Here is a 1,153,433-nt window from a genome sequence, read left to right on the forward strand (position 1 = left end):
GGGTGTTTTGTGCAACCTGCTGACCTTCAGAACTCCTAACCAAGCAGCAATGTTGAATTTGATAGATGAGGTAATGCTTAGTGAATTGAAGCTTATTTTTATTCAGTACATGTACCCTCAGCATTGTTCAACTGAATAATCTCTGCTACTCCAATATATAGAGTATTGATTGCTGTTATAGAGCTTTGATATATCATTCATTTTTTTAAAGGCAATTATAGGATGTCTCAACTTCGGCTATAGATAGGCAAGTTATTGGGAGGCCGAAAGGAGTTCCATGATACTGCAATGCAATTGAACAAACCCATATTCTCATTACCAGCACAAAAGGCCAAGGGAAAAAGCAATATGGCAGTCTTTTGAAAGAGAGATAAATGATATAAATTGCCATACACAAATCACCAAAGAATCATACTTCAATATTCATGTGTCTTTTTTTTTTAAAAAAAAAAAGGAAAATAAGGAAAAGTGATATAGACTTTCTAGCAATGGCTGCTCTCTAAAAAGCCAAGTTCCCACAAATTAAATTCACATTTTTTAGTTCTCATTTTCACATAACATTGGCATAATTCAACCATGGCATTTGGCCAATTACCTCCAGAGTAAAAAATAGGGTATTAACAGCCTCTTTTTCAAGGAACAAAGTTCTTAAGAAGCAATTGATCACTGCTTGCCAAGGTAAACAGTAATTCTCCAGGGGATCTATTATTTATAGGACAAACCTTGAAGGGAAAAAAATTCAATCTGAACACATTGCTTTAATCGTCCTTGAATGAACATAATCTTAGATTCTTCTCTTTTCTTCTCAATGTTATGAGTTTATTTTCCTCCAGCAATCTATAGAAGCCAGGGTTTCTAAGCTACTGAAGTGTTCAGAGCCTTACAAAGATTTCTCATAGATTGATAATATGCCATTTCAGCCTTGATTCTTCTTCCAAAAGGCATAAAATATCTAAGTGGTGAATATATATAAGCACATGGATGTAGACATGAGTCTGTATAGGTACACACACAAAGACCATTTCTTACTCTCTTCATAAAAGTAAAACATTTATTTTTTTCAGGAAGATTTGATATGAAATTTCAAACCTACATCAGAAAAAAAATCACGTGGAAATTAATACCCTCTTGGAGGGTATTGTTATTTATCATAGTAAATAATAGCTGATAAAAATAAACCTTATGCCCTGGCCGGTTGGCTCAGCGGTAGAGCATCAGCCTAGCATGCGGAGGACCCGGGTTCGATTCCTGGCCAGGGCACACAGGAGAAGCGCCCATTTGCTTCTCCATCCTTCCGCCGCGCCTTCCTCTCTGTCTCTTCCCCTCCCGCAGCCAAGGCTCCATTGGAGCAGAGATGGCCCGGGTGCTGGGGATGGCTCTGTGGCCTCTGCCTCAGGTGCTAGAGTGACTCTGGTTGCAACATGGCGACGCCCAGGATGGGCAGAGCATCACCCCCTGGTGGGCAGAGCGTGGCCCCATGGTGGGCGTGCTGGGTGGATCCCGGTCGGGCGCATGCAGGAGTCTGTCTGACTGTCTCTCCCTGTTTCCAGCTTCAGAAAAATGCAAAAAAAAAAAAAAATAAACCTTATGCTCTGCTAAAATTTTAAATATAAAAAGGCTACAGAAAAAAAATCATTTATTAAAAATCTACATATTATAGATACTTGAATTCATACATTCAGCAAATATTGTACATGCCAAAATATTGACATTTATAAATTATCCTTCAGCATAGCTCACGTTAGGTTGTTCCCATAGTAATGGTGAAGGGATGGTTAAAAGCCACTTTACCATTTCTATAGCTTGTGTTGGTCATGTCCTAGCCTATCTGTTTTCTTTATAGAAGAAAAAGTTTCTATGCAACTAAAATTTAATTTGATAACATTTTTATTTCCTTTTACCCTAGAGCAAAACATATGAATAGGGCAATATTGGATTCACCACTTCTGAGATTCTAGTGCATCAAAAATTTAAAATGTAATATCATAATTCCTCCTAACATGGGATTCTTTAACATTTTATATTGAAACATGAAGGATCAATTCTTGAAGACACTCCCAACCCTCTCATACTCCCTTTCTCTGTGCATCATTTAGAGTCCTGGCAGCAAACAGATGGCACAATCAAGCTGATTAATTAAAGAAAGTTTAATAAAGGGACCGTTCACAACGATGTGACAGAAAATAAGAAAACCAACAAGAAGTACAGCAGGTACTTCCTGAGGACACAACAGCCAGGGTTGGCCCTGTCTCTAATCTAGAAGAAGCAAATTGAAGAAGTTATCAACCTGGAGAGGGTTGCTGAACAGAGAGGGCCACCTGTCAAAGGAGATGTAGCCTTCGATAAGATGACACAGCTAATCCCGATAGTGACCTGGCAGGAAAACAGCCTGCAGAATAAACCCAAACTTGACTTCCTTCCCATATATCCTGCCAGTGGTCTCCACTGCTCAAACCAAACCAGAATCCAGAGGACAAAAGAACCCATTAATATGGTCTATATAGATCAGCCCCTAGGATACAGAGCAGGGTAGAAAAGGTGATTGGAGAGGTAGAATAAAGGTATTCATTACACCCCCCACTTACGAATATAATTTAGTGAAAATCACCTTTCAGTCTGAAAATAGCATGGTGGGAGTTTCATCAGCAGAACTAGAAAGCAATTTGTATGTTAATGTGTCTGTGGCAAAGAGGAACGCATTAAACAAGACACCTGGACATGTTATAAGGTAAGAGAAATATTTATTTACTTTTGCACAAGAACGAGCTTATACTGAACAAATTCAACCAAATAATATTAAGTGCAGTAAAACAAGGAAATAGGATGACTTTCCTGTTAGAAAATATTAAATAACCATGCCTGTGCATTATTTTTATCATTACAATAACTTGTGTTAGGTTTCTTTTCCGAGTGTATACTGTACATAACATGGTATAGCTTCTTCGCTTTGCTTCTGAAAATATAATTCATTCACTGCCTTACATTTTTATTTTTTTGCAGTGAGGAACCTAACTGATTCATGAAGATTCTGATCTAGAGGAAAATTTTCTGCACCAGTGAAGCTAGAGACTTTCAAAGCTCTGATGGGTTCAGGCTTTATATCCAGGGGTCGTGATGTCATGGTATGCATCCCACACACATTCTTCCACATGGTCATGCCAGACACAGCAGAGGCAGAACTCTGGTCTAGTTTTGCCTGAAGAATTTCCTTTTGTGATTTTTCTCAAGCTCCACAAATTTCATAATTGAAAGTTCACTCAGCTATTAACAAAGCTGCACTTAGCTGCCCACAAATCATCCACTTTAAGTTGTAACTTTTTTTTTTTGGTCTTTTTAATTAAAGAACATTCTTGAAACAGAAATCTCCCGTGAGACAGTTAACTTCACAGCTCCTGAAGGCACTGTGGATCCACTGAGCAACAGATGTGGCCATTCTAAAAAGAGGGGGTGGGGAAGAAAAGCAAGGTATGAATTTTAAGTCATTAGTAAATACTCACACTTTTTGATTGGTACACACAAACATAATGGAATGGTTTATTTATTATTTCTGCACCATTGGAAGCTCATTGGCCCAATCACTTTTCATGTCTGCACTATTGCAGAACTAATTATGTCCAGGTATTTGTGGCAAATAATAAGCTAGCTTTATTGACATCCTCTTATATCACATTTGTCCTTTTATTTACTTATTGACAAAATTGGCATTGTGTATATTAAGCCCTAGTTATACTGAAGAATAAAGCAGACATGGTCACTACCTTCAGAGGGCAGGGCTTACAGTTTTTTAAAGGAGAGAAAATTCGTAAGTAGCAAGCAAATATGTAATAACAAAGTATGAAAAGAAAAGAAACAAAGTAAAATGGTGTCATGAGAGTGATAAAAGATTGGCTACTTAGACTGGGTGGTGAGGGGAGACTTCTCTGTAGAGATGATATTTAAACCAAGACCTCAAGACAGCTACGTGCAAAGACAGGCTGAAAGCACAGGGAATAGGATGAGTAAAACTTTGAAATGAAAAGAGGCCTATGTAGTTAAGAAACTGAAAAAGCTCTGGATGAGGATTTTAAATTGGTCAAGAAAACAGACTAGAAATAAAGAAGGAAAAATAGGTAAAGAAGGGCCAGATATGCATTATTAGTTTTTATAATGAAATACCAAAATAATATAGTGCATTACAAAAAAAATTCATATCTTGTTCTTTTTATTCAACAAATTTTTTCAATTATAGTTGACATACAATATTGTGTTAGTTTCAGGTTACAACCTAGCGATTAGACACTGCATACCTTACTAAGTGATGACTCCGATAAATCTCATACTCATATGACACCATAACAGTTATTACAATATTATTGACTATGTTGCCTATGCTGTATTTTACATCCCTGTGACTATTTTGCATCTACCAATTGTACTTCTCAATTCCTTTACCTTTTCACCCAGCCTCACATCACTCCCCTTCCATCTAGCAATCAACAGTCTGTTCTCTGTATCTATGAGTCTGTTTCTATTTTGCTTTGTTTATTTTGTTCTTTTGATTCCACATAGAAGTGAAATCACATGGTAACTGTCTTTCTCTGTCTGACTTATTTCACTTAGCATAATAACCTCTAGGTCCATCCATGTGGTTACAAATGGCAAGATTTTATTCTTTTTTAAGGTCTTCAACAGACAAGTGGATAAAAAGGTTGTGGCACATATACACAATGGAATCATAGCTTACTCTTTTAATTCCTGTACACATACTTTTTCAACTAGCTAACAAACAGTAATGATGATCAATACTGTTACTACAGTTGTGAGGTGATAATATCCCTCCACGGCATGAGTGTGGACTCTGTCAGACTCGTCAGACACTTTCAATACATTATCCACCTCACAGCAGTCCTGGTAGATTCATTATTAATAGTTACACCTTTTAGATTCAGAAACTGAAGTTTAGAAAGCTTAAATATCATATGCAAAATCACACAATTAATAAATGGTACAGCTAAAATAAAAATTCAGGTTGGTCTGACTTTAAAACTCATCTTCTATTTGATATTTTCCCTCAGATAATTTACTTTAGATCATTGAAAATGTATTATACTTTAATATGATAAAATCAAAAGTGTCTGTTCCTGTAAGATAAAATTTCAAAAAGAAAAAATTTTGGTACTTTAGGCTTTGTTGAAGCACACCAAATGAAGAAAATCTAGTCCACACCCAAGAAGATTATCCATTTAACCTAATCCTTTACAAATTGTTATTAAGCAGAGCTCTTACGCTGACAGCAAGAGTGAGTCCCACGCATCTCTTGGATCTCTAGCGACATTATAAAGCTTTGTCATTATGCTCAGAGGCAGAGGCTTTTTGACCTGGTTACGTGCGCTTTTCCAATCCACTGACCCAGTGAAGTGAGAGGTATACCAGCACCTGACAGCATCAGTTCCTCAAACTGTATGGCTTTTGATCATAAAGAGAGGAAATTTAGCCCTGGCCGGTTGGCTCAGCGATAGAGCGTCGGCCTGGCGTGCGGAAGTCCCAGGTTCGATTCCCGGCCAGGGTACACAGGAGAGGCGCCCATCTGCTTCTCCACCCCTCCCCCTCTTCTTCCTCTCTGTCTCTCTCTTCCCCTCCCGCAGCCGAGGCTCCATTGGAGCAAAAGATGGCCCGGGCGCTGGGGATGGCTCCTTCGCCTCTGCCCCAGGCGCTAGAGTGGCTCTGGTCGAGACAGAGCGATGCCCGGGATGGGCAGAGCATCGCCCCCTGGTGGGCGTGCCGGGTGGATCCCGGTCGGGCACATGCGGGAGTCTGTCTGACTGCCTCCCCGTTTCCAGCTTCAGAAAAATACAAAAAAAAAAAAAAAAAAAAAAAAGGAAATTTCTGGTGTCTTCTGCCATACAGTATGTAAAAGTAGCACTAGAACTCTATGTGAAAGAAATCATTAGTATGGTTGTCATGAGCATGTTTTAGAAAGAGGCTGTATATTTTCCAGTCTTCCAGCAATCTTTTTCTTATTCCATATCAAAAGATTGTGTTATAACAAGACAAATACTTTACAAACGGTATCATTGAAAATGCAATGAGAGACACATGTTCATACGTGAATGATATTAAAGATATAGCAAAATTTCCCCCTTAATTTCATTAAAAGATATTTGACTGTTTAAAGCAAAATTAATAATATGGAACTTTAGAGTTTACAGAGTATATAATTATAAGCCGGGGGAACAGAATTATAATATTCTAAAGTTCTTACATTAATATTATACATTACTCTAATACTGTCTTATTATATTGTAACAAATTAATAATATACTGTAATCTCTAGACCAACAGCTAAAATAATAATATAGATACACTTAAAAATCCAATAGAGCAATTAAAGTTGAATAATGTAAAATATGTAAATAAACATAAGAAGGAATGAATGGAGTATAAAAATAGAAGGGACAGCTTTGCGCAGTGGCAGTATCGTAGCCAATGAGGTTTATCCGAGGCGCAATTATTGCTAATTGAAAAATAGAAGGGACAAATAACAAACAAATGGCAAAATGGTAGCCCTGAATCCACCAATGTCAACAATAACATTTAAGTATAAATAGGTTAAATACTTAAATCAAAAGAGTGAGATTGTCACACTGGCTAAAAAAGTAAAAATTAATTATACATCAAATGCACTTACATATAAAATCATACTTAGGTTGAAAATGGAAGGATCAAAAGAATATATTATATGGCTAAATGAATACTAGACAAAATTGAATTCAAGCTACAGACATCCCATAATGATAAAATAGTTAATTCACCAGTAGACATAAAAAAGAACATACTGTGTAATTCAATTTATATGAAATTTAATAATAGGCAAATAAATCTATTATAATGAAATAAAAATTGAGGTTTTATATGGGAAGTAGGCATTGCCTGGAAGGGAACACAAAGGTACTCGATAGAGTATTGGAAATACTTCTATATTTTGACTTATCAAACTCACATGGATTTCATTGTAATAAATAGTACCTTCATAAAAAACAAAATAAAAAGTGATCTACTAAGACTTAGTCTGCCTAATAAGAATAGTAATCACCTAGTGTCATAACTAATTATAAAGACTACTTATATTTACATAGCAATGCAATAAGTTTCCTTATCATACTGTTATTTCTGATTTTATTATTAAAGAGGTAATTGTCACCCATGCCATGCTAAACTCTAAGAATCAACATTAGAAGAAAGTTCCCTTTAAATTTTCAATAATATATTTAAATATAATTTATATTTAATAAATGCACTTTAAAAAACTTTTCCATTGATTTGAGAGAGAAAAGGAGAGAAAGAGAGAGGAGAGATGGGATAGAGAAAGAGAGAGAGAGAAGCATCAATTTCCGCTTAGTTGTTCCACTTAGTCGTTCCATTTAGTTGTACACTTACTGCTTGCTTCTCATAGTGCTCTGACTGGGAATCAAACATGTGACTTCAGTGCACTGGGACAATGCTCTAGCCACTGAGCCATTTGGCAAAGGCCAATATATTTCATTTCTTTCTTTATTAATTTGAAAGTTATATTATTAACATATTAACCAATCTGTTTAAAATTATATAGATTATACATAAGATATACATATATAATATATATTATATACTTATATATAATATGCATATGTAAATATCCTCCATCTAAATAATTTATATATATTTTACAGTCCTATAACTATCAATATTTTAGTATGTCTTCTTAGAATTCATTTTCATATTTTTATTTTCAATTTTCTTGCAATAAAAGTACATATATAATCACATATTTTACCTTGATTTTTATTATAAGCATTGTTACTTATACTTCAATGGCTACAGAATATAATTATATAATGCTATGAAATATATAATTACAATATAATATGAATTATATAATGCTATGAAATATATAATTACAATATAATATGATAATTACAATATAATATGATATATTTAACCATTTTTCTATTGGACATATTTGTTTCTTGATTCTACATGACAAATCATGTTGAGGTACATATTGTCGTGCATATAGCTTGTTACATATTTTAGATTATTTCAGTAGTTGGGATTCTCAAAACTAGATTAATAGGACCGAATGTATCTGTATGGGAAAATGGAGCTGCCAAAGAGGTGTATGTGTGGGGTTGCTGACAGGGTTTTTCAAAGTCCCTAGGAGTACATGAGAATTACAGTTCCAGTTCATCTCTGTCAGCACTGGGTATAACTGTGAAATGTTTTTTTCACTGTAGTATGGGAAAATAATGACTCACTATTTTAGTTTACGTTTGTTTCAACTATTTAAAGGTTAAAAGATTTCCTCTTTTTTAACAGCTGTATTTTTAAATGAATTGTTTATTCATCCATTGTTGACTTATTTTGGGGGAAATAAGTGTTTTCCTTATTAATTTCATGGCTTTAAACTAATAAAAAATCATAATAAATCCTAATAAAGAAGTCTCCAGTTTTGACTAACCATTTTGCTAATTTTATCTATAGAATCCCTAACTTTTCTTTGAAGTACATTTTATAACTTGTATGTTAGAAAAGGAATTCCCTCTCTAGAATTTTGATTTAATCACAGTTTCTTTGTTTTATTTTTAAAATTTAACAATTTTTTCACATGGAATTTGTTTTGATATATAATAACATACAAAATTACTTTCATCAAAATTGTTTGTTGTCCAGTCATTCAACGGTTTGTAAAATACTCCTTTCTTTCTCTATGGATTTGCAATGCTCTCGTGATCATCAATAAAAGTCTTTATTATAATGTAGCCAATTTATGGTATATTTGTTTTCACAGACAGATGTAGTGTTATCTATTCTAATATTAGTACAGAGGTCACTTTCAAAACTTTAAGTTTGCTGTTTCTTGTAGATGAAGGCAACATTTAGGAAGTCAGGGACTTCATCCTTATAAAACTCTTATTTTTTTTATACCTCAATTATTTCAGTATTAAATCTAAGATTTTCCCCAGGAGTTAAACGTGGGCCCCTGGCTAACAATTTCCAAAGTTTCCTGTTCAATGTTTACTTATTAAAGGAAATGACCCTCTATTCCCTCTTCTCTCCTTATTTCTTAACCAGATACAACCCTCTTTTGTTTGGAGCTGAAAGCATAGTAGCCTGAAAGCACTCTGACCATCACAGAATGGGTGTCTATTAGAGTTAAGAAAGGCAACCTAGGTCATTCTTTTTTTTTTCTTTTTTTTTTCTTTTTTTTTTTTTTTTTTTGTGTGTGTGTGTGTGTGTGTGTGTGTGTGTGTGTGTGTGTCAGAGACAGGGAGAGAAACAGAGAGAGGGACAGATAGGGAGAGACAGACAGGAAGGGAGAGAGATGAGAAGCATCAATTCTTTGGTGTAGCTCCTTAGTTGTTCATTGATTGCTCTCTCATATGTGCCTTGACCCGGGTGCTACAGCAGAGTGAGTGACCCCTTGCGCAAGCTAGCGACCTTGAGCTCAAGCCAGTGACCCTGGGGTCATGTCTATGATCCTACGCTCAAGGCAGCGACCCTGCACTCAAGCCAGTGACCTTGGGGTTTTGAACCTGGGTACTCTGTGTCCCAGTCCATTGCTCCATCCACTGCACCATAGCCTGGTCAGGCAGTAATTCATTTTCGACTGAAACATTTAACTTCTGAGTGCAGAAAACATTTTTTTTTGACCTAAGCAAATTAAATTTGGAGACATATTTAAAAGGGCAAGGAACATTTTACCCTATTCCTGCTAGCTCACTCCTAATTCCCCAGACCTCCCCTCTAATGCCACTTTCTGGAGAAGTAACTGGTTTACATATGCAACCCCTTAGCACAGTGCCCCTTCAGAGAGTTCATCACAGTTTGTAATGTCTTCATCTGTTTCAAGACTTAATTAATGTCTATTTACACCATTGCCAACAATAACAGCCAATACTTATTGAGTGTTCACTGATTCCAGGCACTACGTTCTTCACCTCTAGACCCGCCCTGTCCAATAGAACACTACATGATGATAGAAACATTCTCTGTATGTACTGTTTAATATAGTCACTAGCTGTCAAGCAGTTGAACTGTGGATGACTGAGAAATTGGATTTTCATTTTATTTAATTTTAGTTAAGTTAAATAGCCACATGTGGCTACTGATTGCCATATCAGAAAGCACAGCTCCAGACAATAAGATGTTAGGCAATAATTTCCAAGAATAATCGTGTTTGTTTTTGCTTAACATTATACCTGATACTAGCACAATACCCCACACAATTTATATTTACTGACTAAAATAAATAACTCAGAACGGGACAGGACAGAAAGACAAGGAAAAATGGTGCTCTGAAAGCACCAAATTATGAAGAATGCTTACCTCCAATGCAATATCTAACGTTTGTTTTGCATAAATTTTATTTTTAAAATAACACAAACATAACAAAAATAAAATATTTGAGATAAATTTGGTTAAGTTGAGCAAATTCTTCCAATTCATATTTAATAAGAAGAGAAAAGAAAAACTCCATCAAATTGTAACTTCTGGGAATCAGCACTTATCTGGTAAAATAAATTAATGCCAAAATAGACATTTTCTGGAATACATTCCTACCATGAGTCAAAGGCAGTGAATGACAAGCTCATTCATGCTTTTTGCCCCATAAAACACTGGTGTTTTTTTATTATTGAATGAATTTTTCTTATCGGAAGTATCTGAGCCATATTTGGAGTCTTTTTCATTCCATTACCTGGCATATATTTTTGTTGTCACTGTTCAGTACAATAATCTAACAGATTAAGAGTATAAAGGGATTCAAGTCAATTTATAATTAAATATCAGAAAGTATTTCCTTATTGGTCATTAATGCTGAAATTTCTAGATAAACTGTTAAATGTACTCATATTAAGGATATATTAAAACTACATTGCGTGCGGAGGACCCGGGTTCGATTCCCGGCCAGGGCACACAGGAGAAGCGCCCATTTGCTTCTCCACCCCTCCGCCGCGCTTTCCTCTCTGTCTCTCTCTTCCCCTTCTGCAGCCAAGGCTCCATTGGAGCAAAGATGGCCCGGGCGCTGGGGATGGCTCTGTGGCCTCTGCCTCAGGCGCTAGAGTGGCTCTGGTCGCAACAAGGCGACGCCCAGGATGGGCAGAGCATCGCCCCCTGGTGGGCAGAGCGTCACCCCTGGTGGGCGTGCCGGGTGAATCCCGGTCGGGCGCATGCGGGAGTCTGTCTTGACTGTCTCTCCCTGTTTCCAGCTTCAGAAAAATGAAAAAAAAAAAAAAAAAAAAAAAAAAAAGAAAAAACAAACAAACAAACAAAAAAACTACATTGCGTATTTATTACTAGTAACTTTTTTAGTAGTAACTTTCAAATTTGTTAATGTACTTTCAGAAAACAGCATGCAATATTCATTCAAAACACCTGGTTTGATAGGCAAATTGCATAATTTAAAGAGCTAGAAATGTTGGTTTGAAAGAGATAATAGTATCTCAAGGCTTAAAGCATTTTATAGTTCTTTGTCCTGTTACATCAAGCCATTCTAGTAAGAATTTGTACTAAGTGAGTCTGAATTAAATTGCTCTATCACAAATTATTTTTAAATGGAAATGTTTACTTAAAAAACCAGAGCAGTTGTAGATATGTGGCTGTGCTATGCTATGCTGGGAAAAATCTGACATCTTTGTTTCTCTGTTGTTAAGCCTTCCAAATTTTTTGCTTAGTTTTAGTGTTCATTCCAAAATTATGACTGTGAAGAACAACAACCTCTAAATCAATTGTTTGTACAAACAATAATCAAAGAAGAATGCTTTCAACTTTGTCACTATCTATGAACTTTATATATCATACTATGTCTACGTTATCTATTCTTATTGAAGAGGCACAATGCTCTCTTATGATAAGAAGAAAAATCTTTATAATGATTTTTGTCTAACTGTAGGAATAAAATATGGTAAATAAAATCTTAAAATTTTTTAGCTTAATGTAACTGATCACAACAAACCGAGAAATATGCCCATTTTTGCCTTATTGATTTCCACTTTGGAAAATGTAATATATCTACTTCGTCGGTATATATTACAACCTCGTAAAAAGACCAGATAAAAATCAATAAGATAATATTGTGTTCTGTTATAAAAGAAGAAACATAAAGTTTGGTGTTGTAGCTTTTTAAAAATATGTTAGATACTTCAGGGCAATTTAAGTAGGTTATTTCTGTGCTGATGATAGTCATGACTGATCATTCGGTTTCTGACCACGCACCTCCTTCTCCCTGCATGTGCACTGAAGGATGCACCTGACATTCAGCCTTGGCACTAACAAAGCTGATGGCCACTTCTCCCACCTCTCTTTGAACAATAAAGAGGAACTAAAATGCTTCCCATTAGCCAGGTTAAGCATATTAATACCTATGAGCTCTGGGCACAGCTGGCCAAGTGCTTTCTACCTGACTTGAATGGGCTTTACCTTGCACTGGCAGAGAGTACACTCGGTGCCATGTTTGATCCAAGAGGAGCCAGTGAAGCGAACCACATTCATCTCGTCCAGGCAAGTTTTGGTGATGTCATTGCGAATGGTGTCAGCCTGGCAAGGATCAGTGACACAGCGCGGGCAGCACTCACTCTCCGGGAGCACACTGAATTCACATTCCACCTCTGGGCAAGGCAGGGGCCAGCAGTCGACTTCCCCTTGCTGTAAGGAGAGCAGATGTGCAAGGGTGGGGGAAGAAGCAGTGAGGGCATGGGAGGGGGCAAGAGGGAGGAGTTTACTGCGCACACCTTGATCTGACGAAACAGAGTGATGAGATCTATACCACAGCTACGTTTTAAGCCAGCCTTCAACCATTAAACAAGAATGATACAACAAAAGCAAAAACCATTCTCTTAATACTATCAAATTTGCATGCCCCATCTTTCTCACGGAAAAGGGGAATTATTTACTATGAAAGAGCTTTTTATTTTACTCGTTGCCTGTGCGATCCTTTTTTTATTCTTTTGATGTATTCCACCTAACTTCTCATTTATTCCCTTCTGCATAAAAAAAAGTTTGGTCCATTTATGAGAAAATAAACTGAAATATGAAGGCAATTTGACAGTTTTTCTTTGTTCATTTCTATGTTTTTCAGTATAGGGACTTGGGGAAAAAAACTAGGAACTGATTTCAGTCTTTTTATTCCACATGGAAAAATTGTGTGAATTGGAACTCTCTAAAATGTAGTTTCTACTTGTTTCCTATTTTCTTCATAATTCTGGATCTCATGGTTTTGGAGATGAAAGCAGCCTTCAGGCATAGAAAGTGACCTTGCTCTTTCCATTGATTTTGGGGTGGAAAGTATAAAAAGGAAGCAGCAAGAAAGCATTGCCTTGAAAATACCCGCACACAAATAGGAAGAAAAGCAGCCAAACTTTAAAAGTAGCATCTGTGAAACTTTCTACTATAAAGACACATAGACCAAATTTTCCTTTTCATTTGCACCACTAAGAAAGAAAGAAATTTGGTCAAATAAAAAAGACGTGTTTTCTTTATCAAATCTGTATTTTCTTTTTTATCTATTTTTTCCAGGAAAAGTTTCATAAATATATACAGACATTCAACTCTAACATTACAATAAGTATTTATTACATATCCACATTATGTATAAAACAGGGTGCCCACCAGAACAGCAATAATCATTAGAAGGAAAAACGTGGGCTTTCTGTTTTCATTTTTGTAAGTCTGAATTTGACTCCTAGAAATGGATTAATAAAAGTTCTACTTGGAAAAAAAAATGATTTTTTTTCACAAATGCCGTTGTTGTATTCATAACAAACATGTAGTGAGTGCTTCCTATATGGCATTAGTTATCTGTTCTAGATGTTGGAGTCTAAGTAAGTTTATACTGAAAGAGACTGAGGCAGCTGGGAGCGTCTTTTCTTCTTTTGAGCTCTAGAGATACTCCTGGAAAGATAAACAACATGGTGTATCATGTCTACCCCGGAATATCCTTCTCAGGGCCTGACTGCCTAGCCACCCTCTTCTCATCCTGACCAGGCTCACTTTTTGTATCCGCTGACACTATGGCTAGGTACTATGTACTGGTGGATGGGGAAAGGCAAGGTTGCTTTGCTCTTTAGACTGGGGCTTAACCTCTTCTTGTACTTCATGCAGCTAAACTTACCAAGCAGCGGCACTGTTGGCAATTCTGGACCCAGGTGTCCCCACTGTTGTACAAGGTTTCTCCATTTTGATGGAGGCACTGACTGCTAAGCCTTGGGTCACATTCAGGGCAGCAAAAAAGATCAACTGTGGGATTCTCACAGTCACAGACCATCCGTCGACACATTACAAACCCATTCTGTAGGAGACAGAAGAAAAGAAGTCACCAAAAGCTTCCATTTCTTAATATATTAACATATGTAAGTGTGTACATGTATATACACAGGTATGTAATATATATTTATGTATATCTTTACAAAACTTAGATATTGATTTGAAAGTTAAGATAATTTGCACTGTTTATCCAATATAACTGATTTTCTTTACAGTTCCTTTCATAGCTAACACACAGAAATTACCCAAGCTGGAGACTTCCAATTTCTTTTCCACATACTATTCTACCAAAAAAGCAATTTTTTCAGAAGTGGCCTCTATAAAATGGTAACCCCTATATGGTCCTTATGTGTATATAAATGTATGTAGAAATATATATGTACTAAACTAAGATAGTAATATGAATGTTAATTTTGTTTTGTATGAGGCCATGTGTATTTGGTAGCTAGTCAATATGTCTTACATAGTATTGTTTATGGACTATTTTAGACCTTATGTTTTTGTGCAATCATCAATTTCTTTCATAATAGTTGATCCCTTGGTACATACTATTATTCACTTAGCTAAACTTTAAGCCTCTGTTATCAACTGGATACATAGAATATCTCTTGAAAATTGAAATGTAGCAAAATAGGTATTTCCATTCCTGGGCCATAGCATGTCCGTTCTGGCTTCATTCGTGCATTCACTCAACTGTGGTATTGTGACTATGAAAATAATAGCATAGTTAGCAACAAAATTTCTTCAACATGCGACAGATAAACTCAGTGTGGTATTTCCATACAATGGAATACCATTCAACAGTAAAAGGAATGGGTCACTGATATGTGTCATGATTACAAATGAATGTTGAAAACATAATGCTGAAAGAAAGAAGTCAGACGCAAAGGAGTGTGTCTGCACGATTCCATTTCTGTGAGGCTCTATAAGACAAATCTAAGATGTAGTGACTGGAAATGGTGCATGCTTGGAGCCAGGGGTAGGTGACTAACTGAGAAAGGACAGAGGCACAGTGTGGGTAGATAGAAATGTTTTGTTAATCCTGATGGTGGTTAAATGGACATATGGATTTTTCTACGTTCATTAAGCTATTCACTTGCAATATATGCAAATTACATCTCAATAAAAATGATTAAAAATTTTTATTTATACCAACCTGACATGAGCACACAGAGCACCGATCATTTTCCAACACCCAAATCTGACCATTGTGCTTAATTTTTCCATCATGGAGGCAGTCCCCCGTACAGTTCTTGCCATGAGGACACCGACAGTCATATCCACCATCCAAGTTAAAGCATATAGTGTCATTGGTACAGCTGTGCCTGCCGGTCCCACACTCATCGATATCTACAGCCAAAAACAGGCAGCATGCAATGTGCTTACAATATGCTCAGTTTCAAACAACTGCAGTCAGGCAAGTTGTCTCCTGACATAAAAGCATAAATTAATCTTCATCTTACTGGCATGCATTTCTTAACTGCTGACTAAAGCAATGTTAATCATCTAAGGATTTCACAGGAAAATGAGATTATGCTTGATTTCAAATACCCAATAACCTTGCTTATATTTTTGACTTTTATGTTTCTGTAAACACCGTTAGGCTTTATGAAACATTTTTATATTTTTTGAAAGTTAAAAATAGAACTCAATTTATCAAACAAAAATGGTTTGTCAGTGGAAATTCTAAAAGTGCCTACAATTTTATTTTTTTTTATTGAGGAAATCGTTCTCTATGCTAAAACGGTACGTACAAAAGTCCTTTCTTAGTGGGAGATAAAATACCACGGGAACCCTGAGGGATTTCATTCAATTTCAAGCCCTATTCTCACAGCCATGTCGCCCACATGTAAGCACTTTTCAGTATTCTTCTTAGGTGTTCTTCTTTTATAGTCTAGGAATTTCTGCACTGTCCTATACCCAGCTCTTTACCCACAGAAGGGCAAGGGACCATCAACAATTACCATGCCTCTCACAAAGAATCCACCATTTTTAGCTTTCCATTTCAGATGCTCATTTTGTCTCCTGCCTGACTCAATTTACAACTGCCCGCTCTTCACTCGACCTCACCGAGTTCGAGGCAATCACAGCCTAAAGCATTTTTATATGGCTGAAAAGCAAACATCACGACTGACAGATCAGGTCCATAGGAGGAGACATGATTAATTTCATTTATCCCCATAATTTAAAGGTCACAAGCCCAGATACATTTCTGGGATATTGTATGAGTGACAGTAAGCAGTTATTTCCATTTCCTCTGTTTCCTCAGAGTAAAGGTCAAGATAGAAGAATTAAATAATAACAGAAAAAGTAGGTTGGAGGTAGATGAAATGTATAGCTTTTAAGTAGGAGAAATAGACACTGATTTTACTTCAAAGTTTTAAAAACAGAATTTACAACTATCTTTCATAAGTGGTTTGATTTCAACAATATTGTTGACAAAGACTAGTCAAGATAAAATTTAACTGTATTTACAATCTTAAATACTTAGGTTCTGTCATATATGCATTCATAAAAATAAGCCACATGATATATCTCCATTTACCTTGATTTTTGTTAGCTCTCATGTCAAAAATTCAATGGATTGAGACAATGGCTAAAAGAATTTTATTATAACTATAATGACAATCCTTGGCAAATCAAGCTATTAATATAGCTTGATTTGACAAGGATAATACCGCTTATAATTATAGACTATGATTAAAAGGAGAACTGTTAGCCAGTATAAGGATTCTTTAAAAATATTTTTAAAGTACATTTTTTTTCAGAACAGATAAAATGTTTTCTTGGTAATGGAAATGAAAATTTTTAAGTAGGTCTATATTTGGTCTATTTAGAATAATAAGATATGTTTGATGAGTTGATCTTCAGCTCCCATTAAATACTGTTACAATTAAGAATTACAGTAGGCAAGAAAAACATTAACCATAGTTATCTGGTCCATTTGACCACAGCTCTGCATAAACCTCTTACTACACAGTCCTTTAAATATACACAATTAACAACATTATTCTATCAATGGCAATGACTGGATTTCTACAACCTTGTCATTTTGTTTGACATTTAAAATAAAAGCTCTGAGATAAGGTAATTATCTTTTTTCTCCTTAAAGGCAGAGATAGTCCTTGGATTTGCTGCAAAAGACAAAGAAGAGATGTCCAGGGACATCCCTGCTCTTAAAGAACACTTATGATAAAAAAAAAAAAATAGCGTAAAAAGTTGACATGCACTTGTCCTACATGGAGAAAGGTGTAGGCAGAAACATCATTCTGGACTTTTGTTATCCAATGAATGGGATTTGAATGAATTTGAACTTATCTTGCCTTTTCTGCTTCTCCACACTAGGTTTCCCATTGCAGAGACTATTCTCAATTGAATGGCAGTATGGAATTAAGGAATTCAGTTTTACATATAGTTTTATTATAATGTATAGTTCCTAAATTAAATATACATAACAAGTATATATTCTGCTTTGAAAAACCTACCATGTTATATAAAAATTCCAATTTAAAAAATATTGAAGAATTCTTTAATGAGTGAACAATAATGTTGCTAAATCCCATGTCCAGTCTCAGTTGTCATCTAACAGCACTCAACACAGTTTATACCATGTCCCTGATAAATTTTCTTTACTTGCTTCCTTGATAACTCTAAGATCTTTCCTCTGCCCACATACACATTCTTCAGGTGTGGCAACTGAACTATGAATAAGCTTTGGTCAAGCAAAGATGTGGTAAAGAGTGGTCTAGTCAGAGGCAAGTGTGTGTTTGAAGACAGAACATTCAGGCCCTGGCCGGTTGGCTCAGCAGTAGAGCATCAGCCTGGTGTGCAGGAGTCCTGGGTTCGATTCCCAGCCAGGGCACACAGGAGAGGCACCCATCTGCTTCTCCACCCCTCCCCCTCTCCTTCCTCTCTGTTTCTCTCTTCCTCTCCTGCAGCCAAGGCTCCATTGGAGCAAAGTTGGCCCGGGCACTGAGGATGGCTCCATGGCCTCTGCCTCAGGTGCTAGAATGGCTCTGGTTGCAACAGAGCGATGCCCCAGATGGGCAGAGCATCGCCCCCTGGTGGGCATGCTGGGTGGATCCCGGTCAGGCGCATGTGGGAGTCTGTCTGATTGCCTCCCCGTTTCCAACTTCAGAAGAAAACAAACAAACAAACAGAAAAGACAGAACATTCAGAGCCATTGAGATGTGTTGAAGGAACAGAAATTTTGGTTTGACTTGAACATCCAGAGACAGCAGAGTACGTATACATGCAGCTAAAGAGGTACGCAGGGCCCTGGTAAAGGTTGTTAAGGAATGTAAACTTTATCATAAAGACAATCCAATGTCATTTTAGAGAATTCCAAAAAACCCATAATCAGATACCCATTTTAGAAAGATTCCTTTGGCTTCATATTGGGAAAAGGGTTTGAGTTGATTAGAATTTGAAGTCAGGAGATCAATCAATAGGATCTTTCAGTAGTCCAGGCAAGAGATGGTCATATCATAAAAGCAAATACTGATGTAATGGTTGGTATTACCATATTCTAAGTACTTTCACTAATGACTCATTTAATCCTCACTACAACAGTAGATGGTACAATTATCCCCTTTGTATAGAGCAGGTAACTGAGGTATAGAAATGTTGCTTAACTTGCTCAAGGTCACACAGTTAGAAAGGAATATAGAGCCCAGATGGGGATCCAAGCAGTCAGGCTCTTAAGCATAATGCCTCACAGAATGTTAGCAGTGGGGATGAATAGAAAGAAACAATAAAGACTCTTCTAAGAAAGAAATGATGAAAATAAAGCAACTTAATGATTCATTGGCATCAAAGATTAGGGAGAGGGAGGGATCTTGAATGATGTTCAGATTTCTGACATGGAAAATGTGGTTGATGATATTTATAGAGAGAAGAGCAAGATTTTGCTGAGGAGTAGAAATAGGTAGCAGGGATGAAGGAAGACATGAGTTAGCTGGGAACAATGAATTCCACTGTCCTCTGGGCTTCCAAGTAAAGCTGTCTAGTAAGTAATTAGATAGATGGGTCTGAAGTTAAGAAAAAAAAAACTGAGGTGAAACATGAATTTAGTAAAGATATAATTTCATCATGTTCTTTCTCAAAACTTGTCCTTCAGACTCCAGTTCACACTTCTTTGTAAGGTATGTGCAAGGCTACTTCCTTTATTTGCACCCTTTCCCTGTCTTCACTTGTTAGTAACTGCATCATACTTAAAGTCTAAAAACAAATGCTAGCCCTTTTTGATCCCAAACAGGAAATACTTTCTCTTTGTTTCCTTACAGCCCTGAATTTCTATTTTTCTCAAGTATTTATCATTTTCAACCTTGTAGATTGCTCTTCTATTTAAAAAAACTCACCACATTCTATTCTGTATCTTATCGCTTCTACAAGCCGAGTGCAGGGACCATCCTTCCTTATATTTGTGTGCAGCAGAGGCCCGGCAAAGCACTCCAGGAACCCATGCCTACAGTCAGTAACTCCTTGTTGAGTTGACTTGGATTCATTTCATTTTGTCTTTTTTTTTTTACACTAAGGATTTACAGTATTTAGCTTGAACATAATACTGAACATATTTGAAGATGCTACCCTATAAACATTTATCTTGTCTAACCAGTTTAAAAAATCTCAATAAGCTTAAAGATAACTCAGAAAATAAAGCAAGAAAATAAAATGTGGGTATGGAAAAATTTTTTATTATGTGAAAAACAATACTGGGTTTTATTCTCAGAGAGAGACAAATTTTGGGACACAGTAGAGATGATGATTTGGACAAGGAAAATATTACTCTGGCATACTCTCTGGGGATTAAATGACTACACCTCTGAGATAAACAGATGAGCTAAACAGCATACTCTTTGTTCAAATGTAGCTTATAAACATGCATGTTGTAGATTACACAAAACGGAAGCTTAAAAAGCAGTGAGATAGTGTACACTTATTTATTGATGTCTTCAAGTATGAATCTTACTCCTCATAGCAATTGTAAATCCACTGCCGTGGCTTTGTCCATTTTGAAATGCTTTCTCTGTGGTTGTTCAGAGCAGAAGCATGGCACCTGCTCAGAAATAATTATACTCTTAAAACAGCATCCTTCTACATGCTAATGCTGTAATTCTACAAATCACAGAAACTGCTGTGAAAGGACAGGTGTTCAGAAGAAGCATTTTAGTCTTTTTAAAAATATGTATACAGTATTTATATATATACATAGATGGGTTCTTTGAAAAGAATCCTTCAGAGTACATTGTCTTTTAAAAAAATAGTATATTTTTGTGATAATCATTATAAATTTTATTGGAAGATAACAGAAGAGTTATCATTCCAGAACTGTGTTTCCTAAAAATAAAAATTTCCACCATTTCTGTGTTTACGGCATTTCCTTGAAAAACATAAGAATCTCATAGAATATTTTACTTCCTTATCTTCATTTTTATTATGTTATTTAACTACTAGTTTTCTTTATTATTTTCTGAATATTTGTGAATGTACTTAATTATGTTTTGACCCAGTCAAAAAATATATATATATACTTCTAACATAGCCACTATAAATCATACTAAATATCTATTTATAACATAGATTATGTTCCTAACACACTTCTGATTGAAATATCATCAATCCTATATCTCAACCTTTTTCTTGAAAAAATAAAAATAACATCTTCTATGTGCTGAGAACAGTTATAGACACTGAAGACTGACAAGCAAACACATTCTATGACTCTTGAGGCTTATGCACTATAGCAGATAATATAGGAGACAAATTAATACATACAAACATTTCAGGAGAAGTTATAATTTCTATGAAGAAAAGTGAAATCATTAAGTGAATAGAGTCAGGGGTAAGTCATGCTATTTTAAACTGAGAGCCCAGGAGAAGCCATTTTAGAAAAAAATGAAATTAAATTTAAAAAGAAAGCACTCAAAGATCTGTGAGAAGAACATTCCAGACAACAAGAACAACACATGAGAAGGGAATCGGTTTGGTATATTGGAGAAGTGTAAAGAAAGTCAAGTGCCCGTATCCTGTAGGCCTTTGTAAACTATCATTAAGGTTTGGATCTGACCTGCCCCTGGTGAGTGAAAGGAGACCCTGGGATGGTTTATGAGAAAGCCAGGAAAGAGTTGTGTCCTCAAAGCTGAGTGAACAAAGTTGTTTCAAGAGGAAGAAATGATCAACTGGGCCAAATGGTGGAGTCATCCCACAGGAAGGGTAACAGACCAGTGGGTTTGGCCAAGATAATTGTTAGAAATCTTAAAAGGGGAGCTGTCATTGGAGCAGTGGAACTCCCACGTCACTGGAAACCAGAAAGCAGGGATGACAAGGCCAGAAAATTGTTTCAGAGTTTTGCTCTAAAAGGGAGCAGGAAAATGGGGGACATGTGTGATGAAACAGGTAATGTCAAAGACAGTTACTTTCTGTTTGTTTTTGTTTTAGTTTTTCAGATGGGCGCTAGTCCAGGCTGCTTGTATGCTAATGAGAATGAGGCAGTAGGAAATGAGTATTTACGATGTGGAAGACCAAGTGGATAGCACAAGGGCAAAGGTCCCACATAGGTGGGAGGGAATGAGATTCAAAGTACAATGGAGGGTTTAGTTTTTGACAGGAGAAATGAAACTTCATTCAGTGAAACTGGAGGGAGGAAAAGCAGCAGACAGACATAAATGAGGGTTAGCCAGTATTGCTCCTGGTGCAGACGTAAGGTATTTCTGTCTTCTCAGTTAAATGAGAAGATGGCCATCAACAGAAAATGAAGAGAAAGGAAGTGGTATCTAAGATTTGAGGAGCATGGAGAAGGTATGAAATGGCTGGATCAGATGGTTGCAAGGGAAAGTTCCTATAGAAATAACATATGAATGCTGGACAATGCTGATGGCCCTTGTAGTAGGTAGCCTGTAAGATGGCTCCCAATGATCCTCAGCATTCAACATTTGGACTCTTAGGAAGTCTTCTCCTCTAGAATGTGGGCTTATTGACTCATTCTAAAAAACAGAATATGAGAAAAGTTAAAAAATGTCACATCTGAGATTAAGTTATAAAAAGGCTGTGGCTTCCATCTTGGGCACTTGTTCTCTTGAATTGCTGACTGTAGGGGAAGCCAGCTCCTATGCCTTGAGGTGGCCCTAAGGGGTATGTGGTAAGGAAACAAGGCATTCCAATAGCCAAAGGAGTAACTTTGGAAATAGATTCCCATTCCCTCCAAGCCCACCCCATACAGGTCTTCAAGGTAAGACCACAGGCTGGCCAACAACTTAACTGCAACATCATGAGAAACCATGAACTAGATGTTTACACCTAAGGTGTTGTGAGATAATTTTTGTTGTTTTCAACTACTAAGTTTGAGGGGTATTTTGTTATGTATCAATAGATAAACTTAAACAGCCTTCTTGAGACCTGTGGTCATAAACTTAAAAGACCATAAGCACATTTACAAATGTAAATTAAGATAGCAAAAGTTATGTGCTTTTTCTATTCATGTTCTGAAGCACAGAAAAGGGTGTGCAGCTATACCAAGCAAAATGAAACATGGGTCACCCCTAGAGGAGAAGTAAGGATGGGAAAGGGGAGGATGAAATAAAGATGTATTTTCAGCTTTAATATATATATATTTCTGTATGATTTGAGTTATTTATAATCAGTTTATATTCATCCTTTGTGTATAACTTAAAAGACAGAAAGAAGTCTTTATCATAATCTGGTTCTTGGCATTCTCTACAATGCTGGAAGGATTCACTCTGGAACATTAACAAGTACTGTGTGCAGCCCTAGACCGCAGTTAAGTGTTTATTTGCAAATGTCAGGTTTTAGCCGTGGTAAAGCAATAGTATTCCCATTCCTAGGTAACAATCCAGATGGCCCCTCGACTCAAGGTCCAGAGCTCTGCAGCTGCTGGCAAAGCACTCTGGGAGCCATGGCATCTGTCACCCAAGTCTGTTTCACTTTTCCCTGGGAGAAACCTATTTGAGACACAAGGATAAAAGATATCATTTACATAACAAGTACTGCTATGTTTGATTCTCCAAGGCTTTCGTTGGCTTTGTCGTTTTAGCCACATTATTCTCTCAGGCTGTTATTCTGTGAAGATGTAAATACAAATGGAGAAGATAATAAAATTTTAAGGTTTATTTTGTTCTCCATTCCTGGGCCTAACATTTGATGGAAAGCCTTTCAGTGTGGGTGGTTTCCCTGGCGATTATTCACTGGGTTCTGCTCACCCTGCCTGCTGTCTGAAAACTGTGCCCCTTAACACAGGAGATAGAGAAGCAGACTTATCAATTCACTGAAAATAATTAAAATGTAATGGTGAATGAATGAATATAATCTGGTTGAATTTTCCACTCCTTTTAGATTATAATCTTCTTTCAAGCAGGGACCATATCTTCTGTATTCAACACATGACATTCACTAAACACCTCCTACTTTACCAGGCAAGTGACATGTTACAGGGTAGAGTACCATGTATTTTGTATATTACACTTGGACACATCATTATTGTATTTCCTCTACCCCCTCCTTCTCTCTAGCCTGCTTTCCTCATCTATTTCTTCTAGCACTCAAATTTTGGGTCACATCTTTGCAAGCTGCCATTCAAAAATTTATCTGACTTTATAGGTTTATTCATTCTACAACATTCTTCAGTGGTTGCAAGTATCCACAGAGAATTGGTTTAGTGTTACAAATTTTAATTATCTAAAAATAAATTATAATTAGCAAGCAAAAGTTAGATTTTAACATGTTTCCAATCTCTGCTGTATAAACACACAACAAATATCACCAACTTAAACATTATTAGGTTGATGGCTACTATTTATATCTTACTATATATTACTCAGGTTCAAGAGGAGTTCTTAAACTCTACGTCTTCTCTGGTACTGACCTTCACATGATTCTCCACTGGGTGAAAACATCCCATTGTCATGGTAGCCATCTCTGCACTCACAGTGGTACCATCCGGGCAGGTTGATGCAGTTAGCACGGCTGTCACACTGAACAAAGCCGTCAGAGCACTCATCAATGTCTGTTTGGCAAAAAATAAATAAAAAGAGGATGTTATACAATTACTACTTTTATCTCAAAGAAACAAAAATATTCTATGAACATTTTACTTGCCAGCAAATCCTAAAACCTGAGAAAACATAAGGTCAAGAAAGTCTACTTGGTTATTGGAAAGTCAGAAAGAATGCAGTGGCATTAGTAACAAGAGAAACATCTAGACAGTTTCTCTGTTGCAAAATTCATCCAACTGTAGGACATGGCAAGAAATCATCTGTGGTAGTCATTAATGCTGCTCACCAAATATCTCCAGCTCTTCTTCTGGACACAAGCTAGGATTGCCATGGGATTTCCTAAAGCTAATTAGGGAGTGGCATGTGTCACTGCTAAGCAACACCTTGAAGGTACAGTGCGTGGTACACATGTATTCTTTCCCTATTACAATGACCAGCAATTTTCAGGGGCTCTCACGATTGCCGGAGCTCCTGAGTGAGGATAATAGAGGTACATTCTTTCTCTACTTGGAACGGACATACAGTATGAGCAAAAAATCGACCTTTTTGCTTTAAGCCACTGGCATTTTAGGTTTTTTTTATAACTATTAGCATACCCTGTTATAACCTAATACATCATTCATCATCAATATATGGCAATAGCATTCATGCATCAATGTGCTTCATATTTCTGAAAGATATATCATTTGTCACTTTTAATGAGTTTCACATATATTACCTCATTCAACCCTCAAAAAATATCTTCCATGTAGATAGCATATCAGACAAATGAAAAAATGAGGTAAAACGATTACATGGGATTTAACAAAGGTCACCTATAAGTTCACAGCTGTCTGCAAGTAACCACAGGCTGAAATTGGCAAAATACTCTAAACAAAGACAGCCATGTATCTTGAGTCTCATATATACTGCTCACAAAACTTAGGGGATATTTCATTGCTTCATATTCAGTTTGGAAATATCCCCTAAGTTTTGTGAGCAGTATATTTTCTCCGGTGACTTATTACTATTCCTAAGTATTATGAGCTCTTTGTTCTTGTCTATTTGCTGCATGACGGGAACATCCAACCCTATCCAAACCTCTTCCTTTGCTCATAGAGGGAAAAAGTAATTCCCAGAGTCGTCTTCCAAGTGGCCCCTTCTTCTCCAATACCTCTGGGTTTCTGAGTGCTTTGGGGCTGACTCAGGCCCTGCTAAGCCATCTGACGGCACCACACCATTGTTGCTGCGCAGAATATTCACATGCACCCCCCTCCCATCTTGTCACAACCCTAGGCTGTGACTGAAGACTCTACTTGCCAAGGTAGGAGAGCTATTTCTGACATGCTGCCCACACCTGCATCACATTTCCCGCTGCAGTGACCAGGGATGAAGATGTCCCTCATGTCAAAGGGAAAGCCAGCTGCTTTTTAGAGTCCTTTCCCCCAGACAGTCCTCATCAGCTCAGCAGAATCTACTTCCTTCTTATTCCAGTCTCATCTAATTCCAAATTCTTGAAAGTACATATTTCTTTCTTTCTTTCTAAATGTCCTTTATTCTTACGTTCAATTTTGAAAGAGACAATTTTTTGAATAAACGGAGATTACTTTTTACAAGAAATTAACTTACTACTGATAAGCCCAGAGTTCCTTAACCAAAATAAGGCACAAACCATTCTCTTAAATTAGGTAATTAGGTAATGGGCCAAAAAGTAGATATTTTATATTATTGTAACATTTTCACATTATGTCTGAACTATGAATGCTTTTGCTTTTGTGGCTCCTTTTCTGAAGAGTCAGTTCCTACTGTCAGCAGTTCCCACTGGCAAAATAATTGTGAGTGGCCAAACAGCTGACCGTTGATTCCTGACATAGGCAGATTGCTTCCCTTTTCTAAGGGCTCACAGGTTTTATGAAATAGCCTATCTGTATTTCAAAGGCCTCCCTGACCGATGAACACTCGATTATAAATAGGACTAAAATGCTATGCTCATTCAGCTATATACAATCTTTTTTTCTAATCCAAATGATGCAGAAAATTGATTGTCATTTCTTAAGTGCATGGACAAAAGGAAATAGGCTGGGATTTAAGCGTCAGAAGCGAGTTTTTGGAAGAAGGCAGTGAGGAGTATGTTTAGCATACCTAACATTGGTGATCTGGAAGTAACTATTGAGGGGACAGAGCCTTCTCCATGGAAGCAACTCTTGCATCTATATGTAGCTTTTAATTTAGTCCTTTTTTCATGCCTGAGTATAGTTGCAGGATAACCTCAGATCCCATGACATTAAGATATACCTATTTCAACTTTTATTTCTTACTTATTTTTTCTCATCACCTTTTTCAATCACAATGCCTAGTCCTATACTGTCTCATCACCATTTTTTATTTACAATACGGTAACCTTCCTTGATCTATAAACGTACTCATTGAAGATTGATTATATTACTGTTTTCTGAAGACTTGAGAGTACAACATGGCCATAATGTATTTTCATGTACAGTTGGAGTATTATTTTGTTATGTAATCATTACTAAATAGAATTTTAGGAGATGACTACACAAATATATACATCTCTTGTTCATTTAGCCTTCACACTTCCTGCATAGCTGTTACGGGCCAAGTACTAAGTGCTGGGGAAACAAGGGCACACAAACCAGAAGTAAGTTCTGCCCTCACTGGGTCTACTTTCCATCTGAACTGTGTTTAAGAAAATTAAATTTATGAAAATCTGAATTTACAATCATATAGGACAGTGTTTCCCAGCATGTCTGTATCTATCACCACTGGTATGGTATTAGGTTAAAACAAGCAAATCCTTTATTTTAATGGCTGCAGATTTATAACTGAATTATTTCCATTTATAGCAAGTGACACTAATATTCCCTTTAAAAAGAGAACAAGATTATAGAAACAGTATTAAGTAAATACTGGCATATAAATATAACAAAAATTATGAAGGGGCATACAAATGACAGAATTCTGAAAAACACCAAGATATGGACCATTTCTTCACATTTCAGAAGGAATTTCTGAGTAAAATTTGTTAGGTAGTGAAATGCCTTTATTTAAAATATGACTCGCCCTGGCCAGTTGGCTCAGCGGTAGAGCATCGGCCTAGCGTGCGGAGGACCTGGGTTCGATTCCCGACCAGGGCACACAGGAGAAGCACCCATTTGCTTCTCCACCCCTCCACCGCACTTTCCCTCTCTGTCTCTCTCTTCCCCTCCTGCAGCCGAGGCTCCATTGGAGCAAAGATGGCCCGGGTGCTGGGGATGGCTCTGTGGCCTCTGCCTCAGGCGCTAGAGTGGCTCTGGTCACAACATGGTGACGCCCAGGATGGGCAGAGCATCGCCCCCTGGTGGGCAGAGCCTCGCCCCTGGTGGGCGTGCCGGGTGGATCCCGGTCGGGCGCATGCGGGAGTCTGTCTGACTGTCTCTCCCTATTTCCAGCTTCAGAAAAATGAAAAAGAGAAAAAAATAAAAAATAAAATATGACTCAATTTACAAAATACATAAGTATACATGTGTTATAGTTCAGATTATATACTTGTTTCCATATAGGATAGAGAATAAAAATTTAGCCAGATAATATATTTTGCTTCAATTTATACTCTCATGTTCCTGATGATTTTGTTTATTCAAATTTTTCTACTTTGGTGAAAGTCAATAAAAAATGAAAGTGCAATCAAATTGCCCAAGTGTATACTTCTAACCAGAAGGGAAGCTTGTTTGGCTCCCTCTTTTTAAAATGAAAGACAAAACACACAGCCTCATCTGTAGTGATTTGATATACTTAGTTGATCCGTGAATGTTTATTAAGTGAAGAACTGAAACCTGGGATTGCAGGAGGGAAGGGGGGGTGGGTGGAGGTGGATGGGTGGAGGTGGATGGCAATTGAGGGGAGACAGACAGTGATGGAGGGAGATCTAATTTGAGGTGGTGGACACAAAATGCAAGACACAGGTGATGTATTGTAGAATTGTGCACTTGAATCTTGTATGATTTTATTAACCAATGTCACCCCAATAAATTCAAGAAAAAATTTAAAAAAATAATTGAAATCTGATCCAGAATTGAAGAATTAATTATCTAAGCATGTTATAGCTCATTGTCTGTATGCATTGTTCTATTATTGGATTTCCTAAACTGGTTAAACTGACAATGCTCCTGCATATGGAGCAAAAGCATTTACTGTATTTGGTCAAACCTTTCGAATTATGTGTATTTCTTACAATCTTTAAAGTCAAGGTATTATTAAAGTGTACCCAGCAAATATTTTAAGGTCAATTTAAAAAAATTTAAAAGGGGGGAGTCATATCCTGGAACTTGTACGGGTCTACCATACCATGCTTTTAACTTAAAAAAATTTTAAATTTCTTTTGAATGCTGATGAACAGGAGACACCAAATCTTTTTCTCCTGCAAACTACTACCTTATTTATTTGATCCAGCTAATAACACTGTTCTGTCTTTTTCCAAATAGCCCCAGATATATGGAAAAGATTTATATAGGCGGATGGGGATCCTCAAACCCCTCAGCAAGATCTTCTGAGCATGGCTTTTAAGATACCAAGAGGCAGAAAAAGCCCAATAGAGATCAGGGGAACTACCAGCTTTTAGGATATGCCCTTAAAGGCTCCAACGCCCCAAAGGGGTCTCATAGGATGCCATCTGGGTCCTGCTTCAATAGTGGAAAGGAAGGTCATTGAGCTAAAGCCTGCCAGATTTACATGCCTCTGCTGTGAGGAAACAGGGACACTGGAAGGTAGGCTTCCCCCTTGCTCCTCTAAGGGATGGTTCAGTCTCTTCCAGCCCTGCTCCAGCCACCTATGACCTAACCTTGCCAAGAATGCTGGGGTATGCCACTGAAGGCTGAAGGTGCCCAGGGCCATCGGCCCCATCTACAACACTGTGGACGAGCCTAGGGTATTTCTTCCAAGAGGCAGGTAAACTGATCTCATTTGTACAAGGGCCACTTAACTATGTCTTGTCTGAATAGTCAGGTTTGTTATTATTCCCTCAAAGATCTCTGTTGTGATGTTGATAGTCCTATTTTCTGCTGCTTTGTTTAATATATAGTGTTTCCTTTATTCCTCCTACCTCAATGCCCCACTCATATTTCAGGCCGGGACCTACTCCTAATTTAGAGCTCTCTTTCCCCCTTTTGCCAACTTCTATTATGAATCTACCTTTGTCACCCAGCTTAGTGTATCCCAAGGTTCTCTTTACCAAGCCACAGTCGCAGAGCTCCAGGGAAAAGCAACCTGGTCTCACCTCTCCAGGCAGAGGAGAACAGAAGCTCCATCTCCACACATGCTGCAGATGGCTTTTCCAGTCTACCTGAATCATTACCAGCTAGAAGCAGCGGTCATTGGGACTTGGACGTGAGCTGCAAAGTATAGAATGGTGACAACAATTCCAGTGCCATGCGGACTTTTCCTGGATGTGGACTTTTTCTGGACTCCTGCTCCTTGGGACAGCTCCTAACAGGCTGAACTGGGGTTGGGTTGCATTTATCAGGGACTTGGCATGGTGTTGGGGCCAACTTGGACTTGGTGAACTTGTTAAGGACACTACTCTTTTATGGATTCTTGCTGTATTGGCCGAGAGTTTGCTTAAAGGCTTTAATCACCATAAAAAAAAAAAAAAGAAGACTGGATAAAGAATATGTAGCACATATACACCATGGTATACTATTCAGCCATAAGAAATGATGACATCGGATCACTTACAACAAAATGGTGGGACTTTGATAACATTATACAGAGTGAAATAAGTAAATCAGAAAAAAACAAGAACTGCAGGATTCCACACATTGGTGGGACATAAAAATGAGACTAAGAGACATGGACAAGAGTGTGGTGGTTACGGGGGCAGGGGGAAGGAAGGGAGGAGAAGGGGAGGGGCACAAAGAAAACTAGATAGAAAGTGACGGAGGACAATCTGACTTTGGGTGATGGGTATGCAACAGAATTGAATGACAAAATAACCTGGACATGTTTTCTTTGAATATAAGTACCCTGATTTTTTTATGCCACCCCATTAAAATTAATAAAAATTTATTAAAAATAAATAAATAAAACATCATCCAGACTTAAATATATAAAAAAGAATTAATTATATTTTATCCATACACAAATGTGTATATTACTGAGTTATAACATATGGAAACACACACATTATGCCTTACATATTGTGTAACAGAAAACAGTAAAAATTTTTTAAAGAATTTATGTCTTGAGTACTTTTTTTTTTTTTCATTTTTCTGAAGCTGGAAACAGGGAGAGACAGTCAGACAGACTCCCGCATGCGCCCGACCGGGATCCACCCGGCACGCCCACCAGGGGGCGACGCTCTGCCCACCAGGGGGCGATGCTCTGCCCATCCTGGGCGTCGCCATGTTGCGACCCTCCTGGGTGTCACCATATTGCAACCAGAGCCACTCTAGCGCCTGGGGCAGAGGCCACAGAGCCATCCCCAGCGCCCGGGCCATCTTTTGCTCCAATGGAGCCTTGGCTGCGGGAGGGGAAGAGAGAGACAGAGAGGAAGGCGCGGCGGAGGGGTGGAGAAGCAAATGGGCGCTTCTCCTATGTGCCCTGGCCGGGAATCAAACCCGGGTCCTCCGCATGCTAGGCCGACGCTCTACCGCTGAGCCAACCGGCCAGGGCCTTGAGTACTTTTTTAAGGTAAGTTAAAACCAAATTTTTATTTGAGTTAGATATACAGAGAATAGCAGAACTAGGGGAGAAAAATATTACTTTACTCCATATATGAACTACCAAGTTTGAACGTATTACTTTCCGAACTGAATAAAAATATTCAGAAAGATAGCACAGGAGTGTATAAGCCCATATGATTTAGTCTTGATTATGAGAACCTAAATTTTATACTCTGTGGGCACATTATATAAAAAAACTAAAAATAAATTTTATGAAAAACTATACTTCCATTGTATATTATATTTAAGAAAAGAACTAGTTCCTAGTTCCTTAGGGACAATTAGACCGTTTTTAGTAGCTACATTTAGAACAGCCAGCTAGTAATGATATTAAGTTGCTGTCCCAAAGCACAGAGAATCTAAAATCTGAAAGATATTTAGCCATCCAGCAATAGCCATCAATAGCAGTCATACTCCAGGGATCAAAATAAACTTAGATAATAAGGCTGGGAGACACTGTTAAGGACAGATTTTCTAGAAAGCACATATGTTTTGAGGCGATCATTAAAAACAAACCAACAAGCAGAAAAACAAGAAAGGAAAATGTATGAACACAAAAGGTTCACAGGTGTCAGATCTTGTTTTGTCTCTCTCTGGTATGGAGACTAAGACTAGGGGCATTCTACAACAGTACACAGACCATTGGATTCAGAGTGAGCTACTGAAAATGCTATTTGCCATAAGTCTTTAAAGGGTCACTTAGAAAATGACAGGTTATTTCCTTGTAAAATTCAATGTAGTTATAAAATAAGAAGTGTGAGTGATAATCACGTCCACATGCATACAGTTATTTCTATCAAACTACATAACTAAGGACAATAAAAAATGTGCAAGTGTCTAGAACTATGCATACCTAAAATAGACCCTCATCATTAGTTTAACCCATTCCCCTATAAAGCTAAGAGAAAGCTTAGTTGCTATTATATACAAAAGAAAACAAAACCCAATTTTTTTCAAAGTGAGGACATTATTTTTAATGGCAAAGTCAGATCATAAGTATACAGTTCATCATTAATAAAAAGCTGACATCATTTCTCATAAAAATATACTTGGACTATTTATATCACTATCCTATATCCTGGTAGTTAAATCATATTGATAAACAGCAGGCAATTGAACATCTTCAAAACAATCAACTCAATTAACCACATGTGGATTATTTGCTTTCTAGATTATCTGTAACATGTTTTTTTAATCACAAGGTCATGTCCCTCTCTCTTTTGTTGAGGTTGTGGGGCATCTGCTTTCAACATTTAAATAAATGTGAGTGCTCAAGGAATGCAAACTCGTTTGAGCATTATATTATTTTTAATAACTATAACAGATTTAGATATGAAATATTGTCCAAAATTTCATGACTGATTTTCTCAAATAAATTTTTTGAAAATAAAGCAACATGTAAATAACTTTTTAGTTTTGCTTTTTTTGTTTTAAATGAGCATGTTTTGTTTTAAAATTATTTTTTAAATTGAATTTATTGGGGTGGCATTGGTTAACATAATTATACAGGTTTCAGTTTCTCATGCCCAATCCTATAGTACATCTCTGTATTTCCTATTGTGTGTTCACCCCCCAACCCCCATCAAGTCTTCAACCATTACCATTTATGGTACTTATGCCCTCCTCACCTCCCCCAACCCCTGGCAATCACCACACTGTTGTCCATGAGTTTTTGTGGGGTTTTTTTTTGTCCTTTTTCGCTCAACCCCTCCACCCCCTTGAACCAGTGCCCTCTCACCCAATGGCTGTTGATTTTTAATAACCCCAAATTTATGGGATACAGTGAAAGCAGTTTTCAGAAGGAAGTTTATAGTATTAAAAGTAGAATCTTTTTTTTCTTCTTTTTTCCGCCGCTGCCCCTTGACACCCCCCCCCCCCACGCGTGCTCTCAGGGGATTGTGGGGTAAACAGGTAGTGTTTTTTAGGTTTGCTCATTTGTATTGAGGGGCCCCTGTCCCTCACCCCGCCCCTCACCCCCACCCCTCATCCCTGTCCCTCACCCCTACGTGCTTCCCCAGCCGCTGCCGCCCCTGAGAAATAGAATCTTAAGACTAGATTAGGCATAAATTGAGATAGAATTATTTTTCCCTTTAAACCGGTATAGCACTTACTAGTATATCATGTCTTCTAACATAACAGACTTGCTTTGTAACTACTTTGGTGTGTGTGTTAGCACCAACAACCTGCTATTTCAGCTCATATTCCTAGAATGAAAAGCATTTCTTACAAGTCTTTGATCCTTTCTAGTACTGACAATGAAAATTGAGTGAGGGAGTAAGATTAATGTTAGTGGGCTTTCCTAAAGCTCATTAGCCCTGTTTCCCAGCTGACACTACCTTCTACTTCAAAGATTCAGCTGCAAACAGAGCAGCAGCCTTGTTCGCTGAAGTCGAGTAAACACCAGAATCCAAGAATTGAATCACAACAGCTTTCCAACCCATGGAAAATCTCAGGCTCTCTTTATTAAAAGTTGGAGAGGCCAGTGTGACAGGAGGCCACAACATTTGAACTCTACCCCCCATTCAGAGCTCCTTAGGCTTGCCTGCTGCGTGATTCAACTGGACTGTTTCTGAGCGGCCCGTTCAAGCTGCAGACAAATCCAACAGCAAATCTGCATTGGGTGGATAACAATATCTCTCTTTCATTGCCCCCTTTCCTTATTTTAGCAGCAGATTGGAGAGGGGACATCTAGGTACCAGGCACTGGAAACCTGGTGAGGTTAAGCCGTTAGGGCGCACAGGCTTTAGTTACACACATAGTCATTTAGTGCATGCTGCCTGAGGCCCACTCTGTCCAGCACAGCTGGAACAAAGCACCAACCTGCACTGCTGGTATGCTGCCAAAATAAACTCGTGAGCTTTTGTCTCCTAATCCACAGAGGGGAGAGGACATAGTCTCTCTAACTTGATGATTCTAATCCTGGGTAGCTAGCATGATACAAGAAGGAATAAAGGTCTTTGCAGTTTCCTCCAGGGCTTCTCTGTGTAGTTCAATCCAACAAATATTATTAGAGTCTAATAAGTTCCAGACACCATGTGGGCTCTACAAATTCAGTAACAAATCACCAAGTTCCCATTCTAGGAAAGCAGGTGCTTCCTCAGAGGGGCTGGTCAGAAAGCCCATCTGGGACTGAGGGGTGGCAGAGTGTGCCCTTCGGGGTGGCCGGTGTGCAGGGGACCAAGGCCATGAGCAGCATGTAGGGATGAAACAAACACTAAGCCTGAAGGCAGTCTTACCAGGTCACCAGTCCAAAAGGGCTGGAAGTAGGAAGAGAAGACAGATACAAGATAATTAAAACTGAGGAAAAAGAAGTGGGAATCACAGCATTCTTTTATGTAAAGGAATAGACACTGGTACTTTATAGGGCCTTTTCCAAGGATGTGAGAGTTGTTAAGAGTACTAACCCAGGAGAAATCCAACTTTTAACAGAAACTAGTTTAGGAGGTACAAACATGGTAACAAATCACTAGGAATGAATTTGCAAGAGTTATAATTAGAGGTATACACTCTGCCAGAAAGGCAAGGCAATGCAAGGAACTTCTAAAATAATTACCAAGACAAATTGCTGGAGGAATTCCAAACAGAGGAATCAACCATAGTATAGACAGGGGAGAACGACAAGGATCCTAGAAGAGCGAGTGACTCAGTGTGGCAGGTAGGCATCTATGCCTGGGAAAGTGACAAGAGACAAGGCAGAAGATACAGGCTGGTGCCACATGGTGAAGGGAGTCATTTGCTGGGGCTGCAGTTCTGTATATTATTCTGAAAGCAAGGTAGAGACAACCAGACTTTGGAGTACAGAGTGTTCAATCACAAGTTGTCCTTGACACTCTCAGCATGCTCAGGACTGCAAGAAGCCGACAGCAAGCTCCCTCAGACCCTTGCTCATTTTCCCACAAATGTCCTAGTTCCAGCTTTGAACCTGGGCTCCCACTCTCCACTTTGGGGAGTTTATCTCTTCCTTGTCATCCCTCTTTGTTTTTTTGTTGTATTTTTTTTTTTTTTGTATTTTTCTGAAGCTGGAAATGGGGAGAGACAGTCAGACAGACTCCCATATGCGCCGACCGGGATCCACCCTGGGTAGCCAGCATGATACAAGAAGGAATAAAGGTCTTTGCAGTTTCCTCCAGGGCTTCTCTGTGCAGTTCAATGGTGGCAGGGGGCGATGCTCTGCCCCTCCGGGGCGTCACTCTGTTGCGACCAGAGCCACTCTAGCGCCTGGGGCAGAGGCCAGGGAGCCATCCCCAGCGCCCGGGCCATCTTTGCTCCAATGGAGCCTCGGCTGCAGGAGGGGAAGAGAGAGACAGAGAGGAAGGAGAGGGGGAGGGGTGGAGAAGCAGATGGGCGCTTCTCCTGTGTGCCCTGGCCGGGAATCGAACTCGGGACTTCTGCATGCCTGGCTGATGCTCTACCACTGAGCCAACCGGACAGGGCCTGTTGTTGCTGTTTTTTGTTGTTGTTGTTTTTTTCTGAAGCTGGAAACGGGGAAGTAGTCAGACAGACTCTCGCATGCCGCATGCGCCTGACCGGGATCCACCCGGCACGCCCACCAGGGGACGATGCTCTGCCCATCTGGGGCGTCGCTCTGTTGCAACCAGAGCCAGTCTAGCACCTGAGGCAGAGGCCATAGAGCCATCCCCAGCACCCAGGCCATCTTTGCTCCAATGGAGCCTTGGCTGCGGGAGGGGAAGAGAGAGACAGAGAAAGGAGAGGGAGAGGGGTGGAGAAGCTGATGAACCCAGAATCAAATGAGAATAATACTCTCAGCAGTAAGAGGAGGAAAAACTTTCAAGAGGAAGAAGTGTCAACAGCATCAGATTGATTAAATCAAATGAAAATGGAAGAGAGGCCACCAAATATAGCAATTCAGATGACAGCAAAGGGGATTCAAAATAAAATAAGTTAAAACAGGAGTGAAGGTCAATAAAATACAGTGAGGACAGATTTCACTTCTCAAAATGATGACCAGGAAGGGAAGGAAAGGAAAGGGTTGTGTTGTTATTTTAAAAGGCAGGGAAATGCAAGGATGCAGGAAATCTTTTTAAGATAATGAAATGAACATATTTATAGGCCAAGGAAAGGGCACTAATAAAAACGAAAAGACTGACGATGCAGAATACAGAATAGATAACTGAACTTCAATCTCATTTCACGATTTCTGGGTACATGAAAAATAGTTTATAAACAAATTGTTTTATTCTTCTCTGATATTCAAGATACAACAAGATAGAAGGAAAAAAAAATAGATCATTGGAAAGGAGAGGGAAGTTACAGATGGATTTTTTTCTTCTACTCCTATCTCTGTCACCAGTGAATCCTGAGTTCTAAATTTAAAGCAGAGAATGCTGCTTTAAACATGGTGTATTATTTAAATATGCATAAATGTACTAATTCTAATCCTTGTATGTCATCATTCCATCATATTTTCAGGAAAAATGGTGGCTCTGCTTTACTGAAGAGTGAGTCTAATTAAGTCGATCATCATTTATGGCATTTCAAGGACATATTTCCAAATAATTACAAGATAAGAAAGCCCATTAGCTATTAAAACTATGCTGAACATAACTCAACCTTTCTTTATTCGTTTAGAAAGAACTTACAGTGTCCCAGGGCCATCATTGTAAATATTAATTTCCATTAAAAATATAAAACTATTGGTTCTGTTGTTGTCTTCTAGAAAAAATGGCCTTTTTTTATTTTTAGACTTGCCAAATAAATGGACAGATAGGCTGAAAGAAATAAAAGGTTAATGCTGTAGATACTACAAAATGTAGAGAACTACTAGTTTGCTTCTGGTCCTAAAATGCTGTGATTATTTCCTGTTGAAAACTTTCCACCATGGTTATCAGCAATCTTATTTTCATAAATTTATTTCAGGTCAAGAATATAGCATGTACTGATGTTTGTCCCTAGGGCAACTCTTTGGAGAAAACTCCATAAATGAGATGACAACATAATTCCATGAGGTAATGAACTTCTTTGTGATAGCAATGAAAAATTTCTGTTCTCATATTGATTCATCTGTACCATTTCAGTAATGAAAGGATATAATAGCTGATTTATTAATTCAAACTAAAAATTGTCTCTTAAGTTTTTAGTGTTCAATGCAGAAGTGAATTTTATTAATACATTTGAGTAAGGTACACCCACAGAAGAAAGTACTAGAAAGTAAAAGAGCCTGACCAGGTGCAGTGGTACAAGGGATAGGGTGTTGGACTGGGATGCAGAGGACCCAGGTTCAAAACCCTGAGGTCGATGGCTTGAGCAGAAGCTTACCAGCTTGAGTGCGGGTCGCTGACTTGAGTGTGGGATCATAGATGCGACCCCATGGTCACTGGCTTAAGCCCAAAGGTTGCTGGCTTGAGCAAGGGGTCACTTGCTCTGCTGTATCCCCCCCCCCCCCCCCGGTCAGGGCACATATGTTAAAGCAATCAAAGAACTACTAAGGAGCTGCAATGAAGAATTGATGTTTCTCATCTCTCTCCCTTCCTGCTGTCTTTCCCTATCTGTCCTTCTCTCAGTCTCTCTCTCCCTGGCATGCACGCACGTGCGCAAACACACACACACACAAAGTAAAATCTATTTTTTGTAAGGGGACAGTAAAACAAGCTCTATATTAAGGAAATTCTTTATTGGAGAAAAGATAGCAGACATACTGAATACAGCTTATAATTGCCGTCATCAAAGGAAAAGCTAAATGATAATAAATATTTTAACAGTCTTCAGGGTTGTTTCAGCCCCCACTGTTTACACAGTGGTCTCAAAAAAGTGCAGCATTTTATTATGAAATCATGTCATCATGTCTGTGAAAACACATTGTTGGGCTGGGTGTCCACAGGACACCAGACAATGGGTACACCCTGAGGGCATAAAGACAAAGGCTGTGCCCCACTGGGCTCACAGTCTAATGCACTAAACACAGACACACAAACATATACAAAATATATATCTACATATATAAAATAGGAAAAACATACATGTATTTCACACATATGCATATATAAGTAGTACATACTTAAAATTATCTGTGAGACTGCCAGACACACAGCTTGTTAGTAATCAAGCCATCATTTTAGAGACAAGTGGTACATTTCAGCTGCATTAGTTTTGTTTTCCCCCAAATCACTGAGATATTTTTGGCGTACGCTCTCATTTTTTCTTTTGTCAGATGCTCCACAAGACAGTCTCAGAATATCGCACCTGTGCACCGGCCACAGAATGAGGGCATCACTAGCGTTATCCTTTCTACCAATCCACAACCATTCTGAAGCTCTCTTTGAGAGCCAAAGTCAAAGACATCTTTGCATCCCTCAAAGCAGTGGTCCTTAAAGTGTGGACCACCTGAATCAGAATCTTTGAGGATGCCTGATAAAAATACAGGTTTCTTATCTCTGCCTTAGGTCTATGAAGTCAGAATCCCAGTTAATGGAGTCTGATAATCTGCATTTTTCAAGATGTCCCCAGGTGATTTGTGTCTGTCTCGAAGTTAGAAAGTCACTGGGCGAGGAGTCAAGAATGTTCCCCCTCCAGCATTCAGATCTGTGAAAAGGACTCTCCTTTTTTGTTTCAGCCTTCAAGAAATTTAGCACAAAAATTGATTTGAACTGTATCACATTTTCTGAAATCCAGCTACTTCATTAATTGTAAGCTGCATATTTTATGTGTCACAAAGAAAAATGCTGCCAGTTAAACAGAGATATGTCCTCAATTGTAAGATGCATTCTGATACTGGAAATGTTAAAAATGTGAAATATGTGGATCTTAAAACTGATGAAAGTATGTTATCTCTAAATTTTAACTTTTGTCTATGACAGTTGTTCAAATTAAAAGTTTTGAAAGATGAACAGAATTTCCTAGGAAGCTCTGTGTTGGGGGAGAGTGCTTTCAGACAAGGATTAAAGCAAGTGCAAAGACACAGGGACATGAAATACACACCCGGTCTAGAGAGGGTTCTCAATCAGACTGCTTGAGTTCCAGTATCCGCCTTGATACCTACCCACTGAATGACATTGGGCAACATAATTTTAAACCTTCTGGATTTCAGTTTTCTTATTTGTAAAACAGAATTTTACAACTGATTTTTAGGGCTGTAAGGTGTAAATATGGAATGCAAATGGAGTGTTGACTACCTTGTCCAATACACATGACATAGTCTCAATTAGAGGTTTCATCATCATTGCTATGTTATTGCTAGAGTGAACAGTCCGAGGGGGAGGGGTGGGAAGTGGGAGAAGACGAGCTGGAATGGTGTGCAGGGATAAGATTTCGGTGGCTGCATATTCCTAACAAGTTCAGCATCTATCTCCTAGGTGATAGGAAAACCCAGGAAGCAGGATAGTGACTGATTTGCATTTAGAGGAATTACTCTGGTGTCAGCCTGGAGAATGAATTCAAACTGAGGGAATACAGGGCACACAGGAGGCTCTGTCCGTAGCATAGGTGAGAGATGAGAAGAATGACAGCAGTGAGACAGACGGGAGGGACATCTTCCTAAAGGGATTCAAAAGCAATGTACGGGGTAAAGTTACACGACTTGGTGACTAATTTGATGCAGTGAGTGAATGATTTGTACAAATCAAAGATATTTCCCAGATTTCTTAGTATTCAAAATTATTTTTAGACAGGAAATACATATTTTAGAATTTGCAACAATCTTTACCATTAAGAAAATTAAAAATTCAAACAGAAAACCTTAGAAGTCAATATATAATTGGTTTTCATAGATACCACTAAATAAAGAGAAGATAATGTCAGGGAAAAGAAACGACATGGACAGCAGCTTAATATCGATATTATTGAAAACAGGTAAAGTTAATTAGGGAAGAAAACAAGACACTGATCACAGAGTTCACACGTACTATTTTTATTTCCTTTTTGCATCTAGCCTTGTAGAAATTTTACACATACATGAACTTTTATGAATAACAATATAGTAGTAGAACGTATATCTACAGCCAGGGAGGTTGTCCTATAGCTAGAATTAAAAAAATGAGCTCTAATCTTAACATTGGTCATTTAATATCTGTAATCTAAGACAAATTAGCTAACATAGCCAATTCAGTTTCATCATCTCTAAAATCAGAGACAAGTGTACCTGTTTTGTAGAACTGTTGTTAAAATATTTTAAAAATTATTAGTGCTATATTTATTGTACTACACGTATCAGGGAGACATAAACATTTTATATGGATCATAAAGTCAGAATCAGAAAGATATTTAAATTATTTAAAAGTACTAAATTTTTAGGTTAACTCAACACTTCTTTATGCACCGGGTTCCTTTTTTATCAGGCATTAATTCATTCTTAAAATTTTTACCAGGCATCCTCAAAGATTCTGATTCAGGTGGTCCACACTTCAAGAGCCGCTGCTTTAAGGGATGCAAAGATGTTTTTAGACTTTGGCTCTCAAAGGGAGCTTCAGAATGGGTGTGGATTGGTATACTGCTGATAATGTCCTCATTCTATGGCCAGTGCACATTAAAAAAAATTTTTTTAAAAATATTTTCCACTTGAGTTTTAGGATTCATCAGCCAATGAGCTGTAATACTAATGCCAAGCTGCTATGAAAAAAAAAAAATGAGCAAATATAAAGGAGATGCAAATACCCAATTTTAGGGCCAGACTCTGATTTTTAAATCAGGATCTAAAAACATTATTTTTAAAATAGGGATCAGAGTTGAATGACCTCTGCAATTCAGAATTTTTCTAAATAACGCTAGGGGAATGATAGAGTGAAGAAGAGAAGAAACAGTATCGAAAAAAAGGCCAACACAAGGGAACAAGAGAAAAATGACTACAGCATGTACTTGAGCATAGTCTAGAAATCTGAAAAAAATTTTAAAAAGCATGTAAGCATTCTCATTATTGTATGACACAATTCAAATTGCATTTATCCTGAAGTTTTCTTTTTCCTTAATCTGTCCTGGGTCTAAATGAACTTACCTAAGCTACAAAGAGTTGCCCATTTGCCCTCATTCAGATCCATCTTGATAGTATTTGCCTATTCCAGCTTTTTTTTTTAAGGAAAACATGTGCCTTTTAAGAAAAAAAAACGTTATCCAGTGCCTGCTCTTTGCTCAACCATATACAACCATTAGAGATAGATAGCAAGTGATATAGGAAAGGTCCTCATGGAGTTTGCTGGTTTAATGCAGAGAACAATGATCAAATAAGGTACTTACAATGTTGAGTAACACATACTATGGTATAGAAACTTAGGAAATGCAGAAACACTTAAAAACAATACCCAGCTTGAATACTGGTAACCCAGAGAACTTCCCAGAGGAAGACGTATCTTAATTGAAACCAAAAGGTACAGAGAAATGAGATAGGAGAAGACAGATGGTAACGACAGAAACATACAAAGGCCAGGAGTCTGTAGGAAACGCGGCTTCCGTGAGAAACATATGGCCAGCATGTGTGTTTGTGCTCACAAGCGCACATGTGCATGTTTTAGGGGTGGAATGAGGGAACCAATAAGACACAAAGCTGAAGAAGTCAGCAGAGGTCAGATTGTGAAGATGCTTAAAGGCCACATCAAAGAGCTTAGTCTTTACTCTAACATTACTCAGAAATCATTGAGGAGTTTTAGGCCAGGATCTAATAGCACCAATAATGCTATAGGTTTAGGAGAAGGATGCTGGCTGTGGTATGGAAAAAGACTGGAGGGGCAGCAGAGGGCAGGAAGGCACAGACAGCAGTTAGCCCTTGTCACAATATTCCAGGAGAGGGTCTGACTTGAAGAAGTAGTTACAGAAATGGGTGGAGGGGGAGAGAGTCAAGCAATTTGTCATCTTGAAGTGAAATCATATTAGAGTCCCCTCACTTGGCTAAAAGTGGATAAGATTTGAATAACTGAGCACGTGGATTGTGAGGGAAATGGACAAAGGCCATATACAGGAAGGGGCTAAAATATGCCCACAATTTGCCCAACATTATGCTCCATAGTTATGTCAGTTATCTTATTAGATTTTCATAATGATCTTATAAAGTACATATCAACTCCCTTTACAGATGAGGACATCCACACAGTCTACCGCCATTTGATAAGGAAAGTTGGTAAATGCTATTGGCAAAATATATTTATGTTTGGGAATTTTTCAGTTTGAAAGAAATGTTCAGGGAAACACAAATAAATACACTCAAATAAATCTATACTATCACACTAATAACAAATAATTAAAGATTTGAATACTGAATAATACAAGAGGGAAAAAGGAAAAGCAGACTGTGTGTGGTTGCCCTGCATGGTGACACTGGAGTCATTAAAAGCTTTATGGATGAAAGAAAGGTTACAAAGGCATCTGATTTGATATATGATTGTAAGAGAAGTGGTTTGGTGGCAGGAAATGGAGCTCAGTATGTGTAAGGAATGACACATATGCTTGATGAAAATGAAAAGCTCAAAACTAGCCCACTATTACAATTTCAAAGAGAGCACAGAATCACATAATGAAAAACGAACCTTAAATAATTTGCTTCCAAACTATGACTTACATTGCAACAAACATTATGTATTGTTTTTAATGTAATTGTGTTATTCCCACATTCATGATGCTTTAGTTCTAGTCAGGCTGAATTTTGATTTGAGACTTGATATCCTGGAAATGAAACTCAACGGCGAAAGCATGGAAGCATATAAGCCTTTGGATTTGAGTCATCTAGGATAAGTCATTCTATTCTTTACTTTTACAGTTCATCATATCAGGGTAGTATTTAAATGAGAATCTTCTAGACAGGAAAGTAATATGAACTGATTCTTAAGACTACAATTTGAGAAATGTGTACATAATATTTCCCAGAAATTGATGAAATTATTTCTGACAGAATCCTGGCAGAATTCACTTCTACAATGTTAGAATGGCACATGCTCATTTGTGATTCTGAACTGTGACGTGTGTATGTGTGTATACAGAAAGCACACACAGAGAGAGCTAGCCTGTTCATTAGAAAGTAGTATCTTCAATAAACCCACCATGATGAACTATTTTTTAGCTAAATTAATCACTACTGCCTATAATTAAAATTATCTTAACTTGAATTTATAAATAGCTCTGTTTTAGACCCCTACAAATGTTTAGTTATGTTTAGATTTCATTTTTATAAAGTATGAATACTGTGTCCAAAGGCTTTTATGTTTTGGGACCCAGAAATAATATGAAGCAACTGAAATCTACATTAAGATATTAAAAGCATTCTGAAAATTAACTAAATTTTGATTTATGTAAAATTTTATGAGAAGTTATCCATCCTATTCAAAGAAGACTATCATTCTATTAAGTAGCACTCCTTAACTGAAAAACATTTTTCTCTTTAAAAAGAACAAGAACTAAGAAATTAGTCACCATTTTCAGTCAGGGAATTAAACATTGATTTAAAGCACTTCAACAGGTTGACTTACAAAGCAGATAAGGTCTCTGTAAATTTCCCACTAACATGTTTCATGATAGAACAAGATTCGTCCAAAGAGAAGGTGACATTTTTTTTGTAATATGAGGAAAACATGAATGCATTTTTTAAAAGTACCTTGTCTATGGAAAAGCAACTTAGTTCCATTAATGAAAAGGAAGCACAATGTGATTGAGAATGTAATACAGAATTATAGTTCATTAATTCGTCAAGTATGTAATTTTCCAGGCTCCTGATCCCCCATTGATTTCAGCACACCCCCATAGGTTCGTTCCACTAAATGTGAGCAAAAGGAAATATAATTGTGTTGCTATATCATGTGTGGAATGGGGGTGCTCCACAATTAGTTAGAAATGTAGTGAAAGGGATTTTCCAGTGATTGCTTCACCATGGAACCCTGTTAACATTTCTTTGTTGTCAAAAATTGATCAATCACAGATCCACAGACAACTGGGATGGTGACAGTCTCCTATTTATGTGGTCAGTGCTGTCAAAGGAGATGATACTTGTAACAATTGAAGCTGATAATTCAGAACACTTAATTAGGCATGATGAATTGGATGTATGCTTCAATTTTTTTCCCCCCTTACCTTGTATGCAGTGTGCTTTCTTATTGGTACCACTGTCAGGGAGTAAGTCAATGTTCATAAAATTTAAACAAAAAAATTGTATATTAAATGATAGAACACAATTATAATTTTCATTTCTGGCTCAAAAAGTTACGTTCTGATTTTCTATCTTTTATAAAGATTATCTCTTTAAAATTATAATGCTCCACTCATCTCACCGCCAACTTGTCCTTGGAACTAAACTGCTTTATTTTCACACATCTCAGACTTAGGCACAATTGTTACCTGCAGCCCATGAATAGGGTGTCAATTAGTGAATGCCAGGATATGTGGTCTGAAGAACTGGACAGAAATGCATTTTGTCCAAAGCAAATTTAGTAAATGTTGTGTGGTGCGGCGTTCTTGCCTTGCAAAGACAGCTACTATTCCAAGCTAGCTGTGGAAGCTGCACTGACAATCCCTGTTGGGGTTCTTCTATAAGGAATCAAGGTCAGAACAACTCTATTGTGCTTTATTAATAGGCTTGAAGCACAGCACATACTTTATTAAGAGAAAAAAGCTAGGTAGAATCTTATAAAGAAGTGTTCTGAAAACAGCTGTGTGAACAAAAGCCATTTTGGCTGCAAGAGGAAATGGAAGTCAGCCTTAAAATAGTCCTTACAACCATTTCCTCTTTCGATGGTGGAATGAAAGAGGGAATGGAAATGGTGCAATCTTTCAGGAGTTTCAGCTATTCATTTCTCCCTCTTTATGTATTCCAGTGCATAGTGGTGTCTCCTTGGCTCAGACTAACCTAAATGGGTTTGCCATCCAGAACCCATTATTCAGGCACAAGCCAGCAATTAACCTGCGCTGATTTACTGATCGAGTCTCAGGTCTCAGATAAGCAATGATTGAGTTGAAGCAGTAAATGGTTAGAGTCGAGAATACTTTAGAATCCAATTAAGTAATTATTATTTTTTCACAGGTTGATTGCCCATCACTTTCATTATAAAGTAAAGTTATACTGTATATGGAAAGGAATCAGAGAAATGATAAATATGTTCATCAGAGAAATGAAGGAATAAATTTTATGTACAATGTTGATATTTCCGTATTTGGTAAATATCATTATTGAAATGCCAAAATGAGTTTTGAAACATTTCAACATAATACATGCAATATGAGTTCTTACTCATAGACTTATAGAGATTTCTCAGGCTCCATGATTATATGAAAAATAAACTGCACAAAAAGTTGATTATAGAATGGCTTTTATCTTTTTTCTTAATTTTTAAAATTAAATTTATTGGGGTGAAATTGGTTTGCAAAACCATACAGATTTCAAGTGTATGAGTCAATAAAACATCATCTACACACTGTATTGTGTGCCCATTGCCCCAAAGTCTTATTACATCCCCCTAATATATATGTGTGTACACACACACACACACGTTTTTTGCTTATCCCTTCACCTTTTTTTATAAAGCTTCCAATGCCCCTCCCCTCCGACAGCTGTCAGTCTGTTCTGTGTATCCGTGTCTCTGTTTCTATTTTGTTTTCCAGTTTACTTTGTTCACTAGATTCCACATATAAGAGAGATCATGTGGCATTTGTCTTCCCTGAGTGGCTTATTTCCCTTAGCACATTATCCCCTAGGAGCACTCATACTGTCAAAAAGGTAGGAGGTCCTTCTTTTTTACAGCTAAGTAGCAGTCTCTTGTGTAAATGTACCACAGATTTTTTATCCACTCATCTACTGATGGGCACTTGGGCTGTTTCCAGATCTTTGCTATTGTAAATAATGTTGCACTGAACACAGGGGTGCATATATATTTTTTAATTGTATTTTAAAATTTAAATTTAAATGGGTGACATTAATCAGTAAGAGTACCTAGGTTTCAGATAAACATTCCTATAACATCTGAACTGTTGATTGTGTTGTGTACCCATCACCCAAAGACAAATCATTTTCTGTCACCTTATATTTGTCCCCCTTTACGCCTTTCCCCTCACACCTTCCCATATCCCCCTCCCTCCAATAACCACTTCACTTTTATCTATGTCTGTATGTCTCAGTTTTATATCCAGTGGTGGGATTCAAATAATTTAACAATGGCTTATCTGCCCTAATGACCATTTTATGTATAAAAAGTCAATATACCAAGAGGTAGTTTATCATTTCATGTATTTAATACTTAAATAAGAATGATAAATGAGGTACACAAAACTCGATTATGTTATAAGAGTTTTAAAACATTAATGAGGTGACGTCAGAGAAATGGCACCGTGAGGATTGTGACCAACAAATCTCCCCAAAATTTCAACAAGTTCATCAACCAGAGACAGAAAAATCTATCCTTGGAGTGTCTGGGAGTCCACACACTGAAAATGAAGGTAGGGTCGAGCGAAAAATTGACTAAATATATAATCAACCCTGAAGGAAATAAGACAGAGAAAGAAACACTCCGCTTTCCTCACTGACCTGAGCAAAGGCTGCTTTCACTTGGAACTGAGATAGAGTGGGGGGAGGGGCTAAGGGTGTGGAGAAAGCTAGGCTGCAGCACGGATGTTCAAACCGAGGGATGAGTATGCCTGCGGTGACTCAGTGCACACGAGCTAACGCCTGCGCTGGTCCCTGGCAAAGATGGGTAAGCAGCAGCTGCCAGTGGCACATGGAGAATGCATCAAAGTGACCTTCCCTACGCCCAAGCTTCTCTGGGCAGGCGGAGCGCCTCACCCAGCCATTCAAGCTAACAATCAAGTGTTGGGGGAGGGGCTCGCGGGCAGCTTGCATTCCTTCCTGGAGCAGATCGGTGGATCCAATTGCTGAAATTAGCTTAACCCACAGTCTGCTCACCTCCCAACTGACCTACGCGGCTCTGACTGACAAGATCTCTCTCAGTTCAGCGATCTAAGACAAGAGGCGTTCATGTCCTCTTCCTATTTTTTTATTGGATTGTTTGTTTGTTTGTTGTTGAGTTTTAAGATTTCTTTGTATATTTTGGATATTAGGCCCTTATCTGAGCTGTTGTTTAAAATATCATTTCCCATTTAGTTGGCTGTCTGATTATTTTGTTATCAGTTTCTCTTGCTGAGCAAAAACTTCTTAGTCTGATGTAGTCCCATTCATTAATTTTTGCCTTCACTTCTCTTGCCTTTGGAGTCAAATTCATAAAATGCTCTTTAAAACTCAGGTCTATGAGTTTAGTACCTATGTCTTCTTCTATGTACTTAATTGTTTTAGGTCTTATGTTTAGATCTTTGATCCATTTTGAGTTAATTTTAGTACAGGGGGACAAACTGTAGTCCAGTTTCATTCTTTTGCATGTGGCTTTCCAGTTTTCCCAGCACCATTTATTGAAGAGACTTTCTTTTCTCCATTGTATGTTGTTGGCCCCTTTATCAAAAATTATTTGACTATATATGATGACATCAGATCATTTACAGCAAAATGGTGGGATCTTGATAACATTATACGAAGTGAAAGAAGTAAATCAGAAAAAACCAGGAACTGCATTATTCCATATGTAGGTGGGACATAAAAGTGAGACTAAGAGATATTGATAAGAGTGTGGTGGTTACAGGGGGAGTGGGGAGAGGGAAAGGGAAAGGGGGAGGGGGGGCACAAAGAAAACTAGATAGAAGGTGACAGAGGACAATCTGACTTTGGGGGATGGGTACGCAACATAATTGAATGACAAGATAACCTGGACATGTTATCTTTGAATATATGTATGCTGATTTATTGATGTCGCCCCATTAAAAAATTATTAAAAAAAAAAAGAGGCGTGATATTTTTTAGTGCCTCTTGCTAAAGGGGTGGGAGCAACTTCTGATTGGCAGAGCTTTCATACTCAAGGATATACGCTAAAAAGAGGGACTTGGCAGCTCTTAACACCTCCTGTAATGCAGGTAGCAACTAGGGCATCTTCTTCCCAGCCAAAACAGGTTACAAAGTGCAAAAAGCCTGGGGAGAGTGCTCCCACAGAGTGCTAGGCATGCTGAACAGGCCTGGAGGCTCATAGAAAGTCACCTTGAGAGCAATTGGCTCCCAGCCCCACCTGATTACGCTGGTGGATCTGACAGAGCCTTACCCAGAGCCCTGCGTTGAGTGGGGACAGAGTGGGGATTTGCCAGCTCTTTGAGCCTCTTACTCCCCAGGCAGAGGCAGCAGCAGCCTCATAGCTGAATCATCAGGCTGCTAATTCAAGAAGGAGAGACTAGGAGAGAGGCTCCGGGAAAACGGACTCTCTCATTGTCAGAGCCTGCAAACCCTAACAAGCCTTGACTACCAATGAGACTGAAGCCTAATATATGACATCACCATAGAGTCTCATCAACTGCAAATCTCTACCTAAGCGTACCACAGGGGCAGAGCCTGGGGTACAGTGTCACCGACCAGGAAGAGGGAGAGGAAAGAAAAAGGAAGAAGTTAACCTCTCAAAATCAAGAAAAATCCACAGACTTTATAACTTGTTCCACTATTTTTTTTGTTTGTTTCATCTTGCTTTTATTATTATTATTATTTCTTTTTCCTCCTCCTTGGTCCTTTTATTCTCTGCCCATCTTATTCTTTCCTCTTCTTGAACTACACTACCCATAAGTGTTATATTTCCCATTTTTTCCCTGTTCTTCTTCCTTTCTCTCCATGAGGGTTACACTCCAAAACCCTTAACTCTCTCTCTTTTTGTTTTTATTCTTTTTTCTTTCTTTCCTTTTCCCCTTTTTCTTTATTCTCCCTATTAGTTTCTTCTTTTCTCCTTTTACTTTTCCTCTCATTCAATCCTCAATCACAAACAAATTATTTTATTTGGGACTCAATTTTTTTTTGTGTGTGGCACTTCGGGTGCTTTTTACTTCACCTTTTAACTCATTAGCATTCCTCCCAACCCCGGCTCTCCATTCTATCTAGTTTTTGCTCCACTTAATACAATAGTAATTTTTTTTCCTTTTTCGCATTTCCTTCTTATCCCTCTCATTGTATCTTTTAGTCGACAATCACTTACAAGCAAATCATTTTATACTTGACCCAAAGTTTTACCTTTTTTGCATTTTGTGGGCCCCTACCTCCTTTTTTGCCCCTTGAACACTCCCCGCCAACTCAGGCCCTCCATTATAGGCAGTTTTTTTTCCATTTAGCATAATATAAATCACAGTTCATCATGACATTTTCCCAAGAAGGAGGAGAGAGGAGGGGAAGAGAAGAAAAAAGAGGGGATAAAATAAATTATTATTTTTTCCAAAATTTTTTTCTTTTTTAAAATTTTTTACTTTTTATTCTCTATTAATTCTCATTAGTGCTATCAACAAGACCACTGTCAGATGCCATTAAGAAAAAGAAAATTGAATATCATGGATACAAAAGACAGAGAAGTAGCACAGGTAGATGTGGGAAAATCTATGAAGAAAAAATTTAATATATTGGAAACCTTGGAGCTAAATGACAGAGAATTTAAGATAGAAATCCTAAAAATACTCAGAGATATACAAAAAAACACAGAAAGGCAATTTAGGGAGCTCAGAAAACAACTCAACGAACACAAAAAATATATTACCAAGGAAATTGAAACTATAAAAACAAATCAAACAGATGAAAAACTCAATTCACGAACTGAAAAACGAGGTAACAAGCTTAGCTAATAGAACAGGCCAGATAGAAGGTGGGATTAGTGACACAGAAGACAAGCAACTTGAGGCACAACAGAGAGAAGAAGAAAGACACTCAAAAATTAAAAGAAAATGAGAAAGCCCTACAGGAATGGTCTGACTCCATTAAAAAGAATAATATAAGAATAATAGGTAAATCAGAGGGAGAAGAGAGAAAAAATGGAATGGAGAATATATTCAAACAAATAATAGATGAGAACTTCCCAAGCCTGTGGAAAGAACTAAAGCCTCAAATACAAGAAGCAAACAGAACACCGAGTTTTTTTTTTTTCTGTACAATTTCTTTTTTTTTTTTTAATAATTTTATTTTTTTAATGGGGTGACATCAATAAATCAGGATACATATATTCAAAGATAACAAGTCCAGGGTATCTTGTCGTTCAATCATGTTGCATACCCATCACCCAAAGTCAGATTGTCCTCCATCACCCTCTATCTTGTTCTCTCTGTGCCACTCCTCCTCCCCCTTTCCCTCTCCCATTCCCCCCTCCCCCCCGTAACTACCACACCCTTATCAATGTTTCTCAGTTTCACTTTTATGTCCCACCTACGTATGGAATAATGCAGTTCCTGGTTTTTTCTGATTTACTTATTTCGCTTACACCGAGTTTTCTTAACCATTACAAACCTACTCCAAGGCACATCATAATGAAATTGGCACAAACCAACGACAAAGAAAAAATTCTCAAAGCAGCCAGGGAAAAGAAGAATACAACATATAAAGGAAGGCTTATTAGATTATCATCAGATTTCTCAGCAGAAATTCTACAAGCTAGAAGAGAGTGGATCTCAATATTTAAAGTCTTGAAAGAGAGGAACTTTCAGCCAAGAATACTGTACCCATCAAAGCTATCCTTCAAATATGAAGGAGAAATAAAAAAATTCACAAATACAGAAAAGATGAGTGAACTTATCATCAGAAAATCCCTACTTCAGGAAATACTAAAGAGGGTTTTCCAACCAGATACAAAGAACAAAACAAAACCACAAGTAAAATCTCTACCAAGAATACAATAACACCAAATTTAAACTGTGACAACAAAAACAAAAAAAAAGGGAGAGGATGGAGATTAACAAAGGAGGATGAAGTGCAGAACTACTCATAAGATAGTGTACTACAGGCCTGACCTTTGGTGGCGCAGTGGATAAAACGTCGACCTGGAAATGCTGAGATCGCTGGATCAAAACCCTGGACTTGCCTGGTCAAGGCACATATGGGAGTTGATGCTTCCAGCTCCTCCCCCTGTCTCTCATTCCTTTCTCTCTCTCTCTCTCTCTCTCTCTCTCTCTCTCTCGCCCTCTCTCTCCTCTCTAAAATGAATAAATAAAATAAAATTTAAAAAAATCTTAAAAAAAACATAGTGTACTACAATGAACATGGTAGGTACCCTTTTCATTACTTAATGGTAATCACCCTTGAAAAAAAACACCACAGAAGCACATGACTTAAAAAAGGTAGCAACAGAGGAAAGAAGTATGGAATACAACCAAACAAAAACAAAGGATAGAAAAACAAAAGAGAAGAATTGAACAAGATATAAAACTAACAGAAAGCAATTTATAAAATGGCAATAGGGAACCCACAAGTGTCAATAATTACACTAAATGTAATTGGATTAAACTCACCAATAAAAAGATACAGAGTAGCAGAATGGATTAAAAAAGAAAATCCAACTGTATGCTGCGTAGAAGAAACACATCTAAGCAACAAGGATAAAAAAAAATTCAAAGTGAAAGGCTGGAAAACAATGCTCCAAGCAAATAACATTCAAAAAAAGCAGGCATAGCAATACTCATATCTGATAATGCTGACTACAAGACAGCAAGAGTACTCAGAGACAAAAATGGTCATTTCATAATGATTAAGGGGACACTGAATTAAGAAGACATAATAATTCTTAATATATATGCACCAAACCAAGGAGCACCAAAATATATAAGACAGCTACTTACTGACCTAAAAACAAAAACAGACAAAAATACAATCATACTTGGAGACCTCAATACACCGCTGATGGCTCTAGATCATTCATCCAAACAGAAAATCAATAAAGATATATTGGCCTTAAACAAAACACTAGAGCACCTGGATATGATAGACATCTACAGGAAACTTCATCCCAAAGCGACAGAGTATACATTTTTCTCTAGTGTACATGGAACATTCTCAAGAATTGACCATATGTTGGGCCACAAAAATAACATCAGCAAATTCAGAAAAATTGAAATTGTACCAAGCATATTTTCTGATCATAAAGCCTTGAAACTAGAATTCAACTGCAAAAAAGAGGAAAAAAACCCCACAAAAATATGGAAACTAAACAACATACTTTTAAAAAATGAGTGGGTCAAAGAAGAAATAAGCACATAGATCAAAAGATATATATAGACAAATGAAAATGATAATACGACATATCAGAATCAGTGGGATGCAGCAAAAGCAGTGATAAGAGGGAAGTTCATATCACTTCAGGCCTATATGAACAAAGAAGAGAGAGCCCAAGTGAACCACTTAACTTCACACCTTAAGGAACTAGAAAAAGAAGAACAAAGACAACCCAAAAACCAGCTGAAGAAAGGAAATAATAAATATCAGCAGAAATAAATGAAATAGAGAACAGAAAAACTATAGAAAAAATTAATAAAACAAGGAGCTGGTTCTTTGAAAATATCAATAAAATTGACAAACCCTTGAAAAGACTCACCAAGAAAAAAAGAGAAAGATCTCATATAAACACAATCCAAAATGAAAGAGGAGAAATCACTACAGATATCATAGATATACAAAGAATTATTGTAGAATACTATGAAAAAGTGTATGCTACCAAATTCAGCAATCTAGAAGAAATGGATAAATTCCTAGAACAACACAACCTTCCTAGACTGAGTCATGAAGAAGCAGAAAGCCTAAACAGACCAATTAGCAGAGAGAAAATAGAAAAACTATTAAAAACCTCCCCAAAAATAAAAGTCCAGGCCCTGACGGTTATAATAGTGAATTCTATCAAACATTCAAAGAAGACTTGGTTCCTATTCTACTGAAAGTCTTCCAAAAAATTGAAGAAGAAGCAATACTTCCAAACACATTTTATAAGGCCAACATAACCCTCATACCAAAACCTGGCAAGGATGGCACAAAAAAAGAAAACTACAGACCATTATCTCTAATGAATACAGATGCTAAAATACTAAACAAAATACTAGCACATCGAATACAACAACATATTAAAAAAATAATACATTATGATCAAGTGGGATTCATCCCAGAATGTCAAGGATGGTTCAACATACGAAAAACGGTTAACATAATACACATCAACAAAAGAAAGAACAAAAACCAAATGATCTTTTCAATAGATGCAGAAAAGGCATTCGATAAAATACAATACAACTTTATGTTGAATACACTCAACAAAAAGGGTATAGAAGGAAAATATCTCAACACGATAAAGGCCATATATGATAAACCATCAGCCAACATCATATTAAATGGCATAAAACTGAAGACTTTGCCCCTTAAATCAGGAAAAAGACAGGGTTGTCCACTCTCTCCATTCTTATTTAACGTGGTGCTAGAAGTCTAGCCAGAGCAATCAGACAAGAGAAAGAAATAAAAGGCATCCATATCAGAAAAGAAGAAGTAAAGGTATCACTTTTTGCAGATGATATGATCCTATATATCAAAAAACCCCAAAGACTCCACAAAAAGATTACTACAACAAGCCAATACAGTAAGGTCGCAGGATATAAAATTAATATACCAAAGTCCATAGCCTTTCTATATGCCAACAATGAAATATTAGAAAACTCAAAAAAATAATCCCCTTCACGATTGCAATGAAGAAAATAACTAGGAATAAACATAACAAAGAAAGTAAAGGACCTATATAATGAAAACTACAAAGCATTGTTTAGGGAAATCGAAAAAGATACAATGAGATGGAAAAAGTTCTTGTATAGGAAGAATAAATATAATCAAAATGGCCATATTACCCAAAGCAATTTATAAATTTAATGCAATTCCCATCAAAATTCCGATGACATTTTTTAAAGAAATGGAACAAAAAATCGTCAGATTTATATGGAACTATAAAAAACCCCAAATAGTCAAAGCAATCCTAAAGAAAAAGAATGCAGCTGAGGGCATTACAATACCTGACTTCAAACTATATTATAGGGCCATGACAATCAAAACAGCATGGTATTGGCAGAAAAATAGACACTCAGACCAATGGAACAGAATAGAAAGTCCAGAAATAAAACCACATATATATGGTCAAATAATTTTCGATAAAGGGTCCAGCAATACACAATGGAGAAAAGAAAGCCTCTTCAACAAATGGTGCTGGGAAAACTGGAAAACCACATGCAAAAGAATGAAACTTGACTACAGCTTGTCCCCTTGTACTAAAATTAATTCAAAATGGATCAAAGACCTAAATATAAGACCTGAAACAGTAAAGTACATAGAAGAAGACATAGGTACTAATCTCATGGACCTGGGTTTTAAAGAGCATTTTATGAATTTGACTCCAAAGGCAAGGGAAGTGAAGGCAAAGATAAATGAATGGGACTACATCAGACTAAGAAGTTTTTGCTCAGCAAGAGAAACAGACAACAAAATAATCAGACAGTCAACTAAATGGGAAATGATGTTTTCAAACAACAGCTCAGATAAGGGTCTAATATCCAAAATATACAAAGAACTCATAAAACTCAACAACAAACAAACAAACAATCCAATAAAAAAATGGGAAGAGGACATGAACAGACACTTCTCCCAGGAAGAAATACAAATGGCCAACAGATATATGAAAAGATGCTCATCTTCATTAGTTATTAGAGAAATGCAAATCAAAACTGCAATGAGATACCACCTCACACCTGTTAAGTTAGCTATTATCAACAAGACAGGTAATAGCAAATGTTGGAGAGGCTGTGGAGAAAAAGGAACCCTCATTCACTGTTGGTGGGAATGTAAAGTAGTACAACCTTATGGAAAAAAGTATGGTGGTTCCTCAAAAAACTGAATATAGAACTACCTTATGACCCAGCAATCCCTCTACTGGGTTTATACCCCCAAAACTCAGAAACATTGATACGTAAAGACACATGCAGCCCCATGTTCATTGCAGCATTGTTCACAGTGGCCAAGACATGGAAACAACCAAAAAGCCCTTCAGTAGATGACTGGATAAAGTAGATGTGGCACATATACACTATGGAATACTACTCAGCCATAAGAAATGATGACATCAGATCATTTACAACAAAATGGTGGGATCTTGATAACATTATACGGAGTGAAATAACTAAATCAGAAAAAAACAAGAACTGCATGATTCCATACATTGGTGGGACATAAAAATTAGACTAAGAGACATGGACAAGAGTGTAGTGGTTACCTGGGGGTGGGGTTGGGGGGAAGGGAAGGAAGGAGAGGGAAAAGGGGAGGGGGAGGGGCACAATGAAAACTAGATAGAAGGTGAGGGAGGACAATCTCACTTTGGGTGATGGGTATGCAACATAATTGAATGACAAGATAACCTGGACATGTTTTCTTTGAATATATGTACCCTGATTTTTTGATGTCACCCCACTAAAATTAATAAAAATTTATTAAAAAACATTAATGAAAAAGTATTAAATAATACCTAGTAAAAAAGACAATACAGCTGTTATTTAAGCTATTCCCATATTGCTTCTTGATTGGAATTTTGGGTGTAAAACAAAGCTGAAACAAATGACAGCTTGTCACCCCCTGGTTGTTTGCCACTTTTTCTCTTTGTTATATGTTTGTTTACCAATGTAACAAATATGAGGCAATTAAAATATAGTATTTCATCAAAGGTATAGTAAGTTTTATAAAATGAATAAATAAATATTACAAGCATAGGTCTGTCAAATTTTTTTCATCGATGGACAGAAAAAACTACTACAGGTGCTTAGAATACTCTGTTGCAGAAGTGAACGTTAAAAAAGAGTAAGGTATGTAAATTTGTGATTTCCACAAAATAAAGACAGCCACCCACTTTAGAGAGAACCCTGACTAGAAGTGCCATTTTAACAACTGGTTTGCTGAACTCAATAAAAAATTAGGTATCGGTTCTATTGAACCAGTGCTAACTGGCTGAATTACACCACTGTTTATATTCCTTCTATGTGTGAAATTCTGTAGTTCTTAGATTTTTCTGATTTACTTATGTCACTCAGTATAATGTTCTCAAGGTCCACCTATGTTGTTTTAAATGGCAATGTTTAGTGTTTCAGATTTCTTTGGCTCTATTTCCACAAGTGGATTTGAGTTGTCAAAAAAATTTCCATTTTAATTTTGAGGAAACGCCATACTGTTTTCTATAGTGGCTATACAGTCTGCATTCTTACCAGGAATGCAGAAGGGTTCCCTTTTCTTCACATCCTCACCAGCACTTGTTTGTTGATTTACTGATGATAGCCACTCTGACATGTGTGAGGTGATATCTCACTGTGGTTTTGATTTGCATTTCTCTGATGGTTAGCAACATTGTGAATCTTTTCAAGTGTCTATTGTGCATCTGTATATCCTCTTTGGAGAAGTGTCTATTCAAATTCTTTGCCTAATTTTTAATTGAATTGTTTGTTTTCTTGGTGTTGAGTTGTGTAAGTTCTGTATATTGTTTGGGTATTAACCCCTTTTCAGATGTTTCATTGGCAAATATGTTCTCCCATTCAGTGGACTGTCTTTTCATTTTGTTGATGTTTCTTTTGCTATGCAAAAACTTTCTAGTCATCCACCATTATTGGGAGATATGAGAAATCGGTCTCTCAGGTCATTTTCTGGTTTTGGAGTTCAGAGGAGGAACTCCTTTTATTAAGGACCCTAGGAAGTGAGCAGAAGGTGATGTGTCACTATTGCTTTTCATTCCAAGTTCTAGGTTGTTTGATATTTTTCAACCATATGACTTTTTTCTTTCATACATATGAAGGTATTTTTAGAGAACATTTAGAAGCTTCATTTAAAAAGTGCTGAGTATAATAGGATAGCAATTATGCTAATAGTGTTGTCCAGATGAAAAGAAAATAAGACAGAAGCTCTGGAAAAAGATATCAAGACTGGAGACATGAGGGTAACATACTCAGAATTGATCCTACAAGATGCTACTAAAATTGGAACCAAGGACAGTCCTTGAGGAAATAACTGAGGTATAGAAAAGGAAGAAGAAGTATAAAGAAATTGTCAGAAGCAAGGTAGGAAGACCACAAATCTAATTTTAAAAACCAAGAGACAAAAGAGTAAAGAGTGTGAAGGCAGAAGAAAGGGCTGTCAACAATTCTAAGAAGCATTTCCAACTCTCTCTTTCTGTTTTTGGTGAGAGAGAGAGGGTAGGGGAGAGGGACAGATAGGGACAGACATACAGGAAGGGAGAGAGATGAGAAGCATTAAATCTTCATTTCAGCAACTTAGTTGTTCATTGATTGCACTCATATGTGCCTTGATGGGGGGGGGCTACAGCAGAGTGAGTGACCTCTTGCTCAAGCCAGTGACCTTGGGTTTCAAGCCAGTGACCTTTAGGCTTAAGCCAGCGACCGTGGGGTCATGTCTATGATCCCACACTCAAGCTGGCAACCCTGTGCTCAAGCAGCTGAGCCCACACTCAAGCAGGATGAGCCCACGCTCAAGCCGGTGAACTCTGGGTTTCGAACTTGGGTCTTCAGTTGTCCCAAGCAGACACTCTATGCCCTGTGCCACTGCCTGGTCAGGCTCCAATTGCCTCTTGATGTATATCTAAGAATAAATACTTCTGGATTAACATAGATTTAAAACTTCCTCTGATGCACAAGTAACAAGTTGAACCAAGCATTTAATTAAATGGAATTCTGGAAACTTCTTAAAAACCTTTGCCATGTCTTCCCTTTTACAAGGGCTAATGTGTCAGATATGAGACTTAGAATACTTTTACCCAGTCATTTAACAAGTACCTATTGAATGTGCATCATAAAAAATATGGTAGACATTTTTGAGATATATATATATATATATATATATATATATGCTCACAGTCTAATAAAAAAGGCAAAGTGTTAGCACAAATAATTCAGAAACAAGATAAATAGCACAAAGCCCATAGGAATAGTACAGATGAAGAAATATGTGAATTCAGAATAAAGTCATTATCTTACTCTGAAATTCTGGTCAGTGAAACGTAGGCCATGGAGTAAAATATGGCTGAGTAGAAACTTTCAGACTTACTCTTTCAAATACTAGCCAATTACTTAAAACATTCATCCATTTATTACATTGTAATCAAGTACCTTCTTTAAAAATAGGCAAACTTTTTTCATATATTCGATAATATTATAATTAGGCTCCCAAGGTAACATGAATATGAAGCACCCGCTAGCTCTACACTAATAAATAGACTGCTCTTAATCAGGGTAAAGACAGGAAAATCTTCATTCCTGTGCGTGCTTCCCTGAGACACTTTCTAACAGCAAGGATTCGAGTGTCTACTTGATCTACCTCAAGATTATTGCCAGAAGGAGAAGAAAGACGCCTATTTTCTCAAACTATCCAATAAGAATAAGAGGGGCTAAAGTGTCATTGTGTAATAATTTACTGCAAGCTTTTGAATTATTAATATAGCACTACAAAAGGCTTTATGCATTTTGATGAGCTCACTTACTGGTTATTCAGGGAAATGATCTTTGAATGGCATTCTAGGATTGGTAAGAAGACAGTCAAAATAGCTATTCTGTATTTATTTGCAAGCTAACTGTCAAACTTACGTCACAAGAAATACTGCTTTGAGGGAAATGAGCTCACTGATGCCAATAAACAAATACATGGAATATCACAATTTCCATATATCTGAATGAGTTGTCTGATACAGCTTTGAGTAGGTCCTAACCATGAAATATGCTGATGGATGGCACCTACTGGTTTTGAGCAAGTGTCAGAGCTCTGATAGACTATCTACTTTCAAACCATTTTATTATAACAACTGCTTTCATCTCTGCTGAAACACCTATTAGCTTGATAACAGTTTTCTCAGCCAGAAACAAAATATCACATCTCTCCCACATAGATAACACTGGGGAACAAAATTTTTGTTGCATCCACAAAAACACTTGTTCTTACCTAATTCAAGTGTGCTGATCTCAAATCTGAGATTAGTTTTTCTCTGTAAGCTATAGTTTTTTTTTGCAATTCAGATTTTAGGTTTTCATCTTATTGTAAAATTTTCAACATTTAGTTTAACATAATGAAGTAGAATGTCTTCTTGGGCATCAATCATCTTTGTGAAAATATAACATATAATGCAGTAAATACACTGATACACTAAACCAGCGGTTCTCAACCTGTGGGTCACAACCCCGGTGGGGGTCGAACGACCAAAACACAGGGGTTGCCTAAAGCCATCGGACATACATATTTTATTTTAAAATGTATTGTATAATAAATATGTATTTTCCGATGGCTTTAGGCGACCCCTGTGTTTTGGTCGTTCGACCCCTGTCGGGGTTGCGACCCACAGGTTGAGAACCGCTGCACTAAACAATATGACTGCATCAGAATTTATCCACAATTTCAAAATAGAACATATTAAAACACTTATTTTAATCATAAAATTTGTGCAAAACTTATTTAAATTCTATTCAGGCAAAAAGTTGTGTTTGTAGCTCTTGCGTTTGTGTACTTGTTGAGGACAATCTAATTTGATGCTCCAGTAGTAGTCTGCTCATCACTAACAGCTCTAAGATTTTCAAGAAATTTATCAAGGTGACTGTTCAGGAAGTGAATCTTAACGCTCATGTTACATCCAATGTTGTGGAAAGCCAACAGCATCCTTTAAACCAGAAGTTCATAGTTTTCTGCTTTTTTTGTTGCCAAGGAAGTTCTTTATAATTGCCACAAAAGACTGCCATGCTGCCTTCTCCTCCTTATTCATCTTCCTGGTAAATTCTTCGTCACGTATGGGGGCTTGAATTTGAGGTCCATCCAATACACCTGCTTTTATCTTCTTGAAAGAAAAGGCAGGAAAAGCAAAAATATGTTAAAAGCATTCACTTTCTCTATTCAAAGCCTGAACAAACTGCTTCATTAAGCCACGTTTGATGTAAAGTGGGCGGGAAAATGATCCTGTCTCAGTTAACTACAGGTTCGTTCACAATATTTTGCATCCCTACTTCCAGAGCTTCATGTTTCGGCCACTCCTTCTGTGTCCAGTGTTTCTCCCAAGCTCGGCTGTCGACAAACACAGAAAACAAGGAGGATACTTCATGAAACCCCTCTGTTGTCCTAGCAGGAAACTTACCATTTTAAGATCCACACAAATGATCCAGTTATGCTTCTCATACTTCAGAAAGTTGAGGACAATTTTTATGTCATTATAATCTTCTCGCAGATGAGTTGAATAACTAATTAGAACCACTGCATAAACATTACTGTTGTGCAGGAGAACACATTTCAGACTCTGTTTAGAGCTGTCAAAAAATAGCCGCCATTCTGTTGGACTGTAAGTGGTAACACCTAGCTGGCTGAGAAGACTACTGATACCATGACAGTAAACAAAGTGTTTGTCTTCAAAAAAAAAGTCCACAAAAATTTGTTCACACTATCTGAAATGGGATACTTTAGCTGACTGGTAAAGTACATTCTTTTCTTGAAGTCTGAAGGCTAATAATTCAGCTGCTTTCTTTGATAGGCCCAGATCTCTTACTAAGTCATTCAATTTGTGTTGGCTAAAGTGCTGAGGGATTAATGACTTCTTGGCAGCAGAAGAAGACCCTTCAGATTCTACAACCATCTCCTCATGCATCTTATCAAAATATACTTGATCACCACATTCACTTTCTTTGTTCTTAGAAGAAATAAAACCATTGAAAACTGGAACCAGGAGTGTCTCAGAGTGTGGGATAGGTCGTATTGCTGAAGGAATATTAGGATATGTGATCATATGCTGTTTTTTATTGCCGATGCCCTTTGTATGGATCAAACAGAAATAACAGTCACTGCTGTGGTCCTTAGGTTCACGCCAAACCATGGGAATACCGAAAGGCATTTCTTTGCGTTTTTCTTTAGTCCAGTCATGAAGCATTTCCTCACAATTATGACACACAATATGAGGAGCCCAATTCTTGTCTTGATCGCCAAGGGGAACTTGAAAATAGGCAATATATGCACGTATCACAAATGATGAAATATTGTGCCTTTGACGTTGAAGTGTGTAACAGCCACATATATAACAGAAGGTGTCAGGACTATTCTTACATTTACGCTTACTCGAAGAAGCCATATTTCAATCTTAAAGGAAAATAAGAGGGTGTTTTTATCAGATAGTAATTTTTTACATTTAAAAACAACTACAATTATGTAAAAGTGATGTTTGTAAAACATTAATTGCCTTGTGGTTATGTTCAATCCAAGAGTCGTTGCCCTTTAACTCCAATGTAAAAACCAATGCATGTCATTAACTGTAACAAAAAGAAATTAGGTTCTGGCCGGTTGGCTCAGTGGTAGAGCGTCGGCCTGGCGTGCAGAAGTTCCAGGTTCAATTCCTGGCCAGGGCACACAGGAGAAGCGCCCATCTGCTTCTCCACCCTTCCCCCTCTCCTTCCTCTCTGTCTCTCTCTTCCCCTCCCGCAGCCGAGGCTCCACTGGAGCAAAGATGGCCCGGTTGCTGGGGATGGTTCCTTGGCCTCTGCCCCAGGCATTAGAGTGGCTCTGGTGGCAACAGAGTGACGCCCCGGGGGGGCAGAGCATCGCCCCCTGGTGGGCAGAGCGTCGCCCCCTGGTGGGCGTGCCGGGTGGATCCCGGTCGGGCGCATGCAGGAGTCTGTCTGACTGTCTCTCCCCGTTTCCGGCTTCAGAAAAATACAGAAAAAAAAAAAAAGAAATTAAAATTGCATAAAAAGTCGAGCATGCACCAAAAAAAAGATTTCAGATTTGGAATCAGCGATACAGAAATATATAAAAACAGTTCTAAAACTTCATGCAACAGAAAATGAAAAAAAAATTGTTCCCCAGTGTAATTGAAGGGAAAAAAAGTACCAAAAAGAAAAAAAAAATGAGCAAACTGTATCTCCTTTCAATTAAAATTAAGTGGAGCAGCCCATGGGGTTCTTAAAGACAGGTTTGCTCTTTTATGGAGCTCTAAAAACCACTTAGCCACACAGACTGATGGCAATTGTCTGGTCCTGTCAATATGAAATCACTTAATCAAAAACTTCTTCCAGACTAATTATATATTTTTGAAAAAATTTTAATTAAAAAATTTAAAATTATTATTAAATTTAATGCAGTGACATTGATAAATCAGGGTACATATGCTGAAAGAAAACATCTCCAAATTATTTTGACATTTGATTATGCTGCATACCCCTCACCCAAAGTCAAATTGTCTTCCGTCACCTTCTATATGGTTTTCTTTGTGCCCCTTCCCTCCCCCCACCCCCTCTCTTTCCTCGCCCCATCCCCCCTCACATCCCCCCGTTACCATCACATTCTTGTCCATGTCTCTGAGTCTCATTTTTATGTCCCATCTACGTATGGATTCATATAGTTCTTAGTTTTTTCTGATTTAGTTATTTCACTCCGTATAATGTTATCAAGGTCCATCATGTTATTGTAAACGATCCGATGTCATCATTTCTTATGGCTGAGTAGTATTCCATAGTATATATGTACCAAAGCTTTTTAATCCACTCGTCCTCTGACGGACACTTGGGTTGTTTCCAGATCTTCGCTATTGTGAACAATGCTGCCACAAACATGGGGATGCATTTCTTCTTTTGGAACAGTTCTATGGTTTTCTTGGGGTATATTCCTAAAAGTGGGATAGCTGAGAGGTGGGGAGGCAGAAACAGACTCCTTCATGAGCCCGGACTGGGATCCACGTGGCAAGTTCCTACCAGGCAATTCTCTGCCCTGTTGGGCCACTGCTCCATTGCTCGGCAACTGAGTTATTTTAGTGCCTGGGGTGGAGGCCCTGGAGCCATCCTCAGTACCCAGGGCTAACTTTGTTGGAACCATTCAAACCATGGATGTGGAGGAGAAGAGTGAGAAAGAGAGAGATATGGGGTAGGGGTGAAGAAGCAGATGGTCATTTCTCCAGTGTGCCATGACTGGGAATTGAAGCCAGGACTTCCACATGCTGGCCGATGCTCTATCACTGAGCCAACTGGCCAGGGCCCAATTATATTTTTTATTTCTTTTAACAACCTATTTCTTTATGATCAATCAAATTGGTCTCACGATCCAATTTTATCATGAAGGCAACATCAAATGCTACATCAAAAGGTTTCCAATCCTGAATGCCTGGTCTTATGAACTCAGTCTAATTCTGTACTTGGGCAATGTATTTTTTAAAAGAAAAATATCTACCTGCCGGATGGCTCAGTATATAAAGCATCATCTTGGTGTCCAGAGGTCACTGGTTTAATCTCCGGAAAGGGCATGTAGGAGAAACAGTAAGTACACAACTAAATGGAACTAAGTGAAATAATAAGTTGATGCTTCTCTCATTTCCCCTCCCTTCCTCCTTTTCTCCCTTAATCTCTCTTTCTCCCTGCTCTCTCTCTCTCTCTCAAATCAATGGGGAAAAAAATTAAAAATAATAAAAAAAATTTAGTCCACATTTTTATGATTGTCTGATATAATGAAGGGAGTAAGGAGGGGGAAAGAAACTGACAGTTACTTGGCTACTAAGTGCCAGGTATATTGTTTGTCTTTTGTATCTAGTTTCCAAAACATCATTATTTATTCTCTCTCTCTCTCTCCTCTTTATATTGTGATTGAAGTAATTATATGAAGGGACCTAAATGAAAAATAATCTCCATGAACTTCACCTCGAGCTACTTGTGGTTTTCTGTGGTAGCGTGTGTTCCCCAGGAGCTCGTCCTGCTGCTGCTCAGGGGCAGGATCCAACGTTGTAAGTGGGTTTGGTAAGAAGTTTGCCTTTCTAGTTAATTTCAGTGCTTTAGTCAATGAGAAGCATCTGAAGTCTGATTTTATCTATAATACCTCACTTTTAAGCTGCTCAAGCAAAGAAAATGATCTAGATGCACAGTGATGAGAAAGTGATATTATGACATACGTATAAAAATGGAATGCTATACAGCTTACTAAAATGATGTTTCTGAAAATTAATGATATGGAAAAGCATGATAAATGTCATATGAAAAGCAGAATTACAATTATAAATAAAATATTATTCTAGTATGTAAACATGTATTTCATGTTAAGATAACAGTTTTGCTCCCATTTGTAATACTATTCTTTTTATTTTGAAGAGCTCTTCATTTTATAAATCTTGTTAAGTTAAATAGACTTTACTTTTAGAATTTAAAAAGATTTACACATAGGGTATGGAGTTTATCAATAGAACCAGGATGGGCTAGAAGCATAGTTAGTTCACATGCACCCTTCACATAAGTAAATGTCTCAAGAAGCTGGACTAGGCCATCCAGCCTCATCTCCCACGGTTTCCCCTCCACAGATCTCGTGCTGCAGGACTCGTACGGATCCTTCCATTCCCTCCATGCCAACGGGCTCTCCAGCCTCCCTGCTTTTGCTTGTAAGGCCCCTTTGTTCTTGAGCATACATTCCCTCCCCCTGGCTCATCAAAATCGTATGTGCAAGGTTCTTCCCAGGTCTTCTTCCTGCAGGAAGCCATTCCAGTTCTCTGAGTTCTAGCACTTTTGCTGCATTTGATGTTGAACTTATCACAGTCAGCTGAGTTTCTGTTAGTGTCCCCCACCCTCATCTTTATTAAGATATAATTGACATGTAATATATATTGTGTACCGTTAGGGTATTCACTGTGGTTATTTGATATACTTTTGCAATATGACTACCACCACATCTTTACACACATATATACATACACATGCATATATGTACACATACACACATATACATATATACGGGCATACTTTAAATACATTATGGGTCTGATTCCAGACCACTGCAATAAAGTGAGTCACAAACATTTCTTGGTCTCCCAGTGCATATGAAAGTTGCTTACACTACACTGTAGTCTATTAAATGTGCAATACCATTTAGTCTAAAAACCAATATACATACTTTAATTAAAAATACTTTGTTAGCCCTGGCCAGATAGCTCAGTTGGTTTGAGCATCACCTGGAAACACAGAGGTTGCCAGTTCAATCCCCAGTCAGGGCACATACAGGAACAGCTCTATGTTTCTGTCTCTCTTTCTCTCCCTTCCTCTCTCTCTAAAATCAATCAATAAATAAAAATTTTAAAAAATAATTTATTGCTAAAAAATGCTAACCATCATCTGAGGCTTTAGTGAGTCACAATCTTTTTGGTGGTGAACTTGACATTTTGGGGGACTGACTCAGTGTTGGTAACTGCTCAGGGTGGGGTTGCTGGGGGCTGGGGCGGCTGTAAGAATCTCCTAAAATAAGAAAAGAATAAAGTTTGCTGCATCAGTTGACTCTTCCTTTAATGAACAATTTCACTGCAACATGTGATGCTATGTGATGCAATTGGACCCACAGTAGAACTTCTTTCAAAACTAGAATCAGTCTTCTGAAACCCTGCCACTGTTCTATCAACTAAGTTTATGTGGTAGACTAAATTTTTGTTGCCATTTTAACCATCTACACAGCATCTTCACCAGGAGTGGTTTCCATCTCAAGAACCCACTCTCTTTCTTCATACACGAGAAGCAACTCCTTATCTTTTAAATTTCTATCATGAGACCACAGCAGTTTAGTCACCTTTTCAGGCTCCACGTCTAATTCTCTTACTATCTCCATCACATCTGAAGTTATTTTGTCCACTGAAATCTTGAACTCCTCAAAGTCACTTATGAGAATTGAAATCTACTTCTTCCAAACTCCTGTTCATGTTTACATTTTGACCTCTTCTCATGAATTGACAATGTTCTAAATGGCATCTAGAATGGTGAACACTCTTCAGAAGGTTTCCGGCTTACGTTGCCCAGCTGGATCCACCAGGGGAATCATATCTATGGCAGCTATGGCTTTATAAAATATATTTCTTAAGTAATTAGAAGCGAAAGTCAAATACTGTGTGATCTGTGGGCTTCAGAATGGATGCTGTGTTAGCAGGTGTGAAAAAATGAATTTCATTGTGCATCTCCGTTTGAGTTCTCGAGTGACCACGTGTATTGTCAATGAACAGTAATATTTTGAAAGAAATCTTTTCTGAGCAGTAGTTCTCAATAGTGGGCTTAAAAGATTCAATAAACCATGTTTTAACAAATATGCTACCATACTGGCTTTGTTTTTCCATTTATGGAAGACAGGTAGAATAGGTTAGCGTAATTCTTAAGGGCTCTAAGGTCTTCACAATGGTAAATGAGCATTGGCTTTCACTATAAGTTACAAGTCGCATTAGCTGCTAACAAGAGAATCAGCTTTTCAAGTTTTGAAGCCAGGCATTGACTTCAATTCTCAAGCTACCAGTATTAAAGTCTTTGATGGCATCTCCGCCCAACAAAAGGTTGTTTCATCTACACTGAAAATCTGTTGTTTCATGTAGCCACTTCCATGAATTATCTTAGCTAGGTCTTCCGGATAACTGACTGCAGCTTCTCCATCACGCTCGCTGCCTCCCCTTGCACCTCTGTGTTATGGAGACTGCTTCTTACTGTAAGCCTTACACATCCACCTCTGAGAGCTCCACACTTTCCTTCTGCAGATTCTTCATGTCTCTCAGAGAACTGAGACAGTAAGGGCCTCGCTCTGGCTTAAGGGAATGTGGCTGCTTTGATCTTCTATCCAGACCATAAAAACTTTCTCCATCTCAGCAATATGGCTGTTTTGTCTTCTTCATGTGTCCACTGGTGTAGCAGTTTTGATTTCCCTCAAGAACTTTTCTTCTTCACTCACAACTTGGCTAAATGTTTGGTGCTAATGGCTTAGTTCTCAGACTGTCTCAGCTTTTGACATGCTTTCCTCACTAAGCTTAGTCATTTCTAGCCTTAGATTTACAGTGAGAGACTTTTCATTTCACTTGAACACTTAGAAGTAATTTCAAGGTCATTAAATGACCTAATTTCAATATTGTTGTGTCTCAGGAAATAGGAGGCCAGAAGAGAGGTAGAGAGATGTAATGGCCAATCAGTGGAGGAGTCAGAACTCACACACCATTTTTCAATTAAGTTTGACCCTATCTTATATGGGCATGACTCCTGGCATCCCCAAACCATCACAATAGTAACACTGAAGATCACTGATCATGAACCACCATAAAAAATATAATAATTATGAAAAAGTTTGAAATATTGTGACAATTACCAAGATGTGACACAGAGACATGAAGTGAGGAAACGCTGTTGGGAAAGGGTGCTGATACACTTCCTCAATGCAGGGTTGCCACAAAACTTCAATTTGCAAAAAAACACAGTATCTGCAAAGTGCAATAAAATGAGGTATGCCTGTACACCACATTGTCTTTATCCATCTACTGATGGATGGACACTTAGAGAGTTTCCAAATAGAGTCCTCAGAGAGCCTGAAGTTGCATTATTCACCTTTGAGTCCCTCTATTCCTAGGATACAGTCTGGTGTACATAAGTCCTCAGTAAATATCTGTTGAACTCTGGTGAAATCATCCTTAACAAATGGGACTGAATCTTGAGTAGGAAGCATTTGGATTCACATATGAGCATTTCAAAGGAGTTGAAAGAACATTAATAAAATGAACTGATTTAAGCAATTGTAATTCTCCAAAAGAAATGGTTCTCTAGTGAATTTCAGAACATAAGTGTTGGTGTTTTAAACTCTGGCCCACAGTGACTAGCACAAAACAAGGAGGACCTTCAAACTTTAAAATCAAACATTAGGAAAACAGACTTAAAATATAAGTTTTACTTGTGGTTTAAATAAAAAAATATATACTGATAGCTGCCATTTTATTTTCAATTAACCAATACTTTCTTTCAGAATTACTCTAACAATAACTACTTACAAATTATAATTGGAACTTCAAAGCTAAATCATAAATATTAAATTTTTCCTACATTTTAACTAGAACTATTTCTAATATAATACATTAAAGCAGCTGTAATGCACAACTATGTATAAAATTAAACACTCTATACTTCTAATTTCCTAGAGCAGATGTCTAAAAACTAGGAAAATCTTTGTTGAATAACCTTTATTTATGCCTTACTGGCATGTTCTCCCTAAACCATGGAGATTCTTCTCTAGTTCTTTTCACTTTAATATCTCCTGTGGCTAGATAAAAAAAGAGATTCACTTAAAATAGAAATGTGACATCGATTAGACAGGTAGGGAAAATTAATTGATGAATTCTCATTGCCGATAAGTTTTTCTACCCACATATGTAATCTCATTATTTTGAAGAAAAGGGAGTCATAGTGCTCACAAATACTGTACAATAAATTACTGGAAAGGATAAAACTTGTTATAATGTGCTCATTGTGGCAGAGAATGCTAACAGTTCACAGAAATCTATTTCCTCTTCTTTCTTGGCACACAGCTAGACTACCTGAGTTTCAGCCAATGGAATATGAGTAGCCAAGACTTTTAGGGAGCAGGTGTGCTGCCCCTCGTTCTTTCTTCCTCCTCTGACGACTGGATAGTGTTAACACGGTCTCAGGGAATGCCAAACAAAAACACTCACTTTGGATAGTTACATGAGAAACACACTTCTATTGTGATTAAATCATTATGCATTTTGGCTCTGGTTCTTATAGGCTCTTGCTGCTAATATTCCCTTTACTAATTCAATACTATATCCCACATAAAATATTGGCAGTCTCTACCTTTCAAGAACACATACACAGGGCATCTAAGTGCCATTTACTTTGCTCTCTGATTTCTTTTTTTTAATTAATTTTAATGGGGTGACATTGATAAATCAGGGTACATAGGTTCAGAGAAAACATCTCCAGGTTATTCTGACATTTGATTATGCTGCATTCCCATCACTCAAAGTCAAATTGTCTTCTGTCACCTTCTATCTTGTTTTCTTTGTGTCCCTCCTCTCCCCCAACTCCCTCCCTTTCCCCCACATCCCCGGTAACCACCACACTCTTGTCTATGTCCCTGAGTCTCATTTTTATGTTCCACCTATGTATGGAAACATATAGTTCTTAGTTTTTTCTGATTTACTTATTTTGCTCAGTATAATGTTATCAAGGTCTATCCATGTTGTTGTAAATGATCCTATGTCATCATTTCTTATGGCTGAGTAGTATTCCATAGTATATATGTACCACATCTGATTTATTCACCCTTGAACATGAATGTTATTTTTCCTAGAAGTATATGTAATATACATAAGCCACATATGTCCACATTTCTATTAATTTATTCATTGATACAACAAGTTTGACTGAGAACCTACTATTCAGTAGACCTTGGGAGTACATGGGTGAAGAGAATATTTAGCCTGACTCTGAGAAGTACATAACATAGCAAGAAAGACAGCTCTGTACAGCAGGATTATAAACTGATGTATTTACACATGTGCTTCCCGTCTACCTACCTTTCCCTCTTCTCTATAGAGGCATTCTCCTCTTTGAAGGCCTTCTCTCCCTCTTCCAGTATCCACTCTCAGTCACACAGTGAAAGCTGAGCCACCCAGTTTATAAACAGCAGCAAAAATTGGAAGACTCAAAGACATAATCCTAGATGGATAGGTTAGTTAAGGGTGTTTGGAAAGACAGGTGTTTTATGAGATGATGCTACCCTACAACCATCTCTTAGAAGGGTTTCTGAAAAGGTCTTTACATATTTTCTTCAAATAATTTTTTCTTCAAACTGATTAACCCAAAGTTTCTTTTCACGCAGATTGACTGCCTGGAACATCACAGACAACTGCAATTACAGAATTTCTTACACTGGAGCTGTTTATTCTAAAGTTTTATAAATGATTATTGCATTTCCTTGTTGTTCTTTTTAAGACTTCTACCAATAGTTATTATTACTAACAGCTCTCTTTATATTATACAAAATTCTCTAAAAAAAGGCATATACAAAATAATTTTTGGTACATGATGATAAGATTATATGAAAACCTGAAAAAAGAACAAAATTGAACTATTGTGCTGATATTTTTGAGAAAACCATCCCCAAATCCCTGTATTAATAACAGTGTTATTTTTCTCAATGTCTTAAAGTTATTGTTATGACTTTCAAATTTTATTTTGAAATAGCCCAAGGATCTCAAATGTACCATAAAATATGAACTATGTTTTGGGATTCTTATTGCCATGGTTTTACTTGGTCAGCTTCTATTATCTACTATATTTATTTTTATATTCAATTAGGCCATGGAGGGTTGGTTAAAGGTAAACATTGCCTATAAATGAGTCTCTTCACCTTTATCTCCCTGGTTGATTTGTGACCTAACATAACCTTTGACCCTAAGTAAGCATATTTCTAAGAAAATAACTCTACTAGTTTTAGACCATAGTTTGGCTTCATTTCCACAGATAGGTAAACCAATTAAATACAGTCTAGAATTTCTACCTCAGCAAATACATAAAATATTCTTCTCAAAAATATTTTTTTCTTAAAAAATAAGGAAACAACACCTGAACAGGTGGTGGTACAGTAGGTAGAGCATCAGCCTGGGGAGTAGAAGACCCAGGCTCAAAACCCCAAGGTTGCTGGATTGAGCATGGGCTCACCAACTCAAGCGTGGGGTCACTAGATTAAGTGAGTAATTATAGACATGACCCCATGGTTGTTGGCTTGAGTCCACAAAGGTCGTTGCCTTGAAGCTGAGGTTGCTGGCTTGAGTCCAAGGTTGCTGCTTAAGCAAGGGGTTACTGGTTCTGCTAGAGTTCCCTGGTCAAGGCACATATGAGAAAACAATCACTGAAATAAGGAGCTGCAATGAGGAATTGATGCTTCTCATCTCTCTCCCTTCCTGTCTGTCCCTGTCTCCCTCCCCCTCTCTCTCACTTGCTCATTAAAAATGAATAAAGTAACATCACTATAACTAAGTGTAATGTACTTAAAAAATCCAAATATGGTGGGGTCTCAACCCCATAATGGATCCCCACCCAGAGCACCAGGGCCAGGAAGTGGAGCATGAGTAGCATCCGACAGTGAAAATCAGTGAGGATTCTGTCCACCAGGAAGAGGAGGGGACTTGTTAGAAACCCAGGTACCTTCTTAAAGGGCCAATGCACAAGATCTTGCTCTCAGACACCCATCCAAGGCTCTAGTAGAGAGAAAGTGACTCAGGTAATATGGGAGTGATAAACAGAAGACCTGGGCGGCAAGGCCCTGAAGAGAAATCTGAAGGGTCAGCTACTGAGGTTCTTGTTCTCATTTTTCCACATTGCCCTCAGAGGCCATGTTCCCAGGGTCCAGCACTGCTGTCCTTACAGCACTAGCCTGGAGAGTGCACTACCCAGACCTCAAGATACTGGCAACACCACTCTGCCAAGCTTGAGTCCAGCAGAAAGGATTGTTGGCTATACCCAAACAATCCTTTGTTGTGCTTTCTCTGAAGAAACTGTAGGTAGACACTCAGACATACATTGAACTGTGAGGCTTTGAAATGGGGGCCTGTCTTCCTCCCAACAACAGGCTTGGCCAGCACCACCCACAATGGGAGACTGTTCTTTTCTATCTTGCCAAGTCTCAGTGTCCCTGTCTAGCTGAGCTCATATCTATTAGGGTAAAGGAATGCCACTCAGAGCTTCAGGGACTCTAGTCTGGGGATCTGGGGTTGCACTACACAGCCCAGAGGGGAAGTAGAGCTTGCTCCCTTCCCGCTGGCTTAGCCAGTGCCACCCACAATGGAAGACTGTCTTGATTTGTCTTCCCAAGGGCTGGTGGCCCCACTCTGCTGAGCTTGCTCCTGTAGTGGCGAGAGCTGACTGCACCCAACCAGTACCAGAGCTGCGCTCCTCCTGGGGTAGCTACAGTTAGAGTCTCTAGCAAAGACTGAGTAAGTAGTATGGCTCTGGAGTAGGGGCCACATTCTCCTCATTGAGTACCTGACAATGCTGTCTCCAAGCAGGGGAACTACTAGCTCTGTCCTTCCAAACCCATTGTCTCACTTTACTGAGCTTATCCTGAATGGCCAAGAGGCATGGGGAGCTTGGGTCTACTCGGTGGCCTTCTACATAAGACTCTAGAAGAAGTCCAGACAACCTCAGCAGTGGTAGAGAACTGACAAGTGGATGCCAGCCTTAGAGCCTTGTACCTTTTAATGATGTGTCCCAGCTAAGAGCTACAGGAAGTTGACCCTGTATATAGCTTTCCCCCTCCTGCATTCCCAGGCCCAGTAGACATAGCCACAATCCATGAATAGCATGGTAGTTCCAGGCAGGTAGCCCAAGGTTAGTTTTACATAATTTCTGGCACTGACTTGCACCAAAATCTCATCTAAGTGAACCTAGCATCAACAGAATCAGTGGTGGGTTTCAGACCACACTAGAGCTTGACTCAACTAGCCACATAAATGGCACAGAAAAAGGGGGACTCCAGACGGCCTCAGAATTTACTGGGAACAACTTTGCCTTAGGTGGCAACCCCTAAACAGTGACTCATACACTGTGAATGAGGTATATCTTTATTGTTAGAGAGCCTGAGGGTAATCTCCACCCATGAACGGGCAAACAGTATTCACAACTAAACAACAGGAGGGAGCACATAACCCATGCAAAAAACATTTCTGGAGCACCTAGCTCAGTGATCTGGAAGACTGCCAGTGAGAAGCATAAGGCACCTGTACCAGAAAGCCCTCACAACAATCTTGGAGTTATAGCAGATTTACCAATATACAGAGTCAAATACAAAAAGACAAACAAAATGGTAAGACAAATAAATATGTCCCAAATGAAAGAACAAGAGAAATACCCACAAAAAAATTAACTAATATGGAAGCAAGCAAGATACCAGATGCAAAGTTTAAAACAATGGTTATAAGGATACTCCAGAACAATAGGGGAAGAACGAATAATCTCAGTAAAACCATAAACAAAGAGGAGAGGTAGTAAACATTAAAAAGGACATAGAAATAATAAAATAAAATAAAAAAGACAGAAATGACAAATACAATATCTGAAATGAAGAATACACTGGAAGCAATCAACAGCTAGTTAGTTGAAACAGAATCAAATCAGTGATTCAGAAGATAATAGTAAGCACCTAAGTAGAGCAATAAAAAGAAGAGAATTTCTAAAAATAAGGGAAGTCTATAGGACTTCTGAAACATCAAGCTTAAAAACATCCACATCATATAGATACCAGATGGAAAAGTGAGTTATCAAGGGATCACGAACTTTCTTGAAAAAATAATGGGCTGAAAAGTTCCCTAACTGAATGAAAGAGAAATTCACACAAGTTCAGGAAGCACATAGTTCCAATTAATACAAACTCAAAGAGGCCATACCAAGAACATCATAATTAAAATGCATAAGGTTGAAAACAAAGAATCTTAAAAGCAGTAAGAAAGGCCCTGGCTGGTTGGGTCAGTGGTAGAGCGTCGGCTTGGCGTGCAGAAGTCCCGGGTTCGATTCCCGGCCAGGGCACACAGGAGAAGCGCCCATCTGCTTCTCCACCCCTCCCCCTCTCCTTCCTCTCTGTCTCTCTCTTCCCCTCTCGCAGCGAGGCTCCATTGGAGCAAAGATGGCCGGGCGCTGGGGATGGCTCCTTGGCCTCTGCCCCAGGCGCTAGAGTGGCTCTGGTCGCAACAGAGTGATGCCCCGGAGGGGCAGAGAATCACCCCCTGGTGGGCAGAGCGTCGCCCCCTGGTGGGCATGCTGGGTGGATCCCGGTCGGGCGCATGTGGGAGTCTGTTTGACTGTCTCTCCCTGTTTCCAGCTTCAGAAAAATACAAAAAAAAAAAAAAAAAAAAAGGCAGCAAGAAAAAGTTATCCACAAGAGAGTTCCATAAGGCTGTCAGCTGATTTCTCAATAGCATAAGTTTATACCAGAATGGGCTGGCATAGAATATTCAAAATGAAAACCAAGCCTGGCCTGTGGTGGCACAGTGGATAAAGTATCGACCTGAAATGCTGAGGTCACCGGTTTGAAACCCTAGGTTTGCCTGGTCAAGGCACATATGAGAAGCAACTACTATGAACAATCAATTGAGATAACTTACTATCTTCATTCCAGCCAGAAGCAACTACTATGAGTTGATGCTTCCTACTTCTCCTCTCTCTCCTTCTGTCTCTCCCTCTCTTTCCTCTCTCTAAAAATCAATAAATTTAAAAAAATGATGAAAACCAAGACTACTCTATCCAGCAAGGCTATCAATTAAAATTGAGGGTGAAATAAAAAGCTTCCTGGATGAAACAAACAAATTCTAAAGGAGTTCATTATCACCAAACCAGTATTATAAAAAAAACAACTGGCCCTGGCCGGTGGGCTCAGCGGTAGAGCATCGGCCTGGCGTGCGGGGGACCCGGGTTCGATTCCCGGCCAGGGCACACAGGAGAAGCGCCCATTTGCTTCTCCACCCCCCCCTCCTTCCTCTCTGTCTCTCTCTTCCCCTCCCGCAGCCAAGGCTCCATTGGAGCAAAGATGGCCTGGGCGCTGGGGATGGCTTCTTGGCCTCTGCCCCAGGCGCTAGAGTGGCTCTGGTCGCTGCAGAGCGACGCCCCGGAGGGGCAGAGCATCGCCCTCTGGTGGGCAGAGTGTCGCCCCTGGTGGGCGTGCCGGGTGGATCCCGGTGGGGCGCATGCGGGAGTCTGTCTGACTGTCTCTCCCCGTTTCCAGCTTCAGAAAAATACAAAAAAAACCCCAACAACAACAACTGTTAAACGGCTATATTTAAAAAGGATAAAGAAAGAAGAAAACAGAGAGAGTGGAACATGGGTATAAAAAATGACAATAAATAAGTACATATCAGTAATAACCTTAAAAAATGAAAGATTTTATATGATCTGAAGAGAAATCAGAGTATAGTAATAACCTTCAATGTAAATGGATTAAATGCTCCAATCAAAACACATAAAGTAGCTGAATGGATAAGAAAACATGACCCATATATACGCCCTCTACAAGAGACCCAATTCAGAACTAAAGATACACACAGGGTGAAACAAACAAAACAAAGCTGGAGTAGCAATACTTATATCAGACAAAATAAACTTAAAACAGAAGCCATAACAAGAGACAAAGAAGGTCACTATAATAACAAAGGGATCAACCCAAAAAGAGGATATAACCCTTGTAAACATGTATGTACCCCACACTGGAGCACCTAAATATTTAAAGAAAGTTTTGGTGAGTATTAAGGGAAAGATCAACACTAATACAGTCATAGTTGTGGATGTTAACACCCCACAAACAACAATGAATACACTTTATGGAAAAAAAATCAAGAAGGCAACAGCAACCTTAAATGACACATTGGATTATATGAATTTAAATGATATTTACAGAACATTTCATCCTAAAGCAGTGCGCATGGAACATTTCAAGGATATACCACTTGGTAGGACACAAGATAAGCCTCAATAAATTTAAGAAGTTTGAAATCATGTCAAGCATCTTCTCGAAATACAATAGTATGAAACTTAAAATCAATTATAATTAAAAAACCTAAAAAAACAGTGAATGAAACACATGGAGGCTACATAACATGTTATTAAACAATGAATGGGTTAATAATGAGATCAAGGAAGAAATCAAAATTCACTGGAAACAAATGAAAATGAATACACAATAACCCCAAATCTATGGGACACAGTGAAAGCAGTCTTCAGAGGGAAGTTCATAGTATTACAAGTTTACCTCAAGAAACAAAACAAAACAAAACAAATCTCAAATGAACAATCTAATTAAACACCTAAAATAACCAGAAAAAGAACAGCAAAGCCCAGAGTAAGTAGAAAGAAGGAAATAATAAAAATCAGAGTGGCCTGACCAGGCGGTGGTGAAGTGGATAGAGCTTCAAACTGGGACGCAAACAACCCAGGTTTGAAACCTGAGGTCATTGGCTTGAGTGAGGGCTCATTCAGCTTGAGCACAAGCTCACCAGCTTGAGCACGGGGTCACTAGCCTGAGCATGCGATCATAGACATCAGCCCATGGTCGCTGGCTTGAGCCCAAATGTTGCTAGTTTGAAGCCCAAGGTTGCTAGCTTGAACAAGGGTTCACTTGCTTTGCTGCAGCCCCCCAATCAAGGCATATATGAGAAAGCAATCAATGAACAACTAAAGAGACTAAGGAGCTGCAAGGAAGAATTTATGTTTTTCATCTCTCTCCTTTCTTATTTCTCTGTCCTTATTTGTCCCTCTCTTTGTCTCTCTCTCTCTCTCTCTTGCTGTCTCTCTCTCTCTCTCACACACACACACAAATCAGAGTGGAAGTAAACAACATAGAGACGAAAAAGAATAATAAAAAAAATGATACAAAAGACCAGTGAAAACAAGACCTAGTTCTTTGAGAAGCTAAATAAAATGGAAAAACCTTTAACCAGACATCATTTGGGTCTTCTCTAAGACCCAAATAAATAAAATCAGAAGTGAAGGTGGAGGAGTAACAACTGACCCCATAGAAACACTCTACAAAGGATTGTAAGAAAATATTATGAACAACTACATGCCAACCAACTGGACAACATGGGCAAAATGGACAAATTTCTAGAAATATACAATGTTTCAGAACTGGATCAGGAAGAATCAGAAAATCTGAATAGAACAATTACAACTAATGAAAGTGAAACAATAATTTAAAAAACTTCCAGCAAGCCAAAGTCCTAGACTGGATGGCTTCACAGGAGAATTTTACCGAACATTCAAAGAACTAATGCTTATTCTCCTACTAAAACTATTCAAGATGAGGGAAGATTTCCCAGCTCATTTTACATGACTAGAATTATCCTAATTTCAAAACCAGATAAAGACACTAAAATGAAAGAAAATTATAAACCAATATCCCTGGAGAATCTAAAATCTTCAACAAAATACTAACAAACTGGATCCAGTAGTACATTTAAAAGATCACACACCATGATCAAGTAAGGCTTATTTTATCAATAGAAATGCAAGGCTGGTATAATATTTGCAAATCAATAAATGTGATACACCACACAAACAAAATGAAGGATAAAAATCACATGATCGTATCAATAGACGCAGAAAAAGCATTTGCTAAAAGCCAGCACTCATTTATGATAAAAGTTCTCATCAAAGTGGGACTAGAGGGATCATAACTCAACATAATAAAGCATATGACATATGACAAATCAACAGCAAGTGTCGTACTTTTAGGCAAAAATGAAAAGCAATCCCCTTAAGATCAATAATAAAATGGGTATCTCCTTTCACTGCTCTTATTCAACATAGTACTGGAAGTCATTTTGGGCAAAGGATCTGAATAGACACTTCTCTCAGGAGGATATACAGATGGTCAATAGACATATGAAAAGATGCTTAACATCACTAATTATAAGAGAGATATAAATTAAAACCACAATGAGATATTACCTCACACCCATCAGAATGGCTATCATTAATAAATAAAAAAATAACAAGTGCTGGCAAGAATATGGAGAAAAGGGAACCTTTGTGCACTGTTGGTAGGAATGCAGATTGGTGCAACCACTTTGGAAAAGAGTATGGAGTGTCCTCAAAAAATTAAAAATGAAACTTTTTTGACCCAGTGAATCCACTTCTGGGAATATATCCGAAGAAACCCAAAACACTAAATTGAAAGAATATATGCCCCCTATGTTCATGCAGCATTATTTACAATAGCCAAGATCTGGCAGCAGCCCTAGTGCCCAACAGATGAGTGGATAAAAAAGCTGTGGGACATTTACAGAATGGAATACTACTCAGCTGTTAAAAAGAAGACGCTTGTATTTTTGTGACAACATGGGTGGTCATGAAGAATATTATGCTAAGTGAAATAAACCAGTCAGAGAAAGACATACCACATGATCTCACTTATATGTGCAACCTACCTAACAAAATAGAAACAGGAGCACAGATAAAGAGAGTTGACTGACAGCTGCAAGAGGGAAGTGGGGTTGGGGAGCTGGGTGAATAAAGGTAAACGAATTGAGCAAAAAAAAAAAAAAACCCAAACAAACAAAAACTACCTTGTGCTGGCAGCGAAAGGCATGTTACTATATCATTGTACACAGGTAATTTTCAGGATGGACTTCAAACTTAAGCTATAAAACAATGTAACATTCTGATCACGGAAATTTTAAAAGAGTTGCACACTTGAAAATTCAGAATGAATGTCATCTTGTTCACAGTTGGCAGACCCACAAACTGAGCCATAGTATGTTGTCTATCAGCACCTGCCTCTCTAGCCATTAGAATAGAGAGTTACTTAACAGGAACATGATGTTTCAGCCTCACATAAAAAAGTTTTGCAGATACACAAGGTTCAGAAACACAGGCTGGAGAGTCTTCGTTTTCAAACAATGGGAAAACAATTTGACAGGGAAGCAGCCCTACCTCTCTCAACACTCCGTGAACTCAGCAGGTCAGTCCACCTGGCAGTTCTTCCCAGACAGTGTTAAAAGCAAAGGCTTGCATGGCAGTCTGGGGCGGCCAAGCCAAGTTGGTTGGGGTCCAGAAGAAGGGTTGGTGGGCAGCAGGCTACTCAACCTATTTAGAAATCAATGAACCTAGTTGTGAGAAGTAGAATCTTTTTTTTTCTTTTTCCTTTTTCCTCTGCTGAACCTCGCCTCCGCCCCTCACCTCCCCTGCGTGCTTCCCGAGCTGCTCCCCCTCAACCCCCCTCTCCTGCTTCCCCTCCCAGGCGATTGTTGGGTCAACAGATGCTCATTTGTATTGAGGGGTTTCCACCCCTCACTCCCACCCACGTGTGTTTACCGAGCCACCGCCCCCCCCCCCCCCGTGCTTCCCCCGCCCCTGGCTGCGCCCCCACCCCCCACTCCAACGGCTCTGACTGGCCGCTTGCTGGGGGGGGGGTGCTCTGCTAGCTTCCGCCCACTGCTGTCCAGAGTTATGACCTCGGAGGAGGCGCCGCACCTGCTCTTTCAGTCTCACGTGGCAACAGAATTCTGTCTGTCCTCCCAAGTACCTGACGATGAACAGAGTAAAAGAGAAAATGTTCGTTCTTTAAGGACATCTGGCCACATTGGATTTGACAGTTTGCCTGATCAGCTGGTCAACAGATCCATCCAGCAAGGCTTCTGCTTTAACATCCTCTGTGTTGGGGAAACTGGAATTGGAAAATCAACGCTGATTGATACATTGTTTAATACTAATTTTGAAGACTGCCAATCTCCACATTTTTACCCAAATGTTAGACTTGCAGCTCAGACTTATGAACTCCAAGAAAGTAATGTTCAATTGAAGTTGACTATTGTGAATACAGTGGGATTTGGTGACCAAATAAACAATGAAGAGAGCTACCAGCCGATTGTTGACTACATAGACGCTCAGTTTGAGGCTTTTCTCCAAGAAGAACTGAAAATTAAGCGCTGCCTCTTCAACTACCAGGACTCCCGCATCCACGCATGCCTCTACTTCATCTCCCCGACAGGCCACTCGCTGAAGACGCTTGACCTCCTGACCATGAAGAGCCTGGACAGCAAGGTGAATATTATACCAGTGATCGCCAAAGCAGATACAATTTCTAAAACTGAACTGCAGAAGTTTAAGATCAAGATCATGAGTGAGCTGGTCAACAGTGGCGTCCAGATATACCAGTTCCCAACAGAGGATGACACTGTGGCTAAGATCAATGCTTCAATGAATGAACACCTGCCCTTCGCTGTTGTAGGAAGTAGGGAAGAGGTGAAGATTGGAAAGAAGATGGTCAAAGGGCGCCAGTACGCGTGGGGTGTTGTAGAAGTGGAAAATGAAAGCCACTGCGACGTCGTCAAGCTGAGGGAGATGCTCATCTGCACCAACATGGAGGACCTGCGGGAGCAGACGCACTGCAGGCACTACGAGCTGTACCGGCGCTGCAGGCTGCAGGAGATGGGCTTCACTGACCTGGGCCCTGAGAACCAGCCACTCAGCCTTCAAGAGACCTATGAAGCCAAAAGACACGAGTTCTATGAGGAATGCCAGAGGAAAGAAGAGAAGATGAAGCAGATGTTTGTGCAGCGCGTGAAGGAGAAAGAAGCCATGTTCCAGGAAGCAGAGAGGGAGATACAGGCCAAGTTTGAGCACCTCCAGAGGGTTCACAATGAAGAGAGAATGAAGCTTGAAGACAAGAGAAGGCTTTTGGAAGAAGAAATTATGTCTTTCTCTAAAGATAAAGCAACCTCCGAGATCTACCAGAACCAGACCTTTATGGCAGTGGGCAGCAACCTGAAGAAGGACAAGGACCGTAAGCTCCCCAATTGTATCTAAAAGAAAGGTTCCAGATCACAGGTCATCAAAAGCAAAAGTTATTAAAATGCTAGAAGTCTGCTGTGATTTTCTTGCTGTTTTTATTTGCTCTAGCCCTTATTCTGTATGTGGCCAGTGACTACAGTTACTGCTCTCTCTGGAAACCACCTTTAAGTGTAAGGTCAATGCCTAAGCCAGAGGTAAGCATCCGCCCCACTGCTGCTCCTGTGCAGGGTTGTCACGGGTCTAGCCCATTGCCCCTGCTGCTCACTTCCCATCCCTGCAGAGTGTCACACACACCACAGGGCAGCGTTTGCACCACAGGAAACACACTGCATACCCACATTCCCCTCGCTGATTGCATTTATACTCTAAGATGAGCCCTTTTTGTACAAACAAAGGGTGAAATTTGGGGAACGTGTTTTAAGATGTATTATGTACCTGAAACTCTGACCTCTGAATAATCTTCTAGAAATTTTAATTTTTGATTTCCAGTTGGTAATGTGATCCTAGGTGTCCATATCAAATTTTGTATGACACGGCGGCCTTCCATGCTTCCGCATGCCTTCTTGTGGTTGATATGTAGTATTCTGATGGAACAAAGTATGCTTAAAAGTAAAAGCATCCAGGTATACAGACTCTATTCTAGTGACAAATAGTTTTAAACACAGGTGTTATCACAGTATTTGTATTAGGATGTGTTCCATACCTGTTGCTTAGAACCCTGTCTTACAGGGACAGAAATAATAAGACTGGCTTATCTTACTAAAAATATTTCTTAAAAATAGCTATGAACATCTGAATATTAAAGATATAAAAATTTAAATAATTCATCTCAAAAGAAAGGGATCATTGAATTCAGTGCCTTAGTATTCTCAGAACAATTAATTTCTTAATGGTTGTAGGTATATAATCTTTTTTACTTTTTGTACTTAGCTTAAATAAAACTGACATTATACTCTTGACAAATAAAATATATCTGCATTCTTACTAATATGTGTTTACATTAACTTTTTATAAACTCATCTTAAGAAACATTTTATCAAAGTTCATTCAATTTTATGTTTGAATTATTTTAAAACAGGTATATTACAAGTATTTTTCAGACAACAAAATGTTTAACAGCCTATGTTAGTGTTTTTTGTTTTTTACAAAGTTGTGTAAGTTGCAAATAAAACCTTTCTTTTTCTAGCACACAAAAAAACTTTCTAGTTTGATATAGTCCATTTGTTTATACCAGTGGTAGTCAACCTGGTCCCTACCTCCCATTAGTGGGCATTCTAGCTTTCATGGTGGGCGGTAGCGGAGCAACCAAAGTATAAATAAAAAGATAGATTTAACTATAGTAAGTTGTTTTATAAAGATTTATTTTGCCAAAGTTAGAGAAAATCTGATCTAAAGTACTTGGTAAGTAATTATCATGATATGCTTTAACTTGCTGTAACTCTGCCTTATAAATTTTATAAAGTGAAGTTACTTCCCTACTTTATAAATAACCATTACTGTGGAACTGGTGGGCGGTTAGAAAATTTTACTACTAACAGAGATACAAAAGTGGGCGGTAGGTATAAAAAGGTTGACTACCGGTGGTTTATACTTTCCTTTGTTTCCCTTGTTGAGGAGATATATCTGTAAAAATATTGCTAGAAGAAATACTGAGATTTTACTGCCTATCTTTCTTCTAGGATTTTTATGGTTATGCACTTACATTTAAGTCTATAATCCATTTTGAGTTTATTCTTGTGTATGGTTTAAGTTGGTGGTCTAGTTTATTTGTTTGTATGTATCTGTCCAACTTTCCCAGCACCATTTATTGAAGAAACTATCTTTATCCTCTTGTATGTTCTTGCCTCTTTTGTCAAATTTTAATTGACCATAAAAGTGTGGGTTTATTTCTGGGCTTTCTATTTTGTTCCATTGATTTGGATGCCTGGTCTTAATGCAATACCATGCTATCTATTTTGATTACTATGGCCTTGTCATATAGTTTGATATTAAGTAGTGTGATACCGCCAATTTTATTCTTTCTCAAGATTGCTGAGGCTATTCAGGGTCATTTGTGGTTCTATATAAACTTTTGGAGTAATTGTTCTAGATCTGTGAACTATGCCATTGGTAAATTGAGTTGAATCTATACATTGCTTTGGATAGTATGGATACTTAAATGATGTTAATTCTTCCTACCCATACATGTAGTATATGTTTTTACTTATTTGTACCTTCTTCAATTTGTGCCAGTTTTTTTTCTTCAGTACCCTATAATTTTCCAAGTATAGATTTTTTACCTCCTTGGTTAAATTTATTCCTAGGTACCTTATTTTTGTTGTTGTTGAGATAGTAAGTGGGATTGTTTTCTTAACTTCTCTCTCTGATAGTTTATTATTGATGTGTAAAAATGCTACAGATTTCTACATATTAATTTTGCGTCCTGTTACTTTGCCAAATTTTAATTCATTTGCTAATTCTGTTAGATTTTTCATGGTGTCTTTAGGGTTTTCTATATATCATGTCATCTGTAAATAATAGTTTTACTTATTATTTTCAGTTTGGATGTCTTTTATTTCTTCTTTTGGTCTGATTTGTGGCTAGAACTTCCACTAATATGTTGAATAAGAGTGGTGAAAGTGTTGATCCCTGTCTTGTTCCTGATCTTAAGGGAAATACTTTTAGTGTTTTGCCTACTGAGCATGACGTTTGTTGTGGGTTTTTCTTATATGTGCTTTAATATGTTGAGTTATAATCCCTCTATCTCCATTTTTTTTTCATTTTTCCAAAGCTGGAAACGGGGAGACAGTCAGACAGACTCCCACATGCACCCGACCGAGATCCACCTGGCATGCCCACCAGGGGGCGATGCTCTGCCCCTCTGGGGCATCGCTCTGTTGCATCCAGAGCCATCCTAGCACCTGAGGCAGAGGCCACAGAGCCATCCTCAGCGCCCGGGCCATCTTTGCTCCAATTGAGCCTCGGCTGCGGGAGGGGAAGAGAGAGACAGAGAGGAAGGAGAGGGGGAGGGGTGGAAAAGCAGATGGGCACTTCTCCTATGTGCCCTGGCCGGGAATCGAACCCGGGACTGCTGCACGTCAGGCCGATGCTGTACCAGTGAGCCAACTGGCCAGGGCCTATCTCCATTTTGATGAGAGCTTTTATCATAAATGGGTGCTGGATTTTTATCAAATGCTTTTTCTGCATCTATTGATATGACTGTGTGATTTTTATCCTTCATTTTGTTTATGTGATGTATCATTTTTATGATTTGCAAATATTGTACAAACCTTGCATTCCTAAAATATATTGCATTTGATCATGGTTTATAATTTTTTAAAATGTATTGCTGGATCTGGTTTGCTAATATTTTGTTGAGGATTTTAGCATCTATGTTCATCAAGAATATTGGCCTACAATTTTCTTTCTTTGTAGTGTCCTTATCTGGTTTTGGAATTAGGTTAATGCTGGCCTTGTAAAATGAGCTTTGAAGTCTTCCTTCCTCCTGAAATTTTTAGAACAGTTTGAGGATAGGTATTATTTCTTCTTCAAATATTTGGTAAAATTCACTTGTGAAACCATTTAGGACCAGGTCTTTTGTTTGCTGGGAGATTTTTCTTTTTTTATTGTTTCACTTTCATTAGTTGTAATTGGTTTATTCAGATTTTCTGATTCTTCCTCATTTAGTTTTAGAAGATTGTATGTTTCTAGAAATTTATCCATTTCACCCATGTTCCTCTGCAGAACTGAGACTTACAAAACAGACCAAGGCCGTGGGAGGGGCATTAGCCTGCAGAGGGGAGGAAGCCTCACGCCTCTCCCTAGCCCTGCAGCCACACTGCCAGAACCCCTCCTGGGAGGCTCCAGTGGGGTTATGCCAAAGGTCTCTGCTCAAAGTTGCATCCCCATTCCCCATTCCTTCCCTGAACTGAGTTGAGCAGGATAGGGCCAACGGGATTTTAGAATGTGGATCAAGGTAGCCCTCCACTGGGTGGTATAGGCCTGTGGAGGGGAGTAAGATGCGTACCTCACCTTGGCTCTGAAGCCATGCCATAGAATGGCATTTATCTCGACTCATGTCTAAAATGGCTTCTAGGCCCTGGCCAGGTTGCTCAGTTGGTTAGTGCATCATCCTGATTCACCAAGGTTGCGGGTTCAATCCCTAGTCAGGGTACATACAACCACATACAAGAATCAATCAATGAATGCATAAATAAGTGGAACAATAAATTGTTCCACTTACAAATAGTTTCTCCCTCCCCCCATTCATCTCTCTCTAAAAATCAGTAATTTTTCTCAAAAGAGAGAAAAATAGAAAAAAATTGTATGCATAAAGAAAATAAAAGTAAAGAATACAACATCTCTGCTAAAGCAAAGAATGAAATACATATGGCTTAAGGTTTCCAACTTAAAGGAAAGCTAGTCATAATCACAGAATACATAGTTAGAAAGAAAAAGATCTAAGTAATTAGGATGAAGCTAATAGATACAGAGGACTGGCAAACACAATTCATCAGTTTTCATTATACTTCCACCATCTGAAATTTCTGTGCAAATTATGATTATAAAAATTTTTTTAATTTCATAAATTTAAAATATATAAAACAAAGATGAACAGAAATCTTGAGGCAGGGGTGATTATGTTCATCTTTGACATCAAATACTTTATCAATATTAGATACTATAAGATATAAACTATATTATTTATACCATAGTATAAATATAGTATAAACTATAACACATATACTATTTGCAATATTTGTCTCATGTAATTTACTATATATATATATATATATATATATATTTTTTTTTTTTGTATTTTTCCGAAGCCAGAAATAGGGAGGCAGTCAGACAGACTCCCGCATGCGCCCGACCGAGATCCACCAGGCATGCCCACCAGGGGGTGATGCTCTGCCCATCCTGGGCATCGCTCTGTTGTGACCAGAGCCACTCTAGTGCCTGAGGCAGAGGCCACTGAGCCATCCTCAGTGCCCGGGCCAACTTTGCTCCAATGGAGTCTAGGCTGCAGGAGGGGAAGAGAGAGACAGAGAGGAAGGAGAGGGGGAAGGGTGGAGAAGCAGATGGGCACTTCTCCTGTGTGCCCTGGCCGGGAATCAAACCCAGGACTCCTGCATGCCAGGCCGACGCTCTACCACTGAGCCAACCGGCCAGGGCCTATATTTTTTTAACTATGTATCTTTTTCATAGTCTGCCTCTCCTCCCCATTAAGTGAGTTTCATGTGGGCAGGAATTTTCATCTGTTTTCTTCACTACTGTATCTTTAATGTCGAGTGAAGTGTCTGGCACACAGTTGTCACTTTAGTAAATATTTATTAAATACACAAATGATGATAAAATAAAAAGTGAATACAACTTAATATCATCTGATTAGTTACTATTCTTACCTTTTAAAGTTATTTAAAACCTTGGGGTTTCAAGTACATGATAATTGAAATTTGAGGATTCACTTGTAGTTAGGTATCTGTAGGGAGATAATTCTACAAATTCCTGGCATCTTTGCTTCTTTGAAGCTTGGGAGCATCTGGACTTCCTGATTTGCCGTATCTGTGCTACAAAGCACTGACATCTGCCCATAGCTGGCATCAGAGAGATGGGAAGTATAAGAGTCATTTGTAAGGAAATGTCATAAGATCAAGTCTCAGTCTATGGTTTTGCCTTTTAGGTGTCTAGTGGCTTCTAATATCTTGGCTAACATCTTAGAACGTCATTGCACTTGCTTAATGCAGTGGGACTGGAGGCAAAGTGGAAATGTGAACTTACTTTGATAGAGCACCACAATTTTCCAGGCAAGTTATCGATAATGCATATAAAACACTCTGCATAGTGTCTGCTACACAGTTAGAGTGCAATACATTTTAGTTTTCTGTGTTATCACCATAGTTCCCATCATCTCTCTCCTTGAGTAGTCACCTAACAATTTTTTCTCACTCCCATTTTTATTCCCTTCCAATCTCTTCTTCACATCCATACCAACATGATTTCTGGTAACACAAAATCTGACCATAGTTTAAAAATCAGATAGATTCTCTTTGATGGCAGAATAAAGACCAACATGTTAATTACCTACAAGCCCTCCTAGTTTGGCCCCTACCTGCCTCTAAAGCCTCATCTCACTCTAAGCTCTCACTGGCCTCTGAGCTCTAAGCAAATTGCCCTTCTTTTCATTCCTTTAATGTGCCCTATGGCCCCCATCACAGGCTCTGGGCACATAGAGTTTCCTCTGCACAGAACACCCTCCTATCCCCCACTTCACTTACTGAACTCTTAACCTTTCTTTAGATCTCAGTTCAACCAATAGCTTCAATGAAGCATTTCTGACATCCCCAAGTAGGTCAAGTTCTTTCCCCTTGACTAGCATACAGTGTGGATGGAGGTTTTTGTAGTTGTGCAGTGCAGCAGCCCTGTATCATCTGCAGGACTGAGCAGGGTCTTACCTGTAAATCATCAGGAGGACTGTTCAGTTAGGTCTATGTCCTCCCTAAATTATCAGCTCCTTGAGGACAGATGGTAAGTCTTTTTGATCATTAAATCATAGTGCTGATCTCAACAGCAAGTATGTGCTGGATGATGGAATGCGTTATCATTGTCACTATCCTTCTCACTGTCACCACCATTACCATCAAATACCCAGGTAGACACCTTTCTTATGGTCACCCCTGCAGCCCGCCTTCTCTTAAAACTAGCTCCAGCTAAACTAGTGCACCTGTGATCATAGCACTTCTATATAGAGGTGGGAAAAAGTAGGTCTACAGTTGCAATACAAATAAATAATACAATAATTAATAAATAATAATCCAACAATAATCCAAGTATTGTGTTTCACATACTCACAACTGTGTACCTACTTTTGCCCACCCCATAATATTATTCCACTTCCCTTGAACCTTAACACATAACCTGAACAGGTCTCACACACATTGTAGAATTTGGCCTGGATCTCACCAACTGGAGGTCATTTCTGCTCTCTGAATGTCTTGAATACCCCATACATTATATTAACTTGTCTATTTTCAGTTTTCTCTACTTGATTTCAAATTGCTTAGAGAGAAGAGCTGGACAGCACTTATTTTGAATATGTTACAGTACCAAATACTATGTCTTAAATATAGATGGTTGAAATATTGTTTTAACTTGTAATTTCTTTCTGATTTTACTACTTTATACAGTTCTTAAGCCCTCTCCTCTAAACCTCTACTTTACCAGTATTATTTTCTTTGCTAACTTCCTTCAAGGAATCACACTTTCCTTTTATTAACACTGTAAACATAAGAGTTTCTAAATAGAGCATGTATAATTTTAAGAATTTTAAAACAAAATATATATTTAAATATGTAGAAATGAAACATCCTACTCCTATCACAGGTATTTCAGGTGTCGGCCGGGAGAGAAAGACAGGAACATCAAGCTGTCCTGTATGTGCCCTGACCGGGAATTGAACTGGCAACCTCCACGCCCCAGGATGATGCTCCAACTAACCGAGCTATCTGGCCAGGGCTTTGGAAATATTTTTAATGTAGAAAAATCGATCAAGATATAAAAAGTCTTGCCTTGGCTGGATAGCTTGGTTGGTTAGAGCATCATCCCTAAACAGAGATGTAGCTGGTTTGTTCCCCGGTCAGGGCACATACAGGAAAAGATTGATGTTCTTGTCTCTTTCTCCCTTCCTTTCTCACTAAAATAGATAAAAATTTTTTTTTAAAAGATATAGTCTTAAAGATAAAAAAAAGAAAAATAATGCCTTACATGCAATATGAGTACCACAGTGAAGTCATAAGAGGGTTATTCCACTCTTTTACTTCTAGACCTTGATTTGATTTTATTCAAAATTTAGAGATGTGTGTCTGTTTTAACTAAGGTGTACCATTACACACTTCTGAAAGGAATTATAACATTTAAATTGGAGCCAGCAAAAACCTCTCACGAGGCCCTGGCCGGTTTGCTCAGTGGTAGAGCGTCGGCCTGGTGTGCAGAAGTCCCGGGTTCGATTCCTGGCCAGGGCACACAGGAGAAGTGCCCATCTGCTTCTCCATCCCTCCCCCTCTCCTTCCTCTCTGTCTCTCTCTTCCCCTCCTGCAGCCGAGGCTCCATTGAAGCAAAGATGGCCCGGTTGCTGGGGATGGCTCCTTGGCCTCTGCCCCAGGTGCTAGAGTGGCTCTGGTCGCAACAGAGTGACGCCTCGGAGGGGCAGAGCATCGCCCCCTGGTGGGCAGAGCGTCGCCCCTGGTGGGCGTGCCGGGTGGATCCCGGTCTGGCGCATGCGGGAGTCTGTCTGACTGTCTCTCCCCATTTCCAGCTTCAGAAAAATACAGAAAACAAAAAAGGAAAAAAGAAAAAAATAAACCTCTCAGGAGACAGTAGGCAAAAGAGCCACCTGCAACAAAATTGCAAAGGGAAACAGATTTTCAGCCTTGGCTGTTTAGCTCAGTCAGTTAGGGCATCATCCTGAAACACCAAGGTTGTGGGTTTGACCCCTGGTCAGAGCACATATGGGAAGTGACAAAAGAATGCATAACTAAGTGGAACAACTCTTGAATGTGTCTCTCTCTTTCTCTCTCTCTCAAATCAACTGATTTAAACAAACAAACAAATAAACAAATAAAAACAACAACAAAACCTTTCCCCTGGCTTGAATTCAAGATAAATGACTTAAGGATGGTCAGTTTTTATATCTCCTGAATTCATTCATAACTTGGTAAGGCCTTTCTCAGAGGCATGGTTTTAATTGTTTGTTTTTATTACCTTACTCAATACAGGGATGATGCTCAGAAAACCCAGAGAATTGGATTTTGATATTTCATTTTATTTATCACGCTAAAAATGCCACAGCCTTTAAGCCAGCTTTTGGCAAGGGCTAGATCAAAATCATTCCCAATTTTAATTTTATGATTAGTTCTTGAAATGCTATTATTTTGCTTTGTGATTAAGGAGAGAACATATTGCTTTAGATTTCAAGCATATGGGCAGCTAAATTGATAAATTTTAGTAAAAAGCCAGAAGTTTGAATTAGCTCACAGAGTTCACTTCCTCTTGCAGGTGTACCATGTGATCACTACAGTTAAGATCAGCTACCTCTAATCAGAATAAAATAAGACTAAAATAATTAGCATGATTATTTACTAATGAACAATAGCAGTTTACAAATTAGTTTAGTAATCATTTAAATCTATTTAATATGTGTTAATTGCAAAATTATCACATGCAATATAATACATACAGGGGTTAGCAAGAGTAGGTTTGAAGTTGTAAATACATAAAAGTTTATTCTTGTATTATTATTTACTAATGATTATATAATTTATTTATATTACAATCATAAACCTACTTTCACCCACTTGGTAAGGAATGATTTAATGATTTCTCTTTTTTCCGTGCCTAGTGATGTTAGAGACAGAATCAGAATCAGAATCAAAAAGAACTTCCGAGATCATATAATTTAACCATATGTTTCAAGTGGAATAAGATTTTATTTTTAAATAATTTCAACGTAGCAAAAGATCTATGTTTATTTAATAACTCTAGATTAAAAAAAAAATTCACCCAGTAGTTGGAAGAAATTTCAGGGGAAGTCCTTTGTGATTCTAGCCTTCCTTCATTTTACATACCACAGAACAAGTCCTCTTGATGGCCACCAGTCTACTGCTAAACTACTACAACCCTTTGGATCTAAAATGATCATTTTTATGATGCTGTAAAAGTTAGTGTAAATTTTGAATCTGTGTGTTTGACTGCAGGACCTAGATGGAGTGGACAGTAACTCATGCACAGCGCACCCTATAGGGACTGATAAGTACCATAGCCACATCAGTCTCATAAAGCCTCCTATGTGGGGCATCCTGAGGCATCAGGAAGAAGTGCCTGAGTCATAAAGGCTTTGGGAACCTGCTGATGCAAGTGTCTTCTTTCTCCCGACCTGCTCTCCAGCGGCCCCTCAGTATACCAAGAGACGCTCCTAGCTCCAAGGGGACATCTTGGAGGGCACTCTGCCTCAGAGATCTTCCTTTTTGCACCACAAGACAATGAAGGTGACATTAAAGTAGTGAGTGTGTTAGCTATGTAATTATGTATGTGTGTTTCCTACCATTAAGCAAAACCAAAGAAAAATAATCCGAGCCTAAGTAACAATCATTTATAAGCTTTCTTTCTTTTGCTTTATTGTGTGTGTGTGTGAATAACATAAAATTTTCTGTTTTAACTATTTTAAGTATACAATTCAGTGACATTAATTATATCCACAATGTTGTGCGCCAACATCACAATCAGTTTCCAGAATGTTTCATTACCCAGACAGAAACTCTGTGCTCATAATGCAATGACTCCATTTCTCTTGCCCCTCACTCTTTGGTAGGATGCATCTAAGCAACTTTCTTTCTCTGTGCTTTTGTCCAGTTAATTTTAATAGTACTAGTCTACATTTACTTAGCACAAAGTTTGTGCCAGGAACTGTGCTAAGTGTTTTGCATGAATTAGCTCAAGCAATATTCATGACCATTATAACGCTACCACCACTAAGTCCTTCTCACAGAGGGAGGAAACAGATTACGGAAGAGGCAGTCACTCAGTGTCAGAGTCTGAGTTGGGCAGGGAGAGTGAACTCCCGTGTCTTGACTCTGAAGTTCACACCACGATGGTGGTCTGCCTACGTTCCGAAAACTCCTTCTGAGTTCTGACCTTATGTTTCAGTTTATATTCATTCCTCTCGGTCAGTTCAGTGAAAAAACTGCTGGAAACCAAAATACTCCTTTATGGCATTTAAATTCATAGAGAAGGATGGAAAAGTTTGCTTCAAAAGACTTTTCAAGTCCAAAGAAGCACTGTTTTTAGGTAATGCTTACTGAAAGTACATCCTTTAAAGTTTCTCTTAAGTATTAGTCTTGATTTTGCTTGTAACAACAAAAAACCCAAATTTCTCCACCAGAATGCCCGAGTTGTCCTCCCAGAAACTGTACACAGACCCATTCTTATGCCTGAAGTTGCCAGCTTGCTCCAACCTATTATATACATATTTTTCCTAGTGAGTGGTTATCTCTGTTAGCAAATGATCGGCATTAAGCTTCAGTCTCATTTTATTCATATGCCAGGCCCATCTAAGAAAATATCCTGCCTCTCCACCATCACGCTCCCTTCACTGAGTCACATTAATGCCCATCCAAGTCATCTTAGTTTAAAATATACACACCCTAATCCTATCTAAAGTAAGTATTGTTTATTCATTTTTGCACATGTCAGTAGCCAAATATCTTGGAACCAGGTTGAGAGCTATTCTTAGTAAGTCATTAATTAGATGTATAGTTGCTTCCCCAATCAACAAAGTACATCTGCTCTCTTCCCCACACACGTCTCATTACAGCCAATATCATCACTTATTAGGAAAGATGACATATTGCATTTTCATGTCCCTGGGAATGACACACGTACACATTTTCCATAGTACAGCCTAGGCTCTTCACTTCAGAGATATAGGCCACATAGGTACTATCTTGCTTACAACACTAAATAATTTCCTTTCTCAGCAGAATTTTTTAAGTTGCCTATTTATGACTGTCATAAGAGTTATCTCCTTTATCTAGATTTAACCTACATTATTTTTTAGTCATAAAGGCAATTCCATGATTCAATTTCCAGAAAGCACTGAACAAAGCTCCATACAATTTTAAGATAATGCCCTTGTGCTTTAAGATTGATACCAATATAAGGTAATTTAAGGGAAGTGGAATAAAATTAGCACAAATATGGTTATTGAGAGGAAAGCAAGAATACTTCTGGTTGGACAAATCAAGGAGAGTTCCACAGAAGGGTGACATGTGGCTGGTAAATGGAGACAGGGTTCTGACTACTCATATGGGTCTAGGTATAACTATTTAAATTGAGAGCCTACCCTATGCCTTTTATGTGGCCTTGGACACATCATTTAACCTCCTTAGAATCAGTTTTTTATAATGATCATGTTACTTTTATGATTAAAATGAGTTAATAAATGTAAAGCAATTACCACAATGTTTGGCATATGGTAAATTTTCAATAATGAGCAGTTGATGTGTCAGAAAAATTTAAAAGGCTATTGAAAATAATAATTAAAGGTGTTATTATGTTACTAGGAGAATGGCATGTGTCATAACAGAGGGAAAAGTCTTGGTTTAAGAAAATAATGTCAATGACCTCCTTGGGCATGAAGGGTGATATTCCCTAGCCTCCCCCTTCCTCCCAGAACATGGGGAAGGAGGGAGAGAGGAGAGAGGGAAAAAGGAGGAAGAGAAAGAGAGAGAGAGAGAGAGAGGGAAAGAGAGAGAGAGATAAAGAGAAATATAAAGGTTGGAAATTGAGAGCTGTAAGGGTCTCAGGAAAAAGAATAGTCTAGAGAGAACAGAAGTATGCCAGGGCCATAAAGAGGAGATGAGAAGCCGGTAAGAATGAACTCTATACAGGGGTGGAATCTGTGAGACCACAGCCTATGTAATTTTGAAGTCCCCTGAAGGAAAAAGTATTACCAGAATATATAACTAGTGCAGATTTTACAACAGATGATCAGGTGAGCACACATCAGGGCTCCTGCTAAGACCATGAAAGAGGCATGGTCAGATGGGTTAGCGCAAAATCTTCAACTTCATTAGAAAAACCTTCCTCTGACTCTGTGGCAAAAAATAAACAACACATTTATTTTTAATATTGGAATCTTTATTTAACTTTAGTTGTTGTTGTTGTTTTTGTCTTTGCCTTATTCCTCCTTAGTCCCCTCCACTGTCCTCAAGTATCTGGCTAAGAGTCTGCTAGACAGCACCTGTACTGTACAGCCTTGAGGGCAATGAGGGAAATAAAAGGAGACAGGCGGTTGGTCGGGCCCAGCGGGTCCAATGTGAGCAAGTTCAGCGCGCGGAAGCAGGGGCAGCCGAGTGGAGCAGGTCCAAGTGGAAATAAGGGCGGCTCTTGGGGGTGCGGGAGTTAAGCTGCAGGAGGGGTCTGGGCAGGATGACCCCCTTCTGAAGATGAGGGTGGTCAAGTTTCACATAGAAGGTAGTGTTAAAAAAGAAAAGAGATGATCAAGTATGTAATTTGTCTTCACACTCAGGAGATGAGAAAAAGAACATGCAAACGAAGGCAGTTGGATAGGCCGAGGAAGTGGCAGCAGTGGAGCGCACGTGGTGGTAGCCCAGGTTGGGAGTACAGTGTGGTGCTCTACAGACGGGCTGTGGGTTAAAGCTGTCCTGTGCTGAACTCCAGGCTCTTCAATTTGATAGCCATGCCGCCCTGGGCAATGCACCTACTTCTCAATTTTTCCCTCCAAAAACATGTTAAAACACACACTACACACGGTTCTTGCAATACAATGTAACCTGGAGAAAATATCATGCCAAGGAAACCAAAGAGGGGTGCTGGAATGAATTTGAACACTCCGAAGAAAGGTCAGACACATTGAACACTTTGGAAATAGTCGTCAGGAAGCTCTATTTGATTGTTCAGAGAGACATTCCAGTAGAGGGGTGAAGTCCAACGTAAATGAGTACAAGTCTAGGACAAATGTTTCCCTTTCACCTGCCTTTCAAGAATGTCAACTTGAAGATAAAAATATGATCTCAGATAGTATATTGTGGATATTTATGAATAATTCCAACAAAATTAACAATTCTCTCCATTCTGTTCCTGTGCAAACTAAAATTAGTTGATTGATACTTGATTTTGGACACTTACTAAATCTTGCCTCTCAGTTTAGGATACAAAATTATCTGTGGAACAGTCAGTATCCTTTGGTTTGTAATTAAGCTTTTGTAATTAAGTTTTATGATTTATGGAAAGAATCCCCTTCCCATCTTTCACTAAGTATAGGTTTGACATCTTGTAATAGGGAACTTACTCTTGCCTATGCAGGACTATTTATAGACCTCTCTGTTTTAATTAATTTCTTTTAGTTATAGTCAAAACCCAGAAGATCATAATAAGTAGTAAACTGTCGTGTGTAGAGTGCATTAGACTAAATTGACTGATTTTCAAGCAAGAAGAAATAGAGTTGCAGTCAACATATTTTATTATACTTGAATAAAAAATGTTTAAAAAATGATAAAAAGTAGTAAAAATACATTCCACTTTATATTAAAAAGACAAAGCCACGGTTACTTTTAAGACTAGAATTGAGTCTTTTATAATCCAAAGAAACAAACACGCCTCAATGAATGGTTTATATTTAAACAGCCGCTCAAGGCAAATAAAAGCACACCTCAAGTGTGCTTTTAGAAAAAAACTAAAAATATCAGAGAGTTCCTTTAACTTGTTTTGTACTTTGATTATACAAGAAGTCCAAGTTCACTCTTATTCAGCCTTATAATTATCTTTAGACATGAGTACAGAAAAAATTGGCAATAAAAACCCTAACACTTGAGTACATGCTTTTCACACATCAGTTGTTTGGTTGCTGCCTAGGTCCCACCAGTAGGAGTTTATCGTGAAGCCTCTTCCTGAAAATTATTACAACTGCTGGGATTCCAGCTCCCGAATTTATTCTTCTTGAGAGCAATTTCTTCTGGGGTTACCGAACCAGAAAAGATTAGTAGTTAGCAATCACTTAAAAGTATTACTATTATTTTTGTACCCACCTGTTTCTTTCCTTGTCATTTAGATAAAGCTCCCCTTTGCATTAGACAGAGATATAAACTCCCAAGAGGAAAAAAAAACTGCATTTCTTTCTGCATCTTCAGTAATATGTCATGTTGTGCTGTGCATGCACAAGACCTTAATAAATGTTTAGTTTAGATAGTTTGGCATCTGTATTTCACAAAGTTTGCTGTCATTTCAAAAGCATTTAGTCACCTTTATGGTGAAGTGGAGACCAAGTATCAGAGTTGAGAGAACACAGATTATTTTAATTCATCAGTTCTAGACAAAAGTCTTTATTTCCCCACATTACTGTTTGTACAGCCCAGAGCACATCACTTAATGCTTTTGAACCTCAGTTTCCCTTCAGGTAATAATAACTATTCTGGAGGGTTATTATAGGTATTTGGGATAAGAGCATAATAATAGCTAACATTTACTGAATCATTGCTGTAGATGCTTGTATGTGTTAACTAATGTAATCTTTTCAACAATGCAACAAAATAGGTATTATTATCATTCCATTCTTTTTTGTGACAAAAACAGAGATGGGTGTGGGGGGGTACAGATAGAGACAGACAGACATGAAGGGAGAGAGATGAGAAACATCAATTCTTTGTTGCGGCTCCTTAGTTATTCATTGATTGCTTTCTCATATGTGCCTTGACTGGGGGGCTACAGCAGACTGAGTGACCCCTTGTTCAAGCCAATGACCTTGGACTTCAAGCCAGTGACCTTTGGACTCAAGCCAGCGACCATGGGGTTATGTCCATGATCCCATGTTCAAGCCAGCAACTCCACGCTCAAGCTGGTAAGACCACGCTGAAGCCAGATGAGCCGATGCTCAAGCCAGCAACCTCAGGGTTTTGAACCTGGGTCCTCTGCACCCCCAGTCTGATACTTATCATTCTATTTTAAAACAAGAAAATGAAGACATAAAAATTCAGTAAGTTGTCCCAGTCTACACAGGTATACAGTAATTGGCAGAGCCTGGATTTGTATCCAGAGAGCCATCTCCCAAGCTTACTCTTAACCATCACACCATTCTGCTTCTTCATTGTTATAGGAAGCATTCTTAGACACAAAGTTTGAAGTAGCTACATTATGAAAAATTATAATAAGAAGAGTCCTTGATTATCTCAATAAACCAAGGCAATCTAGATGTAGTACAAAATCCTATGGTCCTTAAGTGCTTCTAACATTTGGTCATCTAGACTCTGATTGAACATGAAGGCTGGTCCCATTTTCATATGGTTCATGTGACCAGAATATTTCTTATTTGGAGCTCAAACTTGCCTTTCAGTAAATTTACTAGTTTTGCAAACTAGAGCTATACACAATAATCTAATCCAAAATCTAAATACTAATATTCAAAATCTAAATACTAATATTCATATATTTCAGAATAATTTAATATTACCTTTAATTAAAAAAAATTTTTTTAAATCTCTTGGTTAAACATAGTTTATTAAACTTACATATTCTTTTATATCCACCAGGGCTTTCATTTTCCAGATAACTTTTCCCTGATAATACTCCAATTTGCCAATAACCTCTTAAAATCTGTTGGCCAAAGCGAATACAATAGTCCACTTTGGAATAAGAAATACAGAATTCTGTGAACCTCTTATTTATATAGTTTTGTATACTCTGTTTCTATTAACACAGGTTGTATTTGCATTTTCTTTTAGAACTACCACATTATGCTTTTGGCTCATACTAAACTTAGAATCAACAGTCAAATAAAGCATGAAACTGTTTAAGTTGGTTTTCTCTATCTTGTGCAATTGTGTTTTTCTAACCCAAATGCAAGAATGTATTTATATTTTTATTAAAATTCACTGACTGCCTACTTTATGCACATCACGGCGCCAAGCTCTATGAGAAACAACATAATTGTAGGCTTTATCTTTACTTTCAAGAAACCCATACTCCAAGAAGGGTATAGGGAAAGAGGGCGGGGGAAAAGAATGACAACTAAAGAAGAAAGTAAAAAGGTAAGACAAAGGACACAGTGAATGTAGTCTTGAGATGTAAGAGATCAGAATTAAGAATCTAAAAATAAAATACTGGTAGAAGCAGTGTGGCCTTATTTGAGAGCGGAAAGCAAGACAACTACAAGAGGTGCTTTTAAATGTTTATTAATGTCATAATGCTATTTTGGTCTCACTGTTCCTGCCTCTGAGCAACTGTGAATCTTGGTTCTGACTTTTGTCGTATTAGCTCCCTTCCTCAATTTATGTCAGCTGCAAATTTGATTCATCTCTGACTTGACTGTATACCCACATTTGATATTTAACTTTTGTGCCACATTTTAGTTTAAATCTAAAAAAAAAAAAATACCCAGCATATATTTTATTCTCTCATAAAATAGTTCTTAGGGAAGAACCACCTCTCAGTTGAAAAAAGGCTGACTGCTATGGGTCTGTTGTACCTCAGTCCCAGTGGCTTCTTCTCAAAATCTTACATGAAGAAAGAAATAAAAACTATCTATAGATGAGAGCCCTTTAGGAAGAAATACAAATTCTCTGAAATTTAGTGAAGAGAAAGCAGCAGTCACATGCCTAGCTCCATTGCTAGTAAACTCCATGAAGTTGTGCATGTTACTATTATTTCTTCCTACATTCCACCTGCTTCCATTTTTATTCTGCCACCATGAACTTCATCTCCCAGAGGGAGATTTATGAATGACTAGTGTGCATCACCCGCAGGAGTCACTGAGGATCAACAAAATCAAATTCATGTTTAGAAACACAAGGCTGACTTCCTTTCCAACTGCAGTATAACCTGAAAATCTTTCTACAAACACATGGCTTAAAAATAGGTATTGTTAAACTTATAACTGAGCTAATTTTTAAAAAAATAAAAATTTCTATGTGGCACAAGAAGAAGCTGAACATCTGATTTGGATTTTATGGCCCACATAGTGACGGCAGAGAGGGATTGGTCCTATATAAGGTCTAAGACTCCAGCAAAAAAGCAGGATTCCTGAAGGGGTGTCTTCCAGTTTAAGTGTAGGATAGAAACATATAGACACACACTCATACAGATAAAACATCCACTAGCACAGGAGGTTAGGAGCAGATATACTATTTTGCCTGCACTTGGGAGGGGAGAAAGAAATATTTGCTCTTAAAGAGTTCTGAGGTTCAAATTTATATCACCTGTGTGGTATATACCACTTGGCAAAGAAATTAACACAAATATAAGTTTAATACTCCTGGAATACTTACAGAAGGAAATGCAAAATTTCTCTAGAAGAAAAAGACTCAGGTTTCACGGGTTGATGAAGATAAGGTCAGACATCAAAAGTACAAAATGCATAAGGAAACACTGCGTTATGAGCAACAGTTACCAAACATAAGAAAAGGCGGATTTATTTTATTATTATTAATTTTAACTGGGCAGGTCATGGCAGGTAGTCATGGCCCAGACATATAACTTCTTTGTTTTTTTTAAAAAAAATTTTAATTAATTGATTTTAGGGAGAGATGAAGGAAGAGAGAAAGATATATATATATATATACACATATATATATAAAGATATATATATATACATATATATATTTTTTACATAGAGACAGGAAGGGAAGAAAGGGAAGGGAAAGATGAAACACATCAACTCATAGATGCTTCATATTAGTTTTACATTGATTGCTTCTTGTAGGTTCTATGACTAGAGGGTTCAGGCTGAGCCAGTGACCCTTTGCTCAAGACACTGACCTTAGACTCACACCAGCAACCTTGGTATTATATTGATGATTCCGAACTCAAACTGGAGATCTTGTGCTTAAGCTGGCAACCTTGGGGTTTTGAATTGGGGGGCTCAGTCTCCTGGGTCGATGTTCTATCCACTGTGCCACCATCAGTCAAACAGAAAAGGCCGATTTAGACCCCTGTGACCTTTGACAATGACTTGTTTAAAATTGTTCAAGACATAAAAGAAAGAAAAACTACAAGAAAAATAATATCTAAAGGGAAATGTACCAAAAGACTTGGAAAAAAAAAGAACTCTTAGAAGATAGTTACTGAAGCGTGCGGAGGACCCGGGTTCGATTCCCGGCCAGGGCACACAGGAGAAGCGCCCATTTGCTTCTCCACCCCTCCGCCGCACTTTCCTCTCTGTCTCTCTCTTCCCCTCCCGCAGCCAAGGCTCCACTGGAGCAAAGATGGCCCGGGCGCTGGGGATGGCTCTGTGGCCTCTGCCTCAGGCGCTAGAGTGGCTCTGGTCGCAACATGGCGATGCCCAGGATGGGCAGAGCATCGCCCCCTGGTGGGCAGAGCGTCGCCCCTGGTGGGCGTGCCGGGTGGATCCCAGTCGGGCGCATGCGGGAGTCTGTCTGACTGTCTCTCCCTGTTTCCAGCTTCAGAAAAATGAAAAAAAAAAAATAAAAACAAAACAAAACAAACAAAAATAAAAGAAGATAGTTACTGAACTAAAAACAAATTCAATAGATGACTTAACAAAGCTGAAATAAATAATAGACTGGGCGATAAAGGTGAAGAAATCATGAAGGGTACAACACTGAGATAAAGAGATGGAAAGTACTAAAGAAAGTTGAAGGAATAGAAAGAAAATAGAAAGATAAAGGTCAACATATATCCAATAGGAAGTTCAGAGGAAAGAATAAAGAAAATGAGAGAAAAGGAATATTTAAGATGATAAAGATTGATTGTTTTTCAAACCTGATAAAAGAGATGACTCCTCAGGATCCATAATCCAAATAAGCCTCGAGCAAAATAAACAAAAAGAAATCTATACCCAGACACACAATGCATTAAAACCACAAACCACAAGGAAAAGAAGACCTTAAAAGTAAATAGAGTGAAAAAGTATTTCCAAAAGAATTACAATGGAATTGACAGCAGAGCTCTGAACAGAAACCTCAGAGGCCCCAAGAGCAAGAGAATGGTTCCTTCACAGTGCTCAGAGAACACCCGGAGTTCCACACAACACCAGCTGAAGAGCAAAGAGGCACAAAGTCCATTTCAGACCAAGACTGAGAGTTTGCCACTACGGACCCACGCTAAGAGAACACTAAAGTATGCCCTTCAGGAAGAAAGAAAAAACACAGGAGAAAAAAAATGGAATGCAAGAAGAAAAAAAATTGGTGTATAAATAAAATATATCCTACATGTATTTTGAGTTAGGGAAGACTAAGTCTCTGACAGCTGTTCATGTCTATCACTTTCTAATGTGTCTCCAGAATATCAAGTTTGTACCTCCCACACCATTGGTTCTAATAAATAAGATGTTCATCAGCTTATCTATGTACAAAAATATTTAGAATTTATGAATAAAGAGAACTGCAGAACATTCCCAGCCAATGTATGGAGATGCTCAAAGGAAGAAAAAGATCTTGTCCCCAAGATGTGCATTCTACTGGCAACCATAGAGCTACGAATTAAAATTCTATTACTGAGTGGTAGCACGTCTCTCTAAGTTTTGATTTCCAATTTAATCATTCTGTCTAATGAGGATATATTGATAGCATTATTTTCAAGATATATTATTTAGGGGGGAAAAAGCAGTGATTGGAAAAGGTATACAAAGAAAGAGAAAATTTACTTTTCATTATATGCTTTCTGTCCTTTTATTTTTACTATGTGCATATACTGCTTATTCAAAATATGAATGCAGTATTCAGTTCATTAATTTAAAAATAATATAAAAAATCTAAAAACTGATTTTGGTTTGCTTTGAATAAGAAAAAAGGAAATACAAATTCTAAGAATTCAATGGTATAATATAAGTTATATTCAAAGGTGGTCATGAAAAATATTATCAATGTATTTAAAACAAAAGTGAGAATCTTTTACAAATTTCCAAATAATTCCACTTGACTTTTTTTTCTTGGAGACCTTCTCTCTAACAGCTTGAAAGCATTTTTTTTCTATTACATTAACTCCATGATGTGTCCTCATTTCCAACGTTAATTAGGTAGGCATTACAATAAGAGTCTGAAAAATTTCCCCATCACTGTTGTTATCTATTATACATGACGGATGCAAAGAATGAGTGAGCAAGACTTTTTTCCCAATTAACCTGAAGGACTCTGAAATGATATTGAGATTTAAAACTGAGAACTTTTAACTACTTTTTAAATAGTACAAACACAGATTTCTAAAAAAAGTTAATTTTTTTAAAGATTTGCATTAGAACTAAGATAAAGCAATTTTATGAAATGCAAAGAATGCATTTAGATCAATTAAACATTTTAAATGACTTCACTGTGGTAAAATTATACTTACAGCTGGTTTATAATGAATCAAAATAACTAGAATTGTGTCTTATTCTTAACCCTTACTTCACAACATCGCAGGGTATCTCCAGTTAATTCAAGGATGTCGAAAAGCTTCACACTTATGTACATAAAATACTACTTAATATGTATAAAACAATCACATCAGGTATCATGATGCTGCATGTCTTGCTTATATTATTTTATTTAATCCCCAAACTAACCCATGAGGCAGATATTATTATCACCTTCATTTTATACATGTGAAAATAAAGGCATAGAAAAATAAAGTAACATAGAAAAGACCACATAGCTGGTCAATAGTAGAGCCAGGACTCATGCCAATGTCTCTCTGATTTTAATTTTTGTATTTTTGACAACTATGCTAAATGCTCAAGTGAGGATCAGGGTTTGTCATAACTTTAAGCAAACAAGGGGTTAAGAGGTTAAGGATTACCAACTTACAAGAGATGTGTCATAAGTACCCCAATTTAACTCATATGTACAGCATGAGTAAAAGCCTTTGGACTTTTTGTTCTATTAAAATAAATTAATACCAGGAAAAAGTAATGTGATTTAAACCCCTAATTCGCCTAAATTTCACTCATCACATGTGATTCATGCATCAAATTTAATCCAATCAGTTTTATCATCAGAGACCATGTTTGAAGATCAGATAGGTCTAGTCATAAGAGGACTGAAAATCCCATGTTGAGGATCAACAGATCCCTCCATGGGAACATGTGTTCCCAGGTTACAGAAGTCACCAAAAGATCTGCTTCCAGGTCTTGTCTCTTCTCTGGAAAAATTCAGATCTGGAACAGTGTCTTGACTAGACACTGCAAAAGATAGAAGCTGATATTCATCCCAAATTTTATTTATTTCAATAAAGTTTATAATGATTTTTGTATATGAAGTTTAGCTAGAGCAAAATAAATTTAAAACTATTTTTAAAAATCACCTTTATTGGTAAAGCAAAGGTATCTAGAGGTTTCTTTTTCCTTTTAAACTACATTATCTCAAAATTTTTATTGTCTCCCCTTTTTCCCACAAAAAGATATACATTTTAGCAATGGAATTTTACTGTAAGTCAATTTGGTGATTAAAAAAAATATGCTATGTAGAAATGTTTTGAGAATTTTCTCTTGCTTATAAATTTTTTTAGCCTTTCATGTAAAACAATATAAAATAATGTAAGCTTCTGAAAATATGCCTTTTTAAAAAAGTTATGTAATTATGAAGTCATTTCAATATATTTCTTTAATGATGAAAAATGTGCTAATTTAACCATATCAAAAATGTTATATAATTTCACATTAATAATAAATGCTAACTATACATACTACTAGTAAAATAACTTTGTTACTATCAATGAAATAAATGGTTTTTATCACCCATACTATAACAGTAATAATATAAACTTTTAAAAATCAATCAACCTCAATCAAGTTGCAGTTACCTTTGAAGTAAAGCAATGTTTTGTTTTTTTTTTTAATAATTTTATTTTTTTAATGGGGTGACATCAATAAATCAGGATACATATATTCAAAGATAACAAGTCCAGGTTATCTTGTCGTTCAATTATGTTGCATACCCATCACCCAAAGTCAGATTGTCCTCTGTCACCTTCTATCTTGTTTTCTTTGTGCCCCTCCCCCTCCCCCTTTCCCTTTCCCATTCCCCCCTCCCCCCCCCCTAACCACCACACTCTTATCAATGTCTCTTAGTTTCACTTTTATGTCCCACCTACGTATGGAATAATGCAGTTCCTGGTTTTTTCTGATTTACTTATTTCGGAAGTAAAGCAATGTTTTCATGTGCCACATGCTTCATTTGGTCATTTTGAAACTACAGACACTAAAAAGCTACAAAAACTTAGGAAATGTACCTTAAATTTATATGCATCTGACTACTTCTAAAATAATTAAAAATCTCATCTCCTGTTTTAAGAAACATTATTTTACACACAGAGGGTGGGGCATTTATCACCAAAGTGTCTGATCTCCCTTTCTTTAATATTGCAGGATATTTTTCTTTTCAGCTTGCCATTTGATACCAACTTTTTCCCAGTTATAAACATTTGATTTGTTTCAAGTCAGCATTAATTTACAGGGAACTGTCAAATCTTTAGAGTTATGCTTTTAACTCATGATTAAAATATTTACTTTCGGTATAATACAGCTTTGCATATTAATTAGATCATTGGACACATTGGCTGAAGCTTAGCAACTGTGCAATAAATACAATATAGCAGTGATAGAACTGTTAAACCTGCGCACATAGATTTCTGATTCATTTTATTGTTACCCAAGAATAATCACCCTGCTAAAACCAAGCCAAACACCTGATGGAGTATTAGGATGTTTAATTAAAAATGAAGTTGTGCTGTACATGTGGGTGATTTTACACAGTGGCTAAAAAAGGCGCCATGAAAAATTAATTTTAATCAGTAAAAAGCAAACACAAAGCCCCTTTGTGAAGTTGGTGAATGAATTCAACCATTCCACTAATATATACATGCTGCAGAAGGAGAATAAATAAATTAGGAGGAACTGGTTCAGGGAAGACTTTCTCAACTGAAGTCACCAGGGTTGGTAAATGTCATGCACATTAAGACTGTCTTTCAAAAACCCATAAATCCTGTTACTTCATCCTGAGTGATTCCATTGTGAAGGCCTGACAGATGGCCACTGGGCCAGGAATTAATCTCCCTTCTAAGCTATCAGGCAGCACCCAACCTCAGCAGGCCAAATTTAGGCCATTTCTATTCTTAGCAAATCTTGAAAATCCTGGTATTTTCCCCACATTGGGAGAGAAAAACTGCCCCAGTCTTTACTGTTAAAGAAAACAGGATTACTTGGCAGTTGAAAGGGTGAGCATAACAAAAAGCACAGATCTCATGAGGGATGAGAGGAGAGTGAATTCCTGAGCATACACCATGGCATAGGAAAAAAAGAAAGAAGGAAGGAAGTAGTGAAGAAATGGAGATAAAAGAAAAGAGAAAACAGTGGACTACGAATCAGAACACCTGAGTTTGAAATTGCAGATCTACCAGGAAACACCTTATATAAGTGACTTCACTTCTTAGTGTCTTAATTACCACATCTGACATGCAAGAGTACAGAAGTGACCTTGAGGGCCTCTCTAAATGAATACTCAAAAATGTCCAGCAAATACGGAAGCAACCACATCATCTTTGCTTTTTCTTCTCACTGATTACTTATGCCATTAAAAAAATATATTAACCAAATATTTGTGGAGCACCTAACAATGTACAGGCCTTATAATAGGTCTCAAAGATTTAAAAATGAACCAGATACACTTTTTATCCTATGCAACTCAACGTCTGAGGGGGTGGAAATGGGCTGCGGAAACAGAGACCCAAGAGGCCAAAAACCGGGCAGATAAGCAAGGGCTAAATCTGGAAGGGCCTATATGTCATGGTCATGTCATGTTCATAAATGTGACCTTTATCTTCAGGGCAACAAGGTATGCTGAAGTTTTTTAGTATGGGATGATAGGATACGGTTTGTGCTCTGATACTCGGTAGAGACTGGACTGCAGAGAGATTCACCTGAGAGCCCGAACTGCTACGGTGTCCTCTAGAACGGAAAGAAATGGACCTTCGTGAAGAAGAGCAAAAGGACTTGACTAGATGTGAATGGCAATAAGTAGGAGATTAGTCCTTGATTACTGGCCAAGAAAACTTGGTGGATAAAGGCTGACGCAATGAATAATAGACGTGAAGAACCAGGTTTTGGTAACAGAGAGGAAGAGGAGCTGAGTCATGCGTCATGGAGGAGATGATGCATTCAGTTTGGGGTCTCTGGATTTCCCAAAGAAACACACTTGGAGGCATTGAATATTTGAGTTTGAATTGCCCTCCGCAGAATAAAACAGCACTTAGTTCTCTCTATGAATCATGAAAGATTCTCTCCTTAGCAGTTCTTAACTATTTGGGAATTATGAAGCCATATGAAATCTTTAAATGCTAAAGAAAAGGAATGAAGCTGGGGGCATTAAAATACCTGACTTCAAACTATATTATAGGGCCACAACAATCAAAACAGCATGGTATTGGCAGAAAAATAGACACTCAGACCAATGGAACAGAATAGAAAGCCCAGAAATAAAACCACATACATATAGTCAAATAATTTTTGATAAAGGGGCCAACAACACACAATGGAGAAAAGAAAGCCTCTTCAACAAATGGTGCTGGGAAAACTGGAAAGCCACATGCAAAAGAATGAAGCTGGACTATAGTTTGTCCCCTTGTACTAAAATTAACTCAAAATGGATCAAAGATCTAAACATAAGACCTGAAACAATAAAGTACATAGAAGAAGACATAGGTACTCAACTCATGGACCTGGGCTTTAAAGAGCATTTTATGAATTTGACTCCACAGGCAAGAGAAGTGAAAGCAAAAATTAATGAATGGGACTACATCAGACTAAGAAGTTTTTGCTCAGCAAGAGGAACTGATAACAAGATAAACAGACAGCCAACTAATTGGGAAATGATATTTTTAAACACCTGCTCAGATAAGGGCCTAATATCCAAAATATACAAAGAACTCCTAAAACTCAACAACAAACAAACAAACAATCCAATAAAAAAATGGGAAGAGGATATGAACAGACACTTCTCCCAGGAAGAAATACAAATGGCCAACAGATATATGAAAAGATGCTCATCTTCATTAGTTATTAGAGAAATGCAAATCAAAACTGCAATGAGATACCACCTCACACCTGTTAGATTAGCTATTATTAACAATAGCAAATGTTGGAGAGGTTGTGGAGAAAAAGGAACCCTCATCCACTGTTGGTGGGAATGTAAAGTAGTACAACCATTATGGAAGAAAGTATGGTGGTTCCTCAAAAACCTGAAAATAGAACTACCTTATGACCCAGCAATCCCTCTACTGGGTATATACCCCCAAAACTCAGAAACATTGATACGTAAAGACACATGCAGCCCCATGTTCACTGCAGCATTGTTCACAGTGGCCAGGACATGGAAACAACCAAAAAGCCCATCAATAGATGACTGGATAAAGAAGATGTGGCACATATACACTATGGAATACTACTCAGCCATAAGAAATGATGACATCGGATCATTTATAGCAAAATGGTGGGATCTTGACAACATTATATGGAGTGAAATAAGTAAATCAGAAAAAAACCAGGAACTGCATTATTCCATTCGTAGATGGGACATGAAAGTGAGACCAAGAGACATTGATAAGAGTGTGGTGGTTATGGGGGGAGGGGGGAGAGAGAGAGGGAAGGGGGAGGGGGAGGGGCACAAAGAGAACTAGATAGAAGGTGACAGAGGACAATCTGACTTTAGGTGATGGGTATGCAACATAATTGAACGACAAGATAACCTGGACATGTTATCTTTGAATATATGTATCCTGATTTACTGATGTCGCCCCATTAAAAATAAATAAATAAATAAAAAATGCTGTGGTTTCTCTCTGAAGAAAAATGTACACATACACAGATATTCATGAAGACATGGGCCCCAAAGTCTATATACACAGACCTGCAGGGGTCCAGGAATTCCAAGTTAAGGATCTCTTGCAGGAGGTGGAAAGAAAGCAATGATCAAAAAAGGAAGTAACTCCAAGTACTTTGCTCCAAGTAGATGAGAGAAACATGGAGAATGGTTTGATTGTTTAGAGTTAGTAGGACGAGCATCGCCAGATAGCAGATATGGCAAAAGTCTGGCTTGATGCTCACCAAACCAGTTTCATCTTTCTGAACACTCAGCTCAACAACATTTTTCTAAACCCCTTGAATTCATGTGATTAGTTCTTACCAATAGTATGAGAGAAGGATACTTCTCATGTGAGGTAGGAACAGTGGGTGTGTACTCTTTATGGCTTCTTCATACAATGATGACAGCAATGGAGAAATCCCAATCCCAGTCCCCTTCAACTCTCACCATCTCCACATCCAACAAACTGAACTAAAGTGCATGAATAATAATTAGCTTTTTGTATTAACCAATGAAATCTTGGAACTTGATACAGAAACTGATGATAGTTACTTTTAATAGTAAAGTATCAATAATAATAGTTATCATATATAAGGTCCACAGGTAAACAAAATAATTTTATACTATCTTCTTTAATTTTCTTTATTGCACCTACTATTTTATTTATAGACCCGTACACCCCTAGACAATTTTCATGCAGACAGGGCCTCTATTTTGTTCACTGCTAGATCTTGTTTCTACATCAGTGCTCAGCATATAACGGATCCTAAATAAATATTTGTTGCAGAAATAAGTAAAAAAATTATTTTACATGAGTCTCTTCTCATCTAAAGTTATTTTTATAAAGGGCACAACTTCTAATTATAACTGCATCAACCAAAGTGATGGCGTTGGAAGGTGCAGGGTTAGGGGCTAACCTGGAGCATAACTGGGACAGATGCTTTGAGGCAAGTGGCCCTACTACACTTTCTCAGATAGGAGGCAGGGATCCTTGCTTCTCAAATAGTGTAATACGGAGCCTGGGTCAAGAGACTCTGGAAGGCAGGGATCAACTATGACCCGTTGTTTCAGAGCACCAAGTTTACTCAATGGTATGTAAGTTAAATATTTTCATATATTATAGAACAGAAATGAATAAATTTTTAGAATAGAAGATGGTGTTTTGAAGAAATTTTATTTAGTCTTGTGGTGGGCCATTCTAGGACCTCCCTGGAAGAAGGTTTTCTCTCTCCTTTGTCATTAAAGTGATTTCAGGGGAAACTTTAAAAAACGCAGATATAAAGAGAATGCATGAGTTTAGGAGTAGAAATACCTTTGTATTATGCAGCTAACTCTGTGATTTAGAAAAAATTTAATCACTCTGGACCCCAATACAGTCATCCCTTGCCATAGCATGGTTCACTTTTCGCTTGTCTTAATGTATTGCAGATTTGTAAATTGTGTATATCTATTTTTGTATCATGTATTTTTTCCTATATCGTGGGATTTTGAGGTATATAGGCATTTTTATATATTTATTATTTTAATTATTTTTGTGGTAAAATAAGCATTTTCTTGACTAAAAATAGAAAACAATATTAAAAAATATTAATTAAAACAGTATTCACTGGTGAGTACCCATATAGAATTTTATATGTTGTTAAAATTACGTAGGTGTAAGAGTGTAGAAAGTGTTTAAGAGCATAGGAAGTATTTATAAGAGTATGAAAAAGGTTAATAACAGTGTGGGAAAGGTTTATAAGAGTGTGGGGAGGGTTTATAAAGCCTTTAAATATATATTTATATAAATAATAAATATAAGGTCACTACTTAGCAGATTTTTGCCTATCGTGGGGGTTTCTGGAATCTAACCCCCGTGACAGATGAGGGACCGCTGTATTCTCATTTGTAAATGAAGATACTATCTATCTTGAATGAGATTTATAATGAATAAGTTCATGTATAGAGAGTACAAGACACTGAGAAGTTATATAACTTGCTCAAGGCTATAACAAGTAAGTGGTAGAACTAGATTTTGAACCCACATCTGTTCTTCTCAAAGCTCTAGGTTTTATATTTTATAGATAGCTATGGAGAGTAAGTCTGGGATCATCTTTTTTTTTAGATTGGAAGTTCATGAGTAGTTAAATAAAGAAAGCTAAATATTCTGTTGGGTTATTTTTAACTCTGGTATTAAATTTTACATTGCTTAAATTAATCTTATGTCATTTTAGATTTTCACAGTCTCATCACATATTTTTCCAGCAGTAGCATGATATGCAGATTGGGCATGGCCATTATTCATCCCAGATTTTCTGGGACAGCATTTATTTCAAAATCCCAAATCAGTTAAAAGCTCTAAAAAAGCCAGTATGTCAGTACTGACCCTGCACCAAAAGCAGTGTGAAATACCATATTCAGGAAATATGGTCGCCAGAGAATTGTTGCTACACAGGACTGCAGTATACTTTGACATGCGTAGATACACTACTGGAGATCACAGCATAGAAATTTCATAAAAACATTAGACTCAAAAGACCTGATTTTGATCTAGCAAGTCCTATGATAGGTAATTACCAGAAATTTGTGTTGTTAACAAGCTCTATTCACATGCACAATGCGCTTGGAAACTCCTGATTTAGGAAATGATCCCTTTAAGAAAGAGTCCCGCCAATCAAAGAGAGCCACTATGTGTTTTCTACTAGGAACCTTTGTAACCAGTTAGTCATTGAAGTTTGAAAAACACCTCGTAGAGGTTAGAGAAATGATCTAGGGATACAAGCCCTTCTGTGAGCACTCTTCTGCTAACAGTGGTAGTAGCTAGTCAGGAAACGTTTCACTTCCCAAATGAAGCGAGACATTTTCTCTTTCACATAATGACAATTTTATTAAACCACATAATTTTGCAAGTAGGATCCAGGCAGGACACAGACTGCTTCTATTGTACTAAGACTCACGGCTGCCCTGTGGATGGCAGCCACCAATCACGGTGGCTGCCTCTTTCACTTAGAAATTATCTCTGAACCCATGTATCCTGACTGATCTATGTCACCCCATTAAAATTAATAATAAAAAATAAAGAAACTATAGCCAGGCTTTCTGAGTCATCTGCTATTAGAACCTGCTTGACCTAATACAACCAAAACTGCTACTGACATGATTTTAATTAGCATCTAATATTCAAAAGACTTGTTTTATTTTTTATTCTCAAGGTGTACTTTCAATTGAAGAAACATCTTACTTTGCATCATCAGCTATATATGAACTATATGTATTTTTAAAATATTCCTTTTTAAAGTTTCTTCTACTACTATCCATCAGAAAGAGCAAGTAGAAGGAACCTAAGTGAGGAATGACTGAGGAGAAGAATTTAAATACTTTGTAAATAAACAATAAATAAATATTGAGTGGGCCAGGTAAAAATTTATTAAAAATTTCTCAACTGTGAATGCAGATGGTAAGGTGTCCTAGGAAGTGAGTTGGTCATAAGCCTAAAGAGTATGCTTTAATATAGTCAAATCAATTCCAGGAAAAATGGGCTCTAGGCGAGTAAAATAAATTATGAAGCACAAAATCCTAGGCAATCTCACACAACTCTCTGAAAACATTTAATATGTTTCTGGTGATAAGAGCTGTGAAGACCTGCTTAGAGTGACTTTGGAGAAACCCCCAGTGAACACACATCACTGCAACCTCTTCTCCCTCTGAGCACTTCCATGTTCACAGCTCCATGCTCGAAGAGCTCAACTGATACATCATTTTCCTCATGGATTACTTTATACATTAATGTAAAAATTCATTTTCTAGAAGATGGAATGAGAGTCTTACCTGTTTCACAGCTGGGCCCAGTGAAACCTTGTGGGCAGGCGCACACGTTAGCTGCAATGCAGGCTCCCCCGTTCCTACAGCCATCTCTGCAAAATGCTAAAATAATTAAGACACACGAATTTAGCACTTTAGAAGTAGTTCAAGAATCTCTAAATCCCTTTTCTTTATTCCCTTAGACATGTGGACATCAAATTATACATGCTATTTTAATTTTATATTCATACAATATTTTCCATACAGGTAAGAAACTTCAACACCACTTGTAAAACAACGGTCTTTCTGATGTTAAATTTTTTTTATCTGTAATATAAAATACTGAACTTTCTGTTTCAAAAAACAGTAATCTTACACAACAGGAAGTGTAACAGATTTAGGATTTTACATCATTATAACAACGTAGCTTGAAATCAAACCTAAAAAATGGCTGCTATCATTAATAGTTTTTTTAAAGAGCAAACCACTACCTAGAGAATGTAATAAGGAAATAGAAAATGACTAAATCCTATGAGGCCATGATCACTGTCCAGAGTGCCAAAATGTTAGAGAAATACCCCATCTTTCAAAAAAGTTTTAACTCAGTCCTGGTGAATTAGCTAATAGTAAGAACAATTTGTTACAGTGGTCTTCAGAAAGAGTCTTGCATTCCCATGCTAAGGATAGATCAGGATCTAGGATCAAGGGTAAAAAAAACACTTCATAGTCTAGTGTCTTAGAGTGGGTTTGTAAACAAGTAGGACAAAGAGTCAAGGTCTGAGCCATCGCAAAGGCGATCTATTGAGATATGCTGCCTTCCAAAAGGTGAGAAAGACAAGATGTCTGAGCCTGAGCACCCTTAGAAGCTTGTTCCTACTGTTTGGCTCAGGAAGGCTCAGGGGCTGTTCCCTCAGTCTGGTAAGCTCTGTCACAAATGAACTAGGCCAGCCTGTCATGTTCATTGGGGCAAGGCCTTCTCCACAATGCTCTAAATTAAAGATTTCCATAGACTTTTCCAAACCAGGGTAATCCTCTGGTCCATCCATATCTGTGTCCAGTGTTTTACTGGAGACCAGGTCTTGAGACCTGTGCTCCTGGGCCACTACATTAACAGTCACCCTTGTTATTTCCCCTCCTGCCCACACAGTGTTATAACACATTGATTCTAGTAAACTCCAGGATGATAGACATAAGTCTATTTGAGCAGTGGGAAGTTTTGAAGTTTAAAATGCCTAAATTAGACAAATCAAAGATAAATCTATATGACATAATAATGAATATAGACTTTATCCTATGGGAGTTGGTGGAGTTTCCAAAATAGACCCTCTATTTCCCTAGCGAATTAATAGGTAAGCCCATCTGAAGAAGGGAAAGAGGGCGTTCATGAAAGAGTGAGTTAACAGGGGGCAGTGAACTATGGCTGGAATACACACCGAGGGAAATGAAGATGAGCTCAATGGGACATTTAGAGGAATTATTGATTGGTATTGACAAAGAAGCTAAAACTGGAAACTATAAAATATAGAGATCCAATATTCCTAGTTAATTAGTACCAACAGCTCAAGAAAGAAGGCAGAGAGAAAACTAATGGTGAGACTCACCATTAGTGAACTCAAAATGAAGATATTTCCAACTGGAATGTGGTGCTGCAAAATAAAAAGCTTTCATGCTTGGACACAAAAGGAAAGATCTGAACCTGGGAGAAGACTGGCAAATGGAACAAAAAGGAAGGGTCAGGAAGCTCAAGAGTTGTAGAAGGGACAGAGGAGGCAGACTAGAAGCAGAGGGCCTGGGTTCAGACAATATGCTGAAGTTTAAAATTTCAAAGGCGGTTCTGTAAAAGAATGCCTAGGATGTAATCTCCCAGAGAGGAACAGAGTTGAAAACCACTGTGGTTCAAGTCAAGGAACACTAAATCAAAGTCATTGAATAATTTGGTCATTTAACACTGAATGTAAGCAGGAGGAAGACTATGAGCCCCCCCCCCCACCCCCGGGCCAAGCTTTCACTGACTGTGGACAGTGCACAGAAGGTAGATGACAGTGATGAGAAGGGGTGGAGGCAGGCAGAGATGAATTGCATTTGTCCCAATGGAAAAGGTGTTGGCATTGAAGGCTCTTACCTTTGCACGTGGTTCCATTTCCTGTATAGCCTGGCTTGCAAACACAGTTGTGTCCTCCAACAGTATTGAAACATAAAGCATTTTCATCACAGTTGTGCTGATTTGTGATGCACTCATCGTGTTCTGAAAGGAGGAATATAATTTTCTTATTCAGAGATAAATTCTCAAACTGTACCTGCATCTTGGTTACTGCATCTTTTTTCAAGCACAGACATACACAGATATATAAGAACTCATATTTTAAAGTATTGTATATTCCTCTTGAAGTACATATATAGTTTACATACCCATAAACCTTGAATACGAAAGGATTCAGACAAAAGGCCCACAAATAGTAGGAAGGAACAGAAAGAGAGACTGAGCAAGGATGGGGATCAATTCTCAGAAGTAGAATCCAGGCCCAGTTGTATATGGTCTCTGTGGTTAATATTTAAGGAGTTATTCTCATTAAATATGTCTGCTACCTAAGTTATTCCTGCAGCATGAGAAGGCTGACAGGGAAGAATGAGATCGCACTGCTCCTTGAATTCTGCCCTCCAGGGAAACGGAGGTGAAGCTTTGGGAGTTTGGTGTGGTAACACCCACATCCACACTTGCAGGCATGAAGAAACGTATACAAACTCCTAGGGAAATAATTGACCTCATGAGTAAGTTCTCTCCTTCTGCTAACATAGCATTGTACTTTGATTAACTAAGACAAGCTTATCTTTATAATATAAACAAATATAAACTTTAAAATATTCAATCAATATGATACTCCCTTTAACTGTGTATAACTTGGCATTTTTGTAAGCACAGAAGTAGCCTGCCCAACTTCACAGGAATATTATAATTTCAGAATTCTAGCTTGGTGTTCAGCAAAATGTAAATGTAAGGAATAATTACAGTGACTATGAGAAAGGAAATAGCTCTAACATCAAAATCAAGAGGAGTAGAAATAAAATATAAGTGAGAAAGTACATACAATTTAGTTCAGTCATCCAAAATACCTATTTACTAATCATCTCTTACATAAATGTTATTTTAAAAATAGTAATTTAAAATTAAATATATTTTAATATATTTACATTGATCAAGCCATTAATTCACTATGATGTAATTCAGCAATTTTTAACCTTTTTTTTTTAATCTCACGGCACACATAAACTAATTACTAAAATTCTGTGGCACACCAAAAACATTTTATTTCTTGCTAATCTGACAAAAAAAGTATAATTTTGATTCATTCACACCAAATGGATATTGTTGTGTTGGCTGTTGTCATTTTCTTAATTTGACAGTCTAAGGGAAAATAGGTCAGTGCTCCTGATTGAATAATCAGGTATTACTTGTTTTAAAAACTTTTACAGGCCCTGGCATTGGCTCAGTGGTCCCGGGTTTGATTCCCAGTCAGGGCACACAGGAGAAGTGACCATCTGCTTCTCTAACCCCTCTCCCTTCTCTCTCTCTCTCTTTTCCCCTCATGCATCAGCCTGGGCACCTACTCCTCAGGTGCTAAAAATAGCTCAGTTGCAAGCACAGCTCTAGATGGGCAGAGCATTGGCATCAGATGGGGCTGCCAGGTGGATCCCAGTTGGGGCATATGTAGGAGTCTGTCTCTTTGTCTCCCTTCCTCTTGCTTGGAAAAAAATTTTTTAATTAATTAAAAAAACAAAACAAAAGCTCTTGTACTCAAAGATTAAAAATCGTTGATGTAAACCATCAAAATAAAAATAATTACCGTTCATTTTAGAACTCTTTATATTCCAGACAATATATATATATTATACATATATATACATACATACACACACACACACACACACACACACACACACACAATTCCAGAGAGCATATTATAATAGTAATATACCTAGAACTTTGAAAAATGGTCTTTTGGCAAATATAGTTAAGATTAGACTTATTTTTTTAAAATAAGATTAACATTTCAAATTTATACAACCTGTGTTATATAAGCAGAAAATTATAACAGTTGTAACTATAGTCCTGTAATGATCTTAGAGATTATTCCCAATATTTTTTTCAGAGGAAAGAGAGATTTCAATTACTAAGGTTTTACAATCGCATGAACAGATATTTTATTCTCCAAATTTCTGGCTCAGTTTTCCCAAATTGTATAAAATTTCAGCCTGATTATCTGGCATGAGAACATTTCATAGTTTTTATAAACTCATACATATTGATGATAGCTTAGAAAACAGCAGGATTACACATGGGTCTCCTAATTGGGGCTACCTTGGTCCACTATAACATTTCAGAGGGACCACACTGGGCAGCCCACCAACCATTGGTTAAGCTGCCTGAAGTAAAATAAACCCACATCTGCTGCCAAATATGTTCCCACTGCAATTCAAAGTGCTGCAGCCCACCTATAAATCTCTATATGGAAACCCATAGGCCCTTTTAGGACAGCTGTTGATTGATTAGATGCTCTTTTTATCCCTAGCTTGGTTGTCTTCTTAATTAGACGGTACTCACTGGGTAGAGGTAGGGCCTAACAAGATTCAGTTTAATAATAAGATAATGTTTTATAAATATTAAATAATTACACAACCTAGGATTTGGGTTTCTTTGTTTTTGTTGTCACTCTCACGGTGACTGAAATGACTGAGAGTGCTCCTAAGCTATTCAAGGGTCAAGACAGCAGTTCTCAAGTTGTTAAATACATCTATACCTTTCCCCATGCCGGTCCCTGTGCCTGAAGTGCCTGCCCCATGATACTCCTGGGAAACTCTTATCACTTTGAAAGATGTCACTAGAATGTCATGTTTCATGTGACTTACCCTCTCTTCCTGCAGTTAGGGGCTGCCCTTTGTTTTCCTAGCACCATACACAAGGTTCTGTTATTATATCTTATCTGACTAGTGTTCTACTCCTTGATTCTCCATCCTCAAGCCCTACATGGGATTGTGAGTTTGGGGTAAGAACTCTGTAGTTTTCTTTGTGCTAATTTTAACTTAACTAAATGACATAAAGAATGAATGACCAATGCACAAAGCTAAAATCTATTTCCCCTACCATTAGCAGTCAAATAAATCTCAATGTGTTCAATAGTAGACAAGATGCCAAGTAGAAACCTATTAAAAACCTATACTGTTTTCTACAATGGTGAGGTTTTTTGTTTGTTTGTTTAAGTTTGGAATATTTCAGGTATTAGTTAAGGTAGCAGGACATACTTTGAAAATAGAATACAGGAATTCCTTTAGACTATCACTTTAAAATTTTTGCATACTATTTAAAGTTGATTGTATTTACACTCATAATTATCAAATAAAGTAAACTGTAACCTTAGGAAAAACCTTTAAAAATGCTATAATCTCACAGAAAACTCAATTTTAATTTCACAGCCCTTCACAAAACAGAATGTGTGAATGAATCAAGGAGCAAATATTTGGTAAGGTCATTGCAACAAATAGTTAATTATTGTGGCTCCATATCCAGTTTTGGTTAAATGTCAACTTCCTCCCCTTTCTGTGCCTCGCATGTCCCTGAGGACTCTCCCGCAAGCCTGTCAGTCAGCCTCTCTATTTTTAATACTTCCTCCAATATTTTCTACACATAATGAGTAAAATTAAATAAAATAAAGCAAAGAGGGAAATACAATGTTCCAATATTTGAGAAGAGACACAACAACTGATGGAATCCACATTTTGTCTCACATATATTTAAAAGCAGACATTTCAGATCTGCAGTTTCAAAACCAGCCCTTATGAGTTCATGCAATTTTCACATCCTCATGAAATTGTATTATTCATGTGATACAACAGTCCAAGTAAGAACTGGGATGGAACCATATGTAATTCTTTCTAACTCATCATCATTAATAATATTTAGCATTATTATTTTAATCAAAATCTAATCATATGGGCGCTGGAGTAGGCGGACATACCAACATCCACCTCCCAGAACCAAAGTGGATTACAAACTAACTTTAAGAACTAACATCTGGAAAAACCAACTGTGGACTAAACTAAGAGGACTCTTCAACCAAGGAACACTGAAGAAGCCATACCAAGACTGGTAGGAAAAGCAGAAACACGGAGAGGGCTGCCCAGCTCCCCGGAGCGAACAGCAGCCGGGAGAGACATGGGTGGCGGGAAGAGGGTTTAGCAGAGAGGGAAGGGCTCTGAGTCCCAGGAACAAAGCCCCAGCCTGCAGCCCCAGAGCCCAGAAGAGGCGTAAGGACAGTATTTAGCTAGAAACAAGACAGGAGCCCTGGCCAGTTGGCTCAGCGGTAGAGCGTCGGCCTAGCGTGCGGAGGACCCGGGTTCGATTCCCGGCCAGGGCACACAGGAGAAGCGCCCATTTGCTTCTCCACCCCTCCGCCGCGCTTTCCTCTCTGTCTCTCTCGTCCCCTCCCGCAGCCAAGGCTCCATAGGAGCAAAGATGGCCCGGGCGCTGGGGATGGCTCTGTGGCCTCTGCCCCAGGCGCTAGAGTGGCTCTGGTCGCAACATGGCGACGCCCAGGATGGGCAGAGCATCGCCCCCTGGTGGGCAGAGCTTCGCCCCTGGTGGGTGTGCCGGGTGGATCCCGGTCGGGCGCATGCGGGAGTCTGTCTGACTGTCTCTCCCTATTTCCAGCTTCAGAAAAATGAAAAGAAAAAAAAAAAAAAAAAAGACAGGATACTGTTTGTAAGAAAGAGTCTGATTTCTCAGACACAGGATTCTTCTTAAAGGGACCACGCAGAACACCTCTCTCACAACCACTCACCCGGGGCTCCAGGGGACAGGGAGAGAGGAGAATACCAGAGTAGCAGGAAGAGAGTGTAATCTAGGAGGCACAGGGAGAAACATTTCGGGAGACAGCCACCCTAACCCTTGGGACAAGTCACTCCCCAAATCTGAAGTGAATATTTTCCCCAGAAACAGCAATACCAGCAAAGGGAAGCAGGACACCAGCCAAACAAGCTCCCCTGTGGCAATCAGAGCAGAGCCGCTTAGAAGGAGGGAGCTTTCAGGGCTACAGTAGTGAGTGTTATGGTCTGAGCTGCAGTACCTGCACCCACACGGCTGAGGGCTCACTGGAGGGTGGGCGGAGGAGGGACGCAGAGGCGCAGTTCTGTTGGCAAGGGCGGAAGCCTGCTAGCCACCACTGGGCTCACATGTGAGCTCAGTCTTGCCCAGCTGGGGAGGAGTAGGCGTACAAAAGCGGTCAAGTCCAGCTGCTGGCAGCCTGTAATCCAGCCTGTGGGAGAAGGGCGAGAACCCTGGAAGGGGTGGAGACCAGCCCTTGAGCAAGAGAGCAGGAGCACAGCCCTACCCCGCCAGTGGAACCGAGGCTTGTGGCCTGACTTGGGAGCCAGCTCCTCCTGCGGGGGTGGAGCCAAAAGCCCAGAACAGGTGGAGTTCTGCTACTGAGCTGAGTGAGGGCACACAGTCCTACCCAGCCAGTAGAGCCAAGGCTAGAAGCCGTTCCACTAGTGGGCTCCTCCTGCAAGGGCGGGGTGAAAGCTCGGAAATAGGCAGAGACCGCAGCTGAGCAAAGGTGCTCACCAGTGCCCTCAGGACCGAGCATAACGCCACCCACGGGGGCGGGGCAAAGGCCAAGGCCACCAAGGCTTGTGCACCCAAGCACGTGAGCACAGCCACTCCTGTGAAGAAGAGGTGAAAACCACAGCAACAGCCCCAGTGGGCAGGCACTGGCAATGCCCAAACCCAAAAGCCCTAGGCAGAAACAGAAGAGGGGGTGGTGGACCTGCAGACAGACCATAACTAGGGAACAGAGGCCATACCCAGTGGACTCCAGGGGCCAAAACATTCCTTTACACAAAGAAAATGCGGAGGCAGAGAAATGCAACACAAATGACCCAAGAGAAATCCCCAGAAAAGGACCTAAATGAATCAGATATAACCAAACTACCAGATGCAGAGTTTAAAATAATAATTGTTAGGATGCTCAAAGATATTAGAACAACAATAGATGGTCATTACAAAAAGCTAAATAAAGAGATAACAAATATAAAAAAGGACATTGAAATAATAAAAAGAATCAGTCTGAAATAAAGAATACAATGGAAGGATTTAAAAGCAGGATGGATGAAGCAGAAAATCGAATCAGCGAGTGAGATGACACGATAAATAAAGGCACAGAAGCAGAGCAGAAAAAAAAGAGACTCAAAAAGTCTGAGGAAACTCTTAGCTCTGTGACAACATGAAGAGAAATAACATCCACATCATAGGGGTTCCTGAAGAAGAGAAAGAACAAGGGATAGAGACTTTGTTCAAGCATATCATAGCTGAAAACTTCCCTTAATTAAGGCAGAAAAATATCTCACATATTCAGGAAGCACAGAGAACTCCATTAAGGAGAAAGCCAAAGAAATCAACACCAAGACAAATCATAATTAAAATACTGAAGCTAAGTGATAAAGAGAAAATATTAAAAGCTGCTAGAGAAAAAAATCTATCACCTACAAAGGAGCCCCCATAAGGATGACTTCTGACTTCTCAACAGAAACACTTGAGGCCAGAAGGGAATGGCAAGAAATATTCAAAGTAATGCAGAACAAGAGCATACAACCAAGACTACTTTATCCAGCAAGGCTATCGTTTAAAATTGAAGGAGAAATAAAAAGCTTTACAGACAAAAAAAAAAACAAAACCTCAAGGAATTCACTACAACCAAATCATGGCTGCAAGAAATGCTAAGGGACCTTTGTAAACAGATCAAAGGAGAAAAAGAATATAGCAAAAGAGGAATACAGCTTTAAAGAATAAGATGGCAATAAAAAACTACATATCAATAATAACCTTAAATGTAAATGGATTAAATGATCCAATCAAAAGACACAGGGTAGCTGCATGGATAAGAAAACAGGACCCAAACATATGCTGTCTACAAGAGACACACCTTTAATCAAAAGAGGCACATAGAGTGAAGATAAAAGGAAGGAAAAAAATATTTCACACAAATGGAAATGAAAAACAAGCTAGGGTGGCAATACTTATATCAGACAAAATGGACTTTAAAACAAAAACTATAGTTAGAGATAAAGAAGGTCACTACATAATAATAAAGGGAGCAATCCAAAAGGAAGTTATAACCGTTATAATATCTATGCACCAAATATAGGAGTACCTAAATATATAAAACAGACTTTGATGGATTTAAAGGGTGAGATCAACAGCAATACTATAATAGTAGGGGATTTCAATACCTCATTAACATCAATAGATAGATCCTCAAGAAAAAAAATTAACAAAGAAACAGCAGACTTAAAGGACATATTAGATCAACTTGATTTAATAGATATCTTCAGAACCTTTCACCCTAAAACAGCAGAATATACATTCTTTTCAAGCGCTCATGGTACATTCTCTAGAATAGACCATATGTTAGGGCACAAAAGTGGTCTCAACAAATTTAAGAAGACTGAAATCATATCGAGCACTTTCTCTGATCACAATGGCATGAAACTAGAGATCAACCACAACAGAAAAACTGAAAAATACTCAAACACTTGGAAACTAAATAGTATGTTATTAAATAACGAATGGGTAAACAATGAGATCAAAGAAGAAATTAAAAATTCCTAGAAACAAACGATTAGGAGCATACATCAACTCAAAATTTATGGGACACAGCAAAAGCAGTACTGAGAGGGAAGTTCATAGCACTAAAAGCACACTTTAAGAGGCTAGAAGAAGCTCAAATAAACAACTTGACCCTACATCTAAAAGAACTAGAAAAAGAACAGCAAGTAAAGCCGAGAACTAGTAGAAGGAAGGAAATAATAAAGATCAGAGCAGAAATAAATGACATAGAGGCTAAAGAAACAATACAGAGGATCAATGAAACTAGGAGCAGGTTCCTTTAAAAGGTAAACAAGATCGATGAACCTTTAACCAGACTCACCAAGAAAAAAAGAGAGAGGACTCAAATAAATAAAATTAGAAATGAGAGTGGAGAAATAACAACTGACACAACAGAAATAGAAAATATTGTAAGAAAATACTATGAAGAACTGTACGTCAAAAAACTAAACAACCTAGATGAAATGAAAAATTCCTTGAAACATATAATCTTCCAAAAATTAATCTGTAAGAATCAGAAAACCTAAGCAGATCAATTATAACAAATGAGATTGAAACAGTTATCAAAAAACTCCCAAAAAAGAAAAGTCCTGGGCCTGATGGCTTCACAAGTGAATTCTACCAAATATTCAAAGAAGAACTAACTCCTATCCTTCTCAAGCTATTTCAAAAAATTCAAGAGGAATGAAGACTTCCAACCTCCTTTTATGAGGTGAGCATAATTCTGATTCCAAAATGAGGCAAAGATAACACACACACAAAAAATTATAGGTCAATATCCCTGATGAATTTAGATGCAAAAATCCTCAACAAAATATTAGCAAACCGAATCCAGCAATATATGAAAAAAATCATACACCATGATCAAGTGGGATTTATTCTTGGGAGGCAAGACTGGTACAATGTTCGCAAATCAATCAATGTGATTCATCACATAAACAAAAGGAAGGAGAAAAACCACATGATAATTTTAATAGATGCAGAAAAAGCATTTGATAAAATCAAGCACCTATTCATGATCAAAACTCTCAGCAACGTGGGAATACAGGGAACATACCTCAACATGATAAAGGCCATCTATCAGAAACCCACAGCCAATATCATACTCAATGGGCAAAAATTAAAAGCAATCCCCTTAAGATCAGGAACAAGGCAGGGGTGCCCCCATTCACTACTCTTATTCAACATAGTTCTGGAAGTCCTAGCCACAGCAATCAGACAAGAAAAGAAATAAAAGGCATCCAAATTGGAAAAGAAGAAGTAAAACTATCATTATTTGCTGATGATATGATATTGTATATAGAAAACCGTAAAGTCTCAGTCAAAAAACTACTAGACCTGATAAATGAATTCAGCAAGGTGGCAGGATATAAAATCAGTACTCAGAAATCAGAGGCATTTTTATACACTAACAATGAACTGTCAGAAATAGAAATTAAGGAATCAATACCTTTACCATTGCAACCAAAAAAATAAAGTACCTAGGAATAAATTTAACCAGGGAGATTAAAGACTTGTACTTGGAAAATTATAATACATTGATAAAAGAAATCAAGGAAGATACAAACAAGTGGAGGCATATTCCATGCTCATGGTTAGGAAGAACAAACATCATTAAAATGTCTATATTACCCAAAGCAATTTATAAATTCAATGCAATACCAATTAAAATACCAATGACTTACTTCAAAGATATAGAACACATATTTCAAAAATTTATATGGAACCAAAAGAGAACACGAATAGCCTCAGCAATCTTGAAAAGAAAGAATAAAGTGGGAGGTACCACACTTCCTGATATCAAGTTATAAGGCCATTGTACTCAAAACAGCCTGGTACTGGCATAAGAACAGGCATATAGATCAATGGAACAGAACTGAGAACCCAGAAATAAACCCACACTTTTATGGACAACTGATATTTGACAACGGAGGTAAGAGCATACATTGGAGTAAAGACAGCCTCTTCAACAAATGGTGTTGCGAAAATTGCACAGCTACCTGCAAAAAAATGAAACTAGACCACCAACTTACACCATTCACAAAAATAAACTCAAAATGGATAAAAGACTTCAATGTAAGCCGTAAAACCATAAGTATCTTAGAAGAAAACATAGGCAGTAAGCTCTCTGACATCTCTCGTGGCAATATATTTGCTGATTTGTCTCCACAGGCAAGTGAAATAAAAGACAGGATAAACGAATGGGACTTGATCAAACTAAAAAGGTTCTGCACAGCTAAAGACAATAAGAACAGAATAAAAAGACAAACTACACAATGGGAGAATATATTTGACAATGCATCTGATAAGAGGTTAATAACCAAAATTTATAAAGAACTTGTAAAACTTAATACCAGGAAGACAAACAATCCAATCCAAAAATGGGTAAAAGAAATGAATAGACACTTCTCCAAAGAAGACACACAGATGGCCAATAAGCATATGAAAAAATGCTCAACATCACTAATTATTAGAGAGATGCAAATTAAAACCACAATGAGATATCACCTCACACCAGTCAGAATGGTGCTCATCAATAAAGCAACACACAATAAGTGCTGGAGAGGATGTGGAGAAAAGGGAACCCTCCTGCACTGCTGGTGGGAATGCAGACTGGTGCAGCCATTGTGGAAAACAGTATGGAGATTCCTCAAGAAATTAAAAATCAAACTGCCTTTTGACCCAGCTATACCACTGTTAGGAATATACCCCAAGAACACCATAGCACTGTTTGAAAAGAAGAAATGCACCCCCATGTTTCTGGCAGCATTGTTCACAATAGCAAAGATCTGGAAACAGCCCAAGTGTCCATCAGAGGACGAGTGGATTAAACAGCTTTGGTATATATATACTATGGAATACTACTCAGTCATAAGAAATGATGACATCAGATGTTTTACAGCAACATGGATGGGCCTTGATAACATTATACTGAGCGAAAGAAGTAAATCAGAAAGAACTAAGAACTTAATGATTCCATACATAGGTGGGACATAAAAATGGGACTCAGAGAAATGGACAACAGTGTTGGGGTTACGGGGGGGGGGAGGAGAGGGAGGGGGTTGGGGGAGGGGAGGGGCACAAAGAAAACCAGTTAGAAGGTGACGGAAGACAATTTTATCAATGTCACCCCATCAAAATTAATAAAAAATAAAAAAAACCCAGAATGTGTCTCACGGCTAATTCTGGCAGTTAGAAGAATAGTATAAGGATGCTAATTCTGCTTCTCAGGCCACATCCTGCATAAGGGGCCCCAAGCAAATTGGTGATTTGGATCCTCTTATTTTGCCAATTGGATTAAAAAAAAAAAAGGCCAGGAACGCCCTGAAATGGAACTAATAATACATGAGCATAAATTTAAAGGGCTTTTAGATACTGGAGCTGATGTATCTGTTATTGCTAAGCTACAGTGGCCTCCTTCCTGGCCCACTCATGCAGCAGCCATAGAATTACAAGGTATAGGGAAGAGTAAATCCCCTTAACAAAGTTCTAGTTTTCTACATTGGTAAGATTAAGAAGGTCATTCTGGATTTTTTAAGCCTCATGTGCTCCCTGGATGGCCAGTTAATTTGTGGGGTAGAGATGTTTTGAAAAATATGGGAGCATTGCTTTCAGTCCTAATGGTTTAGTCAGTACTCAGATGCTTGATCAGGGATTTTTGCCTACCAAGGGACTAGGAAAAGAACAGCGAGGTATTCTCACTCCCATAGAAATGGCACCCAATACCAGAAGGTGTGGATTAGGATATCAAAATTTAGCACAGGGGCCTTGGTAGCTCCTTCTACCTCAATAATGCATTGTGCAGACCCAATTACTTGGAAATCAGATAATCCTGTATGGGTGGACCAATGGCCTCTTTCTCAGGAGAAACTTAGGGCAGCTGCTCAATTGGTACAAGAGCAGCTACAGCTTCGGCACATTGAACCATCTAATAGCCCATGGAATACACTTTTATATTTTGATCTTGTTGCCTCCTGAATTTTCAAGGGGCATAGGCGACCCTACAGCTTATAGATTTTGAGCCTCAAAATTATTGTTGTTCCTTTTTTCAAAGGATCAACAACAATGGCTCTGGGAAACTTCCACTAAATGGCAAATCACTCTTGCAAAGCAATGGAGAACTTTATACTGATACTGTCAACTTAAAATCAGCTCAAAGTCTAGAATTATATGCCATGATCATGGCTTTTCAGCATTTGCCATATTCCCCCCTTAATCTATATACAGACAGCAAATATTTACTTATGGTGTTTCCACTATAAAGACTGCTGTCTTAGGGACAAATGCTGATGAACTATTTCAGCAATTCCTCCTTCTTCAAAGACTTGTATGTCAACATAGAGCTCCATGGTTTATAGGACATACTCGAGCTCACTCCATGCTCCCTGGAGCTTTAGCACAAGGGAATGCCCCTCCCCCTTTTTTTGTATTTTTCTGAAGCTGGAAACAGGGAGGCAGTCAGGCAGACTCCGCATGCGCCCAACCGGGTTCCACCCGGCACGCCTACCGGGGGCGGGGGGGATGCTCTGCCCATCTAGGGTGTTGCTCTGTTGCAGCCAGGGCCATTCTAGCACTTGAAGCAGAAGCCGCAGAGCCATCCTCAGCACCCAGGCCAACTTTGCTCCAAGGGAGTCTTGGCTGCGGGAGGAGAGGAGACAGACAGAGGGGAAGGAGAGGGGGAGGGGTGGAGATGCAGATGGGCGCTTCTCCTGTGTGCCCTGCGTAGGAATCGAACCTGGGACTCCTGCACCCCAGGCTGACACTACCGCTGAGCCAACCGGCCAGGGTGTAGGAATGCCCTTGTTGATCAAGCTACTTGAAAGAAAATTATTTGGAGCAACCATGACAGATCGAGCAATTCAGTCTTATACTATTCATCACCAGAACGCTGCAGCCCTGTATAAACAGTTTCAACTTTCTCGGGAAGCAGCATGGCAGATTGGGAAATCCTGTCCAAGGGGTCCTATACTACAATCTGCCCCTTCATTTGGAGTTAACCCTCAAGGATCCATACCAGGACAACTTTGGCAAATGAATGTTACTCATATACCTTCATTTAGCAAACAATCCTATGTCCACGTTACAGTGGATACATATTCTGGATTTAGAGTAACCTCTTTCAGAACAGGAGAGGCTGCTAAGCATGCTATAGCTCATTGTCTGTATGCACTGTTCTATTATTGGATTTCCTAAACTGGTTAAACTGACAATGCTCCTGCATATGGAGCAAAAGCATTTACTGTATTTTGTCATTCTTACAATCTTTAAAGTCAAGGTATTATTAAAGTGTACCCAGCAAATATTTTAAGGTCAATTTAAAAAAATTTAAAAGGGGAGAGTAATATCCTTGAACTCCTATGGGTCTACTATATCATGCTTTTTACTTAAAATTTTTTTTAAATTTCTTTTGAATGCTGATGAACAGGAGACGCCAAATCCTTTTCTCCTGCAAACTACTACCTTCTTTATTTGATCCAGCTAATAACACTGTTTTGTCTTTTTCCAAATAGCTCCAGATATATGGAAAAGATTTATGTAAGTGGATGGGGATCCTCAAACCCCTCAACAAGATCTTCTGGGCATGGCCTTGTTACCATGAGGCAGAAAAAGCCCAACAGAGACCAGGGGATCTACCAGCTTTTAGGATATGCCCTTAAAGGTTCCAACGCCCCAAAGGGGTCTCATAGGATGCCATCTGGGCCCTGGTTCAATAGTGGAAAGGAAGGTCATTGAGCTAAAGCCTGCCAGACTTACATGCCTCTGCTGTGAGGAAACAGGGACACTGGAAGGTAGGCTCCCTCGCTCCTCTAAGGGAGGGTTCAGTCTCTTCCAGCCCTGCTCCAGCCACCTATGACCTAACCTTGCCATTGCTGGGGTTTGCCACTGAAGGCGGAAGGTGCCCAGGGCCATCGGCCCCATCTACGACACCATGGATGAGCCTAGGGTATTTCTTCCAAGAGGCAGGTAAACTGATCTCATTTGCACAAGGGCCACTTAACTATGTCTTGCCTGAATAGTCAGGTTTTTTATTCTTCCCTCAAAGATCTCTGTTGTGGGGGTTGATAGTCCTATTTTCTGCTGCTTTGTTTAATATATAGTGTTTCCTTTATTCCTCCTACCTCAATGCCCCACTCATATTTCAGGCTGGGACCTACTCCTAATTTAGAGCTCTCTTTCCTTCATCTGCCAACTTCTATTATGAATCTACCTTTGCCACCCAGGTTAGTGTATCCCAAGGTTCTCTTTACCACGCCAGAGTCGCAGAGCTCCAGGGAAAAGCAACCTGGTCTCATCTCTCCAGGCAGAGAACAGAAGCTCCATCTCCACACATGCTGCAGATGGCTTTTCCAGTCTACCTGAATCATTACCAGCTAGAAGCAGCGGTCATTGGGGACTTGGATGTGAGCTGCAAAGTATAGAATTGTGACTACAATTCCAGTGCCATGTGGAGTTTCCTGGAGGTGGACTTTTCCTGGACTACTGCTCCTTAGGACAGCTCATAACAGACTGAACTGGGGTTGGGTTGCATTTTTCAGGGATTTGGCATGGTGTTGGGGCCAACTTGGACTTGCTGAACATGTTAAGGACACTATTCTTTTATAGATTCATGCTGTATTGGTCAAGAGTTTGCTTAAAGGCTTTAATCAGTGTAAAAAAAAAATAGAAGACTGGATAATGAAGATGTGGCACATATATACCATGGAATACTATTCAGCTATAAGAAATGATGGCCTCGGATCACTTACAACAAAATGGTGGGATCTTGAGACCATTATACGAGTAAAATAAGTAAATCATAAAAAAACAAGAGCTGCAGAATTCCATACATTGGTGGGACATAAAAACAAGACTAAGAGACATGGACAAGAGTGTGGTGGTTACAGGGGGCGGGGCGAGGGAAGGAGGGAGAGGAGGAGGGGGTGGGGGAGGGGCACAAAGAAAATTAGATAGAAGGTGACGGAGGACAATCTGACTTTGGGTGATGGGTATGCAATAGAATTGAATGACAAGATAACCTGGACATGTTTTCTTTAAATATATGTACCCTGATTTATTGATGTTACCCCATTAAAATAAAAATTTATTTATAAAGAAAATAAAAAAAATCTAATCATATTTGTATTTACAAAATTAAAAATTAAATAACATGGAAAAGATAAACAAACGTAAAGAAGTATAAGTGTCAATCATTAGAGTGCACTATATAGAGAATCAATAATCTTACAGTGATAACTGAAAAATGTTCCTCCTGTGTGCCGTAATTTGTTGGCTCTGTAGCAATACATACTATGTAAAACTGATTTTATACCAGTGACAGGATTCAATATATTTAGTAAAACTCCTCTACAGAAAAAAGAAGTAATATACATACTTGGATTCAACCTATGTAGGTTAATGCATCTAAAACCATTTTAAGACTCCAAATCCAACACATCACTAGTCATAATAACATATGATAGGACCTAACCTGAGCTTTAAATCTGGTATTCATATTGAGCTGTTTCCAGAGTGTATGTCCTAACTAGAGAAAAAAACTCTAAAATTCACATAGTTTTTCTCACTATGACTTCAACATAGACATACAATACATATAGCAAATGTTCTAATCAAGAATTTCACTATGACACAAAATGCAAATATTACAAAAAATAGGAGTGAAAAGTAATTATTTAAATATATCTAAATTTCAATTAAATTAAATACAATTTTCTTTACTATCTATTGTATAATAGAATCTTTTTGGGATAGAAAATATGGTTATATAAAGCAACTGCTTTCGGCCCTGGCCGGTTGGCTCAGTGGTAGAGCATTGGCCTGGCGTGCAGAAGTTCTGGGTTCGATTTCCGGCCAGGGCACACAGGAAAAGTAACCATCTGCTTCTCCACCCCTTCCCCTCTCCTTCCTCTCTGTCTCTCTCTTCCCCTCCCGCAGCCAATGCTCCATTGGAGCAAAGATGGCCCGGGCGCTGGGGATGGCTCCTTGGCCTCTGCCCCAGGCACTAGAGTGGCTCTGGTCGCAACAGAGCGACGCCCCCGAGGGGCAGAGCATTGCTCCCTGGTGGGCAGAGCATCGCCCCCTGGTGGGCATGCTGGTGGATCCCGGTCGGGCGCATGTGGGAGTCTGACTGTCTCTCCCAGTTTCCAGCTTCAGAAAATTACAAAAAAAACAAAAACAAAAAAAAACAAACAACTGCTTTAAAAAGTTTATAGTTTTTTTGGAAAGATAAGACAAAAACACAAATGCCTTTAGTAATGGCTTCATTATGAAAAATACTAAAGTATTTTGTTTAGAGAGGGTTGCAAAGACCAAAGGACGAAGTCATTTCTGGTTGAGTCATATGAGAATCAAGAATGAGTTCATGGAGAATGGAATATTTGACACATTGTACGTGTCTGGGGGGCCAAGTGTGGATTCCAAATTGAAGTAGCATTCATGTACTTTGCCTCTTTTGTTTTTGGATCTTGAGGCTCTTACAAATTTGAATGACCTTGAATGATTTGTAACAATTGCAACTACAATTCAGTGCTTGCTACATACCACATACTTTGTAACACATACTATTCTCATTTAAACCTCATACTAATTTGGAAACATTGTCATTACTTTCCAGAAAATTAAATTTGACTTGGAGAAGTTGTATCTTGTCTGAGATCACGTAACTAATAAGTGGTAGAGCTATGAATTGGAACATCTGATTCTAAAAATGAGATTCTGATAGCTATGTTGTAGAAATTCTTGACATATTTAATGCAATCTATTTCTTTCGTCCCACTGTTCTTTGTAATTACCCAGAGGTTTTTATTGTTTACACAGTTTAATATATTTTTGTTGTATGTGGAGTCTTTTATTGCTTCACAAATAAGAATTTGTCTTCCTTATTATATTTTCTAGTATTTTAACCCTATAGAAGCCTTATTAAAATTATAGAACTGCTTAGGGTAAAGAACTGAGGTACTTTTGTTCATACTAAAATCTACACTTTCACAGGGGTGATAGAAATTTTTTAAAGTAAAGGAAGGTAACAATATGATCAAATACAATATGATCAGAAGACCCTAGCACCAATTCTCTCAACTTAAAAAATCTCTGGAAGATCAACATTAATGCAGATTGGCCATCAGACAACTCTAAGGTCTGAGAGCCCTCTCCTCTGATCCCAGTGGTCTGGCCCTAGTGATAACATCCGCTATTTGTGGATTCTGCTTCTCATCCCCCACAACAGCCTAACTTCTTTGGCTGACACCCTTGTACAGTAAATTCCAATCTTTTGGTAATGATATAATATAACACACCATCACAGTTAGCCCACTACCCTATAGGAATCTTCCATTTCCTAATGGATTTCTTCAACCACAAGAATTATATTGTCTATGCTGTATCTTCTACTCTCCTGTCCAAATCCAGAAATGTTGGGCAAACATCAGCTATGACAACACACAGGTCTAAGTTCTACAAAGAAAGCTGCTTCACTTTTCCTGACCAAGAGCCTCCTGGAGTATCAATTTACATGGAATAAGTTCTCTCTTCAAATGTGACAGGCTATGGCTCTAAACATAGTAACAAACTCCCTTTGGTCTTAATATTACCTGATTATTAGAAACCTGAGGACAAGCTGCCTCAGACTAAAGATTTAAGTCTAGAAGCAAGGAAGCTCATAGAAATGTAAATTTAATTTGAGGAGCTGATAACACCATCAAACTATATGTTTAGAATGGTTGTCTATCTCAAAAATATATGGCTGCTTAGTCATTTTCCTCTTATATTTTGATAGACCAGAAATTCTTCCTTAAGATACCAATGGGTTTATGTAGAGGCTCGTCCATGAATCTCATTCACATGTGTCTCCATCGAAGTAAATATGCAGTTATGTGCACTGGCCTACAGAGAGCCTCAGAACAGGACAGCCCACGGGGCTCCAATACTGAGACCGCTGGTCTTACTCCATAGCGAATGGCAACGACTGTGAGTCCTAAGATGAACAATGCCATCTCTATCCTATCAAAGTAAACAACTCTTAAGACTTGTCCTGAGCTCCTTAGTATAGTCACAAGATAATTATTCTACAGCTTTTCAAAATGAATAGAAACTGAGTTTAAGGAATGTTCTATATTATAACTCAACAATTTCTAGATGGTTTGGGAATCTATAAGAGAGAACTGGAACTCTTCCCTTTCCTCTCCCTCTTTCTTTCCTTTCCTTCCTCAGATATTTAGCGGTCTGGAATGTGAAGATATGGTGTTTGTTGCCCCCAGCAATTCAAATTCCTGCCATCGAAACATTTATGTCCTAATGCTCACTGATTTCTAGGGAATATGGTTACAATTCATTAACTAATTTAAAACACCCTCCATCAACTGTTCTGCATTGGGAACGCAAGTTAATATAAAGGATAAAGTAGAAAAAACTGAGAAAATAATACAGTATTTTAACAAGAAATGCAGGGAGCAATGTGACACAATATTATATATAAATATATGTAATTTCAAGACAGGCTTGATTTTAGCTGTCATTTTATCCTAGTTCTTTTTTTTTTTTTTAATTTAATTTTATTTATTCATTTTAGAGAGGAGAGAGAAAGGAAGAGAGAGAGAGACAGAGAGGGAGAGAGAGACAGAGAGAGAAGGTGGGGAGAGCTGGAAGTATCAACTCCCATATGTGCCTTGACCAGGCAAGCCCAGGGTTTCGAACCGGCGACCTCAGCATTTCCAGGTCGACGCTTTATCCACTGCGCCACCACAGGTCAGGCTATCCTAGTTCTTTTTGAAAATTGATTTTTTAGAGAAAGGAAGGGACAGAAACAAACAGAGAGAGAGAGAGATATATCGACCGGCCACTCTACCTAGTCATGTTGTCACCATCCCCTGAAAGTAAGCCAATCTTTCCAAATTTAAAATGAGGAAATTAAGATCTATATTAGAAGAAGAAGAACCTTCTTATATGTGAAGAAGAAACTTTAATGATGAATGCAAAGGCCCAGGCCAATAACAGACACTCGATATATATTAGTTACCCTCTCTTCTTCTCATCTATTTTATCTACATCACTGGGAAAACTTCTTTCACCTTAACTAGTTAGACAATATCCTCTTTTCTAATTTAGTTCTGTGGAGAAAATCTAAATGTCTCACAGAGTTTTCCTTCTTTCTAATCTTCTCTGAAATAAAATACATTTTGAACATTTTCCTGGTTTCCAAAATGCCATTATTTTCAATGGTTACATCAAGAAAAAAAATGCCTGCTATCATGCTTACTCAAATCTATTCATTTTGTTTCTTATGATTACCTTATTGTCTCACTTTCTATTACAGAGAAAAATCTATTTACTACAATGTCATTTTAACAGAAATCTATTTTTAAAACTATTAAAACAACTGCAGAAATTTCCTTTAAACCTGCTCAATGCCCACATTAACAGCAACAGATTGAAACTCATTTTTTTTAATGTATTGATTTTAGAGAGAGAAAGGCAGAGAGGGAGGGAGAGAGAGAAACATGGATTTTTCTTTTTTTTATAACTTTTTTTATTTTTATTTTTTATTTATTCATTTTAGAGAGGAGAGGGAAAGACAGAGAGAGAGAGAGAGAGAGAGAGGAGAGACAGAGAGAGAGAAGGGGGGAGGAGAAGGGGGGAGGAGCTGGAAGCATCAACTCCCATATGTGCCTTGACCAGGCAAGCCCAGGGTTTTGAACCGGCGACCTCAGCTTTTCCAGGTCGACGCTTTATCCACTGCACCACCACAGGTCAGGCAAAACATGGATTTTTCATTCCACTTATTTATGTATTCATTGGTTTATTCTTATAAGTGCCCTGAACAGGGATTAAAACCACAATGTTGGTGTACTGGGTCAATGCCCTAACCAACTAAGCTACCCAGCCAGAGCAGTCCATTAAATAATACTTAGTTTAACACTCAAGCATTTTTTGTTCACTACTCAAGTTTCCTGTTTACTGACCACATCGATTCAATACTGACTCTTAGTTATTCTCCAGTTTTTTTGGCAACTAGAAATTTGTTCAGAGTACTGTCTTCTGACAAGCATGGTTTATTTTCTTTTAGTCTTTTCACTGGTATGCCCAGCCTCCTTTTCTAATCTTTATTTGATCAAAAATTTTAACTACCAAAACACATTCTAAATTCCCATACAGTAATTTTTTAAGATAATCTAAATTATGATTTTATGGCAAAAAAAATTTGTTTTATTTACATTTCATGAAATAACTTTTGCATAAATACATTGCAGAGCAACAAAATTCTTGTTACTATCAACCAGATGATTTACATGTATTCTTTCAAAACAAGTTTACGGAGCTTCTACTCTGTGATTCTAATGCTCTGGAGGACACAGGAGGCATGAACTGGGACTTGTGACCTCAAGGAACTATTGTACTAACAGAGGACTGGCAATATGAATAGGTAGCTATGGTATATTGTAGAAGATTATTAGTGCTATAAAGAGAAAATAATAATAGTGACAATAATGGTAATGTCTAATTCCTAAGTGCTTACTACGTGCTATAAAGCACTGTACTAAGCGCTTTATATACTTTATCTCCTTCAGTTGTCACAAAAGTCTTTTCAGGCAGGGACCATCACTATTCCTATTATAGAAATGTGAATACAGAGCTTTCTTAGAACAAATACATATGTTGCCCAACATCATATAACTAGGAAATGACAAGGCCAAGATTTGCCTTTAGTGTTTTAAAGAACTATGACCTATAAACCAGGTTCACATGAGGCTTAAAGAGGAAGCGATAAGGACTGACAGGGGCCTGGGAAAGTATGTAGGAAACAGGCCAAGCAAGTGGGTCTTGAAAGATAGTAAGGGTTTGAACAGGAAAAAAGAGAAAAGATAAGAAAGAGCAATCTACACAGAGGGAACACAGGTGTGAAGAGAAAAGCACAGGGCATGCAGGGCCGCAAATCGCCCGAGCTGGCCCCAGGAGATGACCGGAAGGGAACGGGAAGGAATATGAGTGGGTAGGGTCAGGAACACAACATGACTTTGACGGGGGAGAAACAGCCACTCTTGGCTGCACAGTAAAAGGTGACATGATAGCGTTGATTGTTGGGGAAACTAACAGCAATGGGTAGATGAGGAAAGACTAACTCTCCTCAGTGAAGCGGGTGTCCCGTGTTAACAATGGAGCATTCCTCTCTCTCTTTTTAATCTTTCTTTCTTCCTTTTATTTTTCTCTCTTAGAGTCAGAGTTAGATTGTTACCGAGAATTGAGTCAGGGGTCTGCGCAACACTGAGAGAGAGGTGAAGCTAAGGGTTGAGAGGAAGAGAGGGGAGAAGGGGAAGAGGAGAAAGGGCACGGACACCAGCAGACAGAAACTGAATGCTCATTGACGGCCAGCACTGTGGTGAGCAGGCGCGCGTGAAACATCAGGAAGTGCTAGACAGAGGACACAGGAGAGTGCTGGGAGCTGGCACCCAAACCCTGAACTGAAACCCCTTCAAGGAAGGGACTGTGTCTTACTCAGTTTATACAAACAGCCCCACTACTTCTGTGGAATGAAACCAGGTTGAAGAGAAGCCCTCCAGCAGAGTGAACAGAGTGGTGGAGAGAGAGGGGCAGATGAGGACGTAGGACTGAGGGTCCTATGGTGAAGCCATATTTGAGCCCAGGGGAAGAAAGCACTTGAAACAACTCAGGTCTCAAATCTGGGTGGCTGGGGAAATGGACATGAGTTGGATAGAAGTTAGAGGGCTTCTCGCTTTTAGAGATTTTTTTTATTCTTGTTTAGGTTTGGTTCGGTTCGGTTCGGTTTTCGTGGCATAACCAAAATACTAAACAATAGAATTAAAGAGTCAAAATATAAACATAAAAATCATATAAGAATTTGAATTTACTCTATTGATGGTGACAATAACTGTGTAAACACTTCCCCACTCACAGTCTGTCTGTTAGATACCCACCTAGATGGTAAACCCTTGGGTCTACTTCAATTGACCTCAACATTCAGTACAACAACTGGTACAAAACTGGTCTCCACTGAGTAGCTGTTAACGAGACAATCCATCACTAAAAAATGTGTCTCAATCTAACATGCAAAACATTCAGAGGGAGAGAGCTGCTAATGTGAAATATTCGAGTTGTTCTAGTGACCATCCTGCACTTTTGCTTCCTCTTCCGTTCTCCTCAGCGGCTGTGCGCCTCTTCATACATGTGCCTGCCCCATCTCCATCCCTTTGCTCTCCACACAGAACCCTATCAACTTCATGGAAAACCCTCAGGTCATCAGGAAAGAACTCCGATTTCACACCCACAGATTAATCTACAACTCAATGACTTTTCTTCTCAAACCAGTAATCTGAAGTCACCCAAGACTTCCCTTCCTCCCACACGCCACACTCAGGGGCCGACCTCCTTGGCAGTTCTCATTGCAGTCAGTCGCCTCCATCCCTGCCGCTGCACAGCTGCCCAAACTTGGGCACCGAAAGATCCCCTCTGGATTATTACATAGCCTCACGAGGACAACATGGCTCCAGTTTTGTCCATCTCCAAACAATTATCAGAATAACTTTTCAAATATCTTATCTCTCCACCCCCCAATTTTCTTTCTCTCTATTTTGTGACTGCTGTTTTGTTTTTTTTGTTTTTTTGGGTTTTTTTTTTCCATTTTTCCAAAGCTGGAAACGGGGAGGCATTCAAACAGACTCCCGCATGCGCCCGACCGGGATCCACCCGGCATGCCCACCAGGGGGCGATGCTCTGCCCCTCTGGGGCGTCGCTCTGTTGCATCCAGAGCCATTCTAGCACCTGAGGCAGAGGCCACAGAGCCATCGTCAGCGCCCAGGCCATCTTTGCTCCAATGGAGCCTCGCCACAGGAGGGAAAGAGAGAGAAAGGAAGGAGAGGGGGAGGGGTGGAGAAGCAGATGGGCACTTCTTCTGTGTGCCCTGGCCGGGAATCGAACATGGGACTCCTGCACGCCAGGCCAACACTCTACCACTGAGCCAACCGGCCAGGGCCACACACTTGCTGTTTTTATGAGACAGCAAGGTACCACTTACTCATCAAGATTTTCATTATGACCCTTTGCTCTTACCAAACTGCACCATTCACAACTCCCCTGTTACATCATTGTATTACTATCACTTACTGAGACTATTAAAGGCCAAGGACCACACCAGCCAATCCCTGCATATTTCACATTACGTGTTCCTGCTTTTTGTCCAGAAAGCCCTACACTACTTTCTTTGCCTAACTCTCCTACTCATCTCTGCTCAGATCAAACAATGCTTCCTTCTTCAGAAAACCTTCCTTTTAAAGCTCTCTAATTTAGACAAGTCCCATAGAGAGAGCCCTTTGAGGCTTGTGTTTAATTGCATCATAACATTTGTAAGCCAGAATGAGTAGTAGTTAAGATTAAGGACTTTGGAGCCAGGTGGCCTCAGTTCAAATCCTCACTCCGCCTTTTACTAGCTGTCAGATTTTGGACAAAATTCCTTAACCCCTCTAAATCAGTTTTCTCTTCTGTTAAATGGACCTAATAATGGTACAAGAATAAAAACTCCAGCAGGATCTGGGGATGTACTCAATAATCAAATATTTCTGTAGTAAAAGTTATGAGTATTCATACCAAATTGGATAAAGATGAGAAATAGCATCACATCAGATCAAATATTGCTATCAAATGAATTTTAAAAATAAACATTCAATGTTCATAGCTGTCTGGACATTTTGGAGTTTGGAACTGTAGATGAGGGATTGTGGATATGTATGTTTTTTATGGAGTTGCAAGAACTAAATGAGGTAATGTCTGCAAAACACTTAGAACAATCCTGGTACAGGTGAATGCTTCATGAGTTAGTATTAGAGCGGCCTAATCACACTGGCAGGGATTGTTAATTCTCTTACCCACCCCCCATTAATCACTACACTCCTTGAAACAGGGGTTTTCTATTATAGATATCTGAATCCTCAGTTCTTGCCTTAATACCTGACACATTTTGGGTGCTTGGTAAATGTGAACGACTGAATAGTGGTCAGGCTTAAATCTGTACAAAATCAACATTTTCTTCTTTCTCCTTTTCCAAGTGAGGGAGGGGAGAGAGACAGACTCCCACATGCGCCCCCACTGGGACCCTTCCAGCAACCCCCTACCAGGGGCTGATGCTCTCTGCCTATGTGGGGCCATGCTCACAACTGAGCTATTTTTAGTAGCAGAGGCGGAGCCTCCATGGAGCCATCCTCAGTGCCTGGGGTCAGTGAGCTCAAACGAAGTGAGCCATGGCTGTGAGAGAGGAAGAGAGAGAGACGGGGGGGGGGGGGGGAGGCAAGGGGTAGAGAAGCAGATCATCACTTCTCCTGTGTGTCCCGACCAGGAATTGAACCCGGTACATACACACTTCGGGTCGATGTTCTACCACTGAGCCTACTAGCCAGGGCCCAAAATCAACATTTTCAATTTCTCAGAGTATCCTACATTGGGGATTCATTGTATTCATCAAAAATCCGTGCAACATACTTTAGATTTAACATTTAGAGCTGTGCTGCATTGTTAAATGATGGTGATCTTTAATTTCACCAACGCTAAAGTTCAAGGTTGCTGCTCCTATGTTTTCATGTTAGTGCTGCCCCTCAGTTTGGTTGAGAGGTATGTTTTTTCATTTATTGACATTTATTTGAAAGAAGGGGAAGGGTTTCACTAAGCTAGTAAAAATTTCTGCTGGTGAAAAAAAACAGCCCCCCCAGCTAACCCCATGTGACCTATTCTCTCATTGACAGCTCTAAGGTCTGCCTGCTTTAATACCTACAAAAAATAAGATTAAAGAGAATATTCAACAAACTACAACAGTAAGAGGTATTATAAGATAAAATGCAATATAAAAGGAAACTTCTGAAATGTACAATTATCTAAGAAAAACAACCACAGTATTCCAATCTAGGCCATCTTTTTTTTTTTTTTTTTTTTTTTTGTATTTTTCTGAAGCTGGAAACAGGGAGGCAGTCAGACAGACTTGCGCATAAGCCCAACCGGGATCCACCTGGCATGCCCACCAGGGGCTACGCTCTGCCCACCAGGGGGCGATGCTCTGCCCCTCTGGGGGGTCACTCTGTTGTAACCAGAGCCACTCTAGTGCCTGGGGCAGAGGCCAAGGAGCCATCCCCAGCGCCCGGGCCATCTTTGCTCCAATGGAACCTCGGCTGCAGGAGGGGAAGAGAGAGACAGAGAGGAAGGAGAGAGGGAGGGGTGGAGAAGCAAATGAGCGCTTCTCCTGTGTGCCCTGGCCGGGAATCGAACCCGGGACTTCTGCACGCCAGGCCGACGTTCTACCACTGAGCCAACTGGCCAGGGCCTCTAGGCCATCTTTTAAAGGCATTTTAAGACAATTGTAGATTTCCACACTTGGAGCAGACACTGTAGTCTAACCTTTTCTCTTCCCACTTACAGAAAATAAAATGATTTCTCAGATTTTAAAGGGTTAGGACTATGGGGCAAGAAATGCCATCAACCTTTTTACTTGGGGACTTAATTTTAAAAATGAGCTTCATTGCAAAATTCATCTCGTTTAGAGCATGTTATTTGAGTCTCTAGCACACAAAATACAAGATACAAGACTCTTTTTTTCAAATAATTATACAGTATATAGTTCAATATCTTTGATTAAACATAAAACATGTATAAAAATTATCTTTTGTACACTTTTATTTCGTGCTTCTGTGTGTAGTACGTGCTTTAGAGCATCTGAATTATCTCTGACTTTCTAGAGCCAATATCCTTTAATGTCTATTTGCAATGTTCTCATTGATTTTAAAATATGCATTAAGTTTTACTCTGCTTATGTCAGAGTTGTGATCGTTGTAAGATAAGGCAGAATCCTAGCCCTCAAATATTTATGGATGTTGTTTCAGATAAAATACACAGAAATTATTTATGTGTGTGCATATATGTGTGTGAATGTAGGATATGTGTGTATGTATGTATGTGTCTGCATATGCATAATTTATACATGCTAGGTCTATATAGATATTAGGTAGCAAGTTAGTGAGGAATTCACACCTGTGTTTTGTTTCGGTCATGAGTGGCAAGAATCAATTTAATAGTATAGTAAACCCTTTTTCTCCGTCATTTAGAAAGCCATCTTTTTAAAACCCAAAAAGGATTTTCTTTTCTGATGATATGGTTAGAGTGCCTCTTCTTTTTATATATCATTTTGAAGAATTGTAATGGCTTTTAGTATAAACCTCATTCTGAATCACTCACTTACTTGATGAGTTTCCTTCAAAGGCAGTAATTCTTTTCTCACTATTTCTGACAGAGGGGAGTGCTTGCCCCCAGGAATCACTGAGGTGTTCACAGGTGTCTGAAAATGACCTTACTCTACCAACTCATCACTCCTGTTCCCCGAGAGTCCCAAGCACCCACCTCAGCAAGCTGACAGCACTCCCTTCTCCCCATTACTTGTCCTTACGCTGTTGGCCTCTAGGATTCCACTCACAGGGCTGCTTGAATGTGAATAGAAATTTGAAGTCAAGACAAGCTGTGTAGCTCCAGGGACAGCGGAATAACAACAAATGGGGGGTGGAGTCTGGTCCTAACTTTCCTTGCTTTCCCTTCTCATTTCACTACTTGCCTTCCTACATCTCAGCTTCTTGCCCTTGTCTCCCAATTGTAAGCTTTACTTACATTCCTTTTCAATTACTCATTCCACTTTTATTATTCCACAGTATCAATTAATTTCTTTTTAAATTGTAACTCCTAATCTTCTCCCTGCTTATAAGTGTATCTAGTATTTTAATTACAGTAAGCAATGTCCTGCTCTGGGAAAACACTTGCTCTTTGTATTCAGAGCTCTTATTCTACCTCCTCTAATTACACCCACAGCGCCCCCATCACTCTCCTTCTGCCCTCCTCCCTCGGGCCCAGATCTAGTGCGGCTGGCAAGTACATGTATTTACGGCTGCCCTGTTTGGTGTTATTTAAGCACGTTCCATGCATCTACCCACAAATGATAAAATCCCTTCACTCATTCAAAAGGTCCTTTGAAGATAAAGGGAGACAAGAGGAGGAAGGCAGGAGTGTGGAAGGGGAAGGATCTGCAGTCACCAAAGAACTGCTGCACCACCAGCCTCGGCCTCCTGGCAGACTGACCACCTGTCATCGCCTAGTCCTGCTTCTCTGCCTTCTACTCTGGCCTCTGCACTCTCTGTCCTTTATCCCAGCCCACTGTACCTCAAAACATAATGATAAACTAAATTTAGGAACTGAATGTTCATGGCTGAGGCGAGGCAGGTCCACAGTGGATTCCAGCAGATGGTAGAGAAACTGAGGAGCTGGAAAACGCTGGGCCATTCCATTTAATAGAGCCTCGCAAACAGCAGACAAGCACACAGGCAGGGGAAACCAGTTCTCAGGCAAAGAAACAGCAATAATGGCCCCTCACTGTGAAGGGGAGGCAATCCGCCATCTGCAATCCTCCTGAGCGCAAGTACTCATAGCCTTACACAGGCCATACACAGGTGGTGCTGCCACGTGCTGACGCACAAATCAGACAAACGGCTTGCAGCTGGTAAACCAGTGAGCAAGCCTAACACAGCTGCTTCCCCACATCGTGTCTCCCCAAAATTCATGTTTTGAGGCCTAATCCTCAATGTGATGGTTTTTAATGGTGGACCCTTATAAGGGTGGAGCCCTCATGAGTGGGATCAGTGCCCTTACAAAAGGGAACCCAGAGAGCGCCCTGGTCCCTTCCACCATGTGAGGACACAGCACGAGGTTCTCTCTGAACCAGGAGTCAGTGCCTCATCAGACACCACATCTGCCACAGCCTTGACACTGGCCTTCCATCCTCCAGCACTGCGGGAAATAAATGCTTATTGTTTAAGCCACTCAGTGTCTGGCATTTTTGTTATAGCAGCCCAAGCAGCATCTTAGTAGACACTAAATCAAAATGATTATTTTCAGAGTGGACTATGACCATTCTTCCAAATCCCAAAGCTGGGTGAAACAAAATAATGGAATCCTGATTAGAAATTTTTGAGAAACAGAATTTTCTAGAAGAGAATATGTAAATCATTTAGCTATATATATTTCTGAATGACGGAATGTTAGGAAAAGTACAATACTGATGTTAACTATAGATGTATTTAGGAAATAGAAACACAGAGATGGATGTGTCCTCTTTCTTTAAATTCCCATTCTCTCTGCCACTACCTCACCAGTTTCATGGCTCAAGATTCAGGCATAAAGTGTCCCTTTAGCTTCCGGTGCCCCTTCCATCACAGCACTGAGCACCCTGGGTTGCGGCTGTCTATTACTTATTGAACTTTGCTTCTGGATTATTTCTGGATAATAAGGAAGATGTGCTTTGTTTTTATACCCCAATTGACATAACAAAAGAATGGTTAAAGAGAATTAGCCCTGCCCTAATGGGCACCAACCAACTTCCTACCCATCCCAAGACATCTAAGTAAAGATAAGACGAAGGTGTGATGTGTAAATGCAGCTTCAGGAGGAGACCCCAGCACCCTCGTCAAGCATATGATGACCACCACACTTTCGCAGGCACCCCTGCCGTATCCCAAGTGTCTGGCACAATGCCTGACTGGAACTTAATGCTCCATTTACATTTATTGATTGACTGTCTTCATGCATTAAAAAAATGAGTCGGACCCTGACCAGTGGCTCAGTGGACAGAGCGTCAGGCATATGGACAATCTGGGTTTGATTCCTGGTCAGGGTACGTACACAGGAGAAGCGACCATCTGCTTCTCCTGCTCCCTCTCCCGCTTCTCTGCTTCTTCTCCTCCAGCAGCCAGTGGCTCAACTGGTTCAAGTGTGGCTCCGGGCACTGAGGATAGCTCGGTTGGTCCAAGCACATCAGACTCAGGTGCTAAAAAATAACTCAATTTCTTGAGCATTGGCCCCAGACGAGGATTGTGGATCTGGGTTGGGGCACATGTGGCAGTCTGGCTCACTATCTCCCCTCCTCTCACCTAAAAAAAAAGTGACTCAATTTGGCATGATATGTCAAGAGAAAAAAAAATTTCTATCTGAAATATCCTAAGAGATGCTTCTGGCTTGAATGCTGACTGAGCACAACAAAAGGCTTTTCTTCAAGTCTAATTGGATTTACACTCCTAAACTGTCCTCTATCTATCCCCAGTCAACTATTTTAGAGAAAAAAATAACTAGAAAAGTATTTCTTTATCTGTGTTTAATCAAATCTAGCAACACATTATATTTCAAAATCTTCCCTGAATTGGGTTGAAGAACTCAAGCATGCCAGCACAGAAAATGTTCGCATTTTTTCTCCTTTGTGATTATTCCTTCCAATTCTACAAGATCTAAGGTAAAATGAAACTCAACATAATTCAAAACATCAAAAAATACCGAAAGATTCTCAACCGTCATCATTATCCTTCTCCAACATCTCTTCAAAAAATGTTCCCGATAAGACTAAAATTACATGATGTTTTAGAAATGGCCATACATATACCAATATACTTGAGTCCATACTGCTAATGTGAAAATATTCCCACCTGCAGCCTTCTTGTTTCACAGCAGGAAGAAGGATCACAACACACCTCTGCTTTCAACCATTCCTTGGATTTTCTACACATTTTGAATAAAATCCAAAGCCCTTGCCATGGCCACAGGGTGCCCCACTGAAGTCATCTTCTACCTCTCTCCCCTCCCAGCCCCACCGGCCCCTCTGCTTCCCTGAACAGACGGAACATCTTGCTGTCCCCTCCTCTCGAGATGCTGTTAACCCCCCTTTCCTGGTTCACTTGCTCACTCTTCAGGCCTCTGCTCCGAGGGCGCCTCCCCGGAGAAGCCCTGCCTCACACCCCGTCCTCACCCGAGTTCCCTTTGCACAGCCTTTGCCCCTGGCTAACACTAAACTTGTAAAATTGTTTGCTTGGTTATTTATGGTCTATCTCTTCATCAGAAGAGACGTTTCAGGAGAGTGGAAACCCTACTCCGTTCCCTGGCATACCTACAGCACCAAGAGTTTATTTCCAATAGAAACACAGAGAATTTCACAAGGGAAACAGGACCTTAGAGATGCTTTCCTTCACCAAACTTCTCACTAAGCACACGGAGAAACTGAGGCTCAAGGAGACTGAACGGCTTATGCATCATCACAGTTAGTAAACAGCAGAATTGGATCTTAGTTAGATTTACTTCCAGCCCAAACAGCCTTTGCCTGTGAGAAACAAACGTGAAGGAGAGGAATGCCCATGTTGACTTTCAACTTTATAGAAATTTACACTTTGTGTTTCTGGAAAAGTCTCTCTGTAAAAGCTGCAATAGTTTTTCATCTCAGTTTATTTTTGTTTTCTTTTCATTCACCAAGACTGAATCCTAGCATGATTTTGTAAATCCCAGAGCATAAAAGCTAACAGGGTGTGACAGCTGGTATGTCCCATGCTCGTCACATTCAGTAGTCTGTTGCAGGGTAAATGGCACAATTACCTGCTGTAATTACTGCTGCTGACAACATCATCTCCCTGGTGGCTGCTTTATGAAATTCAGAACTGCTTTTCTTGTCAATCCAATAAAAATTTCTGCCTACATATTTTGGGCAGTACTTTGTTAAATAAACATTTAAAAACTCGAGCCCAAATCTAAATGGACATTTATTACTGAATTCAAGTATTTTGTATTTATTCTGTTTTGCCCTATTTTTTTGTATTGAAATGTAAATGTTTTTAATATAGTCTTGCTTGAAATCAAGTTTGCATTTTCAGTCGTTAAAAGATGCACGGAATACTCCTAGGAAAGCCGATGATGTGTGGGAACAGTCAGAAGGAATAAAGCACACGCCGAAATCCTGGTCTAGCGCGCCTGCTATGCACCACACTTGTTACTTATTTCATTTCAGCCATGAAGACACTTGAGAATACAGCCAGACACAAACAATTGTAATAGTTGACTGCTCTGAGTTTGGCTGCCAGCCAAAACCCTTCACAAATTACAGGTAGGCTGTAGGAATAAAAAATAAAAATACACAGGACACACTTGCCTATAGATATAACTTATTTCCCTTTTCTTTTTTTTTTTAAAAAAGATACTTATCAAATCCCCATTTTAAGATGTGGATTAGCACATTGTGTAGCTTAAAGATAGTATTTATTAAAAAGTAACCCACTTAGGAAAAAGAAGTACCAACTCTTTCTGCAAGCACATTCAAGGAACACGCTTTTGTTTTCTCCCTATAAATAACACCAGTATGTTAACAGAAGTTTATTAGTAACCAGATGATTTTGATTTTGCAAATAGGTGATTCCTGCTTTAATGGTGCCCTCTCTGGCTAGAAACCACAGCAGAAGGCTGATTGTCATTAACCGGAACTAATCATGTCCTTACTGTGTTCACATGTTCTAACACAGTTTGGCATCATCAGCAGAAAGTGATGAATAAATGGGTGAGGAGGTCAAAAGTAAAGGACATGCACCTGATAATCAGTGTTGAACGTGCTCAGCAGTGAAACACGAAAATGAGAAAATAGGGCTGATGTGTAATTCAAGCACACAGTGACTTGAAACAGAGCTCCTCGTTACATAGGCCCACGACAGAACCAGTTCCTTCTTAACGTTTTAATTTAATATTCTTTTTATTTATAACAAAATTAGAGCACATAAGTGCTATCCAAATATCAAGATGGAAGTGCCACACGGATATCAAGAAGGCTGAGTAAAGATAAGGGCATAAATCCCTATTTAAACTTGATGTCTTAATGTACAAAGAGAAAATTCTACATTTCAATATCTAACAACATGCAATGTTAAATAATGTAATGAGTATTGTAGTATCACTTTCAAAAGTGAAAGTAATGATAAATCAATAAATGGTCTCTGAATTTTTTAGCCTTGCAGTCATCCAGTGGTCTAAAGAACTGCAGCACACCCACTCATAGGACAGAGCCGTAAACCACTTAGCTGCCTGCAACAGGACACAATCCAAGCCAAAATGTGGTCTCGTGCAAGCATTAGGATGAGGTGATTCAAGAAATGAACAAACACAAGCAGAAACAGACTCACAGATACAGAAATCAGACTGATGGTTGCCAGGGGGAGGGGGCTGGGAGACTGGGTGCGAAGGTGAAGGCATTGAGATGGAGAGATTGGTAGTTACAAAACAGTCACGGATATAAAGTACTGCATAGGGAATACAGACGGTAATTGTAATAATTATGTATGGTGTCAGTTGGGTACTGGAAATATCAAGGAGGACAATTTGTAAAGTATATAACTGTACTATGCTGTACACCTGCTTAGATTAATACAAAATAATATTGAACGTAAACTGCAATTGAAAAATAAATTTTTTTTAAATCTGTTATTCTAATCTCGAATCTCATTGGGTTCCATATCTCTCTCCCAGACTTGAGACCTTCCTCTATTACTGATCAGTACATTGTTTTGGGGTGTCTGAACCTGCTGACTTCTCCCCTGTAATGTTCCTCTCGGGGCTCTTCCTCCCGTGACTCCACTGAGGCCCTACCTGATAATATCATTTAAGTAGGTCCCCAACGCTGGTTTCTGTAGCGTTCCTTCATGGCAAGTATTTAGCCTTTAATAATATTCATCCACTGGCTTCTTCACTAGTCTTCTACCCCTCCCGTCACTCCAAGATGGTCAAGTCAGTGAGAGCTAGAATTGTGTGATTAGCATTGTGACCAGCTTAGAGCAGGCTTTCAATAAATATGAATTGAATCAATGTAGCATTCAGATTAAAGAGTTTTTATTCCCTATATGCCTCTTATCACATTTCATAACTCTAAATTTGAAATTCTCTAGTTCTGGAGGCTGGTAAATATGAAGATGAGGAATAAGACTAATAGTTTCACTTGTCAATGTAGAATAATTGTATAATAACAGGCTTCTATTTGAATGCAATTACATTCCAAGAGATTGATATTATATAAAGCATATCTAAATTTGGGTAAAAAAGAGTCCAGTAATATAATTGCATTCTACTTTATTAATTTAACTTATGAGTGAGAACTATTTCTACACAAATGGCCTAAATTGTCACTTTCAAATTGAAGCATAAAAGGATATAATTTCAGTTACAGCATATTAACAGAGTCCACTATAAAAGCAAAATATCCATTTGGCAGAATTTAATGTATCTTTTTTAAAAAAATCACTTGGAAATCATCTCAGGGGAATTTTTTTAAAGTTTATTGAAAACATCTGTCCTACTGATAGGACTTTCTAGTCAATAGAAATATCTAAAAAAGCAAATCGATTTTTAGAGGATGGAAGATGAAGACCCAGTGAAAGAAATACTGTATTTAGGAGCAGGATAAAAGGTTGCATTGCTCCTGCAGTAATGAATCAGAGGCGAGAGCGCCACAAAATGTCAGAGGCAGGTGGATTTGGAAATGTACAGGATGTCACATTCTTAGCCACCTATGTTAATACAAGGCATTCACATTTCAAAGATAAACTGGGCACAAACAATAAAATCATACCTTGGTAACTCGCTCTCTCTGGAACTTTGGGGTTAAATGGCAATTTCCTCATTCATTTTCATGAATACCATGATAATTGAATCAAAATGTAGACTGAAAATATTTAATTAGCGAATCACTTTCTCTAGACATTACCACCAACCAGAGAAGCTGGCTTGCATTATATTTGCCAACACTGTCATAAAGTTTCAACTGCACTGCAATTATTTTCTAACCTAGAATTATAAATACATGAAGGGTTTTAGAATATCAGGGGTGTTTTTCTAGAAATTTCTTTTCTAATCTGCCTTTGTGCTTCTGAAAAGACTTCCATAAATGGTATCAACTTGACTAAAAAGAGTACCTTTTAAAGGAACAGACCTTTTGGTTACACATTATAGTAAGTAGTGAAACACTATTACTTGGTCCTGTGTTACTAATAGCTCCATTAATTATGTTGAGGCTCATTCATTATCCACACAAAAGTAATACGTATATGCATATTTTTCATATTTAACATTACATCACTTTGGGCACATACAATTTATATGGTAAAATCAAGTAGAGTCTATATGTGTGGCATTTATATCCAAGCTTAAATATAGCTAAGCTTGTTGAACATTTACAACATGCCAAGTACTACAATGTGTAGTTTACTTTGTTCTTTATTTAATTTTCAAAGCCTCTGAAATAGATATTATTATTCCCATCTTATAGATGAGGCAAATAAAGCATATGGGGTTAAATAAATTTCTCCATAGTCATAATTTTTTAAGTGGGGTTGATAGGATTCAAAGTTAGATCAGTTGAATTCCAAATCTGAACTCTTAAACACTAAAATAAGTTAAAACTTAATTGATTTAGCTGATCTTCTTTATTTGAAATTTTATACCTTATGAAAAGTAAATATGTTATCTCTTAACTGTCCCAGCCACATGGCTCCATGGTGCCTTTGGTTACCACAGGCACTATTCCATATTCAAGATCTCACACATGGTGCTTCTTGTGGGCTTCACTCTAGGTGCTATCCTTTAAGAAGTCAGGGGTCATGCCTATTCTAAGGGTCCCACTTTAAGAGGTTTAACTAACACTCATCAACAGAGCATAATAACAAAGAGACCTATTAGAAATAATAACTGAAGGAAGAGTTAATTTAAAAAGGATATTCCCAGAGATTTAGTAGTTTTGTGAACATTATTTTGAGTGCTTTTATATGAAATCAAGATTAGATTATTTCCTGTATTTTAAAGGGCAATGTAAGGATGGCTTAGTCACTGACCAACAACACAAAATTTATTCTACGATAACTTCACTTGTGTTTGTCTCCTGGCCTAAATGCTCCTTCCTTCACCTAGTTTACCCAAATTCTATCCTCCCTTTCTAGAGGACCTAATGCACATTCAATCACTTTCCTGAAAATGTTTCTTTCTTTTTTTTATTTTTTTATTTTTTTTATTTTTCTGAAGCTGGAAATGGGGAGAGACAGTCAGACAGACTCCCGCATGCACCCGACCGGGATCTACCCGGCACACCCACCAGGGGGCGACGCTCTGCCCACCAGGGGGCGATGCTCTGCCCCTCCGGGGCGTCGCTCTGTTGCGACCAGAGCCACTCTAGCGCCTGGGGCAGAGGCCAAGGAGCCATCCCCAGTGCCCGGGCCATCCTTGCTCCAATGGAGCCTCGCTGCAGGAGGGGAAGAGAGAGACAGAGAGGAAGGAGAGGGGGAAGGGTGGAGAAGCAGATGGGCGCTTCTCCTGTGTGCCCTGGCCGGGAATCGAACCCGGGACCCCTGCACGCCAGGCCGACGCTCTACCACTGAGCCAACCGGCCAGGGCTAAAATGTTTCTGACTGAAACAATCCCCACTGAATTTCTTATCCTCAGGGCACTGAGAAATTATTATATTGTCATCTTCTTCTTTTTCTGAAAATTAAATTTTATTAATAAGGGTGCATAGGTTTCAGGTAAATATTTCTATAGCATTTGAACTGTTGATTGTGTTCAACACCCAAAGTCAAATCGTTTTCTGTCACCGTATATTTGTCCCTCTTTACTCCCCTGCCCCAGCCTCTCCCATATCCCCCTCCCCCTGGTAATCATTTCACTTTCACCTATGTCTATGAGTCTCATTTTTATACTGACTTCTTTAGGTTGCTCTTATTTGTTTAAAAAAAACACAACTACTCAACAGACTCAACTCTTTGAGAACAGGTTCCATATCTTCTAGTTCTTTTATAACATGTGAAGGTGATATATGGGCACAGTGCTATACTGCCCCTCTCATTTTTTAAGAATTAAACCAATAAAATTCAAAACAATAAAGATTAAAATGTATGTTATTTTAAGTAAATAAATTAATAAAGCAGTAAGAGCGAAATTTCCACGTTATGAGGAGAACACATCTAAATATCCCATGGGTTAAGGAGAAATCACAATGGAAATTATGGAATATTTAGAACTAAATGATATAGAGAATAGTACATATTGAAATTTGTGAAATGTAGCTTAAGTAAAGATAGAATTTATAGATTTAAATCCACTTAGTGAAAAAACACCACATAGCTTTCAAAATGAGCAGACCATCACACCAGTATTTATTAGTACTATGATTTTAGGCAAGCTATTCAAATTTCCAACACATCTGCCTGGCCTGTGGTGGCGCAGTGGATAAAGCATCTACCTGGTATGCTGAGGTTGCTGTTTCAAAACCCTGGGCTTGCCTGGTCAAGGCACATATGGAAAGCAACTACTCTGAGTTGATGCTTTCTGTGCCCCACCTCCCATTTCTCTCTCTGAGTTTCTGTCTCTCCCCTTCCTCTAAAAAAAAAAAAATTTCCAACACCTCATGCTCCTCACTTATGCCAAGTGGCTGAAAACTGCAAATGTATGATATTGTTTCAAAAATTAAATAGGTAAAGCATCTAGAACTATGCCTGACACATTGAAGGAATTTTAGAATATCACTTCCATTTAAAAATCCCAAAGAACAAAGTAATAAATAGATGTTGACCAACAGTTAACCAATGGTATTAAAATATTGAAAGGAAGGAGAAAACGACTGTAGGAAGCCTGGAAAAAGAGAAGCCAAAGGAAGCAGAATGTGAGCCTCCTTCCTTATCTGGGAAAGGGGTACACTGATCAGATGCACCAGGATCCCAATCTCTGAGAATCACCTCTGTAATTCCTTTTCTCTGGTCTTAGTTAATTATCCCTACAGTTTTTGTGCCAAAGAAGAATGCTTTAACTAGGCCAGAGAGTAACAGTCTTCTTAACTACACTGATGGATGGGACTGCCAGCGAAAACTGTGTGTATGAGGAAATCAAAATAGAAAAAATAGGAAATGGGACAGAAAAACAGAAATATAAGTGAGCCCATAAAGGAGTAGGAGGGGGAAGAAAGGAATTCAGGTAGGCAAAAGAAAAGTCAGAATAATCTGGTTAATATAAGCCAAGAAGGCAGAGAAGTTTGATTAGGAAGCAAGGGCAGCAGTATAAAACTTTAGAGAGACATGAGCAAAGGGATTTAAAGTAGGCATTTAAGAGATAACTGGTGATTTCTATGGGAGCAAGTTCAGAAGAAGAGAGAAAGATGCCAATTTATACGAGGTGAGTAAGTAGTACAAATGTGCTGGTGAAGCAGAGAGTATTAGACCGTGCTCCTCACATATTCTGAGATAACTGAGGATGGTAGCTGCAGGAGGGTCTGCCCCATTCCATGCAATGTCACATCCATAGAAACTCTTTGACCCAGAGTGATTAGGAGTGTTGTGAGAGAGGAAGAGAGAACTCACAAAAGGTAATACACACATATCTTAAACATTTTATCTTAAAATATACAAATGAACATTTGCTTGTCAGTCTCTAATAAAGGCCAAGTCTTTCGCATTGAGTTCTTCAAAGGTGTCCTTTCATAAGTCATACCAATTATGCATTCTGTAGGAGTTCCAGATTTAATATATTTAAAGTGGAGTGAGAGATTAAAGACATTTGCAGAACAATCTAAATGAAGAATAATAGGTTTCTAAGACTTTTGCTAACATTTTACTATAGAGTCTTACCCATACCTAATTTGATAACATTTTAAGTGACTTGACTGAATTAAGTTTTTCCTATATATTCCACTTGCTTTTTGTGAAAAATATCAGTTTAACTGGTGGGTGGGTTAGGTCATAGATCATTAAACAGCTTCTACTGCATAGGGAAAATTGCTAACTTTCTTCCTACACTCACACTGTAACTGTAAAATTCTCTACCCCAAGGAAAAATACATTCAAGCATAATGAAAAGGTAGACAGCTGAAAAGCTGTCTTAAAATAGATCTTTTAATTGACCACATATCCTATATATAACTGACACTGATCCTAGTTTTTTTCTATTATACAACTTACAAAGCGACTTTAAAAAAGAAAATGTAAGTGAAATACTCTGCAAACTGTAAAGCACTTTACAAAAGCAAGTTCTGAATATTACTAGAAGGAAGAAATTTTATACTTTCATTTTTCTACCCTTCTGTGTATCCAGCAAAGGTTGGTTGACCACCCACTGCAAAGACTCCGGTTCAACACTGGTGAGAACACAGACATACTTTCTGTATCTTCTGATATAATGAGGAAAACAAGAATTAAACAACTGGATATACAAGCCAGAGTAAGTGTTATGAAGGCAGAAGTTTTGGATGTTCTGTGAGAAAATAACAATATTAAATTGGGCAATCCCAGATAACTCCTGTGAGATGAAAAGAATGAGTTATAATCAGCCCAGCAAAAACAGAAAAAAGCACTGTTGCAGGTACAGGGAGTTGGGTGTGCAAAAATCCAAAAGCAAGCACGAGCTTCGTATGTCTGAGACCGAAAGAAAACCTGTGTGTCTAGAGTGAAGTGTGGCAGAGGGCTGGTGTGAAATAAGGCTAGAAAGAAGCTACATCATGCAGGGCCATTTAGGACATGTTAATAAGTGATCTATTTTATTTTTTTACCCTAGATCAATGAAAAGCCACCAAGAAGTATTAAAAACATTTTAAATATCACTTTGCACTTTGAAAAATGGGTTGAACAGGGCAAATATGGAAGCCAAGAGGATATTAAAGAGACCACTGTAAACATCCTATGAGAAATAGGGTCCTTGACTCTGGTGGGGCATGGGAAATGGAGAGACATGGAAGAAGCAAAATCTATTTGGGAGACAGAATTGATCAACTAGCTAATGTTTTAAATCAGGTTATTTAGATTGGATGGGGGAAGAGACACACACACACAGAGAAAGAGAGAGAGAAAGGTCAAGGATGAAGTCTGGACTTCTGGCTTGAGCAATTGCATATGTTAAATTTGACATGCTTGGAGGACATTCATGTAAAGATATCAAGAGAGCAGTTGTTTAAATAATTGTTTCATTGGTTCAAAGCAAAATTTTCAAAGGCTCAAAGATTTCCAATGACCAAATGCATAAACCTTAGTTTAAGCAAGACCTGATACCAACCAAGCTTTACAAGTTCAGAAAGACGTGAGTATAAAACTAAAATACATCTTCATGAGGAAAAAAAGTATTTATAGTAATAAAATCTATCCTCATAAGGATTCACCTCCTTGCCTAGATGATTTTCAAAATTACTCCATCGGTATTTCTCTATACACACTCCTTGAAGCCTTTAGGTCAGAGGTCCCCAAACTGCGGCCCCCTGAGGCCATTTATCCGGCCCCCGCCGCACTTCTGGAAGAAGCACCTCTTTCATTGGTGGTCACTGAGAGGAGCACATTGACCATCTCATTAGCGAAAAGCAAACCCATAGTTCCCATTGAAATACTGGTCAGTTTGTTGATTTAAATTTATTTGTTCTTTATTTTAAATATTGTATTTGTTCCCGTTTTGTTTTTTTTACTTTAAAATAAGATATGTGCAGTGTGCATAGGGATTTGTTCATAGTTTTTTTTATAGTCTGGCCTTCCAACGGTCTGAGGGACAGTGAACTGGCCCCCTGTGTAAAAAGTTTGGGGACCCCTGCTTTAGGTTATACTATGAACAAAGAATTTCAGAGGCTGATCTACCTCAAGTCCTTTGTCAGACTCCCCTGCTCCCTCTACTGCCTTTAGTCATTAGCTTCTAGACCTAGTGACTTTCACTCTCAGCCCACAGAATATTTTGCTCTCCAAATTTATGAGACATCTTTTCCCATGGATATCCTTCATTTGCCAGCCATGTACATTTAACAACTCTTGAAACAGCCTCTTCTTCATATAGTCTATCTTAACCAATGAAACAGAAGTGGTTTTTAGGGTTGTTCTGTCCTGACCAGGTATACAACTCCTTTCTTTACTTATATGCTCAATAATCACTCACCCGTCTCCTACAATGCCTTTGCAGATAATGATAATAAGCATCATCCAATCATAGATACGCTTGTGGCCTAAACGACCGTGTGAAGATTTTAAGATGTATACAGGTTATACAAAAGTTCTCAATATATTACCATTTTCTGTGATGATTAGCATCTGGGACTCCACCTGGATGATAGCAGAAAAAAGCACATGTAATTTTGAGTAGGAATAACTGATTAGAAAAAATGCACAGGAAATCTCCACATAGAAATCTTGTGGATAAAGAGCTAAACTTGTCGGGAGAGGAAGAAACAAACAAGCAGAGCTATTGGATAGTTTGAAGATATCCCATATTTTGAGTTGTAGAGGATCAACAACTCTCCTGAGGGTGAAGCTGACTCTAGTTCACCCAAGGACCCTGGTTAATCATCTCAAATGATTCATCCACACTAAAGCACTTGCTCTATTCATCAGGGCACTGCTGCTAAGAAACAATAGACTGGCAAAATGGAAGCTCATTCTTCAGGTGGCCCAGGTAAGTGGGCATGGATTAGGAGCATTTAGATCATGACCATCCAACAGAAATTCATGTGAGCACATGCATAATTTAGTTTTTCTAATAGCTTTACTAAGACTTTTAATAAAATTTATTTTAGGCCCTGGCTCGTTGGCTCAGCGGTAGAGCGTCGGCCTGGCGTGCGGGGGACCCGGGTTCAATTCCCGGCCAGGGCAGATAGGAGAAGCGCCCATCTGCTTCTCCACCCCCCCTCCTTCCTCTCTGTCTCTCTCTTCCCCTCCCGCAGCCAAGGCTCCATTGGAGCAAAGATGGCCCGGGTGCTGGGGATGGCTCCTTGGCCTCTGTGCCAGGCGCTAGAGTGGCTCTGGTCGCGGCAGAGCGACGCCCCGGAGGGGCAGAGCATCGGCCCCTGGTGGGCAGAGTGTCGCCCCCCTGGTGGGTGTGCCGGGTGGATCCCGGTCGGGCGCATGCGGGAGTCTGTCTCTCCCCGTTTCCAGCTTCAGAAAAATACAAAAAAAAAAAAAATTTTAATAATATAGTTTATTCAGCCCAATCTATCCAAAATATTATTTCAACATATAATCAATATAAAAATTGAGATATTTAAAACACTTTTTCTTTATACAAAGTCTTCCACATCTAGTGTGCATTTTAAACTTGACCACATCTTAATTAACTCAAACTATATTTCAAGTGCTGAAGATAAAATCTACAGATAGAAGATATGGTTGTAAATAATGATATAAATGGATAAACCATACACGGCCACATACATGTATTTATTTGACATTCATGAACCCATGCAATCTACCTCTTTCCAGCTTTATCTCACCCACCTCATCTCATCCTATCCCTGGCACACACACATGCACATACACACACATAACTATCCTTAGCTGAACTGGGCTACTTGCTATTTACTCATAAGACCTTGAGTTCCTTCACTGCAATTCTCTTTCTTAAAAAGCATTCTCTCTTCTTGCTAATCATGACATTTTACTCATTCTTCACTATTACCATATGCCCAGATGCTCAATCTAGAAATATGAGGCATGCTTGACTCTTTCCTTTCCCGCATTCTGTACAACCCATCATCACAAGTCCAATGATTCTCCCTCAAAGTGTTTTCAATCTGTCCACTTTTCTCCACTTCTGTGGCTATCACCCTAGTCTGGGTCACTGTCATCTATCACCTCAAAGATCCTCCTATCAGGTCCTTCCAATTCCACTCTTACCTCCCAGTAACCTATTCTCCAAAAAGCCCTTACAAGAATGGCTTTAAAACACAAATTAGGTCACATCTTTTCTTTGCTTAAAACACTCCAATGGTTTACTATGATACCTAGACTAAAATCCAAACTCCTTCCCCAGTTACGACCCTGTGTGATTTGCCCCTATCCTGTCCTTTCAGTCTTACATCATGCTACCTTCCTTCTTGCTCACTGTGTTATAAACACAAGACCTCTTTCAGTCCCTTAGACACACTAACCTTTACCCCAGCTCAGGGCACACGGATATGCTTGGCCCTCCTTATCTTTTCTTTAGTGTGTATCTTCCTCTCAAATAGAATTATAAATTCTTTGAAGGCAAGAGCTTATTTGTAGGGTTTATTATAGAAAGCTACTGCTCTATAAATATGTGTTAATTGCTTCACAATATGATAGGATTAAAAACTGACTTTCATGGCCTTTCAAACCATCATCATCATCATGATCATCATAATTTTAATTTATTGGACACTTTTTTCACTGGTAGATGTTTTGATCCCAACTGTAATAATGATGAGGAAAGTAAGGGTAATGGGGTATTTCACCCATTGTCACTCGGCAATTAAATAACAGAGATGGGATTTGAACCCCAATCTGTTTGTTTCCATAAATAGTTATTATACCTCCATAAGTTTCCAAAAGCTTTAAATTATAAATTAAAGCACTTAAAATTTTTCTCTAGCTTTTAAAAACCATATTAACAACTCAGATTTTGTAATATCAGTGAAAGTCTGACTAGTTTCTACATTCTATATTGTTTAAGTATCTGATGCTGACATTACATGCTTCAGATACTATTTTGGGATGTGGTTGCCTAGCAACAAGCATTATTAGACTGAATGAAATTCCAGATATTTTATTAGCTATAACATAGTTAACATATTATCCATTTAGGAATATCTGAGGAACAAAGTGGGTTAAATTTAATGTAATATATTGTCAACTCTGCAATAAAGCATAAACAATATGGTGAATGCTTTTCTGTGCAGAAAAGCTTCCATTCCAAATACTTCTTTCTGTCATTAAATGTACTCGGAATACAACATGGTTGGGGGTGACAATAAGGAACTGAGGACTTTAAACCTTTAAAGCTGAACCTGTCAAGAGCAGTAGTAGGATTAGAGAGAAATCTGTTTACTATATAAAGAGGAAAAAACTGTTCCTCAGATACCAGATCCTGTCCAGAATTCTCACAGCCACATTCCCTTGGAACGAGATGCAACTGAGAAGGAGCATATGGCTAGATCCATATAAAGCCATTACCACTAGTAAAAAAATCAAAACAAAGCACGTATCTGAAAAATGGTGACTTTAATACTAACGTCTTCATGTACAACAAATATTTAGTGGGGGAAATGTGTAGGTACATAATACATATCTCACCCGCAAACCAGAAACAATGCAAAGGGGATCTCCATTCTCTGTCACTTAAAGCGTATGCCGGTTTCCTTAGCTTACTTATAAAACATTTTACTTCCAAGAGTAAACAGTGAAATTCAAGCCAATTCCCTTAACAATAAAAAGGGATTTGGACAAAATTAAGAATAATGAAATGATTCACTGCTTGCGAGGCATAGAGTAGTAATCGATGTCTGACACAAAGTCAATCTCCCCTGATGACTTGCGGGGCAACCTAAAGCCATGTGGATTAAAATGCCTATTAGTGCTGATGTGTTGTTTAAAAAGGTAGTGAGGGAAAGGAAATGATGATGAGGAGGGAAAGGATAAAAAGGAAATCACAAACACAAATATGAGAGTATAACAGAAAGATCTCAAGATCTGGCATCTGGAAAGCTAATCAGGGCCCTGGAGATTTGTAACTTGTACCAGTTAATTATTGGAGTCAAAATTTTTTCCTCTGTGCAATGGGGATAATACTGCCTTCCTTGCTTAATTAACAGGTTTTTGTGAAGCTAGAATAGCCTGATCAATGAGGTCACTATTGCACTTTCCTGCAGCTCAGATTATGAGTCCTCAGGGGCGGGTGTGAGCAGGTAGAATAGGCTGGTGGTTTATTCTCTAGACAAAGGTTTTGAAATAATTTTTTTTTCTTTTTTTCATTTTTCTGAAGCTGGAAACAGGGAGAGACAGTCAGACAGACTCCCACATGCGCCCGACCGGGATCCACCCGGCACGCCCACCAGGGGCGACGCTCTGCCCACCAGGGGGCGATGCTCTGCCCATCCTGGGCGTCGCCATATTGCGACCAGAGCCACTCTAGCGCCTGAGGCAGAGGCCACAGAGCCATCCCCAGCGCCCGGGCCATCTTTGCTCCAATGGAGCCTTGGCTGCGGGAGGGGAAGAGAGAGACAGAGAGGAAAGCGCGGCGGAGGGGTGGAGAAGCAAATGGGCGCTTCTCCTATGTGCCCTGGCCAGGAATCGAACCCGGGTCCTCCGCACGCTAGGCCGACGCTCTACCGCTTGAAATAATTCTTAACCTGATAATTATGTTACCTAAATTATAAGAGACTTTGAAAACTCATATAATTCATTAGAAGCCAATAAGCAAAACATGAACAGCCAAAATGATAGGAATACAAAATTCACAAAAAGGGGGGGAAAAAGCCAATACACATGTGATTTAAAATGTTCACATCCACTGGTAACAGTAGGCATTGAAAATACCAAGCTCTAGCCTGACCAGGTGGTGGCACAGTGGATAGAGTGTCGGACTGGGATGTGGAGAACCCAGGTTCGAGACCCCGAGGTTGCCAACTTGAGCACGGGCTCATCTGGTTTGAGCAAGGCTCACCAGCTTGAGCCCAAGGTCACTGGCTTGAGCAAGGGGTTACTCGGTCTGCTATAGCCCCCCGGTCAAGGCACATATGAGAAAGCAATCAATGAACAACTTAGGAGCTGCAAAGAAGAATTGATGTTTCTCATCTCTCTCCCTTCCTGTCTGTTTGTCCCTATCTGTCCCTCTCTCTGACTCTGTCTCTGCCATAAAAAAAAGAAAATACCAAGATCTATTATTTTATAAACCTATAGAATTGACAGGTAAAAATACTAGCACCAATGAGAGTCCAAATGACCAGCCTTCTTGTATACTGCTTGCTGGTGGGAATATGAATTGATGCAAACTCTCAGAGGACAGTTTGATAATATATATCTGAAGTATTAAAATGGACAGAACGAGGGCCTAATAATTATCTTTATAGAAATGTAGCCTAAGGAAATGATCAGAGTTTACAGAAATTCTTGCCCCACATTAATATCTGTCAATGTGAAATTCTGGTAAGAACTTAAGATTTTAACTTTTTATGGCTAAATAAACAGAGTTAAACCTATTTTTTAGAATGTTATATATCACTATTATAAATTATGCTGTAGAAATACTACTGATATGAGAAAATATTTGTACTAAATCATTCTAAAAGATTAAAAAACTGATAGTATAATTTCAATTTGATTTTAAGAAATACATATGCATTGCATGCGTAGATAAAAGAATAAAAAAATTTCTGAAGCAGTAACAGCAGCATCTCTAGGAGAAGGGATACAGGAAGATTTTAATTTCTTTCCTTCTTTTTGGGGCTTTTCTATATTTATTTTACTGGGTTCATCTATTACATCTGTATCAGAAAATAATAATATATGCAGCAGTATAAAAAACAGCAAATTTAGAGTTTAATATAATATGGTATATTTAAATTCACTGATTTCAAGCTTTTTAAAAAAATGCTTGTTTTCCCTGAATTTCAGCAGGGTTTCTATTGATAAGTATCTAAATTTCTTTTGGTGGGTTGGTTTAATTACATGTATAAAGACACACAAATTTTGCAAAATTAAAAAGAAAAGCTTATTTATACCTTTAAAAATACTTAGATTTCTTATTTTTATTATTAATTGAGTTTATTGGGGTGACACTGGTTAATAAAATTGCATAGGTTTCAGGTGTACAATTCTATAATAAATCCTCTGTGCTGTATGTTCACCACCCTAAGTCAAATCTTCTTCCATGATCGTTTATCACCTCTATCCCCTCTTCGACCACTCCTTACCCCCTTTTCCCGCTGGTAACTGCTGTGTCCCTCTGCTAATGCTATTGTCTGTGTCTATGGGTTTATAACTTTAATGAACTTATTAGGTTGACACTGGTTAATAAAATTATACAGGTTTCAGGTATATAAGTCTAAAATACATCATATATTGCATTGTGTAAAATAAGCCAGTCAAAGAAAGATAAGTACCATAGGTACCATACGATTTCAGTCATATATGGAATCTAATAAACAAAATAAACTAACAAAATAGAAACAGACTCATAGATATGGTTTTTGATTTTGTGTTTTTTGCTTAACCATTTTTACTTGGAACAAAATTAATTAATTCACCTGGCTGGGAAAATCTAACGTCTTCAGGGAGATGTCTAATAGGATAAGACAAGCTAGAAAAGAATAATACCAAAAGAAGATTAAGGTTGAAATGCCTCAAGCTTACATTTACTACTGTTGCAAAAGAAGATTCAGTTATTGATAGACTGGACACAGAGGCTAGTTCAGGGAGCTTAACAACCTCTTTTTATTCCTTTTCTGGGATAATCTGGGAATAACACATTCAGGTCATTGTGTTGTAGTAAAAGAAAAAAGACAAAACAGGGACAGTTTAGAAAGAGTAATAAACATGAGTTAAGGGCTGGCTGGACTGACAGAGATGAGCTCATTATGCAGCATGTAACTAAGTTTAATTCTGTTAACATATTTGAGATAAATTCTAGGCAATGTAAATAAGAAATAAAAAGGAGTCATGGAAGCCACCTTCCAGAGTTTCTAATATATATATACCCTAAACTTCTCTTCATAGAGAATCAGGAGAGTATGGCAACTGTATGTGACAAGGAGGAAAAGTCTTAATTTAATTCAGGCTCACCTTTCTGGTAACGATTAGTCAATTTTCCAAAGGCACTAATAAACTCACAGACACCCTATACCAGATAAGATAAAGTTATACACACACATGTTATCCCATACTCCCTAATGTGATCTTTTTTAATTCTTTAAACTTCCAATGTGATGTGCTTTGATGTTTTTGGCAGCTAATCAACATGTATTTGTTGACTGAATTATAGACCCAAATATTTACTGATATTCATTAACCTCCCAGGAACTGTTTTGGGAATCCAGTGAGGAACAAAGCTGAACCAGCAGACATACTCCCTGCCTCTGTGGAGCTTACAGGGGTGAGGGAAAGACAGACAAATAGAAAAATCACGTGGAAGTATTTGTGTGTATTCGTTTTTGAAGGAAACTTAGTAGGTGAAATGATTGAGAACCACAGGGGAAAGGGAAGAGTCTGTTTAGATGGAGTGCATATGGAAGGAATATTTAAGGTACAACCGAAAGGATGGGAAAAAGCCCACCGGGCAAAAGGAACGGGAGGAAAACTCTTCCATGTAAAGGTGACAGAATATAGGAAATCCCAGCAGACGTTTAGCATTTCTTTCAGAATGAGAAGAGGTCAATGAAAATAACCATAGATACCTTAACCAATCACTTGCTTGCTCTGATTCTACAATAATGGAGATAGAATACCAACTTTAAATAATTAATTTAAGAAATATTTATAAAATTCACCAAATTTTACTCTCTGGGAGTAAAAATGAAAAAGACATAAAGCCTGTCTTCAAATAACATATAATTTAATGGGGAAGACAAATATGTAAATAAGTAACTATAAAACCAAACAGACTTAATTAAGGACTACAGAAACACAGATGATGAAATCTTGAAATTGTCATGCAGTAACTGGGAAGGTGAATATCAAATCTACTTGAGCTACATGCCATTAGCTGCTAAATTAAGTCATACCTTCTTAAGAGAAGACGTAAAGAAACTATACTGGTGACACCATGTTTATTGGGCCATTGTTGGGCAAACCAGTGTGTTATAAATGTTAGTGCTCACTTTCACTTTGCCTAATTGGAGCATGAGAACAGGATGGCATGTATGTATAATCTACGGAAGGCTGCAGGTGCTTGCCCTCAGGGTGGCAGATTGCAAATTGCAGATTGCCTGCCTAGGTCAAATAAGTATGGAAAATATGATTTTTATGTTTGTTTGCTTATAGTTTGCTTTGGGGGCTGGGCAGCACCAGGTATATGTTGGTCTGTGAAATTGCAAATTACCTTCCTGCTTGGGAAGGGCCATTGCTTTGCTAATGGTGCTGGAGGAAAGGTTTTTGAGCCAGAAAGTTTTGGAAAGAGAGAGCGCAAGAAGAAGGGGAAAGAAGCCATGTTTGTAGAGTGAGAGCAGAGAGAATATAGAGTGCTGAAGAAGAAGCCATGCCATGTTGGCAGGGAAAGAGAAGGTGTGCAGATGGGAAACCAGAGGTGAGGGGTTTGCAAGCTCCGCTGAGACTAGTGGGGTCTTTGATTCTAGGAGAAACTGGAGAAGATTCTCCTGGTTGTGGAACCGGAGAATGTGTTGGCCCTGGGAGCTCTGCATGAGTGAAAGGGAAGTGTTTTCTCTGCCCATTTGCTCATCGGCTGGTGCAAGACTTTAATAAAAGAATGGCCCACCATTTTCCAGCTCGATAGTTTCTTTACTATCTGCCTGAATCCAGTGGGAACCTGCATGATCATGGCCACTGGCCTTACAGCCATAGAAGGTGAGTAGCATTTTAATAAGTAAAGAAAAGGGGAAAGAAAGTTGTTTGGGCCAATGAAAAACACAATAGCAAAGATAGTCTCAGAGAATGGTACAGTAAAACCTGCCATAATGGGAAAAGTGGGGCCTAAAATTCTAATCAAGTAAAATAAAGGTAGCGATGTTATGAGGTTAATGAGAAACACTATTTTTAGTTGGTTGTCCAGTTCTTGTGCAGTGCATTGTACGGTTTGAAGGGGAAGGGGCAGGAGCTGCTGGTCCTTGTTTTAGGCCTTCAAGATATTCAGTATTCTTGATGAACTACATCAACATAAGAAATTTCCAAACCTGTAAGAATTTTCTATGAGTTTATTTGAGCCAAACTGTCGAGAATTGCCAGGAAGCAAAGTTTCAATGGATTCAGAAAGTGCTCCGGAAAAATGGCGGTTTCACCACTTACTGTATTTCCCCAAGTATAAGATGCTCCCATGTATAAGATACACTTTACTTTTGGGGTCCAAAATTTGAAAAAAAATGTATTACATAAAGTTATTGAACTCAAGTTTTATTCATCATAAAATTTATACAACTCCTCATCACTGTCAAAACTCCCACCCATGAGCTTGTCCTCATCTGCATCTGATGACGAATGACTGTCTTCAACAATGAGCACAAGAACAAGCGCAAAAAAGCAGCAAATGCAAGTAAAAAAAATCTACAACCACTGTATAAGACGCACCCAGTTTTTAGATCCCAAAATTTTTGGGAAAAAGTGTGTCTTATACATGGGGAAATATGGTATTTATACCTTAGAATCAAAGGGGACGGATAGGGAGTTACATGAAATTGGTGCTAGATTAGGGGGGCGGGAGAAAGCAAAGTGGTGATATCTCTGAGATTGAGTAAAAAGTAAAAGTGTATATACTGAGACTTCTATAACATAGGGAGAAAGACAGTTAACAGTTAGCAATTAACAAGATAACAAAGGGGTTTGTTGGCTCCTGCTCTGGTGGGATGCCTGCGCTGAGGGGGGCAGGAAAAGAAGAATACAAGGCATGTTATCAGGAATGTTATTGTAGATGCAAAAGACAACAGACTGGCTTCATTAAGGTAAACATTGGCCTTTGTTGGAGAAAAATACCTCCCTAGGACATGACTACCCACCATAAACTGCTTTTAGATAGAAAGTTTTAATGTCAGACCATCCTTTCGGTCTCAGAGTTTGAAAGACCACCATGCAGGCTTTCCCTGACTTGTCAGGTTCAGCAGGTGGTCCCTTTTCATCCACAACTAGAAGGAAGCAGGAGAGTTGGTTGGGCAGTCACTATATTTGGATGTAAGTCCACTGTGTTGCAGACCGGAAGGTTAGACCTTGTAGTAGACACACGTTGGGAACACTGAAGTCTTTTTCTAGAAGGCTTCAGGGCTTGCTCACGGTTGAATCTTTGCAAAGTTAACTTAGTTTTGATTTGAACTGCTGAAGTCTCAGATGATCAAGTTTCAGTTACCTCCTACTTCCCTTATTCTCCCCAATCCCCCCAAAGCAAAGGCCTTTAGTTACCCCAGTTTGAAAATGGGGCTAGAGCCCAATTACTGTATATTTGTATTAGAGTGTGATACTTCATAAGTTCTGTATTATAGTTTACCTTATCAAATTCTCTTATAATACTTTTGCAAATAGAAGAAGTCTGTGATTTGTAGAAGGATGAAGTTGGATATGAAGTCAGGAAGACAGACTACTAAGCTATGTGATTGTTATTCTGTGGGCAATGAGAAGTCTGTAGTTACTCGAGAAATGACTACACTATATAACAGAAAGATAAAGCTATTGATGAAGTTGGAGTCATAAATAATGTGGCGAGAAGTGACGCAGGAGAGAGAGAATTAGTTATGAGATAAGAAAACGAGTCTGGACAAAGCAGTGCAGAAGCCTTGCTTTTAGAGTAGGAAAGATGGAGGAGGAAAAGCCAGAGGTCAGCTGGAGGAGGAGGATCTGGGAGAGGACGGACAAGGAGCTCTCAATGAGGCAACAACATATTTTAAGATATGACTAAAGAGATATACCCAAGATGATGACAACTCCGCTGTTTTCAAGGACATTCTAATAAATTCTACCCCTAGGGGAACCTGTTATCAAACTCTAACATACACAGTCAAGATGACAATAAAGGCAAGTTGACCACAGCCCTGAAGTACACAAAAGGTAAAAGGATGAATGAACCAGTATTTACTATTAAAATAGACTCTTGTTTTTTTTTAAAGGGCAACCCAGAGAAAATTTCATATGGACAGTGTATGGACAGTAGTCACGGCCACACGGTCATTCACATGCAGGTTCTCATTGGTAAAGAAACAGGGGAGCCAAAAAAGACCTTTATTAAAGTCTCTCACTAGCTGAGGGGCAAACAGGCAGTTTCACTTCCGTTTCACTCATGCAGAGCTCCCAAAGCCAACACATTCTCCGGTTCCACAACCAGGAGAATCTTCTCTGGTTTCTCCTAGAATCAAAGGCCCCACCAGTCTCCGTGGAGCTCACAAATCCCCTCAGCTCTGGTTCCCCATCTGCACACCTTCTCTTTCACTGCAAACATGGCTTCTCTCTGTCTCTCCTTCTTCTCTCTCTTTTCAAAACTTTCTGGCTGAGAACCTCTCCTCCAGCAACATTAGCAAAAACAATGGCCCTTCCCAAGCAGGAAGGTAATTTGCAATTTCTCAGACCACATACCTGACATTGCCCAGCGCCCAATACAAACTATAAGCAAGCAAACATAAAAATCATATTTTACAAACTTCACTGACCAACAGACAGGCTGCATTGTAGCTATTGGAAATTGTGTAGGTCACTGGCTCTCAGACACACCAGCTGCCTTCGCTGTTGGAGAGGCATGGAGTTTTTGATCAGGAGCCCTCTCCACTCACAGGAACAGAACGTTTTGCTGACACACTGGCTTCCATGAGGGGAGCCAGATGGATATTTAGGATCAGGTCACTGATAACGCCCTCCTAAGGCACCATTTTATCTCTTTCCTGTCTCCTGCTGGAAATCATTTAGAATCACATTGAGTGCATAAGCTCTCTTCTGTTTGGGATTGACCCTGCTAATCAATAATCAACCTGATTTATAATCATCTGTTTTTAAGAAATACTTGCCCACATCAGGGCCTTTCTCTGGGTGAAGGCAGGTTGCTTTGCCACCCCACCGTATGTCTTCTCCTTGAGGATGGTCCTGGAGAACCTTCCCTCAGCTGTCCCAGAGTGACTGTCACTCTGTTGCATGATCCTGTGGACCCATCTGCCCTCCACAGCCAGTGACAGGCCGGCGAGCTCAGATGACAGGAGATCCTCTGGTTATCATCTCAGTGCAGGGTAAGCTGATTGTTCTCCTTGCAGAGACAGGTGGTGCCTCTGGATGCAGGGGTTTGCTTTTAATGATTTTTGAAAAACTTTATTCTCTATATCCTATACTAGAATTAATTATGTTGGGGGGCCTGATAGGGGCCCATCTGGAGCTACTGAGCCATAGAAGGAGTACATCCCCACAGGATATGTATTGAAAGATGACTGTATTGATTTAAATGGGAAAATTCTCAGATCATTCATGAACAGAACTTGGTGGGATTGAGCAGTAGTTTCTAAAATTATGAAGATGGGACATTTCAGTGAATAATTCCTATTGATTTGATTATAGACGTTCATATTTAGGTTTCCTCAAGCTTCTGTCTAGCATGCTAGAAATTCATAATCAAAGTGAAATGCCATGATGACTGAAAGTTATTAGCGCAGCATTCTTTGTATCAAAAAATAGCTCATGTATTTCACACCGTTTTGTGGAAGGTAGAGCTTCATGGTAGGGAATACAAAGGAAGCATTTCTCACTTGCTGTTAAAAAATTGAAGTTGTCTTTTGTATGTGAAGCTGTCACTACTGACGAGAAGACACACTGTTCCAGGACATAGTTGAATGCCTTACCGTCTGGGGTGAATGGTTCAGCAAATGAGATGACCTGGGTAGGTGCTTCCTGAGAAAATACGATAAGTCCCTATGGAGGTGCTTCCGGGGGAGAACCAGCTCAGTCCACGGTCTCCTTCTTCTGTGACTGGTCACACTGGACAGTAGTCTAAAATAACTTGTGTTTAGAGCTGGTACGTCAGTATTTTTAAAGCTGGTATTAGCTCAAGTGTCACCAAAGACTGAAGGTCTTGGGAGCTCAAGAACATTATATGTTGTTCAAGGATTCAGTTCTATTTGTAATGAATAAGTGCACAGAAACAATATGGTACCATCTCAGGATGGATTCAGAAGTAAAAATAATAACAATAATAATAATTAATGATAATAATAAACTATTACCAAATTATCAATTGAAAAAAATGAGACAAAAATTACAGTGAGATAGTAAACTATCTGAAATGTCCAGGTAAAAATCAGTGAACATTTGAACTAAGATAGAAATAGTGAGAATAGTAATAATGCCACATTATATTTTTATAATGCTTTCAAAGTTATTCAGCCTTCTTTTATGCATAGATTACCAGAGAACCCCATACCAACCAAGCAGATTAAGAAGGACAATGTAGGTTCTCTTTCTCGATTTCTTCCTCCTTCTCTCCCTCCAGCCTTCCCTCTCTCCTTCTCTCTCTCTTTGCCTAAGCAGCATCTCAATCATCTCTTTATTTTGGAAATGTCATCCATTCTGTAGGTCTAGGTAAGAGGCAAGGAACCCCTTCTGCTAAACTCTTGTAATGGGAAAAGACAAGGTCTGGACATGTGATATGAACTAAGACAACTACATGTTTCTGCGCAGGAATTCTGCATGTAGAGTGAGTTACTGAAACACAAAGAGATGGTCAGAATTCGTTTTCAGTGCTGTACCTCCCCCAAACACAGCATCCTGCAGTGGCTCCTGGGAGCAGGGGTGACAAAGTCCTATCATTGCCCCATCTTGAAAAAAACTGTTACACCTTCAAAGGCTTCAGAGATGACTTCATCTCTGCATGTTTTCCAAACTTCTCTTTAAGCTTTATGTGTATTCACCTTTGCAGAACATCTCTTTAAGCTTAAGACAGTTTTTCCTATTACTTCAATTAAGCACCTTTATTACATACAAATCATATTTCCCCCCATTTCCTGCCTAAAAACTGACATTTGGAATGGGAGAGAGTTGCCTGTGATTGCGAGGACACTTAGTAGGCACTCTACACTAAGGCTCTTGCCGCTATGCTTCATCAGTTGTTCAATGCTGGACTCACCAGATTCTACACAGAAACCTGGAATGTGAGTGATGTCAGACAAATGGTGGTGTGAGAAATACTCCCAATCTCTCCCCTTGAAATTTCAACAAATTCTACAACTATACACAGAGAAAAAAACCTAGATGAACCTGAAATATACACACACCAAATAGACAAAGATGATATGATCCTGTATACAGAAAACCCCAAAGACTCCACAGAAAGGCTATCAGAAACAATAAACCAAGACAGTAAGGTTGCAGGATACAAAATTAATATATAGAAGTCTACTGCTTTCTTATATGCCAACAATGAAACTTCAGAAAAAGAACTCAAAAAAATAATCCCTTATATAGTTGCAACAACAACAAAATACCTAAGAATAAATATAACAAAGAATCTAAAGGATCTATATACTGAAAACTACAAAGCATTATTAAAGGAAATTGAGAAAGACACAATGAAATGGGAAAATATTCCTTGTTCGTGGATAGGAACAATAAATATAGTTAAAATTGTCATATTACCCAAAGCAATATACAAATTTAATGCAATTGGCATCAAAATTTCAATGTCATTTTTTAACAAAAATCATCAGGTTTATATGGAAACACAAAAAACCTCAAATAAATAACTGAAAACTGGGGGCAGACAACACCAAGCCTAGACTCAACCAACTCTACAAATAAAAAACCTCAACAGACAATGAGAAGACAAAGAAGTACAATCCAAATGAAACCACAAGAGACACCTTCAGGAGATGAACTGACTGATATGGAAATAATCAAACTTCCAGATGTGGAGTTCAAAATAATGATTGTAAGGATGCTTAGGGATCTTAGAACAAAAATGGATGGTCATTATGAACACCTAAATAAAGAAATAGCAAGTATAAAAAAGAATCAGTCAGAGATGACAAATACAATATCAGAAATAAAGACCACAATGGAAGGAATTAAAAACAGGATAGAGAGATGACGTCAGAGTAATGGCGGGGTAGGAAGCGATACCGATAAATCTCCCCCAAAACTCAACAAGATCTTCAACCAGAAACAGAAAAACCTATACTTGGAGCCTCCAGATGCTTCGCAATACACCCGAAGGTATGGTCGACTGAAAAATTGGCTAAATACATAACCAAACCCCGAAGGAAATAGGGAGTAAGAAATGCTCCGCCTTCCTCACTAACCTAAACAGGGTGGCTTTCTCTGGTAACTGTGAGGGCAAAGGGGGTGAATATATCCAGGCCGCGGCACAAACGGCCGAACCAGGCTGTGGCATGGAGATCCAAGCAGAGGAAAAACTGATCCTGTGGCAACCCGGGCAATACAAGCTAACACTCGCGCCAAACCCAAACAAAGAAAGACAAGCACGGCAGCCATTTTACCCGATCTGGTCGGTGCGCAGTTAGTGGGCGAGAGATTTCTTCCTAAGGCTCAGGAGTGGGTGCCCGTGTTACCCCACAGAGAGGCAGAGTCAGAGGCCTTTCTGTGGGCCGAAAGCAGAATCTCTGGGCAGCCCAAGTGCCCTGGGAAAGCCGCGCACGGGAAAGAGCGAGAACTAATTCCAACGGTGGAAATTTTCAATGCTGGTGGGGGTTTCACTCAGAGGGAAACACGGCCGGCCTCATATACTGGTCTGCGCGTGCATATAGCGAGAGATTCCTCTGAGTGCCTCGGCAGTGCGCGCCTGAGTTATCGCACAAAGGGGCAGAGTCAGGGGCCTTTGTGTGGGCCAAAGCGGAATCTCGGGCCGCCCCAGCGCCTTGCAAAAGCCCCGCACGGGGACGGAGCGTGAGCCAATTCCAACGCTGCAACTTTTCCATGCGGTTGGGGGTTTCACTCAGAGCGTGAGACTGCTGGCCGGATATCCTGGTCTGTGCACACAGATAGTGAGTGAGAGTTTCCTCCAAGCGCCCCGGAAGTGGGCGCCCGCCTGTGTTACCGGACAGAGTGGCAGAGCCAGAGGTCTTTGAGTGGGTGGAAAGCCCGCCTGATTATGCTAGCAGCTCTGACTGACTGAGCCTTACCCAGAGCCCTGTGCTGAGTGGAAATAGAGTGGACAGTTGCCAGCTCTTTGAGCCTCTTACTATCCAGGCAGAGGCAGCAGCAACCCCATAGCTGGATTATCAGGCTACTAATTGAGGAAGGAAAGACTAGGAGAAAGGCTCCAGGAACACAAACTCTCTCACTGTCGGAGCCTATAAATGCTACTGAGCCTCGACTCCCAACGAGACTAAAGCACAATACATGACATTGCCATAGAGACTTATCAACTGCAATCCTCTACCTGAGCGTGCCGAAAGGGCAGAACCCGGGGTACAGAGTCACCGACCAGGAAGAGGGAGAGAAAAGAAAAAGCAAGAAGATAACCTCTCAAAATCAAGAATAATCTGCAGACTTTATAATCTATCCCATTTTATTATATTTGTTCGTTTGTTTCTCTTATCTTCATTCTTGATACTTTTTTTCCTCCTCCAATTTGGCTGATTAACTCTCTGCCGGTCTTACTCTCTCCTCTCCTTGAACTACACTACCCATAAGTGTTACATCTCCCATTATCTTTTCTCTCCTCTTCCTTTCTCTCTATGAGGGTTGCACTCCAAAACCCTTAACTCTCTCTATCTTTCGCTCTCTCTCTCTCTCCTTTCTTTTTTCTTCTTTTCTTTTTTTCACTCTCTCTCTTTCTTTTCTCCCTCTATATTAGTTTCTTCCTTTCTCCTTTACGTATCCTCTCATTCAAACCTCAATAACAAACAAATTATCTTATCTGGGACTCAAACTTATGTTTGGGGGGTTTTTACTTCACCTTTTTAACTCACTAGCAGTGCTCCCATCCCTGGCTCTCCATTTTATCTAGTTCTTGTTCCACTAAATACAATAGTATTTTTTTAATTTGTCCCCCCATTTTTGTATTTTCTTCTTATTCCTCTCTTCATAACTCTTAGACAACCAACACCTAAAAGCAAATCACGTTATTCTTGACCCAAATTTTTTCCTTATTTGCTTTTTGTGGGTCCATACCCCCTTTTTCTTCTTTTTTTTTCTTTTTTTTGCCGCTTTATTACTTTTCCCCAATTCAGGCCCTCCATCACAGGCATTGTTTGTTATAATTCACAGTTCACCACAAGATTTTGTCAAGAAAGAGGGGAGAGGAGAGGAGAAAAAAAAAGGAGGGGGGGAATAATTTCCTTTTTTAAAATTTTTTATTTTATTTTTCTTTATTTCATTATTAATTTTTAAAAAAATAACAACTCTTCAATTTTTTATTTTTTTAACTTTTTATTCTTCATTAAATCTCATTAATACTATCAACAAAACCACCATCAGATGCCATTAAGGAAGAGAAAATCAAATATCATGGATACAAAAGAAAGAGAGGTAACACAGCTAGATGAGGAAAAATCTATGGAGAAAAAATTTAATATATTGGAAACCTTGGAGCTAAATGACAGAGAATTCAAGATAAAAATCCTAAAAATCCTCCTAGATATACAAGAAAACACAGAAAGGCAATTTAGGGAGCTCAGAAAACAACTCAATGAACACAAAGAATATATGTCCAAGGAAATTGAAACTATAAAAACAAAACAAACAGAGATGAAAAACTCAATTCATGAGCTAAAAATGAAGTAACAAGCTTAGCTAATAGAACAGGTCAGATAGAAGAGAGGATTAGTGAAATAGAAGACAAGCAACTTGAGGCACAACAGAGAGAAGAAAGAGACTCAAAAATTAAAAAAAATGAGATAGCCCTACAAGAATTATCTGACTCCATCAAAAAGAATAACATAAGAATAATAGGTATATCAGAGGGAGAAGAGAGAGAAAATAGAATGGAGAACATACTCAAACAAATAATAGATGAGAACTTCCCAAGCCTGTGGAAAGAACTAAAGCCTCAAGTTCAAGAAGCAAACAGAACTCCGAGTTTTCTTAACCCCAACAAACCTACTCCAAGGCATATCATAATGAAATTGACACAAACCAACAGCAAAGAAAAAATTCTCAAGGCAGCCAGGGAAAAGAAGAATACAACATATAAAAGAAGGTCCATTAGATTATCATCAGATTTCTCAGCAGAAACTCTACAAGCTAGAAGAGAGTGGACCCCAATATTTAAAGTCCTGAAAGAGAGGAACTTCCAGCCATGAATACTATACCCATCAAAGCTATCCTTCAAATATGAAGGAGAAATAAAAACATTCACAGATACAGAAAAGATGAGGGAATTTATCATCAGAAAACCCCCACTCCAGGAATTACTAAAGGGGGTTCTCCAATCAGATACAAAGAACAACAACAAAAAAAAAACAAAGCCACAAGTAAAAGCTCCAAGAAGAACACAATAAAACCAAATTTAAACTGTGACAACAACAAAAAGAAAGAGGGGGAGAAGATGGAGATTAACAGTAGCAAAGGACGATGGAGTGCAAAAGTACTCACAAAATAGTTCGCAACAATGAACAGAGTAGAAACCCTTTTCATTACTCAAAGGTAACCACCATTGAAAAAACCACCACAGAAGCACATGAGATAAAAAAGATAGCAACAGAGGAAAGATGTATGGAATACAACCAAATAAAAACAAAAGATAGAAAAACGAAAGAGAAGGATCAAACAAGACACAAAACTAACAGAAAGCAAAATATAAAATGGCGATAGGGAACTCACAAGTATCAATAATTACACTAAATGTAAACGGATTAAACTCACCAATAAAAAGGCACAGAGTAGCAGAATGGATTAAAAAAGAAAATCCAACTGTATGCTGCCTACAGGAAACTCATCTAAGTAACAAGGATAGAAACAAATTCAAAGTGAAAGGCTGGAAAACAATACTCCAAGCAAATAACATCCAAAAAAAAGCAGGTGCAGCAATACTCATATCTGATAATGCTGACTATAAGACAGGAAAAGTAATCAGAGACAAAAATGGCCATTTCATAATGGCTAAGGGGACACTGAATCAAGAAGACATAACAATCTTAATATATATGCACCAAACCAAGGAGCACCAAAATATATAAGACAGCTACTTATTGATCTTAAAACAAAAACTGACAAAAATACAATCATACTTGGAGACCTCAATACACCGCTGACGGCTCTAGATCACTCATCCAAACAGAGAATCAACAAAGACATAGTGGCCTTAAACAAAGCACTAGAGCACCTGGATATGATAGACATCTACAGGACATTTCATCCCAAAGTGACTGAGTATACATTTTTCTCCAGTGTACATGGATCATTCTCAAGAATTGACCATATGTTGGGCCACAAAAACAACATCAGCAAATTCAGAAAAACTGAAGTTGTACCAAGCATATTTTCTGATCATAAAGCCTTGAAACTAGAATTCAACTGCAAAAAAGAGGAAAAAAATCCCACAAATTGTGGAAACTAAACAACATACTTTTAAAAAATGAATGGATCAAAGAAGAAATAAGTGCAGAGATCAAAAGATATATACAGACTAATGAAAATGACAATACAACATATCAGAATCTATGGGATGCAGCAAAAGCAGTGATAAGAGGGAAGTTCATATCACTTCAGGCATATATTTACAAACAAGAGAGAGCCCAAGTGAACCACTTAACTTCCCACCTTAAAGAACTAGAAAAAGAACAAAGACAACCCAAAACCAGCCGAAGAAAGGAGATAATAAAAATCAGAGCAGAAATAAATGAATTAGAGAACAAAAAAACTATAGAAAAAATTAATAGAACAAGGAGCTGGTTCTTTGAAAAGATCAACAAAATTGACAAACCCTTGGCAAGACTTACCAAGGAAAAAAGAGAAAGAACTCATATGAACAAAATCCAAAATGAAAGAGGAGAAATCACCACGGACACCGTAGATATACAAAGAATTATTGTAGAATACTATGAAAAACTTTATGCCACTAAATTCAACAACCTAGAAGAAATGGATAAATTCCTAGAACAATACAACCTTCCTAGACTGAGTCAAGAAGAAGCAGAAAGCCTAAACAGACCTATCAGTAGAGAAGAAATAGACAAAAACCATTAAAAACCTCCCCAAAAATAAAAGTCCAGGCCCTGACGGCTATACCAGCGAATTTTATCAAACATTCAAAGAAGACTTGGTTCCTATTCTACTCAAAGTCTTCCAAAAAATTGAAGGAGAAGCAATACTTCCAAACACATTTTATGAGGCCAACATAACCCTCATACCAAAACCAGGCAAGGATGGCACAAAAAAAGAAAACTACAGACCAATATCTCTAATGAATACAGATGCTAAAATACTAAACAAAATACTAGCAAATCGAATACAACAACATATTAAAAGAATAATACATCATGATGAAGTGGGATTCATCCCAGAATCTCAAGAATGGTTCAACATACGTAAAACGGTTAACGTAATACACCATATCAACAAAACAAAGAACAAAAACCATATGATCTTATCAATAGACGCAGAAAAGTCTTTCAATAAAATACAACACAATTTTATGTTTAAGATTCTCAACTAAATGGGTATAGAAGGAAAATATCTCAACATGATAAAGGCCATATATGATAAACCATCAGCTAACATCGTATTAAATGGCACTAAACTGAAAGCTTTCCCCCTTAAATCAGGAACAAGACAGGGTTGTCCACTCTCTCCACTTCTATTTAATGTGGTACTAGAGGTTCTAGCCAGAGCAATCAGACAAGACAAAGAAATAAAAGGCATCGATATCAGAAAAGAAGAAGTAAAGGTATCACTTTTTGCAGATGATATGATCCTATACATCGAAAACCCCAAAGAATCCACAAAAAGACTACTAGAAACAATAAGCCAATACAGTAAGGTCGCAGGATACAAAATTAACATTCAGAAGTCAATAGCCTTTCTATATGCCAACAATGAAAAAATTGAGAACGAACTCAAAAGAATAATCCCCTTCACGATTGCAACATAAAAAAATAAAATACTTAGGAATAAACATAACAAAGAATGTAGAGGACTTATATAATGAAAACTATAAACCATTTTTTTTTATTTATAATTTTATTTTTTTAATGGGGTGACATCAATAAATCAGGATACATATATTCAAAGATAACAAGTCCAGGTTATCTTGTCGTTCAATTATGTTGCATACCCACCACCCAAAGTCAGATTGTCCTCTGTCACCTTCTATCTTGTTTTCTTTGTGCCCCTCCCACTCCCTATCCCTCTCCCATTCTCCCCTCCCCCCCGTAACCACCACACTCTTATCAATGTCTCTTAGTTTCACTATTATGTCCCACCTACGTATGGAATAATACAGTTCCTGTTTTTTTCTGATTTACTTATTTCGCTTCGTATCATGTTATCAAGATCCCACCATTTTGCTGTAAATGTTCCGATGTCACCATTTCTTATGTCTGAGTAGTATTCCATAGTGTATATGTGCCACATCTTCTTATCCAGTCATCTATTGATGGGCTTTTTGGTTGTTTCCATGTCCTGGCCACTGTGAACAATGCTGCAATAAACATGGGGCTGCATGTGTCTTTACGTATCAATGTTTCTGAGTTTTGGGGATATATACCCAGTAGAGGGATTGCTGGGTCATAAGGTAGTTCTATTTGCAGTTTTTTGAGGAACCACCATACTTTCTTCCATAATGGTTGTACTACTTTACATTCCCACCAACAGTGTATGAGGGTTCCTTTTTCTCCACAGCCTCTCCAACATTTGCTATTACCTGACTTGCTAATAACAGCTAATCGAACAGGTGTGAGGTGGTATCTCATTGCCGTTTTGATTTGCATTTCTCTAATAGCTAAAGAAGATGAGCATCTTTTCATATATCTGTTGGCCATTTGTATTTCTTCCTGGGAGAAGTGTCTATTCATATCCTCTTCCCATTTTTTTATTGGATTGTTTGTTTGTTTGTTGTTGAGTTTTATGAGTTCTTTGTATATTTTGGATATTAGGCCCTTATCTGAGCTGTTGTTTGAAAATATCATTTCCCATTTAGTTGGCTTTCTGTTTATTTTGTTATCAGTTTCCCTTGCTGAGCAAAAACTTCTTAGTCTGATGTAGTCCCATTCATTAATTTTTGCCTTCACTTCTCTTGCCATTGGAGTCAGATTCATAAAATGCTCTTTAAAACCCAGGTCCATGAGTTGAGTACCTATGTCTTCTTCTATGTACTTAATTGTTTCAGGTCTTATGTTTAGATCTTTGATCCATTTTGAGTTAATTTTTGTACAGGGGGAGAGACTGTAGTCCAGTTTCATTCTTTTGCATGTGGCTTTCCAGTTTTCCCAGCACCATTTCTTGAAGAGGCTTTCTTTTCTCCATTGTGTGTTGTTGGCCCCTTTATCAAAAATTATTTGACTATATATATGTGGTTTTATTTCTGGACTTTCTATTCTGTTCCATTGGTCTGAGTGTCTATTTTTCTGCCAATACCATGCAGTTTTGATTGTCGTGGCCCTATAATAGAGTTTGAAGTCAGGTATTGTTATGCCCCCAGCTTCATTCTTTTTCTTTAGGATTGCTTTGGCTATTCGGGGTTTTTTATAGTTCCATATAAATCTGATGATTTTTTGCTCTATTTCTTTAAAAAACGTCATTGGAAGTTTGATGGGAATTGCATTAAATTTGTATATTGCTTTGGGTAATATAGCCATCTTGATTATATTTATTCTTCCTAGCCAAGAACAAGGTATATTCTTCCATCTCATTATATCTTTTTCGATTTCCCTTAACAATGGTTTATAGTTTTCATTATATAAGTCCTTTACATTCTTTGTTATGTTTATTCCTAAGTATTTTATTTTTTTTGTTGCAATCGTGAAGGGGATTATTCTTTTGAGTTCCTTCTCAGTTGTTTCATTGTTGGCATATAGAAAGGCTATTGACTTCTGTATGTTAATTTTGTATCCTGCGACCTTACTGTATTGGCTTATTGTTTCTAGTAGTCTTTTTGTGGATTCTTTGGGGTTTTCGATGTATAGGATCATATCATCTGCAAAAAGTGATACCTTTACTTCTTCTTTTCCGATATGGATGCCTTTTATTTCTTTGTCTTGTCTGATTGCTCTGGCGAGAACCTCTAGTACCACATTAAATAAGAGTGGAGAGAGTGGACAACCCTGTCTTGTTCCTGATTTAAGGGGGAAAGCCTTCTGTTTAGTGCCATTTAATATGATGTTAGCTGATGGTTTATCATATATGGCCTTTATCATGTTGAGATATTTTCCTTCTATACCCATTTTGTTGAGAGTCTTAAACATAAAATTGTGTTGTATTTTATCGAAAGCCTTTTCTGCGTCTATTGATAAGATCATGTGGTTTTTGTTCTTTGTTTTGTTGATATGGTGTATTACATTAACCGTTTTACGTATGTTGAACCATCCTTGAGATTCTGGGATGAATCCCACTTGATCATGATGTATTATTTTTTTAATATGTTGTTGTATTCGATTTGCTAGTATTTTGTTTAGTATTTTAGCATCTGTATTCATTAGAGATATTGGTCTGTAGTTTTCTTTTTTTGTGCCATCCTTGCCTGGTTTTGGTATGAGGGTTATGTTGGCCTCATAAAATGTGTTTGGAAGTATTGCTTCTTCTTCAATTTTTTGGAAGACTTTGAGTAGAATAGGAACCAAGTCTTCTTTGAATGTTTGATAAAATTCGCTGGTATAGCCGTCAGGGCCTGGACTTTTATTTTTGGGGAGGTTTTTAATGGTTTTTTCTATTTCTTCTCTACTGATAGGTCTGTTTAGGCTTTCTGCTTCTTCTTGACTCAGTCTAGGAAGGTTGTATTGTTCTAGGAATTTATCCATTTCTTCTAGGTTGTTGAATTTAGTGGCATAAAGTTTTTCATAGTATTCTACAATAATTCTTTGTATATCTACGGTGTCCGTGGTGATTTCTCCTCTTTCATTTTGGATTTTGTTTATATGAGTTCTTTCTCTTTTTTCCTTGGTAAGTCTTGCCAAGGGTTTGTCAATTTTGTTGATCTTTTCAAAGAACCAGCTCCTTGTTCTATTAATTTTTTCTATAGTTTTTCTGTTCTCTAATTCATTTATTTCTGCTCTGATTTTTATTATCTCCTTTCTTCGGCTGGTTTTGGGTTGTCTTTGTTCTTCTTTTTCTAGTTCCTTAAGGTGGGAAGTTAAGTGGTTCACTTGGGCTCTCTCTTGTTTGTTCATATATGCCTGAAGCGATATGAACTTCCCTCTTATCACTGCTTTTGCTGCATCCCATAGATTCTGATATGTCGTATTGTCATTTTCATTAGTCTGTATATATCTTTTGATCTCTGCACTTATTTCTTCTTTGACCCATTCATTTTTTAAAAGTATGTTGTTTAGTTTCCACATTTTTGTGGGATTTTTTTCCTCTTTTTTGCAGTTGAATTCTAGTTTCAAGGCTTTATGATCAGAAAATATGCTTGGTACAACTTCAATTTTTCTGAATTTGCTGATATTGTTTTTGTGGCCCAACATATGGTCAATTCTTGAGAATGATCCATGTACACTGGAGAAAAATGTATACTCAGTCACTTTGGGATGAAATGTCCTGTAGATGTCTATCATATCCAGGTGCTCTAGTGTTTTGTTTAAGGCCACTATGTCTTTGTTGATTCTCTGTTTGGATGACCGATCTAGAGCCGTCAGCGGTGTATTGAGGTCTCCAAGTATGATTGTATTTTTGTCAGTTTTTGTTTTAAGGTCAATAAGTAGCTGTCTTATATATTTTGGTGCTCCTTGGTTTGGTGCATATATATTAAGAATTGTTATGTCTTCTTGATTCAGTGTCCCCTTAGCCATTATGAAATGGCCATTTTTGTCTCTAAGTACTTTTCCTGTCTTGTAGTCAGCATTATCCGATATGAGTATTGCTACACGTGCTTTTTTTTGGATGTTATTTGCTTGGAGTATTGTTTTCCAGCCTTTCACTTTGAATTTGTTTTTATCCTTGTTACTTAGATGAGTTTCCTGTAGGCAGCATACAGTTGGATTTTCTTTTTTAATCCATTCTGCTACTCTGTGCCTTTTTATTGGTGAGTTTAATCCATTTACATTTAGTGTAATTATTGATACTTGTGAGTTCCCTATTGCCATTTTATATCTTGCTTTCTGTTAGTTTTGTGTCTTGTTTGATCCTTCTCTTTCATTTTTCTATCTTTTGTTTTTATTTGGTTGTATTCCATACATCTTTCCTCTGTTGCTATCTTTTTTATCTCATGTGCTTCTGTGGTGGTTTTTTCAATGGTGGTTACCTTTGAGTAATGAAAAGGGTCCCTACCCTGTTCATTGTAGGGAACTATTTTGTGAGTACTTTTGCACTCCATCGTCCTTTGCTACTGTTAATCTCCGTCTTCTCCCCCTCTTTCTTTTTGTTGTTGTCACAGTTTAAATTTGGTTTTATTGTGTTCTTCTTGGAGCTTTTACTTGTGGCTCTGTTTTTTTCTGTTCTTTGTATCTGATTGGAGAACCCCCTTTAGTAATTCCTGGAGTGGGGTTTTTCTGATGATAAATTCCCTCATCTTTTCTGTATCTGTGAATGTTTTTATTTCTCCTTCGTATTTGAAGGATAGCTTTGATGGGTATAGTATTCGTGGCTGAAAGTTCCTCTCTTTCAGGACTTTAAATATTGGGATCCACTCTCTTCTAGCTTGTAGAGTTTCTGCTGAGAAATCTGATGATAATCTAATGGGCCTTCCTTTATATGTTGTAATCTTCTTTTCCCTGGCTGCCTTGAGAATTTTTTCTTTGCTGTTGGTTTGTGTCAATTTCATTATGATATGCCTTGGAGTAGGTTTGTTGGGGTTAAGAAAACTTGGAGTTCTGTTTGCATCTTGAACTTGAGGCTTCAGTTCTTTCCACAGGCTTGGGAAGTTCTCATCAATTATTTGTTTAAGTATGTTCTCCATTCCATTTTCTCTCTCTTCTCCCTCTGATATACCTATTATTCTTATGTTATTCTTTTTGATGGAGTCAGATAATTCTTGTAGGGCTATCTCATTTTTTTTAATTTTTGAGTCTCTTTCTTCTTCTCTCTGTTGTGCCTCAAGTTGCTTGTCTTCTATTTCACTAATCCTCTCTTCTATCTGACCTGTTCTATTAGCTAAGCTTGTTACTTCGTTTTTCAGCTCGTGAATTGAGTTTTTCATCTCTGTTTGATTTGATTTTATAGTTTCAATTTCCTTGGACATATATTCTTTGTGTTCATGGAGTTGTTTTCTGAGCTCCCTATATTGCCTTTCTGTGTTTTCTTGTATATCTCGGAGGATTTTTAGAATTTCTATCTTGAATTCTCTGTCATTTAACTCCAAGGTTTCCAATATATTAAATTTTTTCTCCATAGATTTTTCCTCATCTAGCTGTGTTACCTCTCTTTCTTTTGTATCCATGATATTCGATTTTCTCTTCCTTAATGGCATCTGAGGGTGGTTTTGTTGATAGTATTAATGAGATTTAATAAAGAATAAAAAGTTTAAAAAAATAACAAATTGAAAAGAGTTGTTTTTTTTAAAAAAATTAATAATGAAATAAAGAAAAATAAAATAAAATAAAAATTTTTTAAAAAAGGAAATTATTCCCCCCCTCCTTTTTTCCTCTTCTCTCCTCTCCCCTCTTTCTTGAGAAAATCTTGTGGTGGACTGTGAGTTATAACAAACAATGCCTGTGATGGAGGGCCTGAATTGGGGAAAAGTAATAAAGGGGCAAAAAAGAGAGAAAGAAAAAAAAAAAGAAAAAAGAAAAAAAAAAGAGCGTATGGACCCACAAAAAGCAAATAAGGAAAAAATTTGGGTCAAGAATAAAATGATTTGCTTTTAGGTGTTGGTTTTCTAAGAGTTATGATGAGAGGAATAAGAGGAAAATGGAAAAATGGGGGGACAAATTAAAAACTTACTATTGTATTTAGTGGAACAAGAACTAGATAATATGGAGAGCCAGGGATGGCAGCACTGCTAGTGAGTTAAAAAGCTGAAGTAAAAACCCCCCAAAATGCCACAAACATAGGTTTGAGTCCCAGATAAGATAATTTGTTTGTTATTGAGGTTTGAATGAGAGGAGATGTAAAGGAGAAAGGAAGAAACTAATATAGAAGGAGAAAAGAAAGAGAGAGAGAGAAAAAAAGAGGGAACCACTAAAAGAAGAAAAAAGAAAGGAGAGAGAGAGAGAGAGAGTTAAGGGTTTTGGAGTGCAACCCTCATAGAGAGAAAGGAAGAGAAGAGAAAAGATAATGGGAGATGTAACACTTATGGGTAGTGTAGTTCCAGGAGAGGAGAGAGTAAGACCGGTAGAGAGTTAATCGGCCAAATTGGAGGAGGAAAAAAAAGTCTCAAGAATGAAGATAAGAGAAACAAACGAACAAATATAATAAAATGGGATAGGTTATAAAGTCTGCAGATTATTCTTGATTTTGAGAGGTTATCTTCTTGCTTTTTCTTTTCTCTCCCTCTTCCTGGTCGGTGACTCTGTACCCCGGGTTCTGCCCCTTCGGCACGCTCAGGTAGAGGTTTGCAGTTGATAAGTCTCTATGGCAATGTCATGTATTGTGCTTTATTCTCGTTGGGAGTCGAGGCTCATTAGCATTTATAGGCTCCGACAGTGAGAGAGTCCGTGTTCCTGGAGCCTTTCTCCTAGTCTTTCCTTCCTCAATTAGTAGCCTGATAGTCCAGGTATGGGGTTGCTGCTGCCTCTGCCTGGATAGTAAGAGGCTCAAATTGCTGGCAACTCCCCACTCTATTTCCACTCAGCACAGGGCTCTGGGTAAGGCTCAGTCAGTCAGAGCTGCTAGCATAATCAGGCGGGCTTTCCGCCCACTCGAAGACCTCTGGCTCTGCCACTCTGTCCGGTAACACAAGCGGGCGCCCACTTCCGGGGCGCTTGGAGGAAACTCTCACTCACTGTCTGCGACCAGGATATCCGGCCAGCAGTCTCACGCTCTGAGTGAAACCCCCAACCGCAGGGAAAAGTTGCAGCGTTGGAATTGAGTCTCGCTCCGTCCCCGTGTGCGGCTTTTGCAAGGCGCTGGGGCGGCCTGAGATTCCGCTTTGGCCCACACAAAGGCCCCTGACTCTGCCCCTCTGTGCGATAACACGGGCGCGCACTGCCGAGGCACTCGGTGGAATCGCTCACTCCTTATCTGGGCGCGCAAACCAGGATATGAGGCCGGCCGCGGTTCCCTCTGAGTGAAACCCTCACCAGCACGGAAAATCTCCACCGTTGGGATTAGTTCTCACTCCCTCCCGTGCGTGGCTTTCCCAGGGCGCTGGGGCTGCCCAGAGACTCTGCCCTCAGCCCACAGAAAGGCCTCTGACCCTGCCTCTCCGTGGGGCAACACGGGCACCCACTTCCGCGGCTTAGGAAGAAATCTCTCTTCCACTAACTGCGCACCGACCAGGAGACCGGGTAAAATGGCCGCTCCGCTTGTCTTTCTTTGTTTGGGTTTGGCGCGAGTGTTAGCTTGTATTGCCCGGGTTGCCACAGGATCAGATTTTCCTCGGCTTGGATCTCTGAGCCACAGCCTGGTTCGGCCGTTTTTGCTACGGCGGCCTGGATCTATTCACCCCCTTTGCCCGCCTCAGTTTCTAAATTCACAGTTACCAGAAAAAGCCGCCCTGTTTAGGTTAGTGAGGAAGGCGGAGCATTTCTTACTCCCTATTTCTTTTGGGGTTTGGTTATATATTTAGCCAATTTTTCACTCAATCATACCTTTGGGTGTATTGCGAAGAATCTGGAAGCTCCAAGTATAGGTTTTTCTGTTTCTGGTTGAAGATCTTGTTGAGTTTTGGGGGAGATTTATCGGTATCGCTTCCTACTCTGCCATTACTCTCTATATGGATCTATAAACCATTTTTAAGGGAAATCTAAAAAGATATAATGAGATGGAAGAATATACCTTTTTCTTGGCTAGGAAGAATAAATATAATCAAGATGGCTATATTACCCAAAGCAATATACAAATTTAATGCAATTCCCATCAAAATTCCAATGACATTTTTTAAAGAAATAGAGCAAAAAATCATCAGATTTATATGGAACTATAAAAAACCCCGAATAGCCAAAGCAATCCTAAAGAAAAAGAATGAAGCTGGGGGCATAACAATACCTGACTTCAAACTCTATTATAGGGCCACGACAATCAAAACAGCATGGTATTGGCAGAAAAATAGACACTCAGACCAATGGAACAGAATAGAAAGTCCAGAAATAAAACCACATATATATAGTCAAATAATTTTTGATAAAGGGGCCAACAACACACAATGGAGAAAAGAAAGCCTCTTCAAGAAATGGTGCTGGGAAAACTGAAAAGCCACATGCAAAAGAATGAAACTGGACTACAGTCTCTCCCCCTGTACAAAAATTAACTCAAATTGGATCAAAGATCTAAACATAAGACCTGATACAATTAAGTACATAGAAGAAGACATAGGTACTCAACTCATGGACCTGGGTTTTAAAGAGCATTTTATGAATTTGACTCCAATGGCAAGAGAAGTGAAGGCAAAAATTAATGAATGGGACTACATCAGACTAAGAAGTCTTTGCTCAGCAGGAGAAACTGATAACAAAATAAACAGAAAGCCAACTAAATGGGAAATGATATTTTCAAACAACAGCTCAGATAAGGGCCTAATATCCAAAATATACAAAGAACTCATAAAACTCAACAACAAACAAACAAACAATCCCATAAAAAAATGGGAAGAGGATATGAACAGACACTTCTCCCAGGAAGAAATACAAATGGCCAACAGATATATGAAAAGATGCTCATCTTCTTTAGCTACTAGAGAAATGCAAATCAAAACGACAATGAGATACCACCTCACACCTGTTCGATCAGCTATTATTAGCAAGACAAGTAATAGCAAATGTTGGAGAGGCTGTGGAGAAAAAGGAAGCCTCATACACTGTTGGTGGGAATGTAAAGTAGTACAACCATTATGTAACAAAGTATAGTGGTTCCTCAAAAAACTGAAAATAGAACTACGTTATGACCCAGCAATCCCTCTACTGGGTATATACCCCCAAAACTCAGAAACACTGATAAGTAAAGACACATGCAGCCCCATGTTTATTGCAGCATTGTTCACAGTGGCCAGGACATGGAAACAACCAAAAATCCCATCAATAGATGACTGGATAAGAAGATGTGGCACATATACACTATAGAATACTACTCAGCCATAAGAAATGATGACATCGGAACACTTACAGCAAAATGGTGGGATCCTGATAATATGATACGAAGGAAAATAAGTAAATCAGAAAAAACCAGGAACTGCATTATTCCGTACATAGGTGGGACATAAAAGTGAAACTAAGAGACATTGATAAGGGTGTGGTGGTTACGGGGGGGAGGGGGGAATGGGAGAGGGAAAGGGGGAGGGGGAAGGGCACAAAGAAAACAAGATAGAATGTGACAGAGGACAATCTGACTTTGGGTGATGGGTATGCAACATAATTGAATGACAAGGTAACCTGGACTTGTTATCTTTGAATATATGTATCCTGATTTATTGATGTCACCCCATTAAAAAAAATAAAATTATTATAAAATAATAAAAAATAAAAAACAGGATAGATAGAGCTGAAGATCGAATCAGCGAGTTGGAGGACAACTGGAATGAAGGAATGAAAGCAGAGAAGAAAAGAGAAAAGATACTCAAAAATCAGAGGAAACCCTTAGAGAGCTCTGTGACAACATGAAGAGAAATAACATCTGCATCATAGGGGTTCCTGAAGAAGAAGAAAAAGAACAAGGCATAGAGACTTTGTTCAATTATATCATAGCTGAAAACTTCCCCAAATTAATGCAAGAGAAACTCTCACAAGTCCAAGAAGAACAGAGGATTCCATTAAAGAGAAACCCAAAGAAACCTACACCAAGACACATCATAATTAAAATACCAAAGCTAAGCGATAAAGAGAAAATATTAAAAGCTGCAAGAGAAAAAAAAGTTATCACCTACAAAGGAGCCCCCATAAGGATGACATCTGAGTTCTCAACAGAAACACTTGAGGCCAGAAGGGGATGGCAAGAAATATTCAAAGTAATGCAGAACAAGAACCTACAACCAAGACTTCTTTATCCAGCAAGGCTATCATTTAAAATCGAAGGAGAAATAAAAAGCTTCTCACACAAAATACAACTCAAGGAATTCATTACAACCAAAACAATGCTGCAGGAAATGTTAAGGGGCCTGCTGTAAACAGATCAAAGTGGGAAAAGAATATAGCAAAAAAGGACTACACCTTTAAAGAAGAAAATGGCAATAAACAACTACATATCAATAATAACCTTAAACGTAAATGGATTAAATGATCCAATCAAAAGACATAGGGTAGCTGCGTGGATAAGAAAACAGAACCCATACATATGCTGTCTACAAGAGACACACCTTAGAACAAAAGATACACATAGATTAAAGGTAAAAGGATGGAAAAAAACATTTCATGTAAATGGAAATGAAAAAAAAGCTGGGGTAGCAATACTTATATCAGACAAATTGGACTTTAAAACAAAGGATATATAGTAAGAGATAAAGAAGGCCACTACATAATGATAAAGGGAGTAATCCAGCAGGAAGATATAACTATTATAAATATCTATGCACCTAATATAGGAGCACCCAAATATATAAAGCAGACTTTGATGGATTTAAAGGGTGAAATCAATAGCAATACTATAATAGTAGGGATTTCAATACCCCACTAACATCACTAGATAGATCCTTAAGAAAGAAAATTAACAAAGAAACAGCAGACTTACTGGAAACACTAGATCAACTCGATTTAATAGATATCTTCAGAACCTTTCACCCTAAAGCAGCAGAATATACATTTTTTTCAAGTGCTTATGGTACATTCTCTAGGATAGACCACATGTTAGGGCACAAAAGTGGTCTCAACAAATTTAAGAAGACTGAAATCATATCAAGCACTTTCTCCGATCACAACGGCATGAAACTAGAAATGAACCACAACAGAAAAGCTCAAAAATTCTCAAACACATGGAAACTAAATAGCAGGTTGTTAAATAATGAATGATTAAGAATGAGATCAAAGAAGAAATAAAAAAATTCCTAGAAATGAATGACAATGAGCATACAACAACTCAAAATTTATGGGACACTGCAAAAGCAGTACTGAGAGGGAAGTTCATAGCACTACAGGCATACTTTCAGAAGCTAGAAAAAGCTCAAATAAACAACTTAACCCTGCATCTAAAAGAATTAGAAAAAGAACAGCAAGTAAAGCCCAAATGTAGTAGAAGGAAGGAAATAATAAAGGTCAGAGCAGAAATAAATGACATAGAGGCTAAAGAAACAATACAGAGGATCAATGAAACTAGGAGCTGGTTCTTTGTAAAGGTAAACAAGATTGATAAACCTTTAACTAGACTCACCAAGAAAAAGAGAGAGAGGACTCAAATAAATAAAATTAGAAATGAGAGAGGAGAAATAACAACTGACACAACAGAAATACAAAATATTGTAAGAAAATAGTAAGAAGAACTGTATTCCAAAAAACTAGACAACCTAGATGAAATGGACAAATTCCTTGAAACATACAATCTTCCAAAAATCAATCTGGAAGAATCAGAAAACCTAAACAGACCGATTACAACTAATTAGACGAAAGAGTTATCAAAAAACTCCCAACAAAGAAAAGTCCGGGGCCTGATGGCTTCACAACTGAATTCTACCAAATATTCAAAGAAGAACTAACTCCTATCCTTCTCAAACTATTTCAAAAAATTCAAGAGGAAGGAAGACTTCCAAGATCCTTTTATGAGGCGAGCATAATTCTGATTCCAAAACCAGGCAAAGACAACACAAAGAAAGAAAATTATAGGCCAATATCTCTGATGAATATAGATGCTGAAATACTCAACAAAATATTAGCAAACTGGATCCAACAATATATGGAAAAAAATCATACACCATGATCAAGTGGGATTTATTCTGGGGAGGTAAGGATGGTACAATATTCGTAAATCAATCAATGTGATTCATCACATAAACAAAAAGAAGGAGAAAAACCATATGATAATTTCAATAGATGCAGAAAAAGCATTTGGTAAAATCCAGCACCCATTCATGATCAAAACTCTCAGCAAAGTGGGAATACAGGGAACATACCTCAACATGATTAAAGCCATCTATGAGAAACCCACAGCCAACATCATACTCAATGGGCAAAAATTAAAAGCAATACCCTTAAAATCAGGAACAAGGCAGGGGTGCCCCCTTTCACCACTCTTATTTAACATAGTACTGGAAGTCCTAACCACAGCAATCAGACAAGAAGAAGAAATAAAAGGCATTCAAGTTGGAAAAGAAGAAGTAAAATTATCATTATTTGCAGATGATATGATATTGTATATAGAAAACCCTAAAGTCTCAGTCAAAAAGCTACTGGACCTGATAAATGAATTCAGCAAAGTGGCAGGATATAAAATCAATACTCAGAAATCAGAGGCATTTTTATACACCAACAATGAACAGTCAGAAAGAGAAATTTAGGAAACAATCCCCTTCACTACTACAACCAAAAAAATAAAGTACCTAGGAGTAAACTTAACCAAGGAGACTAAAGACTTGTACTTGGAAAATTACAAAGCATTGATAAAAGAAATCAAGGAAGATACAAACAGGTGGAAGCATATACCGTGCTCATAGTTTGGAAGAATAAACATCATTAAAATGTCTATTTTACCCAAAGCAATCTATAAATTTAATGCAATACCAATTAAAATACCAATGACATACTTCAAAGATATATACCACATATTCCAAAAATTTATATGGAACCAAAAGAGAACATGAATAGCCTCAGCAATCTTAAAAAAGAAGAATAAAGTGGGAGGAATCACACTTCCTGATATCAAGTTATTCTACAAGGCCACTGTACTCAAAACAGCTTGGTACTGGCATAAGAACAGACATATAGATCAATGGAACAGAACAGAGAACCCAGAAATAAACCCACAGTTCTATGGACAACTGATATTTGACAAAGGAGGTAAGAGCATACAATGGAGTAAAGATAGCCTCTTCAACAAATGGTGTTGGGAGAATTGGACAGCTACCTGCAAAAAAAATGAAACTAGATCACTAGCTTACACCACTCACAAAAATAAACTCAAAATGGATAAAAGACTTAAATGTAGGTGGTGAAACCATAAGCATCTTAGAAGAAAACATAGGCAGTAAGCTCTCGGACATCTCTCGGAGCAATACATTTGCTGATTTATCTCCACAGGGAAGTGAAATAAAAGACAGGATAAACAAATGGGACTATATCAAACTAAAAAGCTTTTGCACAGCTAAAGACAACAAGAACAGAATAAAAAGACAAACTACACAATGGGAGAACATATTTGACAATACGTCTGATAAGGGGTTAATAACCAAAATTTATAAAGAATTTGTAAATCTCAACACCAGGAAGACTAACAATCCAATCCAAAAATGGGCAAAAGAGATGAATAGACCCTTCTCCAAAGAGGACATACAAATGGCCAATAGGCAAATGAAAAAATGCTCAACATCACTAATCATTAGAGAAATGCAAATTAAAACCACAATGAGATATCACCTCACACCAGTCAGAATGGCGCTCATCAACAAAACAACACAGAATAAGTGCTGGCGAGGATGTGGAGAAAAGGGAACCCTCCTGCACTGCTGGTGGGAATGCAGACTGGTGCAGCCACTTTGGAAAACAGTATGGAGATTCCTCAAAAAACTGAAAATCGAACTGCCTTTTGACCCAGCTATACCACTGTTAGGAATATACCCCAAGGACACCATAGAACGGCTCCAAAAGGAGAAATGCACCCCATGTTTGTGGCAGCATTGTTCACAATAGCAAAGATCTGGAAACAGCCCAAGTGTCCGTCAGAGGATGAGTGGATTAAAAAGCTTTGGTACATATATACTATGGAATACTACTCAGCCATAAGAAATGATGACATCGGATCATTTACAATAACATGGATGGATCTTGATAACATTATACGTAGTGAAATAAGTAAATCAGAAAAAACCTAAGAACTATATGAATCCATGCATAGAAGGGACATAAAAATGAGACTCAGAGACATGAACAAGAATGTGATGGCAACAGGGGAGGGGGATGGGTGGAGGGGGGTGGGGGGAGGGGGAAGGGGCAAAGAAGGAGAGAGGGGTTGGGGGAGGGAAGGGACACAAGAAAACCAGATAGAAGGTGACAGAGACAATTTAACTTTGGAGGAGGGGTACACAGCACAATCAAATCTCAAAATAATGTAGAGATGTTTTCTTTCAACGTATGTACCGTGATTTATCAATGTCACTGCATTAAATTTAATAAATAAATTTAAAAAAACAAACAAACAAAAAACCCCTCAAATAACCAAAGTAATCCTAAGGAAAAAAAAACGAAGCTAGAGGCATTACAATACCTGACTTCAAATTATACTACAGGGTGACAATAGTCAAAACAGCATGGTACTGACAGAAAAATAGACACACAGACCAAGGAACAGTACATAGAGAGTCCAGAAATAAAACCACATATATATGGTCAAATCATCTTTGATAAAGGAGCCAAAAACACACAATAAAGAAAAATAAGCCTCTTCAATAAGTGGTGCTGAGAAAACTGGAAAGCCACATACAAAAGAATGTAACCTGACTACAGTTTGTGTCCTTGCACAAAAAATTAATTCAAGATGGCTCAAAGACCTAAATATAAGATGGGAAACAATAAATTACATAGAAGAAAACATAGGTTCTAAACTCATGGACCTTGGCAGTAGAGAACATTTTATGAATTTGACCCCAAAGGCTAGGGAAGTGAAGGCAAAGATAAATGAATGGGACTACATCAGACTAAGAAGCTTCTACACAGCAAAAGAAACTGTCAACAAAACAAATAGCCAACTAAAAGGGAGATGATACTTTCAAACAACAGCTCAGATAAGAGGCTAATATCCAAAATATATAAAGAACTCACAAAACTCAATGACAAACAAGTAAACAATCCAATAAAAAAATGGGAAGAGGACATGAACAGACACTTCTCCCAAGAAGAAATACAAATGGCCAACAGATACATAAAAAAGAGTTCTTTTCACTAGCTATTAGAGAAATGTAAATCAAAACTACAATGAGACACCAGTTTACACCTGTTAGATTAGCTACTATCAACAAGACAGGTAATAACAAGTGCTGGAGAGGCTGTGGGAATAAAGAAATCCTCACTCACTGTTGGTGGGAATGTAAATTAGTCTAACCATTATGGAAGAAAGTATGGTGGTTCCTCAAAAAATTAAGAATAGAACTACCATATGACCCAGCAATCCCTCTGCTGGGTATATACACCTAAAACTTGAAAACATGGGTACGTAAAGACACATGCAGCCCCATGTTCACTGCAGCATTGTTCACGGTGGCCAAGACATGGAAACAGTCAAAATGCCCTTCAATAGAGGATTGGATAAAGAAGATGTGGTACATATATACTATGGAATACTACTCAGCCATAAGAAATGATGACATAGTATCATTTTACAACAACACGAATGGTCCTTGAGAACATTATACCGAGTGAAATAAGTAAATCAGAAAAAGCTAAGAACCATATGATTCCATACATAGGTGGGATAAAAGTGCAGTGGTTACCAGGGTGAGGGGAAGGGAGGAGGGAGGGTTGGAGGAAGGGGAGGGACTTAAAGAAAAACATATTATAGAGTGACAGAGAATGATTTGTCTTTGAGTGACAGCATAATCGACTGTCTAAATGATGTGGAAATGTTTTCTCAAAATCTATGTACTCTGGTTGACCTATGTCACCCTGTTAAATTTGTCTAAAATAAATAAATAAATATAAAAAAAAACGCCTGAAATGTTTTACTGCTAAACAAGAAGTGATACCACTAATTGCAATGTGTGCAGAGAGATGCCAAAAATAAAAAAATCAAAAGCATCAATATCACCTAAGCTAAAGCCCACAGCCCTAGGACCAACTCCTCTTACGAAGGACTTGTAAACAGTAACATGTCCTCTTTCAGTGATTAGCTCACTGTGAAATTCTGTAAACTGTACTTAGGCATTATCTTCCTACAGATGATTACCTTCTATGTATTATCTTGTTATTTTCCTACAAGCCACCTACTGCTACCCCCATTGAAAAATATTACATCCATCAAAAAACAGACTGGTCATTAGAGAGCAAAACATATAGTATTCAATTTCTCTTTCATGGACCCTTTCCAGTTTATCAACAAATGTTATGTATTCTTTGGTCTACATGATTTCTTCTGCTATAAACAATTCAATGAGCTAAATTTTTAGGAGTTTTTAAAACTGGCCAACTATCTGACGCTACAGTTTAATATCCTATATATACTGCTCGTGACTTTATTGTTTAAGGTTATTATAATTTAATTTCACAAGGAAAACCAATACAGATGAATTCAAAATTTATTGAAGTGTCTGATGGTTCTTCTAGGGCTTGTGTCAATGTGAATTATGAATGTAGTAGAGTCATGACTCATAAAGGAGCCAAACCTTTGACATTATTTCTATATTAAAATCTCTATGGTTTAAGATGACCATATTTATGATCAATTTAATACTATAAATCATAGGTTGAAAACTAAAAATACTCCAGCTCATGGGTTGGACAGAAACAATAAGTGGGTAGCTGTAAGGATGCTGGCATTCAGTGTTTACTTCAGGAACTGCAGCCTCAGGAACTGGGAGTTGAGGACAGGTGACCAGAAGGGCCTTCTTTTAAGAGAGCTGCAACTAAGATCTGCATTTGATAGTTGTAGTGCAGCAATGCAGATCCAGAGGTAATGGAGAAATTCAGGTTTTCATAATGAAATCTTTTGACCATTTAAATGTTGGATCATTAAAATGCCCCAAGAGCCAAAAATATGGCCACTGTGAGACAATTATGGTCCACAGGTCACTAATTTGTGACTTGGATATAGCGTGGCTAGCATGGAGCCTTCCTCAATTAAAAGGCCATTATCAACAACTCTGCCTTCCATTCCAAAGCTCTATGGCAACAGCGATTCCCAACAACCCACCTAGGTTTACAAAAGAACTTTTAAATAGTGCTTTCAAAATTATCACCTGCCAACTTCAATCATGTTATTAATTTCAAAATTTTAATAAGGATGCAGATGAGAAATATACTACATAGACATTAAATTTACCATGTTTTGGGTAAATGAATCATCTATATTTCTGTTAACTGTGTTTTTTGGGTTAACGAGAAACAGTCTAGGAAAATGTTAACATAATGAGCACCCCAAAATTTACACCAAAACCAAATATGAAAAAAGCAACTCAATCACTAAAGTAAGAAACTTGGGCATAAATATGAACCTCCCTCTCCTGAACAAACTATATCTGTAACTCTCACCACAAACAGTAGACGTGCTCCAGAATTATTAGAATTGAATTGTTGCTTCTCACAACTAAAAAATAGATGGGAACTGAGAATCATTTTAAAATACAGTTTCAGACAATTCAACAGTGTTAGCTAATATTAATAGCATATTAGTTTTCTATTGTTGTCATAACAAACAACTCTAAACTCAATGGCTTGAAACCACATAAATTCATTATCTTATAGTTCTATAGGCCCAAAGCCAGACATGGGTCTGCCAGGCTGAAGGCATGATGTGCACAGACTGCATTCCTCTCAAGAGGCTGTTTTCTTGCCTTTTCCAGCTTCTTGAGGCTGTTCCTCTCGAGGTTATTTTTGCTTGTGGCCCCCTCTCCACCTTCAAAGTCATTAATGTTGCATCTCTCTGACCATTCTTCCATGGTCACATCTGCCTCAGACAAAAGTGGGGGGAAGTACTTCTCTTTTAAGGATCCATGCGATTAGATTGAGCCCACTTGGATAATCAAAGGCAGTATCCCCAAGTCAAAGTCTTTAACCTTCGTCAGCTTTGCCATGCCAGATAACACTTTCACAGGTTCTAGGGAGTAGGATGTGGATGCCATTGGAGGGTCATTATTTTGTTTACCAAGAATGGGGACAATAATAACTATTTCAGTTGTTCATGTTCCAATTGTCAGGCTGATTACTTCACTTGCTTCCTCTCACTGAATTCTAAAAACAGCATATAAGGTATATAATATCATTCCACTTTAAAGATAAAGAAACTGAGGTTTAGAAGTTAGGAAGATTGCTCACAATGACAGCTCGTAGATAGAAGAACAAGGACTCAAATCCAAAAAGATAAATAAGCTACTACCCATAAGCTAAAATGCCACAAAATGTTCATGGAGAAGAAGACCAGGGAAAAGATTGTCATTTTATTTGGACCAACTAAAGAGAGAGGCTCTTAGCTATGTCCTGTCTTCTTGTAGTTGTATGTTGTTGTTGTTGCATTTCACAACATTTAATGAGCATACATATGCAAATCTATTGTATAAAAATGCTTCACGTAGTAACTTCGTGGATATGATTTCATTCCAAAAGAATTCTAAAATCAGTTCTCATTAGGCCACACCAAAAATTTGTTTTCATGGAGTTCCAGGAATACCAACAGTGCATCCTGTTTTCTTTGAAATGAAATAACATATTATCTTGATTCAAGGTCATCATTGATTGTTAGACATTTCATCTACTTAATAATAAACTTTCTAGCACAAAAGAAAAATAATATAAAACAATAACAAAATAAAGTGTTACCACTTCAACATGCACATCTTAATTAGAATATGTACAGACTGAGAAAAATGTTTCAGAAACCATAAAAATCTCTTTAAATTTTCTACAGGATTTTCTGGCTTTATCTCTTATAATTCCAGTCACACTAAACTTGCTATTATAAAACCACCTATGCTTTTGTACCTAGTCTTCCTTCTACATGAAATGTCTCCTCTCACTTCTTTTCTTTTCTGAAATGTCTGTTCATCCTTAAACACCTCAATTTAAATGTCACTCGGTGATGCCTGCCTATATCCAGGCTTAAGACAGATTACTCACTGCCTTTTCTGGGATCCCCACAGCTCTCTGCACACTTCTTTGTTAGAGAACGTGTCACAGTGTTCATTTCCACCATCTCCACCTATTAAATTGGACAATAGCACTACCATGTACCCATATCAAAGCTCTGGTAGAAAGAAAAGTTAAATAAATGTATGACATCTCATGAACTTTTCACAATTGCTCATGTCCAGTTCTTATACAACATATTTCTACTACTTTCTTTACTCTTTCTTATTCTTCAGTCTGGCATTCTTTATAAGCTCTTAGCTGAAGTGGGTTAGTTCTGATAACTATGTATAATAGTCAATGCCTATAGTAGGTAGCCTTTAAGATGGTCCCCAATGATCTCTGCCTCCTGATATCCATGCCTCTGTGTAATTCCCTCCGTTGGTATAGGACAGACCTGGTGATCTGTTTATCACCAGTATATTAGAACAACGGCAATAGGATATCACTTCTGTGGTTAGGTTACAATAGATGGTGATTTCCATCCTGCTAGTAGGCTCTCTCTCACTGGCTTTGATGAAATAAACTGCCATCTTAGAAAGGTCCTACAGTCACAGCCAATGAGAAATGCAGTCTGCCAACCATCATAAAGGTGAGCTTGGAAAATATCCTTCCCCAGTTTTGCAGGACAATCTGATTGTAGCCTTATGGGTGACCTTGAAGCAGAAGGGACCCAGTGGTCCCATGCCCAGATTCCTGACCCACAGACACTATGAGACAAGAAATGTGTGTTGTCTTAAGCTGCTAAATGTTGGGTTTATTTCTTATGCAGCAGTAGATAACTAACACAATGTGTTCCCTTTGATGAAAGAACTTTTTTTCAGCAAAAGGGAGCCTCTTACATGGTATCACAAATTATACAAAGAAAGTACCAATCACTAAAAGAGGTGTCAATGACAGAGAGCAAAGCACTATCCCAGCAATGAGTATGGCTCTACATGCCCCAGCAGAGCACATGGCAGAGACAGGCTCAGATCTGAGAGAAGACACTCACCCTCAGAGCCCAATTCCATGACCTGAATGTGACCCTGTGGAGGCACCTGGACTGGGCAGAAAGGAGAGCAGCGAGACAAGGCAATGCCACCAGGAGGTGACACACACATTGCCAGGTCAGTGTGGCAGTGGAACCAGAGGTGAACTCTGTTCCATGGAACACTCCAACAGTGAGGAGGCACAGGAAGATCAAACTTTCATTCCAGCTAACGTGTCAAAGCCAGCAAGCAAGGAAGGAAATGAAAGACATCTGCTGAAACACGACGTCAATAATCCTGTCCTCCATTGCTGTCTGTTGCTAAGACACCGCTATTATTACACTCCCGGCATGTGTAATCTTTTTATTCCCCTATGTGAGTTTTCAGCGCTCTGCTTTTCATATAAAAATCTCAAAATAAAACTCAAATACTACAAGCATTTGAGACAAAGGTGAATTAGGGTTTACTGACTAACCAAGTCCAAGCAGGTGAGGCTGACTAACGAGGCAGCTCCCACCATCTCAGTGCTCAGCTGGGCTCACACAAAGGCGGGCTGGCGTGGACACACACCACTGGGTGCTCGGATGATCAAACCGCGGCCGGCTAGAGGTCACACACAGATACCACGGCTGCACCACGATCCTGCGGAAAGGCTCTGACAAGCCTGGAGACTGCTATACAGGAGCTGACAGATTCAGATAGCACAGCCTTCTTTCCAAGCTTTTCATCTTTAAAAAAGGCAATTCAGCTCCCTGATCCTTTGAGCCCGTTTCGTTTGGAGCTGGCTGCTAATTGTATGCGTGCACATATGTGTTCAGAAAAGAGATAAGCACATTGCCTTGGCCTCCTCACTAACCACGCAGACGTCTCACTTCTGTTCTGTGCAAGTTTTCCAAATGTGGCCTGAAGTTTCCTAAACATTAACCCTTCCTGGTAACTACAGCACACAGTCTTCTACAGACACTTTCTAGATTACGTTTGTTTAAAAATAGCTTATTATTATGAATTCTTTCAGTCCTGGGGCCTGATTCTTTAATTTGCACTTTGTAATCATGCTTACATTTTCAAATTATTCAGTAATGACTACACAGTGTAATAATATACAGCAAACGGCAGGAGATGAATGACGCATCTTTTAGCATTAGGGACCACATTTTAGATTTTACAACATAAAGTTGTCTGATTTTCATGTTTTATGAAATATACCACAATGTTATCATATTTTGCAATGCAGACCCCAAACATGAAGTGGTTGTTCATAAATATGCAAAAGTCTTTCCCAATAGTCATGGCAACTCATGTCCAGATGGCAGGATTGTCTGATTACTGACTGTGGGTCTTTAGAAAAGAAATCCAATAGAAGCAGCCGGGCTCATAAAATCGGCCCTGCTTGAGAACCGTTCAGACTCACTCATTCTTTAGAGGTCATATTCCCTCCCCGGGTCAGATTAGTGTCCAGGGCAAGGCAGGGCCCTGGCTGCAGCCCTCCTGCCCCACGGTATCCCAGTCTAACATTCACTCACAAGAACAATAGGATCCTCCCAGATCTGAGGGAAAATCCTCCTATGGAAAGACTTTTTCTAACTCACCAAGAAAGTGCTACTCAATTACACCAAGGATTCCCTTTCTTTTCAAAGCCCCTATTCACAGTGCATAATTAGTATAGTTGAAGAAACAATAGCGTGTCAAATCCATTGCTCCACCAAAGCTATCTACTTTTCAAAAAATAATAACTCAGTTGGAAAATAACCAGAGGAAAGTGCTCAGTTGAAAGAGTCCCAGGGAAAAGAAGACATTTCCTCAAGAGGAGAGCTTGTCTAATCATAATAGTAACAACCACAGTTATAGTAGCTAACATCTATTAAAGATTTCTCCTTCGGCTAGGCATTTTACTAAAGATTAACTGCCCAGGTACTTTATAACTAAAATAATCTTCTTTATTTAGGATTTTTTGGTGAATTCTGCTATGCTTTTCAGTTCCTGTTCCTTATCACTGTTCTCTCTGATCTGTGCTCCTGGTGGCACTGGCCGCTCTGCCATTGTCCACAGCATTCTTACTTCCTTTATTATTAATATACCAGTAATTACCATGGTATGCTTACACTGAATTATCTGTCTTGTTTCTGTACTTGCAATTTGGATAAGCCCATCCAGAGCTATTTTTAAATACCTGATAATAAAGTCATTGTCCATCCATACAATAAATTACCAGCTTCAACTTAAATTCTTTTTGGAAGAATGTAGAATAAAAAAGAAAGAATAATGTTATATGTCTTTAAACACTTTAAGCAAATTACCTTTTCTAGTATTGTGTGGTGGGAAACTTTAAAGAAACACACAAGAGGCAGCTATTTGAGGAAGGGGCACGCATGTGTTACAACTGACTTGAAATCTTTGATTCAGTTGCCCAGTAGTAAACCCTTCTCTGCAACCTGTTGTGCATGACAATAGTATCCAAGACTCTTTAAAATGCTAGGAAACCAACAGTAAAAAAGAGAACAGTAGCATCATAAAATTCATGACTGCTTCTCCATAATCACCAACTAAATAAGCCTAATAAATAGAATGGCTGTAATGACTTAAAAAAAAAAAGCCAGTATTGACCATGCTAGAGAAGAAGTAACTACAACAATAAGGTCATAAAATGTAAGCACTCGGGAGTATTCAATGCTATAAAAAAGTGAAGTACTTTTAGAAGTAAAACTTGCCTGACCAGGCGGTGGTGCAGTGGACAGAGCGTCGGACTGGGATGTGGAAGGACCCAAGTTCAAGACCCTGAGATCACCAGCTTGAGCCCGGACTCATCTGGTTTGAGCAAAAGATCATCAGCTTGGACCCAAGGTCGCTGGCTTGAGCAAGGGGTTACTCAGTCTGCCGAAGGCCCGTGGTAAAGGTACATATGAGAAAGCAATCAATGAACAACTAAGGTGTTGCAACAAAAAACTGATGATTGATGCTTCTCATCTCTCTCTGTTCTTGTCTGTCTGTCCCTATCTATCCCTCTCTCTGACACTCTGTCTCTGAAAAGAAAAAAGAAGTTAAACTCCTCAGGGAATACCATAAGAGGCTCTTTTAACAACAAAAATAAGGTACCTGATAGATAGAATGCCTCATGCGTATTTCAGACACTTTATGGACCTTTTCCTATAAGAGACAGGGACCAGAGCCAGCATCAGGAGGCTCTAGATAGCAGCAGTCAGGGTCTGTGGAAAATATACTGAGTGGGTATCAGGAGAGGCCTTTGAAGGAGTCCTTAGAAATCCCCCCTCTGCCACCTCTGCTGAGGCCTGCAGTTTTACCACTGAGAATCATTCGCATGGGTTAAGCTAAGAACAGGTTTTTAATAAGGGAAAGGAGAGGGAAGAACTTGAGGGAGCGTGGACCTTATTGAGAAGGGGTCCATTTTGGCCTTTTGAAGAAGGCCAGAATACAGGATGCTGGACACCATAAGAAGTGAGCAAAGGCACCATGATATGGAGCCTAAAGGAAACCTGAAGACAAACAAGGAAAAGTTAAAAAGAAAGTATACAGCTTACAAATTTGATTGGGTGAACCTACAATTGAATTTCTCAACCTTGGCACTACTGACATTTTGGATCATATAATTCTTTGTTATAAAGGGCTACCTGGTACTGGATATCCTGTGCAGGATGAAGATTAATGACTTAGTTGGAAAATAACAAGAGAAAAGTCTCCAAAGTTGAAACGGTCCTATAAAAATAAGACATTTTCTCAAGAGGATAGCTATTCTACTAATAATATTATGAGATGTTTAGCAGCACCCCTGGCCTCTACCCACCACATATACCAGTAGCAATCCCCTTTCTCCATAGTTGTGATAACCAAAAATGTTTCCAGACATTGTCAGATAACCTCTGGCAGGTGTGAAGGTAAAATCATCCTTGTTGGAAAACCACTGTCCTAAAGTATCTATTTTCCCCCCAAGCTGGGCAAGACTTTTTCTGTCCCTTCTCCTGGTCCACCTTTCCCCTTCTTGGTCCTCGTCTAAAAAACTGTACAGTAGTGGGAAGATTACAAGCTCATAAGCACATACAAAAAAGAATCAGAGCTCTGTTTTTTTTTTTTTTTAACATAATCATATTAGAGAGACATATCAGAAAGATCTGAAATGATTGTTTTATCCTTTGATAAAACAAAATTCTTGACTTTTATCTTTTTTTTTTTTTTGTATTTTTCTGAAGCTGGAAACGGGGAGAGACAGACAGATTCCCGCATGCACCCGACCGGGATCCACCCGGCACGCCCACCAGGGAGTGAAGCTCTGCCCACCAGGAGGCGATGCTCTGCCCCTCCAGGGTGTCGCTCTGTCGCAACCAGAGCCACTCTAGCGCCTGGGGCAGAGGCCAAGGAGCCATCCCCAGCGCCCGGGCCATCTTTGCTCCAATGGAGCCTTGGCTGCGGGAGGGGAAGAGAGAGACAGAGAGGAAGGAGAGGGGGAGGGGAGGAGAGGCAGATGGGCGCCTCTCCTGTGTGCCCTGGCCGGGAATCGAACTCGGGACCTCTGCACGCCAAGCCAACACTCTACCACTGAGCCAACCGGCCAGGGCTGACTTTTATCTTTGTTTCTAGAGATATTTTATTCTTTGTTAATTATATAAGACCAATTCCAATAAGAGATGTCCAGTAAGATTAAAACGTATTTGCCAAATTTAATGAATTGCTCACATGATGACCCAAGAAAGCCATTTATCCAGGTAAGTTAACAGAAAACTCTGTCATGCATAAAAATTATTTTTACAATCAGAAATGGTGAAGAATGGGCTTCTAATATCGTGGCTCTTGCAAACCAAATCCTTTCCTTCTCTTCTATCCTCTTCCTGTTGTCTTTTCTCACCTTATTTCCTTTCTTTTCTATTTTCTTTCCTTCCTTCTTTCTCTCTCTTCCTCTCTCCTCTTTTCTCCCTCCCCCCACTATCTTTCTTTCTTTCCTTACAGGTATATCCAGGTTTCCTTCTATAAGAACAGAAAATAAATGTTAGGAGAGAGATTATGAAGCCTTAATTAGGAAACAATGCACCCTCACAAGAAAGAAAATTATATTAATGAGTTTAGAACAGTACAAACTGCTGCATCATTTGTGCAAATGGTACAACTGAGTTATTAGAGCAATTGAATAATAAAGTCAGAAGCCCAGAAAATGATGATTTATATTTCTTCTACTGATTCTGATTTAGGATTATTATTATAAAATCTGTAGAGGAAAAATTTTTTCTTGGAGTTGAAGCTAATGAACTGGAACAAGCTCTAAGAAAGTCAGTTTAATTAATGGATATTATAAATTGAATAATGTATTTTTAGATAAAATATGAATATTTTACCCTTATTTACTTTTGTTGGTTTGCAAACTAAGTAAATGGTGATAAATAAAAGACATAAATACAGAAGCTTATCTTCTGGACCCCACTGCTTCTTATTCACTGTATGATCACGAGTAAGGCAATTAATCTCTCTGAGCTTGCTCCCCGCCCCCATTTGTGAAAGTTCGGAGACTGGATGAGATTATTCTTAAGAATTCTTCCATCTCCAAAGTTTTATGATCATGAAGAAAATATGAATCAAATCGTCTGAAACTGAAAGAGAAAACTCTGCAATTCCACCAACTGATAGAAGGTAATTACTCTGTAGCATACATAATTTCTACTCTAGGGCTACAGGGTTATAAAAGTAAAAAAAAGTTTCTTTTATTGATCAAAGCCCTTGACTATAAAGTAAAGTGTATTGCTCTTGGGATCTTCTTTAATTTAGAATATCTATGATTAATTTCAGATGGGGTAAGCAAGTGTGAGAGTCCACTGGGTACTGGGTCAAGTGTATCAGTTGTTATGTCAAGGGGTTCTTCAATAGGAAAAAAGAAGCAGGAATACAGAAGCAAAACAAAATCAGACTCAAGAGCTCAGCCACAAACATCAAAGAATGGCTCTGCAGTGGTGTCTTGACATTTATACTGGAAGGCCTTCTACTGTAAGTATGTGAGTGTCTGTTACTAAAACTCAGAGAAAGAGAAACTAAATCCCAATCCTTATCAGAGAAATGAAGTTCTGCTCTGGTCTTACAAGAACTCTTAAAAAGGTACAGCCCCAATGCCTTCAGCCACAAGGCAAATACCCACAAGAGAAGTCGTTTCTTCAAGGTGTTTGTACTGATGTTAATATTCAAGTGTGGAGAAAAAAGATGCAAAGTGGTAGAATTTAAACATCTATTTCCTTTACAGCAGTGGTTCTCAACCTTTCTAATGCCGTGACCCCGCAATACAGTTCCTCATGTTGTAGTGACCCCAAACCAAAAAATAATTTTGGTGGCTACTTCATAACTGTAATTTTGCTACAGTTATGATTCGGAATGTAAATACCTGATGTGCATTATGTATTTTCCGATGGCTTTAGGCGACCCCGCTGGGGTTGTGACCCACAGGTTGAGAACCGCTGCTTTACAGGAACCCTGAATATGTGCTGATCCTGCATAACCTAACATATAAATTTCTGTCAAAGATCACCTGACATTGGAACTACAAAATAAAATCCATTTATATTTCCTAGAAACTCCAGCTTTTATGTAAGAATGGAAAATTTCAAATTCGTAGACCTACTTGCCATAGATAGGACATTTAAAGGCAAAGAAGTCTCTGGTTCTTTAAGTAGAAGCATAGAAATAGTGGTGCGAGTTGGAAATGCTGGTGCATCATGACGGAAATACAGCCATTACATGTCAGGTCTTCAAGTTCTTGGCTCTGGTTCCTTAGGTACAAAAATCATGGCCTGAACAGTTTTTCTTAAAATAACTTTGTAATTCCTACACATTCCTACAAAGGGAATTTATATCATTATAAATTCATTTATTTATGTCATTAAGTACGTTGGAATCTTAAGGAAAAATTCCCCCAAAGTAGTCAGACACAAACAGTAACTTGTGGGATTTTATTTGGAAGGAAAATGCACCAGGAGAGGTGAAGACAAAGCAGGGACTTCTCTGTAAGGAACTGACAGCTAAACTGCTCCTTGAATTTACAGCCAACAGACAGGCTCAGAATGAAAATGAACGTCTTGAAAATACCCTGCTCCAGGAAACACTCTTCATTCAAGACGAGGCCAAATTATGTGTCATGTTCTCTTACTTATAATCTTGAAAATGTTTTAAGAATATAAGAAAAACAAAGAAAATCACTAAGATGTACAAAGGCGTACAAAGCTTTTTAAAGTCTCTACTCCTTGAAAACTTCTGGTACTCTTATTTTTCATGAGCACATCTTGAAATACCACTCTCTGGGAGGTAGCAGTTTTCTCTTAGTCTTTTTTTGTTGTTGTTAACCATGACCTTGGAACTCAGACTTACTAGTATTACCAATATTACAACAAATGGCATGTTTATGAAAACTTGTTCTTTCTTACTCTTCTTTTATGTTAAAAAATACCTCTAAGGCTGTGGAGAAAAAGAAACCCTCAGCCACTGCTGGTGGGAATGAAAAATGTTACAGCCATTATGGAAGAAAGCATGGTGGTTCCTCAAAAATTAAGAATAGAATTACCATATAACCCAGAGATGCCTCTACTGGGTATCTACCAAAAAAAACAAACCTTGAAAACATTCGTATGCAAAGACACACATAACTCCACGTCCATCATAGCATTATTCACAGTGGCCAAGACATGAAAACAACCAAAGTGCCCCTGAATAGAGGACTGGATAAAGAAGAGGTGGTACATACATACAGTGGAATACTACTCAGCCATAAGAAACAATGACACAGCGCCATTTACGACAACATGGATGGGCCTTGAGAACATTATATGGAGTGAAATAAGTAAATCAGAATAAGCTAAGAACTGTATGATTTCACACATAGGTGGGATATAAACTTAAACACATGGACATAAATAAATGAAGTAGGTTCAAGGGGGAAGGGTTGTAGGGTAGGAAGATGGGGGAGGGGAGTCAAGAGGGACAAATATATGGTGACAGAAAATGATTTAACTTTGGGTGATGGGTGCACAACACAATCAACAGTTCAAGAACTATAGAGATGTTCACCTGAAACCTATGTACTCTAATTTATCAATGTCATGCCATTAAATTAAATTTTCTAAATAATATATTTTTAAAAATATCTCTACAGTCTTCCTTCAAGACACTGCCACAAAGTGAGATTAAATTTTGTCTAAAGAAAAAGTGCACAATTGTTCCCACAATGTGCAAATGTTTCAGATGAACTGTCAAAAAAAGTAAGAATTTATAAATCCATTACAACTTTATATATTTCTTCCAACAGAATATCTTTGTTTATTCTCCATTGATTGAGAAGTCATTTCTCATTACTTTTTTATTTCCATCATTTTGTTTTTACATAAATATTACATTTGAATTGAGAGGCAGGATCTTTCCTTTGCTCTAACTTATAAACAAGCTATCAAGTGGTACACAGTATGGTCACTAAAACACTTAGAAGAGGACACACCAATACAAAGGCATAAAGTAACACTTTTATTATATATTCATATTTTTACTGAGAAGTGTCACCAAGCCCATTTCCCTGGAAACCTCTTAGTGTTATTTTACACATCCCTCTGATAAAAATTATAAAGTTGGAGGTAGAGTAAAAGGTGACAAAATCTAACATTTTTAAGTTCCTTCCAGTTTTATAATTCTATGTGTTCTTCTAAAACATGGAACTTATGTTTCTCATACTTTAAAAAAATAAAAATAAATCCAGAGGGATGACTTATTTCATACCCACATTGCCTCAAACCCCACAGTCTTCACACTACCCTTCCAGCATCATTTTCTCTCATATTCTATAGGTAGGAACCTATGAATATGAACCTAATAGGTTGTCTTATCCCAGGACCACTTTAAAATATTACTAACACTCAGGATATCCTGAACTCTGGATGGTACTGAAGGGTTCTGATATGATATTTCATAACACAAACGTAAGTAAAACTTCTATGATGTAGTTACTCGACAGCACTGCCCAGAAGTATGAAGCTCAATTCTCTTTATAATTCCCATTCCCTAGCACTCCAAGAATCTATTTCTGAAATACATCACATTCTTTATGATATTATTCCTCTATTCAAAAATCTCCTGTCATATAAAGCGGTGTTTTTCAATTGCCAGTCTATGGACTGATGCTGGTCCACGAAAGAGTTAATCACCCTGATGTTATATAAACATTATAGAGACTGTATAATAAATAAACGAAATACTACTTAGGGGTTACTTTTTAGATTTGCCATAGCATTCACACAAGAATAAAGACTGTTTAAATTTAAAGTTGGCATAATCTTGATTTGGTTCTCTTCACCTTCTTAACAGGGTATAGAATAAAACTCATCCAGAGTAAGCAGAAATTGCTTTCCTCAGATCAGATTCACAGCTAACTACCAAATCAAAACCATATGCTTGTGCTTATGGCTTGTCTTGTCGTCAGGGAGTATTTATGGCATACTCCCCCCCAATAGAGTTTCTTTTAAACACTTTTACAAGTAAATTTAAAACATAGACAGTTTTATTTCATAAGGAGCCACTACTTACCTGTACACGAATAGTCATCGATTCGGATGTATCCGGTGTTACAGATGCACATGAAGGAGCCCGGGGTATTGACACACATGGTGTTCTCGCGGCAGTAATGGCGCCCTTCAGCACATTCGTCAATGTCTGTGAAGAAAAGGCAAGCGAAGAAGTCAATAGTGACCGATATTCTAGAGTTTCTCTGTCATTTTCTTTGGTGAGGAGAGCACAATAGTAACTAATTAAAAAGCATTTTAAAAAAAACTATTCAAAACATCTTCTTTAATAGAAATGTTTGATGTTCAAATGAAAGAAACTATAAAAGTTTTTTTTTCTAAGAGCTTTATTGGGGTTTCAAAGGCTTCTGTGTATTTCAACTTGTATCATTCTAAATATATCTGGGAATTTTCAATGCATTCATCTATCTGTATTGATTAACTGAATCAGAAAGGACAGATCAGGCTGTCTTAGAGTCTGGGAAACTTCAATACTGAGCCTATCATACATTATTTTTTTGATTCACTGGTTATTCTGTACACTTGGTGAGACCCTGCAAGAGGTGAATAAAATATTCAATATATACCAGAACTTAATAACTTCACTTAAAGATATGAAACCAATAACATGTAGCTTATTAGAGATACAAGTAGAGATATAGCTGTCCCAGTGAGTGTCTGAACAGATGAAATTACAATGTAGAGACCTGATGGAAATGAGAGGCTGTAAAATAGTAAAATAAGATGTCATGTTGAGGAACTTCTTTAGCAATTCACACACCAGATTTAGAATATAAAGACTTACAAATGTGAAGCCATAATAGGCACTAGTACTAATTGGGAAGAATGTGAATTTAGACAATAAAACTGTCCCCATTTTATAGCTCCTCTCTGCATGGAACATAAAGTATTTCACAGACTTTTATCATTGTGTAATACTCTTTATTAAGGGCTTCAAAGCACTGGCCAGGCAAGGTATTTCTCTTCTAGAAGTCGGCTTTCTCAAATCCTTGTGGCAAATCCACAAAGTAGCATTGCCCTCCTTGGTACTATTAAAAGAAATGGATCAATTATCGGAGATAGGCAGGCGAGCCACTATTACAGAAGTTGTGTTATTCATATAACCTTACCTGTGTTCCCAGACCTGACAGTATAAAAAAAAAGTAACTGACACAATCTCAGGAAGCTGTTCTTTATGGGCAGAGGCCTCTTGGCAATGATCTGAGCTGACTGCATTTTTTACAGATGGAAAGCCTAGAAAGACTCAATTTTCCATTCAACTTCTAAATAAAAGTCAAAACAATAAATTCCAAACCTCTTATCATTCAAAGCTCTTCCCAGCTTGGCCCTTACTAGTCTGCCTTTATCTCTTATGACTTTTTTTTTTTTCGCTCTCAGTGCTCTGGCCACACCGAGGTTATGATTATTTCTTGAATGGGTTGTGCTCCTTCACGCTATGTGTCTTTGCTTGTGCTATTCTCTCCACTCCTCTCCTTACCACAGCCCTGTGGAGCTTGTCCACCAATGGGCGCATCTGTCAAGAATCTAAGTATCTCTCTGTGAAAACTTCCCTAATGAATAAAATGTTCCCTTGGAAGTTTGTAAAAGTTTATATTTTAGATCCACCCATTGTACCTTTTTAATTTTTGTGAGCCCCCTCCCCTCAGTGAAACATATCTATTCCTCTAGGGTAAGGATCATCTATTCATGTTTTTTCTCTCTGGCTGCACATTATTTCTGGGATACTTTCAAAAACATTAGTTCTTGGGACAATTCCCAACTCCCACTGCAAATTCTAATTTAACTTTCTTGGTGAAGCACATGTAATAATTTTTATTTTTTATTTTATCCATGATAAATCTAATGTAGGAGCCAGCAAAATTTTTCAGTATAAAAACAGCTACTAAATAGTTTAGGCTTTAGGAGTCATAGAATCTTTTGTTGCAATGTCTTAACTCTGATGTAGCATGAAAGCAACCCTAAACAATACACCAGGGGTCCCCAAACTACGGCCCCGCGGGCCGCATGCGGCCCCCTGAGGCCATTTATCCGGCCCCCGCCGCACTTCCAGAAGGGGCACCTCTTTCATTGGTGGTCAGTGAGAGAAGCATAGTTCCCATTGAAATACTGGTCAGTTTGTTGATTTAAATTTACTTGTTCTTTATTTTAAATATTGTATTTGTTCCCGTTTTGTTTTTTTACTTTAAAATAAGATATGTGCAGTGTGCATAGGGATTTGTGCATAGTATTTTTTATAGTCTGGCCCTCCAACGGTCTGAGGGACAGTGAACTGGCCCCCTGTGAAAAAAGTTTGGGGACCCTTGCAATACACACACATACACACACATACAAACACACACACAAACACACACACACACATATAAATTAGCCTGACAATGTTCCAATAAAACTTAATTTACCAAAATATATGGCAAGTAAGATTTGGCCTACAGATCATAATATGATAATCTCTGGTCTAATGCATAACCAGGATTAAGAATAACTGAGTATTTAATTTGTTCTTTGTGTTCACAATACCTTGTACAGTGTCTAAGACATTATGGGGTCAATAAATGCTTTGAAGTGTATGCACAAATGCTTCAAAGACTAGTTTAAGGAAAACCTAAGAATGACTCTCAGATTTTCTGACTTCTAGGATAATACTCTTTTCATGGTAACATGCTACTCCTAAATGTTTGCACTGGTCTGCAAAGAAAATAGCAATTCAATTACAGTTCAGAAAACAAACTACAAGCAATGTGGGGAAATATGATGAAAACTCATTCACTTCCAGGGTCTTAAGATCATAATAGGAATGACGTGTGATCCCTGATGTGCTCAGCTCCACCCTCCAAGAGGTTGCTGTGGAGACGTGAAAGTTACTGAGAGCCATGGCAGGGCTTCAGTCTGGGAGCTAGAAGGATGGCTATGGAACAGTTCATGTAAACAAAGGCATAAAGAATTTACCTTTGGGGATAAACAAGCCCAATATAACGAACATAACTCCGTGAAGACACCTTGGTTCTCAGGGGGAAGAATTACTGAATACACTGTGGCGTCCCCTCAACAGAAGAGTAGTTCCCAGTGAGAGGCCATAGATCCTGGTAGAGCCAAGGAAGTAACTTCAGTGCCTAGAGCAGGACTGAGTCCCAGCTGGAGCAAGCACTAGCTATGTAAGGCACTGTCCCCTTTCTCCAAACAATATCCTAGAGAAGGATACCTAGCCCAGCAGTGGGTACCATACCTGGAAAATCAAACTTAAAAGTACAGGTGAATCATCCCAGATCTCTTCCAAGAATACTGAAGGAAAGGATTATTTGGAGAGTAATAAAATACTATAGGAGGAGATGGGGAAAGGAGACAGTGAATTAAGGTCATTTTTATTTCTTTGACCCTATTTACAGCTACAAGTTATTGGCTAAGTTGGTTTATGAGATACACAGAGATAATTTATGAAAGGGTATTACTCTAATGGTTGTTTGTTGTTGGGTTCACATGCCAGACTGTTGGGAGACACTGCCCTATCCAGCTTCCTTTGATAGAAATTGCCCTGTTAAGCAATCATGTGGTCAGATAAAATGCAAAGTTGGGTTGTAAAGCAAAAACAAGGAACTTATTTAATGAAAAGCCTTTTAGGAACTTAAAGGATCTGGATCATATAGACATATCGGGTTCATAACCAAGAGATAACAAAATATCACACCTATTTCCTGAAGCATTATTGTGTAGTGGAAAGAAGTAAACTATCAAACCATATCACCTCAACACTGCATACCTAATTGCCAGCTGCCTTTTTAAATATCACATACCCCAAGCTCCCCAAAGAGCCACATTTACACACTAAAACTGCAAAGCTACATAGTTATCATTTCCGTTTACATATGCAGGTACTCACAGCCACAAAAATGGCAAGACTAAAAAGTAACCTGAAGAAAAATCATGTTCAAATTTAGTTCAGGGTATACTTTAGTTCCCAATCCTAATTCAAACAGTCTCACAATTCAATTCCATTCTCTGAATGTTTTCTCAGTCCAAGTCACTTTCCTGGATTTTGAGTCACACTGATGACCCCAAAGTTAGAATTACATCATGAGTGGGTAACACTGGGGATTGCGTGCGCGTGTGCGTGTACGTGCATGTGCACGTGTGTGTAACCTTTCTCCTATGCAGAGAGAATTGCACCAGGTTGGGAAGAGCTGCCACCGAAGACAGCTTCCTGCCAAATATTCAAACACGAGCTGAACATGCGATGGGATTCCAGCAAAGGGTGCCTTGCTGGATGGCATGGCTTTTAACATCCTTTCCAAAATTTAGTACAAAGAGAGTTCATCTTGTCTTAATAGGGCTTTCAATCCAGGAAACAGTAATATCATCATCATCATTATCATGCAGTTAGGCGCCTTCATGTTTCAGGTTGCATTTTGGAGAGCACTACCTCTAAAGAGATTCATGGTTCCTTGAAAACAGAGTACTACATAGTCAAATAAGTTTCTGGACCATTATATTACTAGGTTTCCCCCATCCTTCTCCTTAAATTTACAATGAACAGGAACAAATATCTAATTGTTTTTCAAAAACGTCCTTCCTTTATTCACCAACTATACAATGGGCATGTTCTATGCCAAAGTTCTACATTAGGCAACAAACACAAATTCTAGCTAGAGAAATAACACTCAAATGATAATGTTATAAAGTGAGGCATACTATAAAACAGAAACATATACCCTGTGCATTAAGTCAGCAACAACCAACTTTTTTTTTAACACAGTGTTTGATTATGCTGAGTGCCTATTAATGTAGAACAAATCTGGAAATGCGTATTTGGTGATATAAATCATTTTAAAAGTCTCTCATCCCCCAACCTGAGGAACTGATAATAAAACTAAGAAGCCAAAACATAATTATATGAATAAAAACATGAGATATAATGTGGTAAGAGGAAAATAAAAATAAAGAAAAGAAAAGAAAGCATACAGTACAAGGAATGGTGTTCAGAGGAAGGTTGATGATTAAGGGCAGAAAAAAACAAGAAAAATCTGATGGTGTAGCAGGGCTCAGGATGGGTTTTGAAGAAGTAGGCATAAAGTGACAGACTTGCACAGAGTTGGAGGGGGCTGCAACAGAAGAGAGTTTCCTGTCACGTAGAGAATCTCCAAGACGAATGGAGCAGGGTAGAGATGCAAGTCTAGTGTGGATAGCATAGGCAGGAAACCAGAAAATGCTAAGAAACTGAGCATTCCCCTTGATTAAAGTTTGCACAGAAAGAAGAAATAAATATACAGTTATGGGATAGGAGACACAATGTGACTACACTTCATTGTCTAACAAATATGAGAAAGATAACTTATTTGCTCTGACATGAAGACATGAAAACAATTAGGGGGAAGGGACTGGGGAAATGACAACAGAAAAATAAACCTCACAAGAGTGCATAAGATGGTGCAATTGCGGAGTTCATAAGAGAGATATGATTAAGAAGAGAAAAATGTTCATGAACCAATAAAAATCTAAGTCTTAGGTGGTTACTAAACTTAAAGTAACTAATTTCTTCCATATTACTTATCAGTCTCTGAAAGTATCCAAAGTATCTTATTAAATTATTTGTTAATATGTCTGTTGTCTATTTATATTGGAATATAAGATTCAGGAGGATAGAGGCCTTGTTCTAGAACTGGGGTAGTCAACCTTTTTATACCTACCGCCCATTTTTGTATTTCTGTTAGTAGTAAAGTTTTCTAACTGCCCACCGGTTCCACAGACATGGGTTTTTTCTATGAACATGGAACAGGAGCCATCATGATAAACAGGCCTGTACAGTGGAAGGACACTGCAGTGGGAATAAGGACACCCACTGGATTCTAGCCTTTGGCTCTATTATAAACCCAAAAGGCATTTCATCTTTCTGGACATTAATTCTTTTATCCATAAAAGCAAAGATTAGAGTTTCGAAATCATTACTGGCCTTCATACTTTACAGTTTTAACAAAGAGAGCATGATGTGTGTGGTTGCAGTAGAGAATCTGATTCTCCAGAATTCTGCAGGATACACAGTCATGGTCCATCAAACTTAAACAGCAGAAGTAAACTGCATTTTTTATACTTGAACAACTTCTTTTGCTTTAGGATAATTCAAGTTGATCTGTCTTAGAAACAGGTATTTATGAATTTATCAGTTCTTTTTTATCCTATCTGAAAGCTGAGGGCAACTTTGTAATTACTGAGAATCATTGATTTTTAGACCTGAAAGGTATTTTAGAAATCATCTCACCTAACATCAGTCATTTCCGATGGAAGAAATGGAGGCCCAGAGATGCCAGAGACAAGTTAAAGAGGTAGCAGGAATCGGATCATGAAGCTTTCATGAGTCACATGAAAATTTGGGACTTCATCCCTATGTGAAATGGGAACGCTTTTAGGAAAGGAATAATTGAATCGGATTTGTGTTTTCTGAAAATCCCTCTTAGAGCAAAAGTTTAAAGTTAATGAGCGGCAATAATAACACTGTTTCCAGACCCCAGGTCCCAAGTTAATGTTCCTTCTGGCCGATAGACTGGTCTCCAGACTAAGCGTGGAGGCAGTGGGTACTCGGGCACAATGCGCCGTCTCCTGTGTGCTCTGCCATGCAACCCAGCTTCCCCATCTAATGTTTTTCTATGGATGCCATTAAAAAAAAAAGCATGCAGTATTTCTAAGGCTATAGCATTTATCTCATTTTGCCCCATACAAGGAATATATTAGCATGTTAATGAATACTAATGCCTTCTTGCACAGCCAATAAAATCTTGAAGGCATGCAGCTCAAATGCAAGAATTCCACATACTGAAGACTAATACCAATCAGCTTGGGTTATTGCTGAGTCTTCGCCTATCAGCTGTGGAAAACTGGCTTGGCAAAGTTGGCAAAGAGAACAACAGTCTAATGCATAAACCAAGAAAAAGACTAAGTTCTGAGAAGTGTAATTCTGGAAAGTGATTTGAGAGTAACATTTGGGAAGATAAGAGTATTTTTTTAAAATAAAAAATTTGCAAGTATAAGTAGGCTGCTCAGGGAAAAATTAGCAAAGAATAAATTAAAATGTCATTTACAAATAAACCAACATTTAAAGGAATTGTCAGTAACTGTGTTTTTTAAGTCAGTGACATTAATGAGTTTGTTACTAAATATTAATTTTTATGTATTAAAAACTATATCATGTTACTAAACCATGATTTTTTTGACATCTCAAAATAATAACCATATAGTTCTTTCATTTAAAAATATTTTATTGTAAATGTATGGTACATTCTTCAAAAAGGGTAAAAGCTGAATCAGTTTTCTTACTACCATTAATAGAATATATTATTCCTAGCTTTGGAATTCCTATATTTAAATAAATAAATAAATGCATATTTCTGTGTGTGCACGTGTGCATAAACCAAGAAACATGCAAAAGAAAAATTTGAGGCAAAGTGTGGTTCATAAAATAATATCTTTGGGAACAGATGAGATAATTTGAAAAACTGTAAGAGCAGAGCACACAAAAGCATTAGTTTATTCATGTAAGTGGTGATATTTATTGAATTCCTACGATATCCGATATATTAATTTTTGACATCAACGACATTGCCTTGAATAAAATAGCTGTAGTATCTATCCTTGCAGAGTTTATGATCTTTCTGAAAAGAGAGACAAGGAAAATTGTTTAAATGTTATGAGAGTTTGAGAAGAATAGTGACAACTGGTGGGAGTGGGGAGTGAGAGTTTGAAATCTAGTCTTTCAACAAGGCAAAGCTTCCTGGAGGACGTGACTTCTAAGCACAGGACTAAGGGAAAAGTAGAATTATCCAGGTGGGACAGGACAAAAAACAAAGCATTTCAAACAAGGACTATGTGCAAATGCTGGAGAGAATTCGATACATTCCAAGACTAGCAAAACAGTCGATGTGGCTAATGAAGTAAGCAGGGACTGTTTTGTGTGGAGGTCTTATAAACTATGTAAAAGAATATGACATTTTGCTGTGATCAACAGGATTCCATTAAAGTTTTTTAAATTGATTTTTAATACAGCATATGTACACAGGTATAAAAATTTAAAGACCCAATAGAATGCCCAATAACAATAAGTCTGACTCTTCGCCACTCAGTTCTCCCAACTCCTAATCTCCACGTAAACCAACCACTGTTCTCAATTTCTTGTGCCACCTTCCAGAGATACTCTACATCCGTATAAGCACACGTATGGGGCAGGGCTGCTTTGCCTCTGAAGAGCGTTAAGCGGGGGAATGAGGTGACATGAGTTTCTAAGCAAGACCTTTCTACCTTCCAGGCAGAGGATGGACTAGAGAAGAGCAAAACTGGAAGCTAGGAGGAGCTCACGTGACAATTTGGATTCCTGTGTCTGTGACAGTAATATTCTAGGTGAGCATGGAGAAAGTGTGGCAGATTCAAAAGTAAAAACGTGGGAACGACAATTGACTGCACTCTGGGACAGACTGGATCTCCACAGGTGAGGGAGGGAAGCTCTCAATGAGAACATCCTCCTCTCTGAATGCCGAGTCGGTCTGTCGTGTGGGAAACTGGAGGAATACACGTGCACGCGGGGGACAGAGGTGTATGGTTTAGGCAGGTTGAATTTGAGGTTCTTGTGACATATCCAAGTAGAAATGTTCAAGGTAATTAAAGTCACGGTTTAGACAATGTCACCCACGAAGAGGGTACAGAATGAGAAGAAAAAAATCGAAATGGATCCCTGGGGAACTTCAGTATTGAAGGGACAATTAAAGAAAGGAGACTGAGAAAGATTGCTCAGACAGGAAGCAGCAAAATTAAAAGAGTACTGGAAAAAGACAAATGTCAAAATAGCGTTCAGCTAATCAGCTATCACCTTTTCAACACCCCATCTCCGCAAGAAAGAAGTCACAATTCAAATTTTCATTGTGCTTGGCAGCTAGGGCATCCGTAGGACTGTGACCTGGGACTGCAACTGGGCGCTCAGGCAGAATGTCAGCTCAGAGGAGAACTTATGACTAAGCCAGGTTGTGAAATCCTCCAGCAGGTGTACAGGAGAAAGCATCTAGCACTTAGGATGGAAGCACTGGCCTAGCGTCTGGAGTCCAGTCCTGGGTGTCAGCAGTGAAAAGTATAAAATATTTGTGTGAGTTGAGAATTTGACAATTACAGACAGAGGTAGTGTGCTTGTACCCAGGTGTGATAGGTGTTGTCTTCGCTGAACATCATCTAACCCTGCTCTCCCACATACCTGTGAGCTACCTAACCTTCCTCAATATATTCCTCTTCTGTTTAAACTGCAGAGTGAATTCTGTTGTTTACAGCTCTGATTCCTGATCAATACAAGGTAGTATCATGAAGACAGGTAAATAAGTGTTTGAAGAAAAGAGTGATCAATAGAATTAATTGCTGCCCAAAGGTCAAGCAAGACACAAACTGAAAGATGTCTGATTTAACAATATGAAAGTTATCAGTGACCTTGGTCAGAGCAGTTTGGAGGGGATATGGGATGAAAAATCTAGACTTAAGTGGGTTAAGGAGAGCATCTAACTTGAAGAAATAGACATTGAAAAGAGATCACACCTTTAAGAAATTTGACCATAAAGGGGAAAAGGGGCAATAACACAAAAGCTAGAAGAGGGTGTGGGGTTTAGGGAGAAACTTGATCATATTTAAATACTGGTGGGAGAGAGTGAATAGAAAGAAGTTGAGGGGATCATAGAAGCAAGTTTCCTCTAATGAAGAAGAGGTGAGGCTCAGTACTCAGATGGACCCATTACTCATAGGAGGAGTTCTATCTATTCCACTGAGACCGGGGAGAGGGAAGAATGGACGAATGTGAAGCATGTGGGTTTTTGTAGGGTGGGAGGAGAAAGATGAGGAAGTCTTTGTTTATGTTTTCTGTTTTTCTGGTAAAGAAAGTATATGCTGAATACAAGAGAATGAGTAGAGCCAAAAAGTTTACAGGGAATGATGGAGGTCTGTGATAATCAATGTTGGGAATGAGAAAAAACTGAGCTGGGATGCACAGTAAAATTACCAGGTAGAGCACAGCACCCAGGTAAGGTTGGTAACCATGTAGATCTACCACTTGACATTTTTATAACACTTTGATTCTTCACAGTGCATGTTCATATGTACAAGTTAATTTGTGCAATAACCCTGCAACCTACAGGGAACAGATAGACCTACCCCCCTTTCACAGCCAAGGAACCTGTTCAAAGTTGAGTTTTCCAAATGTTTGCTGTAAGCTTGTGATTGACAAACCTAGAGTAGGATCTCTCCATACAACCCAGTTCCTCCACAATCTGGTCCTTATCTTTGCAGTTCAATCTACAAGCATTACTGGATAAAAGCCTCCTGCGGCAGAAAAACTCCAAAACAACTTGCTCTTTCTCTTTGCTCTCTCTTCTCTGCCAATCCAAATTGAATTCACTCTTCATGGCCCAGATGAAGTCCCAATTCCTCCTCAGTATCTTTCTAACCTCTTGGGCCAAGGAATTCCACCTGTCTCTACTTCTGTACTTTTTGTTGTACTTACAACTAATCAGAAAGCTGTTTCGGCTGAATCCAACTTGCTTGAAACTAGGGGACAGGCTCATTTGAAAAATCGCCCTGTCGTGTTGAATTTGAAAGTTCATCAAGTTGAATGGCATTCTTTCAAAGGCGGCAGATTGGTATTGTTAATATTAAAATTTAATTTTATAAATATATATTTGTCAAAAACAAGTTTCAAATTGTATCCAAATTGCAGCCTACTCAGAGTTATTTGATTAAACATTACATCAGTGTTTGCATGAAAAACATGGAGCCACTTCAATTTCCAATGGCTTATTCACACATAAATTAGTGACTAAATTGCATTGCTAACTTTGCCAATATTAATCAATGTTTAATGTTAATTAGGAGGTATGACCTCACAACAACTCAGTATAAATAAAGATAGGTTTTACAGTTTCAGTTCCATTTCTCCACCATCACATTCTTATTTAAGAATATGAACAATCTGCCTGACCAGGCGGTGGCACAGTGGATAAAGCATCAGACTGGGACGTGGAAGACCCAGGTTCGAGACCTTGAGGTTGCCAGCTTGAGTGCAGGCTCATCTGGTTTGAGCAAGGCTCGTCAGCTTGAGCCCAAAGTCGCTGGCTTGAGCAAAGGGTCACTCAGTCTGCTGTAGCCCCCCAATTAAGGCACATATGAGAAAGCAATTAATGAACAACTAAGGTGCTGCAACAAAGAATTGATGCTTCTCATCTCTCTTTGATCTCTCAGTCTCTGATCTCTCTGATCCCTCTCTCTGATCTCTCAGTCTCTGTCACAAAAATAAAAATTAAAAAAAGAATATGAACAATCTGGCCCTGGCTGGTTGGCTCAGCGTAGTGTGTTGGCCTGGCGTGTGGAAGTCCCGAGTTCGATTCCCAGCCAGGGCACACAGGAGAAGCGCCCATATGCTTCTCCACCCTTCCCCTTCTCCTTTCTCTCTATCTCGCTCTTCCCCTCCCACAGCCAAGGCTCCATCGGAGCAAAATTCACCTGGGCACTGAGGATGGCTTCATGGCCTCCACCTCAGGCGCTAGAATGGCTCCAGTTGTAGCAGAGCAACACCCCAGAGGGGCCGAACATTGCCCCCTGGAGGGCATGCTGGGTGGTTCCCAGTGGGGTGCATGCCAGAGTCTGTCTGCCTCTCCCCACTTCTCTCTTCAAACACACACACACACACACACACACACATACACACACACACGCACACACACAAACTGCTCTAAATAAAGTGCCTTTAAAAAAACAGTATGAACAATCTGTAAAAATAATCTTGGAACACAATCTTCATATTAAAGAAAAATTACTTGGCAGAAATTTAAAATGGAATAAAAATTAAAAATAAAAATATTTGTATGTATTATTAAAGTCTTAGGGAATCTATTTTTATATCATACCAATGAATAGGAGGTGAAATTAGAACCATAATGTGGTTGCCTCATACCCAGTGATTCATGTTCATTAACAGTAGCACCAATTTCCCACTGTCCAAATACATGGGGCTCTTTTCTGCTCAAAAATAGTTGTTTGTCTATACAAACCAAGATCTCTCACTCCTCTCTGTCACATTCACTTAATTTGTGCCTAACTGTTCCCTGCAATCCACAACTATTGTTGTTCCCTAAAAACATCCTTATTTCTATTCATAATATTAATAATAAAACTAACAGTTATTCCAATGTTTGATGCTATGACCATTTTTATTTACAGCATCACATGTTTAACAACAGATCCCAAACATCCTATCAGGACCATTGAATCAAATTTGGATGTGTTTTATTTAGGCAATCCTGATATATTTCTAGCTATCTTGTTTTTCTACCACTAATCGTGCTCAAACTTCCATTACATAATCTCCAAGCCTTTATTTCAGATGTTAGTAATGCACATGATTACCTTATTTTATATCAAAATTGATTCTTCTTTTTGAAAGCTAATAAACACATAGGGGGATGAAGAGAATTGTAAAAGGAATGCTAATAGTTGTGTTTCATCTCAAGCAAGTATTTGTTCACTGACTTAAACACTTTTAACAAATATAACTAGAATATATGACTTGAAATTCTTGGAAGGCAAGATAGAGCTGATATTTATAATTTAATCTCTAAACTATACTTGACCTTAAACATAATGAAGTTGCAAAAAGACTTTCTATATCAATTGAATTATTAAAAATTTTAGTCATATGATGCCTTTTATCACTTCAAATGAATTCTTTTCTATGGAAGCGGCTTAAAAATTAATTTTCATTTTTTAAATGAAAAAATGATAATGAACTGCTGCTTTACCCAAGACACCTATAATTAATTTAAAGTGAATTGTTTAATTCTAAGCAGACACTTTCTCCCTGATAATAATAAACAAGTACATGCATATTAATAATCAAGTATTTTAAAGTGCTTTGCATTTATAGAAAAATAACATGAATGCCCAAAGTTAGTTAAAATCTTATCACATAATGTGCAAATGAGGATGAATAATATATACTCTATATTGAAGAACTGGCTAGAATATTATTCATATGAGAAAGGAATTAGGCATAAAGTGGTTTGAGTCTGGAAATAAACCATGGTAACTTAGTTACTGGAGTAGCCACAGATCTTATTGTAATTGGCTTAAAATAGAACATAATGTCATTGTATAGACTCTAAGGATACTGTTACCTCAAGCTTTCAATATAATAATGGTGTAATATCTTAGTTTAAAAAATTATTCATGTGATATGAAATGACTGACATACTGGTAGTAATAAATATGTGTGAGAAGAACAAGTTTAACAGCTAATTTTTATGAAAGATGTATTTTTCTGGGAAGCATTTTTACATACTTAATCTTATTTATCCTCTACTCTCCACCAACTTCATGAGACAAAGTCTCCCCATTTTATAAATGAAGAGACTGAGACTCAACGATATTAAGTAATTTACACATATTCCCACAGTTAGTAAAATAGCAAAGGTAAGAATAAAATTCAGCTCTTTTGTGTAATCTTCTTTCCATTGTGTAATCTTCTTTCATAACATCAGAACTTTTCCCATTTGTCAAAAATGGAAAGATTTTTATTTGACAATTTAAACAATTTACATTAATGTGTCTATTAAATCACCAAAGTTCTTCTGACATGTATTTTAAAAAGTAATTACAGGTGGTTGCACATATAAATCCACAAAATATCCACTCAGGTACCGGAATGACTTTTTTATGCACAGGGAATATATACAAAATAAGTCTTTGTTCTGATTGGCTTTTCAGCATTGAAACAATTGACTAGCAAGAGTAACAATCATAAATATTTATACTTATCTAACCTTGGCAGAAAGTAAATATTTCCGTCATATCATATGACAAAGAAATGCAAAGGTAAGCAATAGAGGGGCCAAAGAAAACGCAAAATCATACCAGAAATTCAATAATGCTATAGGCTATGGATACAAATTCCCTTAGCTGCTGGTGAATCTGAGGTCTCCCTTCAACACCTCCCCAATTACTTCTTAGTGTCCCCCTGAGCATTTCTATGTGCTCAGGAATAAATGAACACATACTCATCATCACTGCCTATTGCCCTGCCCCTGGGCATCCTCTAGGTCTCTTCCATGTCCCGAGTCTCTGCCAAAGCTAGTACATATCCTGTGTCCCTACATTTGTCTCTTTAAAAGAAGTTCCCATTCCCAAAGCTACAAACCTCCTGAAACACCACCACACAGCACTGCCTTGTCTTCACAGCACGTTCAGAGCTACTCAAAACAGGGAAAAAAAGTGTCCTCCCTAATTTTGTTTTGTTCGTTGGGACCTAAGCCCTACAGTAGCCTTGTTTATATTATGAGTTGATTCTTTTCCCTATCATCCCATTATGTCTCTCCCACCATTCAGTGTGAAAACTAGCCCAAGGATCCAGGCAACTCTTACATGCATGCTTGTACATGAACCCCTCTTCATTCTTGGCATAAAGCCAAAAGCCTAGAGAGCATCAAACAAAACAGACACTGGGGGTATGCATCACACTCACACGTAGCCATGTTCCTTTTCCTTAGCTTAAACCAATGTTTCTCAACAGGGAAGAATTCTTCCCTACAGGGGAAATTCGGCAATGTCCAAAGGCATTTTTGTTATCACAGCTGGGAGTGGTGGGGACACAGGCAGGCGTGCAGCTGGCATCTACAGGGAAGAGGCCAAGGATGCTGCTAAACCTCCTGAAATGCACAGGACAGCTCCCATAACAAAGAGTCCTCCATAACAAAATGTCAGTAGTGCTATGGCTGAGAATTATGGTTTAAAATAACACCACTGTGATGCACAGGAATACGTGACCCAACAGGCTCAACAATTCATCTTTCTAGGCAGAAGCGTATTAACTAAAGACTAAAAAATAATGAAGTTTTGAAAATTCATCCTTGGAAGATGTCAATATAAAGTTAGTCTAAAATAGACTTTTCAAACATCAATGTACATAACCACCTATGAAACGTGTAAAAATGGAGATTTTTGAGACCTGACTCTGACTTATCTAAGGAAAATTAAGGTTGCATCCAGGAACATGCATTTTTAACAGGCTACTCAGGTGATTCTGATGCAGCTTGAATCACACTCTAAAAAACCAGGTTGAGGAAACCACACTGTATACTGATGAAAATAAACTGAGATGCTTTCTGGATTGTCTAGAGAAATTTTTTTTTCTTTTCAAAAACATTCCATTTTTAAAACCAGTTAACTGTTTTTTTAAAAAAAAGACTTTCTAATGAAAAATCTCTATGCCACTCTTATTTATAAAAATAAGAATTAGATTAGGTATCTAATAAGTTAAAAATAAGTAGTAAAAATTTAGAACTATATTATCTCACTCATATGTGGGATATAAAACTGAAACTTATAGACACAAACAACAGTATGGTGGTTACCAGAGGGGATGGAGTAGGGGTGTGGAGGCAGGGGGAAAGAGAGCCAAGGATATAGTGATGGAAGATGGTTTGACATCGGGTGGCAGGCACACAATGCAACATACAGATCATGTATCGTAGAAATGTACACTGGAAACTTCTATGATTCTATATATTAACAAATATCACCCCAATAAATTTAATAAGAAATAATTATTATATGAGTGTATGTGAATATACACACAGACACGTGCATACAAAGGAAATCCTGCTATTCTAATTTTATGAGCTATTTTCTGCTTTCAAGAATTGTTTGTGATATTATACATTTAAAAGTTTTATGTTTATATTGTGCAATATAACAAATAATTATAAAACATACATTTATGGAATACATTCACACTTCAGAAGCCTATCCATACATTCAATTTTAGTCATAATCTTCTCCCTACTCCAAGACAGTGGTGGGATCCAGCCGTTTCGCACTGGTTCAGCAGAACCGATACGTAATTTTTTGTTGAGTTTGGTGAACTGGTTGTTAAAATGGCACTTGTAATCAGGGTTCTCTCTAAGGAGGGTGCCTGGGCAGTCTCTCAATGTGGAAATCACAAATTTACATTCTCTACTCGTTTTTAAAGTTCATCTGTGCAACAGTGTATTCTAAGTGCCCATAATAATGTTCATTCCATCCATAGATGAAAAATACTGCAAGTGAGGATGCCAATTGAGAAGCAATACAAAAATAACATAAATAATAGTTTTATTGTTTTTGTTGGTATTATTTAATACTTTTTCATCAATTTTTAAAACTCTTATAATCTAGTTTTATGTACCTCTTTTATTGTTCTTATTTAAATATTAAATGCATGAAATAATAAACTACCTTTCAGTAGATCTTTTTTTATCCTTAAAACGGTCATTAGGGCAAAGAACCGATTGTTAAATTATTTGAATCCCACCACTGCTCCAAGAATTATTCACTAACATGCCTTTACAAAAATTATTCTCTTATTGTTATGTATGTACTTTATCATCTATATATATTTCTTTAAACAATGTAACAGTTTTGCTTTTCTTATTCTTTATATAATAAATTATGTTGTATGTGTTTTAAAAAAGTAGTAAAAATTTTAAAACACCAAATTTGAAGATATGTGAAAAAAATTTGATTCCTGGGTTTCCTGTTTGCTGTCCGGACAAATGATTTAGGACAAATCATTTCGTTTCTAAGCTATTCAGTTTTCTGTACCATAAAACAGGAGATTACAACAGTGCCTGCATCATAGAACTGCTGGGTGAAATAAGATGTTGTATGTGTAAGGCATTTTAAATGCCTCTAAAGAATCATTTGGTTATTACTAATTGGTGTTGTTTTTTTATTATAGCCTTATTTACAAGAAAGGAGAATAAAAAATAGAAATATAGAGAAGTTATATGTTTCATTAAATTATGTTTACAATACTTTGTATATGGGCTAGAATCTTCTGAAATGTGGGATAAGAAAAAAGGTGGAAGAGATTGCATTAGTTAAAGGATTTCATTAAAAAGAGAGAACTAAGGTGGGAGGAAACAGTGTTTCTTTTGATGCTATGGGTGAAAAAAAGAATAAGTTTTTGTGGTACTTATAATATGCATGCCATTTATCAGTATGCAAAAATTTTAACAAGTAATAACTGTTATAAATAAATAAAGTCATTTTTTTTGCACTACTCAAAATAATTTTTAAGGCCTATACATACCGATTTAAAACAACCAAATCCCCTTTTAGCTATGAAAGTCAGTATGACAATTAGATATTTTTACACAATATAAACACGTTCAACAAGTTCAATGCTTGTCCTGAATAGCGCTCTGGTGTTGAGGTAGCCTAGAGGACCCCATCTGTTCAACATATCTAAGCATTTCAAACCATCAGTAAACAAATACATCTTAATCTCTACTTGTCTGTTTCTGTTTTATAAGTTTGAGACAATTCAAGAAAAATAAACATTCTTTGAAAACAAAACACAGATACATATAAGTGGGAGAAATTTATACAGACACACATATATGGATCCCTTTAACAAATAATATATAATTATGTATATAACAACTAGACAAGGTACTAATTCTTCAATCATATTTTTAAAATGATATGAAAAATTAAATTTATGTGCATTTAATCCATCAAGAATTTCTTCAAATAATAAAAATTAAGCAGTTCAGAAAAATAATTAAATCATGGTTAAATGAAAAAGCAAAAAGTGTTTCTTTCAGATTGTCTTTGTTTGCTAGGGCCATGTGAAGTACTACAAACTGGAGGCGCAAGTACAGAAATTTGTCTCAGCATTCTGTAGGCTCATAGTCCAAAGTCAAGATGTAGGAGGGCTGGTTCTGCCCGAGGGCTGTGAAGGACAAGTTATTCCACACCTCTTGCCTTACTGTGGTGCTTTGCTGGAAATCTTTGGTGTTCCTTAGCTTACGGGCGTATCAACAAAATCTCTGCCTTCACAAATAGGGTCAGGGCACTCCTGGACTTCAAACCTTTCATTGGTTTCCCCTTGTTCTTATCATGAAACTCTTCATTTTCATTGTGCCCTTCAGGGACCTGCTTCTCACCATCGATTTCATCAGGCACCTCTGCCTTCCTTCAGTTCTTACAAAGTACCGCTTTCCACCTAAGAGCCTTGAGCCACGCTGATTTTTTCACCTAGGAAATTCCCTTCTTTCCCACCCGTACGTACATCCCTGGCTGCTTTTTACTTCATTTTCAGATAGCAGAAAAAATCTCTTTTCTTCAAGCACGACCACCCATCCAGATCAGATCCTGTGAACCTATTTCTCTTTCAGGGCATTTGCCACATGTGCAACTGAATGTTCTTTGGTGTAATGATCTGTTTATTATCTTCTTGCCTGGAGAATATCAATCATTACATCGTATTTTCTATTTCACCACTAGCCTAGCCTTGAACAAAGTAAGATTCAATGAATACTTGTCAAATGAATAAATAAACTTCAACATCTACCAGTGCTGTTTTAACTCTGATCAAGTAAACTGTAGTAAAAATCGATTGTCTGAATTATGGTCATATCAGTTAAACACCCCACAGACTTAGTAAATAAAATTTATATTACTTATAAATTACCACTTGCTTATTTTGGTATGTAATGAAAATTCTAATTTCTTAGAGGACCAGAACTCTGTAAGACCCGCTGATAAACAACTGTACAATTGCATAAAGAATGTTAAATGTTGCTTCTAAGAAGTCAAAACATCCTTAAAGTTAGTAACAGTACCAAAATGAAAAGTATACCAAATTTGATCAGAATACTGCAAAGCCCACTGACATGAATAACAATATAAATATATATTATATGTCCTCATGTATAAAAACTTCAAGATCTCTATAGTAAACCAAGTTTTTCCATCATTTTCTTAACTGTTAAAGATTGCATCTTTTTATTTATTTATTTGTTTCACCTAGGAAATTCCCTTCTTTCCCAATAATAAACAAAATTTATTTATTTTGTTTGTTTATTTTTAGAGAGAGACAGGAATGTGGGGGAGGAGAGAGATGAGAAGCATCACGTTAGTTTAGTGTTACTGTTTTTTTAATAGATTGCTTCTCATACATGCCTTGGCTGGAGGTTCAAGTTGAGCCAGTGACCCCTACTCAAGCTAGTGACCTTTGGCTTCAAGCCAGCAACGTTGGGCTTCAAGCCAATGACTTGGGCTTCTAGCCAGCAACCTCTGGGCTCTAGCTAGCAATCTTGGGATCATGTTGATGATCTCACGCTCGAGCTGGAAAACCAGTGCTCGAGCTACCAAGCCCGTGTTCTAGCCGGTGACCTCCGGGTTTCAAATCAGAGCCCTCAGAGTCCCAGGCAGACTCTCAACCCACTGCACAACCACCAGTCAGGCAAAGAAGATTACATCTTTAAATGACAAATATTGTGAAGCAATTTACAAACTATTTTTCAGTATGATCCATTCATAGTGGCTCTACTTTCAAACATTCCATGAACATACTTTCCCCTCTTTACCTCTCTCAGTACTTTCTTAATCCAGGCCACCAAGAAAACCCTTTGCCTAGACTACTATAACAGCCATCTAACCAGTCTTCCTGTTTACACTTCTGTTATCCCACCACATCCAGCCCAATCTTTCATTTTTTTTTTAAATAAATTTTTATTAATGTTAATGGGATGACATTAATATTTCAGGGTACATATATTCAAAGAAAACATGTCCAGGTTATCTTGTCATTAAATTATGTTGCATACCCCTCACCCAGAGTCAGATTGTCCTCCGTCACCCTCTGTCTAGTTTTCTCTGTGCCCCTCCCCCTCCCCCTAACTCTCTCCCTCCCTCCCTCCTGCGTCCTCCCTCCCCCCACCCCTGGTAACAACCACTCTCTTGTCCATGTCTCTTAGTCTCGTTTTTATGTTCCACCAATGTATGGAATCATGTAGTTCTTGTTTTTTTCTGCCAATCTTTCATTTAAAACATTGCAGGCAGAACTATCCTTTACAAATCTGAGCACATCACTACCCTACTTGAGAGGAATCTAAAACCCTTATAAGCCACTTTACATTATCTGATACCTAATACTTAATTGCTTCATCACATTATCCTTGTTACTGTTTTTAGAACAATGAAAGTAGTTCCCATTTAAGGTCTTTCTACTTGCTACTCCTTCTTTTTGGAATGCTCTGTTCCAGCTATTTCTATGCAGTTTCCTTATCATCAAATCTCTTGTGAACTGCCAACCTCCCTCCTCCAGCCCCAGAGGCTTCCCCTGACCATCCCATCTAAATTAATCCCTCTCTATCACATCATCCTGTTTCACGTTCTTCCCATTATTTATTACTACCTGAAATTACCTTCTCTGTATCAGGAGTTACTCACATATTCTTGGTCTCCCCCTAGACTGTAAGCTCCTGAGCACAGGAACCTTATCAGTCTTACTTACTATTTACTACCCAGTCCTAAAAAATGGCTGGTATACAGTAAGTAGGTGTTCACTAAATATTTATTACATGAGTGAATATACTTAACAACAACAAAAGTGGCAGCTCACAATAAAAAATAATCATAAATTACAATTAAAAAAGAGGTATCATATAAATTTATATTATGTGGCTTCATATTATACACATTAACAGTATCAGTGGGGATTATTACATATTAGAAATCTTAAATATTGTAATAAAAAATACATTCTTTTACTAAGTAGCCTAAAATTCATTTTTTTTAGAGAGAGTAGAGAGAGACAGACAGGAAGGGAGAAAGATGAGAAGCATCAACTCATACTTGTGGCACCTTAGTTGTTCACTGATTGCTTCTCATACATGCCTTGATGTGGGGGGGGGGAGGCTCCAGCTGAGTCAATGACCCCTTGCTCAAGCCAGCGACCTTGGTCTTTAAGCCAGTGAGTGACCTTTGGATCAAAGCAGCAACTATTGGGTCATGTCTATGAGCCCACACTCAAGCCAGCAACCTCAGAGTTTTAAACCTGGGTCCTCAGCATCCCAGGCTAATGCTCTACCTACTGTATCACTGCCCAGGCAGGCTGAAATCCATTTCTTAAATAAAACCTTTCAAAGCGAGGAATTTTAAATAAATATCCATTAGAAATGGGTAAGGGAAGCCACATGTTCTTCCTTAGGCAAAAATGGAATAGTCTCTTCTAAACTGAATCAGAAGCATTTAAAGAAGTACTTTGGGAAAATATGCCAATCTAAAAAAAAATAAATACTGACATTTAAGGCAGAAAAAAAAAATCTATTGAAAACTAAGGGAAACAATAGAATTTGGTTTCCTAATGACCAATAAATCACTATGTAACCAAACCTGCTTATACTTCGGTGGTTTTCTATCACCAAGGACCGATAACACATTCTTGACATTTGGAAAGGGTAAGTCTAGAACCCTTCAAATGCCCAAACACCACCTTATCAGTGTTCTTACTTGCAAGGCCCACTAACTAGTCACACACTTAATGAGAATGATGCAAATCTATGCCTCAGGCAAATTATAAATGACTATACTTCATGGACTTCTGGAGTCTTCATGAATAGTTAAAGCTATAGTATGTATGAATGCCAAGAACCTCCTTGCTGTATTTGGATGGTTTCCACGAGAGAATAAACTACCTTGGATATTAGTTCAGATTTTAAAAAATAACTTGGACACTATTTACTCCACTGGAGCTATTTACTAAATACCGCAGAGCATGAATACAACCACTGAGATTACTTAAAGTGGCAAACAAAAATAGCAGTGAGCACTTTATCTTCCTGTTCATTGATTACCTTTGCTGCACAACGTTGTCTGGAAAAACCTGACTACAGTTCTAACGGCAAGCCCACAGTAATCATGTCAATATGTGAACTATATGAATATCTAATTATGAAAAAAAGAAGGCAATTTTGCAGAGGGAGTATTGTGCTAATTCAAGAAACCAGCCATATAAATTTATTAGTCTGACACATATTAGATAGCTGAAATACTTTCATTTGAAAGATAATTATTTTTATTTGATTAATATGCTTCCAATTAAATTCACCATTTTGAATGGGCCCATCAACTTGACAACCTGGGAAATTAATAAATTATGCATGCATTAATAGTAGGAAATTTATATAGCTGAGCCACACATCATTACAAGGATTACCTTCACAGTAGGCATTGTCCTCTCGAAGAGCCCTAAAACCATCTCGACAGCTACAAACGGCCCTGTCATTCAGATTTCTGCAGACAGAATTCTCCATGCACTTATGCCTTTCAGAACAAAAGTCGAAACCTACAAGAAAAAGGAACTTATTAAGGTAAATGAACCACGACAAAGCAAATAAACTTTATCTACTTAATATCTTCCTTAGATTTAGAAGCTATTTTTTCCCAAATGATTTTTAAATTTGATATCTTTATCCAGTGTTTACAGAACCATAAACTATGTGTTCTAAAACAGTTTTCTTCCTGTGTAAATTCAATTAATTTCTACCTCAATTGAGTCTATGTCTCGTTTCTGACTTTATAAATGCTATCTAGTCTCTACTATTCTAACAATAGTCCTCTCATTATCTGAAACAAAGATTCTTGGGGTCCAAAATGTAGATTTGCATGAGAAAGTGAGCTGTGAACTAGTGGTGGAACATTATTAATTAATTATGGGTAACAGAAAGCAAGCCAGACGCAATGTGCATATTATGTATTTAAAAAATAAAAGAGACAGCTTGGATTCCTTAAAAAAATATCCCAAATACATTTAAAAATGAAAATTACATCATTTCATTCTAATTTTTTTCTGGACATCTGTAAGGCAAAGTAGAAAGGAGAAAATTTTTATGAACTACAAAGATTTCACAGATTCCATAGTCTTTATGAAAGGAAAGAAAAACAGAGTGTTTTATAAACGGTGACAAAAATCGTGTCATTTCTGAGGATCTCTTTTTCTTGGGAGGACTTGTTCAAAGATATCTAAGATGCTGAAATAAAAAGCATGAACATTGGAATCCATGAAAATTACATGATTATACATCTTTCAAACTATTTTCAAACTGCCTGATGCATAAGTTATCTCCCTAGTTTTACATTGTTCAGTAAATTAGCATTTCAGTCCATGTATAAAAGAGAAGACTAGAAGAATGTATTTCATGTAGATAAAATAAACTCACCTGCCTATAACCAAGAAAAGACTTTTGCCTGAGCAAATCATGAAGATGGAAGTTCTAAGCTGGCTCACCTGATTCAGTAAAAGGGTGTAGGTTAAGCTATACGACAGCCAGCAGGTATATCTGTTACAGCAAAATGACTGGTGTCTATTCTGAAGGATTAGTGTCCATAATGACTACTTTGAATATCATCCAGAATTAAAACATCTCCCTAAATAAGACCTGAAAAGGACAATAATTCCCCTTATCTCAGGGGGGTGAGAGATGTTTCAAGACACCCCCGCCTTCCCTGTAGATGACTGAAACCACAGATAGTAACCAAACCCTATACATCATATTTTTTTTCTTATATATACATACAACGATGATATAGTTTAATTTAAAAATTAGGCACAGTAAGAGATGAACAACAGTAATACTAAAATACAACAACTATAACATATACTGTAATAAAAATTATGTGAATGGCTTGGGGGCCACTATTAAGTAAATAAGGGTTACTTGAACACAAGCACTGTGATACCAAGTCAGTTAATCTGATAACAGATGGCTACTAAGTAACTAGCAGGCAGGTAGAGACACAGTGTGAATGTGCTGTAAAAGGGACCATTCACGTCCCAGGCAGGACAGAGCAGGGGAGACTGAGATTTCATTGTGCCACATAGAATGATGTGCAATTTAAAACTTATAAACTGTTAGCCCTGGCTGGTTGGCTCAGTGGTAGAGCATCGGCCTGCCATGTGGGAGTCCTGGGTTTGATTCCCAGTCGGGGCACATAGGAGAAGCGCTCATCTGCTTCTCCACCCCTCCTCCTCTCCTTCCCCTCTGTCTCTCTCTTCCCCTCCCACAGCCGAGGCTCCATTGGAGCAGGGTTTGCCTGGGCGCTGAGGATGGCTCTGTGGTCTCTGCCTCAGGCGCTAGGATGGCTCTGGATGCAACAGAGTGACGCCCCAGAGGGGCAGAACATCGCCCCCTGGTGGGTATGCCGGGTGGATCCCGTTCAGGTGCATGCGGGAGTCTGACTGCCTCTCCAGCTTCGGAAAAATTAAAAAAAAAAAAAAAAAAGTAAACAATTAGAAGTAAAAAGTTCACTTTAAAGATGAAAACATTGTGATAGGGTTTTTTTATGTCTTTCTCATTAAATAGTTAAATTAAAACCATATTTTTTAAAAAAAGTGTTTCATTGACTTTTTATAATGCTTGAGGGGGAATAATTTCAGCTAAAAAGTCATCTTAATTCCCCATCTCAATATCTCAACACATCATCAACCTAAAATGAAAAGGCTCCAAAAGCCACTCCTTTATTTATTCTAAATTAAAGCAAATGTAGAAAAAAAATTGGCCCACTTCTTAAGATACACAGAGAATCAAGAGACCATGTTCCACCACAGTACTAAACTGTGTAATTTTACCTAAAATGTTTCAAACACTTTAGAAAGCTGTTACTAAGAACAGCCCGATGCACTTTTTGTTTTTTTCTAAGTTTACATAGTTTTCTAACCTATCTTTCATCTTCTCACTTTGTTGCATTGTCTCTTCCTTCCTGTGCCAGTCTGTGCCATCTCAGTCTATGCCATTCACCACCCCTATTACAATCCCCTTCCTGTTCTGCCAAAGACATGGGGTGGGGAGCCCCTTCATCTCGGCCTCAAACACTGCGCACGCACTCACCATGCACTGTCTAATTCCCACAAGAATATTCCAACTCTGAGGTAACAGTGTGATCCTACTTTCACTGTTAGGTTTAGTTAGGGAGTGCTTTAGTTTTTATCAGACAGGTTTTCTTTTTATTATTATCAATATTAACCTAGAGACTTGAGAACTGAGAATTTCATCAATAAAATTCAAATCCATTCTAAACACTGTCAGATAGCTATTTTGACTTATTCACTAAAAAAATAAGTTCACTGAATCTATTGGTTATTTTACTGCTGAGACAAAATGCTAGGGCCAAACAGCTAACTACTGACAAGTAGAAAATTCAGACTCAATTTAACTGTTTCTAATCTCTAGGGAATAACTTGAAAAAAATTAGACAGGGTTGGAAACAAACTGTTTCCTTCCTAGCTGCACTTCCACTTGTACACGCTTGCCTTAGGGATTAGAAAGACCTGCATCAAAGCTGATCTCTACCACGTCACTGGCTGTGTCAATAAGCTGTGTACGTTAATTCACCTTCCTAACACCCTCAGGGTTTCTCACCTGTACACTTAGGATCACAGCTAACCTCACAAAAATGGAAGGTTCAAATGAGAGCATCTATGTAAAAATATAATTGTATAGTATTTGTCAATAATTAAAGCAACTAGACTATTAATAAGACACAAACCAAATATGCTGAGATATCTCTCACAGAAGAAAATTCAAATATTAGTTATAAATGGATGGATCAATAATCTAATACAATATAGCCTTCTTTTTTATTTCTTCCTTTGGATACCAGGTTTGTTTTTTTCCTTTTGTGAACTTTTCAAATGAAGTTCTGTGGGGATTTTTGTTTTTAATTAATTAATTTATTTATTTATTTATTTATTTATTAAATACATCATCAATGTTTATTTTTCAGCTCTTCCCAATAGGCCAGTGCTATGGCTGAGGGGCCGGGCCTCCATGAGAAGTAGGTCCGGGAGCCCAGGGTGACCATCTGAACGAGCCCCAAGGCCAGGAGGTCCTCCCACTAGGCTTTCCAGCCCCAGTATCCTGTGGAGCCCCAGCCTACGTCAGACCCAGGACAGCTGGCTTCGTGGAGGAAAAGAACATGTAGGGAGAGGACATGTGACGTCTCAGAGCCTGCCAATGCCAACATCAGCATAGGACAGAAGGGAAACTGAGGCAATAGGGCAGAACCCAGAGGAAAAAATGACAGGGGTCTGAAGGTGAAGTCGGGATGACCAGCATCTTTCAGAATCTGCGTCAGCAGGGGGAGAGAGGAAAACTTCCAGATACTTCCTCCTGGCTCTGGAAGAGTGAGCAGGGGAGAGTAGGGGTTCTGGTCAATCAGGGATGATTCCTGAACAGCTCCATCCCCCGGGGTGTCTGCAAGGCAGGCATGCTTAAGGGGGCTACAGTGCCTGGACAGGTCCTGTGGGCCCCTGCCCTTGGGCCTTGGTATGCCCTGGAGTGAGGGACAGAAGGGGTGGGCAGCCTCATCCCTGCTGGGCTCTCACTGAGCCTTCCTGGTCACCATCTGATTCTCCAGCATCACACAGGGGATGAGCACCCCCACACAGGAGCAGCAGGAGGCCAGCAGCTAGTGGGATGTCAAGAGGAAATAGCTGTGGATGACATGCTGGCTGTTGACGAATGGCAAGTAATAGGTGAAGATGATCAGAATAATGGTGACAAGTTCTGTCCCCGTGGCCATTTCCCCCACACCGTGTCTTTTATTAAATACAGGTTTATAAAATATTAGTGTGCATTTTTGTGTAACTAGATATGTAAGGAAGGGTGAATATAAAAGATTATGAGTAAAAAAGCAATACATGTAAAAGTTTTGCTTAATAATCAGGAGAAAGAGAATATGCTGATTTTGAGGTATTTGTTGGTATTGCCTATGGGCACATATTCCTCCCTTTTGGAAAATAAAATCACCTAGTCATACTTCGGATGAACATTCACCCCTAATATCACCTTGTGTGCTTATAAGGAAACAGACCCTGCTGCTCTGGGGATAGGCATTCCATGGGCCCGGAGACAGTCATTTCTTCAGGTCTGGGTGTGCAATCCAATTCAGGCTAATCAAGACAGATGAAACCTCAAGTCCAGGTCTTTTGTTCAGCTCATGAGAATATTAAACTTTTCTTCCACCTACCTAAGCATCATAATGATGTGAAGCTAAGAATGTCAAGAGTCTGCCTGAGAACATAGAACACCTAAAGACAAAGCCAGCTCAGAAGAGACAAACTGAGACATCCATCCAGGCTAAGGGGCAGGACTTGAGAGCTGATTCAGGCTGCTTACTGGGGCCATAGTTCCATTTTTTGCTTCGGTCAGTTAGTTTGGGCATTCTATCTCTTGTACCTTCAAAGAACACTAACTCATTTAGGTATTGTTTGCAAGACTGTGCATAATCCTGATTTGTCCTAAAGTGTGATTCACAGGCATGAATGAACACTTTTTTTCACTTAAATTTCATTTTTCAATTCCAGTTTACATTCAATATTTTTGTGTTAGTTTTAGGTGTATAGCATAGTGGTTAGAAAATCCTATATTTTACAAAGTGTTCTCCCGATATTTCTAGTACCTACCTGGCACATATGCAATTACTGCAGTACTATTTACTATATTCCCTATGCTGTACTTACACCCCCACGGCTATATTGTAACTACCAATTTGTACTTTTTCACCTCTTCACTTTTTTAACTCAGTCTCCCAAGCCCTCTCCCCTTGGGCAACCATCAGTCTGTTGTTCTCTGTTGAATTAACATTTAAAAAAAATGCTAATAGCAATGGATTTTTTTAATGTGTATAAAAAATACATGTATCTAACAACAAAAATTCTATGATGTCATGGATACCATTATTTAGGAATAAAACTAAAATTTTTAAAAATGAGTTGACTAACAGCAGATATAAAAAATTAACTAAATGATATTATTAGTAATATACAAATAATAAGAATCTTAAGAGGGACATCTGGATAATGGGGGAAACTATGAGTTATATAAAAGTTGGGAGAGAGCAGTTTACATTCCTTCAGCCTTCTGCATATTGCTGCCCCAACTACTTATTATATAAGGCATGATAAAGTACATGTTAAATTAAAGAGGGTCATCCAGTAAATAGAACTCGGAGTTATTGCAAATGGAGAAAGCAGCTGCTAAAGTGAAGGAAAATGAGAAGGCTGCAGATACGAAAACTGTTTCACATTATTTGGGTATCTTTCTAAGTCAATCCATCCTCAGTGTATCACTGAGTCTTTCTGATGTCATTTTCTATAAGCTTCCCTGAAAATGAAAAGACCATTCCTGCTAGACTACTTCTGAGATGCTACTATGGAAGATAGCCAACTGCAGGGTACCATAAAAACAGTCTTGGTTGGATTTGATTTGGTGCCGAGAGATTTGGAGCCTTATTTCAATGTACATCCTGGCTTCCAATAACTGACGAAACTTCTAGTGGAAAGGTCAACACTTGAACCTCCGCTCTGCCCTCGGGCAATACTGGCCAATTGTTGTTGAACAACTTATTTTCTCAGGTGTGAGCATAGCACTAGACAGACAGGACTGGAAACTGAGCCCACTTTTGTTAAAAATGAATTTGTCATAACATAAGGAACTGACTCAAAATTTAAGCCTGGAGAACTTGTCTTTTTTTTAGTTTAAAAGTCAGAGAAAGCCAGGAGAACTCATTTGTTTATATATTTGAAGTCAGAAATTAAAGCAGCATTAATTATAAATGCTGCTAAATGTTTCAAGAAGGGCAAACTTGTCCAATTTGAGTTCCGGTATTATCAAAGCCAGCAGTTCTTGATTCTGGCTGTGTAAAAGAATTTATCAGAGTAGTTTTTGTTTTTGTTTTTAATGGTGATACCATTCCATATCTATTACATAAGAATCTCAGGTGGCAGGGGTGTAGTTCACAGTATATTTTCTTATTGTATTTTGAGTGTGCTGTGTAAACATATTAATTTATAAAACTATAACCAATTTAACTATAACACAATTTCTGAAGTTATCTCTTCCATTTTCTAACTTGCTTTTTATAATATTATATCAAGTCTCTTTTTACAAAGAAACAGATACGATTGGGGCTTCTCTCAACATCTGAATGGCCCTATCTCAGCTTCTTACCTAAATCTTGTCCTAGCCAATTTTGACTAATTTCTACACTATTTACCTCTCCAATTTCTGAGTGGCTACTGGACACTACTGGTTAACTATAGATGGCCACAAAATTTTAACACTCCTATCATGGTGAGATCTATTTTCTCTTCCTTGAACCGGGGCTATCCTTTGGCTGCTTTGACCAATGAAATAAGGTAGATGTGATGCTGTGTCAGTTACAGACCTAGTCTTTAAGAGGCAGGAGCTACCATTGAAGAATTCTGACTACTGTCCTACTGGAGGGACCACACGGAGAAGTCCTGAGATTATATGGAGAGGGAAGAGTTCTGGCTGTGCTCAGCCTTCCCGTCATCCTTACTGAGATGCCCGGCATAGTGAGACCATCTTGCAGCTTCCTCTGCAACCCAGCTTCCAGCTGAGTGACCCCAGTTAACACCATGTGGAGCAGAAGAATGACCTGGCCAATCCCTGTCTGAATTCCTGACCCACTCTATTGTGACATATAATGATATGATTGCTTGTTTAAAGCTACTGTACTTTGGGACTACTTTGTTATGTAGCAACAGATAACTACTCAAATGTGGTTCCACTGACCAGCAGTATCAACATCACCTGGGAGCTCATTACAAATGCAGATTCTTGGGCTTGACCCCAGACCTACTGTATCATGGTCTGTATTTTAATAACATCCCTAAGTTATTTGGACATTTAAGTTTGAAAAGCACTGATGTTGCCTACATTTAGTGTCCAGTTTCTAAATCAATTGACTGAAATGAGTGTTCTTGGTTCATATCAAATTTCACACATGCTCTGTGCAAGGCACTGGTCAGGAACTATTCGGGAACATATCTTAATGGCTCTTCATGCTTGTCTTTTTTATTTTAGTCTGTTTTAGTAGTATTTGTTCATTCCTGAGACCTACCTGAAAAGCTCTTTGAAGGGCAAACCAAGTCTTAAACCATTTTGAAATTCCCAAAGAGCCATTCACAGAACTGAGGTTATTAAACTCATAATTGAATGAATGGAAGAAGGAGATGAAAAGAAAAAACTGGCCACCCTGCTAACAGGACAGGGGTGTCTGATGGCTACTTTAATAGGTTAGGTTAAAAGGAAACAAAACAGCATATGTTTTATAAGGTTACTTTTTTGTGTTTTTACTTTTATTTACACTTTCCTTTGTATCAAACAAAAGTTCTTGGAGTTCATTTAGAGCAGTTTGTTTCATAGTATTAACTGCATGAGTTATGAGCACCAACTACATCCCAGGTGTCATACTAGAAATTAAAGATATAGAGGTGAATATAAAGACCCAGCCCTGGCCCTGGCCGGTTGGCTCAGTGGCAGAGCATCGGCCTGGCGTGCAGGAGTCCTGGGTTCGATTCCCAGCCAGGGCACACAGGAGAAGCGCCCATTTGCTTCTCTACCCCTCCCCCTCTCCTTCCTCTCTGTCTCTTCCCCTCCTGCAGCCAAGGCTCCATTGGAACAAAGTTGGCCCGGGCGCTGGGGGTGTCTCTATGGCCTCTGCCTCAGACGTTAGAATGGCTCTGGTTGCAACAGAGCGATGCCCCAGATGGGCAGAGCATCGCCCCCTGGTGGGTCTGCCGGGTGGATCCCGGTTGGGCGCATGCGGGAATCTGTCTGACTGCCTCCCTGTTTCCACCTTCAGAAAAAAAAATACAAAAAAAAAAAAAAAAGACCCAGCCCTACCCTCAAGGTATATAATCCAATGAAGGCGACAAACATACAATTTCAAGATAATACAGGAAAGTGCATATAATTTCATGATTGGTAGAAGTTATAAAAAGTTTTGTATAATCCATCCTTTAGTTTAATACCTGAATCTATAATAAAACACCAAGTGTAAGAATCATTAGTGATGAGGAACTCTCTTCCTCTTAAGGTGTCTCGCCGCATTTCTGAATAGCTGAAATTTTACTGTTCTCTTATATTGAACTAAAAATCCAAGTCCCTTCTACTCATCAGTCCTGGGCCATTTGTCACAGAGGCAACACAAAACAAGCAGAGTGTGTGTCTGATGGCCTCTCTCTCCTTGGTAGTACAGAAGCCTATGCGGGAAGAGAGTGGAAATGAGAAGGGAAGTGTCTGAAGTAATTACAATGGGAATTATGTTAAGTCAATTATAAGAACTAACTGAAGAGAAATGAAAACAAACTAATAAAATAAGCCAACACTGTTGTGTAATTTCTTCGGCAGTGTCATGCTGACTCAGACCCGGGCAGAGAGAGTTTATACATCAGGGCTTGTGACAGGTTTCATGAAACACGTAGCAGAAGGACACGAGAGCATCGTGATTTTAATTCAACAACGACATTAACCGCTCCATGAGTATTTACTGTGTGCTAAATCAGGAGTGCATTTAGGGAAATACTACTAATCTATGGAGATAACTTGCTTATAAAAATTTCTCTTTCATCTCTGTTGAAAAAACCTCCTAAAATGACTCATACACTTAAATCTGCTTTACAAAAAATGTGTTACCTTTACAGACTTTGCAACAGCTTTGAGACAAGGTAATCTGCTGAGACTCTGGACAGTCCAAAGCTGGGCAGCCCGAACTCTCAACCAGCTTCATCGTCTGGTCCTGTTAGACAACAGAAAATAAATGACTTACCAAGAAGTTTTCAGATCTGGTAACTGAAAAGACTCTTCTAACATAAAACTAAAAACTTCATCCTGAGAACCTTTGCATAGGCAACATACTCGTTAATGGCCTTAAACTGGAACTGGGAAGCCTTTAAAATGGACAAGCACCACTTGGAAAGCACTTTAAATGGATACCGCAGCTATGTCTACAATTTGTCAAACATGGCAATTTTTCAAGGTAATCCTGAAAAAGTCTGTTAGTTGTACAACATATTTGCACATCCAGATGACAACTGCAGCAAAGATACAGCTTGATTTAAATAAACACCTCAGTGAAAAAAATAAAAATAAATAAAAAACTGACTGAGCTTTTTAAACATTGTCACTTCAAAATGTTCTAAATTGTTATAGATTCTCACAGGTGAACCTGGTAAAGAATATCTGGGATCTCTCCCAAAAAAAACTACAAAGGAAAGGAAATGAGGCCAAGATTCCTGTCTTTTGCAAATGAATGTTTATATATTTTATGACACATAATTGGCACTCAAAAAAACTTTCTTAAATAATTGAATAAATCAATGTAAAATTATTATAGTTCTAGCAATCAAAGTAGAAAAAATCCTTCTCAAGGGGAAACCAAAATACAAAATATTTTTTTGATAAACGTAGGAACCCTACCCTTAAAGCAATAATTAGTTTCTATACGGTCAATCTCTAATCATTAACTATGTTATATTATGCTGATCTGTACATAAATAATAAAATAACTATTGGAATTTGCAGGCGTCCAGTTAATACTGCTCCATACCCTAGATTTTTAGTTACCATTTCTATAAGAAATGCTTTTATGAAGGAAGTACTCATTTCAACATCTCTCTTTTCCTGGCTTATGTATAAAGAAATCTTCAAATTATCATAATCTCTTATCAAGAAGATGGCAGGACATGTGTGTACAGTGGAGTCAAATGACAGTCTTTGTTTGACTTGATGGCAATATCCATTCTCACAATCTGATTTCCAGAACCAGTGTTTTTCTGTTACAATTAAAGTCATATTCCCAGGACACATTTTCAAGGCCACAAAACGGAAAATAAAAAAAGAAGAACTAGAATTGACAGCCAAGAAAGTGGAAGTATAAGAGAGCTGTCAATTACACAAAGGTATAAATACAGAAGCAAAGGGGTCTGAGGAGAAAAAGCAATGGGAGTCCTTACTGTCAAGAATTTAGTCAAGAACTACAAAAGCTTATGTGAATCTGGTGGAGCTATGCTGTATAATTAGTAAGCCACTAGATGCACGTAGTTCTTGAACACTGTAAATGTAAAATAAATACAAGATTTTTAAAACAGTATGACAAAATAATGTAAAATATTTCATTAAGAATATTATATTGATCCCATGTTAAAATAATACTTTGGATTTATGGGGTTAATACAGAAAATTTAGCCCAGTAAAAATTATATTTGTTGTGTGTGTCATATTTCAATCAGACAACATAGCATTAGAAAGTAGGAAATGGTGCCTTTTGAGTAAATAAAAGGTTAAATTGTTCAGTCACCTAATATTTACTAAGCACCCACAAAGTTGTCTATAGAGATTTCTCACTTAAACAATTTAAACTTAAAGAATTGTATAGCTATTTTGAAATCAAATCAGCAACTATCCCAGTAGATTTCTAAATCATGATGAACCAGTTTTATGGGACACACTGGTCAGATGAAGAATACACACACACACCACACACACACACACACACACACACACGGTAGTGAAACTTCAAATGCCCTCAAGATTTTAAAGTTAGAGCTGATATTTTAAAGTTAGAGCTTACCATTAGAAACCAGCTGACAAAAGTTTTCTGCTTTCCTAGAAGTAACTTTTCTCTGATTCCATTTTCTCAATTTAGAGTCAATAGATCTCCCTCTAAGTCTTCCAATCTTTAAATATATAGGGGACCTACTCAAACCAGCACTGGTGTAGGAATGATGATAGGGAAATAGCCACTTTGAAATATAGTTCAGCAATTCATGTTAATAGTTTTGCCCTGGCTAGTTGGCTCAGCAGTAGAGCATCAACCCAGGGTATAGAAGTCCTGGGTTCAATTCTTGGTCCAGGCACACAGGAGAAGCAACCATCTGCTTCTCACCCTTCCTCTCCCTTCTCTCTTTTTCTGTCTTTTTTCCTCCCAAAGGCATAGCTCAACTGATTTGAGCACATCGGCACCAGATGCTGTGGAGCCTCCAACTCAGGTGCTAAAAATAGTGTAGTTGGGAGCATGGCCCAAGATGGGCAGAGCCTCCTCCCCAGATGGGGGTCGCCAGGCAGGTGGATCCTAGTGAGGGTGCATGTGGGAGTCTATCTCTGTTATCTCCCTACACTTACTTAAAAAATAGTGTTCCTATGTCTCAGTTCCCTTGTTTTTGATATTTTAGGAGACTCGATATAAAGCCAAAGAGCAGCTAGAATACTTTATAATAAGCATGAAGAAATCAGAGCCTTCATGTTTTAGAAATCAAATCTGTCACAGGCTTACCTTGTTACATCTCCTCTTTGCTCATCCCAAATGTCTTCCAACTTAAGATCCATGAAGTATGTAGCTGGCTTTTCTCATATTTAATTGTCTTGGCAAAATTTTTAGGCTTTTCTTTCCCAACACTTAATACTCACATAAATGCTCACAGTTTATCAGTGGTACCAGCACGGCAAATCATTATCTTAATTTTCCACATAATCCACACATACTAAATAAAATCCCCAACACCCATGTATGAAAAGCATTTAAAGAGGAAAATTAAGAATAAAATGGTAATGGAATGCTAAAACAGAAACTTTTATGTAGACAGTTTCACTCAGGTAGAATGTGGCTTGAAACATAAAATTATGGTCAAGAAATATAACATTATAATGTATAAAAGGCAAATATGAAAAGTGTTATAGGATATGTTTGTTTTTCAATTAGCAGATCAAGAAGCAGAGTTAAAATAATCACATTTACCTCAGACGCATACTGCAAGAGACCAAGGCAGTAGATTTAAGATGTTCCTCCCAAAGGGATTAAGATTAATATCAGTCTCTTCTCCATCCCACAGCTAATTTTATTAGATAATTTTTATGTTTTGTTTATAGTTAGACTGAGTTATATTTTTCACATGGATCAAAACAAAAAGTGACCACAGGCTATCTTCATCTACATTTTTTTTCAAAACAAAAAAGGAGGAACTGACTTGAATTTGGAAAATATAAGATAACTTCATAAAACTTATTTTTAACTTTTTTTGTTTTTGTTTTTTTCTTTTTATTTATTCATTTTAGAGAGGGGGGAGAGAGAGAGAGAGAGAGAGAGAGAGAGAAAGAGAGAGAGAAAGGGGGGAGGAGCAGGAAGCATCAACTCCCATATGTGCCTTGACCAGGGAAGTGCAGGGTTTCAAACTGGCGACCTCAGCATTCCAGGTCGACGCTTTATCCACTGTGCCACTGCAGGTCAGGCCTACTTCATAAAACTTTAATTTGATAAAAAGAGTACTTTTCTTTATTGGTAAAATTATTTTACAACCATTAACTTACATGTTTGCAAAATAATGGGAGTTTCTGTATATTTGAACTATAATTAGTATCTTAAGTTTTCTCTTAGATGTTTTATTTATTTATTTTTTCTCTTTATTTTTCTGAAGCTGGAAACGGGGAGAGACAGTCAGACTCCCGCATGCGCCTGACCGGGATCCACCCCGCACATGGGCGAAGCTCTGCCCACCAGGGGGCGATGCTCTGACCCTGGGGGGGGGGTAGCAGAGCATCTGACCAGAGCCACTCTAGGGCCTGGGGCAGAGGCCAAGGAGCCATCCCCAGCGCCCGGGCCATCTTTGCTCCAATGGAGCCTTGGCTGCAGGAGGGGAAGAGAGAGACAGAGAGGAAGGAGGGGGTGGGGGGTGGAGAAGCAAATGGGCGCTTCTCCTATGTGCCCTGGCCGGGAATCGAACCCGGGTCCCCCACACGCCAGGCCGACGCTCTACCGCTGAGCCAACCGGCCAGGGCCTCTCTTAGATGTTTTAAAGGTATTACAGGGCTGAGATTTTAAAGAAACAGTTACTGTGTTTGTGTAACTGAAATAATTTTCAAAAACTCATAAAAAGCCTCCTTACCTTGCACTCATAGAGAACACACACTCCAGAAGAGGAATAGACTGTTTTTCTTTCTCCTTCAAAGTAGGTTCGACCTTGAAATTGACATATCGCTTTGGAATAAAAAGATACATATTTATTTTTTATTTTCATTAGGAAAAATAGTTTAGAAGTATTCAGCTTATTCTGCAACCAGTATTTCATTGTTCTCCTGACTTTTCAGGGAGTATGAATAGTAGTCCCTCGTCTATCATGGGGGTTAGGTTCCAGAACCCCTCTTGATAGGCAGAAATCTACCTCATATTTATTTTATTATTTATATATATATATTAAGGCTTTATAAACCCTCCCCACACTCTTATAAACCTTTCCCACACTTATTTTGCTTGTTTTACTGCAAAAATAATTAAAGTAATAAGTATATAAAAATACTGATATACCGCAAAATCCTGTGATATAGCGAAAAATCCATGATACAAAATTAGATATATACAGTTTTAAAATTCATGATACAGTGAGACCGTGAAAAGTGAGCTGCGATATGGCAAGGGACAAATATAACTATAAACCTAAATTGAACCTAACAGGGCACATGCAAGTTCAAGTTATCATGCCCTTTGAGTGCAAAGAGTAAAATAAGGTACAGAATGGGTAAGGGGCAAGTCAGAATTAGAAAAAGGAGTGCCAAGAAGCAGGCTCTCAGCCAATTATTTGCCTGCTAGATAATGCTGCACACAGGGAATATTAAGCCAGTGCTTAGGGTGTCTACAAATGAGGGTCAAAACAATTATGAGAACAGTTCATATTTTATATACCATATACCACTACAGAACTTTAAAACAGAAAATTAAAAAGATGCTATATTAATTTAGCACATATATGTAAATTTTGTTTTATAGGTGAGTTATTTTATTTATTTATAAGTATCTATGGGTTTGGGCACCCTATTTAGGATGTTCAAGCATCTAATTCTGGGCCTGCCTTGCTTCCATCACAATTGAATATAATTTTAAAACAGAACTTCAAATTCAATGAGAAAAACATTTTGAATTTATAAAAATGTATAGAAAGTATCAAATAATTTTTTGAGACTTTCAAAAGATTTACTTACAATTCACACAAATATTTAGCCAATGGAAATTGTTTGCTTGTTTTAAAATGAATGCTTCACATTACCCATGTTGACCTATCACCTAAACCAAGACAATTTACCCTGAAGCTAACGAACCTTGACCATCAGCGCAGGTCTCTGGTTTAGATCCCTTCTAAGACTTAACATTTTGGTCTTTTAATTTTGTATTCTTTTCCTTTGTAAGAACACTCCTTTGAAGCCCCAGAACACCTACATCACCTCAAGCTAATTGCTTCAAAAGACCAGCTGAAGTGATCATCTGACAGAAAAAGACTCAAGCAGTTTGTTAGCCCTGTTTACATAATCCAATTTTCAGTTTTAACTACACAAATTTTACAAAGTTGATGTATTTCTTTTTAATTTCATTGGAAGAACAGAAGACTTTTCATCCTCTATATATTCCCATTATCTTTAAAGAATTAAGTTGCATATAATAATTTGCAATAAAGAAATCAGATCTATTTTTGTTAATAATATTAAATATATATGGTACAAATGCTCATATTTAAAGTGTAACCCAACTTTCACCTTTGCTGAAAAACTAATATTTAAAAGCTGTGCATTTACATAATGAAAAGCATGCATATTTTTAAAATGTCATCCTTCAACTTATTCCTTTTCTCAGCTTTTATTAATAATTCTACTGCATAATATATATTGCTGGCAAATTGATGTTAAAGTTTTAGAGGGTGCTGGAAAAGAATACAACTCCCTTGCATAAATTATACTACTTAAAAACTGGCTGAAGCTTGCTTACACTCATGAATATTCAAAATAAATCTACAGATTTGTCAGCTGCATACTATCTGTCATATTATGAATAAATAGGATGTGCATTTACCTAATGAATCTGACTGATTATAAACTGTATCTCCAACACATCATTTTTAAGTGTGCTTTTTTTTCTTGTAAGATTCAATAACCTCAAAGTTTCAAGATTTGGCATATTGTATGTTCAATTATATTTAATAAGTACCACATTTAGTAAGATAATGAGAACAAATAGAACTTTCTTACTCCTATTCAGCACCTGCCATTCAAAGATTTCCAAGCCTATTATTATATATCTATAGCTCGATAACCGCAGCCTATTTAAATACAGGTGTATGTTGAAGAAAAAAAACGATGCTCCCTGTCTTTCTTAAAATAGAGGGGAAAGGAAATACTGTAAAAAATACAAGGGTAAGTTGTCCTTATAAAAAGTCTTATGATAATTCAATATTCATGCAGAGCAGATGGACCGTCTGTTCTCAACTCTTAATTCAACAGATTCAAATAGGCAACTTGTGGGACAATAGGACACCAAATGGAGCTTGGCCGAGGGAGAAAGCACAAAACAAATGAGACCACAACTGCTTCATTTCCTTCCAAGCAATGAGCACAAACAGGGTGAAGTTGGTTTAGTGAGTGATTTTTGTCTTGAACTCAGAAAACCTATAGTCATTCCTAAGAATAGTACAAGGAATCCTGAAAATGCCATGAAGAGGGCTCTGGGCTCTGGGAGTAGATTGAAGGGGTAAAAGTCATATTTAGTTATTAATCCATTTAATAAACATGTACTGAACTCCTACTATATGTTGGTATTCTACTGGGTTCTAGGATTCAAATATGAATTATCAATTATTAAGACAAGTGTATTTTATGTACTTTACTGTGTATATGTTATGCTTTGATTTAAAAAATGAACAGAAATGCAGATTCTTATGTTCAAGTGAAGTAATGACAATAATAATTTATTGAAAACAAAAGATGAATGAGACATGATTCACGCCTTCACTATGGAGGACAGACAGGCTCATACACAACTAACTATAGTAAAAGGCAAAAGGAAGTGTTACAATTGAGAGGTTTGTAACTGCACACTAGCACAGGACACTGGGTAGTGAACTTGTAAGAGAGGACAACTGGGTCAAGGCTGAGGAAACAAACAGGGCTGGGGAGGGCCCAGACTCTGGCGAGCGGGAGGCCATCATCACCCTGGGCTAAGGGACAAGGAAAGGAAATGGTTTTGCTGTAGCCCAATGTGAGCCAGTTACAAGGGGAGGCTGCCTAGTGAGAGCATAATCATGAGACACACAGCTTCTGCCAGAAACACAGGCTGGTGCCACGAGGAGCAGGGGAGGAACAGGGCCAACGCTCGCTCCTCCTGCCTTCCAATTTCCTGCCAGTGCTTCGCATTGGCAAACCCTACCCAATGCCAGCTGGTGGGGAGACCGGGCTGATGCAGGCTGCAGAAGTCTGGCTCCTGGGGCCCAGAGCAGGGAAGGGAGGGAAGGTGAATGGCCCCGGGAGCGTGGGGTACCCAGGAAGATAAGCAGCACCCAGCAAAGGTAGCTGTCATATTAATTCACTTTAACCATGAAGAGATCTAGTTTACAGGAATAGATTGTTCTGAAGAATATGAGAGAGTAAAACACAAAACAAATTCTAAGAGAAAAAAATCAAGACCTTTTAAAAACTCAGATCTACTTTAGGGAAAAATCCAGGTAGTTTATAAAAATGAGGTCCACAGGCAGACAGAAGGCAAGAGAAAGGAACTGATCCTTGGAGAGATCGAAGTGTCCACACAGGAAGGCAAGCAGAGCAGGCCTACTACCCCATTTTAACCAAGGCCGCCTCTGCAGGAGCAAAGCCTCAGAGACCAGGATAATCCCGTGGCTGCCACAAGGCCTACAAGAAAGTCTCCGCAATTCCCTAACCAAAACGGACCTGCCTGCTGACCTTTTCCTGGTAGAGTACAAAGTAAAAGAAATCACTTCCTCAACCAAATAACAAAGAAATAATCCTTTTTGTTGTATTGATTTCTCCCTTAACTGCATTCACATTTTCATAATGAGAAACTTCACTGCTCTCATACTTTGGGTGCTCATGAGCTTGCAAGCGTGCATATACACAGCACTAAGTGTTTGGAGCTATAACACTAGATTCCTTGGCCCCAAATAATTTACCAGCTTAATACACAATTCTATCAACTAGGCTACATTTTTAAACATCTATGTTTCAATGATTTATTGAGTATATTGAATGTATATTTCATGTATGTATTTTAAGATATGACATTTACAAGAAAAAAAATATTAATTCATGCATACAGGTCTATCACTTTGCAAACAAAGAAGCTAGGCCCTGTGAAATCACACTAACCCACAGTATTATATCTACTTTTAAGTTATTAATATTAATCAATGTTAAATGCATATTCATTGTCACTGGTAAATGTTGCTATTTGTATAACTTCAGAGGTACCATTCACATCATGGTCTGTAGGAATTATATTACCTAGTGCTGTCAGTGCACAGGTTCTTTGGCCATAATTGGGGACAGGATAAGAACTTGAGAAAATTCAATAGGATGGCATAACAATTGATATGTATATTTTACTAGGGCTATAATAAACATCACTAATCACATAGTTACTAGCACTATAATTAAGAGAGACTCTGAAAAAGCAATTAATGTAAACTACTTTCACTTCATTTTCCCATCCCTATTTTAACAATTAAGACTAAGAAGGATGGAAAATGCTATAGAAGCAAACTTGGAAGTCATCAGTTGTAAAAAAGTGAAAAGTAATTTATAGCACAAATTGCGAAACAGGTAAATGAAAGAAACCAGTAAAACTCTACAAGTCCTAAAGTACAAATTAAAATCCTGATTTATTGGTCATTAATGCAGAAACAGAGAATGAGAACCCTCTAAAGGGATTTCAATCAACTTCTATGAACCATTATTGGAAAAAAGTATCCAAATCTATAAAAAAATATCTTAGAGTATAAAAGCAAAAGGACATCATATTATATTTCACTTCAAAACACTTCCTCACTACATAGTTTGCTTTTCCTTTTTATCACTGGATTAAAACACCATGAGTCTACTTTAAACTCCTCAATTATACCAACACCTTTAAAAATGATCCAACACAAAACTAAAAGTTACCGATACTAAGAAGAAAGCCAGGATAATTCATATAGGTGAGAAATGGGATTATGACTTCTTTCAAATTCTCTTTGGAAATATCAGGCATCAGTAATCTTTAGATTGTTTAAGCCATCTGTCAAGGACAGAGTTGAATTTAGTAGTAGCTTTTATATGGTTTACTTTGAAATCTTGATTTCCTCTGGGTAATTCTGTGTACAATGGCAGGTATTTCATTCTGAGCCAACATGGTATTTGTTAGTGATATACAAATGAAAGCTGTTGGATGAGAAAATATCTCATTAACTGTAATTACGTATATTTATGTTTTTATTTCAGCTTTAAAAAAAAAGCACAATAAATGCGTTCGTGAGGCAGGCTAAAATTCTGTGGAGTCAAACCAAAAAGACTGCAATCTACTGTGCTGCATTTTTCCAGCCACAATCTTTTTTTTTTTTTAAATAATTTTATTTTTTGAATGGGGTGACATCAATAAATCAGGATACAAATATTCAAAGATAACAAGTCCAGGGTATCTTGTCGTTCAATCATGTTGCATACCCATCACCCAAAGTCAGATTGTCCTCCGTCACCCTCTATCTTGTTCTCTCTGTGCCCCTCCCCCTCCCCCTTTCCCTCTCCCATTCCCCCCTCCCCCCCATAACCACCACACCCTTATCAATGTCTCTCAGTTTCACTTTTATGTCCCACCTACGTATGGAATAATGCAGTTCCTGGTTTTTTCTGATTTACTTATTTCACTTCGTATCATGTTATCAAGATCCCACCATTTTGCTGTAAATGTTCCAATGTCATCATTTCTTATGGCTGAGTAGTATTCCATAGTGTATATGTGCCACATCTTCTTTATCCAGTCATCTATTGACGGGCTTTTTGGTTGTTTCCATGTCCTAGCCACTGTGAACAATGCTGCAATAAAAATAGGGCTGCATGTGTCTTTACGTATCAATGTTTCTGAGTTTTGGGGGTATATACCCAGTAGAGGGATTGCTGGGTCATAAGGTAGTTCTATTTTCAGGTTTTTGAGGAACCACCATACTTTCTTCCATAATGGTTGTACTACTTTACATTCCCACCAACAGTGGATGAGGGTTCCTTTTTCTCCACAGCCTCTCCAACATTTGCTATTACCTGTCTTGCTAATAATAGCTAATCGAACAGGTGTGAGGTGGTATCTCATTGCCATTTTGATTTGCATTTCTCTAATAGCTAAAGAAGATGAGTATCTTTTCATGTATCTGTTGGCCATTTGTATTTCTTCCTGGGAGAAGTGTCTGTTCATATCCTCTTCCCATTATTTTATGGGATTGTTTGTTTGTTTGTTGTTGAGTTTTATGAGTTCTTTGTATATTTTGGATATTAGGCCCTTATCTGAGCTGTTGTTTGAAAATATCATTTCCCATTTAGTTGGCTTTCTGTTTATTTTGTTATCAGTTTCTCTTGCTGAGCAAAAACTTCTTAGTCTGATGTAGTCCCATTCATTAATTTTTCCCTTCACTTCTCTTGCCATTGGAGTCAAATTCATAAAATGCTCTTTAAAACCCAGGTCCATAAGTTGAGTACCTATGTCTTCTTCTATGTACTTAATTGTTTCAGGTCTTATGTTTAGATCTTTGATCCATTTTGAGTTAATTTTTGTACAGGGGGAGAGACTGTAGTCCAGTTTCATTCTTTTGCATGTGGCTTTCCAGTTTTCCCAGCACCATTTCTTGAAGAGGCTTTCTTTTCTCCATTGTGTGTTGTTGGCCCCTTTATCAAAAATTATTTGACTATATATATGTGGTTTTATTTCTGGACTTTCTATTCTGTTCCATTGGTCTGAGTGTCTATTTTTCTGCCAATACCGTGCTGTTTTGATTGTCGTGGCCCTATAATATAGTTTGAAGTCAGGTATTGTAATGCCCCCAGCTTCATTCTTTTTCTTTAGGATTGCTTTAGCTATTCGGGGTTTTTTATAGTTCCATATAAATCTGATGATTTTTTGCTCTATTTCTTTAAAAAACGTCATTGGAAGTTTGATGGGAATTGCATTAAATTTGTATATTGCTTTGGGTAATATAGCCATCTTGATTATATTTATTCTTCCTAGCCAAGAACAAGGTATATTCTTCCATCTCATTATATCTTTTTAGATTTCCCTTAACAATGGTTTATAGTTTTCATTATATAAGTCCTTTACATTCTTTGTTATGTTTATTCCTAAGTATTTTAGTTTTTTTGTTGCAATCGTGAAGGGGATTATTCTTTTGAGTTCGTTCTGAATTGTTTCATTGTTGGTATATAGAAAGGCTATTGACTTCTGTATGTTAATTTTGTATCCTGCGACCTTACTGTATTGGCTTATTGTTTCTAGTAGTCTTTTTGTGGATTCTTTGGGGTTTTCGATGTATAGGATCATATCATCTGCAAAAAGTGATACCTTTACTTCTTCTTTTCCGATATGGATGCCTTTTATTTCTTTGTCTTGTCTGATTGCTCTGGCTAGAACCTCTAGTACCACATTAAATAAGAGTGGAGAGAGTGGAAAACCCTGTCTTGTTCCTGATTTAAGGGGGAAAGACTTCAGTTTAGTGCCATTTAATATGATGTTAGCTGATGGTTTATCATATATGGCCTTTATCATGTTGAGATATTTTCCTTCTATACCCATTTTGTTGAGAGTCTTAAACATAAAATTGTGTTGTATTTTATCGAAAGCCTTTTCTGCGTCTATTGATAAGATCATGTGGTTTTTGTTCTTTGTTTTGTCGATATGGTGTATTACGTTAACTGTTTTACGTATATTGAACCATCCTTGAGATTCTGGGATGAATCCCACTTGATCATGATGTATTATTTTTTTAATATGTTGTTGTATTCGATGTGCTAGTATTTTGTTTAGTATTTTAGCATCTGTATTCATTAGAGATATTGGTCTGTAGTTTTCTTTTTTTGTGCCATCCTTGCCTGGTTTTGGTATGAGGGTTATGTTGGCCTCATAAAATGTGTTTGGAAGTATTGCTTCTTCTTCAAGTTTTTGGAAGACTTTGAGTAGAATAGGAACCAAGTCTTCTTTGAATGTTTGATAAAATTCGCTGGTATAGCCGTTAGGGCCTGGACTTTTATTTTTGGGGAGGTTTTTAATGGTTTTTTCTATTTCTTCTCTACTGATAGGTCTGTTTAGGCTTTCTGCTTCTTCTTGACTCAGTCTAGGAAGGTTGTATTGTTCTAGGAATTTATCCATTTCTTCTAGGTTGTTGAATTTAGTGGCATAAAGTTTTTCATAGTATTCTACAATAATTCTTTGTATACCTACGGTGTCCGTGGTGATTTCCCCTCTTTCATTTTGGATTTTGTTTATATGAGTTCTTTCTCTTTTTTCCTTGGTAAGTCTTGCCAAGGGTCTGTCAATTTTGTTGATCTTTTCAAAGAACCAGCTCCTTGTTCTATTAATTTTTTCTATAGTTTTTCTGTTCTCTAATTCATTTATTTCTGCTCTGATTTTTATTATCTCCTTTCTTCGGCTAGTTTTGGGTTGTCTTTGTTCTTCTTTTTCTAGTTCCTTAAGGTGGGAAGTTAAGTGGTTCACTTGGGCTCTCTCTTGTTTGTTCAATATGCCTGAAGTGATATGAACTTGCCTCTTACCACTGCTTTTGCTGCATCCCATAGATTCTGATATGTCGTATTGTCATTTTCATTAGTCTGTATATATCTTTTGATCTCTGCACTTATTTCTTCTTTGACCCATTCATTTTTTAAAAGTATGTTGTTTAGTTTCCACATTTTTGTGGGATTTTTTTCCTCTTTTTTGCAGTTGAATTCTAGTATCAAGGCTTTATGACCAGAAAATATGCTTGGTACAACTTCAATTTTTCTGAATTTGCTGATGTTGTTTTTGTGGCCCAACATATGGTCAATTCTTGAGAATGATCCATGTACACTGGAGAAAAATGTATACTCAGTCACTTTGGGATGAAATGTCCTGTAGATGTCTATCATATCCAGGTGCTCTAGTGCTTTGTTTAAGGCCACTATGTCTTTGTTGATTCTCTGTTTGGATGACCGATCTAGAGCCGTCAGCGGTGTATTGAGGTCTCCAAGTATGATTGTATTTTTGTCAGTTTTGGTTTTAAGATCAATAAGTAGCTGTCTTATATATTTTGGTGCTCCTTGGTTTGGTGCATATATATTAAGAATTGTTATGTCTTCTTGATTCAGTGTCCCCTTAGCCATTATGAAATGGCCATTTTTATCTCTGAGTACTTTTGCTGTCTTGTAGTCAGCATTATCCGATATGAGTATTGCTACACCTGCTTTTTTTTGGATGTTATTTGCTTGGAGTATTGTTTTCCAGCCTTTCACTTTGAATTTGTTTTTATCCTTGTTACTTAGATGAGTTTCCTGTAGGCAGCATACAGTTGGATTTTCTTTTTTAATCCATTCTGCTACTCTGTGCCTTTTTATTGGTGAGTTTAATCCGTTTACATTTAGTGTAATTATTGATACTTGTGAGTTCCCTATTGCCATTTTATATCTTGCTATCTGTTAGTTTTGTGCCTTGTTTGATCCTTCTCTTTCATTTTTCTATCTTTTGTTTTTATTTGGTTGTATTCCATACATCTTTCCTCTGTTGCTATCTTTTTTATCTCATGTGCTTCTGTGGTGGTTTTTTCAATGGTGGTTACCTTTGAGTAATGAAAAGGGTCCCTACCCTGTTCATTGTAGTGAACTATTTTGTGAGTACTTTTGCACTCCATCGTCCTTTGCTACTGTTAATCTCCATCTTCTCCCCCTCTTTCTTTTTGTTGTTGTCACAGTTTAAATTTGGTTTTATTGTGTTCTTCTTGGAGCTTTTACTTGTGGCTCTGTTTTTTTTTGTTCTTTGTATCTGATTGGGGAACCCCCTTTTGTAATTCCTGGAGTGAGGGTTTTCTGGTGATAAATTCTCTCATCTTTTCTGTATCTGTGAATGTTTTTACTTCTCCTTCATATTTGAAGGATAGCTTTGATGGGTATAGTATTCGTGGCTGAAAGTTCCTCTCTTTCAGGACTTTAAATATTGGGGTCCACTCTCTTCTAGCTTGTAGAGTTTCTGCTGAGAAATCTGATGATAATCTAATGGGCCTTCCTTTATATGTTGTATTCTTCTTTTCCCTGGCTGCCTTGAGAATTTTTTCTTTGCTGTTGGTTTGTGTCAATTTCATTATGATATGCCTTGGAGTAGGTTTGTTGGGGTTAAGAAAACTCGGTGTTCTGTTTGCTTCTTGAATTTGGGGCTTTAGTCCTTTCCACAGGCTTGGGAAGTTCTCATCTATTATTTGTTTGAGTATGTTCTCCATTCCATTTTCTCTCTCTTCTCCCTCTGATATACCTATTTTCTTATGATATTCTTTTTGATGGAGTCAGATAATTCTTGTAGGGCTATCTCATTTTTTTTAATTTTTGAGTCTCTTTCTTCTTCTCTCTGTTGTGCCTCAAGTTGCTTGTCTTCTATTTCACTAATCCTCTCTTCTATCTGACCTGTTCTATTAGCTAAGCTTGTTACTTCGTTTTTCAGCTCGTGAATTGAGTTTTTCATCTCTGTTTGATGTGTTTTTATAGTTTCAATTTCTTTGGACATATATTCTTTGTGTTCTTTGAGTTGTTTTCTGAGCTCCCTAAATTGCCTTTCTGCGTTTTCTTGTATCTCTCGGAGGATTTTTAGGATTTCTATCTTGAATTCTCTGTCATTTAGCTCCAAGGTTTCCAATATATTAAATTTTTTCTCCATAGATTTTTCCTCATCTAGCTGTGTTACCTCTCTTTCTTTTGTATCCATGATATTTGATTTTCTCTTCCTTAATGGCATCTGAGGGTGGTTTTGTTGATAGTATCAATGAGATTTAATAAAGAATAAAAAGTTAAAAAAAATCAAAAATCAAAAAGTTTTTTTTAAAAAAATTAATAATAAAATAAAAATAAAATAAAATAATTTTTTAAAAAAGGAAATTATTCCCCCCCTCCTTTTTTCCTCTCCTCTCCCCTTTTTCTTGAGAAAATCTTGTGGTGAACTGTGAATTATAACAAACAATGCCTGTGATGGAGGGCCTGAATTGGGGAAAAGTAATAAAGGGGCAAAAAAAAAGAAAGGGGGGGTATGGACCCACAAAAAGCAAATAAGGAAAAAATTTGGGTCAAGAATAAAATGATTTACTTTTAGGTGTTGGCTGTCTAAGAGTTATGATGAGAGGAATAAGAGGAAAACAGAAAAATGGGGGGACAAATTTTAAAAATACTATTGTATTTAGTGGAACAAGAACTAGATAAAATGGAGAGCCAGGGATGGGAGCACTGCTAGTGAGTTAAAAAGGTGAAGTAAAAACACGCCAAAATGCCACAAACATAAGTTTGAGTCCCAGATAAGATAATTTGTTTGTTATTGAGGTTTGAATGAGAGGAGATGTAAAGGAGAAAGGAAGGAACTAATATAGAGGGAGAAAAGAAAGAGAGAGAGAAAAAAAAAGAAGGAACCACTAAAAGAAGAAAAAAGAAAGGAGAGAGAGAGAGTTAAGGGTTTTGGAGTGCAACCCTCATAGAGAGAAAGGAAGAGGAGAAAAAAGATACTGGGAGATGTAACACTTATGGGTAGTGTAGTTCAAGGAGAGGAGAGAGTAAGACCAGCAGAGAGTTAATCGGCCAAATTGGAGGAGGAAAAAAAGTATCAAGAATGAAGATAAGAGAAACAAACGAACAAATATAATAAAATGGGATAGGTTATAAAGTCAGCAGATTATTCTTGATTTTGAGAGGTTATCTTCTTGCTTTTTCTTTTCTCTCCCTCTTCCTGGTAGGTGACTCTGTACCCCAGGTTCTGCCCCTTTGGCACGCTCAGGTAGAGGTTTGCAGTTGATAAGTCTCTATGGCAATGTCATATATTGTGCTTTAGTCTCGTTGGGAGTCGAGGCTCATTAGCATTTGTAGGCTCTGACATTGAGAGAGTCCGTGTTCCTGGAGCCTTTCTCCTAGTCTTTCCTTCCTCAATTAGTAGCCTGATAATCCAGCTATGGGGTTGTTGCTGCCTCTGCCTGGATAGTAAGAGGTTCAAAGAGCTGGCAACTCCCCACTCTATTCCCACTCAGCACAGGGCTCTGGGTAAGGCTCAGTCAGTCAGAGCTGCTAGCATAATCAGGCGGGCTTTCCGCCCACTCAAAGACCTCTGGCTCTGCCACTCTGTCCGATAACACAGGCGGGCGCCCACTTCCGGGGTGCTTGGAGGAAACTCTCATTCACTATCTGCACGCGCAGACCAGGATATCCAGCCAGCAGTCTCACACTCTGAGTGAAACCCCCAACCGCATGGAAAAGTTGCAGCGTTGGAATTCGCTCTCGCTCCGTCCCCGTGCGCGGTTTTTGCAAGGCGCTGGGGCGGCCTGAAATTCTGCTTTTGCCCACACAAAGGCCCCTGACTCTGCCCCTCTGTGCGATAACACGGGCGCGCACTGCCGAGGCACTCGGAGGAATCGCTCACTTCCTATCTGCGCGCGCACACCAGGATATGAGGCCGGCCGCGTTTCCCTGAGTGAAACCCTCACCAGCATGGAAAATCTCCACCGTTGGAATTAGTTCTTGCTCCCTCCCGTGCGTGGCTTTCCCAGGGCGCTGGGGCTGCCCAGAGATTCTGCTTTCAGCCCACAGAAAGGCCTCTGACCCTGCCTCTCTGTGGGGTAACACGGACACCCACTTCCGGGGCTTAGGAAGAAATCTCTCGCCCACTAACTGCGCACCAACCAGGAGAAAGGGTAAAATGGCTGCCCTGCTTGTCTTTCTTTGTTTGGGTTTGGCAGGAGTGTTAGCTTGTATTGCCCGGCTTGCCACAGGATCAGTTTTTCCTCGGCTAGGATCTCCGTGCCATAGCCTGGTTCGGCCCTTTGTGCCTCAGCCTGGATGTATTCACCCCCTTTGCCCGCCTCAGTTTCTATATTCACAGTTACCAGAGAAAGCCGCCCTGTTTAGGTTAGTGAGGAAGGCGGAGCATTTCTTACTCCCTATTTCCTTCGGGGTTTGGTTATATATTTAGCCAATTTTTCAGTCGACCATAACTTCGGGTGTATTGCGAAGCATCTGGAGGCTCCAAGTATAGGTTTTTCTGTTTCTGGCTGAAGATCTTGTTGAGTTTTGGGGGAGATTTATCGGTATCGCTTCCTACTCCGCCATTAGTCTCCACAATCTTTTTTGTAATCTGGACTCACTGGACTCAATCCTTAACAATATGGTTGTAATAAAAGTCTTGAGCACTAGCGGTTATAAATTAATTTTCCCTTTTTCTACAATGCACTGAACACATTTTCCTTTTCTGTAGATAGTTGTACACTTTTAAAATCTTTCCTGCATAAGGTCAGGGAATGTCTTACTTGTCTTTGGATCTTACTCATCACCCCGGCACTGACCCTACATAATAAAACTCCAAAGGTTTGTTGAACTTTTTCTTTTTTATTAAGTTCTCTTCCAGCTTCCTGTTTGATGAAAAGCCTGAAAACAATTCAGCTGGACCTCCTTGATACTCACATTTTCCTTTAAATTGGGCCTTATTCTTTGATTTTTGCCTCCTATAATAAAGGGTCTCTAAACTGGCTCTCCCAGAAATGTTCTGTCCTTTCGGTTCTATAGCAGATTGCTTTCCACTGCAGTCGAGCCGAAGCCCTGGAAATGGGAGCAGGTTGGTCTATCAGGTAATGGAAAGGTAGCTGGCTGCTGTTACAGCAGTAACGTGCTAACAGGGATCACAGGGGAGCATGTGTGAGGGAAGCCCGCTCGCACAGTTTGATGACCAAACCTCCTTCCTCAGCATAAAACCAATTTTTTGAAATCAGTGCTATTTAAAGTGATCAGAATTTCAGAGTATTTTAATAATTCACAAATTCATCAATTATATATATTTTCTTTCTTTACATCCCATTAATTATTTGAAAATTTAGTTGTTTGCAAAACTAATATTGGAGTTAAAGAAATGCGACCATCAAAGTAGATGCACAGCTAGCTCACCTTTCTCATTTTAAGTATTTTTATGTCCTTGGGCTTCTAAAGAACCTAAGAGTGCTTCCCCTAGGGGGCCTTATTCAGGTCAGTAGCCTATTCTTCCAAAAAGAGAGCAAGTCCTGAAACACCACGAATCTAGCAAGAGTGAGGGTTTAGGGGGAAAATGATAAAAATAACTTTCAGAATAGAAAAACAGCAAAAATTCTAATACCCTGTCCGATCAGCGTTTTGTTTAGAGGGGCTATATATACTGGGAAAATAGGAATTGGGTACACAAAGGATAAGAGCAAAAAGGCTAAGTTTATAACTGGAAAGAGGTATTCAGTGTTTTTGTTGCTAATTTAATCTTACCCATTTAAATTGCAACTAAGTATGTATATTCTGAAATTCTTTTCATTTAGCTACCTTTTCATTTCTGGCCTCATTGTTGATCCTGGCTTATACAGCATAGAATAAAGTCTCTAAAAAAGACAATGTAATCAATTCATTTAATTTCCCAAAGATAAAAGAATAAATTAGTAAGTGGAGGTAAAGATTTGGAGAAAAATATAGTATTCATGTTAATAAGGAATACTATTAAAAGTGACAGAACATAAACACAACTTAAGGTGACAGGTTTACCACGTTAAAAGAAAACATAATGTAAAAAAATATATAATAAGAAAAAGTTCACACATTGTCAGTTTCAGAACCAAGACTAGAATTCATCCGACAGTCTTTCTGTGTATCTTTCTTACCACTAAAAATCCAATAAACTCAGTCAAAACTTGAGACCCAATCTTTTGTTTAACTTTGTGGAATATTTTTCCAAAACAACTGGCACCTTTTAGACACATGTTGTTTCCTTTTCCTAAAATTATTTTTATTTTTCAGTTACAGTTGACATACAATATACTAGTTTCAGATGTACACCCCAATGATTAGACATTATATAACTTAAGTGATCTCAATAAATCTCATACACATCTGACATTGTCCATAGTTATTAGAATATTATTGACTATATTCCCTATGCTGTACTTTACATTCCCATAACTATTCTGTTAATACCAATTTGTATTTCCTAATCCTTTCACCTTTTTCACATGACCCCCCGAACCCCCCTCTCATCTGGCAATCATCAAAATGTTCTCTATGAGTCTGTCTCTCTTCTGCTTGTTTATTTATTTTGTTTCACAGGTTCAGTAGTTAGTAGATTTGTATTTATTGTCATTTTCTTGTTCATATTTTTAATATTTTTTTTGTTTCTCCGTCCCCTCCTCCTCCTCATTCTTCCTCTTCTATTCTCCTTCTTCTCCTTCCTCCTTCTTTTAGAAGATCCTACACTTCATGTAGTACTGATTTGGTGGTGATGAACTCCTTTAGCTTTTTCTTATCTGGGAAGCTCTTTATCCTTTGATTCTAAGTGATAGTTTTGCTGGGTAGAGAAATCTTGGTTGTAGGTCCTTGCTTTTCATTATTTTGAATATTTCTTGCCAATCTGTTCTGCCTGCAAAATTTCTGTTGAGAAATCAGCTGACAGTCTTTTGGGAGTTTCCTTGTAGGTAACTAACTGCTTTTCTCTTGCTGCTTTTAAGATTCTCTTTTTGTCTTTAACCTCTGTCATTTTAATCATGATGTTTGTTGGTGTGTGGGCCTCTTTGGGTTCATTTTGTTTGGGACTCTCTGTATTCCTGAATTTGTTTCTTTCACCAGTTCAGGAAGTTTTTCATCATTATTTTTCACATAGATTTTCACTTCCTTGCTCACTCTCTTCTACTTCTGGCACTCATATCATGCAAATATTGCTACACTTGAAGTTGTCCCAGAGGTTACTTATACTGTCTTCATTTTTTTTTTCTTTCTGCTGTCTTGATTGGGTGATTTTTGCTTCTTTATATAAAAAAATCACTGTTTTGCTTCTGGTCTTCATCTACTCTACTGCTGATTCCCTGTAAATTATTCTTCATTTCTGACTGGGTCTTTTCTATCATCCCTATATACATTTTTATGCTGTTGAAGTTCTCTCTAAGGTTATCTATTCTTCCCATAAGTTCATTGAGCATTCTTATAACCAGTGTTTTGATCTCTGCATTTAGTAGATTGCTTGTTTCCATTTTGTTTAGTTTTTTCCTGGAGTTTTGTTCTATTCTCTCATTTGGGACATATTTCTTTTTTCCTCATTTGGCAGCCTCTCTGTTATTTGTGTCTATGTATTAGGTAGAGCTGCTACATCTCCTGGCCTTGGTAGAGTGACCTAATGTAATAGGTGTCCTGTAGGGTCCAGTGGCAAGACTCCCCAGTCACTTGAGTTGGGCATTCCATATGGGCTGTGTATAACTTCTTGTTGTAGTTGAGCCTTGACTGCTATTGACACATCAGTGGAAGGGATTTACTCCCATACCCATCTACTGCAAGGACTGGCTCAACCACCATAGAGGATCCTCAGTGCAAGAGCCCACCTCACAGAGCAGGACTTACTTTAGTGTGGCTCTGGTGTCTGCTGAGTCTACCTCTTGAGAGGTTGGGTGGTGCTTCAACATGGTCCAAAGCTGTCCACTGGGTATGCTGGCTCTGGAGCCTCACAGGAGGTGCAAGCCAAGGTCAGCCACTGCCTGTGTTCTGCCCAGGGCCTCTCAGCATGAGCTACAATGCGATCTTCGGATAGTTGTTACTTGTGCTGACCTTGGAGGTGCCCAAGAGGTGCCAAGTGGGAACCAAGGCCGGCTACTGTTAATGTCAGGCTTGGGGCCACTTATTGAGAGGTATAGGTCATGCTGAGGCCAGATGCTACTTGAGAGATTTTAAGAAAGTCTGAAACATGAACCATGAAATGCCATTTGTATGGAAATGCCATTGGGAACAGCTTGGGTGGGCCTGAAATTTGGTAGGGTAGAATCTCAAAGAATCAGCAGGGCAGGGCAAACAGGAATAACCAGGTTAATGGAGACACAGAACTGGTGCTCACCTACCAACTCTGTGAGGGGTGACTCCAAAGAGGAACAGTTGCCCCTGCCAGCACTTCTGTCTGGGAGAAAGCTGCTCCTGCAGCTCTCACACTGATACCAGATACTCCTGTTCCTCCTCATATGTCCCTGGTGCCTTTTAAACTGCTTCCCCAGTACTTGAACTCAGCGGGAGTGAGTCTAAGTTTGTGCACAGGCTCATTCAGGGGAACTTCCTCGGACTCTAGCAGTCCTTCCTCTCCCTTAATCCCAATCCCTGCTGGTTTTTAAGGCCAGAGTTATGGGGACTTCTCTTCCTGGCACTGGAACCCTGAGCTTGGGGTCCTGGTGTGGGGCTGGGACCTCTCACTCCTCAGAGGGAACCCCTGCAGCTGAGATATCCCTCTCGATCTTGAACAGCTACACAAGTGTGTGGGTCCAGGAAGTTCGGTGTCTCCATCCCTCCTACCAGTCTCAATGTGGCTTCTTTATATCCTTAATTGTAAGGCTTCTGTTCAGCTACATTTCAGGTGGTTCTGAGTAATGGTTTTTCTGTAGTTTAACTGGATTTTTGATGTGGTTGTGAGAGGACCCAAGTAGTGCATTTACCTACACTGCCATCTTGACTGGAAGCCCACATGTTGTTTCAGTGTCATAGTGAAAGAGTTGTTGAACACAGAAATGTTTTGTAAATTGTAAAGCATGATATTTTTCATTGTCAACCATACATTAGTGCTCAGTTAAGAAATAACAAGTGAAGACCCTGAAATAGTGACTGTGCTGGTTTAAAATTGCCTCTTCTGTATGAGCAAAACACAGAGGAAAAGAATTGGGAAGTAGCTCTCTCAGGAGGACTTATTTTGAATGCCGTTTCCTAAAGATGTGTTAATAACTCCTTCCGCTATGCCAAGGATATTGGTTCAGAGAAGAGAAGAAGTACAGGTTAAAGGAAGCCAGATCCATGGAGAGCAAGGCATGTAGAAGGCACAGCACAGTGACGACAGAGGACAGCTCAGAGGGAGCAGCAGGGGACAGAACAGTTTTAAAGTATATTTGAGAAGGAGCAGGAGAAGGGAAAGCAGAAAGCAAAATAATTTCATAAAGACCCGCATCAGGAGTGACAAATCTGGCATAAATGAGAAGGATTTATTATAACCTACTGTCTGCCAGTCACTGTCCTACAAAGGCACCTTCCTGCCTCCAGAAAGAATTCAGCCTAGCTTGGGACACAGATGAACACATGCACAACTAACTGCATCCAACTCAGGAGCAGTGTTGAAATGAAAAGAAAAACAATGTCTTGCAAGGGTGGAATTGGAAATGCTTCACAGGTGAGGGGCATTTGAAAAGGAGCACTGAAGGAGAAATGCTCTATGATATGAGTGAAGGAAAAATTGCTCATGGTATATTCAGAGAATAAAATAGAATAATAATCATAATACCTAGTATCTGATCCTAATGAACATCTGGTCAGGATACATATATAACCTGTAACTGATTTATTACATACTGATGTTATAACTAATTTATATGCTACCAACCTATTGGACCAACAGTCTCAACTGTGGATGCATATCAAAATAACCTGAAGAACAGTAAAAATTCTATCCCCTGGATGCATGCCAGATAATAAGAATTCCTGAGGCTGGGACCTGAGCCTCTTTATTTTTTAACATTGCCCAGGTACAGCTAAGATAGTTCTTCATGCTCAGCATAGTAAAGTATGCAGAGAATAAAGAACTAGGAAAAGAGAAAAATACAACTAATTTTTAAATCACATAGATACAGTAAAAGCCTTTTATCCTGTTATCTAGAGAGGTTTTTGGCCCATTGTTTTTTTTAAAAAAAATCAGTTAAAGTGAGAAATTATAGACAACAATAAACCTTAAACATTTTAATTGAAAACATAATCTTGACACATTCAACAATGTTGTGCATAGAACACTCTTCCTTAGTACAGATTCTTTGTGCTTCACTGTAATCTTGATTATATAAATAAAACTTGCAATGTGTTGCCTCAAATTTCTAGTGTTTTGTTTTTCAAAAAGTGGAGTAAGATAGTATAATCCTGGTGGCTGAGGCCGGGCAGGTTCACATTGGATTCAGGCAGACTGTAGAGAAACTGAGGAGCGGGAAAGAGCTGGACCATTTCATTTAATAAAGTCTCATAACAGCAGCGGACAAGCACGCAGGCAGGGGAAATCGCCTCTCAGGTGAAGAAACAGCAAGAATGGCCCCCCACAGTGGCGGGCAGGCAATCTGCTATCCGCCATCCCCCGAGCGCAAGCGCCTATAGTCTTACATAGGCCACACACACCAGACGCAGCCACGCACTCTAGCGCCAATCAGGCAAAGTGCCTGCAGCCCGTAGACCAGAGAGCTAGCCTAACACAGCTGCCCCACAGAGATACTCGCCAAGCAATCTGAAGAGGGACTGTTGTAATGCTGTTTTCTTCTGCAACATTTTACCATTGTCTCACTGACATCTAATTCGAGAACATATTTTTTAGCAGCTTGAATTTAATCAGCTTTTCCCAGAACACTTAACTTTTACTTCATTAAAAAAAAATAATTTCATATTTGTATATCATTGGTTTACATGTTACATATGTATATTATATATGGCAATTAAATAAGATAATACAAATCCAGCTGACATAAACAGGGTTGAGACCTAACACCTAGCTTTTGGTTAGCATGCAGACTACAGTATGTCATAGAAGCATATGTGTACAGGCTTTACCTCAAGTTTAGTTGATACCATGTTTTTACAGAGCCAGTGGAAATTGCAGAGGAGTGCTTCTCAAATCACCTGAAGATCTTATTTAAATGAATATCTTGATTAAGCAGATCAGAAGTGCGAGGGACTGCAGATTCTGGCTGGTATAGTGATCACACTTTGAATATCACAGTTGTAGATCACTGATTATTAATTAAATCTGTCTACAAATAAGAGTCTCCTATGGAGACTTGAAAATACCAAGGTGTGAAACCCAAACCAATTAAATTAGAATCTCTATGGGAGGGGCCAGGGTTCCAGTATTTTTTGAGAGCATACAGGTAATTCCAAGATAAGGCCCACATTGAGAATCAGTGGTAGAGATCAATCCAACTAGTTAATTCAGTAAGCTTTAAATATAAGTCTCCTTCCTGGCCTTGGCCGGTTGGCTCAGTGGTAGAGCGTCGGCCTGGCGTGCGGGAGACCCGAGTTCGATTTCCGGCCAGGGCACATAGGAGAAGCGCCCATTTGCTTCTCTACCCCCCCCTTCCTCTCTGTCTCTCTCTTCCCCTCCCGCAGCCAAGGCTCCATTGGAGCAAAGATGGCCCGGGCGCTGGGGATGGCTCCTTGGCCTCTGCCCCAGGTGCTAGAGTGGCTCTGGTCGCGGCAGAACGATGCCCCGGAGGGGCAGAGCATCGCCCCCTGGTAGGCGTGCTGGGTGGATCCCGGTCAGGCGCATGCGGGAGTCTGTCTGACTGTCTTTCCCCGTTTCCAGCTTCAGAAAAATACAAAATAAAAAATTAATTAATTAATTTAAAAAAAGTCTCCTTCCTGCATAATATCAGAAAGGGACACATAGGATATATCTATAATAATCTGGCCCAAATAATTTTATTCTTATGATGTTAAGGATAACAGCAAAACATAAAGTCCTGTTTCCAGTGATTTTTTAACTTCTGAATCATTGTTACTTCAAAAAGAAGAAAGAGAAGTAAGAGACATAAAGGACAAGGAAGATGGTGCGAACAACAGGGTGAAGGAGAGACGGAGACAGAGAGAAAAGTCACTTACACTGCAAGACTGAATGTTGAATCTCATTAAATACAACTATGCTGTATTCTGGGACAAAATATTTGTTTAAATACATCACTTTTTCCTATTTCCAGACAACTTTTCCCCTAGGGGGCTAATTAAGTAAAATTTTCTTGAGGTATGCTAAATAAAACATTGAGGTTAAAATGTTAAACACATTGAAGTCTGGAAATTAAGAATTAAATTAACCCAAATTTAACATTTCTCATAGTAATCTGTCACAATTTGATTACATTCCCTCCAAAAACCTCTGGAATTAAGAAGTGACAGTATTTCCCATAATCTTCCATGCTTTCAAAGATACTACCATATATATTGCTATATTTCTCCTCACCTCTATTTATTAAGAAGAAAGTTTTGGAAATGTTCATTCTCATCTTTTCACTCAGTAAATACTAGGTGGCTACTGTATGCCAGACACCGTGCCCAGCACTATGAACAGACAGACATAGACCTTGCCCTCACAGATCTGCTACATAAAGGAAAGTTCAAGGACAAACTACCAGGCAAATAAACAATAACTGCAGATAACATGAAATAAAGATCAACAAGCAAGAATCTGAAGTACTACAACAAGGCTATTTTGGACTTGACCGGGGAATACTCGGGGTTGATCAGGGACTACCTTTCTGAAGAGATGAAATTTTAACTGAGACCAAAACTGAAAGGAGCTAATATGGGGAAGAACTAGGGAAAAAACTCCAAGTAGAGGTAAAAATTAGCTTGGCTTAAGTTTTATATTTAGGTTTACTATCCATATTGAATCTGCAATTAAACATGATGTCTTTTATGAGCTCCAGAAAATTCTCAGCCGTTTTCCTCTCCTCTCTACGACTCAGGTGAAATGTACTTTAAACTGCTCCCACACCTTCCCTTTTTCCACCTCTTCGGTATGTTCCACCTTTTTTAAGGTTTTGGTCTGACCCCTGAATAATTTCTCATGACCTATTTTTCCGGTTCACTAATTCTCTATCTCTGCCTCATCTTCTGTTTAATCCATCTGTTGATGATATATTTTATTCCCCATTATTTTATTTTTATTTTCATTTCTAGAGTGTTTGTTTCTTTTCTTTTTCAAATTAGCAATTTTGTTTTCTAGTTGCCTGTTATTTTATTTTTATTTTCATTTCTAGAGTGTGTTTCTTTTTTTTTTTCAAATTAGCAATTTTGTTTTCTAGTTGCCTGTTATTTTATTTTTATTTTCATTTCTAGAGTGTCTGTTTCTTTTTTTTTCAAATTAGCAATTTTGTTTTCTAGTTGCCTGAAGATAAACCAAGACTAATCTTATTATTTCTTTTTTTTTTTTCTTTTTTTTTTTTTGTATTTTTCTGAAGCTGGAAAAGGGAGAGACAGTCAGACAGACTCCCACATGTGCCCGACCGGGATCCACCCGGCATGCCCACCAGGGGCGATGCTCTGCCCACCAGGGGGCAAGCTCTGCCCCTCCGGGGCCTCGCTCTGCCACGACCAGAGCCACTCTAGCGCCTAGGGCAGAGGCCAAGGAGCCATCCCCAGCGCCCGGGCCATCTTTGCTCCAATGGAGCCTTGGCTGCGGGAGGGGAAGAGAGAGACAGAGAGGAAGGAGGGGGGGTGTGGAGAAGCAAATGGGTGCTTCTCCTATGTGCCCTGGCCAGGAATTGAACCTGGGTCCCCCGCACGCCAGGCCGATGCTCTACCGCTGAGCCAACTGGCCAGGGCCTTATTATTTCTTTAAACATAATAAGCAGACATGTACCATATTAAGTGTTGGTTAATTCTAATCCAACATTTTTGCAATGTCTCTTTTTCTTGTTGCTTCTGCCAGTCTCATTCTTAGTTTTTTTGTTTCTTTAGGTGTCTAGTAGTACTTGAAGTAAATATTCTAAGAATAACTTGAAGTGTAAGATGAAGGTTGATTACTCCAGAAGAAAGGTTCATTTTTTTTCACCATGTGCATAACACATGCCCTTAAAGTACAAGCAAGGCTGAGACCTCCTGAACAACCCAGAGGACTGTGACTCAGGCTCCGTGTTGGGAAGGTACAGCCTTTTAAAGGTCCAGTTTGTTGTAATGAGGGTCTCCAGTATACTTCCCTCTTGTATAGTTGTTGAGCTTTTATTTCCCCTTTATACTAGAAGGCCAAACAAAAGAAAGCTCAAATTCTCCAAGAATATACAAAATCTCTCAAACTGATTGATTGTTTCACTGTGCTCTCTCTGGTTTTTTCTTCATTTTTGGTCCAGTATAATCTCTTGCTATTTTAGTCAACTTTTTGATGTTTTTACATTTTTTAAAAAATATATTTTTATCCTCCTTTCTTGGTTATTTTCACTAAAGTTTGATTTAAATACTTAGTCTTACTTTACCTAAAACAGAGAATTCCATTCTCAGAGTATATATGTTCTAGTAAACCAAATCAAAAACAAGGGCTCAATTCAAGTAAATGAATAGATGATAGATATAGTTAAATATATAAATGAATGAATTAATGAAGCAAGCAACTCTATAAAGCAGTGGTCCCCAACCTTTTTTGGGCCATGGACCGGTTTAATGTCAGAAAATATTTTCACGGACCAGCCTTTGGGGTGGGACGGATAAATGTATCACGTGACCGAGACAAGTGTCAAGAATGAGTCTTAGACAAATGTAACAGAGGGAATCTAGTCATTTTTTAAAAATAAAACATCGTTCAGACTTAAATATAAATAAAACAAAAATAATGTAAGTTATTTATTCTTTCTCTGCGGAATGGTACCAAATGGCCCACGGACTGATACTGGTCCGCAGCCTGGGGGTGGGGACCATTGCTATAAAGGACTGCTAAAAAAAATCTTTTTTTAAAATTAAATTTGTTGGGGTGACATTTGTTAATAAAACTATATAGGTTTCAGGTGTACAATTCTACAATATATCATCTGCATACTGAATTGTGTGTTTACCACCCCAAGTCAAGTCATCTTCTATCACTATTAATCACCCCTTCACCCTCTTCTCCCATTCCCCATCCTCTTTCCCTCTGGCAATCACCACACATTGTCTGTGTCTATGAGGTTTTCTTTTTCATTTAATCCTTTCACCTTTATAACACAGCTGTCCAAAACCCCTCCCCTCTGACAGCGTCAGTCTGTTCTCTGTATCTCTGAATCTGTTTCTATTTTATTACCTTATTCTGTTCATTAGATTCCACATTTAACTGAAATCATATGGTACTTGTCTTTCTCTGACTAATTTATTTCACTTAGCATAATACTCTCCAGGTTTATCCATGCTGTTAGAAAAAGTAAAATTTTCTTCTTTTTTATGGCCGAGTAGTATTTCACTGTGTAAATGTACCACAGCTTTTTTATCCACTCATCTACTGATGGGAACTTGGACTGCTTCCATTCTTGACTATTGTAAATAATGCTACAATAATCATAAGGTGTATATATTCTTTCAAATTAGCGTTTTGTGTTTCTTTGGATATATTCCCAGAAGTGGTATCACTGGGTCATAAAGCAACTCCATTTTTAATTTTTTGAGGTAACTCCATATTACTTTCTACCGTGGCTGCACCAGTCTACATTTCCACAAACAGTGCATGAGGGTTCCCTTTTTTCCACATCCACATTTTTGCCAACACTTGTTATTTTTTATGATAGTCATTCTGACAGGTATGATTTGAGATGATTAGTAACATTGAACATCTTTTCACATATCTACTTATCATCTGTATGTCCTCTTTGAAAAAAGTGTCTATTCAGGTCCTTTGCCCATTTTCTAACTGGATGTTTTTCTTTTTTTTGGTGTTCAGGTGTATAAATTTTGGATATCAAACCCTTATCAAATGTATCATTAGAGAACGTTCTCTCACTCAGTGGGCTATCTTTTCATTTGTTGAAGGTTTCCCTTGTTGTGCAAAAACTTTTAGTATGATGTAGTCTCATTTGTTTATAGAGAATCCAAAAGATTTCACCAAAATAACTACTAAAACTGATAAATGAATTCAGTCAAGTTGCAGGATACAAAATAAATACCCAGAAATCAGTTGCATTTTATATACCATTGATGAACTATCAGAAAGGGAAACTAAGAAGACAACTCCATTCACAATTGCTTCAAAAAAATAAAACACTTAGGAATAAATTTAACCAAGGATGTAAAAGACCTGTACTCAGGAAATTATAAAACACTGAAGAAAGAAACTGAAGATGACACAAATAAGTGGAAGCATATATTGTTTTTACAAATAAGAAGAATTAACATCATTAAACTGTCCATGCTACCCAAAGCTATATACATATTCAATGCAATTCCTATCAAATACCAATGGTGTATTTCACCGAACTACAACAAATATTGCAAATATTTATATGGAACCACAAAAGATCCTGACTAACTGAAGAAATCTTGAAAAATAAGAACGAAGCCGAAAGAATCACTCCATCTGATACCAAACTATACTACAAGGCCATAGCATTCAAAACAGCCTGGTAAATCAATGGAACAGAAGAGAGAGCCCAGAAATAAACCCATGTCTTTATGCTCAATTAATATTTGACAAAGGACATATTAATATAATAATGGGGTAAAAACAGTGTGTCTATTCATTAAATGGTGTTGGGAAAATTGGACAGTACATGCAAAATAATAAAACTAGGCCATGGCCCTGGCCAGTTGGCTCAGTGGTAGAGCATCGGCCTGGTGTGCAGGAGTCCCGGATTCAATTCCCAGCCAGGGCACACAGGAGAAGCGCCCATCTGCTTCTCCACCCCTCCCCCTCTCCTTCCTCTCTGTCTCGTCCCCTCCAGCAGCCAAGGCCATTGGAGCAAAGTTGGCCTGAGCACTGAGGATGGCTCCATGGCCTCTGCCTCAGGCGCTAGAATGGCTCTGGTTGCAACAGAGCAATGCCCCAGATGGGCAGAGCATCGCCTCTTGGTGGGCATGCCGGGTGGATCCCGGTCACGCACATGCGGGAGTCTGTCTGACCGCCTCCCCGTTTCCAACTTCAGGAAAATATAAATAAATAAACAAACAAATAAATAAATAAATAAATAAATAAGACTAGGCCACATGAGAATAAAGTCAAAACGGGTTGAAGATTTAAATGTTACACTCAAAACCACAAAAATACAAAAGAAAACATAGGCAATAAATTCTTGGACATTCTTTGTAGCAATATTTTTTTCTGATATATCACTTCAGACAAGGAAAACAAAAGAAAAAATAAAATAACAATCTTGACTCTCAGGGAGACCATGGTTCATAGAAATTGCAAGGCAAAATTAAGACTCCAGAGTTCTAAAGTAAAAATTAGGTCCTTGATTAAATAGTGTTTAATATTAGACATATGCTAAGATCAACTTTGTTTTTAGAAAATTGACAGCAATCAGGAATAAACATCAGCTTGTTACATAGGTGTTTTCTTAAGTAAGCAAGACTTTGCTAGCATGTGGCTCAACAAATTCAACAGTAGCCAAAAGAAAGACCAGAAAAAGAAGTCACTTCTAAATATCTCAAAGTTCATCCAGAGTAATTGTCCTAGCATTACTATTTTGCAAAGGGTATCTGATAAGCAAAATTTTACTTAAAAATTACAGTTACAGAATCAGCAAATGTCTGATTTATACTTAGTCTCCCACTTCTAATAAAGTTAAAAGAGAAATGATATATAATGTAATACTGCCTTCTAACTTACCTATGCAAGCATAAAGTTAATTTTATTGAATAGAAAATTGTCCTATTTTGTTATAAACTCATGCATTTAAACAATTACAAAGTAAATATTCTCATACTTATGTACCCATTGACCAGTTTACTGTCATGTTTCATGTCTAATGCTATAATTAATTACCTAAAACTAAAGGATTACTTTTTTAGCTATTCAAACTATTCAAGTATTTATAGGTAACAATGTTTTTCTTTATTCAATAAAAATAATATGTGAAATATTCTAAATAAATACTCCATATTCTCCTAACATTAGTTATTTTTTAGTATTTCAGAGTAGAGTTGCTTTGCTTAATATAAAGCATACCTATTTTCTGAGTATTTTATTTTACTCTAAGTCTCCCATATGTAGTTGTTAAATATCTGTTTTCCTGATTATGCATAATTGTTCAGAATATAGCAATATTGGCCATTGTAATAACTAGTTAAATAGTGTCAGCCAGGACATATTAGTTTACAATTAATAATTACTTATAATAACAAAACAACTGTTTGTTCTTTCATTGATTAAAATTATACCTCTTTAATAGGCACACTCAGTATTTGACCATTCCTTCCATATTCCTTTCTAATTTTTCATAAAAGACATCTCTAAATGGTAGTTATTTCAACTTCAAATCATCTCTTTTCCAATAATTGTTTTTTCTTTTTTTGGCACACACTTTCTACCCTGCAATAACCCTCCATGATAAATACATGAATCTAGCACTCAAAGCATTGTTACCTGGCTGCTTGACAATTTGGTCAACCTCAATCATTAAACACTCAGTGGCCCACAGAGTGTCATTCTCTCACTCTTTGACTGGTTCTTAAATCTTTGCTCTTCATTAATTCCATACAGTCATTTAATTATTAAACTAAGTCTTCCTCAATATCTCTGCATGTGTGGCCTCTGTATCCAATCAGGATAGAATTGCTCTCGCTCTCTAGGACCTCCAAACCTAATTAAAATCCAGATGCAAATGAGGACAAAAAGGATGACTACAAAAAAAATATGTGACCAACTACAAACTAACAAGATAAAAATATAGACCAGCTGCAGGGGAACTCAATAATGAAGTTACAGGAACCAGCTGCTACTGTTCAAGGAAGACATTGTAGTAAATTAAATTCTGATTTATTCAAATATGACCTCCTTTGGGAAGCTTTCCATGAATCCCCCAAATGAGAGAGTTTTCCTCTACACTATTGATCCACAGCACTTTGTACATATCTTTAACATGACACCCAGCACATCATATTATAATCCATTGCTTCTCACTGAACCATTAAGTTACTGAGAAAGGCTGTACTACTGTGTTGTCATAGCCAGCATCCAAATGCCTGGAACTTAAGAATCTGTTCAATGAGTAAAAAGTACCATATCCCATCTCTCTCCCACTCACTTACTTTAATGATTCAGATACACTGGCATTTAAAGTCCAAGCTATTTCAGGCTTGGAGGCCTTAATAGCTGCTATTCTCTCTTTCTAAAATTGTAACTCCACCCACCCACTCACACGCACACACACATTTTGCACACTCATCCTTCTGGTTTTAAATGGTACCTTGTTAGAGAATACCTTCTCAAATTTCAATATACATTAGGTCCCAAGATTTTCCTCTTGCAGCACTTTATACTTTTCTTGTTTTGCACATACACAATTTGTAATGATATGTGTTGTGTGTGTGCACATGTGTATTATCTGAACCATAAAATCAAAGCATGAGATGAATACAAAAGCCCATGAATTTTTTTCCCTCAAAGGTGTTTTTGAAAAAAAAAAAAAGCATATCTTTTCCATCTGAATAGTATGAAATACGAAGTACAAATATCAAAACTAGAATTATTTTTGGTAAAAATGACTTATAGTTAGTTACCTTGGGGATTGACTCAGTGTTGACCAACTTGTGGCCCACAGGACAAATCCACTTGTCACTCATTTTTCTGCAGCTTGGGAACTAAGAATGGTAGTTTTCACATGTTTAAATGGCTTGTAAAAAAATGAAGAAAAAAAAAATTTATGATGTGTGAAAATTGTATGAAATTAAAATTTCAATGTCAATAAACATTGTTTTATTGTAATACGGCTGTGCTAGTTGTGTACATGTTGTTTATGGCTCTTTTCATTAATACAGATTAAACACAGTAATCCAATTACCTTTGTTAATAATAAATTCAGTTATGAGCATGTGCCAATTCAGGCAATGAGAAATGAGGAGAATCTTCGAAGAGACTTCTGGAAAAGATTTTCTTGCCTATAAGAATGATATACAAAGAACTGGCACTTCCTTCATTCTCCCGGATGTAATTTTTAGAATTGGTATAATCATCTTGTTATATATGATCTATAAGATCAAGCCAACACACAAAGGAGGGTAGAACAAAAGAAGCAAAGAGAAACAGAGATGAGACCCTGGCACATCTTTCTCTGAATTACCTTGTCTGTGAACTGCTTCTCACATAATATTGTCAAATGACAAAAATAATACCACTCAGTAACAAGTTTGATGTCTGTTTTTCAAGGGTAAACAATGCATGAATTGAAAGATTACAGTGCCTCACAAGCAGTGGGCAGAGTGATTTAGGGAAGGAGTGAGTTTTATAGAAAGTCAGAAGAGGAAACAGGAAACAGGGAATGACTGCTTAGGAAGTTGGGGATTTCTTCATAAAGCTCGCAGGCCCTGTTCTCTATGCTAAGGTAAGCTAGCTAAGCTGAGTTGGAGGATTATGATTGGTGTAAATTGGTTTCCTTGACAGGTGCTTCCCATAGGTAGAGACTAAATTTGGTTAGATTGATGACATGGGCAGGACATTGGGAAACCCCCAATTTGTTAGTCGTCATATAATACAAATTAACTTTATCAATAACATAACTTTTCTCTTCTTTTCTAGTCAATTTGCATCAGAGTGTTCTGTAGCTACCAGTCAAAGGCTTATACAGCAAAACCCAAAACTTGATATTAGGCCACAAATGGGTGAAAAAAGAAATTTGCTAAAGCACTTATGGGAGGAGACAACTACACAGTTAAAAATACAATATTTAAAAGCTAGGGGAAAAGCCGAGAATAGAGGATTATGTGAGTTTTAGTAAAGGGGCAAATTAGAAATGAATATATATATACACACACACACGTATTATGTATGTGCTCGCACGTTTGTATATGTATATATTTACACACACATTTAAATGAATATGAGCTAAATATTCTTTAATATTGGACTTACATTCTTCTATACCTGTGAGCAGTTGGCATGCAGGTATCCCTCTGCTGTATAAGAGAAATTCTAAAATTCACCTGTGCCCCATTTTTTTGCATGTGCCTTTGAATTTCAAAGAGAGGCAGGATATACCACAACATATCATACTAGGAAGGCAGCATGCATCACAGCCACAGTGTATAAACAAGAGATAAATACTCTAATCTTAGACTGATATGAATAATGTATATGGTCATATAAAGACAAAAACTACAGCAAAAATAATAGCTAACACCTATATGGAGCTTACTATGGGCCAGGCAAAGTTTCTAATGCAAGCAATGAATCCACTTCACTAACCAAAATCATTCCGATGCTGAGTAGCAATGCCAAGATTTAAAGCAGGTGGTCTTTTTCCAGAGTCCAACCTTTTAATCAATATGTTATACTGTTCCTTCCCTGACTCCCAATTTTCTCATCTGTAAAATGAGAATTCTTCATCAGAGGAGCAATAAATTAAAAAAATTGGATAAAAGATCAGAACTTAGTACTAACCAAAGATTAGAAGACACAATAGCCTTTTCCAGAAACTTCAAATTGATGAGCATATTTATCAATATTGTCATCCTAGTTAATATTAACATTCCTACAGGCCAATAAGATAATACAGAAATAAAATCGTCTCTCTATTCTCCTATGTGACCACTTGGCTCAGCGGTAGAGTGTTAACCTAGCGTGTGGAAGTCCCGGATTCGATTCCTGGCCTAGGCACACAGGAGAAGCGCCCATCTGCTTCTCGACCCTTCTACCTCTCCTTCCTCTCTATCTCTCTCCTTCCCTCCTGCATCCAAGGCCCCAATTGAAAAAAGTTGGCCTGGGCGCTGAGTATGGCTCCATGGCCTCCATCTCAGGTGATAGAATGGCTCCAGCTGCAACGAAGCAATGCCCCAGATGTGCAGAGCATCACACCCTGGTGGGCAGACCAGGTAGATCCAGGTCGGGTGCATGCAGAAGTCTGTCTGACTATTTCCCCACTTCTAGCTTTGAAAAATACAAAAATAAGTAAATAAATAAATAAATACTCCTATGTGTCTGAAATATAGTAAAAAAATAACAAAATATTCAGCTGCTTCACTATAGATATCCTTTCAGAAATCATTGGTAAGAGTATTATTTTTCTGTACAGTTAATCTTTATAGACAAAGAGTCATTCCTTCTTTTGCATTTCTTAATGATCTTATGCTTTATAGAATTAATAAAATTAATGACCCTAAAATATTCAACACTTTATGGTCTCTTTAATACTTAAAAACAGTAAATATTATTCATGCAAAGAAACAAAATCTAAATAAATCACTATTGATATTATTATGTTATTATATCTATCATATGGCATGAAGGAGAACATATAAAAGACTGTTGTCCATGGCTGGTTAGCTCAGTGGTAGAGCATCAGCCTGGCATGTGGATGTCCAGGGTTTGATTCCCAGTCAGGACACACTGGAGAAGTGACCATCTGTTTCTCCACCCCTCCTCACTTCTTTTTCTCTCCTCCCCTCCTGCAGCCATGGATCGACTGGTCTGAGTGCATCAGCCCCAAGTGCTGAGGATAGCTCCATGAAGCCTCCACCTTAGGTGCTAAAAATAGCTCAGTTGTAAGCATAGACCCAGATTGGAAGAGCTTCAGCCCCAAACAAGAGTTGCCAGGTGGATCCCAGTCAGGGCACATGCGGATGTCTGTCTCTCTATCTCACCTCTTCTCACTTGGAAAAAAAATAATAATAAAAAAGACAGTGTTGATTCCAGGATTGCTGTGGAGTAGGTAGAAGCTACACTCAATTCCTCCCAGCATCAATCCAGATTTACAGCTAAATTATAGAGCAATCAACCTGAAAAACCAACTGAATGACAGCTAAACAGAAGTATTGTGACCAATGATTTACAGAGAATCCACCAAGAGACTGGTAAGAAGGGTGGAGACACAGAGAGGGCTGGCCCCTGCACCCATGTACAGCAGTTGAGAAATCAGAGGGATATCTCAGCTGTAAAAGTATACACTGAAGAAAACACAAGGGCTGAGAAAAAGAGCCAGCATAGCATTAGGCAATGAAAATCAGTAGGGACTCTGTCCACCTGGAAGAGGAGAGTCTGCTAGAAACCCAGGTGCTCTCCTGAAGGGCCAATGCATAGGATCTTACTCTTGGACACTTACACAAGGCTCCATTAGAGGAAAGGTAACTCAGATCATATGGAAGTTATAAGAAGAAGATATGGGTGATGTGGCCCTGAGGCGAGATCTGGAAGGTCAGTCACTAAGGTCCCTGTCCTGAGTCTCTATCCCACACCATCCTCAGATGCCAAGTTCCCAGGGTTAAGCACTTCCTACAGCACCAGCCTGGGGAGTACACTAAGCCAGACCTCCAACTCTGGTGACCACCCTGTCAAGCTCAAGTCTTGCAGAAAGGTCTTTTGGCTTCACCCAACAAGATGTTTGGTATGCTCTTTATCTGGAGAACAAAGATACATGGACTGAAAGAGAAGGTTTGGAAAAGATGTTTCATACAAATAAGAACAAAAAAGGTGGGGTGGCAATACTATGTCAGACATAATAGACTTCAAAGTAGAGGCCATAACAAAAGACAAAGTAGTACATTACATAATACTAAAGAAATCAATACAGCAAGAAGATATAACCTTGTGAATATACATACCCCTAAAATAGAAAGAAAATTTTAGTGGACATAAAAGGAGAGATGACAGTAAAACAGTCATAGAAAAGGAGTTTAAGACTCCACTGACATCAATGGATAGCTCTTCCAGACCAAAAATTAGAATTTTTAAAAATCAACAAAACAACAGGACCTTGAATGACATACTGGAACAGATGGATTTAATTTATATTCACAGAACTAAATTATATCTGACAATGCAGAATATACATTTGTTTCAAGTGCACATGAAACATTTTCTGGGATAGACCACATGTTAGGACACAAAACAAATCTTCATAAATTCAAGAAGATTGAAATCATACAAAGCATCTTCTCTGAATATAATAGTATGAAACTTAAAATCAATTACAATAAAAAATGAAAAACACTCAAGCACATGGAGGCTCAATAACATTTTACTAATCAATTAATGAGTTAACAATGAGGTCAAGAAAGAAATCAAAAGTTCCTTTGAGACAAACAATAATGAACACACAAGAAGTAAAAGCAGTCCTGAGAGGAAAGTTCATAGCATTACATGCCTACCTCAAAAAGCAAGAAAAACCCCGAACAAACAATCTAACCCTACACTTAAGACTAGAAATATAATCATAAAGCCCAGCCTGACCAGGCGATGGCGCAGTGGATAGAGCATCGAACTGGGATGCGGAGGGCCCGGGTTTGAGACCCCGAGGTCGCCAGCTTGAGCGTGGGCTCATCTGGTTTGAGCAAAAGCTCACCAGCTTGGACCTAAGGTCGCTGGCTCGAGCAAGGTGTTACTCGGTCTGCTGAAGGCCCGCAGTCAAGGCACATATGAGAAAGCAATCAATGGCCAACTAAGGTATCGCAACAAAAAACTGATGATTGATGCTTGTCATCTCTCTCTGTTCCTGTCTATCTGTCCCAATCTATCCCTCTCTCTGACTCTTTGCTGCCTCTGTAAAAATAAATAAATAAATAAATAAAGCCCAGAGTAAGTAGAAAGAAGGAAATAAACCAGAGCAGCGATAAGTCACAGAGACTTAAAAATAAAAAACAAACAAATGAAAAAAGCATTCCATGGCCAATGAATGAAACCAAGAACTGGTTCTTTGAAAAGATAAAAAAACTTTTAACCAGTCTCAAAAAGAAAAAAGAGAAGACTCAAAATCATAAATGAAAGAAGAGAAGTAACTGCTGACACCACAGAAATACAAAGGATGGTAAGAAAATATTATGAACTATTATATGCCAAGAAATTGGACAACCTGGGCCAAATGGGTAAATTCCTAGAAACATACAATCTTCCAAAACTGAATCAGAAAGAATCAGAGAATCTCAATAGACCAATTGCAACTAATTAAATCAAAGCAGGAATCAAAAACTTCCCAGCACACCCAAGTTCTGGACAGGATGGCTTCACTAGTGAATTTTACCAAACATTCAAGAAAAAACTAACAGCTATCCTTCTCAAACTATTCCAAAAAATTCAAGAGGAGGGAAGATTCCCAAGCTCATTTATGATGCCAATATTATCCAAATTCCTAAACAGATAAAGACACAACACAGAAAAAATATATATATAGGCCAATATCCCTGATGAATGTAGACACTAAACTCCTACAAAATATTAGAAAACTGAATCAAAAAATATATTAAAAATATCATACACCATTAGCAAGTGGGATGTATTTTCTGGGATGCAAGGTAGGTAAAATATCCACATATCAATTAACATGACACAACATATAAACAAAATAAAGGAAAACAACCACATTATCTTATCAAAAAATGCCAGTAAAATCTTTTGATAAAACTTGGCACTCATTTATGTTAAAAACTCTCAGCAAAGTGGGAATAAAGGATTATATCTCAACATAATAAAGGCCATATATGACAAACCCACAGCCAACATCACATTCAGTAAACAAACTACAAGCTTTTCCTGTAAGATCAGGAATAAGACACAGATGTCCACTTTCACTACTCTTATTCAACATCATACCAGAAGTTCTAGCCACAGCAATCAGAAAATAAATAAATAAATAAATAAATAAATAAATAAACAGCATTCAAATTGAAAAGGAAGAAGTGCAACTGTTCTTATTTGCAGGTGACATGATATGGTATATAGAAAACCCTAAAAATTCCACCCCCCAAAAAAATGACTAGATCTAATAAATCAATTCATAAATTAGCAGAACACAAAATTAATATTCAGAAATTAGTGGCATTTTAATACACCATTAATGAACTATCAGAAAGAGAAACTAAGAGCCCTGGCCGGTTGGCTCAGCGGTAGAGCGTCGGCCTAGCGTGCGGAGGACCCGGGTTCGATTCCCGGCCAGGGCACACAGGAGAAGCGCCCATTTGCTTCTCCACCCCTCCACCGCGCTTTCCTCTCTGTCTCTCTCTTCCCCTCCCGCAGCCAAGGCTCCATTGGAGCAAAGATGGCCCGGGCGCTGGGGATGGCTCTGTGGCCTCTGCCTCAGGTGCTAGAGTGGCTCTGGTCGCAACATGGCGACCCCCAGGATGGGCAGAGCATCGCCCCCTGGTGGGCAGAGCGTCGCCCCATGGTGGGCGTGCCGGGTGGATCCCGGTCGGGCGCATGCGGGAGTCTGTCTGACTGTCTCTCCCTGTTTCCAGCTTCAGAAAAATGAAAAAAAAAAAAAAAGAAAGAGAAACTAAGAAAACAATCCCATTTACAATTGCAACAAGAAAATTAAGTGCCTAGGAATAAATTTAATTGAGGAAAAAGCTACTGTACTCAAAATAATAGGATACTGAAGAAAGGAAGCGAGGAGGAGGCAAATAAATGGCAATATATACCATGTTCTTGGATAGGAAGTATTAACATTATTAAAACATCCATATTGCCCAAAGCCATCTATAGATTCAATGCAATTCTTTGCATCAATTTTTTTAAGTGAGAGGAGAGGAGATAGATAGACTCCCACATGTGCTCCGACCAGGATCCACCGGCAACCCCTGTCTGGGTCCAATGCTCGACTCAACTGAGCTATCCTCAGGTCATGAGGTCTACGTTTGAACCAATCGAGCCACTGGCTGTGAGGGGGAAGGGGAAGAGGAAAAAACGGGGGAGAGGGAGGAGAAGAGAGGCAGATGGTCATGTTTCATGTGTGCTCCGACTGGGAAATTGAACCCAGGATGTCTGCTTGCCAGGCCAATGCTCCACCACTGAGAAAACCAGCCAAGGCCAATGCAATTCTCATTAAAATACCAATGGCATATCTCACAGAAGTAGAAAAAATATTCCAAATATTTATATGAAACTACAAAAGACTCTAAATGGCCTCAGCTATCTTTAGAAAGAACAACAATGTTGGAGATATCATGCTACCTAATATCAAACTATACTACAAGGCCATAGTAATTATAACAGCATGGTACTAATATAAGAACAGGCATAGAAATCAATGGAACAGAATAGTGAGCCAAGAAAAAAGCCCGTGTCTTTATGGTCAATTGATATTTGATAAAGAAGGCAAGAACATACAGCATAATTGAGACAGTCTCTTCAATAAATTGTGTTGAAAAATTGGACAGATGCATGCATAAAAAAATGAACTGGATCAGCTTCTTACACCATACACAAGAATAAACACAAAACAGATTAAAGACTTAAATGTTAGACTTGAAATAATAAAGATTAGAGCAGCCTGACCAGATGGTGGCACAGTGGATAGAGCATCGAACTGGGATGCGAGGACCCAGGTTTGAAACCCCAAGGTCACTGACTTGAGCACCGGCTCATCCAGGTTGAACGTAGGGTCACTGGCTTGAGCCAGAAGGTCAATGGCTTGAGCCTTAGGTTGCTGGCTTGAGCAAGGGGTCACTCATTCTGCTGTAGCCCCTAGGTCAAGACTCATATGAAAAAGTAATCAATGAACAACTAAGGTGCCACAGTGAAGAATTGATGCTTCTCATCTCTCTCTCTTCCTGTCTGTCTGTCCTTATCTGTACCTCTCTCTGACTCTCTCTGTCTCTATAAAAAAATAAAATAAAAAAATAAAAAGATTAGAGCAGAAATAAATATTGGAAGAAAATATAGGCAATAAAATCTTGAACATTTCTTATAGGAATATTTTCTTCTGATAGGTTTCCTAGGTCAAGGGAAACAAAAGAAAAAACTAACTAATGGGGACTACATCAAACTACAAAGTTTTTGCATAGCAACGGAAACCGTTAACAAAAAGACAACCCACTGAATGGGAAACATATTTGGCAATGATATATCTGATAAGGGGGTAATACCTAAAATTGATAAAAGAACTTACCTAACTTAACACCAAACAAACCCAATTTAAAAATATTTAAAGGACCTGAATAGACACTTCCCCAAAGAGGCTATGCAGATGGCCAATAGACATGAAAAGATGCTCTATATCACTAATCATCAGAGAAAGGCAAATTAAAACCACGAATTATCACTTCACATCTGTCAGAATGGCTATCATCTGCTGGAGAGGATGTGGAGAAAAGCGAATCCTCATGCACCATTGGTAGGAATGTAGACTGGTGCAGCCACTATGAAGTCAGTATTAAATTACTTCAAAAATTAGAAATGGAACTGCCTTATGATCCAAAGATTCCACTTCTGGGAATATATCTGAAAAAACCCAAGACACTAATTTGAGAGAATATATGCATTCCCGTCTTCATTGCAGCATTATTTATAATAGCCAAGATTTGGAAGCAGCCCAAGTGTCCATCTGTAATTGAGTGGATAAAACAGCCATGGTACATTTACACAATAGAATACTACTCAGCCGTAAAAAAATAAGAAAAAACAGAAGTCCTGCCTTTTGTAACAGCATGAATGAAGCTAGAGATTATTATTCTAAGTGAAATAAGCCAAGCCCTGGCCGGTTGGCTCAGCGGTAGAGCGTCGGCCTAGCGTGCGGAGGACCCGGGTTCGATTCCCGGCCAGGGCACATAGGAGAAGCGCCCATTTGCTTCTCCACCCCTCCGCCGCGCTTTCCTCTCTGTCTCTCTCTTCCCCTCCCGCAGCCAAGGCTCCATTGGAGCAAAGATGGCCCGGGCGCTGGGCATGGCTCTGTGGCCTCTGCCTCAGGTGCTAGAGTGGCTCTGGTCGCAATATGGCGACGCCCAGGATGGGCAGAGCATCGCCCCCTGGGGGGCAGAGCACCGCCCCTGGTGGGCGTGCCGGGTGGATCCCGGTCGGGCGCATGTGGGAGTCTGTCTGACTGTCTCTCCCTGTTTCCAGCTTCAGAAAAATGAAGGAAAAAAAAAAAAAAAAAAGAAATAAGCCAGAGAAAGAAAAGTACCATATGATTTCACTTAAATGTATAATCTAATGAACAAAATAAACTAACAAATAAAATAAAAACTGACTCATAGATACAAAGAACAAACTTTGGAAGAGTGAAAAAGGTAAAGGGATTAAGCAAAAGAAAACAGACAGACAACAGCGTGGTGCTTGCTAGAGGGGCGGGGGGGGGGTAGGTGGAAGAGAGGAAGGGGGAACCAATGTGATGGAAGAAGACTTGAATTTGTGTGATGAACACACAGTATGATACACAAAACAATATGTTATACAATTATACACCTGAAACCATATGTATGCTTTTATTGACCGATGTCACCCTAATGATGTCAATAAGAAATGTTTAAAAATAGAATAATGACAAGAATAGTATTTCAGAAGATGCTATCCAATGGGAAAATAAATACATAAACAGAGTAAACCCATTAAAAAATAAAAATACTGAATGTTGAGAAGTGCTTAGTTTCCATGGCATTATAATTAAATAGAGCTTAGTTTGTTCTTTGAATAGTGTTAGAAACATCCAGGTAGCTTTGGCTTATCCAAACCAAATTCTGAAACTTGAACAGTATAAAAGCAATGAAAAGATCTTTCCACTAACCAAATTAAAATGGTTAGAATTTAAGATCAGCTTTCCAAATTAAGTATTTAAGCCATAGAGTTAAACGCAAAAGAGAAAATATCAAGGCTAGCAGAGAAAAATTGAAAAAAAAATTAATATCGCTCCACTTTATGGGCCTTGCATTATGGTAAATTTGCACACATTCATAAATAATTTACAGACTATGAAAGGCAAAACAGTTCTGATAGAAACAGATCTCAGCATTAAATTAATATCATTCATGTCACATTAACCTTGCATGAAGAAATCAGTCCTCTCAACAAAAAGATGACTTCAAAAGGACTACTTCTGATATTTTGTTAGCATTGACAGTTGACAGGGGTTTGAATCAAAGACTGATAGGTAATAAACCTCTTAACACTGCCTGTTACTTTATTTAGTTCAGTTTCTCCCAACAGGTTTAGCTAAAGGCAAATGGCAAAAGAAATTTCCCTGGAGGATTCGGTACAGCCAGAGCTACTGTAAAGGTGAGAAGATGAATAATGCATTATCAGCTCCTTTAAAAATTTTTTATCACATACATTGTATTCAATATTTTTTTTCAATGCTATCTCCATTTCCCTCTGCATTTCTTAAGTATATTGATATTTGGGGGAAACATGTAAATTTGTCATTGTCCTATTATTTTTGATGATTCTATTTTAATATACTTTGGGCCATGTTTCTTTCTTTCTAGCTTTTCCCAGACAGGACATGTGTAGCACACTTCAAAAATTACTGAGGTATATCAGGTGGCCCTTCTTGCTCACATGTTATTTCTTTTAGTATGTCCATTCCCCATAGAGGAAACTATTTAGTCACCTCCTCAGAAAGAGAACAAAAGAGTTAATGGCATTTGGGCACATTACATGTGTTTCCAGGATGAGATTATGTTTCGCTACCAAGAGCACGCAACGTGCCCGTGGGAGCAGGAGAAAAGAAGAAACTAGTGACGGCATTCATAGAACCCCTGCAGACGGTGGTGGGAGAAGGGGACAGGTGACACCGTCATCAGAATGTAGTTCTACAGAAAGGCAAACTGATGCCGAGAAAGAGAAATGACCACAACACAGGAAGCATGACCTTGCACAGTATGGAAAACCTATCGCTTGCACAAACATGGCACAGGAATGATGGCAAATATTCTCAAGCAACAAGATTATTAGCACAAAAGGGGGAAAGAAATAAGGTAAGCCATGAAAACCAGCAGGAAACTAAAAGGAAGAGAAAAATGAGAACTTATAAAGTGGATTCCGAATGCATATAACAAATTTTGTGTAAATTAAAGAAAAGTCCCCCTCTCTACAAGAGGTTGGAAGAGGTTGGAACTGGAAAGGTAACATCTTTCAAAGGGAAAGAAAATCAAAGGAAATTAGTTTTTTCTTTCACGTTTTTCAAAACTAAAATAGAGTTCACAAACATGTGTTGTGAAGAGTTAAGAGTGTGTTGTTAAGAGTCAATTGAAAAGGGAGGTATGTTTCTTCACAGTCTCTGGAGCAGATGGTGCTCAGAAGAGCCCAACATCACCTAGCACGGCATATAGATAGTAAGAGGTAGTTTTATTAAAATTTCATGTTAGGTGTAATGCCAGGAGCTGCCATTGTGGCAATTCACATGCAGGTTCACATTAGATTTGGACAGTCGGTAATGCAACAACGGAGCCAAGAACTGGTGGGTCATCATCTTTAATCCTAGCTTGTACCCGGCGGGCAAGTAAAAACACACACTGGGCTCCAAAACCCACTCATTCAGTGCTCACAAAGCTACTGACTTATCCGAGTTTTCTAGAATCAAAGGTTTCTAGCTCATCAGACTTAGTCACCTCTGTTCCCCATTTCCTTCCTTCTCTCTGCACAAACTCTGCACAAACTGGCCTCTCCTTTAGCACTCTGCCATCTTGGCTCCTTCTCCTCTCCTCCACGTGGCCTTTATTAGCTCTCCTTTCTCTGCTCTCTCCTCTAACGCTAATCTCAGGAACCAAGAGAGAGCAAGTTCCCAGTATGCCCTATTTTTTTAAAAATTTTTTTCTTTATTATTTATTCATTTTAGAGAGGAGAGAGAGAGAGAGAGAGAGAGAGAAAAGGGGGAGGAGCAGGAAGCATCAACTCCCATATGTGCCTTGACCAGACAAGTGCAGGTTGCCCCCATTTTATAGTGTAGAAATCAAAACCTTTAATCCAATATACAAATAAGGAAGTCTCTGATACAAGGTCACTTATCTGAGGCATAATTGGATTGCACCACCCCACATCAAAAAGGGTGGGGAAGGCTTAGTTCTAAAACCAAGCCCCAGTTACAAGGATCCTACCTGCCCACAGCCTGCCCCCAACACACATTAATACAATCATGCCCATCCTAAAGCAATCACCTGAGCGACGAGCTTCCATGTGGGCAGTGCCATCTTTAACAAAGTGAGCATAATATATTTTATCTGCCCAACATTAGAACACATTATTTTGAAACATTTTTTAATTTTTTTTTGTATTTTTTCTGAAGCTGGAAACGGGGAGGCAGTTAGACAGACTCCCGCATGCGCCCGACCGGGATCCACCCGGCACGCCTACCAGGGGGCGATGCTCTGCCCATCCGGTGCGTCGCTTTGTCGCGACCAGAGCCACTCTAGCGCCTGGGGCAGAGGCCAAGGAGCCATCCCCAGCGCCCGGGCCATCTTCTGCTCCAATGGAGCCTTGGCTGCGGGAGGGGAAGAGAGAGACAGAGAGGAAGGAGAGGGGGAGGGGTGCAGAAGCAAATGGGTGCTTCTCCTCTGTGCCCTGGCCGGGAGTCGAACCCGGGACTTCCACACACCAGGCTGACGCTCTACCACTGAGCCAACCGGCCAGGGTCTGAAATATTTTTAAGAAGGTAGATATTTCTTAATATGTTCACGATGGAGAGATAATGCACTGACAGGAAACAAGGAGTTTTAGGGGTTCATATGACTATGTTGCATAAGACAAGCAAAATCAAGCAACACTGGAATTCATCCATTCTATCAACAGGTGTGCAATACCAAGGCTAAACTGCACTGGGAGAAGTTAGAGTTGTCAGAAACCTGCGCTACTAGAAAATTCACTACGTTCAGGTGAGTATCACTCATGGAAAAGGCCCCCTCTTTTTTTTTTCCTTAAGGAACACTGTTCCAGGCACCAATAATAAACGGCCAAAAGTAACAGGGATGACCAAAGCTTTCAGGCAAGATTATTTCTTTTTTTTTATAAACTTTTATTAATTTTAATGGGGTGACATCAATAAATCAGGGTACATATGTTCAAAGAAAACATGTCCAGGTTATCTTGTCAATCAATTATGTTGCATACCCATCACCCAAAGTCAGATTGTCCTCCGTCACCTTCTATCTAGTTTTCTTTGTGCCCCTCCCCCTCCGCCTTCCCTTCTCCCTCCCCCCACCCCCCATAACCACCACACTCTTGTCAATGTCTCATAGTCTCGTTTTTATGTCCCATCTACGTGTGGAATAATGCAGTTCTTGTCTTTTTCTGATTTACTTATTTCACTCCATATAATGTTATCAAGATCCCACCATTTTGTTGTAAATGATCCGATGTCATCATTTCTTATGGCTGAGTAGTATTTCATAGTGTATATGTGCCACATCTTTTTTATCCAGTCTTCTATTGAAGGGCTTTTTGGTTGTTTCCATGTCTTGGCCACTGTGAACAATGCTACAACGAACATGGGGCTGCATATGTCTTTATGTATCAATGTTTCTGAGTTTTTGGGGTATATACCCAGTAGAGGGATTGCTGGGTCATAGGTAGTTTCTATTTTCAGTTTTTTGAGGAACTACCATACTTTCTTCCATAATGGTTGTACTACTTTAAATTCCCACCAACAGTGAATGAGGGTTCCTTTTTCTCCATTACTTCTTTATATTATGATTCTATATACCCATGCATTGGTATAGCTATATCTAGAGAGAAAAGGCTTGAAACAAGCTTTAAAATATTTTCCTCCAAACATAGGTACTGAACTCATGGACCTTGATTTTAAAGAGCATTTTATGAATTTGACTCCAAAGGCAAGAGAAGTGAAGGCAAAGATAAATGAATGGGACTACATCAGACTAAGAAGTTTTTGCTCAGTAAGAGAAACCGACAACAAAATAAACAGACAGCCAACTAAATGGGAAATAATATTTTCAAACAACATCTCAGATAAGGGCCTAGTATCCAAAATATACAAAAAACTCGTAAAACTCAACAACAAACAAACAAACAATCCAATAAAAAAATGGGAAGAGGACATGAACAGACACTTCTCCCAGGAAGAAATACAAATGGCCAACAGATATATGAAAAGATGCTCATCTTCATTAGTTATTAGAGAAATGCAAATCAAAACTACAATGAGATACCATCTCACACCTGTTAGATTAGCTATTATCAACAAGACAGGTAATAGCAAATTTTGGAGAGGCTGTGGAGAAAAAGGAACCCTCATTCACTGTAGGTGGGAATGTAAAGTAGTACAACCATTATGGAAGAAAGTATGGTGGTTCCTCAAAAAACTGAAAATAGAAACTACCTTATGACCCAGCAATCCCTCTACTGGGTATATACCCCAAAAACTCAGAAACATTGATACGTAAAGACACATGTAGCCCCATGTTTATTGCAGCATTGTTCACAGTGGCCAAGACATGGAAACATGAATAGAAGACTGAATAAAGAAGATGTGGTACATATACACTATGGAATACTACTCAGCCATAAGAAATGATGACATCGGATCATTTACAACAAAATGGTGAGATCTTGATAACATTATACGGAGTGAAATAAGCAAATCAGAAAAAAAACAAGAACTGCATGATTACATACCTAGGTGGGACATAAAAACAAGACTAAGAGACATGGACAAGAGTGTGGTCATTAGGGGGAGGGGGAGGGGCACAAAGAAAACTAGATAGAAGGTGACGGAGGACAATCTGACTTTGGGTGATGGGTATGAAACATAATTGATCTACAAGATAACCTGGACATGTTTTCTTTGAACATATGTATCCTGATTTATTGATGTCACCCCTTTATAATAAAAACTTATTAAAAAATATTTTCATCCAAAAAATAAAAATAACAGATTATCCATCGCTAGGATTAGAGCCCAGCATCTTTAAGTCTACTACAGTTCTAGAACTGGGCTGCTTTGGGTTTTATACAAACAACTAGAGTAATCTTCAGGCAATGTAAGTAGGATTATGTCACCTTCTGCTTTCACTTTCCATTGGTTTTCCTTGTTTTTAAAATCCAAACTGTGGAAGACAGGCTATAAACCAGGGGTCTCCAGACATTTTACACAGGGGGCCAGTTCACTGTCCCTCAGACCGTTGGAGGGCTGCCACATACAGTACTCCTCTCACTGACCACCAATGAAAGAGGTGCCCCTTCCGGAAGTGCGGCGAAGGCCAGATAAATGGCCTCAGGGAGCCGCATGCCGCCCGCGGGCCGTAGTTTGGGGACGCCTGTAAATTTAAAGTAAAAAAACAAAACAGGAACAAATACAATATTTAAAATAAAGAACAAGTAAATTTAATTCAACAAACTGACCAGCATTTCAATGGGAACTATGGGCCTGCTTTTGGCTAATGAGATGGTCAATGTGCTCCTCTCACTGACCACCAATGAAAGAGGTGCCCCTTCTGGAAGTGCGGTGGGGCTGGATAAATGGCCTCAGGGGGCCCCATGTGGCCATCGGGAGTAGTTTGGGGACCCCTACTGTAAACTGACAGAAGTCCTTATAGCCTAGGGCTTAGTTTAAGACTAAGTACTTCCCCACACTCTTGCATGGTAGGGGGTGGTGCACTCTTCAGAGGATTCCCCTTTAAACCTTAGATATGACTTTGTATTAGAAACTTCCTTGTTTTACAAATAGCTTTTGTTCGCTGCAGTATATAATAAAGCTGGCCAGGATACTTGCAGGAGTTGAGTATGTGGTTCCCTTCCTCCCCTTCACTTCCCCCCCCTCCCCTCCCCTCCTCCCCTTCCCTTCCCCCTTCTCTCCCCCTGTTGCCTTCCTGCTCCCTTTTCCCCTCTCCTTTCTGTGGTAATCACAGCCTCAACCTTCACATTCTTCATTTTTCAGGTGGGGAAAACAAAGTCCAGAGAGGTTGGGAACCACAGAAGACCTGCTTTTTTCCAGTGGTCAGCACACTGTGACTGGCAAGCCTTATGCAGCTCTTTGGCCCCTTGAGTGTGGCTCTATCAGAAAACACCACGTGCTTCTGGGCTCGCATTGGTCGGTCAGGTGACTGGGAGAGGCCCCACAGAGACAGGCAGCAGGATAGGCAGTGCTGGGGAGCGAGTTGAGTGAGCATGTGGCTCACGAGGCCCGGTTTGTGGACCACTGCAGGGAAAGAAGCAGAAGGTACTTTGTGGTTCCCAACCTCTCTGGGCATTGTTTTCTGCACCTGAAAAATGAAGAATGTGAAAGCTGAGGCTGTGATTACCTTGGAAAGGAGAGGGGAAAGGGGAGGGGAAAGAGGGGAAGAAGAAAGGGGGGAAGGGGGAGTGGGGAGAAGGGAAGGGGGTGGGGGGAGGGGGTAAAAGGGGGAAAGTGGGAAAGGGGGAAGGGGGAAGGGGGAAGGGGGAAGGGGGAAGGGGGAAGGGGAGCCACATGCTCACTCAACTCCTGCATGAATGGGGTGCACCTCTCCCTGGACTGGGTATCCTGTGTTTTGTGGAAAAACCACACTCAAGGAGCCAGAGAGCCTTCAGTAAATATCAGTTGGTGTTACAATGGCTTGCTGGCTGCTAGTTTTCAATTGCTGGTTTAGATCTTTAAATGTCATGCATGATAAGGGGTTTATGTCATATTTTTAATAAACAGTTTTTGTTAAATTTCTTCCTAATAAGTTAATATTTCTAATAAGTAAATTTTGGTTTAATGCTATTCTCTTTAAATGGAATCCCTAGGCCACATTCCTCTCTTTCAAAATCCTTCTAGCATTGGATAGCATTTTCCTCAGGGAGGAAAGGTTGAATCCATACCCTACACCATATGTAAAGATAAACTCCAAATGTATTTTAATATTAAAATGACACCAAGAGAAAAAATTAACAGAATATTTGTCAGACCTCACTTAGGAAAGGACATTTTAAGAATTTATAAAGGAACAATGAGATACCATTTTATTTCTATGGACCTAATAACAAAATTTTAAATGATAATATGCATGCTATTGAAGGAATGTGATAACAAAGCTGGTATGACTAGACACAATTTGGTAGTTTGTCCTTTTGGCCCTCCCAAATATTTACCATAAAGAAATACTCCCATACTTAAAGGTGAAACACCTTTAAGAGGCAGTCTCCTTGTTTCTGTTATCTAAATGGAAATGCTGAAATCATCTAAAGTCTCTTCTTCCAGACTCTGTAGTCAGTTGGAAGCCAAGTATTGCGTTATAAAAGTTATTTTTTCTTTTATTTTTACTGTCACCCCAACTTTGGTTTAAATTCCATTAATTTTACCTAGACTACTGAATAAATTTTCTAAAAATAAAATCCAGTCTTTACCATGGGCTAATAATATATTACAAGATTTCCAAAATTACCACTGTTATTAGAGTTAATACAATTAGAGTTATACTGAAAAGGAGACAAAATAATCGCTATTTATGGAAGATATAAATGACTACCTGGAGAAAAAAGACTCCCCAAGAAACTATTTGAACCAATAATTGACTTATAAAATAAGAAGATGAAAATCAATTCTTTCCTTTACACAAATAAAAACCTATTGAAAAGTTAAAGTAAAAAGAATCCATTCACTTAGCAACAGAAACTAGTGTAAAATGTTGTCAAGAGCACTGCAAACCCACTATTTTTCCATCAGGATTTACTACTGACAGCACTATGAGGCAGCTAATTAAAAAAAAAGTCAAATCCTTCCTTCCTCTGCCCCTTGTGAACCAACCAGGTGAAACTTACTCATTCACTCTTCCTGAATACCAGCCATTATAATGTATTATGATCCTTCTTCTACATACTTACCTGCACCCAACAAAACTTCTCACTGCCAAACTAACTCTGTAATTCTAATTCTATTCCATCTGTAGCTTCATCTGGTTAGCTATTTGGCCTTAACTGAATTTTGGTTTCCACACAAGAACACTACTTGCCGTATGGCCTGGATAGCTTATGTTCTGTTAACACCATGGATACTTCACGTTCTGAACTGAATTGTATCCCCTCTAAAATTCACATATTCTAACTCCCAGTACCCTCACAATGTATCCACATTTGACCTTTAAATAGGTGTAAAAGTTAAAACACAGTCATAAATATAGGCTCTAATCACACTTTTCCTTAATAAGAAGAGGAAATTTAGGCACATAAAGAGACAACAGGAATACGCAAGCATAAAGGAAAGCCACGTTGAGGACACAGAGAGAAGCGATCATCTGCAAGCTAAGGAGAAAGGCCTCCAGAGAAACCGAACCTGCCAAACCAAACCTGATCTTAAACTTGAGCTTCCAAACTGTGAGAAACTTGTATTGTTTAAGCCAGCCAGTCTGTGCTTTCTGTTATGGAAGCCCTAGCAAAATAATATATACATATATTCCATGAAGTAGACATCCTGTACTTCAAGGTCAGGGGTACAGTTGATGTCACTTCTGCACTCTTACACACACACACACACAATCTCCTTGAGTTTCATGTCACCAACTTTCTTACCATTTATCACACGTGCGCGCGCGCACACACACACACACACACTGGAACCTCTCCTTCATTCCTTGTTGATTTTTAAATGTGGGTCATATTTTTTTTCTCCATCCAGATGTCTGCGACTTTCAAGAAGATTTTGACATTCATGTAGTTGACCCATCCAGCACTCTGCTTCTTGGCTCTTTTGACCTCATGCTACATGCACTTCACCTGCCCAGACATATTCTGCACTTGTCTCATTCAAAACCGCTCCAGCTCCAAAAGCTCGAAATCAGGTATTCTACTCTTCCACACAAACTCCTTATACTTCCAAGTTGCCTCTGCAACTACTCTCTGCATTTTTCCTTCAATCTTTTTAATGTTTCCAATTCAATGCAAATTAACTTTTCCTTGTTGATTAGCCCTCAACTGCCCTTACCTTCTTTCCAACCAATTTTAATCTCTTAAGTCTTTAAATTTGAACCAGTTTTGGCCAACATCATAAACTTATGCATCGAGAAAGCAAAATCCCAACCATGGATGAATCCATATATTTTTCTCATGCCTATATCTGAGTTGTTGAAAAGTTAAGAGGAAAATTATATAACCACATGGATGAGTAGTACAGACTCTAGTAAGCAACTTTGTCAACATGTCTTAAACAGGTATCTTTCAACCCATATCTGCCTCTGACTCTACTTTTTCCCAATAATTTACACTGGGTCCTACACTTCACAGAGTAAATAAAAGCTATCAGACACAGACTCCACTCCTTCAACTTCCTTTCCACAAAATGTGTACATTTAGTTACATCTGTGTCCACCCACTCTCCCTTCCTCCTCTTTCTGTATAGGAGGTATGTCTGTGCCTCCAATTATGCTCTGAATCCTATCCTTCTCGTTCAATTTATTGTAAATCAATTAATTCATCTCTTCTATTTTCTTTTTTATTCATTTTAGAGAGGGGAGGAGGTAGGGGGGGAGAGAGAGAGTGAGAGAAGAGGGGAGGAGTAGGAAGCATCAACAACTCCCATGTGTGCCCTGACCAAGCAAGCCTGGGGTTTCAAACTGGCGACCTCAGAGTTCCAGGTTGACACTTTATCCACTACGCCACCACAGGTCAGGCCATCTCTTCTATTTTCAATATTTACACACCTCTCTCTTCCTCCCTCTCTCCCTCTCTGACATATGCCATCAACATTTCAATATTATCTATTCCTATTCCCGCTCATATTAAAAACTCAAGTCCTAGATGTGTTTTCAGTACCTGCTCCATCGCTCTCCCAACTCACAGCCAAAGTTACTGCAAAAAGAATCACCACTTTTCCTCCCATACACTCCTCATAGCCCACTTTAATAAGTCCTCCGTTTTGGTCCACCATAACTGCTCTCACTGTGACAATCACCTCCATATTTTGAATCTGATGCAAAATGTTGGGTATCATCATCCCTGTCCTCTTAGCACATTTTGCTATCATGTATCACTCCCCTCTTCCCAAAACATGTTTTTCCTTTAGGTTCCATTATACAAAATAATTCTGACTTTCCATGTAAATCTCTGGCAGCTCTTTCTCAGAGTATTTTACAGAATTAGTCCTAGCCCTCATTCCCTCTCATTACATTCTCTCCCTCAGTGACTCTAGCCATTCCCACAACCGCAATTACTATCTATATATAGATGAGTCCCATATATCATACATATCTTCCATTCAAACCTATTTCTTCCAAAGTTCAAACTTATACAGCAAACTTCAACACTTCCTCTCAGATATCCACTATCATCTTAATTTCACTGTGACAAAACTGAATTCATAATTTTCTCCTAAACCTGCTTGCACCCCTCTCTACTTTAGAAGAACCATCCATCCACTTGCACATTTGAAATTTGAAACTCATCTATAACACACCTCTCCCTCCCATTCTCAAATCCAATCACCATAAGCAATGTATTCTACTTTCACATATTAAATCTATTCACTTCTTTCTAATTCCATAGCCATTATCCTGCCCCAGAACTCAACCTCTCCAAATTAGACTAGTGTTAACGCTTCTAACTAGTGCTGCTACACATCCTCCTATTCCTTTCAATCCCCACTGCTGCAGAATACTCTCCCTACAATGTAATATGTCATCACATTTTACTGCTGTTGAAAACCTTTCAAATGCTTCCTAACACTTTGGAGATAACTATCAAGGTCTTTCAAATCACCTGAAAGGCCGTGTGTCAGCTGGCCACTACTACTCTCTCCACCTTTATCCCACAATACTGTACTTACGTTCTCACACCCATTCACTATGCTCAAGTCACACTCGACAGGATACAACATGTCATACATCAAACTAGAAAATATTCTCTTTTTAATGATAATATCTTGTGCTGGATACAGAAACAGGCAGTCTTGTTTATTATAGATATGTAAATTGGTAAAACCTTTGAGCACAATTCAGCAACGTGTCAAAATTCTACAAATTTTGTATAGTTTGACCTATAAATTTCTGTTCTTTAGATTCATCTTCATATAATAATTATGGAGGTACTTTTACAATAGTGAAACCTGGAAACAAACATTATGCTTTCTTTATCTGATAGAACATATTTGCTTTCATGTGTGGAAAAGGTCTTTTTAAAATATAGGATATACATAGACAAATAGACAGACACACACACACAGAGACAGACAGATAGAAAAGAGAGAGAGCCAACATTAATACTGCGTATATGAAAACGTATCTGTTTTTAGCACAATCAAAACAGACAATCCCAGTTAAATGTTTATATGATAGTTTCTTGATATGTTATCTGTAATAACTGGATTACTTAGGAAATTTTTTATCCTCAAAGTATTTAGAATCAGGAAATGATTTTAACTTACCCTGAGTGAAAGCATGCACCATTTGTGACAAAAATCTAGAAAAAATGATTGTTTCTGCTCTTTTCAAGAGGAATGCTTTTTCATCCATCAGTGCTATTAGCTTTGGCAATCACCGCCACGCATAACCTTTAGTGAAACTGTTTTATCAAAGCCCCATATTAGGATACAGAAAGAATAAACTTGTCACAGTGAAGAAAAGTACAATCAGTTGTACTCTTTGCAGAAGTTGCACAAGTATAATAATCTAAAATTAACTGTTAATACATACAGAAAACATAAAGTACCACAAAAATTTGGGGAAAGGGCCAAAATATAGAATACCTAATTCAATAAATAATGCAACAAACATTTACTGAGCAGTTACAGTGTATTGCATAGTGTGTTGAGTAATGGAGATACAGAGATAAATGACAAATGGACCCTGCTTTGTGTGAAATAGAATAACCCAATTCATTCTATATAACTGAGTTAGCATTCCTTCAAAAGCCTCACTCCTTACTTGCCACTCACCTAACACCACTGTTATTTCCACCTTGAGTTTCGAGTCCTAGGACTTACCCACTACTGACCCCTGCCTGTCTGGGCTAGTGTTCTTTAAAGGCACCATACTACCTTTCTATTTTTCTATTTGAAACACTGATCAAAAAGTAAAACTTCATGCCTCTAACATACCATTTGTTACCTCAACTAGGGATTCTGGCCTCAGACATGGCAGTTGACCACAAGTTTCACCAAGCTCTTGATATTACATGAGAATGCAGCTTCCCCAATGCTGAAAGTTAGTACCAGAGTGAGAACATGAGAACCAGGCCCTTGAAGTCAGTGAAGCATGTCACAACTCATATCCTGTCATCCTTGACCACAACTCCCCAATTGAAAGCAACAACCATATACATCTCTCCTGCTTTCATCCTCATATCTCCCTGGATTTTTTTATTTTACTTATTCATTTTTAGAGAGGAGAGAGAGAGAGAGAGAGAGAGAGAGAGAGAGAGAGAGAGAGAGAGAGAGAGAGAAGGGGTAGAAGCTGGAAGCATCAACTCCCATATGTGCCTTGACCAGGCAAGCCCAGGGTTTCAAACCGGTGACCTTAGCATTTACAGGTCGACGCTTTATCCACTGCGCCACCACAGGTCAGGCCTCTCCCTGGATTTTTATTTGTTATTTTCCTTCCCCCAAATCAGGCATCCCCAAACTACAGCCCGTGGGCCGCATGTGGCCCCCTGAGGCCATTTATCCAGTCCCTGCAGCACTTCCAGAAGGGGCACCTCTTTCATTGGTGGTCAGTGAGAGGAGCACTGTATGTGGCAGCCCTCCAACCATCTGAGAAACAGTGAACTGGCCCCCTGTGTAAAAAGTTTGGGGACCCTTGTCCAAAATCATCCTCCCAGGGTGCTGAATATTTTTTAAATGGTTCCAAGTTTTCTGTTGCCTGTTTCTATGCCCCTTTCAATGTGACTTTACAGGTTCTCCAACATCTGTACTGGCCTTGTGACTTGACTTGGTCAAGAAAACATGGTAGAAGCAATCAACTCCAGCTAAATTCTTAGCCTAGGTCTCAAGAAGCTCTGAAAACTTGGACTTTCTTAGAAATCTGCCACCATGGTGCAGTGGATAAAGTGTTGACCTGGAATGCAGAGGTCACCAGTTCGAACCCTTGTGCTTGCCTGGTCAAGTCACATACGGGAGTTGATGATTCTTCCTTCTTCCCCTGCCCTTCTCTCCCCCACCCCCCACCACTTCTCTAAAATAAATAAATACATTTTTTTAAGAGACATGAATTATTTATAAAAAATATCTGCCACCATCACATAAATAATGCTGGGATAACTTTCTAGGTTGAAAGAAAACATGGAAAGAAGCTCCAATTATTCCAGCCACAAAAAGTGAGGCCATCGTAAACTAACATGCTGAGCTAACTCACCGGCTAACTATAGACAGATAAGCAAGCCCAGCCAAGATCAGACTAACCAGATCAAGACTAAAAAGTATAATTCCCAGGTGAACCCAGTCCAAATTTCCAACCTGCCAAATTATTGTTTTAGGTTACAAACTTTGGGAATGTTTTACTACAAGCAAAAGCCAACTGATCCACAGAGCTTCCAATCCTCCATCTCAACCACTATCCATATATATCCTTCATACCATATATATACTTCATAATCTAATGTTTCTCAAAAAGTACCCTTTGCTTCCTTACTCTGGTTGAAACTAGAATTTTCAGTGAGGATAATGCTTCCTTCTCTTAAACCATCCATTTAGGTTTTTTATTTTCCAATACCACATGTGTACTTGCAATTGGAAGGAATGCCACTTTCAAAGTACCACTTTTTCATCCTCATGTAAAACTCTAATCTGCTTTGATACTTATGACACCCACTCCTTCCTCTTCTCATTAATATCATCTCTCTGTATGTAACAGAGTCACTGGGGACTTTGAAACCTGAAAAACAATCTTCCTCTCCAATTTGTCTTAGGAAACTTTGAATGGCCTTTAGAAAATGTATTCAACACCTGAAATCTAAATTTGCTTGTCCCCTTATATACAGTGAATTTCATTTCCTCACTACCACCACATAAGCATTCCATTTCCACAGCTATACCCTTGAACTTGTCAACACCCAAAGCTATTCCACTCTGAAATATTTCAAATCTTAAACCATGAGACTGCTTTTACTAATACATACAAAATAACAAATAAGAATAACCACATATACTTTTTCTGTGATATTATGTCAAAAAAAAGTACCAGAATCAGACACACATATGACTGAACTTTAATAACCATTTAAGGACCAATAATTCTTATGATATGTAAATGTCATCTGAAAGCATAAATGAGAGAAAATAACCCAAGAAAACAATTTTTATAATGGTAGATTTGTTTTTCCAGATAATATCTCATACTAGAAAGCTACAATAATTAAAACACTATAGAATCAGTACCATGAGAAATAGATGAATAGAAACTAATAGAAATTTTAGAAATAAACTCAAATACATGTAAATATATAAATGTTTAATAGAAGAGAAATTGTCATATTACTCAGTGAACAAAAGAATTATTCAACAAATAGTACTGAAATGATTGGTTAACCTGTTTGACAAGACAGTTAACTAGAATGATCTCGTGTCTACAAAAACAAATCCCAGATTGTTTATGCTTGAAATGAAAAATGAGGGGCCATTCAGTGTAGGTGAATATTTTGTGAATGAAAAGAGTAAAAGGTCTTTTTAAGCATGACTAAGGTACTCAGTAAATAAAAAACTTTAATCTTTATGTTGAAAAACACAAAAGAAAAAACATTATGAAATATATTTGCTACATATATCAGATGAATCTCACTGTAAAGTAACCTTACAAATGAAGAAGCAAAAGTACAAAGAATTGAATTTTAAAGTAGACAATGTAAATGAAAAATCACTTCAAAAAATAAACACAAATTGCCAACCAACATATGAAAGAATTCAACATTCCAGATTTTTACCTCTTTGTCTCAGGCTCCAGACTGTTATGACAACTGCTTGCTCTACATGCTTATTTAAATGGCTGATGCACCCCTTCAACAGAGCATATCTGAACTGAACACTTGATCTTAGCCACACTCCCAAATCTGGCTCAGTTAGCAGCCATCCCCATCTTAGTTAATAGCAGCTCCATCCTTCTACTTCCTCAATCCGAAAACCTCGAAGTCATCTCAAGTCCTCTTTACCCATACCTGTAATCAAGCCATCAGAAAATCCTGTTGGCTCTACTTTCAAAATGTATTCAGAATTTAACTTCCCATAACTTTCATTTAATAAAGCTACCATAATCTCTTCTCCGCATAAGTGCAAAAGCAGACCTGGTTGCTTAAAATATGTAGCTTGAATTCTGTTGCCCTTAAAATAAAAATAAAACTTTTTAATTTGGCCCCTTCTAACCTCTAGAGCTGCATTTCACATTATGTCCTTGACTCAGAAAGTCAACCACACCAGCCTCCCTTCACAACCTCCTACCTCCCTGCACAGAACCTTTGCATATCAAATTTTCTCAGCCTGAATGTTTCTTCTGTCTTCTCTTCACAAGTGCAATGCTATTTAGCATTAGGTCTCAACTCAAACACCATTTTCTGAAGGATGCCTTTCTTGATCTCCCATCAAGGTGAATTTCACTTATTTACAGGTGCTTTATCAACGTCTTACTGCTGTAACACTGCATTGCATACTTGATCATTATATGATGAATAGCTCTCCAATTTGATTGTTAGGACATTGAGGGCAGAGAGCAATCTTATTTTGTTCACTACTGTATCCCAGTGTTTATAGCAAAGACTAATTAATCGGAGGTGCTTAATAACTGTTTCAAAAGAATGAAAATCATAGAACAGAGACTCAGTGGAAGACACACAAGTTCACCTTTATTTCACTTAACTTCTCTATGCACAGAACAATCATCTCCACACTACTATTTCTAGGATTATTCCAAGGTCTCCAGCTCCTAAATTTGCTCCTGTGCACGTGGGAAACTCAGTCAGGACAGTTAATCCAATTCTTACATTCCACTTCACATTTTACTGATTGTCTCCCCAGCATTCAGCATTTAGGAATCATGGTCTGAAGGGACAGTCACAAATGAAATAAATCAGTGAACAAGTACAATGTCCCTCATGTTCCACACTGGCCCACTCCTCTCTTTTCTTCCCAACCAACAAATAAAAATGACCTTCTGGGATTCAGGGCCTGAGAAATGCTGGAGGTTGACTACAGGCAAAACAGAAATAGGGAATTCTTCATACTGCCTGCTGTGAGAGGACCTCACTTGAGATCAGAAAAGCTCAATTTTTTATTGGCTTCAAAAGGTGATGCTTACCCACAAAAGAGTTGGAAAAGAATGTGTTACCAGTTGTATTTTATTCTCTTAATCCAAGTATAATAAAGAATTAGCTTCCCTTATCTAACAATAATGACACGGGAGAGAAAAAAAAAAGTTCATGCTCCGCATCTTCTTAAAAATAATACAACAATAAAGTTTGAGGACCTGAAAATGGTTGGACAGTCTTGAATTGGCTGAATAAAAACTGAAAGGCTACCCAGGGCTCTCTGCACACACTGGGTTTTAGCATCATGAGGTACATTTGTGCAGGTTCACTAACTCCTCCCAGACCACCATCTTTCAAATAACCCCAGGAATCAAGTGGCCTGGAGCACAAGTCTAAGGGTGAGGATTCATGGTAGAATTTTTACAAAGGAGGAAAGAGAATTCAAGCTTGTGGGAAATGCATTGTCCTAAAGTTTCTAGTACTGAGTTGCTTTTATTAATAGTCTTATTCTTACCAGACCTACAATAAAAAAAATAAAAAACAGACTTCAAAGTCTCCATGGTCCACGAACAGTTTCAAGTTGGTTGAGAACAGTTCAATTTAACATTGAAACAGCACAATTCATCTCAGTAGAACCACTCAGCATAAACTAAAACTATACATCATATGAAACTGTAGCAAGCTGCTAAAGGTCTGGGAAATCAGACTGATGGGAAAGATTCCACCAAGAGTACTTAGAAATGTGGTCCTGCTAATGGAGTCAAGCTTGTCCCAGCAGTTTGGATATAGCTGGTTAAATGCAAGTTCTCAGGTTCCAACCAAGAATCATTGAATCCTAATTTTCATTTTAACAAGTTCCCCAGGTGATTCATATTCCCGTTAGAACTTGAGAATCACTGAGCTAAGTGATGTGCTGCTGTATAGATGACCCATAGCTTATTGGACAAAAATTCAGGTCTCAGCAAAATTACCAAAGTATATGTCATAGATCATTGGGGTCACTTCCAAACTGTTAAAATCATAAATAGCATACCTGTATGTTATTATTCATATACATACAATATAAATGTTCATGAGACATCTCTTTTTTTAGACAGACTTTTTCTAAAAATTGATTTAAGCCAAACGGAGAGAATGCCTGGAAGCAAGATCTCAACAGATTGAAAAAAATGCTTCTAAAAATGGCAGTTTGCAGCTTCTTTTATGCATTCAGAATCAAGTGAGGAAGATTACATGAAAGTGGGAGATAGCGAGGGGAGGACTGCATTACAGAACAGTTAACAAGATTATGTGCTCCCTTGAGGGTAGCTTATTTCAAAGGTGTGTTCACCTAGATGCACATCACATGAAACAACTGACAGTGCTTGCTTAAGGCAAAGATGAGCCTTTTACTAAAGAAGTTTTATGCCTAGGGCATGACTACACACCATGACCTGCCCAGTTAGGAATTTATGATCTGATCACCCAGTGAGGTTAATTTCTGTGGAACCCCTTTTTCATGCACAGCATATAGAGTGGTGGTACCATAAAATTATACTGGAGCTGAAAAATTCCTATTGCCCAGAGATGTCATAGCAGTCATAACAGATGTATTACACACTTACCATTTTATTACAATTGTCTACCATATCCAGTATAGTACAGTAACATGCTGTACAGCTTTGTAACCTAGGAGCTATACAGGAACAGAATTTGTCACTCCAAATAAATGTGAGACATCTCTTTATCAGTTTAATGTTCCTGAGTTGAATAGAGCTCCATTCTTACCACCATAACTCCAGGAACAATTTTTAAAAGCAATTTCATGTCATTTTTATAGTTAAATAGTTCTGAATTTGGGGCCAGCTTTCTTACAAAGAATGTGCTTGAATTATATTCTATAACAACCATCTCTGAACAAAAAAAAGAGAGAGAGAATTCTTCTCTGACCCTTCCTCAGGCTGAACTCCTGTCATTGCATTTTCTTCATTAAATTTTCAGTTTATGTTAATTTTATATAATCTGTAAATATATACCAGAGAACCCATGACACATACAGTATTCAAGGCATCCAGTGGGCAGTCCAGTGTAACTGAGTTGCTGTTTTGTACTCTTTGTTGGGGATGGTAGGTGGTTTGGCTCTATTCTCTATTTAATGGGCACTATGATGTCCATTTACTTTTATTATGCAATTGGTCTTCCTGAGTTACTACTTTCCCATAATTGCCAAAATCAACTTGTAAGATGCTTTAAATTGCATGTATCTTATTTTTCCCTATTCTAATTTCAAATGCAATTTTGTATGATGTCTATTGAGAAAGAAATAAGCTCATTTTTAAAACAATTACCTACCAACACTGAAGATAAGATATTACATTTTCTGCCTAAGATGAATATTTTTCATCTCCCTTAAATTGAGTCTCATATGAATGATATCAAGATTATCACTCTTTTGCTTTGGTATAAATCTAAAATTCTCTCACTTGTTTCAGCTTTACACTACTAAGGAGGACTAGCCTTCTGCTCACCTAAACACTCCCACTTTTAGTCTCCTAGAACAATGCCAGACAAGTTGATTTAATTATTATTACAGACAAATTTGCATAAAGCTCTCCTCTGAAAAGTTTTAGGCCACTTAAGCAATGTCATTTAAATGGACAGAGAAATTCTTTTGAGAAAATGTAATGGGTCATAAAAATAGTAAAATCCACAAACTACATTAATTCAATGATCTTTCTTAATAATAAAGAAGAATTACTATTCAGAGTGAAGAACTAGAGGCTGAGTACTCTATTATTCTAGAATAAAACATGATTAACTAGGCACAGCCTCGCAATCAGAGGACAGTACCCCGTGTTATGTCTTCTGGAATACTGCTTTCATTTCAGAAACACATACGTTCAATATATTCTTATCCATTTATGGAATTTATTGAAGATGCGGAACAGCAATTAACTGTAACAATAATTTCGCATGAGCTCACTAGACAACATGTTTTGCAGTAAAACGAGGAAGTTCAGGATTCCACAAATGACTTTCCTTAGAGGATCTCCCAGGAATTAATATTTCTATGCCCTTTTTGAAGACCTAGTGACACAAAAAGAAAAGTGGTGTTTCCAGTTTCCCTCAGCACTGTTCGCTGTAGGGAAATGACTCCCAAGACTGGCTTTTAGTAGAGTAATTTGGAAAATGCTACCTCAGTAATTCCACCATTAGCAATTTACTCTATAGATAAAGCCATATAAAAGTATGCCAAGATTATGTACTAATGACATCCTAAAATATTGTTTTTCATAAGAAAAATAACAAATTGGAAACAACCAAAATGCCCTTTCAGAGGGGAGAAATAGCATTATAATAAACTATAAATCAGAATAATATGCGGCAATTTTTAACAGTTAGTTGATATAGAAACATCTCCAAGGTAAAAGTCCAAAAAATTTATGATATTATGCAACCTATATAAAAAGCCTACACTTTCACATTTGAGCAGATGCATTAAAAATAATCTGAAGTAAGCCCTGGCCAGTTGGCTCAATGGTAGAGCATGGGCCCAGTGTTTGGATTCCGGGTCAGGGCGCACAGAGGAGAAGCAACCATCTGCTTCTCCACCCCTTCCCCTTCCCCTTCTCCTTCTCTCTCTCTCTCTCTCTCTCTTCCCCTCCCACAGCCATGGCTCAACTGGTTCAAACGTATCGCCCTGGGTGCTGAGGATGGCTCCATGGAGCCTCCAAGACAGGTGCTAAAAATAGATTCACTGCGAGCATCACCCTGGATTGGCAGAGCATCAGCCCCACAAGGGGTTGCCAGGTGGATCCCAGTCGGGGCACAAGCAGGAGTCTGTCTATCTCCTCTCCTCCTCACTTGGAAAAAAGAAGAAAAAAATAATCTGAAGTACAAGGAATAGAAGTTTGGGGGAGAAAGAGTAAGGGAGATTCTAAAATTTTCTTTCATGTCTTTTTGGATAGCTTGAATATTTGCCGTATGCATGTATTGTGTTTAGTTAAAAGGTTTCAAATACGATACTAAGATTAGTAAGAAAAATGACAATCTCAAGCAACTTACACTGCTCAGGACTGTGGGGTACAGGACACAGAAGCTTCATCACTGTGACATTGTCATTATTCTGTGATCCTGCCCTGGCTTTTCCTGGCAGCCTAGCTCTGCTACTAGCTGGCTAATTAACAGATTTATATATTTTAAAAGATCATTAAAATGTATCATGTGGTGTCTCATACAGTCATTAATCTGAAGGCCATACTGTTAATTATTCTTGCTTATTAATATATCACCTGCTCAGTATCTTTTCCTCTGTTTTAACATTTATGAGTTTTTTGTTTTGTTTTTTTTTTAATTTTTTTTTACTTATTCATTTTAGAGAGGAGAGGGAGAGACAGAGAGAAAGAGAGAGAGGAGAGAGAGAGAGAGAAGTGGGGGAGGAGCTGGAAGCATCAACTCCCATATGTGCCTTGACCAGGCAAACCCAGGGTTTCAAACTGGCGACCTCAGCATTTCCAGGTCGACGCTTTATCCACTGCGCCACCACAGGTCAGGCAACATTTATCAGTTTTTATAGTGTATAAAAGATAGCAGTATACAAAATGTCTTTTTGAAGAACTTATTTAAAAAAAAACATCAGCACCAAGTTAATGACAGTATTTAGGAAGCCTACAGGATTATCCTGATGAAATCTTTAATAAAACTTATAGCTATCTGTCTTTAGTGAAAATATTTCCTACCTTAAGTTCAATTATCTTAGCGCACAAGTAGATTATTTTCTTGCCCACTTTTTTCACACTGACCTATAAAAATAAAATATATCCTAATTCTATCATTTCACTCAATATTACTTTAAATACTAAATCAGGGTTATTTTGTTGAGAAAAGACTGAATCTAGACCAAGATCATATACATGATTTACAGCAACACCATGAGCTCTCAGTTCACTCAATTGTTTGCTATGACAATGATTTTTTTTTTAAATGCAGACTTTGAGGAAACTTTCTAAAAATATTACATTTGATATGTAAACACATCTTTCTTTTAACTGCTATTTATCTTTTTCAGTCTGCAGTGGCATTCTGGTCATGGAGCCAGACCCCTAAGTCTATAGAATGCCAACTAATCTATAATTGTGTTCCGGAACACACTGTGTACTGCTCATGTTTCCAATATCACCACAGAAGCAGTTAAGTTTATTGGTTATGTTGCACCAAAATTATTTTCCTTTTAAATCTAGCTTATATAAATGACTTAAATTATTTTTTCTTATTTTAAAAGCAGATTCTTGGTGAATTATATCCCACTGATTTTTGTGTCTCATCCTTACATGCACATGTTCAAAAGTCTCTGTATCAATTTCATTACATTGCCATACCTTTTTTTTTTTTAATCCCCAAATTATTTCGGTGGTAGTCATTTAATCCCTTGTCCCTGCTGTACTTGCACTTTAAGTGACAGGACTTGAACTATCCACATTATTTTCATAATATAAAAATAAAAGAGAGTAACTGGTATAACCATTTAGAAAACTGTCTGACAAAACATTTTTGCCAAAAGGAAGAACAGACTTGCCATGGAATAAAACAGTTCTGCCCACCCACCAAACAATTCCAAGGTACGTACCCACCAGGCATGCTTACACCTTTGAGTAGCGAGTTTTTTTTCATGCTCACTGATGCTCGGGAGTGAGTTTTTTCTTCCTTTACAAAAATAAAATTAGTTCCAGTTCCAGCTTTATTAACTTAAAATCATGTTTGTTTGGTAACCAATTTATAGAAACAAGAAGAACATACATTTGCCTTTTTAAAATAAATTGATCGTACTCTGGATGGTCAGGAGGCATGAGGACGTACATGAATGTTTGTACTACTCAAAGGGTTAATACCAAAAACTATGTAAAGAATATTTACAGAAGTATTCATATAGCTCCAAACTGGAAAGCACCCAGGTGCCCTTCAACAATAAATTAGCTTATGGCACAGATAGAATATATACTCCAATAAGTATGAATGATCGACATTAACATGCAAGAATCAATCTCACAAACATGATTTTGAATGAAGGAAGCCACACAAAAAAATAGATAATGCATGATGAATTGGTTCTTACTGTTAACATTGGTCATACCTATCCAAATGTTAAGATAGAAAATGACTCTTTAAGGAGAACATATATATCAAAACACAACGTGGCCTGACCAGGCGATGGCGCAGTGGATGGAGCGTTGGACTGGGATGTGGAAGGACCCAGGTTCGAGACCCTGAGGTCGCCAGTTTGAGTGCGGGCTCATCTGGTTTGAGCAAAGCTCACCAGCATGGACCCAAGATTGCTGGCTCGAGCAAGGGGTTACTTGGTCTGCTAAAGGCCCGCGGTCAAGGCACATATGAGAGAGCAATCAATGAACAACTAAGGTGTCACAACGAAAAACTAATGATTGATGCTTCTCATCTCTCTTCGTTCCTGTCTGTCTGTCCCTGTCTATCCCTCTCTCTGTCTCTGTAAAAAACAAGACAAACAAAAAAACACACACACACAACACAGAGAAAAAATATTACCTTGTATTGCATCCTGTTTGATCTTAGAAAAGTCATTTAACCCTCCTGGCCACATTTATACTCTGTAATAGGAATAATTAAACATTTCTCCCCCAAAGCAAATGGCTGTTCTCAAGATCTCTGGGGTCCTGAATAGCTTTAAGATCTATGACCTAACAAGATAGCTTCACTATTTTGTACTTTTATCAATAAAAACATGAATGGTTCTTTTAATAAAAACAACAATAATAGGTAACATTGTTCTAAGCACTTTACATATATTATTCATGCAGTCCTCACACCAAACCTATAAAATAGATATAAATGCTCTCTCCATTGTCTAGACAAGAAAACTAAGACTCTGAGAGGTTAAGTAACCTGACAAAAATTACACAGCTAATAAGTAGTAAAGCCAGAAGTCAAACCCAGAAAAATCTAACTCTGTAAGCCACATACTCAACTACTCCAAATGCAAAGATATTATAGTAACTATATTTTATATAAATTGAGTTTTTAAAATTAAATATAATGCAATCTGATGTCTAATCAGAACACATAATATTAAAATGTAATCTATATTATGTTTTAAGCTCTTATTTTTTCAATAGAAAGGATGACTTTAATTTATTCACATAAATCTGGCCTCTGAGAAAAAAACAAAATAACCATTGCTAGTAGGCAAGCACCAATGGATATGGATAGTCACTCTCACATTTCCTGTATTTGATGCCTATCTAGAAATAGAGGTGAAATCTGCCTTCCTTGTTGTTTAAAAAAGAACAAAAAATAAACAAAAAGCATTGCCTCTCTTTTAAAAGATATTAGAGCAAGATTGACACAAGTTCAAGATAGCTCTAGAAAATATAAAGTGTAAACATCTTGGCTGAGTTTAACTCTGCTACAGGACAAGGCCAAACCAGTTAAAGTACTTAAAATCTCAGCCTAGTTATAAACAAACAAACAACAACAAAAACCTAAAGAATTAACAAAATATAATTTACCAAAGTTTGAGGAAATAGAAAGTTCTGGATATTAAGTTTAAAAGATATTCAGATTTGCTTCAGATTACATATTTTTATAAATCACCTTTTCTGTGAAACAGTCTGTGCTCAAACTTAAATGTACAATCCATTGAATGAATGAATGAATGAATGAATGAATGAATGAATGAATGCACTGAATACCTTTTTCCTAATTTTAGTGACTTTCCAGAACTTTCTATTTCCTCAAACTTTGGTAAATTATATTTTGTTAATTCTTTAGGTTTTTGTTGTTGTTTGTTTGTTTATAACTAGGCTGAGATTTTAAGTACTTTAACTGGTTTGGCCTTGTCCTGTAGCAGAGTTAAACTCAGCCAAGATGTTTACACTTTATATTTTCTAGAGCTATCTTGAACTTGTGTCAATCTTGCTGTTGGTTAGCTGAGAACTTATGACTACAATAAAGGATATGGTGATGTTGGCTGAAGGGAGAGAGGATTGAGAGACAAAAGTAAACTCTGATTACTTTGCAATTCAACCTAGACTTGGCCAGGAGTCCAAATGGCTTTATGGGAAACTTAGTTACCACGTGATAAAAGTGGATCACCTAAATTAATTGTAGCAGATGATTTTTACAGATGATTTTCAAAGCACAGCACATTCAAATGGAACTCCTCTAGGACATCTAACTACTTGTGTATTCTTTCTTGGACAAGTCATATAATGCCTCTTATTAGGAGATGGAGGCAATGCCTACCTTATGGAGTGGTAAAGATCACATAAGGAACATAACATGTGCCTTCTTACCTATGAAAGTGATATGACTTCATTATAGTTGTGATTATTATTACCATAGTGACTTGGCACTGGCCTTCCAGCTTCTGGGTTTTATCCTGTCCCTGTTTAACTATACCACAGTATCTCAATGGTAGGGGCAGGAAAGGTTAAGCCTCTTCACTCAACACTTTGCTTATGCAAATTCAAATAAAGAAAAGTGACAGGCTTGGTTCTCTCTGACCACTTTCCCAGAAGAACAACCATCTTACTATTCATCAGTATTTATATTCAGATAAAGGGCGGGAGCTAAAGTTACAGACGGAAAAGACAAAGCAGACTGCAAAGCAGGGCTGCTCAGAGTTGCACATACAGCTCTGCCGAGGCCGGTCTGAAAGCACTAAATAAAAGCACCCAACACGACTGGCCGCACGCACTGGCTCTGTTCGCTTCAATCTTGACGGCGGAGTGTTCAGCAGTTAGGTTGTGTGTTTTACCTTCCAAGCGCTTTAGAAACAGTAAGTCATTAATCTTTTTAAACAGTTCTCCCTAAAGAATATATTTTGTTAGTTTTATGTCACTAAAAGGGCGGTCGAGCAAAGGAGTTTCAGTGACAGGATGAATGCAGGGTATAAAAGGAAGGCTTATGTTTTTGTTTTAAGAAGTATAAGTCATAGAACTTAACTTACATTCAATTGAATTCAGTTCTCATAAATCACAACAATGATAATACTGGAAAAATTAACATAGGAAAATGAGACTATTCCTTTCTTATATGTAACAATGGGATACATACATGTATAACTATTGGCTTCTTTCACTTTCAGAAAATACGAAAATCTTATCGCTTCTCGGCCTTTTGGCTAAGATCAAGTGCAGAAAATACGAAAATCTGAACAATCTAACCAAGTCAGTTAATGCTAACTAAATTTATTTTAAATTTTATTTATCGATTTTAAAATAAGTTGTTGCAAAACTTTTAAGAAGTACATTTTTCAAAGTATTTTTAGTGACTAATTTTAAAATTGTGCATGTGGAGACACATTGCCCCCAAATCTCTAAGAATATTTACCATATAAACTAAGTGCTCATTTACCCTTAGGAAAAAAAATTTATGAATATATCTTGCTAGCTCTTGTGACATGCTGAGTTCATTAGAACAGGAAGTTTAAAACTTGAAATACAAACAAACATAGGCACAAATATTCTATATTCCACAACACTAATGTCACTGAAAGACCAAGTCACACTGTCCTTACTGTTAACCATATAAAATGAAAGACCCAGATGAATTATTCTGGCATTCCTTCAGTGATGCTATGGCCTCCTCACTGATTACTTACATGCAGCTTTCACTGTTTTATAAATGAGGCAAACACAGTTCAATTTTCAATCATTAATGCCAAAGTCTGCCAGAAGCAGTTTGCATTAATGAATCTCAAAATATTTTACCATTTCAGTTAGTATGACTGCATGTTTTGGGGAAGATTTCAAGTATAGTCTGATTTAGTAGGCAGCTTACTGTTGGTAACAGAGACGAATGGTAAAATCAGAATCGAAATTCAGTACTTTTCACTCATCTAACATGATGATCCATTATTTCAACCAGCCTGTCTCTAATAACATCGATATCACTTAATGCAAATCTATCATATTCACAGGTAACAAAAGTATTGGTGAAAAAAGAATAAAAAAAAAGTTAAAGCAAAAAAATATGGTCCTTGCTATTGTCGTGTTATGAATACAAAGCCCTGTGGAGGACGCTTCTTCCTCCCACATCCATCTCTCTACAATGAAAGCTAGAGAACATCAATACAAGTGTTCAGTTATCACGCAAGTTCAAGGGAAAGCTCAGATTATTCCTCACCAAGGAATTAGCTAGTGACAGGTGTAAGAACAATTACAATGAATCCTTCCTGGTTCAGCCAATCTACCTGATGAGGCTAATACCCTTTCATAAAATGGATTGGCTTCCATGTAAAGTCTAATGAATTCAATATAAATGAGCTCCTGAAAAAAACAAATCAATAAACTACAAAACAACTTCCTGACTTTTCTCTGAGAGTTGTCACTCTCACTAGCAGTAGCACACAGTGTAGGCAAGAGTGAGGTATGGCAATGGCAACGGGAATGGAGCAAGGTAAACCTAGTAACTTTAGCAAATCAGGCATTCATTCCCTCTCCCTGTTCTTCCCTCTCCCCTCTCCTCCCTCCCTTCTCCTTTCTCTGTCTTTGTGTGTGTGTGTATGATTATGCTGCCCTTACATATCCTTACACAGTCTACAAACACACTTTATAACTTACTTTTCATTTTTGTTACTATTCCTTTGAACAATTGCTAAATTTTAAATGCTCCTTTAAAAATGGATTTAAGGGCAGTCTTTTAAGGTTTAAGTAACACAGATGCAATGCTTTCTTTTATTGAATGAATGGTATAGAACCCATTTCAGGATAGCTAAGAATTCAAACAGCATTTCCTAACATCAGAAGTGCACTGCATGGCTGCTAAACAGTGGGGCAGTTTCCTCATTCAGTGGTGTGAGCCTCTTTCTATGAATAAAAGGCCATGGTCTTGTCCATGCTGGATGGTCCTACAATAACGTGGGCTTCTGTGGTTTGGGCTAATGAAGCTGCATATCATCTATTGTTGACTGTCACTTGTATCATCGATTTTCTTGATTATCATGGTTGAAAGTAGACCATTCTTGACCTAATTTGAAGTATTTATATTAAGTAGTGTAATGGGAGAAATATCTTCCGTTTCTTATATATCTTTCTATTATTGTCATTATACACAATAGATTCCTCCAAGAAAGCATTTTTCTGCTAAGATAAAATTGAGCAATTTTAAATGGAGAACTGATCAACCAAAATAGAGAAGGTATTCTGCTTATTTTCCATAATATTTAGATGTTATTTAGCTTGCCCAGATTAAACAAATGAATGGATGAGTATTTATTAATACAAAGCTTTGTTCTTGCCAAGTAAAGTATTCATCTTAAAAGTTATGCTCACATTTGCACTCTTTACAGCACTTGCCATCCACGTACGCAGGAGCAGACTTCAGTGGGCAGTCAGGGTTTGGGCAGACCAGAGTTTCACACTGGATGGTCCCATTCTGAGAAGAAGACAGTATTTAGTGAATTTCCAAGTTGCAGTTTGGTGGTCCTCAAGTATTTTTAAATGTTTCTCAAATTTCAAACCCTTCCCACAAAATTCCATAAATACCACTGTTCTATTTGGTTATTTTCAGTAAAACCTATAACACAGAGACCCACAGTAGTATAAACTGGGTTAGAACACAGTTAATGATTGGATCCCATCTTCAGTCTAGCAACTGATTGATACTGAGCCACCATTCTCACCTTGTATAGTGAGGTGGATGAGGACATACATGGAGGGAAAGGCATACACTGACCAAGAATAGCAGGCTAAGGGTTAAGTCTGGGACACTCATGTCTCCCCAGACTACTAACAAAATGAGCATCAACAAACCAGGAGAATAAACGCTGCCATCCTGAAGACCCAGTGTCAGGACCCAGAATCTTCCCAGGGTTATTTAAGATGAGACAGACTACCACCATGAAGTGGTGCTGACAGTCACCATGAGGCACCAAACTGCAGTCAGAACAGCAAGGAATTTGATTCTTGGAGCTCATCCAGAACTCCCAGGTTGCTAGCTGCTTTTCTAGTCATTTTACTGTCCTCACTATACCACATTTCATAGTTTACTGTTTGATTTTTGACCCCCAATTAACAAATTGGGAAGCTTTTACCATATTTTTCAAGTGCTATAACTTTAATAGGAGCATAATATGTCCCTGAATGGAAGTCACATAACACACTCACACACATGTGAACATATATGGTTATTTCCGAGCTACCTTTGACCTTCTTTACATGTGATATTCTGCTTTTGAATAAACTCAGTGAACTTGGGGAAATGGTTTTTTGAAAGACTAATTCATGTAGACCTGATTTCTTTCCAGTTAACCAGTTTTGACAGATAAATTCATGAGCAATTTCAAAATTCAAAACCAAACTAGTTGCATACTTTTCTTTGAAACTAAACATAACTTGAAATAATACACTAAATTATTGTGAGCAATTAGAGAAACCATGTTAATTTAAACTCTATAATTTGTGTTCCATTATATTAGCAAATTTTTAAAGATTATCTTATTTGAACCTCATAATTTGTTTATATGGACCAATTTGATCACAATAGTTCATGCTCCATTTAATTTAGTTTTATTAAAATACATTAATAAACACATGAGAGGGAAATACCTGGAAATGTTAAAGACAACAAAATAGAATCCTTTGAGAATCCTCTTACTAAACCAATTTAATTTTCTAACTTCATGTGTGTACCAATAAATTTAAATTTTATAGCATTCTTAAACCATAATAATCTTTAAAGGCTAGAAAGTGTCTTTAATAATTCAACACACAGTTTCATAGATTTGACCGGGTTTGCTGGTTCTTTAGTGTTGTGTCTTGAGGAAATAGGTCTTGAAATTTTCATGATTACTTTATTTCAATAAATTTTTAAAAAGTGGGAGAGTATCTGAGTTCCCTTAGTCTGAAATCCAGTGCAAGTCATACCAAGCATGTGCAGTTCTTACAGCCATCTGTCCAGGACTCAAACTCTCTGTAGGTGGTTCCCTTCATGGTGCAAGTCCTTTCACAATAGCATTGATCCAATCTATTCATTCGTTGTTCGGCTCGAGACAACTGTGGCACAAAGGAAGGGTTCATATTGCTCACCATCTGGCAATGCATAAGTGCAAGCTACTCTGGTAGTCATCTGATTTCTTCAGCGTGCGACAGTAATGATGGCTGTGCCCATCAACTACTTGTTATAAATATATTTAATGTTTTAATCTAAAAGAAAGGATTTCCCCCTTCTGATTTTTGTAAATTTCCTCTTGACTTTGGAAAAAAACATAATTTATAAGATATAAATGGAAGCTAAGTCAAAATAGCATTACCCACAATACAGCAAAGCATTTTCCGTTTTTAAAAGTGTTTAATTTCATAAGTATGTCTACTCAAGCAAAATCATAAATTTTATAGTGTCAGAAACAAATCATCTATATACAATGCAGCTTTCAAGTTATTAGTATGTACTATGCAAAATGACAATAGTCTGATGAAATTGTAGGTAAAATTGTGACTTGTTTAAACAGTGAATTATCCTATAATTGCAACATAGTGGTAGGAAGCATATATAGCACCATTTCCTTGACATAATCTTAGTGTCCACATTCTTTAAAATATCCATTCATTTCTTTCATTATACAGAGAAATTCAATAAAAAATATTAAATTAGCCTTGGCCAGTTGGCTCAGTGGTAAAGCACTGGCCCGGCGTGTGGAAGTCCAGGGATTGATTCCCAGTCAGGGCACACAGGAGAAGAGCCCATCTGCTTCTCTAACCTTCCCCCTCTCCTTCCTCTCTATCTCTCTCTTCCCCTCCAGCAGCCAAGGCTCCATGAGAGAAAAGTTGGCCCAGTTTCTGAGGATGGCTCCATGGCCTACACCTCAGGCACTACAATGGCTCTAGCCACAAAGGAGCAATACCCCAGATGGGTAGAGCATCGCCTCCTGGTGGGCATGCCGGATGGATCCTGGTCAGGCACATGTGAGAGTCTGTCTGACTGCCTCCCCGCTTCTAACTTTGGAAAAATACAAAAAAAAAAATTTAAATTAAATTAAACAATAAAACCAGTTGTAATAAAACAAGTAATCTGACTCATTCCTAACTTACTGAATCATTTGTTATACAGATGGCCAGGGTTTAAATATTTATAAACCCTTCCCTTAGGCAAGAATTTAGATTTAGATTTAATCCTAGCTAAGAGTATACAGTACAAGAAAAGCCTTAAAGGTGAGCACCTGTCGTTATTTAAAAAAAACTAAATTATAAGGAACCTCAAAGATTTCTGAGCTCCCCCACACTGTATTTCTTTTTATTCATTTTTTATTTTTGTGACAGAGACAGAGGGAGAGACAGAGAGAGGAACTGATAGAGACAGACAGACAGACAGAAAGGGAGAGATGAGAAGCATCATTTTTTTGTTGCAGCAATTAGTTGTTCATTGATTGCTTTCTCATATGTGCCTTGATGGGGGGGGAGGTTCTAAAGCAGAGCGAGTGACCCCTTGCTCAAGCCAGCAACCCTGAGCTTCAAGATAGTGACCTTTGGACTCAGCCAGCCACCACAGGGTCATGTCTGTGATCATACATTCAAGCCAGCAACCCCATACTCAAGCTGGTGAGCCCACGCTCAAGCCACATGAGCCCGCGCTCAAGCTGCTGACCTCAGGGTTTCAAACCTGAGTCCTCTGCATCACAGTCCAACATTCTATCTATTATACCACCGCCCAGTTGGGCCCCCACACTGTATTTCTAAGTAGCTTTTACCTTGGCTGATGTTTTGGCTAAAATGTCCTGCAGCTCCATAATTTTCTGCACAAGTCCATGGAAGTCATTGCAAGTTGGACAGGCTAGAATTACAAACACTGTGTTGGTTAAATTATATTTATAAAGGGTTCAACCTGGTTAAGTCTATGCTGACAATTCATATATGGGAACTCCAATTTCAAATCGACATTGTAGATAAAATTAAACAAGAAGAACACTTTTCATCACATAGTGCAAAAACTAATGGACTTACTGCGATTAAGATCTGGGCACTGAGCAATAAATCCTTGGGGCATGACAAGTAATTGCACATCTTGCATTATGCCCTGTGTATGAAAAATTAAATAAAAAACATTTTACTTTCATCTACCCGAATTACATTCAACAGTCAAATTCATGAAGAAAAACATAAGACAGAATCACCAAAACCCCTGAGAACCATTATTTTTTACATTGTTTTGCATTCAAGCCAAAATGAAAGAAATATATAAGAAAAAATAGATGATTGCCCATAGACTCTCTTTTTGATAATATTTTTAAAGCCTTAAGATCAAATGTCAAGATATAATTAAGAGGCAATAGTCATGTTATTTTAAGAAGTTACTTTTAGTTAGCCACTGAAGTAAGGCTTGAAAATGACCTTTAAAAATCAACCTGTAAATCACTTTTGTTTCAGCAACAGTGAAATACATACAAATTTTAAATTAACTGCAATCATCAAAAGACAAGAATAGAAAAACTGAGTTATAGAAGCAATGCTCGTCTGAGCATTTCTCATTTTCCAGCTGAAGCTTTTAAAATTAGTTTCTCAACTCAGAAAAGACGATATAAACAGCTGTGAAAGACTAGTGACAAGTCCTTAAGAATACAGAAAGTTTAGCATGAAATTTTTTTAAATGCCAGCTGAGCCTGACCAGGCGGTGGCGCAGTGGATAGAGCATCGGACTGGGATGCGGAGGACCCAGATTCGAGACCCCGAGGTCACCAGATTGAGCGCGGGCTCATCTGGTTTGAGCAAAGCTCACCAACTTGGACCTAAGGTCACTGGTTCAAGCAAGGGGTTTCTTGGTCTGCTGTAGCCCCACGGTCAAGGCACATATGAGAAAGCAATCAATGAACAGCTAAGGTGTTGCAATGAAAAACTAATGATTGATGCTTCTCATCTCTCTCCGTCCTGTCTGTCTGCCCCTATCTATCCCTCTCTCTGACTCTCGCTGTCTCTGTAAAAATGAATAAATACATACATACATACATACATACATACATACATACTAGCTGAAAATAACCCATTTTACACGGAAGGTCACATTACATGTTTATATGCAGAGTTTACATGCATCTTCAGTCATTAAGGTACAATTAGCTTTCAGCTTTGGGGACTCTTAAAACTAAGGCCAAATGTTGGCTCAGAAATGACCTCAGCAGATACACTCTAGCTGTCCCGTTTATCCACCACACTCTTCTCTCTTCCTTCATCAACTTTATATATTTTCTTTAATTAATATTTCACTTGATCTCTGTGAAAAATGCAAACAAAATGTCTAATGACAGGGGTGACAGTACCCATACATCTTGAACAAAGATTTACCAAATGTTGACACCTATATAGCTTCTACATATGTAATCTGATTAATAATGTGGCACAAAAAAAAAACGTCAATGTGAATAATAAATATTTTAGTATGCTGTGGCAATTTCTGAATCTGTTATTTGTTTGGGTTTAGATTTCAGAGGCAATGTGTATACAAACTCCCATCACTTAGAAGCAGCAACATAAAAATGAGGTTACCATGTACATGTGCATTGCATGACTCTAGTAGGCCCCACTCACAGTCTACAATAAAAAGTATGATCCCTAGAGTAGCACACATAATTGATCTGTGTGAAGGATTCTGAGGCCACATCTGGGCTCCGTGGGAAAGACTGTTATAATTAAATAGAGAAGAGACTTGGTACTCACATCACAAATACGCCATCCCTTACATGGGAAAAAAGCATTGGATTTTCAGGATTTGTTAACATGCGATAAATTTCCCATGACTATCTTTGGAGAAGCTAGTTAACCTCTTTTAGCAGGTTTATGCATACATAAAAGAGGGGGGGAAAGACCATGCATCAAAGCCAGCAAGCTTAGGGTCAGATGAAATGACATATTCAAAGCACCTGGTTTCCAGGTAACAGGCAATGTTTAAGTTTTAAAAAACACTTTCTAGGACTATAAACCTTGCTATATAATTTTAAAGTTATTGGTACCTACTCTACCTAAAAACCCATGAGTTTTTCGGACACATCACCTATCGTTCTTTTATTTTACAAGCATTTACCATGCCACTTCTGTTTTATAGCTGCTGGGAGGAAATGGTTACATTTATGGGATTACAGTTAAGATATTTTCTGGATTTTATTGCTTTATCCTTTAAATACAGAAAATTAAGTGGTAGGTGTTTTAGATCCTCTACAATAATGAGATTCTACAGTGTGTCTCTAAGTAGAAACTAAAGAAAAGTCTATAAATTATGACTGATTTCTAGTTTTGGTAGATTTGTGCATATATATGTATATATATTTCTTTCTCACTTTATGGAGTAGAAGGAGAACATGAATAATGAATATTAAAAAGCTTTCAATTTTCTATTAATAACAGCCCCATGAAAGTATCATCAAGGGTTATATTTCAGTAGTGGAGAGTTTATTTGTATACTAACATTTTAGACTTTTATTACTTTGAATGCCTAATTTCAAAAATGACATGTTAACTGCCCTGATTTCAGCCTTGTGATCTTCTCTGTATGTCTAAAGATCAATCTCATTAGGCAAAAAAGAGAAAGTAGTTCTGGTTGGCTAAATAACACACCAGCATTAAAAAAGCAAAAAACAGAAATAAACATAAAGAGAAAAACTACACAAATCAAGTTAATTTGTTTCACACCACAAAAAAGAAAATGCACTTTTCCAAACTCATTAGAAAGCATTTATATATATTTACCCTTTATGCTCAGATTTTAGTCAAAATACCTTAAAATATCCATGTGCATTATTTCTCTGTCCCAGCCAAAATGTGGTGCCCACTGGCAAGTCTGTGGTGGGCTTTTCCACCACTCTTTCATATATTCTGCAAACAAAGAAAAATCAGATAAGTAATGTAAGTTAGCAGTCATTTCTTAGAATCTTCCATTTCCTGAACTGAGAACGTTTCACTTACTTATTGCAGTCAATGTGTAAAGTCAAATGAGAGGCACTGATGGCTAAAGAAAGCTTGTGCCACTTGTCATCAGCCAAAATGTAAGGAAACACTTCCGTGTGAGGGCGGTGACTCCCTGAGCGGTAGTGCAGCCTGACTTCGTTCCGATGGCCACTGCTTTCCAGTTCCAGGTACCTGTACAGAGAGGAAGAGCCATATGGAGTCCACTGAAAGTCAAATCAAAAAATGACTGACATGATCTCTGCCTCCAGAAGGATCGAGTAGATATGCTTCCCTAATCTTCCCACTAAAGTACAACTAGACATTACAAAACAAACATAAGAAGGTCTGAAAGATGAAGGGGTGGGGGGGACACCAGTGAGGAGGGATGTCAGCGGCTTGAGAAACAAAACAATGGTGAGTTTCCCGGGTTTTCATTTTGCTTCATATATTTAGAATTGGAACTGAAGAATCTGGCAAACTGAAAATACCAACAGATGCAGTAAAAAAAAACCAAAACAAAACAAAAAAAACCCCTGATTTTTCTAGCCAAAGTATCAGGAAAGGGGAAAAGTAGCAAGACAAAAACTTTTAGAAAATAATCACGCTATTCAGGTCAAACACCACAGAAAATAACTGGTCTCATCCTCAACCATGCCAGCAAAGGCTAAGTAGGGATGCTAGATTTCCATCCTCTTGAGGCAAAAAAGATATATCCAATACTTCCACTAGGATGGTGAGAGAGAAGAACAAGTTGAGAGCCAAGACCTTTAGCCCAACTGGCCAATCATAGAGCTTCCCTTGGCATCAACGGAGTCCACATGAGAAGGAACTTGATCTCCCTCCCATTCATGGCAGTAACAAAACACACTGCCTCCTCCCAACTAGAAAGGTGACAGAGGAAGCTTAGCAGAGAGTCAGGACTTTCGGCACCACACAACAGTATTAAGACCGTCCCTACCACAGTGTCAGTAGAGACAATTGTCTGTACTGACACTGTGGGGAGCTGGAGATTTCACTCCTACCCAGAAATAATAGAAGCTTTCCCTCAATTCTAACAGAAGGCTAAATGGGGATCTCCCCATACCTGTAAAAAACAGGGCATTCCCCCATCTTCTGACACAGCATTGTCAGAGATACCTAGCTAAAATAGGGAGTTAAAATAAGACCCCAGTCTCAGAACATGATACAAAAATGAGCAGATTTATGTTAAAAGCCAAATGCCATACCAAGAACAAAAAGACCTCAAATTTAATGATAAAAAGACAATCAAGAGATATTAACAGCAATTACCTGGCAAAAATTTTAAAGAACTTGAAACAACAATATCAACAAAGAAAAAACAAAGCCTCAGCAGAGAACTAGAAGAACCAAATAAATAAAGAACCAAATGGAAGTTGTTTTTTTTTTCCCAAATGGAAGTTTTAGTACTAAAAAAATAACTAAAATAAGAAACCCAAACTGTAAGATAAACAGTAAAATGGAAGGCACCAAGAAAAGAATCAGTTAACTGAAAGATGAAACAAAAATTACCCAATCTGAACAAGAGAATGAAAACAGACTGGGAAAAAAAAAAAAAAGGAACAGAGTCTCAGAGACCTATGAGACAAAAGATCTAAGATATGTATAATTAGAGTGCATTTAAGAGGAGAAAGAAGGTAGACTGAAAAAGTATTTGACTAAATAGTGGCTGAAAACTTTCCAAATTTGGTAAAAGATCTAAATTCACAGATTCAAGAATCTAAGCCAACCCAAAACAAGATCGACTTACAGAAATACTCACCGTAATTATACTTCTAAAAACTAAAAACAAAGAAAACATATTGAAAGCCGACAGAAAAGAAAAGCATTATGCTCAAGTAAAAATAAATTAGAATGGTAGTAGGATTTCTCAGCAGAAACAACAAAGACAGAAGAAAGTGACACAATATTTTTCATGTGATAAAACAAAAAGCTGTCAGCCTAGAGTTCTATACCCAGCAAAACTTTTTTCAGAAATAAAGAAGAAATCAAGACATTCTCAAAGGAAGAAAAACTAATTTCAGTCAAGTTTTAAACTCATAAATGTTACGTTATGAACCTCATGAACACTCACAAAGACATGTAGAACCATGAGTTTGTACCACTTAATTCCCTTCACTTTTTTACCCATTGCCTCATTGCCCAATTTTCTAGCAACTATGAATTTGTTTTCTATATCTAGGAGTCTGTTTTGTTTATTCATTTGTTTAGTTTTTTAGATTACACAGATCAGTGAAATTATACAGTATTTGTCTTTCTCTGACTTATTTCACTTAGCATAATACCCTCTAGGTCTATCCGTGGTGTTGGGCGTTTAAGAGTTACAATTTATAACATAAATAAGCCATGGAGTTGTAAAGTACAGCATAGGGAATATGGTCGATGAGATGGCGGTAATTCTGTACAGATGGTTACTAGACTTCTCATGGAGATGGTCACTTTGTAAGGTATACTAATGTCAAATCACTATGTTGCACACCTGAAACAAATACAATATTGTATATCAACTATACTTTAATTAAAAAGAGCTTTACATCCAGAATGGGGGGACAAAAGGACAAGTCTGAGGAGGATACAGGTTCATAATAGAGATGGAAATTTGGGAGTCATAGGCATATAGATTGTATTGAAAGCTGTGATGACATAAGGATTACCTCAGTAATTATTATAGCTGAAAAAAGGACACTAACATTTTAAGGGGAAAGCAGAAAAAGAAAAGCAATATAAGTGGCTAGTGAGATTAGAGGAGAAAAAAGTGAGACTGATATCCCAAAGGCCTAGTGATGAAGGCAATACCTCAAAGGAAGTAGAAGTAGTGACCTGTATCAAGTGCTGCTAATAGGTCAAACAAGATAAAAGACTTAACCACTGGATTTAGCAAAACAGAGGTTTCTGGTACCCTAAAGCTATTTCAGAAAATTTCACAGAAAATAAAGTCTGGAAGGAGGCTCAAGAGAGACTGGTCAAAGAAATAAGAACTAATAAGCACAGATACTTCGGGAGAAACAGAAGGGTAGCTGCTGAAAGATCTCAAGGGAGGGTTTTATTTTAATTGGTAAAAAAAAATACTAATTTTTGTGTGCTGCTGGGAATAACCTGTAGAAGATAGAAATTAGCCATAATTGCAAGAGGCAAAAAATTAGAATAAAACAGAAACCATAAATTAAAACAATATCAATTATAGGTTAACTACATAAAATTCAAAAATATCTTAACAGAAAAAAATACATAAATAAAATTAAACAACACATGACATTTTCTAACACAAGATTAAACACATGATAAATCAGAGGTTAATGAAAAGCACTTACAAATCAATAAGAAGAGGCAACTTATTGGCTTTATCAATCATATTGTCAATAATAAAAATCTAATATCTCGTAACAATAAAAATGTGGGAAAATAAACTGATACATATTTGTGGTGAAGTGGGACTCCTTGTAAGGCAGTTTGGGAAAACTATCAGAACATTAAATGTGCATACTCTTTAAAAACTCAGCAATTTCAAATCTAAAATCCATCCTGAAAAATAACAACACAAATTAACAATGATATATGCAGAAGGTTCTAACTGCAGATTTGTTTAAAATAATGAAAATCTGATGAAGTACCAACTATTCACTCAGAGGATACATCCATATTCTGGAATACTATGCCACTCTACAAAAAGTATGACATTCAAAAATGAAAGAGTGCCGTAGTTTACTATTGGGTAAATTAAAAAAAAAACTATAGAATCTCATTTTGTTTGCAGAAACTGTGTGTGTGTACGTGTGTGTGTGTGTGTGTGTGTGTGTGTGTGTGTGTGTGAGAATGTTTGCAGGGAAAAAAATAAAAGAAGGATACCTGTCAAGTCAAATGTTAGCAGTAGTTACCTCAGGGTGGTATAGTTAAGGGGAAAGAATGTGAGCAATTTTCCATATATTTGTATATCCTTGAATTGTCTTAATTAGGTATTAATTTTTAATATTAATATATATAGTAAAATTCTATTTTAAGATTAAAAAATAAGACTTAAGTGGTTACCAGGGGGAGGGGAGAAAAAAGGGACAAATATATAACCCACACAGGTGGGATATAAAACTGAGACTCATGGACACAGATAAAGGTGAAGTGGTTACCAGGAGGTGGGAGGTGCAGGGGAGAGGAGTAAAGAGGGACAAATACACAGTGACAGAAAATGGTTTCACTTTGAGTGGTGGGCACACAACATAATTAACATTTCAAATGCTACCGAGCGGTTCACTCAAAACTCACGTACTCTTATTGGTCAATGTCAGCCCATTAAATTTAATTTATAAATAAAAAATTCCAAAGTGTAAAATAAAAAACTTTAAGTGTTAAAAATAAAAGATTAAAAAATAAACCAATCAGTCAAGAACATAAGTCATAGTTAGAAGTTAAGAATAAAACATTTTTATCTAAAAAACACTAACCAGAGAAGGTTTTCTATATTATTTGATCACAAGTGTTCATTCTTTATTTAGATCAGCTAGTGAATTTTACAATGATAATGTTTGCTTTTTAAGAAAAATAACATCAGCAAACACACTGCCCCACTGCCATATACAGTAGTTGTCAGTTCTTAACCCACTGAGGCATAACCCTATTATTGCTGCTCTTCTCTAGCTATTATTAGAAATAGTACCGATATTGAATTCCTGAACTTGAGGTACTAAAGTAGCCTTTAATAACAATGAGGCTGACACTGTGCCCGATAAATAACAACCAATCATAAGTTAAATACTTGACCAACAGTTACATTCTCATTAGGATATTTCACTATATTTTAAAAAGTAAATATATAATACACAAAAATATTTAATAAAGAGAAAAATGATGGCATAACACACCTTAAAGTATGTCTAGCACATGGTTAGTATTAAATAAAAGTTAGCTCTCATTAAAATAAGAGAAAACATGTCTTTCCTCCATTTCTAATTGGATCGTTTGTTGCTGAGCTTTGTGAGTTCTGTGTATATTTTGGATATTAACCTCTTCTAGGAGCTGTAGTTTGCAGATATCATCTCCCATTTTGTTGGCTTTCTATTTGTTTTGTTGTCAGTTTCTTTTGCCAAGAAGACATACAAACGGCCAACAGATATATGAAAAAATGCTCATCTTCACTAGCTATTCGAGAAATGCAAATCAAAACTACAATGAGATACTACCTCACACCTGTTAGATTGGCTATTATCAACAAGACAGGTAATAGCAAGTGCTGGAGATGCTGTGGAGAAAAAGGAACCCTCATTCACTGTTGGTGGGAATGTAAATTAGTACAACCATTATGCAAGAAAGTATGATGGTTAGGTTACTCAAAAATTAAGAATTGAAGTACCTTATGATGCAGCAATCCCTCCACTGAGTATCTACCATCAAAACTCAAAAACAGCCTGACCTGTGGTGGTGCAGTGGATAAAGCATCGACCTGGAAATGCTGAGGTCGCCGGTTCGAAACCCTGGGCTTGCCTGGTCAAGGCACATATGGGAGTTGATGCTTCCAGCTCCTCCCCCCGTCTCTCTCTCTCTCTCTCTCTCTCTCCTTCTCTCTCTCTCTCTCTGACTCCCTCTTTCTCCTCTCTAAAATGAATAAATAATAAAAAAAATTTAAAAAAACCTCAAAAACATTGGTACATAATGACACATGCACCTCCATATTAACCACAGCATTATTCACAGTGGCCAAGACATGGAAATAACCAAAGTGCTCCTCAATAGAGGATTAAAGAAGCTGTGGTACATATATACAATGGAATACTACTCAGCCATAAGAAATGATGATATAGGGTCATCTACGACAACATGGATAGACCTTGAGAACATTATACTGAGTGAAATAAGTAAATCAGAAAAAGCTAAAACCAGTATGATTTCACACATAAGTGGGATATAAAGCTGAGACTCTTGGACATAGATAAGAGTGCAGTGGTTACCAAGGGGAGGGAGATGTAGAGGAGGGGGAAGGGGTGTTAAAGGAAGGGTGTGAAGAGGGACAAATATAAGGTGACAGAAAATGACTTGGCATTAGGTGATGGATATAAACATAACTGGCTAATCAAATGATGGAATGATGTTTGTCTGAATCTATGTACACTTATTGATCAATGTCACCCTGTTAAAATTAAGTTTCTAAATAAATAAAAAAGAAAAAGAGAAAACAGGTTGAAAAGGAGTTCATCTATATCTTCAAAACCAGTCACTATTAAGATGTATAAACATGTATGGAGACAGAAAATTACAGGAAAATATGATTATTGAGTAATTACAAATTAAAAAGTATCTATAATGAACACTGTGAGCCTATTTTAATAATTATTTTTTCTAGTAACAGTCATATTCATTTCTGGAACTGCACTGTCGCTCACTGGGTGACATCTCAGTGGGGGCAGGCCTTCTTCCCCTCCCCAACTGCCCCAAGGCCCAGCAGAACAAAGTGGTTAAACAGCCAAGCCCGAAAGCCTGGGGGTTCACATTCCCACAACCCTCACAGCATGGTAAGCTAATTTACCTCTCTGCACTTCATTTGGTTACTCAGATTAAAAAATGGGGATGTAATTGCACTTGCCTCATAGGATTTCTGTGTGATTTGAAAAGTTCATTTAAGAAAGCACTTGGGACCTGGCTGGTTGGCTCAGTGGTAGAGCATTGGCCTGGCCTGTGGATGTCCTGGGTTTGATTCTCGGTCAGGGAACACAAGAGAAGTGCCCATCTGCCTCTCCACCCCTCTCCCTCCCTTTTCTCTCTGTCTCTCTTTCTCTTTCTCTCTTTCTCATTTCCCCTCCTGCAGCCATGGCTTGATTGGCCTGATCTCAGAGGATGACTCCATGGCCTCCACCTCAGGAGCTAAAAAATGACTCTGGTTACAACCAGAGCAGCAGCCCCAGATGGGCAGAGCATCGCCCCCTAGTGGGCTTGCCATGTGGATCTCAGAAGGGCACATGCGGAAGTCTGTCTCTGCCTCCCCTCCTCTCACTAAAAATGAAAAAAAAAAGCACTTGATGGCCCTGGCCAGTTAGCTCAGTCGGTTGAGTGTCATCTGGAGACACTAAGGTTGCAGTTCAATCCCTGGTCAGGGCACATACGGGAAGCGACCAGTGAATACATAATTAAGTGCACCTCTCTTTCTTTCTCTCTTTCTCTCTCTCTCTCTCCCTCCCTCCCTCCCAACCTATCTCTCTCTGTGTCTCTGAAATCAATCAATAAAATGAGAGAGAGAGAAAGAAAGAAAGCACTTGGAATAGGATTCCACACAAACAAAACACTGAATAAATAACAACAGTACTTGATCTATCATTCTCATCTCAAAAAGCAAGGAGGTCAAATCCTCCCTCTCCCTCCCCATGGCACAGCCAGAGGCAGGCCCACGACACACCTAGCAATCAGACACTCTTTCTCAAGATTCAGAATATTAATGAAACCCAGCAAGGAAGGGAGGAAAAGAGAATCTGCACTGTGCTAGGGGCAGCAGCATCCAGTCCCTTCTGTTAGAGTCACTCTGCACTGCCTCCTGTTTGCAGGCCTACCAGGGAGCCTTCGCTTACTGCTCTTCCACATTCTGGTGCCTCAGGCCTCCATCAGTTCTGTAAGCTCCTTCCCACCCACCACCTCCAAAGTTACTTTACAACCAAGAATCATAACTGATACACTGTCATAGGGATCATGGGGAAAATATGAAATTTGAATAAAACGTATGAATATAAAAAAATGATTGTTTCAGTGACAGACCTCTGAGTGATTTTTTAAACCTTTTTATTGTCCTTTATTTTCCCTTTCATCTTTAATGAGCATTTACTACCTTAAATTAAAAATCCCATTTTAAATCTCAAGAAGATAATCTATCACACTTGAGCATAACACATCTCCCTGATTTGTTATTCATAATTTTGAGAGGCAACTAAAATCTGAAATAAAGTTCACCCTTCATAATAATGTATGGCCTTGTTACTCAAATATCTTTTGCATTGACAGAAATATAAACTAATTTAAGATCAGGCTTCAGAGAAGTAGGCAACGGTGGCAGGACATCATTCATTTTAACAACCTTCTTCATCACTCAAGATCAAAGGATAAAAATAAGGTCACATCACATCTGACACATTGAGTTGAGAGTTTTTCTGCTGCCTTAAATTAAACCTAAATAGAAAAAAGATCAGATTATATCAGCACATTAAGCTATAAGCCAGTTGTAAATTAGTCACCTGCAAAAAAGTCACATACACTTCTAGTGCCATGGATGGCACAATTAGTATTGCTCATAAATGGCACAATTACAAAGGAGTTACATATATGGGCTTTGGGAGTGCAAACGCAGAACAGCCTCTCACTACCTATGCCCTGACCTCTAACTGCCTCAGTTTTTTTATCTGTAAAATGGGAACTCAATGAGGTAATCCATACAAAGCAGGGTATCCGAAATATAGAATAAGAACTCAATAAATGGAAACTGTTTTTATTACTTGTCAGTAATCCCAATTAGGCATCATTTATAAAGTCCAGCCTCTGCTAGCCAATTCTGTGAATAACAAGTAATTTGAAGACATTTTTAAATGAAGTAATTAGTTGACAGCACTGGTATTATGTAGGTCCTAACATAACCAATGAAATATGAAAAGTGAAGTCCAGTGACAGGGCCAACTTTATTGTTAGTTTTGTTCATTTGTTACAGAAAATTGACTGTTCCACTTTGTCACTTCCAATGATTTCCTATAATGTTGGGGGAGTTGAGAGAAAAAAGTGTATTTTTTGGCATCCCTCAGTAGAATCATTTTGATTATCTTTTTGTTAATACTTTTGTTGTCATTTTTAACAGTATGCAATGTTTTCAAGAACTCAATGAAACAAGTGATGTAAGTTATTACTTTGCACAGTTTCTGAAAGGAGTAAGCACAACATACACGTCATGATTGTGATTTATACTTCTTATGATGTATTTATGCATGCTATTTAATCATCAGCAAATTTTCAAGGTGGAATTTAACTGAAACAAATATGCATCAAAAATAAAATGTAGTTTACTGAGAATCTACCCAAATAATAATAGTTGAATCTCATTTATGATATTGCCATCAAATGGATGCAGTTTGTCTGAATATATCCAGTGACCCAGCAACTCATGACTTCCTGATGCCACTTCATTTTTACAAAACAAAGACCTTCCTTATATTAAAGCATAAAAAGAAGACAGGTTTTTTGAAAAAAAGAAAAGAACTATGATTTATTAGTTTATTTATTCCAGTAAATGCTTACTGTGAGCACTGAGAATGTGACAATGAAGGCCAAATAATACTAAAGCTTAGAGATGTCCAATAATAAACATATTATTGTAAAAATTAAGTTGAGCTATTTCAAAACTAATTATAATATTATCATAAAAGTCTTGCTGCAAGAAGAGGAATACAGCTAGATCAGTGAGGATGACAAAGCTTCTCCATAAATAATATAGCTAGGAGCCAAAATTATATCACCAAGGGGAAAGATCAGCAGCAAATGAAATTAATTCATGATGGAAGCCCTGGCATCTAACATTATAGCGTGAAAAAACAACCTCTCCATCCTTATATCCTACATAGCTGAGTTTATAATAAAAGAAAAGAAAAAATTACTGTTATTGTTAATGATGAGGCCAGTATGACACAAACAGATTCTAAGAAACAATACTCTGAGCTATGATTCTACAGGGGAGGAGAATTTAATAGCATTGTGTGTATTTCAGAAATAACGGTTTGAGAAAGCTCTTACACAAGGATTGAGAAAGAAGACATATTATCATACACTGATAATAGATGGATACTCCTCAGTACAAGGGTATCCATGAAAGTTGAGGAGGTACAATAAGTCGTTGGATAAAGGATAATACCTATTTAATGCTAGACCTTCTCATTACCTGGACTCACTTAGTTTTGATTGAGACCAAGCAGGTGGACACTAGAGAAAGACTAGAGAGAAAAGGTTAAAGACATGTGATTAAAAGATGAGCCTTCTCTATTTTACCAAGAATGAATGCAATCCTTTTCTTTCATATATTTTCTTATTTTCATTTTTGGCTTTTTCTTCAAGAATGAATGCAATCCTTTTCTTTAATATATTTTCTGATTTTCATTTTTGGTTTTTCTTCTCCACTTAGAGAATTCCTTTTAACACTTCTTGTAATGCCAGTTTAGTAAAGGCAAACATAGTAAAGATAGTAGACCAACCCCTTATAAATGTAGTATGAGAACAATTAAAATGGCAATAAATACATACCTATCAACATTTATTTAAATTTAAATTAATTAAATGCTCCACAATAAAAACAAAACCTTTACATATGCTGCCTACATGAGGCTCCATATTAAAAGACACATATAGACGGAAAGTAAAGGGATGGAAAAAATATTTCATGAAAATAGAAACGAAAAAAAGAAGCTGAGATAACACTACTTATATCAGACAAAATAGACTTTAAAACAAAGGCTATAACAACAGACAAAGAAGGACCCAGCAATTCCACTTCAGGGCATTTAAAGAAAACAAAATATTAATTTGAAAAGATATATGAACCCTTATATTCAGTGCCACATTACTTACAATGGCCAAGATATAGAAGCAACCTAGGTGTTCATCAATAGATGAATGAATAAAGAAGTGGATACATATACATGCACAAAAAACAGAACATTACTCAACCATTAAAAAGAATTAAATCTTGCCATTTGTGACAATATGGGTAGATGTAGAAAGTACTGCGCTAAGTGAAATAAGTCATAGAAAGACAAATTATCATTTCACTTATTTGTGAAATTTAAAAAAACAAATGAACAGACAGACTCATAGATACAGAAAAATTGATAGTTTCTAGAGCAGGAGTCCCCAAACTATGGCCCACAGGCCACATGTGGCCCCCCTGAGGCCATTTATGCGGCCCCCACCGCACTTCTGGAAGGGGCACCTCTTTCATTGGTGGTCAGTGAGAGGAGCATAGTTCCCATTGAAATACTGGTGGTCGAGTGAAAAATTGGCTAAATATATAATCAAACCCCGAAGGAAATAGGCAGTAAGAAATGCTCCGCCTTCCTCACTAACTTAAACAGGGCAGCTTTCACTGGGAACTGAGAGTATAGAAACTGAGGCAGGCAAAGGGGGTGAATACATCCAGGCTGCAGCACAAACAGCCGAACCAGGCTGTGGCACGGAGATCCAAGCCGAGGAAAAACTGTGCCTGTGGCAACCCAGTCAATACAAGCTAACACTCACACCAAACCCAGACAAAGAAAGACAAGCAGGGCAGCCATTTTCCCCGATCTCCTGGTCGGCGCGCGCAGATAGTGGACAAGAGATTCCTCCGAGTGCCTCAGCAGTGGGCGCTCGTGTTACCCCCCAGAGAGGCAGAGTCAGGGGCCTTTGTGTGTGGAATCTCCGGGCCTCCACAGTGCCCTGAAAAAGCCATGCACGGGGAGGGAGTGAGAGCCAATTGCAATGCTGGAACTTTTCCATGCAGGCGGGGGTTTCACTCAAGAGGGTGAAGCGGCTGGCCTGATATCCTGGTCGGCGTGCACAGACAGTGGGCAAAAGATTCCTCTGAGCACTTCAGGAGTGGGAGCCCGTGGTATCCCACAGAGGGGCAGAGTCAGGGGCCTTTGTGTGGGCCAAAAGCGGAATCTCCAGGCCGCCCCAGCACCCTGAAAAAGCCGCACACGGGGAGGGAGCGAGAGCCAATTCCAAAGCTGGAACTTTTCCGTGTGGGTGGTGGTTTCACACAGAGTGTGAGACTGCCGGCCTGATATCCTGGTCTGCGTGCTCAGATAGTGAGCGAGAGTTTCCTCCAAGCACCCCGGGAGTGGGCGCCCTCCCATGAGGGCCTCAGAGGTCTTTGAGTGGGCAGAAGCCCCACCTGATTATGCTAGCAGCTCTGACTGACTGAGGCTTACCCAGAGCCCTGTGCTGAGTGGGAATAGAGTGGGGAGTTGCCAGGTCTTTGAGCCTCTTACTATCCAGGCAGAGGCAGCAGCAACCCCATAGCTGGATTATCAGGCTATTAATTGAGAAAGGAAAAACTAGGAGAGAGGCTCCAGGAACACGGACTTTCTCACTGTCGGAGCCTATAAATGCTAATGAACCTCGACTGCCAATGAGACTGAAGCACAATACATGACATCGCCATAGAGACTTATCAACTGCAAACCTTTACCTGAGCGTGCCAAAGGGGCAGAACCTGGGGTATAGAGTCACCGACCAGGAAGAGGGAGAAAAAAGAAAAAGCAAGAAGATAACCTCACAAAATCAAGAATAATCCGCAGACTTTATAACCTATCCCATTTTAATAATAAAAAAATATAAATTTGTTCATTTGTTTCTCATATCTTTATTCTTGATTTCTTTTTCCCTCCTCCAATTTGGTCATTTAACTCTCTGCCGGTCTTACACTCTCCTCTCCTTGAACTACACTACCCATAAGTGTTACATCTCCCATTATCTTTTCTTTCCTCTTCCTTTCTCTCTATGAGGGTTGCACTCCAAAACCCTTAACTCTCTCTCTCTCTCTCTCCTTTTTTATTTTTTCTTCTTTTAGTGGTTCCCTCTTTTTTTCTCTCTCTTTCTTTCTTTTCTCCTTCTATATTAGTTTATTCCTTTCTCCTTTACGTCTCCTCTCATTCAAACCTCAATAACAAACAAATTATCTTATCTGGGACTCAAACTATGTTTGTGGCATTTTGGGGTTTTTTTACTTCACCTTTTAACTCATTAGCAGTGCTCCCATCCCTGGCTCTCCATTTTATCTGGTTCTTGTTCCACTAAATACAATAGTAATTTTTTAATTTGTCCCCCCATTTTCCCGTTTCCCTCTTATTTCTCTCATCATAACTCTTAGTCAACCAACACCTAAAAGCAAATCATCTTATTCTTGACCCAAATTTTTTCCTTATTTGCTTTTTGTGGGTCCATACCCCCTTTTCTTTTATTTTCTTTTTCTTCCCCCTTTATTACTTCTCCCCAATTCAGGCCCTCCATTACAGGCATTGTTTGTTCAATTTAGTACAATATAATTCACAGTTCACCACAAGATTTTCTCAAGAAAGAGGAAGGGGGATAATTTCATTTTTTTTAATTTTTATTTTGTTTCATTTTTCTTTATTTAATTATTAATTTTTTTAAAAAAACAACTCTTTGATTTTTTATTTTTCTATTTTTAACTTTTTATTCTTTGTTAAATCTCATTAATACTATCAACCATACCACCCTCAGATGCCATTAAGGAAGAGAAAATCGAATATCATGGATACAAAAGAAAGAGAGGTAACACAGATAGATGAGGAAAAATCTATGGAGAAAAAATTTGGAATTAAACGACAGAGACTTTAAAATAGAAATCCTAAAAATACTCAGAGATATACAAGAAAACACAGAAAGGCAATTTAGGGAGGTCAGAAAACAACTCAATGAACACAAAGAATATATTTCCAAGGAAATTGAAACTATAAAAACAAATCAAACAGAGATGAAAAACTCAATACACAAGCTGAAAAATGAGTTAACAAGCTTAGCTAATAGAACAGGCAAGATAGAAGGTAGGATTAGTGAAATAGAAGACAAGCAACTAGAGGCACAACAGAGAGAAGAAGAAAGAGACTCAAAAATTTTAAAAAATGAGAAAGCCAGGCGCTAGAGTGGCTCCGATCGTGGTAGAGCGACCCCCCGGAGGGGCTGAGCATCGCCCCCTGGAGGGCAGAGTATCGCCCCTGGTGGGCGTGCCAGGTGGATCCCGGTCTGGCGCATGCGGGAGTCTGTCTGACTGTCTCTCCCCATTTCCAGCTTCAGAAAAATACAAAAAATAAATAAATAAAAATAAAAAAATAAAAAAAATGAGAAAGCCCTACAGGAATTATCTGATTCCATCAAAAAGAATAACATAAGAATAATAGGTATATCAGAGGGAGAAGAGAGAGAAAATGGAATGGAGAACATACTCAAACAAATAATAGATGAGAACTTCCCAAGCCTGAGGAAAGAACTAAAGCCTCAAATTCAAGGAATAAACAGAACTCCGAGTTTTCTTAAGTCCCAACAAACCTACTCCAAGGCATATCATAATGAAATTGGCAGAAACCAATGGCAAAGAAAAAATTCTCAAGGCAGCCAGGGAAAAGAAGAATACAACATATAAAGGAAGGCCCATTAGATTATCATCAGATTTCTCAGCAGAAACTCTACAAGCTAGAAGAGAGTGGACCCCAATATTTAAAGTCCTGAAAGAGAGGAACTTTCAGCCACGAATACTATACCCATCAAAGCTATCCTTCAAATATGAAGGAGAAATAAAAACATTCACAGATACAGAAAAGATGAGGGAATTTATCATCAGAAAACCCCCACTCCAGGAATTACTAAAGGGGGTTCTCCAATCAGATACAAAGAACAAAAAAAAACAAAGCCACAAGTAAAAGCTCCAAGAAGAACACAATAAAACTAAATTTAAACTGTGACAACAACAAAAAGAAAGGGGGGGAGAGGATGGAGATTAACAGTAGCAAAGGATGATGGAGTGTAAAAGTACTCACAAAATAGTGCATTACAATGAACAGGGTAGGAACCCTTTTCATTACTTAAAGGTAACCACCATTGAAAAAACCACCACAGAAGCACATGATTTAAAAAAGATAGCAACAGAGGAAAGATGTATGGAATATAACCAAATAAAAACAAAAGATAGAAAGATGAAAGAGAAGGATCAAACAAGACACAAAACAAACAGAAAGCAATCTATAAAATGGCAATAGGGAACTCACAAGTGTCAATAATTACACTAAATGTAAATGAATTAAACTCACCAATAAAAAGGCACAGAGTAGCAGAATGGATTAAAAAAGAAAATCCAACTGTATGCTGCCTACAAGAAACTCATCTAAGTAACAAGGATAAAAACAAATTCAAAGTGAAAGGCTGGAAAACAAAACTCCAAGCAAATAACATCCAAAAAAAAACAGGCGTAGCAATACTCATATCTGATAATGCTGATTACAAGACAGCAAAAGTACTCAAGAGACAAAAATGGCCATTTCATAATAGCTAAGGGGACACTGAATCAAGAAGACATAACAATTCTTAATATATATGCACCAAACCAAGGAGCACCAAAATATATAAGACAGCTACTTATTGACCTTAAAACAAAAACTGACAAAAATACAATCATACTTGGAGACCTCGATACACTGCTGACGGCTCTAGATCGGTCATCCAAACAGAGAATCAACAAAGATATAGTGGCCTTAAACAAAACACTAGAGCACCTGGATATGATAGACATCTACAGGACATTTCATCCCAAAATGACTGAGTATACATTTTTCTCCAGTGTACATGGATCATTCTCAAGAATTGACCATATGTTGGGCCACAAAAACAACATCAGCAAATTCAGAAAAATCGAAGTTGTACCATGCATATTTTCTGATCATAAAGCCTTGAAACTAGAATTCAACTGCAAAAAAGAGGAAAAAAATCCCACAAAAATGTGGAAACTAACCAACATACTTCTAAAAAATGAATGGGTCAAAGAAGAAATAAGTGCAGAGATCAAAAGATATATATAGACAAATGAAAATGATAATACGACATATCAGAATCTCTGGGATGCAACAAAAGCAGTGATAAGAGGGAAGTTCATATCACTTCAGGCATATATGAACAAACAAGAGAGAGCCCAAGTGAACCACTTAACTTCACACCTTAAAAAACTAGAAAAAGAAGAACAAAGACAACCCAAACCAGCCAAAGAAAGGAGATCATAAAAATCAGAGCAGAAATAAATGAAATAAAGAACAGAAAAACTATAGAAAAAATTAATAAAACAAGGAGCTGGTTCTTTGAAAAGATCAACAAAATTGACAAACCCTTGGCAAGACTTACCAAGGAAAAAAAGAGAAAGAACTCATATAAACAAAATCCAAAATGAAAGAGGAGAAATCACCATGGACACCATAGATATACAAAGAATTATTGTAGAATACTATGAAAAACTTTATGCCACTAAATTCAACAACCTAGAAGAAATGGATAAATTCCTAGAACAATACAACCTTCCTAGACTGAGTCAAGAAGAAGCAGAAAGGCTAAACTGACCTATTAGTAGAGAAGAAATAGAAAAAACCATTAAGAACCTCCCCAAAAATAAAAGTCCAGGCCCAGATGGCTATACCAGCGAATTTTATCAAACATTCAAAGAAGACTTGGTTCTTATTCTACTGAAAGTCTTCCAAAAAATTGAAGAAGAAGCAATACTTCCTAACACATTTTATGAGGCCAACATAACCCTCATAACAAAACCAGGCAAGGATGGCACACACACACAAAAAAAACACTACAGACCAATATCTCTAATGAATACAGATGCTAAAATACTAAACAAAATACTAGCAAATCGAATACAACAACATATTACAAAAATAATACATCGTAATCAAGTGGGATTCATCCCAGAATCTCAAGGATGGTTCAACATACCTAAAATGGTTAACGTAATATACCATATCAATAAAACAAAGAACAAAAACCACATGATCTTATCAATAGACGCAGAAAAGGCTTTCGATAAAATACAACAAAATTTTATGTTTAAGACTCTCAACAAAATAGGTATAGAAGGAAAATATCTCAACATGATAAAGACCATATATGATAAATCATCAGCTAATATCATATTCAATGGCACTAAACTGAAGGCTTTCCCCCTTAAATCAGGAACAAGACAGGGTTGTCCACTCTCTCCACTCTTATTTAATATGGTACTAGAGGTTCTAGCCAGAGCAATCAGACAAGACAAAGAAATAAAAGGCATCCATATCAGAAAAGAAGAAGTAAAGGTATCACTTTTTGCAGATGATATGATCCTATACATCGAAAACCCCAAAGAATCCACAAAAAGACTACTAGAAACAATAAGCCAATACAGTAAAGTCGCAGAATACAAAATTAACATACAGAAGTCAATAGCCTGCCAACAATGAAACAATTGAGAACGAACTCAAAAGAATAATCCCCTTCACGATTGCAACAAAAAAAAAATAAAATATTTAGGAATAAACATAACAAAGAATGTAAAGGACTTATATAATGAAAACTATAAACCATTGTTAAGGGAAATCAAAAAAGATATAATGAGTTGAAAGAATATTCCTTGTTCTTGGTTAGAAAGAATAAATATAATCAAGATGGCCATATTATCCAAAGCAATATACAAATTTAATGCAATTCCCATCAAACTTCCAATGACATTTTTTAAAGAAATGGAGCAAAAAATCATCAGATTTATATGGAACTATAAAAAACCCTGAATAGCCAAAGCAATCCTAAAGAAAAAGAATGAAGCTGGGGGCATTATAATACCTGACTTCAAACTATATTATAGGGCCACAACAATCAAAACAGCATGGTATTGGCAAAAAATTAGACAGACCAATGGAACAGAATAGAAAACCCAGAAATAAAACCACATATATGTAGTCAAATAATTTTTGATAAAGGGGCCAACAACATACAATGGAGAAAAGAAAGCCTCTTCAATAAATGGTGCTGGGAAAACTGGAAAGCCACATGCAAAAGAATGAAACTGGACTACAGTTTGTCCCCCTGTACTAAAATTAACTCAAAATGGATCAAAGATCTAAACATAAGACCTGAAACAATTAAGTACATAGAAGAAGACATAGGTACTAAACTCATGGCCCTGGGTTTTAAAGAGCATTTTATAAATTTGACTCCAAAGGCAAGAGAAGTGAAGCCAAAAATTAACGAATGGGACTACATCAGATTGAGAAATTTTTGCTCAGCAAGAGAAACTGAAAACAAAATAAACAGACAGCCAACTAAATGGGAAATGATATTTTCAAACAACAGCTCAGATAAGGGCCTAATATCCAAAATATACAAAGAACTCATAAAACTCAACAACAAAGAATCCAATAAAAAAATGGGAAGAGCACATGAACAGACACTTCTCCCAGGAAGAAATACAATATGGCCAACAGATATATGAAAAAATGCTCATCTTCTTTAGTTATTAGAGAAATGTAAATCAAAACTGCAATGAGATACCACCTCACACCTGTTAGATTAGCTATTATTAACAAGACAGGTATTGAATAATAGCAAATGTTGGAGAGGCTGTGGAGAAAAAGGAACCCTCATTCACTGTTGGTGGGAATGTAAAGTAGTACAACCATTATGGTAGAAAGTATGGTGGTTCCTCAAAAAACTGAAAATAGAACTACCTTTTGACCCAGCAATCCCTCTACTGGGTATATACCCCAAAAACTCAGAAACATTGATACGTAAAGACACATGCAGCCCCATCTTCATTGCAGCATTGTTAACAGTGGCCAGGACATGGAAAGAACCAAAAAGCCCATCTATAGATGACTGGATAAAGAAGATGTGGTATAGGGCCCTGGCCGGTTGGCTCAGCGGTAGAGCGTCAACCTGGCGTGCGGGGGACCCGGGTTCGATTCCTGGCCAGGGCACATAGGAGAAGCGCCCATTTGCTTCTCCACCCCCCCTCTTTTCTCTCTGTCTCTCTCTTCCCCTCCCGCAGCAAGGCTCCATTGGAGCAAAGATGGCCTGGGCGCTGGGGATGGCTCCTTGGCCTTTACCCCAGGTGCTAGAGTGGCTCTGGTCGCGGCAGAGCGACGCCCCCTGGTGGGCAGAGCATCGCCCCTGGTGGGCGTGCCGGGTGGATCCCGGTCGGGCGCATGCGGGAGTCTGTCTGACTGTCTCTCCTCATTTCCAGCTTCAGAAAAATAAAAAAAAAAAAAAAAAAAAGAAGAAGAAGATGTGGTACATATACACTATGGAATACTACTCAGCCATAAGAAATGATGACATCGGCTCATTTACAGCAAAATGGTGGGATCTTGATAACATTATAGGAAGTGAAAAAGTAAATCAGAAAAAACCAGGAACTGCAGCCTGACCTGTGGTGGCGCCATGGATAAAGCGTCGACCTGGGACTGCTGAGGTCGCCGGTTCGAAACCCTGGGCTTGCCTGGTCAAGGCACATATGAGAGTTGATGCTTCCTGCTCCTCCCCCCTTCTCTCTGTCTCTCTCTCCTCTCTCTCCCTCTCTGTCTCTCTCTCCTCTCTAAAAATGAATAAATAAAATAAAATTTAAAAAAAAAACCAGGTATGACATTAAAAAAAAAAAAACAAAAACAAAAACAAAAAAAAACAGGAACTGCATTATTCCATACGTAGGTGGGACATAAAAGTGAGACTAAGAGACATTGATAAGAGTGTGGTGGTTACAGGGGGGGGGGGAAAGGAGGGAGAGAGAGAGGGAAAGGGAGAGGGGGAGGGGTACAAAGAAAACTAGATAGAAGGTGACAGAGGACAATCTGACTTTGGGTGATGGGTATGCAACATAATTGAACGACAAGATAACCTGGACATGTTATCTTTGAATATATGTATCCTGATTTATTGATGTTGCCCCATTAAAAAAATAAAATTATTAAAAAAAAAAGAAATACTGGTCAGTTTGTTGATTTAAATTTACGTTTTCTTTATTTTGAATATATTTGTTCCCATTTTGGTTTTTTTACTTTAAAATAAGATATGTGCAGTGTGCATAGGAATTTGTTTTTAGTTCTTTTTATAGTCCGGCCATCCAACGGTCTGAGGGACAGTGAACTGGCCCCCTGTGTAAAAAGTTTGGGACTCCTGTTCTAGAGGGTTGAGCAGTTGGGGTATAGGCAAAAAGGCATAGGGAATTAAGAGATACAAACTTATAGTTGTAACAAAAGTCATGAGGATGTAAAAAGTGCATAGGGAACAAAGTCAATAATATCACAATAACTGCATGGTGACAAATGAATAGTGGACTTTTTTGTGTTGAGCACTTTGTAAGGTATGCAAGTGTGAAATTTCATTATGTTGTACACTTGAAATTAATATAATGTATGTCAACTATACTTTAATTTAAAAAGTGCTTCACATTCCAGAATAAAAATTAGGCATAAGGCTAACAACAACAACAAAATGAATGCAAGAGCAGTCTCATGTAGGTTGAAGAAGACTCATGAGGTTGAATAGACTACTTTGATGACCTGAAAATGTGCACATGCACCTTTAGTGGCAGAGTGGCAGAGAGTCAACCTGAGGTCACCATTTATCAATATAAACCTTAGGCTTGCCTGGTCAGGGCACATATGAGAAGCAACTATGAATTGATGCTTCCCGCTCCTCTCCCTTGTCTCCTTCTCTCTCTCACCTCTCTCTAAAATTAATAAATAAAATCTAAAACTGTACATATGCAAGTGTGCAGAAAATTGGCTTACAGATTTTACAATGGGTTCACATATTCCATGAAGTCATTCACAGACTCCAAGCTAAGTATTCCTCCTATCTTATAGGAAGAATAGACAGAAAAAGTGGTTTATGGTTACTTGTTAAAAATTTAACAACTTGTTTTATTGATATATAAGTATATATATATGCACACATACACACACCAAATTCTTTTCTGATATAAAATGATAGGTTATAATTTTTAAAAATTAGAAAATGGACAAAAACACACAAAGAAAATATTACTGGTGGTCTTGCTGTCAAGAGATGACCAATATTAACATTTTGCAGTTTGTAACTTAACCATTCCATGCAAATATCTTTCCATGTCAATGAAAGTAAAGCCGCATCCTTTTAATGGCTGCATGCTATTCTAAGGATACCTTTAGCACAATGTATTTAATATCCAATTTTGCATGAATTTTTCCAGTTTTTTATTTATTTTTATTAATGTTTAAGTGAGAGGAGGCGAAATAGACAGACTCCTGCATGTGCCCCAACCAGAATCTACCTTGGCAACCCCTGTCTTGGGCTGATGCTCTGCCTATCTGTGGCCAATGCTCACAACTGAGCTATTTTTAGCACCTGAGGTAGAGGCTCCATGGAACCATCTTCAGCACTCAGAATCAATGTGCTCAAATCAATGGAACCATGGCTGTGGGAGGAGAAGAGAGAGAGAGAGAGAAAGAGAGAAGAGAAGAGAAGAGAAGAGAAGAGAAAGAGGAAGGGTGGAGAAAGCAGATGGTTGCTTCTCCTGTGTGCCCAAATTATGAATAGAACCTAAGATTTCCACATGCCAGGTCAATCTTCTACCACTGAGCCAACCAGCCAGGGCCCAGTTTTTTATTCTTAATATAAATGCTTCAATACATGTTTCTTTGTGTGCCTGAACAATTATCCTCTTGAAATAAATTATTAGAAATAAAATTGCTGGTTTAAATGATATATACATTTCAAAGGCACTTGTTATATTAATTTATCCACTCACTCATTTATTCACGTGACAATTTTTTTTAAATGCCTACTTTGGTCTAGGCTCTGTTTTTCAGGTGCTGGGAATACAGAAGTGAGCCAAAGATATAAAAATACCAGCCCTCATTGAATTTATATTAAAATATAAAGTAATTAAATAAAATATATAAAATAAATAGGTTACATAGTGATAAAAGTTGTAAAGAAAATTAAAGTAAAGAGGATAAGGAGTATGGAAGGTGGTATTTTAAAAACGAATGAAGAAAAGTCTCATTGAAAAAGTGACATCTTGACATAGTGCCATTTACAACAACATGGATGAATCTTGAGAACATTATACTGAGTGAAATAAGTAAATCAGAAAAAGCTAAGAACTGTATGATTTCATACATGGGTAGGATATAAAACTGAGACTTACGGACATAGATAAAAGTGAAGTGGTTACTCAGGGAGGGGGTGGGGGAAAGGTGTAAAGAAGGACAAATATATGGTGATGGAAATGATTTGGCTTTGGGTGGTGGCACACAACATAATCAACAGTTCAAATGCTATAGAATGGCCTGAGCTGTGGTGGCACAGTGGATAAAGCGTTGACCTGGAACACTGAGACTGCCAGTTCAAAACCCTTGGCTTGTTCAATCAAGGAATATGTGGGAGTTGATGCTCCCTGCTCCTCCCCCCTTCCCTTCCCTTCTCTCTCTCTCTCTTTCTCTCATTCTCTCTCTCTACTCTAAAAAAATGAATAAAAAATCTTTTAAAAATGCTATAGAAATGTTTACCTGAAACCTATGTACTCTTATGGATCAATGTCACCTTTTTTAATTTAATTTTCTAAATAAAATTTTTAAAAAAAGAAAAAGTGGCATCTAGTTAAATCTTGAAGGAGAGCAATGACCCTGAGGCAGGGGTCTACTGGCAAGTTCAAGGAATATCACTGAGCCTGTAAGGCTAGAGAATGAGTAAAGGGCAGAATAGTAAGAAATTAGGTTCAAAGGGTATCAGAAAAACCGAGGGAGGCAGATCATTTATGGCCTATAGCCTAACACGATGACTTTGGCTGCTATAGGTAGAAAGCCATGAGAGGGTTTTTTAAGTTGAATTTCTTTCTTTTTATAATAAAATAGACAATTTGTTATAAAAAATAAGAGTTGACAAACATAGCACATAAAGGCACACATACAGATAGATGTTCATATGTAAATACCATTCTTATTTTTCTCTTTTTGCCATGGGTTGTTAGGATTTAACTTTTTTCTCATTTTTATTTAGAAAATTAAATTTAATAGGGTGATGTTAGTCAATAAGGGTACACAGGTTTCAGGTAAACATTCTATAGCATTTGACCTGTTGATTATATTGTATACCCATCACCCAAAGTCAAATCATCTTCCATCACCTTATATTTTCCCATCTTTACACCCTTCCCCACTCCCCTTCCCCACATCTCCCTCCTCCACATCCTCCTCCCCCTGGCAACCACTGCCCTTTTATCTTTGCCCATGAATCAACTGAGTTTCAATATGACCAACTTGACTGTAGTGTCAGAAATAGACTTTATGGAGGTGGGATTTGCAAGGGCTAAAGCAAGGAGATGAGTTTAAAGGTCCTTACTAGGGGTGGTTTAGACAAGGGAAGATGGTGAAAAGGGTCCAACTCTGGAGATGTTCTGAAGGAAACAATAAAGATTTTCATTGGATCAAATGTGTAGTGTGAAAGAAACAGAATCAAAAAATACTTCAGGTTTTTAGTCTGAGCAACTAGAAAAAAGATGTTGCTATTTACTGAAATGAGAAGACCAAAGGAAGCGCAAGTCTGAAGAAGAGGATGACTTTGATTTCTGAATTCCAGTTAAACATCCCAGTGAAAAATCAGGTATGCTGTAGGATGTAAAAGCCTGGAGTCCAAGGACAGCGATCAAGATAAAAGAAACATTTAGAAAGTCATTGTTTCATATAATAGCATTTAAAGCCTTTAGACAGGGTGAAATCACCTACAAAGGGAATGGATGTGGAGAAGTCTGAGTATCAAGCCCTAAAAGAGTCTTTCATTCAGATGCGGGGGGTGTAAGGGTAGGGAGCCAGGAGACGGAGGATGTGTGCAAGCCATGAAAGCCACACAAAGATCCTGTTTTGAAGGAAGTAATAATCAAAGGCCAATAGCATGAGGACTCAGAATTGAAGAATGGATTTGGCAACATGGACATACAGTGGTGACCTTGACAAGCGCACTTTTGTAAAGCAGAGAGAACCAAGGCCTCACTGGAGAGGGTTCCAGAGCGAGAGGAGACCTGACAACAGTGAAAGGAAACAGGAGCAGTTGCTAAACAAGTGAACTCAACAGTGGTTTTTAGGTTTTGGTTTCGGTTTTTGTTTTTGAGACTATAAATATTATAGTATATATGCTGCAGACAATATCCAATAGAGAGGGAGCAATCTAGGAATTCAAGAGAAGGAGTGATTTCTGGAGCAACGTCCCTGAGAGGAGATGCAATTTAATATGCAGCTGCAGGGGCCAATCTTTGTTGGGGCCATAGATACTAAATGTAAGTAAAAGAAGAGAAAGTAGAGAAAATATATGAGCAAAGGCTCAGGTAGGTTTGTATGAGTAGTGGGAAGAGCTTGTGGAAACAATGTCGGCCCTGCCTGGTTGGCTCAGTGGTAGAGCGTCGGCCTGGTGTGCAGGAGTCCCAGGTTTGCTTCCCGGACAGGGCACACAGGAGAAGCGCCCATCTGCTTCTCCACCCCTCCCCCTCTCCTTCCTCTCTGTCTCTCTCTTCCCCTCCTGCAGCCAAGGCTCCATTGGAGCAAAGTTGACCCAGGCGCTGGGGATGGCTCTGTGGCCTCTGCCTCAGGCGCTAGAATGGCTCTGGTTGCAACAGAGCGATGCCCCAGATGGGCAGAGCATCGCCCCTGGTGGGTGTGCTGGGTGGATCCCGGTCAGGCGCATGCAGGAGTCTGTCTGACTGCCTCCTCATTTCCAACTTCAGAAAAATACAAACAAAAAAAAAAACCAAAAGAACAATGTCATCAGCTAATGGAGGATGAGGGAGGACATGTACCAAGTGTAAGGAAAGAGAAGAGGTATAAAAGAGTCACCTAGCAGAATAAGAAAGTGAATGCACTAGGAAAATATGGCAGCGTTAGGGCACATTGAAGAAAAGTAATCATGCAGAGAAAGTAAGGTCAGTCATCACAGTTCTGTATCCTATAACCAAAGTTCAGCTGCATGAGTGTAATTGAGGTAGACAGATGAAGTCAACAGGATTTTTGTTTTGCCAACCAAGTACTAAAATAAAACAGGACAAGGGAGATGACCATCTCTACAGTAGGGATACTCTAATTATAAACTGTTATTTAAGCTGAAAATGACAAAATTGAGTTCATGCAGATGGGTGAGGGAACAGTAAAAAAAGTGGTAGAATCGCCAAATTATAGGTCATATGGAAATAAAGAAATCAGATGCCAAATTGATGACTACAATCATTGTAAAACAGTGTAACAGATGAGTCGTTTACTGACACATTTCATCAATAATGGGTATCATTGCTTTTCCATAAAATATACGTGTATACAAATACACACACACATTTCTCTACCCACCCTTCTCATTAAAGCCCCATATTAACTATAACATAGCTTTTCTGTTATTCTTACAGATTTATTAGACATTTTTAACAATTGCAATTATTTGGTTTAGAATATATTTATATAAATTAATAATAAAAGCCCCACTTGATCCTGGTAATCTGGAGTTCATTTCCTACTATTTTAATAATATTAGCATCTCTGTTCATACATGATGTTTTATAGTGTGTGTGTGTGTGTGTGTGTGTGTGTGTGTGTGTGTTTTCTATCCTCAAATTCTGGAATTAGGACAAAGATAGCCTGGAGAAGTGAATGGAGATGCTTTCCTTTCTTTTCCATACTCTGAAACAAAGTACATACACAGCCTAAATATTATCTCTTTCTTGAAGATCTGAAAATCTCACATTAAAAAATTAATAATGAAGTCGGAATCTGGTGACTTCAGGGTGAAGGGCTGAAAGAATCTAACCCTTTGACAAAATTTTCTAATCCTTCTATTAGTATAGTAATTAGATTTTTCTATAGTATTCTTAGGTTGTTGTTCTAATTTGTGTTTTCATGGAAAATCATTCTTTACATCCAAATTTTCTAATCTATCAGCATGAGGTTGTACATTAGTATTACATATTATAGTATTAGTATTATACATTATAGTATCAGTATATTTTAATTTCCTCTATATTTCTATATATAGGTATTAAATCATATTGATCCATTGTTTTATCATTTTTCTATAATCATATTCTTTTTGTTTATTAGATCTATCAAATTATAATTTAGTAAATCTCCTACTACAATTCCAGTTTTCCATGTTTCTCTTTATATCTTAATCCTTTTTTATTTATATTTTGGTTCCAAATTGCTTTTTGTTAAGTATTAAAACTGTTGTCAATATAATATAACCCTAATTACCACTTAATATATTTTACCTTGAATCATTGATACTAATATTAACATTCTTACTTTTTTTTAAGTTGCTTCACCTTTTTTGCTCTTGTTCTTTTATTTAAATCCTCTTTTGTTATGTGACCCTGTAAGTTATTTAGACTTGGATCATATCTTTATTTTCCTTTATGATATAGAGAATCTAAAAATACAAATATACAAAAATAACAGCACCTATGGCAAACATCATACTTAATGGTGACGTATCAAAAGTTTTCTTCTGAGACTGGGAAGATAAGATGTCAACTAGCAGATTTCTACTCCAGAGTGAATAAAGGTCCTAGTCAGTACAAAAAGATAAGAAAAACATTATAGGTATTAGAATTAGAATGAAAGATATATCATTATTATTGGTAGTATATTATAATTAATAGTAAATAAATTAATGAATAAGAATGAATTATAATTTAATTTAACAATGTCACTGGATAAAAGATCAATGTGCAAAACTTAATTGTATTGCTAACAAATAGAATATGAAATTTTCAATGATGCCATTTAAAATAACATTAAAACATCACATACCCAAAAATAAATTTATGAAAAAATGTGCAATAACTTTACAAAAAAAAAAACTATGAAATGTTACTGAGAGAAATTAAAGAATCTCTCATGAAAATACATGTCATCCCTAAATGTATAAATCTGGAAGAACAACAAAATTTGAAGGACTTACACTACCATATCGAAAATCATAAAACTACAGTAATTAACACTGTACAATATTGGCATATGAAATGAAAATATAGACTAATGTAACTATATAGATAGTTTAGAAAAGCTTCATCTAAATAGAGTCAACTGATTGTAGCAAAGGTGACTCGGCAATGCTAAGAGATAATAATGGTCTTTTTTAAAAAACTGCCAACTATCAACTGCTGGATATCCATATAGAAACAAAATCTCTGTTTTGATTCCCAACTCATATTTATTTATCTATTTATTTATCTATTTATTTGTGACAGAGACAGAGAGAGGGACAGACAGACAGGAAGGGAGAGAGATGAGAAGCATCAATTCTTTGTTGCGGTTCCTTAGTTATTCATTGACTGCTTTGTCATATGTGCCTTGACCAGGGGCTACAGAAGAGCGAGTGACCCCTTGCTCAAGCCAGTGACTTTGGGCTCAAGCCAGCGACCATGGGGTCATGTCTATGATCCCACGCTCAAGCTGGTGAGCCTGTGCTCATGCAAGATGAGCCTGCACTCAAGCCGGCAACCTTGGGGTTTCGAACCTGAGTCCTCTGTGTCCCAGTCCAACGCACTATTCACTACAGCACCGCCTGGTCAGGTCTTCATCATATTTATCACCTATGAGTATCAGCTATGTACTATACTGTAATATCTCCACTTCCTGAAAACTCAAGGCATAGATATGGATACTGGATTCATTCCACCCTACTCCAAATGGCACCTTCAAAACTAGTCTGCATTAATCTCTGCTCCAATTCAAGGATGTTGATATTTGGAATGAAGAAAAAATTTGACCCCTTTAACTCTTCAAGTGGGCGCACACTGAAGTGTGTTAGGCTGTGAAAGGTCACTTTTTCTTCTTTCCAAAACTTTGCCAGCTTGCTATCCCTTAACAACTTAAAACATCCTTCTAACCTCAAAAATGGTACTTGTTTTCACATTTCTATAGTTTTCACATTTTAATATAAAATTAAAGTCTTCCAATAAACATTTTCTATACAACCCATATTAACATATTAGAGAGGAAAATTTGAACACTTTTAACATTTAAATATAGGCATGAGCAGTTCTGTTTTTAAATACTTTAAGGAAGTGTGTGTGTGTGTGTGTGTGTGTGTGTGTGTGTGTGTGTGTGTGTTATAACATCTAGTCTCAAGGGCTTTTTTTAAAAAGGGAGATATCCCTTTTTTAAATTGAAAGATAGAACTGTTTCCAAGTTATTTTGAAAGACCTATATAAAATATGAATTTCTTTCATTACTGAATGTATATGTTATTCCATTTTTCTGCAGAGAAGTAGAGTGAATTATCCTTGGATCTGTTTAACCATCTGTGATAGGTGTTTACAGTAAAGTTAAAAATATTTAGAAACTGTATTTTATACATAAAATTCTCAGAACATCCATTTTGATATGAAAATATCTAAAAATATATAGACATAGATAGGTAGATCAAGGCCCATAAGGCAATAACACGTTCATTGAGGAACCATTAAATTAGATACTTATTTAGTGTATAAGATATTATGTACTTAATTTTACTTTAAAATACGTTAAATGTCACTTTTTAATTTCTAAATTTTGTTAGTCAAGTCAAGCTTTTCTGTGAAAGATTTATACTAAAACCCATCTTTTCTAGATCTAGTTTTACCTTTTAAAACAGTTTAAGACAACTCTGCCTGAAGAAAAGTATTTGGTGACCTGTTAAAATTCACTCTCTACAGAAACTGAATATTATTATGGTTTTGAAAAATTTGAGAGGTGTGTGTGTATGCCCAAGAAAATTTATCTATGTTCTCTTCCATTTCCACATACTTAGCTGGTTTTCCAAGTATATTAAAGTGTGAATGCAATTTTAGTACTCCAAAGAACAAACAATATTTTGGGAAGAAAATATTCTCAAAAGGGTAACTTTTCCTGTAAATTTTCACCTAAAAATGGTCCGCGATACTTTTAGGAATACATTCATCGGAGTGACTGGCACTGAGACCCTGAATGCCCTTATTATTCCATGTGTATTTTATCTGGCTCCAAATACTCCTCTTGAGGTAACAATTTGCTCCCTCCTATGGTTCTCAAATTGATAGGGATTCTTTAGGCTGATAAAAATGGGCCTGTGTAGGAAGTTTCAGCAGCTTCATATGTACCACATTCTGAAGCTATAGACAGACAATAAGGAAGACCATTGATGCATGTAAGACAGCTAGAAGTCCCAAGCAGGCTGTATTTGAGAGGAAGGAATTAGTCACAGGGGAGAGTAAGCTGTCAACACAGCAGCATCTCTTCTCTGATATGCTTCATGGGTCATCATGTCCTCTCTATTGTTCAGAATAAATAAGAACCAAAGAAGAAGGCAATAGGATCCATGGGTCACCCACTGAGGCAACATTTTGCTCTTAGTGAGCCTATTATCTAGAGTTCAAACTTGAAAATGGTACCAAACACTCCTAATTAGAAGAAATGAAAACAACCTGACCCTGAATTCTAGGTATTATTATGTAATAGCATAAACTTTTTATGAAGAGGCAATTAGAAAATTAAAGACAAAATATTTTCTTCTCACACAGACCATATCAGCTTTATTTACACTGCCATCAACTTTTCAATATGCCATGATGATGCTATTGAAATAAAGTAAATTACAAGGAAGGAAACTTCTGGATAAAGATCTTTAGTATAACAGAAAAGTGGAATAGAAGAAAAATACATGATTGTTATTTTCAAAAGAAGTAGAAAACAATAGTGCTGTCAATAAAGTTCTTGGGTTTTGAAGGAAGTAGAAGGCAATGGTGCTGCTCCAACACAAGCAGACAGCACTGTTGGTGGGAATGTCAACTGGTGAAGCCACTATGAAAAACAGGATGGCAGTTCCTCAAAAAATTAAAAACAGAATCACTATACGATCCAGCAATTCCACTTCTGGGTATTTTTTTTTAAAGCACACTAATTCAAAAAGACATATGACCCCCATGTTCACTGCATCATTATTTACAATAATCAAGATATGAAGCCCTGGCCGGTTGGCTCAGCGGTAGAGCATCGGCCTAGCGTGCAGAGGACCCGGGTTCGATTCCCAGCCAGGGCACATAGGAGAAGCGCCCATTTGCTTCTCCACCCCTCCACCGCGCCTTCCTCTCTGTCTCTCTCTTCCCCTCCCGCAGCCAAGGCTCCATTGGAGCAAAGATGGCCCGGGCGCTGGGGATGGCTCTGTGGCCTCTGCCCCAGGCGCTAGAGTGGCTCTGGTCGCAACATGGCGACACCCAGGAGGGTCGCAACATGGCGACGCCCAGGATGGGCAGAGCATCGCCCCCTGGTGGGCAGAGCGTCGCCCCCTGGTGGGCGTGCCGGGTGGATCCCGGTCAGGCGCATGCGGGAGTCTGTCTGACTGTCTCTCCGTTTCCAGCTTCAGAAAAATGCAAAAAAAAAAAAAAAAAAAAAAAAGATATGAAAACAACATTCATGTCCATCGATGGATAAATGGATAATGAAGATTGATATGTATACAGACACAAAATGGAATACTGTGCAGTCATAAAAAAGAATGAAATCTTGCCATTAGTGACAAACATGGATGGATCTTGATGGCATTGTGCTAAGTGAAATAAGTCAAACAGAGAAAGCCAAATACAATGTGATCTAACTTATATGTGCAATCTAAAAAACAAAACATCAATAACACACACAAAAAACCCCACCAACTTCATAGAAGACTAGTGGTTGCTAGAAGACTAGTAAAGGGTTTAGAGAGAGAGGCAAATGGGTGAAGGGATCAAAAGGTAAAAATATAAAGATATTAAATTAATGTCACAATATATAATATACACAATGAAGACGACAGTTAATAATACTATATTTGCATATTTGAAAGTTGCTGAGGGAGTAGATCATAAAAGTCATCACAGAAAAAAATGGAAAAATCATTTTTGTAACTAGGTATAGTAACAAATGTTAACTAGACTTATTGTGATAATATTGCAATGTCTACAGATATCGAAGCATTATATTGTACACCTGAAACTAATATAATGTTAAATGGAATTATACTTCAATAAAATTACATACATACATACATAAAAACATGCAAACTAAAACAAGTAAATAGAAGTTGTCAAGACAGTGGTTAGGAGAATGAGTTCTGGTGCCTGCAGCCTAATTCAAATGTTGATTCTGTCTTTTATTGTAACCTTGGACACGAGGCTTAACATTTCAGGGCTCCCTTTCCTTTTGTGTAAACTAGGGATAATAATGATACCAACCTTCAAGACTGTGATGAGTATTTAATGAGATTAACCCACGTAAGATGTTTAGAGGATTGTATGACACAGGGTAGGGATCTAATAAAGTGTGTTCATGCTCATAGTGCGGAGAAAACATTTCAGTGCACCTACAAAATTATCCAGCTAACACAAGACCTGATATCAGCAAATGTTCTGCACTTCTAGGTCAGCAAATATCTACTGGCCATCTATACGGCAAGGACTGTACTAGGCACAGGGGACACTAGGAAAAGTGAGGAAGTCCAGATTCTCAAAGAGCTTCCTATTTCCTCATTCTTATCATTTTCTTGAATAATCCTCCCCACTATAATCATCTGCAATAAATGTAGGCCTTTCTTTTTCATGTAGAATTTCCATATTTCTGCCAAATCTGTATTTTATATCACAAAATATTTTATATTATTTTCAAATTTACTTATTCATATTACTCTACATTAGTAAATCTACTTATAAATGGAGGCCTTAAAATAAGCACTTTTTTCCTTAATGTGAGTTACCAAAACTCTTGCAGTAGGTCTTGAATATTGACAAGTTGGAAAATGGAAAGATTTTGTAATGTATTTATTTCAGTTACTGGCTGATGGAAAACAAATTTTTAAAGTGAAGAACACTTGCATTTATAACCTATTAATATACAAAAAATATAAAAATCCAATAACTAAATGAAAGGAAATTTTTGAAAAATCATAAATAGGATAGTCATAGCAGGCTTAATATAAAAGCCCCTCAGCAAATGTGCCTCTAATATATCTTAAATATTATCTAACCTTGTTTTTCATAAAGGTATTTTAGTTCACTGAATGTAATACTGTACATAAAGCCATCAAGAGAAAGTAAGAAAAACTAAGCAAATCAACTTTATAGAAATAAGATGTTATTTTCTCTGAATTCCGTTCAGTATAATGAATAATTTCATTAAAGAAAAATATAACCTTTAATTTAATGATCCTTACATAGTGAATGCCAACATTCACTTCTAAAAGTTTGAGTCACTATTTTTTAAGAATATATTTTTACATTATATATAATACTAGTTTTTATAATAGAAAGTAAATTTAAGAATAATAATGAGTATCGATTTTCAATTTTATCATTTTATTTATGTCCCTAAGAAACAATAGTATCTATATAGGTGGTCACAGTCAATGAAGTTTATGTTAGCTTCAGGTGTACAACCCAGTGATTAGATATTATATAACTTACTAAGTGATCACCCTGATAAAACTAGCACCCATCTAAAACCACACGTAGTTATCACAATATTATTGACTATATTCCTTATGCTGTACTTTATATCCTTGTAACTATTCTTACCATATGATAGCTGGGGGAGGGGGCTGGGTTGGGGGGATGGAAGGATTGAGCAAAAAAGAAAAAAAAAATCATGAACATGGACAACAGTGTGGTGATTGCTGAGGGGAGGGGTACTGGGGGAAGGTGGAGGAAGGTACAGGGCAGATAAACGATTATGTAGGACACTTGACTTGGGGTGATAAACACGCAATACAGTGTACAGATGATATGCTGTGGACTCATGCACCTGAAGTGTATAGTTTAAATTTAAGTCATTTGCAAAATTAAATTGTTTACTCAAAATACAAATTTTAATTCCATTTGGTGCTATTCAGGACATTTTTACTGGCTAAATTAAATGAATTTAAGCTGAAATATTCAGTAATTCATGTATTCAATGGAGCATTCAGCATCCTCAAGAATAATCAAACATAATTTTACTACACTTAGACTTTTAAAAAACCAGAGGTGAAAATACAAAGCAAATATGACAGCACATCAATCATCTCCTTTCAGAATACTGAATAGATAAAATCATTGAAAACAAGAGGCAAAATATGAATGACAGAAAGACTCGTGGACCTCAACAACAGTGGTGACTGCCGGGGGTGGGAGAGGTGGGGAAGGATATCGGGTAAAAGGTGATGGATGAAGACTTGACTTGGGGGGGCGGGGTAAACACACAATATGGCATACAGAGATGTACTGTAGAATTGGGCACCTGAAACTTTATAATTATGTTAACCAGTGCCACCCCAATAAATTCAATTAAAATTTTAAAAAAATAAAAAGGAAGAGTGCAGCCCCTTCAATACCCTGAATTTGGACTTCTGGTCTCTGGAAATGTGAGAAAATAAATTTCTGTTATCTTAAGAAAATAAAATGAATGACTTTCATCCAGCTGTTATAAAATATATCAATATAGGGTTTCAACCACAAAAATATATGCTTCCTCTCCAAGACAAATGGAATTCAATTGTTTATAACAGCAAGGGAAATGAGATTTCTTAAGTAATTTAGATAATATAAACTCCATTGTCATAAGGACACCAAAATATTATTTTGTGTGGCCTTTTTAAAATAGTACATGCTTCACCATAACTAAAGGAAATAACAAGACAAGTTACAAATAAGCTAAATTGTACTTCCTGACACTTGATAATGAACTGTAGGTAGTAGATCATTATAATTTTTAAATGAGCCCTTTGTAAAATGATTTTAAGTGACTGACCAAGTTTTATATTGACATCAGAAGACTAAAATAAGAGTTTTAATACCAAAGAATTAACTATATTACAATAATCGCTCAATATTCATCTCAGAAAAGGTCATTGAAATGTCAGCACATATCAACATACAGCAGATTAAAAGAAATAAATAAATGAACTTTGATGGCACTTATAATTTTCCTTATGACAACTTTCTCTGAAAGACAAAAGGAAAAGCAATTGAAATACTATGGAAGATGTCACCTTTGATTCAAAACAAAATCCACTTTTCTGGTAATATAACTTCAAAGTCCTTTACAAATTAGGAAATATAAAAGAAAAATAAGAATCTCACTTGGCTAACAACACAACAAATAATGCTCCTAAAAATAAATCTAACAAAATATATGTATGGCCTTTATGGTGATAATTATACAGAAGACAAAAAAAAAGTCATGAAAGAAACTGGAGAGAAAAATCAGATTATAAAAAAACTGAATACCATAAAAATGTTAATTCAACATATATCAACCTGTAAATGTGATGTAATTTCAATACAAATCCCAATGAAATTTCTTCCATAGAACTTACCAAATTGACTCTAGAGTATATGCCAAAGAATGAAATTTCAAACATAGCAAAAATGGTGAACAGTAATAACTGAGACTTCAACCATAGATAGCAAGTCATGAAACTACAGCAATCGCAGTAGTGAGGTATTGCTACAGAAGTCACAAACAGATCAGTGGACCAGAACACAGGGCCCAGAAATAAATCTCAGCATTGATGGAAACTGGTATTATATTGGGTATTTGATATTTGGCACTGATACATTTGGTATTACATTTGGCATTACAAATCTGTGAGGAAAGAATGAGTTGTCAGATAAATGGCTTTGAGACCAACAGTTTCATGTGTTGGATATTACACTAAATAAGTGTTCCTACATCTAAGTTTAAAGTGTCAATTGCTTTTTCTGATTAGGCAGGGGGAAAAAAGCGCTAAAATAAATCATTCATTGAATATAGTGGGGCAAATTAAAATGGAAGATTAAAATACAGATGTACTATTGCCCTATTCTAGACTCTTGATAAAAAGATCAATAACAAACTAATCAACAGTATTTGCATGTGTATGTAGTATTCATTACAGAGCCAAATATTTTACTGAGTTAACCTCATCTTTACTGCATGCATTGACACAAACTTCAACATCCAAAGAAGAATTTTCAGTAGCATCAAAGACAGATGATTTTTTTTGTTACTTCCCCCAAATAGCCCAAAATCATACTAAATTTTGTTTTGCTTTGTATATTAGATCATATATTTCGCATACAGGATATTATAATTTCTTCTTTTTCTTTAATTTTCTAGATCAGAAAAATTTAATGTAAATGAAAATGTAGATGACATGAAGTTAATATCATTAATAAACTGAGCACACTTAATAAGAAAATGCAGAAAAATAGACAATAAGCTATTTACAAAAAGAGACATATGAATGACCAATAAGCATATAACGGAGTAATCAACCTCATCATCAAAGTGTCAGTTTTCACCTATTAAAATAGCAAATATTTTAAATTAGTATTGGAAAAAGTGAGTAAGGAGGTATGTCCTTTGAAAAGCTATACTTATAATATAAAAAAGCTGTTTCTGTAAGTAATTACTGGTATCAAAATAAACAGACTGATAAATGAAACAGTAAAGAGAGAGCCCAGAAATAACTTTTAACATAAATATAAGTTTCCATTTATGCTAAAGGGAGAATTTTCAGATAAGGACAGGGGGAAGAGTTAAATAAATGATGTTGAAATAGTAGTAATTAACTATTTGATGAAAATGTTTAGAGCCTCATTTCTTACACTAAAATAACTTTTTAAAAAAAATTAAGTGAGAAGCTGAGAGGCAGAGACAGATTCCCGCATGCACCCCAGACCAGGATCCACCTGGCAAGCCCCCAACCAGGGGATGCGCTGCCTATCTGAGCTGCTGCTATGCTGCTTGGCAATCGAGTTATTTTAGCTCCTTAGGACAGGCCATGGAGCCATCTTAAGAGCCCAGGTCCAACTCTGCTTGAACCATTCAAGCCATGGCTGTGGGAGGGGAAGAGAAGAGAGAGAGATTAGCAGGGAGGAGTGGAAAAAATATCTTTTCCTGTGTGCCCTGACTGGGAATCAAACCCGAGACTTACATTTGCTGGGCTGACACTGCACCTCTGAGCCAATGGGCCAGGGTCCAAAATTAAATTTGGATGACTTCAATAGTTAGATTTAAAAAAACCATAAAGATATTTTTAAAAGGAAGACTACCTAATATCAGGCTAGAAAGAACCATTTTTAATCAAACAATCTTTAAGATAGAAATTAATTGAAATAATTAAATAATAGACACAAATGATTAAGGATAGAACTCTAGAGCTAACGTTTAGATGAAAAACCTGTCACTTATTAAGTATGAGAACTTAAGTCATTTAACTTCTGTGCCTTACTTATTTCACCTCTGAAACGGGAATAATATCAGTATAATAACAACCTCATAGGATTGTTGTGAGGACTGAATGAGGTAATGGGATAATACGGTGAGAGCTAAATGACGATAAATAAAGTTTTTTTAGCCCAAGGATGGGCTAAATAATATAAAACATAAAATTAATGGACAGCAAACAAAACAGAAAAAATAAGCAAAGGTTAAAAATCATGACATATAAAAGATTATTAGCCATAAATATAAAGAACTATAAGCTATTAAGAAAATACTTATAGAAAAGTAATTTCTATAAAAAGAATGTATATGGATAGCAAAGTTATTTTTAAAAGCTTAGTCTCACTAGCAATCAAAGAAATGCAACACACTATTTCCCAACTCAAAATGGAAAAAAATGTATTTAATAAGATAATGCTCAGTTTTAACAAGGATACAGCAAAACTCACATCTGCAGACTTAGTTTGTAAAAATTTACACTGGTACAAGCTTTCTTGACTCTAATTGAACAATATGTATTTTTTAAAATACTGAAAAAAATTATTATAACCAGTTATCCAACAAATTGTATTTCCTGAAATTTGTCCTAAGGAAACAATCAGAGATTAAACACATACAACATGCTGGGTATAGTGTTTGCTGCATAAATTATAATGCTGAAAAGTGGGAAATAATCTAAATGTCCAAAAATAGGTTAATAAAATAAATTTCAGAACATCAATTTAGTAAACATCAAGAAACCAATGAACATTTTAGAAATATATTTTAATGATTTTGGAAGATAAACATAATATATTTTATCAATTTAGAATGCTGTCATAATCTCCAATTTTATGCAATCTAAATAGGTGGGACATAAAAATGAGACTCAGGGACATGGACAAGAGTGTGATGGCTTTTTTGGGGGGGGAGGATGAGAGGGAGGGGGTGTGGAGGGGAGGGGTACAAAAAAAAACCCAGATAGATGGTGACGGAAGACTGTTTGACTTTGGGTGAGGGGTATGCAATATAATCAAATGTCAAAATGATCTGGAGATGTTTTCTCTGAACCTATGTACCCTGATTTATCAATGTCACCCCATTAAAATTAAATAAATAAATAAATAAATAAATAAATAAAATAGAAATAAACAAAAGGATTAGAAAAAATAACATGTTAACAGTATTTGTTCAGGTAAAGTGATTATGATTTTGGGGTTTTTTCCCCATATTTTTCAAATAGTGAATATGGATTGCCTATAAGATTAGAAATACTATGTACTCTGCTTTAAAAAACACAGAGAAATAGGAGAGGAAACAGAAAATATGGCATCAATCTCAAAACAAGCCCCCAAATTGGGTATTAATAGTCTTCTTTGAGAAATTAGGATTCAGAAAAGAACAGGGCTTTCCCAGAGTTATCATATGAGAAACTAGTAAAGTTTGAATTAAACTCAAGTCAATGCATTTTGGCTACAAGCCTGCCTGTGCTCTGTCCAGTGCACCAGGCAAAGCTACCCACACCCAAGAATGGGTATAAAGTATGTACCCAACCAACATTCACAGGTTGATGGATTTATCTGTGCTGTAACTATACAGTCTCAGTGGAAGGCCATAAGCACACCATATTCTACATGACATAGTGCAATTGTTTTCTTCCATCAGTGACTGTGTGTTTCAATTCTGAATGCTCAGCACAATGTTTGAAGGACCTTTCAAGTTTTCTGAATGAAAAAAAGTGCACATAAAGAATCTTCTTTTTTGAAAAGGATTTTGACAATAATAAAAACATTTGTTTCCTCTTTAAAACATTACTTCCTCTTCAAGTTTTTTATAAAGATTAAAACCTCAGAGTTTTGAAAACATCAAAAAAGTTTAGGCTCTGATTCTAGCAAGCACATCATACTAGTTGCTCAGGAGAACCTGGAATTATGCTTTAGAAATTGCCTTTTCCCCTTCCCCTAACATGAAGAATGTAAAAATTCTCTTTAAAAAATATTCTCAGGAAAGAACCTCTAACAGTGTCACATTTAATTACAATTTTTTTTTTTTTGGTCAGGAGAAAAAAACAACAAAATATCTCTCCAGAAGTATTTGTAGTGCATAAGAATTGATACATTTGATAGGTTTAGGCTTTCTTTAAAAGAATTCTGGTTTTAATAACCAAAAAAAAAGTCTTCATCATATACAGCTTCTGTATGAAATATGGGATTAGATACTAAGTCATTTAGTGATGATAAGCTTATGACTTAAAGGCAATCAGAGAAAGCTATTATGCTTTAAATCATAGAAATATCAACATCTTCAGCATTGGTAAAGTGGAAATAATAAAATCACAAGAACTTATCAAAGAAAAACAAAACATCCTGAAACTCCATTTTCAAGTGAAGAAATAGTATTTAGAAAACTTTTTTAGTCATTAAAAATATTATTTAATCTCAGAAATAAAACTTTAAAAAATTGCTGACTGATCATTAGTAGCTACGGGGACCAATTATTTCTAACAAATAACTAACCTCTATTATCACATAAAAGGAAATAACACAGCAACTCAGAAATGGGAAGCATGAAAATATCCGAGCAGGAATATATCAGGTTGATTTCCTATAATTATGGTAACTTGAGCCTCGGTAACAATTGCCTACATAGCAGCCAAGGGACTGGCATTCTGTCATCTGGAGTGAAGAAAGTACGAGCTAAAGGAGGGATGAGGCAGAGGGTCTTGGAATGGTCTGATAACTGGACACGGTCAAAATAGGCTGGAGGCCTAAAAATATTTTTGGTCCTCTGCATCATTACCTCAAGAAGTAAATACCCAAAATGTGGGATGGGAGTAATATAAACTAGTTAGCCCATGATTGCTGTTGCAACAGCCCATGGATTCATCTGCAGGAACAGTGGAGCGCTGGTAAGAAGACTACCTTGCTTCTTCAGCGTAAAAGGGAGATTTGTATTCCATGAAATAACTTCTACGTATATTAAAATGTGTACTTCTTTCCATCATTTCATCTCTATACAAATTTGGTGTATATAAGAAATATGACAAATCATGCTTGCTGAGTCTTAACTTTAACTCAGTTTCTTTGATGAGCAACTTACCATGTCTTCTTGGTAATGATATAATTATGCTTACCCACATTAGAATAGATATTGCAACTTTCCTAATAATAAGGAAGGTATTGAAATATACATCAAAGCTGTAATTTCTTAGAGATAAATAATGATGTAAAAATATACTTTAGAAGAATAATATATAACTAAAGTTTTTTTTAATTAAGTGGAACTTGGGGTTTGAAATTTTAACCCATAAATTCAATTATCTTTAATGTTATTTATTTAGTGCAACCAAAAAGTAGAAAGTGTAGCAGTTGTTATGTCAGTCTGTTCATTTTACCCATAATAAACAGTCATCTTTTTAGTTCAGAACCATTAAGCTAAGCAAATACTGTCAGCAAGTTTAATTTTTATTTAGTAATATCAAGAAATAGAAATCACTTACTATATGGCAAGCACCCACAAACATGAAGACACAGTTTATTAACCTTATATATAAACACACTCTTACTCATCCAGAATGCATAATAATTAATACTAAAAAAGTAGAAAAAGAAATCTCATTTATCTCACCTCAAGTTCACTAATATAGAAGATGATGGCAAACTACAAGATAATGTTATATTTACTTGCAAAGTCATTGCCACAAGTTATTTCTATGTACGCTATTTGCAAAAAATTCAAAGTTAAAAGCATATATAATATTTGGCTATAAGGAAAATTCTTAGTAACAACCCCATAAGAACCAATTATATATCTAAAGCCCAAGCCAACTTTAAATTAAAGGAAGAATTATAAACTACAGATCATAATCCAGGTGACTGTCCCTAATCTCTACCACAGGACAACAAATGGATTTTATTTATCCTGAAGAAACTATAGTTTTGAAAATCATGGAAGAGAACAGAGTCCTTTTGGAATTTAGGGAAATTTTCTCATTCATTTTTATTTGCTTTTCAATGAACCTTTACTGTTTTCATATTTATCTTCTGTACTTCCTATATAAATGAGTAAGTGAACCAATGCCTTAGAATTATTTCTTTACTCTTTATTTTTCCCTTTCAAAACACAGTGGCCAGAAAAACCATAATAATGCTCTCTTTGATCTGCCTAAATGTCTTGATTCTTTCAGACACAAAGTGCCATATATTATTGTCTGTTGTTTTTAGGTAATACTGATGTTGGCTAAATATACACAGAAATGAGTGAAGAGCCTACAAGCTTTTTGCACTGTGCTCACATGAAGGTTGTGATCTAATTTTTAATATTACTCCATTCTTGAAAAATGCCACCTGAAACCAGCAACTCAGGTTGGGAAGCCAAACGAGGACTTTTCTCATAGAACACCAGGACACTACTAATGAAGTTGCCAGTAGTTTCATAGTTACATCTCATTGTTTGAAGCTGTGTTTCAGTGCCAAGGTTTGATTTGAGTAAGCCTTACTCCAATTCTGAGATGCCATGATGTCTGCCTTTCTTACTTTTTTTTCCTGAAATTAGCTCACTTCAGATGCCCTAGAATCCAGAGCGTGTCCGTTAGTCTCACATGTCCAAAGCAACAAAGCTGTGTGATTAGGTTTCCAGCTTTAACACAGTGGCTGAGATGTTGCGATATAGCTCATTATAGTTGTCGTTCTTCTTTGAGAACTTGATCGTAGCTGTTTTGAGGCAGTAGCTGCCAGTTAGTGAAATCCTCACACTAGAGCTAATGACCTTTTAGGATAGATTAAGCACCCTCCATCAACAGAGCAACTTAAACATTCTCCAGACCCTTTGCCCTAGCCTGGTGAAAACTTTGTGAGGTCATTCATGAATCCTGGTACACTCGTGGTGCTCTATCTCTGATCTTTCACTCACACCTTCATCCGCCAGATATTTATTTAACATCTGTGTATGATAGCATGGTAAATAAAATACAGCTTAAAAATTTAATGCACAATCATGGGCAGCAAAAACAAAACAAAATGAAATACAAAACTTAAAACCCAATCAAAAGTTGTTTGCAACGATGTAAAATTGTACACAAACACCCAACCACACTGGAAAAAGGATTAGAAAGCTGCATCCCAGAGACCAAAGGTGGTTTTATCTCCAGCTACCAGGGCTATACAGAGAGTGCTGCTGGTAAATTTTGGCTCTGTTCTCTGGAGAAATAATTCTAAGATACTGGTTCATTTACCCATTTGTATAAGAAAGAGAAGAAAAATATTTTTAAAGTACTCAGTAAATAAACATTTTTCAGTAAAAAATATTTTTTCTTTAAAAAAAAAAGTCCTGCTTTGTAGCATTTGTTGATTTCCAAGGTGTAAATAATCACACCATGGTCTCCTTCAGGCTATCACGGGAATGTCCACTGGCTCACCAAGTTGCAACTCTTATATGCCAATCAGAGCCCCTTCCAGAATGCCACTGATTTGCTGATTTATTCTGCATGCTTTTCTTACTGTGGAAATATCTTTAATGATGACAGTGGTATACCCCAGGAATAAAAAATAGGTGTCCAGAAATAGAGATGGGAATAGACTCTATACTTTGCCATGCCTTTTAAATTTTGAACCCTGAAATGTATTGCCAATTTTTTAAATTACCATTTATTTATTTATTTTTAGGTAAGAGGAGGGAAGATAGTAAGGCAGACTACCACATGCACCCCAACCAGAAGCTACTGGGATTGCCTTGGGCTGATGCTCAAATCAACCAAGCTATTTTTTAGCACCTGAGGCTGATGTGCTGAGACTAACTGACCTATCCTCAGCATCCAGGGTCCCACCCAAACAAATAGAGTACAATGGCTATGGGAGAGGAAGAGGGAGAGAAAGGGAAGAGGGAGGGGAGAAGCAGATGGTCACTTCTCCTGTGTCCCCTGACCGGGAATTGAACCCAGGATATCCATACACTGGGCCAATGCTCTATCCACCAAGCCACCGGCCAGGGCCTTAAATTACAATTTAAATATTTAAATCCTCAATAGATATTTGTTAGCATTGTGAGCAAAGCAGTAAGTGATATTTCTAATGTCTCATATATAATTAACACATATGTATGCACATGAAACATTAAATAACAATATAAAGTGTTACATGTTAGAATGCCAAAAGGAATTGCCCCTCATGGGAGGGGAAATTCACATAAGCTGGAAAGGTCAGTAAAAGCTTCATGGAGATATGAGTGGAGTCCTAAAGTATGAGCAGAGAGAAAGGAAGGGATGACACACAGATAATGAGCAGACTGGTCACTGTGCCTGGCATTTATTCTTCTACTAATGATACCACTTTCCCACCCTGCCAGCGCAGGAGCAGGCATCCCCCTCAGGCTCCATTTCTTACTGCCTCCCTCTACCTACTTAAGTTGGCTCCAAAGCAGGTTGCAATCAGCCCGAATGGAGATAAGGCTGGAGTCAGGGGCAGACATAAAGCACAGAGAAGCCGATGCACATCAACTCTGCTAAGAATATTCATGTTCTTAGTGATCTGCAGCGGGCATGCCGGTCTAACTCCGTGAGCCTGATTCACAGAGAAACAACTCAAGTTCTTGTTCTTGGGCTTTCCCCCAAGCGGGCCAAACATGGGCTCCTATGAAGCACCACAACGTCACTCCACCCACCTCCCAATAACAATGAGGCAGGAGAACGTCCTTGGGCATGCAGAGCCCTTCCATGAGCTAGGAGAAACCTGGGGGAGAGTAGAACCTACACCTCACCACTGTCAGTTTCAGGATGACAGATCAGTATTCATTTTGACAAGTATATCTCAACATTAACTCTCATTTTGCATCTTAACTCTCACTTAAGTTACAACAAAAACTGGCTAAAATATGGGTATTTATCAAAAAAGTCTAACTTGAATTCAGTATTATTCTCAAAAAACAAATTGAGAAAAGCAATTGACATGGACTAGTTCTTGAAGGGCATGGTCTTTTAGCAGGCTTTTGTGCAGCAGACACTACTGGCACGTCGAGCAGGAAAGTTTGGTTGCACAGGACTTGCATACACCCATCCAAGAGCCTCCAAGGCAGTCCTGTTTCCACAACCTTCACCCCGAGATGCACATCCCTGGCATCACTGTTGATTTGCTTTTTCCTAAGTGCATTGTAGCATGTCACCATCCCTCTGAACTTGTTCTTCTAAAGATACTACATTTTCCCACTAAAGGCCATAGGGGTAAATTTGTATCTTGTTGCCCCATAGACATCTCTATAAACCACCTTAAAGTTTTTTTGTGTGTGAAAGAAAACAGAGGAATAAATAAATGTGTTCAGGAAATGATAAGACAGACATGGGAGAGATTGAGTCCAAAGGAAGAAAGGTATCTTCAGCAAAAATAACAGTAAAAAAAGAACAACATGGCATCATAACACAAGGTCTGTCAGGATGACAGAGGTTAGGAGATAGCACAGCGGACTAGTAAAAACACCGGACTAAAGACTCAAAAGTGCATTTGGGTCCTAACTCTGTCACTAACAGCTAAGTGATGACTTCAAGCACTGAGAGAAAGCCACACAGAGTGTGATTAGAAACTCTGCTCTCTAGGTCACCCTGCCATGTTTTTTCTCCACATACATTTGTTTCTGTTTGCTCTTTAGCATTTAGAAACGATTTGCAAAGTCCAAGGTGGCCTATCTCTGATGAGAGAAACCAAGAGGCTTCTGTATGTATAAAGCACTTTACACAGATAAACTCTTTAATATTCATAACAGCCTAGAAAGTAGCTATTTGCCCTCATTGTATAGGTGAGAAAAATGAGGTGCAGAGACGTTATGTGAGTTGCCCAAAGTCCACAGACAGTAAGCAGTAGTGCAGGTATCCAAAATAATGAATGTAAAGCAACTTTCATTGGTAGAACTGTGGTTGTTCTTTCAGAAGGAATCATTTTAGTTGTTTGGTATCACTTAATAACGATTTCCGTGATGTTAAGTGTCATGAATGAATTTTGTTTTCTTCCTCCCCATTACTTCCATCTGCTCTCCTAACCGTGCTTCTACACATGCAAGAAGCTGGAAAATTCTAGATGGCATTTTTATTCCCACACGCATCCAAGAATATAGCTTTAACCACTGCAATCTAAGAACTGCATTGAAAAAGGAGTTATCTGCCAGGGATTAAAATTCTAAGACTATTAAACTCTAAACCTAAGCAATTTTCTAAAGTAATAGAATATAGCGTTTCTGACTCTAGTCACAAATTAGGAAATGCGTTTGACTTTTACATAGAGGAAGATATCTTATGAGGAATACAGTGACTGATAAATTTGTTTCTGGAATGGTGACATCTGTGTGTTCTTAGCAACATCAAAAGCACAGCTCCTTCTGCTGTTAGGCCGATGTCAATTACTTTCGTTTGTGATTCTACATAATATTGCAAAATTGTTTTCAGCTGTTTTAAGCCAGTATGAGATAAAGCATAGCTTGCTTTTATTTACAACTTTTTAATGTGCTCATTTAATCAGATAAAATAAAAATGCAGGAAACTCCAGCAGCCACACTTACCTGTGAACCAGGTGGTGAATGGAGAGAATGACTCCAGAATTCAAGTGGCTCTGTTTTAGTGTCACCAAAATAGTAAATTCATGTTTATTTCTCAGCTTTTGAAAAAACTGTTCTGCTGTAGCAGTGGATGCTTTTATACTTCTGGGAGTATCTAAAAAAGAAAAACATACACTGAATAGACTAGAACTTGGTTTTATAAAGTACCTTTTACATGCAACATCTTTCAAGAAGCATCTTCAAATAATACCATGTTCCAGACCTTCCTGGTAAATTCTTTCAACACGTTCTTATGCTACTTATAACAGGACAGTAAACCACATGAATTACTGAACTTGTGTTTCAGGGGTCTTTTTTTCCCCAAAATATCACCTTTGAAGGCAAAGAAACAACACTGTTTGAAGAAGAAATTCACCCCTGAGTTTTCTCTGACACACCTCCTATGTCCTGGATACAGCAGCCACATCAATGTCAACAATGAACAGAAAGATGTGCTTTCTAGAATAGGACCTAAAAGCCCACAATAAGGGCATTTAACTTTTCTGACACCTCATGGCAGAAAACTGGATTTAATTCTGCCATGTTCCACACTGATGTCTTTAGCCAGAAGGCTAGCTCTAAATAGATTTTTTAAAAGATCATTGCAATTAGTCACTCTCAGCCTTCTGTGCAGTAGAAGAAACATTAAAATCAAATTATCTTACCATTTTGTTGAAAGAATTACATAGAACTTAATTCCCATGAGTCTCTCCCCTGGCTTAGAGAAAGCCCAGCCAAGGGAGGTGGTCTGAGAGAGCAGAAACTTTCCCCTGCACTTCCACCTGCTAGAACCTTGCACTTTAGCCTTAGCACCCAAAGGGTATGAGGAAAATAGAGAGGAATAGAAATGGATTTAGTGGACAGGGAAAATCCATCACTCAAGCCATCTGCTAAATAAGCATAAACTCTCCTATTCATACTGTGTGCAAAGGGTTTATGGGAGTCAGAAGTAGTGTGTGTGTGTGTGTGTGTGTGTGCGCGCGCGCGCGCGCGCGTGCACGCGCACGAGCGCGCACGTGATCAAATCATTCTCCTATATTCTATGCTTTTGACTAGGTAAACTGGGCAGACTAGAAAAGCCGTTCTCATGTAGAAACTACTGGCATTTACAGAGAACAATCCCTCCCTGTGCAAAACCATCCCATGAACTGCGGAACATTTAGCATGCCTAGGTCCCAGCACAGTGAATGCCAGTGGCACCCAATCCCCAGTCACTGGGACAACTCAGGTTTCTCTCACACACTTCCAAGCATTCTTTGGGAGCAGTGCAGCGAAGCCTCATTGAGAACCACAACCTTGATGAAACAGAGATTATAGGATTTATCCAAAACTCCCCTCATCCCAGTCCTATAAATTTATAGAATAAAAATGTATCATCTGATTTTTCTCCATCACTGGGACTACATAGATGTGGAGAAGCCTGCAAGATAGCCATAAACTAGAGGAAGAGACAAATAATCCCAATACAATGAAGGAAATGCTGTCATATCCATGGGTACAAAGTATTGTTGGATCAGAGAGGGAAAAGCAACCAACATCACCTGAAGGAAAGGATCTCCTAAAATAGATGGCATTCGATCAGGAACTCACCAGTTACAGAAAAGAGGGGAAAGTATCCCAGTCATAGGCCTATCTTATGACAAAGCAGAGTGGTGTGACAAGGCATGGCACGTCTACAACAGTGACAGCAGCCACTGTGAAATGGGGCTGGATAGGAAAGCTGGACTGGACAGGCAGGACCTCCTGTGGCAACGTAACGGATACCTGCTGTTGCTTCAGTCACTTTCATCAATTTACCCTCTTGCCAAAAATGAACAGACAAACAAGCAAACAAAAAAACCCCTCTTATTTACCACTGAAAAATGATTCCCACCCCACTCTTGACCCATGACTTGCTCTGTGCTAGAAGTGCTCTAACCAATCAGACCATCACCTATCCTTGCCCACAGTGTGTGAATCAGGAACGGGCACCTCTCCAGGGCAATGAAGTCAGGCCCAGGGTACTTGCTCAAGGTTTTAGGAAAAAGAAACTTCGCTTCTCCCCAAAAATAAATTTCCTCAATTCCACTCAATATTCACACTCAAATATTTAACAATAATCTGCAACTTCCATCATGATCAATGTAATAGTCTTGAACCCACGTTCCCTTTTGTTCTCACAAAGCCCTGGAACTTGACAGGAACAATTCTTTTTTCCATAAGTAAAATGACACTCCTGCAATTCACCCAAAGACACCTAGCATGCTGGCGGTATAATGGGGATGACAATTTCTGGTCCGGTATTCCTTCCACCAAAGTGCACTGCCTCCCAAACACAGCATCCTTTACCCAGGCTTCACCGCCATGCGCAAGCAGAAATGCAAATACGAGAGCACCACCACAGAAAATAATCCAGAAAAAAGTAATTATGTAACATAACATTTTTAGTTCCTTAAATCACTAGCTTTGAAGTGATTTTAAGAAAGGTTACTCTCCCCATTTGCATTTGTTTCTAATTTGTAAAATTAGCATTCCTGCCTTCTATTTTCATCTCAGGGATTACACAATGTTCAGAGAGAACTCTGAGTTCTCGTGATTGTTACTCTAAGACCCAATTCTGTTCCTCACCAGAAAATCAAGTCAGAGAAACCACCATGTGAGAATTAATTGTACTTTATTTTTGTTATTTCAGTTTTCAAAATTGATTAATTAATTTAGGTACATATTAAGCAATTTCTCAACAAGGCCTCCTGTTAGGCATAAACATAGGAAAATAAAGTGTGGATGTTATCATACCAAACTCTGAACCTGGAGGAATGAGGTTCCAATGCCAGCGCGGAGATTATTAGCTGCAGATGACCTAGTAAATACCATGTGCTGGCTATTAGGATTATGATAATTATTATTACTCTTACAAGCAGAGGGCCCATGGAACCCACTAAAACTACCAAAAGCCATAGTAACTTTGTGGCGATTTTCTTAGCTTACTTTCAGTCTAAGTATTCCAAACTCAACCACAAAATATCAGTTTCCACATTTGATAACTGACATGAAGTATTTTGGCAATCAAATTATTCTTAAGATAAAATCCTGCTCACTGCTCTAATTCTAGAGAACTATAAATGATCATTCTTTTATGGGCAAAATCAGTGTAAACTGAATTTCTTTCCAAAGAAGGACTGACAAATCTTGACAAAATTGCCTCTTCAGAGAAAAGCAGGCTGAGAAAAAAAGCCTTTAAGTGCTACTAAGACTTACAAATAAACTTAGCAGCCCATGCTGCACTGGATCTGTTTAATTAGAGAACTGCTTGAGTTTAAAACAAAAGTTTGTCTCAATATTCTATATTTTTATTGTATGCAGAGACTAAAAATCCCTCTAAGAAAACAACTGGCCTGATACCTTGGTTGGTTACAGTGTCATCCTGATACATAAAGTTGCCAGTTCAATCCCTGGTCAGGGCACACACAGAAACAGATCGATGTCTCTCTCTCTCTCTCTCTCTCTCTCTCAAGTCAATTAAAAAAAAAAGAAACCTAGTGGCATTTTAAAGCAGTTATTAATAAATAATGAGGAGGCGGCTCAGAAGCAATTACATCAAAATATTCATTTTTAGTCATGGGACCACCAGGACAGAGTGGTAAGATCTTATGGGGATATAGTAACGATTTCTAAGGATTTAGAAAGTGAGCTCAGTAGTCCCCATATACATAGTTAAGAAGAGAAAGGGGAGAGGGGGAGAAAGAGAGAAAAAAAAGAGAGGTTGATATTGCTAAAATAGGCTGAGAGGCCGTGGCTCTATGCAATTATGTATATGTTAGCAAATATGAGTGTTCACTGTAAAAAGTCACATTGGAGTTCTTAAAAATAGTTTCAGTGCCTTAGTAGTAAAAGTGAAGAGAAAGGATATGTCCACCTTTCAGTAACAAAAAAATCAGTAAGACTTGTTTTCCTATACACTTAAACTACAGCACTTCAGTTGTCATCATGAATTAAATGAGTCTTACCACTATCCCATCCGCAGTGTGTACAAACCTAAGTTTATTCTTCCCCACAAGCCAGACTAATAAAAATACAATGTGCAAATTCAATTGTAAAAACAGGCATAGTATGTATGAGAATATTTCAACTCACTAATTATTTTCAGTCCTTGAGAAAGGTTGTTGTCTTCTAAATTCAGGTTATAAAAACACTAAATCAGGACTATAATAGTTATTGTCCACTGCTCTTACCCTCCCCTAAATATATCCACGTCTTCAGAGTGCAAACTTTCAAGGCTAGATAATAACAATTTTAAAAGACATTAAAATTTTACTAACGCTATATATGTAATTTGTAAAGTCTTTAAACGTAAAAAAAAAACAAACCTCATTTAAGCCTCTCACAGCCCTTGGAATAAATGGGGTTATTAGGTCTATAATAACAGAAATTACAGTTGAGGAAAGAAAGGCACAGGGAAGCCGGACACTTGGGGTTGTTACTATAAGCGATCACGGGCCATTTCTATGAACTTACTATATTAGGAACATGGTTGGAAACCTCAGGAGACTCCCAGGTGAAATCTGAAATTGGCCCCAGTACATGGAGGGCAAGAGGACACTGAATAAATAGGCAGGCCGCTCCAAAATTAATATGCAAGGGAATTAACATAAGAGGCTTGTCTTGGCTGCTGAAAGACAAATAGATGTCTGCCCACATCCACCAGAATCTTAAAAGTCTCTAGAGAGCCCTTCACTGGGTTCACTCACATATTCAGTCAAGATGGTCTCAGTAACACATTGCCTTCTCAAAGTTGAATCCTTGAATCCAGCTCCTGCTGTGGAAATGGTGGGGAAAGCATGCATTACAAGGACAGGGAAGGAGGTAAGAAGCCTTCAATTGCCTAGGTCCAGCTCAAGGGTCACCTAGTAATCATGTCCTCTCAGTTACCTCCTCCAACAGTACGATCAAAAGCAATTATGGTAGGATATAATAATGAACCCACCAAATTCAAATGGTAGAGCCAGAATCCCAACTCAGGCCAATGTGTCTTATTATTACACATTAGTGCCCTCCACCATGATGGTGCACACTCTGAAGAACAGCTAAACTCTCACTTTAAGTTAATTTATATAAAAATATATTCCAAAGATAAATACAGTTCTCTTGATCTTTTTTTTTCTTTCTCTCTTTTTTTTATAGTTCTCTTGATCTTTAGATCAAATTAGGCTTTTCAAACCTACAAAACTATTTATATCATGTGGTCTCTCAGTTACTCTAACGAAATGTAAACTGAACTAAATTTTAAAACCAAAGCTTTTTAAAAAGAAAACAATTTTTAATTAATTCACCTTAAAAAGTTATTGGGCAAAATATATGAGTAATCCACAACTTTTCCAAGGGGCAAACCCACATCTAATGATGCCACACACTCACCCTTTCCATTACTAGGTTAAGAGGCTGCAAAGACATAGTCTTAGAAATTCAACCTGGAAACTCTCCTAATAAATTTTATTCTCATCAAACCCCAAATAATCCCTAAAATTTCTTTCAAATCTAGTCAATTACAACTTGATTAAATGCACAGTAAACATATATTTTTATCTATTTACAAAAATGGTTGTTGGTTTAAAGTGGTGAGTATCAACCCATATAAAAACCTACATATGTGAATATAATCAGAAACATAAGCATCAACCAACCATTCGAAACACAAAAACAAAAGCAGGTTCTACTCCTGGATTCAGCAACTGAACAGTTGAGTTTAAGCAAACCATTTATGACTCACTTGTTTGACTTTTTATTAATAATGCAGAATAAAATCTAGTTAGTATGAGGGGGGCTACAAATAATACAATGTCTCTTTAATTTGGGGCTTTAAATTAAAGTATTAAAATTATATATATATAACAGATATAATAAAACATATTAAGATCATTTAAGACATTTTAAGAGAGAGAGACAGGAAAGGAGTGAGAAAGGGAGAAAAGAGTGAGAAGCATCAACTCATAGTTGGTTCATTTTAGTTGTTTATTGATTGCTTCTCAAACATGTCTTGACCAGAGTGCTCAAGTCAAGCCAGTGACCCATTGCTCAAACCAGCAACCTTGTGCTCAAGCCAACAACCTTGCACTTCAATCCAGCAACCTTTGCGCTCAAGCCAGTGACCTTGGGGTTTTGAACCTGGGACCTCAGTGTTCCAGGTCGATGCTCTATCCACTGAACCACCACTGGTCAGGCCATTTTGTTTGTTTTGATTCTATGCTAATAAATAACTTTCTGACAATAATTGGGCTTCCCAAGTACATTTTCCTTCAGAGAGAGAGGTAGTGATCAACCATGATGAGTATTCTGGTTTAGTTCACTGTGGTAATCCTCACTGTAAATTAAAATTAAAATTGGTACTTGAGTTTATAATCAGATTAATGCTTTGGGCTAGTGTGAAGCAGTCCCTCATAATCTCACTAGTGAAATTACCAACTGTTTTATTACCAGAAAAATTAAAAGGATAAATAAACCAAAACAGTAATCCTCTTTATCATCTCTCCTTCCTACTGCACTCCAGCCCAAGACTAAGATCAAATCTGCAGAAATATTAAGCAAATAAAAGAGATGATGATGAATTGATGATGGTGACAATGATGATGATGATGATGATGCCATCCACAACTTTAAAAGATTGGTTGTATTCCTCTGTTGATAATATTTCATTATCTGTAGATAGCAGTCTCAACATAAGTTACAAGGCATCTACGACCATACCACCCTGAACATGCGCATCTTGTCTGGTGTCGGAAGCTAAGCAGGGTCGGGCCTGGTTAATACTTGGATAGGAGGACATAAGTTACAGATTTAAGAATCAGTAATATTATTATATACCTGAAACTAATATAGTACTGCCTGCCAACTGTAATTGAAAAAAAAATTTAATTGAAACCTGTATAATCTTATTAACCAATGTCACACTAATAAATTTAAGTTAAAATTTAAATAATAAATATATTATAAAAAAGAATCAGTAATTTTCTGGACCCTTTTTAAAACAATGCAGAATAGTATATCAAACTGAACCCAAACGAATACACACAATTTGTCAGCTAATATCATGAGCCAATGTTTTTAAATACATAATAAAAATTAAATTCATGGACTATCATATTTTATCAAACATGCTTCTGCCTTGACTAAAGCTATTTAAACCTTAAGTACATGAAATGCTTGAATTTCTTTTTTTTAAAAATTAAAAATACTTTTTCACTTGTCTTGGCTGGAACAATAGACCTACAGGCTCAGCTGCACCTTCATACACTGACGCCAGTTACTGGTGTACGAGCTATTGCTTAAATTAACAGATGACTCACCTTAACACAAATGCGTATAAATTCATGAATTAGATCATTTTTCTCTGTTGTAAATTATCCCATATCTAGCTATATCTTAAATATACATATAATTATTCCTTGCAAAGTGTTAAGAGAGTAACTTTAAGTGCCAAACAGGAATGTATACATGATATTCTAAGTGAAAACTGAGTCACAAGTTTCTCTATTTTCTTTTGAGGTCTGATCAAATATTCACACAGTCTCTGAGATGTATAAGAACAAAAAGATGTCTATTCAAAAATCTGATTAGCTTTTTATCCACATACGTGCTAGTGTTTGGGCTCAGCTTTAGCAGAATTATTTGTGTAAAAAGAAGAAACAACAGGATCAAGGTGAAACTTCTATTTTAAGTCTTTAATGTCTGACTATACTTATTAATAGACAAAAAAAGGGATAGAGATCTATAAAATAGTTTTACGTCTATAAATTGTGATGGTTATAAGTTTTGCAACCTCAGACTGCACGGATTCTAGCAGAATCTTTGCTGAACAGCCAAAGAGAGAGTATGTAGGGTCCCACCAATTATGCAGGTCTGAAGTGCTGAAATGCACAATTTCAACTTCCACCTAATAGTCCAGTTTGACCTGACACATTGATTTTTGGAGTTTATTCTGCTTTTATCCTTCTTTAATTGTAATAATAAAAATTATTTTAGACGAATAACACACTTATTGTGATCAAACCCTATCAAAATTTTGCTATTTTTTTAAGTATTATTATTTTCACTGCAAGAAATAAAACAGCATTATAAAGTATCAAAGGACACAGGGCACATAAAACCAGTTTCTCAATCCAGAATTTCAGACACCAGGCTTTATATCAAGCCCTGCTTGATATAAAGCCCCTGTTTCTCCTGGTTTCATATCTGCCTCCCCTCGGTTTCTGGGCTAGGTATGATAACGATGCTAGAAAATCAGAAGTGAGGCTCAGAATGAATTCTTGTTGCTCACAGATTCAACAAAAAAGAGCTCTGATAATTTGTGCAGTCTCTAAAATAAGTTCTTTCTCGGCCTCTCTATGTTGGCCCAATCTACCAAGTTGAGCTGCTGTTTTCACCTACACAGCCTAGAATGCTAAACTCTGGCCTGTATACCCATCTGCTCTGTTGAGCTTCTGACGCTCTGTCAGCATCTTGCCAATTCTCTCTGCTTACCTCGGGAATGGAAAAATCCAGCTAAAGAGTGCCAGAATGCTAGGTCCATCAAATGATGCCTGCCTGACTTTGAACTGGGGTGGGGTGGCAAAAGGATCAGCCCCATTCACTAGCTATCACCCTCAACTCCCACTCATCTTTAATCCTGTCCCCACTCCATTTACTACCCTTTTGGAGTTTTTCCCTCCCTTACGAGTTTTTCTAAATTAATTTCACTATTTAAAAGCTGATACTACCCCTGGATAAAGCACAGAAGATTCACTTAGTGTCTCATTGCTTTAGGTGACAGTCTTATATCTTCAGAAAGACTGACTTCAATCTCCTTGAGGGCAAGAAATATACTAATATTCTCCTATCCCAGTAACTACCAGCAATGATAGCCCAAGATGAGAGGAGTTCAATAATGATTGTTGAATTATAATAATTTTCCTTTACGACATTTAGAAGATAAAACAACATACCTTCCTTGGCAGAGTAACAATAAGTCACTCCCCACCCCTCCTAATTCTCCCCTGAAGCAAGGTTGGACCCGCTGCATGGCTGTGGGCAATACCTGATGCTCTCACACACAAACACAATTCATCCTGTACAAAGGTTTATGAAGGGGTCCAGGAAGGAATGGCCCATACTCATTACTGGGTCCACCTATCTCATTAGTCCCAGTTAAGAAAGTTGTTAGGGTTTAAAACTCTACTGAAGCCATAGCATCTAAGTGTAGTTTAAAATAAGCTGCTTTCTTTCACCCCAGCATTTCCTGTTTGAATGCTATTTCAATTCACACATTTCCTCCTCTTTGGTTTACATTCCACTTCCAAAAAAGTGTTTTCTTTCCAACATCCATAAGATAAAACATTTATACCTTCATGTCACATTTAGATACGGCTCTGAATAACATGCAGATACATGAAAGACACACTTCCATTTCAAATTCAGGAAATTAGGCCCAAAACTCAGTAATGTGTTTCCTACTTAAAAGCAACATCCAATGTTCACCTATTTCCTCATTTGCATCTCCTCTCTCCCTTATCCATACAATCTCATATTCACGCAGTAGAAATATACTCTAAGTTCTTAATTTTTTTTTTTTTAGCATTCTTGCTCATTGTTCCCTCTTATTTCAAAAAGTACACGCATAAATGCAAAAGAAATACATACAGTATATCAGTATATGTACATACACACATATATTTTATTATGGTCAATCTATAATTTATAAATTCAACTGTTTCAAAACACTATTGGTTGAACAGTTTTCAAGACCTTGGCCTGAATTTTTACACAGAAGCAATATTAAACATGATGGTAAAGTCCTCAGAAGATTCCATCTATGCTATAGCTGATTTAAATCCCATAGATTCTGGTTAATGAATCCAGTAGAAATATCTGCTACCTCAATAAAGAAAGAAGAAATCTGGAGGCCAAGGCGAGACAAAGGATGGGATACTCAGATAAGCTGTAGACTAGATGCTGAAAGGAGCCAGCAGTTCCATATCTCAGAGTCAATGAGGTAAAGGTGAACTTAGACTCGCTTCAGGTTGGGAGTGCAAGCAGAGGAAGCCGTGTGCACCAAGCATGGAGCTGTGCAGAAGCATGTGCGCTCATGGACCTACCAGTAGTTTACACAGCTACAGCATAAAGTGTAGGGGAGGGGGGAGATGACAATGGAAAAAGTCTAGACAGATAATCATTCTATAATCAGACTGATCAGAGACATTGTGTCACTGAGAGAATTGTAGGGCTGAGATAAAACCAAACAGAAGCCCAGTTATTTGAACTGGACCAACCAAGTGGGGCCTAAGGAAAAGCTGTGGCTCAGGAGGCCCGTAGCAGCACAGGGCTTTTCTTAGAAACAACAGGCCCCAGTCCGTAGCACAGTGAACTCCAATCAACTGTATTTTCACATTACTAGGTCCCGATATATTCCCTGTCCTGGTCAAAACAGGCTCAAGAGATGAAAGTGGCTGGCACCCCAGGCCTCTGTACGCAAGCCTAAAAGTACTGACACAGACAACTCCTTCAGCGTGGCCTTCAGGTGAAAAAGCAAACTACCAACTTAGGACCCCAAGAATGTCTGCTCCCTAATCACCACCAGCAAAGGGCATGGGGGATCTTCTTCCCTGAGCCGCAGTAGGCTACAGGAGCAAGAGCAGGAGCCTGAGATGCTCCTGACAACTCTTGAAAGAACAAGGGAAGGAGGGTATAGATAAAACTCAGAAATCCCGCCTGACCAAGTGGTGGCGCAGTGGGTAGATGGTCGGACGGGGATGCAGATGACCCAGGTTCAAAACCCCGAGGTCGCCAGCTTGAGCACAGGCTCATCTGGTTTGAGCAAAGCTCACCAGCTTGAGCCCAAGGTCTCTGCTTTGAGCAAGGGGTCACTTGGTCTGCTGTAGCCCCCGGTCAAGTACATATGAGAAAGCAATCAGTGAACAACTAAGGTGCCGGAACGAAGAATTGATGCTTCTCATCTCTCTCCCTTCCTGTCTGTCTGTCCCTATCTGTCCCTCTCTCTGTCTCTCTCACAGAAAAAAAAAAACAACTACTCAGGGATCCCAGCTCTGACGACAAGACTAGGGTACTCACTGCTAGCGGGGGAGGAGAGAGAAAGTCCTGGGGCAAAGAGAACTCTAACTGGAGAGCCACCGATGAAAGAGATTTCCCCAGTCTCAAAATATTCTTGGAGATACTACTAGTGTCTGCACATAAATCAGTGTGAGAAGTTTGGGATGCTGAAATCTGGGCATGATAAGGCTAAAATTTTTATTCTTTTGTTGGATTCTTCTAAGTCTAAAAGAAAGATTTTAAAAAAGAGAGAGAAGAGCATCTTGACCTTTGAGAAGGGAGGCATATAGAGCACGTGGTGGCCCCAACAATGACAGATGCTATTGCCCTTAAGGGGCAGTGGTCCCCTCTTTAATGACCCTTGCAGTCAGAAAGAGTAGGCTTCTAAAGGGTGGGACCAAGCCAATTTTGCTTCTACTGTATATCTAGCATCTAGGACTGGGCCTGACACCTAGTGAGCCTTCTGCAAATGTTTGTTGAGTGAATAACAAGAGCCAACATTTACAGAGTGCTTGTACGAAGCACTTTTCTAGGGGCTTTTTTTTCCTATTAGCTAAGTAGGCACTATTAGTTAATTGTTCTGTGTCAGTGTTCCTCAGCCTTAGTACTAGTCATATTTAGGACAAGATACTTCTTTATTGTAGAATGCTATTCTGAATATTGTGTAATGCTTGGTGGCACCCTTGGCCTCCAGTAGGACCCCAACCTCAGTTGTGACAACCAAAAATGTCTCTAGACATTACCAAGTATCCTCTGAGGGACAACTGCCTCTGAATGAGAACCAATGCTTGGGTTCTCGAGCTGATAATGTGGGGGTGCCAGGATTTGGGCCCAGGTAGTCCATTGTGGAGACTGCTCTTAACCTCTACATTACAGCTGTTGGACAAGCAAACAACTGCCCGCATTTAGTAACTGCTTGCTACGAGCCAGATGTGATGCTGAGCACTTTCCTACATCATCTCATCTCATTGTCACCAAAGCTATGTATCTGGAGAGCTACCTTTGGAGCCAAACAGTGCTGAAGAATAACTTAAAGTACTTTTCTTAACAAGTTGATTCACATCTTCCAGGTACTTTATCAAATATTTTCAGAGCACTCAGCACTCCATTTCAGTCTTCTGATTGCTATGGCCCTGATTTTTCTCTCCCATTTTTGGTAACAGCATTTTTCCTTACAGAACTAAAAAATGGAATACATTGTTCACACTAAATCAATTCAGATTTCTATACGGCACTGAGGACTTATATTGTGCCAGTCTTATTATAATATCCTAAAATCACCTTAAAGCAGAAGCACAAATCACTAGAGAATGGTTTCCTAAGGATGTGGGCTCCAAGAGCAAAATGGCCTTTGTGCAACCTGCACAGGGCGCACGAGATTGCAGTGATGCTGTCGCACTTGACAGACGCCGGGACGGTCCAGAGCAACAGGAGCAAATCACAATCCATAGAGCTTACCCCTCTCATTTTTAAAATTTATCTGCTGACTGAAGTCTGAGGTGTTTATTTTCAAACCCTTCTGTCTTTAATATTGAGAAGATTAGGTCCTGGCCGGTTGGCTCAATAATAGAGTGTCGGCCTGGCGTGCAGAAGTCCCGGGTTTGATTCCCGGCCAGGGCACACAGGAGGGGCGCCCATCTGCTTCTCCGCCCCTCCCCCTCTCCTTCCTCTCTGTCTCTCTCTACCCCTACCTCAGCTGAGGCTCCAGTGGAGCAAAAGATGGCCCGGGCGCTGGGGATGGCTCCTTGGCCTCTGCCCCAGGCGCTAGAGTGGCTCTGGTTGCGACAGAGCGACACCCCGATGGGCAGAGCATCGTCCCCTGGTGAGCGTGTCGGGTGGATCCCGGTCGGGCGCATGCAGGAGTCTGTCTGCCTCCCCGTTTCCAGCTTCAGAAAAATACAAAAAAAAAAATTATTTATATATATATATATATATATATAGAGAGAGAGAGAGAGAGAGAGAGAGAGAGGGAGGGAGGGAGAGAGAGAGAGAGAGAGAAAGAGAAAGATGCAGCATGAACATGTCCGTTATTAAAGGTAATAAAAACCCAGTGAGAAATATGGTTCCAGAATTTGGTGTCACTGTGTGTGCACCCCAAAGTAAAGAAAGGATGTTTGAAATTGTCAACAGAGAATAGATGCCTTGAAAGGTCAGTAAAAGCACTTACATCATTGACTATTTGAAAAAGCAGCAACAACGACTCATGAGGAACTATGAAAATGCTTTTTTGTGAGTATGTCAGTATGAATCACATAGGTAAGATAAAAATTGTGAATACTGATTCTTCACTGCACAAATATATCTACATTTGGAATAAGCATTTTTGAATAAGTATATACATTCTGGAGTCAGTGTATAATGGGTTTCCATGTCATTTCTATCACTTTCTAGCTTAAGCAGCTTATTTAACCTCTGTAGGCCTCGGTTACTTTGGCTGCCACCTGTAAAATGGGAATAATAATAGTACACAAGGTCATTATCAGGATTCATATATATCACTTAGAACAGTGCTTGGCACACAAGAAGACAATAAGCATCCAATGAATATCCAGCTCTCTTCCTCTCTTTATCTCTCTCTCTCTCTCTCTCTCTCTCTCTCTCTCTCACACACACACACACACACACACACACATATCACACACTTTGATATTCAAAAAACTCAAATTGACATGCATGAATAAATTAATGTGTGTGAATGAATAAATTTTTAAAAAGATAAACAGATAAACAGGCAAGCCTCAGTGCCAGATAATCTGACATGTCTACAACTCTTTTGGTAGAACTAAAATACTTAGATTTTTATTACATTGTGAGTGACAGAAAAGTTACAGAAAGCATAGAGCCCTTCTGTAATAGATATGGACAGGAACAGTCACACCAGCATGCACATCATCAGCTTTGAATAGCCACAATTGTAAATGAGTTCATCAACTAAGTATGTTCAATTGTGAAATTCCCTCATGCCGGTCTGGGAGCACAGCTTCCAGCCCCGAGAAGGAGGGGGACCTGATGGCCATAAGACAGGGATTTCCAGGTGTGGAGAGGGGTTGTTCTACACAGCTTCTGCATCTCCCCACGCGCACTCCAGTCTGTGCCACACACGTGAGAATATTACACCACTTCCGTTCTCATGATCTTTGTAAAATTTTTCTCTTACTACTTTATACCATCTGTGAAGGATTATTCTCTATCATTGTACTAACTAGGTTTCTGCAGAATATTTGTGCTTCTTTGGTAACCTTGGTGATCACAAACTAAAATTTTAAAGAAAATTAAAGCACTATCATCATTATTAGAAAAAATAGTCTATCTTTGTTTTCATGTTCCTTACAATGATGATAGGAACAAAAAAGAAAACTGTACTAGAAGAAAACCGAGATGACCTATTATATACAAATGATATACAACATAAGTCATAGAAAGCAAATTATTTGTAACAATGACCCAGAACAATGCTTTAGGCATCCATAAGATTTCTCTCCATAACTACCAATTAAGAACATAAGCATTAGTATATAAAACTAGGAAAATCCTGCAGTGTCCTAAAAATAATACCAATATTTGAATAATATTAAAACAAAATGCCATTCATAAAGACTCTTCAGTTCTATACAGAAATATTAATATGAAATGTGTACTTGTACTAATCTAATTCAGAGCTCTTTCAAACTTCTAATACTATTTACTCAGTGTAATCCACTTGAGGACAATCACTCCCTCAGTTGTTGTCAAGGCTACGATCATGGTGAAAAGTTTTCACAGTGACTGTACTGGAAAAGGCCATAGCAATTCTGCTCTCCTCACCCAGGATAGCACTATTTGCCTGTCATCTGCGAACACAGTTTGGATTGCTCTGCTGGCAGCTGGGCTGGATTGCATTACTGCACCCAGGTTTCCTCAGCCCCTCCCATGACTAATGGCACACACTTGCAAGACAGACGCCACAGGCTGAGTTTCTATTCTAATTCTCAGAATGCACTGTTACCTTATTGTCACTACCTCTTTTAATTTTATACTGGACCACTCTCCCACATGTGCTCTGTATTTCGCCCCCACCAAACCATTGCACATCTCCAAGCAGCAAGCTCTTGAACTTCTCATATCTTAGTAAACGCTGTGCCGCTACCTGGAACATCCTTCCTCACCTCTCTGGACTGTCAGTCTAGCATCTAAATGCTTTCCAAGTTCCAGCTCAGTCAGGCACCCTGCTCCATCCAGGGGACAGTCCAGAAGACCCCACCAGAGTAGGCAGAGGTGGTGATTTATTCCCCAGAGGGCCAGTGTCCCGAGTGCTCTGAGCTTACCCCTGCTGAGCTTACCGTGCTGCAGGGTTTATTTACGTGATTTCACATCAGGGTCCCTACTACACAGTGAACAATACTCAGGTCTTATCTATCCCAATTTAGTCCACTTTCTGACATAATTTATAACTCAGTAAATGTGAATGGATTAATTAACAGCCACCATTAATTGAGAATCTTTTATACTATACCAAAATTTCAGGTTTTTGTCTCACTCAACAAACTCATGAGAAAATGGCAGATGACAAAAGTCAGATTCGTTAGTCACCCTAGAAAACAGCCTTCCCAGAGATGAATGGACAAATGAGGACATGAATGACTGAATGAATAAGTCTTTAAACTGGAGCATTGGGGCTGGTGATAAGTCCCCCACCCACTGACTTTCTTTTTCATTACCACTCTGGTTCAAACTTTGGATATCCTACTCTAGTCTCCTGGTCTCCCTGCATCAAGTCTTTGCCTCTTTAAATCATTCTACAAGATTATGTATGAAACGGCATGGAAATGGATGTATTTCTAACAGTCCACATAACAACTGTAAGAACTATGCCATTTTGAGACTTGTGATGATAGTAACTTTTAAGATTAATATTAATGTATTCTTGAATATCTGGAAGACCATCTTCCAGAGGACGGCCATGAAATTTCAATGCCTGCCTTAGTGTTTTTGTTTATAACTGCACTGATTTTAGTAATACTATCACAATCACCACAGATGAAAAAAGACATATGTAAATAACACATAAATGATGGAGTCAAGGCAAGAGGTTCTCAAGTCATATCACTAAATTCTATAAGAAGAAAGGTATGGCAGTATTCACAGCCAGGTGGTGAAGGAATCGAGTCATCCCACTGTACATGAACTGGGCATTCTAGCAGCCACTACCATATTTATGTTGTAAACAATAACTTAGTTTTTCAGGAAAACATTATCCATCATGTTAAACTGATGTTGTTAATTTGTATTTACAGCTTTGTTTGTAAATTGTAAACTTGCTTTGATTTAAAAGTAGTGTGTTATTAGCACAAGAAATTTAAATTGTTTTTGTTTAGATAAATTTAAGGAACAATATAATACAAATAGTTTAGACATTAATAATTTTTTTCTTTTGGAAAACATTTGTACAATATACATGGTTGAGAATTACAGACAAAACCATCCCACTTTGAATAGTGGGCATTCTTTTAAGGAGTTAATGTCTCTCCACATCCAACAAAGTCAAAAGCAGAACTGGCCCAGAGTAGCTTCAAAATGAAATCTACTGCTTTAACATTGAAATGTACTTTCCTAAGCAAAGCTCTTTATTTTTCTTTTTAAATGGCAGAATATATACTGTGTCTGCTCTTAACAAACTCGAAGTAAGCAATGAAACACAGAGGTTCCCTGACCAACAAGTTTCAACCACTTTTTTTTTAGATCTCTAGCTTAAACAAATTGTACTATGAGTAAGTCAAAGGTGCCACAGGAAAAGTACTAATTCATTTTCTCTTCTTGTTTCCCAGGCAAGAGTAAGTCAAACACACAGAAAAGAGATATCTAATAAAATGCTAGAAATGTCTTGCTAAGGCAGCTGTTTACATATCTGAATTTGAGAAGATAAGTAGTTTTGCAAAACATTAGGAGTAGTCAGACCCCTAAGCTTGATATTTTTTATATCCTGAAATAGTGGTTTTCAGTTGGCATAATGACCAACTGGGGGAAAACCATAATAATTTTATTAAAATTTAACAGTTTAAAACACAGACCAGTGAACACATGTACCAGGCAAAGCCTCAGACAGCTATTAACTGCAAGTACAGTGGAGAGAAGAAAACAAAGTGTCAAGCTTTATACTATGACATTTCAAAATTACTGCAATCTCCCTGATTTCCAGAAGGAATTGAACTTCTCTAACTGTACCCCATGGTCCTTTGCACATTCCTTCTATATCATGTGTCCGTCTCAACCATCTACAAATCAAATTCTTAAATATTTGGTATCTTCAAGATTCTAATTGACTAGTAATACTGTTTACATCTTTCTTTCCAAGAAGACAGCACATACTTCCTGTCCCAGCAATAATGCAGAAACAGCGGTCAGACTACCCTCTACTATATAAAACATATTAAGACAAAGGCAGATTGGAAAATTATAGGTACTAGCCATGGAATACCAAGGATTGCCATGAGCTACCAGAAGCCAGAAGAGAAAAGACAGAAATCTTCAGAGGAAGCCTTGCATGTATCAGGATTTGAGACTTCTGGCCTTCAGAGCTGTGACAGAAGAAATGTCTCCGAGAATAGAATGCTTTAAGCCCCAAAGTATGTGGTAATTTGTTACAGCAAACCTAAGAAACTAAAACTTTCATTCACCAAGACTTCGTTAATAAAGTAGACAAGCTACAAATGAAATAAACTATTTATATATGTGTATAAATGTGTGTATATTGTGTGTGTGTATATATATATATATATGATCAAAAATTTGTAATAAGAATATGTGAAGAACTCCTAAAAGTCCATTTTTAAAAAATAATAAAATGTAAGAAAATAAACTGAACAGAAAATTCACAAAGATATATGAATGGCAAATGAGCATATGAAAATGTACTTAGTGCCTGACCAGGAGGTAGTGCAGTGAATAGAGCATCAGACTGGGACACAGAGGACCCAGGTTCAAGACCCCGAGGTTGCCAACTTGAGTGTGAGCTAATCTGGTTTGAGCAAGGCTCACCAGCTTCAGCCCAAGATCGCTGGCTCAAGGAAGGGGTCACTCAGTCTGCTGTAGCCCCCTGGTCAAGGCCCATATGAGAAAGCAATCAATGAACAATGAAGCTGCTGCAACGAAGAATTGATGCTTCTCATCTCTCTCCCTCCCTGTCTTTCTATCCCTATCTGTTCCTCTCTCTGTCTCTGTCACACACACAAAAAAAGTACTTAGCATTATTCATCATCATGGAAATGCAAATTAAAGCCAGAGGAGATAGCACTATATACTCATTAGAATAGCTGAAAATTATTAAACCCCTTACCCCAAATATAAAAGAAAATGTAGAGCAACTGAAACACTCAGACATTGCTAGTAGAAATACAAAATGATACAAATGGTTAGGAAACAGTTAAGTAGTGTTTTATTAAGTTAAATGTACACCTATCCTATGAGCCAGCAATCCTCCTCTTAATTAATGGAAGCCTACGAACAAAAAGACTCATACAGAAATTTTCATAGCTTTTATCATAATAGCAAAAAATGGGAACAACCCATATATCCATCAACAAAAGAATGAAAAAAATACAGCATGATATATTTATATAATGCAGTATTATTCAGAAATAAAAACAGACCAATTTAAGATGTACAACATGGATGAATTTTAAAAACATTTTGCTGGTCACAGGAACACAGACACAAAAAACTACATACTATTCCATTTGTACAAAGCACTTAAAACAGGCCATAATCAAGCTATAGTTACAGAAATCAGAGTTTCCTCAAAAGTGGGTATGACAAGGTAGAGTGGCAGAGATCACCTGGAAAGAGGTAGAAAAGTGTTTTTAGACGAATAATGGCGTGCCTGAGTGATGAGATATAGGCTACATAGGCATACGTATTTGCCAATCTCATTGTGTTCCACTTAGTATCTGTGCATTGCACTGTACATAAATTAGAACATAAAAATATTTTTAAAGATGAGCACAAATATATCTACTCAATTTTAAAACCCAATTCAAAACCTTAAATGCATCATTAATTTAGTAGTAAGTATTCATTTCATTTCATGGGAAGTATTTAAAAATCAATTTGCCTCTATTTCCAGGGAAAGTTTTTGAACCAAGTACTTTTTCTTTGACTGCCGTGGTTAGTCTCTAATTCAAGGGTTTAATCCTGGAGGCTTTTAAAATTCAAGACTTTAAGTTTAAAAGTGACTTAAGCCCCATGCTAAGGCAGGGCTTATACTTGATATATAAAAATGCTAATATAATATAAATGGACTTGGAACATTTACACCAACAGCACTAATAGCCATATGGACTAGTAATTGGAGTGGATCCCTCGAAATTACTGAGATGGCCATATACACAGTTTAAGGCTATTTATGAGGCAACTTATGGGCCAAATATCTGTAAAAGTGTTTTCATAACATCTGCGGTTCATTATGCAAGTATATATTTACAGATTACTGACCCCCAAAGGCCACAAAGGTTCCTTTCGAGCCGTCATAGTTAACGACGCATCTATCTTAAGGAAAACTTCCAACAGTGCCAGGCAGCCTGTGGCGTTGGCATCAAAATGGACATTCAGTTATGAAGATTCTCAATACCGCAGGTGGGAATGGCTTCTTTAGCACCACTGTGGCCTAATCACATCATCCCCACTAAGACAGTCCTCAGTTTATGGCTCACTGAGCAATACTGATCAGCACAGCTCCTCGGAAACCGTCTGTCATGTCAATATCGTTCCTACGGCAAATTCTTGCATTTTAAGTTGCTGCTACAGTTTAGTAGTCCAGGTTCTGATAAAAACAACAAATCTAATTTTTCTTTCATACTCTCCCCTTTCAGACAATATGCCAAAGCACTATGACACCTTATTGTAAGCAATGGAGCCCATCTAAGATGACTGATGCAAAATAAATTCTGTAACATTTTTTCTAGTTTTTCTCAGGCCAATAATTTTTAAGTTGTCCAAATGATTTTTCATTTTCCACTTGACCTCTGCATGTATGATACATACAAATGTCACTTGGGGTTTTTCAGTTACACTACTTTCCAGAATTAAAAACAATCCATCAGTCCACCATGGTATTCCGACACTTCGCAATTAATAATAATGTCCCGAAGCCAGGCTCAGCCACAGGTCTTATGAAGGTACTTTTTAATCTCAGATTAACTTGTGGCAAAAGACAGAAAGGAAGTGGTTATCACGAGGCAAAGTGTCTCCCATATACACAATGCCTGGTGCTGTAACTCAAACTATTATATAATGTCCTCTGCTTCTAATAGCTCCAGGGCTGACATGCCAGGAGAGAAAGTCCACAGGAATGGGATAGGGACTGTTGTTATACAGTCACCAGTGTCACCATCATTACCACAGGCAGGGCAGTAACTCATCCTATGCCAAGTTCACTGGTATAGTAAGAATGCAAACAGGGTGAAGAATGGAATATATGATTCTTCATTCTTATGAAGTAAGTGGATTAGCCTATTATCTTATTTATATGTGTATTTTACTTCTATTGATCCTATCTTCCACACTAAGGTGTATGTTCCTTAAGTACCATGATCATATGTTCTGTTACTATTTACTGTTTAACTCCACTGAGACTAATACAGTAGACTTAACAGTGGATTTATTTCTATTTTCTTATGTGTAACAGGGATAATATTTTATAAATTAATAATGTGCCTTTCTAAATGCATTCCTCTTAGCTGGCCTAAGTATCCATCTCTGGGAGGAAGATTTTGGCTCAGTACAGAAGAAATGCAAAGAAAAAAGCCTAAGTAATATTCAACATATTTAATTCAAAAATAAGATTTTGCAGAAAGACTATAACCTAGCAAGCCTGCTACTATCTCCAGGGAGGATTTTATAAATTTCTCAAGTTCTTAAGTGTATATACCAATAGCCAAGCTCGCTGAATGTGACTCACAGAGTTACCTAATAGTGTATTAAAAATACCCTTTTCACCAATGACAGAAAAGGAGCAAAAGGGAGAAGATTTCTGTTAGTTTAAAAAAGATAGGTTCTGGCCAGTTGGCACAGTGGTAGAGCATCGGCCAGCTTGTGGATGTTACAGATTCAATATCTAGTCATGGCACACAGGAGAAGTGACCATCTGCTTCTCCACCCCTCCCTCTCCATCTTCTCTCTCTGTTCCCTTCCCAAAGCCATGGCTCGATTGGTTCAAGAGCATCAGCCCAGGCATTGAGGTATAGTAAGAGCCTCTGCCTCAGCCATGAAAAAATAGCTCAGTTGCGAGTATGGCCACCAATGGGCAGATGGCCCCAGGTGGGCGAGTATGGCCCCAGACGAGGGTTGCCGGGTGGATCCCAGCCACAGCGTATGCGGGAGTCTGGCTCTCTATCTCTCCTCTTCCCACTCAGATAAAGAAGAATAAATAAATAAATGATAAAAGTAATGAACACCCCTATAAAAGTAATGAACACCCCTTACAAGACTGAAAAGGCTTGTGAAGAAAATAAAGGAGGAGCAAAGAGGAAACACCTTCCTCTTGGGACTTTGGCCTGGAGAGAAGTTGCATTAAGTAAGGGAGGGCATCGGAAACAGCAGAGGGTTCTTGCTCACTTCCCTTTGAACTTGGGAAGAAATGGCTTTTGGGGCTGCACTGAGTCATCTAAGGGGCATAGCTACATCAAAGTAAACTTGGAAGTGCAGTGGGTAGAGAGGAGGGATGTCCTGACTTATTTTCCCCATGGTCTGGTTAGGGACCTTGCCAGAGAGTACGCTAGAGAAGCAGGGAGGTGGCTTTACAGAGCGCAATACAGAGCTCCGGCCAGCCAGGCTAGAATCAAACAGAAGTAAGAGCAGACCTCAGGAGGCTCAGTAGCACCAGCAGGACTAAGGTAAGGCTGTCGCCCATACCAGTGGGCTCTGACCAAGCTAACAAAAATGCCAGGGTACAAATGACAGAAGCCACAGACTTGAGCCACACTTGCCAGTAGAACAAGTAGCAAAAGGTGGGCACAGAACAGCACCTCAGGGAGTAGCAGAGAAATGGACATAGGACATGTACACACACATACATGCGTGCGCGTGCACGTGCACGTGCACACGCGCTCGCGCACACACGCACACCACAGAGGCAGCACACAAAGGATACTCTTCCTTTAGGTAAGAAGTCGCCAAAACTATACCCTTCTCCTCATGAACCATCATCATTTTAGAAAAAAGCTAAAAGAACAGATATCTGAGGAACTGGGCTTTTCTATCAATAGAATGATTACTTCTAACCAGAAGAGAAGAGTACATGCTTCAAACAGTTCACTACACAAAAATCACCTAATAAGAATCTATTTCAACAACTCTTTCAGGAAGAGGGCACAACTGCCCACTGGCCCATCCATCTCCAGACATGTACAATTGAATTTGAACAGTTTTAAGTGAAGCCAGCACTTTGCATTTAGCCATTGACCTCACTACTCTTTATAATCTCCTACCTGCTTCAGTGACTTTATTTATGTTACTCGCCTGACCCATATAAGCAATGATTTTGTGACAGCTTGCTTTAAAAATTTAAAGATGGTTTAGGTCTGTTTCTTTCAGCTGAATTTACATGTTGGAAGAAGGTTTTTAAAATTAGATGAATATAAGATTTCTTGGACAAGACACAAAATGCACAAGCCATGAGAGAAATAATTACAAATTGAACTTTATCAAAATTAAATATCTCTGTTCATCAAAGGGTTCCATTAAATAAATGAATAAATACTTTGAAATGATCAAAACTTGCAACAAAGCCTTGGCAGTATCATTAAATAGAGCTTATCCTACAGGGACTATAAAAACCCTTGGCAACAGTAACAATAATGTGGACATCAGTGAAAGAGAACAGCCAGAGAGATCAGCAGGGATAAAGTGCAATTTAGGAGAGAAGTGGCGACTCCAGATGAAGGGATTAAGGATGAAAGACAACTAGGATTTGGCTCTTGGGGTTATTAGGAGATGGAGTCTAATTATCTCACATACTGTATACTTGAAATATACTGTTACATATTTATAAAACCATAGACTAAATTAGGCTAGAATGCAGTCCGTGTTGTGTTCAAGTACTTTCTCAACACTTCTTTTTTTATTCAAAGAGTCAACAAGAGATCCCTAAATACTTATTGTTTATAACAGAAATACCTGACTCCATCTGGCTAGCACACTGTTATCCAGGAAAAAGTACACAATATCTGACTAGGTTAGTCTTCCCAACTTACCCACCCTCCACCGACTACCACAGTAAATCAAGAGGAGTAAAGAATTCACATTCATTAATAAATATTAATGGTGAACTTCAAGAAAAATTCAGTAAGAGATCTGGTAAAGTCTCCTATGCATTTTCTTTCAGAATAAAAGTGAAGCATGAAATGAACTAAAACTTCAGACAAGTCCAAATTTGGACTCTTTGCTTATGACTGCATGGCAATAGGAAGATATGTACACATAAAAAATAGATAACCAACCACTATTATTACCTGGTAATACCATACAGAATAATATAGATGAAGTCAAGTATTATCTTTTTTCAATCTTTTTTGGCACATTGCTTATGACTTTGCTGTCATTTTCACTTTCTACCAGTAATTTGTTTATTTACAGCTCTAGCTATAGATAGATTTAAACTATAGCTTCAAAAATGAGTGCGCCTTCAAAATCAAAATGCAAAAAAAAAAAAAAAAAAAAGAAGCTTAATGTGTCTATCTGGAGGAGGAAATAGTGGCTGACTAACATTTATAATAAACTCCATTCCTCCTACAGAGGGATGATACACCATGTACAAAATGGACTATTTCAGTTTCAAATGCCTGCAGCAATCCACACCAGTGAGCCCAGTTCCAGAGCCAGCTGTACCCTGGTTTTTTCGTGCATCACATACTGACAACTGAATCTGTTTCATGGCATCTTACGCCATATCTTGTTCTTCCTCGATACTTACAATGTCACCAGGACATACTGTGCCCTTGAAAAACATTTATCTTTCATTTCTAGGTATATTTAATTTTACTCTCAAATTAAAAACAAGTCTCTCTGCAGCAAAAACTTAGAACATTTATTTCATATTTCCAATTATTTCTGTTTATATTTTTATATATTTTTTACAATGAGTCTTCTCCATTTAACTCATTAAAATATGTTTATTCATGAATAATCAGTATGAACAGAGCACTTGATTTACCTTATTTTCTTTGAATGGAGAGCATTTTCCCTAAAATTCTATGTACCATTTTAATGATTTGAAAATTCTGTTCTGCTGAGTCATGTATCTCAACATATACTGTAGAAAAAAATTTAACAAGTCATATTTTCCTTGCCTACTTCTCCTATTAAGATAGTGTGGAAAGAAAATGAATCCTCCAATATCTCCCAGTAGTACATATTTGTTACATGCTTATTATGTAAGAACTACAGAAAATCTAAAATGAGGTAGTTCTGCATTTGCACCTCTGTTCTGTGTTTTACTGTGAGAGAAAAGCTTTGCTACACAGAGATGACTACAGCTGAAACTTTCATTGTTTCTTCAAGAGGCATCTAGGATGGTGTTTACTTAAAACCCTGCTTTTTCTTGTCCAATACCTGTGTAATGAACATCAATCCCATAATGTTTTGGAAACAATACAGAGCCTCCAAGTTTCCTTGGCCTAGCTGGTCTTCTCAAACTTCACCCTCTGACTTTGTTAATTTGCTGTCCAAAAGAACAAAAAGTAATCATTCATTAAACAGGTAGGTTCTGGCCCTGGCCGGTTGGCTCAGTGGTAGAGTGTCGGCCTGGCATGCGGGAGTCCTGGGTTTGATCCCCAGCCAGGACACACAGGAGAAGCGCCCATCTGCTTCTCCACCCCTCCCCCCCTCCTTCCTCTCTGTCTCTCCCTTCTCCTCCAGCAGCCAAGGCTCCATTGGAGCAAAGTTGGCCCTGGCACTGGGGGTGGCTCTATGGCCTCTGCCTCAGGCGCTAGAATGGCTCTGGTTGCAACAGAGTGACGCCCCCAGATGGGCGGAGCATCGCCCCCTGGTGGGCATGCCAGGTGGATCCCAGTCGGGCTCATGCAGGAGTCTGTCTGACTGCCTCCTGGTTTCCAACTTTGGAAAAATACAAAAAAACAAAAACAAAAACAAAAAAAAACCAAGTAGATTCTCCCAATCTGACAGTTTCCTGCCTGGTGAATGAAGTACACAGTGAACACTCATTTTTTTCCCCATTAGTCTCTGAAACATATTCTAATTTGGAAGTGTGTTTTCTAAAACCAATTTCAATTATACTATTTTCACTGGAAATGCAACCCCACTGTTAAAACTTGGGCCCACAGCAGCAATGGGATGAAAACATACGATGAGATGCTTTGTTGTAGAGGCATCTGTGATAAGAATAATGAAATTTTTGTAGAGAATTTTTAATAATTCACCTTTGCATCAGCATCTTATTCTCTTTAAGATGAGTGGCAATAGATACACATCAATTCTGTGTTCTTTTCTTCCCCCTTACAGGTCTCATTTCTTACAAATTCTCATACTGTAACTTCATACTCCAACCCAAGGTCTTATATCCAATTCATTTCAACTTCAAAGAATTCTTAATTTTAAACCATAACATCATATAGTCTTTTAAAAATTGAACTTAAAACAACTTCGTATCTCTTCAAGATTAGGTATTTTTTATCCTGGAAATTAGTGATAAACTTCAGGAAGAATTAGGTAAGATATATGGTAAAGGCACCCAGATTTGAGTTATAAATATTAAAAGTCCAATGAAAATGAACCCTAATTTCTAATCCTTAAATTTTAAGTTAAAAGAATTTGGTAAAGTCATTGCTGTGAGTTTTCTTTCAGAATAATCAGACACTAAGTAAACTAAAACCCTAAACAAGCCCAAATTGGGATTATTTGGATTCAACAATCCTTCCTTTGAGACATTTTAAACCACTTCTACCCTTTATTTGGGGTATGATGTTTCTTCTTGCTTAGTGAAAAAAAAAATCCTTCCGTTTTCATTTAAGAGACTAAAACCTAAAACTCATTGAGTCACAGTGATTTTCTAATATGCTTGAATTAAGTTATTTATTAAGTATCTATATAAATTCACTCTGAACAATAGGGCATAGAAAGTATTAACAAAAGCAATAATCCTCATAATTATATTTCAACAAAACTTTTGAAAATCAGTCTCAGAAGAAAAAAATAACAAGTGAGTAGTAATATAAAATAAGCTCTCTCTCTGGAGTACTCATACACTTTACATTAATATATGTTTATAGCACACAGTGTATCCTTAAACAACATAGATTTGAGCTATGGAGGTCCACTTACACACATATTTTTTTCAATAAATTTATAGTCATGGTGGTTTCATGCCTGAGGTTGGAACTGCAGATGTGGAGGGCCGTCTCTGTGCATTGCTGTATGCCATTTTTTAAAAGGGACTTAAGCACCCATAAATTTGATATCCACAGGGGTCTTGGAACCAAACCCTGCAGTTACCAAGGGTCAACAAAGCACTGGGGGGGCTGTCAAAAATTATATGCAGATTTTTGACTGTGTGGGATGGGTACTTCAAACATTGATCAAGGGTCAACTGTAATTATTAATTTGTTAAAATCTAGTAAGAATACACTAACGTATATCAGTAAACAACATGTTCTCCTCCAAACAAAGTGGAAAGGCTGTTAGGAAACATCCAGGTTCAACATTCAGTTACTAGGAGCACTGTATCTCATTGGTAGTATAGAGCAACAATTTTTATAAGCCTTTTTTCTTTTCCTTTTAACAACCTGTTAGTCTCCAGGAAGAACTCTGCTCTGTTACAAGTATGTGTTAACACACACAAATCATAGTGAGAATGTTCAGTTACCAATTACTCCTGTAAGTTTAAATAAAATTATAAAAATATAGATTATGTTCCAGTCTGAAATACTTAATCTGTTTGGTACTTTTTCTGGAACATTCAATGGTCCATCAGTACAATGTAAGTCTGAAAGAACATTGAATTAGACATAGTGCTTGCCTAGGGGATACACCACTGAAATGGACAAGCAAAATAAATTAAACATTAAAACAGCAGTGTATGGAAGAAATAAAGTGAATTACTACCATTAAGAATGAGTATTTAGACTGACAAGGCAGTGGTACGGTGAATAGAGGACCCAGGTTCGAAACCCCGAGGTCACTAGCTTGAGCGCAGGCTCACCAACTTGAGCGTGGGGTTGCTGGCTTGAGCAAGGGGCCACTCACTCTATTGTAGCCATCCGGTCAAGGCACATGTGAGAAAGCAATCAATGAACAACTAAGGTGCCGCAAGGAAGAATTAATGCTTCTCATCTCTCTCCCTTCCTGTCTGTCCCTATCTGTCCCTCTCTCTGTCTCGCTTAAAAAAAAAAAAGTATTTATAAAAGAGATACACAGTGCACAGTACAGTAGTAAATGACAGGTTATCTCTCAGTAGCAAACTTCAGAGTACTAGAACATTCCAAGATGCTTTTTTTATTAGTTTTAATGGGGTGACATTAATAAATCAGGGTACATATGTTCAAAGAAAATATCTCCAGGTTATCTTGTCATTCAATTATGTTGCATACCCATCACCCAACTTTCAAAGAGAGTATTAAGGATTGTCACACAGATGAAGATGATGCTCTGGACATCAGAGCTTACAATAAAAAGAAAAATTAATTAAAAAAACATAGTATAGATATTCTTTAAAGTAAGCCACTTAATATTGAAAAACTGTATTTGTTGAAAGTATTTTCTTACACTGACTCAAACTTTCTTTACAGATCCTGGTTTTTCCCTTTATAACAATGCTGTCCAGTAAAAATACGAGCCACAAATGTGAGTCACATAGTAATTTTAAGTTTCTACCAGCTACATTAAAAAAGTAAAAGAACAAGTTATTTTAATAATATAGTTAATGGCCTAAATATATCCAAAATATTATTTCAACACATAGTCAAAATAAAAATATTGCTATTTTATATTTTTGTACTATCTTCATAACTCCATATGTATTTTTTATACTTATATCGCATCTCATTTTGTACTAGGCACATTTCAAATACGCAATGGCCAACACCGTTGGCATCTATTGGACAGCTGAGTTTTAGATAATGGTTTACCAACTTGGCTGAACATCAGATTACATGAAATTTTTTCAAAATATAGTTTCCTAGGATTCACGCCCAGAAATTCTGCAATAGTTAGTTTAGGAGAGCAAGGGACTGTTTTTTAACAAGGCAGTCAATAAACCCCTGATCATCAGGCTGACATTTGGGAATCACTACTGTAGAACAACAGAGAATAAATCTAAGTCCTCCTATACATGACTGTCCTCCAATTTTTTTAAAAAAGAGTCACATCTCTGCTGTCTTTTATTCTTCAAGCTAAAAATTCTAAGCTCTATCAACCATCCCTCATCTGTCATGGTTTCCAAACCTCTCAGCCCCTGGCAGCTGTCCCCTGGCTCCATTCCAGTTTGTTTCCTGTATCTGCATTGTGGACAAGTACCACAGTGTGAATAATCCAAATCAATTCTTATATATTTGCCCTTGATGCGTTTCTCAGTACTTTCATATGAACCTAAGTATCTCTGCTAAATGCTAAATTCTCAATACTTCAAACAAAAATTCTAAACTCTCCTTGTGGAAAAGTGTTCAGGAGGCCCAGTTCTCCCACAGCTTCTGTCTCCCCTGTGGCACCCTTCCTCCGGGGCCAGAGAAGAGCCCTCTCGGAGTAACTCAGAGCACCAAGTGAAACAGAACTACCTTTACCCCAGGCCTCTCAATCCTCCTACTTTTTCTTAAGACGAGAGAAGAAAGTAGATGTTTTGATTGAGAAGAAGAGCTCTTCTGCCTTTGTTAAAGTTACATAAATATAAACCATAATAATGTCACCAAAATAAAATCAGACTTGCCGTGAATAAATGGACTCAATTCAGTGCCACAAATATTCACTCACTGATGGTTTACTAAGCATATTGTGTGTGCCACCTTGATAGTCCAGGAGGCTACAAGAAAGACCAAGGCAGAGACCCAAGCTTCCAGGAGATCACAATCTAGTCAGCAAAAAAAAAAAAAAAATTCATGTGGCAAATATTCATGGAGTTACTACCTGCTAGTCACCTGGGCTACATATCAGTGAATAAAACATTCCAAAAGTCCCTGCCTTTATGGAGCATCCTTTCCAGCAGGGCTGAGAGATAATAAAAAAGTCAAATAATAAATAAGCGAATTTATATAATATAAATTTATCAATAAACATGTTAGATGATCAATATTACAGAAACAAACATATAAGTTCAAAGGTATCAAGAATATTCGTGGGTGAAAAACAAGTTGAAATTTTACTCAGTGGTCAGAGTAGGCTTTATTAAAAAAATTGGTATTTCAGTAAACACTCTAAGTAAGGAGGAAAACATACAGATATGGGGGAAGGAGCATTCCAGGAAGAGCAAACAGTCAGTGCAAAAGTCCTGAGGCAGGAAAGTATCCTGTCTATCTGAGGAATAGCAAAGACGCCAGTGGAGTTAAGGCAAAGTGAGCAAGGGAGAGTGAACAGATTAGGCCAGAAAAATAATGGGGCAAGGATGGCAGAGTTCATATATGTCTTTGTAAGGCATACCAAGAACTTTTGAGTGAAACAGGGGAACAATGAATGTTTGGGGAAAAGCAGTCACTCGACATGTATTATATTTTAATAGGATTCTGGCAACTATGTCAAAAACAGACTGCAGGGACACAAGAGTGTAAGCAGAAGACCACTTAAGAGGCTACTGCAGTAATCCAGATGGCAGTTTGGACCAGTGAGTTAGCAGCAAAAAAAATAAAAGTGGTCAGAGTTTTTACATAAAAAGCTAGCTATAATACAGTGAGGTGGTTACTTTAAAAGAGAACTCTAGGAAAGCACAGAAAAAGCAATGGTAATTCCACCAAAGGAAAGATTTGGAGTCAAAGTGACATCGTAGCTGAGTCTGGAATGACATGTAAACGTTGAAGAAGAAAAAGAACCAAGAAGACAAACCCAGAGAAGGTAACTGGCAGGTAGTTGCTGGTTGCCAGGAGAAATGCAGAGTATGATCCTTTCTTTACAGAACCAACAGCCTCAGTAGAGGGACAAGACAGTAAGTCACTTAAAAACCTGGCTGGGTACTCAATTGGTTAGAGCATTCATCCAATACACCAAGGTTGCGGGTTTGATTCCCAGTCAGGGCACATACAAGAATCAACCAATGAATATATAAATAAGTGGTCAACAAATTGATTTCTCTCTCTCTAAAAAACAAATAAACTAAAAACAACAACAAAAATAGAGTGACAGAGTGTAGGTGCCACTGGATAAAAATTGGCAGAGGGACATGGGATTACAGAAATAAACAATAATGCCAGCAAGATATTCAAGAGAAGGAGCCCAAGAAGTCACAGAAAATATAGGGAAAGTAAGTCCAATTCACAAAGGGTTCATGGGACCACCCCAACAATTCAGTCAACATTACACTGGCCCTTATACCAGCTCTTAAACCACCACCATTCAAGGTTCCCTGAAATCTTATCCTCTACTACCAGCTCCCAGCAATAGGCCAAATCAGTACCTGGCCAAGGAACTCCAAGATTACCCAGACGGGTAAAACAATTGTGTTGTTTGTTTCTCAAAATTTCTCCCCATAACATATACTCAAAACCTAAGCTGAATATACTGTGCTTGAAAGGTAACATGTTGGAGAGCCTACAGAGGAGCTGCACTCCTCCTTTTCTTCTGTTGGGTTTTCTCTAGGCCTCTCCCCTCTTCTGAAGCAGGGATACAAGGGAAGACACAACCCCTTACTCTCCTAATTTGCTATTTGTTCTCACTCTTCTCTAGCCAAATCCACATCTCTTCTTCCTCCAACAAAGCCAAAACAGCCAACACAGAACAGAAGACGCTTCAGGGCTGGCTTCCACCCACTCCAGTTCACCCTCACCTTTCCTCCTCTCGTCAGACGGAAGTTACTTTACCTTCGCTCCTCCACAGAACTCAGCGTTTCAACTTGGGAGCCCCTAAAAAAACCCAAGCAAGCATGACCTGGTACTAAGCTATTAATAATTCCAAAATAAAAACAATATTTAAAATATATTAAATGTTTAGTAAATGTCAGGCATAATTTTATGCATCTACAAATCAACCCTAAGAAGTAGGACATACTGTTAATGATCTCAACTGAAGCGAAGATCAGTAACAAGATGAACTGACGTTCACACAACTAGTGAACAAAAGGAGATGAGATATGAACCCAAGATGCTTCATTCTGAAGTCCATGCTCCTAACTACTGCTGCACATCAATAGGAACTTAGAATTGTCTACACTTGTAGAGAGTGACCTTCAAAGCAATGGTTTGCTGTCTGCATTCTAAATCTTCCCTTTATAAAGACAGGCGCAAGGCTGCCAGGGGTCCACCATACATCCCCCAGAATGAAGACTGCTAGCAGAGTGCCATCAAAAACAATTCAGTGTATTTGTCCAAGTGCCCATTCCTGGCAGCGGGCCAAATAAGAAAAGGAAGAGTCGTGCTCCAACATTTTTTCCCATCAGTCTCCCCCTAATTCTTTTGGATTACAGTGGTCTACATTTGAATGCCAATAAATATGACTTTATAGAGTAAAACAAAAGTCACCATTAAAAAGTATCCACTAACAAACTGCTTATATTGAATACAATGAGTTTCTAACGGAGCACGTGGGCGGGGCGAGGCACGACCAGGTGGCCTTGCTGCACTGGGCCCTGAGCTGCAGGGGCGGGCGAGGTCCCCAGGGCCATGCCAGCCGGGCCCTGCTGAGTGGGGCACTGGGGAAGCAGCTGGGCGAAGAGAATCCAAGCCAGGGAACTTTGGGACTCGGCCAAGGGCAAAGCGCCCCGGGGGCACTGGCCATGTCCCGCTGGGGAAGCTAGAGTGTCGAGGCTACCCTGGAGTGAACCTGAAGTGCATGACGGTGCAGGAAGCGCGAGACCGAGTCCGTCACCCCGAGGAGCGTGCACCAGAACCCGGCCACAAAGCCAGTGACAGGCCTCTGGCCAAGAAGGAGAAGGCCAGGCCGAGGGCATGGTGTTCACGGAGGAAAACTTCAAAAGTTCCAGCAGGAATACTTCCACAGCGAGGCTCCCAGGAGGGCACAGGGGGAGAGGCACTGGGCCCAGCTTTCCCCTCTGACCCCACAGCTGCTGCTGGCCCTACGGCCCTTCCATGCACAGCACGGGGTAGAGGGCCACTCGGCAGCCCTGGATCTGAAGCCCGGCGCAAGTCAGATGGAGCTGGTGGCCGGAAGCCTGGGGGAGGATTTCAATTCAGACAGGAGCGGAAATCTGCTGGTTTAGAAGGAGTTACAGTATCTACTTGTTTAAAAGGAACAGTCCTGACTGTTGTGTTTGCTTTGGCCCAAGTAGGACCTCCTGGCTGTTGGCTGTTGGCTGTGAAGAGAACAGTTACTGGATCCTGAGGGCCACACCTCTAGGAATAGGAGGAGGGCTGCTGGGAATGCTTCCGGGTTCTAATAAAGGTGCCCCCCTCCAAAATAAATAAAAAATAAAATGAATGTCTACATACACTGGCATCTATCTCTTCCATGTAAATTTGAAACCGAAACCCAGCAAAAGATGAAAATTTTCATGAATAAAATCATTGTAAGAGAAGTGCACAAAGGAAACACAAAGACATTAACTTATGATCTGACACGGGGAGATAAATTCTGACTACGAAAAATTAGAAATTTGACAAGAATTATAAATATCTCAAAACAATGATTTCACGTCAGAGAGTCTCATATATTTTTGCAGAAGCAAACAAAAGTACCCAGTAACTGATTTTACCCTATTTTTTCTTACAATTAGCTCATAGTCAAATGATTATCTAAATTTTTTCATATATAGACTAGGCCCTAAAATCTTCATAGTGTCTAGTTTCACTCTTGAAGATAAAAATCCCCAATTCTGGCACATCTTGGACCTCTTGTAATAATTTATGTAGACATTTTCCCTCCTCCATTATACTATGTGTCCAATCTTTACACACAGAAACAATGCAATAAATATTTGATAAATAGAAGTAAAATCAACAGGAAATATCATACTATCATGCCCTAATGTCTAATATTCAAGTTATCAGTTAGCAGGTATTGAATTATGGACAAATAATAAGATTGGGAAAAAGAATAGGTATCCACAAGAATGGGCTTTGGGACCAGTGTGAGGAGAATGAGCAGGAGGTCAGGGTGGGGCCAGTGGAGTATAAAGACAAAGAAAGACAAGAGGACCTCCATTTCAGCTGTTATCTAGGGTGCACCTCAGCCATGACGTTCAGTTATCTACTTGCCAGAGCCTGTCAAGATTGCTCTGGTTTCTCCCAAATCAAACCTAGTTGGCATCCCACAGAGATCCCTGACACTTTTGATAGAAGACTTATAGTTATGCTTGCCCCGTCCATAATTATGACGACCGCACTGTGTGCTGAACACTATGCTAAGTGCTATCTATTCTACTTCCAAAATATTCATGCTTTCTAACCCCCCTTCTCCACCCCCACTGCCACCTCTGGATTAATCTTTTAGGGAAGAAAGGTTGTATTTTTGAAAAAGGGATACAATCAAAAAGTCGAGTACTTGATTATATTCTATTTGTTCTCAGCCTGAGCTCATAGCTAAATTATGACACGAATCCCTAAAAAACTCAGAATTTAGTATGAAGACTCTGACTTTACATGCAAGAAGAAGTTCTATAGAAAAATCCATTTCCTTGCTTTTTATGCCTTGTAGAGACTGCCTACATTCCTTGGCTCATGACCACCTTCCAATTTCAAAGTCAGTATTGACCAATCGAGCCTTTCTCACATTGTATAACAATGACACTGACTCTTCTACATCTTTCCTCCATATTTAAAGAACCCTATGATTACATGGGTCCCTCCCAAATAATCCAGGAAAATTTCTATATTTTAAAAGCTCATTAACAACCTTAATATCTTCTGCAACCTTCATCCCACCTTGCTATATAACATAACATATTTACAGGCACTGATGATTTAGTATGTGGACAGTGGAGAACCATGATTCAGCCTACCACAGTCTGTACTTTTGCCCCCAAAACTTCACGTCCATTCAAAATGCAAAATACATTCACTCTATCCAAGTCCGAGAAGCATGACATAGCAACTCAAAGTTTAAATCTGATCTAAATTTTTATCAATTCCAAAGTCCCAAATTTCATCATCCAAGTTAGGTATAAATGAGACTTTGCTATAATTCATCCCGAGGCACAATTCCTCTCAATCTAGAAATCTGTGAAACTCATAAAACTAGTTATCTGCTCCCAAAATACAATGGTGGGACAGAATAGGCCATAAGATAAGTTATAGACATTGACATTCAAAACAATAAAAAAAATGAAAGTTTTAAAAAATTACACACCAGGCTCTGACTGGTTGGCTCACTAGTAGAGTGTTGGCCTGGTGTATCAATGTCCTGGGTCAGGGCACACAGGAGAAATGACCATCTGCTTCTCTTTCCCTCTCACTCTCCTTCTCTCTTCTTTTCTTCTCCTGCAGCCAGTGGCTTTGTTCAAGCATCGGCCCTGGGCTTTGAGGATAGCCCAGTTAGTCTGAGGACATCAGCCTCAGGTGCTAAAAATAGCTCAATTGACTTGAACATTGGCCCAAGACAGGGGCTGCCAGGTGGATCCTAGTCGGGGAGCATGCGGGAGTCTGTCTCACTGTCTCCCCTCCTCTCACTTAAAAAATAAAATTAGCCTGGCCTGACCAGGCTGTGGCACAGTGGATAGAACAACAGACTGGGACGTGGAGGACCCAGGTTCAAAACCCCGAAGTCACCAGCTTGAGCGCAGGCTCATCTGGTTTGAGCATGGCTCAGCAGCTTGAGCCCAACCTCGCTGGCTTAAGCAAGGAGTCGCTCAGTTTGCTGTAGCCACCCAGTCAAGGTACATATGAGAAAGTAATCAATGAACAACTAAGGTGTCGCAAGAAAAGAATTGATGCTTGTCATCTCTCCCTTTCTGTCTGTCCCTAAATGTCTCTCTCTCTGTCACAAAAATAATAATAATTACACACAAGCAATTTTAAAATCCAGCCAAAAAAAGTGCATTTTGTCTCAAGGTGTGGGCATAATCCTCTGTGATTCTTGGCTTCACCCTCTTAGACTTACATGTGCCTTCTGGACTCTCAGTTCTGCCCTCCAAGTCCATATTACTTTTTTCAGTACAGTGACACATGTTTGCAGTTGAGTAGTTAAACCAGCCTGTTTCTTGCTTGTAGAATTTATGGGATATAACAAACTTCTTTTACATTCTCTCATTCCCACTTTCAAGACAGGCAGGCAGTGTTCCTGCTGATATAATATTTTCAAGAACCTTGTTAGTCTCCCATGTGTATCATGGAGATTTACTTCATTAGAAAAGAGGCTCCTCTACAGACAATTCCTAGATAATTCCATCTCTATTACTGGATTCTGCTGAGATGTTTGAGGTAATCCATGAGCCACATGTTAGATTTCTTAAAAGAACCCTCTATGTGACTAAATATTTGGACCATATTTCTGATGTACTAGGCAAAAGAATTCCAGCTATACCATTGGCTTTCTCTCCAGAGAAGGCTTTTCTGACAGTGACTTCCTAATTTTAGCATCTTTTTCAATCTGCATAGGCTGAGAATTCTCACATATCAATTCTGGTTTCTTTTTCCTTACCATTTCTTCCCCCAACCTATCTCTCTCCCTTCACATTTTACTATGCACAGCTAGAAAAAGCCAGGCTGTACCTTCAAAACTTTGCATATAAATTACCTCAGCTAAATATCTAAAATCATCTTTAGAAGTCTGCTTTCCACACAACTGCAAGACACAATTCACCTAAGTCTTCTGCCACTATATAACAAGGATTCTTTTTCTTCCAGTTTTGAATAACATGTTCCTGATGTATCTGAGCTCTCACTGGCAGCGCCTTTAATGTTCATATTTCTATCAACAATCTGTTCATGACAATTTACATATTCTATAAAGGGGACTTCTATTTTTCTCCACCACGCTCTTCATTTTCTTCTGAGTCCTCACTAGTAGAACCCTCAATATCCATACTTCCATTAAGAGTCCATTCCAGGCAATCTAGGCTTTTGTTATCATGCTCCTCAAAATTCTTCTAGCCTAAGCCCACTGCCCAAACCCAAAGCCACTTCCACACTTTTAGGTATTTCTACTGCAGCCTCCCACATTCATGTGTCAAAATCTGTACTGGTTTCCTATTAGTACTATAACAAATTACCACAGTCTTAGTGGCTGAATCAATACAAATTTATCTCACAATTCTGGAGAGAAGTGCAAAGTGAATCTCACTGGGCTAAAATCAAGATGTCAGTAGTTCTGTGTTCCTTCTGGATAGTCTAAGGGAAAATCCATCTTCTTGCCTTTTCCAGCTTCTCAAGACTGCCCATGTTCCTTGGCTTACAGCCCACCATTATCTACAAAGCCAGCAAAGGTAGGTCTCGTCATCTTTTCACTGTCTCATTTGACATTGACTCTCCTACCTCCTTCTTCGAGCCTTAAAGGATCTTTATGATTACATGGGGCCCACCCAAATAATCCTGGATAGTTTCCTTATCTTAAAATCAGCTGCTTATGTGCAACCTTAATTCCCCCTTGACAAGTAACATGACATGTTCTCTGGTTCCCAGGATCAGGACATGAACATCTTTAGGGACCATTATTTTGCCCACCACAATAGATCTTTGTATAATGATAAAATTTTAATTCTTCTGGATTAATATGACCTACCATGTAACCTGGTTCCTAAGTTCTTCATTTGCTTCATTTCATATCACAACTCTTATGTTTCCACAACTGCAGATTTCTTCCTTCTTCTCAATCCACCATGCTCATTCCAGGATCTCTGTCCATGCTATTCCCTTTGCCTGTTACACTTCCTCTCTGAATCTGCACGGACCCTCTTCTCCAGACTACTCTTATTTATACTTCAGCTATCAGATTAATGACAGTTCTTCAAAGACAGCTTCCTGGATCCTGTGGCTCCCTAAATGGGAATATAGAACTCCATTACACCCTTAGTTTTTCTCCATATTATTTGTGTCAGTTGTGATGAAATTATTTGTGATTGTTTATGACTATTGTAAGGCACTATGAAAGCAAAGTTCTCATTCCTTTGTATGTTATATGCCTAACACCTAGCAGAATAGTAATTATACAACAGAATTTATTTGAATGAACATGTCTCTTTTAATCCTCATAACAACATTAATGTTATAATTGAGGATGAAAGCACAAATAAATTAAGTCACTTCTGCACAATAAAACAGCTAATGAGATTCCATTTGGGTCAATCTGGTTTCTACACCCATCTCTTAGTTTGTGTCATTCTATTCTATTGGGGACAATGACCATTGTCTCTAAGACCACATAGGCTCACTGATCATCACATTGAAGACAAATATTCATTGCTACCTCACTTTCCTTAATGCAGTTACCTTTGCCTACTAAAGTCAATGGCCCACTACCAAATGTCAATTTCACTCTCATTTTCAAATACTGGCATAAAAGGTGACTTATGAACATATTTTCCTTTGAATGAATACATAATAAAATATACTTATTAAATAATAAGATTCATATTGCACAATAATTTACAAAAGTTAATTATAGTTTCAAAAAGTACTGAATTGTAAGTATCTTAAAAATTGCTAAAGAGAGCCCTAGCTGGTTGGCTCCATGGTAGAGCATCAGCCCAGTGTATGGATGTTCCAGGCTCAATTCCCAGTCAGGGTACACAGGAGAAGTAACCATCTGCTTCTCCAACCCCCCTTTCTTCTCTCTCTCTTCCTCTCCTGCAGCCATGGCTCAGTTGGAGCAAGTTGGCCCAGGGCACTGAGGATGGCTCCATGGCCTTACCTCAGGTGCCAAAATAGCTCAGTTGCCACCAGGCAACAGCCCCAGATGGGCAGAGCATCACCTGGTAGGGAACTTTCTGGGTGGACCCCAGTCAGGGTGCATGCAAGAATCTATCTCTCTGCCTCCCCACTTCTCATATAACAAAAAATTTTTTAAAATCACTAAAGAGCCTGACCAGGTAATGGTGCAGTGAATAGTGTTGGACTGGGATGCAGAGGACCCAGGTTCAAAACCCTGAAGTCGCTGGCTTGAGTGTGGGCTCACCCAGCTTGAGCGCAGCCTCACCAGCTTGAGCAAGGGGTTGCTAGCTTGAGCATGGGGTCATAAACATGACCCTGTGGTTACATGCTTGAACCCAAAGGTCACTGGCTTGAAGTCCAAGGTCACTGGCTTGAGCCTAAGGTTGCTTGCTTAAGCAAGGGCTCACTTGATCTACAATAGCCTCCCGCCCCAGTCAAGGCACATATGAGAATGCAGTCAATGGACAACTAAGGTACCATAATGATGAATTGATGCTTCTCATATCTCTCCCTTCCTATTTGTCTGTCCTTCTCCGTATCTCTCTGCCACTGTCCAAAAACAAAAAAAAGAAATCTCTTTTAGAGAACACTAAAGTAGGCAAAAGAAGAAACAATATTAAATGAGCAGAAATCATTAGGAAACTATGTACTGAGATTATTTTAAAGGTAAGAAACAAAAAAAAAAACCAGTTATACTACTAAAAGAGAAATTTCATGGTTCAAAATCTGTTCCGGCCCTGGCCGGTTGGCTCAGCGGTAGAGCGTCGGCCTGGCGTGCGTGGGACCTGGGCTCGATTCCCAGCCAGGGCACATAGGAGAAGCGCCCATTTGCTTCTCCACCCCCCCTCTTCCTCTCTGTCTCTCTCTTCCCCTCCCGTAGCCAAGGCTCCATTGGAGCAAAGATGGCCCGGGCGCTGGGTATGGCTCCTTGGCCTCTGCCCCAGGCGCTAGAGTGGCTCTGGTCACAGCAGAGTGACGCCCCAGAGGGGCAGAGCATCGCCCCCTGGTGGGCAGAGCGTCGCCCCTGGTGGGCGTGCCGGGTGGATCCCAGTCCGGCGCATGCGGGAGTCTGTCTGACTGTCTCTCCCGGTTTCCAGCTTCAGAAAAATACAAAAAAAAAAAATCTGTTCCACCTCTGATAAGTCAATGTAATTTATCTGCTAGGTTTATTTGAAATCTGAGAACATCTTACAGATTCTGTAATTTGTTACTATACTTGCTATGACATTTTACACAGTATACAAATACGTGCAACACCCACAATTCACTATAAATCGAACCTATAAGATCTTCAGAGTCTAGACTTGAAGATGGCATCAGAATAGGCAGATGCACAGACTCCCAGCTCACACCAACAAACTGGATTACAAATTAATTTAGGAATAATCAGTGTAAAAAAACAACTCTGGACCACAAGAACAGCTCTCAAAAACCAAGGGACAAAGAAGAAGCCACAACAAATCTGGTAGAGAGCGCCTGAATCTCTCTTGCTTACAGGAATGGGGAGGGGAATGAGGCTGAGAGCCCAGAAGGGCTCTCACTCCAAAAAAAAGAGCAGAAAATATTGCTTACAGCCACTTGCCTCATGACCACGGAACGAGGTATGTTGAGAGGGCTGGTTTGTTTCCAAAAAGAAAGGGGAGAGAGAGAGAGAGAGAGAGAGAGAGAGACAGACGGTGAGGAGCAGAGGAATGCATGGGACAACTTGAGAAGCTGACTCATCAAGTGCTGGAGGTGGCCATAGCTGGGGGAGGGGCTGATCCTTCCACAAAACAAAAGACTGAAATGCTTCCAGGTCACAGATCTTCAGACATCTCTCCAGCTCCAATCAGCACAACAAGACACAGCTGAAAACAAGAAGTGGGGAGGAGGGGTAGTAACTCAGATCTGAGATACACCTCCCCCTACTGAAGCTGAGAAAACACCCAACCCCAGAGAGAATAACTGTCAGATGAGGCCTTCAGAGTCTCAGGTTACACCCACATTTCTGGATATGGTTTCAAATAAGTCCCCTGCTGAGATCACTAAATAAGACTATCACATATTAAGAAAACAAACATCAAGACTTGAAAGCAGCCCAAATCCAAAAGTGGATTACAAATAATAGCTGAAGCCAACCCAAGAAGACCTAGAAATAACACAACTGAAAACTGGAGGCAGGCAACACCAAGCCTAGACTCAACCAGCTCTACAAACAATACACCCAAATACACAGACATAATGAGAAGACAGAGAAGTGCACTCCAAATGAAACCACAAGAGAAACTTCTAGGAAATGAACTGAGTGATATGAAAATAACCAAACTTCAGGATGCAGAGTTCAAAATAATGATTGTAAGGATACTTAGGGATCTCAGAACAACAATGAATGGTCATTACAAACACCTAAATAAATAGCGGCCCTGGCCGGTTGGCTCAGTGGTAGAGCGTCACCTGGTGTGCAGAAGACCCAGGTTCGATTCCCAGCCAGGGCACACAGGAGAAGCGCCCATCTGCTTTCCACCCTCCCCCTCTCCTTCCTCTCTGTCTCTCTCTTCCCCTCCCGCAGCGAGGCTCCATTGGAGCAAAGATGGCCCGGGAGCTGGGGATGGTTCCTTGGCCTCTGCCCCAGGCGCTAGAGTGGCTCTAGTCGCAACAGAGCAATGCCCCGGAGGGGCAGAGCATCGCCCCCTGGTGGGCATAGCGTCGCCCCCTGGTGGGCGTGCCAGGTGGATCCCGGTTGGGCGCATGCGGGAGTCTGTCTGACTGTCTCTCCCCGTTTCCAGCTTCAGAAAAATACAAAAAAAAAAAAAGAAAGAAATAGCAAGTATAAAAAAAGGACATTGAAATAATAAAAAAGAATCAGTCAGAAATGCCAAATACAATATCAGAAATGACCACAATGGAAGGAGTTAAAAACAGGATGGATGGAGCTGAGGATCAAATCGGAGAGTTGGAGGACAAGTTGAATGAAGGCATGGAAGCAGAGAAGAAAAAAGAAGAGAGACTCAAAAAGTCTGAGGAAACTCTTAAGAGAGCTCTGTGACAACATGAAGAGAAATAACATCTGCATCATCAGAGTTCCTGAAGAGAAAGAACAAGGGATAGAGACATTATTCAATCATATCATAGCTGAAAACTTTCCTAAATTAATGCAGGAGAAATTCTCACAAGTTCAAAAAGCACAGAGAACTCCATTAAAGAGAAAACCAAAGAAATTTACACCAAGACAAGTCATAATTAAAATACTAAAGCTAACTGATAAACAGAAAAGTTTAAAAGCTGCTAGAGAAAAAAAGGCTATCACCTACAAAGGAGCCCCCATAAAGATGACATCAGACTTCTTAACAGAAACACTTGATGCCAGAAGGGAATGGCAAGAAATATTCAAAGTAATGCAGAACAAGAGCCTATAACCAAGACTACTTTATCCAGCAAGGCTATCATTTAAAATTGAAGGAGAAATAAAAAGCTTCACAGACAAAATAATTCAAGGAATTAATTACAACCAAACCAATGCTGCAGGAAATGTTAAGCGGCCTGTGGTAAACAGACCAAAGTGGGAAAAGAATATAGCAAAAGAGGAATTCAGCTTTAAAGAATAAAATGGCAATAAACCACTACATATCAATAATAACCTTAAATGTAAATGGATTAAATGATCCAATCAAAAGACATAGGATAGCTGCTTGGATAAGACAGCAGGACCAGTCCGTATGTTGTCAACAAGAGGCACATCTTAAAACAAAAGATGCACATAGACTGAAGGTAAAAGGATAGAAGAAAATATCTCATGCAAATGAAAATGAAAAACAAGGTGGGGTAGCAATACTTATATCAGAAAAAACGGGCTTTAAAACAAAGGCTATTGTAAGAGATAAAGAAGGCCATATCATTATGCTCCCATAATGATAAAGGGAGCAATCCAACAGGAAGATATAACCGTTATAAATATCTACGCACCTAATAAAGGAGCACCTAAATATATAAAACAGACATTGATAGATTTAAAGGGCAAAATCAATAGCAATACTATAATAGTAGGGGATTTCAATACCCCAATAACATCACTATATAGATCCTCAAGAAAGAAAATTAACAAAGAAACAGCAGACTTAAAGGACACACTAGATCAACTCAATTTAATAGATATCTTTAGAACTTTTTACCCTAAAGCAGCAGAATATACATTCTTTTCAAGTACTCATGGTACATTCTCTAGGATAGACCACATGTTAGGGCACAAAAGAGATTTCAACAAATTTAAGAAGATTGGAATCATATCAAGCATTTTCTCTGATGACAATGGCATGAAACTAGAAATCAACCACAACAGAAAAACTCAAAAACTCTCAAACACATTGAAATTAAATAGCAGGTTGTTAAATAACAAATGGATTAAGAATGAGATCAAAGGCCCTGGCCGGTTGGCTCAGTGGTAGAGCGTTGGCCTGGCGTGCGGGGGACCCGGATTAGATTCCTGGCCAGGGTACATAGGAAAAGTGCCCATTTGCTTCTCCACCCCCCCCTTCCTCTCTGTCTCTCTCTTCCCCTCCCGCAGCCAAGGCTCCATTGGAGCAAAGATGGCCCGGGCGCTGGGGATGGCTACTTGGCCTCTGCCCCAGGCACTAGAGTGGCTCCGGTCGCGGCAGAGCGACGCCCCGGAGGGGCAGAGCATCGCCGCTTGGTGGGCAGAGCATCGCCCCTGGTGGGCGTGCCGGGTGGATCCCGGTCGGGCGCATGCGGGAGTCTGTCTGACTGTCTCTCTCGTTTCCAGCTTCAGAAAAATACAAAAAAAAAAAAAAAAGAATGAGGTCAAAGAAGAAATAAAAAAATTCCTAGAAACGAAAGATAATGAGCATACAACAACTCAAAATTTATGGGACACAGCAAAAGTAGTACTGAAAGGGAAGTTCATAGCACTACAGGCACATTTTAAGAAGCTAAAAAAAGCTCAAATAAACAACTTAACCCTACATATAAAAGAACTAGAAAAAGAACAGCAAGTAAAGCCCAAATGTAGTAGAAGGAAGGAAATAATAAGGAACAGAGCAGAAATAAATGACATAGAGTCTAAAGAAACAATACAGAGGATCAATGAAACTAGGAGCTGGTTCTTTGAAAAGGTAAACAAGATTGATGAACCTTTAACCAGACTCACCAAGAAAAAAAGGAGAGGACTCAAATAAATAAAATTAGAAATGAGAGTGGAGAAATAACAACTGACACAACAAAATACAAAATATTATTAGAAAATACTATGAAGAACTGTATGCCAAAAAACTAGACAACCTAGATGAAATAGACATATTCCTTGAAACATACAATCTTCCAAAAATCAATCTGGAAGAATCAGAAAACCTAAACAGACTGATTACAACAAATGAAATCAAAACAGTTATCAAAAAACCCCCAACAGGCCCTGGCCGGTTGGCTCAGCGGTGGAGCGTCAGCCTGGCATGCGGGGGATCTGGGTTCGATTCCTGGCCAGGGCACATAGGAGAAGCACCCATTTGCTTCCCCACCGCCTCCCTCCTTCCTCTCTGTCTCTCTCTTCCCCTCCCTCAGCCAAGGCTCCATTGGAGCAAAGATGGTCCGGGCGCTGGGGATGGCTCTTTGGCCTCTGCCCTAGGCGCTAGAGTGGCTCTGGTTGTGGCAGAGCGATGCCCCGGAGGGGCAGAGCATCGCCCCCTGGTGGGCAGAGCGTCACCCGCCCCTGGTGGGCATGCCGGGTGGATCCCGGTCGGGCACAAACAGACAGTCTGTCTGACTGTCTGTCCCCGTTTCCAGCTTCAGAAAAATACAAAAAAAAACAAACAAAAAAAAAAAAAAACAACTCCCAACAAAGAAAAGTCCTGGGCCTGATGGCTTCACAAGTGAATTCTACCAAATATTCAAAGAACTAACTCCTATCCTTCTTAACCTATTTCAAAAAATTCAAGAGGAAGGTAGACTTCCAAGCTCCTTTTATGAGGCAAGTATAATTCTGATTCCAAAACCAGACAAAGACAACACAAAGAAAGAAAATTATAGGCCAATATCCCTGATGATTATAGATGGTAAAATCCTCAACAAAATATTAACAAACCGGATCCAGCAATATATGGAAAAAATCATACACTATGATCATGTGAGATTTATTCTGGGGAGGCAAGGTTGGTACAATATTTGCAAATCAATCAATGTGATTCATCACATAAACAAAAGAAAGGAGAAAAACCACATGATAATTTCAATAGACACAGAAAAAGCATTTGATAAAATTCAGCACCCATTCATGCTCAAAACTCTCAGCAAAGTGGGAATACAGGGAACATACCTCAACATGATAAAGGCCATTTATGACAAACCCACAGCCAACATCATACTCAATGGGCAAAAATTAAAAGCAATCCCCTTAAGATCAGGAACAAGGCAGGGGTGCCCCCCTTTCACCACTCTTATTCAACATAGTTCTGGAAGTCCTCGCCACAGCAATCAGACAAGAAAAAGAAATAAAAGGCATTCAAGTTGGAAAAGAAGAAGTAAAGCTATCATTATTTGCAGATGATATGATATTGTATATAGAAAATCCTAAAGTCTCAGTCAAAAAACTACTGGACCTGATAAATGAATTCAGCAAGGTGGCAGGATATAAAATTAATACTCAGAAGTCAGAGGCATTTTTATACACCAACAATGAACAATCAGAAAGAGAAATTAAGGAAACAATCCCCTTCACTATTTCAACCAAAATAATAAAGTACCTAGGAGTAAATTTCACTAAGGATACTAAAGACTTGTACTCGGAAAATTATAAAACATTGATAAAAGAAATCAAGGAAGATACAAACAAGTGGAAGCATATACCGTGCTCATGGTTAGGAAGAATAAACATAATTAAAATGTCTATATTACCCAAAGCAATCTATAAATTCAATGCAATACCAATTAAAATACCAATGACATTCTTCAAAGATATAGATCACATATTCCAAAAATTTATATGGAACCAAAAAAGAACACGAATAGCCTCAGCAATCTTAAAAAAGAAGAATAAAGTGGGAGACATCACACTTCCTGATATCAAGTTATACTACAAGGCCATTTGTACTCAAGACAGCCTGGTACTGGCATAAGAACAGGCCTATAGATCAATGGAAAAGAACAGAGAACCCAGAAATAAACCCACAGCTCTATGGACAACTGATATTTGACAAAGGAGGTAAGAGCAAACAATGAAGTAAAGACAGCCTCTTTAATAAATGGTGTTGGGAAAATTGGACTGCTACCTGCAAAAAAATGAAACTAGACCACCAACTTACACCATTCACAAAAATAAACTCAAAATGGATAAAAGCCTAAATGTAAGCCATAAAACCATAAGCATCTTAGAAGACAACATAGGCAGTAAGCTCTCCGACATCTCTCGCAGCAATATATTTGCTGATTTATCTCCACTGGCAAGTGAAATAAAAGACAGGATAAACAAATGGGACTATATCAAACTAGAAAGCTTTCACACAGCTAAAAACAATAAGAACAGGCCCTGGCCGGTTGGCTCAGTGGTAGAGCATCAACCTTGCGTGCAAGAGTCCCGGGTTCGAATCCCGGCCAGAGCACACAGGAGAAGCATCTGTTTCTCCACCCCTCCCCCTCTCCTTCCTCTCTGTCTCTCTCTTCCCCTCCCACAGCCGGGGCTCCATTGGAGCAAAGTTGTCCTGGGCGCTGAGGATGGCTCCATGGCCTCTGCCTCCGGCACTAGAATGGCTCTGGTTGCAACAGAGCGACACCCCAGATGGGCAGAGCATCGCCCCCTTGTGGGCATGCCGGGTGGATCCCTGTCGGGCGCATGCGGGAGTCTGTCTGACTGCCTCCCCGTTTCCAGCTTCAGAAAAATACCAAAAAAATAAATAAAATAAAAATAAAGACAATAAGAACAGAATAAAAAGACAAACTACACAATGGGAGAACATATTTGACAGTATGTCTGATAAGGACTTAATAACCAAAATTTATAAAGAACTTGTAAATCTCAACACCAGGAAGACAAACAATCCAATCAAAAAATGGGCTAAAGAAATGAACAGACACTTCTCCAGAGAGGACATACAGACAGCCAATAGGCAGATGAAAAAATGCTCAACATCACTAATCATTAGAGAAATGCAAATTAAAGCTGAGATAACACCTCACACCAGATAGAATGGCATTCTACAACAAAACATAGAATAAGTGCTGGCAAGGATGTGGAGAAAAGGGAACCCTCCTGCACTGCTGGCGGAAATGCAGACTGGTGCAGCCACTGTGGAAAACAGTATGGAGATTCCTCAAAAAATTAAAAATCAAACTGCCTTTTGACCCAGTTATCCCACTTTTAGGAATATACCCTAAGAACACCATAGAACTGTTCCAAAAGGAGAAATGCACCTCCATGTTTACGGCAACATTGTTCACAATAGCAAAAATCTGGAAACAGCCCAAGTGTCCGTCAGTGGACGAGTGGATTAAAAAGCTTTGGTATGGAATACTACTCAGCCATAAGAAATGATGACATAGGATCATTTACAATAACATGGATGGACCTTGATAACATTATACGGAGTGAAATAAGTAAATGAGAAAAAACTAAGAACTATATGAATCCATATATAGATGGAACATAAAAATGAGACTCAGCGACATGGACAAGAATGTGATGGTAATGGGGGGTTGGGGAGGGGGCGAGGAAGGAGAGAGAGGCAGTAGGGGGAGGAGAGGGGCACAAAGAATACCAAATAGAAGGTGATGAAAGACAATTTGACTTTGGATGAGGGGTATGCAAAATAATCAAATGTCAAAATAATCTGGAGATGTTTTCTCTGAACATACGTACCCTGATTTACCAATCTCACTGTATTAAAATTAATTTTAAAAAAATCTTCAGAGTCTGAAAGCTTTTGTCTCTCTGCAATCCACAGAATCCCAGTGAAATAGTAGAAGTCAAAACCAACTTCTTCTCCATCAAAAAGAATAACATAAGAATAATAGGTATATCAGAGGGAGAAGAGAGAGAAAATGGAATGGAGAACATACTTAAACAAATAATTGATGAGAACTTCCCAAGCCTGTGGAAAGAACTAAAGCCTCAAGTTCAAGAAGCAAACAGAACTCCAAGTTTTCTTAACCCCAACAAACCTACTCCAAGGCATATCATAATGAAATTGACACAAACCAACAGCAAAGAAAAAATTCTCAAGGCAGCCAGGGAAAAGAAGAATACAACATATAAAGGAAGGCCCATTAGATTATCATCAGATTTCTCAGCAGAAACTCTACAAGCTAGAAGAGAGTGGACCCCAATATTTAAAGTCCTGAAAGAGAGGAACTTTCAGCCACGAATACTATACCCATCAAAGCTATCCTTCAAATACGAAGGAGAAATAAAAACATTCACAGATACAGAAAAGATGAGGGAATTTATCATCAGAAAACCCCCACTCCAGGATTTACTAAAGGGGGTTCTCCAATCAGATACAAAGAACAAAAAAAAACAGAGCCACAAGTAAAAGCTCCAAGAAGAACACAATAAAACCAAATTTAAACTGTGACAACAACAAAAAGAAAGAGGGGGAGAAGACGGAGATTAACAGTAGCAAAGGACGATGGAGTGCAAAAGTACTCACAAAATAGTTCGCTACAATGAACAGGGTAGGGACCCTTTTCATTACTCAAAGGTAACCACCATTGAAAAAACCACCACAGAAGCACATGAGATAAAAAAGATAGCAACAGAGGAAAGATGTATGGAATACAACCAAATAAAAACAAAAGATAGAAAAACGAAAGAGAAGGATCAAACAAGACACAAAACTAACAGAAAGCAAGATATAAAATGGCAATAGGGAACTCACAAGTATCAATAATTACACTAAATGTAAATGGATTAAACTCACCAATAAAAAGGCACAGAGTAGCAGAATGGATTAAAAAAGAAAATCCAACTGTATGCTGCCTACAGGAAACTCATCTAAGTAACAAGGATAAAAACAAATTCAAAGTGAAAGGCTGGAAAACAATACTCCAAGCAAATAACATCCAAAAAAAAAGCAGGTGTAGCAATACTCATATCGGATAATGCTGACTACAAGACAGGAAAAGTACTCAGAGACAAAAATGGCCATTTCATAATGGCTAAGGGGACACTGAATCAAGAAGACATAACAATTCTTAATATATATGCACCAAACCAAGGAGCACCAAAATATATAAGACAGCTACTTATTGATCTTAAAACAAAAACTGACAAAAATACAATCATACTTGGAGACCTCAATACACCGCTGACGGCTCTAGATCGGTCATCCAAACAGAGAATCAACAAAGACATAGTGGCCTTAAACACAACACTAGAGCACCTGGATATGATAGACATCTACAGGACATTTCATCCCAAAGTGACTGAGTATACATTTTTCTCCAGTGTACATGGATCATTCTCAAGAATTGACCATATGTTGGGCCACAAAAACAACATCAGCAAATTCAGAAAAATTGAAGTTGTACCAAGCATATTTTCTGATCATAAAGCCTTGAAACTGGAATTCAACTGCAAAAAAGAGGAAAAAAATCCCACAAAAATGTGGAAACTAAACAACATACTTTTAAAAAATGAATGGGTCAAAGAAGAAATAAGTGCAGAGATCAAAAGATATATACAGACTAATGAAAATGACAATACGACATATCAGAATCTATGGGATGCAGCAAAAGCAGTGATAAGAGGGAAGTTCATATCGCTTCAGGCATATATGAACAAACAAGAGAGAGCCCAAGTGAACCATTTAACTTCCCACCTTAAGGAACTAGAAAAAGAAGAACAAAGACAACCCAAAACCAGCCGAAGAAAGGAAATAATAAAAATTAGAGCAGAAATAAATGAATTAGAGAACAGAAAAACTATAGAAAAAATTAATAGAACAAGGAGCTGGTTCTTTGAAAAGATCAACAAAATTGACAAAGCCTTGGCAAGACTTACCAAGGAAAAAAGAGAAAGAACTCATATAAACAAAATCCAAAATGAAAGAGGAGAAATCACCACGGACACTGTAGATATACAAAGAATTATTGTAGAATACTATGAAAAACTTTATGCCACTAAATTCAACAACCTAGAAGAAATGGATAAATTCCTAGAAAAATACAACCTTCCTAGACTGAGTCAAGAAGAAGCAGAAAGCCTAAACAGACCTATCAGTAGAGAAGAAATAGAAAAATCCATTAAAAACCTCCCCAAAAATAAAAGTCCAGGCCCTGACGGCTATACCAGCGAATTTTATCAAACATTCAAAGAAGACTTGGTTCCTATTCTACTCAAAGTCTTCCAAAAAATTGAAGAAGAAGCAATACTTCCAAACACATTTTATGAGGCCAACATAACCCTCATACCAAAACCAGGCAAGGATGGCACAAAAAAAGAAAACTACAGACCAATATCTCTAATGAATACAGATGCTAAAATACTAAACAAAATACTAGCAAATCGAATACAACAACATATTAAAAAAATAATACATCATGATCAAGTGGGATTCATCCCAGAATCTCAAGGATGGTTCAACATACGTAAAACGGTTAATGTAATACACCATATCAACAAAACAAAGAACAAAAACCACATGATCTTATCAATAGACGCAGAAAAGGCTTTCGATAAAATACAACACAATTTTATGTTTAAGACTCTCAACAAAATGGGTATAGAAGGAAAATATCTCAACATGATAAAGGCCATATATGATAAACCATCAGCTAACATCATATTAAATGGCACTAAACTGAAGGCTTTCCCCCTTAAATCAGGAACAAGACAGGGTTGTCCACTCTCTCCACTCTTATTTAATGTGGTACTAGAGGTTCTAGCCAGAGCAATCAGACAAGACAAAGAAATAAAAGGCATCCATATCGGAAAAGAAGAAGTAAAGGTATCACTTTTTGCAGATGATATGATCCTATACATCAAAAACCCCAAAGAATCCACAAAAAGACTACTAGAAACAATAAGCCAATACAGTAAGGTCGCAGGATACAAAATTAACATACAGAAGTCAATAGCCTTTCTATATGCCAACAATGAAACAACTGAGAAGGAACTCAAAAGAATAATCCCCTTCACGATTGCAACAAAAAAAATAAAATACTTAGGAATAAACATAACAAAGAATGTAAAGGACTTATATAATGAAAACTATAAACCATTGTTAAGGGAAATCGAAAAAGATATAATGAGATGGAAGAATATACCTTGTTCTTGGCTAGGAAGAATAAATATAATCAAGATGGCTATATTACCCAAAGCAATATACAAATTTAATGCAATTCCCATCAAAATTCCAATGACATTTTTTAAAGAAATAGAGCAAAAAATCATCAGATTTATATGGAACTATAAAAAACCCCGAATAGCCAAAGCAATCCTAAAGAAAAAGAATGAAGCTGGGGGCATAACAATACCTGACTTCAAACTCTATTATAGGGCCACGACAATCAAAACAGCATGGTATTGGCAGAAAAATAGACACTCAGACCAATGGAACAGAATAGAAAGTCCAGAAATAAAACCACATATATATAGTCAAATAATTTTTGATAAAGGGGCCAACAACACACAATGGAGAAAAGAAAGCCTCTTCAATAAATGGTGCTGGGAAAACTGGAAAGCCACATGCAAAAGAATGAAACTGGACTACAGTCTCTCCCCCTGTACAAAAATTAACTCAAAATGGATCAAAGATCTAAACATAAGACCTGAAACAATTAAGTACATAGAAGAAGACATAGGTACTCAACTCATGGACCTGGGTTTTAAAGAGCATTTTATGAATTTGACTCCAATGGCAAGAGAAGTGAAGGCAAAAATTAATGAATGGGACTACATCAGACTAAGAAGTTTTTGCTCAGCAAGGGAAACTGATAACAAAATAAACAGAAAGCCAACTAAATGGGAAATGATATTTTCAAACAACAGCTCAGATAAGGGCCTAATATCCAAAATATACAAAGAACTCATAAAACTCAACAACAAACAAACAAACAATCCAATAAAAAAATGGGAAGAGGATATGAATAGACACTTCTCCCAGGAAGAAATACAAATGGCCAACAGATATATGAAAAGATGCTCATCTTCTTTAGCTATTAGAGAAATGCAAATCAAAACGGCAATGAGATACCACCTCACACCTGTTCGATTAGCTGTTATTAGCAAGTCAGGTAATAGCAAATGTTGGAGAGGCTATGCAGAAAAAGGAACCCTCATACACTGTTGGTGGGAATGTAAAGTAGTACAACCATTATGGAAGAAAGTATGGTGGTTCCTCAAAAAACTGAAAATAGAACTACCTTATGACCCAGCAATCCCTCTACTGGGTATATATCCCCAAAACTCAGAAACATTGATACGTAAAGACACATGCAGCCCCATGTTTATTGCAGCATTGTTCACAGTGGCCAGGACATGGAAACAACCAAAAAGCCCATCAATAGATGACTGGATAAAGAAGATGTGGCACATATACACTATGGAATACTACTCAGCCATAAGAAATGATGACATCGGAACATTTACAGCAAAATGGTGGGATCTTGATAACATGATACGAAGCGAAATAAGTAAATCAGAAAAAAACAGGAACTGTATTATTCCATACGTAGGTGGGACATAATAGTGAAACTAAGAGACATTGATAAGAGTGTGGTGGTTACGGGGGGTGGGGGGAATGGGAGAGGGATAGGGGGTGGGAGGGGCACAAAGAAAACAAGATAGAAGGTGACAGAGGACAATCTGACTTTGGGTGGTGGGTATGCAACATAATTGAACGACAAGATAACCTGGACTTGTTATATTTGAATATATGTATCCTGATTTATTGATGTCACCCCATTAAAAAAATAAAATTATAAAAAAATAAAATAAAAAAAAAGACTTAAATGTAAGCCGTGAAACCATAAGCATCTTAGAAGAAAACATAGGCAAAAAGCTCTACGACATTTCTTGCAGCAATGTATTTGCCAATATATCTCCACAGGCAAGTGAAATAAAAGACAGGATAAACAAATGGGGCTATATCGAACTAAAAAGCTTTTGCACAGCCAAAGACAATAAGAACAGAATAAAAAGATAAACTATACAATGGGAGAACATATTTGACAATACATCTGATAAGGACTTAATAACCAAAATTTATAAAGAACTTGTAAAACTCAACACCAAGAAGACAAACAATCCAATCAAAAAATAGGCAAAAGAACAGAATAGACACTTTTTTAAAGAGGACATACAGATGGCCAATAGACATATGAAAAAATGCTCAACATCACTAATCATTAGAGAAATGCAAATTAAAACCACAATGAGATATCACCTCACACCAGTCAGAATGGCGTTCATCAACAAAACAACACAGAATAAGTGCTGGCGAGGATGTGGAGAAAAGGGAACCCTCCTGCACTGCTGGTTGGAATGCAGACTGGTGCAGCCTCTGTGGAAAACAGTATGGAGATTCCTCAAAAAATTAATAATCGAAGTGCCTTTAGACCCAGCTATCCCACTTTTAGGAATATACCCCAAGAACACCATAGCACTATTTCAAAAGAAGAAATGCACCCCCATGTTTATGGCAGCAATGTTCACAATTGCGAAGATCTGGAAACAGCCCAAGTGTCTGTCAGTGGACGAGTGGATTAAAAAGCTTTGGTACATATATACTATGGAATACTACTCAGCCATAAGAAATGATGACATTGGATCATTTACAACAATGTGGATGGACCTTGATAACATTATACTGAGTGAAATAAGTAAATCAGAAAAAAATAAGAACTATATGATTCCATACATAGGTGGGACATAAAAAATGAGACTCAGAGACATGGACAAGAGGGTGGTGTTTATGCGGGGGGAGGGAGAGGGAGGAGGAGAGAGGGGCACAAGGAAAACCAAGTAGAAAGTGACAAAGGCAATTTGACTTTGGGTGATGGGTGTGCAACATAATCAAATGTCAAAATAATCTGGAGATGTTTTCTCTGAACATATGTACCCTGATTTATCAATGTCACCCCATTAAAATTAATAATAATTAAGAAACAAATGCTATAGAAATGTTCACCTGAAACCTATGTACTGTTATTTATCAATATCAACCCATTAAAAGGTTATTTTTTATTGAAAAAGAAAATAAAAGAAATTTTTAGATCAAAAAAAAAAAAAAGAACCAACTTCTTAAAAACAGTTTCCACATTCTTATAATAGGGGGGAAAAGACCTTTCCAAAGTAACTACAATGCAAGGCCAAAGGTTTACCTGTTGTCCATTTCAAAATCTAAATCTTAGAATATAAGAAATCATTAGAACATAATCAGTACATCAGAGATACATGACTTCTGGGAACATAGCAAACAGCAAATACTTGCTGATTGATCAACTACATGAAATAAGTTCACTGGCAGAAAATGGAATTTTACGTCTTCAAATCGCATATACTGTATTTGTTAGGCATTTACTCTAAATCAGAGATTTGCAAACGGTGTGCCACAAAAAAATTTAAAAGGTGCAAAACCTGTCTATCCCATCAGGGGTACTGACCTCTTTTCCCTTAAATTGTCAAATGAAAAAATGACAACAGCCAACATAACAATAGCTGTCCAGTGTGAGTGAATCAAAATTATACCTATTTTTTGTCACATTGACAAAAAGTCTAACATATTTTTGATGTGCCACAGAATTTTAATAATTAGTTTATGTGTGCCATAAAATGAAAAAGGTTGAAAATCGTAAATATTGGGCTTGGTACCAACAAGGAAACAAAAATAACCAATTCATTAGTGTGCACTGATATGTAGTTAATATGGACAATTCAAAGAATAAATATTTAATGAGATTTATATATTTCCAATACAATGCCTAACTTGAAGAACTGGCAATCTAAATAAAAATGAATGCTAAACGTTCCTTTTAGAAAATTAACCATGAAAAAGATATTGGTCACTTGATACTATTTCCTAGAAATTGTCTAATTGTCTAGCATCAGAACATAGAATGCAGAGTCCTGAAGGTTTCTCTTTGTGACAGCTCAAACATTCTTCAGATATGAAGAACACTAATATAATTTAAAGGAACTTGGAAAAATTTAAGGGCATTTAAATTAAACACCATTTGTTTAATAGAAGCTTTAGCTTTTGAGCTCTCCAGTTACACAAATAGGCAGTCCTGAAATAACTTTCTATCCAGTTCACAGGGATTGAAAATCAAAGGTACAAAAAAAGAAAAAAAAGAAAAAGAAACAGAAATTCAACCTTACTGACCCTTCTATTTACTCCTAATTTTTTTGACAGTCTGGTTTTATTTCATTAGATTTGGTCATTATTTTTAAAAGATTCAATTTCTCCCCAAAAAGACTTTTAAGTAATAAAAATAAAATAAGTAAAATTAAATTTTGTCACAAAAAATATTAAGTTGGCTCACCTTAATAAAAACATTTTAATTTCTTATAAGAGTAAACTTGTTTTAAATAAATGCAACACATGTCAACGTCCTAACTTCCTCCTTCTGCAACTGTAAGCTTTGGTGTTACTGTCCATGGTGACACTTACTGGCTATATCAGGCAATAGCACCACTAAAGAATCCCTTAAGTTTTATGCCTATTTCTTAGTGGCAGATTTGCTGAAGTGGTTTTATTTGTATGTCCAACTTTTTAGAAACTGTGAGTTCCACTCATTTTGAAGCCAAGACACCAAAATCACAACAGGAAAAAGCCTGGCTGGGGTGGGGCGATGCTTTAGTCAGTCCACTAGATTACACTGAACTCCATTTCTCTACTTTGCCTTCATCTATACTTCACCACATGTGAAACTAATCTTGCTGTATGTGGTTAGCTACCTTTTAGAAACTCTTATTACAGCCCCTTTTCACAAACCAAGCCATCCTTTAGTGCAGTGGTCCCCAACCCCTGGGCTGCAGACCGGTACCAGTCCGTGGGCCATCTGGTACCGGTCCGCAGAGAAAGAATAAATAACTTACGTTATTTCCATTTTATTTATATTTAAGTCTGAAATATGTTTTATTTTTTAAAAATGACCAGATTCCCTGTTACATCCGTCTAAGACTCACTCTTGACGCTTGTCTCGGTCACGTGATACATTTATCCGTCCCACCCAAAAGGCCGGTCTGTGAAAATATTTTCTGACATTAAACCAGTCCGTGGCCCCGAAAAAGATTGGGGACCACTGCTTTAGTGAATCAAAGCTGAAGGCTGGATGCATTGGAATTTGTTCATCACTATATAATACATTTAAATATAATTTAAAATGTAGACATTGGTGTCAATGCCCCCTGACTTCAAAAAAAGTTTTAAAATCCTAAGTATACAATTAATGGTGATACTTTTTGAATTAACACTTATTTGAAATATTTTCAAAATAATTGTTAAAAAATATTATTTCCTGTCTCTCTCTTGTCATTGAGGGAGAAGGAAGAATCATGATCTTCCAACCAGGAATCTGGTCTGAAATATATTGTTTGTGATGCACAGTAGATAAACCTATTGAGAGGTATTAAATGTTCCAGAAAGCTGCCCTCATAAAGAAATTCCTCCCAACCAGGCACCACTGTACCTGAAACTTCAAAAGAGCAGTGTCTGAACTAAGATTAAGCTATCCTATTTCCTACCTAAATCAATTTTACCCAAATGAGGCATTTGTGTTATAATTCATTGTTCCCCAGACTCTAAAATCTACCATCTGCCATTGGAGTTTCTGCACAGTAATTAAGGCACTATCCATTAGAACTGGCAAGAGTACAAAGTAAGAAGGAAGAGGGGGTGGGAGGGGAGAAAAACCAAGCCATTTAAAAAGAGATGGAAGGTGTGTGTATTTCACACTGACCCCTCCACAACTCAGCTCCGATTCTGTCATTCAGGAGGCAATACAGAGGAGTGGTGACGCCAACTCCTCCCGGGGTTAGCCGAACTGAACCTTAGAGGGGATTCTGCAAGCTCTTCATACCTTGAAAGAGAAAGGCTTTCGTCCCATTATGCAGCCCGGGGACCTGGCGCACTCCGGCCGTCGACTCCCCAAGTTCTAACTCTGTTAAGACGTCAATCTGTAGGGAGGGGTCCACACCAAGCCCCAAAACTGGTGGGAGTGGGGGAAAGAAAAGAAAGAAAAGCTCCATCAAAATTCAAGCCTCTTCCACCAGGGCAGCAAGGAACTATTTCTGAGAAACAACATTAGAACTGAAGGCGAGAGGCGACTCTGTTTCTGAGAGGAGAGCCTTACCTGAGATCAACAGCCGAGCTTTAAATAGCGAAGCACCCGTACCCATTTCTGTGACCTACTTTAAACCCCTCTGGGTACAAAGTTCCCTTAAGGCTCTCAGACCTTGAACTAGGAGTGTGACCTGCCCTACCGTCTCCAAGATGAGCACAGAAAAAAATATCCAAATTCAAACCCGCCCCCTATGCCAAGCTTCCCACTTCAGACCTACTTCGGGTGGAGAAAAAGCAAGGTGTCCTCAGCCAGCTGGGGTTACCCTGAGTCCGGAGCCATCCCTTCCCCCTCCCGCCCCAGCTCTGCGGCCACTCACCTGCTCCGAGACCGAAGATCAAACAGAATGTTCTCAGTAAGACCCGAGACTCCATGGTGTGGATCTGCTCAGTCCATCGTCTCCCTCTTTAAAAATAAAAATTGAAGGTGTTCTTGGAATCAAGCGGGAAAATAGCGTTTGTTCCTCCTGCCGCTGACTCAGATTTACTGATTAGTAGAATTAGTACGATTTGGTTGCCTAAGATAAAAAAGGGAGGACCCCTCAGGCACGTGAAGAACTTGGACCCTCCAAGGCGCACACCGTTCCCACCAGCAGAGCCCAGGCAGCCGGGCGAGGGGGCCCAGAAAGAGGGGTTAGACTCGCCTGGAGGCTGCTCTGCGGGGGAATTCGGTCCGGAGCCCGAATAAAAGCAGAAGGCACGCACACCCGGAAGGGAGGTGGCCTCAAGAAAGCCTGGGCTGGGGCGGCCCCGCACCCGAAGGTCTTCCCTGCGCCCAAACCTGTTGTAAAGACAGAGACAATGGAGAGAGCGCCCGAAGAGGCTCGGAAGAGAGACGGCTCCTCTGGGGAGGGAGGGGCGGGCCGGGGAGGCGGGGAGAGGAAGGGAAGGGAGGGACCGCCGAGGGCGAGGCCGGGCGCTGCGCGTCCCTCTCCCGCACGGGCTCCTAGGTTCCCCAACCCCGTCTAGCCGGCCCGGAGTAGCTGTAGCCTCCACCTTCTCCGGTCCCTCTCTCGCTGACCTGGGCAAAGCCAACCTCCCTTTGAGATCGAAAGATCTAAATTCAAGGTGCTAACTTGATGAGCCGTCTTCGCTCTCACCCCTTAATTTCAGGCGCGAGTCTTGAAAGACAGAAGGAGAGAAGAGACCCACCCAGCCGCAGAATGCAAAGCTAGAAGGAGACAGGCTCGCCCGCCCTTTAGGCAAAGAAGGGAAGCCCGCGAACGTGAGATTGTGCGCAGAGCTCTGGAGCAGCCCCGGGAACTGGAGAGGGGACTTCCTCTCAGGGATGAGCAGGGGAGGGTTGCCAAAGCATGCTCGATTCCCAAGGTGGAGCTGGGCAATACAGAGACTGGCGGAGACCCGTGGCAAGCCTAGGAAGCCCCCGGAGCCTTACAGGGGAGGTTCCTTGCCCGGGGCGGGGCGCTGGAGAGCTTCGCCGGCGCAGAGCTAGCAGGGGAGAACTCAGCCAGGAGCTGATGGACAGCTCTGGGACCTCGTTGCGCCCCCTGCTAAACAGCGCAGAGACCAGGGCTCTACTTTTCCAGGTCAAGCACCCTGCAAAAGGCTAGGGCATCAGAACCAGTAGAAAGAAAGAAAGAAAGAAAAAGATGAATGGACGAGAGAGAGACCGAGCCTGGGAAAGAAAGAAAAGTCACCACCCCATTGTTGATCACATTCATGAATGCTCTTTACCCATCCTTTCAACATACATGCCCTGGCCTAAAGGTAGTAATGAGGTCATTTAAGGTCTAATTCTCAGCAAGCAAAAGGGTATTCATGGTTGGTGACATATAATATTTTCACTATAACCCTAAAATTTTGAGGTGAATTTTGAATAACGATATTCAACACCCATATTAAAAATATGAGTTTCAAAGCGATTAAAATGCTAATTTATACAAAGATCAATTGAGTTTCTTAACTTCTCATCCGTACAAGTAGATTCTGAGTTCTTCAACCGGCTACATGGCTAGTTACCAAAATACCTACTGGGTAGTCTTAGGCTCCTGCTGAGCAATATATATCATACTATAGTACACTACAGTGGGGTGAGAAGGACATTTTTAGCTTTGTCCTTGAAATTTTTAAAGGGAAAATAGAATCTGGAAGTTTTTCCAAATTAATGTTTAATTCTCTCTCCATAGCAAATGTTCCATTTAATTCTATTTCTAATTTGCAAACTTTGAGAAATATTCCAGTACTTACATGTGTAAAAGTATTGTTGTATAAATCTTCCTACATTTGCAAAACTACACAAAATAATTTAATTGAATTGAAAAACTCAAACATTATTCATCAGGAATCAAAAATATTTCTATAGCATTACATCTAAAATACTGAGTTGTAATAAGTATTTATAAGTTCCATAAAATACATTTTAAATAATTTCATTACTTAAACTTCTACTAGAAGATAAAATGAAAGAGAGAAGTTACTATATGGATACATATATATATATATGTATATATATACATCTAAAGGTTCTCCGAACCCACTTGTATTCTACCAAATCATACAACTAGGGGACCCTCCAGGCTCTCTGACGTTCACCTATGACTTGCTGGAAGCTGGTGGTTAGTAAGCTTGTCTCTAGTACCCCCCCCCACACACACACATAAACACACATACACTTTTGCTCCCTCCAGAAGAGTAATATTTTGTACCCAAAATTCTTATAGTTGAACCTACTACTGAAATTACATGATACAATTAAATTTATGGAAACCATTAAAAGATGAGTACAGAGAGAGCTGTTTCTATGAAACAAAAGTACAAAGTTTTGGAGAAACGTATTAAAGCTAAGTCATTGTATTATTTAGGACAGGGGTTCTCAGCCTGGATAGGGGTTTTCAACCTTCGAGCTATTGACATTTTAAGGTTGGATAGTTTGTGATAGGACTGTCCTTTGCCATGTATGATGATTAATGGCACCCTTGTTCCCTACTCACTAAACATCAGTATTTTTAGCGTTTCATTTTATCTATGTCTTTTAACAATATCTTATTCTGTAACATTTAAAATTGGTGTTCTAGGGAAGACAACATACTATTTAACTTTTCATCATCTGCTTAAAATCCATGTTATCACTTTAGTTGAAATACAGAAACTTTACAACCGCATTGGTCCCTTTATTAACATCCCTTTTTGTTGTGTTAAATCAATATACACGGAAACTTCTTTTAGACAATGTGAAAAACTTTTACTTGGTAGGAATAATAATGCCTCTCTTCTCTCTCCCCACCTCCCAAAAAGCATGCCCATGTTCTAATCTCTACAATTTGTGAAGGTTATTTTATGTGGCAAAAGGGACTTGAGGTTGCAAGTGGAATTAAAATTGCTAATGGGTTAACCTTAAAATGGGGTGATTATCCTGGATTATCTGGGTGTGGCCAATCTAATTACAAAGTTCCTTAAATATGGAAGAGGGAGACAGAAGACCAGAGCAGTGCAATAAGAGAAAAATATGCCCTTCCTATGAAGATAGAAGAATATAGTGAGACTAAGACCAAGGTACTTAGGCAGTTCCTATCAGCTAGAAATGAAAAGGAAAAGGATTCTTCCCTGTTGTGGACCGTAAATGGCAAAAAGCCTTTGTAAATTCGAGGCTTAGCAAAAGGCTAAATTCTCCCTCCTCCACCTCCATGTTGGCTATGATGCTGAGTATTTGCACCCACTTCACTTGCTTCCTTAAATTGCTGGACCAATTTATATGCCCTTCCTCTTACTCTTTGTTTGCTCAGTTTTGGTTGATTTCATTTATGCGTGGTGGTGGGGGGATTCCTGTTTATGCCTTGGGAAAGTTCCTGTTTTTGCCTCAGATGTGTAACTTTGTATCAAGGACTTCCTTGATTTGCATATGGCTATGTAATAAAGCAAACTGGGGCTAAGGGGCACTCCGATCTTGCCATCAGCATTGAAGAGGCCTCCTGATCTCATCTGTTTTTCTTAATGAATCTATTTTCTTAATTCTGCACTGTTCTCACTCAAAACCCAGAATTAGGAGCTGCGCTGGTCCGTGGCACTTCCCTATTTCCTCCAGAAAGAAACACAACCTTGACAATACCTTGATTTTAGCCCAGTGAGATCTATTTTAGACTCCTAAACTACAAAACTATACGATAATAAATCCGTGTTGTTTTAATCAACTGAATTTGTGCTGATGTGTTTCAGCATCCACAGAAAAATAATATAATTACTAACCACATAATAAAAATCTCAGTCAAAATGGTAGACTCTACTGACCCTGAGAGGCTCCCCTTCTACCATAAATGCATATCAAGGCTAAATAAAGTGTTCAAGAAGTTTTTTATTCCTGTATGAGCTCTAAATTTAACTAGAGATTGGTGAAGAAAAGAGTAGCTGATGCACTGATTGGGAGAGGATGGGACACAGGGTTTCAGACTCAACGGGGAAACTAAGACAAAAGGTAGGTAGGATTTTTTTTCTTAATTATTATTATTATTATTATTTTTTTTTTTTTTTTTTTTAGTGAAGGGTGGCAGAGAGAGACTCCTGCATGTGTCCGGACCAGGATTAACCCAACAAGCCCAATAGGGGGTGATGCTTTGCCTATCTGAGCATTGCTCCATTGCAGCCAGAGCCTTATTTTAGTGCCTGGGGTGGAAGCCATGGAACCATCCTTGCCCAGAGCCAACTCACTCCAGTCGAGCCATGGCTGCAGAAGAGAGAAAGAGAGGGAAGTGAGAGGGGGAAGGGTGGAGATGCAGATGGGTGCCTCTCCTGTGTGCCCTGACTGGGAATTGAACCTAGGACATCATATGCTGGGCTGACTCTCTACCACTGACCCAATCAGCCAGGGCCTAGCTTAGGCCCTAAGGGGTAGGATTTTTAACATCCACACAAAAACTAGAAAAAAAATGAATTATGTCCAAAGTCAAAGATGTGAAAATGTTACTGATTCCTCTGATAAAAATAAGGAACTTTGAAGGATAATACTATTTTAAAAAAGAAGCAAAATTTTCTGCACATTGGCCTAAGAAGTAACAAAAATGCTTGTCAGCTGCATTGTGACTATAGGTGGGAAACACCTATAATAAATATCAAATCCCAAACCCTGCTACCTGCCACTTACAGGTACAAGGTCCAAAATTATACTCCCCACTGGTATAGAAATTTTAAAATCAGAAATTAACATAAAATGCTCAAACTCTCTTGAAGAAGCAAATCAAAAGATCTATTCAGGGACCTCCCACAATTTCTGGCATAAAAGAGGAAATTTTCTGATGATAAGAATACAAAATATTAATACTAAATTGCATTACAATAAAATAACATGAAAGACAGGAAACACAGAGGAAAAGAGAATTAGTATGAATGCTTATGAACTCAGAATGTCAGAAAAATCTGATTTAAAGTATAAATATGTTTAAATAATCAGATTTTTTTAGAGAAATAGAATAAATAATAAAAGAATAGAGTTGTATGAGAAAAGATTAATCAGATTTCAAAGGAAAGCAAATAAAACTTCTAAAAATAAAAATATTCTGAAAAAATCTATTGGCTATAATAAGCAACAGATAAAACAGAGCTAAAATTAGTGAACAAAAATATCTGAGAACAAAAAAATGAGATCTGAGAATATTATGGAAAATGTGGCAGGAATGATAAAATGATAGAAAGGATGAACAAAATATGAATGTTAGAATTAGAAGACCCAACACACACTACACATAGATATGGAATAAAAGACTAGAGAGGCCTGACCAGGTAGTGGCTCAGTGGATAGAACATCAGTCTGGGATTCTGAGGGCCCAGGTTTGAAACCCCAAGGTCGCTAGCTTGATAGTAAGCTCATTGAGTTTGAGCATGGGCTCACCAACTTGAGTACAAGCTCACCAACTTGGACATGGAGTTGCCAGCTTGAATGTGGGATCATAGACATGACTTCATGGTTGCTGACTTGACCCTAAAGGTCGCTGGCTTGAAACTTAAGGTCGCTGGCTTGAGCCCAGGGTTACTGGCTTGAGCTAGGGGTCACTGGGTTGGCCAGAGCCCCCTGGTCAAGGCACATATGAGAAAACAATCAATGAACAACTAAGGTGACAAAAGTATGAGTTGATGCTTCTCATCTCTCTCCTTGTCTGTCCCTCCTTCCTGCTCTCTATCTCTTTCTCTCTCAAAAAAAAAAAAAAATACTAGAGAGAATGGAAGCAGATAGTGTTATAGGAAATATTCAAACAAACAAGAGCTAAAAGCTTCAAAAAATTAAAGAATGTCATGAGATTCTTAGTAAGATAGAATAAACATACTCCACCCTCTTTTTCCTACTAAATATTATCAAACCTGACAGATGAATGGACTCTTTGAGGACTCTGATAATAGAAGGCAGAGAAAGAAAAACAAAGTTTGAAGTATCACTATATTGGCAGTGAGTACTTCTAAGAAATAGACCAAGACCCAAGTCACATACTGGACTCTAGGTGGTACTCACATGGGATAAATTTGAACACACTACAAATTCTTTGAAATAACAGCAGAAGAAGGTTAGTCAAAACTTGCCACCGAAATTCAACTGGGTCCATTGCCAGCTTAAAAAAAGATTTACAGGCCCTGTCCAGTTGGCTCAGTGGTGGAGCATCGGCCTGGCGTGCAGGAGTCCCGGGTTCAATTCCCGGCCAGGGCACATAGGAGAGGTGCCCATCTGCTTCTCCACCCCTCCCCCTCTCCTTCCTCTCTGTCTCTCTCTTCTCCTCCCGCAGCCAAGGCTCCATTGGAGCAAAGATGGCCCGGGCGCTGGGGATGGCTCTGTGGCCTCTGCCTCAGGTGCTAGAATGGCTCTGGATGCAACAGAGCGATGCCCCAGATGGGCAGAGCGTTGTCCCCTGATGGGCATGCCGGGTGGATCCCAGTCGGGCGCATGCGGAAGTCTGTCTGACTGCCTCCCTGTTTCCAGCTTTGGAAAAATGCAAGGAAGAAAAAAAAAAAAAGATTTACATTCTTCATTGTACTTAGCAAAATTCAGAGTTTCATAACATAATATTAAACTGTTCAGAATATAATTTCAAATTATTTGGTATACAAAAAAGACAGGAAAACATTTATGTATTTATGTATTTATTTATTTTGGACAGAGGCAGAGAGAGACAGAAAGAGGGATAGACAAGAAGAGAGAGATGAGAAGCATTAATTCTTCCTTGCGGCACCTTAGCTGTTTATTGATTGCTTTCTCATATGTGCCTTGACCAGGGGGTCTACTGCAGACCGAGTGACCCCTTGCTCAAGCCACCACCTTGTGTTCAAGCTGGTGAGCTCTGCTAAAAACAGATGAGCCCATGCTCAAGCCAGCAACCTTGAGGTTTCAAACCTGGGTCTTCTGCATCCCAGTCCGACACTCTATCCACTGCACCACTGCCTGGTCAGGCAAGACAGGGAAACTTTTATATGAGAAAAATACATATCAACAGAAATCAATACCAAGATAACATAGATGTTGAAATTATCTGAAAAAGACATTAAAGAGCTATTATAAAAAGTGCTCCAAAAGATAAGGGCAAGCACTCTTGAAATAAATGAAAATGAGAAAGTGGCATCAAAGAAATAGAAGATATAAGAAAGGACCAAATGGAAATTTTAGAACTGAAAAGCATAATAACTGAAATTTAAAAACCCATTAGAACGGGCTGAGTAGCAGAATGCAATGACAGAGAAAAGTGTCAGTGAGCTTTAAAATAGCTCAATTGAAAGTATTCAATCTGCAAAATAGAGGAAAGGGGTTTGTTTTCTTTCTTTATTTATTTATTTACTTTCTCTCTCTCTCTCTCTCTCTCTCTCTCTTTCTTCCTTTTTTAATAAATATAGCAGCAGAAACCAAAGGGACAAAACCAAAAGAATCTTAAATTCCACAGAGTCCTAGAAGAGAAGAATTTAGTACAGAAAACGTGTTTCAAGAAATAATGCCCCAGGACTTTTCAAATTGGGCAAATAACCAAACTCACAAATTCAAGGAGCTCAACCAATCCTAAATTGGATAAACTCAAAGCAATCTAAGACCAGCCATTTCATAATCAAATTAATAAAACAATAGAAAGAACTACAACAAAAAAATCTTGAAAGCAACTAGAGAAAATCAATACATTTCTCATTTTAAAAAAAAGCTACTATTTGAATGCAGACTTTGTATCAAACACCATGAAGCCCAGAAGAAAAGAAACAACATTTTTTAAAGTGCTCAAGGAATTATGTCATCTCAGAATTCTACATCTGGTGAAAATACTTTTCAGGAATGAAGATAAAGGAAAACATTCTCAGATGAAGAAAATCTTAAAGAACTGCTTACCAGCAGACCTGCTCTTAAAGAATTGTTAAAGGAAATTTTTCAGACAGAAGAGAAATGATAACAGAAAGACAACGAGCATATTAGGAATGAAGGAATAACAACAGAAATGGTAAATATCTAGAAAAACATAATAGACTATTCTCCTCTTGAGTCCTGTAAAACATGTTTGATGTTTGTTTTAGCTTCCTATTGCTACTATGACAAATTACCACAAACTTAGTGGCTTAAAATGACACAAATGCATAATGTTATAGTTCTGAGATTATAAATCTCACACTAGTCTCATCAGGCTAAGCTCAAAGTGTTAACAAGGCTCTATTTCTTTTGAAAGACTCTAGGGAAGAATCCATTTCCATGCCTTTTTCACTTTCTACAGTGTCTGCATTCTTTGGCTCACTGTCTATTTTTTCTATCTTCAGAACCAGCAACATCAGGCTAAGACTTTCTCAACTGCTTCTCTCTGATTCTCTGCCTAAAGTTTGTAAAAGTCTTATATGATGTTTGAAAGATTTATATGATGACATTGGGGCCTCCTGGATAATCTAGGATAATTTCTTCATCTGAAGGCCCTTAAACTTAATCACATATGCACAATTCCTTTGCCATACTCACAAATTCTGGGGACAAGGGTAGGGACATCAGGGAGCCATTTCTCTAGCTACTATAAGGATTGAAAATAACATATTTTAAAACTCTCCAAAGGAGTTTCAGTGGGTGTAGATTTGATACATAAAATAACCACAACACAAATAGATAAGAATAAAGAGAGGTATAGGATAGCAAAGTTTCTATATTCTAACTGAAGTGGTAACATATAGACTCCAAGTAGACAGTGAAAAATTAAAAATGTAAACTCTATTCTCTAGAACACCAATTTAAAAAGCTATTCAAAAAGATACAATAAATAAAATAAAATACTTAAAAAATATTCAAATAACTTGAAAAGGAGCAGGAAAGGGTTAAGAGAAATAAAATAGAAGGGACAAATAGAAGAGAAATAATAAAATGGTAGACCAAAATCTAAACCTCTTAATAATTGGATTAAATGTAAAGGACCTACACACAACAATTAAGAGAAAAGATTGTCAGAATGGAATATGCCTCCTTTTTTTTTTAAAAGATTTTATTTATTCATTATAGAGAGGGGAGAGAGAGAGAGAGAGAGAGAGAGAAGGGGAGAGGAGCAGAAAGCATCAACTCCCATATGTGCCTTGACCAGGCAAGCCCAGGGTTTTGAACCGGCAACCTCAGCATTTCCAGGTTGACACTTTATCCACTGTGCCACGACAGGTCAGGCGACTTAACTATATTTTAGATATAATGTGGTAAGTTTAAGGTAAAGAATTAAGAAAATATATACTATACAAACATGAATCAAAAGAAAGTTGGAGTGACTATATTAATGACAGAAAAAGTAAATTTCAGAGCAAAGAAAACTACCGCAGTATAAGAAAAGGGTCAGTTCACAAAACAGACATAACAATCCTACATGTATATCCTAATAGCAAATCTTGAAAACTCATGAAACAGCCTGACCAGGCAGTGGCGCAGTGGATAGAGCATCAGACTGGGACTCAAAGAACCCAGGTTCAAAACCCCGAGGTTGCCGGCCTGAGCACAGGCTCATCTGGCTTGGGCAAGGCTCACCGGCTTGAGTCCAAGGTTGCTGGTTTCAGCAAGGTCACCCAGTCTGCTGTAGCCCCCACCCCCACCCCCACCATCCCGGTCAAGGCACATATGAGAAAGCAATCAATGAACAACTAAGATGTTGCAACAAAGAATTGATGCTTCTCATCTCTCTCCCTTCCCATCTGTCTGTCTCTATCTGTCCCTCTCTCTGTCTCTTTCCATCTTTCTCTCTCTGTCTTTATCACAAAAAAAAAAAAAAAAAAAAAAAAAAAAAAAAAAAACAACTCATAGAAATGGTGGCAGAACTGAAGAAAAGATAGACAAGTTCACAAGAAATTTATAACATTCCTCTCTCATAATCAATAAAAATCTCCAGTCTCCGGCCTAGCGTGCGGAGGACCCGGGTTTGATTCCCGGCCAGGGCACACAGGAGAAGCGCCCATTTGCTTCTCCACCCCTCCGCCGCGCTTTCCTCTCTGTCTCTCTCTTCCCCTCCCGCAGCCAAGGCTCCACTGGAGCAAAGATGGCCCGGGCGCTGGGGATGGCTCTGTGGCCTCTGCCTCAGGCGCTAGAGTGGCTCTGGTCGCAACATGACGACGCCCAGGATGGGCAGAGCATCGCCCCCTGGTGGGCAGAGCGTCGCCCCTGGTGGGCGTGCTGGGTGGATCCCGGTTGGGCGCATGCGGGAGTCTGTCTGACTGTCTCTCCCTGTTTCCAGCTTCAGAAAAATGAAAAAAAAAAAAAAAATCTCCAGTCTCATTGTTTCAGTGTCAAATTCCATTAAACATTTAAAGAAGAAAAAAATCAACTATCCACAAATATTTCAGAAAATAGAAGAAGGAATAGTTCTCAACTCATAATAAGAATAGCATTACTCATACCAAAACCAGACACAAATAACACAAAACAAAAAAAAAATCAAGGACAAAGATACAAAATATACTTTTTGAACATGAACATAGAATATATCTTTTGAACATACATGCAAAATCTTCAAGAAAATATTAGGCCTGACCAGGCAGTGGCGCAATGGATAGATCATTGGACTGGGATGCAGAGGGCCCAGATTCAAAACCCCAAGGTCGCCAGTTTGAGCACAGGTTCATCGGGCTTCAGCCTGAGCTTATTAGCTTGAGCGTGGGGTCACTGGCTTGAGCGTAGGATCATAGATATGACCCTATGGTCACTGGGCTTGAAGCCCAAGGTCACTGGTATGAGCAAGGGGTCACTTGCTCTGCTGTAGCCCCTCCATTAAAGCACGTTATGAGAAAGCAATCAATGAACAGCTAAGGTGCTACAACAAAGAATTGATGCTTCTCATCTCCCTCCTTCCTGTCTGTCCCTATCTGTCCTTATCTCTGTCTCTGTCTCTGTCACAGAAAAATATATATACATTAATAAATCAAATCTGATAATAAATTAAAAAATAATAAACTGCAACAAAGGGCAATTCATCCCAGAAATGAAAAGTTAATTCAATATTTAAAAATAAATCAATGTAATCCATTATATATCCATAATCTAAAGAAGATAAATCACATGATCATATTAATTGATGCAATAAAAGCATTTGACTAAATTCAACAAGAATTGGTGATAAAATAAATAACTCAGTGTAAAATAAAAATTGAAGAAAATTTTCTCAATCTAATAAAGAATATTTTTAAAGATTCTACATTAACAAAGTAACATATGATATTAGAGATTTCAATCAATGAAACGAGCCAAGAAAAAATGAATAAAAGTCATTCACATTGGAAAAGAAGAAATAAGAATTTTCCCTAGATAATTTGGTCATCTACATTTTAAAATTCCAAAGCATCTATGAAAAAGCTATTAGAACGAGTAAGTGGCTTTAGCAATGTTTCAGAATACAAGGTCATCATATAGAAATCAATTGCATTTCTATATACTAGCAAATAATAATTTAAAATATAAATAAAAATAGCATATATAAAGCATTATGAAACATTAAATACTTATGGAGTACTCTAACGAAATATGTATATATTCCCTGTAATGTATTCTTCATTTCTAACTAATTTTTTATGTTTTCTTGTTGCATCTTTATATTTCCTATCTCTTTTTTTTAATTTATTTTTATTTTTTATTTTTCTGAAGCTGGAAATGGGGATAGACAGTCAGACAGACTCCCGCATGCGCCCGACCAGGATCCACCCAGCACACCCACCAGGGGGCGACGCTCTGCCCACGGGGGGGGGGGGGGCGATGCTCTGCCCCTCCGGGGCGTCGCTCTGTCGCGACCAGAGCCACTCTGGCGCCTGGGGCAGAGGCCAAGGAGCCATCCCCAGGGCCCGGGCCATCTTTGCTCCAATGGAGCCTTGGCTGCGGGAGGGGAAGAGAGAGACAGAGAGGAAGGAGAGGGGGAGGGGTGGAGAAGCAGATGGGCACCTCTCCTGTGTGCCCTGGCCGGGAATCGAACCCGGGACTTCTGCACGCCAGGCCGACGCTCTACCACTGAGCCAACCGGCAGGGCCTATTTCCTATCTCTTCATTGACATTCTCATTGTTCATCTACTCTTCCCCTAAGTTTATTGAGCATCCTTATAACCAGTGTTTTGAACTTTGCATCTAGTAGATTGCTTGTCTCCATTTTGTTTAGTTCTTTTTTCTGGAGTTTTGTTCTGTTCTTTCATCTGGGCCATGTTTCCTTGTTCCCTCACTTTGGCTGCCTCCTTGCATTTGTTTCTATATATTAGGTAGAGCTGCTACATCTACCAGTCTTGGTAGAGTACCTTATCTGGTAGGTGTCTGGTAAGATCCTGTGTCACAACCTCCCCAATCACCTGAGCTGAGCTCTTCAGGTGCATCCCTTGTGTGAGCTGTGTACACCCTCCTTTTAAGCCTTGATTGCTGGTACCTCAATGGAATTGATTTAGCCCCAGGCTGATTGGTTGCAAGGACCCACTACATCCACCATGGAGGATGAGCTGAACAAGGACTGACCCCACAGAGCAGGACTTACTTCAGCAGGGCTCTAATGCTGCAGAGTCCGATCCTTGACCGTATCCCTTGTGGAAGAGGTTGGGTGGAGCTTCAACATGGTCTGAACCTGTCCATCTGGCATACTGGCTCTGGGACCTCCAGGGAGGTTCAGGCCAATGTCAGCTAATACAGATGCCCTGCATGGGGCTACCTGCATGAGCTACAAAGTGATCCACAGATGGCTGCTACTTCTGCTGGGCTTGGATGTGCCCAGGAGAAGCCAAGCTATGAACCAGAGCCTGCTGTTGCTATTGCCCAGCACAGGGCCACTTATCAAGAGGTATAGCAGGGTCGGGAACCTATGGCTCGCGAGCTAGATGTGGCTCTTTTGATGGCTGCATCTGGCTCGCAGACAAATCTTTAATAAAAAAAATAATAACATTAAAACTATAAAACATTCTCATGTATTACAATCCATTCATCTCCTACTGCTCATGTTCATGGTTGCGGGTGGCTGGAGCCAATCACAGCTGTCCTACGGGACAACACTAAATTTTTATTGGATAATGCGTAACATACATGGGTCATTGTATGGCTCTCACAGAATTATATTTTAAAATATGTGGTGTTCATGGCTCTCTCAGCCAAAAAGTTTCCTGACCCCTGAGGTATAAGGTATCAAGAGGTATAGGGCATGCCAAAGCCTGATGTTGCTTGCTTGAGAGAATTTAGAAAAGTCCAAAGCATGCACCAAAACAAGCTGTTTATATGGAAAAGCCACTGGAAACAGCTTGGGTTGGGCCTACAAGTTGGGAAAGGCAGGGTCTTAGGGAATCACCTGGACAGGGAGAAAAGTGTGAGCTAGCTTGATGGAGACTCAGATATGGTACATGCCTGCCAGCTTTAAGGGGCAAAGCCCAGAAATGGAACAATGGCCCCTATCAGCACTTCTGAGAGAAAGCTGCCCTCCTAGCTCTTGATCTGATGCCAAACTATTCAGTTCCTTCTCATATGTCCTTGGTGTCCCAGCACTGGAACTCAGAGTGAGTCCAAGTCCATGCATGGGCCAAAAAAGGAAAACCTGGAATTCCAGCAGCCTTCCATCTCACTCAGCCACAAGCCAAGTTGGTGGGACTTCCCTTCTTGGCAGTGGAACAATGGGCTGGGGGGGGGGCTGGAGGGACTAGAACCCCTCACTCCTCCACCTTTGTATATGAGATTACCCTCATGATGTTTATCTGCCACACATGGCTGTGGGAACAGCCTGTTCCACATCTCTGTCCCTCCTACCAGTCCCCAGGTGGCTTCTTTATGTCCTTAATTGTAGAAATTCTTCTCAGCAAGACTTCAGGTGGTTCTGAATGATGGTTGTTTTATACTTTAGTAGTAATTGTGATGTGGCTGTGGGAAAACTCAATTATTGCATTTATCTATGCCATCTTACTCAGAACCCAAATGCTCCCATATTTGCTTAATTGATTTTTTTTTTCCTGAAGCTGGAAACGGGGAGGCAGTCAGACAGACTCCCGCATGCGCTCGACCAGGATCCACCCAGCACGCCCACCAGGGGGTGATACTCTGCCCATCCAGGGCGTCGCTCTGTCGCGACCAGAGCCATTCTAGCACTGGGGCAGAGGCCAAGGAGCCATCCCCAGTGCCCGGGCCATCTTTTGCTCCAATGGAGCCTCGGCTGTGGGAAGGGAAGAGAGAGACAGAGAGGAAGGAGAAGGGGAGGGGTGGAGAAGCAGATGGGCACCTCTCCTGTGTGCCCTGGCCGGGAATCAAACCCGGGACTTCTGCACACCAGGCCAATGCTCTACCACTGAGCCAACCGGCCAGGGCTGCTTAATTGATTTTTCACAAAGGCACCAAGTTATCTCAATGGATAAAAAATAATTTTTTAACAATGACACTTGGACACTTGTATATCCATGTGGAAAGAAAGGAAGAAAGGGACAGGAGGGAAGAGAGAAAGGATGAATGGAAGGAATCCTTATGTATAACCCTATCTTACACCTTATAAAATAATTAATTTGAAGAGGATCAGAAGCTTAAGTATAAAAGCTAAAACTATAAAACTTTTGGAAGAAAACAAGTGAAGAACTTTGTGATTTGGTCTAGGCAAATATTTTTTAAGCTGGACAAAAACTGCACATAAATTAAAAGAAAAAAATTGATATATCATATTTCATCAAAATTTAAAAGCTTTTAGGAAGACACCATTAAAAATTAAAAGATAAGATACAGAATAAGAGAAAATATTTGCAAAATGTGTTTAATAAAGGACTTGTACTCAGATTATATAAAGAATTCTTATACTTCAGTAAGTCAAAAATGTTCAAATAAAAACCAAAACAGGCGTAATATTTAAACACTTTACCAAACAGAAAAAACAGATGGCAAAAACTACTTGAAAAGTGCTTCAGTATCAATAATTTTTAAGGAAATCCAAATTAAAACGAGATACACACTTATTAGAATGACTAAAAATTGAAAAAGCCCTGGCCGGTTGGCTCAGCGGTAGAGCGTCGGCCTAGCGTGCGGAGGACCCGGGTTCGATTCCTGGCCAGGGCACACAGGAGAAGCGCCCATTTGCTTCTCCACCCCTCCGCCATGCTTTCCTCTCTGTCTCTCTCTTCCCCTCCCGCAGCCAAGGCTCCATTGGAGCAAAGATGGCCCGGGCGCTGGGGATGGCTCTGTGGCCTCTGCCTCAGGCGCTAGAGTGGCTCTGGTCGCAACATGGCGACGCCCAGGATGGGCAGAGCATCGCCCCCTGGTGGGCAGAGCGTCGCCCCTGGTGGGTGTGCTGGGTGGATCCCGGTCGGGCGCATGCAGGAGTCTGTCTGACTGTCTCTCCCCGTTTCCAGCTTCAGAAAAATGAAAAATGAAAAAAAAAAAAAAAATTGAAAAGACTATTCCAAATGCCAGTGAGATGAAAAGTGCCATGATCTCATATCCTTTGCTGGAGGGAATGAATGGTACAAGTTCTTCGACAAACTATTTGGAAGCTTCTTAAAAAGTAAAATATTCACTCTTAGGTGTTTACTCTAGAGAATAAAAATAGCTTTCCTCAAAAGGCTCATTTCTGAATGTTTACAATCGTTTCATTCATTTTATATTTTTCTGAAGTTGGAAATGGGGAGGCAGTCAGACAGACTCCTGCATGCACCCGACAGGGATCCAACTGGCATGCCCACCAGGGGGCGATGCTCTGCCCATCAGGGGCATTGCTCTGTTGCAACCAGAGCCATTCTAGTGCCTGAGGCAGAGGCCATAGAACCATCCTCAGCGCCCGGGCCAACTTTGCTCCAGTGAAGCCTTGGCTGCAGGAGGGGAAGAAAGAGACAGAAAGGAAGGAGAGGGGGGAGAGGGGGAGAAGCAGATGGGTGCTTCTCCTGTGTGCCCTGGCTGGGAATTGAACCCGGGATTCCTTCACGCCAGGCCGACACTCTACCACTGAGCCAACTGGCCAGGGCCATTTCATTCATTTTAACCAAACATAGTGACAGTCCACATGCCCATCAATTGATAAGTGGATAAACAAAAAAGGGTAATTCATGCAAAGGAATATTGTATTTCCCCATGTATAAGGCACTCCCATGTATAAGACACCCCTTAATTTTGGGGCCCAAAATTTGAAAAGAAATGTATTACATAAAGCTATTGAACTCAAGTTTTTTTTATTTTGTGTTTTTGTGTATGTGACAAAGACAGAGGGAGGGACAGACAGGAAGGGAGAGAGATGAGAAGCATCAATTCTTTATTGCAGCATCTTAGTTGTTCATTGATTGCTTTCTCATATGTGCCTTGACTGGGGGGCTACAGCAGACCAAGTGACCCCTTGCCCAAGCCAGCGACATTGGGCTGAAGCTGGTGAGCCTTGCTCAAACCAGGTGAGCCTGCGCTCAAGCCGGCAACCTCAGGGTTTCGAAACTGGGTCCTGTGTGTCCTGGTTCATCACTATCCACTGCGCCACAGTCTGATCAGGCGAACTCAAGTTTTATTCATCACAAAATTCATACAACTCCTCATCACTGTCAAAACTCCCATCCATTAGCTTGTCCTCATCTATATCTGATGACGAATCACTGTCTTCAATGACGAGTGCAAAAACAAACACGAAAAAGCGGGAAATGCAAGTAAAAAAAAATCTACAACGACTGTAAAAAACGCACTCAGTTTTTTTTTTCTTTTTTTTTTCTTTTTTTCTTTTTTGTATTTCTCTGAAGTTGGAAATGGGGAGGCAGTCAGACAGACTCCCACATGCGCCCAACCGGATTCACCTGGCACGCCCACCAGGGGGCGATGCTCTGCCCATCTGGGGCATTGTTCTGTTGCAACCAGAGCCATTCTAGCGCCTGAGGCAGACAGAGGCCACAGAGCCATCCTCAGCGCCCGGGCAAACGCTGCTCCAATGGAGCCTTGGCTGTGGGAGGGGAAGAGAGAGACAGAGAGGAAGGAGAGGGGGAGGGGTGGAGAAGCAGATGGGCACTTCTCCTATGTGCCCTGACCAGGAATTGAACCCGGGACTCCTGCACGCCAGGCCGACGCTCTACCACTGAGCCAACTGGCCAGGGCCACGCACTCAGTTTTTAGAGCCCAAATTTTTCAAAAAAGGTGTGTCTTATACATGGGGAAACGCAGTACTACTCAACAATGAAAGTAACAAACATTATGTGCAACAGTGTGCTTCCTTTACATGCTGTTGCCTTTTATAAAACCTGGGATAATAATAGGGTGAATCTTGACTTATTTTTTTGTTCCTTTCACTTTACATTAACAATCATCAGAATACACCAATTTCTACCCCAGGGCTCAAGACAGGATGACTCAGATATATTTAATGAACCATATGCTCCAACACCTTCCTTAACCCCATGTAATTTGAAAGGGTCTAACACTTCAAGACTTGATTTGTAAGGTTTTGTTGAAACAGAAAATAATAGAATAATTCCAAAAGTATCATTCTGTATCACTAGAAGGGTACAAAAAGATAAAAAGGAGACTGAGAATATTAAAAGAGCAAATATAAACAGCATAAAAGAAAAAAAAAAGATTAGAATAAAGAAGCAGTACCTCAAAACAAGAATTACTTCTGATATGGGAAAAAGAATGTAAGTGGAAGAAGAGAATTTATATAACAAAGGTAACTTTTTTTCCAAGGCACATTATTACTCACTTGTTGACAGGAGAAGGTAAGAGATGCGCGGCCTGACCTGTGGTGGCTCAGTGGATAAAGCGTTGACCTGGAAATGCTGAGGTCGCCAGTTCGAAACCCTGGGCTTGCCTGGTCAAGGAACATATGGGAGTTGATGCTTCCAGCTCCTCCCCCCCCCCTTCTCTCTCTCTGTCTCTCCTCTCTCTCTCTCTCTCTCTCTCTCTCTCTCTCTCTCTCTGTCTCTCCCTCTCCTCTCTAAAATGAATAAATAAATAAAAATTTAAAAAAAATAAATAAAAAAAAAAAAAGAGATGCCCATTTGGTACATGGGAGTAGTCAGGTTTCAATCAACATTCTTTATATTCTCCAGACTTTGAGCTATTCAACAAAACTCAACCGAAACTCTCTAAGAAAATATGAGAAGTGTTGCTTCAAACACAGTTGTAAAGGCAGCATGGCGTAAAGAAACAAGCTTGGAACTTGGTCAGGAGCTCTGGGTCCCAGCCCTATCCCAAACAGGGCCAGACACAAACTCCCTGTACCTGTTAGCAGGCTAACATAATGACTAAACCCCATCTATCACAGGGTGGCCAAGGGTCAAGTCCACTTCAAAAATTGCCGGGCAATATATAAATGCTAGTTCTTCCTGTTGTTGTCATATTAAACTATTTCACATCAGGGTTGGCCTGTTTCCATCATTCCCCTTTGTGATTTGGTTAGCATAATACAAAATAATACTAATCGAAATCAGTCCCTAAGAAAAGAGAACTGGAAATGTGAATATAGGTAACCAATTAGCACTGATACACCTCAAACTAATATAAGGTTTATTGTTATTTATACCTCAATAATAAAAAAAAAAGCATTGTTAGCTAGTGAGCCTTGTTGGTTATATATAATATATACATAGTGTTCTGAGCACAGGACTGACTGAGTTACTGGCTTATCAAATGTTATCAGACTCCAGGAGCCATGAGTCATTGGTTTAAAAATGTATCCACCATGCAGCCCTTATTTTTAACTGCCAATAGATAAGCAGAGTGAGCACTGGCTGCTTCTGCCAGGAGCTGCAGTCATTAGTGTATATTGAAACAAAAGGAAGCATACATGTGGCCAACTTCGAGCTTCACTTAAGGTCCTCTATTAAAGGACAGGGCTTTGTCTAATATTAAGAGTCACCATAACCCTCCCCAGAAAGGCTAAAGGTCAGAACATTCTTAGTGGTATCCAGAAATCAGCCTTACATACAAGGTGGGGCAAAAGTAAGTTTACAATTGTGAGTATGCAAAACACAGAGTTTATTCTTTTGTTATTGTTTATTAATATTGTTTTATTTTTCAACACAAACACCTGTAAACATACTTTTGCCTCACCCTCTATATCAGCTTTCTCCCTTCATTCTGTAAACTGAATTCCAGAAATGGTAAATATAGAACTCATTAAAAATTCCATTTCAAAAGAAGATTTTTATTTGATTCTGCCTCTGCTATCATCAAAAATAGTTCTTTCTCTAAGGCTATACGTAGTTCACATCTTAAAGGAAATTTATTACATTCAGACCTCGAGACACAATAATTCAAAATCTTTCCTGACTCATCACATCATTCTTGCTAGTGCTTGGCTACTGAAATTAGAATATTCTTTTTGATGACCATGTATTTTCTAGACAAAAAGTTCAGACCAGGTTTCCCAAATTCACAGTTTGACATCAAAGATAAGTTTCTGTTAGTATCTTAACAGGCAGTCAGGATGTCACATGCTGCCCAAGCTTGACCGGAGTGTCTATTCATGCATATTGTCAAATCCACTGGTGGGAAGAAATAACTCAGGAGTCATTCACCCTGCTAGGGCCAACCTGTATCTCCAGTTGTGTGAGGATGCAACCAGAAAGACAGAGCTGCTAAGAGAGCTGGTGAATGAAGGTGTGCATGCTGCAGCGGGTGTCCCAGTCATTCTTAGTCTTTCCCTGTGAGGGCTGACTCTCAACACTCAGAGCGCTAAGTAACAGATGTGGGAGTCTGGCCGCGGTGAATAATCACATACTAGGAAAACTTAAAAAGTTCTTATTTCGCAAGCCAATGCACAGATAAGTCAGTTTGTTCAAAATCACACAATTCATTCATTTCAGACCAAACACTTAAGCCTGATTCCCCTAATTTATTCATTTACTCAAAAGATATTTATGAATGTCTACCTATGTGATCAGCACCACATTCCATGCCTCAGCTCAGCAAATCTCAACGAAGGCTCAGGCACTTCATGAAGAGTCACAGACTGATCTAAAAATATAACTGCTGCCTATAGATCTTCCAAGGAAACAATGCAGCGCATCCCATGGACTTTACATGAAGTGTGAGTAGGCCCCCACCTACACCTCTCTCCCATTCACACTGCTCCAGTTCTTATGTGCTCCTTGGACCAGCCACACATGCTCCTTCCTCAGGAACTTTGCAGAATCTATTTTCTCTCACTAGAGTTCTCTTCTCCCGCACAGTGGCTCCACTTCTTTCAAACGTCACCTTCTCAGTGGGATTCCCAAATGACCCTATTTAAAACCGCAACTCCCCCACTCCACACACATACATACGTGACGTTTCCTAACTGCTTTTTTTTTTGCTTAATTTTCTTTCTTTATATATTTATTAGATATCTGCTTATTTCTTTACTATGCCCCCCAACTCAGAAAGGTAAGCTCCATTTTTCACAGGTTTTATTCATTTCTTATTCTTCAAGAATAACGTATATAAAAATGCATCTAGTATGCATCTGGCATACTGTAAGCAATCAATAAATGGTGGCTATTATATCTTAGAATTTACTGCAGTGAAAGTATGCAAGCCATTAATCAACAGGGGATAATCCTCCAGGGCATGCAAAATCTGCTCACTAACTTCTACAGAACACTCTACCTACTTGCTATGCTATAGCAAAAGCTTGCCTCTTCTACTGCTACGTCACTACTATATATTCAAAATGGGTTCAACAAATACTTTTTTTTTTTTTTTTTGGTTAGAACAACTCGGCAGAATAAAATTCCGGTTTTTTGTTAGACAACATTGTTTCACACATACATCAAACAGGTCAAAAATAAATAAATAAACAGCAACTTCATAGACAAAAAAAAGGGGAAAAAAGAATCCTTTCATCTCCAGCCTTTTTAACTATCTCATACAAACCAACTGCGTATAGTACAATAAGTACAGACATAAGAACTTACTGAATAAGATTGTTTTTTGCTTTTTTTTAAACAAGTTTTTTGATGTAGATCTGAGTTTCTGAGTAAAACCTCCTGTGTGCAATTTTCAGCAGTTTTATAACAATATTTTTAGCAAAGGAATAGAAATTGACAACTTATTTTCACTTGTTATTTATCTCAGTACTTCAGGTTGTTATTGATTATACACAAAAATGTGCCTCAAAATGCCTCCAACTTAGGGTAAAGCACATTCTTTATTTCATTTCCTTCAGTTTTCTCCCTCTCTCCCAGCAAAATGTATCAATGTGACTGACAACTATTTTGCCAGTATTACAGGTATATTTTCCAACTTTTTGCTTTTCTACTCCCTTTATCCACATATCAAACTACTTTTTTCCCTAGCTTGACTATTGTAGCCCACCATTTCTTTCTGTAGCTGTGTTATTTTAATTGACAAAACTCAGGTGTGCAAAAATGCAGTTTTATTTTTTAAACATCACTTCATCTTTTTTTTTAATTTTTATTTATTCATTTTTAGAGTGGAGAGAGAGAGGGAGAGAGAGAGAAGAGGGGGGAGGAGCTGGAAGCATCAACTCCCGTATGTGCCTTGACCAGGCAAGCCCAGGGTTTTGAACCGGCGACCTCAGCATTTCCAGGTCGATGCTTTATCCACTGTGCCACCACAGGTCAGGCGACTTCATCTTAAGACCTCGTTTTTTTCCCAGGTGAAAGAATAACTACTTCTATTAAGTGCACTGGTTAAGGGTGCTGAATACTGAGTACTTAGCTATATGTCAGATACTGTTCTCAGAGAACGAACTCCTAACTCCTAACAGTTCTATGAGGTACCCATCCTGCAGATGAAGAGTGAGGTTAAATATCTTTACTAGAGTCACACAACCGACAGCAGTAGATGCCCGATTCAAACATTGGTGGTATGACTTCACAGTTGATCCTCTTAACCGCTCCACTATAGCTGTCTCTCTTAAAAGTTTCTAGAAGGCATATCTACAGAATTCCAGGCCATTTTAATTACTTCCCCCCCCCCCTTTTTTTTTTTTTGTATTTTTCTGAAGCTGGAAACGGGGAGAGACAGTCAGACAGACTCCCGCATGCACTCGACCGGGATCCACCCGGCACACCCACCAGGGGGCCACGCTCTGCCCACCAGGGGGCAATGCTCTGCCCCTCCGGGGCGTCGCTCTGCGGCGACCAGAGCTACTCTAGCGCCTGGGGCAGAGGCCAAGGAGCCATCCCCAGCGCCCGGGCCATCTTTGCTCCAATGGAGCCTTGGCTGCGGGAGGGGAAGAGAGAGACAGAGAGGAAGGGGGGGGGGGTGGAGAAGCAAATGGGCGCTTCTCCTGTGTGCCCTGGCCGGGAATCGAACCCAGGTCCCCGGGCCAGGCCGATGCTCTACCGCTGAGCCAACCTGCCAGGGCCTACTTCTCTTTTTTGTCAGGTAATTTCCAGTTTAACTTCAGTTCAAAATTCTCCCCCTCAATATCACTGCCTCCAAAGGTACATACATTTCATCAGAACAGTGGTGGAAAGGCATCTTTTTCATCATCCCGCTCCAGACCAGAGTGTGCTACTTACTGGTGTCCAGTCCCCTTACCCTTTGCCCATTTTACCCTCCTGAGGTGTTCCCTACTCAGAGGACACCATTCTTTTTCTGCCTGCCCTGCCACTCTGGCCACAGCTTTCTGAGTTTGGTGACTCTACCAGAAGATATCTGAGTAACAAAGTGAAATAGACTGAGCCTGACCAGGTGGTGGCACAGCAGATAGAGGTCGCCAGCTTGAGCATGGGGTCGCTGGCTTGATTGTGGGATCATAGACATGACCCCATAATCACTGGCTTGAGCCCCAAAGTCACTGGCTTGAAGTCCAAGTTTGCTGGCTTGAACCCAAACCAGCAAGGGTCCCTCACTCTGCTGGAGCCCCCTGGTTCCAGGCACATATGAGAAAATAATTAATGAACAACTAAAGTGACACAAGAAAGAATTGATACTTCTCATCTCTCTCCCTCTCCCTTCCTATCTGTCTCTGTTTGTCCCTCTTTCCCTCCCTCTCTCTCACTTAAAAAAAAAAAAAGGCAAATAGACTGAAACCCGATATTGAAGCCAAGAAAACAGACCATCATCCTAACAGTAAGTCTGGGTTAGTTCAAATAAGTAACTGAAGTCATGGAAGGAGATCTTGCTAAAATTCTGCATGTTCCAATACCTGGCAGGCCCACATGCAATACGACGTAATCTCCCTCTCTGGGAGGGAGATCACGCTCTCGATGTTCTCCTGCAGGACAGGCTGATAAAGTGCCCTCTGCCTTCAGCTCTGCTGCTGCAGGAGCTCAGGTACATCAGGATCATGTCCCTTAAAAACCAAAGTCTTTTATGTAATAATCATTGTTTTGTTGTCATCATCATTTATTTTATTATTGAATTTTTGTTCATTCTTTACCTATAAAGTGGTTATGTGTCATTGCTCTCTGAAATATTTCTTTTTGTTTCTGTGACATTTTTTTTCCTACTGTGGTTCAGGATTCTCTACAGGAAAAGATTTTCCACCTTTTGCACTAGACGGAAAGTTCTGCAAGAGTAAAGCTTGCATCTTAGTCATGGCTGCACATCCAGGGCCAGGCATATTCCCAGGCAGTATTTAGGGCTCAATGCGTATTTGTTTAAACAAGTTAAAAATAGAATTTCCTCTCCCTCTTATTCAATTGCTTAGAATGTAGTTCCATGCCCTGCCTTCAGGTGACCAATCATCTTCCTTTAGGGAGGACAGTCCTTCTTTTTAAGTTCTGCCCTCCCTCAAAAAGTGTCCTCCTTTTTGATATTAAAAGACTAATCTGTAAATGTCCATATAAGATCCATTGCATGTGAGGTGACGCATTTGTATTTGACATGATGACTCATCAAGAATCAGTACAGTTCGGTGAGATGCGATTATGAGACACATGTGCTCCGCATGGGAGACCTTGAGAAAGCGTGCAATATACTGAGTGTGCAAATGGCTTTGTGTACTTCTTACTGAATCACAACATGGCATATAAGACATTGTAGACTCACGATTATTTCTTTCTCAATGAATATTCAATCATAGACAGGTAAGCACAATTCACGTTTTATTAATTCATTATTTATTTAATAATTTCCAAATATATATAATTTTATTTACAAGTATTTTTCCAAAATTCAAGTTTTAAAGTGGAAATCTAACCTCAAACCATATATATTAATAACACATTTTGATTAAATAGTTACATAAAACAGACTTTTTTAAATTACAAAATGATAAATACACTGGAATATCACTCCAAATTAGTGGTTTTGCTTGATACTTAGTTTTGTTAATTTAGCTTCTGGGAAATTCACCTACCATGATGTAATGTTTTCAGTTCCTAATGTGCTTGCATCATTCATGTAGCTCTATATTTTATTTTTAATTTTTAATTTCATTTAAGGGATGGAAAATCAAAAAAGAGAAAATGCCATTTCAATGATAAATTGAAAAAGGAATTTCCATTCTCATATTAAAGAAAGATACCATTGTAATCTGAAATATTTGCAGTGGAGATTTTTGTATTGCAGTTAGGGGCAGAGCGGTGATACAAAATACTTGAACACCAACAAACATAAGCAATCATTAGATGCATCAGCTTCCAGTTGTAAAGTAACAAGTTTTTTTAAAACTTCAAATTATTCTGAAGATGTAAAACAATTGGCTGCAATGGAGGGAACATTTGCATTTCATACCATAATTCACAAAGTTTTCGTAGTATGAATTGTACAACTAAATTATTGAAAAAGTTTCACAATGCAAAATTTTCGTATGCCAGGACAATATGCAAGGCTACTTTGAAATCAGTATTTAAAAATGACTGTGACAAAATATTTACAGAAAACTTGGACATTGTAGCATTTGTAACGATTTTATCTGATGCATCAAATCATAATGAAATTAAATTGTATCCAAAAATAGTAAGATATTTTAATGTTACCAAGGGCATTCAAGTAAAAAATTTTAAATTTAGAATCCATTAAGGGCAAAACTTCTGAAATTTTGTCAAACTATCTATACACAGTAATAAATGAAAACAATCTGAAATCAAAAGTTGTTGCACTAATGGCTAATACAAATACAAATTTTGGTGGGTGAAGATGCAAAGGGGTAAATAATGGGTATGTAAAATTATAAGAGTTACTCCAAAAGAAAATACTAGGAATAGGCTATAATGCACATATTTTGTCAAATGCAATCAACACAGCGTCATGTGCCATGCCAATTGATGTAGAAGTAATAATAACTGTAATTTATTTGCATTTTAGTCGTTTTACCATTCATGTTGCTACTTTAAAACAATTTTCTGAAGAAGCAAATGTGGAATACAAAAGATTTTTACGATACTTAAAAGTTAAATGGCACGCTCTAACACCTGCTATATATAGAGCACGTTCTACAATTATTTGACTCTCTGTTCATATTTTTTAAGTTTAGACAAATGTCCTAAAATCCTGGAATTGTTTTTTAATAATAAAATATCTGAGATATTAATGTATTTTGTACATAATCAAGCATCTATTTTTCACAAAACAGTTTAAAATATTGAAGGTAAACATGTTTCAGCTACGGAAGTTAGTCTTATTTTGAATGAGTTTATCCTTCAATGTAAATCTCATTTTGAAGAAAAATTTCTTCCTTTAATTATAAAAAGAAAATTGTCAGACTTAGAGGAATCAAACCCAGACATAACAGAAAAGTTTATCAAAGAAGTGCAGAATTTTTACCAGACATGTTTTCAATATATAAAAGAATGGGCTGAAACAAACATCACAGAAATAACAGTTTTCAATGGTGTTTTTTTACATCATTGCAAGTCTATTGGACAGATATTAAATTTTGTCTTGAGTTTTTATCTAAAGAAATGCCAGACATCAAAATAGACAATTGTCTCTTTGAAGAAATTAGAAGACTGCATGTATATTTAAATTCTGAAAAATTACAATGGGAAAATGAACAGGTCGAAATTGATAAAAGATGGATGGAAATATTCAGCCATTTCAAAAATGAACATATTACATGTGGAAATTTATTTATTCTTGTTCTGTTTACATTGTGCTGCCCTGAAATTAATGCAGCAGTTGAAAGAGTTATTTCAATTGCTAATGATTTTTGGACAAGTGAGAAATCAAGATTGAATGCTGATACCTAGCTGCAGCACTTGCCATAATATTCAATATAAAAGATACTTCTTGTTCAGATATTTCCAATATATTGTTACAAGATGACACATTGACCAAAAATAGTCATTCAATGGAAGAATACTCATTTAGATAATGCTATCTAAATGAGTACTTTTTTCTTACAATTATTATTAAAAATTAATAGGCATGTAAGCATAATTACAATATAAAATATTATAAATGTTTTTATTATGTATTTATCATATTATAGTTTATTATTATTGCAATGAATAAAATGTTTCTTTTACTTACGATATTGTTTTCTTCAATTGATTTTTGTCCTCCTTTTCATTGTAAAAAAGTTGGTCACCTTACTTGAGAGGACCCCAAAACAATATACTTTACTAATTATATAGATATATTTGTTGAATATATTGGCAAAGTACACTAAAATTTGAAGACTGAAGACTTGTTTTCAAATGTCTCAGTAATGGAATGGGCCTTTTCAACAGCATGTTCACGTGTTGGTTCCTCTCTAACTCCTGCTAATTGCTCCATACTAGATGAGCTATATGGCAAACTTATTTGGCTACCACCAAGTTGAGAAACTATGGGTGTGGCTGGGAGTAAGAGTTCATCTTTTTAAAAGATGTGAGCATTTGAAAAAAAGAATCAGTATGTGGAGGTCAATCTTTAAAGGAACATGAGTGGAAGAACAGTTTAAGTGAATGACTAGAGTAGAGTTAAAATATCAACAGATCAACAGAGTATTCCAGATTTCTACTGCCCATTGGACAGGTCAGAGGATCTTCTCTGTCACCATTTCCAGGCTATGGTCCTCATCATGGTCATGCAAATATCTAACAGAAAAAAAGTGCCTACCAGCTTTTAAGCCCATGTTTCAGCTTAAGTGGATTATTTCATTTAATCATCACAATAGTTCTATAAAATAAACACTATTATTATTATCATCAAACTATTACAGACAAAAAGAACCCCCCAAGTATAGAAAATTAAGTAACCTGCCTAAGGTCAACATTAAGTAAGGCAGCACAATTTACTTTAATAATTTAATTCCAAGACCCATACTCTTATTTTTAACTTCATAATCTAAGAGAGGACATTAGTTTATAACTTATTTGGAAATTCACATACCAAAGAAACTTATTCATGACACTGTATCAGTACATGTATTAGTTTGCTAGAACTGCCTAATAAATTACCATAGACTGGTTTTAAACAACAGAAATATATTCTCTCACAGTTCTGGAAGCTAGTAATCTGAAGTCAAGGTGATGGTCTGAAGCCTCTAGGGAAGGACCCTTGCTTTTTTCAGCTTCTGGTAGCCTCAAGTGTTCTTAGAGTGCTGCTGCTTAACTCCAATCTCTGCCTTTCTTTTCTTTTTTTTTTTTTTTTTTTTTTCTTTTCATTTTTCTGAAGCTGGAAATAGGGAGAGACAGTCAGACAGACTCCCGCATGCGCCCGACCGGGATCCACCCGGCACGCCCACCAGGGGCGAAGCTCTGCCCATCAGGGGGCGATGCTCTGCCCATCCTGGGCGTCGCCATGTTGCGACCAGAGCCACTCTAGCGCCTGGGGCAGAGGCCACAGAGCCATCCCCAGCGCCCGGGCCATCTTTGCTCCTATGGAGCCTTGGCTGCGGGAGGGGATGAGAGAGACAGAGAGGAAAGCACGGCGGAGGGGTGGAGAAGCAAATGGGCGCTTCTCCTGTGTGCCCTGGCCGGGAATCGAACCCGGGTCCTCCGCACGCTAGGCCGACGCTCTACCGCTGAGCCAACCGGCCAGGGCCCAATCTCTGCCTTTAAAACTCAAACTCTTAATTCTTTCTATCAAACCTTTCTGAGCCTCAATTTTTCTCTATCAGAGCTAAAGTTAAACACATCAAATCTTTTTCAGCTCCAAAATTCTATTATTATATATAAAATAAGGTCAAATTGATTCTTCACATACTTAGTGATAATATATATAATCATATAATCATGATTTTGTTAATAATAATTTAGCATACAAGGACATCCCTCATGTAAATGCCAATTACTAACATTATTTTACACAGTATTTCTGGCATCTGATTGGTACCTCTTTACTGCTCAGAGTGGGTGAAAGGTGTACATTCGGAATGCTTGCAGAGGAGGCACTGGTACTATTTTTTTTTAGTGGGGTGACATTGGTTAATAAAATTATATAGGTTTCAGGTGTACAATTCTATAATACATCTTCTGTATATTGTATTGAGTGTTCACCACCTCAAGTCTCCTTCTACCACCATTTATCCCCCCTCTACCCTCTTCTGCCTCCCCCACCCATCTTTCCCTCTTATAATCACCATACTGTTGTCTGTGTTTACAATATTTTTTGCTTAACTCCTTTAGCTTTGTCACCCTGTCCCCCAACCCCAATCTCCTCTGACAGCTGTCAGTCTGTTCTCTGTATCTATCAGTCTGTTTCTACTTTGTTAGTTTATTTTGTTCACTATATTCCACATGTAAGTGAAATCATATGGTATTTTTCTTTCTCTGACTGGTATAGTTCATTTACTCATAATAATCTCCAGGTTCAATTATATCACTGATTCAAAAGAAGAAATGCACCCCCACATTTATGGCAGCATTGTTTATAATAGCCAAGATCTGGAAACAGCCCATGTGTCCGTCAGTGGACAAGTGGATTAAAAAGTTGTGGTACATATACACAATGGAATACTATGGGGCCATGAAAAAGAAGGAAATCTTACCTTTTGCGATAACATGGATGGACCTGGAAACTATTATGTTAAGTGAAATAAGCCAGGCAGAGAAAGAAAAATACCACATGACCTCATTCATTTGAGGAATCCAATGAACAAAGTGAACTGAGAAATGGAATAGAGGCAGAGGCGGGATCAAAGGGGCCAGAAGGAAAGCGGACAGAGGGAAAGGAGATGAGAGGATGGGATCAGAGAAGAGAAAGAGATTGGTGAAATTATATATACATAACACAGCGTTATAGAGAACAGGAAAGCAAATCCTGGAGTAAAGGGGGGAGGGCATTGGGGGGAGGGGACAAAGGGAATGTTGAAGGAACACAGGGTGGGGAATGTATTTGGTGGGACACTTGAATCTAATAAATATGTAAACACAATAAATTTAAATCAATCAAAAAAATTTCCAGGTTCATCTACGCTGTCACAAAGGATAAGATTTCCTTCATTTTTACGACAGAGTAGTATTACACTGTAAAAATGTACCACATTTTTTTTATTCATCTCATCCAGTGATGGGCACTTGGGCTGCTTCTAGCTTTTGGCTATTGTACATATCGTTGCAATGAACATAGGGGTGCATATATTCTTTCAAATCAGTGTTTTGGGGGGGGTTGGTTATATTCCTGGAAGTGAAATCACTGGGTTATAAGGAAGTTCCATTTTTAATTTTTTGAGTTAACCCCATACTGCTTTCTACAGTAGCTACGCCAGTCTGCATTCACATCAACAGTACATGAGGGTTCTCTTTTCTCCATATCCTCATCAACACTTGATATTTGTTGATTTATTGATGAAACTCATTCTGACAGGCATGAGGTGGTATCTCACTGTGGTTTTAATTTGCATTCCTCTGATGAGTTGTGACATTGAACATCTTTTCCTGTGTCTATTGCCATCTGTATATACTCTTTGACAAAGTGTCTATATCAAACTCAAAAGTTTTGCACAGCAAAGGAAACTATCAACAAAATAAAAAGACAACCTATTGAATGGGGAACATATTTGCCAATACATTCGATAAGAACTTAATATCCAAATTTACAAGAAAATTATAAAACTCACAAAAAAATCCAATTTAAAATGCACAAAGCAGTTGTACTATCTTAAACCAAACTGGCTATAGGATTTGAGATTAGCTGTGCTCCTGTTCCAGGCACCTAAGAGGCCTGACAGCTGGGGTCTCCTAGGCCTCCTAATTGTGAATGTCCAAGTAGCATCCTAAATAATGAGACTACCAGCTATCACTAGAACTTCAAAAGCTCCTCCTTTCCCTTAGAACAATGTTCAAAATTCCACACTTGCCTACAATAGTGTTTTTCAAACTATCTGTGGTCACAGACCAATTTTCCTGTCTAGTTTTATTGAGGAGATAGACTAATTTTTAATCTTTAACCCTTATGAATCAACAGATTAGAGACTTAAAATTTTATTTTTAAAGTATAATAAAATAAACTTCTAGAAAAGTAAATTTTAGCAGACACAGAAACTCAGCAGGCCCTGGCCAGTTGATTCAGTAGTAGAGTGTCAGCCTGGCATGTGGAAATCCCAGGTTTAATTCTTGGTCAGGGCACATAGGAAAGGTACCCATCTGCTTTTCTACCCTTACCCCTCTCGTTTCTGTCTGTCTGTCTGTCTGTCTGTCTCTCTCTCTCTCTTCACCTCCTGCAGCCATGGCTCGATTGGAGCGAGTTGGCCCTGGGCACTGAGGATGGATCCATGACCTCCACCTCAGGTGCTAAGAAGAGCTCAGTTGCTGAGCAACAGAGCAATGCCCTAGATGGGCAGAGCATCACCCCCTAGAGGGCTTGCTGTGTGGATCCGGGTAGGGGCACATGCAGGAGTCTGTCTCTGCCTTCTCTCCTCTCACTGTATGAAAGAAAGAAAGAAAGAGAGAGAGAGAGAGAGAGAGAGAGAGAGAGAAAAGAAAGAAAGAAAGAAAGAAAGAAAGAAAGAAAGAAAGAAAGAAAGGAAGGAAGGAAGGAAGAAAGAGGAAGGAAGAAAGGAAGGGAAGGAGAGAGGGAGGGAGGGAGGAAGAAAGAAAAGAAGAAAGGAAGAAAAAAACTCAGCAGATTTAGCATTACATTTCCATAAATCTAATCAGAACAAACCTAACAGGAAAAATTACAGAAACTATACACACTGTTTACTGAAAGTATGCATATAAAAGATCAAAATGAAGAATTGTTGATTATGTTCATAATTTTTTCTATTCACAATCATAAATAACAAAAAGTTATAAAGAAAGTAAAAATTCCTTGTATCAAACTGCTTTATATACATTTTGAATGAACACATGTATACTAACAGTTGAGCTTGTTTTATGCTTATTAATTTATCTATGTTGGATTGATGATAATGTTACTTTCAGGGGATCACATACTCCTATGTTTTGTTTTATTAATATGCATAACAAAAAAATAAGTCTCATAAAGTATATTGACAGGAATGAAAGAAAATGAATTACAGGAATCTCAGGATATTTGTCTTTAATTTTTACCAAATGTGAAACTGTATGTTGAAAATCCATCTTTAATCCTTTATCATTAAACAATTATGACAATTTATCTTGTAAAATCATGGTTGCATTTATTTCATCTTTCAAAAATATTTTTAAATGTTGGATCTCTTTGTTTTTCATGTGTGCATCTTCTTTTGATACAAAGTAGAATTCCAGTCTATCAAATTTGTAAGGCACTTGCTGATTTGCAATGTCAAGATCATCAATAATCTCACTGATACTCTGTTAGATTACAGAATGTGTCATAACAATCAATAGAAACTGTCTTCCAAGCTTCTAACTCTCAATTTTCCCTTCAGTTTTATCTATTATTGAGATATATTTTGCATTCCTTTCTAGCATAGATGTACTTAGATCATTGAAAATATTAGATTTTAGATATATACTATAAACATATTTATACTATCTAATTCATAATTTTAAAATGTTAGGATAAAATTACTTATCTTGTAGAATAACTGTTTCTTTTATGAATCAAACATTCTCAAGAGAACATTTTCCTTCTGTAATCATTAGAACTCTACATGCAAAACAGTAGCTTATGATCAGCTTTCATATCCTTCACATCATCATAGAACAAAGAGAATAATGTAGAATTTAACATATTAACATTAACATAACTCACAATTTTTACTATGTCACTAAGCACACTGTCTAGTTCAGCTGACATTTTTCTAATAATAAGACTTAATGAAGAAAGTAGTGTGATAAATTACAAACTTCTTAATCTGGATACTTATTCCAGAATGCTTTTCTCTTACCACAGTTACACCACTAGGGGATACCTCTGCATAAAAGTTAAGCTACACTTAGCAGGATAATCTCCAGGTCCATCCATGCTGTTGTAAAAGGTAAGATTTCCTTCTTTTTTATGGCTGAGTAATAATTCCATTGTGTAACTATTCCACAGCTTTTATTTCCACTTATTGACTAATGGGCACTGGGGCTGCTGTTAGCCAGTCAGAGAAAGACAGGTACCATACAATTTCACTTATATGTTGGATCTAATGAACAAAATAAACTAACAAACAAAATAGAAACAGACTCATAGAACAGTGAACAGACTGACAGCTGTCAGACAGGAAAGGGTTGGGGGATGCTAAAAAAGGTGAAGGGATTAAGCAAAGTAAAAAAAAAAAAGGCTCATAGACACAGACAATGATGTGGGGATTACAAGAGGGAAAGGTGGGGAGGTAGAAAAGGGTAAAGAAGGATAAATGGTGATAAAATGAGACTTCATTTGGGTTGGTAAACACACAATGCAATGTACAGATGATATATTATAGAACTGTACACCTGAAACCTATATAATTTTATTAACTAATGTCATCCCAATAAATTCAATTTAAAAAACAAAATAATAATAATATTAAACATTTCTAAAAAGTTAAGCTGCAAACCACACTGATCACATACATGTTTAGATATTATAGTAATGTCAAAATGCAATAAGAGTTTCTAAGCATTTGTTCTTTATCTCATGTGGACCATTATAAATAGTTTTAAACTAGCATCACACTTTGAGTAACTTTCATCTGCAATACTCTACAGAATCCATCCTTCATTCAGATCTCCAGTCTTATGCCACTTTCCTTCTCCCTCTCTATACTCTGGTCATATAGAAATACTCCATGGTTTTGGAATATTTTCTAGGATAGACCACATGTTAGGATACAAAACAAGTCTCAGTAAATTTAAGAAGATTGAAATCATATCAAGCATCTTCTCTTACCATAATGATATGAAACTAAAAATCAAACACAAGACAGACAGACAGACGCACACACACACACAAATACCATGGAGGCTGAATAACTTGTTACTAAACAATAAATGGGTTAACAATGAGATCAAGGACCAAATCAAAAGATACCTTGAAACAAATTAAAATGAGAACACAACAACCCAAAATTCATGGGAGACAGTGAAAGCAATTCTAAGAGGGAAGTTCATAGCATTACAGGCTTACCTCAAGAAACAAGAAAAGTCTCAAATAAACAACCTAACTTTACACTTAAAAGAGCTTGAAAAAGAAAAATAAAGCCACAAGTGAGTAGAAAGAAGTTAATAATAAAGATCAGAGCAGAAATGAACAAGATATAGCCTAAAAAGCAATACAAAAAATCAATAAAACCAAGAGCTGGTTCTTTGAAAAGATAAACAATATTGACAAGCATTTAAGCAGACTGCTCAAGAAAAAAAACAGGAACAACCCAAGTAAATAAAGTCAGAAATGCAACAGGAGAAGTAAATGACTTCTCATAACTCACAATACAAAAGATTGTAAGAAAACATTAAGAACAACTATATGCCAACAAATTGGACAATTTGGATAAAATGTATAAACTCCTAGAAACTTACAATCTTCCAAAACTGAATCGAGAAGAATCAGAGGATCTGAATAGACATATTACAACTAGTGAAATTAAAGCAGTATTAAGAAAAACACTCAACAAACAAAAATCCTGGACCAGATGGTTTCACAGGCAAATTTTACCAAACATTCAAAGAAGCACTAACACCAATCCTTCTCAAACTTTTCCAAAAAATTCAAGAGAAGGGAAGACTCCCAAACTCATTTTATGAAGACACAGCATTATCCTAATTCCAAAACTAGAAAAAGATTCTACAAAGAAAGAAAATTCCAATATTCCAAATGAAGATAAATGCTAAAATCCTCAACAAAATATGAGCAGACTGGATCAGCAATACATTAAAAAGATTATACACCAGGATCAAGTTCATTTATTCCAGTTATGCAAGGTTGGTATAGTATCTGCAAATAAATTAATGTGATATACCACATAAACAAAATGAAGGATAAAAATTACCTGATCATATCAATAGATGCAGAAAAAGCATTTTATAAAATCCAGCACCCATTTATGATGAAAATTCTTAGCAAAGAGAGAATAGAGTGAACATACTTCATTGCAATAAAGGCCATATAGGACAAACCCACAGCCAACATCATACTCAATGGGCAAAAGCTTAAAGCATTTTCCTTAAGACCAGGAACAAGACAGGGTTCTACACTTTCACTATTCTTCTTCAACATAGTATTAGAAGTTCTACCTACAGCAAATAGACAAGAAGAAGAAATAAAAGGCATAACCTGGCCTGTGGGGGCATAGTGGAAAAAGCAATGACCTGGAATGCTGAGGTCACCAGTTCAAAGCCCTGGGCTTGTCCAGTCAAGGCACATATGACAAGCAATCAATGAAAAACTACAGTGAAGCAGCTATGAGTTCATACTTCTTGCTCCCCTACCCCCTCCCCTCTCTCAGTAAAATCAGTAAATAAAACCTTTAAAAAAAAAAGGCATCCAAATTGGAAAGGAAGAAGTAGTCCTTATTTGCAGATGACATAATACTGTATATAGAGAATCCTATAGACCCCACAAAAAAATTACTAGAACTGATATTACTTTGACAAATAATAAAACATAAAATAGATATATACATCTATAAATAAAAAATATCTTGTATTATTTTGTTTTATAAAGTGTTATAGAATGATCAAGCTGGAGAAAATAAAGCACTTAGTGTGTTATGAAGAAAGATAAAAGCAAGAGTGAGATTTCTATTAAGGTCAAAGTAGTAGTTAAAAGAGTAGTTACTGAGAGTGACCTCACGGAAATGGCGCCATGAGCAGCGCGTCCGACAGATCTCCCCTAAATCACAACAAATTTATCAACTAGAAACAGAAAAATTTATCCTTGGAGCATTCCGGAGTTCCACACAAACTGAAAGCGAAAGGACTGTTATCACTTGAATCTGAGAGACGAGGGTGTGGAGGAAGCTACCGCAGCGACGTTCATTCAAGCCGCGAGGGAGTGCGCCGGTGGTGAGTCAGCCCACACTCGGGAGCCGCGAGCAGCCGCGGGCGCGCGCCCAGTACGGTTGCAGAGCGAGCACCGCCCACACTCCGGAGCCGCGAGCAGCCGCGGGCGACCACCCGGTACGGTTGCAGAGCGAACACCGCCCACACTCGGGAGCAGCGAGCAGCCGCTGGCGCACGCGCCCGGTCCGGTTGCAGAGCGAGCACCGCTAACATTCCCAACGGCCGGCGCACTGAGAGTGAGAGTCGCCAGCCACCGGTGCCCGGAGCACCCCATTCGCGCGCGTGCCCTGGGCATTCCACATGCCCAGGGCACCTTACTGGCCCGCACACCCAGGGTGCCCCATTATCCTGCGCCTGGTGCGATTCAGCCGCCAGCGGCAGGGCGAGCGGGAGAGGCACCAGGGTGGTCTTCTACTTGGGAGATTCTCTCCGTGGGCGGGGCACCTCACCCAGCCATTCAAGCTAACAATCAAGCATTGGGGGAGGGGCGCGCGCAGGCAGCCTAAAATACCTTCGGGAGCACAGCTGCGACCCAATCACTGAAATTAGCTTAACCCATGAAATCTGCGCACCCTCGGTTCTAATTGATAAGATCTCTCTCAGTTCAGTGACCCAAGACAAGAGGCATGATATTTTTTAGTGCCTCTCGCTAAAGGGGCGGGGACAACTTCTGACTGATAGAGCCTCCATATTCAGGGATAAACGCTAACAAGAGGGACTTGGCAGATAATAACATCTATACTACACTAGTCGCAAGCAGAGACTAGTGCCTCTTCTTCCCAGCCAAAACAGGCTACAAAGTGTGGAAAGCCTGGGTTGAGAGGTCCAACTGAATGCTAGGCGCTGAACAGTCACCTTGACAACAATTGACTCCCACCCCCGCCTGATTACACTGGAGGCCCTGACTGCCAGAGCCTTTCCCAAAGCCTTGCACTTAGTGGGGATAGAGTGGGGATTTCCCAGCTCGTTGAGCCTCTTACTCCCCAGGCAGAAGCAGTTGCAGCCTTATAGCTAGATCACCAGGCTGCTAATTCAGGAAGGGGGGACTAGGAGAGAGAATCCAAGAAAGCAAACTCTCTCATCGTTGGACCCTGCAAACGCCAACAAGCCTTGACTACCAGCAAGACTAAAGCCAATTATATGACATTGCCATAGAATCCCATCAACTGCAAATCCCTACCTAAGTGTGACACAGGGGCAGAGCCTGGGGTACAGAGTCACCGACTAGGAAGAGGGAGAGAAAAGAAAAAGGAAGAAGTTAACCTCTCAAAATCAAGAAAAATCCACAGACTTTACAACTTGTTCCACTAATTTTAGTTGTTGTTGTTGTTTGTTTCTTCTATCTTATTGCCTTTATTTCCTCCACCTCGGTCCTTCTATTCTCTGCCCATCTTATGCTTCCCTTTTCTTGAACTACACTACCCATAACTGTTACATTTTATTTCTTTTCTTCATCCTCACCCTCCTTTAAGGTTATACTCCAAAACACTTAACTCTCACTCTCTCCTCTTTTGTTTTTTTTTTGATTTGCTTTATTTTGTTTTTTTCTCTTCCTTTTTTATTACTTCCTTTGTTTTTCTCTTTTTCTTATTTTTTCCTTTCTATTCGTTTTTTCTTTTCTCGTTTTACTTTCCTCCCATTTAATCCTCAATCAAGAACAAATTAGTTAATTTCAAGGCTTTTTTTGGCTTTATTTTTCTTTTTTGCCTTTGTTTTTGTTTTTTTCTTGTTTGCTTATTTTTGTGGCATTTTGGGTCCTCCCAACCCAAGGTCTCCATTGTATTTAGTCTTCGCTCCACTTAATACAACAGATTTTTACTTATTATTTTTATTTTTTTCTTCTTTATTATTCTTTTTTTGGTCATTTTTTCTGGTTCCCTCTTATCCCTCTCATTATATCTCTTAGTTGACCATCACTTACAAGCAAATCATCTTATGCTTGTCTAAAATTTTCTTTCTTTTTTTTTTTTTTTTGCATTTAGTAGGTCCCTACTCCCTTTTTTTGCCCCTTGAACTCTTCACCCCAAATCAGGCCCTCCATTATAGGCACGATATTTTCCTGAGGAGGGGAGAGGAGGGAAAGAAAAGAAAGAAAAAAAGGGGGAAATAATAAATTATTACTGTTTTTTTTTGTGGGGTGTTTTACCTTTTTTTTTTTTTTTATACTTTTTACTCTTTATTAATTCTAATTAGTGCTATCAACAAGAACACCCTCAGATGCCAATAAGAAAGAGAAAATCGAATATTATGGATAACAAAAGAAAGAGAGGTAACACAAATAGATGTGAAAAAACCTATGGAGAAAAGACTTAACATATTGGAAGCCTTGGAGCTAAATGACAGAGAATTTAAAATAGAAATCTTAAAAATACTCAGAGATATACAAGAAAACACAGAAAGGCAATATAGGGAGATCAGAAAACAACTCAATGAACACAAAGAATATATTACCAAGGAAATTGAAACTATTAAAACAAATCAAACAGAAATGAAAAACTCAATTCACGAGCTGAAAAACGAGGTAATAAGCTTAGCTAACAGAACAGCCCAGATTGAGGATAGGATTAGTGAAATAGAAGACAAACAACTTGAAGCACAACAGAGAGAAGAAGAAAGAGACTCCAAAATAATAAAAAACGAGAAAGCCCTACAGGAATTGTCTGACTCCATCATAAAGAATAACATAAGAATAATAGGTATATCAGAGGGAGAAGAGAAAGAAAATGGAATGGAGAATATACTCAAACAAATAATAGATGAGAACTTCCCAAGCCTGTGGAAAGAACTAAAGCCTCAAATTCAAGAAGCAAACAGAACACCGAGTTTTCTTAACCCCAACAAACCCACTCCAAGGCACATCATAATAAAGATGACACAAACCAATGACAAAGAAAAAATTCTCAAGGCAGCCAGGGAAAAGAAGAGTACAACATATAAAGGAAGGCCTATTAGATTATCATCAGATTTCTCAGCAGAAACTCTACAAGCTAGAAGAGAGTGGACCCCAATATTTAAAGCCCTGAAAGAGAGGAACTTTCAGCCAAGAATACTATACCCATCAAAGCTATCCTTCAAGTATGAAGGAGATATAAAAACATTCACAAATACAGAAAAGATGAGAGAATTTATCAACAGAAAGCCCCCACTCCAGGAAATACTAAGGGGGGTTTTCCAACCAGATTCAAAGAACAAAAGAAAACAACACCACAAGTAACAGCTCCACCAAGAATACAATAAAACCAAACTTAAAATGTGACAACAAAGGAAAAAAAGGGGGGAGAGGATGGAGATTAACAGTAGCAAAGGACGATGAAGTGCAGAAATACTTATAAGATAGGGTACTACAATGAATATGGTAGGTACCCTTTTCATTACTTAATGGTAACCACCCTTGAAAAAACCACCACAAAAACACTTGACTTAAAAAAGGTAGCAACAGAGGAAAGAAGTATGGAACACAAACAAACAAAAACAAATGATAGAAAAACAAAAGAGAAGAATCAAACTAGATACAAAACTAACAGAAAGCAATTTATAAAATGGCAGTAGGGAACCCACAAGTGTCAATAATTACACTAAATGTAAATGGATTAAACTTACCAATAAAAAGACACAGAGTAGCAGAATGGATTAAAAAAGAAAATCCAACTATATGCTGCCTACAAGAAACACATCTAAGCAACAAGGATAAAAACAAATTCAAAGTGAAAGGCTGGAAAACAATACTCCAAGCAAACAACACCTAAAAAAAAGCAGGCGTAGCAATACTCATATCTAATAATGCTGACTACAAGACAGAAAAAGTACTCAGAGACAAAAATGGTCATTTCATAATGATTAAGGGGAAGTTGAATCAAGAAGACATAACAATCCTTAATATATATGCACCAAACCAAGGAGCACCAAAATATATAAGACAGCTACTTATTGACCTTAAAACAAAAACTAACAAAAATACAATCATACTTGGAGACCTCAATACACCGCTGACGGCTCTAGATCGGTCATCCAAACAGAGAATCAATAAAGATATAGTGGCCTTAAACGAAATACTAGAACACCTGGATATGATAGACATCTACAGGACACTTCATCCCAAAGCGACAGAGTATACATTTTTCTCTAGTGTACATGGAACATTCTCAAGAATTGACCATATGTTGGGCCACAAAGACAATATCAGCAAATTTAGAAAAATTGAAATTGTACCAAGCATATTTTCTGATCATAAAGCTTTGAAACTAGAATTCAACTGCAAAAAAGAGGGGGAAAAACCCACAAAAATGTGGAAACTAAACAACATACTTCTAAAAAATGAATGGGTCAAAGAAGAAATAAGCACAGAGATCAAAAGATATATACAGACAAATGAAAATGAAAATACGACATATCAGAATCTCTGGGATGCAGCAAAAGCAGTAATAAGAGGAAAGTTCATATCACTTCAGGCCTATATGAACAAACAAGAGAGAGCCGAAGTAAACCACTTAACTTCACACCTTAAGGAACTAGAAAAAGAAGAACAAAGACAACCCAAAACCAGCCGAAGAAAGGAGATAATAAAAATCAGAGCAGAAATAAATGAAATAGAGAACAGAAAAACTATAGAAAAAATCAATAAAACAAGGAGCTGGTTCTTTGAAAAGATCAACAAAATTGACAAACCCTTGGCAAGACTCACCAAGGAAAAAAGGCACAGGACTCAAATAAATAAAATCCAAAATGAAAGAGGAGAGATCACCACAGACATCATAGATATACAAAGAATTATTGTAGAATACTATGAAAAATTATATGCCACCAAATACAACAATCTAGAAGAAATGGATAAATTCCTAGAACAATACAACCTTCCTAGACTGAGTCATGAAGAAGCAGAAAGCCTAAACAGACCAATCAGCAGGGAGGAAATAGAAAAAACTATTAAAAACCTCCCCAAAAATAAAAGTCCAGGCCCAGACGCTTATACTAGTGAATTCTATCAAACATTCAAAGAAGACTTGGTTCCTATTCTACTCAAAGTCTTCCGAAAAATTGAAGAAGAAGCAATACTTCCAAACACATTTTATGAGGCCAACATAACCCTCATACCAAAACCTGGCAAGGATGGCACAAAGAAAGAAAACTACAGACCAATATCTCTAATGAATACAGATGCTAAAATACTAAACAAAATACTGGCAAACCGAATACAACAACATATTAAAAAAATAATACATCATGATCAAGTGGGATTCATCCCAGAATCTCAAGGATGGTTCAACATATGCAAAACGGTTAACGTAATACACCATATCAACAAAACAAAGAACAAAAACCACATGATCTTATCAGTAGATGCAGAAAAGGCTTTTGATAAAATACAACACAATTTTATGTTTAAGACTCTCAACAAACTGGTTATAGAAGGAAAATATCTCAACATGATAAAGGCCATATATGATAAACCATCAGCCAACATCCTATTAAACGGCATAAAACTGAGGACTTTCTACCTTAAATCAGGAACAAGACAGGGTTGTCCACTCTCTCCACTCTTATTTAACGTGGTGCTAGGAGTTCTGGCCAGAGCAATCAGACAAGACAAAGAAATAAAAGGCATCCATATCGGAAAAGAAGAAGTAAAGCTATCACTTTTTGCTGATGATATGATCCTATACATCGAAAACCCGAAGGACTCCACAAAAAGATTATTAGAAACAATAAACCAATACAGTAAGGTCGCAGGATACAAAATTAACATACAAAAGTCCATAGCCTTTCTATATGCCAACAATGAAATATTAGAAAACGAACTCAAAAAAATAATCCCCTTCACGATTGCAACAACAACAAAAAAATACCTAGGAATAAACATAACAAAGAATGTAAAGGACCTATATAATGAAAATTACAAAGCATTGTTAAGGGAAATCGAAAAAGATACAATGAGATGGAAAAATATTCCTTGTTCTTGGATAGGAAGAATAAATATAATCAAAATGGCCATATTACCCAAAGCAATATACAAATTTAATGCAATTCCCATCAAAATCCCTATGAGATTTTTTAAAGAAATGGAACAAAAAATCATCAGATTTATATGGAACTATAAAAAACCCAGAATAGCCAAAACAATCCTAAGGAAAAAGAATGAAGCTGGGGGCATTACAATACCTGACTTTAAACTATATTATAGGGCCACGGTAATCAAAACAGCATGGTATTGGCAGAAAAATAGAGACTCAGACCAATGGAACAGAATAGAAAGCCCAGAAATAAAACCACATATATATGGTCAAATAATCTTTGATAAAGGGGCCAACAACATACAATGGAGAAAAGAAAGCCTCTTCAACAAATGGTGTTGGGAAAACTGGAAAGCCACATGCAAAAGAATGAAACTCGACTATAGCCTGTCCCTGTGTACTAAAATTAATTCAAAATGGATCAAAGACCTAAATATAAGACCTGAAACAATAAAGTACATAGAAGAAGACATAGGTACTAAAATCATGGACCTGGGTTTTAAAGAACATTTTATGAACTTGACTCCAATGGCAAGAGAAGTGAAGGCAAAGATAAATGAATGGGACTACATCATAATAAAAAGTTTTTGCTCAGCAAGAGAAACTGATATAAAAATAAAGACAGCCAACTAAATGGGAAATGATATTTACAAACAACAGCTCAGATAAGGGCCTAATTTCCAAAATTTACAAAGAACTCATAAAACTCAACAACAAACAAACAATCCCATAAAAAAATGGGAAGAGGACATGAACAGACACTTCTCCCAGGAAGAGATACAAATGGCCAACAGATATATGAAAAGATGCTCAGCTTCATTAGTTATTAGAGAAATGCAAATCAAAACTACAATGAGATACCACCTCACTCCTGTTAGATTAGCTATTATCAACAAGACGGGTAATAGCAAATGTTGGAGAGGCTGTGGAGAAAAAGGAACCCTCATTCACTGTTGGTGGGACTGTAAAGTAGTACAACCATTATGGAGGAAAGTATGGTGGTTCCTCAAAAAACTGAAAATAGAACTACCTTATGACCCAGCAATCCCTCTACTGGGTATATACCCCAAAACCTCAGAAACATTGATACGTGAAGACACATGTAGCCCCATGTTCATTGCAGCACTGTTCACAGTGGCCAAGACATGGAAACAACCAAAAAGCCCTTCAATAGAAGACTGGATAAAGAAGATGTGGCACATATACACTATGGAATACTACTCAGCCATAAGAAATGATGACATCAGATCATTTACAGCAAAATGGTGGGATCTTGATAACATTATAAGGAGTGAAATAAGTAAATCAGAAAAAAAACAAGAACTACATGATTCCATACATTGGTGGAACATAAAAATGAGACTAAGAGACATGGACAAGAGTGTGGTGGTTACCAGGGGTGGGGGGAGGGAGGACATGGGAGGGAGGGAGGGAGAGAGTTAGGGGGAGGGGGAGGGGCACAGAGAACTAGATAGAGGGTGGCGGAGGACAATCTGACTTTGGGCGAGGGGTACGCAACATAATTTAATGACAAAATAACCTAGACATGTTTTCTTTGAATATATGTACCCTGATTTATTAATGTCATCCCATTACCATTAATAAAAATTTATAAAAAAAAAAAAAATAGTTACTGTTCAGTGAGACAGGGAGAGGGGCCACCATGGCAGGCCTTAGTTTGGCTAAATCAGAAAACAAGGAGATGTAATTTTTTAAAGGGTAAAAGTTGTGCCACTTTACAAAAATCACTTAACTAAGCAATGCTTGATGGCTGCTAAATATTTATGCTAGTGTAAGCTAATATGGAATACATGGCACAGTTTTAAAAATGAAGGAAGATGTATATTTTAGTTCAAGATATCCATGAGGTTAGCTCAGTAGGCTTCTTTAAATAAGCTAACAGAGAGATTTCTAACATTTCCATCTCTTAATTAAGTACCCTTCATTAACAAATGATAGAAATTAACAGAATTATGAAAATTGAATCAAAATCAATTAACATCACTTAAAGTCTATTACTTAGAGAAAGGTTTGCACATGACTCGTAAAAGCTACAATGAAATATTTTTCTAAGGGTATGTACCTTTAGGAAGGTATAGTCTAGTCACAGAGATATGTATGTATACTCATGAAAACTCTTGGGCAAAGCAAAACATAATTGGCTCTATGGGTGAGATATTATTCAAAATACTAAAGGAACATATTGGACAAAGGCAGTAATTAACTGAGAGACTGGAGAGATTTTCATTGAGGGTGAAGGTTTTGACCCGGACTTTAAAGTTGGAATAAAACAAAAACAAAAGGTTTTTAAAGGGCAGAAAGGGGAATGAGGGATATTCCAGATGGATGATACCTCAGGAGCAAAATGCTTCCTCTTCTCTGAATGAAAATCTACTTTATATGTATAAGGTGGGCAAATAAGAAATAAGGATGGACAGGTAAATGAAGCCCATAGCCTTTAAAGCCATAATGATTCTGGACTTTATTTTGAAAACAAGTGGAAACTGCTAACAGTTTTTAGGCACAAGAATGACTCAATCAGAGAAAAACTTTAAAATATCTTTTGTGCAAGTATTATTAACATGCTTTCATAAAAAGGCCCTCAATACAGTGCTGGGGACACCAGACTTAAAAAGAAGCTGTGAATCCTCTCAAATTTGACAAGATGCCTGTGAGTACTAATCACCTTGGGAAGTTGGCTAATACCTGTCAGGGTTGCCAGGTCACAGAACATAATGCAGAAACTGATCATACTGGTCTCAGAAACAATAAGAAAGCCAATGAAGGTTCACACTTACAAAATAAGATGTGGGAAAAAAAAGAGGTGTTGTTAAAATTTCGCATCTTCAAAATCTAGGCAAATGAATATATACAGTAAGGAACACTCAGAACAAATATATCAAATGTCTAGTACTCTTTCAGATTACATGCTTATAAACATAGTAAATTAAAAGACTAAATGTCATTTTAGAAAAAATACCAATTTCATTGCATTGCATTAAACATCTCAAATATGGGGATAGTGGGAAAAGCTAAATTAGGCACTGTGATAAAGACAATGCTGTATATTCAACAAACTCTATTTTATTTTATTCTAAGACACAAGAATACATTTCCTAAGCCCCCTTGTTTAGGAAGAGCCCTTGACAGAATTGCAGCCAACAGAATATGGCTAGAAGTGATGCTCAATACTCCTAGATCTGTCTCCTGAAATCTCCATGCTCTCTCTCTCTTTACATGATGACCAGATGCAAATATATCCAGTGGAACGGGGCTTCTGAAGATTCAAAAACCAAACATAACAAAAACTACATGAAGGAAAGAGAATAGATCTCCGAATGACTGTGTGGAGGAGGGGCCCTTCTCCTACCTGGCAATGGCCCTCATTGGATTATGGCGTAAACTGGAAATCAAAGTTGCTGAGATTTGGGGTTGTGTGTTATAGTAATTAGCAATCCTGACTAATATATGCTACTTTTTTTAAAAAAAAGTTATTTTAATTAAAAATCATAAGTTATACACATTCTAATCCTTCTCAAAGCATTTCACAGTGTTTTCAAAGCTAATAATACACCAAAATATTATAAGTATAATCAAATTTCCAGGATACTAAAAAGTAGAGTTGGAGAGAAATGATTTAAGGGAAAAGGACAGAATCACTCATCAGTACATTTTAAAGCAAGGTAGCCTGGTATTTCATTAAGGATTTGGCTATTCCATGGTGATTCTCCAGTGGGCATTGTCCAATAAGGGTCAGACACATTTTGGGAGGAGACAAAAGGACCCTCAATGGTAAATGACTGGAACAAATTTTGTCCAACTCTGTAAGGTTTTAAAATCATCTTATTTGGGCCCTGGCCGGTTGGCTCAGCGGTAGAGCGTCGGCCTAGCGTGCAGAGGACCCGGGTTCGGTTCCCAGCCAGGGCACACAGGAGAAGCGCCCATTTGCTTCTCCACCCCTCCGCCGCGCTTTCCTCTCTGTCTCTCTCTTCCCCTCCCGCAGCCAAGGCTCCATTGGAGCAAAGATGGCCCGGGCGCTGGGGATGGCTCTGTGGCCTCTGCCTCAGGCGCTAGAGTGGCTCTGGTTGCAACATGGTGACGCCCAGGATGGGCAGAGCATCGCCCCATGGTGGGCGTGCCGGGTGGATCCTGGTCCCGCGCATGCGGGAGTCTGTCTGTCTCTCCCTGTTTCCAGCTTCAGAAAAATGCAAAAAATAAATAAATAAATAAATAAATAAATAAATAAATAAATAAAATCATCTTATTTGTAAGAGTTCTTCTGACTTTTTCATGTTTTAATAAATTTCTTTTTATATTTTTTCCTAAGACATTTTTTATTTCTCCATTTAATGTAGTTGCATTTGTAAATTGAAATTTTTTCATTATCTACTTTTAATTTTTTTTTCAGTTTTTGATAATTTTTATTTTATGTGACATTTTTTGTACTTAAAAAATTTTCTTTTTGGTACTTTTGATTGTTTCAAGCATGAGCTCTCATAACTGCTTATATGTCTTATCTAAGATGACTCTAATGTTCAAATATGGTTCTTCTGTGAGCGATACTTTGTTTTTTATAGGATAGGTTTTTAAAATGAGTACTCTGTGAAACCAAACTGACCAAACAAAACATAGGGATCAATGGGTAAGAACAATGAACTCCTTCTTTAATAAATGCTCATCAGAGCTCTGAAAGATCCTGACTGTCTCTCCCACATAATTTTGTAAAGATAATAAATCATTTCACACCGTCTTCTAGCCCATACCATCATCAGAATACCCTGTGACCTACAGACAGCAGACGTGCTCTGAGGAGCTCTCTCACAGCCCAAGGGGCCCTTTGTTCTGAATCCTTACAGCAGACATCCCTGTGGTGGGATCATCATACATACAGTCATTTAACAAATGTTTAATGAAGGTCTACGATGTGCCGACACTGGTGATATATCAGTGAACAAACACAGACAAAAACTGCTATCCTCTTAGAAGCTTATTTCAGTGGGGGAATGAGGGAGACAAATAAGTTAACTACAATTAATTAATTACACAGAAATGTTAGATGGTAAAAGCACTTTGGAGATAATAAAATAGGACAGGAAAATAAGATGATGGAGAGGTTAAAAGTTGAAATAGGATGTCCGTAAAGGCCTCACAAGGATGGACATTAGAGTCAGGCTCAAAGTAGGTGAGGAGGCGATGGGGATGACATCTAGGGCAAAGGCACTCTAGACAGAGGAAAGAGTGGACATTGAGGCAGGATCGCTCCACACTTGTCTTAGGAGCAGAAGGAAGCGAGAGTGCTGCAGGCGTGGGACCCGGCGGAGGAGTGCACGAGGTGATGGGGGCAGAGGCGGAACACGGCCCAATCACGTGAGCCAGACGAATCACTGTAAGAACTTCAGTTTTTTCTTGAAGTAAAATGGAACATCACTGAAGGATTTTGAAAAGAAGAATGATATTCAAATACCTATTTAAAAGGTTGATCTAAACAAAACAAAACTGAACTAGGATTCTTACTGTAAAAGATCCAAGTTCATCATGGTGTATATATAGTAATAAGGCGTGGAGACGCGGGAGCCAGACTGCTTAAATTTAATTCCTAGCTTACCAGCTGAGTGAGTGACCTTGAGCAAACTGCTTAAGCAAACTGGGCTGCAGATTCTGCCTCTGTAAAATGGGAATTATTAATAGTGCCTAACTCAGCGGTTGTTCTGATGATTAGTAAATTGAATAAAGCTAATATTTATCAAGTGTTTAGAGTAGTGCTTGGCGAATAGAACAGTGAGTGTTTTGTTAAATAAATAAAACAAATATACTAGGGTAAGCAGTGTTTTTCTTTCCTTTCCCAAAGCATTTTACTGCACGTTTACTCCAGGAAAATTACTCCGTAATAAATCTGTAGTCTGTTTATAATTGGGGGAAAGGAGATAATGCAAGGACACTTGGGCTCTTCCTGCAAGTGAGAAGTTATTGACACGTCAGTCCTTACCCAGCAGGGAGCCATGATCCTAGCTCTCATTATTTTCTCCACACCTGACTGAAGAAGTCCAGGTACAAAAATGCAGGATGAAGATATAAAGTTGATTGTTAGTTTCTCCTTTATACGTTTTCCTATTTTTCAAATTGTCCACAATTGGTATGTATTATTTTTATATTCAGGAAAAAAAATGTTGTTTTAAAAAGTCAGCTTTCAAACTAGAGGTAGAAACAAAGATGAACACACTATGGTAACTGTTCTCCTTCCCAACCTAAAAATAGTAACCAGGGACAATTGGGAGATCAAGGTAGATTGAAGCATTATCTTTAAAATTAGAAATAGCTGTGAATTCATTAAAGAAATTCCAAAATTCCTAATATACTAAAAACTTCATGAACATTAATATATTTTAAAGAAAACAATATGATTCACAATGAAATCATAGTTGCTTTAAAATTCAGGTCAGTGTATCTTTACAGAATAAAACGGCATCCAGGCCCTGGTCAGTTAGCGCAGTTGGTTAAGAGCATCATCCAAAAAACACAAAGTGGCAGGTTTGATCCTGTCAGGGCACACATGGGAAGCAACCAGTGAATTCACCACTGAGTGGAACAATAAATGAGTGCTTTCCCCTTCCCCTTTCTCTCCCTTCCTCTGTCTCAAAAAAAAAGAAAGAAAGAAAGAAAGAAAGAAAGAAAGAAAGAAAGAAAGAAAGAAAGAAAGAAAGAAAGAAAGAAAGAAAGAAAGAAAGAAGAAATTTAAACCCTGGCTGGATGCTCAGTTGGTTGGAGTATGTTCCAAAGTGCAGAGGTAGCAGTTCGATTCCTCAGTCAGGGCACACACAGGAGCAACTGGATGTTCCTGTCTCTCTTTCCTGCCTTCTCTAAAAAAAAATAAGTAAAAGGGCATTTATAGCTACCTTAAAATTAAAATGGTAAGAAAGAATTTAAGAACTCAAATCCTTAGGATTAAAACAGAATTATTACAGATATTTAATAATAATAAAATCTAAAAGGTTTCCCCCTCCATGTTGAATAGAAGCATAATTCTCACTTCAGTAGCTACTTGGTAAATCATTCTGATTGCTCAGGTCAAAAACTTTGGAGTCATTTTTCTCACATCCCACATGCCATCACCCAGTATATCCTCTCTGCTTCTCTTCACTATATATCCAGCATCTAACCACTCACCACCTCTACCCACACCCACCTTGAGCCAAACCACCATCTTTCCTGGTTTCCTACTAGTGTCCTTTCCTTCTGTGTATGCTCAAAACACCATCCAAAGAGTGATCCCATTACAACAAAGTCAGATGGTGTCACTCACCTGCTGAAAACCTTCAGTGGTTTCTCATCTTGTTTGAAGTAAAAACTCAAGTCCTTGACAAGCCTTACATGATCTGGTCCATGTTACCACTCTGATCTTATTCTTCATTCCTTGTTCACTTCCATCTTCCCGACCTCCTTACTGCTTCTAGAAGAACTGAGTCAGGCCCTTGCCCATGCTGTTCTTTCTGCCTGGAAAGCTCTTCCAATAGATGTCCACATGGCTTGCTCCCTCACCTCCTTCAGTACTTGATTCAAATGTCACCTTATCAATATGGTTTTCCTTGACCACTTCTTTTAAAATTGCAAAACACCCTGCACAAATATTTCCTGTTGTCCTTCCCAGGGCTTTCTCCACATAGCACTTAACTGCATCTAACATCCCATATATTTTCCTTATTTATCTCATTTTCTCTCCTCAATAGAATGAAACCTTCATGAAGACAGGACTTTTCTGTTCTGTTCCCTGATGTATCCCTAGAGGCTAAATCAGTGCTTGGCACACTGTAGCTGCTCAATAAGTATTTGGTAGCTATTAAGTGAAAGAGGAGGTGTTGGATAGGCTATTGGATATACATTCCGAGAATTTAGAGAGAAGTGTGAGCTGTAGAAACAATTTTAGGAATTATCAGTGAAGATGGCATTAAAAATAGAAAGACTAGATAGATTCAGTAAAGAAAAAGAAACTCAGAGCTCGTCTTTATTATATTTGTTGAAAAAGCATAATGATAAAAATAACATTTTTTTTCAAATTAGAAAAAATTATAAAACTGAAGGCAATTAACAAGACAAAATATTTGCAACCATTTTCAGGACTCTGAATCAATCATTTTAAATTGCTTTTTAATTACATTTGCTTTCTTTCATATTCAAGGTTATCTTCTCTTCTCAGTAAATGAAGGCAATGGATGCCTTCCCATTCTTCTGTTTACCATCTGATCTCAAACAACAACCCCAGAACACTAATAAAGAAATGACACACGTGCCCTGGGTTTCTAGAGAATTCCCAATCCAGTCTCCATCTTCTGTGACCAGTTAATTGTAGTGGTGACTGGTAGAACTGGCAGGACACGTGGGAACTGAAAGCAATACACTTGAAGTAAATGAAGATTACAATTCTCTTTCCAATAATTTGAAACTTATTCTGAAGTCTCTTCAAAATATAAATGCAGAGCCCAGGGTCAGACAACACGTTACAGAGAATCAGAGATTAGAATGCAGACCAGTCACCTCAAAGACTCTGCTGTCTGCATTTTATAGAAACAAATACAAAAAGTGGGGGAAATATTATAACCACCACCCCTGCTCGGTAACTTGTGCTAATTATGTGTATGAAGTTGTCAGCCCACTGTACTCCTGAAATGACATCCCTCTCCAATCCCTGCAGTCTGCTTCAGCATGACACAAATACAGGCGCTGGAGGATGCCCTGCGGCAGGGCCACCTGGAAGCTCTTCCCAACACCTTCAATTCACATTCACAATCACCACTTTCCAAAACGCAACATTTCATCACCTACTATATTTACATTTGTAAAATCTGCATTATATATTTCAAGTATGTTTAAATCCAAGTTAAAGCATTGGAAAAGCCCATATAATTTAACAAGAAACATGAAACTGCTGCCTTAGCAGATAATAGGCAATCAACAAGCCAACCTAATTCTATAGAAACTACAAATAGCTGCACATTTCAAGTTAGGAAGATGAGGAAATTGTGAAAGAACTTAAAATTTTATAATAGACAAGGAAAATCAAATGAGGGGGAAAAAAAGTATAAAGGAAAGCTGAAAACAACCTGAATAATAAATGAAATAGAAAATCAAGTAAATGAAATGAGTTCAGGATCTAACTAAGCTAAAAACTAATGAACCATCTATACTAGACTCTCATTTTTAAAAATGGAAATTATTATAGCAGAGGTGGAGGTAAATAAAGCAAGAGAATCCTGTGGAATATTGTGGAAACTGATTTGGATAGACCATCATTGTGAATTTTCTGTCTTTTTTCCAGTAAAATCTCTAGAGTCCTCTTTCCTCCATCACATCGAAGCACTCCTATTGCATCCAGCATTTTAACTACCAATCTGCCTTCCTCACCACAACAGGCCAACTGTCATAAGATGTGTTTGGAGTACAGAAAGCAAGAAAATGACAACACTGGAAACCCCTCAGGTCGACCCATTATAAATCATATTTAATACACTGAATACCAGCATCATAGACTCTCAAGATCAAAGAGATTTTAAAGGTCTTCCGGCCCAACCAATCATGTGTTCTCAAGTTCCTTCTGGAACATTCTTGCCAAACAGCAACATTATTTTTACTGAAATATGTTGATTGACAGAAAATTCACCCTTTTCCCAAAAGGCCCATTTCACCATTCAATATCACCTTAGTCTGTGATTTATTCCATTCTTATGTCCCTCAAACCAAACATTTTACTGGGGGATTTTTTAATAAGGAAACATAAAAACACCAAAAGATTGGGGCCTACCTCACAGAGACACTCACTGTATTGACATGATTGGTGGTCCCTGAGAACCAGTATACTTTCAAACACCCCTAGTGATTCTATTATGCAGCCAGGATTATAAACATTGCACTAAACTAAGTTTACCACATACCACAGTAGTTACTATTAGGAATTGGCAAATGATCCATCTCCCTAAAGCTTCTATCTATTAGTCTCAGTTTGATTCCTTGATGATTATACAGTAGAATAAGGTAGCATTATAGGGACAGAGTACAAGATTTGAATTCAGACAGACTGGCCCAGAGTAAGTGACCTTCCTGAGTGACCTCAGCTAAATTATCCTGAGTTTCATTTTCCACATCTGTAAAAAGAGGGTAATAATAACCAATTAGGAATGGAAGGATATAATACACTCTGCGTGGCTAACACCCTGCTATCATGACCACCAGAGCCTTCTCTAGGTGAATGTGGTGGACAGACCCTAGGGTGCACCCTTGACTCCCACTCCTGTGTAATGCTCTCCCCTTGAGTGTATGTGGGACCTGTGACTTGCTTCTAACCAACAGAATATGGCAAAGATAAAGGGACTTGGTACATATAATTAAGATCCCAAAGGAGCTGATTTTGAGTTAATCAAAGGGAAGAGTGTCCTGCATGGACCTGACTTAATTAGGAACAGGGGGAAACACTTAGAAGAGTGACAAGCTTACCTGACGTCAGAGATCCCAAGCAGGAGAGACCCTCAAGCGGTTGATGAAATAAGCATCATGAGCTCACATGGCAAGAAACTGTGAATGACCCCTAGGAACTACAGGTGGCCTTTGGGGCCTTCAGCCAACAGGCAGTGAAAAATCAGAACCCTTAGCCAAAAGCCTCATGGAAATGAATTCTGTCAGCGACTTCAGTGTACTCAAAAGCAGATCCTCTCTCAGTCAATCCTGTAGGTGAAAATAAAGCTTGCAAGACCCAGAGCAGAGAGGACCCAGTGAAGCTATGCCCAGACTCCTGAGACACAGAACTTTTAAAATAAATAATAGTGTTTGGTTTTGAGACAGTAAGTTTGTGGTAATTTGGTTTGCAGAAATAGAAAATAAATAACATTTTTGTTTCAATGTTTCAGGTACTTTCATAGTGCTGGTCTCTCTACCCAAAGCCTCTAATTTAGACAAATTTCCTTTAAAGCATGGCTTGCAAAAGTAGATGAAACCATCATAGCAAAAATGTATTCAGACAGAAAGCATCAGTGGGGTGTTGGTAATGGTAGAAATTTAATATCAATAAAAAACATGAAATTTACAATTCAATTTGATGCCATTTTTTAATCCTAAAGTTCAGGTCTTTTCTATTTTATTAGTCTCACATTTAGATTAAAGAAAAAAGGATGTTTATTATTAAATTGTATTTGCTAATGAGTTTCTCTTTCTCTACCTAGAATTAACCCATTAAATTTGAAGCTTATATCAACTCCAAAGTTTGCAAAGTATGTTTTTGGAGCATTTCATAAAGTTATAAACATTTCTATTGTACTTGATATTAACCTATTAGTTTGTATCACTCACTTGGGCTGCTCATGTTAATTTGACATGCATACATGCACATGCATATGCACATGTATTTGCGTGGGTTTTTCTGCCACTCAGAAAAACCTCACCACCCTAGTTTTCTTTTTTCATATTTGCACAGGCAAAATACATGTAAAAGTAATTAAACAATTCATATCCAAAAACACATCATGAAGCCTCATTCTTCCATCCTTGCTCACTAATGATTTTACGTCAGATTATATGAATTATCTATCTTTAACTTCCAAAAGCAGCCTTTCTACTAATCGCCTTTGTAAAGTGGCATGCAGAGGAGATCAGCAGCATCCATCCTATAAGGGCCTCCACAGAAGTCATTCATGCTTCCCTTTCTCCTCTGCAGACACCCTAATTCCCAGTGCAAAAGCTGTACGACCACATTTGTAGTTTCCATCTTCTTTATTGAGGACTTGAACATATAACCCTAAAGAAACCTGACAAAGACAAGCAACATGCTGAGAATGATAGAGTGAAAAGACTGAAAGAGCTTGAGTTCTTGATGACACTGCTCAGCCAATGAAATAACCAGATCTTCAACTGCCCTGCTGCCAGATCTCTCCTAACACAAGAAAATAAAAGCTTTGTGTAAGCAACTTTTGGGGAATTCAGTTACTTTTAGCCACAAGTATCCTAAATGATATACTTACCCATCTCTAACAATTTTTTAACTTTCCTAAGTGTTGGTCAAATAAGTTTTTAAATATGATATATGTTTGCTCGCTTATAGTTTGCATTGTGTGTGGGAGACAGGCTGTAAGCAGGCAGGATCGCTATAACCTAAGGCTTAGTTTTAAAACTAAGCTTTTCCCCACACCCTTGACTGATTGCATGATGTAGGGTGCTACATTCTAATGAGGAATCCCATTATGCCTCAGTTAAGTGACTTTGTATCAGAGACTTCCTTGTTTGTATATTGGATTAAAGGTTTTGATTTCTATACTATAAAGTGGGGCAGACCGGGAACTTGCTTTCTCTCGGTTCCTGAGATCAGCATTAGAGGAGAGAGCAGAGAAAGGTCACGTGGAGGAGAGGAGAGGCAGCCAAGATGGCGGAGTGCTGAAGGAGAAGCCAGTTTGTGCAGAGTTTGTGTAGAGAGAAGGAGATGGGGAACAGAGGTGAAGAAGACTGGTGAGGAAGACACCTTTGATTCTAGGAAACTCGGATAAGTCAGTAGCTTTGTGAGCACTGAATGAGTGGGTTTTGGAGTCCAGTGTGTGTTTTACTTGCCCACCAGGTGCAAGCTAGGATTAAAGCTAATGGCCCACAAGTTCTTGGCTCCGTTGTTTCATTACCGTCTGTCCAAATCCAACGCAAACCTGCATGGGCCAGGTGGCTGTGGCTACTGGCTTTACACTAAGCCTATTACTCAGCATAAGAAAAAGGAAATATGAAAATACAGTCTTATCAGATGATCGAGTTAAGATGATAGTGTTCTAGTACCAATTCCAATGTGTGTATGTGTGTGCATGTGTGTGTGTCTTGGTGTATGGGGTAGGAGAAGGCCCACACCAATAAGCAATTCTCAGAACACCAGTTGAGTTTCCTGCAATTCATCTCAATTCTGACACTCACTACCCTGAGATAGCTTCAGGTCCCACAGGTTAAGAGTTTAGTACTATAGGACTGGCCCCCCAAACCACTTCAGATGCCAGTTTCAAGTCCAGCTGTTACCAGTATTTCTGATCAACTGGCTAGAAATCTAAGGTTTCCAAGACCCACTCCTCTGGTTCAAATAATTTGCTAGAGTGACTCACACAACACAGAAAAATATATTACTTACTAGATTGCCTGTTTATTTTAAAAGGATACACTCAGGACAACCAGATGGAAGAGACGCAGAGGGCAAGGCATGGGGGAAAGGGTGGGAATGTCCGTGCTGTCTCCAGGAGCTTTTCCACAAGATATGCATTCACCAACCCAGAAGCTCTCCTAACCCTGTACCTTTTGGGTTTCTATAGAGACTTATTGCATAGGCATGACTGATTAACCCACAGGCTATTAGTGAGTGATTCAACCTCCAGCCCCTCTCCAATCCCGAGCGCCTGGGGGTGGGACTGAAATTCCAACCCTGTAATTGCAGGGTTGGCTCCACTAGCAATCAGCCTCCACCACTAGGTGCCTTCCAAAGGACACCTATTTAACATAACAAAAGATTGCCATCAATCTCAATATTTAGAAAATTCTAAGGGTTTTGAGAGCTCTGACCTAACAAGAAGGACCAAGAACAAACATATATCTCTTACTATAAATCACAACATCACAGCAGGTCATTGGAGTTGAGAGAGGAGAAACCAGAAGAATGCAGGAGAGGGAGGCCTGCAATGTCTATGATCAAGCCAGTGACCTCAGCCTTTCCGACTGAGGGGGAAGGGCTGACTGAGAAAGTTTGAAAAGTAACAAACTATAGCTATAGAGTGGACCGTCCAATACGACTGTATCCTTATAAAAAGGGGAGGTTTGAACCCAGAGACATACACACAGAAAAAAAGAGCAGCTGAACATAAAGGTAGAGATCAGGGTGGTGCTTTTACAAGCAAAAGAACATAAAATAATGGCCAACAAACCATCAAAAGCTAGGCTAGAAATCTTAGAAAAATAGCTATCAGAAGAAAGTTCTGCCAGTGCCTTGATTTTGGACTTCAAACGTCCAGCACTGTGGGACCATATGTTTCTGTTTTTTGACATCAGTTTGTGGTACTTTGTTACAGCAACCGTAGCAAACCAATACATTATTGAATGTTAAAAGTAAACGAAAATACCAAAGGAAACCGACAACCAAACAGACTCAGAAAATGAATTACAGATTTCTTTCATAGTCATACATTTATAAGCTGATGTCTATTTCAATGGATGATTGTAGTACAAAAAGAAAAAAAAGATTCTCAAGATAGTCTTTATACATTAAAACCTTAGGCCAGAAACTGAAGAACTTCTTTTAAAAAAGAAGACTAGCCTGCCCAGGCAGTAGCACAGCGGATAGAGCATCGAACTGGGATGCAGAGGACCCAGGTTTGAGACCCTGAGGTCACCAGCTTGGGTGCGAGCTCATCTGGTTTGAGCAAAGCTCACCAGCTTGGACCCAAGGTCACTGGCTTGAGCAAGGGGTTACTCGTTCTGCTGTAGCCTCTTGGTCAAGGCACATATGAGAAAGCAATCAATGAACAACTAAAATGCCACAATGAAAAACTGATTATTGATGCTTCTCATCACTCTCCATTCCTGTCTGACTGTCCCTAACTATCCCTCTCTCTGACTCTCTCTGTCTCTGTAAAAAATAAAAAAGAACAATTTGGAGGGTGTGATTTTAATAGGATCTAAGGAAGAATTTTCAAATGTACAAATGGAATAGAACAATAAAGAGGGGTAAGAGACAAGTGTGCTTTCTGTTTTCAATTCAGGGCTCCTTTATATCCAAAGCGCTTTTAAACTCAATTTCCCCTCACTCAACCTCCCACTAGGACAACTTCTTTGTTAAACTCAAAATCACCCTCACCCAACTCTCCTTCCCCTTAAGCAACTTCCCCACCCTGGGAAGGTTCTGGGAAGTGTCCTTGGGACAAGGCCATCAGGAGGGACTTGAGAATTGGGAAAGGGAGACAGTCTGTGACCAAGTCCACAAACCAGGATATGCTAATCTGGTCATGTCCAGGTGCAGGCAACTCCACGCCAGCAAATGCCTGTACCAACCCCTATATCAGACACCCCTTCCCGCAGCTCTCTCCTGATGCCACTAGGGTTTCAGCCCATCTGCTCTGCAGATGCATAAATAAAATTCTTAAAAAATTCATCAGATTTTTACAAAGGTGAAGTAGGGAGGACAAGATGGTGATGGAGTAGGCGAACAGACCAACTTCCTTCCATCTCCCAGAACCAAAGTGGATTACAAACAAATTTTAAGAACCATCAACTGGAAAAACCAACTTTGAACTAAACTAAGAGAACTCTTCAACCAAGGAACACTGAAAAAGCCACACTGAGACTGGTAGGAAAAGCAGAAATGCAGAGAGGGCTGCCCAGCTCCCCAGAGTGAACGGCAGCCCGGAGAGACTTGCGTGATAGGGAAGTGAGTTTAGTAGAGAGGGGAGGGTCCTGATCCCCAGGAACAAAGCCCCAGCCTGCAGCCCCAGAGCCTAGAAGAGGCATATGGACAGTATTTAGCTGGAAACAAGTCAGGATACTGTTTGTGAGAAAGAGATTGATTTCTCAGACCCAGGATTCTTCTTAAAGGAACTGCGCAGAAAACCTCTCTCACAACCACTCACCCAGGGCTCCAGGGGATGGAGAGGAGAGAACCAGAGTAGCAGGAAGAGAGTGTAATCTAGGAGGCACAGGGAGAAACACTTTGAGGGACAGCCACCCTAACCCCTGGGCTGAGTCACTCCCCAAATCTGAAGTGAATATTTCCCCTGGAAACAGCAACACCAGAAAAGGGAAGCAAGATACCAGCCAAACAAGCTCTCCTACAGTACTTAGAGCAGAGTCATTTAGAAAGAGGGAGTTTTCAGGACTACAGTATTGAGTGTTAGGGTCTGAACAGCAGTGCCCCCACCCACAAAGCTGAGGGCTCGCCCGAGGATGGGAGGTGGTGAGAAGTGGAAGCACAGTTCCGTCAGCAAGGGTGGAAGCCAGCTGGCCACAACTGAGGCCCAGGTGTGAGCTTAGTCTTGCCAGGCTTGCACAAAAGTGGTCAAGCCCAGCTGCGGGCCGCCTGCAATCTAGCCTGCAGGGGAAGGGCAGGAGCCCTGGAAGGGGCAAACCTGTGATCACAGCCCCTCCCATGAAGGAGAGGAGGAAACCACAGCAACAGCCCTAGTGGGTTGGCACTGGCAACCCCCATACCCAAACGCACTAGGCAGCATAAGAAGAGAGGGAGACGGGCCTGAAGACAGATCACATCTAGGGAACACAGGCCATACCCAGTGGACTCCAATGGCCAAAATCTTCTTTTACACAGACAAAATGGGAAGGCAGAGAAACGCAACACAAATGAACTAAGAGAAATTCCCAGAAAAGGACCTGAATGAGTCAGATATAACCAAATTACTGGATGCAGAGTTTAAAATAACAAATGTTAGGATGTTCAAAGATCTTAGAACAATAGATGGTCATTACAAACACCTAAATAAAGAGATAGCAAATATAAAAAAGGACATTGAAATAATAAAAAAGAATCAGTCAGAAATGCCAAATACAAAATCAGAAATAAGGAACACAATGGAAGGAATTAAAAGCAGGATAGATGAAACTCAGAATTGAATCAGTGAGTTAGAGGACAAGATAAATGAAGGCACGAAAGCAGAGTAGAAAAAAGAAAAGAGACTCAAAAAGTCTGCAGAAACTCTAAGAGAACTCTGTGACAACATGAAGAGAAATAACATCCACATCATAGGGGTTCCTGAAGAAGGAGAGAAAGAACAAGGGATAGAGACTTCGTTCAAACATATCATAGCTGAAAACTTCCATAAATTAAGGAAGAAAACGTCTCACAAGTTCAAGAAGCACAGAGAACTCCATTAAAGAGAAAACTAAGGAAATCACACCAAGACATATCATAATTAAAATACCAAAGCTAAGTGATAAAGAGAAAATATTAAAAGCTGCCAGAGAAAAAAAGGCTATCACATACAAAGGAGCCACCATAAGGATGACTTCCGACTTCTCAACAGAAACACTAGAAACCAGAAGGGAATGGCAAGAAGTATTCAAAGTAATGCAGAAAAAGAGCCTACAACCAAGACTATTTTATCCAGCAAGGCTCTCATTTAAAACTGAAAGAGAAATAAAAAGATTTACAGACAAAAAAAAAAAAAAACCTCAAGGAATTCGCAACCAAACAAATGCTGCAACAAGGCTAAGGGGCCTGTTGTAAACAGATCAAAGGAGAAAAAGAATAAAGCAAAAGAGGAATACAGTTTTAAAGAATAAAATGGCAATAAACAACTACATATCAATAATAACCTTAAATGTAAATGGATTAAATGATCCAATCAAAAGATATAGTCTAGTTGCGTGGATAAGAAAACAGGAACAATACATATGCTGTCTACAAGAGACACACCTTAAAACAAAAGATGTACACAGACCGAAGATAAAAGGATGAAAAAAAATATTTCATGCAAATGGAAATGAATAAAAAGCTGGGATAGCAATACTTATATCAGACAAAATGGACTTTAAAACAAAGACTATAGTAAGAGATAAAGAAGGTCACTACATAATGATAAAGGGAGCAATCCAACAGGAAAAAATAATCGTTATAAATATCTACACACCTAATATAGGAGCACCTAAATTTATAAAGCAGATTTTGATGGATTTAAAGGGCGAGATCAACAGCAATACTATAATAGTCGGGGACTTCAATACCACACTAACATCACTAAATAGATCCTCAAGAAAGAAAATTAACAAAGAAACAGCAGGCTTAAAGGACACACTAGATCAACTTGATTTATAGATATCTTTAGAACCTTTCACCCCAAAGCAGCAGAATATACATTTTCTCCAAGTGCTCATGGTACATTGTCTAGAATAGACCACGTTAGGGCACAAAAGCGGTCTCAACAAATATAAGAAGATTGAAATCATATAGAGCACTTTCTCTGATCACAATGGCATGAAACTAGAAATCAACCACACAGAAAAATTGAAAAATACTCAAACACTTGGAAACTAAATAGCATGTTGTTAAATAACGAATAGGTTAACAATGAGATGAAAGAAGAAAAAGAATACCTAGAAACGAACGATAATGAGCATACATCAACTAAAAATTTATGGGCCACAGCAAAAGCAGTCCTGATAGGGAAGTTCATAGCACTACAGGCATACATTAAGAAGCTAGAAAAAGCTCAAATAAACAACTTGACCCTGCATTTAAAAGAATTAGAAAGAGAACACAAGAAAGGCCCAGAGGTAGTAGATGGAAGGAAATAATAAAGATCAGAGCAGAAATAAATAACATAGAGGCTAAAGAAACAATCCAGAGGATCAATGAAACTAGGAGCTGGTTCTTTGAAAATATACACAAGATCGATGAACCTTTAACCAGAATTACCAAGAAAAAAAGAGAGAAAACTCAAATAAATAAAATTAGAAATGAGAGTAGAGAAATAACAACTGACACAACAGAAATACAAAATGTTGTAAGAAAATACTATGAAGAACTGTATGCCAAAAAACTAGACTACCTAGATGAAATGGACAAATTCCTTGAAACATATAATCTTCCAAAAATTAATCTGGAAGAATCAGAAAACCTAAACAGACCAATTACAATTACAACAAATGAAATCAAAACAGTTATTTAAAAAATACCAAAAAAGAAAAGTCCTGGGCCTGATGGCTTCACAAGTGAATTCTACCAAATATTCAAAGAAGAACTAACTCCTATCTTTCTCAAGTTATTTCAAAAAATTCAAGAGGAAGGAAGACTTCCAAGCTCCTTTTATGAGGCGAGTATAATTCTGATTCCAAAAACAGGCAAAGACAACACAAAGAAAGAAAATTATAAGCCAATATCTCTGATGAATTTAGATGCTAAGAACCTCAACAAAATATTAGCAAACCGGACCCAGCAATATATGAAAAAAATCATACACCATGATCAAGTGGGATTTATTCTTGGGAGGCAAGGCTGGTACAATATTTGCAAATTAATCAGCATGGTTCATCACATAAACAAAAGGAAGGAGGAAAACCACATGATAATTTCAATAGATACAGAAAAAGCATTTGATAAAATCCAGCACCCATTTATGATCAAAACATTCAGCAAAGTGAGAATACAGGAAACATACCTCAATATGATAAAGGCATCTGTGACAAACCCACGCCAACATCATACTCAATGGGCAAAAATTAAAAGCAATCCCCTTAAGATCAGGAACAAGGCAACGGTGCCCCCTTTCACCACTTTTATTCAAAATTGTTCTGGAAGTCCTAGCCACAGCAATCAGACAAGAAAAAGAAATAAAAGGCATCCAAATTGTAAAAGAAGAAGTAAAACGATTATCATTTGTAGATGATATAATATTGTATATAGAAAACCCTAAAGTCTCAGTCAAAAAACTACTGGACCTGATAAGTGAATTCAGCAAGGTGGCATGATATAAAATTAATACACAGAAATTAGAGGCATTTTTATACACAAACAATGAACTATCAGAAAGAGAAATTAAGAAAGCAATACCCTTCACCATTGCAACCAAAAAAATAATGTACCTGGCAATAAATTTAACCAGGAAGATTAAGGATTTGTACTCGGAAAATTATAAAACATTGATAAAAGAAATCAAGGAAGATACAAACAAGTGGAAGCATATACCGTGCTCATGGTTAGGAAGAACAAACATCACTAAAATGTCTATATTACCCAAAGCAATTCATAAACTCAATGCAATAGCAATTAAAATACCAATGACATACTTCAAAGATATAGAACACATATTCCAAAAATTTATATGGAACCAAAAGAGAACACGAATAGCCTCAGCAATCTTTAAAAGGAAGAATAAAGTAGAAGGTATCACACTTCCAGATATTAAATTATATATTACAAGGCCATTGTACTCAAAACAGCCTGCTACTGGCATAAGAACAGACATATAGATCAATGGAACAGAACAGAGAACCCAGAAATAAACCCACACCTTTATGGACAACTGATATTTGACAAAGGAGGTAAGAGCATACAATGAAGTAAAGATAGCCTCTTCAACAAATGGTGTTGGGAAAATTGGACAGCTACCTGAAAAAAAATGGAACTAGACCACCAACTTACACCATGCACAAAAATAAACTCAAAATGGATAAAAGACTTAAATGTAAGCCATAAAACCATAAGCAGCTTAGAAGAAAACATAGGCAGTAAGCATCTGACATCTCTCACAGCAATATATTTGCCGATTTATCTCTATGAGCAAGTGAAATAAAAGACAGGATAAACAAATGGGACTATATCACTAAAAAGCTTTTGCGCAGCTAAAGGCAATAAGAACAGAATAAAAAGACAAACTACACAATGGGAGAACATATTTGACAATTCGTCTGATAAGGGGTTAATAACCAAAATTTATAAATAACTTGTAAAACTCAACACCAGGAAGACAAACAATCCAATTAAAAAATGGGCTAAAGAAATGAATAGATACTTCTCCAAAGAGGACATACAGATGGCCAATAGGCAGATGAAAAAATGCTCAACATCACTAATCATTAAAGAAATGCAAATTAAAACCAAAATGAGATATCACCTCACACGTCAGAATGGCGCTCATCAACAAAACAACACAGAATAAGTGCTGGCGAGGATGTGGAGAAAAGGGAATCCTCTTGCACTGCTGGTGGGAATGCAGACTGGTGCAGCCTCTGTGGAAAACAGTATGGAGATTCCTCAAAAAATTAAAAATCACACTGTCTTTTGACCCAGCTATCCCTCTTTTAGGAATATACCCTAAGAACACCGATAGCACTGTTTCAAAAGGAGGAATGCACCCCCATGTTTATGGCAGCATTGTTCACAATAGCGAAGATCTGGAAACAGCCCAAGTGTCTGTCAGTGGACGAGTGGATTAAAAAGCAGTGGTACCTATATACTATGGAATACTACTCAGCCATAAGAAATGATGACATTGGATCAATACAACAACATGGATGGACCTTGATAACATTATACTGAGCAAAATAAGTAAATCAGAAAAAACTAAGAACTATATGATTCCATACATAGGTGGACATAAAAATAGGGACAGAAAAATGAGACTCAGAGACATGGACGAGAGTGTGGTGGTTACGGGAAGGAGGGCAGGAGAGCAAGGTCGTTGGGGGAGGGGAGGGACACAAAGAAAACCAGTTAGAAGGTGAGGGAAGACAATTAGACTTTGGGTGATGGGAATGCAGCATAATCAAATGTCAAAATAACCTGGAGTTGTTTTCTCTGAACATATTTACCTTGATTTATCAATGTCACCCCATTAAAATTAACAAAATTCTCACTGGAAAAAAAAAGAAGGTGAAGTAAGGGACACTAAATAAAACAAGCCATTCTACTCACAATTTTACCTTTAACAGTGGCCTTAAGAAATCTCAGAAATCAAACCTCTCTAATGTCAGCTTCAAAGGTGTGCCCGTCAGAACTTGAAGCTCAAAACGTACTGAGTAATCATTCAGCAACTATTCATCACCTACTCTATCAGTGTAAGGCTCTGTGGAACGTAAGCATGAACAACCAGGATATCTCTTCCCAGATTCTATTTTTATGGAGGAATATTAGAAAGATTATCTACATGTTACTTGTATGTTTCTTAAGATGAAAATATAGAAAAAAAATCTCAAAAAAAGGAAACACATTGAATCATTTAGAGTGTATAAGAAAGTGAAAATAATTCACATAAAATGTACTTGTTTCAATGAAAAAAAAAAACAAAAAACCTCATCAAGCCTGTGTGCCCCTCCTTCAGCTAACCTAATATATACTTTCCTAATAAAAGGATGAACTTATAATAGATTAAAAAGATGAGATGTGAGAAAATAATCCATTTGGACATATCTTTTAAATTTTAATTCTTTACAAAGAACTAAAAATTGTTATATTTGCATATTTAATCAGTGCTTTTTATGTCTTTCAGTTCCTTGAAATTTCTTACTAAAGAATTGTCAGTAAAAAGATGTTTTATATTGAATTTGAATATATTATTCAGTTAATTACAACCTTCATGTAACAAAGGTTTCCTAATGTGTCTCATCTAAAATTAATAGATATATTCAGTGAATCCAAATGTTTAATGAGCTACAAGGTTTATTAACATTCTCATTTTATTTATTTTTAGCTTTATTGGAGCTCATCTATTGCCCACAGGGTTGTGATGCACACGTCACATAATAAAAAGGCAAAATTAAATTTAAATTCTTCTGTAGCAAATTTCCTACAAGCAAATGAATACCAACATGGCTGTATTATTTCAGAACTTCCAGATTTATAATTGAAGATTAAATTTTTTATTTGCTTTTAATTAATCTTGTATTTATTCATAGAGAAAGTGCAAATAAGTGCAAAAGTCACCATTGGAGCTATAAAATAATATTTTACATAGAAATGAGTATAATTTCTGCAGCTCAGGGTTAGCTCTGCTGCTCAAATAAATACCTTCCCTATCTACTGACTGATGGTATTTATTACTAAAATTATTAGTTCCCGTAAAAATGTGAATATTCTTAAAGGAAGTAATACGTAAGCTATTTTCAGTGGAAATATTTGAGATCCCAACCTAAGTGCAAATCTTCATAGCTACAGGGAGAAACATGAAAAAGGTTAAAGGAAAAACGCAGAACCTAAGATGGAGCTTGAATCACCAACACCATCATTTGTCAGTTTCCTAATTTTATTTTTATGTATTTGGGATTCTATTTTTCCAAATAAACATCTTCGTTTGTAAACCATGGTACAGAAGTCAACGACCCAGACATTGGGGAAAGTATATATTTTGCACAAGATACTCAGCTAGCCTGACCAGGAGGTGGCACAGTGTATAGAGCATCGGTCTGGGAAATTAAGGACTCAGGTTCAAAATCCTGAGGTTCCTGGCTTGAGTGCAGGCTCACCAGCTTGAGCCTGGGGTTGCTGGCTTGAGTGTGGGATCATAGATATGACATGACCCCACATGGTATCATGGTCGCTGGCTTGAAGCCCAAGGTCACTGGCTTGACCCTATTCAAGGCACATGTAAGAAAGCAATCAATGAACAACTAAGGTGCTGCAATTATGAGTTGATGTTTTTCATCTCTTTCCCTTCCTCTCTGTCTCTCTCTCACTTAAAAAAAAAAAAAAGACTGACCTAGATTTTATAAGAGATACAATATAAGAAAGACAGTGTTGAAGTTCTCAAATGCTTACCATCTGGCAAGGGACAAAGTAAGTTTAAAATTCAGTACTACACAGACATGATGAGTTAAGAAAACAGAACCAAGAGTTAGACTGGTTTGAATTGTGGCTCCAGTTTCAAGTCATGTAACCACTCTGTGCTTTAGTTCCTCAGCTGTGTCATGGGAATGAGTTGTTAGGAAGACTAATTGAGTTAGTGCATGTGCAACACTTAGAACAGTGTACCCACTAAGTATGAAGTAAGAGTCATTTGAAGAAACTAAAAACAACGGATTAATGGAATTCAAAGTAGAGCAAGATTGCATTTGATGAAAAAATCAGGAATGACTTTTTCTAAGATAGATAGATAACATAAATCAGACAATATTAATGACTGTCCTCTCCCCAATCACACTAAAGAACGTTTCTACCTTTTCAGAAAGTACTTCTGCCATTCTGTTGCCTGACAGGTTCACTTCGTGGGTGGGTTGTCCTGTAACATACTCTTTTTCCTTTTGTTTGCTCTTTCTCCTTGGTCACAATGAAAACCTGCACTAAAACTGTCATAGCAAAAATATGTCAACATTCTATATACAGTCTTTGCAAAAAAATGTCAAGAAGAATTTTTATGATGTGAGCATTATGAATATCTTTTCACATTCATTTATTTTTAATATATGAAGAAATAAGCTCTTATCTACTGAGGGGATAGAGAGCATGAGATGAATTTGGTTCATATCATGGAATTGATTTTTTTTAGAATGGCATGAAAATTGGGGTGGTTAGGACTGAACTAAACAGCCTAGAATAAATCAAAAATACATTGTCATGCTTACACAAAGTAAAGTAGGAATGCCTTTTCATATAGTTACACATAATATACAACTTAATTTAAAATAACTCTAAATCTATGCTGTATAAACTTTTTCATATTAACTCTTTCAATTTTCCTTTAACTTAGAGAAGCAGGTATTGTGGATTGAATTGTGTCTCTCAAAAAAAGCATATTGTAGCTTAACCCCCACCCCCATACCTGTATATGTGATCTTATTTGGCAATAGCGTCTTTAGAGAAGTAATCAAGTTGTGATATCATACTGGATTATGGTGTGCCCTAATCAAATGACTGGCATCCTTATAACAAGAGGGAAACTTTTTTTACACAGAGTAGACAGCTACACAGGAAGAAGGTCACGTAATGACAGAGGCAGAGACTGGAGCGGTGCAGTCGCAAGCCAAGGAATGCCGAGAATGGTAGCAAACACCAGCAACTAAGAAGAGGCAAGAGGATTCTTCTCTCAAGTCCTGAGAGGAAGGCCCTGCTCACCTACTGATTTCCGACTTTTAGCCTCCAAAACTGTGACAGAAAGAAAAAAATGTCTGTTGTTTTAAGCCACCCAGTTTGTTTTGGCATCTCTGGGAAATTAATACAAGAGGTCAATTCAATCCTCCAGCATTGCTTAATGAGTCTGCCATGTCCCAGGCACAGCAGAAAGCTCTGGGGACACTGTGTGAGCAAATGCAGCCAAGCCCCAGTTCTCAGGCATTTGTGTACTTGTAGAGAAGACAAACAATAAACAAACAAAACATACTCTCGCTCATTAAATTCAACTGCAAATATCCTACCAAAGTACCTCTCTCAAGTTGTTCTTTAACGTAGTAGTCTAATTTTCTTTATAGTCCTCATCACCAGATGAGATTATCTTATTTGTTTTGTCCTTGACAGTGGTCAGTCTCCTGTGACTCCATGCCCAGCTTTTAGAAGAGTACATGGCATTGTACTCAGTCACAAAGTAACGGCTGAATGAAAGAAGCTACTGAATAAAGAGCATTTAGGAAGGAGGTGTGACCTTTTTCAAAAGCTCAAAACAAGATTCCCTGTGAAAATTATATTTAGACAGAGTAATAAATAGTATAGGAGTTATAGGAGTTAACTGCTTCTTGGGAACTAATGAGAGCTAATTTAAAGAATAGACATGGAAGAGTAATTTAAGCAAAGAAAATAGCACTTACAAAGACCCTCAGGCAGGAAAGAATATAGCACATTTTTGAAATTCATAGGTCAAGGTAACTAGGGCCTAAAAGAGTGGAGGCTCTAGCAAGATGAGTCTGGTGAGGCAAACTCATCAGTGAGTGGGTCAGTGAGGCCAGGGTAAGCGTTTTGATCTTTCCATAGCAGACAATGAGAAGAAACCTGTGCAGGGTTTTCAGGAGAATGAAAGGCTATAATTGCCTTTTAAATTTCTCTCTCCGGAAAATAAATTGTTCTCCTGACTATGTATTATAAACAGACCAGAGTGGACTGATAGGATGAGTTAAGTAAGGGCCATCACAACAGTCTAGATGAGAGATAAGGATAGCTCAGAGAATGAAACTTCCTGTAAAGAAGTAGATTCAAAAGCTGTATAAGTGGTTTAAAAATATTGTGATGGATTAGATGTGAAGGAGTGCAGGGTGAGGACAAGCTTTCTGGTGCATGCTGTTGAGTGAATGGGGTACCTCTCTCTCTCTCTCTCTTTTTGATGAGGGACTGAAAGAGAATTAGGTAGTAAAGGATGGGTAGAAGAGTTTAGTTTTGATCATGTTGAGCTGAGGTTCCAATGACACATCCACGTGCAGATGCTGAGTAGGCAGCATCACAAATGAGTCCGAATGTTGGCAGAGAGGCCTGGGCCAGAGACATCAATGTTAGGAATCATATACCTAGAGACTGTAATTGATGAAAATACTTAGAAAAAAAATGTCTTGGATTATGTCTTAAAAAACTAAAGCACTTGGACATATCCTCAATTTCTTTGTAATCTGTAGGGTTTTTATCTTCCTGAACATGAACTCTTCATTGCCTAATTAAAAAAAAATTAAACAATATTGAAAGTATCACTTAATGGAAATTGTATAACTTAATATGATTCAGATGTTTATCAATGATAAGTGTATAGCAATTAAACCCTTTGGTACTTATTCTACATATTTGTCAACTCCAAGTAAGTTTTGGATAAATATTCCCATATTAGAAATCAACTTGCCTTTCAATATTCATATTTCCTATATGAATATTTGCATACAAATACAAACCTAAGAAAAGTTACAATCTGTCATCAGATTGAGTCCTTTTTTTTTTTTTTTTTTACAGAGACAGAAAGAGAGTCAGAGAGAGGGATAGATAGGGATAGGCAGACAGGTACGGAGAGAGATGAGAAGCATCAATCATCAGTTTTTTTGTTGTGACACCTTAGTTGTTCATTGATTGTCTTCTCATATGTGCTTTGACCGCGGGGCTACAGCAGACCAAGTAACCCCTTGCTCAAGCCAGCGACCTTGGGTCGAAGCTGGTAAGCTTTGCTCAAACCAGATGAGCCCACGCTCAAGCTGGCAACCTCGGGGTCTTGAACCTGGGTCCTCCACATTCCAGTTCGACGCTCCATCCACTGCACCACTGCCTGGTCAGGCCCATCTTGAATTCTTATTTCCTTCTCAACTTTGAACTACTCTTTCATTTTTCTGATATGTCCTTAGATTATTAAGAATTTAAGATTAGAAGAGAGGCAAGAAACAATAGCAATGACTTAATACCATGACTAATTCACAAAATTAATGTTAGTTCATAAGAGTATGAAAACACATGCAGGAGGCGATAACACATACAGAGCTTTCTTTCCAGTTACTGCTTTTGAAACAGGCAGTATTAGGGGTTTGTGGAATGCAATTTCCACTTAAATCACAGAAAAAAAATTATAAATTTTAAGATGCCTTCTTACTATATATTTACAAAAGTTTTTTTCTAACCAAGATCTTGGAAGAGTCTTGCATCTTAAAATGTATTTATTCTGTTCCCTTCCTCAACCTTGATTCCAAAACTGATCATAAATGTTAATAATAAATACTCAGTCCTTTCCTCTCCTTACTATATTACGTATGTAATTTATCAGTGCTAAGCAAATGAAATCACCAGAACTTTGAAACTCTAAGCCTTTTTAGAAGTCATTTGGTTCCATTTTATTTCCATAGGTGAAGAAACAGATGGTCAAACATGTTAACTGACTTCCCTGAAAACATACACTAATATGGCAAAATATATGTTAGCTTACTTTTCTTTGATTCAAACCAGTACATTATCATTTATATGTAACAATTTAGCTTTTCATATTTTGGAGGAAAAAATTGTGTCAAGCCAGACACTATCATCACACACAAATTTTACCCCACTATGTGTAAGTTTTAATTTAATGGTAATTATAAATCAACTTCCCAATTATCTTTCAAAAGTTAGTAGCATCTCATATTATATAATAAAACTCTTATGAAATAATATCAGGCACTTCAGTTTGAGCTTTCCTTCTCTCAGTTGCGTTATGAGGTCATATTTAGAATGTTCCTAGTGCAGTAGTCCCCTCTTATCTGCAGGGGATATACCCCAAGGCTCCCACTGGATACCTGAAAACACAGATAGTACTGAACCTTATGCACTATGTTTACTCCTATACATACACAGCTATAATAAAGTTTATTTTATAAATTAGGCACAATAAGAGATTAACAATAATACCTAATGATAAAATAGAACAATTATAACTATATACTGTAATAAAAGTTACATAAACATGGTCTTTCTCTCTAAAAATATCTACTGTACTCACCTTTTCACTTAAAGAAAGCACTTTATGGCTTCTCTGTGGCATATTTAAATTGTCACCATCACTATTCTTGTGTACTGGGGTCATTAAATAAAATAACAGTTACTTGAACACAAGCATCACAGTACAGCAACAGTCAAACTGATTACCAAGACTGCTACAAAGTAACTAATAGGTGGGAGCCTATAGGCTAAACAAAAGGATGAATCAAGCCCGGGGTGGGACAAAGTAAACTACCAGATTCCATCATGCTACTCATGCTACTCAGGATGCTGGACAATTTAAAATCTATGAATTGTTTATTTCTGGAATTTTCCATTTAATATTTTCAAATTGTAGTTTACCATGGGTAACTGCAACCCAAAGGAAGTAAAACCATGGATAAGAAGGGACTCCTCTATAAAGTAAAATGTATATTTCTATAATAAGTCTATCTGTATTCTAATTCATAATATAAAGGGGGAATATTAAAGGTGTCACAAGTCTATAACTCCTTACCACAAAAATAGGAATTTGACTCCACTGTTCCAGAAATCCCACTGAATAAAAAGAATTTGTAAATGCTAAATTTTCTAAAACTATATTTTTCATCTCCTCTTGCCATTTACCCCATTTGGTTCTCATTTCTCAAAGTGACTTAAAAATATTGCAGTCCTCAATTCGTGTGCAGTGAAAGACATTCATTCCTGCTCTAATGAAGTAATTTTAGAAAGGAGCTTCAGAGTCAGTAAGAGAGTATCATCACTATGGACACAAGGGAGGAAAAGAAAATGTTTGGCTAACTATGACTCAACATCCACAGTTGCAGGATGTACATTTATATAACAGGAAAATTAGGTATAAATTTAAGTACTTCTCATGTTCTCATTGCAATATGGATCAAATCCAAATTTCTTGCTAAGTCCTAGAAGACTTGTCACTAACTAACTAGCCTCATCTCAGACTATTTCCTCACTCACCACATATCCATCACATGTCCCTTGAAAATGACAACCTGCATCCAACTTCAAAACTTTTGCTTTAAGGGGACCCGAAGATGGCAGCAGAGTAGGCAGATGCACAGACTCCCAGCTCACACCACCAAACTGGATTACAAATTAATTTAGGAACAATCAGCATGAAAAACCAACTCTGGACTACAAGACCAGCTCTCAAAAACCAAGGAGCAAAGAAGAAGCCACACTGAGCCTGGTAGGGAGTGCTGAGGAGCAGTGAGTCTCCCTTGCTTACAGGAACAAAGGGGTTGTGAGGCTGAGATCCCAGAAGGGCTCTCATTCCAAGGAAAGGAGTAGTAAATATCACTCACAGCCACTTGCGTGGGGACCTGGGAACGAGGTGTGTTGAAAGGGCTGGCTTATCTTCCAAAAGGAAAGGGGGGAGAGAGAGACAGGCGGTGACTGGCAGAGGAATGCATGGCAAGACCTGAGAAGCTGACTCATCCAGTGCTGGAGGTGGCCATAGCTGGGGGAGGGGTTGATCCTTCCACATAAAACAAGACTAAAGTGCTTACGAATCATATATCTCCAGACATCTCACCAGCTCCAATCAGTGCAACAAGACACAGCTGAAAACAAAAAGTGGGGAGGAAGGGCAGTAACTAAGGTCTCCATGGAGATCTCAGATACACCTCCCCCTAATGAAGCTGAGAAAGCACCCCACCCCCAGAGAGAGTAACTGGCAGATAAGGCCTTCAGAGTCTCAGGTTACATCCACCGTATTCCTGGATAATTTCAAATAAGCCCCCTGCTGAGATCAGTAAACAAGACTACAAGTGAAAAGAAAATAAACAAATCAAGACTTCAAAGCAGCCCAAATCCAAAAGTGGATTACAGCTAATGCCAACCCAAGAAGACCTGGAAATAACACAATTGAAAATTAGAGGCAAACACCAAACCTAGACTCAACCAGCCCAACAGACCACACATTCAAACACACAGACATAACGAGAAGACAGAGAAGTACAATCCAAATGAAACCACAAGAGAAATCTCCAGAAAAGGTACTGAGTGATATGGAAATAACCAAACAGCTGGATGCAGAGTTTAGAATAATGATTGTTAGGATGCTTAGGGATCTTAGAACAACAATGGATGGTCATTATGAACACCTAAATAAAGAGATAGCAAGTATAAAAAAGGACATTGAAATATTAAAAAACAATCAGTCGGAGATGACAAATACAATATCAGAAATGAAGACCACAATGGAAGGAATTAAAAGTAGGATGGATGAAGCTGAGGATTGAATCAGCGCGTCGGAGGAAAAGATGAACACAGGCACAAAAGCAGAGCAGAAAAAAAGAAAAGAGACTCAAAAAGTCTGAGGAAACTCTGACAGAGCTCTGTGACAACATGAAGAGAAATAACATCCACATCATAGGGGTTCCTGAAGAAGAGAAAGAACAAGGGATAGAAACTTTATTCAATCAAATCATAGCTGAAAACTTTCCTAAATTGATTCAAGGAAGGGTCTCACAAGTTCAAGAAGCACAGAGAACTCCCAAAAAGACCTAAATCAAGATACATCATAATTAAAATACCAAAGCTAAGTGATAAAGAGAAAATATTAAAAGCTGTTAGAGAAAAGAAGGCTATCACCTACAAAGGAGCCTTCATAAGGATGACATCCGGCTTCTCAACAGAATCAGCTGAGGCCAGAAGGAAATGGCAAGATATATTCAAAGTAATGCAGAACAAGAGCCTACAACCAAGACTACTTTATCCAGCAAGGTTATCATTTAAACTTGAAGGAGATAAAAAGCTTCCCAGACAAAAAAACCCAAAAAACTCAAGAAATTCCTTACAACCAAATCAATGCTGCAGGAAATGTTAAGGGGCCTGTTGTAAACAGATCAAAGTGAGAAAAGAATATACCAAAAGAAGAATACAGCTTTAAAGAATAAAATGGCAATAAACAATTACATATCAATAATAACCTTAAATGTAAATGGATTAAATGATCCAATCAAAAGACACAGGGTAGCTGCTTGGATAAGAAAACTGGACCCGTACATATGCTGTCTACAAGAGACAGTTTAAAACAAAAGATGCACATAGACTGAAGGTAAAAGGATGAAAAAAAATATTTCTTGCAAATAGAAATGAGAAAAAAGCTGGAGTAGCAATACTTATATCAGACAAAATGGACTTTAAAACAAAGACTATAGTAAGAGATAAAGAAGGTCACTACATAATTATAAAGGGAGCAATCCAACAGGAAGATATGACCATCGTAAATATCTACGCACCTAATATAGGAGCACCTAAATATATAAAGCAGACTTTGATGGATATAAAGGGTGAGATCAACAGCAATACTATAATAGTAGGAGATTTCAATATGCCACTAACATCACTAGATAGATCTTCAAGAAAGAAAATTAACAAAGAAACAGTATACTTAAAGGACACACATGATCAACGTGATTTAATAGATATCTTTAAACCTTTCACCCGAAAGCAGCAGAATATACATTCTTTCTAAGTGCTCATGGTACATTCTCTAAGATAGACCACATGTTAGGACACAAAAGCAGTCTCAACAAATTTAAGAAGATTGAAATCATATCAAGCATTTTCTCTGATCACAATGGCATGAAACTAGAAATTAACCACAACAGAAAAACTGAAAAATACTCAAACACTTGGAATCTAAATAGCATGTTATTAAATAATAAATGGGTTAACAATGAAATCAAAGAAGAAATAAAAAGATTCCTAGAAACAAATGATAATGAGCAAACAACAACTCAAAATTTATGGGACACAGCAAAAGCAGTCCTGAGAGGGAAGTTCATAGTACTACAGGCATTCCTTAAGGAGCTTGAAAAAGCTCAAATAAACAACCTAACCCTTCATCTAAAAGAACTAGAAAGAGAACATCAAGAAAGGCCCAGAGGTAGTAGAAGGAAGGAAATAATAAAGATCAGAGAAGAAATAAATGACATAGAAGCTAAAGAAACTATACAGAGAATCAATGAAACTAAGAGCTGGTTCTTTGAGAGGGTAAACAAGATCGATGAACCTTTAACAAGACTCACCAAGAAAAGAAGAGAGAGGATTCAAATAAATAAAATTAGAAATGAGAATGGAGAAATAACAACCGACACAACAGAAATACAAAATATTGTAAGAAAATACTATGAAGAACTATGTATGCCAAAAAATTAAACAGCCTAGCTGAAATGGACAAATTCCTTGAAACATATCATCTTCCAAAAATCAATATGGAAGAATCAGAAAACCTAAACAGACCGATTACAACAAAAGAGATAGAAACAGTTATCAAAAAGCTTCCAAAAGGCCTTGGCTGGTTGGCTCAGTGGTAGAGCATTGGCTTGGAGTGAGGGAGTCCTGGGGTCAATTCCTGACCAGGGCACACAGGAGAAGCACCCATCTGCTTCTCCACCCCTCCCCTCTCCTTCCTCTCTGTCTCTCTCTTCCCCTCCCGCAGCCAAGGCTTCATTGGAGTAAGGTTGGCCCAGGCGCTGAGGATGGCTCTATGGCTTCTGCCTCAGGTGCTAGAATGGCTCTGGTTGCAACAAAGCAACACCTGAGATGGGCAGAGCATCGCCCCATGGTGGGCATGCCAGGTGGATCCTGGTCGGGCACATGCGGGAGCCTGTCTGATTGCTTCCCTGTTTCCAACTTCAGAAAAATACCAAAAAAAAAAAAAAAAAAAAAAGCTTCCAAAACACAAACCTCCTGGGGCTCGATGGCTTCACTGGTGAATTCTACCAAACATTCAAAGAAGAACTAACTCCTATCCTTCTCAAGCTATTTCAAAAAATTCAGGAGGAAGAAACACTTTGAACTTCCTTTTATGAGGTGAGCATAATTCTGATTCCAAAACCAGGCAAAGACAACACAAAGAAAGAAAATTATAGACCAATATCCCTGATGATTATAGATGCTAAAATCCTCAACAAAATATTAGCAAACCAGATCCAGCAATACATGAAAGAAATCATACACCATGATCAAGTGGGGTTTATTCTGGGGAGGCAAAAATGGTACAACATTCGTAAATCAATTAATGTGATTCACCATGTAAACAAAAAGGAGAAAAACCACATGATAATTTCCATAGATACAGAAAAAGCATTTGATAAAATCCAGCGCCCATTTATGATCAAAACTCTTAACAAAGTGGGAGTATAGGGAACATACCTCAACATGATAAAGGCCATCTATGACAAACCCAAAGCCAACATTATAATTAATGGACAAAAATTAAAATCAATTCCCCTAAAATCAGGAACAAGGCAGGGGTTCCCCATTTCACCACTCTTATTCAACATAGTACTGGAAGTCCTAGCCACAGCAATCAGACAAGAAGAAGAAATAAAAGGCATTCAAGTTGGAAAAGAAGAAGTAAAAATATCATTATTTGCAGATGATATGATATTGTATATAGAAAACCCTAAAGTCTCAGTCAAAAAAATACTGGACCTGATAAATGAATTCAGCAAAGTGGCAGGATATAAAATTAATACTCAGAAATCAGAGGCATTTTTATACACCAACAATAAACAGTCAGAAAAAGAAATTAAGGAAACAATCCTTTTCACTATTGCAACCAAAAAAATAAAGTACCTAGGAGTAAATTTGACCATGGAGGTTAAAGAATTTTACTCGGAAAATGATAAAACATTGATAAAAGAAATCAAGGAAGATACTAACAAGTGGAAGCATATACCATGCTCATGGTTAGGAAGAATAAACATAATTAAAATTTCTATATTACCCAAAGCAATTTATAAATTCAATGCAATGCCAATTAAAATAGCAATGACGTACTACAAAGATATAGAACACATATTCCAAAAATTTATATGAAACCAAAAAAGAACATGAATAGCCTCAGCAATCTTGAAAAAGAAGAATAAAGTGGGAGGTATCATACTTCCGGATATCAAGTTATACTACAAGGCTATTGTACTCAAAACAGCTTGGTACTGGCATAAGAACAGACATATAGATCAATGGAACAGAACAGAGAACCCAGAAATAAACCCACATCTTTATGGACAACTAATATTTGACAAAGGAGTTAAGAGCTTACAGTGGAGTAAAGACAGTTTCTTTAACAAATGTTGTTTGGAAAACTGGACAGCTACCTGCAAAAAAAATGAAACTAGTTACAAACTTACACCATGCACAAAAATAAACTCAAAATGGATAAAGGACTTAAATGTAAATTGTGAAACAATAAGTATCCTAGAAGAAAACTTAGGCAGTAAGTAACTGACATCTATTGCAGCAATATCTTTCCTGAATTATGTCCACAGGCAAATGAAATAAAAGATAGAATAAACAAATGGGACTATATCAAACTAAAAAGCTTTTTCACAGCTAAAGACAATATGAACAGAATAAAAAGACAAACCACACAAATGGAGAACATATTCAACAATACATCTGATAAGGGATTAATAACCAAAATTTATAAAGAACTTGTAAAACTCAACACCAGGAAGACAAACAATCCAATCAAAAAATGGGAACAAGAAATGAATAGACACTTCTTCAAAGAGGACATACAGATGGCCAATAGACAAATGAAAAAATGCTCAACATCACTAATCATTAGAGAAATGCAAATTAAAACCACAATGAGATACCACCTCACACCAGTCAGAATGGCGCTCATTGACAAAACAACACAGGATAGGTGCTGGCGGGGATGTGGAGAAAGGGGAACCCTTCTGCACTGCTGGTGGGAATGCAGACTGGTGCAGCTACTTGGAAAACAGTAAGGAGATTTCTCAAAAAGTTAGAAATGAAACTGCCCTTTGACCCAGCCATCCCACTTATAGGAATATATCCCAAGGACACATCACCAACTGAAAAAAAGAAATGCACCCCCATGTTTATGGCAGCATTGTTCAAAATAGCGAAGATCTGGAAACAGCCCACGGGTCCGTCAGTGGACGAGTGGATTAAAAAACTGTGGTACAGGAGATGACGTCAGAGTAATGGCGGAGTAGGAAGCGATACCGATAAATCTCCCCCAAAACTCAACAAGATCTTCAACCAGAAACAGAAAAACCTATACTTGGAGCCTCCAGATGCTTCGCAATACACCCGAAGGTATGGTCGATTGAAAAATTGGCTAAATATATAACCAAAACCCGAAGGAAATAGGGAGTAAGAAATGCTCTGCCTTCCTCACTAACCTAAACAGGGCGGCTTTCTCTGGTAACTGTGAATATAGAAACTGAGGCGGGCAAAGGGGGTGAATACATCCAGGTTGTGGCACAAAGGGCCGAACCAGGCTGTGGCATGGAGATCCTAGCCGAGGAAAAACTGATCCTGTGGGAAGCCGGGCAATACAAGCTAACACTCGCGCCAAACCCAAACAAAGAAAGACAAGCGGGACAGCCATTTTACCCGTTCTCCTGGTTGGTACGCAGTTAGTGGGCGAGAGATTTCTTCCTAAGCCACAGAAGTGGGTGTCCGTGTTACCCCACAGAGAGGCAGGGTCAGAGGCCTTTCTGTGGGCCAAAAGCAGAATCTCTGGGCAGCCCCAGCTCCCTGGGAAAGCTGCACACGGGAGGGAGCAGGAACTAATTCCAACGGTGGAAATTTTCCGTGCTGGTGAGGGTTTCACTCAGAGGAAAACGCGGCCAGCCTCATATCCTGGTGTGCGCGCGCAGATAGGAAGTGAGCGATTCCTCCGAGTGCCTCGGCAGTGCACACCCGTGTTATCGCACAGAGGGGCAGAGTCAGGGGCCTTTGTGTGGGCAAAAGTGGAATCTCGGGCCACCCCAGCGCCTTGCAAAAGCCACGCATGGGGACGGAGCGTGAGCCAATCCCAATGCTGCAACTTTTCCATGAGGTTAGGGGGTTTCACTCAGAGCGTGAGACTGCTGGCCGGATATCCTGGTCTGCGCGCGCAGATAGTGAATGAGAGTTTCCTCCAAGCGCCCAGGAAGTGGGTGCCCGCCTGTGTTATCGGACAGAGTGGCAGAGCCAGAGGTCTTTCAGTGGGCGGAAAGCCCGCCTGATTATGCTAGCAGCTCTGACTGACTGAGCCTTACCCAGAGCCCTGTGCTGAGTGGGAATAGAGTGGGGAGTTGCCAGCTCTTTGAACCTCTTACTATCCAGGCAGAGGCAGCAGCAACCCCATAGCTGGATTATCAGGCTACTAATTGAGGAAGGAAAGACTAGGAGAAAGGCTCCAGGAACACGGACTCTCTCACTGTCGGAGCCTATAAATGCTAATGAGCCTCGACTTCCAACGAGACTAAAGCACAATACATGACATTGCCATAGAGACTTATCAACTGCAAACCTCTACCTGAGCGTGCCAAAGGGGCAGAACCTGGGGTACAGAGTCACCGACCAGGAAGAGGGAGAGAAAAGAAAAAGCAAGAAGGTAACCTCTCAAAATCAAAAATAATCTGCTGACTTTATAACCTATCCCATTTTATTATATTTGTTCGTTTGTTTCTCTTATCTTCATTCTTGATACTTTTTTTCCTCCTCCAATTTGGCCGATTAACTCTCTGCTGGTCTTACTTTCTCCTCTCCTTGAACTACACTACCCATAAGTGTTACATCTCCCATTATCTTTTCTCTTCTCTTCCTTTCTCTCTATGAGGTTGCACTCCAAAACCCTTAACTCTCTCTCTCTCCTTTCTTTTTTCTTCTTTTAGTGGTTCCTTCTTTTTTTCTCTCTCTCTCTTTCTTTTCTCCCTCTATATTAGTTTCTTCCTTTCTCCTTTACATCTCCTCTCATTCAAACCTCAATAACAAACAAATTCTCTTATCTGGGACTCAAACTTATGTTTGTGGCATTTTGGGGGGTTTTTACTTCACCTTTTTAACTCACTAGCAGTGCTCCCATCCCTGGCTCTCCATTTTATCTAGTTCTTGTTCCACTAAATACAATAGTATTTTTTTAATTTGTCCCCCCATTTTTCTGTTTTCCTCTTATTCCTCTCATCATAACTCTTAGACAGCCAACACCTAAAAGTAAATCATTTTATTCTTGACCCAAATTTTTTCCTTATTTGCTTTTTGTGGGTCCATAACACCCCCCCCCCCAATTTTTTTTTGCCCCTTTATTACTTTTCCCCAATTCAGGCCCTCCATTACAGGCATTGTTTGTTATAATTCACAGTTCACCACAAGATTTTCTCAAGAAAAAGGGGAGAGGAGAGGAAAAAAGGAGGGGGGGAATAATTTCTTTTTTTTTTAAATTATTATTTTATTTTATTTTTATTTCATTATTAATTTAAAAAAAACAACTCTTTTTGATTTTTTATTTTTTTTAAACTTTTTATTCTTTATTAAATCTCATTAATACTATCAACAAAACCACCCTCAGATGCCATTAAGGAAGAGAAATTGAAATATTATGGATACAAAAGAAAGAGAGGTAACACAGCTAGATGAGGAAAAATCTATGGAGAAAAAATTTAATATATTGGAAACCTTGGAGCTAAATGACAGAGAATTCAAGATAGAAATCCTAAAAATCCTCCGAGATATACAAGAAAACACAGAAAGGCAATTTAGGGAGCTCAGAAAACAACTCAAAGAACACAAAGAATATATGTCCAAAGAAATTGAAACTATAAAAACAAATCAAACAGATGAAAAACTCAATTCACGAGCTGAAAAACAAAGTAACAAGCTTAGCTAATAGAACAGGTCAGATAGAAGAGAGGATTAGTGAAATAGAAGACAAGCAACTTGAGGCACAACAGAGAGAAGAAGAAAGAGACTCAAAAATTAAAAAAAATAAGATAGCCTTACAAGAATTATCTGACTCCATCAAAAAGAATAACATAAGAATAATAGGTATATCAGAGGGAGAAGAGAGAGAAAAAAGAATGGAGAACATACTCAAACAAATAATAGATGAGAACTTCCCAAGCCTGTGGAAAGAACTAAAGCCCCAAATTCAAGAAGCAAACAGAACACTGAGTTTTCTTAACCCCAACAAACCTACTCCAAGGCATATCATAATGAAATTGATACAAACCAACAGCAAAGAAAAAATTCTCAAGGCAGCCAGGGAAAAGAAGAATACAACATATAAAGGAAGGCCCATTAGATTATCATCAGATTTCTCAGCAGAAACTCTACAAGCTAGAAGAGAGTGGACCCCAATATTTAAAGTCCTGAAAGAGAGGAACTTTCAGCCACGAATACTATACCCATCAAAGCTATCCTTCAAATACGAAGGAGAAATAAAAACATTCACAGATACAGAAAAGATGAGGGAATTTATCATCAGAAAACCCCCACTCCAGGAATTACTAAAGGGGGTTCTCCAATCAGATACAAAGAACAAAAAAAAAAACAGAGCCACAAGTAAAAGATCCAAGAAGAACACAATAAAACCAAATTTAAACTGTGACAACAACAAAAAGAAAGAGGGGGAGAAGATGGAGATTAACAGTAGCAAAGGACGATGGAGTGCAAAAGTACTCACAAAATAGTTCGCTACAATGAACAGGGTAGGGACCCTTTTCATTACTCAAAGGTAACCACCATTGAAAAAACCACCACAGAAGCACATGAGATAAAAAAGATAGCAACAGAGGAAAGATGTATGGAATACAACCAAATAAAAACAAAAGATAGAAAAATGAAAGAGAAGGATCAAACAAGACACAAAACTAACAGAAAGCAAGATATAAAATGGCAATAGGGAACTCACAAGTATCAATAATTACACTAAATGTAAACGGATTAAACTCACCAATAAAAAGGCACAGAGTAGCAGAATGGATTAAAAAAGAAAATCCAACTGTATGCTGCCTACAGGAAACTCATCTAAGTAACAAGGATAAAAACAAATTCAAAGTGAAAGGCTGGAAAACAATACTCCAAGCAAATAACATCCAAAAAAAAGCAGGTGTAGCAATACTCATATCGGATAATGCTGACTACAAGACAGGAAAAGTACTCAGAGATAAAAATGGCCATTTCATAATGGCTAAGGGGACACTGAATCAAGAAGACATAACAATTCTTAATATATATGCACCAAACCAAGGAGCACCAAAATATATAAGACAGCTACTTATTGATCTTAAAACAAAAACTGACGAAAATACAATCATACTTGGAGACCTCAATACACCGCTGACGGCTCTAGATCGGTCATCCAAACAGAGAATCAACAAAGACATAGTGGCCTTAAACACAACACTAGAGCACCTGGATATGATAGACATCTACAGGACATTTCATCCCAAAGTGACTGAGTATACATTTTTCTCCAGTGTACATGGATCACTCTCAAGAATTGAACATATGTTGGCCACAAAAACAACATCAGCAAATTCAGAAAAATTGAAGTTGTACCAAGCATATTTTCTGATCATAACGCCTTGAAACTAGAATTCAACTGCAAAAAAGAGGAAAAAAATCCCACAAAAATGTGGAAACTAAACAACATACTTTTAAAAAATGAACGGGTCAAAGAAGAAATAAGTGCAGAGATCAAAAGATATATACAGACTAATGAAAATGACAATACGACATATCAGAATCTATGGGATGCAGCAAAAGCAGTGATAAGAGGGAAGTTCATATCGCTTCAGGCATATATGAACAAACAAGAGAGAGCCCAAGTGAACCATTTAACTTCCCACCTTAAGGAACTAGAAAAAGAAGAACAAAGACAACCCAAAACCAGCCGAAGAAAGGAAATAATAAAAATTAGAGCAGAAATAAATGAATTAGAGAACAGAAAAACTATAGAAAAAATTAATAGAACAAGGAGCTGGTTCTTTGAAAAGATCAACAAAATTGACAAAGCCTTGGCAAGACTTACCAAGGAAAAAAGAGAAAGAACTCATATAAACAAAATCCAAAATGAAAGAGGAGAAATCACCACGGACACTGTAGATATACAAAGAATTATTGTAGAATACTATGAAAAACTTTATGCCACTAAATTCAACAACCTAGAAGAAATGGATAAATTCCTAGAAAAATACAACCTTCCTAGACTGAGTCAAGAAGAAGCAGAAAGCCTAAACAGACCTATCAGTAGAGAAGAAATAGAAAAATCCATTAAAAACCTCCCCAAAAATAAAAGTCCAGGCCCTGACGGCTATACCAGCGAATTTTATCAAACATTCAAAGAAGACTTGGTTCCTATTCTACTCAAAGTCTTCCAAAAAATTGAAGAAGAAGCAATACTTCCAAACACATTTTATGAGTCCAACATAACCCTCATACCAAAACCAGGCAAGGATGGCACAAAAAAAGAAAACTACAGACCAATATCTCTAATGAATACAGATGCTAAAATACTAAACAAAATACTAGCAAATCGAATACAACAACATATTAAAAAAATAATACATCATGATCAAGTGGGATTCATCCCAGAATCTCAAGGATGGTTCAACATACGTAAAACGGTTAATGTAATACACCATATCAACAAAACAAAGAACAAAAACCACATGATCTTATCAATAGACGCAGAAAAGGCTTTTGATAAAATACAACACAATTTTATGTTTAAGACTCTCAACAAAATGGGTATAGAAGGAAAATATCTCAACATGATAAAGGCCATATATGATAAACCATCAGCTAACATCATATTAAATGGCACTAAACTGAAGGCTTTCCCCCTTAAATCAGGAACAAGACAGGGTTGTCCACTCTCTCCACTCTTATTTAATGTGGTACTAGAGGTTCTCGCCACAGCAATCAGACAAGACAAAGAAATAAAAGGCATCCATATCGGAAAAGAAGAAGTAAAGGTATCACTTTTTGCAGATGATATGATCCTATACATCGAAAACCCCAAAGAATCCACAAAAAGACTACTAGAAACAATAAGCCAATACAGTAAGGTCGCAGGATACAAAATTAACATACAGAAGTCAATAGCCTTTCTATATGCCAACAATGAAACAATTCAGAATGAACTCAAAAGAATAATCCCCTTCACGATTGCAACAAAAAAAATAAAATACTTAGGAATAAACAGAACAAAGAATGTAAAGGACTTATATAATGAAAACTATAAACCATTTTTAAGGGAAATTGAAAAAGATATAATGAGATGGAAGAATATACCTTGTTCTTGGCTAGGAAGAATAAATATAATCAAGATGGCTATATTACCCAAAGCAATATACAAATTTAATGCAATTCCCATCAAACTTCCAATGACGTTTTTTAAAGAAATAGAGCAAAAAATCCTCAGATTTATATGGAACTATAAAAAACCCAGAATAGCCAAAGCAATCCTAAAGAAAAAGAATGAAGCTGGGGGCATTACAATACCTGACTTCAAACTCTATTATAGGGCCACGACAATCAAAACAGCATGGTATTGGCAGAAAAATAGACACTCAGACCAATGGAACAGAATAGAAAGTCCAGAAATAAAACCACATATATATAGTCAAATAATTTTTGATAAAGGGGCCAACAACACACAATGGAGAAAAGAAAGCCTCTTCAATAAATGGTGCTGGAAAAACTGGAAAGCCACATGCAAAAGAATGAAACTGGACTACAGTCTCTCCCCCTGTACAAAAATTAACTCAAAATGGATCAAAGATCTAAACATAAGACCTGAAACAATTAAGTACATAGAAGAAGACATAGGTACTCAACTCATGGACCTGGGTTTTAAAGAGCATTTTATGAATTTGACTCCAATGGCAAGAGAAGTGAAGGCAAAAATTAATGAATGGGACTACATCAGACTAAAAAGTTTTTGCTCAGCAAGAGAAACTGATAACAAAATAAACAGAAAGTCAACTAAATGGGAAACGATATTTTCAAACAGCAGCTCAGATAAAGGCCTAATATCCAAAATATACAAAGAACTCATAAAACTCAACAACAAACAAACAAACAATCCCATAAAATAATGGGAAGAGGATATGAACAGACACTTTTCCCAGGAAGAAATACAAATGGCCAACAGATATATGAAAAGATGCTCATCTTCTTTAGCTATTAGAGAAATGCAAATCAAAACGGCAATGAGATACCACCTCACACGTGTTCGATTAGCTATTATTAGCAAGACAGGTAATAGCAAATGTTGGAGAGGCTGCGGAGAAAAAGGAACCCTCATCCACTGTTAGTGGGAATGTAAAGTAGTACAACTATTATGGAAGAAAGTATGGTGGTTCCTCAAAAAACTGAAAATAGGAGAGATGACGTCAGAGTAATGGCGGAGTAGGAAGCGATACCGATAAATCTCCCCCAAAACTCAACAAGATCTTCAACCAGAAACAGAAAAACCTATACTTGGAGCTTCCAGATGCTTCGCAATACACCCGAAGGTATGATTGAGTGAAAAATTGGCTAAATATATAACCAAATCCCGAAGGAAAAAGGGAGTAAGAAATGCTCCGCCTTCCTCACTAACCTAAACAGGGCGGCTTTCTCTGGTAACTGTGAATATAGAAACTGAGGTGGGCAAAGGGGGTGAATAGATCCAGGCCGCCGCGGCACAAACGGCCGAACCAGGCTGTGGCACACAGATCCAAGCCGAGGAAAATCTGATCCTGTGGCAACCCGGGCAATACAAGCTAACACTCGCGCCAAACCCAAACAAAGAAAGACAAGCGGAGCGGCCATTTTACCCGGTCTCCTGGTCGGTGCGCAGTTAGTGGGCGAGAATTTCTTCCTAGGCCCCTGAGAGTGGGCGCCCGTGTTGCCCCATGGAGAGGCAGGGTCAGAGGCCTTTCTGTGGGCCGAGGACAGAGTCTCTGGGCAGCCCCAGCGCCCTGGGAAAGCCACGCACGGGAGAGAGTGAGAACTACTTCCAACGGTGGAGATTTTCCGTGCTGGTGAGGGTTTCACTCAGAGGGAACCGCGGCCTGCCTCATATCCTGGTGTGCGCGCGCAGATAAGGAGTGAGCGATTCCTCCGAGTGCCTCCGCAGTGCGCGCCCGTGTTATCGCAGAGAGGGGCAGAGTCAGGGGCCTTTGTGTGGGCCAAAGCGGAATCTCAAGCCGCCCCAGCGCTTTGCAAAAGCCGCGCACGGGGACGGAGCGAGACTCAATTCCAACGCTGCAACTTTTCCCTGCGGTTGGGGGTTTCACTCAGAGCGAGAGACTGCTGGCTGGATATCCTGGTCGCAGACAGTGAGTGAGAGTTTCCTCCAAGCGCCCCCCAGAAGTGGGCGCCCGCTTGTGTTACCGGACAGAGTGGCAGAGCCAGTGGTCTTTGAGTGGGTGGAAAGCCCGCCTGATTATGCTAGCAGCTCTGACTGACTGAGCCTTACCCAGAGCCCTGTGCTGAGTGGAAATAGAGTGGGGAGTTGCCAGCTCTTTGAGCCTCTTACTATCCAGGCAGAGGCAGCAGCAACCCCATAGCTGGATTATCAGGCTACTAATTGAGGAAGGAAAGACTAGGAGAAAGGCTCCAGGAACACGGACTCTCTCAATGTCAGAGCCTATAAATGCTAATGAGCCTCGACTCCCAACGAGACTAAAGCACAATACATGACATTGCCATAGAGACTTATCAACTGCAAGCCTCTACCTGAGCGTGCCAAAGGGGCAGAACCCGGGGTACAGAGTCACCGACCAGGAAGAGGGAGAGAAAAGAAAAAGCAAGAAGATAACCTCTCAAAATCAAGAATAATCTGCAGACTTTATAACCTATCACATTTTATTATATTTGTTCGTTTGTTTCTCTTATCTTCATTCTTGATACTTTTTTTTCTTCCTCCAATTTGGCCGATTAACTCTCTACTGGTCTTACTCTCTCCTCTCCTTGAACTACACTACCCATAAGTGTTACATCTCCCATTATCTTTTCTCTTCTCTTCCTTTCTCTCTATGAGGGTTGCACTCCAAAACCCTTAACTCTCTCTCTCTCTCCTTTCTTTTTTCTTCTTTTAGTGGTTCCCTCTTTTTTTTCTCTCTCTCTCTTTCTTTTCTCCCTCTATCTTAGTTTCTTCCTTTCTCCTTTACATCTCCTCTCATTCAAACCTCAATAACAAACAAATTATCTTATCTGGGACTCAAACCTATGTTTGTGGCATTTTGGGGGGTTTTTACTTCACCTTTTTAACTCACTAGCAGTGCTCCCATCCCTCGCTCTCCATATTATCTAGTTCTTGTTCCACGAAATACAATAGTAAGTTTTTAATTTGTCCCCCCATTTTTCCATTTTCCTCTTATTCCTCTCATCATAACTCTTAGACAACCAACACCTAAAAGCAAATCATTTTATTCTTGACCCAAATTTTTTCCTTATTTGCTTTTTGTGGGTCCATACGCTCTTTTTTTTTCTTTTTTTTTTTTTTCCTTTTTTTTTTTTTTTTCTTTTTTTCTTTTTTGCCCCTTTATTACTTTTCCCCAATTCAGGCCCTCCATCACAGGCATTGTTTGTTATAACTCACAGTCCACCACAAGATTTACTCAAGAAAGAGGGGAGAGGAGAGGAGAGGAAAATAGGAGGGGGGGAATAATTTCCTTTTTTAAAAAATTTTTATTTTATTTTATTTTTCTTTATTTCATTATTAATTTTTTTAAAAAAAAAACAACTCTTTTCGATTTTTTATTTATTTTTTATTTTTTTTAACTTTTTATTCTTTATTAAATCTCAGTAATACTATCAACAAAATCACCCTCAGATGCCATTAAGGAAGAGAAAATCGAATATCATGGATACAAAAGAAAGAGAGGTAACACAGCTAGATGAGGAAAAATCTATGGAGAAAAAATTTAATATATTGGAAACCTTGGAGCTAAATGACAGAGAATTCAAGATAGAAATCCTAAAAATCCTCCGAGATATACAAGAAAACACAGAAAGGCAATATAGGGAGCTCAGAAAACAACTCAAAGAACACAAAGAATATATGTCCAAAGAAATTGAAACTATAAAAACAAATCAAACAGATGAAAAACTCAATTCACGAGCTGAAAAACAAAGTAACAAGCTTAGCTAATAGAACAGGTCAGATAGAAGAGAGGATTAGTGAAATAGAAGACAAGCAACTTGAGGCACAACAGAGAGAAGAAAGAGACTCAAAAATTAAAAAAAATGAGATAGCCCTACAAGAATTATCTGACTCCATCAAAAAGAATAACATAAGAATAATAGGTATATCAGAGGGAGAAGAGAGAGAAAATGGAATGGAGAACATACTCAAACAAATAATAGATGAGAACTTCCCAAGCCTGTGGAAAGAACTAAAGCCTCAAGTTCAAGAAGCAAACAGAACTCAAAGTTTTCTTAACCCCAACAAACCTACTCCAAGGCATATCATAATGAAATTGACACAAACCAACAGCAAAAAAAAAAAAAAAAAAATTCTCAAGGCAGCCAGGGAAAAGAAGAATACAACATATAAAGGAAGGCCCATTAGATTATCATCAGATTTCTCAGCAGAAACTCTACAAGCTAGAAGAGAGTGGACCCCAATATTTAAAGTCCTGAAAGAGAGGAACTTTCAGCCACGAATACTATACCCATCAAAGCTATCCTTCAAATACGAAGGAGAAATAAAAACATTCACAGATACAGAAAAGATGAGGGAATTTATCATCAGAAAACCCCCACTCCAGGAATTACTAAAGGGGGTTCTCCAATCAGATACAAAGAACAAAAAAAAAACAGAGCCACAAGTAAAAGATCCAAGAAGAACACAATAAAACCAAATTTAAACTGTGACAACAACAAAAAGAAAGAGGGGGAGAAGATGGAGATTAACAGTAGCAAAGGACGATGGAGTGCAAAAGTACTCACAAAATAGTTCGCTACAATGAACAGGGTAGGGACCCTTTTCATTACTCAAAGGTAACCACCATTGAAAAAACCACCACAGAAGCACATGAGATAAAAAGGATAGCAACAGAGGAAAGATGTATGGAATACAACCAAATAAAAACAAAAGATAGAAAAATGAAAGAGAAGGATCAAACAAGACACAAAACTAACAGAAAGCAAGATATAAAATGGCAATAGGGAACTCACAAGTATCAATAATTACACTAAATGTAAACGGATTAAACTCACCAATAAAAAGGCACAGAGTAGCAGAATGGATTAAAAAAGAAAATCCAACTGTATGCTGCCTACAGGAAACTCATCTAAGTAACAAGGATAAAAACAAATTCAAAGTGAAAGGCTGGAAAACAATACTCCAAGCAAATAACATCCAAAAAAAAGCAGGTGTAGCAATACTCATATCGGATAATGCTGACTACAAGACAGGAAAAGTACTCAGAGACAAAAATGGCCATTTCATAATGGCTAAGGGGACACTGAATCAAGAAGACATAACAATTCTTAATATATATGCACCAAACCAAGGAGCACCAAAATATATAAGACAGCTACTTATTGATCTTAAAACAAAAACTGACAAAAATACAATCATACTTGGAGACCTCAATACACCGCTGACGGCTCTAGATCGGTCATCCAAACAGAGAATCAACAAAGACATAGTGGCCTTAAACACAACACTAGAGCACCTGGATATGATAGACATCTACAGGACATTTCATCCCAAAGTGACTGAGTATACATTTTTCTCCAGTGTACATGGATCATTCTCAAGAATTGACCATATGTTGGGCCACAAAAACAACATCAGCAAATTCAGAAAAATTGAAGTTGTACCAAGCATATTTTCTGATCATAAAGCCTTGAAACTGGAATTCAACTGCAAAAAAGAGGAAAAAAATCCCACAAAAATGTGGAAACTAAACAACATACTTTTAAAAAATGAATGGGTCAAAGAAGAAATAAGTGCAGAGATCAAAAGATATATACAGACTAATGAAAATGACAATACGACATATCAGAATCTATGGGATGCAGCAAAAGCAGTGATAAGAGGGAAGTTCATATCGCTTCAGGCATATATGAACAAACAAGAGAGAGCCCAAGTGAACCATTTAACTTCCCACCTTAAGGAACTAGAAAAAGAAGAACAAAGACAACCCAAAACCAGCCGAAGAAAGGAAATAATAAAAATTAGAGCAGAAATAAATGAATTAGAGAACAGAAAAACTATAGAAAAAATTAATAGAACAAGGAGCTGGTTCTTTGAAAAGATCAACAAAATTGACAAAGCCTTGGCAAGACTTACCAAGGAAAAAAGAGAAAGAACTCATATAAACAAAATCCAAAATGAAAGAGGAGAAATCACCACGGACACTGTAGATATACAAAGAATTATTGTAGAATACTATGAAAAACTTTATGCCACTAAATTCAACAACCTAGAAGAAATGGATAAATTCCTAGAAAAATACAACCTTCCTAGACTGAGTCAAGAAGAAGCAGAAAGCCTAAACAGACCTATCAGTAGAGAAGAAATAGAAAAATCCATTAAAAACCTCCCCAAAAATAAAAGTCCAGGCCCTGACGGCTATACCAGCGAATTTTATCAAACATTCAAAGAAGACTTGGTTCCTATTCTACTCAAAGTCTTCCAAAAAATTGAAGAAGAAGCAATACTTCCAAACACATTTTATGAGTCCAACATAACCCTCATACCAAAACCAGGCAAGGATGGCACAAAAAAAGAAAACTACAGACCAATATCTCTAATGAATACAGATGCTAAAATACTAAACAAAATACTAGCAAATCGAATACAACAACATATTAAAAAAATAATACATCATGATCAAGTGGGATTCATCCCAGAATCTCAAGGATGGTTCAACATACGTAAAACGGTTAATGTAATACACCATATCAACAAAACAAAGAACAAAAACCACATGATCTTATCAATAGACGCAGAAAAGGCTTTTGATAAAATACAACACAATTTTATGTTTAAGACTCTCAACAAAATGGGTATAGAAGGAAAATATCTCAACATGATAAAGGCCATATATGATAAACCATCAGCTAACATCATATTAAATGGCACTAAACTGAAGGCTTTCCCCCTTAAATCAGGAACAAGACAGGGTTGTCCACTCTCTCCACTCTTATTTAATGTGGTACTAGAGGTTCTCGCCACAGCAATCAGACAAGACAAAGAAATAAAAGGCATCCATATCGGAAAAGAAGAAGTAAAGGTATCACTTTTTGCAGATGATATGATCCTATACATCGAAAACCCCAAAGAATCCACAAAAAGACTACTAGAAACAATAAGCCAATACAGTAAGGTCGCAGGATACAAAATTAACATACAGAAGTCAATAGCCTTTCTATATGCCAACAATGAAACAACTGAGAAGGAACTCAAAAGAATAATCCCCTTCACGATTGCAACAAAAAAAATAAAATACTTAGGAATAAACAGAACAAAGAATGTAAAGGACTTATATAATGAAAACTATAAACCATTTTTAAGGGAAATTGAAAAAGATATAATGAGATGGAAGAATATACCTTGTTCTTGGCTAGGAAGAATAAATATAATCAAGATGGCTATATTACCCAAAGCAATATACAAATTTAATGCAATTCCCATTAAACTTCCAATGACGTTTTTTAAAGAAATAGAGCAAAAAATCCTCAGATTTATATGGAACTATAAAAAACCCAGAATAGCCAAAGCAATCCTAAAGAAAAAGAATGAAGCTGGGGGCATAACAATACCTGACTTCAAACTCTATTATAGGGCCACGACAATCAAAACAGCATGGTATTGGCAGAAAAATAGACACTCAGACCAATGGAACAGAATTGAAAGTCCAGAAATAAAACCACATATATATAGTCAAATAATTTTTGATAAAGGGGCCAACAACACACAATGGAGAAAAGAAAGCCTCTTCAATAAATGGTGCTGGGAAAACTGGAAAGCCACATGCAAAAGAATTAAACTGGACTACAGTCTCTCTCCCTGTACAAAAATTAACTCAAAATGGATCAAAGATCTAAACATAAGACCTGAAACAATTAAGTACATAGAAGAAGACATAGGTACTCAACTCATGGACCTGGGTTTTAAAGAGCATTTTATGAATTTGACTCCAATGGCAAGAGAAGTGAAGGCAAAAATTAATGAATGGGACTACATCAGACTAAGAAGTTTTTGCTCAGCAAGAGAAACTGATAACAAAATAAACAGAAAGCCAACTAAATGGGAAATGATATTTTCAAACAACAGCTCAGATAAGGGCCTAATATCCAAAATATACAAAGAACTCATAAAACTCAACAACAAACAAAGAAACAATCCAATAAAAAAATGGGAAGAGGATATGAATAGACACTTCTCCCAGGAAGAAATACAAATGGCCAACAGATATATGAAAAGATGCTCATCTTCTTTAGCTATTAGAGAAATGCAAATCAAAACGGCAATGAGATACCATCTCACACCAGTTCGATTAGCTGTTATTAGCAAGTCAGGTAATAGCAAATGTTGGAGAGGCTGTGGAGAAAAAGGAACCCTCATCCACTGTTGGTGGGAATGTAAAGTAGTACAACCATTACGGAAGAAAGTATGGTGGTTCCTCAAAAAACTGAAAATAGAACTACCTTATGACCCAGCAATCCCTCTACTGGGTATATATCCCCAAAACTCAGAAACATTGATACGTAAAGACACATGCAGCCCCATGTTTATTGCAGCATTGTTCACAGTGGCCAGGACATGGAAACAACCAAAAAGCCCATCAATAGATGACTGGATAAAGAAGATGTGGCACATATACACTATGGAATACTACTCAGCCATAAGAAATGATGACATCGGATCATTTACAGCAAAATGGTGGGATCTTGATAACATGATACGAAGCAAAATAAGTAAATCAGAAAAAACCAGGAACTGCATTATTCCATACGTAGGTGGGACATAAAAGTGAAACTGAGAGACATTGATAAGGGTGTGGTGGTTACGGGGGTAGGGTGGAATGGGAGGTAGAGAGGGGTAGGGGGAGGGGCACAGAGAGAACAAGGTGGAGGGTGACGGAGGACAATCTGACTTTGGGTGATGGGTATGCAACATGATTGAACGACAAGATAACCTGGACTTGTTATCTTTGAATATATGTATCCTGATTTATTGATGTCACCCCATTAAAAAAAAAAATTATTAAAAAACAAACAAACTGTGGTACATATGTACAATGGACTACTATGGGGCTATGAAAGAGTAGGAAATATTACCTTTACAACAATAAGGAGGACCTGGAAACTATTATGTTGAGTGAAATAAGTCAGGCAGAGAAAGAAAAGTATCATATGACCTCACTCATTTGAGGAATCCAAGGAATAATGAGAACTGAAGAACAGAATTGAGCCAGAGGATGGATCAAGGGGACCAGAGGAAAAGAGGACAGAGGGAAAGGGGATGATAGGAGGGGATAAACCTGAAGGGAATGGGGGAGGGCGCTGTAGGGAGAGGGGCCAGGGGAATAGGGGGAGGGGGGAGGCATTCGGGGTGACCCTAGAATCTATGTAAACACAATTAATTAAATTTTAAAAAATGTTAAAAACAAAACAAAACAAAACAAAACAAAAAACCTTTGCTTCAGCTTTCCCAATGCCTGGATTATCCTTACCCTTGATCCTCACGTAGCAGAATGGCCTTCCCTGGCTCTCCTGTCGACACACACACTTGCTCACCTCAGGTTTCTCCCATTACTCTGAAGGACATTTGCTGTAAATCATTGTTATTTTACAGATGTTTTATCCATCTTTTCCCCACTTGATTGTAAACCACATGAGGAAAGGTTCTTTTTTTTTTTTGTATTTTTCTGAAGCTGGAAACGGGGAGAGACAGTCAGACAGACTCCCGCATGCGCCCGACCGGGATCCACCCGGCACGCCCACCAGGGGCGAAGCTCTGCCCACCAGGGGGCGATGCTCTGCCCCTCCGGGGGGTCGCTGTGTTGCGACCAGAGCCACCCTAGCGCCTGGGGCAGAGGCCAAGGAGCCATCCCCAGCACCCGGGCCATCTTTGCTCCAATGGAGCCTTGGCTGTGGGAAGGGAAGAGAGAGACAGAGAGGAAAGAGGGGGGGGGGGAGGAGAAGCAAATGGGCGCTTCTCCTATGTGCCCTGGCCGAGAAACAAACCCGGGTCCCCCACACGCCAGGCCGACGCTCTACCGCTGAGCCAACCGGCCAGGGCCGGAAAGGTTCTTTAATCCTAATTTACTGCTTGGTCCCCAGCAGTTCAGTGTCCAGCACATAGCTGATGCTCAATTAATAGACATCAAAATAATGTAAAGTTGATACTGGTCTAAAGCTACACATACATTTTTATTCACTCAACTAAATTTGCTGTCTGCTCTGTGTAAGATAACTTGCTAGGTATTCCTAGTAATAAAATTTAAAAATTAAATTCTTAAAATTCTTAAGACCAGGAGAAAAATCAAATCCTAAAATTAAAAAATTTTAATATTAAACTTAAAGTTAGAGACCATCTTGTGTGGCTTTTTCATCTTACATAGGAGGGAACTAAGGGACAGATAACCATGTTTCTAGAACAGAAGGTGCTGAGTCAGCTCACCAATGAAATATTTATAGCAGTAACATGTAAAGTTTGCTTCCCACCAATGCAGTAAAATGTATGCTTATAATTATAAACATTATTACTGTGATGGCTATTATCACTTCTACTAGACTCCCATGTATATATGACAGCACTTTGTTACCTAACTATGTGAGTGACTATGTCTAAAACCACACCAAACATTTAGGTCAATTTCATTACCTAAATACATAAATTCCATCCACTCTACTGACTATCACTGGCAATAAATACCAAGGACTATGGCCCAGAATGGCTGACTCAGCAGTACAGGAAAAGACATAATCATTTACTGAGGCCAACATATTGAATTTGTTACTTAATTTTTAAGTGAAGACTTGTCATTTCCCACACAATGCCTACAACAGAAGAATCAGAAATATTTGGATTAAGTATACAGGCAGTTCTCGGGTTATGACAGTCTCAACATAAGATGTTTTGAGTTTATGACACAATGCCCCTTCCAGTGTGCAAGCCAACCAACCATAGGAATAAAGGAATTTTTTTTACAGTCATTTTTTGGTCATTTTTTCTGTTACTATAGTATAGCATACAGTACAGTATATTTATGTCCTTTTACTTTTTCCGTGGCTTAGTTGTGTTTTTTATGTTCTAGATTATGATTTTGCAACTGTGTTAGGATAGGTAAGTGACTTAGGCTAGGGTATGTTTCAACTTACACCAAAATTCAGGTTACATCACTGTTGTAGGAACGAAACCATGTCATAACCCAAGGCCCCCCTGTGTTACAATTACTAAGTACCTGTCAAATGATGCTGGGCTGATGAATGAAGGAACAAATGGTTCAAGTCATGGAACCTTCTACCACCAGGTGTATGTGGCTTTGCTTTGCACCTTTCATTGTGTTTGTCCTATGTATGGCCCAGTTGCCGTTTCTGGCATTAATTAGAGAAGCAAAGAATCTTTGGGATTGGGGTTAATTTAGGGTTTGTATAAGCCTTAAGAATTGTATTTTTCTCAGAAGACTTCCCTTTACCTAAATCCATCTCATCCAAACATCTAGCTGTTGAAGATACTCACAGTAATAATTTACATCTCTGTGACTATTCTGTAGCTACCAACTTGTACTTGTTAGTCTTCTCACCTTTTCACTATAGAAAATATGCTCAGTAATATTGTAATAACTATGTATGGGGCAGGTGGGTACTGAAAATATAGGAGGGAACACTCTGTAAAGTATATGATTGTCTAACCACTATGCTACACCTCTGACACTTAATATATTCAATTAAAAAATAAACAACTTAGACTCTCAAAAAGAAAAATTTAAAGCTACATTGGCCATGAATTGATGATTGTTGAAGCTAGTGTATAGGAAACCATTATACCCTTTTTCTACTTTTGTACATGTTTGAAATTTTTCATAGTAAAATTTATTATGGTCCCAAAAAATGTTTTTTGAATAAAAAAAAGATATTCACAGCAGTGCTTTCTTTAATAACTTTTAGGTACTTAGCAACAGAATCTGTGGTAAATCTTCCCTAATAAATAATACAAAAAGTCCTTTAATTGCCATTTTAGCTTATCAAGTATCATTAAAAACTGATTTCTTTTAAGAATCAAAGAGTATTTTGGAATAGAAACACTTTATCTTTTGACTAAGTCAAAAGATGGAAGGTAATGAACTTGGTAGGTTTTAAATATTTTAAAAATTCATACAATTATAATAGATCTGCTCAGTAGAGCCCAGGCTAGCTTATACTTGTACACTGAGAAAGTGAGATACAGGAGTTTGAGGGGAGGGGGGGAGGAAGCAAGGGCTTTCTTTTCACCCCTGTAGCCTTCCTCTTATCACTATCCTGTGACAAGTCCGGAACTCCCTTGAGATTCTTTGCTTGCTGCTTATATCATAACTCGACAAATCCCCTTTGCAAAAAGCCCTTATTGTCCCCCCAATAGACAACACAATTAGAAAGCCTAAGCTATTCCTTACACATTAAGAACATAGCATTTCATATTAAATTGGTAGCCTTCACTAAGACGTACATGATATGGCAGTTGCATACATAATACAGGTTAGTGGTTAAAAGGTACACAGCACAGATAGGTGATTAAAGTGGTTAACAGGCTCTGGAATCACAGGAATTTGCATTCAGAACCCAGTCCCCACTCACCAGGCTGCCTAAGCCTTGGAATATTATCTAGTTTCTCTAAGTCTCAGTGTTTTCATCTGCAGAAAGCAGAATAATGGTACCTGTCCCATACCACTGTTGTATTAATTAAATAAATGCTTGATGTGCTTAACATATCATGGATCTTCAAAAAGAACAGTTAGTAGTAGTACAGTAGTCTCTCGTCTATGGCAGGAGTTAGGTTCCAGAACCCTCTGCCCCCACGACAGGCAAAAACCCGCGAAGTAGCAACTTTATATAAGTATTTATTTTATTATTTATATATATTGTAAGGCTTTATAAACCCTCCTAACACTCTTATAAACCTTTCCCACACTCTTATAAACACTTCCTATGCTCTAAATACTTTCTATACTCTTAAACCTAATTTTAACAACATATAAAATTCTATATGGGTACTCACCAGTGAATATACTACAACTTGAATGATAATGTTTTAATTAATATTTTTATATTGTTTTCAAATTTTTAGGCTAGAAAATGCTTATTTTACCACAAAAACAATTAAAAAAATAAATATATAAAAATACCTATATACTGCAAAATCCTGTGATATAGTGAAAAATCCGCAACACAAACTTAGATATATACAATTTTAAAATCCGCAATACAGTGAGACCACGAAAAGTGATCCACAATATGGTGAGGGATGGCTGTACTAATAAAGGTATACATGGCTTAAATATTTCAAGTACCAACACACCTGTTACTGTGCATTCAGGGATTTTGAAATTCACCATGGTGTTTCCACCCACTCATCACTAAGATCCAAATAAGAGTAAATGAATAAAAGTGACCCACAACCTGTTTTCTCTTTTGCAAGAGTTTTCTAATTAGCACATTAACGAATTCATTCCTTACAAATGTGCAATTTGTAAACACAAACTGTTATCTCAGAGGTTGATAACTTAAGTAATTTTATAAATGTAAATTCATTGTAATTAGGCATAATTGAGAATTGCACAATGATATGTTTGTTTTCTCTTCACTCTGGACTTTTAAAATTCAATAGGTTTATTATGTTAATAAGAAGACAATGTTAGGGTTTTAATGAAAAATCTCTAGTATTTTGGATGAATACGCAATTTTAATTAAATGGACCAATATGGTCAAAGTGAATCTCAGATATAATCCACTCCCCAAATATTTGAAATCTAAGTCTTCTAAATATAGTTTTAGCAATATATATATATGTATATATATACACACACATATATATATATTTCTTTTTAGATTTACTTGATCTGAAGAAAACAATAGTGAAATGTTGTTTTCTTGGGTAGAGCTGGTTGAAACTGTGCTTTGCACATAGAAGGGCTCAATCTTTATTATAAACTGATTCAACAGCAAATTTATCTGTAAATTTTGGAAAGTTTTAACTTCAAAACAATAGAACTAAAAAACATTTAAAACAAACCTAATGATATGGTTAAATACCAATATATTTAGTCTAAAAAAATCAAATCTATATCTAAGATGTTTTTCTAGATGAGGATAAACAAATAAATTCCTAGTTAATTACCCAACTCACTCACTTCAAACACCCAAACTACAAGTGGTAGTAAAGAACATTAAAATTTTATCCATAATGCTTTTTAAAAATTCCTAATTCCTATTCAGCTTTATATTATATTCACATTCATATTTATAAATTCACATTTATATTAATATGTCATTTCTGATAATTATTCATTGTGTACTAATTCTTGTTATTCTCTATTCTATAGCTATTCTAATGGAGCACACTAAAATCAAAGAGTAAATATGGTCTTGACTGGAACTGACAGTCTTACGTTTTTTCTTATGAGTCACTTCTATATATAAAGAAACGGGGGGAGGGAAATGTTTTTAAAAATAAAATAACGCTGTGCTGCTATACGTCAAATAATTGGAAGAACTTCAGCGCCATCTTGTGGAAGAAAGTATCTAATTAGTGAAAGGCTTTGATTCTTAAATGTGAATTTCTTGGCCACCTGCTCCAGTTTCTTTTAATGAAAAATTATTTTAAACCGCTTTAATCTGGAATGTCTGTCAAACAGCAAAGACAGTAATTAGCCTATAGGACTAACATATGTAATACAGAAGCCATATGATCTATGTCTGTGTTATAAAGAAAAACACAAAGTATCTTTTTTAGAGGTTGCCCAGAACCAAAGAAAGAATCAGAAGAGGGTGAGGGGTGGGAGAAGAATTAAGCTGGAGTCCTTGGCTTTTCAGTCCTTCTCTTCAAATTGAAAGGAAATCCTTAATATGTCTGCAGCAGTTTCTGAAGAACTTATTAAGGAAGCATTTCCTTTACTATCCATAATTAGAAAGAAAGAAAGGAATGGGTCAGGAAGACAGGAGGAGAAATAAACTTGGTCAGGTGAGATCAGAGCAACACATCTCTCTTTATTTCTCCCTCTTAGTGCAATTTACCACAACATATTGAGAGGCTACAACGTGCCAAGTGCTTGGTAAGCACTGGGAGTAAGAAGAGGAATGATACATAGTCCCTTCTTCAAGACACTTAAGAGACTAGTACACAGATCATTCCAACCCGGAGGAAACACCCAGGAAGGCCAGTCTGGGAGTTTGGGCTCTCTGCAGGACACTAAATGTAACCTCGAGGGGTAAGAGAAAGGGAAATGTTTCTCTCATTCTCCCAAATCAGTGAATAGATAGAACCAAATGGTGAAATATTGGGTGACCCTTATGATCCACCATACTTTTCAAACTACTTTCCAGACTCCTGTGTATCCCATAAAAACTCCAAAAGCAGAGTACAGAATGCTCTTTTTGTAGAATTAAGCACCCTCTCCTTCCTCTGTGTATCCATGACAATTTATTCATAACTTAACATGGAACATAACCTCCTGTGAATAATTTTTAATAATTACTTACCTGCCTGCTTCTCCTAAGACTGCAAGCCCTTTGAAAATCACTTATGTTTTATGATAGTATTTGTGTTTGGCCAGCATGATAAGCTCCTGAATGAGAATCATACAAATATTCCTTAAGACACCCAGACCAGCACTAAAAAAAAGCGGTGCTGATTTACTTCCTACGGTTGTCACTTACCAAACTCTTGTTTTGGATCTTTAGCCCCTGAATCTTTTTTTCTATTGCTTTGAAAGAGAGAATAACTCATGAACCCATGACCTTCGGCTCCACTGAGTCACCCAGCCAGGCCCCCCCTGAATCTATTTTTAAAATTCCATCTCCTGAATGAACAAGAATAGTAGGTTAAAGAAATTGTCTCTATATCTGTATCTATGTTTTTAATTTGAAGGTAGAGAACATGGGACGATTTTTTAAAATTCTCATTCTTTAAACAAATACAAAAATAAAGAGGTGGCTTATCTGCTAGAGAACTAAAAATAAAAAGCGAGAAAAATCAATATTATCCAAAATGATGACTTAAATCTCTGGGTATGGTACCTTACCTTTGCTCTCACTTCCCTCCTCCTTACCCCCTCAACTCTTAGTTCTCACCCATCACTCCATCTGGATTTTATTCTTTACCTAAAATATTAGCACCTGATTACAAAAGAGTTAGCAGCAATTGCAGACAAAGAATTCATTATGAATCATTAACAAAGAGCAATTTGGAATCCAATTTCTGTTTTACTGACTTGCTTTATTTAATTTATTTTTTTAGAGACAGGAGAGACAGAAAGACAGGAAGGGAGAGAGATGAGAAGCATCATCTTGTAGTTGCAGCGCTTCAGTTGTTTATTGATTGTTTCTCGTATGTGCCTTGGCAGGGGTGGGGACCTCCAGCTGAGCCAGTGACCCCTTGCTCAAGCCAGTGACCTTAGGCTGCAAGCCAGCAACCTTTGGGCTTAAGCCAGCGACCATGGGGTCGTGTTTATGATCCCACGTTCAAGCCAGTGACCCCACACTCAAGCTGGTGAGCCCGCGCTCAGGGTTTTGAACCTGGATCTTCAGCATCCCAGCTCTATCTACTGCACCACCATGTGGTCAGGCTTGACTCACTTTTGTTTCTGTTTTATTTGGTCACTTTTAGGCACTCACCTCAAAATAGTCACATCAGTGCACTTGACTGCAAAAAGAAACAAAACCCACTCACCAACTTTTAATCAGCAAATGGAAGGAAGTTCTCTAGCAAAACAACTGTTAAGCAAATTAATATGTCCTACCCTTGCATGAGCCTATGATAAAATGAGGATGGCTAACACCATGATTGCAACATATATACACAGATCAAGAAACTAATTCCCAGTAACTTTAATTTTAAGTGAAGATCTACAGTTTCACAAGCTGTTTTACAAAACAGAAATGCTTCAGCAGTCATAAAATAAAAGTAAAAAATTTTTGATGTAAAATAACAGTTCCTTTAGCTCTTTATAGGGTCAAGAACGTAAGCATTGCCTATAAAATACAATGCCAAAATGAGGAAAAGTCATTATAACACAATTCAAATCTTTCTAGCTTAAAACACCACTCAGACTTGTACTCTTGTAATAATACAAAGTGCTAAGCATCAAGTTTATATTGCAATCTATATCGTTAACTCCTACTTTTGATTAAACAAGATAGATCAGGAAAGGTCCAGGCGTGGTGTCTGGTTTTTGTTTCTTTCTCCTTTCCTTTTGGGTATAAGAGGACAGTGAGCATGTTTCTCATTTCCTTGGAAATGTTATTAAACCTCTCTGAATCTCAGTTTCTTTCTGCGAAGAATAGCACCAACTCATCCAGTCATCATAAGGGATAAAAGACATAACATGTAGAGCTAATTTTAAGTAGTTGCTCAATAGAAAGTAGTATCATTATTATTTTTAGAGTGGTTTGGTACATACTGCATATCTAAACCTCCTAAATTCATCAAAACCCAAATCTAAATAGACCAACTGTGCTCAAATTGAGTTGATATTATACTCAAAACCTCAAAAGGAGATAGGAACATTTATCACTACATATTCTCAAAACACATTCGTTCAAAGTGTCAACTTTTGGATTTTAATTAAAAAATAGAATTATCTATCTATATTCTAGTTTGTTCTTTATCAAAAGTCAATTTCCAGAAAAAATTCCAATTGTACCAATACAAAAATCCTAGTAGTAGCTGGTTGAAAAATCTGAGATCTTGTTGGAAAAAGACAAGAATGGATTATTTCCTTTAGCAGTTCTAAGGTAAAGTTGAAAATGCCAAGGAAAGTTGTCTTTTTGTGTGTGTGGTTGCTATTTTATTATTCTTTCCAGCAATTTTCCACTTGAATACCTTTTAAACTTGTAACTTAGCCACATTTTACTCTTTATTGTATTTCAATCTGGGAGGCAAATAAGTTAATCAACTTAATCGAAGACCTGGAAACACCAAGAATTCTGGTTCTAGTTCTGGTATTGATTTAGCTGTTAAGTTTCTGCTCACTGGATCAGGATGATAACCTGACTTCCCACCGAATGTGTGGGAAAAACTGTTCATCCCCTCCCCAGAGCCGGTGCTCACAAAACATTTGTGGAACTGAGTTCATCACAATAAAAATTGCTTCTATTCAATGATCTGATATTAAGTAAAATCCAGCATAAAATCATCATAAGTAACTTTCCTACAAACTATGTTTATTCCCTTCTACTCAACACAGTTCTCATTGCCTCACGTGAAACCTAAAAAAATAACTTCTGGTTTCAGTCACTGCAATTACTTCAGCAAGCCCAAGAGAGCCTGGGACTGAGCTCTAGAACACTCCATTATTTGAAACACATTTAAAGGTTCCAAGGAGAATCTAGTCAAGGAGACTGGAAAAAAAAAAGAATAATAATCAAAATAGTATGGAGTTCTAAAACCAAGTGGAAAAATAATTTTCAAGAAAGGGGAAGTAACCAATTGCACTGTGACACTGCAACAGTCACTGGTGATGAGCAGAGTAGGATGAGAACTGAGAATAGCTCATAAGACAAGACAAGACACTGGCCCACACAGGCCTGGTTGTAGGGGAACAGCAGAATAAGAGCCTAATTAGAACTGTCATGAGTTGGGAGGCGTTAAAGTTGGCTATAAAGAATAGTTAAGAAAGTTGGTAGCCAAAGAGGGCACAGAAGAAAGAGAGGGTTCTTTTCTTTTTTCTTTTCTTTCCTTTTTTTCTTTTCTTTTGTTTAAGATTGTTGATATTACAAGGCATTTTAGCAGAGAAGAAATCAGACAGGTAATGATGCAAGACAGAAAAAAGATTATTGTGGCAGTAAAGTTCTTGAGAAAGTGACAAGAGATAGAACGCAGTGCATAAGTAAAAGATTGTCCTAAAAATAAGGAAAGAGATACTCTCATTGTAAAAGAAGGCTACAGATGTGGGTAGGTGGTAAAAATAATGTTACATTTCGATTGCTTGGTGTTTTCTCAGTGAGATAAGAAGCAGTCACCCGCTAAGTGAGGAACAAGAAGGAGGAGTTGGAAATTTGAGGAGAAAGAAGAAGGTGTAAAATAGTAATCCCAGAGAGAGGAAATCAATCAGTAAGGAAAGGGAACTGTTGTTGACTGAACTGCAGAGACTAAGATGTACAGTCATGAAACCCGAAAGAGATCAGTTAGCATAGTTACGTGTTTTTCTCCAACCATCAACTGCAAGCTTGGAAAATATTTACTGGGTATTTATTATGCACCAAGCACTGCTGTAAGCATTTTACTTTTATTAACACCTTTGCACCCACAACAATCCCATGGGATAGGTACACATAAAGAAACTGAGGCCCAGAGTTGTTAATAAACTTATCCAAGGCCACTAGCTACTAAATGTTGGACCCAGGATTAAAGGAGTGTAGGTCTAGAGCCCACACCCTTAACCACTAACATATACTGGCTTTCCTCACATACTTGGGATTTACCAGTGTTAGTCTTTTACCAGCTGAATAAAGCCAAGAGGGAGGCAAGGAACCTGAGGGTGTTTGCAAGTAATTGGACAATGGAATTTAGTCTAGACAAGGAGGAAATAAAGATAACTGGGGGTGAACATTAAAAATGATGGTAGTGAATGGATTGGAAGGTCCAGTGTGATGGAAAAATTAGCACAGAAGCAGTGAGCTGAAAAGAGAGAAGTGGTTGTTGGTGAGTGGGGTGTTAGAAACCGAGATTTTGAGGGTAGCAGAGTTATTCAAAGGGAAAAATCTAAGATGAGACCATGTGAATTGTAGCTAAGGTTGAAAAGAAAGGTAAGAAAAAGATCGTAAAGTAAAAGATCAAGAAATTTCAAAAATCAAGGAATAGATGAATTTTCTACGTGAAGCAGGTGTAGTAGGGAAAAAAGGATGTAAGTCGGGTGTTAAAATCATCACCAAATGAGAAAGATTGATCAGGAGACTGGAGATTGCTGCACGGTGCAAGATGCACAAGTCATGCAGCTGCTCCAAGTCAGAGTTCCCAGCTCCTCCCAGTTTTCCCAGAACTTTCCCAGTTCAGCACTAAAAGTCCTATTCCTAGAAAGGACAAGACATTTTCTGGAAGAGGCAATGAAAGATGATACCCGTGTACTGAGGAATTCACGAATTATGTTTAAACACTCACGTGACAGGTGCTGCTACTGTATTTAACTCCTCATCGCAGAATAGAAGCTTTGCTCACATTAGCTGATTTAGGCAAAGATTGCCAACACATTTTCTTCCCATTTTTTCTGACTTACTCCCTTGAGGATAATGATCATGTCTCATTAAAACTAATGTGCTCTATAAGCTATAGCTAATTTTCCATATTCAATAAATGTCATAAGTGCCCAAATGGGCCCCGTGAAAAATATTGCCTACTTGAGAAAGTAACATCCCAGTAAAGAGGGTGAGCATTCAGGATAGGGTGGTATTGTAGTATCACCCTGCTCTAACGTGCCTGAAATGAAACATATCTCTGCCAGGGAGGCATCCACATCCTACCCCCCTCTATGTCAAAGGCTCCTAGGCCTAGGGCATAGAGAGTAAGATAATTTCACAGAGAAATACTTTAAGGAGAAACCTTAAAGATACTTAAAAAGCTTTTAAAGGCCTGCAGCCTCCCCGCCCCTCCCGCAACGGTAGACCTCGGGATCCCCCTGGCTTCCCTGCCAGCCATGGCCGACAAGGAAGCAGCCTTTGATGACGCAGTAGAAGAACGTGTGATCAACGAAGAGTACAAAATATGGAAAAAGAACACCCCTTTTCTTTACGATTTGGTGATGACCCATGCTCTGGAGTGGCCCAGCTTAACTGCACAGTGGCTTCCAGATGTGACCAGTTCAAGCCTGACCTGTGGTGGCGCAGTGGATAAAGCATCGACCTGGAAATGCTGAAGTCGCCGGTTCAAAACCCTGGGTTTGCCTGGTCAAGGCACATATGGGAGTTGATGCTTCCGGCTCCTCCCCCCTTCTCTCTCTCTGTCTCTTTCTCTCCTCTCAAAATGAATAAATAAAATAAATTTTTTAAAAATTGTAGTTCTATAATAGTCTAACCTCCCTGGTTCTTTAACTTTTTAAACACAAGCCTTCCTAATTTTACCTTAACAGCCCTCTTTCCTTTTATTGGTTCTCTTAGACCCAGTTTCTGGGCTCTTCCTTAATTTTCAGCTGCCTACTGTCATCTCTGGATTATCTTTTTTTTTTTTTTAATAAATAAATTTTTATTTAAATGAAAAAATAAAAAATAAAAAAAAATAAAAAGCTTTTAAAGCATCATGACAACCATCTTCTCTGATTGAACGCTTGTATGAACTGTCCACTCAGATTGTGCACTCGCTGTACTTTCTGTGTATTTCTAGTTTCATGTGGCAGCAAAGGCTGTCTACTTTCAACCTTGTTTCAGTACTGTACATGGACAAACAGGAATTATTAAGTGCTTTAAAAATAGTATGTGCACAGAAAAAAGCGGAAAGAATACACAACTGATTAACTGAAAAATAGTCCCCACACTGCAGAGACCATCAGGCTAGTCTGAGCTGTCTTCCGGGTCTTTCCTGCCTTTGAACTGTACCCTTCTTTCTCTCCTTGCCCTTATGAATAAATTTATCAATAGAAAAAGCTATAATTTTTCCAACTCCAATATATTCCTTGACTTGCATTCTGACTTGATCCACACTCTCATAGTCAAGGAGGTCCACACTCCTTGACTCTCAATGTCACTTGGCCAACCTTCTCTTAAAAGATCACCAATGGCCCTGGCCGGTTGGCTCAGCGGTAGAGCGTCGGCCTAGCGTGCGGAGGACCCGGGTTTGATTCCCGGCCAGGGCACATAGGAGAAGCGCCCATTTGCTTCTCCACCCCTCCGCCGCGCTTTCCTCTCTGTCTCTCTCTTCCCCTCCCGCAGCTGAGGCTCCATTGGAGCAAAGATGGCCCGGGCGCTGGGGATGGCTCTGTGGCCTCTGCCTCAGGCGCTAGAGTGGCTCTGGTCGCAATATGGCGACACCCAGGATGGGCAGAGCGTCGCCCCTGGTGGGCGTGCCGGGTGGATCCCGGTCGGGCGCATGCGGGAGTCTGTCTGACTGTCTCTCCCTGTTTCCAGCTTCAGAAAAGTGAAAAAATAAAAAAATAAAAAAAATAAAAAAAATAAAAAGATCACCAATGATTATGTTGGTAGTCATTTCTGAGAAAATCCCAGTTTTCTAATTTTGTTATTTTGAGCATATACATAATGAACTGTGTAACTAAATACAAGCTGATTTTTTAAATTGATAGTCTAACACAAATTTATAAATCAGAAACAAAATGCTTGGATAGACTATATATCCTAATTTTAGAACTGAACTTCCACCTCTCCAATTCAGTACCTATCCCTCTTTAAACTTTAGCAGCACTTAAAATCATCTGCCACCTCTTCCTGAAATTAACTCACCCTGTCTTATTTTTTAGTACTTCTTCTCTTATTTGCTTGTTATTTTTTCTTTCTTCTCTTTTCACATTAGTTCACTTTTCCTCATTATTTTCTACATAACCCTTAAAAGTTTTAGCAGCAACACTGAAAGTCACCTCTCCCTTTTAAATTCTCTTTCCCTGGATATTTTTTCTGAATGTTCCCTCTTCGGCTTCGTTGGTGGCCTCTTGCTTTCTTCGTCCAGTCTCCAAGGGCACATGATGCCCAGGAACCTGCTCTTGGGCTTCTCCTTTCTACAAGGTTGACCTTTATTAGCCATGTTGTCTACTCTTGGGATTTCAACTGCCATTCCTAAACAGAAAGTACTCTCAGCCAAATATTTTAAGAATTCTTTTGTTCACATCTCTATCTGGATTTCCCATAGTCACCTCACATTTTCATTTAAAATAATGCTAATTTTCATAACCAAACAGGTTCTTTACCTGATTTCCCTCATCCCAACTAAAGAAACACCAATAGCATGGGCACCCAAATTTAAAACCTCCATTTTTTAATCCATCCTAGTCAGTTAAAAAAGGTTAACTTACTCTACCTCCACCATAGGTCTGACAATCTTTACTTCTTACTCACCTCTACAATCATATCAGCTTCTCAATGGACTCTCTGCCTCAGTTTCCCCCTCCAAACCTTCTAGAATATTACTGCCAAATTAGTCTCCCAACACCCAGTGTTATGATCACCTTCAAAGGCATCTTACTATAAGGCAAAATAAAATCGAACTATCTAACCTGGCACTCAAGTTGTGTGTATTTCTCTGATGATATTTATCTTACAATAGAGTCATACCTTTGAGATTCTAAAATCAGAAATAAAATCAAGAATAATTACCCTGGAGAAGTCCTTCGACAGGCGCGCCACTGGAGACCGTGAGCTGGTTCAGCGCAGCCAGTTTTTCCTCCAGCATCGGAACAGATTCCTGTTTCTTTGGTTGAGCACCAGATAAAGTAGTTTGCTTGCTTTTAGTGTCCATTTTATATGAAAAAATGAACACATGCATGTCTTTAAAAGTTAGAATCACACTCAGCAACATGCTCACTCTTCAGAGGCCCCTGGAACAGGGAATGCGAGGGGAGCCACAGCTCCGAGTGTTCTTGTCATGTTCGCTCAGCCAACACTGAAAGGACTGATGGACAGTATTTCCAGCACTATGCAAATTGTAAATTTACTTTTTTTTATTTTTAAGATAATTAGTTTGTTTGTTAAGATGATGAAATTCCACTGTTAGGTCTTTTTAAGTAAGAATTATTTAGATATTTGTCTTTATTTCTACCCTTGAACTTTGCAGATAGGAATCCTGTCAGATTCCTATTCACAGCTTTTACAGCACTTTATGCTGTACTGAGCCACCTGTAAATATTTCCTCAACAAATCAAATTTGCTTTGATTTGTTTATTAAAATAAAGGGATAACAGGGTGGTTTTGAACAGAATACGTCTAATGAAAATTTTATTAAGAATCTATATCTTTTTTCCATAAAGACATAGTGACTGAGTCTTCACTATTGCAATTATAGGTATTTTAAAGCAGCAATTAAAAAAATAAATTTTTGCATTTTAAATACAATAAAACATATCAGTAAGCTCCAGTGGAAGCAGTGAAATAAACATATACTTGTCTATATTTGATAAGCAAACTATACATGTTAAAGTATATGTATATTTAAATACAAACATATATTTATATGCCCAAATAATAAGAATAATCTAGAGTTGTTATATTAAATTGATGATAAATTACTAATGGAATATGTCATCATGATTATATTAAAAACCCTGATCACATTCCTACACTAGACTATGTAAAATCTGTCAGTTATTTAAGTATTTTTATAAATATAACCAAAAACATCCCAGAAAATCATAATTATACTACCCCATATAACCTAAGATTGTTACTAGGGCTACTTGAATATTTACCTTGGGGAAGTCTAATATATCCAAAGCTGCTTCTGGAATCAATTTAAATAAATCACACTGTGCATTCTGAGGGACATAAAGAAATAAATTTGGGACTTGCTGCCACATCCTCTAGATATCTGTGTTCGATTCTTCCTGAACTTTAGTGATAGAATCCACCCTGTAGTATCCGAAAGTGCACACTTGGCAGGTTTAAGAAGTCATCTTGAGTTGGGGCAGTGCTAGTGGACATGCCCCAGAACAGCTAAACGGAAGCTATAAGGGTGACTCTAAGTGGTGTCACACAGCTTTGCTTCCCTGTGCAACATCCGCGGGGCTTTCAAAATGTTCCTGGGAACATTGATCCCCCAGGGAAAGTTGGAACCTCATAGGGATCGACCACCAGAGGGCTCAGGGGAGTCGTTGCTGCAGGCTGCCCTCTGGGGCCGTGGAAGGAAATAGTTCCAGGGGCGTGGAGAAATTGACCTGTCGAACACCAATCAGCACTCACTCAACACTGACGCTAAAAGACCCAACGACTACAGGGCATAGACCTCCAGTATTCGGAGCTAGATGAATATGCCTCCTGAGACACTGACGCCTGCCATGCTTAGTAGGGAAAACTTCCCCTACCTAGAAGTTTTCTAATTTTTCGCCCACGTCTAGAGATGTTGCCCTAAAGGAGAAAAGTTATATGTCCGAATTAAAAAATAAAATAGACTATATGAAGCCTTTGAGATCAGACAGACTTATTTTCAAATTCAAGCTTTTCTGTTTAGGAGCATAATACAGTAAGTGAAAATATATTTAATCTCTCTAATCTTCAGTTTCCTTATCTGAAAAATGTCAAAGTGCTTGGTATAGAAGTTGCCTAAAAATGGAATATATTCAATAGAAAGAAGTTTTACTTATTTTGTTAATTTCATTTCACCTAATTCAGTTGGAATCTCTGAGACTCTGGATGTATCATTCAGCGTTGTCTCAGCTACCTTTAATAAAAACCTATCAAGATCTTCCCAGACTCCAGACCAATAAGAGCCAGATCTGGGGAAACATGAGATGTCTCAAAAAAGTCTACTACTACCATACCTGTCATGTTTTCTACTTTGGGCATAGGTTTTTAATTGTTTTCATTTTCATATCTATCCACGCCCCACCTAGTGTAGCCATGAAACTTTTACTGCATGTCTGGGACCTTTGATTCCCTGAGCCTCATCCTGAACTACAGTCACCAGAATCCACAGGGCAGGGAGGAAACAAAGTGGGAATGGCCAACCTACTAACCTCTGCTTGTATCTTTGCCTAATACTTACACTTCACCTTTTAAACAGCCCAGCATCAGTCACTGATGGCACATTATTTAATGATGCTAACCCCCTGATGCTGCCACCCAGAACTTTTCTGTGTCCTGTATGTCTTTGCATTAGACTCTTGGACACTGACTTCAGTCTGGGTTTAAACTGTTTCACTCTTAGCTTAGATTTTTAAAGTTGAGGTCTCTTTAGTGTCAATTATCCCCAGTCCCCACCGCATAATATCCCCATCTCAGTTTCAGATTTTCCTTTCTCCTGGACAGTTCTCAACAGACCGGATAGTTATGGTGGCCGTGTTTTATAAGAAAAGAAGAGAGCAGAAGTTGCTCCCTGGAGACACTGAATGAGCACTGACAGTTTTTTGTGCTTTTTTTGTGTTTTTTTTTTTTTTACAGAGAAAGAGAAAGTCAGAGAGAGGGACAGATAGGGACAGATAGACAGGAAGGGAGAGAGATGAGACGCATCAATTCTTTGTTGTGGCGCCTTAGTTGTTCATTGATTGCTTTCTCATATGTGCCATGACTAGGGGGCTATAACAAAGTGAATGACTCCTTGCTCAAGCCAGCAACCTTGGGCTCAAGCCAGTGACCATGGGGTCATGTCTATGATCCCATGCTCAAGCCAATGACCCTGTTCTCAAGCCGGTGAGCTCATACTTAGGCCAGCGACCTTGGGTTTTCAAATCTGGGTCCTCCACATCTCAGTCTGACACTCTATCCACTGTGCCACCACCTGGTCAGGCATCACTGAGAGTCTTGATAGAGGCTGTGGCCCTAGAAATAGTATCAGTTGATTCCATTAGTTAGTTTCTGTTAATATTCCTATCAAGGAAAAATTCAGAAACATACAGAATCAACTGTTAAAAGACTTCTCCATCCTCTAATCAAGAAGTAGTTTAAACACAATAACTATATTATTCATTAATACAGTGTTTTTTTCTAATCTCTTCATGGCAGGGCATGTGCTTAGAGTTTGTCTCTGTTTTTTATTTTCTTTTTTTTTGTAATAATTATGAATTCTCATTGATCCACCTGTTTTCTTCCCTGGAACCCCTAATGACCAAAAGCATGTATTTCTAGGATAGCAAGATAGGAGGTGAGTGGTACAGGAATTATTTAATGGCCCAAATACTGCGGGAGATAATAAATGGTCCACACAGATACAATTTAGACCCTGTTCGACCTCAATGTGTCCTCATAGATGGACACGGATATTCATGTTAAAGCACTGTAGAGTAACTCTCATTTCTTCTCCTGTCTCATTTTAGCATTCTACATTTTATGTTCTTATTAATTTGTAAATTAATAAATTCATTGAAGAGAAAAAATTAATCTTTCAAAGTGACTGTTTGTTAATACTGCTATGAAAAAATGTTCAAATGCTGTACCGGTACATTATGTCCTACAAAAACAAGCGCTGTCTCATTCCATATGTGAGGTAGAGAATTTGCCACACCAGTCAATTACAAAGACTAATCTTTGACTTACTTTCAATGAAACATCAAAGGATTAGATTCCAGAAAAAGCAACAACAGATTTCCCCCACATATTCACATACAACTGCAACTCTGAAAAATATTTTTCTAGACGATTCATGTTTCCCAAGAGTCACTGTCATTAGGTTTTGACATAAAGTATTTTGGGCACCCACTTTAAAAAAACAAACAGCTATTAAATTTCCAAAATGTCTATTTCCATAGCTGTTTTAATAACAGAATAATGTTAATGTACTTCTCTCTGCCTCTTTCTCAAAAAGTAGGCAGTTTAAGGTGTGTTTATTCATTTTCAAAAGTACATTTCCCCACTCTGTCAAAAAGAGAAGCATAATTCAATTGAAATGTATCAGAACTATGCTTCCTTATACCATATTATGTGACAAGCTGTAAACAAAATTAACTTTTTATGAATACATAATGTATGGGATACATTTTCAGAGTGAGTATATAAAGAGTATTTTAATGACATACATTTTTCTAGGTAACCAAAAGCAAGTTGCTATTTCAACAACCCACGGATTGAATATAAAGTAATAGTAAAGTGTTCCAGCTCAAACCTGCAGTCAGCACCTGAAACAATGGCCAGCCAGCACAGTCAGCTTTCTCTACAAAGTGATTTTTATAAGGAGATTATGTTAGCCACCATCAACTTTTTTTAATACTTAAAGTATTCAATACTATAAAAACAGAATTTTCATTTTAATGTTAAATTTCTTTAAATGGTAGTAAATATCTACCACCATTTAAGATTCTATGATTGGGAAACACATAACAGAACCAAATTTTTTTTGTACAGAACTAAAATTTTTATAATTTAGTAAAAAATGTAACAAATCAAAGATCATGCATAATGTGAAAATGGTCCCCCAAAAATAATATTGAAAAGCTGAGTATAAACTTTATTCAAGGAATAGTTCTGATTTCACAAATATATGTATTCTTAGAAAAGCCTGGAAGAAATCCAATAAAATGCTATCAGTAAATATCTTTTAGAGCAGGGGTAATCAACCATTTTATACCTACCACCCACTTTTGTATCTCTGTTAGTAGTAAAATTTTCTAACCACCCACTGGTTCCACAGTAATGGTGATTTATAAAGTAGGGAAGTAACTTTACTTTATAAAATTTATAAAGCAGAGTTACAGCAAGTTAAAGCATATAATAATAAATACTTACCAAGTACTTTATGTCAGATTTTCGCTGTTTGGCGGAATAAATCTTTATAAAACAACTTACTATAGTTAAATCTGTCTTTTTATTTATACTTTGGTTGCTCTGCTACCACCCACCATGAAAGCTGGAATACCCACTAGTGGGCGGTAGGGACCAGGTTGACTACCACTGTTTTCGAGGATTCATGTTATTTTTTTTTGTATCTTTCTGTATTTTTCCATTCTCTACAATAAATATTAATTTTACTTTCAGGAAGTAAAACTAATGATTGAGCATCTATTACATGTCAGTTACTGTCCTTGGCACTGGGTTTGTAGCAGGGAACAAAACAAAGTAAATCCCTGCCCTCACAGAGCTTATGTTAGTCAGGGTGGTGGGGGGACAGATAATAACCAAATAACTATGTGAGTAAATAGAATGTTAGATGGTGATAAGAGTATGAAGGTAAAAAAAAAAGGAGTTAGGGAAATATAGGGAAGAGGGGAGTGTGGTTTTATGTAGTATGGTCAGGGAAGATGCTACTGATGAGTCAACATGTAGGGAGGGAGAGACGTGCAGGAAGTGAAAAAAAGGAAGCTCACAGGTATCTAAGGGAAGAGGATATAGGCAGAAGAAACAGCAAGCGACAGTCCCTAATGCAGAAGTGAGCTTGCACATTTGAGGAAGGGTAAGAGCTGGAGCTCTGAGTGAGGAGGAGAGTGGTAGATGATGCTGAGCTTAGAGAGAGAGCTCAAGATTCAGCTTAGGGAGACCACTGGAGCTGTTAAGGAAAGGAAGGCCATGCTCGGACTTACAGTTGACAGGGGACACCCTGCCTTCTGTGTGCTGAGTGGACAATGGAGGACACAGGGGAAGCTGAAGACAGGTCACAAGTTGTTACAGGGATCCAGGGAGAGCTGGTGGTACTTTAGACCAGAGCAGCATCAGCAGGGCGGTGAGAAGTGATCAGATATCAAAGCGCAGTCTACACTTTGACAATTGGATATCAAAGAGAGTAAGAGAGGGATTTGGGAATTGTTCACAATAAAGTTAAAGTGCATGTTTGCATATGTGATGGTTAATTTTGTGTGTCAACCTGACAAGGCTAAAGGATGCCTGGATAGCCAATAAAGCATTATTTCTGGGTGTATCTGCGAGAGGGTTGTCTGAAGAGATTGGCATTTGAATGGGTCACTGAGAAAAGTAGATGACCCTCATCAGTGCTAATGGGCATCATTCCTTGAGAACCTGAATAGAACTAAAAGGTGCAGGAAAGGCAAATTCGCTCTGATTGAGCTGGAACATCTGTCTTCTCCTGCCCTGGCTACCAGTGTTCCTGGTTCTCATGTCTCTGTCTCAGCCGAACACATCACTGGCCTTCCTGGCTCTCCAGCTTGCAGACAGCAGACCATGAGATTTCTCACACTGCATAACTGCACAAGCCAGTTCCTATAATCTCTCTCTCTCTCTCTCACCTGGTTATTGAATTGTTGTAATATAGGGTACATTTTTCTAGGCACTTTCATACGTTTACCTCATTTAATTTTAACAGACAACCTACGTGACAAATGCTATTTTTCAGAGGCAGGCAGAATAGTGGCTCCCAAAGATGACCATGCTGTAATTACCAGGCCCTATGATTATGTTATTTTACATGGCAAAGGGGACTTCACAGATATGGTTAAGGTAAAGAACCTCCAGATGGGGCGATTATCCTGAATTATCTCATGGCTGCAATCAAATCACATGGGTCCTTAAAAGAGAAGACCCTTTCCTGGTTGTTGTCAGAAAACCAGAAAGATGGCAGTGTAAGAAAGAACCAACTCGCTGTCCATGGGGGGGGGGGGTAGATTTACCGGTGGGCACACCAGACATGTGCCCTGGGCCCCGACTTCTGAAGGGCCCTGCAAAACCCCAACTTTATACATTTTTCTAATGACATCAACTTTAGTTTCATATGTGCAATTTTAACCTTAATAGTACATAGTATTTTTTATTTATTTAAAAATATGGTTAACGTGTACTTTTATTTTCCATGTTTCTCTCTTTTTTTTTAAGGGGCCCAATATTTTCTTCTATGTCCGGGGCCTCAATCAACCTTAATCTGCCAAGAAATGCAGGTGCCCCCCAGAAGCTAGCTAAGGTGAAAAAATATTTTTCCCCTAGAGCCTCTGGAAAGGAGCACAGTTCTACTGACCCCTTAACGTCGGTCCTGTGAGACTCCTGTCAAGACGCTGACCTCCAGAGCAGTAGGGTAAGTTGATTTTAAGCCACTGAGTATAAGGTTGTTTGTTATGGCAGCTATGGCAAATTAAGGTATGTCCCTTCTCATAATAATTTTAAAACTCTAGAGAACGAAGTTCTTCTGTTTTAACTTTTGCTCAGCTTCCTCTTCTGGGTCACCTACCCTGTCACTTAATCCTCACCCTCTGTTGTCCCAGGGCTTGCCACCCACCACTCCACTAATGTTCTGTCACACACATTTAAAGCAGACTATCGCCTCTTTTATGTTATTGTAAAAATGTTTTTTATTTATCCTTACCCATGGTGTACATATGAGTGTACAGAAAAAATGTTACCATAAACTTTAACCAGGCTTGGCTGGATGGCTCAGTGGATCAAGCGTTGGCCCAGCCATTGCACATCTGGTTTCAATTCCCGGTCAGGGCACACAGGAGAAGTGATCATCTGCTTTTCTATCCCTCCCTCTCCTTCTTCTCTCCATCTTCTCCTCCCTCAACCAGTGGTTTGATTGGTTCCAGCATCGGCCCGAGCACTGAGGCTAGCTTGTTGGTCTGACAGTCAGCCTTAAGTGCTAAAAATAGCTGATTCAAGCATTGGCTTCAGGTGGGGGTTGCCAGGTGGATCCCTGTAGGGGCACATGTGGGAGTCTGTCTCACTCTCTCTCCTCCTCTCACTTTAAAAAACAATCTTTAATCAAAAAGGTAAATATATAGGACTTCAAATATGTACTCTTAATGAATTAAAATCTGGTTGATTTGTAGATGCCTTAATTAAGATTTCAATAAATAGACTAGCTCTACCAGACTGCATGCAATAAGCTCCCCAAGTGGGGTTCTTGGGCACACAACTTGATATGTCTGGTCTTTCTGCCTGGGGCTGGGAGATAAGCAACATTAGCCTTTCACTGCAAGAAATCCAGAATGGGAAGATTTGTTCTGGCCTCAGGCCTAAAATTACATTTTCTCATTCCAGGTTCACCTGAAAGCCCTGTATTTGGGTAATTACTGGCTTGTCATTATAAAAGATGAAACCTTGACTCAGTCAGCTAATGAATAAAAGAACTGAATATCCTGTCTAGTCTGTGAAGGCGTCAAACTCGAATGAATACATAGATAGATAGATAGATAGATGATAGATAGATAGATAGATAGATAGATAGATAGATAGATAGATAGATATACAGTGTGTCCGTAAAGTCATGGTGCACTTTTGACTGGTCACAGGAAAGCAACAAAAGACGATAGAAATGTGAAATCTGCACCAAATAAAAGGAAAACCCTCCCAGTTTCTGTAGGATGATGTGGCAGCATGTTCGCATGCGTAGATGGTGACGTAACACTGTCTATACAGCGGAGCAGCCCATGGCCATGCCAGGCGAGATGTGGACGGTACAGAGGAAAGTTCAGTGTGTTCTGTGGCTCGCTAAATTCGAATCCATGACCAAAGTGCAACGTGAATATCGGCGCATTTATAATGAAGCGCCACCACATAGGAATAACATGACTTGGTGAGATAAGCAGTTGAAGGAAACCAGCAGTTTGGTGGAGAAACCCCGTTCTGGTAGGCCATCAGTCAGTGACAAGTCTGTAGAGGCTATACGGGATAGCTACCTCAGGAGCCCTAAAAATCTGTGTGTGAGCCCATATCGAACTGCACTGAATAGGTATGAAACTGGAGAGTTTTCCTTTTATTTGGTGCAGATTTCACATTTCTATCGTCTTTTGTTGCTTTCCTGTGACTGGTCCAAAGTGCACCATGACTTTACGGACACACTGTATATTCCTTCATATAGATTGAACTGCAGGCTCCCTGAGTACCCTATTCAGTGCTGTGTCTTCAGCACCCAACACAGTTCACATTACTGCAAGTAGACTCTCAATAAATCTTGAATAAATTAATTAATTAAATAAGGGAGTGTTTTTGTACCTTCTCTAACAGTGCCTTTCTTTTAAGTGTGGGTATAGTCTTTTTTTCCTACTTCCCAGCACACCCTCATTCTGGTCCAAGGCCCTTGTTATTCCCTTTATAGACCCCTCCACTTGGGTCAGTCCAGTGATGGGATTCAGCCAGTTTGCACAATTTGGCAGAACCAATATCTAATTTTTTGTTGAGTTCAGAGAACCAGTTGTTAAAATGGCACTTGTAATCAGGGTTCTCTCTAAGATGGGCACCTGGGCAGCCACCCAATATAGAAATCACAAATTTATGTTCCTTACTCTTTTGTAACATTCATCTGCACAAAAGCATATTCTAAGCGCCTGTAGTAATGTTCATTCTGTCCACAGGTCAAAAGAATTACAAGTGAGGACGCTAATCAAGAAGCAATATGGAGCCCTGGCCGGTTGGCTCAGCGGTAGAGCGTCGGCCTAGCGTGCGGAGGACCCGGGTTTGATTCCCGGCCAGGGCACACAGGAGAAGTGCCCATTTGCTTCTCCACCCCTCCGCCGCGCTTTCCTCTCTGTCTCTCTCTACCCCTCCCGCAGCCAAGGCTCCATTGGAGCAAAGATGGCCCGGGCGCTGGGGATGGCTCCTTGGCCTCTGCCCCAGGTGCTAGAGTGGCTCTGGTCGCAACATGGCGACGCCCAGGATGGGCAGAGCATTGCCCCCTGGTGGGCAGAGCATTGCCCCTGATGGGCATGCTGGGTGGATCCCGGTCGGGCGCATGCGGGAGTCTGTCTGACTGTCTCTCCCTGTTTCCAGCTTCAGAAAAATGAAAAAAAAAATAATAATAATAATAAAAAAAAAAGAAGCAATATGGAAATATCTTAAATAACAGTTTTATTGATTTTTATCAGATATTATTTAATACTTTTTCATTAATATATATTTTAAAACTGTTTCTTATAACATAACCTAGTTTTGTGTTTTTTATTGTTCTTACTTAAGTGTTATATGAAATAATAAACTACCTTTCCATATATATATTTTTTATACTTAAAATGGTCATTAGGGCAGAGAGCCAGTTGTTAAGTTATTTGAATCCCATCACTGGGTCAGTCCTATACTTTCCCACCTAGGGAAAATAAGGGATATGTTGTTTCATTTTGATCTGAGTCTGTTGCCAGATTGCTTCAATTCTTTGGACCAGACAAATTATAGATGACTGTCTTACTTCTGGGTGCTTTTAAAGTAACAATTCATCTTAAGTTTCTCTGCTGGCTACTCTAGCCATAAATTCAGGGAAGGGGGATTACCTCCCCTTCCCCCCACCTCTTCTCTCTCAGTCCCTGGTTTTCAGTTTTACCTGTCATGCAGAGTCTCTTCCAGGGAATGCCCTTAGACAGAACTCCCAATAGCTCTAGCAAGAGCGGAAAGAGCCCACAGTAGAAGGGAATGCACTTGCTTCCAAGACACAGAAACTGTGTTCACTCTGCCATGAACAGGCTCACAGCCAGGTCTCTCCTGTACTCAAGATCTCCTGGGGGGGCAGTCAGACCCCTGTAGAAGGTCTTCCCAAATGCTGGAGGTAGATTTCAAGTTCTTGGACTAATCCTACTGGAGCTTCCGCTCTACAGGTTTCAGAGAAAGGTGGAAAATTAATTTCAATGAATCTGATTTTTCAATCACCACCCCTCATTTTCCCTTTCCCAGGGTTCTTCCTGAAGAGAATTACGGCCATGACACTGCCCTTTATTTTTATTGTCTAGGGACTCTGCTAATTCCATGCCGTGTATAAGGAAGCAAGAACTATTTTTGCTATTAGAGTGCCATGCTATGGTACAGGCATGTCTGCCTTATTTATAAATACTCCCTGAGATTCTGCCATGTTAAACTCAAAGCATAGGACCCATTTATTCATAACACACTGGTGTTCTTGATCATAGTATGTCTTCTTTGTTCCCACTCTTCCTGACCCTAATAATCATTTCTAATGGGGAAAAACAGCACCCTCTCTCCATTGTATATTTTTTCCTGCTCTTTCTTCCTGTTGGTGGCATCTAGAATAATCTCCTTACTAAGCATGAAATTAAAGCCTAAGAGGGACTTTTCTACTTTCCTTCATGCCATATTTTTTCTCTGAGTCAAAGAATATAAAACTAGCCACTATCTGCTTCAATTAGATGAAGGTGAGGGAAGAAATATGGTGGTGGTGTGGGAATTGATTGATATAAGAAAAAAATATCATTCTATGAAAAGAATTAAACAAACAGAGACATAATCAGATTGTCATTAAGATTTTTTTCTTTTAATTTCCCTGGCACCTATTAGGACTAGATATTAAGATGCTCATGAATAAGTGAAAAGAGACCAGCTTAGAAAGTATTGCAGTAGTAAGAATGAGTGTGGCCATAGAATGAAAGTAAATGAATTAAAGATATAAAGCCTGTGCTCTTAACCACTATGCTACACTGCCTCCCAATAAATGGCTCTGATAAACTCTTTGGCCTAAGGTTTGTTTAATGCCTAGCTAGATTACAGCATTTTTCAGGCTAAGGATATTAGCATTTTAACAGAGGACTTTTCCTTAATTGAGTGAAGGAATTAATTAGGGAAAGGCTAAGTATATATTTATCTCTCACATCTCCCTCAGATGGTTAAAATTACTTGCCTAAGGTCCCAAGCAAGTAAATGCTTATGAATGGCTAACAAAAATATCACAGTGATAGCCTTTTCATATCAGCCATTGACAGGTGGGAGTAGATATTTTGGATGGAGACTTTAATCTACCACATTTCCCCATGTATAAGATGCATCTTAATTTTGGGGCCCAAAATTTGGGGAAAAAAATCTATTACATAGTTATTGAACTCAAGTTTTATTCATCATAAAAGTCATACAACTCCTCATCACTGTCAAAACTCCCATCCATTAGCTTGTCCTCATTTGTGTCTGATGATGAATCACTGTCTTTATATATATATTGCCTTGTCCTCAGTTCCATCTATGGCATTTGAAATGCCACAACCACTGTAAAAGACACACCCAGTCTTTAGACCTCAATTTTTTTGGAAAAGGGTGCATCTTATACATGGGGGAAATACAGTATATGCTTTATTCTTTGCATTCTTCCATTGATAAACTATACAACAAGGGTAATAAAATATAGACATTATGACACCCATGCCAAAGACATACTCCTGGGTCTGACTGCTGCTTAGAAGGCTCAAGCAGGGAATTATCATGTGCCATCATATAGAGAGATATAATTGAGTGATATATTGTTTATTTATGAATTGGAGATCCAGAGTTAAGGTATCATCTTTTAGCCTCCTACCATATATCAGCCAGATCAATGTAAACATCAAAAAAAGCACTGGAGGCAATTGCCCATAGTGATGGATTTCTTGGCCTTTGGAACCACAGTGTTAGAGGCTGAATCACGAGAGCCTTTGCAGTGCGTAGCAGGCTGTGCCATGAGGAAGCCTAAAGTATCTATTGTGAAAAAGTACAACAGTCTGCAAGGGATTTCTAACAAGATAGGTATGTTTCTCCTAATTTTATAAATAAGTAAAGGAGGCCCTGGAATGGTTCAGTACCTTGTCCAAAATCATGCAGCTGAGGAATGACAGGATGATTTGCATTGAGATTCTTCTAAATTATTAACACATGCAAGGCCCTTGCCTGATCCTCTGTGTTCCTGCTAAGTTGCCCTGTTTATCTCCAAGCCTGTTCAGGCTCACCAGATAAGCTCCCAACCCACCAGTATAAAATTCCAAACAATTCACAAATGGCCATTATACAGACCCATAAGCTGAATTTCACCACACGTTCCACATCAGGAAAAAAAAAATGGAGATGTGATGATAGCTTAGTCATTCTCCTTTCAACAGCAGAGCATGTGGCCCTCATCCCTAAGCAGAGATAATAGAAGGAGACAGACAGGAGAAGAGAAGGAGAGAGATAAGAAGGATATTGAAAGGAAGAAAAAAGAAACACGGGAACCACACTATTGTGGGTCCATATTATTTGTCTATGTTGATCTTTTTACTCTACCTGCCTGCTTCTGATGGGTACTGTGAACTAAATGTTTGTGTCTCACTAAAATTAATATATTGAAGCCTTAATCACCAATGTGATGGTATTTGGAGGTGGGGCCTTTGGAGCTGATTAGGTCTAGTTGAGGTCATGAAGTTCCCGTGAAGGAATTAGTACCTAATACAAAGAGGAAGGCACACAAGATCTCTCTATGTTTGTATACCAAGAAAAGGCCATGTGAGGGTCTGACCAGAAAGGGAGCCCTCACTAAGAACCCAACTATGCTGAACTCTAATCATGAACTTCCAGCCTTCAGAATTGTGAGAAATAAATAATTGTGGTTTATGCTACCTAGTCTGTAAAATTTTGTTATAATAGCAAAAATTAATTTTAATTTTTTATATTAATACAATGTAACTTGAAAAGGGGTTAGAATTAATTTTTTAAATCTAGTACAACAGATCTCTTAATTTTCTTTATTTCTTATGAGAAACTTGATTGGTGTTTAAATTGTTTTTTATTATCTTCCACTTTTCAAGAACCTTATTTTCAGTTAACTCAAGAGACTGGTAGCCTCTTCACAAAATTAGAAATGCATAAGTAACAATTATTTTTATGTCCAGAAATATAAATAATCATTTTGTGTATCTTTAAAACCCAAACTGGATAATCTGAGTATTTTAAATAGGAAGTATTGATAAGAAATGTAAGGAAGATAATATCTCCCCAAACCCCTCTTCATATTATCTTTCATTTAAGACACTTTTCATCATATTATCTTTCATCTGAAAATATCCCCACGCTATTATATTGTATATGTATACATGGGGTCTTTGGCTTATTACAGTGTCAATATAGGCCGTTGTGAGTTTACAATGCTATAAGGCAGGGGTCCCCAAACTTTTTACACAGGGGGCCAGTTCACTGTCCCTCAGAACGTTGGAGGGCCGGACTATAAAAAAAACTATGAACAAATCCCTATGCACACTGCACATATCTTATTTTAAAGTAAAAAAACAAAACAGGAACAAATACAATATTTAAAATAAAGAACAAGTAAATTTAAATCAACAAACTGACCAGTATTTCAATGGGAACTATGGGCCTACTTTTGGCTAATGAGATGGTCAATGTCTGGTTCCATATTTGTCACTGCTAGCTGTAACAAGTGATATGATGCGCTTCCGGAGCTGTGACGTGTGCGTTCCATGTCGCCGGAAGTAGTACTGTTCGTGAGCAATGCAGCACTTTGCTGCACCACCACATACAGTGCTCCTCTCACTGACCACCAATGAAAGAGGTGCCCCTTCCAGAAGTGCGGCAGGGGCTGGATAAATGGCCTCTGGGGGCTGCATGCAGCCCCGAGCCGTAGTTTGGAGACCCCTGCTATAAGGCCAGAGGCTGAAGCCAGGCAGATTCACATTGGATTCAGGCCAACGGCAGAGAAACTCTGGAGCCAGAAAGGGTTGGGCCATTCCCTTTATTGGAGTCTCACAATGGTGGATGAACACACAGGCAGGGGAAACTGCCTCTCAGGCAAACAAACAGCAAAATGGCCCCTCACAGTGGTGGGCAGGCAATCCGTCATCTGTAATCTCCCTGAGCACACGCACCCTTAGCCTTACATAGGCCATACACATGTGGTGCTGCCACGCGCTCACACACAAATCAGGCAAAGGGCTTGCAGCCAGTAAACCAACGAGCAAACTTAACACAGCTGCCCTACAGATGCTCACTCCGATAAAAACTTTAAAAAATTGACAAGTGTTTCAGCTTTCGCCGTTAGTGTTGTACTTAAGGACTACATAAGCAAACTAGTTTGGTTGCCGCAGCAGAAGAATACATAGTACATGATTTAGTACAATATATTTATGTCCTTTTCCTTTTTCTGTGGCTCAGTTGTGTTTTTACTTTCGGGATAATGATTTTACAACTGTGTTAGGATAGGTAAGTGACTTAGGCAGAGGTGTGTTTTGATTCACACTAAAATTCAGGTTATGTCACTGTCGTAGCAATGGAACTATGTCGTAACCTGAGGACCCTCTGTATAATTATACAAATATATATTGTTGGGGAAAAATAATTAAAAACACGATCTTCTCACAACCCCAAAATCCTCTCCACCAAGATGGTAGAGAAAGAAAACACTTTTATTTTTGAATAAGCATTAAACCAGAATCTGATGCATATTATGGGCAATATACTAAGAGATTGCAAAGAGAAAAGAATCTCACCCTCTTATGTGTCCAAGCAGGCAAAATCCAGTACAGACATCATCTCAAGATAAACAATAACTAGTCCTCAAATAGGAGGACTTGACAGCACCATTTTTACACATAGTACATCTTAAATTTACCTGGTAAATGGAGTGACCATCTGTGTTAGATAATTGAATTTATCCAGAGGAGAAACAAACTTTTCACATCTTTATGGCATGCAGTAGTTTTGCAATGTAGAGTGAGACACCTTCCAGAGTTTGGCTCCACCTTCCCGAGACTGGGAGCGAGGGGTGCTACCTCCCTTGATGTCTACATTTAAAAGAGATGGCTCCCAGGTCCCATGAAAAAAAATCATCCTGGCCCTGGCCGGTTGGCTCAGGGGTAGAGCGTCGGCCCGGCGTGCAGGAGTCCCAGGTTCGATTCCCGGCCAGGGCACACAGGAGAGGCGCCCATTTGCTTCTCCACCCCTCCCCCTCCCACAAAGGGCTCCATTGGAGCAAAGATGGCCCGGGCGCTGGGGATGGCTCTGTAGCCTCTGCCTCAGGCGCTAGAATGGCTCTGGATGCAACAGAGCGACGCCCCAGAGGGGCAAAGCATCGCCCCCTGGTGGGCATGCCGGGTGGATCCCGGTCGGGCGCATGTGGGAGTCTGTCTGACTGCCTCCCCATTTCCAGCTTCGGAAAAATGAAAGAAAAAAAATTAAAAAAAAACACAAAAAAAATCCTGGCTTATAAAGTTGACAAAAGGCCTACTGAGTTTTCAAAAGGATTTATATACATTTAAGAGAAGGAAAGTACTTACAAGTTTTCTAAGTAAATGCTCCAAAAAAAAAGGGAGAATTTTCTTCCCTTATTTTCAACAGAAAGACCTCATTCTTTTATTTTTATTTGCATTTATCCTTACAATAACTAGATATAAAAACTATAGATGTAGATATGTGTGTGTAAAACTATATAATTCTATTTTTATATTCTTGGTATACATAAACAATATATTAATTATGTATAATAAAAATTGATGGCAAGGAGACCACCTGGCAAATGATGCCATCAAATAAAAAAAAAACTAGATATTTAGTAAAAATACACAAAAATTTAACATCCATTATGTCTGCATAATAAGATTCTGTGTCATTTTAGCTTTTCCCTTCTATTTTTATGTATGTTAAATGATTTTATCACAAGTATATATCCTGTTCAGTTAAAAAAAGAAAAAAAATCATAGTTTTTTAATATTGAAAAACATTTCTGAAGAATTTTCTGCAAAAACTTTCTCATATGTGAGAAAGATAAAAGGAAACAAAAAACAATTTCAACTTTTTAATTAAAAATAATGTGAGGCATTCAGTACAGTTATTAATGATGCTCTGTATTATTGGTTTCAGATTGGTTTATCATTCAGAAAAGCAAAGACCAATGGTGAGTTTGTCTGGACTTGGTTTCTATGGCTGGCAGTGTTCACATATTGATAGAATAGTTAGAACAGAATTGGTAGAATAGGAGAATAGTTGACTGGTTGTTAGCATGATGATTACAGGAAGGCAGACCCTGGTTCAGTGGCTGAGTCCATGAGTGGCCACAGCAACTACTTTCACACCAATAGTGATTTAGGTAACAGTAACTAAGCTCTTTTCAGAATGATTCTCTTGGAAATATAAGAAACTACTATTGTTTTCCCTGCATAGGAATTCTTCTCTCACAAGAAAAAAGGACTTCTCTCTCTCATGTATCTTAGTTCTCACAGGTGGACACACGCCTCAAGCTATTTCTCATAAAACTTCTCAGTCTCCATGCAAATAAACTGCTGTCTAGATTGTCCAACAAGATCACCAAACAAATGGCAGTGTGCGGGGCAGTGTGTGAAGCCAAAAATAATGACATTCTGGGCTCAGGGTGACAATTCCACAACAAAGTAACAAAGAACAGAAATCATAATGTTCAAGACAAGCCTTCTGTTGAGATCTTGGCAATCAGAGCACTCAAAACATGAGAAGCCTTATGATGGGAAGCCCCAAGGGACAAAAGACCTCTGAAACAGAGTGGCATATGCAGAAATGAATGCAGGTCTGGTAGCCTGGCAGAAGTGACTTCACATCCTTGCTTAGTTACTTACTAGCCATACAACTCTGAGTAAGTTGCTCTTATCTGCCTTCCCCCCCCCCCTCACCTGGAAAATAAGGCTATTAGGAGGTTCATTAAACAGTTACCACAAAGAGTAAAAATATATGTAAAATTCCTGGCAGAATGTAGGTTACTCAATAATTGGTAGCTATGTAATATTCAGCACTGCTGTGAAATTGAACAGGCACTGATGGATTTGATTTTAGACTTAACCTACACTGATCTCTCTTTTGTATATTTATTCAACACTTTTATCCATTATGTCTTAAAGCTATTGAATCCATCTTCTGTTTTTAAATTTATTATTCCCCAAACTAGAGTTGGCTTTTTAAAAACAGTAACTATTGAATTTGTGATGAATTAATGTTCCATACATCAGGTCTGCTTATCTGTCTTATGATAAGAACATATACCAGAGAGGTAAGTTGTATTTTCTAAAAGAGCCCCCTTCAAAACTCCTGTATATTGCCTATATATTTGTGTTTATAACTACCCACTCTATGAAGAATGGAAACAGAAAAATAATGTAATTCAGCAGCTTATGAAATATTGGCTTACATTTTTTCATGTAAAGTGCTTCAAGGAGCTACAAAATAAAAGGGTTGAAAGAATGGTGCAGCCTGACTAGGTGGTGGCACAGTAATGGCATCAGCCTGGGACACTGTGAAACCCCAAGGTCACCAGCTTGAGCACAGGGTTACGGGCTTGAGTATTGAATCATAGACACGACCCCATGGTCACTGGCTTGAAGCCCAAGGTCGCTGGCTTGGGCAAGGGGTCACTGGCTCAGCTGGAACCCCTCGGTCAAGGCACATATGAAAAAGCAGTCAATGAACAACAAGGTGCTGCAACTATGAGTTGATGATTCTCACCTCTCTCTTTCTCCTATGGCTGTCCCTGTCTGTCCCAGCCCCTCTCTCGCTGATAAAAAGAAAAAACAACAACAAAGGAATGGTGCAAACACTATTCACAGATCTGGTCTGAAATAACGAACTAAGATAGTCACTCAGTCAAATTTAAAAGTTAATTCTTCCTCCCTCCCTCCCTCCCTCCTTTCCTTTCTTCCTTATTTCCTCCCTTCCTCAACTTCATTTCTCCTTCCCTCCCTTCTAATCTTTCTAGATAGTTCAGTGCTAGAATGTTTAAGTAGGGTCAAGAAAGATGGACTCCAATCTGCCTTTCCATCTGCAGGCTCCACTGTTCCCTCACAAACTTTTTGCTCCAGTTTATTTAAACCACTTGCTCTCTCCACCTCTGTGGTTTTATTTGTCCTGATTTTTCTGCTTAGAATGTCCATAATTTACTCCCAGCTTCCTTCCCCACCTTCCCAACATTGGAACTAGTCCCACCCACCTTCATGAATAATATCTCAAAAGCTACTGTCACCACAAGATAATATTTTCATCCTCTTAACGTTTTCATAAACTTTTTCTGTATCCCTCTTGTGGCATGTCACTTTCTCTGTTGCAATATTATTATTCAAGAACATATCCTACTTAACTAGGTTGTAAAGTCATTCAGAGTAAAAACGAAAAAAATTTATATATGGTGAATCTTGTCATTCCCTAAAGTACAGAACTGAATTTGAAGGTAATAGAGAAAGACCTACTGAGGATACACCCCAATGATTCCCTACCTTCATCCACTAAACCAGGTTCTCGAAAGTCTCTAGAAAATAGTGTTAATCTATAAAAATCTCTAAGACCAAATTTAGTACTTATGTCTTCTCCTGTATAACTTAGTATTTAAGTCTTTGATCCATTTTGAGTTTATGGGGACCAACAGAAATCTAGTTTCACTCTTTTGCATGTGGCTTTCTAATCTTCCCAGCACCATTTAATCAAGAGGTTTTCTTTTCTCCATTGTATGTTTTTGGCTTCTTTTTCTAAATTATTTTCCCATATATCTGTGGGTTTATTTCTGGGCTTTCAATTCTGTTCAACTGAACTGTGGTTTTCTTTTGCTTTTTGCCAATACCATGCTGTTTTGATTATTGTAGCTCTGTAGTATAATTTGAAGTTAAGTAGTATGTTACCTTCAGCTTTGTTTTTTTTTTTCCTCAGGATTGCTTTGGCTATTTAAAATCTTTTGTGGTTCCATAAAAATCTGATGATTTTTTGTTCTATTTCCTTTTAAAATGTCATTAGGATTTTGATAGAAATTGCATTTAATCTGTATATTGCTATGGAATAACTATGTTGATTCTTCCAATTCATAAACATCTTTCTATTTTGTTGTCTCTTATTTAATTTCTTTCAATGATGCTTTGGAATTTCAATATATAAGTCTTTTATATCCTTTATTAAGTCTAGTCCTACATATTTTATTCTTTTCGTTGCAGTTGCAAAGAGAATTGTTTTTACTTATTTTTCTGAAATTTCACTGTTAGTGTATAAGAATGCAGTAGATTTTGGTACATTGATTATACAGATATTATAGAATTATACACTTGAAACTTAAATAACCTCATTAACCATTGTCACCTAATAAATTTAATATAAACTTTTTTAAATGTTAAAACACTTCTAACTCAAATCTGTTGTAGACAACATGCAACACCAGAAATGCATACGTGGCACTAAAGTCTTAGTATGAAGGCTTGAATTTGCAGGAAAGATTTGTAATTAATCATTTAGAGTGAAAATATTATTATTCTTCTAGATCGAGGGATAGTCTCGAAGACAACTGATCTTCACTCTTTAAAATGTCAGTAGTATGAAAAGCAAAACAAAAGCCTGGGAACTACTTTAGATTAAAAGAGATTAAGTAGGGGTCCTGGCCAGTTTGCTCAGTGGTAGAGCATTGGCCCAGCATATAGAGGTCCCAGGTTCAATTCCTGGCCAGAGCGCACAGCAGAAGTGTCTATCTGCTTCTTCACCTTTCCACCTTTCCCCCTCTCCTTTCTCTTTATCTCTTTCTTCCCCTCCCACAGCCAATGCTCCATTGGAGCAAAGCTGGGCTGGGCACTGAGAATGGTTCCATGGCCTCTCCCTCAGGTGCTAGAATGACCCCCGCTGCAATGGAGCAATAGCCCAGATGGGCAAAGCATTGTCCCCTAGTGGGCTTGCCAGGTGGATTCCAGTCGGGTGCATGCAGGAGTCAGTCTGTCTGCTCCATGCTTCTCACTTCAGAAAAATATAATAATAATAATAATAATAATAATAATAATAATAAAATAGAAATAAAAGAGATTAAGTAGACAAGACAACTAAATGAAATATGTGACCCTTGGCTGAATCTTAGAACTTTTAAAAGAAACATTATCAGCACAATTAAAGAAATTTGAGTATTAACTGTATATTAGGCAATATTATTATATCAACATTAAAACTGTGGGTGTAATAATGGCATAAACAAACAAGTGTTGGCAAGGATGTGAAGAAAAGGCAACCTTTGTGCACTGCTGGTGGGAATAAAGACTGGTGCAGCCACTGTGGAAAACAGTATGGAGATTCCTCAAAAAATTAAAAATTAAACTGCCTTATAACCCAGCAACTCCACCTAAGGGAATATATGCAAATAAACCCAAAACATGAATTCAAGACAGACAAATATGCATCCCTGTGTTCATTGCAGCTTTATTTACAATAGCCAAGATTGTCAACCAGTCCACTCATCACTGGATAAGTGGATAAAAAAGCTGTGGTACATTTATAAAATGGAATACTACTCAGTTATAAAAAAGGAGGAAGTCTTATGACAGCATGGATGGACCTGAGAATATTACACTAAGTAAAATAAGCCAGTCATAGAAAGACAACTATCATATAATTTCACTTCTATGTATGTAGAATTTAATGAACAACAACAACAACAACAAAAAAAACCTAACAAAACAGAAAGAGACTCAAAGATACTGAGAACAGACTGACAGCTGTCAGAGGGATGGAGGTTGTGGGGCTGGGCAAAAGGTGAAGGGATTAAGCAAACAAATAAAAAATCTATAGACACAGACACATTGTGGAGATCGCAAGAGGAAAATAGGGAAGGAGAAACATGGAGGAGGGTGAGAGGGAACAGGTGCTGAAGGAGGAAGATTAGACTGGGGGTGATAAACACACAATGCCATATACAATGATGTACACCTGAAACCTATGTAAATTTATTAACCAATGTCATCCCAATAAGTTCAATAAAAATTATTTATTTATTTAGACAATTAAATTTAACAGGGTGACATCGGTCAACCAGAGAATAACAAATTTTAAAAATAATAATGGTGGTATATGTAGGAAAATGACCTGTGTCTTAGGAGATACCACTGAAATACTTAGGATTGCAGTGGCATGGCTTGCAGCTTATTTTTAAATAATTCTGCAAAATAAAGAAACACATATACAGACATAAAGTGAAAAGAAAAGTGGCAATGCTAACAATTGATCCACCTAGGTGTTGTGCTACAGGTGTTCATTCAACTTTGAAAATTTTCAAAATAAAAGGTTTAAAAAGACCTTGTCATTAGCCTATAAAAGTAGGGCACCACTTACAGATCTATATGAGTAATTTAAAAATATATAACAGACTAACATGAACAGAAATGTCTATATGCTAAATTATCATCAACTTGAAAGTTCTTGTAAACAGTACGGAAATGTCCAACACTATTACTGGCTTTCATAAATCTTGAGGAAAATTGTGTCCTTTAACATTTGTGTGAACTTTCAAAGCAGAAGTAAACCTTGGTTAAATTTTCAAGCTGAAATAATTAGGAAACTAAACAGTGAATGTTCAAAGCACTCTAATAGTTTCCTGTATTAATGGATAAAGCTTTGAAATGCTTAACCATAATATCCCTGTGGCTTTTTACAAGGATTAAAGTTACAGAAAAAAAAGTTTTAGCAATCTCTACAACAATGAGGTGAAAAGGGGTAATTTGTATAAAAATCATTAAGCAGAAAATCTTGAAGAATTCCAGTCTTTAGAAATTCATTTCTCTTATTTCTCTCTACAGTTCTTCTGCACAAGAAAGGACTGAGGTCGTGCCAAGAATGTTTTACTATAAAACATTATGATGGCAGTGTGGCCACATCCAGATGACATCTGGCACACCCGGTAAAGAGGACTGCAATTAGTGAAGGAACTGCGAAATAAATAAGGCACACTATAGTTAAATCACGGTTTCTTTTAATGATAATAAACTCAGTTTGGAGATAGAAAAATGTAATTTCAGACCTTTATTCCTTAAACTCTCTGAACAATCATTATTGAGTTTGTTTTATTGTATGACTTCAAAATATGTCTGAAAGCTAGTTTTGCTCTGTTGCTATATATGATTTTATAACAATTTCCACAATTTTCACATGATAGACATTTCCCCCAAATATTTAAATATATGATACTTCTATGAAGTATCTATTTAAATCTAAAATGACCCCACAATTCTTCATGATGTGATTTATAAAGTACTAAATGAATGCATTGGATTTTTTTTAGGGAGGAAAAAAGGTTATTTAATCAAATCCCCTTGGAAGGTGTGTTTCTTTTTTACTGTATTTCTAAATTGTAACCACTATGCTGAGGTTTCAAAACCTAAAGATCATCAAGCATTAACTTAAAATTTATCATTCTGCTTATGAAACTAGGAAAATAGGCCATTACTATATGGTCACAGTTTTTCTAATTTATTACAGCAAAGGTTCCTTAGTCCCCAAATACGTTATCCAAGAAAGCTTAAACATAAATTTCCTTGCAAAATACTATCTTACAAGTACTCTTTCAAGAAAAATAATATCTCTATGTCACAAAAAAGTCTCCAAACCATAGCACAAATGGTCCAGAGTTTTGAACAAAATTTCAAGATGGTAATATCCCATAACTCCAAAAATCACAATAACCTGGTTTCATTTAGCTGTACCCTTCCTTCTGTAGTCACCATTAGTGCTGTCAACAAAATATTTGGGTATCTGATAGAATATCTTGGCTTGTCTGAAGTTACATTAAACATGTGACTTGTTTTGGCCAATGAAATGTGGGCATAGGTACCAGGCAAATATATTACTTCAAGAGCCAGCGCATAATAAGACAGCATGCCCTGCTATCTTTCCTTTTGCCACAGTGACCAGCAACCTGCAGCTTGAGCTGCATCAGCCTAAGTCAGTGATGGGCAATCTTTTGAGCTTGGTGTGTCAAAATTCGCCAAAAAACCAAGCATAACTCAGATAGTATGTCACTTTGAGAAAAAAAACCATAATTTCATGATATTTATAGTTTAAATAACAAAAATGTATAATTGTAATATATAACTGTATTTAATAAACCAAAAACTAATTATTTAACTTACCTGCTTAGTGACTTCTTTGTTCATCTGTCAGTCAGTTTCTTTTGTTGGTCTTGATATTATTTAACTTGTGTGGGGTGCCGTGAACTAAGATAAGTGAGGGGGAGGGGGAATTCTTTAACTAACCTGCCTATTAGTGACTTTTTTGTTGCTGAATTTCATTGGCTAAATCTTCAATTGAAGGTTGGTATTTTGTATACTTCAAGTCCAAGCAAGCGCTACTAATTTTATCTGTCAATCTGTTTCTTTTGTTGGTTTTGATATTATTTAACGCTGAGAATAAGGTCTCACAAAAGTACGTAGAGGGAAAAATTGTGAGTAAAGCCATTGCTATATTTTTCAGGGTGCTAAAAGTGTCTGGTAATCGGTTCCAGGCACTCCAAATTCCCTGTTCGTAGTGGCACTCCTCTTAATTCTCCAAGCCGCACCTTTCCAGATTCCAGCTTTTTTTTTTTTTTTTTTTTTTGTATTTTTCTGAAGCTGGAAACAGGGAGAGACAGTCAGACAGACTCCCGCATGCGCCCGACCGGGATCCACCCGGCACGCCCACCAGGGGCGACGCTCTGCCCACCAGGGGGCGATGCTCTGCCCCTCCGGGGCGTCGCTCTGCCACGACCAGAGCCACTCTAGTGCCTGGGGCAGAGGCCAAGGAGCCATCCCCAGCGCCCGGGCCATCTTTGCTCCAATGGAGCCTTGGCTGCGGGAGGGGAAGAGAGAGACAGAGAGGAAGGAGCGGGGGGTGGAGAAGCAAATGGGTGCTTCTCCTATGTGCCCTGGCCGGGAATTGAACCCGGGTCCCCTGCACGCCAGGCCGATGCTCTACTGCTGAGCCAACCGGCCAGGGCCTCCAGATTCTAGCTTTGACCTCAAGTCGACAAACACCTGAGCCCAGATGCTGCCTTGAAATTCTGCAAGTTGCATCTTATGTAAATTAAGATGGCTGCAGCTATTTCTACTGGTGGGAAATGGCACCCATAACACAGGCCCTCGCTCCTTCCACCCTCCCCCTCACTTGTCTCAGTAATGATGGTCAATTAGAAATCCAGACACCCCAGAATAGTAGATTGGATGATGGTTGCTGTGGTTATGTGGTTGCTGGTAATGGCGATCACAGGGCTCCCAGAGATGCGTGTCGTGTCCCTGTCGTCATCTCCCCCCGCCCCCGCATTCCGCTGCTCCCTGCTCCACCAGCCAAAAGTGATGCCAAAGGTGCCCTAACGGCCTAACTGGAAGTCCCAGAACTAGACGCTCTGTGCCAGAGTTCTGTTGTTTTGGCCGACAGACCTCCAGCACAGAGTGTCTACACTAGAGCAAATGTTTTGTCCTCGGCTATAGCACCTGGCCGTGCAGGAGCCGAGGATGAAACATCCTTCTCGGCATGTGGCCCCATACTTCTCTGGTATGCGGCCGCATGTCATTGAAAATGGCTACATGTGTCAGTGCTGACACACGTGTCATAGATTCGCCATCACAGGCCTAAGTCCTGAAGAGAGAACACTGCAGATCAGAACTCTCAAATTAGCCATGATGGGCACGGCACAAGAAATAAACCCCATAGTTTTAGTCCACTGAGGTTTGGGAGTTGTACATTAGTTATCACAGCACAACCAACTTCACCTGATTAATATACCTCCTGTATTTTATTAAAGACATATGTGTTAGGCTCTTCACATTCACAAAGAATACAGAGATATGCTCTTGTTACTTGTCTGATCGGTGTTTAATATATTAGTATATTTAGAAAGAAGTAAGGGATTAGGGAAAACAGTCCTAATAGCTGCAGACCAAGACTTCCAAGACTTATGGATACAGGATACGAGGCAGCACAATTTTGATAACAACTTGGTAAGTTTTGAGATATATATCAATACAATCAATAGTAAAAATATCCATCCTTACACAGGTTATAACCCATTCTGTCCACCCCTCCCTGCTTCAATGTCCAAATAATCATGTTGTGCTCCTGCCACTAAACATTATGTTTTATATAAATGAAATCACATAATCACTTTGGGGGAGCTGTTTTTTTTTTTTGTTTGTTTGTTTTTTTGTATTTTTGTATTTTTCTGAAGCTGGAAACGGGGAGAGACAGTCAGACAGACTCCTGCATGCGCCCGACCGGGATCCACCCGGCATGCCCACCAGGGGTGACACTCTGCCCACCAGGGGGCGATGCTCTGCCCCTCCGGGGCATCGCTCTGCCACGACCAGAGCCACTCTAGCGCCTGGGGCAGAGGCCAAGGAGCCATCCCCAGCGCCCAGGCCATCTTTTGCTCCAATGGAGCCTTGGCTGCGGGAGAGGAAGAGAGAGACAGAGAGGAAGGAGGGGGGGCGGGGGTGGAGAAGCAAATGGGCGCTTCTCCTATGTGCCCTGGCCGGGAATTGAACCCGGGTCCCCCGCACGCCAGGCCGACACTCTACGGCTGAGCCAACCGGCCAGGGCTCTTTCTTTTTTTTATAAATAAATTTTTATTTTAATGGGGTGACATCAATAAATCAGGGTACATACACTCAAAGAAAACATTTCCAGGTTATCTTGTCATTTAGTTCTGTTGCATACCCATCACCCGAAGAGAGATCGTCCTCCGCCACCCTCCATCCAGTTCTCTCTGTACCCCTCCCCCTCCCCCTCCCCCTCTCACTCCTTCCCTCTGCCCACGCCCCGTAACCACCACACTCCTGTCCATGCCTCTTAGTCTCGCTTTTATGTCCCACCAATGTATGGAATCCTGCAGTTCCTGTTTTTTTTCTGATTTGCTTATTTCACCCCCGCACCATGCTACCAAGACTCCACCATTCCGCTGTAAGTGATCCGATGTCACCATTTCTCCTAGATGAATAATATACCATGGTGTATATGTGCCCCATCTTCTTCATCCAGTCCTCTATTTTTTTTTTACAGTGATTAAAAGCCTTTAAGCAAACTCTTGGCCAATACAGCAAGAATCCATAAAAGAGTAGTGTCGTTAACATGTTCACCAAGTCCAAGTTGGCCCCATCACCATGTCAAATCCCTGAAAAATGCAACCCAACCACAGTTCAGTCTGTTAGGAGCTGTCACAGGGAGCAGGAGTCCAGGAAAGTTCCCCACAGGAAAAGTCCGCATGGCACTGGAATTGTTGCCACCATTCTATACTTTGCAGCTCATGTCCAAGTCCCAATGACCACTGCTTCTAGCTGGTAATGATTCAGGTAGACTGGAAAAAGCCATTTGCATCATGCGTGGATATGGAGCTTCTGTTCTCCTCTGCCTGGAGAGTTGAGACCAGGGTGCTTTTCCCTGGAGCTCTGTGACTGTGGCATGGTAAAGAGAACCTTGGGATACACTAAGCTGGGTGGCAAAGGTAAATTCATAATACAAGTTGGCAAAAGGAGGAAAGAGAGCTCTAAATTAGGAGTAGGTCCCAGCCTGAAATATGAGTGGGGCATTGAGGTAGGAGGGATAAAGAAAACACTATATATTAAGCAAAGCAGCAGAAAATAGGACTATCAACACCCACAACAGAGATCTTTGAGGGAAGAATAAAAAACCTGACTATTCAGGCAAAACATAGTTAAGTGGCCCTTGTGCAAATGAGATCAGTTTACCTGCTTCTTGGAAGAAATACCCTAGGCTCGTCCACAGTGTCGTAGATGGGGCCGACAGCCCTGGGCATCTTCAGCCTTCAGTGGCACACCCCAGCTTTCTGGGCAAGGTTAGGTCATAGGTGGCTGGAGCAGGGCTGGAAGAGACTGAACCCTCCCTTAGAGGAGAAAGGGGGAAGCCTACCTTCTGGTGTCCCTGTTTCCTCACAGCAGAGGCGTGTAAGCCTGGCAGGCTTTAGCTCAATGACCTTCCTTTCCACTATTGAAGCAGGACCCAGATGGCATCCTATGAGACCCCTTTGGGGCATTGGAGCCTTTAAGGGTGTATCCTAAAAGCTGGTAGTTCCCTTGATCTCTATTGGGCTTTTTCTGCCTCTAGGTATCTTAAAAGCCATTCTCAGAAGATCTCGCTGAGGGGTTTGAGGATCCCCATCCGCCTATATAAATCTTTTCCATATATCTGGAGCTATTTGGAAAAAAGACAGAACAGTGTTATTAACTAGATCTAATAAAGAAGGTAGTAGTTTGCAGGCGAAAAAGATTTGGTGTCTCCTGTTTATCAGCATTCAAAAGAAATGTAAAATTTTTTTTTTAAGTAAAAAGCATGATATGGTAGACCCTTCGGAGTCATTGGCCTGGTGTGCAGGATTCCCGGGTTCGATTCCTGGCCAGAGCACACAGGAGAAGAGCCTATCTACCTCTCCACCCCTCCCCCTCTCCTTCCTCTTTGTCTCTCTCCTCCCGCCCGCAGCCAATTATACTTTGCATAATTATTTTAATATTCATCCATGTGGTAGAAAATCAAAATTCCTCACCATTGTTGAGTGCCGTGGACCAGCACAGTTAGTAATTGTCCAGACCCTGAGTGAGAACAGTGAAGAACTGAAGAAATAAACTCACAGAGAAAAAGGATGAAATCGGGAGGCCTCTGCAACGCCAAGATAGCTTGCAAGAGTGGAGTAAAGCTCCTGCTCTGCTTTATTATATAGTACAGAGCCATATACAAATAGGAAGTCTCTGATACAAAGTCACACATCTGAGGCATAAATGGGAATCCATTTGAGGCATAAACAGGAATCCCCCCACCATGCATAACTGAAATCAACCAACATCAGAACAAAGGGTGAGAGGAAGGGCATGTAAATTGCCTCTAGCAACTTAATCGATCAAGCAAGTCAGGTGAGGGATGGGACAAGTACAAATACTCAGACTCATAGCCAATATGGAAGTGTGGGGAAAGAACTTAACCTTTGGCTAAGCCTTAAACTGCAAGGGCTTTGCCCGCTTGCAGTCTCCCACAGCCGAGTAGTATTTCATTGAATGGATGTAACTCAATTAGTTTATTCATCTATTGGTGAGCATTTTAGTTGTTTCCTGTTTGAGGCTATTATAAATAAGCTGCTACAAATGTGCATTTCCAAGTTTTTGCATAGACACTGACTTTCATTTCTCTGGGTAAATACCTAATGGCTGGGTCATAAGGAAGGTGTATATTTTGTGGTATTTCATTGTGATTTTAATTTCCTTAATGACTAATGATGTTCAGCATTTTTTACACAGTACATGCTTATTTCCCATCCATGTATCTTCCTTGGATAAACATCAGTTCAAATCTTTTCATCTTTAAAATATTGGATTATTTGTGTTTTAAGGCTTAGAGCTTCTTTAGATATTCTAGATACAAGTCTTTTTCATCAGATATGTGACTTTGCAATTATTTTCTCCCAGTCTATGTCTTCTTTCATTCTCTTAATAGTGTCTGTTGAAGAACTAAAATTTTTATTTTGATGGATTCTAATTTCTGAATCTTTAATGAATTGTGCTTTTGATATATTTATGAAAGTTTTACCTAACCCAAAGTCACATATAATTTTTTCCTTTGCTTTCTTCTAGATGTTTCATAGTTTTAGGTATTTTTCCAGCTTTATTGAGATATAATTGACATATAACATTTTGTAAGTTTAATTAATGTATACAACATGATGATTTTTTTTTTACAACATGATGATTTGATATTCGTATACATATACGTATTGCAAAATGATCACCACAATAAGGGTAGTTAACACATTCATCATGTCACATAGTTAACTTGTGTGGGTGATGAAAACTTTTAAGATTTTCTTTCTTAGAAAATTTCAAATATACAATTCAGAATTGTTAATGATAGTTACCATGGTGTCTATTATATCTCCAGAATTCATAACTGGCAGTTTGTACCCTTTGATAGCCTTCACCCATTTCCCCACTCCCTCAACCCCCACCCCTGGCAATTATCAATCTACTATGTTTCTGTAAGGTATTTTTCCCTGCCGAGAAGGAAGGAAGAGGAGGTCTTGGAGCCACAAAGTGTGGAATAGCAAACGGCTTTATTGAGTACAGAGCACGCATCCCGCCTGGCAAGGTTCCCTGGCCCCGAGGAAAGAAAGATGGAGGCCAGAGAAGTTGTAAAGATTAAACCGCGTGGGAGATATTTAAAGGGTCCCTCTAGGGAAGTGGAGCTACTATGATGTGGTGAAATTTCACTGGCTGGCAAACAATCGCTTCTTTCCAAATGGTTCCTGAGAAGCTTCCTTTGGCGGGCTTGATTGTGGGCGGTCCTAGCCAAAGTTCCCGGGCGCTGGGTTCCCCACGTGACCATCCCCCATTATCCACCGACCTTACAGTTTCTATGAGTTCAATTTTATTTTAGATTGCACACGTCAGTGAGACTGTAAAGTATTTGTCTGACTTGTTTTATTTAGCAAAATGATTCAAGGTTCCCTCTTGTTGAAAATGTCAGGATTTCCTTCTTTCTTGTGGTTGAATAATCCTGTGGTTATATTCATTCATCTGCTAATAAACACCTAGTTTGTTTCTGTCTTGGACATTGTAACTAATGCTGCAATGAATATGAGGCTGCAGATATATCATTGAAACAGTGATTTCATTTCCCTCAGATACACTATATACCCAGAAATACAATTGCTGTATCATATGGTAATTCTATTTTTAGCTTTTTGAGGAAACTTCATACTGTTTTTCATAGTGGCTGCACCAATTTTCATTCCCACGAATAGTATTCACAGGTCCTCTTTTCTTCACATCATTTCTAGCATTACCTCTTGTCTTTTTGGTAATATCCATTCAAATAGATGAGGTTATATTTGATTGTAATTTTGATTTGCATTTCCATGAGAATTAGTGATATTGAGCCCCTTCTCATGTACCTATTGGCCATTTGTAGGTCAAAGAGCTTGCCTTCTATTTTCTTCTAAGAGTTTTGTAATTTCATGTATTATGTTTAACCTTTAATCCATTTTGAGTTAATTTTTATGATTTGTGTAAGATATGGTGCAATTTTATTATTTTTTGTATATGAATATCCAGTTTTCCCAATATCATTTATTGAAAAGACTATTTTTACCCCACTGGTTATCCTTGTTGCTTTGTCAAATATTAGATGACATTATATACTTAAGTTTATTTCTGGGTTCTTAATTCTGTTTCATTAGTCTATATATTTGTTTTTATACTGGTACCATACTGTTTTGATGCTATAGCTTTGTAGTATAATTTGAAATCAGAAAGCATGTTGTCATCAGCCTTAATCTTCTTTCTCAGGATTACTTTGGCTATATAGAGTCGTTTGTGATCCATGCAAATTTTAGGATTATTGTATCAATTTTCTGTAAAAAAAAAATGCCATTGGAATTTGTATATGGATGCATTAAATCTATAGATGGCTTTGGGTAGCATGGTCATTTTAAACAACAATAACTCTTCTGACCTATGAATATAAAATATCTTCCCATTTATTTGTCTTTATTTTTTAATCAAATTCTTAAAGTTTTCAGTGTACAGGACTGGGAGTTTGCTCCCATGCCCTAACAGGGCCATAAAATGAACTCCACAGCCAGTATGGCCCATTGGTTGGAGATGCTATTCAGGCAGAATTGCCAGCTAAGCTCCCTGCCTGGTATCTCTGTTTGGGCAAGGAGGAATGCAGTCTGCTACGAGGAGCACTGCTGGCTGTTAGCACTCCCCTTTCTCTACCTCTAACAGATCATTTTCCAGTGGTTGAGCTCCACAGATTTTCCCAGTGAAACCCTTGGGATGAGGCCCAATTTTCCCACATACTGGAGAAACCGGATTTCCGCCTTGAGTTCTCTTTCTTCCACTGGAGAAACTGTAGGTCCAAATGGTCCCTCTCAGTGTGACACTGTGCCTGCCAGGAGGAGTAGTAATGTTGTGAAGATGTAACAGTCCTTCTTATCCTGCTAACGTGTTCCTTCTTATTCTCAGTTGTCCAGAAGTGTATGTCAACCTCACATCAAGTTCTGAAATTTTCACAGTGATACCTTGCTATGCATAGTTGTTAGTTTATCTTGCAAGTGAGACTGAAGTCAGGAATGACCTATGCTGCCATCTTTATATATATATATAATATATATATAAGTCTGAACAATGTTTTATTTATTATTATTATTATTATTTTGTATTTTTCTGAAGTTGGAAATGGGGAGGCAGTCAGACAGACTCCCACATGCGCCTGACTGGGATCCACTTGGCATGTCCACCAGGGGTTGATGCTCTGCCCATCTGGGGCATTGCTCTGTTGCAACCAGGGCCATTCTAGTGCCTGAAGCAGAGGCCATGGAGCCATCCTCAGCGCCCAGGCCAACTTTGCTCCAATGGAGCCTTGGCTGCAGGAGGGGGAGAGAGAGACAGAGAGGAAGGAGAGAGGGAGGGGTGGAGAAGCAGATGGGCTCTTCTTCTGTGTGCCCTGGCCAGAAATCAAACCTGGGACTCCTGCACGCCTGGCTGACACTCTACCACTGAGCCAACCAGCCAGGGCTGATATGCTGCCATCTTGATGACATCATCTCATTTTTAGATTTAATATTGAGGGCTGTGATCCACATATTATTTTATATTATACATGGAATGGATGGCTAAAAGTGAATTCTTTTGCATGTATTTATCCAATCATTCAAGCACAGTTTGTTGGAGAGATGCCTTTGCACATATTTGTAAAATATAAGTTGTACATATATGTGAGTCTATTTCTTGTCTTTATATTATTTTCCATTGGTCTGCTTTTCTATCTTGACACCAATTTCACATTTCTAATTACTCTAGTTTTTTAAGTCTTGAAATTAACTACGTTTTGTCTCCAAACTTTGGCCTTTTATTTCTGAACTATTTTTGCTATTTTAGATCCTTTGTATTCCTCTATAAATTTTAGAACTCACTTTTCAATTTCTGCATAAAAAGTCTTCTGGGATTTTGATAGAGACTGCATTAACTCTAAAAATTAATATAAGTCAAATTTACATCTTCTGACTTTCCACTTGCTAAGGTCTTATTTAATTTCTCTCAGCAATGTTTTATAGTGCAGTATACAAGTCATTTGCATATTATTATCAGATTTATCCTTGTGATGTGACTTATAATAAGAAATATATATTTGGACTTTGTCCTGGTTCCTAGTACAAGGCTCCTAAAATCCTTGGAGTTTCCTATGTGATAAGAGTATTAAGATTCTTGATAGTTATAACAAACCCCTTTTAACTAAGCCTGAGTTTATGTTAATAAGGTGTGTAAGGTCGGTGGATAATGGGGGATGGTCACATGGGGAACCCAGGCCCGGGAACTTTGGCTAGGACTGCCCACAATCAAGCATGCCAAAAGAAACTTCCTAGGAGTCCTTGGGAAAAAAGCGACTGACTGTCAGCCAGTGAGATTTTGCTATGTCATATTAGCCCGACTTCCCTAGAGGACCCCTTTAAACTTGCCCATACGGTCTCTCCATGCGCGACTTCCTTGGCCTCCATCTTTCCTCAGGGCCAGGGAACCTCGCTGGGCGGGATGCGCTCTGTACTCAATAAAGCCTTTTGTTATTCCACACTTTGTGGCTCTGGCCCCCTTCCTTCCTTCTCGGCAGGGAAAAATACCTTACAAAGTGATTTTTGGGGAGCACCTAAGGATGGGGGCTTGTTTCCAGGAAAATCACCATGCAATTAAAAAATTGGAACTTTCTGCCCTACCCCCCAACCTCCAAAGAGGTAGAGTGACTAGAGGTGGAATCAATGGCCACCTCCATAATGATCCCAAAGGATAGTTCAGAGATCTTCCGTGTTGATGAACACCTGGAGATTTGGGGAGAGTGATACTACTGGAAGAGAACATGGAAATTCTACAACCTTTCCTCATGCTTTGCCATATGCATTTCTTCCATCTGGCTGTTCCTGAGTTATAAAAAAGTGATGATCTAGTAAGTAAAATGTTTCTCTGAGTTCTATGAACTGCTCTAGCCATTTACCATATTTCCCCTTGTATAAGTTGCTCCCCTGTATAAGATGCATCTTAATTTGGGGGCTCAAAATTTGAAAAAAAATGTATTACATAAAGTTATTGAACTCAAGTTTTATTCATCATAAAATTCATACAACTCCTCATCACTGTCAAAACTCCCATCCATTAGCTTGTCCTCATCTGTGTCTGATGACAAATCACTGTCTTCATATATTGCTTCATCCTCAGTTCCATCAATGGCATTTTAAATGCTGCGACCACTGTATAAGATGTACCCAGTTTTTAGACCCCAAATATTTTGGAAAAGAGTATGTCTTATACATGGGGAAATACGGTAATAAAACCTGAGAAGGTGGTTGCCGAAACCTCTAAGCTATAACCAGTTAATCAGAAGGCAGGTTGTCGGCTGTACTTACTTGCAGCTGATGTCTAAAGTGGTTGTGGACTTATAGGACTGAGCCCTTAACCTGTGGGATCTGATGAGTAGATAGTGTCAGGATTGAGTTGAATTGTAAGACACCTAGCAGGTGTTCTGAGAATTGCTTGATGGTGTGGGAAACATCCCCCTACCACCACCACCATCACATTGGAATTGGTACTAGATTCATTTTAATCTCTAGAAATATAGTAATCTTCGATACTATTGTAAATGTTATTATTTAAAACTTCAATTTCTGCTTCTTTGATATTAGTATATACAAATGCAGTTATTTTTGTATGTTGATCGTATATTCTGAAACCTTGCTAACCTAATTTATTAATTGTAATAGATTTTTGTATATTCAATTAAGTTTTTTTTCTATAAGTGATGCCTTTCATGGATAAAAACAGCTTTACTTTTTCCTTTCTAGTCTAAATGCCTTTTATTTATTTTTCTTGCCATGTTGAGTAAGCTGAAACCTCCAGAATAGTGTTAAGGAAGGTCTTGTTACCCCACCGTTCTGCCCTAAGCACTTACTCAAGAAAAATTATATATCCATATGAACACTTGTACAAAAATGCTTTAGCATCTTTATTTATCATGGCCCCAAACTAAAAGTCCCAAATGTCTACAGTAAATGAACGAATAAAAAACTGCTGTATGTCCATACAGTTGAATGTTACTTAACAATATAAGGGAATAAACTATTGATCTGCTGCAACATGCATGAATATCAAAATAATTGTTATGAGTGAAAGAAGTCAGACAGAAGAGTCCATACATATTGTATAATTTCAGTTATCTACAGTTCTGGGATATGGAAATTAAAGGAAATGCAACTTAAAGGAAAGCAAAACAGTAGCTGTCTAGTAATGGGGTTGCAAGATAATGGAGAGAGACTGAAAGAAAGGATTGCAGATGTACATGAGGAATCTCTGAGGGGGGTAGATATTTTAATTATTTTGATTGTGTTATGTTTTTGTGAGTATATAAATATGTTAGAACTTACCATTTTAGTAGTTTACCATGTCAATTATACCTCAATAAAACTTAAAAATAATTTAAAAAACCACTACAGACAATTAATAAACTCAGGTCCAGAATTTTCTGGCTAGAAGTAGATACAGACGTCAATTTTATTGTAAAACGCCACTACCAGAAACTCTGTAAATGTAGCTCAAACTCTGAGACATCAGGAGAGTAATTATAAGGCCTAATTAAATTAAGGAATTAAGTGGCAAAAATAGATACTCTATAAATTAAAATACGAAATAAATATGATGGACAAGCAGTTCTCAGAAAAAAGTTCCTAATGGTTCAATTGAATTTAAACTTAGAGAAGGGAATATTTTAAGGTAGTTATAGTATAGGACACCAATAGCTATCATAATTATTTTAAGAATAATGTGTCATTGATGTGCAGCATAATTTGAGGATGGAATTGATGAGAGAAAATTAAATTGCAACTGATGAGAAAATATTTTGAGGATGGAATTGATGAGAGAAAATTAAATTGCAACTGATGAGAGAAAATTAAATTGCAATTGATGAGAAAATATTGCCAACTACTTAACCATAGGTAATAAATGGAGGGAACTTCTGTTCTTTTTCCAGGAAAATAAAGAATGTTTCATTGGTGGCATTCCACTCTCATTTACAAAGTCATGGTCTCTGAGTTCATCAGAACATTCTTAAACTTCTTGGTGGAGATCATTCAGACGTATTAATACCCTAGGATATTGTCTGATTTCTCACACCTATAGCAACAGTTCTCTAATAGGTTTTACCCAATGCTCATACTGCTGTGCTTGTTAAAAGGCAATAATTTTATGCAAAGATGCTCAATTCCCAAAGCTGTCTCCATCTGTTGCTTCATCCCAGAGTATCATCAATGTATTCATACAGTATCACAGCCTCATCCCTCGCAGGCTTCATGATTTCTGTAGTTCAACAGGGTTTCCAGTTCATTATATATTATTATTTGTTTTGCCTTGAATTAAAATGTTGTTCTGTGATTCAAAACCTGAACAACTAAGCCCTGGCCAGGTAGCTCAGTTGGTTAGAGCATCATCCTGATATGCCAAGATTGCGGGTTCGATCCCTGGTCAGGCCAAATGCTGGAATCAACCAATGAATGCATAAATAAGAAGAACAACAAAGCGATGTTTCTTTCTTTCTCTCTCTCTCTCTCTCTCTCTCCCCCTCCTCTCTCTCTAAAATCAATAAATAAAAATTTTTTAAAAAGAGCTAAACATCCTAAGCTGCTTACCATAAACCTAATTTCTACTATTTCTATCAAGCTGGTGATATATATGAATTGATGAATTTCCTTTGAAAAACTTTATTAAATAGCCTCAAAAACCCAAATGCCAACATTTTATTTAAAAGAAAAATTCTACAAGCATGTCCTACATCACTTAGGAATTTTCAGATATAATGTCTTCCCCTGAAACATGAAGTAAGTACTTAACTAAGACAGTTATCCAAGCTATTCAAGTATTTTTCATTTCTTTCCCTATGCATTCTAAATTGTTTGAGTTCAGTAAATTTGAGCCTCACCAAGTCAGTATTTTATAGTCAAGGCACAGTAAATGATAGAAGAGAATGTCATTCTATTAGTCAGGACTCTCAACTGTTAGCAATGAAACCTCATCTCAAATTAAGTTGAACAAAATAGAGATTTCATTAGCTTCCATAAATGAAATATTTATAGTTTTCTATCTTCAGGCACAGCAGAATATAGGAGTTCGTACATGGCTCTCACTCTTCTTATCTTGGACAACTCTTCTAGCCTCGATGAAAGCTGTAGCCCACAAGACCCAAATCATGCTATCTTAGCAATTGCTGGGGCCAGGATCCAACCAGCAACTCCTATCTAGGGACAATGCTTCGCCCATCTGGGGCCATGCTTACAACCAAGCTATTTTTAGCACCTAAAGCTGAGGCTCAATGGAGCCATCCTGAGCACCCAGGGCTGTCGTGCTCAAATCAATTGAGCCATAGCTGTGGGAAGGGGAAAGAAAGAGAAAGAGAGAGAAGGGGGAGGGGAAGGCTGGAGAAGCAGATGGTGGCTTCTTCTGTGTGCTCTGACCAGGAATTGAACCTGGGACATCCACATGCCAGGTCGATGCTCTAACTGGCCAGGGCCATTTTTAAAAATAATTTTCAAGATGGCCATGTTCTTAAAGACCTATCTACAAGATATTATAAAATAAAGTGTAAAGTTAAAATTATATTCATGTGCCAACATGCTGATGGCAAAATTGTATTTGTGCCATAAATATCAGACAACTATCTTGAAAAACATTTGGAGGCAGTAAGGTTACAATATTCTTGCATCTTTCTTTTTGCTATTTATACTATATATACTCCCAGATCAAACTCCCTAAAGCAATGCTGGTAACTCCACAATTCTTACATAATAAGGCACAGTTATCTTAGTCTGAAGATATTCAGATAGAATTCTATTCAATTCAGTGAATAATACATACAGCTTATGACCCTGAATGAACTACCTATTCGTCTCTTTAAGGTTCAGTTTATGCACTTGTAAATTAAAATATAATGCTACTTTAGTGGATGTTGGAGAACTAAACAAGCCTATCACAGTATCTGGCACATAGTAGGTGCTCAACAAGTATTGTTCTTAGTAGTATTGCTCATATTCCTCCATAGGAACTGCTGTCTTCATAGTATTGTCTTGTCTAATATTCCCAATATTTTTCTCACTAAGTGTAAGTTTGATAAAGGCAGAGATTCTGGCTGTTTTATTTGCTGATGACTTCTTAGGGCTTAGAACTGTACCATATAGAAAGTGTTCAATAAGCATTTGTTGAATAAATGAATAAATGAATGGTCTACCTTATTTCTCAACTCAAAAGTTTTGTTCACTGAGGAGATGATCCCTTTTCAATTCATTTTTATTACCCCAAATTCATAGTTTTGAGTCTAGAATAAATGAATATTTGTTTAATAAATGATTGAATGAAAACCCAAACAATTGCCTCAAGTATTCTATTTTCACTTCTCAAACAGAGTCAGTGAAAATTTTAAGTGCAATCATAATTATCATTCCTAGCATTTTAAGTTCCATATTCAGAGGGAAAATGCTACAAATAATATGCCTTCATGTTCAACCAAACACACATACAAATTAAAGGTACAAGCACAAGGAATGACATTTATGGTGCTCGATGGTATTAGAATTTTAAAGATTGTTCAATGATTTGGAGTGCTTTTTCTTAAACTTGTCTGCTTTTTAAATCCCATACAATAAATAGTAAATAGCATGTATTTAATAAAACATTTTTGAAATAAGAGCATACTATTGAATAATCAATAAAATGTGCCTTTTAACTTATATGCAGGGCTGATATAATCAGCTTTTTAATGACTCCCTAGAATGTGGCAGAAAGTTTTATAAATCTCAAATAGTGAGATTTTTATGAAAGTTATTAGCATACTTGTTCACCAAAGAACTTCACACTACTTCCTGGGATTTTAAATGTTTTAATGAGGCAAATATTACAAAGAAACTTAAAGCCTAAACTTTATTGGCAATATATAAAACAAAGATCCATTTGGCTATCACTTAAGTCATCCCCAAAGTCCTTGCATATTGGATAAGCATGATAGAATAAGGAAGAGATGACTGTGTACTTGACTATGGATTGAACCCGTTTGTCAATTTCCTAATGGAAAAATATGACCTCCTACCTTTAAAAATTCAACAACCCTTTGGAGGTTTACTAAAAGGAAGGTTTGCCCAATTTTGCTAACATTAAATGACCCATACAAAATAACATCTTGATGTATTATGATGTATATAAATCAAAAACATCTGTAACATGTTTGGATTAAAATATATATTGATGTGAATATAATAATGGAAAATTTTTGTAAAAAATGTGTGCTTTATTTCAAAGAATGTAAACCATTAAACAAATTTTGATACTGTTCTAAAATTTTATTCAATTATTTGAAATAAAGCTCAGAGAATTCTATTTTTTGTCCTTCTAGGAGATTACAGTTGACCCTTGAACAGCACGAGGATTAGAGATACCAACTCCCATGCAATTGAAAAACTGCATATACCTTTCGACTCCACAAAAACTTAACTATTTATAGACTACTATTGACCAAAAGCTTACTAACAACATAAACAGTCAATTAACACATATTTTGCATGTTATATGTATTATATAGTGTATTCATACAATAAAGTATGCTAGAGGAAAGAAAATCTGATTAAGCAAATCATAAGAAAGAAAATATACATTTGTAGTACTGTACACACTTATTGAAAAGAGTCTGCATATAAGTGAACAAATGTAGTTTCACACCTGTGTTCCTCAAGGGCCAACCATACATAGCACCTTCCAGCAGAGAGTTTTGATCAGAGGTCAACTGACTCAGAGTAGGTCTATTGATGGGCTTCAGAAAGTCCCTGGAACCCCTGAAATTGTGCTCAAAATTGTGTGTGTGTGTGTGTGTGTGCACGTGCACGTGCACTTTCTCAATGCTGACATTATTTACATTTGGGGCCAGATAAGTCTTTGTTGTGGGAGCTGTTTGATGTATTGTAGGACAGTGGTCCCCAACCCCTGGGCCATAGACAGGTACTGGTCCGTGGGCCATTTGGTACCAGTCCACAGAGAAAGAATAAATAACTTACATTATTTCCGTTTCATTTATATTTAAGTCTGAATAATGTTTTATTTTTTAAAAATGACCAGATTCCCTCTGTTACATCCATCTAAGACTCACTCTTGACACTTATCTTGGTCACGTAATACATTTATCCGTCCCACCCTAAAGGCCGGTCCGTGAAAATATTTTCTGACATTAAACCAGTCCGTGGCCCAAAAAAGGTTGGGAACCACTGTTGTAGGATATTTGCCGTTATCTCTGGCCTCTACCCAGGACATACTACTAGCACAGCCCCACAATCATGACTACCAAAAATGTCTCCAAATATTACAAATATCCCAGGAAAACCACTGATGTAGAGAGAGGGTCCACTGCCTTTATCAGATTCCCAAACAAGTTAAGAGCCACTGCTTTTGTGTGTAGAAAAGACTCCAAGTCATCTCCTCGTTGTGCCCCACAGGTAAGCATGCAGCTCTGGCCTTTGAGATTCCCACCCGTATGAAAGCCACTGCTGCTGATCTGTAGCAGGCAGAGCAATAGGTCTCCCCATCACCATCCTTCTCCCTGACAATTGCAATCACCTAAAGTTCTGTTTTATTCCAAAACATTTGACTAAGATGTCTCAATTATTGATGGCTTTAGAAAGTCTAAAGATGAGGAGTTACAAACCTCCTAGGTGTGTTAATGCTTGTTGCTCAGCTTGTTTTGATTCCTCACCATACAAATTAGTGCCTGGCTTGTATAATCAATACACATTTGGTTAATAATTGGATAACTTCACTGTGAAAGCCACAGCATCTGTGAGCTTGTTCTGAATTAAAAGACCCACACTATGAAGTATTTCTGAAATCCATCCAAAAGTTCTGATTTTCTCTGCCTACCTACTCTAAGGCTTTTACCTCAGAGACCCACCCCAAGTTAAAGAGAGCACAATGGGTCCATTCCACACCATTAACCTGGACTCACTGGCAAGGAGTTCTCTCTTTGCTCCATGTAGGTTTAGCCCCATGTGAAGGTCACAGGTATTCCTGATGGCATGTAACATCCTAAGTATCGTTGTCACCTCCACTGGAACCTTTGTGGGCTATGACTAGTTCGCATGCTCTGCTCTCCTTTAGCCAACTAATTCATGGATTTTAACCTGTTTCCCTTTTTCTTTCAAAACCCATGATGCACTGTCCTTGATGTTCTTTTCCACATCTTTTCCTTTCTTCTTTTTTCTTTCAAATCTAATTCTAAAGAGAATGCATCTCTCTAATACTCTACCTTCAAACACACACACACACACACATACACACACACAACTTTCTTACCTACCCCCAAAAACCTGCATTAAAACAAAACTTTAGCTACATACTGTTTCAAGAGACAGCCTGAAAAATAAGGGCATAAAAAGGTTAAAAGTACAAGTGTGAAATCCCACCCAAAAAGAGCTGATGTAGCAAAAGGGACTCCAAGTACAATAGAAACACCAGAGTTAAAGAAATTTGCTATGTGACAAAAGGTTCGATTCACTGGGAATACAAATCTAAATTTATATGTACTAATGAAATAACTTTAAAATATGTGAAGCAAAATTTGACAGAACCATGCAAGCCACTCGACAAATCCTCTGTTACCATGAGATTTTTTTGTCATAACCTTCTCAGTAATTGAATAAAACAAACCCTAAATTAATAAGTATACAAAAATCTGGTATACAGTAACAAGCTCTATCTAACATACCTAGTATATATATCAAACTTTGTTCATCCATTCCACTCTCCAGTAAAATATTTCACTCCAATTCCTGTAAATAAACTTCCGCTATCTCCTTCCTATCTGCTCTCTCAGCTGATTTCCTTTCTACTTCACTAAGAATTTTTAAGCAGTCTAATTTCTCCAGATTCCTTCAACCACATCCACCTACTTCTCAGCTTCTGCACCCATACTCTGCATTCCCATGTTTATTATGGATGAACTCTCTGTGCCTCAATGTAAAGCCAGTCTGTGCCCTTGTGCATTGTACCCCTTCCCCCTCTAGCCTCTTTTCTCTAACAGTCCTCCATTTTTTCCTGTTTTATTCTGCTGGATCATTCCTATTAGCATGATCCTATGTCCCCTGGAAACACTCTTCCATGCTAGTAACCAGAGTCTCCCAACACTTCTTGTTTCATACTCTCAAATCGACTCTATTTCAGCTTTCACACCCATTTTTCCACTGAAACTATTCTTATCAAGATCTCCACTGCTAAATCCAGTGGTCTTTTCTGAGTTCCCATGTTTCCACACTAATGTCAGCACTGATCCAGTTTATCACTCCCTCCTATTCACTCTCTTCACTAGTTTCTGGGACATCTATTAACTTGACTTCCTTTCCACCTCAATGTTTGGTTCTTCTCTGTCTCTTGCTGATTACTTGTCTTCTCTCTGATCTCTTAATGTTGGAGAGCCTCAGGGCTCAGTCGTTGGTCCTTGGTCCTCTTCTCTCTCTTTCCATACTCACTCCCTTGGCAACCTCATTCAGTCTTGGCTCTCAAATAAGTCTATATGGTAATGACTCTACCCCAGGCCTCTTTCCTGAAGTCTAAGTTTGTATATCCAATTACCTACCGAACAGTTCCACTTGAAGAACTCATTAACAGCATAAACTTGCCTTGCCAACACCAACGTGGAGACTTTGAACCAAGTCCCATTCTTAGTTCTCAAATGCCCTAACCTGAAGATGAAGAAGCCACTTTGGGTGTGCATGCCCTCTGCCATGACGGTGTATGCTCTGTAGATGATGTCTTACTTTCTCATCAGTAGAGGAATATTTTATGATGCTATCGTTAAACTTTCAAGTGTTGGCTTTATGACTAGTGAATATGGGCATCAGAGAACATGTAGGATTTTCTTGGTCTATACAGTAAATGGACAAGATATTATGAAAGAACCTGCATTTAGCTTTTTGTTTACAATGGGAGGTTTAGGTTTCACAATCCTAGACCAATCCAATGCACCAAACATTTCAAAACTTGATAGATTTCTTCTTCTATTCATTGGATTAGTCGGTGTCCTATTGAGGCCTAGAATGTTCATGAGAATGAAACTGTTGGGCTATCTGATGGGCTAGAGTTCCTTATGAGAAGAAATCTGTGGATTAGAAGACAAGATTCTATAAACTGAGAACTCTGGACATCTGATCAGCTTTACCTATGAAATCTGTAAACAGAGTGTATGAGTGTACATCATTTAAGGTGTATATGTAAGACTGTTTCTTGAACAATAAGGTGTATAAAAGAAACAAAATTAAATAATTTTTAATTAAAAAAACTCAAACTCAACATGTTTAAGAGAAGCAACCATCTGCTTTTCTACTCCTCCTCTTTCTGTTTCTCTCTCTCCTCCCCCACCCCTCCCACTGCAGCCGTGGCTCAAACAGTTTGAGCAAGTTGGCCCCAGGCTCTGAGGATGGCTCCATGGCCTCTCCTCAGGCACTAAAGTAGCTTGGTTGATGAGCAATGGAGCAGCAGCCTCAGATGGGAAAAGCATCTGGGGCTTGCCAGATGAATCCCCAGTGGGGCACATGTGAGAGTTTGTCTCTGCCCCCCTGCCTCTCACTTAATTAAAAAAAAGAGAAAGAAAAAATACTAATTTATAATCACCCTCCTAAAACCTTAACTCACTTACAAACTTCCCTATCTTAATTTTATTCCTTCATAAACCCAGACAAAAAAATTTGGAGTCATCTTTATCTCCTGTCTCATTCCACCTTTATTCTGTCCAGAAACTCATTTGGGTTAGAAATGCAAATTCTGAGAGAAAGCATGAGAGATACTCCCAATACCTCTCCTTGAAATTTCAACAAATTCTACAACTATACGCAGAGAAAAAGAAACCCCAGATGAACCTGAAATACACACACACACCAGATAGACAAAGGTATGATTCTGCAAGAAGGTGGCCCAAAGCTAGAATCTGCTCACAGAAGAAAAAAAATGCCAGAGGACTGAGTCTTTCTCTTTCCTCATGGACCTGAGGGAGGGAGGCACTATTGGTGCAGGCTTTGTCTCGGAGCCAGAGTCAGGGAAAGGAGAGTCTGAGGGGAAGAAGCTGAGATATGGGCAACGAACAAGAACCCATTCTTGTTCGAGCAAGCCTGCATCTGCCGCACCGGTGATTGCAGGCACTAGGCGCCCACAAAGCCTGTGGTACGCTCCTAAGAACTGCCTGCGAATAGCTTGTGGAGATCAGCCCAGGGGGCACTGGGGCATGATTGATCTGCCTGCCCAACCAGCAAAGTTTAGCCTTATGACTCCAGGCACATTTGATTTGGGATTTGCGCCCCACTCGCTCCAAAGCTCAGCACCGGCTTGTGGCGAGCAGCCCCAGGGATGTGCTTTGAGTGCTTAGAGTGGTATTGGAGGAGGGACTGGACTGTGTCACCCCAGCCTCCCCGTCCCACATTGCTCCTCTTGCTGTGCAAACAAGCAGCAAGATCCCCATCAGACCCCCATCAGCTAGATCTCCAGGCTGCTCTCTCCTGGGAGAAGCAGGAGTGCCCAAGCACTTGATGCCCTGCTGTGTTGGGAGTGGGGAAGGGTCCCAGAGGACTCCTGGTGGGTCATTTCTAAAGCCCTTCCTACCAATGCTCCAGCCCTGCCTGCATCATTACAACAGCAATGCCTGAGCAGAGATCCACCTAAGAATCTTGCAGAGGCAAACCTTGTAGTACAGCACCTCCTACCAGAAAAAGGAATAAGTACCTCTCAAAACTGGAAAAAATACTTTTTTTTCCCTCTTTTTTCTTTTCTTGCTTTATCGCACTTTTTCTTCTTTCCTTTTTCTTCTTTCTCTTTTTCCCTTATGAACTTCATTATCCTTAGTTGTTATATTTTTTATTCTTGATTTTTGCAAGGGTTTCATTTCTGACACTTTCTCTTATTTTTCTCTCCTCCCTTCTCTCTTTCTTCTATCACTTTTCTCTTTCTTTTCTCTGTCTTTTTCCCCCTCTCACCTGAAAGTCATTTTCATCAAATTATTATATTTTAGACTCATACTTCTTTTTGTGGCATTTTGCTTGTTTTTTACTTCATTTTTTCTTTTTCTCAGTTTCTGCCTTTTATTATCTGTAGTTTTATTATTATTATTTATAGAATTTTCATTATTTTCACTGTATTTTTTCTATTTTAATTTTTTTTAATTTTATTTTTTTAATGGGGCGACATCAATAAATCAGGATACATATATTCAAAGATAACAAGTCCAGGTTATCTTGTCATTCACTTATGTTGCATACCCATCACCCGAAGTCAGATTGTCCTCTGCAACCTTCTATCTAGTTTTCTTTGTGCCCCTCCCCCTCCCCCTTTCCCTCTCCCTTTCCCCCTCCCCCCCATAACCACCACACTCTTATCAATGTCTCTTAGTTTCACTTTTATGTCCCACCTACATATGGAATAATGCAGTTCCTGGTTTTTTTCTGATTTACTTATTTCGCTTCGTATCATGTTATCAAGATCCCACCATTTTGCTGTAAATGATCCGATGTCATCATTTCTTATGGCTGAGTAGTATTCCATAGTGTATATGTGCCACATCTTCTTTATCCAGTCATCTATTGATGGGCTTTTTGGTTGTTTCTATGTCCTGGCCACTGTGAACAATGCTGCAATAAACATGGGGCTGCATGTGTCTTTACATATCAATGTTTCTGAGTTTTTTGGGTATATACCCAGAAGAGGGATTGCTGGGTCATAAGGTAGTTCTATTTTCAGTTTTTTGAGGAACCACCATACTTTCTTCCATAATGGTTGTACTACTTTACATTCCCACCAACAGTGTATGAGGGTTCCTTTTTCTCCACAGCCTCTCCAACATTTGCTATTACCTGTCTTGCTAATAATAGCTAATCGAACAGGTGTGAGGTGGTATCTCATTGCAGTTTTGATTTGCATTTCTCTAATAGCTAAAGAAGATGAGCATCTTTTCATATATCTGTTGGCCATTTGTATTTCTTCCTGGGAGAAGTGTCTGATCATGTCCTCTTCCCATTTTTTTATTGGATTGTTTGTTTGTTTGTTGTTGAGTTTTATGAGTTCTTTGTATATTTTGGATATTAGGCCCTTATCTGAGCTGTTGTTTGAAAATATCATTTCCCATTTAGTTGGCTTTCTGTTTATTTTGTTATCAGTTTCCCTTGCTGAGCAAAAACTTCTTAGTCTGATGTAGTCCCATTCATTAATTTTTGCCTTCACTTCTCTTGCCATTGGAGTCAAATTCATAAAATGCTCTTTAAAACCCAGGTCCATGAGTTGAGTACCTATGTCTTCTTCTATGTACTTAATTGTTTCAGGTCTTATGTTTAGATCTTTGATCCATTTTGAGTTAATTTTTGTACAGGGGGAGAGACTGTAGTCCAGTTTCATTCTTTTGCATGTGGCTTTCCAGTTTTCCCAGCACCATTTCTTGAAGAGGCTTTCTTTTCTCCATTGTGTGTTGTTGGCCCCTTTATCAAAAATTATTTGACTATATATATGTGGTTTTATTTCTGGACTTTCTATTCTGTTCCATTGGTCTGAGTGTCTATTTTTCTGCCAATACCATGCTGTTTTGATTGTCGTGGCCCTATAATAGAGTTTGAAGTCAGGTATTGTTATGCCCCCAGCTTCATTCTTCTTCTTTAGGATTGCTTTGGCTATTCTGGGTTTTTTATAGTTCCATATAAATCGATGATTTTTTGCTCTATTTCTTTAAAAAATGTCATTGGAATTTTGATGGGAATTGCATTAAATTTGTATATTGCTTTGGGTAATATAGCCATCTTGATTATATTTATTCTTCCTAGCCAAGAACAAGGTATATTCTTCCATCTCATTATATCTTTTTCGATTTCCCTTAACAATGGTTTATAGTTTTCATTATATAAGTCCTTTACATTCTTTGTTATGTTTATTCCTAAGTATTTTATTTTTTTTGTTGCAATCGTGAAGGGGATTATTCTTTTGAGTTCCTTCTCAGTTGTTTCATTGTTGGCATATAGAAAGGCTATTGACTTCTGTATGTTAATTTTGTATCCTGCGACCTTACTGTATTGGCTTATTGTTTCTAGTAGTCTTTTTGTGGATTCTTTGGGGTTTTCGATGTATAGGATTATATCATCTGCAAAAAGTGATACCTTTACTTCTTTTTTTCCGATATGGATGCCTTTTATTTCTTTGTCTTGTCTGATTGCTCTGGCTAGAACCTCTAGTACCACATTAAATAAGAGTGGAGAGAGTGGACAACCCTGTCTTGTTCCTGATTTAAGGGGGAAAGCCTTCAGTTTAGTGCCATTTAATATGATGTTAGCTGATGGTTTATCATATATGGCCTTTATCATGTTGAGATATTTTCCTTCTATACCCATTTTGTTGAGAGTCTTAAACATAAAATTGTGTTGTATTTTATCAAAAGCTTTTTCTGTGTCTATTGATAAGATCATGTGGTTTTTGTTCTTTGTTTTGTTGATATGGTGTATTATGTTAACCGTTTTACGTATGTTGAACCATCCTTGAGATTCTGGGATGAATCCCACTTGATCATGATGTATTATTTTTTTAATATGTTGTTGTATTCGATTTGCTAGTATTTTGTTTAGTATTTTAGCATCTGTATTCATTAGAGATATTAGTCTGTAGTGTTTTTTTTTTTGTACCATCCTTGCCTGGTTTTGGTATGAGGGTTATGTTGGCCTCATAAAATGTGTTTGGAAGTATTGCTTCTTCTTCAATTTTTTGGAAGACTTTGAGTAGAATAGGAACCAAGTCTTCTTTATCTTAATTTTTTTTATTATTTTTTAATTATCTCTTGTTAGGGTTATTAACAATACCACTCATAAATGCATTAAGGAAAAAGAAATAAAATATGGATGTATAAGACAAGGACATAGCTCAGATAGATGATGAAATATATTCAGAAAAAAATCTCAATTACATGGATTTTTTCCAGGAAAAAAAATCTCAATTACATTGGAGCTTAATGACAGAGAATTCAAAATTGAAGTTCTAATACTACTCAGTAAGGTACAACAAAACAGTGAAAGGCAATTTAGTGAGCTCAAAAAACAACTTAATGAACAAAAAGAGTACTTCACCAAGAAATTGAAACTATAAAAAGAAACCAAACAGAGATGAAAAACTCAATACACAAACTGAAAAATGAGATAACAAGCTTAGCTAATAGAACAGGCCAGATAGGAGAATCAGTGACATTGAAGACAGGCAACAAGATATACTACAGAGAGAAGAAGAGACACACAAATTTTAAAAAAATGAGAAAGCCCTACCAGAATTATCTGACTCCATTATAAAGAGCAATATAAGAATAATGGGTATATTAGAAGAAGAAGACAAGGAAAAGGGAATGGAGAACACATTGAAACAAATAATTGATGAGAACTTCCCAAGCCTGTACAAAGAGTTAGAGCCTCGAATCCAAGAAGCAAACAGAACAGCAAGTGATCTCAGCCCAAACCAACCTACTCCAAGGCACATCATAATAAAATTACTACAAATCAATGACAAAGAAAGAATACTCAAGGCAGGCATCTATAGAGAAGAAAAATATAACATATAAAGGAAGGCCCATTAGGCTATATCAGATTTCTTAGCAGAAACTCTACAAGCCAGAAGAGAGTGGACCCCAACATTTAAAGTTCTGAAAGAGAGAAACTATCAGCCAAGAATACTATATCCAGCAAAGCTATCCTTCAGATATGAAAGGTAAATAATAACATTTACAGACATGAAGAAGCTGAGGGAATTTATCACCAGAAAACCACCACTACAGGAAATACTAAAAGGGGTTATCTGACCAGACACAAAGAACAAAACAAAACAAGACTATGAGTAAAAACTTTAACAAAACCACAATAAAAACAAGGATAATCTGTGACAACAATAACATAAAAGGGGAAAGGATAAAGATCAGCAGTAGCAAAGGAAGATGGAGTGCAGAAGCATTCATGAGATAATGGACTCTAATAAATATAATTTTTCTTTTAATAACCTAATGGTAATCACCCCTGAAAATGCCACTACTGAAACACATAGCTTAAAAAAAGAAAAAACAGAAGATAGAAGTATGAAATACCATCAAACAAACACAAATGACAGAAAAACAAAAAGAAGAACCAAACAAGACACAAAGCTATCAGAAAACAGCATATAAAATGGCAATAGGAAATCCTCAAGTGTCAACAATTACACTAAATGTAAATAGATTGAACTCACCAATAAGGAGGCACAATGTAGCAGATCGGATCAAGAAGCAAAACCCAAAAGTATGCTGCCTTCAAGAAACACAGCTAAGCTACAAGGATAAAAATAGATTTAAAGTGAAAGGCTGGAAAACTATCCTCCAAGTAAATAATATCCAAAGAAAAGCAGCTGTAGCCATACTCATATCTGACAATGCTGACTACAAGATAAAAAATGTAACCAGAGACAAAGATGGACAATTCATAATGATAAAGGGACATTGTATCAAGAAGACATAACACTTCTTCATATATATGCACCAAACCAGGGAGCACCAAAATATATAAGATCAACTAACTGATCTGAAAGTATAAATACAAACTGAAAAAAATATAATCATACTTGGAGACTTCAATACACCATTGATGGCTTTAAATCGTTCATCCAAACAGAAAATCAATAAAGAAATATTGGCTTTAAATGAAACACTAGAACAAATGGACATAACAGACATCTACAGGACATTTCATCCCAATACGTCAGAGTATGCATTTTTCTCCAGTGTACATGGCACATTCTCATGAATATACCATATGTTGGGCAACAAAACTAACATCAACAAATTCAGAAAGTTTGAAATAATACCAAGCATATTCTCTGACCATAAGACTTTGAAACTAAAATTCAACTTCAAAAAAGAAGTAAACAAACCCACAAAAATGTGGAAATTAAACAACAAACTTCTAAAAAATGACTGTGTCAAAGAAGAAATAAAAGAAGAGATCAAAAAATATATACAGACAAACAAAAATGACAACATGACATTTCAGATTCTTTGGGATGCAGCAAAAGCAGTAATAAGAGGGAAGTTCATAGTGTTACAGGTTTATATGAAAAAACAAAAGAAAGCTCAAGTAAACAACCTAACATCACATCTTAAGGAACTAGAAAAGCAAGAACAAAGGCAACCTAAAACTGCAGAAGGAAGGAAATAATAAAAATTAAAGCAGAAACAAATAAAATAAAGAAAAGAAAAACTATAAAAAAATTAATAAAACAAAGAGCTGGTTTTTTGAAAAAAACAATAAAATTGGCAAACCTCTGGCAAGACTCACTAAGGAAAAAAGTGAAAGAACTCATATAAACAAAATCCAAAATGGAAGAGAAGAAATTACTACAGATATCATAGATATACAAAGGATTATTGTAGAATACTATGAAAAACTATATGCCACCAAATTCAACAATCTAGAAGAAATGGATAAACTCCTAGAACAATACAATCTTCCTAGACTAAATCATGAAGAAATAGGAAGTCTAAATAGACTGATAAGCAGGGAGGAAATAGAAACCATCAAAAACCTCCCAAAAAATTAAAGTCTGAGGCCAGATGGCTATACTAGTGAATTCTACCAAACATTCAAAGAAGATTTGGTTTTTATTCTTCTCAAAGTCTTCCAAAAAATTGAAGAAGCAATACTTCCAAACACATTTTATGAAACTAACATAACTCTTATACCAAAACCTGGAAAGGACAACACACACACAAAAAAACTATAGATCAAAATCTCGAGAGATGACGTCAGAGTAATGGCGGGGTAGGAAGCGATACCGATAAATCTCCCCCAAAACTCAACAAGATCTTCAACCAGAAACAGAAAAACCTATACTTGGAGCTTCCAGATTCTTCGCAATACACCCAAAGGTATGATTGAATGAAAAATTGGCTAAATATATAACCAAACCCCGAAGGAAATAGGGAGTAAGAAATGCTCCGCCTTCCTCACTAACCTAAACAGGGCGGCTTTCTCTGGTAACTGTGAATATAGAAACTGAGGCGGGCAAAGGGGGTGAATAGATCCAGGCCGCCGCAGCACAAACGGCCGAACCAGGCTGTGGCTCGGAGATCCAAGCCGAGGAAAATCTGATCCTGTGGCAACCCAGGCAATACAAGCTAACACTCTCGCCAAACCCAAACAAAGAAAGACAAGCGGAGCGGCCATTTTACCCGGTCTCCTGGTTGGTGCTCAGTTAGTGGGAGAGAGATAACTTCCTAAGCCCCGGAAGTGGGTGCCCGTGTTGCCCCACAGAAAGGCAGGGTCAGAGGCCTTTCTGTGGGCTGAGGGCAGAGTCTCTGGGCAGCCCCAGCGCCCTGGGAAAGCCACGCACGGGAGGGAGTGAGAACTAATCCCAAGGGTGGAGATTTTCCGTGCTGGAGGCTGTTTCACTCAGAGGGAACCACGGCCGGCCTCATATCCTGGTTTGCGCGCGCAGATAAGGAGTGAGCGATTCCTCCGAGTGCCTCGGCAGTGCGCGCCCGTGTTATCGCACAGAGGGGCAGAGTCAGGGGCCTTTGTGTGGGCCAAAGCGGAATCTCGGGCCGCCCCAGCGCCTTGCAAAAGCCGCACACGGGGATGGAGCGAGACTCAATTCCAACGCTGCAACTTTTCCCTGCGGTTGGGGGTTTCACTCAGAGCGTGAGACTGCTGGCCGGATATCCTGGTTGCAGACAGTGAGTGAGAGTTTCCTCCAAGCACCCCGGAAGTGGGCGCCCGCTTGTGTTACCGGACAGAGTGGCAGAGCCAGAGGTCTTCGAGTGGGCGGAAAGCCCGCCTGATTATGCTAGCAGCTCTGACTGACTGAGCCTTACCCAGAGCCCTGTGCTGAGTGGAAATAGAGTGGGGAGTTGCCAGCAATTTGAGCCTCTTACTATCCAGGCAGAGGCAGCAGCAACCCCATACCTGGACTATCAGGCTACTAATTGAGGAAGGAAAGACTAGGAGAAAGGTTCCAGGAACACGGACTCTCTCACTGTCGGAGCCTATAAATGCTAATGAGCCTCGACTCCCAACGAGACTAAAGCACAATACATGACATTGCCATAGAGACTTATCAACTGCAAACCTCTACCTGAGCGTGCCAAAGGGGCAGAACCCGGGGTACAGAGTCACCGACCAGGAAGAGGGAGAGAAAAGAAAAAGCAAGAAGATAACCTCTCAAAATCAAGAATAATCTGCAGACTTTATAACCTATCCCATTTTATTATATTTGTTCGTTTGTTTCTCTTATCTTTATTCTTGAGACTTTTTTTTCCTCCTCCAATTTGGCCGATTAACTCTCTACCGGTCTTACTCTCTCCTCTCCTTGAACTACACTACCCATAAGTGTTACATCTCCCATTATCATTTCTCTTCTCTTCCTTTCTCTCTATGAGGGTTGTACTCCAAAACCCTTAACTCTCTCTCTCTCCTTTCTTTTTTCTTCTTTTAGTGGTTCCCTCTTTTTTTCTCTCTCTCTCTTTCTTTTCTCCCTCTATATTAGTTTCTTCCTTTCTCCTTTACATCTCCTCTCATTCAAACCTCAATAACAAACAAATTATCTTATCTGGGACTCAAACCTATGTTTGTGGCATTTTGGGGGGTTTTTACTTCACCTTTTTAACTCACTAGCAGTGCTCCCATCCCTGGCTCTCCATATTATCTAGTTCTTGTTCCACTAAATACAATAGTAAGTTTTTAATTTGTCCCCCCATTTTTCCGGATACCTCTTATTCCTCTCATCATAACTCTTAGAAAACCAACACCTAAAAGCAAATCATTTTATTCTTGACCCAAATTTTTTCCTTATTTGCTTTTTGTGGGTCCATACGCTCTTCTTTTTTTCTTTTTTATTTTTTTTCCTTTTTTTTTTTCTTTCTCTCTTTTTTGCCCCTTTATTACTTTTCCCCAATTCAGGCCCTCCATCACAGGCATTGTTTGTTTTAATTCACAGTCCACCACAAGATTTTCTCAAGAAAGAGGGGAGAGGAGAGGAGAGGAAAAAAGGAGGGGGGGAATAATTTCCTTTTTTTTAAATTTTTTATTTTATTTTATTTCTCTTTATTTCATTATTAATTTTTTTAAAAAAACAACTCTTTTCGATTTGTTATTTTTTTATTTATTTTTAACTTTTTATTCTTTATTAAATCTCATTAATACTATCAACAAAACCACCCTCAGATGCCATTAAGGAAGAGAAAATCGAATATCATGGATACAAAAGAAAGAGAGGTAACACAGCTAGATGAGGAAAAATCTATGGAGAAAAAATTTAATATATTGGAAACCTTGGAGCTAAATGACAGAGAATTCAAGATAGAAATACTAAAAATCCTCCGAGATATACAAGAAAACACAGAAAGACAATATAGGGAGCTCAGAAAACAACTCCATGAACACAAAGAATATATGTCCAAGGAAATTGAAACTATAAAAACAAATCAAACAGAGATGAAAAACTCAATTCACGAGCTGAAAAACGAAGTAACAAGCTTAGCTAATAGAACAGGTCAGATAGAAGAGAGGATTAGTGAAATAGAAGACAAGCAACTTGAGGCACAACAGAGAGAAGAAGAAAGAGACTCAAAAATTAAAAAAAATGAGATAGCCCTACAAGAATTATCTGACTCCATCAAAAAGAATAACATAAGAATAATAGGTATATCAGAGGGAGAAGAGAGAGAAAATGGAATGGAGAACATACTTAAACAAATAATTGATGAGAACTTCCCAAGCCTGTGGAAAGAACTAAAGCCTCAAGTTCAAGAAGCAATCAGAACTCCAAGTTTTCTTAACCCCAACAAACCTACTCCAAGGCATATCATAATGAAATTGACACAAAACAACAGCAAAGAAAAAATTCTCAAGGCAGCCAGGGAAAAGAAGAATACAACATATAAAGGAAGGCCCATTAGATTATCATCAGATTTCTCAGCAGAAACTCTACAAGCTAGAAGAGAGTGGACCCCAATATTTAAAGTCCTGAAAGAGAGGAACTTTCAGCCACGAATACTATACCCATCAAAGCTATCCTTCAAATACGAAGGAGAAATAAAAACATTCACAGATACAGAAAAGATGACGGAATTTATCATCAGAAAACCCCCACTCCAGGAATTACAAAAGGGGGTTCTCCAATCAGATACAAAGAACAAAAAAAAACAGAGCCGCAAGTAAAAGCTCCAAGAAGAACACAATAAAACCAAATTTAAACTGTGACAACAACAAAAAGAAAGAGGGGGAGAAGACGGAGATTAACAGTAGCAAAGGACAATGGAGTGCAAAAGTACTCACAAAATAGTTCGCTACAATGAACAGGGTAGGGACCCTTTTCATTACTCAAAGGTAACCACCATTGAAAAAACCACCACAGAAGCACATGAGATAAAAAAGATAGCAACAGAGGAAAGATGTATGGAATACAACCAAATAAAAACAAAAGATAGAAAAATGAAAGAGAAGGATCAAACAAGACACGAAACTAACAGAAAGCAAGATATAAAATGGCAATAGGGAACTCACAAGTATCAATAATTACACTAAATGTAAACGGATTAAACTCACCAATAAAAAGGCACAGAATAGCAGAATGGATTAAAAAAGAAAATCCAACTGTATGCTGCCTACAGGAAACTCATCTAAGTAACAAGGATAAAAACAAATTCAAAGTGAAAGGCTGGAAAACAATACTCCAAGCAAATAACATCCAAAAAAAAGCAGGTGTAGCAATACTCATATCGGGTAATGCTGACTACAAGACAGGAAAATTACTCAGAGACAAAAATGGCCATTTCATAATGGCTAAGGGGACACTGGATCAAGAAGACATAACAATTCTTAATATATATGCACCAAACCAAGGAGCACCAAAATATATAAGACAGCTACTTATTGATCTTAAAACAAAAACTGACAAAAATACAATCATACTTGGAGACCTCAATACACCGCTGACGGCTCTAGATCGGTCATCCAAACAGAGAATCAACAAAGACATAGTGGCCTTAAACAAAACACTAGAGCACCTGGATATGATAGACATCTACAGGACATTTCATCCCAAAGTGACTGAGTATACATTTTTCTCCAGTGTACATGGATCATTCTCAAGAATTGACCATATGTTGGGCCACAAAAACAACATCAGCAAATTCAGAAAAATTGAAGTTGTACCAAGCATATTTTCTGATCATAAAGCCTTGAAACTAGAATTCAACTGCAAAAAAGAGGAAAAAAATCCCACAATAATGTGGAAACTAAACAACATACTTTTAAAAAATGAATGGGTCAAAGAAAAAATAAGTGCAGAGATCAAAAGATATATACAGACTAATGAAAATGACAATACGACATATCAGAATCTATGGGATGCAGCAAAAGCAGTGATAAGAGGGAAGTTCATATCGCTTCAGGCATATATGAACAAACAAGAGAGAGCCCAAGTGAACCACTTAACTTCCCACCTTAAGGAACCAGAAAAAGAAGAACAAAGATAACCCAAAACCAGCCGAAGAAAGGAGATAATAAAAATCAGAGCAGAAATAAATGAATTAGAGAACAGAAAAACTATAGAAAAAATTAATAGAACAAGGAGCTGGTTCTTTGAAAAGATCAACAAAATTGACAAACCCTTGGCAAGACTTACCAAGAAAAAAAGAGAAAAAACTCATAAACAAAATCCAAAATGAAAGAGGAGAAATCACCACGGACACCGTAGATATACAAAGAATTATTGTAGAATACTATGAAAAACTTTATGCCACTAAATTCAACAACCTAGAAGAAATGGATAAATTCCTAGAAAAATACAACCTTCCTAGACTGAGTCAAGAAGAAGCAGAAAGCCTAAACAGACCTATCAGTAGAGAAGAAATAGAAAAAACCATTAAAAACCTCCCCAAAAATAAAAGTCCAGGCCCTGACGGCTATACCAGCGAATTTTATCAAACATTCAAAGAAGACTTGGTTCCTATTCTACTCAAAGTCTTCCAAAAAATTGAAGAAGAAGCAATACTTCCAAACACATTTTATGAGGCCAACATAACCCTCATACCAAAACCAGGCAAGGATGGCACAAAAAAAGAAAACTACAGACCAATATCTCTAATGAATACAGATGCTAAAATACTAAACAAAATACTAGCAAATCGAATACAACAACATATTAAAAAAATAATACATCATGATCAAGTGGGATTCATCCCAGAATCTCAAGGATGGTTCAACATATGTAAAACGGTTAATGTAATACACCATATCAACAAAACAAAGAACAAAACCCACATGATCTTATCAATAGACGCAGAAAAGGCTTTCGATAAAATACAACACAATTTTATGTTTAAGACTCTCAATAAAATGGGTATAGAAGGAAAATATCTCAACATGATAAAGGCCATATATGATAAACCATCAGCTAACATCATATTAAGTGGCACTAAACTGAAGGCTTTCCCCCTTAAATCAGGAACAAGACAGGGTTGTCCACTCTCTCCACTCTTATTTAATGTGGTACTAGAGGTTCTAGCCAGAGCAATCAGACAAGACAAAGAAATAAAAGGCATCCATATCGGAAAAGAAGAAGTAAAGTTATCACTTTTTGCAGATGATATGATCCTATACATCGAAAACCCCAAAGAATCCACAAAAAGACTACTAGAAACAATAAGCCAATACAGTAAGGTCGCAGGATACAAAATTAACATACAGAAGTCAATAGCCTTTCTATATGCCAACAATGAAACAACTGAGAAGGAATTCAAAAGAATAATCCCCTTCACGATTGCAACAAAAAAAATAAAATACTTAGGAATAAACATAACAAAGAATGTAAAGGACTTATATAATGAAAACTATAAACCATTGTTAAGGGAAATCGAAAAAGATATAATGAGATGGAAGAATATACCTTGTTCTTGGCTAGGAAGAATAAATATAATCAAGATGGCTATATTACCCAAAGCAATATACAAATTTAATGCAATTCCCATCAAAATTCCAATGACATTTTTTAAAGAAATAGAGCAAAAAATCATCAGATTTATATGGAACTATAAAAAACCCAGAATAGCCAAAGCAATCCTAAAGAAGAAGAATGAAGCTGGGGGCATAACAATACCTGACTTCAAACTCTATTATAGGGCCACGACAATCAAAACAGCATGGTATTGGCAGAAAAATAGACACTCAGACCAATGGAACAGAATAGAAAATCCAGAAATAAAACCACATATATATAGTCAAATAATTTTTGATAAAGGGGCCAACAACACACAATGGAGAAAAGAAAGCCTCTTCAAGAAATGGTGCTGGGAAATCTGGAAAGCCACATGCAAAAGAATGAAACTGGACTACAGTCTCTCCCCCTGTACAAAAATTAACTCAAAATGGATCAAAGATCTAAACATAAGACCTGAAACAATTAAGTACATAGAAGAAGACATAGGTACTCAACTCATGGACCTGGGTTTTAAAGAGCATTTTATGAATTTGACTCCAATGGTAAGAGAAGTGAAGGCAAAAATTAATGAATGGGACTACATCAGACTAAGAAGTTTTTGCTCAGCAAGGGAAACTGATAACAAAATAAACAGAAAGCCAACTAAATGGGAAATGATATTTTCAAACAACAGCTCAGATAAGGGCCTAATATCCAAAATATACAAAGAACTCATAAAACTCAACAACAAACAAACAAACAATCCAATAAAAAAATGGGAAGAGGATATGAATAGACACTTCTCCCAGGAAGAAATACAAATGGCCAACAGATATATGAAAAGATGCTCATCTTCTTTAGCTATTAGAGAAATGCAAATCAAAACGGCAATGAGATACCACCTCACACCTATTCGATTAGCTGTTATTAGCAAGTCAGGTAATAGCAAATGTTGGAGAGGCTGTGGAGAAAAAGGAACCCTCATCCACTGTTGGTGGGAATGTAAAGTAGTACAACCATTATGGAAGAAAGTATGGTGGTTCCTCAAAAAACTGAAAATAGAACTACCTTATGACCCAGCAATCTCTCTACTGGGTATATATCCCCAAAACTCAGAAACATTGATACGTAAAGACACATGCAGCCCCATGTTTATTGCAGCATTGTTCACAGTGGCCAGGACATGGAAACAACCAAAAAGCCCATCAATAGATGACTGGATAAAGAAGATGTGGCACATATACACTATGGAATACTACTCAGCCATAAGAAATGATGACATCGGAACATTTACAGCAAAATGGTGGGATCTTGATAACATGATATGAAGCGAAATAAGTAAATCAGAAAAAAACAGGAATTGTATTATTCCATACGTAGGTGGGACATAATAGTGAAACTAAGAGACATTGATAAGAGTGTGGTGGTTACGGGGGGTAGGGGGGAATGCGAGAGGGATAGGGGGTGGGGAGGGGCACAAAGAAAACAAGATATAAGGTGACAGAGGACAATCTGACTTTGGGTGGTGGGTATGCAACATAATTGAACAACAAGATAACCTGGACTTGTTATCTTTGAATATATGTATCCTGATTTATTGATGTCACCCCCTTAAAAAAATAAAATTATAAAATAAAATAAAAAATCTCGAATGAATATAGATGCAAAATTTCTAAACAAAATACTAGCAAATTGAATACAACAACCCATTAAAAAATAATTCATCATGATCAAGTGGAATTCATCCCAGAAACACAAGGATGGTTCAACATACATAAAAGGATTAATGTAATACACCATATCAATAAAACAAAGAACAAAAACCATATGATCCTATCAACAGATGCAGAAAAGGCATTTGATAAAACACAACGTCCTTTTATGTTTAAAATACTCAACAAAATGGGTATAGAAGGAAAATATCTCAACATAATAAAGGCTGTTTAGGACAAACCATCAGCTAACATCATACTAAATAGTAAAAAACTGAAAAATTTTCCTCTACACTCAGAAACAAGACAAGGTTGCCCTCTCTCTCCACTCCAATTCAACATAGTGCTGGAAGTTTTAGCCAGAGCAATCAGACAAGAGAAAAAAAATAAAAGGTATTTATATTGGGAAAGAAGAAATAAAGGTTTCACTTTATGCAGATGATATGATCCTGTATATAGAAAACCCCAAAGACTCCACAGAAGGGCTATTAGAAACAATAAACCAATACAAAAAGGCCACAGGATACAAAATTAATAAAAGAAGTGTATTACTTTCTTATATGCCAACAATGAAACTTTGGAAAAAGAACTCAAAAAATAATCCCTTTACAGTTGCAACAACAACAAAAAACATACTTAGGAATAAACATAACAAAGAATCTAAAGGACCTATATACTAAAAACTACAAAGTATTATTAAGGGAAATTGAAAAAGATACAATGAAATGAAAAAATATTTTTTGTTCATGGATAAGAAGAATAAATATAGATTAAATGGCCATATTACCCAAAGCAATATACAAATTTAATGCAATACCCATCAAAATTCCAATGTCATTTTTTTAAAAAAAAATGGAACAAAAAATTATCAGGTTTATATGGAACCATAAAAAACCCCAAATAACCAAAGAAATCCTAATGGGGAAAAAAAAGCTGAAGGTATTACAATATCTGACTTCAAATTATATTATGTTGATACTACAGTGTCACAATAATCAAAACAGCATGGTACTGGCACAAAAATAGACACACAGACCAATGGAACAGAATAGAGAGCCCAGAGGCCCTGGCCGGTTGGCCCAGTGGTAGAGCGTCGGCCTGGTGTGCAGAAGTCCTGCGTTCGATTCCCGGCCAGGGCACACAGGAGAAGCGCCCATCTGCTTCTCCACCCCTCCCTCTCTCATTCCTCTCTGTCTCTCTCTTCCCCTCCCGCAGTGAGGCTCCATTGGAGCAAAGATGGCCTGGGCGCTGGAGATGGCTCCTTGGCCTCTGCCCCAGGTGCTAGAGTGGCTCTGGTTGCAACAGAGCGATGCCTCGGAAGGGCAAAGCATTGCCCCCTGGTGGGCAGAGCATCTCCCCCTGGTGGGTGTGCCGGGTGGATCCCGGTCAGGCGCATGCGGGAGTCTGTCTGACTGTCTCTCCCCTTTTCCAGTTTCAGAAAAATACAAAAAAAAAAAAAAAAAAAAAGAATAGAGAGCCCAGAAATAAAACCACATATATATTGTCAAATCATCTTTGATAAAGGGTCCAAAAATACAAAATGGAGAAAAGAAAGCCTTTTAAATAAATGGTGCTGGAAAAATTGGAAAGCCACATGCAAAATAATGAAACTTGACTACGGTTTTTCTCCTTGCACAAAAATTAATTCAAAATGGATCAAAGACTTAAATATAAGATCTGAAACAATAAATTACAAGAAGAAAACATAGGTACTAAACTCATGGACCTTGGCTCTAGAGAACATATTATGAATTTGACCCCAAAGGCAAGGGAAGTGAAGGCAAAGATAAATGAATGGGATTACATCAAACTAAGAAGCTTCTGCACAGCAAAAGAAACTGACAACAAAACAAACAGCCAACTAAATGGGAGATGATATTTTCAAACAACAGCTCAGATAAGGGACTAATATCCAAAATATATAAAGAACTCACAAAACTCAGCAACAAACAAGCAAACAACCCAATAAAAAAAATGGGAAGAGGACATAAACAGACACTTCTCCCAGGAAGAAATACAAATGGCAATAGATATATAAAAAAATTCTCATCTTCACTAGCTATTAGAGAAATGCAAATCAAAACTACAATGAGATATCATCTCACACCTGTTAGATTAGCTATTATCAACAAGACAGGTAATAACAAATGTTGGAGAGGCTGTGGAGAGAAAGGAACTCTCATTCACTGTTGGTGGGAATGTAAAGTAGTACAACCATCATGAAAGAAAGTATGGTGGTTCCTCAAAAAATTAAGAATAGAACTACCATATGACCCAGCAAACCCTCTCCTGGGTATATACCCCCAAAACTCAAAAACACGGGTACTTAAAGACACATGCACCCTCATATTCATTACAGCATTGTTCACGGTGGCCAAGACATGGAAACAGTCAAAATGCCCTTCAATAAAGGATTGGATAAAGAAGATGTGGTACATATATACAATGAAATACTACTCAGCCATAAGAAATAATGACATAGTACCATTTATGACAACATGGGTGGACCTTGATAACATTATACTGAGTGAAATAAGTAAATCAGAAAACACTAAGAACTGTATGATTCCATACATAGGTGGGACACAAAATTGAGACTCATGGACATAGATAAAAGTGCAGTGGTTACTAGAAGGAAGGGGAGGGAGGAGTGGGTGGGCAATGGAGGGAGGGGAAGGGGCTTAAAGAGAAACAAATATAGGGTAAGGGAGGATGATTTGACTTTGGGTGATAGGTATACAGTATAATCGACTGTCCAAATGATGTGGAGATTTTTTTCTCTAAATCTGTGTGTGCTCTGATTGTCACCCTGTCAAATTTAATTGTCTAAATAAAAAAAAAAGAAATTTGCCTCTATCTTTAATATATATCCAAAATTAAGCCACATCTCTTTACTATCATATTACTGTCATTGGCCAAGCTACCATTATCTCCTCTGATGAACATCATGCTATCCTTCTGACTTTCCTGCTTCCATCCTTCCTGTCAGTGTATTCTTAGCACAGTAGCCACAGTGACCCTTTGAAAATGTAAATCACATCATGTCACTTCTCTGCTCTCCTTCTCATTTCCTTCAGAGTAAAAGCCAAAGACCTTATAATGAAGTGCACCTCTTATTATCTGACCTCATTTCTTATTATTCTCTTTGTAATTTGCACCCACCCAGTCACACTGCTTCCTCATTGTCCAAGCTCCCACTTATTAGTATCTCCATCTATGTAGTCCTACTTTCTACTCAGATCCTTTACACTTCCTGTCCCCACTGCCTGAAATGTGTTTCCACCAGATACTGGCATGACTAATTTCATCACCTTCTTCAAGTCTTTGCTCAAATGTTATCTTCATAGTGAATCCCTCCACGACCCATTATTTACTATTGAGGAAAACCACCCCCAACCCTTCTGTATCACTCCCCTTCCCAGAACCTTTGTCAAATTCTTACATACTTCTCATTTACTTAAGTGCTAAACTCATTATTAACTGTCTTTGCCAAGAATGTAAGCATTTAGGGCATAAATTTCTGTCTGCTTTGTTCACTGATGTATCTCATGAACCTCAAAGAGTTTCTAGTACATTGTGCACATTTCATAGATATTTGTTAAATGAATGAATAAATCACTGACTGACTGACTGAAATAAATAAATAAACTAACAAACAAATAAAACTTTGCACCTAATATTCTTGTCAAAACACAAATGGAACAATAACATGTGAGCATGTATTAATTAATATATAAGCAAGTCTAACCAAATATTAAAAATCATGATTGTACAGATGAGTGTGGAAACAACTTGTGATTATAAAAGAAGTATAGAATCTGAAAGCAAAAAGAGTAGTTAGTATCTTGCCCAAAATTTTATGTTCAGATACATATTAATGGGTAAAATAATACTGAGAATTTTTTTTAAGTGAGAGGAAGGGAGATAGAGAGGCAGGCTCCTCCTGCACGCACCCTGACCAGGATCCAACCAGCACCCCCATCTGGGGCCAATGCTCAAATCAACAGAGCTATTCTCAGTGCCTGAGACTGACGCTCAGACCAATTGAGCCACTGTCTGCAGGAGAGAAAGAGAGAGAGAAGGGGGAAGAGAGAGGAGAAGAGAAGCAGATGGTAGCTTTTCATGTGTGCCCTGGCCAGGGATCAAACTCAGGATGTCCATATACCAGGATGATGTTCTATCCACTGATCCACCAGCCAGGCCCAATTTTTTTAATTAAAAATAAAATTGGGGGATGGTTTCCAGTAATGCAACTTCAAACACAGAGTGAGAAGGAGGTCAAGGAAGCTAGTGTTCTCTCGCTCCAGTGGGCACTGTGGCTAAGGAGGTGAATATCCTCTGAGTCACCTGGCCAGGGCCATATCTAGAAAGTTTTTAAAATGCATATAGCTAAGGAATGCAAGTAGAATGCTGTGAGGTTTGAGTATTCTAGGCAGAATAAAAAACCATAAGCAAAGAAGAACATGAAGGCAATAGTGAGAATCTGAAGAGCAAGATGCAATGAAAAAAGTCTGGAGCGAAGATATGGTGGTGAAGGATGAGGTTGGATTGAGAAATAAGTAGAAGCCATATCAACCAAGGTCCGTGTACACCCTGTTAAACAATTTAAAATTCATCCTAAAAGCAATGGGAAGTCTTCTAATTCCTTCATCTTTTTATCACCAGTGACCTTTCTCTCCATTGGTCAGCCACCCATCCCCACGATCTGACTTTAGAGTACGAGAAACTACATTACTTTTAAAGTCTTAATTTCAAATATTACACTTTCCAACAAGTTGTTCATGTAGTCCCACAGCTGACAACCTTCACCTTTACCAAGACCTCTACCACACTGATCCCACCACTTTCTCACTAACAATCAGCCCTTGCTTGCCTCATCCCTTTCCTCATCTATCTAAATCCCATGGTTCACCATCAGAATTGCACTCTTTCTAAAGACCCTGAGCTCTCTTACTTGCATTCCTCCATACTACTCTCCTGGCTAAATCATGATTGTTTTTTGTTTTTTGTTTGTTTGTTTGTTTGTTTTCTGTATTTTTCTGAAGCTGAAAACGGGGAGAGACAGTCAGACAGACTCCCGCATGCGCCCGACAGGGATCCACCTGGCACGCCCACCAGGGGCGACGCTCTGCCCACCAGGGGGCGATGCTCTGCCCCTCCAGGGCGTCGCTGTGTTGCGACCAGAGCCACTCTAGCGCCTGGGGCAGAGGCCAAGGAGCCATCCCCAGCGCCCGGGCCATCTTTACTCCAATGGAGCCTTGGCTGCGGGAGGGGAAGAGAGAGACAGAGAGGAAGGAGGAGGGGAGTGGAGAAGCAAATGGGCGCTTCTCCTGTGTGCCCTGGCTGGGAATCGAACCCGGGTCCCCCGCATGCCAGGCCGACGCTCTACCGCTGAGCCAACCGGCCAGGGCTTAAATCATGATTGTTAATCTGTCTTCCTCGTACATGCACTGGCATCTGAAAATTGGTAGAGAACAATTAGATATGGAAACATACTTGTGTTTCATTTTAAATTCATATCACAGATCACAAATGGGTATTCAAAGTGACCTAGAAATCTTACTCTGTTTCCCTGATGATTTACTCACCAACCCCTTTTCATTTGACATTTTCACCCTAACCTCCTCAGCCTTCACCTTTGTTCTCAGCTGATGGATTTGCCTCTCACTTCACTGAGAAGTCATAAATGAGAAGACTCTTCTCACTATACTTACCAAGAAACTTGCCTCTGCACTGCTGTTCGCTAGGAGTCCAGCACAGAAGGGGCTCTTTCTTCCTAAGGCCCCTTTTCCACACGTGGCTCTTCATTCAATCCCTCTTTGTTACAAAGGCTGGCTCCTTCTCCCCTTTCTACATTGTCATCACTCTCTTGCAACTGATCGTTTCACTGCTATCCTAATATTCTCTAGTAGTCCCAACTTAAAAGAAAAGAATTTCACTTCAAAGTATAAATCCCTCCAGGCTCCCTCCTCCTTCTCTACTCCCTTTCACAGAAAAGCTGCTTCAGACTTTTTCTATACTAAATCCAGTCTGCTTTCATACTTATCATTCTCTACTCAACTGGTTCCAGTCTGGTTTTCACTTCCTACAATTCCAGTTAAGGCTATTTTTTTTTTCTTTTTCAAGTGAGAGGAGGGGAGATAGAGAAACAGACTCCCACATGCAACTCAACCAGGATACATCTGGCAACCACTGTCTGGGGCCTATGCTCTGCTCATCTGGGGCCATGCTTGCAAACAAGCTATTTTTAGCACCTGAGATGGTGACTCCATGGAGCCATCTTCAGTTCCTAAGGCCAACTTGCTCAAACTAATTGAGCTATGGCTGCAGGAGGGGAAGAGAAAGATAGAGAGAGAAGGGGAAGGGAAGGAGTGGGGTGGAGAAGCAGATGGTTGCTTCTCCTGTGTGCCCTGACCAGGAATCGAACCTGGGACATCCACAGGCCAGGCCGACACTCTACCACTGAGCCAATTGTCCAGGGCATCAGTTAAGACTATTTTTGTCAATGTCATTATCTTTGTTGTTAAATTCAAAGAAATTTTCTGTGTTTTATAAGACAATCCAGCAAACCTGGAATTTAGATAAACAAGAAGGAAAGAGGAGAGATGTTAAGACTAAAGAGATGAGCAGGTATCAGGTCTCCAAGGACACTATGAACTATTTGAAGGATGTGACTCTTGATCACAGCTTAGGGAAGAACCACAGAAAAATTGTAATAAAAAAAGTGGCATGGTCAGATTTGCATTTTAAAAGGATCATTCTCACTACAGCCTGGAGAAGGGTTAGAGGGAAGCTGGAAGGAATACAAAGAGACTTGTAGGAAACAAGAAGTGCAGAGACAATGGTGATTTGGAATGTTAGTGACTGTGGGAACAAATAGGAGGAGACAGATTGAAGAGATGTTTAGAAGAATGCATAGATGAGACTGAGTAATTACAGTAACTCCTCATATAATGTCATTAATAGGCTCTTGAAAACTGTGACTTTAAGAAGTAACTTTAAGTTGACACTTTGAACAACAAGGGTTTGAACAGTATGGGTCTACTTATAAGCAGATTTTTTTCAATAAATATAGTAAATGTATTTTTTCTTCCCTATAATATTCTTTTCTCTGGCTTACTTTATTGTAATAATATAGTATATAAAATATATAACATACAAAATATGTGTCAATTGACAGTTTATGGTATTGATAAGACTTCCACTCAACAATAGGCTATTAGTATAGTCAGCTGTTTGCATCCATAGATTCCCAACCTTAGACTGAAATTTACTGTTTTCAGTCAACAGTTGGCTTAATCTGCAGATATAAAACCGATGGATACACAGGGCCGTATGCAGCTAAGTTTGGGGGCATGGTTATTTGTGCATTTTTGACTCTGTGAGGGGGTTGGTGCCCCTAAACCTAAGTTATTCAGGGGTCAACTGTATAGTGAAACTAATTTTACCACAGGCTAACTGATAAGAGACAAAAGTTAAATTACTACAGCATATTTCTTTCACAAAGAATATCACCAAGTTCTAAAAACCCCAAACCCTTTTAATATGACACACTGAAACATATGAGCTATGCACACATTTCAGAGAGATAAATAAGGCCTTATTTTTTCCACTATTGGGAGGTTACTGAGAATAGAACATCCGCGATGACAAATATATCTGGAAGGCTGTGGTCCAATGCCATTTTTGTAGGGCTATGAGAGGGGTCTCTGGAACCACAGAAAGAACACAGCTCTTCCTAAAATTGGAAGTGTTTATGCTTGAGATGAAACTGCATTTTATCTAGGCAAGGGTTGTGCTTATGTGTACAAAGCAAAGAACCAGACAGTGATTCCTGGCGGCAAATCGAACAAAACCAGAGTGATCTGATGGAAGGTAAACTCATGGGAACAGTGGATGGTTTGTGCCAAATTCTGAAACAACCTTCCTAAGTCCATTGGACACAGAATTCATGTAATAATGTTACCCTTAGGGATGTATACTTGTTGAAAAGTAAGTAAATAAAATGGATTTTTTTCTCTTAAAAAAGAAGAAGAAAGATGAATAAAAACAAGTAAGAGAATACTTTTCCAACCTGTTTCTTCCTGTTCAGGGATGAGGATAGCCGGAGCCTATCCCGACAGCTTAGAGGACAGGATGACCTTCCATCGCAGGGAACACTCAAACATCCCCTCACACTCACTCAGGGTGGGACCATACCGACATGCCAATTCACCAAACTGCACTCTGGGATATGGGAGGAAACTGGAGTTCCCGCGGGAAACCCACACAGATGTGGGGAGAACGTGCTAACTCCACACAGTGGCCTGGCCTGGACTGGAAGCAATTTTTTTCTTTCTTCAATTCTACAATGTAAGGATGTTGGGTCAAATGACATTATTCAAGGACCTGCTGTAATTACACAACAGGGGAGTGGGAAGGGTAGTGTCCAACTGACTTCCATGGTGCTGAATTAAGCAACTGGTTGTCTTACTTTTCTATTTACTGAAAGAAGAAACTACTAGTGAATATGTGAGGTGAAAGAAGAGCTCATACTTAATTTCTTGTACCCAATTTCTATTGGGATATTTTAAAATTGAATTTACTGAGGTGACATTGGTTAATAAAATTATATGTGTCAGGTGTACAGATTCTATATTACATCATCTATATATGGACTCTTTAGTAGAGGGACAACAGAAAAATAGAAGGATTTGAGGTTTACATTGAAAAGAAAGAACAGGCAAAATAATAAATTTTGAAAGAATTCAAAATACAATATAAATTGTTAACAAGAAAAACAATTCTTAGCCTGATAATGATTAAAACACCGGTCCATTATAAATTTTGGTTATTAATCCCTTATCAGACATATTGGTGAATATGTTCTCCCATTGTGTGAGTTGTCTTTTTATTTTGTTCATGGTGTCTTTTGCTGTGCAAAAGCTTTTTAGTTTGATATAGTCCCATTTGATCATCTTGTCCTTTATTTCCCTTGCCTGTGGAGATAAATCAGTAAACATATTGTTACGAGAGACATTGGAGAGTTTACTGCCCATGTTTTCTTCCAAGATGTTTATGGTTTGATGACTTACATTTAAGTCTTTTATCCATTTTGAGTTTATTTTTGTGAATGGTGTAAGTTGGTGGTCTAGTTTCATGTTTTGCATGTACCTGTTCAATTTTCCCAGCATCATTTATTAAAGAGACTGTCTTTACTCCATTGTATACTCTTACCTTCTTTCTCAAATATCAATTGACCATAAAGGCATGGGTTAACTTCCGGGTTCTCTGTTCTGTTCCATTGATCTGTATGCCTGTTCTTATACCAGTACCATGCTGATTTGAGTACAATGGCCTTGTAGTATAACTTGATATCAGGAAGTGTGATACCTCCTACTTTATTCTTCATTTTCAAGATAGCTGAGGCTATTCATGTTCTTTTTTCAACACCAGGAAGGTAAACAATCCAATTAAAAAATGGGCAAAAGAACTGAATAGATGCTTCTCCAAAGAGGACATACAGATGGCCAATAGGCAGATGAAAAAATGTTCAACATCACTAATCATCAGAGAAATGCAAATTAAACCACAATGAGATACCACATCACACCTGTCAGAATGGCACTCATCAACAAAACTACACACAATAAGTGCTGACAAGGGTGTGGAGAAAAGGGAACTCTCCTGCACTGCTGGTGGGAATGCAGACTGATGCAGCCACAGTGGAAAACATTATGGAGATTCCTCAAAAAGTTTAAAATGGAACTGCCTTTTGACCCTGCTATCCCACTTTTAGGAATATATTCTAAGAATACCAAATCACTGATTCAAAAGAAGAAATGCACCCCCATGTTTATTGCAGCATTGTTTACAATAGCCAAGATCTGGAAACAGCCCAAATGTCCATCAGTGGACGAGTGGATTAAAAAGCAGTGGTACATATACACTATGGAATACTATGCAGCTAAGAAAAGGAAGGAAATCTTACTTTTGTGACAGCATGGATGGATCTGGAGATTATTATGCTAAGTGAAATAAGCCAGGCAGAGAAAAAAAAATCATATAATCTCACATATATGTGGAATCTAATGGACAAAGTGAATTGAGGAATGGAATAGAGGCCGAGACAGGGTCACAGAGACCAGATAGACATCAGTCAGAGGGAAGGGGGATGAGGGAATGGGATCAGAGAAGGTAAAGGGATTAGTGAAATTATATATACATAACACAGAGATATAGATAATAGGACTGCAAATCCTAGAGGGTAGGAAGGAGGGCGTTAGGGGGAGGGGGGAGAGGAGGATATAAAAGGGACAAGGGTGGGGGATGAGGGAGTTATATTCAGTGGGACACTTGAATCCATGCAAACAAATAAATTAAAAATTAATTTAAAAAAAACAAAAAAACCCCACGTGTCTACCTTCCTACAATGTCTTGGAACCACATGGTCCTAGCTTCTAGGAAAATTGGTTTCAAGGACTAAGGCATTCTTTCCTTCCCTCACAATCACTCACTTAAGGAGTTAAGTTCTAAAGGCCATGTCGTCTAGAACTATTAACAGCTGCCTGGTAAGCTCTAGGGGAGTTTACCATTACAATTAAGACAGAATAAAAATTATTCCAAAATGGATCTTAGAAGAAATCTAACAAAAAAACCCCAACAACATATCATATATGAGGAACCAAGTTGCTAAGAGCCTAAATAAAAAGTCTACCAAGTTCAGTTGTTGTATTCTGAGGTGATAGTTACAAGTCTGGGGGAAAAGGAAAAAAAAAGAAAAAGAAAAAACTCATTTGAATTTGAGATGTTTATAAGACAGCCACATCAAAATGGGTGTCTTTTAATTTAAAAAGTAACATGATTTATAGTAGATTATTTGAAAAGTAAAGAACAAGGAAAAGAGAATTAAACCTGAAGGGAAGGGGGATGGAGCTGTTGGGAGGGGGACAAGGGAGATGTTGAGGGGAATACGGGGGAGGAGGGATGCAATCAGGGCAACACTAGAATTGTGTAAACACAATAAATTAAATTTAAAAATATATATTAAAATAAAAGAACAAGGAAAAGGAAGTATACATCATCTTGAACCCCAACTTAGAAACAGGTCCAGTTAATATATGGGTACCTAGTCCTTTTGTAAACCTGTATATACACACATACACACACAAATAGTCTATTAACTATTGTTTTATAATATGTTTTTCCCCTTAATGAATCATGGCCATTTTCATAGATCATCATTCAGCTACAATATTATTTTCAATAGTTTAATAGAACTTTATTATATAATTTTGCTAAAATTTATTTAACCAATATCTTATTGTTATAAAAAAACATATTATGAGAGGACTTTTAGGGCAGTGAAGCTACTGTTTATGATACTATAATGGTGGAACATGTCATTATATATTTTTTAAAATTTATAGAATGTGCAACAGCAAAAGTGAACCTTATGTAAACTATGAACTTCAGGTGACGATGATGTGTCAATGTAGGTTCTTGGACTGTAACAAATATACCATTCTGATGCTAAATGTTGACAGTGGGGGAGGCTGTGTGTATGTGGGCATAGAAGGCATATTGAGAGATCTCTGCACATTCTAACTCAGTTTTTCTTGAACCTAAAACAGCTCTAACAATAAAGTTTAATATAAAGGTATATTATAATAAGCATCTTGTTATATAAAACCATTTATACATTTCTATTTCCTTAAGGTAAATTCCAGTAAGTGGAATTGTCTGGTCAAAAGTTACGTTCATTTATAGCCTTGTTTCTGTTATCAAATTTCCCTCCAGAAAGTTTTTGATAACTTACACTCCCAACTAAGAGAGTTGGCTTTTGATCCCTGACTCAAAATTGTGCATATTTTATTTTACTCCATGCCCCCATTTATCCCATTCCCAAAATAGTGCTGTAAAACATTATTGAATGTTTCTCTCAACAACATCCCTATATGTTTAACCACAATGTAGTACCAAGTTCACTCTCGCTTTTGATTACCAACTAACTGCATCTCTGAAAAAATGTATGCCACGCTAATTTGTCTTTATTTAAAATTTCAAAGAAATTCCCACATGGATCCCAGATGTTGACCATTTAGTGTAAGAAGGTGTTTCCTCATTATACAAATATGGTATGTGTCCAAAATATTGACATTGCTTAGTTTATGAATCATTTAAAATAACGATATCACAAAAACAATGGTTCATGTGTGAGTCATAAACTAAACAATGCCAATTTCTGGATGTGCACCTCATTTGTATAATTAGGAAACACCTTCTTGGATTAAATGATCAACATCTGGAATCCATGTGAAAGCTTTAAAAAATTAGTCCTATATTTTCTTAAATATTCCCAGTGTAAGAAAAAAATCCAAAATGGAGTCAATTAAAAAAAATTTCTCTGCTCCAAATATTCTTGCAAGTAGTTGGTACAAAAGCTTAATCCAAAACAACATAAGTCAAATTCCATTACAGGGAATGCAAACAGAAGTGTTTTGTTTTTGTTTAATCTAGATATTTTGTTGTGGTACTGTAGAATACAATTACAGTGGATGAAACAGTGGTTCCCCAAAAACAGTATGTCTATGTCCTAATTCCTGGAATCTGTGAATGTGACTTTATCTGGAAAAAAAAAAAAAAAAAAGCGCCTTTGCACAGGCAATTAAGGATTTTGAGTGTGATCATCCCGGACTTAGAATCAGCTTTAATTTCAATAATAGGTGTCCTTAGATAAGGACAGAGGGAAAGTTGTGTCACAGACACATAAGAGAAGAACATATGAGGTCAAAGGTCGAGTTTGGAGTCACAGCCCAAGCCATAGAACTCTTAGAGCCACCAGCAGCTGGAAGAGGCAGCTTCCTAAAATCTTCAGAGGGACTACTGCCCTGCTGACATCTTGGGATTTTGACCTCCACAACTGTGAAATAATGTATTTCTGTAGTTTTTTTTTTTTTTTTATAATAACCCAGTTTTTGGTTTTTTTTGTTTTTAATTTATTTTATTTATTCATTTTTAGAGAGGAGAGAGAGAGAGGGAGAGAGACAGAGAGAGAGAGAAAGTGGGAGGAGCTGGAAGCATCAACTCCCATATGTGCCCTGACCAGGCAAGCCCAGGGTTTCGAACCGGCGACCTCAGCATTTCCAGGTCGATGCTTTATCCACTGCGCCACCACAGGTCAGGCCTATTTCTGTAGTTTTAAGCCACACAATTTGTAGTAATCTGTTATGGCAGCCCTAGGAAACTACAAGAAAAAGTCATAGTAATAAGATTATGTACATATCATAAATTAATTATATCACTGTATTTTATTAGAATTTGAAATAACTGAATTTTTGGCTTTCCACTAGAATCAAGCAATTGATGGTTCTGCTCTATGTTTTAATAACATTAGAGGCTCCTTTTTAATCTTGGAATATTCTAATCCCCAAAGATTCTCCCCATAACTTCTGTTGTTCCAGCAACTTTGAGAGAATATTATAAAGTTGTGATACCCATGGATTCTAGACTAAAAAGGCAAATCAGCCTCTTCATTCTTCAAATGGTGACATGCCAGGTACCCATTAGTTGGTTTGACTTCTGCACATGTTGTGGACAAAAATACATACTTGGAAAAGCTAGATAATATAGCAAGATGACTTTAAGCACAATTTTAAAGAGAGGTCTAATATTACACTACATTAGTATGTTTGCTGTTGACATGCACTAAAATCCAAGTGTGGACACTCCCTTGGATTTTAAATTAATAGGGTATGTTTTGAGCCATTTTTTAGCACCTGAGGCGGAAGCCATGGAGCCATCCTCAGCACCTGGGGCCAACCCGCTCCAACCGAGCCATGACTGCAGGAGGGGACGAGAAGAGAGAGATTGAAAGAGAGAGAGAGACGTGAGAGGGGGATGAGTAGAGAAGCAGATGGGCGTTTCTCATACGTGCCCTGGCTGGGAATCAAACCCAAGACATCCACACACCGGGCTGATGCTCTACCACTGAGCCAACTGGCCAGGGCCACACAGTGCTTTACGGAAGAGGCCCTCCATTTGGTATGTTTGGTACTCCTTAATATTTAACACTACTGACAGTATAAGCCCAAATTCCTTCAATTTTCAGTTTATGTTGTATTTTTTCCTGAGATTTCATTGAGTTAAAAGAAATAATAAGCATCAGATTGTTATTCTTCAGTATTTTTATGGTTCAGGAGTCCACAATTATTCTTTACCTTCTACCTCCTGGCCTTGACCCTTGTCCCCTGGTCCGCCTCAGGAAGTGAAGAACTTACAATGGAATATTACACAACCATCACAAATAGTTTCAAAGAATTTTTAATGGAATGGAAAAATGTTCTCTGTATAAAGTTAAGTAAAAACAAAAACAAAAAAAAAACAGGATAACCTGGATATGCACTATGATCCAAATTTGTTTAGACACACATATATTTACATATACATACACTAAAAAGTGAACATTTTTTATAAAAGAGCTGTATTGGCTATCTCCAGATGGCAGACTTGAACATAAACTTCTGTCACGTATTTTCAGGTTGGCTTCTTTATGATGAGCATGTATAACTTTTATAACCAAAAATAATACTACAATGGTAACCAACTTGTGAATAGAAACTAAATAGCATCCTGGTGGGGATAGTGCTATGTCCTTAAGGTACTTAATTATTAAAGAAGTTTGTTTATTTCAGAAATCGTTTATGAAAGATACAAACTCTGCAAACTTTACCCTGTATAACCAAGAATACTCATCATCCTTATCCCTGTCTCCACTCGCGTTATTTGCTTTTACTTCACTTTTCCCACCCACCATGAATACAGGTTGATCTGACGCCAAGATGGTAGAAAGAAGAAAGTAGAGGGTAGTGTACACCATGAGCAAAAGAAAATTACTGAATTTTCCCCTTGGATTCTTTCTGACTCCTCTTCAGACCAGTGCAACTAAATGGGAGAGAGATAGCATAAAACACCAGCAGTGCCAAGCAGCTTGTCTTTTTCTGAAGAGTGGAGCACTTAACCCCATCCCCACCACCACCACTGCAAATAAAGAGATGGGGGTTTTGGAGGATGTTAGATATTTTTTTTTTGCCCAAAATTTACTGGATCCAGTCACTGGCAGTAACATAAACTATTTCAAACATTATTTGGCAAAAAGACTAAATTATAAGTTCCTTAAGGGCAAGAACCACTCTCCTTATTGTTTACATAGAGCCTAGGACAATGCCTCACATGTAGTGCCCAATAAGTGTTGAAATCCAGGAAGAAGTATTTTTGTGGATGTCTGAAAACTGCAGAGGCAGTGCCTAACAAGCTCATGAACACAATGGAATGAGCTTCGTTGTATTAACAGGCCAGCAGACCTGGATGAAATTACTGCTCACCCAGGGATGGGTCATGGGGCACACTGGGAAATATGCAGCTTTTAAAAGGGTGCTTCAATACACAGCTTATGTATTCAGAATTGTACACCTAAGCCTGGTATAATGTTATTAAGCAATGTTACCCTAATTTATTTATTAAAAGAATAAGTTAAATAAAAGAATCCATTAGAATGGGGAGTAAAGAGGGCCAGAAGGAGCACATGTGGTTTGGACAAGCATATTTAATTGATTTTACATTTTAAACATGAAAAAAAATATATGTATAATTATTCTCAGGGGTAAGACATAGGTATAGATGTTACAAAATATGTATGAAATATATGTCCAAATCTGAGCACATACCCAAAACTGATTGGAAGGTATGGCCTGTTCATGTGTAAAGATTTTTAAAGTTTGAACCTGACCTGTGGTGCTGCAGTGGATAAAGTATTGATCTGAAACTTTGATGTCACCGGTTCAAAACCCTAGGCTTGCCCGGTCAAGGCACATAAGGGAAGCAACCACTACTAGTTGATGCTTCCTACTTCTCCCCCATCTTTCTCTCTCTAAATTTAAATTAAAAATCGATTTAAAAAAATATAAAGTTTGAGAATCACTGGCCTAAATAACTGGCTTCCCCACTCAAACCACCTGATTACTAAGAAAATAGGGTTGCCTTTTAAAATCAATAAACATGGCTTTTGGGGATGACGTCAGAGTAATGGCGGAGTAGGAAGCGATACCGATAAATCTCCCCCAAAACTCAACAAGATCTTCAACCAGAAACAGAAAAACCTATACTTGGAGCTTCCAGATTCTTCGCAATACACCCAAAGGTATGATTGAGTGAAAAATTGGCTAAATATATAACCAAACCCCGAAGGAAATAGGGAGTAAGAAATGCTCCGCCTTCCTCACTAACCTAAACAGGGCGGCTTTCTCTGGTAACTGTGAATATAGAAACTGAGGCGGGCAAAGGGGGTGAATAGATCCAGGCCGCCGCAGCAAAAACGGCCGAACCAGGCTGTGGCTCAGAGATCCAAGCCGAGGAAAATCTGATCCTGTGGCAACCCGGGCAATACAAGCTAACACTCGCGCCAAACCCAAACAAAGAAAGACAAGCGGAGCGGCCATTTTACCCGGTCTCCTGGTCGGTGCGCAGTTAGTGGAAGAGACATTTCTTCCTAAGCCGCGGAAGTGGGTGCCCGTGTTGCCCCACGGAGAGGCAGGGTCAGAGGCCTTTCTGTGGGCTGAGGGCAGAGTCTCTGGGCAGCCCCAGCGCCCTGGGAAAGCCACGCACGGGAGGGAGTGAGAACTAATCCCAAGGGTGGAGATTTTCCGTGCTGGAGGCTGTTTCACTCAGAGGGAACCACGGCCGGCCTCATATCCTGGTGTGCGCGCGCAGATAAGGAGTGAGTGATTCCTCCGAGTGCCTCGGCAGTGCGCGCCCGTGTTATCGCACAGAGGGGCAGAGTCAGGGGCCTTTGTGTGGGCCAAAGCGGAATCTCGGGCCGCCCCAGCGCCTTGCAAAAGCCGCACACGGGGACGGAGCGAGACTCAATTCCAACGCTGCAACTTTTCCCTGCGGTTGGGGGTTTCACTCAGAGCGTGAGACTGCTGGCCGGATATCCTGGTTGCAGACAGTGAGTGAGAGTTTCCTCCAAGCACCCCGGAAGTGGGCGCCCGCTTGTGTTACCGGACAGAGTGGCAGAGCCAGAGGTCTTCGAGTGGGCGGAAAGCCCGCCTGATTATGCTAGCAGCTCTGACTGACTGAGCCTTACCCAGAGCCCTGTGCTGAGTGGAAATAGAGTGGGGAGTTGCCAGCAATTTGAGCCTCTTACTATCCAGGCAGAGGCAGCAGCAACCCCATACCTGGACTATCAGGCTACTAATTGAGGAAGGAAAGACTAGGAGAAAGGCTCCAGGAACATGGACTCTCTCACTGTCGGAGCCTACAAATGCTAATGAGCCTCGACTCCCAACGAGAATAAAGCACAATACATGACATTGCCATAGAGACTTATCAACTGCAAACCTCTACCTGAGCGTGCCAAAGGGGCAGAACCCGGGGTACAGAGTCATCGACCAGGAAGAGGGAGAGAAAAGAAAAAGCAAGAAGATAACCTCTCAAAATCAAGAATAATCTGCAGACTTTATAACCTATCCCATTTTATTATATTTGTTCGTTTGTTTCTCTTATCTTCATTCTTGAGACTTTTTTTTCCTCCTCCAATTTGGCCGATTAACTCTCTACCGGTCTTACTCTCTCCTCTCCTTGAACTACACTACCCATAAGTGTTACATCTCCCATTATCATTTCTCTTCTCTTCCTTTCTCTCTATGAGGGTTGCACTCCAAAACCCTTAACTCTCTCTCTCTCTCTCCTTTCTTTTTTCTTCTTTTAGTGGTTCCCTCTTTTTTTTCTCTCTCTCTCTTTCTTTTCTCCCTCTATCTTAGTTTCTTCCTTTCTCCTTTACATCTCCTCTCATTCAAACCTCAATAACAAACAAATTATCTTATTTGGGACTCAAACCTATGTTTGTGGCATTTTGGGGGGGTTTTACTTCACCTTTTTAACTCACTAGCAGTGCTCCCATCCCTGGCTCTCCATATTATCTAGTTCTTGTTCCACTAAATACAATAGTAAGTTTTTAATTTGTCCCCCCATTTTTCCATTTTCCTCTTATTCCTCTCATCATAACTCTTAGAAAACCAACACCTAAAAGCAAATCATTCTATTCTTGACCCAAATTTTTTCCTTATTTGCTTTTTGTGGGTCCATACGCTCTTTTTTTTTTCTTTTTTCTTTTTTTTTTTTCTTTCTCTCTTTTTTGCCCCTTTATTACTTTTCCCCAATTCAGGCCCTCCATCACAGGCATTGTTTGTTATAACTCACAGTCCACCACAAGATTTTCTCAAGAAAGAGGGGAGAGGAGAGGAGAGGAAAAAAAGAGGGGGGGAATAATTTCCTTTTTTAAAAAAATTTTTATTTTATTTTATTTTTCTTTATTTCATTATTAATTTTTTTTAAAAAAAAAACAACTCTTCGATTTGTTATTTTTTTATTTTTTTTTAACTTTTTATTCTTTATTAAATCTCATGAATACTATCAACAAAACCACCCTCAGATGCCATTAAGGAAGAGAAAATCGAATATCATGGATACAAAAGAAAGAGAGGTAACACAGCTAGATGAGGAAAAATCTATGGAGAAAAAATTTAATATATTGGAAACCTTGGAGCTAAATGACAGAGAATTCAAGATAGAAATACTAAAAATCCTCCGAGATATACAAGAAAACACAGAAAGGCAATATAGGGAGCTCAGAAAACAACTCCATGAACACAAAGAATATATGTCCAAGGAAATTGAAACTATAAAAACAAATCAAACAGAGATGAAAAACTCAATTCACGAGCTGAAAAACGAAGTAACAAGCTTAGCTAATAGAACAGGTCAGATAGAAGAGAGGATTAGTGAAATAGAAGACAAGCAACTTGAAGCACAACAGAGAGAAGAAGAAAGAGACTCAAAAATTAAAAAAAATGAGATAGCCCTACAAGAATTATCTGACTTCATCAAAAAGAATAACATAAGAATAATAGGTATATCAGAGGGAGAAGAGAGAGAAAATGGAATGGAGAACATACTTAAACAAATAATTGATGAGAACTTCCCAAGCCTGTGGAAAGAACTAAAGCCTCAAGTTCAAGAAGCAAACAGAACTCCAAGTTTTCTTAACCCCAACAAACCTACTCCAAGGCATATCATAATGAAATTGACACAAACCAACAGCAAAGAAAAAATTCTCAAGGCAGCCAGGGAAAAGAAGAATACAACATATAAAGGAAGGACCATTAGATTATCATCAGATTTCTCAGCAGAAACTCTACAAGCTAGAAGAGAGTGGACCCCAATATTTAAAGTCCTGAAAGAGAGGAACTTTCAGCCATAAATACTATACCCATCAAAGCTATCCTTCAAATATGAAGGAGAAATAAAAACATTCACAGATACAGAAAAGATGAGGGAATTTATCATCAGAAAACCCCCACTCCAGGAATTACTAAAGGGGGTTCTCCAATCAGATACAAAGAACAAAAAAAAACAGAGCCACAAGTAAAAGCTCCAAGAAGAACACAATAAAACCAAATTTAAACTGTGACAACAACAAAAAGAAAGAGGGGGAGAAGACGGAGATTAACAGTAGCAAAGGACGATGGAGTGCAAAAGTACTCACAAAATAGTTCACTACAATGAACAGGGTAGGGACCCTTTTCATTACTCAAAGGTAACCACCATTGAAAAAACCACCACAGAAGCACATGAGATAAAAAAGATAGCAACAGAGGAAAGATGTATGGAATACAACCAAATAAAAACAAAAGATAGAAAAACAAAAGAGAAGGATCAAACAAGACACAAAACTAACAGAAAGCAAGATATAAAATGGCAATAGGGAACTCACAAGTATCAATAATTACACTAAATGTAAATGGATTAAACTCACCAATAAAAAGGCACAGAGTAGCAGAATGGATTAAAAAAGAAAATCCAACTGTATGCTGCCTACAGGAAACTCATCTAAGTAACAAGGATAAAAACAAATTCAAAGTGAAAGGCTGGAAAACAATACTCCAAGCAAATAACATCCAAAAAAAAGCAGGTGTAGCAATACTCATATCGGATAATGCTCACTACAAGACAGGAAAAGTACTTAGAGACAAAAATGGCCATTTCATAATGGCTAAGGGGACACTGAATCAAGAAGACATAACAATTCTTAATATATATGCACCAAACCAAGGAGCACCAAAATATATAAGACAGCTACTTATTGATCTTAAAACAAAAACTGACAAAAATACAATCATACTTGGAGACCTCAATACACCGCTGACGGCTCTAGATCGGTCATCCACACAGAAAATCAACAAAGACATAGTGGCCTTAAACAAAACACTAGAGCACCTGGATATGATAGACATCTACAGGACATTTCATCCCAAAGTGACTGAGTATACATTTTTCTCCAGTGTACATGGATCATTCTCAAGAATTGACCATATGTTGGGCCACAAAAACAATATCAGCAAATTCAGAAAAATTGAAGTTGTACCAAGCATATTTTCTGATCATAAAGCCTTGAAACTAGAATTCAACTGCAAAAAAGAGGAAAAAAATCCCACAAAAATGTGGAAACTAAACAACATACTTTTAAAAAATGAATGGGTCAAAGAAGAAATAAGTGCAGAGATCAAAAGATATATACAGACTAATGAAAATGACAATACGACATATCAGAATCTATGGGATGCAGCAAAAGCAGTGATAAGAGGGAAGTTCATATCGCTTCAGGCATATATGAACAAACAAGAGAGAGCCCAAGTGAACCACTTAACTTCCCACCTTAAGGAACTAGAAAAAGAAGAACAAAGACAACCCAAAACCAGCCGAAGAAAGGAGATAATAAAAATCAGAGCAGAAATAAATGAATTAGAGAACAGAAAAACTATAGAAAAAATTAATAGAACAAGGAGCTGGTTCTTTGAAAAGATCAACAAAATTGACAAACCCTTGGCAAGACTTACCAAGGAAAAAAGAGAAAGAACTCATATAAACAAAATCCAAAATGAAAGAGGAGAAATCACCACGGACACCGTAGATATACAAAGAATTATTGTAGAATACTATGAAAAACTTTATGCCACTAAATTCAACAACCTCGAAGAAATGGATAAATTCCTAGAACAATACAACCTTCCTAGACTGAGTCAAGAAGAAGCAGAAAGCCTAAACAGACCTATCAGTAGAGAAGAAATAGAAAAAACCATTAAAAACCTCCCCAAAAATAAAAGTCCAGGCCCTGACGGCTATACCAGCGAATTTTATCAAACATTCAAAGAAGACTTGGTTCCTATTCTACTCAAAGTCTTCCAAAAAATTGAAGAAGAAGCAATACTTCCAAACACATTTTATGAGGCCAACATAACCCTCATACCAAAACCAGGCAAGGATGGCACAAAAAAAGAAAACTACAGACCAATATCTCTAATGAATACAGATGCTAAAATACTAAACAAAATACTAGCAAATCGAATACAACAACATATTAAAAAAATAATACATCATGATCAAGTGGGATTCATCCCAGAATCTCAAGGATGGTTCAACATATGTAAAACGGTTAATGTAATACACCATATCAACAAAACAAAGAACAAAAACCACATGATCTTATCAATAGATGCAGAAAAGGCTTTCGATAAAATACAACACAATTTTATGTTTAAGACTCTCAACAAAATGGGTATAGAAGGAAAATATCTCAACATGATAAAGGCCATATATGATAAACCATCAGCTAACATCATATTAAATGGCACTAAACTGAAGGCTTTCCCCCTTAAATCAGGAACAAGACAGGGTTGTCCACTCTCTCCACTCTTATTTAATGTGGTACTAGAAGTTCTAGCCAGAGCAATCAGACAAGACAAAGAAATAAAAGGCATCCATATCGGAAAAGAAGAAGTAAAGTTATCACTTTTTGCAGATGATATGATCCTATACATCGAAAACCCCAAAGAATCCACAAAAAGACTACTAGAAACAATAAGCCAATACAGTAAGGTCGCAGGATACAAAATTAACATACAGAAGTCAATAGCCTTTCTATATGCCAACAATGAAACAACTGAGAAGGAACTCAAAAGAATAATCCCCTTCACGATTGCAACAAAAAAAATAAAATACTTAGGAATAAACATAACAAAGAATGTAAAGGACTTATATAATGAAAACTATAAACCATTGTTAAGGGAAATCGAAAAAGATATAATGAGATGGAAGAATATACCTTGTTCTTGGCTAGGAAGAATAAATATAATCAAGATGGCTATATTACCCAAAGCAATATACAAATTTAATGCAATTCCCATCAAAATTCCAATGACATTTTTTAAAGAAATAGAGCAAAAAATCATCAGATTTATATGGAACTATAAAAAACCCCGAATAGCCAAAGCAATCCTAAAGAAAAAGAATGAAGCTGGGGGCATAACAATACCTGACTTCAAACTCTATTATAGGGCCACGACAATCAAAACAGCATGGTATTGGCAGAAAAATAGACACTCAGACCAATGGAACAGAATAGAAAGTCCAGAAATAAAACCACATATATATAGTCAAATAATTTTTGATAAAGGGGCCAACAACACACAATGGAGAAAAGAAAGCCTCTTCAAGAAATGGTGCTGGGAAAACTGGAAAGCCACATGCAAAAGAATGAAACTGGACTACAGTCTCTCCCCCTGTACAAAAATTAACTCAAAATGGATCAAAGATCTAAACATAAGACCTGAAACAATTAAGTACATAGAAGAAGACATAGGTACTCAACTCATGGACCTGGGTTTTAAAGAGCATTTTATGAATTTGACTCCAATGGCAAGAGAAGTGAAGGCAAAAATTAATGAATGGGATTACATCAGACTAAGAAGTTTTTGCTCAGCAAGGGAAACTGATAACAAAATAAACAGAAAGCCAACTAAATGGGAAATGATATTTTCAAACAACAGCTCAGATAAGGGCCTAATATCCAAAATATACAAAGAACTCATAAAACTCAACAACAAACAAACAAACAATCCAATAAAAAAATGGGAAGAGGATATGAATAGACACTTCTCCCAGGAAGAAATACAAATGGCCAACAGATATATGAAAAGATGCTCATCTTCTTTAGCTATTAGAGAAATGCAAATCAAAACGGCAATGAGATACCACCTCACACCTGTTCGATTAGCTGTTATTAGCAAGTCAGGTAATAGCAAATGTTGGAGAGGCTGTGGAGAAAAAGGAACCCTCATCCACTGTTGGTGGGAATGTAAAGTAGTACAACCATTATGGAAGAAAGTATGGTGGTTCCTCAAAAAACTGCAAATAGAACTACCTTATGACCCAGCAATCCCTCTACTGGGTATATATCCCCAAAACTCAGAAACATTGATACGTAAAGACACATGCAGCCCCATGTTTATTGCAGCATTGTTCACAGTGGCCAGGACATGGAAACAACCAAAAAGCCCATCAATAGATGACTGGATAAAGAAGATGTGGCACATATACACTATGGAATACTACTCAGCCATAAGAAATGATGACATCGGAACATTTACAGCAAAATGGTGGGATCTTGATAACATGATACGAAGCGAAATAAATCAGAAAAAAACAGGAACTGTATTATTCCATACGTAGGTGGGACATAATAGTGAAACTAAGAGACATTGATAAGAGTGTGGTGGGTACGGGGGGGAGGGGGGAATGGGAGAGGGATAGGGGGTGGGAGGGGCACAAAGAAAACAAGATAGAAGGTGACAGAGGACAATCTGACTTTGGATGGTGGGTATGCAACATAATTGAACGACAAGATAACCTGGACTTGTTATCTTTGAATATATGTATCCTGATTTATTGATGTCACCCCATTAAAAAAATAAAATTATAAAATAAAAAAAATAAAAAAATAAAAAAATAAATAAAAAATAAACATGGCTTTCTCTGTCTCTGTTCCAGTCATCATTCCTTACCTGCTTACATACTTACAGCCTTTAAATTTAGCTTTATAAAAAAGCATCTTTGTAAATGCTAGAAGATGTGGCTCCTCATTTTCTTTTCTTTTCATCTGTATAAAAGATCCATTTGACAATTTCCTTAAAATTTTAAAGATACTTTGCCTCCAGCTTCTATAGTCCTGGTGATTACTAGACCAGTATTTGTCTGGAAAGCAACAAATACACGAATATGTGATCACATGGAGAAAGGAGTCAGCATCTAGATAACAGAAGAAAATATACATGTGAATATACTGTAGGTGGACAGACGGTGAACAGAGCACAACTGAGAAAGAAGGGGACCACGTCAATCAGAATATGAAGCGCAACTATTCTTTCCAACCATTCAGTTAAGTGAAGGCCAACGAAAGGCACAGCAGGCATATATAAATATGTACATGTACTATGAGCTTGTGGGTGTTTCCTATGTACTGTTGGCCCTAGCTGGTGGCTCAGTGGATAGAAAGTCGGCCCAGCATATGGACGTCCTGGGTTTGATCTCCAGTCAGGGCATACAGAAGTGACCATCTGCTTCTCCCCTCCTCCCTCTTCCCCTTCTCTTCCTCTTCCTCTCCCATAGCCAGTGGCTCAATCAGTTCAAGTGTGGCCCAGGCACTGAGGATAGCTTCATTAAAGTGTATCAACCTCAGGTGCTAAAAATAGCTCTGACTTGAGCATCAGCCCATGATGGGGTTGTGGGGTGGATCCTGATCAGAGTGCGTGTGGGTGTCTGCCTCACTATCTCCCCTCCTCTCACCTTAAAAAAAATGAGAGAAGGGGAACCCTTGTCAATCAGAATATGAAGCTCAGCAGTCTTTCCAACCATTCAGGTGAGTGATGGCCAACTTAAGGCTCAGCGGGCATATATATGTGTATCATGTGCTATGAGCTTGTGTGTGTCTCCTAAGTATTCCTAATATATTCATCCAAAGAGTGCTTTTCCTGAGTCTTAACACATTTCAAAGTGGAAACCAATTAAAAGAGTTATCAGAATATTCAAATACCAAGCCAAACTTACAAAGAGAAGCCTCTGCTGAGGCTCAGAGCTTGAGGTGAAACCTTGGGAGAAGATCATTTAAGTACCAATTAGTCCACTTCTAAAACCTGGGTAATCAATGGCCATGACAATGTGTCTCATTTATTTTCAAGTTATTCTCAAAAGAAATTGACCACGGATAAGTACTTTCTGATTTTTAGCAATGAGTGATTAAAATAAAAACATTTCCATTTCACACACAGATGGAATTAATCTCTACAGAGGTTAAAGGTTTCTGCAATTCTTTATTTTCCTTAAATTTTAAAATGAATAGAGAAGATAATATGGAAGAGAAAAACATTCCCCAAAAAAAGAGCTTATCAAGGACAATGTGGCTCTAAATTTCTCTAATAAATTTCACTGCAATCCTCAAAACATCACATCTTACAATGCATCTCATAGTGGTATGCATCTCCATATGGTTAATAAGATTTCAAGATTTGAAACTTGACTACCAGGGTTCAAATTCCATTTTTTAACCTTGTGACCATGGTTGATCACCCTGCCATACTGCCTCAGGTCCCTTGTCTGTGTAACAGGAATCCTGATAGCAATACTGCCTAGTCATAGGGTTATTGTCATGAGGATTAAATTAATTAACCCATCCTATAGGCTTAATATAGTCTCTAGTCCAGGGGTCCCCAAACTACGGCCTGCAGGCTGCATGCGGCTCCCTGAGGTCATTAATCTGGCCCCCACCGCACTTCCGGAAGGGGCACCTCTTTCATTGGTGGTCAGTGAGAGGAGCATAGTTCCCATTGAAATACTGGTCAGTTTGTTGATTTAAATTTACTTTATTTTAAATATTGTATTTGTTCCCATTTTGTTATTTTACTTTAAAATAAGATATGTGCAGTGTGCATAGGGATTTGTTCATAGTTTTTTTTATAGTATGGCCCTCCAACGGTCTGAGGGACAGTGAACTGGCCCCCTGTGTAAAAAGTTTGGGGACTCCTGCTCTAGTCCATAGACAGGTTCCAATAAATGTAAATGAGATGATCATCATGTAAAGAAAAGAAACCACACTATAAATCATATTTCAGGATGATCATTTTGTAAGTTATATAAATGTCTAATCACTTGTTGTATACTTGAAACTAATAACTTAAAATATTTTTAAATGTTTAATTTTAAAATTTAGTTTGTTGTCATAAGATTCCTGCCTCTACTTCCCACAAAGAAGCACTGAGAAAAGCTTCTTTTAAGATGACTTTGAAATCAAAGACTTTGTGGTAAGGACACCGGCTAGCAAATACCAATTCAAACTCCACGCATAGAAAAGAATTTCCTGATGTTAATGAAAACTTTTATCTTCTGAAATATTACCTTTTCTTTTTATACTTTTTTATTTCTCAATTATAGTTGACATCCAATATTATATTAGTTTCAGGTGTACAGCATCATGGTGAAATATTATCTTTTCTAAACCCTCCAACTCTATAGTTAAGAACATAGCAAATTAGAAGCCAGTCTCTATGTAGCTTTCCCATTAACAGAATTCCACATCACAAACTTCTAATAATGTTTCTTGTCCGTAGATTAATAATAACCTAGTTCAAAACCACATCATTTCCTTTTTTCTGCCTCATTTCCTTCAAAGTAAAACATTTTTTTTTTTTTGGACCTGGAATAAAAATTTTAGATTAAGCAAATTGTTACCAGAAAGGCAATTTTATAATAATGCTATTTCAGGGTACTCAAAAACATAAACAGCTGTATGGTGTTTGTTAACATATAAGAATAACCTAATATATAGTGCATACCACCTAAATGGAAAATTGAGTCTATAACTAGAAGTGCAAAGAGAAATCACTATAGATTCCATCGGTATTGGGTTTTGAAGTTCAGTTGAAAACATTTTAAAATTGTGACATTTCTTTAAGCATTGGCTGGAGGTCACAAACTTCTTGGCACAGATGTTTTATTTGGCCCACACAGTTATTTTAAGAATTATTAACACAAATACCTTTAGGTGGGTCATGCCTCCTCCTTTGTTTTTTACCTGATAGGCCCTTAAAGGCATTTTATTTTACAAACCCTGATTAAGGCCTTCCTTACAGAGAAGAGATCAAAAGGTGATCATTGGTCACATGAGTACCTCCCTCACTGATGGCCTGATAAAGCCAGAAACTTGGAAATTAAGAATACTCATGGTTACATTCAGAAACTCTTCTAGTTCCCTTGTTGGATTAATTTTAAATATATACATTCAACTTATATATCTAACAGTTGCTCATTTGATTACAATTGTTAAAACTCATTTACAGCTAGATACTGAACAAAACCAGAAAACAGAAAAAATTTAAAAACATCTATTTATGATATAAAAATTTGGACTAAAGTTCAACTTCTACATCATTTAAAAAAATTAATTAACATTCGGTCAATGGTTGGTTTTTCTTTATATAAAAAAAAGAATTTGCTCAATGCAGTATTTAAAGAGCAACTAGTTTCTACTAATGTATTTTAATGAATATTCATATATATACACCCATAGAGACACACCGTATATACACATACTCAGACTGAGCCAACTATTATTATTCTTTTTTTTTTTTCAGTTCCATCGTACTTTCTGGGAGATTCTATTCCACTTACAAATGAAGTCTGAGTCTAAGACCCAAGTGACAGAACACTGGAAAGAGTTTCCTAAAGCGTTAGTTCATGCATCACTCCAAAGGTGGTTAGGTTTTAGGCACTGATGAGGCACAAGCTAGCAGGCTTTAGAGTCCAAACATTATTAGTAAAGTGTTCCTTTAAATTAACATGGAGGGATGCTTCCATTCAGACGGCCCCAGTAAGTATTACTTTGTCTCCAGCTTCTTCTTCAGAACACACATATAAGGCACCTTGCAGTGAATTTGCTTCTGGAGGCTGTGCCCCTGAACGCTCCTGGATTAGTCTTTCTGGAGGTTCTGGTGAATTCTCCCTCCACTGAGGACTCGAGTGCTGTTGGGAGATGTCCCAGAGTGAAGGACACGGAGAAGGGAAAGCCAGAGCAGACCGGGAGAGGGACTCCTCGGGAAGGCCTACTTCTTGGATGCACCTGTTGGAAAGCACTTCCTTTTCTTTGGAATTCCGCCATTTCATCCTTCTGTTCTGAAACCAAATTTTCACCTATTGATAAAATAATTAGACAAAATGATCACTTATTCCATGTTAATTCACTTCAGTGTTTTTAACTGTAATTTCTGGTAGGCCTCCTACAGAATACCTTCTTAAGAGAGCCAGCCTAGAAAAGTCCTTGTGGCTTTTGACATGGGCTCCTTCAAAACCATCTGAGAAATTACTTTAGTATAATATCCCCACCTACACTTAATAAACAAAACAACTGTGGTAAATTGGTTACATCCTGGAAGTCTGACATCTTTCAAGGTTGATTTAACTCTCTTCAATATTTTAAATCATTTATTTATTCCAAGAACGTGTTTTCTACTAGTAATAGCATCTGAGAATGTTTATTTTGTACCAGGCATCAGGCCATGTACCCTATGTAGATTCTCATGTTGACTGCAAGAAGTCCACATCAACATGTAAGAACACTGAAGTTCAGAGTGATAAATCAGTTCAAAGTCACACAGCTAGTAAAATGGAAGCACTTAGACTAGACTACACAACTGTCCTACTCCAGGGCCCAGGCTCTTATAAGCATTAGGATCTCATTAGGAACTTCTAGAGACTAAATTAAGAATACATTTTACAATGTTTTGATAAACTTCAGGCTTTACACAATCTCCAACTTTGATTACTCCCAGAATTTATCAAAGTTGAATAATTAGGCTCAATAAATAGCAGTTGATTATAATTAACCCAAAAGTACTTATGATGGCAGTTTCTAATTTGAGCCATTCCTTCCCACCATCCCACTGGAGTCTCTTTTTACTTTTAACCTTCCTCTTTACCTACAGTGTAATCAACTGGCCTGAGCAGAAAAGTTCACAATTGAATTCCTAATCTCTTAAAAGCAAATCATACTGTTTTTCTGTGTACTACATTATATCCTGATACACACAATTTAGGAGATTTCAATTTTTGAAACAAAAACTGGGAAATTTTACCTAAAGAAATAATTAAAGTATATCAACCAAATATTTCTCCTCATGAAGGAAAATATTCTGAGATAGTTTTTCCAGATTAGCACAATTTCTTCATTCTTTCAACTTGATTGGCAATATTAAAAATCATTACACAAGAAAGCTATCCCAGTCAAATGAGTCCAAAAGCCTGCCATCCTGTGACAAAGGCTTTCCATGAGAAAACAGTACTAAGGTATACATACCAGTGCATGTGGTTTCATTCATGAATGCACTTCTTATTTGCAGCAGGCTTTTACTTCTAGAAAGCCTGAGAAGTTAATTCTAATGGGTATTCACTTAGCCTAATTTTGCCTTTCTTATCACATTCATTATTTTCTTTTCCTCTTAGCTTTTCTGTATGTCTAGAAATTTTTTTGAGTGATATCTCAATTAAAAAAATTATGAAAGCATGTCCTGGCCAGTTGGCTCAATGGTAGAGTGTCAGCCTGGCGTGCAGGAGTCTGTTTCGATTCCCAGCCAGGGCACACAGGAGAAGCGCCCATCTGCTTCTCCACCCCTCCCTCTCTCCTTCTTCTCTGTCTCTCTCTTCCCTTCCCGCAGCCGAGGCTCCATTGGAGCAAAGTTGGCCCGGGCACTGAGGATGGCTCCATGGCCTCTGCCTCAGGTGCTAGAATGGCTCTGGTCGCAACAGAGCAATGCCCCAGATAGGCAGAACATTGCCCCCTGGTAAGCATGCTGGGTGGATCCCAGTCGGGCGCATGCGGGAGTCTGTCTGACTGCCTTCCTGTTTCCAACTTCAGAAAAATACAAAAAAAAAAAAAAGTTATGAAAGGAGTTTCATGGCAGTTGATGGTATTGAGACAATTGATATTTGGAGAAAATCCTGCCTTTCAACAAATACAAAAACAATGGATTAAACAGCTAAACATAAAAAAAAACTATAAAAGTTCTAGAAGAAAATATAAGAGATTATCATTATATTCTTGAAACCTGTGTGGCTTTGTGAACCAATGTCATCTCAATAAATTCAATCTAATAAAAATGACATAAAGCTGCAAATAAAAAGTTAGAGCTGACTACATAAAAATAAGAAATTTATATACAAATAAAGATACCATAAACACATGAAAAGGGTCACAAACTATTCAACAAATTAAAAAGAGGGACTCCAAAGCTTTTTAGTTTGATATAGTCCCATTTATTTATCTTTGATTATGTTGCCCTTGCCCAAAGAGACATATCTAAAAAGATAATGCTAAAAAAAAAATCAAAGAATTTCTGTTTTCTTCAAGGAATTTTATGTTTTCAGGTCTTATATTTAAGTCTTTAATTCATTTTAAGTTTATTTTGTATTTGATGTCAGAAAGTCCAGTTTCATTTTTTTCCATGTGTTTGTCTAAGTTTCCCAATACTTACTGAAGAGACTGTCTTTACCCCATTGTGTACTCATGTCTCCTTTGTCATAGGTTAATTAACCATATAAATGAGGGCTTATTTCTAGACTTTCTATTCTGTTTCATTGAGCTATATGTCTGTTTTTGTTCCAATAACATACTGTTTTGATTATTATAGCATTGTAGTACAGTTTGAAATCAGGAAGTTGATACCTATAACTTTGTTCTTCTTTTTCAAGATTGCTTTGGCTATTTGGGATCTTTTGTGTTTCCATTTTAATTTTAGGACTACTTGTTCTCATTCAGAGAAGAATGCCATTGGGAAAAGATATTTTAAAAATGATACATCTAGTAAGAGGTTAATATCTAAAATGTATACAAATTCATACAACTCAAATTAAAAACAATTGGATTAAAAAATGAGCAGAGGACCTGAATAGACACTTCTCCAAAGAGGACATTTAGATGGCCAAACAAACATATGAAAAGATGATCAAGATTACTAATCACCAGAGAATTGCAAATCAAAACCACAATGAGATATCACCTCACACCTGTCAGAATGGCTATTATCAAAGTCAATAAATAACAAGTGTTGATAGGAATTTTAAGAAAAGGGAACCCTTTGTGTACCATTGGTGGGATAATAAATTGGCATAGCTACTATGGAAAACAGTATGGAGTTTCCTCAAAAAATTAAAAATAGAACTACCATATAATCCAGCAATTCCACTTCTTGGTATTCATCCACAGAAAACAGAAATACTAACTGGAAAAGATATATGCACCCCTATGTTCATTATGTCACATAAAATAGACAAGATATAGCCTGACCAGGCAGTGGCACAGTGGATAGAGCATTGAACTGGGACACGGAGGGCCCAGGTTCGAAACCCCAAGGTCGCCAGCTTGAGTGCGGGCTCATCGGCTTAAGCACAAGTTTACTAGCTTGAGAGCAGGGTTGCTGGCTTGAGCGCAGGGTCACTGGCTTGAGCCCAAAGGTCACTGGCTTGGAGCCCAAGGTCTCTGGTTTAAACAAGGGGTCACTTGTTCTGCTGTAACCCCTGGTCAAGGCACACGAGATAACAATCCATGAACAACTAAGGTGCCGCAACAAAGAATTAATGCTTCTCATCTCTCTCCCTTCCTGTCTGACCCTATCTGTCCCTCTTTCTGTCTCTCTCTGTCTCTGTCACACACAAAAAAATAGACAAGATATAAAGGCAACCTAGGTGTCCATTGATAGATGAATGGATAAAGATACATTATATATATATATGTATATATACATTATATATATATAATGGAATATTAAATAACAAAGAATGAGATGGTGCCATCTGCACAACATGCATGGACCTAGAGCAGTGATTTTCAACCTTTTTCATTTCATGGCACACATAAACTAATTACTAAATTTCTGCAGCACACCAAAAAATACATATGTTTTTGCTAGTTGACAAAAAAAATGGGTGTAATTTTAATTTACCAGGCTGTCATCATTTTTTTATTGGATGATCTAAGGGAAAAGAGGTCCATACCCCTGACCAAATAGGTATTGTATATTTTAAAAATTCTTGTAGCACATCAGTGTGCTGCAACACACCAGTTGAAAATTGCTGACCTAGAGGATATTATGCTGAGTGAAATAAGGCAGAGAAAGACAAATACTGTACAGTTTCACTTATATGTGGAATCTAAGAAAGAAAACATAAGGGAGGTGGTTAGGAGAATGAGTGAAACGGAGAATAATAGGTATAAACTTTCAGTTATAAAATAAATAAGCCATGTGCAGTATACAGCACAGGGAATATAGTCAATAATATTGTGATAACTTTGCATGGTGAAAGATGGAGACCTATTGTGTTGATTACATCATAAAGCATAAATATATCAAATCACAATATTGTACACCTGAAACTAATATACTATTGTATGCTGCCTATAATTTTTAAAAAGGATGAACTCAAAGAGATATTTGTATACCCATGTTCTAAGCAACATTATTCACAAAAGCCAAAAAAAATGGAAGTGTCCATTGATGGATGAATGGATAGACAAAAGATAGTCTATAAATATAAAATGAAATATTATTATATGTATAAAAAGTAAGAAAATTCTAGCACATACTACAACACTAATAACCTTGAACACATTATGTTACACAGAATAAGCCAGTCACAAAAGATCAAATACAGTATGATTCCATGCATGTAACCTACCTAGAGACAGAAATTCATAGAGACAGAAAGTACAATGGTGGTTGCCAGGGGCTTGAGGGAACGAAGAATGGGGAGATGTTTAACAGGTAGAGAGTTCCAGTTTTGCAAGATGAAAAAGGTTCTAGACAATGAGATACCACCTCACACCTGTTCGATTAGCTATTATTAGCAAGACAGGTAATAGCAAATGTTGGAGAGGCTGTGGAGAAAAAGGAACCCTCATCCACTGTTGGTGGGAATGTAAAGTAGTACAACCATTATGGAAGAAAGTATGGTGGTTCCTCAAAAAACTGAAAATAGAACTACCTTATGACCCAGCAATCCCTCTACTGGGTATATACCCCCAAAACTCAGAAACATTGATACGTAAAGACACATGCAGCCCCATGTTTATTGCAGCATTGTTCACAGTGGCCAGGACATGGAAACAACCAAAAAGCCCATCAATAGATGACTGGATAAAGAAGATGTGGCACATATACACTATGGAATACTACTCAGCCATAAGAAATGATGACATCAGAACATTTACAGCAAAATGGTGGGATCTTGATAACATGATACGAAGCGAAATAAGTAAATCAGAAAAAACCAGGAACTGCATTATTCCATATGTAGGTGGGACATAAAAGTGAAACTGAGAGACATTGATAAGGGTGTGGTGGTTACGGGGGGGAGAGGGGAATGGGAGAGGGAAAGGGGGAGGGGGAGGGGCACAGAGAGAACAAGATAGAGGGTGACGGAGGACAATCTGACTTTGGGTGATGGGTATGCAACATGATTGAATGACAAGATACCCTGGACCTGTCTTTGAATATATGTATCCTGATTTATTGATGTCACCCCATTAAAAAAAAATAAAATTATTTAAAAAAAAAAAAAAAAGGTTCTAGAAATGGATGGTGGCAATGGTTGAACAACAATGTGAATGAATGTACTTAATGTCACTGAATTGTGCATTTAAAAAAAGGTTAAAATGGTAAATTTTATGTTATGTATATTTTAGCACAATGAAAAGCCACAAACTTAGAATGTTTACAACAGCTATAACAGGAACATGTTACTAACCATAATATGCCAAAATCTTGATTAACAACCAAAATAATTCCTATATGTCAACAAAAAGATAGTAAGATAGAAAAAAAATAGTTCAGCCATGAAAAGGCAAATTCACAGATTAAAAATAATCAGTAAAATGATTAAAAGACCCTCAAGTTTTAGCAATTAGGAGAATTATAATAAAATATAATTATATTATTGCCAATGAAGTTGTCAACATTTTTAAAAATTATAAATAGTGGAGAGTTTGTAAAAAGGGACTGTTATTAAGAGTGCAAATTTGATATAATTCAGTATTTTGATACAATATTATACTTGTGTGTTTTTTTTTTTATTTTAGTTAGAGAAAGGGAGGTAGAGACAGACTCCTGCATGCACCACAAACAATATTATATTTGGACAGGAATTTTTAAATCTATCACAATTTAAAATGTACATACACTTTTTGTTTTGTTTTGTTTGAGAGTGGCAGGGAGAGAGAGACAGGAACATTGAGCTTCTCCTGTATGTGCCCTGACCAGGGAACTGAACTGGTAACCTCCGTACTCTGAGATGATGCTCCAACCAACTGAGCTGTCTGAACAGGGCTCAATCTTTTTTTTATCTATTGATTGAGTTCTAGAGAGATAGAGAGAGCAGGGGGAAAGGAAGCATTTGTTGTTCCACTCAGTAGTGCATTTTCTGGTTGCTTCCCATGTGTGTCCTGACCGAGGATCAAACCCACAACCTTGTTGTTTCAGGACAATGCTCTTAGCCAACTGAGCTAACTGGCTAGGGCTACATACACTTTTAACACATAAACTCCACGCCTAATTTCCTATCTTATAGAAATATTTTTAAGATGCACAAAGACATGCAATAGTGAAACTTGGAAGTAACAAAGCTGAGAATGGCTAAATGAATTATGATACATCCATGCAATTGTCTGTAGGAGATACTAAAAAGAATGAAGAAAATCTGAATACTGATATGGAAGGGTGCATTCCCTGACATTTGCATAAGGGGAGAAAGCGAAGTGCAAAACAATAAGCATTGTCAGCAGCAGTATTTATGATAGCCAGAAACTGGCGACAGTCCAAATGCCCACCATCAGAACATTAGAATGAACAACCTGCTATATCACATGATGATGCACAGCAACAAATATACAAATAAGCCACTGCTACACACTCCAACATGAACGAATCACACAAACAAAATGTTAAGTTAAAGAAGCCACATACTTTAAAACATGTGCTAAATAATTCTATTTATACAAAAAAAAAAGGCAAAATTGATCTACGCTCTTAGAAGTCAGGATGGTAGAAGGAGCCGGTAGTGACTGAGAGGGGACAGGCAGGGGGCGACTGGCCCAGGTAATGTTCTACTGCAGTGGTTGGCAAACTCATTAGTCAATAGAGCCAAATATCAACAGTACAATGATTGAAATTTCTTTTGAGAGCCAAAGTTTTTAAACTTAAACTATATAGGTAGGTATATTCCTTATCAAGGTAGCGCCCGCACGTGGTATTTTGTGGAAGAGCCACACTCAAGGGGCCAAAGAGCTGCATGTGGCTAGCGAGCCGCGGTCTGCCAATCAGGGTTCTACTGTGATCCGTGTCCCAGCTATATAGGTGATTTGCATCGTCCTTCAGAAAAAGGACGATGAGCATATATATAATGCTCTAATTATATGCAGAGCATCATCCCATTTTTATTTAAAAATAGATGTACACAATTCCAGGTCTCAGCTTCTTCATCTGTAAGTACGGATAATAAAAGTAGTTATCTCATAGAGTTATTGTAAGGACAAGTCACATCAAATGTAAGGGCACGTAATAGTCATTATGCAGGTGTTTGTTATTATATATTATTGCATATACAATATGCATACAAATTTATTTTATAAAAATACATGATATGTCACTAAACTCATATAGAGCCATTTAAAAATGACAGCAGTAACCGAGGAGTGGGACTGAAAGGGGAGCAGATGAGTTTTCCTTTTTAACTTCACCCATTTTTGTTTCATTTGAATTTACCATAAAACATATATTAACTGTGTAATTACATATGCAAATAAGAAAATGTTAAATTACTTCTGAGATGTTCACCAAATTCATTAAGATTAAAAGCATTCATTCCTGAGGTACTTGAACTTTAAAAACGATGTCATCAATTATGTAAAAACCATGCGCTTATGGATAAGAACTGAAAGACAACATAGGGCCCGAAAGTAGCTCGTCGACTTGGAGTGGAGAGATCACGCGCATCCCCCTCATAAATATTCTTTAATATGCTTGCTGCGTTCTCTTTTCAATAGCTGGTTTTTAAGAAGATTGTATGTGCTATCAGAGATTTTCACATTTTCTCAGAGCCACTATCGGATCTAACCTAGCCCCTTTTCATCTTTTAATACCTACTTCAAGTTCCTATTCAACCAGAGGTCCCCTGACCTCCCAAACCTACACATTCTCTCCCCTCTGATTCTGGAGTTTCTTCCTTATACCACGGCAATCCAGGCCAGGCCCACCAAGCCCCACTGTGGTCCTCACTCAAGCCCCACAATTCCTCTGAGGATCAGATTGTTCCCTCACTAGATTCCCCACGTGTATGTGGACCAGTCACAGGGCTGTCCTTTCCTGAAATGCTTTGAGGACCACTGGTCTAGCTCCTTTCTTGGCGGTGTATCTAACCTAGCCGGTGATGTCTCCTGTACTGTCGTTTTATGCTGTTATCGAACTGTTCCTGAGCTTCTGCTTTGTTTTCCCAGCTGGTCCTAGAAATACCTGCAAGTGCAAGTGGTGTGTTTTAATCAGTACTCACTGATGGTCCGTCTTACTGCTTTCCTAGCAGTGTCTTGCACACAACAGACCATTAAGATATAGCTACTGATTTATCTGTCATATATCCCAAATTGCTCTGCAAGAGAGAAAGAATTTCTATATTAGCCTCTGTTGTTTAAGTGAGAAACTGAGCTACGAAGCAGTCACTTAAGGTTATGAACTCAGCAGAACCACACAGTGAGCAAAAGCACAGACTGGCTGACGTCGGTAGATGACACTGCATACTGCTTCCTCTGACTAGAAAAAGTTGGGGGTGGCAAGGGGAGACAGATCACTTCCCTAGGAAAGGCAAGCAGGGTTAGGGAGAGGTTCATCTAAAAATAACTGGTTTAAATAAAATCCAAAGTTAGAAACCAGGTCACCTGTAACAAACGAAGATCAGAGCACGGTGGTTAACACAGAGCTTCTGCTAGCCCTTTAATGCCTATGCTAATTTCTAAAGCCCCTGGTGGCTGTGGCCCCTTAGCAGGGAAGCCAGCCTAGAAAGCAGCGTGCCTGCAGCACTTCCGTCACTGCCATCCCCCTCAGCCCAGGGCTGCTATGCAGTGAGGATCCTTCACAGCTGAACGGGTGGCAGTCGGTTAAGGCAGTGGTCCCCAACCTTTTTTGGGCCACGGACTGGTTTAATGTCAGAAAATATTTTCATGGACCGGCCTTTAGGGTGGGACGGGTAAATGTATCACATGACCGAGACAAGCGTCAAGAGTGAGTCTTAGATGGATGAGCCTTAGGGTCAGGCTGCCGGGTGGGGCACTGGGCCTGTGTTTACCTCTGCATTTCCTCACCTATAAAACGTGGGTGATTATAGTGCTTATGTCACATACTGACTCTAAGCATTAAATAGGAAATGCTAGTGCCTTTTACAGTGATTTACAATCAGCAGGCCAACCTTCAAGTGGAGTATTATTCTGAGCTTCCCAAAAGCCCACAAAGTCTCATTCATAATTATATGAAATATCTATGGACAAGAAAGGTTTGTAAATGTTGCAAATGTAAAATTACTTAACTATACTTGACATAAACTCAAAGTGCGAAATAACAGAATCAATTAAGAGGTATTTATGACGTTGGTTTGGGGCTGGAAATGAAGACAATGCCAGGAAAATCATTTCTGTTTTTGTAGGGAATTAAGTAACCTGCTTTTCTAAAAACAGCAAATAATCTAATGTCCATGCCACAGCTTTAACATTTGTGTTTATTTGGGAGGAATTAATAAGGCAAGCAACCTAGACCTCTCAGCAAATGGACTTTTTTCCAAATAGAAACTGCAACATTTATTTCCACCCACTCAAGAAACTATGAAAATCACTTCAATAATTGGGCTTCAGGGTCCGGCCTCAGACAACAAATATTCGCCAAATGGACAGCTTTCCTTCAGAAATCAAGAGCAGTGGGCGTCCTGCTCCTTAGTACCTGTGATTCCTTTAGTCCCAAGTTGATGGCAAGTTTCTTGCGGTCTGTTTTGCTGATATATTTCTGCTTCTGGAACATTTTTTCCAGAGCCTTTCTCTGGTCCTCAGAAAAGACGGCTCTTCTTAAAATCCCCCTCCGAGCTTTGGAATTGGAGTCCTGTGTCAGGAGAGGCAGCACACTCTCCTCTCCTACAGAGGGAAAAAGACAAAAGCCCAGGTAGGTTTAGTGACAAGTCAGTCTGTCTTTCCCAGGACAGACAGTATCCTCCTTGTCTGTACCATGGCCAAAGTACCTCGTCTGAACTCCGCACTCTTTACGGCGGCGCTTCTTTACCAATTTTTGGTCATGATCTGGGGAGAATATGGTAAAAAAGCTCTTTGCTCTCTATTGGGAAAAAATTTGCATGCCATTCCAGAAAGGCCGTGGTCCTAGTAATGAAGTTCCAATGCAGAACAAGCAGTAAGTGGTTTAAAAACTTTGTTTTTCTCTAATTCTTTGCTTATTTATTCATTCATTTATTCTCTTAAGAATTTTTTTCAGCACCAGATGCCACGCACTCTGTTCAATGCTACACACTGAGAAATGAGACAGGCATGTTTTGCCTCATTCATTACCTATAAAAGCAAGTGAAAGGCATTTATTGAACTGGCATCACAAATATAAGGAAGTATTCCTAAGGAGGGTACCTTAGCATAAAACAAGGGGCCTGACTTTAATCTGAAATGTCATGGAAATCTTGTAACCGTCACAGATGCTTACTCTGAGAAGTAAGGTTTGGAAGACCCCAATCTCCACCAGCACCACCATCACATCCACCAATTCAGTTGATCAACTCTTGTGGGTATGAGACATTTACTACTTTTTCTGCCTTTTTGTGGCTAGCACAACACTGGTTCCCACCCTCTAAGAGTTTCATTTATCACTCGTTCATTCATTTCATCCATTTATTCATTCATTCAACTTCCCAGTTGTGGTAGGCAGAATAATGGCCTTCCCAAAGATGCTCATATCCTAATCTCAATAATCAGTAAATATGTTATATTACATCAGGGGTAGTCAACCTTTTTATACCTACCGCCCACTTTTGTATCTCTGTTAGTAGTAAAATTTTCTAACTGCCCACCAGTTCCACAGTAATGGTGATTTATAAAGTAAGGAAGTAACTTTACTTTATAAAATTTATAAAGCAGAATTACAGCAAGTTAAAGCATATAATAATAATTACTTACCAAGTACTTTATGTCAGATTTTCGCTAAGTTTGGCAGAATAAATCTTTATAAAACAACTTACTATAGTTAAATCTATCTTTTTATTTATGCTTTGGTTGCTCTGCTACCACCCACCATGAAAGCTGGAACGGCCACTAGTGGGCGGTAGGGACCAGGTTGACTACCACTGTATTACATGGAAAGGGAGAGTTAAGGTTATAGATGGAATTACAGTTGCTAATCAGCTGACCTTGAGGTTAGAATATACTGGAATATACAGGTGGGCCCAATGTAATTACAAAGGTCCTTATAGGTGGAAGAGGAAGGCAAAAAAAGAAATCAGAAGTCAGTGATTTGAGGATGCTACACTTCTTAATTTGAAGATGGAATAAGATAGGGTCACAAGACAAGAAATATGGGCAGCCACTAGAAACTGGAAAAGACAGTGTTAGAGATTCTCCCTTTGAGCCTTCAGAAGGAATCAGGCCTGCTGACACCTTGATTTTAATCCAATGAGAACATTTCAGGTTCCAAACTTCCACAACTGTAAGATAATAAAGTTGTATTGTTTGAAGGTGCTAGGTGTGTAAAAATCTGTTACAGTAACAACAACACACTAATATACTGGGTATCAGACTCCCTGGGATAATTGCTAAGGAAACCAGACAGCACATGGTCCTTACCCTCACAGAGCTCACCCACTCGTGGGAGGACTGACACATGACCATCCCTCTAGAAACAGGCACCAGAGGAGCAAGGGCTCCAGTTTATTGCTATAGCTGGCACACATTCTCTTCTTTATAATTAGTTCCAAATAAACTAATTATAAATTAGCAAATGAATAGACATTTGATAGAGACCTAAGTACTCCGGGTTACTGCTCATTCCAGTTCATCCTCACACTGCAAAAAGAACCACTGGCCTCTCCCTCTGTCCTTCCAGTTCTGTAACAATCACATCTCCTTAGAAATGCCATCACCCCTGGGATGCGATCCAGCTCAATTCTTCACAAAAGTCTGCTTTTATTGACGTCCTGTCCATTTATCCTTTTGCAGGATTATAGTCAATTCTCCATTTATAGAACCAACTTTTTTGCCTGTCTCATGCTGAGGTCTTTTTTTTTTTTTAAATAATTCTATTTTTCTTTTCTCTCTTTATTTTTGCAAGAGAGAAAGAGAGACAGAGACAGAGGAAGGGAGAGAGATAAGCATCAATTCATAGCTGAGGCACTTTAGTTGTAGTTGTTCACTGACTGCTTCACATATGTACCTTGACCAGGGAGCACCAGCCGAGCCAGTGACCCCTGGATCAAGCCAGAGACCTTGGGCTCAAGCTAGAGACCTTGGGCTTCAAGCCAGCAACTATGAAGTCGTTTCTATGATCTCACGCTTAAGCTGGTGAACCGACATTGAAGTAGGCGACCATGCACTCAAGCTGGTGACCCTGTGCTCATGTTGGTGACCCTGCGCTCAAGCTGGTGAGCCTGTGCTCAAATCAGATGGGCCCATGCTCAAGCCAGTGACCTTGGGGATTCAAACCTGGGTCCTCAATGCCCCAGGTTGATGCTCTATCCACTGTACCACTGCCAGGTCAGGCACTAAGGTCATATCTTGAAGTCAAGTTTTGACAACTGAATTCACTATTTCTTTATTAGAGATTTAAATAGTTTTATAAAATATTAATCAATTAAAAATGCTTTAAATATCTTAATATGTCCATCTTCTTCTAACTGCTTTTCTTCCCTGAACTTTCCTTGGTACAGAGACCTTGGAATTGGCCCTCCTGCATTATTTCAGACCACAAATTTACCTAGGGGATAATGTTGCTCTAGGAAGCCTTGGGACAAAGGACTTTGGAGTATGGAGGAACTGGGTTTGGATCTCAGCACCTGCCAGAGTGACTTGGATCAAGTGAATCTCTATCAAGTTTACCTTAAAGGGTTGCTCTAAGGATTTGATCAACTAGCACAAGAAAATATCAGTGCCAAGTCTACAGTAAAGATCCCACAACTCTATTTTACTTCCCCTTGTTGGATTTTATTTGATTCTTATACGAATCATATGCCACAGATATCCTCTGTACAGATTTAGTGTTCAGAGCAGTTAAGGTCCAAAGCTCCACAAAGGACACAGAGCTCAACGGTAACAAGGCTATCTGGGTCCGTCCTCTGCTGCATAACAAATTCTCAGATCCGTCCTCTGCCGCATACTGCTTCTTTACTCAGTTGTGATGGGTTGAAACATGGAAAGAAGAAACATTTATGAACACAACCAGAGCTCCTGTCCATGACTACCAGCTTCGCACCCTGTCTGGATAGTTCTGTGAGCCTGGACTACATGCACCTCCTGTACACCCTGGTCACTGATTCCTCCAATTCCTGTGTGTCTTTCTCACTTGATATTTTGATTCTGGTATTCTTGCTATTTAAGTATATCGAATCTATCATTTTCCTAGTCATATATGTTAAAACTTAGGGGAAGTAACCTAAATATTCAAAGGTAAAGTACATTATGCTATATCTATTTGGTGAAATTTTAAAGAACCATGGAAAATGAGGACTGTGAATATCTGGCAGCAGCAAAGAAAACACACTATTATACATATGCTATATAAGATAGATGCTATGCATATGGCTAAGCAAACTTCAGAGAAAAAAAGATTGAAAAGGCAAAAATAAACACTAATATAGGCTATTGTTGGAGAGTTATGGACAAATAATTCATCTCCACTCTAAATTTTGTCTGGTTCTATTTTCTAAGGAAAACAGTAATCATTCAAGCAATCTTTGTGGGAATATTCTGGCAGAGTGATTGAGCTGTTGCAGAGTGAGCACTGAAGATGAATCCAGTCCACCCTTCAGGTGCTCACAGTGGGTAGGAGAAGTCCAAGAAGACTACCGACAGCCACGGTCCAGTGAGATAAATACCCACAAGCCACAGCAAGAAAGCACTTAGAGCACCAGGTAAGAAGCCATTTAGTCCTGGAGGCCCACAGAGGAAGTCCTGAGAGAGAAGCAGCTACAAGAATAGCAATCCCCCTCGCTGGCAACCTAGACAAAGCAGGCAGAGCAGAGGGACTAACATTTGCAGATTTGCAGACACACAAGTGTGGAACAGGCTAGATACAGGACTCTCATCCATCTTGGTGTTTCCAGGTTGCAGGGTATGAACGAGGAGGACTCAGGAAGGAGACGAGCTGGTATGTTAGGCCAGGGGTCACTGAAAGCTGTCCAGGTTACAGCTTACCAAAGAGGAAAGCCTTTCAAGGAGGACCTGATCGCCACAGCATTTTAGAAAAGCCAATATATTCTGAGCTTACTGAAGTTTTTATACCCAGTATATAGAAATGCTAAACAAATTTATGAACCTATAAGGCTAGTTTTGTTTTGTTTTGTTTTTTGTATTTTTCCGAAGTTAGAAGTGGGGAGGCAGTCAGACAGACTCCCGCATGCGCCGACAGGGATCCACCCCGCATGCCCACCAGGGGGTGATGCTCTGCCCATCTGGGGCGTTGCTCTGCTGCGGCCACCATTCTAGTGCCTGGGGCGGAGGCCATGGAGCCACCCTCAGTGCTCGGGCCAACTTTGCTCCAACGGAGCCCTGGCTGCAGAAGGGGAAGAGAGAGATCGCAAGGAAAGAGAGGGGGAAGGGTGGAGAAGCAGATGGGTGCTTCTCCTGTGTGCCCTGACCAGGAATTGAACCCAGGACTGCCATGTGCTGGGTGGATGCTCTACTGCTGAGCCAACTGACCAGGGCCCATAAGGCTAGTTTTTTAAAAATCTATATATTTTTTCTAAGTGGAGATTTTATAAGCAGTTACAATTTTACTCATTTTAGTTCCTTCTTCACCAAGTTTAAATAGAACAAGGGAGTAATGCATTAAATGCCCCTAAAACTTTTCTTAAAACCCATAATCTTTTCTAATTAACTACATTTAAGTAAAGACAGAGAAGATCCTCATCAAGGGAATCTGTAAATACTGTAAGTTATTCTCTCCAATATGGTACATACTGACATTTGGGGGGTCATGGACCCAAACCAGACCTCATTCTCTGAGTGACCGGGAGTGGTTGTAAGGATCAAAGAGTTAACTCCTGGGTCTGGCCCTCAGGGTTCTGTGCCCTATAATGAACACAACTACAACCAATAAACAAGCAAAAATATGGTAAAGATAAAGAATATTACACCATTTCACCCTTGCCAGATAACTCAGTTGTTAAGAGTGTTGGCTTGTGCACAAAAGTTGCCAGTTTGATCCCTGGTCAGGGCACATATAGGAACAGATCATTATGCCTGACTCTCTCTCTCTCTCTCTCTCTCAAATCAATAAATCTGGTGTGAATGAATAAAAAAAAAATGTTACATCCTTCCTTTCTTGCTAGTTGCCGGTTTCCCTTAGCGCTGCCCTCAATACACAAATCATACTTGTTTTCATAAAGAGTCTCCTTCCTGGAGTTAGCTTTCCTCAAACATGGAGTGGTCTTGTCTGTGGATTCATCTTTTTCTGCAACAACACTTGAATAGCTGTAACTTCCTGTCACCTATCTTTCAGGGTTTTCTCAATTTCTCTCCTGTGAAGAGCTTCCTTACTTACCCTTCTTATTTTCAAGTGAGGAGTGTGTGTGTGTATTTTATGTAATACCTGTGGATTTGAGGTTTGGAGAAAAAAGATATGGCATTTGCCTACCCCACGCTATTTAAACTAGAAGTAATCTTCCAATCTCTATATAATCTAGTAATTGGTAATGCTATATAATAATATTTCATTATTATAAAGTATAATTTTTCAAAAAAAAAATGCCCCTTATATTAGGCCCAAATTCAATTTCGACTAACCACTACTCAACTGGCCCAAGTCTATCCTTTATATCTATAATGAATACAGTATATATAATTTGAAGATAACGCTCATATTCTCCCTACTTATTATTTCTCTCCTTCAGGCCAAACATAATTGCTTTTAAAAAATTCCTGACTATTCATATAGTTGCTTCACCATTTTAGGGGCTGACTACTTCCTGATTTGACTTTTACATGCAAATTTGTTCACTGTGCCTTTTAAAGTGGGCCTCCAGAACTGAACGAGTGTAGGCAGTCTGACCAATACAGAGTCCAACAGGATTACTATCTCTCTAGTTTTAGCTATTCTATTTCTAAAAGCACAATTCAACACCCCCACATCATTCTGTAGACACATACTGAGCTATTAGTACAACCCTTTCCTATTTTGTTCTATGCATCCAATTCTCTCGCTCCCCTATTCTGCACTTGTACATTAGTTTGGAAGAACCTAAAATCAGGACTTTTATTAACTGCCCTGTTAGATTTCATGCCATGTTCAGGCAAGGGCTGTAGACAAGATCGGGAACAAGCATTCTACACCACTAAGCCGTTCTGTTCCCCCTCCCCCACATTACTCATGAACATTTGGGGAGAAGAGAACTCCATTCCAGGAACATTACTCATATACTTTCACTGCCTCTGTAGAAATGTTGAATAGAGCCATCAACTTGGAAAATCTATTGTCTCAGAATCTCTGGCTCCTTTAAAGATTCTTCTTGCTTGACCCAGTGTCATTTATCTATAGAGCACCCCTCCCTTCACTACTGAGAAGTCAAAACCTATATTGATTTATTGCACAAACTTGATTATGTTTTCAACAAAATAATTAGGCCTCTTTCTCTATTTGAACACAATGCTGCATCCCTCTGCAGATAGTAGAGTGCTAAAGAGAACCCTTTATTAAAGAAACTTTTATGAAGTATTTTATGGACTTCCATAGGTCTTGTGAGTTTCCTCAGCCCACTGACCACTAGGGCTGAGAATAGAGTCAGGTCAGGTGGCAGGAATCCTACCCAGAGCACTGCCCCTCTCTGACACTAACACTGACAGGACCAACCTACCTTTACAATAATAACAACACTATTCCTTCCCTGCTGCCTTCAACAAAATCCTAAATTTAAATTTGGAGAGTATACTACGTTCTTTTAAGTTTTAACAAAGGGAAGAGAGTAAAATGATCTCAAATGTAGACTATAAAGGTCAACTCCCAAGAAAAAGGCAGAGCAGCTTGTCCCAGAATACTTCCCTGTTCTTATTTTTATAATGCTGCTCCAAATTTAAACTTTGTCTTTTAATACATAAAATGCTCAAAAGGTCAAATTCAAGTTGGGTACTCAAAACAAAACAAAATAATTATCTGATGAATTCAATTAGCTATTCTCCATAATTAAGACTCCTGTACTTTTTTGGGTACTTCTTCTTAAGGTCATTCTCTGCATAATTTCCACAACTTTCCATTTCCTTTTGGCTGAGAAATATATTATTTTGAAAAGAACCTTATGGATGTAATATCAAAGATTTTCCTTACACTGCTTTGAGGGAGGGGAGAACTTTTACCACTGCCTTTTAATTTTTCCCCATTGTCAGGGTTGTACTTAAATAGCCTATTAAACTATTTATTATATGTTGGAAGGGTACTAGATGAATGATTTTTTCCACATTGCAACGAGTCAATCATAAATCTAAAAGTTAACAAGCAAAACTAAATCAATTTTAAACAAGTGAATCATATTAAAAGAGTCAGAATGATGTTTCATTTGCTAGTTATGGGCATGTTAATCTGATCCTACATTTTCGGAAACAGTGAAGTGAATATTGTGAAACAATAATGAGGGCTGTTGATTTCATCGCTTATTAAAATTTTTAGTATAAACTTTCATTTTGGCTCTCCAAACCTGAAACATAATATAAGATTACTTGGACAGTTCATTTTCCTTCCTTTGTACAATGGAAAAAAATTTAAATGCTTGGGCATAAAAATCGTTCTTATTATTAAAAAAGAGGGAGAAAAAATCTAGTAAATGCCTTAAATAAAAATGATTACCATACAGACATAGCCTTATTAACTGTCCTTTGGCATCATGATTATTTATGTAAAAGTCTTTGTGGACAACACACATCCACCATTTTGTTATCATTTGCTGCCAATACAATGAACATTATAAAGAAGAAAATAAGAAATACGTTTCAGATTTATAACTGAAACACCAAACATTATTTGAAATACTTGTGGCATCTCTAAACTGTTTTAAAATGTCAACTTCAGAAATAAAAACAAACCCATCGCAGCACCTCCACCCTCAGTCTAAGCTGCGCCTCCGAGTTTCCTCGCTGTGCTTTACTAAATAAGAAAGATGAGCACAAGCCTCCAAGCCTCCAGAGATTGACATGGTGTATACCAGTTATACCAAAAGCATGAAGTGGGAAGAACAAAGAAGCAGATGGAAGAAGATGAGGCTGGCTTAAAGTAACTTTTCAAACAACTGAGAATGTGAAGTTGTCTAGGAAATAACTTTAGAACCATTATTATATGCTCTATTTATTAACCTGGTCTGGGCACTTAAAGTATATACTTTCATGATTTAGAGACTCTTATCAAAATACTACTAGAGAGTGAATACATACACATACTAACACATATATGAATGTCCACCTGTTACATGGAATTTTCTGTCCATTTCCTCTTACCTAAACTCCAATGTCAGAGACTTTAGAATACCAGTATTACATCAAAGTGAAAGAAATGAAACTAGATGTGGGATCTCTTTTAATCTTCACCCCTGGAATGCAACACTAAAGATTTAATTCCAAGGAGATGCCACTCTGCTACAGTATCAGATATTTGAGTTTTTAGTCTCTACTCCCCCAGTTTTGTCCTGATACTTAAATATAAAGTGATAAATGTCTCCTTAATTTGCACAACAGTTATCAATTGCCCTCATGGGAGACCACCTCGAAGGAGCGAGTAAAAAGTTTAGTCATGGTTTCTATTTTTCTATTTGAATCAATACACTCTAGTTAAATGGACAATTAATAGGTCACTTTCAAAATAGTAGTGTATCAGTCCTGGTTAATAAACAATCCCCGCAGTTGATAATGGGCCCTATGTATTCAGCAAGTTCTGTATACACTCAGCTCACCCACTAAATCGCTTTTCAGGTGGACAGGGTTATATGGGAAGATGAGCTAGAATGAGTCTATAAAAGTCAGTTTCATTCACTGCTTTATTTTTCAGTCAAGTGCTTTAAAGGGTGTCCAGAAAGTCACTTGGAATGTGAGACAGGAGAAAAGACTGGCACACAGAGCCTTGCTTTATGGCCATACAAAAGGGCAACTGACCCTTGCCCAAGCCTTTTCCATGTGAAATGGTTCCTAGAGTTCATCTGCACAGTGAAAAATCGTGGTGAGGTCGCGTGTGGATGAGTCAAGTGAAAGTGATGATTGGTCACGGGTCTGTCAGCCATTGTGGCTGGGTCCCCGCCATGTAAAGGGCTCTGTGGGAAAGTATCAGCCCCCTCAAGAGGTGCTCAGACGCTTGCAGCCCATTAAACGGCCAGCATTTGCTGCCTCACTTGTCAGGAATCATTCTGTCCAGCAACTGCTCCCTTGAAACATTCATAAAACACACGCAAAGAGGCAGCGGGGGTCTGAAGTCCACCACGATGGAGCTCTGGCTCTAGCCTGACTCCACTCTTATTGCACTTTCGACCTGAATGAGTGGTTCACGTGCATAAATGTTTTCTCTCGGGCAGCAGAAATAAATGCACTCGTCGACTGGCCTTCCTCTTAAACATCTGCCTAAAGATTCCTAACTTAGAAATCCCAAGGCCAAAGTGAACTTTATTTTTAGTGAGACTTTTTTTCCTTTGTGTGTGTGAATGTGTGTGTGCATACTCTACAAGGTTTTGGAAGCTGTCATTCTCACTCCACCCCCGGGCACTATTAAAATTTTGTAATGTTTGAAGAAAAGTTCTCTTGCAAATATTTCCTGTGATGCTGGCTGCTTTTCTTCAAGAATGCAAAGAGGAGGAATTTATTTCTTTTTACAACCTTAACGATTCTAAATTTATTTTCAGTGGACACCTACTGACTTTCTGTGTCACATTCGGAGCTGAATGGAAATTTTACACAGCACAATTTCTTAGCCTTCCTTTTTTCTTCTTTAAATGGCATTGCTACACATTTCAAAAAGAGCCAAAACTGGTTCCTCTGAGGTCCTTTATATCAAATGGAAAACAAGTCGCTTTCCTTGGTGTGTCAGCCCTGGGTTTCAAAGCCATTAGAAACCACTCACAATTGCTCAGTGTGCTGAGGTTTGATAAATCTCTGGAAACCTCCTGAATAGGATCGCTGTGATTTTTAGTGAGGAATTAGCTCCTTGCCATTGCATTACCAATTAGTTTTCCAGAGCACATTAAATCCTGCTGCTTTGGTTTACAGAATAACTGAGGCATTGCTGATGAAGCATAGAAACTTACTTGGAAAAGCAGTGGGGGATGCAGGGCGCCGACAGGACCCACCGCAGCACGCGGAGTAGAATGGCGGGGCACTCAGGAAAAAGGGTTTGGACGGCGCTGCAGAGAAAGCATTGATCTCATTGATTAGCCATTTCTTTCAGACAATATTCAAATTCCCAGTTTCCAAAAAAAGTCATTGGGTCAAAGCCCTTCATTTTCTGATCCTTTCCTTAGTTGTTACTTTTACTGAAATTAGTCATTTAAAGAAGTCTTTTTTATCTGTCAAAGAGCTTGCCAAATAATTTAATAAAGATTTGGAAGCTGTGATGAAGAGTCAGATTATCAAAACCAAATGTAATCTTCATTTTTTGTGTGATCATAATTATAAGTAGTATACATCATATGTCAAATAGTCTTTTATTTAAAATATCCCTGAGCAATGTTATCCAAGAGAACTGTCGGTGGTGATGGAAATGACCTATGTCTGCCCTGTCCAATATGCACTTGTCACATATGGCTACTGAGCACTTCAAATGTAGCTAGTGTGACTGTGTAACTTAATTCTTAATTTAAATTATTTTAGGTTTCAATAGACTCATGTGGCCAGGGGCTACCATATTGAATAGTACAGCTCTAAGATATATGTATACTAATACTTGCCAAGAAACAATTTGAATTAAGTTTAATTTTTAAGAGAAATTATATTACTGTACTTTTTAAATATCAGAAGGTTCCGTGAAATATATATTTGGATTCCAACAGTTGTAATAGTTAATTTAATGAGCAATTCCCTAACAAAAAATGGTTTTTCTGATCATTTTTACATGTTTAAAAGTATTTGAGAAGAGTAATAACATTTTATCACACTAGTTAACCTGAAAGCATTAATGTTTATAGTATAGGGAGTTGCCATATAATTCTGTTCTGCTCATTTTATTAAACTGTGGTGTTCCCAATATTTTTAATACATCTGCATGGGCTAGTTATCATTACTCTTGTAAATGAAGAAATTTTAAACTCTGTTTCTTCATAGATGAAAAAATACCTATAAAGAATGTCATAGAGCATTAATAGCTTTGTTTTGTTTTGAACACTTACTATATGCCAACCTTTGGTCAAGTACCTTAACTATGACCACATCCTTGGGTATAATGAGGTTTAATACAATATAAATATGAGTGTGATTTCCTGAAGGTGGGTAATTTCCTTTTACTAGGTCATACCCAGCAGAATACCCGGTTTGGCACACTAAATAGTCAATACATTTTCAATAAGTGAATAAATGATCTGCAAATATAAGAAATAAGAAACCTCTAATCTTCTTAGGTAAAGACTGAGGATTAAGAATTAACCATTTTCTGTTTCTCTGGCAGCCCCCCTGAAATACAGTATCTTCCATAACAGATGGTCTTGACATCTAGAACATGACTTACAGTAAATGTTTTTATTACTCTCCCTTCATATGCAATAGCAATTCTTTTCTTATACTAGTCAAAATTATTTTGCTATAAATACATGCCTTCTTTTAAGAATACAGTAATTTCAGATTTGCACTTTAAACAATTGATGAGCATGTGCTTATTTTCACCAATATTTTTGAAGGATATATTAAAATAACTCTATTTCCCAATAAGGACTTTATAGTTGCCCTGGCCAGCTGTCTCAGTGGTAGAGCATCGGCCTGGCATGTGGGTGTCCCAGGTTCAGTTTCTGGCCAGGACACACAGAAGCGACCACCTGCTTCTCTACCCCTCCCCCTCTCATTTCTCTCTCTATATATCTCTTCTCCTCCCCTCCTGCAGCCTAGATTCCACTGGAGCGAGTTGGCCCTGGGCGCAGAGGATAGCTCCAGGGCCTCTGCCTCAGGTGCTAAAAAAATGGCTCCAGTTGCAACAAGGCAAAGGTCCTGGATAGGCAGAGTATCGCCCCTCAGTGGGCATGCCAGATGGATCACGGTCAGGGTGCATGTGGGAGTCCACCTCTGCCTCCCCCCTCTTCTCACTAAAAAAAGAATTTTATATTCTTAGGTTCCTTAATGCCTTCAAATTAAAACTGAATCATAAATGCAAGTTTTTCAATAATATAATGGAAAGCAGTCAATATTGATGTTTTTATTTTTTAATATCTGGATTTTCAAATAATAAAATGTTTGTCTTAATGCTGTTTTGAAAACACAGCAACTAAGTGCAATATTTTAAAAAGACCTCTTTTGGTGTGCAAAAAGTTTAATAAAACTTTTTTAAAATTTTCATATCATAAGTTGTTCTAATATTGACTTCAAATCCACCATAGAAATGATAAATCATTTTATTTCAGTGTAACATCTTAAATGATAAGAATGTGGCATTGTTTATGCAGAGTTACATTTTCCACTATTTCAATGTATATATAAAGTAATTAGAAAAATGGAAATATATTCTATGTATAAAAGTTGCCTTAGACCTGGCTGGTTGGCTCAGTGGTAGAGCCCCGGTCCTGTGTGTGGAAATCCTGGGTTCTATTCCCAGTCAGGGCACACAGGAGAAGTGCCCATCTGCTTCTTCCCCCTTCCCCCTATCGCTTCTCTCTCTCTCTCCTGTCTCTCTCCTCCTCCTCTCTTGTAGCCATGGCTTGATTAGAGCAAATTGGCCCAGGCACTGAGGATGGCTCCATGGCCTTCACCTGAGGCACTAAAAAATGGCTCAGGTTGCAATGGAGCAAGGGCCCCAGATGAGAAAAGCATCATCTGCTCATGGACATGCCGCGTGGATCCCAGCTTGGGTGCCTGAGGGAGTATGTCTCTGCCTCCCCTCCTCTCACTAAAATTAAAAAAAAAAAGAGGCTGACCAGGCGGTGGTGCAGTGGATAGAGCGTCGGACTGGGATGCAGAGGCCCCAGGTTCGAGACCCCGCGGTCACCAGCTTGAGCGCAGGCTCATCTGGCTTGAGCAAAAAGCTCACCAGTTTGGACCCAAGGTTGCTGGCTCGAGCATGGGGTTACTCTGTCTGCTGAAGGCCCACTGTCAAGGCACATAAGAGAAAGCAATCCATGAACAACTAAGGTGTTGCAACGAAAAACTGATGATTGATGCTTCTCATCTCTCTCTGTTCCTGTCTGTTTGTACCTGTCTATCCCTCTCTCTGACTCTCTCTCTGTCCCTGTAAAAATAAATAAATAATATAAAATTAAAAAAAAAAGTTGCCTCATTATGTTTATTTTCAATCATTTCTGTTAACTAGTTTATTTTATGTCAAAAATACTCTATAGGTAATTAAGTTATGGCAATTGTGCTATTTGGCTTTTTAAAAATTGAGATAAAAGAAAAAGACTCAGCAACATTGGACTTACTCATATACAATTAAACATTTATCATTATAGCTAGAAATACACACAAAATAGTTTTGCTCAATAAAAAATGTAGAAAAGGCCCTGGCCGGTTGGCTCAGCGGTAGAGCGTCGGCCTGGCGTGCGGGGGACCCGGGTTCGATTACCGGCCAGGGCACACAGGAGAAGCACCCATTTGCTTCTCCACCCCCCCCCCTCCTTCCTCTCTGTCTCTCTCTTCCCCTCCCGCAGCCAAGGCTCCACTGGAGCAAAGATGGCCCGAGCGCTGGGGATGGCTCCTTGGCCTCTGCCCCAGGCGCTAGAGTGGCTCTGGTTGCAACAGAGCGACACCCAGGAGGGTCAGAGCATCGCCCCCTGGTGGGCAGAGCATAGCCCCTGGTGGGCATGCTGGGTGGATCCCGGTCAGGGGCATGCAAGAGTCTGTCTGACTATCTCTCCCCGTTTCCAGCTTCAGAAAAATACAACAACAACAAAAAAATGTAGAAAATAAGTACCCTACTGATACTATTACAACAACGATGCAGCTTATATACAAATTACAAATTCTACTACTCTAGCCAACATGCTTCTCAGACGAACCCTACAGCTCTAAAAATGGAAAAATAAAGAGTAAAAACCGGATGGTTCATTAGAAACAAGTGATTAATTAAACTCATTGGTGATAAGTTCTGAGATCTCTATCTTACGTATTAAACTTAGCCAGAACAAAGAGAGTTATAATTGAACAATTTGTTATATTGCTGTATATTACCCTCTTAATATAGAGTAAAGCTGTAATCAAAATGACATGCCACTTACAGTCACAACTCTAGTGGCTAAAGAACTACATGTGACACCAGGCTTCAAGTCCTATTGTGTAGAATTTCTTCACCATCTTAAATCACCTCTCTAACACACATATATTTACACAGGAGATCAGTCAATTCCTGATTTCTATACATAAATACACCTTGTTTAAGCTGGTTTATGTGGAAATCACTGTGAAATTCCAATTAAGTGCTCCATTTTTTTTTTACATGCTCCTACTTTGACATAAGTCAATTGCTAATCCTTTTGAGCCTGTCATTGCAGGCACGCTGAGTGGTGTTAGGAAATAACCATTTAAAATAATGCAGTGCATTGGAAAAGTTATATTATAATTTAAAATAGTTGCAAACCACAGTTTTTAAAGCAATGAACAAAAAAAAAAAAAAAAAAAAAAAAAAAGAAAACTTGAGTGTGATAAAAAAACAACAAGTGACAGGTTGACTGATGTGTTAAAACTTTTGTAAACCATTAAGAACTACTTTGAAGATGCTTTGAAAAGGACAGAAAAGAAGGCAATTTCATCCTGGATGATATGCATTTCAAAGCCCATCGAGGCATTCTAGATGCAGTCACTGTATCATTTATCATGTTAAGAACAATTCATTGTAGGCTTACTAAACAATACTTACGATAACAATATTTAAGGAGTGCCTACCAGTGGCACTGGATTGGCTATGAATTTAACACATTCTATCTCATTTATTCATTAACATTCAACCTCAAGTGGGCATGCATCTGGAATGTGATGATGAATGTTTTCAGCATGTTTTAAAAATACAATAGAAACATCAATATTTTAGCATAACATTTAGTTATTAGCCACGAGGGATAGCAATTTCATGCACAGAGACTGCCTATTATTCAATAAAAGCTGAAGCCCAGAAAATAAATGGACACATCTCCCAAGCTTTTCATAAGGGAAAAACAGACGGCTTTTCCTGTGAAAAAGATGCATGCTGTCAGGTTCTAAAGCTTGATGTTAGGTTCTCTTAGTACAACACTTGAGGAGACTCCAAATTTTGTATCCTGCCAACAAATAGAATATCCAGTTTCTGTAGGAAACTGTTGCAAGTAACAAACAAATGTCTTAAAATTTTTGGAACTAAACTGTCTGAATCCAAATGACTAAAATCACTTACAAAGAACTTCTTAAACTTTTCACTTCTTAATCAGACATTCTGACATTTCTGAAGAAAAAGAATCAAAATATCAATTATTTTGAATGTTTAGTCAAGATGGGACCTCAGAGCCAACTGGTTTGATTTTTATCTTAACCAACTAGACGGTTTGTGACCTACTGGTAAGTATCCCACAGCCAAGGATGGTTACAAGCTTAGCTACAGAGAAATTATTTTCAAAAATCTGTTGTCTAGGAAGCAAGCAATAAACTTTTTAATTGTTTTTGTTATTTTCATTCCTCTTTACTGATGGAGAGGAACAACAGGTATCTAAATGGGCTGAAACCCCATTTTTTTTTATTGTCAATGCAAACTGTGGCACTGAGTTGAGATGACATTTCAGAGAAAGACTACTAAAGGTCACTAATAAAACCTTCAAATAAATTTCAGGAGCCCATTACAATGCTATGCTGTTTTGGCAGACATGTTAAGAAGGATGAGGAGAAATGAGCAAAGGTCCCAAGATTCCTTACTGAGACAACCAAAGGTTCAAAAATACCTCTGGGAAAGAATAAGAGGGAATTAAATAATTTTAAAAGGATGGTTTTAAAGACATCCTTCAAGTACATAACCACTGAGGATAAAGAAATATAAACTTCTGATGTAAAAATACTACATAATTGAACAGACTGTGTGGAGTAAAATAGACCCCAAATCGAGACAGACGGATGGCAACTGTAAGACTTACAAAATATCAGTTATCCAATTATGTTATTTATTTTATTACACAACCTGTAAATAATTCATTTATGTGATTTCCTTGCAATATGACTTCAATCACAGGGAAAAAAAGTTCAATCCATCCTTTACCTTTTGCTTATCTAAAAACAACAGAAATCAGCAACTTTTTTTTTTTTTGGCCTCAAGTACTTCAGAGATAGAAAGTCAAAAGTCTTCAAGTTCTGGTATAGCTCATGAGAAGTTAAATCACATGCAGTGTCTATTTGTTTGATTCTGTCTTTTAACTCTGTACAGATAAAATGTATTGCATATCTACCAAATGCCACATAGTTCACTGTGTGTTGGGACTAAAAAGATGAAAAAGGATAGTTTCTTCCCCTGGAGGAACTTCTATTTTTTAATGTTCTTTAATGTAGCAGATTTAAATCTACTGGTCAAAGAAATAAAATTTACATTTCCCCATACTCCAATATTAATGTTGTTCTGTTAAATAGGAAGCATTCCCCAAGAAGGAGATGATATCGAAAAAAAAATCATACTGTGTGTTTTCCTAACCAATGGTTTTCAACCCTAATACACATTAGAACTATCCAGAGTATTTTTCAAAGAGACAGATGTCTGGGCCCCACACAAATTTGATTTAATCAGGCTAGCTACAAGTGAGCTCCCTTGCACAGCATTTTCTCAAAAGCTGCACCAGTGATTATAATGGATAGCCAGGATGAGACCACGGGAAAGAACACAAAACAATGCCTTTATTCTTACCACTATTAGATAATTTAAGATCAACTCTTAAAAAAAATAGATGCAGCAGCATGGTCTAGACTTCCTCTGTAATACAAATGCAAGTTTTAAAAATAATAATATTGTAGGAGGGCTTTGTCAAAGGCTTTAAGCAGAAAAAATAAATCTTAATCTGGACCTTGATTTAGAAGGTATTTGGAATGGCAAAAGAAATGAAAGAAGGCATTCCAGAAAGGAAAGGTGGCATGAACATGAGGAGAGGGCAAGGATGGAAGTGACGCGTGGGGCAGGTGAGGGAGGCACCCTGAGTGCTGAGACACAGCCAAAGGAGTGAACACTGAGCAATGGGGATGGAGGAGCTAAATGTGGCTCCTGGAATTAAGGTCTGAAAAGGAAAACTGAATAGTTTTATTTGATCCGAGAGTCAGATGGGAATAATCAAGGTTTCCATGAGTAGTTTGATGATCTAACAAGAGCTATATTATAGAAAATTTCACCTGGCAGTGGTGAATGAGATGAGATGGAGTAAGGAAGGGCTAAATGGAAGGATCCCACTGCCATAACAATACACTGTAGCAGTAAGTAATGATAACTGTGTATTTGTACATTCCCCCTACCATCTCCTATATCCTTACACTAGCAGGTGAGTCTGGCTTCTCCTCAACCTGTGGAGCCCTAGCTTACTGCAATAACCAAAGATGGTTACTACCTCGGCTGCCTCTCTCTTCAAGGAGTCTCCATTAGACAGCTGTAAGCTAAATTTGAGAAAATCCTCTGCTCTTTTTATTATAAAATCATAGGAGAGAATACCATAACAGAATAGTACCTGTAGCTCTCAGAATTCTAAATGCCTTAATGAAGGCTGAGCTCCCAGTTACACCACTCTGATTAACTCCTGCACTGGTCTACTCCAGCAGGAGGCAGGTCCAGCAGGAATTGCATCTGATGTGGCAGATTTTAAAGGGCTGCAAATAATTTGGCACTCCTCCCATTGAGAGGTGGGATCTATTTTCCATTCTCTTGTATTTGGGGTGGTCTTGCTGCCTTGCTTGACCAAGGAATATAAAATAAGTGACATTCTGGAACTTCCAAGGCTCAGTCAGAAGCCTTGAGTTGAAGCCAGGGTTTTTTGCCATGTTTGCTCTTATAAATCTCCCTTTCAGAGTCCACGCACTGTGCTATAAGAAACTCAAAACAATTGGAAAGTCCAAGTATAGATGTTGAAACACCTCTATATAGATGCTGAGCACACTGTCAAGAGCCAGCATTACTGTCAGCCATGTGGGCAACCATCTTGGACCTGCCGCTCCAGAGGGCATCTAACCCCAGTGAGATTCAAAGGAAGAACCATCCAGTTGAGCCCAACCCACAAAAAAGAGAGAGGATATGATAAATTGCTCCTTTAAGCCTCTAGGTTTGGAGATGGTTTCTTACTTACACAGCAATACTCCTTTCACCAATATTTTAATTATGGTGAATTAATGCAAAATGGTCTTTTACATCTTTCCCTGTATGTTATATGAGCTTGTGAGGTATGTATTTGAAGGTCAAATGTCAAGCCTAATATTAGTTTTCATTTTGAAATGGAGAAACAGAAGTTCAAAGAGATTACATGAATTGTTTAGGATTATACATTCAGTATTGTAAAGACCTTTGACTTGAATCTAGGCTATAAAACTACAAAAGTGTTGCTAAAACCAACATAGAAAATACACAGTATTTTGAAATTTACCCAATTTGCTATTTATGCTTTGGAGAAAGTACTGGCAAACTTATTGATTGATTGATTGATTGAATGATTGATTGATTGTATTTTTCTTAAGTGAGAAGCAGGAGGCAGAGACAGACTTCCGCATGCACCTGGTAGGGATCCACTTAGCATGCCCACCAGGGGGCGATGCTCAGCCCATCTGAGCCCTTGTTCTGTTGCAACCAGTCATTTTAGCACCTGAGGTGAGGCCATGGTGCCATCCTCAGTGCCCAGGTCAGCTTGCTCCAGTGGAGCCTTGGCTGCAGGAGGGGAAAAGAGAGATAGAGAGAAAGGAGCGGGGGAAGGTCAAAGAAACAGATGGGCAGTCTCCCGTGTGCCCTGCCGGCGAATCAAACCCCAGACAGCCACACGTCCGGCTGACACTCTACCACTGAGCCAACTGGCCATGGCCACTGTCAAACTTTTATCATAATGGGTCAGATAGTAAATGCATTAGGCTTTGCAGGCCACACAGTTTTTGTTGCAACAATTCATTGTGTAGTACAAAAGCACCTATAGAAAGTATGTAAGCAAATAGGAGGGACCGTTACTGCTTTGTAGAATCAGACTGTCTTCTGGTTTACACCCAATATAACTATAGTATTGGTTCAACACACCTAAAGGAAATCCATCCCGAGAGGTAAGTCCACTAAAAAGCTTTCCAGCAGCCGTAATTTTTCATCTCTTTTAATATATATAAATCTTTCGCCCTGGCCGGTTGGCTCAGCGGTAGAGCGTCGGCCTAGCGTGCGGAGGACCCGGGTTCGATTCCTGGCCAGGGCACACAGGAGAAGCGCCCATTTGCTTCTCCACCCCTCCGCCACACTTTCCTCTCTGTCTCTCTCTTCCCCTCCCGCAGCCGAGGCTCCATTGGAGCAAAAGATGGCCCGGGCGCTGGGGATGGCTCCTTGGCCTCTGCCCCAGGCGCTAGAGTGGCTCTGGTCACAATATGGCGACGCCCAGGATGGGCAGAGCATCGCCCCCTGGTGGGCAGAGCGTCGCCCCTGGTGGGCGTACCGGGTGGATCCCGGTCGGGCGCATGCGGGAGTCTGTCTGACTGTCTCTCCCTGTTTCCAGCTTCAGAAAAATGAAAAAAAAAAAAAAAAAAAAAAAAAAGAAAAAAATATATATAAATCTTTCAAAGAATAGCTTACTAACTCCTTAAAATATTTGTATTTAAAAAGTGTCAGAGATTTAAAGTTTTAAAGAAGAAGATATTTTGAGCCCTCTCAAGAGGACTGGTAGAAATGTATATCATTCATATATATTCTATATATTTCTGAGGGTCACTTAGAATTAATATAATTCACTTTGCTGTATATGGTACCTGAATGTGTGCAAGAAAAGTGAAAAACCTAGTTCATCTTTGTAATATTTATAAACAAGAAGGTAATTCAATATTAAACAATATATAAAAAATACTTGAACACTTTTTTTCTTTCCTTTCAATGGACGCTTTGGTTCTGAAACGAAAGTCTAAAAACTTATAGAGGCTTTTTGATCTTTGACTTCAGAGAGAATTTTAATACCACAAATTTACTGTTCACATAACTCACAAAAAATGTGCCCCTCAAATATTCCAAACTAATAGCTGATTGACAAAGTGAATAGTACTATTAAATATAAAATCAGTACGGTAATTTAATATAAAGTGATGAATCACTCAGCATTGCCAAATCAAGTATTGACTGGAGGCTAAAAAGAATAAAAGGGAGAGATTTCATTAAAAGTGGAAACATTACTGAAAGTAACATAAAATATTTTGGAATAAAATAGCCAAGGCTCTAGTAAGCATATTATATGTTATGGCAAAAATCCAATTTTTTTTTACTAAAAGAGTATAAAGTAGAAGCATGATCTAATGAAGTTTTAAATAGGGATTCTAAGCATTCCTAGATAAAAAATCATAGTTTATTTTTAAAATTTGTCCTTTTGTAAATGACAAATTCCAGGTGTATCTGAATAAAAACGTGAAATTGCTTAACTGATTTAAAAAGTGTATACCTTCACAACTAAATAAAAATCACTGTCATTAAGAAAAAATTTTAGAGTTTCTGTTAACCCAAGAGTAAGTGGACAAACACTGTATTAAGAGTTACAAATCAAGTCCCCTCAAAATACAGATAATAAGATGAATTCTAAAACTATGGACAGTGTCAACAACAGAAATAGGGTTGTGGAAAGTAGGTTGAGTGAGGAGTTAATAAAGCATTTACATCCTTCCCACCTTAACATAAGAACACATTTGTTTAAATATTTTAAATAATATTTCACTTCCATAAAAATGTTCATAGCGAAGAACCTCAAAGTATTTTATAAACACATCCATTACCTATGCTGCCCCTTTACTTTCCAGTTGCTGCCCTTTCTTCCATTGTTTAGCAGCAAACCTAACCATCAAATGGCACAAGAACAGGAAAGAGGTTGCACACTCAAAGAGGAATACAACAGAGTCTAATACACAGCTCTGCTCCCAACATCTGGGCTACATTTATGGCAAACAAATGTAGATAAAGCCACTGTTGAAATCCTTTTAAATTGCCCACAACATATGGCATCCTTTGGCTTCTTACATGTCACCTTGAACTCTCTGAATCCTAAATTTACTTCTGCATAAATCCGTATGCAATATTCTAGGCATTAAAGCCATGGTCCCTCTTAAAAATAACCCTCACACTCTTAGAGGGAATATTAATTAAGAGGAAAGTTCTAAAATGTTTCTACTTGCCTGCTGGATAAAGTCCCATTTTATTATAACCTCAATAATTTCAATTCACATTAACAAACTGAGATTCCTTGTTGTTAAGGTGAAGTAGAGAAGCATATGTTAGGGGCTCGGAGAGGGCTAGGTGTTAAAGTCAGAGGCAAATCAAGTGCACATAAATTATCCTGTTGTAGTTTCAACTCACACATTATTTTGTAAGGACTGTGACTTAGTACCAGTGGTAAACAAATTATTAGCCCTATCGATTCTTTTCAAGAACATCTCCTTGAACTTGGAGATTTATTAACTGGGAGACCATATAACAATTTGTTCAGAGCTGATTCTTCACAAACCGTGTAAATGTTATTATTAGGTTAATATAACTCCAAATATATGTTAAGCATATTACCAAAAAAAAAAAACCAGATGTAGTAAGAATATGGTTCAATATTATATACAAATTCCAACAAAAGATGGTTGGCGTGATAACCTGAGCAAGAAACCACTTGAATGGATCCCATCATTATCTCAATTCCCGATTCTCTCTGTCCTAGGTCAGCATCAACATTCAAGATGCTGTGATTCTAATTTGCCAAAGCAAATTGATAGCATGGTGTTAGCAAAATTAAGTGACACACTCTGGCTTAATAAATCAGATCATAAAGTCTTCACTTGAACTAGAATCTCCTCTTGGAGCACAGATCCATCTTCTCCCTCCTCCAAGTGCTTAAAATGTAAGAGAAGCTATTTTATTTCACACTTTCACTGTATCTCAGTGAAAGTGGAGAAACTATCAGTTGGAGGACACAACCTAAGTTTAACACAGAATCAAGGTTTAGCAACTGAGACTGGGGGTGGACAAGAAAACTAGACTGCACATTAAGTGTTAATGGTAAGAAACAATCCTAACAGGGCGCCAGAGAAAGTCCAATGGATCACCTTCTACGTCTGTGCTCTACAGTACATTTGACAAAGTTGATTAAAAAAAAAAGAGAGAAGAAAGTTCAATTCATCTATCCAGAATAAACATTTGCTTTTTAATCCTTTTATATACAGCATAAAGTAGATTTTTAAAAAATAAATTACAGGCAGGAAATTATGTCCAACATTGTCTAAAATGCTTAAAATAACAAATATTAAAAGAAAGGCTATTTGTTCTACCTCTTTTGAAGATAATTGATGGCATTAAAATATTTTAATATTTCAGCTTTTTACATTTCAAGACAAGTTTTTACATATAAAAGTATATTTTCTGTATATATTTTAAATCATTTTATATACAAAATTAAAATATTTTAATCTAGCACAAGATTTGCCAAATAATGACATTAATAAACTGCTGGGAAGGGATCTCTGATGATTAGGATTTACTTGCAAATCCTCCTGGTTTCCACTAATAAACTATAATAAATTCAAGACTTTCATTTATTTACTTTTTCAGCTACAGCCCCTGGAGGTAAACATTCTTATGACCTACTATTGTACTAAATATGCCCCTCTCAACCTCTGAGGAATGTTATTTGATTTTTAAAATAAAGTTTTTAAACTACTCTATATGAACAACTGCAACATATAGCTATAGATGTTTCTTTTCTTGTGCTACATAGCCAGACTTGCCAATTTTCAGGGACAAAACACTGACAGCTATAACTTCACTCCTGACCTGTAAATAAATCTGCCTTACTGTTTAACTGTCAGTACCTTTCAGTCATATAATGAGATAAAGGGGAAAGCCAATTTCTTTTATAGGCTCAGACACAAAATCACATCTGATTTATTACTGTGATACATGTAATTGGTTATCCAATTATCCCTTATTAGTTTCTCATCAATGAAAGATTAATCTAAGAAATATGAAGATTTGGGCAATTATTTTTCTTTCACAAGTTCAAAGATGCTTATCCTGATACTTCAAACAAAAATAATACTACGATTGAAATAATTGTTGTAGGAAAAATAATTGGCCTATTGTGAGGATTAAAGCGCCTAGCAACTTAAAAAATGCTTGGTAAACCATAAAGCAGTACAGACCACGGAGTGTAAGCTCCACTTGGGGCAGAGACGGTTACTTGTTTTGTTCCTTTATTATACCAATGACCTAGAACAAAGACTGACACATGGAAGACAGTAAGCATTTGCTGAATGAATAAAATATATGGTATAATGAATAGCAGGTAAAAATAATAATAACGATGAAGCAGAAACATGTCCCTAGTTAAATAGTGTTGTATTGCACCAATGATCTTGAGATCTCTGGGGTTTTCTTATTCAACATTGAGACAGGTGCACTCAACAAATTAAGGTTGAGAAAAAAAAGTGGGTAGTCAAGAGGCTGGAATGATTAAAAATCACATTATGTGATTCACTCCTAAGTTAATGTCTAATGAATCAAAACTGGTTGTTCACTACCTTTTCAGAAAGAAATACTGTTATCTTTCTGAAAACAGAGGCCGTTCCGTCTCCTCTGTACTCAATAGCCCGTACTCACTTCCATCCTCTTCTAATTTTCAGGTGATAGCTAACCTTCAATGTGCTCATTTTAACTTCATAATTCTACACAGTATAAAATAATTTCTATAACATCTGGTAAGGCAAGAATTTATCATTTAAATAAAACTGGGCATGCTCAGTCTACTACACTCTGTCAAATTTTTAAAATAAATGAATGTAAATGCTGGTTTCAAGCAGTATATTTGTGGGCACAAATTTCCAGGTCTGGAGTTTTCTTCTTGAGACATTTTTCTACTTTCAAGAATTAAATGCACTCTTTTAAAAATAATTTTTTGAAATAAAAGGTTATTTGTTTAAATGAAAATTAACCTAAGGGCATAAAATCTTCAGTGAGGACTGGATAAAATATTAGGAAAAATGTACTCTACATTAGAATACTTCAAAGGAAAATATAAATTCTTATACTGTTACTTATTCCAAAAAAATCATTTTTGCATTTTAATAAGCATACAAAAATAAATATGTTCTTGAAAATTAAAAAATGTACTTAGGAAACACTTTTCCTAATAATTGTAATACATATTTTGAAAGAAACAAATAGATATATGAAACTATTTTTTAGAATTATTGACATATCCGTATTTGATCAGCATTTGGTTTAAATTTAATTTGTAAAATCTACAAAGGTTAAAATAAGATAATTTTCTATTGTTGGGTAGCAAATCATAATCAGGAGTAATATAAGGGTCCTTGAAAAATAACTTCTATGAACAATAATGCCAATCCATCAAAAGTTATGCAAATCACTAAATTTTCTTGAAAATGTTATTTTTATGAGACATTATTTACTAACACGTGTCTACCTGAAACTGCTTTTTATGTCTCAAATTTTCCTATTACTTAAAAAAGAACAGAGTGGCCCAAATTTCCAAAGCATATATACTTGGCCTTAACTATATTTGTTCCTCTTCCAGGGTGCAAAAAGGCTTCCAGAATTTAGGTTTTACCACTGCTCGTATAATTATATTTGTTCCATTCTGTTAGTAACCATTCCAAACTGAAAGACCAGGACAGGTTCTAAACATGTTAAATTCTATAAGGACATTAGCAATAAATTTGATCCGGCAGTTTACTGGGACAATGAAATCTGCTGAAAAAAGCGTCTATTAGTCATTCTGGACAAACCCACTGGGATTAAAAGAATGAGTTAAGATTGTCTAAGGACGCAGATAGAAAAAAAAATTAATCTAACTAGATCTCAGCTTCTGAATCTTTTTCCTTTTATACTGCGAATTTCGGTAGACCCTCCATAAGCTTGAGCGAATATCTGAGTCAATATAGTCCATCCTTTCCCCACTCACACAACTTAAGTTTTATGCGGGAATTAAAACAAACCAAAACTGCCCTTCTTTTGGTCAATTCTCATTTACTAGTGAAAGTCCTATTCCAGGTGCCAATTCAGCCGTTTCAACTCAGCACGAAGCAAAAAATCGGCCTGATTTCTTCGCGCTTTAGTGATCCAAAGCCAAACTGCCCAACTATCCTTCCGAAGGTCTTTGGGAGCGTTCGTGAAGGGCCCTGACCATCGCAACAGTCTAAGTGGCAAATGCCCCAAAGCGGACGGAGCGAAGCTCTCCCCGCCAGGAACTTCCTGGGGAGCCGGTGTCGCGGCCTCCGGAAAAAGATGGGTGGGCAAAAACGTTGAACTTGGGAAATCCCGTGAAACTGATCCAGCGAGCCCAGAGACCCAGGCACTGAGGCTGTCCTTTCCAGCTAACAGCGAGGTGCCTTTAGGGTTTCTCCCCTAAGGCCTAGAAATCCAGGTAGCCCTACCACCTGTTGAAAGAAAGGATCAGAAAGAAAGCTGGTGGTATGGCTGCCGGGGGTGAGGGGTGGGGGGTGGGGGGTCACAATTAGTGGTAGTTACCCTCGTTATGCCCGAAGTGGCATCTCCTCTAAAACTCATGAAGGAAGTTCTAGGAAGGTTCCAGGCCATAGTGGATTGCTGCGCCCTGGGGCCAAAGCGCCCCCCGCGCAGTGCGCATCGCTGGCGCGCCCAGGTCCCAGGACCCGCAGACCGGGAGACGCTGGACTCAGCTGGGAAGGGAGTGCAGGCTCACCTGGGGCTGATGGGTGGAAGGTACTGTCTCGATCCCCAAGAGCCCGGCCCGGCAGCCTTGCGCCGTCTGCCGAGGGGCTGAGCACTTGAAAAGCCCACCGAGTGCCATAGGGCGCCCCGCCGGGGCTGACTTGTTCGGCAGCAGGGCACAGCTTTAGGGGGACCGGGCTGGCGGGCAGGGGCCGGACCTGAGCGCCTGCGGTGGTCGTGACGAGGGCGGCCGCGGGTCCGTGGGGCGGGGGTGGCTGCAGCCCCGGCGGCGGGGTGCCCCCAACCCGCAGCAGGTTCTCGATCAGGAAACTCTTGCCCAGGTTGCCAAAGCCGGGCGCTGCGGGGAAATTGAAGAGCGCGGAGGAAGCCACCACGTCCCAGTACGCGCCGGCGTGGGCCGCCACGGCGCTGGGCAGCATGGTGTGGCGACCGGGGGCGGTCGCACGCCCGCCTCTAGCTCGTGCGCCCCGGGGAAGAAGGAGAGGGTCCCGAGGACGCCAGTAGAATTGGAACGGTATTATTTATTTGGGTCAGGCGTTTTTTTAAAAATGGGAGGAGTGTGGGAGGGAGAAGCTGTGCCTTTTCCTGCCCCGCGGGGTAGGCTCCGGGGACGCGGGGGGGGGGGGGGGGGGGGGCGCGTCCTTCCCTCTCTATATGCAGATCCAGACCGGAATTTTTTAAAGAAAGCTGGAAGGTGTGTCCAGCTCATCCATTCATGTCACCCGGCCCACAAAGTAACAGACGCGACCAACAATAAGGGCAGCCCCAAGAGTCCGAGCTTTGGTCAGGGGAGGGGACGTTTAGCGGGAGGAGGTGGGCGTGGAGGAGACGTGAACCCGGCGCGCTGGGCCCTCTCTCAGCGGCCCTGCTTCGGAGTAGCCCGGGGGCGTGAAGTCGCACGAAGGCTACCAGAAGCGCCCTGTAGTCAGGCGGGCTCTGTGTTCCACCTGTTGGGCAACTCCTGGCTCTTCTGGTCACTTCTTCAAGAACCAAGGGCCACCCAGGGAGAGGGAAAGGAGTTAGTGTCTGGAAAGCCTATAAATATCAGAGAAAGTCACAGTGTTACTGAGACTGTTGAGGCAGTTACAGAAGAAAAACTACTTTTAAAGAGTGGGTTGTTTTGGTATTGAATGTGGCCCCTACTTTTTTCTCTGAGTTAACTGGGCTGAAATTAACAAAACAAAACACAATAAAGCAGAGCCTAGAGCCAATTCTAAACAGGAGACCCACACCAAAACCACACTTAAGGGAAAAGTCACACCATGGGGCCTGCCTACCTTGTGTTCTTGCTAGCTGAGTCAACATTTATAACGGAGGTCCTGGAATTGTAGTTCAACCAATAGATTTTAAGTACTTCCCCATCAGCATCTTCACTGACCAATCAGAGTGGCACCATTCTGACCAGCCCTGACAGTGTCTTTTGGACCAAACTAGGAGGATTTGGAGACCTGGTTTGCACAAGTACAGACCAATCAGAAACCAGTGGTGGGGGCTTCTGTCTATATAAGTCAGCTCTCCTGTGGCTTGTGGAGCCCATTTTCCCTTTCTCCAGGAGACTGTATTCCTTGGTTGGAGCTGAAACAAAGTGTGTTTCACTAGAGCAGAGCGAAGCAGGGTAGATCTTGTAGCTGGAGAGAGATCTTGCCCTAGGTAGGGCTTCCTGACAGCTGTGCTGTTACACATCTATGCTATATCAATTGAGCTGTGTATGCTAAATAAAGTTTCCTTCTTCATTGCACCCCAAATTGGGCAATCCTGTTCCTGTTAAATTGACATCAATGACCATTGGTTGACAAGGGTAAAGGAAATGAGTTTTTCTTGGAGACCTTTGAAGAAATTTCTCATTTTCCAATAGTTCATTTCCAGACACTTTTTAAATTTTATTTTATTTTATTGATTGATTTTAGAGAGAGAGAAATATTGATTTGTTGCATTTATTAATGCATTCATTGGTTGATTCTTGTATGTGCCCTGACCCAGGATCAAACCTGCAATCTTGGAATATCAAAACACTCTAAGCCGCCCTGGCCGGTTGGCTCAGTGGTAGAGCATCGGCCTGGCGTGTGGAAGTCCCGGGGTTCGATTCCCGGCCAGGGCACACCAGAGAAGTACCCATCTGCTTCTCCACCCCTCCCCCTCTCCTTCCTCTCTGTCTCTCTCTTCCCCTCCCGCAGTTGAGGCTCCATTGGAGCAAAAGATGGTCGGGGCGCTGGGGATGGCTCTTTGGCCACTGCCCCAGGCACTAGAGTGGCTCTGATCGCAACAGAGTGACACCCCGGATGAGCAGAGCATCGCCCCCTGGTGGGCGTGCTGGGTGGATCCCGGTCGGGCGCATGAGGGAGTCTGTCTGACTGCCTCCCCGTTTCCAGCTTCAGAAAAATACAAAAAAATAAAACACCACTCTAAGCCATTGAGCTACCCATCCAAGGCCTTTGATCACTTTTTTTTGAAGTTTTATTTATTAATTTTAGAGAAAGGAAGGGAGAGAGAGAAGGAAACATCAGTTTGCTGTTCCACCTATCCACACATTTACTGGTTGATCCCTGCACATGTCCTGACCAGGTATCAAACCCACAACCCTGGCATGTCAGAGTGCCTCTCTAACCAAGGGAGTCAACTGGCCAGGGCCAGTCACTTTTTAATAAGATCTGATTTGGTGTTCTGGATTGGATGGAGAGGGTGGAGACTTTGTTTTCAGAGTCCAGACTGAGACTCAACAACTGTTTTCAAGCCGTTCCCCATCCTCATACCCTTTCCTGAGCTGTGCCAATATTCCCTTACATTTGGGACCTCTCCAGTTAAGTTTCACAGAGAACACTTTGAAAGCTGAGAGCAGACAGTCTCCCAGTTGTCGGGAAGGGAGATACTCGTGGTTTCAACCATTCAATGTTCATACTCTCAACCCTATCTCCCAAAGGTTGTATCTTCATCCACTGGAAGTCAGTTACTTTCTTCCCTTTTCTGTAGTTTTCCCAGCTTTTTCTTTCTTTCTTTCTTTCTTTTTTTTTTTTACAGAGAGTCAGAGAGAGGGATAGACAGACAGGAACAGAGAGAGATGAGAAGCATCAATCATCAGTTTTTTGTTGCAACACCTTAGTTGTTCATTGATTGCTTTCTTATATGTGCCTTGACCGCGGTCCTTCATCAGATGGAGTGACCCCTTGCTTGAGCCAGCGACCTTGGGTCCAAGCTGGTGAGCTTTGCTCAAACCAGATGAGCCCCGCGCTCAAGCTGGTGACCTCGGGGTCTCAAACCTGGGTCCTCGGCATCCCAGTCAGACGCTCTATCCACTGTGCCACCGCCTGGTCAGGCTTCCCAGCTTTGTCTTAAAATGGTTCTCTGCTAGTATTTCCTCTCAGAATTTCTTTGTAGCTTCTTACCTTTTTTTATTTCTTTACTGCCATTTTAAGAGTCTGGGAAAAGAAGGCAGATAAGTTGGTCAGCTGGCCATGATAAATGGGAAGCCCTGTAGTGATTTTATTTTTACAAATTGAATTCAAATCCTTTCACCTTTTTGTGCCCTCAAACTCCTCTGCTCATTTCTTTCACCTTTCCTACCCTAGACCATACGTGCCAGGCCCTGAAGGCATCTGAGCCTTCCACCCTTGCTCCAACCCAACCTCCAGTTCTGTCACTCAAGTATCTTGGACAAAACTGAATGATTATTCTGTGTATGCATGGCAGTTTTGTCTCTGCATTCCAGCCCCATAGGAGCCAGCTGGAGGACCAACTGGGATGGACTATGCTCACAAGAAGGACTCTTCCAAAGGAAATCCTATCCCAGCACTCAAAAACACAGAGTAGCCCTGGCCGGTTGGCTCAGCGGTAGAGCGTCGGCCTAGCGTGCGGAGGACCCGGGTTCGATTCCCGGCCAGGGCACACAGGAGAAGCGCCCATTTGCTTCTCCACCCCTCCGCCGCGCCTTCCTCTCTGTCACTCTCTTCCCCTCCCGCAGCCAAGGCTCCATTGGAGCAAAGATGGCCCGGGCGCTAGGGATGGCTCTGTGGTCTCTGCCTCAGGCGCTAGAGTGGCTCTGGTTGCAACATGGCGATGCCCAGGATGGGCAGAGCATCGCCCCCTGGTGGGCAGAGCATTGCCCCTGGTGGGCGTGCCGGGTGGATCCGGTCGGGCGCATGCGGGAGTCTGTCTGACTGTCTCTCCCTGTTTCTAGCTTCAGAAAAATGCAAAAAAACACACAAAAAAACACAGAGTATGTTTAAGTACTTGGCAATATAAAAATTTATTCCGCCATTGAAAAAAAAAGATTTAATTTAGGAATCATTCCAGAAGAGATAATCTAACATATTTTGATCTAGAGAAGGGGATCTTAGCTGAAGTTGGTTAAATGGCAGATGACAGGTGGTTGGGTCCAAAGCCTAGGAAGAAAAGCCACCACTGAGTTCTCCTAGTTCTCCTACCCAAACGTGATTGGGTCCTCCTCTGCAAATAGAGATGAATGAGAACACTGAATTACTTAAGATTACAGTTACAGTTTCCTAGAAATATAGTTATTTTTCACTTTATTAATAGCCTGCTAAATATAGACTGGACAATTGAAAAAAAGTGTGTGTGTGTGTGTGTGTGTGTAATTAAAATTTTTTTAAATCACAAGGCAACTTTAAAGCTAATTTTGGAAACTGTCTCTGTCAATGGAACGTTAAAACTGTGACTTCTCTATCATTAACACTTTCCATTGTCATTCTCCTTGCAAATATAGATGAATTTATTTAGAATTAGATTTTCAAAGACTGTCAGCATTTGCACGGGTCGTGTTTAATTTTTCTCTTTACTCAAAGAATAATTTGGACTCTAGCTTCATACTTAAAAGCCAGTTGGAGTTGAGACTCTAGTGAAATAAATTTCCTTCTAAAAATTTACCTGGCTGATTTGTGTTTCAGACCCTAAGTACATCCAAAGCTTTTTAAAGGTCCACCCTTCTTATGTGCTGTTAAGTAGAAGGGAAGTTATTTGCAAGGCTTATGTGCATTACTCATGTTCATTTACTTATTGATGTAGTCAACAGACCTCTCCTGAGCATTAAATACTGAGCACTGTGGGGGTCCTGAGAATATATAGAAAGAATTTCTGCTCCATGCCTTGTAAGTATTCACACCTCAGTGAGGGAGAAAAACAAGAAACGTCTGAGAACAGGCTTATAATTTGGAAGAACAGAGTGAGAAAACATCCAAAGGAAATGTCTCCCCTAAACTAAGTCTTCAAATGTGAACAGCGGTCAGTGATAAAATGTGTGGTAGTGACCTTTGTGGTTAGCAAGGAAAAAAGGTATTACATCATCACTGCCATTTGCCTGTCATAGCCACCATTCATCCAGTGTTTACAGGCAGCCAGGTATAGTACTAAACACTTTACACATATTAATATGCTAGTCTCTAAGGTTGGTACTATTATTATGCCAGTGTCACTGATGGGGCACAGAGAATTTAAGTAGCTTTCCTAAAGCTACACAACTACCAGAATGATGTGACAGACATACAGTCTAAGACTGGATGATTCCAAAGCTTTTAAACCTTTAAGTTCATTTGTCACCCTCTTCACAAACCTGTTTTGTCATGCTAAATTGTATCACCTGACCATGCAAGGAAGGCTGAAAAACAACTATCAACTTGCCACAGCCAGATAAGAGGCAACTGGAAAAAACCAGACACAAAATCATGTGGAATTTAATAAAATTAATGGCACAAAAATGTAATGGAGGGGATAAATATTGCAATGGTTGAATCTATAGGACTGAATGATGCAGTTCTCCATTGGGGGTAGTCCCTTCTTCTCCAGGGGACATTTGTTAATGTCTGAAGATACTGTTTGTTGTCACAATTTGATGGAGGTGGGGGACTACAAGCCTAGGATGCTGCTAAACATTGTGTAATGCACAGGACAGCTCCCACAACAAAGAATTATCCAGCCTTAAACATCATAGTGTGGTGGTTGAGAAACTTCAGTTAAAGAGGACAAGGGAAGACTATAGGATCATATCCCCTTTTCTAGTTTACTGACTAAGCAAATGCCCACTTATCTAGATGAGGACTTGTAAAACAAGGAGCAGTTTTTACATTGGAATAGGAACAAAAAGGTGGAGATGGATGTTCTGGTTGTTTATACAATCTTCCAGGAAGAATCCTGTAGTGAGAAGACAAATCAGTCAACAGACAAATGCTGGGGATACCAACGTTAGGGATGGATAAAAGAAAGATAAGCTGGCCCTGGTTGGCTCAGCGGTAGAGCCTCAGCCCTGGCATGTGGAAGTCCCAGGTTCAATTCCCGGCCAGGGCACACAGGAACAGTGCCCATCTGCTTCTCCACCCTCCTCCCTCTCCTTTCTATCTTTTCCCTTCCTGCAGCCAAGGCTCCACTGGACCAAAGTTGGCCCAGGTGCTGAAGACGGCTCTGTGACCTCTGCCTCAGGGGCTAGAATTGCTCTAGTTGCAATGGAGCAATGCCCCAGATGGGCAGAGCATCGCCCCCTGGTGGGCTTTGCCAGGTGGATCCCCTGGTTGGGCACATACAGGAGTCTGTCGGCCTGACTTCCTCCCCACTTCTTGCTTCAGAAAAATAAAAAGGAAAACAAAGGAAGAAAGAAAGAAAGAAAGAAAGAAAGAAAGAAAGAAAGAAAGAAAGAAAGAAAAGCTAAAAAAGAGACCAAAAACAAGCAGTGAAGATTTGAAGATAGAAACCAAGAGAGTAGTGTCATAGAAGATGAAGGAGAGAGAGAGTTTCAGAGAGAAGGAATGCCACACTCTGGTGAAGAACTGCTCTATACTTGGAAGTTTCTTTTTCCAACTGGACAGATAGCTACAATGTCTTTCCCAGCATCTCTTTCAGACTGTGTGTGGCCAGTGGAATAAGAGTAGAAGTGGTATATTTCTCCAGTTCTGTCCTATGCTAACAGCCCACATAGTCCTCCGCACTCTGCTCTTCAGCTGCTAGATACAAGATTCAACTGAAGACCCTAAGTCTCCAGGAGATGATGGAGCCACAGATGAAAGTAGTAGCCCAAGTCCCTGAATCACCACCTGAATGGCCAACCAAGTTGAATAGTTACATGAATGGATTGACATATGCAAAAAATGAACATTTATTGAGTAATGCCATTAAGATTTAGGAGTTGGTTTCCACAGCATATCTTCATCTGCCTTAAATGCCTCAATAAACAATAAACAGTCACTTGATCCTTAGTGACTTGGGCAAGAGCCTTTTTATGGGGAGAAAGGGAGGCAAAAACCAGTTTGTGGATAATGGAAGATTAATAGCTGATAAGGGAGTGGGGAAGTAGTGGTTGAAGCAACATAGAGGAAAAGCTAAAGGGAGTCATAGGGTTAAGATAGTGATTTTCAATCTGTGTGCTGCAAGAATTTTTAAAACATATGATACCTGACTAGTCCAAGGCACTGACCTATTTTCCCTTAGATTAGGGGTTGGGAACCTTTTTGGCTGAGAGAGCCATAACGCCACATATTTTAAAATGTAATTCTGTGAGAGCCATACAACGACCCGTGTACGTTATGCATTATCCAATAAAAATTTGGTGTTGTTCCGGAGGACAGCTGTGATTGGCTCCAGCCATCCACAACTATGAACATGAGTGGTAGGAAATGAATGGATTGTAATACATGAGAATGTTTTATATTTTTAACATTATTTTTTTTATTAAAGATTTGTCTGCGAGCCAGATGCAGCCATCAAAAGAGCCACATCTGGCTCACGAGCCATAGGTTCCCGACCCCTGCCTTAGATTGTCAAAAAAATTACCACAGTCAACACAATAACAGCTTTCCAGTGTGAGTGAATCAAAACTACACCTATTTTTGTCAGATTTGCAAAAAATAGATATTTTGGTGTGCTGCAGAATTTTAGTAGTTTGTGTGCCATGAGATTAAAAAGGTTGAAAATCGCTAAATTAAGAGAAGACATGACTATGTTTATCAGAGAAAAGAACGACTACAGACAGGAACCAGAAGGGAAAAGAGAGATGAGGGCATTGGACAGAGCAAAGAGAGGAGAAAAGCCCAGCTCAGGTTGTGTGAGCTCTTTACCTCTAGGTAAGCAAATATTCTAGGTTTCAAGGCCTATTCTCAATCGCCTACTGAGGATGAAAGACTGCATGCAGGAGACTGCCTTTCTCAGCAATTATCTTTATCTTTAATTAACACCTGATGGCGTTTTAGCATAGTAGACATTGTAGACATTATAAATTATTTTTCACCTCATAAGTAAGTGGTGTTTAAGGTGTGGAGGAAAGCATTCCCAACTTTACATGAAAGCCTATCTGTACTCTCCAGGATGGAGCCCTAATGCTTAATTCTGAACCAGTCCTGTGTTCCACCACTTGGAGAACTCATTGCACATCCTGGAACTGGAACACTGTCACATATCCTCAAGTGAGTCTCCCATGCAGGGTGCGAACTTGGAAGGGCTGGGAGATGGGCATCACTGAGCTTACAAAATAAGTAACTCTATAACCACTTGTAACTAACTGTAACTGTTGAAAATTGTTGTAAAATTCAATCTGACACTTTCACACCTGGTAGTGGGGTTATGGGGATGGCTCTATATCACTTATTTGCTTAATTAGCTATTAGACCCTACAGATATTTATGAAAAAGAATATAATAATTGAGAATGACCGAAGAGGCTCAGGTCCTTTCGTTGCCAATGAAAATGGTGCTCTTTTACACTCTCGCAGGGAGGGGATTCCACAGGCCTCATATGAAGGGGGAGTGAGGGTTTCTAGGTAAAGTTTACTTGGGGTTGAAACGTAAGGCTGTCCACAGGTTCCCAGTGTCTCATCTCCCTTCATCCCACCAAGGAAAAGTCCAACCCAGTCTTCACCAAGCTCAGCACAAAGACCAGAGCCCAGATACTCTTTGCCACAGTTCAATCTATAGCAAAGTTAGTCCAGTCCAGGTGTTACATTGCTGTATCCAGGCCACACCCAGAGCCTGTAATTTGGAGCCTGGCACACTGCCAGGCCCCCAGCAGCATTCAAACCAACAGCGAGAGCACATGTTTCCAAGGGAAAGCCTAGAGGTGAGAGCCTCTTTGTTAAGTTTGGGTTTGTATTCTCTTGGGCTGGGAAGGGCTAGCTTTTTTTCAGACCAACCAATGAGCTTCTTAATCGTTCACAGGCTTCTATTGGTTCCTCCCACTAACCAATTAGATCCTCCTTTGAGGCTAGACTGACAGACCTCAGTGGCCACCATATTGGCTTCGCCTTAAAGTGGAAGCACAGAAGCATTTCCCATAGCCTGAGGATGGACCATTTGAACCCTGGAGAGATTCTTCCTAACTGAGGATTCTGTCCCAAGTGAGGAGAACACAATGGTCTCCTAGAGCAGTGGTCCCCATCCTTTTTATGGGCCACAGACTGGTTTAATGTCAGAAAATATTTTCATGGACCAGCCTTTAGGGTGGGACAGATAAATGTATCACATGACCGAGACAAGCATCAAGAGTGAGTCTTAGACGGATGTAACAGAGGAAATCTGGTCATTTTTTAAAAATAAAACATTGTTCAGACTTAAATATAAATAAAATGGAAATAATGTAAGTTATTTATTCTTTCTCTGTGGACCGATACCAAATGGCCTATGGACCGGTACCAGTCCATGTTCCGGGGGTTGGGGACCACTGTCCTAGAGTATGTGAATGAGTTTGTAAATACTATAGCATTCTAGTAAATGGAATGCTGTAACTTCCTACTGAAGCAGACAGAAGTCCAATTTTATTAAGTTTAATATTTGATTTCCTCTTCCCCAGTATATGATGCTCAATGTTGGACCCCAGCTGCTTCCTCTCCTTATTAATATTTAGCTACCTATGCTAACAATTTTGCTGCAACATCTTTATTCCTTAAATAACCACTTTGTCCTAGGCTGCGATTCGGTGTCAAAAAAGAGCATCTTCACAAACTCAAATGCCTTTAGGGTCACATTGGTAAAACCTATTGTGTAGCCAGGTGTAAAATAATAGGGAATGTGAGTTAGCTATTAAAGAGAAGAGGAGAAAGCCTGCAAAGCAAAGCATATGCCTAGACCTATGTTGTCATTAGGCTGGAGAAATAGGCTGGGGCCAGATAGTGCCTTGTATGCAGTATTCAGGATTTTGGACTTTGTCCTTACAGCAATGAGATGTGATTATATTTGCATTTTTGAAGATCCTGTGGTATGGACACTATGCTAGGATCTGGAGAAGACTCTGATTAGAGACTTAAAAAACTCCAAATGGTGCTGTGAGTTTGGGTGGGTTTGTGGCAGAGATGATGGAAAGAAGCAGGAGAGTTTGAGAGATATCCAGAAGGTGGAATCCATTTTTCTGTGAATTTAGCATCTGAGGAAGTTTTTCTCTCCTGAGGAACTAGTCTGCTTGGTGAGAACTATGTAATCCTTTGTGTTTCCTGATATAATAAAAATGCCAAGAGGGTGAGCTAATTTTAGAGTTCAATTGCATAAACTCTTTTGGCCTGTATTTCTCTCATGTCTATCCTCCCTTTAGTTCACTTTAGATCATTTATGTTTATTTTGATGATTCTGTATGTATCTGTCCATTTAATGCACCTCCTCAAATCCTGTAAGTAATAAATTCAAAACACAGGTAAATCTTTTTTATTTTAAACACACATGCTTACAGCAGTTCCACTAAAAGTGGGACTTACATAATGGAGTCTGGAGAAGCTATTCCATGTTCTTCCCCACCGACCCCCTGAATTCTTCCCCTTGTTCAGGAGAATCTCTGCTTGGTGGGGAGAAGGGCCTTCTTATAGCCTTTGTAATTTAGGCTTTGTATGATGAACTTCAGGATGAATTGCTGACCTCCCATTGGCCACCTCTGATCACCTGTTTCAACAATTACACGTCTTTAAAAAGAAGATGCAGTTGTGAGGAGCTAGATTCTGTTCTCAGCTGAAAGGAGAAGATTCAAGGGAACTATTGTAGCCTTTGTGGTAACCCTTGGAAATCTGGCTGGGGGAAGGTTACTCAGGAAGAAGCAGACATTTCCCAGCAGCTGCTAACTTGAGATTCTCCCCACAGTCCAACACCCACTCACAGCTCAGACTCTAGCAGATGGCATTCTAATCCTCGAGTTGGAGGGAAAATATATGTATCTTAAAGAAAAGTACAGGACTAAGTTAAGAGTTAGGTACCTTCAACCACTTCAATAATCAGTACTCAGTTACACTTGACACAATTCTACACTTTCTCAAGCCTTCTCCCATTCCCTTCAGCCCACTCCATCCCTAAATATTCTTGGATCTTCAAAATAAAGTCTATAAATCTGGTTTACCTCTGAAAAACATTTATAAATATGTTTTCGATTTTGACCTGGCAGGACTCATGCTCTTATTGTCCCACTTTTCCTGCACATGTCTTTTCTGGCTGGCCCTGCTGGCTCTCTGTGTCTTATTCTGCCATGCCTCAGGCATTGTTCGCCTCCGTGCCCTGCATTCTACCTTCGAGCTCTATTTTACTAACTTTCTTCTGTAGCTGGGAGACTTCCCAGTTTCTTTCCAGGCCATTCAGTTTCTTTGGTCTTGCTTGCTCATTGATCATTTCTAACCACTTTTCCACTTGGGCCGCTTGGCGCAGGGTGAAATGGGAGACCACTGAAAGATTTTGAGGAAATGGCTTCGATGCTGCTGAGCAGCAAGCAGTCTTCTCAACCATTTCTCATTATCTCCGTGTCCTGAAAGGCACAGGTGCCTCTCATTCATATTGAAATCCCGCAGAGTGTTTTGGTTTGCCCTGAATTACCTCTTTGAACAAAAGGGAGGATGCACATTACATTATGAATTCTGTCATATTGCCCAAGGTTTACCTCAAAATAATCCCTTCAGATGAACCTTAAGGTTTTTCCTTCCACTGAAGAATTATGAAGAACACACAGAGAACTCAATGCCTGTGAGGCTCTGCTGCTGCAAGGCTGTGAATCCAGGCTCTCCGGACCTAGTTTAGAAGCGTTTGTCACCTTGCTTTCGGCTGTCAATTCTCTGGTGAGAATGTGTCTCGTCTAAAATATAATAAGAATTTTAGGCAAATAAACAAAAAATAATCTGTAGATTTTCTTTTATTCTAGTCCCCAAGTCCTCTGCTGAGTTTCAGAGCTTTATTTAGAAGCTAGAGTAATAGTACACGTTTTTGAAGTATTGCTTGACGGCCAGCCATTTAAAATTTGTAATTCTCAAGTAACGTTCCTTATATCATTCAAATACCCCCCTTTCTCAAGTTTTCTCTGTCTATTTCACTCTTTCTGTCAGTCCATCTACATATTAATCTCCCCTAGCCCCATTCCAACACCTTGCTCTAGCTACACTTTCTTCCTTCGGCCAAAACACCTTGACAATGACTTTTTTAATGGCACATGGAAATGAATGAGTCACCATGAGTCAGACTGGCTTATACTTTCACATTTCTTTGCTGTCCTTTTTAGGTTCCCTTCTTTTCCCTCCCCCCCCCCCCTTATATCTGGAGATTATATGAAATTGGCATTAAGTTTTAGGAGTGTTTGTTGAAGACTTTTCTGTGTAATTTAATAGCTCTGGTTTTGGAGGGTAGGAGAGATTTTAACTCCTGAATCATTTTCTTTAAAGATTAAGTATTGTATTGGTTTTCTATATCTTCCTTGAGTTACCTTTGATAAGTTGAATTTCCTAAAAATGTATAATTTCAAACATGGACAAAAAGTAAATACACGTTTTCTATCTACTCACCTGGAACATTTCTAGTACCTCTTTTCTATTCGTAGTATTGTTCATTTGTTTGTTTTTTCTTTCTCTTGATTAGTCTTGCTAACGGTTGTTGGTCACATTTATTAATTTTTACAAATTATCAATTTGGCTTTTTTATCCTGTTTTATGTTTTTTCTACTTTTTTGTGAGTTTTATTTTTATCTGTTTCTTATTTTTATTTTCTTTGTGTCTATTCTGGTGCACTTTTTCTAAATGTGAGGGTTAAGTGCTTAGCTAATTAATTTTTGTTATTTCTTTCTACTGTAAGTATTTAAGGCTGGACTTGCGCACAGTGTGGTAAATCCCACAATGTTGACAGATAGTGTTTCACATTTTAGGAAATGGCACCACCACCCACCCACACTTGAGATAAATTCTTCAAGTTACACTTGCCATTTCCCACTCCCTCACGCCCATATCCAATCACTCACTGAATTTTTTTGATTTTTCATCTTTTGAATATTTCCCCAGTCTGTTGATTTCTTTATCACCATCTGACAACACTCTAATCCAAGCCTGGGTTATTTTTGGCTGATTCTACTGCAATAACCACTCTAATTTATGTCTTATAAAGACAGAGAGTTTATCTCTTTTGTTCACTGTTCTGTCCTTATAAACTAGAACATTACCTTGTATAAAAAGGTACACAATATATATTTGTTGAATGAATGAATGAGAATCACTCTAATAAGTCTTCTCTTATCCACCTATGGCCCTCCAAGATCTTTCCTTTTCTTTTTAATAGCAAAATACTTTAGGGATCAGCTGTGTGCCCCTCTACCTCACTAGCAGTACCGAATTGCTTATAGAATAATAATGTTTACACTCCCAGCAGCAGTGTGTGGGGAGTTCCATATGCCCCACATCCTTGCCCAAACTTGCTATTCTGAGCCATCTTTTCCCAATTTAATGTGTATAAAATAGTATCTCATTGCTCTGTTCGCATTTTCTCAATTACTCTTTGGGTCAAACATCTTGTGATATGACTGTTGACCTTTGGGATTTCCTTTTCTGAGAACTAATTGCTTTTTTCTTTTGCATTTTATTTTTGACTTGATTGTCTTGGTTCTTAGTTGTTTTAAAATAGATTAGCATGCTGATCCTGAATCAGTAATATATGTTTCCAATATCTTCTTTTGAGTCATAGCTTTTATTTTTACTTTTAAAGTATCTTTCAATGTACAAGCTTGAAGTTTTTGTATGTCCAAAATATTCTTATTTTCCTTTATGGTTTATGAAGTAATTCTGTAGATTAAGATTATAAATAATGTCACATATTTCCTCACAAAAGTTTTAAAATCTGCTTTTCACATGTAAATATTTATCTGCAATTACAGCAAGTCCTTGAATAATGTCATTTTGTTTAATGTCATTTCGTTATAACATTGGTGAGATGAAGTAGAAACTTAACTCTTGTTTATATCAATTAGCCTATGGTAAAATTAATTTCATTATGTGTTATTTTACTCAAAGTCACAGAAGCTATCCACAACGCTGAGTGAGTCTGTTTTGTGTGTGGTGTGAGAAGAGGACCTCACTTTGTCATAGCATGATGAAACTGCTCACTGTCAGATATAAAAAGACAAAGCAGATTTATTTCTGGTCAGGTGTAGTCGCTCAGAGCAGAGTAGACTGTTGATCTTACATAAAGTTTTTGACAATATGGAATCATGGATTGGTAGACTTTTGAAGGTGTAAGTGGATTGATAGCATCTGTGGTTGTAGCAGTGTGGTTTCTTAGGTAAGAAGACAGAGGTTGATTTGTTGACACTTCGGATATGTTAACAGTTTTGAAGTGAATCTGCCCCTTACTGACTTCTAGAATCAGGTCACTGATACTGTTTGGTTGACCTGAAAAAGTATATTTACTGAGGGCATTTATTGTTCATATGTTGAACAGCTTTAAAACGGATTCAGGTGACTACTTGTTACCATGGTTACAGAATGATCACTTTTAGAAAAAGCTTGTGGAAACTTTTAAATTCTCATTTCTCCCGGTTGTTTCTCATTCACCCAGAGCTTGAGAAGAGATAATGAAGGATTTTCTGGCTCTTAGTACAGTGGTCAATGCTCCTTAAAAATGTGGTTCGTAGAGATCTACTATTTAGATTGAGCATTAATTGGTATGATTTTATTCAGGGTTTATCTGTAATAATTTAAGTCATCTGTTAGGACAGTGGTTGTGCAGAAGTATTTATGAGTCTGGACAATAGACATCAAACTACGATACATTCATTTATTTTTTCGATCGCATATATAAGTGAAATCATATGGTACTTGTCTCTGTCTGACTTAATTAACTTAGCATTATTTGACTTATTATCATTTAGTACAATACCCTCTAGGTCCATCCATGTATTGCAAATGGCAAGATTTTATTCTTTTTCTGTTTGTTTGTTTGTGTTTGTTTGTTTTTGTTTTAAAGAAAACAGATTTTATTTCCCAGCAATTAAAACTATTCAAACATGTATCTTCTATGTAATTTGTTGTAAGATGATCAGTGTTAAATATTAATTTTCATCATTTGCTTCAATTCATGTCTTCTTGACCAAGTCTTTGTTTTTCCTCCCAAAATGTCACATACCACACCTGTGGCAATGAAAAATTTTTAAATATCACAGATAAGAACTTGAAACATTCATTCATCTGCAGCTACCTACATGCTTTGGTTACATACAGTTGTGCTCCTAGGGTTTTAGTCATCCTCCGTGATAAGTTTTTGGAAAATATCCATCATGACAACCTTCATTCATGGTCAATTCAGAGGCTCTGCTGCATCTTGAAAAGGCAGACAATGGTCTTGCGGACACAGTCGCCAGGCCTGCGAGACCTGCACGGCCCACAGCACCTAACTCAATTTACTCCACCCACTGCCAGGCAAGAAAGTTCATTCTTTTTTAATATGGCTGAGTAATATTCCATTGTATATCTGTATACCACATCTTCTTTATCCATTTGTCTATCAGTGGGCATTTTGACAAATGAACTAACAAAACAAACAAATACCTAGATACAGAGAATAAATTGGTGGTTGCCAGTTAGGAGGGACTTAGGGTGATGCATGAAAAAGGTGAAAGGAATAAGAAGTATAAATTGCCAGTTATAAAATAGCTACAGGGATGTATAGTACAACATAGTAAATATAGTCAATAGTATTGTAATAACTATGTATTGTGTCATATGGGTACTAGTCTTATTGAGGTGATCATTATTAAGTTGTATAAATGTCTAAACACCATGTTATACACATGAAACTAATATAATATTGTATGGACAACAGTTGGTGATTGCCAGAGTTAAAGGGAATGGAGTGAATTGGAGGAGGGTACAGGGGGGATAAATAGTGATGGATGGAGACTTGACTTGGGGATGTGAACACACAATACACTGTACAGATGATGTGTTGCGTAATTGCACACCTGAAACCTGTATCATTTTGCTAACCATGTGAGCCTAATAAATTCAATAAAAAGGAAAAAAGAAAAAGAACAAAAAAATATTAAACTATGGGACAAATAAATATAAATAAAAAATTTTGCCTGACCAGGCAGTGGTGCTGTGGATAAAGCATCAGACTGTGACGTGGAGGACTCAGGTTTGAAACCCCGAGGTTGCCGGCTTGAGCGTGGGCTCATCCGGCTTGAACGCAGGCTTCCCAGCTTGAGCACGGGGTCAACAGCTTGAGTGTGGGATCATAGACATGACCCCATGGTCTCTGGCTTAAAGCCCAAGGTCACTGGCTTGAGCAAGGAGTCACTCGCTGTGCTATAGACCCCAGGTCAAGACAAATATGAGAAAGCAATCATTGAACAACTAAGGAGCTGCAATGAAGAATTGATGCTTCTCATTTCTCTCCGTTCCTGTCTGTCTGTCTCTATCTGTCCCTCTCTCTGACTCTCTGTCTTTGTAAAAAAAAAAAAAAAAAAAAAAAAAAAAAAAAAAAAAAAAAAAAAAAAAAAAGAAGAAGAAAGAATTTAAGAAAGGGCAAGAAGAGTCACTAAAACTAGGCCTGATTAAGAAAACGATTCCCAACCATTTCCTATGTCTATCTTAAATAGCCAGGCTGCCTTTTGTTTTAGCTAAAGATATAGATTATTTTACCTCACTTAGAAGGGTTAATTCAGTGTAACATAAAGTGTCAGGCAGAGGGCATATTCTTCCCTGGCTGACCAAAAGGAAGTTGTATATGGTGTGTTTATGTATATGTATGTGTGATCTTTAGTTGGGTTCTATATGTGTTCATTACATCCCACTATTATATATAAATATTTCATAGCCTGCAAAATATTTATATGTTTGAATTTTCAATTACTGAGATTTCTTTAACTCTTCTATTCTGTTAGATATTTATTTCTTTTTATTACATATGTAATTTATATATTTCTTCTAATAATGTTTCATCTTTAAAGTCTGTTGTGTCTGATATTAATATAGTTGCATCAGATTTTTTATTGCTACTTAACTGCTATATTGTTACATTCTTTTAGTTTTAAGTGTTCTATATCCTTGTGTTTTAGATATTGTTAGATTTTTTAAATCTCTGACAGCTTGTGTTTTAATTAATGAATTTATCTCATTTATATTCAGTGATTGCTGAGACTTTCAAATTATTTTTACTATTTTGTTTTTTGCTTTCTAATTTTTTTTTTTTTTTACTGTGCTTTATGTTTCCTTCTTTCTTGACTGTTAATGAATTGGTAATATTTTTTCTATTCCCTTTTCCTTCTTTGCTGTACCAAAAGATATATACTCTATTTTTATTCCATTAATGGTTAATCTCAACATTTTAACATTAATCTAAAGTTAATGAATAGCTCAACCACCATCCTAAAGAACTCTAAATATCACTCTACTAATTTATATATTTTTATGCATTTTTTAGTTCCATTTTGTTTTTATACCCATAATATAGTGATTATTTACATATATTCCACCCAGTTACAGACTTCTTTTTTTAAGAAATTTCTTTCTTTACAGTTCATTGTTGAACATCATTGATTTTTTTCTGTTTATAGCCCATCTTTATGAATACATCCTTTTTTCAATGAGTAGAAATTCATACTAAAAGTGTCTTCAGTTTCCTATTATTATTGAATGATTGTTTAGCTGTGTATAAATTATAGATTTCCAGTTGTTTTCTCAAACTTTTATATTTCATTGTCATTTGGATTCTATTTTTATTAATGCAAAGTCTGCTGTTGGGCTAATTGTTGTTCTTTTGTAGGTAGTCTGTCTTTTTTTATTTGTTTTTAAGGTACCTTGGTTTCACTGTGGTATATCTAGTGCAGTGGTTCTCAACCTGTGGGTCGCGACCCCGGCGGCAGGGGTCGAATGACCGGAAAATACATATTTCTGATGGCTTTAGCCGCTGAGAAGCCACGCTACCGTCTGCAGCAGAGCTGTTCAGCTTGAACGCAAGCCGTTTGGACCTGTGTTCCAAACTGAATGCCTGTGGTCATGCGCAGAAGTGATTGCATGATCCGTCCGGGGCCTAAGGGGTGGGGGTAGCGGGGGAATGCTCCACAGTCCATAGCAGCGCGGCTGCTCGTCCATAGCAGTGCATTACGTGTGTCCGGTGCTTGCTGACATCATCAGTGGGCGGGTGCAGCAAGCGCCGGAGGACAGAAGCCTAGGAGGCGGAGAGGCAAGAGGCAGAGAGCCAAGAGAGCCTGCGAGACAGCCTGCTGGTGTAAAAAAGGTTAATAATGTAAAAACAGTACACACACCATACACACAATACTGTGTAAGTATAAGGTGCTTTGTGTGTAATCATTACACAGTACACAAAGCAGCTTACACTTACACAAAGCACCATACATTTACACGGTGTGAACTACATCGGTCTTATACTATAAGAGACCACTATAAGATGTAGTTCACACTGTTCCCCAATGTATAATTATTTCCTATATCTCCCACTATTTTCCCATATTCTGAATGAGGAAACTGCTGAAATCAGCAGTTTCTGGCATTGAATCTGCCTCCTATTGATTTCACTGGGAGTGCGGCAGATTTTGTGGAAGAGAGCTCCCGAGAATCTCAGGTTACCACACAATCTGCCGCAGCCTCCTTTTGATTTCAATAAGAGGCGGAAAAATGACAGTTTCCGACACATTTCTTCCTCTCCTATTCAAGTCAATGGGAGGCCGCAGCAGATTCCACTCAAATATAGAGCATGTTGCTTAGTTTTTTTCACGCTAGAACTTTTCCTAGAGCAGAAAAATTCCAAAGGTGGAATCTGCCACCCCCAATAGACTGAAAGAGGCTTCACACTGAGGAATCTGCTGTGCAGATTCTGCAGTGTAAAAGATCTTCCTATAGACTGAAAGAGGCTTCACACTGAGGAATCTGCTGTGCAGATTCTGCAGTGTAAAAGATCTTCCTATAGAAGTCTATTGGGGGTGGCAGATTCCACCTTTGGAATTTTTCTGCTCTAGGAAAAGTTCTAGCGTGAAAAAAACTAAGCAACATGCTCTATATTTGAGTGGAATCTGCTGCGGCCTCCCATTGACTTGAATAGGAGAGGAAGAAATGTGTCGGAACTGCATTTCTGCCCTACAGGGGATCTCTCTTCTGCGGAATCCACGGGTCTCCCATTGAAGTAAATGAGATGTGGATTCCACCGCAGAAACCGCTGCTTTATAGTGTGAAAGAGCACTGAAAGATACCATGCTGTGCGGAAACTGCAGTGTATCCTATGACGTAGTTCACACTGTTCTATATAGAAAACTTGCCACTAATCTGGAAAAAGATCCATTAGTTAAGCAGCTATTTATGGAATGGTAGCCCCAATACACTAGGTAAGGAGGTCTATTAGTAATAAATATTTCTCAATATATAATTAATTAAATATTGTTTTGTGATTAATCACTATGTTTAAATTATGTTTGATTTGTAGCAATGAGAATACATAATGCACATCAAGTATTTACATTCTGAATCATAACTGTAGCAAAATTACAGTTATGAAGTAGCCACCAAAATTATTTTTTGGTTTGGGGTCACTGCAACATGAGGAACTGTATTGCGGGGTCATGGCATTAGAAAGGTTGAGAACCACTGATCTAGTAATTACTTTTTTTCCCTTTTTGGAAAATTTTCCTCAGACCTTTCAGTGCTTCTTGAATATGACAATTCATGTACTTGACCAATCATGGAAAATTCTCAGCTATTGTTTATTTAATATTCTATTTCAACCATTCTTCAGCCTCTTTCTTCTAAAATCCTTTTAGACTAATTCTAGATATATTTTGTTCTATTTTCCATTTCTCTTATTTACTTTTTCATCTTTTCATTTCTTTAATCTTCTAGGTTATATTCATATGCCTATATTACAAACACAGTTTTTATCTTCAGCTGTTTAATTTGCTATTTAATTTAAATTAGTGGAATTTTCACTTAAATAATTACCTTTCCAATTTTAATTTTGATGTCCTACTAGTTTTCTTTTCAAAATTTCTTGGCAATTTTTAATAATATATTGATCTTTTTCCATGTTTTAATTGTTTTTAAATGTTTTTAAACAATTTAAGAACACTTATTTTGTGGGTTCTATCAATAATTTTGTAACCTGAAGATACTAAGGTTCTATACCTGTTGTTTGTGTGTCATATGAACTTTTCTTCTGTTAGGGTGCTGTCTTATTTTGGACTGTGAAGTCATTGTTAATGGAGTTGTAGGTTGTAGAAATCCACTATTATCTGGCTTTAATATGTATCACTATAAATACACTTTGTGGCTTCTTTTTACAATTTTTCCAGCCATGCTAAAATGAGGTCTTAGTAAGATGCAAATTGAGGAATTGAAATAGAAATACAGTCTATATATTTAAAATAAATGTCACATCTTATCATGTAATTTTGATTGCTTTATACTAGTAGGGCTTTTGTTTTATTCAGAGTCCTCAAGTTACCAAGAATGCAAATGCTTTATTTTTTCACCAGAAGCCAGATGAATATTTTTTATAAAGTATAAATCTAGTCATACAACTCCTTCCTTAAAACTCTTATATGGTGCTTTTATTTAAAAAAAAATAAAATTAAGACTAGAATAAAATCTACATTATTAACATGTTCTTCCAGGTTCTCAATGATTTGACTCTTGGCAGCCTTGCCAGTCTCATCTTAGTCAGTTCCCCTACATTACTGTTCTTTTTTGGTTCCTCAAGGGTGTTATCTTCCTTCCTAGCCCTGAGCCTTTGCACAGTACTATTTCTGCTGCCAGAAAGCCTTCTCTCTGTCCCAGCTTCACCTGGACAATGTGCACTTGTCTCTTTAGTTTTAGCTTGAATATTTCATGCTTAGGAAGACTTTCCTGAATTCCCCAATCTCATAGGCAGCCAGAGATGGATTAAGGTCGGTTGAAGCCCCAGGCACAGAAGAAAATATTGGGCCCTTTACATTAGAAAATAAATATAAAGTTGGGGTTTTGCAGGGCCCTTCAGAAGTTGGGGCCCAGGGCTCACACCTACCATTAAATTTGCCTCTGCAGCCAGCCATGGTTAGTCTCCCAAGTTACTCACTCTCTAAGTACCCTGAGGATTTTAAATGCAATCATATCATTTCTTTTTAATTTAATGGCTGTCCTCTCCACCTGAAAAAACTCTATGTGAATGTGGCTGGGTCAGTCAGTTCTGTTTATGTGAGTGAACAATTCCATGTGCATAAGGAGAAATATGTACACTCATATTTCTGATTTTATATAACAGAGAATTTATATATTAATCTGTCTCCACATGTCCATAGGTGGCAATAAATATATGTTAAATAAAATGATTAGTTTATAACCTGAATGTCATTTCATCATGATAGATTGGACCTCATTCTACCTGTTATTCCCAAGAGGGCATAAAAATGACTCTACTTAGGATTTTTAGGTTGTATCATTTTTTTCCTGATTTCTCCTGAAAATTATTCCCAAGGCACTGTTTCAGCACTGATTCTTAGCTCTGACAAAAATTACTGCAAAAGCATCTCTGTCAACTTCCGTGTTTCTTACCTCTATTTTTCCAACCACTTCACCATGCCAGTATATCACCTGCATTTCCAACATGGCTTCATTCAAAATTAATTAAACAGCTATTTACTGAGCGTCTATACACTTGGTATTGTTCTAGGTTCTAAGGACTCAGGAATAAATAAAACAAATACTCCCCACGTCTCATTGAACTTACTTTCTCCAGAGGAGACAGACATCAAGCAAAGAATAAATGAAAAGGTCTTTCTAAGGAGGTAATAATATTCAGGCAAAAAAGATAAATAAAGTGAGGACCCAAGTCATAAAAATATCTAGGAAAGTGGGTTAGAAGCTGAGGAACAGCACACTGTTAGAAGTGAGTGCACACTGAGTGATTTTGAATAACAGTAAGGAGACCTGTGTGGATGAAACATGTTTAGCTGGGAGAGATGGCTTGAAACAAGGTCATTTAAAGCTTAATAGGTCAAAAGAATTTCCTATTCTTTATTTAATGGGAAGGAAAACCTATCCTAGAATATCTATGGTAGGCTTTCTTCACATCCCATTAGCCAGGATTTGGTCATAGGCCAATACCTAACTTAAAGGGAAGCCAGGAGAATAGATGGCATTTTGGCCTCTGCGGGGTTGTGAAGGCTCTGTCAACAAGAAAAAGGCAGAGAATAAAGAAAAACTTTTGTATATAAGGAACAATAACGCTTACTACAAACAGCTTAAGTAACTCACCCATGGTCACATTTCTTATAAGTTAGTAAAGCTGGGCTCTAGCTTGCGGGGCTCGGGAGTGAGGGAGAAGGTTTCCCATTGCAGAGGGTCACTCACCCATCCCTTGGATGCTGGTTGGGTCCCTGTTCGAGGCGCCAGTATGTGGACAATGCCCACATAGGGTGAGGACAACGGAGACGCAGAGACCCGACTCTGGGGACCAGGTTCAGTGACACAGATTCGATTTATTCCAGAAGTAAGCTAGTTTATATACACAGGTTCAGCCTATAGGGTGTTTCAGCGTGTCCTTCACAGCCAATGGCTAAAAAGATCAGGGAGTTGCGTGGTTGGCGCTGAGTCACTTCCTTATAGCAGGCAAGCTCCCTCCTGGGTGTGCCTAGGAGGGTTTCAGGTGCTGGCGTGTTCTCACAGAATTGCATCAGCCACAGCTGCTAGGAATGTGCTCTGTGCTCTACCTACAAAATCGAGAATTGCTTTTATTTAATTTTTAGAATTGAGTTTTTTGAGGTGTTTTTATTCCAGAGCATAGAGATGTAAGGGTTGGATTACTTATTTTTCACCTTTAATAGTAAAATGTGGTTCTTATAGATCTCAAGCCAAATGTTCACCTGAGCCCCAATCTTGACTCCAACTTTTGTACCTGATCCTGTGAGTCTGGGGAAACACTGCTCTCAGACATCTTTTTTAAACCCTCAAGTTCCAACAGGGAAAATGTTTCCCTCTTCCTATGTGTCCTCTCCTGAACTCACATTTCTGTATTTCTGTGTTCTTCTGGATTTGGATCTTTCACTACCTCACCAGAAAATGTTTTTGGAGTTCCTTCCAACTTTTCTAGGTGTCTATGAAAAGTTCGAATTGCCTTATCTTTCATTTCCTAAAGCTACTGATGTACTCTCTGGGCTTTGAGCTCAACTGTAAGATGAGGACAATGATTATATCTTTATCTCATACTTTAAATAATTAAAGTTATTTAAACAAAATGCTTATATGAAATAGTGCTCAATATATGTTGGTAATAATAATAGAAATAATATTATCTTGATTATTATGATATTTGGAAATATGTTTCATCTAGGTGAGTAGTCCAAAACCCAACTATTAGGAAATGCTTTGTATTGACCAAGTCAAATATAAACCCAAATCCCAAACATGTTCCCCAAATGTCTGGCAGCATTTAGTCTTATGCCAATAATCGGACATTTTGCCAACCAATGATTTTTACCATAGATAGTAGAAAGAATTTTTAAAAATTTATGCATATTTCAGGTCCAAAAGGAAAATTGTTTAGTATAAAATTTCCAGCTAGGTTAAGTTGTCTCTTTTTTTCTTATGACTTTATTTTTTTAATAGTTTCGTAAGTTTTTGCTAATCATGTCAAACTCCATTTTTTTTTCCTTAACTTTTCCCATACTTGAGTCAGGGTGTATTCGTTAGGATTATTTCAGTCATATATAACAGAGAAAACTGAATTTGCTCATGACTGGAATGATAACTCTATAAAGTCATCAGAACTCAAGATCTTTCCAGTTCACTGCTCTGCCATCATAGGATGTGATTCTAATCCTCAAGATCAGTATGGCCCCTACAACTCCAGCATCACATCTGTATTACAGGCAGGTAGATTTGGGAGTTATCAAGGGGTTTAGAGAGAAAGGGCATCCTTTCATCCTTTTAAGAAGACTTCTTAAAGGGTCCTCACAATATGTCTATTTACACTTTATTGGCCAGAACATAACCACATCATCACACCTAGCCACAAGAAGGGCTGAGAAAAGTAGTCCTTTACCTGTGCAAGATGTGCCCAGTTGAAATTAGTGTTCATTCACTAAAGACAAAAGGGCAAATCGTGTTAAGAGTTAATAGACAGTCGGCCCTGGCCGGTTGGCTCAGCGGTAGAGCGTCGGCCTAGCATGCGGAGGACCCGGGTCGATTCCCGGCCAGGGCACATAGGAGAAGCGCCCATTTGCTTCTCCACCCCTCCGCCACGCCTTCCTCTCTGTCTCTCTCTTCCCCTCCCGCAGCCAAGGCTCCATTGGAGCAAAGATGGCCCGGGCGCTGGGGATGGCTCTGTGGCCTCTGCCCCAGGCGCTAGAGTGGCTCTGGTCGCAACATGGCGACACCCAGGAGGGTCGCAACATGGCTACGCCCAGGATGGGCAGAGCATCGCCCCCTGGTGGGCAGAGCGTCGCCCCCTGGTGGGCGTGCCGGGTGGATCCCGGTCGGGCGCATGCGGGAGTCTGTCTGACTGTCTCTCCCTGTTTCCAGCTTCAGAAAAATGCAAAAAAAAAAGAAAGAAAAAAAAAAAAGAGTTAATAGACAGTCTATGCTTCAAAGGATTATAGGGATGATTAGAGTACCATATTTCCCCATGAATAAGATGCTTCCATATATGACACACCTTAATTTTGGGCCCAAAATTTGAAAAATAAATGTATTACATAAAGTTATTGAACTAAAGTTTTATTCATCATAAAATTCATACAACTCTTCATTTGCGTGAAAAAGCAGGAAATGCAAGTTAAAAAATCTACAATCATTGTATAAGACTATCGGGCAAATGAGTTTGTAAAGTGTATTTTCTGAGTTTGCTCACTTTTATTGTTAAAAATGGTGCTGCCCACCTGAATGATGCTGCCCAGGTGAAACTGCTAATTACATTCCTGCTTGGGACAGGCCATTGTTATGCTAATGTGTGCTGGAGGAGGGGTCTTTGTGGGCCCAGATTGTTTTTTAGAAGGAGGAAGGAGAAGAGGAACAAGAAGCCAAGATGGAAGGGAAGGAGAGAAAAGCCAGTTTTGCAGAGTAAGAAGCCATGTTGGCAGATGAGGGACCAGAAGTGAATGAGACGGTGATGGCCTTTGATTCTAGGAAAACCCAGATGTGTCAGTAGCTTTGTGAGTTCTGAATGAGCGGGTTTTGGAACCCTGTGTGTTATTACTCACCTGCCAGGTGCAAGGCTAGAATAAAGGAATGGCCCACCAGTTTTTGGCTCCACAGTTTCCTTACCATCTGCCTGAATCTAATGGGAACCTGCACCTGCATGGCCAAGAATAGCCATGGCTACTGGCCTTACAAAGACACACCCAGTTTTTAGATCCCAAATTTTTCAAAAATAGGTGCATCTTATACATGGGAAATATGGTAAATTTACTGAAAGAATAAATTAAGTTTTTGTGAAAAATAACATTTTCTATGTTAACTTATCCCTAATGCAACCAATAGCAAAAGGGGCATCATGAAGAAAGAAATCAAAGCTTGAGAACCTGGGTTTAAAAGAAATGTTTTTAGGACTAAAAATTTGTACTCAAAATTTCTGGGACTTTGGGACCAGTTTAGAAAACTTGCAAATTAAATGCCAACCCCATATCCATATTTTTCAGATGGGATGATTCTGTACTACACCATTGGATCCAGAGATAGATTTAATGGTGGGCACACCAGGCACATGCTCTGGGCCCTGACTTCTGAAAGGCCCCAGAAAACTCCAACTTTATACTTTTTTCTAATGATACCAAGTTTGGTTTCATAAGTGTAATTTTAACATTAATAGTACATAATACTTTTTATTTACTTAAAAATATAGTTAATGTGTATTTTTATTTTCTCTGTTTCTTTTTTTTTAACAGGCTCAATATTTTTTGCACCCAGGGCCTCAACCAACGTTAATCTGCCTCTGATTGGATGTGCAGGAATTAAAACCAGAACCTCCCTAAGGTCTGCCTGCCATTTTCATGTTGAATACTCTCATAAAAGTTCCTCAAACACTTGTATCTACCTCTTAATTAAACACATAACAATTTGATTTCTCACTCATGAAATATTTTCTCCACACCATCTCCATGCCATCTCCATGCCATGTCCACGCCATGTCCGAAACAGCACTTGGGTTGGCTGGGTTTGTGAGGAATTACGCATAGCACCTGCCTCTGCTGAATTCCCTGGGACTCCAGAGGATTTTCTAAAGCAGGGGTCGAGAACCTATGACTCGTGAGCCAGATGTGGCTCTTTTGATGACTGCATCTGGCTCACAGACAAATCTTTTTTTTTTTCTTTCTTTTTTTTTTTTTTCATTTTTCTGAAGCTGGAAACAGGGAGAGACAGTCAGACAGACTCCCGCATGCACCCGACCGGGATCCACCCGGCACGCCCACCATGGGGCGACGCTCTGCCCACCAGGGGGCGATGCTCTGCCCATCCTGGGCGTCGCCATGTTGCGACCAGAGCCACTCTAGCACCTGGGGCAGCGGCCAAGGAGCCATCCCCAGTGCCCGGGCCATCTTTGCTCCAATGGAGCCTTGGCTGCGGGAGGGGAAGAGAGAGACAGAGAGGAAAGCGCGGCGGAGGGGTGGAGAAGCAAATGGGCGCTTCTCCTGTGTGCCCTGGCCGGGAATCGAACCCGGGTCCTCCGCACGCTAGGCCGACGCTCGACAAATCTTTAATAAAAAAAAATAATAACGTTAAAACTATAAAATATTCTCATGTATTACAATCCATTCATTTCCTACTGCTCATGTTCATGTTGTGGGTGGCTGGAGCCAATCACAGCTGTCCTGCAGGACAACACCAATTTTTATTGGATAATGCATAATGTACACGGGTCATGGTATGGTTCTCACGGAATTACATTTTAAAATATGTGGCGTTCATGGCTCTCTCAGCCAAAAAGGTTCCCGACCCCTGTTCTAAAGTGATGTCAAAGGGCGGTACAAAATATTTTACCAAGTAGATTCACATAGACATTTCCAAATGATTATTTCATTCAAGAACCATCTATTCACTTAAAATATTCTCCTATAGTCCCTACATTTGGTAAAACTTTCCTCCTGAACCTCAAATCATTTATACACACACACACACACACACACACACACACATATATATATATATATATATATATATATATTTATGCTATCCATTTCCCAGGGACTATTCTAAAATATGTCAGTGTTGATCATTGAATCTCAATTCTAAGTACTGTCATTTAAAATGCAAATCTACATCATATCATGCCATTTGCCGCCTTCTTTCTTTAGGGCATTCTTACCTTTGGTCTGGGCTTTAAAATATTATAATTTATAATAATCTGCCCTTAATACTAGCAACCAAATTTAAGAAAATTCATTTAATTCAACAATAAGAAAGTATTCTTGGAGGAAATAAATGTACTGTTTCTTAGTTCATTTAAAAGCAAATGAAAGTTTAGCTTTAAGGAGGAAAGAGAGATAGGTCAAACTGTGTTTTGTTTTTTGCCTGCTTGCCAGATGATGGTAACAAGTCATTGTCTTTCCTCACTCGGGCATGAATGCCTAAAAACTACTTTTCCTTCTGCCTACTGTTGCCTTAACCAGTTATACTCTTCTCAGACAGCAAGATAACCTGAATGTCTAAACATTTATCTATACTAATACAGGCTCATTTCACGTAAATGCCTGCCAAGCAGGAACTAGGCTGTCAGCTTCATCCCATCAAAAAGACTTTCAGTCCCAAGGACTGATGGCCAGTTCCAATTGTTAAGTCATTCTTGCTTGAACTGAATTTTAAAGTCAGGCTCCTACTGTTAAAGACTGGAGCTCAAAGAGGGTATTTAGCCAGAAATGTTGCAATCCTAAATATAATCCTGTGGGCTATGAATTTTTCCCCTTGTTGATATTATTATTATTATTATTATTATTATTATTTTAATTTGGGTACTAAGTAAAACTCCAGGGCAGCAAGTAGTGTGTAAGGGCAACCAATACTGCATAACAGCTCTTGTTTTGGTACATTCACTTTGTAGTGATTTATTAAGGGAGACTGAAAAAGCCTGATTAAAATGCATAAACAGTGCTGAACAGTAAACAACCATGTCTAAGGATGAAAAAATGGGACCCACATGCTGTGCATGGAAATTGCCCTTAACAACATGGCCTATTGTTGAGCAGATAGGGAGCCAAAGGTTGCTTGTAATCAAATTTGAAGTTTCCCATCACTTATAAAAGCAACACTTCCTTGTGCAAATGTTTCAATTTGTTGTAGTTAAAAACTGCTTCCTGACTTAATCCTTACAGAAACCAGGAGTTCTTTTGACTGTCAGGTGGAGAGAAAAATTTAGACAGAGAGTCTGCTAGACTGAAAAAAACCCAAATGAAACCAAGTTTGTACATTGAGGTGGAAATAAAATCTAAAGACTTGACAGGAGCAATTAAAGCAACAGTGGAGCTCAAGATACATACATGTGGCACTTCATTTGCACAGGGAAAAAAAGAGTTGATGGGTTGGTTAGGTGCTCAGATCTCTTTTATTCAGTAATAAAACTAATTTAAAAAGTAAAACAAAAGTACCTCACTACAACCTCAACCAAGTCAATGTGAAAAGACTAGAGAAAAAAGTCCTTATAGTATGACCAGTGTATCTAATGGGCTGACTTACACACGTTCAAGTACAAAATTTACTGTATAATAATAATTCCTCAAATTTACATTTTGAAGAATATTAATCACTAATTAAAAAGAAAATTAGCTCCTAAACGTTTAAGCCATACTTATTCTTCTACTATATGACTATAGTAGATTACAAAGAAAAATACGTTGACTTAAATAATTTCTTTAAACTACCATTTATATTTTAATCTCTATTGTCTTAGTTACATGAAGCACATTTAAAAACGTTTTAATACCCTTTATCCCCCAAAATTAAAGAATAAACCAAAAAGTCATCTTTTTCCATCCTCCTAACTAATATTATTGTGCTGAAATTAAAACAATTCACAAATCTTGTATTGTTAAGCATTCAAGTCTTTTTCATTTCCCAATAATAATATTTCAACAAACATTTTTATACTGTAATCTTGTATATATATTTAATTATTTCTCTGGCACAAATTCTCTCATATATAAGTTTTAGATCATGGCCATGAAAATTTCACTTATTGAAAAATGGGCTTCCAAGAAAGTCACTAATTTTCATCTTACCAGTGGTACATGAGCTGACATGGGAACCAGCATTTGGTGTTACCTTTGCTTAATTGTTACCAATGAATAAAAATGGCATCTTTTTAAAGTAATTTGCAAGTCTCTGAAATACTTTTTATAGCTAATAATTTTTATGATTCACTTCTTGCTCTTGTATGAATTGCCTCTTTTTTTCAGTTTTTTTATTGATTTAAATTTATTGTGTTTACATAGATTCAGTGTCCAACCAAATACATCCCCCCCATTCCAGTATTCCCTCAACATCCCTCCCCCGAATGCCCTTCCCCCTTCCCTCCAGGATTTGCTTTTCTGCTCTCTATAATGCCGTGTTATGTATATATAATTTCACCAATCTCTTTCCCTTCTCTGATCCCATCCTCTCATCCCCTTTCCCTCTGTCTGCTTTCCCTCTGGTCCCTTTGATCTGCCGCTGTTTCGTTCCTCAGTTCACATTCTTCATTGAATTCCTCAAAGGAGTGAGGTCATATGATATTTTTCTTTCTCTGCCTGGTTTATTGCACTTAACATAATAGTTTCCGGGTCCATCAATGTTGTCACAAAAAGTAAGATTTTCTTCTTTTTCATGGCCCCATAGTATTCCATTGTGTACATGTACCACTGCTTTTTAGTCCACTCATCCACTGACAGACACTGGGGCTGTTTCCAGATCTTTGCTATTGTAAACAATACTGTCATAAAGATGGGGTGCATTTCTTCTTTTGAATCAGTGATATGGTATTCTTAGGATATATTCCTAAAAGTGGGATGCCTGAGTCAAAAGGCAGTTCCATTTTTAATTTTTTGAGGAATCTCCATATTGTTTTCCACAGTGGCTGCACCAGTCTGCATTCCCACCAGTAGTGCAGGAGGGTTCCCTTTTCTCCACATCCTCGCCAGCACTTATTCTGTGTTGTTTTGTTGATGAGCACCATTCTGATTGATGTGAGATGATATCTCATTGTGGTTTTAATTTGCATTTCTCTAATGATTAGTAATATTGAACATTTTTTCATCTGCCTATTGGCCATCTGTATGTCCTCTTTAGAGAAATGTCTGTTCATTTCTTTTTCCCATTTTTTTATTGTATTGTTTATCTTCCTGGTGTTGAGTTTTACAAGTTCTTTATAAATTTTGGTTATTAACCTTTTAGCAGACATATTGTCAAATATGTTCTCCCATTGTGTGGTTTGTCTTTTTATTTTGCTCATATTGTCTTTAGCTGTACAAAAGCTTTTTAGTTTGATATAGTCCCATTAGTTTATCCTGTCCTTTATTTCACTTGTCTGTGGAGATAAATCAGCAAATATATTGCTGTGAGAGATGTCAGAGAGCTTATTACTACCTATGTTTTCTTCTAAGATGCTTATGTTTTCACGACACGTTTAAGTCTTTTATCCATTTTGAGTTTATTTTTGTGAATGGTTTAAGTTGGTGGTCTAGTTTCATTTTTTTTTTGCAGGTAGTTATCCATTTTTTCCCAATACCACTTGTTAAAGAAACTGTCTTTACTCCATTGTATGCTCTTACCTCCTTTGTCAAATATCAATTGTCCATAAAGGTGTGGGTTTATTTCTGGGTTCTCTGTTCTGTTTCATTGATCTATATGTCTGTTCTTATGCCAGTACCAAGCTGTTTTGAGTACAATGGCCTTGTAGTATAAGTTGATTTCAGGAAGTGTGATACCTCCCACTTTATTCTTCTTTTTCAAGATTGCTGAGGCTATTCATGTTCTTTTTTGGTTCCATATAAATTGTTGGAATATGTGTTCTATATCTTTGAAGTATGTCACTGGTATTTTAATAGGAATTGCATTGAAATTATAAATAGCTTTATGTAATATAGATATTTTAATGATGTTTATTCTTCTAACCATGAGCACGGTATATGCTTCCACTTGTTTGTATATTCTTTCATTTCTTTTATCAATGTTTTATAATTTTCTGAGTACAAGTCTTTAACCTCCTTGGTTAAATTTACTCCTATTTTTGTTGTTGCAATAGTGAAGTGGATTGTTTTCTTAATTTCTTTTTCAGAAAGTTCATTGGTGGTGTATAAAAATGCCTCTGATTTCTGAATATTAGTTTTATATCCTGCCACTTTGATGAATTCATTTATCAAGTCCAATAGTTTTTTGACTGAGGTTTTAGGGTTTTCTACATACAGTATTCTATCATCAGCAAATAATGATAATTTTACTTCTTCTTTTCCAATTTGGATGCCTTTTATTTCTTCTTCTTGTTTGATTGCTGTGGCAAAGACTTCCAGAACTATGTTGAATAAGAGTGGTAAAAGGGGACACCCCTACATTGTTCCTGATCTTAAGGGGATTGCTTTTAATTTTTTCCCATTGAGTATGATATTGGCTGTGGGTTTGTCATAGATGGCCTTTATCATGTTGAGGTATAATCCCTGTATTCCCCCTTTGCTGAGAGTTTTGATCATAAATGGGTGCTGGATTTTATCAAATGCTTTTTCTGCATCTATTGATATAATCATGTGATTTTTATCCTTCCTTTTATTTATGTGATGAATCACATTGATTGATTTGCAAATATTGTACCAGCCTTGCCTCCCCAGAATAAATCCCACTTGATCATGATGTATGATTTTTTTCATGTATTGCTGGATCCGGTTTGCTCATATTTTTTTGAGAATTTTAGCATCTAAATTCATCAGGGATATTGGTTTATAGTTTTCTTTCTTTGCATTGTCTTTGCCAGGTTTTAGAAGCAGAATTATGCTCGCCTCATAAAATGATCTTGGAAGTCTTTCCTCCTCTTGAATTTTTTGAAATAGCTTGAGAAGGATAGGAGTTAGTTCTTCTTTGAATACTTGGTAGAATTCACTTGTGAAGACATCTGGCCCAGGGCTTTTGTTTTTGGGATTTTTTTTTTTTTTTTGATAACTGTTTTGATTTCATTTGTTGTAATCGGTTGTTTAGGTTTTCTGATTCTTCCAGATTGGTTTTTGAAAGATTATATGTTTCTAGGAATTTGTCCAGTTCTCCTAGGTTGTCTAATTTTTTGGTGTACAGTTGCTCAGAGTATTTTCTTACAGTCCTTTGTATTTCTGCTATGTCAGTTGTTATTTCTCCACTCTCATTTCTAATTTTATTTATTTGAGTCTTCTCTCTTTTTTTCTTGGTGAGTCTGGTTAAAGGTTCATCAATCTTGTTTACCTTTTCAAAGAACCAGCTCTTCATTTCATTGATCCTCTGTATTGTTTTTTTAGCCTCTGTTTCATTTATTTCCACTCTGATCCTTATTATTTCCTTCCTTCTACTTCCTCTGGGCTTTACTTGCTGTTCTTTCTCTAGTTCTTTTAGGTGCAGGGTTAAATTGTTTATTTGAGCTTTTTCTAGCTTCTTTTTTTATTAATTTTAATGGGGTGACATTAATCAATCAGGGTACATAGGTTCAGAGAAAACATCTCCAGGTTATTTTGACATTTGATTATGTTGCATACCCAGCAACCAAAGTCATATAGTCTTCTGTCACCTTCTATCTGGTTTTCTTTGTGTCCCTCCTCTCCCCCCAACTTCTCCCTTCCCCAGTAACCACCACACTCTTGTCCATGTCCCTGAGTCTCACTTTTATTTCCCACCTATATATGGAATCATATAGTTCTTAGTTTTTTCTGATTTACTTATTTCACTCAGTATAATATTATCAAGGTCCATCTATGTTGTTGTAAATGATCCGATGTCATCATTTCTTATGGCTGAGTAGTATTCCATAGTGTATATGTACCACATCTTCTTCATCCAATCATCTATTGAAGGGCTTTTTGGTTGTTTCCATGCCTTGGCCACTGTGAACAATGCTGCAATGAACATGGGGCTGCATGTGTCTTTACGTACCAGTGTTTTTGAGTTATGGGTATATAGTCCCAGTAGAGGGATTTCTGGGTCATATGGTAGTTCTATTTTTAGTTTTTTGAGGAACCACTATACTTTCTTCCATAGTGGTTGTACTACTTTACATTCCCACCAACAGTGGATGAGGGTTCCTTTTTCTCCACAGCCTCTCCAACATTTGTTATTACCTGTCCTGTTGTGATAAAATAGCTAATCTAACAGGTGTGAGGTGGTATCTCATTGTAGTTTTGATATGCATTTCTCTCATAGCTAATGAAGATGAGCATCTTTTCATATATCTGTTGGCCATTTGTATTTCTTCCTGGGAGAAGTGTCTGTTCATGTCCTCTTCCCATTTTTTTATTGGATTTTTTGCTTGTTTGTCTTGAGTTTTATGAGTTCTTTGTATATTTTGGATATTAGGCCCTTATCTGTGCTGTTGTTTGAAAATATCATCTCCCATTTAGTTGGCTGTCTGTTTGTTTTGTTGTCAGTTTCTTTTGCTGTGCAAAAACTTCTTAGTCTGATTGGGTCCCATTCGTTTATCTTTGCCTTCACTTTCCTTGTCTTTGGAATTAAATTCATAAAATACTCTTTATGGCCAAGGTCCATGAGTTTAGTACCTATGTTTTCTTCTATGTAATTTATTGTTTCAGGTCTTATATTTAGGTCTTTGATCCATTTTGAATTAATTTTAGTACAAGGGGCAAACTGTAGTCGAGTTTCATTCTTTTGCATGTAGCTTTCCAGTTTTCCCAGCACCATTTGTTGAAGAGGCTTTCTTTTCTCCATTGTGTGTTGTTGGCCCCTTTATCAAAAATCATTTGATCATATACATGTGGTTTTATTTCTGGGCTTTCTATTCTGTTCCATTGGTCTGTCTATTTTTCTGCCAATACCATGCTGTTTTGATTATTGTGGCTCTATAATATAATTTTAAGTCAGTTATTGTAATGCCCCTAGCTTCATTCTTTTTCCTTAGGATTTCTCTGGCTATTCAGGGTTTTTTATATTTCCATATAAACCTTATGACTTTTTGTTCCATTTCTTTAAAAAATGACATTGGAATTTTGATGGGAATTGCATTAAATTTGTATATCACTTTGGGTAATATAGTCATTTTGATTATATTTATTCTTCCTATCCAAGAACAAGGAATATTTTTCCATTTCATTATATCTTTTTTGATTTCCCTTAACAATGCTTTGTAGTTTTCATTATATAGGTCCTTTACATTCTGTGTTATTTTTCTAGCTTTTTAAGGCATGCCTGTAATGCTATGAACTTCCCTCTCAGGACTTTTTTTTTTTTTTTGCTGTGTCCCATAAATTTTGAGTTGTTGTATGTTCATTTTCATTTGTTTCAAGGAAATTTTTTATTTCTTTCTTGATCTCCTTGTTAACCCATTCATTATTTAATAATCTGCTATTTAGTTTTCAAGTGTAGGCATGTTTTTCAGTTTTTCTTTTGTTGTTGATTTCTAGTTTAATGCCACTGTGATCCAAGAAGATGCTTGATATGATTTCAATCTTTTTGAATTTGTTGAGACTTATTTTGTGTCCTAGCATGTGGTCTATCCTAGAGAATGTACCATGAGCACTTGAAAAGAGTGTATTCTGCTACGAAAGATTCTGAAAATGTCTATCAAATACAGTTGATCTAGTGTGTCCTTTAAGTCTGCTGTTTCTTTAATTTTCTTTCTTGAAGATCTATCCAGTGATGTTAGTGGGGTATTAAAATCTCCTACTATTATAGTATTGCTATTGATCTCGCCCTTTATGTTCATCAAAGTCTGCTTTATATATTTAGGTGCTCCTATATTAGGTATATAGATATTTATAATGGTTATCTCTTCCTGTTGGATTGCTCCCTTTATCATTATGTAGTGACCTTCTTTATCCCTTACTATAGCCTTTATTTTAAAGTCTATTTTGTCTAATATGAGTGTTGCTACCCCAGCTTTTTTTTCATTTCCATTTGCATAAAATATTTTTTCCATCCCTTTACTTTAAGTCTATGGGCATCTTTTGTTTTGAGGTGGTTCTCTGATAGACAGCATATGTATGGGTCCTGTTTTTTTATCCATGCAGCTACCTTATATCTTTTGATTGGAGCATTTAATCCATTTACATTTAAGGTTATTATTGATATGTAGTTTTTTATTGCCACTTTATTCTTTAAATCTACATTACTCTTTTTTTGTTCTGTTTACAACAGGCCCCTTACCATTTCTTGCAGCATTGGTTTGGTTGTAATCAATTCCTTGAGTTTTTGTTGTTGTGTTGTTTTGTTTTGTTTTTTGTCTGGACAGCTTTTTATTTCTCCTTCAATTTTAAATGATAGCCTTGCTGGATAAAGAAGTCTTGAATGTAGGTTCTTGTTCTGTATAACTTTGAGTATTTCTTGCCATTCCCTTCTGGCCTCAAGTATTTCTGTTGAGAAGTTAGATGTCATCCTTATGGGGGCTCCTTTGTATGTGATTGACTGCTTTTCTCTTGCAGCTTCTAATATTCTTCCTTTATCTCTTAGCTTTGGTATTTTTATTATGATGTGGCTTGGTGTAGGTCTCTTTGGGTTCCACTTTAATGGCATTCTCTCTGCTTCTTTAACTTGTGTGACTTTTTCCTGCATCAATTTAGGGAAGCTTTTATCTATGATATCTTCAATCGGATTATCTATCCCTTGTTCTTTCTCTTCTCCTTCAGGGAGCCCTATTATGTGGATGCTATTTCTCTTCAGGTTGTCACAGAGCTCTCTTAGAGTTTCCTCAGACTCTTTGATCCTCTTTTCTTTTTGCTGTTCTGCTTCTGTGCTTTCACTTATCTTGTCCTTTAAATGGCTGATTTGATCCTCTGCTTCATCCAGCCTGCTTTTAATTCCTTCTAGTGTAATCTTCATTTCTGATATTATGTTTGTAATTTCTGTCTGATTCTTTTTTACAATTTCAATGTCCTTTTTGATGCCAGCTATCTCTTTGTTTAGGTGCTCATTTGTCCATCTGTTTTTGTTCTAAGATCCTTGAGCATCCTAACAATCATTATTCTAAACTCTGCATCTGGTATCTTGTTTATTTCCATTTTATTCAGTTCTTTTTCTGGGGATTTCTCTTGATTCATTTGGATTGCACTTCTCTGTCTTCCCATTTTGTCTCTGTATAGATTAGATACACTCTAACTATGGTTGTTAGTTCCTGAGCTGATGCACTTTGTATCTGGCTGCTAAATATACCATTTCTGGACCTCCCTGGCTGGAACCTGGCACAGACCAGTGGGCATCACTGCTTTTTACTGGCCCATAGGAACCTTCTTGGAGCTACAGGAGATCCAGAATTTGTGGCTGCCTCTGTTGGGCCCTGATGCCATTGTAAATAACAGCTGCACTCCTAGGCTGGCTTTTATAACTCTTGGAGAATGAGTGTGGCCTCTCTATTCATGAAGTGAGGTCTTTCCACTGTTCCCCCTCTGCCTCTGCCTCCTCAGGCACTCTGGCACCAGCATGGGCTCATGGGCTGCAGCTCAAGCTGCTCCACAGGCTAAAGGACTCCTTGCCTCACTGGGCTCCACCTCCATATGCATGTAAGATGCTTACCCTCTCCTTTGCAGTGCAGACCACGGGCTCCACCATTCAAGGGTGCCCGGGCTGCCTCTCTGGGCTCTGCCCCATGCCATTGCTGCACAGACCACCTGGCTCTGCACCCTGCATGTGCACAGCACCTACTTCTCGCTGGGCTTTGCCCCCCCCCATTTTCCCATGGATGCACAGGATGCCTCACCCTGCTAGGGTCTGCCTCAGGCCAGTGCAGGTGACAATTTGCCCCAAAGGGTTCTGCCTTCTTTGGCAAGCAGCAGGTTCCTCTGCTCCCCCCGCCCCCCGCTACAAAGGCGCAGGCTGCTTCCCTGGCTCTGCCCCTGACAACCATGTAGGTCAAGCACTACAGCCACAGAGGCAGCCAGGCCCTCCCACCCTTCGGAGGGTACTCAGCAGGTTGGGGGAACCATATAGCCCAGACCTCAGCACTCAAATCTTGTGTCCCTGATGCACCCCCTGCTTCTATGTGTCTCTCTGCACTGACTGGAGCAGGAGAGCCTCTGATGGGTGGAGTAATTGCTTCCCTTTGCTGGCTTGGTTCTCCCAGGAAGAATGGGCACTTTAGGTTTGGGGAGTGACCCAGTATGGGGTCAAGGTGGCTGTCCCCCACAGTCTCTCCCTGTGTCCCCAAGACTACATTCTCCTCTCACAACTTCAGTCCTCTCAGCGCTCCCTGCTCCCAGAGCCCTGGGTAAGTGGCTGTGAATGAGATTTTCTGTGTGGTCCCTTTAAGATGGAGCCTCAATCTGAGAGTTCTGTCTCCCTCTCACAAACAGTAACTCAGCTCTTCTTTCAGCTAACTACTGTTTGTACACCTCCTCTAGTCTCTGAGGCTCCAAGCTGGGGCTCTGGTTTTAGGGCTAGGGTCCACAACTCTCCAGAAAACTCACCTGCTCCATGAGAGACTCTTCAGGTCCCCACTTACTCCAGGGCAACCCTTTCTACATCTCCACCTTCCCTACCAGCTCAGTGTAGTTTCTTTGGTTATGCTTGGTTTTAGATTCCTCTTAGTTTAGTCCAAAGTTGGTTTTTCAGGATGATTGTTCCTAAGTTAAGTTGTAATCCACTTTGGTTCTGGGAGGTGGGAGTTGTAACGTCTGCCTACTTCATCATCATTTTCTCTCTCTTCACGAATTGCCTCTTAAAACATATCTGATCCTTTTGTAGGGTTAGTGGGGAAATTAAATAAGATAATTTATGTAAAGTGCTTAATACACTGAGTAGAAACTCGTAAGTTTTTAAGAATAGTTAATGAGTGTTAGTTATAATTATAGGTATTGATTTGTTTTATCTCTCTGAATTACAGATATAAATGTGGTCAATAAGGAAATTCAGTTTAAATGAAGATAGTATTATCATTGTGAAATTAAACATGTAATAGTAAAATAAAATTATTCTTTCTAGGGCCCTGGCTGGTTGGCTCAGTTGTCAACTCAGCTTGTGGAAGTCCTGGGTTCAATTCCTGGCCAGGGCACACAGGAGAAGTGCCCATCTGTTTCTCCACCCTTCCCCCTTTCCTTTCTCTATCTCTCTCTTCCCCTCCCTCAGCAAAGGCTTCATTTGAGCAAAGTTGGCCCCGGGCACTGAGAATGGCTCCATGGCCCCCACTTCAGGCACTAGAATGGCTCCAGTTGCAATGGAGCAACACCCTAGATGGGCAGAGCATCGCCCCCTAGTGGGCTAGCTGGGTGGATTCCAGTCTGGTGCATGTGGGAGTCTGAATGCCTGCCAATTTCTCACTTCAGAAAAATACAAAAAATATATGTATATATATTCTTTCTATAAAGAACATAAAATCACAAATCTATGGAAGGAAGAATCCTTGATATGTAATTCATTAATGTTTTCCCCTGTCCCTGTAACCATCACAAGCATTTCCCTATCCTTTTGGGAAGACAGTAGTAAGTCCAAGCTTGTGATCAGTAGAAGTGAAAGATATTTGTTATGCCAGTTGTCCTGTTCACCTCTTAGGTATGTAGGAGGATATTGTAGCCTGCAATCCACAGAGCTGCCAGCTACAGGGAGAGAAATACAAGTCTGGACCAAGTGTGACCTCAGGGGCCAGGACTAACAACAGAGTGGGCATTGAAGGGGTTTTTGCTTCACTTCAAAACCAGAAAGCAGACTTTTCAGTACCTTAAAGAGAGTAGTTAATTTTTCCTAAAACCATGAATAAATAAATAAAAAATAAAATAAAAAAATAAAACCATGAGTATAATTCTTCATTTGGCAATAATTGCAGAGATCCTGCTAAAATAACTTTGTGCCTCTAACTTTTTGCCTCACTAGTTCGTCATTACACTGTGATGGATTTGTTACCCTGAACCACAGGCTTGATTATGCTCTTTCTATCTTAGAAAATTTTTGGCTCTTTCTAAGCCTCTACCCCTTTGCTCAGGAAACTTAACTGTTGGCACGACATTCATGACCCTTAGCCATCCATCCCTAACCTTTTCAGCATCAACTTCACCCTCTTTCTCTGCATATTCTGTGCTCCAGATACTAGTCTACTTACCACTTCCCAAACATGGATCATGAGTATTCATTGCTTCAAACATTTGCTCAAATTTTTGTTCCCTGAGCCTGGAATGCCCTTCAAAGCTCTTCTCTGTTGGCAGAGGTCCTGCATATTCTTCAGTCCTACTCACATTCTTTCCCAAATTTAATCACCCCTTCCTCTGTAGTCTTAATGTACAATCTATTTGGTACATTTCCTTCTGCCCTGTATTATTGATGGCTATTTATTATATAAATGTTTTTCCCATAGATTATAAGCATCTGAGAAACAGTAACCATATTTTAATACTGTTTGATTCTTACAGCCTAGCACAATACTTCACACAGAGGAAGTGCCCAGTAATTGTTTCATAAATTGAATCTTCAATTACTAGTTTTAGTTGCTTCCTGTATCAGTATAGCAAGTTCCTGTATGAGAAAAAGACACTCCTCATTGGTTTCCAAAGTAGAATGGCGAGATAAAATACAGAACACCGAGCTACATTTGAATTTGAAATTCACATTTAACTAGATATTCTTGCTGAGTCTGAAACTCTAGTCCAAAGACATGTCAGTTTCTCCACTGTCAGGGTTAACTTCTGGGCAAGGATGAATTAGTGTGGGTGTAAATATGTCCCCATCCAGTTCTGCTGCAGCAATGTGGATATAGCCACCATAAATCCTCTTCATGTAAAGGGAAGGTAACATTTTTTGGAGAAAAAAAAAGGGCAGGAGAACAAAGGTGGTCATTTATAACTTGATCCTTATATTCTCACAGATAAAATATAGTGGATATTTGAGAAGCCCCAGAGAATAATTCTAGATATTAATATAAATTCTTCAAATAGCTAGTTGATTAACAATACAGCCAAGATAAATCTTTGAGCTCATTGAGACATTCTGCTTTTCTTCAGGACATTTCTTCACACTGCTCTTGGTCTTATTCACTGTCTCTGTAGCATCCCAACCACAATGGTATCATTGTGTGGGCTCTGTTTCTGCCAACCTTCCATGCACAGCCATGAGAATTCCTGTCTACCCCAAGTTATTTGATAACATATTCTAACTTTACCCCCATTCGCACTTAGCTCTCATCCCCAACTCCTCTCTTTTCTCGTTTCCTAGACAACAATTTGTTAATCTAGTTATAAACCAATGCTTGCCATCCTACAATGAGAGGGGATAAGTAGAACCCCAAGCATTCTTCTTTAGTCTCAGATGACATCTGCAGTTTAACACTAACCTTCTTGGGACAGTGTCTGGCTTCCCCTAAGTTGTCTGATCATAGAGGGTTGGAATTTCCTGTAGGAGTGGGTAACCTTGCAGTAACCTTTAAATCAAATGTGAGCAGCTATCTGTGATGAGTTAAGCAGAATCTCTTATTTGCAGAAGTGTAATAAGTGTGTTCAGACTTCACCATTGTGATTGCAAAGTAATTTTCTGTTTATCCAAATTATACTCAAGTTGAGCTTCTAGTTGCCCATGAGGAACTTGTTGCCTCTCAGAAGGGGGCTCTCATCACCATCATGTAAGGGTCATTAGAGAAAAAACGCCTATGATTTTTGTGCCTAGCCTCCATCAAATCTCTACTCCTCTACTTCTACAGACAGAAACTGCCAGGAACTTGGAGCTTCACTGGGGGAAAAAAATACTCCCACAGAAGCGCAGACAATACTTCTAAGACTATACAATTGACCAATCACAGGGAATGAACTTCTGGCCATGCAACATATAACAAAAGTAACTGTCATTAAGAATAAAGCTAATGATTTTGGTCGCATTAGCAATTAGATTGCTTCACACTCTAAAGTTGGGAAGCTGGGAAGTCTGGGACATAAGTACTTGTTAGGACTCTGGTTGCTCGTAACTGAAACCAACTGTAGCTAGCTTTAAAAACAACAAAATAAAGAGGAATGTATAACAAGGACATAATAATGCAGGGAAATCCAAGGGATGTCTCAGAATTCAAGGTAAAAAGAGACTAATGGTAGTGAAATGGGAATTTAGAAAATGTATAGTTTTTCTTCTCAGTTCTCTTTCCGTGTTGTTTGTTTGTTGTTTTCTCCACTTTGCCAGAAGTTTTCTCTGCTCCCAAGTCTTCATGGAGACTTGACCCATCATATGGTGGTCAGTACCGTAAAGCTTTTCTTGAAGAGTAAGGTCATATTTCTCAACATGGCCCCAGGCCCCAGCCTCAGGAAGACTGGGAAATAAAGAGGTCATTGCAGGCTGGCCAGGACACTGCCAAAGGTATAGATTATACCCTGTCAAAGTGCCATTCCCTAGTTCTTACCTGACTAAGGCAAACTTGGGAAAGGAAATAGTAAAAATTCTAGATATCTGCTTACATGTTGATGTTAAACTTGTGATAAAGGGAATTCACAAAATTGTAATTCACAAAATGGAATATACTATTACATATATCAGAAACTCCTACCAATGAACTCTAACTGTTCATTTGTCTTTCTTAATTGCTAAGCAAGGCATCTCTTAGAAATAAAACTGAGTTGAATTGATTTAAAAATAACATTCCATTTGGGCTCATAGAGGATTTTTTACTCTAAAATTACTGATGGTTACTATTGGCAGAGTTCAGACCTCCTGCCTAAGTTTCCTCAGTGCAATCGGATTTCATTCAGATACTCTAAAAAAGAAGTGGAAACCCATCTTACAAAAAATAACTTTTGGCTGCCATGCAGCTCCGTACCACAGGGCTGATCACCATGGGTGCAGCCTTCCCAGCACTGGCTCATCTTGGGGCCCCATTCACTCAATGGTCATACTTTCCTGTCATCTCTTACAGCTGTTGCCAAGGCATTTTTGTGCATCCTTATAAAAAATTAGTACATTATTCCAATCTATGTTTATTTATTTACTAAAATATACACATTCTAAAGTGATTCAATAATAAAAATTTGAACATGTGTTCTACAATAAGTTTAAGGAAAAGTGCTACTCTTTGCTTCCCCACACACTAACGACCATTTCGTGCACTGGCCTGTGGTCCCAGGACAGCCAGTCCATCTGAGTTGAGTTGGTTTTAGTGTCCTAAAGGCCAGTCCTGAGCTGCAGGAATAAGGTGTTCTTAGTAACCACATCTTAATATAAATTCTCCAGCACTAAACTTTTTATCATAGAAGTGCGATGAATATTTGTCTGTAGTGCCAAAAACCACCAAATGAGAGTAAAAGTTACCAACATCAAAGAAGCAAAGTGAATCCTCTAAAAAAAAAAATGAAAAATTGGAAAAAGTCAGACATGATGACATGGCTTTGCTCCGACAATAAGGCTACACACACTGAAGTAGGTAGAGCAGGGTCCAGGCTGTGGCAGATGGAGACAGACATAACCCCACAAAGGAGGAAGGGAAGCCAGGTGGGTAATGATGCTCTCCAATGACCAAAGTCTCTGGCTTTCTCTCTACATTCATTCCTTTTGTCCTCTCCTGGAAACAGACCCAGAGTTGAAGCTGACCCTCACAGCATTTCAGACCAAAGGAAAGCATGAGATAAAGTAATATAGTAAGCAGCAATCTCATCCAGTAGTAAAACCCTTCTCACGAAAGGACTGACCAAAATTGAACAACAAACTAAAAACAATATTTGTCAAAAGAATGGCTGGCAAAGGAGCCATGTCTTTGATATATAAGAAGCACATACAAATTAATGAGAGCAGTAAAACCTTCCACTAAGTAAATCAGCAAAAGCTAGTCACAAAATGCTAGTCACTGATTGGCAAATACGTAGGAAAATGTTCAATTTTCTTTTTTTTTAAATGTCATAAGCTAAAATAATAGGATACTGGTTTTTCTCTGTCTGGTTAGCAAAAATTTTTAACTGTCATAAAGGTGCTAGCCTGAGCAGTAAAACGAGAACTTGATTTCATCACACTGTGTGTTAAGCTGACCATTTGGAAATTAATATTTCAATGCAGATCAAAGTCATTAATATGTATATTTCCCTTGATGTAGTAACTCCTTCTGTTCATCTTAAGGAAATAAAAAACAACAACAAACATTTAGAGGCTCTGGCCGGTTGGCTCAGTGGTAGAGCATTGGCCTGGGGTGTGAATGTCCCAGGTTTCATTTCCAGTCAGGCACACAGGAGAAGTGCCCATCTGCTTCTCCATCCATCCCTCTCCTCTTTCTCTCTCTCTCTTACTTTCTCTCTCTCTCTCTCTCTCTCTCTCTCTCTCTTTCTTCCCCTCCTGCAGCCATGGCTCAACTGGTTCAAGCGCATTGGTCCTGGGTGCTGAATATAGCTCCATAGAGCCTCTGCCTCAGGGATTAAAAATAGCTTGATTGTGAGCATGGCCCCAGATGGGCAAAGCATTGGCCCCAGACAAGGATTGCCGGGTGGATCTCAGTTGGGACACATGTGGGTGTCTGCTCTCTATCTCCCCTCCTCCCACTTGGAAAAGAAAAAAAAAAGAATAAAAAAGACAAAAAACCCACAAAGATTTAGACTAACATGTTTACTGACACATTTTATAAAGCATTGAAAATATCTAAAACAACAGACTATTTGACAATATAAAAATAGATGTTATGCTATATCTACTTACTATATCATTGCTCAGCTTCTAAAATTTATGTTTATTAGGAGGGCTTAGAAGTATGATGCTATGTTAAGCTTCTCAATGGAAAAAGGAGGATATGCAGTTGGCCTAAAGTTATGATAACAATGAAGAAAAAATAAATACACAGGAGAAAAGCTCTACATAAAAATAACCAAAAATTCTATGTTATTTCTCTTGGTTGGTGGAACTATGAATAATTTATTTCTTTTTCCTATAGTTTAGTTATTATTTTTATATGTCTTTTTGTATTTATATTCATGTGACAAATATTTATTAAGGACCTCCTGCCGTGTTCCGGACCCCCTGTCCTATGTGCTCAAAACAAAGCAATGATGAAACAAAACATCCACTTCCAACAGGTTTGCCAAATGGAACCGATAAAAATAAATATCCAAATAAATGTGAAGTTTAAATAAACAATGAATGGTATTTTAATATAAGTATAGTATTTTATCTAGCAACGCTAACTCTCAAGGAATTTAATTTAGTGGGTGATATATTTCCTACAGGGGGCAAAAATTAATTTATTTTTTATTGTAATAAAATACACATAACAAAACTTACCATTTCAACCATTTTTAAAAAATGTTTTATTTATTCATTTTAGAAAGAGAGAGAGAGAGAAGGGGGAGGAGTAAGAAGTATCAACTCCCATATGTGTCCTGACCGGGCAAGCCCAGGGTTTTGAACCAGCGACCTCAGTGTTCCATGTCGATGCTTTAGCCACTGCGCCACCACAGGTCAGCATTTCAACCATTTTTAAAGTGTACGATTCGGTGGTATTAAGTTTTTTCACAATGCTGTGCGACCATCACAAGTATGCAGCTCCAGAACTTCTTATCCCCTCAGAGGGAGAACTCTGGATGTATGAAGCATTCACTCCCCGGGCCCCGTTCTCCCCAGCGCCTAGCAACCACTCATCAGCTTTCTGACTACAGATTTATCCATTCCGGACAATTCACATAAATGGAATTCTATCAGATGTGGCCTTTTGTGATGGGCTTCCTTCACTTAGCATGATGTTTTTAAGTTTCATCCATGTTGTAGCATGTATCAGAATGTCCTTCCCTCTTGTGGCTGAATAGTATTTCATTGTATGCATATACCACATATTATTTTCATCCGTTGATGGACATTTGAGTTTTCTTCCACCTTTTGACTATTGTGAAATATGTATTGACTTTATATTTTTAATAATAACTTTTATTTCAAAGCAATTATAACAAATATGGTGAGATATAGCGCATAACAAGGAAGAAACCATTAAAGCCCCAAGGGGTAATGAAAATCTTTCTTTGAGCCTTTTCTTTCTATCTTATGTGTTTAAATGACTTTGGGTAAAATACATGGCCATCAACACAAAATAATGTATTAAGCAAAATAAAATGTAGCAGCTATAAAGAAGCATAAACATAGATGTTGTCATCAAGAAGCTTATACCAAGTTCTGGGAGATATAAAAGAGTCATGCGTTTGATCATGGCAGGGCCGCTCTTCCTCTGAGTGACAAACAGCCGAGTTTAGATGATTAATTCAGGGTTGCCCTAGAACAATAAGTAGGGAGCATCATATCTGCATGATTAAAAGGCTTACCAAACACTGTGCTTCCCAGGGGGAAAAGAGAGAGAGAGAGACCATCCAAAGACACATCACATTTTCCAACCCTTAAAGTCATGAAAGTTAAGAAATACTGGAGTTTCTCCTCCAGCATATGTCAGATAACTAATTCCTGCCTTCTCATCTTTGTGAGTGCTCTTCCATTTCAGATCCTCTGAGCTTTTCAGACTTATATTAGTAAATTCTCCTCCCAACAGTTGGGAGAAGCTGGCTTGCTAAACCTTGTGCTGGCATCATCTCAGAGCATATGAAGCATTATGAAACAGCGTAAGAGAGAGAAGCAACATGTGGGGGTGAGGAGGACCTACACACCTCTTTCTCCTTCTGCCAGAACCAAAGCAGCCAATGCCTGCCCAGAGCTAAAGGGTGCACAGAGGGGTGATGCTGGGGAAGGTGGTGAGGTGACGGGCAGAGTCAGAGACTCAAGATCCCTCAAGTGTCTTCTGTGGCTCAGCTGGTCCATTCCCTCTTCCAGAACTTGCCAGACTTCTTTCATTGCCTTGCCCAAGTTACCTTTCCTCCTGCTGCCCACAGACTAAATTTTTTTTTTTTTTCTTTATGGCTCGGTGCAAATCGACTGTCTCTAAAGAGGTTCTGCTGATCTTTTTCGTTTTCTTTGGAAGGCTCCAGAAAGCCTTCCAGAGAGTTCTCACTGGTTTCTTCCTTGTTTGCACTGTTCCTCTCCATATTTGTTATAAATGCTTCACATCTTAGTTATTTGGATGTTTGGTGGGCACTTGTTCCCCACGCTCTACTGCTGTCCAACAAACATAAGACAATCCCAAAAGTTGCCTTCTTGTGGTAGCAACTAAATTCCACTCGTTTCTAGGTCTTCCTCATTCTTTTGTTGATGCTGCCACACACATAATAGGTTGGTCAGTGTTGTGCTCAGGTTTGACCCTTGGAAAAAAGTATCGAATGAATGAATACTTACTTATTTTTAGACTCCAAATTCAAAGGCAAAAAAAACAAAACAAAACACAAAAAACCTTTGCAAATACCTCAGTAGTATGGTAGTGGTGTTTACCTGCCGACTGCAAGCTAAGAGTGGGACTTTTTTTGGATGAAATATTTTTATTAAAGTATAGTAGGCATATTATATTAGTTTCAGTGATGTAATGGCTTGATGTTTCTATACCTTACAATGTGAACATAGCACTAAATCTAATAACTGTCACTGTGCAAAATTACTCTATTTTTGTCTATATTCCCCTTCATCTTTTTCACTCATCTCTCCACCCCTCTCCCCATGGAAAACTACCAGTTTGTTCTTTGTGTCTGTGAATCAGTTTTGTGTTGTCTTGTTTTCATTTTTTAAATTCCATATATAAGTAAGCTGGAAATATTTTATTGGAACTGGAAGTATTTTATTGGAGCTGGAAATATTTGAAGCTGGAAGTATTTGATTGGAGAATCTTTTTTTATGGAATAAAAATTCATTCACAATTTATTCTATTTAGTTTTATGGCCATGTCATTCTCCATATACATAGTATCTTATTAATTAATCCAGGACTTATATTACAGAAAGTTGAGGATGAGGGAGAAGGTTTAACCTTTATTTGAAAATACTTTTGAGGAATATGGAGCAAAGAAGTTACAAATACAAATTCTGCTGCTAAAAAGAGAGTGGATCATGCTTGTTAGTGAGTTTTTAATTTTTTTAAACCAAGATTGAAATCATCTTCCAACTTCCACATAAATCCCAACTCAAGAGTCATTTCTGAACAGCCTTATTAAAACTATTTTTTTGTTGTTGATAAGTAAGTAGTATTAATCACAAGGTATTTTTAAGCTCCTTTTATGTGACAAAAACTACCTTGTCTTATAAATTTCAAACATCAGTCTTCTTCAAATTCACAGCTTTAATCTGGGATCTGAGAGGTAGAAGTGAAAGTCAAGCAAGCACAACAAAGAAGTACCAAAGATTACTTTCCGAAGCCAGATGCTATTTTGTGAGCAGACTCATGATATGCATTTTAAACTAGGCTGTAGGTATACTTGGCAACTTCATGAAACAATAGAAAAGCTTCTTTAAACTAGAAACAGAAAAAGACAACAGAATGTTGTAGTAAATAAGCATTTTTCTGTAATGAACAAATCACATGAGATTAATTCAATAATGCTGGGGGGGGGGAGAAAGGGAAGGGGTGGGGGAAGGTGAGGGGCACAAAGAAAACCAGATAGGTAAGGGAAGACAATTTGACTTTGGGTGAGGGGTATACAACATGATCAAATGTCAAATAACCTGAAGTTTTCTCTGAACCTATGTACCCTGATTGATCAATGTCATCCCATTAAAATTAATAAAAAATTATATATATGTATAAAAAAAGAAACTAGTGCATCTGCTTAGATACTGAATTTCATTTATGTTCATGACCAGGAAGCTGTGGGTACATAATTCCCCCTCCATTATTTTAGAGTTAATTTCTAAGTCACAAAAATATTTAGGAGATGCTATTAGCATTTCCTTAATATTTATATAACCAATTTTCAAGACAGTCAATTGGTTATAAGCTATTACAACAGAAAGGGGGTATACTGTGCATGTTCTATCGTAATGAAGATGCCACATGCCATTTGACCTTTTTTCAGCTATCTAATCTCAAATAATAAGACCTTTCTGACACTGGATATACTTTGCTAGCATGAAGGTTCATTTGTTTGTAAAGAATTCAAGAACAGCAGGCAGTATTTTTGTACTAAGAAATCATTTTATTGGAAATGGTGCCGTGAGCAGCGCGTCCGACAGATCTCCCCAAAATCTCAACAAATTTATCAACTAGAAACAGAAAAATTTATCCTTGGAGCATTCCGGAGTTCCACACACACACTGAAAGCAAAAGGACTGTTGCTGAGGAGGGAGTACACCTGTGGTGAGTCAACCCACACGTGCAGCTGCCCGCCCACACTCGGGACGGCAGCCTGGGCACTGGCGGCTGCCCCTGCATGCCCTGAGAAACCGCGCGCATGCCCCCCCTCCCCCGTGCCGCGGTCCAGAGAGTCCCCGTCCACTGGCGTGCTGAGAAACCGCGAGCGCGCCCCCGTGCTGCGGTCCCTGGCCACTGGTGTGCAGAGAAACCCCACGCACGCCCCGTGCCACGGTCCAGAGAGTCCCCGTCCACTGGCGTACCGAGAAACCGCGAGCGCACCCCGTGCAGCGGTCCAGAGAGTCCCCGTCCACTGGGGTGCCGAGAAACCGCGCCCGCGCCCCGAGCCCGGTCCGGGAGGGGCGCCAAGCCTGTCTTTCCTAGTCAGGAGATTCTCTCTGTGGGCGGGGCACCTCACCCAGCCATTCAAGCTAACAATCAAGCATTGGGGGGAGGGGCGCGCAGGCAGCCTGAAATACTTTCTGGAACACAGCTGCGGATACAATCACTGAAATTAGCTTAACCCACGAAATCTATGCATCCACGGGGCTCTAATTGATAAGATCTCTCCCAGTTCAACGATCCAAGACAAGAGGCGTGATATTTTTCAGTGCCTTTCGCTAAAGGGGCGGGGGCAACTTCTGATTGACAGAGCCTCCATATTCAGGGATATACCTAACAAGAGGGACTTGGCAGATATTAAGATCCATAAAGCAAACAGCGACTAGTGCTTCTTCTTCCCAGCCAAAACAGGCTACCAAGTGTGGAAAGCCTGGGTTGAGTGGTCCAACTGAATGATAGGCGCTGAACAGTCACCTTGACAACAATTGACTCCCAGCCCCACCTGATTACGCTGGAGGCTCTGACTGCCAGAGCCTTACCCAGAGCCTTGCGCTGAGTGAGGATAGAGTAGGGATTTCCCAGTTCTTTGAGTCTCTTACTCCCCAGACAGAAGCAGTGGCAGCCTCATAGCTGGATCACCAGGCTGCTAATTCAGGAAGTGGAGACTAGGAAAGAGACTCCAGGAAAGCAAACTCTCTCATTGTTGGACTCTGCAAATGCCAACAAGCCTTGACTACCAGCGAGACTAAAGCCAATTATATGACATTGCCATAGAATCCCATCAACTGCAAATTCCTACCTAAGAGTGACACAGGGGCAGAACCTGGGGTACAGAGTCACTGACCAGGAAGAGGGAGAGAAAAGAAAAAAGGAAGAAGTTAACCTCTCAAAATCAAGAAAAATCCACAGACTTTATAACTTGTTCCACTAATTCTTTGTTGTTGTTGTTTCTTTCTTCTATCTTATTGCCTTTATTATTATTTCTATATCTTCCACCTTGGTCCTTTTACTCTCTGCCCATCTTATGCTACCCTTTTCTTGAACTACACTACCCATGAGTGTTACATTTTATTTCTTTTCTTCATCCTAACTCTCCTTTAGGGTTACACTCCAAAACCCTTAACTCTCACTCTCTCCCCTTTTGTTTTTTTTTCCTTTCCTTTTTTTCTTCCTTCATTTCTCTCTTATTCTTATTTTTTCCTTTCTATTCATTTCTTCTTTTCTCCTTTTACTTTTCCTCCCATTTAAGCCTCAATCACAAACAAATTATTTAATTTGGGACTCAAGTTTTTGTGGGGGTTTTTTTTGTTCTTTTTTTTTTTCTTCTCCTGTTTTGTTCTTGGTTTTCCTTTGTTTGTTTTTGTGGCATTTTGGGCACTTTTTACATTGCTTTTTAACTCACTAGCATTCCTCCCAACCCAAAGTCTCCATTGTATTTAGTCTTCGCTCCACTTAATACAACAGATTTTTACTTATTATTTTTATTTTTTTCTTCTTTAATTATTGTTTTTTCTCTCCTGTTTTCTGTTTCCCTCTTATCCCTCTCATTATATCTCTTAGTCAACCATCACTTACAAGCAAATCATTTTATGCTTGTCTAAGATTTTCTCCCTTTTTTTTTTTGTATTTAGTAGGTCCCTACTCCCGTTTTTGCCCCTTGAACTCTTCACCCCAAATCAGGCCCTCCATTATAGGCAGTTTTTGTTCCATTTAGCATAATATAATTCACAGGTCATCACAATATTTCCCTAAGGAGGTGAGAGGAGGGGAAGAGAAGAAAGAAAAAAGGGGGAAATAATAAATTATTACTTTTTTTTGTGGAGTGTTTTCCTTTTTTCTTTTTTTTTCCTTTGTATTTTTTATTAATTCTAATTAACACTATCATCAAGACCACCTTCAGATGCCAATAAGAAAAAGAAAATCGAACATTATGGATACAAAAGACAGAGAGGTAACACAAATAGATGTGGAAAAATCTATGGAGAAAAGATTTAACATATTGGAAGCCTTGGAGCCAAATGACAGAGAATTTAAAATAGAAATCTTAAAAATACTCAGAGATATACAAGAAAACACAGAAAGGCAATTTAGGGAAATCAGAAAACAACTCAACGATCACAAAGAATATATTACCAAGGAAATTGAAACTATAAAAACAAATCAAACAGAAATGAAAAACTCAATTCAAGAGCTGAAAAATGAGGTAACAAGCTTAGCTAATAGAACAGCCCAGATAGAAGACAAGATCAGTGAAATAGAAGACAAGCAACTTGAGGCACAACAGAGAGAAGAAGAAAGAGACTCAAAAATAATAAAAAATGAGAAAGCCCTTCAGGAATTGTCTGACTCCATCAGAAAGAATAACATAAGAATAATAGGTATATCAGAGGGAGAAGAGAAAGAAAATGGGATGGAGAATATACTCAAACAAATAATAGATGAGGCTTTTCCCAAGCCTGTGGAAAGAACTAAAGCCTCAAATTCAAGAAGCAAACAGAACACTGAGTTTTCTTAACCACAACAAACCCACTCCAAGGCACATCATAATGAAGATGACACAAACCAATGACAAAGAAAAAATTCTCAAGGCAGCCAGGGAAAAGAAGAATACAACATCTAAAGGAAGGCCTATTAGATTATCATCAGATTTCTCAGCAGAAACTCTACAAGCTAGAAGAGAGTGGACCCCAATATTTAAAGCCCTGAAAGAGAGGAACTTTCAGCCAAGAATACTATACCCATCAAAGCTATCTTTCAAGTACGAAGGAGATATAAAAATATTCACAAATACAGAAAAGATGAGAGAATTTATCATCAGAAAGCCCCCACTCCAGGAAATACTAAAGGGGGTTTTCCAACCAGATTCAAAGAACAAAAGGAAACATAACCACAAGTAACAGCTCCACCAAGAAAACAATAAAACCAAACTTAAACTGTGACAACAAAAGGAAAAAAAAAGGGGAGAAAGGATGAAGATTACAGTAGCAAAGGACGATGAAGCGCAGAAATACTCACAAGAAAGGGTACTACAATGAATATGGTAGGTACCCTTTTCATTACTTAATGGTAACCAACCTTGAAAAAACCACCACAAAAACACTTGACTTAAAAAAGGTAGCAACAGAGGAAAGAAGTATGGAATACAAACAAACAAAAACAAAGGATAGAAAAACAAAAGAGAAGAATCAAACAAGATACAAAACTAACAGAAAGCAATTTATAAAATGGCAATAGGGAACCCACAAGTGTCAATAATTACACTAAATGTAAATGGATTAAACTTACCAATAAAAAGACACAGAGTAGCAGAATGGATTAAAAAAGAAAATCCAACTATATGCTGCCTACAAGAAACTCATCTAAGCAACAAGGATAAAAACAAATTCAAAGTGAAAGGCTGGAAAACAATACTCCAAGCAAACAACACCCAAAAAAAAGCAGGTGTAGCAATACTCATATCTAATAATGCTGACTACAAGACAGAAAAAGTACTCAGAGACAAAAATGGTCATTTCATAATGATTAAGGGAACACTGAATTAAGAAGACATAACAATCCTTAATATATATGCACCAAACCAAGGAGCACCAAAATATATAAGACAGCTACTTATTGACCTTAAAACAAAAACTGACAAAAATACAATCATACTTGGAGACCTCAATACACCGCTGACGGCTCTAGATCGGTCATCCAAACAGAGAATGAATAAGGATACATTGACCTTAAACGAAATACTAGAACACCTGGATATGATAGACATCTACAGGACATTTCATCCCAAAGCGACAGAGTATACATTTTTCTCTAGTGTACATGGAACATTTTCAAGAATTGACCATATGTTGGGCCACAAAGACAATATCAGTAAATTTAGAAAAATTGAAATTGTGCCAAGCATATTCTCTGATGATAAAGCCTTGAAACTAGAATTCAACTGTAAAAAAGAGGGGGAAAAAACCCACAAAATTGTGGAAACTAAACAACATACTTCTAAAAAATGAATGGGTCGAAGAAGAAATAAGCGCAGAGATCAAAAGATATATACAGACAAATGAAAATGAAAATACGACATATCAGAATCTCTGGGATGCAGCAATAAGAGGAAAGTTCATATCACTTCAGGCCTATATGAACAAACAAGAGAGAGCCGAAGTAAACCTCTTAACTTCACACCTTAAGGAACTAGAAAAAGAAGAACAAAGACAACCCAAAACCAGCCTAAGAAAGGAGATAATAAAAATCAGAGCAGAAATCAACGAAATAGAGAACAGAAAAACTATAGAAAAAATCAATAAAACAAGGAGCTGGCTCTTTGAAAAGATCAACAAAATCGACAAACCCTTGGCAAGACTCACCAAGGAAAAAAGACACAGGACTCAAATAAATAAAATCCAGAATGAAACCACAAACATCATAGATATACAAAGAATTATTGTAGAAGACTATGAAAAACTATATGCCTCAAATACAACAATCTAGAAGAAATGGATAAATTCCTAGAACAATACAACCTTCCTAAACTGAGTCATGAAGAAGCAGAAAGCCTAAACAGACCAATCAGCAGGGAGGAAATAGAAAAAACTATTAAAAACCTCCCCCAAAATAAAAGTCCAGGCCCAGACGGTTATACTAGTGAATTCTATCAAACATTCAAAGAAGACTTGGTTCCTATTCTACTCAAAGTCTTCCAAAATATTGAAGAAGAAGCAATACTTCCAAACACATTTTATGAGGCCAACATAACCCTCATACCAAAACCTGGCAAGGATGGCACAAAGAAAGAAAACTACAGACCAATATCTCTAATGAATACAGATGCTAAAATACTAAACAAAATACTGGCAAACTGAATACAACAACATATTAAAAAAATAATACATCATGATCAAGTGGGATTCATCCCAGAATCTCAAGGATGGTTCAATATACGTAAAACAGTTAACGTAATACACCATATCAACAAAACAAAGAACAAAAACCACATGATCTTATCAATAGATGCAGAAAAGGCTTTCAATAAAATACAACACAATTTTATGTTTAAGACTCTCAACAAAATGGGTATAGAAGGAAAATATCTCAACATGATAAAGGCCATATATGATAAACCATCAGCCAACATCATATTAAATGGCGTAAAACTGAGGACTTTCCACCTTAAATCAGGAACACGACAGGGGTGTCCACTCTCTCCACTCTTATTTAACGTGGTGCTAGAAGTTCTGGCCAGAGCAATCAGACAAGACAAAGAAATAAAAGGCATCCATATCGGAAAAGAAGAAGTAAAGGTATCACTTTTTGCTGATGATATGATCCTATACATCGAAAACCCAAAGGACTCCACAAAAAGATTACTAGAAACAATAAACCAATACAGTAAGGTCGCAGGATACAAAATTAACATACAAAAGTCCATAGCCTTTCTATATGCCAACAATGAAATATTAGAAAACGAACTCAAAAAGTAATCCCCTTCACGATTGCAACAAAAAAAATAAAATACCTAGGAATAAACATAACAAAGAATGTAAAGGACCTATATAAAGAAAACTATAAGGCATTGCTAAGAGAAATAGAAAAAGACACAATGAGATGGAAAAATATTCCTTGTTCTTGGATAGGAAGAATAAATATAATTAAAATGGCCATATTACCCAAAGTAATATATAAATTTAATGCAATTCCCATCAAAATTCCTATGACATTTTTTAAAGAAATGGAACAAAAAATCATCAGATTTATATGGAACTATAAAAAACCCTGAATAGCCAAAGCAATCCTAAGGAAAAAGAATGAAGCTGGGGGCATTACAATACCTGACTTTAAACTATATTATATGGCCACAATAATCAAAACTGCATGGTATTGGCAGAAAAATAGACACTCAGACCAAAGGAACAGAATAGAAAGCCCAGAAATAAAACCACATATATATGGTCAAATAATCTTTGCTAAAGGGGCCAACAACACAAAATGGAGAAAAGAAAGCCTCTTCAACAAATGGTGTTGGGAAAACTGGAAAGCCACATGCAAAAGAATGAAACTCGACTACAGCCTGTCCCCGTGTACTAAAATTAATTCAAAATGGATCAAAGACCTAAATATAAGATCTGAAACAATAAAGTACATAGAAGAAGACATAGGTACTAAACTCATGGATCTGGGTTTTAAAGAACATTTTATGAACTTGACTCCAATGGCAAGAGAAGTGAAGGCAAAGATAATGAATGGGACTACATCAGACTAAGAAGTTTTTGCTCAGCAAGAGAAACTGACATCAAAATAAACAGACAGCCAACTAAATGGGAACTGATATTTTCAAACGACAGCTCAGATAAGGGCCTAATATCCAAAATTTACAAAGAACTCATAAAACTCAACAACAAACAAACAAACAATCCAATAAAAAAATGGGAAGAGGACATGAACAGACACTTCTCCCAGGAAGAGATACAAATGGCCAACAGATATATGAAAAGATGCTCATCTTCATTAGCTATGAGAGAAATGTAAATCAAAACTACAATGAGATACCACCTCACCCCTGTTAGATTAGCTATTATCAACAAGACGGGTAATAACAAATGTTGGAGAGGCTGTGGAGAAAAAGGAACCCTCATACACTGTTGGTGGGAATGTAAAGTAGTACAACCACTATAGAGGAAAGTATGGTGGTTCCTCAAAAAACTGCAAATAGAACTACCTTATGACCCAGCAATCCCTCTACTGGGTATATACCCCAAAACCTCAGAATCATTGATACATAAAGACACATGTAGCCCCATGTTCATTGCAGCACTGTTCACAGTGGCCAAGACATGGAAACAACCAAAAAGCCCTTCAATAGAAGATTGGATAAAGAAGATGTGGCACATATACACTATGGAATACTACTCAGCCATAAGAAATGATGACATTAGATCATTTATAGCAAAATGGTGGGATCTTGATAATATTATACGGAATGAAATAAGTAAATCAGAAAAAAAACAAGAACTACATGATTCCATACATTGGTGGAACATAAAAACGAGACTAAGAGACATGGACAAGAGTGTGGTGGTTACCAGGGGTGGGGGGAGGGAGGACGCAGGAGGGAGGGAGGGCGAGATTTAGGGGGAGGGGGAGGGGCACAGAGAAAACTAGATAGAGGGTGACGGAGGACAATCTGACTCTGGGCGAGGGGTATGCAACAAAATTTAATGACAAGATAACCTAGACATGTTTTCTTTGAATATATGTACCCTGAATTATTAATGTCATCCCATTAACATTAATAAAAATTTATAAAAAAAAAAAAGAAATCCTTTTATTGACTGTGGTTCCTCTTTTGAGTAATGAGTAATATGTAAGTGAATATGTGTGTATGTGTATTGTAGATGAGGACTGGAAAAACAACACAGTTTTATACTACCCATTTAAAAGCTTGACATGATCTTGACTATTTGTTAATTCCTCAATAGCATCTTGAAAAAAAAATTCTCTCATGTGAGCATGAATATTTAGCCCCATTGGCACAATCAAGTGTTAATTTTCTCCCCCATGCTAGATAGTCAAAGTGAATGAAGTCAGGTATCCACAGGACTATCTAGACAGCATTATATTTTTTAAATGCTTGGGAAGTGTTAATGCATGTTTTTAGGGTGTTTTGCTTAAGCATAGAACTACTCAGGAATAGAAAAGGCTGGAGGGCAGAGTCCTACTGGTTTGCTACAGGCTTCAGCTATTTAGAAACAGTTTGGGTATTTCAGAGTTGGAATAATTTACTGCTTTAGTAAACTAAGTGCTATTGGAACATTGAAATAATCATTTACTTAAGGTTACCCTAGTGGTCTGAAATAGTGTGGCTTCTAAAAGCAATTCTCATCACATCTATAAAGTTCCCAGAGAATCTGGCTTTGTCTGTCTACTCTTCCTACATTACCATTAAGGTTTGAAATTCTGCCTCTGATTGGAGGACCTTATCTTCTTTTTATTCTTGAAAGAATTTGTCTTTTAGGGTATAAAATTCAGCTCCTAGTTCTCTAAATACCTCCTAAAGAGTATTCTTTCTTCATTTCCATTTTTTTAGCCATTATTTTTCTATACTTAATTTCTCAATTAAATTTTCTGCATCAAATTATACAAACTTTTATCATTACTCTTTTTATAATTTTTCTATAGTATTAACCCTAATATGCCAAATGATTATACACTATAATAATTTCTATGTTTATGTAAAAAGTAGGAAAATAGCATACTCTTATGAAGAAAATAACCAAGGCATTAATTTCTTTAACCTAAGTGGCTGAGACGTTGTTATGAATCAGGCTGCTGGCTTTTTATAGTGTTCCAAGTGCTGTCACTATGACTTGAACTCATTCACTCCATCAGCCAATATTTATTAACTATGATGTCTGAGATACTGAACTAAATACTGTAGTACTATAGACTGGCTCATTCACTCTTATTCTCTTTTGCTAGCACAACTTTCCTACTATCCCTTAAGAATTGGTCTTTTCCAGGGGTCTGTTCTCGCGTCTCTACTTTCTATTCCTTGGAATGAATAACACGACACAGATGCAACCTCTTTCCTGTTTGGAGCCAATAGTAGATATTAGTCATCATCCACGTTCATGGCATTCTTTCCTACCATGCCAGAAGGTGGCCTTCTTTCTTAACACAGCATCTCATCTAAGTGTTTTGGAGGTAATGTACAACAGGAGATCTTGCTGCGCCCCTGCAACTCTCATTCTCAGTGATTTTATCTATGCCTATGGCTTCCACGTTCACTTATGTGAAGATGATCTCCAACTCTACCTGACATTTTTCCTGAATTCCAGATTCGTATTTTCAATAACTTTCTCTGCTTCGTGTCTCCAATTCAGCTTGTCCACAATTAGACTTACTACATTCTCCATAAAACCTGCTCTTAAGAATTACTATTTATAGTCACTCAACCTAGAGGTGTTAGACTTATCTCTACTTTCTCTTATCCTTCACTTCAACTACATATGCAGTTGATCACTAAGCTATATTAATTCTACTTAATAAATGTTTCTTAAATATATATTGCTGTCCTTTTCTACTTTCCTAGTTTAAGCCATCACGGATTGCCTACATGGATGCTTGCAATAACCTCGATCATTCTTCATGAATGAGTTACTCTCACTCCAAGTTATCCTTCACCTTGCCATTAATTATCTTCCTAAGGCATTGATCTGACTGTATTAGTGATTTCTTTCATTTTCTTCAATGGATCTTTAAAATCCTTCATTGTCACCAGGAAAAATATCAGATTTCTTCTTTGCTGTGTATTCAGAGCCCCTGACACTCTAGCACCAGATTCCTTTTCAAGCACATTTCTCATCACTTCCCCAACCCCTAGCTTTCTGCTTCAGGCATACCGTGCAAGCCACTCACTAAACATACCCCGAGTTTCTGTGCCTGTGTGTCTTTCCTCATGCTGTGCACTCTGTTTAGAATGCCTTTTTCTCCACGAACTGCCTGGGGAAATTATTCTCCTTCAAAGTTTAGTTCCCCCGTTCCTCTGCCCCCTAACTTTTCCTTTCTGCACCCCAGCTTCCATGAATGGTTCCTGTCACTTTATTGTGAGATAGCTAGTTGAGTCTGTTATACCAGGCTATTGGTTCCTACCATAGTCTTATCCATTTTTGTATCTATAACATGAATAGTAAGTAGAGTGCCTAGCTCATAGTAAGAAATTAGTGGACATTCTTGAAATTTGCCAAAGCAGAGAATAGCTCATATTCTAAGACACTTTTCTCTATAAAGAGTAAGTAGCTGGTTGGTAAATGAAGATGATTAGTTTGGTTTATCACATAGTCTTGGATTGAAAATTGTTGACTTGCCAATATTTTTTCCAAGCCTCCAGTAAATTTTTTTTTGGAACGTTATGCAGTCAGGTGTTATGTCCAGACATTGTAAAACAAAATTATCCCTTTATTTTCTTGTTTTAGAAACAAACAAAACCATCAATGCTCGATTGACTTAAGGAGAAAAATCCTTTTGTATAATCCAGTATTTTCAGTAAGTAATTTGCAGAATACGAAGAGGAAAAGAGTATTTGTAGGGGGTTCCAGAGGCATTCTGCCCAAGAAAATCTGATTAATTGAAACAGTAGAGTTGGAGTCTCCAGACATACCTCCTAAAAGGCTTCCCTAGGCAGGAGGGCTTCTCAGTGACAGCTGCTTCTGGCTCAGGAGGGACACCCCCCATTACACTGCCTGCCGGCCCCTGAAGGAAGGGTTTTATGACACTTTCTGATTGAAATATATTTTAAAGAGGGAAACCTGTTTGGGGTAGTGGTAAGGCATAACAAATATGATATAATGAAATGTTGGTTTTTGTTATGAAAATTCTTTACTAAAATTTAAAAATGTTAAAAGCTATGTCAGAGAGTTAATACACACTTGACTTTAAAACTAAAGTAGCACTTCTGACGGTAGGTCTTTTCTCAATCTATCTAATAGAATATACCTGCGTTATAACACTATTTAATAAGGCAAAGGGGATTAATGAATTACCATGTCATTTAGGAAATAATAAAGCCCTCCAGTTCAAATATTGCTGTCAGCAGTTCCCCATGGAATTCTTTCACTAACTTGGAAGTTGATTTAAATTATGCAATACACATTTTTAAGTGGAAGTATTAAGAAATGTATAAAAACACAGAAGGGTAGGAAAAATTCCCACAAAGCTAGGATACCAGTCAGTGAATCTTTCCTACAAAGAAAAAGATGCCAGATTACAAATGAGCACTCCCTTTAGTTAGCGGCTGAATCAGTGAGCAGGCCTGGAGAAAGGGAACAATGGGCACCTTCTGACACCAGGCTGTGTGTCTGGTGAGCATCCCTCAGTGCAAATGTTAGTACTATGTGAGTATTTATTGTGTTTCTATAAAGTCCTAATGAGCTCCTTGGGTGAGAGTGAAACCCTTTGCTTTTTCACACTGTGCTCAAGACCCCTAAACTTCATGGGGTCAAATCTAAAGAAAGGGTAATGGACCATGAGGTCCAGCTTAATAGACCTGATATTAACACAGCAGCAAGAATGTCACCAAATGCAAAGTTTAGGGCAAGCAATGAATGAAGTATTTGTTACACTTAAATAATATACAAAGGTTATAACAGAGTAGTGGCACTATATCAATGTCATCATTGCAGGACTTTGAAAATTCACCATGTAAGAAATAACCCTGTAACACATCTTTAGATTACAACAGACAAATTTGCTTTCTAACTGCAAATAATAGACTAGAATGGAGAGTTATGCAACTATGGAGACTACCTATAACTATTTTTAGATATTGAAAATCTTCTGCCCAGAGAAATAATCAGGATGCTATCAGTATGTAGTCCTCTTGTAATAATGTATCAGACCCTTCGTATTAATTTTATAGCTCGTATACTGAAACATACATCTTCTCTAAATGAAACAGAAAGATTTTTCTCCTTGGCCCTGGCCGGGTGGCTCAGCAGTAGAGCATCAGCCTGGCATGTGGAAGTCCCGGTTTTGATTCCTGGTCAGGGCACACAGAAACAACCATTTGCTTCTACAACCTTCCCTCTTCTCTCTTTTTCTCTCTCTCTTCCCCTTCCACAGCCATGGCTCAAACATTTGTGTAATTTGGCCCGAGTATTGAGGATGGCTCCATGGCCTCACTTCAAGTGCTGAAATAGCTCGGAGCAATGGAGCAGTGGCCCCAGATGGGCAGAGCATTGCCATCTAGTGGGCTTGCTGGGTGGGTCTCGATCGAGGCGCATGCAGAAGTCTGTCTCTGACTCCCTGCTTCTCGCTTCTCAATTAAAAAAATATATATATATATATTTTTTTTCTCCTCTTGTACTCTGGTTCCTTTAGGACAAGACAGATATTTCTTGCTTTGAAATGAGTAAAACATAACCACACTGAGTATGATGTCATGAACAGAACCACTTGTGTAAATATAGGGCTCTTTCACCAGACTCCTCATCCACACAGGTGCTGGCTCATCATGGTAAGCCCAGTGAGTTATTACAGCGAACTTCAGTTCAGATGATGCAATGTAAGCTGCAGCTTGGGGTCTGAAAGCACTGTGCTCTGTGATTTTGCTTGTGAGTTAACATTAAAAGCATCAGCACTCTCTCCCATAGGGAGGAAGGGGAGATGGGAGGGTACGCACCAGTAAAAATATTTTTGTCCTTTTTCACTGCCCATGTTTTTATTTTATCTCTGCTCTGTTCTTTTTATGTTTCTATCCCCAGCACCAAAGACAAAGCCACAATATTGTTTACACACTCCAAATCTAATGGATATATATATATATATAAAATATCAAATTACTTACCTATTTCTCTTTTTCTATGATTTGATTATCACAAAAAATTGAAAATTGCATTGATTCAGGAAATTCAGTATATTACAATATTAGCTAGTTAACATATGCTATCATGAACTTTCAGCAGATTTTTAAAAAATTTTATTTATTGAAGTTTAGAGAAAGGAAGGGAGAGAAATAATGATTTGTTGCTTCTCTTATTAAGGCCATCATTGGTTGATTCTTGTATGTGCCCCATGTGCCCTGACTGGAGATCGAACTCACAACCTCAGTGTACCAAGACAAAGCTCTAACCAACTGAACTACGGGCCAGGGCCTCAGCAGATTATTAACTGCTGATTTTGCATTATTGATTTGAATTCCAAGAGTCTGTACAAACCACCAAGGTTTCTTGAATGTTACTTTCATATTTGTAAAATTAGACCTGGCTCCAGTAGACGGAAAATCTCATAGTTTTCAGAAAATTAGTTTCAATGATAAAGTACATAAAGCAAGGACATTTACAGACAAAAAAAAATGCTTCTAGACTCTAAGTTCCATGGTTAAGTGTTGTCATTTCTCTTTGACTATTCTCTTCGACTAATAGGGATGGGGAAAAAAATGGCATAATTATTTTACTTATACTTGGTGCTGTGAGTGCTGTTTTTAAATGAAATACAAAGGATTTAAAAAGGGGAACCAATTAAATTTTATTAACAAAGGAAAGCTAAAAGCACTTATCTGTTAATGAGGTTGATCCTAAAGAAGGATACAGGAACATCAAAACTGTGACCTACCTAAAAAAATCACCAGCCTGCCAAAGTACCTAAAATTTCCATCATTAGAGTCATTGATGTGCCATAAAGCATCATTTTTGGAAAGCCCATTAAAATTCAGACATAAAGCATTTACCCAATAATACTTATGATCACTTCAGTATAGAGTAGTCAAGAGCAGGACACAGTCCAGACCAGACACTGTCTGAACCAAAAGAGAGGGCAGACTTGAGTAAAGTCGGATGTAAAAGAACTGTGGAGATTCAGGCCATAGGCGCTGGACACAGGTAGAGACAGGACCACCTGAGAGACTGGGGTGGGACTGCGAACTGCTGCTTTAGAAACTGGACATGAAGCCTGTTATTGAATTGTTTCTAAATATGTCCCTAAAATTAACAATTATTGAAGGAATTTATATTTATACTGCCCAGCTTAAACATACTATGGCGTAGTTATTACAATAAAAATACCTGTGTAATTCACTTCTTCTGATATAATTTTTAAAGTCAGACCAACAGATGTTAGGAAAGAGGTACTTCCACTTCCAAGATTTACCCTTCACCGTATACGTACACATACAACTGTGGTTCTGAAACAATTATTTTCAATGCACTGAACGTTAGGAAGTGCAGGACAGTGATACTGAACAAGAGGATTTCTTTTAAAACTTTATTTTTTAGAGCAGTTTTAGATTCACAGCAAAGTTGAACAATAAGTACATATATTCTTTTCTTCTGTGCACGCTAACAGCATCTTCCACAAACAATCTCCCACACCAAAGTTGTACACTTGTTACCACTGACCTTACATTGACACATTAGTCACCCAAAGTCGAGAGTTTACATTAGGGGTCATTCTTGGTATTGTGCATTCTATGGGTTTTAAAAAGTATAAAACCACCACTTGTACCACTACTATAGTATACAGAGTAGTTTCACTACCCTTAAGATCTTCTGTGTTCCACCTATTTATCCCTCTCTCCGTGTTAACTACTAGAAACTACTGATCTTTCTACTGCCTCCTATGTTTGCCTTTTCCAGAATATCATATAGTTGTAATTATACTGTATGCAGTCTTTTCAGATTGGCCTGTTTAACTTTAGTAATATGTATTTAAGGTTCCTCCATGTCTTTTCCTAGCTTGATAGATCATTCCTTTTTAGCACTGAATACTCCATTGTGTGATGTACCAGGCTTTATAGATCCATTCACCTACCAAAAGACATCTTGGTTACTTCCAATTTTGGCACACCTACATTATTTGGCAACTGCCTACCTGTCTGATTTGTTTCCTACCATTCTATGTTTTGCTCAGTTTAGCCTAAAACTGGCTTTTTTGCTGATCCTCAGAGATGTCACTCTTGTTTTGACATGAAGGCCTTTGTACTTGTTCTTCCCTCAGCCCAGAACATTCTTACGTCAGGGCTCAGCAGGGTTCAAAACCGCCTCTCACGTGACAAGGGCCCATGGCAGAAGTGGAAATAGAGGCTCTATAACTTGTGTTTAAAATGATAAGACAAGCCTCACCAGGCGGTGGCGCAGTGGATAGAGCGTCGTACTGGGATGTGGAGGACCCAGATTTGAAACCCCGAGGTCGCCAGCTTGAGTGCGGGCTCATCAGGTTTGAGCAAGGCTCACCAGCTTGAGCCCAAGCAAGGTGTTACTCAGTCTGCTGAAGGCCCGCGGTCAAGGCACATATGAGAAAGCAATCAATGAACAACTAAGGTGTCGCAATGAAGAGTTGGTATTTCTCATCTCTCTCCCTTCCTGTCTGTCTGTCCCTATCCGTCCCTCTCTCTGACTTTCTGTCTCTACCACAAAAAAATAAAAAATAAATAAAATAAAATGATAGGACAACAAACTGACAAATATAATGAATTCTGTTGTCTTGATAAACAAATGGTCATGTGACTTTTTTTTTTTAGTGCAGAGCTATGGTTATTATATAGTAGGCAAAATAGCAAAGATTACTACATTTAATAATTTTGTGCATGCTAGGTGTGGCTGAAGCAGCAGTGTTTAGATGAGGAATAAAATACCTACATAATTTATAAATTGTGTTTTAATCCATTAAACCTTTTTATCCTTATTTCAGCATGATCATTATTTTTATAATCAACATTTTTATGTAATATTGTTTTGTTGACAACATTGATCTAAAGGATTAAAAATACAATATAATTATATTCAAAATGCATAAAATTCTAACATACCTTAGTGAAAAGTTTAATTTCATTTTAAAAATTAAAATTATTTTTCAGGTTTCAAAAGAAGTTATTGTAATAATTTCAAAAGTCTGTATTAAGGCAAAATAGAAACTAATATCAAAACTTTAATAGAATTCCTTAAAGATAAAATTTTTTTAAAATTTACTTAAATGTAACAAATATTTGCATACCTATAAAACAGTCCACAATTCTAGTGTTCAATGTCCATGTAACTGTCAGTGTAAAAAGTTGAATTAATTTGTGTCTCCAAAACCACGAATCTAAACATGAGGAAAAGGAAGTAAATAGACATTTTGCATTAATGGAAAATCATTTATCATTATCCAAGAATCTGTTCTTTTCTGAGAGGAAAAATTCTGACAATTCAGTTAGTATTTCCTTTCTCTTGCACCTCTGTTACACCTGTCCTCCAGCATGGACGGCAGCACACTCACTCCTCCCAGCATCGGGACACTGTGGCCTTCTGTTCTGAGGTCGTGGCGCAAGAAATTTCTGACGAGAGTTTCCCTGGGGCCCGAGCAGTTTTATTCACGACCAGAGATGTTTAAGGTCACTCAGTACCAGCACTGAGTGCCAGACCCTGGGTAGTGGAGTCCTCCATGTGTCCTGTTTTTGTGTGTTTTTAAAATGTGGGTCTAACAAGCAGAACCCAGGAAAGCTGCCCTCCTGTCATAGTCTAAGGGTGGCATGACAGACCTTGCTCCTTTTGCTCTTTCAGGGCTTGGTTCAAAGGCCACCTCATTAGATACTCCCAACACATGTGCACACAAGTGCACACATGCACACACATAAGCACACAAGCACACGTAAATGCCCATCTAGGCGTGCATGTGCCTTGATGATTCTCCCATTCCCCTTTCCGATTTAATTTTCTTCAGAGTACTTATTCCTACCTGACATATGTTGTGTATTAATTTTTTATTGTCCCTCTCCTGAACTGGAATGTAAGCTCGGTAAAGAAATATTCTTTCCTCTTCCTTGCTAGGGCAGCGTGTGCATATGTTTACTGGTGGGAATTAGAGCATCAGCTAGGAGGACAGTAACACAAGAAATGCAGAAAAAATGACCTCATTTGCTGTTGCCCAGGGATACCTCTGACAAAAACCATAAAAGTATTGTTTTCCAGATTTGCATGTTTGCACTTAAAATGAATGGAATCTTCTGGTAGGATTTTCATTTGAGAGCGAAGGACAATTCGCGGACAGTCCTCTTCAGTTTTCTGTAATGAGAACTCAAGGTGATTACCCCTGTCATCAACCAAATTGTTTCCTTAAACACATCAACACATCACCATCAACAGACCTTTACCCTGACAAACACGCTTACATGATAACGTTATTTACTAAATAATGAAATGTAACATTATAAAGACAAGGATATTGTCCTAGCCCAATTAAACTAAAATGGGAAAAGAATGGCCAGACAACCAGTCTATCTTGGGGAAGACTTCTCATAAAGAAGAGGATACTGTGTCCCCTGGGCTTTTTCTTGTTGTTGTTGTCTTTTTTTTTCCCCTTTCCCTTAGTCTATTTCTCTCAAACCATCATCTGTAGATTACACCAGTAAAAGAAGTACATAAAGGAAGTCATTGTAAAAATAAATATATCATGACTAAAGCCGAAAGTATAGTTTTCTTATAATAGCAGTGAAGGAGAAAACAGTGTCCAAATCATCTCATTAAATGGGTTATTAATAATACTACACCAGTAACATAGACTTCACTAGGTCAGCAGTGTAGTTGAAACAGACCCTGACAGTGATTAACCTCACTAAAGTTTGGTTTCCTTTCTGTATTGAAATGTTTCTTCACTAAACTGCTTAGGGTATGCCTATGTCAATGACTTCAAAGCATTTCTTTAAAAAAAAAATTTTTTTAAGTGTATTCTCTCCCTACAGAAATGTCATGCAGTTTTTTAAGCTGTTGGAATTTAATTCCTTTAATGACAGTGAGGCTTACTGACATAAACACTCAGTAGCTATTCAAAAATACAATATTTCATGTTTTATTCTAAAGATTTAGACTCCTTTGTAAAAAGACATAAAAAATTAATAGTGATTTGTGGATTCCTAGGAATCTGCCACCAACAACTTAAAGATAGGAATCTACAGTTAGAAAAATGAAATAGGCCTTATTGTTTCAGGGAGAAAATATAATACAATTATCTATAAAAGAAGGGGGTGCCTGACCAGGCGGTGGCGCAGTGGATAGAGTGTTGGACTGGGATGCGGAGGACCCGGGTTCAAAACCCTGAGGTCACCAACTTGAGCACGGGCTCATCTGATTTGAGCAAGGCTCACCAGCTTGAGCCCAAGTTTGCTGGCTTGAGCAAGGGGTCACTCACTCTGCTGTAGCCCCCCTCCCCCCCCCCATCAAGGCACATATGAGAAAGCAATCAATGAATCACTAAGATGCCACAACAAAGAATTGATGTTTCTTATCTTTCTCCCTTCCTGTCTGTCCCTATCTGTCCCTCTCTCTGTCTCTCTCTGTCACAAAAATAAAAATTTTTAAAAAGAGAGAGGAGAAAGAAGGAAAGGAAATCTGAGTTTAGGGCAAGAATCATGTATAGTTCACAAAGCAACTTTACTTAAGCTTTGAGTATTTCTTAGGATATAAATTTCATATAGTTAGTAATCATAATTCTAAGTCTTTCTTAAATAAAACTTCCAGTTATCTGTAAAGTGTATTTTATTTAACAAGCCCTTATTAAATTACTGTATGTGTCCCTGGCCAGTTGGCTCAGTGGTAGAGCATCGGCCCATCAGGTGGAAGTCCCAAGTTCGATTCCCAGTCAGGGCACACAATTCACGTGACCATCTGCTTCTCCACCCACTCCCCTCATCCTTCTCTCTTCCTCTCCCACAGCCATGGCTCAAATGGTTCAAGCAAGTTGGTCTGGGCACTGAGGATGACTCTATGGCCTCGCTTCAGGTGCTAAAATAGCTCGGTTGCTGAGAAATGGAGCAGATGGAAAGAGCATTACCCCATAGGGGGCGTGCCTGGTGGATCCAGGTCGGTGCACATGTGGGAGTCTGTCTGTCTGCCTTCCTGTCTTTCATTTAATAAAATAAAATTAATTACTATATATTAGGAAGTGTGCTCTCTGCTCACAATGTCAAATTTAGTTCACATTCTAGTGGAATGAGCTACCTTTAAAAAAAATTACACTTAATAACCCCAAAATATTGAAAGCAGGATGTGAAAGAGATAGTTGTACACACATGTTCATAGCAGCATTATTCACAATAGCTAAAAGATGGAAGCAACCCAGATGTCCCTGGATAAATAAATGGATAAGTACCATGTAGTATATACAAACAGTGGAATATTATTCAGTATCAATAAGGAAGAAAACTCTGACACATGCTCTGACATTGTTGAACCTTGAGGACATTAGCCAAGTAAAATAAGCCAATCACACACAAAAAAAACTAACAGTATGTGATTCCACTTCTATGAAGTGCCTAGAGTAGTCAAAATCATAAAGACGGAAAGTAGAATGGTGGTTGCTAGGGGCTGAGGAGAAGGGGACATGAGGAGTTACTATGTAATGGGTAGAGGTTACTATGTAATGGGTAGAGTTTCCGTTTTGCAAGTTATAAAGAGTTCTGGAGGTAGATGATGATGATAGTTGCACAACAATATGAAGATAACTTAATGTCATTAAACTGTACACTGAAAATGGAAAAATGATAAATTTATGCTACGTGTATTTTATCAATAAAAAGGTTAAAAAACTACATTTTAAAATTACGAATATAGAATAGAAACATAGACAACGTACTGTAGCATCACAGAAAAGGGAAAAATTACCTTTGTGTCTGGTAGGGTGACGGCCGGAGAAGGATTTCAAGAAAGGAGATAGCTGAGTGAGGCCTCAGAGGACATACCATTTAACAGCAGATTAACTGACACTCCCTTCCCCTCCTTAAGCACACTGTGTGATCGTCATGGCCACTGGTTGCAGTGTGTAGTCACAGCCCTCTCGAATTCCCCAGACTTCCCCTCTCCCCTAAAGACTCCTATGCTTGTCAAGAGTCAGAGGCATTGCTTTTCCAGCGTTTATAACATTGTACTTATGGTAATTACCCAATCAAATTACCTATTATGTAAACCAATTCTATTTCAGCAAGAAAAGGAAGGAAATTGTTACTCTATAAAAACAAATGGTTTGGGGCCCTGGCCGGTTGACTCAGTGGTAGAGCGTAGGCCTGGCATGCAGAAGTCCCGGGTTTGATTCCCGGCCAGGGCACACAGGAGAAGCGCCCATCTGCTTCTCCACCCCTCCCCCTCTCCTTCCTCTCTTGCTCTCTCTTCCCCTCCTGCAGCGAGGCTCCAATGGAGCAAAGATGGCCCGGGCGCTGGGGATGGCTCCTTGGCCTCTGCCCCAGGCACTAGAATGGCTCTGGTTGCGGCAGAGCAACGCCCTGGAAGGGCAGAGCATCACCCTCTGGTGGGCAGAGCGTCGCCCCCTGGTGGGCGTGCCGGGTGGATCCCGGTCGGGCGCATGAGGGAGTCTGACTGACTGTCTCTCCCCATTTCCAGCTTCAGAAAAATACAAAACAAAACAAAAAAACAAAAAACAAAAGGTTTGGAAAGGCTCCATAAATTAGTCACAAAAAAAAAATTGTTGTTGCATTAGGTATAGGTATAACACATAAATTACTGAGAGGAAATTGTAAACATCTAGATGGATTTTCACTCAGGTTACTGTGCAAGTCCACTTACGTTTCTCTTCCTCTTTAGGAAAATCAAAACTAGCAGTTGTAGAACAATGCAAAAAGGACAGAGATAATGCAGAATGAACTATAAGGAACTTGAATTAGTAGACCCATTCTCAAAGAAAAAACCTTGACCACTAAGGTTTGACAACTAAATGAGACATTTATATGTTTTAATTATAAATACGTATATCTAATCTTGTGTTAAGTCCCTTTTTCTACCACACTATCCATTGCAGCTGAGGTTTCTTTGGATAAGAAGCCATAACGGTTTAGAGCACAGACTGTGGAACCACATCACCTGCATTGAATTATGGCTCTATCATCTAGGAGTTATGTGACCTCAGGCAAATTAATCTCTGTACTTTAGTTTTTATCATCTATTAAGTGGAAATAATAACAGTCTCTCTCTATGACAGTCTTTTTTTTTTTTTTACTTTACTTATTTAGTGTATATAAAGCACTTAGAAACATCTGATTTAGTAAGTACTGTGTGTTAGCTATTACCAGTGCTATTAATGGTATGGCACTACTTCTACCAACTGTATTCTGCCAGCAGAGAGGAGACAGAGGAATGGTAAGAAGAAGGGTGCATTTTGAGAGGGAATAGCCTGCGAACCGTGGAGCTGTGATCGTGACAACTGGAGATTCAGTACATGTTAAAAAGGAGAATGATTGGGGGAGGGGATCTCAGGTCCAGTGCTGATGGTGCTTTTCTGTCATCCCATTTGTTGTTGTTGTTGAGACACACAGAGAGAGAGAGAGAGAGAGAGAGAGAGAGAGAGAGAGAGAGAGAGAGAGAGAGAAGGATAGACAGGAAGGGAGAGAGATGAGAAGCATCAATTCTCCTTTGAGGCACGTTAGTCGTTCATTGATTGCTTTGTCATATGCAGAGGTGGATTTGGCGGTGGGCGCCCTGGACCCTGACTTCTGAAGGGCCCCACAAAACCCTAACTTTACACTTTTTAAAAATGACACCAAGTTTGGTTTTATATGTGCAATTTTAACATTAATAGTACACAATATTTTTTATTAATTTAAAAATATGATTAACATGTATTTTTATTTTCCCTGTCTTTTTTTTTTTTTTTTTTTTTTTTTGTATTTCTCCGAAGCTGGAAATGGGGAGAGACAGTCAGACAGACTCCCGCATGCGCCTGACCGGGATCCACCCGGCACACCCACCAGGGGCGAGGCTCTGCCCACCAGGGGGCGATGCTCTGCCCCTCTGAGGCCTCGCTCTGCCGCGACCAGAGCCACTCTAGCGCCTGGGGCAGAGGCCAAGGAGCCATCGCCAGCGCCCGGGCCATCCTTGCTCCAATGGAGCCTTGGCTGTGGGAGGGGAAGAGAGAGACAGAGAGGAAGGAGGGGAGGGGGGTGGAGAAGCAAATGGGCGCTTCTCCTATGTGCCCTGGCCAGGAATCGAACCCGGGTCCCCCGCACGCCAGGCCGATGCTCTACCGCTGAGCCAACCGGCCAGGGCCTGTCTCTCTTTTTTTTAAGGGGCCCAAAATTTTCTTTTGCGCCAGGGTCCTCAACTAATCTTAATCAGCCTCTGACCATTGTGTGCCTTGACCATGGGGCTACAGCCGAGCCAGTAACCCGTTGCTCAAGCCAGCAATCTTGGGCTCATGCTAGCAACCTTTGGGCTCAAGACAGCAACCATGGGGTCATGTTTATGATCCCAGGCTCAAGCCAGCAACCCATGCTCAAGCTGGTGAGCCTGTGCTCAAGCTGGCAACCTCAGGCTAAAGTCAATGTCTTTTGGCTTCAAGCCAGTGACCTTTGGGCTCAAGCCAGTGACCTTGGGGCTTTGAACCTGGGTCCTCAGCATCCCAGGCCAATGCTCTGTCCACTCTTCCACTGCCTTGTCAGGCTGTCATCTCATTTCTTACTTAACCTGTGCCTCTAGTTCTCTGCTCTCTTGGTCACTTTTTATATACCAAGTTTTGAGATACTTACGAACATAGAGACTGAGTGGTCTCCAACCCTAATGTATTTATAATTCAGCAAGAGCTTCTGAGACATAAATCATGTGAGAGAATTCACGTTAAGAATACTTTCCCCTGACCTGTAGTGGTGCAGTGGATAAAGCATTGACCTGGGATGCTGAGGTTGCCTCTTCAAGGCCCCAGGCTTGCCCAGCCAAGGCACACACGAGAAGCAACTACAAGTTGCTTCCTGCTTCTCCCTTCTCTCTCTTTCCCCTATTTCTAAAAATCAATAAATAAAATGTGTAAGAATGCATTATATATTCTGTATATAAAAATGAGTCACTGATGGGAAGAGGGTGCAACAAATTGACCTGAGAGAATATGATAGAAAATGATAACTGAACTGGATATTAAGGATGCACAAGAGTTTATCTATAAATGATAGCATCCAGCATGCATGGTTAACATCACTAGAGTTAATGGACAAGGTCATCAAAGTGCCCTTTACAAGTAGTTGCAGTGACTAAGAAAGCTTCTGCCTTACATTGAAAGGTTTGGAAAGTGTAACATCTGTTTCACAAGGTCTCGACTATATATTTCCTATTTGACTTATCCTTGATAAAACTCTGAAATATATCATTGAGCCAAACCACCTACCTACAATTAAGTCAGATGGCTTCTGAAGTATTCTTTTCTTCCATCTTCCTGTATTTTAGCTTGGAAGCTTAGACAACTGGCAAGATAAAAATTAACATGAAATGTTGAGTACAACCAAGAAAAAGCTATAACCATTGTTCACTGCCTTTCCCTTTTTAAGGACACCAGTCAAAAGAAAACCTATTCCATATGACCTCATCTCATCTTAATTAGTCATATCTGCAACTAATTTCAAATCAGTTCACATACTGAGATACTGGGGATTAGGACTTCAACAGATGAATTGGGGGGAGGCACAATTCAACCCATAAGAATAACAAAGGCTTTGTGTAATAATGCAGGCAATACAGAGACATAAGAAATAAATGATCTCCTTCTCCAACCCCATCCCATTTCTCTGCTTGAAATTAAACCTTCCATAAGTCTTTTCATAGCTACACACACACCACATATTATATTATATAATCTTATATTTAGACACACATATACACAATTTTTTCTTAAGTCCAATTGTATCATACACATATTTAGCCCCTTGTTTCTTTCACTTCCCAGTGTACCATGGATATTTTTAAAAATCTATATGTATAGATCTATGTAAATATTTGCATAATATTCTAAATATTCTATAGTATGAATAAATAATCTATTCAGTACTTGTTCTATTGGTGAATATTCAAGGTAATTCCAGGATTTAGGTTGTTTGTGTTTTTAAGTGCAGCAATATGCAGTTTTACTCAGCCTTTTCCATAAGACTAGTGCTTTTCTTTATGTAAATTAGATTCCTACATGTGGCATTTCTAGGTCAAAGATATGCACATTTAAATTTAATATTACCAGGTGAGTTTCAAAAATGTTTTAGCTATGCACGTTTTCATCAATAGTGCCTAAGAGGTATCAGCTTTCCCTACACTTTTGCCAAAGTAGATCCGATAATTTTTTCTAAATTTTTGTCTCTCTGATACATAAAAAAATAATATATTTTTATTTAAGATATATATCCCTGACTACCACTTAGGTCCAGTATCTTTTCCAATGTTCATTGGCTATTTGTATTCTGATCTGAGAATGGCTAGATCTTCATGTGCATCTGTTTTTCTATTAGATTTCTTGTATTTTGTCCATTTGCAGGAGTCATTGTATTTAAGAGAAATTAGCACATTCTTACATATGGTGCAGGTATTCTTTCCCATCTGTCATTCCTCCTTTAACTTTGTACTGCTCCCTTTGCCATTCAGAAAATTCGGGTTTTTATGTAGGTAAGTCTCTCCATTTTCTTTTCTTTAAGGATGTGTGGGTTTTTCTGCCTCGCCCATGATTGCCCATACCTATGCCCAAGATTTTTAATCTCCTTAATTATATTTTAATGTTCTAGTTGTATTTGTTATAAGTTACAAGACAATTTCTTTTCTCCCAGATAAATATACCATGACTTTAGCACTATATATAAAGTAATTAGTTCTCTCTTTCTCACTAATTTGAAATGTATGCATCACCATATCCGAAGTTCTTATTTAAAGAATACTTGAACCTGATTCTGTGCTGTGTTCTGTTTCCTGATCAACTTGTTCATTCTTGAGCCAGCATCCAAATTATTTTGATTCTGGTTGTCATATAGGACATTTTAATACGGCAAGTTCCCCTTCACTATTTGCTCTCTTTCATAATTTTCTTGACAATATTTTACACTTTTTCTTTCATATTAGTTCTAAAATTATCTTGACCAGTTAAAATAACAACAATGGGACTGTCATTCAAATTTGTCATTTAAATTTGTATATATATAATATTTGGGATATTAATGATTTTCCCTATTTAGAAATCACATCAACCACATGAGTTTACTATGAAAGGTTCTGTAACTTGTCTAAGACCATGCAGCTGGAAAAAGACAGAGGCTGTCTTTAATATCTCTCTGATGTAAATTCCACATTAGTTACAATCTCTATTCAGAGCAGAGAAGGAAAGTGATAAATTAAATGACTGAGATTGTCCTGGCTGAATTGCATGGCAGCCTAACCATTTACAAGTCTGTCAAACACAGGTAGAACTTGACCAAGCATGGCACCAGTAAACCATTCTCTTTCTTCAAAAGATCTAGGTAGAATAAAACTGAGAATAAGTACCTGGAAGATTCCTGGTTGAAACACATCTTTACTGATATGAAATTCTGTCATTTTAACTTTATTTTTTGGTTTACAAAATACAAATACCCTTAGAAAGATTACTGCACATATTGGTGCAAATTGTGCAACAATTTGTTTGTTACGCTTAATGAACCGGTGAACTCCCTTTTAAAATAAAATTTTAATCTTGGGTGGTGGGACACAAAGATGGAAATGGATTTGGAAAACAGGACACCACCTCAGAGTAGCTGATGTTAGGTTAAATAGAATGCTGGTGGCCGGGAGCCCGGAACGGTGCACAGACTGACAAGCAGCTCAAAAGGACCTATTATCTGGGAGATAAGGCCACTGCAGTGACCTCATATTTGGGGAGGGGGGCTAATAAGTTCTGCTTAGCCTGACCTGTGGTGGCACAGTGGATAAAGTGTCAACCTGGAATGCTGAGGTTGCCGGTTCAAAACTCTGGGCTTGCCTGGTCAAGGCACATATGGGAGTTGATGCCTTTTGCTCCCCCCCTTTCTCTCTCTCTCTCTCTCTCTCTCTCTCTATCTCTATCTCTATCTCTATCTCTATGTCTATCTTTCTCTTCTCTAAAATGAATAAATAAAATCTTTAAAAGAAAAAAGTTCTTCCCAGCCTTCAGGTAACAAATGAAGCAAATCAGCTCTAAGAAGTCCAGCGACTGACCTTGCTCTGCTCTGCCTTCCTACATTGATGGCACTGGTATCCCTCCTGTGCCCAGAATAGCCACTCTTTTTCTTACCTGAAGTCTGGTCACCATTTGCTATCTCTGCTGCTCAAAAATAAAGCTGTTTTAAGAACATTTCAAAAAATGAAACAAAAGAACAGCTAGAAGTTTATTTTCAGGTGAAAAGCCCAGACCGAAGGTAGAAGCTAGTTGTTAAGAGATGGACCCTTGAGGCAGCAAATAAGAAAACAGATAAGGACTAAACCAGCCAAATCAATACCATATTAAAGTCAGTTAACTGACTAGTCAGTACTATTGAACACCAATTATGGGCAAATGGCTGGTTAGACCCAGTTTTAAGAAATTACTCAGTTTACTGGAATGATATTGGGAACACATCCCCTGAATGCCCAATGCTTTTGCATTTCTCCACCTCTTTTTATTCTTGGCAGAATAAAATTGTATTCTGTTCCTGTTATTAAATCAAAGTGGTGATAATGACGATAAATTTTTCTACTCATCCTGCTTGTGTATTGTGCTTATTTCTTTAAACTGTTTGATCAAAAGCATGCTTACAGTATTTCCTCAAAAGAAATCAATGGGCATGGCTTAAACTGATGAGCAAATAATTTTCATTGTAGAGAGAAATAATGTCAAATCAGTACTTCATGATGTAGAATGAAATATCAGTTAAATATTCATTAACATATTCAGAAGATTGATATCTACTCTAAATTTACCATATATATGTATAGTAGATCAGCTTAAAACATTTTCAGCACGACCAGGAATAGCGCAGTGCATAGAGCGTCAGACTGGGACTCAGAGGACCCAGGTTCGAAACCCCAAGGTTGCCAGCTTGAGCACGGGCTCATCTGGTTTGAGCACAACTCACTAGGTTGAGTCCAACGTCACTGGCTTGAGCAAGGGGTCAAACTTGCTCTGCTGTAGCCCCCTCCCCCCCATCAAGGCACATTTGAGAAAGCAATCAATGAACAACTAAGGAGCCAGAGCGAAGAATTGATGCTTGTCATCTCTCTCCCTTCCTATCTATCTGTCCGTATCTGTCCCTCTCTGTGTCTCTCTCTCTGTCTCTGTCACAAAAGATTTTTTTTTCAAATAAAAAGGATATCTTAAAGGCCCTGGCCGGTTGGCTCAGCAGTAGAGCGTCGGCCCAGCGTGCGGAGGACCCGGGTTCGATTCCTGGCCAGGGCACACAGGAGAAGCACCCATTTGCTTCTCCACCCCTCCCCCTCTCCTTCCTCTCTGTCTCTCTCTTCCCCTCCCGCAGCCAAGGCTCCATTGGAGCAAAGATGGCCCAGGCGCTGGGGATGGCTCTATGGCCTCTGCCTCAGGTGCTAGAGTGGCTCTGGTCGCAACATGGCGACGCCCCGGAGGGGCAGAGCATCGCCCCCTGGTGGGCAGAGTGTCGCCCCATGGTGGGCGTGCCGGGTGGATCCCGGTCAGGCGCATGCGGGAGTCTATCTGACTGTCTCTCCCTGTTTCCAGCTTCAGAAAAAATGAAAAAAAAAAAAGGATATTTTAAGATGTGATACAAAATGTCCATTATTTAAAAGTTTAAAAACTGTATCTCAATATTCTGAAATAAATGCAATAATATTTTAATACAAACATGTCCAAAACAATTTTAAGCTATTTATAATAGACATACACTTCCATTAAAAAAAAAAGCAGGCCCTGGCCGGTTGGCTCAGTGGTAGAGCATCAGCCTGGTGTGCAGGAGTCCCAGGTTCGATTCCCGGCCAGGGCACACAGGAGAAGCACCCATCTGCTTCTCCAACCCTCCCCCTTTCCTTCCTCTCTGTCTCTCTCTTCTCCTCCTGCAGCCAAGGCTCCATTGGAGCAAAGTTGGCCCGGGCACTGAGGATGGCTCTGTGGCCTCTGCCTCAGGCACTAGAATGGCTCTGGATGCAACGGAGCAATGGCCCAGATGGGTGGAGCATCGCCCCCTGGTGGGCATGCTGGGTAGATCCGGTCGGGCACATGCGGGAGTCTGTCTGACTGCCTCCCCATTTCCAACTACAGAAAAATACAACAAAAATAAAGCAAACAGCCCTGGCCGGTTGGCTCAGCGGTAGAGCGTTGGCCTAGCGTGCGGAGGACCCGGGTTCGATTCCCGGTCAGGGCACACAGGAGAAGCGCCCATTTGCTTCTCCACCCCTCCGCCGCGCTTTCCTCTCTGTCTCTCTCTTCCCCTCCCGCAGCCAAGGCTCCATTGGAGCAAAGATGGCCAGGGCGCTGGGGATGGCTCTGTGGCCTTTGCCTCAGGCGCTAGAGTGGCTCTGGTCGCAACATGGCGACGCCCAGGATGGGCAGAGCATCGCCCCCTGGTGGGCAGAGCGTCGCCCCATGGTGGGCGTGCCGGGTGGATCCCGGTCGGGAGCATGCGGGAGTCTGTCTGACTGTCTCTCCCTGTTTCCAGCTTCAGAAAAATGGAAAGAAAAAAAAAAACATGATAAAGCAAACAAACAAACAAACAAAAACACCCCTATAAGAACGGTGCTTTGTGAAAGTGGTGCTGGACTAGAAGTCACAGGTTCTATACTAGCTTATGTTCCTTCTACTAGGATGATAGGATAGTTCGTAGAAGATGCAAATGACATGAGGCACTGTAATAGACTCTGAGAACTGCAAAAACCTATTAAAATGCAGAAAATTTTTTTCTATTTGAGAGAGTGGCAAGGAGAGAGAGAAAGGGATGTCGAGCTGCTCCTGTATTTGCCCTGACTGGGGAATGGAGCCAGCAACCTCCAACCTCTGGGACAACATTCCAATCAACCAAGCTATCTAGCCAGAGCTCAATTTTCTTTTTTTAATCTGTTGATTGGCTTCTAGAGGGACAGAAAGAGGGAGAAAGAGGTGAGGGGGGAGAGAAACATTCATTTGTCGTTCTACTCAGTCGTGCATTTTCTGGTTGCTTCCTGCATGTGCCCTGACCAGGGATCAAACCCACAACCTTGTTGTTTCAAGAGGACGCTCTTAACCAACTGAGCCAACCAAGCAGGGCCCAGCACATCCTATTATCATACAAAAATTGGTGTACTTTACTGTGGTGTCCTTAAGGATAAACTTCTAAATGCCAATATCAAAATTCAATGAAATATTTAGATTCAATATTTAAAATCAATAGGAAAGGTCATTATTTGAAGGATTTTGCAGGTTTTTGTAATGCAAATATCCATTCTAAATCAATTTGGTTTTGTGAACTTAATTTGTTTGGTTTTCTTTAATTGAGGTTGCCTTATTGTATCTATACCCAATAGTTTCAGTTTTGTTCATCTAATTGATTCAAAGCCTCTGTACTCAGAGGTCTCCTGAAAGGCTCAGTTTGGATGTGAGGACTCTGTCCAAGCCCACCTGGCCGGACCCAGAGGCAAAGGCAGCACTGCCACCAGCAGGAAAACAGAAGTCCCAGTGTCTCCACTTCAACCCAAACTGTCCATTTCTTCCACTTAGAGCTATTGTTAAATAAACCAAGGCTGAGTATGGGCAACAGAAAACAATGAAAAAAAAAGCTCTTTAGATGGATGAAACATCCTATAGCAGCAAAAACAGTTTCCTGGAATAACAGACTGAAAAGCAAGCATTCTGGGTGTAAAGTGCAGCACAGTTGTGATTGATTTCTATTAAATATTTAGTAATAATTCTCCATGAAAATATTTTTCCTTGTCTACATGACTAAGATGCAAGTTTAAAAAAAAACAAAAACAAATATACTAACATGCATTTAGTAAAGAATGTGGTTGGCATAATATAATTTCATTACTGTACTGTTGTAGAAGAGTACAGATATATCATTTATACTCCACTTGCTGCAAAGTTTCATTTTCATTGCAAAAATAAAGTTTTCATGTTACAAAATCATCACCCAAAATGACAAGAAAAAATGAAATATTGACATTTAAAAAATTATGTAATATGATGTGTCTTAAAACTAAAAGGTATATATAATTACAAGTTTTAATTTTATACATTTATAGATATTATAATATGTGTTTTAAATTTTGGACACAATTGAGGGGTAGGTGCATATATCCATGTAAGATTATTTTTCAGCTCTTACATTCAAAGTCTCTCACCATCCTTGTTCTAGAATCTTTGTGATCATCAGAAGAAATTAGAAAATGTTCTTTCTGTTGTCACAGGCATGAGAAGATAATTGTGGGGTGCCATTAAACCCCCAGCCCCTCCCATCCATATTTTTAAACTACTCAACCCTTCTCATTTCAAGAGCTCACAATTACAAAAGACCAAATTCTTACTTAGTTATACCCACGCAATTCCCACTGGATTTTTTTTTCTTTTTGATAAATTGTATAAACACATCTGAAGCTACATTTATCCTAATGAATATTGGTATATTTATTTTACTTCAAATTAATATTTCTTTGATGTTAAAGAAATTTCTTAGAATTTTTATGGAAATCTTTAAAGGTCCTAGAAAATCAATTTTGGTCAGTATGTGTGTATTTTTTTTTCCAAGTACAGTTTATATTCAATATTTTGTATGAGTTTCAAGTGTAAAGCATAATGGTTAGACAATCATATACTTTACAAAGTGTTTCCCCTGATATTTTCAGTACCCACCTGGCACCATGCGTAGTAATTACAGTATTGTTGACTATGTTCCCTATGCTGTACTTTACATCCCCACGACTGTTTTGTAAGCACCGATCTGTACACAATCCCTTCACCTTTTTCACCTAGTCCCCCATCCCTGCTTTCCTTGGGCAACCATCAGTCTGTATCTATGCATCTATTTCTGTTCTGTTTGTTTATATAGTTCTTTAGATTCCACACATAAGTGAAATCATACAGTATTTGTCTTTGACTGACTTATTTCACTTAGCAAAATACCGTCTAGTTCTATCCATGCTGTCACAAAATGGTAAGATTTCATTCTTTTATATGGCCAAGTAATATTACAGTATAGAAAAGTGGTAATGTATATGTATGCATTTGTCTTTTGATGGGCACCTGGATACAGTGTTCTTGAATCTAAAACTCAGCATTAATAAAGGGGCAAGTATTTTAGCTCTAACCTATGAATATTTTTATTTGTAGATGTTCCATGTTGAATTTACAGACGGACATGAAAGTTATAATAGCAATAACTAAGGAAAGTTTACAACTCTAATATTTTCCCTAACTTGTTTCATCCACCTTTCAGGTACCCAGATGTCAGTATTCAGGGGTTCAGTGTGGAGTAATGTCATGTTCTCCTCCTATCAAATTACATTCTTGCCTGACCTGGCAGTGGCGCAGTGGATAGAGCGTCAGACTGGGATGTGGAAGATCCAGGTTCAAGACCCCGAGGTTGCCAGCTTGCGTGCGGGCTCATCTGGTTTGAGCAAAGCTCGCCAACCTGGACCCAAGGTCGATGGCTCGAGCATGTGGTTACCCGGTCTGCTGAAGGCCCGCAGTCAAGGCACATATGAGAAAGCAATCAATGAACAACTAAGATGTTGCAACAAAAAACTGATGATTGATGCTTCTCATCTCTCTCTGTTCCTGTCTGTCTGTCCCTATCTATCCCTCTCTCTGACTCTCACTCTGTCTCTGTAAAATAAATAAATAAATAAATAAATAAATAAACAAACAAATAAATAAATAAATATTTAGGCCATACCATTCTGAGTGTGTGATTCTTTAAAAATGAAGATGACACAATTTAACAATTCCTAAAAGGGCAGAGGGCCCCCAGATCAGTTCAAAATTTCTCCACCACATCTCTTCCTTTTCAGACAATTTCTGACCCACAGGACCCAGCTATAAGAATGAGCACCATGTTGGTGGTTTGATCTGTGGCCCAGGTTTCTCGGCTCACAGTTTTTCAATAGTTTCTCAGCTAAACTCCTTGCCTCCAGACTCACCCACATGCCAATCCATTCTTTATACACTCAATCATTTTATGTCTATTCAAAACCCTTCCACGTGGTTTTATAATCAGATGTATAAAATCCAACTGCTTGGCATAGTGTTTGAGGACCTTCGCGATCTGGCTCCTCTTCCTTAACTCCAGCCACACCAACTTCTTGCGTCCCCAAAATCTATTCTGCTTTCTTTTGTGTCCTGACTTTTGCATATTCTAGTCCCTCTACTTTGAATTCCCTTCTTCTCTCTGTTCCCTTTTCAGGCTGTTTTGTCCTTCAGTGCTCTGCTTAATTGTCTTATTCCCCAGAACCTTCCATGACTACAATAGAGCAGGTAAGAGCCTATCAAAACTTGTCCATAGAGCTTGACCAGGTGGTAGTGCAGTGGATAGAGTGTGATCCTAGGACACTGAGGACCCAAGCTTGAAATCCTGAGGTCACTGGCTTGAGCATGGGATCTTAGACATGACCCCATGGTCGTTGGCTTGAGCCCCAAAGGAGCTGGTGTGAAGCCCAAGGTCTCTGGCTTGAACAAGTGGTTACTCAGTCTGCTGGAGCCCCCGGTCATGGCACATATGAGAAAGCAATCAATGAACAACTAAGGTGCCACAATAAAGAATTGATGCTTCTCATCTTTGTCTCCTTTCTTGTCTGTCTTTCTGTCTCCCTCTTGCTTAAAAAAAAAAAAAAAAAGAACTTGTCCACAGAACCTGTGCTCACCCCATCCTCTCCTTGTGCATATCATATCTTAGAATTCTCTGTTCAATTTCTGTTCAATTATCCATTTCTCCGATTATAAAAGCGGGGTGTCAGCCTTATCCATCTTTGGATCTTCGATTCATGACACACAGTAGGTGCTCAATAAAAATTTGGAAGAATTAAGGATTAAATTTTCTTTCCCGAGAATGAAGCCTAGGCTTGTCTGCCCACATTAGCATGAGGTTCCAATCTACCAAACGGAGCACTCACGAAGAATTGATAACTCACAGGAGAAGATTCTGTTGCTATAAATTACGCAAATGAGAATCTGTATGAGGATAACTGCTTAAAACATTTTCTTTTATCTAAGCATTAAGAATCAACTTGCATCTGGTTTTTAATGTACCGACAAGCAGGGCGATACAACATATCAGAGAAGGGATGGGGAGCTGAATGCAGACTGAGGAGTTATAAGTCATGTCTCTTCATCCCAAAGGACTGCTCACTGAGTTGATTAACAAGCTGCAATCACTTGTCTAATCACCTTTCAGGCTTTGTCAAAAGGCCAGCTGTCCTCCCCAGATGACACCTTTGCCATCTCCCAACTATAACACATCTCTCTACACATGACTTACATAGTAAAACAAAGGTCAACACAGGCTAACTAAAAACTAAAGTGGGCCTGGTCCCAAGGAATTCCCAGGCTGCCGTTGATCCTGGATTTCCTTCATCACCCAGGTAGGTGCACTGAGACCAGGTACTTCCTCCCGGCTCCAGCTGGCGAGGGTTCCACTCTCATTCTTCACACTTCTGTTCTTCACTCATGTGTTGCTGCTGCTTTTTGTTTAGCATGACTTATTGCACTTTAAAAAGAAACCAGGTTCAGCAACTGTCAAAAAAATGCTTGGCACGTATTAAAACAAAGAAGATTAATAGCCAGTTCCAAGAAACCATATCTGCTGCTGAATGCTATCTAGAATTTTCACTTTAAATGCTGCACATGAAGCTGGGGGGAAGAAAATTCTGAAAATGAAAAATAAGAAGTTTTGAAGTGCTCAAAATAATAATACACAAAATTTTATATTACTGAGAGGTAAGGTTTGCCATGAAATTAAGCAATATGTATTGTAACACCTTCCAGTGCATAAGCAAAATGTGTATATAAAATAATTTTTTGTATTAGATTAAATAGTACCACTGGTATAAAGCAATATATTGGTGTTTACTCCAAGGGTAATAATCTCAGACTTCTAGGATTTGATTAACATTTTTTCAACTGTGATTTTTCTTAGCTGCAGGATGATCAATGGCATACATAAAAGTTAGCCTAAGGCGCTGGAAGGTTATGTGACTTGAGAATCATCAAAGAGTAATTAAATAATGGTTAATCCTGAGCTAAGATTTAAGTGTGTTTGATGGTATTTTATAGCTGCAAAGAAGTAAAAGGTACTGAGCTCTGAGTCTCAGGCCTTCCTGTACAGCCCTAGGTTTGTGATTTGGGGCGAGTCGGATCATCATCCCTGCCTTCCTTCATTGCTCACTGGGCTAGTCAGTGAAAACGCAAAGATGATTTAGCCAAGGCCTCGGAAGACGTCTCTGGTTCTCATTTTCCTTATCTGTAAAATGGAGCTTTCATAATGATAATTAAATGAAACATGTTAAAATACCTTATACATGGTTAAGAGTCATGCAGATGCTATTAAATGTTAGTATAATAACTAACATAATGACGAGAATGTTTAAAGAACAGAGGACCTGCCTGACCTGTGGTGGCGCAGTGGATAAAGCAACGACCTGGAAATGCTGAGGTTGCCGGTTCGAAACCCTGGCCTTGCCTGGTCAAGGCACGTATGGGAGTTGATGCTTCCAACTCCTCCCCTCTTCTCTCTCTCTGTCTCTCTCTCCTCTCTCTCCCTCTCTGTCTGTCTCTCTCCCTCTCTCTCTCCTCTCTAAAAATGAATAAATAAAATTAAAAATAAATAATTAAAAAACAAAGAACAAAGGACCTCATAAATATCTTAGTGTTTCCTAAGAATAGGGGTGTTTGCTTACATAACCATACTACAGTTTTCAACTTAGGTTAGCATTGATACAGTACTTTCATCTCATTTGCCATCCATGTCCCACTTTTGTCCCAATTACATCCTTTTTTCTCTTCTCTAGTCCAGGCTTCAGCTTCGATCAGAAATTGCTTTCTGTCATCGTGTCTCTTTAGCCTCCTCTAATCTGGAACGTTTTCCCACCCTTTCTTTCTCATGTCTGATATGGACAATTTTAAGAACACAGTCCTCTTATTTTTTTAAATTAGAATATTTCTCATTCTTTAGTTGTTTCACATTTTTAATGATTATTTTATGTTCATCAAGTGAAGATTCTATTCCTACCACTGAGTACCCAGAGCCATCCTTACATGTAGAATGGTATCAGTCACACGGTGTCCGGCTTGCCACAAGTGACGATGTAGTGTTGATTTCATCCCCTCCTCTCCTGCCCTATTTGTTCTCTTCATTCTTCTATTTTTCTATGGAGCCTTAGACTGTGACATCCAGCTTTCTCTCCCTCCCTGTTACTTGCACTAAAGGGGTCATGGGCATAAGGTCATGTCTGATCACATCATTCCCACAAGGGAGAGAGGGACCAGAAAGAGCTCACAATCCTGACAGCTGCACAGAAGGGAACCATCAGTTTTTGCTTCTGATTCTAAACCATCCTTGATTCTCATACTGTGCCCCCCACCTTCCTATCCTCCTTGGTTCCTTCCTATTAAATGACCGATTCCCAAGTTTCCAGCATGCTACCTTGGACCTTATTTCACTCTACCTTTCCAACAACCAAATGTGTTTGGCAGGGTTTATTATCACTATTTTGTACATAAGGAGAGGCCCAGACCCATGGACTGTTTTCCCTCACAGTCAGGTGCTTAGAGGGTGATAGATTAAGGGCTTGGGCTGCTGTCTATTGCTTCCCCACTACAGTTTGATGCCTCCTTACAGTAACTTTACCCCTGCAGATCCTGTGTAATCCCATGGCATGGTGACTGAAGATACAGGATACTGCCTTTTCTTTTGTGGAAATGCTAAAGGTAGGCCTGACCAGGTGGTGGCGCAGTGGGTAGAACGTCAGACTGGGACGCAAGGACCCAGGTTCTAAGCCCCATGGTCGCTGGCTTGAGCAAGGTGTCTCTTGCTCTGCTGTAGCCTCTCGGTCAAAGCACATATGAGAAAGCAATCAATGAACAACTAAGGTGCCACAGCGAAGAATTGATGCTTCTCATCTTTCTCCCTACCTGTCTGTCCCTGTCTCCCTCTGTCTCTGTCACACACACACACACACACACACACACACACACACACAATAGTAGAGGTAGTTAGGACGTATGATGCTTAAACTCTTAAACAAATGAAATTTGGCAAAAACATAAAAATGTGTTTGTCATAATATTCACTTAGCAAATTTGAAAGCTATAGCTCAGAAATTTTCCATAAGTATTCATCAAAAATAATAGCTTTTAAATGCAGAGCTCATATTTCAAGAATACTAACTTGCAAATGCACATCATCATGAAAAAAGTCAAACAAGAGGCAGGGAAGGAATCTAAGAGAGCCTGCCCAACTTTCTTATTCACAACATAACACACACTCCTTAAAGAAAATTTAGAAATACACACAATTTTTAAAAGGGCTGGGTACCAATGACCTTATTTTACAAATGCAGAAACTAAGAAAGAGAGACTCTTAAGTGTCTTACATGTGGCCACACTGGGTGTTAGTAACAGACCTGGCCTTGGACCTTGGGTCTCCTGCAACAGTCCAGTGCACTTGCTGACTTTAATGAGTTCTTCATGAAATATAAATTAGAAAATGTTCCAACCCTCTCATAGAGAACAAAACTATGCATTGACCTAAGCTGTATAAAGCCAAAATAGACTTTTAGAAAAAAATAATTATTAAGTTGAGCAAATCCTATTTTTAAAGATAGAATGTCATCATACAGGGCCTCTACTGAGGGACACGTGGAGAAAGCAAGGTGGCTAGAGCTGTCCTGTCAGATGTTCTCAGGTTGGGCAGTCAGCTGAGGCTTGGGTCTTTGTGACAATCACATGCATTGTAAGTTAATTTTTGTTTATGCCTCAAGGTAAGAGTGGAGATTCAGTTTTTGTGTATGGATGTCCAATTGTCCCAGCACCACTTTTTTGATGTTCTGAATAAGATATGAGAGTAACTCCAGAAAATCTCAAAACATCAAAACCACACATAAGCAATATGCCTATTGCATTAGCAAGCTTTTTGCCCCCTTTAAGTAGGCCCCTCTGGGAAATAATATTAATCTTTTAAAAGTTCACTCTAAAAAATGAGGAACTTGTTTTCTCTCAAAATGTAGTAAAATCAAAGGTAAGTGTCCATATTATTGTATGTCATAAATGCTTTCGTTAGGAATTTTCTTAGAGAAAAGTCACAAGTAGGAGTTAAAGAGAATAAAAGTTTAAGAAGCATAAGTGAAGCAATTATTAGAATTCATTCAGCATCAAAGGTATACAAATGCAGAGAATCAAATCTGTTCTTCTGTAAAGGGGCTTGCCACAAATGCTCCGGTTCCAAAACAGTGTGCCAGTTCATGAGTTGAATTTTTTTAGAAACTGTCCACTTGGTGGCACTGTGGTGCTGCTTCTGGCTTGAGCCCGTTGGTTTGGGTCAAGTTTCGTTAGGGGCTGATTCCCCACGGAGAGTTTTGTGATTCTTAAACATGTGGTCATTCCATCATGTGTGCCAGCAACAGATAATTGCCCTAGTCATTTGTGCAAGGGAAGCAAAAGAAAAAAGTATTTGAACGTTGTTCAAGTAAAGACAGGGCAGGATTTAAGTGGACTTGTAGGGCAGGTTGAACAAGTGAATGGATGAAAGTCTACCCGACCTGCTTTTACCTAAATTCTTACAAAGAAATGCATCTGCAAGAGCTTTTTTTTTTCCTTCCTTCTCTTTTTCTATGGCTTGATTTTGAGCAGAAAAAAAAAATGGACTTCAGCCCAAATGAAAACTCAAGTTGAACTTCATATGCTCCATAATAAATATTTAGAACCAGCTGTGCCATCATGATTGGGAACCAAAATTTATATATTAAATGGTTAAACACAGTTCGTCCCCTCAGCGTCCTTGCAGTCTGCCTGAGAAGGCTAGATGTGTGTGTGTGGAACAGTGATTTCTGAACTGTGTGCTAGTCCTAACCACGTGGAAGCTGTAATTAGGAAAGTCTTCGCTGAGCAGGTGGAACCAGAGCTGGTCGCAGAGAATGGCTTCATTGTGCCAGGAAGCCTGCAGTTGCCCAGCTGAGTGGAAATAGCGCAGGAGGGAGCAGGATTTGGCAGGTGCTCTGGTAGCCTGGCTGGGGAACAGGAGGTCCAAGGGTCTTGCTCTCCAGCAGTCATTGGAGAAGCAGCCATCCCAGCCAGATGTCCATGCCTCTCCATCCAGCTGGCCCATGACTCAGTGGATCCACTTTAAAAAAAATTAAGTAGACTTATCTCTTCCAGATATTGGGGTGAACACAAACTATGGATTCGTGTATTTTGTGTTTTATGTATAGTTGAACTAGAAATTTGAATACCAACTGTGTGGGATTTGTATGAAATAATTTGGTGAGTAGTGAACCTAAAGAATCAAGTCCTTGCTTAAAGGCTTTTAATCACTGTAAAAGAAAATAGAAGACTGGATAAAGAAGATGGGGCACATATACACTATGGTATACTATTCAGCTAGAAGAAATGATGACATCGGATCACTTACAGCAGAATGGTGGAATCTTGATAACATTATGCAGAGTGAAATAAGTGAATCAGAAAAAAACAAGAACTGCAGGATTCCATACATTGGTGGGACATAAAAATGAGACTAAGAGACATGGACAGGAGTGGGGTGGTTACGGGGGGTGGGGAGAGGGGAGGAGGGAGAGGGGAGGGGGAGCGGTACAAAGAAAACTGGATAGAGGGTGACGGAGGACAATCTCTCTTTGGGTGATGGGTATGCAACAGAACTAAATGACAAGATAACCTGGAAATGTTTTCTTTAAATATATGTACCCTGATTTATTGATGTCACCCCATTAAAATAAAAATTTATTTAAAAAAAAATCAAGTCCTTGGCCTGACCTGTGGTGGTGCAGTGGATAAAGTGTCGACTTAGAAATGCTGAGGTCACCGGTTCGAAACCCTGGGCTTGCCTGGTCAAGGCACATATGGGAGTTGATGCTTCCTGCTCCTCTCTCTCTCTCTGTCTCTCTCTCTCTCCTCTCTAAAATGAATAAATAAAATTAAAAAAAAAAAACTTTAAAAAAAAAAGAATCAAGTCCCTACTTTTTAGAAAAGTACTGATGACTTTAAAGAGCTGACCTCCATCCATACTGAAGTATGTGGGGGTGAAATGATATGAAGCCCAGGGAAGCTTTAAAATATTTCAGCAAAGAAAAAAACAATTCGCATGGTAGTGTTGTAAAATTTTACTAGTTATTGACTCTGGGTGATAGATACGTAGAGATTTTTGTACTGTTCTATATTGAAATGTTTTATAATATCTTTTTCTTACAAACTATATAGTTGATGGTCTGAAAACATTATTCTGGGAATGGGCAAGACTAAGCCTGAAGTCAAGGCAGGCAGGTCCAGGAGAGGGTGTGGGTGATGAGGAAGTGACGCAGCGTCAGCACTAAGGCCCTTCAGCTGGGAAAACCCAAGTTATCAAATTAATCTACACAAAGTATGATGGGAATAATGTCTCCTCCCAGAGAGATTTGCCAGTTAACAAAGACTCTGCAGGAAACTGCTGCTTCTCATTTCAGCTCCCTTGCCCAGATGTGACGAGTAGGCATAAAGGCATCCCAGGGCCTGTGCGTTGGGAAAATAATAGCACCTGCTAAAGAAGGACTGTATACACTCTCAACGGTTAAATATTTTTATACAGTTTTTCTCAAACATAAGAAAAGCCACTCACATCAATGTCCGTGTCTCTAAAATTACTCTAGCATTCTCCTCCCTCATCTGCAAACCAAAAAGAAAGAGGTCGGCAGATCAGGAAATACCGAAAAAGAAAAAAAAACATATTTTACGAATGAGCCATGGTGGTATAGCAAACAGAACACGGGGCCAAAAGTAAGAAAACATAGCTTACAATTTTAAGGGGGATTGAGGGCAACTTATTTAACTTTTCTAAAATTCAGTTTATGCCTCTATAAAATAGGGGGTGCTAAGAAATTCTCAGGTCTGCTGTGAGGACTGGACGGTGTGATGAATAAAATGGTTTGGCCATAATTTGCACTGAAAGGCCTTCTCTTCCACCTTCTCCATATGCACCCAACACGTCCTCAAATCCACAGCAGATGAAGAAAATACACAAGATTAAAAATTATAGGTTCAATGGAGACCCAACCAGGCATGAGATGAAAGCCATTTGGGAATGACAGGAAAAGCAGAAGAACCCGGTGCTCCCCCAGGTGGAAGGCAAGATGTGAGAGCAAGGCTAGAGAGAGAAGGAAAGTGTGGGACATGCTTAACGTTTAAAAAGGAGACTGCTTCTTGACCTGTGCTGATGCAGTGAATAAAGTGTTGACCTGGAACGCTGAGGTCACCGGTTTGAAACCCCGGGCTTGCCTGGTCAAGGCACAAATTGGGGGTTGATGCTTCCTGCTCCTTCCCCTCTTCTCTCTCTATCTCTCTTTCATATGAATAAATGAAGTCTTTTTAAAAATTAAAAAAAAGAGAGAGAATGCAGTGAGGAAAGGCACTGCTCACACCCGGTGCCTCCTTCCCTGTGGATGAAGCTTTTCTAAAGTAGCCCGGCCAATCTCTCTCTGTTCTCTCATTATCTGCTCCACCAAAAAGGTGGAGGAATGCATCTGACTGGAATAAGCCCCAGAACAAACATAAGCTAGCCCTTTCCTCCTCCTTTCTCTGGTAGCAGCGACCTACCTGCCGAGAACATGAATGCTGGTCTGCTTTCTCACTGCTGTAAGTACAACGTGGGATCCTGGCACGCATGGGCTTTCCTATACTGAAATTCAGTACTAGACAGAATCACCCACATATTTCACCTAGGCGAGGCCATTGTGGGCCTACTCCATGGAGGGCAGATCCCCATTTACAGCTAAATTTAGCAGATGGTCTACCCAGTCTGCCGTGACATATATTTATATAATTGTATTATAAATGGTGTTGACTGATTGCAATTTTTAAATCAGCCTATAGATAAAGCATAGGTGACATATCTAGTTATAGAATAGAATATAATGTAAGTGCTATCAATCTTGATGATGAAAAAATAATGATATTATTGACCAATAGTCGATGAGACATAGAGGAGAGAGACGGTGTAATGTACTGAAGGTTTATGCTCCCCCAAATTCACAAGTTGAGATCTTAATCCCAAAATGATAGTTTCTGGAGGGGTGAAGCCCTCATGAATGCAATTATGCCCTTATAAATGGGACCCCAGAGAGCTCCTTGCTCCTTTCTCTGCCATGTGAAGACACATGATGATATGGCCACCTGCAACCCATGAAGTGGATTCTCGTCAGGCACTGAGTCTGCGGGAGCTTTGATCTTGGACATGCCAGCCTCCAAAATGGTGAGAAATAAATTTCTGTTGTTTAAGCCACCCAATCTCTGTAACTTTGTTATAGCCACCTGAACTGACTGAAACAGATGGTGATCTTTTAAGCAGTTATCACTCCCTCACCTAAAACCTCCAGGGCTTTCCACTTCACCCAGAATAAAATCCGGCCTTTTTGCTTTGATGTCCTAGGCCCGATAGGATCTGCCTCTGCTGTTCTCCTGTCTCCTCTGGTGCATACTTACCTCACTCCCAATGCTCCAACCATTCTGGCCCAAAGACAGCTTCTCAAAAACGAAGTTTTCTACTGCTCTTCTACCTGCCATGACAGATGAATGTGAAGCCTCATGCTCCCATCTCCAGTTCAATTTAACTTCTCTCTCCCTCTGCAACATACACACACACAATGTACTGCTCTCTTTTACTCATGTTTTCAGGACCTCTCTTTGTGGATAATTGCTTTATAGTGTCCTGCTATATGGATAGACCCCATTTATTTATGCATTCCCCAACTAATGAACATTTAAACTATTTCAAATGTTTTGCTGTTACTAGCAGATTTTTAGTAAATGACCTTTATTGAATTTAAGAAGATTCTTAATCTTTATCATCTGACAGGACATTTTTATAACTAAATCTTAAATGTTGTCAACTATTCTTATTATTATTTACTAAGATCTTTATGTATTTTTACTTTTTCAATAAGTCAATGCATTAAATTTACTTGGATAGATTTTTTCAATATTAAACTATCCTTGATTTGTGAGATAAATTCCACATTGGCCACAATTACTATTTTTAAATACTGCTGCCTGGATTTAGTTTACTAATAATTTATTGCTTATTTTCTCTCCTACAGCCATAATGAGACGGTCAGTAAGTTGCTTACTTAGTTTCAGTGTATAAGGTTATGGTGGTTTTATACAATGAGTTGAATGAATAGTTTTCCTTTTTCTTGAAAAAGTTTATCTACCTGTTTTGAAACTTTCACGCAACTCATCTTGTTTTTACCTGAAAGATGTTCTTTTGGAAGAGTAGGGCTGTCAAAACTGATACTGTTTATTTACTGATTATTCATTTATTTGGGTTTCTGTTTCTTCTGAGTTTAATATTTGCATTTTTTCTACGAAATATTCCATTTTATTTGTTTTTAAATTCATTGGCAAAAAAGGTAGGTCAGTCTGTAACCAGATATAGTTTTCTGTATTTGACTTTGATCAGTTTTCTTAAGGATATATCTTTTTATTTATCTTTTTAAAAAAATAGGTTTTGAATGTGTTAATTATTGCTATTGGTGATCTTTCTTGGCTTGTTTTCTCTGTTCATATTTGCTCTGATTGTTATGAACTTCTCCTATTTTTTCCATAGGTTTACTGCTTCATTTTTACAGCTTCTTGAATTAAATCATGAAATCATTTATTAAAAATAATATTTACTATTTATAAGTAAATACATTAAGATATAAATTTCCTCCCAAATACTGCAGCTGCATAATACAAATTTTGAAATGTAGTTATTTTTTGGTCAGTCTTAAATAGTTTATCATTTTCTTTCTATTTCTTTAACCCATGGATTATTTAGGAGTTTTGGGGTTTCTTTAAACTGTCATGTTGTTATTACTCTCTAATTTAATTACATTACAGTTAAGAAAACTATGTTCTATGTTCTATGGGTACCTAATACATGTTTAATTTTTAGAAATGTTTTATATTTGTTTGAAATGAATGTCTATTCTTCATCTATTGGGTAAAAGGTTTTGTGTGTGGTTTGCATGTCTGTATGTGATAAACTCTTAATTTAGTAAACCAAATATTATTCTTACAGACTTTTTGTCTATTTCATATATATATATATATTTGATGGTGGTTCTTTCAAATTATTCAAATGTGATTGTGGATCTTCCTATTTCTCTTTGTGGTTTGTTTTCTTTCTATAGTCGGAGGCCATGTTGTTAAGTGTGCACTTGTTCTTGGTTATGGTGTTCTCTTTGTAGACTGTTCTTGTATCATGTGTGGATCTGCTTCAGTCCTATTGCTACCTTCTTCTTGTTGGATTTTACCATTGCCATAATAGGTTTTGTTTCCATTATGATTTTAGAGTACTTAGTGGTTTTATTTTATGGGTAGATCTGTCTGTATGTAGTAAGTAGCTTGATTTTATAAAATCTTTTATTGGTATTTTAATAGCTGAGTTTAATCCATTGATACTTTTTGATTGTTGAAACATTTAGAATTACTCATGACATATAATGTTTTATATTTATGAGGTTTTCTTTCCTTCTTTTTTACTGTTTCTTTTTTTAGTTGATTTGATAACATTATTTTCTTTCCTCATAAAGTATAATTTTTTCACTATACACTGAGCTTCCCTTTCTCATTTACAAGCATTAATTAATTTACAAATGTGTTTATTATTTAGGCATCATACTTCTTACAGATTTTTTTGTTGTTAACCTTTGTTTTACTTTTCTTTTAGTGAGGGGGGGACAGGGACAGACAGGAAGGGAGAGAGATGAGAAGCATCAACTCATAGTTGTAGCATCTTAGTTATTCATTGATTGCTTCTTCATATGTGCCTTGACTGAGGGTTTTCAGCAGAGCTAGTGATGCCTTGCTCAAGTCAGTGAGCTTGGGCTCAAGCCAGAGACCTTTGGGCTCAAGCTGGATGAGCCCACGCTCAAGCTGGTGACCTCAGGGTTTCAAACCTAAGTCCTCAGCACCTCAGGTTGATACTCTATCCACTGTGCCACTGTCTGATCAGGAGGTTGCTAGTCTTTTTTAAAAGCTCTTTAATTGAGGGCCTGCAGACAGAAAACTATTTTTGTGTATCTAAGTAATGTCTATGTTTTAAGTTGAATCTTGAGTAATAGTTTAGCTGGGCATAAAATTGTATTTCTGTCTGCCAGCAAAACTCCCAAGGAATTGGAGCAAACCAGTCCTTCATTGAAGGGGAATCTAGGCAGCACATCACAATGTCCCCTACCCATCACTGCTTCTGTGACGACATGATTCGAGGAACACCACATGGTGAGTCTCCACACAAGCATTTGGGCACATATGCTCTAATGTTTTGTCTTCTTCATCACCCCATATAGATGTAGACCACTTTATATAAGTTAGAAAGCTCTAGCAGGTGTAATGGCTCTTTGTAAGCTTACCTTTACAGTCTGGGAGGGGTCTATCATAGTCCCCATTTCCTTTTGCACACAAGTCTGGCACAAGTCCCCAGTAATACATGAAATTTGGTGTTGAATTTATCAAGTGCCACTTCACTACCCGTTGATATTATTGATATTTTTTTCTCTGAGCCTATTGATTTGATTCATAGTATTAATAAAAGTCCCAATAACAAATTATTGTTGCATTGTTGAGGTGGAGAAATCTTGTACTATATTGTGGAATTCAGCTTGCTGGTTCAACTGCACAGGAGAATATTAAACACCCAATTAAAAGGGAGGTCCTGAAGAAATTTTTATGACAAGAGAAAAATGATTATGAAATGTTTTCCTTATTCTATTTTGTTCATCTAGTGTGTAAAAAATTATACATCTTTATTCTCAACCTTAGATTTCACCCTGTCTGAAATTAACACTGCCACCTTGGTTTTTGGTGTTTCTTACAGTGTGGTTTATTGATAACTGGTTGTCACCAGGGGTTTTTCTGATGGTCTACTGTGAAAAGTAATGAAGCCATTTTGTTCACATACAGTTTTCCAAATTGAATTATTAGGTTAATAATGATTTTCACAGAAATCCCATCACACTCCAATAACCACTGTATTTTTAAAAGCAGTACAAATCCTGAAAGGACATAACTCAGTTCATCTCAGCTAACACGAAATTAATAGTATGAAGTTCTTCTCAGTTCATGTATTTTCACCTTATTTACATTATTGTACATTTCTACTAATGACAGGACATTATCCAAAGGAGCTGGACAAGTTAGACCTCTTTTCTCTCCTCCAAACTAAAAAGCTGGTAGCAAGATCATTTACCTACGGATTAAAGTTGTAAATTCTACCTGTGTGTTCTACTAGTAAAAACTGGCTTTTTTCCCACATTTGTTACACAGTATTCACATGTTTGTATTATTTGCATGTTGTTTGCATTTGCTCTATTTGCATTTGCTTTTTGTGTTATAAGTCCAGTTCAACAGAATGGATCAGTGTGCCAAGAGTATGATATTAAAGAGTAAGAGTAGTAGTTTGCAAGCTGATTCTGAGATGTATATGGAAAAACAAAGGATCTAGAAAAGTCAAGACTATCTCGATAAAGGATAAGATTTATTTTATAATTTTTTTTTTTTTTTTTTTTTTAGCAAGACCGAGCAGGGTGGAGGGTAGAGAGACAGACAGGAAGGGAGAGAAATGGGAAGGATCAACTCATAGTTGTGGCATCTTAGTTGTTCACTGATTGCTTTCTCATATGTGCCTTGACTGAGGGGCTACAGCAGAGCCAGTGACTGACCTCTTGTTCAAGCCAGCAAACTTGGGCCCAAGCCAGTGACCTTGGACTTCAATCCAGTGACCTTTGGGCTCAAGCCAGTGACCATGGGGTCATATCTAAGATCCCACACTACAGCCAGTGACCCTGCACTCAAGCTGGTGAGCCCACGCTCAAGCCAGCAAACTCGGAATTTCAAACATGGGTTCTCAGCATCCCAGGCTGACATTCTATCTACTGTGCGACCATCAGTTAAGGCAGAAATTTTAAAACCTTTCTATGATTTTTGAAGATATATGTATTATCTTGAATAGCCTGAACCTGTCACTTTAGGGCTGAAATACCTTTGACTCTTAAACAACACAGGTTTAAACAGCACTGGGAAACTTATATGTGGATGTTTTTCAATAAATACATACACTACTGTAAATGTCTTTTCTCATGATTTTTAAAATAATGTTTTCTCTATTACTTAACTGTAAAGATGCAGTATATAATACATCTAGAAAATATGTCAATCATTTATTTATGTTATCAATAAGGCTTCTCTGGTCAAGAGTAGGCTATTGGTAATTAAGTTTTAAGGTTGTCAAAAGCTATATACATATTTCCAAATATGCAAAGCGTTATCATCCCTAATCCCTTGCGTTGTTCAAGGGTCAACTGTATATAGGAATAAGGCATCATAATTGTTAATAAGATGAAGACAATGGCACTATGGTAGAGCATTTGACCCTTTCCCATTACTTGATCATTTTCTTCACTTGTAGAAAAAGAGATTGACAATACTGGGTCTGTTTAAAAACCACATGTAAATACTGCGACTTCCCACATCCTCTAATTGGAAGAGGAGTGTGGTTTTCAATAGTGCAGAGTATTTGCTAGCGTTCCGCTGGAACTAGGGGCACCTGCACCTCTTCGGTCCCAGCGCCCGGCTGCGTGCCTCCCTCGTCAGAACGCCTGGTCAGCTCTGCAGGATTTACGTGGAACATACTGAAGTCTCCTGTTTCCTTTCCTCTTTCTTCTAATTGTTGTAGAGTTCCCCAAAACTCTTATTTTTTCTCTAGACCCACAGCTCATGCTAGACCAGCACCAAGAATTTCATTCACAGAGGTTCTTACCACTGTCATCTAGAGCAGCGATCTTCAACCTTTTCCATCTCATGGCACACAAAACTAATTACTAAAATTCTGCAGCACACCAAAATATATATTCTATTTTTTGCCAACCTGACAAGAAAAATAGGTATGCTTTTGACTCATTTACAACAGATGGCTATTATGTTGACTGTTGTCATTTTTTTATGTGACAATCTAAGGGAAAAGAGGTCAGTACCCCCGACGAAATAGTCAGGTGATACATATTTTAAATTTTTTTGCATGGCACACCAGTTGAAAATAGCTGCTCTAGAGGCAACCAGCTTGCTTGCTACTGGCTACTCAGTATGGGGAGAGAGGAGGGGTCCAGCTCCATCAGGTACAATGAATGATCAGGCCCTCTTCATGCTCTGGTGTTGTTGGCCTTGAGCTGGAGTGCTTCTGCACCCTCCTGGGGAAGGAACCTGACTTGAGGGAGGCTGCTTCTGGGAGTATTTTGAGTTTTGTTTATTCTTTTATTTTTTGCCCTAGCAGAAGAAAAGGATCCAGTAGAAAGGAGATTGACAGTAAAGAAGAGAAGAAACAATCAACAAAAACAAGTTCCCAGAGGGTCTGGAAAGGATAGAATTGAAAGCACAGGTAGGAACAGAAATAGCAACACTTTTTCTACTGTTAAAGGAAGAGAAGATGGGAAAGTGAGGAGCAAAGCTCCTTAGATAAACTATCAAAGCATCCTGTCCATAATAAAGATGCAAGTACTTACTGAATGCAATAGATGTTAACTAGGGACACAGACTACTAGCTCCCAGCAAGTAAGGAGAGTTGTCATTGAAACATTATATCCAGCAATCAGCCACACAAAATTTAATGTAGATATTTAGAGCAGAACACTGGGGTGGGTAGGCCATGTAGTTGACCTAATAGAGCAAATGGTATACTTACTAGTCACCTGTTCTTTTAATTATAGTGATTACCAGATGTACATTGTTTGTCAACATACCAGGACTGACCTGCACTAGCAGCGTAACCCTCTCCCACCTTTAAACATTTCTAAAAGAGTAAAGAAAGATAGTATCCTGACCTGGTAGCTCAGTTAGTTAGAGCGTCATCCTGGTACACCAAAGTTATAGGTTCAATCCCTGCTTAGGGCACATACAAGAATCAACCAGTGAATGCATAAATGAATGGAATAACAAATCAATGTTTCTCTCTCTCTAAAATCAATCAATCAGTCAATCAATCAATAACAATTACTTAAAAAAAATAACAAGGATTGAGCCTGTAAATGTCAGGCTCTGTGCCAAATACCCCAATATATTGTTTCATTTAATTCCTCACAAGAACACTGTTGAAGAAAATGACTCAGAGAAATTTAGTCACTTGCCAAGTCATGGGCCTCAAAAGCAGAAGTGGGATGCAAATTCAGACCTACCTTGTTTAGAAGCCCACTCTTTCCACAGTAAACAATGCAACAATGCAAAGATAAGAAATCATGAAAGTAAAAGAAAGTTTACTCTCCAATAAATTCATTTCATGTCAGAAAGAGACGATTCAAGTACCTAACAGAGAAAAGGTGCAGCCAGAAAACCTTCCCACTTATCCTGACTCCTTTCTGTAGCTCTATAAAGTATCATAGATTTGTGGGTATTTTCAGGAAACTGATAGCTTGTAGACAGAGCATAACTTTTTGTTCATTTGTAGACTTTCTCTATTCCAGTGAGAAAGCGATTTTAAAATGCCTTCTCTTTCTCTCCCTCTGAATTTGAGGTCCTCTATTATTTTCTGTTGTCAAAACTCAGACAAACCTTATTATTTTATTAGGTCATTGGCTATGATTTATATGTCTCCTAGGAAGAATGACTGTAGACAGAGAGAGTGATAGGACTTATCAGGCCCCGAGTGGACTGAGCTCACCCATTAAGTTAGCCTGTCTGCCCTGCTCTTGACAGTTATTAATGCTTCCATTTCCTGCCGCTTCCAATGCTTTTTCTTTGGAGTGCCAATTCCACATGCTATTGCTACATTGTGGCAAGCATGCCAGTGGTTTCTGTGTCCTGGGCATAGTCCTGCTGTAACAGTTCCCTGCTTGGCCCCCCTTCCAATGCAAAACGACCAGCACGAGCCAGTCAGAGCCCCTGAAACAACCCGCATATTCTTACAAAAGCTACTTTCAAGTTCAAATTGTTTCTCAGTAAGCAAAGCACTGAATGTTGCTAACTCGCCATCAACCTGACAGTCCTTGCTTTACCCTCATCAGCCTTCATTGTGCTTCTGACCTTAGTGGCTAAAGAGCCCGACAAGCCAGCTCTCTGACCACCGTAACAGCTGTTTTCTGTTGCAGGGTGGGCAAGTAGGGACAGTGAGAGATGTGATTTCCCTGTGTCAGTCAGGTAGACTCGGTTATGCCGCAGTAACAAATGATCTCCAAATCTCAGCAGCTTACAATAATAATAAATAGCTCTATTTTGCGTTTATGGTTATATCCATTGTGGGCTGGCCTCAGCTCTACACTACGTTGACTTCAGTCCAGGTCACAGGCTAATGGAGCAACCTCTCTGGGGAACATTAAGTCTGTAGCAGAGACAAATGAAATATGAAAAACACAAGCTCGTTCTTAAAGCTCCTGTTCTCACCTCATCAGCAAAGCAAGTAATATGGCCATTCCTGATACCGACAAGAGAGGGAAGGTGAACTCCTCCTTCAGGGAGCAGTACCCCAGGGAGGAGGCAGCAAGCATTTTGAACATTAGTACAATCTACCACTCTCACTTGGATGGAGACCTCTCATGACATCACCAGACTGCCTGTAACAGAGCACCATCTATGGAGCCCACATCTCAAGACTACGAGATTCTGCCAGGGCAGGGGAACCCTGTTCGTTTTCTCAGCTGTGCCTGACATGTTGAGTTTAGCTCCTCGGACACTGGCGGGTGGCACTGGTGTCCTAGAGATGCCCTGAAATGAGTCAAGGTGTTGTGCTCCTGCTCCTTGGAATTCCTAGACTGTGTGATCCCAACACCTAAAGAAACAGACCTCAACTGTTGCTCAGCCCGTGGGGCAGGCTGGGGAGAGCAGCCCCTCCATCAGAGCCCACATTTGTGTCAGTGAAGGACACTTTGCTCTGAGTCACTTCTTGTTACAGTCCATCAGAGCCCAAATTAGATCACTTTGAAGGAATATGTTATGACCCATCTGTCCATTCAAATAAATCACTGACCTTCCTTTTTTCCCCTTCCCCCTAGCAGTAGGGTGTTCAAGACAGTTATCTCTGTGATCAGGCTTTACCAGTAGTAGAAATGTTGTTTTGTGCTATGATTATTTCTCTGCTGAAATGTATAGGACTTAGGGAGATAATGCTGCCTTCAGCATTGTGAGACACATAGGAAATAAAGATGATTGAATGATTGAATCATATTACTGTGCAGTAAATGCCTTGCAAGAAGTTCTTCTATATGCAGTGACTCAAACTCTGGTTGAAAATAATTTCAAAATTGTTACAGATATCTATGTTTATACATAAAATTTATTGAGTATCAAACATTTATTACTCATTGAAGTCAGGAAAATAAAGACAACCAACTTAAAAAGTGTCTCCCGCAATGATGTATTATATATAAATAGCCTAGAGTTCCTATACTATTATTGAGATTGTTGAGTTTTTAAACTCACATTAAAACAATTGATATTTCTTCACTCAATATTATATATATATATATTATATATATATATATATATAATATATATATATGGTCTACCGGAAAGTTCTGTCTGTTTCTATCACAAGTTTTGACACGTAAGCACGTTTATTTGGCGCATGTGTGCCTCTCTATTTTTATCACTTAATGTATACATACTGACGTAGCAAATTAACTAAAACAAAGTTGATTCACGTTAGTCTTATGTGTGAAGCGATAGTATACCCATGGCTACTGATAAAGTTCATTTACACCATTGTAATTTTTACGAATTTCAACAAGGGTGAAATGCTACAGAAGCATGTCTGTCGCATCCACCGTATTCCCCGGACTTAGCACCCTCCGACTATCACTTGTTTTTGTCCTTACAAAATTTTTTGAAGGGCAAAAAATTCAAAAATGAAGAAGATATCAAACAAGCACTGGTTCAATTTTTCAAAAGATAAAACATTTTTCAAAAATGGGATATACAAATTGCCCTCACGCTGGCAAGAAATCATTAATAATAATGGCAATTATATTATTTAATAAAGTTTATTGATGGTAAGAAAAATTTGTATTTTATTTTATTCCAAAAATGGACAGAACTTTCCGGTAGACCTTATATATAATATATGCACCAATCATGAGCCAGGCACAGCAGATACAGAAGAGAAAGAAACAGGTAAAAATCCCAGCCCTTGTGGAACTTAAGGTCTACTTGGGGGAGAAAGACAGCCAACGAAATACAGCTGCGATCTTCTGCGTGCTCCTCCTGACCTGACCCACTCTCTGGGCTGCTCCACCCCAACCCGCGCATCTCTGCCAACCACACGGGCAAGCACTCTCTGCTTCTTGTCTCCCGCTGGGTTTGGCCAATGGGAGGCACTTGAGGCACAAGAGGAGGGTAAAGGTGTGGTGGTGAGTCACTATGGGATGGCTGCATCTTTCTCCCAAGGGCAACCCTCTTCATGCAGCCGTGCTCTCCAAGTTCCTCTCTCTTCCCAAGTGCGCTTTCACTTTTCTCCTGCAGGCCTGGGGTGGTAATGGCTCCCCACTACCCCCACCTTTGTTGCTGGTCCCAAGGCGCTGCATTAGGCCTGCCGGTTTTTCTAAACCTTGCCCGCACCTTTGTTAATTGTTCTTTTAGTACCTATCTTGACATCACCCAGTTCAAGGAAACTGTTTCCTGTTATAACCCTGACCAACACACAAAATAAAGAAATTCATAGTAACTTAGGTACTGGTAAGTGCTGTTGAGGAAAACAAAACCGGGAAAGAGGGTCAAGCCTGCTGGGTCAGGACAGATGGGTACTTTTAAAAGTGTGGTCACAGAAGCTTCATCAGTAAAAGTACATAATGCTACAAATTTGCATATCCCCCGGCAGCACTTTACTTTCAAAGGAAAGAAAGGAAGCAAGAAACCCCAAGAGGTAAAACCCAGAGTCGAAGAACATCACTGGTTGAAGCAGAGGCAAGAGTAGAGCGAAGGCTCAGAGGTCCCTCACCCTGTGTGGCCGAGTCCCCCTGCTGCCCTCAGCGCTGCACATTCAGCCACCACCGCAGCCATGGCTTCTGATCCCCACCCTGAGGCCCACAGCTGGTGCAAGATATTCCATCCTCCATCCTCTCCACGTTTGTGCCACCTCATCTCAGAGAAACATGAAACTAGTCATCTCACTCTCAGGAATAGCTTTTATAGAGCCATGATTTCATGTTATGTTCTCACCTTTCACCTCTGCTTTAAAAAAAAGTAGCGTCACATATATTTGTCTTTTCGTCTTTATCTGTAAAATTGACATTAAGGATCTTGTCCCAGTTGTTCTCAATGTCTTCTTTACAAAGACCCATATGGTAAAGGATCTCAGATCCCAGGGCCAGGAAGATGTTTCTCTGTCCCGATAGACTGAGACGTTCCTTTCGCTGGACGAGGAGGAGTGTGCATTCCCTCACAGGTTCCTCTTGCCATTGGCCAACTGGAGACTCCGAGCTAAGTGTCGTGCTGAATTGCTGTCAAGTGCTTTCCTACTGTAGTTCTTTCTCTTCTATAGTTTTGTTGTAGGTTTTATTTTATTGTATTTATGATTTTCTTATACATTAGGCAGACTAAATAAATGTTACACAGTACTGCAATTGAATTAAAATATTTTATTTGACTTGGGTTGACTATTTTTCCTGACTATGTCTACATCAAAAAAATAATTTATAAATTATGAAAGCTTTAGGTAATTAATAATTGCTGGTTTCTGTGCTTACCAAAATAATGAATTTGACTGATTTTTCTTTCCCACTCAAAAGACTGTGCTCCTTCATTCAAGAAAAGAAAATGTACTTCCAGGGAGTTTTTCAGTTCCAAGCGCTCCAAGGTGCAGGTGCTTCAGACCCTGTCCTCGGGGAACTCACTGTCTAGAATCAAAGTTATTTTCTCAGACTTCCCATTCAGAACCAGTATTTATTTGTAGCTGAAAACTCACCTGCCAAAGAATACATTTTTGAAAACAAAATTAGTTTTCCCACTTAGTTCTGTTCTCTCATACCAACAGATCCTGTGGTAAAAGAAAGAAAAATTCTATACTTTTTACAACTGTAGTTTGTCCCCACACAAACATAAGACTGTTTTTAAATACTTATAAATACTTCCTGCAGTAAAGGCTTATGGAAGCCAGCCAAGGCCGCTATGAGCCACTGGGGCCAGAGTGCTTTTGCTCCTGATCTATTCAACTTCCTTTAACATCAAATCCCCTTAAAACATTTAAATCAATAGTGGGCTTTGAAAGCCTGATATGTAGCTACCTAACAGGTCAAGCTACATTTTTATATCAGTTATAATTCCTAGCATGTTTTGAAGCTTTCCAAGTTCAACAACTCATTTTATGCCCTTGACTATGCGATATCAGCCAAGGAATTTGAAGACCCCCTGGTTACAGATACTATCAACCTCAGCAGATCTCCAACTTTTATACCATTCCTTCACTTGACAAATATTTGCTAAGCACCTATCATGTTCCAGGCTCAAAACTATGTGGTGGGGTATAAACAGTAAAGAAGATGGAGGTGTTCGCTGTCCTTGAGGAGCTGCGCCTAACAGAAAACACAAATAGTCAACAAATAACTCCAGGTGTGATGAGGGCAAGGATTTTTATCTGGTGCCTTCACTGCTGTATCTCTCATGCATATGACAATGGCAGGCTCAGTAAACATTTGCTGATGAACAAGAAGAAGGAGGAAGCAGGGCCTGCGCAGAAATATGCTGGGGGCCTCATCTGGTTTGGAGAACTGAGGAAGGTCACCCTAAGGAAATGGCACTTCACCTGATACTTAAATGATGAGTTGAAGAAGCAAAGGGAATGTGATGCAGATGAAAGGAAACTTTGTTCAAAGGTCAGCTGTAAAAGAACTAATGCTGTATAAACACAAACATGTATACAGAGCCCTGCACAGTTCTGAGAATACTCAGAAAATGCTCTCACTTTTTTCCTGTTGTTTGTTCTCTCATTTTAATCTGCTGCTCCCCAGATTTCCCTAATCATGTCTGGTGGCCTCATCATCATTTTATATGTTATCCCCAAATTCTGTCAGTCTGCAGGTACACACTGCCCCCAAATACAGGTCTTCCTTCATCCCCCTAAAGCACAGCTGAAGACTCCGGGACAGAGAATTTCATGAAAGAAAGGCAGAGCCAAAATCTGGTTATTAGCTCACTGCTACTACACCCTTTGCATGGGGCCCTCCATTGGCCAACTCCTTCTTAACCGCCCCCCGCCCAGCCCCCACCCAGCTCTATGTTGCTGGAATCGATGTCAGTTCAAATGAGTCTGGCTGTTGCCCAACCTCTCCCCTGTGTCTAGAGCCACACATTCCTTTTTCCTTAAACCCAGCCAGTGAGAGCTAAACCAAGAAGCCTATAATAATCTGCAAGAGTTGCCAACCTATATAGAATGACGATACTATTAACACTACTAACAGAATGAGTTTCACTCCTCTGTGACTCAACATTTCCTGCCAGCTTAGCTCCTGCGATTTACTTAACTTGGCAGACCAAAAGGCCTACGGAAGTGTTTTTTTCAAACAAAAAAAGTCTTCCTTTGAAAGACAATTCTGCTGCATCCCCTAGAACACAAACATGGGGACGGTTTTTGAAGTAATATTTTTATTTATTTTATAGGTGTACAGATATGTTTATATATAAAAGCATATATTCTCCCCCCCCCACACACACACACACATGGTTTCTCAAATTTTGCAAACTAATTAATTACTACTAACAAGTGAAAATTCCAGGAGGAACAGGGAATGTTATCTCGGAGCAAACTATAGCAAGCATATTATTTCTGTATAGTCTTATATCTTATCTTCCAAAATTTACATCTTTCATTTCACTATAACATGTTCATTTAATTCAATATATAACAAAAGAAGGAAGTCCATTTAAACCCAGCCATAGTGCTATAAGCGGGATCCACAAAAATTGTATCAAGAGTAACCATGCAAAACTATACTTTAAAGTGATCTGTGGGAGAGAGAAAAGAGAAAATTATCTGTCTCCTGTCTTTCAGGTTTATTTCAAGAGGATCCAACTCCCCTACACCTCCATTCTTGGGGCAACTGCTGAAAACAATAGAGTTTGTACTCTGTAGTGAGGGGCTTCCTCAAAGTCCAAAAGGGATAGGATCCCAGAGAATGTGGAATGCTAAGAAAAATAAGGAATGAAGTCATCAGGGGACTCTGAGAAGATGTACAAGGTTTGTGTTCCCCACAAGCAAGTTATACAAAAAGGTCAAAGTTCTACCATACTCAACAATCTATAGGATGTCCAACAAAAAAGATTGTTACCTTGATTCTAAGATGAATGAATTTCACATAAAGTCTACATTATTGTCCCTATAATTTGAATTCCCCAATTTATACATTTTTATAGTAGTTTCTAGTCTGTAACCCTCATACTTAGTACTTAAATATGTTTTCTATACAGTTTTCTAAGTATTGTGTCGGTATTTCCCATCATATTTTTGGATGCTCTAATTCAGGAACCAAAATAATATAGCATAATAGTTAAGAAAATGGACACTGGATGATCTACTAACCATTATAAATTTCATTTTCTTCATAAACTCCTTTTATAAGGAATACATGAGATAATGCATTATAAATGTATTTTTTGGTAAATGTGTGTGGCACACAGCACTTAAGAAATATTTTATATTGTACTGTCTTTGCTATTAATAATTATTTTTCATACCACAAGTTAATTTATAAAGTATGGAACATAACATAAATGTTTAATAAGAAATTTGTTGAATGATCCACGTAGGCTATGCTTTTTTAAAATAATGTTTCTAGTCTGACTGGTGGTGGCACAGTGGATTGAACATCAACCTGGGAAACTGAAGTCCCAGATTCAAAACCCAGAAGTTGCTGGCTTAAACGTCCCACGTCACCGGCTTCAGCATGAGATTATCAACATGATCCCATGGTCGCTGGCTTGAGCAAGGGGTCACTGGCTCAGCTAGAGCCCCCTGATCAAGGCACATATAAGAAAGCACTAAGTTGCTGCAACTATGAGTTCATGCTTCTCATCTCTCTATCTCACTCTCTTTCAATGATAATGATGATGATGATGATGATGATGATGATGATGATGATGATGCTTCTATTCAAGAAGGAATAAAATACTTCTCTGGGTCTTTTCTGAGTTATTTGTCAAATGAAGGAATTAGACTTAGTTATCTCAAAACCCCATAAGTTATTTGTTATTAAAGTTGACTGTTTTGTTGAAATATCTACTTGCAGTCTCTTCTATTTACAAGCAAACATAAATACAACCATATATACTGTTATGGAGAAATTATGAAAATAAGCCAAGGTGTGCAAGGTATGATTTACCACGATTATAACAATGATGCTCCACTTAGTTATCTAACTATCGCACCAGAACTGAGCGGATACACAACTACAAATCATCTTCTTCTCTTGTAAAACTTCCCTTTTTGTCTCTATCCCAAGGACTAGTCCAGTTATTTTCAACTAGTGTGCTGCCAGAACTATTAAAACATGCAACATTTGACTATTCAGTGAGGAGCACTGACCTCTTTTCCCTTAGAAGGTCAAATAAAAAAATGACAATCACCAACACAATAGCTCTCTGGTGTCAATGAATCAAAGTTATATCTATGTTTTATATCAGATCTACAAAAACATATATTTTTTGTGTGCTGCAGAATTTTAGTAATTAATTTATGTGTTCCATGAGAGGTAAAAGGTTGAAAATCACTGCTGTAACCCATTCTTCACACACCCCGATATGCCATTTTAAAACTAAATTTATCCCCCCCACTTCTAGGTTGTAATCCCTCTGTGTGTTCTGTGATAGATTAGATTATGGTAGAAAAATTCCTCAATAAATAAAATCTAAAAAATAAAATAACACTAAAGTCTGACCTGTGGTGGTGCAGGGGATTAAGAGTCAACCTGGAATGCTGAGGTCACAGCTTTGAAACCCCAGGCTTGCCTGGTCAAGGAACATACAAGAAGTAACTACTACAAATTGATGCTTCCCACTCCTCCCATCTCCTCTCTCTCTCCCTCTTCTCTCTCGTTCTCTCTCTCCTCTCTCTGAATCAATGAAAATTTAATAAAATTAACACTAAAAGAAAAAGTCCTCTCCCCCTGCATCTTCCACCTGCCTCCATTTGAAGATTGTACTTCTGTGTCCCATTGATATTGTTTGTGGCCATATGACTCACCTTGACCAATGGGATGTTTGTGGGTTCACCTGGCCTGAGCAGAAGCTGTGTGTTGTTTGCTCTCATGCTTGCTCTTTTGTGCTTCTCCTACCACCACAAGCAGCTTCCTCACCCAGAGAGCTGCCAGAGCCAAGCCCCATGCTCCAGTATGATGCGTGAGGAACAGAGCCTCTTTCACCAACCCCCAGCCCTGCAGCCTGAAGCCAAGCCAACCTGTCTGACGTCTGTAACCAAGAAATAAATGCTTATTATCATATGCTCTGGAGTTTTGGTGGTTTTTTGTTATGCAGCAATAGCTGCATACTTTACTTTCCATGTAAAGTCAACTTAAAAATTCTTACTATGATCTAAAAGGCTTATTATGGGTTTCCAGCCTCACCATGTGGCATGCTCTCTCTTCTTCCTCCCTGCACTGTATTATAACCATGCTTTTGGTTCTTCAGATACACCACAGCCCTGCCCCAGCCTGCAATCTTTACACATGCTATTCTCTTGGCCAGGATGTCATTTTTCTTGCTCTTGGTCTAGCCAACTTCTAACTCATATTCAATCTGTCCTCTCTGTCCCTGCTTCAGGGACACCAGCCTTAAAACTTCTCTTTCCCCAAATACCAGGCTAGGAATTATCCCATAGTACATATTTCTACCTCTGTATATTTCTTTCCTAACATTCCTAAAAATTGTAACCTACCAACTTAGAAAATATTTATTTAATGGCTCTTACACTAAATAGTTAGCTCCATCGCACAGTGACAGTGTCAGTCTTGTTTGCTTCTGTACCTCTGTGACTAGCACAAGCCTGACACCATGAATACTTGAATGAACAACTCGAGCCACTCGTATTTCCTTGATTGGAACAGACTAAAATTGTTTTAGCACACTGTTTATCTTCTATCAAATGATGTCAATAAAACTATCATTATTTTAGAGCCCTTGAGGGGCAGGTTGTTGTGGTTAAGCAGACAATTTTCTCGTCTTTCCAGAATCCAGTCTACTTTCTCATATTCTTGTTATTACAGCATGTTTAAGTGTGTCATCATTCTGAAATGACAGCTGACAATCTACCTTGTCCTTGTTATATCTCCAGGAGTAACACTTGACAAATTTAACTATGGTACCTCATTTGTAAATAAAAATATTAAAAGAAATTGTAACATGCCAGATCTTTTTTTTTTTTTAACGTTAAGGTCTTTTTTGAATTGAAATGTTGTAAGAGAGAAGGGTAAAGTGGAAATATCTTGAGTCCAGAACTGTGATAGAGGAGGAAAGGGCAACCAGGTAACTTTGAAAAAAAAATCAATCTGCTATCCCACATGTGCAAGAAATTGTCATTGTGAGAAAAGGAAAGAATGAGGTGGGAAAGGTGAGAACAAGGGAGGGAGGGAGGGAGGGAGGGGGAGTAAAACAGAAAGAGAGGGGGAAGGAGATTTTCAGTATCATCAGGCCCACTAGTTAAAATTGAATGGGAAGAGAACCTACAGAGGCTGGGGAAGCACGTGGGGGTGAGGGGTGGTGGCCCCTCAATACATATGGGCAAACCTAAAAAACACCACCTGTTTACCCAACAATACCGAGGGGGGCGGTAAGGGGGTGGGGGGAGGGGAAGGGGGAAGGAGGGTAAGGGGGAGGAAGGGTAAGGGGGGCAGGGGAGGCGGCTGGGGAAGGGGGGGCCGCCGTTAGCCCCTCAATACAAAACAGTCCACTAACTATTAAAGGTTCCAGGATACCAGATCAACACACAAAAATCAGTTGTATTTCTATAGATAAGTAATGAATAAGCGGAAACTGAAACTTAAAACTTAATACTATTTATATTTGCTCAATAATAACATTTATATATAAATTAAACAAATATGCGTGACTCGTGTGATGAAAACTATACAACTCCAAACAGAGATGCGTGATGGAGGGTATACCACTTTGATAGATTGGAAGATTCAACATAATAAAGTCATTTTCTACAAATTAAAAAAAACACACCAAAAGATTCACTTCCTGAATAGTCACCTTGATAAGTTTCCCGAAAATCTTGGAGCTGTTAGTGATGAGCAGGGAGAACGCTTTCATCAAGATCTGAAGACAATGGAAGAGCGTTATCAGGGGCGATGGGACAGAAATATGATGGCAGACTACTGCTGGAGCATCAAATGAGATTGTCCTCAACAAGTACACAAACCCAAGAGCTACAAACGCAAATTTTTGCCTGAATAGAATTTAAATAAGTTTTGCACAGATTTTTATGATTAAAGTAAGTGTTTTAATATGTTCTATTTCAAAGTTGAAGACAAATTCTGGTGCAATAATATCTTCTAGTGTATTAGTGTATTTACTGCATTATATGAATTATATCTTCACAAAGATGATGCCCAAGAAGACATTCTACTTCATTATGTTAAACTAAATGTTGAAAATTTTACAAGAAGATGAAAACCTAAAATCTTGAATTGCAAAAAAACTGTAGTTTACAGAGAAAAACTAAGGTCAGATTTGCGATCAGCACACTTGAATCAGGTAAGAACAAGTGTTTTTGTGGATGCAACAAAAACTTTGTTCCCCAGTCAGCAGAGTATGAAGCCAGATTGCAGTAGCTTTAGAAGGGAAAAAATGGAAAAAGTCAGTGCAAAATACTTTTTTAAAAACTAGCCTTGACAGAGAAAAGAGAAGTAAACTGAAAACTAGAAAGTAATGGGGAGAGAGAGGAGAGAGAGAGGAGAGAGCGCTCACGTATTTGCTAGTTTGCTTGCTTTTATGAAGGGAAACAGATAAAAGAGGGAAAGAGTTTCAAGATACAAAAATGTATTCAAGATTGCAAAAGACCAAATGAGTACAATCAGGGGAGGATGAACGAAGAAGGAAAGATTATTGATTGCATTATACATGCTTTGAGGAAATAGGATATTTTCCCAGGAAAGGGGAGGCACTTAGAATATAAGAATGAACTTTGAAGGTCTAGTAGGCTATTATGTACAAGAGGAACACATCTTATTTTTATAGCTCCAGAGAATGGACTGGGGAATGGAAGTTACAGAGGATAGACTTTACCTTAAAATGAGAAAGATTAGTCTAATGACTCAAGTTATTTCAAAACAGAATTACTTGCCCTTTGAGATGGTGATTTTCTTATTACTGAACGCAGTTAAGGAAAACCTATTTGACATCCATGAGGCAAGTTATATAAAGGATTCTTGTGAATTCATTGGGAGGTTTTAACTCTGCTAAAATTCTATGCTATGTTCCTATACTGCCTGCTCTTTTAGTAAACCAATGAAGTATAGTTCTACTTATGGTAAGAAAGATATTCTTTTTATTTTTCTTTCTTTATTTTTTTATTAAGTGAGAGGCAGAGAGGCAAAAAGCAGACTCCTGAATGCATCCTGACTAGGACCCACCCAGCAAGCCCATTACTGGGCAATGCTGTGCTCATTTGAGGCCACTGCTCTGTTGCTTGGCAACTGAACCATTTTAGTGCCTGCTGCAAGGCCATGGAGCCATCATCAGCACCTGGGGCCAACTTGCTCAAACCAGTTGAGCCATGGCTGCAGGAGATGGAGAAAGAGAGAAAGGGTAGGGATGGAGAAGTAGATGGTTGCTTCTCCTGTGTGCCCTGACTGGGAATCAAACCCGGACTTCCACATGCCAGGCTAATGCTCCACCACTGAGCAAACCAGCCAGGGCCTAAGGAAAATTTTCTTTGTGAAGTTTCCATCTTGAAGCCCTCCTGTTATAATTTGCAAGTAATAGAGATGGAAAATAAGTAATTGCTTTCGTTTCTGAAATTATCAAAACAGTTCATATATTTGAAGTCATTCAAGTCACCATTGAGACTTTGAATCAGGAACTCTAAATTTTCACGTTTTTTTTAATTATTTTTTATTTATTCATTTTTAGAGAGGAGAGAGAGAGACAGAGAGGGATAGAGAGGAGAGAGAAGGAGCTGGAAGCATCAACTCCCATATGTGCCTTGACCAGGCAAGCCCAGGGTTTCGAACCGGCAACCTCAGCATTTCCAGGTTGACGCTTTATCCACTGCGCCACCACAGGTCAGGCAATTTTCACATGTTTTATAGATACCGTTTCTAAGTCTCCACTCACTTTTCTTTTCCTAGATGATTTTGACTATATAAACAAGTGACTGGATTTTTTGTGTGTGCTATACTGGAGCCCCTTCATGACATATTTTCAGCATTTCTGCCTTTAGTAGATTTTGTTCAGAGCATTCTGCAGGGATCAGCATGACTTACTAGGTAGAGTGTCTCTTCTCCCATGAGATAGACACTGTTCTTTCAAAAGAAAAAAGAGTAGTATTTCAACAAATTTCTGAGAAGAAAGCCACAAAACCCACATGTCTCAACAGATTCTAAATTGAACCTGCAGATGCTTAACCTGTTCTTCTCACAGACTAAAGACAGTGGCATGACCTGAAAAGTTCCTGGCATCTTTATTAGGGACAACCAAACCATTGGAAAAAGAGCCAAAACTAAAGCCCTCTACCTTCCCAGAAGATAAACACAACTCATTAAAGTAAGTGGTAGCCTTTGTGCCCACTGGTAAAAGGGCAGAACAAAGGCAGCGGTGGGGGCATACGGGGAGTGACACCATATGTTGCACCTGTTGTGGAGAACAGTTGATCCCCAGACCATACTGTAGATTGTGATCAAGAGTTGGCGTTTACAGACTTGCTATTTCCTCTTGGATTCAAATGTATTACAGTAGCAAGTGCTTTGTAGAGCTTGATTTAAATTTATATTTTTCAAAGTTTTAAGTGACCAGAACCCTCTGTTTCTTTGGGTAAACTGAAGATATAGGGCATCGACCCTTTGTTCTTGGCTTGTGAATTTGGAAAGATGGTTTCTAAGGTGACAGGTTTTTAACTTAAATCACAATATGTGGGTTTGCTTTTGGGCAAAATGTCTTTACTTTTACATACCTTTGTAATATGTGGTAGAATACAGTAAGTAATATTTAACTGTATATGCAAGCATATGTATACATGGGTGAGTGTGACTGTATTATATATGTGAAATACATCTACCTCTGAAGCTTCAGAATGAAAGTGGGAATTTCATTTGATATATTATCACATGATATGTACATGCATATATATTATTAGGAAAATAGGAGAGAATGAAAAGCACATATACCAAGTACAGTCCATTTCCTTTGAAAGACTTTAAAGAGAAACAGTATTTTTATATGGCAGTAATAAATTACCAATATTTGAGTCCTTCTCACACACTTGAAGGTCAATAAAATTAACAAACAATATAGTCTCAAAAGACAAAATTCTAAGGTTCTAGGGTGTCCTTTCTGTTTTCAAATGCTACTATAGTTATTTTTCTCACCTTTTAAAGCACCAATCTTCAAATGAGTCTTTTATATTTAATGCAATCATGGCATTGTAGGTAAATTAAAAGAATTTTTGATAGGGTCTTAATTCCTAAAAATATTAGGAAGAACTAGTGTGAAAATTAGTGTAAACTACGTACAGGATTTCTTTCCGATCTGACTCCTGAGTTGTTCTGTGATTCCATTCGTTTTTCTATTCTGTTTCTTCTCCTGAGGGAAGGACTGGAAGAAGGGAACACGCTGTGGAGCCTTTGGGAGAGGGGCTATTAGCAAGAGACCACTAGGCGGCAGCACGGAACTAGGAATCCGAAGCCTTGGGTTTGGGCCAGCTTGTCCCCAACTGTGTCTCCTTGAGTGCCATCTAACTTCAGAGCCTCAGTTTCTTCATCATAGCCATTCCAGCATTTTGATATAACAATTGTTATTGTTCGTTTTAGGGTGTTGTTGCGAGTGTGTCCTACTTGGAGGGCCCTAAAGTGCTGAGAGGCATGGGGTGGGAACTCAAGGCTGGGCCACCACGAATCCAGTTGTTGGAGGGAAAGTGGGGCCTCCTGGGAACACTCCACTCTAGGGCACAGTGGTTTGGTCCAAGTGCAGGGAGAGGCTCAGGAATGGGAGGGATTCAGGGGTGTACGTCTCCTTACATGTAATGCAGGATGTGATGTGTTCAATTATTAGGGCAGAGCATATGCAGATAAAATATCAGTCTGTTCATTTGTAAGAAGACATTGCTGTGTCAGGGATTAGAATACTCCTATTGCTGTAATCGAGTATGCTCTCCATTTGGGCAGACGGACATGAAAAGCCAAACAACAGAAGGTTGCTGAGTGACAACTGGCAAATAGCATCTGGGTACAGTGCAACTGTCTGCCCCAGACACGGTCTTGTTGGGACAAAGACGTTTGAAGTCTGATAGTTAAAGCCCTTTTTTTGCTTTTGGTGTAACATACACATTTGCCCATACATGTTGTTTTGTGACCTTAGTTTTATTCATGGACTTGGAAAACAATGGTCTTGTATCTTTAAAAAAACTTCAAAAAATGATTCCTGATTTTTCTTCTGAGCTCCTATTTGTGATTCTGTGGTATCAGGAAGCAGTAGCATAGCTTAATGGTAAAGGAGTTCTGGCACTGGAGCCAGACTGCCTGGATTCAGTGCCCACTGGGCAGATAACTTGGTCATTCTATGACTCTACCTTCTTCATCTCTAAAATGGGGAGAATAATAGTATCTGGGTTCCAAAATTGTCATAGAGATTAAATGAGTTAATACATGAAGCATTTGACATATTTGTTGCCACATAGTGAGTACTTAAATTTTACCTATTTTGAGAATGAATTTGCCTTTTTCTTTGCAATTTCTTTGTGGTCTTAATAAGTTTAATATAAGTAATTACTTATGTTTTATAACAAGGTGTTTTTATATTTTAGAACACAGTTGAATATTTAATATTATATGCTGATTAGTTATTTGACATAGCCAATTTTTAACAGTATTATTATTATTATTATTATCATTGTAATGAATCATAATACTAAAACAAAATTTAAAAAAGATCAAACATGTATTTCTTAGGCATAAAAAAATAGAGTAGTACCCTCCACCCTGTTCACAGTTACCCTTTCTTCATTTTCAGGTACCCACCGTCAACTGTGGTCTGTGAAAATATTAAATGGAAAATTCAAGAAATAATTCACAATATTTAGATTTTGGGCCATTCTGAGTACATGATGAAATCTCATGTTGTTTGCTCGATCCACCTGGGATATAAATCAGCCTTTTGTCCACCATCTCCACTTTGTAGCTATCTTGGTTTTCAGATCAGTCACAATACTGCTGTGCTTGTGTTCAAGTAACCCTTATTTTACTTAATCATGACTCCAAAGTGCAAGACTGGTGATGCTGGCAATTTGGATTATTGCAAAGAGAGGCCATAAAGTGCTTCCTACAACTAAAAAGATGGTTAGAGTACAATGAGATATTTTAGGGGAGAGAGAGAGACCATCCACATTCACATAATTTTTATTACAGTATTGCTATAATTGTTCTATTTGATTATTAGTTACTGTTTTTAATCTCTTATACTGTGCCTAATTTAAGAAATTAAACTTTGGTGTGTATGTTTAAAAAACATAGTATATATAGGGTTCAATAGTATCTATACTTTCAGGCATTCACTGGGGGGTCTTAAAACATACCCTCCATAGATAATGGGGGGCTACTGTATCTACACCTGGTTGAAGTCTTTTCCAACTAGGACCATGCCTTCAAAGGGAGACAATCTACTGATCACTGCCAGAGCTGGGCCATGTGGAAAAAGCCTTGGGAACATGTCTGACATGCACTAGCAAAGTCCGATGTGAGCTTTTGCGTGTGTCAGGGAATGTTTGTGCTATCTTATTCCTACTCCCATTGTAGGGTCAGAGTAATTAAGGAAAACAAATAGTTCGAAAGTACTGGATGAAAGTTACAAAATAAAAGTGGGGGACAACTTTAAGCCCTATAAATGGAGCTTATTTAGCAATTTTAAGTAGATGCAATTGAATTTGCTTCTTTTGCAGTTGTTTTTGCATCATTTAATTCATGTAAAATATATTGCTCCAAGGAATTTTTTATCTCATCTTTTAAAGGTTTAAGACTTAATAAGCAGAAAGTTAGAAAGGCAATTAAATGTATAAATCATTTGTACAAATAATCGATAATAGAATTTTTAGGGAATATAATTGCCAGAATACCACTTAGTCTTGAGTAACTGAATAATTTGTGAAGGACTGCATGACTTTTTAAGAAATTTATAATCACGTGGTTAGTTGTAGATTTGCGCCTTGTGTAATTTCAGGATATAAAATAATAACGGTATTATAGAATGACTTCTTGAAGTTTGGACTGTAAAGAGCTTAATTGATGCTGTGAAATCATTGTTTTAGTTAATTACACTTCCTTTAGCTGTTGGATTACATCCACTGCCTTTTAGCACCAATTTTTGTAATTTGAAGAGTACCCTTCACAGTTCTGTTTCCGGCGCCCTCTCCCTGCTGTTTCTCCTGTCCTGTCCAGAGTTGCGCACGCACACCACAAGGACGGTCAGGGGCAGGTCCGGAGACACTGCCACTAAAAACAAATTCAAAACTCAATGTTTGCTTTTCATATTTTTCAAAACAAGTGTATTTGTTTTGTGATATGCATGAATTGGTGTAAGAACTGCCCCTTCCTGGTGAAAGTAATAAGAGCGGCTGGAATTCTCAGAGGACTATGCTCCCTGAGCTCTTACGGCAGCGCCTGGGGTCGGAGTGCCTTCAATGGTCTCCGCGGATGATGGTTGGACTCTCAGCTCAGGTTTAGAAATTCAGTTTGGTCATGTAGCTAATCAACCTCTTAGGGACTCACATTAACCAAATCGTTTCAGACTATCGATATATAAATCAAAACCCCAATTACTGTAATTAGGTTGCAATAAAGAGTATGTAGCCTTTCTTGCCACCATAATATCTGAGCTGGAGAGAAAGGTGTCTCACTACGATCCCTGTTGTGACCAAGCATATTATTTTGCACATAGCAGCCATTCAGTAAGTATTAACTTAATTTAAAAAGAAAGAAAGTAAAAGAGGGCTTGAGGTTGGGGAGTAGGTAATAAGACTGAGAAAGGATATAATTTGAGTGAAATGGCATCCAGACCATAAGAACTTGGTATTCCATCTTGCCTCCTCAGAAAACATAGTTGTGATATACTAGTTCATACTAGCTCTTCAGATTCCATTTTTTTCCCTTAAGAAAAATAAAATTAATTGCATTATTTTAACCTTTTAGCCTTGATATTCGGCCTTCTTCATTCTCTTTATAACCTTCTTTCTTCAAGAGAGATTACACTATCACTGATGAAGTCTCAAGTTTTCCAGTCCTTCTGACCAGACACTCAACCCTGGTCAGCTCACTCAGATTTCCCACATCTCCTGGGTACATATTAATACACAGTCCCTTTGTTCTTGGAGGTAATCTCTTCCAAATTCAGGGTCTGCTTCCTCGCCTAAATGTGTAATCTATGAAAAGCATTTGAAAGAGGAGCTAATGATCTAACAGTAGATAATATATTTCAACCCCCCCCCCCAATCACACACACACACAAATACCCAAAGGAATGGCAAAGAAGGAAAAGGACTTTTGATATCCAATTTGTAAATTTCTATATTTGAAACAAATCTCTAGGTGTTACTTCAGAATTACGCATATGTATTGACAATGCAAATCTCATCCTGTCTGACTTTTTTGTTGCTCAGGGTTGTGCAACAGTTTTCTATGTGAAAACGTTAAAAGTCTAATATTCCCTCATTGTAATTCTTGATCCAAATCAGGACCATGTAGACCAGAAACAAAGAACTATTTACCTGACAGCTCAAGGCAGCCACGGCTGACCAGTTACCCAAACAGTTCTGCATTTCGCTTAGAAAGTGTGCCGGGGCAAAGGCCAGATGGCGCCCCCTGGGTAATGCCAAGGAACCCTGCAGGCTTGTCCCTGTCGCGTCACAGCCATGGGCACAGTATGTGTTGAATCGGAAGGGGGAATGCACAGAAGTCAGATGTCTCTTAGCTTTCTTTCCCAGCCAGTGCCTAAAGAAAATCCCTGTTCAGGGTGTTACTACTATCTTTATTTCTAATGCTAAAAAATAATAAAGTAATATTGAGAATTATGATAGTGATGATACTAATAATGACTCATATTAATCAAAAGTCTGTTCTAGTCAAGCCATTCCTACAATTTTACAGTTGTTGTTTCATCAAATCTTTAGAACAATTCTATGAAGTGTGTTCTCTTTCTCATTAAACGGATGAGGAAATTGAGGCTTGGAAGGTTCAAAAACTTGCTTAAACTCACAAAACAGTTAAGTGACATAACCGGTATTGTCTGACTCCAGAGCCTATTAACTAATACTTTTGGCCTCTTCTTTCTTAAATCTGGGGAAGGTTTTTAGTTGCATAACACATAGCAATAAGAGAAATTTGAGACTTCTAAAAATCTCATTAAATTGCTTTTTATACTGACCCTTTGTTCAATCTTGACTTATCTAGGGGCATATATGCCATCTACCTTTATGCTCTGCTAAACTTTTTATCCCTCAGGATTTATGTCCCATCTTATTAGAAGGGAAGGAGGAAACTAAAAGAGGTAGAAGATAGATCAGTTATTTGTGTTACCATAACAGCCTTGGGCACAGCTGAGAGACTTTGAAATTGATGTATAATATTAAGCCTCTGGATTATCTACATCTTTAGTATTTCATTCATCTGGATATAATGAGATGAGTCAGTCAGTAGCCAAATTCCGCTTACAATTGTGATGTAAGTATTAGGAAGAAAAACTTTATATATTATACTTCTGTCATTGTTGCCCTGAGAACATTTGGTTTATCTTTTTTTAGTTGGAAGTCTGTAAAAACAATTTATAAATAGCATTTACTTACTACGAAATCATAGTTTTTCAATTTCTTGGTATTGACTCAGACTTTAAAACTGTTCATAAAGGTGCAAGATACTATATTAATTGCTATTATATCTATTTTTTCATATTTTGCTTTTGTGTGATTACCCAGAAATTATCAATATAAACAAAAAGATATACAGACAAATGAGAGTGTATCCTGTTTAATGATGCCTAAAGACAGAATTTGTTTCCCCAAATCTTCAGTGTTCGTTAAATGAATTACTCCCTAATGTCTAATCCTGATTCCTGTAGGTGAGCTGCACTTCCTCCTATCTCATCCCCTTGGAAATGGAAAATAGTTTGTCACAGGACCAGGGGAGGGTTAACTTACATGCAATGAAATAGTCTGAGTTTTAGACATATAGAGAAGACACAGAAGTTAAATTTTAATAAGCCTCCAGATTTGGACAGCAATCAAAGATTTTCTCTCTAGTAACAATTACACACACCACTGATCTGAGATAAAATATTTATGTCTTCCCCTACATGCTAGAAAACTAGCATTTTGCTAGTTACTGTTATTACCAGGGCAATTCAATAGAGGGCAAAAAAGACTAAAAATGTCATTTCGCAGTGGAAACTGTAAGAGAAAGCAGTAACAAAGCCTGGAAAAGATTAAGTACAATTGGAAATGAATCTAAACAGAAATAAAATACTGTATTCGAGTGAAATTTTTTAGGGCTATAATTTTAACTTCCACTAAAGAACTGTTGTTTTGCCTATCACTGAAACACACATGCACAACGGACAGAGAAGCCTGATGCTGCAGGAAACAAAAGCTCTCCTGCCTTTCCTAAAGGTACTTTCTTTTCCATTTGGAAGTAGAGTTGGAAGAAGACTCTTTCATTATTACTTGGGGAACATGTAACCATTTTTTAAAAATGAAATATAAATTATATACTCCTTTGGAAAAAAAATCTCTTTCCATTGTTGTTGCAATCTAGAAAGCAGTAAAAAGTAAATTGTGTTATGCAGGACCCCATCAAACACTACCAGTGTCTCATCCACCTTTAAACCAAAGTTTTCTTCACATTGCCATTATTAATCACCACCACCATGGTCACCACATTACCAATTTTTTTTTTTTAAGTGAGAGGCAGGGAGGCAGAGACAGACTCCCACATGTGCTCCAACCAGGATCCACCCAGCAAGACCCTTACTAGGTGATGCTCTGCCCATCTGGAGCCACTGCTCTGTTGCTTGGCAACCGAGCTATTTTAGTGCCTGAGGTGAGGCCACAGAGTCATTCTCAGCACCCAGAGCCAACTTGCTCCAAGCAAGTTATGGCTGCTGGAGAGGAAAAGAGAGATAGAGAGAATGGAGAGAGGGAGGGAAAGGGGTGGAGAAGCAGATGGTTGCTTCTCCTGTGAGCCCTGACTGGGAATCAAACCCAGGATGTTCATACGCCAGGCTGATACTCTACTACTGAACCAACCAACCAGGGCCTCATTATTGTAATATCTTTTGGGGTACAGTCTTGAAGCAGATTTCCCCAAAACAGGTCTTTTCCAGGAACTATTATAGAGCAGCACTTGAAGAATTTATGATTTAGAAACTTGCATTAAAATATTACCATTCTTTCATGACTTCATTTCTTTTCGGTTCACATTTCTGGTGATTTTACTTGGTTCCAGGGAAGCTGTGAAATTCTGTTATTTCTTCCCATTTGGCTCCAAACAGATAACCCAACAGACCTTTCTAGGGTCTCTTCAATCTTTTCTGGGGCCTCCACGCTGGGGAAGGCTCCAATGAGGATGTGGTTCCCCGGGAAAGTGCTTATATAATCCAAAAGGGCAGGTAAGACCAGAGACAAGAGAAGAAAACTAATAACAGGAGGCAGTTCTGAATGAATGGTGTGCCTGGACAAAGTTCAGAAGAAGGAGAGAACCCCGAGTCTCTTGGAGTCTGAGAAGGCTTCATGGAGAAGGCTCTTATAGAAATAAGGCTCCCTGGTGGCAGAGAGTGGAGAAGAGTTGATTTCTAGATGATGTAAACAGTTCATGTGAAGGCTGGGAGGATGGAAGGTGTAAGGATGTTCATGGAGACCTTTCTGTGATAAGGTGCTCATGAAGACAAGAAGTAGGAACCAAGGATGAAAAATGTTCTGGCAGGCCTTGAATGACAGGCTAGGAGATTTGAACTTTATTCTCCATTCATGTAGGAATTGTTGAAGTTTTCTGGAATAGGGAAGTGACAGGATGAAGGTGGTATTTTGGAAAGATTTATGTTGTAGCAAAGTGCAACACAGATGTGAGAGGAACAGAAATTCCCTCCCTGTAATGGGAAGACACATTAGGAATTCTTATAAAATATCAGGCATCATTTATTCATTAGTAAGCATTTATTGAATGTTTATTAGGTGACAGGACCCATGCTAGGCTCAGGAATACAGTAATTAACAAGGTGTATCCAGATTTGGTAGGGCCTGAAGTTCAAACAACTTGAAGGGCCTTCTTTAAGGAAAAAATATAAAATTAAATATAGGGTTTTATACTTTACTGAAAAGATGAAAAAAGTAAGTAAAATCAAACAAAGCTTACCACATTATAGAAACAGTAGTTTTAAATGGACATGTTAGTTTTTACCCCTTTTCAAAAAAGAATAATTATTTCTTTCTTTGCCAAGAATATGCAAGCATGGCTTAATCCATTCTCATCCTAAGATATAATTCTAAGAATCTCTGTTTATAGGAGTGATGGGGGGAAAAAAAACCTTTTTAAAAAAAAGCATTTCAGTCTTCCTGATTGACTCTTCTTGCATTAGCCAACTTTAACCAAACCTATAGTTTGCTGCACTGTACTGCTTTTAAAATATCTCCTCTTAAGCATTTGGCAAAGATGGCAACTTTTTTTGAAGTGGTTGTATTTTTCTTTCTTCTGTAACTCATTTATCAAGTAGTTTATGTGAGTCACAAGGCCAGGCTGCTAGAAGTTTGAGATATTTCCAGGAAAACTGATTGGTGGGAGTGGAATATCAGAATCTATAGGAAGAAAAGTTAAAACAACAACAACAACCCTATGTTTCTGAAATGTTGACACACAATTTCAATTGCTTACTTCTAAACTATAATAGTAAAATGGGTTTTTTTTTTGTTCTTGTTATTCTGCATTGCAGACAAATGAATGGAGATCCAGAGTTCTCTAGCTCTTATGTCTAAGAGGCAGTGGCATGAAATTGAATTCAAGCAAATCTGAGTTTGAATTCCTGCTTCATCATTTACTAACTGCGCAAGAGACTATTAACTGCTCTAAGTATTCATTGCCAACTTGTGTTTAATGATAGAATATCTTAAGTTTTAGTAGGGCACATGGATACCTAGGTTTAGGCTTTATTTCCCAGCCTCCCTTGCAGCTAGGTGTGGTTATGCAAGCAGGTTCAGGTCAAGTGGAATGTTAGCAGAAAGGATTTCTACATCTTCTTCAGGACAAAACTAGTTGCCCTAGATATTGTCTTTCCCCCTCTTGTAGGGGGGAATATGTATACGGTAGTGCCCAACCTTTCGCCATGCAGGATATCTTGACAGTGGCAAGATGAAGGGAACCTGGGTCCTGGAATGACCTCATGGAGTAGAGCTGCTCTTGACACTGGGGCTGTTAAGAAATAAGCATTAATTTAATTAATTAAGCCACTATATTTCATGGTCTTTTTATTTTAGCAGTGTCAAACTGTACCCTCAAGAATACACATGTTAGGCACCCTTTTTGTTTAACCCTTTTGAATCTCCATTTCTTTTTCTGTAAAATGAGCATAATGTCTATCTCATATCCTGGTTGTGAAGATTGAGTTAGAAAATGCATGGGAGGTCCACAGGAGAGGATGATAATAACTATTTGTTGTCTTCCCTTCATCCATTTGGGAGCCTGTGTTTTATGTACCTTTTCAGTGAGTCAGCCATTTTCATCTCCATCACTTCCCTCTCCAACCCTTCTCTCTGTCTCAGTGAATGAGGAAACTGACACACAAGAGTAAAATAACTTGCCTGAGCTGACACAGTTAATAAGTAGCTGAGTCAAAATTTGAACAGAACCCAGGCCTTCCTGGGTCTACATTTTAAAATCTTTGCACTTTGAATCTAGGTAGATACTCTTTCTTAAGAGAAATATTTGAGACAAGTAAGATATCTGTGTACCAGTGGATGAAGAAAAGCAACTTGAAGGAGAAAGGGGCAATTGGCTGATTGGAATACCTTTTTTTTTTTTTTTTTTTTTTTTACATTTTACAGATCTGCGTAAGTAATACACAACCCTATAGCATTGGACATTCTTTTCATTCTTTGCTTCTTAGATGGTAAAAATAATTCTAAAGGATGCCCTCCTATTTATTTCCACCAATCTATGATATAACTAGTTCTTTTGAATCATTATGGGAAAAAATTTTTAAATACTTTTTTTAGAAGACTCTGTTAAGTGGTCAGATTAACAAGTGTCCAGACTTCAGTCCTGGAAGGCATTTACACTAGAGAGGAGGAAAGGGAGAAGCCACCAGCAGAGCTATCATGTCCTAACCCTAGCTGATTTGCAATGTCCTTCACGTTGCACCATAGATATCAGAACAACAGATGAGCGAGAACAAGACAGTCCCCTGCTCTTGAGCAAGGGGATAGCAGAACTAGTTCCCCTGTGCCCATGGGGGCTGAGGAGTTGATTATGAATGGCTTAGTTAGGACTGACTTAAGATGAAATTCTGAAAAGGACAAGGTTTTTCTCCCCGACAAATCTCCCCTCCCAACTTATCTATGTTACAACTATTTTTAGAGGCATATTGATTTTTAGCAACTGTCTGATAAAAATATTGGCCAACTAGGTTTTTGTTGGCTGCTTTTGCAGAGATATTTGTGTATTTAAAAAGCTGGTGAGGATGAAACATTCCAGATGGAAAAAGGCCCTATTACAGCCTTTTTTTTTCTATTTAGATTCAGAAATGTTTCCTCCATGGTATCTGTGGACTACTGACTAACTTGAAAAATAGGTACCTATAATTGAACATCTTTCCATATTTCTTCTCTCACTCAGCCCCAATAAGGTACATTAATAGTTATTTGTATTAATGTGTGTGTGTGTTCCCAGGTTTAGAAACTTTCTACAAGTATTATCTATAAATATTGTATTTGGTCTGAAATATCCGTGATAATATTTACTTAATACTTTTAATTAATTCATTTTTCTGCCTGCTGATATTCTTTCTTTTCATCACCTTCTTTCTCCCCCCACTTGTTTCTTTTATTCTCTAACCTGAATCACAAAAATGGACACTATTCAGGGTTGGCCTTTGGAAACCATGTCAGTTGAGTTTGCAATTGGGAAGGGTCCAATTCTGCCCCTAGATGTGGGGAAGGAAGATGCTCTTGAGATTTTGTCATTTTGGGTCTAAACTTGTGGACACCATTTTTTGAGAAGCTGTAGCCACAGGACAGAAGTAGAAGCTGCCTTCAATCTAACTTGGTTTTCTGGGGCCATGACTGGATTGACACACAGATGCTTCGCACCTGCATAATAATCAAGGCCATCCCCACATCTCTCCTAGTGGCAAGGAAATATACAGACAAGGAAGATCTGCCCTCAGCTGAACTTCGTGTCTTTTGAGGTTTGGATGAGATTCTGATAGAAAAAAAATTGTTCTCAAATTAGAACATATGAGGAAAGATAGTAAGAGAACAGAAATGCATTTGGGAAAGGGAAGACCTTTGGGTGGGCTGAGGTTTAAGTTGTTGGCTTAGTGAACAAGAGAATAAAATATGAAGCCAGTGACATTGTGAAACTTACAGTCCTTTGGTAAAAATATTGCTAAAACTCTCCTTTTCTTGTTGCTCTGTTTGGAAGACAGGAGTCAGGGGGACAGGGAAAGGTAGAATGGGCAGGTTCAGTGCAGCTCTGGGAATGAAGGGGGAAGAAAAGCAGTCTAGGTCAGAGAAATTCCTCCTGAAGACAAAACTGTTGCTTTTTTCACATTCCATCTTTAAACAGTAGTCCACTTTCTACTTGGACAGTGAAGATGTGACAGTACTGAATGGTTGCTAAACCAAACCAGGGTAAACTTGGTACCAAATGGGTGTAAAATGCACCCCTTAGTAAAATTATAATCCATGGATAGAAGACAATAACATTCTTGAGAGTCATTCAAAAATGTAAATATAATGCCTTTTTTTTGGTATTTTTCCAAAGTTAGAAGTGGGGAGGCAGTCAGACTCCCACATGTGCCCAACCAGGATCCACCTGACAAGCCCACCAGGGGGCGATGCTCTGCCCATCTGGGGCATGTCTCCATTGCTGTTGGAGCCATTCTAGTGGCTGGTGCTCTACTGCTGAGCCAATTGGCCAAGGCCTTTTTTTTTTTTTTTTTTTTTTTTTTTTTTTTTTTTGAGACACAGAGAGAGAGACAGAGAGGAAGGGAAAGAGATGAGAAGCATCAACTTGTAGTTGATTCACTTTAGTTGTTCATCAATTGCTTCTCATACATCCCTTGACCAAGGGGCTCAAGCCAAACCAGTGACCCCTTGCTCAAGCCAGCAACCTCAGGCTTCAAGCCGTGACTTTTGGGCTCAAGCCAGTGACCTTTGAGCTCAAGCCTGTGACCATGGGATTATGTCAATGATCCTACATTCAAGCCAGTGACCTTGGGTTTTAAACCTGGGACTTCAGCCACCACCAATCAGGTTAAAAATAATGCATTTATGACTGTTTAGAAACACTATACATTACAAAATTGCTAGGCACAAAATTTATTATTGGTATAAAACATTTTTATTATAGTTATGTTGCTTAGCTAAACTCTCATTTCTGGACTTGAAGAGATACACAAAAATCCTTTAGTGACTACACGGTTCTTCCGCCAGTGTCAAAGCAGGGCGAGAATCCAGCCTGCTCTCATGCCCCTTTGGCATGGCAGCCAGTGACAGCCTCCTAAGGGAGGGAGGGCCATGCCATATCAAGAAAGAGGCAGCCCCACTTTGAACAAACACAATGTGGCATTCATGACTTTGTTGTCAAGTCAAACAAGAGACACCTTCTGATATGTTTAGATATTTTTAATTGTTTCACAAATTATGTGTATATCATAATGAGGGTTTTTTTTGTTTTTGTTTGTGCCTCTATTATTGGAGCATGGGACAATAAGATCCTAGGGCAGTGTTTTATATTCTCAAATCAAATGGAAAAGAGGACCCCATTTTCCAATACAGTTAAGACATGCTTTGTTCAATAAAGATAAGCCTAATTCAATTGAGGAAGGCTTCAGAGAGGCTTTGTGAATCCCCAAGAGGGAGCACAGTTTAAAGCATTTCCCTAATGTATTTCACCACCAAGCTCTAGTTTCTTTTTAAATGTGTTTTCTTTAAACCAGGTCATAACAAAGGACTAAAATACTAAACTAAAAGGCTTCCTTAGAGGATGAATATGTCATTAATACAATAAATGTTTATGAAATCATCAGAGAGCAATACTTAATAAGCACCTCTTATGCACCAGGCACTGCCTTAGTTGTTGGGTATAGGGGGGGGTGAAAGAGACAAAATCCTTGTCCTTAGTAAACTTGCATTTACTGGAGAAAGGCAACAAACAAGGAATCAATTTAGAAAGTATCACAAGTACAATGGAGAAAGTAAAAGAGCCTAATGTGACCCGTTAGAGCTGAGGGCTGAATGAAAAGGAGGAAGAGCCTTGTGAAGAGTGGGTGGAGTCTTTTAAGGAAGTAGGAACAGCAGATGCAGATCTTGGCACAAAGGTTTCAGACCTTTGGGCTGAGGTTCAGAGCCGTGAAAGAAGATGGGTGGCTGCAGAGGCTCCAACAAGGGCAGAGTGAAGGGACATGAAGGCAGAGCCAAATGAGGGAGCTTGCTTTCTCAAGTTAGACTTGAAAGTAATGAGTCACTGGAGGCTCTTCTTCAGTGTTAACTTGTTTTTTATTTTTTTACTTTTTAATCATTTTATTGATTTTTAGAGAGAAAGCAAGGGAGAGAGAGAGAGAGAGAGAGAGAAAGAAACACTGATTCATTGTTCCACTTACCCATGCCATCACTGGTGGACTTTTATATGTGCCCTGACTGGGGATTGAAACCACAACCTTGGCATGTGGAGATGATGCTCTAACCAACTGAGCTATCCAGCCAGGGTTTTGCTTTTTATTTTGAAGTACTTTCAAAGTTACAAAAATGATGCAAGAATATACAAAGAACTCTCATATATCTTCTACCCAAGTTCCCCTACAAATTCATGGTATAACCATATGAGTTAGGAAACTAATTTGATATAAACCTATCAATTAATAGATTCCATTTAATTTCTACAATTATTCTGATAATATCCTTTATAGCAAGTTTTTTTGTGTGCAGGATCCAAAAGAATTATGGGTTATATACATTATCATATCTTTTTAAATTACATCAATCTGGAATAGTCTGTCAGTCTTTCCTTGTCTTCTGAGTACTCAACATTTTAAAAGGTTGCATTCCAATTATTTTGTGGAATGCCCTACAGTTTATGTTTCTTTGTTGTCTCTTCATAATTAGATTTATTGTATGCCTTTTTGGTAGGAATTTCACAGAAGTTATGCTGTATTCTCAGTATAAGACCAAAAGACACATGGTGTTAATTTGTCCCACTTCTAGTGATACTAATTTTGATCTCGGTGGTGTCTATCAGATTTCTCCACTATAAAGTTATTAACTTTTACCTTTGTAATAAATTGTTTTGCGAGGGAAAAACTTTGAAACTAGATAAGTATCTAATTCCTCAATAAACTTTCACCCCTGGTTTTAACATCCATTGATGTTTCATGCCTGATTCATTATCATGATGGTTGCCTAGTGGTGACTTCCTAATTTCATCATTCCTTTGACATGTACTAATTCCATTCTAATGTAAGAAAGAATTTTCCCTTTCCCCCTATTCATTCATTCATTCATCTATTTATTCATTCATATTTGTGTGGACTCATGGATTCCTATTATATTCAATGGGTTAAAATTTGTTACTTCATTATTTATTTATTTATTTATTTATTTATTTTTGCATTTTTCTGAAGCTGGAAATAGGGAGAGACAGTCAGACTCCCGCATGCGCCCGACCCGGATCCACCCGGCACGCCCACCATGGGGCGACGCTCTGCCCACCAGGGGGCGATACTCTGCCCATCCTGGGCGTCGCCATGTTGCGACCAGAGCCACTCTAGCGCCTGAGGCAGAGGCCACAGAGCCATCCCCAGCGCCCGGGCCATCTTTGCTCCAATGGAGCCTTGGCTGAGGGAGAGGAAGAGAGAGACAGAGAGGAAGGCACGGCGGAGGGGTGGAGAAGCAAATGGGCGCTTCCCCTGTGTGCCCTGGCCGGGAATCGAACCTGGGTCCTCCGCACGCTAGGCCAATGCTCTACCGCTGAGCCAACCGGCCAGGGCACTTCATTATTTTTTGTGTGCTCAAGTTGTCCCAAATTTGGGCAGTGGGAGCCCCTTCAGGACAACTCATGTGTCCTTTTGATAGGACCTCATCATTTTTAAGATATCCTTTACTTTCTGACCCAAAAAACTTTCCAGGTTTCTCTTATGCTTCCTCTGCCTCAGCCCTGGAGTCAGCCATTTTCCCCAGGATCCCCAATTTCTTTTCAAGGGGAATGGTATTTATAAACCAAGATCTTAGTGCTAAGTGTGCTCATAGCTATTAGGATCCTCTAGATTCTCTCATAGGTCTGAAGTAAGAAATACACAGCTGTGGCTGGGTAGCTAAGTTGGTTAGAGCATCATCCCGATATGCCAAAGTTGTGAGTTTGATCCCTAGTTAGGGCACATAAAAGAATCAGCCAGTGAATACGTAAATATGTGGAATAACAAAGCAATGTCTCTCTATACCTTTCTCTCCTTCTTTCTGGATTATTCTGAAATAATAATATTTATTTATTATTTTTTTGTGTATGTGTGACAAAAATAGAAAGAAAGAGGGACAGATAGGGACAGACAGACAAGAAGGGAGAGAGATGAGAAGCATCAATCCTTTGTTGTGGCTCCTTAGTTGTTCATTGATTGTTTTCTCATATGTGCCTTGACCAGGGGGCTATAGCAGAGCAAATGACTTCTTGCTCAAGCCAGTGACCTGGGCTTAAGCCAGTGACCTTGGGCTTCAAGCCAGTGACTTTTGGGCTCAAGCCAGTGATCATGGGGTCATGTTTATGATCCCACACTCAAGCCAGCGACCCATGCTCAAGCTGGTGAGCCTGTGCTCAAGCCAATGAGCCCGTGCTCAAGCCAATGAGCCCTCACTGAAGCTGGCAACCTCAGGGTTTCAAACCTGGGTCCTCTGTGGCCCATTCCAATGTTCTATCCACTGCGCCACTGCCTGGTCAGGCTCTGAAACGATAATATCTAAAATCATAGTATTTTGTTAACAAAGATTTCTATATACATATTAAGAAAATTTTTAATTACAATGCTATAACATTTTTAAACATCATGAGAGTTTTCAAATTTCTTCAATCTTAGAGGATTTTAAGCAGGGAATGGACATATTCCAATAGATTTTTATAGTATTTTTTTTAGCCACTGAATGGAGAATAGGGTCCAATGATGAAGGGGAAATCTAATCAGGAGTTTGCTGATTGGATTAGCCATAGATGATGGTTACTTGGATCAGGTGTATCACGGGAGATAAGAAGGAGGAGTCAGATGCATGTGTGTTTTGGTGATAGAGTGAACAAGACTTGTTTAATAGCCTAGAATTGATATGAGAGAAAAAGTGGAACAAAGAATGACTTTAAAATGTTTGGCCTAAGCAAGTGACTAGCTGTCATATTAATTATCTAGTGCCATGTAACAAACTGCCTTAAAACATAAGCATTTACTATTTCTTGTGATTTCTGTGAGTTAGGAGTTCAGACAGGTCATAGCAGAGATTCTTGTTCCTGTTCAACATCTGTAGCCTCAGCTGGAAGGCTCAAAGACTGAAGGCTGGAACCATGTGAAGGCCCATTCAACATACATGTGTCATGGTTAATGATGGCAATTTGCTGATTACCTGTGGCAATCAGGTAAATGTACACATGACCTTTCTATGTGATCTGAGCTTTTTAAAAACATGGTGTTTGACTTCAAAAGGTGAATATCTTGCTTGACCAACACTGAGATCCAAGGTTTGAAATCCTGAAGTTGCTTGCTGGAGTACTGGTTCATCCAACTTGAGTGCAGGCTCACCAATTTGAGCATGGGGTTGCCAGCTTGAGTGTAGGATCATCAACATGACCCCAGGGTCACTGGCTTAAACCCAAAGGCCACGGGCTTGGAGCCCAAGGTCACTGGCTTGAGGTCAAGGGTCGCTAGCTTGAGCAAGGGGTAACTGATTCAGCTGGAGACTCCCCGGTCAAGGCATTTATGAGAAAGCAATTAATGAACAATTAAAGTGCCACAACTCTGAGTTGATGCTTCTCATCTTCCTCCCTTCCTGCCTTTCTCTCCCATGCTAAAAAAAAGAAAAGAAAGAAAAAAGAAAAAAAATAGAAAAGGTGAGTATCTTGAGAGAGACAGACAGCCAAGCACAGGAAGTCCTACCTTTTCTATGACTCAGTCTCAGAAATGATATAAACAATCTCTTCTGTACTCCATTGGTCAGGGCAGTCAAACACTGATCAGATCCCACAGGACCCACCTTTCAGGGGGAAAAATGTTTTACATTGTAAGAAGAGCATGGGAAATAGAATAAGTATTTTGGTGCAACTACCTTTATAAAATAAAATCTGCCTTAGGTGCTATACACTAAATGGGCACAACCTGGGTAATGGTGTTTTGGTGGCAATAATAAGCCTGTTTTCACCAAGCAAGAATGTAGAATCGATATAAGAATCTGGAACACTCAAGAGAAATCTAGGTTAAAGATAGAGACTTAGAGGTCATCAAGATATAGATGATAGTTTAAAAACTAGAAAATAACTTCAGGAAAAGGTGTGGGATAAAAAAGTGGGCTAGAGGTCTGGTAGAAGAGGTCTGGTTGTTGAGCACGGAAGGCGTCAGATGAGTGAGCTGTCGTGAAAACCTAGGGAGTTTCAAGAAGGAGGAAGTAGGATCACTTTTACAAAGTACCTCCTATGCTAAGATTTAAACTTTTAAAAATTAAATAATTGGGCCTGACCAGTGGTGGCCTAGTGTAACCTTGAATACTGAGGTCCAAGATTCAAAACCCCGACGTTGCTGGTTTGAGTGTGGGCTTTTTGGCTTGACCATGGGGTCACTGGCTTGAGCACAGAATCATTGACATGATCCCAAGGTTGTTGGCTTGAGCCCAAAGGTTGCTGGCTTGAACCCAAGGTCACTGGCTTGAGCAAGGAGTCACTGGCTCAGCTTGAGCCTCCTGGTCAAGATATGTACGAGAAGCTATCAATGAACAACTAAAGAGACGCAACTGCAAGCAGATCCTTCTCACTCTCCTCCCTCCTTCTCTCTCAAAAATCAGTTAAAATTTATTAAAATTAAATTACTTGGAGTGACATTGGTTGAAAAGATTACATAGTTTTCAAGTATATTATATATTTTACAAATAGAATTAAAAAAATCAAACTAACTTTGAGTCTGTGTTATAGAAAGCCATGCTGCCCTACCCTCTACCTTTCTCCCCAGTTATGACTTAGATACTAAAATATTGAACAAGACATGTGAACACTTAGGATATTTCATACTTCCTGTCTTTCATGGCAATTGGGGCCCACCTACTGACAAACTGGTATCTTCCACTCAATTCCATAAACAAACAAACAAAAACAAGTAGGAAAATCTCTCTTTCAAAAAGCGTCTTGTGCACCCCTAAGCCGGCTGTCCTGACACTGGTTCCGTCACATCCAGCAATGTAGGTAGTTTTAACCCTAATTTTTCCATAATCCTTCTGCCAGTGCAGGAAAGTCAGGTAGCCCTGCGTCAGAGCATGGAGACTGCTAGCAGAGGAGGTGCTGCATTTGCTTTATTCCAAACTCTTCAAGTACATCTCACTTTGAAAATGTAGCAACCAAAAACTTATCTGGATTAGTTAATTGCCTTCAAGCAAGGATACAGGTAACCTGGCCTAAAATTCTCCTTTAAAAAAAATTCTAATCTCAAATTTTTGCCTTCCTACTGTTGGAACCCTCTTTCCTCAGAACCCAGGTTACTGCAGAATCAAAGAGACTAATGCAAGCATCAGAGACCACTTTCCCATTTCATTTACTCCTTTTTCTGTGCAAAATTGAGGTGGGTCTTGGGGAATGACAATGCATCAAGATGGAAACTGGAAAATCAGCCACAATCTGAGTTATATCTTCAATGCTGTTGGTAGAAGCTGGTAAGATAATGAATGCATTTTTCTCTTCCTCAATAAATAAAGAACACAGGAAGGAGTTGGCTTTCATGAGGAAGTGCAGCAAGTTCCAAGGATCCCTTTTTAAGATTCTGAACTGACAAAGCATTTTTAGGCAGTGGGTGAAGAACCACCTTTTGAATCCTGGCCTTGCTGCTTATATTTTTTAAGATTCTGAACTGACAAAGCATTTTTAGGCAGTGGGTGAAGAACCAGCTTTTGAATCCTGGCCTTGCTGCTTATATATTTGCTCTTGGTGCATGAGCCCTGTGCTCTTACCCAGTGAGGGGATACAAAGGCACAGACCCTGGAGTCAGACTGCCCAGGTTCAAGTCCTCATCAAACCGAAAGATCTAGTGCTCAACATGTGGCCTAGTGATCAAACAGTACCAATAATGGAGGTACAGACTGAGAGTGCACGCTTCCTATGTACACAGCATCTTCTAGGATGGATTTATTTTTTATCCAAAAATGTTTAACATGAATCTAAGTAAGGGCTCTTTCTTAACATTCAGGTTACAGGAAATAATGGGTACTGAACAACAGCATTAGGAAAAAAAAATATCCGCAGCTGTTCTGTTCTCTTGAAAAAGTAAATGTCATTGGGGGAAAAAAAGTTGAGGAATATAATCAGATGCACTGTGTGAAATGTGATTGGGGGCTTGTACGAAAAGCCTTGGCCGTAAAGACTCTGAGACTTGAATATGGATTGGATATTAGTTGGTACAAGGGAAATATTCTTAAATCTTTTCATTGTGAATACATTATTTATGTAGGGATGACATGTCATGAGGTCTTCAACATGAGCATTATTCAATGAACTACTTACAGAGAGAAACAAACAGATAAATCAAATATAGCAAAATGTTCACAATTGTTGAAGCTTGGTGGTGGATAAATAGGTCTCTGTTACATTATTCTTTCAATTTTTCTATATGTCTGAGAGCTTTAAAATAGGCATTTTGGAGGAAATTTTGCTTCCACAGCTCCTACCAATACGTTTACCAATACACCTGCCTTTGTGCCGCATCTCCATCCTGAGGGAAGACTCCTTTTTGTGGCTAGTATCTTCATGGCGTACTGGAGCTCATCACTTTCACTCACTTCTTTTTCTCACATTACAATCTTTCCCTCTTTTGGCCCCATACACCGTTCTATCTACTACTGAGCTTAATTATCTTCACTACCCTTAACAGAAAAACTCAATTCAAAAACTTATTGACTACCTACTGTGTGCTGCAGATATGATAATGAACGAAAGAAGAAAGCACTGGTCTCCTGGAGCTCATGTTTTAGTTGGTGAAGACAGATAAAAAACAGAGTAAGTAAACAAATGATGTAGTATGTAAGAGAGTCTAGGTGATAAGAGAAAATAAAGCAAAGTAATAGGGATGGAGTACATGAATAGAGAGGTTCCAGCACTGTTGACAACCTATATGAAAGCTTGTAAAGATAGGGCCCTGCGCCAAGGCAGATGGCTTAGGAAGCAGAGCCCCAGCTAGGTTCCATGCCTCATTTTTTCCCTTTGACCAGGCAGCTTTGTAGACTAGCCATGTTATACAACCATATGGGGTTGACTCTGGTGGTTCTGCAACTTAAATCAGGTGGGTTTGTACATACCTTAGATTTTCCTATAGTTAAAATGGAGAGCTATTGATAGTTTCAGCAGAGAGTAGTATGACCTGATTTACGGGGTTTAAAAAATCACTTCGACCACTGTGTTGACCATGGACTGTAGGGGAAACAAAGATGGTAGCAGGGAAACCAGATAGAAAAATAATCTAAGTGAGAGAGGATGATATCACAGATGCTAGGTTAGTGGTGAAGCTGGTGTACAGTGGCCCAATTCTAGATATACTTTTTAATAGACTTAAAAATATCTGCCAATGGCCTGACCTGTGATGGTGCAGTGGACAAAGAATTGACCTGTAATGCTGAGGTCACTGGTTCAAGGTCTTGCCTGGTCAAGGCACATAAGAGAAGCAACTATGAGTTGATGCTTCCTGTTCCTTGCCCCACCCCCTTTCTCTCTCTCTCTCTAAAAATTAATAAATAATTTTTTAAAAAATCTGCTAATGAAGTGGATTTGAAGAGTACAAGAAAGAGAGAAATCAAGAGATGACTCTGGGGTGGGGGCCTGAGCAACCAGAAGGATGAAGTTTTGATTATCTAAGATGAAAAGATTACAAGTAGACCAGGGTTTGGGAGAAAGATAAGCAGTTTGATATTGAATGTTAAATTTTAGCTGCCTATTAGAATCTAAGTGGAGATGGGTACAGAAGTCTAGAATCCATGGGTCTCAGAGAGTTCTGTCTAAGCCCCTCCCACAGTGAGGAGAGCTGACTGACCTGTGTAACCAATGGCAGAAATGACCATGTGTGCCTTCCAAGCCTGGTTATAAAGGATGTTGTAGCTTTCACCTTGCCCACTCTCTTGGATTGCTCCTTGTGGGGGAAGTCAGCATGGTATCATGAGGATAGTCAGGCAGCCTGCAGACAGGCCCCTGCAGGGAAGAGCAGTGCTCTGCTAACTAGCAGCACCATTTGAGAGTGAACTGTCTTGACAGTGAACTATCTTAGGAGCAGATCTCAAACCCATCAAGCTTTCAGGCCAGAATCTCTTGACTATGCTGCTCCCAAACTCCTGACCCACGGAAATTGTGTGAAATAACACGTTTATTGTTGCTCAAAACTGGTAAATTTTGGGGTAATCTATTATGCCACAGTTGGCATGACTTCTGCTGGTTCTCCTTAGGATTTTGCATTTGCTTTTTCTTCTGCCTAAAACTCCAATACCTCAGAGATTTGTATGTCTTGATCTCTTACTTCCCTCAGCTCTCTTCTCAAATGTCATGCTATGCAGTTAGACAGCAATGTAACAATAAATAACAAATACAGGATGTGTTTCAGATACCCAAGAGATAGATGCAACTGGATTTAGCAAACAATTGGATATGAGGGATAAAATACAGTAGAAGGGTCCAAATGACTCTCAAACTATTGGTTTGTGTAAGTAGTTTGTGCCATTCCTGGATTTAGGAAAACAGGTTTGAAGAAAATGTTTTTTATTTATTCAGTGAGAGAAGGGGGGAGACAGAGAGACAGACTCCTGCATGCACCCTGACCAGAATCCACCTGGCAAGCTCACTAGGAGGTGGTGCTCTGCCCATCTGGGACATTGCTCCATTGCTCAGCAACTAGGCTCTTCTTAGCACCTGAGGCAGAGTCCATGGAACCATCCTTAGCATTTGGGGCCAACTTGCTCCAATTGAGCCATGGCTGCAGGAGGGGAAGAAATAGAAAGAGAGCAGCAAGAGGGGGAGGCATAGAGAAGCAGATGGGCGCTTCTCCTGTGTGCCCTGATGCCCTGTAGGGAATCAAACCCGGGACATCCACACACCAGGCCAATGTTCTACCACAAAGCCAACCGGCCAGGGCCTGAAGAAGAGATTATAAATTTAGTTTTGGAGCTGCTGAATTTGTAATGTCTAATAAATATCCAAGTGGATATGTCTAATATGCAGGTAGATATGCCATTTGTAACACAGAAGACAGATTGGGACTAGAAATATAGATCTTAAAATCAGGGCTAGCTATACAATTTGCAGGGCCTTACGCAAAATAAAAATGCAGAGCCTCTTGTTCAAAGACTGCATGATGTCCATCAGTTGTCAGGTCCCCCTCTCACCAATTTGTAGGATCAACAGACCATGCCCTGACTGAGAGTGGGAAAGTTGGGCCAGGTAGCTCCTCTTCCCATGCCCTTTATGTTCCAAACTGTCCAAGAGATTGCAACTTTTCTGCCAGGATGCACTGAAATAGGAGATGGGCAAGAGACTCATCTCCACTGAGTCATCCTCCAGGTACACTGTGGCACTGCCAGTCTAGGGCAGGAACAACTGCCACCATGCTCTGTCCTAAGGTAACATGGGTATATACACCTGACCTGGCCTTTCTTTTTTTTTTTTTTGTATTTTTCTGAAGCTGGAAACGGGGAGAGACAGACAGACTCCCGCATGCGCCTGACCGGGATCCACCCGGCACGCCCACCAGGGGGCGATGCTCTTCCCACCAGAGGGCGATGTTCTGCCCCTCCAGGGCGTTGCTCTGTTGCGACCAGAGCCACTTCAGTGCCTGGGGCAGAGGCCAAGGAGCCATCCCCAGCGCCCGGGCCATCTTTGCTCCAGTGGAGCCTTGGCTGCAGGAGGGGAAGAGAGAGACAGAGAGGAAGGAGAGGGGGAGGGGTGGAGAAGCAGATGGGCGCTTCTCCTGTGTGCCCTGGCCGGAAATCGAACCCAGGACTTCTGCATGCCAGGCCGACACTCTACCACTGAGCCAACCGGCCAGGGCCTGACCTGACCTTTCTTGCACCCTTGCCCATGTCCCTCCCACGTCCTGGTGGTTCTAGTCTTGAATGGGACAAAGGGGAGGATGGGTGGAGCTGAGGTGCCAGAGGATGGAGGCGCTGGCACTGAGAACCACCCTAAGGAGGCAGTACTGCATGTGAACTCAGACAAGCTCCACTGTGTAAGTTTCATTGAACTTCACTTACAAAGCAAAAATTCAAAGGTAACATGATTAAGAATTTCATGTCAGCAACCACAGAGCATTAAGACCCCAAGCGTTAAGCATTTCAGTGTGTAGGGCCCTGTGTGAATGAACTGTTTGAATGCCTATGAATCTAGCCTTGCTTGGAATAGATAGTTTAGTTATAAGACTAAATAAGTTCTGCCTGACCAGGTGGTGGCACAGTGGATACAGTGTCAGACTGGGATGCGGAAGACCCAGGTTTGAGACCCCAAGGTCGCCAGCTTGAGCGCAGGCTCATCTGGTTTGAGCAAAGCTCACCAGCTTGGACCCAAGGTTGCTGGCTTGAGCAAGGGGTTACTCAGTTTGCTGCAGCCCCACAGTCAAGGCACATATGAGAAAGCAATCAATGAACAACTGAGGTGTTGCAACGAAAAACTGATGATTGATGCTTCTCATCTCTCTCCATTCGTGTCTGTCTGTCCCTATTTATCCCTCTCTCTGGCTCTCTCTCTGTCTCTTTAAAAAAAAAAAAAAAAAAAAAAAAAAAGACTAAGTTCAAAAGGGAGATGAGAAGAAAAGGGGCTTGAGGACTAAAGCCAGAGAAGCCCGAAGATGTAAGGGATGGGCAGACACAGAACAGCCTGTTGCAGGCAAAAGTGAAACTAATCAGAAGACCAATGAGAAGGAGAATACTTGGTCTATGATCTCTGACTTGGAAAAGTGTGGCAAATCCAATAACCTGGCCACATCCTGCTAAGCACATTTTATTTCACAAAGTATTCATGATATAAATGATAATTTTTCAGGGTCATCAGTATGGTTCTTACATAGGCCTATTACCTTGATTATCTTTTTTTTTTTTTTCATTTTTCTGAAGCTGGAAACAGGGAGAGACAGTCAGACAGACTCCCGCATGCGCCCGACCGGGATCCACCCGGCATGCCCACCAGGGGCGACGCTCTGCCCACCAGGGGGCGATGCTCTGCCCATCCTGGGCATCGCCATGTTGCGACCAGAGCCACTCTAGCGCCTGAGGCAGAGGCCACAGAGCCATCCCCAGCGCCCGGGCCATCTTTGCTCCAATGGAGCCTTGGCTGCAGGAGGGGAAGAGAGAGACAGGGAGGAAAGCGCGGCGGAGGGGTGCAGAAGCAAATGGGCGCTTCTCCTGTGTGCCCTGGCCGGGAATCGAACCCGGGTCCTCCGCACGCTAGGCCGACGCTCTACCGCTGAGCCAACCGGCCAGGGCACCTTGATTATTTTTGAAGCATATATCACTCAGTTGGAAAAAAAATGCATGAGAGAAGCTGCAAGAAATAAAATGGGTTATTAAATGAAATAATGGAGTTTACTAATAATAGACTGACAGCTAACCTAAGTAAATAATTCATTTCCCTTCCAGCCACAGACACCTTTTCACATAAAGCCAGCAATGTCTCTCTGCAACATTTATCAAGCAAGAAAAATGTAAACTTTAAAATCTGTGAAGAATTTTAGATGACTCATTGAAACCTGTTGCAAAATCAACCACAAGAGTTTTCTAACTACTTATTAACTTTGAGTGAAGTCTTAGGCCATAAAAACCAGACTATTTGGTGAGAAGAACTGTGGCAGGGAGTTGATGAGACTTTGAGAGTTTGGAATTGGTGGGGGGAAAAGTGTGTGTGTGTGTGTGTGTGTGTGTGTGTGTGTATGTGTAAATGTATTCAGAAACGTCTCTGGAAGTGGTTTATAATATAGCTAAGAACACAGATTCTGGAACAAGCTGTTTGGGTTTGATTCCCAGCCCTGCCACTTACTGCCTGTGTGATTTTGGACAAGTTATTCAATTGCCCTGTGACTGAGTAAAACAGTGGTAATGACTCCTAGGGTTGTTATGAGAAATAAATAACTGAATGTAGAATATTTAGAACTGTGTCTAGCACATAAAAAACACCATACATGCACTTGTTAAATGAAAATTATGAAAATGAATCAGGTAACCAAAATAGCTCCATAATTTCTACTACAGGAGGCCCATCAAGCATGGGAGAGAGTCCCTAAAAGAAAACCAATTTCCTCATTTTTTTTCTGTATTCTTCCATCTTTTCTCCTCCCAGCCATCTTCAGAGTACTGTTTTCTCTTTATATTAAAAACAATTTTCTTTATTCAGATAGGCCTTAAGAAGTATAGTGTTTCCTGGATATTAAATGTAATTTTCTCATGTTTTAAAATGCATACTTATGGCTGTTTTTCCTTTTATGATTAGTCTCAATGCTTTATTTCTTTCATATAAAACATCAAAAATATGTGTATGGGAAAATAAAATGCATAGTAGCTTTAGTGTTATAATAGTTATCATAATTATCATAGTAATTCTGGCACTTCAATGGAAAAAATATAAAAAGTTTCAATGAGAAGTGTTAGAGACACAATGAATATATAATTTCAAATATACCTTCAGTCCTCTTGAGAAGTCAAACTGGCCTATCTAAATTCACCAGCCTTTTTGAAAAAAAGTTCTGCAGAAGGAGGATCCTAGGAACCTGCAGTTTAAACTACGCTATGTGAATTCAAAACAGAAATCCTTTCCGATTTGTTCTTTTGTTCCCTTTGGTCTCCGGGAATGCATTCTTTTACTCTGTGTCTCAATTTTATTTCAATACTTTCTTTGTTTCCTCGGGTTATTACAGTTTTTCACACAGCTTTAGAGTAGAGTTTACATGGTGGAGGTCTTGGGTTTCCTTGGCGGTTCTGACACGTAGGAACAAGCTTTAGAACAGCGGTCCTCAACCTGTGGGTCGCGACCCCGGCGGGGGTCGAACGACCAAAACACAGGGGTCGCCTAAAGCCAAATGGCTAAATGGCTTTAGGCGACCCCTGTGTTTTGGTCGTTCGACCCCCGCCGGGGTCGCGACCCACAGGTTGAGAACCGCTGCTTTAGAAGGTCCAGATGGGCTGCACACTTGGTGATCATCTTGGACCACTCCCTGTGTGTGTGCTCAGCCGGCGGGGGTAGGGGGCGCTTCTCTCCCTTCCCAGCCTCACTTGATGCGGAAATCCTCCGACCTTTTGTGAACATGTTTCTTTGAATCTCGTTACTTTCTTTTGTTGCCTGCTATCTACGAGTTTTGCCTCTTTTCCCTGTACTCTCCCCCCACTCCCTCTTCCCTTCAGCATACTCGTTCCCCCCTTTAGAGTCAGAAGAATTGGCTCCACGTGGCCTTTAAACACGATTCAAACGGGCTCACCTTCAGGGCTCTCCACGTGAGCTGTAGCAGCGTTTTCTCCTCTCCAGTCACAGAAATCAGAGGGAGCAACCCATCTGGGTATTCCTATTTGACCCTAGAACAAAAAGCTGCCTCGTCTGGGGGCAGCGTTTGCGGAGCCCTGTCCCACCCCCGCGCGTTCCCGCCTCGCCCTTCCGCGAGGTCACTCGCGCACAGAGCGCGAGCGCCAGCTACTCCCTGCGGTCCCCAACTTCCTTCTGAGCGCCCGAGAAGCCAGGGAAGTCAGTCGCTCCGCGGCCGCCTCGCCGCGCTCTGGGCATGCTCAGTGGCGAGGGGTAGCCTCGGGCGCTGGGTTTGGATCGGCGGCCGCCTGGGCTCGGCTTCCCGGAGCGCGGGCTGGGCGCAGCGGCTCGCGAGCGGGGAGCGAGACCCGCCCCGCGGTCCCCACCCGGGCGCCGGGCCTGCCACAGCCGCGTCGTTCCGGACCCCGGGGGCTCCAACTTTGCACCAAGTTCGGATCCGCCTTCGGGGGAGCCGTGCAAATGATGGTCAGGGACATTTTGTTAGAAATGGAGCAGGAGGAGGACGACGATGAGGATGGAGATATCGGTGAGCAGGGGGGTCACTGCGGTGGGCCGGTGTGGGGCCCCGCGTCTCCTCCGGAACGCCCGCGCGGGAGGAAGTTGGGGATTGCGCGTGGGCTCTGCACCCGCCGCGGGGGAGGTTGGCGAGGACCCTCAGCCCCTCCCGAGGAGCGCGGGCGGCTCCCGGGCGGGGAGAAGGGAGCCCGCGCCGCCGTCCGGGGGCCGCAATGCGGCGCCGACGACCCCTGGAAGGCCGGAGAGGTGGGGCGCACGCAGGGGCCCCGAGAACAGTGTCTTGATGGGGAAGGGAGTAGCCCCGAACAGTGACGAGAGACACGGAGACGCCGCGGCGCGCGGAAGTCTTGACTCAGAAACAACTACTTTTGGGTCATTTCCTCCGCCTAGAAGCAGCGCAGGGGAACCCTGAGGGCCGGCGTGGGCCGCGAGCCCGTGGGCAGCGGCCGGGGCAGGGAGGGCTGGGCTGTGACCCACCTGAATTCTCCCTAGGTGACAGCGGGGAGGCGGGCTGGGGACCGGGTGGGCCGGCCGGGGAACTGATTTGTGGCCGCGGGCCGGCAGCCTTTTTTCCTCTGCAGAGCCCGCGAGGTGGTAATCGGAGGAGGAAGCCCTTAGGTAGGGTGGACCGCAGGCATTTCCTACGAGTCCAGAAGGCCCCTGGACCTTGGGGGACGCCGCAAGCCCATTCCTAATTAGAGTTAAAAATGCATAGAAGTTGTTAAAGGAATGGCGAGAGCGCTGTTTAACAGTAAATAAGCAAACACAAGGGGTGGAGGAGACAAGGGGAAAGTAATTGGAGTGGAAGGAAAATCAGGTCTCTAAAGAGTGCACTGCCAGGGAATGATGACACTGTGTCCCTCCAGCAGACTGGCAATTAAGTTACCATGCTGGTCTGTTCAACAGACTCCGCCTCATGTTCCTGGATACCAGATCACTTTAAAACATAACAGTTCTTGTTCATGTCCTAAGCCCTGTTTTTCTCTAATTACTTTAGAAAGTAACTCAATTTTAGGAGCTAGGTGTGGTTTTTCTTCCTTTCACAGCCTAGGCATTGCTTATTTTTTTATTTTTCTCTGTTGAAATATAGTTGACACTTAACATTGTATATGTTTAAGGTGTGCAGTGTGTTGATTTGATACACTTATGTATTGAAAAATGATTACTACTGTAGCATTAGCTAACACCTCCATCACTTACCATTTCTTTTTATGTGTGTAGTGAAAACATTTAAGATCTACTCTCTTAACATCTTTCAAGTATATGACAGAGTATTATTAACTGTAATCACTGTGCATTAATTAGATCCTCAGAACTTCCTCATCTTGTACTAGAAGCTTGATCAACATCTCCCAATTCCCCTATTCTGTTTCTATGAATTCAGCTCTTTTAGATTTCACAAATCAGTTATATCAGGCAGTATTTGTATTCTATCTCTGATTTATTTCACTTAGCGTACTGCCCTCAAGTTCCATCCTTGGTGTCACAAATGGCAGGATTTCCTTCTTTCTCATAGCTGAATTCTATTACATTGTCTATGTGTACCATATCTCTGTTCATCTGTAGTCAGACAATTAAGTTGTTTTATATCTTGGCTGTTGTAGTCACTGTTCATTTAGATTCACAGAACTTGATAACTTTCTTGTTGACCAGGGACAAATTGAATAGAGGGGATTTTACTTTATGGTTCGGCTTACTTGTCATTCAGTTAAGAACAACTCTTATTAGGTACCCATCCTTATGGAGGGAGCAAAAGTATTTTTCTTTTGTATAGGGGAGAAAACTGAAGCTCACAGGTGCATCGCTAGTTAAGGTTTAGACCCAGGTTTTCTGATAATCTGTGCAAGACCTGCACAGATTAATGGATTTTCCGCCTAGTAACTCCAGCTTGTCAGATAATGTGTAATGCTATTGTCAGGCTTTAGTAGTAAATCATGAATATATGAAAATATAAATCATAGGAGCAAACTTTAATAAGTTATAATAAAATTAGCAGCCTGTTTCATTGGAAAATCCTCGTTTGTTATGGTGCTGAGGTGTCACTATTTATATTGCGTATGGTAAATAAATAATGGTTAAAACCCAAATGGAAAATTAAATAAACAAGACACTCTGAGCTTTGTTTGTCCTGCAGTTTAGAAAGAAAACTAACTTGGTCTAGTCTGTACTTACATGATGAGGCAGCATATACTTTATCTTAAGTGTGTGGCAATAGGATCTTTTCATTTATAATTACAGGTGCAATCAATGCTAGTTCTATCGAGTGAAACAGTGTAGATATATTTAAAAACAATTTTTATCTCTGCCCTTCGTTCATCCTACCCTTCATAGGGTACTAATATGAATACCTTAGTGTGTATAGGGATCAATTCAACATATTTTCTGTCAAGAACAAAAATCTTGTAAATATGTCTCAGCAGTTTTTGGTTGTTACATAAATTTAATGTGGGTTGCAGTGATTTTGTATTAAGAGAAAATGTTTACTATGCCAAGGTGTAGTTTATGTCATTGTGACAATATAAGCCTTTTAAAAAGTTACTAGGAGTAGGCTGATAGTATACAGCCTTTTGTGAAATAATTATAATTTCCAACTATGGGAGAGGAGACTCTGGTGACATGACTATGATTTTAACCTCTGCTTCTAGTTTTGTAATGTAGGGTTGTGTTAAAGGGCAGTGTATTTCTCCTAGTACTTGGTTGTCACTCTTAATAGTTGTATAGTAACTTAAAATCCACTCAGGTGCTGAAGATTTCTATGAAATCTTTTTATAAATATTAACTTTACAATTCAGAGCAGGAGAATTATTTTGACATAAGTTACTGGACAGAGCAGGAGAGTTATATTGTATACGATTCTTTTTTTTTTTTTTTTTTTTTTTCATTTTTCTGAAGCTGGAAACAGGGAGAGACAGTCAGACAGACTCCCGCATGCGCCCGACCGGGATCCACCCGGTACGCCCACCAGGGGCGACGCTCTGCCCACCAGGGGGCGATGCTCTGCCCATCCTGGGCGTCGCCATATTGCGACCAGAGCCACTCTAGCGCCTGGGGCAGAGGCCAAGGAGCCATCCCCAGCGCCCGGGCCATCTTTGCTCCAATGGAGCCTCGGCTGCGGGAGGGGAAGAGAGAGACAGAGAGGAAAGTGCGGCGGAGGGGTGGAGAAGCAAATGGGCGCTTCTCCTGTGTGCCCTGGCCGGGAATCGAACCCGGGTCCTCCGCACGCTAGGCCGACGCTCTACCGCTGAGCCAACCGGCCAGGGCTTGTATACGATTCTTGATAAAACATCTGTCAACAGCTAATTTGCAAGAGACAAAAAGAAAAAAGCACTTTTTTTTTTTTTTTTTTTTTAGAAAAAAGAACTTTTAAAACTAGATGTAGCCCCTGGTTACATCAAAGAGGTGTTTTGCATACATACATGGAAATGTGTGCTCTCCTAAACTGGGATTGACCGATCTTCCTTCCTTTCTTTTTCTTTCTTTCTTCCTTCCTTCCCCTTCCCCTTCCCCATCCCCTTCCCCTTCTCCTTTCTTCCTTCCTTCCTTCCTTCTCTCTTTCTTTTAAATGAGATTCTGCTTGCTTTTGAAGAACTTTTCAGTGACTTGAAGCAAAAAGATTGCCTCCTTGTTTGGCATGAACCAATCTAGAGAATCAAAGATGGTCGTAAGTCTTACTGCAGGCGTCTTTTCCATATATGCTTAATTTATGGCCACCAGAAATTATGCCCAAAGGTTTGCGAATGAGGCAACTTGTTGGTATGAAAGCATTTTTGAAAAAGGCCACTTATTTTCTCCATGAGCTTCAAAACAACCAACTACAGATGTTACAACCAGGATGTAGTGGCAGGAAATATTTGGCCAGCAGCCCTGCTGCACGAGTGCTGGTGGGTGGAGCTTGTGTGTCAGCGGCTGTGTGGCTGGTGTGTAGAAGAGGCTCCTTGGCCCCCCCTACTCCAGAGTACCCTCCACCGCCCCCCCCCAATTATCAGAGAATTGAATTCAACATCTTTTCCTGTTGATGTAGAAAGTGATAGAAACAGCTTTTGTAGCCAGAATGTAGCTGTTGCATTTAGAATGCTGTTTTATTTTGTTTCTAGCATTTCTATGGTTCAGACTTTACTGAGAGAGGAAAAGTGTCCTCAAAGAAGAAGGAGGTTACAGAAGCAAGTTCGATAGTTCAGGCAAAAAGTTTTTGGTTTAGGTGGTTGGCTGTATTGCATTCCCAGGCTGTTTATGGAAGAGTTTACTGTCTGAGACCTGTAGCTAATGGTCATGTCACTGGGGTGGGGGTTGGTGGGCAGACGGAAGCCTATTACTGCTGAGAGATGTTGCTTCAGTTGAACCTCGCAGTTGGTTTTATTAGCTCCCTGTTCACACGGTCTCGATCACCCCACCACCTACTTCATGTTTAATCACCTGTAAATCTTGTCCTAGCCCCAGTTTTGCTTAAGCAACATTAACTGAGCAAACCTGCTGTGCGAGGTGCAGGGTTAGATCCTGTGCTGGGTGTTGGGTAACTGGAAATGAGATGCACCTTTTGGCCAGGAAGAGGTGGGTTCCATGCCATTATTGAGGTAAAGATACAACCATGGGCGAAGAATGGGAGACAGCTCCACAGGAGGGATTAGTGGGCCAGGTATCGCAGGACCAGGCAGGTGTGGTGGCATAATCAGAAGGAGATTCAGGAATTCCAAGTAGTTACCTGGGGTGAAGGGAGCAGTCACAAGGCTGGGGATGTTGGGAGGGATTGCACCACGAGAAATCTTCCTCACGTTTTAAGGATTTTGGATTTTACTGTATATGTAATTTGTAGTCCCGGAAAGCTTTCAAGGAAAGGAGTGCTAGGATTGAATTTGTCCTTGGAAAGTTCTTTGTGACAGCATGTTGAAATGTGGGTTGGAGAGAGGAGATGGCGGAGGTAAGCATTTCCAGTAGTCAGGTTCAGGAATGTCTGCAGGGGGTGGGGGTGGGGTTAGAGTGGTAATGGGATTAGAGGTGAGTCGGAGGCTTCCGAAAAGTCAGCCTCTATAAGGTCTCACGAGACCAATTGCTTCCAGAAGGCAGAGAGGAGTCCTGGATGAGCCTCAGACTTGAATTGAGTGATTTAGGTGGAAAGTGGTGGCCAGAGGAGGAGGAGAACAGGTTTGCAGGAGGGGAGAATGTTCTATTCTTCCAACAAGTCTTTCGCATTTCTCCTCTGCTTTGGCTGAGACCATTTCCCTTCCTTGTGATTCCAGACTAACTTCCTCTTTTCCCGGTCTTCCGGTCCTGTCACAAACCCAGAAAGCTATTTCTGATCCTCCTAGCCCAAAGTGCCCACCAGTGCCTTCTCACACCCCTGATTTTTCCATTCTACCCGATTAGCTGTCACCTTGGAATTTGTCTTTGTTGTTCATTGTTTTTGCATCAATGATCCCCACAACTAGAGTATAAATTTCTTGGGGACTGGGACATTTGGGTTTTCTAGTGATCATGCAAAATAGCCCAATGTTGTAGTCATCCTATTGCTATATTAAAAAAATATTCTCTCCCCCCATGTTTATGGCAGCATTGTTCACAGTAGCAAAGATCTGGAAACAGCCCAAGTGTCCGTCAGTGAACAAGTGGATTATAAAGCTGTGGTATATACATACTATGGAATACTATGGGGCCATGAAAAAGAAGGGAATCTTACCTTTTACGACAACATGGATGAACCTGAAAACTATTATGTTGAGTGAAATAAGCCAGGCAGAGAAAGAAAAATATCATATGACCTCACTCATTTGAGGAATCCAATGAACAATGTGAACTGAGGAACAGAATTGAGACAGAGGAGGGATCAAAGGGACCAGAGGAAAAGAGGACAGAGGGAAAGGGGATGATAGGATGGGATAAACCTGAAGGGAAGGGGGGAGGGCACAATGGGGAGGGGGCAAGGGAGATGTTGAGGGGAATATGGGAGAGGGGGATGCATTCGGGGCAACACTAGAATCTGTGTAAACACAATAAATTAAAATCAGTAAAAAAAAATATTCTCCCTTGCTCACTGTCATCTAAAATTAAGTTCCTGAAGGCAGAGGTGTTGTGTGCTTTGTGTTCTAAGCTATGTCCTTAGTGTCTAGAGTGCTGCTTTTTATTCAGTAGAAGTGAGCAAGTCACTGTTGAAAGAATGAATTAATGAATTGTTCTTTTCAAATAATCTGGTTAACATAATGCTTAGTGATTTTATGGCCCTGGTAGAAATGTCATTTATGGCATTTGAGATTCCCTCAGTCATCTCTTATAAAAATGGTGAACATACATATTCTGCGAGGCACTTAACTAGACTCTGGACCTAGCTGACCTCCAGTACCTCACTATCTAGGAAGGAAACAGATATGTGAATAGATAATTGCAGTAATCTTTGATTATTGCTGTAATCAAGATGAGTACCAGGGTCAGTCCTGGGACCAAGGAGAAAGAATGGAACCTTGTTTTGGTGAATCCAAGATAGTTCTGAAGAGGCAGTTCCTGGGCCAGCCCTAATAGAGATGAGGAGATAAGTGAAGGAATAGGCCTAGGACAAGGGAGTTTCCTGAGCAGTCCAAAATGTGCCATGATTTCTCAAATAATACTTTTATTTATTTTTTAAAATATTTTTATTAATTTTAGAGGAGAGAGGGAGAGAGAGGCAGAGAGGCATGGGGATTGGAAGAGCAGAAAGCATCAACTTGTAGTTGCTTCTCATATGTGCCTTGACTGGGCAAGCCTGGGGTTTCGAACTGGCGACTTCAGTATTATTCCAGGTCAAAGCTTTATCCACTGCACCATTATTGGTTAGGCTCAAAGAATGCTTTTAAACCTTGATGCTATCCTTGCCTAATTTTCTATGGCAAGGGGTCATTTGTGTGTGTGTGTGTGTGTGTGTGTGTGTGTTTATTATATATATGTTTTTCTGTCAGGGTGATGACAGCTGAAAAACAAAGCAGGCAAACTGCTCTTAAAGTGTCTCTTCTTGAGCTTAGTCATTTTGGTCCTTTTTCATAAACCTTTGTTATTTTCAGTTTCAAATCCTCAGTCACAATTTATCTTCCAGATCCTAATGCATGGGTCAAATAATTACTTTCCAAAGGGTTCTCCAACCTCCCTTATAATTCTCATTATTCTTTGGCTCTGACACAAACTCAGCTCTAACAGAGTAAAGGAGTTCCACACATATGCCTTTGGCAACAGTCACCTCTGTGGATTGCTGTACAGTTTATTTTCCTTTTAGAAACCAAGAAGTTCAGACCAAAAGCTCCCATGAAGATTTACATCAGAGATACTATTTAAATTCTAAAATACTTGAAGGAATATTATAATGTATTATGTATTATTAAGAATCCCACGATCTAGCTTTAAAGGATGGTCTTGAACTCTCGAAGTGGTATTTGTAGCAGGTTGAATTAAAATGAGTATATTTTAACAAAAGTTTTCACTCTGATAATACTTTAATTTCTTTCTGTTTTCATACTTCTCAGTTGTGTTTTGTATTCTAGCCAATTGAATTCATCTTAACAAAAAGCTTATAGTCTTGGAGGGTCAACAGAGCTGTGTTATTGACCTTTGTACCCCATAGCCTGCATATCATAATGCTTTCCACGTAGTAGATATTCAACAAACGTTTGTTAAAGGACTGTGTTTTTTAATATACATAATGTTATTACAAATTTAAAAAACAATGCAACATTCTGAAAAGTCCAAAATTTACTGTTGATACTAATTCCTGTGAGTTTGCTGGGCTACCATGCACAAGTCAAGAAATTAAAGAAGCCGTTAAATATTTAGAAATATTTAACATCAGAAGCCTTAAACATCTAACTGTATGTAGTAACCCATCAAAAAGTTTAACCTGCATTTAAAAAAAAGTTTTTTCTACAAAGAATCTTATCAATTATACAAAAATCTGTAGTTTTTTTTTTTTAATATTAATATTTTTTTATTAAATTTAATGCAGTGACATTGATAAATCAGGGTACATATGTTGAGAGAAAATATCTCTAGATTATTTTGACATTTGATTGTGCTGTATACCCCTCCCGCAAAGTTAAATTGTCTTCTGTCACCTTCTATCTGGTTTTCTTTGTGCCCCTCCCCTCCCCTAACCCCTCTCTCCTTCTTCACCCCCTCCCCCCTCCCCCAACCCCCCCCCCCGCCCCTGTTGCCATCACATTCTTGTTCATGTCTCTGAGTCTCATTTTTATGTCCCTTCTATGTATGGATTCATCTCAGTTTTTTTTCTGATTTACTTATTTCACTCCGTATAATGTTATCAAGGTCCATCCATGCTATTGTAAATGATCCGATGTCATCATTTCTTATGGCTGAGTAGTATTCCATAGTATATATGTACCAAAGTTTTTTAATCCACTCGTCCTCTGACGGACACTTGGGCTGTTTCCAGATCTTCGCTATTGTGAACAATGCTGCCACAAACATGCGGGTGCATTTCTCCTTTTCGAGCTGTTCCATGGTGTCCTTGGGGTATATTCCTAAAAGTGGGATAGCTGGGTCAAAAGGCGGTTCGATTTTCAGTATTTTGAGGAATCTCCATACTGTTTTCCACAGTGGCTGCACCAGTCTGCATTCCCACCAGCAGTGCAGGAGGGTCCCCTTTTCTCCACATCCTCGCCAGCACTTATTCTGTGTTGTTTTGTTGATAAGCGCCATTCTGACTGGTGTAAGGTGATATCTCATTGTGGTTTTAATTTGCATTTCTCTAATGATTAGTGATGTTGAGCATTTTTTCATATGACTATTGGCCATCTGTATGTCCTCTTTGGAGAAGTGTCTATTCATCTCTTTTGCCCATTTTTGGATTGGGTTGTTTGTCTTCCTGGTGTTGAGTTTTACAAGTTCTTTATAAATTTTGGTTATTAACCCCTTATCAGACGTATTGTCAAATATGTTCTCCCATTGTGTAGTTTGTCTTTTTATTCTGTTCTTGTTGTCTTTAGCTGTGCAAAAGCTTTTTAGTTTGATATAGTCCCATTTGTTTATCCTGTCTTTTATTTCACTTCCCCGTGGAGATAAATCAGCAAATATATTGCTCCGAGAGATGTCGGAGAGCTTACTGCCTATGTTTTCTCCTAAGATGCTTATGGTTTCACGGCCTACATTCAAGTCTTTTATCCATTTTGAGTTTATTTTTGTGAGTGGTGTAAGCTGGTGATCTAGTTTCATTTTTTTGCAGGTAGCTGTCCAATTTTCCCAACACCATTTGTTAAAGAGGCTGTCTTTACTCCATTGTATTTCCTTACCTCCTTTGTCAAATATCAGTTGTCCATAGAACTGTGGGTTTATTTCTGGGTTCTCTGTTCTATTCCATTGATCTATATGCCTGTTCTTATGCCAGTACCAGGCTGTTTTGAGTACAATGGCCTTGTAGTATAACTTGATATCAGGAAGTGTGATACCTCCCACTTTATTCTTCTTTTTTAAGATTGCTGAGGCTATTCGTGTCCTTTTTTGGTTCCATATAAATTTTTGGAATATGTGTTCTATATCTTTGAAGTATGTCATTGGTATTTTAATTGGTATTGCATTGAATTTATAAATTGCTTTGGGTAATATAGACATTTTAATGATGTTTATTCTTCCTAACCATGAGCACGGTATATGCTTCCACTTGTTAGTATCTTCCTTGATTTCTTTTATCAATGTTTTGTAATTTTCCGAGTACAAGTCTTTAGTCTCCTTGGTTAAGTTTACTCCTAGGTACTTTATTTTTTTGGTTGTAATTGTGAAGGGGATTGTTTCCTTAATTTCTCTTTCTGACTGTTCATTGTTGGTGTATAAAAATGCCTCTGATTTCTGAGTATTGATTTTATATCCTGCCACTTTGCTGAATTTATTTATCAGGTCCAGTAGTTTTTTGACTGAGACTTTAGGGTTTTCTATATACAATATCATATCATCTGCAAATAATGATAGTTTTACTTCTTCTTTTCCAACTTGAATGCCTTTTATTTCTTCTTCTTGTCTGATTGCTGTGGCTAGAACTTCCAGGACTATGTTAGTTTTTGTATTGAGCTGCTCTTGAATTCACATTCTTAGCAACACAATTGCCTGAGCCCATACTTACACACCATTAGAGAATAGCCATTTATTCTTCATCTTCTCCCTGCTCATCTTAAATTGTAAAAGAGGTTTTGTATGTCGTAAGATTGAACCTGTTTGATCTGCTTTTGATACAGTGCTTCCAAGGCTGGGTCGGTGGAAAAAATCACTAGTTTTAGAACAGAAAAATATAATTACCTTGAACCAAGAAAAAATAATTTATTTATTATTATTATTATTACTGATTTTAGCAAGAGAAACAGGAACATCAATCTGTTCCTGTATGTACCCTGACTGGGGATCAAATTGGCAATCTCTCTTTTTTTTTTCCTGTATTTTTCTGAAGCCGGAAACGGGGAGAGACAGTCAGACAGACTCCCCCATGCGCCCAACCGGGATCCACCCGGCACGCCCACAAGGGGGCGACACTGTGCCCACTAGGGGGCGATGCTCTGCCCCTCCGGGGCATCAGTGCGACCAGAGCCACTCTAGCGCTTGGGGCAGAGGCTGAGGAGCCATCCCCAGCGCCCGGGCCATCTTTGCTCCAGTGGAGCCTCGGCTGCGGGAGGGGAAGAGAGAGACAGAGAGGAAGGAGAGGGGGAGGGGTGGAGAAGCAGATGGGTGCTTCTCCTGTGTGCCCTGGCCGGGAATCGAACCCGGGACTTCTGCACGCCAGGCGGACGCTCTACCACTGAGTCAACCGGCCAGGGCCAGCAATCTCTTCATTTCAGGTGTCTGCTCTAACTAACCAAGCTATGTGGCTGGGGCGGAAATAAATGTACTTACTGACCAACTGGTAACTCATAGGTGAAGACAGAGACTGTGATAACTTAATACAATCAAGTGATTATCTTAAGTCATTGTCATTACTGTTATTATTGCTTTTCCTTTAGTTTTATCTTGCTTTTTAATACCAGAAGTAATATTAATTAGCATCCAATCGAAGAAGCAGCCAGTTTAAAGAATATTAGCTGAAAAAGTCAACAATAAAGTATTTTGGACGTGTACCAAAGAGTAATTCAGATACTATTCAGCTAAAACGTCAGATGGAATGATTGCACAGAAGACAAGTTGAGAGGCCAGTAGGCAACTTGCTCTGCCATGGAATTTATTACTGCCCTGGCTACATATCTGAACACTAATTAAAAGAACTTGCTGCATTAAGTTATTCAGTGGCCAAAACTACAAATGAAAGAAAATATATTCTTTTGTGAAGTCCAGATGTTGCTTTTATATTTAATGCTGTCAATCTAGTACATTAAAACTACTATTTCCCACATTGCTTTAAAATACAAGTACTTGAAATTGGGAAAAAAGATATTGGTCTTTAAAATTCTCTTATCTATAATTTTTAATTTAATCTTGGCAGAACTTTAGCTGCAGGTCATAGTCATGTAAATAGATGTTCTTTCACAAAGTATAATTATGCAAATTATAGGTTTGTTTATAAAGCTTGTTTTATATAAACTAAGATTGTGTTTACATAATTGAATATGTTATGATTTCTCCAGACAGTCTATCAAGATGTTTTAAAAGCAGACAAAATGATGTCTGAATTTTTCTTGTGGCTTCACACAGACACACCTTTAGTGTGCTCCCCCAACCCCCGGCCTGTGCTGAGTTTCTAGAAAAAATTACTTCCCATTAAATTCTAAACAAAAATGGTGCACCCTTCCTACATATAAAACTGATACCCTCAACATTATTATTATTATTATTACTTTTATTTATTCATTTTAGAGAGGAGAGAGAGACAGGGGGGAGGTGCTGGAAGCATCAACTCCCATATGTGCCTTGACCAGGCATGCCCAGGGTTTCGAACTGGCGACCTCAGCATTTCCAGGTCGATGCTTTATCCACTGCGCCACCACAGGTCAGGCTCAACATTATTTTAAAAGTTTTCTTATTTATATTATGATTGGAAACAGTTACATTCATTTGTTATTTTTTCTGTTACTTAAAAAATAAACTCTGAATGCTTATTTTATTAATAAAATATAAGACACTCATAGCCTGGCCTGTGGTGGCGCAGTGGCTAAAACGTTAACCTGGAATGCTGAGGTCGCCGGTTCGAAACCCTGAGCTTGCCTGGTCAAGGCACATATGGGAGTTGATGCTTCCGGCTCCTCCCCTCCTTCTCTCTCCTTTCTCTCTCTTTCTCCTCTCTAAAATGAATTGGAAAAAAAAAAAAGATAAAATATTATATAAGACGTAGAAAAAAACAATAAATAAAACCTACCATTTTTTTCTAAGTGATACAAATAGTAAAGAAACAGAATGCAAATTTATTGCTCTTAGATACTACTTAGGAAAAGTAAGATTTTAAATAGAGCCTCTTGGTTTCTCGGGGGAAAGTTAATCCCTTGAGGACAGGGGAAGAAAATGAAAAGGAAGAGAGCTCAGTGAAGGCTGTGTTGACGCAGCGCCCTAAGGAGAGAAAAGGAACATCTTGCTGTTAGAAGACCTGAGATTGCATTGGCTCTGTCACCTAGAATCTGTCACCTGGGGCAAGTTTCTAAGCCTTCTCTGGGCCTGTTTCTTGCACCCTGCCTGGGGGATTGTTAGAAGGAGGCAAGGTGTGGTGCTGGCAGAGCTTTTCCACTGGTGCCAGGCGTGGCAGGCACACTTACCATCATAATGCATTCTTGCATGGAAAAGCAGTTACGGAACTGCTACTCTTAATCTCAGAGAGCTCTAAATCCTTCCCTTGCTGTCTGGTGTTGCTCTGTGTCACACTTCCTGTGCTGGAACTGTCAGGTTAAGGATGATCACTACAGCAGCTGTGCTGCAGACACATATATTTCAAGATAAAGGAGTGGAAGAATAGCACGTCATTTCTGCAAAGAGATAATTGTCATGTGTGCATTTCCCCCAAATAACAGGAAACCTATTTCAGGGGGAATCTCAGGGCATTTTAGCAAAAGGTCCTAGGGCTGACACTTAGTTGGCTCCCAGTAAATGGCTTATGAATGTAGGAATTGTAGTTCCATTAGTGGTACCTGTGGCCTTTCCCATTCTTCCAACTGCTGCCAGGCAGTTGTAACCAAAGTCTTCGTGTTCCCGCATGTCACTGTGGCTTCACATGCACAAGAAGTGAGTGAGGAGACAAGAACAGCTTTTATTACAAACTAAGCCTTTAGAACGTGACAGGGGAACAGAGGAGAGGAAGATTAATGATGTGATTCTCAGTGCTACGTGATTCCATTGTCACTACTGAATTGGAGGGACAGGGAGGATGTTGGTCAAATAAGTTTGTAAATATGATATATATGTTTGCTCGCTTATAGTTTGTATTGGGTGTGGGGGACAGGCTGTAAGCTGGCAAAGTCATTATAGCCTAAGGCTTAGTTTTAAGACTAAGCATTTCCCCACACCCTTGACTGTTGCATGATGTGGGGTGGTGCACTCTCATGAGGAATCCCATTATGCCTCAGATAAGTGACTTTGTGTCAAAGACTTCCTTGTTTGTATATTGGGTTAAAGGTTTTTGGTTTCTACACTATAAACTGGGGCAGACCGAGGAACTTGCTCTCTCGGTTGCTGCTACCACCATTGCAGGGGCCTCCCTGATCCCTTGCCCTTCATGGGAAAAGCAGGTTTTCTGATTTTTCCCTTGTCTTCTCTTGTGGCTTGCCTTGCTTGGTAAGACACCAGTAAATAGAATGGCCCACCATCCTCCGACCCTGCCATTTCTTCACCTGTCTGCCAAAATCCAATGGGAACCTGCATGTGAATGGCCACGATGGCGGCTCCTGGCCTTACAGAGGATCATTCAGAGAGTTCACCATTCACTGGAGGGAAGGCAGTCAGGAGGCACGGGGAGTGATCATGACCTTACCTTAAAAGGCCATTGACTTTGACATTCTTTCCACCACTCCCTTCCCAGTTTTTGACTATTCTGTAGCTAGGCAGTTCAGTTTGGGCACCTTGTTCTCTAATTATCTGCACAATTGGAGATTATCTTGGGCATCTGAGAGAGGACCTTCTCAGTTACCTTATTACCCTGAACACCCAAAGCCCACTCTCAAAGGACCGTGGGGTGCTTTGGGAATCTGCACCCATGTGGGTCCGGAGGTCTGCAGAGACTAGGTTCTTCTTTTTTCTCCCTGAGGGGATCTACCTTTCCTTTCCCCGAGAGCCCTGGTTAAGTGTAGGTATTAGGAATCAGGTATCAGATGAAAGTGATCTTTTCTTGACATTTGGATTTGCAGATGAGAATTTGATTAGCAGTACTTCTACTGGAGATTGAAATAAAAGTCTGACTTCTCCTTATGTTGGAAGATTTCAGCCATCTGTTACAGATAGCCCTCACCTTGACTTGGCCAAGGATGTAGATTAGCATGTTGTACTGAGTACTGAGGCTGACGTGGTGAGGTAGAAACAGGCCCCTCTGTTGCCTTGCCTGGGGTCCTTTTTTTTTTTTTTTTTTTTTTTACAATTTTTCCAGTGATTTGAGAGAGAGCGGAAGAGAGCAGCATTAATTCATTGTTCCACTATAGTTGTTCCATCTAGTTCAAACTCATTCAAACCCACAACCTCAGCATGCTGGGATGATGCTTTACCCACTGAGCCACCTGACCAGAGCTTGTAGTCCTTTTTATCTACCCCATGCCAGCTCCTTTCCTGTTCTTCAACTGCCCATCATTCTTCTCAGAGTCCTTTATACTTCCTCTGTCCCAGTATTCTCAGCAGACACTTAGCCTGGTTCTTCACAAAGATAGAGACCACCACTATTTAAACTTCGGTATGGACAGCTATGAGTTCAAATTCTAGCCCAGACATTCACTAGTTATGTGACCTTGAATGTTTAACATAACTTTCCCCTTTTCTGTAAGATGGAGCTGATATCAGAACCTACTTTAAGGGTGATGGTATAAAAAAATGATATAATTTTAAAAATCTTATTTTGCAGAATTATATGCCTGATACACTAAAAGCTCTCCATAATTATGAGCTAATGTTGTTAATATTACGAGTAGCTATTTTTACCTATATCTTAACCCAGACTTACCTTTTTTGTTTATTAGAAATTTTACCTTCTATAGCTTTATTTTTTATTTATACAGTTCATTGCAACTTTCTGTCTTTTTTTTTTTTTTTTTTTTTTGTATTTTTCTGAAGCTGGAAACGGGGAGAGACAGTCAGACAGACTCCCGCATGTGCCCGACCGGGATCCACCCGGCACGCCCACCAGGGGCGATGCTTTGCCCACCACGGGGCGATGCTCTGCCCCTCAGGGGCATCGCTCTGCCGTGACCAGAGCCACTCTAGCGCCTGGGGCAGAGGCCAAGGAGCCATCCCCAGCGCCTGGGCCATCTTTGCTCCAATGGAGCCTTGGCTGCGGGAGGGGAAGAGAGAGACAGAGAGGAAGGGGGGGGGGTGGGGGGTGGAGAAGCAAATGGGCACTTCTATGTGCCCTGGCCGGGAATCGAACCTGGGTCCCTCGCACGCCAGGCCGACGCTCTACCGCTGAGCCAACCGGCCAGGGCCACTTTCTGTCTTTTTTAATGCACTGTGAGCCTCTTGAGAACTGTCACCTCGGTGAGCAGTAGAGTGCCTGGCATATAGTAGATAATCAATAAGTTCTTGTTGAATGAATGAGTAAAGGAATGAAATATATTGGTTATTGAAAAGCTATGTGATATGATTAGAAAGGTAGGATTTTGGATGCAGATCAGCCCTTGGCAGGTTCTTACAACTTTGGAGCCTTGATTTTTATATCAGAAAAATGTAGTAGCGACAATAATACAAAAGGGATACTTTATAGGGTTGTTATAAGTTTAACATATTAATATATAATAGGATGAGGACCAGTTCCTGGCACACAATGTATCAATGAATAATAGTTACAGTCATACTAAAACAAGTAAAAATGAAGAAATACAAATTCAATAATAAAATTGGATTTACCAGTAGATGCTCAAATCCCTTTGACTATATGTACTTTTAGTAAGAAAGATAAGAGAATATATTATAAAGATTTATAATGAAATTTAAATATTTGGCATATTTATACTATAGAAAATATGTAAGAAATAAGGACATTAATCTAGAAAACTTAAGATTTTAAAACTATCCTATATTAAGGTCTAAAGAATAGTGTTTTTTGATATTATATGAACTTTTAGTTTAGAGTTTTTAAATATGTAGGTTTTTTTTTCTTCTTTTTTCTAAGTTGAGACGAAGAGAGATAGAGAGGCAGACTCCCACATGCACCTCCGCCAGGATCCACCTGGAAACCCCTGTCTAGGTCAGATGCTCTGCCCATCTGGGGCCATGCTTGCAACCGAACTATTTTTAGCACCTGAGGCAGAGGCTCCATGGAGCCATCCTCAGCGCCTTGGGCTGATGCACTGGAACTAGTGGAGCCATGGCTGTGGGAAGAGAAGAGATAGAGAGAGAGGGAAAAGGGAAGGGAAGGAATGGAGAAGCAGATGGATGCTTCTCCTATGTGCCCTGACTGGGAATTGAACCTGGGACATCCACATGCCAAGCTGACACTCTACCACTGAACCAACCAGCCAGGGCTAAATATGTAGTTTTTACTTGTCATTGGAATGGACAGTTATTTTAATTGGAAAAATTCACACATGTTTAATATGCTCACAAGAATAAAATTTGTTCATTGATTGTTATTTCAAAGTTTGAGGTCAAACGAAACCTGTTAAAAGAGGTAATCATGTTACAGAGCAAAATGATAAAACTGAAACACAAATACACAAAGAAATCATTACCATTATGGTTTGGGTTGTTTTGAATTTAGTGATATAAAAAAATAAAATAATCTCTAATTTTCACAATAGGTATATGAAATAACATTCCTCAGTTTGTGTGTTTGAAGTCTGGGAGTGATTCAGTCTCTTATCCAATAGTTTAAACTTACCGCTGCCAGGCCCCGTTCAGGAGCATCAGACCTAAGGAAATGAGATACTCTTTTCCATTTGGATAGGTGACAGCAAAATGAAAGGAAGAAGACTTTTTTTTTCATCCCCAGTCAGGTAGAATTTAAGATATTTTAAGCTTTTCATTGAAGTGACTTTTCAGTAAAAGCCAAAATTTCATTCTTCAGTTACTGCACTTACCATCGCAGCTCTGTCATCCACGGGATTTCAATGAGACTCCATTCAGAAGATTGCCAGGCTGGTTCATATTTCCTGCCTCCATTTAAATTTGAGTAGTATTTAGTACACACTGAGTACATACTTCTATAATGAGCACACTGCAGCTTACAAAACAGGAGACGTGAGCATTTCTAACAGGCCTTGTCATCCTCAGTAAGGGTAAGCAACACAGCAAAAGGCTATTGAGCCACGGGGTAATCATGGTTTTTCTGAGAATTTTGGTTCCCTAAACTGTGGCTAGTGGCTTGTTTTATCCTCTGAAATACTTATTTTGAAGTGTTCAATCATAATCTTAACTTACTTTGCACACACAAAAGCATCCCTTTGAAAGCCAACTGTGGTATTTGCTATCAGTGGCCTTCATAAATCAGGCCTATTGCTCTTTTAAAAAGTCATGTGCATTGAGATTTAATTTAGCTCAGAGCCCTGGCTTGATCTTGTCTCACAATCTTTATTCAGTAAATATTTACTGATGACCTCCCGTGGGTCATTTAAGGTGTGAGGATACAAAACTAGGTTTAGAGGATCCCGTCTTCATTGAAACTTGTATTCTATTAAGTGATAGAAAAAGAAAAGTGCATGCAGAAATTTATTCATTTTACCAATGTCTATTCAGCACCTTCTGTGTGTCAGGTTAGCAATACACAAGACAGGAACAGCCTCTGCCCTTGACGAGTACACAGACTGGCAGGGAAGACAGACATGCCGGCAGATTGCCAGCTAATTATATTTAAAGATGGTGAAAAAAGAGACCAAACCAGGATAGCACTGGTGAGAACAGAATTTGGGTGTATCCAAAGCCAGGATTGGCCCTCACTGGGGGATGGCTAGCAAGTGCAGCTGTTTTCATAATTCTAAAAATAGCATGACCTTAGACTCTTGAAAAAGCAGGTCTATGAGAAGGCTCAAGATGTACATTAGGTTAATATTTAAAACACCACAAATGTTTCAGCTTCACAATTCCAGTTGTACTGGAGGAATCTTCCATGAGGAGCTTTGCTTATATTAAGGTGACCAATCGTCCTCCTTTAGGGAGGACAGTCCTTTTGTAAGTTCTGTCCTCCCTCGAAAAGTGTCCTCCTACATGTCCTCCTTTTTGATATTGGAAGACTAATCTGTAAATGTCTGTAGTTGATCGATGCAGAGTCGATCCATTGTGTGTGATGTGACGTATTTGTATCTAAATGAGTACTTTTTTCTTACAGTTATTATTAAAAATTAATAGGCATGTAAGCATAATTATAATATAAAATATTACAAATGTCTTTATTATGCATTTATCATATTATACTGTATTGTTGCAGTTTATAAAATGTTTCTTTTATTTACGATATTGTTTTCTTCAATTTATTTTTGTCTTTCTTTTCATTGTAAAAAAGTTGGTCACCTTACTTACATTAATTTCTACAGCTGTCAATGCCCCTTGCAAAGGTGAGCACTCAGTACTACTTGGCTCAGATAGTTCAATGAGCCTTGGTAGATGGGCTAGAACATTAGCACTGGGTTGAGAAGGACCAAAAAACTTGGTAGGCCACTCCCAGTTCCCTTTATTCTTACTTTGTATCTCAGTTTAGCACAACCTTCTCTCCCTTCCATAAGTTAAAGGAGAAGGTGATTAGAGGTTGGGCCTATGCAATCTGTGCAGTTTCCTTTAGTTGACAGAGGAGGAAGAAAGGAATGGAGCAGGTACACTGTTCCCTGCACTCCACCTTTTCCTCTGATAACTTGAAAGGGGCAGGGAGCTAGCAAAGAACCCATTTCCTGGATTCTCTGCCAGGAACTTGTTCTCCAGTTTTCCGGCCATGCTAGCTGAGGGCTGTGACTCATTCCTGTCTGGAAGTGACTGACCTTGGCTGGAAGTCAGAACCAAGCCCCTGCAGCATGAATCAGAATTTGTGGAAGGGTGGAAAAGCCCCACAGGGACTTGGACGTGCTCCATCAAGGGTTTTCCTCTTGAGAAACCCTACTATTGACTGACACCCCACCCCTTCTGCCCATCCTCAGTTTCTCTTTCCACGTTTTCGGTTACCTCTGGTCAACCATGGTCTGAAAATATTAAATGGGAAATTCCAGAAATAAACAATTGATCAGTTTTAAGTTGTGTGCCATTATTAGTAGCATGGAACCTTATTCTGCCCCACCCAGGACATGAACCATCCTTTTGTTCCACATCTCCCCATGGTATGTGTCCTGGCCTTCTCATCACTTAGTAATCATCTTGGTTATCGATTGATCTTACGAGGGTGGAGGGGAGAGACTATACACATAATTTTTATAACAGTATATTGTTATGATTTTTTAATTTTATTATTGTTAATCTCATACCATGCCTGATTTATAAATTAAACTATCATAGATATGTATATATAGGAAAATACTTGGTATATCTAAGATTCAGTACTGTCTGTGGTGTCAGGCATCCATTAGGGGGGTCTTAGACTATATCCCTCCTGGATAAGGGGCTGGGGGGGTGATACTGTACTAGAGAACCCTCTCTGGAACCCCCTTCCCTGGGAATAGCCGGAGAACCCTGGGAATAGAGTAATGTGGAAGATGCAAATTAAAACATACTTTGTTTTCAGTTGCTAGGGCAGAAAGAAATGGATGCAAATTCTGTTTTCCTTACTATTTTAACATCCTGTCATTTTTCCATGTCAGGATCTTTCATACATGACTGAAAGCTATGGGGCACTATGACTGTATTATTGAACTTCTTGTCATAGCCTTACATCAAGTTCCTTCCAAATTGGAAATATTTTCTTTATAAATGCTGTTTAGGTCGAATATAAAAGATATACCCATTAACCCTTTGCCGTGATTTTATCAAGCATGCTATTCCCAGTAATATTTATGTAGTCAGGTGGTATTTTCTTTTATGCTTAAAAGCCATATTTTACATACAATAAAATATACAGTTAATTGTTCAGTTTGGTAAGCTTTGACAATTGTATAACTACCACCCCAAACAAGATAGTGGATATTTCCATTGGCCTCTCAAGTCAAGCCTTCTCCCCGCAATCCAGATAAACACTTCTACTACCAAAATTGGATTGGCTGGTTTCTGAACTTTACATAAATGGAATCCTATAGAATGTAGGATGCATGCCCGACTTATTTCGCATAGCCTAGTATTTTTGGAGAGTCATATTGATGTGGTGATAAGTTCAGGCTATTTTACCTGTCAGCCTATCTGGAAAAATATTTTGAATTAAAACTTGCTGTTTTATATCTCTCACAGATAGCAAACTACTAATACTTAACCTTTTAATTCTGTTTTTCCTGTAAAGTCAAGAGCTTTTTTGGTCTTAGTTATTTTTGTAATCTCTTTAGCAGCTCACACAATTCCTTGCCTATAATAGGAAATTAGCAACTGTTTTCTTAAGTTGGAAGCAAGTGTGTGAGAAAATGAACTCATCTCGCTTTCCAGATATTCAGATGTTAATTGCCCAGCTGTGATCATGACAACAAACTACACATTCATTCTGAGTGTGTTAGTCCAATGACAGTTTTCCTTATGAGTGTGATACCAGTCCAGAGTGGATGGTTTGTGGACACCTTCCTTCTGTATAAGGAGTTCAAGTGTAATAATTCTTTTTTTTTCTAAAGATCAGCTCTTACTGCTGTTTTTTACTGGTAAAAAATATTCTACACAGATATTATTAGCCTCATTTGGTAACTGAAGAGCTCTGAGAATAGAAAAGTAAGAGTGACAACCTATCCGAAATGAAAGAGCAGTGCCATGTTGATGCAGAATATTAGATTCCAAAATATTTATTCAAGCACATGTGCTCCAAGTTCCCAGAGAAGTTATTGACGCTGAGGATGGGATGGCCTCCCTTAATGATGACTCATGATTTCTTGACTTAGGTTTCCACCATGAGTCATCTTCACTGCTTGGGTGAAAGCAAGCTTTTAGACTCTGCCTGGACACCAGCCTTCACATACCCCCCCACCCTCAGCCGGCCTTCTTTTTTTTTTTTTTTTTTTTTTTTTTTTTTTTGGTGTTTTTCTGAAGTTGGAAACGGGGGAGGCAGTCAGACAGACTCCTGCATGCGCCTGACCGGGATCCACCCAGCACGCCCACCAGGGGGCGATGCTCTGCCGATCTGGGTTGTCACTCTGTTGCAACCAGAGCCATTCCAGTGCCTGAGGCAGAGGCCACAGAGCCATCCTCAGCGCCCGGGCCAACTTTGCTCCAATGGAGCCTCGGCTGTGGGAGGGGAAGAGAGAGACAGAGAGGAAGGAGGGGGGGGGTGGAGAAGCAGATGGGCGCTTCTCCTGTGTGCCCTGGCTGGGAATCGAACCTGGGACTCCTGCACTCCAGGCCTACGCTCTACCACTGAGCCAACCGGCAGGGCCTCAGCCGACCTTCTTGATTCCCACTTCGTGGCTTAGCCACACAGCAGTCTCTGCAACCAGTTCTGACTCCAAGCAAGGATTTCAAGTCTCAGCATTTAGTTATCGGTTCAGCATTAACCTTGTGTTTGTGTTTCAGTTTTCATAATTTGGCTTGTCCTTTTCCCCCGTGTTGCCTAGACTCCTTTCCCAGAAACATGTTTAGGAGCCCAGTCTCTCTGTTCTTCAGGTCCTGTCTTATGCTTGTGAATGTCTCCTAATTATGCTGCCGTGGACAGAGAATTAAGTCCTCCCCTAAGTGGTGCCTGCCACCTGCCCCCTGCCCAGAGCAGACCCAGATAATGGGCTGCTTGTGTCCCAGGATTTAATAACACGAACTGTACTCTGTGCTGTTCGTTAGCTGTTTTACCAGGGGAACCTTAAATCGGGGCCCTGCATTATGATCAAAGTGCTGTATTTATTTTCACTCCACTTCATTAGTCATGCCCTGATGGCTACTGAAAGCGGGTATGTGAGTAAAAGTGGGATTCAGTTTCCTGCAGTAACAGATAGGAGGCCCGACTTCAGCCTGGCACCTAAGAAAGATCAAGTGTTTGCTGGAATGTGGGAAAACCGCCTCATGGGCACAGTAGAAATTGGCACCTGGCAGTGGACATTCTAGCCTAAAGCAGTTCCCCAACACTGACAAGTGACCTGCATGAGCAGCAGGGCATCTGAGCAGAGCTAGTGCTCAGCTGCACCCATAACACTTCCCATTGCAGCTGTCCATCAGCCTTGCCTCTTTCAATATGAAAACCAGATATTTCCCTCAATCTCGTGCACATACAGTTTTAAGAAAAGTGCCCTAATTAGAATTTTCAGTGTTTGAAAATGTTTTGGGAAATCCAGAAAGTTGAGAACCACTCTTGGCTCCTTCCTTCCCTCCTTGACGCTGATGGCATTCCTGAACTGGCATGCCCACCTGTCCCCACATTTTTTGGTTACCACGTCCTGTCTCAGGTGTCCCTCCAGGCTCCCACACTGGGCTTATTCCCAGGCACTTGATCCACTGTGGAGGCAGGCCTCGCTCCTCCCAGGTCGGCTCCGGACCCCTGTTCTGTCCTGGGTCTTGACCCAACTAGGCTAACTGTTTTTGCAAATTGAAGAGGCTACATTGAAGGGAAGGAGGGAGGAGAGATCCTGTCTGCCTCATGCGAAGGAAATTAGCTGTGGCGAATGCTCAGGCAAAAACAAACCAAACCATGTTGTAGCAGAATTTAGAAAACATCTGATTCAAAGTTTAACTTGGGGGGGGGGGCAATACATGCTATGAATAGGTCAACTGCAGGGTTACTGTCCAACTCCTGATAAGCTTAATGACATTCATGTCATTAAGCTTTGTGAGCCACCACAACAGAAGTTCAAAACGTATTGAGAGAGAGTCCCTTCTGAACTTTTTATTTTATAAAATGAGTAAGGTTGTAGTGTTTCACTGACTTTTTAAAAAGTTGACTGTGATTTCTGACTTTTTAACTGCAACCGGAATAGGAAAGTATATATTAATCATTATGTGGCGCATACAGTGATCCTTGGGCAACACAGAGGTTGGGGCGTGACTCTTAGCACAGTTGAAAATCCACGTATAACTCTTAACTCCCACAAAATTTAAGTACTATTAGCCTACCATTGACTGGAAGCCTTACCAATAACATAAATAGGTCATTAACATATTTTGTGTTATATGTATTATATACTGTAGTCTTACAATAAAGTAAGCTAGAGAAAAGGAAATGTTATTAAAAAAAGTATAAGAAAGCCCAACCAGGCAGTGGCACAGTTGATAGAATGTCAGCCTGGAACACAGAAGATCCAGGTTCGAAACCCCGAGGTCGCTGGCTTGAGCGCGGGCTCACCCGGCTTGAGCACGGGGTTGCTGGCTGAGCGTGGGATCATAGACATGACCCCACAGATTCTGGCTTGAGCCCAAGGTCACTGGCTTGAGCAAGGGGTCGCTGGCTTGGCTGTGCCCTCCACTCCTCGTCAAGGCACATATGAGAAAGCAATCAATGAACTAAGATGCTGCAACGAAGAATTGATACTTCTCATCTCTCTCCCTTCTGTCTGTCTGTCCTTATCTGTCCCTCTCTCTGTCTTTCTCTCTCTGTCTTGCAAAAAAAGAAAAGAGAAAAAGAAGTTATAAGAAGGAGAAAATTGAAAAAAATCTGCTTATAAGCAAACCCATGTAGTTCAAACCTGTGTTGTTCAAGAGGTAACTGCATATGTAGAAAAGCCATTATCTGTGATTTCTTGCTGTATACCATGTTAGTTTGTCACTTTATTTGTCCATAGTTAGAGATTATTTGGATAATAAAATAATAATTGTGGTAATATATTGCTTTGTAGTTCTTTGAAGTGTGAATGTATTTAGTGTACATAGGAGTCTGCTTGAGCATGCATTCTAAACTTTTAAAGACACCACTTTTTTAAAATTTACTGATTTTAGAAAGGAAGAGAGAGAGAAAGTAACATTGATTTGTTCCACTTATTTATGCATTCATTGGTTGATTCTTGTATGTGACCTTACTGGGGATCAAATCTGGAACCTTGGTATATCAGGACCACACTCTAGCCAACTGAGCACCCAACCAGGGTCAAAGCACCACTTTCTTAATATTATCTAGCTATGACAACTTGGAATAAAGCAGTTAATTTTTCTGCATATCTCTGTTTCCTGATATACAAAGCAGTGGTTAAATTTACCTGCTTCTTCATCATATTACAGATGTTTATAGATATTTTAGTATAATAAATTACTGCAGATTAAATAGAAGAGATTCAGCTATAGTTCAGATATAGTGCTGATTGCCTTCTCATTTTCAGCAAGTTACCTCCTAGCAGTGTGCATTATAGAAAAAATAAATTAAAGAACATCTTCTCAAAGGAATAGTGCATAAAGGGAGGTTATATAAAGGCCTTTTTGTCCTGTGTTTTATAGAAATAATTACAAATACTTTTAATATGCTTAATAAAACTTTCTGAGAAACTTAAAGATTGATTGGACCAGGGAATATAGTTATAATATAAAATCATATTTGATTTTTGATGACAGAATTTGTAAAGTTTCTGTTGATGTTCTTTGTGATTTCTGCCTTATTTTTATTGTAACTATTAGAAGATGAGTGAGTGAAAGCCGTCACAGTTTGGTGGGATTGAGCAAGGCTCTTTAAAGGAGAGTATGTATCAGGCATTTCAGAGGAGATGTGTGGGGGTCTCTGGCATAGAGGATGTCCTTTCTAAGAAACTGACCAGGAAGATGCTGGTTTCTCTATTTTGTGTTTCATATTGCCCAAGCATTGGGTCCTACATAAATTTTTAGCTTGAGATCTGTAGATCTGCGTGGGTGAGCTTGAGATGGGGAGTTCTTGAATCCCTTAAACTATCTGGGAAATGTGTTTATTTGCATTGTTTCAGGTCTTCCGTGAAAGGAATGTATAACTTTCATCATATTCTTAACCCTTTGAGTACTGGGGTTTTTTCATGCTCACTGACCCCTGGGAGTTAGCTTTTTCTAAAATTTATTTTTATTTTATTTTTTTATTTTTTTTCTGTATTTTTCTGAAGTGAGAAGCAAGGAAGCAGAGACAGACTCTTGCATACGCCTGACTGGGATCCACTTGGCATGCCCACTAGGGGACAATGCTCTGCCCATCTGGGGCATTGCTCCCTTGCAACCATAGCCATTCTAGTGCCTGAAGCATGGGCCATCTTTGCTCCAGTGGAGCCTTGGCTGTGAGAGGAGAAGAGAGAGACAGAGAGAAAAGAGAGGGGTAAGGTTGGAGAAACAGATGGGTGCCTCTCCTGTGTGCTCTGGCTAGGAATCGAACCCGAGACATCCACACGCAGGGCCGACGCTCTACCACTGAGTGAACTAGCCAGGGCTTGAGCTTTTTAAATGAAATTAGTTCCATTTACAGTTTTATTAACTTAAAATCATGCTTGTTTGATAACCAATATATGGAAACAAGAAGAATATACATTTGCCTTTTTTTAATGTTGCCTTACACATTTTTAAAATAAAAATTTTTGTACAGTTGTGTTCTGGATGGTCAAGAGGCGCAAAGATGTACACAAATGTTCATACTACTCAAAGAGTTAAGAGGATCCTTGATCCAAAAGAACTGAATTGCCTATTTGATAAAACTGGGGTAATCATGATACAGAACTAATGAGTTACAGCTTGGCAAGTATACAGTGCTGTAAAACTGTTAACTAACACTGCTGCTTTTTGAAACTGAAAACCTCTGGTTTTCCTGTGCTGTCATCATTAGCTCCCACACTGACATTTCCTAAGTCTACTTGCTTTAAAATGTGTGCACTACAACAGATTCTCTTAGAAGAAATAGAGAATGCTATTTTTAAAAAATATTTTTCAGAGACTTTGACTTTCTATTTAATTAGGAATCTTTGGTCACAGGGGACAGGAACCCAAAACAAATGGCCTGAATTTATAATAAAGGAATTTATTAGTGCTATAACTGAAAAGTTCAGAGGAACCAGTCTTACCCTCAGGTTTCATAGAAGGTTACACTCAACAGCTCTAGCTCTTGCCTTGCAGCTATGTGACAGTGGTGATGTCTCATCTGTTGATTCTCCTTCACCGTGTCATCCAGAGGAAGAAAGAGTTCTGGTTACCTCCTCCCTACAAATCACAGCAGATGATTCTGATGGGATTATATCCTAATCCCTGAAACCACCATTGTGGACAGGAGTTATAGGGTATGTTGATCAGCCCTGGATAGGAGTGAAGTTATTTAAGCCACTTAAATGAAAATGGAGAATGTATACATTTCCTTTGAATTTTTGTATTATGACTTTCTAAACCTAAAACTGCAGTGAAATCATCCATTAAGTCAATGTACTGAAATATAATTTTTTAATATTCATAATATTCTGTTTGTTTGCTTTTCTTAATATAGAAATTAGTCATAAGGTATTTTCTATTCTGTCTTTAAAAAAAGTTAAAACTTTTTATGGGCAGGGCTTTGTTAGAGTCATCTCACTTGTGTTGGTGGTGCGGCAGCTCTTTCTAGGAAAGGTATTTCTGTCTTATCTGCTTTTTCACTATGTTACCACAGATAGCTCTGCAGTAGAAAGGTCTCATGGGGAAGGGTTTTCTGATGTTAGAATGACTGAATTAAGATTTTTACTCTGCCACTTGCTGGTTGTACAACCTTAAATTTTTAAATCTCTGAGCTGTTTTTCCTCATTATAAAGATATAATGAGATAAAGTACATAAAAGACTTGGTGCAGTCCCTGCACTAGCAGTTGTGTACATTAGGCAAATTATGCAAATCTCATAATTTCAAATAAAATTATATGTATAAAACTTAATTATAAGCATTCATGAATGGGCCCATTGCTAATTACTATGTCTATAGAATCAATATGTTCATTGTAATTTTGCATAGATTCTCTTGGGTAGGATTCTAGAAGTTAGATTGACATTTTAATAAAAAAAAAAGACCCAAGAAGATTATTAAGTTGACAGAGATAGAATATGGTATATTAATATTATTAATAAGCATTACTTGTGTTACTGAATTAGATTTGAAAATATCAAGAGGGAAATTAGCTTAAAGCACTGAATTTTCAAGTAAGTCTGCCTGAGTGTAAGTACGCAGTACATTTTAATTGATTTTATTCCCTGGGTGACATTTTTCAGTTTATACTGGGGCTCCTTTTTCATAATATTATAATAGGAATGAATAAAAATGAACATATTAATTTACCTTCTACAATAAATAGCTCCTATCAGAATTGTTGAATCAGTGACATTCTTCGGAGCCAATGAGTACAAGACTGAAACGTATTGCAAGTTTACTTTGTGGTTTTTGGTTTTCTTGCACTTTCCAGAGTAATCCTTTTTGAGTTCTTCAGGATTTTTTTAACCTGGGTCAATATAGTGCCTGAAATATTTCTACACTTGAGAATTCAAGTCAAAATAAACATTGCTAACTATGAGTAAGGAGTAACAGGCCAAGGTTATTGGGCTTTGGAAAGAAAGCTGACCAGTGGCCTATAATAACATGGACAGACCAGCTGAGGAAATGGGTATGGAGGCAATCCTATTGGAGGAAGAGAATTCATCCTTATAATTAACCTAATGGCTTAGATTCTTGGTCTTACTGAGGTCCAAATGTAAACTTTATTCCTGAAAATGTTTAAAAATTGACAAGGCAAGAATTGGCCTGATTGTTTCCACACAGCCTTGCTTCACATGAAGTCATCTGGGTGTAGACCAGATGACTCATGTGGGTTATTTCCATCCCTCTTTCTAATGAAATTCATCAACCCAGGATTTATTAAGTATATGTCTGCTATATGCCTATCAGTGTTAAAAAACTAAGAAGATGCCTAAAATAAGTAATGTTTTAAATGCCAGGTATAATTAGAAATACTATATATATAAATAAATACATTTAATAGTTAGACATGCTATTAGGTAAGTGCTATTATAATACCCATTTTATGGATGATAAAATTGAGGGTCAGGAAAGTTAAGTAATTCTCTAAAGTCACACAGCACATCAATGATGAATGCAGGGTTAGAACTTAGGCTTAATTATTACGCTTATTCCTAGACAGTCTGGTTCTGGGTACAAGAATGAAAAAGTAAGAACAAAATTTATATATTTAATTAGCTAATACACTGTGCAATTATGAATATTTTTCAGAATCTATAGAATCTTATTGCCATTAATTTTGCTTCATCCACTTGAAAATCCTGGTGGAAGGATGATCTGGACATGACAGCGAGTCCTTGGAAGGAAAAATTTGATAAATATTACTATAAAGTTATTTTTTTTCTTGGCATGCATATACTGTATAATGATAGTAACTTCATTTTGTGTAGCTGTGGCACTTTACAGTTAATAAAGCACTTGTGTCTCACTCGAGTCTTACAACAGTGGTGTAAAGTTGGCAGGACATCATTTTATGGATGAGCAAACTGAAATGACTTGTCACCCTGCACTTTGGCCATTACCTGGTTCTGTTACTCAGTTTAGAAAGCTTCTGCCAAGTAGTACAGCTGAATTTTTGTATGTGTCTGTCTGTAGGGATTATAAAGAAAATGTATTTGGCCTGACCAGGCAGTGGTGTAGTGGACTGGGATGCAGAGGACCCAGGTTTGAAATCCCAAGGTCACCGGTGTGAGTACAGGATCACCAACTTGAGCGCAGGCTCGCTGGCTTGAGTGTGGGATCATAGACATGACCCCATGGTCTCTGGTTTGAGCCCAAGGTCACTGGCTTGAGCAAGGGGTCATTCACTCTGCTTCACCACCCCCGTCCCCCAGGCACAGAAGAGAAAGCAATTGAACAACTAAGGTGCTGCAGTGAAGAATTGATGCTTCTCATCTCTCCCTTTCTGTTTGTTCCTATCTGTCCCTCTCTCTGTCTCTGTCAAAAAAAAAAATGTATTTGATAATTTGATGGTAAATAAGCTTAAAAAAAGAAACAAAACGAGGCATTTGGAGTTAGTTGACTTGAAGGAATAAGAGGAAGACACTGGCAAAAATCTTTTAAAGAAAGCGTTGTGTCACTAAAACATCTTAGAATGCTTCTCCAATTCAAGGATATCTGGTCTGGGCCCATTTGGTCAGCCTTAGCTCAGAGTAAGACCTGCTGATCTTTAACACTTCCTTCTTGGAGGGTGGGTCCCTGTGGGAATGAAAGCTGTTACCCTGAGTCAGGATTGTACTCCAGCGACGCAGCTCAGCCTGTCTGGCCCTCACTGTTCCCCCCCCCCTTTTTTTTTTGTATTTTTCCGAAGCTGGAAACGGGGAGAGACAGTCAGACAGACTCGCGCATGCGCCCGACCGGGATCCACCCGGCACCCCCACCAGGGGGCGACGCTCTGCCCACCAGGGGGCGATGCTCTGCCCCTCCGGGGCGTTGCTCTGTTGCGACCAGAGCCACTCTAGCGCCTGGGGCAGAGGCCAAGGAGCCATTCCTAGCGCCCGGGCCATCTTTGCTCCAATGGAGCCTCACTGCGGGAGGGGAAGAAAGAGACAGAGAGGAAGGAAAGGGGGAGGGTTGGAGAAGCAGATGGGCGCTTTTCGTGTGTGCCCTGGTCGGGAATTGAACCTGGGACTTCTGCACGCCAGGCTGATGCTCTACCACTGAGCCAACCGGCCAGGGCCTTTTTGTTTTTGTTTTTGTTTTTTAGGGTAGTATTCTTAATTTGTCTGAAGTTTTGTATTAGGTGCTTAATCTGTGCAAACAAACATATTAAATATTTGGACATTTGAAGGGTTTAAAAAATAATATTTGCTCCTAAGTCATACAGGTTTTCTGGGGGATTATTGGGTTGGGTTATTATTTTTTTAATGGTTAGCTTTCTGTTTGTCAATTATAGTTGAAATTAAATACATATTATATTAGTTCCAGGAGCACAGCATAGTGGTTAGACATTTATATAATTAACAAGTACTAATACCCCCATAAGTCTAGTACCCAGTGACACCATTCATCAATGGTTCTCAAACTTTTTGAAGTCAGAGTACATTTAAAATTTTACAAATAATTGTAGGCGCACTATATACAAATTTCTGAGAAATATGTTAGAATAATAAGTCAAATATTAAAGGAAAGAATACTAAGTCCAAGTGTGCTTTTATGGTAATTAAAATAAATACAACAAAATTAAATTTATTTTGACATTAAAAAACATTTTTATGTTACTTTTTTTGAGTTATGCTTTTTGGAATTTGTAAAAAAAGAGGGGTTAAAATATAAAAAAAAGTTATCTTTTTATATACATAAATACATTCTTAGTAAGATTTAGTAAATTCAGCAGGTTCTGGTATAAATGTGTTAAGTTTTTTCATTCTTGTGTTTATGAGAAACATGAGCCTGATGTGTCCTAGCGATTTCTTCAATGTTTGGGCATATATTTGAAAGGCAAACTCTCATCTCCTCGTCAATACATTGAAGAATTCCTCTCTTTTTACTCTTGTGTTGAATGCAGAAAACCCCCACCATACATATTATCTTAACTTTACACCAAACAAAGGATAGAAGAAACTTGCCTCCAGTCTTTCTGGGGAACATGGGAGGTAGTGTAAACAATTCAGCACCACAACTTAACAGCCTTTTGCAACCTAATCAGGCAAGTGAGGTGGGAGGGTTGGGCAGACCGTCAGTTTACAGCCAATTCCTCTTACCTCTGTCCCCCAAAAATCTAAACTCAAAAATCCCTGTTGGATTTTTGTTCCCCAACAGGCACATATTTCTCTGGAATACCATAGGGTGCACCTGGAAATCTTCTAGGGTGCACCATTGTGCCCTGGTACACACTTTGAGAACCACTGCCATACATAGTTGTTATAATATTATTTGACTATATTCTCGATGCACTACTTTACATCCCCGTGACTATTTTGTACCTGCCAATGTGTACTTCTCAATCCTTTCACCTTTTCTACCCAGCCACCCAAACCCCCTTCCATCTGGCAACCATCAGTTTGTTCTCTGTATCTGAGTCTTTTTCTGTTTTGTTTGCTCATTTATTTTGTTTCTTTAATTCCCCATATAAGTGAAATCATATGGTATTTATCTTTCTGTCTCGTGTATTTCACTTAGCGTAATACTTTCTAAACCATTCATGTTGTCACGGTGGGAAAGATTTCTTTTTTTAATGGCTAAGTAATATTGCATTGCGTATATGTACCACATCTTTATCCACTTATCCATTGACACACACTTGTGTTGCTTCCATATCTTGGTTATTGTAAATAATATACTGCAGTGAACATGAAGATGCATATTTCTTTTTGAATTAGTGTTCTGGATTTCTTTGGATAAACACCCAGAAGTGGAATTGCTGGGTCATAAAGTAGTGCAGTTTTTAATTTTCTGAGAAACCTCCATACTGTTTCCATAGCAGCTGCACCAATTTGCAATCCCCCTTACAGTATATAAGGGTTCCCTTTTCTCCACATCCTCACCTACTCTTGTGTTTGTGGACCTATCGATGACAGTTGTTCTGACAGGTGTGAGGTGATAGCTCATTGCATGCTTTTTTTTTTTGTTTTATTTTGTAGTAAAAAAAGTAAGGACTCTAGGCGCCGTGCCTACAGTCACAGGTAGCTCATGCTCAAAGACCTGGCTCCCTTGGCTTCCAGGGGATGGGCAATAAAGGGAAAAAATCATTAATTATGGTGTTTAATAAAGTTAGGGTCTTTGTGTTTACTGATTGGTTGGGTATTTGATCATTGCATCTGGGATTGTTCCGCTTTCCTGGGTCTGGAGCTAAAACACAACTGAGGCCGAGATACTATGTTTAACTCAGTCTCTGTAGTCAGTAGACATAGTCAATAGACCTTGTTCCTAAAATGACTGGATACTGACCAGGATCTCATTGTCCTGAGGGCTTAATGATTAAGCGATGCAGAGGGAGATGGGTGAGGGGGAGCACTGGGTGAAGCCAGTTTGAGTCAAAGGCCAGGTTAAAGAAAATAAGGTGTTTGCATATCATTGAGGTTTTAGTTTGCATTTTTCAGATGATTAGTAACATTAACCGTTTTTTCATATGTCTCTTGATGATCTGTATGTCCTTCTGGACATACAGATAGAAATGTCTATTCAGGTACCTTGCTCATTTTTAATTGAATTGTTTGGTATTTTTCTGTTAAGTTGTAGTAGTTCTTTATGAATTTTGAATATTAACCCCTAATTAGGTGTATCACTGGCAAATAGCTTCTCCCATTCAGTAGGTTGCCTTTTGGGGTTGTTGATGGTTTCCTTTGCTGTGCAAACACCTTTTAGTTTGATGTCGTCCCATTTGTTTATTTTCCCTTTTGTTTCCCCTAAGGAGATAGTCCAAAAGGATATTACTAAGAGCAGTGTCAGAGGGTTTACTGCCTATCTTTTCTTCTAGGAATTTTGTGGTTTCAAGTCTTACACGTAAGTCTATAATCCATTCTGAGTTATTTTTATATATCATGTTAAGAAAGTAGGTTTTTTTGCATGTGTCTGTCCAGTTTTTTCATCACCATTTATTTAAGAAATGGTCTTAACCTCATTGTATATTCTTGCCTCCTTTGTCATAGATTAATTGGCTATATAAGTGTGAGTTTGTTTCCAGGCTCTGTGTTCTTTCCATTGATCTGTGTGTCTGTTTTTATGCCAGTACCATGCTGTTACGATTACTATAGCCTTGTATTATAGTTTGATATCAGGTAGTTGATACCTCCAACTATGTTCTTCTTTCTCCAAATTGCTGTGGCTATTCAGATTTGTGTGTGTGGGGGGGTGGGGGTTCCACATAAATTTTTGGATTATTTGTTCTAGTTCTGTGGAAAATGCCATTAATATTTTGCTAGGGACTACATTGAATCTATAGATTGCTTTGGATAGTCTCAAGTTGTCTTAAAATCATCTTAATTATTTATTAGTGGTACTATGTCGGATTTTTTTTTTTTGAGAATGTAATTGCAGAGTGGATGTTAAACTGCTTTGAAAGATTTGAATTGCAAGCTAATATCGAGCCTTGTCCCAACTGCTCTAATGTCCTGGGCCTAGAAAGCTGTGTAAATACAAAAACTGAGTTTGAACTGAAGCTGAAATTTTTACATCAAAGAAGCAGAACAGCAATATACATAATTAGAAACTGTTATTTGGGTATAAGAAAGCGTATGTTCACAGGAAATGGCCTAATTTGTATCATGTTCATGTGATATTCACAAATATTTCAAAGTTTGTGATCAGCATTCCACTTTGAGTATTTCTTCTGAGATGTTTATTCCTTTGGATTACAATCTGCCATTTTGAATTTCTTTTGTTAAATATCCTGCAAGTTTATTAATGTTTGCAAATTTGGGGAAAATTTATTAACCTGATAGACTTCTTCCAATTCTTAAGGTGCAGCCATGCATTTGAAAATCTGTTTTTCTGAGGACAAATTCATTGGCAGGGCAAGGCATTCCCATTTTAAGGCATGTGAGAGATCTCTTTGTGTGTGTGTTGGGAATAGACTATGGGGAATATAAATTTGTTGAGGGGGAAAAAGAGGATATCCATCAGGTAGTAAACTTGATTTTCAAAAATCTTGATACTATTTCATGTAAATTTAGAGTAAAGCTTCTTTGGTAGGAAAATGTTAGAAACTGATGATCTCTAAATCACTCAGCCGTTTATAGCCATATACTCTATAGATACTTACAGAAGGGCCAATTGTTTGTATGCCAGTATCTCACCTACTTTTCCTTTTAAATGGCTGCCAGAACTTGTTTATCTTTAGAATTTTCTTTACTAAACAGTTTAATGAACATAGTATTTAAAAGACTAAAATACTTAATGAGAAAACTTAGTGAATAGATCATTAACCTGCAGTTTCAGATTCATATGGAGCCTAAAGAACATCTGAAATATTTCCCATAAACTGCTCATTCAAAAGCTAACCTTGGTGTTAAAAAAAAGAGAGAGAGAAAGAAAGAAAAGAGGCCCTGGCCGGTTGGCTCAGAGGTAGAGCGTCGGCCTGGCGTGCGGGGGACCCGGGTTCGATTCCCGGCCAGGGCACATAGGATAAGCGCCCATTTGCTTCTCCACCCCCCCCTCCTTCCTCTCTGTCTCTCTCTTCCCCTCCCGCAGCCGAAGCTCCATTGGAGCAAAGATGGCCCGGGCGCTGGGGATGGCTCCTTGGCCTCTGCCCCAGGCGCTAGAGAGTGGCTCTGGTCGGGGCAGATCGATGCCCCGGAGGGGCAGAGCATCGCCCCCTGGTGGGCAGAGCGTCGCCCCTGGTGGGTGTGCCGGGTGGATCCCGGACGGGCGCATGCGGGAGTCTGTCTGTCTCTCCCCGTTTCCAGCTTCAGAAAAATACAAAAAAAAAAAAAAAAAAAAAAAAAAGAAAGAAAGAAAAAGCTAACCTTTGGGAAGATCAGTGTTGCCCTCTAACATTTTCAGCTAACTGAAGAAATAAACTTGAGAACTATGTTACTAGAGCTAATAAAAGGTTGTATATTGTCTCATCACATTGGAGCAAAACATTGGCTGTATAGGTGGTTATAGGTGTAGTTTGTTTATCTGAAGATATTTCATGTGAAACCAGAGTTAAGAGGTGAAATCTTATTATGCCTACTGTTTGGAGCTATCACTACTGTCCACATACTGAAGCAAATTTTGATCAGAAGTTTCATTCTGTACTCTTCAAATATTAAATTCTTTCTCAATTTTACCCAAGGAAAATATTTTTAAGATAAAGTTATAAGAAAGAGAGTATGTCAGAATTACTAGTAACTTTTAAAGATAGATAGAAGATACAACTTCTGAGATCATGGCCTGATACTTTTTGAGTTCACACAATAACAAAATGAAAAGATGGAGGTAGGATGGAATGAAACCAAGTTGGGCTTTTGAAAAAAATGAGCTGGGAGCCTAGAGACCTGACTTCTAATTTTAACCTGATTGCTAACTAGTGACCTTGAACACTTAATGAGCCTGAATCTCAGGCTCCTCAACATCAGTGTTTTATCAGCAGGTCTTTAAAGTCCCTTTCAAATTCTGTGATTCTCTATGCTGCATAACAAATTATCCTAAAGCTTAGTGACTTAAAGTAGCAACCATTGTGTTATATCTTGCAATTTTGCGCAGAGATTCAGCCAGGGCTCAGCCTAGTAGTGTTCAAATCTTAGATGGTCTTGTCCAAGACAGTTTATATCATGTTGATCTGACCTTGGCAGGGATTTCTGGAAGGCTAGGCTCAATTGGGACTGTTCATCAGAGTAACTACATGTAGCCTCTTCAGCATGGTGGCCTCAGGGTAGTGGGACTTAGTAGATGGCAACTAGGCTCAGAGATTAGTGTCTCAGTGGGCAAGACAGAAGCTGCAAGGTCTCTTATGGTGTAGCCTTTAAAGTCACAAGCACTGTTTCCACCCTACTCTAATAGAGGACACCATACAAGCCTGTCTAGATTCAAGGGGACATAGTCTCCACCACCTAACAAGAGGAGTTTCAAAGAACTGATGGCCATATTTTAAAGTTGCTGTAATTCCATTCCCATGTATGGTAAAGTGTTCAACTGTGGTAAATTTTGCTGTTTTAAATTTAGCTTTCCTGTACGCTTGACAAGATGGAAAAATCATCCTTATGCCCTAACAGGAGTGCTAATGACCAGAATTAACCTGTTTGCAGTTCCTTCTTTCTTCCCCATTCTCCTGTCATTTTGCTTATTCATTTGATTTTTTTAAAACTTGGATTGTAAAAACTTTTTACCAACAAGTTATATATTTTTTATTTATGTTGGAACGTCAGTGTTTGAACATTAATATTTAGTTTGTACATTTTTGCCTTCCAAAGCTTCAAATGAGAAGTACACTAGGTCACAAATGGTAACTAATAACATGTCACAACTGCATGAAGATTCATTCGCTGTCTCCTGACACGGTGAAACATTTTCATTTTTCTTTTTAAAAGAAAATTTTAATTTATTGTGTTAACATGGTTTCAAGTGTCCCACTCAATGTGACACCCTCAACCCCCCGCATCATGTCCCCCAGGCCCCATGCAAAGTCTCTTTCCTTCCCATTCCTCTCCCCTGCCCGCCACCGCCATCTCGCCTTCCCTCTGGGGCTTGCTGCCCTGTTATCTGTACAAACGTCAAACATTTTCTTTTCCTTGCTGTACTTTGCAGTGAAAAGTGTCTCAGTAAAGTTCCAGATATTATAGATTCATCGCATATAAATCCTTTAAAAGTATACTTCTGTCAAAAGACTTGATGACTACCATGTACACCACAACAATAAATGATATGGCACACTTTTATCTTTTAATTGAGAGCATACAAACCCACTTCCACCAAAATTGGTGGACAGTGAGAACCCAGTTCAAGTATTTATTTCCTTTAAACTCTTTATACTAAGAACTATCATGAGAACTTAATGAAAATGTTATGTATTCTGAACTATTTATTTACTTATTTAAAGATTTTACTTATTCATTTTAGAGAGAGGAGAGAAAGAGTGAAAGAGAGTATACTCTGAACTATTTAAGATTAGTAAGCACTATATACAAATAAAAATTCTGTTCAAAAGTAAAACAGCTCCAATAGAAATAAAAATTCCCTTTATTATTTTTTTGTTTATTAACTGAGATGACAAATACAGTAGGAAAGCATTTTTATGATACAAAATTGTAAATGTCAGCAAAAATTTCTTTAAAAAAAATCAAAACATCAAGACAGACAAAACTACTTACTAAAGAGAAATTCTTGTTGCCTGCCAGCCCCTGTGTTCTCCTGTTGCCAATGTGACTATGGGAGAAAGTTTGCTGTGCAGAAACAGCCTATATCTCCAGGTCCCTCAACTACTGCTTCAGCATTTTAATTTATTATTGTTATTTAATTAAGAATACTGATTGCGCCCTGGCCGGTTGGCTCAGCGGTAGAGCGTCGGCCTAGCGTGCGGAGGACCCGGGTTCGATTCCCGGCCAGGGCACACAGGAGAAACACCCATTTGCTTCTCCACCCCTCCGCCGCGCTTTCCTCTCTGTCTCTTCCCCTCCCGCTGCCAAGGCTCCATTGGAGCAAAGATGGCCCGGGCACTGGGGATGGCTCTGTGGCCTCTGCCTCAGGCACTAGAGTGGCTCTGGTCGCAACATGGCGACGCCCAGGATGGGAAGAGCATCGCCCCCTGGTGGGCAGAGTGTCGCCCCATGGTGGGCGTGCCGGGTGGATCCCGGTGGGGCGCATGCGGGAGTCTGTTTGACTGTCTCTCCCTGTTTCCAGCTTCAGAAAAAATGAAAAGAAAAAAAAAAGGAATACTGATTGCGTGAAAAGTAGAGCTTGAGAGCACTTTCTGCAGGCTTGACTTGGGGTGACAGGCACAGGGTGTTTCCAAGCTTCCCTTTCCATAAGCGGCTGCATGGCGTGAAGCAGCAGAGACACTGGTGCTGTCCGCACTGGGCAGAGCCCCCAGGCAGCCACGAACACAGCGTTTCAGCAGTCAGAAAAGAGAGAGTGGTTTGTGATTGAACAGCCAAACCGCCCGATTTGATGTGTCTTGTTTCCACAATTTTGAAGTAAAGTGAAATATTTTGAATTCATTTCACCTGGAGACCTGTACTTATCCTGCGTGTAACAGGCTATGTCATGAAGAAATTATTTAAACAAATATTATGCAAAGTGGTCAGAAAACTAAACACAAACATATTTGTCTCTCCAAAGGTTCTCAATCATTTCATAAAAGTCTAGATTTTTTTACTTTTGATACAAGGAATGGGGAGACAGAGAAGGAGAAAGATGAGAAGCATCAACTCATAGTGGCATCACTTCAGTTGTTCATTGATTGCTTCTCATACGTACCTTGAACAGGGGGGTTCCAGCTGCACCAGTGACCCCTTGCTCAAGCCAGCGACCTTGGGGCTTTGAACCTGGGTCCTCAGTGTCCCAGGTCGATGCTCTATGCACTGTGCCACCACTGGTCACGCAAAAAGTCTAGGTGATTTTAACTACTGTTTTTATTAGCTATCATTTATAAGAAATGACATCTCTCTAGTTTATTCGGGCACAAGTTGAAATTTGGCTGGTATTCAGTGTTCTCATTAAATATACATTTCATCACTATAGAATACTTTTGTTACCCAGGCCCATAAAGCTTAGTATTGTTAAAGCACAAAGCCATAAAAGTGGTGCACTTGGACACAGGACACTTTGACAGTAGGCAGTTTACCTTGTTATTTAACCAAAACAATTCTCACAAAAATATTATATTGTGTTATTTCATTTCATTATGTTTTGTTTATTTTTAAGTGAGAGAAGGGGAGACAGAGCCAGACTCGTGCATGAGCCCCAACCTGGATCCACCAGGCAAGCCCACCAGGGGGTGATGCCCATCTCCATTGCAAATGGAGCCATTTTTTAGCACCTGAGGTGGAGGCCATGGAGCCATCCTCAGCACCCAGTGTCAGCTCACTCTAATTGAGACATGACTGTAGGAGGAGAAGAGAGAGAGAGAGAGAGAGAGAGAGAGAGAGAGAGAGAGAGAGAGAGAAGCGATAGGGGGAGAAGTGGATAAGCAGACAAATGCCTCTCCTGTGTGCCCTAACCAGGAACTGAACCTGGGACTTCTACATGCCAGGTCGATGCTCTATATCTGAGCCAACTGTCCAGGTCCTCATTTCATTGTTTTATATGTAATGGTTTGGTTATCAACAAGCATAAATATAAATATTGGCTCTGAAGGGAAAATTACAATGAGGATGTAATCTTAATCTCTTTCTCTCAATTAGCTTTGGAAATTGTGGAAACTATCATGCAACAAGAAATTGTCATGGTATCTGACTTGTTTGGATGTTGATCTAGTTCTTTTGAGACTTCTCCGGGGAAAATAGTTACTGCTATATTTTTCTTGCTTACTCTCTGCAGATGCTGACATCATTAACACTGTTTTATTAAAAGTTTATCATGCCTGCTTTTTAAACTGGCTACCCTTCCTTGTCTGTCTGTAAATGTCTTTGCTTTAACAATGATAGATCTTCTACAGACTGGCATAAGTGTGTGTGTGTGTGTGTGTGTGTGTGTGTGTGTGTGTGTTTTGACAGAGACAGAGAGTCAGACAGAGGGACAGACAGACAGGAAGGGAGAGAGATGAGAAGAATCAATTATTCATTGTGGAATCTTAGTTGTTCATTGATTGCTTTTTCATATGTGCTTTGACAGTGGGGGGGGGGGCTGCAGCAGAGCGAGTGACCCCTTGCTCAAGCCAGTAACCTTGGGCTTCAAGCCAGTGACCTTTGTGTTCAAGCCAGCGACCATGGGGTTATGTCTATGATCCCACACTCAAGCCAGTGACCCTGCGCTCAAGCTGGTGAGCGCACTCAAGCTGATGACCTTGGGGTTTTGAACCGGAGTCCTCTGTGTCACAATTCAACGTTTGATCCACTGTGCCACTGCCTGGTCAGGCTGGCATAATATATATTAAGATTTTTACAAGGAGTAGGGAGCATTCTATAATTCAGGCTATTCAATATCACATTTGTTTAATTGCATAAGTATTACATTGTCACTGGAAGAAAATGGGAATATACAGAGGAAGAAAAAAAATAGCACCTTAATGTAATGTCTGTTAACATTTTGGTTTATTTCAGAAGTGAAATAAATATTTAACAGCCAATGTGGCACAAGCACCAACTAATCAGAATAGTCGCTGGCCTTACACAACACATGCCAGCAGGCTGGACTCGGCCTTGGGTTGGATCCCTCTGAATGTTTTCCCATACAAACATGGATGTGCTATACATTTTAAACAACTAGCTTTCTTACCTTGGCCTCTCAAAAGTATCTGGAGGGTTTCATAGTTGATTGTACCAACTTAAATTTTATGTATAAGAAATAAAAGTTGAGACCACAGAATTAAGACATAAAGTTATTTACTTGTTTATGAATTTACTTTTGACTTAGCTTGTTAAATATAGTAGTAAAAGATTTTCTTATAGTAAATGTAAAATTATAGGTACATCTTTTAAAAGCAGAGCACATCTTAAGAAGTGTAGCCTTACAGATTATTTTTATCCTGCTCTCTTGCACTGGGCTTTCCCATTTGAAGTCAGTGAAAGTCTGGTTCTCACCTCCTTCCAAGCCCCTTGCCACTGATCCATTTGCAGAGAAGAGAAAAAAGAATTTAGGAATCAACATATATAAAGTTTTTAAAAAATAATTTATGAGAGGCATGTTGATGCCATTAATAACAACAACTAAATGTGAAATTAGGGCCCATGGAAGAAGCACACGATTTAAACAGTTGAGGTATTACTCTAACTCTGCACATGATTACAAATTAAGAGAAATACAATATCATTATCATCCTGGATTTAGAAGATTAACCTCGTACAGCATTAAAGCAGGAAAGTGTAGAATTAAGGTGTGCCTTAATGGATGCCTTAGAAGTTACACCAGGGGTAGTCAACCTTTTTATACCTACCACCCACTTTTGTATATCTGTTAGTAGTAAAATTTTCTAACCGCCCACCGGTTCCACAGTCATGGTGATTCAAAAAGTAGGGAAGTAACTTTACTTTATAAAATTTATAAAGCAGAGTTACAGCAAGTTAAAGTATATAATAATAATTACTTACCAAGTACTTAATGTTGAATTTTTTTTAATAATTTTTTAAAAATTTATTTATTCATTTTAGAGAGGAGAGGGAGAGACAGAGAGAGAGAGAGAGAGAGAGAGAGAGAGAGAGAGAGAGAGAGGAGAGACAGAGAGAGAGAAGGGGGAGGAGCTGGAAGCATCAACTCCCATATGTGCCTTGACCAGGCAAGTCCAGGGTTTTGAACCGGCGACCTCAGCATTTCCAGGTTGACGTTTTATCCACTGCGCCACCACAGGTCAGGCATGTTGAATTTTTGCTAAGTTTGGCAGAATAAATCTTTATAAAATAACTTACTATAGTTAAATCTATCTTTTTATTTATACTTTGGTTGCTCCACTACCGCCCACCATGAAAGCTGGAATGCCCACTAGTGGGTGGTAGGGACCAGGTTGACTACCACTGAGTTACACGAATGTGTTCCATTACTTTGAGTCATTTGTTATTTTGGTTACAGGTGAGTACGAGCATCATAGTCCCCTCTGTGAAATGAGGGGTTTAGACTAAAATCTATCCAAGGTTCCTCCCAGCTTGCTGATACCATAATTGTATATTAATAGCTGCTATAATGAAGCTGCCAGTGTTTGGTTTACACTTTAGATTTTCAAAAGCTTTTCAGAACTCTTCATGTAATAATTTCAGAAAGTTCACCAGTCTTATGGGGAGGTTGATGGATGTCAAATGGCAAGTATATGAGTTGTAGTTTGGTGAGCCAGAGGAAGGCTGCTCTAGGTGTCTGGAAACCCAAGGTTTGTCACAGCCTCTGAATGTGGGCCAAGAAGTATGGGGAAAGAGGAGGGTGGGGTGTTGCTGGTGGTGATTGCCTGGGAGGGAATACCTGCTAGATCATAGCTTTGGCCCAGTGAAGATTACCTTTCTGTCATATTTTCATATACCATCATGTCTGGCCAAAGAATCTAGGCCACAAATCTATGCAATTGCATGTTTTGATTATATCTCCATTCTTTTTACTGTGATAGGAAATATTGAAATTGGTATATTCTTTATGGCCTTATTTTTGTACTTGTTGCTGTAGTTCACTGAAAGCTTACCAAGATTCGAGGCTACGATGAGAAGGGGCATCCACACGAGTCAGAATACCTAGTGCAGTCCTGTGTCTCCCCCACACTAGCTGCTGATTGATAATTGTCTTTTGTATTTCACCAAATCATGGACAGATGTTAAATTTTAATTATGGTTGCTAAAAATATGGTATTCTATCACCCCAAAGTCTTATTTCTTTTTGTTTGTTTAGTAACAACAAAACAAACAAATTAGAGACTAATTGTATTAGTCTCTACTTGTATGACTGCCAGGGCTAGGTGCTTACTAAGAGGGGAAATTCTGACATCCTCAGCTCCTCCTGGATGGGTTGATCCTTCTGACCCCAGGTCTCTCCACGGTAATCTTAAAGTTACTATCTCTCTTCTCTGATCAGGATGCCATCCGTTTGAGTGTGCTTGCTGTGTACACATACATATGCATGCATACTTTTGACAGAGATGACAAAAGATGCAGAACTCCCATCACTCTGCCTCCCCTGGCTTTATCACAACTGCCACGACAGGCATTTCAGATTCTGGGGCTTTCCTGGCTCTTTAAACCACGTTTACCTAAGACAGTTAAGGTCATTTTTTTTTTGTATATGTCTGTTGGTACCTTTGAAGGGCTAATGTTTTTTATTTATTTGATTGTTACTACCGTTAATCATCACAGAAATCTTATTACTGCTCATATATAAATCAGGAAAAACAAATTTGATTTTTAGCATTCTAATGTGGTTAAAAGATTCATGAATAAAAGAAACTTCTTATGCAAATATAAGCAACTGATAGAATAAATATGGGCATAAACTCTTGCTGTTATAATAATCTTTTGACCTCAGCCACCCTTTGTATAGCCTAAGTAATGACTGTTTGATACTTGTTATAAAGTACAACTGAACCTTTCATTTCTCTTTTTTGTTTCATGTGGCAGTGAAAATAAATTGTTCTATTATCATTCTTGCCAGAAAATTTATAAAATATAAAATTATTCATAAATGTATTTTAAACTGGAGATATATTAATGTATTATTGGGTGTACTGAGCAAAAAACATTGCTTTTCACATTTGAATGGCAGGCACATGATTATATATTCACTTCCTACTGAATATTAATCACCAGCTTCAAATGGCTGATGGATAAAGCTCAGAGAGACAGCCAGGAGATGTAAATTCTTACCCTCATTGTGGACTTTTTATGTGATTTTGTTTAACATTTAAAACTGAGTGACCTCTGAATTAACAAAAAGAAAGAAAGAAAGAAAAAATCATTCTTCCCGAGAAGTCCAGGGGCAGTATGGTTTCAAGATGAATTGTTATTCCTTCTGCTCCCCTCTTAGTCACTGTGATCTGGGCTCTTGTTCCTCCTCCTGCATCCAACTGTTTCTTTTTGGTCCCTTGCTTCCTCTGCTCAGCTTAAAACACTGGTGTTATTGGCGTGCCAACCTCAGTCCACTTCTGTTCTCCACTTCTGCTCTCACTCCACTGTCCGTGTTTCTGAGGACCTTCTCTTTCATGCAGTTTATAGGTCTGGACTGTCCTTGAACTTCAAGACCCCTCTCCAGGCCATCTCTACCGGGACAGCCCCCTCTGCATTTCTTTTACTCTCCTTCATCTTGTTACCCTCATTCTGTGTCCTATGACCTCCTCAGTCTGGTCAGCACTGACTCCCCAGCACTCAGTAAGGCTCCTGGCACACAGTAGGCACTTGGAATGATTCAATGCTCACAATTGAACTCATAAGTCTCCCCACTCCCAACCCTAACACACGCACTCTCTCTCTCTCTCTCTCTGAATAATACATCTCTTTCCTGTGTTTTTGCTCTCAATGAGTGACATTCACCATTCAGTCTCCCCTACCTCCTTTCTCTCCCAACACCACTCTGCTGTTTTTTACTCCACATCCAGTTCTTTAAAGTCTGTCTGCTGTGTGTTCTAAGTCCAGTCCCTCCCTTTCATCTCAGACATCACTGCCTTGGTCCTAGGCTTTCGTGCTTGTCACCTGAATCATGGCCATGTCTCTCAATTTTTACTTCAGCCTTCCAATCTGCTTTTCTCAGATCTACCCTTCGTACTGCTGCCAGATTAATCTGTCCAAAGTCCACATCCAAACATGTCACCTTCCTGTACGTATTACAAGAAAGCTGCAGACATGACCAGGACTGCAAAAAAGATCAAAATAAATGCTGGGCGGAGGGTGTCTGTGCTCCCGGTGTGGGAAGACAGTACAGTAACATGTGTCTGCTTTCCACAGGTATTGTTTCGATTTATTACAATGCTAATCAAGATCACAAAGCATTTTTTGAGAAAATTGGATAGAATGATTCACTCATCTTATAAATGAGTGAGAACAAATAAAACTTAAAATGTAAGGGTATGATCTTTGCAGTAAGAAAACTTGGCGGTAAATGCCAGGTCTGCTCCGTGTCAGCTGTGTGGACTGCACAGCAGGACTGCCCTCCCACCCGTCCCCGTGTCTGTGTCTTGAAAATGGGATTCCAAGAGGAACTTCCTCTCAAGAATTTTTGTGAGGATTAAATAATAGCACAGAATGCCTGTGGTGTATTTAGCACAATGTCTGATACCTAGTAAATGCTTAGTAAATATTAGCAGAATTAAAATCACATGAAAACTGTTGTCACAGATATACATGTTCACATAACACATGAAGATAAAAGAATAGTAATAGTGCTTGTCTCTCTATGGTAACGTTATAATTTTTCTTATTTGTGCCTTTTCTCTATTTCCTACCATTATCATTTGTTACTTAAGTAGAAAATAAATAAAATGTTTTTCAATGACTTTCCCCCTTTACTCATGAAATCTCAGCTCCCTTATACATCATTCAGTGCCTTCCATAACGTCATCTCTCTCCTTAACAGCTTCTTCCTGCCCATCTGTTCAGTCACCCCGAACCCTGGATTATTGTATTTCCTGCTCACACACTTCCCGGCTACATTCCTTGCTGTCCCCTGTCATGTCCATGCCTAACTTTGTCTCATTTATTGCCACTCCTCTGTGTAAGATTTAGCATAAACTCACTCACCCCGTCAGATTCAGCATTAGAATTCCTCTGTTAAAATTATTTGATTTTGTGTGTCTCTCTCTCTGTGGAATGTTTTCCTGCAAAATGAGGACTTGGTCAGAAACTGGAAATGAAAGCTGGTTAGGGACCAGTCCATGCTTCCAGCCGGAGAATGGCAGGATGGTAATAAATGTTAGAGGACCTCTGATACTCGTATGGATGCGTGCAGTTGGCTCCTCTTGGGGGATGTATTAGGGGAAAGGGGTCAGAATGTTTTCATTCAGGAGGTGAGAGGCTGCAGAATAGGTATTTCCTGGGCAGAAAACTTGGGGACCAGTGTTCCAGGCAACATGTGGGAAAATGTTCCATCCAATATTCAGTGTGGGGATTGAGTTGAGCTGGATGGGGTACTGCATACTACTTGGCACATAGTGGGAGCTCACACCCAGGTGAACAGCGTGCCCCTCCTGACGTTTGTATATGGGCCTTGGGTTTGTGAATCCCCGGAAGTTACATATAATATGTGATGTTTAATCCTAGGAGAGGATCCTGGAATTTTACCAGATTTTTCCCCAAACCACTCTTTTGACAACTGTTATACCACTAGAAGTAGGGGTATGTGAGGGGTGAAGGATAGGAAATGTTTGGAAGATAAATCGTCCCCAGCTGTAGCTGGTGTGGATGCACCCAGGCATCCACGACACTGACTTGCTGGAGCCACGAAGGGCCTGGTCGCAATGGCAGTTCTGTTCATGGTTCTGCACATGTTTTTAGCTCCTTTCAGCAGGCAGGCTCATTCCTGCCTCTTTTGTTTGCTCCATGTAAGCCAATTCCAGTGTTCTTTCCCTGATAGTCAAAGCAACTCTCCAGGGCAAGAAACATTATGGGGTTGAAAGACTCAGGAGGGAATGGAAGCACCATATGTTTTATTCTGAAAATAAAGCGAGCAGGTGAATACGTGAGGAGAAGAAAAAAGCAAACACAGTAACCAAAAGCAAGTCAGTGGCAATGGTATTAAATAGATTGCATTAAAAGACAGAAACAGCATTAATTCCCTCCCCCCACCACCCCAGACTGTATAGGTCAGGTCACTCATTCCTCAGCTGCTGATAAAGGGATGTGTGAACTATCAACTCTTAGAACTCTGCCCAGGCAGGTCCTCTGCCCTGCTGTGCTGCTGTAATAATACTCTGTACATACCTTTGTTCTAGAACATATTGCACTGTGGTGCAACTGTTGGTATTCTTTCATAAGGCAAGACTGGCTTATTTTTGAATCTCCAGCATTTAGCACCGGGATCAGTACATGTTTATCAGAAGAATGAACTTGAGCTTTCTAGCCTAAAGATAGTGGAAGTCATAATTCAACCCGCACAAAGGAAGCCCTAAACCCATAAAGATTCCCATTATCCTTTGCTCAGTGAGGCACTCAGGTATAAAGGCTAATAATCAAGGAAGGGAGCAGATCTTCTGCAAAGATAGTGGCTGCTTTTTTGAAGGGAGGGATTTGGCACAATGAGGAATCTGATGCAGTCAGACGCTGTCAGCTGGCTAAACAAATGTTCATAACCAGAAGGCAAAGCAGAGGACAAAGGTTACAGGAGCCGCCGTGGAGGCCACACTTGGATCTGGCATCTGGCTCAGAAGCACCCACACCCCCCCCCCATCTGTTACTCAAAGACAGGTAGCCTTCAGAACCATAGCAGTTAGCCGTACTTTCCAAAGCTCTACTCTGAGATGCGTGAACCTGGCCCCTAACTTGAAGGATGCTCAGCTCTGTCCAGAGGGAGTCAGGGGGTCCCAGCTAGAAGAATATAGGGGGGAGCTCGCAGAGGGCAAGAGGAACCATAAACAAATTTTTTTTCTTCTTTATATGTACTCACATGTTTATTGCAGCATTAGCCAAAATACAAAACAATGTCAAATCTCCATCAACAGATGAATGGATAAGATGTTGTACATATATACAATAGAATCTATTCAGCCATTGGAAAGGAAGATTTCTTGACATTTGCAATGACATGGATAAACCTTGAGCACATAATATTAAGCGAGATGAGCCAAATGTAAAGTATTTGTATAATATAACATATATGTAATGTAAAAAATGTCAAACCTATGAAAAGCAAAACAACAGAGTAAAATGGTGTTTTCCAGGGAATAGGATGTGGGGGATAAGAGCGATTGTATTTGAGGATACAGACGTGTAACAGGTAGTAAATAAGCCTTAGAGATCTACTGTAAAGTAAAATTAATTTAGAAACTAATATGGTATTATAATTAATGTGACAAATATTGGTAAACAGCAATCATATTATATAAATGTATCAAAAGCACATATTGAATGTCTTAAACTTACAATTTTCTATGTCAAATTTATTTAATTAAAAAAAATTTCAAACTACTGAATGCCACAATGCTACAGAATCTATAGTCAGTGTTGACAATTAATTACCAGGCAAAGTGAGTCATTACAGGGACCCACGTGTAAATGTCTCCTGGTACAAAGTTTAACATGAAGCATTAGTTAGGCCAACAAGAATATCTCTCTCTTTCTGGCTCTAGACAACATTAACACCATTTTCTTAGACTTGACTCTGAAAAGAACTTGAGGAATTTGTTTCAAGAGGATGACCCCATTCCCCACAGGTTCTGAAAATAGACCAACTCCTCACCAGCAGAATCGATTCTGTTAAGAAATTAGTTCAAATTTAGGTTACAACAGCCAAACACACTTTCTCATAGGCATGTGGTTTTTCATTCAATAGTACACATAAACTTCCATGAATTCTCTGGAATAAAATATTTTCTCATGTACTCGGACAACTTTATAAGGAGCAAAAACAAAAGCAGATGATCTAGAGCTAGAACTTCTCAAGTACTTAAGCTCTAACAATTTCAACATTTTCTAAATAAGGCCAGCTGAACTCGGTAGCAAAACTGACTCTTGGTTTTCCTTTTCATTCTCAGTAGCTGAGTCAATGGGTATATCCTTATAAACAAAGTTCTGATATGTGAGTCAAGGTTAATTGTTTCACAGAATAGCATATCAATAAACCAGTCATCTCTGTATTAGTCATCCCTGTGCTGGTTGTAATTATTCAAAGAAGTAAGGGCACTTACATTTCAATTCACTAGCATCTTGTGAAACACATTTCAGTAAAAATAAAAAGCAATTCTCTCTTCAAAAAGTTATGTAACCTCTCCTGACCAGGTGGTGGTGCAGTGGATAGAGCGTCGGACTGGGGTGCAGAGGACCCAGGTTCGAGACCCCAAGGTCACCAGCTTGAACACAGGCTCATCTGGCTTGAGCAAAAAGCTCACCTACGTGGACCCAAGGTCGCTGGCTCCAGCAAGGGGTTACTCAGTCTGCTGAAGGCCCGTGGTCAAGGCACATATGAGAGAGCAATCAATAAACAACTAAGGTGTTGCAACGCGCAATGAAAAACTAATGATTGATGTTTCTCATCTCTCCATTCCTGTCTGTCTGTCCCTGTCTATCCCTCTCTCTTACACTGTCTCTGTCTCTGTAAAAAAAAAAAAAAAGGTTAAGAAACTTCTAGATGTAAATTCAAACAAGTGTTCCAATCATGACACAGTGTAATAAGGGAATGGGTGCCTGCCTGGCTGAAAATGGAAAGAAAGCATTTTAAAATGATGACCAAACAGATGTCAGATAGACTCTTCAATGATTGACATAGAAAGTTTTGATATATTTGGAGAGCTTCTGGAGAGCTTCTGGGTTGGTGAACACAGGAAAGTGCAGGGGCAGGCGCGCCAGGAGAGGGAATGGGAGCTCCGCCCCTTCCCCATACCTTGTCCTGGCAGCTCTTCCATCTGTCTCTTCCTGCATTCAGCTGTGGACATAAGAACATTCAAACAATTCTAATCTGACATCATGTAGTTAGAATCACAGCATTTTTCTTCATGCAAGTGAAACCAGTGGTGGGTTTAGAAGTTGTATATTTCTGGAGGTTGGGAGTCCAAGGTCAAGGTGTCAAAAGAATTGGTTTCATTCTGAGGCCCTTCTTGGCTTGTGGATGGCCACACCTTTCCTGTGTCCTCCTCCTCTAAACAAAATTTTAAAAATGGGAATGTTGGGTTCTAGCCAGGTAGCTCAGGTGGTAGAGCGTTGTCCTGATACGCTAAGGTTGCGGATTCAATCCTGGTCAGGGCACAGACAAGATAATAAATGCATAAACGAGTGGAACAACAAATCGATGTTTCTCTCCCTCTCACCCTCTCTCCCTCCCTCCCTCCCTCCCTCCCTCCCTTCCTCTCTAAAATTGACACATAAAAATAAATAAAATGGGGCCCTGGCTGGTTGGCTCAGTGGTAGAGTGTTGGCCTGGCGTGCGGGAGTCCCGGGTTTGATTCCCGGCCAGGCTACACAGGAGAAGCGCCCATCTGCTTCTCCACCCCTCCCCCTCTCCTTCCTCTCTGTCTCTCTCTTCCCCTCCCACAGCCAAGGCTCCATTGGAGCAAAGTTGGCCCGGGTGCTGAGGATGGCTCTGTGGCCTCTCCTTCAGCCACTAGAATGGCTCTGATTGTGGCTGAGCGATGCTCCAGATGGGCAGAGCATCGCCTCCTGGTGGGCATTCCGGTTGCATCCCAGTCGGGCGCATGCGGGAGTCTGTCTGCCTCCCCGTTTCCAACTTCAGAAAAATACAATAAATAAATAAATAAATAAATAATAAAATGGGAATATTGAAGAAGAAACTGAAGGGTGGCTTCATGATCTCAAGTACATGAAATACACAGAGTATAGTGATAAGTCTTTTCTAACTACTGAAGAACAAGGAACAGGAAAGTTTTTTGTTTTTTGTTTTTTTCTTTTTAAAGCTGGAAACAGGGAGAGACAGTCAGACAGACTCCTGCATGCGCCCGACAGGGATGCAACTGGAACGCCCACCAGGGGGCGATGCTCTGCCCTTGCGGGGTGTCGCTCTGTCACCTGGGGCAGAGGCCAAGGAGCCATCCCCAGCGCCCGGGCCATCTTTGCTCCAATGGAGCCTTGGCTGCGGGAGGGGAAGAGAGAGACAGAGAGGTAGGAGGGGGGGGTGAGAAGCAAATGGGCGCTTCTCCTATGTGCCCTGACCGGGAATCGAACCCGGGTCCCCCACACGCCAGGCCGACGCTCTACCGCTGAGCCAACCGGCCAGGGCCAGGAAAGTTGTTTTGAACTGTATCATAGAGACTTCTGAATCGATGGGGTAATTTAGAAGATGGTTGGAAATATGTTCCTATACTCTATCATGTTAACTTTATTAGTTATAGATAGTTGGGCACTTTTAGCATTTACACTGTTGTTCTCCCAGATTAGACACTTGATCTAAAGAAGGAAAAGGAAGGAATCAGTCATGCGGATCGAGTGCCTACGGACAGCAGGCTCTGGGATTTCCTGCATCTCTGATTTATAATTGCCACCCTCACATTTAATACACAAGGGCGGGGGGAGGTATAATTATCCTGATTTATTTGTTTGGAAACAGACCAGGAGCACTCAGATGACAATCACAGGTGGTAATTCTAGGTCTGTATTGTATGTTCTTTCAGACCTGAGTCTGTGACTTCAAAGGGCTTGCTTCTAATTTATCCATAAATGGGATGAATCTAGTGTTTACTAAGGCTGTCTGGAGGCCTCATTTTACACTGGCTTGTCCTAGGTCCTGAAAGCCTTCACCTCTAGACAGGTACACATTTGATCCAGTTTGTCCCCTATACGTCCAAAACAACCATCTATTACTTCTCAGTCTGCATACAGCATACTTATGGAGCAGCAAACTTGTAATGCATGCAGCCTGCATAGCAAAAAAAAAAAAATTAAAAAAAGAAAAATCTATTCTGCCCTGGTCAGATGACTTGGTTGGTTAGAGCATCGTTCCAAAGCACAAAGGTGGCAGGTTTGATCCCTGGTCAGAGCACATACAGGAACAGATCCATGTTCCTGTCTCTTTCTCCCTCTCCACACTCCCCTTCTTCTCCCTCCCTCCCTCCTCTTCCTCTCTCTCTAAGATCAATTAAAATAAACAAAAGCCAATATAATAAAGATAAACTTTGAACTATAGTGACATGCCTCTGGTGGTCTCCACAGTGAAGGCATGCACAGAAGGGATGCAGTATACGAGTACATCGGAATCCTAGCGAGGCGAGTGGCCCTCACCCTCAGTAACCCTGCTGGTAACCAGACCTTCCTCTTCTTGATGTCTGCTGTGCCTTAGTTTTTTCTCATAAGCATTATACACAGACCGTTGTGAATATTTTTGAAAATACAGAAAATCGCAAATAAAACAAAAATTATCTCTTATGCTACTGCCAGAGGTAATGAAACATAAACACATTACTGACGCTTTCCAGCCTTTTAAAAATACAGGTGTAATTTTATAGTTTACACGTATAGTACATGCCTTTCACTCAACTCACCTCATAAACATTCCCTAACATTATTTTTCATTGGGGTAAAATATACATAACACAAAATTGATGATTTTATCCATTTTCAGATACGCAGTTTAGTGACATTTTGTGTGTACATTCAGAATGTTGCACAACCCTCACTTCTCTCCATCCCCAGAACTGTTTCACCATCCACATTCCCTGTATTTAAAAATACATCATAGCCTGACTAGGCAGTGGCACAGGGATAGAGTGTCAGACTAGGACGCAGAGGACCCAGGTTCGTAACCCCGACGTCGACGGCTTGAGTGTGGGCTCATCTGGTTTGAGCACAGCTCACCAGCTTGAACCCAAGGTCACTGGCTTAAGCCCAAGGTCACTGGCTTAAGCAAGGGGTTACTTGCTCTGCTGTAGCCCCCCAGTCAAGACATATACGAGAAAGCAATCAATGAACAACTAAGGTGCCACAATAAGGAATTAATGCTTCTCATTTCTCTCCCTTCCTCTGTCTCTATCTGTCCCTCTCTCTGTCTCTGCCACAAACAAATGCATCACAATAGAGATGTTCACCTAAAACCTTTTTACTCTTATTGATAAATGTCACTCCATTAAATTTAATTTCTAAATGAAAAACAATAGCCAAGACATGAAAACAAATGCACATCGACATGTGAATGGGTAAAGAAAATATATGTATATACACAATGGAATATTATTCTGCCTTAAAAGAGAAAAAAATCCTGACATTAGTAATATGGATGGACTGGAATACATCATTCTAATGTAATAAGTCAGATATGGATATACAAATGCCGAATAATCTCAGTTTTATCTGGAGTCTACAGTAGTCCAACTCATAGAAGCAGAGTAGAATGAGGGTTACTGGAGATTGGAAGGAGGGGAAAATGGGGAAGTGATGGTCAAAGGGCACAAAGTTTCAGTTATACAAGATAAACAAGTACTGGCGATCAACTCTGTAGCTTAATACTTGTAGCTAACAATGCCATATTGTATATTTAAAATTTGGGAAGAGGCTAAGCGTTGTGTTCTTACCACACATACACTAGTGAAAAAAAGGCATCCCAAACTACGTTTAATAATAGTGGCATAATATTTCACCATATAGTATTTACTTAAAATCATTTCTCACAAACATTTAACAGATAACTTACTTTGTAGTCACTGTGAGGTAGACTTTATGGCTAAGACAGTGAACAAGACATGGTGTTGGCCTTCTAGGACCTTAAATCTGGTAGAGAAATGGCCATAAGCAGGCAGTTTGAGTCCTGAGTTTAGAGCATATAGGAAGAACCTTAATTTACACATCAGTGTTGATTATTGCACATCTAGTATATCATAGATTTTTTCCTGTTATAAATAATATTGTGAGATATTTGTAGGTATAAATGTTCATATTTCGGTTTATTTTGTGAAGGTTTGAAAAGTGGAATTACTGGACTACTCCTGTAAAGGGGCAGTAAGAGGGGTTCTTCTAGAATGCTGATTGCTGTTACCCACCGTGCCATTCTCAAGATGAGGAGCTGCCCCTGAACAATGTCCTTGCCTGTTGCACCTTATGAGCTCTGCTAACTTCTTTTTATAAATGTGTATCAAATTTGAGTTTGGCAGGACTATGTGAAGAGTGGGGGCTGAGAAATGAATGTATCCATCCGGGAGGAGCTAGAGAGGGAAGAGACAAAGGGATCCCAGCTGAGGTTGACACTATGTCACAGATCATGCAAACCGTCTAGCTGTTTGTACTCAGTTTAGAGGCAATGGTTTGACTCATGCTTTTGGGCTGTGCTCCAAGTGCACGCTGACATAGAGCTTGGCTCCCTTTTGTGAAATTCCAGATTTGGGAACTTGAAGCCCACTGTGAACTAAAAGTGGCCTTAAAAAAAACAAATATGTTTATCATCTAAAAAGAAACTCCTGATCTGTTATCAAAGCAGGAAGAGACCTTTGAATATCACATAATCTCTGTTCAAATGAAGATTCTGAGGCTTACAAAGTTAAAAAATACTCTGAAAAAAACCAGTTGGATAAACATCAAAGAGGGATTAAATCTCCTGTCTCTTGATTTAGCTGGTGGTTACCCCATGACCCGCCTGAGGTTGTCTTAGCCTTTGTTCTTCTTACAGGAATTCATTTCTTCTTTTCACTTTTAGATTCCTGATTTTATTCTCTGCTGTTTCGTTCTGAGATGTTACTCATTTTCAGTATTGAATACCATGCATGTGCTGGCTAACGGCTGTCCGTGGTCATCACGTTATGCTGGTGTGTTTGCATGCCTTATTCTGTCTTGGTCCTTAGCTTAGTAATTTGACTGCTGACTACTCTCTTTATCTTGGCCTCATTGATGGTTGGAAAGTTTTCACTGACTCTGGCGAAACTAATGTTATGTCTTATTTTGTCACCTTTGCCCTCTTTGTGTTAGTTCCATTGTGTAATTTTGTGGGTTGTGCTTTTTAATTGATTTTAAGCAGTAATACACCTTCTAGTGATACAGTAAATATGGAAACCTGGTCCAAAGCCAAAGCAGAAACAGTTTTTAAATATATCGTTGATGTTGGGAAGAAGAATATTAGCACAGATTTCTGATGAATTAATTTTATGATGGCTATTAGTTGATAAAGTTTTACCATGGCTATACATGTATATATTTATGTAATGTGAGTGTGCATAAACTTCTTTATGTATAATAAATCTTCCACGGTCAAATTTACAACAAGAAAATAGTTAGCCTTGCTTTGTGTTAGACAAAGTGCCATTATCTTCAGTAGAACCTCATATCTACATAATGACTCTAAATATAGAACCGTGGGCCTCTGATAGTAACTAGAAAAAGGAAGTTAAAAAGCAGAACACCAAATTTGATTAAGGCTGTTAGCCCCAACATGAAGTGATTATTATGCAGTTGAAAAATCCTATAGCTGCCTTACCAGGCAGTGACATAGTGGATAGAGCATTATCCTGGGATGCTGAGGACCCAGGCTCGAAGCCCCAAGTTCACCAGCTTGAGCGCTGGCTCATCCAGCTTGAGTGCGGGGTTGTGGGCTTGAGCACGGGATCATAGACATGATCCCATGGTCACTGGCTTACGCATAAGATCGCTGGCTTGAGAAAGGGGTCACTGCCACCCCCCATCAAGGCATGTATGAGAAAGCAATCAATGAACAACTAAGGTGCCGCAACTATGAGTTGATGCTTATCTCTTTTCCTTCCTGTCTATCTGGCTCTCTTTCTCTCTCTAAACTTCCCCCACCTGCTTTCCCTCCTACAATTTCCACTCTATTGTCTGTACCTATAAGTTTTCTTTTCTTTGCTTAATCCCTTCACTTTTTTCATTCAGCCCCTCGACCCCCATTCCCCCAACCCATCTTCTCTGACAGCTGTCAGTCTATTCTCCGTATCTATGCTGTTTCTATTTTGTTAGTTTCTTTTGTTCATTAGATTCTGCATATAAGTGAAATAATATGGTACTTGTCTTTCTCTGACTGGCTTACTTCACTTAGTTTAACAATCTCCAGGTCCATCCATGCTGCTGCAAATGTTAAAATTTCCTTCTTTTTTATAGTCCAGTAGTATCCACTGTGTAAATGTACCACTGTTTTATCCACTATCTACTGATGTCCATGGACCACTACCAAATTGTGGCTATTGTAAATAACACTGCATATATCATATTTTTTTGAATTAGTTGTTTGGGTTTCTTTGGATACATTTCCAGAAGTGGAACTGTTAGGTCATAGGCAGTTCCATTTTATTATTATTATTATTATTATTATTATTATTATTTTGTGTGTGTGACAGAAACAGAAAGAGACAGGCACAAATAGGGACAGACAGACAGGAAGGGAGAGAGAAAGAAGCATCAATTATTTGTTGCAGCACCTTAGTTGTTCATTGATTGCTTTCTCATATGTGCCTTGACCGGGGAGGGGGGGGCACAGCAGAGTGAGTGACCTCCTGCTCAAGCCAGCAACCTAGGGCTTCAAGTCCGCGACCTTTGGGCTCAAGCCAGCTACCCCTTGCTTAAGTTGGTGAGCCTTCCCTCAAGCTGTATGAGCCCGCGCTCAAGCTGGTGACCTTGGAGTTTCGAACTTGGGTCCTTTGCGTCCCAGTTCGACACTCTATCCACTGTGCCACTGCCTGATCAGGCCTGATCAGGCTCATTTTTAATTTTTTGATATAACTTCGTACTGTTTTCTACAGTGACTACACCAATCTGCATTCCCACCAACAGTGCACGAGGGTTCCCTTTTCTCCACATCTTTGCCAACACTTGTTGATTGTTGACTTATTGATAATAGCCATTTTGACAGGTGTGAGGTTATATCATTGTTTTAATTTGCATTTCTCTGATTAGTAACATTGAGCATTATTTCATATGTGTGTTGGCCATCTGTACATCTTCTTTGGAGAAATGTCTACTCAGTTCCTTTACCCACTTCTGACTGGACTTTTTTTGGTGTTGAGTTTTATAAGTTCCTTGTAAATTTTGGATATTAAGCCCTATTCAGATGTATTAGCGAATATGTTCTCCAGTCAGTTGGTTGTCACTTCATTTTGATGATTTCCTTCACTATGCAAAACCTTTGTATGAAGATCACTTTGTTAAGTATATGCTTGTCTAACCACTATGCTGTATACCTGACTAATACAAAATAATATTGAATGAAAACTGTAATGGAGACAAAATTGTAAATAAAGTAATTGTAAGAAAAGTTTAGTGAAAATGAGGTAAAAAAAAAAAAAGAATGGTGCAAAATTTTTATTAAAATAATCTTATTCACACATTTTTAAAAAATTGCTTCTTTACCCTTCTTTATCTAATTCCAGATTGGCTTAGAGCTCTTGCCCTTGATGAAATGTTCTCTAATTGTTCAAGACAAAAATGATTCTGCCTTCCTCTGAATGCAGCCAGAGCTGACTATCAAATAGTATCTTCAAGTTTTGGTCTTCTTTTCATGTAATTGGATCTTAACCTACTTTTAGGTTATAGACTCCATAGGCAAAGTTGGGATTTTTGATGCATTTTTGATCTCTGAACTACAATATTTAATGGGGTGATTGATAAATTTGTAAAACTCTATAAAACCTAAGGAAAATTTTAGCCTTGGAGTATCGTACTTCCAATATATTGTATTGTGTTCTGACTACATGTATGAAAGTATAAAAACTTAGCCTGGCATACAAATATGACACATCATTTGTTTTTCTGGATTTTAACCTGGTGCCAAGTCTTTTTTTTTTTTTTTTAATCAAATTAATATTACTGTGACACTTACTTTACATTAGTTATCAGTGCAGGAAGAAAGCTTTCTGAATATAAGCCAAGTCTTAAAAAGACACTAATATCTTGGGCTCTAGTCATTTGAGTTGTGAGATCATAAAACCTGGCTGTGTGACTCAGTGGATAAAATGTCCCCAGTCAGGGCATAAACGAGATGTAATCAATGAGTATGCAACTAAATGGAACAACTAAGTGGAACTTCCTCTCCCTTTTCTTTTCTCTCTTCCTTCCCCCTTCCCTGCTTCTTTCCCCCTTCCCTTTTCCTTCTCCCTTCCCCTTTTCCTTTCCCCTTCCCTTCTCCCCTTCCCCTCCCTTTCTCTCTCTCTCCCTTCCTCTCTCCCTCTCCCTTCTTCTCTCCCTCTCCCTCCCTTCCTCTCTCTCTCTCATCAGTGGGAAAAAATTTGTAAATTACCATAAAAGATAAATGGCACCAGCAGAAAGAGTCCCGAGTCAGGAAGTCGGAAACCTGTTTTAGTTCGTACCCCAGTCACTTTACGGGTGACCCTGATTTCATCAGAAGCGTGGGGGGCCCCAGTTTGGCTTCACTTGCCAAGTGAGGCCCACTGCGTCATTCAGACATAGTGGGGTTTGATCCTTTGGAGACTTTTATGGGTGCCTCTCTCTATGTTGTTAGGTGAATTTTATCCTTATATTTATCTATTGTATTAATCTGCTAGGGCTCCCGTAACAAAACACTCAGAACACTCACAGGCTGGGTGGGTGGCTTAGACAATAGAAATTTATTCTCTTACAATTCTTGAGGCATTGAGTCCAAGGTCAAGGTGTCAGCACAGTTCGTTTCTTCTGAGGCCTCTCTCCTTGGCTTTCAGGTGCTACCTTCTTGCTATGTCCTCACACGGTCTCTCCTGTGTTTTCACAAATCTGGCATCTTTGTGGGTGTGCGTATTTGATGTTCTTATTAAGGACACCAGTCAGATTAAATTAGGGCCAACTCCGGCAGCTCCATGTTAACTTCCTCATCTCTCTGAAGGTCTCTCTCCAAATATAGTCGCATTCTGAGGTGCTGCCGTCAGGACTTCAACTTAGGAATTTTGAGGAGACACAATTCAGCCTATAATATTTATTAAAGTAACATTCTTTGTTTTAAATTATATATAGAGGAACTAGTATAAAGGAGAAACCAAAAATAGCCTTCCGCCCACTTAATGCCTATTATTAAAAGGAGGAGGATATAAGTACATGAAAAGATCATTCAAACTGTATTAAAGGGTATAAAAGAAAAACTAATACTCTCCTGGCCCCTTTCTTCTACACCAAGGCAATTTCTTTCGAGATAGTTGTATAGGTGTTTGCTATTGTGACACCAGGTCCTCCTCCCCCCATGTCTTAATATATCACACAGGGTACACGTATCTCTGTGTCTGCACATGCTCTGCTGCATTGGACTTATTTTAAAAGGCTACATAGCATTCCATTGTATACATACCAGATTTTTTTTCTTTCTTTTTTTTTTTTTTTTACAGAGACAGAGAGAGAGAGTCAGAGAGAGGGATATAGACAGACAGACAGGAAGGGAGAGAAATGAGAAGCATCAATCATTAGTTTTTTGTTGCGACACCTTAGTTGTTCATTGATTGCTTTCTCATATGTGCCTTGACCGTGGGTCTTCAGCAGACCGAGTAACCCCTTGATTGAGCCAGCGACCCTGGGCTCAAGCTGGTGAGCTTTTGCTCAAACCAGATGAGCCCGCGTTCAAGCTGGCGACCTTGAGGTCTCAAACCTGGGTCCTTGGCATCCCAGTCAGACGCTCTATCCACTGTGCCACCGCCTGGTCAGGCTACATACCAGCTTTTAATTTAACTAGTCACCAGTTAATGGGCATTTAGGTTGTTTCCAGGTTTCTTCCTCCATCCTCTCCTCTCCCAATTGCAAGCAATAGAGTTGAATTTCTTTTAAAAATCCAGCATGGAAAGAATAGTGACAAGCCAGCTAACAAAGATCAGAAGCCCCCAATTTTGGTGAGGACATCCTTGTTTTTCACCTTTCTGTTTACGGGTCTGCCCTGGAGGTGTTGTGCCCGGTGCGGGTCTTGCTCGCCTCCCGTGCCTCCTGTGCCTCCCGTGCCAGCGCCCTTCCTTCCTGGCTTCCTTCGGCTGCTGTACCCCATCTCTCTACAGCAGTCCTTCCTCTTCAGGAAGAGAGGTCTGTTTGAAACATTAACAGGCATAAGCTATTTTTAGTTAATTAAAACAGTTTTTCTTCTAAAAATTGCTGTTTCCATGCCTATGGCGGTACTTGAACCCTTTCTGGCTGCCTGCACCCTCTGGAGAGGAGCCAGCTCTCTAATGGAATGTGGGCAGTCTCTCTGCTAATCAAGATTTACCGTTCCGACCAGGATGCTGTTTGAATTTGCACACAGCGCTACTCTGAGATGAAGCGCAGCACCGAGGCGCCCATCCGGCTCCCCGGCACCCCCACCCCCAGGCCCAACCGCTTAGCCACAGGTATCATCTGGCATGGTTTTACAAGCTGTGCCACGATGCAGATGTTCTTTGCTGAAGAATTACTTTCATTTCTGACTCGTTTAGGAAATGAGGCTGTCTGTCAGAGGTGCTGCTTCATTTCCAGACCCCCGGAGAGTTCATTTTCTCCTGGGATTTCTAACCACATGTGGGCAGCGCTCTATTTACCCAGATGTGAGAACTAAGAGGAATGAGCAGTCCTCTTCTAAAGCAGCCTGCTTCCCTGCGGAATCCAGTGTGAAGGCCCAGAGGTGGCTTGTGTTCTTATTAGTGTAAATATTTCTGCAGCTTTGGTTTCATGATGTTTGTGGACGTGCTGTGCATATGGGCTTTGGTGCAGGAAAAATATCATTTAGCAACAGATTTAAAAGGTAGTCTGGAGTGTTTCTAATTATTGTTTGTTTAGTTCACCATTGTCTAATGAGTGGATTTAAGGAACCTTGGGGGTGGGGAACATAATGTTCACATTACAGTCAACCATGCAAATCAGATTCTAAGTATTGCAGAGAATGCACAATAGATTCATTTTATAGATGTATTCCATTGAATTTTAAATTTAGAATTGAAAGCATTTTGGAATGGACATGTTTCCACCTTTCATTCACCACCATGAATTATGCACATGACCAAAATCAGCCCTACTGTGTGGTACAACCTCATTTAAACTGCATCAGTGGCCTTTGGCATTCAGTTTATAAAAATGTGTTAGGGACTAAATTATTTCCTTTTACCCTATTGCGTGAATAACTCTAAGCAGCCACATTTCATTAGCATAGTGAATTAAATCCATTTGCTTCACTGGATTAATATGTTAAAGTCTTTGCAGGTGGTTAAAAAAAAGTTAATATAAGATAAAAGATAAGAATGAGAAAGGGAGAATTTATGAGCTTCCCTTTTCATTTTTTTCCCATCATCTGTCAGTGGCCCAAAAGGAAACTGAAGTCTCAAGAGGACCTGCAACAGTGGTTCTCAACCTTGGCTGCACCTTGGAATCAGCCTGGGAACTTTAAAAGGTACCAGTGCCTGGGTCCCAACCGCAGAGGTTTGGTACGTTGCCTGGAATGCAGCTTGCACTGGGGTTTTTAAAAGCTCTAAAGAGGATGCTATTGTGCAGTATGAGTTGAGAACCACAGACCTAAGACGTCTGGGATTTTAAGAGGTCATCACATTCTGTGATCCTCAGCCTCGGTTGCAGCCTAGTGTTACCTGGAAAGCTTCTCAAAGAAATGCCAATGTCCTACCAATTGAAACCACATTTCTAGGGGAGGGAGCTAGTATTTTTAGAAAGCTCCTAGATAATTCTTATGCACAGCAAGAGATATAGGTCCACTGACATGATCTAACCATCTGTATCATAGGTAAGGAAAATGAGTGCCCAAAAAGTCAGTTGACTTGCTCAGGTTATTGGGGAGACAGGTCTGGGTCTCAGGTCTGATGCCTCCCACTGGTCTTTCTGCTACCTAACATGACCTCCTTAATGTTTGTCTGTTGTGTTTATTAATGCCTCCTCGTCCTTCAGGTGATGTTCCTGCCTCCAGGAGGCCTTTTCTGAGAACTCACACTCTCCCATCCAGTCTGGGTAAGATGCCCTTTCTATCTGAACAGCACCCTGATGTATCTCTCCTTTCAGAGGGTCAGCTCCAGGAGGACAGAGCCGTGTCTTCCTTGTCCTTCCTGTAACTTGCTGGCATGTCACCGAATCTGAAATACGATTTGTTGTATTGAAGTTCCCTAACTTTATTCATCAATTAGTCTATGTGGATTGCTTTAAAAAAAAAAATTCATTCTCATGCACTGGCTTCTGAAAGCAAAAATTATTTATCTGTCAACTGCCCCCAGTACTGTGAGTCAAGATCTCATACACAGGACTTCCTACCCTTGCCTTGCAGGAGAGGGCTTTTTGACCAAAAAAAAAAAAAAAAAAAAAAAAAAGATATATATATAATATATATATATGTTAATCAAGGCGGGAGTGATGACAAAATAATGGAAAAATGTCAGTGACTTTACATGTTGCTCAAGGTACTTACATCAACGAGGATCTTTGGAATAACATACTTACAAATGTGCATGTCATAAATGAAAGGGAGCATGTGGCATTATGTTAGGATAAAAATTTGAAGAAAATAATGTGTTAAGGACTAAATTATTTCCTTTACCTGATTGCATGTATAACTCTGAGCAGCCATATTTCCTTAGCATAGTTGAATTAAATCCTTTGGGTTCTCAGGATTAATATAAATATGGTAAAGTCTTTTTAATTGATTTAAGAAAACCTATTAATCTGTCATCCCAGTTTAATTAAGGGCTATGCTTGGCCAGCATCTTATTTTTATTTGGAAGCTATGTTTTGGATGCACAGTATTTATGTTTGCTCCTGCAGCCGTCACTGACTTCTGTTTCAGAAGCAGGTTGCCACCAGTCTCCACGTCACAGGGGGCCAGGAAACTCCATGGAGGGGTAGCAGAAATTAGCTGTGTCCTCATGTGGAGAAGTCCGAGTTCAAAGTTATTGGGGCCAACACTGCACACTGGGCAGTATTATAGGCTAGATGTCAAGGTGCTGCAGACAGGAGAGAATAATGGCATTACAAAGTCATGCTTTCTAACTGCGAGTCTTCATATCCCCACTAAGGGGCAAGGTGGCAGCATAAAAGTAAAGCCACCACTTAACAGGGACATCTTCCAATGACAGATATTCTTAAAAATTTCAGGAGAAAGCTCAGTCCTTGAGCTGGAGGTACATGTACATTTTTATATATTAAAATAATTTATGGACATAAAAACCGAAATTGTAAAACTCCTAGAAGGAAACCGGTGGTAAGCTCCTTGACAGAGGTCTTGGCGATGGTTTTTTTAGCGTGACAGCAAAAGCAACAAAAGCAAAAACAAGTAAGTGGGACTGTATCATACTAAAAAGCTGTGCAGCCAAGAAAACCAACCAAATGAAAGGACAGCCTACTGAATGGAAGAACATATTCACAAATCATATATCTCATAAGGGGCTAATCTCCTAAATATATAAAGAACTCATACAACTCAACAGCAAAAATAAATCCATCAATAAAACCAATGCGATTAAAAATCTGAGTAGACACTTTTCCAAAGACATACAGGTGGGCAACAGATACATGGAAAAGTGTTGCATATCATTAATCATCAGGGAGGTGCAATTCAAAACCACTATGAGTTATTACCTCACACCTGATAGAATAACTGTCATCAAAAAGACAAGACAGAATGAGTAGGCACACAGATGTGGAGAAAAGCAAAACCTGTACACTGTTGGTGGGATTGTAAATTGGTGCAGCCACTAGGGAAAACAGTGTGGAGAGCCCTCAGTTAAAAATAGAACTACCATATCCAGCAATTTCACTTTCAGGTATTTTATTGAAGAAAGTGAAAACCCGAACTAGAAAAGACATATGTACCCCTATGTTTATTGCAGAATTATTTACAATGACAAAGATATGGAAAAACCTGTGTCAATTGATGGATGAATGGATAAAGAAAATATATATATATATATATACACACACACATAAATATAAATACTATGAGTATTTATATATATAAAATGGAATGTTACTCAGCCATTTGCAACAGCATGGATGGACCTTGAGGGCAGTAAGGGAAGTGCAATAAGTTAGAGGAAGACAAATATTATATGATGTCTCTTATATGTGGAATCCAGCCAACAACAAACCAAGCTTACAGATACAGAGAACGGATTGGGGCTGCCATAGGCAGAGGTGGGGTGTCAGGAGGAATGAGTGAAGGGGGTATAAATTTCTTTACAAAATCTGTTACAGGTGTATAACATAACCAAAAAATAGTAACTCTGATTATATTGTGGGATAAAATACAGAGTTTTCATGACTTTTTTTTTGTTTTAAAGATAAAATATGAAATTTTAAAGAACCACTCTTTCTAGCCTCTCTGCTGCTATTTGGGTAAAAAACTAACAAACCAATAAAAGTTTTTGCAAAGTAACCCACTTCTATTGTGCTAGTTTCAGAGGCACAGCAGTACATTCTGGAAGAGAGGGAGAAGGAGGGAAAGAAGGGTTTATTAACTAACTGAGGTACAGTGTTCACTGGTTTCACCCATGTGTGACATGGGCTCATTGACTCCCCTGCACATTAGCCCTCATTTACACCAATTTTAACATGTGAGGAGGTATATATACACCTGCCCACTAGTGAGCAGAGCCAAAATTTGAATGCAGGTCTGATTCCAGAGTTCTTGTATTTTTTCACCAGACATGGCCTCATGTGTCATGAGAATTGAGAAGTTTCTAGAAGAGATTGTTATTAGCTATGAGTATTTACCACACTGACGGAAGAGGGCTGACTCTTGCTTCCCTTAGAGTTGTTATTTAACACCAGTAAGTTAACATTTATAAACTTATATGAAACAGTTAAAAGCATATCCTTATAATATCCTATAAAGTTCTGACTTTAAAAATGACGTGTTATTATTGCAGTGGTCCTCAGAGTCCCAGTGTAGTCATTGTCATGATGTAAAAGGGAGAAAAGGAATGGTCAGCAAAGGCCATTTTTGTTCAAAAGATGAAGAGCATCAGGTAGGATTTTCTGCTCTCTCTCTCTCTCTCTTTCTCTCTCTCTCTCTCAGACGTTATGCATTTGACTTGGGGGAGGCAGCAAAGCAAAATGCTCGATGATTTGCACTTTGCCATACATTTCCTGGGTTTGAGAATCCTGGCTCTGCTATCCACTACTAGCTGTGTGATTTTGGGCAAGTGAACTGACCTCTTTGTACCTTAGTTCCTTTCTAGAAAGATGGGAACAATAATGACTTGATTGTAATTTTAAGAATTGGATAACGTAAAGCATAGAAAGAGCTTTGAACATTGTGTGATGCAATGTTAGTGCTCAGTAAATGTTTACCCGTTCTTAGCGAACAAAAGCTAGATGCCACATGGCCCAGTGATCCCACTCCCAGGTATCGACTCGAGAAGTGAAAACCTGTGTTCACCTAAGACCTTTTACCAAAAGTTATAGAAACTTTTTTCATAATTGCTAAAAAATTAGAAGTCATTCAAATGATCATCAGCTGGCAAATGGATAAAGCATGGCACGTTCATACTCTAGGATGCTAGTCAGGAGCCAGAAGGAACAAATTACCGGTCCAGGCAACACCATGGATAAATCTCCAAAGTATTATGCTGAGTAAAAGAAGCCAGGTACAAAGGCTGTATACATTTGATTCCATTTATATGACATTCTAAAAAGGTAAAACTGTAGAGACAGAAAGCAGATCATTGCCTGCCAAGGCCTGGAAGTGGGTGGAGGAGATTGGCTGACTGCACAGGGACAAGGGGGGCTGGGGGGTGATGGAAGTACTCTCTATCTTCATTGTGGTCAGCTCACGTGATTGTATACATTGGTCAAAACACATCAGACTTAAAATGGGTAAAGTTTCGCTATATAGGTTAAATCCAAATAAATCTGATTTTTATTTTTTCAGTCAGGTCTACAACATGACCAAAGAATAGTGGAAGAAAAAGGGGTTCAATGCAGTGAATAATCAGAAGTTTCAAAAACTGCAGCTGTTCTTTGGTTTCAGAGATTGTATACGAAAGAAGGAATGATTTCATTCATTTTCCTCCCACAGCCTATGAGTTAGAAAGGTGTAGTAACCTGTGAAATAGTTCTGTCGTGCCCTAACATATCTCTCTCTGCTTCAAGCAGTAGTCGGTGTCTCATGTCTTATGCCTCCCCACGTGGAGCTGTTTCAGTTTCTCAGGCACAGGCTCTCTTGAGTCGCTTCCTGGGAGAATCCTGAAGGAGGGCTTGCCATGTGGTAAGCATTCAGGGAAGCGGAGCGTTGGTGTTCTAGATGAACTGATTTCCAGATTGCTAAGTAGTTGGAGTGTACTTACGAGTAAGGAATGTTATCTCCGAGCATTGTTTGTTCATCATGAGTCACACAAACCCATGGTACTTTCTCATGGAGCTCGCCTCTGTCTCAGTAGCATGGGGCACAGTTGACCACTCCCTCCTTCCTGAAATTCTTCCTTCACTTGACATCTGTGACACTACTCCATCTTGATTCTGCTTACAATGCACTTGTTATTTTTTCCTCAATCTCCCCCTGATGGATCCCTCTTTTTCTATTCCTGGCTTCTAAACTTGGGAGTCCCAGTGGCTTTATTCTCTGACCACTTCCCCATCTCAGCTCTTTCCTGAGGTGATCTCATTCATTTCCAGAGCCTTAAATACCATCTATATCAGTTTTTATCAATCACCGATCCACAGACCCATGCTGGTCTGCCAGAAATTTCATGCCTGTTCATGAAAGTTAATTACCTCGATGCTGTATGAAGCTTATAGACCCAATGATTTCTGCCTCAGGGTGATTTCTGCCTTAGTAATCCCCAAAATAATTCTCCTATTTTTATCAGTCCCCAAGTGTAAAAAGGTTGAAAACCACTATCCTAGGTCCTCTCCTCTATCTACACACTCCTCTATTTCCTTTACTGAGCTGATGGCTCCCCAATGTATATATCCAACACTGACCTCTTCTAAGCTCCAGACCCTCCTACATCTGACTGCCTCCTTGACATATCTTTGGATGTCTCATGCCCAAGGAACAACTCCTTTAAAAACTAAAATTTAAAAAAAGTTCCAACTACAGTTGAATATACAATATTAGTGTCAGGTGTACAACATAGTAATTAGACATTTATATAACTTACAAAGTTGATCACCCTGATAAGTCTAGTAGCCACCTGACACCACACATAATTATTATATTACTGAGCATATTCTTTATGCTGTACTTTATGTCCCCATGGCTTGTTATAACTGGAAACCTGTACTTCCGAATCCCCGTGGAGGAGCTTTTGGTTTGCTTCTCCCTCACATCTCCCTGAGCCTGCCTTTCCACCTCCCCCTTGGCTCTCTCCGCCAGTGGTCCCGGCGTGCTCCCAGTTCCCAGTTAGAAACCTGGCCGTCATCCTTAGTTCCTCCTTCATTGTCCCCCTTCCCAGCACATTCAGATCTACCTTCAAAACACAGTTTGTATTTATTTTTGTCTTCTGTGTCTCCACTACTCTCTTAGGCCAGCGTTGTTGCCTGGACCTCGCCAGCATCTAGTAACAGGTCTGCTTTGTCTGCTCCGTTCACAGCAGAGTGTGCTGCCGTGCCACAGTGCCACACTGCTCACCTGTCAGCGCCTGCCTCCTCTTCAGCCTCGTTTTGTTCCCAGCCTCTCATCCCTCCATTACCTTTCAGCCACACTGCTGTCTTTTTGTCATATCCTCGAGCACACTAAGATATTTTCTGCTTCAGAACCATTGGCTTGCTTCCGCCCTTCCTTGAATGTTCTTTCCTTAGCCCTGCACGGCCAACTCCGTCTCATCTTTCCATCTCAACTTATATGTTGCCCCTCAGGGAGCCTCCTCTGACCACACTGCCTAAAATACTTCCCTCTCTTATGCTCTATCATGGCAGCCTATTTATTTCTTCCTTATCCACTAAGCAGAGTCAGTTTTTTAAGAAGTATTTACATTTTATTCTTATTATGGAATAGAAGTTCCCCGAAAAGGGACTTCTTGTGTTTTGTTACCTGGTCTGTTTTCCACATCTAGCACAGCACTTGGCGGTAGTGAGAGCCAGAGCAATGATGCTTCTGTTTCTGTGTGTCACGAGGTGAGATGTTTGACATCAGTCCTCACCTCCATTTTTGTTTTTTTATTGAAAGGTGGGAAGGCAAAGACAGACTCCCACATGTGCCCCAAAGGGGATCCACCCAGCAGGCCCACTAGGGGTGATGCTCTGCCCATCTGGGGCCTTGCTCTGTTGCTCAGCAACTGAACCATTTTAGCACTTAAGGCAAGGCCACAGAGCCATCCTCAGTACCCAGAGCCAACTTACTCAAACCATTTGAGCTATGGCTGCAGGAGGAGGGAGAGAGAGACAGAGGAGGGGGGGAGGGGGGGAGAACAGGGAGGGGTGGTGAAGCAGATGGTCACTTCTCCTGTATGCTCTGACCAGGAATCGAACCCAGGACTTCCACACGCCTGGATCTACTGCTGAGCCAACCGGCCAGGGACCTCACCTCCATTCTTTTAAAAAGGGGAAACATAAGTTTTTATTTTTTCAAAGTTTTGTGTAATTAGTTAAGAAGGTTTACATAATTAGAAAATTAAGTACCACTGTACGATTTGTTACACTGACATTCACCCCCACTTCCAGAGGAACCTGGTGCTGCCAGTCCCTTCACCTTTTGGGTGATTTATAAGTTAAGTGAAATCGCTTCTGGGGGGTCCTGGTTTTAGACTGAGCTTTCTTCAGTCTGCTCAGCCAGTTGCCACTTCTCTGTTTGCTCTCTATCTTCCAAGATTGTGTTACTTTCTCTTCTTCTAGTCTCTTTGTCTTTATCTGTTTATGTTCTAGTAGCATTTGAGGAGGGAGCAGAACTGAATGCTTGAGTTCAGTACTCCATCTTTAATTAAGAGTTTCTCTTGACGTGAGTTTTTCACTGTGTTTATGAGACATTTGATCCACGTGTGAAACAGCTTTCTGTGTAAGCTGCAACTCTCCATTTTTCTCTACTTCAATTCTTTTCTAACAACAGCAGGGTGAGGTATGGTGGAAAGTTCTCTGGACTGGGAGTTAAGACACTTGGGTTCTATTTCCAGATTTGCTACAAACTAATATGGGGCATTCTTTTCACGCCATTATTTCCTCATCTATAAAACCAGGGAATTGAAATAGATTATTTTAAAGTCTCTTTGTACCCACAGATTGATTTCATTTCCAAGAAATTAAGATATTTGTGTAGTTGAATACTAGGAAATAGAGTCGTAGCAGCCAGCTGAAGAAACACAGACTTTCAGCTTCTCCTCATATTTGTCAGTCAGTCTCTGTAACTCTGACCTCTTGAAAGTCCCAAGTAGAAGTACAACCCATGTTCCTTGAACAAGAAACTGTTCAAAGGTTAAAAATTCTGAAGATTTTTCCTCTGGACTATTTTTAGCTGTTAATAGTTCCAATCCAAAGTATACTTGGGTTCATATTCTCAAGAGCTAGATAAAGTGCTAGTTTTGAGCCAGAAAAACAGGAGAGATAATAGAGAATGAGGTCCATTTTCCCCGTTTTAGCCTCTGGCAGGGAGAGCCATCCTGGCAGTGTCCCACCAGGAAACAAGTCCTTCCCATCCACGCCATGTGTGAGTAGATAGTAGCTGCATCTGTCTTGCCTTTCCTCCACGTTGACGTTTCTCAGTCAGATGGGAAGGCAGCGTGGACATTGCGTGCCACTGTGGTTTTCACTGGCGGGTTTGTCGGGCACCCAGTACGCTCAGTAGTGGTTAGTGTAATGACTGAGGGGAAGATGTGATCTGTGAAGCCAGTCACCTTGTGGCTCAGAGACCAAGGCGAGCATCCTTAGGGCATCATGCTTCACAAATTGAGTTGTCTGTTGGACCTCTTCTGCCTCCCAGAGACTAAGCAATCTCCATGAGTTGGGGTGTAGGAATCATTTTGTCAAAGTTCCCCAGGTTATTACGATACACTGCATTCTTATACTGACCGGGGAACTATTATCTTAGGGACAGGAGGCCAAGAAGACTATGTGAGTCTTGAACATTTGCGGAGCTCAGGGGGAAAGATGGGATATCAGAAACTGAACCCTGCCCACGTAGCCAGCTGGTGCTGTCAGTCAGGGAGACTATTTCTAACCCTGCTTTCCTCATATCTCTGCTCTACACCCTTTCCCCTCCTTATCTTGCTTCTAAAACCAGAGAGGAAGTAGAAACCTCTAGGGGATACTGCTCCAATTTTTTTTCTCTGCTTCTCTCAAAAAAAGTGTGTGTATAATGCATATATAAATGCATTTTTACACTCATCTTAGCTTTTCTAATTAAGTTTAAGGCCTCTACCTATGCCTCTCTTTATCAGGGATTCCTCCTACATAGTTCTTCACTCTTTTTTATAAACATTTGTGTGTATGAATATGTAATATATGTAATATGAATGCATATTTCATTTTACAAAACAAGGCACAACAAGCAGAAATAGACTTTCGTCAACTCTATGGCCATCCTAGGTTTTGTATCTCATTTATTTGTTCACTCATTCATTCAGTATTTATTCGGGTCAGTGGTGTGCAGAGGCCGTGGCTAGGCACTGGGGATGTACAGTAGAATAAATAGACATAGCCCCTGTTCTCATGCTTACAGTCTCTCTTTAACCAGACTCCTTTAAAAAAAGTATTGTTCTAATAGCGTCCCGTTACAGAAAAAATACATATGCCTATGCCATAAATTTGAAAGTAGCCTCCTAATGGGAAGCCACTAAAGAGTTTAAAGCAGAAATTTAATTACTGGGTCAGAATTTCATTTTCAAAGGTCACTTTAGCTATGGAAAGGAGAAATGATTGGGAGAAGCTGAAAGCTGCTGGCAGGTTTCTCAGTCAGGAGGTTAGTGCTTTTCAGGACAGGGCAACTGGGGGCCTTTCTCTGTAAGACGGAGAGGAGGAGACAGGAAGTAGTCAGCACCATAAGATGGCAAATGTTTGGCTGTGGGATGAGTGAGGGGAATCCAGGATGACACCCAGGTTTCTGGCTTGACCAGCTGAATAGATGTTGGTGCCATGTACTGAGACAAATAATGGAAAAAGAGTAGGGTGTGTGTGTGTGTGTGTATGCGTGTGTGTGTGTGTAAACATAAGCCCTGTGTGGACACTCTAAGTCTGTGGGATGAGAGATGAGGGGAATCCAGGATGACACCCAGGTTTCTGGCTTGACCAGCTGAATAGATGTTGGTGCCATGTACTGAGACAAATAATGGAGAAAGAGTAGGGTGTGTGTGTGTGTGTGTGTGTGTGTGTGTGTGTATGTAAACATAAGCCCTGTGTGGACACTCTAAGTCTGAGATGCCGGAAAGGTATCCAACTAGAAAAGTCACGAAGGCAGTTGTATGTAGGAATCTGGAGTTCAGACGGGATATCTCAAATAGAGGGATGCATTGGAGCCCTTGACCTAAGTGTGTTAACAGATGCCATGGGATAGAGGGTGGGTCTCGGTGACAGCCCTGATAACAGAAGTAAAGGTCTAGTCATGGAGGAGGCACCCACAGAGGAGACCAGAGAAATGGAAGAACCTCTAAGAGAAGAAAAGCAAGAGAACAAGAGTCTTCAAAAGAAGTCGTGGTCATGCCTGACCTGTGGTGGCGCAGTGGATAAAGCGTTGACCTGGAATGCTGAGTTTGCCAGTTCAAAGCCCCGGGCTTGCCTGGTCAAGGCATACAGGAGCAGCAACTATTTCTCACTCCCCCCCCCATTCCTTTTCTCTGTCTCTTTTCTCTCTCTAAAATCAATAAATAAAACCTAAAAAAAAAATAAAGTCATGGCCCTGGCCGGTTGGCTCAGTGGTAAAGCGTCGGCCTGGCGTGCGGAAGTCCCGGGTTCAATTCCCGGCCAGGGCACACAGGGGAGGCGCCCATCTGCTTCTCCCCCCCTCCCCCCCTCCTTCCTCTCTGTCTCTCTCTTCCCCTCCCGCAGCCGAGGCTCCATTGGAGCAAAAGATGGCCCGGGCGCTGGGGATGGCTCCTCGGCCTCTGCCTCAGGCGCTAGAGTGGCTCTGGTCACAACAGAGCGACGCCCCGGATGGGCAGAGCATCACCCCCTGGTGGGCAGAGCGTCGCCCCTGGTGGGCGTGCGGGGTGGATCCCGGTGGGGCGCATGCGGGAGTCTAACTGCCTCCCCGTTTCCAGCTTCAGAAAAATACAAAATAAATAAATAAATAAAATAAAATAAAGTCATGATCAGCTGGGTCAAAGATTGTTGAGGTATCAAGTAAGGTAAAAACGTGAAAGGACATTAGGTGTAGCAGTGTGTAAGTCATGGGTGCTGTGCACCGCCCTGGGTGGTAGGGGCAAGGGACGGAACGCCCCACAGAGGAGCCAGCGGGGTTCTCCCAGAACCTCGAACCCCATGGCAGCAGTGGTAAGACTTTTGGACTAGGCAGTGGGCAAGGCTGGTGAAGGTATCATTTTTACTTTTTTTTATGATCGCCTCTTATCTTTGTTGTTTTATTCTGATTACCAAAGGAGTATGTACTCATTGTAAAAGTTTTAAACATTAAGCAATATGACTGAGTGTAACCTTCATAATCGTATCCCCTTATACATAACCACTGTTAATCATTTGAGGTACAGTCTTCAAGATTTTTCTGTGTCCATGGTACCCCATACACACACTTTTACACATTTACTTTATAGAAATTGGCTTATTGCCAGATAGTCTATTAGGCTTGGATTTTGATCTGTTGATTTCAGATATCTCACTACATAGGCGGATGTAGTCTATCGTGCTGTAGTATATTCTCTGGATGTTTGAGTTTTATTTTTGCCCTCTCACATGGTGCTACCATGAGCATGCTGTGCATAGTCACTTGTGCATTCCTGTCATGTGCATATAAGAACTTCTGTGGGACAAGTTCCTAAAGTGGAATAGTGGGGTCAATGGGCAAGTACATTTGACATTTTGTTACTGCTACAGTGCCCCCGAAGACGGGCTTTTTCTTTTTTTAAAAGCTAGAAGAATTTTGAGCTTGAAAAATATCAACAGGGACCAAGTAAAAAGTGGGCTGAAGTCACAGGAAGAAGTGTTGAGAAGCCCTGGCCAGTTAGTGCAGTTGATTAGCATGTCATCCCGATACACCAAGGTTGTAGGTTCAGCTCCCAGTCAGGGCACATTCAAGAATCAACCAATGAATGCATAAATAAGTGGAACAAATCAATGTTCCTCTCTCCCTCTCTCCCTCTTCCTCTCCCTCCCTCTCCTCCCTTCCCCTCTCCCTCCTCTTCCCCCATCCTGCTCTCCCCCTCTCCCTACCCCTTTCCTTTTCCCCTCTCCTTCTCTCCCTCTCTCCTTCTCTCCCTCTCTCCTTCTCTCCCCCCTCTCTCCTTCTCCTCTCCCTTTCCCTCTCCCCTCCCCATCCCCCTCTCTTTTAGTGAACCCAGTTGCTCCACTCAGACAGGACTGCCAAGTCTAGGCATCTTTTACCTTCCTCTCCAATCAGCCTGCAAGGCCATTGATTCTAAGGCCTTACTATCATTGGACTCCACCTAGTTCTGCTCAACCCCACTATCACGCGTGTTATGTTCGTTCCAGTCTGGATTTTCTTACCAGAGCAGCCTCTTACATGGTCTTCTATTTCTTCCTGTGCTGGCTCAGGACTCTGTTTCGGCTCTCAAGCTCTGCACAGGCATCTCTTCTCCCTGGTGGCCACCTATATGTTAACACCTAAGGCTGTCACAAGTGAACACCTTAGTGGCCTTTTTACATCTCTATGACCACTGTATTGCTTAGCTTATATTGTATTCTAAATAAATGATGTTATTTTCTGTAGGAAAGTCTGATGCTTCTATAAACTTGATACATTGTAAAGGAAGGACAAGGGCAAAAGCAGGCATGAGATAAACTCACAAAGGACCAGTGATTTAAGACATTTGATCCTTGGACATGTTTCAGGATTATTACTCTCTCCCTAGGGAAAAAGAGACAATCTGATTGTGTCATTTGTGTTATTATTTTTGTAATTAGCATATTAAATGCATATTTTGAGAAAATTTAAATGCCTTGCATCTCTCAGGTGATTTGGCTATATTCAGATGATCTGTTTATGTATTTTTAAAATATTTTTCTTTTGTATTTTTCCTAAATGAGAAGGGGGGCAGTCAGACAGACTCCCGCATGCGTCCAACCAGGATCCACCCGGCATGCCCATCCGGGGGCAATGCTCTGCCCATCTAGGGCATTGCTCTGCTCCAACCGGAGCCATTCTAGCACCTAAGGCAGAAGCCATGGAGCCACCCTCAGCGCCCGGGCCAACTTTGCTCCAATGGAGCCTTGGCTGCGGGAGGGGGAGAGATAGATAGAGAGAAAGGAGAGGGGGAAGGGTGGAGAAGCAGATGGGCGCTTCTCCTGTGTGCCCTGGCCGGGAATCGAGCCCGGGACTTCCACACGCTGGGCCGATGCTCTACCACTGAGCCAACCGGCCAGGACCGATCTGTTTATTTTTAAAAGGTTCAGTTAACTATATTTTGTTATATTTTCTAGAATAGAAAATACCTGAACCATCTTAGCTGCATCTGGCCAACTAGAGGATAATCACATGGTTGAATTCCCTGTTGGGATTCTAAAAGAAAGGGCCTTCCACTCCACTCAATGGAGAGCTCCCACACTGGGGTGGAGTGTTTCCCTCGGGAGCTGCCTGCTTCCTTGCAGCATTGTGCCCCTCCCCCACCGGTTGGGAGAGGAGGGGCAGGTCCTCACCAGCTGGCTCCTGAACTAGAATTTCAAGTTACAGAATCAAAGTATAATGAAAGAAGAGACACAAGGAGTTGCCTATTTTTTTTGTGGAGCAAGCAGCATGAGTTGAAACCTTGTAAAGCATTCAATTCCCAGCTGAGAAATGCTGTGGTCAGAGGACTATGAGGATCATTTATGTCCCTGGGACCTTCTAGAGAGGTGCTTCTCTTGAGGGTTGCAGTCTTTTTTTTTTATTTATTTATTCATTTTAGAGAGGAGAGGGAGAGACAGAGAGGAGAGACAAAGAAAGGGAAGGGGGGAGGAGCTGGAAGCATCAACTCCCATATGCGCCTTGACCAGGCAAGCCCAGGGTTTCGAACTGGCAACCTCAGCATTTCCAGGTCGACGCTTTATCCACTGCGCCACCACAGGTCAGGCCAGGGTTGCAGTCTTGTAGAAGGAGATCAGCAACCCGTGGCTCCAGGTCAGATGCTTCTTGCTGTGGCATCTCCCTCCCCAGCCAAGTCCAGGTCACCCTCAAACAGCCCCCTATTTGTAGCTCAGGCGATGTGTCCTCAGCAGTTTGGGTGGCCATCACCCTGGCCACTTCTTCAGCAGAAGGGAGTAACTAGAGTCAGATCTGGGTGCCCCATTTTTGAATACTTCCCTGAGGATATTGGGCAATTGAGGGGGTAAACAAGGAAGAGGAGGCTTTGCTGCCAAGGTTTCACTTGAGCCTCTCACTGCATTTCTGTTAAGTAGCGCCCACACAGTGGGCAGAGGCTGAGTATGAGCATTCATGCTATTTAGCCTAAAATAACATCCTGAACTACTAAAGTTGATCATTTGGAAGGAATTATTGTCATATCAGTCTGTTACTTAACTGGTGGCTTTAAAAATGTGCGTATACATTCAAAATTTAAGGAATGGGTGTGATTTAGAAATATTTAAGTAGGCCCTGGCCAGTTGACTTGGTGGTTGAATGTCAGCCGAGCCCGTGGAAGTCCTGGGTTTGATTCCCAGTCAGGGCACACAGGAGAGGCGACCATCTGCTTCTCCACTCCTCCCCCTCTCTTCTCCTCCTGCAGGCATGGCTTGAATGCACAAGTTGGCCCTGGGCACTGAGGGTGGCCCCATGGCCTCTACTCAGGTGCTAAAATAGCTTGGTTGCTGAGCAAGTGAGCTGTGGCCACAGATGGACAGAGCATCACAGTAGGGGATTTGCCAGGTGGATCCTGGTCGGAGCACATGTGGGAGTCTGTCTGTCTGTCTTTCTGTCTCTCACTTTTTAAAAATAAATAAGAAGTATCTAAAGAATAATACTAGAAAGTGCATAAAAATGGACTTTACATGTTTCTTGAGTTTTCTTCGTTTTCAGTTTTAGACTGAATTTATATACACTTTACTAATTTTCAGGTGTAACACTGAGACAAAAGGTAGAATAAGCTGCCCGAGGTCACAAAATTAGGAGGTGGTGCGTCTGGGTTTGAACTCGGGTTGCTTCAACTCCAGCAGTCAGCTTATAGAAGAAAAAGCATTCTTTCAGCAGGTAATTATGTAGCACCTCACATAGGCCAGGCACTGCTCTAGGTACTTGGGATTCAACTACAAACAAAGTGAAATCTGTCCTCATGGAGCTCAAATAATAGATATCAAGTAATTATTAATTATATGCTAAAGAAAAGCACAGCAGGGCAAGGCGGCAGAGATGGTGGCTCTATTCTGAGGCTAAGTTAGGATTTCAGGGACAGTCTCTCCCAGTATAGGAATATTGAACAGGGACCTGAATAATATAAGAGAGCAAGTTACCTAAGACCAAGAAGCAGTCTCAAATAGTGGTTATAAGCCTTTGGGCTCCTGGTTCAAATTCCAATGTTCCTCCTCATTAGCTGTGTGATCTTGGGCAAAACGCTTAACTTCTCTGTGTCTCTTCACTGGTGATGTAAAGCTAACGCTAATACTATCTTTACCCTATAGGGCTGTGTATGAGGACAAAATAGGTTCATTTATGAAAAAGATCTTAGTTATAAAACGGACACTAGAATTAGTTAGGTTTTTAACATGTTAGTAGTAAGTGCTAGTTACTATGTAAGCTGTATAGAGAGGTGAGAAGTAAGTAGTTGGTTTCTGGGTAGATTTTGAAAATTCAGCTGACTGTATTTATTGAGGAATTGGGTGTCAGCATTTGAGAGAAAGGAATTGGATCACCTCAGGAATTTTGGCCTAATTTAGTGGATTTGAGGGCTTTATCAAAATAGGGAAGACTTGGGGTATAGTATAGTTTCCTATCATAAAGAACATTCTCATTATTGTGCAATCATCATCACCACCCATCTCCTGAACTTTTTTTGTCTTGAAGAACTGAAACTCTGCACCCAACCTCTGCCAACCACCATTCTGTTTTCTATGCCTATGAATTTGACTGCTCTAGGGACCTCATATTAGTGGAATCATACAGAATTTGTCCTTTAGTGACTGGTTTGTTTCACTTAGCATAATGCCCTCAGGATTTGTCCACAATGTAGCATGTGTCAGGATTTCCTTTTTAAGGCTAAATAACACTTCATTGTTTGTTTTATCCATTCATTGGTTGATGGGAAATTGGATTAGTCCCATCTTATATTGTGAATAATGTTGCTATGAATATGAGTGTGCAAATATTTGTTCAAGTTCCTCTTTTTTATTCTTTTGGAGATATACTATATAGTGTTATCTACTTTTTTACACTGAAGTATATTGCTAGAATTTTTCATGGGGTAAGTATTCTACAAATGATTTTAAAATGATTGTATTGTATACTAGTATAGAGCTATATTTAAGCAAGCGAGCATTTCTATTTCCTAGAAATAAAATTTATAAGCTCAAAGGATATGACTAATAGTAAAGCTTTTTCTACATTTGCCAAGTTGTCACCAAGAAAGCTCCTAATATGTAACACTGTGTTTGTTCCTGCACCTCTGCTATTCTATTTAAACATTATTAACTATTTTCTGTCAGTTTGATGCTTAAAAATGGTATATCAGTTCTGGTTTTCCTTTTATGCAAATTTAGGGTTCACTTTCTGGGTTAGAGTTGATTTGTAGCTGATTACTAGGGGAAATATTAATTTGGTAAACACCAAACTTGTAAGATGAGAAAAAATGAAAATCTATGGGGTTCTTCCTTCTTAGTCGCTCATTCTAAGGCAACTTCAAGCCCTTTTCTCTGTGTGTATATGACAAGCTGCTTTAACAGGTTTTGGGGGTTTTGTTGTTGTTTTTGTAAGAGAGACAGAGACAGGAAGGGAGAGAGATAAGAAGCATCACCTGGAAGTTGCATCACTTTTAGGTGTTCATAATTGCTTCTCATATGTGCCTTGACCAGGGGGCTCCAGCCAAGCCAGTGACCCCTTACTCAAGCCAGTGGCCTTGGACTTAAGCCAAGGGATTATGTCTGTGATCCCATGCTCAAACCAGCAACCTTGTGCTCAATCCTGAGGAGCCTGCACTCAAGCTGGAGACCTCAGGGTTTCACACCTGAGTCCTCAGCATCCCAGGTTCACACTCTATCCACTGCTCCACCAGTCAGGTTTACTTAGGTTTTGAGTTCTTCTGCTATTGTGTGCTGAATACATTTTTAGTTACAGTTTCACAATTTCTTACTTAAAATTCAGAAATCAAAAAAGTGCTGGAAAACAATAGTTTCTGATCATTCATTTGGTGATAGATCTTGACAAATCTGAACTCATTTAATGGGAAAACATGACCTCAGCCAACATGAAGCTATATTTTTTATTATCCTACTTAAAGTGACTGTTCATATTTTTGGCTTTTCATCACTTTAAATATTTTGTGCCCATCCCCCTGGTACACATAGTTTCTGTTGAGAAATGAGCTGACAGTCTTAAGGGAGATCCCTTATAGCTTTTCTGTTTCTGCTTTTAAGATTCTCTCTGTGTGTGCTCTATACTAAATTTCTCTCTTTATCTTTGACCTTTGTCATTTTAATTAAGATGTGTGGGCCTGTTGGGCTTCATCTTGTTCAGGATTCTGTGCTTCCTGGGCTTGTCTATTTTCTTAATCAGGTTAGAGAAGCATTCAATCATTATTTCTTCAAATAGGTTTTCAATTCCTTGCTCTCTTCTCCTTCTGGTGCCCCTATGATGCTAATGTTGTCCGAGAAGCCCCTTAAACTATCTTCATTAAAAAAAATTTTTTTTTTGCTCTTTGATTATTCTCTGCTACCTTGCCTTCCAAACCACAGATTCAGTCCTCTGCTTCATCTAATCTGCTGTTGATTTCCTCTAATGTATTCCTTCACTTTCAGTTATTATATTCTTCATTTGCAACTGGTTCTTTATTGTAGTTTTTATATCCTTTTTTATTCTGTTGACATTCTTAGTTCCTTGAGCATACTTAAAACCATTGATTTGAACTCTGTATATGATAGATTACCTCCATTTTATTTAGTTGGTTTTTTTTTTCTTGGAGACTTCTTCTGTTCTTTATTTGGGACATGTTTCTTTTTTCCTCATTTTGGCTGACGCCCTGTGTATGTTTCTATGTATAAGGTGGAGCTGTCATGTCTCCCAGTCTTGGTAGAGTGGCCTCATGTAGTCGGTGGGTGTCTTATGAGGCCTAGTGTCCCTTGTCATCTGACCTGGGTACTCCAGGTGTGTCCCTTGTGTGAGTGGTGTGTGCCTTCCTGTTATAGATGAGCCTTGATTTCTATTAAGGGATTAACTCTCAGGCTGGCTGGCTGTAGGGACTGGCCATACTCCAGAGAGAAGCTGTTGCATGGCCCTGACCTTTTGTAGCAAGATTTGCTTTAGCAGGGCTCTGGTTCTCCCTACTCTGTCCTTTAAGTGTGTCATTTGTGAAGGTGGTTGGGTGGTGCTCTGGTGTAGTCTCAGGCTGCCCACAGGGTATATCGCTTCTGGGGATTCATCAGCGAGGCAAGCCAAGGTCAGCTGTTGCCTGTGCCTTGCCCAGGGCACATTGATATGAGTTACAGAGTGATCTTCAGGTGGTTGCCATTTGTGCTGGGCTTGGAGGTACCTGGGTAAAGCTAACCTATGAACTGAGGTCGGCTGCTGGAATTGGGGCTACTTAGCAAGAGGTACAGGGCATGCCTAGGACAGATGCTGCTTGTTTGGGGTTTGTGAACCTTTGAGAACTTTTAGAAGAGGCTGCAGCATGAGCCAAGGCAGGTAATTTGTGTGGAAAGGACACTGGCCAGGGCTTGAGTGGGCCAGCAAATTGGGTGGAATAGGGTTTCAGGGAATCACTTGGGTGGGGCTAACAGTGCCAGCCAGGTTGATGGAAACTCAGATACGGTGCCAGTCTGAGCCTTTAGGGGGTAGGGGGAGGACTCAGCGAAGGTCAATGGCTTTGTTACCATTTCTGTCTGGGAGAAAGCTGCCCCTTTTGCCCTCACTCTAAAAAATGAGACTATTCAGCAGTTTCTCCCAATATGTCCCTGGTGCCTTTCAAGCTGCTACCCCAGCCCTGGAACTAAGAGTGAGTGAGCCCATCAGTAGATAAGTGCACGTGGGCCCTTTAAGAGGACGCCTAGGACTCTAGCAGCCCTCAGTCTTATTTATCTACTATTCCTGCTGGTTTTCAAACCAGGAGTTATGGGGACCTCTTTTCACATCTCTTATAACCCTGAGCTGGGACACCTCACTCTTTAGGGAGAATTTCACATTTGAGATATCCCTCCCGATTTTTAACGTGTGTGTGTGTGTGTGTGTGTGTGTGTGTGTGTGAGAGTGTGTGTGTGTGTGTGTTTGGCCCCAGCCCATTTTATGCCTCCACCCCTCCTACCAGTCTCAGTGATAACTTCTTTATAACTTTAGTTAGAGGAGTTTTGTTCAGCTAGATTTCAGGGGTTCTCAATGAAGGTTATTCTGTCATTTAGTCATAATTTTGAAGCATTTATGGGAGGTAGCAAGTACAGTGTTGACCTGCTCTGCCAACTTGACCAGAAGCCTCTCAAGTTTTGGGGTTTTTTTTATTGTGAGAAATTCTGAATTCTGAAATGGAAAAGTCTTGGCACCAGAGGTATTGGATAAGGGAATGTGGACTTACAATTTTTACTTCCCCTTACATTTCTGTGTTCTCTTCCCACCTAGGTTTCAAAAACAGATTTTGAAATCCGGCCACTCTGATAGTTAAGCATGGAGTTGTGACTCACATGTGCTCTGAGTTTAAAGACAATAGACATTTTAGAGTGGTGTCTTCTTTCATCCCCAGGACATATATAATCACTATAATCTGGGAACAGACTAGAACCAAGTTTCAGCTGAGCTATAGCCAACTACAGATTTAAGGTGGTATTCAACTGGGGACCCTGAGGGTCTTAGGAGACCTGAACCCGCTGGATTGTGAAGTTATAGTGATAGCTTTCCAAGATGTTTTGGAACATTTTGATAATTAAAACCATTACTCCTTTATAGAACGTCAGCTGTCTTAGCCAACCAAGCTTTCAAAAAAGCAACAATAAATTAATTAAAGAAAGCAATAGCACTCTTTATATGATCAGTTACTGTTAATGTTTCTAAATCTAAATAAACAGTTTATTAAAATAGTAAAGATCACATAAATGGAAAAGTTGACTCAAATTCATATGGAATTGTAAGAGACCTGAGTAACCTAAACAGTTTTGAAAAAGGTGAACAACAACAACAAAAAGTCAGAGGACTCACATTTCCTGATTTCAAAATGTTTATAAAACCATGGTAATTAGAACAGTGTAGTACTGGCATACAGATAAACATATAGACCAATAGGATATTGAAAATTCAAGAGTAAATCTGTATACATATCTATGGCCAATTGATTTTTTGAGAAGATGTCAAGTACATTCAATAAGGAAATAAAAGGGTTTTTTTCTGTGCTTGTTTTGTTTTTTAAATAAATGGTGCTGTGACAACTAGATTTCTACATGTTAAAAAGAATATAGTTGGACCTGTAACACATTATTTACAAAAATTAACTCAAAATGGATCAACAAGCTAAATATAAGATCTAATGCTACTCAACTCTTAGAAGAAAACTTAGAGGTAAACTTTCATGACCCTGGATTTAGCAATGATTCTCAGATATAACACCAAAAGCAAGAACAACAATGAATAAATTGGACTTTATCAAAATTCAAAATGTTTGTTCATTAAAGGATATTCTCAAAATATAAAAAGACAATGGAGTAGAGAAAACATTTGGAAATAATATATCTATAAGGCTTTAGTACTCAGAATATATAAAGAACTCCTACAATTCACAAAAGACATCTGGTTGAAAAATGGACGGAGGATCTGAGTAGACTTTTCTCCAAGAAGACATACAAATAGCCAATAGCATACAAAACAATGCTTAACATCATTTGTCATTAGGGAAGTGCAGATCAAAACCAAAACACCACTTTATATATACCTACTAGAATGACTAGAATTTTTTAAAATCAGAAAACAAGTGTTGTCAAGGATGTAGAGAAACTGGAATCCTTACACATTGCTGATAGAAATGTAAAATGGTGCAGCCACTGTGGAAAGTAATTTGGCACTTTCTCATAAAACTACACATAAAATTACTATATGACTCAGCAGTTCTACTTTTAGGTTTATACCCAGAAGAATTGAAAACAAAGACTTAGATATTTGTCTGCCTTTGTTCACTGCTGTATTATTCACAGTAGCCAGAAGGTGAAAACAACCCAAATATCCATCAGTAGATGAATGGATAAACAAAATGTGGTATATGCATACAATGAAATTATATTCAGTCATAAGGAATGGTATATACTACAATATGAATGAATCTTGACATTATTATGCTAAGTGAAATAACCCAGAAACAAAAGGACAAAAATTATATGATTCTATGTATATGAAATATCTAGAATAGGCAAATTCATAGAGACAGAAAGTAGCTTAGGTTATCATGGATGGGGAGAGGGGAAATGGGAGTTATTGCTAATGGGTTACAGAGTCTCTGAGTTGACACAAAAAAATTTAGAAGTGATGGTTGTACAACATTGTGAATGGAACTAGTGCCACCAAATTGTACACTTAAGAATAATTAAAATAACAAAGTTTATGTTTAATTATGATACCACAATAATAAAGTTTTCTAAAGATAGTAAATAATTCAGTTGGAATATGATAAGTTTGTGATATTCATTGGGCTTTTCTATAAAGGCATTAGCTAATCTGATCAGGGCGTGAGAACGATTTGTGTGATGGCTGTTCTACAAGGCACATTTTAGAGCTGAAGTGTTGAGGAACAGGGAGGGTTGTGGGAAAAGGGAAAGGCAGTGCATAAGAGGAGCTGAAACAGCGCTAAACACCACTGGAACTCTAATAAGATGGAGACAGTTGTGCTTACTGGGGATCTTCTTGGGGGTGGTAGAGTTGTTTGTGGATAAAAGAAATCCTTAGAGTAACCACTTAGGGTAGGGCTGGGCAGGTGAGATGTCCAAGGGACTCTGAACTGCCTGTCGCCATTTGGTTCTGCTGTGGAGTCTGGTACTTGGATAGGGGCATGTGTCTGTTTGATGTGTTGCTGGAGCAGTGGACAGGCTGAACCCTTCCTTTTTGTAAATATTGTCCAAATATTTGAAGAATATAATCAATGAAGGGACACTATATTATTAGCCTGCTTAGTGTGTAGACTTTATCTTGGTGTGGCCAATGCAATAGGTTCCTGGAAATATAAAAGCTCTCATTATTATGTAGATAATTAAATTGCATTCTGAGGAATGGAAGAGCATTGGTAACTTTTTGAGAGTGACAAAGAGCACTTTTGTCTTTCTCAAGATGGGAAAAGCAGAGAACTGCAACAGAAATTATCAACTTATATTTGGAATTTGTATTCTAGAACTAGTTAGAAGAAAATGCCTTTTTTTCCTTTTAAATATACGGTCATTAAGTTTATATGCCAGTAACAAGCTGGGGTCAGAGATTGATTCATCCAGATTCAGAAAAGAGGAAACATTTCCTGGTTCTTATTTCTTTTTATTAAAAGCAGTAGCCACAAGTGCTTAGGACACTAAGTTCATTCAGAAATATTTGTGAATTAGTTATCTTTTTCTATGTTTTATTATTAAAAAGGGAATGAATGCAGGGATAGTCAAAGTAAAAAAATAATATAGAAAAGTTAATGCCTACCGATGTTAAGGATTCCAAAATTTATTAAAGATTGAAGTAAAACTTGGCCTGTGGTGGTGCAGTGGATAAAGCATCGACCTGAAATGCTAAGGTCACCGGTTCAAGTCACCAGTTCAAAACCCTGGGCTTGACCAGCCAAGACACATCATCAAGCAGTCAATGTACAGCTAAAGTGAAGCAGCTATGAGTTGATACTTCTCGCTCTCCCCACCTCTTTCTCCTTACTCTGTAAAATCAATAAATCTTAACACACACAAAAAAGCAACAAAGATTGAAGCAAAAAGGTAATAGCCATATTTATATAGTATTTAACAGTTTTCAAATCACTTTTATGTATGTGTCCACAATTTATTTTCCACAATGACCTTCTAATGTAGGTATTATAATATACATTATATTGATGTATTCTCCACAGTGATGTTCTGATGTAGATATTATAATATTCATTTTTATTGATGAAGAAACAGACTTAAGGTTAAGTGATGTGCCTAAAGCCCAGGGTTATAACACTGTCTAGAGATCTTATAATTCAAGTGCACTGCCCGATGTGGTAAAATACAACCATCTTAGCCTTGGAAGAAAGTCTCCTGTCTTCATGTTTTGTTTCATTATTAATTTTCTTTTCATTAATAATAACTCTTCGGTCTCATTTTAGAATTCCGGTGTCTCATTTAATGTTATAGGGCCTATAATCTATGGGTTTACAATCTCTCTATAGTATGGGAAATAGATTTTTCTCTGTCACCAAAATACTATAGATCCTGTTGAACTGAAGCCTAAGAAAGAGATACTGGGAGCCAAATATGACTACCACATATGATGTGAGGCCTGGGGAAGAGACTCAGCTGTGCGTGATGTGGGGGTGAGACCGGGCAGACCTACATCATACCTGCAAGTGTAGAATGATGAGAAATGGTGGCTCAAGCATGTGGTTGTTTTAAGAATCGTAGTTGGGGAATGTTGGCATTTAAGTCTAACATTACATGTATTCTGAGACTAGTTTTCAGAGACTTCTAATCAAATGAAAAAAGAGAGATTTAGGTGCAGGACTGTTTGGCAAACCATTGGACATCCTGCCCAATCTGGATGTGTGAGCACATCCTCATACCCAATGTGATATGAGCCATCCCTTTGTACATTCACAAGATCGAGGAAGACCTGAGGACAGTTTCTATACTTTCTTCATCTTGGTATTTGTACTCATGTCACCTAGCTCATATCTTTGGCACATGAATGTCTTCAGGCATTTGCCAGAATTTAATAGCCATTTATTTATTTTGTGGAACTTTTCCATCAGTTCTTCTAATTCTGGCTGTTATATCAAATTTCACTGCTTTGTTCTATTATTATTTGTTTTTCAAGATATGTTAGTTTGCTATTTGTTAATTTTTTTGCAATACAATTTTAATTCCTGATCAACTTAGATTTAGCATTGGAGGCCCCTTGGAATTATTCACAGCAGCTCAAGAGACAAATTATTGTACTCAAAAAGTTTTAGAATAATACAGATTCAAGTTCCTATTGTGTCAGTTATAGTGATTGACTTCAGGCAACTAATAACCTTGAATTTTCATGATTTGTGAGAACAAGTATAGAAACAGGATTAGATAAGATCAGACGTTGGTGCCAGGCACAAACTATCAGTCAGGAAATTTCTATTTACATTTTTCATATCTCTTGAGTCTGTGTACATGAACTTAATTTATATTTATATAGTGCTTTATGTTTTTACAACATGCTTTTGGAATTGTCATTTGTATCCTTTACACCAGTGGGCCCCAACCTTTTTTGGGCCACGGACCTGTTTAATGTCAGAAAATATTTTCACAACCAGCCTTTAGGGTGGGACGGATAAATGTATCATGTGACCGAGACAAGCATCAAGAGTCTTAGACGGATGTAACGGAGGGAATCTGGTCATTTTTTTGTTTTTGTTTTTTGTATTTTTCTGAATCTAGAAACCGGGAGAGAGAGTCAGACAGACTCCTGCTTGCGCCCGACCGGGATCCACCTGGCACGCCCACCAGGGGGCGACGCTCTGCCCACCAGGGGGCGATGCTCTGCTGCGACCAGAGCCACTCTAGCGCCTGGGGCAGAGGCCAAAGAGCCATCCCCAGCGCCCGGGCCATCTTTGCTCCAATGGATCCTTGGCTGCGGGTGGGGAAGAGAGAGAGAGGAAGGAGAAGGTGAGGGGTGGAGAAGCAAATGGGCGCTTCTCCTGTGTGCCCTGGCCGGGAATCGAACCCGGGACTTCTACACACCAGGCCGACGCTCTAACACTGAGCCAACCGGCCAGGGCCCATTTTTTAAAAATAAAACATCGTTCAGACGTAAATATAAATAAAACAGAAATAATGTAAGTTACTTATTCTTTCTCTGCAGACCGGTACTAAATGGCCCATGGACCGGTACTGGTCCGCGGCCTGGGGGTTGGGGACCACTGCTGTAAGTTATGTGATGTGTGGATGTGTTATTCTAATTATATTTATTGCTAGGACGCTAGTTATCAGGCTTTTCGGTTTTTACCTATGAAATTCATGTAAGGTCATTTAGTAGACCTTACTAAAGTAGAGTCTTTCTGGTAGATAATAAATTGTGTTTGTTATAAAATTATAGATAACAGATTTTTTTAATTGGCCAGTTTGTAATATAAACTAGGCATTGAATGTGTGTCACATTGAGCTTTGAATTTTGCTTTCATTGTGCATCCATATAAAATGCCATTGATTTTTTTCATCATATTTCAATAACTGGTTTTCAGTGCTCTAGTCAGCTTTTTGATGAACAGTTCACACAGAGGTCCCAAATATTTCTTATATTCCAAGTACCCTCATGCCATTCAGGGTAGTACCTCTGTTGTATAAAGGCATTGTGACAATACTGAAAGTACATTTCAAAATATTACATTTAAAAAAATAATTTATATAAAGAAAGAAAAGTAATATTTTTGCCTTTTTGGAATTTTTTCCCCTTTGATTTTGCCCCCATTTTAATTAAAAGCCCTCAAAGTGTTACATTGATTTTGACTATCACATTTTTGCTGAGAAATGAACTTTTTCACTGTGTTAGATTACCAGAAATGAGAATATCCAGCAGTAACTCGAGCCCTTCAGTAGTTCAAGTGTCATCATATTAGCATCAGAAATCATTTGCAGCCCTGGCCAGTTGGCTCAGTGGTAGAGCATCGGCCTGGCGTGTGGAAGTCCTAGGTTCAATTCCTGGTCAGGGAACACAGAAGAAGCAACCATCTGCTTCTCCATTCTTCTTCTTCCCCCTTCTCTCTTTCTTTTTCTTTCTCTTTCTCTTTCCCTCCCACATCCATGACTCAAATGGCTTAAGCAAAGTTGGCTCAGGTGCTGCAGATGGTTCCATGGCCTCACGCCAGGCACTAAAAAAAGCTCAGTTGCCCAGCAACGGAGCAGCAGCCCCAAATGGGCTTGCCGGGTGGATCCTGGTCCCGGTGCATGCAGGAGTCTGTCTCTCTGCCTCCCTGCCTCTCACTTAAAAAAGAAAAGAAATCATTTGCTTCCCAGTGCTGTATCAGGTCATGAGAGCAACAGCTGCAGCTTCTTTCTACCTAGATGATGATTCAATAAAGCTGTTTCTGTTTTTACTCAAATGTACAGTTTCTCTCGTTTGTGTTGACATTAACCAGTGAATCTATTAGTTCTCATTACCAGCAGAATAACTAACACTATAAACACTTTTATATTTTCTCTCACAAATCTTTTGAAGCTACATATGTACCCTATAATTTGATAGACAACCTGGGTAATAGCTCTTGTTTCTTGACTCTGTTTTTAGGCAAAATGTATACTTTTTAAAACTTGTCCTTTCATTAAAAAAACAAAACAAACAAACAAAAAAAAACAATGGCCGCTTTGTCCCATCTATTGACCCCAGACACATAATACGTAGATAATTTGGGCACATAATTATAAAATGATATAAAGATAAAATGCAAAGTCAAGTCACTCCATCAGATTTATACTACTCACGAAATAAAGTATCTGCACTACTGTAGTATTGTTTCATTGACTTGCTAGTTCTGCCAAAAAAAAAATTATAAACACCACAGATATAATTTTTTCAGTATCTAAGTGCTATAAAATGGTTAGGTCTTTTCTTCCTAATGTAAACCAAGCAGCAAAACACCAATTTAAAAACACACCCTAGTAGCCACTTGTATAAACACATTTAGCAAGTTTAAAGGTGCTCTGCAAGGATGTAATTATCTTGGACAACTGTTGTTGTGATGTTGGAAATAACCAGCGTATTACATTACAGTTTTGTGTCACAACTGTGCAGTAATTGCTGTCGCCCTCCTGGCGTTCTTAGAGGCGTGCACCTCGGTTCCGGCCTTGGTTGCAGCTCTGCCCGGCTTGGTTTCCCTCCTGTTTCCTGTTCCTGCTTTGGTGCACAGGAAGAAGTCCTGTGATGAACTCAGCTTTCAGAAGAGTTAGAATCACTTCTTTGTGTCAGTGATTGGAGTTGAATGGACAAGACTCTGAGTGAACCTAAAATCTAAACTAGGAGTTTGGGGTTTCTTACTGACGTGCCAAACCTAAGTATTTAGTCGCTGAATTGTTGGCTATTTTGGTTTTAAACAATCACTTACTTAGAGATCTCTTGTGAATCTACCCTGTACATGTTCAACTTTCTTTTGGGCCACTGAAGCAAGTGTTTCTGGATCAATAGGAACCCAGCCTTTTCTTTTTCAAAAGTATTTATTGGATTAAAAAAAATATATTTTACATTAAAAAAGTTACTACAAAGCTAAAATAACATTATTTCATAAAATTAAAAGTAATTTTAACATAATTTAATGCCTAATCCATGCTCTATCTTCATGGTCATATTTTTATTTTATTTTTTCAGTCTCCTGGTTTTGATAAATACATTCTTTGCAGCTGCTTTGTCCAAGTTAGGGTTCAGTTAAGTGCCACCCATTGCTAATGATTGCTTTGGCATTGTGATTTATAATAAAAAAAATATACAGCTCCTAGAACCACACGAGTTTCCTAAGGCAGTGGTCCCCAACCTTTTTTGGCCACGGACCGGTTTAATGTCAGAAAATATTTTCACAAACCAGCCTTTTGGGTGGGATGGATAAATGTATCACGTGACTGAGACTAGCGTCAAGAATGACTCTTAGACGGATGTAACAGAGGGAATCTGGTCATTTAAAAAAAATAAAACATTGTTCAGACTTAAATATAAATAAAACAGAAATAATGTAAGTTATTTATTCTTTCTCTGCAGATCGGTATCAAATGGCCCACAGACTGGTACCAGTCTGCAGCCTGGGGGTTGGGGACCACTGTCCTAAGGGATGAGAGCTATAAATGTGCCTTTTGTTATGTTAATGAGATGGCTTTTGGAAAGCCTGTAGCTAACCAAGTGTGGGAACTGGTTGCCAGAAGAGCCCTGTAATGCCAGTGGCCGAGGCTAGGCAGGTCCATGTTGAATTCGGGCAGACGGTAGAGGAACTGCGGAGCCGGAGAGCATTAGGCCATTCCGTTTAATAGTCTCACAATGGTGGTTGAGCACACAGGCAGGGGAAAACCTCTTCTCCAGCACACAAACATTAAGAATAGCTGCTCACAGTGGTAGGCAGGCAGGCAATCTGCCATCCACAATCCCCCATCTCTCGACTGCAATCACCCATAGCCTTATATAGACCATCCACACATGACACTGCTATGCACCCACACACCAATCAGGCAAAGTGCTTGCAGCTGGTAACCCTAAGAGCAAGCCTAACACAGCTGCCCCACAAGCTCTCTAGGTGATTAACACATTAAACTTTCACCCCTACTCCGTGACCTGGGGGTGGGGTGAGCTTAAATCAATTGCCAGGGCCAGTGCCCGTCAATCAGTCATGCTTATGAATGAAGCCTCCATAAAAACCTGGAGGACAGAGTCTGGCGAGCTTCAGGTTGGGGAGCGTGTGGAGATGTGAGTCGAGTGGCACACTCAGAGAGGTCACGGACACTCTGCTCCTCTTCCCACATACATTTTCTGGCTGTTTGTGTCCTCATTATACCTGTTGGGGAGGAATAATTCTTCCTTCACCGTACAAAGGGTTTTTTGGTTGATCTAATATATCAATATTAAACAGGTTCACAAGAGAAAAATTTAATTTTGTGCATATAGGAACTCCACATACATGAGAGGTCTGAAGACAGAAAGATATAGACTGAGATATAAGAGTAACAGGTAATTTTGTCTGCATAGGAAAGTGTTTTTAATTAAACTTAAATATTCTGAAGTATTTAAGTTTAAATAACAATTATTAAACATTTAAAAAATTTAAATGAACATTCTCATTTATCAACAAGTCTAGCCTCTTGAACAAATCGATGACATGAAAAAGGCAGACTGTTAGAAGTTTAAAGACCTGCTTAACCAGGCGGTGGTGCAGTGGATGGAGCATCAGACTGGGATGTGGAAGGACCCAGGTTCGAGACCCCGAGGTTGCCAGCTTAAGCATGGGCTCAACTGGTTTGAGCAAAGCTCACCAGCTTGGACCCAAGGTCGCTGGCTTGAGCAAGGGGTTACCTGGTCTGCTGAAGGCCCGCAGTCAAGGCATGTATGAGAAAGCAATCAATGAACAAGGTGTTGCAATGAAAAACTGATGATTGATGCTTCTCATCTCTCTTCGTTCTTGTCTGTCTGTCCCTATCTATCCCTCTTTCTGTAAAAAATAAAAGAAAATAAAAAAGAAATTTAAAGACCCCTAAGAAATATAACTCCACTTTCAGTGAGCAAAGCCACACTGCAAATGGTTGTTTTGTCTCTCAATATTTTTTAATCTGAAACAATACCTTTTATTCATGTCCGGAATTTGTTGGTGAGAGTAATATCTTGCATGGCTCACCTGCTGAATTTAGTTCCTTTATCCCTCTAACACTGTGCTGTCCTGCATAGTAACCACTAGTCACACCTGGCTGTTGAGCTTTTGAAATGTGGTTAGTCCAAATTGAGATGTGTTGTATGACATGCACGTTGGATTTCTAAGACTTAGTGCCAAAAAGGTAAAATATTTCACTAATAATTTTTTATATTGACTATGTTCAAATGATATATTATCGCCTGACCTGTGGTGGCGTAGTGGATAAAGCGTCGACCTGGAAATGCTGAGGTCACTGGTTCGAAACCCTGGGCTTGCCTGGTCAAGGCACATATGGGAGTTGATTCTTCCAGCTCCTCCCCCCTTCTCTCTCTCTGTCTCTTCTCTCTCTCTCTCTGTCTCTTCTCTCTCTCTCTCTGTCTCTCCCTCTCCTCTCTAAAATGAATAAATAAAAAAAATTAAAAAAATGATATATTATCAATGTTACTAAAATTACTTTTTTTCATTTTATTATTTTATCTAATAGAAAGTTTTATTGCCTTGGCCAGGTAGCTCAGTTGGTTAGAGCAGTGGTCCCCAACCCCCCGGGCCGCGGACCGGTACTGGTCCGCAGAGAAGGAATAAATAACTTACATTATTTCTGTTTTATTTATATTTACATCTGAACGATGTTTTATTTTTTTAAAAATGACCCGATTTCCTTTGTTACATCTGTCTAAGACTCACTCTTTGACACTTGTCTCAGTCACGTGATACATTTATCCATCCCACCCTAAAGGCCGGTCCGTGAAAACATATTCTGACATTAAACCGGTCCGTGGCCCAAAAAAGGTTGGGGACCACTGGGTTAGAGCATCTTCCTGATACGCCAAAGTTGCAGGTTCGATCCCTGGTCAGGGCACATTCAAGAATCTACCAATGGATGCATAAATAAGTGGAACAACAAATGGATGTTTCTTTTTCTCTGACCTCCTCTCTCTCTCCTTTTGTCTCTAAAATTATTCAATAAATAAAAAATTTTAAATATTTAAATAAAAAATAAATAAAAGTAATTTAGAAAGAAAATTTTATTTGTCTTCAGTATATTTCTACCAGATAGTGCTATTCAACATATTTTAAAACGAAATTGCTACTCCAGAATGACTTCAAATCAGTTCTCTGAGATGTAGTAAAAAAAATATTGATACACTGCCTGACCTGGCGGTGGTGCAGTGGATAGAGCATCAAATTGGGACTCAGAGGACCCAGGTTCAAAATCCCAAGGTCACCAGCTTGAGTGCAGGGTCTCTGGCTTGAGCATGGGGTCATAGATATGACCCCATGGTCACTGGCTTGGAGCTTAAGGTCACTGGCTTGAGCAAGGGGTCACTTGCTCTGCTTTAACCCTCCCCCCATCAAGGTGCATATGAGAAAGCAGTCAATGAACAACTAAGGAGCTGCAATGAAGAATTAATGCTTCTCATATCTCTTCCTTCCTGTCTGTTCCTCTCTCTGACTCTCTCATGTCTCTATTAAAAAAAAAAATAAAAGAACATTGGTACACTGAAGTGTTCTTTAGCTAGAGTTTTAAACATGTAGTTGCTTTTTTCTTCTATGTAGAAGCTAAAAGACTTCCCTTAGTAGATCTAGCCTAGAGCATTTTCAGACCCAACACCCTCTGTTCATGGCATTGACCAATAGATGAAACAGCTGGTGAAGATTGAGTGTCCCTGCTAACTGAAAGTGTTAGATAATGTAAACCTGTAAGTGTGCCACAGATGCTGAATACAGTTGGTAAGCTGCTGATTTAAAAGCAACATACTTTATGAGTTGATGAAACTTCATGATTTATGTATTTGTTTCTTTTTAGCATTGGAAAACCTTGATCAGATGGTTGTCTCCAGTTTCAGAACCCTGGAAAGTCAGCCTGATTTCCGATCCCCAGAGTTTGTGAGTATTACTTCTCTTGTCTTAAATTTGTAATGGTTAGCCAGAGATTTCTCACAAAGTGGAGGGAAAGGTGTGTGTGTGTGTGTGTGTGTGTGTGTGTGTGTGTGTGTGTGTGTGTTTGACTTCAGTGGTTCTATATCTGGCCCAGGTGTCACTGGCAGTGACTGTGTTCAAAGCTCTGGTTCTTTGGGGAACAGATTACTATAGAATTATAGTGTCTTGGTATCATGTTCTATATAGGCTTGTTCTTCGTGCTACTTGTAATTGTAAATGAGAACTCATTCTGCAGTAAAATAGGATCATGTGCCCATCATTCATTGATACCCTTGCTATCAGTTTCTGCTGTTAGTAACTCTGGAAACCACTCTTTATTGAGCACGTACATGTCCATTAACCAATCTGCTTCCCATTTCACTCTGGAGCCTTCAGTAATGCAGCTGACGTAGATGTATCTTGTAGGGCTGGGAATATTCTATTGGTTATTCCTACCAAGAGGGGAACTAAATGCTTTCACTAAATTAGACTCATTAAAGGTTAGTCACGGTTCCTATCCTTAAGGAATTAAAAATCTTATTAGATGCTACTGTGATTTTATTAATGCCTTGTTTAAAGAAAATTAAGCACATAAGATGCCTTATGCAGCATGTTCTCACTAAATAGGTTTTATATTAGATTCATTTGAAGAGAAGATGGGAAGAACTGTTTTTCTGACTCCTGTACCATTTTATTTCTCCAGATGTGTAGGAAAAGCATGCCAGGATCCACCTACATTTACTGGGTTTGCCCCCCTGCTGCACATGGCTCGTCTGCCACTTGAGCAAAGCAGAAACCTTTTCTTGATTTATTTTCAAAGTGTAATATACAGTCATCACTTTGACATTTGGCAGAGCACTATTGTATTATTGATAAAGACAAGAAAAAGAACTCAGTACATGTTTTTCCTCTTCTCACTCACTCTTTATGGATTGCCCACTCAATTCAGCCAACAGGAAGGAGACTAGGCAGTGCTCTCTGGACTGAAAAGAGATCACACATAAAACTGTATCCACAAGGCCATTTTATTTTAAAGTGTGGACTCCTGTGGTGTACTAGCAGATTGCCTACTGTGAAAATCACTTGGCTATAATAGAAAGACATAGTATTCTATGACTTCCCCATTATATTCAATGAGATTTTCAGTGAGGGAAAATTGTGAATGCTCACCAGTATTCCTGCATCTTAAAGTAGCAGAGCAGTTTTGTGGTTTTTCTAATTTCTGCAATTAGAACCCCAAAGCAGAATCAATTCTGCTGACACAGACATTGCACATTTGAGTATGATATTGATACAGACTTGTGGAAGTGGCCCTTTTTTGGCTTTATTATTTTCTAACTGCTTTTTTTTCTGATAACCTGTAAGCAACATATCAAATCTAAAAAGAGCTCTGTGCAATAAGGTGTTGCTGTGCTTGGTAAACACACAGAGTTTGCACCAATTTCCTTTGTGAAAATAAAAGTTTTTCTCTCGAGAACAGACCTTAGTGTATTATGACACTTCTGATTGGCATGCCTCAGTTCTCTCTGCCACAGACCATCTACACTGGTAATCATCTGCCTCAGTATTAACTTCGTAACTACCAAGTGTCCCTTTTCAAGGTGTGAGGACTGGCCAGTCCAAGCTAGAATGACAAGGGTGGGACTGGAGGATCACAGAATACTTGTTGTTTTTTTTTAATTCATTTTAGAGAGGAGAGAGAGAGAGAGAAGAGAGAGACAGGGGGGAGGAGCTGGAAGCATCAACTCCCATATGTGCCTTGACCAGGCAAGCCCAGGGTTTCGAACCGGCGACCTCAGCATTTCCAGGTCGACGCTTTATCCACTGCGCCACCACAGGTCAGGCCAGAATACTTGTTAATAACAGTGAGTCTTAACAGTGAGTCTGAGAGCCTCCAAGCTGAATGAGATTTTTAGTCTCAATCTCTGTATTTTTATTTTCCATTCAACAATTTCCAGTTACTTCTTTAGACCACTTTAGTGGAGTTGAAGTTGTTAATTATAATTTCCTTATGTGTGTGGTTGATATTGATGTTGACAGCCTGGCTGTTACCTTTCTCTAATTGTGTGTTCACACCATGTTCAGGAGGAATCTGTGATTTTTTCTTGTGCTTTATAGATTTTTCACACATCTGATGCCCACTGTATGCCGCATCTCTTTGTGCTGTGTACAGGGATGTTTCTGTTTTCTCCTCAGCATCACTATAGCCTATACACTCCCAGTTCCATAGTAAACATATATTTCCAACACTGCTGTCTCCATGGTAAACAAACAGGAGGTGTACAAGGTGCCTTGAGAGTCAGGTACTCAAGGGAGTCAGGCAAGATATTTAAGGGTAGCCTTTTTCGTAGGCAGAAAATGCCAGCATCAGTGACGACGGGTGGCTCCAGTCGTCTAGGCAGGTAGACTGGGAAAATGCTGGGACAGAATCGGGTAAGTTGATCTAACCCCAGATTTAAAATCAGAAACAGGTGATAATGTGAACCTGGGCACAAAGAGAACCGGTCAGCAAAGTAAAACAGAATGCAGGAAGAAGGCAGAAGAGTCACAGGAGCTGTGAAATCAGTATTCTGAAATTCCCCATCTGGCAGTTTGCGGAGTTGAGCTGAAATAAAGCAAGGCATAGACCATGTTTACTCAGGCCTTATCCTCAAATAGTTCAGATTTTAGAAGGATCAAGAGCCTAGTGTTTTTGTACAACGGAGTATATTTATATAGTTTGGTCAGCAGGAAGAACAAAAATGCTTATCATTATTCATTTGTTTCCTTCAGAATTTCTGAGATCAGACGTGATCGGGTGTGCTTAGGGTGGAATGGCCGTAGACTCCTTCAGAATTTCTATTATTCTTTCCTTTGAAACAAGGCCTAAGAGAGCAGTGCTAGTTGAGTAGTAGCCTTGGTTACCGGCACAAGCACATTAGAATTTTTTTGCACAACTCAGGTGTTTGTAATGTGACTGGTCTGGCAAAGCCTGTGTTGCCAGATGTCTAGGTAAATGATATATAAACAAATGTTCTTGTGAACCCCCAATGTAGCCTGACGACAGCAGCCTGCCCTGTGCTCAGCACTTCCATACTGGTTCTCCTCTTGCTGCAGGAACTGTCTATTGATGATCTGTTAGCTGTGTATCTGGGGTGCTCCTCCACCTCCCACCCAAGTCTGCACACTGAGGCAAGTTTAGCCAAACCATGTTGACACGTAAAGTGGTGAACTGAGATGTGGACACAAGGTGCATGTGTTTTGCTTCTCTGGAGTTTAGGAGGAGCTGAGAAGGTGTTGAACTAGACAGAGACCCACTCTGAGATGAGGTGGATGCGTGAGTGCCGTGAAAGAGACCTGGGTAAATGCTGACCTTGCAGAGAGTAAGTTGGAGATCTTGCTCTGCTGGGAGACTGTCGCAGTCTGGTTCAGTTTTTTGTTTTAGCACAGTGAAACTGGTTTTATAACCTGCTTTATTAACATAACATTTTTCCTGACTGCTTCCCATGCTATTTGTAATGCCGGTGGCCAAGGTCAGGCAGGTTCACATTGCACTCGGGCAGACAGTATAGAAATTGCGGAGTGGAAAGCTTAGGGCCATTCATTCCCATTTAATAGAGTCTCACAGCAATGGAGGGGCAAATATGCAGGAGAAACTGCTTATCAGGAAGCAGGCGAATGAATGGCAAAATGGCCCCTTACAGTGGTGGGCAAGCAATCTGCAATCTACCTTGAGAGTATGCACCCGTAGCTTTACATAGGCTGTGCACAAATGCCTCTGCCACGTGCTCATGCACTAATCATGCAAAGTGCTAGCAAGCAAGCCTGACACAACTGTTTTCCCAACACTTTTTATTCCTAGTTTTACTGAGATATCATTGACATTTATAGCACTGTGTCCACTTATGATATACAGTACCATGCTGTTTTTTCTCTAACATTATTATATCTCTATCATTATTCCCTCTAACATTGTTCTCTTGAGTCAATAAACTAATTAATCACATTATAATTTCAAAGCAGTCAGTTCAAAGGAGATCTAGTCAAGGAAATGTTACAGCGAGATGATCTGAAACCGAGTGATTGTGAACCATATTTTTGGGACATGGACCCAAAAAATAGATGAGGTCCGTGATGACAGGTCTCAGACACTAGGTGAAGGGATTTTCCAGAGAGAGGCTGGAGATTCAGTATCCCTGGTGACCTTGTAGAGCAATGGTCCCCAACCCCCTACCGGTCTATGGGCCATTTGGTACCGGTCTGCAGAGAAAGAATAAATAACTTACATTATTTCTGTTTTATTTATACTTAAATCTGAATGATGTTTTATTTTTTAAAAATGACCAGATTCCCTCTGTTACATCCGTCTAAGACTTACTCTTGACACTTGTCTCGTAAGTTTGACAATTATATTTAAAAATAACACAGTTTTTACGCCGGTTGCATAATTTTATTTTGTGCATTTATCCGTCCCACCCTAAAGGCCGGTCTGTGGAAATATTTTCTGACATTAAACCGGTCTGTGGCCCTAAAAAAGGTTGGGGACCACTGTTGTAGAGGTCAGACTTTGGAGCAGAGATGGCAAAACGAGGCAGTCTGTTTGGAACTGAGGGCACGGCCGTGGAGCAGATGAAGGTTGTTCTGCAACATGGCACATGGAGATAGGGCTCCCAAGCTCCGCCAGGGCTCTCGGTTTCAAGTTTGGTTAAGAGCTAAGGTGAAGGTCAGTCCAGAGGCTCAGCAGTCATGGCTGACCCAGCAGACCTCAGGTTTATTCCAAGCCTCCAGGAGTGGAGAGGTTAGTAGGGAGAAAGGTTGGGTAGTGATCAGTTCTCTTTCTAGAAACCCTGTTGGTGTTGGCTCTGGAACTCAGGTTGGCCTGGTTGCCTGAGTGTACACGGGGTGGGGGCTGGGCAGTGTAGGAGAACTCCGATCTGGCCATGGTGACTCTGCCCACAGTAGGCTGAAGGGAAGCCAGGCTGGGGTACCGGGGAAACTCATGGAAGGGGAGAGAAGGCTAAGGAATCCTGTCTTAGGATTTGAGTCTCGCTTATAATATCCCCACTTCCAGCCTTCTCAGACATAAGATTTATATATTACTCTCCTGGCTTCCTGGAGGCAGGAAGATTCTTATCACCTCTTGTCTCATGCTGTTAGTGATGCCTCCCTTTGTTTAGCTTCTACCAAATTTAAAGTAAGTAAGAATGAGTGTGGGCTGGCAAAAGAGTATTAGAATTACAGTAGGATAAACCAGGGAAGATGATTAGACACCAGAATTTACAGACTAAACTATAACAGTAGACTCAGGAAGATGAGGATTAAAGTGGAGTAAATACACGCCTCTTTTGTTCAGCACTCAAGGTTACGCAGAGGGAAGGAGGTCTAAGGGGTTAGTATCTCATTCAGGATTTTGTGTAACTGTCTCCCTTTTGAAAGGAAGTTACTGCTTTCTAGAAAGTACTGTTGATTCCCTGAAATTCAAATTTGATTGCCTTTAACTAGCTGAAAATATATGTGATCCCCAAGAAAAAGTTAAAATATTAATTAAGTTAACAAATATGTTTTTGCTGTCTACTGTTTCAGGCACTATAGTGAACAAACAAAATACCCCTGCACTTATGGAGCTTACATTTTGGTAGGAAAGACATAAACACAAAATAAATAGAATGCATCACATGCCAAAGGATGGCAAATCCTTACAGGAAAAATAAAGTAAGGATTATATGTGTGAGTTGAGGGGAAACGGTTATAGTTTTAAACTGTGCAGGGCGTGTCTCAGTGGGGGGAGGGGCAAGTGGAAAGACGGGAAAGGGGGGGGTGCACGCTGTGGAAACCCAGAGGATGCACATTCCAGGCAGAAGGAACAGCATAGACAAAGGTCTGGAGGTGGGAGCTTCTGATATGTTTGAGGAAATGGAAGGAAGCCAGTTTGATAGTAATAGAATGAAGGATGGGAAGAACAGTAGATAGCGGGGCTTTGTAGCCATTCTGAACCCTTTGGTTTTACCCTGAGTGAGCTGGGAAGTTATTGGAGGATAAACTGAAGGATTTTGAGCAGAGGAGTGACTTGACCTGACCTGTGTTTTAACAGGGTCACTCTGACTGTGGTGAGTATAATAGAGTATGGAGGAACAAGAGCAGCAGCGTGGCAACCTATTGGACCATTCAGGAATCCAAGTGAGAGATGATGGTGGCTTGGCCCTGAGTTCTAATTCTGGCAGTAGTGAGACATAGGCTAATTCTTGGTGTGTTTTGAAGGTAGAACCAAGAGAATTTGTTGACAGATCAGATGTGAACTGTGCAAGAAAGAGCTGTCAGGGATGATTCTAAGGTCTTTGAGCTGGAAGACTGTGGAAGGGGCAGTTGGAAGGAAGAATAATCAGAGGAAAAATCACATTTCTGTTTTGTATATATGAAATTTGAGACACCCAAGTAGAGACGTTGGATATTTGAGTCAGGAGTTAGAGAGGGGTCTAGTTAGAGATCTGTAAGCTGTCAGCGCACAAGTGGTGTTTAAATCTGTAGGACTGAATGAGAGCAGCAAGGGAGAGAGTAAAATAGAGGAAAGAAGAGATTCTGGAGTGAGCCCTGGGGCTCCAGTGTTTCCAGGTCAGGCAGATGAGGAAGAATCAGCAGAAGAGACTGGGAAGGAGGAGCCAGAGAGGTGGGGGAAACAAGGAGAGGTGTGGAAGCCAATGGAAAAAGAACAAAGTTGGGGGGGGGGGTGCTGATCAACTATTGCTGCTGAGGATGGGAAACTGGACTCAGCAATATGAAAGAGACCTTGACAAGATAAGCCTTAGCTGAGTAGTGGGATCCAAAACCTCATTAGAGAGAATTCAATATAGAAAGGAGGAAGAGGAATTGGATACAAGACGTTTAGATAACTTTTTACAAAAGATTTTGCTGAACAAGATTTGCAGAGAAAGGAGGTATTATCTGCCAGGGGATTAGGTTGAAAGGGGTTTTTCTTAATTAGTTAGCTTTAAGGTGGCAGGGATTACTTTGTTGGTAAGAGAATAAAAATAATTCAGTAAGGAGAGAAAAACTCATGATGCGGGAGTGAGAGGGAAGATTCTGGAATGCTCTCTGAAGAGGGCAGGAAAGGGGGGAGTCTGGTCCATTAGGGAGGGGTTGGCCTCCCATAGCTGTAGAGATGGTTCATTTTTAGAAGTAGGAAGGAAGCTGGTATGGGGACTCAGGTGGTAGGAACTACTTTATTAGACTTGCTAGCAGGAGCTTATTGAAGCTGTTTCTTGATTGCTTTTTGTTTACCCATGAAATGGGAAGCTAGGTATTAGCTATGATTGAGAAAGGAAAAGAGATAAAAAAGATCTGAAAAGAAAGTGAATGTACTAGGAAATGTCATATAATTGCCTGGCAGCCCTAAGGGCCCACTTGAAGTGGGCATGACACTTGTATGCTTTTCCCATTCAAGTTCAGCTTTGGGGAGCAGGTGTGGAATAGGCAGAGTTTGATTTAACTTATTTTTATTTTTATTTTTTTGTATTTTTCTGAAGTTGGAAACGGGGAAGCAGTGAGACAGACTCCCACATGTGCCCGACCGGGATCCACCCGGCATGCCCACCAGGGGGCAATGCTCTGCTCATCTGGGGCATTGCTCTGTTGTAACCAGAGCCATTCTAGCACCTGAGGCAGAGGCCATGGAACCATCCTCAGTGCCCAGGCCAACTTTGCTCCAATGGAGCCTTGGCTGCGGGAGGGGAAGAGAGAGAGACAGAGAGGAAGGAGAGGGGGAGGGGTGGAGAAGCAGATGGGCGCTTCTCCTGTGTGCCCTGGCCGGGAATCGAACCCAGGACTCCTGCACGCCAGGCCGACACTCTACCACAGCCATCCGGCCAGGGCCTTGATTTAACTTATTTTGAGGTTTTGCTAAGTCAGTTCAGTGAAGCATGGCAAGGCTAAGAGCATTACTGGGTGTTTGCTAGAGCATATAGGACCAGGGATAAGAGGAGAATGAGGCAATAGGATCAATAAATCCCACTCTAGTGGGATTTGATCATTTTTGGAGTTGGGGTATTGGAGAACGTGAACTGAAGTAATAGAGGCAGTCATTGGAGATCCAGATGTTTGTAACTGAGGCAGGAGTTGCAGTGACTGGTACAGAAAAGGCCTGGTATTTGAATACTGGAATGAGTGGCTGAGGCAGGGCAGGGCTACAGGGACGGCGTGTTGGGAGGGTCACCTATGTGGATATGAAAATCCCCAAGAATTATGTCAAGAGTAATGTATTTAAAAAGTAGCAGTGCGCCAAAGTTTAAATCTCCAAGGAATGAATGGCAGTGATTCATGGGCCAGTAGATGGCTGCAAAAGGAAATGACCAGAGAAGCAGGACAAAAATCTGGAAAACGTCAGGACGGCAGCCAAAAAGCAGATGAAGTGTTAAGTTTTGGGTAGTGCATAGGGAGTCAGTCACACCAGGATTTCTCAGCCTCAGCACCACTGACATTCTGGGCCAGATTTCTTTTTGTTGTGGGGAGCTGTCTTGTGCATTGTTAGATGTTTAGCAGCATTCCTGGCCTCTGCTCACAAGATACAAAGGACTCTCACTCCAGTTGTGACACTCAAGTATCTTCAGACATTGGCACTTGTCCCCTGGGGGCCAAACCCATTTCCATTTGAGAACCACTGAGTTAGATCAATATGGAAAAGGTGTTGAGGTCACTGGTGTCCTTTCATAGAAATGTTTCTAGGAAGTGTTGGGGAGTCATGGAACCACTGAGGATTATGGGATGAGCAGGAGAAAAGAAGATAGAAAGTATTGACCAGTCTTTTAAGGAGTTTGACTGTGAAGGGCTGGAGGATGAGAGAGCTATAGCTGGAGGAGACTGAGAGCCAAGAATGACTTCTTCCTTCTGTCCGATGGAGAGACTTGAACAAGTTGAAGGGTTGATAAGAATGGATCCACATGAGAAGAACAATTAGATCTGAAGAATAGTGGCTTTGAAAGGGCTGTGGAATGGTGTGGGGCAGTCCGCACTAGTCAGAAAGAGCAGTGTCTCCTAAGGTACAGAAGTGGGTTGGGGGCATGCTCTTTGTAGAGTTGATGGAGAGAAGCTGAGGGAATTTCCTTTTCAGCTGCTGAGAGTGAAGAGAGCGCTGGTGGGGAGGAGCTGGCACTTTGAAATAGTTGTGGAGAGCAGGAGAGCCAGCTGACCTGGAGAAACCTGGAAACAGTCCTTGAATTTCTTGGCTGTGGTGACGGCCTGTGTGGGGCCAGTGAGCCTGAATTTACAGTGATGCCCACGTGCCCAACGGCGGTTATTTCAGCGCTGCTTAGACAATGAGGAAACAGCAAGAAGCCCTCAGCCAGAGTTGGAGCTTTGCTAAATGGACATGATGTAAAGAGTGTTCCTGTAATGATGAGCGGGGAAGTGTAACCTTACAAAAAAAGAAGGGAGAGAAGAAAGAGAGGATTTGAAGATTGATTAGAAAAAATAAAAATCATGGGCCCTCTGACTTCGCTGTGAAAAGAGAAGGGGTCATGGTAGTTGGGGTCAGAAAGACGGATTCTTGAATAAGTAAGTGGTTTTGGAAAGATAATTTTTCAAGTGATGACGGAGTTCAAGATGGGACTGTGGCAGGTAGTGCATGAAAGGGAGATCATTGGTGATAAGCAGTCAGTTTACTGAGACACCAACATCCATCGTTGTGCCTGTGGGTGCGGATGTCCCCCTAGTGTGGGAGATGCAGGATGGAGAGGGAAGTGGGAGCAGTGAAGCAGAACAGCAGCTGAGGAAGGCGGCAGACCCTGGGAAAACTGGGACTCTATTCAACTTGCATGGACCTAAAAGTCCCCCCCACCAAGAACATCGGGAGCAATGGCCTGAAAGTGACACATGGAACAGAGAATGTCAGTCTGCCTTCTGTGCAGTTGAGGCAGAGATTAAGTCAAAGCCAGCTGCCCACAGAGCTGCAGGTTTTGTTTCAAGGTTGGTCAGTTGTGTTTGTTTCAAAGTGGATTCAATTTAACCTTTTTTTTCTTTTTCCTTAGAAATGCAGACCTTGTTTCGATTATTTCTAGACTAAGTAGCCCTGAAGCAAGTGAATCAGAGCTGGTGCTATCGAGAGAGAGTACGGTTTGTTTTTGGTCCATCCAAGGTCCTTCTGACTAAGTCGAGAAACCAGACCTGAGGGCCAAGCTCTGCCTCAGGCTCCCAGGATCCTTAGGACTGGAAGACTGGGCTTCAAGCCGGACTCCCCCATTCAAGCATTTCTTTACCTGGACTCGCCCTCTTGGGCCTGCTCTGAACAGAAAGATAGGATGGTTTGCCTTATATGGCTTTTAGCACTAAGTTCACCAAACTAAAAAGAGAAAAGGAACTCAACAGCAAAAGAAACCAAACAAAGGAATATTATTTTGTCAAAAAGGACCCCCAAAAGGAAAAATGAGATCAAAGATAAACTAGCTAGTAAGAATGGCTGAATTGGCCCATTTTCTGTGGGAGGCAATCACATGGCATTTCAACATTGAAAGTTTTTTGTGCATTCAAGAGGAAAAAGTAATGGAATGTGTACTTTGTCTGACTCTGGAAGAAAGGGGACCCAGTCATTTGCTTTATGTGGCTGACTCAGGAGCTACATCTGTTAGGACTGGGGGTTAGGAGGGAAAGTAGGCAGTCCAACATGCACAGATCTGGGTCAGAAACTTCTTTCTGAGTCACTTCCTTGGAATGCAGGATGTATTTTCCCAGAGAAACAGTCATACATGGTGAGTAGGCTTTCAGGCCCAGCCGGACAGACCCACTAAAGCCAGTTTAGCTTGGAGAGTTAGCATTATCATTCTGTACAAATAATTTTCTGGAACATCTCAATCATGTTTTTTTCCATTTTGACTAAAAAATATGAGTAAAACTCAAGTCCAGAGTGAGTGAATGAGTTGAAGCTTAAAAAAAAGAAAGAAAGAAAGAAAGAAAGAAAGAAAGAAAGAAAGAAAGAAAGAAAGAAAGAAAGGAGGGAAGGAGGGAGGGAGGGAGGGAGGGAGGGAGGGAGGAAGGAAGGAAGGAAGGAGGAAGGAAGGAAGGAAGGAAGGAAGGAAGGAAGGAAGGAAGGAAGGAAATAGAAAACCTTATCTCTGGCCTGATAGCTCAGTTGCTTAGAGTGTCGTCCTGATACACCAAGGTTGTGGGTTGAATCCCTGGTCAGGGCGCATTCAAGAATCAACCAATGAGTGCATAAATAAGTGGAACAACAAATTGATGTTTCTCTTTCTTAAAAACATTACTCTCCTTTCTTCTTTCTCTAAAATCAATAAGTTAAAAAAAATTAATGCTTAACATGACAAGAGAGAGATTGATTGATTTTTGAGTTCTGTTAAGACCTTGAAGAGGCAGTGATGGGTCAAACACTGGAGGAAGGCAGTTTAGTGGTATGAGATGGCAGAGAAAAGAGCTGATCAGCTTCTACATCACTTTGTCTTCTCTGTTAATAGAGGTGAACTGTAGAGTATGGTTCAAGCCCTGAGGAGGGGCTGCAGAGGCCGTGCTGCAAGGGAACATTTCAGAAAGGAATACTGTTATTCCAAATGAGTTTAGATCTCCTGACTAGAAAAATTATGTGTTAACCAGGGTATTAAAAGACCTTGTAGATTTGATCATGGAATCACAATTAGCAATCTTGAGGCAATATGGAAAACATGACAAGTTTCAGGATAGTAAAGGGACAGATGTGACAATTATCTGTCACAAAGGTATGGGGTCAGGGTAGAAGTTGGGCATAAACTACATTCTGATCAATTGAGACAGAGTTGGAGCATTAATCTTCAGGAATGTTATAGAATAAGATTTTTAAAGCACCTGGTTTGTGAATGTTAGAAAAAGAAAAGTCATCAGGAGCCAACATGAGTTCAATAAAAATAAGTCATGTCAAAGTGAGCACATTGCACCCCTCTTTTTATTTTTTAAACTTTTTTTTTTTTAAGATTTCATTTATTCATTTGAGAGAGAGAGAGAGAGAGAAAGGGAGGAGCAGAAAGCATCAACTCCCATATGTGCCTTGACAGGGCAAGCCTGGGGTTTTGAACCGGCAACCTCAGCATTCCAGGTCGATGCATTACCCACTGTGCCACCACAGGTCAGGCACCCCTCTTTTTAAATGGGAGAAATTATTAGACAGGTGAAGCAGAAGAAAACCACAGACATTTTTGTGTGTTTTGATTTTAGCAAGGTGTGGAAAAAATTGCATTTAAAGATAGAATGAAGAATCACAGGCCTAGTGAGAGTGTGCTTATCTGAACAATTGATCTTACCAAGATTGTGGAATAATGGATGGAAATCAGTTTCTAGAGGAGACAAAAATCAATATGAATTAAAGTAAGCTCCTGCTTCCAATTTATAAATATCAACAGCTTAAGTAAAGATCATAAGAGCCAAGCCTAATGACTAATCATGTGAAAAGGCTAGGTATTTGGCTAATTAAACTAACTAAAAATTGAGCACATAATAATACGTCTAAGTTGCATTTGTACCTATGTGTCCAGAACAAAGAGAGTACTGGGAATCTCCCATTCAGTACTGCTAAATCCACCTCTATGCTGGGTGTTCCATTTTATAAGGAACACATTAAAAAGAAAAGAGTCCTCATGGTGGTGGCAAACACATGATGACAAGTTTAAATATTTGATAATATTTAGAGTAATTGGTGGTCATACAAAACATAGTATTAAGACCTGTGAATAGAAAGTATGTATTTATGAGAACATTTCAGAAAGATGTTCTCATAAATAAAATACCTTAATTCCTTGGAGTAGTTCAAATACAGACAGGCTGGATAACAATCTAGGCAAGAGATGATGGATGCACGGACAAAGACGTGTCAGTGGGAATGGAACGGAAGAGCATGCATGTTTTATGTGGAGCTGGAATTGGTGGCTGCTAGGCAGCGGAGAAGGGTCGGAAAGAGAGGATGTTTCTGGGATTGCACCGCCCCAGTGAGCTCTGTGTGGCCCACTGATGTATGAGTTGCTTTCTTTTTTATTTTTTTACTTCATTTAACCTATTATCATCACCAGCCAAATTATGTAATTGATTAAAACCCTTCCCTCCATATAGCCGTGTTTATTCTACCTGGTTTTATTCCTCAATTTTCAGAAACCCGTGACTATAAAATGCTTTGCGAATTTTTGCTCCACAAAGTAGCCCATTTGAAATTCAGCAAGCTATCAGTTATTTGGAGAATGTCAAAATTAATTTGGCAAAAACATGTGTGAGGAAAGCAGGGAGCCCTGGGCATTCTGGGGGCATTCTGAGCAAAGATGTGATATCATATTTACCATAGAACTCATTTGATTATAAGTCATCTAAAAGCATATCACAGTAATGGTCAAAAAAGTCCACAGAGGGAAAAGAATTGAGTTAAAGTGAGAGTCTGCTGGTAAGTAACCTGACCATGCCATGACCTAAAAGAAAAAAATTAAAATTTAAAGAGAAACACAGGACTTGGTAGAAATGTATATGAATATGAATTCACAGCATTACTGGGAAATTGCAAAGGGAAACCAGTGGGATTTCAACTGCAGCCGACAGTCCCATATTTTGAACTCTTAATTTGGAAGTATTGAGGGTTTTGGAAAGGTGATTTCAAATCCTTTTATTTCTGAAGTTCAACTAGTTTATTATAGTCTTCTTATTTCAACAAGTAATAAAAAAACATGTTTTTACTCTAAGTCTCAAATGTGCTCCTTAACTCTGTTTGGTCAAAAAACAAACAAAAAAACCAAACAACTATAAAAATGCTTTTACCCAGAAAACCCTAAGGAAAAGAGGCATATATAGTTCCTTCTTTCAAGTCACTTTTTGAAATGTAGATTAATGTGACCTGAAAGATTGTAATAACTACCAAAGAGCATTCTCATTAATTATAATGGGCAGACCAATAATGTGGCTCTTTATACGATGCTAGTATGAATTAGAATATATCAGGACAGGACTGTCCTTGTAGCTGGAGTAATTTTAAATGTTTGACTGCTCAATCCAAATCCTTTAAAAAAAAAACACATCATGAAAATGTTGACAGATCATTCAGTGATACTAAGGGTATCTGTATCACCACTATGTCATGTACGTTCGTTAGTCTTAAGTGATTTTAAAAAGTGATTTTAAATATACAGCCCTGTAAAAAAGGAAGAAAGTTGGAGAGGCAAATGAGATGAGATACTTCTGAGACTTTGAAAAGTGTTTTTAACTTTAAAAAAAAAAAAGTTTACTTTTTAGTAATGAAGGTCATTCTAGAAGTCGCCCCCCCATGCCCCCCTCACCCCCAGGTGAAGAAGCAGCTGGGATTTCAGGGAATCAGAAGCCCTCTCTTCTCACGCAGCCCTCCTCTCTGTCCCCTGTGGGCAAGATGCTTTTCCTTTTTGGACCTCAGTCTTCTCATATATAAAAACTAGAAAAATCAGGAGATTTCCTCACTGCGGTGTCATTCGGTGACTGCACAATGATTGAAAAGCATTTTAGCTATCTTAAAAGCATATTCATAAAATAATAATACAGAGAGAAGTGTTATTTAACATTTATGGGTGCTTATAGTTGGCAATGCACCTTGCAGGCACAGGGCTAGCCAGGCTTGAAATGGCCACAACCTGACCTTGCTCAGCCCAGCCCAGCCCAGCCCATACCACCTCCCATTTCCTTTCCACTGAAATCACATTGTGTTGGCATCAGGAATTGGTTCTTAAGAGCACAGAGGAGCATTTTTGATTTATGCTCCTGAGAAAGTAGTTATAGGCCCTTAGGTACCTACCAAATTATCAGTGGGTTGTGAATTAATCATACCCAGCAATATTATAAAATGCCAGCAGTACAGTCTATCAATAAATAAATATGTTGAGCACAAACACTTGCTAATAGACTTTTCACTTGAACTAGAAATAAGAGCCATTTAAATTATGCAGTTTTGAATAAACCACTATGAGCTTCACTAAATTTTCAGTAAATTTTTCACTTATTTGATCATTTAATATTTATTAATCAATGTCATTTGAGGAATGCCAAGCTGTATATTTCAGAGTTTGCCCCCAAGGCCAATGTTGCCTCTGCCTCCTGTACATTGTCTTATTATCTGGCAAATGTTAGTTGTGCAACTGATGTTGGTGGGTAGCTTGGTTGGTTAAGTGAAAAATACCAGGCAGTGTGTCGTGTTTGATTCGTCAGTTAGGCCTGGGGTTCTCCACCCCGGCCGTGTGTCTTGGCTACGTGGAGAGCTCTTTTGAAAAGGGAAGGCCCAGGCTTCACCTTCAGGAGCTAATCTTGCTTTTTGTTAGAACCCCTATATGTTGATGTAAAGTTTACAAAGATGTCTTTATTGTGCAGCTAGGTTTAAGAATCCTTGTCTTTGAAAAACAGGGGTGTATTTTTGAAGGCAGGGTTGGTAGCTCAACTCTGAAGGGTCCGTGTCAGCAGGTACTGAAATCTGTACTGAAGTCTATGCCCATCAAGGTTTTACCAGAAAACAGAAGCAGTATAATATATATTCACAAACACATGTATATAAGTATATATGTATGTGTGTGTACACATATATGTATATGTATACATATATCTATATACACACATGAGACAGATTTATTTAAAAATTTATCTCAAAGACTTTGCCTCTGCATTGGGGGGGGGGTCTAATCTATCAAGCACTCTAGTAGAAAAGGAAAGCTAGAAATTCTTGTAGGCTGTAGATCAGGGGTCCCCAAACTACGGCCCGCGGGCCACATGCAGATCCCTGAGGCCATTTATCTGACCCCTGCCGCACTTCTGGAAGGGGCACCTCTTTCATAGGTGGTCAGTGGAGGAGCATAGTTCCCATTGAAATACTGGTCAGTTTGTTGATTTAAATTTACTTGTTTGTTATTTTAAATATTGTATTTCTTCCCATTTTGTTTTTTTACTTTAAAATAAGATATATGCAGCGTGCATAGGGATTTGTTCATAGTTTTTTTTGTAGTCCGGCCCTCCAACGGTCTGAGGGATGGTGAACTGGCCCCCTGTGTAAGAAGTTTGGGGACCCCTGCTGTAGATTGAATTTTTCACAAAGAAGCCTGTTTTTCTCTTAAGGTCATTCAACTGATTGGATGAGTCCCACCCAGATCATTGAGAATAATCTTCTTTGCTGAAAGTCAACTGATTGTAGATATTAACCACATCTACAAAATACTGTAGCCTAGACGAGATGATGCATACTTAATCATCACAGTAGATATCCTGCAAGAGGGTGTCGTGATAGCATTACACAAACAAAAAAAGTGGAAAGGATCACATATGCCCAGTTTGCAGAGTTGATCTAGGGGAGTAGGAGGAGACGACGTTAGGAAGATAGCATGGGGTCAAATGTAGCAGCACTGAACTCGGGGTTTGGACTCTTGAGCTGTGCTATAGCAGCACTGTCCAACAGAACTTTCTTCGATCTGGATGTGTCCTGACTCTGTGCTGTCCACCATGATTGTCACTTAGCCACATGTGGCTGTGGAGACCTTGCAAATGTGGCTAGTGAGACAGAGGCACTGAATTTTTAATTTTGTTTAATTTTATTCATGTAAATTAAACAGCCACATATGGAGAGTGCTGTAAAGAGATCAATCTGGTAGGAGTTGACAGGGTTCACCGGAGGGAAACACAGAAAGCAAGCAGTCCAGTTAGACTACTCTACATATCTAATATGTGTGTGTGGGGGGGGGGGGGGGGAGGGCGGGGGAGAAGGGAAGACAGAAGCAGGGAGTGGAGAGGGGAGAGAGGAGTGAGCCACCTCTCTACCTTCTTGCTCGCCCACTCCTTCCATCCAAGCCCTCCTGTCAGTCATTCCTCCTCAGAGCTCATCCCTGCTCTTTTCTCAGGTGTTCTTCTTTAGTTCGGATTACAGCCTCTCCTGCACAACTCCCATGCCCATCCTTGCAGTCTTGCATCTTTCCTCTCAACCCCCGGCCCCTGATACCTCCACTTGGAAATCTTACAAACTCTTAGTCTTCCTTTCCCAGTCATATTTCTCTTTCAGTTTTCTGAATTTGGGTAAATATAATTGTCATCCTCTCAGCTGCTCCAGCTGGTCCCCTGAGAGTTTTCCTGATTCCTTGTTTCTGACCTGCTGATGCTAAATATAAGTTACAGCTTCACTGTGCTCCTTTTTCCTCATCTCTGCTCCCCCCCCCCAAGAATAAGTTGCCACCTCTCTTTCCTGGGCTCTTGCAGTCTCTCCATGACCACATTTTAGTATTTGGGGGTTGTTTTGTTTTGTATTCCACATATGAGGGAACTCTTATGATTTTTGTCCTTTTCCATCTGACTTATTTCACTAATACCCTTAAAGTCCATTCATGTTGTCACAAATGGCAAGATTTCATCTTTTTATGGCCAAGTGGTATTCCATTAAAAATATGTGCCACATCTTCTTTATTCATTTATTAGTCAGTGGACACTAAGGTGGTTTCCATATCTTGGCTGTTGAAAATAATGCCACAATGAACAATGGATGCATATGTCTTTTCTAATTAGTGTTTTCATTTTCTCTGGATAAATACTCAGAAGTAGAATTGCTGAGTTATATGGTAATTATGTTTTTTTTGTTTTTGAAGAGCCTCCATATGTTTTTCCATAGTGGCTGCACCAATTTACAATCCCACCAACAGTGCACAGGGTTTCTCTTTTCTCCACATACCTACAAACACTTGCTGTTTGACTTTGATAACAGCCATCATGGCAGGTGTAAAGCAATATATCTCATTGTGGTTTTGATTTGCATTTCCTGGTTGTTAGCGATGCTGAGCATCACTTCATGTCTGTTGGCTGTCCATATGTCTTCTTTGAAGACATGTCTATTGAGGTCTTCTACCATTTTTCTACCCCCCCCCTTTTTTTTTGTATTTTTCTGAAGTTGGAAACGAGGAGGCAGTTAGACTCCCACATGCGCCCGACCGGGATCCACCCGGCATGCCCACCAGGGGGCGATGCTCTGCCCATCTGGGGCATTGCTCTGTTGCAACCAGGGCCATTTTAGCACCTGAGGCAGAGGCCACAGAGCCATCCTCAGTGCCTGGGCCAACTTTGCTCCAATGGAGCCTTGGCTGCGGGAGGGGAAGAGAGAGACAGAGAGGAAAGAGAGGGGGAGGGGTGGAGAAGCAGATGGGTGCTTCTCCTGTGTGCCCTGGCTGGGAATCGAACCTGGGACTCCTGCACGCCAGGCCGACGCTCTACCACTGAGCCAACTGGCCAGGGCCTCTACCCATTTTTTAATCTGAGTTTTTAATGTTGGGTTGTACAAATTCTTTTTATATTTTGAGTATCAACCCCTTATAAGATACATCATTTGCAAATATTTTCTCCCATTCAGTAGGTTGTATTTTCATTTTGTTTTTGATTTCCTTTGAACAGTTGGATTCTTATGTCTGCTTATGTTCTTTTCTTTGAAGTACATGAGGTAGATCCAGCCTTATGAAGGTAGATAGTCAGAAAAGAAAGAAGTGTTTTAAAGCCTTTTTTAGGCAATTGTGGATGTTGTTCTTTGATACCACATTAAAACTCACTAAGTGGTAGTTTCTTAAAGGTTGATTGCAATGAGAAATGTAAAACCATAGCAATGAACTTTTTGTTTATTGAAAACCTATGCTACATTTTGCAACCCAAGAATGATTTTTATTACCATGCATAGGACAACTGGAAAATGTATGTTCACTGAATTAAGTAGCTCTTACAAATGTTGACCTATTTTATTTTATAATAAAAAAAAAAAACTACATTTGTTAACACACATCTAGTCTCATCAGAAAAGCCAGTGACTATTGAGAAGCTGTCAAGTTCACAGTGGCGATCCTAATTTTTTTTTTTTTTTTTTGACAGTGAGAGAGTCAGAGCAACAGACAGGAACAGACACATGGGAAGGGAGAGAGATGAGAAGCATCTATTCTTCATTGCGGCACCTTAGTTGTTTGTTGATTGCTTTCTCTTGACGGGGGAGGGGGGGCGGCTAGAGCAGAGTGAATAACCCCTTGCTCAAGCCAGCAACCATGGGGTCATGTCTATGATCCCATGCTCAAGCCAGCAACCCTGCGCTCAAGCTGGTGAGCCTGCGCTCAAGCCAGCAACCTCAGGGTTTCAAACCTGGGTACTCTGCGTCCCAGTATGATGCTCTATTCACTGCGCCACCACCTGGTCAGGCTGTCCTAAATTCTTATACTTGCATAAAAGCTCAAATTTTATCATTAGCAATAAATATTGCTACTAGTTTTCCTTGAAATAATAGTTTCACCGTTCATTTCTGGGAAAATATATGCCAAATGCCCAAGTCTGGATAACTGAATTTTGTGTCAATTTTGTGTCAAGTGAAAGTAGTGTCTGTGAGAAAAACTGGTAACTCAAAAAGTATATAAACATTTATCCTCAAGAAACTACCATATTTGATATGAAACAAAAGTGCTTTAATGGGTCCTTCTGTTTCCTCTCGTAGAATGTTAGAAAGCCATGTACTCAAGGGTCAGGAGTTAATACAGCTAGCAACTGTTACGGCTTCATCAATGACATTATTATGCAATTTTTTTTTTTACTGTGTGTGGTGGTGAAGAATACAGTGACAATGCATACAGTTTGGTATCACTACTGAATTGTGCTAAGGTGCTGGCAGTTTTACCCACTGTTGCTTTTGCACCATCATTGCAGATGTTAACACAGTGAGAAAGACAAATAACATCTTAGAATTATTATAAACATGGTTGTGTGACCTCATGGTCCCCACGAAAGGGGCTCTGGAATCTCCCAAAGTCCACATAACACACAATGATTGGCATAAACAGTAGTATACTGAGGGGGGAAAAACATGAACACGAGTTGTTAGGAAGGCTTGATGGGAGAAAAACTGAGCTGGACCCTGAGCAGTTAAGATTTGGATAGGTGGGAAGGAGAAGGGAAAGGGATTTCAGGAGAGGAGATCATGTGAGCAAAGAACTAGAGGGGGGAGGCAGCATGATACAGTCAAAACACTGGAGAGGATGGTTGGGCCGGAGGGTGAAGAATGTTAATTAATAAAACATGGGCTATAATCAGATTATGAGGGGTGCGGAATACCTGTTTGAAAGTTTGCACTGTGTTCAGAGGTCGGTGGGAGTAACTGAAGGTGTTTGGATCCTGCGACTTGAATGTGTTAGTTTAGGAATGGCCATACGGTGGCAGTGTGTAAGGTGAAGTGGCAAACAGGACACCTGGATGCAAGGAGACCTACTGGGTTATTATATATTGTAATCTAGTTAGTAAGAGTTAGGAGTGCAGACTGGAGTGATGGCAGTAGCTGGAACAGAGTAAAATGTACACTCATTGCTTCAAAGGTAGAAATGATATGAAAACTGAAGACAGAGAAGTCAGAGGTTACCAGTTCATTATAGTTTATAACCCCAATTCTAGGCCAAGAATATTGTTAGGGAAATAGGTGAAATCCGGGTGTTTCTATATGAGGTCTAACATGAGACTTTGCCCTCCTCCTCCAAATCAGAACGCTTCCTTTTATTCTGATAACGACCATATCATTTCCCTTCTGCCTTGCCAACAGAAGGCTTTGTGCCAAATGTCATGTTAAAATCACAATTACATTTGTCCTGATGGTTAGTACATTTTTTTCCTTCTACTTTCTCTGGCTCTGATTCTTTAGCTGTGTTTAGAATTCATTAATCTTCCTTGTTTTCATTCTGTTTGATGCCAGATACCACAAGATCTCTTTTGAAATAGATTGAGTAGATGGGGAAAATAGAAACTAATGACAATATATTAACCTCTAACATATTTTACTCGTTTGTTTGATGGGGCCCTTCACTTTTGTCACATTTTACTGAGAACCTGAAAAAGCTAAAAAGCCTCTTGGTGCTCAAAACCAAAGCACTAAGGCTTACTTTCAAAGATATTCAACAAATTCAGTTAATTTGGTGGTCCAATTCAAAGCATCAAATAAAAGGATAGTGGAATACCTATTAAAAACAGGTCAAATGGTAGCAAATGGTAGCATACTTTGAGTATGACATAGAGAAAAAACAAGATGCAGGTGAAAGTTCCTAATGGGTATAAAGTGTGTGAATGTACCCAGCAAAGCTAGAGGTCAATCAAGAACTCTTACATGTTAATATAGAGAACACCAGCAGCTCATACTGTCCCTTTTATTATGTTTCAGGATCTGTATTATTGCTTTACCTGTATCATCTCACTTACTCTTACCAGTAACCCTGCCTTTGTTTCTGTGATTTCCTCCCTTTTACAGGTGAATAAATTTAGTTAAAGAGATAAAATATACACACCAACACAGATGGTTAATTGTATGTAGCAGAGCTGTGATTTGAACCCAGCTTGGCCAGATACCAAAGCCCATGGTTTAAAAAAAGGAAAAAAAAATTTTTTTTTATTCAGTTAGGGGAAGCGAGGCAGAGAGACAGACTTCCACATGCACCCCAACCAGGATCCACCCGGCAAGCCCACTAGGGAGTGATGCTCTGCCCATCTTGGGCACTGCTCCATTGCTCAGCAACCAAACTCTTCTCAGCACCTGAAGCAGAGGCCATAGAGCCATCCCCAGTGCCTGGGGCCAACTCACTCCAATTGGGTGAGTTTGAGTTTGAGTGAGGGAGGGAGAGAGAGAGAAAGAGAGTAAAAGAGAGAAAGAGAAACACGAGAGGGGGAGGAGTAAAGAAGCAGATGGGCGTTTCTCCTATGTGCCCTGACCTGGAATTGAACCCAGGACATCCTCACACTGGGCCAATGCTCTACCACTGAGCCAGCTGGCCAGAGAAAAAAAGTTTTGTTTCATTACAGTTGACATACAGTATTAGTTTCAGGTATACAGTGTAGTGATTAGATATTTATATAACTTACAAAGTGATCACCTCAGTAAGTCAAGTACCTACCTGACACCATTTTTGTTATTATAATATTGACTATATTCCCTATGATGTATTTTGTGTCTTTATTACTGTTTTGATAACTGGCAATTTATACTTCTTAATCTTTTCACCTTCTTTGCCCATCCCTTAAACCTCCCAACCCTCCTCCTATCTGGCAACAAGTTATTTTCTGTTTCTGTTTTATTTGTTCATTTATTTTGCCTTTAGATTCCACATATAAGTGAAATCATATGGGATTTATTAGAAAAATGGAGAAACTGACTTATTTTACTTAGTGTAGCAACCTCTATGTTCATTCATGTTGTCACAAGTAGTAAAATTTTATTCTTTTTTATGGTTGAGTAATGTGTCATTATATATATAATATATATATCACATCTTCTTCATCCAGTTATCTATCCATGGACACTTAGGCACTTAGGTTACTTCCATATCTTCCTATTATAAATATGCTGTGGTGAACTTAGAGGAGCATATTTCTTTTTGAATTCATGTTTTGAATTTCTAAAAATATATACCCAGAAGTAGAATAGCTGGGTTGTAAGGTAGTTCTTTTTTTAATTTTTTGAGGAACATAAACCAAAAAATGCATGAGGGTTACCTTTTCTCTAAATCATTGCCCACATCTCTTTGTTGATTTATTGATGATAGCCATTCTGACAAGTGTGAGGTGATATCTTGAAGTTTTAATTTGTGTTTCCCTGATGATTAGTGACATTGAGTATTTTTTCATATGTCTATTGGCCATCTGTATGTTCTCTTTGGAGAAATGCCCATTCGGGTCCTCTGCCCATTTTTTTAATTGAATTGTTTGTCTTTTTGGTGTTAACTTGTACAAGTTTTTTAATATAGTTTGAACATTAAGTGCTTATGAAATATATCATTGACACATATATTCTCATATTCAATAAGTTGTCTTTTCATTTTGTTGGTGGTTTCCTTTGCTGTACAAACACTTTTTAATTTGATGTAGTTACATTTATTTTTTTTTCTTTTTCTTGTTTGAGGAGACATGGCCAAAAATATAGAACTAAGAGCAGTTTCAAAGAGTTTACTCAGTATGCTTTCTTCTGAGAGTTTTATTCTACATTTATTCTTGTATATGGTGAAAAAACGTGGACTAGTTTCTTTTTTCTTTGTGTGTGAGAGTGAGAGAGAGAGAGAGAGAGAGAGAGAGAGAGAGAGAGCTTGTGTGTGTATGTGTTTGTTTTATTTTTTTGTTTTGTTTTTTTACAGAGACAGAGAGAGAGTCAGAGAGAGGGATAGATAGGGACAGACAGACCGGAACTGAGAGAGATGAGAAGCATCAATCATCAGGTTTTTTTATTGCGACACTTTAGTTTTAGTTGTTCATTGATTGCTTTCTCATATGTGCTGTGACCGTGGGCCTTCAGCAGACCAAGTAACTCCTTGCTTGAGCCAGACACCTTGGGTCCAAGCTGATGAGCTTTGCTCAAACCAGATGAGCCCGCGCTCAAGCTGGCGACCTTGGGGTCTCAAACCTGGTTCTTTCGCATCCCAGTCCGATGCTCCATCCACTGCGCCATCGCCTGGTCAGGCTGTGTGTGTGTTTTAACTGTCCAGTTTTCACAATAAGAGACTGTTTTGGTATATATTCTTGTCTCCTCTGTCATCGATTAATTGACCATATAGATGTAAGCTTACTTCTGGGATCTATAGTTTGTTTTATTAATTTATGTGTTTGTTTTATGCCAATACCATTCTGTTTTATTCTATAGCATTGTAGTATAGTTTGATGGCAGATAATGTGATATCTTCAACTTTGTTATTCTTTCTCCAGATAGCTTTGGGAATTTGAAGTCTTTTGTGGTTCCATATATATTTTAGGATTATTTGTTTTGGTTCTATGATAAATGCCATTGGTATTTTGATAGGTATTGTGTTGAATCAATAGATTGCTTTGAACAGTATGGACATTTTTTTCCACAATGTTAGTTCTTCCTATCCCTGAGCACAATATATGGTTCTATTTATTTGTATCTTCCTCAATTCCTTTCTTAAGTGTCTTTTAATCTGAGTATAGGTCATTCATTAAATTTACACCTCGGTATTTTAGTTTAGTTTATATTGTTTAATAGAAATTGTAAATGAGTTTGTTTTCTTAATTTCTCTTTCTAATAGTTCATTATTGGTGTATAAAAATACAACTAATTTTTGAATATTGATTTTATATCCTGCTACTTTACTAATTAATTTATCAGTTTTTTTATAGTTCTTGGTGGAATCTTCAGGGTTCTCTTTATTTACTATGTCATCTGCAAATAGTGACAATTTTATGTCTATTTTTCTAATTTCAATGCCTTTTTTTTCCCCTTGTCTGATTGCTGTGGCTAGGACTTTTAATACTGTGTTGAATAAAATTAATGAGTGTGGACATCCTTCTCTTGTTTCTGGTCTTAAGGAAAACACTTTTGGCTTTTCTTTGTTGAGTATGGTGTTAGCTGTGGGCCTGTCATAAATGGCTTTTATTATGTTGACATATGCTTCCTAGAGTCATACTTTGCTGAGAATTTTATCTTAAATGTATGCTGGAATTTGTCAAATGTTATTTTTGCATCAATTAATGTGATCATATGCTTTTAATCCTTCATTTTGTTTATATAGTGTATTATATTAATTGATTTGCAGTTATTGAACCAACCTTGTATCCCAGGAGTAAATCTCACTTGATCATGATATGACTTTTATTTTATGTATTGCTGAATTCAGTTTGCTAATATTTTGTTGAGGATTTCCACATCTTTGTCATCAGGTGTATTGGTTACAGTTGACAGTGCCTCTCCCTGGTTTTGGAGTCGGGATAATGGTGGCCTTGTAACATAAGCTTAAGAGCCTTTGCTCCTCTTGAGTTTTTTGAAATAGTAGTTTGAGAAGGATAGATTTGAATTCTTTTTTTTTCTTTGTTTTCTTTTTTCTTTTTGAGAGAAACAGAAAGGGAGAGAGATGAGAAGCATCAACTTGTAGTTGCTGCACTTTAGTTCACTGATTGCTTCTCATATGTATCTTAACCTTGGGGCAGGGGCTCCAGCCATGCCAGTGACCTTTGGTCTTGACCCAGCGACCATGAGATCACATTGATGATCCCATGCTCAAGCCGGAGATCTCAGGGTTTCGAACCTGGGAACTATGTATGTCCCAGGTTGATGATCTATCCACTGTGCCACCACCAGTCAGGCTTTTTTTAGACCCTTTCATTTATTTCCACTCTGATCTGTATTATTTTCTTTCTTCTACTCACTTTGGGCTTTTTTGTTTGTTTGTTTCTCTAGTTTCTTTAGGTGTAAGGTTAGATTGTTTATTTGAGATTTTTTGCTTCTTGGGGTGTATATTGTTATGCATTTCCTTCTTAGAACTGCATTTACTGTGTCCCATAGATTTTAGTTCATTATGTTTTCTTCTTTATTTGCCTCAGAGTATCTTTTGATTTCTCCTTCATTTTGTTAATTCACTCATTGTTTAGAAGCATGTTCTTTAGTCTCCATTTGTTTGTGGGTTTTGTTTTTTTTTTCATTTTTTAGAGAAGAGAGATAGAGATAGAGAGAAGGAGAGAAGGGGGGAGGAGCACGAAGTATCAACGCCCATATGTGCCTTGACCGGGCAAGCCCAGGGTTTCAAACCAGCGATCTCAGTGTTCCAGGTCAACACTTGATCCACTGCACCACCACAGGTCAGGCTGTGTTTTTTTAATTTTTTAATTTTTTATTAAATGAGAGGAGGGGAGGCAGAGGGACAGATTCTGTATGCACCTGAATGGGAATCCACCCAGCTAGCCCTCTATGGGGCAATGCTCTGCCCATCTTCAGCCATTGCTTGGCAACCAAGCTATTGTTAGTGCCTGAGGCAGAGGCCATGGAGCCATCCTTAGCTCCCAGGGCCAACTTGCTGAACCAGTCGAGCCATGGCTGTGGGAGGGGAAGAGAGAGAGAGAAGGGGAAGGGCAAGGGGTGGAGAAGCAGATGGTTGCTTCTCCTGTGTGCCTTGACTGGGAATCGAACCCAGGACATCCAAACACTGGCAAATGCTGTACCACTGAGCAAACTGGCTAGTGCCTTTTTGGTGTGTTTTTTAATTTCCTTTTTATAACTAATTTCTATCAATAGTTTTATACCATTCTAATTGGAGTGGATGCTTTTTGTGATTTCAATCTTCTTAATTATACTGAGACTTGTTTTGTGGCCTACCATCCTAGAAAATGTTTCATGTGCACTTGAAAAGAATGTATATGCTGCTGCTTTTGGGTGAAATGTCCTAAGAGTATCAAGCCATCTGGTCTTATGTGTCATTTAAGACCATTGTTTTCTTATTGATTTACTGTCTGGAAGATTTATCTATTGATTCCAATGGGGTATTAAAGTCTCCTACTATGACTGTATATCTGTTGATCTCTCTCTGTATTTCCATCAATATTTGCTTTATATATTTAGGTGCCTCTATGTTGGGTACATAAACGTTTATGAGAGTTATATCCTCTTTTTGCATTGATCCCTTTATCATAATGAAATAACTTGTCTCTTATGAAAGCCTTTTTTAAAAAATCTATTTTGTCCGATGTAAATATTACTATCCCCAAGTCTATTTTCATTTGCATGAAATAGCTTTTTCTATCCTGTTTACAAGTTTTTCATCTATGAGAGTCTTTTGGTCTGAAGTGAGTCTGTAGTAGGCACCTATATATGGGTCTTGTTTTTTTAATCCATTTGGCTACCATATTCTTTTGATTGGAGCAATTTGTCCATTTAGATTTAATCTAATTATTGATAGGTATGTCATTGTTGCCATTAATTGTTATCTGATTGTTTTTGTAGTTCTTATCTGTTTCTTTCATATTTCCTTGTTCTCTGCTTTTGTATGTTGATATTTTCTATGGTATTGTGTTTGGATTACTTTCTCTTTATTTCTTGTATATGTCTTGTAGATTTTTGGTTTGTGTTACCACATGCTTCAGATATACTAAGCTGTGTTTATATAAGTTTATTTAAGTTGATGGTTGCTTCAATTCAAACACACTCTAAAAATCACTACAATTTTTTAATCCTTCATTGTTCTTGTTATTCTTTTTTACTGCTTTCGTGTGTGTTTGTGTGTATTCCTTAGTTTATTGTTTTAATTACATGTGACTTTTCTACTTTTGTCTTTTAATCTTTGTACTGAATTTATAATTGGTTCATCCTCTGATTTTACTGTTTACCTTTATCAGTGAGCATCTTTTCTGCATTTCATTTACAGTGGTATCTTGAGATACGAACAGACCAACATATGAATTTTTTTAAGATACGAGCTGCAACTTAGTCTGTATTTTTGTTTGAGATCCAAGCGAAATTCTGAGATACAAGTCGTGATTCGGGAAGCTGCCGCTAGTTGGCACATTGGCGAATGGGTCCAGTATCGGCAGTTTGATATATGAGTTGACTGACTTATGAGCTTGGTTACAGAACGAATTAAATTTGTATCTCAAGGTACCACTGTATTATATATATATTATTTATTATATATATGTATTATATATATTTTTTAGGAAGTAAATACCTTTTTTATTTATTATTTATTTTTTAAAAATTAATTTTAATGGGGTGACATTGATAAATCAGGGTATATATGTTCAGAGAGAATGTCAAAATAAGTTATTTTGACATTTGATTATGTACCATTATTATATTTTTTATTTTTTTTCTTTAGTACTTAAAGAGGTCTCTTTAACATTTCTTATGATACTGGTTTAGTGGTAATGACCTTCTTTAGCTTTTCCTTGACTGGGAAACTTTTTTTCTGACCTCAATTCTAAATGTTAGCCTTGCTGGGTAGAATAGTCTTGGTTGTAGGTCTTCATATTTCATTCAATTGAATATTTAGTGCTAGTCCTTTCTGGCCTGCAAAATTCCTGTTGAGAAATTAACTGACTGTCTTATGAAAGCTCACTTGTATGTAACTAATTGTTTTTTCTTGTTACTTTTAAAATTCTCTTTTTGTGTTTAATCCCTGGTGTTTTAATTATGATGTGTCTTGGCTAGTGACTCTTTGGGTTTGTCTTGTTTGGGATTTTTTGTACTTCCTGGACTTGTATATTTATTTCCTTTGCCAGGTTAAAGAAGTTTTCCATCATTTCTTTAAATAGGTTTTAAATCCCTTGCTGTCTTTCTTCTCCTTCTTGTACCCAATGATGCGGATATTGGTACACACGAAATGTCCCAAAGTTCTCTTAAACTATCATTATTTTTTTTAATTCTTTTTTTCATTTTGTTTTTCTGAGTGGGTGTTTTCTACTATCTTGTCTTCAGGTTGTTGATTTGATCATTTGCTTTATCTAATCTGCTGTTGATTCCCTTTAATGTCTTCTTCAGTTTCATTTTTTATATTCTTCAATTCTGCCTCTTTTTTATGGTTTCTCTCCCATATTTAAAGTTCTCACTGAGCTTATTTATTCTTCCTCTAAATTATTGAGCATTCTTATAACTATTGGTTTCAACTCTGTATCTGTTAGATTGCATGTTTCTGTTTTGTTTAGTTCTTTTTCTGGAGTCTTGTCCTGTTCTTTTGTTTGGGACCTCCTCATTTTTGCTGAATCCTTGTGTTTGTTTCTATGTATTAAGTAGATCTACTATGTCTTTCAATCTTGGCAAATGGGCCTTATCTAGTGAGTGTTCTGTGGGGCCTAGTGGCACTGTCAACTTGGTCACCTGAGGTAGGTGCTCCGGAGTGTCTTTTGTGAAGAGTGTGTGCTCTCCTGTTATTGCTATTGATTGGATTGACCCTCAGGCTGACTAACTATGAGGACTGGCTGTGACTACAGCAGACAAGCTGATGTATGTATGGGCTGGTCCTATGGAGCAGGAGTCTCTTTAGCAGGGCTCTGGTGCCAAGTTGCATCCTTCCTTAAAGTAAGTCATTTGTTGAGCTGGTTGGGTGCTGCTCTGGTGTGTTCTGAAGTCATCTGCCATATATATTGGTTCTGTGAGCTCTTAGAAGGGGCTCAGGTATAGGCCAAGGTCAGCATCTGTTTGTGGCTGGCTAAGGACCTCCTGGTGGAAACTACAAAATGATCTGTAGTTGGTTGTCATTTGTGCTGGGCTTGGACCCTCTTAGGAGAGGCTATGCTATAAACCAAGCCAGTTTCCTCTAGTGCCAGGTGTGGGACCCTCATGTGGTCACCACAGTGTGAGCTGAAGCCAGTCACCACTTGTGCCAGGCTTGTGGCCATTTAGTTGAATATACATTCCAAGCCAACACTGGTTGTACTTTATACCAGGTGTGGGGCCACCTGATAAGAGTTACAATACAAGTTGAGACCAGTCACTGCTTGTGCCAGGCTTGAGGTTGCTTAGCAAGAGGTATAGGGCATGTTTGTTTGTAGAACTTTAAGAGTTTTCAGAAAAGTTTACAACACAAAGCAAAGTAGACTGCCTATGTGGAAAAGTTTCTGGAAATGGCTTGAGCCAGGTATGAAAGTTGGATGGAGCAGGGCTTCAGGGGTTCACCAGGGGGAAGCGAATGATATTAGGGTAATGGAGAGCTCCACCTCCATTTGTCAATCACCTGTGCCAGGGAGGTTGGGTGGGAGGACAGCTCAACAATGGAACATTGGTGTCTGTCTGCGCTTCCTTTCCCGGAGGGAGCCGCACTGGCGCCTGCCCCTCCAGCTCTTGCCTGAAAGCTAGTCAGATCAGTTCCTCTGTATTATCCTGGTGCTTTTGGAGCTGCAGCCCCTGAAAGCTCAGAGCAAGTGAATTTGTGAGTGAGCCAGTCCATGCGTGGACCCCTCAAAAAGAATGCCTGGGACTCCATGAGCCTTCCATCTCTCTCAAATGCAATTCCCACTATTTTTCACAGACAAATGTTGTGGGGACGCCTCTTCCCAGCACTGGTGTTCTTGGCTGGTGAGCCTGATGTGGGACTCTGACCCCTTACTCCTCAGGGGGATCTCCACAGCCAAGATATCCTTCTTGATTCTTAATTGCCATTTGTAGGTATAGGGCCAGCCCATTCCACATATCTGCCTCTCCTACACTCTCCTGTCTTCTTTTTTATATAGTTTTTATAGCACTTCTGTTCAGCTAGTCTTTAGGTGGTTCTCAATGATGGTTGTTCTGTAATTTAGTTGTAATTTTGATGCTGTGGGAGGATATAAACAGTGTTCTTTATTCTTATTTTGGGCTCCCTTCATTTCTCCCTCAATAATAATAATAATAGGAAGAATAGTAGTTGTAGTAATAACAATTCTTTCTTTGAAAAATAAAAAATACTATGTACTATGTTTGAGAAAATTTTGAGCACAAAAAGATTAAAGTAACCTTTTGAAATTATGTATTAAGTTTATAGGAAAGCTCACTACCTCAGAGTATTTTATTTCTTGAAAATATCTAGTAATTGATGGGAGGAAGATTTTTATAAGGTTGTTATCTATAGTCACTTTAAAACATTTTTTGTGCCACTGTTTTAAATGAGTCATTAATATGTTTTTTTATTTTGTTTTGGAAACATATATGCATCTTCTTTCTCATACCCCAAAGAACAGCCATTCTTGTAAACTGCTTCTTGAGTTAAAGGAAAGTATTATCTATAAAACATGAACCAGCTGCTAGGAGTGGTCCCAACCCTTTGCTTTGCTTAGCTGAGCATGAGATGCTCTGATTTGTCTTTCTTCCTCTTGCATTGAATGAGATTGTAGCCATCAGTTCCCAGAGAAGTGGCCTGAGAGGATTATGGCCAAGGAATACATGTGACATAACATTTTGACAAAGGAGTTACAGTGGACAACAGGACTCTTATGAGCCTGAGCAGCTGAAAAGCTAAAATAAATAGCTCAGGGTAGTTCTTAGACTGGAAATGGAAACCTCCTGTGAAAGATGAAGAGTTTTCTGGGAATGACGGATTGTAATTTTAACGGAGTTTGCAGAAGAATTATACAGGAACCTAGTGAAAAACTTAAGACTCATTGCCTTACTTGCACCCTCAGCTGTGCCTTAAATCTCTTCTTCAGCTCAGTAGACTGAATAGCTATAGCACGACACTCTTTTCTGTTCATTCTCAGATTTTAGTCACCTTCTCTGAGATGGGCTCTCATTGAAAAGCATAAGATTTTCAGGGACTACAGCTACGGGTTTAGTGAATGAGAACCACCAGTAAATATTTTTGATTGATAATTACTTTTTCAAGAATTGAAAACAGATAACGGAAAGACAGTTAAAAAATGATTAGGAGGAGCAAGAGGATAGGTGGAGGAGAATGTGTAGTTTTGAAGTCAAGCTAAAATTATTGTTTCTTAAGTTGTAAATAGAATATCATGGAAGTCCATTAAGTCATGAAGGATCTTGCAGAAATATTTTGGTTCTAACAAATTCTAAAATAAAAGCCTTGGAGCTATTTCTTCTTCTTTTTTTAAGTAATTAGTTATTTATTTTTAAAGACTTTATTCATTTTTAGAAAGGAAAGAGAGAAGGGAAGTGGAGCAGGAGGCATCAACTCTAATATGTACCTTGACCAGGGAAGCCCAGGGTTTCAAACAGCAACCTCAGTGTTCCAGGTCGACACTTTATCCACTGTGCCTCCACAGGTCAGGCCAGAGCTATTTCTTAAGGTCCAAAAAATGTAACTTAGGACAACCATTTTGTGTAGGTGGAAATCCTAAAAACATTCTTACTCGGGAAATAGTGCAACCTGAAAATGCTAATAGGTTCAAAAATGTTTTAGGTAAGTGGTTGGATGTTAAAACCGTAATGAGATATTGAAGCAAAGCTAGACAGTGTGAAACCTTGAGAGGTTAGCCCCCTGGAAGATAATCATTCTCACAAATTCCTGTTGAACCACTTGTCTTATTTTAATATACTATCACTTTACCATTCCTAAGGCTGTTGAGAATATTTTGTAGCTTAATCTCACCCACATTTCTTTCACCAGATGAGAGGAGTGCAAACAGATGATGGCTTCTTCTAGAAAAGGAGAGTGTGAAAATAACCACTAAAAGTGTTTCCACATTTTCCCTTTTCCTTTCCTTTTTTTTTTTTTTTTTTTTTTACTTCTTCTGACTTGTTCCCCTTCTTTTCTGCAGATTGTCTTTAAGGAAGGCTAAAGTGAGGTTTCAAAGTGGTGAACAGGCTGTGGAGAAAAAAGGAGAGCTAAAAAAGTTTAAAATTATGCTAATTGAAAATCCCAGTTCTAACTCTCACTGTGGGCTTACGGAAAATGTTCAATCACAGTTGTACTTCTATGAGAATGCTCCTAATGAAGTTTGTTATCTACCCTGGTTACTTAAATATTTTTAAGCAAGTTTTATTTTAAGAGTCATGTCAGAATTATTTTTTATATTTTCTATAGCCCAGTTCAGAAATATTAAGAATATAACATTTAAAATCATATGAGCAGTCCACCTGATAAAACTGCTCCTTTATCATGGGCTAGAGGGAAATATTTAACAGTGATCATTTGACATCTCTGAAATACAATATTCTTTTTATTTATTTATTTATTTATTTATGTATTTTTCTGAAGCTGGAAACGGGGATAGACAGTCAGACAGACTCCCGCATGCGCCCGACCGGGATCCACCAGGCACACCCACCAGGGGGCTACGCTCTGCCCACCAGGGGGTGATGCTCTGCCCCTCCGGGGCGTCGCTCAGTCGCGGCCAGAGCCACTCTAGCGCCTGGGGCAGAAGCCAAGGAGCCATCCCCAGCGCCCGGGCCATCTTTGCTCCAATGGAGCCTCGGCTGCGGGAGGGGAAGAGAGAGACAGAGAGGAAGGAGAGGGGGAGGGGTGGAGAAGCAGATGGGCGTTTCTCCTGTGTGCCCTGGCTGGGAATCGAACCCGGGACTCCTGCACGCCAGGCCAACGTTCTACCACTGAGCCAACCAGTCAGGGCCTACAATATTCTTGATAACAGAACTCTTAAAGTTTATTTTAACACAGGCAAAGGGAAACAAAGGCAAAATGCATATACAAAATCAGGAAGCTGTTGGCCTGTGAACACTCCCTGGTGTGTGTAACAGAAAAGGAAAAAGAAGAAAAAGCATTTTTATAATACAATCTAATTATAATTATAAGTGAACTGCATCTATCCCTGATGAGAATTGACTACAAATAACAAGGTCAACTATTTGAGAACTAGTTATAGCCACTTCCCAATATAAAATAGCAAGACTATTTTTTAAGAATTTGTACATCAGTATTCTTAATTTTTTTCCCATTGATTTGAGGAAGAGAGAGAGGAAGGGACAGGGGAAGGGAATGTGTGGGGGGAGAGAGAGAGAGAAGCATCGACTTGTTTCACTTATTTGTTCTATTTAGTTATATACTCATTGATTGCTTCTCATTGTACATCAGTTTTTAATTTGTAATTGGAGTCATTTATAAACTAAATAAATAGTAGGTGCTAAATCTAAAGAAATATATGAGTCAAAAGATAGCACTGACATTTGGTAGTTACACAGGTGCCACATAAACTAAAGTAGAAAGTTCATCAGGGAGGGTGGAAGCAGGGATGGTAACCCTCTAACTCTAGCATAGCACATCTCAGTTAAATGTCTACATTTTTTAAAACACATCAACATTATTGAACCCAGCATTGGCCGTCAGTGCCCTAGACTATTTTTTACTTTTTCTTTGGGGACTTACTTGGTATTCTATGGACCTCTTTTATATTACCATTCAATCATTTGCCCCATTTGTCTCTATGGTCTTTGGAATCTCATCAGTAAAAAGCCAAGAGAATCTACTGGGAGGTGATTACATAACCAGATAGTTCAGTTAAGTCAAAAATATTAGTGCCTGGCCTGTGGTGGCGCAGTGGATAAAGCATCGACCTAGAAATGCTGAGGTCGCCGGTTCGAAACCCTGGGCTTGCCTGGTCAAGGCACATATGGGAGTTGATGCTTCCAGCCCCTCCCCCTTCTCTTTCTCTGTCTGTCTCTCCTCTCTCTTTCCTCTCTAAAAATGAATAAATAAAATAAAAATTTTAAAAAAAAGAAAGAAAGATTCCTGACATGCTCACAAACATGGAGAAATCTTAAAAGCATGTCCCCTTTAAAAAAAAAAAAAAAAAAAAATTAGTAACAGGGCCTGACCAGACAGTGGCGCAGTGAATAGAGCATCGGACTGGGACATGGAGGACCCAGGTTCAAACCCTGAGGTCGCCAGCTTGAGCACAGGCTCATCTGGCTTGAGCCCAAGGTTGCTGGCTTGAGCAAGGGGTCACTTGCTCTGCTGTAGCACCCCCCCCCCAGTCAAGGCTCATATGAGAAAGCAATCAATGAACAACTAAGGTGTCGCAACAAAGAATTGATGCTTCTCATCTCTCTCCCTTCCTGCCTGTCTGTCCCTGTCTCTCTGTCTCTCTCTCTGTCACAAAAAAAAAAAAAAAAAAAAAAAAATAACAGACACTTCATAAAAGCAGTAATTCAATTGGGTAGTACCCATAAACATGTTCAAGCTCTCTAGTTAAAAAGTACAAATGAAAATATTTTTTACTTTTTCATGGAAGAAGTGAAAAAGATCTCTCTAGTGATGGTGAGTAGCGGTGCTTTCATACTTTGCTGATGGAAGTGTTCACTTTTAAAAATATTTTGAATAATTACTTAGCAACCTATATATCAAAAGCTTCTAAAAAGGCCATGCTAGTTAAAATCTGCTTCTAGAATTTAGCCTGAGGGAATTGTAATTGAACATGTGCACAGATACATATGCACAAAGATGCTCATTGCAGCAGTGTTTATAAAAGCCACAAATTGGAAACAACTTATGTGTTCATCAGTGGAGGAACTGTTTAAAGTATATTGCAGCTATTAAACATGATGATGCAGAGCTTTATATCAGGCTAGAAAAATGTCTATGGTGGATGTTTATAAACATCCACTATAGACATAGTATGGTACCATTTTGGTTAATTGTGTGTGTGTATGTGTGTGCACGTGTGCATAAAAACAACTAAAAAGATATACTCCAAAATAAGTTCTGCTCATCTCTGGGAAATGGGGTTACATGTGACTTTTGTTATTTCCTTTATACTTTTCTCTATCTTCAGATTTTTTGTATTGAGTATATCTTACTTTTAATATTGGGGGAGCCATTTTTATTCTGGGATAAATGTAAACTAGGCTTCTGCTACATGCAAAGGGTCAGCAAGGAACTTGGTGAATAACACCTGACCATTGACCTTTCAAAGTTAATACTATAGTTAATAGAGTAGGGGAAGAGAATGTATGATTTCTATAAAAATCATTATGGGCCCTAGCTGATTGGCTCAGTTGTAGAACCTTGGCCTAGCGTGTGGATGTCCCAGGTGTGATTCTTGGTCAGGGCACACAGGAGAAGCAACCCTCTGCTTCTCCATCCCTCCCTGTTCTCTTCCTCTCCCTCACCCTCTCTCTCTTTTGCAGGGTTATATGAGATATTTTCTCTCTCTCTTTCCCTCCCGTAGCATGGCTCAATTGATTCAAACATGTTTGGCACTAAGGATGGCTCCGTGGAGCCTCTGCCTCAGGCACTAAAAATAGCTTGGTTGTGAACATGGCCCCGGATGGGCCGAGCAGCGAGCAGCCCTAGACAGGGGTTGCCGGGTAGTTCCCAGTTGGGGCATCTGGAGGAGTCTGTCTATCTCCCCTCCTCTTACTTAGAAAAGAAGAAAGAAAAAAAGCATTCTAGATCACTCCTGAATACATCTTGATTGTGATAGTCACCATCAATTTTCTTGGAACATCCTGGCACACTTGACCCTAAGAGACTTGGAGTCCTCACTTCTAGATGCATCTTCCTCCTTGAATGGGCCCCTTTTCCACCATGCTTCATTTCCATCAACAGCTTTCTGAATGCCATAGTCCTGTCACAAACACAGCCACTCGTCCCCCACAGCATGGCATTTCCTGTGTGACTCTCCTGTGTATCTGTGAATTATTCCTTCTCCCTGTTACTGGTACCTAACTTTTTTGTCTCTCACCCCTGCTTCTCACAGTACTGGTGCCTGGCCTTTCATACCTGCAGCTCTTGCTGTTTTTCTTTGCACTTTGCATTTTCTCACCGTCAGGTGTTCTTACAGGCTGAGGACATGATCTAACATAAGGAATAGAATTTGGCCTTATCTCTCCTGTCTCTGAAGTAATTTTGTATAATTATGTAAAGGGGAAAGAATGTTTCCTTATTACTTATGCCTTGAATCTGCCTAAACTCATGCATCACTGCAGGGCGTGTAAATAAAATTTCATTATGTTCCATACTTTGTAAGATCTAAATATGTACATAAAGGCTTTTGCCTCTAAACATTTGTTTCCCTAGAATTTGCTATATGCATGGATTCAAGGTTTGATGAGAAAAGGAAGATCCTATATTTTCACCTTTGTCCTCTGCTCTGATGAAAGTTTATTTTTCTTTCTGCTGTGTTCTTCTTGGAATTGATTATGTACTTTACTTTGCTAGTCTTAAAGGCTGTGAGAGCCACATCTTTTCCACATTCATCTATCAATTGTTCTTTAATTGTTTTGATATTGTTTCCATAGTATAATTTCTTAACTGTTAGACAATAAAGCTTTCATGCATCCTGCTCTGTGTAGAGGTAGAGACCATTAACCCAAATAATCCTGGAATGCTCTCCAGTCTCATAGTCAGTGAGGACCATATCAGGGCAGAAATAGTCTATTAGGAAATTCTAGAGATACAAGCAGATAATTTCACTTGACTCCCCAGGCAAGTTTCCAACACCCTTACACAGAAACTTGAGCAAAGATCCCAGTCTGACTGCTTTTTATCCAGATCTTGAACAAAGAATTTAAACTCAGCATTTTGAACGGAGTAATAGAGGAATAGAGGCCTCTACTGTGAAATGGACCTCTAGTCTTGATTTTGCAGGGTTATATGAGACACTTGAGAAGTGTTGGGCAAATGTTAAGCAGCAGATTCTTTCATGAAATCACCAAATGCCCATGATGGCAGGGATTTCAGGAGGGTGCTTAGTAATGGACTGCTCACCTATACCTGACCCAAATGCCCCAGAGCAAGGGCATGTAGGCAGCTGTTTTGCCAGGTTCTCTCTTGCTCCAGCCTTCTTTCTCTGCCCAGAAGAGAGATCTCACCATCATGTAATCATCACGTGACTCTTCATATATCTGAAGAATACCATCCTATTCAAGGAGAAGTCCACTGCCTTCTTTCATTCAGAGACCACTTATGAGAAATTTTCCTACCACATAATTACTGAAATATGTTTAACTTTGGACCTCTCTGTCTGTCCTCCAGGACATTCTTTCTCAACCACTTGTCCTATAGTACAGAGATCCCAACGGCTGCAGGGACAGGACTAGTACCCACGCATCCTGCTGGCCAGTGTTACAGAACAGAAAGGGTTTATCCACCTGGTGCTAGGAGAGCCAAAACCCTAGACACTGGTAATTGCAGTGGAGGAATATTGCCTATTTCGTTATGAATGGCAGCACCCAGAGGAACAGGAAGCTGCAGCTCAAACGTCCAAACTTCCTGATGGCTTGTAGGTTACAGATTATACAGGGCAAACCACAGACACCGTGGGTTAGGGTTGGGGTCATGTTGGGAACTGATTGGTTGGAGGTGAGGTGAGGGTGATAAATAATTTCTTCAAGTCTTGAGGACAGCTCTGTGGTCTGTTCCAGTGTCCCTCTGTCTAGTTTTATGGCATGGTAGCCAGGAGTTCATTCCACCTTACAGCTCAGGAACTAAAACATACCTAGGTCAAGATGTTATTTTTAGCCTGCCAAAGGTGGGGGTAGGGGACAAGTGAGGGAGGGGAGGGAGAGAGATTATTTCTAGAGCTAGGACGTAAAGCTAAATTTAATCTAAGTCATAAGGACCCTCACTTTTACCAATAGCAAAAAATCATATGCATATTTTTTTATGTTCTCAAACTCACTACTGTAGCTCAACAGCACTGAGCAGAGTAATTCTACTGCTTGGATTTTTTATCCTGATGTGGTTAAGGGGGATCCTGCCTTTTCAGCTCTTTTGTGGAAGTAGCCACCCACAAGTAAAAGGAGGAGCGAAGCCAGTTGAGAGGCCTGGAAAACATCACTGGGATAAAGCACATGTGACCTCCCTTCCCATTCTCTTCTGTCCTGCTCTGCTCGGCTCTTGCTTCTCAGATCTCCCCTTGCTGGATCAAGCATGCCTCCTCTTCATTCCAAGTGTGAAATGTCAGTGCCAGCAGCCAGAGGCAGCAGGGGTCGGGCCATGTTCCTGCAATGGTTGGCGGCATGGTTTTGCTTTATTTTGATAGAGTGACAAATGCACATAGGTAGGCCTTCTAACGACTGTAGCCTTTAACTCTTAGCACAGTGTTAGGTCAGGTCACTCACTACAAATGTATAAATGAACAGAAGCTTAGTATCCTTGGAACCGGAGAGGGCAATGAGGGTGATCAGGTGTAATGTCTTAAAGACTCCAAACTGTAATTAGAAATTTGCTCGATATTTTTTCCATGAAGAAAGAAGTATTGACAGCTAGAGATTCTGTTGACTTTCTTGGCGTTGAAGACATTTGTCTAAGACCCACAAGGTGACAGTTAGTAAGTTTACCCTGAAGATTCTAAGAATTAATAAATTTCCTAGCTGGAAAATCAACCACCATGCATAAGCTCTGATCTCTAAAATGATTTTACCTGATAAGTTTTAAGCCCTCTCCTCAAGTGTGTGTGTGTGTGTGTGTGTGTGTGTGTGTGTGTGTGTGTGTGTTTGGTTGTTATCATTTAAGCAGCTGAACAGGAAAAGCTGGGTTTCAGGGTTCTGTGTCTTTCATCTTGATGCCGTTTGACTTGGTAGCAAAGACTAAAGATCAAATTTTGAGTGAACTCCATGAGAAGACATAGAGGCCAGAACTGGAATAATCTACGTCTGAACAAATCAGTCATTTAAAGAAGACTCTCTGTATTTATCCTGGGAAATCATTAAGATTTTACATCGTATAAAGCAAAAACTTCAGGATGAGGACTTATTTTAGTTTTCTGTTGTTTCAATGTCCTGTTGAGTGAGTTAGGTCTATAGGAGAATTTATTACTAAAAAAATCCAGATTTTTTTTTTTAAACACAGTTTTGTTCATAAATCAGTCTTCTTTGTTTAGGCCAGTTCCCTTGTTTGTTACATACTCTTTCTAGACCAGCACTTAGCTTCTCTCTTCTTCCCAACTGCCTAATGGAATGTCTCTGCTAAGAGGTGGGAAACTTGGATTTCACAGCAGTGGAACACTGGCCCCCTTTTTCTAGGCATTGCATTCTAGTAATATCACATCAGAGTTTGGCCTAGTTATTTCCCATAGATGACTATTGCCAACTCCACACAGAGGGCCATGGTCTTCTATCACTTAAGAGAGACCTGTGTGCCAACCAGATTACCTGGGAGCTAGCTGCCAACCGGTGCAGCCCACCAATGGCCGTGCAAGGAAGAGTGCCTGGTTCATGTGTGGAGGTGGTTGTCATTCCAGGCCCGATCCCTCGGAACTCAACTTCAGTGAGCGCCTGCCAGATGCCACCAAAGGCAACATAACGTGGGCAGTAGAGACAGGTCGCCTTTGTACACTATACAGACGTCTGCAGTGATGACCACGGCTTCGTGACTGTGTTCCACACTACCTCACCTCCCCTTTGCCATTCTGAGAGACCATTCACTTATTTCCTCTATATAAAACTTCCTCTGAGCAGCTGCCGTGATTATCACCGGTGGTAGCATCTTCATGGAGAGGGAAAGAAATTGAAAGGGCCTCAAGAACTCTGTAGGCTGAAAGGGAAAAGACGGGGCTTAGTGTTTTTGTATAGCTTTAAATCGTCTTAAAGAAAATTTATTGGTTTAAAGAGCTGAAATTGCAAATAAAAACATTGGATTGTGGCCCAAGACACTGATGGGTCTGTTTTCTTGGCCCTTCAATGCCCTGCCTAGGAAAGGTCTCAAGGCACAGTCACACTGTGGTTAGAATCCCTGGTTAAATGAGGGAGGGGCTTTGAATTCGTTTACATCATTGGCGGCAGCATGCATTCTGCAGATGAAGTAACCCGTTAAGTGTGAGGAGCCTTTGAATGCTAATAAACCTTCACATGCTCCCTGGTGAAAAAGAGGAAAGGAATCAAATATCAGGTTGAATATGTTTAGCAAAAAATATATCTCAGAAATGTGAAGAAAAGGAGGAAATGGTGATAAATTTAGGTAATATTTATACTAATTGATGCTGAATACAGAGGAGAATTAATTACATTTAATGATTAATGACTTCAAAATGCAGTCTCCCCAGGAGTTTTTTTTTTCTTTTACAAATTATAAGGGAAAGTTTATTTAGAAAGTCACAGAGGTAGTAGAAGTGAGCCTGCTGGGCTGTGTGGGCTCAGGAACCAAGTTATAGAAGCAGGAGAAGGGCCCTTGGAGCTTAGGAGAGAGAAACACAAACGTAACACATCTGGGGGAAGAGGGGGGGAAGGGAAAGGCAGGGGTGTGCTCCTAAGAGAGGGGCGTGCTTCCCCAGGAGTTAATTTACAAAACTGAAAAATTAAAAAGTAGTACTGAGTTGAAAAGTAGTCTGACTCTTAACAACAAAATCAATGCAAGCTACTTGGCAAGCTGTGTGAGAACACAAATTTAAGCCTTTATAAACAATTCTATTCAAACCCATATGTAATAGAGATTGTCTTAAATTGTATTAGGTCTGTGTTTTGTCATTATTTGTTTGTTTTTTTAACCCATAAGGTCTAAATTAAAAGCCCATTTATTTCGTTGTCTTTGCTAGTTTTTTTTGTTTTTGTTTTGTTTTTCCCTAGGAGTGAGGGGCTATGTTTTGTGGATTCAGCAACAAATAAAGACCATTGTAGCTTTTGTGTATATTAAAGCATCTTCTGATATTTGTTTAAGGTCATAAAATGATACCTCTTATAAAGTGGTGAAGTCAGGACATGTCAGGAAAAATTAAGAAATAAGACACAGGAAGAGTGAGATTTTCATCAACAGTGCTTTGTCTTAGATTTTTCTTCTTATTAAGCAGACTTCTGCCCTTTGGATAGGCATCTCTGGTTACTGTGTTCATTTCCAAACTTGATATTCCTTTTTCTATTTGAAGTGGGAATAATGCTAAGATGAGTGTGTTGGCCTTGGCTGGTTGATTCAGTGGTAGAGCGTTGGCCTGGCATGTGGATGTCCCAGGTTTGATTCTCAGTCAGGGTACACAGAAGCGACCATCAGCTTCTTCACCCTACCCCTCTCCCTGATCTCTATCTCTCCTCCTCCCACAGCCATAGCTTGGTTGGAGCAAGTTGGCCTTGGGTGCTGAGGATGGCTCCATGGCCTGCCTCAGGTGCTAAAATCATTCAGTTGCTGAACAACGGAGCAACAGCCCCAGATGGGCAGAGCATCGCCTGGTAGGAGGCTTGCCAGGTGGATCCTAGTCGGTGCGCATGCAGTAGTTTGTCTCTCTGCATCCCCACTTCTCACTTAAGAAAAAATAATAAGATGAGTGTGTTACATGTGCAATACTGGTATTTTTCCCATACGTTTAATGCTGACCTGCTCAACTTAAGGACTTTCACAAAGAATCAATTATGTTTGCAAGATCATAGTGGCCATAACCTTTGTCAAGTAACTAGTAATGGATGTAGTTGTCTTTCTCTATAAAAACATTCATGTACCCATTAAAGTTAGAAAATAAATAATTAGCAGTTTCCCATATATTGATATTGAAATTTGTTTTTCCATTCCACACAGGAAGACTTTAATGGAAAACCTGACTCACTCTTTTTTAATGACGGCCAGCGAAGGATTGACTTTGTTCTAGTGTATGAAGATGAAAGTAGAAAAGAGAACAACAAAAAGGGTTCAAATGAAAAACAAAGGGTAAGTTTTTTATGCTACTTTTCTTTCCTTTTATTACTGATAATATTGTGAAATGGCAAAGTGCTCTTTTTCTGTAAGCAATAGTGAAACTGGTGTTTGAAATATCATATACCATACACACCTTCAACTTTCTCTGCTCATCATTCCCTCCAGGCATGTTAACAAATTGTTTAGTTTTAATTTGAAATACAAGCTTCTACAGGCTCTTAACCTCAGTTGGTTTCACAGCTGGAGGCAGACATTTTTCTAAGGAATTGTACGTTCTATCTCTAGAAGAGATTTATATTAAAAGCACGCTTGGCTGTTTGCAGTTAGGTGGGAAAAGAAGCTAATGGTTAATGATGACAGTGAGTGTAATCATGACTAGCACTCCGTGTGTGCTCTCTGATGAATAGTACGAGTGTTTTGCATGTATTTTCTCATTTAATTCTCATAACAACATATGAAGTGTGTTCTATTATCATACCATCATAGATGAAAGAGTTGACCCTTAGAGAGGTTAAATGATTGCCCAAAGTCACGGACTCAACTAGAAGAAATAGTAGAACCAAGGTTTAATCTCTTAAATCTAGAACTTGTGCTCTTGACCTCACCTCTTTGCTGTCACCTCCCTTTCTTCCCTTTCATTCATTGCCAGTCCAGCAGCACCTGTTTCAGGGTCTCTCAGGTGTCAGTGCCATCCTTATGTTGAGATAGTAAACGATTGAGTAGACGGGGGTCGTAATACCTGCCTGGATCTTCTTTACCTGAACCCAAACTGCATTAGACTAAAACGGGTCGGGGACCTATGGCTCGTGAGCCAGATGTTGCTCTTTTGATGGCTGCATCTGGCTCATAGACAAATCTTTAATAAAAAAAATAATAACGTTAAAAATATAAAGCATTCTCATGTATTACAATCCATTCATTTCCTACCGTTCATGTTCATGCTTGTGGGTGGCTGGAGCCAATCACAGCTGTCCTTTGGGACAACAAATTTTTATTGGATAATGCCTAACGTACACGGGTTGTTGTATGGCTCTCATGGAATTACATTTTAAAATATGTGGCGTTCATGGCTCTCTCAGCCAAAAAGGTTCCCGACTCCTAGACTGAAACAAGACAAAAAAAAGAGCAGACACGCTAGTGTCACTTTTACCCACTTTGAAAAATCACTCCCTTGTTCTTTATTGGTTTTTGTTTTTCTCACATCTGTGCAATCACACATACAACTGTTAATTATCCCTGTCTGGATTTTCTCTCTGAAATTAATCATTCTTCAATCTATTTATATCTGCTCATTCTTTCAAACCAAGTGATGAAATCTGCTTAAAATGAAACGATCAGTTCTGTTTTATTTTGGGTTTGTGTCTGTTTGTTTTGGGGGTTGTATTTGCATGGTGTCACAGGATAAAAACAGGCTTTGGAACCTGAAACCTAAATTCTAATTCTGCTGCTATATTATTGGAGTAATTCCAGTTGATATAACCAACAGGCCTCTAATGACATTGGCTTAAAAAAATAAAAGTTTATTTATTGCTCAAGTCAAACGTGGCATTTCTGTTTGGCACAGTGGTGTGGACTGCAGGCAGGGCTCTGTTCCTTGCGGTCGTCCAGGAGCCCAGGCTGACACAGAGGCTTTGCCATATTCAGCGGGTAGTTTCATATCATCGTGGGCATCAACATAAATGGTAGATAGGAGCAGAGAGAGGATGGAGACAGTACTCATGCTTCTTTTCTTCTTTGGCCTGGAAGTGATCATATCAGTTGTGTTCACATTCTACTGATCAGAATTCAGGAAGGGGGAAAGTGCAGTTTCTGGCTAAACAGCCATTTCTCAGTAGGAACTCCACACTGTGGAGAAGGGGACAGGGGTTCTGGTGGGTTGCTAGTTTGTCTTTGCCACAGTTACTGACGGGCTATGTAACATTGACGAACATTTTTTTCCTTTTCTTTCTTTCTTTCTTTTTTTTTTTTTTTTTTTTTTTTTTGAGGGGGTAGGGAGAAAGAAAGAGAGAGAGAGAGCACCAACTTGTTGCTCCACTTAGTTCTACTTTGATTGCTTCTCATACATGCCTTGACCAAAGATCAGACCTGCAACCTCAGGCTCAAGCCAGTAGTAACTCAGGATCAAGTGGGCGACCCCATCATTCTGGGTTCATGCTCCATCCACTGCAGTACCACCAGTCAGTCTGAATTTTCTTATCAATCTCATGTTTGAGATGCCTCTTATTTTTTACATTTTGATATCTCTGATAATCAGGGTGCATCTTACAAATTGTGTATCATAATCTTATTGGCTGAATTTTTTCTTATTGGTACATAGAGTATTGGCTTACTATATAGCCATAGGCATCTTAGATTCAGGGAAATGGGAATCCCAAATCCTACTCCACGGGACTATTGTTAGGATTAAATAAAATAGTATAGAGAGATGTTATATAAATTTTCATAAAATATTACATAATATATGTTAATTCTTATCCCTCTTATTTTCTTTTACATATATATAATTTTTCAATTACAGTTTACATTCAGTATTATTTTGTATTAGTTTCTGGTATAGAACATAGTGGCTAGACATTCATAAACTTGACAATATATGTCTAATATTTCCAGTACCTATCTGCCACCATTCATAGTTGTTACAATATTATTGACTACATTTACTGTGCTGTACTTGATATCCCCACAACTATTTTGTAACACCCAGTCTGTACTTCTCAGTCCCTTCACCTTTTTCATATTTTGACTTTTCTTAAAGCAGTGCACTAATATGAAAAGGCATGACTCTCCTTGTGTTACTGTGTAATTTTTATCACTAGATGAAATATAAATAGCTTAGAGTACTTGATCATGTTCCTGTGGATACTGAAATACTGTATCTTCTGTACAGTCATAGTCACCATCATCAAAAATTCATTAAGCATCCATATGCCAATGGAACTGGACTAACTACTACATAAAAGGAAGTTAAACAAATCTAATCCATTAAAGTATGAAGGAAACAGTTCTGCTTTGAGACGAAGCTTCCCTTTCATGGAGAAGGAGCCCAGAGCTGCCTGACATTATTAATAAGTTCTGCATCTGCTTTACACGGAAACACAGGTCCCAGTGTAACTTTCATAAATCAGGAGGAAAAAAATTATCATTAATTTTGGCAATCCCTGAACTCATAGATAGATATATCATGATGTTGGTTTTTATAAGCTATGCTTTGAAGTGTTTTAAGTTTCTATTTGTACATATTACTTAATTTAGACTCCACCAGAATGCAAAGCTCAGCTTTAGAGTCAGACTTTTATTAATTTGGAAAACATTTGTGAGTTCTGTCACACTCCCAGTCAGGCCTCATTCAGGATTCAGGACAACACCAAGAAAAAAAATGTGCAACTCATACTGATTTCCTAAAGCAGCACCAAGGTTGACTTTGCCAGGGGCTGATCTACAGAGTACTGTTAAATACTGTTTCAGAGATGCTGGAGAAAGGTAGACGGAATAGGGCCAAAATATCAAAAACACACCAACCATGAGCAAAAGAGAAATTATTTTTCTATCCAAACCTCCCAATAGCATGTAACTTTGTCTCCTTATATTAGTGAAAATATTTCAGAGACCTCACACCATCCTTTTAAAAGCATAAATCATTGACATTTAGATTTTAAAGGAGGATAAGTGTTTCAATAATAAGTGCTCATTTAGCCAGCACTGTTCTTAGCACATAAATTAAATTTTCTTTTCTACAGTAAATAACAGCAATATCAAACTCAAAATGGCTTAAATGCTACCAAAAAATAATAATTTTCTCATTTAAGAAGTAGCCTGGAGATAGAACCATGTCTCATTTAGATAATTTATTGGTTTAACAAGGTCATCAAGAATCGAGGTTCTTTCCATCCTAAGAGTGTTGGCTGTTCTTAAACTGCCTTCATTTGTTACAAGATGGCTGCTGCAATTCCAGGCATCCGGGGCAAAAGAGGGGAATGCCCTTTCTTGTAGCTCTTTTTTTAAGGGGGAAGAAAGCTCCCTAGAATGGCCTAAGTGGGCTTCCCTTTACACTTCATTGTCTATCACAGATCTGTTCCTAAACCAAATACTGAATGATGAATGGAATTACCATAATTAGCATAGACTAATCAAGACTAGTCTTTCATCCCTTGAATCAGTTGATCACTCAGTATCTGAAAAACCACTAGGATTTTTTTAGTCATGAAGAAGGGGAGAATGACTGTTCAGTAACAAGCCAGCAGTGTCTGGCACTGCTTAAATATATATAAGTATGATTAAATATATCTAAGTATGTTTTATCTGTATTGTTAAGATTAAAAAAAGTATTTTTAAAATTTTTCCATTGACAGAGAGAGAGATAGGAAGGGGAAAAGAGAAGCATCAACTTGCTGCTCCGTTTAGTTGTTCCATTTAGTTATGTATTCAGTGATTGTTTCTTGTGTGTGCCCTGACCAGGGATCAAACTCTCAACCTCCGTGCACCAGCACGATGCTTTAGCCACTGAGAAACCCAGCCAGGGCCAGAAATAATTTAAATAAAACACATCTCTATATACTTTACTTACTCTTCCTGCTCATTTTTATTAGTTCTGCTTCTTTATTCCATTTCATTTTTCTAGAACTATTAGCAAGTAGCAGAATTGATCTATTTTGAATTTCATTTTGTCTGACACTTGGCCTCACTTCCAACGGATGTGTTTATGACCAAGTGCTAGTGTAATTCAAATGATGTCTATATAGCACAGAAATAGTGTAAGCAATCTTGGCTATATGTTTAATGTATTTATCTTTTTATCAGCAGAATTCATTCCTAGAAGTTGATGGAAAACTTATTTCTTTAAGTTGATGAAAAGTTTATGTATGACAGTAAAAATTTGTATTTCATATCTGACCTTAAAATTTCTTGAGTGTATGACAGAAGGATTTATCCAATGGAGACCATAGGAAAAGAGATTCTTGAAAACTGAGTGGTCAAACTACATTATATCCAAACTGTCAACTAATGTGAGACAACTAATTGGTTATAGATCCTGTGAACTTTTTAAACTGTTATACATTATTTTAGATGAGTTATTATGAGGCTGGAACAGTTTGCTTAGAAGCAAGATGAGGTCTCTTTGGATGTTTAAAAGTTCATCAGAAAGTTCTAGTATGGTGAAAACAGTGAATCATTCCATTTACTGAGGTAGGAAAGCCCTTTAGGAAAGCTTCATAACAATGTTCATGAAGATCTTGTACATTTTTATTAACTAGTATTTTTAAAATTTTTTGCTCTTGTCAGAAGGATTTTAAATTGCAGTTTGTAATTTACTATTGTGTGTAAAAAGCTCTATTATGAGTTCTATGTAAGGACCTTGCTAAACTCTTTTTAGTAATTTATAAATTTTTAGTAATTTCTAACATGTTTTCAGTTTTTTCAGAAGACCATATTGTTCACAAAATACAGTTTTACTCTACTATTGCCATCTTTATACTCCTTTCTTTTTCTTGTCCAAGCACAGTGGCTGAGACATAGAACCAGTACCACAGTGATCACCACTGTATTGCTTCTGATTTCAGTGGGAATGTTTCTAAAATCTTATCATTAAGTACCACACTTGGTTTCTTTTAAAAAGTTAAAAAAGTTCCCTGTTCTAGATTACTATGAGTTTTTATAATTAGGTTTTAAATTTTATCAAATGCTTTTTAATTTTTTTGTATATTAAAGTGAACATATGGCTGGCGTTCTCATTGTCTTATGTTCATTAAGTATATGGTTATTTGTGACAAATAAGATAATAATTGAAAAATCATTTGTTGTTGGCTTCAACGTATAATTTTTATAGTCTTTAGCCCCCTGCTTATGCTAATACTATGTTAATATAGTTTGCTACAATTCACTAAAAAGTGTTTGAGGCCACTTATAGAAATACATTGTTAAAAATAAAAGTAATTAGGTATGTACATCAGGGTAACAGAAGTGTAAAAGCCAGAAAATAAAAGAAAACCATGTATCAGGGTGATAAACATGATTTATTATTATTCATAAAGGTACTATTCAGAAATTTAGAGTTCAGCTCCAGAGTGGCCTCTGAGATTCCTCATAGCCAAAGAGAATAGGGAATATTATCAATAACGTGGTCTAAAGTTTCAACCCAATAAAAACCAAACTGGTTGTTCAAAAGAATTATAATGTTCTGGTGTGAGAATACCCCAGGAAGAAACTTGGCCCATGGATCCTCATGAGGAGGAAGGCCTGAGTGAATAGAATTAACACTGGATACCTTCTTCAAATTGGAGAAGTGAAGGGGTAGCAGAGTGGAATTATGAAGAATCAGAACATTTCCTGGAAACGTCATATTGGCCACAGATTGTCCATCAATTGGAAACTTGATGTTTGTATTAGAATAGATCAAGGAGAAATGCTGGCAGCCAGTGTTGGGTGGTTTCACCTTCACAGATAACTTTTGGTAGGTGTTCTGTCTTTTGTTTTAAGAAGAAAAGTCAGGTCTAGTTTCAACTCCCTCACACTTTAGAGTAAGGCAGGAACCTCTTAGTTATATTTTTATCTCCTTTCTTCACACGCTACTTGCTTTTACTAAGATTGTAGGTTAAAAGGAATAGAGTAAATTAGAATCAGCAGTGTCACGTTACAGCTACAAAACATGTTGCTGGTGTAAGCACGTTTGGTTTTATTTTTGAGTACTCAGCACAAGAGCCGTGAATCCAAATCTAGCTTTTTATTTCCAAAGCGGGAAGTGTTCTTGGACTCAATTCTTAAAAACAGGCGGAGAGGACAGCGTAATCCTGAGAAGGAAAATCTGATTATTCTATTCCTCTCACAAAGATGTGGAGAAGAGAAAACCGTCTTCCTGATTGGTCCTTCCGAGGTGTGCCCGTAGGTTTGAATGAATTTGAATGAAGAAACTGTCATTTGCCCTGACTCCAATGTTACCTGTGTCTCACTTTTTAAAAGCGTTATTTGTAAAAGAGGAAAGGATTGTGAAAAATCAACTATACTGAATTCCCATGTAGAATAGGGTTGAGGAGGATAAATAATCACCAACAGATGCTTAGATTCACAGAAAACTTGTGTCCTGAAAAAAATTATCCAATAAGAGTTATCTGCTTTGCTTATTAAAACCAGATTATTACAGGCCCCATCTGATACCCTGCTGACTCAGAATCTCCGGGAGAGGGGTCCAAGAACCCGCTTTTCAAACTGCGCCAAGTCGTTTGTATAAGCAGGTAACTTCGGAAAACACTGCCCTCAAATGTTGGCTGTAGTTTTCTCAGCAGAGGATGATAGGTGATTTTTTTTTCCTTCTTGGACAATTTCTGTTTCCTAAGTTACTGTTTATGTATTTATTTTTGTAATTGTGCCAAAAGTGTTCATTTGAAAAGAAAAGTTGGCAGCATGGTTGGGCCTGGAGATTATTATGCAAAATGAATTAAGCCAGTCAGAGAAAGACAAGTACCATATGATCTCACTTATATGTCGAATCTAATGAACAAAATAAGCTAAAAAATGAAACAGAAACAGAGGCACGATACATGGAACAGACTGACAGCTGTCAGAGGGGAGGGGGTGGGGGAGACTGGGAGAAAGAAGGTGAAGGGATTAGCCAAAAAACATATATGCATAGCATACAGACACAGACACCAGGTTGAGATAGCAGGAGCGAAAGGGGGGTGGGGGCTAAGTGCAGGTGGCAAAGGGTGGGGACAGAAGGAGACTTTGCTTGGGGCAGAGGGTGCACAATGCAGTGTGCAGATGGTGTTTTTATTATTATTACTGATTTTAGGGGGGAGAGAGACATCCATTTGTTGTTCCGCTTATTTATGCATCCATTGGTTGCTTCTTTTGTTTGCCCTGACTGGGGATCAAACCCGCAATCTCAGTATATTGGCACAGGGCTCTAACCAGCTGAGTTACCCGGCTAGGGCTTAAGATGAGGTTTTGTTGAAAGTACACCTGAAACCTATATGGTTTTGCAGACCAATGTCATTCCAATAAATTCAATTAAAAAAATAAAGAAGAAAGTATGTGTTGGATAACCTAGAGGAATTGAATGAAGTCCTAGAAACAGACACACACACACACACACACACACACACACACAAAAGGAAAGTTGGACGTGAACTTAATCTAAATATTTAGTTCTATTCTGTACTCATCACTTAGGATGCCCATCTGTTTTCTGTCCTCTGGTGAACACGCATTACCTACTTGAGTAGCTCCCTCATCAGATCAGTCCACTCACTTTAAATGGTTTGTCACCAACATGTGAATTTAAATTAAGTCCCAATTAAATAATTTATTCTGCTTACTAAACCTTCTTGAGCACATGATATATAACTAATAAATAGCACTTAGAGTAATGAGACAGTAATTTTTTGCACAAATTACCTATGACTTTTTTCTCATCCATCTTTGTAGGCTTAACAAAGATTGGCAAGTTGAAAAATACAGTGACAGCACCATCAGTACTTTGCCTGAAAAAGCTGTAAGAATATTTGAAATTAATGGTTGCATACATTTCATTAATCCCAAGAGATTTGTACTTTATTATCATCATAGCATACTTCTGAGGCATTATACTCCCTGCTATTTATGCTGAAAAAGCTAGGTGACATAAAGAAAACAGTAGATTGGTGTTTACAGTCAGTATTATTACTGTATAATTCACGAGCAAGTCCTTCCAAACAATGTCTTTATTAAGCTAAATGAGATGTGTAATCTAAGGTGTTTAGGGACAGAAAGCTTCCTTAATTAAGCCAGTCTGTCTTTGGTGATTTTGATTGCTTTATTCTTTATTTCTCTGACAGCTTTATTAAACTCTCAAAAGAAGTATGAATAAAATATAAGTTTCTGGTGTGAGATAAGTGCTCTTGTCCCTTTTTACTGTGAACCCCTAGCACTGTCCTCCACCAACAGTAACAGAGTCGCATGCATCTTTCTGTGATGTATGCAGCTCCTCAAAGGTTACAGTCACTTTGGCTTTACTACAAGTAGGTGAAAAAAATCCAGTTTACAATGCCAATAAATTGCTCCCCGAGACAAAGAGTAATTTACATACAGCACAGTTTAATGTACACCTAAGCTTTCTCCAGAGCCAGTCAATCCGGTGTCATCGTTTTGTGCTGCCAAATACAGATCACAGACTATTGAACATAGTTTAGGTTCTTATATGTAAGGTTTTCCAACAAGGCATAGAAAATAATTTCTAGTGAAAGATTGTGTGGCTTCAGATATTCATTTACTCAGACAATATTTACTGAGCAATAGCTGTGTCAGGCAATATACAATATTAATTTTCTTTCATTTTTAACATGGAAGACAGCTGTAACCTAATTTTTTTAAATGTCAAGAACACTGTTACTTATCCAAGTGTAAATTCCATGGAGAGGTAAAGATGATTTCATATTCAACAGACCTAAGCAATCTTTTCTTAAGTAAGCAGTCTTTTCCTGATAATGCGCCTGGTTGACAAATATAGCACATATGCTAATGTACTATAGCTACCTGACAAACCAAGAAGACTGGTTTGATCAATTTTTAAAATATTCCACTAGTCCTTTGTAAATTGCCTTGTCAAAGGGAAAGAACAAGAACTGTTGGTAGCATTGTGGACTCTCAGTTCTGGCTTCATGCAGGAAAGCTTTCACAACACGAGTCCAGGTGATTCTGAGAGTTCATTTATTAAAGCTGGGGCCAGTGAAACCAAGGAAGGGCTTAAGACGAGGAGGCAAGGTCACAGCAGCAGGAGTGAGCCAAGGTGGAGCTGCCTTGGCCCATTAGAAAGAATGTCTCAGAGGCAGAAGAGGGGAGTCCGCTGGGCTGCATGGACTCAGGAAACACATTATGGAGGCAAAAGATGGGCTCTTGGAGAAAGAAAGCAAAGATATACACGCCTTAGGAAAGAAGAAAGGGAAAGCACAGGTTCTTTCTCTCTCCTTCCCTTCTCCCCTCTCCCCCTCTCTCCTCCCTTTCTTCTCTCTCTCTCTCTCTAGCAAACCATCTTCTTTATTAAAGCATATGTCTTGTCTTTCCTATGCCTCAGTAACGTGTTCCCTGAGTCCACACAGCCCAGCTGACTCCCTTCTTCTGCCTCTGTGACTTTCTTTCAAAAGAGCCAAGGTTGCCATATATCTAGGCTCAATTCTCCCTCACGTTTCCAAAGGGCTAAGGCAGATCCTCCTACGCTCATACCTGTTGCCTTAATTTTGCCTCTTCTATCTTAAGCCCTTTCTTTGTTTCACTGTCCTCAGCTTTAATAAATGTGCTGTACTCTCAAAATCACCTGGACCCGTTTTATGAAATCTTTCCTGCATAAAGTCAAGAACCGAGAGCTCACATTGCTCCAACAGAACTATCTCACTAAAGTAACACCAATAAAAATGTCCTATGCTTGATTAAGCTGTTTAAGTTATTATAGTCAGTAGTAAAATAGAGGACATTATAAACCAACTTCAAGGTCTACCAGTTATCTTGAGAGAAATCAGGTAAATATCACAGGAGTTCTTTGTAAAGAACTAGATAAGAACTAAATAGGATAAATTAGTACAACCTTTCTGGAGAGCAGTAGTATGGCAATACATATTAAAGAACCTAAAACTGCATGGCCTCTTTGATTAATAATTCTGTTTCTAGGACTTTATCCTGAGGAGGTAATAATGGCTACACAGAGATTATTCTACAAGGATTTTCATAGCAGTGAAAAATTAAGGGGAAAAAACCTACTAAATTCCAACAATTTGAGATTGGTTAATAAATAAATAGTCAATCTGTTTGAAAGAATGTTATGCTGTTAAAATAGATAGAAGAGAAGTATATCGGATTGTCTTCATCTGTGATTTCACATGTGCTCTATACTCTTTATCAGTGACTTTTCTTAATACTCATACAAATAGGACAAAAGAAAGGTGATATAAAGATTGTTTATATCCTTCAGAGAATGAAAGGCTATATACATCCATCAGATAGCAAAGAAGATAGTCTAAGAACCAGGATGATCAAGTAGTATGAAAGTGTCAAGAGAGAGGGCATTACAGTCTGTTTCCTGGGGCTCTCGTAAATGGGGTCATTGGTATCCCACTGGAGGGATTAAGGTGCCATGGGTGCACAGCGTGGAGGCCAAGTAGGAATCACCTGTTTTTGTTCGGCTGTTTGGTATTATAAGTACAGCTGAGACTGTAAGACCTATAGGGTAAAGAGGGTTTCTTTTTAAAGGAATAAGGGAAGTTGAACATATTTGAAGGGCATGATGCTGGGTACTTTATACCCACAATTACATTTAATCCTTACAAAAACTCCACATTGAAGCTCTTTCTTATCCTGTCTTTCAGACAAAGTCACTGATGCTTGTAGAGTGTGTTATTTGCCCATCACAGAGCTAGCAAATTGCAGAACCGGGATTTGAATTTTGATTCCTAATCTAACCCTTGTGCTCAGGGATGAAAGGCAAACCGGAATGGCTAGAGCTAAAGGGACAATGTAGTGTAGTGAAATCTGAAAGGAGAGAGTCCCATGAAGGGGACTCTCAATTCAGAAATGCCACAGAGGGGTACGGTGTCTGAGTTCACTGTACAGCCTGTTGCCGTCATGGTTGATGCATTGACACCGCCCAGGCAGGAGCAGTGTGTCTGGTGTACCTGTAACAGAGCTGCCCTCCTGTAGGGCGGCTTCACGCCCAGCTCTCTGAACTGTCCCCTTTTGTCATATAGTAATTCAGACCAAGGTGTCTTGAAATCACTTCCTGCTCTCTCCGGATGCTCTGAGCTATCTGATGCTATAGTACACTCCAGAATTAAACTGTAGCTCTCCTTCTTTGTCAAAATCTGTGATACTCATAAGAAAAAGTCTGTGGAACATTTTGGGGGAGCTCAGGACAGAGAACCCAGCTGTTGCACTGCAGTAATTTGTATTCCTCAGCCCATTCCCACTTACCAGGCAGCCATCGATCCACCATGCACTCTATCCATTCATTCATTAGACATTTATTGCATGTTTCCTCTGTTACAGGCCTAAGTGCCAGGGATATCAAGATCAAAAGACAAACATCTCTAGGGGCGGGGACAGTAATTGAAGAGCAGGCAGGGCTGTGGAACAATCGACTATTCTTAAAGATGAGAGTCATTTGAGGGTGTGTGCTAGCTGAGTAGGAGCAATGAAGGGCAGAGAATAAGGAAAGGGATTGCCGGACCTGGCTCAGGAAGAAACGAAACGGATGTGGTGTTCTGACACCAGGTCGAGAGGTGGCATCCAGCTGTTGATAAGTATAATGACATGTGCAGGAGATCACAGTGAGTGGCTGCCATCCTCTGTGACAAAGGAGGCAAGGTCACTTGCGGAGTTTGCTGGTCTGGGAGTTAGTTGTGGAGTCTGAGGAGCACCTTGAAAGTTTGGAAGAGCTCCCTGGTAGATGAGGGAGCATCATCCTCATGGGCCTAACTGTTATAGGAACCATGAACTTTTGATAAGGCCAGTTAACACAGTTATGCGATTTATTTATTTAAATTTTTTTTGCCAGCACTTAATTGTTAACATACCCATTAAGCCATTGGAGAAGTCCATCTGAATGATTTTTCTGCTCTTCTAACTAGAAGGACATTTGTTTACAAGAGCTGAAATCCTTGGGTCTGAGCTTCACATCCTAATAGAAATGATTCCTGACTGGCACAGAGGATACAGAAGACAGTCATGGAGCCTGCTATGACTTGCTAGTGAGACAGTTGCCCCTTGCACAGGCTCGGGGTGAGTCATGTCCTCCATAGGAGAGGAGGTCAGAGCGTCTGGTCTCTCAGAATACCTGCCACCTTCACAGTACAGTGATTTAGGTTTCAGACTAATGAGTTTCCCCTCATTCATGGCTTCTCTGTCAAGATTTTTGCTGGCAAATAACAGAAATGAGTTCTAATTTAGCAGTGAAGGAATTTATCAGGAGACTGTCAGAGAGCTCACAGGTCCTTCTGGGAGGTAGTCAAACAAGCCTAGAGATTCGGCAGTCAGATGCAGTGCCCCGATCCCACTGCAGAGAGGGGGTGGGGGAAGCACGGGCACTCCCTGGGCCCAGAGCCACTGCTGGCTCCGCTGACTGGCAGTGTCCCCAAGGCTCCCACCAAAACCTCTGCTGTTTCTGGAACTGGCAGTTGCTTTTCCAGCTGCCCCAGAATGGTTTCTGCTCGGCCTGACTTCTTTGCATTGCTGGTTTATGATGCCAGGTCCGGAGGGGTGGTCTAATTAATAAGGCCAGCCAGTGTGCAGTCACTGAACTTCCCGGGAGACGAGAAACGGGAGTGTCTGAGTTTTTATCTGCAGTCATGGCTGTGGGCTCTGGAAGGAGTTGCAAGTGGCTACAGAGGCTGACGGGTGTCTATGACAGCGCCATGAAACACATGGATGAATGTTTCAGTCCTTCTGTGTTGGGTGACTCGTAGGGCCCTGGACACTGAGTTTCTAAGTTCCTCTGTAGCAGGCTGTTTGAAATTCTTCTTTGAATCTTCAGCATTTTGTTGGATCCTCTGAGAAAATGTGTGTAGAACGAATTAATAAATACATTCTTTCAACAAACATGTAGCGGCATAAACTCTGTGCCAATAATGTTGAACATTGCTTGCGGGATCAAAATTGCTTTTACGCAATAGCAAAGAAAGTAGCAGGGAGGAACAAGGAGTGGACTACCATGCAAGACTCAAAATATGAGCATTAGGATCTAGAGCGAAGAAATACTGCCTATGTACCAAGCAGGATGAGTCTGAATCAGCTTCCCAAGTGGAGGTCGGGAGATGGTGGATCGGTAGAAAGGCTGAAAAACTCGTCCGGGCAGATTGTGGGGCGGATTGCAGAGTCTGCAGGGGTAGGAGGCCTGGAGCGGAGGGGACAGTCACCTGCTGGGAGCAGAGCAGGGAAGCTGTGCTTCAAGCTCTCCTCCCATTGGACTGGGCATTTCTAGGCAAGTTGCTTATTTAGTTTTAGGGCAGGAGCAGTAATTGCTGGTTTTTCCTTAAGTGACTATTGTATGCTCAAACAGCAACAAGCAATTACATCTGTTACATTTGCAAAGCTCTACTACAGTGTCCGGCATGTTGTAGTTCTATATAACCATTTATTAAATACGTATAAATAAAGCAATGTTCTCTTTCTGCTAATTCCACAAAATGGTAGGGATTCCACTTGCACTCACGTTTAGCCAAACGCCAGGTGTATTTTTATCTTTGACAGTCTGTCATTTTCAGTCAGCATCTGCTTTCCATTCTCTGGATGCTTTGCCTGTCCCAGGCACTGTCTGTGGCACAGCGGCTCAGGGCTGCCTCTGCCCGCTCACAGCAGGCAAATCACAAGTGGTGCTCCTGCACCACAGTGGCCTAACCACCAGACCCACCGATGCCCCACCGATGCCCCACACCTTAGCTCAGTGATGCTCTATCTTAGCAGCTGAAGTTACATGGGAAAATTTTTTTTAAATTTACCTTCTTCAGCTTTCTTCAGTTGGGAGAATTGGTCCAGTTTACCTCCTGTGATTACGAGAGATGGAAATTCTAGTCTGTGTGCTCTATTGGAGTGATTTAGATCTATAAACCTCACGAGAACCTCAAAAGGAAGCTGGTGAGGTTTTCTCCATTTGATAGATGAGAAAAACGAGGCAAGTGTTTGTCTTGGGCCAGAGGTCAAAGAGCTGGCAGGTAACGGCCCCAGAATGTGAACACAGGCGGTCTGAGCCATGTCCAGTCATTTTCCTCTTTCCATTAAGCAGTGTAACTGTTTCTTCATCAAAAGCATTCTTTGAAAAGGTCAAACAAGGTTCTACCTTCACATGCTTCCCTTACAACTTAGGACACAGTTTGGTAAAAACCCTATCCAGATATAGAATTTAATATTAATAAATACAGTACTATAGTCTGTATCTTTTCAAATGGCCGTGTAACATGGACAGATATGTTATCTATTAATTCTCTATTTTTGTAGCCTTAGATTTTTTTATAGCTTCAAAACCATTTCAGTCTTGCATAGAGAAAAATTCCTTTGTTTTGCCAAAATTTTCTGTGTTTTATTGAATTTTGTCAAAGCATGCAGAGATGAAATACACGTATCCAAAATGAAACCATCTGAATATCCGGTAGGGAAATAACATTTTTAAAATTTAGAATGTCAGATCTCAGCTGTAACTGGTGAATGACATCAGCGAATGGTACTGAAAAACCTCTATTTGTGTGCAAAACCTCTTATAAGCCAAAAAAAAGTCCTTGGAATTATGTCCAATTTAGAGTTCTTTATGGTTCTCAAATGACTGAAAATTCTTGGGGACAACCACAGGCTTTCCAGAGTGCTAAGAGAATAATCCAAGTGCACTCCACGGCCCTCCATCCGAGAAGCCCGACACCCGCAGGTCACCCACAGCCAGGGCAAGCTCATTGCTTCTGTGCCATTTTGAGCAAAAGTCTCTCTTCATCAAGTCCAAACTGGTTCGTTGTTAAAAAACAAAAAACTGATTTGTTGTATTTTGTTAAAAAAAAAAAAGGTTTTTCTGCCCCTAGTAAAACTAAAGTCCTATTATGTTTTCCAATTTCTTTTAACAGAGGAAAAGACGAGCATATGAATCTAACCTCATCAATGATGGCCTGCAGCTAGAAGCAACAAGATCGGTAAGTGGCAGTCCCCGCAAACCCTTGACTGACCATGGATGGCTTTTGGGAACCTCGTGTCACTTGGAATGGCATTTAAAACATGCAACCCCAGCCATGCCTTAGTTGCAGGCTGGGAGGGGCGTCAGTCGTAATCTGCATTATAGAATCTATTTATTGCTTAATTTTTTTATTTATTAACTTTAGAGAGGAAGGGAGGAGGAGAGAGAAAAAATAGAATCAATTTGTTCCACTTATTTATGCATTTATTGATTGACTTGGCCCTGGGGATCGAACCTACAATCTTGGTGTATTAGGGCCCTGCTCAAACAAACTGAGCTACCCAGCCAGGGTGAATGTATTTGTTTGTGATCAAAGCAGGCAGATCTTCTGTAGAGGCCAACGAATAGAACAATAAAACCAGTATAAATCACTGTTTCTTCCCCCCTCTCCTTTTTTTTTTAATGTGAGAGAGAGACAAGAAGGGAGAGAGATGAGAAGTATCAACTTGTAGTTGTGTCACTTTAGTTGTTCATTGATTGCTTCTCATACGTGCCTTGACCAGGAGCAGTGGGGCTCAAACCAAACCAGTGACCCCCTGATCAGGCCAGCGACCATGGGATCATTGATCCTGCACTCAAGCTGGATGAACCTGCACAAGCCAATGACCTCGGGATTTTGAACTTGGGACCTCAGCGTCCCAGGTCAACTCTATCCACTGTGCCACTGCCTGTCAGACTAAGTGATTGTTTTCTTTCTTTTAAGAATTTTTTAAAAGATTTTTTTATTATACAAATAATAGTTTATCAAAAAAGTGTAGTGATAATAAAAATCATCTCTATCTTACTTATCCATCAATAACTTTGTAGTCCTTCTAAACGTGTTTTTGTTCAAATACATAAATTTTTCTCTTCTGAAAAGGGAAATTACTATATCACAAGGATTTAATTTGCTTTTTCTCTTTTAATACAGTGTGTCCGTAAAGTCATGGTGCACTTTTGACCGGTCACAGGAAAGCAACAAAAGACGACAGAAATGTAAAATCTGCACCAAATAAAAGGAAAACTCTCCCAGTTTTATACCTATTCGATGTGGGCTCACACACAGATTTTTTAGGGCTCCTTAGGTAGCTATCCCATATAGCCTCTACAGACTCGTCACTGACTGATGGCCTACCAGAACGGGGTTTCTCCACCAAACTGCCGGTTTCCTTCAACTGCTTACCCCATGAGTAATGTTATTCCTATGTGGTGGCACTTCATTATAAACATGCCGATATTCATGTTGCACTTTGGTCACGGATTTGAATTTAGCGAGCCACAGAACACACTGAACTTTCCTCTGTACCGTCCACATCTCGACTGGCATGGCTGTGGGCTGCTCCACTGTATGCACGGTGTTACGTCATCATCTGCACATGCACACATGCTGCCACATCATCCTACAGAAACTGGGAGGATTTTCCTTTTATTTGGTACAGATTTCACATTTCTATCATCTTTTGTTGCTTTCCTGTGACCTGTCAAAAGTGCACCATGACTTTACGGACACACTGTATATAGTAAATGTATTTCTGTGTTAATAAACTTCCTTTGACATTTTTTTATTGACTACATAATATCGAACAGGTATATAATAAATTAAAGAGTCCTAGGTTTAAGAAATTAAAAAATTGTTAATACAAGAACATGGCAATGAATATTCTGGTGTTTTTATTCTTACTACTTTGGATGGAGTGATGGACAAATTAACAAGCTTGCTTTTCTTCATTTAAAATATTAGTAACTTTATGAAAGAACTATAAGAATTTTAATTATTTTCTCAGTAATTCAAATCAAGGAATTATCTTTCAGGCAGAAAGTTTAAGAGGATTTGCAAATCTACCTTTTTTTCTATCTTCACTTTTATTAGTATTTGTGTTCATGTACTTGTGTGTTTTAACTACCTGCCATGTAAGAAATAGCTGTGTGTTTTAAACTTGTGAAAATAGTTGGCTTAGCTTCTTAAGTTGTGTTTTTATTCTTCCAATATAGGTTTTGGATGACAGGCTTGTGTTTGTAAAGGTGCATGCCCCATGGGAGGTGTTATGTACATATGCTGAGATAATGCACATCAAATTGCCTCTGAAGCCCAATGATCTAAAAACCCGGTCCTCAGCCTTCGATAATTTCAACTGGTTTAGCAAATTCCTTCAAGTAGACGAAAGTATCATCAAGCCAGAGCAGGAGTTTTTCACTGCCCCATTTGAGAAGAACCGGATAAGTGATTTTTATATTCGTGACAGAGATACCTTCTTTAATCCAGCCACCAGAAGCCGCATTGTAAGTCTAAACCAAGTTTAGCTGTTGTCTTGGGGAGGTTTGGAACCTGCTGTTGAATATAGTTAGTGGTTTGGTCTGGTCGGCTTTTTGTTTTATTTTTAGAAGCTGCCACACATATAAAAGAAATGTACCTCCAGATTCCTGTTCTAATAATGAGGAATGATTGGTTAGTTATACTGAGTAAACCACACAATTGGAATCTTCTTAGGTTTACTTCATCCTCTCTCGGGTCAAGTATCAAGTAAGCAACAACGTGAAAAAGTTTGGGATCAACAAACTTGTAAGCTCTGGGATCTACAAGGCGGCTTTCCCTCTCCATGATGTAAGTCAAATAGCAAAAACGAAATAAAGCACCTAATTTACACTCAGTGTTAATAAGGAAGAGCTAAATCTTCTTGACCTTATTTAAGTTTCTGTCTTGGTAAAATAAAGATGATATATTAAAAAATTGCAAGCGTATCCAGGACAGGAACCAGGCTGCATTGTTCACTGCTAAATCCTTGGTAAATGAGTGAATGAATGAATGAACAAATGAATGAACCAATGAACGGTAGCTCTCCCATGGTTAGCGTGGGGAGCAGGGTAGAATAGTGGTGAAGAGCATGGGCTCTGAGGCCAAAGTGCCTGCTCTTCCGTTTTCTAGCTGATGACCTTGGGAAAGCCAGTTAGTCTCTCCTTTCTTCAATGTCTTTGTTAATAAAATGGGAATAATGATAGTACCTACCTCAGATTTACTGTGAGGATTAATTAATCCATGGCAAATGTTAGAACAGTTGCTGGCATATAATAACTACTATATCTGTGTTAGCTATTTCCATAATACCAACAGATGTTATCATCAACCAGAAAAGTATTAGTTCTTTGTAAGCAAAAATACACGTTAGAACTTTTCATTTATCATTTTCGTAACATAGGGGTTATTTTTTTCCCTCCTGAAACACCATTTCAGATTGTGCCCTGGAATACCACAGGGCTTTTAAAAAGGCATTTGTCAGGGTTCTTGTCATACTGTCAGTACAGCAGTGTTGACATTTTTAAAGAACTATGTTCTAAGATGATAGCAACTCCTCAAATTCAAGAGCACTTCTCCAGCTGATAACATCTCACATGAGATGAAATTTTTAAAATGTGACTGCTTCAAGCCCTTAGTGATTCCATAAATGCAAGGATATTATATCTAAGTGCTTTAAATAAATTCTGCCATTAAAATAAATGAAATACTATGTTATATTGTACTGTTACTTTGTTACATTCACCTTCAGTTATCTAAATCTCTAAGACCAAAGAAAGCAAACACTGAGAATGATAATTGCTACTGTGTTGTTCATGTATTTGTGGATGAAGACAGTATTGGACTGTACCATATAAGGTAACAAAGCTAGGATACCTACAGCTACTTGATACACATGCATGCATCCAGAACAGAGAGGAGGAAGATGCTGAGTTTCCTGGTTAAGAGACCTAACACAGCAGTCCAGCCATGTGTTTTATATTTGTGCCCTTGCAAAATTAGCAGTGATAGCAGGCCACTTGCAGAGAGCTCTCATGGATATAATCTGGGATGCCAAGGTTAGAGTACTGAGTTGGCATCTGGCCGTGGCCAGTTCTTTTTTTTAAAAACCTTTGTAATTGTAGGGGTGCCACATCCAGGCTAAGAAATGATCTCAGGTGGCATTTGGAAGGGAGGTGAGTGGAGGTCAGGCCCCGTGTTAAGGTTAGGCTGGGTGATAACTTGGTTCTAGTTACAGCAGGAAGGAAAACCAGTCAGACAGAAAGAAGAGTGACTGAATTTAAGAAGAGGCAGGAGGTTTTGTTTCATGAATAAACTAAGTGTATAACATGATATTAAGCTTCTTTATTATTTATATTCTACATGTTGTCACTGAATAACTGTTGAGTTTGGGAAAAAGAAGTCTTGGTTTTAGAACTGATCCTGCCTCTCCCCAGTCAAGGCCCAGCTTCTCCTGAGTGTCCAAGGAGTGGGCTGGACTCTCAGGTGTCACTCCATTGTGGCAGCTTTGGCACTTCAGTGGCCTAGTGTTTTATTGTTTAGGACTGACCCAGTTGTAGGACATTAACATCCACGAGACTCCCACCAAGTACCTGCTGCCTTCTCCAGGATTGTCACAACAAAACATTTCTCCCCACCCACATTTGCAAGTGGCCCTCAAGGTGTTAGTAATGCCCCTAGCAGAGGATCACTAAAGATGATGTGGTATCTCAGTCCACTTGAGCAAGTAAGGGCCCCTTATTCAGCAATGACTGAAGGTGTAGCACCGCGTTTTAGTAAATGGATTTGTGAACATGTGGTGATTGCAGTGCTCACTTGATTGATTTTGCTTCCCAGTGCAACTTCAGCCATCCATCAGAGGATTTCACCTGCCCAAATGAGCGCTACCTTCTGTACAGGGAGTGGGCTCATCCTCGAAGCATATACAAAAAGCAGCCCTTGGATCTTATCAGGTAAGGCAGCAATTTTCAACCAGTGTGCAGCAAGAATTTTTAAAACATGCAATACTTGACTATTTAGTCAGGGGCACTGACCTCTTTTGTCTTAGCTTGTCAAATTAAAAAGAAAATAACACCAGTCAATACAACAATAGCCATCCAAAGTGTGTGCCTTAATCTTGAACCATAAATATATATGTCATGTAATAGAATTGCATCTTATTGGTCTTGTTGAATAATAAGGCTACATCTGATTGGTTTATTCTTGGTATCAGAAGTGCTTATAGACAAACAAGTACAGGCACCTGATTTTTTAAAAAGTCACTTTGGAGCAAAAAGGGTAAGTAATTACTATTATTATTTTCTTTTTATGAATGAAAATTATGCCTACTTTTTGGTTAGATTGGCAAAAAATACATTTTTTGGTATGCCACAGAATTTTAGTAATTAGTTTACATGTGCCATGAGCTAAAAAGTAGTTGAAAATCACTGAGGTAAGATGTTGTGGACTCAGGGTTGCCCTCATGGCATCAAAGTGTGACAATACCCAGAGTCCTGCCAACCAGGCAAGGACTCACCTGGACCTCTGAGCTTTGTTGCCCAGAGTTGCTACATGCTTGATTGAGTCATTACCCCATGGCTCAATCTCCAACCCCTTTTTCTGCTCAGAGATTGTACCAGTATCACATAGCTGAAAGCTTCAACTCTAATCATATGCTTGGTCTTTATGGTGTGGCCAACCCCCTTTCTGAGCCATATCATTAGCGTAAACTCTCCAGGGGGTCACCATGAATAACAAAGACAAGCCTATCTTCAGAAATTCCAATGGTTTAGAGGTTACCTCCCAAGAACTGGCAATAAAGGCCCACCAAATGCTTCATTACATAGGAGTAAATGTTAGATTAAGCTTAAATTGTATGATAAGAGATAAATTTTCACTGCTCTTCTGTATGTGTTGTTAGATAATCGTTTCACTCTGTCACGTGAATGTCACATGTAGTTCAACATCTGTCTTCTCAAAGCACCAATGTTATCTGCTCTCCAGAAGCTTATGTCACCTTGGAAAGGCGGCTGGAAAGAGATAGACCAAAAACAACCAAGCAGACAAAGAAAATTTCTGGTTGAAATAAAGAAAATAACAGGGATGAGATGGGGGAGGAGAGAGGAAGAAGAATGGGCCAGAAAGTTATCTTTAAGTAAGTGTGACACAGTAAAAAGGAGCCAGGACTTTGAAGAATTGGAAGAAGTCATTCCAGGAATAGGAGCTGCGATGGGTGATGCCCTGAGGCACAAACACGGGGTCGGTTTTGAGGAGCTATCAAAGACCCGTGCTGGTGCGAAAGGAATGATCAGACACAGGTTTATCAGGGAAGCAGGCGCATGGAAGAGAGTTTGGACGAGTGCTGTTGTGATATTTTGAGCGGTTGAGTCATTTTCTCTTGTTCACATTTTGCAAAGTTAATGAGGAGAATGCAGAGGGCACAGGAAGCAGGGAGAGCAGGTAGGAGGCTAATAGAGTGGGCCAGGTGAGAGATCGTGGGAGCAGACATAGGATGGATTTCAGGCGCAGAGTTGATAGGTCTTGGTTACAGTTTGGATGTCGAGGGTGAGGCGAGGAAAGTCGCAGATCCCCAGGTGGCCTGGAGAACCTGTTCTTTCCACAGTATCTCAAAGCCCCATGCTGTTGCCTACTTGGGAAACTCTATTAACCTGAAAAGTAAGAATGTTAAGATGTTGAGTAGTTGTTCTTTTGTTTTATTTTACATTTTATTATGAGAAATTTCAAACATAAAAAAATTGAAATGTACAGCAAACCGGCGTCTGTCCTGTCACCCGGCTTCAGTCTTGTTCATCTTTATCTCGCCCACCCTCCCAACCCCCTCCACTGCAGAAAATGCCAAATATCGTATCATTTCATGAGTAAAATGAGATCTCTTTTAAATAGAACTCGAATACTCTTCAATCAGTGTTCACCTTACCCCAATACGTATTTTCTTTAGCTAGGTAATTTGATCCTCATTTTAAAGCTTGATCTAATTGACATTCAATTTAGTGCAAGAATACTTGATGTGTGGAATATCATACTTCTGTCAGAAGATGCATAATGTCCACTGTCTCTTTTTTATTTTTTTTTGGATGATAGCAGCCAGAAATGATTATTGCCTAGATTTATTGTTTCATAAGGGATTTCATTTCATTATTTCATGTGTTCATATTCTAATGCCCTCCCTCATTTATTAGCTGGATTATAACCATGAAGAGGTTCTTTCTCTCCTTAATTCTGGGCATCCTGGCCTGACCAGGCAGTGGCGCAGTGGATAGAGCATCGGACTGGAATGTAGAGGACCCAGGTTTGAGACCCCAAAGTTGCCAGCTTGAGCACGGGCTCATTTGGTTTGAGCAAGGCTCACCAGCTTGAGCCCAAGGTCGCTGGCTCGAGCAAGGAGTCACTCGGTCTACTGTAGCCAGCGTCCCCCTCCTTGTCAAGGCACATGTGAGAAATCAATCAATGAACAACTAAGGAACAGCAACGAAGAATTGATGTTTCTCATCTCTCTCCCTTCCTGTCAGTCTGTCCCTATCTGTCCCTCTCTCTGACTCTCTCTGTCTCTGCCACAAAAAAAAATCTGGATATCCTGTAGGATAGAATTTTAAAAGAGGATGTTTGTAAATATACAAATATTTGAACTTGACATTCACATGGGGTTTTCCTTTTATTATTTTCCATTTATGTTAAATCTATAGGATCTAATAGCAGGGTGATGGATTTGATGGGTTCTTAATCATTTTTATGGGCTTGGGGTTTTAGGGGGTTAAAGAAAACAATTTTTTCTCTATTTTAAGAATATTTTTTCTAAGGAAAATGGCACTATTCCCCAGGGGGTCCACATCACATGTTCCCTTCTTTGCTTCCCACTCGTAGTCCCTAAACAGCTCGGACCTGTCAATCTTCATCTGTGGCTCCAGGGATTTCCAGAGGAAAGGGGGTTCTTTCCCAGCAAGCAAACCAAACAAACCATAAGGAGCCACTGGAAGCAACAGACTTTGAACTGACAAAAAGAAAAGTTTCCACAAAAACTACCTAAGAGTGATAAGAGAAAATATGGTATCCATAACACAAGGATGAGATTCTACAGGGGGAAAAAAATGCTGTCAGTAAAATGTAGCTCTTGAAAATTAAAAACGATAGAACAACAACAACAAAAACACACACCCTAATAGCAGTGTTAGAACATAAAGTTGAAGAAATTGTGCAGAACCTAAAGCAAAAATACAAATGGTAGGAATAAAAGGGGAAAGGGTGAAATATGGAAGATCAGTCCAGGATGTACAATGAACAAATAATAGGAGGGCTAGAAACCAGACTAGAGAAAATGGAGGGAAGGAAATCAGAGTATGGGGCCAGGAGAAGTCTCTAGATGGAGGGTCCTACTGAGTGCCCAGCCCAGAAAAGCCACCACAATGTGACACCTCAAAAAGAAAGCCTCCAGAAAAAAAACAGGCCTCCTGTGAAGGAGTGAGGCTCAGAATACCATTGACTTCTCTGCAACTACACTACAGGGTAGAAGAAAAGAGAAATAAGTTCAAATGTCTGAGGAAGGTTGATAAGTGCACAGAAAACTAAGCAGTGAGCTACCAAGACAATTACTAACTCCAGGAAAACAAAATATTGGGCAGGAAAGAAAAAGTAAGCAGAGCAGATGACCTGATTCAGCCATGAATGGTCTTTACAGACTCATAATAATGTAAAGCAAGAAGATCAATCTAACCAAAATTATAATGTAACTATGTCAAGAGGTTGGAGGGAATGGAGGTACGGACGTGTAGATGAGACGAGAGGCTGAAAGAGAACTTAATCCTCATCTTCCAGAGCAGAAAGTCAATAGGTGATACATAAAACTGAAAAATCAATAAGCAACACTAAAGTGTATTATTTAGAGATACAGAGGTAAATATTCCAAGAAGCATCTGTGAGAATTGAATGTGGTTGCTTCTGGGCAACAGGAAATGGGGCAAGTTGCTAGGGACAACTATTTAATTCTCTAATGAATGTATAGTTACAACTTTGATTAAAATAAAAACAAAGCTGAGTTTTTAAAAACTGGTGTTAAGAATTGGGACAGTTTTGGCAGAGAGATAACAATTAGAATATTGCATTTCAGGGCATCCTCACTATTCCCAGCCTTTCAGCAAGAACTGTGAGACGGGCTCTGTTTCAGATTCAGAACATCTGACCCCTTGCCTCCAGTGTAGTGTGGAAACCTTCAGAAGTAATAAACTCCCTGTCTTTATGGATACCCAATAGAGTCTGCCTGACCGTCTCTGTAAATGTAGCAGGATATTTTTACTAGTAGGGGTAACGGGTGTGGACCAGGCAAACTTTTAACATCCTTTCCAATTTTAAGTGTAGTATTTCTAGGGTGGATGGTTGGTAAGAAATTATGACTGAAAACCCAACAGCCAAGAGTCCAAGACATCTCAAGCCAGTGTCCAGGCTTTCTCTTCCAGGCAGTCTCTTGAGCCGGCCATTGGCCCGCTGTGCATGTGCCAGACAGCAAAGCCCCAGCCACATGAAAATGGACACACTTTGTCCTCCTGGTTGCATGTTGATCTCATCCCTTCCGATTCCCCAGGGATGTGACCCGCACCAGGCTTGTAAGGAGGGGCTGGTCTCACAGCTGCCCTGTGAGAACTGGTCCAGCCCTTGGATGTTCCTGTCTGAGATCCCAGCTTCTCAGAGCTAGGTCCCCACTAGTTAAACCCAAGGAGCTCCTCACAGCTCCATGCTGAGCCAGAAGTATCACACCGGCCTCAGAGTCAAGTAACTGAAATGCTAGACTGAAGGAATGCAGGGCGGTGGGTTCCTCAGTCATGTCCATCCCGCCCTCTCCCGCTGTCACAAGGACTTCTCTAAATATTTTGATCAGAGGCACATTCCATTATGTGAGTAATTGTTACTCATATCAGTCATTATATTGATTATTTGTGATTTACATTATATATTATTTGTGATTTACATTACATTTGTTCCAAGGAAGTTCCCTAGATAAGTGAAAGCAGGTAACTGAGCAGATGGTCCGTGTTGATTTGTTTCGTGAACATTGAGAAGCATCTTTCGGGGAATGTGACAAATGTGCTGCTCTTTACAACAGATAATGGTGATTCTCTCTCTCTGTCTCTTTCTCTGCTCCAGAGTCAGCATTTTTCCTTCCTTTGCTCTGTTCGGACTTATTTTGCTTTAACAGACTACCAGGGGTCAGGAACCTTTTTGGCTGAGAGAACCATGAACACCACATATTTTAAAATGTATTTCCATGAGAGCCATACAACAACCCGTGTACGTTACACATTATCCAATAAAAATTTGGTGTTGTCCCAGAGGACACCTGTGATTGGCTCCAGCCACCCACAACCATGAACATGAGCAGTAGGAAATGAATGGATTGTAATACATGAGAATGTTTTATATTTTTAACGTTATCATTTTTTTATTAAAGATTTGTCTGTGAGCCAGATGCAGCCATCAAAAGAGCCACATCTGGTTTGTGAGCCATAGGTTCCCAACCCCTGGTAATCAGTTCTCTCATATGTAAACTACTTTTTGGTTTATATTGGAATTTGGGGTCTGCTATGAGCATGAGTGTGTTTCTAGTGTGAATTGAGTCAGATGTTCGAGCTCAAAAGCTTCTCTTATTTAAAATCAGAAATTCATATGCAGATGAAGCTATGGAATGATTATCTGTGTCCTCTAAAAGTATTTTCTATCTTCAGGAAATACTATGGAGAGAAGATTGGAATCTATTTTGCTTGGCTGGGCTATTACACTAAGATGCTCCTCCTGGCAGCGGTAGTGGGCGTGGTTTGCTTTCTCTATGGCTATATCAATCGAAATAACTGCACGTGGAGGTAAGCCCTGTTTATTCCTTGTTACCGTGCTGAAAGCTGATGAGACATAAAATTATTTTTAGAGTCTTAGGTTTTTTAGTAAGAGAAGACTCATCGCAGAACAGTTACTGCTTTAGGTGATGTATCCCTTATGTTCTGAGTGAAATAATTAAATGGAGTGGAAATTATTTCCTTAGATAATGCAGCCCAGTCTCTGTCAGGAATATTATCCCTAGGAAGCCCTTCAATATTTTAAGACAATACTTTGTTTGAAAAAGAAAGGAGGTCTGGAGGGACGATCATCCTTGAACCTCTGGCCTCTGGAGGAATGCTTTACTTAGCCCTATAGATGTGGGACAATTACAGCTTTGATTTCTTCAAAGTTTCAATAACAAAACTGGTAAAATTGGTATTTCTATGCTTTTAGAAATTATTTCTTAATATATATTAGGAAACACATACTTAAAAACTTAAGTGAACAGTACTTTTGTTTTCGTTTTACTTTTTAAAAATTAGCTTTTACAAAGATGGGGTGGGGGAATGAGTGATAAAGAAAGAGCGTGTGCTTGGTGTTGGAATTCTGACACCAGCTGCACTGTCTAAAGAAAACTACCTGTGTGCCAGGACACTGAGTTTTACCCTCACTCTTCTGAATTATGTTGTTATGCTTCTGCTTTTGGTGCTCTCAACCTTCAGAAGAGATGCAACACTAACCCAAGTATTTTCTTTTGATCTTCTGGCTTGTATCCAGATGTGACAGCCAGATCAAAATTTCTGCACACCAGCAATGAGCAGACCAGATTTTTCTGGCTCCCCAGGAAGGATGTTTCCGTGGCAGACATGACGTATAGGCATAATTACCCATTCTGTTTAACAGAGGATGCTGAGTGTTTTGTACCCACCATGGCTTCTTAGCTAAAAAGCTGCAGATGGAATAAGCCTTGTAATGCAGCATTCTGTCTACTAGTTTGCGGTATATTCAAGAATTCAAATGCTTATCTTTACCTAAGAAATGAAATAAAGAAAGAAAGAAAGCTTCAGATAGTCTTTGAAGTACAGACTTCTCTTTACTGAAAAAGCTTGGCACGAATGGATAAATATTGATACTCTTTGCCTAATATGTCTTTGGCTTCTCCATTGTTTTGTGTATTTTTCTAGCTCCATTTCCCCCAATAAAAGGCATCTTAAAAAGCATACTTTCAAAGTGCAAAGGTATATTTTTATTGAGTTTTTGAATGGTGGTTGTAGACAGTATTCTTATAGAGATGTAGCTGTTTTTCCTCAAATACCCCTTAGGTTGCTGTAAATTAATTCTGCCATTGTTCTTATTACTTATATAGAGGAATAAACTTTCTGAGACCTTTACCCAGACATTCTAAAAGTGCTCCCTATGCCCATTTGTAACTGACTTATTTGTAAGACCAACTAATTTCACACTCCAGCCCATTCACGTAAAAGTCCCTCTGAGGCCCTGGCCAGTTGGCTCAGTGGTAGAGTGTCGGCCTGGCGTGCAGGAGTCCCTGGTTCGATTCCTGGCCAGGGCACACAGGAGAAGCACCCATCTGCTTCTCCAGCCCTCCCCCTCTCCTTCCTCTCTTGTCTCTCTCTTCCTCTCCCGCAGCCGGGGCTCCATTGGAGCGAGGTTGGCCCGGGTGCTGAGGATGGCTCTGTGGCCTGTGCCTCAGACGCTGGAATGGCTCTGGATGCAACGGAGCAATGCCCCAAATGGGCAGAGCATCGCCCCTGGTGGGCATGCCGGGTGGATCCCGGTCGGGCGCATGAGGGAGTCTGTCTGACTGCCTCCCTGTTTCCAACTTCAGGAAAAAAAAAAAAAAGTCCGTCTGAATGGCATCTCTTAGAGGGAGCAGAGTGTATCCTGGTGTTAGTTTGTTGGTTTTTTCTTATTAATTTTTAGCAGTTCTTTAAATACTCTGGTGAAATGCCCTTTGTCATTTTTTATGTGTTATAAAACTTCCACCAGTTTGCAGTTAATTCTTTTCTTCCCTCCCTTTATGGTATATATTGATGAAGTTTTCACTTTTGAAAGATTTTGAATTTGTCAATATTTTTCTTTATGTTTTATGCCTTTTGATTTCTTATCTATGGAATCTCTTGTTACCCCAATGTTATCTGAATATTCTCTTTTTTGTTGTTGTTCTAATGATTTGGTGCTGTTGCATTCTCATTTGCCACCTAGAATAAATTGTAGGTGCCACCTAGAATAAATTGTAGGCTTTGGGAGTTCAATTTCACATTTTTCCACATGGATGTTACATTGCGGCAGCCCCATTTATGAAATGTCAGTCTCACCTACTGGTTTGCTGGGCCAGCCCTTTCTTAAATCAGTTTTTGTACTTGTTTATGTCTTTCTGAACTCTATTTTGTTTTCTTGGTCAGTTTTTCTTAACCTATGCCAATAGCATCTTGTTTTTTAGGGTGTTTTAAATCTTCCAAGCCTTTTGGTCTTCTAATTGAATCCACAGCTCAAATGGGGGAGAAATTACATCTTTAAGTATTGATTTTTCCAAACTACGAACATGATAACCTATCTGCTTACATAGGATTCACTATGTATATTTCCCTCTGTCAGAACAGTTTTATAATTTTCTCCATATAAATCGTATACCTCTTGTGTTCGATTTATTCTTTGGCTCTTTATATTTTTTAAGCTATTGAAAAAAAGTATTTAAAAAAATTCCTAATTGTTGCAGGTCTGTAGGGGCACAATTCCTTTTGCAACCCTAGGCATATTTTGCATATTAATTTTGTGTCCTGCAAACTTACTAAACTCACCTATTCCCATTACTTATCTATAGATTCTACTCTACAGACAACCATATGATCTGTTAGCAAAAGCATGGGTTATCTTCCTTCCTGACCAATCTTCCCATCTTTGTTTTTCTTAACTTACCATGTGGGCCATGACCTCAACTAAGAAGTGGCAATAGAAAAACCCAGTGTCTTCTTTCAGATGTATAGGAAATACTTTCAGCGTTTTAACACTAAGTATAATGTTTTTTACATGATTTATGTAGCAAGCCTTTATCAATGAGGTTAATGAAGTTCATTTTCAGTCTTAGTTTTATAAGAATTTAGTTTAGTTTTGTTCTCTTATGACAAATGGATATTGGATTTTTATCATCCTGCTAGAAATGAAGTCCTCCTTTCTATTCATTATATGTTTTAAATTAAACATTTTTTCTTTTCTTTAGCAAAGAAGTTTGTGATCCTAAAATTGGCGGTGAGATCATAATGTGTCCACAGTGTGATAAAATTTGTCCATTCTGGAAACTCAATATTACTTGCGAGTCCTCACAGGTAATTTTTGTTATTCTAAACATTTTCCAATGAATGATATTTTTTCTTCTAATAATTTTAGTACTACATAGAAATTATATTTTTTTCTCTGAGGAATTCAGAAAAGTAAGATACTTGCCCTTCATTCTGAAATGTAGGTGTGGAATACATGCGTTTATTCCTCTCTTACAATTAATAAATTGGGATTAAAAGCCTTATCTAAAATATCCTACAAGGTCAGTGAGGAACTATGGAAAAGTGAAACTATTGGAGCATTTCAAGTAATCAAAGCAGAAATCTCAAATTTGGCTTATCTCATGAATACTATTTAATAGGTTTACTAGTATAAGTATTTTCCTTAATTCAAGTGAGTAAAATCCTGAAATTTTTACCTGCATTTTCCTACTTTTAAAGTATGCTGAAGCTACGTTTGGATCTTTAAAGACTTTCCTGGTCAGATTTAGACTGTATCTGTAAATATGCATGAAAATAGTTTTGTATATAAATGACAACAGATACTCACTTTGTCTCAAACCACTCCCACAAAACACATCTGGTTCCCCTTATACGTGTAGCTGGTCTTGAGCTGTATGACATCTCAAAATCCAGGAGGTTTAGGACAAGCATGGAGACTATAGTGAGCTTTTACTAAAAGGCATGTGAGAAACTCCAAATGGTAAGAAAGATGGTCAGCTTATGTTGGAGAATTTTCCTGACAACTTTGACATGTTATTTCCCTTACTGTGATCTTTCCTCTGTTCCCTTGTTCTGCCAGGAAAGTTTAGGAATCTTTATATGACCTCAGAATATTCTGATCTACTCCATATGAGTCTTATTTTAACTGAATACAGTACATTACTACTGTAGTGCTGTCACTTTATATTTTACACTTTGCAAAGTCTTGTACTTATCACTTTTGACACATACAACTGAACAGGTATTATCTCCATTTTACACATTAAAACACTGAGGATCTGAGAGATTAAATAGTTTGCTCAAGGTCACCCGCCTGTTAACTAACAAAGTCAGAAACTGACAGTGAATCAGATCTCCTGCCATTACCCTGTTCCTCACCAGCTGACAGAAGTACGAGGCACTTCACTCTCAATTGAGCTCTGTGTCTGAAAAATTATTCCACCAGTTACGTAGTTAAGATGATTACAGAGTACTGTCAACACATGGATTTTTACACTTAATTTGCAAACTAGAATAGATTTCATTGCCCACCTCCCAAACCAACACAAGTTCTAGAGTGCAAATATCTGTCATAGACAACACAAAGTAAAAGACTTGAAGCTGCCCTCCAGTGATATTAACTCTTAAAGGTCAGGAGTTAGGGTGTGTCCTCAGGTGCTGGAGTGAAGGCATATGTCAACAATAATACTATAGGCAGATTTTGCTCCACAAAGTACAATGATACATTTTGTTTTCCTTAAGAATTTCTCTTTAACACACCCCACTCCCATCTCTTTTCTCATTTTTTTCTGCTCTACTTAATCCATCCTTCAACACGTGACTTTCAGATATATCCCTGTGTACATATTTTTTTCCTTGTTTTGGAAAAAATGAGTCATTCTGTTCAGTTTCCTGGAGGATCCCTTGAGCCTTGTCAGAGTGATTCACAAAGAGAAGGAAATACATATATGTATAAAATAAATAAGTAAAAGAATGGAATGAAAAATAAGTTTAGAAAAGAGAGCTTTTTTTATGCTTTCCTTTTTGTTGGCTAATTCAATTATTTATTTATACATTTATTTATATGTTATTTCTACCATTTTTTTGTAAAGATGGAATATTCACTAATTGATGTGTATGCTAAAATGAGTTAATAGAATACTAGTAGAAATATAAAATCAGGATCAAGGAAATGAAGAAATAGTCATGGAAATAATCAGGATTAATATTGTTTTTGTGACTGAGAATTAAATAAAGTTCTCAGCTTTTTGGCTGGCAAGATAAAAGGGAAATGTGATAAATTATGATATATTGTTCTTAGAAATAGCTATCAAATTTTGATTTTCATTCTTTTTCAGGAGAAAGCATAACAAATTATCACTTTTCTAGATTCTGATTTTCTAGATTTGTGCCTGCATGCACAGCTCTCTCTCTGTTTCCTGTTCATGTGACTGAAGCAGTATGCTGCCTTCACACACGCTACTGGCTTTCCCTCTGCGCCATTCTGTCCAGCAAGCTGAGCCAGGCTTTTTACCAAGAAAGCCCCTTACTTAGCTTCTCTCCTACTTCCTGCTTCCATGTCACTATGGGTCACTTAGAGCAGAGAGACTAGCCATCTCATTCTCTCTCTTGGGTTCTTGATTCTCACCCACGTGGCAAAAATAGTAATTTTATCCAAGCCACCTAACTACCTCTGATAGGAGTGCAAGGCACATCCCTTGTCGTGAACCAGGCAACTGGTGTGCTCTTAGCATCAGCAGTAAACCTGCGTTTTCTTGATGCTCCTTCTTATTTTCTCTTGCACTGGCAGATGTGCTTCCATTGGCTTTTTTCAACATGGTAGGGTGAAGAATTCATAGGGGTTTTCCTTCTAGAGTGAGTGGGCAGAGGTGTTAGAGCAAATAGGGAGGTATCAGATAGAAAGAGGTTTGCATTGATTCCTAAAAGAGAAGTAACATTGGACAGAAGTTTCAGTAGTAGCGTGATAACACGCAGAACTATTTTTTATAATTTTTTTCTTATAATAATTTTCAATGAGAGATAAGGCGCATAACATTAAAACTTGGAGAAGATGGACCCATAAGAGTCAAAGCTAAAAGATTTGAAATGTGTGGTGCATGGAATCCAGAACTAGCAGAGGAGGTGGAAAACTTTGTTCCCTAGGGCACTCACCCATTTGTTAACTGTCTTCCTGGAGTGGGAGTCTTTGAGAGGAGTAATTGGATGGCAGCAATTTGGGATTGTGCTTTCTGATCAGGGTCTGTAAGGATGATTGAGGGGCATCTGCTTTGGAAAACAGATGTTTCAGTAGAGGGTTAGGTAGATAATCTCTTATGAAAATAACAACTAATGTTTTTACATTGATGAAAATTTACCCATTTTACATCAGTATAAAGGGCAACCCACAAATTACCTAAAACAAAGTAGAGTTTTCCTTAGAAGCAGCTTTGAAACTTCTTTTAGCATTTGAAAAGCTTGCTTTGGTTTTGTTTTTACCTAGAGCTTTTCTTCTACTCTGTTGTCTTTACTTTTCATATGATCCATCATAACATTGATATTATATATGTTTGCCACTATTTCCATTAACATTACATATTTTTAGGAGTTGTAAAAAAGCTCATTAATGATAAATTAGTAGCTAACTGGAATGATTTTCCAGGAATTCATAGAGGGAGATAGGCTATTTACATACTACTAGCAGAAAGATGAAACAACAGAACTAGGGAATAGAGCCTTCTTTGCACAGGTATGTCATTTCTTCATGGCCATTATACCCTTTGCAATGTCAGCAAAAGCTCCCTTGCCTCCTTGTTCTAATGCAAGCTTCTGTCTGTGATGGTAGAAAAGTTGTCACTGGGTTTGAGGAAACAGGTCTTATGAGGGAGAGCCATCTCAGAATATACCAGCTTTGTACTTCTCTTAACAAGGAAAGCAGGGGATCAGGAACTTATCCTCTGACCAGGGTGGGATGATGACAAGCTGCAAATCATAATCTAAAAGTTATTTGGAATTCATTGTGCTCTTAGGACCATACTACTTCCTCAAATGACTGCTCATAAATGAGGCCATTATTCAAAAGCCTGATAGAGGCTTTAAATGGAGCAGATCTTAGCAGCTATGCCTATTTCTTTATCCTGACATGAAAAGATTCCACTGTGAAATGCACTTGTAAATACAGCAAAGGCTGTTTGCTTCCAAAAGACTGAGAAATCCTATCTATAAGTATTCAGTGCATATAGTGATTGTTAAACTAGGTATTGGCTTTAAAAAGAAATTCAGACCATATAATCCAAAAAGCATTGAATATTTGATGAATTCTAATAAGTGGAGAACAGGATTAATTTATATGTTGTTATTGTATTTTCCAGAAATTGTGCATCTTTGACAGTTTTGGAACCCTGGTCTTTGCAGTATTTATGGGAGTATGGGGTAAGTTGACTTTCTTCTTTTTTTCCAGTTTACTTTTGCCTCTTAACATAAAAAAAAAAGAAATGAAAGAAGACCTACGATCACACAAGTACCACCTGATTTAATGGCATTGTACAGTTTTATATAAGCTGTCAAGGTAACCCACCTCGGATTCTCCAAGCTTCAGCTCCCCTAGAACTTCATTTAGAACTCTTAAAGGCCATTGTATCAGTTAACTGCAGACTGCCTCAAAATGTAGTGGCTTAAAACACACATTCATTATTCTCATGGTTTTTTGGGTCACTGAGAAATTCTTCAGGCCTGGCTGGCTCAGCTGATGTCTGTTGAGCTGGCAGACACACTAGGCTACCTGGGCTGGCGGTCACCAGGCTGATTGGTATAATGGAGCTCAGCTGGGATAGGTCCTTGCTCCATGCTGTCTCTCTTCCTCCAACGGGCCAGCCCAGGATTCTTCCCATGGCAGCTTTAAAGTTCCAAAAAGAGGCAAGAGAGGACAAGCCTTAATGCATACACTTTTTTAAGCCTATGGTTGCATCAAGTTTGCAAATGTTCCATCAGCCAAAGCAAGTCATGGCCAGGCCAACAACAGAGTGAGGAGGTGGGAGGAGTACCCAAGGGCTTGGATGGAGGGAGGCATGGTTTGTTCAGAACCATTATTGTAACAGTCCCACAGCTTGTCAACCACCCTGACTTTCATGAGGTTGGGATTCAGGGGAAGCTCCAACATAGGGATTCCAGGTAAGCTTTCTTCTTTATCCACTTCCGTGGGTGAGTATTTAAAAGTATGTGCTATCTTGTAATAATATTATCACCTCCTACTTAATAAATCAAAGAAACACTATTCTAAAAAATATAATTTTATATAAAAGCTTTAATGTTGCATTTATATTATTTACTTTGAATAGCAACATTAATGAGCAATTATTTTCTTTAAATGCAGACTGACATGTTTAATTGATGTAAATGTTCTACCATAGAAGAAAAACAAGATCATTTTCAAAGACAAACACATTCTTAATCTCATTGTGTAAATCAAGTAGAAAGTAGAGTTCGGGTAATAGAGAGGTGGGGGCAGACACAGAGCCAAATCTCATTCCTAAGACGACGCCACGATACCCATGAGTCACAGAAACATCTCTGTACAGGCGTCCTGGGTGGGGCTTCTCCTCTGCAGCGGGTTGTGCCTCTGAGGGGTCACCATATGGGTCTCAGAACAGAGAGTTGTTTTGGACACTTAAAGATACTGGTTGCCACTCCTGGATTAACCAGACTACAAAGGGGCTAAATTTACCTAAAAAGTTACATTGTCCTTCAGACACGTAGTATGTTTTGGCTGAAAACCAAACACTGCCTAATTTTGGAGTCATAGAAGAGTGAAGATCAAATTCATGTATTAAGATCCTCTGAGCCCTGGCTTGTTGGCTCAGCAGTAGAGCATCAACCCGTCATGTGGAAGTCCCAGGTTCGCTTCCCGGTCAGGGAACACAGGAGATGCACCCATCTGCTTCTCCACCCTTCCCCCTCTCCTTTCTCTCGCTCTCTTCCCCTCCCACAGCCAAGGCTCCATTGGAACAAAGTTGGGCCAGGTGCTGAGGATGGCTCCATGGCCTCCATTGCAATGGAGCAACGCCCCAGATGGGCAGAGCGTCGCCCCTGGTGGGTTTGCTGGGTGGATCCCAGTCAGACACATGCAGGAGTCTGTCTCTCTGCCTCCCTGCTTCTCCTGCTTCTCACTTCAAAAAAATACAAATAAAGAAAAAAATCCTCTGTACTCCTCCTCCACTGTAAAATACATCATTATTTTCTCCCAGTGAGAGCACAGGTGCCGCACACAGGGGTGGTGAGCACTTTTAATTCTTGTCTAACCCTTAGTCTCAGCATTGATTCATAATATATATAATTCTGGCACATCTATTGAACTCCATATACTAATGGATGCTGATAGCCCTAATTTAAAAAGACATCTTAAATAAAGCTATAGATATATATAGAATATATATATAAATTCTGGCACTGGAAAGACAAACCTCAGATTTTTTAATAGAATATATACAGTGTGTCCGTAAAGTCATGGTGCACTCTCCCAGTTTCATACCTATTCAGTGCAGTTCAATGTGGGTTCATGCACAGATTTTTTAGGGCTCCTTAGGTAGCTATCCGTATAGCCTCTACAGACTCGTCACTGACTGATGGCCTACCAGAACGGGGTTTCTCCACCAAACTGCCGGTTTCCTTCAACTGCTTATCCCACCGAGTCATGTTATTCCTATGTGGTGGCGCTTCATTATAAACGTGCCGATATTCACATTGCACTTTGGTCATGGATTTGAATTTAGCGAGCCACAGAACACACTGAACTTTCCTCTGTACCGTCCACATCTCGACTGGCATGGCCGTGGGCTGCTCCGCTGTATACACAGTGTTACATCATCATCTGTGCATGCACACATGCTGCCACATCATCCTACAGAAACTGGGAGGGTTTTCCTTTTATTTGGTGCAGATTTCACATTTCTATCATCTTTTGTTGCTTCCCTGTTTCTAGTCAAAAGTGCACCATGACTTTACAGACACACTGTATAAATTCTGGCACTGGAAAGACAAACCTCAGATTTCCTAGCTTACCTTGGTTGCCATGATCATTAACTACACCAAGTTTATAGAACTGACTTAAGCATATTGAGCTACTAATTTTATTTTATCAAATTTTAGAATACAGAAAACATTTTAGCCCTGCCTGCAATACCACATGTGTGTCTTTAAGGATATGTGTGCCTGATGATGTCTTTGTTTTAAGTGCCTTCTATTGCTTTTCTTGTTACTTCTGCCTTATAAGAACGACTGCTGTGAACCTCATTACAGACAGCCTGAAATTGTAGTACTGAAGAGGCAGGAGGATCATGTGAAGTTTCATCATCATATTCCTGTAGCATCTATTTTGTGCCCAGATGTATGTGGCACATAGAGGTTTTCCTGTTCCCTAGGAGTTATACAAATTGAGTGTAGAAAACCTTTTATAATAAGTATAGTACAAATCCTATACTTACCTTTGTTCTTCTAGACCAAGCCAGCCCTCCCATTCATACTGACTCATAGAGGCCTGAACACCATCCCCTGGTTACAGTCAAGGTCTTAACGTATCCCCCACTCCCCATTCCTTGTCATTGCTTACCTGCTTCTATCTGATTCTCCCTGGCTCCAGGCTCTTGGGGGCATGAGTACAATTTTTCATTTTCACCATTGAGTTCTAGTCTAGACCTAGTGATTTTCAGAAGAACACCGGACACCTGGCTCCTAAAGGGCCCTGGGAACCGAGAAGCCATTCCCCTAACCAGTGGCTTTGGGGGAGTCGGGAAACGGCTCTAGCAGCTGAGATCCAGAGTGGTGCTGCTCCTGCGGGTCTCCATCAGCAGAATAGCACTGCTCTTGCATCCGCCTTTGCTCTGTTCAGCCTTGCTTCTGCGCCAAGTGACGCACGCAGCCGTGTGAGGAGCATTTTAAAAATTGTATCTGGAACTCTAGCTTCAAAAAAAATCTGTGAGAAATGTAGTTTCACCTTGCAGTCTTTCATTCAGAAAGTTGGAATAAAGGCTAACCGAGCTCGTCTACCTTACCTGCCTCTGTGAGTAAAAAGGTCTGAAGTTTTCAAGGCCTGTTAAAATGTCCCAGCCCTTCAGCAGCAAACTTTTTTTAACTTTCTTTTTTTAATTAAAAAAAATGTTTAGCCTAACCTGTGGTGGCGCACTGGGTAAAGCATTGACCTGGAATGCTGAGGTTGCTGGTTCGAAACCCCGGGCTTGCCTGGTTAAGGCACATATGGGAGTTGATACTTCCTGCTCCTCCCTCTGTTCTCTCTATCTCTTTCCTCTCTCTAATAAAAATGAATAAATTAAAAAAATCAATAAACAAAAATTTCTGAATGATGCTTTAAAAAAATGTTTAATTACAGTTGATATAGAATATTATCTATATTCATTTCAGGTATACAACATAGCGATTAGACATTTAAATTATGCAGTGATCACCCCAATAAGTCTAGTACCCATCTGACACTATACATAGTTATTGTAATATTATTGACTATATTCCCTTAGTGCAAACTCTTATAGCAACCAGCGCACTCCCATCCACCACGGGTGTTCCTCTTGTCCTCACATATTGCTGGACCTAACACCACCAATGCTTTAGTGATCCAAACACCTTTTACTTCTCTATCTGATGCATACTTTTTCTAAATGTCATAATATCGTGATCAAGAAGACAAGCTGTTCCTGATTCCAAAGTCCAGGGCAGCCTTCCCTCTTCTTGTATGTTGATGTAAGAGTCCTAACTGTGTCTCTCTAATCAACTAGAGCTTCATGGTGGATGGTTTGCCGGAGAACATAAGTGTCGCCTTCCACTGGAGTTCTACCAGTTGTTTTATTGCAGGGAGAGAGCAAAATGTATAGAACAGGAAGTCCCTGTATGACATGCATGGTGAGCACCGGTTCTGGTGCCCTCGATCAGAGATGCAGGGCACTGCAAGTCATCAGGAACAGGGAGGGCCCAGGAGTACTCCAAAATGTTGGGTGATTATATCAGGTTACCAGTGTCTTCCATGAACCCTGCAAATCCTCAGTTGTGTGCAAGGAAGAACTGGGAAAACTCCCACCTGCAACACTCCAGGTTTTTGCCTTCAAGGTTTAGGATTTGCTAAGGACCTGTTCTTTTCTACCAGGTCACTTCTTGCTTGTATGGCAGTCCTGTCACTTCCTGGACAGAACAGTACCTACAGTTCATGACTGAGGAAACAGCAGCCTTTTACTGCTTATGTTCCAGTGCAGGGAGGATGAGGGATAGTACCCACCCTTCCTTTATAGTGCCGATTAGAATTGCTTATGTTGCTTTTTGTGAGAAAAAATAAGCTTTCTTTTTGTAAACCATCTCTTGCTGATACTGTTGCTAGATCATCAGTAAATGGATGACTCTTACACTCCCATTTTAAAGATGAGGAAAATGACAGGGAGATGAAGCAAATTACTTAAGTCCCCCAAGACAAGAAGTGACAAGCCCCGAGGAAGAGCTCTGCAAGTAACTTGGCTGTCATCGCCTTCAGATCAGTGACAACTGCAGCGTCTAGTAATAAAGTTGTGAGAAGCTTTTAAAAAAGAGGCATAAATATGTCCTTGATTGATGTAAGAGCACTGTTTTGTCTGGGGCTTTGAGTCATAGGAATGAACTAGAAAACGTTGGTTCCATGTCTTAGACTCTACCTCACCTGACCCAGGGGTAAAAGGAAGGAGGAGGCACGAGACTGACAGCCTCTTCGTGCTAGCCTTGTGAGATGTTTGTTTCATCCATGCCTGCCTCTAGGTGTCAAAGTGAGCAGGACTTGAATGTTTTTAATCACAATTTTCTATACAAATAGATATGGTTAAAAATAATTCATAAAAGTAAGCTGCTTTTTTTATAAAATGAGGGGTAACTTTAATTTGCAGAGAAGGAAATAAGGGATTTTCTACATTTCTGAAAAAAGGATATCGAAAACATCTGCATGTCTAATAGATTAAAATTGCAAAATTTAGAGGAATTATTATAATAACCCAAGGAAGATGCCTAGAGTGGCTCTTTAGAGGGCTGTTTTTCAGTAGGCTGGGTTCAATAAAGAAGCCGTAATGGGGCGGACACCGTCTTGTTGTATCGGAACAGCGAGAGAAGACGTCTTGCCACGCAATCAATCAGTTAGCCAAATTAAGCAATTAGGAGTCTTTGATTAGCCGGCTATAGGGACCACATGGAAACCTAAGTCGTATCAAGTCAATGCAGCCCTGACTGCATTTTGGAGGTAGGTTTTATAGGGAGAATTACGTACTGATTGAGGAATGGGGGAGGGGAGAAAGTATAACAGTAAAACAAAGCAGTGAAACAAGCTTTCTTACAACGTTTATAGGGTTAATTCAGGGAGAAACATTCTGAGAACACCTGCGACTTTGCAAAGCTAGTCCAAGGCCACAGTCTGGGAAACCAGCCTAAAGGCCAATAGGGATTAACTTACTTTCAAAGTAAGTTCTGCTAAAAGTCTCTTTGTTTTAGAGAAAGTACGTTTGCCAAAAATTATTTATGTTAAGAGCCTTTCTTTTCCACACTCCAGTCTCACCACCCATAGTTTCTTTCCTTGAGTTGGACAGGGCCAGAGTGCGCTAGTGCGAGGTCATAGTGTTTCAAGTGACTTGTGAGGCAGGTCAGACACATGATGATTCCTTCAGTCTGTCTACCTGAAAACGTCTACGGCCATACCACCCTGAACGCGCCCAATCTCGTCTGATCTCGGAAGCTAAGCAGGGTCGGGCCTGGTTAGTACTTGGATGGGATACCTGAAATCCTCCCAGTAGTTGGGGCTAGAGCTCATGACTTCCCAGTTAACTGTCACATTCTCCATAGTTTGTTCTTCATTTCAGCTTACCCAGACCTGCTGCTAGGTATAGAGTGAACTGAGGGCCCAAGTGGATGGGTGTTGCAGAGAATGATGGAAAGTGGATGGTCTTGTGCAGGGGAGCAGCTGGAGCCATCTGGGCCCTCTGGGTGGGAGAGCCTATCCTTCAGGGGTCTCAGGTGGTGGGGGTCCTCCAGTTTCTGGATTGACTTCCTACAGTTCATTCATTGCCCAGCCAATGTTTGTTCCATGCCTGCTTGTTCTCGTGCTTCGGCATGAACAAAACAAGATTCCTGCCCTCATGAAGGTGGCACTCTAGTGGGCATGATAAACTATAAATGTAGAAGCAGATATAGGTCGAGATCATGCGTGCTGCCTGTTTGGAAGCGCAGAAGTCACGATCAGCATAGGGAATAAGCCCTTGTTGAGAGAATGTGCACTGTTGCTGGGCAGATTTCATAGTTTAGATGGGCGATGGAATAGAAAGAATCTCAGGGGTGGAGAGAACATGCAGTCCTGCAGTAGACTTCTCAGGTAAACCAGCAGGGGTCAGGTGGGAAGTAGGACCAGCCAGTCACAGCTTGGTCCACACAGTTAGCTAATGTTCTCAAGACTTTCATCCCATTGATACATTTTCTCCTTTGGGGACAACGTTGGGGACAAGAACACAGATGACTGGGCAGTTACAATGGGATTTTTGGCATTTCAGTAACCAGAGTGTCAGGAAATGATACCCAAGGGCTTTGTAGATTTCACCTTCCAATGTTAACTCATGCTGTTGTGCAGGGAGATGGGATTTGGTGGACCATTAGGCCACTGCCTGTGCTCCCTGTTAGGACCAACAGATTACAAGGTAAATTACAACTTGGTAGCAGGGGAAGGGGAGGCATCATTCCTATTTAAAGAGGTTAGGAGGCCTTACATAACTCTTGCCCTGGGCTTCCAAGCTTCATAAAGGAAACAAGCTTTTTTCCAGCTCTCCAGCTAAGTCAAAGACAAGTAGTGGTCTTCCTACTAACTAAGCTCTATGCCTCCATTAACAATAGCACCCATAGCAAAAGGCTGGGCTGCATCTCTACCCCTGGTGAACATTCCAGTAGCCACAGCAGTGGCCACCAAGGGTTGGTGCACCCACAGAGACCCTGTGTGGGAACAGGACAGTTCCTAGCAGTGTGCCTCCGAGGAGTGCCACAGTCAGACACTGGAAAAACCCGCAGTGGTGACAGACAGCTAAGCAAAGAGCTGGTGCCATGGCACAGAGCCAAGGGAAGACGGGTCATGGACAGGGGCACCAAGGAGCAAGGCTGTGGCTCTGGAGCCAGGGGCGCCTGGGTTTCACCCGACTCCCGCGCCGTGATCTCGGGCTAGCACTGAACCTTTCTGTGGCTCTGTGTCTCGGTGTCTAAAATGGGGATGGCAATAACAATGACCTCAGAGGGCTGTGAGGGCCTTTATATAAATAGATATTATGGCAATAAGTTCACAATAACCTGTGAGGTCGGTTCTATTTCCCCCATTTTCCAGAGCACAGAGTCCTTCTATCTCTCCACCTGGCTGCCCCACCCTGCTTATCACACTGTCTCATTCCCAGACTATTTTCAGTTTCTGGAAAGTACCTGGCTCTCTTCATCTCTCTGCCTTTGCGTGCACAGCTCCCTGGGGGGAGGGAGGGCGGCGGCCTTAACCTGATCAGTTGTAAATCATCTCAAACCTCATCCTAGTGGTCCCCTCCCTGGGGGGAGCCTCAATTACATGGGGTTACTTTTTTTACTACATATTCTGGCTCTGTATAACCAGAGTACCTTTGCTTACCTTTGTCAAGGACCTCTTTTTTTTTTTTTTTTTTAAGATTTTGTTTATTGATTTTACAGAGAGGGGTGGAGGGAGCAAGTAGTATCAACTCATCACTGCTTCACTTTAGTTGTACATTGTTGCTGGTCATATGTGCCTTGACCGGGCAAGCCCAGGGCTTCGAACCAGCAATGTTGGCATTCCAGGTCGACACTTTATCTGCTGTGCCACCACAGGTCTACTGTAACTATCACTTCACAATAGTCCCTATCCACCTAGGTGCCTTTTGAAGTGGAGATTGTGTCTTTTTTATTCTCTTCTCAGCACATAGTAGATACTCAAAAAATATAGGTATTTACCGGTGGAATAGTAGTAACTGCAGAATTTCTGTACAGGAAGGGTTTTGTGGTAGCAGTCTGGAAGAAGAGCCTAGGGGGTTTACCAGAAACTACGTTTAATGTTGGCTTTATTTGGTATTTTAAGTTACAAGTCAAAAGATAATAAAGATTTCTAAAACTTATTTCTATTTTACACAAGATGGAGAAAAATATCAGTTTTTCATATGGAAGAATATTCTAATTTAAGGGTGTTTGGGTGGTGGTCGAGATTTAGGAGCTACTAAAGCATGCCCCCACCCAGACCCTTAGGAAGGAAGCGAGGGAGAGGATGTGGGAAGAGCGGCTGCAGGATGGACCGTGAACTGCTCTGAACTATACTAGGTATCTGTGTTGTGTAGTTGACAATGAAGTGTTGGTAGCAGGTGCTTTAGCAACAGAAGCACTCACGTGCCTTCTGACCACCACATTATTACCTTCCCCATAAGCTACAGTCTGTTTTCACAAGAGGAAGTATCAACATTTTCTATTAAAAAAAACAAACTTTTTGCTCTTTTAAATATTAATAAATTATATTTATAAATTAGATTAGTTGTTTTGGATAATCAATATTATTTAGTACAGGTTTCTGAAACATCAGTCATCACTGAACACCCACATGAGCCTGTTCTCTCTCTCTCTGTTAGTTACTTTGTTTTTGGAGTTTTGGAAGCGGCGCCAGGCAGAACTTGAGTATGAATGGGACACTGTTGAGTTACAGCAGGAAGAACAACCCCGGCCAGAATACGAGGCACGGTGTACTCACGTGGTGATAAATGAGATTACTCAGGTAAGGTGGATGTGACTTAGATTCATTTATTTTTACTTTTACTTATTGATTTTAGAGAGAGAGGAAGGGGGAGAGAGAGAGAGGAACATCGATCTGTTCCTATGTATGTTCTAACCAGGGATCAAACTGGCAATCTCTGCACTTTAGGACCAAGCTTTGCAGCCAGAGCTAGATGGAATTTTAGCCTATTTATTGTAGGAGTTCTCAACATTGGCTGCCCATTGGTATCACCTGGGGACCTTAGGAAATATTGATGCCTTGGTCCCATCACTATTTACTCTGAGGGTGCTTGCTGGCCTGCAGTGTATTCTGGGCACAGAGATTTTTCTAAAGCCTCTCTGGTGATTCTATTATGCATCCAAGGTGAAGAAGCTGTGTTTAGAGTAGTGGACATGAGAGATAAATGGAGTCTCTTCTTTCATAATAACAGAAAAATGAAGAAAAAAATAGTCCCTGGCCGCTTGGCTCAATGGTAGAGCGTCCACCCGGCGTGCGGGTGTATGTACTGGGTTCAATTCCCGGTCAGAGCACACAGGAGAAGCACCCATCTGTTTCTTTACCCTCCTCCTTCCCCTTCTCTCCCCCTTCTCTCCCCTTTCTCTCCCTTTCCTCTCCCCTTTCTCTCTCTCTCTCTCTCTCTCTCTCTCTCTCCCTCTCCTCCTGTAGCCATGGCTCAGTTTAAGTGCATCGGATAGTTCTGTGGATATGTTGCTGAGGATAGTTCTGTGGAGCCTCGCCTCAGGCGCTAAAAATACCTCAGTTGCAAGCATGGCCCCAGATGGGCAGAGCATTTGCCCCAGACTGAGGTTGCTGGGTGAATCCCAGTCAGGGCCCATGCGGGAGTCTGTTTCTCTATCTCCCCTTCTCTCACTTGGAAAAAAAGAAAAAAGAAAAAGAAGAAAAATAGACTCTAACATAAATGTATAGTGAGTGCTCACTTTACATCACCAATAGGTTCTTCAACTTTAAGCGAAATGACATATAATGAAACCAATTTTACTATAGCCTAATTGAGACAAACAAGAGTTAAGTTCCTGTATCATCTCATCATGTTAGAACAAAACAACATTGAACAAAACAATGTTATTTGAGGACCCGTTATGTAAGAAAAAGATGTGTTGGTTTGTGTCCTTTTTTTCCTAAAAGAAGTAAAAAAAAAATGCACACAAAAAATAGACTCTGTGACATAAATGTATAAAGAAAGATGCATCGATTTTTACAGCTGATTCTCGTTTTCACATGCACCTTCATTACTTAGCCTTTTTCATCCTAGACTTACCTGCCCCTTGGTCTTGCATGAAAGCCTCAGTTACTGCTCCCCCTTCTGGCTGGGATGTGCACAAAATAGTGTCCAGTAATTCACATCCTAAAGCCAGGGGAAGGATGAAGAAGGAAAGCATTTTTTGAAGTCTACCTATGTTCACTCACAGGCACGGCATTTTATATCATGGGAAAGGTAAATTTGCTGCTGCAGAATTAAAAATAAAAAAACTATAGCGCTCTCTCTATAAATACTCCAAAGCCAGCAAAAGATGATTTTTGAATCATTGGCATTATTGCTACTTTCCATCAATACAGAAAATTTAGAGCTGATTGTACTTGCCAGCATCAGCATAAGGACAATGGCTTCTAAATATGAGTAACTCTCAGGGAAAAATGCTTTTATCAAGAGCATCTGAAAATGTCCTGAACTCTAGATTTTATAAATTGAATCACAGATTTACTGAATGTCAGGACCAAAAGGACTGGAGGGAACCATTCAAACTCCTCATTTTAAAAATGGAAAAAAAATGAGATTCAGTTATCTGGAGGAGGTGGCATGCATCTTTCCAAGTGTAATGAGCTGCAAATAATCCCCAGTATGAATACTTCCCATTGTTGGCTATGGAAGACAGGGTCAAAGCCCTGTGTGTTATTAAAAGATTATTTATTCAGAAATAAAAGCTGAAACTGAGAATTATACACTCATAACATTTTTTAAATACTGAAAAACAAAAGCTTATTTTGGCAACATAAGGAAAATATGAAAAAAATAAACAACTTGGTAATTTAAACTGCCAATTTTTAATTTCAAAATTGCCAACTAATAGGTTTAAATTTCCACTGAAACACTGCTTGCTAAAAAAATTAAAGATGAAAGTTCCTTTTTATTTCATCCTTTATTTTTGATGCTAATACAGCTTGCATTGGTTCAGAGAAGCATATAGTATAGTGGTCAGGTCTTGAGAACAAGACTGGCTGAGTTCAAATCCAAACATAGTCACATAAAGGCCGAATGATTCTGGACAAATTTAACTTCTCTGTGCCATTGCTACTTCAATTATAAAATGGGAACAAATATAATTGCTTCCTCACATGATTGTAGTAAGGATTAATTGACTTAATATGTAGAACCTACTCGGAATAGTACCAGGCACAGAGCTAAATAGCACGAAAGTATTAGCAGTTGTTACTATACTGTAGCTGCTCTTACTATCCAGGTAAATCTTAAGAAGTTTTTATTTCTTTTGAACTTTTAAATATATTCATATAAAGTATAAAGCGAACACTTTAAAATTTCAGTTTTGACAAATTAGTGTGTAAAACTCAACCAAGAAACACATACTGAATACCTCATATTTGCAGACATCTGTGAGATGTTTTGTCTGGCATGGGCTCTGCTGTCCATCGTTGCTTCAATTCTGAAATCTAAGGCAAGCCCATAAGGTAGTGTTACGGCACGGCATGGTCAGATCCCCGACTCTGGAGCTCACGTTATGGCAGATAAACTGTTATTATTCACACTTGCATTTTCAAAAAAATATTATTAACATGATATATTCATATTATATTAACATGTATGTATATTTGAAATTGTTAACAAAAAACATTCAATTATGATAAGGAGGCTATGTTTGAAAACTAATTTTTAGAAATACTAAATTAAGCCTAGGATTTAGTGACCAATCAGGAGAAAAATCATTTCATTGGAGTAATCCCTTGATGGTCTAAATTTCTTGTTCATTTTTTTTTAATCAGGAAGAAGAGCGGGTTCCCTTTACTACCTGTGGGAAATGTATCCGTGTAGCCCTCTGTGCAAGTGCCGTCCTGTTCTGGGTAAGAAGAGTCTCTTACAAAAGTTTATATCAGCTTTTAAGTGTCGAAGAAAATAAAAGCTGAGCTGAAAACTATATAATCTCATTTGTTTATATCAGACCACTGGTCTGGGATTTTCCAGTTTCTGGTGAAGAAACCAAAAGCTTCTTGGGCATTAGAGTTCTAAGATTTTCCAACAGTAACAACTCAAAGAAAATGTCTAGGAATAGCCTTAACAAAAAGATAATATAAAGTCACAAAGAAAGGCATAAAAACTACTGAAAGATGTAAAAGAAGCCTGAAAAATAAGTAACACCAAAAATAACTAGAAATAAATATTGATGAGTATATGATCTCTAGATGTAAAAAGATTTTCTAAACTTAATAGCAATGAAAAAAGTTTGGGAGGAAAATATTTAAAGATTTCCATCCATCAAAAGCATTCTAAGTTTAAACAAAACATCAGAAGTAATAATTGTTAACAATAGAGCGAAGGGTTAATGACTTCAATACATACAGAGTCCAGATCACTTCTAAGATAATACCCATGGTCTCAGGAGCTTAGGAGCCAGAGAACATGAGTACACAGTCACAAAAGAAAAAGGACCATGGCAGGTGTCAGACCTCATTAGTAGTTAAATTAGTGCATATTAAATGATATACAATTTTTTATCTCTGAAGTGATGACTTAGTGTTTGAGAGGGTGAAATGCAGTAGTCACTACCCTTACACCTAAGCTATTAGAATTTTATCTGCTCTGGCCTTTTTAGAAAGCACTCTGGCATTATCAAGAGTGAAAAATATTCATATGCTTTAATCTATTAATTCATATTTTAAAAACTTAATCAGGAAGTATTTCAAAATGGTAAGTAAAAATCAGTAAAAATTTAGTAACAGAAAACACACACACACACACCTGCCAAAATATTCTACTGCCAGTTCTTTATACAGTGGAAAATTGTGCAGCTGTGAAAATCTATATAACATTTTATGATATAAAAGTGTATGGTTCTGATAGGTTTAGGGAAAAGATATAATTATTAAAATGATTTTTAATATTGCCAACTATGAATTTCTGCCTATGTAGAGAGAGTAGATACATTTTTCCTATTATTCTTTATTTTTTAGTCTTTATTTTTGTAGTTAGGAATTTTTTCATTATCGGAGACAGAAAATCAATCAACAGCAAAGTTGGGGGTGGGATTTATTGGTTTGTGTAACTGAAAATCCCAGGCCTGAGGTGCGGCTGTGGTCCAGGATCGATTCTGCCGCCCAGATGATGTCAGAGCTGTCTTTTGTCCTGTCTTCATGCTGTTTCTGGTGGTCCCCAGCATGGCAGTTCTAGGCACTCTCCCTTATGGATGTGGAATAGCTATGGCCTTCCAGATCTCACATCACATCGAAGCCAAGAAAGGTCTCTTTTAGCAGCGTCCTCTAAAGGAAGCTTCTCCTTCCCATGGACACTAGTCGATGCCCCCTCACACCCAGTGGCTCTTGTTAGGATATTTGTCAAAACTTGAATCAGTTGCTGAAGCCCATAGTAGGAGATACCTATTTGTCTAAAAGGAAACAGATCCAGGTCAGCAAAAGCAACTGTTGTCTACTACCAGGTGCTTTCATATTTTCTGTAATGAGCATATATTAAAAGTTATAAGAAAAGTACATAGCCTGACCTGTGGTGGCGCAGTGGGTAAAACGTCGACCTGGAATGCTGAGGTCCCCAGTTCAAAACCCCAGACTTGCCTGGTCAAGGCACATATGGGAGTTGATGCTTTCTGCTCCTCCCCTTTCTCTCTCTCTCTCTTTCTCTCTCTCTCTCTCTCAAATGAATAAATAAAATCTTTAAAAAAGTACATAAAGTTTTATTGAGAAAAGATACGTAAGAAACTTGAGGAAGGAGAACAAAAAGTTTCCTTGCCTCCTGTGAAGAAATAGTGAGACTGTCAAGAGCCCTGAAGAAGTATGAAACATTTGTAAAAGCTTTGGAATGAATTAAAATCCATTTCCGAAACCACGTGTGAGGCCATGCCCTTAGAGGTTAATGTGCTTTTGGAGTCCTTGAGTGTCTCAATTCTCTCACGTACTAATTGCATTATTTGAGGCAAATTGCTTAATCTCTACATGGCTCTACTTCCTCATCTGTAAGAGATCTTTTTAAAAAACAAAACACTTTTTTAAAGATTTATTCATTTCAGAGAGGAGAGAGAGAGAGAGAGAGAGAAAAGCAGGGAAAGAGCAGGAAGCATCAACTCCCATATGTGTGAGGGCTTCAAGATATATCTGTGCTGAGGTAAATAGTAAGCACTTAAAGAATCTTAATTTACAATTTTACTATGGAGATAATTTTTAAAAATACATACTATTCAAATGGTCCATATGTGTTGTGCTGAGAGAGAAAAAATTGATCTCTAGTATTTCCCAGTTTTGGCTAATTTTCACATATATGCCACACATTTTTTAAAAATGTGATTCCGTTCACAAGTGTTAAGCCTTCACTGTGAATGAAAGGACATAATGAGACAGGTTAGAGGAGGAAATAGAATACCTTTCTACAAACTAATGGCTTAAAAAATAAGAAAAACATCTTGTTGATACTTCAGTTGCCATAATCATAGCTAATATTTATATAGTACTTTTCATGGGCCTGGGCTTCATGTCCTAAGTGTTGGTAATTAAGTAACTCACTGAATCCTCACAACAATTCTAGAAGTTCGTTGCTGTTATTATCCCCCCATGATATGGGTAAGGAAATTGAAGCCCCCCAATGGTTACATTTGTGCAAGGCCCCACAGCTGGTGGCAGAGCTGGGATTCCAGGGCAGGAGTCCTGTCCGGGACTGTGCCTGTACTCACCCCCTTCACTGCTCTCCAGGGTGAAAACCAGCTCCCTCTGTTACTGTAAACAACGTGACATGATTTGCTTGGTCCTGAAATTCACATTCTTTGTAGTTTTCTCTCTGGTGGCAGCCAGACCCAGGGAGTGGGTGCTTCTGGAGTATGTCCAAGAGGCAGATGGAGGGAAAACATTAAAATGGGACCTTAAATGTTTATTGTTCGGTGGCAGAGAAAACCTTCTTAGTGAGGAAGTGAAATCCTATCCACCCTGTGCAAACTGTTGCTTCAGACACCCCTACTGACATTGGGTCTGTGCAGTCAAAGATACAGTGGATTAGTGAAATGATTCTTGTGCAAATGCTGGTGATGAGTAACTGCCAACTTAAGATCTTAAGAATATGAAAAGTGTGTAAAGCTTTTATAAGCAGAGACCTGCTGCCACAACCAGTAGTTACCTCGGGGCACCTGTGCGGCTTCTGAACACCGGTCCTGTTTGGGACCTCCCCTGGTACAGTGACTAAGACACCTGCTGACCCCTGACCTGGTCAGTGATAAGTTCTCTGTTGGAAGGACACATGGAGCAAAAAACACTAATTCATTACTGCAATAATGGAGCAAAAAACACTAATTCATTACTGCAATAATGGAGCAAAAAACACTAATTCATTACTGAAATAATTTCATAATTCTAAAAAGGATGTTTCTTCTGGTTTTGCTATCACAAAAACCTTTTTCTTCCACCAGAAAGTGCTACCAGTTATTCCATTTTTACCCCTCTTGAAGATGTTCTCTCTCTCTCTCTCCTTTTTTTAATAGACCTATTTTTAGAGCAGTTTTACATTTACAGAAAATTGCACAGAAAATAGAGTTCCTTACTTCCCACACACAGCTTCTCCCGTTGTTCACAGCTTACTCTAGTGTGCACACTCTCGTGACTTCTGTCATTTCTTTTTCTTCGACATTTAACGTGCTTGTCTTCCTCCTTCCTCTCTCGTGGCAATTCTGTGAGATTTTACATCACTTCGTCCATGCGCCTTGTCCATTTAAAGCACAGGGCCAGTTTTTCTGTGTAAAAATATGATTATTGGTGAATCTCACGCTGCTGTGTTTGTTGTGTTTTCAGATTCTACTGATCATTGCTTCAGTGATCGGTATCATTGTCTACAGACTTTCTGTGTTCATTGTGTTTTCTACAAAACTTCCCAAGAATGTGACTGGAGCAGACCCGATCCAGAGGTACCTGACTCCGCACACGGCCACGTCCATCACTGCGTCCGTCATCAGCTTTGTCATCATCATGATTCTCAACACCATCTATGAGAAAGTCGCAATCATGATTACTAATTTTGGTAAGTTCCTGCTATAGCTTAGGTCATTTCTACGACATTTTTGGAACCTGGTAAAGATGGAGATTGTATCTTTTAGGCATTTCAGTTCCAGCATATTACATTATTTAGAAAATTTCAAGTGCAAACATATTTTCTGTAGCCTGTCTGGGAAGTAAATTATGTACAGCTTTGCATTAGTAAAAGGGACAAAGCAAAGACAGTCATTATAATGTCCAAGCTTTGGATAAACAGATCAGTGCTGAATAATATTTTCAATTACATTACATCATGTACCCCATTGTTGAAAGTAAATAGTCTCTTTATTGCAAATAAGTGGAATAGGGTCATGGTTCCAGGGACAGATATGCTCCTCCGGTGCTGAGTGGACGGTGATCGTGCTGCTGCCGCATGTCTTCTCCCAGTCTGCTCGGATTAACATAGCTCTGTTCTCATCAGCTCTGGCTTCTGTAATAAATGTGTCTTCTCTCTGGCTTGTATCCCAGGCAGCTGCTTTGTGGTCAGAGTTAAATGCTTCCCACACGCTGCTTCTGCCTGGGTTCTTCTCCAAATGGTATGGTCCGCTCAGCGGTCATGTTCTGCAAATGATCAACCCAATTTAAATTCTAAACTAGGAGGATGGTGTATCTTCCCCAATTGCTTCTAGCAAGTCAACCCTTGTTTTGTTTGTTTTCTTCAACATCTACTTTAGAAAAGACTTGAGCATATTATTCTTGCCCATCTGATAACACTGTGCTTGTAAATTTTAAGGAAGAGTTGAATATTTTTTGCCATGTGGGATTTTGTATTTGTGGGGAAGAAGCTCTCATAACAATGTGTAAACTTGAATTAACACGGTAGCTATATTAAGGAATTCAAAACAGCTTAGATGGAAACAGTGTGAATTGGTATATTTTTAATGTTGTAACTCACATATCAGTGTCTTTGATAAGGGTCTCATAGCTACTCACAATTTTTAAAACTTACCTCTTTGCTTCAACTACAGAACTCCCAAGGACCCAGACTGATTATGAGAACAGCCTGACCATGAAGATGTTCTTATTCCAGTTTGTCAACTACTACTCCTCGTGTTTCTACATTGCATTCTTTAAGGGCAAGTTTGTAGGTTATCCTGGAGATCCAGTTTACTGGCTGGGAAAATACAGAAACGAAGAGGTATGAATATAGAATTGTATTCTGTTGACAAGTTAAGCTGCTTCGTGTTTTCTCTCGGTTGCCCAGGGAACAGTTTCTTCATTGTATTTTCTTTTTTTTTTTTTTGTATTTTTCTGAAGCTGGAAACGGGGAGGCAGTCAGACAGACTCCCGCATGTGCCCGACTGGGATCCACCCGGCATGCCCACCAGGTGGCAATGCTCTGCCCCTCTGGGGCATCGCTCTGTTGCATCCAGAGCCATCCTAGCGCCTGAGGCAGAGGCCACAGAGCCATCCCCAGTGCACTGGGCCATCTTTGCTCCAATGGAGCCTTGGCTGTGGGAGGGGAAGAGAGAGACAGAGAGGAAGGAGAGGGGGAGGGGTGGAGAAGCAGATGGGCGCCTCTCCTGTGTGCCCTGGCCGAGAATCGAACCTGGGACTTCCGCACGCCAGGCCGACGCTCTACCACTGAGCCAACCGGCCAGGGCTCATTGTATATTCTTAAATTTTTTTTTTAGCCTAAAGAGAATATCATGAAAATTAAAATTAGTGACTCTGTTTCATGGTAGAGCCATCTAAAATTACAATGAGATTTTCTTTTTAATATTCCAGTGTGACCCTGGCGGCTGTCTCCTTGAACTGACAACGCAGCTGATAATAATCATGGGAGGAAAAGCAATCTGGAATAACATACAGGAGGTGTTACTTCCGTGAGTATTAAGTTGTCGAACCTGGGACATAGGACAGGGGATGACACGCCCACCCAACCAAGTCATTTGCCTACATGTCCGCATAGCTGCATGCCTACCTCTAAGGGGCAGTGGACTCTGTGCTTATTAAAGCTCTTCGGACAAGATGGTCCAACAAACAGTGTAAACATGTCTGTGTTTACACCTGCATTTCAAGTAAGCCCATTGCTGCAAATTACAGTGACCTGAACTTTGCCCTCTGATATTTCTACTCCTGACCTGAAATATTTAGGCCATGTGTTTTGAATGATCTTTCCTCTCTTTGAGAGATAATTTTTTTTTTAGATTTTATTTATTCATTTTTAGAGAGAGAGCAGAGAGAGAAAGGGAGAGAGAAGGGGGGAGGAGCAGGAAGCATCAACTCCCATATGTACCTTGACCAGGCAAGCCCAGGGTTTTGAACCGACAACCTCAGCATTCCAGGTCGATGCTTTATCCACTGTGCCACCACAGGTCAGGCCTTCCTCTCTTTGAAAACTGGAAATACTAAGTGTTAGCCAAACTAGAGAGTGACTCGGGCCCTTCCCGTCACTGCTTCTTCTCTGTGGATAGGTGCCAGTTTCCTTCTAACCTTTTTCATACAAAATTCTAAAATGCCAAAAATATATTAGCTCCTCTTGCTACCCCAACCCATACCCATCCCAAGAATATGTAGGAAGGGAGAGAAGAGCCTTATAAGTCAGCAGCTGTTTTCAAGCCATTTCAATATGTTGAAAAGAGCATAGTGAAATGAACTGCACTATAAATACACCTTCTTCCGCCCCTACCCCCACCTGATGAGGTTCTTGGTGTACATGAAACAGCAGGTCGAGGTTCCAGTGGGGTCTCTCAAGCACCTTGAGCAGCACCTGGGCTGCAGTGGGCAGTCTCAGCACCAGTTGAGTGAATGAGTGACTCATATGCTTCAAATCCATAACATTAGTAAGTTAACAGAATTGTTTGATGGACGCAGATGGTAGGCTCACAGCTCTCTGGCCTTCCCAGCCTCACTTAGTATTTGAGGCATTTTTGGGACTTTTATTCTGTTCACACTTGACAAAAAGCTAGTGCAATTTCTGAATTAAGCAACTCCAGAGACATTTTTATCATAAAATGTTAAGGAAAAAATTAAAGTTAAATATCCAGAATGCCAACATCATTGTCCTTTGGTCAAAGTTTAGATAAAGGGATGACTGTAATTTTCTTCCTTTATATGTTTTCTGTATTTTCCACAATGGGTATGCACAACTATAAGAAAAGTGAACTGTTACCTTGAGAAGGGATATTTTATGATTTGGCTGGAGGATGAATGAGAGACCTACAATAAGAGCCCTAAATACAGGCCCTAAATACTAGCCAGGCTTGCTTTTTAATTTCAGAAACAGCAAACTCAGAAAGGAAATAGATTCAGGTAGTAATGGATACTTGTGTTCAAAACTAGCAAGTGGGAATAGAATAAAATGTTCTAAACAGAAATGAGGATTATCTGTACTATGTGGATTAAATGTGATAATGAAGATACAAAGGGAAAATGAGGGCTCAAGTGTTTCATGCTGTGCTATACACCTAATAAGGACTTAGGAGGCCCTGGACAGCTGGCTCAGTGGTAGAGCATTGGCCCAGCATGTGGATGTCCCAGTCAGGGCACACGAGAGAAGCACCCATCTGCTTCTCCACCCCTCCCCCTCTCGCTTCTCTCTCTTTTTCTCTCTCTTTCTCTCTCTCCCTCCCTCTCCTGCAACCATGGCTTGATTGGAGCAATTTGGCCCTGGGCCCTGAGGATGGCTCCCTGGCCTCCACCTCAGGTGCTAAGAAGACCTCAGTTGTTGAGCAATGGAGCAACGCCCCCAGTGCACAAAGCATCACCCCATAGTGGGCTTGCTGGGGTGGATCCTGGTCAGGCTCATGTGAGAGTCTGTCTCTCTACCTCCTCCTCTCACTGAATTAAAAAAAAAAAGACTTAGTAAAGAGCAACTACTTATGATGCTATTACACTAATATACACAGTAAACTCCTAAGAAAATTATTTGTGACCCCTGCTAGAGGGAAGAAGCTTCCAGCCCTGGCTAGAGGAAGAAGTGTCTCCGGGCGGTTCTCATGTGCAGTCAAGATTGATGTTCCTGCACTGGAATTGTAACCCAGTAGAAAGCCCAAAAGACTAAGGACGGTGATGAATGGACTACAGCCGAAAATTTCCTTCTACAGACAAGCGGTTCAGTTCAGAAGAACTGAACAAGGGGCTTAGAGTCTGCAGCTCAGGAAGGAAAGCCATTCAGAAAGACTTCTAATATGACCTATTATGGGTGAGGGGAGGGAGGACAGCACAGAGGGGAAGCACCAGATGAGTCAGTCATGCAAGGGGCTGCCAGAACAGAAGTTTCAGCCTGAATCCAAAGGGTGATGGATTCAGGGCCCCCATAGTGAAAGATCTGCTTCTCTGGACCCTGGAGAAGATTCAGCAAGAGGCAGAGGCTGGAAGTGTGAGGCAGAGCAAAAAAAATAAACCAATCAAAATTGATAAGCTCAAGTTTAGAGATCATGAAGGGTGATGGACCTGTATGGACCTCCATGCCACCTGTGTCACCAGCCCCCTGGAATGTCTGTAGAACTGCCAATCCCCAGACTTGACTGATTACAGAGCTTTGGGTTGGAGCCTAGGAAGAAGCACTAGCGAGTACCATTCTGTCGTTCTTGTGAGTGCAGGAGTGGGATCTGCCGATTCGGACAGCACTGTCCCCAAGCCAGGATTCTAAATAACGTCGGCTGTATTTGCATTTGGCCTCAGCCCATTAACCTGGATAGATTAAAAAAAAATTAAATAAAAACAAAACCCTCATGCCGTGGGTTTTGATGTCTTATGAAGTATGTTAAGTGCTGTGCCTGTTTTGAATCATTTCATCTTGGCAGCCACTCTGAGCAGTGTAGGTTTTATCACTCCATTTTATTTGAACTTGACCAAAATTAAATAGTGAATAGGCAATAAAGTGTGGATTCAGAGAGATGGGGTGTCTGAGTCCATATCCCCTCCACTTTCCACAGTCTTCTGCTCTGTCTGTCATGTCACAGAAGAGAAAGAAATGGGGAACGACTGTGAAGCTGGGAGCATGTTCTGTTGTAGAAAAATCTCCCGAGTGAACCTTGGGGAGCGGTCAGTGTCAAATGAGTGCCGAGATCATAGCAGTGGGACACCCGGCACGGGGAGCTAGTTGTGAGCTAGTCCTACCTTGCACTCTGTGCGCACACATACACATGCAGTATAAACAACTGTCTTCACACCAGTGTGAAGCCTTCTCAGTGTCCGCACGTGGAATCCATGCACACGTGTGGTTTAACCAGCCGAAGCTTAGTCAGGTGTGCGTGTCTGTATCTCACGTTGCTGGTTGCTCTGGCGCCTCCTCTAATGAACTCCACGGGGAAACCACAAGCCACTGTTGCTTTAGGGGACAACGGTCTCTTCTCCAGGTGCACATCTCATGTCACCACCAGTTCCCATTTCTTTTCAGGATAAATTGTCATAAAAGGGGGTGGGGAGTGTTTATCTGGCCTACAAGGCTTTGAGGAGAAAAAGAAAAATGCAACATAGAAAAAGAGACCACAGACAGCGCGGTGGGGACTGTGTCCAGCAGTGGGCGGAGCACTGGGCCACAGCGGAAACCATTTCCTCCCAGCCCTGCACAGTTTCTTTGAGGAACTGTAGCATGTCTCTGGTCCTTGATCTGTTCAGCTTAGAATCGGTTCTTGGCCCTTTTTTATCTAATGGCAGACTCTGTCACTTCCTCTCAGTGTCCCTCAGTGGCTCTCTAATTCCCTTTGAGGAAAACACACCCTCATCCACACAGTGGTCTCCTAACCTCCCTGCTTGTCCCTGTGCCTTCTTAGTATCTCTTTTCAAACGTCTCTCTTATGAGGCTATCCCTGCCACCATATCCGTCTCCCTAGCACAGATGCACCCCAAGCACTCACCACACCTTCTCCTACTTGACTTTTCTCCACAGCACTGACCAGCTCAAATGCCATGTCTGTCTTCTTTATTTTCTCTAGAAAGACCATTTTGGATAATAGCATGGAAGTGAGAAAAACTAAATTTAATCAAATGCGAGAAAGTATCTTTTAAAAAACTAAACTGCCCACATGAAAAGGAGCCAAGAGAAAAAGTAACAGTTACAATTTTGATAGACTGAGGTGCGGCTCAGTACTATTTTTCAAAATATTTGGGGGCACGACAGCAGAAGTAAACAATTTAGCATGATAATACAAAATTATTTATTGGGAAGATTATGTATTCAGCTTGAGAAGTCACTAAGTACATTTATGGGCTTGGTCAGTTAATGTTCTAATTAATCATTTGATCCTTTTGGCAGCTGGATCAAGAATCTAATTGGACGCTGTCGCACCGTTTCAGGCTCAGAAAAGATAACTCCGCGATGGGAACAGGACTACCATCTGCAACTCATGGGCCGACTGGGATTATTTTATGAATATCTTGAAATGAGTAAGTCATAAATAAAATTTTAGGTGACATAAATTATATTGGAGCATAATTTGGATCCCAAAAGTCGTGATTATCAAGCCAAATAATTACCTAGCATATTTAAATGGGGTGTTGCTCCACTAGAGAAAACTATACAATTTGGCTCTCAACTAAGGTGACTGTGTGTATCTTTGTCAGTATTTGTGTTGTCCAAAGCTGAGGATTTACTTCCGCTGAAATGGAATAGTTAATTGAGGTACATCTTCACCATGAATTCTCAGAGCATGCTAACCATGTTGTCTAAGAACGAATGCAAAACTATTATTAGATGGGATTTAGCTGGGGCTGGAGTCCATGCTGGCGGCGCTCCACAGCGAGTCGTGTCAGCAGCCTCTGCAGAGGTCCCGTGGGAGGGACACGTTGCTGCTCATCACAGGGCTCCCCCCTGGCACAGCACATTGACAGCATATCTATTTCTTCTGGCCAGTGGTTTCTGCCTGCTTCCTTTAGTGACCTTATGACAAATCAATGGATCGAATTCAGAACCATTTTGCTGGTCCAGAATTAAGAGTTAGTACAAGTCTTCTCCTCCTTGATGATTTCTGTCCATTTTTGGAACATTTGCTTGGACTCTGTTTCTCTTCATTTGAACTTGATTTTGAGCTTTCAGTTGTCTTTAAATGGATGCATCTTAAAATAGATTTCCATAGGAAACACCATCTTTTCTATTACGCATGGCATGCTTACATCTAATAGGAGGCTAAGAATGTTCATGTTTTGTATCTGCACCCTCTCAGCTACCCATTACGTTGAATTACAATTTTCTTAAACTTAGGAGAATAGAAGAGGAGGCATGCCATTGTGGTTGACAGGCCTGATTTTATGCAAAGGGATTTGTGTTTGCAGAGTCATCCTTTGTGATTCCTCTTTACAAGTCTGCAGAGAGAGAGGGCAGCTTTTATTAAACCACATTCTATATATAAAGTAATTGCTTTTAAAAATATACATTATACATGGAAACACCTCTGCTTCCTCTGGTGAATCAAAGAGGCATCTTATAGCTTCTTCAGTCAACAGTGCTCTGTAGCTTTGAGTCTGATCTGGGTTTCCTGTCTGCTTGTGTTATGTTTGGGACCAGATTTGATTAGGGGTGTAGCTGCCATACGTACTGCAGAAACTATGTTTATTCTGGTTATTTTCAAAAGGCCTTCAAGACAATTACCTGTTATTCTAAAATGACTCATAATTATAAATATTTCTTATGGAGCTGTTATCAACATTACTAATAACATTCTTGGGCAGGATATCATTCATTATCTTAGCACCAAAAAAGCTTGGGAAAATAAAACGGTTCTTTTCCTGTAGTTAGTTAGTGAAATGACATTGAAAGGAAAAATTACATAGTTTGTTGTGGGGAAAAGTTGCTATGACTTTTATAGCTTCCTAGTGCTGTTAAAATAAATAATTTGGCCTCACCCACCTTATAAGAAAAGATAGATCTTTTTTTTCTTTTTTTTTTTTTTTTCCTGAAGCTGGAAACAGGGAGAGACAGTCAGACAGACTCCCGCATGCACCCGACCGGGATCCACCCAGCACGCCCACCATGGGGCGACGTTCTGCCCACCAGGGGGCGACGCCCTGCCCATCCTGGGCGTCGCCATGTTGCGACCAGAGCCACTCTAGCGCCTGAGGCAGAGGCCACAGAGCCATCCCCAGCACCCGGGCCATCTTTGCTCCAATGGAGCCTTGGCTGTGGGAGGGGAAGAGAGAGACAGAGAGGAAGGCGCGGCAGAGGGGTGGAGAAGCAAATGGGCGCTTCTCCTGTGTTCCCTGGCCGGGAATCGAACCCGGGTCCTCCGCACGCTAGGCCGATGCTCTACCACTGAGCCAACTGGCCAGGGCCAAGATAGATCTTTTTATATTCCTTAACTATTGATAGTTTCCCTATTCTCCAAATAATACCTAATGAATTAGAAAAATTCATCAGCTTCTAAGAGCAGGCAGTCTGTTCTTCTGTGTTCAGCTCTAGAGTGAAACCTGTTGTGTGTTCCTCCCCCTCCCCTATCTCTGCTCTGCTTCTGTCCGCCACCTGCATCATGTGTCCTCTCTTTGTAGGACGAGCTGTCCAAAATGGAAAAGGCACTGTAGCTAGATAGCCAATTTTTTTAAATTGTGTGTATGTATATAAATATATAGATGTATTTTTATGTGTGTGTATACACACACACACAGTAATACACATACTCCTTGGCTCTTTAAAATTAAAAAAAAAAAAATCAAGGGGAAGAAAACATTCCACAGAGAGGGAAATGTTTAGTGTTTAGCCGTGTCAGAAGTGTACAGGGCTCTGGAACAGGCAGCCCAAGCAGAGCGAGCAAGACGACCCTCGCGCAGCCCTGAGTGCAGGGGGCAGAGCTTCTGGGAGGGCACATGTGGAGGAGAAATAACACTGGGGAACAATTTTTTTTTCATTTTCTGTTGCATGAGATTTTAGAACTGTTTCTATATATTTCTTCATCGCTGATTCCAAATCTGAAATCCTTTTTTTTGGTGCATGCTCTAGTTTTTATGCAATTTTAATTTTTTTGTTACAGTTAATGGCATGCATTGGTTTTTTAAATTGGAGTTAAAGGGCAACAACTCTTGGATTGAACATAACCACAAGGCAATTAATGTTTTACAAACATCACTTTTACATAATTATAGTTGTTTTTAAATGTAAAAAATTATTATCTGATAAAAATACCCTCTTATTTTATTTTAAGATTGAATCATGGCTTCTTCAAGTAGGTGTAAATGTAAGAATAGTCCTGACACCTTCTGTTATATATGTGGCTGTTACACACTTCTTCGTCAAAGGCACAATATTTCATCATTTGTGACACGTGCATATATTGCCTATTTTCAAGTTCCCTTTGGCAATCAAGACAAGAATTGGGCTCCTCATATTGTGTGTCATAATTGTGAGGAAATGCTTCGTGACTGGACAAAAGGAAAACGCAAAGGAATGCCTTTTGGTATTCCATGGTTTGGCATGAACCTAAGGACCACAGCAGGGACTGTTATTTCTGTCTGATCCATACAAGGGCATCGGCAAGAAAAAACGGCATATGATCGCATATCCTAATATTTCTTCAGCAATACAACCTATCCTACACTCTGAGACAATCCCGGTTCCAGTTTTCAAAGGTTTTATTTCTTCTAAGGATGAAGAAAGTGAACATGGTGATCAAGTGTATTTTGATAAGATGCATGAGGAAATGGTTGTAGAATCTGAAGGGTCTTCTTCTGATGCCAAGCAGTCATTAACCCCTCAGCAGTTTAGCCAACCCAAACTGAATGACTTAGTAAGAATGACATAAAAATTGTCCTCGACTTTCTGAAGTATGAAGAGCATAACTGGATCATTTGTGTGGATCTTAAAATGGTAAATTTCCTGCTAGGACAACAGAGAGGTTTCACGATGTATCCTTGCTTTCTGTGTATGTGGGACAGCCGAGCTCAGGAGAAGCACTGGACACAGAAGGAGTGGCCGAAACGTGAAGCTCTGGAAGTAGGGATACAAAATACTGTGAATGAACCTGTAGTTAATCAAGACAGGATCATTTTCCCCCCACTTCACATCACACTTGGCTAAATGAATCAATTTGTTCAGGCTTTGAATAGAGAAAGTGAATGCTTTCAACATATTATTTCTGCTTTTCCTTGCTTGTCTTTCGAGAAGATAAAAGGAGGTATATTTGATGGACCTCAAATTTGAACCCTCATACGTGATGAAGAATTTGCCAAGAAAATGAATAAGGAGAAAGCAGCATGGCAGTCTTTTGTGGCAGTTACAAAGAACTTCCTTGGCAACAAAAAAGCAGAAAACTATGAACTTCTGGTTCAAAGGATGCTGTTGGCTTTCCGCGACATTGGATGTTGCATGAGCATTAAGATTCACTTCCTGGGTGGGAAGCACGCGGGGGGGGGGGGCTCACAGGGTGGTTGGGGAAGCATGTGGGGACAAGGGGCAGCAGCCCCTCAATACAAATGAGCAAACCTAAAAAACACCACCTGTTTACCCAACAATCCCCTGGGAGCAGGGGTGGGGGTGGCAGTTCAGGAAGCTCGGGGGTGAGGGGTGCCAGCGGCCCCTCAATACGAAACAGCCCACTAACTATTAAAGGTCCCAGGATACCAGATCAACACAAAAAAATCAGTTGTCTTTCTATAGATGAGCAATGAATAAGCAGAAACTGAAACTTAAAACCTAATACTATTTACATTCGCTCAATAATGAAATATTTATATATAAATTAAACAATAAATATGCATGACTTGTGTGATAAAAAACTACACAACTCCAAACAGAGATGCGTGATGGAGGGTATACCACTTTGATAGACTGGAAGATTCAACATAATAAAGTCATTTTCCACAAATTTAAAAAATAAAAAGATTCACTTCCTGAACAGTCACCTTGATAAGTTTCCCGAAAATCTGGAAGCTGTCAGTGATGAGCAGGGAGAACGCTTTCATCAAGATCTGAAGATGATGGAAGAGCGTTATCAGGGGCGATGGGACAGAAATATGATGGCAGACTACTGCTGGAACATCAAATAGATTGTCCTCAACAAGTACACAAACCCAAGAGCTACAAACGCAAATTTTTGCCTGAATAGAATTTAAATAAGTTTCACGCAGATTTTATGATTAAAATAAGTGTCTTAATATGTTCTGTTTTGAAATTGTAGACAAATTCTGATGCAGTCATATCTTTTAATGTATTAGTGTATTTACTGCATTATATGAATTATTATATTTTCACAAAGATGATGCCCAAGAAGACATTCTACTTCATTATGTTAAACTAAATGTTGAAAATTTTACAATAAGATGAAAACCTAAAATCTTGAATTGCAAAAAAAAACTGTAGCTTACAGAGAAAAACTAATGTCAGATTTGCGATCAGCACATCTGAATGAGGTAAGAACAATTGTTTTTGTGGATGCAGCAAAAATTTTGTTCCCCAGTGTAATCAGTGTAGGTACTTCAAGAGACTTGACTTTGAAGTGACGAAGAAAGCTTGGGAAGTGAGAGAGAGCAATGTAGGTTGTGAAAAAAAAGTTCTAGGCTAGGGTTATTTTTGTTTTTCCAATGGGTGTTTTTTGCCTTGCTGCAATAAATTGATATGTCCTTTCTTGCTTGCTTCCTTGCTTTCAAAAGTTTAGAAAAGTTCTTCTCAGTTGACTATCAGAAGAGATTAAACCATCTGGAATTTATCTCGGTGTCAAAAGTGAGGACTCTATACCATGTTTCCAGTGTGGAGCTAATTGCTCCATACCTGAATCTACTGATTTGAAGTATTACTTTTATAATACATCAAAATCCCATGAATCTCTGCATCTGTTCTGTTTAACTCATACTATCCATTAATGTGCCTCTTCTATCAGTGATCAGAGCATTATACTATAAATACCTCATCAACCTGGTTTCATTTTATTGTCAGCAGTCCTAATACTGTCCGTGTAGACATCCTTCATTATTTTAAAGGTATTTGTGTATATTTCTTGAAGAATTTTAGCATCACCTTTCAGCTTTTTTTCTTAAACAAATTTGGGGTTAACTAAATTTGTGCTCTAATGTTAATTTCAAACTTGAGGTTGCCAATTAAGAGTATGACACAGTCCAGCATTTATTCATTCATCATTATTTGTTTTATTATTTTTTAAGTCAACATAACAGTCTTAACATTCCTCACTAATTTATTTATAAATAGTCTGTGCTTTTGTTGTCATAAATAGTATGTGTTGTTTTTTGGGGGTTTTGGGGGGATTTTTAGCTGAGTTTATTGCTAATACAGTCGTAATTTCTGGCTTCTCTTGATTATTGAGATCTGGCAACTGGGAGTGGTCCCTTTCATTAAGACATGCACTTACCAGTTTACCACAGTTGACTCTACCCACTCCACTCATTCCTGTCCTTGGCCTGGCCCCTGGAGGTGGATGAGTTAGTTTAGAGTGAGATGAGCCATAGACACAGACGTTGACATCATGCTTGATGCTATGCTGCTGACGCTATGACATCACTAACTCGGGTCCTTGCTTATCTGATATTCCGGAGTATGACCTCTCCCGCCTGCATGTCTTCTTTTCTGCAAAACATATCTCAGCCTCTGAGACCAGAAACAATGCCCAGCTCCTCCTGCCCTGCCACGCCTCCACAGCCTTGCTCTTCTTGGCAGGAGTCGGCCCTGCCCCTTTGTCTAAGCAGGAGCCCTAAGGGGATGTACATTTTCTCTCATCCACAGTCTCACACATACCTGTGCTAGTTTACTTTAAGGTCTACCAGTTAGAAGGGAAGGGTCTGAAACTGCGAAGAATAACGCAGTATACACCACATAAATTACAGACAAGGAGAAGAGAACTTCCAAGCCACCATTTGAATCTAGACTTACGGTGACCACACAGGCTGCAACAACTTCAACATAAAAATTCGTACAGGAGGATTATATTTTAAGTTAAAACACATTTCTCACATACCTTTCTGTGATATGTAGCAATACCTCAAATTCCCTGAATGCGCTACATGTGCCTGTTTTCATCGTATTTCCTCCAGCATTCTCTAAGCATAGTCTTCTAAAGATGCATGTCTTATTTTTCTTAACTTTTCTTTTTTTAATCCTAAATCACAAATTACCTTTCAATATTCTATTATTTCAACATTGACAATGAATAATATGCTTAGAGTGTCCTAGTTCATTTACTAGCAAATAACTTTGGTTAATTAAATATTTTTAAATATTCCCATTAGATGTACATATGTGAAAGAAATAGGCTATAATTCATCTTTTTCCTAGAGAACTCACATTTGTGTTTTGTTTGAATTCTTTCACTGTTAAACATTATTGGTACCATGAGTATCTGTTCTCTTTGGGGTTTGGTTTGTTGCTGCCTTTCTCTTTCTTTGCAAGAGTAAAGGAAAATGTGCTGTCTTTCCATCCCTCCACCACTCCATGATGTGTGTCCATTTCATTGACAGTTATTCAGTTTGGGTTTGTCACCTTATTTGTGGCCTCTTTTCCACTGGCCCCTCTGTTGGCTCTGGTGAACAATATATTGGAAATAAGAGTGGATGCATGGAAAATGACTACCCAATATAGACGCATGGTGCCAGAAAAAGCCCAAGACATCGGAGCGTGGCAGCCCATCATGCAAGGAATAGCAATTCTGGCCGTGGTGACCAATGTGAGTAAAACCAAGGCTTCACAGGGTAAAGGCATTGAAAAGTCCTAAAGTGCATTAGCCTCACTACTTAAGGGATGAAATGTTTGATATTTCTTAAAATGAGAGAAAGATGCCAAGGCTATCATGTGTATAAACAATGTAGTTGTAATCATTGTAATTGTTGCTATTTTTAAGTGTATTTTGTTTGTTTATAATTATGACTTACAAAGTCAAAATCTCCTACAGAGACATTTGCTAAGAATAGAGTAACCATTACATTTTTGTTGCACATTTGCTGAAGTTTTTATTCAATGGAAACATAATAGTAATAACAATAAGTGCTGACTCAGTCCTCACATGACTATGAAAGGAGTTATCCAAAGTGCCTTTATAATGGAGATAGAAATCTATCCATTTAAGAGTATAAGGCCTCTAAAATGATAGCCACCATATTTTACCATCTATCCAAATTATCAACTTACAATATTAAATGTCTGGTGATGAGGTATAAACACTTTGTGCATTCTCAGTCAGTATCCCCTTCCTTGTCTCCCAGAGCAGAGGTCTCTAAGGAGGCAGATTTAGGGTGGGTCCCATCTCTCCTCCCCACCCCACCCCTTAGTTACTGTAAGCCACTCTCTGGTTATTAGCTAAGCAGCATACCCTGCATTGGATCCCAGATATGAAGGAACAGAACTCAGTTGTTTACATCCTATATTGATGATGGATATGTTCGAACAGTCTCTCTCTCCCCCTCCCTCCACAAGCCAACAGGGAGCTCTCAGGCAGACCAGTTCCCATGATAGCTCATGGGGGACCTCCTGCTCTAGAAGTCTTTCCATCAGGGCTAGTTCCTCCCTTATTTCACTGCCTATTTCACTCCCGGGTCACAGTCCCCAACAAAATTATATCCTAGTTTTCGTTTCTTTTTTTTTATTTTTCCAAAGCTGGAAACAGGGAGGCAGTCAGACAGAATCCCACATGCGCCTGACTGGGATCCACCCAGCATGCCCACCAGGGGGCGATGCTCTGCCCCTCTGGGGCGTCGCTCTGTTGCATCCAGAGCCATTCTAGCGCCTGAGGCAGAGGCCATAGAGCCATCCTCAGCGCCCGGGCCATCTTTGCTCCAATGGAGCCTCGGCCCCAGGAGACAGAGAGGAAGGAGAGGGGGAGGGGTGGAGAAGCAAATGGGCGCTTCTCCTGTGTGCCCTGGCCAGGAATCGAACCTGGGACTCCTGCACGCCAGGCCGACGCTGTACCGCTGAGTCAACCGGCCAGGGCCCAGTTTTCATTTCTTAATCCAGCCATTCTTGCCCACCATCCCTAGCCTGTTCCCCCAAGCAGCTGTAGGAACAGAACAGAATTCGGCAGTGCCTGTGGTCAGGCTCCTGGATGGGGGAGTTGCTGAGTACTGCAGACTCTGGCGTTGACCCAAGATCCCACTCCCAGCTGCACGGCCTTACCACTCAGAGCTTAGTCCATCATTTGTAAATTGAATAATTCCCTATCACGCATTTTAAGAATACCCTGTACCACACAGAATGGTGAGGAAATTCGGTGAGTTATTGCACAGGATGCACAGAGCCCGGTCCACACGGAACGCTGGCGGCCGCTGTTTATCTCCTCCTTCGCTCATCATCAACAGTGACTCTGTGTGGACTTTGACAGGTGTCTAAACTAGAGGCGCCAGAATGTGACAGTGAGTCACGTCTGGACCATGGTTAGTTACATACAGTTTTACACAATAAAACAAGTTATCTGGAACCCAGCTGTCACCCCCCAGGAACCCTGAATTTATCTGAATTGTATGTTATCCCTCCTTCCGGGAGAAAATTGCAGATCACACACAAAAAGCAACTATTAGGTTCTATCACTTTCCATTCACCCAAATAGCTCACACCTTCAACGTCCACTGTGCTGCAAAATTAAGACTGATGTTCAGAACTGTGACATTGAGGCCCTTCAAGTTTCACAGTCATGAGAGAACCAATCTGTCACATTCAATACACTGTACAATACTAAGCGTGGCCAGAACTTGACTTGAGTGCTTTAGCAGAATTTTCAGCAACAAAGTTTGAAACTAAAAGGGTTTTTGGTTGACTTTCAACTAACCAGAATACTCAATTGTGTCACACTCCTCATTCCTCAGGCGTTCTAGTTTGATTGTATTAGGCATCTTTTCCTAGTCTCCCCAGCCTGGCTTCACTCCCTTAACACAGATGGAGTGTTGGCTGTGATTCCAGGACTACTCTATGCGTGTGTACAAGTGTGTGCGCACACACACACCCCCACTCATTGGTGCTGCTGGTTCTTACCCAAGTACTCATTCCTTCTTATAATTTATGTATCCTTTCCATTTTTTTCTTCTTTTCCAAGTAAAAAAAGAGGGGATAGAAAAAACTTCCCAACCAGGATCCAATCAGCAACCCTGTCTGGGGGTGATGCTAGAATCAATCACACTGCTTTTTTGTTTGTTTGTTTGTTTGTTTTGTATTTTTCTGAAGTGAGAAGCAGGGAGGCAGAGAGACAGACTCCTCACATGTACCCGACTGGGATCCACCCAGCAAGCCCACTAGGGGGCAATGCTCTGCCCATTTGGGGCATTACTCTGTTGCAACCAGAGCCATTCTAGCACCTGAGGCGGAGGCCATGGAGCCATCCTCAGCGCCTGGGCCAACTTTGCTCCAATGGAGCCTTGGCTGTGGGAGGGGAAGAGAGAGACAGAGAGGAAGGAGGGGGGGAGGGGGGGAGAAGCAGATGGGCACTTCTCTTGTGTACCCTGGCCCGGAATCGAACCCAGGACTTCCACACTCTGGGACAACGCTCTACTGCTGAGCCAACCGGCCAGGGCTCTCAAGCTATTTTTAACACCTGAGGCAGAGGCTCCATGGAGCCATTCTCAGCACTTGGGGCTGATGGGCTCAAACCAATCAAACCATGGCTGCAGGGAAGAGAGAGAACGAAAGAGAGAAAGGAGAGAGTGAGGGGGGAGAAGCAGATGGTCACTTCTCCTGTGTGCCCTGACTGGGAATTGAACTTGAGACACCCACACTCTGGCTGATGCTCTACCACTGAGCCAACCGGCCAGGGCTGGCATCCTTTTCTTATACATGTCTATTATCTCCTCACCTACCTAATGTGTACCTCCCTAATCTAATGTGTACAAGAAAGGCTAACCTTCCATAATAGAACTTTCAACTGTAAGAAGGAAGAACTACCAGAAATAAGAATTAACCTTAAGCAGGAGTTTGGTATGTAATCATTAATTTTAAAGCTGTTAGTTCATTAAATAAGCTGAATTGACATAGTAACATGCCAGAGCATCTGCTATTGAAGACTGATTTTAATTTGTTTTGATATAAATGGAAAATTGTGTTTGGATCAGCATGGGAAATGAAGCACACTGCATTCATTTGTACTTTTGCAGCATGTCTCAAAGTAGCTCAATTCAGGAGGAAAAACTATCTCGTCAGAAGATAATAGAATAACTTCCTTGTCAGAATTTTTGTAGCTTCCTAAAGCATATCTGCAGGTGATTCTATAAAAAGCTACCATTGAGTAAAATAAAATTTTTTAATCACTTGAAAGCTGGAAAAAATATTCTTACCTTACACCACCACCACCACCACCACCACCAATAGGCAGCCATCAGACACACACAAACACAAGTATTTCACTCCACAGGAAATGGCAAAGCAGGCTCCATGGTGGGAAATTTTGCAGCAGAAAAGCTCCTTAGTTGTTTCCTTTGCTTTACTTGAGTTGAGATCTTGTTTGTTGGCTTGTGATCTCACTGTGTCTAAAACATATGTTGAGATAAATAGCATTAAAAAGTCATATTGTGCCAAAAACACGTCTCTTCTTCTGCTTCAATAAATGACTGAATCAGTTAGCTTTGTTTATTCACGTAGAATTTGGATTAAAATATGCTTTTTATTTTCTCTTCAAATCAATTTTATACATTGGAAAGCTTAAAGCCCAAATTAAAATTGTTTAGAAAAAATTCATGTTCTTCATAATAACTTTGCATCTGAATAAATGTCTGCCTAGTTTAGACTCAGGTTTAGGGTCGACCCATATTCCCTTCATCTGGAAACACACTGAACTTTGTTATTTGATCATTTATAATTTTTCATAACTTGATCCATTTCATCTTCTGGAAGTTTAGAGGCTTAGATACTAGATCTAACAAAATAGACATCATTGCTTAACTTGTGAATGGAACAATCCAAATTCTTCTTCTTTTTTTTTGCCATGTACATTTTAATTAACTTAAAAATTATTGCTCTCTAATGAAGCAACGTATATAAGTATAAACTGACAGTTTAAAATAAATCAAGACTATTGACTGATCTAAACAACTCTAGATACTATATCAAAAAATATGAATTAAAAGCCATTATGAGCTTAAATCAAGGAAAATATATTTTATGCAGCTTACATTCTATTTTTAAGAGGCAAAAAATTAAAATACCAGTTTTGTATTAATTATTTACTCTACAAAGAAATTATATAAAGCCAAATTAATTTTAGAATGTTGACCTTAGTATATTACATATGCAAAAGGGCCTTTCTACAGCTAAATCATGAAAGATTTAAATTATATCGAATAGAACTCCAAAGTTGATTGAATTTTTTTATATTCTAATTTTTTTAAATATAATTTGCATGCACTATATGCAAGCAACTCTTGAGTTATCCACAATACTAGAGTCCACAGTCATTCTTACTGCACTTAAAGAACCTAACAAGCAACTACCAGGCCTCTGCCTTTGTGCTACTGAGAGACTTCTGGACATTTCTTGGAATTGAAAACTAAAAGGAATGTAACTCTTCTACTTTAAAGCAGCTGCTCAAAGATTTTAGGATATGCACTCTATCGATTTGTTATAGATACAGTTCAGAAAGAATTAAGGTTTCTGAATCTTTAGTTTTAAAAACAATCAACTGATGAAAATATGATACAATTCTGGCATGTTAACCATAGCTATAAAGGCTCGAAGTTAATGTCCCCTTTCTTGTTTTCCTCCCACACAGGCCATGATTATTGCTTTCACGTCAGATATGATCCCTCGCCTGGTGTATTACTGGTCCTTCTCTGTCCCTCCCTATGGGAACCACACCCACTACACCATGGAGGGTTACATCAACAATACTCTCTCCTACTTCAACATTGTGGACTTCAAAAACAGAACCAAGGAAAATCCATACGTTGGGCTGGGTAACCATACCACATGCAGGCAAGTTCTGCTTATGCTTTTAAAAATGCACTTCATCTTTGGGACTTCTGTTGTAATCAGTATCATTTAAATAAAGTTGCTAGAGACATCTCTTCCTAGCTTTCTCTTCAATCAAACTTTAAAAAGGATAATATATGAAAGTTAATACAAACTAGGAGTTGAGCTTCCAAATCAAACCATACAGCAAGATTTAAAGATGAGAATTTCAAATGATTATAAGGAGTCTGATCCAGGAGAATAATCTTATATCTTAGAAATGAAGAAACTCTAAGAGTTCCAAAAAGCAAAATAATTCATTTATGACTATTTGAGCACAACCTGACGACACTGAGTGATGGCAAACTAGAACCTTCACTCAGCAAAGAATTGCAAAGAGAAGAACTAACTGCAAACACCTCCGACTAGCCAGCAGTATTCTCTGAAGCCATTCCAAAGTGCTCTGCATTGATTTTAATGTCTGGTGAGATCCACTGTGGACCATATACATGAACTAAATTACTAATTGATAAAGTTTATTGACTGTAGGTCATTGTATATGTTTGTTCTATTGCAGTCTTAAACATAAAGGAGGATTTAAAATTTATTTAGTTTCACTCCTCAAACCAGTCTGTGAATCAGACAACACAACCAAGAAACCAGAAATAAGCCTCAAGTAAATATTTCAGTTACACACAGCAGATCCTCTTCAGAGTTCCACGTTGAATCTGCTTTACATAATTCTGAAGAGTAATTAAACTCCTGTAGGTCTGATAGGGTTACAGCAAGAAAATTAGAGATGTGGTACCTGAGGGAGAGACGCTGTCAGCAGCAGTGTCACATGATATCTGACAACAAGGAAATAAGTAAGCAAATTATACCGAGCAGATAGTACTCTCTGTAGGGAGAGAGAGCCACATAGCTGAGTGAACCCTGATGACACCATTATACAAATAAATTTATAAGCATGTTTGTGAAAATACACTCAGTTGTTTTAGTTATACTCTTTTGAGACAGCAAGAATAAAGCTCCGGCAAAAAAAAATTAAGATACTTTTGTTCTCTTTTTACAAAGATGGAATCAGTCATTATCATCATTTTCTATTGTTTGAATTTTGTTACCAAATTAAACTCTTGGAGAATATTTACATGATGTCCAATTTTAAAAACCATTGTATTAAATATAACCTCTTTTCAAATGGGCTCTTGTTTATAGCTTTTGATCAAAAAAGAATCATCTCCTGATCTGCCTCCATTTTGTTTCCAGGTATCGTGATTTCCGTTACCCCCCTGGACACCCACAAGAGTATAAACACAACATCTACTATTGGCACGTGATTGCAGCCAAGCTCGCTTTTATCATTGTCACGGAGGTAGGAGAACTATATGTTCTTTGAAATAGTTTATAAGGCAGTATATTTGCACACCCTTTATCTGCTTTAAGTGTTGGCAACTCTGACATATAATGTACAAATATGTTCTTATCATTTGCTAATAATAATTGTAGGACCTTTATTAATCACATTTGACCTGGCAATACCCATAAAGCTTACATTAACTAAATGAAGTTGCTTATGTGCTTTATAAGTTAAAAGCATGTTGTATGCTAAGTATCAATTGAATATCTTTGTCGGGGGGCCTGGGGTACATGTTAGGCTGAGAAGGGCCTATTCAAAATGAATAAGATACGATCTCTGCCCTTGAGAAACTTATTGCTGTAATAGTTTTATTTGTGGTATTATTTTTTATTGATTTTTATAATATACCTTCTTATGATGCTTTTTATATTCCTAAAATTTACAAGCTCTGAAAAAATGATTAAGGCAGCTATAAATTTGAAATTGATCTAGCCAGTTTTACTTCTAACACTGAATAAATACCAAATTCCAGAGCCTCAGCAATAGCTCGATTATTGTGGTCAGTTAGGATTACATTTAGCTGGAAGAAACAGAAACCCATCTGTAGTAACTTAAACAAATAAGGGTTGATTTTTCTCACATAAACTTCACTGGAAGGTAGGTGACTGCTGCTGAATCAATACCAGCTCACTGATATAAGGACCATATCTCTGCTCTCCTATGTTTTTTCTCATTGAGCGCCACTTGATGGCTGCAGTATGACAGCTGCAATTCCAGATAACACATTTATGTCCTGGGTGAGAAGAAAAAAAGCAATCTAGCTATATATCTGTTCCTTTCTGTCAGGAAAGAAAAGGCTTTGCCAGACCTCCCCCCCTACCCCCACCAGAGCAGACTTCCAGCTGCATCTCATTGGGTAGAATGAGAGCAAAGGAGTCCTCATAGCAGCAGAGAATGCTAATACAGGGGGCATTTGGTTTGCTCTGAATGAAATCAGAATCTGTTAGCAAGAACCAAGTGGGATAAGATACCTGGCTTTGATCATTTCTCTAGTATTTTTTAATAATTACCAAACACTGACAGACAAAAGAAGAAAATAATTCTGCATTGTCAGCCTCCCACCATAAGTAGATTCCTGAAGTACAGTATCTGGTAAGTAGCAAGAGTCAATCATTCATATTCAAATATGTAGTCACCAAAGTGTTTAGACTTCTGCTTTTGATGTCATAGATGACTGTGAGGGGCCATCTCACTACAAAACATTTACAATCAGCGTAAAACATAGTTTCCTTTGCATTTTTGAGCTCACTAGAAGGGAGGAAAATCAACCAAGAGGAAAGAAAGAGAAGGTAATGGGCTAAAATAAAGTGGTGAGCAGCAAGACCCTGGAAGTTCAGGAAGACTCTAAGAAAAGTGCTGTTATCAGTGTCTCTATCAAAAAGCTCAAGGTGACCAAGCCTGGGGTCAGAAGCAGGTGGAAGAGCTGAGCTTGAGACTCTTGGATTCAGCTAGGAACCTGAAAAAAGGGGTCTCAGGGCAGAAGGAAGTGTGTATCTTCTCTGGAGAAAAGTGTCTTCAATTTCAACCGCAGGTTTCTCTCAAATTGAAATAATCAAATATGCACTTACAAAGATCAGCAGGCTTCCAGCCAATATGGTGGCATAGGTAAATGCTGTACTTGCCTCCTCCCACAACCACTTCAGAATTATAACTAAACCATCATTGAGGACCACTAGAAGTCTAACTGAAAAGAATCCCTATAACTAAGGACATAGAGGAGAAGCCATGGCAAGGTAGGAGTACAGTAGGTAGGAGAGGCAGAGACATGGAAGAGACTGGTCCTGCACCCATGTTTGGCAGTTAACAATCAGGACAGGATTGACCAGGTGGTGGCACAGTCCATAGAGCAGGGGTAGTCAACCTTCTTATACCTACTGCCCACTTTTGTATCTCTGTTAGTAGTAAAATATTCTAGCCGCCCACTGGTTCCACAGTAATGGCGATTTATAAAGTAGGGAAGTAACTTTACTTTATAAAATTTATAAAGCGGACTTACAGCAAGTTAAAGCATATAATAATAATTATTTACCAAGTACTTTATGTCGGATTTTTGCTAAGTTTGGCAGAATAAATCTTTATAAAACAACCTACTATACTTAAATCTATCTTTTGATTTATACTTTGGTTGCTCTGCTACCGCCCACCATGAAAGTTGGAACGCCCACTAGTGGGCGGTAGGGACCAGGTTGACTACCACTGCCATAGAGCATCATCCTGGAATGCAGAGGACCCAGGTTCAAAACCCTAATGTCCTCATCTTGAGTGCAGGCTCATCCAGCTTGAGCATGGGGACACCAGCTTGAGTGCAGGATCACAGACATGACCGCATGGTCGCTGGCTTGAGCCCAAGGTCTCTGGCTTGAGCAAGGGGTTACTGGCTCAGCTGGATCCTTGTCAAGGCACATATGAGAAAGCAATCAATGAACAACTAAGGTGCTGCAATGAAGAAGTGATGCTTCTCATCTCTCTACCTTCCTGTCTGTCTGTCCCTCTCTCTGTCTCACTAAAAAAAAAAAAAAAAAAAATCAAGACAGATATCTTGACTTTGAAGGTCCCCCTTGAGAAGTGAGGAGTTTCAGCCCCAAACCAGGCTCCCCACCCCACGGTTCCAGTACCAGAAAGAGAAGTCCCCAGACCTTCTGGCTGTGCAAACCAGTGGAGATTGTGGCTGACTGAGACAGGGGGCTGCTGGAGTCCCCAACATCTCTCTTAAGGGCCAACACATGGACTTATTCAGACTTACTTACTTTGAGATCCAGTGCTGAAAATGTAGCACAAAAGGCATCAGGGACATATACAGAGGAACTGAATTGTCTGGCATCAGGAAAAGAGCTAGAGGGGTAGCTTTCTCCCAAACAGAAGTGTTAACAGAGACCATTGTTCCTTTGCTGAGCCCTCCCGCTCAGGCACAGACTGGTGCCATATCTGAGATTCCATCAAACTGGCTAAAACTTTTCTCCCTGCCCTGGTGATTCCCTGAGACCTCGCCCTACCCAAGCCTAGTCCAGTGCCTTTGCATACAAATGACATGTCTTGATGCATGCTGCAGATTTTCCCCAAATCTCTCAAAGTTTCATAAACCCCAATATAAGCAGCATCTGGTCTCATTGTGTCCTGTACCTCTTGCTAAGTGGCCCCAAGAATAACACTAGCAGCAGATGGCCTCGGTTCACAGTTTAGCCTCTCCCAGGTACCTTCAAATCTAGAACAAGTGGCAGTCATCTGCAGATCACTTGGTAGCTCATACCAGGTGGCCTTGAGCAGCAGTTGAACTTGGCCTGCACCCTCCCCAAGAGGCCCCGGGAGCATCACACCCTGTGGCCAGCTTCAGACCGCATCAGAGCAGTACCCAACTACCTCTACAAATGATACACTTGAAAGATTTTGCTAAAGCAAATCCTGGTATGTAGGGTCAGCCTCTACATAGCAGTTCCTCCACTGTAGTCACAACCAGTTATTAAAACCAGTTAGCCTGAGGATTAGGCCCTCCAAACAGCAATCAAGGCTCAAGTACAATAGGAGGGTACATAGAACCCATACAAGGAACATACGTGGAGCACCCAGGTCAGGTGACAAGGGAGACTGTACCACCAGGCCTCACAAAACACCAGCTACACAAGGCCACTCTACCAACACCAGAAGATGTAACAACTCTGCCTAATACATAGAAATTTTGGAAGTCAGTCAAAATGGGAAGACAAAGAACATGTCCCAAATGAAAATACAGGAGAAATCTCAAAAAAAAAAAAAAAAAAAAAAAAAAAAACCTACATAAAGTGGAGGCAATCTATTTGATAGAGTTCAAAACAATGGTTCTAAGAATGCTCAAGGAATTTAGAACTTCAACAGCATAAAGGAGGACATAAAACTACAAAAACAATAACCATTCAAAAATGAATACAATGACTACAATGAAGAATATTTTAGAAGGAATCAAGAGTAGATTACATGAGCAGAGGATCAAATCAGCAATTTGAAAGATAAGGTAGCAGAGAACACCCAATCAGAACAGCAAAAAAAAAGAATGAGGATAATTTAGGGGCCCCTGGGACAACATCCAGAATGCCAATATTCACATGATAGGGGTACTAGAAGGAGGAGAGAGAGTGCAAGGAATTAAAAACTCATTTCAAGTAATAATGACAGAAAACTTACCTAACTTGGTGAAGGAAATAGACATACAAGCCTAGGAAGTCCAGAGACTGTCAAACAAAATGAACCTAGAGACACACACCAAGACATCATAATTAAAATGCCAAAGGTTAAAGACAAAGAGGGAATCTTCAAAGCAGCAAGAGAAAAGCTATTAGTTACATATAAAGGAGCTCTTGTAAGACTGTCAGCTGATTTCTCAACAGAAACTTTGCAGGCCAGAAGAGATTGGTAAGAAATATTCAGAGTGATGGCCCTGGCCGGTTGGCTCAGCGGTAGAGCGTCGGCCTAGCATGCGGAGGACCCGGGTTCGATTCCCGGCCAGGGCACACAGGAGAAGCGCCCATTTGCTTCTCCACCTCTCTGCCGCACTTTCCTCTCTGTCTCTCTCTTCCCCTCCCACAGCCAAGGCTCCATTGGAGCAAAGATGGCCCGAGTGCTGGGGATGGCTCTGTGGCCTCTGCCTCAGGCGCTAGAGTGGCTCTGGTCGCAACATGGCGACGCCCAGGATGGGCAGAGCATCGCCCCCTGATGGGCAGAGCGTCGCCCCATGGTGGGCGTGCCGGGTGGATCCCGGTCGGGCGCATGCGGGAGTCTGTCTGACTGTTTCTCCCTGTTTCCAGCTTCAGAAAAATGAAAAAAAAAAAAAAAAAGAAATATTCAGAGTGATGAAAAGCTAGGACCTACAACCAAGGTTACTCTGCACAGGAAAGCTATCATTTAGACTAGAAGGACAGATCAAGAACTTCCCAGACTCGCCTGACCTGTGGTGGCACAGTGGATAAAGCGTCGCCCTGGAAATGCTGAGGTCGCCCGTTCGAAACCCTGGGCTTGCCTGGTCAAGGCACATATGGGAGTGGATGCTTCCAGCTCCTCCCCCCCTTCTCTCTCTCTCTCTGTCTCTCCCTCTCCTCTCGAAAATGAATTAAAAAAAAAAAAAAAGAACTTCCCAGACAAGGAAAAACTAAAGGAGTTCATCACCAACAAATCAGTATTACAAAAAAATGTTAAAAGGACTGCTTTAAGAAGAAGATAATAAGATTACAAATATGAATAATAGAATGGTAACAACTACTATCAACAATTATCTTTTTTTTTGTTTTAGATTTATATTCTTAGGAACAAAGTGTCTTAATACACTAGAAACAAGAAGCCCAGCACAGTTTTTGACTTTTCAAAATATATCTTTATACTTTATTAAACAATTACTTTAAGTATAAATGGATTAAATGCTCCAATCACAACACATACAGTGGCTGAATGGATAACAAAACACAACCCATCATACGCTGCCTACAAGATACTCAGTGCAGTTCAAAAGACTAAAAGTAAAGGGAATGGAAAAAGATATTTCATGACAAGCCTGACCTGTGGTGGCGCAGCAGATAAAGCATCGACCTGGAACACTGAGGTTGCAGGTTTGACGCCCCAGGCTGGCCTGGTCAAGGCACATATGGGAGTTGATGCTTCCTGCTCCTCCCCCCACTTCTTTCTCTCTCTGTCTTTTTTTCTCTTTCTCTCCTCTCTAAAAATGAATAAATAAAAAGATATTTCATGACAATAGAAACAAACAAAAAAGCTGGAGTAGCAATAGTTATACCCAACAAAAAAGACTTTAAAACAAAGTTATAATAAGAGAAAAAGAATGGCCAGCAATTCTACTTCTGGGTATTTATCTGAAGAAATCCAAAACACTAAATCAAAAAGACACACATTTATATTTTCATTGCAGCATTATTTACAATAGCCAAGATATGGGAACAGCCTAAGTGCCCATCAATAGATGCAATAAAAGAATGGATAAAGAAGTAGTGCATATATAGAATGGAATATGACTCAGCCATAAAAAAGAATGAAATCTTGCCAACTGCAACAACATTCATGACCTAGAGGGTACTGTGCTGAGTGAAATAAGTCAGACAGAAGAAGACAAATGCCATATGATTTCACTTATATGTGGAACCTAAAAAACAAAATAAATGAATAAACAGAACAAAAACAGACTCGGATACAAAGAACATTTTGACGGTTGCCTGATGGGAAGAGGGTTAGAGACATGAATGGAAAATGTGAAGGGATTAAGTACGAATTGGTAGTTACAAAATAGTCACAAGGATGTAAAGTGCAGCATAAGGAATACAGAGAATAATACTGTAATAACTATGAATGGTGTCAAATGGGTACTAGATTTACCAGGGTAATCACTTCATAAGTTATATCAGTGTCCAATTGCTATGTTGTACATCCGAAACTAATATAACATTGTATGTCAACTGTAGTTGAAAAAAAAAATTTAAACAAGTAAAATACTGCATCTGCACAAGGAAAAAGGACCAAAAAATTAATAATAACTAGGTAAAATAGAAAAAAACATGAATGAGATTTAGCCAAAAAACAACTGATTTGAACCATCATTAACTTTGAGTTTGAATTATCAAATAAAGAATGTGAATTAACTGTATATGAAAATGTTTAAACAAATAAATGACAGTAAAAAATGAGCAAACAATAAGGAACTATTAAATAATTATAAGGCAATTTTGAAAAATAATTTCATAGAACTTTTAAAAAATGTATAATTGTTGAAATGAAAAATTAACATAAAGATTAAACAGAAATTTAGGCAAATCAGAAGAAACGATTAGTGAACTAGAAGATAGGTCTAAAAAAGTTATGCTTAACACATCAAAGGGAGATAAGAAAATGGAAACTATGAAAAAGAGGTTAAACAGGATGAAAGACAAAATGAGAAGAACAAACTTGCAAAAAAAATCATAGGAGAAAAGAATGGATAATGGCAGAAAGGCAATGTTCAAAGAGTTAATGGCCATAATTTTTTCCAGAGTAACTGAAAGACATCACAGAGCAGAAAGCACAAAAATCAAGCAGAACAGATAAATAAATTCACACACACATTATAAGGAAAATGCAGCCCACCAGAGTTAATGTATTAAAAGTAGTCATGAATAAAGACATATGTCTGATGAAAATTAGAATGAGTACATTTTTAAAAGCAACATGGAAGTCATAAAATAGTCTGATATCTTCAAAATGCTCAAAGTAATTATCAACCTAAAAGTATAGCAAAACTTGGGGTAATTGAAAGGTCTTCCCACAATGAAAACACCAGGCCATGTGGTTTATAAGAGAGTCATTCCAAACTTTCTAGAACAGATTATTTCACTTTTATAGAAACTCATCCAGAAATCACAAAAGGGAAATACTCTTCAACTCCTTTTAAATCCTAAAATCAGACAAGAGAAAGGAAAATTATAAGCCAGGTTGGTTCTTTACATAGATTAAAAGATCTTTTTAAAACATGCGGACCAACTCGAGCAATATATTTTTAAAAGATGACATCATATCACATTGATTTTATCATAGGAATACAAAGGTGGAGTAACAGAAAAATCCACATATCTATAAATATTACCTACCTCAGAAATAGGTGGGGAAAAGAACCTTTTTCCTACCAACATCAGCTTTTGCCTCTTAATGTATGATTTCCAATACTCTAATTTCTCATCTCAAAATATTCTCCACCCTCACATTCGTTAAATGATCAGAAGCATTTGACACAGCTGGTCACTCTCTCCTCCTTGAAATTCTTCCTCACTTGGCTCCCAGGAAAACTTTTTTTTCTTCCCCAGCCGCTTCCTGCTCTTCTCCTTACTGATCCTGAGGCTCATCCCCTGGTTGTCTGCTTTTGACTCTACTCACAGCCTTGGCGATCTGTACAGTCCATTGACTTTAAAATGCCAATGACTCCCAAATGGATGTCTCCAAAATGCCTCTCTGCTAAACTCAACCCAAGAATTCAAATGCCTACTTGACCTTTCTGCTTGGATATCTAACAGACAGCTTAAATATACTGCCCCAAATTCCCATATTTGCTTAAATTTATGTCTAATGTTCACTCCCTTACCCTGCCCTAACTCTGTTCCATCCACAGCCAGTCTTCCTGTTCTGAATTATGGCAGTAGTTCCACCTCACCAGTTACTCAGGCCAGAATTCTCGGAATCCTTCTTATTTTCTCTCTCCCACTTACTTCACACCCTGACCTGTTGGCTCTCCCTTTGAAAATACAGCACAGATATGACCACTTCTTACCAACTCCACTGCTACCACCCAAGTCAGATCCACCATCATCTTTTTACCTGAATTAGCACAACAGTCTTCTAACTGGGCTCCTTATAGTATTCATATCTTATTCAGATTAAAAGTCAAAGGCCTTACACAATTCAGACACACTGTGTTACCTCCCTGATGTCACTTCTGTCCTCCTTGCTCACTTCACTTCAGCTTTGCCATTCCTGGACCACATTGTGCAGGTTCTACTGTGTAGACTCTGTACTGGCCACCCCTTTTCCCTAAAATGCCTTCCCTCCTGATAGCTGCATGGCGAACTGCCTCACCTCATCAAAATCTTTGCTCAACGGGGCTTATCCAGCTAACCTACATAAATTCTATGTAAAATTCACTTCCCACTGTAACACAACAACTCTTACCCTACTTTTCCGTTGACCTGTTGCTCTTACCACTTTTTAATACCATGTGTAATTTGTTTTTAACTATGTTTATTGTATATTATTTCTATCACCTTACTAGGTCAAAGATTTTTGAATAGTTAGTAAATAAAAAGGCATTCAACCTCATCAGTCATCAGTGAAATGCAAACTAAGACCAGAGTGAAAATCCATTTCATAATAACTGTGTTGGTTTAGAAAAACAAATAGGTCTGATAACAAGCGCTGACAAGGATGTAGAGCAACTGAAAGCATCCTACACCGCTGGTGGGAGTGAAAGCTGTAGTAACTGCTTTGGAAAATACTGTAGTGTTGTAAAAGTGAACATTCTTGGAACATAGGGTCTCACCAGTGCCACTCCTAGGTGCAGCCTCTTGAGAGACTCTCACAGTTCTGCTCCAGGAATCCAAATACAAGAACATTCTCAACATCATTGACACAAAAATAGAAACAAGCTCAATACCGTTTGTAGGGGAACAAATAAATTATAGTGCATTTAAACAATGGACTATTATACAGATGTAAAAATGGACTCCAATTATGCATAGTAACATGGATGAATCTTAGAAACTAGTGTTGAATGAAGAAAACAGTTTGCAAAATATCGTATATAATATCATGAGTTTTATAAAGCTCAAATCGAGCAAGACCAGACAATATATACTGCTCACAAAAATTAGGGAATATTTTATAGCCTCATATTCATTCTGAAATATCTCCTAATTTTTTTGAGCAGTATATTATTTTGGAATATATATCTACTTGCTAAACTTTTTTTTTTTGGTATTTTTCTGAAGTTGGAAATGAGGAGGCAGTCAGACAGACTCCCATATGCGCCCGACCGGGATCCACCCGGCATGCCCACCAGGGGGCAATGCTCTGCCCATCTGGGGCGTTGCTCTGTTGCAACCAGAGCCATTCTAGCGCCTGAGGCAGAGGCCACAGAGCCATTCTCAGCGCCCGGGCCAACTTTGCTCCAATGGAGCCTTGGCTGCAGGAAGGGAAGAGAGAGACAGAGAGAAAGGAGAGGGGGAGGGGTGGAGAAGCAGATGGGTGCCTCTCCTGTGTGCCCTGGCCGGGAATCGAACCCGGGACTCCTGCACGCCAGGCTGACGCTCTACCACTGAGCCAACCAGCCAGGGCTACTAAACTTTTTTTGAAAAGTTAAAAAATATATATACTTGCACAGATAGGATAGTATTTAGTTTGAGGAGGAGGCTTGAGAATGAGAATGAGACAGGAAAGGAACATACAAAAACTAGAGCACTGTCAGCATCATGGTAAGTGGTCTTTTGTGTAATAAAGTACCATATTTCCCCATGTATAAGACACACATTTTTTTGAAAAATTTGGGGTCTAAAAACTGGGTGCATTTTATACAGTGGCTGTGGCATTTCAAATGCCATAGATGGAACTAAGGACGAGGCAATATATCAGGGGTCCCCAAACTTTTTACACAGGGAGCCAGTTCACTGTCACTCAGATCGTTGGAGGGCCGCCACATACAGTGCTCCTCTCACTGACCACCAATGAAAGAGGTGCCCCTTTCAGAAGTGCAGCGAGGGGCCGGATAAATGGCCTCAGGGTGCTGCATGCAGGCCGCGGGCTGTAGTTTGGGGACGCCTGCAATATATGAAGACAGTGATTCGTCATCAGACACAGATGAGGACAAGCTAATGGATGGGAGTTTTGATGTGATAAGGAGTTGTATGAATCTTGTGATGAATAAAACTTGAGTTCAATAACTTTATGTAATATACTTTTTTTTTCTCAAATTTCGGACCTCCAAATTAAGTTGTGTCTTATACATGGGGAAATATGGTAGTATTCTTGAACTTCATAAAGCAGCAACAGGTAGTTCCTTGGCAAAGCAACCTCATGGGGGCAGAGATCGGAGGTACATGTAGAATGGCCACCACCTTGTCCAGATACACTGCCATAATGACCAGCAAAAGTACATGAAAGTAACTGCTCCCCTCCATGTCTTTGTGATTGACATTGCTCTTCTTCTCTCCCTCAGCATATCATCTACTCGGTGAAGTTTTTCCTTTCATATGCAATTCCAGACGTATCAAAAAGCACGAAGAGCAAGATCAAGAGAGAGAAATACCTAACCCAAAAGCTTCTTCATGAGAATCACCTCAAAGATATGACAAAAAACATAGCAGAGAGCATAGTAGGAGTAGCAGATAACAACTTACGGCCTAAGTTAGAATAAGAGCCCTCTGTTTCAGAAAGCACTTTAAAGAATTTTGAATCAAAGAAATATTATGACTCTCTAATGACAATGCTTAAAAATCACCCCTTCTAAAGCAGAATGCAGTCTTTTCTTCCTCTGTTTGATTATTCTTAGGAATTCATTTATTTCTTCATTTTCTAAGTTATGCTTCTCTTAGATAGCCATCATTAAAGACATCTAGCTTTTGCATGATTAAACATCACTAACTCAGAATTCAGCTTGAATGCTGTATTTAGTGGCAAATAGGCTCAAGAATCATGATATTTAGGTGTCTTGTCACATCCCTACAGAACAGGAAACCTCAGTTAACAGGAAATAGTTTTCAGTCTTCATTTCGGCCTATCTTTCTATCTCAGAGAAACACTCTTAATGGACTGGCATGAAGATAGCGAGGTTCTGAAGCCTGTTTGTGCTAATCCACAGTGACACCTTTTATCTTCCAGGTACAGCCCTAGAATGTTCTGTGCCTAATCAATGTTGACTGCTTTGCAACTCGGAAGGGAATAAGATGACAAAAGCGGGGAAAGTTACAGATTCAAATAGGATTGTAACTCCTATTGATCAGGATAATTAATTTACCTCATCTAAAGATGTGTAGTTTCTTGAAAGAAAAAAAAATGAAATCAAGTAATGAAAATTACATTTCTATCTAATGGTCTGGAAAAGATAAGCCCATCAGTTTCCCACTAGATACCCTTTATTCATTAGCTACAGGATGTACAGGTTTACAGATTACAAGCACTACCACACACGGCCCACTACACAGCCACTGTGACATGACAGTGCTGTGCTCGGATAAGAGAACACCAAGTGCCCTAATGGTGAGCCCCACCACGTCCCTGTACGGGGAACACCTTTCTGCAGGGGTTCTGCAAGGCCATGCCATCAGCATACCCACGCATCCGCCCGAGGTAGCTCCTCGCACCCTCTGTTCTCCTATTCCTAACCCAGCAACTCGTCTATAATTGCATGTTTGCGCCAGGATAGCATTTGTGAGGAGGGATGGGGAAAGACAGGTGTAGACCTGGATTATTCCCAATCAAGAAAAGACTCCGGATTTGGTTGGTGCTTCCAGCCTGCCTAAAGCCCATCAAGCATTTAGGCTGAGAAGCGCGTTTGGTCACATACCCTGCCAGCAGCTGGCGGTAACTTCCTGCGGAACTCATGCACCGTGCCTGTCCTGCCCTCCACAGGTTAGCTGAGCGGCCTTTACAGCGTTTTACTGCCTTTCAGGTGCTAGGCCCCCTGGTAAACGCTAGAGAAGACACAAGGCCACACTCCTCACCCCTGACTGGTAACAGGAGCGCTGGGTGCAGGGAGCGTGGTCTGGAACCGTGTTCTTGCTAGAGGGCCTCCACCTTCTGGGTTGCTGCTAAATGCCCAGGTGCCACAGGAGACAAGCTGCTCAGAATCCCAGCAACAAAAGAAAAGAAAACATGTTTTTGTGTTTAAAGTCTTGTTATAATAGAATAGTCTAACTCCAGGACACAATTCTCAATGCCTGCCATGAGTGTTTACCGAAACAGGCAGTATTTATGTAGGGTTCATCACAGCAGTATCTGGACTTTTGAATTGTCCCAATGGACCGAGAACAACATTTCACTAACTTTCTTGATCATGTTGACGATGTGATCGGAAAGTGCTTCATGACAGGCCACGTGCGGTCTGACTGCACGGGGAGTGAGAAGTGACTTTTTTCCCAGAGGGAAACTGTGGCTCACTCCACACAGCCTAGATGGCAGTGCCACCATTCCCGTCCCCACTCCCTGGGGATAACTGCGCCCGGAAGTGGTGTCGCTTCCTCTCGTGTTACCTCTTCTCTGAACTGTATGACTGTCTCCTAGTGTTGGAGTTGCCAATTATTCATTGCGTATGGAAGCATGGAAAAGGAAATGTTTCTGCCTTATCTCCTTGTATAGAAAACTTCAAAAGAACTGTGCATTTATGTTTTCATAAGCCATCTTTCATAAATTGTCTTCGTGGTCTACAGTGTGCTTCTGTGGACAGGAAGGGAAAACCTCAACACTTTTACAGACAGCAGTGAGATATATGACTCCACCAGCGTTCCCCAAACCGCTGAGTTGTAGTGGGGGCCCAGGGCCACCCGTGACACTGACAGTGTTCCCTAAGTCTAGTGCTGACTTGTCGGTGGTGAAGAAAAATGTGGGGCTACGTCCACAGCAGTCACGGGCGGGACCTGTAAACGTGCGTGAAGGCAGCACCCAGGGAAACAGATGGGGGTGGCAGGGACCTACGAAGGGCAAACTGGGCCTAGACCTGCCCGGCGTTAACCACTAGAGAAATTTTCATGTTAGATCCTTTTGTAATGCCTGTGAATTTCAATCGAGTGAAGCATTAGACCAAAATACTCAGGAGATTTTTCTTTAAATGCCCCTCGGATATTTTAATGATGTCAGCAGAAGGGGAAAGCTATCATTTTTTGTTTGAAAACTGAAAAAGGCATCTTATGAACTGTCACCAAAAAGTCTTCCCTTTTACCTGCACAAATATCTTGAGTTTCAGAAAACAGTAATTCACAGTAGGGGGGCAGAATGTGCTCTGTTGTTGAAACACGTGTTGTACCATTTTATCATGTGTGTATTATATTTTAAGATGTTTAAAAAGTAATATGTGCGAGTAGCTTAGCCAAAGTAGCATTGAAGTATTCATCAGGCTCCCCGTACACTGTGCCATAAGATGTAAAGTTTGTAATGTTTTGTGATTTCTGTGCATTTTACTATCCTTTTATAATTATGAGCATTTTAATAAAAATCATTTTAAAAACAGTACTGTGGTCTACTCTATTTAATTGTCTTAATGTTTTTAAGACAGAATATACACCTGCTATTTACCAGTTATCATTCAGTTAACAAATGTGCACTTTTATATGGATTGTATCTAAAAAAAAAATTTCACAACCTACACTTACTTTGAAACATGGTTTTTCTGGGGAAAACTGGGGGTGGGGATTCAGCCTGGGCTGCTGCACACAGTCGTTGGGATGGAACACCGCACAGGGCACGAAGTCCGGAGACCAGGTGAGAGCTGAAAGCCAGCCCACCTGCGCAGCACACCAGGTGTACCGTGGTCCAAGAGCGCCGGCTACAAGGAAGACGTGCTTTCTCTAGTTGCATAAAGATGGCTTCTGGTCGCAGGGCAAACACCCAGACAGGATAAGTGGTTATAAGTCTCAGAAAGGTTCTGTTTGGATCTGCCATGGCCCTGGGTGCAGAAAGGGGAAATTATAGAGAATTTAAGATAGGAAGGATAGCCTTATTACAAATACCAGCCTTTTTAACCCTAGACAACATAAAATCCAGATTTTAACTCATTTCATCTTTTGATTTAATTTTTTATTTTTGACCAGCTTAAATTTCATTAGACTTCAGTCAAACTCTAAGGCACATAGAGTTTGTAACTGAACAAAGAGGAAGAAACCTTTTCTGATTCCTAAATAGCACTTTTGGGACTGGTACTAACATTCTTCCTTCTTTCAAGCATTGTAAGTCCAGCAGAGGCCAACCAGAAATACATTGCTTAAGCAGAATACCACCTTCTCATTTGGGGGAAATGATGAGATCTTAAACACAGTAGTTCCCCCTTATCCACAGTTTTACTCTCCACGGTCTCAGTTACGGTCGATCGTGGTCTGAAAATATTACAGCCTTAGCCAGTTGGCTCATTGGTAGAGTGTTGGCCTGGCGTGTGGAAGTCCCGGTTCAATTCCCAGCTAGGGCACACAGGAGAAGTGCCCATCTGCTTCTCCACCCTTTCCCCTCTCCTACCTCTCACTCTTTCTCTTTGCCTCCTGCAGCCATAGCTTGATTGGATTGAGCAAGTTGACCCTGGGCACTGAGGACGGCTCCATGGCCTCATGACAGGCGCTAAAATAGCTCAGTTGCTGAGCAATGGAGCAGCAGCCCAAGACAGGCAGAGTATCACCTGGTAGGGGGCTTGCTGGATGGATCCTTGTCAGGGCGCATACAGGAGTTTGTCTCTCTGCTTTTCTGCCTCACTTAATTAAAAATGAAAATATTACATGAAAAGTTCCAGAAATAAACAGTTTGTAAAGATTTAGATTGCATGCCATTCTGAGTATCGTGATAAAATCTTACCCTGCCTGGGATATGAATCATTCTTTTGTCCAGTGTCTCCATGCTATATATGCCATCCCCCATTAGTCACTAAGTAGCCATTGTGGTTATCAGATCGACTATCAAGGTATCACAGAACTTGTGTTCAGGTAGCTCTTATTTTACTTACTAATGTCCCCAAAGCCCAAGAGTACTGATGCTGGAAAATCAGATATGCCACAGAAAAACCTTAAAGTGCTTCCATTAAGTGAAAGGGAAAGTTCTTGATGAGGAAAGGAAAATAACATCATATATTGAGGTTGCTAAGATCTATGGTAAAGAACGAATCCTCTATCCATGAAATTGTGAGGAAGAAAAAAGAAATTCATTCTTCACATAACTTTTATTATGGTGTATTGTTGTAATTCTTCTATTTGATTATTTGTTATAGTTGCTAATCTCTTACTGTGCCTAATTTATAAATTAAACTTTACTATAGATATGTATGTATAGGGAAAAAAACCATAAGTTTTGGTACTAAAAACAGTATGTATGTATTGAGTTTGATACTCTGTGGTTTCAGGCGTCCACTGAGAGTCTTGGAACATACTCCCTGTGGATAAGCTGGGGGGCAGGGCAGAGACAAGAATTGATATTTATCTTCCCCCTGCCCAGCACCATGTTAGTTGTTCACTTATACCTTATCTCACTGCTACCATTTTGTTTGGCAGATAAATTTTAAATAACCTTTTAAAAACAGGATAGGGAAATATATGATTATAAAAGAAATGTAACGTTAAAAAAACGTCCCAAGCTGTACAAAAAGGCTGTGCAGGAAAGCGAAGCCCTACCTTCACCCAGCCCAGCCCTCCCCACTCCCAGAGCCCCAGGAGGCATGAGTTGGGGCCGTCAAGGGCAGTCTTTGCCCCAAGTGACTCCAGAGATTTGCTTTGCTTTAAAAAAAACTATATTCAGTGTTCTAAAGTTGCAGATCAGAACAACCAAAGTGCCCTTCAATAGAGGATTGGATAAAGAAGATGTGGTACATATACACTATGGAATACTACTCAGCCATAAGAAATGATGACATAGTGTCATTTACAACAACATGGATGGACCCTCAGAACATTATACTGGGTGAAATAAATCAGAAAAGGCTAAGAGCTATATGATTTCATAAATAGGTGGGATATAAAAATGAGACTCATGGACATAGATAAAAGTGAAGTGGTTACCAGGAGGAGAAGGTTTGGGGAGGGGTGTGGGAGGAAGGGTGTAAAGAGGGACAAATAAACGGTGACTGAAAATTATTTGACTTTGGGTGATGGGCACACAATACAATCAACAATTCAAATGCTATCGAAATATTTACCTGAGATCTATGTACTCTTACTGATAAATGTCATCCCATTAGATTTAATTTTCTAAATAAAATTAAAACAAAAAAAGAAAAGCTAGATCTTTCAGCTTTTCAGTTCAGCCCAAAGCCCATTCATTTCATAAATATAGCAAATTTTATCACTCTTTAAAAAAGCTGTTTCTACTTGCAAACTTAATGAAAGGCTTTAAAATATCTGAAATAGCAATTATAAATTTTGTCTATTCCATTTCCTGTCTAAGCAGTCCAGTTTTCCAACCAACTCTGGCCAAGAGGCCATAACTCAGGAGACCACTCACTTTCTCCTACTCTTCTCTACAGGACCACCTTTCACAAAGCCACTAGCCCATGTGCTTCTTAGTCACCCTTTATTACTGGGAGACTGAATATACATGTGGACAATGGCCAGACCATATATAAAAACAGAACTCTGGCCCACAATCTGTAATAAATAGCCCAGGAAACCAACCCTTTATCTACAATAATCAGACTCGGAATGCAGCCAAACTTATAGGAAGTCAGACTGTTTTATGCGTAGTGATAGTCCAGGAAGCCAAAGAACCCCGGAAACAATCAGCCCCTAAATGGCCAGGACTTGATTAATACTGACAGCTTTCCTAATTTGTATCCCTACTTCAACTAAGACCAACCATAGGAAGTCAACTATGCACTCCTAAACAATTACATAGGACACCCCATGCCAACACCCTCCAATCAATGACACCTGAAGCCTTCCCCTTTTCCCCTATAAAGCTTTCCTGCATCTGTTTCTGGCTTTGAGTCTCCTCCAAAATGCAATTGACAGTGGCTGACTCCTATTGCTAGAGGGAGCCAGAATAAATAGGCTTTGGTTCTCATGTAGTTGGTCCTCATTTATTTCACATTATTGTCTGACGCGGGGTCGGGGGGGGGGGGGCAGGGTGCTGGGCAGGCAGGACAGACATTGGGAGGGTTATTTTGGCTGAAGGGGAGGGAGGGGTGGTAATTAACAGCAGATGAATCTTCTGGAAGTGTAGATTGGATCGCCAGGAGTGGAGCTATGAACTTAACACAGAGTAGTAGTGGAGAACATGTGAAAGACGTCAGAGGGAAAACTGAAAGCAGGCATCACACCTTTGCCCCTGGAGGACTCATTTCCCTTCTGTCTAAGCTTATACTCCTCTGAGGTGTTCAGAAGGTACCTGGGCACCTTCAGAGTCAAGAAGGAGTTTGACACCAGTTCTCAGATGGGGAGGCTGCTTGAACCCTCCTGGGCGAGGGCAAGAGGAGAGCTTACCTTACCTCAGAGCCTTTACATTCTATGGGCATTCAGGCATACATCGGAGGAGACAGGATCCCGGAATAATCAAGTATAGCCATGACTATTCCACTCTATTTCAGGAGATCTTTTCAGGTGCTTATGAAGCAGAAGATTATGCTAATGTTCTTACGACCAGCATTTTCGTTTCCTACCAGAAAACAAAGTAGATGGCCCTTTAAACCCATTGCCTTGTTTCCTCAAACTGGGATCTTTCGCCATGCTAAAATGATTTTACTTTTGCCATTTAACGTATTAAATGACAAAATGACCCCCAAGGCCCCTGGCCCTACCCTCATTTCTCACTCACCTGGGCATTTGGCCATGACCACACCTAGTTTTTGCAATTAGAACAATGCACGCAAGAACTAACAGAAACAGACTGTGATCTTCAATATTGTTCAGCATGGATAAGCACTTGTATGGGTACAAAACACCCTGCCACTACTCACTCTCTCCTCAGTGTCGCTTGTGGTGACTCAGAGTGATGAGACTCTGTTAGCAATGAGAACCCCAGAGATGTGTGCTGCTCTGTGCTGCAGAATGAGTGGCAAGTGCCGATGGCCCCGAAATTCAAGGGCCAACCTCCCCACTGGGCCTCTTCCCCTCTGCTTTGTTCTTGAATAGACAAATCCCAATTTACCTTCAAGTATTTGTGCCAATCAGTGTCCACTAAGCCAATGCTCTAGCTTCAAAATCAAAACTGTGCTTCAACCCTTGCTTAAAGACTGGCTGAAAAAGGAAGACGGGCAGCGCCTGAGGAGCCTAAAGAGACGACAATCAAGAAAAAGAGCAACTCTCTCTGGAGATTCAGCAAGGTAGTGGGAGGTTCCCGGTCCCTCCTTTCTGCTGTGAGCTGTAACTACCAAAGCATACTTCATTTAGGTTGCACCCCAAAATACTTAAAAGCAAACGCATGTAAGGGGCAGCACCCAGGAAATTGTCTCAATTGCTCTTTTCGTTGGTGGCAGTGGGCCACATACAACTCTGGGAGCCTCACTAGGGCCCGGAGAGAGCCATCTTGTTACTGGTCACCCTTCACTAGTAATGAGGTGGGGTAATGCATTTTGGGGACTTCCTTTACAAGGATAAGTCACATCATTACCTTCCTTGTTTTAGGCTAGGAGATTGCACTGAAAGCCTGGAATAAAACTTCTCCCAGAGTTTATTCTCTCGTGTCACCATTTGAAGCTCTATCACCCAATCAGTGTGAACTGTGTAATTCCAAACACTCGGTGATGGCACACCACATTAGAGGAACAATGGATCCCTGTATTTTGTGTCTTTAGGGCTCTTCCCTGGGTTTTCTTGAGGCTGACAAACTGCAAAGGGTTTGAGCCCAATAATACTGCAGTATCGTTGTTTTCCAAACTTTGTCCTGCTTACCATCTTGGTTAATTCATAGCCACCTACTTACTATCAGTTCCCCTGCTTTTTCTGCCAGCTGCTGCACCTCAGGTAAGACAGGCCGCACACCAGCAGCCTGCTCACAGACCACCGCTCAATGCCACAGCCTGGATGACAAGTCTGTTCCAAACTTTTCTTCAACCTTCTATTTGCTTAGGAACTATCTGGCCATGCTGCAACAACCAAACTTATTCAAATCTTTGTGTTCTGTGAACCATGGCCTGGGGCTAATGTACTGCCCCTCACTCCCCATCATCCTGCACTGTGGAAAGGATGAGGGAAAGGAACAGAAACTTTGCCTGGTGTACAGAGTGAGGACTTTAATCTATTTAACTAAGTGTCTCAGGAATAGAGCTGGCCTCACCAAAAATGTATCCTGTTTTAATTAGAGTCAACAAGTACATTTAGAATACATAAAACAGAAAGTCACTGAAAAAAAAATGAGGGCAATGTTCGGGGGAAGACAGTGTTGATGGTTATTTTATTGGGGTTCCAGCAGCCTGTCTGGAGTATGGGAAAGCAAATAAGATTTAGAAATAGAGGACTATGGTTCAAGTCCTGGATCTTCCAATGACTGACCTCTAACCTTTAGCAAGCTGAGATGGTGAATATACAAACAGACAATGGCTAGACTATACTTAGAAATAGAACTCTGACCCACCACCTACAGCAAGCTGATTATAATACCAACTGATTATAATAATCAGACCAGTAAGTCAGTCTTGTAGGAAGTCAGATTGCTATCTCTAGTGACAGTCTAGGAAGCCAAACAATAAAACAATAACCCTGACACAGCTTCACATGGCCACGATTTGATTAATAATGGATTTGATTTCCCTAAGTTTTGCCCCTGCTTCCAACTTAGAACCAACCACAGAAAGCCAAATATGCACCCCTAAACAGTCACATAGGACACCTCACTTCCAGTTGGCCTGCCTCCAGCTTCCCCATGCTAGCAGCCTCCCATCAGGGCGAACCTGAACCTTCCCTTTGTTCACTCTAAAGCTTCCTCACTCCTGCCCCTGCCTTGGAGTCCCTGCCCAAGTGCATGTGGTGACAGCTAACTCCTTTGCAAGCTCAGAATAAATAGCCTATGCTGGTTCACACTTGGTTGATCTTTGCTTACTTCCACAAAGTTATTCACCTCTCTGCACTCTAACTTTCCAATCCTGAAAATGGGGCTAAGTACTTCCCACCTTTCCCTGTCATTTGGAAATCCCTCGGGTCTCACATTGGACTCGCTGAGCCAGTTAGTGTGAGAACCACAGATGGAGCATGAGGTGTCCTCTCGGAGGTGAGCGTTTCAATGGTCAGGGAAGAAACGGCCAAATCAGAATAAACACATATAGATCATGGAGTTGAAGGCAAACTATGAATGTATTCTTAATATAAAATAACAATATTGAGGAATCAAGATGGCACTGAAGTAGGCAGACGTACCAGCATCTACCTCCCAGAACCAAAGTGGATTACAAACTAATTTTATGAACTATCATCTGGAAAAACCAACTTTGGACTAAACTAAGAGAACTCTTCAACCAAGGGACACTGAAGAAGCCACACCGAGACTGGTAGGAAAAGCGGAAACGTGAAAAGGGCTGCCCAGCTCCTCGGAACGAACAGCAGCAGGGAGAGACTCGTGTGGCAGGAAGTGAGTTTAGCAGAGGGGAAAGGGTCCTGAGCCCCAGGAACAAAGCCCCAACCTGCAGCCCCAGAGCCCAGAAGAGGCGTAAGGACAGTATTTAGCTGGAAACAAGTCAGGATACTGTTTGTGAGAAAGTCTGATTTCTCAGACCCAGGATCCTTCTTAAAGGGACTGCGCAGAACATCTCTCTCAAAAACAATCACCTGGGGCTCCTGGGGACGGGGGGAGAGAGGAGAGGACCAGAGTAACAGGAAGAGAGTGTAATCGAGGAGGCATAGGGAGAAACATTTTGGGAGACAGCCACCCTAACCCCTGGGAGGAGTCACTCCCCAAAGCTGAAGTGAATATTTCCCCCGGAAACAGCAATACCAGCAAAGGGAAGCAGGAGAGCAGCCAAACAAGCTCCCCTGCGGCATTCAGAGCAGAGTCACATAGAAGGAGGGAGCTTTCGGGTCTACAGTAGTGAGTCTTAGGGTCGAGCTGCAATGCCCCCACTCACGTGGCTGAGGGCGCACCAGAGAGCGGGCGGCAGCGGGAGACAAAAGCGCGGTTCTGCTGGCAGGGGCAGAAGCCGGCTGGCCACCGCTGGGCTCAGGTGTGAGCTCAATCTTGCCCGGCTGGGGAGAAGAGGGCGTGCAAAAGTGGTCAAGCTCAGCTGCCGGCAGCCTGTAATCCAGCCTCCGGGAGAAGGGCGGGAACCCCGGAAAGGGTGGAGACCAGCCCCGGAGCAAGGGCAGAGGAGTACAGCCCTGCCCTGCCCATGCAACCCAGGCTTGCGGGCTGACTTGGTAGCCGGCTCCTCCCGTGGGGGTGGAGCCAAAAGCCCAGAAGAGGTGGAGTTCCGCTACAGAGCTGAGCTTGGGCACTCAGCCCTGCCCAGCAGTAGAGCAAAGGCTAGCAGCTGTTCCTTGAGTGGGATCCTCCTGCAAGGGCAGGGCGAAAGCTCAGAAACAGGCGGAGACCCACAGCTGAGCAAAGGTGCTTGCCAGTGCCCTCAGGACCGAGCATAACGTCACACACGGGGGCAGAGCAAAGGCCAAGGCAACCAAACCTTGTGCACCCGAGCACGTGACCACAGCCACTCCTGTGAAGAGAAAATGCAGAGGCAGAGAAATACAACACAAATAAACCAAAAGAAATCCCCAGAAAAGGACCTAAGTGAATCAGATATAACCAAATTACCAGATGCAGAGTTTAAAATAACGATTGTTAGGATGCTCAAAGATATTAGAACAACCATAGATGGCCATTACAAAAACCTAAATAAAGAGATAACAAATATAAAAAAGGACATTGAAATAATAAAAAAGAATCAGTCAGAAATGACAAATACAATATCTGAAATAAAGAATACAATGGAAGGAATTAAAAGCAGGATGGATGAAGCAGAGAATTAAATCAGCAAGTTAGAGGACACAATAAATAAAAGCACGGAAGCAGAGCAGAAAAAAGAAAAGAGACTCAAAAAGTCTGAGGAAACTCTAAGAGAGCTCTGTGACAACATGAAGAGAAATAACATCTGTATCATAGGGGTTCCTGAAGAAGAAGAGAAAGAACAAGGGATAGAGACTTTGTTCAAACATATTATAGCAGAAAACTTCCCCCAATTAAGGCAGAAAACATCTCACATGTTCAGGAAGCACAGAGAACTCCATTAAGGAGAAACCCAAAGAAAACAACACCAAGCCACATCATAATTAAAATACCAAAGCTAAACAATAAAGAGAAAATATTAAAAGCTGCTAGAGAAAAAAGACTATCACCTACAAAGAAGCCCCCATAAGGATGACTTCTGACTTCTCAACAGAAACACTTGAGGCCAGAAGGGAATGGCAAGAAATATTCAAAGTAATGCAGAACAAGAACCTACAACCAAGACTACTTTATCCAGCAAAGCTATCATTTAAAATTGAAGGAGAAATAAAAAGCTTTACAGACAAAAAAAACCTCAAGGATTTCACTGCAACCAAACCAAGGCTGCAAGAAATGCTACGGGACCTGTTGTAAACAGATCAAAGGAAAAAAGAATATAGCAAAAGAGAAATACAGTTTTAAAGAAAAAAAATGGCAATAAACAATTACATATCAGTAATAACCTTAAATGTTAATGGACTAAATGATCTGATCAAGAGACATAGGGTAGCTGCGTGGATAAGAAAACAGGACCCATACATATGCTGTCTACAAGAGACACACCTTAAATCAAAAGATGCACACAGACTGAAGATAAAAGGATGGAAAAAAATATTTCATGCAAATGGAAATGAAAAAAAAGCTGGGGTAGCAATACTTATATCAGACAAAATGGACTTTAAAACAAAGACTATAGTTAGAGATAAAGAAGGTCACTACATAATGATAAAGGGAGCAATCCAAAAGGAAGATATAACCATTATAAATATCTATGCACCTAATATAGGAGCACCTAAATATATAAAGCAGACTTTGATGGACTTAAAGGGCAAGATCAACAGCAATACTATAATAGTAGGGGATTTCAATACCCCATTAACATCATTAGATAGATCCTCAAGAAAGAAAATTAACAAAGAAACAGCAGACTTAAAGGACATATTAGATCAACTCGATTTAATAGATATCTTCAGAACCTTTCACCCTAAAACAGCAGAATATACATTCTTTTCAAGTGCTCATGGTACACTCTCTAGAATAGACCACATGTTAGGGCACAAAAGCGGGCTCAACAAATTTAAGAAGATTGAAATCATATCGAGCACTTTCTCTGATCACAATGGCATTAAACTAGAAATCAACAACAATAGAAAAACTGAAAAACATTCAAACACTTGGAAACTAAATAGCACGTTATTAAACAATGAATGGGTTAACATTGAGATCAAAGAAGAAATTAAAAAATTCCTAGAAACAAACGATAATGAGCATACATCAACTCAAAATTTATGGGACACAGCAAAAGCAGTCCTGAGAGGGAAGTTTATAGCAGTACAGGCATACCTCAAGAAGCTAGAAAAAGCTCAAATAAACAACTTAACCCTGCATCTAAAAGAACTAGAAAAAGAACAGCAAGTAAAGCCCAGAGCTAGTAGAAGGAAGGAAATAATAAAGATCAGAGCAGAAATAAATGACATAGAGGCTAAAGAAACAATACAGAGGATCAATGAAACCAGGAGCGGGTTCTTTGAAAAGCTAAACAAGATAGATGAACCTTTAACGAGACTCACCAAGAAAAAAAGAGAGAAGACTCAAATAAATAAAATTAGAAACGAGAGTGGAGAAATAACAACTGACACAACAGAAATACAAAATATTGTAAGAAAATACTATGAAGAACTGTACGCCAAAAAACTAGACAACCTAGATGAAATGGACAAATTCCTTGAAACATATAATCTTCCAAAAATCAATCTGGAAGAATCAGAAAACCTAAACAAACCAATTACAACAAATGAGATTCAAACACCTATCAAAAAGCTCCCAAAAAAGAAAAGTCCTGGGCCTGATGGCTTCACAATTAAATTCTACCAAATATTCAAAGAAGAACTAACTCCTATCCATCTCAAGCTATTTCAAAAAATTCAAGAGGAAGGAAGACTTCCAAACTCCTTTTATGAGGCGAGCATAATTCTGATTCCAAAAGCAGGCAAAGACAACACAAAAAAAGAAAATTATAGGCCAATATCCCTGATGAACTTAGATGCAAATATCCTCAACAAAGTATTAGCAAACCGGATCCAGCAATATATGGAAAAAATCATACACCATGATCGAGTGGTATTTATTCTTGGGGGGCAAGGCTGGTACAATATTCGCAAATCAATCAATGTGATTCATCACATAAACAAAAGAAAGGAGAAAAACTACATGATAATTTCAATAGATGCAGAAAAAGCATTTGATAAAGTCCAGCACTCATTCATGATCAAAACTCTAAGAAAAGTGGGAATACAGGGAACATACCTCAACATGATAAAGGCCATCTATGACAAACCCACAGCCAACATCATACTCAATGGGCAAAAATTAAAAGCAATCCCCTTAAGATCAGGAAGAAGGCAGGGCTGCCCCCTTTCACCACTCTTATTCAACATAGTTCTGGAAGTCCTAGCCACAGCAATCAGACAAGAAAAAGAAATAAAAGGTATCCAAATTGGAAAAGAAGAAGTAAAACTATCATTATTTGCAGATGACATGATATTGTATATAGAAAACCCTAAAGTCTCAGTCAAAAAACTACTAGACCTGATAAATGAATTTGGCAAGGTGGCAGGATATAAAATCAATACTCAGAAATCAGAGGCATTTTTATACACTAATAATGAACTGTCAGAAAGAGAAATCAAGGAATCAATCCCCTTTACCATTGTAACCAAAAAAAAAATAAAGTACCTAGGAATAAATCTAACCAAGGAGATTAAAGACTTGTACTCGGAAAATTATAAAACATTGATAAAAGAAATCAGGGAAGATACAAATAAGTGGAGGCATATACCGTGCTCATGGTTAGGAAGAATAAACATCATTAAAATGTCTATATTACCCAAAGCAATTTATAAATTCAATGCAATACCGATGAAAATACCAGTGACTTACTTCAAAGACATAGAACACATATTCCAAAAATTTTTATGGAACCAAAAAAGAACACGAATAGCCTCAGCAATCTTGAAAAGGAAGAAAAAAGCGGGAGGTATCTTACTTCCAGATATCAAGTTATATTATAAGGCCATTGTACTCAAAACAGCATGGTACTGGCATAAGAACAGGCACATAGATCAATGGAACAGAACAGAGAACCCAGAAATAAACCCACAGCTCTATGGACAACTGATATTTGACAAAGGAGGTAAGACAATACAATGGAGTAAAGACAGCCTCTTCAACAAATGGTGTTGGGAAAACTGGACAGCTACCTGCAAAAAAATGAAACTAGACCACCAACTTACACCACTCACAAAAATAAACTCAAAATGGATAAAAGACTTGAATGTAAGCCGTGAAACCATAAGCATCTTAGAAGAAAACATAGGCAGTAAGCTCTCTGACATCTGTCACAGCAATATATTTGCTGATTTGTCTCCACAGGCAAGTGAAATAAAAACAGGATAAACAAATGGGACTTTATCAAACTAAAAAGCTTCTGCACAGCTAAAGACAATAAGAACAGAATAAAAAGACAAACTACACAATGGGAGAATATATTTGACATAGCGTCTGATAAGGGATTAATAACCAAAATTTATAAAGAACTTGTAAAACTTAATACCAGGAAGACAAACAATCCAATCCAAAAATGGGCAAAAGAAATGAATAGACACTTCTCCAAAGAGGACACACAGATGGCCAACAGGCATATGAAAAAATGTTCAACATCACTAATGATTAGAGAAATGCAAATTAAAACCACAATGAGATATCACCTCATACCAGTCAGAATGGTGCTCATCAACAAAACAACACAGAATAAGTGCTGGCCAGGATGTGGAGAAAAGGAAACCCTCCTGCACTGCTGGTGGGAATGCAGACTGGTGCAGCCACTGTGGAAAACAGTATGGAGATTCCTCAAGAAATTAAAAATCGAACTGCCTTTTGACCCAGCTATACCACTGTTAGGAATATACCCCAAGAACACCATAGCACTGTTTGAAAAGAAGAAATGCAACCCCATGTTTATGGCAGCATTGTTCACAATAGCAAAGACCTGGAAACAGCCCAAGTGTCCATCAGAGGACGAGTGGATTAAAAAGCTTTGGTATATATAAACTATGGAATACTACTCAGCCATAAGAAATGATGACATAGGATCTTTTACAACAACATGGATGGGCCTTGATAACATTATACTGAGTGAAAGAAGTAAATCAGAAAAAACTAAGAACTATATGATTCCATACATAGGTGGGACATAAAGATGAGACTCAGAGACATGAACAACAGTGTTGGGGTTACAGGGTGGGGGGAGGAGAGGGAGGTGGTTGGGGGAGGGGAGGGGCACAAAGATCATGGCTTTTCAGCATTTGCCATATTCCCCCCTTAATCTATAGACAGACAGCAAATATTTACGTATGGTGTTCCCACTATAAAGACTACTGTCTTAGGGATAAATGCTGATAAACTATTTCAGCAGTTCCTCCTTCTTCAAAGACTTATATGTCAACATAGAGCTCCATGTTTCATAGGACATACCCAAGCTCACTCCATGCTCCCTGGAGCTATAGCACAAGGGAATGCCCCCCCCCTTTTTTGTGTGTGTAGTATTTTTTCTTTTATTTATTTATTTTTTGTATTTTTCTGAGGATGGAGATGGGAAGGCAGTCGGACAGACTCCTGCATGCGCCTGACTGGATTCCACCTGGCATGCCTACCAGGGGGGAATGCTCCGCCCATCTGGGGTGTTGCTCTGTTGCAACCGGAGCCATTCTAGCGACTGGGGCAGATGCCATGGGGCCATCCTTAGTGCCCGGGGTGGCTTGACTCCGGTGGAGCCTTGGCTGCAGGCGGGAGGAGAGAGACAAAGAGGAAGGAGAGGGGGAGGGGTGGAGAGGTAGATCGGCGCTTCTCCTGTATGCTCTGGCCAGGAATCGAACCCGGGAATCCTGCACACCAGGCCAATGACTCCGATGGGTCTACCATATCATGCTTTTTACTTAAAAAAAAAAAATTACATTGCTTTTGAATGCTGATGAACAGGAGACTCCAAATCTTTTTCGCCTGCAAACTATTACTTTCTTTATTAGATCCAGCTAATAACACTGTTTTGTCTTTTTCCAAATAGCTCCAGATATATGGAAAAGATTTATATAGGCGGATGGGGATCCTCAAACCCCTCAGCGAGATCTTCTGAGAATGGCTTTTAAGATACCTAGAGGCAGAAAAAGCCCAATAGAGATCAGGGGAACTACCAGCTTTTAGGATACACCCTTAAAGGCTCCAACGCCCCAAAGGGGTCTCATAGGATGCCTTCTGGGTCCTGCTTCAATAGTGGAAAGGAAGGTCATTGAGCTAAAGCCTGCCAGGCTTACACGCCTCTGCTGTGAGGAAACAGGGACACTGGAAGGTGGGCTTCCCCCTCGCTCCTCTAAATGAGGGTTCAGTCTTTTCCAGCCCTGCTCCAGCCACCTATGTCCTAACCTTGCCCAGAAAGCTGGGGTTTGCCACTGAAGGCTGAAGGTGCCCAGGGCCGTCAGCCCCATCTATGACACTGTGGACGAGCCTAGGGTATTTCTTCCAAGAAGCAGGTAAACTGATCTCATTTGCACAAGGGCCACTTAACTATGTTTTGCCTGAATAGTCAGGTTTTTTATTCTTCCCTCAAAGATCTCTGTTGTGGGTGTTGGTAGTCCTATTTTCTGCTGCTTTGCTTAATATATAGTGTTTCCTTTATCCCTCCTACCTCAATGCCCCACTCATATTACAGGCTGGGACCTACTCCTAATTTAGAGCTCTCTTTCCTCCTTTTGCCAACTTGTATTATGAATTTACCTTTGCCACCCAGCTTAGTGTATCCCAAGGTTCTCTTTACCATGCCACAGTCACAGAGCTCCAGGAAAAAGCAACCTGGTCTCATCTCTCCAGGCAGAGGAGAACAGAAGCTCCATATCCACGCATGCTGCAAATGGCTTTTCCAATCTACCTGAATCATTACCAGCTAGAAGCAGTGGTCATTGGGACTTGGACATGAGTTGCAAAGTATAGAATGGTGACAACAATTCCAGTGCCATGTGGACTTTTCCTGTGGGGAACTTTCCTGGACTCCTGCTCCCTGTGACAGCTCCTAACAGACTGAACTGTGGTTGGGTTGCATTTTTCAGGGATTTGGCATGGTGATGGGGCCAACTTGGACTTGGTGAACATATTAAGGACACTACTCTTTTATGGATTCTTGCTGTATTGGCCAAGAGTTTGCTTAAAGGCTTTTAATCACTGTAAAAAAATAGAGGACTGGATGAAGAAGATGGGGCACATATACACCATGGTATACTATTCAGCTAGGAGAAATGATGACATCAGATCACTTACAGCGGAATGGTGGAGTCTTGGTAGCATTGTGCGGGGTGAAATAAGCGAATCAGAAAAAAACAGGAACTGCAGGATTCCATACATTGATGGGACATAAAAGCGAGACTAAGAGGCATGGACAGGAGTGTGGTGGTTACGGGGGGTGGGGGGAGGGAAGAAGGGAGAGGCGGAGAGGAAGGGGTACAGAGAGAACTGGATGGAGGGTGGCGGAGGACGATCTCTCTTCGGGTGATGGGTATGCAACAGAATTAAATGACAAGATAACCTGGAAATGTTTTCTTTGAATGTATGTACCCTGATTTATTGATGTCACCCCATTAAAATAAAAATTTATTTATTTAAAAAAAATAACAATATTGAAAGAAATCATATGCTATGGAGAGCCGCTTCTTCTAGACCCCTACTTCTGCTTTCCTCTCTTCATTGGGGACTTGCGGGCGGGTAAGGAGTAACTCTAACACATACTGACATATGTTGAAAACACTTTGTCAGCCATGAAGTTCTTGCACAGTTGCTGTCCAAGTGTGGTCTAAATTCCTCCAGGAGGGTCTGAAACCTTTTCAGAATGTTTACGAAGGCAGAACTATTTTCCTAATAATATGAAGACATTGTATTTTTCACTTTCTTTCCCTTGCGAGTGTACAGTGGAGTTTCTAGAGGCTACGTCACATTGAACATGGCCACAGATGGAACACAGAAACTGGTATCAGCATCCAGCTGCTTTCTGTTAAGCCAGACATGAAAACAAAAAAAAAAACAATACACTCCTCTACCATTTTGAAAAAATAGTTTTTTATTGAAACATTTTATGTTCTACATGCAATGGAGTTATTGTTATTTTAAATCAAAAAGTAAAAACTCTAAAATATGTTTTAGTTTCTATTACACTAAATATTTCTATTACACTAAATTTCTATTATACATAAACAAAAGCGTTTTGGGGTTTCTCTTTACTTTTAGAGTATAAGGGGGGAGTTGGTGACCAAAAACTACGAGAACCACTGCTTTATAATAAAAATTTAAACGGGAGCCAACTAGGCATTCACGTTTGATTTAGACAATGAAACTCCAAGTGTGAGGGTGACAGAAAAGACCACTATGCCTGCACTCTCAGGGCACATGAAAGCCATCCTCTGGTGAATGTCAGTGACCTCTACTGAAGCCCAGGCCCCAACACAAGGGCCGCGCTGGTGCTTCTGCTCGGACGAGCCCGGATCTCTCGGACGAGACCGAATGCTGGTCTTCATTCCCCAGCTGTCTATCTGGGGCTGCACAGTTTGATGAGGCCTGCTGAAGTTTGTTTTGTGTTTTCAGCTACACCTGACACATATTTGGGTATATATTTTGGATTCCAGGTTCTGATTTGCTTAAAAATCCCGGGGCTCCAGGGGAGGAAATGTGACCAGCAGTATTAGTAAACTAGTGTACAAAACGTGGTCAGAACTACTAATCCAGGTGCCATTTAAAAGCTTAGTGCAATCACATGGTTGTACATTGATCTTGCAGTCAGAGGCAGGAAGCAATCTCATTAAAGGTATTTCTTTCAAATGAGAAAGATAGTGTATCTGTTCTATTCTTAGCAGACCTGGCAGAGAGATGCTCAATAAATACTTGTTGAATAAATGGATGAATGCCGCTAAGGGATTTAGGAAGCATACCTAGAAAAGAAGAATAGGTTAAAATGGAAATGACAGCCTGACTGGTCAAAATACCAAACCAAAATGAGTAGAGCTTGAGGTGTTGGTCTGGTACAATGGCTGAGTGGTCAGAAGTCCCACTGTGTGGGCTGTGAGGAAGCGTGTCCTATGTGTCCTCACTATATTCACTATGCATTCTGCTGCTTCTCCGGACACTATGGACAACTCTGCTGGCCACCACCCACCAGCCAACCACTGAAGTGAGTCTCAGTCCAATATGCAGGTACAATAGCCTTCTCAGGTGGGCTGACAACAATGATTCTGGTACAGGACATACAGGGGCCAATGTAAAAGACAAAGTGGATCTGGGCCTCAGAAGCTCTCCACCCCCTTCTCCAAACGCTGCATTGAACAAACTCCTGAACTTATCTGCTGTGTGGTTCTCAGGACTGATTCCCACTTGGTCTCCAGACCAACTGCGGAGCAGCCCAAGCAAGGCTATCATGATACTGGAACCCTATTACTCCTCATCCATAGGAGAATGGTAAGCAGGACTCTGTCTGTATATGAGCATTTGAATTTGGGCTTTTAAACAAACACTCAAAGGTAAATGCTGGCTCTCATTTTCATTCAGCCCAGCTGGAAACAATAAGTACCAGCATATGCGATATATAATTTGACTGCCGCATTTCATATAGGTTTGCATATGAAATTAGATTTTTTTAAAAACCAACCTTTTGACTTTGTTGACTCACTCTATTATATCTTTATTTTCTGTTCAATATATGTATTCTTTGCTAGTTTCTTCAGGTTTATACTGTATTCTTTAATTTTTTAAGTTAGATTCATTCAACAAATATTTGTGTGGCAATTGTGGAGCACACACTGTTTAACATATGGGAGGTGAGTAATATTGCTTGGCTCGTTGATTTTCTAATATTGGCTTTTAAAGCCCATTAATTTCCCTCTAAATTGCATTTTAGCTGTAATCTACAAGTTTTTATATGTAGAGTCCTTCATCAAGGTGGTTATTAAGGTCTACATATTTGAAATTGTTATCTGTTCTGTTTTTAAATTAAAATATCTTTATGCTACTTTTGTTTTTAAAGTTATAGTTTAATTTCTTTTTTACCTGATATATGTGTGTGTGTATAGTGAGATTTAAATTTTTCAGTTCTTTTATATGATCAAGTCTGACCTTAACTAAATTATAGCAAGAAAAGTCTCTGTATACTGTAATATTTATTGTTTTAGATTTGCTGTAACCTGATTTTTGAATGACATATAACCTATTTTTATAAATATTTCATGTGTGCTTAAGAATTTACTTTTCAAATTATGTCAGCCAGGTGGTGGAAAGGGAAGCTCAGAACCCTTGCTCCCCCCGAGGAAACACCAAGGAACAACTATAGATTGGCTGACGTGGGCAGGGGCTCTGGAAACCGGCCAAGTATCTGCAGCAACCAGTGGACATCCAAATGAAGAAAAGGCCCTACTCAGAATGGCAGGAAATATTGAGATTTTTTAGTCAGCCTTGTCTCATCCCTTCTCTATGGTGGCGTGGCGTGGCTGGGAAGAGGTACCCAATTTCAGGTTCCTTCCCCCTGGATGAAAGGAAAAGAAAAAATGTTTGCAACATTCTAGACTGTCGGCTGTCCAAGGGCCTAGGCCCCGTCTTTCCTGACCCAGAGCTCCGCTGTGAAAGACAGCATAGTTTGGAGATTAGGCTGACAGTCCTGGATGGCAGTGGGAGGTACCTGGGCATGCGAACCACTACAAGGGGACAGCGGGCCATGACCACCTGGGGGCAAGAAGAACAGGCAAAAGAATACAATCGAGCGTCGGGGGTCCTGGGAAGAAGGTGAAACGAGACTCAGGGAAATTAAAACATTTAAAAACACTTGTGTATACAAGGATATTGGAAAGAAAGCACACATATGAGCCCAGGAAAGAACCCCTTAACCCTTCACACTGGCTTGATGAGGGGATACTGTATCTTCCCCCTCATGGAACTAGCCAGCAAAGCCCAGGGGAGGTGGCTGTTTTTTTGTTTGTTTAATTTTGTTTTTAATGCCCAATTGTCAATAAAAGATCATAAGCCACACAAAGAAACACGGAGGTAACATCACCAACATTGTGACACAGGAGAACCCAGCCTCCCTTCATCCCCGCAACAATGATCAACAATTAGACAGCTATCCATGGACAAAACCAGCTCTGGGAGAGCTCCGGAGTCCTCTTAGGAAACTTCAGCAGCACAGTAGAACAAAAGAACCTGAGAACAACTGCACAAAAAGAGAAGGAATACAGCCTCATTTTGCGTGCATCGCCCCATCCCCCAGGCCAGCAGTGCTTAGTGCCAAAAGGGAATTTCCCAGCTAGAAAGTTTCCCCTACTGGGAAAGAGAGGGGACAATGAGTGACTAGCTTTCCCAGCTTCTCAAGGCACCACATGAAGGACCTGCCTGCTTCAGGTGCAACCCACACAGGCTGCAGCACTGGGGCATGCAGAGACAGCAAGGACCATGGGAGAGAAGCAGGGCTACCAGTCACGGCCACACGATAGCAATCACACAGTTCACAGTGACCTGCTCTACAGATGAACCAAACGGCTTTAACCACGGAAGAAGGAGCCAACAGCCAGCGCAGCCTCCTTGGCCACCTGCAGATCTCCCCAGCTTTCACCCCACAGGCATTGCACTCACTGATGCCACCCAAGTCCCTCCCTGCTCCTTGTCCACCAACCCCCACCAGCCAGAGCCCAAGACCAGTACCCGCAGCCAGTCTAGGTGTCTGTGGCTGCTTGAGTGTCGGACACCAGCCTAGAACACCACGGCGGACTGGCCACTGCCATGCGTGTACTGGGGGCTCGCCTCTCCAGCTCTACACTTGTACACTGTGCCTGATGCACATCACTGGACTCCACTGCTGTGAACACACCTATGGAGGGATTGGGCAGCCATGGGAAAGCACACAGACAGCAGGGTCATGCAGCTGCCAATGAGCCTGTCCTTGACCCTGGCCCTAGCTGCCTGTTCTGGCCCCTACTACAACATGTGTGTCTGCAACCTTCCCCTGACACTACAGACACCTGCAGCTGGTCCCCACAACAAGTGCAGGCCCACCACTGGCTTCAGCCACCACTGCTGCCTACCTGGTTTCTAGCCACTGGACATGAAGGCACCACTGAGGACACAAAACAGCCCTTACAGCCACCACAGACAACCCACAGTACACACCAAAGACAACATAGTCGTTGATGCTATGGACTCCAACAGCTTGAGCCAAACAGACGTTAAGTCCCAGCTAATGTCTGATTAGTACCATGAAAATATACGACATACTGGTAAGTACATAGCCAGATTCAGAATACAGTACTCTAACACTATAATATGGTGGTGTGTTAGCTGAAAGGCAGAAACCACAGGCTGAATCAATAACACAAGGCTAGTGTGTTCCAAAAGGAAAATTTATTTTAAAAGCACCTGGGTGCAGGCAGGCTGAGATCAGCAAAGGGTGTCAGCCCTCAGCTACAGGAGGAAGTATCAGATATAGGGATTACTGCAAGCATTTGTTGGCATGGGGTTGGATGCACCTGGACATACTCAGATTAGTATGTCGGTGTTGGTGGCCTTGGTCACTGATGACAATGAGCAGGAGGAAGGGGAGTCAGCTGTAGAAATACAAGTTTTTTCTGATGTAGCATAGGCTTAATCAGCATGGTCCTTTCTGGTGTTCTTGCTAAATCTTGAAGACAGCCAGCAGGTCAAGAATCTCACAGGAACAGCTGGGACCTTGTGTCTCTGGGTCTGTGGCTAGACTTTCACAAACAACTACTGGGATAAACTCCCTTAATGGTCAGATCCCTCCCCAGTGTAAGTTTTCCCTGACATTCCTGCAAAAGTAAACTTTTTGCTACATTTCAAAGTAAAGATGAGGAAGCCATTAAAAGAGAGAATAGCAAGCAAATTAACTACAACCACACATTGTGAGGTGAGAATTTTCTGTTTTGAGCCCTAATGGGAAGTTGGGTGAGGGAATTTGAGTTTTGAAGGGCTCTGGATTTAAAGGAGCCCTGAACCTAAACCTAACATTAATCTCAACTCTGGTCTAAAACAAGAGCACAAAAATAACTATAGCTATAATAATTTGTTAATAGGTACATAATAAAGGTAAATTGTGACATCAGAATTATAAAAGAAGTGAAACGATGATATTTATATGTGATTGAAGTTGTTAATATAAAATAAACCACTATATTTGCATTTTATGTAAGACACATAGTAACCACAAAACAAAAACCTACAGTAGATTCACAAAAGATTTTTTAAAAGGGAATCAAATCATCAATTTAAAAAGGAAGGCAGCAAGGAAGAAAGGAACATAAACTACAAACAACCAGAAAACAATTAGTAAGAGGATTAGTAAGTCCTTATCTATCAATAATTACCCTATATATAAATCGATTGAATTTTTCAATAAAAAAATATAATGTAGCTGGCTGAATTAAAAAAAAATCAAGACCTAATTATATGATACTTACAAGAGATTCACTTCTGCTTTTTAATTTTTATTAAAATTTATTGATTGAGTATAGAGAAAAAGGAAAGGAGAAAGTGAAACATCAATTTGCTATTCTACTTATTTATGCATTCTATGGTTGATTCTTGTATGTGCCCCAATAGGCAATTAAACCTCAACCTTAGCTTATTGGGTCAATGCTTTAACCAACTGAGCTACCCAGCCAAGGCTTTTTTGGGGGACTGTCCCTTTTTATTGAATTTATGGGGTGACACTGGCTAAGAAAATTATACAGATTTCAGGTGCACAATTCTACAACACGTCTGTGCACTACATTGTGTGTTTATCACCTTAAGTCAAGTTTCTGTCAATCGCCATTTACCCCCTATACTCTTCTCCACCTTCCCCTTTGCCCCTCCCCCTAATTGAATTTACTAGGGTGACATTGGTCAATAAAACCATACAGGTTTCAAATATTTAACTCTATAACACTGTATTGAGCACTGACCACTCAAAGTCAAGTCTCTTTCTGCCACCATTTATCCCCCTTTGCCCTCTTCTACCTCCCCCCAACTCCATTTCTGACAATCACCATGCTATTATCTGTGTCTTTGTCTTTTTCTTAATTCCTTCACCTTTTTCACCCAGCCTTTTATCTCCTCTCCAGTTTTAAAGACACACATAGGTTCAAAGTAAAGAGAATGAAAAATACATTCCATACAAGTAGAAACCAAAAGAGAGCATGGATATATAATTATACTTATATCATACAAAATAGACTCTAAGCAGAAAAAAAACCTACAGTAACAAGAGACAAAGAAGATCATTATAAAATGATAAAGGGGTCAACTCATCAAGAAGTTATAACAATTGTAAATATATATGCATACAACCTTGGAACACCTAAATATATTAAACAAATATTAACAGATCTGAAAGGAGAAATAACAACAGTACAAAAATAGTAGAAGACTTCAATACCCCGCTTTCAATAATAGATAGATCAACCAGATGGAAAATCAAAAAACATTGGATTTGAACTATATGTTAGATCAAATAGAACTGACAAACAATACAGAACATTCCATCCAATAGCAGCAGAATACATATTCTCAAGTGCACATAATACATGATTTCCTATATATCATATGGTAGGTCACAAAAATTCAGCAAATTTAAGAAGATAGAAGTCATATCAATTATCTTTTCCCACCAAATGGAATGAAACTAGAAATAAAAATTAAAGCAAAACTAGAAAATTCAGTATGTTGAAATTAAACAATGCACTCATGAACAATGGATCAAAGAAGAAACAAAAAAAATCAAATTATTTTGAAACAAACAAAAATGAAAACACAACATACCAAAACTTATTGCACGGTGCAAAGTGGTTCTAAGTGGGAAGTTTATAGCAATAAACACCTACATTAGAAAAAAACAAAGAGCTCAAAAAACCTAACTTTACATTTTAAGAACTAGAAAAAGAAGAACTAAGCCCAAAGTTAGCAGAGATATAAAGATCAGAGCAAAAATAAAACAGAAGCCAGACACACAAAAAAGATAAATAAAACTAACAGCTGTTTTTCTTAAAAGATGAACCAAATTGATAAATTTTTACCTAGACTAAGAATGAAAAAGAGAAGACTGAAATATATAAATTAGAAATGAAAGAAGGTACATTGCAACTGATGCCACAGAAATACAAAAAATTATAAAAACTACTATGAACAATTTTACTCAAATTGTATAGTCTATAAGAAATGAATACATTGCTAGAAACATACAACATAACATGCTTGAATCTTGAAGAAATATAAAATCTGAACAGTCCAATAAAAGAGTAAGAAGACTGAATCAATAATTTAAAATCTCCAACAAAGAAAAGCCTGGCACTCGTTGGTTTTACTGGTTAATTCTACTAAACATTTAGAGAAGAATAAATACCAATCCTTTTTAAACTTTTCCAAAAATTGAGGAAGAGGGGACACTCCCTCATTAATTTTATGAGAACAGTATTATTCTAATACCAAAACCAGATAAAGACACTACAAGAAAATAAAACTATCCACCAAATATTTTCCTTGATGACTATAGATGCAAAAATTCTCAACAAAATATTGGCAAACTGAATTCAACAGCGTAATAAAGGATCACACATCACAATCAAGCAGGATTTACTCTTAGAATGGGAGAATGGTTCAACATATGCAAATCAATAAATGTGATACATTATAAGATGCAAATCATATGATTATCTCGATAGATGCAGAAAAAGAATTTGATAACATATAACACCCTTTCATGATAAAAAAACTATCAATATATTGAATATGTAAGGAAAATACCTAAACATAATAAAGGCCATGTATAACAAGCCCACAGTTAACATCTTACTCAATTGTGAAAGGTTGTAGTTTTCCTCTAAAATCAGGAACAAGACAAATGTGCCCACTTTTACCCCATTTCTTTGACATAGTAGTTGAAGTCCTAGCCAGAGAAACCAGGAAGATAGGTAGGTAGGTAGGTAGGTAGGTAGGTAGGTAGGTAGATAGATGATAGACAGACACATACACATACACAGATGGCATCAACATCATAAAATAAAAAGTAAAATTGTCTTAATTTGCAGATGTTATGATCTCACATATAGACAATCCTAAACACTCTAAAAAAGAAAAATACCCTTTAGATTTAATCAAGTAATTCAGTAAAGTTGCAGGATACAAAATAAAAATACAAAAATCAATAGCATTTTTATTCATTAAAAATTATCTGAAAGAGAAATAAAGAAAACAACCCCATTGACAACAGAATCAAAAACAATAAAATACTTAGGAATAAATTTAACTGAGGAAGTAAACAATCTTTACAATAAAAATTATAAAACTCTGATAACAAAGATTGAAGAATGCACAGATAAAAAGCTATCCCATGTTCCTGGTCAGAAAAATTAATATTGTTAAAATGTCAATGCTAGTCAAAGCCATCTATAGATTCAATGCCATTTAATATCAAAATTCCAATGGCATTTTTCACAAAATAAAAAAATTCTCAAATATATATGGAAACACAAAATATCCCGAAAAGCCAAAGCAATCTTAACAAAGAAGAACAAAGTTGGGGATGTCACATGTTCTGACTTCAAACTATATTACAAAGCTCCAGTAATCAAGGCAGTATGGTTCTGGAATAAAAATACACATAAGCCAATGTAAGAGAATTAAGAGCCCAGAAATAAACACTCACATATTCAGTCAACTAATATTTGACAAGGGAGACAAGACACTCAATTGGGAAAGTATATTCTCTTCACAAATGGTGTCTGGAAACCTGGATAACCACATGTATAACAATGAAATTAGGCCCTCTATCTTATACTATTTATACTATTTATAAATTTAACTTCAACTGAATTAGACAAACATATGAACTAAAATTTCTAGAAAAGAAATGCTACTTGATATTAATCTTAGCAGTGATTTTTCGGAGCTCCAGTGGCGCAATCGGTTAGCGCGCAGTGCAGTGATTTTTCCATATGAAAGCAAAAGCACAAGCAACAAAAGCAAAAATTAATAAGTGGGACTACATCAAACTAAAAGGCTTTGCACAGCAAAAACAAACTATCAACAAAATGAAAAGGAAACCTATGGAGTGGGAAAAATATTTGCAAATCATATAACTGATAAAGAGTAAATATCCAAATTTTTAAAGAACTCATACACCTCAAAAGAAAAAAACAAAGAATCTGATTTTAATGGGAAGATGATCCAAATAGATGTTTTTCCAAAGGTGACATACAAATGGCCAACAGGTACATAAAGCAGGTTACAAAAATATGAAGTTTTCTTCTAAAGGTAAATACAGACACAAATATAAAAAAGAATGTCATCATCATTTTGTTTCATAGCTCCATTTTTATTGGTCTACAGATTTAAAAGAAAATGTACAATAGTAATCATAAATATAAGTTAATGGACATGTATTATATAAAGATTTAATGTACAACATAAATAACAAAGGGGGCAGAGTTTGAAAGGAGTAGAGTTTTTAAGTTAGTAACAGTTTAAAATAAATTGCAACTTTAGGATGTTATATGTAATCCTCATGGTAACTATAAAGAAAATATCTATAAAATATACACAAAAGAAAATGAGAAGAGAATAGAAAAGTGTCACTACAAAAAATCACCTAACACAAATGAAGACAGTAAGAGACAAAAAAGCTATAAGATGTACAGAAAACAAATAAGAAAATAGCAATAATAAATCCTCCATTATCAATAGTTACTTTAAAAATAAATGGACTGAGCTCCCCAATCAAAAGACATAGACATGGGCTTCAGGCAGGTGGCAGCTGGCCTCAGTGTACTCTGAGACTTTTGCTGAGTGGCCTTAGACCTAGGATTGGTGCCTAGTTTGAACCTGCACTAACCTAGTGAACACCACTCACCCTTAACTGGTAACTCCCTGAGTACCTGCCTCACGCAACTTAATGCCCTAGGCTCTTTCAGTGGCTGAGCAGGTGGCAGTGACTCTCAGGGTGTCTTGATATTTTTTTGGCCTGCTTCAGGCCAAGTATTGGTGGTAGCCAGCCTCAGAACACAGCTTGGCCTCTCCCACATGCATCCAAGCTCAGATCAGGCAGCAACTAACCATGAATCACTTTGTAGATCCCAACAGGTAGCCCAGAGTCAGTTACAAACAGTGTCTGACATTGACCTGAATCAGAGTCTCTCCCAAGAGGCCCAGAACTAACACACCCAATGGTTGGCTTCAGACCACAGTACAGCACAACATGCTTAAGTACATAAGCAACACACCCAAAGGGAGGTTTCTGCAGGCACTAGACCCTACTGGGGTCAGCCCCCACACAGCCATGCATACATTGTGACTGTGACCAATCATCACAGCAAGCCAGCCTGAGGGTCAGTCCCACCCACAGATGTGCCAAAAGCAATCAGGGCTCAAATACAACAGGAAGGCACACAAGCTACAGAAGGGACACTCCTGGAGCACCCATATCAGGAAGAGTGTGCCACTGGATTCAACTGGACACTAACTACATTAGGCCACCCTCCCAAGACTGGATACATAGGAGATTTACCTAATACATAGAAACAGACACAGAGTCAGCAAAAATGGGAACACAAAGAAACATGTCCAAAATGAAAGAATAAATCTCCAGGAAAAGGACTAAATGATATGGACACAAACAATCTACCTGGCGCAGAGTAAAACAATGGTTATGAGCATGCTCAAGGAACTTAATGAGAACTTCAACAGCATTAAGAAAAAGCATAAAAACCATTAAAAATAGAACTAGTCAGACATAAAGAATACAATAACTAAAATGAAGACTATACTAGAAGGAATCAACAGCAAATTAGATGAATCAGAGGATCAAACCAGCAATTTGGATGACAAGGCAGCAGAAAACATCCAATCAGAGAGAGAACCATTTATTTGTTGTTGCACTTATTTATGCATTCGTTGGTTGATTCTTGCATGTGCCCTGACTGGGGATCAACCCACAACCTTGGCATGTCAGGACAATGCTCTAACCAACTGAGTTTCCCGGCCAGGGCCTGCCTTTGGAACTTTAAATAATAAAATTTCATGTTCCAGAAGCTAAGTTGGTAGATTGGTCCATATTTCCTTGACTCAATCTTTCAGTCCTGAGAATAAACCAGTTCCAGTTAAACTGTTGAGTCTCATTTCTGGAGGCGGTGATGCAGATGGGTTCCCAAAACGAGGCCTGTATTGTGTAAGCCAGCAATCAGGTATTGAATAAGGGGCGAGGCTCTGAGAACAATAACAAAGGTGAATGACCAGAGCAAATTATGAACCAGTTTCTGAGTCTGTAAGCTGTCAGTTGAGAAGGTTTCTAGATGTAAGGCTCAAAGCTTCTCTTCCTGGAATAAAGGCAGAGAGTGACAATCTGATAGACTCTCCTGGTCTACAGTTCAAATGTCTCTGGTGATGCCATCAGGTGCTCAGGTAAACTCTCTGTGGCTTACACAGCATCAGTCATTGAGACTGTTTACGTGAGAGCTGTAGTGAGGATTTCTCAGGTTTGTGTCATGCCTAAAGTCATTTTCTTTAGCTGAAATTTGCAATTGCAAGGCTCAGAGAAAAACAAAAAACTTTCAATTTTCAAGAATTCCAAGTCAATGAATGGGAGAAAAATAAAACATTAGTTCAGAGGGTTGTAGTCAAATATTTAAGAAAACTAGAAAATTCAGGATTGAGTCCCCCTTACAGGAGAAGAACAAAACTTCAGACAATCAGAAACTAGACTCTAATATTCACAACTGTTTATTATCATCACTGTTGAAACACAATTTCCCTAAAACAACCCTCATTTTTATAAAAAGTAGCCAATAAATAATTTATATATTGTATTAGGTCCAGTTTCAATTTGGCCTACTTGCATAAACACAAGAATAGCGATCAATCATGTAGATTCTCCTAAATCTATTTTGCTGGAACGTCATAAACAATCTCCAGGTTGAACTTTAATTAGCCTCTCAAGGCAAGAAGCCAAGACACATAGTCGTCATCAGGCTTTGCCTGAAATACCTACAGGTATTACACTTGTCTGAACCTCTTGGACAGGAAAGTGGGGAGGGTCAAATGTTCTTTCTGAGTCTTTTGTTTCTTAATTAACAGCTTAAAAATCAATATCCCAAGAAGCAGTTTCAACGTGGCAGAATTTGGGTGCCTTCACTACTTATACTAACACTTGAAGGACTTTGCTTTTTCCCTTTAATAGAGAATCTTTGCTCATCCAGAGGATTATCTGGATTTTTGTTTTGTTTTGGTTTTCTTTTTTAAAGATTTTATTTATTGATTTTAGAAAGAGAAGAGAGAAAGGAGAGGAGGAGCGGGAAGCATCAACTAGTAGTAGTTGCTTCTCATATGTGCCTTAACCAGGCAAGCCTGAGGGTTTCAAATCAGAGACCTCAGCATTCCAGGTTGATGCTTTACCCATTGCGCCACCACTGGTCGGTCACTCAGAGAATTTCCAACATGAGAACATTAAGAATTAATTGGAAAGTGGCAACATCACAAATACCTAACTACAAATACTTTTGTCAAATTTACAATGAGAACAGTAATTAATTTTTCATCCCTCTGTCACATATATTGTTATATTCATCCCCAAAAGTAACCTAAGTTTATATGGAAAACATATATGCTATATTTTTTTAAATAATGCTTTTAATAAACTTAACCAGAATTTTTCTTCCCCAAAGACATTTACCACAACTACACTTCAAACAAGACTTTTCTGCTTTCTTCCCTCTGCGTTATGAATGTGCAATCATTCTGGGTCAGCCCAGAATCCAGGTTTGTCCCTCTGAATCTATGCTATCCTCAGTGCCTAGGGCCAACTTGCTCAAACCATTCAAGCCATGGCAGTGAGAGAATAGAGAGATAGAATGAGAGATAGAGAGAAAGGAGAAGGGAAAGGGTGGAGAAGCAGATGGGCACTTCTCCTGTGTGCCCTGACAAGGAATCAAACCCGGGACTTCCACATGCCGGGCCGATGCTCTACCACTGAGCCAACTGGCCAGGGTCTGTAATCATGCTATCTTATTTTGTTTTCTCTCTGCTAAACTCTCTTTGCTTTTTCCCTACTTTCCAACTTTCTCTTGAAGAGATACGAGGCTGCCTTGTTCCAAACTCCTACTCTGGTGGAAAATAAACTACTCCGAGTGCAAATGCACATTTTAAAAATGGAGAAATAGATTTGGCCACTCATATACCCCTCCTGCTTTGCCTACGTGATGTCCAGAAGTTTGTCAGCAGATAGATTCCGATCCCTCACCTATCACCCCTGTGTTTCTGGCATATCCAGAATGAAAGGACAAAAGACAGGAGGAATAAAAGACAGGGAAAGTGTGAGGCTGACACCATCACATGAGACTTCCAGTTTTCAGTGGATGATTGAACCCTGAATTGTAATGATAGTTTTCCTTCCTTAAAGGCAACAGCAAGGTTTGAGGGGGCTCTTTAAAAGAATTAAGAATTGCTATTAGGGCCCTGGCCGGTTGGCTCAGTGGTAGAGTGTTGGCCTGGCATGCGGAAGTCCCAGGTTCGATTCCCGGCCAGGGCACACAGGAGAAGGGTCCATCTGCTTCTCCACCCCTCCCCCTCTCCTTCCTCTCTGTCTCTCTCTTCCCCTCCCGCAGCCAAGGCTCCATTGGAGCAAAGTTGGCCCAGGCACTGAGGATGGCTTCATGGCCTCTGCCTCAGGCTCTAGACTGGCTCTGGTCTCAACAGAGCGACACCCCAGATGGGCAGAGCATTGCCCCCTGGTGGGCGTGCTGGGTGGATCCCGGTCGGGCGCATGCAGGAGTCTGTCTGACTGCCTCCCCGTTTCCAGCTTCAGAAAAATACAAAAAGAAAAAAAAAAAAGAATTGCTATTAGGAGATGTATTCATTCACTTGTCAATATTTATTAAGTGCTTGGCTTTGCATCTTCACTCTAGGAAAGAAGGTGAGGCCAGAGATGGGTTAGAATGGAAATAAGGGTGGTGATATCTGAGAACCCATGATGACAGGCCCTGTCACACTTCTCTGGAGCCACACAGTGCAGTAGGGGCAAGGAGTGGACAGAAATTGTAGTTCACTGCTTCTTTGGCAAACAAAATGCCCGAGTTTCAGTAGAGCACCGAGCTTTTGAAGGTAACAGATTCACAGGCTTAATTAACATCCCTCTGAGGAATGCTATTTGAGTGTATGTATTAGATGTTCTCATGTTCTGATGTCAGAATGGTCCTGTATTTGGCTGAATTCTCCATGGCAATCATATCATGATAAAAAAAACAAACAAACAGACTTTTACTCCCAGCACACAGGTCCTCACTAATGTTCACAGTCTGTTCACTGGAAGGCCCTCAAATGAAGCTCTATTTCTCTATAGTTTTATGGAAGCTCTGGAGCATTATTAGAATAAGTTTTTTCTAGGTCCTTGTATTGAATATCTGTAGAAACTTCACCTCAATGCTCAGTTCCAAGACCTAGGTATGATCCTGTATTCATTGGTGTGGAGATCCCAGGAGATCTCCAAAGGCTAATTAATTTTGAGCCTCCACCTCCCGGGTTAAGGTCTGCCCATCACTCTCCTGCACCAAAGGGCCAGCTGTACTTTTTAAGAAAGGGGAATTGAGAAAAGAGGAAACTGACTTTTTGGGGAGTGTAAGAACAAACAGGAAAAGGAAAATAATGACATTTAATTGATTCAGATCATTTGATTTTTTAAAAAAGTCTTTTATGGGTAACAAAAACTTTCAAAATTTAGAAACACATATGAACCTAAAACTGCTCTTGAAAAACAGTCCTTAAAAATGCATAGCTTAGGCTGGTTAAATATATAAATACACAGGCTTGTTCTTCTGGCATACATAGTACTTATGAGATATAATGCTCACAAAAATTAGGGGATATTTTATAGCTTCGTATTCATTTTGAAATATTCCCTAATTTTTGTGAACAGTATATTTTTAGTTAAATAGGAAAATGTGAATTACTATGGTTTGGGTGATGTGCTATTTTCCAAATTAAAAACAGCCCAGCAAAAATACAAATAATTAGTTGAACTGGCAATAATTCACCTCCCAATAATTTCATTTGATGTGTAAAGCAGCTTTGATAAGTCAAATGAATTAAATCATGTCTTCTAATGTAACAAATATGAAATAAGTCACATTTTATGTTCTGCATATATATACTTTCTACAGACAGAACCCATCAGTAAAGAAATGCACATGAAAACAATCCAGAAATAAAGAAATGCTCTTGAACAAGAAAAAAATTCTCTCACAAAGGCCAATTCTCATTTATTTAATCAAATCTGCTCTCCGCTTAAACAAACAAGAAATTGTAAATGTAGTATGAGAAAGCAGGACCAGGGGAATGTGTAGCTGGAGGACCCCTTGGAAATCATCTGGATCCAAGCTGTCATTTCATAGATGAGACGGAGAAGTCAAGTGACTTGCCTAATGCCAAGGCTATCCCAGTAAATGGCACAGCCTGGACTGGAAGCCGCATCCTGAGGTGCAGGCTAGCCTCACACCATTGCACCACCCTAGTGCCCACATGATACTGGCCTTTTCTTTGGCAGGTTTCCTTTTACTTTGAACCTTAGCAGCACAAGAAACAAGAAAATGCATGACTGGATCAGCCCTGAGTGGACCTGCAAAATTGTTTTTCCCAAGTGTTTGCAGCTGACAAAAGTAACTGCTGATTTTATTAATAGCAACGCATTTGACAAGAATACATCCAGGAGCTCAGGATCCAAAAATAAAACTTCTTTTCAGAGCAAAAGAGCATCTCTGTTACAGAAGCATCTGCACTGCTTCTAGGGGTACACAGGATATTTGGTGCTTTACTATTTTAATCCTGTAATAATAGATTACCATTACAATAAAAGTCTTAGATTCATACAAAAAAGCCCCCAGTCCATGTCAAGCCACATTCAATATTGCCTGACACTGCACGTTGCATTAGCAACAGAATTGTCTATACTTTTGGATTCTATATCCTTACCTTTCATACACTGACAACTCAGCCCGCTCCAATCTGCTTTCTTCCTCCAACAGTTCACTAAAACAGCCTTACTAAGGTCAATAATAAACTGTCAATACAATGGCTATTTTTCTGTCCATGTCAACCTTAATTTCTCAGCAATATTATCACATTTGTCCACCCTCATTTGTCATCCTCATTTTCTTCCTCCTTTTCAGTTTCTTTTGCAGAATCGCCTTCCTCTACTGGTATATGCTGACTCCAGGTTTGGTTGCACACTGTTCTTTTGCTTTATGCCAAGTTCATCCTGGTTTATGTTTTCATCCTTATTGGGTATACTTCAGTAACTCCCTAAGCTTTATCTCCACTCTTAAGCTAAAAATTTCCTAACTCCTAGACGTGTATATCTGATTATTTGGTTGACATCTTTAACATCAAAATTAAGATGGCTATGTACGAACTCAGCATCTTCTTCCTCCCTTGTTTTCTAATAGCACCATTCTGTGCCAAGTGGTGCAAATCAGGCAAAAAGGTTGGCTTCACCCTCTCTCCTGTGCCCTGCATTTCCAATCCATCTCAAGTCCAGCAGATTCCATCTACTGCATCTCTTCACTCCACCCTCTTCTGTTGTCTCACCACCCCTTTCCCAAGCTATCACATCTCACTAATCTTCTCCCAGCTGGTCACCTGGCATCTCTCTGGTTCTCCATTTGTTTAAAAACAATAGGGTTGACAGTAACATCACTCAGAACACACCCTCTTGCTTTTTCTAGATTTCTAACATAACCTATAAGATATTCTATAGCCTGAGGTCAGCTTGTTTTTGAGGCTCATGTCACACCGTACCTCCTCCACCACTACACTCCAACCTTTTTGCAGTTTTTTTGTTTTGTTTTGAGAGGCAGGGAGACACACTGTAACATCAAACTGTTTCCATATGTGCCCCAACCAGAGATCAAACCAGCTACCCGTGTGCTTTTTCCTGCAGTTCTTTACACTCATAATTCCTCTAACCAACGGGACTTTGTATGTGCTATTCCCTTTTACCAGAAATGCAATCCCCTTCCTTTGCTTATCTAACATTTATGTATTCATCAGATTTAACTCAACAGTCCTTTCCTGTGTATACCTTCACTGACAGCCAGTTAGGTCAGTGTTTGGTTATATGCTTCAAAGGATCTAGTTCCTTTTAGCATAATAAATTAACTTTGTTTTTATTTAATTAACGTCTATCTTTCCTGCTAGACAGACAGAATGTTAGCAAGTATAATCCAGTTCAAGTTTGGAAACAGAAATGCAAAACAGAATGTCTAATAGACTTGATCATCATTCTTTAAAAAAAAATGATTTTAGAGAGAGGGAAATATTGATTTGCTGTTCCACTTATTCATGCATTCATTGGTTGCTTCTTGTACATGCCCGGACCATGATGGAACCCACAACCGTGGCATAATGGGATGACACTGACTGATCTACCCAGCCAGGGCTGATCTCCTTTCTTTTAATCAGACTTTCACCTTTGGCCATTCTAAATATTCATTCACCCAACTGCTGGCTGATAGTCAAGGTGGAGTGCTTCATTAATGCTGTTGCTCTTCGATCATTTTTTTAAAAGATGACTAATGATTTAACAATAACATTGTTTAAAAGTATTTTTAAAGATGAAAGAGGAGAAAGCTTGGTTCATTTCAGAGAGATTTCTCCTTTCTGTTATTTTAAAAGGGACAAGAGGATTTTGTTTCATTAGATTCCGCCTATCTGGACAGTCCAGCGCTCCTGCCACACACATGCAGAGATGCGATCGTTCTTCTGCTGGTACTACTACACAGTATGAAAGTAAAAACATCAGGTTCTCTTTATTTGCAACAGGTAAAAACTGAAGTTTAGTCATTTAACATAAGATAAAAAACAAGTGCAGTGACATCTGTCACAAAGGACAGTGTGTTTCTCCACAGCACCGTGCTTCTGGTTCGTCTCTGTGGCTGGTCCTGGTCATCTGGTGCAATGCCCCCAGGAACTTCATTCTCAATGGGAAGATCATCTTCAGGGCCAAACACATATGTTTATCAGCCTCTACGTCCAGTAATATATATTTTATTTACTTATATATATGTACCCCATCCTATCTTATCTTGCTCCAATCTTCTTACTGCATTTACATTGACATCAATCATTTATTAGGATCCTCCCCCAACATTCATCATACAGCGCCCTAAGTTGACAGTTAAGGAGAATTTGTACATGGGATAAATTAACTCAGCTGTTAGTGCACAGAAGTCACACAATCCTCACTGTGCTAACATACTTGTCTCCAGCTTTGGGAATATAATTATATGTTAATTTAGACATATACAGAGAACGTGAACAGGCAGACAATGCCTGAGGCTCATCTGGTAAGACAAAGTGTTTTGTACTTCTTAGCACAATAAAATATATTTTCAGAAACTGAGAACCAAGGAACATTTAGAACACAAACAGCAAATCACACATACTAATCACACAACAGATTGACTGGTACATTGAAATTCTGTCAAAATAGTTTCCTTGAGGCTTTCATTTCAAACAGGTCTGGAAAAAAAATCCACATGGCTCTGTGTCCTCTTAAGAGTTGTTTTCTATTTAAAGTTAAAAAAATTATACTTAGAAAAAGAATTATTATAAGAGGGTTTATCTGTCTCAGTGAATTTATTGTGGAAGGTTATCAACAACTGCTTTTATTTATTTTTATTTATATTTTTAGGCGAGAGGAGGGGAGACAGTGAGGCAGACTCCCACATGCACCCTAATTGGGATCCATCCAGTAACCCTATCTGGGACTGATGCTTAAGTTCAGAGCTATTTTTAGCACCTGAAGCTGATGTGTTCAAACAGAGCTATCCTCAGCACCTGGAGCTGCACTTGGACCAACCAAGCCACTGACTGCAAAAGAGGAAGAGGGAGAGAAGGGGAAAAGGGAGGGGGAGAGAAGCAGATGGTCATTTCTTCTGTGTGCCCTGACTGGGAATCAAACCTGGGACGTCCATATGCTGGGCCCACACTCTATCCACTGAACCACTGGCCAGGGCCCTCAACAACTGCTTTTAATGCTCTAATGCAGGGGTAGTCAACCTTTTTATACCTATCACCCACTATTTTATCTCTGTTAGTAGTAAAATTTTCTAACCACCCACCGGTTCCACAGTAATGGTGATTTATAAAGTAGGAAAGTAACTTTACTTTATAAAATTTATAAAGCGGAGTTATAGCAAGTTAAAGCATATAATAGTAATTACTTACCAAGTACTTTATGTCGGATTTTCACTAAGTTTGCCAGAATAAATCTTTATAAAACAATTTACTATAGTTAAATCTATCATTTTATTTATACTTTGGTTGCTCTGCTACCACCCACCATGAAAGCTGGAACTCCCACTAGTGGGCGGTAGGGACCAGGTTGACTACCACTGCTCTAATGTCAAGAAATTGGAAGGCAGAAATAAATTTTGAATTAAATACATGGCACTATGTATTCCTTAGGTGGGACTCATGTATTTCCTTTATATACTAATTAAAAATAAATTATTCCTTTAAAAACTCATAGAACTAGTCAAATATTTACCATTTTTCTACTTTTCTTTCAAATCTTACCTAACATTTTCGCTGACTTTTTGCTTAGTGTTTGAATAGCATTTGGTCTGACTTGCTATGAAAGAGTTTTCCTTCACCACCTTAGGAAGGCTGGACACTTCACTCCAAATCCTCAATGCCAAAGAAAGCTGCATGGACCCTTCAAATGGGGGTGGGGGTAGGGCGTAGCAGTAGAGAGGTGGAATTAAGAAATGACCAACATGAAAGGCTCTAAGAGGCCAGGAGAACAGTTACCAAGATAGTAAGAAACCTGTTCAGTTTTCTTCTATAGTCTTTTCTTTGGGCCATTTGAACATGAAGCTTTTTTTTTTTTAATTTCACATACAGTTTCTAGAGTTCACTGAAAGCTCAAAAATAAGAATACCCACAGAAACTGTACCTTTTTGGGATAACATATAAATTTTTTTTAATCAACAGTAGACATTTTATTACAGTAACATGTACAGATTGAGCACCGTAGGACCCTCAGTATATCAACAACAAAAAGAACATTTACATTACTTATTAGTTTTACTGAATTTAAAAAAATAAGGTGAATTGTACACTTAGCCCTTAAACAGGATTAAATGCCCTGGGTGTAAAGATTTAATACCATCATTAAAATTGTTTGCCCGGTTTGCTCAGTGGTAGAGCGTCGGCCTGGCATGCAGGAGTCCCAGGTTCGACTCCCGGCCAGTGCACACAGGAGAGGTACCCATCTGCTTCTTCACCCCTCCCCCTCTCCTTCCTCTCTCTCTCTCTCTTCCCCTCCTGCAACCGGGGCTCCATTGGAGCAGGGTTGGCCCAGGCGTTGAGAATGGCTCCAGAGCATCGCCCCTTGGTAGGCGTGCTGGGTGGATCCCAGTCGGGCACATGCGGGAGTCTGACTGCCTCCCCCTTTCCAACTTCAGAAAAATACAAGAAATAAAATAAAATAAATAAAAAAATTGTTTGCAAAAAAAAAAAAAGAAAGAATGATAAAACAAAACATTTTTTCTTGGGAGTGAAGTCTTTCATTTGCTGCTATAACCAGCAAATATCATTCATTAACTCAAGAATGGAAGGGAGAGCCCCACAAACACACTATGTGAGCAAGCTGACCAATACACATCACAGTTTTTTAAAAATGAAGGTTCTATAGGATATGTTTCAGGTCCTGGCTAGGCAGTGTCAAATGATATCTATTTCCTTGCTTTGTATTCATACTCCTTGGATGTGTTACAGGTCTCATGGCATTCGGCTTCTTTTTCTTTGTAGGTTTTATAATCTGAAAAGAGCACATGAGTGTTTCATCTACACTCTTTATGGCACCTGCATTGTCAAATACTTGACAATAATTGGGTACAGAAAACAGGGTGACCAATTGCCTCTTTGCAAAAAATTCATATCCATCTTCAACCACCTTATGGGCTTTACATATAAGATCCAAATCATGCTTCCGAAGAAATTCTGCAACCACATCTGCACCAAATGTGCAAGACACTCCTTTGTCATTTTCTCCCCAGCCTAAGACATCTTTATGTCAGACCACCAAAGATCACAAAGAAGACCTTGATCTGGTACATCAGTTGATCACATAATTTGCTGAATCAGATCCATAGGTTAAAGATATGGTGATAAACCTCCAAAACAGCAAAATATTCTCACCCACAATGGCTCCTTGGCTGCCACTGGTAAACAGTTAAAGCAGTCTGTGCACGTTTCCATTTTTTTTAGCGAGAGAGTCACAGCCAGCCAGGAAGGAAGAGAGATGAGAAGCATAAATTCTTTGTTGGGGCACCTTAGTTGTTCACTGATTACTTCCTCAAGCCAGTGACCCCTTGCTCAAGCCAGCAACCTTGGGTTCAAGCCAGCGACCTTCGGGCTCAAGCCAGCAACTATGGGGTCATGTTTATGATTTCATACTCAACCCCGCACTCAAGTTGGTGAGCCCACACCACTCAAGCCGGTGACCTCGGGCTTTGAACCTGGGTCCTCTGCATTCCAGGCTAATACTCTATCCACTGCACCCTATCTGGTCAGGCTGCAACCGAGCAATTCTTAGAGCCTGAGGCAGAGACCACAGATCCATCCTCAGTGCTGAGCCAACTCACTCTAATCAAGCCACTGCGGGAGGGAAACAGAGAGAAAGAGAGAGAGGAGAAAGGAGGGGTGGAGAAGGAAATGGTCACTTCTCCTGTGTGCCCCGACCAGAAATCGAACCCAGGACATCCATGCACCAACCAGGCCAACACTTGACCACTGAGCCAACCAGCCAGGGCCCACATATAACTTCTGACATCAATTTTCCACAGAAAAATGGTAGTCTTGGAATTGGATTTTGTTTTATGGTCTTCTGTACTACACTTTGGTTTCTATAAATTATATTTCATTTCTATAAATGAAATAAGCAGGAAGTTATACTAAAACAACTAAAATAGAAATGCTAGATTTAAATTCTGATTTGAATGCTGGCCAAAATTATAATAGAGCTCACAATGAAGACCTGTGAGCATGTAGAGGAGTCCTATGCATCCTTCTTTGGAAGAGTATGAACACTTAAAAATAATGACACATTTGTGGTTCAGTGACATGAAATCCTCGGTCGCTGTTAGAGAACTTTAATTTCATGTACTTCATTTGGTATAACCAAACCATCCTATATACTTCATACAATCATCATCTTCAAAAAGAAGCATGGATTAAGTTCTTGGAAAAAGTTACTCTAAATTAAAAGTCATTATTTATAAATAAAATTTTTGTGTTAATTGTTGTAAACCATCATTCAATGAATTCTGCAATGTAATTATTTTCTTCTTTGAAAGCAACTCACAGACTTAACATTTTAAAATTCTCTTGGAGTGACTTTCTTTTCTCCACAAAAACCCAATTAAGGACACTGTACCAGTTTACCCTTACTTCCTTCTTGTTCACCGAGTTTAAAATGGGTATAGGTAAGAATGCCAAATAATGTACATAATATGCCAAGACCCTGATTCGCTGACAGCGGATCCTTAAATAAGACATAGCCGCCAAACAAAGTAATGTAGAACTTGAAGTGTTCAAACATGTTATAGCTGAGGTTTCTGATAAGGATAAAAAGGAATAACAAGCTGGTTGCTATATCCGCCCCCCTGCCCTCCCCCCCCCCCCACGGAACAATGGCTTCCTGTGCCTGGAAAGTACTGTATGACACATAATGAATGACAGCCCCCCCCTCCCCAATCTAAACAACAGGAGCTTCAGTGAAGTCTGAGTCAATCCTAGCTCATACAAGTAGGTTGCAGCAATTAATAAGCAACAGGAGACTGCTTCAACTATCCCTACTAACCTCTCCAAAGAAGAGAAAAGGGGCTACAATATAAGGTTGGGAGAGGAATTCACAGCAAGGTAGAGAAGATATTTTATACCGCAATTTACAATTCTGTTTTAGAGTGCCATTTCTAATTACAACTTCCCTTGACAAGTGAGGTGAGATGTGTGAGGCACCAGAGAGCTGACTCGAAGTAAACACAGCCAGTATGAGTTAAGTTTAGGAGGAAAATGAGGAAAGGGGAAGGAAGTGCTCCTGAGCATCAGTGACATGCCAGGCACCATATGTGTTAGCTGCAGTAACAGTTATCAATAGCAGTATTTATGCATAATAGCAATCTTCCAGGTGCCTGACACATATTCTCTCAAACAATTGTAGATATTTCCTTCATCTCATAAGGGACCAGAGGGAGGCCTGGGAGCTCTCACAACTTGCTCAGGTTCACAGGCAGAAGCCAAGCCAGGGATGCACACCTGGATTTCCTGACCACAATGCCTAGACTCTCTTCGGTTTTGAGCCTGACTGAGCAGCTGAGAAGCTCCCTCCAGACAGGAGAGTGTGGGCCGTGTCACAGGGGACCTGAACTTGCCTGACCAACAGAGGTGATTTCCTGGGAGTCCAAGGTTCTTCCCAAGGATATTAATCAGAGTCACAAAAAGATATGCCTTCTTTTCAATTATGAGCCGTCTTCAAGTGCACTGCCTTTACCACTTTGCCATTTCTTTACTCCTCAGTCACTTTTAAATAGCTCATGATGTATTAAAGATATTTATACCAGAGGGAAGGCAAATTAAAAATTCTTCAGTGAATTCTTTTGTCAGTTAAGAAAAGGAGTAGCCCTGGCCGGTTGGCTCAGTGGTAGAGCGTCGGCCTGGTGTGCAGAAGTCCCGGGTTCGATTCCCGGCCAGGGCACACAGGAGAAGCGCCCATCTGCTTCTCCACCCCTCCCCCTCTCCTTCCTCTCTGTCTCTCTCTTCCCCTCCCGCAGCCGAGGCTCCATTGGAGCAAAGATGGCCCGGGCGCTGGGGATGGCTCCTTGGCCTCTGCCCCAGGCGCTGGAGTGGCTCTGGGCGTGACAGAGAGATGCCTCGGAGAGGCAGAGCATCGTCCCCTGGTGGGCAGAGTGTCGCCCCTGGTGGGCGTGCCGGGTGGATCCCGGTCGGGCACATGCAGGAGTCTGTCTGACTGTCTCTCCCCGTTTCCAGCTTCAGAAAAATACAAAAAAAAAAAAAAAAAAAAGAAAAGGAGTAGTCTGCCTGACCGGTGGCAACACAGTGGATAGAGCGTTGATCTGGGACACTGAAGTTCCAGCTTTGTAACCCCGAGGTCACTAGCTTGAGCAAGGGGTCACTGCTCGCCTGGAGCCCCCAGGTCAAGGCACACAAGAGAAGCAATCAATGAACAACGGAAAAAAAGACAACTATGAGTTGACGTTTCACATCCTCTCCCTTCCTGTAGGCCTCTTTCGCATAAGAAAATAATAAAGTCTTCTTATAGAGGTTTTCCTGACTTCTCTCCCTAAAATTTTAACTCTGTCACGAACATTTCATATCCTTTTCCTTTTTTTTTTTTTTTTATCTCCTTGGCACTTAACACTACCTAACGCTAATAGGTATTCTATTTTTGTTTTTTTGTTTATAGTTTAAGCCTATAAGAGCAAAGATTTTCATCTATTTTGCTCTATGTCCAGTGCCTGACATATAATATTCAATATTAAGTCAATGAAGAGTTTAAAGTGGATGTTCAATAAGTGTTTATTGAGTGAATAAATGTTCTTAATAAGAACATTTATCCAACATACTTGGATGCTTTGGCTTGGCGGTGGGGTGCATGATTTGAAATCTGTATACAATGCTTCTCAGCTGCACAACCTTGAGTTATTTAAATTCTCTGTACCTCTATTTCCTCTTCTTCAAAATAAAATAACAGAATTTACCTCACTAAATCACTGTGAGAATTAAATGCCTAATACGTGCAAGGTGATTCAAAAAGTGCCTGGCACAAAATAAACATTAAGTATTATTCTTTTTAAAAATTATTATCATTGCTGTTATTTATTGATAGTTGGAAAATATGCTGCTTATTTACTTTGATGACATCAGTGTTCACTCATTTAAATCAGTACACTTGACATAACATTACTAACCTACCTCTCTGATTTAAAGAAATACATTCTTTGCATTTGCCTCAGAGCGGAGCAAAGTGAAATGGGAAGAGAAACAGAATGACAACCAGAATGTTAAAATAGGAATTTGGGTGTAATTTAGACCTTCAAGATATGATTACAGCCTGACTGGGCGGTGACGCAGTGGATAGAGCATCGGACTGGGATGCAGAGGACCCAGCTTAAGCGCGGGCTCATCTGGTTTGAGCAAAGCTCACCAGCTTGGACCCAAGGTCGCTGGTTTGAGCAAGGGGTTACTCGGTCTGCTGAAGGCCCATCATGGTCAAGGCACATATGAGAAAGCAATCAATGAACAACTAAGGTGTTGCAAGGAAAAACTGATGATTGATGCTTCTCATCTCTCTCCATTCCTGTCTGGCTGTCCCTATCTATCCCTCTCTGTCTCTGTTAAAAAAACAAAAAAGATAGGATTTCATTGCTTGAAGTAATATTGAGAAAACAGGTACACCCATATCCCCATAAGTACAAAAACATACCCTAAACTTCAGAGGTCACTTATATCAATTTCAGAGGTTTGATTAACTTTGACTATGTGGATTATGACACCTCTACTTTATTACTATAGATAAGTGAGAACTGATCAACAACTCAAGCATCTATCCTATTATTCACCCCACAAATATTCATTTAACCCCACTGTGCAAAGAATGGTTCTCTATGTTCATCTTGATAAGGGAAATGGTCATCTATGACTTAAGAAAATTCAAAAATGGCCTGACTAGTGGTGTAGCAGTAGACAGAGCACTGCCCTAGGACGCTGAGGTCCCAGGTTCGAAACCCTGAGGTCCCCGGCTTGATCGCAGGCTCATAGAGCTTGAGCACAGGTTTACCAACTTGAATGCAGGGTCACCGAATTGAGTGTGGGATCATAGACATGACCCCATAATTGCTGGCTTGAGCTAAAAAGTTGCTGGCTTGAGCAAGGAGTCACTGGCTCGGCTGAAACCCCCCAGTCCAATTACATATGAGAAGCAATCAATGAACAACTAAAACTTGATGTTTCTCATCTCTCTCCCTTCCTGCCTGTCTCTCTCTCTTGCTAAAAAATAGACAATTAAAAAATGTTCATAATACAAAAAAACTTATCCATTTTTCCAGTTCATATTTCTTTAAATTTCTATAGACTCTAGTGTGGAATGAGATGATTAAATATTAAAAATTACTCACTTTACTCAATTTAGGCCATGCAATAGTAATCGTGAGACTTAAGGAAATTAATGTGATGGAGTTTTAGAAAATATAAAAGACTATATACATTCATAAGTCATCAGGAAAAGGATACATGACCGCTGAAGTGTTCCCAATGATCCAATAAATCAGTAAGTTCACCATGAAAGCTATTACTCCAGACAGCAGCACCATAAGCTACAAGTAAACCAAAAAAATCATTAATAATCATCAGGTAAAATTACATTTCATTCGGCATTTCTAAAAACTCAAATATCAGCCATTAGGAAGAAGCTCTTTTTAAAAAGAATCCATTTGAAAGACAATGAGAATTGAGGGTAAACAAGTAGAATGAAATGCATTCCAAAATGTTTACAGAACTGTGTACAAAACTAAAAGAAAAAATGTCCAATAATATCCTGCCTCTGAGTGTGAATTTCCAGTTCATTTTTCTTGTCCATCTAAAGAAAAATTACTTTTAAAGTAATTTCTTATTATAAAAATAATATATGGTCATTATAGAAAAATCAGAAAAGAAAGATAAGCAAAAAGAATAAAAAGAATTCTTATAATCCCAACCACCAAACCCCTATTAGTACCTTAGCATATATCCTTCCAGATCTTTCTTCTATTGAATTGCTCATGTTTATTCTTATTTAAATTAAATTAATATGTATTCATTGGATATCTATAGAACCATGCCTTGTGAGGAACATGATACATTTTTGTCCTCAGAGAGTTTAGAAATTACTTAAAACACACCAAGTCATGATCATCACAGCTTACACTTACATAGTACTTATTATGTGCTAAGAATTGTTCTAAATGTTTTATGTATATTAATTCACTTAATCCTCACAAACACCATGAGGTAGTTCAACATTATTCCTTTTTATAGATGAGGAAAAAAAAGCACAGCAAGGTCAAGTAATTTGCCTGAGATCACACAGCCAGAAGTAGCAGGGCTGAGACTTGAACCCAGCAAACTGGCCCTAAAAGTCCTTGCTTTTCACTCACTCTGCTATGCTACCTCTCAGCCACATGAAAGTGAGGGTGCAGTGCAAGATTTTTGGTGCAGGCAGTAATACCTCCTTTATAGGCAAAGAGGCAACAGGCTCTATATAAACCTCTAGGCAAGGCATTTCATGTTGGGCTGGGATAGTGAGAAAGGTCCTTGGATTTCAAATGAATACATATATTAAAGAAAAAAAAAGAGGGGTCTGGATTCCAAGCAGAAGGAACAGTATGAGCCAAAGCATGGGAGCATGGAAACACAAGACATGCCCAAGGGACAGAGAATAAGACAACTTGGCTGAGGATGGTGGACAAAGTTGGGCTGTACCACTGTTTGTGCACACAATATTCTTTTCAAACCTATCTCACAATTTTATTTTAAAATAGTTTAAAAGTCATTTTCTATTTCTAGAATGAGAGTTTAAATAACACATTATTTATAATTAGATTTAGTAAGTTTAAATTCCAAAGAGACCAATGTCATATCAGTTTTTAAAAAGTTTTTATTTACTGATTTTAGTGAGAGAGGAAGAAAGAAACAGAGAGAGAGAGAGAGAGACAGAGAGAGAGAGAGAGAAACATTGATTTGTTGTTCTGCTTATCTATACATTCATTGGTTAATTCTTGTTTGTACCCTGACTAGGGAGTGAACCCACAACCTTGGTGTACTGGGATGATAGTCTTGAAATCAGTAAGATCATAAGGGGACCAGAGGAATTAGATTTGTGTCCTATTTAGGTAAAAAAAAAAAAAAGTAACACATCATTTGTTTTATAAGTGAGACCCATTAAATTTTCAACTATGAAAAACTTGCTCATTAAAAATTTTAAAAACTGGCCCTGGCTGGTTGGCTCAGTGGGTAAAGTGACGGCTTGGCATATGGACGTCCAGGGTTTGATTCCTGGTCAGGGCACATACGGGAACAGATTGATGCTGCTGTCTTTCTCTCTCACTCTCTTTAAAATCAATAAATAAAAAATTTTAGGGGAAGACAAGATGGCACTGGAGTAGGCAGACGTACCAACATCCACCTCCCAGAACCAAAGTGGGTTACAAAATAATTTTAAGAATTATCATCTGGAAAAACCAACTTTGGACTAAACTAAGAGGACTCTTCAACCAAGGAACACTGAAGAAGCCACACTGAGACTGGTAGGAAAAGCGGAAACACGGAGAGGGCTGCCCAGCTCCCCGGAGCAAACGGCAGCAGGGAGAGACTCGTGTGGCGGGAAGTGAGTTTAGCAGAGAGGGGAGGGTCCTGAGCCCCAGGAACAAAGCCCCAGCCTGCAGCCCCAGAGCCTAGAAGAGGTGTAAGGACAGTATTTAGCTGGAAACAAGTCAGAATACTGTTTGTGAGAAAGAGTCTGATTTCTCAGACCCAGGATTCTTTTTAAAGGGACCGCACAGAAAACTTCTTTCAAAACCACTCACCCGGGGATCTGGGGAACGGGGAGAGAGGAGAATACCAGAGTAGCAGGAAGAGAGTGTAATCTAGGAGGCACAGGGAGAAACATTTTGGGAGACAGCCACACTAACCCCTGGGACAAGTCACTCCCCAAATCTGAAGTGAATATTTCCCCCGGAAACAGTAATACCAGCAAAGGGAAGCAGGACAGCAGCCAAACAAGCTCTCCCGCAGCACTCAGAGCAGAGTCGCTTAGAAGGATGGATCTTTGGGGTCTACAGTAGTGAGTGTTAGGGTCTGAGCTGCAGCAACTGCAACCCACACAGCTGAGGGCTCGCCGGAGGGCGGGTGCGGGCGGGACGCGGAGGCACGGTTCTGTCAGCAGGGGCGGAAGCCTGCTGGCCATCACTGGGCTCACGTATGAGCTCCGTCTTGCCCGGCTGGGGAGGAGTAGGCGTGAAAAAGCGGTCAAGCCCAGCTGCCGGCAGCCTGTAATCCAGCCTGCGGGAGAAGGGCAGGAACCCCAGAAGGGGTGGAGACCAGCCCTTGAGCAAGGGCGCAGGAGCACAGCCTTGCCCTGACCGTGTAACCGAGGCTTGTGGCCTGACTTGGGAGCCAGCTCCTCCCGCGGGGGTGGACCAAAAGCCCAGAACAGGCGGAGTTCCGCTACTGAACTGAGCGTGGGCACGCAGTCCTGCCCGGCCAGTAGACCCAAGGCTAGCAGCCGTTCAATGAGTGGGCTCCTCCTGCAAGGGTGGGGCAAAAGCCCAGAAATAGGCGGAGACCCACAGCTGAGCAAAGGTGCTTGCCACTACCCTCAGGGTTGAGCATAATGCCACCCATGGGGGCGGGGCAAAGGCCAAGGCCACCAAGGCTTGTGCACCCAAGCACGTGATCACAGCCACTCCCGTGAAGGAGAGGTCAAAACCACAGCAACAGCCCCAGTGAGCAGGCACCGGCAATGCCCAAACCCAAAAGCCCTAGGCAGCAACAGAAGAGGGGGTGGCAGGCCTGCAGACAGACCATACCTAGGGAACAGAGGCCATACCCAGTGGACTGCAGTGGCCAAAACCTTCCTTTACACAGAGAAAATGCGAAAGCAAAGAAATGCAACACAAATGAACCAAGAGAAATCTCCAGAAAAGGACCTAAATGAATCATATATAAACAAATTACCAGATGCAGAGTTTAAAATGACAATTGTTAGTATGCTCAAAGATATTAGAACAACAATAGATGGTCATTACAAACACCTAAATAAAGAGATAGCAAATATAAAAAAGGACATTGAAATAATAAAAAAGAATCAGTAAGAAATGACAAATACAGTATCTGAAATACAGAACACAATGGAAGGAATTAAAAGCAGGATGGATGAAGCTGAGAATCAAATCAGCAAGTTAGAGGACACGATAAATAAAGGCATGGAAGCAGAGCAGAAAAAAGAAAAGAGACTCAAAAAGTCTGAGGAAACTCTAAGAGAGCTCTGTGACAACATGAAGAGAAATAACATCTGCATCATAGGGGTTCCTGAAGAAGAAGAGAAAGAATAAGGAATAGAAACTTTGTTCAAGCATATCATAGCTGAAAACTTCCCTCAATTAAGGCAGAAAACATCTCACATGTTCAGGAAGCACAGAGAACTCCATTAAGGAGAAACCCAAAGAAATCAACACCAAGACACATCATAATTAAAATACCAAAGCTAAGTGATAAAGAGAAAATATTAAAAGCTGCTAGACAAAAAAAGACTATCACCTACAAAGGAGCCCCTATAAGGATGACATCCAACTTCTCAACAAAAACACCTGAGGCCAGAAGGGAATGGCAAGAAATATTCAAAGTAATGCAGAACAAGAGCCTATAACCAAGACTACTTTATCCAGCAAGGATATCATTTAAAATTGAAGGAGAAATAAAAAGCTTTACAGACAAAAAAAACCCTCAGTGAATTCACTAAAACCAAACCAAGGCTGCAAGAAATGCTACGGGACCTGTTGTAAACAGATCAAAGGAGAAAAAGAATATAGCAAAAGAGGAATACAGTTTTAAAGAATAAAATGGCAATAAACAATTACATATCAATAATAACCTTAAATGTAAATGAATTAAATGATCTGATCAAAAGACACAGGGTAGCTGCATGGATAAGAAAACAGGACCCATACATATGCTGTCTACAAGAGACACACCTTAAATCAAAAGATGCGCATAGACTGAAGATAAAAGGATGGAAAAAAATATTTCACACAAATGGAAATGAAAAAGAGCTGGGGTAGCAATACTTATATCAGACAAAATGGACTTTAAAACAAAGACTATAGTTAGAGATAAAGAAGGTCACTACATAATGATAAAGGGAGCAATCCAAAAGGAAGATATAACCGTTATAAATATCTATGCACCTAATATAGGAGCACCTAAATATATAGAGCAGACTTTGATGGATTTAAAGGGTGAGATCAACAGCAATACTATATTAGTAGGGGATTTTAATACCCCATTAATATCATTAGATAGATCCTCAAAAAGAAAATTAACAAAAAAACAGCAGACTTAAAGGACATATTAGATCAATTCGATTTAATAGATATCTTCAGAACCTTTCACCCTAAAATAGCAGAATATACATTCTTTACAAGCGCTCATGGTACATTCTCTAGAACAGACCATATGTTAGGGCACAAAAGCGGTCTCAACAAATTTAAGAAGATTGAAATCATATCGAGCACTTTCTCTGATCACAATGGCATGAAACTAGAAATCAACCACAACAAAAAAACTGAAAAATACTCAAACACTTGGAAACTAAACAGTACATTATTAAATAATGAATGGGTAAACAATGAGATCAAGGAAGAAATTAAAAAATTCCTAGAAACAAACGATAATGAGCATACATCAACTCAAAATTTATGGGACACAGCAAAAGCAGTCCTGAGAGGGAAGTTTATAGAATTACTGGCATACCTCAAGAAGCTAGAAAAAGCTCAAATAAACAACTTGATCCTACATCTAAAAGAACTAGAAAAAGAACAGCAAGTAAAGCCCAGAGCTAGTAGAAGGAAGGAAATAATAAAGATCAGAGCAGAAATAAATGACATAGAGGCTAAAGAAACAATACAGAGGATTAATGAAACCAGGAGCTGGTTCTTTGAAAAGGTAAACAAGATCGATGAACCTTTAACCAAACTCGTCAAGAAAAAAAGAGAGAAGACTCAAATAAATAAAATTAGAAACGAGAGTGGAGAAATAACAACTGACATAACAGAAATACAAAATACTGTAAGAAAATACTATGAAAAATTGTACACCAAAAAACTAGACAACCTAGATGAAATGGACAAATTCCTTGAAACATATAATCTTCCAAAAATTAATCTGGAAGAATCAGAAAACCTAAACAGACCAATTACAACAAATGAGATTGAAACAGTTATCAAAAAACTCCCAACAAAGAAAAGCCCTGGGCCTGATGGCTTCACAATTGAATTCTACCAAATATTCAAAGAAGAACTAACTCCTATCCTTCTCAAGCTATTTCAAAAAATTCAAGAGGAAGGAAGACTTCCAAGATCCTTTTATGAGGCGAGCATAATTCTGATTCCAAAACCAGGCAAAGACAACACAAAAAAGAAAATTATAGGCCAATATCCCTGATGAACTTAGATGCAAAAATCCTCAACAAAATATTAGTAAACCGATCCAGCAATATATGAAAAAAATCATACACCATGATCGAGTGGTATTTATTCTTGGGGGGCAAGGCTGGTACAATATTCGCAAATCAATGTGATTCATCACATAAACAAAAGGAAGGAGAAAAAACACATGATAATTTCAATAGATGCAGAAAAAGCATTTGATAAAATCCAGCACCCATTCATGACCAAAACTCTCAGCAAAGTGGGAATACAAGGAACATACCTCAACATGATAAAGGCCATCTATGACAAACCCACAGCCAACATCATAATTTTGCCCATACATCAATGGGCAAAAATTAAAAGCAATCCCCTTAAGTTCAGGAAGAAGGCAGGGGTGCCCCCTTTCACCACTCTTATTCAACATAGTTCTGGAAGTCCTAGCCACAGCAATCAGACAAGAAAAAGAAATAAAAGGCATCCAAATTGTAAAAGAAGAAGTAAAACTATCATTATTTGCAGATGATATGATATTGAATATAGAAAATCCTAAAGTCACAGTCAAAAAACTACTAGACCTGATAAATGAATTTGGCAAGGTGGCAGGATATAAAATCAATACTCAGAAATCAGAGGCATTTTTATATACTAACAATGAACTGCCAGAAAGAGAAATTAAGGAAGCAATCCCCTTTACCATTGCAACCAAAAAAATAAAGTACCTAGGAATAAATTTAACAAGGGAGATTAAAGACTTGTACTTGGAAAATTATAAAACATTGATAAAAGAAATCAGGGAAGATACAAACAAGTGGAGGCATATACCGTGCTCATGGTTAGGAAGAATAAACATCATTAAAATGTCTATATTATCCAAAGCAATTTATAAATTCAATGCAATACCGATGAAAATACCAATGACTTACTTCAAAGATATAGAACACATATTCCAAAAATTTATATGGAACTAAAAGAGAACACGAATAGCCTCAGCAATCTTGAAAAGGAAGAATGAAGTGGGAGGTATCACACTTCCGGATATCAAGTTATATTATAAGGCCATTGTACTCAAAACAGCCTGGTACTGGCATAAGAACAGGCGTATAGATCAATGGAACAGAACAGAGAACCCAGAAATACACCCACATTTTAATGGACAACTGATATTTGACAAAGGAGGTAAGACAATACAATGGAGTAAAGACAGCCTCTTCAACAAATGGTGTTGGAAAAATTGGACAGCTACCTGCAAAAAAATGAAACTAGACCACCAATTTACACCATTCACAAAAATAAAACTCAAAATGGATAAAAGACTTAAATGTAAGGCATGAAACCATAAGCATCTTAGAAGAAAACATAGGCAGTAAGCTCTCTGACATCTGTCACAGCAATATATTTGCCAATTTGTCTCCACAGGCAAGTGAAACAAAAGACAGGATAAACAAATGGGACTTTATCAAACTAAAAAGCTTCTGCACAGCTAAAGACAATAAGAACAGAATAAAAAGACAAACTACACAATGGGAGAATGTATTTGATAATGTGTCTGATAAGGGTTTAATAACCAAAATTTATAAAGAACTTGTAAAACTTAATACCAGGAAGACAAACAATCCAATCCAAAAATGAGCAAAAGAAATGAATAGACATTTCTCCAAAGAAGACATACAGATGGCCCATAAGCATATGAAAAAATGCTCAACATCACTAATCATTAGAGAAATGCAAATTAAAACCACAATGAGATATCACCTCTCACCAGTCAGAATGGTGCTCATCAACAAAACAACACAGAATAAGTGCTGGCCAGGATGTGGAGAAAAGGGAACCCTCCTGCACTGCTGGTGGGAATGCAGACTGGTGCAGCCACTGTGGAAAACAGTATGGAGATTCCTCAAGAAATTAAAAATCAAACTGCCTTTTGACCCAGCTATACCACTGTTAGGAATATATTCAAAGAACACCATAGCACTGTTTGAAAAGAAGAAATGCACTCCCATGTTTATGGCAGCATTGTTCACAATAGCGAAGACCTGGAAACAGCCCAAGTGTCCGTCAGAGGATGAAGTGGATTAAAAAGCTTTAGTATGTATATACTATGGAATACTACTCAGCCATAAGAAATGACGACATCGGATCTTTTACAACAACATTGGATGGACCTTGATAACATTATACTGAGCGAAATAAGTAAATCAGAAAAAACTAAGAAATATATGATTCCATACATAGGTGGGACATAAAAATGAGACTCAGAGACATTGACAACAGTGTTGGGGTTACAGGGTGGGGGGGAGGAGAGGGAGGGGGTTGGGGGAGGGGAGGGGCACAAAGAAAACCAGTTAGAAGGTGACAAAAGACAATTTTATCAATGTCACCCCATTAAAATTAATTAAAAAAAAATTTTTTTTAAAAAAAAGAAAGTGCACACACCTTTAAAAAGTTGTAAAAATTATTTCTAGAAATATATCACTATCAATTTTATTGAGCTCAGAGGATGTTATATACTTATTTCTTGATAATTTAACATTAAAAACACATTTACAAATTATACTTTGAAGCAGTTATGTTCTCTAAGGATATTAGAGAAGAAAGGTGAGACCCTGGCTGGGTATTCAATTGGTTAGAGCATCATCCAGACATGCCATGATGCGGATTCAATCATGAGGGCACATACAAGAATCAACCAATGGAGGCATAAAATAATGGAACAGCAAATCGATGTTTCTCTCTCTCCTCCTCTCTCTCTCAAAAAATAAAATAAAATAAATAGAAATTAATTAAAAAAATGAGGAAGGAGACTTTCCCTATTTAAATGGCCTCAGCACTAAGTTTTTTTTACTTTTTTTATGGTCTTTCTGCTGCTCTCCTCTTTTTCAAATCTGTCAGAGGCCTATTGCAAAAAAATCCTCTCCCTTTCTAATATAAGGTATCTAAATTGCAATGGTTTGAAGACTGAATAACCAAGATGGCTTGAATTTTTATAAAATTGATAGGAAATATCATCTGAGAGATGGTTCAGGGATTTCTACTTTGGAAAAAATGTTACATACCTATTTCTTACGTCAAAGCTTATGAATTTGAAACAACTATCAATCTGCTCATAAGCAGCACTGTGGGGTGATTAAGAATATGGACTGTGGAGCCTGACCAGGCGGTGACACAATGGATAGAACCTCGGCCTGGAACACTGAGGACCCAGGTTCAAAATCCCGAGGTAGCCAGCTTGAGCACAGGCTCATCCGGCTTGAGTACAGGTCACCTGGTTTGAGTGCGCGCTCACCAGCTTGAGCGCAGGGTCGCTGGCTTGAGCCCCAAAATCAATGGTTTGAAGCTCAAGGTCGCTAGTTTGAGGCCAAGGTTGCTGGCTTGAGCAAGGAGTCACTCGCTCTGTTGGAGCCCCCCCACCTCGTCCCCATCAAGGCACATATGAGAAAGCAATCAATGAACAACTAAGGTGATGCAACTATGAGTTGATGCTTTTCATCTCTTCCCCTTTCTGTCACTGTGTATCCCCACCTATCACTTAAAAAAAAGAAACATGAACTGTGGAGTCAGAATGCATGAATTCAATAGAACTCCAGCTCTGCTTACTAGCTGTGGGATCTCGAGTCAGTTACTTAACTGTCTCTGTTCCCTCATCAGTAAATATAAGAATAGTATGTATCTACACAATAAAGTTATCAGGATTAAGTAAGTTAATATTTGCAAAGTGCTTAGACTACCATCTAGAACCCTGGTCAGCAATCTGCGGATCGCAAGCCATATGCGGCTCTTTGGCCCCTTGAGTGTGGCTCTTCCACCAAATACCACATGCGGGTGCTACCTCAATAAGGGATGTACCTACCTATTTAGTTTAAGTTTAAAAATTTTGGCTCTCAAAAGAAATTTCAATCATTGTACTGTTGATATTTGGCTCTGTTGACTAATGAGTTGTTCTAGATTCTAGAACAAAGAACAATGGAAGATAAGTTAACACCACCAACAAAAAAGACATTCTTATTGACTATTCTGAAGGTTAAAGCAGATATTCCTTCCCTAAGTGGGGGATTATACCTTCTAACTTAAAATATCCCCAAAGTACATGTCACTTTTATCTGGCCATTCTACTCTTAGGATTTTACTTCACAGAAAAAAGTACCAGGTCATGAGGACACAAGTACAAGGATGTTTATTGCAACACTGGTCATTATGGTCAAGAAATAAAACTGCCTGACCAGGTGGTGGCAAAACGGATAGAGTGCCAGACTGGGACACGAAGGACTCAGGTTCGAAACCTCGAGGTTGCCAGCTGGAGCACAAGGTCATTTGGTTTGAGCAAAGCTCACCAGCTTGAGTCCAAGGTTGCTGGCTTGATCAAGGGGTTCCTCGGTTGGCTCTAGCCCCACAGTCAAGGCACATATGAGAAAGCAATCAATGAACAACTAAAGTGCCGCAATGAAGAATTGATGCTTCTCATCTCTCTCCCTTCCTGTCTGTCTGTCCCTATCTATCCCTCTCTATTTCTGTCTCTGTCAAAACAAAAAAAACAAAAACAAAAAACCACTGAAACTGACAATCTTACATAGGCATTGAAAAGAATGATTTAAACAGACTTTCATGAGATATTGAGTGAGAGAAGTCAGATACAGAAAAACACGTGGTAGGATTCCATTTCTGTAACAGAAACAAATGTCAGGATATATACAAAAATCAGCTAATGAGTGGAAAAACAAATAGATGTTTTTCTCACTTTCTCCCTTCCTCTCTCTCTAAAGTCAACTTTTATTATTTTTAGGTGAGAGGAGGGGAGATAGTCAGGCAGACTTTCTCATGCGCCCCAACTGGGATTTACCAGGCAATCCCATCTGAGGCCAATGCTCAAGTACCAAGCTATTTTTAGCACCTGAGCTGTCATGCTGGGACCAACTGAGCTATCCTCAGTGCCTGGGGCCGGGTCACACTTGAACCAATCAAGCCACTGGCTGCGGGAGAAGAGGGACAGAAGGGGGGAGGTGGAGGGGAGGAGAAACAGATGGTCACTTCTCCCGTGTGCCCTGACCAGGAACCGAACCTGGGATGTCCATATGCCAGGCCAATGCTCTATCCACTGAGCCACCAGCCAGGGCCTAAAATCAATTTTTAAAAAGTTTAAAAAACTGTGCTCTGAAAATTAAAATTGCATTCATAATGGAGAATTTATTATCTTGTTTCTTAGACACCAAAATTAGAACTCACCAGTGCAGAAGCTGACCAGGGATCAATCCTCCTTCACCCAACGGTGGTTCAAAGAAGGGTATGGCAACCAGCAACATGGCAGATGACATTGGAGCCTGGTAGTATAGCAGCTGCATTGAGTTAACTTGCAATTCATGCTGTTTGGCTCCCACCCCTTGAAAATTAGGATGATGAAACCAGTCAGGCAGAAAGATAAAATAGTATCACTTATTAAAGGAAAGATGCAACTCTAGACACAAAGATGGGAATGGGGGACAGGGCTGGGGGAAGAGAAGAGGCCTAATTATTCTACAAAATTTTGAAGATCAATATATACAAATGTTCTTTAAGCACCCTGGATGAAGGAACTTTATAAATTCAATGTTCGATCATGTATTTTCTTCAAAATTATAAAGGAGAAAAAAATCCTTCCTTTCATCCTGATCCTAGTAAATGAGGAAGTCAGTGCATACAGGAACCCATGGGCGTAATATGTCTCAGGAAAATATGGCAGGAATGGAAATTTTGGTCATTATTAAGAATACAGATGTAGGGTCAGACTTCATTTCTCTCTAAAAATGGTCCCCCTGAAAGACTGGGGGTTGGGAAGAGTAATTTGAGACTGACAGGAACCTCAGTTATCCCAGGTGGCTACCAATGTATGTGGCTAGAAAGGAAAGTGAGGTCTTTTCACTCACTTTAAAAAAGCTAGTCAATGGTAATCCACTAGTCGTGGATGATTTTTCTCTGGGTAATCTCCCACCAATACTCCTAAGAAATAAGATGATCACAAACCCTAAACAACTATACTGCTCACAACAATTAGGGGATGTTTCAAAATGAATATGAAGCAATAAAAAAGCATTTTATTTTTTTTATTAAACAAGAACATCAGAAAAGCAAACAAGTCAAAGAAAGTTATTCAGTTATGCAAATGAGATGCAAAACAAACTTTTATTTCAATGGTGAAAATGCATTATATACAACAGCCTGGAGTATCTGCATGTTCCCTGGTCCCCTAATTTTTGTGATCAGTGAATGTCATTCAGCAGAACTGACACCTCAATGCCTCAAATCCCATCAGTCACAATGCTTCACAAATATGACTGTTTAAAGAAAAGCTTGATAGGACTGTTTGAATATGATCTGGCAAAAACAGCCAGGCCTTTGAATAACTGCTCCTACATAATTCTTTTTCCTATAGGTCTGGGTATCCTGTATATATTCTGGGTATACTTTAAGTCTATAGAAATTCACAAAGACAAAAATAGAAGAGCAGGAAATCTGACACAGACTCCTACCAGCCTTAGCTAAGAGTCTTCTGTGAATATGAAGCACAAAGAATTGATTCTTCTGCTGGTTTCTTGGGGCCCCGCAGCAAGCAAGTAAGAATACAGACTGTGTACCTGCCCCTGTCCCTTCAGCAGCCTCACCAGGCAGCTGCTTCTCTGACAAGAACCAACTGGAACCGTGGTGAGTCAGGATCTCCACTGTCCCTTCCTGCCGTGCAGCCTGGCTTCTGCCGGCCACTCCTCCACTCCTCTAATGAAACTGCAAAAGGGCACCATCACCTCCAAGAGCCACATCTGAAGGACTCCCCTACTCTACTCCTGCTGGAGCTCTGCAGAATCTGCAAATTTCTCCTGAAAGAACTTGAGCTCTGATTTGCACTGTTTCCTCACTCTCCTCTTCCTTCGCTTACTATTTTCAAGGTAGATATCTGGCATTCCTCTTTTATCTCCCTAAGTGATTCATTTTACTCTCCACTGATCTCTATAGTTCTGACCTCTTTTCCTGAGCTCCCTTAAACTTACATCTTCAACAGTTTACCGGCCATCTTCACTAAAATAATTTGCAAGGACTTGTTTAAAATCAAGCTCATTATTTTCTTCCCAAATTAATTCTTCCTGTGTTGCTCCAATAATTGATACAATCTCCTCCAAGGATCAGACTCCTCACTTTCCACTCTCTCGCATTCAGTCAGGCCCCACCAATTCTTTCTCCAAAGGTTTCCGGAGTGTTTTCCTTTCCTTATTCCACTGGCGCTGTCTTTGCTCAGTGCCTTCTCGTCTTTCCCTCGAAGCATGGAGCGCTTCCTAGCTGCTCTGCCAGTCACCCTTTCCTCCCTCTCTTATTCACTCTGCCACCCAAGTTAATTCTCTAAAACATAGGGAATGATCAAGTTACTCCCCTGTCTACATTCCTTTCCTGGTGCCCGCAGGGGGAGGAGCACACTTTCTTAGCATGACATTTAGTACTCTGCCATCTGGTCTCATTCACCCAAGTCCTGTCCTTCCACAATGCCACTATGGTCTCACCGAACAAATTCAGTTCTCCTAAAATGCTCCATATATCATTGCAAAGGAAGACCTTTGCTGTATTTCTTTGCTGAGCAAATTTGCATGCGTCCTTCAATTTAAATTGTTAACTTATCCATGAAGGCTTATCTCACCACTCTCTGGTAGAACGGCCACTTCCTCCCAGGTGACTAGCAGCTACATGTGGTTTTCTATAACACTGGATTGTAGCTGCTTTTCATGTTTGTACCCTGGAGGCTGAGCATAAAGCAGAAATGTCTGCTGAATGAATGAATGAGTCAACAGTCTTTCTACAACTAAAGCTAATAGCTGATCACTCATCTTTTAATTGCTTTTAATGTCCCAGCAAAATTAACTTAGAAATTATACCTGGATACAATAGGAAAATAAAATGTTCTTTAAAATGAATTTTTGGGGAATATACCTATTTTTTTAACAGTACTTTTACCATTTATTGATAATGAAAAACTACTGATAATGGAATGCCTACTATATAGGCAAGGCATACTGTGCTGGTACAAAAAGTGAAAGAAATACCCATTGCTGTAAAGTATTGATGTAGACAAATTATTCAAAGCCACCTGACCAGGCGGTGGCAGGATGGATAGACCATCCACCTGGGATGCAGAGGACCTAGGTTCAAAACCCCAGGGTCACCAGCTTGAGCATGGGCTCATAGACATGACCCCATGGTTGCTGGCTTGAGCCCAAAGGTCACTGAGCAAGGGGTCACTGGTTTAGCTGTTGCCCCCGGGTCAAGGCATATATGAGAAAGCAATCAATGAACAACTAAACTGCCACAACGAAGAATTAATTCTTCTCATTTCTCTCCCTTCCTGTCTGTCCTTATCTGTTTCTGTCTTTCTCGCTTAAAAAAAAAAAATTCAAAGCCAAGATACAAGTTGTAATAGCAGCATACTTTTGAGGCAAAGATTAATAAATCTGTAATTTTCCTTTCCCACTCAAATTTTTGAAAGTGTACTCACTCCTTCACAGTAATGTTATAATTTAAGCGTAAATGGTAAATGTAAATAATGAAATCATTCCTCAAGTAAAAAGTCTTAACTACTCATTTTGTGAAGATTTTCCAGAAAATAATATAACAGTACCCCAAACTCAGACTGTTAAGCATGGATATTATACATTTACAAACAGGTAGGTATTTGGTGAGTGAGCATGATACACCCAAGTTTCTCTATCTCCTTTCTTCTCTTCACCTTGAGTCAGACAATTCATGCATTTATGTCTTCTTTCTAACAGTTTATCTCTATACTGTGTTTTCTAAACCTTGGGATACAGCTTCAGATTTTATGAAATCTGCTAAAAAGGCACAAAGAGGAAAAAAAAGTTACTAACCACTTGATAAAGAGATGTAGCTAGAACACCAAGAGCAGCAAACACCATTCCAAGTAAATTAAACTTCACATCGTAATAAGAACTTAGGATTACACCTAAAGTTATAGGAATCTGTAAAGAAAAAGAGGCAAATATTGTTCAGATTAAATTCAAGAGTATTTCTTTCATGGTGTCTTACAAAGTTAATCAAAAAAAGACATCACTGGGAAACAATGAACCTCTATAAAATTTTTGTTTCTATTTGAAAACACTGTTAATACTGTTTCCTCAAAGTTAAATATAATAGTTCTCATATGTTTACATTTAATTCTATTTAAAATTTTGAGTAAAAAATGAATCAATGCATTGCACTTTGCAAGAAATGAATGCCACATTCATAAACACAGGAGTAAAATAACCCCCAAACTAGTGTCTAAACAACATATAAACATAAGCACATAACAAAAGTATTCGTATCTTAAATATTTTAAGTTATTAGCGATAGAATTATTTTAGTTCATTTTCTTAAATTTAAAGATGCAGAGTCGTCTGCAGAATATCGCTGCTGACATAGTCTGAGACATATTCTATGCTAAACCTTCAACGTTTATAATACACGGTTTGGTTCCCCTAGGGAAGGTGGGCTGTTTCTGGTTTGAGATTTTGCAGATATCTGATACACTGAACTGCAACACCCAATAGTCTTCTTTCTTACGGATTACAGCATTTAAGGATATCTAACAAACACACAAGCACACTTCTGGGCTAAGAACTCAATGTAGTGCCAAGATGACCTTTTCCCATCTCTCCCTAATAAGCCTTAAAATCACATGTTCCCGGATGACCCGTGAGGATTTCAAGATGATGTGAAAGACTGTGGCACAAGATTAAACATTCCAATTTCCCGGAAAAAAAGATGGTCGCGGCGGTGAGTTGTTAGAGCTCCGCCATGCAAAGCTGAAGCTACTCACCTGTGTGAGCTGTATTTTGGTAGAGAAGGTTTTCTTGTAGCAGAAGGTCTGGATAAACTATGATCACCGCCGTGGTCATGGCGGTGGCCAGCTGATAGGTACCGATGGTGTTGTTCTGCAGAGAAAGGTTGGTGAAGACCACGAAGCCACAGAAGCTGAGGGCCAGGAGAAGGAGCTTGGAAGGCGGCAGACTTTTGGGGGCAAAGATGTTCAGCTTCTGGCAGAGGCACAAGCCCAGCTAGGTGACCACAAAATGTACCAGAGTCAGGCTCATGTTGGGGAAGCCGTGGTGCACATAGATCCATTTGTTGAAGAACACGATGCAGATGGACACCAGCAGATTGAGCTGGAGCCCAGCGGCGATGCGCCCATTATCCCGCACTCTGCCCACCAGCGATACCGTCACCCCCACGAAGCCTGGGCCCCCCAGGCTGTGAGACGACCGCCGGTCTGCCTCCGGCTGCCTTAGCCCACCTCCTCAACTGCTACGTTCAAGCGGTCGCTGGCCTCAGCTGCTCAACCGGGAAAGGGTCCCTGGAGGCAACAGCCGCATACACACGTTCTACCACCGCCCACAGAGCCTGCGACACCGCAGCACGTCCTGCGCGCTCCGCCTCCTACCATGTGACTCGGGGCACCCGTCATTCCGCCCCCAGCTGGTAGCCGAGCAGCTTCTACCATGCGCAGGCGCGTTGGGCTCTATGTGCAGCAAGTTCCTTGTTTGGTCTATATTCCTTGTTAGTCAGCTACCCTCAACGATGGCTGGGCTCATCTGATACTAATTTCTTGATGGTTAACATTTCCTGTGAGTCAGTTGACTCGCTAGACTGCGGTTCTAAAGCTGATGGAATGGGCTGCGCAAACACTCTTGGTCAATTTTACGTATGGGACAGGTGCTGAGTAATTTTAGTCCTCCAAATATACAGAAGAGTACTGTGTAACCTTCATATATTCATCATAGTTTGGAAACTATTCATATTTTCTTCTTTTTGAATCCATGATTGGCCTTTTATTCTAGAAAAGTGTTTATTTTACTTAAATATTCTAATATACTTGGTTAGAGCTGTATGTAGTATTCTACCATGTTTTAAATTATATTTTTATCTGTTATCACTTATTCTAAACATTATGCATTTGGGCTTTCTTTGTCCCTTGATTAGCCTTGTGAGTAATTTGTCTATTTTATAGGCCTTTTTAAAGATTACTTCTACTGATTTTGTTTCAAGTCATTAGTTTTTTCATTCCATTTTCCCTAATTTCTTGAACACTATGCTCAATCTATTTATTTAAATAATTTCAAGTTGTGAGTTTCCCCCTGAGAATGGCTTTGTCCACAGTCCTCAGGGCAATGTAATATTCTCATTTTCCTTAATTCCAAAGTAGTCTGATTGAGGGTGTTAATTTCCTCTTTGATATAAGAATTATTCAAATATTGAGTACCTGCCTTGTACCAGGAATTCTAGTTGGCACTTGGAAATGAGGGAGAGTAAAACCAATCCAGATCCTCTCTCATAGAACTTAGTGAGTGAAGACTGGTGCTAAACGATTATAAACCATAGTAAATGAATGTTCTGAAGTTACAAAATATGGTTCTATAAATGTATAATAAAAGAATCTGATCTAAATTTGGTGAGGAAAAGGTAGGCAAGAGCTTCCCCAAGATATGACTCAAACATTTGGGAATGATTATAAGCCAATAAGGCAAAGTCGGAAGTCTAGCTTTCCTAACCTGGTCTTTCCAATACACTTTTCTACCTATCATGCCACCAAACTCTACCATTGCACTGTACTGTGTGCCTTTTCCATTGTGTGTTTATATTGCTATCCTCCTCCCAGTTTGGATCTACAGAATTCTACCTGATAAAGGATTTATTATGTTTACTCTCACCTGCTCCCTGAGTAAGAGCCCAGGCTTTAATTGGCCTATCTTCATTGTTTCCTTGTGATTATAGATTTGGACTGATAATCTTAGCATGGATGATAAGTTATATTTTTTTATCATTCCTCTATTTCTCTCATATTTGAAGATAGTTAAAATATAAACTCAAATTTGGGTTAAAATTTAAAATATCCTGTTAACCCATTTTGACACATTTAACAAGTTCTGTGTCCTTTTCACACCAAAAATAATGCTGGTTTATAAGAACCACTATGTTTCCCACCAGTCTTCCATGTCATCAGGCTAAAAATAATAATAATTTTTAAAGTGCACTAATTTGTCCTGTTCTTAGTGTAATTTTATCATACATTTCTAAGTTAACTACTAATAACATACATTACTTGACATCATAAAAATAGTTAAAACTTATCTAGTAGACTTCAACTGCTTGTTGGGTTAGGGTAGTGGTTGGCAAACTCATTAGTCAACAGAACCAAATATCAACAGTACAACAATTGAAATTTCTTTTAAGAGCCAAATTTTTTAAACTTAAACTATATAGGTAGGTCCATCCCTTATTGATGTAGCGCTTGCACATGGTATTTTGCGGAAAAGCCACACTCAAGGGATCAAAGAGCTACATGTGGCTCGTGAGCTGTGGTTTGCCGACCACTGGGTTAGGGTTATTAAGCTTGTCATTCAATGCCTCCTTCAGTCTAACCTCATCTTTAACATTCATCCACTTTCCCACTGTTTCTGAACCTGTACCTCACCAGGTTGATTCAGTTGGTTAAGTGGCTTTCTTTACCTCCTTCCACAAAGCACAGGAGCCCTAACCTTTACTCATCCTGAAATGTGATCATTATCTTACTCTTATTTTTACATGTTAAAAATAGAGCCCTGGCCAGTAACTCAGTTGGTTAGAGCATCATCCTAATACACCAAGGTTGTTGGGTCAGTCCCCATTCAAGGCACATCCAAGAATCAACCAATGAATGCATAAATAAAGTGAAACAACACATTGATGTTTCTCTTTCTCTCTCCCTTCATCCTTCTCTAAATTTAATCAATAATTTTTTTAATTAAAAAAAAGGCCCTGGAAGGTTGGCTCAGTGGTAGAGTGTCAACCCAGCATGTGGAAGTTCCAGGCTTGATTACTGGACAGGGCACATAGGAGAAGCAACCATCTGCTTCTCCCCACCTCCCCCTTCCCCTTCTCTCTCTCTCTCTCTCTCTTTCTTCTCTCCTCCCACTGCCATGGCTTGATTGATTCAAGAGTGTTGACCCCAGGCACTGAGGATGTCTCTGTGGAGCCTCTGCCTCAGGAGCAAAAAATAGCTAGGTTGTGACCATTGACCCCATACAGGGGTCACCAGGTAGATCCAGTGGGAGCATATGCAGGAGTCTATTTCCCCTCCTCTCACTTAAAAAAAGAAAAAGACTTTAAAACAATTAAAAAAAAAAAAAAAAAAAAAGCAAAGCCAGAACAGATTTTAGTAAAAATTTAGTTTGGCCCTGGCTGGGCAGCTCAGTTGGTTAGAGTGTCATCCCAATATGCCAAGATTGTGGGTTCGATCCCCCATCAGGACACATACAAGAATCAGTTAGTGAGCTATAGCCAGGTATCTCAGTTGGTTAAAGCATCATCGTGGTATGCAGAGCTTGTGGGTTCAATTCCTGGTCAAGGCATATAAAAGGACAGATGATGTTTCTGTCTCTCTCTCACTTCCTCTCTAAAATCAATAAATAAATTTTTAAAAAGAATCAACCAATGAATGTATAAGTAAATGGAACAACAAATCAATGTTTCTGTCTCTCCCTTACACACTCTCTCTCTCTCTCTCTCTCTCTGAAATCAATAAATAAAATATAAAAAAATTAAATAGAGATTTATGGGTATTATTTGCAGCTAAAAGTATGAGAGTAAGCTTCAAACCCACATTTCTCTGGCTCCCTAGTTCATTTCCTTTTTTTTTATTATGGGAAAAGGCGAACTTGTGCAAAATTAGAACAGTGTGGTAAAACTTCTTGTACCATTCACCTGGTTTCACCAACGGCCAGTCTTTTTTTCTTTCTTTTTAAGTATGAGAAGGGGAGATAGAAAGACAGATACCTGTCTTGGGCCAATACTCTGCTCATCTGGGGCTGATGCTTGCAACCAAGCTATTTTTAGCACCTGAGGTAGAGGCTCCACAGAGCCATCCTCACTGTCCAGGGCGATGCATGGGACAAATCAAGCCATGGCTGTGGGAAGAGAAGAGAGAGAGAGAGAAGGGGAAAGGGGAGGAGGAGGGTAGAGAAGCAGATGGCTGCTTCTCCTTTGTGTCCTGACCAGGGATCGAACCTGGGACATCTGCATGTAGGCTGATGCTCTACCACTAAGCCAACCAGCCATGGCCTCTTTGGTTTCTTTTATCAGTATTTTGTATTTTTAACAACATATAAACCTGTACTTTCTGTTAGATTTACTCTTGCTTATCAGTGATATGGTTCTTCCTCATATTAAAATGGATACAGAGTAACATAAAAATTAAAGAGGTTATTTAGCTAGAATAAAAACGAGGCAGAGTCCATTGTCTCTATACCTCTTCCCAGCTGATGGCATGGAGACTGCATTATGATCATTATTGCTGTCTGCTTTAGGTACAAGGATGTACCAATAACCGTCTCTGATGTAAGCCAGAATGGCTCAAAACTTAGCTATTTAGAAATCACCCACTGCTCATTATATTTAAAAGTACAAATTCTATGACCACATTCCAGGCCTCCTGAGCCACATATCTCTAGAGGTGGCATCTATAAACACATATTTAACAAATTCCTCAGGAGATTCAGATGATTAGCCAATTTGGAGGGTTACTAACCTAGACTATGTTTTCTATTAGACTCACATTCTCTTTTCATTTTTTCCCCCATTTATAAATCCTACACTCTAGTCAATATGGCATGCTTGTTAATTCATAAACATGCAGTACCATTTCTTGGTCTTGCTGGTACTGGTTTCCCAACCTATAGTGCCTCACCCCCCCTTTTCTTATTATACTTTTTAATTTTTATTTATTGATTTTAGAGAGATTGAGAAGGGTAGGGGAGCAGGAAACATCAACTCATAGCAGTTGCTTCCCATATGTGCCTTGACCAGGTAAGCCTGAGGTTTTGAACCTGCGACCTCAGCATTCCAGGTTGATGCTTTGTCCATTGCACCACCAGAGGTCAGGCTGCTTCACCCTTCCTGTGCTTTACCTTTACCTTTGCAAATTTAGTGCATACTCAAACCCTAGCTCAAATACCACTTCCTCAAAGACCTTTTAGCTGGAAATAGTTTCTTCCGGCTCAGATTTCTTGTATTTTTTTCTTTATTTTAATAAAAATTTAATTTATTGATTTTACAAGGTGGGTGGGGGGCAGCAAGAAGTATCCACTTATAATTGCTTCAGTTTAATTGTTCGTTGCTTACTTGTTGCTTATTTATTGTATGTGCCTTGACCGGGAAGCCTAGGGTTTTGAACTGGTGACCTCATCTTTTCTGGTCTACGCTTTACCCACTGCGTCACCTCAGGTCAAGTGATTGCTTGTATTTTCTAATGGCATTTGCAATATATATTTATTATATTTCCCCTACTCGAAGGGCTGGATTCGATTTTACTCAGTTTGTATTCCTCAATTTATTCAGAGTTCACTGAGTACCAGATCCTACTCTAGTCTTTACATGCTCCATTTGAGTAGCAGGTTTGCTGAATAAGAGGTAATAAACCAGAAATGTCTTCAAAATAAAACTGTAGCTTAACATTATTTTAAAAAACATTCTTCTTATATTTATCTTCCAAGATATAATATTTTAAAAATACTAAATTTTATGATGAGACATTATATACCTGGCTTAACTCTACTTTCCATTTTCTTCATAATTTTAAGATACCAGAGTACTTATGATCATAGAAAAAAAGTAGGATACTAGGAATTTTAATTTCTTTTTACATAACAGAGAAACAATCCTAAAATTTTTAAGAAAAAATTTTAATTTTTATATAATTTTATTAATAAACACAGGGAAATACTGATAGAATACACTAAAAGTTCAATGTAACCATAATATTCTGAAAAGTACAAAATTCAAATGTCTAAATTTTAAAAGCATTTCCCCCCATGACAATGCAAAAGAAAAAATTCAGTAATTACAAATAGGTATATTTTACAAATTACTCCATTTATCATGGAAATTAGTGAGATTACAGAGTAGATGAATTATAAATGAATTTCATATCCTAATAGATCAAGTCCCTGATCTAGGAGCATAAGGGAGGATTCTCTTAACTTCTGTAGCAATTTCCTTAGTTCTTCCTTAGAAAATACCTGATTAGCTGGGCCTGTGGTGGCGCAGTGGATAAAGCTTCCACCTGGAATGCTGAGGTCACAGGTTTGAAACCCTGAGCTTGCCTGGTCAATGCTTCCAGCTCCTCCCCCTTTCTCTCTCTCTTTCCTCTTTAAAATTAATAAATAAAATTTAAAGGCCCTGGCTGGTTGGCTCAGTGGTAGAGCGTCGGCCTGGCATGCAGGAGTCCCGGGTTCGATTCCTGGCCAGGGCACACAGGAGAAGCACCCATCTGCTTCTCCACCCCTCCCCCTCTCCTTCCTCTCTGTCTCTCTCTTCCCTTCCCGCAGCCGAGGCTCCATTGGAGCAAAGTTGGCCCAGGCGCTGAGGATGGCTCTGTGGCCTCTGCCTCAGGCACTAGAATGGCTCTGATTGCGGCAGAGCGACACCCCAGATGGGCAGAGCATCGCCCCCTGGTGGGCATGCCGGGTAGATCCCGGTCGGGCGCATGTGGGAGTCTGTCTGACTGCCTCCCTGTTTCCAACTTAAGAAAAATACAAAAAAAAATCTTTACAGATAATACCTGACTTTTAAAAGAGAAAGAAAAAAAATAAAAGAATGAAAACAAAGAAAATTAAAAACTTATTCACCTAATCAACCTGATTAGCTTAATAGAAGAAGAAATTCCTTTCTTAATATTAATGTAGCTGGAGGCCAGTATGTTAGCCTGGTTAGAAATTTCAAAGCTATTTCTCTGAGCCAGGCTACATTCGTACTTCTAACTGCTTAGGAATGCTACATATTTGGGGGGCGGGGGGAGCATTATCATTAAAACAAACTTTACTTTAAGACAATCTAAATATAGGTTACCAAATCACTAAAATTTAAAAACTCAAATGCTCTAGAACTTACCAGATATAGTTTGTGGCACTCAGAGCATACCGTATCTGCTAACGCAGGCATTCCTGATACTGACCAGCACTATGCAATATGGTGTGAAGGAGAAAACACAACATTGGCAGACACAGTTTTCTCAGTGAAACCATTTGATGTGTCCTTTCATGGTCTTCTTCAGCATCCTACAGACAGATATCAGTGGTCAGAAAGTTAAAATGACTACCTTTCAAGCATCCTGTCCAGTTCTTTTCAAGGTAGAAGCAATCTTTTATTTCCTGAACTGACAGAATACTTACTTCGTGTGTTTCTTATGGCATTTAGTGTTTTTATAACTAGTTCACAGTCCAGCTTATACATTAAAGCTCTCTAGGCAATTAAAAAAAAAAGCCCACTCCTACCTTAATCAAACTAGGAACTCTGGGGGTAGAGTCTAGTATTTTAAAAAAATTTTCCAGGTCATTTAAAAGGACAGCTCAGAGGTGAGAGCCACTGCTTTATATATTTCTCACTACTAAGACTTATCTTCATATCCCTAAACTGAGTTGCATGCATGTATAGTTAAAGATTTAGGTCCAGAATTTTTAAAAATTAGACTTTAGTATCCTGAGTGAACATATTAAATCTGAAGAAATAATTCACCTAAGAGTTGAATATTCCCATTCCCTAGCTGGTATTTTCAATTTAGTCTTAAATTATGGGATGTTCAGTTATAAGTACAAAGATTATATAAAAACTATAGATACTCCAATTTAGAGATAAAACCTAAAAAAATAAAGACTTGTTTTTGCTTTTAGCTATAAACAGTACACACAGCTTACCTCTGTAACATCCATCATCCAGCCTCTGTCAACAAACAACAAGACATATATTTTCTCCTTCACATCAGCAATTAGGGCATCCAAATGCTCTTTCCAAATACCATAATCCATCTGCAAATATATCATGGACAAAAACCACTAAATAATGTATTTGAAAGGACAGACAGGAATATATATATGGAACATTATTCTAAAACAGTGATTTTCAACCTTCATCTCACGGTATACATAAACCAATTACTAAAAATCTGTGGCACACCAAAAAGATAGATTTTTTGCCAACCTGACAAAAAAATAGGTATAATTTTAATATATTTACAAAAGTATAATAATAATAATTACCTACCCTTTTTGCTTCAAAGTGATTTTTTAAAAAGTCATGTTCCTATACTTGTAGATAAGTATTTCTAATATTTCTGGTACCAAGAATTAACCCATCAGATGTAACCTTATTATGTGACATGAGCAATAAGATGCAACTCTATAATACGACATATATATATATATATATATATATATGTATATTTATGGTTCAAGGCAGGGCACTCACACCAGAGGGCTAATGTAAGTTACATTGGCTGTTTTTTATTTTTCTACTCAACAATCTAAGGAAAAAGAGATCAGTAACCCTGACTAAATAGTCAGGTATTGTTTTTTGTTTTTGTTTCTGTTTTAGTGAGACAAGAAGGGAGAGAGATAAGAAACATCAACTTGTAGTTGTGTCACTTGAGTTGTTTATTCTTTGCTTCTCATGCATGCCTTGACTCGGGGGACTCAAACTGAGCCAGTGAGCCCTCACTAAAACCAGCAAGCCTGCGCTCAAGCCGGCAATCCCAAGGTTTCAAACCTCGGTCCTCAGTGTCCCCAGTCAATGCTCTATCCACTGTGCCACCACCAGTCAGGCAGGTATTATTGCATGTTTTAAAAATTCTTGTGGCAAAAAAAAAAAAAAAAAAAATTCTTGTGACACATGAGTTGAAAATCATTGTTCTAAAGTGTTGACATTCACTCAGTAAGTCAAATGTAGAAATAAATATCAACAGATTGCAGTTAAATAAAACACTAAAATGACTTCTTTAAAATATAGTATTTTTAAGATGCAATTGACAGGTTTCATCTATATTCAACTTACTTCATTATTTCTTTTCTTTGTATTCATGAGCCATTTTCTCAGTAAAAATTGGTGTGGAGCTGAATTTATATGTTTAAACCACTCACTAAAGATTTCATGCGCTTCCTAAAATAGGAAATAAAATAGAAAAATACAAAAAAAAGAGATAAAATATTTCACATGTTTAACAGTTTTTAAAATTTAGTTCTTAGAAATAATTTTGCAGCATCAAGAAATAAAACTTTAATATTTAGCTTTTATGCAAAAAAATCATTGTGGCCTGACCAGGTGGTGGCACAGTGGATAGTGCGTTGGACTGGGATGCAGAGGACCCAGGTTTGAGACCCCCGAGGTCTCTAGCTTGAGTGTGGGCTCATCTGGTTTGAGCAAAAGCTCACCAGCTTGGACCCAAGGTCGCTGGCTCCAGCAAGGGGTTACTCGGTCTGCTGAAGGCCCATGGTCAAGGCACATATGAGAAAGCAATCAATGAACAACTAAGGTGTCACAATGTGCAATGAAAAACTAATGATTAATGCTTCTCATCTCTCTGTTCCTGTCTGTCTGTCCCTGTCTATCCCTCTCTCTGAGTCTCTGTCTCTGTAAAAAAAAAAAAAATCATTGTGAATATGTTTTGCAAAGTGACAAACACCAGCAAGATTTATACTGTATATATTGTGTTTTCTGGCACCTACTATCTTAGTACCCTGATCACACAGTGGCTTCACATATGTTATCACTCTGTGATGTACACATTTACAGGTATGTCTTTTTGACTAGTCTATTAGTTTCTAGAAGGCAATGGCAGAAAGCCAACCACAGACTTAGCCGTAGAACCTAGCCCATGGTATTCACTTCATTATTTGTTGAATGGATTTTGAATGAGCATGTTGTTATCTCAGTCACAACAAACTGAGAATATGTTGCTTCTCTCAGTTGTTGACAAAAGCAGAAATTTAAAGTTGAGCCAAGCATCTAAAAGGTCTTAAGAAAACATAAGTTTCAGACATCACACACACTATCTGCCATGTGAGATGTTCTTGGTTGGTTAGCACTAATTACAGGCTCATGCTGATGAAAACCAGGGTGTGATTTCAATGCACATGTAGGTCAGTCAGTATCACAGTTACAAGAGAGACAGGATAATGCCAATCACCACTCATCAAACAGTTCAAAGTCTGAGAGTGAATCAGAAAAGTCATCCTGAAGAAAGGCATATTTGTTGTTTTCTTTACAAATTCACCAAATAAGCTCTAATGCGCAAATGTTCTCTGATAGCATTGTCATCTTCAGAAAAAAGTGGACTTTCCATTCCTTGTTGGAAATGGACTTTCCATTCCTTGCTATGAAATCCTGAGGAATTGTCACAAATACTGCTTTTGCAGCTTCATGCTTTTTTGATGCTGTTTAAAAGATACAAAAGATTTCAATATATGTAGATTTCTGTGTAATAGTTTTTTTTTTTCTTTTTTCTTTTTTTTTTCTGAAGCTGGAAACAGGGAGAGACAGTCAGACAGAGTCCCGCATGCGCCCGACCAGGATCCACCCGGCACGCCCATCATGGGGTGATGCTCTGCCCACCAGGGGGCGATGCTCTGCCCCTCTGGGGCGTCGCCATGTTGCGACCAGAGCCACTCTAGCGCCTGGGGCAGAGGCCAAGGAGCCATCCCCAGTGCCCGGGCCATCTTTTGCTCCAATGGAGCCTTGGCTGCGGGAGAGGAAGAGAGAGAGACAGAGAGGAAGGCGCGGCGGAGGGGTGGAGAAGCAAATGGGTGCTTCTCCTGTGTGCCCTGGCCGGGAATCGAACCCGGGTCCTCCGCACGCTAGGCCGACGCTCTACCGCTGAGCCAACCGGCCAGGGCCCTTCTGTGTAATAGTTTTTAATGGAGTTATTGGTTTGCAACTTTTACAGTGAGCTGTAACCATTTCAGGTCCAAAGTATTCCTGTTAAAGGTCAAGATGACCTTTCTACCTAATAGCTGGCTTTTTTCTTATTTCAAAGATATAGTCACAAAAAGATTCATTACATGCAATTACTTTTACATATTTCCGTGTCTTAAAAAAAGGATTATATTTGCAAAGCCTTGAGGTTATATGTGAAATTGAATAGGATATGAAAATTCGCTATAAATATATTATGTTTATAACACCAGGTTTGATATAAAAGTAGCTATTTTGTACCCTCCCTTATTGGAAGGGTTAGACAAACAAAACTAAGTTCAAGAATAGATGGATTTGAACAAAAACTTTAAAAAAACATATAAAAATACAGCACACCCAAAAAGTTTCTCATTATCACATTGCCTTGTTTTAAAGCTTCTGCCCTCTGTGTTGGGTCAAATTCCAACCAGTCAATTACATCAACTTTTAAATGGTTCTCCTATCAATTTAACTAAAGAAGAAAATTTTTTAAATTATTTTCTAAGATATTTTGCAAATTAGTAAAATTAACTTAAACCTGCACTTTAGTGAACATCATTTTCCCTCAAGTTATACAAAATTATGAAAGAATCTAGCTTTCCTTAGTTTATTTTCATATTTAATAGCTATTAAACTTTAGAAAAACTTCTGGATTGTGAATCTGGAATTATATCCTCTATGTTCCACCAATTGAACCATTGACTTCTTTAAATGTTACTCTAAAATACTTTTCTTTCCTAGATAAACTCCCACTCTTTTCTGAAAATAGGAATAAGTAAACTACTAAGTGTTAGTAATTGATCAAGTATCTAAAATAATCTGATGAGCAAAAATCCAATGCTGAGTTTTTTTCTATTAAAAAAGCTTGCTGCCCTGGCTGGATAACTCAGTTGGTTAGAGCATTGTCCCTGACACACAAAGGTTGTGGGTTCAATCCCCCTTCATGGTGCATGCTGGGACAGATTGATGTTCCTGTCTTTCTCTCCCTTCCTCTCTCTAAAATCAATAAACTAAAAAAGTAAACAAAAAGCAAAACAAAACAAAAAAAAGCCTGACCAGGAGTGGTACAGTAGATAAAGCATCAACCTGCGACACCAAGGACCCAGGTTCGAAACCCCGAGTTCACTGGCTCAAGCACGGGTTCATCAACTTGAATGCAAGGTCGCTGGCTTGAGCGTGGGATCACAGACTTGGGCCAAGGTTGCTGGCTTGAGCCCAAAGGTCACTGGCTTGAAGCCCAAGGCCGCTGGCTTGAAGTCCCAAGTTGTGGCTTGAGCAAGGAGTCACTGGATCAGCTGAAGCCCCCACCTCCACGCCCTGTTGACCCCCCCTTGCAAAGGCACATATGAAAAAGAATCAATGAAAAACTAAGGCGTTGCAACTACAAGTTGATGCTTCTCATGTCTCTCCTTTCCTGTCTGTCCCTCCCTCTCTTGTATGCTAAACAAAAACAAAACAAAACTATAAAAACAAGTTCACTTTAACATAATACTGCTATAAGTAAAACCTTATATTAGACATTAAGTTTGCTCCCAATTTTTTTTTTTTTGAGATTTTATTTATTCATTTGAGAGAGAGGAGAAAGAGAGAGAGAAGTGGGGAGGAGCAGGAAGCATCAACTTCCATATGTGTCTTGACCAGGCAAGCCCAGGGTTTTGAACTGGCGACCTCAGTGCTCCAGGTTGACACTTTCTCCACTGCATCACCACAGGTCAGGCCCAATTTTTATAATTTAAAATGTTTGGCTGAGAGAGCAAAATTCTTAAAAAAAAAAAAAAAAAAAAAAAAAAGGCCAGAGTATTTTATGGTAGAAGTTCACCAAAGCACAACCCATCCTCTTCCCCTTATATTACCCCTGTAGTGCCAGTGTCTAGGGCTGGGGCCACGTCATGGTGACTGAATTCACCATTATCTTTCTTTAGGATATTCTCAACTACAGTTTTTGTTATGGTAGCAATATCCAAATTTAAAGAATTTTTTGAAGGGACAAAAGCATGAATTAATTGTTCATCCTAATATCTGCTAAGCAGTCACAATAATTTGGTAAATTTGGGATAATTTTTAAAAATATAAAATATGAAAGATATTATTATTTATTTTGTGTGACAGAGACAGAGAGAGGGACAAAGAGAGGGACAGAAAGGGACAGACAGACAGGAAGAGAGAGAGGAGAAGCATCAACTCATAGTTTTGACACCTTAGTTGTTCATTGATTGCTTTCTCATATGTGCCTTGACCGGGGGACTAGAGCAGAGCGAGTGACCCCTTGCTTAAGCCAGTGACCTTGGGCTCAAGCTAGTGAGCCTTGCTCAAACCAGATGAGCCCGCACTCAAGTTGGTGACCTCGGGGTTTCAAACCTGGGTCCTCCACATCCTAGTCCAATGCTTTATCCACTGTGCCACTGCCTGGTCAGGAAAGACATTATTTTTAAAATGTCAAAATTAAAGGATATTTAATTAACATGAATTACAGTAAATTTTATTCCTAAATAGAACTTTATTGAAATTCTCTCAAGAGAAATTACATTTAAAACTAGAAGGATAGGCCCTGGCAGGTTGGCTCAATGGTAGATCGTCAGCCTGGCGTGCAGAAGTCCCGGGTTCAATTCCTGGCTGGGGCACACAGGAGAAGCGCCCATCTGCTTCTCCACCCCTCCCCCTCTCCTTCCTCTCTGTCTCTCTCTTCCCCTCCCGCAGCAGAGGCTCCACTGGAGCAAAGATGGCCCAGGCACTGGGGATGGCTCCTTGACCTCTGCCTCAGGCGCTAGAGTGGCTCTGGTCGCAACAGAGTGACTCCCTGGAGGTGCAGAGCATTGCCCCCTGGTGGGCAGAGCGTCGCCCCCTGGTGGGCGTGCCAGGTGGATCCCGGTCGGGCGCATGCGGGAGTCTGTCTGACTGTCTCTCCCTGTTTCCAGCTTCAGAAAAATACAAGAAAAAATAAATAAAATAAGAAGTACAAATGGCCAACAGATATATGAAAAGATGCTCATCTTCTTTAGTTATTAGAGAAATGCAAATCAAAACTGCATTGAGATACCACCTCACACCTGTTAGATTAGCTATTATTAACAAGACAGGTAATAGCAAATGTTGGAGAGGCTGTGGAGAAAAAAGAACCCTCATCCACTGTTGGTGGGAATGTAAAGTAGTACAACCATTATGGAAGAAAGTATGGTGGTTGCTCAAAAAACTGAAAATAGAACTACCTTATGACCCAGCAATCCCTCTACTGGGTATATACCCCAAAAACTCAGAAATATTGATACATAAAGACACATGCAGCCCCATGTTCATTGCAGCATTGTTCACAGTGGCCAGGACATGGAAACAACCAAAAAGCCTGTCAATAGATGACTGGATAAAGAAGATGTGGCACATATACACTATGGAATACTACTCAGCCATAAGAAATGATGACATCGGATCATTTACAGCAAAATGGTGGGATCTTGATAACATTATACGAAGTGAAATAAGTAAATCAGAAAAAAACAGGAACTGCATTATTCCATACGTAGGTGGAACATAAAAGTGAAACTAAGAGACATTGATAAGTGTGGTGGTTAGGAGGGGAGGGGGAAAGGGAGAGGGAAAGGGGGAGGGGGAGGGGCACAAAGAAAACTAGATAGAAGATGACAGAGGACAATCTGACTTTGGGTGATGGGTATGCAATATAATTGAAAGATAAGATAACCTGGACTGATATCCTGATTTATTGATGTCACCCCATTAAAAAAATAAAATTATTAAAAAAATAAAATAAATAAAATAAATAAAACTAGAAGGATAAATGTTACTAAAGCCAAAATGATAATTTTGGCTACAAAGTACAACAGATGAAGTTCTCTATCATTCTTATCTGCTTCTCTAGCCCAGCTCCAATGGTGGTGCTGTTCAAATTCTGTAACACCTTCCAAAAAGAATGCATACTGGGCAACAGCTAGGTCATGAGGCAAACGACAGGTATAAAATGCTATGAGATTTGTATGCTTCTTATTTATTAAAAGTTAAAAAATAGAAAAAGATCAAAGTATGTCAATAATAAAACAAGTTCTAGGATCAATGATACTATTTTAAAAGGTCACCAAAATTTCAAATACATTTAGGAGAAATTCATACACAGATTTGTGCTGCTAAATAGAATAATTTTAAACTCTAAAAAAATAAACTTGTATTTATTAAAAAATCCCTTATGGATTTTGATAAGTTTCCTGCCACTGGGTATGAAAATATTGTAATTCTTTTTCATTAACATAATAAAAAAAATCAAATTGTAGATTCTTGTGTGTGTGTGTGTGTGTGTGTGTGTGTGTGTAGTACCAATTCTGCATTGTGGCACCTTAGTTGTTCATTGATTGCTTTCTATTATGTTCCTTGATCAGGGTGCTACAGCAGAGCGAGTGACCCCTTACTCAAGCCAGTGACCATGGGATCATGTCTATGTCCCACGCTCAAGCCAGCGACCCTGTGCTCAAGCTGGTGATCTCAGGGTTTTGAACCTGGGTCCTCTGCATTGCAATTCGATGCTCTATCCATTGCACCACCACCTGGTCAGGTTCAAATTGTAGATTCTTGAAGTTTACCTGTATTTATGTCTTTAAAACCTCAATGGAAACGTCTTCCTACATAGGAAAAATAGCTATAATTCAATCATAAACGCAATTGCTTATGTGTATGAGCAATATATCTAATAAAAAAATCTGCTATTAGATGACTTAATATTTAGCAATGAGCAATTACTATCTGCTAGGCTAAGTACTTAGCAAAATACGCATATTGCCTGATTTAACCATACCATACTCTTTGTGGGTAATTATTATTCACATTTTACAGAGGAAGGAACTAAGATCTATGGAGGCTTTATTTACCAAAAATTACAAAACTAGAAGCTTCTGTATAAGGCTATGAATCCAGATTCTTATTCCAAAACTCAGTTTTTAACTACTATATCATTCTGCCTTCTACATGTACTCTAACCAAAATGTTACTAATCATTTAAAAAAAGAGAGAAAGAAAAAAGAAAAGAAAGGTTTAAAATCTCACACAGAACTTAGTCTGGTTCACTTAACTTAGCTGGTTGATTCAGAGTTGAGTACTAATGAGGACTAAAGTTACAAATTTAACAGAAACCAGATGAACAGCAGCACTCCACAGCCATGAATCAGAACCCTAACGGGCCACCCACAGTGAGTTATTGCTGAGTGATCATATGAGACTGTTTAGAAGACTTCTGCACCCCACCACCATTTCTAAAAAACAACAACAAAAAAGCAGTGTTTTCCTGATGACAGGTATAAAGCATCTGCCTTGCAGAAAGGGGTGAATGGTTCATTTTTATTTACTTCAGTCTGCAGTCCCAGCTGCAAAAAAGCAAAACAAGATGAGTCATGAAGCGGAGGAGGTGTCCAGGTAGATTATTTCTGCTTTTAGAAAGCCATTTGCGACTCATCCATCAAACCTACAAGCCATCAAAGCAAAGATTCAATAACCGGGATAAAAATCAAAAGAAGATAAATAAACATTACCAAGAACATTTACCACAATCCTAAAAGGCTATTAAGTCACTTTCTCATTGTTAATAACCATTGCATAAAACAGGCTCTGGATGAAATTCAAACTTTATCATAACAATTAAGTAGATAGTTGCATTCAAATAGGCTGATATTTCTAAAGATTAAAAGATATGGTAAGTCATATGCATTGTTTTGACAACTTTTTACAAAATTACTGTAAGAAAACAAGAAACTCATGCAAAGTAAAATAAAATTATAATATCTTACCATCAATGTCTCCCAGAATAAGGAACTTTTGAACTATATGGTAATATTCTTGATTCTCTTCCAGAACTCTCTGAAAATTTTTTTCCATTTTCCATAAATCTTTTAGTGGTCATTCTGTAGTATGTATTCATTGTTAAACTAAAATTGTCAAACTTTAAAAGAAATACACATAAAGAAAAAATTGGAAATGAAGGATTATAGGGAATCATAACAAAATAAAATATGGAAAAAATACTATCTTTGAAATATACTTAAGACTTATAAATCCAGTACTGAACAGTATCTCTGAAAGCAGAGAACTGTGATAAAACTAATCACTATGAATGTTACTAAAATTTCTTTTTAAAATTTTTATTTGTTGATTTTAGAGAGAAAGGGGAAAAGGAAGGAGGGAGAGAGAGGAACACTGATTTGTCTTTTTACTTATTTATACATTCATTATTTGATTCTTGTATGTGCCCTGACCGGTGATCAAACCTACAACCTTGATGTATGGGAATAACACTCTAATCAACCGGGCTATCCTGGCCAGGGACTTTTTTTTAATCTTTTACTACTGTTTTTCTTGGCAGTCCATGGTGGACAAGAAAGGGAAGGCACTGTGACTTAAGTAAAATGAATTATAGAGAGATTTCTATTGCCATGAACAACAGTTTTTAATTACATTCTTTGGGCATTCTCTTCTGACATGGTATCAAGAGTAATAAAAAAAATCAAAATAGTGATTAGACAGATAGTAGAAAAAACCATTTATTAGTAACCTGCAGCTGGACTTCTTGCAGAAAAAATTTATATTTTGTTGAATGTTTAAAATTTTTACTTGGTTGTCTAAATTTTCCTTCAGCATTTATTCTTTTTACATTTGAGATTTTGCTTTATCTGGAATTTATTTTAATATATGGCATGAGGTAGGGATCTAGTTTTGTTTTCTTTCTGGATGGAAAGTCAATTATGCACATACTATCAAGTGTCTGAACAAAACTATCCCCTTTCCTCTAATATGAAAGGTCACCTCTGTCATCTGTTAAGTTTTCATCTACACTTGGATCTCATGTGAACTTTTGTATCCCACTGATCTATTTATTCCTGTATCAATACCATACTGTTTTGAAGATAGCTATCCCACAACTATTGTTCTTTTCCAAATTTTCTTGCTATTCTTACTTATTCTTCTATTGCAAAGTTTTCTGTCTAGAAATAATCCCCTAATGCACTGTTTCTATGTTAATTTTGGAATAAATAACATTTACATTGTCTTCCCATCTAGGAATGTGGTATATCTATTTATTCGTGTTTTTCAGTAAGATTCCATAGTTTTCTTTATGAAGGTCCTCAAATTGTTCATTAAATTTTATTCCTAGGTATCTTATAGTTTTAGTCAATAATTTAAATGGGACTTTTGGGGAAGGCTATATTCTTTTCTAACTAGTTGTATCAAGTACAGAAAGGTTATAATTTTTTTTAATTTATTTATTTTTTAATGGGGTGCCATCAGTAAATCAGGATACATATATTCGAAGATAACATGTCCAGTTTATCTTGTCGTTCAATTATGTTGCATACCCATCACCCAAAGTCAGATTGTCCTCTGTCACCTTCTATCTAGTTCTCTTTGTGCCCCTCCCCCTCCCCCTTTCCCTCTCCCTCTCCCCCTCCCCCTGTAACCACCACACTCTTATCAATGTCTCTCGGTCTCACTTTTATGTCCCACCTACGTATGGAATAATGCAGTTCCTGTTTTTTTCTGATTTACTTATTTCACTTCGTATAATGTTATCAAGATCCCACCATTTTGCTGTAAATGATCCAATATCATTTCTTATGGCTGAGTAGTATTCCATAGTGTATATGTGCCACATCTTCTTTATCCAGTCATCTATTGATGGGCTTTTGGTTGTTTCCATGTCCTGGCCACTGTGAACAATGCTGCAATGAACATGGGGCTGCATGTGTCTTTACGTATCAATGTTTCTGAGTTTTGGGGGTATATACCCAGTAGAGGAATTGCTGGGTCATAAGGTAGTTCTATTTTCAGTTTTTTGAGGAACCACCATACTTTCTTCCAAAATGATTGTACTACTTTACATTCCCACCAACAGTGGATGAGGGTTCCTTTTACTCCACAACCTCTCCAACATTTGCTATTACCTGTCTTGTTAATAATAGCTAATCTAACAGGTGTAAGGTGGAATCTCATTGCAGTTTTGATTTGCATTTCTCTAATAACTAAAGAAGATGAGCATCTTTTCATATATCTGTTGGCCATTTGTATTTCTTCCTGGGAGAAGTATCTGTTCATATCCTCTTCCCATTTTTTTATTGGATTGTTTGTTGTTGAGTTTTAGGAGTTTTTTGTATATTTTGGATATTAGGTCCTTATCTGAGCAGGTGTTTAAAAATATCATTTCCCATTTAGTTGGCTGTCTGTTTATCTTGTTATCAGTTTCTCTTGCTGAGCAAAAACTTCTTAGTCTGATGTAGTCCCATTCATTAATTTTTGCCTTCACTTCTCTTGCCTTTGGAGTCAAATTCATAAAATGCTCTTTAAAACCCAGGTCCATGAGTTGAGTACCTATGTCTTCTTCTATGTACTTAATTGTTTCATGTCTTATGTTTAGATCTTTGATCCATTTTGAGTTAATTTTAGTACAGGGGGACAAACTGTAGTCCAGTTTCATTCTTTTGCATGTGGCTTTCCAGTTTTCCCAGCACCATTTGTTGAAGAGGCCTTCTTTTCTCCATTGTGTGTTGTTGGCCCCTTTATCAAAAATTATTTGACTATATATATGTGGTTTTATTTCTGGGCTTTCTATTCTGTTCCATTGGTCTGAGTGTCTATTTTTCTGCCAATACCATGCTGTTTTGATTGTCGTGGCCCTATAATATAGTTTGAAGTCAGGTATTGTAATGCCTCCAGCTTCATTCTTTTTCTTTAGGATTGCTTTGGCTATTCGGGGTTTATTATAGTTCCATATAAATCTGATGATTTTTTGCTCCATTTCATTAAAAAATATTATTGGAATTTTGATGGGAATTGCATTAAATTTGTATATTGCTTTGGGTAATATGGCCATCTTGATTATATTTATTCTTCCTAACCAAGAACAAGGAATATTCTTCCATCTCATTATATCTTTTTTGATTTCCCTTAACAATGGTTTATAGTTTTCATTGTATAAGTCCTTTACATTCTTTGTTATGTTTATTCCTAGGTATTTTATTTTTTTTGTTACAATCGTGAAGGGGATTATTCTTTTGAGTTCGTTATCAAATGTTTCATTGTTGGCATATAGAAAGGTTATTGACTTCTGTATGTTAATTTTGTATCCTGCGACCTTACTGTATTGGCTTATTGTTTCTAGTAGTCTTTTTGTGGATTCTTTGGGGTTTTCGATGTATAGGATCATATCATCTGCAAAAAGTGATACCTTTACTTCTTCTTTTCCGATATGGATGCCTTTTATTTCTTTGTCTTGTCTGATTGCTCTGGCAAGAACCTCTAGTACCACATTACATGAGAGTGGAGAGAGTGGACAACCCTGTCTTGTTCCTGATTTAAGGGGGAAAGCCTTCAGTTTAGTGCCATTTAATATGATGTTAGCTGATGGTTTATCATATATGGCCTTTATCATGTTGAGATATTTTCCTTCTATACCCATTTTGTTGAGAGTCTTAAACATAAAATTGTGTTGTATTTTATCAAAAGCCTTTTCTGCGTCTATTGATAAGATCATGAGGTTTTTGTTCGTTTTGTTGATATGGTGTATTACGTTAACCGTTTTACGTATGTTGAACCATCCTTGGGATTCTGGGATGAATCCCACTTGATCATGATCTATTATTTTTTTAATATGTTGTTGTATTCGATTTGCTAGTATTTTGTTTAGTATTTTAGCATCTGTATTCATTAGAGATATTGGTCTGTAGTTTTCTTTTTTTGTGCCATCCTTGCCTGGTTTTGGTATGAGAGTTATGTTTGCCTCATAAAATGTGTTTGGAAGTATTGCTTCTTCTTCAATTTTTTGGAAGACTTTCAGTAGAATAGGAACCAAGTCTTCTTTGAATGTTTGATAAAATTCGCTGGTATAGCCGTCTGGGCCTGGACTTTTATTTTTGGGGAGGTTTTTAATGGTTTTTTCTATTTCTTCTCTGCTAATAGGTCTGTTTAGGCTTTTTGCTTCTTCTTGACTCAGTCTAGGAAGGTTGTATTGTTCTAGGAATTTATCCATTTCTTCTAGGTTGTTGAATTTAGTGGCATAAAGTTTTTCATAGTATTCTACAATAATTCTTTGTATATCTACGATGTCCGTGGTGATTTCTCCTCTTTCATTTTGTATTTTGTTTATATGAGTTCTTTCTCTTTTTTCCTTTGTAAATCTTGCCAAGGGTTTGTCAATTTTGTTGATCTTTTCAAAGAACCAGCTCCTTGTTCTATTAATTTTTCTATAGTTTTTCTGTTCTCTATTTCATTTATTTCTGTTCTGATTTTTATTATCTCCTTCTTTTCTGTCCCTCTTCTTGGTCGGTGACTTTGTACCCCAGGTTCTGCCCCTTTGGCATGCTCAGGTAGAGGTTTGCAGTTGATAAGGCTCTATGGCGATGTCATGTATTGTGCTTCAGTCTTGTTGGCAGTCGAGGCTCATTAGCATTTATAGGCTCTGACAGTGAGAGAGTCCATATTCCTGGAGCCTCTCTCCTAGTCTTTCCTTCCTCAATTAGAAGCCTGATATTCCAGCTATGGGGTTGCTGCTGCCTCTGCCTGGATAGTAAGAGGCTCAAAGAGTTGGCAACTCCCCACTCTATTCCCACTCAGCACTGGGCTCTGGGTAAGGCTCAGTCAGTCAGAGCTGCTAACATGATCCGGCGGGGCTTCCGCCCACTCAAAGCCTTCTAACTCTGCCCCTCTGTGGGATAACACGAGCACCCACCCCTGAGGTGCTCGGAGGAATCTCTTGCCCACTCTCCGTGAATGCCGACCAGGATATCAGTCCGGCAGTGTCTCACTCCGAGAAAGCCCTCCTTCCGCATGGAAAAGTTCCAGCGTTGGAATTGGCTTTAGCTTCCTCCCTGTGCATGCGGCTTTTTCAGGGCACTGGGGCAGTTCGGAGATTCCGCTTTTGGCCCTCACACAGGCCTCTGACTCTGCCTCTCTGTGGGACAACACAGGCGCCCACCCCTGAGGTTCTCAGAGGAATCTTTTGCCCACTCTCCGTGCGTGCAGACCTGGATATGAGGCCAGCTGTCCCTCACTCCGAGAAAGCCCTAGGCCCGCACAGAAAAGTTCCAACGTTGGAATTGGCTCTGGCTCCCTCCCCGTGTGCGGCTCCCTCAGGGCGCTGGGGCGGTCTGGAGATTCCGTTTCGGCCCACACAAAGGCCTCTGACTCTGCCTCTCTGTGGGACAACATGGGCAGCGCCCACCCCTGAGGTGTTTGGAGGAATCTCTCGCCCACTATCTGTGCGTGCCGATCAGGAGATCGGGTAAAATGGCTGCCCCACTTGTTTTTCTTTATCTGGGTTTGGCACGAGTGTTAGCTTGTATTGCCCGGGTTGCCACAGTCACAGTTTTTCCTCGGCTTGGATCTCCGTGCCACAGCCTGGTTCGGCCGTTTGTGCCATGGCCTGGATCTATTCACCCCCTTTGCCCGCCTTAGTTTCTACACTGTAAGTTCCTAGTGAAAGCAACCTTACTTAGGTTAGTGAGGAAGGCGGAGCATTTCTTACTCCCTATTTCCCCCAGGGTTTGATTATATATTTAGCCAATTTTTCACTCGACTGTACCTTTGGGTGTGTTGCGAAACATCTGAAGGCTCCAAGGATAGGTTTTTCTGTTTATGGTTGAAGATCTTGTTGAGTATATGGGGAGATTTATCGGTATCGCTTCCTACCGCGCCATCACTCTGACGTCATCCCAGGTTATAATTTTTTGGTAACTTTTTCTTGAATTTAGATTAACAAATTCTTATCTTATTGATTCTAGTAACTTATTGGGTTTTGGGTTTCTAGATTTACACTCCTATCATATGCAAATGTTCACTCCTTTCTAATCTATTTTGTATCTATTCCTTGACTTTATTGTTTATGTTTTCACTAGCTGGAATCTCCAAAATAATAAACTAGCAATAAACTCTTGACAGAAAAAGCATTAATTCCTTACTATACAAAATTATTGTTGTACAACAAGGAAAAGATAAAGCCCAACAGAAAAATGGGTAAAAGATCAGAACAGGAAATTCACAGATGGCAAATAAACATAGAATAACTTGCTTGGCCTTATGAATACACAGAAAAATATCTGCAGAACAGTCTTCTCCTGTTTTCCACCTAATCTGATGGACTGGAAAAAAATTAAGAGGGTGCTATTTTGGACCAGGACATGTTAATACAATAAATTACTTGTGGGAGTATGAATTGTTACAACCAGTTAATTAATTTAATATACATATGTCGCCTGACCAGGTGGTGGCGCAGTGGATAGAGTATTGGACTGGGATGTGGAAGGACCCAGGTTCAAGACCCCGATGTCGCCAGCTTGAGTGCGGACTCATATGGTTTGAGCAAAGCTCACCAGCTTGGACCCAAGGTCACTGGCTCGAGCAAGGGGTTACTAGGTCCACTGTGCCCCCCCCCAATCAAGGCACATATGAGAAAGCAATCAATGAACAATTAAGGAACTGCAACAAAAAAACTGATGATTGATGCTTCTCATCTCTCTCCATTCCTGTCTGTCTGTCCCTGTCCCTCTCTCTGACTCTCTCTGTCACTGTAAAAAAAATACACACACACACACACACACACACACACACACACACACACATGCCCCGTAACCCAGCAACCCTGTTTTCGGGAAACCTATCCTAAAGAACAGGACTAGTAGATAAGTATATATACACACAAATATTCATTACAGTGCTAGAAACAACCTAAATATCACCAAAAGTGGAACAATTTAAAATAACACATCATTCTACAGAACATTAAGTACCTATTAAAAAGAATAAGTTAGTTTATTAAATCTTTATCCACTTACTTGGAGTATCATTAAATAAAAAACAAAAGCAAAGCTGTAGAGTGATGTATATGTAGTTTGAGAAAAACAACAAAGCCCAAAATCCTACAGTAGAATATCTATATTACTTCTACATATTTGTAAAAGTACAGAGAAAGATATGGAAGGATACATATCAATATTCTTTACCATCTCAGGAGAATGAGAATAACCATAAAGATGTTAAGAGGAAATGACATCGTTTTTATTATTGGATTACTTTGTTCCAAGGACATATGCTATTACTTTGGTCATTTAAAAAGTTTTTTTTAAATATTATATTATTTTGAGATCTAGAAAAAGCCTTATGTTTTCCATTATGTGTGTTTATTTTTCAAAAGTTAAGGGATAAATTAGCTTACATGCATACAATATATTTAAGTAAGATCAACCCTAAACCAAAGAAACAGAAATTATATATTACTTAACCATGCAATTAGGTTTTTTTCCTTTTAAAGATGTCTCTCATTTGGATAATAGGCAAGGAAAAGAAGGGAGAAGATAATAAGGTTTCACATATTTCTTTTGCCTTCCAGCTACAGTGCATGATAGCATAACATATATTGTTTCTTATTCCAATTATTGTAAAATATTCACATTAATATTGACCTTTTTATCAGTAGCTTAAAGTTGTTCAAAAACTTTTCTTAGGTCCAACTTTGAAAAAAAGAACAGAAAAGGGATAAAATGATATTAATATGAACAAGAGATACAAAATAAGACTTTACAGTATACTAAAAATCACCATAACTAAAGCAAACCAACGAACTCACTTTGTTTCCAGATATTCTCTAGGGAGTTCTTCAGTCTCATCCGGAGTTATGACTGATGTCCGGATCTCCTGCTCCACCAGACTGTCCACCATCACCCGGAAGTAGGCCCACTCTGTGTCTTCCCAGGTGTCACAGACAGGAAGAAGTTTTGCCCCCATTCCAAAGCAGAAACACGTAGACATCATCAGCAAAAAAGAAAGGAAAAGCAGTTAGACTCATTGATATGGACGATAAAGTCACTATAATCACAAAATACTGGAGATTGTAATGTAAACAATCATATCAAATAACCCACACACACCCTGCCAAACCATATCTTCTAAGTTTGAACCATTGAGATATTTTCCATACTGAGTTCACAATAGCATCAATTTTTCATGCTGATATATGATGGAGTTTCAACTAATTAATATAACATACCTCAAAATAGCTATAAAATGTAGGGTTTTGGGGTCAGATACAGGATTGTTAGACAGTCCAAACAGCCACTGAGCCTCAGTGGTATACTTATGCAGAAAGCTATGTGTACTATAAGTCATCAGTAAGTGTATGTTGTAATTAAATTTACAAATCTTAAAAACTGAAGTCTGATTTCATGTATTAAAACATCATTTGGTAATGGGATATATCATATTAAGCAGCTCAAGTCACTATTCTATTTCATGATTACCTTTATCACTGCTACTCTTAAAAACTAGCTTAAGTTTTTAAGATTTATCATATACAATTATGAGAATATTTTATGTATCTTGTTTCATTCCATAGAAAAAAAGGATTATTAGAATAGCTGTCATACCTGCTTGATAATCCCACTTAAAGCAGCATAAATTGCTCTCTTATATCTTTTAAAAAAAAACTCTGAAATGCAATAAATATAAACTAATTTGGAAAATTGTTTTTCTTTAGTATGTCATTTTTTTCATAATTTGTAATTTTGCAATGTCTTCTAACTGAACTGATTTACTTGATCCTTTCTAAACTTACTGAAAGACCTTGTGGGGTGATAAGAAGGAAGGACCCCTTGGTTGGACAATACAGTCAATGGTGAAATCTTCAGGAAAAGTCAAGCATCTAAGCTTCGAATACAGGGCTAAAGCAGAACCAAGTCTAATGGAGTCTTTATTTATAATAGTCTAATTTTATTCCAGACAGAATTTGTATAAGTATTTTCAGCTAGAAAGTACCTAAATATCTAATATTACCTGATACTGGCCTAAAAACATCAAAACAAAGAACTTAGAACCTGTCACATCAGTTTGCATAAAATTCCTAAACAGAATTAATTATATTCATTAAATTATTCCATTTCACTTCCAGAATATATTAGTGGCACTTTCAGTTTTCTCATCCACATAAGAGACTACAGAGAACCTCCCGAGTCCTCCTCTGCCTTCTGGCTCCAATTAGTTGTCCTGCCCGTTCTTGCTCCCTTCCTTTCCTCTCTCAATGTTATTCTGGGACAGGTCCTTACTACTTAGTGTCTGAATAATTCTGACAGGCTTCTAACCAGTTTCTCGGCCTTTACTCCATTCAACTTTAAGCTTATTTTCTTCTGCCTCCAAATCTTAAAACACTGCTGTCATGTGCCATCAAGGTTTCAATGGTTCGTCACTATCTGTGATAAAAAAAAAACACCCAAAACTCTTAGTCCTTAAAGCAGCACTTGAAGACTCTACCACCTGTTCTTAATTTATCTCTTTCAATCATCTTTGCCCTTACAGTCAGTTCTGCTACAATACTTGTTTTGAAAATGTGGACATGTTCCAATGCAATTGATATATCGAGGAACAATCTGAACATAAAGCAAATTTCCCTTCTGCTTATGCAGTTTCATCCTCAAGAAACACTAAGTGAACCGGCCACTTAAAATATATAAAAATAGACCTGGCTGGTTGGCTTAGTGGTAGAGTGTCAGCCTGGCGTGCAGGAGTCCCAGATTCGATTCCTGGCCAGGGCACACAGGAGAAGGGCCCATCTGTTTCTCCACCCCTCCCCCTCTCCTTCCTCTCTTGTCTCTCTCTTCCCCTCCTGCAGCCAGGGCTCCATTGGAACAAAGTTGGCCCGGGCTCTGAGGATGGCTCTGTGGCCTCTGCCTCAGGCACTAGAATGACTCTGGTTGCAACAGAGCAACGCCCCAGATGGGCAGAGCATCGCCCTCCTGGTGGGCATGCTGGGTGGATCCCTGTCGGGCACATGCAGGAGTCTGTCTGACTGCTTCCCCATTTCCAACTTCAGAAGAAAAAAAAAATTATATATATATATATATATATATATATATATATATACACACACACACACACACACACACACACACATACACACATATATATTCATTTTAGGGAGAGGAGAGAGAGAGACAGAGAGAAAAGGGAGGGAGGAGCAGAAAGCATCAACTCCCATATGTGCCTTAACCAGGGAAGCCCGGGGTTTCGAACCGGCGACCTCAGTGTTCCAGGTCAACGCTTTTACCCACTGCGCCACCACAGGTTTATTATATATAAATTTATTTATTATATATAAATAAATAACACAGCTCAAACGACCTCAGTTCATCAGGTGTGTGGTAAGCTAAACTGATACACATGAAGTCTTAAACTTTTCTGTTAGATTTCAGAAAGCTTCCTCTTATCACTTCACAATAGCTCCTAAACTGGAACCCTCTGACACCCAATTCCACCAGCAAACTTCAGGTCTCTTTCAAGGTAAATGGTCACATTTATTGTATTATCTATGTATTTCCTATCCATTTCACAGTGCAGTGTGAAACTGCGTTGTTTCTATTAACCTTTTATCTTTTTATGTATTGCTGATGATCTTTGAGCATTGTGCTCTTAACTCTTTTTCCCCCAAAAGTCCTGTAGGTTTCTGTACAATTTTGCATGCTGCAGTGATCTTTGGAATGCATAAGTTACACCATAACCTAAATATCCTACCTAGAATTCCTTATTTTCATTCCCAACAGCCTAAACCCCACTAATTTTTAAAGTTCAATTTAATTCTCTCTCTTGGGAACCAGCTTTAGCCCAATGCTAACTCTCAGAATTCATTGGTACCTCCTTCATATTTCTGCCTTATGTTTAATTCTTACTACTTAGTATCTGAATAATTCTGATTAGCAGTTAAGTCTGCCAACTCCTATCCTCAATTTGATTGGAAGTTCTCTGAAAGAGGAATTTCCACCTTATACCACTCTGAACATCCCACAGCACCTTCCGCAGGGCTTCAATTAATTAGAGTAAAACTCAGTATCAGTAAATATTTTATTATATGTTACATCTTCTGCCATTCTCCAACAACTTACTTTTCAAATGCATCAATATGGATTCCCTTCAACAGGCCCTAATTCTAGTCCTATAAGACAGTTAAAGAAATAAAACAATAGTTTAAAATGAGCCCTCTTGTTGATTTCCAAAAATAAAAGCTATGCCTCACAAAGACTGGCATTTAGAGCTAAATATATCCTCAATTCTCAGAATAAAATCTACTAAAATACCTCTGTTAACATCAGGGTCATCATAGAGCTTCCAGCCTTCAAGTGTTACAGCTCTCCATGCCTGAACATAATGTTTACAGAGCCATTGTGCCTTCATAAACAAGAAAAAGCAGGTAGTCACATAATGGCGCAGTGCTGGACAAGTGTTAATGCCTTATAGAAAAGTACAATCAATGTACGACAGGATCACATAACTTATGACACATGTTACAGAAGATGATGTAGACCAGGGGTCGGGAACCTTTTTGGCTGAGAGAGCCATGAACACCACGTATTTTAAAATGTAATTCCATGAGAGCCATACAATATGTTTAACATTAAATACAAGTAAATGTGTGCATTTTATGTAAGACCAACACTTTTAAAGTACAATAAGTGTCTGAACTCTTTTTAATAACGTTGTTATGCTGTTGCTAACTAATGGTGACTAAAGTACTTCTTACCATTAATGTGACTTCTGGTGCTGCATGGTTTTGCTCATGGTTTTGTAGTCTTGTTGATACGTGGTGAGGTTAAAGTTCATGCAGGCATCGAGACTTCCATCCATTAAAAGTGATTGTAGGTTGGTCTTAATGTTCTTTAGATGTGAAAAAGACTGCTCACATGCATATACAGAGCCAAACATTGTCAGTACAGCAATACTCACACGCTGCAGTGTGTGGTATGTGACGGGAAGCGCGTTCCAAGTTTTGAATATCAGCTGGTCCACAGGTTGAAGATTTTTCATTTCTCCCCACTTGTGTTTGCTCACCAATTCTGCTTGCTGTCATGCAAGTCTTTCCAAATCATTATTCAGTGACTTGAACTTATCCATCCACATGTCTGAGGCCTTCAGGTCAGCAGCTTGTAGCTCAAAATCTCTGATGGAGACACCGGGGATATAACTCAGGTCAGCACTGTCCACTACACACTCGTGTGGATGGGTGATGAACTTAAAAAGACGAGTATGCTCACAAAATTCTCCAAAGCACACTTTGAATGACTGCAGGAGATTAGATGTGAAGCCTGCTAGCTGCTGGAGATCAAGATGTTGAGCAGGGTCACTTGCTGTGCATGCATCTTTAAACTCTCCCAGTTTTTCAAAGTGTAGTAAACGACTTGTTTCAATGTTGATGATGAAGAGTTCCAGCTTGTTTTCAAACGCAAACACTGCTTGTTGAAGGGATAAGAATGTATTTCCAACGCCTTGTATTTTACATTGAGCTGATTCAGATGTTCAGTCATGTCCACGAGATAGTAGAACTTCAGGAGCCACTCAGTGTTAGCTAACTCAGGATGCTCGACAATTTTCATTTCAAGAAAAGTCCAGATTTCACTCAGACAAGCCGCAAAATGGCTGAGCACCTTCCCTCTTGACAACCAATGCACATTGCTATGCAGAAGCAGAGCAGGATAATTATTCCCAAGTTCATCCAGCAGTGTTTTAAACTGGCGATCATTTAAAGCTTGGGCAACAATAAAGTTGACCACCCCAATGACCAGCGACATCACCTCACCAACCTGCTTGCCACATGTCTGAGCACAAAGCGCCTCCTGATGTAGGATGCATGAAAACTTAGGATGGGTCTCTTTTCATGTTCACAAAGAAGCATTATGAATCCTCTGTTTTTCCCCACCATGCACGGAGCACCATCAGTACACACCGAAATAAGTTTATCCATTGGTAGATAATATTTTTTTAGTGAACTCAGTGAAAGACTTGAATAAATCCTCTCCTCTTGTTGTCTCTTTTAAAGGCAAAACAGCAAGACTTTCCTCACATAGTGTGTCACCAACAGCATACCTTGCAATCACGTTGAGCTGGGATAAATGGCTTACGTGTTGACTCATCCAAAGCGAGAGAAAAGAATGGTGCTGCATTTATGTCCTTCACTTGTGTTGCTTCAATTTGATTTGTCATCATGATGGTACTATCGTGAACAGTTCTTGCTGACAAGGCATGTCTTTTATTCATTTGATTATCTTGTCTTTATCCGAAAAGTCATCAAAAAGTTCATTGGCAACATCAAGCATCAATGTTTAAGCATACTCCCCATCTGTGAATGGATTTCTATTTCTCAAAATTGCTAAAGCACCAGCAAAGCTAGCCAAATTCCAGTCACCTTGTTGGGTCCAAACACGGAGTTGCTGCTGACTAGCTTGCACTCTGCACAGTAGCTCTTGACATGCTTTCTTCCTGCTCTCCCCTGCTGGATATTTCAATGCAAATGTAGTATGGCATGTGTCGAAGCGCTGCTTTTATATTTGACCATTTCATCGATGCAATTTTATCATTTTATATTAGACACACTGCAGAACCTGCTCTCTCCACAAAGGTGGATTCCTCTGTCCATTCCTGCTGAAAGTACGATACTCCTCATCTTTTTTTTCTTTTAGCCATCTTCTTCATCAAAAGGGTTTCTGCAATTAGCTAGCTGACTACTTGATTAAAAGGAGGGAAGTTTACTTTCTGACCTCACAATAACCTGTGTATGTTACGCATTATCCAATAAAAATTTGGTGTTGTCCCGGAGGACAACTGTGATTGGTTCCAGTCACCCGCAACCATAAACATGAGTGGTAGGAAATGTAATACATGAGAATGTTTTATATTTTTAAGGTTATTTTTTTATTAAAGATTTGTCTGTGAGCCATAGGTTCCCGACCCCTGATGTAGACAATTATTGATGGCATTTCACTTTATTACCATATGTATGTCTTACTGTGATCTCTGCTTTTCTTTTCCTAATAATTGCTTCACCCTGATTTTGGGCTAATCAGTATGTCCTCATGGAACCCACAGGTATTTAATTCTGCTAGATACAAATGGGGCTAAAGAGGCTGATGACCCTCAAATTAACATAAAAGTATTTAAAAAACAGTGTTAGCTTCCAAGATGGCACAGTGCTATTGCTCAATCAAGCCTGACCAGGCAGTGGTACAGTGGATAGAGCATGGGGCTCGGATGCTGAGAACCCAGATTCGAAACCCCAAGGTCATCAGCTTAAGTGTGGGCTTACCTGGCTTGAGCACAGGCTCACCAGTTTGAACACGGGGTCATAGGCTTGAGCATGGGATTGTAGACATGACCCCATGGTCACTGGCTTGAGCCCAAAGGTCACTGGCTTGAGCAAGGAGTCACTGGCTTGGCTGGAACCCCTGGTCAAGGCACATATGAGAAAGCAATCAATAGACAACTATAGTGCCACAACTATGAGTTGATGCTTCTCATATCTCTCCCTTCCTGTCTGTCTGTCCCTGTCTCTCTCACACACAAAAAAATGTCTAATCAAATGAGCTTACTATAACCAGTTAGATATATAGATATATAGATAGGTGTTTGTTGTTCCATATCTCTTTAGAAACTATCTCTTCCCCATTCTTAGTTCATTTGGTGCCTAATCTCACCTCTGAACACTAGGGTTAAGCATGTGATCTAGCAAGAATCACCACCAGGGCTCTTGCTGAAGATACTGAGAAAGAGATACACTCCTTTTGCTGGCAGGAAGATGTAACTTGCTGGTGGCCATTGCAGATGCAAGGACTGGCTTCTTGAGAATGAAGCCACAGAAAAAGGCAGAGCCAAGATCTTGGGAAAGAGACAGTATCCTATGACATCTTTTGAGTCCCTGGATCCTACTTAAAGCCAGATTTAACCCTCTATACTTCTCTGTTCCATAAGCCAATCAATTCACCTCTTGTAAGCAATTTGAGTTGGGTTTCTTGAACCTAGAAAACTTAATTAATACAAGTTAAAGAATATCTCAAACATCATTCGGGATTGGTGACTTAAAAAAATTAAAGACAGAGAATCTTGAAAACAGCAAGCAAGAAAAATACAGTTACCTACAAGGGAGCTTCCATAAGACTGTCAGCTGATTGCCTAAAAGAAACTTAACAGGCCAGAAGAGATTGGCACAGAATATTCAGAGTCATGAAAGCAAAGACCTACAACTTGCTAGCCACCATTTAAAATTCACAAAGAAATAAAGAGCTCAAGACAAGAAAAAGCTCAAGAGGTTCATCACCACCAAGTCAGGATTACCAAAAATAAATAAATAAATAAATAAATAAATAAATAAATAAATAAATAAAATTCTTTGAGAAAGAAACATAATATGAATAATAAAATGGCAATAACTATGTACCTATCAATAATCACTTTAAATGTAAATAAGTTAAATGCTTCAATCAAAACATATAGGGTAGCTGAATGAATAATAAAACAAAACCCATGTATATGCTGTCTATAAGAGACCCACTTTAGATACACACCAACTAAAAGTAAAGGATGGAAAAAGATATTTCATGCAAAGGGAAACAAAAGCTTAAGTAGCAATACTTATATCAGAAAACATAGACTTTTAAAAAGGTCATACTAAGAGATAAAGAAGGACATTACATAATGATAATCAACCTAACAAGAGAAAATAACATTGTAAATATTTATGTACCCAACATAGGTGCACCTAAATATATAAAGCAAATCTTGATGGACATAAAGGGTGAGTTCAACAGAAATACAATCATAGTAGGGGATTTTACCACTCCATTGATATCAATGTATAAATCTTTCAGACAGAAAACCAACAAGGAATCAACAGCCTTAAATGACACATCCAATTAGATGGGCTTAATTAATATTTTTAGAGCATTTCACCCTAAAGTATTAGATTAAACATTATTTTCAAGATCACATCAAACATTTTCCAGTACAGACAGCATGTCAGACCATAAAACAAGTCTCAATAAATTTAAGAAGATTGAAATCACACCAAGCATCTTCTCTGACCAGAGTGGTATAAAACTAAAAATCAATTACAAGAATAAAACACACAAATACATGGAAGCTAATAAGGTAGTAAACAATGAATGAGCCAACAATGAGACCAAGAAAGAAATAAAAAGATATGTTAAGACATATAAAAATGAAAACACAACCTCAAATCTGTGGGACACAATGAAAGTAGTCCTAGAGGAAAATTCATAGCAATACAGGTCTACCTCAAGAAACAAGAAAGATCTCAAATGAACAATTTAACCCTATATGGAAAGGAACTAGAAAAGAACAACAAAGAGCAAAGTGAATAGAAGAAAATAATAAAGATCAGAGCAGAATTAAATAAAATAGAATCTAAAACAATACAAAATATCAATGAAACCAAAGCTAATTCTTTCAAAAGATAAACAAGACTGATAAATCTTTAACCAGACTCATCATGGAAAACAAAAAAAAAAGAAGAAGACCAAAATAAATAAAATCAGAAATTAAAGAGAAGTGATAACTGACACTAAGAAGGATTGTAAGAAAATACTATGAACAATTATATGCCAACAAATTGAACATCCTGAAAGAAATGAATTTCTAGAAACATACAATTTTTTGAGATTGAATCAATAAGAAACAATAATACTGAACAGATTGATTACAACCAAAGAAATCAAAGCAGTAATCAAAATACTCCCAACAGGCCCTGGCCGGTTGGTTCAGTGATAGAGCATCAGCCTGGCGTGCAGGAGTCCTGGGTTTGATTCCCGGCCAGAGCACACAGGAGAACCACCCATCTGCTTCTCCACCCCTCCCCCTCTCCTTCTTCTCTGTCTCTCTCTTCCCCTCCTGCAGCCAAGGCTCCATTGGAGCAAAGTTGGCCCGGGTGCTGAGGATGGCTCTGTGGCCTCTGCCTCAGGCACTAGAATGGCTCTGGTTGCAACAGAGCGATGCCCCAGTTGGACAGAGCATCGCCCCCTGGTGAGCGTGCCAGGTGGATCCTGGTCGGGCGCATGCAGGAGTCTGTCTGACTGCCTCCCTGTTTCCAATGTCGGAAAAATACAAAAAAATACTCCCAACAAACTAAAGTCCTGGGCCAGATGGCTTTATAGGTGAATTTCACCAAACATTCTAAGAATAATTAACACTATTCTTCTCAAGCCAGTCCAAAAAATTTTGAGAAGATACTCGAGTTTATTTTATTTTATGAAGCCGGCATTATCTTGATTCCAAAACCAGATAATGATATTACAGAAAGAAAACTATAGGCCAATATCCCTGATGAATATAGATGAATATAGAATCCTCAACAAAATATTAGCAAACTGAATGCAGCAATACTTTTAAAAGATAATACAGCATGATTAAGTGGGACTTATTCCTGGAATGCAAGTTTGGTTCAATATAAGCAAATCAATTAACACAATCACACCATAAACAAAATGAAGGATAAAATTATATGGTCACATTAATAAATGCAAAAAAACACCCCAAAAATTAAACAAAAAAACCCACACCTGACAAAATCCAGCATTCACTTATGATAAAAACTGTCAGCAAAGTGGGAATAGAGAAAACACACTACAACATAACAAAGGAAATATATGACAAACCCACAGCTAACATACTCAATAAGGAAAAATTAAAAGCTTTTTCCTTAAGATGAGGAACACAACAGGAATGTCCACATTCACCACTCTTATTAAACATAGTGTTGGAAGTCTTAGCCACAGCAATCAGACAAGAAGAAGGAATAAAAGGCTTCCAAGTTGGAAAGAAAGAAGTAAAACTGTCATTATTTCCAGATGATATGATACCATATAAAAGAACCCTAAAGACTCCACCAAAAACTACATAAAACTGAGAAGTTCAGTAAAGTAGAATATAAAATAATATTTGAAAAATTGGTTGCATTTTTGTATACCAGTAAAGAGTTATCAGAAAAAGAAACTAAAAAAGCAACCCCATTTACAATTACATAAAATAATACCTAGTAATAAATTTAACCAAGTAGGTAATATTCTAGGCTTGGAAAATTACAAGATATTGAAAAAACTGAAGAAGATACAAGTAAATGGAAGCATATACCTATGGCTCTTGGATACAAAGAATTAACATCATTAAAATGACCATACTATCCAAGGCAATCTATAGATTCAACACAATACTTATCAAAATACCTATGGTATTTTTCATAGAACTAGAACAAATAATCCAAAATTTTGTATAGATCACAAAAGACCTCTAAAAGCCCCAGCTATCTCAAGAAGAACAAAATTGGTGGTATCATGCTACCTGATATCAAAGTGTACTACAAGTCTACAGTAATCAAAACAGCATGGTACTGGCATAAAAATAGGCATAAATAGCAGAATACACATTTTCTTCAAGTGCATCTGGAATAGTCTTCAGGATAGACCTTAGATTAGGCCAGAAATTCATTAGTCTTAATGAATTTAAGACTGAAATTATATAAAGTATCTGTTCTGATAACAAAGAAATGGAATTTGAAATTAATAGAAGGAAAACTGAAAAATCCTAAAACATATTGAAATGAAACAACATATTTTTTACCTTTGGGTCAATGATGAAATCACTAGGAAAATTAGAAGATATAAGACAAATAAAAATGAAAACAACATGCCCAAACTTAGATTCAGTAGAAGCAGTGCTGAGTGGAAAATTCATAGCAGTAAACACTTATATTTAAGAGCAATCTAAAACCAACAACCTAAGTTAACACCTTAAGAAACTTCAAAGAGAGGAAGTAAACCCAAAGCTAGCAGAGATATAAAATAAAGATTAGAACAGTGATAAGCAAATTTGAGGAAAAAAACTAATAGAGGAAAGTCAATGAAACAAAAAGTTATTAAAAAACATTAACAAAGTTGACAAAACTTTAGCTAGAGTAACTAAAAACAACTCAATTAACATTAGAAATGAGAAAGGAGACATTAGAACAGATTTTATATAGGTATAAAAAGAAACATAAGAAGACTATAAACAAACTATATAACAAATTCCTAGAAACACACAGAAGAAGAATTAATATCAATCCTCTTAGAATGCTTCCAAAAAATTAAAGAGGAGGGAATATTTCCAAACTCATTGTATGAGGTCAGCTCATACAATTACACTGCTACCAAATCCTGGCAAATACACTACAAGAGAAGAAAACTGCAGATTAATATTCTTGACAAATATTATAGCTAAAATCTTCAGGAAAATACTAGCAGACAGAATTTAACAGCACATTAAAAAGATTATACACCATGACCAAAGTGGGATTTATTCCTGGAATGCAGGGATGGGTCAACAAATATTAATCAATATAACATACCACATTAACAGAATGAAGGTGGGAGGATCCATGATCATCTCAATTGATGCAGATAGGTATTTGGCACAATTTAACAACTTTTTATGATATAAACGCTAAGGAACAAGACAAGGGTGCCTACCTGCATCACTTCCATTCAACATAGCACTGGAAGTCCTACCCAGAATAATTAGGCAAGAAAAGAATAAATAAAAGGCATCTAAATTGGAAAGGAAGAAGTGAAATTATATCTGTTCACAAACAATATTTTTATATGTAGAAAATACTAAATATTCCACACCAAAAAATATCTTAGAATGGATAACTGAATTTAGTGAAGTCACAGGATATAAAATCAATGCACAAATATCAGTTGCCTCTCTATGCGTTAATAATGAAAAATCTGAAAAGGAAATGAAGAAAACAATTTCACTTCCAAAAGCATCAAAATGAATAAAGTACCTACGGAAAAACTTAACTAAGGAGGTAAAAATCTTATACACTGAAAATCAAAAGGCATTGTTGAAAAAGATGATAACAACACATGTGCTCATGATATTATTGTTAAAATATCAACATTACCAAAGCAATCTACAGATTTAATACAATCTCTAACATAATCCCATTCATATTTTTTGCAGATTCAGGAAATTTACCCTAAATTCATATGAATCTCAAGAAACCTCAAATAGCTAAAACAATCTTGAAAAACAACAACTTAGAAGTTTCACATTTCTTAACTTCAAAACTTAACAATAAATGTACTGTAATCAGTGTGGTACTAGCAAAAAGACATGAAATCAACTTACATCCTGAATCTGATAATTCAGTATCAGAACATCATAGGTATCTACTTTTGTTTTCTGTTGTTTGGGCTAACATTGTCAAACATAATGGTTCGTTTCCTATATATTTTAAATTTTTGAACTGTGAAGTCATATTTGGGTTGAATCTCTATCAGTCTTGCAGAGCCTGAGGAAAACACAATCCACCTTGAAGTCTGAGCATCTGCTTTTGCCAGGCCTTCTCTTTTTTGCTCTGGACCTTGTGGGGTTCCTTTTAGACAACCACCACTTTAATTCATCAAACTAGTTTTCTAGACAGTCAGGTAGTATAAATTCAAATCCCAGTCCCTCACATAGGAAGGCCTTGATTACATGAAGGAAGACATTTTTTAAATGCTGAAGCTAAGGCTATGATATAAATAAGTGTTCTTGTCATTTCTCTTTGCCAGCAGTACATTCTCTTTTTTTTCTAGTCCTTCCTTCATTCACAATGTACCCCTTGAGTTCTGGTTGCGGAGGGGTTTCTAAGTTCCAAATCCTAGTCCTGTGTGAGTCTAAAGCCTCACCTTCTATCTCTTCTTCATCTGTTAAAAGGAAAGCCTCAACACTTTGGGACGTCACGGAAATGGCGCCGTGAGAAGCGCGTCCGACAGCTCTCCCCTAAATCACAACAAATTTATCAACTAGAAACAGAAAAATTTATCCTCGGAGCATTCCGGAGTTCCACACAAACTGAAAGCAAAAGGACTGTTATCACTTGAATCTGAGAGACGAGGGTGTGGAGGAAGCTACCACAGCGACGCTCATTCAAGCCGCCAGGGAGTGCGCCTGTGGTGAGTCAGCCCATATACTTGGGAACCGCAAGCCACCGCGAGCGGCCGACCCCGCGAGCTGCCGCGAACCCCCGCGAACCGCCACCGTGAGCGGCCGCCACGAGCCGCCGCGCGCCCGCCCGGTCCGGTTGAGCACTGCTGACGTTCCCAGCGGCCCGCACACTGCGAGTGGGGGTCGCCGGCCACCGGTGCCCAGAGCGCCACATTCGCGTGCGTGCCTTGGGCATTCCACGCACCCAGGGCGCCCTACTGGCCCGCACACCCAGGGGGCTCCATTATACTGCGCTTGGTGCGGTCCAGCCGCCAGCGGCGGGGCGAGCGGGAGAGGCTTGGGAGATTCTCTCCATGGGCGGGGCACCTCACTCAGCCATTCAAGCTAACAATCAAGCGTTGGGGGAGGGGCGCGCGCAGGCAGCCTAAAACACCTTCAGAAACACAGCTGCGACCCAATCACTGAAATTAGCTTAACCCATAAAATCTGCGCACCCTCGGTTCTAATTGATAAGATCTCTCTCAGTTCAGCGATCCAAGACAAGAGGCGTGATATTTTTTAGTGCCTCTCGCTAAAGGGGCGGGGGCAACTTCTGATTGATAGAGCCTCCATATTCAGGGATAAACGCTAACAAGAAGGACTTGGCAGATAATAAGGTCTATACTACACTAGTCATAAGCAGAGACTAGTGCCTCTTCTTCCCTGCAAAAACAGGCTACAAAGTGTGGAAAGCCTGGGTTGAGAGGTCCAACTAAATGATAGGCGCTGAACAGTCACCTTGACAACAATTGACTCCCACCCCCGCCTGATTACACTGGAGGCCCTGACTCTCAGAGCCTTTCCCAAAGCCTTGCACTGAGTGGGGATAGAGTGGGGATTTCCCAGCTCTTTGAGCCTCTTACTCCCCAGGCAGAAGCAGTTGCAGCCTTATAGCTGGATCACCAGGCTGCTAATTCAGAAAGGGGGGACTAGGAGAGAGAATCCAGGAAAGCAAACTCTCTCATCATTGGACCCTGCAAACGCCAACAAGCCTTTACTTCCAGCAAGACTAAAGCCAATTATATGACATTGCCATAGAATCCCATCAACTGCAAATCCCTACCTAAGAGTGACACAGGGGCAGAGCCTGGGGTACAGAGTCACCGACTAGGAAGAGGGAGAGAAAAGAAAAAGGAAGAAGTTAACCTCTCAAAATCAAGAAAAACCCACAGACTTTACAACTTGATCCACTAATTTTTTGTTGTTGTTGTTGTTGTTGTTTGTTTCTTCTATCTTTTTGCCTTTATTTCCTCCACCTCGGTCCTTCTATTCTCTTCCCATCTTATGCTTCCCCTTTCTTGAACTACACTACCCATGAGTGTTGCATTTTATTTTTCTTCTTCATCCTCACCCTCCTTTAAGGTTATACTCCAAAACACTTAACTCTCACTCTCTCTTCTTTTGTTTTTTTTTTGTCTTGCTTTATTTTGTTTTTTTCTCCTCCTATTTTATTTCTTCCTTCGTTTTTCTCTTTTTCTTATTTTTTCCTTTCTATTCGTTTTTTCTTTTCTCATTTTACTTTCCTCCCATATAATCCTCAATCACGAACAAATTAGTTAATTTGGGACTCAAGGCTTTTTTTTGGCTTTATTTCTCTTTTTTGCTTTTGTTTTTTTTTTCTCTTGTTTGTTTATTTTTGTGGCATTTGGGGTCCTCCCAACCCAAGGTCTCCATTGTATTTAGTCTTCGCTCCACTTAATACAACAGATTTTTACTTATTATTTTTATTTTTCTTCTTTATTATTCTTTTTTGGTCCTTTTTTCTGATTCCCTCTTATCCCTCTCATTATATCTCTTAGTTGACCATCACTTACAAGCAAATCATCTTATGCTTGTCTAAGATTTTCTTCCTTTTTTTTTTTTTTTTTTTTTTTTTTGCATTTAGTAGGTTCCTATTCCCTTTTTTTGCCCCTTGAACTCTTCACCCCAAATCAGGCCCTCCATTATAGGCACGACATTTCCCTGAGGAGGGAAAGAGAAGAGAGAAAAAAAAGGGGGAAATAATAAATTATTACTGTTTTTTTTTGTGGGGTGTTTTACCCTTTTTTTTTTTTTCTTTTTACTCTTTATTAATTCTAATTAGTGCTATCAATAAGACTACCCTCAGATGCCGATAAGAAAGAGGAAATCGAATATTATGGATACAAAAGAAAGAGAGGTAACACAAATAGATGTGGAAAAATCTATGGAGAAAAGACTTAACATATTGGAAGCCTTGGAGCTAAATGACAGAGAATTTAAAATAGAAATGTTAAAAATACTCAGAGATATACAAGAAAACACAGAAAGGCAATATAGGGAGATCAGAAAACAACTCAATGAACACAAAGAATATATTACCAAGGAAATTGAAACTATAAAAACAAATCAAACAGAAATGAAAAACTCAATTCACGAGCTGAAAAACGAGGTAACAAGCTTAGCTAACAGAACAGCCCAGATTGAAGATAGGATTAGTGAAATAGAAGACAAACAACTTGAGGCACAACAGAGAGAAGAAGAAAGAGACTCAAAAATAATAAAAAATGAGAAAGCCCTACAGGAATTGTCTGACTCCATCAGAAAGAATAACATAAGAATAATAGGTATATCAGAGGGAGAAGAGAAAGAAAATGGAATGGAGAATATACTCAAACGAATAATAGACGAGAACTTCCCAAGCCTGTGGAAGGAACTAAAGCCTCAAATTCAAGAAGCAAACAGAACACCAAGTTTTCTTAACCCCAACAAACCCACTCCAAGGCACATCATAATAAAGATGACACAAACCAATGACAAAGAAAAAATTCTCAAGGCAGCCAGGGAAAAGAAGAGTACAACATATAAAGGAAGGCCTATTAGATTATCATCAGATTTCTCAGCAGAAACTCTACAAGCTAGAAGAGAGTGGACCCCAATATTTAAAGCCCTGAAAGAGAGGAACTTTCAGCCAAGAATACTATACCCATCAAAGCTATCCTTCAAGTATGAAGGAGATATAAAAACATTCACAAATACAGAAAAGATGAGAGAATTTATCAACAGAAAGCCCCCACTCCAGGAAATACTAAGGGGGGGTTTCCAACCAGATTCAAAGAACAAAGGAAAACAACACCACAAGTAACAGCTCCACCAAGAACACAATAAAACCAAACTTAAACTGTGACAACAAAGGAAAAAAAGGGGGGAGAGGATGGAGATTAACAGTAGCAAAGGATGATGAAGTGCAGAAATACTTATAAGATAGGGTACTACAATGAATATGGTAGGTACCCTTTTCATTACTTAATGGTAACCACCCTTAAAAAAACCACCACAAAAACACTTGACTTAAAAAAGGTAGCAACAGAGGAAAGAAGTATGGAACACAAACAAACAAAAACAAATGATAGAAAAACAAAAGAGAAGAATCAAACTAGATACAAAACTAATTTACAAAATGGCAGTAGGGAACCCACAAGTGTCAATAATTACACTAAATGTAAATGGATTAAACTTACCAATAAAAAGACACAGAGTAGCAGAATGGATTAAAAAAGAAAATCCAACTATATGCTGCCTACAAGAAACACATCTAAGCAACAAGGATAAAAACAAATTCAAAGTGAAAGGCTGGAAAACAATACTCCAAGCAAACAACACCCAAAAAAAAGCAGGTGTAGCAATACTCATATCTAATAATGCTGACTACAAGACAGAAAAAGGACTCAGAGACAAAAATGGTCATTTCATAATGATTAAGGGGAAGTTGAATCAAGAAGACATAACAACCCTTAATATATATGCACCAAACCAAGGAGCACCAAAATATATAAGACAGCTACTTATTGACCTTAAAACAAAAACTAACAAAAATACAATCATACTTGGAGACCTCAATACACCGCTGACGGCTCTAGATCGGTCATCCAAACAGGGAATCAATAAAGATATAGTGGCCTTAAACGAAATACTAGAACACCTGGATATGATAGACATCTACAGGACACTTCATCCCAAAGCAACAGAGTACACATTTTTCTCTAGTGTACATGGAACATTCTCAAGAATTGACCATATGTTGGGCCACAAAGACAATATCAGCAAATTTAGAAAAATTGAAATTGTACCAAGTATATTTTCTGATCATAAAGCCTTGAAACTAGAATTCAACTGCAAAAAAGAGGGGGAAAAACCCACAAAAATGTGGAAACTAAACAACATAATTCTAAAAAATGAATGGGTCAAAGAAGAAATAAGCACAGAAATCAAAAGATATATACAGACAAATGAAAATGAAAATACGACATATCAGAATCTCTGGGATGCAGCAAAAGCAGTAATAAGAGGAAAGTTCATATCACTTCAGGCCTATATGAACAAACAAGAGAGAGCCGAAGTAAACCACTTAACTTCACACCTTAAGGAACTAGAAAAAGAAGAACAAAGACAACCCAAAACCAGCCGAAGAAAGGAGATAATAAAAATCAGAGCAGAAATAAATGAATTAGAGAACAGAAAAACTATAGAAAAAATCAATAAAACAAGGAGCTGGTTCTTTGAAAAGATCAACAAAATTGACAAACCCTTGGCAAGACTCACCAAGGAAAAAAGGCACAGGACTCAAATAAATAAAATCCAAAATGAAAGAGGAGAGATCACCAGAGACATCATAGATATACAAAGAATTATTGTAGAATACTATGAAAAATTATATGCCACCAAATACAACAATCTAGAAGAAATGGATAAATTCCTAGAACAATACAACCTTCCTAGACTGAGTCATGAAGAAGCAGAAAGCCTGAACAGACCAATCAGCAGGGAGGAAATAGAAAAAACTATTAAAAACCTCCCCAAAAATAAAAGTCCAGGCCCAGACGGTTATACTAGTGAATTCTATCAAACATTCAAAGAAGACTTGGTTCCTATTCTACTCAAAGTCTTCCAAAAAATTGAAGAAGAAGCAATACTTCCAAACACATTTTATGAGGCCAACATAACCCTCATACCAAAACCTGGCAAGGATGGCACAAAGAAAGAAAACTACAGACCAATATCTCTAATGAATACAGATGCTAAAATACTAAACAAAATACTGGCAAACCGAATACAACAACATATTAAAAAAATAATACATCATGATCAAGTGGGATTCATCCCAGAATCTCAAGGATGGTTCAACATACGCAAAACGGTTAATGTAATACACCATATCAACAAAACAAAGAACAAAAACCACATGATCTTATCAATAGATGCAGAAAAGGCTTTTGATAAAATACAACACAATTTTATGTTTAAGACTCTCAACAAAATGGGTATAGAAGGAAAATATCTCAACATGATAAAGGCCATATATGATAAACCATCAGCCAACATCCTATTAAACGGCATAAAACTGAGGACTTTCTACCTTAAATCAGGAACAAGACAGGGTTGTCCACTCTCTCCACTCTTATTCAACGTGGTGCTAGAAGTTCTGGCCAGAGCAATCAGACAAGACAAAGAAATAAAAGGCATCCATATCGGAAAAGAAGTAAAGCTATCACTTTTTGCTGATGATATGATCCTATACATCGAGAACCCGAAGGACTCCACAAAAAGATTATTAGAAACAATAAACCAATACAGTAAGGTCGCAGGATACAAAATTAACATACAAAAGTCCATAGCCTTTCTATATGCCAACAATGAAATATTAGAAAACGAACTCAAAAAAATAATCCCCTTCACGATTGCAACAAAAAAAATAAAATACCTAGGAATAAACATAACAAAGAACATAAAGGACCTATATAATGAAAATTACAAAGCATTGTTAAGGGAAATCGAAAAAGATACAATGAGATGGAAAAATATTCCTTGTTCCTGGATAGGAAGAATAAATATAATCAAAATGGCCATATTACCCAAAGCAATATACAAATTTAATGCAATTCCCATCAAAATCCCTATGAGATTTTTTAAAGAAATGGAACAAAAAATCATCAGATTTATATGGAACTATAAAAAACCCCGAATAGCCAAAACAATCCTAAGGAAAAAGAATGAAGCTGGGGGCATTACAATACCTGACTTTAAACTATATTATAGGGCCACGATAATCAAAACAGCATGGTATTGGCAAAAAAATAGACACTCAGACCAATGGAACAGAATAGAAAGCCCAGAAATAAAACCACATATATATGGTCAAATAATCTTTGATAAAGGGGCCAACAACACACAATGGAGAAAAGAAAGCCTCTTCAACAAATGGTGTTGGGAAAACTGGAAAGCCACATGCAAAAGAATGAAACTCGACTACAGCCTGTCCCCGTGTACTAAAATTAATTCAAAATGGATCAAATATAAGACCTGAAACAATAAAGTACATAGAAGAAGACATAGGTACTAAAATCATGGACCTGGGTTTTAAAGAACATTTTATGAACTTGACTCCAATGGCAAGAGAAGTGAAGGCAAAGATAAATGAATGGGACTACATCAGAATTAAAAGTTTTTGCTCAGCAAGAGAAACTGATATCAAAATAAACAGACAGCCAACTATATGGGAACTGATATTTTCAAACGACAGCTCAGATAAGGGCCTAATATCCAAAATTTACAAAGAACTCATAAAACTCAACAACAAACAAACAAACAATCCAATAAAAAAATGGGAAGAGGACATGAACAGACACTTCTCCCAGGAAGAAATACAAATGGCCAACAGATATATGAAAAGATGCTCAGCTTCATTAGTTATTAGAGAAATGCAAATCAAAACTACAATGAGATACCACCTCACTCCTGTTAGATTAGCTATTATCAACAAGACGGGTAATAGCAAATGTTGGAGAGGCTGTGGAGAAAAAGGAACCCTCATTCACTGTTGGTGGGACTGTAAAGTAGTACAACCATTATGGAGGAAAGTATGGTGGTTCCTCAAAAAACTGCAAATAGAACTACCTTATGACCCAGCAATCCCTCTACTGGGTATATACCCCAAAACCTCAGAAACATTGATACGTGAAGACACATGTAGCCCCATGTTCATTGCAGCACTGTTCACAGTGGCCAAGACATGGAAACAACCAAAAAGCCCTTCAATAGAAGACTGGATAAAGAAGATGTGGCACATATACACTATGGAATACTACTCAGCCATAAGAAATGATGACATCAGATCATTTACAGCAAAATGGTGGGATCTTGATAACATTATAAGGAGTGAAATAAGCAAATCAGAAAAAAACAAGAAATACATGATTCCATACATTGGTGGAACATAAAAATGAGACTAAGAGACATGGACAAGAGTGTGGTGGTTACCAAGGGTGGGGGGGGAGGGAGGACATGGGAGGGAGGGAGGGAGAGAGTTAGGGGGAGGGGGAGGGGCACAGAGAACTAGATAGAGGGTGACGGAGGACAATCTGACTTTGGGCGAGGGGTTTGCAACATAATTTGATGACAAAATAACCTAGACATGTTTTCTTTGAATATATGTACCCTGATTTATTAATGTCATCCCATTACCATTAATAAAAATTTATTTAAAAAAAAAAAAAAAAAAAAAAGGAAAGCCTCTTGGTTTTAGAATCAACAAGTGTTCCCTGGGAAGTCAGTGCTGCAGGATGAATGGCCGCAAAGGTTTCCAGCTCCCGTTTGGTTTTTGGCCCCTGGAGATTTCTCTTATATGTTCAGATTTCAGCAATATGTTTAAAGGATGTTTGTTATGCTTTATCTAGCATTTCTAGGGGTTTTGTATTGGGTAACTTTGAAGGATATTTTTCTACCACACTGCAAAAATTATAAACCTAGTGATGTCCGAGAAATGGCGCCATGAGGGGTGCTCCCGATATCTCCCCCTGAAATTTCAACAAATTCAACAACTAGAGACAGAGAAACAATCTCAGGAACATCTGAAATATACACACAACAGACAAAAGTATGATTGGGTGAAAAGGTGGCTGAATATATAATCCACTCTAAAGGAAACAAGATAGTGAACAAAGTATTCTGCTTTCCTTGCTGATCTGAGGAAGGGCCGCTTTCATCTGGAACTGAGAAACAGAGGATCTGGGGCAGAGGGAAGAAGCTGGGATAGGGTGGATGATCAAGCAGAGGAGAGAGTGCACTGGCTCGGCCTGAGATCGTGGGCCTGGGGCTAGCATGGGTGATGGGCTCCAATGGACGTTGCTGGTGCAGGATGCCCACAGAGGACAGTGCCAGAGCGACTTTCGGCTTTGTGCTCTCCCAGTCTGCGATCAGGGGTGGTGTGTGAGTGGCTCCACCTGGCGCCTCTGGCATGGGCATGCATGTTTACAGGTAGAGGGGGCTAGGCTGGAGACTGTCAGCAATGGACTTCGTGTGGGCTGTAGCCAGCATTTTTGTGTGGCCCTGGCTCCCTGACCAACAGCATGGGAAGTGCATAAGGGCCAGGATCCCTAGGCCTGGACCTGTTGGGGGGGGGAGGTGCCTCTGCGAGCAGATACAAGTGACAAAGCGCATTCCTGCGAACCACACCTCCAAGTGCACTGTGGAAGTCATGGAGGCTGGGCTACAGGCTTCCAAACAGGACACAAGAGAGAAAAGCCTGTGGAGATTAGACCCATGGAGTGCTGAGGTGTACTAGACATGCCTGGGGGCCCTTAGAAAAGTGCCTGGGCAGCAATCGGCTCCCTGCCCTGCCTGCTCTCTCTGGTGACTCTGGTTGACAAAGCCTTACCCAGAACTGTGCTTTGAGTGTTGCTGGAGGAAGGTCTTGGCAGCTCTTAGAGCCTCTTGCTCTGCAAGCAGTGGCTGGGGAAACTTCACAGCTATGTCCCCAAGCTGCTAGCTCGGGAGGGAGAGACATGAGAAGAGGCACCTGAAAAATTAACTGACTTTCCCATTGTCGGAGCCTGTAAACCCTAACAAGCCCCGCCTACCAACAGAACTGAGGCCCAGTCTACGTCATTGCATTAGTGACACAACAGCAAATTTCTACTCAAGAGTGCCACAGGGGTAAAACCTGTAGTACAGCACCACCGGCCAAAAAAAAAAAATAAAAATAAAAAAAGAAGAAGCTACCTCTCAAAATCAGAAAAAATTTACAGTTTTTATAACTTTTTTCATTTTTCTTGTTTTTTTTCCACTTTGATCATTTTATCTTCTTTCTGTCTTATTCTTCCCTTTTCCTTTTGAACTTCATTATCCAATAGGTGTTACATTTTTCATTCTTGTTTTTTTATGAGGGTTACATTTCAAAAACCTTAACTTTTTTTTCTTTTCTTTTTTTCTCTCTTGATCTTTTTCTCTCATTCAATCGTCATTTATCAACAAAATATGTTATTCTGGATTTATATTTTTCTTTGTGGCATTTTGTGTGTTTTTTACTTCATTTTTTATCTCTTTGTCATTTTTTCCCAGTTCTGGCTCCCTGTTCTATATAGTTTTTGTTCCACTTATCATAACAGAATTTTCATTTTTTTCACTGTATTTTTTTTAATTTTAATTTTATTTTTAAATCATCTCTTATTAGTGTTATTAACAATACCAATCTCAAATGCCATTAAGAAAAGTAAGTCAAATATCATGGATACAAAAGACAGAGATGTAGCTCAGAGAGATGATGAAAAATCTCTAGAAAAAAATTTCAGTTGCTTGAAAACCTTGGAGTTAAATAACAGAGAATTAAAAATTGAAGTCCTAAAATTTCTCTGGGAAATACAGAAAGCATGGAAAAGCAATTTAGAGAGCTCAAAAAACAATTCAATGAACAAAAAAAAAATACATCACCAAGGAAATTGAAACTATAAAGAGATGAAACAAAGATGAAAATCTCAATACATGAACTGAAAAAATGAGGTAACAAGCTTAGCTAATAGAACAGGCTAAATAGAGGAGAGAATTAGTGACATAGAAGACAGGCAACTAGAGAGACTACAGAGAAGAGGAGAGAGACTCATGAATTTTAAAAAAATGAGAAAGTCCTATAGGAATTGTCTGACTCCATCGAAAGCAACATAAGAATAATGGGTATATCAGAAGGAGAAGAGAGAGAAAATGGAATGGAGAACATATTAAACAAATAATAGGCCCTGGTTGGTTGGTTCAGTGGTAGAGCGTCGGCCTGGTGTGCAGGAATCCTGGGTTTGATTCTTGGCCAGGGCACACAGGAGAAGTGCCCATCTGCTTCTCCACCCTTCCCCCTCTCCTTCTTCTCTGTCTCTCTCTTCCCCTCCCACAGCCAAGGCTCCATTGGAGCAAAGTTGGCCCGGGCACTGAGGATGGCTCCATGGCCTCTGCCTCAGGTGCTAGAATGGCTCTGGTTGCAGCAGAGCAACACCCCAGATGGGCAGAGCATCACCCCCTGGTGGGCATGCTGGGTGGATCCCGGTCGGGCACATGCGGGAGTCTGTCTGACTGCCTCCCTGTTTCCAGCTTCGGAAAAGTACAAAAAAAAATTAAAAAAACACACAACAAATAATAGACAAGAACTTCCCAAACCCATGGAAAGAATTAGAGCTTCGAATCCAAGAAGCAAACAGAACAACAAATTACCTTAACCCAAACAGACCTACTCTAAGACACATCATAATGAAATTATCACAAACCAATAACAACAACAAAAAAATCCTCAAGGCAGCCAGGGAAAAGAAGAATACAACATATAAAGGCAGGCCCATTAGGTTATCATCAGATTTCTCAGCAGAAATTCTACAAGCTATTATAGAAGAGAGTGGACTCCAATATTTAAAGTACTGAAAGAGTGGAATTTCCAGCCAAGAATACCATATCCATCAAAGCTATCCTTCAAATACAAAGGGGAAATAAAAATATTCACAGATATAGAAAAGATGAGGGAATTTACCACCAGGAAATCGCCACTTCAGGAAATATGAATGGGGGCTATCTGACCAGATACAAAGAACAAAACAAAACAAAATTACAAGTAAAAGCTCCACCAAGAACACAATAAACTCAAGATTAATCTGTGACAACAAAAAAGGGGGGGGGGACAAAGATTAACAGTAGCAAAGGAGGATGGAGTGCAGAAGCAATCATGAGATAATGTACTACAATGAATAGGATATATATATCCTTTTTATTACTCAATGGTAACCACCCTTGAAAAAACCACTACAGAAACACATGGCTTAAAAAAAGAAGAGACAGAGGAAAGAAGTAAGGAATACAACCAAACAAAAACAAATGACAGAAAAACAAAAGAGAAGTACCAAACAAGATACAGAGCTATCAGAAAGTAATATATAAAATGGCAACAGGAAACTCTCAAATGTCAATAATTACACTAAATGTAAATGAATAGAATTCACCAATAAAAAGACACAGAGTAGCAGAATGGATCAAAAAAGAAAATTCAACTGTATGCTGCCTTCAAGAAACACATCTAAACTACAAGGATAAAAACAAATACAAAGTGGAAGGTTAGAAAACGATTCTCCAAGCAAATAACATCCAAAGAAAAGCAGGTGTAGCCATATTCATATCTAACAATGCTGACTACAAGACAGCAAAAGTAATCAGAGACAAAGATGGTCATTTCATAATGATAAAGAGGACATTGAATCAAGAAGACATAACACTTCTTAATATAAATGCACCAAACCAAGGAGCACCAAAGTATATAAAACATCTACTAAATGATCTAAAAATAAAAACCGACAAAAATACAATCATACATGGAGACCTCAGTACACCGCTGACAGCTCTAGGTTGTTCATCCAAACAGAAAATCAATAAAGAAATATGGGCCTTAAATGAAACACTAGAACAATTGGATATGATAAACATCTACAGGACATTTCATCCCAAAACGCCAGAGTATACATTTTTCTCCAGTGTACACGGAACATTCTCAAAAATTGACCATACATTGGGCCACAAAACTAACATCAACAAATTCAGAAAGATTGAAATTATACCAAGCATATTATCTTACCATAAAGCTTTGAAACTAAAATTTAACTGCAAAAAAAGAAGTATACAAACCCACAAAACAGTGGAAATTAAACAACATACTTCTAAAAAATGAGTGGGTGAAAGAAGAATTAAAGCAGATATCAAAAGATACATACAGACAAACAAAAATGACAATACGACATATCAGAATCTCTGGGATGTAGCAAAAGCAGGATTAAGAGTGAAGTTCATATCACTACAGGCCTATATGAACAAGTGAGAGCCCAAGGATACAACTTAACATCACATCTTAAGGAACTAGAAAAAGAACAAAGGCAACCAAAACCAGCAGAAGAAAAGAAATATTGATAATAAAAATCAGAGCAGAAATAAATGAAATAGAGAACAGAAAATTATAGAAAAAATTCAATAAAACAAGGACCTGGTTCTTTGAAAAGATCAAAATTGACAAACCCTTGGCAAGACTCACTAAGGAAAAAAGAGAAAGGACTTATATAAACAAAATCCAAAATGAAAGAGGAGAAATCACCACAGATAGCATAGATATACAAAGAATTACCGTAGAATACTATGAAAAACTATACACCACCAAATTTAACAATCTAGAAGAAATGGATAAATTCCTAGAACAATACAATCTTCCCAGACTGAGTCATGAAGAAGTAGATAGCCTAAACAGATCCATAAGCAGGGAGAAAATCGACACAACTATCAAAAACCTCCCAAAAAATAAAAGGCCAAGGCCAAAAGGCCTATACTAGTGAATTCTATCAAACATTCAAAGAAGACTTGGTTCCTATTCTACTCAAAGTCATCCAAAAAATTGAAGAAGCAATACTTCCAAACACGTTTTATGAGGCCAACACAACCCTCATACCAAAACCTGGCAAGGACAACACAAAAAAAGAAAACTATAGACCAATATCTCTAATGAATACAGATGCTAAAATACTAAACAAAATACTAGCAAATTGAATACAACAACACATTAAAAATATAATTCATCATGATAAAGTGGAATTCATCCTGGAATCACAAGGATGGTTCAACATATGTAAAACAGTTAACGTAATACACCATATCAACAAAACAAAAAACAAAAATCAAATTATCCTATCAATAAATGCAGAAAATACAACATCATTTTATGTTTAAAACACTCAACAAAATGGGTATAGAAGGAAAATATCTCAACATAATAAAGGCCATTTATGACAAACCATCAGCTAACATCATATTAAATGGCATAAAACTGAAGACTTTTCCCCTAAAATCAACAAGACAAGGTTGTCCACTCTCTCCACTCTTACTCAATGTAGTGCTGGAAGATCTAGCCAGAGCAATCAGACAAGAGAAAGAAACAAAAGTCATTCATATTGGGAAAGAAGAAGTAAAGGTTTCACTTTTTGCAGATGATACAATCTTGTACATCAAAACCCCCAAAGACTCCACAAAAAGACTATTAGAAACAATAAACCAATACAGTAAGGTCACAGAATACAAAATTAGTATACAGAAGTCTATTGTCTTCCTATATAACAACAACGAAACATCAGAAAACAAACTCAAAAAAATAATCTTTTTTACAGTTGCAACAACAACAACAAAATACCTAGGAATAAACATAACAAAGAATGTAAAGGATTTATATAATGAAAACTACGAAGCATTGTTAAGGGAAATCAAAAAAAGATACAATGAAGTGGAAAGATATTCCTTGTTCTTGGATAGGAAGAATAAATATAGTCAAAATGACCATATTACTAAAAACGATATACAAATTTAATACAATTTCCATTAAAATTCCAATGTCATTTTTTAAAGAAATGGAACAAAAAATCATCAGGTTTATATGAAACTATAAAAAAACCCGAATAGCCAAAGTAATCCTTAGGAAAAAGAACAAAGCTCGGGGCATTACAATACCTGACTTCAAATTATATTATAGTGCCACGATAATCAAAACAGCATGGTATTGGCAGAAAAGTAGACACTCAGACCAATGGAACAGAATAGAGAGCCCAGAAGTAAAACCACATGTATATGGCCAAATAATTTTTGATAAAGGGGCCAACAACACACAATGGAGAAAAGAAAGCCTCTTCAACAAATGGTGCTGGGAAAACTGGAGAGCTACTTGCAAAAGAATGAAACTCAACTACAGTTTGTCCCCTTGTACCAAAATTAATTCAAATGGATCAAAGACCTAAATATAAGACCTGAAACAATAAATTACATAGAAGAAAACATAGGCACTAAGCTCATGGACCTTGGTTATAAAGAGCACTTTATGAATTTGACTCCAAAGGCAAGAGAAGTGAAGGCAAAGATAAATGAATGGGACTACATCAGACTAAAAAGCTTCTGCACAGCAAAAGAAACTGACAAAAAAACCAAACAAACAGACAATCAACTAAATGGGAGATGATATTTTCAAACAACAGCACAGATAAGGGCCTAATATCCAAAATATACAAAGAATTCACAAAACTCAACAACAAACAAGCAAACAATTCGATAAAAAATGGGAAGAGGACATGAACAGACACTTCTTCCAGGAAGAAATACAAATGGCCATCAGATATATGAAAAGATGCTCAGCTTCATTAGTTATTAGAGAAATGCAAATCAAAACTACAATGAGATACCACCTCATACCTGTTAGATTAGCTACTATCAACAAGACGGGTAATAGCAAATGTTGGAGAGGCTGTGGAGAAAAAGGAACCCTCATTCACTGTTGGTGGGACTGTAAAGTAGTACAACCATTATGGAGGAAAGTATGGTGGTTCCTCAAAAAACTGCAAATAGAACTACCTTATGACCCAGCAATCCCTCTACTGGGTATATACCCCAAAACCTCAGAAACATTGATACGTGAAGACACATGTAGCCCCATGTTCATTGCAGCACTGTTCACAGTGGCCAAGACATGGAAACAACCAAAAAGCCCTTCAATAGAAGACTGGATAAAGAAGATGTGGCACATATACACTATGGAATACTACTCAGCCATAAGAAATGATGACATCAGATCATTTACAGCAAAATGGTGGGATCTTGATAACATTATAAGGAGTGAAATAAGTAAATCAGAAAAAAACAAGAACTACATGATTCCATACATTGGTGGAACATAAAAATGAGACTAAGAGACATGGACAAGAGTGTGGTGGTTACCAAGGGTGGGGGGGGAGGGAGGACATGGGAGGGAGGGAGGGAGAGAGTTAGGGGGAGGGGGAGGGGCACAGAGAACTAGATAGAGGGTGACGGAGGACAATCTGACTTTGGGCGAGGGGTTTGCAACATAATTTGATGACAAAATAACCTAGACATGTTTTCTTTGAATATATGTACCCTGATTTATTAATGTCATCCCATTACCATTAATAAAAATTTATTAAGAAAAAAAAATGTTCTGGAGATGTTTTCTCTGAATCTATGTACTCTAATTGATCAATGTCATCCCGTTAAAATTGATTGTCTAAATAAAAAAAAAATTATAAACCCATGTGTTACTGCTGTAATAGGAAAAACAATTTTTTCTCTCCTTAATAAAAGAACATGACTTACTAAGTGATCACCGCAATAAATCTAGTAGCCATCTGACATAGACATGGCTACTACAGTATTATTGACTGTATTCCCTATGCTGTACTTTATATCCCCATGACTATTCTGTAACAACCAATTTGTACTTCTTAATCCCCATTATGTACTGGGGTGTACACCTGAAACTAACATAATAATGTGTATCAACTGCAATTTAAAAATTTTAAAAATGATTATAAACTAATAATTAAAAAAAACATAAATACATGAGTCTTAGAGTAGGGTTCACTATTATAAAAGCTTTATCACACATACAACTACCAAGTTTATTTCTGCCATCACCTGCTCACCAGGTTGCCTAAGAAGTAAACTACTTAAAATGACATGGATACAACAGGTCCATAAGGGCCCTGCTCCTGGGGAGTAAACAGTGGGGCAGATGGGGAACTCCATCTTGCTCTGAGTCTAGATATAAAAAAGGAAAGACTCCAAGGATAGATCGGGGCAGGGTGGATCATGAGAAGAGAAAAAAATTAAGCTGAGTCCTTAAGACCTGTAATCAAGAGAAAATACAAGTAACTCAAAGTGTGATATCCTTGTGAAGTACCTTCTTCATTATTATGAGATTATTATGAGATTAAAAGGAGACAGGATAAAGTGCTTCATGTAGCCCTTGGCACATTGAAAACATTCAGTAATGGTGGCTGTGATTTAAATCCATCCATTCGTTTAGCAAATACTATATATATTTATTGAGCTCCTTATGAGTTGATTGTGCCCTTTCCCCAAATTCATATGTTAAAATAGTAACCCCTTGTACCTGAGAACATGACCTTATTTGGAGATAAGGTCTTTACAGAGGCAATCATGCTAAAATGAGGTCATTTGGGGGGGAAATTTAGACACAGAGACTTACAAAGCAAAGATGAGGGAGAAGATGACCATCTACAAGCCAAGGAGAGAAGCCTGGAACAGCTCCTTCCTTCGCAGCCCTCAGAAGATACCAACCCTGCTGACACCTTGATTTCAGACTCGAGAAATCTGAGACAGTGAATTTCTATTGTTTAAGTGCTATGGAGTGAATATTCCCTCACCTCTCAATTCATATGCTGAAACCCTAGTCGCCAGTGTGATGGTATTTGGAGATGGGGCTTTGGGAGGTAATTGGGTCATGAGAGTAGAGCATCCATTATGTGATTGATGAGTGCCCTTACAAAAAGACACAAGAGAAATTGCTTGCTCTCACTGCAAGAAGTGACCATCTGCAAATCAGGAAGAGGGTTCTCACCAGGAATTGAATCAGTGGGCACCTAGAACAATCTCAGCTCTAGAACAATGAGAAATAGATTTGTTGTTTAAGCCACCCAGTCTATAGAATTATTGTTATAGCAGCCTGAACTAAGACATGAAGCCACTTAGTCTGTGATACTTCGTGGCAGCATCCCTAGAAAAAGGATACACATTTCTTTAAGAAGAAAACCAAACACACAGCAATAGTGAATAACTAGAAGGCGCTACTTTGGCTTATTAACTCATCTCTCTGAGATGGTATTAGTGCTGTGACCTGAATGGTGATAAGAAGCAAACCATATGAAAATCTGAGGAAAACTCATTCCTAAAAGAAATGATAATGCAAAGGCCTTGGAGCTGAAATAAGTTTTCTTTTACAGCTTTTACCTCTTCTACCTTGTTCTTACCTGGCACATGGATGATTTAGATCAGGGGTCTGGAACCTATGGCTCACAAGCCAGATGTGGCTCTTTTGATGGCTGCATCTGGCTCACAGACAAATCTTTAATAAAAAAAAAATAATGTTAAAAATATAAAACATTCCCATGTATTACAATCCATTCATTTTCTACCGTTCATGTTCATGGTTGCAGGTGGCTGGAGCCAATCACAGTTGTCCTCCGGAATAACACCAAATTTTTATTGGATAATGCGTAATGTACATGGGTCGTTATATGGCTCCCACGGAATTACATTTTAAAATATGTGGCATTCATGGCTCTCTCAGCCAAAAGGTTCCCGACCCCTGATTTAGATGTACTGTCTGCAGCTGTGAGAGCCATTTCAGGACCATGAAGCAACAGGCATAAGGTCACACTCCATTATACTAAAGATGGCAGAGAAAAAGGAAAGAATTTGAGTACTTCATGGAATCACTAAAAAAAATGGCACTAATACCACCAACGGCTACTCAGGATTTCTTGTTCTATGAAAAAAAAAATCTCTTTTTGTCTAAGGCACTATTAGTTAGTTTTTCCATTCCTTGGTGCCAAAAAATCTCTTAACAGACACAACACTGTACAATGTGGTAAGAATTACTAGATTTTGAAAGTTTTTAATTAGAGGAATGACAAAATCTGATTTCAGTTTTTAAAAATAACATTCTGTAAAATTCAGTTATAGAAAGTATGGTCATTGAATTCAGAAATAGGTCTTTTGAGGATTTGTGGGTCATGATAAGCTCAAATCTATTCTAACTGTAATAGGAAGCTACTATAATTATATATTACATGTCAAATCAGATTTGTTTTTTCTTTTCTTTTCTTTTTTTCTTTTTTGTATTTTTCTGAAGTTGGAAACGGGGAGGCAGTCAGACAGACTCCCGCATGTGCCCGACTGGGATCCACCCAGCACCCCACCAGGGGGCGATGCTCTGCCCATCTGGGGCGTTGCTCTGTTGCAAACAGAGCCATTCTAGCACCTGAAGCAGAGGCCACAGAGCCATCCTCAGCGCCCAGGCCAACTTTGTTCCAATGGAGTCCTGCCTGTGGGAGGGAAAGAGAGAGACAGAGAGGAAGGAGAGAGGGAGGCGTGGAGAAGCAGATGGGTGCTTCTCCTGTGTGCCCTGGCCAGGAATCGAACCCGGGACTCCTGCACACCAGGCCAATGCTCTACCACTGAGCCAACCAGCCAGGGCAGATTTGTATTTTCATAGAACCCCTTTGGTTGAAGATTTAGGACACCAGTTAAGATGAAAATATAGTAGCCATGGAAAATATGATGGTGTATTGATAAGGAAATATCAGTAAAGACAGAGAAAACTGGGGGAAAACATTCTGGCTACCACTATGAAAGAACCTGTTAGACAGCAATCATAGTCATCAGGATGAAGGATAACGTCAATTGGCACTTGATAAATTTGAGAAACATTTTGGGTTGGATGTAGAATAAAGAGAAGGAAAGATGGCAGTTGACAATAACATTTTTTTGCCTGAGCAACTAGGTAGGTGGTGATGATATTGTTTAGAAGAGGGCTGTATAAAACTAAAAGATCTGTTTTCACCATGAAGTTTCAGATCTTAATAAGACTTCCCAGTCAGACAATCAGGTAAGCACTGGGTCTATAAATGTGGAGTTCAGGGATGCCTTTGGACCTAGATATGTACGTTTGGATTCATCTGGATGCATGTGTAAGACTGGATATGATCACCTAGAGAGAGAGAGAAAAGCTATCATCCCAAACCAGGCTCTGGCATTTGTCAATAATTTAAAGGTTGAACAGGGAAGGAGAAAGACGAGAAGACTCAGAAGATATTGTCATGAGAAAGGAAGAGAACTAGAACAGTGTGATATTGGATAGGCGAGAGAAGACATTTCAGGTAGGAGACGGGGTGGGGAAGGATCCTCCATTTCAAATGCTCACAGGCCAATAAAGGCACGTTTGGATTTGGCATGATGATAAACCTGAAAACAATTTTGGTGGATTGATGAGGTCAGAATCCCCATTCACATGTGCTGCAGAAATCGTTAGCCATAAAATAGAAGAAGAGACAGGAAGCATGATGGCAGAGCTGGGGGAAACACCTGTACTGCCCCTAAAGACTACATTCCTTCCACTTGCCTCCTCCCCCCCCCACACACACACTCCTTTCTACTGTTTCCCTCTGTGCTGCAGGGTCCTCTGCACTAATGCACAAAGCCCAGTGAGAAGGAAGCCCAAGTGTGGTGTCCAGGGCAGAGAGGAGACGCTCTGCTTCCTTTTGCTGCTTTTCTACCTACACACCGGCACTGAAAGTCATTTGATCATGGTCACAGACAAAATTCTAAATTCTCTGACCCTATTGTATGTCAAATCTTCAGGTTAACATCACTTTCATTTCATTCTTTCATTTAATTTACTTAGTTTCTCAAAAGCAGCTGAGAACCTGTTGTGTTTGTGTCAGTTTATTTTAATGCATAATGAGCAATTCAAATGATTGCACATCACACATTGAGATTCTGTTGAATGTGTAATCACTTAAATGAACACAGGTGCCACGTGCCTGGTGCGCCAGGCAGAACCACCCTGTGCACTGAGTGCGGAAAGAAGATGCTGTACGTGGGTGGCTCTACATAGCTCCTATCTTAATTCCTTTTTAATATCATTCTCCCTCAACTGCTTCCCCACCCCCAATCCAATAAAACATGCTTGCACCCTGGGTGCTATCAGGGAGATATCTGGCCTGCAGCAAACCTAAGAACATTCTTAAACACACATGAAACAGCAAGCTTGCAAGTGTGAAGTGTATTTTTTAACTTTGGGAATGAAGAATGATAAACCTGTGCTCTTTACAATTAGCATTTTCAGGAAGATCTGAAACCCTGGGGGAATGAGGAGGATGAAAGAAATTAAATTCTCCTCGTTAATGATGCTCTTGTGAGGTGGGAAAAATGGCACTGCAGCTTCTTTGATGTCACTCCTGACAGTTTAGTATCAATCCTCCCAGGCAAGCTAACGTAATCGACCCTGGCGTGTTTCGCTGTAGCTCTGACTAGGATGGCATTATTAATACGACCACGTTATTTCATCATTAATGCACCCTTTCTTTTTCAGAAAGGAACTGCATCTAGTGAAATGCAAGCACTTGTGGTTTCTCTGAATGAGCTCCTGGACTGTTTAACACACACACACACACACACACACGCACACGCACACGCACATCACTAAGTTGAAGCTCAGAAGCAGGATGCAATTCGTTCTCATGACCTAACCTTTTCCCAACACTGTGGGGGAGTCAGAAGTCCCTAGCACTACCATAACCATCACCAAAGAAATTCTTCACCACTAATTACTTGTTATACCAGAACATGCATTAAGAATCAGCTGATAAAAAAACAAAAACAAAAACAGAGCTTCTCAAAATGAATATGTTGATTGCTTTTATCAGACTCACCTGAAGGGCTTACTAAAAGTACTAATTCCTGTTCATCACCCCACTCAGGCAGAATCTCTGAAGGGAGCCCTGGCACCTGCTTTTTCAATAGGCCCTGCAAGGGTGTTTATGCCTTCTAATATTTAAAAACCACTGAATTATTTTATAAGCCATCTTTCACATATGACACCACTTGCCTATTATTAAGCCATATCTAGCCTGTGTATATAAATTCTTGGGCCTTATTATATCACAATTTGGGATGGGTGCCCAGGTGCCCAGCCAGCACCCTCTTCTTTAGCAATACTGCCCTCATAGACTCTGCAAAAGTAATTCACAATCTATTGTTCATGGTGCCATCATACCTACCAAAACTGATTTGGCTTGGGCTGGACATTGACCCATGCTGATAAAAATTAGAGCCTCTCTCAATATTGTAACCAAGATAGAAAAACTGTAGTAATAGTTGTTGTCACTGGAAGTGGAGAGTCACATAGACCCTCCCAGCTGGGAGTTTGGGGACTGTGTGGATGGAGAGCAAGAAGAGAGAACCAGACCACAGCGAGGAGTGGATGTCCTAGAAGAGGTAGAAATGAAATATATTGCTGGAGAAAGAGAGAGAAGCTACGTATGACCTAGAGAGAGAGAAATGAATAGAACAGAAATCTTGGTCCCTGAAGACTTCCCACTTACAACTCCAGGCTCTCAACAGGCTCAGCTCTGCTTCCACCTCTTAGAGGCTATTTACTTAAACTGGTATACGTTGGTTTCTGCTCCTTGTAATCAATGGCCCTGAATTTTAAAGGGATGCTTTGCTTTCTAATGTTCGGGGTGAGCTAAAAGAGTTCCTAGTCTACTACCAGGACCTTCCTGGTAAAAAGTAAAAAATGAAAAAAGGTAAACTCACTGTTTTTCTTTTCCCTTTGGAAAACTGTGCTTTTGTGCTCCTTGACTGAGTTCAATTAAAGTCAGAAAGCAGAAATGTTGACTACATGGATTGCAAGACCACTAGCCAGAGTAACTAGCCATCTTATGATTCCCCACCCTCCCTTTTGAAAAGTCAAAGAACAAGCTGGCAGGACAACATCCAATTGCCTCCAAGGGTCATCCATCTGCTTCTTAGCCAACAAATACATCCTTAAAAACCCACATCTGAAATCTACTAAAAGCAAACCAAAAAGTCCTGAAATCTGTGTTTAAAAAAAAAATAACAAAGGGAAAAAGTTGCCAGTGTTGACGGCAGCCAACATCTGGCTCCCTTGCTAATGGAGTCAGGGGAACTCAGGGCTCCGTCCACTTACTGTGTTCGTTAGGCAGAAAAGACTTTCCATTTTCGCTCCCGACAGGTCCCAGTGACTGGTGGGAAAGCCCGGAGAAAGCGATGGCATTCCAGTCTCCCCCACCAGTCCTCCTTTTACATCCCCCCTCCCCTCCCCACTCCACTCCCCTGGCAGCTGATCCAGAAAAAGGAGCCAAGAGCTGGAAGGGGGCCCCAGGCTGGTCTGTGTACGAACAGCCTGTGCCAGGTTTTCAACTGCAATTAATTTTCCAGATAAGCTCTAAACCTCTGAAATGCATTTGAAATTGAAATGCTGATACAGTCATCAACCACCACAGTACACAGCCATAAATCTTGAGTACAGCTAGTTGTTTGTTCGTAATAATGAAGTACAATATACATTTAATTAGTGTGAGATTTAGAAAATGTGCACGGTAATAAAACAATATTCTAATTAGAGTTGGGGAAACTTGTCTGAATACGGTTTGTGCAGTACCGTCAAAGGACTTCTTAAAAAACACACAGAAATCTGCTTTTACTGGGGGGAAAAAAAAGTTCAAACAGAAGAGACCAGGTCTTGATGCCATTGCATGTTAGTCTCAGAGAGAACACCACATTAAAAACAAATGCTTGGTGGAAGTGGAATGGTCAACCCAGGGGACAAAATGGAATCCTTGTGTGAAAGCTTCAGCTTGATTATTAGTAAAATCCAGGCTGTCCTCACACCTCAGTTTCTTTTCTTGTGAGTTTATGCTCTTCTATGCAACCTAACTTCTTGTGCAAAACCCATCAATCTTTACCTGGGAATGCCGCCTGTGTTCACACTCAAGGATGCGGTGATAATGAAAGATGCATTTTCTAGTTCCCAAATTGTAAAGAGGAATTGGTTATCTCAACTGACTCTGTAAGAGAACCACAGCCTCATGGAAGAAAAGTGCATGGGTCAGGAATTTTTAAGATTCTAATCCAGCCTGATTGCAATTTTCTGTGTGACCTTGGAAAAGGCAATTAACACCTAACGGCTTTAATCTCCTTATCTGAAAAGTGAGGATAGCAACTGTTTCACAGATCTCAGATAATTCCTATATAATAATGAATGTGAGTAAAAAATGGTGGGAGAAAAGATTGCAATAAGCTCTTCTTCTCTGTTACATATACATGCACACATACACACACACGTGCATATGATAACAATTGGGATAAAAGGAGCAGTTTCTAAGCTCATCAAATTGGTTTTTATTCATCTTTTAAAGGCAAGATAAAGACCGTTTAAAGTCAGGGCACTTAGTAGTTACAAACAGTTAATTTTAGTCCTGGCCAGTTGGCTCAGTAGCCGAGTGTCAGCCCAATCAGGGCACACAGGAGAAGCGACCATCTGCTTCTTCACCCCCTTCTCTCCTTCTCCCGCAGCCATGGCTTGAGTGGTTCAAGCAAGTTGGCCCCAGGCTCTGAGGATGGCTCCATGGCCTTGCCTCAGGTGCTGAAATAGTTTGGTTGCTGAGCAATGGAGCAGTGGCCCAGATGGGTAGAGCATTGTCCTGTAGGAGGCTTGCAGGGTGGATCCAGGCTGGGGCACATGTGGGAGTCTGTCTTGGCCTTGCCACCTCTCATTTAATGAAAGAAAGAAAGAAAGAGAGAAAGAGAGAGAGAGACAGAGAGAGAGAGAGAGAAAGAGAGAAAGAAAGAAAAAGAAAGAAAGAAAGAAAGAAAGAAGAAAGAAAGAAAGAAAGAAAGAAAGAAAGAAAGAAAGAAAGAAAGAAAGAAAGAAAGAGAGAAAGAAAGCATTTTAATTGTAAATCAGAAAATTTCTCCTGGATTTAACAACCTACTTTAAAAGGGTAAAATAATGTTATTATCTGCCTAGAGTAAAACCTAGAAGCCACTCTTTTGGAAAAAAAATATATAGATCTCCATATATTTTAAAGTTCTGGATTTTAAAAGATCAAGGGCAAAGTTTTGTGTGATTTGAGGTAAGTCAATTAACCCTTGTATGGGCCTGTTTCCTTATTTGCAAAAATATTGCCTTACTAAGAAAGTGATGAGAAATAACTTGGTCAAATGGACCTCATATTTTCTCTTCATTCAGGGATGTTACTATACAAATGTAAATAATATTATAGAATTTCATAGCTGGTAAAGTCCTAAAGAACCACCTAATCCAATCCCTTCTGTGGGGAAAACAGCTGTGTTAGGCTTACTCGCTGGTTTCCTGGCTGCAAGGACTTTGCACGATTAGTGTGTGAGCACGTGGCAGAAAGCCACATGTGTATCTCTATGAAAAGCTATGGGTGCTTTTCCTCCAGGGCGATTCTCCCAGACTACTCTCCTGCCACTGTAAGGTGTGGCTCCCTGATCCCCTCAGCCTCCATCATGAGGGATGGTGTTCCTCATTCCTTGCCTCCACTGTGAAAGCAGTTTTCCTTTGTTTATTCACTTGCCTGTCTCTGCGAGCCTCCAATAAATGGGAATGGCCCAATGTTTTTCGACTCCGCAGTTCCTTGTCTACCCAAATTCAATGCAAACCTGCCTGGCCTCAACCACCGGCATTACACCTGACTTTTCTAGGTAAAATGAGGTCCTGAAAGATTAAATGAGTTGTCTCCGGCTACACAGGTGGCCACGTTGTGCCTGCCCCCAGTGCAGTGTGTTTCTGCCACCCCACAGCTGCCTTGTGGCTTAGAAGGAGTTTCTGCCCCTCCAAACAATAAACAGGGGGATCTATTCATAGCCAACCGGTACTCAATTCTGCAGTACTGCATATTTGTGAATATGTTGCCAATCCTCTTTTTCTAATATTGAAAATATGTCAGGTGGTATTACCATTATTTTGACAGTCAGCTAGAAATTCCAGAAAGAGGAATTAATAGCATATTATTTTATAACACCTCATAACACTATTAGGAAGAGTGATTTTGACATTTTTATGTGATTAGGTGTGGTTTATTATAACACTGCATTTGCTTAGCTAACATCTATTTTATCCATCCCTGGTTTCTGCAGAGCAGCTCAAAACTTAAGATGAAGTTTAAAAACACCTGATGGCAAAATATAACCCTAAGGTATAGCATCTAATTAGTATGGGTTTATTTATGGCATAGTTTGCTTCTCCTATCAGGTCCTGGGAAGGACCCTTGACAGGATGGTTTAATCTTCAGTTGTTCTTCTTCTTGCTGCTGCTGCTTCTTCTAAGTTTGATTTATTCACACTGAGTGAGGTTAGTAGATTGTCTAGGTGATTTCCTAGCTTTGAATTCATATATCATGAATATTCTGCACCCCATCAAAATTAGGAATATACATAAGATGTCTAATTTTCAATTTCCAAGTTTTTATTTTGCTAAGAAAAAAAACCATGGCTAACCAATTATCACCATCATTTCATTAAAAAAAAGCATGTAAACATAAAGAAAATATCACATTCTCAAAACAAGTATTTAAATTGAATATTAGACTTTATGAACTATTAACTATTGTGTCCTTAATTTCCAATTAAATAGTGACAACTCCATCACAAAAATAATCATCCAAGGTATATTTCAGATATTGAATTGATTGTGAGAATGTAAACGTGTTGGTCAAAATGCATCTACATCATCTCTTTTACTTTCTAGTTCCTTAAACCAGGAGGTCAGCAAATTACTTGTGTTTAATATTGAACAAATGCAGATGTCTGGCTGCACCCCAGATCTTTTGGGGGTAAGTCAGAACCTCTGCTATCCTTGATGTGATCTTATTGAGGAATGGCAGCAATGACAAGCACAATCAGCCAAAAACATTTAATGTCTCTGCATTGTGACATTCCATTGACCCAGCCCACCATCAATGAGGCAAGAAAACATGCTGTCCCCGCTTTTGTGGGAGGCACTGCAAAGTCACATAGCAAGGGCATGGATGTCTTGTAATTCCATAGCAAGGGAGGGAATAAAGAATTTGTCACGTAATGCAAGATGCTGCAGCCTAATATCTGCCAATGTGCCATACACACAAACAACCACCATCCGGGCAAGTAGCCAACATTTCTATTCCTCCAAATATTTTCCTAAGGAATGTATCCAGAGAAAGGAGCACATTATCAGTAGGCTAGTCTTTGGCTTCATCTTAAACAGTAGGTAATGTGTCAGATTTTATATCAAAAACAAGTTTTGCTTTTTATTTTTCCCTTTTAATAATTTTAATGTTATCCTAATTATATACATTGCATCATCTTATCATTCAAAAGAAAAAGTTCTCAAGGGCAGACATCTTATAGGTCCGCTCTGTAGAATACCACAGCAATTTATGCACCTGTTTTACTTCACTGCCGAGGGCTTGTGTTCATCAAGTCCAACTCTCAGGGAGTAGAGCCGGGGCACTGGTATTTTGTAAAAGCACCTCCAGGTGACTCAAAAGTGCAGCCAAGGTTGAGAACTGTTGGCCAGGGCCTTTGACCCCTGCATACATGACTCCAAATACCACCAAGAAGTTGTATCTCACACTAAATCTCCCTGGGTCTGAAGAAGCAACAAAGTTGATTTGCAAGAAGATAGGTCATCTGTAAAATTTTCTCTGGGGACCATTCAGACCAGCAGCATCAGCATTACCTGGGAGCTCAGGCAAGATACAGACCCTCAGGCCTCTCCGAGACCTACTGCCTCAGGAACCCACGGTTTGAAAGGATCCTAGGGGGTTCATATTCATGCTGAAGTCTGAGAAGCACTGCTAAGCAGTCTATATCCTGATGAGGCAAGACAAATCAGTCTCCCCTTATTAAAACATCTTCTTCTCAGGCTCCTGAGATTTGAGTCCAGGATTCATTATTGAGGATGTTGCAGGTGAACTAATTACTATTGTGACATATACGGGGATGGGCAAAGGTAGGTTTACAGATGTGAGCAGATGAGACACAGATTTTATTCTTGTATTATTAATTACTGTATTCTTTTCCATACAAACAACTGTTAATGTACTCTTTCCCATCCCTGTATATATCATACATGTAATGCAGTATAGTAGAGTATAATGTAATGTATAACATATTATAATAAATAAATAAATAAATAAATAAATTTCCAAATAAACTCATTAATTTGCAGAGGGGGAAACCTTAAGTTGTGTTAGGAATAAAAGGAGTAGCATCAACCACCCACAACTACCCAGTACTTCACTGCCACTTTATGTCACTGTGGTGGAAATAAAATAGGTAAGATCGGGTTCTTGCCTTCAAGATACTTACATTCTAATAAGGGACATTGAGAAATAAAAAATTAACCGAAATTAAATGCAGTCTAAGCTAAACTTTAAAATGCTAAACTAGTCCCTGGCCAGATAGCTGGGTTGGTGAGAGCATCGTCCTGAAGCACAGAGGTTGCCAGTTTGATCCCCAGTCAGGGCACACACAGGAACAGATGTTCCTGTCTCTCTCCTGCTCTCTTCCTTTCCCTCTCTAAAATGAATAAATGTTTTTTAAAAAGTCCTAAACTGGAAATACAAAAATGGGCTACTAAGTGACTCAAATGTTAATGTGTGTTAGAACCCTTAGAAGGCTTGTTCAACCACACTGTCCCACCCCCCAGTTATTCAGCAAGTCTATGGTGGGACCTGAAATTTTTTGTATCTAATAAGTTTGCTGCTGGTCATGGACTCGACCTGGAGAACCACTGGGCTATGGAAACAGAGTAAAAAGAACAGACTGCTGGGATCTGGGGGGCAGCAAAGGACAAGCCAAGTGTTGACAGGTAGGGAAGAGAGGGATGTGTGTCCCTGCCTGGAACAACCAGAGTGGGGCATGTCTGAGCACCTGGTGAGCTGGGGAAGCCTGCTAGGCTGCAGCTCAGGACATGGGAAGCGAGGAATGGCTGAGACTAGAAAGATAAGCCAGGGCCAATTCATGGAGGGTCTCAGACAGTGGCAAAGGAGTTTAAATTTTATTTTGTAGGTATTGAGGAGTGATGGAGATTATTCAAGGGTAAAAAATATATTTTAAAAAATGTGATCCAAATTTTACTTCAGGTGGTAGTTTAGGCAGTAGCAAGAAGGACGGACTAGAGAGGCAAGAGAATGGCAGTCTGGAGAGCAGGTGAGAGGCTATTCCAATGATCAAAGAGAATAATCCATAAATAAGCCACTGCTGGAACGCCTGGTGACCTTCATACTTCTGGGAAGCACTAGGACAGCCCATGCTTGGACAGAGACAGAAAAGAAGAAGAGTCATTCATTCATTCAACAAGTATATATTGAGCTCTTATATTACAAGCACAGTGCTGGGCACAGAGGAAACATCGATGAAGGAGGAAGATAAGGTTCTTACCCTAATGTTCTTGGACTAGCAGGGAAAACAGATAAGGCAATAAGGCCAGCAAAGAAGAGGAGGGACTATGGAATAATGTGTGTGTGTGATGTCAGAGCTATGGAGGGGAGCTAGTTGCCTTCCGTTTGTAGAATGAAGGAAGGCTTCTTGGAAAAAAGAACACGTAAGTATGAATTTCTCAATGGCCAGAATTTTTAACAGGGACTAGGAGACCCTGCATAACCTAGGCCCTCCCTTTATTTTCAGTTTATTATAAGTTATTGTCTCTCTTACTGTTTATGCTTTGGAACCGGACCTCTTTCAATTCTTTTCAGCCTCAGGACTTTTGTACATGTTTTCTTTTTGGCTTTGAATTCCCTTGTCTCTCTTACCAGACAATTATTACTCCTCCTATGAGGTTCACATAAAATATAACTTCCACAAAGGTTTCCCTGTGTCCCTGAGATTAGATCATTACCCCTGTTTTACTTGTTGAAATCTTCCTGTATTTCATCTTCCCAACACTATCACAACAGTAATTAACTCATTATTTGAGGATTGTTTGATGCCAGCATCCCCTGTTGGAATATAAAGTCTGTGGTGCAGGGTTCTGTCTTCTCCATACCTGTATTATGAGCTCTTAACCCAGTATCTAGAACATAACAAATACTCAGTATTTCATTTTGTAGATGAAAATTGAGATCTAAAGAATAAAAAGGAATAGTTAGGCAAAGGGGGTGAAGAAGGAAAGAAAGCAGGTGTGGACGGCCTGGAGTAGAACAGAGCACTATTCAGTAAAGAAACTGAAGGGAGACCATTGAGTTTGGGTCCTGGAAAGAGAGGTAAGAGATGCACCTGAAAAGGCAGTCAGTAGGAAGACTCTGAAAGACTCGGAACCATGGAATCATGCACCAGACCTATGTTTGTGAAAGCCTACTCTGGCTGCTCTGTGGAGAGTGGTTTGAGAGGAACAAGAGTGAACATCAATGGAGGCTTTTCCAGGAGTCCAGGTGCTAGGAACATTGGGTAGCGTGATGGCCATAGAAAGGGAAAGATAAGGACACTTGGGCAAGACATTTAGGAGATAGAACTGATAGAGTTTGGTGATGGATTGAATGTGGGGATAAAGGAGAAGAAAGAACGTTACAATCAACATGCAGGTTTTTTATTCATAGGGATGATCAGAGCCATTTACTAAGGTAAGAACAGTGAGCCTTCTGAGTCATGTCGAGCTCCTCCTAGCAGTGAAACAAAGCCCTTCTGACTAAGAGCACAGATGCACAGACTGTAAGGGGCTGAGACTACAGAGACAATCCTAGAGCCTCACAGCTGTAGAGACCACCAGGGGGACCTTAAAGAACAATCCAGAGTATGTGTGTACATATTTTTATATTATATATGTAGTTATACCTATAGCTATATCTATCTATTTGGTTCCACAATGAATAAATAAAAATTATTTGAAAGACCAGCTCTGCAAAAAAATGCCTGATCACCACCATGCTGTGCCATAGCATCAATGTCCCTACACCTCAAAGACTGGCATGTGATACACAATCCCAATTTGGTTAGTGCAGTATCTAACTGTGATTACAGATTTATTTTCTATTATATCTATAAGTGGAAATTTTCTTCTAATTCAGAGATTGACCAGAGTCTTCTGTAAAAGGCCAGATAGTAAACATTTTAGGCTTTGCAGTCCCTGTTGCAACTGTTCTACTCTTCTACTCTGCTATTGTAGCTCAAAGCAGCCAGAGACAACGTGCTGTTTACAAATGAATATGGTGGTATTTCAATTAAAGTTCATTGGTAGATACTGAATTTTGAATTTCATGTAATTTTCACACCAGAATATCCTCCCTTTGAGTTTTTTTAAGCAATTAAAGTTGTAAAAACCATTCTTAGCTCACAGACTACAAAACTACAGTATTTGGTCCATGGGCTGGAGTTTGTGAACTTCTTTCTGAATGAGGGACTTCTGCACAGAGACAGGGAGTCACAAAGCAGGTAAAGAGAAGCAAGCTTTAATGCCATGTTCTGGTCTCTTGTAATCCACTGGGGGAAAGGGAGAAGATTCCTAGCCAAGAAAAGGAATTAAAGTTTCTTATGATTCCAGGCAGTTGTGAGCAGCTGACAGCAGAGACATGAAGCAAAGACTATTCCATGTTATCTGATTTGAGCAGGGGAGCTCAGTAGCCCTAAAACCAAGTATCTCAGGCTGCCTGGTGCAGTTCTAATTCATATTTTCATTCTTACTCAGGGCCAGTACATCAACTGAATCAGACAAGTAATGCACCAATCTTTTTTAGATAGAAAGTTCTATGCCACTCACATTCATAGTCCTCAAGCGTAGCACTGGTACCCATGTTCAAACCACTGTATCATCATCAAGTTGGGTAAGCTAGCCTTATATAAAAGACCTACAGGTTTCAACGACTTCAATATAAAAGTTAAATAAAGTTAGCATCGTTACAAAGTGACATTTGCTTAAGAAATTTGGGAGGTATCTCTAAACCGATCATCCTGGATCTCTTAGCAAAACTGACCAAATCAAAAGGTGATCCACAGAGACTATGAGTATCATCAGAGCTGGATGTATATGTCACCATGCTCATTAACGCTCTTTCTATAAATATACCATAACGGTATGTATGTAATTGTTTACCCCAAAGTGTTTAACTTCTGGACTATGGACTATTTATGGCTAGGGATCTTATCCATCTCTGTATTATCAATATCTACTATTATTACTGTCATATAGATGATACTTAATATGTGTTGGCTGAATGAGTTAATAATAAAAGTCAGAGTATTATTAAAATTGTTAGTAGGGAAAAAATGTGATATAGGCTTTTGTTCCAAAATATAAAAACTTCATCTTAAAACAGACACTGAAGCCTGACCAGGTGGTGGCACAGTGGATAGAGCGTCGGAGGGATGTGGAGGACCCAGGTTCAAGACCCTGAGGTCACCAGCTTGAGCGGGCTCATCTGGTTTGAGCAAGGCTCACCAGCTTGGACCCAAGGTCACTGGCTCAAGCAAGGGGTTACTCGGTCTGCTGCAGCCCCACGGTCAAGGCACATATGAGAAAGCAATCAATGAACAACTAAGGTATCATAAGGAAAACTGATGATTGATGCTTCTCATCTCTCTCCGTTCCTGTCTGTCTGTCCCTATCTTTCCCTCTCTCTGACTCTCTCTCTGTCACTGTAAAAATATATAATTAATTAATTAAAAATAATAATAAAACAGACACTGAAAATATACTTTGTGTATGCACCTCTTGAGAGACTTAGAAAGTTTGTGATAAAATAAAGGCATAGAATTTCTTGCTTACTTACTTGAAGCCAAGTGAGATTTTGCTCATTAAATACCCCTGGGGACACACGGCTAGATCTGCTCACCCAACAGCTCACCCACTCCCCTTCTCTCTTGCCACCTTCTAGAGAACAAGTTGAAAAATGAAGACTCACTTTCTGAACCTCCCCTGCAGCAAAGAAGGCCATGTCACCAAGTGATGGCCAGTGGGCTGTAACCTGAAGTCTCCCAGGGATTCCTGGGAAATATATGCCTTCTTGATAGTGTCTGAAAACTGGCATCAACGATCCCTCTTCTTCATATTTTGAATGTGGGGCAGCAAGAACCAATTTTCAACCGTGGGGTAAGGCCAGAAGGGTGCTGACACACATCATTACTGAGCTGCTGAACCAGCACTTGAATCTATTCAATATCTCCAGACTTCCCATATGAGAAAAAGTAACAAAATATATTAAACCACTGATAAATGATATCCTTTTTCTTGCAAACGAGCATAGGCCTAACTGATATAAAACCTATTTTGCAAAACAAAAACTCTTAAACACTACTTTTTTAAAATTGATTTTAGAGAATAAAGGAGGGAGACAGAGAAACATTGATTTGTTGTTCCACTTATTTATTGTATTCATTGGTTGATTTTTGTATGTGTCCTGTGTAGGGTCAATGCTAGACATGGCCCTTCCCTTTCCCCAGTCCCTGGCATTGGTGGTCATGTGTCCTGGCTACAAGATATGGGAAAGTAATGATACTGCATCTGAGGTTTTACTAAGGACAAAGGAACCAGATATTACCATGGAGAAACAGCACAGACCAGCGTGTACACTTCCCTCATATCTCTTTGTTGCCTGCTCACCTGTTTGCTGGCCTGTAGACAAAGAGTTTCACTTGAACAATTGCCCAGGGATTAACTATAAAAACCATGGTCCCCTCAGTGGGTGTGGAGCTTTCACTGACCTGCTGCCATCATTGCAGCTCTGTATCTAAGTAATAAAGGCTAATTCTGCTTCATATGGTCTTCCTTGTGGTTTCTTTGGGATCCCGCAACAACACCAGACTGATTTTCCAGGTCTAGACCTCTGAGTTACACCCTGACAGGGGATCAAACCCACAGCACTGGTGTACTGGGACGACGCTCTAACCATTAAGAAACCTAGCCAGGCTACTAATTAACTACTTTAATCTTCTAATGTTACAACATAGTCACTAAATATTATTTTATCACTTTCAGTTAAACTGAAGGTTATTTGGAGGTCCAGTTTCAACTTCTGGCCTCCCAGATCTCTAGCTATTTAAATCCCTGCCAGTTACACTCTGCTTTCTCTTCAGGTCATATAAATCTTTTGCCTTTTAAATCACTGCCATTCACTGCCGTAAGCCAGCACAGCTAGTAATTCCAGGTCCTGAGTGAGAATGATGTGGAATAAAAAAATAAACTTAAAGAGAAATAGGATGGAATCAGGAGGTCTCTGCAACACCTTTAGCTTGCAAAAGCAAAACAGCCCCAACCCCAGTTTGCTTTATTATATAGCCATATGCAAATAAAGAAGTCTCTGATACAAAGTTACACATCTCCAAGGCAACCCAAGAATTCTCCCAAATTCAGAAACCCTCCACCCTGCATAACTGAAATCAACCAACATCAGAACAAACAAAGGGTGAGAGGAAGGAAATGTAAATTGCTTCTAGCAACTTAAGCAAGCAAGTGAAGTGGAGGAATGGGATACTCAGCTTCACAGCCGATATGGAGGTGTGGAGGGGAGAACTTAGACTTTGGCTAAGCCTCAAATTGCAAGGGCTTTGCCACTTGCAGTCACACCCATATCCCCCCCTTTTTTAATTTGTGTGCTGAGATTTGCACTCATCTGATTTCCTAGTTTCCCAGATTCCAATTCAGAGACAGACTGAAAAAATACAGAATTAACACAAAATTAGTATAGCCAATGCTAACAGATATATAAACAAGTGTCCTAATACATTAAAGGGATTAAAGCTTTTTAGATTATCAGGCAGCCTGACCAGGCGGTGGCGCAGTGGATAGAGTGTCAGACTGGGATGCGGAGGACCCAGGTTCGAGACCCCAAGGTCGCCAGCTTGAGCACAGGCTTATCTGGTTTGAGCAAAGCTTGGACCCAAGGTTGCTGGCTTGAGCGAGGGGTTACTCAGTCTGCTGAAGGCCCATGGTCAAGGCACATATGAGAAAGCAATCAATGAACAACTAAGGTGTCGCAACGAAAAACCGACTATTGATGCTTCTCATCTCTCTCCGTTCCTGTCTGTCTGCCCCTATCTCTCTCTCTGTCTCTGTAAAAAATAATAATAAAAAAAATAGATTATCAAGCAAATTTTTAGCCAATACAGCAGGATCTATAATAGAGTCTTTGCTGTTTTGACTGTCCTTAATATGTTAATGCAAGTCCATGCTGACACCATCATTTGCAACCCAAACCCACTTCAGTCCCATTGAGAACTGTCACAAGGAGCAGGAGTTGACTCAGAGAAAGTCCGCATGACACTGGAACTGTTGTCACATTCTTACTCTCTGTAGCTGGTTTCCGAGTCCCATGACCACTGCGTCTAGTGCATTAAGCTTTTGCCTTAAGCTTAATAGGCATTCTGGATCTCTGGAACTAGGTTGTTTTCTAGGGGCTGATGTCAATCCACAATGAGGCTTCACGTTCCTTATTACTCGCTGGCGTTCAAAGAGGACCTGTTGATGACAAAACTGGAACATACCCTCGCCCCCAAGTCAGTAATTTGATTGAATTTTGCCACTTAGGGCCAGTTAATATATCCCAGTATAACATGAGAGGATTAGGCCATGGCTCGGCTGGTATAAAATGCCTCTCAGCTGCAGCAAGTCTTGAGGAAGAAATGTTCAAAAAATTTTAAAGTAAAAAGCATAATAAAGAAGATTTGCAGGAGTTCCAGGTATGACTCCCCCTTTTATTATTTTTTATAATTGACTTTTAAGCATTTGATGGGCATGTTCTACAATGCCTTGACTCTGAGGACTGTAAGGAATATCTGTCCTCAGGTAAATTCCAAAAGTCTGACAAAATGTAGTAAATGCTTTTATAAGTAACGCTCCCATATTTTTGAAAATATCTCTGCCCTACAAATTAACAGGCAATCCAGGGAGCACATAAGGCTGAAAAAAAATCCAGTATGACCTTCTTTATCTTCCCATTGTAAAAAACTAGAGCTTTGTTGGGGAGATTTATTTTTCTCTAAGCCTTGCAGCTCTGTGACTGCTTCATGAGTGAGCCAGGAAAAAAGCCAATGTCTTAGCAATAACAGATACATCAGCTCCTATATTTAAAAGTCCTCTGAATTTACACTTTTGTATTGTTAACTCCATTTCAGGGCATCAGAGAAGTCAAATTCCTGATTTCCTCAGGGCCTCTTTTGCAAAATGTGGCCTGACAAGCAGAATTCGCATTTTTATACTATTCCAACTGCCTGAAGCAGCTTGAGACAAATTCTTGAAATGACTTATCAGGGCCCTGCTTAATTTTGCTTAATTCCTTTGTTTCACAAAACTGAGTACAGCTTTACACACAAACAAGACAATTTACAGCACAGAAACACAAGATAACATATAAATCTGATTAATTCTAATACTTAAGTTGCAATTTGGCTCTCATCTCTGAAGACAACACAAAACACACTTCACAAACTAAATTAGCAAGTCTTTAGAATCTAAATTTCATTCTATTTAAATAAGAGCCCCTTATATGTTCCAATTTTAAAGCAAAAAATGTAGGAATGAAACTATATTATTTTTATTTTATTTTTTCAATATTAGAGCCAGCATTTTCCATTTTTGCATGCAAGAACTTAATTCAGACCTTAAAAATCACATTTTAGACAACATCAGACAAAAACTGAACAGAAACTAGAATGAGATAAACCAGAGAGAAACCTGGGATTTCAGAGCACAATCAGACTAGAAAGATGCCTGCCTGATCTCAGTCAGGGCATTTTCTGACAGAGGGACTGATGATGGATGGGACTAAGCAAAATCTCCCCAAGAAAATTTTCTTGGCAGCTGCAGGGAAATTTTATAATCAGATCCACCAGGGTTCGCTGTCTTAATTTCTAGGCAAAGAATAGGAAATAAAAATGATAGTTTAGAGGACTGTAGCTATAAAACATTAAAGAAAATCAAACAATAACAGGAAAAGCTATAATGTTCCTAATACCTGAGTCTCCTATCCATTCTCAAATTCCATAAATGCTATAACCTGTGGTTACAGACTATGCTGAGACTTCTCTGGTACAACTTTAGCTGAGCGGCAAACCAAGCAGCCAGAGAGAACTAGGAGCAGCTTCACTGTGCCACGTTCCTCCAAGCTGCAAAGTACAGCACCAACTGCCAGAGAGACCACCACTTTCATTCCTTCTGCCATAGTCTCCTCACACCACTGCCTTTTCAGAACTTTACCTACTTGATCCCCTGTAGCAAATGTAAAGAGAAATAGGATGGGATCAGGAGGTCTCTGTGATGCCTTTAGCTTGCAAAAGCAAAATAGACTCCGGTTTGCTTTATTATATAGCCATATGCAAATAAAGAAGTCTCTGATACAAAGTTACACATCTCCAAGGCAACCCAAGAATTCTCCCAAGTGCAGAAATCCTCTACCCTGCATAACTGAAATCAACCAACATCAGAACAAACAAAGGGTGAGAGGAAGGGCACGTAAATTAGTTCTAGCAATTTAAGCAAGCAAATTAAGTGGGGGGGGGGCAGATGAGATGAATGCAAATACTGAGCTTTGTAGCCAATATGGAGGTGTGGGGTGAGAACTTAGTCTTTGGCTAAACCTCAAACTGCAAGGGCTTTGCCACTTGCAATCTCCCACAATTCACTACTTTGTTAGCACCTCTTTGTGCTTACTCTGAACACTAAACTCTCAAGAAAATCTTAGTTTCTTCTACTCAATTCTCTGAAGCACAAATGTGTTATTCTTCTATTATTTGTTTCCCTCTTAAGTGATGTGAATTTCTGTATTCAATTTTAGATATATTTCCAAAAAGATATAAGGTTACTTACATCAAAGATTTAGAGTGACACTAGCAAAATGGCAGACTAATAATCTTTAAAACCTTGTTCTCTCAAAGAAACACCAATTTATAGACCAAAGTAACTTTATAAGAATTCTAGAAACCAGTTCAAAAGTTGTATCAAATAAATAAATCCTTAACCAATAAAAGTCACACTCAAAAGTGTAGGAAATTTCCTGGTGTTTCTGTTTACGCTTGCCCCATCTGCTCCACACGCACCAGTGCACTGAGGTATGGTTGGCAGTTGCAAGCCCAAGGTGCTGGTTCCTCCCTTGGAAGAGAAAGAAAAGAGTGGAACTTGCTTGCTACTTTCTGGCTCCCCAGTAGGGTGCTCGGGGGACTGGTCTCTGTCTCATCTTCCTGAGGACACAGATGGGAATGGTGACATAGTTGGGCTATCAGATAGAGGCCTGTAGAAGCAGGGCTGGGTACTGTGGCACATGAGAGCTGCAGAAAGACTGCAGACCTGGAGGTCTTTGGGCCAAGAGGTGATGGGCAGAGGAGTACAGTAGAAATCTAAGGCCTCAAGAAGAAGCAGGCATGTGACTCAGGAAATTAAGACATTTAAAAGTAGTCATTCCTATGGGGAAACTGGAGGGGGGATGAGGAAGCATACACACAGGGCTAGGAAGACACATCCCCAGAAAAGGCCAGCGATAACCTTGAGCCTTCACACTGAACTATGTCATTACCTGAAGCAAAATAATGTAGAGGGAGCTACAGCAGCAGCCAGAAGAAACCCATCTCAAGTCAGCGAAAGGGGAATGAATACCTAAGCAGTGATCGAGGCCAGATGGTCAGTATCAAACTAGGATACATTATAGAACATGTCAGCATTGAGAGTATTCTCAAAGATAAGGAAGAAAAGAAAGGAGGGAGGGAGAGAGGAAGGGAAGGAGGGAGGGAGGGAGGGAGGGAGGGAGGAAGGAAGGAAGGAAGGAAGGAAGGAAGGAAGGAAGGAAGGAAGGAAGGAAGGAAGGGAGAAATTTCTCTAGGAAAATGGAAAGGAATACAAATTGTTAAAAGTTGGGCATTAAAGAGAAATTAAATGTGGGACATTTGGATTATATAAACATTAAATAATAAATGAATGAAGATAAACTTGAAATTTTCCTGTTCTTGATAATTTCAAAAAATTCTTAATAAAGCAACTAGTTTTCTCAAGGAAATTTACACAATGCCATTAGAACAGAATAATATTCAAGATTTTCTACATCTCCCGACAGACCAAAAAACCTATCTCAGGAACACAATGAGTAAGAGGCCCTGGTTGAGAACAGTAACGAACTATAGTAGACTAGGTTGTACGGTAGCAAATATTTAGGAACATTATGTAAAATTTATATTAATAGATAAATATATCAATAGAACAGAATAGAGAGTCCAGAAGTGACCCCACACAAGGTAAGTCAAGTGATTTTCGACAAAGGTGCAAAAGCAATGCAAGGGAAGATAGAATGTCTTTTGAACCAATATCCTGGGACAACTGAATGTGCAGAGAGAAAAAGGAACCTTAACCTAAGTCTCATACCTTATGGAAGCATTAACTCAAGATGAATCATGAGCTTATATTTAAAACAAACTAAAATTTTTAGAAGATAGCATAGGAAAAATCTTTGAGGCCTGAGGTTTAGTGATAACTCCTCAGACAGGATTCCAAAAGCATGCCTCTTTAAGAAAAAAATAGATAAATTGAACTGTATCAAACTGAAATATTTTGCGAGATTAAAGAGCCTGTAAAGAGGATAAAAAGACAAGTAAGAACCTAAAAGAAAATATTTGCAAACCACGCATATAACAAAAGACTTACATTTTAATATATAAAGAACTCTCAAAATTCCACAGGGGAAAAAGAAAAGCAATGAAATTAGAAAATGGTCAGAGGACATGAAGAAACATTTCACTAATAGGAGGATATACAGGGTGGGGCAAAAGGAAGTCTAGAGTTGTTGTATGGAAAATAATACAATAATTAGTAAATAATAATATAAGAATAAACTCGTATTTCTCATACTCACAACTGTAAACCTCCTTTTGCCCACCCATTTGGATAGGAAACAAGCATACGGAGAGTTGTCTGGTATTACTAGCCACTTTTGCATTTATGGAGGAAGTGAGCCTAAAGCCTGGCCTTAGGATTTTATAAGTTAATAGGAGGGGTGTAAAAATAAACTCAAGAGTATCTTTGGATCCCAACAATATTCTTTGGTCTAATATCTTTCTTTAAGGTTTAAATTTCTCTGCAAGTTATATATACTAGGTCTAGGGGTGTTTTTTTTCCTTTGTAACAGAAAAAAAAAAAGGAAAAAACAACCCTATATATAGTTGGCCTTCCATAATTGCAGATTTCACATCTTCAGATTCAACCAAAAATATTAGTTACATTATTGCTATGTAGTTAGGCCTGCATGGTTGTATTTGAACTGAACATGTACAGATACTTTTTCTTGTCATTATTCCCTAAACAATACGATATCACAACCATTTACATGAGATTTACATTGTGTTAGGTTGTACAAGTAATCTAGAGATGATATAAAGTATACAAGAGGGGTGTACAGATGTTATATGTAAATATTATGCCACTTTATAGAAGAGACCTGAGCATCCTTGGATATTAATTTACTCAAGGGATCCGATCCTGGAACCAATCCCCACAGATACCAAGACATAACTATATAAAATTGGGGGAATCTAAACACTAGGTAGTTAATATTATTAAGAATTATTTATGGCCCTAGCTGGTTGGCTCAGTGGATAGAGCATCGGCCTGGTGTGCGAACGTCCCAGGTTCAATCCCCAATAGGACACACATGAGAAGCGACCATCTACTTCTCTTCCCCTCCTCCTTCTCCCCCTCTTCTCCTCTCTCGCAGCCAGTGGCTCAATTGGTTCAAGCATCCACCTCAGGTGCTGAGGATAGCTTGGTTGATTTGAGCATAGGCCCAGACAGGGGTTGCTAGGTGGATCCCAGTTGGAACACATGCAGAAGTCTGACTATCTCCTTTCCTCTCAATTAAAAAAAAAGGCTTATTCATTTAGAAAAATTTTGGTGTGGTAATGGTTTTTACAAGTTCTTATCTTTTAGAAATAAATACTAAAGTATTTCCTAATGAAACAGTATTATGTCTTAGATTTGCTTGCAAATAAATAATCCAGTGGGGAATGGAAGAGAATGGATGGGAGTATGGATAAAACAAAGATTGACCATAAATTGATAACAATTAAAGTTGGTGATAGGTGCCTGACCAGGCAGTGACACAGTGGATAGAGCATTGGACTGGGACGCGAACGACTCAGGTTCAAAACCCCGAGGTTGCCAGCTTGAGCACAGGCTCATCCAGCTTGAGCACAAGCTCACCAACTTGAGCCCAAGGTCACTGGCTTGAGCAAGGCTCACTCACTCTGTTGTAGCACCTTGGTTAAGGCACATATGAGAAAGCAATCAATGAACAACTAAGGAGCTGCTATGAAGATTTGATGCTTCTCACCTCTCGCCCTTCCTGTCTGTCCTTATCTATCCCTCTCTCTGACTCTCTTTCTGTCTCTGTCAAAAACAGAAAAAGTGTTGGTGATAAGTATATATTGGCTCATTATAATATCATGCTTCTTCAAGTTTAAAATTTTCATAAAGATGAAAATAAATTAAAATATACTTACATATATGTTTCTATGTTCATAGGAAAACAAAATCTGAATGAAAACATATCAAACCATTAACTATGGATATTTCTGGAGTGTAGAATTGGAGTGGATGGAAGGCAACTTTCTATGTTTTACTTTATACACCTTGAAATTTTTACAACAAATATACATATTTTTATTAGAAAGAACAATAAAAAGTTAAATTATAGTTTCAATTTCTTTGGACATATATTCTTTGTGTTCATTGAGTTGTTTTCTGAGCTCCTTAAATTGCCTTTCTGTGTTTTCTTGTATATCTCGGAGGATTTTTAGGATTTCTATCTTGAATTCTCTGTCATTTAGCTCCAAGGTTTCCAATATATTAAATTTTTTCTCCATAGATTTTTCCTCATCTAGCTGTGTTACCTCTCTTTCTTTTGTATCCATGATATTCGATTTTCTCTTCCTTAATGGCATCTGAGGGTGGTTTTGTTGATAGTATTAATGAGATTTAATAAAGAATAAAAAGTTAAAAAAAATAAAAAATCAAAAAGAGTTGTTTTTTTTTAAAAAAATTAATAATGAAATAAAGAAAAATAAAATAATAATTTTTAAAAAAAGGAAATTATTCCCCCCCTCCTTTTTTCCTCTCCACTCCCCTTTTTCTTGAGAAAATCTTGTGGTGAACTGTGAATTATAACAAACAATGCCTGTGATGGAGGTCCTGAATTGGGGAAAAGTAATAAAGGGGCAAAAAAAAAAAAAAGAAAAAAAAAAGAAAAAAAAAGGGGGTGGTATGGACCCACAAAAAGCAAATAAGGAAAAAATTTGGGTCAAGAATAAAATGATTTGCTTTTAGGTGTTGGTTGTCTAAGAGTTATAATGAGAGGAATAAGAGGAAAACAGAAAAATGGGGGGACAAATTAAAAAAATAATATTTCATTTAGTGGAACAAGAACTAGATAAAATGGAGAGCCAGGGATGGGAGCACTGCTAGTGAGTTAAAAAGGTGAAGTAAAAACCCCCCAAAATGCCACAAACAGATAAGATAATTTGTTTGTTATTGAGGTTTGAATGAGAGGAGATGTAAAGGAGAAAGGAAGAAACTAATATAGAGGGAGAAAAGAAAGAGAGAGAGAGAAGAAAAGAGGGAACCACTAAAAGAAGAAAAAAGAAAGGAGAGAGAGAGAATTAAGGGTTTTGGAGTGCAACCCTCATAGAGAGAAAGGAAGAGGAGAAAAAAGATAATGGGAGATGTAACACTTATGGGTAGTGTAGTTCAAGGAGAGGAGAGAGTAAGACCGGCAGAGAGTTAATCGGCCAAATTGGAGGAGGAAAAAAAGTATCAAGAATGAAGATAAGAGAAACAAACGAACAAATATAATAAAATGGGATAGGTTATAAAGTCTGCAGATTATTCTTGATTTTGAGAGGTTATCTTCTTGCTTTTTCTTTTCTCTCCCTCTTCCTGGTCGGTGACTCTGTACTCCAGGTTCTGCCCCTTTGGCACGCTCAGGTAGAGGTTTGCAGTTGATAAGTCTCTATGGCAATGTCATGTATTGTGCTTTAGTCTCGTTGGGAGTCAAGGCTCATTAGCATTTATAGGCTCCGACAGTGAGAGAGTTCGTGTTCCTGGAGCCTTTCTCCTAGTCTTTCCTTCCTCAATTAGTAGCCTGATAATCCAGCTATGGGGTTGCTGCTGCCTCTGCCTGGATAGTAAGAGGTTCAAAGAGCTGGCAACTCCCCACTCTATTCCCACTCAGCACAGGGCTCTGGGTAAGGCTCAGTCAGTCAGAGCTGCTAGCATAATCAGGCGGGCTTTCCGCCCACTCAAAGACCTCTGGCTCTGCCACTCTGTCCGGTAACACAGGCGGGCGTCCACTTCCGGGGCGCTTGGAGGAAACTCTCACTCACTGTCTGCGCGCGCAGACCAGGATATCCTGCCAGCAGTCTCACACTCTGAGTGGAACCCCCAACCGCATGGAAAAGTTGCAGCGTTGTAATTCGCTCTCGCTCCGTCCCCGTGCGCGGCTTTTGCAAGGCGCTGGGGCGGCCCGAGATTCCGCTTTTGCCCACACAAAGGCCCCTGACTCTGCCCCTCTGTGCAATAACACGGGCGCGCACTGCCGAGGCACTCGGAGGAATCGCTCACTACCTATCAGCGCGCGCACACCAGGATATGAGGCCGGCCGCATTTCCCTCTGAGTGAAACCCTCACCAGCATGGAAAATTTCCACCGTTGGAATTAGTTCTCGCTCCCTCCCATGCGCGGCTTTCCCAGGGTGCTGGGGCTGCCCAGAGATTCTGCTTTCGGCCCACAGAAAGGCCTCTGACCCTGCCTCTCTGTGGGGTAACACGGACACCCACTTCCAGGGCTTAGGAAGAAATCTCTCGCCCACTAACTGCGCACCGACCAGGGATTGGGTAAAATGGCCATTCCGCTTGTCTTTCTTTGTTTGGGTTTGGCGCGAGTGTTAGCTTGTATTGCCCGGCTTGCCACAGGAACAGTTTTTCCTCGGCTAGGATCTCCGTGCCACAGCCTGGTTCGGCCGTTTGTGCCGCGGCCTGGATGTATTCACCCCCTTTGCCCGCCTCAGTTTCTATATTCACAGTTACCAGAGAAAGCCGCCCTGTTTAGGTTAGTGAGGAAGGTGGAGCATTTCTTACTCCCTATTTCCTTCAGGGTTTGGTTATATATTTAGCCAATTTTTCACTTGACCATACCTTCGGGTGTATTGCAAAGCATCTGGAGGCTCCAAGTATAGGTTTTTCTGTTTTTGGTTGAAGATCTTGTTGAGTTTTGGGGGAGATTTATCGGTATCGCTTCCTACTCCGCCATTACTCTGACATCATCTCCAAAAAAAAGTTAAATTATAAGTTGCTTTTCTACAATTCTTTTAATAAGTTGATTATATATCATAGAGAATTTTTAAATGTATAAAACTTTAAGGAGTCTCATATATTGCAAGAAACTTACAGAAGGAGAAGCATGTAAACAGTATTGTGAAGCTAAACTTGAGAAACTTTTTATATACAAGTTGATCCAGATCTTATGGCTTTTAAAAGAAATCAAATAACCCAACCCTATGGGCTCATCAACTAGATTTACATTTATCTCTTTAAGGCATCATAGAGTTGGGAAAATTACCTATTAGAAATACTTTTTAAATCAAATTAGAGGCAAGGAGGTGGAGAGACAGACTCCCGTATGCACCCCAACAGGGATCCACCCAGCAACCCCTGTCTGGGGCTGATATTCTGCCCATATGAGGCTGCTGCTCCATTGCTTGGCAGCAGATTCATTTTATTATTTTAGCACCTGAGGTGAGGCCATGGAGCCATCCTCAGCACACGGGGCCAACTTGCTCATTGGAGCCATGGCTGAGGGAGGAGAGGAAAGGAGAGAGGGGCGGAGCAAGAAGCAGATGATCACTTCTCCTGTGTGCCCTGACCAGGAATCAAACATGGAACTTTCACATGCCAGGTCAATGCTCTACCACTAAGCCAATCAGCCAGGGCTCCTATTAGAAATATTAAACAATGATCCAGAAGAGTAAACTTATTTTGGGCTCAGTTCTTGAAGTTTGTTTTTGAAAAATACACTTAATTCTATTCGTAACCACTAGGGCTCAGTGTCTTCTTTAAAATGTGAAATTAATGCACTTTAGAAAACAAAATATGTAGTAATCACAAAACTTATTCTAAGTTGATGTGACAGGAAAAAGAATGTCTTTGTGATCATCTTATTTAAAACACAATCCTAGGAAATCCATGAAAGGTGGAGGTGGGCCCTCATTAAGACACTTCTTTTATTTCCCTGCCTCTCTAAATCATTAAGGGGAATCTTGCCTGTGTATTAAAGAGAAAACTCTGTTGCTCTAGTTAGGAATTTCAATTTTTAGTCATAATTTGAATTTCTTCTTCTAGAGTTGTTTTCCTGTATTGTGGTAAGTGAATTTATTGAGAAGAAATGAGCAGAACTGAGACTCCCAGAATTGACTGTGGGTAAACTGAGGCATGGAGTTTGGGGCTCTGTATCTGCATGGTTGGCACCTTGTATTCCTTAGTGATGGGCAGCCATTTAACATAGAACTCCCTATTTTTAGATTGCCAAAGGATGTCCAACTATTGGAATGTGATTTATGGGGCGTTCAAACAATTCTGCTGCCCAGTGGGAACCTTTTGGTTCTCATAGCGACTCTTTCATGTTAGCGGGTTTAAAGGTTGCTCACATCTATCAATAGCACTGATGATCCTGCCCTATAAATACCCACTTCCCCTGAAAAAAGCATTTAAAAGGAAGTAATTATGTTCCTGTTTTCATATTTCTTCCTTGACACAAAGAAAAAGGAACATCTACAAATCCTTTGTGACAAAGAAGTGCTAGAGAAGGAGTGTTCAGCGCCCCGTCCCTGACTCCCTCTCCCCATGGGAGGAGTTCCAGCTGCTCAGATTGGACAGTTCTCAGGGCCACACTCTCTACTGAGTGGACTTTGAATGCTAACAGCCACTGCATGCATGAGACATGACACAGGGTAGCTTATCTGTTCTCTGTGTGCGGGTCTTCATTCTCCCTCTCAGCGTGGACCAACTGGAGATGTGGTCTGTAGGTCGGCATCTTCCATTAGGATGTGTGGTGAGAGCCCTGTCTCCAAGCCGGCCATGACCAACAAGCTCTAGTGATATTTCATCCCCTCGGTCAATACCTCTTTTGTCTGTTTTTCAGCCAGCAGTGTGTGGGAATATAGAGGTAGAGGGTGAGTAAAAGATGCATGTGCAAAATCTCATTACAACCGCGCCCCCCAAAGCATTTTATACAGGGAATAAAAACATATCCCAGGTACTCACATCGCTTTTCCATGTGTGACAGTTCTGTGTACCTGAAACCATCAGGGCCTGTCTGCAGAGCAGGTGTGCTCCTCCCCTGGGTGGTATGTCAATGAGCACATCTTCTTTAGTTTCCCTTCAAAGAGAGGTGGATAAACTTCCTGATGTGTGTATAGGTCTAATAAGGGTTTGAAGACTAACTATATGAGAAAAGATTTTCAAAGGGATTTTTTTCTTTTAGTTTATCCCCTCATCCTCTGACAGGATAATGATCAGTTTATGATAACTATAATGTTCTACAATCACGACCCACAGATTTGTAAACACAAAACAAAGCAAGATGCCCAACTAAATCTGAATTTTGCATTTGTATAATGAAAAAATTTCAGTACAAGTATATCCTGTGTAATACATATTTGGTGGGACATACTTATACAAAAAATTATTTGTTTATCAGAAATTCATATGTAACTGGGTGCCCTGTATTTATTTATAGAATTGTAAATAGACAACGCTATCTGCAGCAAATATTCACCATAGGAGCTAAAGCTCTTTCAAAAGCCCAGCTGTTTGTTAAATTCTTTATTACCAGGCAATTAGTAAATAGTCTTTCCTTCTTCTTTCCTTTAACAAATATTGAGTAAACATCTGCTACATGCCAGATACTGTTTTATATGCTGGAATAAGATAATAAGCAAGTCAAAGAAGAAATAAACATAATATTTTTAACGAAGAAAATAAAACGGATGATGTGATAAGGACGTCTGACTGGAGCAGGCTACCTTAGGCTCCTGTGGCCAAGGAAGTCGTTCAGGAGGAGGCGACACTTCAATTGAGACTTAAGGAACAAGAAAGAGGTAGATACAAACAGGTCTTGTAGAAATAAGCTGCAAGCAGAAGGAACCATTAAAGCCTCATAGTATCATCATTTCCTGTCGCTGCCGGAACAAATGACCACAAACGTTGGGATCTCAAATGACAGAAATATGTTCTCTCCCAGTTTTAGAGGCCAGGGGTCTGAGAACAATGTGTTCGCAAGACCACACTCAGCCCGGGATGCTGGGGGAGAAACCCTTCCGGCCTCTCCCAGCTTCCCTTAGCCACCAGCGTTTCTTGGCTTGTGCCTGACTCACTCCAGTCTTCAAGGCCAGCATCTTTAAATCACCCCCTCGGTGCGGGTCTAAACAAATCTCCCTCCACCTCTCTCTTCTAAGGACACTGTGATGACATGTGGGGCCCATCCTCCAGGATAATCAATCTCCCTATCTCACGACATGTAATTTAATTCTATTTGCCAATCTTCTTCTTCTTCTTCTTCTTCTTCTTCTTCTTCTTCTTCTTCTTCTTCTTCTTCTTCTTCTTCTTCTTCTTCTTCATCATCATCACATCCCCCCACTCCCCTTTTTGCCAGATAACAGCCACAGGTTCCAGGGATTAGACATGGAAATATTTTTGGGAGGGCAGGTTTCAGCTCACTACAGACAGACAGACAGACGGGGAAGAGCCAGCGCTCTAGCAGTGAGAGTACTGGAGCACACACACAAAGGGAGGGCAGGGGCCTGTGGGCCAATGTGAGGGATTCAGGTTTCCATTGAATTAATGGGAAGCCAGTGGAAGATTCTAAACAGGGAGAAGATTTTACATTTCAAATGCATTTCTCTGGTCACTTTGTGGAGGCTGGACAGAAAAAGGCATGAGTGAAAGGAAATGGACTGGTTAGAGCTCTGGCTCCTACAGAGAAGAGCAGGCTGAAGTATGGGTAGGTCAGATTTGGGAAAAGCAGGTGACAGGAAGAGACAAGGTTGGACAGAGGGGACAGATTTTGGAGATAGAGCCATGAGGCCTTACTGATGGATTAGATAAGGGAGTTAAAACTTGGGGTGGGGGAGTGTCATGGAGTTCTCCTAGGTTTGCAGCTAAATGTTAATAAGAAGCCAAATATTGACATTTGATGGCATTGAATAAGAATCTCTAGTCTGCTCTAGTGAGGAACGAATAAGTTTTGCCTTGTACTAAAATAGATTTGATAACGTGAGCATGTGCTTCAGGAGAGAAACATTTTTTTCTTTCATCCAAAAACCAAGTCTTAACAAAGACATCTCACTCTGGAGCCAGGTTAAAGAGGGAGAGCAGTGCTGTCGTAGTAACCAATGGAGACTGACATGCACCTGTTACTGGCATAAGCTGCTCACCTCCTGCGCCAGGTTCACGGGGCAGTGAGCATATCCTTCATGTCCGGGGAAGAGTGGTTCAGCAACCGGGAAATCCTGTGTACCGTGATGTTTTCCACCCCCTTATGTTCATCAATAAAGAGTGGATGGCAACAAATCAATTACTGTGTTGCAAGTCGGGCAAAGATAAGAGTGATGGTGAGAACTTTGGTCAGCAGGTGGGGGAGTTAGTTTTAGTCTGTGTTCTATCACCAAATATCAGTCACCAATGACCACTGCAAGTCATTCCACCCCTCCGGGCCTCAGTTTCGTCAACTATAAGGAGTAAGAGTTGTTGGAAAGGTCAAATAAGATCATGAATGTACCAGTATTTTACAAGCAGTGAAGACCTAAAAACAGCTTGTCACTATTATATTATACTATATTATATATTTGATTATATTTTATTTTTCCACAGTGCCTTGTTCTTAGTATAGATTCAATGGGGTTTTCTCTCTCTCTCTCTGATATTTAATTAAATACAGCTATCATTGTCATATATCAGGTAGATTGGTTTGGCAAGTGCTGATGAATTGAGGAGATAACTGTGACCTATTGGGTCCAGCCATCAGCCATGTCTCAGCTACCCTGAGACCACATCAGTTTGATGCTGGAGAGAAAACAATGGAATTCTATGTCTTGTCATACATAACTTTGCTAAGGACAGTGAAACACAAATGATAAATTATAAATGCAATTTTATTTTCTCCATAACCTGTCCCATCAGCTAAGATTGCTCACAAAATAAAAAAGGTTACATTTATAAGCTAATTTTCTAAAAGATGCACCATCTAAATTCACCAATTCAAATGGGTTACAGTTTAAATATCAACCAGTTTTTTTCTAGCAGCTACTGTCACATCTTTTTTCATTTCTTTTCAAAAGTCCAACCTCTATTTTCCTTTTTGTTTTCATATGGTTTTTTGTTTGATAGAAAATATTAAATGTCATACTTAATTTAAAATCAATATTTCCTGAGACCATGCTGCAGACACATCTGGACCTGGACTCCAAATAATGCATCTTCAAAAATAATTTATCAAAGCAATGGCTATTCTAACAGTTTTGTTAGCGTCTGTGAATATTACACATCAAAGTCCATCAGTTTTATTAGACAAGCCAGTATAGAGTGTTATTGAAGAACTGATGAAGATATTTGTAATAATTGTAACTGGTAGAAATGGCAAAGCTCTGATTTTGTTTGATCTTCATGTAATTATACAAAGTAGGAAGTCTGGGTCATCTTGTCTATTTCCATGGTAGTAAGGGTAACTGGACATTATCTGGTGTTTTTTGTATTTATTTTAGGAGTAAGGTGGGTCAGGAAATACAAAAACACAATAGCAGAAGCAGCAGCTTAAAAAATTTTTTTTTATTAAGTAGCGTGGATACAGAGGAAAGTGCCCAACCTGGTTGATAGATATCATCACATTCTACTTGATAAACCAGTACAGATCTTTTTTATACTTCAGGTGTGAAACAATACTTTATTGACATATTCTCAGGCCTTCAGAGAAAATCAGAACGGTCTTCATGGTAATCCTCTACTATAAAATAAAATGTAGCCTCAATCTCTACACTCTTCATAAGAATCCATGCTGAGGAGGAAACTCTTGAGCATTTGCTGGCCCTGGCCAACCTCCCTGGGCCCCCACAGAACACTAGCTGATAGGTATGGTATCCATGAGATTTGTGTCTAATAGATGTCTATGAGTCTTGAATGACATCCTTGTTTCCACACACAGGTGGGCATGGCTGGAGGACAGCATTATCTCTGACCTCATGAGTCAGTGCAAATTTTCCAGATGTATGAGGGAAGAGATGCCTTCACAGAAGTTTCTTATTCTCCAGAAGCTCAGCTTCTGTATATCAACATCCTCTCAAGAGTAAATGGCCTTCCCCTTACAATTCCTATGATGCCACTTGTATATTGCCATTTGTACCAAAAATCCCTTCGTCTTTGAACCCCCAAACTAAACTACTCATACCACTCCCAGGTTCATTCCTTCCCCCATCTTCCATGGAGTCTCCAATCAGGGAGGAAAGACTGTCCTCTAAGCCAGTGCTTCTCAAACTTTGGAGTGCGCCCAAATCGCCTGGCAAATCAGGACCTCACCACCAGATTAGGATTCCTTAGGTCCAGCTTTAGGTCTGAAAATGCGCATTTCCATCAAGCTCAAAAATCACACCTTCAGCAGCGCTGCTTTAAGTCATAATAAGAACATCTAAGTCGCTAATCTTCCAATTTCCATTCTCTCAGTCACAACTTACTTTGCTGTAGCAGATGAGCCTTTTCTGCATCCATTAATTATTATCTCTTCTGGGTGCTAATATTCTGATATGCCACGAAGCTGCCATTATTCATCACCACGTTTGAATATTATAGCTCATCTTCCACTAGTGAATCAAAGCTTTGTCCAAACTTTGAGAGGTGAGTACCTGAATTGCCACTGCTCTTCAAGCCCTGCATGGGGCTATTTAATGACATTCTCCATCAGTGATATCCTTGGAGGGGCACACATCCTTGAGTCCACCTAAACCATTTGCTCAATTCCCACCTAACCACTTGCTGTGGTCTGAATGTTTGTGTCCCCCTCCCAAATCATTTGTTGAAACCTAAACCCCAAGGTGATGGGATTAGGAGATGAGGCTTTGGAAGGGAATTAGGTCATGAGGCAGAGCTTTCATGAATGGGATTAATACTCTTATAAAAGAGCTCCCTACCCCCTTCTGCCATGTGGTGATACAACAAGAAGTTTGCAATCAAGAAGAGGACCCTCGCCCTGGCCGGTTGGCTCAGTGGTAGAGCGTCGGCCTGGCGTGCAGAGGTCCCGGGTTTGATTCCCGGCCAGGGCACACAGGAGAAGCGCCCATCTGCTTCTCCACCCCTCCCCCTCTCCTTCCTCTCTGTCTCTCTCTTCCCCTCCCGCAGCAGAGGCTCCATTGGAGCAAAGATGGCCCGGGCGCTGGGGATGGCTCCTTGGCCTCTGCCCCAGGCGTTAGAGTGGCTCTGGTCGAGGCAGAGCGACGCCCCGGAGGGGCAGAGCATCGCCCCCTGGTGGGCAGAGCGTTGCCCCCTGGTGGGCGTGCCGGGTGGATCCCGGTCGGGCATCCCAGTCGGGCACATGCGAGAGTCTGTCTGACTCTCTCTCCCCATTTCTAGCTTCGGAAAAATACAAAAAAAAAAAAAAAAAAAAAAAAAAGAGAAGAGGACCCTCATTCAACTGTGCTGACACCCAAATCTCAGACTTCCAGCCTCTGGAACTGTGAGAAATACATTTCTGTTGTTTATAAGCCACCCAGTCTCTGGTATTTTGTTATAGCAGCCTGAACAGACTAATGCACTATTATATCCTTCTTTACCCATAACTCCTGCTGAATTGGCAGTGGGCTGCCTTACTTTTCCCAACACAGTTTATTGGGTAAGAAATGAACATTTGACACAAAGAAAGAGGCATCCACAGACAAATCTGGGCCAATCAGATCTCTTCAGTTTTTTGTTGTTGTTATTTTTTTCAAAGATTTTAGTTTTTAGAGCTGTTTTAGGTTAACAGCAAAGTTGAAAGAAAGGTACAGAGATGCCCCATATACCTGCTGTTCCCACACATGCATAACTTCCCACAGTATCACTGTACCCCACCAAAGTGGTACATTTATTACAATCAATGAACTTACATTGATATATCATAATCACCCACAGTCCATAGTTTACTTTAGGGTTCATCTTGGTGTTGTTTACTCAGTGAGTTTTAATAAGCATATATCTACCATTATTGTATCATATAGACTATTTTTCACAGTTACAAAATTTCTCTGTGCTCCTATTCATACTTCTCCACAACCCAACCCTTGGCAACCACTGATCTTTTAATGTCTCCATAGATTTGCCTTTTTCCAGAATGTCATATAGTTGGAGTCATACAGGATATAGCCTTTTAAGATTGGATAATTTGTTTAGTAGTATGCATTTAATGTTCCACCATGTCTTTCATGGATTGATACCTAATTTCTAATTAATGCTGAATAATATTACATATGTGGATTACCACAGTTTATTTATTCATTCACCTACTAAAGAACATCTTGGTTTCTTCCAAGTTTTAGTAATTATGAACAAAGCTGTTGTACATGCAGTCTTTGTGCAGACATAAATGTTCAACTCCCTTAGGTAAATGGCAAACAGAGTGATTGCTGGATCATATGGTAAAAGTATATTTAGTAAGAACCTGCCCAAATGACTTTCAAAGTGGTTGTACTATTTTGCATTTCCACAAACAATGAATGAAAGTTCTTGTTGCTCTAGATCAGGCATGGCCAACATCCGGCCTGCGGGCTGGATCCGGCCCATGTAATGAGTTTATGCGACCCGCGATTAAATTTTTAATGTTCTCTGCTACTTTAAAATCTCAGCTACTCAGAAGTGGAAGCCTCTTTGATTATTGGAAATCGAGATATTTAAGAAGATAGTGATACATGGAAAAGAATTCCGCGTGTGAACTAATCTAGGGTTAACTTCCAATAATTGGTTGAATGGATTCGCAATACTTCTTTATTTTTTAAAAAATTTCATTTTATAGATTTACAACTTTTGTACTCATCTGTATTTGATACGAGCTGTTGGACGTTTAGCGGGGATGTAAATCCCACATTCTTTTAGGCGGAGTTTGCCAGTGCGCACCCAAGGTCAAACAATTCGTTATTTCTGTGGTCAAGTGTGCTGAATCAAGTGGCATTGTACATAGACAATAGCTGCAGTTGATAACTGAAAACGTGTCCAGGCTGTTTGTAAAACAAAATAATTGTTTTATTTGTGATATAACCCTTTCAAGTTCATTCTATTAATTAAATATTGTTTCAATTGATTGCCATACAGTTTGGATTTATACGGTATGTAATTATATTTTTATTAAAATAATATTGTATATTAAAATTTTTTCATTCACATTTATTCATGAACAAATTACATAATAAAATTTTGTTTACTTAAATGAATCGTTTTTGTATTTAACATTTTTTTATTTTAATATTTCGTCTAGCCTGTGAAAAAAGTTTTCTTTCTAATCTGGCCCAGGGCAAAAACTGTTGGCCACACCTGCTCTAGATCCTCATCACCATTTGGTGTTAATCAGTGTTCCAAATTGGTCATTCTAATATGTATGCAGTGGTATCTTATTGTTGTTTTAATTTGCATTTTCCTAATGTGGAACCTATTTTTGTATATTTATTTTCCATCTGCATATCTTCTTGGTGAGGGATCTGTTGAGATCTTTGACTTATTTTTTAATTGGGTTGTTTTCTCATAATTGAGTTTTAAGAGTCCTTTGTATACAATCCTTTAACAGGTGTCTTTTTTGCAAATATTTTCTCCCAGTTTGCATCTTGTCCCTCATCCTCTTAACATTGACACTGCCCTGCCCTACTTCAAGAATTACTATAAAGCTACAGTAATCAAGAAAATGTTGTATTGATAAAAAAAAATAGATCAATGGAACAGAATAGAGATCCCAGAAACAAACCCACATATATCGTCAACTGATCTTTGACAAAGGAGCAAGGCAATACAATTGAACAAACATAGTCTTTTTAACAAATAATGCTAGAACAACTGGAAATTCATATGCAAAATAAATAAATCTAGTAACAGTCCTTACACCCTTCACAAAAATAACTCAAAATAAATCATAAAAGATAGTATAGGAGAAAATCTAGTGGCCTTAGGTATGGTGATGACATTTTAGATACAACACCAAAGGCATGACTTACCTATAAAACTAATAACTGGCCCTTGCCGGTTGGCTCAGTGGTAAAGCGTCGGCCTGGCATGCAGGAGTCCCAGGTTCGATTTTTTGGCCAGGGGACACAGGAGAAGTGCCCATCTGCTTCTCCACCCCTCCCCCTCTCCTTCCTCTCTGTCTCTCCCCCCCCCCCCCCCCCCCGCAGCCAGGGCTCCATTGGAGCAAAGTTTGCCCGGGTGCTGAGGATGGCTCTGTGGCCTCTGCCTCAGGCGCTGGAGTGGCTCTGGTCACAACAGAGCGACGCCCTGGATGGGCAGAGCATCGCCCCCTGGTGGGCGTGCTGGGTGGATCCCGGTCAGGCGCATGTGGGAGTCTGTCTGACTGCTTCCCCGTTTCTGGCTTTGGAAAAATACCAAAAAAACAACAACAAACCAACAACAAATAACTGATAAGCTGAACTTCATTAAAAGTAAAAATTTTTTCTTTATGAAAGACACTGTCAAGAGAATGAGAAGATGTAGACTAGGAGAATATATATATTTTCAAAAAACACATCTGATAAAGGACTATTACCCAAAGAACTCCTAAAACAACTATAAGAAAACAAATTTCTCTGGACTGGTGTTTTCTGTTTTGGAAGGTTATTAATTATTTATTGATTGGATTTCTTGCCTAGAATAGGCCTACTAAGATTGTCTATTTTTTTCTTGTATGAGTTTTGACAGATCATATGTTTCAAAGAATTGGTCCATTTTATCTAGATTGTCAAGTTTGTGAGCATAAAGTTGTTCATAGTAGTTATTTATTATTCTCTTAATGTCCATGGGCTCTGTAGTGATGTCCTTTATTCATTTCTGATATTACTAATTTATGTTCTCTCTCTCATTAGCCTACCTAAAGGCTTAGAATTTCATTGATCTTTTCAAAGAACCAGCTTTTGGTTTCATTGATTTTCTTTATTGATTTCCTGTTCTCAATTTCTTTGATTTCTCCTCTGGTCCTTATTATTTATTTTATTTTGCTTACTTTGGTTTTAATTTGCTCTTCTTTTTTCTAGTTTCTAGTTTCTTAAGGTGGGAACTTAGATGATTTATTTTAGATCTTTCTTCTTTTCTAATCTACACATTCACTGCTATTAATTTTCCTCTAATCACTGCTTTTGCTGCATCCAACAAATTTTAATTAGTTTTGTTTTTATTTTTATTTAGCTTAATATATTTTTAATTTCTTGAGATTTCTTCCTTGACTCCTGTGTTATTTAGAAGTGTGTTATTTAATCTCCACTTATTTTTAGATTTTCTATTTATCTTTTCATTATTGATTTTGGGGTTAATTCCATTATGGTCTGAAAGCAGAAATTGTATACTTTCTATTCTTTTCTATTTGTTATGATGTATTTTATCTCTAAGAACGTGGACTATCTTGGTGAATGTTGCATGTTAGCTTGACAGTAATGTGTATTCTACTGATGTTGAATGAAGTATAGATGTCAATTATATCCAGTTGATTGAGGGTATTGTTGAGTTAAACTCTGATTTTCTGCCTGTTGTATCTGTCATTCCTGATAAGGGGTATTGAAATCTCCAACATGATAGTAAATTCATCTATTTCTCCTTGCAGTTTTATCATGTGTTTTATTCTTCTCATTTTTGACACTGTTACTAGGTACATACATGTTAAGGATTGTTATGTCTTCTTAGAAAACTAACTCCTTTATCTCCAGTAACTTTATTTTATTTGAAATCTGCTCTGTTTGGAATGAATATAGCTCCTCTTGCTTCCTTTTAATTAATTTCAGTATGGCTTATTTTTCTCCATCCATTTACTTTTAATATACACATGTCTTTATATTTAAAGGCAGTTTCTTGTAGACAACATATAGTTACATTTTTTTTATACACTCCCAAAATCACTCACTGTCTTTTAATTGGTGCTTTTTGAACACTGATGTACAAAGTGATTTCTGATATGGCTGGATTAATTTCTACCAGTTATAGTTCAGGTCTTGCTATGCCAGCACTGGTTCCTATGGGCATTTCTACTTGTGAATCTCTGCTCCAATAAGCCATGCCTCCCTGTATTCACCTGTCTGTCTCTCCATTCTAGAGGCAGCAGTTTTCCCAGTGTCCTCTCTCTCCTAATGGATCCTAGAAGAGTTGTTGATTTTTCAATTTGTTAATTTAGTCTTCTTTTTACTTATTGTTAGAGTAGAGCAGTGGCTTCCAAGTTCCTTTCATATAAAAACAGAAACCAGAAGTCTTTGTTCTGTTTTTGAACAAAGAAACACAGAAGTCTAAGTCTGTGGTAGACACTTGAGCAAATAAGCTATAGAAATAGGCTGAGGCAGCCATGCTGGTACAAGTGCAGGATAACTAACGTTAGTCACTTTTAATCTATTTTTCTACTTTATCGAGTGCCTATTATTAGCTAGTTTCTATTCTCTGTACTAAAGTTACAGTGGAAAATAACCTAATTTTTAATTTTGTGTATTCAAGTGTCTATCATTAGATAAATAAGAACAGTAGGTGCACATAAACATTAGAAATGTTTCAGCCCATAGACTCCAACCAGCAAATATGATGCTTTTTGATTTAGGTATCTATACATTATTTTCCTGATCCATATTTTGGTTCTATTTCTTTGCTCTCCTATGTTACCTAATAATTCTAATTTCATGCCAGCTAATTTGAGAGTGAAGTAAAAATGAAAGGCAAAGCAAATAAATAGTCACCAACTAGTTTCTAGGTAACCATCTTGCTCATTTTAACGTTTCTGAAAACATTGGGGTACTCACAATCTAGGTATTTAGGATATTCCAGAAATAAGGCAATAACCCAGTATATTTTATAAATAGCCATTTCATGCCATCTTTTACATCTTATAAATTAAGTATTCCAGTGACTCTTTCCTTTTGCCACAAATATTAAGAGAAATATCTGAGAATTTTGTAAGGAGTAATTTTTAAAAATCTTTACAAGAACAAGAGCTAAGGGAATTACATGTTTAAAGCTTCACAGAGAAGTGATTTACAAAATATGTCATCACACTCTAATCACTGTAAATTGTGCTAGTCTTGCAGATTTTAGAAAGGAGGTCTTTATGTAGATTAACCTGTAAAAGACTCTTTACCATGGGAACAAATGGAGAATTAATGCAATTGTTTATATCATGTATTTTAAGATCACAAGTCAAATGCCTGAAGGAGCCAAGCAGATAATGTAAAAATGTGACAAGAGCCACACAGATACTCCCACACACTCGTGATCATCTGCCCTTTATAAGGCTTCTGCTCAGCAAGAATAACAGGGCTATAGGAACATAGGCTCAGGATTCCCAGTGTGTCCCACTTTCAATTGAAGATATAAATACTAATGTACAGTGTCATAATTCTGTTACAAATTATCAACGAAACTTTAAACCCTGTGCAGGATAAATTAAAAGGATTCTGCAGATCACATACACTCCACAGCACCATAACCATCCAGTTGCAACATCTGATCTGGTTTATTACAAGTTTCTGCTTCATCTGTTGAATTTTTTGTATTGCTTCCTCTACACAAAGAGACTATAAGCCCTAGAGATGAAGAAGTAGAGAAGTGGGGAAGTGAGAGTCATATTATAAAAAAGATTTTTAAAATCCACTGTGCCTTCAGAAATGATATAAACACAAAAGCTTTGACACCTGTTAGGGCCATAGAGTCTTCTTGACAGGGACTTGTCTGCTCTATTCTCTAACACTTTAATTCTGCTAAAGTGTGTTACTCACTTGATATCCTCTATCTTTTTAAAAATTTGAAATCCAAGCACTCTTTCTAGACTACCCCAGAGCTCAAGTCTAATTTTAACTAATCTAGTGTTCATATATATGATTGTTTTTTGTTGGCGGTGGTGGTGGTTGTTTTTTTTGTTGTTTTTTTTTTGTTTTTTTTTTTTTGAAGAGGGGTATAGAATTCTTTCCTCATAACAAACATCTGAGGAGTGGTTAATAATGTATCCTTATTTTATAATTAAATTTGTATAAAGAGTGATTAAAATAAAAGTAAGTTAAAGTTTTCTATATATGATCTAGAAAGATCTTCCTACAGACTACCTTTTCTCATTTTTTCCTGAAGAGTCAGCCAAAAATTATGTCATTGGCCTAAGAATAATTTTCAGATGATCCTCACAGAAAGGGGAAAAAATCCATATACTTATGACTTTTCATAATGTATTTCCTTCATGTTCCAAATCATGTCAGAGGTCTTATTGCCATGACACACAATGCCCAGTAGAGACAGTCCAGTATGGCTCCTATCACTTCCCATAACATATCACTCAAAGCAATTATGCCTTAGTTTTGAGTGATTTTTTAAAAGCAGTCTCAGGAAAACCATTTCTGTTTCTCCAACTTAGTCTTTTAGTTAAAAATACTGTTTATATCCTAAACCAGGGCCAGCATTTGTTCACTCATTCAACATATACATACTGAAGGATTCCATATTGATTAAGGCATTCTGCTAGGAATTAGGAACATAATGACAGTCAAGTGGACACAGTCCTGCCTTCATGGGTCCCAGGCAGCAAAAATTAATCTCACAAATAAGCATATAATCACAAACTTTGATAAGCGCACTGAAGGAGAATCATGAAATGCTATGGGAGTTTAAAACAGGGAACATGACCCCGTCTGGGGATGGAAGGGAAGGCTACGCCAAGGAAGTAGTGCTTAAGCTGATATCTCTGGAGTGGTTAGGCACCAAGATGGGGAAGAGGAAGTGGGGAAGAATGTTCCACTCAGAGACAACTGCACATATGAAGGTCCAGGGAGGAAACGTGCCCCTTTGGAGAGCTGACAGCAAGCTAGCATGGCTGTGGTTCATAACGGGAAGAGGTGCAAAATGAGATATGCTCAATAGGCAGGTAGGAACTAGATCATTCAGGGCCTTTTAGAAAAGCAATAAGAAACTAAGGATTGAATTGGAACTGAGGGCTAATCTTTTCTTATTTGTATTTTTAGGTTTTATTCAAATTAAATGTTTGAGGTGAGAATGGTTAATATGATCATATCAGTTTCAAACATACAATTCTACGATACTCCTATCTTTTAAAGCAGTGGTCCCCAGCCCCCGGGCCATAGACTGGTACCGGTCCGTGGGCCATTTGGTACCATTTCGCAGAGAAAGAATAAATAACTTACATTATTTCCGTTTTATTTATATTTAAGTCTGAACGATGTTTTATTTTTAAAAAATGACCAGATTCCCTCTGTTACATCCATCTAAGACTCACTCTTGACGCTTGTCTCGGTCACGTGACACATTTATCCGTCCCACCCTAAAGGCTGGTCCATGAAAATATTTTCTGACATTAAACTGGTCTGTGGACCAAAAAAGGTTGGGGACCACTGTTTTAAAGGATCTTAACTCTGGTTGGGGAGAGTGGGTGCAAAGAGACTAGATACAAGGTGCATTAACCAGGTGTTCCTGATGTTTTGACATTTGGTGACTTGCTGACTCTGGAGAGACTGCCTCTCCCAGGGCTAGCCAATTTGTAGAGATGGTAAAAGACCTGGTTACAAATGCTCCTTTCATATGCAACCCAATGAATCCAAAGCCCAAATCCCCAACCATCTCCTTTATCCAGGCCACTATCCACCTCCAGTGGTTGGCAAACTCATTAGCCAACAGAGCCAAATATCAACAGTACAACGATTGAAATTTCTTTTGAGAGCCAAATTTTTAAAACTTAAACTATATAGGTAGGCACATTCCTTATCAAGGTAGCACCCACACATGGTATTTTGTGGAAGAGCCACACACAAGAGCCAAAGAGCCGCATGTGGCTGTGAGTTGTGGTTTGCCGACCACGGATCATCTTATGGCATGTACCAGATAGATAGGAATAGCCCCCATACCTCAGAGACCAGTAAAATTATTCAAACTAGCTAATCCTAAGCCTGTTTCCACTGCCTTGCCCATTCCTTCTGAGGAACACTACAATAAAGGGTCTTGCCCAGCTTGACCTGTACAGTGGTACAGTGGATAAAGTTTCAACCTGGAATGCTGAGGTCTGTGGTTCGAAACCTGGGCTTGCCCGGTCAAGGCACATATGACAAGCAACTGATGAACAACCAAAGTGAAGCAACTATGAGTTGATACTTCTGGAGCCACCCCCCCCCCATAAAAATCAATAAATAAAATCTTAAAAAACAACAACAACAACTCTTGCCTGCATTTTCCCCTCATTCCCTGTACTTCCAGACCAATCCTGATGTCCCCTATGTGGGCTCCTGGATTGGCCCACCATGCCTCCCATTCCTAGAGATCCGTGACTATAAACTTCTTCTTCAATGATAAGGTGGAATAGTTAGAATTTTTGACAAGTGGGAAAAGGGAAACTGAGACAGATGGTTGGACAAATGGGGCCAAAATATTTGAGCAATTCACAGTCACTAGACAATCCTAAGATGTTATCTTTCCTAACCAAGGACATTTGAGAGCAAATAGTTTACACCTCTTTTCCCTAATCAAAGAGTAAATAGCTTAAATCACCCTGGTCAGAGAGACAGATAACAGAGAGCCAATTAATGCCATTAGTGACGGCCAGACCCAAGGACAGATGAACTCAGGGGAATAAATAACAACAACAACAACAAAACAATTAGAGCTAAACAAATCCAAGATAAAGGTAAAGCAGACCAGAAAATTACCCTGGTCCCTCTAAGCATTTTTGGTACATCAACATATTAAAGAACAAACCCGAAAAGCTGATGAATATTCTGCTGAGACCCTACCTTGGGGTCTCCCCTAAAATTCCCTCCTATAGAAGAGAGATAAAACCCCTCAAGACAAAGGATGTCAGCTCGAGCTCTCTCTGGAGTATGCTCACACTTTTCCTTTACCTTTCTTAGGCATGAACTTCTTGCTCCTAAACTCTAAGTGTCCCCACAAGACTTATAACCAAGGGAGCCATGGGCAGTGACAGCTTGTCCTGGGTTAACCCCCTGAACCTGTCTCCAAGGACGCCTTTTCTCTGACTTTTCAGTGAGCTACCAGCAGCCTCACAATGACTTCTGTTATTGTGACTTTTACTTCTCAGTGAGTCCACACAGCCCCTCACAACTCTCTTCTTTCTTATGACGATGCTTCTAGAGTGTCGAAGCAGCCCCACCTAGGCTCTCTCCTGTCGTTTCTTCTATCCTAAGCCCTTCCTTTTTTTCACTGTCCCCAGCTTTAGTAAATGTACTCTCAAAATCACCTGGACTCATGACATCTTTCCTGTATGAAATCAGGAATCCCCATGCTACATGCCAGCCTGAGGCAGACATGCTCTGGGCTAGGTCCCTTTCCAGTGACAATGCCAGTCACGTCCTGTGTGCAGGCCTTACTATACTTGATTGAAACAAATCATGGGTGCATTTAAAACACAAGACCATGGTGATAAGACAGGAGACTTCTGACGGTGACTTGGACTAGGATGGTCTCAGTGGAAAGGGAGAATAGTGAATAATCACAGAAGGGGAAGGATGCATTGAGAAAGGAGGGGATATCTAGGATGATTTCTGGGATTATGCTTTGTTCAATTAAATGGATGATGGCACCATATACAAAGAGAAAATGCAGAAAAAAGACCACATTTGGAAGAGAGGATGGTGAGTAAAATGTGCTTTCAAGATAGCCAAATAGAAATGTTGTGCAGACGGTTGGATTTAGACTCATCTTTATGGAAAGGAATTCCTGCCACACTGGTTCACTATTCACAGATGAGTACTCTAGATTGTGAATTTTCTCCCTAATATATCACATTTCTGATTGATGTAAATGGCACTTTAAAATGAGAAACATTACTATATTTATATCACTAGTTGTGAAAAATTAATTTTCATATGCTACAGATGCTAGTTGATACACATCTGTCTTCCTGCTGTCCTTGTCAAACTAAAATCCATTCTCATAGTGAAATATTCTCCCAACTTGAGCCAAATTGTCTTAAAGTACCCTTCATTCTATGAACCGTAAGGGTAGTGTGCCTCCTATAATGTGACAAGAAATCACATTGTCAGGTTGTCCTGATTCACCTTAATAATCACACTTACCTGACTCAAACTGCAACATGAGTTGTTCTGAGATTGATCTTCAAATTTATGGGATGAAGAAGATAACAATTACAGAAAAAAATTCTTGTTTTCCTGAAAGTTTGCTGTTATTCTTGTAAACGGCCAGTCTTTCATAGTTTCAGAATGATAATAGGGAGATCAATAGGGTGACACAAGATATGTACCCCATTCCCTTGAAACACAAACTACAGAGGTACTAAAATACCTCTGCCACTATTATTATTTCCAAGGCGATTTAAGGGTTGTTTTTTCTTTATCTGTGCTTTGAGACATTTTAACAAAAGTGACTTCTGAAGTTGTCATCTATCTCAATTTTGCCTAAGGGGCTAAACTGATTGAAAGAGAGAAGTTCTACACCTTTTAACTCCATGGTAACTAATCATACAGGATCCTGATCTTGGATCCTGTAAAATGTCTAAACTGCCTACAAACAACAGCTGTTACTTGGGATATAAAGCTGCCTGAGTGTGGCAAGATAAGTAAGGATGGAACCAGTTTTTGTAGTGTCCTAATGAGGTACAAGCAGAAGGACGTAACTGGTGGTCACTTTCATAGTGTATTATGCACCCCAATGAAATCTTCTGATAGCTTTGAAGAAGGTTACAGAGCCAAAACAAGCGAGGCATCTAATCCACTATTGGTGAAAGAAAAAAAAATTTTCAAGCCCATTTTATCTTTTTTTTTTTTTTTTTGCTTACTATGGAACAAGAATGTGACATCTGTAAATATGGTTACATTATTAATAATAATTAACTTTTTAGAGCTCTTACCATGTATTGTCATTATCAGTGAACTTACTTAAATTATCTCATTTAATCTTCATTACAACCCAATGAGGTAATTACTGCCTTTATCCTCACAAAAAAATAATAAAGCTCATGTATGTACAAATACAGTGTGTCCGTAAAGTCATGGTGCACTTTTGATTGGTCACAGGAAAGCAACAAAAGGCGACAGAAATGTAAAATCTGCACCAAATAAAAGGAAAACCCTCCCAGTTTCTTTTTTTGTTGTTTGTTTGTTTGTTTTTGTTTTTGTTTTTTTACAGACAGAGAGAGAGTCAGAGAGAGGGATAGATAGGGACAGACAGACAAGAAGGCAGGAAGGGAGAGAGATGAGAAGCATCAATCATCAGTTTTTCCTTGTGACACCTTAGTTGTTCATTGATTGCTTTCTCATATGTGCCTTGACCATGGGCCTTCAGCAGACTGAGTAACCCTTTGCTCGAGCCAGCAACCTTGGGTTCAAGCTGGTGAACTTTGTTCAAACCAGATGAGCCCACGCTCAAGCTGGCGACCTCGAGGTCTCGAACCTGGGTCCTCTGCATCCCAGTCTGACGCTCTATCTACTGTGCCACCACCTAGTCAGGCTCCTCCCAGTTTCTGTAGGATGATGAGGCAGCATGTGCGCATGCACAGATGATGACATAACACTGTGTATACAGCGGAGCAGCCCACAGCCATGCCAGTCGAGATGTAGATGGTACAGAGGAAAGTTCAGTGTGTTCTGTGGCTTGCTAAATTTGAATCCGTGACCGAAGTGCAACGTGAATATCGGCGCGTTTATACCGAAGCGCCACCACATAGGAATAACATTACTCGGTGGGATAAACAGTTGAAGGAAACTGGCAGTTTGATGGAGAAACCCCGTTCTGGTAGGCCATCAGTCAGTGACGAGTCTGTAGAAGCTATACCGGATAGCTAACTAAGGAGCCCTAAAAAATCTGTGCGTGAGCCCACATCAAACTGCACTGAATAGGTATGAAAATGGGAAAGTTTTCCTTTTATTTGGTGCAGATTTCACATTTCTATCGTCTTTTGTTGCTTTCCTGTGACCGGTCAAAAGTGCACCATGACTTTACGGACACACTGTGTATAGTTTCCCAAAATTATAAAAAAAAAAAATAGTTGCTTCATATTCACTTCTATAAAAAGCCTTCCCATATAATATATAGGGTACTGCTTTAGTTACTAATTTTGAACATCAGTGTTGGGCAGATAAAATATACTATGCTCACTTTGTTAAAGATGGTGCTGCCCACGTGGAAGCCCATTGCCCAGGTGATGGTATTGTTTGCCCTTCTTGCTTGGGATGGGTGTGATCATATTAATGTGTGTTGGGGCGGGCTGTGGGCAGGCAGGAACCTTGTAGCCTGGGGCTTGGTTTTGGGACTAAGCCTTTCCATCTTTTTTTGATGTGGGGTAGTGCACTCTCATGAGGAATTCCATTATGCCTCAGATAAGTGACTTCGTATCAGAGACTTCCTTGTTTGTATATTGGATTAAAAGTTTTGGTTTCTACACTATAAAGTGGGGCAGATTGGGAGCTTGCTCTCTCTCAGTTCCAGAGATTAGCATTAGAAGGGAGAGAAGAGGCCCTGGCCGGTTGGCTCAGTGGTAGAGCGTCGGCCTGGCATGCAGAAGTCCTGGGTTCGATTTCCGGCCGGGGCACACAGGAGAAGCACCCATCTGCTTCTCCACCCCTCCCCCTCTCCTTCCTCTCTGTCTCTCTCTTCCCCTCCTGCAGCCAAGGCTCCATTGGAGCAAAGTTGGCCTGGGCGCTGGGGATGGCTCTGTGGCCTCTGCCTCAGGTGCTAGAGTGGCTCTGGTCACAACCTAGTGACGCCCTGGATGGGCAGAGTATCGTCCCCTGGTGGGCAGAGCGTCGCTCCCTGGTGGGCATGCTGGGTGGATCTCCATCAGGCGCATGCGGGAGTCTGTCTGTCTCTCCCCGTTTCCAGCTTCAGAAAAAATACCAAAAAAAAAAAAGAAGGGAGAGAAGAGAAAGAGGAGAGCAGAGAGAGGCCACGTGGAGGATAGGGGTAGAAGCCGAGATAGTGGATTGCTGAGGTAGAAGCCAGTTTGTGCAGTGTTTGTGCAGGGAGGAGATGGGAAACAGAGGTGAATAAATCTGGTGAGCTAGAAACCGTTGATTCTAGGAAATTCGGATAAGTCAGTAGCTTTGTGAGCACTGAATGAGTGGGTTTTGGAGCCCAGTGAGTGTTTTTACTTGCCTGCCGGGTGCAAGCTAGGATTAAAGGTAATGGCCTACTAGTTCTTGGCTCCATTGTTTCATTACCATCTGTCTGAATCTAATGAGAACCTGCACGGGCCAGGCGGCTATGATGGTGGCCGTGGCTACTGGCTTTACAATCAGAATAGTATGAGAAAGACATATTTATCTGAAATGACCATAATTGATGTTGGCTAGTTTTGGATGCTCATGAAAGTAATCTGGTAGAATTTATTTATTTAATAAAAGAGAGACAAAGAAATTTAGCCCAGATATATTAATTATTTTGAGGTTGGGAGGGCAACTAACAAAGCTTACAATTCAAGTCTTTTTAAATCACTCTAAGAGATCATGCATTAAACAAAGTGATTGTTCACCAAATGAATTTAAAATCTACTTCCTAACATTATGCAAATGTATACTTTCATGGAGTGGGATAAAATTTCCAATGGCAGCATCAAACACAGATTCAAAAGTTTGGATTCTCTCACAATTTGGATGGATGTAAGATAGACACCAAAAACACTGTGCAGCAACTCAGAAAGCAGCTGAGGAGTGACAAGGACACAGATGTTAAAGATGTTCGGGAAGAGTCTGAATCCAAGTATTTCACAAAGTATGAGACTGAAAAGAGGTGATACTTCTAAACTAATAAGTTTTTTTCATGTATAATAGAATTTAAATGTGTACATGTAACTAAGTGTGTAGCTATTACAAGTTATATCTTATATTTATTTTATTTTATTTTTTTTTTACAGAGAAAGAGTCAGAGAGAG

At 39.0% G+C, this 1,153,433-nt stretch overlaps 3 protein-coding genes, 2 long non-coding RNA genes and 8 pseudogenes across 11 annotated transcripts; 5 read left to right on the forward strand and 8 right to left on the reverse strand.

The window, feature by feature from the left end:
* Nucleotides 1-3,204: 3,204 nt before the first annotated feature.
* NELL2 (neural EGFL like 2) lies at nt 3,205-517,015 on the reverse strand. Of its 4 annotated transcripts, XM_066258163.1 has the most exons (22): nt 516,818-517,015; nt 515,730-515,823; nt 410,429-410,514; nt 409,849-409,977; nt 353,822-353,972; nt 309,534-309,707; nt 309,347-309,443; nt 306,585-306,657; nt 306,332-306,414; nt 304,512-304,640; nt 302,919-303,021; nt 237,050-237,141; nt 232,806-232,908; nt 223,520-223,648; nt 201,485-201,610; nt 112,100-112,222; nt 110,005-110,100; nt 24,158-24,298; nt 15,434-15,627; nt 14,126-14,302; nt 12,436-12,660; nt 3,205-3,434 (listed from the first exon to the last, which is right to left on the reverse strand). In XM_066258163.1, the coding sequence occupies exons 3-22, from the start codon at nt 410,481-410,483 to the stop codon at nt 3,384-3,386; spliced, it is 2,451 nt and encodes an 816-aa protein (XP_066114260.1). In that variant the 5' UTR covers nt 410,484-410,514; nt 515,730-515,823; nt 516,818-517,015; the 3' UTR covers nt 3,205-3,383. The 4 variants fall into 4 exon arrangements, with proteins under 4 accessions (XP_066114260.1, XP_066114261.1, XP_066114262.1 ...); XM_066258164.1 differs by lacking the exons at nt 515,730-515,823; nt 516,818-517,015 and adding an exon at nt 411,209-411,227; XM_066258165.1 differs by lacking the exons at nt 515,730-515,823; nt 516,818-517,015 and adding an exon at nt 411,130-411,144.
* Nucleotides 6,437-6,510, forward strand: LOC136327805 (U4 spliceosomal RNA; annotated as a pseudogene).
* Nucleotides 78,518-79,876, forward strand: LOC136322994 (septin-10 pseudogene; annotated as a pseudogene).
* On the reverse strand, nt 227,683-227,883 carry LOC136324793 (dolichol phosphate-mannose biosynthesis regulatory protein-like; annotated as a pseudogene).
* A 23,877-nt stretch (nt 517,016-540,892) lies between the features above and the next one.
* LOC136322346 (oligosaccharyltransferase complex subunit OSTC-like) lies at nt 540,893-558,579 on the forward strand (annotated as a pseudogene).
* A 43,069-nt stretch (nt 558,580-601,648) lies between these two features.
* Nucleotides 601,649-638,773, reverse strand: DBX2 (developing brain homeobox 2). Its single transcript, XM_066254831.1, has 4 exons — nt 638,365-638,773; nt 622,627-622,722; nt 612,099-612,286; nt 601,649-602,265 (listed from the first exon to the last, which is right to left on the reverse strand). The coding sequence occupies exons 1-4, from the start codon at nt 638,771-638,773 to the stop codon at nt 601,933-601,935; spliced, it is 1,026 nt and encodes a 341-aa protein (XP_066110928.1). The 3' UTR covers nt 601,649-601,932.
* A 63,786-nt stretch (nt 638,774-702,559) lies between these two features.
* On the reverse strand, nt 702,560-775,659 carry LOC136324796 (uncharacterized). Of its 2 annotated transcripts, XR_010729137.1 has the most exons (4): nt 775,534-775,648; nt 727,954-728,027; nt 709,708-709,783; nt 702,560-703,613 (listed from the first exon to the last, which is right to left on the reverse strand). It is a non-coding gene; the product is annotated as an uncharacterized lncRNA (long non-coding RNA). The 2 variants fall into 2 exon arrangements; XR_010729138.1 differs by lacking the exon at nt 727,954-728,027 and having other exon boundaries at nt 775,534-775,659.
* Nucleotides 775,660-775,763: 104 nt separating this feature from the next.
* On the forward strand, nt 775,764-993,086 carry ANO6 (anoctamin 6). 3 transcript variants are annotated; one of them, XM_066258167.1, is made up of 21 exons: nt 775,764-776,121; nt 836,536-836,595; nt 867,148-867,227; nt 908,813-908,941; nt 924,487-924,552; nt 926,565-926,852; nt 927,061-927,174; nt 929,200-929,315; nt 935,073-935,207; nt 938,399-938,504; nt 942,527-942,587; nt 951,812-951,954; nt 954,973-955,050; nt 958,987-959,212; nt 960,195-960,364; nt 960,955-961,052; nt 965,432-965,562; nt 972,565-972,770; nt 977,787-977,989; nt 979,232-979,337; nt 990,082-993,086. In XM_066258167.1, the coding sequence occupies exons 1-21, from the start codon at nt 776,055-776,057 to the stop codon at nt 990,277-990,279; spliced, it is 2,781 nt and encodes a 926-aa protein (XP_066114264.1). In that variant the 5' UTR covers nt 775,764-776,054; the 3' UTR covers nt 990,280-993,086. The 3 variants fall into 3 exon arrangements, with proteins under 3 accessions (XP_066114264.1, XP_066114265.1, XP_066114266.1); XM_066258169.1 differs by lacking the exon at nt 775,764-776,121 and adding an exon at nt 808,570-808,591; XM_066258168.1 differs by lacking the exon at nt 836,536-836,595 and having other exon boundaries at nt 775,767-776,121.
* Nucleotides 833,264-842,293, reverse strand: LOC136324797 (uncharacterized). The gene is made up of 3 exons (XR_010729139.1): nt 842,207-842,293; nt 834,536-834,698; nt 833,264-833,605 (listed from the first exon to the last, which is right to left on the reverse strand). It is a non-coding gene; the product is annotated as an uncharacterized lncRNA (long non-coding RNA).
* Nucleotides 993,087-1,029,147: 36,061 nt separating the features above from the next.
* On the reverse strand, nt 1,029,148-1,030,629 carry LOC136322996 (serine/threonine-protein phosphatase PP1-gamma catalytic subunit A-like; annotated as a pseudogene).
* A 102-nt stretch (nt 1,030,630-1,030,731) lies between these two features.
* Nucleotides 1,030,732-1,051,568, reverse strand: LOC136322347 (solute carrier family 35 member E3-like; annotated as a pseudogene).
* A 5,479-nt stretch (nt 1,051,569-1,057,047) lies between these two features.
* Nucleotides 1,057,048-1,080,174, reverse strand: LOC136322348 (nuclear pore complex protein Nup107-like; annotated as a pseudogene).
* Nucleotides 1,080,175-1,146,206: 66,032 nt separating this feature from the next.
* Nucleotides 1,146,207-1,153,433, forward strand: part of LOC136322349 (ubiquitin-ribosomal protein eS31 fusion protein-like) — a 14,092-nt pseudogene continuing 6,865 nt past the window's right edge.

This window comes from Saccopteryx bilineata, chromosome 2, assembly GCF_036850765.1.
Source record: "Saccopteryx bilineata isolate mSacBil1 chromosome 2, mSacBil1_pri_phased_curated, whole genome shotgun sequence".
Taxonomy (NCBI): domain Eukaryota; kingdom Metazoa; phylum Chordata; class Mammalia; order Chiroptera; family Emballonuridae; genus Saccopteryx; species Saccopteryx bilineata.

What these genes read in the sequence shown, in the direction of transcription:
- NELL2 (XM_066258163.1), bottom strand. Translation starts at nt 410,483, where the DNA reads ATGGAGTCTCGGGTCTTACTGAGAACATTCTGTTTGATCTTCGGTCTC. An exon ending in GTGCTGTAAAGAGTGCAAAT is followed by an intron (nt 237,142 to 302,918) that starts GTGAGCATAACT and finishes TTTATTCCAAAG; the next exon opens with CGATATGTCAATTTCAAGGT. An exon ending in GGACAATGCCTACTGTGAAG is followed by an intron (nt 201,611 to 223,519) that starts GTAATCCTTGTA and finishes TTTTCTTCACAG; the next exon opens with ACATTGACGAATGTGCTGAA.
- DBX2 (XM_066254831.1), bottom strand. Translation starts at nt 638,773, where the DNA reads ATGCTGCCCAGCGCCGTGGCGGCCCACGCCGGCGCGTACTGGGACGTG. An exon ending in CTTCCACCCATCAGCCCCAG is followed by an intron (nt 622,723 to 638,364) that starts GTGAGCCTGCAC and finishes CTTTCTCTGCAG; the next exon opens with CGCCGTCCAAACCCTTTTTC. An exon ending in ATCCCCCACTGCTTTTCCAA is followed by an intron (nt 612,287 to 622,626) that starts GTAAGTTTCTAT and finishes TTCCCTCTGTAG; the next exon opens with GAGAGGAGAGTGTGCTGCCT.
- ANO6 (XM_066258167.1), top strand. Translation starts at nt 776,055, where the DNA reads ATGATGGTCAGGGACATTTTGTTAGAAATGGAGCAGGAGGAGGACGAC. An exon ending in CGATGAGGATGGAGATATCG is followed by an intron (nt 776,122 to 836,535) that starts GTGAGCAGGGGG and finishes CTCGTCCTTCAG; the next exon opens with GTGATGTTCCTGCCTCCAGG. An exon ending in CAGCCCTTGGATCTTATCAG is followed by an intron (nt 929,316 to 935,072) that starts GTAAGGCAGCAA and finishes TTCTATCTTCAG; the next exon opens with GAAATACTATGGAGAGAAGA.